The sequence below is a fragment of the Dermochelys coriacea genome, chromosome 3 (assembly GCF_009764565.3).
Source record: "Dermochelys coriacea isolate rDerCor1 chromosome 3, rDerCor1.pri.v4, whole genome shotgun sequence".
Lineage (NCBI taxonomy): Eukaryota > Metazoa > Chordata > Testudines > Dermochelyidae > Dermochelys > Dermochelys coriacea.
In genome coordinates this window covers 126192216-127170992 of record NC_050070.1, presented here as the reverse complement: position 1 = coordinate 127170992, position 978777 = coordinate 126192216, and the positions used below count along the sequence as shown (strand labels likewise).

Sequence of the window (978777 nt, the reverse complement as noted above, 5' to 3'; positions counted from 1 at the left end):
CCCCCCCCCCCCCCCAAGAACCCCCTGTAACATTTCACAAACCCCAGTTTGGGAACCACTGACACAGGGCATTGCAATGCAGAAATGCTTAATACTTTGCTGCAGTATAGTGCAAGCAACCTAGTAGAAAGAATATTAGATGACTAAGAGTATCAGTAAGGATTACTATTACTTTTGTAATTTTATATATTTTTCTTAAAAAGTAGGGTTTAAGTTGTCACCTACACTTGAAACTTCTTTTCCATTTTCCACAACAGAATCGGGTTCCCATAAGGAGAGTTTTTCATTCAAGTCCACATAATTACACATTAAAATAAAACATGGACTTTGGCACTTAAATAATATTAATCCTTCCCCACTTAACCTAGAACCACCCAAGAGCTAAAGTAACAGATTAACAACCTGTAAATGCACACTGCAAGCTGAATTTCCCACAAAACTAGAACTTCCAATTTTTAGGTCAATTTACTTTTTTTGAGAGCATTTAGAATCCTAGCATTTGCAGAGAGACAGAAAAACAGCAATAGTTGAGAGCAGCTAAAAGTATGCATAATTAAATGCATATGGTAAGGTTACAATTTTTATTGAACCAAGATCCTTAACTGTAGCACTAATAACTTAATTATTAAAAATGAAAAATTTCAAATTAATTTTTATTCTTGTCCAAGATGAATCAAGCGCAAAAAGTTAGTCCGTTCTGTGATATGGAGACAAGAGCCATATCTTTTCTGCATATACAAAGAATTACATTAACCATAAGTCCAGTTGCATTCTCCCCCTTGAGGGGGTGTTAATTAACTGAACATACATAATAGTTCACTTTAGCCTGAAAGCCATGCTTTTACTTGCTCTCTTCCATTCACTCCCGCCTTCTAGTCTTCCTTCTTTGTTCTCTCTTCCACTGAGTCTCTTGCATCAAAGTTTTCCTCTCATCTATTTACATCCAGTCCTAAAACTCATCTTCTCTCTTCCCCCCCCATCTCCCTTATTTACTCTCTTGTTCTTTTCACAATTTCTAACACTCCCCCCCCCCCCCCATTTCCCTCTCCTGTGCCCCTGTATTGCCCATTCTCACTGACCCTATTCCATTCCTCCTAGCCAATAGTTTTGGCTCTTCATTCCCATAGCACTACTTAGCTAATAGTTTTGGCTCTTCATTCCCATAGCACTACTTAGCTGTGCAGTCAGGAGCCAAGCACACCTTTGCTTTCTGCTGACTCGTGGAGCCAGGAGCAGTGGAATTCCCATTGGCAGTGGACAGTGAAAGGAAGGAATTGCCAAATGCTGCCAGAAAGCACTATTGTGGAACACAACAACATTGCCTTCAGAAAGAGATACGTGGACTACAAGAAACACTCCAGGGTCACAAAGCTCACAAACTGCAAGGAAAGCGCTGGAGCGTTTAGGACGTATGCATGCATTTAAACATTCATGTCAAACAAAAATTGTTTACTGACATTAGACATCACAAGCACATTTCTATTAAAATTTTGTAAAACCTCTTTTTTTAAAAGTGAAAAGATAGTTGGGAGTATGAATTCCCTAGCTGCTCTTTTTAAAGGTGTTTACACCTGCAACTAGAGACAGAGCGTGATTTCAAATTGTTTCACTAAGGGTACATCTACACTGCAATAAAAGCCCTGAAGCACAAAGTCTCAAAGCCTAGGTTAGTTGACTCAGGCTCAAAAAAGACTCAGGCTGCAGGGCTGTAAGTAGCATGAAGACATTTGGGCTGGATCCTGGGCCTGAGCCCTTCCTGGATCTCAGAACCCAGATGCCAGCCTGAGCCCGATTGTCTACACTGCTCCTTTTAACCCCACAGCCTGATACCCTAACCCTGTTCTTAAGTCAAGTGACTGGAGCTCAGACTTGGTGCCAGAGGTTTTTAAATTACAGCACAGACATACCCAAAGCTTTTAAAGAAATTCCTAGTCTTTAGAAAAGTAGTCCCCTCTATGCGGATTTTAAAAAACCTCAGTAGCATAATACTAACCTGTTAATGTGTTGTTATTCTGGACAAGAGAATTTATGGTCTGTTTAAAAAAGAAAGCACAAGTAATGATCATGCCATCAGTTCCCAAGTTTTGGAAAGTTAAGCTAAATATCCCAACAAATTTTCATGACACCACTAGGAAATCGTGCCTACCCACCCCATAATAGGTTGGAGGAGTCTCTCTTCAAAAACAGATCAGTTAGTTAAGGTAAGATAGGACAGAGTCTTGGCTTTAATGCATTTTCAAGCCTTTCCCTAAGAAAGGCATTTTGTTTTTGAGAAAGACAGCCTTCCTTTTCTAGTAGGTTCTTCAAGCAGTTCTAAAATTCAGTCCAAAATATGAGTTAGAAATCTATAATACTTGCTAATTTTTATATAACAAAACTAAATTAGGAAAGAAAAGTTTAGTAGTGTACTATCCCATAGAAGATCAATTGGTTCCATGCTCCAGAGAGTGCAGTGGAAATTAGAGATGCCCTAGAAGGCATCATCCCTATGTCAGAGGTCAGAATAGTCTGGTGTTGTATGAGAATTCTAGCATTATGACCTTATATGTTCCAGAGAATCTCTAGTGAACTGTGAACACCAGCAAACATTAATAAAAATTATTTTCATAATAACGGCAACTTGTTCGGGAGTAAGCCAGGAAGCCCTACCCTGGGAATTTTCCCAGCAAAGTCAAAGGAAATTCTACCTGAATTAGGGCAGCATGATGCTTAAAAAGAGGGCTTTTAGCCTATGTAACAACTCTTCGCTTAGTTGAGTTCCAACAAAGTATTTTCATCCTTACCTGCAATTCACTAGTAACTTATAAAACAGTGGTATAATATATCAATTTTGCATCGCCAGGAAAATGGATGAGATGACCCAATACATTTTTTCTAGCTCTAGATTCCATTCCAATGCTAAGCCACACCTAGAAACTGCGAGTTGTAGTGAGTTCTGCAGTGGTTTGGTCACTTTGAAAGCATTCAAACCACATAGATCTTATTTTAAACTTTTTGGAGATGGAAGCTAGTGCAGAATACGGTTGCTTACTGAGCACAGTTTCATGGGGATGAACGACACCAGTACTCTGGAATCTGCACTGGTGGTCCATTGGTCCCCAGATGCAGTCATTGGTTATGACTTATAAAACCCTAAATAGGCCTCTCTCCTTGTGCCATGCTGCCACATTTGTGGTCAGCGCACACACACAAGCTTTTTACCCTTAGTTATGAGTGAGGGGAGACTGCCAGGGGGTCGTGTGTGAGGACACCAGGACTACCGCTGGGTGGGAAACATTCTTCCTGTCCTGTAAAAAAAACTGTCAAGATTTCAAAAAGTTTCCCATTCCACATCATGCTTAATTGTTATGCAGTGCCTAGATACACCTAACTGGCAAAGAGAATTTATGTTCATAGTACTTTGTAAATGTGCATGCAGTTTACCTCATTACAGGAGGCAACCATTTGATGGAGGGCTCTCAGGGAAGAATGCATCTGCTCAAGAGACTTTAGCTCCTCCTATTTGAGTTTTTAAAAGGAAAGACAAAGACCATCATAAATAATTTTACACACATGCACCACCACTTTGTTGAAGGACTCAACTCTGTGCTTTGGTTTCACATTTCTTCCCAAAACATACCTAAACCCAGTCTACTTCCATTTTAATTGTACATTTTTAAAATGTTACGGTTCTGGTTTTAATATTTTCTATAGCACCAAGCATCTGAAATGTTTTACAAACAGTAATATATTAAGCTTCACAACAGGTCTGTTAAGGGTAGGTTGCATCATATATACCATAGGTGGGCAAACTACAGCCCACTGGCCCTTCCTGCCCAACCCCTGAGCTCCTGGCCCAGGAGACTCACCCTGGCCCCTCCCTCACTGTCCCCCCTCCTCGCAGCCTCAGCGCGCCGCGCAGCCAGCACAACACTCTGGGTGGCCGGGCCGCGCAGTTGCAGAGCCATGGCCTGACCCAGTGCCCTGGGTGGCACGGCTGTAGCGTCACCAGCCACCGGTGCTCCAGGCAGCATGGTAAGGGGGCAGGGGGTGTTGGCATGGATAAGGATTGGGGAGGTCAGAGGGCAGGGAACGAGGGGGTTGGATGGGGCAGGAATCCCAGGGGGCAGTCAGCAAGGAGAAGGGGGGGTTGGATGGGGCAGGGGTCAAATCAAGAATGAGAGGGAAGGTTGGATGGGGCGGCAGGGGGCAGTCAGCCGGGCATGGTGGATGGGGTAGGAGTCCGGGGGGGGGGCATCAGGGGACAGGAGTCCCAGGGGAGCCATCAGAGGGCAAGAAGCCGGGGGTAGGAGGGGTTGGATAGGAGGTGGGGGCTGGGCCACGCCTGGCTGTTTGGGGAGACACAGCCTCCCCAATCCAGCCCTCCATACAATTTTGGAAACCTGATGTGGCCCTCAGGCCAAAAAGTTTGCCTGCCCCGGATATATACCCATTATGCAGATGGAAATCTGAAGCACAGAATGGCTATGAGATTTGCACAAAGTCACAAAGAAAGCATTATGTTAGCAGAAACTCCTTTTAATATTCAGCAAGCCACACTCATTTCAGTAGCAAAATTGTGCTAAATGCTCAATAGAACAGTTGCCCTCAATGATTCTTCTGTAATTTTGCAAGTCTCTAGCTAAGCTTTCATAACAAGATCACTACTGTAGGACGAGTCTGCACACATGATGCATTTTAAATAAAAGGAGCTAAGTCCACAAGGCACGCTGCAGAACTTTCTCTGGCACTGACCACACAAACAGGCTTTTCGGGACTCATCGAAAAGCAGCCTCTTCCTGCGCTGAAATTTGGGTGCGTGACGCAAGTTACTTGCTTCGCAGTAATTGTAAACTGCATCATTGTAATGTTTTCGGGAAGCGTACAGGTGCTACCGAGATATTGGTGTTGCAAAGGCGGCCAGGCAACAGTCTGGTGAACTCACTCGTTCCATTTGAGATAAAAAAAAAAAACAAACCAAAACGCCCTAGAACCGTTTTCTATCGGCCAGGCGGTTTAAGGTCCGGTCACACCTGACACTCTCCTTTCATGCGGTGCTGGCAGGGGAGAGAGCAAAGGGCTCCCGCCGCCTAGCCCCAGCGCTGAGCCACATCGCACCTTTACATTCCCTGGGCCCCCCTCCTGCGCCAGGGGAAGGGAGGGCAGCGCGCAGGCGAGGCCTGAGCCAGGGACAGCGGCGCGGGCGGCTCAAGGCCTCCGGCCGCGGAGCCAAGCCCCCGCCCACCGGACTCGGCTTAAACATCGCGAGGTTTCAGCTCGCCGGGCGGGGAGACACTCGCAGGGCCGCGCCGCAGTCGCGATACGCTCAGGGACCCGGCGACGAGGCGGGTCCCCCAGACAGCGCCGAGGGCCGCCCAGAGCCCCCCGGGCTGGCGCCCTGGCCGGAGAGAACGTGACCACCCCCCCTCCCCATCCCAGCATGCACCGCTCCACCGGGCGCCGCCAGGGCCCAAAGAAGCCGGCGCTCGTGGGGACCAGAAGGGGCGGGGCTCGACTCCAACCTGCAGCCGCGCGGCCTCCTGGTCTCGCGCCGGCCCCGCTCTCGCGCCGGGGGTCTGGTGGTGCTGCTGCTCCTTGCCCGACATGGTGAGAAGCCCCCCAGAGAGGGAGGGGAGGAGTCTACCGAGCGCGCGCGCGCACGCGTCCTCCCGGAACGGGCCGGCGTTTGAATGCAGCGCGCGGGGCGGGGAACGACCCCGTGGGGTCACGTGGGAGGGAGAGGCGGTGGCGGCTGTCCTCCTGGCGGGCTGCCGGCGCGAGACGCTGGTGCCGGGGGAGGGGTGGGCACCGTACCACACGGGCAACGCTGTCTTGCCTCTCATGAGCTAAGCAGCATGATTAAGATAAGAGCATCGCTGAACTAGCCTTTACTCCCCCCTGGGCTCCAGCCAGCAGAGCCCGGGGGAACCTGGGTTAGTGGTCTCGCTCATGTATACGGGACTAAATGCATTATCACACACCACATTACTGAACCACTGGTCTTTTGTGACGGGGATTACACACAGAGCCTTGAAATTGACAAGACAGCCGATGTAAAGAATGTGGCCTAACTTCACGGGCATAAACCCTCCGCCTCTCCTGGAGGTGGAGTTATTAGGTCGCTCTAGTAGGGCACTTACATCAGCAGGACAAGGCTGTAGTGTGTACGCTGACATAATTAGGTCTACATAGGCTGCCTTACATCAACCTGTGTAATGCAGACCAGGCCTAAGGGACTTGCCCCTCAGCAGCCCTGGAGCATGCTCCAGTGGGGGTGGGGAGGGGGGCGCTCTCAGGACACCAGTGGGCGGGCCTCAGGCAGAAGAGGCAGGGGTGGGGGGTAGCCTCCCCTAAGGGGGGGTTCACCTGCCACCTAGGGAACTGGGGGAATACTTATTTGACCAACTAACACTGATGTTGATTGGGAACTTCCTGTTGGAAGGGGATGGGGGTCTGTGATCATGCCCCAAACCAAAGAGAGAGCAGGGAGGTAGGAAGTGGCCCAAGGAAGGCTTGCCTGATGCACTAGGAAGAGGTGATTGAGACATTCCATGCCTTGGGCCAGGAGCCAGTGGAGAGGGAGAACCCTGGTCCCCTTGCGTTTCCCCCTTCCCCCGGGTCCCTGATGGACCATAATTTGACTGCTGGGCCTGCTGACCATCAGGCAAGTCCGTCCTGGAATTTTGGGAGTGGAAAGACTGTTGAGCCACAGCCTGCCCACTAGGTCTGCTGGCCTCTGAGTAGAATTCTCTACATCCTTACATTCAGTTTCTGATGCCATGTAAACCAAAAACATATACTACTTCACCTGCAAAGCATTTGGGAATCAAAATCTAAATCCAAACAAAATTATATTCAATTCCTGTGTAACATCACTCCCATGCCTCAACAAATTAACCTCCAGACCAAGAGAACAAACAACCTCACCCCAAACTGAATTATGCTCCTCAAGACTTTAGACCAAAACCTACAAACAACAATATATAAGTCACTGGAAATAACAGATAAAAACCAGCATGTTAGACTGCTAAATAAACAGCCTACAAACTACTTCACCATTGAACAACAATAATGGAAAATTGGCAGAAATATGGCAGAGATAGCATCATACCAGGTACCAATCTGTCATTGAATCATAAGTTGACAACAATGACAAATGGACTAAGGATAGAAATTCAAAGACATTGTGAAACCCTATCGTGGATAGATTGATACTTGAGTATATCTACCTCTGACAGATATCCAAGATTTCCTTTCTTTTTACACATTAGCAAAACTTGAATAGCTTATAAAATAACATGAACTGGCACAGTAAAATGTAATGTGTGGATATGCCTTTTACATATATAGATGAATACAAGTTCTGTAGGCTCAATTAGACCTTCCATTATACTTGTGTTACCTTTGCATCTTAAATTCTGCCTTCAGTGACATCTATACAAACTTACTGCTTTCAGTGGGTTGCATAGCTGTAACTATCAGGAACTAAGTGAACAATTCTATTGGTGGTGCACAAGAAGGAATAGAATCTTCTTCTCTCCCTCCTAACTGCATTGGGTCTGTACGGCTAACAAGACAAGAGTAAAACATATCAAAAACTTATTTTTGTCACTAATGTAAGTAGATACAACTCTGAATACACAAATGAAAGAAATGTTGAATGAAAAGGTGTCTTCTTTTTACCTAGTCTTTTTGGAGCAGACTGCACTTAAAGAAATTAAAAAATAAGCTCTGTGTAACCTCAAAAGCTTTTCTCTTTCACCAACAGAAGTTGGTTCAATAAAAAATATTACTTCACCGGCATTGTCTCTTTAAGAAATTATTAATTTATTTAAGAAAGAGACTGAGAATAAAAGGTGAAGCAGTGGACCTAATTTCCTCGGATTTCAGGAAGGCTTACACCACAACAGATGAAGTGGACAAGTATGGTATTGATGGTAAAACAGTGAGATAAAAAACCCCAAATCTTGACTTATTAACTGAGACCAGAGAGAGGTATAAATGGTTACAGATCAGATAGTAGGGAGGCGACAAGTAGAATGCAACAAGGATCAATGTTAGACCCAACCTTGTTCACATTATGCATAAATGACCTGTGAAGGGAATGTTCAGCAAGACTTACACATTTTCATATGACCTGAAACTGGGAAGGCCAACACCTAAGAAAAGGGACAGTGAATACAAGGTTACTTGGTGGGTTTAAAGGGATACAAGCTAAAGAAATAAAAATAGGATTGAAATGTCAACCGGATCATTATGGCCATAATCATAGCAAAACATTGATCAAGAAAAGGATCTGGAAGAAGAAGAAAGATGGGGAGAAAACCAAAACAATTCCAAAAACTGTCCACTGGGCAAAAGGGAAGACAATGCAATCATAACGTTGTGCAGGTATGTTCAATACTTCTTAATTGTTATGCAGTGCCTAGATAGTAAAGTGATAAACACCTTAGAAATACCAGGCATATCGGTAGACATTAGATTAAAAAGAGGTGAGAATATTAAAAGTATCTCGTCTGTGTCTGTTTTCAGGAAAGCAAATGGGATGTATAAATAGATGAACAGAGGAAAAATCAAAAGACCTAATTAGGGCATTGAACTAGGTGTGGAAAGAGCAGACCCCAAGTGATATACTGGGAACAATTTGGGGTATCATATTTCAGACAGGTTATTGAAGAACTAGAAAAGAGATAGTAAAGGACAACAGGGATGATAAAGGTTCTCTGGGTTTATAACTATGAGGATAAGTTAGGACAGTTCGGTTTAATTATAACTAACCAGAAAAGAGTTTATGAAGCAACATAACGGATGTGTAAAATTCTGGTGGCTAGAAATAAGGTACATGTCCCAAAAGAGATTTAGAAGCAAGAAGTGATAGAAGGTAAAAGACTAATCAATCAGTAAGAGAGTTTGTGGAAAAGTTTTTTACATAGGGCTAGATCCACAAAGGGGACTGAAGCTCAATAATGCAATGCCTAATGTTTAGGCATCTTGCTTCCGATGAAGTGAGCTGTAGCTCACGAAAGCTTATGCTCTAATAAATTTGTTAGTCTCTGAGGTGCCACAAGTACTCCTTTTCTTTTTGCGAATACAGACTAACACGGCTGCTACTCTGAAACCTTGCTTCCTTTTGGAATCCACAGCCCCAAGTTAGGCACCCCTACTTACCATCTAATAATGGGATTCACAAAAGCAAGAAAACTGAGTGGGGAGCAACCTAAGCTAGCCAACACAAAATGCAGAGAGGGGATGTATGTTAAACACTGTCCCTCTAAATCTGGGCTGAAGGGAGGCACCTCCCTCTGCTCAGGATACATGGCTGTGAGTTCTCCAGGAGTTATGTGCTTAACCCTCTTTTGCACATGCACACATACAAAAAGGTGGCAGTGGTGCTTTTATTAACTTTTAGCCCAGTGTATGAAAGATGCACGTTCAAATCCCTCTTCTCCATAGACAGAGGGAAGGAGGGATTTGAAGCTAGGTCTCCCACCTTTCAGGGGAGTACTTTAACCACCAGACTGTAGTGTAGTTGGGTAGGGTATCTTTTAATCTAGTGGTAACAGCTAATTTAGAGCCAATTATTTTGTATGTATAACTGGAAATATATGTTCCAATGTGCATTACTTTGCATTCATCAACATTGAATTTCATCTGCCATTTTGTTGCCCAGTCACCTAGTTTTGTGAGATTCCTTTGTAACTCTTCACAGTCAGCTTTGGTCTTAGCTATCCTGAGTAATTTAGTATTGTCTGTAAACTTTGCTCACCTCACTGTTTATCCCACTTCCCAGACTATCTCTGAATAAGTTGAACAGCACAGGTGACAGTGCAGATCCTTGCGGGACACAGTTATTTACGTCTCTCCATTGTGAAAACTGACCATTTATTCCTACCTTTTGTTTCCTATCTTTTAACTAGTTACTGGTCAATGAGACGATCTTCCCTCTTCTCCCAGGACTGGTTACTTTGCTTAAGAGTGAATGACCTTGTCAAAGGCTTTCTGAAAGTTCAAGTACAATATATAAACTGGATCACCCTTCCCTACGTGCTTGTTGATACCCTCAAAGAATTCTAATAGATTGGTGAGACATGATTTCCTGGTACAAAAACCATGTTGACTCTTTCCCAACATATCGTGTTTATCTGTGTGTCTGATAATTCTGTTCTTTACTATAGTTTCAACCAATTTTCCTGGTACTGAAGTTACACTTGCCTGTAATTGCCAGGATTGCCTCTTTTAAAAAATCAGCATTATGTTAGCTATCTTCCAGTCATCTGGTACAGAGGCTGATTTAAGCAATATGTTCCATACTACAGGTACCAATTTCATATTTGAGTTCCCTCCAAACTCTTGGGTGAATACAATCTGGTCCTGGTGACTTATTACTGTTTTGTTTATGTTTGTTGCAAAACCTCCTCTAGTGACATCTCAATCTGGGACAGTTCCTCAGATTTGTCACTTGAAAAGAATGTCTCAGGTGTGGGATCTGCCCCATATCCTCTGCAGTGAAGATGGATGCAAAGAATTCATTTATCTTCTCTGCAACAGCCTTGTCTTCCTTGAGTGTGCCTTTAGCACCTCAATCATACAGTAGCCCCACTGATTGTTTGGCAGGCTTCCTGCTTCGAATGTACTTACAGTTTTTGTTCTTGTTAATTTTTGTGTCTTTTGCTAGTTGTTCAACTGCTTTTGGGGCAGGGCTTTCAACCCTTCAGCTCCCACAATTCTTTGCAGTACAGGCAAGCATTTTGAAAAAGGACTCTATTTCTCTCTCTAGTTTTCTTTTTCTTCCTGGCTTGGTGGGAAGGGATAGAGGAAAAAATTAAAGATGAATCATGTACTTTAAAAATGTATAGCTAAGTCAGTACTCCCTTTCCAAAGCGATCATGCTCCTTCTGTGACTGAAGTGAGCTGTAGCTCACGAAAGCTTACGCTCAAATAAATTTGTTAGTCTCTAAGGTGCCACAAGTACTCCTTTTCTTTTTGCGAATACAGACTAACACGGCTGCTACTCTGAAACCTGCCTTTATATGCAAGCTCTTCAGACAGCCCTGCTTCTAAGGGAAAGCTTGGTGGCTGTTGAGGCTGCAAATGAAAGACTACACACTTGTTTCTTCAAGATAAGCTGTAAAAATTCTCCTACAAAATGCTGCTAGCCTTTTAGAGCCCTGGATGATGCTTTTCCCAGAAAGAGAAAAATATTTTCATGACAAGGACTGTAGAATTGTTTTCCTCTAACTGAGGCCTTCATGCCCCATTATTTCCACTTGAATGAGATTCCTTCCAAGGGTCCTGTTTCAGCAAGGGAAAGAATGCCTTGAATACTCTCTATAGGGCTCCCCAGATAACCAGAGAAAGGAAGATAGTACCTGTTCATCAATACCAAGAACTCCATTCTAGGGGAGGAGAAGCAATTTCCAGCCTGTTCATGCCCTGAATCTGCAGGCTCCACAACAGCCCGCAGGGCAGGGACCTAGCACCCTCTTCACCCCACCTTGGGTCCTGCCCCCAGGGAGTGTGGGGCTGCTCCTTTCTCCTAGACATGCTCCCCTGCTGAGCCACCTCTCTGGCCAGGTTCACTGAAGCCCCTGCAGTGAGGTTCCTTGGGCCCTGGTGCACAATGCATCCTGAGGACTTAACCCCTTCCTGCCCACGCTGTAGCCAGAGGCGGCTGGGCTATGTCAGTGGCCAGGTCATCTCTCCCCCCTCCCCCCCCACCTCCACTTCTCTATGGCTGGAAGCAGTTCCCTCCTTCCCTCCCACACAGTGCTGAAAGGCTGCTGCTGTCCACATTCTGGTGTGAACCCTGGCAGAAATCTGAGGGGGGGGACATGTGACTCTCCGTGCCCCCATGTGTTGCCTTGGGAAGACGTGGCGCCAGGTACCAGGAGAGACGGGTCCGTCCCGGGGCCCAGGCAGTCATGGAGGGCAGAGAGCGCCGGACAGGGAGGGTCAGTCACCCACCCCGTGTGAGAGAGGTGTGTGTGTGTGTCACCTCCCTGTGTGTGTATGTGGGGGGAGTAAGAGTGTGTGTGTCACCCCTCGCCATGTGAACTCTAAAGCCTTAAAGATTAAGAAGGTAAATAAAAAGAATCCAACTGCACAGTATTTCTTTTTAACAGGCTCAGTCAACTTGATGTTAATTTGAACGTTTGTACTGCATAGTTCAGATTGATTGCTGTTGAAGTTGCTTGAATATGAGTAATTCTACTAGGTGTCCCATATTCAGCATAGGGAAATATGGTCACCCTAGAAATAAACAAAGATATTGAAGCTATATTGCCTAAATTCCTCAGTCCTTGTTGTCTCAAATAAAGTTACTGAGAATGTGCTCAAGATTTGTTTGTCACCCCTTCTCAGAATTCTTGCTCAGTCTTCTAGCTGTCAGTCAGTTATCCTTTATTATTATTTTATTATTAAATGCTTTGAAGAGCTTATAGTGATTTATTCTTTGTAATCAGCTATACTGATAGATTATCTTTTCTCCTACATTGCTCATTTACTTTGGTTGCCAAAGTAGGTTTTGTTATTTGCTCAAAGGAAGCAGAGATGGAACTAAAAGAAAGAAAATGGTGTAACTGTTCAGGATCAGGAGGGCTGAATGTTTAGCTAAAGCTCATACTAAATCTGACACTATTAGGGTCTGGAACCTGAGGAAGAAAAACTAAAATGTGTAAAAAGTAAGTCACCAGATTAATTTAAAATAATGATTATGAAAAGTAAAACATTAAACTATCGGGGGGGGGGGGAAGGATTCCTCTTGTCTACTTTTTCCTATTACTTGTCCAGGTAGCTGCCGTGAATTATTTAACAGAAATATATTTTCAGCAAAACAAACATTTTAAATGTCTTTTAATAGTTACAAATGAAAAGATCTATAATAGCAGTAGCATGCTGCATAAGAGTGGGCAGCTGGTATGCATATTTGTGGAATGATTGAAACTCCCTTGGCTTTCCAATTTGTGCCTCACTTCACAATTTAGGCATATATCAGTGATCCATTTGTGAGCTATAAGCTAGATCAACAAAGAGATTTAGGTTCCTAAGTCCAAAATTTAGATCCTCAACCCACCCACACATCCAGCTGCTGCCTAAATTCCCTAGGTGCCTAATTTATGCTGGTAAAGTCCCCATGGTGCCTAAATTTCTGCACCTAAGTTCTGACACTGTTGTGCAGCCTGACATCTAAGCCCTGGTGGGATCTTCAAAATAAGGATTCTGCTTCTTACCTTGCCTGCAGGGCCCAATCTGGTGGGCAACCTACAATATCAGGCTCCATACAAACCCCAGTTGAGGAAGGGGTGGTGTCTCTCCCCCACCCGATGCACTGTCTCAGTGGTTAGACAACTGATGAGCTTTTGGGGGCCCTGGATTCGAGTCCCTACTTTGCACAATTTGGAGCAGGGACTTGAAACCAGGTCTTCCACTTTCTAGATGAGAGGCCTAATCATCCTGCTATAGTAATCCTCGCTCTCCATCTAGCCCAAAGAATATTTACGTATTTGGATAGATTGAAAGACCCATCCTCTATGCTAGTGGTTAGAGCACCCACCAAAGAGGAGGGAGACCTTAGTTCAAATCCCTACTCCAAAACAGACAAAGTGGGGATTTGAACCTGGCTCACCCACATCCTGGATGAGTGTTTTAACCATTGGGCTATAGAGCTACTACCACCATTTTTTGTGAGAAAAGGCTAACCTTGTTTACCCACCTTAGTCCAGGAGATAGTCTGTAGCTGTGAATCCCGAGTGGAGTGAAGCATCTCTCTCTGCTCCAGAGATAGACATCTAACTCCCTTTGAGGAGCATGGTATATACCACACCCCACTCACCGGCATTTCCTATTGGCTAGCTTAAGCAGTTTTCCGGTCAGTGTGCTGGCTTCTGTGAACACGATTCTTAGGTGCCTAATTCTCCCTGTGCGTTGTGTAGGATGCCTGGGTGCGTAATTTGGGGCTGAGGATTCCACAAGGTGGCAAGGCACCTAAATGTTAAGCTTGCAATACTAAATCTCCTTTGTGCATCTAATCCTATGTTCTCACTGTTGTATTTGAAAAAAATATCTGAACTATCCTGATATTAAATTGTCACTAGAGCTGGGGGAATAAATCCTGTTGAATTATATAAATTCAGCTTCATTGACTTGAATTGGAATTATAACTGTGTAACCGAGAAGAAGTTAGTTGGGAAGCTTTTAATACCTCCAAACTCAGTAAAATTAATTGTTTGCCAGTTTTGTGGAGAGACCCTTATTGATGGCTAACATTCAGTTTTGCATCTGCCCATGGTGCATGAGTAAGGCCTTGTCTTCACTAGGAAAAACAGGTATGTTCTTAACTCAAGTTATCTAACCTGAGTTAACTAACTTGAAGTAAAATCCTTCTGAAGACAAGGCAGTTTGTAGTTTATACACAAGTTAGTAAATTGAGTTAAAGATTTACTTGTGTGAAAACTACAAATTGCTTTCTCTTCAATTGCTTTACTTTGACTTAGTTGCCACGTGTTAGCTAACTCAAGTTACAAACACACCTTTCCTGCAGCAGACACAATTTAAGAAGCAACAGCACCCCATGACTTGTCTACATAACAGTTTTTGTACTACTTTAACTATATCAGTTCAGAAACTGGGTAGGTAAAACCCTTCCATTCCTTAGTGAAGACACAGTTATATTGGTATATAAGTGCTTATATCAGTATAGATTATTTCCTTATATTTCTCAAGCTTTTATGAAGCCTTACATTAAAGGAAAGATTTCCATGATTTTAAAAACTGTCAGTGGAAATTGTTCAAAGGCGTAACATTCACCTGAAGTGTTTTCATCCCAAATTTTCTACTAATTCCTATTTTGGATTAAATTTCAGTTGTTTTGCTTTATTCTAGTTAGTAATTATGCATGATTTTTCCTCTTCTGCCTGTATGCATTGATACACCCAAGTGTGTGAAGTGGTTTGTGAAGGACAATACTGTACTCAAGATGAGGGAAGGTTATTATGCTAAATCTCCACTTCTCACAACAGTCAGTTGATAATAGGGGGAAATGTTGATAATATCACTTTCTTGATGTGAAGTTGTAGGTTGCACACAATTAGAAGGACTAGGATTCTAGTCTATCTATCCATCTATGGTTGGGTTTTCTATTCCTATCCATCACTGTAGTAGCTGAACACTTTCTGCCTAAAATAGTTTAAGAATAGCAAAGTTCTTAATGGACTTCTTGGAGTCCTCATTTTTCAGGTCACATGAGCAGAATTAAGGCTGGTTTGGGAATATGTTATGTATGTTTTTTTTAACATATGTCCACTGATTAAAGATATGGTGTAACATGCAATCATATTAGAATATTAATGTATCCTTCCTTAATTTTTCCTTTCCTATTCTTTTTTCATGCTCAAGCCAAAATACCCAAACCTGGGTGTCTAAAGTTAAGGCACCTAAATCTATATTTAGAAGCCTAAATAAGGCACTGATGCTGCAGACACTTACCTATATACTTAACTGTATGTAGGTGAGTAGTCCCATTTTGTTTAGTGGGATTACTTAGATGAGTAAAATTAAGCATATGCATGTATGCTGCAGGAGGGGTGGGGGGCGAGTCTCAGGGTACATCTACACAGGGATAAAAGACCTGCAGCTGGCCTGGGTCAGTTGGTGCGGGTTTGGGCTGCAGGGCTAAACATTTCTGTGTAGATGTTCGGACTCAGGCTTCACCCTCACAGGGTTCCAGAGCTTGGGCTCCAGCATGAGCCTGAATGTCCACTCAGTGATTTTTTAGCCCCGGAGCCTGAGCCCTGCAAGCCTGAGTCAGCTGACCCAGGTCAGCCATGGTTTTTTTTAATCCCTGTGTAGACATAGCCTAAGTGGCCTGATTTTCAAAAGTACTGTACCCTCAGCTCCACTTGACTCCCCAAGAAAATAGATATCTCATTTACCTTTAGGCCCCCGGGTTGAAAAAAAATTTGGCCTTATATTTTTTTAAAATGTTACATGTTTTACTGAATGTTCATTTGTAACTTACAGTAACTTACAGTTACTCAAATATTTTATCTGTTACCTAACCCATTTACAATTCAGTTTCAGGTGAGGAGTTAAAGTTGATAGAGCTTTAAAGAAAAGTGGTTTTTAAGGATCAATTTAAATGAGGAGAGAGTAGCATTGTATTATTCTGAAGGATGTAAATACAAAGGAGGGAAATGACTGATTTAGGGTGGTCCATTGTGATATAATTAGGAGCAATGGGATGAAGTTAAGCAAAGAAAAATGTAGTCTGATTATCAGAAAGAACGTCCTAATATATATTAACAAAAAGAAAAGGAGTACTCGTGGCACCTTAGAGACTAACAAATTTATTAGAGCATAAGCATAAATCTCTCCTCTGTTTTTTCCACCAAATGCATCCGATGAAGTGAGCTATAGCTCACGAAAGCTTATGCTCTAATACATTTGTTAGTCTCTAAGGTGCCACAAGTACTCCTTTTCTTTTTGCGAATACAGACTAACACGGCTGCTACTCTGAAACCTAATATATATTAGTGTATGAGAATATTTTCTTAAGGGTTTTAATGGGAGCTCCAGCATGCAAGAAATTTAAAAGTCATCTGGACAAAGAATATATTATAAGAAACACTGTTGCACTGGCCCCTAGAAGATTGACAGGATAGGTATTTTCCATATCTAGTTTCTATGGTTCTCCGTAGGTATTTGGAATGAGAGCTGGTGAGTCTGCTTTCAAATAGAGGCGAGGTGAGTGAGGTAATATCTTTTTTTGGACAGTTTCTGTTGGTGAAAGAGACAGACTTTAATCTCAGACAGAACTCTTCTTCAGGACCTAAAGAAGAGCTCTGTGAAAGGTCGAAAGTCTGTCTCTTTCGCCAACAGAAGTTGTTCAATAAAAGATAATACCTCACCCACCTTGTCTCTCTAATATCCTGGGACCAACATGGCTACAACAACACTGCAAACAACAGTTGGAATACAGAGAGCAGCCAAAAGCTTTTAGCCACTTATACTCTCCTGCCAAAGATCACCTTCCATAAAACTGAATTCCTTTAAAGAAGGTGCCATACTGTCAGCACATCTGTCTCGGGAAAGGAAAGGAAGAGCTGAGGGAGGAGGATGGCTGTTCATTAATTGCATCATATTGAGCTTCAGGGCAGACATGTACTTGAGACAGCCAAAAGGTGGAGATTTCGAGGTTCCTCAAAAAACAAAACAAATACCACCCTCCCTGTGGCAATACAAAGTGTTTTATAGAAAAGGCAGAAGGACAAAACCAAGAAGCTCTGGAGATTTGATAAATTCCTTTTCAGGAGGGCTCAATTTTGAACGCTTCATATATCTAAATCACAGCCATCTTGCTATCTTTATGCTAAGAATCTTACTGAAAATCAGAGCAGTATATCATTTGCACAAGGAATTTAAACAAAAAAGAAAAGATTGTCACCCTGAGATAACATATCAAGGAGCAAATAAACCATGATCCAGGTTCTATGATGGTAATCAAAAACTGCATATGTAATCTCCTGTACAAAAAGGCAACATCCTTGCAAATATGAAGATTTTCATACAAGCTAAAGTCTTCCATTGATGCCCTGAGAACAAAATGATAAGATTTGTATGGACCAAAGTTTGTCTTAGATACAGTTTCAGCCATGCAGATCTTACTAAGGTAAAATTGCCATTGAGAAAAAAAGGAATTTTTCTTGAGTAAAACTGTAGGATTCAGCTGATAGGCAGGCATTGATCTGGCACAAACTTCATTAACAAGATGATGTGTTGCAGACCCAGTATCATGATCTAAAATATACACCGTGACCTTATAATCTTGTGATATTTTAGTTTGTGACATCTGATATTATTTTCACACTTTATTGTATTTTAGATGTCAAAGAGGTAGAAAACTTATTGGAGATTTTAAAACAATGGGCAAACCTTAGCTAATCTTGAGGCTTCCCTGCTCAGTGAATGAGACCTAAATCACTGCAGTTTATATCTGAATGGAATTAACAAATCTGTTCACTGTATGTATATGTTAATTTTTTACTGCTGATTGGTGGGGAGACCTCTATCTTGAATGGAACTCTTGAATTAAAGTCTGATAATGAATCAGTTTTGACAAAGCCATGCACATGTAGGAACTTATTTAAGTAGAGTCCTTTCCAAAAAGAAGGATTGTACACCTTGATGAAGTTAAAGATATACCTTTTTTTGGAAAGCTGCTTAGGTTTACAAAAATTGGAGAGATCTCCTCCTTAAAGCTCAGCAAGATAAAGTAAAATGTGACTTCTTATATATACATCATCTTCTTTCAAGGAATTCTAAGAGTAATCAAAGCACCCTAAATTATAGTTTTAGGCACTGTTGAAAATCTCCGCCTAGATTCTTTTAAAAAAGAAATATGGTTCTCCCAGTTTGAGAGATAAGAGCTAGCCTTAGACACAGATGATATAGACAACTGCCTCTGGAGTAGAATGTCTAAATAGATGCCAGTATAGTTTCTTCCTGTGATCAAAATATTTTATTTTACATATCTGTTTCAATTTCATGTAATGTGAATACCTTTTTACTGTAGGTGCACATGCACTACAAAATAAATATCAGCTCAAAAATTCTTCCTCACCCATCTCATTCAGCCCCAGATTAACAAGTACCACGCTGCTTAATCCAGTCCTTCCTCATAAAACTGGAAGAACAGATGGGACTTGCAGCATGTAACTCTGTTACAAGAAGGGGGAAGCAAGCAACTCTCACTGAAAACACCTTACCAACAGCTCCCTCCTGTTTAAACCAGGAGGCTTTTAGCTAAAGTTCTTTAGCAGATCTCACTTTAAGTTACCACAGTACATGGGGAAGAATTTAATTTTAAATCAAACTAAAGTATTTATAGGTGCTTTGTAGTGAGATTCCTACTTTGAACTAAGTGCCTCAGAACCCTTCAATCTTTTGTGCTCACCACCCTGATACTCTTTGGAGCACTACTGCTGCTGGTACAAAGAGTTCCAGAGCTCATTTGGGAAAGGTGTGTGGGGCATGGGATACCAATGCACTTAGCAACAGCATTGCAAATGACAAATATCTCTTGTAATTGGACTTGTTAGGAATATTGCACAATGTAGAGGTGATTGGGGGTCAAAGTTTCTTCTCTTTATGTGCATAATTCACATGCACAACTGCAAAGAAAAGGTCGGAACAAGGCACATTGTTTTCTTTAAGCTTTGGACATACCAGTATTGTTTCAACTAGGGAGTGAGCCAAAGTTCACTGAAGTCAATAGAACAATTCTCACTGACCTCAGTAGGCTTTGAATCAGATCCCTCATGATATGAGAGATGCACAACCAAACATTTACTACCCAATCATCAGAAAACTTGTCTGTGGTAGGGAAAGGGAGAAGGCATGGTTAGAGAAATATTTTGCTCATAATTCAGTTTTAAAGTAGAGATGGGCACTCATGAAGTTATTTTCTTGTCTTTAGAGAATGTGTTGTATTAACATTCTTATTGTTATTTTTAATTAATAATTCACTCTCTATAAAAACCATATATCTACTGGAAATATAAGAACCCTCAAGAGAGAATGGGAGGAAACTTGCCTAAGAAGAAATCAGACTGGAGGAATGAAAAGAAATACTAGTAGCTGTCAAATTTATGCTGTTTAATTGTTCTTATCTAAAAATTAGAAATTTCACCTCTGGAACCCGTAGATCAAAAGTGAAATGATCTTATGGGGTGATTATGTAAGATAATAATACTTAACAAGTATTTAGTGCTTATCTTTTTAAAGCACTGTGAACTGATTAACTCAACTAATTTAAACTAAATGAATTAAATATGTACAGATAGCACAGTTTTTGGAATGTCTAGATTCTTGTCTGCCAATCGGGGTGGAATATGTTTTTCTAACAACCTCTAGAAGTATTTAGATTAAGCAAGGAATGAAATAAACACCCAGTGGATTGAGCTAGATGATAATAGCAGGCTCATAGTTAAGCAAGACTTTTTTAAAAGATTGGCTACTTACATGAATAAGAATTTATAGTTAAATTAGCTTGGACAAAAATACAAGGGTTATCAATCTTCATGCATCAGAGCATAAACAGGTCACCATCTGGGGTCAGGAAGAAAATGATCCTCATGATAATAGCACTGCAGGATTAAGTCCTTTGCTGAGGGCAGAGGGTTACACTTTCCTATGCAATGACTGACTGGTCATTACAAGACAAGATAGACTAAATGGACATTTGTTCCTATATTTCATCTGTCATTTCCTTAGCAGGAACAAAATATATTGTCTGGTACTGAAAACATGTATGAACTGCTAGATGATGAGACTAAGATTTAAAGAGGCCTTTATAAGATATACAGATTTTTGTAAAGGAACCATGAACCAAAATGGCATCTGTATAAAGGGGGATGGAATAAAAAAAAAGAAGGGCAAGTGTTCTAAGGGCATCCAGTGGGCAGAGCACATTAGGGGAAACAGACTTGCATCAATCCAGAAAAGAAAAGCAAACACCTCCTCCCCCGCAAAAAATACAGAGAAGGAAGTTTTAGACCATTAAGAACCAACTTACCTGATATTTGTTTCTGTGTTAATTGATTTGAGAGAACAGAAGAATGGGATAGATATTAATATTAATTATTATAGTATATTATTATAACACTGTAGTATAATACTAATTAGTATTTCTACTGCAACTTTCCTCTGTTGATCTCAAAGCACTTTACAAAGATTTGAAAACATCATCACATGGCCTACTGAAGTACAAAGATATTACAGACTTGCCTGAGGTTGCAAAACAAGTCCCTGGAGAAGATGGGACTAGAGCCCAGGTCTCCTGACTCCTATTCTCTTGCCCTTGCCAACAGACCTCATTGCTTCCTATAGGACTAACTTCAGTAGAGTAGTGCAAGGTAGGGCAAAAAACAAGAGCAAGTTAAGTTTATTGAGTTCAAAATGTGTATTCATCCTCTTTAAGGGCAGGTAGTATTTCCATTTCCTCCTCCATCAGAGTTCTGTATGTGGGGAGGAGGGACCAGCCTTAATTTGTACTCTGGCTCCCTGAGAAATCTACTGGGAACTTCTTCAGTGAGCTGTTACAGACTTGCTGTTTCCCCGAAGTGCCCACTTTTCAAAAAGCGCTGCCCATTCATGTCACTGCATTGGCCCCTATGATCTCTTGACCCTATAGTGAAGTTTCAGCCACTGCAACCCCATCCCTTGGTGAACTTCTGGTCCTTCCACCATGCCTATCTATTTTTACAGCACCAATCACCATAGCCTCCAATCCCTCAGTAAGCCACCTGATTAAAGGTTTGCAGGTTGGGCCCCTAGTTGTTGTAGTTATCATTATATTTATTTATTTAACATTTATACTGCCAAGTGCCTAGAAATCAACCAGATAAGGGTTTAATTGTATTAGATGCCAAACAGACATAAAGAAAGTGATAGTCACTGTCCCAAAAAGCTTGCAATTTAAAAAATAAGAAATAATGGATGGATGAGACAAACAGCAGCTCAGGGTAGGGGCAGGAGTAAACAAGGTACCAAAAGTAATATGATGTGTGCAACTGAGCAGTAATCATAAATTGCCACCTCGTTGCCTAGCTGTTATCAAGTTGCAACATAATGAATATATTAGGAAGAGGTGAGTTTTGAAGAAGAACTTGAATGAGGATAAAGTGGCGGGATGATGGATTTTGACTGCAGGCTTTTCCCACACCTAAGGAGCAACGTAAGAGACATGGAGAATTGGATGATCAAGGCTAGCATCACCGATAAGGTAAAATGCTGGATGGGTAAAACAGAGGTAAATCATAAGGGGTTTGAAAGAAAGAACAGGACATTTGTGTCTGATGTGGTAGAAAAGAGGTAGCCAGCAGAGAGACTTAAAGATGGGGAAAAGCAGAAACACACCTGCTGGGAGTTCAAAAAAAATCCAAATTGTAGTTCAGTTTAAGTCCCTTTCCTTGGGATAGGCTTTATTAACAGTTAATATTCCAAAACAGGATCAAAGTAATGCAGAACACTTGGTAACAGCCACCACAGCCTTTCCAGCTTTCAGCAAACATGGAGGGGAAGAAGACACACTCTGCAACAGCTTCCACTTTCCTTTTATAATGCCAACCCAGATCACCCATATGATGGGCAGGGAACCTGAAAGTTCTTGTAACCTCTTACATGTTGGAACTTAGGAAGTGCCTTTATACCTCGTCAAAACGGTGTGACCCTGACATAGTCAAAGCAACAAGCCAGGAAAATTATCTTAGCAGCAACATTTTGAAGGGACTTGAAAAGGGCAAGTTTGCAAGCATTAAGGCCATGGAGGCCATTACACTAGTCAGGGCCGGCTCCAGGCACCAGCGTTCCAAGCAGGTGCTTGGGGCGGCACTGTGAAAGGGGCGGCAGTCCGTGTGCCATCAGCGTGGCACACGTCTTTCCGCGGTAGCGGCAATTCAGCAGCAGCTTTACTCTGTAGGCTATGCCTCAGCAGCAGCTTCTGTCTTCAGACCTCCTGCTTGGGACGGCAAAAACGGTAGGACCGGCCCTGACACTACTCCAGGCATGAGATGCTCAGGACTTAGCTGGCTATCAAATACTGTAATTCTTATTGCCTTTTGTACAATACAGAACTAAAACATTCCTATTTTATATTTACCTTGGTGGTGGAATTGGTAGTCAAAGGGAAAAAGTATTGAGAGAGTAGAATGAAGAAACAAAACAGAGAGGAAAATTAATTTGGTTTTACAAAACCTGCTCTCAGGCTTCAAATGCCTTTCTAGAAGTCTTAATATTATGTGACATCTAAATGCCAATATGATATTGATTTTAAGACAATAACTGATCAAATTCACTAGTTCTGAAATGCCCTTTCTGGGAAGGGAGGCACTCTGCATCCGATGAAGTGAGCTGTAGCTCATGAAAGCTTATGCTCAAATAAATTTGTTAGTCTCTAAGGTGCCACAAGTGCTCCTTTTCTTTTTGTGGATACAGACTAACATGGCTGCTACTCTGAACTCTGTGTCTGATTCACTATAGCCTTACATCTTGTATAGTCATTTACACCAGTGTAAAGTGGGTGTTAATTACTACCATTTTGATTTGGTAGCCTTTTACATTCACTTTACACTAGACTAGTGTAAATAGCTGTACAAGATTCAGGGCAATGGTGAATTGGTGCCATACAAATGCAGATTAGTGTTATTATGGCAATTTTGGCTGTTATTTGTAATTTCCAAATATTTTGGGATATTACTTTTTTACTGTGTGAACTATTATGGAAGAAGAGATGAACACTAATTTTGTTTTATTAGATATTTTTGATCTCTGAACCACTAGCTTTTCAATGAAGCCTAACATCCTTTTGCAGGCAAAAGTCCCATTGACTGCAGTTGGAGTTAGAGATCAGGACCCATGGAGGTATAAGAAAATAGGTAGAAGGTATGTTAAAGCCTTAAACTTATAGGGGTGACCTTGCACTCTGTGTACCCCAAACTCACATTGTCTCCACTGGGCACAGAATAGACTCACTTCTCCCCGCCCCCCAACAGATGATAATCCTGGGCAGGTTTAAAGAATAAACAATCCCTCTTCCCTTCCCCCACCCTTCACAACCCATTATGCCTCCTCCTCTTTGCACTTTTAAAAGAAATAGGCTGCTCCAGTGGTGGATGGTTCTTATTCTGTCATCCCAATTGCACCAGCTGGCCTATGCAAAGATACTCCGTTTAACTAGAAGTATACTTCTTGGCAAGGTAACTGTGGCATTGAAAAAATAGGAAAGAAATCCTGGGATTGATTTTTAAAACAAAATATATTTGTGTTGCCAGCCCTGTTAATTAATCTTTCAGGCAGCCTTTCTTTAGAGCTTGTGTGGGAAGTAAAAAGAAAAGGAGTACTTGTGGCACCTTAGAGACTAACAAATTTATTAGAGCATAAGCTTTCGTGAGCTACAGCTCACTTCATCCGATTTACTGAAAATGTTCAGTAAAAGGCACACCAAGACTACAACAAAAAAGGAACTGAGGTTTCTAATTAAAAAGATGTGGGCACATTCATCGAGCACATATATTCTACATTGGTAATTCTGAACTGGTTGATATCAACAGAATGTTTGTCTTCAGTTTCAAAGGGAAGGCAACGGATATGTCTAGAGGCACAACTAGTATAAAAATATAAACTGAAATTACTTTTAAACGTTTAAGGCTAGTCAGGAGAAAACGGACGTTTATTTTTAAGATCTAGAACATCTTGACACTTCTAATTTGCACTTTAATTGGACGATTTAATTAATAGCCTGGTTTTTGTTGTTGCTCTTTTTGATTGTTTTTAAATCTGCATTAAATCAATCCTGGATGGGGGGAAAAAACTATTTGGGGATAGGAAGAGTGATCTGGGGGGAAGAACCATGTACATTCTACATAATCCTGCATCGCAAGCTGAAAAATAACAAAACAAATACTCCAGATATATATTTACTCACTGATTCTTAGCATTTCCAGTTGGACTATATTATATATTTATTGGTTACTATCAAGGGGGGATAATAATGGCATGCTCGGTTTATCGTGATCGTGATTATTTCCATGGCAGTCTCTGAGGTGCCACAAGTACTCCTTTTCTTTTTGCGAATACAGACTAACACGGCTGCTACTCTGAAATTTCCATGGCAGTCTTATTCACAGAACCGTATACCTAAGGTGATGATGATGCAGATGCAGACAGACAGATCCCATGAACCTAGGGGGAACAGCTGGAGGCTGGTACTCGCCCAGTGTAAGAAGGAAGGTATTGCTATAAATTGGGAGTCTTTATAGCTGTTCGGCTGGAGGAAGTTTTTGGCTGTAAACTGTCATGCACTGCAGCTCTCGCTGAAAAGGCTGTGAAAGTGGGGAGTTTTCTCTCCTGAGAACCAAAGTGCAATTAAGATCAGAAAGGAGAAGCAGGGCAGAGGGGGAAAATAATAATAATAATAAAGAAGAGGGCACAAATAGCTGCCCAGGAAAAATCTTCGTATTTTCCCTATCCCTCCCAAAATATACACAGATCTCCCACAGCCCTCATCTTTATGTTGTTTAACAAAGCCCCAAAACTGCAGGTATTCTTTTGATCGTTTGTAACTTAAATCCGGGAAGACTATTTAAAAACTATCAGCTAAATCTTGGGATATTCCTTAGTTCTTTGGGACTAAATGGGGAAGCCACTTACTAAAACAAATATTATAAAAGTGAAATATGCAAAGTGAAATAAATTCCATCTTCCTTTTGAATGGTAAATTAGAGAAAATGAAAATATCTCGTGATACTATGTGCAAAATTTAATAATAATGTTCAAAGCATTTATATTGCCAGTGGTATTTGAGCTTTCCTTATATGTATTGTTCTTCTTTAAAATTAAGGAATTAGCCTGTTTAGAAATATTTTAATTCTGAATCGTCAATAACAATGTTTTTTATTAAATTTCAAACCATATTAATATATAATCAAGTCAAATCCAGTTTCCCTTTCATACCTAAATCCACTAAAACAGACGGGTCGCCTTCGATTCCGCTTCACTCTATTACTGTGTGCCAGCTCTTCAGATGGTTCATCTGTAGGCATATTAGATCTGCCGAAGAATTTAGAACGAAATTTGTCCTACCCTGGATCCACTAGAATAAAAATTACTTCAGAAAACTTCGAAAAGTCAGAATGTGTCGAAAGCAGAGAGAGGGTTTTTTTAAAGATCTAAACTGCGCTGCGAAGCAGTACGGGCTGTGAAGGAGCCTCCCTCATTTTGGCTTAATAGTAAGAGTATCTTGAGGTGCAGGATTTTGCAGTGTTATAATAAGATGTTAGAAATCTCATCCTTTAAAAAATAACGCAGATATTCACAGATTGACAGCCTCGTATCGAATTTCTGAGCTTGAATGCTCATGCCTTTTAAAAGTAAAGTATTGTTTTGTATGGAACACCGTAAGTAAAATCAGGGTGTGATGTTCGGCTGGTGGCAAGGATCTAGTGGAAATATTCAGAGCGGTGACGGTTTGGGCGTCTCTTCTTGCCCGCTCTTTGAAAACCTGCTTGTAGAGAAAGATCGTTCCCCATCAGAAGTGGACTAGATGCCCTCAGTAAGCAAAGCGTGTCGGTTACAAAGGGTTTTTTTTAAAAAACGTGTGCAAAAAGACTCACCCAAAGTAGGGAAATGTCTTCACTCTATTTCCATAAAGTAGCAGAGAATGTTTGCATTCGCGATAATTTTTTTTTTAAAAGCAACACGATCGAGCAAAATAACATTAACTTGATCACCACATGTAGCTTTTTAAAAATACAACTTTGATCTCTAAACTTAAGAGGAAAAGAAAATGGGTGCAGAAATATATGCTGTATTTGAAATTTGACTAATGTAGCAGTTTTATTCCTGAAATCAAGATGCGTGTATAGATGTGAAAAGTGTCTATCTATCTATCTATCTATCTATCTATCTATCCCCAAGATTAACTATTTTTGAATATAGCTCTCCATCCTAAACATTGATTTCAACTTGTTCTTCCAAAGAGATTGCCATTGGCAGAGAAACTTTTCTTAAAAAGCAAACTTTAAAAAAATCTCATTAAATCAGTTCAAATAAAACTAATATCCAGTATTTTGAATGTATGTTTGCATATCTTTTTTTTTTTGAGAAATCCTTATTTTTACACTGCACTGCCTCCCCTCCCCTTCTTTTGCTCCTGTTTAAAGCGATTGTTATTGTTTAAAGAGACCCCATTGAACTATTTCCTGCTCATTGTCACCTCTCTCTCCCCCTCTCCCTCTATCCAGAGATTCTCACAGAAAGGTAATAAACTGTTCCCTCACACCACAGATCGCAGCACCTCCTGAGAATTCAAACCATTCCAAAGCATTAGTATGTTTCAAAACATTCATTCTCTCCCTCTGTATTTACGTCTTGGCCCGTGAGACTGACGGAAACTCTCAGGATTGGAAAGTTTTTCATTTAAAACACGATTCACGAGACTTTGATAACTCGCAGGTTTCAGAGTAGCAGCCGTGTTAGTCTGTATTCGCAAAAAGAAAAGGAGGACTTGTGGCACCTTAGAGACTAACAAATTTATTAGAGCATAAGCTTTCGTGAGCTACAGCTCACTTCATTTGATAACTCGGTAATTCGAAGTGAGGATCATTCCGGGAAGTGAGCCTCACTTAGAGTTACCGTTTTTTAATTTAAAACACACAAAGCCCTTTTTTCCCTAATCCAACTATACACATTTATCCTTGTTATAAAGAGTTATAAAGAGGGGGGAGTTTTAAGCCTCAATTTATCGATATAATGTTTATAAATATTTCCAATTTAAATGTTAGTATAATTAGATGGTTGTAAGCATCAGTCATTTTCATATGCACATGTACCATAGAGATTCGTGGTAAGAGACAGAGCTACCGTCCTTCTAAAAGATGATCTGAGGTGGTCAGTACATTCTTTAGGTTGTGTGAAAGCAATAGTTCAATGAGATCATCAGACTGAGTTTGAGGGTTTATTTCAGAGAAGTGCTTTCTGGTCAGTTGCTTTTTAATTATTTTAAACATTTCTTGTCAGCTTAAAATTGGCCTCATGCTAATTTTAATGTTCACATAGACAGGAATGTCACAATCTGTGACAATGTGAATGTGAGGTTTCTGTTTGAAGAGGTGATACTTTTTCAATTTGCAATAGAAATACATTGCAAATATCTTCAACAGCAGAGGGGGTGGGGGAAGGACTTTTAATATTGATTAAATAATAACTTGCGCTAGGGGTGTCTCCTTTCTAGGATTGGCTGGTCTAGCATGGTGTCTAAAATAAAACCTCTAGGGTTTGCAGCCCTGTGTTGCGAGCGGCATGTCAATGTACCTATAATGACTGCTGCTGAGAAGGCAGGAGGATGCTGCACACAGGTTATGGGGCTGTTGCTGAGATGGGCCATTTCCTCCGAGGCTGCTGAAGCTCCAACCCCGGCGGCTTTGATAGAGGTGCAAACATTTGGGGGCAGATTTACATAAAATAGCCGTGTTTAATCCCACTGGCCGCAATTAACATCACAGGCTTCCCCGGGCACCGTTCTGATATGGCCGCAGGGAGCCAATCAGCTGGGGCGGCCGGACACATCAAAGGGGTTCTCCTCCAATCAGGGGAGCCCCCCCACAGGCACAGTGATGTCACCAGGCGATATTTATTGGGGGGGTATAATTGCTGCCCCCTTGGCCAGTTCCAGTCTCGCTGACCAGAGAGGTCAAGTGGATTAACCCTTCTGCCACCACATTGCAACCAGCCTGGATCCTTCCCCCTGTAAGCAGCCAGGACCCCCGCCCAGGAGCCCCGGGGGCCTCCTCTCCCGCGTGGCTGTTCAGTGTGCAATCGCCTCTGATAAGTTCTACCAGGAGTTGGAGCCGGACCTGAGGCTGGAAGTGGCTCCTGGGCAGTAAGTGGTTTTGGGGGAGGGGGAGGAGAGAGGATGAGTTCTCCCGGCACGGAGAGCTCCGGCAAGAGCTTGCAGTACCGGGTGGACCATCTCCTAAGCGCGGTGGAAAACGAGCTGCAGGCTGGCAGCGAGAAGGGAGACCCCACGGAGCGGGAGCTACGAGTCACTCTGGAGGAGAATGAGCTGTGGCTGCGCTTCAAGGAGCTCACCAACGAGATGATCGTGACCAAGAACGGCAGGTAGGGTCGGGACGCCGCTGGCAACCCCGGGGGGGGGGGGGGCTGCCCAGCTCCCACTGCTGCTGGAGACAACCGCAGCCCCAAATGACTGCACAGCCCTTGGGGCTGAGGAGGCCCCTGGCCCTCGTCCCGCTGGGGTTCCCTGCCCCCGGTTCAAGGATCCCTCCCTGCAATATTATGTTGGGCCGAGTCCGCTGCCCAGCCCCCAGGCCGCTGGAGACACCGCAGCGCAATGCTGCGGGAGACTCTGCCCCCCGCCCCGGCGGTATTTATTTCTCCCCCTTTTTACAGGAGACTTCCCTCCCTCCAATCCAGCCCTGCTGGGGAGGATCTCCCCGAAACGTGGCTGGAGAAACCAGATCCTCTGCCGCGGCTGGGGGCCCCCCCTCTGCCCAGCGCGGCCCCGGAGCGGGGGAGGCTGCAGCCCGGGGCGGGAGCCGGTTAGCTTTTGCCCGGAGCCGCACAAAGGGCCGGGGGGGTGGTTGGGAGCCGGCTGCCCCTTTGCTGCGGGGACAGCCGGGGAAAGGTCGAGGGCCAGGCAGGTGAGACGCTCGCGCGGCTTCCTGGGGTCCCTGTGGAAAGAGCGGAGCGGGGCTCAGGGCGCCCCGGGGCCGGGATCGGCCTCGCTCCGAGGCCCGCGGCGGGGCGAGCGGGAGCCCGGGCCCGGCTGCCGGCTGCCCCCGGAGGTCCCCGCTGGCTCCCCGGGCCGTGGGGAGCAGTTCCCCCGCACAATGCGCCTCTCCCTGGCCCTGCTCTCTCCCCCAGGCGGATGTTCCCGGTGCTGAAGGTGAGCGTGTCCGGCCTGGACCCCAACGCCATGTACTCCTTCCTGCTGGACTTCGTGGCCGCCGACAATCACCGCTGGAAGTACGTGAACGGGGAGTGGGTCCCCGGGGGCAAGCCCGAGCCGCAGGCCCCGAGCTGCGTCTACATCCACCCGGACTCGCCCAACTTCGGAGCGCACTGGATGAAGGCGCCGGTTTCCTTCAGCAAAGTCAAACTCACCAACAAGCTCAACGGAGGGGGGCAGGTGAGTGGCGCGGGCTGGAGCCGCCCAGGAGCCCGGGCCAGGGGCGGCCGCCGAGCGGCCGGGTCTCCGCGCTCCGGGCTGCGCTGGGGCGGCGGAGACCTTCTCCCGGAGCCGGCGTGCGGCAGCTCGGCGCGGCCCGGGCCAGTTGATCCTGCCCGCAAAGCCAGGAGCTGAGAGTCGGGGCGGGGAGGCAACTTTCCCAGAGCCTCCCGCGGTAACAAGCGCTCAGCCTCGAGGGTGTGCCGGCTTCCCTCCGAGCACCCCGCCCCGGGCTTGCCGGTCAGCCTGGGAGCCTGCCCCTGGAAACCACGGAAATACAGCCAGGGCTTCTCATGGACGGGTTCATTTGATGTACCCAGTGCGCTGGGGTGCTCTAAAAACCCACCGCTCGCTTTTTAGGAGCAAAAATAAAAACGCAGCCCCATATACCTGAAAAGCAGGACCCGGAGTCTGCCGAGTAGAGTTCACCAGGAACCCCCGGGGAACTAGATTGCATTTGATCCCTGCATTAGCGATGAAGTTCTTCTTCAGTTTTCTTGACACTGGGGTTTGGATTCAATATCCTCTATACTTTTTTGACAGACTGACCGGGCTGGTTTTGTCCTGATGCAACTTACCAAGCAGATCATGGATTCTTCGGGGGATTTTTTAAAAATAGTCATTTCAGGGTTGAACTAGTGGATAATCCAAAGTCTGTCTATATCCGATCTAATTTTGGATAAATAGGCTGCCCTGCCAAATATAATGGCGGATAATATTTAGGCAGATACTTTAGTTGCCCGAGGTTTACCTTCTTTTGTCAGGCTTCACTTTTAGAATTTACTACGGTCTGTTGACTTTCCGGACCCCCCCTCCCCGCCCCCAAATATCCAGCGTTAGCTTTTTAAAATCAGAAAGTGCTTTGTAACTGTAGGAATTTGCATCCCACTGTGACAATGCTTATCTGTGCTATTATATGTTTACAGATCATGTTGAACTCCTTGCACAAGTATGAGCCTAGGATTCATATAGTGAGAGTTGGTGGCCCTCAGCGTATGATAACCAGCCATTCCTTCCCAGAGACCCAGTTTATAGCTGTGACAGCTTATCAGAATGAGGAGGTATGCACAACATGGGAAAGAAACCTACATGCACTTACATCCCCTGAATTAGCAAAGTGAAAGACCCTGGAGCAAAATATTTATCATGTAACATTTTTTCAATTCTCTGTGTTTTATTTTAAATTGTATGTAAAGTGTTTGTTTTAAATTAAATAATAAAGCCCAATAAATAAATAAATAATGGCCATTTAGTAACACTAATTCCCTGTTTCCTACGTTTTGTAACTTTATTTGTTAAAGTATAACTATAAAGATTCTTTGGAATTCATCAAAGCTAACGACTAATGTTAGAAAATCAGTAAGAATAAACTCACCATTTTAAAGTATATGAAATAATAATAATACATGAACTAACTGGAAATGTCATTTTCAGAACTGACTTGTTTTCAAATAACTAAAATGTACACTTTAAACTTCAATTAAACTGTAAGTTACTAAGCTTATTATCCTAGCTGAGATTTGTTGTTGTTCATTCTGGTCTATCCAGAAACCGAAAACTCTTTATAATTGTCATGAGCGTATCCCCTTTCCTTTGTGTTTCCTTAATAGGATAATAAAACCAGGCAACTTAGTCAGGCAGTGACAGTGGATGTCTTTACATTTTGTAGAGAGAATCATTTCAAATCTGCTGTTAACATTTGAGATGTTTGGATGCTGTTTAGTTACTTTACGTAAGTCCATACTCTGGCCTTAATCCTACTGCCACTAAAATCAATGCTAAAATCCCACTAACTTTAGAGAAGCAGGATCAGGTCCTAAATACTGTGTGATAATGAATAGTAACACTTGCAAAATAAGATTTTTGTTGTTGTTTTTAGATCACAGCTTTAAAAATTAAATACAATCCATTTGCAAAGGCTTTCCTTGATGCAAAAGAAAGGTGAGAATCCTTGACTAAACCCAGTTACAGAGTTTGCAGAAAAATTACATATTTGTGAAAACACATTTCTTTCAAATCATTTTCTTTGACTAATGAAATGTGGCTTCTTTGACAGAAGTGATCACAAAGATATGATGGATGAAGTCGGAGACAATCAACAGTCTGGGTATTCACAGTGTATGTTTAATTTCACACTATTAAGTATATAACTTTAAAAAATACCTCATCTTTCATCTCAGCTTCTCTTGTATTTCCTTTCTATTACAATTTAGTAGTACGTTATAGCTGAGTAAAATTTAGACACCAGTGTTTGTTTGCAGGCATATGTTAACTCTTACTATAGATTAAGTATGACATTCTTGATAATACTTAGTCCTGCCTTGAGTGCAGGGGACTGGACTAAAAGACCTCTCGAGGTCCCTTTCAGTTCTATGATTGGTGTCTGAATCTTATGAATACTATTTTGTAGTTTTTCATGTTTCTCATTGTGTGTAATATATTTTATTAAAAACATTAATACTGCCTTCAAAAATTCTGTAGTGAAATGTCATAACCACATTAGTTTTCTACAAGACAATGGGTCTTGGATGTAAAGAATGCAATATCTGTGGGGAGATTAATGGAAGGAGTGTTTTATTTCAAATGGTAACAAAAATTAGTGAGAATAAACTCACCAGTTTAATTAATTAATTTAATTTTTAAAGTACACGAAGGAAATTGGAGGCAGCAGTTTTAAAATTCTTTTGTTTTCAGATGGCTAAAATGTCGCTGGTTTAGAATTTTAAATTGAATTTTGTTTTAAAAGAACATTATCAAAAAACTTAGGTCCACAATTTGAATAAATGGGCTTTTACAAGATATAATGGGAATAGAATTTTTAAAAAACTCTATGAAAACATTTTCTTTTGCATTTAAACATCATCCCACATCAGTATTGGAAACCCCAAGCACAGCAATGTTGTGCTAATGGAGGAGAACCAAAAAGAGAAGCTACAAACCAAAGATTAAATTAACCAGTGTGGTTTTACTGTCCAAAGTTAATGATGTGCAAAATATACACACATAACATAAAAAATGCAAAGTTTTAAACATATTTCAATTTTAATAATCTAAGGTGTAATTAGTAACACAGGTAAAGAATTCTTAAAAATATAAATTTTATTTTGATAGCATCTATTGTAAAGGGCAGGGAGAAGCCAACCGGAATAATGTTATTCAATAGTGCTGGGAGGGAACCTGTTTTTTGCCCTTATTAAAATTGCTTTTTTTGTCAGTTTTTCTTTCAAAATGATTTTTTATGTGAGGAGACATGTATCCACATTTCATTTTTGACAATTGGCGTTTTCTGATGGAAAAACATTGTGTTGGAAAATTTCTGACCAGCTCTAATATTTAACTTCAGAGTAATAGTGTTCAAAGGGCTCATAACATTCATAGCTTGCCCTGAGGCATTATGTATCAGTTAGGGAGACCAGATAGCTAGGGTGCAAAATTGGGACGGGGTGGCAGGTAATAGGCACCTATATAAGACAAAGCCCCAAATATTGGGACTGTCCCTATAAAATAGGGAGATCTGGTCACCCGAGTATCAGTGCTACAAAATGTCCTCTCTTTCTCACAGTAGGTGGCTGGCTTATTCCTGGAACTGGGAGTCTGTGCCCCCCCTCCAATCCTCATGCTCAATTTGGAGCACCTCTATCACTGTCCTCTGCTCACAGCTGTGAAAGATTCTCATCGCTGAGGAATCACCGTTCTGCCCCTTACCCCAATCCATATGCCCATAGAAACAACTCTCCAAGTAAGTCTTTATTATTCTGTGGCTATTTAAAGAGGGAAATTAACCTAGGGGTCCAAATTCTGATCAATTACATCAGTGTAAATCTGGAGTAATGTCACTGGAACTGAGATCAGTATCTAGCTGCGTTTGTGCTGAGGGCTTGTGATATCAATTGAAAGGTAATAACAAAAAGTAAATACGTTTCTCTAGCCTCTTAACAATGGAAAAGTAAGATTATGTAATGCTCTATCTAATGTTAGGTTATTAGACAATTCTGTGCTAGCATTGTCCCTGTGTGCTACTGTAGAACACGAATCTTGAAATGAAGGAATACTTCAATGATTTTTAGCCTAGGAAAGCTTAGTTTATACTGGCAATATTCATCAGTTTAAGTCAGTGGTCCCTAAACTGTGGGGCACGCCCCCTTAAGGGGGCACAGAGGAATGTCTCCGGGTGCACGTCAGGGTCTGGGCCAGCCCTCACAAGGGGGTGGGGAGGGAGTGCCACCCAGCCTGCTCCGGCCCCACCCTCGGCCTCTGCTCTCAGCTGCTGTACCCTGTTCTCCGCTCCCAGCTGTGGATCTGCTTCTGGCCCAAAGGGGTGTGGACACCTTCTATTACTGGTAAGGGGGAGTGCAAGAGGAGAAGTTGGGGGACTTGGTTTAAGTGAAGATAGAATATATGTATCTGAAGAATTTGAGGAAGCAACACCTTAAAGAAATGGCAGTGAATTGAATAGACTTCTAGTTATGGTAGTGGAGTCAAGTGGCATTAACCTAAGTAAATAACGGCGGGCCTAGTTTCGCCACCATTACTCACATTGAGGAACATCTTAATCAACAAGACTATATGTGTAGTAAGGTACTCCTCAGAAAAAGTCAGGATCATAGAATTGGGTGAATAATGACAATATGTCTATCCAATTGCACTTCCATGAGAAGAAAGGAGGGAATGTTTAACTAACTGCCCATCCAGGACTTCCTATGGGTTTTTCTCTCCCAACCAATAAAGGCTACTGAAAGGGGTTTTTGTTTGTTTCTTTGTTTGTTTTTTTAAAAAACAGCTTAATATTTTAAATTTTATAAAATATTATGTAGGCTAGGTGACACAGTCATCATCAAATTGTTCCAGACACAGCCCAGAGCCTGACTGTTCTTACAATACGTAATTCTGTAAAACGTGTTAAAGATGAAAATTTGCATGTAGTTGATTTTTGTTGCATCTTGAACCTTTGCATGGATTTTGCAAATTCAAATAAAATTCCATGAGAATAATTGACTTTTCTGTGTGCCCTGCTTCTTCCCCCATCCCCCATAAAGGATTTTTCTCCTCCCCTTAAGTTCATATGCCACAGCAACCTTTTCTGGCTGTGGAGGGTGGAATGGCATTGAGGCCATTGCTAATTTAGCCCCATAATTATGACAGAGCTACATAATGCACTCCCCTCATCAGAGGCTGAGCATTTTGGCATAAGGAACTACTGGAGGTAGAAAGTGAAATATGCTCCGGCAACTGAACTTGGGCACCTCATATAGCAAACTGGCACACCACCCACTTGACAGCCCCAATAAAATTGATAGTTTGACACAACTGATAGATACGTGTGTGTGTGTGTGTGTGTGTGTGTATATGTGTGTGTGAGTGTGTGTGTATAGATAAACAAAGCAGTAATAAAAAAGCCATACTTTGCATTGAAAATGAGAATTGTGCCTCACTTTAACTGCTAATCTGCTTGTTACGTGCTTGCTTGTTTTTCACAGCAGCCTATGCTGATAATTCCTCGGCCTGTCTTTCTATGCTCCAATCCCATGACAACTGGTCCAGTCTAGGAGTTCCCACACACACTAGTATGCTGCCCATGAGTCACAGCACTGGCACATCTACCAGCTCCAGGTAGGATTCAGTCCCTTTGCAATGCAGCCAAATCTTCAGAAATTAGAGTATGTTGGGATTTTTTAATTGAAAAAAGGAGTGAATAGGTCACCGTCAGCTTGAAATCTAGTCAGTTTTAAAGCAAAAAGTTACAAGTTACAAGTAGACAAATAGACATACCCTGTCTCTCAGGGTATGTCTGTACTACAAGGGCTATAGTGGCAGTCCAGCAGCTAGGCTGCTGTAGTGTAGTCTCTCGCTACACCGAAGGAAGGGGTTTTTCCATTGCTTTAGTAAATCCATCCCCTTGAGAAGCGGTAGCTAGGTCGACAGAAGAATTCTTCCATTGACTTAGTGGTGTCTATATTGGAGCGTTGGTCTGCTTAACTATATCTGTCAGGGGTGTAAATTTTTCACACCCCTGAGCAACATAGCTAAATTGACCTAAGTTTTAGGTGTAGACCGAGTCTAAGTCTCTCTCCCTATTTAAGGCTTTATTGTCACATTTTCCTTTTTTAATGCTTTTTTTCTCTTCCCTGTTGATATATGAAAAGCCCCTTATAAATATGTGAAAATAACTGGCAGTACAGGAGAAACAATGAAATAGACTGTACGCACAGTGCTGCCAAAAGCACAAAGCAAACTCATTGGAGAAATAAGGAACAATTGTTTTCTCGACTTTCAGTTCTTGGAATCTTAAGTGTTATTTATAACAACAGTAAGTAAAATAACATTTGGACAAGTGTGAGAGATCAAGCAAACAGTATCCCTTTAAATAATAGCCCTTGTTTATTGCTTTAAGAGGGCTCAATGAAAACCATCCTCCTGTCATGGACATATATCATGTCTCTTTTTTTAGACTTATGATTATCTTGATAAAATATTGGCTCACCTGCTGAAGGAAGTTATCTGATGTTGAATTTGTACCCAATCCCTAGGAACCCAAACTAGAAGTTATTGGGGAGTCTGATGGGATTTTGCTATTGACTTCAATAGGATCAGGGGTTGGCCCTCTATTATCTTTTTTTTAAACATCTTGCAGTTCAAATCTGTAGTCTAAATATTCTGCTAATATACATGAATTGTGGAAAAGGCACTTATTTATGAAATGTGCAAGTTAGCATTTATCTGTTAAAATATACCATATTTATTACTAATCCAAAGTACTAGATACTTTTTTTACTGAGCATAAATTTATTGAAATAACAAGTACTCCCAAGCACTTCTTCTCCCTCCCAAAAATGTCTTTACATTTGGAAGGCAGCAAAGTCCAGGGCACTGGATTGAGAGTCAAGAACCTGGGTTGTCTTCTTGGTTCTGCCATTGAATTGCTGTGTGACCTTGGGCAAGTCACTTCACCCCTCTGGGCCCTGGTGCCCTATCTGTAAAATGGGGATAACAGAGATAATGTAAAGTGCTTTGGGATCTATGGGTGAAAAGTGCTGTGTAAGAGCTAAATAATAAATGGAAAAGCTAAATTTATCCTCTTGAAATTTTTCTCAGAGATCAACTTTTTTGTTTCTGGTCCCAGGTAAAGAACTTTTTTAAAAGGTGTGTGGTGGGGGGAGTAGAGGGATGAGGTGGGAGCTGGGAAGATTTGGGTAGATTCTTATCCTCACAGCATGCTGGCTGCAGCTAATCAGTGTTATCCACAGTTTAAGTGCTTGAGACTTCTCTAGTGTACTGAAGTAGCAAAAACCTTCCCAAAGTTCTTTTCTATGAATAAAGTAGCTGTATAAAAACGCACTTGGAATATGCTTCTTGAGGTTTAAAACTGCATAGCTGACAGGGAAAACTGGGTTAATTAATAATCCATATTATCTACCCTTCTTCTCTCTTACAGTCAGTATCCTAACTTGTGGTCTGTGAATAACAGCACCATCACACCCGTGTCTCAGTCAGGTGGGATGTCCAATGGACTGAGCTCCCAGTTTTTGCGAGGCTCTACAGCACACTACCCACCCCTTCCTCACTCTGTCACTGCCTCCTCCTCGGGATCTCAGCTGTATGACGCTGGCACACCAACAGACATTTCTGACAGTCAGTATGATACCTCTGCACATAATAGGCTGGCATCCACATGGACTCCTGTCACACCACCTTCTATGTAAACCAAGCCCTTTCTTTAAGATAAAGACTTTCTAGCTATTTAGTTACTCTTCATACTGAATCCACAATGAAGTCTTGAGGAGGAGAAAAAGAGACATGAAGTAAATTACAAAGAAAAAAACTGCACTGCTTTTGTATAAAGTAATTCTTACAGTATAACAATGTATCATTATAGATTCTCAGGTCAGAAGGGACCATTATGATCATCTAGTCTGACCTCCTGCACAATGCAGGCCACAGAATCTCACCCACCCACTCCTGCAGCATATAGACCTTATGAGTGCAATTCTCGTTTAGCAGATCCACTGCTCTTCCTTTTTAAAATAAATATTTTTAATCCTTTTCAATTTGGCAGAGATGGGCCTGAGACATCAAAGTTTGACCCATATTCCACACTTCTCAATGTTATGGGAGTATCTGGATCTGGGGTTTTGTTTCATGCCCATCATGACAGTTTTGTCAAAGTCTTTTTTTTTTTAAATAAGCTACTTCCTGTCAATTGCCAGTTTACATTTTGCTTAGCTGTAGTTGTGAGAGAAGCTTTATTAAGTGCATAGTTTGAATCCTTCTCAAATCTACACAAATTTAGCTAATGAGTGAAATTTGGAAAACTGTGTGCACTAATGTATATTTGTCATGAGAATATGTGGTATTCTGGTAATTAACAGTTTTATGCACAACTGTGTGCTTATTTCCTTGCTACTGAATTAAATGATGAAGACAATCAGCAAGAACTTTTTTCTGCATAATAAATGCAATATAAAATTTTGCTCTAGTCATCTTTACTGAAAATACACCCTTTTTAAGGTGAGTTTCATTGTTTGATCATATAGCCAATGAGCAACTTTCAGGCTAACTAAACTCCTGCCTTTCAAACAGCTGTTATCTAATGGAGGCCTCCATCCAAAGTCCTTGGAAGCCAATGGAAAGACTTTAATTGACATTAATGGTCTATGGCCCAGGCCCTAAACAAGAGAAGAAAGTCAATACCTAACGGTTCTTTCTAATTTATTTTAGTTCAATATTGTTGTCTGATCAATATTTATTATTTGTTAGGATGTGACTTTGTTTTGTACATTTTAAGATGTGTATATAATCCGTCAATATGCTGTGTACCTTAAGACAATCATACATAAGACATGTCACTCCAAGACATATTGAAATAGTGTGGATCCAAGTAGTTAAGTTATTATACATGAGCAAATCCCAAATGTCAGTAATTTGGGATGGGAGTATAGATATAAGAGTAATGTACACCAACTGCTTGTCTTCACTAGAAGATTAGGTCATGGTAATGTCCTTGCTATCCATGCCTCATATCTTTGAGGGCTCTTATTAACTACAATGAGTTGACCTAATCGTCTGCTGAAGACAAACCCCAAATGTTGGGTCAAAATGTGCCTTTGGATGTGCATGCTGCTCCCACTGACTTCAATGAACACACGTGTGAGGGTGGAATCTGACCTTTATACTAAACCATAACAAACCCCTTTTTGATGAAGTGCATTAGGTTGGAAAGTAGAGTTCTAAGTTAGAGGATTCATTCAATATTTCATGTGCTATAATGGCAGTTTAAAGATGAAAAAGCAAATGCATGCTGCACTTTTGGTTTCTTAGGTCCTGTTCCTGCAACTGGATCCACATGGGTGGACCCTTGCATTCATGCAGTGCCCCATTGAGTTCAGTGGGGATCTGCGCCAGGCACAAAGATCTGCCCAGGCAGGGCCGACAGCAGGATCTGGAAGTTAGATGTTATTCCAAACGAGCCAGTCACAACAAAGGGCAGCACCAGAGTTAGATGACTGTAAACTGTGTCTTCTCAATATTGTAAATATTGATCTAAGCTCTCCTATTTTATTGTGAAAGTGAATCATGTAAATGATGTAAGTGTATTGTTATACTCTTTTGTAGAAATTAGCAAAGTTTGTTTCATTGTGTTTTGTACTTATATTTCAAAAGTATTAAGTTAAATTGAAAAACAGTTAGTAAAGTTTCTTTAATAAACTAAATGCTTAGTTTTCAATTTGTGGAAATAAGTTTAATCGAATGAATTTCATTTATTATCATTTATTATTTGTTTTACCATAGCACTTAGGAGCCCTAGTAATTGACTAGGACTCCACTGTGTTAGGTGCTGTACAGACACAGGACAAAAGCTCCCTGCCCCAAAAGTGTGCACTCTACATTGACTTTAACTCTGGAACTGAAGTCCAGCCATGTTTTTGCTCTTTCTGGACCTCTCAAGAGGCTGAGGTATGAGGTAGCACAGCTGATGTATGGAGTGTAGATCTGTGAAATCACATCAGATTCTTTGAGTGCTCATACTGCAAAAAGAAATTGGGCTAGTTCTGCAGGCAAGAATGCTTCCTCAGAGAGCAGGAGCATCTGTTGTTTTAGAACTGCTCTTGCCAGAGTGATCTGCCCTGGGTACAATTAAGGACTCACCCTGCAGCAGAGTGGAAAGTCCCCTTAACCGTTTCCTAGGTGAACAGTATACTTGGCCATAGAAGTCTCTGTGACAGAGCTGAAATCAATGCATTGGAGCAGTGGGAACCTCTGGTTGCCTGGGAGATCACGTGATATAAAACTGATGGTTGATGTTTCCCATACCCACTCAATGTACCCGAGCAAATCTACCCTTCTCTGCACAAGAAAACCTTGGGCTAGGATGAGAGATCAGGCCTGTTTATTTACATATATATAACATTACATTATAATGTTCCAACCTTATTGAAACACAAATGTTTCTTTTAAATAAGGTCAGAACATTACAATGTTTCTGAATCAAGATATTTTGGAATTTTGAGAGATTCTGATTTGGAACAAAAGCAAATATCCAAATGTCAAAAATTTGCCTGGAATAGAAATTCTGTTTTCAAACCAGCCCTAGTTCACAGGTTTAGCAGAGAATTTGCTACAAAACCTTGTCTATCTACACAAAACTTGACATGTGAATCTTAAGTAGATATGATGCAGCAGGTTGTTTTTGAAAAGAAATATGTAGGACTGAAGATAAATTTGTGCCATTATTCTTCTTAATTAAAAGTTGATCCATACATCCGGTACTCTCCCAACTAGTTAGTGATACAAATAGGTAACATCCTCTCTCCCTGAGCCTGTGCAGAAGGGTTAACACAATAAAAATGAATATTCTGCCTAGGCTCTTCAATATGCTACCTATGGCCTACCTGTATCAGGGGCAGCTCTACCAATTTTGCCGCCCCAAGCAGTCGCCGCCAATAGCGGCAGAGCTGCCACCGAATTGCCACCGCGGGATACGGACTGCCGCCCCAACCACCTGCTTGGAAAGCTGGTGCCTGGAGTCGGCCCTGACCTGTATACATCCCTCAATCTTATTTTAGAAAATTTAATAGCATTAGCAGAGCCTTCCTGTGGGATCCTGGTCCATGCCCACAGGTATAATTTCAAAAACTGTAACTCCTTATAATGAGGTAGCGTGGGAGTTGGGCTCTCAGACCTACAAAATAACTATTACGTTTTGATCATGTTACAGATGTCAAACTGGTTCAAGCATGGTAACACCCTTATGGCAACATGGGTGGAAACTGAACATGCATTAATGCATCCAATTCCCCTGGGGTTCTCCTCAGTCCTCTTGTTGGCCAGTGTAGAGAAATAAGATGCCTACAGTGGTGGCAGTGCAAAAAGGTCTGGACTATCCTAGTTAAAGAGGTACCAATTTCATCCACACCATCATGCAAAAGCACCTATTGGGCTCAACCCAAACTTGCCAACTGGGAACAAACCTCTAATTTGGAAGAACTAGCTGAGCAAGGGCATTGTATGGATTTCCCAATTAGTCACTGATGAGGGCTTTGCCTCTTTTCTAATGCCAAAGCAACTTTATGACCTGCCATCCTCAAAGGAGTGGCAGTACTTACAACTGAGGGCAGGTCTACATCTACACTACAAACACTACAGTGGGTACAACTGTAGCACTTTGATGGAGATGCTCTAAGCCAACAAGAAGGAGCTCTCCTATTAGCCAAGTTACTCCACATCCACAAGAGGCAGTAGCTATGTCCGCGAGAGAGCCTCTCCCACTGACATAGTGCTGTCTGCATGGGGGATTAGGGTTGGTAGAACTATGTCATTCAGGGGTGTGGATTTTTCACATCTCAGTGATGTAGTTATACCAAAGTGTGTAGTACAGACCTGGCCTAAGACATATGCTAACATATTAATTTGGTCGGATGCCGTAGGACTGCCAGAGGCCTCAGAGCTACCAAGAACCTTGGAAATTCTTCATAAACTCCCCAGGCTTGTTTCCAACAGATACTCAGTTAATGAAGAGGAACTGCATTAGTCTGGAGTTCTTTGTTGAAATGTGGGAAGGGGATTTATCACAGCCCTTTTTAGGTTAGAGCTTATCATGGAATTGTAAAAATGCCTCTGTGGATCTCAGGCTACTCTTGATACCACAAAAGATATTATTCAAAATGTACTGGATGCCACAGAGCTTGCACAAAACAAAGGCCTTGTTCTCTGACTTTGTTGGCACTGTAACAAAGAAAAAGGAACCCTATGCTATGGGACTGGCCATCAGTCAGGCGGCTGTGGGAAGAGGTGGATACCAAAGTTAGAATAGTGCTTGGCTTCAGCAGCCAAACCTCAGCCAAAAATTATATCCTAGGTTATTTACCTGCTTAACGGGTGGTTAACTCCACCACAAAGACTTTAGTTCTTGAGGGCTGCAATGATCACCAACCTCATGATTTTACAAGAAGGGAAGAGTAGGCTTATGCCCAGACTAGAGCAATGTTATTTTGACCAGTCTGGTTTAGCAGCCAAAGAAAGAATAGATTATCATCATAGCGATAAATTGAATGAACTCAAAGAAATTTGGACCTCATTTCTAGATACATTTGGCTAGAAATGTTGAGATGGCTCAATGAATGCGCCATTCCACCTAGCTCCCTGGTCCCTTCCTTCTTTCTTCTTCCTATTCATGTATTTCTTTTCCTGTTTTATTACTCTTATATGCTATGTCTATGTAGTATTGTTTGGTTTTGTGTTATCTGGTCTTGCAACTTCGACCAGTTTTAAAATTATGTAATTGCACAATTTTATTGCAGAGCCCATGAAACATGCAGTATTTAAAAACATATACAAGCTGCAAGTCATTTTACACTTTTTATTGTCTGTTTCTTCATGAAAATCAATAAAAAAGGGAAAGGAAAGGGAAAAGTTAATAAGTCAGCAGCGGCTGACAAATAAAATCTCCTTTGGAGGAATTTGTCAAAAACTGCTCTCTTTCAAAATGGCTATTATCTCAGTAAGACTGAGGCCACAGGCTGTCCTCACTTAAGAGGTTGCCATTTCCCTATAGCCTTTGCAGTTTAGACTGCCCTTAGCAAAGATGGCGACCCCATCTCCCTCATTGTTCCCAATGGGAATGAACAAAGGGAAGATTTCAGCCCCCTGTGCGGTCAGGAGGCAGACAGCAGTCACTAGTGGAGCAAGTGAATATGGGAGCTAGGAAGGGCAAGGGGAAAACTGGGTTGTATGGGCCCAGGGAAATGTAGGAGGAAGGAGTCAGGAAATACGAAAGGGAGCAGGAAGAATTTGAGGGGTAGGACACTGTGAGAGGGGAAGGGGCACATGGCAGACAAGAGGCTATGGGGGACTATGGAGGGCAAATGTGAATGGGACAGAAGCTGGGTGGAGAGGGAGGGGAGGATTAGCTGGAGGCAGGATAGTAATAGGGGAAAGGGAGGAGGACCGAGCAGTATAGAATGGCAGCTGCTTCACCCCCAAGGCTCAGGAGAGTGCTGTCCAAGCAGCCAGCTGGGTGTCTCACTGTTATGTGCCCTTCCTGTAGGGGAATAGCTATAGAGGTATAAACCTTTATACCGGGAGAGCTGTGTTGACACTGGGGCAGGAGGAGGGGGGCAGCATTGTACCACTTTAACTATACGGGTACGGTTAAAGCAGTACAACTTGTGTGTGCAGACAAGACCTTCATAACGCTAGTGAAACCAATGCAATTGTTCTTTAGCACATGCTATGCAAGCTGAGTTAAAATCTAGGCTCTCTCTTATGCTTTAACTTGACCAGTTTAGCATGTGCTAAAAAATACAATTGCTTTAAGCAGTGGTTGTCTACCAGGAGTCCACGTATCTCTGGGGCCACACAGAGATCTTCCAGGGGGTACATCAACTCATCTAGATATTTGCCTAATTTTACAACAGACGACATAAAAAACACTAGTGAATTCAGTACGAACTAAAATGTCATACAGACAATTACTTCTTTATACTACTGTATATACATTACACTGAAATGTAAGTACAATATTTATATGCCAATTGATTTTTTTATAATTATGGTAAAAATGAAAAAGTAAGCAATTTTTCAGTAATAGTGTGCTGTGACACTTTTGTATTTTTATGTCTGATATTGTAAACAAGTAGTTGTTACATGAGGTGTAATTTGGGGGTATGCAAGACAAATCAGACTCTTGAAAGGGGTACAGTAGTCTGGAAAGGTTGTGAGCCACTGGACTAGAGTTTTAGAAGGTGTTAGATCAAATTAGATATCATACTCTAACATCAAACCTTTCCATTCTAGTTAATGAACCAGCCTCAGGGTCTAACAAATTTCCCATGGGTCATCTCATGGGAAGCTCTTAAGTGACACACTATGAGAAGTTCATTGGCTGAGAAATCATGCCCCAGCTGCCATTCCAAGGCTGGGGAAGCCCAGGGGTTAAGAAAGAAGCAATGATTGTTTGAATTTCTCTGTGGGGGTGAGGTCTAATACTAAAACATTAAAAATAAGATTTAAAAACACCTAAGAAACGAATATGTCACTCTGAAATAATGAAAGGTTTCAGAGTAGCAGCTGTGTTAGTCTGTATTCGCAAAAAGAAAAGGAGTACTTGTGGCACCTTAGAGACTAACAAATTTATTAGAGCATAAGCTTTCGTGCATCCGATGAAGCGAGCTGTAGCTCATGAAAGCTTATGCTCTAATAAATTTGTTAGTCTCTAAGGTGCCACAAGTACTCCTTTTCTTTTTGAAATAATGAAAGTTGCTACACAAAGAAGATACCTGACACAAACATAAGGATATGAACATTTTGGGAATTCTGTAATTTGGGACCTTCCTAGATTAAATGTTGTGCCCTTAAGCTTTTCCTCAATAAATAATTCGAAGATAAAGCTAGATTCCTAACCCTAAACCACTCAGGAGGCATTCAACTCTTGCCGTATATGGATAATTCTCTTTAGGTCATATTACGGCCCAATTTTAAGGCAGAACTCCTCCTTGAGCTCAGGAGGGTGTTCTTCTTAATGATAGGGGCATGTTATGGCTCCTTCTCCTTGATGGGAATAACATACACTCTGGGCCAGTTGACAAGACTGGATTCCCTTAGATGATTTCTTCTGCTATTCAAACATTTTGAACAATTTATTATTTAAGACAGGTCTAGCAATGTGGGCTATGATTTCACCATCAGATAATAGAATAGCTGGTTTCCTGTCACTACAAAGCAGCTATGTACAGTGTTGGCTCTAGTATGCTTTTTCTGCCCTTGATGAACTGGCCATTTTCTGGCCCTTTTGCCCTAGCGTTATTAAGAAATGAAATGTTTTACGCTTCAAGATGCAGTTGATAGAGGAGCGTTGGTTAGGCTATACAAGATTATGTGTTTTGTTCTGGGAATGGGATGTAAAAACTCATATACCATATTCCATTTTATAGGCTTTTCTTCCATAGTTCCCAATAACAAACACTTTCCATGCCACTAAATATGAATTGCACAAAATTAAAAACCAGGCACTGAGGGTTGTCTGAACATTTTGCATTTATTCTTCTACACCCACCCGATAACTGCCCAGTCTCTGGATTGTACTGTTTCCCCCAGACTTTGGTAATACTGCAGATTATTTGTCAAAGAAGACCCACTGGAACAGAGTGTCACTGTTATTTGTGCATTTACCTTCCAAAGCTACTGACTGTCATATTTGCTGAAGGAGCTGTGAGGTCAGACCTGGCTAACTCTACAAATAGCTGAGCAGGCATGAAAAACACATGGAATCTGTTTGACTCAACTGGAGAGAATGTTCTCACAGTTAGGCCTGTAATAAGAGAGCAATATATCATCTACACGCTATTCTGCCACATACACCCTCCTCCCCCGCTTCCCTCCATGAGGCTTTGGGTTCACTTGTTTTCAGGGATGGGACATGAAGTTACAAGTGTGCTGAACATTTCCAAATTCTGAAGAAAGCCCATCTAGTGAGACCTAGCTGAGTCTGCCTACAGGTGCTGTGTGGTTCTGTGACAATTGACTCAATACTTTTTGTATTTAGTGTCACTATGGCACAGGCCAGAAAGATGTTAGGTTACAGACTGCTGGGTACTACCCCAGGGTATCCAATTGCTCAGGGCTTAATCCAGCAGAAAATGGTCTTGATCCTTTTTATAACATATAATATTATGTATCGGGCCATTGCTATCGTATTTTTCTGTATAAGGAGCAGCTGCCAGCTCAGAGAAGCTCCTTGGACCTCTGAGCTTCCACCTCATCAAATTGGTCCCTGAGAAGGCAGTATTCTGTAGGATTAGGTATTCCCTCCTTGGGAAGAGTCTTGATTTTAGTTGTGTCCCTGGCAGTTAAGGCAGAGAAGATGAGTCCCAGGCTCCAGAGAAGAGTTGTATGTTGTATTTCTGGTCAGGATCTTATACCATCTCTTTGATGGGTGTCTTCATTTGTGTCTATATGAAAGAACTTTCAGATAATAAGAATAAACTCAGTTAGATCCAGGTTCTCGCAGTTGTCAGGGAAGCACAGGATCTAGATATTTTGGGCTCTAACTAGAAACTCCAGGTTCTTTACTTATTTTTCCAAAACCATCTGTGATGGGGTATAAACCCCACACTAGCACTGAAGGGGTTAAGAGGAGTTGGCAAGCTCAGTTAGTGCATTCAGTTGCACCTGGATGAAAAGCCAGGCTCAATTTGGGATGAGATCCAGCTGGTGTGGGTGGCTGCTATATGAGCAGGGTATCAGGGAGGAAGAGAAGTAGGTGTTAGAGGTTGTGTCTGATAGGATGCTCTGGAATGTGGTTAGGAAAGTGGCGTTGTAGAAAAAGGAACACCCCTGGACAGTGGGCCCTAAAAGAAGGGCAAGCACAGATGAGAGCTTTGAAAAGGAAGTTTATTCCTGGAAGGAAGGAAGGAAGGGAAGATTAAGAAAGCTGGGCTGTGGAAGAGGCCCTGGGCTAAATGGAATTCAACACTGAGGGAAGGGTCAGGCTCAAGATGAAGACTGTGGAGAGGAAAAAAGTGATTGGAAGCACCAGACATCTGGAGAGGACTTTTAGGATATTATCACCCCCTTACTCCCTGAAATGGGAGAACTCTAGAGACAGTCTGGCTGAGGCCTCAGTCCGAGGAGAAGAGTGAAAAGATATCGTTATCCCAAAAGGGGTGGATATAAAACATGACCTGGCTGGAGGACTGAGGTGTGAAAGGTGCCAGGCCACTGCAGGGCTGGAACAGCTGTTTTGTAGGGGGCACCAGACTAGAGCTTGCTACCTGGATTCCCAGTCACAAGATGTACATGAGGTAAATGAACTCCTTCACACTGTTCTGTGAATCACCTCATGGGCTGGCTGGTGATTCTTCATTTGTAGCATTCTCCCTTTGTATTTGTTTGTTCAGAGGGCTTGTCTGAGCTGACATGTTTGTCAGCTTGTTTCCTTACAAATTAGGACATTCCTACACATAGCTATTTTACCTAAATGTACAATACTAGTTTTTAGAGGGATGGCCTCAGTGTCAGGTGCTTTGGTCTGTGCTGACAAAGAGTGTGGTGTGGTTGCCTGGCATGTTGAGGTGTTTTGTCAGACTGTTCTCTTTTGTTCTTACTTTCAGTGCTTTCCCTTAATGTTGTAAGGCTCACGCTTTAACTCCGCTTTAATTTGAATTCTTTTGGTTGTGCTTTTTCAATAGAGGGTTGAATCGTCACCATTCCCAGTCTGCTGCCATGTTCTGTTACCTTATAACCAGATGTCTTGTCCAAATGGCAACAGAAACCAAGTACAAAAGTCACTTTCCATTAATACTTAAGCTTGGCAGCATAAAATTCATCTTCCACAAGTATTTGTGCTGATGAATGTTGACTGCATAATCCTTGTGGGAAAACGAACAAGGGGATGGGACAGTGGACATTTTTCTTTTCAAAGATTATATGCATACTGATAGGAATGGTTTTGCTCTGCATGTAGCTCATGCTGATGTTAGCCTGTGATTCATCTGACTCTTGAGCTGTGGTTTTATCTTTTGATACTTACTTTATAGCAATAAATGTGAGTACTTGTACTTCTCTTGAGTACTAATATACACTGATATTGCAGTAGTGTAAAGAAGGCCTTGAAGTCTCTACCACTGACTAAAAGTGGTGCCCACTATCAGACAAGAGGGCTACATAAACTTAAGTGCAACCTTGTGTGAGCCGGACAGTTTCTATGTATTTTAATAAGATTTAAAGTCACCTAGATTGATTGATTTATATTTTACATTAAGCTTGTCTCTATCTAGTTAGATAGAAACAACCTCTGTACAGCATTGTCTATATATACACTTGTGTAAACTAAAATGTAAATATGAAGACAAAATGCTAATGAATTCACTGTTAGTGTATTGTATTGAAGCAGGCCATGGGCCTTATGAAATGCTCTTAGTATGTGTGGGATTGTGTTCTTATGGGTCACTGATAAAATGTTAAATAGCATAGGGCCAAGAACTGATCCCTGCAGGACTCGCTATAAAAACACACATTCAGTGATGATTCCCTGTTTATAATTACATTTTGAGACCCTCGCTCCTCAGTTATACAGCTTTTAATCCTTTTATTGTGCCACATTATTTTATATCATTCTAGTTGTGCAGCACCAGGTAAAACACTATACAGAAGTTTATATCAACACTGTTATCTTTATCAACCAAACCTGTAATTCTTCCCCCTGCCCCTCCACCCCCAATCAAGATAGTTTGACAGGGTCTATTTCCATAAATCCATGTTGTTTCACATTATATTCTCCTCCTTTATTCTCTATTGAGTCCCGTATCAGCCTCTGTATTATCTTGCCTGAGATCAATGTTAGGCTGAGAGGTCTATAAATTACCTGGGTCACCCCATTTAGCCTTTTTATAATTAGCACAACATTAGCTTTCTCTTACAACTTCCCCAGTGTTCCAAGGTTTATTAAAAATCAAAATTACTAGTCCAGCAAGCTCCTCACCCAGCTTGTTTAAAGCTCTTGGATGCAAGTTTATCAGCACCTGCTGACTTAAGTCTAACTGCACTAGCTGCTGTTTAAGATCCTCATGGGCTCCTATTGGAATGGAAAGTGTTATTGTATGATATGACAATATATTTTTTCCCCCAGTATAGAACAGAAATATTTATTGAACACTTCTGCATTATCATTGATTAATTCTACCTTTTCCATCTAGTAACAAACCAATACCTTCTCATTGTCCTTAACTCTGACCATAGACTCGACTTCTTGTGTCCCTTTGCTTCCGTTATAAATTTTCTACAATTCCAAGCTTCTGACTTGTATTCATTACTATTAGCTTCCCATCTCTTCCATTTGCTATATACCTTTTTATTTTTATTATTTTTTAGCTGCCTTCACTTCTGCTCTAAGCCAGGCCAGCTTTTTAAACCTATATGGCCTTCTTTCTTGTTTGTGGCTTCTTGGGCATCTAGTAAAGTGTTCTTAAATGTGAATGGTAATTAGGAATTGTCTTTCTAATTAAATGCTTCCAGCTGATTTGGCTCCTAATTGTTCTTAGCTTTGTGAAACTGACCCTTTTTAAAGGCTGTGTGTATGTGTATACACACACACAGAACAAACTGGTATGGACTCTATTCTGTTTGCATGTAACAAATATAGTCAAGTCATGATCACTTGTACTTAAGCTACTATTAACTTTTAGTTCTGTGATCAGTTCTTTTTTATCTGTTTGGACAAGGTCTAATATAGAATTCGCCCACATTGGCTGCAACACTTACTAAATTAGGAAATTGTCATCTATAATGTTTAGGAATTCCAAGCATGTTTTAGTACTGGTAGCATGAGATTTCTAGCATTTTCACTCTAATTAAAGTTCCTCGTGATCATGGGGTTCTTTTCCCCCCTACACATTGTAAATAGGCGCATAAGGAGTCAGTCATTCTGTTCCCTAGTGTGATCTGGTGGTCTGTAGCAGACACCAACTGATACCCCATCTAGTGCTTAATCTTTTAAGATAACTTGGAAGACAATGATCAGTGACTCAAACAGGTGACGCCAAACTTAACAGAAGTAGAGCTACAGCCTTCTTCTGTATATGCAGATTCCACAGCACAGGGTCATGGAGGCTTACCAGAATTCAAGGGTCAAACTGGCTACTAGTCAAGCAGCCAGAGAGAGGGTTTTCGCCTTGGTTGGAGAAGACAGAGAGCGTGTGGGGGCAACTGCAGGGCAATTGGAGGTGAAATTTTTTCTCTAATTGAAAGAATCAAACCGGTCACCAACAAAAAGCATGGGAGTTGTATCAAAAGTGGAGTTTCTTTAAAAGTGTGCTAAAGCAGGATGGTAACTTGTTTGTAGACTCTTCTGCTGAATTCCCATATTATCACTGTTAAAATAGCAATATTTGTAACACCAAGATGGCTGCCACCAGAGACTACTCAAATTGCAAACATGTTTGCGAAGAATTTTTGTATCTCCTGTATGAAGAGAAGTGCTTCTTGCCTTATGAAGCTTTTGATTGATGGACTGGGTGAAGAGGAATATTTACTATGCCCTCTTCCAAGTTTGTGGGGCTGTTGTTTACTGGCTTTCAACAGACCTGGCTCAATAGACTTGTGGTTTTTTTAAAATTTATTTTAAATGGCATATTTACATAGAGTGCAACTTGAGCCTATTGTGCCTCTAAGACTCAATCTGTCCAACTTCATATCTGTCACAATCTCTTATAAGGTGCACTATTGAGATATTGCATGCAATTGTATTTCAGGTACATCTTGCTATGTTCTGTCAAAATGCAGCATCAGTAATTGTGTAACTGTCAGTTGCTCCATATGCAACTATCAGTTCTGATACAACAGAGCCCATTTCATGTTAGTATGGTCCTTGCCTCTCTCAAAGTTCTCTGCCTAAATTCATACCTGAAGGGTATGGCCCGGGGGAGAGGCAGTTCTTCTTTAACTGCAACACAGGTTATGTATGTAGACTGAGCCTGATTCTCCACTGATGCCTATGCAAAATCCTACCACAGGTGTGAGTGTAAGTTCCTGTGTTTGGGATTTTTTTGTTTTTGTTTTTGTTTTTTTAAAAACCCACTTTGACTACAAAAATTTGCAAGGCAATAGTAAATGCCATTCTGGCTATGTGGAGAGAGGTTAAATGCTCTAGTAGCTTTCTGTGGTAGGTGGGCTCAGCTGATGAAGCTGCTGGCTTTGTATTGTTTGAGTGCTCAAAGTTTCACACACAAGACTACGCTGACTCAGAGAAAGTTTGATTTAATTCCTAAAAATGAAGGTAAGGTTGAGGTGGTCTCCTGATTTGAGAGAGCTACATGGGAGGGGAGTGGCTAACAAACCTCAGAAAATGAGGTCTCTGCACTTTCAGCATTGTATTCAAAAGGAAATTTATAGCATCTGCATTATTGGAATACTTCTATGGGGTATTAAGATATCTTCATACAATGGGAAGGGAAAGAAAGGTGTTTGGTTTGATTAATCTTGTAGCCAGATGACCTGTTTAAAATTCAGAATGTTATAGACAACAGGAGTTCCAAATGATACAATAGAGCTGATGAAGTAGTTTAGATGGATCCAACTGCAGGGATCCCTCCAGAACAGATTTCCTAGTGGTGTATTTTCAGTTCACTGAGAGACTCTAAAAACTGCATAATTCCTCTAAATATTTCTGGCAATCTTTGACTCAGTTGGAGAGAACGCTGGACCAAACACTGGTGCCTGCTAGTTGCAAAGTGTTTAATACTATTTAATTCTCCTTCTATTAGTTTTAAGCCAGCTGCAAGCAATAACCTAAAAATACACTAGTTGTATGCTTCAATGGGTTTAAAATTGAACATTTTCAAGAATAAGAAAAGAGATGGACTTTAGAAACTGGACAATCTGAGGGTCTGGCTTCAGTAATCTGTCCTCTATGTATTTTTCCTTATGAGCAAATTCTTCTATATAGGTGAGGAATGGCATTCATCTTTTAGCTGTCTGCCTCTAAAAACACAGCAGCCATGAGAGACTGCCAGAAGGAACTTAACCCACAAATGCTTTGGCTGCCAGAAAACAGTAGCAATTAAACAGTATTTGAAGAAGTCCCTGTCGGAAAATGAAACTGATGACTAAATGATGAGTTAGGCCAAATCTTGAACAAAGAAATAAGATGTACCTCCTAGTTACTCTTAACTGACCACTCATAACAAGCTAGTGTAATATGCTATGAAAGCTGAGTGAATAACTCGAGTAAAAGTGGTTTATTTCTTTAATTTTGCTTCTCTTTCTGTTAACAAGCAGACTGCAACATCCTTAAGTCTATTCATTATTCAAAACTGTGAAATTCTGATCCATGAATTTCTGTCCTTCAAAGTTTGTATTGTAGCATTTCACTACAATACAAAATTATTTTTGTTCCTCTATTGGCAGACTTCTCTTGTAACTAACCAAAAAAGTGCAAATTTTGTTTTCCATTCATGATAAAACTTAATTTTCTTTCAGCACTATTCAAGCTTAAATTCCTTCCTCCCTTTCACATGTAATTGTGTTAGTAAACTCAACCACAAATATTTGCTGAAAGTGAACACACAGGCTGTGAACAGTGCAGATCTAAATTTTTGTCAGATCTGAACAAATAACGCACCCCCACCCTCTCGCTATTCATTTAGCTCTAAGTCAGAGTAGTGACTCCAAGATAAATCCTATATAAATAGTATACTGGGAATCTGGGTTTTCCCCATAACCAGAGATTTTATTGTTTACAGGGATCCGTGTGCAATGCATAATCACACATCCGTAACAGTTACCTCTTATGGAGGAAAAACAGATAAAAGAAAACTATTCTGCATTCTTTCAAAAAAATCTTTCTCTGCTATCAAATTCTGTTGAGTGGTTCACAAAACATAATTGTATAGTAAATTATCTAAGTATGTAAAGTAAATTTGATAAACTATTAAATTTGTATAGGCGTTCCCTTATTGAGGACTCCTATCTTTTAGATATCCTTCAGATCTGGTATACCTCTATCAAAACTGATTGCAGGATTTTAAAACTCTGTCTAAATCTTGCCCATTCTGGTGTAGCTGGGGGTAGGCAGAGAAGCAGACAAATGCAGTCTTTCTTTCAGGACACAATTCTATGGACCAGGCCTAGGGAATGTGGTGTTTAAAGCACTTCAGTGATCTTTTTAAGAAAGGTGTTGTGGGGATGAGCTAGTATGTGTACTGTGTTCTGAATATACAAAATGTTATACACCTTATTGGTCACTCACCACTTGGGATCATGAAGCACTTTTCTGCCCTACCCCCAATGCACATAGTATAATTTTACACACTTAGGACCCTTTGTTTTTGGTTTTTATTTTAGTTAATATTTCATGGGGAATTTCTGTTTCCACAACAAAAACAAGTGGAAAAAACTATTTTTCTGGGTAAATATCAGGGTTTATTTGGGTGGACGGAAGGACAGGAAAAGTATTCAGTAGATTAATGCTTTGAATGGAATACAATGTGGCTTGCTGCAGACCTAACAGAACACAAAACACAGTGCCACCTCTGAGTTTAAGAAAACTTGTATCTAATCCCCTGCCCAATAAAACTTTTTAAATTTTGAATAAAATTTGTTGTAGACCTAGAACTATTAGCCTAAAAATATTTACATTTCATAAATGGGCCACACCATTTGAAGCACATACACTCAACTTCATCCTTTTCTCCTGTCTTTTATTTTTTTTAAACTTTCAAATACTTGTGTTCTGAAACACATTCTGATACAGATTTACATTTTCTTCCCATCTTAGTGTCTGATCTTTAAACCATTATCTGCTAACAGCTTGAAATGTGTATGTGGTGGGCATGAGATTCATCAGTATGTTCAGGTGCGCCCGCACTTCAGAGCTTGCATGTGTGCCTGTTGTGTGTATCTTCGAGACTAATACATAGCTTTACTTCAACAGACAGCTTTGCGTATACACACAAACTAATGTATTATGATATTGCATATATCTCATGCAATGTGTTGTAATTTCCTAATAAAACAAGTTATTTTTATATATTTGGATGATACAAAAGTAGGGTGAAAATCGGGGGGGGGGGGGGGAACTAAATACTTTTTGTAAAACCTGGGAATTTTTCAGTAAAAATCAGTTGTAAACTTAAAACTAAAGAGGCTTAGATATATTGTAATGGTAGATTGTACATGCCTCTAAAACTCCCAATAAAAATGTGTTTGAGTACCAGATTAGTTGGTTCATTGATCTGTTCTGGCACAGCAGTTTCCAAATTCTTACACAAGTGTCTTATTTGATAAATAGTATAATGTAACGTGCATCCCTATCAAAAGGAAAACACCTTTATTTATGAAGGTTCCAAGCTGTGGCTTTTTAATACTTGTTAAATAACTTTGATGCTGAGATAACAAACCTTAGCCTCTCTTGTAGGATTCCATAGTTACTGGTCTGCATTCAAAAAGTTCCTGTATTGCATTTTGAAACCTGTGCTCCTTAAACTGAAACAGTCCAACCGAAATGTAATTGCAGCCAATGCTTTGAAAGCATTTACAGGATGTGGGCCAAATACACTTGAGACAAATGATGTAAGTTTGTATAAACAAACAGGTGTAAGAAAGGATGAGATCTTCGCAGAAAACAGCTGCTGAGGGGCTAACTCCAACCTCTGTGACTTGGGATGTACATTACACTGACAAAGGTGTTTGGACCCTGATCCTGTAGTGGGGATCGATTGTGAGGAGTGTGCAGGCTCTGGGCCTTACTGTGATGACTTGTGCTACTCTGTGCATCACCTCTTGTACCTTTGCCAAATTAAAAACTGGAAGCCTCCAGTAAACTCCCTGGAAACATGTTTGAAGGTAGGAATGGTTACTGCTGGGAAGTGAATGCTGTTTTGGGGTTCACTTTTGTGAGTCACTCTGGACAAAAATAACTAAAGTTGCAATGGCTGAGTCCGAGGAAAGCAATTCAGTGTGCTCTCATTGCCTTGGAGATGTCAAGTTCGCATGAAAAATCCAAAATAGCTTTTTGATAATAGATCTGTCAGTTTCAAAAGGGCTTATCCTACTTTCCCCTGCTTCCCCCTCTAAGAATAGGACAGCTTTAATCTGTTAGGTGAATGTCTCTTCTCAATGGTGTGATTTCAGTGATTGATTCATCACATCAGAGGTGTACTTGCCTCACTTTAAAAAAAACAAAAAAACCCAAACGACTTCAGTTTCTCCATATCCAGACAATTCTAAAATGGAACTCTAACATTGTGTACAATTAAGTCATAATACTCCAATGCAGCTGTTCCTGGGGATCTTGCATAAGAATGTGATTCAACAAATATGAGCTAGCTCTGGGTTAAAACTTTCCAATGTGACTCAGGAGCTGAGGTCCCACAGACTTTTCAGTGAGACTCCTTACAGTATGGCAAAACTACTCAAAACAAAAGCCAAAACCCCATGGCAGCAAGCCTCAGAGCCAGAGTCTACAGGCCGGGGCTTATGCTACAGGACTAAAAAATAGCAGTTTAGATGTTCCTGCTTGGGCTGAAGCCAGGGCTCTGAAACTTGGTGAGCGGGAATGTCTTTACACATTCTTTTTTGTTTAAAAGCCCCATAGCAAGAGCATGGGTCAGTAGACCCGGCCTCCAAGACTTGTTGCTGAGGGAGTTTTGGCAGTGTAGACTTACTCAAACTCAGTGCTTCTGTTAAGTCTTATTTTAAACTGTGAGCCAAAAAACAAATGTAGAAGTGATAGTGATGTTAGACCTCCCCACACACTAATGTAGACTCTTACTCTGACTCTGTTCAGTCTACTGGCATGTTAGAATACCAAAGTTGATGAAGTTTGTGCCTAGAAGTTGCACAAAGGCTTAAATTATAGTGGCTCTCACCTTTCCTTAACTTACCTTCTTCCAGTTCCCTGACATTCAGGCTGGAAACCCACAGCAAGCAAGAAGTAGTTCTGCCCCAAGAATCAAGCTTTGGCCTGTGAGTAACTGGATCAGGAACTTCCACCACCTCGTAGTCCTCACTAGGGTGACCAGATGTCCTGACTTTTTTTTATAGGGACAGTCCTGATATTTGGGGCTTTTTCTTATATAGGTGCCTATTACCTCTACACCTCCCGCCCCAATTTTTTTCACTTTCTATCTGGTCACCCTACTCCTCACCTACATTATTTTCCTCCATACTTTCCTTTTTAAAACTTGAATATAGACATTCCAAAGCTGTCTCCAAAATCTGGTTTTCCTCTCTCCTCACTGAGGCATTCATAGATGGATCCTAACTCTGCTTATGCTTTCTGTCAAAACTGAATGACTACCTAAACAGTGTAGAGAGCTTAATGGAACATTGGGGGGGGGGGTGAGATTTTTGGCAGTGAGTTGCCTTGTGGAGTTGAACGTACCTAAAACTACGTGAGCAGAACTGGCAAAATAGCTTCTCCAAATCCTCTGTTAACAGAAATCGGCAGAGACCATGCATGCTTTGAGATTCTTAAACATAGGCAGAGGACCCCTTGCTCAAGTTCCTAGTTTTGGCTTTATAAAAAGTTTCCCCTCCTCCCACCCACCACCATTGTAACACACAGTAATATGAGGGTTTAATTTAATGGCAAGAAGCAGCACAAATTAAACCTACTTGTAAAATACAAACTTTCTTTATATTGATTTGAAGGACAGTCCCTGATTTGTGATGGTCACAGCAACCCAGCACAACTGGCCTTGTTTGAGTCCCTTTGTCAGGGAAAAGAGAGCTTTATAGAAGGCAGTCTGTCAGCAATGTATATTCCAAGGGCAATAAGGATTCTGAGGCTAAAAATCACAGAAGGATTGAATAGCTAACTACCTCATTAGTCACCTAAATCCAATACTTAGATCCTTTAAAACTCCTGTTCAGCTTCTGCCTAACCCTGTAGATGCCTATATTCCCTAGGTGGCTAAGTTTTTCTGCCATTAAAGTCTGTTAGGATCCTAAAAGCCTGTTGCTAGGCATGCAGATCGGCACTTGGCCATCTAGCTCATACCTAAACTGCAGTGGTATCCTCAAACCAGGAGTTGCCCTGCCTAGTTCTCCTCTGGGACCCAATCTGGAAGGCAGCCTCTAAGCACACCTAACAGGTTGGGGCCCTACATGACACAACACTGGAGAAAGAGCTACAACCCTTTCTTATAACCTTTAGCTTGGGTTGGAGCACTCATCCATGGTGTAGAAGATCCATTTCAATTCCCCTCTCTGGCTGATGTAGGTTCAAATCCCTGCTCCACATCTCCTATCTTGCAGGCAAGTGCTTTAACCGCTGGGAAATAGAGCACTGTGAGGCAGGGCTCTCTCTCTCTCTCTCTCTCTCTCTGTTGAAACTGTTCTACTGTGCATAAAGAATAACTGGACCAGGTAAAGAGTGAGAATAGCCCAGTGATTAGGGCAAAGTCACCCAACTGGGATTTGGGAGACCCACATTCAAGTTCCTGCTCCCCATCAGGCAGAGGGGCTAAAAGTTACAAAGGTGCTGCTGCGTCCACCCTTTTTTGTGAGAGAGAGCTTAGCTGCCCAACTCAAGGAGAGGGTTCACAGCTGTGAATTCCTGGTTGAGGGAGGTTCCAACGTTCATTTTTCTGGGTGGTGCTCTGCCCCCCACTCCATCCCTTCCCTAACACCCCATCCTGGCTCCACCTCTTCCTGCCCCCTCCCCCGATCAGCAGGTGGCTGATGGGTGCGGAGCACCCACTATTTTTTCCCCCATGGGTGCTCCAGCTACAGAGCACCTATGGAATCGGAGCCTATGCCTGGAGTTAGGTACTTAACTCCCTTTTGGGGGGGGGGGGGGTCAGAGGCCTCTCCTCAGCATTTCCTAATAGTTAGCTTAAATGGCTTCTTGCTTAGTTGGCTGGCTTCTATGAATCCCATGCTTAAAGACCCGACTCTCCCTATGCAGGGGTAGGGAACCTAAGAACCTAACTCAGGGCTGTGGATTCCACTAGGCAGCAGAGCACCTAAATGTTAGATGTTGCAACACTGAGTCGAAGCCCCCTGCGTGGATCTAGCCTCTGGTGTTAATGAATGCATCAGACTTCTGCAAAACATTTAGTTTAATAATCACTTTCGTCTGATTGACCTGAACACGGCCATACTGGATGAGACCAATCCAAACAGTCCTTGTCCTAAGAGGAAGATCCACATAAATTTCTAGTTCTTGTGGCTGTGGAGCTAAGGTTGAAAGCATGATGTTAAAAGACAGACAGATTTGGGCTCTTTATTTTCCATCTTTAAAAATTTCTATTGGAGCTGATTCATTATTTTTGAATTAAAAGGATTGGCAATACTTTGACACATCTATTCATGCTGCTTTGCACTTACTCTGCTCCTCTGATTGGAGAATCCCCATTCCTTTTGCTAACATTAGTTAATGCACACGACACATACAGGTAGGGAAAATATTGTTAATTTCTTTAGACTTATACACCCCAGAAGCACCATTACCAATGACTGAGAATCAGGAAAAACAACTTGGCAAGAAGAAACATATACAGCAAAATGACAGCTTGTTGAGTCTCTGCTCTTCAGATGGTTGTGGGCTATTTACTGACAAAATGAGTAAGGTATAAAAGGAAGAAAAAATAGCGCTGGAGTTAGCTAATGAGCTTTAGAACTGCATTTCCAAAAGAGTGGGTACTGACCCATCGTGGGTCATGGGAAGGTTCTGGATAGGTTGCCATATCCAGGGACACATTAACCATCAATGGGCCCTGGCCTAGGCAAACATACACTTCCTCCTTCCCCCGCCCCAGGTTTGGTGTGGAGGGAAGGCCCGTGTGTGAGGAGGGGGTGGCTGTGTGTTGGAGAGCAAGCTCACTCTGCAACTGCAGCTCCTTTCCAGCAAGGCTGAGTCCAATTCCTCGCACAAGGCATTGTGACCAGGTTCGATGAGGCTGCCCCTTTGTCAGGGTGGGGCAGGGCAAACCTGAGCGGGGCTGCAACCCCTTATACCAGGTCATAATGTGAAGCGGGGAGCTGGGCCCAGCCCTCTGGGCAGGAGTTGCTGTTGTGGGACGAGCATGGAGCGGGCTCACACTCCTCTGCATCAGGCCAGGATTAGGGTTGGTGTATGTAAAATGATTGGTCATAAACAAAGGCAAAATGCAGTGGGTAGATTACCTTAGTCAGAAGTTTTGGAACCACTGCTTTAGAAGATGCATAGAAATCATACCTGAGGTAAGTAAGTATTGTGCCCACTTTATAGACAGCCAAACTGAGGGATGAGTTTAACTGACTTGCCCAGTGCCCTCAATTCATTAGTGGCTGAGTGGGCAATAGAACTCTGGAGCCTCCCTGTTCTAGTGCTATAATAACTGGATCCCACTACCCATAGTATGCAAAACATAAGCTTTCATACTGCCACTAGAATCTCTGTCAACACTTCAAAGTTCTTTTCAGATAAGCATCCAGCAAGTTCAGTGGCTACTTTATCTGATTCTGTATTAGCCTGAGGTTCCCCCCTCCCCCCCCCCCCCCGATTTGTCTAACAACTGTCTTGGCACATTCAGGATCTCAGAATAAATAGATTTTTCTATGGCTCTCTACACTTACGTTGTTGAAAACCTAACTGAAGTCTCAACTCTCATTTTCCCCATGCAGGCTGTTCAGGGGAAAACCCCCATACCTCTACTTGGGTTTTGGGCCACAAAAGCAGGTTCTGACTGACTTTAGATCAATGTAGTGGAGGAACAGCTTTTGGAAAAAAATGGTTGTTCCTATTGCTGATCTCTGTGCTCCCCCTTGTGGATATCACTTGTTTTACATAATCATGCAGGGAAAATATTTGTGGTCCAGTAGAACCTCAGAACACCAGAGTTATGAACTGACCAGTCACACACCTCATTTGGAACTGGAAGTATGCAATTAGGCAGCAGCAGTAGAGACGAAAAAAAGTACAGTACTGTGTTAAATGTAAAGTACTAAAAAAATGAAGGGAAAGCAGCATTTGTCTTCTGCACAGTAAAGTTTCAAAGCTGTATTAAGTCAATGTTCAGTTTTTCTTTTGAAAGAACAACTACAACATTTTTGTTCAGAGTTAGTAGTTTTGTTAAGCATCAGTTTGTTACAAACAACCTCCGTTCCCCCCACCCCCCTCGGCTGTCCTGCTAGTAATAGCTCACCTTACCTGATCACCCTCGTTACAGTGTGTATGTTAACACGCATTGTTTCATGTTCTGTGTATATAAATCTCCCCACTGTATCTTCCACTGAATGCATCCGATGAAGTGAGCTGTAGCTCACGAAAGCTTATGCTCAAATAAATTTGTTAGTCTCTAAGGTGCCACAAGTACTCCTTTTTCTTTTTGCAGATACAGACTAACACGGCTGCTACTCTGGAACCGTTCCTGAAGTGTTCATAACTCTATGGTTCTACTGTATCATGTATCCGTCAAAAAAGCTAATGACAAATGAATTTCTACTAGGCATACATATTTCATGTATGAATGTTAAACATAATGGGTTTCCCTTGTCCCTGCTGTAATTCAGTGTTTACTGAACTGAAGGTGCCGCTGTGAATGAGTAACTGCACAAGTCCTCAATTATACTTGTGCCAAATTCAGTCTTGATGTCATCAAGAAGTCCCAAAATTTTAAAATCAGTATTTCATATTAGGTCTGTCACTTGCCCTTCCATTTTACTGTTAATAGATATTTCCCATTAACAACTGAAATGACCGACCAATAGTCACACTTTTTTTTTAAAGTTTACAATATATATAATGCAGGGTGTCATGGGGAGGAATACATTAAATTTAGCTCAGAATTTGAATATTAAAACTTGTGAAACTGAGCTTTAAATTGCCCTAGCAATCATCACTACCACATTGTGTGCATATATTGTACAAATTTGACAGCAAATATGGTATACAAAATACTACACATAAACAAGGGGACTGAGCTACAATTGCTTTGGGGTTGTAAGACCATAACTTTCTGGATTTACTGAGAGCTGCTCTTCACTACCACGCTAAATCGGTGTCACTGCCATCAATGCAGTGGAGTTGACTTAGCAGGTCTGGTGAAGACCTGCTATGTCGAGGGGAGAGCGCTCACCCGTCGGCATAGCGCAGTGTAGGCACTGCTTTAAGTTGACGTAAGTTATGTTGACTTAAGCTAGTTAAGTTTCATCAACTTAACTTAGATCAGCTTAGTGTTAGTGTAGACAAGGCCTGAGTGAAATTCTCATCCTCTTAAACTTGCTTTAACAGAATTGGCTGTGTTTCTCTTCACCCAATTATTTTCTTATAAATCTTCTACCGTAAAGAGGGGCAGACTTTGCAGCATTAGAGTAAGTAGGATTTAACATATACCATAAAGACAGTTTTACAGCCCCTGTTAAGTATTTGCTCTTTTCCTCACCATTTTCCCCTCTCTCAAATCTAACAGCAAGGTCTGGAAACAAATGTTTACTTATCTGCATTAGACTACTGAATGTGGGTGCCTTTAAAAGATGTAGTTTCAGTTGGGGATGTTGAAGCTGTATGAATTATAGTAGTAAAAACTTAAAATGTATGGCGTCTAAATCCTCCCATCGCTCTAAGCTCACAAAGAGGAGACCATTTGCTCTTTTGGGAAGCAGCTGCTTTTTGCACAATGCATAACACAAAGGTTCCCTGTTTGAGGCTTCTAGGGGCTACTGCAATGAAAAAATAATTGAGCCAAGATGTCTTAACTTTCCAGCTAAACTGGGTGATGGAATTAACTGCCGCATTAAAAAAGCGCAGGTAGTTTGATAGGAAGCATAGTAGCTAGGCAGATACAAAGGGGAAACAACCCCCTTGGTGGCTCACTCTCCTCAGCCAGCCAACAGAGCTTTCCATTGCTCATAGTTGCTAGGAATTCTTTCATTTGAAAAGGAAAATGAAACATCCCTGTGCTGCCGAGTGATAGCACATTGAAGCTAAGTAGAAAAGCAATTGCAGTTACGCCATTGTTTTATCTTCTTGGATTTAGTGATGTTCACTAACAAGTTGTATACGTCACTGAAGCATATTAGGCTTTCTGCTACCCATCACTGTTATTTCTGACACGTGCCACCAATTCAGGAATAGGAGACTTGACATTCCCTGCTAGCAAATGTTCTATTCACCCATTATTTTGGCCACTACAAGCATTAATGAATGTTTTCATTTATCTATTGAACTGGCATATTTATGCAACTTGATCTCCATTCTTTTTCTGGTTTCAGAGTAGCAGCCGTGTTAGTCTGTATTCGCAAAAAGAATAGGAGTACTTGTGGCACCTTAGAGACTAACAAATTTATTTGAGCATAAGCTTTCGTGAGCTTGTGCTCAAATAAATTTGTTAGTCTCTAAGGTACCACAAGTACTCCTTTTCTTTTTCTGGAGTGGTGGAGCTGGGACTGGGAAGGAAACAAATAGTTAGTTAGTTTTTTACATTGTTGAAAACAGGTTCTTCTAAGGCTAGGACTAAGGTTTCAAACCTTAGAAAAAGGACACGTTTTGCTGGTAAGTGAAATGACACTCAAATGTCAGGAAACTAAAAAGCTTGTCTTGTAATTTTGTGCATTTCTCTAGTGTCAGAAACAAGACACTGTTCAACTTTATGGTAAACACACAACTGAATTTACAGCTAGTTCTTCTGAAACTGGTTTCTAGAGACAGCTCTCAAAATAATTGCAATGCTAGCAGGATCATCTCATGTGGCAGACTGGCAGATCCTCCAGGAAGCCTAGAATCCAAAAATTCTTTTTGTTCCTAATCTTTGGCATTTACAACTCAGAAGAAAGGACTTGCTTCTCTTCAGGAGTTTATTTGACTGGAATTCTATGGCCCATTCTAAGGCATGATGTGAGACTAGATGATCATAATGATCCTTTCTGGTCTTTAAAATCTTGTGGAGATGCAGCTTATACCACTTCCCTGAATGACATAACCTATACCTGCAAAAGGACACTCTAGCCTATAAGTGCATCTCCATTGAGACTTTTTCCAGCATAGCTTTGTTGGTTCGGGGTGTATCTACTTTGTTTCTTCCTTTCCCATCCAAACTGACACAGCTATACTGGCAACATTTTAAAGTTTTGACCAGGCCTCAGTGTAATTAATCAGCTGTTTACTTTTGTAACACTTTTTGTTTTTTATTCTTTACATTTCTCTTTTTTAAAAAACAACAAAAACAAAACAGCTTCTAGTGACTAAGGCTGAAGCTTTCAAAGGAACCTAAGAAAACTCTTCTTCTGTGTTGTCAGCGATGGGTGAGCTGATTTTTAATAACACAAAAAATGCTCTGATCCCTCACCCAAAACTCTCGAGGTTGGAAGTTTAGAAACTAGTTTTTATTATTGTATTGTATTGTGCTGGAGCCGGCTGGAGGCCCAAGCTCCATTTTGCCACAGAATTGGTCCCTGGGCTGAAGAGCTCACAATTCAAGGCTCCATTCAGCAATAACAATAATAGAAAATGTGGAAATGGCAGAGGTGCTTAATGACTTCTTTGTTTCAGTTTTCACCAAGAAGGTTGGTAGTGATTGGACATCTAACATAGTGAATGCCAGTAAAAATGAGGTAGGATCAGAGGCTAAAATAGGGAAAGAACAAGTTAAAAATTACTTAGACAAGTTAGATGTCTTTGAGTCACCAGGGCCTGATGAAATGCATCCTAGAATACTCAAGCAGCTGACTGAAGAGACATCTGAGCCATTAGCGATTATCTTTGAAAAGTCATGGAAGATGGGAGAGATTGCAGAGGACTGGAAGAGGTCAAATATAGCACCCATCTGTAAAAAGGGAAATAAGGACAACCCGGGGATTACAGACCAGTCAGCTTAACTTCTGTACCCGGAAAGATAATGGAGCAAATAATAAAGCAATCAATTTGCAAACATCTAGAAGATAAGGTGATAAGTAACAGCATGGATTTGTCAAGAACAAATCATGTCAAACCAACCTGATAGCTTTCTTTGACAGGGTAACAAGCCTTGTGGATGGGGGGAAGCAGTAGACATGGTATATCTTGACTTTAGTAAAGCTTTTGATACTGTCTTGCACAACCTTCTCATAAACTAGGGAAATGCAACTTGTATGGAGCTACTATAAGGTGGGTGCATAATTGGTTGGAAAACCATTCCCAAAGAGTAGTTATCAGTGGTTCACAGTTATGCTGGAAGGGCATAACAAGTGGGGTCCCACAGGGATCAGTTCTGGGTCCGGTTCTGTTCAATATCTTCATCAGTGATTTAGATAATGACATAGAGAATACACTTATAAAGTTTGTGGATGATACCAAGCTGGGAGGGGTTGCAGGTGCTTTGGAGGATAGGATAGGTTGGACATTAGGAAAAACTTCCTAACGATCAGCGTGGTTAAGCACTGGAATAAATTGCCTAGGGAGATTATGGAATCTCCATCATTGTCTAACCTGCTCTTAAAAAATCTTCAAACACCTGTCAGGGATGGGCTAGATAATACTCAGTCCTGCCATGAATGCAGGGGACTGGACTAGATGGCCTCTCGAGGTCCCTTCCAGTCCTATGATTCCTGCAAACCCGTAATCCAGAAGCAACACATGGGGTGGATATGTGGGGTCGCATGTGTGCCCCACCCCCAAGATTTCTGCTAGGGTTTGCTGCCCAGGACTCTTCACTGTGCAGCAGTTCCTGGAGCTGGCAAGCTGTGGCTGTGGGGAGAGGCAGCAGCAAACAGTCAAGAACTGCAGGGAGGGGCTGCTGAGGGTAAGATGGGGGGCACATGCTTGGGAGGGGCATGACTCAAGCTGTTTGGGGGGCAGTTTGAACCTTTAAATTGTGCCCGCCTCACTATGAGCAGGTAACAGTTGTCTCTGCCATAAGTACATTTGAAGTGATGGCAGGATCAGGGCCTTCGTGATCTTCGGGGGAGGACGTGTGCATGTGCATTTACACATGCTCCTGTACACCTCTATTCCAGCTCTAACCAGAGATAGAGGTACCAAAGTGGCATAACTGAGGTTGCTCTTGTGAGACTTCCACTCAAATTGTGTAGACAGGAGTTTATCTTGTATTAGGGTGTTCCCCAGCATGTAACTTGCGTTTAGATGTTATACTTACTCTTGCAGAATTCATAAGTGTACTATGAAAACTCCATCCAAGCAGAAACTTAGCAGCAAATTTGTGTGCAGACTCTTTTTCAGAAAGCTCGACTGAATATTTAAGCTATGGTAGGCCTCTTAAATATACCCACTGAAGTTGTTTTAAACTTATGTAGATTAAAGCTGCCATTTCTTGCATTTTAGAATTTTGCAAGAACTTCAACACAATTTTTTTTCAAAAGAAAGTAAGCAACTACTTGCCATTTATCTGAAACTCTGCACAAGAATAATGTCCCAGTGGCAAATTCCATCCTGTTAATATACAGATGCACACCAAAACCCCAGGTTTATAATAATCTTGCACCGGGATATGGGCACACATAGGAATATAAAGACATAGCTGATTATTTTCACATCTACATACAATCCACAGTTGGCTCCTCAGCATCTTTTCTCCCACTTCCCTTACTGTATGCAATTATGTCCACTTCTCATACCATATAAAAAACATTTGTGTGCACTAACGTTTCAAAGTCACCATTTCTAGAAAAATGGTATAGTGCACACTAAAATATGACTTTGTAACCAGATACAAGAAACTTTGTGCACCTGTGGATAAGTTTATCGTGCTCCCCAAACTAGCTGATCACACTGCAGGAAAAACTAAGGGGATAACTTTGAACATGTTAAGGAATAATGTAATTCTATCAATGTTTTTTTTTTCTCTGAGTGGCATATATTCAAATTAGCCATTCTTCAGACCTCAGAAGAAACTCTAGACAACATCCAAGATGGCAGCAGGATTGGTTTGAAAATGATGAAAGCACAAAGATCCTTAAGGGAAAGAATAATGAGTGGAATATCACCATTGATGGTACAGAACTGAAGCATGTTAATCACTGTACCTTGGCAGTAGTATCTCAAGTGACAGTTCTTGATCCAGAGAACTATCAAATAGAATGCAAAAAGCAAGCCAGGCCTTGGGAATCCTTTGTCATAGAATATTCAACCAAAACACCAAACAAAACTGACAACCTACAAGGGAACAATGACAGCCTCCCTTCTAGATGGGTGTGAAACACGGGCAGTTTAGTACAGACACATACATTGTCTGTCTTCTACTCTGAAGTCCACTGGCATGACAAAGTGCCAAATGCTACCATCCTTGGGAGAAAAAAATCAGCCAGCATCTTGGCAATGATCATCAAAGCTGAACTTTGATGGACAGGACATGTTATCAGAGTGGCGGGTGGTGACAGTCCCAAAAAAGAACTTTCTGGAGCAAGCTAAAACTCAGAAAGCACAGGAGTGGTGGCCAACAAAAATGTTTCAAAGACACCTCTAAGCAGAATCTGATTCTGGGGCTACTGATTCTGGGGCTAAATAATGGTAACTTTGAAGAAACAGCCCATGATGGATCTGAATAGAGAGCACCTTTCAATAAAAGTTCTCAAGACTTTGAGAAAGATGCAAAAAACTGATTTAGGGGTGTGTGAGGAACAACATCCTATCATGTCACCAGTGCAAGCCTGCATATTCCTATGTGACATCTTAGCAATTGAGCTCCTCACAGCTTTGAATATATAGCCATATCAGAGCAAATGTGATGCCATGTCATCCTCTGATACAACAGACAGCAATACTGTGCAACACAGGTAAACATTAGTCAGTGCACCACTTTCTAGCGACCAAGAGAGCTCTAGGACCATTATCTGTCCCATCTGTGTGCAAGGGGGAGTTAACTCTCTCAACGCTCTTCTACCCCCTTAGTACACAACACAGGACAGGGTCATTCGTTGAATGGTCTTTAAGGCTCTTATTTGTGAGCTTGCATGAATACACATCACTCAGGTTAAAACAATGAGGAGACCGTGTGGCATCTTGGAGACTAACAAATTTATGTGGGCATAAGCTTTCATGGGCTATAACCCACTTCATCAGATGCATGGAGTGGAAAATATAGTAGGCTGGTATAAACACAGCAACCCCTCTGAAACCACTCAGGTTAAGGAATTTAGATAACAATAAAATCCTGCAGTTGATGAGGTTTGTTCATTTCGTGCAGTTTCAGGGGAATCATGGCCACAGGGCTGTGCCTTTGATAACACCCCTACCTCACTCCCTTTCCCTCCTGCTAGATTAGAACACTCCTCAGAATTTTCCTTTGTATAGGATTCCAGTGTTCATGAAAACAGGTTTCAGAGTAGCAGCCGTGTTAGTCTGTATTCGCAAAAAAGAAAAGGAGTACTTGAGGCACCTTAGAGACTAACAAATTTATTTGAGCATAAGCTTTTGTGAGCTACAGCTCACTTCATCGGATGCAATTTGCCTTCGAATGCAATTTGTTCATGAACTGGCCACTAGAGGGTGTTTTGGATTACTGCACAAAATGCTTTCTCCAGAGTTTGATTCCATTGCTAGCAAGATTGTGCTGTAACTCTTGGTCAGATCATTTCATGGAAGCTGTAACTAATATTCCCCATCCAGCACAAACACATCATTGAACATCAGCAAATAAAGAGCAGTTTAAGGCAAAATGAAGAAAAAAGGCAAGTCTGACGCCAAGCCGTTTTTTATTTTTAAAGCACACACAAAAAAACCATGTTCTAAGGCAAGTGGATAGGTAAAAGGGATCTGAGCCAGAGTTAGAATGCAGCTCCACTGGACCTTCCTTCTGTAAAAACAAACAGCAGATCTTGGGACCTGCTTCTGATCTCACTATCACTCATGTGTGGTTGTGTGTGTGTGTGTGTGTGTGTGTGTGTGTGTGGGTTTTTTTTTTTTTTTTAAACTCCAGCAACCTCTCTTGTAGGTGAGCAGATGGTTGCATGTATGTGCACACAGGCATTAATTATATGAAAAAAGAAAAGGAGTACTTGTGGCACCTTAGAGACTAACAAATTTATTAGAGCATAAGCTTTCGTGAGCTACAGCTCACTTCATCGGATGCATTTGGTGGAAAAAACAGAGCTCTGTTTTTTCCACCAAATGCATCCGATGAAGTGAGCTGTAGCTCACGAAAGCTTATGCTCTAATAAATTTGTTAGTCTCTAAGGTGCCACAAGTACTCCTTTTCTTTTTGCGAATACAGACTAAGACGGCTGCTACTCTGAAACCATTAATTATATGGTGTCCTTGAGTCTCTTTCTCTAAGAGGTTGTACAATAGGCTATTAAGTTGTATCAGGAAAGGTGCAGAATATTGCCTTTATTGTCCTCTATGAGCCTAGAGTAATTAAGAACAGTGGGATCTAGAATCAGAAAAGATCTTCTGAGTAACTTGTTCTCTCCCTACCAATGTAGGATTGTTCCTTACTGTACACTCCTGTTCTCCTGAAATTAGTCATGACCCATCCTTAAGGGCAGGACAGTCACACAATGTACATTTCAAGTCCAGTTCACAGGCTGAATGACTCTGGGACAGCATTTGTCCCAAAATCTCTGCGGCACCACTCTGTGCCTGTGCCAGCTTCTTCCTGATGTGGGAGGGCTGAGGTAGGCCTTAGCCCTGTCTTGCCATGAGGCCCTGCCTGCTGCTGCTCCTCTTCCTCCCAGAGGCCCCATCCTGGCCAGAAGCTGGAGCTGGGCAGTATTAAGAGCCACCCGTGTAGCTGTGGGGAGCCCCAGACCCTCTATCTCCCCTGGGCAGCACTCCCTGAGGGGTGCACAGAGGGCTGAGGGTTGTTCTTGGGCATCCTGGCATCCCACCCAGGACCGGTGTAGGGTCTAGTGCTCACCCAGTGGCCCAGGCTCTCTGAGTGGCTCTTATTGCTGCCTGGCTTGGCCCAGGGACAGGACTTCAGGATGAGGGGAAGGGAGCAGTGCCACAGAAGGGGCAGGGCTCTTGCATGTGTCCCATTTTTGCATCTTGAAAAGGTGGTCACCTTACCTGAAATAGTGATAAGATTATTTTTTCCTTTATTAAAAATATGCACTCTCTCCATCAATTTCAAATGAAGCTTCTTATGTTTTTAGAGAATGGTTTCTGGCCTGACAATATAGCATCTTCCAGGAAGGCTTAAGACAAAGTCCTCTTCTCCTACAGAGCAGGGACAGCATCAAGATTGCTTCAACCTTGGCCCCCAAACTGCCCTGTGTGCAAAACTGGATGCAGTCATTCCTGGTCCCAAAGCACTAGGTAAACTAGTGCTCTCCATCTCCTTGTGGCCCTGCCGGCATCCACTCCTTCAGGAAGTGGGATGGGACCACTTCCCTATAGCATACACTGTGCCAAAGGTGGTGAGGGTATTAAAACTCCCCACAGAACTGGGAATGAGGGAGGGCAGCAGCCAAAGAATGGGTGACTCTGGTGGGAAGCCTCCTGGACTCCTCCTCCACTCCACAAAGCCCTGTACATTGGCCACTGTCGGAAGACGGGATACTGGGCTAGATGGACCTTTGGTGTGACCCAGTGTGGCCATTGTTAGTTCATTGTAACTTTTTTGTTCTCATCCCTTTGCCCTCATCACTAACGGAACCCCCGATATATGTGTATGGTGTTTTGTTTTTTTTTAATTTTGTCTTTTGAATGAACTCACATAGGAAACTAAGAGTGTAGTTGTGACGTTATTGACATGAACTGTGACCATGTAGATCATTGTTGCAACCAAGGTCCTAGAGTTGCACCAGATCTTGTACAAAAGAGGTCAAGTAAGGTGTCTATAGGAAGGTTGTAATTTGCTGGTTATGATTATACTGTCTGTATGTGTGTGTCATTTTTGTATGTGAAGTTATGAATATTGGCTATATACTTGTATCTCAATGTGTTTGATTCTAAGTAGCCTCAGTGAAGCATTTGGTCAGCTTCTTAAGAAAGGACTATTCTCAGTAAGTGCCCAATCAAGAAACACTTAACTGATAGTGGACTTTGGGAGATGCCAATCTACATCTGCGCTTTCCTGGGAACATTCAAACTAATATGTAAACAATGGTGTTGGCCTGCAAAAAGCTGAATCATTCTTGGCAAGGTGGCTACAAACTCCATCTTGTTGCTGTGATTTTGCACAGAAGAATAAAGGGGTTTCCACCCACAAGAGAATATAAAAGGCCCTGGAAGCCCCTCCATTTGGTCTTCAGCTGGCTCAAGAGATGGCCTCTCCACCCCAAAGAGATGCCTGAAAGAAACTGGGACAAAGGACTAACTATGGGTGTGTGAGTGATTGCTGGACCCAGACTAGGAAGGAGTCCAGTCTGTGAAAGAAGCTTATTGTAATATCTCTGGGGGTGAAATTTCATCTGTAATCAGTTTCTTAATGTATTAGTCTTGGGTGTGTTGTTTTATTTTGCTTGGTAACTTACTTTGTTCTGTCTGTTTATTACTTGGAACCATGTAAATCCTGATTTTAAACTTAATAAAATCACTTTTTGCTTATTAATTAACCCAAAGTAATTTAATACCTGGGGGAGCAAACAGCTGTGCATATCTCTCCATCAGTGTTAGAGGGTGGACAATTTATGAGTTTACTCTGTATGAAGCTTCATACAGAGTAAAACTGATTCATTTGGGGTTTGGATCCCATTGGGAGCTGGGTGTCAGGGTGCTAGAAATAGGAGCACTTGCTAAGCTGTTTTCAGTTAAGTCTGCAGCTTTGGGGGTGTCGGTCAGACCCTGGGTCTGTGTTGGAGCAGACTGGAGTGTCTGACTCAACAAGGCAGGGTTCTGAAGGCCCAAACTGGCAGAGACAACAGGCTCAGAGGTAGTCTCAGCACATCAGGTAACCGTCCCAAGGGGGTCTCTGACCAAACGCGTTGCAGTAGTTATTGTCTGATTTCACCCACATAGTTGTTGGGGCATGTAGTGCGCTGGATGCACAAGACCACATGTTGTGATAGGTAGGTATAGATTCATAGATACTAAGGTCAGAAGGGACCACTCTGATCATCTAGTCCGACCTCCTGCACAGCGCAGGCCACAGAATGTCACCCACCACTCCTATGAAAAACCTCACCCATGTCTGAGATATTGAAGTCCTCAAATCATGGTTCAAAACTTCAAGGAGCAGAGAAGCCTCCCTCCAGTCATAGAATCATAGAATCATAGAATATCAGGGTTGGAAGGGACCCCAGAAGGTCATCTAGTCCAACCCCCTGCTCAAAGCAGGACCAAGTCCCAGTTAAATCATCCCAGCCAGGGCTTTGTCAAGCCTGACCTTAAAAACCTCTAAGGAAGGAGATTCTACCACCTCCCTAGGTAACGCATTCCAGTGTTTCACCACCCTCTTAGTGAAAAAGTTTTTCCTAATATCCAATCTAAACCTCCCCCATTGCAACTTGAGACCATTACTCCTCGTTCTGTCATCTGCTACCATTGAGAACAGTCTAGAGCCATCCTCTTTGAAACCCCCTTTCAGGTAGTTGAAAGCAGCTATCAAATCCCCCCTCATTCTTCTCTTCTGCAGACTAAACAATCCCAGCTCCCTCAGCCTCTCCTCATAAGTCATGTGCTCTAGACCCCTAATCATTTTCGTTGCCCTTCGTTGTACTCTTTCCAATTTATCCACATCCTTCCTGTAGTGTGGGGCCCAAAACTGGACACAGTACTCCAGATGAGGCCTCACCAGTGTCGAATAGAGGGGAACGATCACGTCCCTCGATCTGCTCGCAGTCAACCATGCCCCATGCTACAGAGAGTATAGGACCCATGGATCTTGAAAGGTGTGGGGTGTGTTTTGTGTGTGTTTTTGTGTGGGTGGGGAGATGGTATTTGTAGCAGTGGAGATATGTCTGCAGGTTTTGCACATGATCTGGTGCTGCTTTGAGTTGGTGTCTTGGTCTGTGGGGAGCTTGTTTCTGATGAGGTTAGATGGGTGTCTAGAAGAGGGGGTTCATGAAAGATTTTATTCAGGATGGGGTCTCCATCGAATATGGGTTGTAGTTGTTTGATACCCCATATGGGTTCCAATGTGGGGTTATTTTTGTATTGAAGCAGGTTCTCTGGGCATATGGGTGGCCCGTTCCATGATGCAATTTACTTCTCTGGAGTGTTCTTATTTGGTAAAGACAGTTGAGAGTTTAAGGTGTGTATCCTGGACTTTTTCCTGGGAGCATATTCTGAGTGTCTGGCTGTAGATAACAGATTTCTTGGTGTGTTTGGGGTGGTTACTGTACCTATGAAGGTAGGTTTGGTGATCCAGGGATTTTCATTGTTGAAACTGATTGTGGTGTTCAGGAAGTTGATATTCAGTGTGGGAGTGTTCTAGAGTTTAATGTATGTGTGGTGATTGTTGAAATCCTCTGTCCAAAGGAAGAAAATATCATTGATGTGTATATCACTGTTTTCACGGTGCATTTGCCCAGAAATTTTTCAAAGCGGCTGTGACGGGTCCGGCATCGCAGCGCCCCTTTGTGGCAGGGGTGGATGGGGTGTTGGAGCCTCACCACTCTTATGTTCCCACGCCCATCCTGTAAGGGCATTCCAGTGTGGCCCAATGGCCGGTTTCCCTGTACTCACCCCTTTGTCGGGGTAGCGGGACCTAACTGCTTGAGTCCAGGTGTCAATCTGAGCATTGGGCGATGTGGTCCGACGGCCAGGGTCCACGTAAATTGCTCCACACATTGGAGCAGTGCAGCCTGGTGGCCGGAGACTATACAACCCCCCTCGCAAGCGGGGTAGTGCAGACTGGCGGCCGGAGTTTAGATAATTTGCCCCACACATCAGTGCAGTGTGGCCCAACAGCCAGAGTCCATATAACTCCCTCTCAGGCAGGGAAGTATATCCCAGTGGTGGGGGTATAGGGGGACCCGGGCCCGCCCTCTCCACCGGGTCCTGACCCAGGGCTCTCCTATTAATGCTGCCTGTCTCTAAAATGCCCCGGGTCACTTCCTACCCTCAATGTCGTCTTCTCCACTCGGGGGGGGGGGGGACGGAGGGAGGGGAGGCGGGTATTCCTCCGGTCTGTGCCCTCCTGCCGAGACCTCCATCTGGGATGTTGGATGTGTCCCGGCTTGGCTGGCCTCTGGATCTGGGAACTTTGGCTGTCCCTCCTCAGGAGCTGGCAGGGTGCCTCCTTCTCCTCCGGTGGTCAGCCAAGGCTGAGTACCTTTGCAGGCTTATACCTATGCTCCAGTTGGAACATGCCCTTCTGGGGCGGGGCTTCCTCTGCCAGGAAGGAAGGGTTAACTCCTGTGATACCAGTGTGGGGCCATTCTGCCCCGTCACACAGGCCCTTGAAGAGGCTGGCATATTGGGGAGTCATGCTAGTACCCCTGGCTGCTCCCATGGTTTGGACAAAATGTTATGGATGAGACTGAAACAGATGAGTTTGGTGATGTGTTTGGGGTGGATGTCTGAGGGTTGTCCATTTTATTGTAGATATTTAAAGCAGGCAGTGATGCCATCATTACGAGGAATGTTATTGTATAAGGAAGTGACATCCAGGATGGCAAGGATGGGTTTTCTTGGGATCGTTGTTAGTGTTGCAGGGTTGGTGGAGGGGGTCAATTTTTTGTCCTGGACTATGTAGTATGTTGGCATTTCTGTTTCTGGTTCTTGCTAAACCCAGGTATGCATCAGGACTTAATGTGATATATGTAGATACTGTATATAAAGTTTTACCATATGTAGTTTTGTTTTTGCATGTGGCAACTTTAAACTTCTAAGAATGCACCCTCTCTGTAGAGTTCAGCCATTTTGATCACTTTTATACAAAGGTTCAATTTAATTTTTTTAAAGGGTTAAATGACAGATCATTTTTAATAAATGGTTAATTCAGTTTAGTCCAACAGGTCAATAGGCTGCTTATAATTATCTAGAATACCTTCGCTGACATGAGTAGTACATGTTAAGCCTAATGTCTATTGATCATTTATAAATTGAACCTTAATATATAGTCTGGCCAATATTTTGTAGAGTTGTTGCATCCTACACACACATGGTGTCTTCTGTCAGATGCACTTTATTTATTTTTTGTTCTCTTATTATGGATTTTGTGTGTGTGTGTACACAAAATACCTATTTGTATTCAACATATTCACATATATGATGTGTTCTTTGTGCATGGAAACAGTCACAGGTTACCTGAACTTCTGGACCATTTAACTGTCAGTGTGAGCTTCAATTAAATGTTCTTCCCTCTCCAATTCTCTAATCTTGATATTTATATAAAATGTGTTGTAGGAATCTTTTTGGACCAATTTAAAAAAAATCCTGTCTGCCTAAACAATGAATTCATTACTACTATCGCCAACAAAAAGAAAACCAAATGTTTTGAAGGATGTGCCGTTGTGTTGCCTAATGTTTGCTCTCTGTGACTGAAGCAGCTCCTGAGGAAAGGTCAAAGGAAGAATTGCAACCTACAAATTGAAGTGGGGAAACTTTTTTTTCAAAGGCAGAAGTACTTTCCACTCTGCTTATTTTAAAAAAAAAAAAAAAACACAATAGAAAATGGATGTATATTTAGAACAATGTCACTGCAGGGAAACGTTGACATAATCTGCATTAATTCATGATGAGGGCCTTTAATGTAGCTGAAGGCAAAGCCTGTTTGAAAATTACAACTGAGAAGAAAGAGAAACTTTTTGGCACCAACTCTTTCCTCTCAATTTGGGTCAAGAAGCTAATAAATGGATATAAGGGGCAGAAATTTTAGCTGACGTAACTCAAGCTGAACCCAGGCAAGACCAAAGTGATGTTGGTTGGAAAAGCGAAACAGTTTGAAGAACTAGCCAAGATGTTGTCCCCACTTTTACATGCAGGCATAGAGCCACCATTGATCAGTAGTGTTAGTCTTGCATCCTGTTACCTTCCTCACCAAGGTTTGAATGATCAGCTAGTGTCAATATCTAAAAACGCTGCCTTTCAGCTATAGCTTGCTAGGAGACTTTGTCCCTTCTCAGACAAGGACCTGGCCAAGGTGATCCATGCATTTGTCATGTCCAGGCTGCATTACTGTAACTCACTGTCCTTGAAGCTGAATGTGAAGATAATGCACAGGCTCCAACTGGTACACAATGTGGCTGCCTGCCTTCTACATGGTTTAGGCTGTAATGAGCCCATCAGCCCTATGCTCAAGCCCCTCCACTAGCTTCCAGTCAGTTTCCAATGCCAGTTTGTCTTTGATCCTAATCCTCAAAGCAATTAATGAATCAAGTCACAGTTAGGTTAAAGACCAGTTCAATCAATGAACCACTGAGCCAGCTCCATAGCCTTGGGACAATGCAGTTCACAAAGTGCAAAATAAAGCATTCCTGGTGGAGGGATGTCATGGAGAGATGGGGAGTCAGGGCCATGCACCCCCCACTTCCTGCAATTCACCGTGACTCTCAGCCAGCCAATAAAACAGAAGGTTTATTAGATGACAGAAACAGAGCTTGTAGGTACAGACAACAGGACCCTCTCATTCAGGCCCATCTTGGGGGACAGGAGGCTTGGACCCTGGCCTTGGGTCTCCCTCCGTTTCCCCAGCGAGCTCCAAACTGAAACCCCCTCTAGCTGTCTCCTCCAGCCACCCCCCTGGCTCCTCCTCCAGCCTTTGTCCAGTTTCCCAGGCAAAAGGTGTCACCTGGCCCTAGCTGCCTCCTGGGCTCAGGTTACATGCTCAGTTGTCATCCCGCAAGTGAAGTCACACCCTGATATCCTATCACCATCCAGCACCAATGCAGACAGTACCAGTAAATGTCCCCCACAACATTCCCAGGTCAATGCTCCCTACTCCATCACAAGGGGTTCTAGCAATAGAATGAAAGGTGGACTCAGATTCTGACAACGTTTCTTAGACAAATGTTCCTCTTGGAAAAGGCCTTTCCATCATGACAGACCCTAGGCTACTGACAGCCCCTGCTACACAATAAACCTTTACAAAAAAGGAACCAAATATACAAAACCAAAACCCCTACCCCAAGCAGATTTTCTATTCCAAAAAGGTAGAAATGACAGGCACTTCAGGAAGTCCACTAGGGACTTTGCTATTGTGTGGGTTTTTTTTTTAAAAGGTGGAAATCTAGCACTATATATGGTGACAGGCAGCAGTAGACACCCCTATGCGATGTTGGCCCAATACTTCTAAAGTAAGCATGAATATATTCTCCAACACCTCTGTTAAACCAGAAACTATTTTTGTTTGAGTACTAGTCTGAACTCCAGACTAGTTTCTAATAAACTCCTCAGGGCAGGAACTGTCTTTTTAAAAAAATTGTCATGGAATCATTGAATATCAGGGTTGGAGGGGACCTCAGGATATCATCCAGTCCAACCACCTGCTCAAAGCGGGACCAATCCCCAACTAAATTATCTCGGCCAGGGCTTTGTCAAGCCTTACCTTAAAAACCTCTCAGGAAGGAGATTCCTCCACCTCCCTAGGTAACCCATTCCACTGCGTCACCATCTTTCTAGTGAAATAATTTTTCCTAATATCCAACCTAGACCTCCCCCACTGCAACTTGAGATATTTAAGTCAGGCTCTGTACAGTGTCATCCAGCTCTTTTTAAAAAACAAAAACAAAAAACCCTCAAGTTATCTGGACCTAATTTAAAATCTAATGCAGTAGGTACAGTTTAACATCTTCCTGAGATACTAGTGAAATGGAAAGAGTGGTGGTGGTGTCAATCTGTTTTTTCTCCAAATACAGAAGAGAGATGTTATTGAACACTTCAGCCTTATTATTGATGAGTCTGCCATTTCCATCTAATAATGGACCCATACTATTGTTAGGGGAAGTTGATACCTTTCTTCTATTTGTTATAGATTTGTTTTTATTTTTTTATAGCTGCTTTCACTTCCCCTCTAACCCAAGTCCGGTTTAAAGAAAAAAAATGTTTGGCCTTCTTCCTCCATTATGGGATTGGCTTTTGGGCATCTAATAAAGTGTTCTCAAACAATTCTTTAATTATCATTCATTTTACTGATTAAATTCTTTGTTCCATGTGGCTTAGCTCATAAGTGTTTTCAACTTTGTGATATTGGTCCTTTTTAAAGCACTAGGTCTAGACTTTATTTGGAATACACATTATCAGTGTGGTCAAGTCATCACTTGAATGCAAGTTACCATTCATTTTTAGTTCTGTGATCAGTTCCTCTTGACCTGTCAGGATGAGGTCTAATATAGAATTCCCCCATGTTGGATGCCACACTTCTGGAGTGTTGGAGAAATGACTTCCATAGGATTGAAGGGACTCTCAGCCAAAAGACATGGATACTTTAACCACTCACTTCCAGAAATGGGGACTAATTCTTAATGAAGCAAAGACAATGGCCACTACTTTCTATCTTAATAATCTTGCCAATCAACCCATGTTGATTTGTGTCCAAGGATGGCTATGATCATGTACTTGGGAATAAAGCTTGACGGTAGCCTGACAAAGTGCCTCCCCCACCCCCGCCGCGCAGAACACCTGAAAATGAAAATCCCTTTCTGTACCACTTTGATTTTAAAAAAACAAAAAACCAACCATTGGGAATGTCCTGGAGAGCAGACCCTTCTGTTCTTCACACATCTGTATAAGACTTGATATCTGCTCTAGCTAAATACTGGTCTGGGAGCACTTCACCATTGACACAGAGTTCCATTCGGCCGCTCATATTATTAGTGGCTGCTCGACTTGTACACCCTCCTCCCATCAGTATGTGCTAGAACCCATAGCTTCACAATACCTTTGGAGGGTATGTCTACAATACGAAATTAGGTCGAATTTATAGAAGTCGTTTTTTAGAAATTGTTTTTATAGAGCATTTTGTGTGGGACACACAATCGACTATAAGTGCATTAACTCAACAGAGTGCTTCCACAGTACCGAGGCTAGCGTTGACTTCTGGAGCGTTCCACTGTGAATAGCTATCCCACAGTTCCTTCAGTCTCCGCCGCCCATTGGAATTCTGGGTTGAGATCCCAATGCCTAATGGGGTAAAAACATTGTCGCCAGTGGTTCTGGGTACATGTCGTCACTCCCTCCGTGAAAGCAACGGCAGACAATTGTTTTGTGCCTTTTTTCCTGAGTTACCTGTGCTGATGCCATGCCATGGCAAGCATGGAGCCCGCTCAGCTCACTGTCACCATACATCTCCTGGGTGCTGGCAGATGTGATACTGCATTGCTATAGAGCAGCAGCCCATTGCCTTGTGGCAGCAGATGGTGCAATAGGCCAGATAACCATCATCATCATGTGCAAGGTGCTCCTGGCCGCCTTGGTAAGGTCAGTCAGGAGTGCCTGGGCAGACATGGGCGCAGAGACTAAAATAGGAGTGACTTGACCAGGTCATTCTCTTTAGTCTTGCTGGCAGTCCTATTGTATCCGTCTTATGGTGAGCAGGCAGGAGATGAAGATGACTAGCAGTCCTACTGCACCATCAGCTGCCAGCCAAAGATGTAAAAGATAGATGGAGTGGATCAAAAAAGAAATACACAAGATTTGTTTTGTATTCGTTTGCTCCCCCCTCCCTCCCTCCCTCCCTCCATGAAATCAATGGCCGACAATTGATTCAGTGAGGTCTGTTGGTGCATCTTGAAAAGTTTAATGGAGATTCAGTCCTGCCTGAAATACCAGGGGGAGGGACAGCTCAGTGGGTTGAGCAGTGGTTGAGTACTGGCCTGCTAAACGCAGGGTTTTGAGTTCAGTCCTTGAGAGGGCCATTCTGTGTGACAGTTCGTTTTTGTTTCTCCTTGATGTGAAGCCACCCCCTTTGTTGATTTTAATTCCCTGTAAGCCATGTCATCAGTTGCCCCTACCTCTGTCAGAGCAATGGCAGACAATCGTTCCGCGCCTTTTTTCTGTGTAGACGCCATACCACGGCAAGCATGGAACCCGCTCAGATCACTTTGGCAATTAGGAGCACATTAAACACCACACGCATTATCCAGCAGTATATGCAGCACCAGAACCTGGCAAAGCGAAACCGAGCGAGTAGGCGACGTCAGCGCGGTGACAAGAGTGATGAGGACATGAACACAGACTTCTCTCAAAGCACGGGCCCTGGCAATGTGGGCATCATGGTGCTAATGGGGCAGGTTCATGTGGTGGAACGCCTATTCTGGGCTCGGGGAAACAAGCACAGACTGGTGGGACCACATAGTGTTGCAGGTCTGGGACAATTCCCAGTGGCTGCAAAACTTTTGCATGCATAAGGGCACTTTCATGGAACTTTGTGACTTGCTTTCCCCTGCCCTGAGGTGCAATAATACCAAGATGAGAGCAGCCCTCACAGTTGAGAAGCGAGTGGCAATAGCCCTGTGGAAGCTTGCAAGGCCAGACAGCTACCGGTCAGTCGGGAATCAATTTGGAGTGGGCAAATCTACTGTGGGGGCTGCTGTGATGCAAGTAGCCAACACAATCAAAGATCTGCTGATATTAAGGATAGTGACCCTAGGAAATGTGCAGGTCATAGTGGATGGCTTTGCTGCAATGGGATTCCCTAACTGTGGTGGAGCCATAGACAAAACCCATATCCCTATCTTAGTACCAGAGCACCAAGTTGGCGAGTATATAAACTGCAAGGAGTACTTTTCAATAGTGCTGCAAGCACTGGTGGATCACAAGGGACATTCCACCAACATCAACGTGGGATGGCCGGGAAAGGTACATGACGCTCGCATCTTCAGGAACTCTGGTCTTTTTCAAAAGCTGCAGGAAGGAACTTTATTCCCAGACCAGAAAATAACCGTTGGGGATGTTGAAATGCCTATAGTTATCCTTGAGGACCCAGCCTACCCCTTAATGCCATGGCTCATGAAGCCATACACAGGCAGCCTGGACAGTAGTCAGGAGCTGTTCAACTACAGGCTGAGCAGTGCAGAATGGTGGTAGAATGTGCATTTGGATGTTTAAAAGCGCCCTGGCACAGTTTACTGACTCAGTTAGACCTCAGCGAAACCAATATTCCCACTGTTATTACTGCTTGCTGTGCGCTCCACAATATCTGTGAGAGTAAAGGGGAGACGTTTATGACGGGGTGGGAGGTTGAGGCAAATCGCCTGGCTGCTGGTTACATGCAGCCAGACACCAGGGCGGTTAGAAGAGCACAGGAGGGCCCGGTGCGCATCAGAGAAGCTTTGAAAACCAGTTTCATGACTGGCCAGGCTACGGTGTGAAAGTTCTGTTTGTTTGTCCTTGATGAACCCCCCCACCCCCTTGGTTCACTCTATTTCCCTGTAAGCTAACCACCCTCCCCTCCTCCCTTTGATCACCACTTGCAGAGGCAATAGTCATTGTTGCTTCACATTCATGCATTTTTTATTAATTCATCACCCAAATAGGGGGGATAATTACCAATGTAGCCCAGGAGGAGGGGTGGAGGAGGGAAGGACAAGGCCACACAGCACTTTAAAAGTTTAAAACTTATTGAATGCCAGCCTTCTGTTACTTGGGCAATCCTCTGGGGTGGAGTGGCTGGGTGGCCGGAGGCCCCCCCACCGCGTTCTTGGGTGTCTGGGTGAAGAGACTATGGAACTTGGGGAGGAGGGTGGTTGGTTACACAGGGGCTGTAGCGGTGGTCTGTGCTCCTGCTGCCTTTCCTGCAGCTCAACCATACACTGGCGCATATTAGTTTGATCCTCCAGGAGCCTCAGCATTGAATCCTGCCTCCTCTCATCATGCTGCCACCACCTTTCAGCATCCGCCCTCTCTTCAGCCCGCCACCTCTCCTCCCGAACATTTTGTGCTTTCCTGCACTCTGACATTGTCTGCCTCCACACATTCGACTGTGCTCTGTCAGTGTGGGAGGACAACATGAGCTCAGAACATTTCATTGAGAGTGCAGTTTTTTTTGCCTTCTAATCATCTCTAGCCTCTGGGAAGGAGAAGATCCTTTGATCCTTGAAACATATGCAGCTGGTGGAGGAAAAAAAACGGACAGTGGTATTTAAAAAGATAGATTTTTATAGAACAATGGGTACATTCTCTTTCATGGTAAACCTTGCTGTTAACATTACATACATAGCACATGTGCTTTCGTTACAAGGTCACATTTTGCCTCCCTCCACCATGTGGCTAGCCCCTCACCCCAACCCTCTCCACATGGCTAACAGTGGGGAACATTTCTGTTCAGCCACAGGCAAACAGCCCAGCAGGAATGGCCACCTCTGAATGTCCTCTTAAGAAAAGCACCCTATTTCAACCAGGTGACCATGAATTATATCACTCTCCTGAGGATAACACAGAGAGATAAAGAACAGATGTTTGAATGCCAGCAAACATACACTGCAATGCTTTGTTCTGCAATGATTCCCGACTACCAATGCTGCTGGTTTGGTAAAGTGTCCTACCACGGTGGACGGAATAAGGCTGCCCTCTCCAGAAACCTTTTGCAAAGGCTTTGAAAGTATATCCAGGAGAGCTTTATGGAGATGTCCCTGGAGGATTTCTGCTCCATCCCCTGTCACGTTGACAGACTTTTCCACTGGCCGCGAATGCCAAGGCAAATTAATCATTAAACATGCTTGCTTTTAAACCATGTATTTAAAACTATATAAAAAGGTACACTCACCAGAGGCCCCTTCTCCGCCTGGTAGGTCTGGGAGGCAGTGTTGGGTAGGTTCGGGGGATACTGGTTCCAGATCCAGGGTGAGAAACAGTTCCTGGCTGTCGGGGAAAACTGGTTTCTCTGCTTGCTTGCTGTGAGCTATCTACAACCTCATCATCATCTTCCTCATCCCCAAAAACTGCTTCCGTGTTGCCTCCATCTCCACTGAAGGAGTCAAACAACACGGTTAGGGTAGTGGTGGCTGAACCCCTTAAAATGGCATGTAGCTCATCATAGAAGCAGCATGTTTTGGGCTCTGACCCAGAGTGGCCATTTGCCTCTCTGGTTTTCTGGTAGGCTCGCCTCAGCTCCTTAAGTTTCACACGGCACTGCTTCGGGTCCCTGTTATGGCCTCTGTCCTTCATGCCCTGGAGATTTTGACAAATGTTTTGGCATTTCGAAAACTGGAATGGAGTTCTGATAGCACGGATTCCTCTTCCCCAGCGATCAGATCCCATACCTCCCGTTCGGTCCATGCTGGAGCTCTTTTGCAATTCTGGGACTCCATCATGGTCACCTCTGCTGATGAGCTCTGCACTCCCCTGCAGCTTGCCACGCTGGCCAAACAAGAAATGAAATTCAAAAGTTCGCGGGCCTTTTCCTGTCTACCTGGCCAGTGCATCTGAGTTGATAGTGCTGTCCAGAGCGGTCACAATGGAGCACTCTAGGATAGCTCCCAGAGGCCAATACCATCTAATTGCATCCACAGTACCCCAAATTCGACCTGGCAAGGCCGATTTCAGTGCTAATTCCCTTGTCGGGGGTGGAGTAAGGAAATCTATTTTAAGAGCCCTTTAAGTCGAAAAAAAGGGCTTTGTCGTGTGGACAGGTGCAGAGTTAAATCTATTTAACGCTGCTAAATTCGACCTCAACTCCTAGTGTAGACCAGGGCTGAGATGCCATTACTGTTAAGCCTGCCTGGAGAGCTATTACAGGTTATACCAACCTATTTTATGTCTGGCTGATTGCCTCATTCTCAGACAGGAAACACATAGTGCCAATGTGAAGCTCTCATTGTATTGAGTGGAATAAATCTCATTCCTGTGGATCTGTGACACAAAAGGTGATCTCTCAACAACCCTTGCTACGGCAGCTCTCACGCTCTCGAACGAGTGCTACTGGGCTTTTACCATGTACAGTCAAGCAATGTTGCAGGGAGCTGAAAACTTTCCCACTGATTCTTCCTCTCTGTAAGGACCTAGACTCTAATACACTAACCTCAGGTGTCCATCGCTACACCTATGTCCTTGTCTGCTTGAGCCTAGATCCTGGACCAGGCCCAACAGGCTACTCTCTGGCTTATTCAGATTTGCATCAGCATGTCTTGGCTTCCTCCCCACAGTGTGACTGACTGTGGGGCAGCATTGCAGACAGTAACTCGTGGTAGAAGAGCACCCACCCGGACATCTGGAGGGCAGTTAAAAACCCCTAGCCTCCCTGGATATCGAGGCTGTCTTCTGGTGACAGAACTTGAACATTGAGCTATGATCTCTGCATATGAGAGAGAGAGAGAGAGAGAGAGAGGATGAACATAAGCTTTCGTGAGCTACAGCTCACTTCATCGGATGAAGTGAGCTGTAGCTCACGAAAGCTTATGCTCTAATAAATTTGTTAGTCTCTAAGGTGCCACAAGTACTCCTTTTCTTTTTGTGGATACAGATTAACACGGCTGCTACTCTGAAACCAGAGAGAGGATGGAACACCTTGAGTTAGGAACTTGTCATCTATCATTTAGAAATTCCAAGGATGTTTTTGTACTGGCAGCAGGAGGACTCCAGCATGTGTCATTCTAATTGAAGTCCCCCATGATGACACAGCTTTTCCCCTACTCATTATGGATAGATGTTTAAGGAGCCATTCATCCTGTTCCCTTGTGTGATTTGGTCTGTAGCAAGCACCAACTAGCACCCTATCTTGTCCGAACAGATGAACATTAATCCATAAGCATTCAAGATCATTTTCATCCAAGTTATGAGTGACTTGGAAGCAGGTAATGCCATTTTTGATAAAGTGCCACTCCCCTTCCCCTTTTGCCCACTAGATTTTTCCTAAATAGATTTCAGAGTAGCAGCCGTGTTAGTCTGTATTCGCAAAAAGAAAAGGAGTACTTGTGGCACCTTAGAGACTAACAAATTTATTAGAGCATAAGCTTTCGTGAGCTACAGCTCACTTCATCGGATGCATTTGGTGGAAAAAACAGAGGAGAGATTTATATATATACACACACACACACACACACACACACACACACACACACACACACACACACACACACACACACAGAGAACATGAAACAATGGGTTTATCATACACACTGTAAGGAGAGTGATCACTTAAGATAAGCCATCACCAGCAGCAGGGGGGGGGAAAGGAGGAAAACCTTTCATGGTGACAAGCAAGGTAGGCTAATTCCAGCAGTTAACAAGAATATCAGAGGAACAGTGGGGGGTGGGGCGGGAGGGAGAAATACCATGGGGAAATAGTTTTACTTTGTATAATGACTCATCCATTCCCAGTCTCTATTCAAGCCTAAGTTAATTGTATCCAGTTTGCAAATTAATTCCAATTCAGCAGTCTCTCCTTGGAGTCTGTTTTTGAAGCTTTTTTGTTGAAGGATAGCCACTCTTAGGTCTGTGATCAAGTGACCAGAGAGATTGAAGTGTTCTCCAACTGGTTTTTGAATGTTATAATTCTTGACGTCTGATTTGTGTCCATTCATTCTTTTAGGTAGAGACTGTCCAGTTTGGCCAATGTACATGGCAGAGGGGCATTGCTGACACATGATGGCATATATCACATTGGTAGATGCGCAGGTGAAGGAGCCTCTGACAGTGTGGCTGATGTGATTAGGCCCTATGATGGTATCCCCTGAATAGATATGTGGACAGAGTTGGCAACGGGCTTTGTTGCAAGGATAGGTTCCTGGGTTAGTGGTTCTGTTGTGTGGTGTGTGGTTGCTGGTGAGTATTTGCTTCAGATTGGGGGGCTGTCTGTAAGCAAGGACTGGTCTGTCTCCCAAGATCTGTGAGAGTGATGGGTCGTCCTTCAGGATAGGTTGTAGATCCTTGATGATGCGTTGGAGAGGTTTTAGTTGGGGGCTGAAGGTGATGGCTAGTGGCGTTCTGTTTTCTTTGTTGGGCCTGTCCTGTAGTAGGTGACTTCTGGGTACTCTTCTGGCTCTGTCAATCTGTTTCTTCACTTCAGCAGGTGGGTATTGTAGTTGTAGGAATGCATGATAGAGATCTTGTAGGTGTTTGTCTCTGTCTGAGGGGTTGGAGCAAATGCGGTTATATCGTAGCGCTTGGCTGTAGACAATGGATCGAGTGGTATGATCTGGATGAAAGCTAGAGGCATGTAGGTAGGAATAGCGGTCAGTAGGTTTCCGATATAGGGTGGTGTTTATGTGACCATCGCTTATTAGCACCGTAGTGTCCAGGAAGTGGATCTCTTGTGAGGACTGGTCCAGGCTGAGGTTGATGGTGGGATGGAAATTGTTGAAATCATGGTGGAATTCCTCAAGAGCTTCTTTTCCATGGGTCCAGATAATGAATATGTCATCAATGTAGCGCAAGTAGAGTAGGGGCATTAAGGGACGAGAGCTGAGGAAGCACAATTTCCATCCCACCATCAACCTCAGCCTGGACCAGTCCACACAAGAGATCCACTTCCTGGACACTACGGTGCTAATAAGCGATGGTCACATAAACCCCACCCTATATCGGAAACCTACTGACCGCTATTGCTACCTACATGCCTCTAGCTTTCATCCAGATCATACCACTCGATCCATTGTCTACAGCCAAGCGCTACGATATAACCGCATTTGCTCCAACCCCTCAGACAGAGACAAACACCTACAAGATCTCTATCATGCATTCCTACAACTACAATACCCACCTGCTGAAGTGAAGAAACAGATTGACAGAGCCAGAAGAGTACCCAGAAGTCACCTACTACAGGACAGGCCCAACAAAGAAAACAACAGAACGCCACTAGCCATCACCTTCAGCCCCCAACTAAAACCTCTCCAACGCATCATCAAGGATCTACAACCTATCCTGAAGGACGACCCATCACTCTCACAGATCTTGGGAGACAGACCAGTCCTTGCTTACAGACAGCCCCCCAATCTGAAGCAAATACTCACCAACAACCACACACCACACAACAGAACCACTAACCCAGGAACCTATCCTTGCAACAAAGCCCGTTGCCAACTCTGTCCACATATCTATTCAGGGGATACCATCATAGGGCCTAATCACATCAGCCACACTATCAGAGGCTCCTTCACCTGCGCATCTACCAATGTGATATATGCCATCATGTGCCAGCAATGCCCCTCTGCCATGTACATTGGCCAAACTGGACAGTCTCTATGTAAAAGAATGAATGGACACAAATCAGACGTCAAGAATTATAACATTCAAAAACCAGTTGGAGAACACTTCAATCTCTCTGGTCACTCAATAACAGACCTAAGAGTGGCTATTCTTCAACAAAAAAGCTTCAAAAACAGACTCCAAGGAGAGACTGCTGAATTGGAATTAATTTGCAAACTGGATACAATTAACTTAGGCTTGAATAGAGACTGGGAATGGATGAGTCATTACACAAAGTAAAACTATTTCCCCATGGTATTTTTCCCTCCCGCCCCACCCCCCACTGTTCCTCTGATATTCTTGTTAACTGCTGGAATTAGCCTACCTTGCTTGTCACCATGAAAGGTTTTCCTCCTTTCCCCCCCCTGCTGCTGGTGATGGCTTATCTTAAGTGATCACTCTCCTTACAGTGTGTATGATAAACCCATTGTTTCATGTTCTCTGTGTGTGTGTATATAAATCTCTCCTCTGTTTTTTCCACCAAATGCATCCGATGAAGTGAGCTGTAGCTCACGAAAGCTTATGCTCTAATAAATTTGTTAGTCTCTAAGGTGCCACAAGTACTCCTTTTCTTTTTCCTAAATAGACTGTAACCATTGATTATAATCCAACAATGCAAATCATCACACCAGGCTTCAGGTACAGTAACTAGATTGAATTTATGCTAATAAACAAGCAATTCCAATTCCTCATGTTACTCAGGTTCCTAGCATTGGTGTGTAGACAATTCAAGAATTTCTCCTCCATGTTCTCTGGTTCTTTGATTAATTTTTGTTTTCAACATCTCAATTTTTTTTTTTTGGTGCTAAATGAGTGCTCATTTCTTCTTCCATATTTTGATCCTGCCCTTCTGTTAGTTGCACACCCTCCTGAATACTCTGACCCCCCCCTTCTACTGAGGTGGAGTCCATCCAAACTATACAGCCACCCCCACCCCACAGAAGGTAGACCAATGTTCCACAAAACCAAAATACTCCACACTACACCACTCAGCTTAGCCAGTGAGTCACTTCCAGAATCACCCACTTTCTATCTTCCTTTGCTCATGGGACACGAAGGATCTCAGAAGATCACTTTGGACCACCTTCTTTTTCTTCAGCACACTTACAAGTTCCCTGAAGTCATCTATTATCTGTGAGAGATTCCACAATGCAGTGTCATTAGTACCCATCAGAGCCATCACCTATAGATCTTTACCTGTCTACTACAGGAGCTTATCCAGTCTTAGAGGTTGAAGCTCCGGTGCTGTTGACACTCCAACTAGTAATGCAGTGGGGATGCAGCTACTCTTTGCTGCTAACTAGAGCTGAGTGAAATTTTGTTGATCAAAACATTTTGTGAATTTATCAGTTTTTACCAAATTAACATTAAGGGTGGGGGGATCCTCAAAGTCAAATGTTTTATCTTTTTAAATTCAAAACTACTTTTTGTTTTTACATTTCCTTCAACTAAACATTTTTTAGAGCAAAAAACTAAAATATTTTTGTTTTGATTTGAACTGCACGTTTTGTTTGACCCAAAATGAATCTCTTATTTTTGGGAACAGTAAGTGTGGTGTGGTGTGTTTTTTGTTTTTTGTTTCTTTGGTTCAGTGTCACATCTCTTTTCTGTTGCTCATCCTACCCCTTGTGCAGCTCAGGTTTTTGTTTTGCTGTGTGGCTTCACCTGAGCTAGCTTCAGAGGATGTCTATTCCTAAACCACTACAGTGGCTTCAGCTAAGTTGCTGTAGTGCTTCAGTTTGGCTGCTACCTATGCTGACAGGAGGGGTTCTCCTATTGGCATAGATAATCCACCTCCCTGAGACACAGTAGCTAAGTTTACTGAAGAATTCTTCAGTCAACCTAGTGCTGTTACGCTGGGGGTTAGGTCGGCATAGCTACGTCTCTGTGTGGATTTGTCACAACCCCAAGAGTCGTAGCTATGTTGTATGTTCCCAGTGTAGACCAGTCCTAAATCGAGGAGCTAACATGCATGTGGATAACTTGAGCTGACTGCAGTGAAGGCATCACACCTGAGGTAGCAGGGACAGGGACAACTCTCCATTATTTGCCGGGGAGAGAGAGGAAGGAGGCTAGAGTTCAAATAAATGTAAAAACAATATTCAATGTCTAGCGATGATTGCAGCAGGGATAGTCCCCTGATAACTTGCAGTTTGTTCTCCTCAGCCAAGCAGGAGTACAGTCTTCTGGTCTGACTTCTTGAAGTCAAACTCATTTCTTCAGAGTTGGCTGGCTCTAAGTAGCCATGGCTGGGTTGAAGGTCTCTCTTGCAGAAGATTCTGGCTCTTTTCTTCCCTGATGGGGAAATAGCTCATTGAGCAGGATCCCTTCTTTTTGTGAAAAGTGAATTGGGTGTGCCCAGGTGAGGCCCATCTGTCTGTGCCTCTCCCACTTTTCTGGCCCCAGGCTGGCTGTTTCCCTCCTTCTCTCAAGAAGGTTTATGATCTTTCTAGGAACACCTGGAATAGTCCATCCAGTTGCCACTCTTCTGTGGCTGACTCTCGGAGCCTCCTGATTGGCTCTTCTCTCCATTCCCCAAACTGCACCATTTCAATGTGCTCTTCTTACAACAGGAGAGGGAAGACCAGGTAACATGGAACCTGTAATTCTTTGACTGTCCTTTTGCAATCCCTGACCACAGTCACATCATGCCCAGGGGTTTAAATGGCTTCCAGCTGCCATCTTTTAGGGATTTTTTCCCTTATCAGTTTCTAGTTGGGCGTGGGGGGGACCCAGAGGGTAACATTTGCAGAGCATAAAAGCAGTTGCTTTCCACTGTAAACAACAGAACAGGTCTAGGCTGCTTTTTCTTCATTCTGCCATATCTAGACTTCTACAACCACAGTGACTGTATAAAAACCAAGAGGCCAGCTAAATGTTTAAGAACACCAGAGAGTACTATGTGTTGGTGTGCATGTGTGGGTTTTTTTTGTTTTTGTTTTTTTAATTCTGCAATCCTATGCTATTCTTACTCTTCTGCTCATCCTGGTTTGGGTTCTCCCCTCCTTCCCCATCCCCTGCCCCAATGGCTCCATTATTCTGAAGCTAGTGATGATGTGCTTTGTTTCTACTATTGTACAGCTTTTAGGTGCAAACTACTTTTTGATCAAGTACAGATAAAGCTTTCATGCAATCTGGATTCTCTAACTGGAAAAAGTCTTGAGACAAATTTGAGAGGCACCAAGCTTCTTCATGTCACCACAAAGCTGTTGATAGTCTTCAAAAGATCACCAAAGAATGTTGGTGATATGCCAAGTTTTCAGTATTCTGAGAAGAAAACAGGAAGATCGTAATGGAAATACAAAGTAGCATATACTACTCTGCCAGACAGTGACTTGCACTGCAAGGCCATTATGCTAAGCTATTATATGGAACACTCTGAAAATATGCCTTTAAGTGGAGAGGTTGGCTGAAGCTTTGTTCAACTGCTTTGTGTTGTAGGCAAAATATGATCCTGATATTTCAAAGTGTCTGATACAGAGCCAAGACAACTTCACAAGACCAGTTATTCAAATTGAGATAATGGAAATCATGTCTCTTAAAATCATGTGGGATTTTCTGAACTTGAATGCTATACAATTATGGTAGTTGAAGTGGACTGCTTCAATAAAAAGCAGTGGCTTTATGGATGCAATAGGTGGAGGATGACATGAATATTCATGAAGGCTTCAGTGTACAATCCAGTGTTAGTTGTACGTCAGCAGAGCTAATAACCAATAATGTAAAGAACAATACCATATATTGCATCTATTGGATCAACAAGGGTCATGGCCAATGCTGTGATGGTACTGCTAATATGGCAGGCTTAGAATCAGTTGTACCAACCATATTGCCACAGGAGGATTCATGAGCCACGTATACTCATTGTGGTGGGCATGCCTTGAATTGGACATGCCACAATATTATTAAACATACTGTCTTAAGATATTCCTGAAACTTTGTTCACAAAATTAACTAACGACCCAAATGAGATGCTATATTTCAGGATATTTAAAGTATAAAGTGCATCACCAGACCTCAATACCCTTTATCTAATATGATGGACTTGTCATGCAGAAGCATTGGGTTCAGTTCCTGAGAACTACCTTACACTGTGTGCAACTTCAGAGGTTGCAACGGATGCAGCAAAAGATCCTGAAATAAGAGGTTGAAATGGTGGCAAAGGAGCGCCAATGGTAAAGCTGAATGTCCTCTTTGGTACTGAACTAGGTCAAAACAGTCCTCATAGTAGACAACCTGTCCAAAACTCTGCAAGGGTCAGACATTTTCAGCAACAGAAGGCCAATCTCTTATGAAAGTGACACTTAATTTACTTCATTTCATCTGATCAGATGAAAGCAACAAATATTCTGGGAGCAAGTCCACCAGGAAAATTGTAAAGTTTGGAGAGAGTTGGAATGCCTGAGCTTCCCAGGAAGTGACAAATTCCCAAGAAAATGCAAATAGGGAAAAGTGAACTAAGCTACCAAAATTCAGCAAAGGAATTTTACAAGTACATCTCTGATGTAATTAAATAAAGAACATTATCAAAATCAAGATGTGGACAGAGAACTTTAGAAAATTTTTTATTCAAAACCTCAAGGTTCTTAGAACAACTCCAAACATAAGCTCAAGGTGTAGTTAGAGTCAATGATTCTGATTTCAAATATGATCAACCATACCCTTCGCAGTCTCCTGCCAGCCAACTGTCAGCTTACAGAAAGATCATCGAAGTCAGTTCAGAAGTACCTTGGGTTGCTCAGCCAAATTGAACATCAGTAGTTTTCTGAAGCAGTGAAGTTGATAAATGATTTTTGTGGTACACTGGCAACCATTTCTATATGTGAGCATGAAATGGCCTGAAAGTGTGGGGTGAAGGAGAAGGAAGAGTTTAAAAATAACCCTAAGTATGCAGATAGCTATGTATAATGTGAGAGGAGAGGAATGCATTAACGTGTTAATGGGATAATACTACCACTATCAGTTGGGTTAACACTTGTTGAAGCGAAGCTGATGGGTGCATCCACCACCACACTTCACTTAAGATAGTAGCAATGGCTAAGCTCCCTTATGAAATAAGAGCAGTCTCTGCTCAAAACACAGGCGCATCTAAGGCCACTCAGGAAATTGAACTATGGGGGGAAAGGGTTTTGCTGGGCATTGTTTGAATGGGCTGGGGGCGGAGCAGAGAAGCACATGGAAATAGAGCAAGAAGCTACAGAAACAGCCTGAACAAGCATGGTGTGTGGCTCTGGGAGGACTTTTTTCAGCTTGGATGCTACTTGAAAGCAGCTTGAAGCTGTGCTTAAAGAAATTCTTTGTTTTGTTTTTTTTCCTGTGTTTAGGGAAATGAGACTTTGTACATTCTTTGTATACAAACAAAATTGTATCAGAAATACCTGACTCCATCAGCTTCTCTTCTCAGCTGGAACAACCTGCAAGATCCCAAAGTTTTGACTAGCTGCTCTGGTCAAAAGGGGTAACCATACTAAGCATTGATAGAGCTCTACAAATATTAACTGATTGTCACAACACCCATCTTACAAACAGGGCATGGGTGGGATCTGAGGGGGAGAGTGCGACTTATTGAAGGCATCAGAGGGAGACTGTCAGAGCTGTGACTAGAATTGAGGCGTTTGTGGCTCCTGGTCCTGTGCTCATGCCCATGGATTATTTTCCTCTTAACCTTTTAGATATTCTATTTGAATAAGACTTGAACAAATAAACCTTCTGAACATCATTGTGACATCCAGGGTTAAAGCTACACTTCAATTAGCCTTGGATAGTCCCTATTGCACTGTTCTGTTCTCCCTGGTAGCTTATCACTGGAGCAGCACTACCAACTTCCTGGGGATAGACCTTGTATCAGCTTTATTGGCTGGTGGGGAAAGTGCCACAAAAAAAGGAAGGAGGAAACGCATGGGGGTGGGGGAAGAGATTTATTTATGACAGAAAAGTCTTATAAACTTGATCTGTTAGCTGTTCTCTATCAAACTGCAACCAGCTTCCACGGCTACAAGGCTTGTGAACAACTTAGTGTTGCAAATTAAGCTCCTTGTATTCATGGGTTGCTGGGTTTTTATTGTTTCAAGTACATATGATATACAAAGTTGTTTTTGGATTTAAAGTTTTGTATGTATTCTTAATGTATCTGTTTTTTTTAGTACATAATGTAAGACTATTATGGTAACATTTGGAGACTTCAGTCAAGTTCTGGGTCCCATTGTGCTACATAGTGTCATCTCAAGACCTTACAATCTAAGTAAACAAGGTAGACACAGGGTAGGAGAAGGAATATTATCGTTATGTTATAGGTGGGGAGCTGTGGCACAAAGAGGTTAAAGAAATTGCCTAAGGTCAAATAGGGAGCCAGGAAATTAACCCATCGAAGAAAGAACTTCTGTGTCATGTTCCAGCTAGGTGGCTGTCCCTTCTGCCTGTGATAGAGAGTCCTACAATGCCGGCCTGCATTAAAGGCATATTTCATATTGGGGTGGAGGGGTCAAGATGATATTGGAAGCATTCAGTCAGGATGAGCAGGAGTCTCTGCCCTCTTTGTTTACTTTCTGCATAACATGATGGGAGTATTTTTATGAAACACTCCAAAAGCTAGAATGCAACAATGCCAGCTCTAGAGAATTAGATTAGAATGAAGACCTTCCATGACACAAACTAAAGAGGACAAGTTCCATGGAAGATCAGCTCAGGCTATTTTGTGCAATGCCTCCATCTAATAAGAGGAAATTTTAAGGAGGAAGCAGATAAGGCACTGTCAATATGCATAGCATATCTTCAGAAATTGTATGATTTTTAATACAGCTGTTTTCAAATGAATATCAGTCCTCTCACTGGACAATGAAGTAAAATGGTCTGATCTTGAAGTTGGCAGAAGTTCTTCACATGGAGATTTATTTTGACAAGCTGTATGATTACTACTGCATTTTAGAGCAAGTAATTCATTTCAAAGGATCAAAACATAGGTCAAAGATTGATTAGAATGTTGGGAATCATTAAGAACGGGACAGATAATAAGACAGAAAATATCATATTGCCTCTATATAAATCCATGGTATGCCTACACCTTGAATATTGCATGCAGATCTGGTCACCTCATCTCAAAAAAGATGTATTAGAATTGGAAAAGGTACAGAAAAGAGCAACAAAAATGATTAAGGGTATGGAACAGCTTCCGTATGAGGAGAGATTAATAAGACTGTGACTTTTCATCTTGGAAAAAAGACAATTAAGGGGGGGAATATGATAGAGGTCTATAAAATCATGACTGGTGTGGAGAAAGTAAATAAGGAAGTGTTATTTATTCTTTCTCATAACACGAGCTAGGACTAACCAAATGACATTCATAGGCAGCAGGTTTAAAACTAAGAAAAGGAAGTATCTCTTCACAGAACACACAGTCAACATGTGGCACTCTTTGTCTGAGGATGTTGTGAAGGCCAAGACCATAACAGGGTTCAAAAAAGAACTACATAAGTTCATGGAGGATAGGTCCATCAATGGTTATTAGCCAGGATGGGCAGGGATGGTGTCATAGAATCATAGAAGATTAGGGTTGGAAGAGACTTCAGGAGGTCATCTAGTCCAACTCCCTACACAAAGCAGGACCAACCCCAACTAGCCTGTTTGCCAGAAGCTGGTCATGGGTGACAGGGGGATGAATCACTTGATTACCTGTTCTGTTTGTTCCCTCTGAAGCGCCTGGCATTGGCCACTGTCGGAAGACAGGATAGTGGGCTAGATGGACCATTGATCTGACCCAATATGACCATTCTTATGAAGTTTTCAAACTAAACATTTGGCTGTTTCCATTTTCTGGTATTTAAGTCCTGTCTTTCACACTTTCAATTCCAGTCTCAAATGCCTACTGTGAAAGGGTTTTCTGCTTAATGACTCAGCTCTGAAGCAAAGAAAGAAACCGATTGAAAGTGTGGTGGAAGCAGAATTACAGATGCAACTGAACAACAGTATATCGTGCATGGACTTTTATGAATACCTCTCAGTCCCCGGAGTTGCTGAAGCAGCAAGAAGACAACTGAAGTATAGATTTAAGAAGAAAAAAACTGAGCAAAGGCACTCTGCTACAGGAGACCCAACGTCTATAAGGAAAATACAATAACATTTGATTTTAAGTCTCATCAATGAATTTTTCCTTTATATATCATTTTCTAATGGCATGCTATTTTATTTTCTGTATTTAAATAATGGAATTAACTAATGCACACATACACACAAACATTTAAACGTGCATTAACAAGCAAAATAACCTAAACCCAATCTTGCTATTTAAAAATAAGATTTGCATTACAATTGGAGATTTTGCAATGTTTATGCTTAACATGAAATTATGAGTCAGATGCTCCTTATTTCCACTGAGGTAAAATGATGGCTCTGTAGTGATTGAGTTCTAGAGTACAGTAGGTCAGTCACTAATGCCATTGCATCATGTGGTAAAACTTCTCAGAATAGGTCCAAATAGAGTTGGCAACCTTAGTTTAGATGAGGGCAGGGAGGCCATGCAGAACTGTTTTGTTTCCGTATGCATGGGTCCATGTCCCTTGAATCCTCCTGAGAGATACCAATGAAACTTTCATGGAGGTACTCTGAATCCTTTCCCAAAGGTTTCTGGGGATGGCAGCCTTATTTCTACAGCAGTAGGAAGTTTTCCCATGACACTCTGGCACCTGCCAAAGTTATTGCAGCGCAGTGAACAAGCAAGCTGCATATGGCCTAGGTGGTACTTGAGATGCCAACAGCAGGTGTGCTCTGGGCCTGTGTTACCTGCAGGAGTGAGATCAGCTAAAATCATCACCACCACCACCTCTGGAAAATGGTACCAGTATCCAGTGTCCTTGCCTTATACTTGTTTTGTTTCATACAATCGAACAGTTCCTACCTCATTCTCCTCTGGCCCTTGGTGAGCCCCAGTCAAGAGTTACTGGGATTAGACAGCGATACTGTGCACAAGCGCTCTGCAGCTGGTGTCAATAAGCATGAGCAAGGGAAGGGAATTCTGAAATTAACTTTCACTTTCTGTTGTGACTATCCTTACAGTGATGCCTGTCTGTAGTTTTATCTGTAGCTGCTGTGGTTGCAGCCTTGGGGGAGGGAGGGGCTGTTGTTGTACCCCCTCCCCCCCGCAACACCTGTGGAACACCTGAGCCAGATAAGGAGGCAAAGAGGACTTGAGATGACATATCAAGTGAGATCCTGCACACCAGTGCGGTATCAGGTCATGAACAGAGGTCCAGGAGGGTGTATATTTCAGACTGTATGGTGAAGGAAAGCCTGGGCAGGAGGCAGGCCCAGCAGGAAACGGCGAGGGAGATGCACTAGCACATAATAGGGCTTCTCTGGAAGCAAACAAAGATACGGCAGACTCTTGTGGACCTAAAAGTTCAACAAGTATGACATAGCTCCCTTTGCAGTCAAAGGAGAACAGCTCTTTTCCCTCCCTCCCATCATTCCACTTGGCATCAGGGGCTGCATCCAAATCACTCTACCCTGGGGACAGTACGGACAACCCCAGCTTCATACATTGACCTGTCAGAGCCCCACAGTTGCTGTATGTGTAGCCGTGGATTGAAATGGAGATTAATATGCTTTCCCCTTGTTAAGTTCTGTTACATTTATTCATTTCTGAAGTTTTTACTGTATCTTCTCCCTACCTTCATTCTCATAACCATTTTGGCTGAAATTCTTCCCAAAAATCATCCTGAGGCAGACACCCCGTAAGGAAAATATCAGCCCACGGGGTTAAAGTTAAGCAAAGTTATAAGCAACTGAAACAGGGTCTTATAACAGGAAGTTTCAGGGAACGTGAATAGGCTCAGCCTACCAGCTCAGCCTATAATAATAGCGAAAGAGAAAAGATTAGTGGTGCCTGTTTAATTATATTCCAGGGTAACTTTTTAACTGAACCAACAAAATAAATATAATAACTTTGTGATTTGTAACTCCAAGAATACCAGGACCCCAGAAGCATAGTAAGGAACCAATCTTCTGCTCATGAAAATCAACTATAATTCAAAGTACTGAGGATAGGGCCATGTATTCTGAAATGTATCTGCTCTATTAAATCTCATTTTAATAAAATGGAAAGCATTGATAATGGTCTCAGGATCAAAAGGGCTAGACAGCAGACATTGTTTATTGGTGTTTACTCCCTTGACTTTGACATAGTATTTCTAATTGGCAGGCAAGTGAATTGGCTATAATTCTTGCTGTAATCTCAGCAGGATGCAAAGGAATGGGAGAGCAAAGAAGCTGCTCTAATGGCAGTATGTCTTGCTGAATAGTAGGATGGAAGCCCTGGAAATTGGAGCAGAGGGGTAAAGGAAAACTTCAGAGCAGAGAGAATTACACTCCTTCGAAGGTTTCACAACATCAGTGATTTGAAAGTTGTTTCCAGTTCCTTCTTCACTATTTCCCAAGGGATTGATTCTTCAGCCTTCAGCCTTTAACTCTCAACTAAACCAATGAGGAACTTTGTATGCTAAAGACTTGGTAGGGAGGTATTGGGACCTGAGCTGCAATGGGTCTAGACTTTTATTTGTTTATTTTTTAATATAAAGTCCAGCTTCCCTGCTGTGGGCCTGAATTAGGCCTGAAAATCCTTTTTCTTTTAATATAGAGACTGAACATAATCTCTTTAAAACTCTTTTATAATCGGAAATGTTACAAGTAGTTTGGGAGAAGACCCCATCTCCTCTCCCTCACCTAGAAAACTCGGATTGTTCCTTGAACCAAAAGCAAGGCGCATATATTACATTTTTGAGGCTTGGGTAATGATCTACCCTTCTTTAATGCCACAGGGATGGACTCAAGAATTTTACAGTACTGTGGTGCACTTTGAGGCCTAAAGTACATAATGCCTCTTAAAGTAGCAGAGTATGAGGATTCCGGCCATGTAGTTGTGCTTCAGTAAATGGAGAGGGAATAGGACACCAGGCTACATCCTAAAGAGACAAAGTCAGAATGCCTATGGAGCTTCCCAGTCACCATCCAAAGAAGGTAACTCAGTGCTGTAGAGAGATAACTGGCCCATGTGCCTCTTCTTGAAGGTGAAGGAGACCACCTATAGGTATATAAAGTTGCTGATTCTAACCCATTCCTCAAGAACAAAATACAGCACCTAGAGAGGAATTAGAGCCTGTTGTAGGTAAGGATGATTGTGTGAGGGAAAAGGGGAGGAGAATATGGGATCGCTTGAGTCCTCAGAGGGTATGATGTTTCAGATAAGCATCTGGAAATCTGTGTACTTACCTACCCCAAATCCAAACTCCAAGGTGAAGATTTTTTTTTTAAAAAAGGGGCCTAAATTAAGCACCTAAATCTGTATTGTGTCTAACTCCAGGCATCTGTATTTGAAACCCTTGACCCAGACATTCTGAGGTTTGCCCACTACTGTAATAACAAAATATATTAATAACCACTCATTCATTAGCCTGTATCTCTGAAACTTGCAGAGAGAAACAAGAGCTGTCTTAATTGTAGGCATCTTGTTTCAGACTCTGAGGGGAAAAATGTTGCGTTTACCGCCTGAGACATTGCTGCTTGCTTATTTCATGAATAGCAGACTTACTGAATCTGGGCTTAAGAAAAGAAATCATTTTTCACAGACATAACACACCTTGGCAGATCAGTCTGCATTACTTCCAATTTGTTTAAAATATGCCAGGATACTGCTTTCAGATAATCTATTAAAGGGAAAAAGTGGTTTTAAGAAGCGTAAGGTATTTGGGTCACATTAACAATTCCTTCACTACTGTTCTTCTTTAGTGAATAAACTGTGGTGTGATTTGGAGAACTTGTATACAATAATTGCATAATACAATATGCAGACTCTTCCATGTTATCTCAAAATTGCTTGCAAACTTACTCTCATCTCAAGGAATACCTGTGTAGAAACGAGACGCTTGCAAACCTAAGTCTGCCCCCGCGTAATGTGATTGTTGTGCTTGGTACTATGAATAGCCGACTGTAGCTGTTTAGCATAAAAAATAAAATAAAATGGCAGAAGCCATTTCGAGTCTGTGCTCTATAGAAAAAAGTCAGGAGTTCCAAACTGAAGTGCTAAGATCATCATAGAGTAAGGAAACTATCGAAGGTACTTACTACAGCGATGGGGATCATGTAGCTAAGTGCCTCACAATTTTTAATGTTCTTACCCCCACAACACCACCGTTAGGTAGGACGGACAACTGAAGCACACAGACTAAGTGTCTTTCCCAAACTCTCACAAGAGGTTTATGGATAGCAGGAATTGAACTTGCGTCTCTCATGGCACAGACTAAGGCTTTCCTTCTCTATGTGTCTCAAATGCAGCTACCAGGGGCTCTTCCTGTGGCCACAGCCTCCAGAGTGGTGATTTGGGGGGGGGGGAAGCAGAGGCTCCTCCCTCGAGGCCACCCCCTTCTGGAGCCACAAACACTGTAGGAGCAGGTGACTCGTGTGAGTCCCCCACCTTCCCAGGGGTGGTGGAGCTTGGGCCTTGGGCTTCAGCCCTGGGGTGGTGGGTGGCAGGCTCTGGCCATGAGGTGGTGGGCTTCATCCCCCAGCCACAGGGCTTTGGGCTCTGGCCATGGGCTCCTGTCATCCCTGCCCCTGCTGCCTCTTCCAGTCCCCAGCCATCAGTGCTTTCCCCAGGAATTGAAATGGGGGAGGATGTTCAAATTTACAAGGGGGTGGTCAGGGCCGATGAGGGGTGAGACCATGAGAGTGAAGGTGGGCAGTATGGCATCATAGTAAAAAACTGAAAAATGTTTCATGACCATTTTATTAGATTTTAAAATCATCACACAAATTAAAGTTGGCTACTCAAGCCTTCTATGAAGCACTACATCTACATCCTTCTTGGTTTCTTGTTATAATTTTGCACAACTTTGTTAATGAACTTCTTGAATGCAATATGTTCATCTTTGGTGGCTTCTCGTGTGTCCGGTTCTTCCATTCCTGCAATTGGTATGCTCATTAGTTCATTCATATGATCAGGCAGAAGGCGACTTCTTTCAAAATACAAAATTCTATTAAATGATGGAAAAGGAATGCTCAACTGTAGCTGTTGTGACTGGGAGTAACAAGAGATGAATTCCTACTTCTTTCAGCCCAGGAAACATAGCATAAAGATCGGGTCGAGCACTAGTGGTGACAAAAAAAGAAGTTGAAGTCAAATCTTCATTCATTCATTGTATTCTATTCCACTCTGTGTTCAAATTCTCTATTCTGTCCTGAGCACGTGGGCAGCCCCATTGCTGGTAGTGCCTCACTCCACTCAACTGTCAGTGTTTTATAAGACAGGGATCTGTAAAAGCTACGTAGAGGTTGAGTAGGATCTAGAAGTCGCTGTTGTAGATTTTTAAGAATCAAGTCTGTGTACTTGTTCAGTTGTCAACAAACACTTCTTGTCCTCTTCACTTAAGGATTCAATATAAATGCCTTCACTAGTCAACTTCTGGACTGAAATCTTTGCTTCTTCCAGTACTTTTTCAGTGGATAGCTGTCTGATTGATCCAAATGTAGCTTCTATTGCTGGACAAAGATCTACTACTGTTGTAGCAGATTCATAGATTCATAGATTCATAGATACTAAGGTCAGAAGGGACCACTCTGATCATCTAGTCCGACCTCCTGCACAGCGCAGGCCACAGAATGTCACCCACCACTCCTATGAAAAACCTCACCCATGTCTGAGCTATTGAAGTCCTCAAATCATGGTTCAAAACTTCAAGGAGCAGAGAAGCCTCCCTCCAGTCAACCATGCCCCATGCTACAGAGGAAGGCGAAAAACCTCCAGGGCCTCTCCAATCTGCCCTGGAGGAAAATTCCTTCCCGACCCCAAATATGGCAATCAGCTAAACCCTGAGCATATGGGCAAGATTCACCAGCCAGATACCCAGGAAAGAATTTTCTATAGTAACTCAGATCCCATCCATCTAATATCCCATCTCAGGGGATTTGGCCTATTTACCCTGAATATTTAAAGATCAGTTACTTACCAAAATCCCATTATCCCATCATACCATCTCCTCCATAAACTTATCGAGTAGAATCTTAAAACCAGATAGATCTTTTGCCCCCACTGCTTCCCTTGGAAGGTTATTCCAAAACTTCACTCCTCTGATGGTTAAAAACCTTCGTCTGATTTCAAGTCTAAACTTCCTGGTGGCCAGTTTATACCCATTTGTTCTTGTGTCCACATTGGTGCTGAGCTTAAATAATTCCTCTCCCTCTCCTATATTTATCCCTCTGATATATTTATAGAGAGCAATCATATCTCCCCTCAACCTTCTTTTAGTTAGGCTAAACAAGCCAAGCTCCTTAAGTCTCCTTTCATAAGACAAGTTTTCCATTCCTCGGATCATCCTAGTAGCCCTTCTCTGTACCTGCTCCAGTTTGAATTCATCCTTTTTAAACATGGGAGACCAGAACTGCACACAGTATTCTAGGTGAGGTCTCACCAGTGCCTTGTATAACGGTACTAAAACCTCCTTATCCCTACTGGAAATGCCTCTCCTGATGCATCCCAAAACCGCATTAGCTTTTTTCACAGCCATATCACATTGGCAGCTCATAGTCATCCTATGATCAACCAATACTCCAAGGTCCTTCTCCTCTTCCGTTACTTCTAATTGATGCGTCCCCAGCTTATAACTAAAATTCTTGTTATTAATCCCTAAATGCATAACCTTACACTTCTCACTATTAAATTTCATCCTATTACTATTACTCCAGTTATCCAGATGCCTGGATGGCATTGTTTAACGACCCAAGTGGTTTCAACAGTAGACTTACAAGAGAGAGAATGGCAATAGTCTTCTCTGAATGTAGTAGCAAAAGTAATCCACCAGCCTCACTACTTAGATCCAGCCCATCTTGGTAGATACTTTCCAAAGCCAGTAATAATGGATGGAGTAATTTTGAGACAACAACCAAGGATTGCTCATGAGAAAGCCAGAGGGTTTTCCCAGGTTGGACTAATTTGGTCTTCAGTCCCAGTGTATCGTCTATATTTTCCAAGATATTTGGACTCTTGCTGAAAAAATAATACAATGAAGACATTAAATTTATAGCTTTAAAAATGTCTTTTGAAGAGTCTGCAGTTCATACTAGCGCTAGTTGGAGTCGATGCCCTCTGCAGTGTGTATAGAAGAGATTAGGGTTACACTTTTCTCTGAACAAAGCTTGTGCTCCACTATGTCTTCCAGATAAGTTTGCAGCTCCATCAAATGCACAAGCAGCCATCTGTTTGGGGTTCCACTGACAAGCATTTAACTCTTCTAAGATGTGGGTTGTCACAGATGCAGCCAATCTGTCTTCTATAAGTTGAACATCTAGAAATGCATCTACTGGCCTACCACTAACATCAAGATAACATACACAATGACTTAATACTTGATGACCATTTGCAATGGTGCATTCATCAGCCATGTATGCAATTTTTTTGAATGGGGTGAGAGAGTTCTTTACTTTTTCAACTGTTGAGTCTTTCACTGTTGCACCACATGCATCTAGCCAGTCAGTTGAGTTTCTTGCAGAAAGATAGTGAGCGTTTGCTGGTGTTGTTCAGAACCAGTGTTCAACTTCAGGATGAACAAGTGACAATGCACTTAACATTGGCCTCCAGTTTGTAGTGTGTGGTATCTCTCTTGCTTAAATAGAAAGTATGATGCCACAGCTATGTTTGTTCTCATGAACTGTGTTGTGTCTCCAGCATTCTTAACAGCCTCATTAACACTCACTGGTGTTGTCCTTGGTCAGTGGAGACTCAGAGTTCAGAGCTGCTTTCACAGGAGTTCACCTCCCAGGTGGGAGAGGGGAACCTTGCTTGTTCTTCCAGCTGCTCACTGTTCACTCTGGCCACTGTTGTTCATTGTGCCACTATTCACTCCATCGCTCTTTTGCCAATGGCCCTGCGCCGTCAGCTTCCGCTGCCACCTGCCACTGTGACCTCTGCGAGTTGGTCTCTTGAGGTTCCACCCAACTCTTGCTGATTTCAGTTGAGCTCTCACTGGGGGAACCTCACTGCTAGTGCAGGCTGGGCCATCTCTTCCACAGAAACACTGTCCCACAGCAGGTCTAAGCACTTAGACCTGATTCTCAGTGATTTCGGCTGTAAGGATCACTTTACAGAACAAAAGACTATCTGTGGAGCCTAATCAGCTCTGTCTTTAAACAGTGGAGAGGGGTAGGTCAAATAGTACTTGTGACTCAGGTAGACCATCAAGCAAAACACTTGTCCCCACCCTCTCTCAATGCCCTCAATCAGCAGAGGCTAAGTACAGTTCTATTGCCCTTTACTCATACAATAAGAATAACCACATTTCTTTATCCCCCACATTCAAGAGATTTGTGACCCAACTCGAGCCAAAATTATCACTTGGGCAACACAGCTCTATTTGCTGGATACCTAGGTAGATGAGGTGTGAATGTAAATACAATCTGGTCCTGAAGCCTTTCCCGCCAGCCCTCAGCTCATCACTAGCTGTCAGGGAGAGCTCTTTTAGACTTTGCTTACAAATCATAATTTGAAATTATTAGGTTGGCAAACATCACCAAAATGAATGCACTGACATGGTCATAAAAACAACAGCTGTGTAAGGAAGCTAGTCTATGTTCATACTTTTCAAATCTATTGTACTTTTTTAGATACATGTATTTTATCATACACTGTATATGCTTTTAAAGTGTGTATTAATGTTTCAATTTCAATTCAAATTTCCAAATAATCACTAAATTAGCAACACTGCATGTAACTAGTTCAGAAAACTGGGGGGGGCTTGGGGAAATTCAGGGGTGGTAAACACCCCCATGGGGAGTATAGAGAAATCCCTGCCAGCCATGCAGCAGGACCCCAGGATCTAGCTTTGGACTCACCCCCACTCCTATCGCCCTGACTGCTGCTACCTCTTCCAGCCCCCCATCGAGTTCCCCATCGCCCCTGGCCCTCCTTACCCAATTCTCCATCCAGGGTTTAATTTGTCTCCCAGCTTGCTGGGGATGAATAAGTCTGCTGTGAAAAGTGATATTAACAAATATACAAATATCACATTTCACAGTGGCAGACTTACTAGCTAGCAAATTAAAACAAAAAATCAACCAAAAAAAGCAAAACACGCAAAGCACCTTATTTGTATTTCTATTCTGTTTAGGTCCAGTAAAAATTAGAGACAACTGTACATTAATTTTATTATTGAGCCTGCAAAAAACCCTACATAAATAAATTACAATATTTGGACGTGTATGTGTGCATATTTATTTGTTTTCCCTACAGTATTTTAGGAAAATTGTCAGCACGGCCACCAGCAAGAGTTGGTGGCCTCAGAATATGGCCACCAAAACATTTGTTGTGAGAGCCCATGACCTAGATTCTACTAGCTAAACTCTAACAAACTCCTTGTTTTTTAACTGTGTATCTTGGATGGTGTAAGATGGAGGAAGATTGGAGTTGGTGTGTATAGCCTAGCAGAGGGAGGAACAGCATTTTCACCACTGCTGGAAAAGTTTTAGAGGGTGACATGCTTATGTATTAGTGAAAAATATGAAGCAAGTATGCACAGCTGCTAGCAAGCAAATGTACAGTGCTGGTCAAATTATGATGTTTGTGTATATACTTCAGGATCTGTAAGTCAAATGCAAAGGGACATCTGGTGGAAGTTCCATTAGTATAAAGGAGTTTTTCTGGAGGTGTAAGCATAAGGTTAGTGTGTCGACACTAAAAGTGTCTGCAGATGTCTGAATTAATAGCCAGTTAAGAGGACTGGGGGAAGACTTGAGGGAGGCTTCTCTGCTCCTTGAAGTCTTTGAACCATGATTTAAGGACTTCAATAGCTCAGACATGGGTGAGGTTTTTCATAGGAGTGAGTGGGTGAGATTCTGTGGCCTGCGCTGTGCAGGGGGTCGGACTAGATGATCAGAATGGTCCCTTCTGACCTTTGTATCTATGAATCTATAAGTTTACACCTCCAGCTTTGTTTTCAGGCTGTGGCTATCACGATCTGCTCACATTCTGAGGGCTATCTTTAGAGCCATAAGAACTGTAGGCATAATTTTTAAAATCGAAGTGTAGATTCTGGAGTACAAGTCTACAATTTAGATTGTAAGCTTTTTGGGAAACAGTCTTCTATTTGTTCAGCATCTAGCACAGTGGGGCCCACATCCACGACAAGTGCTTCTTGGCATGACTGCAATACAAATTTAAAAATAAACAATTTTTTGCACACTTTTCAAAAGTGTATAACAGAATTACATCCAGGATCCTGGATACAGGCCAGGCAGTGGGAATACAAATTTCTTCAGGCTAGTGGCCTGTCAATGTGTCTTATCCCCATTCTGAAAGGACCACTTCCAGAGCTCAGTCTCCATGTCCGAAGGAGTGAGATCTAGGATACCTGGCATTTTCATAGCTTTGGCGTGGGCTTACATATAAAAGAAATTGTGTGACAGATACTTGATGACTCATATAAGTTTCCCTATAAAGTTAATCTTGATCAGGATTGAGGCACAAATGTACCATGGGTTCAGCAAAAACATTAGCACTGAGAATAGTTTTCTCTTAATACAGTTTTCCTATCTGTAAAATGGGGATATATGATGCTGACATCCATTGTAATGCACCTGGAGACCTACTGATAAGCATGTTTATAAGAGCAAGGTGGTGATATTGATTTACTATAATGCTGGATCAAAATACATGCTTTTAATCATTTTCAAAAAGTCTTCAAGTACTCTGTACAGTCTGAAGTTGGTGATTAGTTCTGGGAACTAGTTATTTCCTGCTTTGATGCTGTAGCTAATAATTAGGTGTATAGTATGATGTAGTGACATATCCTAAAATAGATTGACTTTATCAATAATGTACAGTATTTAAGTACCTCCATGTCTGTCACATCTGACTTCATTATCCGTTTAAACCTCACCCCAGCCCAAATCTTTATGGTCATCAAGGAACAGCAGTGGAAGATTCTTATAACACAATAAACACATTTACAGATACATTTGGAGTAACATTTTAAAAAGAGGGAAATCTAGCTGCCTTTGGACAGGCGCAACTTGCACCGCCTCTACTGCACCCACAAAAGTTACCTGCTATCACAAGATGCTCGTTAGCGCCCATCATGGTAGTATCATGGTGCAAAATTGAAGTAATTGTACATTTAATTAATAGATTTGCACTTGGATTTCAGGTAAGTGTGCATGAAGAAGTACTTATGAAGACATGAAGTGGCAAAATTTTAAAGGGACATTGCCAACATAAGATCATATATCTAAATACACGTTACCCTAATCTGTCTAATAACACATTAGAGGTCAGATCCTCAGCTCATGTAAATCAAAGTAGTTCCACTGACTTTGGTGGAGCTATGCCAGTTTTATACAATTTATATCTGAAAATCTGATCCTAGATTATTAAAAAGGAAAAACTTGGATTATTTTCAACTTCCCCCTCATATGTTTGTCCTTCCTCTTCGCGCCACCCAGCCCAGTCAATTCTTTTCTGGTTCCCATGTTAGAGTTCACCACATTGTGGGTGGTTTATATGATGGTCACCCTCTTGATCATTATCATGGCTTGAACCATTGATCTCCATGAGTGGCTACAGTATGAGCTAGGCTGTTACAGACTCATTCTCTGGGGATTGGGCACTGAGGGTGACCAACACCCAGTGAGTTACCTTTTTAAATGGTGTTGTTTTAATCTTGAAAACTTCTGTTCTTCCTATTGGGCTTTACAAGAGTAAGAATTTTAAGATAGTGATTTGGAAAGGATATAAACCCTCATGCTTCAAGGCACAAGTCAAACACTAAGTAATAGGGGGTTAAGAAGAAACTTTCCCTATGAAAAGTTATTCCACAGTTATTTCAGAGTTTCTCACACCGTCCTCTGAAACATCTAGTCCTGACCATTAATCTGATCTGGGAAAGCAACTCGTATATTCCCAAAACTTTCTTTTAACTACAAATACCTTTTTTTTATTTTGTGCTTAACCTATGTTAAACACTGTCCATTTTAATACTTATTCTAAAGACAGAGTCCAAATTAAATCTCACCAGTTGTGCTGGACAAACAAAGGTGGATTTGCACATAATATTTATTCTACTGCAATGTATGTTTGTTCATATTACACAGGCATAAAAGACTCCTATAAGTTTTTATCTCCAGAATCTAGGTATTCATACAATGCCCTTCACTCTGGTATCCGAGTTCCTATGAGAGAGATGAGGTTTGAAGCATCAGTGCTTGGCATTAATTTCTGTTTGTAAATCCTAAAATTCAGTGTGAAAACAGCAGGTGGTCTTTTCCTGAGCAGATTCATTGACAATATAACATGGAAGGAAAACTGAGCTAGATAACACTGCAGTTGTAACACAATAGAGCAGATCTTGCATTTCCTGAGTGCCTTTTGTGCAGAATATCCCAGGGCACTTTGAAGTTCAAATTCACACTGGGATGGGAAGATTGTTCACAGAACAATTTTTTAATGAAGTACTAATTGATGCAAAATGCTCAAAATACCATTTGCTGTTAAATGTATCTTTATTGAAAATGACAAACTGAGTGCTGTCTCCCTTTTACTGGCAAGTTTCAAAGATGGGGCAATAACATTACTTTGATTTCATAGAGTGCTGAAGGATCTTGAGATGTTTTATTTAGATGAAACTGAGGCATGAAGATTAAGTGACTTGCTCAAGGTCCCAGGCTGGCAAAGCCAGGAATGGAATCCAGTTTTAACTCAAAATCCCAGTCTCTAGCCATTAGACAACCTGGACCAATTTCTACTCTCTTATACCTATGCACCTCCATTTAATTCAGTGGGGTTGTACTTGCATATCTGAGGGTGAAATTTGGTCTGTTCCTGGAACAAAACAACTAAAGACTACGTGCCTGACTTCTAGATGTTCTTAACATCAACAATTCCAGTAAAAGTCAACTGGTGCTCAGCTCATCAGAAAATCAGGCTCTACTAGATCCATAGGATCTTTTTGTTTTTTCTAATTACCTAAAAAAACAAACAAAAAAACAATCCCCCCACCAAAAAACAAACAAACAAAAAATAGCTGATGAAAAGAATTTGCCCTTGGAATTCTAGTCTGGCAGATCAGCAAGGACTAGGCTGAAACACAGATTCATTCATTCTTGTGACAAGTCTGGAGTTGAACCCAGGAATTCTTATGACTGACTTACAGACGGTCATAAGTCTTCCCTTCCCTTTTCCACAAGAGCAATTGAGTGTACCCAAGAAAGCAAATTACTTTTGTAGGAAGGTGCAAGTCCACACAGTAACTAGCTAATGACATGACTGCAAAGTGGGAGTGTTTAATTTAAGAACATGTACAGATAAATATTCTGACAGCTATGGTCTGAGCCATCCAAGCCAGGGCACGTGGGTGGGCTGGGAGGGACAGCAGTTGATCTTTGAAACACAAGTTATGAAGCATTACTTACTTGTAAGACCAGTAAGTATTGAACACGTTGTTCAGTTAATAATAATTAGTGACTCTAAAGAAAGAAATAGAATAAGATTCCTTGTCACAAGCTTCACCGCTTCTAAACAACATAACCAAGCCATGTAATATGATAAGTTTCTTGCTTCATATATAACTGCAATCCAGGTTTGGGAATGGGAGGGAGGAAAGAGCTAAGGCAAGGCAAAGTTCTTAGTCTGTCAGATCTTCATCTTATGCAATGTTTAATTTTGAATGCTTGAATAAAAGGTTGGATGCAGACTCCTAGACTACTCAGAGGTGAAAGCTATGGCTTTGCAATAAAATCTTTGATTTGATTTTTCTAGACTTAAAATGGTTCAACTTCAGCTCCTCAAGGAGGACTTGTAGGAGATGAAGGTCATGCCCATTGCTACTGGAAAGTTAATATTCCCTAGATTTACAATGTTTTTGACCCATGACCTCAATGTTGTGACAATGTGGCTATTTTTAATATGCCCATTCTCTGAACAGTAATCTTATCATGTTAGGGAAGCCAATTTTCAACATTCTTGTTAGCAATTCAGTGGTCCTCACACTTGAGTTTGTCAGGCATGATAACTGATCAACTGGAAGCTGTCTCAACATGCTTATCTGAAAGGAAAAGGGCTCTAGGTGTTGCTAATTAGCCTCTTACAGTTTGTATGGCAACTTCCACGTTCTCTTTATATCTATCTATCTATCTATCTTCTTACTATATGTTCCATTCTATGCATCCGATGAAGTGAGCTATAGCCCACAAAAGCTTATGCTCTAATACATTTGTTAGTCTCTAAGGTGCCACAAGTACTCCTGTTTTTTGCAGATTCAGACTAAGATGGCTGCTACTCTGAAACCTGTCTTTAAACAGGGATATCTCATCTCTAGGAGAGTAGCTAATCAGAATTTAAAAAATGACTGGTTCCAAGTGAGTTGGAGACAATTGATTTGCTCTGACTTTTGAAGTATTTTGGACTCTAAATGGTCCTTTTTGCAAAGAACCTTAATTTACAGAAAGAAAAGGAGTACTTGTGGCACCTTAGAGACTAACAAATAAATTTGTTAGTTCTAAGGTGCCACAAGTACTCCTTTTCTTTTTGTGAATACAGACTAACACGGCTGCTACTCTGAAACCTTAATTTACAGGGTAGTCGCACAGATATCATAGACTACCTGCCCTACCTATATAATTTTGAAGACTTGGATTCATTTTGATCACTCCATTATAAACTTGATATTCCCTGGAGACATCTGCTTTGTAAAGTATGTATTTGCAAATACCTCCACTCAGTCATTGGTCCTGGAGAACATGGGACTATATCAAGGTGGAAGCTTTGTTCGCTGTTATCCAAAGTTATTTGTCCTTGTATTTACATCAGTTTTTGATCTTTTTCCTTGTAGGAGTAAAGGGATACCCTTAAGTGGTAATGACATAGTACAGGATTGCGAGTTGCTTTTGTGGATCTTGTGTTGTCTGATGTCCTGGATGACTTCAACATCCACTTGAATGATGACTTTTGTAGTTTGACTTACAGCTGCTATGAATCTTACAGCTGCTATGAAAGCCATAGTCCAGATGGTTTCTGGCTCACTCAAAAGTGAGCATTTTTTGGACTGAAATTGTAGAATGAAGGTATGAGGATCAACATCTTTGTCATGGTGAGATAATTACCTTCTCTAGATTGAGGTTGGTGTTGATGCTTGCTCCTATCAGGGTGGTAGACCTATTTCACTGGTCCTTTCCTTATGAAAAATTCAATATAATTTAATAGAAAAATGCTTACCATTCTATAGAGTGGTTGGGGTTTTTTCTTATTGTATCCATTCTGTAGAACTTAACAATATTCCTCTGGTAGAACTTTCTAGCAAAGGGATGCAGTGTGCTGTCCCTTTTTAAGGGCAGGCCCAGGTCCAACACCTCCATACTCCAAGTTGTGGCCTAAAGGATGAGCATTTGGGAACTGTCATCCCCTGGGATCATGTGACTGCAGACTGGAAACAAGGGACTATCAGGACTATAATGAAAGCAGCCTGTTCCCAGTAGGCGAGGGGGTATGGTACTCCACTACCTGAGCCAAGTGGAAGAGCTGTGGCATGGGAGAGGATTTGTGTGGACACAACTAAAAAGGGGCCTAGAGTGACATGTAGGGCTGAGGAAAGGACCCTGAGAAGAGGGAGTGTACAGGCAAAAAGCCAAATACTGTGAGACTCAAGGGGAGCCAGGGAACTGCCTGTGAGCCTCTCCAAGGAGGAGCTGTAAGACTAGATGTAGGATTCCCAGCTAAGAGGGAGCTGAGCAAGGAGCACAAAGAAGTTGGTTGTGGCAAAGAGTTTAAAACTCTTTCCCTTTGTGGTTGTGAAGATCTTGGAGGCTTTCTTGTTCTTGGTCTCTAAGGCCTAGGCAGTCCTTTTCAGCAGAGCTGCTCCAATTATTGGTCAGTCTGGTGAATTTGGAATGCCTCCCCTTTGGGGAAAAAAATATACTTTTTAATAGTGGGGAATTTTCCTTCTTCATTGGCAAGATTGCTCAGATTCAGAACTAGATTCTCCATCTCCATGGTAAAAAGTCAAAACAGGAGAAAGCAAATGCAACATTTCCTGTTGAATTCAGCTGGTTGCTTTCATGGAGTTAGTTCATGAAGGTATTTGGTGAACAGTAACCTACAACCTGTAATATGGACTCCATACTCCATATTGCTAGTACAAGTGAGACAGCACTTGGAATCATAGGCTATTTCCTTCTTGTCTGGTAAACTTCCTTCAGATTAAACATTTGGTTTCTTGAGCCAGGATATGCCAGGGTGTTCACCCATATAAGCCTTGAAAGGGTTAATAAGGCTGAGAAAGGGGCCAATTAATGGGATAGGCTACACCTGAGAGGAATTAAGGTAATTAAGCAATTGTTGATTGGGAGTAGAGTCCAGCTGAGAAGGGACAGGAAGATGTCAGCAGAAGGGGGCTGCAGTGTGGAGGCCTACAGTCACTCTATAGCGGCAGGGTGGGAGAGGAGGAGGAAAACATGAGTAGAATGGAAGCCCTGGGGTCCTGGTCCTAAGGGAAGGGCATACCCAGAGAAGGCTGGAGAAGGAGCCTGACAGATGCAAAGTTGGAGCAGCCCAGAAAAACAGTAGCAAGGTTTGGGACTGTGCAAATCTTGACTGCTGGTTGTAGGGTCTCTGGGTTGGAACCTGGAATAGAGGGTGGGCCTGGGTTTCCCTACCAGACACTGCGGGAAGTGGCACAAACTAGGCAGTGGAGCAGAAGATTGCCTAGGAAGGTTGCTCAAGAGGACTTGGGACCCTGGAATGGGAGAACTATAGGGATCTGACTGGAGGGTGAAGTCCCAAAGAGAGAGCACCCTGAGTCACAGAGAGAGAGGTGGCAGGGCATGCGGACAAGTGATAGAAGGGGGTGCCAGATCTGAAAAGAGCAAGTCTCCAGAGCAGCCAGGTGGAGGTACCCCAATGGTGAGTGAGCCTGGTGGCATAGGGCTGGTTTGACAGGATGTCTCCCCGCTGCTCGTTGTGTGGTTTTTGTTTTTTTGTTTTTTTTTTTCCCTGTAGGGTTCTTTCTTGTAGATTTTGATGTTTGACAGCAGGGGCAAACATCTTATCACTCTGATCTAACCAGTTACCTACCATACTTCTAACCTTTCTTTCTTATGAGAGAGGTTTTTGAAGGCTGTCATATTCTGCTCTCTAACTTTTTGATCTCCTTCCCCTCTCTTTTGGGTTGGCTTTAGGCCTAGTTATGGACTGCACTGCTCTCATTGTCAGTAGCTCTTCTGGTGTTTGGAAAAAGATAAGTGGTAAAATCTTGGTCCCATTGAAGTTGATGCCAAAATTCTCAATGACTTCAATAGGGTCAGGATTTTACCCAAGTTGTTCATGCTGATTCCCTTAAATCTGTTATCAGCCTTCGATACCATTGACAATGTTGATCTGTCTGTGGACTCCAGCACGGATAGATGGCTTTGCACATCAGTGGCTTTCTTGCTGCTTCTCTGAGAAATCCCAGAGGGTGGTATCAGGTTGCTGTACTTCTGCCTGGGGCTCCAAGGATTGTATTCAGTCACCCTCTCCTGTTGGTTGTATACATGAGGTGATACTTTTAGTGTGGCACATGTTACATCTTGGCTCTGTAGAATGCATAAGCTACTGGGTATCTATTCTATTGTGACTTTAATCCATAAATCTCCACATAGTTGCGGACCTAGCTGCCATAGAGACTCTCCTTTTCAACTGCTAAGGTTTTGCCTAAAGAGAAATAAGATGGGGAGCTCTTATGGAAAATGTTAACTAGGAATTAAGAAGATTTTGAGGGAAAAGCAGTGGTCTAAATCTAAGAAAGAAATGGTAAAACAACCAGCTCATTGATTAATTATCTGTCTTGCACCAAGAAAAACTTAATGGGAAACTATACTCCAGATTAATAAAATGACCTGATTACTCACTTGGCCCCCAACTAAATGACTCAGAATTAAATCCTAAATTTAAAGCCAGGTAACTGACCCTCTTTTTTTTATTGCTTCTAGCCATAATGTCTCAAAAATAGTCTGCTAGTCTGACTTAAATGCTGCTACTGCAAATTAAAATGAGGGAGATGCTTGTTTGATCTCCAGATGTGATAGACACCTTAGTCCTCTACTCTCGCTCCAACGTATTGCTTTCTGTTGGTATAGACCAGATAGCTGTAACCCACCCCATGATGTCACAATGCTGTTTTGTCATGTGTGATGCAATGCCACAACATCACCACCACATTACCAGCTGGTGACTTTATCTGTGACATTTTCTGGGGGTGCCTTGCTAGCACCTGCCCCCTTGGTGTGAGGAAGACTTGTCTATAACTGCCAAGGGTGAGCTCCCTGACTTTATCGGCCACCGGCAACCCAAGCACCCCCCTTGCAGCCTACCTGGGACTGCTGTCCCTCTGCAGGTAAACAATAGGCACACTCTCATCTTTGAGTCCTCAGAGCATCCCCCCTGGAGTGCCCTGCCTCTGTTCCATTGGCTGCGCTGAGAATTCACCAATCTGCTATCTCCAAAGAAACAGTACCCGCTCCCCAGTTTACTAGTTACCCCTCGGATCACTGCTCTGCTCAACTTGCAGCACTTAAATGTTTGTAGTGAAAACAAAAGTTTCTTTAAAGGATAGATGTGAGAAGCAAGTAGAATACATGGAAACAAAGGGTTACATATCAATAAAATAATAAAACTGTTTCTAGAGACTACACTTAACTAACAGGACCTCCTCCTGTCTCATAAAAGTTAGCTAACCCCAAATCTTTCTCCCACCTTTAAACAGCCAGACCAGCTGTGTTCCTCTGTTCATAAGACAAGCACTCTAGCAGCTTGTCCCTAGGTGAAGCATAGGGGGTGCACTCCTGTATCCCTTGCTATATTCTAGCAAGCCATTATATTTACTAATAAACAGGATGCCTCCCCACTGCTGCTTGTTTTTTGCTGTAGGCTTCTTGTAGATTTTGCAAACTTTGATTAGCATCTGGCTTTCCATGCAGCAACGCTTACACTCTGAGATGCACAATATACACCTTTTCAGACAGAGAGAGAAACATCTCCTGCCCCCTGCCTGAACAGAAGTCATCCAAGGCCTATCACCTCCTGGTGATCTGCTTTTAACTTTAAGACCATGATTTCTGGTATAGATATCTAATTCCTTAAATATCATCTGTATCCACCTTGCAATGATTAGGACAACCCGTCCATTACTGACTGTTGGTACAGACCTTACCTGCAATCCCTGGTATATTGATGACAGACCCAGGGGATCTATGTAAACCACAGGCACCTCTTGTGCCCTCTGCCAGTTGGCAACAAGGGGTTTCTGGGTCACTGTATCCCAATAACATGGCATCCACAATATACTCGGGACTGGTTGCTTTCACTTCCAACAGAAATTAAAGGCTGACCCCTGAATTTCATTACCTCTGAAACCCTGCTCCAGTATTCATGGGCTTCTGTTGGTACTAAGGCTGCCTACAGCCTGGCACTAGTACCATCTTGTGTCTATGTGGGGCAGGCAGGTATGTGGGAAGAGAAAGTTATTACATCTCCACTAAGCTAATAACCTTTTCAAAAACCTTCAATGCTCCCTTTTTCTAAGGCACTTGACCAGGTGTGACTATGTCAAAGGTGACCTATAAAAAACAGAGATTGAAGAACTAAGGAACATGCTGGCATTTAAATTTCCAGGCAACCATCTGCATGAGCTGCAGTTTCTTACTAAATCACCAGAGTCTCGTGGGAAACGGACAACAAGCTGCTGGGTGTTTATACGTCACTGTTGTCAATCTGCTCTTCCTGAAAAAGCTGGAACCTATTTATTTTTAACCACTCAAAATATTTCCCAAGGGTCAGCATGTTTACACATACTGCTTCAGAAGTTTTAAAATGCAGGGAGACTGGCTAAAACTGTCAGTGCCTGTACAATGGAACACTTTTGTTAGCTCCAAACCCCCACTCCTCCTCTCAAGTGTAAACCATAAAAATGCTCTAATCTGAGACACAAATAGATCTTAAGAGCCACTTTCCTACATTTTAAGGCCTCCAACCTTGGCTCTATCACTAACATGGTTATAACACTGCATCTTTCCATCCACACTAGGAGTAAAACAGTTACAGACACAATCACCACAGACAACTGTGCTAATGTGTGGGTCTAGTGGTAGTGCAGACAGGCTCTCATTTAGCAACTATTGCAGGCTTCTAGTCTTATAGTTAACCTCTTAAGCCCAAATCCTCCAGTGAATTCCACCTGGAGGGACTTATGTACCACGAAGAAGCCGCTCTGATTTTAAAGGGCTCCACACACGCACAAGAATTCACTTGCATGGAGCTTATTGTGGGATCAGGGCTTATGGCTGCATTTCTAATGAGCATTTTTAGCCATTATTCAGTAATTTCTTTAGCACTAGTCCTCTCAATGGTGGAAGCACTAAGTGAGGCTACATCGCAGACATTTTTATCAATGTGTCATCTAATCTGGTTTAGAACAGGTCTAGACAACATGGTAGTAAAAACTAGTGCTGGCTGGAATTTTCTGTTGAAATATTTTCCATGAATTTCTTGATTGGGAGAAATTAAATATTTTATTTGGGGGCTGGGTCATGCTGAATACAAATATTTTTAAGTTGGCTAACAATCAAAATATTGTAAATTCAACACTCTGTCCCTCTGAGTCTCCATGATGCTCATGGTACAGTAGTTTGGGCTTTAAGTACCAAATCTCCTCTGTGGGCTGGGCTCCCTGTCCAGACTACATCTCCCATGATGCATTATTATCTCCTCTCTGGCTTAACTACCATGGTGCCAACGCTGGGGGGAGATTCCCTGAAAACTGTCAGCATAAGTGCAGCCACACAAGAATGGGTGGTGTAACCTGTATGTTATGCCGCAACACAAGGTTAAAGAGCTGTATGGTGTTCCAAACATCCCAATGAGGCACCCTCTTAATTCTAATAGAGAGGGTGATTCGGTACGTGCTAATCCTCCAACACTGCTTCTGCTAGTACATGCAGTTTCCTTGGAGGTATCCTTTTCTAGCACTGATCCAGCCCAATTCTGCTTAAATTGTGAGATCTGATAGGATCACAGCATGAGGCTGAATGTTATATTGCTTTTTAGGATGTCACAGAACCCCTATTTGAGTTTAACTTTGGTATTTTCCTCCTTTAGAAAGCAAACAGTGGAAAACATATCTGATTTGAAAAATTGATTTTTTTCTTCTGAAAAATCTTTGTTCCATTTAAATATTTTCAAGGTGGCTTTAAACCCTTGAAAATAACCTTTTTTCCCCCCTGCCCAAACAAATAGCTTCTAATACTCAAATCCTATTAGAACAGTTCTCAGTATTTTCTAAGTATTAAGTTATTTCTGGAGAACTATACATGACTTATCTCCTCTGTGATAGATATATTAGGGTTTTAGATATCTATTCTGCAACTGCAAACAAAACTAAATCCAAAGCTCTGCTAATTTTTTAAGTGAATTAGGAGATTAATAAATATTTGTAAAAGTGGGAAATGTATATATTCAAGGGTTCATCTATTCCAAGTGTCTGGTCTCTGAAAGCAGAATGGTTTCTGTTGTGATCCCGATGACTGGGTGCTTTGAACTTATGGCATTAGGTAAAGAACTAGCTAAATCACTTCACAACAACAAATAACTTGCAGCTTTTATTCAATATATACATCCTGGCCAGCTGTCTGACTAAACACTTCCAAAGTGTCCTGTCCAAGCATGAGCTAAGGTCTTACCAAAATCCTGTGGTGGATTTGTCAAGAATTTGCTCTACTTTTATTGTTCCAGAATCCTGGTCCAATGTTAGTTTGGTGGAAAAAGGGGAGGAGCAGTTTTAGACTTGAGTCTGGTTTTGGTAATTGACTAAGCCTGGTGACTTGATTACTATAACTTACTATCTCAAAGAAGAGGAGAGGAGGGATTTAGTTGCTGGAGTAAACTCCTTCTATTTTTCTCTGTAATCCTTTTCTCCCACCAGTCAGAATCCATTTTAAATATACCCCTTGGAACCTAGCATTGGATGTAGATTTCCAGGAGCTGGAAATAGTCCAGAACTGGCACACATGGCAATTTGTGACTAAGGTTAAATAATTCACCTTCTCCATGTGAGTTATTTTGCTCCAGATGCACAAAAATATAAGCACCACATCTATATGGCCAAATTAAATCAACAAAATGGATTAAATTCCACTTTTGGGGTTTACTGCCATTAAGATGTTCTCCAGAAACACAGGACACTGATAGAAATTTAATACACTGGACTGACTGGTATTTTTATGTACAGCATGGGAAAACATCCTTTATTTTAGTCTCAAAAGACTTTTGTGTGAAATTAACGCCCCCTCCCACAATGATGATGGAGTGTTCAAGGGCATAAGGAATCTATCCTGCAGCAGCAAATGATGAGACAAAGTCAAGGTACTGGAGGAACAATTATTCCTGAGTATACCCATTGCTACAGTGGCTATCACTGTTACAGCATATCATGTTATTAGTCTAAAATTAAGCACCTTTAGTTGCATCTACTGTATAACAAGAGAAGACAGCTGCTGTAAATTCTGATTGGTTGCATGGTTTCACTTGCAGGACAATAGGTTTTAGTATTCAAGCATTGGGATGTGTATGATGACATCAGTAGTTTTTTACATTTGATAGTCTACATACTTGAGAATTTAAGAGGCAATTGCCATTTTTTCTCCTCTTAAAGTCCTGATTGGTTAAAGGGAAACTTTTTTTTTTCCAAAATATAAAACCAAAAGGCCAAGCTTCTAAGTCATTAATTATTGCGCTTGACATGCCCTGCCCCTTGACAGAAGAAACAATCAGAACAGTGGTTCATGTGGTGCTGGCAGATCAGGTGCCAGATCATGCCAAGGTCCCCATGTCTCAACTGAACACTGACAGACACATAGCTGGAACTAGCCTGGCTCACCTGTGTGTTAGTACTGTTAAAATAGGTATTAGGATTATAAGAATATATTTAGTGTTTAGAATTTATAGAATGTTTGTGAGTTGCTGCCTGCATTAATCTCACTAATTACATCTGTATCCCATGTTGTAAGGTAATACTTAAGCATTTGTACTATAAGCCTCTGTGACTGTGTAAATCAACAGACAGGAGACAGCCATTAACTAGTATAAAGTTCTAATCTCCAACAGAAGGTAATATGTCTTGGCGAACAAGGAAGACCCATTTACACCAGACTTACTATTGTGGAACATTAAAGAGGACAAAAGACTTGGCCCTTCTCAATGCCCTCTGCCCCAAGGTGAACCTGAGTCATGAAGATGGATTTCTCCCATCAGCTGAGTTCACAGCCCATAGCACATAGGAGGAGGGGAATAAAAGCCCCCTAACAAGAAGGAACTGTATCTCTATGCTGCTTGAACTCGGTGGGGGGGGGGACATTTTCTAGTCATAAACAAGAGAACCCCAAGTGCTTAATCTGGGTTAGCCTTAAAGGACATATAGCACTTACTTATTACAGGAGCTTACCTTTTGAAATTTAAGATTATAACTCATTTGTGTATATATGTTTACTTGTTTTAACCTTGTAAATAACTAGTTTCCTTTTCCTGTATAGCTGTACATAATTTATTTAGGATTGGCTAAAAGCATTGTCTTTGGTGTGAGATCTAAGGTGCAACTGACCTGGGGTAAGTGGCTGGTCCTTTGGGACTGGGAGTAATCTGAATATTGCTGTGATTCTTGGTGTAAGGGGCCATCTATCACAAAATTAGGCTCACGTGGATGGTGAGACAGATGGGAGTACCCAAGGGGCCTGTCTGCGACTCCATACTTAGATTGCTATAGTGGCTGAGGTGTTTACACTCGATAATTTGTTGGTGAAATCTAAATATAAAACTTAACCCATTGGTGGTTTGTGCTCTGGTTCTTAGCAGTCTGCCCTGAGGACAGTACTCGTGCTCTTGAGCCAGTGCAGGATAGCTTGACAGTTCTACTCTCTGCTCTTCTTTTATTTCAATGAATGAATGGGCAAGCTCATCCCAGGTGTAACTTCACAAAGTTTATCAAGGATTATTTTGGTCCATTGAGTTTCTTGGAGACTTCCAGAATAAGTTGTGGCAATATGAGGACTTATTATGAGCAAGGTTTAAATTAGCATTGTGACCCTGTAATACAGTGGTGAGGGTCTTTTATCAGGTCAGCATAGCATCTCCTTTCACTCGATTTCTTACTGAAAAAGTCTCCTTGGTCTCAGCACAGTTTTGAAACTTGGAAGAGGTTTTCAGCTCAAATCTCCAAGCTAAAATCTAGCCTCTCCACCACCAGCCTCTTTGAAAAATAAAGATGTTCATAGGAGCCCTTGGAATATAGCCTTCATTACTTGTTTTGGTGCATGTGGTGCTGGTGGTAGGTGCTGGACTAATAGCTCTGGAGATCTGAGTCCTCTTTATCTGCAGAATGGTATTGGCCATAACAGTGCAAGTGTCCCACATGTAACCCTGCAAAGGTGTCCTCAATCCTGGCCTGAAGAGAAATGCTTCACAGCTGAGTCCCTGTACCTACTAAATGCTGGGCATCTCTGCTGAGTCTACCAATAAGGCTGCCAAATGTGATTAAGAGATGTGGTCTCCTAACCACTAGGGACCTGATTCTGCTTCCACTGATATTAATGGAAGCTTCAATCCTGCCTGGAAGAGGATCAAGTCAAAGGAACTGCAGGTTAAATCTTTCTCTGATATAAATTTTCTCTGGACTTCCCTCCACTGATGCCTGCCCTCCCCACTCCCCACCCCCCACCCCCAAAAAGCCAACACATTCCTATAGAGTGTCCAATGTTTGGTATGCATTTAGTATTTGAGCGAGAACCAGTATTCTTGCTTCCCGTCCCCCTACCCTCAATTCTAGCTATGAGTCGCTATCTGAACCTTGGCCTAACTTCCACAACTATGGCGATCATTTTGCTGGAGTTAAGAATAACAAATACACTCCCTATGACTCCAAGTATAACACTTGCTAAAAGTTCTCCAGTTCTTTTCTCCCCAGCAGGATTGCATCCTCACAACTACGTGATTGGTGTGTACATGGTCATCTTGCAAACTGATAATAGTACAGAAAAGACCATGTTAGAGATGGGGGTTGGGGGGGCAGCTGGAACTCTGGATAGGAACACCTCATTTATAGATTTATTTTTTTTAGAGTCTAGAGGGGACCACTATGAACATCTAGTTTGACTTCCAGTACAGCACAGGCCAAAGACCCAATAATTTCTATATCAAGCCTATCATTTTACAGCATATAGTCTTCATTGAAAGATTATGAAAATCCACCAGGTCCCTTGTTCAAATGGTTAACTGCCCTCATTTTAAAAAATTGCACTTTATATCTAGTCTGAAATTGTCTAGCTTCAGCTACTAACCATGAGAGTGTTCACCTCTGAAATATCAGGGCAAGATCTGGGTTCAGGGTTTTGGATTAAATCAAATCTGAACTGAAGTCCAAAATGGACAGGGATGTTAGGGACAGTCTACGAGGTAAAAAGAAAAGGAGTACTTGTGGCACCTTAGAGACTAACAAATTTATTAGAGCATAAGCTTTCGTGAGCTACAGCTCACTTCATCGGATGCATTTGGTGGACAGATTTCCACTCTATACGGCTAAATTCAGTGCCTTGCATAATCACAGGTTTCAGAGTAGCAGCCGTGTTAGTCTGTATTCGCAAAAAGAAAAGGAGTACTTGTGGCACCTTAGAGACTAACAAATTTATTAGAGCATAAGCTTTCGTGAGCTACAGCTCACTTCATCGGATGCATTTGGTGGACAGATTTCCACTCTATACGGCTAAATTCAGTGCCTTGCATAATCACAGGTTTCAGAGTAGCAGCCGTGTTAGTCTGTATTCGCAAAAAGAAAAGGAGTACTTGTGGCACCTTAGAGACTAACAAATTTATTAGAGCATAAGCTTTCGTGAGCTACAGCTCACTTCATCGGATGCATTTGGTGGACAGATTTCCACTCTATACGGCTAAATTCAGTGCCTTGCATAATCACAGGTTTCAGAGTAGCAGCCGTGTTAGTCTGTATTCGCAAAAAGAAAAGGAGTACTTGTGGCACCTTAGAGACTAACAAATTTATTAGAGCATAAGCTTTCGTGAGTTACAGCTCACTTCATCGGATTATGCAAGGCACTGAATTTAGCCGTATAGAGTGGAAATCTGTCCACCAAATGCATCCGATGAAGTGAGCTGTAGCTCACGAAAGCTTATGCTCTAATAAATTTGTTAGTCTCTAAGGTGCCACAAGTACTCCTTTTCTTTTTGCGAATACAGACTAACACGGCTGCTACTCTGAAACCTGTGATTATGCAAGGCACTGAATTTAGCCGTATAGAGTGGAAATCTGTCCACCAAATGCATCCGATGAAGTGAGCTGTAGCTCACGAAAGCTTATGCTCTAATAAATTTGTTAGTCTCTAAGGTGCCACAAGTACTCCTTTTCTTTTTGCGAATACAGACTAACACGGCTGCTACTCTGAAATCTACGAGGTAAGTATGGCTTTGAAAAACAGACAATGCAAAGACCTGCAACATCTTTAAAAATCCATGTTTAGCTTATTTTTAGCTTAAATCTGGAACCTGGTGCTATCACTATAAACCCCCGCCCGCACCAACCCAGCATGCACCAATCCACACACTGTCCTCTATGCAATATTACATCTACAAAAATGACAGGCTCTTGGTATCCTGAGGAAGGCCTGAGTGATGAGTGGTGGCATTGAGACTAAAGGAATCTGCAGTGATAGGACAGTCTAGTCAGGGATGGTGTTCGAGAATGCTCTGGACTACCTGGGGGCTACTTTATTGGACCACCACACCACAGTGCAGGCTGAAGAGGGAAGGAGATGCACAGGTAGGCTGGGAGAGTAGGCAGAGGCATTATCTACCTCCTGGAATTGTAGCCACAGGCTGGGAGTTTAGAGCAGGCAGCAGCAGCTGGGGGTCCCTGGAGGAGAGTCTAAGCTGTGGGGGAGCATGTAGGAAGGCAAGAGGGATAAGACTCCCCCTCCCACACACACACATCATGTCTCCACTCCTTTGCCCTCAGTCTCTCCTCTTGTGGTGAATTTAAATGCAGGCCAGCACGCTCTAATAAAGAGGCACTCTAAAATATCTGGCTAAATAGTAGTTCAGGAAGTCTTGGCTTGTGGACTGGGACACTCTCAGGCATCAAGAGTATCTCCAGTAGGCCATATGCAGTGCAGCTTGCTCAGTCCCTCCTTGTATGGGCTGGAGGAATGAGGAGCAAATTTGTGCATAATCCAGTCTCCCTATGGAGGCTGTTTCTCTACCTGAGGCCCCTGCTACAGCAGATTTTGCAGCAGGTTGGAAATGGTCCTGCTTACAGTACAAGGAGTGAATAAGAAAATAAAAATGCACTGCGTTTCTTAAACCTCTTAGTCCACACCACCAAAATAAAAGGGCTTTCCTAAGAATCCAAATAAATAAAAGGAAACAGACTTTGTTCAGGGAGGCCCTAGAGAAAGCAAGAGGAAATATAAATATAAAATCTCCTCTTCATCCCTTCTCTGATTAATATTCCTGCTTGGGCAAGGAGTGGATTGTTTGCATTCCTCTATAGAAATCCTCTTGTTCCATAAACCCTTGTTAGTAGATTGCAGGCAGCTAGATGGCTCCATTCCACTAAAATTCTACCAGCTTTCACATGAGTTTGTGTTTGGTAGAGATAGTTTTAAAACCTGTCCCTACCTGAATTCAGTGTGTGTGCACATGCACATAAGGGACCACTGGACAATGTCTCAGACCCACAGAATTCCTGATCTTTGACTCTCCCTTTGCTTTAAATTGATCTTTTGCCTAATTACCCCCCACCCCCTCCCCACCCACCCACCCACACACTCTCCATCAGACACATGGATACTGTGTGATCTATGGAGCTATTCTTAAAGTAGCGGGGGCAAACCACATAAAAGGCAATGTGTGTAAGTGGGGAAACTGTGACCCTTGCTTAAATTCAACTTTTTCTACCATGGGCTAAGGTTGGGCTAATTTGGTATCCTCATTCACCAGTGACTAATCTGTCAGAGGTTCAGAGCAATGGACTCTTAGTTCCCTTTCCTGTAGTGAACCGATAGATTTCAGGGATTCTTCACTCGTGTGACCATGCCCACTCTTATGCCTATTGGTTTAACTGAATGTGAGCTAGCCAGAGATGTCTCTGGGTGGTGGAAGTAGGCACTACTTGGAGTCTTAAATGCAATTTTTCTGCATAGCAAAGCTAGGCCACACTTGCATGGTTTTGGATCAGGCCCTAAGTGCACAGCTGGCGGGGTTAAATGAATTTGAATGGTATAATGGCACAGCTCTGTAAACCAAATAACTCCAGACTTCTTGCTTTAAAAAACCTTTGCAATTAAATGTAAAAAGCTTTATTAGCAGAGTCAGGAAATGCAATGTAAAGGTTCCAATAGCAATTTCAGCTTGGTTCGGTTGCATTTCATGTATAATAAGATGACTCCAGGTTCCCAATAAGTCTCAAGGTGACACTGACTTCTGTGCAGAGGGCGAGCACAAGGTCTAGGTACCATTTTTATATCACACTAAAGTCTTATTATGAGAACTTCATTTGGATTTAAGTGGTGTATTAGGCCTTGTGCTGCACACAGGGGTTAATTTAACCTCTAAAGAGAAGATGTTGAGCAGTCTGACTATGAAGAGAAAAAAGAAAAGGAGTACTTGTGGCACCTTAGAGACTAACAAATTTATTAGAGCATAAGCTTTCGTGAGCTACAGCTCACTTCATCGGATGCATTTGGTGGATGCATCCGATGAAGTGAGCTGTAGCTCACGAAAGCTTATGCTCTAATAAATTTGTTAGTCTCTAAGGTGCCACAAGTACTCCTTTTCTTTTTGCGAATACAGACTAACACAGCTGCTACTCTGAAACCTATGAAGAGAAACAATCCCTTGTAAAATTCCAAATAAACATAGCAATTCCTCACAAAAATATAAAAGCAGGGAAAGCAAAACCTGATCTATTGCCTCTCTCCTATTTTAATTTGCTATTTTATTTATTTATTAGTTTACATGATGATGAAGAAAATACATGACACAGGGAAAAAGGGTTTTTGTAGAGGTTGTGTTAATCAAAAAGAAATCCCAGTGCATATTAAGAAAAGCAAATTTGATAGTTCATTTAGCAAAGACATCAGTGCCTGCAGATACACAATCTCTACAGCTCTGCTGGATCCCATCATTTAAAAGCTATTTTTTTTTATCATGAATTGAAAAATCTTTCTTTCACCCTGTTTTAGGACCTTCTCCGGTTAATCAGTTTGAAATATATCCAGACTATCTAGGACCCTCCCAGTGTTGATTTTTCTTGACTAGCAGTGCATTTGTAGTTAAACAAGCAAGGCATTTGGACTGTAGTCATTTTGATTTATAGCAGCAGGAACAAAGTGAGAGAGTACAGACGTCACTGATGCTGCTGCTGATCTGGCAGCAGAGACTTCCTAATGTACAAATTACGTTTTCCACCACACAGTTCCCTCTCCTTACTAACTAGAGATAGAGAGGCATGGTTATTAAATGCAATATGCATACTCTATATAGAAAGGTGTATGTACAGTATTGTGTGTGTGTGTGTGTGTGTGTGTGTGTGTGTGTGTGTATATATATATATATATATATAATATGAGCTCTTGCTATATGCTTCATATTTCCCTTATACATTTTAAAATGAATTTAGTGGAAGACTGAACAGTTATTGAGACTGAAGTCCACTATCCACAGCAAGGGCACAGCACAAACAATGGCCAGTTAGTGTCAGCCATGAACCAGAGGGGCTACCTCTGAACGCATGAGAGAGTTCAGTTTCCATGCCTGTTCTAGCCTGGGACCCCTTTGAAACCATCCAATGCCACTTAATGCCAGTTGTGGTGGTGTCTGAATGATGTAGACACCTGCCTACAAGAAACTACACTGAAACCACTAACTCATTTCACATACAGGCCATCAAGTAGCCAACAGATCATCATAACTCTTAGTTCCCATCCACATAGGCTGAATTTGAACTAGTGTCCTATAGGTGAAAGGCTCCGTATCCCATTATAAGCTCCCTGAGCAATTAAGTTCACCACCTGTAGAGGTTTTTTTTTTTTAAAAAAAACTTCTTAGCTGATATGAGAGACCCAAACAAAAGTTCCAAAATGGATCACCTCTAATGTTGGGGGTTTTAAAATCCAGATCTGAACATAGCTCAATGCACTCACCTCTAATTTGTACATACAACCCCTGCTAGTTTCCCTTTTAAACAGTTGGAGGGGTTCAAGTAACTAAAAATGCTGAACCTATTCATCTGGATAAACCAAAATCTTTTCTGGAAGTTATTACCTCCAGGGACCAGGCAAAATGGCTTTCCTGAAAAGGTGGCTGCATTTCATTAGTGGATAAAGTGATTCCTGTAGGTATATCACATAGGCTGTTAAGTGTGTAGAGCACCTTGGGATGAAAGTAAGTAAATACATGATAATGGGTTCAATTTAGTAGTGACAGGTGCAGTCAAAGACCCTGAGTATCTCCTGAGGCAGGGAAAAGATTCACTCCTTCCAAGCATGCTTCCCTAGAGAGTGCTCTGTATTCAGGACAGGAATGTCGAGCCATCTCTGCATCCATTGTGCAGCTATTGTTTCTCTTTATTGTACTGTCTGGGAAGAGGAGCTGTTTGGGTGGATAGTAGGCCTGTTCCAGCTCCATATCCATTACTCCCCATTCAGTACCATGCCATACCTATTGGCATTGCATGATCTGGCCCTTATGTTTGCCTATCTAATCTTAGGTCTTCTGTAGTGGCCAAGCACTCTCCTGGAGTATCCAGGTCCAGCTCCTTGTATGGCCCATGAGCCAGGAGGGAGCCGTGAGGAAGCCGTGTCTATGACTGGCAGTCATGCGCATGATTCATTGATGTGCCTAGGTTACTGCCCCAGATGTTGCAGGAGGGATGGCTGCTTGAAATAAACAGGCTGATCTTAGTTTGCAGAAGAAGTGGTAGAGTGCCAGATCACTATTTCTAATATGCAATATATATGCTCAATTACCATGTGACATGCTAATGCATGGACATATCTCCTTCATATTGTGAAGGTCATGAAAGAACAAATCACAAGGTCGATTCCCTTTACTCCACCTCTCCCCGCCCCCTTGAGTAAGGATGTTGAGCACTGATTTCAGTGACAGAAGCTAAATGATTTTCATGGCATCTTTGAACATGGTCCGTAAATCTGCACTTCTGGAATCAGAATTTGCCTTTCAAGTAATGTTAAATTGGTCCACTGTGGTACTCAGAGTCTATTTCCCAGGTGTCTGCCTTCCATTCTCCACACATTTCATGGGTAGGGTAGGTAAGATTGCTGTTGCACTGGTATGCTGATATTCAAGTCCATAATGAGGCCCCAATATGCTTTGTTTGTCTGGTCCTCTATCTGGTAAAAGTCTGGCTTTTTGGTCTATCTGCTGAAAAGGTGTTTATAAATTTGAATTCATGTTAATATACTTTAATAAAAGCAGATTAACACATAGGTACTGTAAATGCAGGTTTAATATATGTATCTTGGCATTAGAATACATATTCATTAATGATTCTTATTGCCCCACAGCACATTGTTGTTAAGATATTGGGTTTGTTTCCTTTTTTGTGTTAAAAATGCAAATAATATCGTTTTAAACTGTACAGTAAAATCCCTTGCTGTGTATGAGTCATTCAGTTGTTGGAATTCTCTTTCTCTATTTTGAAATTCTATTTTGTGGTTTAATTGCCTGTGATTTAAACATTTTTTTTTTTTTTTGGTATTTCAACTCAAAGCTGCTGTTGCAGTTTAACACTGAAAACAGTTGGTACTATGGGACAGGTGTTTTATAAAGCTGTTGTTTTTTGGATTCATAGGAAAAGTATAATATAGTAGATAATGGCCCAGAGCCTGAGGGTTGCTCTAATTTACACTAGCTACCTGTGGCCTCAGGAGGCCCTTCAACAGCTGGGGACAGAGAGAGTATAAGAATATGTCTACACTATAAGCACTATAGTTTGCAGTGCTGCAACTATGCCACTGTAGCACAGACACTTACTACAGTGACAGAAGAGGTTTTCCTGTCACAGTAGTAAATCCATCCCTTGAGAGCCAGTAGCTAGGTTAACAGAAAATTCTGCTGCTGCCTTAGGAATGTCTACTACAGAACTTAGGTTGGCATAACTATGACTCGGAGGTGTGAATTTTAAGTTTCAGGTGTAGACCCGGCCTGAGAGAGCCATGTCCATGTCCTCTGCACTGGGGGAAGTGTAGGATAGGAGCTGCTCCAGGTCTCTAAGGATTACTCTAAGGAGAGGCAATGCTGTGGTGGCAGGGGGTAAGCCAGTTTTAGAGCAGTTTCATATTGTTCTGGTGAACTTGAACTAACATGGGGCAGGATGTGGGCCAAGGTGTGGGGTACATGTTCTCCGTGAGCCAAATCTGGGGCCTGTCCTGTTCAGTGATTCTCACTGCTACAGTGGGACCAGCATATAGTCCTGTGTGCATAGCTAAACCTAGATACTTTTAAAGGCAATGCCTGATCCTGCACCACTGAAATCAATGGGCACTTTGCCACCAACTTTGATGGGTGTGTGTGTGTGTGGGGGGGGGGGGGGGAAGGATCATGCCCCCAATTTTGATAAACCCACCCATGCACCAATTACGAGCTCAACCGGCAGAAGCCAACCCGCCATTGACCTTGGTGAGTGGCAGTGTGCAGGCTCCTGTTTAATCCATACTACATAGACATGCACAAGGCAACCGTTTTATGTGCATTCAGAGCCAAGCATGTTAAAATGGAGAGGGGAGACAATGTCAGCTGCTTTAAATAAATAATGAACCTTGCCAACCAGCTCGACCATAAAGCTGTGCCTTTTGGGGTGGGGGTGGGGGGCTAAGAGGGAAATCGCCTAAACTACCGTGGTAAGCGGGGGTGTTTTAGCGCCAGGGTGGTGCATGGACTCTTGCCTTCTGCACGGTGGCTGTATTTTTACTCCGCATCGACCCCGATGCAGGGAGCTGCCGCCGGCAGGTAGCCGTGCAGACGCCGGGAGGCGGAAGGCACAGCCCGCTCAGGCTCTGCATGGAAACCCCAGGGTTAAAAAATGATGAAAAAAGGACACGGGGATCATTAACTGTAAACGTGCCAGCCGCAGAGAGTCGCCCGAATGGCTTGATTTATAAGCAGGATCATAAAAATCCCATTAGGCTGCTCATTGAGGGGAAAAAGAAAAAAGGGGGGGAGGAGGAGGGGGGGGGGGAGAAAGCCCCTGTGTGTGTCACTGAGGCAGCATTGACGCAGGCAGCTCTGACGCCAGCAGCCTCAGCAGCAGGGCCGGGGCTGGCTGAATGGAACAGGAGGGGGGAGCAGAGGGCGAAGCGAGCAGCCCGCGCTCCATTCACTCCAGCGCTCGGCACGGCTCAGCCCGCCAGGCCCCCCCCTCCCCGCCCAGATGAAGCGAGCCTGTGCTGCAGCCCTCATCAGTGTGCCAGGCACGGAGCTGTGTGCGCTGCTCCAGCTGCTTAGCGCTTGGCCCGGCCGGGGGGATGGGGCGGGGCGGGGGGGGGAATGTGTGCACAGCTCCTGCTGGAGAAGGCAAAGACCAGGCACAGGATGGGGGAGGGTGTGTCTGCGGCTCTGGTGCCAGCATGTGGTGTCAAGGGGGGGGGGGGGAAGGAATCGACCAAGTGTAGTGCAGCTGCAAAGCGGTCTGTAACTTCAGGCAGGTCGCTGGGTGGCCTGTCCCTGCACAGACAGCGCGGCAAAGGGGGCTGGCGCGAAGGGCGGCCCCCTCTGCATGCAGCTTTGCGAGGGCAGTGTGTGTGTGCTCACCATCCTTCTGCAATAGCTTCCCGCAGTGTTACCCCACGAGCCCACCCCACTCGCTGCCGGCAGCGTGGGGTGTGCGCGCAATAATGTCTCCCTCCCCACCCACCTGCAGGTCAGTGGGTGCAATGTCCCCTGCAGCCCGTAGCTGCCAGCAGATATGTGGGTGCAATGATGTGTCCATCCCAACTCCCCCCGCCCCCAGGTCTGTCGATGCAGTGTGTCCCCTGCTAGCAGGTCTTGGTGCAGTGTCACCCCACAATCCAGCCCTCTTAATTGCCACCAGGTTTGTGGGTGCAGTTATGTGTCCCTCCCACCCCCACCCACCCACACGTCTGTGGGTGCAGTGTCCCTTAGAGTCTGTAGTTGCTAGCATGCTCTGTCCTTCCACCTCCGAGGCAAAAAAGCACTGTTGCCTGGAGTAGCTGTTAAACTGCCAGAGCAACAGGACTAATGAACCAGAGCTCTGATGACTGGCTACTAATAATAAACAAACATTTTCATAGAACACATCTTATTTTTGTGTGTGTGGTAAACATCTTTTCACAGGTTGGAGTTCAGAATTAAATTGTATAACGCTAAAACACCCCAGTCATCCTTTCGCCTTTTTCAAATGGATTATGGAAAGCATTACAGAAATGACATGGGGGAGGGGGTAATTCCTACTTTTGTTAAATGTCACAAGGCTTTTCCATTGTATTGCCAACCTCAAATGTTCAAAAGTGAGATTAAGAAAATCCCACCAAGGCATTCTGGGTCCCTTTTATTTGCCTCTGGCTAGTGAGCTCTCAGGATGTTTGTGGGTCACATTTTCAAGTTTTTCTCAGCAGCCATCATGTATTCACTTGTCTCCAGGAGCTGGGACTTGAAATAAACCGCCAAATATTATGAGACTCATGATAAAATTGCATGAGTTGGCAACACCGATGTGCCTTCTGACTTTCAGTGTACAAGTTAGCATGCCAAGAAATCTTGAAAATACCATTCTGCCTTCAGACTGAGGCATGCTGGTGAGGACATTGTTTGTGCTGTACCCCATACGTGATTAGAAAGGACTTCGCTTTCCAGGGCTGTCGGTCCCATACCTTCCACCAAGACTATTCACCATAGGTGGGGGAAAAAAAGTGTTAGCATGGGAATGGACAGTCTTCTCTTCCTACATGGAGAACTCTTGAGAAGAGTAATGAAAATCCCTGCTTAAAAATAAGATACATAAGAGGTGGCCAAATCTGTTGCAATAGCTGACTTCAAAGTAGGCCACTCATGGTTGTTGTCCTATGTGGTGCTTAAAAACAGGCAGTGATTTTTTTTTTTTTGAAAAAAAGCATACTGATTGCTATTTAGGAATATGCACTGTGAATATTTACTCTTAGAGCCTGATTCTCCTCTAACCCTTGAATTACACTTGTGGAAGTATCTCCATTAAAGTCAATGGAATGACACTGGTGTAAGTGGGAAGACAATATGTCTGCACTGCAATAAAAAACTTGTGGCACTGAATCTCATAGCCTAGGTCAGATGACTCAGGCCCTCGGGGCTGCAGGGCTAAAAATAGCAGTGCAGACATTCAGGCTTGGGTGGGAGCCTGAGACCCTCTCCCCTTGCAGGGTCTCATAGCCCAAGCTGGAACATCTAAACTGCAGTTTAATAGCCTCACAGCCTGAGCCCTGCAAGCCCAAGTCAGCTGGCACAGACCAGCCACAACCATGCCTTATTGCAGTGTAGACAATCGCTCCAGGCTGCTGTCTAGAACTGGGGCTGCATTCTCTATTAATTCCAGTATCTCTTCTGATCCTTTCTCCATAACCCTTCCCCACCAGAAAAAGCTACGGCCACCTGCAAAATGCAGGATTCGTCTGGGGGGCAGAAGTCTGCTCCTCCTCTCAAAAAACCAACAACGCAATTCCCCCCCACCCCAACTGAACAAATCAAAAAGCCACCAACTCCGCCAGCAAGACTGTGGGAAGGGTTTAATGGTTAAATGATTATGGGTATAGAACAGCTTCTGTTTGAGGAGAGATTAATAAGACTGGGCCTTTTCAGCTTGGAAAAGAGGTGACTAAGGGGGGATATGATAGAGGTCTATAAAATCATGACTGGTGTGGAGAAAGTAAATAAGGAAGTGTTATTTACTCTTTCTGATGACACAAGAACTAGGGGCCACCAAATGAAATTAATAGGCAGCAGGTTTAAACCAAACAAAAGGAAGTATTTCTTCACACAATGCACAGTCAACCTGTGGAACCCTTCACCACAGGAGGTTGTGAAGGCCAAGACTATAACAGGGTTCAAAAAAGAACTAGATAAATTCATGGAGGATAGATCCATCAATGGCTATTAGCCAGGATGGACAGGGATGGTGTCCCTAGCCTCTGTTTGCCAGAAGCTGGGAATGGGCAACACTGGAAGAATCAGTTGATGATCACCTGTTCTGTTCATTCCCCCTGGGGCACCTGGCATTGGCCACTGTCAGAAGACAGGATACTGGGCTAGATGGACCTTTGGTCTGACCCAGTATGGCCACTCTTATGTTCTTATGTACTTGCTTCTGGTGACAACAGCTTTGAATCATGTTGTGTGGAAACTGCTATTGACCCATTCTTTCTCTGGAGAGAATCCCGCTTCCTGATAAGCCAACTGATCCCTCCTGAGCCGTCTTGATGTACAAGATTGGCCTTTAATACAGTGAGGCAAGCTCTGAATTTAATGGAAATAAACCCAAAAATACTGTTTGGTACAATTAATACAGTACCTTGTGCTTCAGAGTTTGAAGAACACTAGAAATTACTGCTACTTTTCTTTCATTTATTTTTGGAGGGACTATTTTTATAGTGGAAGAACACAGGAAGCTGATTGTAGCTGGGTTCATTTACACTGATTTTATACTAGTGTAACTCCACTGATTTCAATGGAGTTACTGTTAACTTTGGCCCAGATCCTGAAACTGTCTCCAGCTGGATGGATGAATGGATCACCCTGCCCACCCAGAGACCCACTGGAGTTAATGGAGCTCTGCCCACATTGAAGTAGTTGCTGGGCTGGAGCCCAACATTGTGAAATGAGAATCAGGCCAACAGTATGAAATAGCACTATTAACATAATGAGAATGACAGTCTCTGATGTGATTTCATTAAACATACAATGCAAGATTATACTCTTTATTATCACCAGTGTAAATCTGGCATAACTCCACTGACTTCACTGGAGTTATTTTAGATGTACAGTGATGTATCAGAAAGCAGAATTTGGTCTACACTATATAAATATCTGCTAGGAGCTACTGAATCCCCAAGGAATTTCATTATCCAAATGAATTTCTTTTTATCAAACACACCTTCTATCCAGTAGATAATTCAGTTTTGGCTACTGGAATCCTCACAGCCCTGGCTTATAAAATGTATTTATTTAGCATTTGCGTATTCACCGAGCAAAGCAATAGCATTCTCAGTGCCCACGTGGAGCTCTCGGAGCTCACCGCTGAATTTAGTTAGCGGCCATTCCTCAACAGTATGTATCCTTGTTTGATCTGCGCCGCAGCTGCAGCTTGGATTGTCTCGAAGATCCCAGTGGTGCTGGTTGGCTGCACAGAGGCCTTGCCCAGTCCAGGATCGATTAAGGAGGACCCACTAATGACATGGCAGGTCGAAGCTGGGTGGGTGAGCAGGAGGGTCTTTGATGAGGAACTGATTGGTGGTTGGTGTTAAGCACCAGTCTTCCCGCCTCAGGGACTCCGCTGTCATGTCCTGGCATGGTAGCCTCGACCATGGTGAGTGTCATGATGAAAGATGTGTAGCTGGTGGGTTAAAAAGGTCGATGAACAAGGGCAAGCTTGGGTTGGCACGTACCTTCTCCAGCAGCTTGCCAGCTGCAATCCCCCTCCTGATGTAAGGGGGAGCAATGTGGCTCAGAACTGGAAGCCAGGGAAGATGGGTCAGTCAGAGTTCCTGTGATGATGCATATTGTTAAGTTGATTTGCACATCAGCAAGTTTAGTGTGTGCCGACTGACTCCATACTGGCACACAGTACTTTGCTACTGAGTATGAGATGGCAAGGGCTGAGGTCCTGGGTTTGGAACATCCAGGCCCATGAAAAAGCTGCCAGTTTGCTGAGAAAGTTGTTACGTATCTTGACCTTCGCTGCTATCTTGCTCAGATGGATTTTGTATGTCAGTGTTCAGTCAAGGGTCACACTCTCGGCATGCTGGGTGTTCTTCATCATGCTTCAGCCTCTGGACATTCTTTATGATATTTAGTTCCCTCTTAGCATTGGCTTGGTGGGGATGGAATGTGCTAGAGACTGTCCTGCTGGTGCTAGGCTGAAGGTGCCATGTCTTGCAATAGTCAGACCTGAAGAAGAGCTCTGTGTAAACTTGAAAGCTTGTCTCTCTCATCAACAGAAGCTGATCTAGTAAAAGAGACATTACCTTGCCCACCTTGTCTCACCAGTAAAAATAACAGGAGATTCAGGCCCAATGGCAGTAGAGTTGGCAGATTTCTTTTGGCCCAATCCTCCAATTTGTCTAGGTCATTCTGGACCCTATCCCTACCCTCCAGCATATCTACCTCTCCCCCTAGCGAACTTGCTGAGGGTGCAATCCATCCCATCATCCAGATCATTAATGAAGATGTTGAACAAAACCAGCCCCAGGACAGACCCTTAAGGCACTCCGCTTGATACCGGCTGCCAACTAGACATCGAGCTGTTGACCACTACCAGTTGAGCCTGACGATCTAGCCAGCTTTCTATCCACCTTAAAGTCCATTCATCCAGCCCATACTTCTTTAACTTGCTGGCAAGAATACTGTGGGAGACCGTATCAAAAGCTTTGCTAAAGTCAAGGTATATCACGTCCACTGCTTCCCCCCATATCCACAGAACCAGTTATCTCATCATAGAAGGTAATCAGGTTGGTGAGGCATGACTTGCCCTTGGTGAATCCATGTTGACTGTTCCTGATCACCCTCCTCTCCTCCAAGTGCTTCAAAATGGATTCTTTGAGGACCTGCTCCATGATTTTGCCAGGGACTGGGGTTTCCATATCCTGGTTCTTCAGGAGAAGAATTCTTGGGGAAGATGGAAGAGCACATACTAAGTCCAGAGTGCAGAGCTCAAGGCTTAGAGGCCTGCGAGGATCCTTCCTCCTCTTTCAAACCTTTCTTTATTATCTGAGGTGCTGCAAGTTGTTTTCCTTTTTTAAGTGTAAGGTGTCTCTGATGCCAAGGTGTGGTAACTGTTAGTAAGTAGTGACTTTTTTTAACGGTGAAAAGTTTGCTTGTTTATATCAGTATATTGACCTGTGTGCAAACAGCTTACCAATATCTGAGGAATACATAGATGGACCTTATATCTCTTTCAACACACAGGATACTCATTCTGATTTTATATAATTGCCAGAGATACTGGAAAGAAATAATTGAAATACTTGTGATGGTCACAGGGTGCTCTACTCACCAGTGGAATGTCTCCTTGTGGCCATGGTGGGGGATTAGCTCTGTCAGTCTGACGCCTCTTCCTGCAGGCACTCATTCCATCTTTCTGTCTCTCAGGGCCTGACGGCTCACTCTTCATGACTTGGTCTTCCAGCCAGGTCACTGTAATTGTCTCCTTCTGGGGTGGTTTGAGTACCAAAGTCTCTCTGTGCTAGCTGTTCCAGGCAGTCTTCCAATTCACTGCCCGTCAATGCTGCCACTTCCCCAGTGGCTGGCAAGGGAATCCAGGCCCACCCTCTTATCCAGTTTCCAGCCCAGGGATCTTACAACCGGCAGCTAAGGTCTGCACTATCCCACACCTTGCTGCTGCTTCTCTGGACTGCTTCCTATGTTGCTTCTATCAGGCTCCTTCTCTACCCTTCTTAGGGTATGCCCTTCCCACTGGGCCAAACTCCTCACTCTCACTAGCCTCAAAGAGAATGACTGCAGACCTCCTTCCTGCAGCCCCTTTCTGCCCTCAGCTACCTGGCTTTATACAAGTCCCTTTCTGAAGTGATCAGAATTACAAATGAGTCTGCCTAATGACATTTTTCATGAAGTTGATGGATTTCTACTCCATACTGCTAAACTGTGACAGCATCTTCTCTCCCCCCTCCTCCCACCCCACCACAATTGGGCATCATCAAAATTATTCTGAGTTTAGTGTGGAAATCTAGTCTACAATTTGACAGAATACCTAAAAATTGGTATCCTTGTTAATTTGAGATCAGCCATACTCAAAAAGAATGAACGTATTTTTACAACTAAGACCACACTTGTTGTATACTTATGGCTAGCATTTGTAAACAGAGATAGGGCAGGTTGGAGTGGCAATATATGTTGGGCACATCTGAAGGACTTGCCAGAAAAAATGGAAGAAAAGAACTTCATTCATGGAGGAGAAAACATTGGAATAGAAGCAGATATTGTAAGTATAAAGGAGCAAATTTAAATCACGCCTCTCTAGATTACTGCCCTGATTCTTCTCCTGTTCTGTTATATGAGGAAATGGAAATTAGTGTAATGAATTTGCAGTACTAGTTCTATGCTGAAATAGCATTATTTTATTTTATTTATTTACAGCAGCACAGTTTGTTTCTGCAAACGGACATGATATTGGCTCACTAGGGGCATAGAGTCTCAGGTGACATTTATAAATACACATTTCATCCCCTACAAATTGTTAAGCTATGAGATAAAAAAAAATCTATAAAGGTGGTTATTTCCTAGCATAAGAAAATGGGATCTGAATCAGTCCTTTGGGTTTTCTTTGTAATATGTTTTAGTTTGTACTATGTGCAATGTCAGCCACATAGGGATACTTGATCATTATTGCTACTGTAAATTAGTTCATGGGGCAGAAAAATAGTACAGATGTCAATAGGTTCCAGCTTTTATTTTTCAGTGGGAGAGGAGGTCTGATCAAAGGAGTTGGAGCCAGACATGGGCAATGAGTATTGTAGGCTGGGGGAACTTGTGCCTCCCCAAACAGCCTGGCATGGCCCCGCCCATGCTCTACCCCCAACCCCCCTCCTGCGCTCTGCCCCTGGCCCAGGCTAGCTGGGGTTGGGGCTGGCCAACCTGCCTGCTGCAGGGACTCGGGACGGCTGGCACTGGGGCTGTGTCTCCTGGCCACCTGGTGCACCAGGGCTGGAGGCGCTGTGGCTGCACAGCCTGGCCAACTTCTCCTGGGGCCGGGGCCATGGTGGGGGTGCTCTGGGCTCCTGCGGCAGAGGGGAGGCAGGAAGGGAGAGGGAGGGGCGGGGCCTCGGGCACAAGGGAGGGCTAGCCTCCCCCAGTGGCCAGGTCACTGGCCGTCCATGGAGCCAGAGACTCATAAGTAGAGTTGGGCAGTTTTGTTTTGGTGAATAGTAAATTCACTGAAAAATGCATTTTTGGGGTCACCAAAACTATTGGTAGAATTTGGTGAGAAGCTTTCTCTGAGGGGAAAAAAATGTAGAAATGTCAATATATTTTGCTGTTTTTCCAGTTTTTAATTGCAGTGAGAAAAAGCAAAAAAGTTCAGCCTGATTAGAAACAAACCATTTTCCCCCCAGATTTTCAAGATCAACCACTGAACTGAAAAATCAATTATTTGTTCAGTTCTACACTTAAGTCTGAGTCTGCCTCTAATTTCCCTCCATGGCCTCGGTCAAATCACAGAGGGTCAGATTCTGGCACCATTGCTCATGTTGAATAGTATCTCACTCCATGAATGGAAGTGCTTATGGATCTTACTCCATGATGGAACTACTTATGGATTAAAGCACTACTCAGTATGAATAAGGGTGGCAGAATGGGCCTTTCTATTCTTCTGTTCCCTATTTTATAAAATAAGGATAATAAAATTTACCTACTTCCCTGGGTGTTGGAAGGATAAATAGTTAGCTTTTGCAAACTATTAAAAAAATGTGATATAAATGCTAAGGATTATTCTGTCAAAATATGAAAGAGTATATTCACCACTAAGGGTGAAAGTTTTGCTATTAGTTTTGGAGAAGGGTTTTGTAAAGATTAGACCATACTGATACAATATCCAGAGCAATATATTACAAGTGACCTCACGAAGACTTATTAAGAAATAACGTTCATCTGCTTGAGAAAACTATGTCACTGGATGCCTGAAATAGAATTCAGAGTAGCAGTCGTGTTAGTCTGTATCCGCAAAAAGAACAGGAGTACTTGTGGCACCTTAGAGACTAATAAATTTATTTGAGCATAAGCTTTCATGGGCTACAGCCCAATTCATCAGATGCATGCAGTGGAAAATACAGTAGGATGATTTTATATACACAGAGAACATGAAACAATGGGTGTTACCATACATACTCTAATGTATTTTCCACTGCATGCATCTGATGAAATGGGCTGTAGCTCACGAAAGCTTATGCTCTAATAAATTTGTTAGTCTCTAAGGTGCCACAAGTACTCATGTTCTTTTTGCTGAAACAGAATTGACTCTCATGCCATGGAGACTGTTACATGGTATTAGGTCATATATCAGAAATGTATGGGAAGTATAACTTTACAAGTTTGGCTAATCGATGGCTATTTAAAGGGATTTTACTACCTTGAGGGGGACAGTTTGGCTAATCTTGGCAACTGAAAGAGTTTACCTTAACATATAGCACTTCCTTGTCTCTGAAGTCATTCTGCATGAGAAAACCTCTCTGTTTTCCAACTGCAATGGCCACTGTCATACTTCAGTATCTCTGGGACCGCTCCTGGCTTTAGTGCTGTCAGCCATCCCCTCCCCAAAACAACCACAGCACACAGGCTTATGCAGGATCCCTTAAAATATAGCTTTATGTATTTTAGAGGCTTCTCATATCTATTCCTTACCTTCACAATCCTGTTTCTATTAAAGTTAATGGCGAAATTCCTATAGTCTTTAACAAAAGCAGTAGCTGGACCCCAGACCTGATTGTCATTTGCACCAGGACTGCTATACACCTCTTTGACAATGTAAAGTGGCCTTAAAGTGGGTGTAAATGTGTAAATAATTACACTTGCACCCACTTTAAAGTGTATCTGAGAATCAGGCGGGCTATCTGTATTGTCACATACCAAAGCCTGATCCCATTAACTTCAATGGGAGTCAGACACAAGTGCTCTTCAAGGAAGCGCTTGGTATGTTCCAGGAAGGGTGTTTTGTTTTTTTTCCCCAGGGTTAAAATCATAATTTAGGTCTGAAAAGTACTGTGCACATAAGATGCTGCAGGTTGACTGAGTAAGGTAAGCCTTCTGAGGGAAAGGTAAAAAAGAAAAGAAGTTTAACAAAATATTTTTCTTCTTTTGGTTTTTTTGACTCTAGAATTTGGTTGTTTCCTCTATCTGCACTGGAGTTGAACTGAATTTTGTATAGCTTTGTACTGTATAAAGTGGAGAACAGAGCTTGCCTACCATTGCTGTTTCTCTCTCCTCTGGATTTTTAATTTTATACCCTTTAAAATAAGCTGCAGTCATTCCACCTAGTCAGTAAAAAACATGAATGCCCCTTTGTAAGCACGATTGATGGATTCAGTTGGTAACACCTCCTTTGATTAAAAATAAAGTAAAAAGTAAAGTGTTTGCAAACTGAGCTATTTTTATTGAAGGTCTTTCATCGGGTGATTTTAGTACTGTCTCAGATGAGGCAAATATTCAGTCTAAATGCATCAGGCTGAAAGCAGTATAAGTCAACCTCGTATGGGGAATCAATTTAGCAGAGCCTTTACTTCCATGGTGGAGGGTCTAATCCTTAAATCCTTACTTTTGGAGCCTGTTTCAAAGATCCCTGAAGTCAATATAAAGACTCTCATTGACTGTATTGGGCTTTGGCCCAGTCTCTCAGTCTTTATTCAGGCAAATCATTGAAGCTAATGGAAAGACTTCAGATTTAGGCCCACAGAGTTTGAATTCCTTACTGGTTTGAAGAGATGTTAACAGAATAATTCCCACTGATATTCTTGACCTCTGTCAAAAGATATGAAAACAACACTTGGAATTCTCGGTAAAATAGTTGATCAAAACCTTTGAAAAATGAACAACATTCAATAAATAACTTTATAGAAGAGTTGGTTAATATAGATGAGGAAAAAGAAAACTAACTTAGTTTAAGATCTTGGTACGCTGCATTTTTTACTCCTAAAGGCATGTCTGAGTTACAGCTCACCATGCTGCCATGTACAGAAAAAAGGCAAATTTTATTTTAAAGGAGAAGTAGTGAGTACCATGTTTTTTATTTGCAAGAAAATGCAAATACTGCCATTGACAAATTACTCCAAACTGGCTGCAATCCCATCCCCAAATAAACCTCACCCCACTTTTCTTCACTGGAAAATTACCTCCAACCTTTGTGTGACATGCGATCTGACCTAATTTCCCCCTTCCTCAACTCCTCTGAGAGCACCTCTCAAAGAACAAGCATTAAGTCAGCACTATTATCTTAGAAAACCAGTCTTGATCTGGAACTCTACCACTAATGGCATGGGGATGTCTGTCTCATTTTCTTTCTCTTCCTCGTCTATTGCACAAGTCAAATATCTTAAAGAAATATCAAGAGAAGTTGCTTAAAATGGTCCAAAGTGTGTAGAAAGTGGTGGGAAGAAATTAAGCAGAGGAATATTTAGAATAAACAGTAAGAAAAACTTCCCATTGGTGTGATCTAATAGAGAATGGAATAAACTTCTGAGAGAGGTGGAATTAATTAATGTTTGACTGGACAAAGCCTCAGAGAATATATTTTATGGAACAATCCTAGTTATTCCTTGCCAGGATCACAATACATGACATAATCCATATTTCCATCTATAATTTCTATGAATCTATAATAAAGAACAAGATCTGGCGGCATGATTATAGTATTAGTAGCAGCACTTCTGAAAAGCCAGAGCCAGGCTGTAACTTCCTAAAACATGTACAAAAGTCCTACAACATGTTACAGAAAAAAACAAATACATATTTGGAGGGGAAGGATTATGATATAAAATTTAATGGAAAATTATAGCCCTGCTATAGAATATTGTATGGTGATTACAAAAAACCCTCCAGGCAGGATCTCTTACTCCAGTTTTATCCCTATTAAATTCTCTAGAACATTTATATAAAAAAGAGAATGGTGTTGCTGGGCGCCCAAAAGGGGACTCTCTGGGAACCCCCACCCCACCAAATTTAGACACCTGGTAAAATTGGTGTAAGCAGGTTCTGAATGAACTCTCCCCTGACAGCTAGTTGGGGAGGAGGAGAGACTTCAGGAGCAAACTGTATTTACATGAACACACTTACTCTGCCAAGATATCCAGCAGATAGAGCTGTGTTGCTCAAAGTGATCAACTTTGATTTGTAACCCAACAACAGCCATTTTAGTACTGAATGCAGGAATAGTGAAATGTTATTGTTTTTATTGTATGAATAAAGGGGAGCAGAACTGGCCTTAACCTGTCCCAAATGAGGGGGTCACCCTTAGCTGAAAGGACCTCGTTAAGCCAGGAGCTTGAATGCCAGATCCCTGTGAAAGTAAGGGGGTGGGGACAAGTGTCCCAGCAAGGAGGTGTGGACTGTCCCTAAGGATCCCTGGTCCGGTTTATCCTGTTCCCCACTGTTCAAAGATAGAACTAAATAGGCTCCATTAGGAGCCTTTGTTATTTTAAGTACTTAAATGAGAACTGAAATCACTTGTGGTGGGACAGTGTTTCTGCCCAGCCTTCTAAAAGCTGAAAGTCACTGACCATCACTAAGAGACTCACTTGTAGAGGTCACAACACAGAGGCAGGTGGCAGCAGAAGGTGACCGGTAGTCAGCCGGTGGGAGCAGGGAGCAGGCGGCTGGCGGGACGGACAGCAGTGAGGAACTGCGGCTAGCGGGGCATCCAGCCAGAACAAGTGCTGAGATGGCAGAGCAAGTAAGGTACCTTCTTCCCTTGATGGGAGGTGAACTCACACAGATGCATCTCTGAACCCTGGATCCTCACTGGCCAAGGACAACCACTGAGAGTGAGGTGTGGTGAGGGAGCAGAGAGGGGCAAAGTAAAGGAACTTTTGGTTGTAGAACTCAAGAACATGAGGCAGAAGGCACTGCTCCACGCACTGCGGGATGGGTGTCTTGCTCCCAGTTTTATGATTATGAATCCTGATTGTAGCATTTTCCCTAATTAATGTCGGGTGACTTCTCTCCTTTCATTAAAAGTTCATTTTCTACACTCAGACTCTGTGCTTGTGAGAGGGGATGTATTGCCTCTCAGAGTCACCCGGGGCAGTGTGTAATTTTCCCAGGTTACTGGGTGGGGGCTCAAGCTGGTTCTGTGTTATATTGCTGAAAAGGAACCCCTAGATATTGAACCTGGCCCTGGTTGCTGCCAGTTCCACCTGGCAGAAGGGTTACATAGGAATGTATAACAAAGAAGATAGTTACTGCCTGTTCATTTGAAAAGCCTCCACATTCACTTGATGGCCAAATCCCTCAAAAGATTCACATGGAAGACTCTCCACTTTATCTTGACAGAGACATTAGAGGCCATTTGTAGCCAGTGTCATAAAATAGTGGGCCATGCTAGCTAGCTATAAAATTAGTTCTGGCATGTGTTTGTTCAAGCACCATCTACATCCCCATCATTCCTGATTATTGCCTTCTATTTTCCCCATCAATTGACTTTGAAAAGAGCAAGAAGTTAATAAGAACTCAACATCTTGCAGCTAGTTGGGGGCCAGATTCACCACTCTTACATCACTTTTACTGTGGTGTAATTCCATTGAAGCCACTAGTGTAAAATTACACCAGCATAAAATGGGTGTACTGGATTGGAGAATTAGGCCCTGTTTGGGTACTTTTGCCAATCTAAATGCTAGTTTAGACAAACCATGTTCAAGATGTGGAGATGTGGAGAAGCATTTGATAGTAGCTTAGAGGTGACAGTGAAGAGATATATGGGAGAAAGCAATAGCTGTGACTTACCTCAAAAACTGGGCCTGTTCTAAAAGGTTATAATTATTGCCAGGGGAAATGGACCGCTTTCGCTCTCAGGGTTCCATATCACAACCTCAGGAATTCTGACTACCCCAGGCTGGCTTGTAAAAACAAAGCACCTCCGGGCCAGATATTGGTGTGTATGTGTGGTATTGATGAGCTGTCTGCAATAGCAGTCCAAGCCAATTTCTTTATTTAGGTTGGGTGGAGGGATCTATTATTCATAAGGAAAGACCACAACAGCGATAGGTGACATTTTATTCAGCGACATGACTTCCTTTTCATATAGTTTAGTGACTGTTCATATTGTGAAAACAGGGATAGTGAGTGGCACCAAACCACTGCTGAGAGCAGGGCCCAATGCCCTAATAGCTTCATTTGGTGTAAGACTATGTAGCACATACCTAGCACCTTTCAGCAGCGGGGCTGAATGCACTTGTCAGAGGTGGGGTAATAATGTATCCTTTTACAGATAGAGAAAGAGACACAGAGCAATGAGCAACTGACTTAAGGACGTGCAACAAGACACTGGCATAGCTCGGAATAGAGACCAGCCCACCCTCAGGTCACTAGCCCATGTCTGTATCTTCTCCCTTTCAGTCCCTTCCCTTGTGTCTTTGAAATGAAAGGCAAATGTGAGGGGAAGCTGTGCAAGTTTCTTCACTGAGCTCTTTATTGCCCATCCTGTCTGGCATCAGCCCTGCCGGCTCCCTCCTCGGCCTCTAGTGAACACAGTGCCACTGAAGTGTGGACTGTTCAGGAGGGAACAGGGGCCTGTTGAGGATGGATTAGACACAACACATCCTGCATTTTCGCAGGGGGTTAGACTAGATGACCCTTGTGGTCCCTTCTAATCCTATGGCTCTAAGATTCTATGATCCCGCTCTCATTGACATTAATGGCAAAACTCCCACTGGTTTCAATGGGGCTGGATCAAGCCCTAAACGGGATCTCCCACGCGCGTTTTCACATCGGGGAAAGGCGTGCAGGTTGCGGTGTCCAGAGATGCAAGGCTGCTCCCCTCACCCATTACCTTACTTTGCAACTCTGCCTATGCGTGTGTTTTCATTTTGCTGCATGCAATGAGAGTGCGGCGCAATGCTGATGCTAATATACTTGGTCCTATCCTGGAGCAGTGTGTTGTTGGCAGGCAGTTTCTTTGGTTATTTAACACCCGAGCTGTCCATTTCTAGGGACACTAGATCACGGAGGGAGGATCCTGCTTATTTCCCCCTCCTGATAATTTTGTAGCTCCAAACAGTAACTGTGGGAATTGGGAGTATTGGGTATTTATATAATGTGCCCCCCCTCCGCCCCCACACACCTCAGTGTAGCAAAGCTTGGCACACAGTAAGGAAACAGACTCTATACGCGGCCAGAACGATGACAATTCACTGAGCCCACACGGAAATGAACCGCTTGCTTCACATCCCCCTTTTTTTTAAGCACCTTCCTTTCCACGGCTGCAGAAAAAGAGCGCTGCTGTGTGTACAGCAATAAAATAAAATTGCTCCTTAAGATTAAGCCGTGCACCCCAAACACTTTAGCATGTACCGGATCTAAAAGGCGCTGGGGAGAGATGGGGAGGGAGAGCACTTCCCCAACCTCCATCAACCTCTGCCTGGGAGAGACCGAACAATTAACATCTCCCCCCCCCCATAGGTAGAAATCTCCCAAAGTCTAGTCAGTTACAAAATGTTTCTGGAGCTGAGAAACAAGCTCCTTATCGCAGCGCTGAGATTCCCCCCTCCCCTTCTCTTGCTGTTTATTGTTATTATTTATGTGTGTTGGGGTTTTTTCGGGGCGGGGGGGAGGCGGGAATCAGCTTCAGTCTTCTGCAAAAGGTCCAGGCTGCTTACGTCTGAGCGCCCCTTATCATTTCAATGAATGGCAATTGCAGCCTTGGTGCTGTTATAGCAATGAAGCTACAGACGTCATTGCCTCCTGTTGGACGTGAGATGTGTCCAAGCATCAGCCCCTTTTGCTTAAGAACAACTCTTTAACTTCCAGGCAGCCGGCAGACAGGATTTTATGAGATCCTAAGAACCAAACATATATATACACACACATATATAGGTATAATACAAACACACACACTGTATATATATGTGTATATATATATATGGAGAGAGAGAACTAGGGAAACCTGCTGCCACTGCAAGCTCCACTAAAATTTCCTGATCAGCTGAGTAGCTCTCTGCATCGTTTTGTTAAATGCCACCTGACGGGAAGGGATCATCACTCAACCTGTTTTCATTTTTGGTAGCGAGGAAGACTTGTTGAGCACCTTGTTCTCCAGCGCCCAGGAAGAAGCCCTGCTGCTGGGAGCACAGAAGAGCTGGGATCGTGCCCTAAGAGCTCCCCACTTTGCAGCTGCTGTTACTAATTGAGGGCCCCCCCCCGCCCCCCTTGTCTCTGTCTCCCGGACTGACGCGGGAGCGAGGATCTGCTCTTTAAAGTGGATCCGAAGGGGAAGGCAGAGATGAGCTGGTGCATAGTTCTGAGGGTAAGTTGCTCTCTCCCTCCACGTAGCATCAGCCCCAAGCCTCGGTATTGGGTTGGAAAGTGGGACGGGGGGGGGAGATGTTTGTGAAGGCAGGGGGAGATCGGCGCTTGTTACATCCAGGGCTGAACGGGTTACCGGGCGGGGGCCGGGCACCGACTTCGCAGCGGAGTTTGCGAGGCGCGAGTTGCTCGTGAATCTTCCCAGCCAGCGGCGAAGCGCGGCAGCAATGCCTCCGCTCCCGCAGGTGCCTGCCTGGGCGGCCAGTGGCCACAGCCCGCTCTCCTGCGCTCAGAGTTTGGGCTGGGGGGGCTCCATCCACCCAGGGGAGAGCAGCCCTCCCCGCCGGGAATTCAGGCTCCCCCGCTGCAGAACACACGACCCCCCTACACCTGGAAGCGCCTGTCGTTCCTCCTCATCTCTCTCTGCCCCCGCCCCTTTCTTTCCCTCAGTCCCTTCGAACCATTTTTTTAACCCAAAGGGAGCCCAGTACAAATAAATATAATCATCTCCTCCCCCAGCTGGCCACCAACAGGGTAAACCTGCAGAGGTGCTTATTGCCTCCCTCTTTAATGCTGCCTCTCTCCCCCAGGTGGATAGGAAAGGGGGGGGGGAAGCAACCCCCTTAGACGTGGGGCTGATTGATGGGATTGTGATTTGTAGGATTTCTCCACTTAGTCCCTGCCTCCTATTTGCTCTCCAGCCACTCCAAAGGTCTCTTCCCCTCTCTTTAAGCAGCGATTTCTTTCAATCTCTCTCTCTCTCCCCTCTGTGTGTGTCTCTCTCTCCCTTCACATACACTCACTCCCCGTAGAGAGAGAGAGAGGAGAGAGAGGAGAAACCCAACTCCCAAAACCGGCCAGATGTCGAAGAAACGCAAACCCTGGAGGGGTAGAGGATCCGAGCTCCCCCAGGAGGAACCCAGAGCCTGCTTTGGGGGCAGCGAGGAGCAAGGTAGGGAGAAGGGAGCCTGCAAGTGGAGGGGAGGCAATTGGGAGTGCAGGGGGATCCCAGCACAGGAATGCATCAGCCTGGCTTATCTCCCTGAGTAAAGAGAGCTATAGAGGTGACTTTAATAATTAGGCCAGATTGTTTCCAATAGGGGCATTAAAAGAGCAGGTCTGCTGTGATTGCGACAAACATTGAACTTTGGAGGTGAAGGGTTAAGGGAGCAGGAAGGAGAGAGAAGGGGCTATATTGATTGATTGCTGAGGGGAATTGCAGGTTTGCTGGTCAATCCAGATTCCCTTCACCACTTGCTGTTTGTCAGTTGCATTGGTATATTCACACTGTATCATCAATTAGCAGCTTGTGTAAATTTGTGTTTACAAGGTGCTCTCATCTTGAGCAATGAGTGGTATATTTCTGAGGTGGGTGGTAGGTGGTTTTTTTTGGGGGGTGGTGGTGTTGGTGTTCCATTTTAGTTCATAAGTCCCCATCCCTGATATGATTTCAGTTGCGTCATGTTGAGGCTTCAAATGCTGCACTTGCAGAGCACACTTCGCATCCAGCTAAAGTTGGTTTTTCAACAGCTTTGGTGCTTTGCTGTAATTTTCAAGCTCTAAGTATTTGTGATGAAAGCTGTTCTTCACTTTTTGACAAGATAATATCAATGTAGAAGCTGAGCTGGTGTAAAATCAGCTATGCACACAAATATTAGGGAGTTCTGCAGCCAATTTTTTGTTTGTTTTCAGTTAGCCCAGTAGTTCCTTTCCTTTGTGTTTTTTTTGACAAGGTGGGCCCAGATGAGCAAGCCAAAGCTACAGTGTTTCAGGGTTGTGGCTATAATCCAGAAGAGAGGACCAAAATACCAGCCAGGTTAAAGCAGTGTTTAAAGCTGTTTATAATGGCTTTGAAGACTAAGGTGGGAGATGATGGTGTGTATGGTGGAGTAGGTGAAATGTAAATTTATTCTTACCATGTTAGAATTCAGAATATGGTGCTTTTGTCTTAGCAGGTCGCAAACCGGAGTATAGAGCTGATAGGGATGGAATGAGTGTGTTCTCCAATCATGGAGTCAATGGTCCTTTTTATAAAGAATGATAGGATCACCAATGTCACAAAAGTATCAAAAATCATGAAATTCAGTCTTCACCAGGGTAATTTTGCATTGGGTGTGGTTTTTGAAGCGAAATATCTCAAATCCGGTTCTGGCGTACCCTTTTAGCTTTGTTAGAAAGAAGAAGTCATAGTAATGCACCATTTATCTCGAAAGAGATTGTTTAGGGTTTACGGGGCTGTTATTTTAGACTGCTTGTCTCTCCCACAGTAAAATAAACTCCATGTCCATCATTTCCTAAAACCATTTGTCCATTAAAACAAATCCAGTCACCTGAGGAACATTTTTATCTCTCTGAATGACTTTATTTGTATGACAGCATACAGTGTTTTTGCAATCAATAGGGAAAAATTAAGGTTTTGCTGTCACTAATGGAGAAAAGCTTACCTCTTTGCCAGGTATAGATGATGTCAGACACAAAGGATAATCAGCATTGACCTGAAAGTTGTTCTATAGGTTAAATATCATTTTCATTTAATTGGGGTACCAATGGTGTGTATGGAAACACGGTGAACATTACTGTAATGCAGTGGTGTGTATGTGGTAGTTTTTTAAAAACAAACAAACTCCACAATAGTACTTCCTACAAGATCTCTGGTTATGTAATGAGGACAGAAAACGACAATTAACTTTATACAGATATTTTCTTGTTTTGGAAGTACACTGAATAAGAAATAAAATGAAAGTGGAAAATTATTTAGCAAAGTACTGATTCTGCTGTATTAAGAGAGCAAATAATAAATATCTTGTAGGAAAAACACCCAAGGTATTTGCAAATCAAACTGGATGTGAACCTATGCTGTGCCTATATGATCCAGGTTATGTAGACTATGGCATTGTAAATTATGGATTTAGTTAATATCTTTTTTAGTTATGAGATCAATGTATTTTTATGAACATGTAGTGATTTTTATTTTATTTTCTTCTTTGTATTTCACAGAAAAGAATGCTGCTTGCTATTATATTAGTCTGTATGAATATGTAACTGTAGAAACCATTAAGAGTGTTCGTGTACCACAATACAGTAGTGAGCATATTTGTGTGCAAAATGTGGATGTAATCTTCTTCTTCTTCTTCTTCTTCTTTTTTTTTTTTTTAACATCAGATGTACAGTTATTTTTGGATTAATCTGAAATGATGATTTACATGCTGTGTGTGTGCTTATGCTAGGTTTTCTACCTCTGTAGAGAGAAAATGCTTATTAGATTGGCGAGGGGGTGTAATATTTGCCAAGAAGTATGAAAGGCCATGTAACTCCTGAGATTTAGTTCTACAATGTACGTATAGGTGCTTGTTTAAATTATAGATTCTAGTTTACTAATAAACCAAAACATAATAATAAAAGCTCAGATTTTTGGACACTTTACCAAATCCAGCATCTGTGCAGAATGCAAATGCAGCTCAACTGTGGGGCCTTCTTCCAGTGGCACAGACATGTACCATAAAGAGACTCGTTCTAGTTTGGCCATCTTAATTCTATGCTCTATTTGATAAATCAGGGAGGTGCTATGCTAAGAAACAAGTATCCTTACTTTGAGGGCCTATGATGGGTTAAAAACATCTAGCTAACATAGACTAATTCCAAACTGCTGCACTGTGTGTCAGTTCTTTGGCCAAATGAAATTCATGCTTGTGGAGCTTTGTTCTTCTCCTACATGTGCTCAGTATACATGGGGCAGGCTGGCGGACACCATTTAGGCTGTGGCATACAATTTCTAACTTTCTTCTTTGGGGTGACTTTTTTTAGTCTTTCACAAAGCATTTTATGAAGGCCTTGCTAGAACTCTCTCTAACTGCTCCTGATAAAATAGGGCCTGACATTGCATGTTTTGGACATTCAGCACATTGCATTGAGCGGGAGTAGAGGTACTTTGTACCTTCCAGCATCAGATCCTTAGTAATGAAGTGTGGAGACCAAAAAGGCCTAATTTTGATCTTGCTTACATCAGTTTGAATCAGGAGTATCTCCAGTGAGGTCAATGGAGTTCCACCGGAGTAAATAGCCTCAGATTTGAGCCCTATGGGTATGTGCAACTGGTCAGTCAGCGTGTGTCTCCATGTCACATTACTAGCAGCACCTTTGACTGCATCTTGCTGGTTTTGGTGTCATTTAGATGGCTGAGGATCTTGGGTCATAAATTGAAAGCCTGTGGTGGTGACTGTATATTGTATTAGGATATACTTAATGATCCAGAAGACCTTGTGTGTCCCTCTTTTCTACGTTCCTTTGAAAGCTGGTGGAGAATGTGCAAAGATGGAGGGCTTTAGCTACAAAAGAGCAAGTTAAAATGGATTTTGCGCTCTCGTAATAATGGAACACAAAATGATATGATAAACTTAAAATTATTTAGTAATCCTATTCACAGCTCTTACTTTCGTCATTATCTAGCTATCAATGCTTTAGTGTAATTCAATATTTCAGACAACTTTTTGTGAGGAGATTTGTTGGTGTGGGAGCTGATGGACAGAATAACTCCCTGAGTCCTTGCTTGACCAAATGCTGCTTTCTTGTACACATGTAACTGAGAATAACATTTAACTTGCTGTATTTTCCTTTTGACAGTCTATGAAAGTAGATGACTTTTTTTTTTCTTCAGGTCCAATTCTGTATTGTGTTAAATACCCTCAGCTTTCACAGAAATCAGTGACTGTTGAGGCTCTTGGCATTCTGCAGAACTGGACTCCTGACGGGCTAGCTTTTTAAAAATTGTTTAAAACCTGTTTTTTTTTCAGAGGCAAACTTGAGCCCCAATCCTGCAGACACTTATGCACATGTGTAACTTTACATATATGAGTAGTTTCATTGAGCTCAGTGGGACCAGTACTGTGCATAAAATTATCATGTGTATGCTTGCTGGATAAGGGGTCTTGGTTAATATTAACCAAGTCCTCTTGAGTTTCATTCTTGTACAAAGATACTCCAAGTTAAAAGGCAAAATTGGGATACACCTTTTTCTCTGTCTAAAAATGTCTAGTTATGTGAGATCTTAAATACCTACTGAAAAATTATGTTTATGCCTTGTATTTTTGATCAGTATAAAGTATTATTGATTAAATCTTGTAGCCATTTTAGAAAAATAAACTTCTGTAATCTTGATGTGGGCACATCAAAATATAGGAGGCCAAATTTAGCTCTTACTCCAGATTTACAGTGATGTAACTGAATTAGGAGTTTGACCCAATGTTTGCTTCTCTCCCTTTCACTTGGTAGAAGCAGTTGCATTCAAATGCTGTTTACTCCATTCATTGTCTGTGTGCATTCCTGCTGGTGTCATGATTCAGTTGTGTACATACAGAAGTAACCTGGCTACTTGTCACCTTCTGTGTAAATTATAGTATCGTAGGACTGGAAGGGACCTCGAGAGGTCATCTGGTCCAGTCCCCTGCACTCAAGGCAGGACTAACTATAATTCAGGTGCTTCTCCCTTACAGAGCACTCCCATCTCTGCACTAGTTTCCTCCTTCCCCTCTCTGTGCTCAGCCCAACCTTTTTTCCTTCCCATTGGAAAAGATGCAAAGAAGGGCAACAAAAATGGTGAGGGGTATGGAACAGCTTCCATGCAAGGTGGAATTAAAAAGACTGGGACTGTTCATCTTTGAAAAGAGATGTAAGTAAGGATCTGATAGAGGTCTATAAAATCATGAATGGTGTGGAGAAAGTGAATGAAGAAATGTTGTTTACCCCTTCACACAACACAAGAGCAAGGGATCACCCAATGAAATTGATAGGCAGCAGGTTTAAAACAGCTGTAAGGAAGTCTGTTGAATTAATTGCCAAGGGATGTTTTGAAGGCCAAAAGTAAAATAGAGTTTTAAAAAAGAATTAGATAAGTTCATGGAGGATCGGTCCATCAGAGGCTATTAGCCAAGATGGTCAGGGATGCCACCATATGCTCTGTGGGTCCCTCTGGCAGAACCTGCGACTTGATGACAGAGGTTGGATCACTCAGTAATTGCCCTGTTCTGTTCATTCCCTCTGAAGCAACTGGCACCGGCCATTGTTGGAAGACAGGATACTGGGCTAGATGGACAATTGGTCTGACCCATTATGGCCGTTCCATTTGTCTTCTCTTTCCACTTCTGATTTCAAGTCTTACATTAATCAAAGCAGCTGTTTGAAATTATAAGACAGTCACACTCTTTCTCCTCCTCAAATGCCTGATCCATGAAGTGTACAGCTCATGTCAGTAGCCACTCTATTGTGTGATCTGTGTTTGTTCTCAGAGTGTAGATATTTTGGAACAAACTTTTTTGGGGGGCGGTGGGTGTGTTTTTGATATCAAGCATTGAGTATAGCCTGGTATTACACATGTACTGCAATGAAAACAATGAAGAAAGGGCAGCCCCTGTTGGCTTTTGCTGCAGAAGTCTGTGTATATGTGTATCAAATGAAAAGTAATCCAGAAAGAAATTTCTAGGGGATGTGGCAAAAAAACTGGAGAGTAAACAATGCTTTTAAAAAGTTGGCTGGCTCCATGGGCTAGTGAGTTGGGACTCTTGATCTTGAGTTCACTCCTCTAGCAGACAAGTACTCGGTTACCTGCGTTTGCTTCTCAGAAACATAGTAGCCTTCTTCCTACATACTCTTTCAGTTGACTGGAAATGCATAACATCCAACCCTTGGTGCTTTGTAGATGATCACTGTGATGCAAGGTCCTTCTTAGGAAACAACAAAAAAAAGCTTTGAGACCAGTTGGAGTAACTACAGTTAACTGCAAACAAATTCATTCTGAGGGCTCTGGAAAGATAAAGAGTGTCATGTATGTAAGCCAAGTATAAATGTAACTAACACACTGGGTAAGGTGTGTGTCTTAGTTTACTGTTGGCTCTATGGACTAAATTCAGCCTGATGAAAGTGAGGGCAACCTCATTGACTTCAGTGGAGTTATATCCATGTTCACCAGGGCTGACCTTGGCCTTTGGTGTTTGCTATGGTGACTTACTGGTAGTGGGTACATTAAAGTTTAAGGAAGAGAGGATGAGAGAAAATGTAAGTAGAGGTATGGATGCCTGGGAAGAGAGATGATATGTCTTGGTAGATAAGATTTATGGATGATGCAATAATGCTTTGTAGAAACTACCAGGAGAAAAATAACTCCAAGTTGTTGTTGTTGTTGTTTGTTTCTGTAACGGTTTCTGTTGATTCTCAATAACTATTGAAACCTCACATTTCTATTCGTTTAGATCCCAGTTTAGAAAGGTACTTTGCGCATGTCTACCTTTAAGCATGCAAGTAGCCCCATTGGAGAGCTTAGAGTTAGGCATATACTAAATTAGTAACTTTCTGAATCAAGGCCTCAAGCGTGGGAGAGTCATGCTCACTCCTGTTGTCATAATGGCCTCTTTTAAGAGAGTGATCACTAAGGTTATGTTTCTAAAATATATTGGAGTAGGTTAACTGTATCTAGACCTGAAGAATACAGTTTGGTTTTGAAGAACTGTGAGGGAGAAATTTAGATTTTTCAGGTAAGATTGTAGCCTACATGTTAGAGGGAAGTAATTTTGTCACCTGATACTATGAAGTAGAGCTACTGGAAGTGCTGACATTTTGAATATTTGACATAGTCACTTTTTCCTTGGTTGAAGAATGTAACCCTGGACAAATCACTTATTTTTGCTGTAAATAAAAATGGGGATGACTTCTTAACTAGAGGGGTGTGGTGAGAAGAAATTTTATTGTTTTGGGGGGACTTGGATCCTTCAGTGATAGGCCATATAAGTACTTCGGATAAAATTTTCAAAAGCACTAGTGATTTAAGAATGTAAGTTCCATTGTTTTTCAAAGTTATTAGGCACCTTTGAAAATATTCCCCTTGGAGTCCAGTAGTACCCATGTAAGATTTTTGTTTTGCATTAAGTGGAGTTAGTAATGAAGGTGTTAGGACCAGGACAATGTAACACTACTTTCATACGCTGGTGGGTGTAAGACATGATTCTTCATTCTATTTTTCTCTGGATAGAGGTGCACTAAGTATACAAGTATTTATTGACCCAGAGGTAGCAATTATTAGCAAAATGAGGGCTGGCCCTGAAGCTGGCAATCAGGAGCCAGGTTTTCAGCTAGTGTGCATCCATGTAGCTCCATTGATGTCAGTAGTGCTATGCTGACTTTATGCCAGTTGAGAATCTGGCCCCATGCCTTCTTAAAGACGATTCACAGATTTCTGTGTGTTTGACTTAGGATGCTTCCTAAAAATGTCAGTAAGTGATAAAGTGAGTGTCAAGATTCCTTCCCCACTCTGAACTCTAGGGTACAGATGTGGGGACCTGCATGAAAACCTCCTAAGATTACTTTTACTAGCTTAGGTTAAAACTTCCCCAAGGTACAAACTATTTTACCCCTTGCCCTTGGACTTCCACTGCCACCACCAAACGTCCGGGTTTATGGGGAAAACATTGTTTGGAAACGTCTTTCCCCCCCCCCCCCCCCAAAATCCTCACCAAAACCTTGCAGCCCCCTGCCTGGGGAAGGCTTGATAAAAATCCTCACCAATTTGCATAGGTGACCACAGACCCAAACCCTTGGATCTTAAGAACAACGAAAAAAGCATTGTTTCTTACAAGAAGAATTTTAATATAAGAAAAGGTAAAAGGAATCACCTCTGTAAAATCAGGATGGTAAATACCTTACAGGGTAATTAGATTCAAAATACAGAGAATCCCTCTAGGCAAAACCTTAAGTTACAAGAAAGACACAAAGACAAGAATATTCATTCTATTCAGCACAGTCTAATTTCTCAGCCATTTAAAGAAATCATAATCTAACGCATATTGGATAGATTTATTTACTAAGTTCTAAGACTCCATTCCTGTTCTGTCCCCGGCAAAAGCATCACACAGACAGACAGACCCTTTGTTTTTCCCTCCCTCCAGCTTTGAAAGTATCTTGTCTCCTCATTGATCATTGTGGTCAGGTGCCAGCGAGGTTATCCTAGCTTCTTAACCCTTCACAGGTGAAAGGATTTTTCCTCTGGCCAGGAGGGATTTTAAAGGTGTTTACCCTTCCCTTTATATTTATGACAGTGAGAAATTCAGATCATGGAGGGTAAAGAATAAAAACAAGGCAAAATACATAGATCCTGTAGGAGCCTATTACAAAATAATGGAAAAAGTAGTGGAGTGTCCCTTTAAGGTGTAGTTGTTACTCCTAGGAAGCCTCTTAAAAATCTCTGATTTGAACACAGTTCATTTTACCTTTTTCTTCCTTGCCATTTTACTTGTTGTCAAGTATATTTGCATTTAAACAACTGCTGCCTCATACAGCTTCTTGCCTCCTTCCTCATGCTGCAGTGTGTCACGTTGATGGTTTTGAGTGTACCAAGGCGGCTTGGTGCGATGTCATTAAAAACAGGCTTATAACCTCATTGCAGGATCAGGCAGAAGTGGAAAGTGGGTTGGGAGGGAGACAGTTTATCTAATTCCTTTAATAGTAATGGAATGTATAGAGTAATCAAGGCACCATGTATTCCAGAGTCCTAGATTCTGTGGGAGACTGATCATATGGAAGCAGCTTCATTTACATTTAAACAATGGAGTTGTTGAATACATTCCATATGAAAATAAAGACTATAATCAGCCCCTAGGGGCACCCTGTTTATTTATTTGATATTAAAGTTATCTTTTGTGGTTCTCACATTTTTCATTATTCCAAAGATTGTTGTAATAAGCATAGCCACATTATAGAAGTTGCCAGGGACAATGGTGGAAATTATGGCGACTTGGTAAGGGGCGAATGGGGCTTCATATACCGTGGGAGGAGAAGTAAGTTACTTGGGATTGAGGGGTTAAGCACATTAGCTGTATGTGTCTGATTAAAAATGATAAACAGTGAAGAAATAATCTTGATTATTTAGCAGTCCACCGGAGCAGTTCCTATGTCCTAGAGGTATGCTTTCAGAGGCCTGCAGTTTCAGGAAGATACCACAGCTTTGATTTAACCTTGAAAATGTGAGCCTACGGTTTCTTTTCAACCATGAGGGATATGTATGTTGTTTTTTCCAGTGAAAGTTTAGATTCTGTAACACCGTTCTGGGGCCAATTTTGGGGAATTGCACAATATAAGGGACTAGAATATTATATAAAGTAAACTGATTGTTAATAGAGCTGCTTTTTCCCAGTTTGCCCCGTACTAACTTTTTTTTTTTTTTTTTTTTTTAAAACATACCATTTGTCCATCAGCATGCATACCACTATTAGTACACATTATATTCTCTCTCATTTTAAGTTGTGGATAAACATACCTTAGCATGAGGAAGCTTGAAATAATTTATTTAGGCAAGGTTTAAATGCTAGGCAGAAAAATGAAAGACTGAAATTTAGGCAGAAAGATGAAAATGCACTCTAAGACAGAAAGACAAGGGTGATACTGAGAGTTTACTTTGGCCCATAACCAGCAGCAGTACATAGATGCATGGCCCCAGGAGAAAACTGGGGAAGGAATTGTGACTTAGCCACCTCTCTTTGTCTCTCTGGATCCCCCCCAACCCTTGTTTCAGGTCTATACCAGTAGAAGATTACTTTCTTCTCTCTGCTGGCTCAACTGGGCTGTTTGGGGCATTAAGAGAGGGGGCGGCAAGGGGAAAAAGGCAAGCCAAGACCACACCCATTCCTTGCCAGTTTACAGAGGAAGGAGAATAGCAGCTCCTCCCTTCTCTTCTCCCTCATTTTCCCCCCTCCCCCCACCAACACTGTCACCATGCGCAAAAATAGCAATATAAAGTGCATGCAAAGTATATGCAGCTTCCACATATACATGGGAAACTTGCACTGTTCCACATGCCTCATAAGCAACCTTATTTGAGGGTCAGAGTTAGCTTAACTTTGAGAAATGTCAGATTTAGGTAGCAGGAGAAAGTTATGACCATACTGTTAAAGCCCTAAGCAGCAATGGGATGTACTGTAGAATATTAAGAAATTAGGGCATCTGCAAGCCATAAATGCATGGACTGAGAATGACTGACTGCTAACTAGTGTACTTACTGCTAATGTTTGGGTAGAAGAACTACAGGAGAACTGTTATCTCTGGATAGTTGGAAGAATGGAAAAGCTAAAGTCCTTCATTTTTTACTCTGTGGAAAGAACTTCACTCATCTTTCAGTTCAAGGCACTGAGCATTTCCAGAGGGTTGCTGGAGATGAATTCTATTCTGAAATGTATTCAGCCATCTAATTTTTGTTACAGGAGCTCTCTGTAAAAGAAAGGTGTCTATACATAAGTAAACATTTTTAGTTAATAAGGTGCCAGTTATTGGTGGTCAAGAATGTGGCATATTTTTCTTGGGTTTTGAAGGACCAACGCATATTCTTGTTGAGTGCTGCAAATGGCTTCTTATGTGTGGCTCTTAACAGTTTATATCAACTCAGAAACAATAACTGAAAGTCATGGAGACCTTGTGTGTTGCTATTAGGTTTTTCCAGTGTCCTGAGAATGAATAAGAGATCTCTTCTTATTGCACTGCTACAAGGCAAGCAGAAAGTATATAGGAATAGAAAGCGCTGCGTCAGTTTTCAAAAACAGATAGTGTGTGATTTCATTTATTTTTAATGGCAAGAATATATCCATTAACCTTTCTGTTTTTCTCTTTCCATGACTATAAATAATGAGTGTACCCGTTTTTTTACTAGAAGTTCTTTGGATCAACTCTGCTAATCATAATGCTATAAATTTTTAATTCAGGACTAGGATGGGGTTTGTAGGGAGAATAAGGATGGGAGCAGAGAATCCTAAACCTTTTAAATGAGGGAACATCTCATTTTCTTCATTAAATATTTTGGCAAAACCTCCTGGTTGCACATCTGGCACCTACGTAGCTGAGATGTCTTTGCCCAGCCAGGTGCTGAGGTCATGGCTGTCTAATTTCAGCTGACACAACGAGGAGTCCGGTGGCACCTTAAAGACTAACCAGTTTATTTGAGCATAAGCTTTCATGGGTAAAAACCCACTACTTCAGATGCATGGAGTGAAAATTAATATATATTGGCATAAATCTATATTGGCACATGAAGAGAAGGGAGTTACCTTACAAGTAGAGAACCACTGTTGAAGGCCAATTCAGTCAGGGTGGATGTGGTCCACTCCCAATAATTGATGAAGAAGTGTCAATACCAACAGAGGGGAAATTGCTTTTGAAGTGAGCCAGCCACTCCCAGCCCCTATTCAAGCCCAAATTGATGGTGTTAAGTATGCAAATGAATTGTAGCTCTGCAGTTTCTCTTTGAAGTCTGTTTTTGAAGTGTTTGTTTTGGTTTTTGTTTTGTTTAAATCTGTTGTTGAATGTCCAGGGAGATTGAAGTGTTCTCCTACTGGCTTTTGTATGTTACTATTCCTGATATCTGATTTGTGTCCATTTATCCTTTTTACATAAAGACTATCAAGTTTGGCCAAAGTACATGAAGAGGGGCATTGCTGGCACATGATGGCATATATCACATTAGTAGATGTGCAGGTGAATGAGCCCCTGCTGGTGTGGTTGGGTCCTATGATGGTGTCGTTAGAGTAGATATGGGGATAGAGAAGGCAACAGGATTTGTTAATACGTTACCTTACTCATCAGATCTGCTCTCTATGGGTATTCTGAGATGCATCTTCTGTCTTTAGTGTCAAAGTAAGTTAGTTTAAAGAAAAAAAATTATTTTTTTTTTGTTTTACTACTTTTAACCCTATGTAACTTTAGCACCCTCATGGCCAAGATGGAGTCTGCTCTGCAGGCAGCTCTGGCCAAGAGAAGGTGCACAAAGGAATGCAGCAGGAAAAATCCCTTCCACCCTAGAGGCACCTGTTCCAAACCCCTGAGAGTGAACACACCCACCCATCGGAAAAATACAATGGATATAAGAAAGGGAAATATTTATTTGCAGAGGGATGAAAGGAGAAAACAACAAGGGGAAGTATAGGGGGAAGCAGTAGAACAGGCTTGCATCCAAACCAAGGCCCCACAGGTCCAGTGGTAGCACAGTCTAAAAGGGCAGGCACTGAGCAATGTGTCTGCACACAGAGTTCAGGAGTCCTGAGCAAAGTTCCAATCCAGTGGTGAGTCTTGGGTGCTTCTAGTCATCTTTGGCACCAGTAAACTTTCCCCAACAAACCCCTCTGGTGTCCTCTTCAGCTGCTCTCTGAAAAGCCACTTAGAGCGACCATCTCCCCACTTAACTAGCTAGCAGCTTCTCTCCTTGTTCCCAATGCAGAGTCACAAGCCCCAGTACTCACAGCCCCATGCAGCCCTGGGCAGCGGTGATAGTGATACTGGGTCCAGCTCCAGCCTGTCCTTCTCAGGCGATTCCTCCCTGGCACAGTGCTCCTCCTGGCTCCTGTCCTGGGTTGCCCCTGATCGGCCACCCTGTCCTTCTCAGGCTTCAGGCAGGTTCTCTGCGGCTTTACTTTGAGAGGGCCAGCTTGCTACAGCTCTTCTCTCTGGAGCTCCAGAGCCACACCCTGGAGTTTCCGTCCTTTCTACTCACTGCTCCCCTTCCCTCCCCTTAGGAAAATGATTTAACAGGGCCATGCTCTCTAAACCCCAAAGGGTTCCACCTACAAAGTCAATACAGCTGAGGGGAAACAAAATCTATCTTGAGAATCTTCAGTAAGATGGCTTATAGTGTTCCACTTGCCAATAAGTGTGGAAACCCCCTGAAGACAATGGGTTTGAACAAGTATGCAATGGCACTATTTTCAGCAGCAAGGTTAGTTTAGGGCATAGTTTGGCCAATGGAACCTTTATTACTGGTTGTGCTGATGTGTGAAGTGGAAAGAATCCAGCTTGGTTCTTGGAGCTCAGGCTGAGTTTGTAGCACTAACAATTAGAATTTTACATTTAAATTGAACTCATTTAATATGCAAATCCTGGTGAGACTGTAAACAAGGAACTTCATGATGCCATTTTTATAGCTCCTTCCTACAGTTCCTTAAGCACAACATGTATCTGAAAATATGAAAGTGATTTTATAAATTTTTTTAAAAAACTGATTTATTTCACGTTGTCCAGGCTGATTCCCCACTCTGGCACTTCAAGTGCAGGAGATGGGGGCCCGCAAAGATTTAAAAAATTTAATACTTGCCACTCCAGGCTTGTATTTAAACTTCCCCTAAGGTTACAGCTGTTTTCTGATCTTGGCTTGGTAAATGCTGTCACCGCCCAAATGCAAAACCCCTTTTTGGAACCCAGGAAGGCACGCTTGGGAATTCCTTCCTGTGGAATTTCAAGTCCTTTCACCCCCCTCTGGGGAAGAGCTGAGAAAGGAAACAAAGGAAATTAGCTGTTTGTCACCAGTTAATTAAACAACATATGCACAAACCTCTTAGGATACCAAAAATCCAACCCTGTTCTTAAAAAAGGTAAATTTTATTAAAAATAAAAATAAAGAAAATACATCTGGAACTTAGGCTTTTGCTAGATTTTTTTTAAAAGAGCAATTCCAAAAATTAAGCACCCAAAATAGCTTTCTTGGGGATCCAGCTTAAAGGTTATAAGCAAACAAAAGCATCTGGGGTTAGCATAGAGGAGTCCACTAGCCATAAATACACAGAAATAAACCTAATCACGTCTTTCTAAACATTCCTGGTTTACTTGCACATTTTGGGGATTCCAAATAAGTAATTCTGGGTATGATCTCCTGACTTATGATCATACCTGGCTTAAAGTTTCTTATAGCATAACTGCTCCCTCTTTCTCAGAAAACAACAGAGAGAAAGGGGAAGTTTCCTGCCACCCCACCCCCATTTTAAAAAGTTCTAGACTTCCCATTGGCTCTTTTGGTCAGGTGCCCACTCTTTCCTTTACCTGTGGGACTTTAACTTTTTTTACAAGAAAGAAAGCAGAGAACAGCCACCAACAGGGACTTTATAGTTAACTGGCTGGCTGGGTGCCCATAAAAGGGAGCTACCCTTCCCCCCCCCCCACTTCATTTATCTCGCACATCTTCAGAATGAGTCTCCTGACTCTCTTGCTACAGACTGGTTATTCTTTACTCTCCTCATATGACTTAGACCTGATTTTTTTTTTAAACTTCTTACATTAGTGCTGTGTCAATGTGTAACTTAATTATTTAACTTAAACTTTGTCTCTCTTCCTGCCTACCTCTCTCAAAAAAGTACCAAGCGTAGTGTCCCAGATTTATATTTTTTTAATGAGTGCGGGTTTGAATATATGCAAAGGGCCGTTAACAACCCCGGTTGCCTGGATGCCAGTTATAGAAAAATAATGCCAGATTATCATGGGGAAACTGCTGGCACAGCTCTGCTTTTCAGCAACGTTTGCCTTTACCGACACCTAACTTTTGACTTTATTTAAAAAAGTGTTAATTTCTGGTCAGGATTTTTTTCTGCAATAAAAAGTGAGTGAAATCCTGCCATCTGATGCTGAAGCCTAAACCTGAGCAATGTAGCTTCACGGGGGGGGGCCCATGTAGCCTAGGGCCAAAAGCAATTGCCCGGCTTGCTACCCCCTAACACTGGCTGCAGCTTTTATATGCAGAAAACCAGCTATTGTGGCACAGGTGGGCTGTGGAGTTTTTATATCATGTTGGGGAGGCAATAGAAAGAAAAAAGTTGAGAATCCCTGGTCTGGAGCATGGAAAAGATTCGGGAAACTTCAAGAGTTATTACTGAAGCCCTATATAAATTCTTAACTTAGAATATAGCAAGTCATTAAAAATACTATCTTAACTCCATGTTATAATAATAACTTTATTTTCTTTTTCTGTTAAGTAATCTTTTCGTTTCTCTTCTTTACATGTAAGTACAGTAGAACCTCAGAGTTATGAACATCTCTGGAATGGAGGTTGTTCGTAACTCTGAACAAAATCTTATGGTTCTTTCAAAAGTTTACAACTGAACATTGACTTAATACAGCTTTGAAATTTTACTATGCAGAAGAAAAATGCTGTTTTCCCTTTTTTTTTAAAGTATTTTACATTTATCACAGTATTGTATTGTATTTGCATTTTTTTTTTTTTTAACTTTTGGTCTCTGCTGCTGCCTGATTGTGCACTCCGGTTCCAAATGAGGTGTGTGGTTTACTGGTCATTTCATAACTCTGGTGTTCATAACTCTGAGGTTCTACTGTAATAAACATCAGTTTTGCTCCATTTCTTTTGAAATGATGACTAGACACTGCAGGTCTTGTGTTGTCGTGTACATCAGTTCTGTACAGGTCAGAGGCTTTTAACTTCCCCAGCTGCCTCACTACTTTGGCAAGATCTGTAACAACAAATATCCTGCCATATCCTATCTACTTTGTGCTCTCTGTGGTGCTGAGAGTGTTATCAATGCTCCACAAATAATGGGATAAGAGGATAGCAAGACTACATACAAACTATCCTCTTTCACTTGGCTTTGTTCTTTCTCTTTACTCCAGCCCCTCATCCTGGGGAAACCTCTTGTCCCTTCCAGGGCTCTTGTTTCTGCATCCACTCTCCTCTGCTCAAGATTCATTGGCTGAAATTACCATCTTTTGAGATGTGAGTGTTGATGAGGAGCAGCAGTAGGCACTGGAGAGGAAAAAGGAGATGGTGTGTTACAGGTTGATCATCAGAGGCTTCTCTATTGTGCAGACTTCATCTACTGTTTCTACCTTGCTTCAGTGTACTTGGATGTTTCCATTTTAGATCTACTGAAACTGGGATGCTTTTTCCTTAGGTGATGAACAACTATCTATCTGATATCCCAATAAAGCTGGAAGAATTGTCTAGTTGGAGCAGATACTTGCCCGCTCTTAGTGAGAGTTATGTGCTCAGAGAGAGTAGAATGATTCTGGATCTAAGAGAAGGATGAGATTTTTTTACTATTCTTGCTGTTTCTGGTGCTTCTAGCTTCATGGGAACTGCTGTTGCCATTTTCCTACTACACAGAAGTACAGGAAATATTAGCTGCTGAGGCAGTTTTTTCCACCTAGCAGTGTACATGCACCTTACCATGGGAATCTCCAGAGATTCTCTATGCCTAAGAAGATTTCTACCAGCATACCAGAGCTGGCCCAAACAGGTGGTCCTGAATATTAACAAATATTGTACACCTATTTTTATTGCTCTCTGTCTCTCTTTATAGAAATTTCACATATCAAACATGTTACAGGTAGTCTGAGATGAAACTTCCACCTTACTTGACTTCTCCTTTTAACTTGCCTCTGCAGTGACTCCGCTCCTTTCATCACCATGAATTGCAGGTAACCACATTTTCTGTACTGGGGATGGGGTGAGAGAAGGACCCCCCTTCAGATAACTCTGGAGTAGGTTCGTGTGCCAATATCTGCCTTTAATCACCCCTAGCAATTTCTTCTCTTGTCTGAGTCCTCTGTCCCTCCAGCTGTGGATCATTTCTCTTATACAGTAGTAGCCTAGCTAGATGTTTGCATCATGAGTCCACATTTCTCTTGCTGCTTCTTAACTGTCTGTAAATAACTTAAGCAGACTGCATAAGCAAAACACAGCCCCTCTCTGAAAAGCCTTGGGCTTATCTGGTTGCTTCCCATGAAATGGGCAATTTTGGGAGGGTCTTACAGTAAAGTGACACATCGTGGTCATTTCTACCCTGCTGCCAGGCTATCTGTTTACGACTCTTTTCTTTCCCTTTAGGATTATGCACTGTCCGGAGTGAGCATTCTAAACTATCATAATATATGGGCCATAACCAGAGGACCCATTCCTGCCACGTGTCATATTGATTACCATATATCCCGCTGTGAGGTAGATATTACACCATCAGCACATGGGCCATGTTCATTCATCAGTCCCTATTTAGTAACACTTCTTTCATATACCGCATACAGTTCTGAGGCACTTTACCTCACTGGTCATTTTAGTAACCTTTTCCTGCTGCATCGACAATGTTACTACCTCACAACCCAATATCCAATGAAGTTCTTTTGTGTCACTGTTAGATGCTGGTCAAAATTCACCTGAGAAACTACTTGTGTGCTAGGCAGCTGGGGGGGTGCCTGTAAAATCTTCAAGAAGTTTGGGAGGGGCGAACCTGGTGTCACAGTTCAGGGCAATTGCACTTTTATTTCCCCTCAGTGGTCCAGCAAGGGCACCCACTTTCAGGTTCCTGCTTAACAGCAGTTTCCTTCCTGTGTGGAGACCCCGTCTCTCTCTCTTCTTCCCAGAGTATTTCCTGGCTGCACAGTTCCCTGCCTGCATTGTGTTAGTCCCTGCGCAGACTGGCTGCCCAGGGACGCCTGCTTGTTTTCTCTTCAGAACTGATAACAGCTATTGCCAATGGTTATAAGTGACCACGCAGCTCTTTCTGTGCAAGCCTGTTTTAGTCTTAAGGTGACAGCAAGACCTATTAAAAACAATAAAAGAAACTACACACATGCTAATAATTTACCAGAGATCACCCCAGCCCTAACCTGGATACTGGCAGGAGCAGTTGTTCAAATCCCCACACAAGAGATGTCCTTGTGGTTCATCACAGCTTCAGCTCAGGACAAGCACACAGTCTTATGGGGCCTCAGTAGGCCCAGCCCTTCCAATCCTTCCTTTGGGGTTGGAGTCCTTCATGGACCAATGGTTCTGTCTGTTTGCTGAATCAGGAAAAGGGCCCTGAGTTAGTTTAAAACTAGGTTATTTATCCAAAAAAACCCTTTCTTTGTCTGTCAGCCCCTGGAGAATCCAGTTTGAACTAGTGTGTGCGCACCTCTCCTGAGGGGTGGCTTAAAGAGGTTAATAACAGAGGAGGTACATTAACATTCCCCTCACTACTAGAGAAGGTACATAAAATGCCATAGTAACACCTGCACAGTTGCTTTTTTAACACAATGGACCCAAAAGATATTAACTCTCATTCACTCAAGTTAATCTTAATTCCATAAGGTTTGTTTGGGGTATTACAGGAGATTGTCTGTATCACCTGGCTCCATTGAAGTCCATGGGAATTTTGCCATTGATTTCACCCCATATCAATGGCCAATAAAGTCTAGTAATGTTAAAATCTGGAGGTTTCAGAGAAAAACATTCCACACTGTAGCTGTCTCCTATAGATTCTTCACTCCTCCTTTCTTCCTTCTATGTTTTATTCTTTTATGAAAAACATCATGTGTTCAGATTTACTGGCCTAAATGATTCTCTCTGTTGGCAAATCCGGATCCTCTTGGTTTCTGTGGACATGGAGAGAAGGTGTTTAACGTGGTGAGTCAGGATTGTGTGTTTGCACTAGCATTTTTCAGTTTGAGGAAGAATTTCACAAACATTAAAATCATGTACAGAAACTCTGGAGCATCAGTTATGTCTAATGCCCCTTGGGCCTGGCTCTTCCTGGACATGGGCATGTACCCGCATGCCCAGTCTCTCTCCAGTGCTGCATGCATTATGTATGGAACACAGGTAATTGGCATCGGGGCACATCAATTGAGGCCGAGGTGCTTAAACTGTCTTCCACTGTATGCAAACTATTTGTTTGTATATACTGTGTTAAAAATATTGTGGTAATGACTAAAGGTCACAACCAGGTGGGGTCCCATTATGCAAAGTGCTACACAAATGTAGAATAAATGAGTTTTTCCCCCCAAGATCTTAGTGCCAAAAAAACAAACCAGAAACCTGCTGATAAAATGTAAGTACTGAGGAGAATTAGGTTCTGAGCGTGTCCAGGGTTTGCTCCTTAAAATTTTGGTCCGGTGACTTAATTGTCATGATGACAGTGCAATTCAAAGTATAGAGTGGAGAGGAGCCTTTCCCAGTTTGTGGTGGTTCAGATCTAGTATTTAGGTGTGGCCCATTCTAGAGACAGGGGTCTGCCACAAAGACCCTGTCTGGATTCAAACGTTCCACAACATTTGGAGAGGAGTTTAGATCTAGGTGTTGGGTTCTGGCTCAACTCTGTCAGCCAAGAAGGGTAATTTGCCCTATGTATGTAATTCTTCTATTCAGTTGTAGCATATGCGTTTATATGCTGCAGTTATTTCTGTAGGTTGAATGAGGAATAGACCATAAAATCTAGGGTGAGATTCTGTGCTGCACCTCTAAGGGGAGGAGAAAGGAGTTAAGGTGGCTTGAAACTGGAGAGGTCCACCGCATAATTATGGCAGCTCTGGGGGCCTCTCTTAAGGGATGGTAGCTTCCTGGGGCTGCCCTGTTGGCTACAGCACAGCCTGAAATCTCCAGTGCTTTTGCTGGGGAAATCCTCCCCAAGCTGGAACGAAGGCTTTTAGAGCCCCTTTAGGCTGCTCCGACTATCATACCAGCATAAAGGGGCATTCTTTATCCATACTATGCAACTCAAACACCTAAAATAACTAAAGATTTTAAAATGCATCTCGTATTACTGATTACTGGGTGTTTAAATATAGGAGCATCATTACTTGCTCATCATTACTTACTATCCCTTTACTGGAACATTCACTGGTTGGGGGAGTAGCGGGGAGTGGACTTGGTAGCAAGGAGGAAAGAAGAAACTTATGAAAACTACTGAAATGTTCATGATTTCCGTAAATTGTGCAGTGACTTACTCCGGACCATCCCCTTCAATGATCTTACTACATAACCTGCGCTTGTCTACACTGGGAGTTAGGTTGGAATAGCTACATCTCTCAGGGATGTGGGTTTTTCACACTCCTGACGGCCGTAGTTAAACTGACCTAATTTTCTAATATAGACCAGATGGAGGCACACATGTGAGAGGTGTGTATGAGAGAGACTGTTCAGGGGAGTGTGGGTGTGTGGGCAAGGGAATACACATGTTTATAGTAAGGGAGGGCTAGAAGACTCTTATGTGGGCTGATAAATATTTTTCTTTACTTTGCAAGGCTGATGTAACCACTCTTATTTTTAAATTTTATTTTGTGATTGCAGAAAACTTAAGAACTTTATTTTTTAATAAATGTTTCAGAGCCCTATTCCACATTTAAATGCTTTCTCCAATAAATAAGGGAAGTTTAAAAATTAACATTTTTGTAGTGCATTCTGCATTTTGTAGTGTAGTCATAAGCCATTAAATATTCCTGTTTTGATATTTTAAAGTATATTAAAGCCAAGTTTTACAGTACATACCTAAGTCATAAGACATGGAAAGCAGTTAATTTTGTAGACCATAATAACATACTTTAGGTAGAATTATGGCCAAAGGCTGTGACTATGTACTCAAGTAATGTGATAACCACACTGAAATGTACTCCCTAAAGTGCTTTATTGCGTTTATGAATTGAAATGTACAATAAAGAAAACACTGAGCATGTGCATTTGTTGGTCATTATAGATATGAATTTGACTGTCAATGATGTCAATCAGGAAGTCTCAGATGAATCCAGAATTCTCTAGTAATGTTATAAAGTACAGCTAAGTGTGTAATAGTATTACACTGAAATAGATGAGTGTTTGGGGGGGGGTGGGGAAGGAGGGGAAACAGAGTTGGGCAATGCTACAGTCATAACCAAATCAGACCCTCTTGTTGGTCTCCAGTTGAGATCCACTAGTTTGTGTAATTTTAAGCAAAATACAGTTGAAAGATCAAAAGTTACTCCACAGATGGTAATGGAAGATTTGCATAAGCTGTAAGTACACTGTATTAACACCAGCTGTGATACACAGTTCTGTGAAGATTTTCCATTTCTTTGGGCCTCCTGGTCATCAGAACCTCTCTTTCCCGTCCCAAAAGCCTGACGGACACCGTGAACTCTGCCAGATATTTTTCTATGCCGTTCTTAAATAGAGTTCAACATGTTCTCTGGGTGCAGTTTGGCCAACCTTTAAAAATGTGTTTTTTCATTTTTTTGTGAATTGATTCCTGGATGTTTTTTAGTGTGATTGCAACAAAAAAGAAATCTAAGAGACATTGAAACTCCATCCTGTGAGCAAAAGTCTAGTTGCAGAGATTAGTCTGAGAGCTGTTGGTTGGGAGTAGGAAACTGAACATTTTTAAAGGATGGCCTCACTTTGGCTCTCAGATCTACTGAACACATTGTAAACTTTTTGTATTCTAATATGTATAAAAAATGTCTTCCAAGAACAGCCAGAGAGAGAGAGAGACCAAGAGAGAGGTATTGAGCTTGAAACTAGGCTTTTCTTTATTTAATTTATTAGGTAGTCTGACACATTACTGCTTATGTACTCTACTGCAGCCAGACAGAGTTGAGTTGTGCTCCTGTCAGATCTGTTGTACTAAGCACGACAAACACATGGATGGGAGACGGCCAAGGAACGTCAAGGCACTGTAGGCAGTGGTTTTGATAATTCAGTAAATGACATTCTTCCCTCTGAGTCAGTACTGAACCAATATCCCAGCATGGTGCTAGGAGCACTGAGCTATTGGAAATGCTGGCTCTTAGATGAGACGTAAACCTAAGGTCCTGACTTCCGGGAACATAAGTTATGTCATCAGCTTAGTTTTCCAGTGTTACCCAGGTAGTGGCCAGTATCAAATGCTTCAGAAGAAGGTGTGAGAAACTATGGAGTGAATAGTTATTTTATCCATTTGGAATAACCCCCGTCAGCTCATGCTTAACTTAGGCCTTGAAACAGTTGATGTTAATGTTCTTGTCCATATAAATCTTTTTTTGTTCGTTTTTTGTGTTTTTTTGTTTGTTTTTTGAATGCTACTAAACTCTTGACCTCAATTATATGTTGTGGCAATGAGTTCCTCGTGCTAGTTATACATTCCAATAAAAAGAAATGCACTTTAAAATTTTTTGTTGTCTTTCATCACGTCCCCTTGCTCTTGTATTATAAGAGAATAAATAGGAGTCGCCTGATCTTGCCTTCATTGCAGCATTCATTATTTTGAATATCTCTTTGTTACAAGAATTTCATCTGGCCCTGTTGGTAAATCCATTTATACAACCCAGTTTTAGAAGAGGGAAAAAATGTACTGTCTACCCTCTTCTCCCACGAGGCCTTAATTTGAGCCTTCTTGTCCCACTCTTTTTTTTTTTAAGGTCATTTCCATATCCCAGTACAGTAATGAGCATTGCATTTGGCTTCTGGATAGAACGTATGGGTAATCAGAGTTATCCATTGAACAGGCTTTTGTTTAAAGTCTTTGCTTAATAATTGGTTTCCTTTCTCTGTTATGAGCCAAATTCTACCATGCTACGCTAGGGCAGCCTTACTGTAGTCAGTGGCTGCAGTTTGGGTTAATTAGAACAGAATTTGGTCTTGCACAAAAAAATACAATCATTAAAGGAAGAGGGTTACACCAATTTAATTACTGGTTGGAAACATGCAGTCAAAAGCAGTTATGCAATATCTTATGTTTACTTGTTTTAGTTACTCATCGTTTAAGGGATAATTCACATTGCAAACATTTTTATGACCGCCCTAGCTTTACCCAAGGTGGGAGGGGGGAGAAATATTTTTTTAATAGTTCTCACAATTAATTTAGTATTAACTTCTCTTGTACTGGCAGGGTGTGGTCCCCCCCCCCCCCGCCACACACACACTTTGCTTATGTTTGGGTGTAAAATAGTTCAGGATTATTCTGTCTTGATTTGTCCATAAGAAATATTTGTATATACCCTTGTAACCTTAGGGGTTCTGATTTCATGCGCATAAAATACTGCCTTGCAAGATAGTTGCAATGAAACCTAAAACCACACTAAATGAGCATCAGTCCTCATTTTGTTACAAATTCTAATCTCTACCCTGGTTTGTTTGAAAGTTTTAGATGAAGTTCCCAAAACTTTCTTATAAACCTGAACCTGTTATGAGGCAAACATGGGCCTATATTTTAAGTTTCCGTCCAAACCAAATTAAATTCATAGTTTTAACTGAACTTCAGCGTTCATTCAGATCCCACATTTAAAGTGAAACTTGGGAGTTGCAAACTAGTGTGAACCAAAAGCAAAGAAATGTTTTCATAGTAGAAGCACTGTGTGTATATTGCACGATTCTTTTCTAAAAACTGGGAGGTTTGTAGTGAGGCCAATTTAATTTTATTATTGAAATATAGTGCTGTTGTGACACACAACTGCAAGAGTATCTTCTATGTATCAACTACTCCATGCAACAAGAGAATCAAACAAAACAGGAAGGATCAAATTGTCCTCAGTTTCTCCCTTCCTTTCAGTTCACTGTGGGTCATTGGTCCTTAAGGAAAATTTCCCATAGCTTATCATTTTCAGTTATACTCTTTCTATATATTCTTTCTATAGCTTTTAAACCATCCTATAGAATTAAATAATTCTATCCCTCTTTTTATAGTATTCTCTGTTGGTTTAAAACTATAGAACAGGGTTGGGCAAACTACGGCCCGCAGGCCAGATCTGGCCCGCAAGCGATTTTAAGCCGGCCCGCGAGCTCCCTCTGGGGAGCAGGGTCTGGGGCTCGGCCCTACTCCAGCACTCCAGCTGGGGCACTGGGTCAGGGGCTGCACTGCGTGGCTTGGCCCCGCTCTCACGCTCCAGCCGGGGTGCTGGATTGGGGTCTGCACTGTGTGGCTCCCGGAAGCTGCGGCATGGCCCTGCTCCGTCACCTACATGCTCCAATGGCCCTCTCTGGCACTCCGATGGGAGCTGCAGAGGTGGTGCCTGTGGGTGGGGCAGTGCGCAGAGCCGTCTGGCCATGCCTCCTTGTAGGAGCCTGAGAAGGGACCTGCCGTTGCTTCTGGGAACTGCTTGAGGTAAGCGCCGTTTGGAGCCTGCACTCCTGAGCCTCTCCCCACACCACAACCCCCTGTCCTAGCCCTGATCCCACTCCCACTTTCCAAACCCCTTGGTCCTAGCCCAGAGCACCCGCCTACACCCCCAACCAGAGCCCTCACTCCCTTCTGCACCACAACCCCAATTTTGTGAGCATTCATGGCCCGCCATACAATTTCTATTCCCAGATGTGGACCTCAGGCCAAAAAGTTTCCCACCCCTGCCTTAGAGATTCTATATATTCTGGATTTCCTCGGTCTTTTTAGCTCCACATTTGAAAAGTTGGTAGCTCTCTCCTCCCACACTCACCTCCCCAAGTCCATATTTAATCAAACAGTTAACGCACGTGCTTCAAATCCCACTCTCTCTCTAAGCACTTGCTAGAGCACTTGACTGACATGGGGCCAGGGTTTTCTGCTCTGTGCATTTGATAAATGCTAGTTGTATTTATTTTAGGTGTTGCTAACTGGGTGCCTGACTGTTGCTTCTGATACATGAGGTTTTTCATCACGTATACATCCCAAATCCTAGTAAACAGGTGTCTTCGTTTTCCATTTCTAATCGGACCACTCCTCTTTGTGACCATCAAAACTAACACAATCTACTAGAGGACCAAAGACAAACCAATGATTGTTTCCATAGTAAGCTAACTAAACTGTGGTTTTCAACATGGGGTGGCAACTTCTGGAAAAGTTATGAACAGGCCCAGGGGTATCATAACCACAGTCCTTAATGGTTAGATGGGAAAGGAAGATCTGAACATTTTTTTTCTATTGTAAATGTGGGGTCACAGTATGGAAAAGGATGTGAACCACTGATCTAAGCAAGGTTTCAGAGTAGCAGCCGTGTTAGTCTGTATTCGCAAAAAAAAAAAAGAGGAGGAATTGTGGCACCTTAGAGACTAACAAATTTATTTGAGCATAAGCTTTCGTGAGCTAGAGCTCACTTCATCGGATGCATTCAGTGGAAAATATAGTGGGGAGATTTATATACACAGAGAACATGAAACAATGGGTGTTACCATACACGCTGTAAGGAGAGTGATCACGTAAGGTGAGCTATTACTAGCAGGAGAGCGGGGCGGGGGGGAGGGGAACCTTTTGTAGTGATGATCAAGGTGGGCCATTTCCAGCAATTGACCAGCACATCTGAGGAACGGGGGGTGGGTGGGAAATAAACGTGGGGAAATAGTTTTACTTTGTGTAATGACCCATTCACCCACAGTCTTTATTCAAGCCTAAGTTAATTGTATTCTGTTTGCAAATTAATTTCAATTCAGCAGTCTCTCCTTGGAGTCTGTTTGTTTTTGAAGTTTTTTTTGTTGTTGAAGATTTGCAACTTTTAGGTCTGTAATCAAGTGACCAAAGAGATTGAAGTGTTCTCTGACTGGTTTTTGAATGTTATAATTCTTGACATCTGATTTGTGTCCATTTATTCTTTTATGTAGAGACTGTCCAGTTTGACCAATGTACATGGCAGAGGGGCATTGCTGGCACATGATGGCATATATCACATTGGTAGATGCGCAGGTGAACGAGCCTCTGATAGTGTGGCTGATGTGAGTAGGCCCTATGATGGTGTCCCCTGAATAGATATGTGGACACAGTTAGCAACGGGCTTTGTTGCAAGGATAGGTTCTTGGGTTAGTGGTTCTGTTGTGTGGTTGCTGGGGAGTATTTGCTTCAGGTTGGGGGGCTGTCTGTAAGCAAGGACTGGCCTGTCTCCCAAAATCTGTGAGAGTGATGGGTCGTCCTTCAGGATAGGTTGTAGATCCTTGATGATGCGTTGGAGAGATTTTAGTTGGGGGCTACCACAACCCCCCCTTTCTTTCTCACAATTAGGGCTAGCTAGTGTGGTGTGGTTTTTTTTGTTTTTGTTTTTTTTTATCTAATGATTTTAAATGTAGTTACAATTAATCAATTAGAGCTTTCAAAACTTCAGTCATGCTAAATAGGATGGCATTTCACAGTAAGACAGAGAATGTAATAAAACACAGAGCTGTCGGCATGAAATACTTGAAATAATGCAGAAAAAAAGTATTCTTTCCCAGAATGCAGAATAAAAGCTGATCACCTGAGCATGCTCTAGGATATTCGTAAGACTATAACTCATGCAAAATTCTCAGGGCTTGCCCTTGCAATCTTTGATCAGGCTCTGTTGTACGAAAAACACGAGCAAATTTCCATTAAATTCAGCAATGTGAAAAACATTCCTGCATCCAAAACAATATTTTAGTCCCGAGTTCAGAAGAAAATAAAGTCTGCTGGTATTTGGGTGTGTGTCAACAGAGGAATCTGACGCAGGCCAGATTCTGATGCCTTGCTCACGCTGAATAGCACCTTACTTCAGGAGTAGTTCCAATGGCTAACTGCAAAGAAAGGTGCTACTGCTTGTTGTGAGTGAGAGTATCTGAATCGGGCCTTTTGTAATTTGAAAGAAATAAGGGTTAAATTAGTGTATGGCTGAAGGGGCATCCACCTTCAAATGATAGCCTTTTCTAGAATCTCAGCTGCCACTATCCCATAGCCTCCCAGAGTAAGAGATCACCTGAAACCTAATAAGGGGTTTCCTTCTCATATACAATAGATATAGTAAAAACAATTCTTCTTTTCTGAGCAATATTACTAGTTCCTCTAGTATTCATCTTTTTTTTTTTTTTTTTTTTTAAATATAGGGAATGGCTCTCAAACTTTAACTTTGTAGAAGCTCGTAGTGGAGAAAAAATGTTTTAAGCATGATCCTCTGCACTGCAGTTGCCATTGAAATAATGCCATTTGCCAAAAGATAAACTTCTCTACGTATAGGGGAAAACACTTGTATCAGAGACATGGCTGTGTGGTAACTTCTGATTTGTGGAGGGTAACCACTGTACCTTTTTAACCAAATCACAAGGTTAGCAGTGGGACTTTACATACAGAAAGAGATGGGCGGGGGGGGGGAGGGGGCGAAACCTGTCATATGCCCAGAGTGTGGGATTTTCAAAAGTGTTAAATATTGGCCAACACTCAATGTTTTAAAATTCACAGCCAGAAGAGATTATTACAGAAAAACACTTGTACCCATAACAGTGCAGAAAAAATAAGCTGTAGGGATGAGGAAATGACAATAGCTTTGTGTATAGAAAAAGGATACATTTATAAATGTACTTCTGTATGTGATATTTCTCTCTTGTGCACACACACACTGAAACCAGACTTACATGAGCACTTGATGGCTCAGTCTTCAATTTCCTACACATAGCCTTCCTGCTAAAAACTACCAACAATTAAGTCCTGGCTCTGCTGAAGTCCGAGATTTTTGCCATTGATTTCAGTGGGACCAGGGTTGCACTGTAAGTTGGTGCAAATATTTTTGAATGTAATGAGTTAATAATTGTATAATTTGGTTCAAATTGCTGTTGCAACAGGGACTTATGAAGGGGTGGTTTGTGTAATTGGGAGGAGAGGTGTCTGGGGAAGAATCTCTCTGTTAAGATGTGATCTCTGTTATGAAAAGGTTTGAAAGCCCTTGTTTCACGCACTTCGTTTTTTGGGCAGGAGGAAAATATTCACCAACAGGGGAAGGTTTCTAAGCAATCAAGCAGGTCATCTCGCTAAGGAAGTAGCGGTTGGCTTGGTAGTATGTCATATGCGGGAGCTTGCTGTGTTGGCAACAGCAGCTGCCCACTGATTCATTCCCATCTGTTCTTATCTAACTAAGCAGTAGGTGAAGTAGAGGAGACCTAAAGAATAGAATAACTTCACATAGTGTGGAGTAGGAAGAGGGCCTGTGAACAGGTGATTCCCTGCTTTATCAATTGCATAACGAAAGCAGGGTATCCTTTTCAAAGGCTCAGAATGCCCTTAATTGCCCTTCACGACCCATCCCTCTCTAGCGTGCCATCTCCTCCCAGTGAAGCCCTTCCCTGCCCCTGGAGCCTTATGGTGCTCACATGGCCAAAGTTATAAGTCACAAAGTTATAAGTTATTCTCCTCCTAGCCCCAGCATCTGTAGATCTTTGATTGTGTTCTAGTTTCAGATCATTCTTTAGGAGCAGGAAACATAAGTCTCTCTCTCTGTGTGAAACCTACTACACTCTTAGGTGCTGGATAAATAGTTATTGAAAGGGAAATTGGCATGGGGGCATCTCCTTTGGGGCAAGAGGAAGGGAACTTTTAGTTTATAAAAATGTAATGCATGGAAAGATGTCATTTCCCTTAGGAAAAATTCGTATAGCCTTTATTAGGGATGTAACTAATATACTTTTATTTCTCAGCAATTTACATTATTTAATACAAAACATTATCCTTTTTATAGGTTTTCTCTTTTTAACTAACCTACAGAATTCTATAGTGGGGCTATAGTTCTCTAGGTATTACAGTGCATAAGACTTTTCCCATAAGGGTTGCCATGGTTCTTCCAAAATGTCCCTCAGCCTTTCCAGAATAAATATCCTCGCTTTCCCTCTGGGTTTGTCCTGGCACATCTAAATACTAATAAGGTTAATAGCTAATTCAGATGTGCTGGCAGTCAGTCAGATAGGAAGCTCATGAAGTTCTTTTGTGTCTTGCATCATCGTTGTTCAGAATGGGGGATTTCAGGACAGACATGTCTCTCAGAACCTGACTGCAAATATCTGACGGGCATGGGCAGCAGGTATAATAGGCCAGGTGAGGCTAAGCCTCCCCAGAGAGGATGTGCTGTATCTTGCTTTGGTAGTGTACCGCTGACCTGCTGCCTTTGGAGTGCTGCCGCCGGAAGGGCACCCAGGCCATGGCCCTACTCCCATGTCCCACTCTTCCACCATGGCCCCACCCATGCTGTTCCTTTTCCTTTCCCCACGTTGCCTCTTTCCCTGTGGGCCCCCACCCACTGCTTCCCCCCGCGGCCCCCCTGCCTCTTGCACCCCTTTGCCTTTTTTTCCCCCAGGACTCCCTTCTGCCACTTGTGCTTCTCTGCCACTTCCCCCATGGCCTCTCTCTGCCTCTTGGCCCCCTGAGAGGCAGAGAGGTGTGGCTGGGGAGCCCCCCTAGTGGGAGGGAATAGAGCGGTGTAGAGGAGGGGGTGAAGAGGTGCTGGTGGTGGTGGGTTCTTGGGGGAGGGGGTGGAGTGGGGACTGGAGCAGAGTGGGGGTGGAGTGTGGGCAGGACCTTGGGGCAGAGCTGTGGGTGGGGCCATGGTCTGGATGCCAGTGGCCCTTTCCACTTCTGGGGAGTTTCCAGCACTCAGTCCTAGCCTCCCCAAATGCAGGAGTCACGTGCTGCCCATGCTGACAGGGGGAAACCCAACCAACTTACAAATAACTTCAGCTGAGTAGGAAGCCTAACTTTTATTGTGGTCATTAAATTGAACTTGAATTTTCATCTTGAAAGGAAAAAAAATACGTTGGTGCTTTCTTTTTGTGACTTTCCCTAAAACCCTCTAAGGGTTTGTTAATGAACCACAACGTAATGTGCTTCTTAAAGCATTTTACCTTATTGCAGAACATTTTGGAGGAAGGAAGGGCACAATGGAGTCATTTATTCTACCTAAAGACAACTCATGTTCTTGTTGTTTAGATTGTGTGTGGGGGCAGAGGGTAGGGAATGTTTCTCCAAGTTTGTAGTAAAAGCTAAAAGCCAATGCCAAGTTTTGAGCCTGTGTACTCCCTCTTATGGGGGGGGGGGGGAATCACAGTGTAATTAAGATCTTTCCGATACAAATGTTAGGCTGTCAGTCATGCTTTTTACTGTTTTTAGTGCCTTCCTGTCTGTTTCTTTATCAAGTGCACATGGGTGTCTTTTATTTTATTTTATTTTACTTTTTATTTTTCTCTTTTTTGCATGCAGCTTCTGCAAGGTGAATCTGTGCTCTTGGATTGCAAATCCCCCCTTTTTTAAAACCAAGTTGCAAAAGTAAGGAAATAGCTTAAGTGCTATGTTTCTGAAGCATCCATAATTAAAGTCATAACTAAATACAGAACTACAGAATGTGTTCAACATTCACCCAAGTTTAACAACATTCAGCTGGTGTTACTGCGTTCTTAAATGCCAGACAGCATGACTAACACCACGATCGTAAATGACCAGTATAATGCTCATTTTAAAAAACAGCCACTTTCTATCAATAACCTTTTCCCATTGACATTGAATATTAGCATATCCTATATTTATTCTAAATTTGCCTATAGGCTCATGAAGTGTTTGTGTTTATGAGACAGGATAAAGGAGTTGAAGCTGATCGGTATTCACTTTAATTTTGAGTTCTTCATTCATGTCCTCTTTAACTGTTGTTTCTAGGCTAAATAATCTTAAGGTAATTTTTTCAAAAGACGGGCACTTTCGAAAAATTTACCCCTAATGTCCACCGTCCCTCATTGTATACGAATCCTGTTGCACCTCTGACTGTGTTCATTAATCTTTTCAACGCACAGTGTCTTTTGTCAAAGAGAGCCAACCCAAACTAGACACAATGCAATACTCTAGAAGTTGTAATTGCCCACCATTTCTCTAGCAGTTCCAAGGTGGAGTGGAATGGAGCACTTCTATTATTCTGGAATTAGTTAGAAACTTGGGCTGGTTAGGTGGTGTGTTTGTGCCAAATTTTCAACACTGAGAAAATGTTTATCCTGAATTTATAAGCCCTTGACAATAGGAAATGCCAAAGAGTCTTGACTATAGCAGAGACTAATTTGACTAAAAGAAAAGGAGTACTGTGGCACCTTAGAGACTAACAACTGTATTTGAGCATAAGCTTTCATGAGCTACAACTCACTTCATCAGATGCATTCAGTGGAAAATACAGTGGGGAGATTTATATACTTGGAGAACATGAAACAATGGGTGTGACCATACACACTGTAAGGAGAGTGATCACTTAAGGTGACCTATTACCAGCAGGGGTGTGGTGGGGGGGAACCTTTTGCAATGATAATCAAGGTGGGCCATTTCCAGCAGTTGACAAGAAAGTCTGAGGAACAGTGGGCGGCGGGGGGTGTGTGTGTGGAAATAAACATGGGGAAATAGTTTTACTTCGTGTAATGACCCATCTACTCCCAGTTTTTATTCAAGCCTAAGTTAATTGTATACAGGTTGCAAATTAATTCCAATTCAGCAGTCTCTCGTTGAAGTCTGTTTTTGAAGTTTTTTTGTTGAAGAATTGCCACTTTTACGTCTGTAATTGAGTGATCGAAGAAATTGAAGTGTTCTCCGACTGGTTTTTGAATGTTATAATTCTTGACGTCTGATTTGTGTCCATTTATTCTTTTACGTAGAGACTGTCCAGTTTGACCAATGTACATGGCAGAGGGGTATTGCTGGCACATGATGGCATATATCACATTGGTAGATGTGCAGGTGAATGAGCCTCTGATAGTGTGGCTGATGTGAGTAGGCCCTATGATGGTGTCCCCTGAATAGATATGTATGATATCTATTCAGATAGGCCTGATATGTACATCTAAATAACAAGATTTTCAAAACTTATTAAATAACTATTAGTCTCCTTTTAAAGACAAGACATTTTCCTTGTTTAACATGCCAATATGCTGCATTCTTCTGGACCAGAGTGACCGCTTCAATTTTAAACAAACAAACAAAAAAACTAAGTGCTTTTTTTTTTTTTTAAAAAAGCAACTAAAATCTGTGCTTTTGTTGTTTGGTGGGGGCGGGGGAAGTGCTTCTTGCACTCACTTTGCAGCTATACGTGAAATATCTAGGCACCCTAATTCTATTGAAGGCTAAAAGTTGCAGTTCTGTACTTGCATTAGTGGCTGGATGTCTGATTCCCAAAAATGGGTGCTAAATAGCTTTACATTTTTGGGAGTGTGTTTTGTTTTTTTTAAGATCAGTGTCTTATCTTGTTGGAAAAGGGGAAAACCTAAAAACTCTGGAGGAGCAAACATTTTGAGATAACATTTATAGACAATATACAAGGCACTAAACCATTTTTGTAAGCATTCTTATGCCTATACTACCTTTTTTTTTTTTTTTTTTTTTTTATAAATATCTTTTTTTAAAATAAAACTTTTCTCTGTATGTGTACCATTGCCCTCTTCTGGACAGATTAAAAACTAAGCATGTGCAATTCTCTCTACTTGCTGAGATTCTGGAACTCTTATTTCAGCTCACTGTATTTTTGACATTGCAAGTATTTAAGAAGTTCCCATATATTAGGTTTAAAGGTACACAGGCTTGTCTGTGTACTCTGTATTTGACCATAGAACAGAATCTGTTTTTAAGGTTTAACAAAAAACATTTTTAAAATTAATGCTTCAAAGGCCTGCTGCTCTGCTGGATACCCATATTTCTCAGTGGTTGGAAGGGCGTGGAAGGTGTGTTGGGTAAAACTGCTTATCTTCTGATGAACAATTGTTTATACATAATGGAACGTAGCAAAGCCTCGTAGCAGTTTAGAAGTAAGTTGAGCAGTAGTAATTCATGACTGTGAAGTCAGTGCCATAAAAGTCCTTTTAAGGATTATGGAAAGCTGAAAACAATTTTCTAGTAGTAGTAATTATTATTGGGATTAGAACGTGCAAATGAATTCAAGGCAAATGTCAGGCTGATTGTAATGGTTTGTGGTATCAGCCAGATTTAGGTCCTGATCATATTCCCATTGAAGCCAATGGCAAACTACTTCAATGGGAGCAGGTCAGGCCTTTGTTTTATATAGCATCTTTAAAAGAAACATTCTCCAATGCTTTACATAGTTCAATACTAAGCAATTACTGGGTTTGATCTGCTGGTGCAGATGTATGGGCACAGATTGCATCTCTTATGACAACAGGGGCTGCAGCACTCTATAGAGCCTTCACTTCTGGAGCGAGGGAAAGCAACGTTTGTAACACCACTCTCCCCTTCAAATTTTGCCAGGGGAAGGCAGCTTTAATTTGTGAATGGGCTTCACAGGAGATGCTGAGGTCACTTGGGGTTACTGATTCAGACCATCTTCATGTTGCTCTGGCCAAGTCGCCTACCAGCCATCCTTGAAAATGTGCTGGCCAACTGTGAGACCCCTGCTGGAGTGGGAGTTTCACTGCAATACCTCTTATGAGTAAACTTCTTACTGCAGAAGCCCTGTAGGTGCCAGCGTAATCTGCATCTGAGTCTGGTCATTGACTTGAGTTCTCTTGAGGTGATAAAATGTATCGTCTGAGAGGTAAATCTTGACTTTAGCTCAAGGGACAATACATGTTGACTGAATGGAAATTTAATATAGCTTGACCTGCCTGACATAGGTGACTGCCACATGCAATTTGGTGCTCTTAATTTTAGAGGGGGGAAATTTTTAAAATGAATTGCACTGCCACCAAATAGCCCCTGTTTTGTTTATATCAGGTCTCGGGGCTGATCTGTGTGTGATGATGATGATATAGCTTATGAGGTTGGTTGATTAGTTTAGACAGCAATTCCCTACTTGCTTACTATTCCTTAGAGCAGCAGCCACAATTGTTGGGGGAAGATGGGTTTTAGTATGTATAAGAAATACAGGGGTGGGGGGAGGAGGAGAAATAAAAAACAATGGTACAAAAATACTTTAACTGTTAGTCATAATTGTCATCAGTTCTTTTTGACACCTACTGCACAGGCTTTTCGCAGAGTCTCAGATCACTCAGCTGGCCGCCTCTGGATAACTCTTCAGCCCTTTAGAGAATTTTTAATGCTCCTGTCTCTCACCTCAGGAAGAAGAGACTCAGACTCCAGACTTTAATTGGGGAGTACAAGAGGCCCCAGTGCTTTTCTTTACCGCTGCTACCTCCTTTGGTTGCTCAGATTCACTGATCCTTCTGGTATCGCTTCCATTTCCAGACTGAATTTTGGAACATATTATAGCCAGGTATAAACTTGAGGATGAGGAGGTCATTGTGTCTGCTGATTATTACATCTCACCCTAAGCTCGGTATCACCTTCTCAAAGAAATCTAAGTCCCTCATTTACTATCATCAGGACCTGATGTTGGTCCCACCTCTTCCCCAAACAATGTGAAAAGTAGGAAGTTAAGTATCTGTCTGAATGGCAGAAACTTGTAATTAAACAAAACGCAAGATGTAAAACTTGACTGCACTCTGGATAGTCCTCAATGGCTTCTTTGTTGTGTCCCATATATTATACAATGGCTAGGAACTACTGTGGTAGGTGTTTTTGAGAATACTTAGAGGAGAAGTTCAAGAAAAAGGTTCCTGGAATGTATATATCCTGGTTGTCTTGGACATGCCATGGAGACATTTCCAGGTTCTACTGTACTCAGAACACTTATACATCAAAATATATGTTGTTGCATTCTTGACAAAAATGTCTGGGAATATTTCCATTTTAGCCACATTGCAAAAGCAGCCTTTTTTTCTCTCTTTTTTTTTAAGCTAATATTCTATAGGAGAGACTACTTCATTTTGAATGAGCTATTTGGGAAGTAGAGATTTGCATATGGTGTCTGATTGCTTATCAGAAGTGAACACCAGTTTGTAGTGAACTCATCCACATCCATCCAGGATGCACTCTTTTTTGCATATATACATTTTAACCCAAACACACTAGTTAAGATAAAACAATAAGATAAGTTTATTAACTACAGAAAGATAGATTTGAAGTGATTACAAGTGATGAAGCATGAAAGTCTGGGTTGGTTACAAAAGAAAATAAAAGGATAAAACTCAAGCTAATACCTAACTTAACAAGCTAAGTGAACTTAAAAGCAAAAGTTTTTGTCTCTCCATATGCTGCAGTAAATTTCACAGGCTGGGTCTCCTTTCAGCTTGGGACTCCTTCTACTTACTTCAGCTCTTTTTTTACTGTTCATCTCTGCTTATGACATCAAGGAAGAGAGAGGTGAAGTGGAGACCACTGTCTCTCATATTTATACCACTCTCCCCTCTTTGAGAGTTACTCCCAGATGGGGTGCAGGTGACAAGTAGTCTCTTGTGGACGTGAGGGTTAAACTGTCCCTGGGATGAAATGTAAATTCCTTGTTTACACCTTCCCATTGCTGGAGAATGGCTCCTTAAGACAGTGATAGCTCTTTAACGCCTGGTTGTGGTGCCAGTGAGTCTTTATCTCTGAAAAACTGGTTTGGGCCTGCTTTTCTTAACCTTGGGGCATGTTATAACATTATACAGTAGAATCTTGTAACTTTACATACAATACCGATACACATGTTTTACCAGGATAATAATAATCAGTAGATTATGATATTTCAAATGATAACTCACAAGGTATACGTTGTACAAAATTTATTTACAAAAATAAGTCTCTCGTAAAAGTGGTGACCATAATAATAAAAGGCTGCTTACCCAGGCATGTCACATAGTTCATTGAGAGACTGTGGCAAATGTCTTGAAATTACAATACATGTTTATCTGGAAAAGGAAAAATGAAAATATTTTTAATCTTACAAAAATAAAGTTTAAATAAATATTTCATTATGACCCTGCCCTCAATTTTCTGCAGATTCAGTTGTCTCTGCCCCCACTTGCTCCAAACCAAACAAAAAAATATAATTTGCCTCGGGGATGGGGGCGAGAATGTATGGAACTGTGTTCTTCTCAGCTGAAGAGGAATTTATTCCTCTTTTGACCATATAGTACAGAAGCTCTTAATTGTGAGAAAGCATCATACACTATATACAGTGGGCTCAATGTTTTTCTTTTACCTTTTTTATTTTAACCAACAGGAGAAGCTATGACTGGTTTGAACTTATAGGGAATACCAAGACGATCAGTAATAATATCCATTTTGTAGGGTTTTTTTAGAAAACTTTTTAACCCATACCCACTCTGATACCTTCAGGTTACAATCTCTATATAATCTTATAAAGAAAAGGAGTACTAATGGCACCTTAGAGACTAACAAATTTATCTGAGCATAAGCTTTCGTGAGCTACAGCTCACTTCATTGGATGCATTCAGTGGAAAATACAGTGGGGAGATGATTTCTGGCAGAGTGGATTGATCTAAATCAAATGGTAAATCATCTCCCCACTGTATTTTCCACTGAATGCATCCGACGAAGTGAGCTGTAGCTCACGAAAGCTTATGCTCAAATAAATTTGTTAGTCTCTAAGGTGCCACTAGTACTCCTTTTCTTTTTGTGAATACAGATTAACACGGCTGCTACTCTGAAACCTATATAATCTTATGACTCACGAAAACATGTGCCAGTAGTGCTGCCTTATAACTGTCAAGAAATCCGGATCACATTGACTAATCCAAATGGGGATTCCTTGGAACCAGGTAGGTTGTTTCAATGCCGATATTCTGCTTTCCATACAAACGTGGAAATTCCACTCATGTCAGTACAATTCCAAGCATATAAGGAGAGTGGAATATCACAGTGGAGACTTGCCATACTGATTGGATTGGAGGATTTTACACTTTCATTACATAGTGCTTTCATAATATTACTACTCTTCCATATGGCTCCAGGACTCTGGAACTAGCTCCCCTGCTTGATCCAAAACACCATGGGTTTGGTGACATACGTTGCTAAAGAAATCTGTTTGATAAGGATTTTGGAGAGGGCTGAGGATATTCTCCTAGCACAATGAAAGGGTGGGAAGAGTTGCTTTTAGTTTTAGTTTGGGGAGATGGCAGGTTGGCAAAGTTCCTTTCTTAATAATTATTTTAATGCTGCTGGCAGAGTGGATTGATTTAAATCAAATGATTTAAATAACCGATTTTAATCATGATTTAAATTAGCAAGCAGGAAACCTTTATTTAAACAATCAATTTTAATCATGTTCTGCATTTGTATTCCTTACTTATTTTCCTAAAGAAAGGTTGATTCTCATTAGTTGGTAGCCATTAAAATATGTTGATTTCCAAATAAATAGAGCCTTTACACTAAATTTGGTGCTTATTTTTGCTAGCCAGGAGGCTACACTATATCTATACACATTTATTTAAGCAATTATGTAAATTAATTCACATTTATTCAGATTCTTAATTTTTACATTTTTTTATTCTGTTAGACAATGGTGAATGATGGATTTCTTTAATATTTGATTCATTTTTTAATTGTCTTGTGTCAAGCTGTATTTGAGTGGAAATTCAAATAAAAATGCACAAAATACAGCATTTTAAACTGTTTTTATTAAATAAAACTTCCTTAGAAGTGATGCCCCTTCCCCCTGAGGATCCGTCCCTGTCCCACCCATTGCCCCCAGGCCTCACCCCTGCACTGCCTCTTCCCCAAAGCCCCGCTCTTGCCCTGCCCCTTCCCTGAAGCCCTGCCACCATTTTCTTCTCTTTTCCTTTGTCACTCACTGCTTTACCCCTCTCCCCCCTCCTTCCATGGGTTGGGAGGGACTTGCTTGCAGAGCTGGGGCTGGGAGCTGCAGCCACCTAATGTGGGTTGGTAGGTGGCCCTGGCTGAGTAGGGACTGGCATGATTGATGACTTGGCGCCTCCCCTGCCTGCAGTAACCAGATTTTGGGTGTCTGACTTTCTAGTCGAAATCCGGCCACCCTACATACTCAGCCAGCATGGGGCATGCCAACTGGCAAGGCATATGCTTATAGAAGTATATCTCTTATTAAAGAATTGAAATGATTGTGTCCCTCAAGATTTTAGAACTGGTAGATCTCACCATCTCGCTTCTGATTTCTGTTTGTATATTGGAAGAGGAAAACTATATTTCCTGCTTTTTCAGCTCTTGATAGGTTTCTTAATTTTGACTGAACTAGTGATTAAACTAAACTAGTTGAATCATTTGAAATGAAGACATTCTCTTTGCACTTGCAGAAAAAGGTTACTGCTGTCAAAACCTGGTTTAGCACATCAACAAATTCTGATTCCAGGTGCTTAGCTCGTGACGTCACCAGTTCAGTGGTTTGACTTCCTTTCAAACTTGCCAGCAAACATGTAGTGTTTTAATCTTTTATGTAATTAAATGATTTTCATAAATTACAATAAGTTTAGGCCTTAACATAGGTTGCCAATTTCAAATTTAATTTTAAATAGTTTTTTAAAAAATAAACCTATATTTAATTTAAATAAAAATCTGATTTTAAAAGAAATCCATTTTTAAAAAAAACCCATCATTTTTTATCCCCTCTGATGCAGATTATTTGTCTGGAAGCATTTCCAGATTTTTGCCAAAACTAACCAACTTTATGATGTGCATATTACAACTGACCACTGCTTTTGAGCAATTGCTGATTATGCAGCTGCTATAAAGTTTTATGTCTGCAAAACTATTGAAGGCTGGATTGAGCCTTTATGCTGTTTCATAGTAGTTCCAAGAACGTTGCCGTGTAAAGAAATAGAGAAGAAATTCCAAAGACAACATATAGTAAATGTAGCTCTGTGCATATAGTATCAAACTGGGGGTTTCATTTTCCAGATATTTATACACTAACAAAACAGGCCTATGGTTTATAGCAGGAGATATGTCAAACTATGTAAGAGGATCAAGCATGTGAATCAGGCAACTCCTGAAATTCAAGTCAAGTAGAGCGCCATACATTTCAATAAAATTACCTTCACAGGATCTACAATTATTATAGAGGCAGTGGCCTCTCTTATTTTAAAACTGTCTATGCACTTTTCCCCAAAGGGTTAATACCACAGAGGTATTTTATGTTAAGATGCACTTCTTTCTCCTGAGCCATTCCATATAAAACCTGGTATGTTATTTGTTACCCAAAACCCAAAGTTTTTTTCTATCAGAAGAGGCCTTCTTCCAACTGTTAATATTTTGAAGCTGTGTAATAATGCAGTCTTGAGGTTCCTATGGCAACATATTTCATTTCCTAGGTGACAGTGACTGTATGTCGTCACCAGTGAACTAAACTAAGTCTGGAAATATGTCAAGTTTCCTTCAAACGCAGACATCCTGAAACTTCTGTGTCTCTTTCCACATGCATACATTTGAAGACCAGAAAAGACCATTATGATCATCTGATCTGAACTCCTGCATAACACAAGAATTTTACCTAGTAACTCCTGTACTGAGCCCCATAACTTGTGTTTGGCAATAGCTTATCTTCCTGAAAGGCACCCAGTCTTGCTTTGAAGACAAGAGATGGAGAATATGCCACTTCTCTTCTTAATGTGTGTCCATGGTAAAGCACTCTCATTCTTAAAAATGTGTGTCTTATTTCTCATTTGAATTTGACTTTAACTTCCAGCCACAGGTTCTTGTTATGCTTTTAACTTCAAGATTTCTCACAGGGTTAGTGAATCCTGAACAGCTTTGTGCCAACTTACTTGTGCTCACTACTTACATCAAATACTTTTGAATCAACTGTCCTAACAAATCAATCTTTGCCTGTGCCTGTAGATGCCAGTAATTTATTATTACAGCAAGATGATTTATAGGCAAGATACTGTGGGTGGGTGGAGGGAGTTGAAGGGCCCACAGCTCCTTTTCAAAAGGCAAAAGCAGGACACATGCAGGAGCCCTGCTCCTCATCTTCCCTCGAGGTCCCACCCACTTCAGCCCCTCCCCCACCAGGAAGAGGCTGGCCCTGCCTCTGAGCCTGGGGCAGTTGTGGAGCGGTGCCACAGGGAATCTGGGACAAATGCTGTCCCACAGTCATTCAGCCCAGGACTGGGACTTTAACTCTGCATTTTGGGACGGTGCCGCCTAATTTGGGACAGGTTGTTGCCTAATCTGGCCCTGTTTGGAGTACGGTAACTCCTCACTTAATGTTGTAGTGTTATTCCTGAAAAATGCGACTTTAAGTGAAACGATGTTAAGCAAATACAATTGCCCCATAGGAATGAATGTAAATGGGGAGGGTTGGGGGAATGTAAATGGGGGGGGGGGGGGGTTCAGGGAAAATTTTTTTTTTTTGGCCGTACAGTACAGTACTATAATTGGGAGGTGCCCCCGCCTTACCTCATCCAGGCACCGCCCACTGGCACTGGAGACAAGGAGGCTGAAGGTGCTGTAGGTTAGGAGAAGCATGTTGCGCAGCAGCAGTGGCAGCTTCCCCTACTCTGCAAGCACCAGAGGCGGGAGCTCAACCCTTGGCCTGCTCACTGCATCCCTTCCCCCAAGCCCCCCCCTTAACCTGCCTCTTCTTCCCCCCCCTCCTCCTCTGCCTTTATTCCTCACGCTGTGTCCTCCTGCAGCAATCGTCTGGTTTCAGCATTCAGGAGGTAGGAGGGAGGGGGAGGAGCAAGGACATGGCACGCAGGCTCCCCCTGCCTGTGGCAATCAGCTGGTTTGCGGTGTTCAGGAGGGAGGAGGAGCCTGCGCGATGAGTCTTCCCTCCTGCCTCCTGTTTGCTGCAAGCAAGCTGATTGCTGCAGGCAGAAGGTGGGTGAGGAGGGGGAAGGCACTGATCCGCGGGGTCTGCTGGTGGATGGGAGGTGCTGTGGCGAGGGTGTAGGGGAATTGATGGGGGGCTGCCAGCTGTGAACAAAGCAAGCAGCCAAATGACGTTATAGCAAAGCATTGCACAACTTTAAATGGAGCATGTTCTGTAATTGATCAGGGATGTAAGATCGAAACAACGTTAAGCGAGAGGATGTTAAGTGAGGAGTTAGTGTGTCGATTCCTTACACCTGGACAACGTTGTCAGCTGCACAGCATGGCCGTTTACACTTTGATGTCATTAATGGGATTCAACAAAAGATCTTCAGCTCCAAAAGCACAGGCCCCTACCATCTGAATTTAAGGAGACTCCGCATTAATTCTACTAGTAGTAGCGCTTATAGATCTCATAAGTCCTCTGTGGCCAGGTCACTAGAGGATGTCACAAACAGGTTTGGGAGATTCTGTACCTGTAATATTTGCATTAATCAGTCCTTGGGGCACCACCGCAGTTAGCTGCAGTATATAGTACTTTCATTCTGAAAATGCACACAGTAGGTTGGCCACCTTTCTAATTGCTGGTAACTGGACCCCTGAGGCCCCGCCCCCTGCCCCATCTCTTCCCCCGAGGTCCTGCTCCTGCTCCGCCTCTTCCCCCCCCCCAGGCCTCACCCCCATCACTCGCTGAATCATTTCCACCTCCCTTCTCTCTGCCCCCACCCCCTCTGCTGGGCTCCCTCTGCTCCGGGGCTGTGATGGGAGCTGCTGCAGCCTGCCTGCAGTTAAGAGACAGCCCTAGCTGAGCAGGTGCTAGCATGGGTTAATGACTTGTCGCCTCTCCCCAGCCTGTGGTAACTGGACTTTTGGTGTATATCTGACCGGACATTGCCAGGTCCCCTTTTTGACCTGACTTTCCGGTCAAAAACCGGGCACCTGGCAACCCTAACGTGCACCAAAAGCATTCAGAAATAATCAGAATGTTGTGTGGCATATTTTTCTCTCCCTTTCCCCCAAACCCATCTCTCTGTCACTTCATAGTAAAGGTTCCCAAACTGTGGTATGCAGAGAGCTGGCTGATCACATGGCCGATCATGTGGCCTACAGTTTTTATACAGTGGCTAGTGCTTTTGGGTGACCATAATCAGGCATCTTTATATAGGGGCCTGATTTTTCAGGTGTGCTGAGTAATTCTCCCTGAAAATAAGTCCCCTTTTAAAGGTGTCTTGGTTTGGCACCCAAAAGTAGAGGCAAAACCCAAAATCACTAGACGCTTTTGAAAATTTAGGCCACAGAGCTTACTCAGCTTGTTAAATTTCATTAAAGAGATAGCTGATGCATTCAGTACTTTTACTTTTCAGTGTAACCAGCAATTACTGTAGTTGCCACAGGTGATCACAAATGCTAGGGAAGTGGTATAATCTTTCTATTAAAGTGTGGTTCACACTGAAAAAGTGAGTATGAAAACAGGATTGTTTGTACTGGTACTTCATGTTGCACTTCCTGAAAGAATTGGCACATTTCTTAGATGGTGTAATGATTACAATATATATTATAAGGAAATTGGTTGAAAGAAAAAGGTACAAGTTAAGAGCTTTTATTTGCATACACAGTCATATCTTCTGATTTGGTCCTTTGTCTCTTTTCCTCCCTCTCATTCTATTCCCAGAAAAATAACAAGGAAATTCAATGCTTAAAAAATCCTCTATGCTAATAAAATGTTATAATCGAGAATTTAACTATGCAAAAAAGCCAAGAGAATCAAAAGGTAAGGTTCCCAAAGCAATGGTAACTCAGCCACATTTAAGAGACATAGTAAAGCATAAATTAACAGTTATTGAAAATACTACATATGTGCAATGTGGCTGAGTTAACATTGCTATGGGAACCTTAACTTTGGAATGTGTAATTATTCTGCTTTTTAAAAAACCCCCAAGAGAAATAACCATTACAGATTGTGCTGGAAAAGACTACAGCCAATTCCTAATCTGCAATCTGTTGATCCAGAACTGTGATGACTCAAATGCTGTCAAAATCTGAACAGGTGAAATATTATTGTTAGGAACATGGGACCCGAGGACCACATCCATGTCAGATTTTGATTCATTATCTGTTTTAAATTGGAATTTAAAATCAAATTGTTGTATCTTGAGTAACCTTGGATACTAACAGAGAAAAGTTTTTAGTGTTAAGGGAAAAAAACAAACATTTGGGCCTCCCTAGTATTTTTTTGGTGCCGCTTTTGACGCATTTATATATTTCAAAGCAAATGATTATAAAATTAGTTACCGGCTTTAGTCTTTTCCAGCAAATTTGATTCCAAAAATCAAGCTGCACTACAGGGCATATATGTATATAGGAGTAGTAATTTTAGATTTTACCTGATAATGCTAGCTAAAAATCATCACACTATTTAATTTCTATTCCATTTAAATTGAGCAATCCTGTTTTAGGTTAGAAGATTTTTTTTGGTATTTCAAACAGATGTAATGATGATATGAATGATAAGGCAATGTTGCCTAATAGGCGGGGCACTGGATTGGGAGAAAGGAAGCCAGAATCCTATTCTTGGCTCTGCCAATGTTCTGTTGCATGACCTTAGGTGAATCACTTCTGTGCCTCAGTTTCCTAATGTATGAAATGGGTCTAGTGATGCTTACCTTCCTTTTTACCCACAGACCTAGTGACGCCGTGACATAATATTTCAACTAACTCCACTGTCAGCTAATACTAGTAATCATCCTGGACAATATCTGATCTCTGTCTGGTAAAGCTGGCGGTGCATCAACGTGCATTACAATCTCTTTGGAGCACTAAGAAGGGGCTTTGCCATGATTATCTCTAGAGGTTTGTGGTCTGAATTGCACTATTACTGGGTGGCCGTAGATGAACTGATGGAATCACTCCACTCCAGATACCATAGTCCAAAGCTCTTTTTCAATTTGGGCATACCCCTGTTCAGTCTGACAGTCTCTGCCCACATAAGTGACCAGCTGCTCCTGCAAAAGAGCTACCCCAACTCCTTTTTCCGATGCCTCATGCTGGAGTGTCAGTGGCTTTTCTGGCTTCAGGATAGGGGTATCTGTAGTTGGCTGACCCTCAGCCTGGGCTCAGCCATAGTCTCTTCCTGTTTCTTTCCCCTGGGTCCCCTACAGGAGCACTTACTCCTAGTCAAGTTTACTGTTCCCTATGGGAGTGGAACTTACTCCCTGAGGTCCTTTCCAGGTCTAATTATTTCTAGTCCCTGTCGTTGCTCCTCTGGTCCAGCTACAGGGCACTGATGGAGAACCCCTCTCGGGGCTGCAGCATCAAGCTCTCCTGATTGACCTTGGACCGAAAAACCCTGAACTAGGCCCAAGGTAGCTGTTTGCCCAGAATCTGGACCCATACCACTGAGGTGAGGCCCTTTCACCAGACCTGAAGATCCAATTGGTGCAAATGATTTGATGGCTTTATATCTCCATACTGCAAGCAAATCATCCCCCCAGGGTGGTTGTCTTGCCCACTAAGGCAGCTTGCATCTCCTTTTGTCTGCACCCCGAGTCTACATGCACCAATAACTCCTTCCCTTGGGTTCATTTTGGGACTGCCATCTTGGGGGAGAGGAGTCCTCCTATGGGCCCTCTCTAGTGCTGTCCAACCCTCTGCGTATTGGCATTCCATCCATGGGAACTCTTTTTTTTTTTTTTTTTTCCTCCTGTGCTCCTGTTGCCCACAGGTGAAGTCGGTTGCTGAGCTTACCCCTGGGGGCTCCTTCCTGGCAGGAAGCAGGTTTAAACTAGGAGTGTGACCTGTGTCTGTGCTCAAGGGCTCCCCTGGTTGTTAGTGTCACTAGGTGGTTATCTGTGAGATAGCTCAGACCTATGTTTTACCGAAGTCTTCCCCTCTCTGTGCAGGTAGCTCAGGTCACTGGGGTGGGATTTTTACATGTTTTCTCTCATGCCCAGGGTGCAGCATCTGCTGGCGGGAATCCAGCACCATCAGTGGCCCTGGTTGGCAAGTGGGTGGAGGCTGTGCATGTTCCATCTCTAGCGACGCATCAGCTGTGAGAAAATTTTCCATTAGCTGCACTGCATCCGGCATTCACAGAGCACCCATGCCTGGCACCTTGTTGGAAGTACAGATACAAACTGCTCCATTAGGACCTACTGTGCAATTTGGGCTTCGAGTGTTCCTCCAGGCGAAGCTACCGCCAGCAATACTTTTTTTTTTTTTTTTTTTTTTTTATGCACTATCACTAGGGCATGCCCCCTTGGGGTATGGCCTTGCTGTAAAGCACTGCCAATGTGTCTCCTTGCATATACCCTGATAATCTAAAACAGCAGCCTTCACCCAACTATACTCTTGAGCCTGCTCTGAGTCAAGTTACAGTAGGCCAGCTGTGTCTGTCCCATCAAGTGTGGAGCCAAAACTAATGCCCAGTGCTCCAGAGGTCAGTGCCTCCCTCTCAAAGGCAGTGAGGAATGCCTCTGGATTGTTGTCTGGGCTCATCTTAGTTAACTTCACTGGCATGGGTGTCAGGGCTCCCCAGTGTACTGGGCCCTGCAGGGCCCACCTGGGCAGGTGCTGGTGGTCTTAACTGTTGCAGGAAGTCTCTCTGGCATTCTTGCTGCTGGGACAATCTCCTTCAGCTATTGCTGCTGTTGCTGCACTGCTTGGGGCTGCTGCTGGGCCATTCAGTGCTGCAAGGTTTGCTGCTAGAATTGCTGTTGCTGGTTGGCCTGCTGCTGTTGCTGCTCTGCCATCCATTTACGCCAGTGCTCGGGATCCATCTTGGCAGAACCTCCCTCTCAGTGGAGTAGTGCGGCACCTGTTTTTGTCTCAGGGCCTTGTCTTGGCCATAGGGCTTCATTGCATGCATTCCCCACCAATAGTCGGCTGACCCTTAGCCTGGGCTTGGCCATAGTCTCTTCCAGTTTGATGCCCTGGGTCCCCTATGAGAGCCCCCACTATTGGGCAATGTTCCCTCTAATTTTTGACAGGCTGTGTCAAGGTTCCTTCCCCACTCTGAACTCTAGGGTACAGATGTTGGGACCTGCATGAAAACCTCCTAAGCTTACTTTTACCAGCTTAAGTTAAAACTTCCCCAAGGTACAAACTATTTTACCCTTTGCCCTTGGACTTTTGCTGCCACCACCAAATGTTGAACCGGTTACCGGAAAGAGTTGTTTGGAAACGTCTTTTTTCCCCCCCAAAATCCTCACCAAAACCTTGCAGCCCCCTGCCTGGGGAAGGCTTGATAAAAATCCTCACCAATTTGCATAGATGACCACAGACCCAAACCCTTGGATCTTAAGAACAATGAAAAAAGCATTCAGTTTCTTAGAAGAATTTTAATATAAGAAAAGGTAAAAGGAATCACCTCTGTAAAATCAGGATGGTAAATACCTTACAGGGTAATTAGATTCAAAATACAGAGAATCCCTCTAGGCAAAACCTTAAGTTACAAAAAGACACAAAGACAAGAATATTCATTCTATTCAGCACAGCTTAGTTTCTCAGCCATTTAAAGAAATCATAATCTAATTGATATCTAGCTAGATAACATACTAATTTCTAAGACTCCATTCCTGTTCTGTCCCCAGCAAAAGCATCACCCAGACAGACAGACCCTTTGTTTCTCCCTCCCTCCAGCTTTTGAAAGTATCTTGTCTCCTCATTGGTCATTTTGGTCAGGTGCCAGCGAGGTTATCCTAGCTTCTTAACCCTTTACGGTGAAAGGGTTTTTCCTCTAGCCAGGAGGGATTTTAAAGGTGTTTGTTTATCCTTCCCTTTATTTTTATGACAGGCTGTGTGTGCAAAAAATTTCTTCTGTGCAAATTTTAGTGTGTATGGTGTTTCGCCGTGTGCGTGGGGTTTAGGATCTGTGTGTGCGCACATGCGCACAGCTTAGAGGGAACAGTGCTCTGGGGCTAGATCACTGATTCCCATGGGAGTTGAGCTCACTTGTGGGATCGTCTCTGGGTCTAATTAACTCCAGTCCCTGACGATGCTCCTAATTATTAATGTCTGAGTGCAGGGACTCTCGTTAGGCTTGCTGTCAGTGGGAGGGTGATGTGTCCCATCACAGCATCTGTTCTCCATTTTTTTTTCAGTGTGTCAAATGATTGCTGTTGGTGACCAGCCCAGCTCCATTCAACACTCTGTCTTCTGAGCTGATGTACATGTTCAGCTACTGCAGCCAGTTGTGGACAGAACTTTTTGTAACCACTGAAGCTGGCATGTTTCTGACTGCCTTCATCCTGTTGGGATCTGCTTTCAGTCCCTCAGCCCCAATGTACGTCACCTCACACCATCTGAGCTTCATTTTTTCTGGGTTCAGTTTCATGTTCTTGTCTTTTCATTGCTGTAGAAAAGCTTGTAATTTTCTGTCCTAGTCTTGTTCAGCTTCTGTATTGTTGCTCCTTTCACCTACAGTGAGGACATCATCTGCAATGATTTTCATCCAGGCAGTCCTTCCAGCCCTTGGGTCTCTTCTCTGCAACACTTCTGGTGCTGAACTAAGGCTTATGCCCATTGCTAGGCAGTCACCTGTAGTGACCACATGGTGTTGCAAAGGTTGTTATTATGGTGGACTCTTTTGTTTAGGCTTATGTGCCAAAATCAATTTCTCACATTGGAGTGGAAAGATTGTGGCTGTGGAAAGTTCTGGCAAGGTGTCATCAATTGAGGGCAGTGAATAACGGTATGTTTTCAGAGTCTTATGGTCTCTACAGATGTAATTTCCCTGATGACTTCTTTATCACCACCCTGCTGTTTACCCTAGCTGTACTGGCCTGTCCAACTCTGCAGATTTTCAAGCTCCTTGCATAATGAATTATTCAGGGCCACTGGAATTTTTCTTCATTCTAGGCACACAGTTTCCACTGTGAAGTCTACCTCCAGTCTCTGCTTTCCTTCGAAGCAGCAATCATCTTTGAAAACATCCCCATAGGCTTTTAAAATTGTCTCCATTGTCCATGGGATTCTCCCTTTAGCTTCTTGCACTGCAACTATAAAGTTCTGTCACTTGATCAGATACATGGCTGGTATGGCTGTGTTCCACAAGAGCAGTTTGTGGCACTTACCATCCACCACCACAAATTTCAGTTGTTACCATGTGTTGTTTTTGTCTGTCACGTTTTCCTATGGCTTGCATTATGCTGTCATCGTGTGGGATTAGATTGTGACTGCTGTTTGTAATGGGTGTGTTCTAGTCCAATTCATCCCGAGGAATCACATTGCAGGAGGCCCACTCTTCCAGCTGAAATCGCGCAGGCATTTCCCTATTAACATTATCAGCCTCTGTGCGTGCACCGTCCCTTATTGCTTTCCTGTCTCGACAGCCTGAATCTGATTTGCTCTTGGTCTCAAGGGGAGAGAGTCATGATGTCATCAGCGCTGTCTGATGTGCCATCCCCCTCTTGTACAAATCTAGCTGAACCTTTCTGGGACCTTCCTCTGCTCTTGTCCACCCTGTTAGAATGTTTCAACGGGCCACATTCCTTGAGTCGTAGAGCAGGGCACTTCTCTTTTACTGGCTCATGCTGTCTCGCAGAGTAAATGCATCTCGCTGTGGGTATGGAACCCTGGCCACCTGCTCTCCTTTGCTACTGTCACACTGCTTGTACTTCTGGTGGTGCTGTGTCTCCTAGGGCTTTCACCTTTCTCTCGAGGCTCTTGCTGCACATTCCATGTCCAAGCATTTGACTAATGTGAGATTGTCTTCCCAGAGCAGCCGCTCCCTCAAGTGGTGATCCCAAGTGCCACAGTCTCTTGTCCTGAATCAGGGAGTTCATCAAGTCCCCAAAATAGCAGGTAGCAACCAGTGTGCATAAGGCAGTACCAAAGGAGTCTATCCCTCCTTTCATTTGTATTGGTCTCTAGTGAAGAACTTGTCACTCCACAGTTTAATTTTGTTTCCAAGAACAATGGTTTCCCAGGGCTGCTAGGACTGCTGTGAAGCTTGAGGCAGTGGTGAGCTTCAGCGTGTTGCAGATCTCTTTGCCTTGTTCCCCAATAAGGTAAAATAATAATTTTACTTCCCTGTTGTTGTTGTCCTCTGTGGACAGGTCTGTGTACAGCTTGAGCTGCTCCTTCCACCAGGTCCATTGCTGGGCTAGGTTTGCATCTGCAAAATCCAGAGCTGCGAGGGATTCAGACAAAGTTCCATGTCTCACGGCACCAGCTGCTGCACTGTAGAGAACTGACAGCTCAGATACTGCCACCGTGTTTCATTCAGAAAGTGGTGTTGAATGCAGGTTAAGTTGAACAAGTGGAGCTTTATTACGCTCTGTGCCGGGCTCTGTCCATGTGGTTGAGTAGCTTCCAGCCTAACTCCCTGTGTTCCCTGTTCCGCGGGTGTCCTGTCAATAACAGTCTCTTCAGGGAACATGGGTTCCACTGATCATGATACACAGGGCACCTGGGCCCTAGAGGGGACGAGTCTGGGTGAGTTAGGGACCTGGAGACTCAGCATTGTCTGAGAGGACAGACTGGAGGAGCAAGGAAAAGGAGCAGGGGAGAGCTGCCTGGAAGAGACAGGGAAACTGTAGAGAGCAGAAAGTTCTGCAGCCTCAGTTCTTTGGAGACCAGCGGAGGGGCAAGATTGCTCATCTTCCTGAGCCAGAGGTCTAGTGCTGGGAGACTGAACGGGGCTGAGTTGTTGGACTGTGTTTGCTTAGAAGCATCCTGAGACTGGTCACTTTCAGATGGCTGGGCTGGAGAGTGGGGCCCTGGAATAAGAGCAAAAAAGAACAGGGAACTGAGTGCTGGTGGAGTCATGGGTGGGAGACTAGGAATTGATGTCTCTGGAGAGGGGAAAAACCATGGCATCTTTTATGTGTTACTGTGGGAATTGGGAGGCCCATTAGGGTTCTACAGACTATTGTATGTGTGTGTGCATAAATTATGCCCAGAGATAAGCTTTGTATTGGAGGGAGAGGTAAGCTGTGCTCTTTTCCTGGCAGGTCCGAGAGGAAACTGAGGCAGACGTGCCTTTTGTGTCAATGGCCTGATTCAGGAGGTGCCACAAGCAGGGCCAGCCTGGTCACACAAATACAATTTTACCACAATAAAGTTTTTACAATGCTGAAATTTCATGTTTTGTTCCCCATCCCTCATACACACACCTCAATCAGAATACTTAATAATTTAGTTTCTGGTGAAATTCCACTATGTTTGCAATAAGCATTGAAGTTTGTCTGTAACATTTTTCCAACCTGAATCAGATCATAGTTGTGACTATATGCAGAGTCATTTTAGAGCTCTCTTCTTGGAAGTGAATGTGGATTCTTGGAGTAGCTCAACACCTGGGGTGAACTGCAGGACTCTTGAAGTCAGTGGTAAAATTCCCATTGACATAAATGGATGTCCACATTTTACCTGTGACTTTTTTTTTTAAATATAATCTTGCCTGGGGATTTCTTAATAAAACGCTTGAGTGGTGATCCCAGGGAATAAGTATTTGTTAGCCCTGGTTATGCTCCCTGTGCTGGACACACCTACCAGGCTGCAGTGTTTGGCCTCACACATTAGGTTCATGTGATTTTAAGCTTCCCTGAGTCTCAGTAGGCTCCATCCAATCAACTCTCTCTCTTTTTGGCCTTTCAGGCACACGTCTATATGTTCTATAGCTTCTTCCAAAGGCGAGGAGGTGATGTGCATCAGGGCTTATTGCTGACTTGCTAAACCTTGAAGCATTCAGCAATTTCAGAAAATGAACCAGCATTGATAAATTTTACGCAGATTCCCAAAGTCATCACCATGAGGTTAGGCAGTTGAAATATTGTGTGGTCTGTAGAGAAATCACAGTGGCAAACTTACCACTTGAGAAGAAGGGAAGGGTTTCACAAGGTGGCAATCAAACCTTGCAGATATCACATGCTTGGCCAGACTTCCATTGTGTTTATGTATCACAACTCTCCAAGCTGGCAGTAGGACATTCACAAGGTTCTGACCATTCCTGGGAGGCAGCAGGCTTCACTAAAGCAGGAAAAGCTTCCTTTGTCCTGTGCTGTTAGGAAGTCTTGGGAACGAGCAGGAATGTCTAGGAAAATGAGACTTGAAGATACACTGGCTGTATTCCTTCTCCAGGGGTATTTTGTTAAGAGCATTGAGGTACATTTTAAAAGATCAGGATGCTTCCTCTGTTGTCTCTCTTGGTGTGCGGTGGTATACTAGTCCATTGGGTCAGCTTGGGAGAGGCTGTAAACAGGACTGTGTGAGATGGAGGTCAGCACAAGAGCTTCTTAGCCCTATTCCTAGCATTTCCCATTACTAAAGTGAACTCACCAACAGCTGTGAAACTGAGTGTCCCCAACATCCCATCTCCTATTGCTCCACTGATGTTCAGCCACCAGAGAAAAGGTATCTTCTTTTGTTCTCCCTTCTGTCTCTTCCATTCTCCTTTTCTAGTGCTGAACTTGACCAAGGGGAAAAGGTACCCAGTTGGCTCCACAGAAATTTCTTTAACTTCAGATAAAAGCTGAAGGAGATATTCCCTTAGGATAGGGGACTACACAGCAAGAATGTTCGTTATTATTATTTTTTCTTTCAAATTAGCCGCTGTCCCTCAAGTTTGTGTCCTATCTGCAGTTGCTTGCCCACGGTCCCATCTCTCGAGCTCTGCGTAATCACTTGGGGGTGGAATGTCCTGCAAGCTTAGCAGGCAGTGCTGCTTCTCATTGGTGAATGATTGATTAATAGCTACAAAGACCTATGAGAAATTAGAGATCAGGGAGATGAGATAAAAAAAAAAAAAGGTTGCTGAGCAACAACACACCATAAGAATGGTTACAGTCTATTTTTGCAGCAAGAAGGTTTCAGGAGGCTTTAAAAACACTTTTTTCAGAATCTTCCTTCGTAGCTGTGGAATGACAGTGTCATGGATGGGAGAAATGTAGGAATGCAGCTGCTGGTTGCTCCAGAATAAATCATTTTGGTGTGTTTGATGCATATGGGAAACAGTTTTATTTTAGAACATTGAATGTCCCCGGGTATCTGAGCATGGATTCTTTCTGGCCAGTTCATCTGTAAGCTGAATGGACTCTCACGTCCTTGAGACAGAAGCAAGGACTTTGTCATTTTTTCCCCTTACCAACTTTATAGTCTTCTTTTCTCCTATACAAAGTGTACGTTTCTAGTACAGAGGCCATGATAGTGGTCACCTTGATTTTAAGACCAGAAAAACCTAGTCCTGCAGTGCTGCAGGGCTTTTAGACAACAATTAGAGAGGAGTATGTGAGAGCAGTGGGGAAAAGAGCTAACCTATTGTAGTGTGCATGTTACAGGTTTGTTGACAACCCAAGAGACTGGAGTCCTGTGACCACACCTGAGCCTAATTATGTAAGGGCTGATTCAAAGCCTATTGAGGTCCACTGGTATTTCAGTGACGGATGTCTTCCAAATATCTGAAATATCCTACTGCTTAGAAGTATGATGGGTTACCAGCTATCTTGGAGGGCCTATTGGATTGCTTTGGCAGTGAACAATCAACAGCCATCACCAATAGCCAACAAGATCTGGCTTGGAAAAAAAAATATTTTGATTCAAGAATTTACTTTAAAACTTAGAAATCTCTTGGTGACATTAGCCAGACTTCTATTCCAGGCACCATTTTCATGAATAGCTCTGACATCCTGCATCCCCCCCATTGTTGGGGCTTTTGTTCTCATACCACTTAAGAAAAACCCTATGGAATTTAGTAAGGATGAAATCAATAAAGGTCTGTAGAAATTAAGAAGGTTTCTATGGAAATTACTCTAAAACCTATAGAATTTAATAAAGAATGAAATCCTTTTAATAGTTTTTGTTTCAGCCAACACTGTAGAGTTCAACAGCATAGGTGCCATTCTCTGTTGCAGTCTATAGCTTACTTGAATAAAAAAAGATAGCCCTGCTAGAGAATTCTATAGCTTGGCTTAAAAATATATCTATTGGAAGGATTTAATTTTCTGTTAATTCTTTTGGATTCTTCCATAATTTCCATGGTTTAAAAGGGAGTTTTTCTTATTATTCTGTTCTACATCATTATAAGCACCTTAGCAGAGTGGCTTTGTAAATAAAATTATTTTTGTTAGATAACTATGAATGTTCTACACTAAGTAGATGTATACTTTGTTTAATTTTTAAAAAGCCAAAGTCCTTTATAGTTTGTGTCAGATGTCCCCCGATAAGCAAACTCAGGTCCTTGAATTTTCCTTCTCCAGGTACATTTTAAAAGGTTATCTGGAATATGTTTTAAGGCTTTATCTAGAATACATTTTAAATTTTAAATGTACCCAGAGAAGGAAAATTCCTTCTCTGTCCAGATTAATTTTGAACATTAATTTTTTTCTGTAGGATGTTTTGCTGGTACATTCTTTCTATAGGTTACTCATTTGAAGTTGAAGTTTGAAGTTGAAGGTTACTCATTTGAAGTTTGAAGTTTTTTTTTTCCACCAAATGCATCCGATGAAGTGAGCTATAGCTCACGAAAGCTTATGCTCTAATACATTTGTTAGTCTCTAAGGTGCCACAAGTACTCCTTTTCTTTTTGCGAATACAGACTAACACAGCTGCTACTCTGAAACCTGTCACTTGAAGGATATCACTCATTTCAACCCCAAAGTTACCTGTTCCACAAAAATTCAGTTTTCCTTCACTTGTGTTGAAAATTATTTATTGATCTCAAAAGCAAAGAATCACGAACATTATAGAGTTATTTACATGATAGGAATGAATCCCACAGCATTTAAAATGTCACCGTGATATCTAAGAAGGCAAATGTAGTGTTCTTCTTTCTCCCCTTTAGCTATTTTTCCTTTTATCCTCTAACTCTTGCTGCCACCCTGTGGTAAACAGAGAGAGAGAGAGAGAGAGAGATATTTCAGAGTAACAGCCGTGTTAGTCTGTATCCGCAAAAAGAAAAGGAGTACTTGTGGCACCTTAGAGATTAACAAATTTATTTGAGCATAAGCTTTTGTGAGCTACAGCTCACTAAAGCTTATGCTTAGAGAGAGAGAGAGACTCAGTCCTGCTTTACTAATGTAGTTAAATGGTGCATGTTTTAAAGGTCAAGAAAGGAGCAAGTAAATATGCAACTTCCCTGAAGCCATCTTGCTAGAGCAGAGGTTCTCATATTTTTTTACATTGGGGAACACCTCTTAAAATCAAGATTGCCTGAATATCTATCCTCTTAATTGCTCAGATGTCACAGTGATAGGTGTCTTACAAATACCTGAGAGCTGCCATGTTTCAACCTGAGGCATGAGAAGAGTTTGCAAGGAAGGAAGCATGGTACAGTGGTAAAAGTACTAGTCTGGTGGTCAGGAAAACAAGGTTCTGTTCAAGGATTTATCATTGACTTGCTGTGTGACCTTGTGCAAATCACTTCATCTCTCTCTATTTCCCCATTTATTTATAAAGTGGGGAAGGGGGGGTATGTGTCCTCCCATGTAAAGCATTTTAAGATTCTAGATGAGAAGTACTATATAAGAGGTAAGTAGAAGTATGTAGGAGGGGATTGAAAAGAAGCTTGGATTTTCTTTCTCCTGTTTTACTTTCTCTCCCACTGCTTTTCTTGCTCTCTGAAAACTTTCTCATCTCTCCCTGTTCCTCACGCCAGGACTTGCTATATGCCTCAGACAGTCCAGTCATCAAATGTCTTACTCAACCTGTGTGACACAATGTACCCATGTCTATGCACTATTGTAATATATTTTTGTACAAAGTATGCCTTGTGAACTATCATTTGAAAACTCATAATTTACTCATCATTATTGTATTGATAAAATGTGTGGCAACATTGTATGTGAAGTTATAAGATTCTACGGTATGGTGTTATTAATACTTGCTTCAAACTGAGGTTGGCAAACAGGTCTGTCTCAAAGGAAAGTATGCTCTGCTTAATGTGGATTTAAGAAATAAACAAAGGAACATAAGAATGGCCCTCCTGGGTCAGACCAAAGGTCCGTCTAGCCCAGTATCCAGTCTGCCAACAGTGGCCAGTGCCAGGTGCCCCAGAGGGAATGAACAGAACAGGTAATCATCGAGTGATCTATCCCCTGTCGCTCATTCCCAGCTTCTGAAGCTCAAACTGGTGAGGAAAAAGCAGCAGGGAACATCCTTTCCCATAAACTTTGTCTCCTGGTACACTGCTGGAAATGTTTTTCAAGGTGGGACTGTAACTATACAAAGGAGGGGTAAACACCCCAAAGCACCCATCTTTCTCCCCTTGACCGTTGCATTTGCAGCACCTGAAGTGACAAAGGAAGCATGAGTTGGAGAAAGGGTCCTGACCTAAGAAATTTGATCAGTAAGACTGCTGAAAGCATGTGCTGAGAGAGCTTTGCTTTGAATTTAACATAGTTTGTTAAGCTAGGCACCTGTTGTATTGTATCTTTATTTTTCTTGTAACCATTTGACTTTCATGCCTCATTACTTGTATTCAACATTTATCTCTTTGTAGTTAATAAACTTGTTTTATTGTTTTATCTTATCCAGTGAGTTCAAATTGAAGTGTTTGGAAAACTCCATTTAGGGTAGCAAGTTGTGTGTGTATTGTTAGAGCCCTGTGCGGATACAGAATGTATGTCCACGGATGAGGATATAAATCAGATAGCCACGGAGCTGCAGGGCTCTACTGGGAACTGCTGTGATGAAAGCAGCAGCATGTCAGGCTGCCACTCACAGGAGCCAGAGCCCGACATGGGCAGCTCCTCCGGTGTAGTTGTACTACCAGCAGCCCCGCCCACTCGGATGGGCACGAGGCTTACTGGTAGCTGTCCCTGGTTGGCCAGTGTGTGCAAGCAGCTTGCATGCCCCTGGACAGGAGTTCCTTCCATGCAGCAGTCTGTGTCTCCTATCTGGGAACATGTGAGCCGCTTGCATGCACTAGCATGACCAGGGACAGCTGCTGGTGAGGGCAGGGCTAGGGACAGTACAGCCATGCTAGAGGAGCTGCCTGCATGGGGTGCTGGCTCCTGCAAGCAACGACTTGACATTATATAAATTTTATAACCATGCAGGGGTCTGCATATTATTTCTATTAAAGAAATAATGCACTTTATATAAACTTCTACTGTCCAGGAGTGTTGCTGAGCAGTACAGGAGATGCATTTCTGGGGGGAAATCTAAGACTTGGGGTGTGTTGGGGTCATCTTGCAGTATAACCTAGGTTGGTGAGAGCCAGAGCATAAACCAAGTGTGGCTGGCAAGCCACAGTTACGCACACATGCTCAGGGTGTGCCTTGCATGCTAGAAGGCTGTCTGTGAGCAGCCCAGGTGGGAGCTGCTTCAGCCAAAGCATTGCAAGGTGGGCAGGGGTGACACAACTATTTATCAGTCTGGTATGACACCAGGCCAGCTCAGGGAGTCCAATACAAGTCAGGGCAGGGATTGCACACTAGAAAACAAGGAACACTCCCTTGACCCAAACTCAGTTTCCCACTCTGGTCATGTGTGTCAGAAGTGAAAGATGGATTAAAATCATAGAATATTGGGGTTAGAAAGGACCTCAGGAGGTCCTCTAGTCCAACCCCCTGCTCAAAGCAGGACCAATCCCCAACTAAATCATCGCAGCCAGGGCTTTGTCAGGCCTGACCTTAAAAACCTCAAAGGAAGGGGATTCTGCCACCTCCCTAGGTAACCCATTCCAGTGCTTCACCACCGTCCTAGTGAAAAGGTTTTTCCTAATATCCAACCTAAACCTCCCCCACTGCAACTTGAGACCATTAGTCTTTGTTCTGTCATCTGCTACCACTGAGAACAGTCTAGATCCATCTTCTTTGGAACCCCTTTTCCGGTAGTTGAAAGCAGCAATCAAATCCCCCCTCGTTCTTCTTTTCTGCAGACTAAACAATCCCAGTTCCCTCAGCCTCTCCTCATAAGTCATGTGCTCCAGCCCCCTAATAATTTTTGTTGCCCTCCGCTGGACGCTTTTCAATTTTTCCACATCCTCCTTGTAATGTGGGGCCCAAAACTGGATACAGTACACCAGATGAGGCCTCACCAATGTTGAATAGAAGGGAATGATCACGTCCCTCGATCTGCTGGCAATGCCCCTACTTATACAGCCCAAAATGTCATTGGCCTTCTTGGCAACAAGGGCACACTGTTGACTTATCCAACTTCTCGTCCACTGTAACCCCTTGGTCCTTTTCTGCAGAACTGCTGCCTAGCCATTCGGTCCCTAGTCTGTAGCAGTGCATGGGATTCTTCCTTCCTAAGTGCAGGACTCTGCTTTTGTCCTTGTTAAACCTCACCAGATTTCTTTTGGCCCAATCCTCTAATTTGTCTAGATCCCTCTGTATCCTATCCCTATCCTCCAGCGTATCTACCTCTCCTCCCAATTTAGAGTCACCTGCAAACTTGCTGAGGGTGCAATCCATGCCATCCTCCAGATGATTAATGAAGATATTGAATAAAACCGGCCCCAGGACCGACCCTTGGGGCACTCCGCTTGATACCAGCTGCCAACTAGACATGGAGCCATTGTGATGTGATGACATAAAATGTGATGACAGAGAAAGGTACAAGTCTGTTGGAAATGTGAGGTGGGAGAGATTATAGGAGGTTGACTGGGAATGTGAAAAACTCATCAATGCTGGATGCTCCTGCTTCAGGAGAGAGACTGGACAGCTTGTACCTTCCCTGAGGCAGCTATAGGACTTGGTTACATAGTAGATTAAGACGAGATGAAAGTAAATGTTCGAGCCTGATTCAAAGGCCATTGAAATCTATAGAAAGACTCCCATTGGTTTTAGTGGGCTTTGGCTCAGGCCTTTAATGATATGGATGGGGGTGTCTGGTTACAAGCTCCTGCCATTTTGTGTCTGCTGTATGTTTTCTTTTGTTTTGTTTTCTCCCTGGGAATAGGACTTTAAGTTAATTACTACTGATACGCCCCACCATTCCAGTCTCTCCTGGTCCCCCTTACTCCTAGTTCTATCCCCATGTATCATCTTAACCGCCTTCTCTCCCTCTTTGATATAAATGTTATTCAAAAACTGAAATAGTTATCGTATCCTCCCCTTAGTGGTTATTTAGCCAGTCTATTCATATTTAATACTTTTTAATCCCTGCTAGTTCCAGTTTGAGCTGTTTGCTTTTTCAGATTCCTATTTCTTTAAATTCTGTATTCTCATTGTCCTCGGGTCATGCTTACTCTCCAGAGTACCAAGAGTAGCTCCCCGTATCTGTTTACTCACACGGTTTCCTTATTGTACTACTTTCCTCTTGAAGTGTTTGTATTGCTTATCTCTGTTGATCAAGATGATTGTTGTAAGTGAGTCTGGTGTTGATTCTGGATCCTCTCCAGTTGCCCCAAAGAGCTTATAATCCTGGACAACTAATGGGAAGCGAGGCAATAAAAAAGCCAAGTGCTAGAGCATGGACTTCACCAGGTGGTATGTAAATTGAAACTTGTAAAGCAAACTTTTGTCATGTATTTTGTTCATTCCCCCTTAAGGAGAGGACTACAGATGATTTGTTTCTTTTTTAAGGAAAATATAACATGTGGCTATTAAGTGCAAGCTGTTCAGTGTCCTTGGATATATATGCAGTTTGCTACATTTTGCAAACTGTGGCAGAGGAAGTTTGTGTAGTTGGGAAATAGCCTAACTTCCTGCCTACTGCTGCCTGATTGCCCTTCAGCTCTCTCTACCATGCCCCATGGCTTCCATACTTGCCCCTGCTGTTTTTGAGGCTACCTTTTCCTCATCCTACTCTTGGGGAAGGGGAATCTGTCTGGCTGCTCCCTCCCAGTTGTCTTTCCAGAACGTGAGAGGCTGACAGGCAAGCTCTTGGCAAAGACAGGAGGTGGTCTGACTCCCCTTCACCTCTAAAAGACTGCAGGGGGAGTAGGAAGGTAACGCCTCATAGGTAGTTGTTAAAGGAACCTTAAGGTTCCCTAGGTACCACACTAGGTCTTTATGCAGCTTGCTCCTCCGTGACCCTGGGATTAGTGCAGAGTTTGCTGCAGCAGGAGGAGAGGGAGGGTTTCTCTCTTCCATTGTGCGTAGTGAGGAATGGGGAGGAGAACTGGGACACCTCCTAGCCCTTCAGAGGACCTTGTGGGGTAATGGCAATTCTTGGTGGCTTCATCCAGTCATCCAGCAGGCACAGGAGTGGTAGAAGGATAATAATCCCTTCTGGTGAGACTGATGGTAAACAGGAATATCATGGGGCATGTTGAGGACTGGAGTGGGGGGATATGGTGAGTGAGAGGTCATCGCTGGCATTTCAACTTGAGCTTACAAATCCACTTGCAGGAATAGTTTCAAGACTTGTCCAAAGAGGTGCAGGGTTTAGTTAAGGACACAATCACAAACAAAACCCTTCCAAATTTGTGCAGTTGCAATATTAAGAATCAACTTTTGTATGTTCTGTTGTGTTGATTCAGATCAGATTTCTACAGCAGTAGCACAGTTCTAGTTTTTCTCCTTTGACTGATTTTCTGTCTGTCTTCTGGTGCATGCTGTGAAGTTGAATGGGCAGACGCCATTGTTAGCTGTATGCTGTTACTGTGGAAATTTACAGAGCAGATTCTAGAAGCTCCTGGGGAGAATGAAAAGGCTTAGTTGTGGAACTTCTCTGGCTGAGCAGAGTTAGAGTCCCAGACTCCTTTGGTGAGTGGAGTGAAGGGATGAGTGAATAATGTAAAATGGCTCCATTGTCTCTGACAGAGCATGAAAGGCAGGCCAAGCTGTGTTTGACAGCAAAAGGTGGCCTCTTCAAACCTCTAGACCAAGAGGGAGGCTAAGGTAACTCATTGTTTAAGATCATAAGTAAGGAAAATAGTTCAACCTAAATCTTACGTTCCTCTTCTGTTTCTATATATTTGTCAGTGTTGGTTCTTCCAATATTTTTATTGCTGTTCAGATTTTGATTAAACCTGGGTAAGGTGTGTTTCTTTTCTATCCTGTACTCTTGTTTATCACCTAAAAAGAAAAGGACTACTTGTGGCACCTTAGAGACTAACAAATTTATTAGAGCATAAGCTTTCGTGAGCTACAGCTCACTTCATCGTAATGCATCCGATGAAGTGAGCTGTAGCTCACGAAAGCTTATGCTCTAATAAATTTGTTAGTCTCTAAGGTGCCACATGTACTCCTTTTCTTTTTGCGAATACAGACTAACACGGCTGCTACTCTGAAACCTGCGTTTATCACCTAGTAATTCTTACTCAGTAAATTTAAACATTTTAACTATTTGTATTCACATGCCTGGTGAACAGTGCTTTATTTTAAATACCAGTTGTGATGCAGTAAAGGAGAAGTAAAGTCTAATGTGATTGCCTTTGACATAAATTATGCGACATGCAAAGAGGAATCCAGGGAGACTGTCTTTAGTACTAGAGAATTTTAAAACATGTGGTATGTTCTGAATTCAATCTGGCAGCAAAAACATAATGTTTTATCCTCTTATAAAGAATCCATCAAATTATGTTGCCAGCTGATTGGATAGAAACTGAGGGTTGTCTCATACACTCTGTCACCTGATAGTGTTTAAAAAGACGTGCTTCAGAAGCCAAAGATAAATGGGCAAGATAGGTGGCAAATACTCTGAAAGAGAAGTCAGTGGCTTGTTTTTTGTTTTTTACATTTCAGGAAAGGTAAGGATTGAGATCTGTTGTGGAAGGAGCAGGATTTGTGCCTGTAAAGGAACTGGAGCTGTGACTTGATGGGACAGTTTACTTCAAATAATAGCTCTTCTCCACCTCTTCGTTCTTGGATGCATTTTTTAATCTTCTTGACTTTATTATTTGTACATTAATTGTAGACTCTTTCTCTTATCTCTGCCTAAATGCTGGGCAGGCAGAATGTGCAGACTTTTTGAAATCCCACAGCCCAGACTGCTTAATAAATGACTTCAATTGGCTCAAACTCCTAGAGTGAGAATTACAAAATGAATTCTAACAATGGGTCACTATAACAGCAAAAAGGCCCTGGGTACAGCTTTAAAAAGTGCCTAAGTCTCATTAGAAAATGAAACATGGGCTCCTAAGTCACTTAAGTGCGTTAGAAAATTTTACCCCTTGTTACCATATGACCTACTGTGGGCTCAGTTTTACTCTTAAAACAGGATGGCAGACACACCACCCAAGTGCCACATTAAAACAAAGACAAATCCATTTGAAACTTTAATTTTGCAAATGCTGTAATAATGTGTATGGATAGTGTACTAAGTAGTGGCATTTTCCCTTAACTTTGGTATCTTGTCACATGTTAATTAAATGCCAGAAAAGTTCCTTAGAAGATTAATATGCCTAATAAATGATGATAGTGCACATATTTAATGTAATTTGGGAACATTATATGGCCTTGCTGTTTTTCTCACACTTTTAAAGCTCAGTAAGAGCTCTTTGAACAAAGAACTGATACTAATGCAATAAATAGTTTAATTTTAAAATCTGAATTAGGGAGCTGAGGAAAAAAAAATCTTCTGAACTTTAGTAATGTAGGCTCCCTCCATCTTCTGATTCCCCTGGTCTGCACTGGTTTGTAGGCCTTAGTTCATAGCATTTGCTTACTGAAAAATATTTGCCCTTTCTTGTTTTGATTTTTGTGAGTCTGTCCTATGTTTTTGATCAAGAAAGCACAAAACATAGTCCATGTGCTTCATGCAAAGGCTTCAAAGATCAGGTGAGGCACAGCCATGTTGGGCTCCCTCCCAGCTATGTCAGAGATTATGGATCAGATTCTGCTCTGTTACACTCGTGTAAATCCAGAATAACTCCACTGTCTTCAGTATAATGGTTCTGGATAAATACGAGAGTCATTGAGATCATAATCTGGGCCTCTTTTTCATCCCACAATTTAATCATTTTACTATATGTTTGTACAGTACCTAGTACAATGGAGCCTTGGCCTGGATGGGGCCTCTAGGTGCTACTTCAGTATACATGTTATATAGAGTATCAGAAAGTTCAAAAGACCAGCTCAGTTACCACCATGAGGGGTAGTATAAATATTTAGTTTAGCTAGATATATGCAGAAGTACTGGAAGCCATGCTTTTTATTGGTATAAAATCGTTACTGTGGAGATGGAGGAGCAAAAGATAGCTGATAATATGATCTGGTCTTGCCCCAGTTCCTTCCATGCCTGATGTGCTATTATTTCCATAGAGCTTGTAGATGCAGCATAGAGAGATGGAGTCTCATAAATCAGAGAGTGTGCAAAGAAGAGCCACAAAAATTGTTTGAAGACTAGAAAAAAATGCCTTACAGTGAAAGACTTAAGGAGCTCGACTTGTTTAGCTTACTAACAAGAAGATTGAGCAATGACTTGATTACAATATATAAATACCTACAAAGAGAAAAATCTAGTGGAGAAAGGCAAAATGAGAATCAATGGCTGGCAATTTAAGCCAGACAAATTCAAATGAGAAATAAAGCACAAATCTCTCGCACCAGCACTGAGAGCAGACTATTACAGCCAAGTGCTTTGAGGGCTTTGGGGGTCATTATTTGTCCCTGCGGTGAATGAGAGACCCAGAAAAAGCCAGCAAAAAGTGATACCAAAAGACAAGGAACCTAAAAAAATAGAAGTTTGGCTAGAAAAAATATTTACCTCAAGTCTCCAAATGAGAATTGCCAATAACCAGGCCCCGTTGGCAAAGTACGATTATTTGAACTTGAATTTCATGTCTAAAATTGCAGACAAATCTTACTCCTAAGATAAAAGGGAGGATTTTAAGTCTTGGCTTGCTGAAGTTCAACTTATGAAATGTTAACCCCCCCACAAGTCCTTGGTGCTTCTAATACATCTTCCAGATCTGTGGCCATTTTAATAGCAATGGAGAGGTCCTCTTGGCTTGAGTCATCAGGGATCCCCAAGGAGGTACAAATTGCAATTGAGGATCTTCTATTTAAGGGATGTGAACTTTTCAGTTTGAAAACAGGTGAAGCTTTATACCCTCTGAAGGACTCAGCAAACGGAGGTCTTTATGAGTCTGTGCTCCTACACAAAAGCAGAAGCACTTGAAGCCATAAGCACATCAGAGGCTGTCAATAAGCCATACTGGCAACCTGAACCACCTAGAAACCTCCACGCATTCCACAGAAGGAACTCCTCTGCATCCATTTCCATGTCTGCACCTCAGCTCTCGTCATCATCAAGGCAGCAGATTTGACTCCTTCCTCATGAGCTAGGTACAAATTCTGTTGGATTTTCCTCTTTATATTCCCTCAATTTGGGAGTCATTTATTTTATTTTTGTGGGGTTTGGACCATCATCATGATGGACTTCTGAGCCCTGGAAATTGTAGAGGAGGGCTATTCCACCCAATATCAGTCCAAACCCAAACCCCACCCACCTTTCTGGTTCCTTTTCAGGGACCCCTCTGACAACAGCATGTTCTAGCAGGAGGTACAGTAACTTCTAATTCTCAGAGCAGTGGAAGAACACAAAGCGGGAGGGGTTTTAAATTCCTTACTTTCTAATTCCCCAAAAGAAAGGGGTTTGGTGCCCTCTTCTGGACCTAAGACAAATGAACCCTTCAGTTTGCAAGTTCAAGTTCTGGATGGTAACTCTGGCCTGGATAATTCCAACCCTAGATCATGTCCTCTAGCATGCTCATTTCCAGATAGCAGTTCACTCTGCCCAAAGAAAGGGTCTGAGATTTCAAGTGTGCGATTTCCACTGCCAGTTGAGTATTCCACAAAATAGCTAGTGGTACTGGCAGCTTTCTTGAGGAGAAAACAGCTCTAGGTTTATCCATACTTAGACCATTGGCTCATTTGCAGAAAGTTGTCTCCACAGGTAACTGACAGGTAAGTTCAGCAGTCTCTGCAACTTTTCACCTCTCCAGGTTTAAAAGTAAACAAACCAAAGTCGATACTAACTCCAGGGAGTGTTGCAAGGGAGTTGAGAGAGGGAGCATGAGAGCCAGACATACCTAATAAACATTCTCTAAACTTAAGCCAATAACTGCCCCCCCTCAAAAACAAACAAATGAAAAACCACACACATATTCAAAGAACAAATAAACAAACAACCCCTGCAAGAGTGAAAGTAATGCAGGCAGAAGTTCAGCAGCAAAGTGGGGCCTAACCACTTTATATTGCGCTGAAAGCAGCCTGTATGATTAGCTGCCTTGTAGGCAGGTGGCATATGTGTGCATTCAGTGCAAGCAGTTCATGGCCCCTAGAGACCGAGTATAGGCTCTTGAGACCAGAGTGTCTGAACTACAGAAGCTAATGGAGACAGAGAGGTACATACATGAGACTTTGCCATACACAGTAGAGTGGTCCTATCCCCAGTCTGACAGCTTCTGTACTGTTGAGGAGGATGAAAGTCTCAAGGAATGAGAACACCCAGGCTGGAGTGGAGAGAAACAATCCCATATTTGGGACCCTCCTTCCAGATGATGTCATGGTATCCTTTCACACTGTGGATACCTCTCCAAGGAAGGAGACCCCTGTTATTAGGAAGAGAGATGGAATAGTAATGGGGTATTCAATTATTAGAAATATAGATAGTTGGGTTTTTTGATGACCAGGAAAACCTCAAGGTGAATTGCCTATTGGGTGCAAAGGTTGTGGACCTCTTGAGACATGTAGACAGACTTATGTGCAGTGCTGGGGAGAAGCTAGTGGTTGTGGTACAAGTGGGTACCAGTGATATAAGGAAAGGTAGGAGAGAGATCCTGAAGGTTCAATATAGGCTGCTAGGTAAGAGATTGGAGTACAGGACCTCCATGACAACATTAACTGAAATGCTTCCAGTTTCATGTGCAGGGCCGGTTAGACAGGCAGAACTGCAGGATCTCAATGCATGGATAAAATGATGGTGTTGGGAGGAGGGATTAGGTTTATTATAGACTGGGGAACCTTTAGGGAAAGGAGGAGCCTAAATTACAATGATGGGCTCCACCTACGCTAAAATGGAACTAGGTTGTTGGCATGTAAAATTAAAACAGTTGTAGAGGAATTTCTAAACTAAGGGCTGGGGAAAACCCAACAGGTGTGGAGGAGCACACTGTTTGGACAGACACATCCCTTAGGCAATTCTTCATTTGGTCCTAAGTGGCGTGCAGGGTCTGGTCCAAGAGGTGGATCGAGCTGAACCACTTGGTAATAGCCACAATAATGTAATTAAATTTAACATCCTTGGGGTGGGGCGGAAGTGCCAAAGAAACCCACCACAGTAGCATTTAACTTCAAAAAGGGGAACTATATAAAAATGCTGAGGCTAGTTCAATGGAAATTAAAGGGAACAGTCACAAGAGTGAAATGCCTGCAAGCTGCATTGAAACTTCTTAAGAACACCATAATAGAGGTTCAGACTATAGAATCCAAATGAAAAGAAATAGTAAGAGGACCAAAAAACACCATGATAGCTAAACAAAAGTAAGAGAGTGGTTTGAGACAAAAAGACATTTTAAAAATTGAGGAAAATAGAAAGGAACATAAATCAGGCAAGTCAAGTGTAAAACTACAATTAGGCAAGCCAAAAAAAGAATTTGAAGAGCAACTAGCAAGATACAAAAACGAACAGCAATTTTTTTTAAAAAGTACATCAGAAATAGGAAGCCTGCCAAACTGCCTGGCCACTGAGTGATTGAGGTGCTAAAGGAGCACTCAAGGAAGACAAGGTGGTTGTGGAGAAGCTAAATGAATTCTTTGCATTGGTCTTCACTGCATAGGAGGTGAGGGAGACTTCCACACCTAAGCCATTCTTTTTAGGTGGCAGATTTGAGAAACTATCCTAGGTTGAAATGTCAATAGAGAGGTGTGACGTTATCTGATTACAATTTAACCATACAGATCGTTGTTGCTACCACTATTATATATTTTCAGCAAATCTTGTACAAAGAATGTCGAGTGAGGTGTCTATGAATAGGCTGTGATTTTCTGATTATGATTATGCTATTTGTATGCAGTATCAATTTTGTATTTAAAGTTATGACCATTGGCGCTCTACCTGAATTTCAAATGTTTGCTTCTGGGGTAACTCCCACAAAGTAATTAGCCAGCACATCTCGGAGGGACTACTCAAATTGAATGGCCCATTGAAAGAACATTTAATTGACAGTGGACCATGGGAGATGCCCATGTGACTCCAAACTCCATCTTGTTGCTGTAATTTTCCACAGTAAGAACAATGGGATGCCCTCCACATGGCAAAAGCTATAAAATGCCCTGGAAACACCTCCATTTGGGCTTCAATCCTGCTTCTTACCTCTGGAGGAACTTTGCTACAAACTGAAGCTCTGAACAAAGGACTGAATGACCCATCCAAGCTGTGGATGTACTCCAGAGATTTGACTTAAGCCAGCAGTTTATTCCATCACTGCTACAAGCCTGAACCAATAATTTTGCCATTATTGTGTGTAATTGATTCCTTTAGCCAATTCTTTCTTTCTTAGAATGGCACTAGTGTGATTTTTTTTTTTGGGGTAAGATCTAAGTTATATATTGACCTGGGTGTGTGGCTGGTCCTTTGGGATCAGAAGGGTTGTAAAGAACCACTTATCTCTGAATTCAGTGTTTTTGGTGGTGATATAAGAACTGGAATGCCTGAGGAAACTGCCTTTATGTTTTCTTGTTTGCCAGTGTGGCGAAACAGGAGTTTACTTTTGTGGCTGGCTTGGTATATCTTATAAAAGAATAGCTACCAGTTTGGGGTTGTGTTTTGGGTTGGGCATGCATGGCCATGTGACTTGCCCATGTGACTCCAAACTCCATCCTGTTGCTGTAATTTTCCATGGTAAGAACAATGGGATGCTGCTATCACATTACTGCCTAATTAAGAGCTTTTGGTGAGAGACCTTGTCAAAGGCTTTCTGAAAATCCAAGTACACTATATCCACTGAATCATCCTTGTCCACGTTTGTCGACCCTTTCAAGGAATTCTAATAAAATGGTAAGGCATATTTCCCTTTACAAAAGCCGTGTTGATCTTTCCTAACATATCATGTTCATCTATGTGTCTGATAATTCTGTCCTTTACTATAGTTTCAACCATTTTGCCTGTTACTGAAGTTAGGCTTACTGGCCTGTAACTGCCAGGATTGTAGGCTGTCTGATGTAGGCTCCATGCTGGTTCGTCCCCTGCTGTTGCTTTTTACAATGCAAATGATGTCCTGGCAATCTCCTACACCCATTGTCTTTCTGGCCATCCTTGGCTTGATTTACAAAGGAGACGCATTCAAGAAGGCACAACCAAATTCCTTTGTCTAGAGTGGAGTAATTTATGCTCTGCCTGTCACACATTTTACTGACATAATTTTCAGCACATATTTATAATTTTCTGTACATTCTTTGTACATACATCAGGCAATAATATTAATGAGCCAGTGTGTTACCAATTCACATTTGATACCTTGCATAAAACCTTTTAGACACAGATTCTGGCAACAATGAGTTGGAGTATACTGAGCTGGTTAGGTCCGCTGCGGCTCACTGCTAGATAGCACAGAGCCCCTTGGCTTCTGCAATAGGGTTGCTCTTTAGGTCATACTTACCTTTACAGTATTCTGTATTGATGAAGGGACTGAGGGGCAGTTGCAGGTACCCCCCAGGTGCTCAGCTGGAGGCATCAGGATACTCATGGCTCAAGCACAACACTCAGTAGACACCTATTGGTCAAAAGAATCTATACTTGAGCACATGGGTTACATGGGCACTGAGACTGAACCGTGCATCTTGAAGAACTACAGTTCCAGTAAGGCAAGTAATTGTTTCTTCCTCATGTTGATACACGTCTGCTGTGAGAAGCAGGTTGAACATAAGAATGTCCATATTGGGTCAGACCAAAGGTCCATCTAGCCCAGTATCTTGCCTTCTGACAGTGGCCAGTGCCAGGTGCTTCAGAGGAAATGAACAGAACGGGTAATCATCAAGTGATCCTCTCAGAATTCCCTCCCCACTCTGAACTCTGGGGTACAGATGTGGGGACCCGCATGAAAGACCCCTAAGCTTAATTCTACCAACTTGGGTTAAAAACTTCCCCAAGGCACAAATTCTTCCTTGTCCTTGGACAGTATTGCTGCCACCATGTGAGTTAGACAAAGAGTCAGGAAAAGGACCACTTGAAGTTCGTTTCCCCAAAATATTACCCCAAGCCCCTTCACCCCCTTTCCTGGGTAGGCTTGAGAATAATATACCAACCAAATAGGTAAACAAGGTGAGCAGAGACCAGACACTTGGGTTTTAAGGATACTGAAAACCAATCAGGTTCTTAAAAGCAAACTTTATTATAAAGAAAAAAGTTAAAGCACCTCTAAAATCAGGATGGATGGTAATTTTACAGGGTAATAAAATTTAAAACACAGAAACTAGGCAAAACTTCAAAGTTACAGAAACCACAGGAATAAACCTCCCTCTTAGCATGGGGAAAATTCACAAACTAAAACAAAAGATAACCTAACGCATTTCCTTGCTATTATTTACAATTTCTGTAATGTTAGATGTATCATTTCAGTAGAAGCTGGATTACTTGCTTGGTCCCTCTCTCTTTTTATCTTGAAGGAACACACAGAGAGCACAAACAAAACCTCCCCCCGCCTCCCTGATTTGAAAGTATCTTCTTTCCCCATTGGTCCTTCTGGTCAGGTGCCATCTTGGTTAATGGAACTGATTAACCCCTTACAGGTAAGTGATTCTGTACCTCTGGCCAGGAGGGATTTGATGTTACTGTGTGTATTTATAAAGGTCGTTACCCTTCCCTTTATATGTATGACAAATCCATTCCCTGTCACCCATTCCCAGCTTCTGGTAAACAGAGGCTAGGGACACCATCCCTATCCATCCTGGCTAATAGCTATCCTCCATTAATTTATCTAGTTCTTTTTTAAACCCTATTATAGTCTTGGCCTTCACAACATCCTCTGGCAAAGAGTTCTACAGGTTGACTGTGCATTGTGTGAAGAAGTACTTCTTTTTCTTTGGTTTAAATCTGCTGCTGATTAATTTAATTAGGTGACCCTAGTTCTTGCGTTTATGAGAAGGAGTAAATAACACTTCCTTATTTACTTTCTCCACACCAATCATGATTTTATAGACCTCTATCATATCCCTCCTTAGTCATCTCTTTTCCAAGTCCCAGTCTTATTATTCTCTCCTCATACGGAAGCTGTTTCTTACCCTACTTGTTTTTTTTGCCCTTTTCTGTACCTTTTCCAATTCCAATATATATTTTTGAGATGGGATGACCATATCTGCACGTAGTATTCAAGATATGGGTGTATCCTGGATTTATATAGAGGCAATGTGATTTTTCTGTCTTATTATCTAGCTCTTTCCTAATGATTCCCAACATTCTGTTAGCTTTTTTTGACTGCTGCTGCACATTGAGTGGATGTTTTCAGAGAACTATCCACAATGATGCCAAGATCTTGCTTGAGTGGTAATAGCTAATTTAGACTCCATCATTTTATATGTATAATTGGGATTGTTTTTCAGTGTGTATTACTTTGTATTTATCAACATTGAATTTCATCTGCCATTTTGTTGTCCAATCACCCAGTTTTGTGAGATCCCTTTGTAACTCTTCAGAGTCTGCTTTGGACTTCGCTATCTTAAGTAGTTTTGTATCATCTGCATTTTGTCACCTCGCTGTTTACCTGTTTTCCAGATCATTTATGAATATATTGAACAGTACTGGTCTCAGTATGAACCCCTGGGGGCACCACCATTTACCTCTCTCCATTCTGAAAACGAACCATTTATTTCTACTGTTGGTTTCTTATCTTTTAACCAGGTTTCAGAGTAGCAGCCATGTTAGTCTCTATCCACAAAAAAGAAAAGGAGTACGTGTGGCACCTTAGAGACTAACAAATTTATTTGAGCATAAGCTTTCGTGACTCACTTCAGTACATGCATCTGATGAAGTGAGCTGTAGCTCACAAAAGCTTATGCTCAAATAAATTTGTTAGTCTCTAAGGTGCCATACATACTCCTTTTCTTTTAACCAGTTATAGATCCATGCCAGGACCTTTCCTCTTATCCCATGACAGCTTACTTTGCTTCAGAGCCTTTGGTGAGAGACCTTGTCAAAGGCTTTTTGAAAATCCAGGTACACTATATCCACTGGACTCTTAGGTTGACCCTGAGCAGTACTGTAGATATTTTTGCAACATTGCATTTTAGAACATTCTGTTTCAAAAGATATAGGGACTTAGTAAGCTGTCTTCTGCCACAAGGACGCTATTTATGAGATATATATTTTAGTAAGGTTTATACAGATCTGATTATATGAGAAAACCAGTGGAAAGGGTTTCAAATGTACTGTGTGTGTGTTTTTGTTTTTTTTTATTGAGGTAATGTGTAAAGGTCCCACTCAGAATCAGAGGACCTTTGTGCTGTATAAACATATAAACCAATCCCTGCTATGAAAATGAAATAGATATTTTTGAATTAGAAAACATCAAGCTAAAGAATTTAAGAATATTGAAAACACTTACAAAATATTTTCTTTTCCAAAGGAGAGATGATGATGTTCTTCCTTGCCTTACCCCATTCTTTTTTTTATTATATTTTTGTTCTGATGTACTGTCATAGAGCTGAAGTGTGTGTGTGTGTGTGTGTGTGTGTGTGTGTGTGTGTGCGCGTGCGCGTGTAAAATATAAAAAATCCAGCTTCTTATGGGCACCTTCCATTCAAAGAGTATAGCTGGAAGTGGCCAGGCTATGTCAATCTAGATAGATTACAATCAGTGCAACAGATAATATGCTTCCCCATGGCCAAACTATTGTAGAAAGATCACAGGAAGATTGGGTTATCTAACTGTATAAAGAAAAGGAGTACTTGTGGCACCTTAGAGACTAACAAATTTATTTGAGCATAAGCTTTGGTGAGCTACTCCCTGAAAAAGCACAAGAACAAATCCACACAGACACACCCCTGGAACCTCGACCAGGGGTATTCTATCTGCTACCCAAGATCCATAAACCTGGAAATCCTGGACGCCCCATCATCTCAGGCATTGGCACCCTGACAGCAGGATTGTCTGGCTATGTAGACTCCCTCCTCAGGCCTTATGCTACCAGCACTCCCAGCTATCTTCAAGACCACTGACTTCCTGAGGAAACTACAATCCATCGGTGATCTTCCTAAAAACACCATCCTGGCCACTATGGGTGTAGAAGCCCTCTACACCAATATTCCACACAAAGATGGACTACAAGCCGTCAGGAACAGTATCCCCGATAATGTCACGGCTAACCTGGTGGCTGAACTTCGTGACTTTGTTCTCACCTATAACTATTTCACATTTGGGGACAATTTATACCTTCAAATCAGCGGCACTGCGATGGGTACCCGCATGGCCCCACAGTATGCCAACATTTTTATGCAAATTTGCAAACTGGATACAATTAATTTAGGCTTGAATAGAGACTGGGAGTGGATGGGTCATTACACAAAGTAAAACTATTTATTTTCCCATATTATTTCTCCCCTCCACCCCACCCCCCACTGTTCCTCAGATGTTCTTGTTAACTGCTGGAAATGGCCCACCTTGATTATCACCATAAAAGGTTTTCCTCCCCCCGGGCTTCCTGCTGCTAATAGCTCATCTTAAGTGATCACTTTCCTTACAGTGTGTACGATAAAACCTATTGTTCTCTGTGTGTGTATATAAATCTCCCCACTGTATTTTCCACCAAATGCATCCGATGAACACGAAAGCTTATGCTCAAATAAATTTGTTAGTCTCTAAGGTGCCACAAGTACTCCTATTCTTTTTGCGAATACAGACTAACACGGCTGCTACTCTGAAACCTAACTGTATAAAGTACTCTAATAGTTTTCTAACAGTTTTTGTATGTGGCACTCTCTCCTTTCTTCATTCCTCCCAGCTGAAGGTTAGTTCTTCTCTTTTAGAATGGGATGGGGGAACTCATTAAAATATTTCATCTGTCTTTTTCATTTTTAAGTCAGTGTAGAAAGGGACTAATGCAGATGTACAATATCTGACATGTGTTGCCTATAAAAGCAGCCCTATTAGAAAAGGGTCAGTTATTTAACTAGTAAAGTTAAAAAGATACAGTAACTCTTATAACTAGCAATTTTAATCACAGCTTTTTCCCTCCCATTTTGAATTCATTTTTTTGTTTAAGTATTGCAACCTTCTGCGAATCTGGTAGGATTACATCACCCCTGGGTTAAAGGGTACAGCTTCAACTGAAGTCAGAGGGATGCCCTTTGCTGCGTGCCCTTATATCAGAAGTTATATTGGCACAAAGAGTATTTCATTCGGATCGTAAAAATGTTAATTTCCTAACTTCATGCAGTTTTTAGCTAACTTTTTTATTTTCAGAAAATCCCTTCCAGCCTTCTTGGCATAGTATCGCAGTATTAACAAATGCTATGAATTTCTCCAGAGAGGATGTCATACTTAATTATGCTGTGGTCACTGTTGCTGAGTGGCTCATTGTATTTACCTCATAGACCCATCCCCTGTGAGTTACTCAGGAATGAGTCAAGAGTAGTTTCTCCTTTTATAACATCAAGGACTGATTTTTTCCAAGAAACAATCATTTATGGTATAAAGGAATTTTTACTGCTAAACCAGAACTGGACGTGCTGGTAAACCAGTTTATTTTGAAGTTGTTAAAGTTTTCCCACTGTTACTGTCCAGAAGAGTTTGTTACCTCTTTGACCTTTCCCAGCATTTAAATAAGCCTGCCAATGCTACACCTTTTTGTCTGAGGGCTTGTCTAAATGTACAGCACTGCAGCGTTGCTGCTGTAACACTTAGGCCTAATCTACATGGCCAAGTTTATTTGCCAAAAGGCAGCTTTTGGTGATGAAACTGCAGAGGTGTACACACTGCACAGTCACTTTTCGCGAGGAAACTCCTCAGTTGCAGTGCTGTGATAAAACCACCTCCATGAGAATGATGAGGCTTTTTGCGCAAAGATTTTATCAGCAAAGTGCCAGTGTAAACACCTCACTTGTTTTTATCGCTGTAATTGGCCTCCGGAGGTGTCCCGCAATGCCTGCGGTGACAGCTCTGTTCATTGTTTTGAACTCTGCAGACATGCACCTCTCCCCTTTCAAAACTCCATTTTGACAGCCCGTGTGTGTGTGTGTGTGTGTGTGTGTGTGTGTGAGAGAGAGAGAGAGCTCGATGCTTGTGTAGAGCCAGGGAGGGAGGCGAGGGTTGATGTTGGGGTTTCCCCCTTCCTCTTCCTCAGGACAGGTTGCTTTCGGTGGCTGTCTGGACATAGATACAGCATGCCAACCCACTCATGCTCCCCCAACACACACTGTCTGTCTCCCCCCCACCCCATACACACATGCTCCAAGTCTCACATGCTCCCCCACCCACTTCAGTTGAAAAATGGCTGGCAATCTAGTAGGATACCCATGGAATGGTGGGATTGAGACACCTGTATCATGTGATGCTGTACCTGCCCCACGAGGCACTGCAAACCCTTCCCAAAGCACCCTGCGGCCAATCGCACAATGGGATAGCTACCCACAGTGTACTGCTCTCTGTCAATGCAAGAGCTGCTAGTGTGGATGCACTCTGCCGACATAAGGGAGCACAGTGTGGATGTGCTATAGCACTTTGTTTAAAGCTCTTCATTAAAAGTAGTATAACTTTTGGGGAAAAAGCTTGGCAGCAAAGACACTACCTATGCTGACGGGAGAGTTTCACCCATTGGCATAGGAATTCCACGTCCCTGAGAGGTGGTAGCTACATCGAAGGAAGAAGCCCTCCCATCAACAGCGCTGTCTATACCCAGAGTTTGGTTGGTATAACTGCATTGCTCAGGGGTATGATTTTCCACATGCCTGAGCAACATAGTTATATACTGACATATGTCCCAAGTGTAGGCTAGGGTACAGACTAACAATTTTCAGACCCTTTTAGTGATCAGTTGGGAAAACCCCTGATCTACAAGGGAAATCCTATCTGATTTGGCTGTTCTTTCACATTCACTCACCTCCTGGGAAAAGATAGCCAGTCGGAGTTACTACATTTTGTGATAGATGACCCAGTCCCTGGCCAGGTGTAATAGAGCTCTACCTGCTACCTACCAGCCTTGTGTGCAAATGGCTGGAGCCCTATGTGACTCAGTCTAGCCATTCGGTCTGAGAGCTGGCTGGGGAGCAGTTGCTACCCTGTTCCCTGTTGCTTTCAACAGGAGAGACCTACAGTGTGCTAGCGAGGTCCATGGGGAGGTGAGGATTCTAGAACCATGTGCCCCCCTTCAGAGGTGACTGCTGCCCAGGGGACCCCCCATTCTACACCTCTCATCCCTCCATTTCCTGACATCTAGCTTCCAGTTCCTGGCTGCCCCTCTTACCTTAGAAGTCTTCCTGAGGAAGGGGAGCGCTGATGACCTCCCCTCCAGTCTGTGGCTAGTTCCCCATCTTCAGAGGGCTGCTAATCAGGAGGCCACAGCCCTCCCACACACTGAGAGCACTAGAATATTCAGGGGGAGGCACATGACCATCCCTGCAGCCTGACTGAGCTTTGCCAGATGCAGCACTTCCAACCCATGGGAAACTCCTTCCCATTGAATGGATTAGGGTCATCTGGCCACATGATGGAGAAACCTGTTGGTTGGGAGAAGATGGAGGTTTGGTTATTGAATAGGGGACAGTTAAGGATGTTGGTACCTGGGGAAGATACAAGAGGCAGTTCATTGGATTTCAGAACTGACACCTCACTGAGATGACTGAAGCCAATCACATCTCTCAAGTTGTTCCAGGCTGTGTTCAGGCTCAGGCAGGCAACATTGCATCCATGTACAGTCAGTTTGGGTTTGGAAGTTGCCCTCTGAAAGCATGCGGACTAGAAACACAGGGTGGAACTATGCAGGCTTACACCAACTGAGGCTCTTGTCACATATAAAATATTAAAGTTCACATTCCTGAGCACAATTTGAAAGCAAAGGGTAGAGTCTGTGGCAAATCCCATGGGAATGGAAATGTGAAGTACATGAAGCTGTGTACATAGTGCTTCTCTTCCTCCTTTGTTGCTTAACCTACCTTTCCTATATTCGGTAGCTACCACTGTAGTTAAGGCTGTGGTAAGGGTTTCCACTTTAACCCCCTGTTTTCAGATGCTTATAAACTTACAAAGGTTTTTTTTTTTCTCCCCCATATTTCAGGCTGAAATTTCCTAGGCTTGGACCCTGCCTGAGGACAAATTTTATTTGGAAAATTTAAACAAAAATGGTTCAGACATTTGTGCAATGTGGTGGGGAAACCCTTTATTTATATATCTGCTTTTCTGAGCAGCTGTGAAAAGGATTGAGGGTAGCAAGCTGAAATTGTGGTGGAAACAGTCCTCATGGCGAAACGCGCTTGAGTGTTCTGGTGACCATTGTTTTTTATTTGACTGAGTTATGAACAAGGTTTCATATATGAATAGTACAAATGATACATCTTTTCTCTTTTTAGAGCTCTTTGGAATAAAGAGAGTCTTACATGCATACACAGTAAAGCCTAATTTATCTACATATTGAATAATATGGGTCCTGATCCAAGCCTTATTGAAGTCAATGGGAATCTTTCTGTTAACTTCAATGGCCTTTAGTCTGGGCCCATAATAAATATATACAATGAAATGAGATAGGATCCTAGAAGAGTCCTTGCCTTCATGGCCTATCTTCTAAGATGCACAGTAAAGGAAGCAAGGGTTCTTATTCACATGGACACCTTCTAAGGCAAAAGCTGGACAGCTTCTAAGATTCATGGGGGGGGGGGATGGTCTGCCTTGGAACCTGACAAGTTTATGAGAGGCAGTATGTTCCAGCAGTGCCTAGCCAAACAGTTCCAACCCTGAAAATCCTTTGTTTTTTGTTTTTTAATATATAATTTAAGTTTCTAGGAAATCACACTGAAGTATGTGGTTACTTACATACGTTGACCTTCTGTTGACCAGCTGGTAACAAAATCTGGATCTTTGTTATTGCAAAGATGCTTGCTGCTCTCTTGAGCCAGGGCTTGCAAGTCCATTTTTATCAGCAATTGCAAGAATGGAACTTCATCTTTCTAGGCTTTCACCACTTAGTGGGGTAATGGTCTCAGGCACCATCCTGACCCCAAGAGAGAGGATTGCCCAAATAACATGCCCCTGAAGCACATTTTTCAGTGCAAAGCTTTTCAAAGGGACACAATCTATTGTCTTATGCTAATATTCTAATTTGTGATTTGAGAGAGAGAGACGTGGGGAGATGATAATGTTGACACAAGAGTGGAGTAAGTAGTATAATGGTCACAGCTCTGGCTCCTATGGCTCTTTTACAGTTAAAGTGCAGCTCGTGGAGCCCCCATGGCGCACTTCCTTCCCCCCCCATTCTCCACCTACCAGACTGGGGGAGGGGAAGCTCAGGGCTTCTGCCCTGCGGGGAGGGGGGTCTTTGGGCAGAAGCCCCGAGCCCCGGCAGACGTGTCTTGCAGGGCAGAAGCCCTGGCAATGGCATCCAGCTCTCAAACTTCTGAAGATTATCGTATGCGACTCGGAGGGTCAGTAAGTTTGGCCACCCCGCTGTAGAACAACAATTAGACCACCAGAAAGAATAGAATGTTGCGAAGCAAGGAATGTGGCTAACCTCAGATTTCTGTGCAATGCAAGGGGATTTACAAAGTATAATACAAATAGAAATATTTTCATAATTAAAAATAGAATTCAGTGAAAATTATCTTTGAGGGATTCCCCTGAAATGTTGCGAATTCAGATGAAGCAGCTGAATGCTCTGGGAGCTAGAAACTGATCAATTCCACCTTTATTTTGCTGTCCAAGCCAAGTGACATCTTCAACAAAACTTTGCATACTTGATAAAACAACTCATTTAATAAACATTGCTTGATCTTGCTTACTAATGCAACTTATTTTCAGTGTCTCCCTAACAGTTAGCTTACTGTTTCTTCATTGAGTGAACTGATGCTGTTTCAGTGATGCTTTTGCTAATACCATGCAGTTAGTTTTATCCTATTTCACTTGCATGACTCTGAATGTACAAATCAATAGGTAGGACAGGGACAATGTTGCCTACTTGAGAAAGTCTTCCCTCTTTTGTCAATATTGTGTATGTATGTGTGTGCTCAGTTGCACTTGTTCTCTCTCTCTCCCTGTGGGGCCTCAGGTGAGAAAGCAAAACTTGCCAAGATACTTGCTGCAAACTCTTAATCTCTTATTACACGAAAGAATTTGAACTCAATTTGCCTGCACCATGGGGTGTTATATCTAGGAAATGTGTTCCCGTGCTGAGGGCCAGATTGTGGAGCCCTGATTCATGCTGGTGCAACGTTACTCACACGAGTTGTCCCCTTGAAGCTGTGTGTGAGTAAGAACTCTGCATGCTGGGTTGAAGTAGCTGTAACACAGGCCAAATATAAAAGGATCAAAGTTTATTCATTTTTAGATAGCTATAACAGACAGCAAATGACCAGCATATCAGAGTGGTCTTAGTGCACATGTGCAACTGATGTGCATTAGCAAATGGACGTTATCCCCATAAATAATGTAGTTTGCCTCATTTTGCCTGCATAGAATGATCTTTCTTTGGTTATATTCTATCTTTCATTGTATTGCTAACGTTGATGCACTCTGCTGAAATGGCAGGATTCTTGGCTCTGAGAGCTTGCCCTATTTGGGGTTGGGAGGAAATTTCCCCCGGGTCAGATTGACAGAGACCCTGAGGGTTTTTCACCTTCATCTGCAGCATGAGGCATGGGTCACTTGCAGGTTTAAACTAGTCTAAATGGTGGATTGATTCTCTGTAACGTGAGGTCTTTAAATCATGATTTGAGGATTTCAGTAACTCAACCAGAGGATATGGGTCTGTTACAGGAGTGGGTGGGTGAGGTTCTGTGGCTTGGCCTGCAATGTGCAGGTCAGACTAGATGATCCCTTCCAGTCTGGTCTATGAGTCAGTATATGAAGTCTGATGAAAACACTCTCTTAATTTCTTGTTTGGGAGTAGAGAATGGATTGTGTAATTCTACAGTTTCCTTGTGTTTCAGTCAAATCAGTGACAGAATGCCTTGTTTTCTTACCTTATTCAATGTTCCTATTTGTATAATAAATACTTTGATATGGAATCATATTTTAAATTTCTACTTTCTGCCTTTTTTCTTCTCCTCTGCCCAGTTGTCTTTTTTCCAAAATCTTTCTGGAGTAGGTTTTGTTCAAAGTGTTACATGAACATCTTCTGCCCAAACCCAGCCAGAGTGAATACAGACATGGAAAATCTTATGAATTATGGCAAGCAAGTGATGCTGCAGCCAGTTGCTTCCATGAATTGTAAGATTATTCTTTTTGTTTAGATGGTAGCTGTTTTATTTGTTTTGGAAAGTCTAGTATGGTGTTTGAATCTGACATTATGTCTAAATCCTATTTCAAGCAGTTAAGAGATGCCTAATATATGAAGGTTTCAGAGTAGCAGCCATGTTAGTCTGTATTCGCAAAAAGAAAAGAAGTACTTGTGGCACCTAAGAGACTAACAAATTTATTTGAGCTTAAGCTTTTGTGAGCTACAGCTCTCTTCATCGGATGCATCTAAGGTGCCACAAGTACTCCTTTTCTTTTTGCTAATATATGAAGGATTTTTTAGTTTCTAACCTAAGGAAACAGAATTCCCTTAAAATTGGCATGGTCAACATAAAATGCATGAATTAACAAAATCTTTAGCATTGTCCCTAAATATCACTCTGTTACTAAGCTGAAAACTTTGTCTAATTACTCTTCCACATTTAAATTGCTCTTCCTCTGTTTCAACTGTGCAGGTGGCTCAGCTTGGCCAATGAAGGCTTGTCATCAGTCCTGCTATTTGCGGCATCATTCTTATTTTTCTGGTGTTCCACAAGCATAATCATGGGTCCCAAAAGCAATTTCAAAGTGGGTTAAGTTACACAGAGGCAAGACACTTTCTTCCTTTTGCATAAATGAATTGTGCAAACACATGGAGTTATTCAGAAACAGCGATCACACTTTAAATTCACAGAGTTCCAGAGTAATTTTCAAGTGTAGACCAACCCTTAGTCACATCTGTAAAGTGAATTATTTTTCCTTCAATTTGTTGCATACCAAAGTGAGGCAGTTGGCCCATTGATATTGTTGAGAGCCATTTGCTCTTCATCAGGGAAACCTTTATTAAATGGTTGGTAAGCATTAGCAATTGTAAACAGGAACTGTAAGGAATGCCTCAAGTTCTTGCTGGGTTATGCTCAAATTTTCCATTAAAGATCAAACAAACTTCATCTGCAATCAAAAGGCCAAGTTTAACGGAAATGTTCTGGGCAAATCTACTCTATAACTTAGTGGTAATTTCTATAGTGTTGTTCACTTCCTGTAAACCAACAGCAATGGAGAGCAGGTAATCATGGGGGAAGTTGCACGTATTATGGTATGTAAATGAATTTCAGACTATGGATTACTCACAGATTTTTTTGGTGTGATTATTTGTTTTCTATTCAGTATTTGTTTTTTTGACTTGTATGACTGGTCAGTGAAGTTCCATTGTATTGTAATTTCCAGTGATAATTCATGTTCTTGCACAAACAAGCCTATTTATGCAAATACAAGCCTCTGACAGCTATTATATGAAAACCTCTACGTGTTTGTGAACAGCACATAGAAGACTGATGTGAATACCATCACGCTGAGGTGGAGGCAAGATAGATTAGCTAGTCCTATCTATATTATCAGGAATATTTCTGCTGCTAAAGACTTCACAGTTGCTGTGGTGGAGGCCAAGACACCTTTCTTCACCTTCTACACAGGCATGGTAGAAGACTTCAAGCACTGTTCTGTGTTGTCGTGGGTCAGACTGGATACAAGATTCCTGCCCTTGGTGCTCATGTCTCCCCTCTTGTTTTTGCTGTTGCTGATTGTCCATGAATTATGATGACTTGTTAGACTGAATCTGAGAGAGAGGTTATTTGGAGGCTATTTCGACTGTTAATTATAAGGCACCCCTGCTATGATCTAGTAGGAAGGAATCAGTTGTCTGGATAGGGATTTTTGTTGCTGTTTTTTCTTAAACTGTGACGACAATGACAACGAAAACACACCACTGTAGATGCACTGGTTCCATTAACCTGAGACGGTGGACCATGAAAACAGATCTTGTCCCCACAGGAAAGGTTTGCCCCAATTCTAAACAAGAGAGGGTACTAAATAGGTCATTGCAAGGCTGACACTTCCACTTCCAACCCAGCGCTCTGATCCTACCTCCTAATCTAGGGTGTCCAGAGTGTGGCCAGTTTTATTTGTTAAGCTAGAAACCACTTAGGAAAATCTCATGGTTGTCATAACAGCCATGAAATTTGTAATTGACCCAGAAGCTTTCTTACAGGTTTTCCAAGAAATAATGACTAATCAGTGATTGGTGCTTGTTCATCACATCCTGCCAGCTGTCTTTGAGGTTAAACTTACGGCCAAGCACTTGAAACTCTCATAAGAAGCAGGAGTCTGGTCACCACACAGTGCTTCTATTGCCTTCTTAGGCTATGGCTACACTACAGCCTATGTCGGCAAAATTTATGTCATTCGGGGTGTGAATAAGCCACCCACAGAGCAACATAGCTTTCACCCACATAAGCATTTGTGTGCACAGCGTTATGTTGGTGGGAAAGCTTCTCTTGCCAACATAGGTTCTGCTGCTCACGGGGGAGGTTTGCTCTCAGTACAGCTGCTTCGCTGCAGTGTTGGATGTATAGACATACCCTTAATCTCGAACACCATGGGTGGCCAGTGAACCAGCTGTTGCGGGAGACTAGCCCCCAGTCCCTCCCCTTCTGCCTGAGGCCCTACCCCTTGCTTTCTCCTTCTGCTTCCCCTCCCCCAGTAGGAGCCCAGAGCAATCCCCTCGCGGTCCCCCTGGAGCTCCGAGTGGGCCGCCAACCCAGCCGTGGAGTGCTGGACGATGTGGTCCCAGCACCACAGGCGGGAGGCGCAGCCCGGCCCCAGCGCCCCGAGTCCATGTGGCATGCCAGCATGCCCCAGTCCTAACCAGCCTGGGTTACGGAAGTGTGGGAACCGGGAAGGAACTGCAGGAAGGGGTGTAGGGGCGGAGCATGGGCGGGGCCACGTCAGACTCTTTATGGCAGCACAACCTCCCCCAGCCTATGATACTCGCTGCCCATGTCAAACACACTCTGCTGGAAAAATTGTTGCCAGACTGCGTGCGCTTTCCAACTCTTCCTCTGAGCTATGAATTGCATGCCGGTGAAATTTTTAGCTTCCCAAACTTTGAACTCCATTCGAATCATTCTTGCTTGATGTGGGGTGTAGAACTGAGAAGATTCCTTGCATTTGTTAGACTGTAATTATGGGATTGTGAAATTTGTCACATAACTGATGGGCATGGAAACTAATTCCATGCCACTAAAACAAACCGCTTTCACTGTGCTTGTCAGACTAGTGATTTCAACCACACTTGTGACACTGCAGTTTTTTAAAATAAATCTTAAGTTTCCAGGAAATTGAAAAGCTGATGATGCGTTGCACAGAAAGCTTCAGTCTGTAGCTTCCAGTGAGTGTCTGGGATGGACGATTATACATCTACTGGATGGGCCAGTATTGCACTTCATTAAACCACTAGCTAACTTGGGATGAAAGCATTTTTTATTCACGCAAACAGTATGTGGTATATGTTCGATTAATTCTCAGGATGCTATAATAATGAAGTTTAGGCATTGAGACATTAAGGAATCAGAGTGCATTGCTGTGAAATTTCATGTTAAAATGAATCAGCTATGTTTATAAAATGTCTAACCATGATGTTATGGTTAGGAGAATACACAAGAAGGCTTTGTTGAAAGGTACATGTTGCATGAGTTATTACCACAGTGCGTTGTCTGAGTGGACTCCTGTAATGACACAAACACCAGCAGTCAAATTAATGCAGTTTTGACAAAGGGCTATTAGTGTTTTATTTAATTTTATTCCAAGGGATTTCTGTAGCCCCCTCTTTTCCTCTTTTTCTAAAATCAGTTCCAATAAGTGTTGGAGGCTGGTGGCTGATGCCTTCTGTGTTGGGTGTCATTATGATACAGCTGCTTGGGGAAGTCCTTGTTCAGTGTGGTGTCTTGCAGCACACCCTATGGGTGATTGAGACTGGGGATAAGTCTCCTTTGTAATAATGGGCCTTTCACTGAGAATACCCTTCCCTCTATTGTCCCAGGAGGAAATGTGAGGTGTCTCAGCACAGCAGTAACAACTGGAATGAAGCAAGGGTGGTGAGGAGCATAAGGAGATGGTTCCTGAGGTACAGCAGATGGGCCCCTGCCCATTCTAGATGTGCAAGATGAGGCTGAGTTGGCCCCAGAATACAACTGGCAGCTAATGCGAAGTGTGGAACACCAGTGTGGTGTGTTCATGGCCATTGGCTCTGCTGAAGACAGAGGCAGACTGAGAGATCACGTGATGCAGTACTGCCAATGAGCAGGATATTTGTGAACTCCCATTGGAATCCTTCTAAAACCTTCCTTTTTGGTTGCCTCAGCTGATTAACCCCAGAAATAGCCTGTTAAACTTCTGTGTAATCCTTTGTAAAGCTTTGAGGAGGATATTTCTTTCCAATTTTGATTTCAAATTTTTCAACTGTTAAATAGTGGGAGCAGATCAAGAATGCAGTGAAGGTGATAGAGCAATGAAGATGCCAAAACACAACAATACGGTCACCAAAATCTGACCACAAACTACCTTAAATCCGACTGCAATAAAAGATAGTACGTTGTCAGGGATCAAAATGTCTCTACTGGCCTCCTTAGACTAACTCAGTGGTTCTCAACCAGGGGTACACATACGTCTGGGGGTACACAGAGGTCTTCCAGGGGGTACATCAACTCATCTAGATATTTGCCTAGTTTTACAACAGGCTACATAAAAAGCAGAGGTGAAGTCAGTACAAACTAAAATTTCATACAGACAATGACTTGTTTATATTGCTCTATGTACTATATGCTGAAAGGTAAGTACAATATTTATATTCCAATTGATTTATTTTATAATGCGGTAAAAATGAGAAAATAAACAATTTTTCAGTAACTGTGCTGTGACACTTTTGTATTTTTATGTCTGATTTTGTAAGCAAGTAGTTTTTAAGTGAGGTGAAACTTGGGGGTACACAAGACAAATCAGACTCCTGAAAGGAGTACAGTAGTCTGGAAAGGTTCAGAGTCACTGGACTAACTAACTGAAAGCATGTAGCTGGATTTCCAGATCATCAATGGAACAAAGATTATCAACATCTGAATAGGCTCACACCAAGTTGCGTACTTAGATGTAGACCTCATAGTACAGATGTGCCAATGTGAAGTTAGAACTTGCCTTAACTTATTGAAAACAACACACAGGAAGAGCCCTGCTGAAGGAAGCATCTCTAAATGACGCAGTGTATGTTATGTAAACAACCTGGAAGTTTACAACACATTAAATTAACTGACAACCTCATTAGACACTAGGGATACCCAGGGTTGTTTTTGTTTGAATTTTTACAAAAAATATAAAAGGAACACCTTTCCTAGGGTCTGTGAAATGTTTTCACTTTTTCTTTGAAACCAGATCTTGTATATAAAGTGTAAATATATTAAAAATGAGAAAACTTGCCCAATATTTTGTTGTTAATCCTCCTACTATTAAGTGGGCATTTTGGTTAAATAATTTATTCTGTTAAAATTATACATATTACAGCAAACCAAGGCTTGGCAATAAGCAAATGCTGTAGTAGCACAGATAAACTGCAATGGTTTATGAATTCAGTGCCTTCCAATGAACAGCAGAGGGCACAAATTCAATAGCAGTTGGCCTTGTCCCTAGTGTTTGTCAGTAGGAATGTGCTAAAAACATGTAGACAAATCTAAATGAATCAAGCTTTGAAGAGTGAAAAATAAAGCTTAAATGGAAATGTAAGGGGAAATTGAGGATGGTGATGTGTTTCATATCTATACACACACTTTTATATTATAGATATTACATGCATAGACAAAATTTTATGTATGTGTATATTACTAATGTATGTAGATTTTGTTTTATACATACATACATGATGATGTGGTGTAAATGTCTTAGTAGGAATTTCATGACTGCATTACTCATGAGTGATGAAGCCACAAGTGAATTATTCAGGTCATTCTAAGTGAGTGCCAATCAAAGCTTTATATCACAACATCCTGTTTTTTATATACAACATGTTTCAGAAAGTGATTTAGAAATACATTGGAGAGTTTTAAATACATTTATTTGGACTATTTCTTGTATCTCTTAATGTGTGGAAATAGATGTCTTTGCTACCACGAGCCTGTGCTCAAGTCCCATTGACTTCAGCAGGTCTTAAACACATTCTTAAAATTAAGCATGAGCGGAAATGCTTTGCCAGCTAGGTACTTAGTCAGTATCTTGGGGACCCTCCAGATCTAGAAGCACTTGATGTGTGTTCCTCTGCAGAGCTAGAAACCTCTCCTTTCTGATGGCATAAAGCTCTGGTTCAAGCTGTACAGGGCTGTGAATCTTGGAATGGGAATAATCGGAAAGCACTATTTCACTGAGGTATTGTGACAATAAGTGTATTAGCTAAGGTGCTCAGATACCATGGTAATGAGGGCTATATATGTATCTAAGTGATAAACACCATTTTAGTCTCATTGTTCCCAAATGTGCAAGAGATTGACCTTCAGGGCCCATAGATTGTAAGCTCTTTAAGGCAAGAACAGTCTTAAACTAGGTGTTTGTACAATGTCTAGCACAATATTTATGACCTTGATTAGGCCCTTTAGGTGCTATTGTAATATTAATAATTCAAGCTATTTTGGACCAAAGAGCTTATGGATTCCACGGTAGAGCCACTTAGTGAAAGAGCTTTGCTGGCAGTTTTCTCCTGTATTTACCAAGGGAGCTCCAGCACAATCGTCTTTGCTGATCTCAACTGTAATGGGATGGTGAGAGGAAAAATGTAGTCTTTTCTGGCAGGCAGAGTCATGGGGGGGCCATTTAGGACTTTATAGGTCAGAACCACGACATTGAACTTTCCCCAGAAGCTAGCTAACAAGCAGTACAGCTCATGGGAGGCTGATGTCACCTACTCCTGGCAAGGCACTCCACTCTGGAAGTGGGCAGCTACATTCTGTCCCAGTTTCAGCTTCCCAAATGATTTAAGGTGTAGCTTCATGTAGAAGGCATTGCAGTAGTTGAATGACAAAGGAATGGATGAAGATTGCAAAGAAAGCTGTTCTGACCAACAGTTGCTTCAGACCAGACTTCAGACTCTGAATGGCAGGTGCACCTCTTCAGTCATGGAGGTAAATACAGTCTCCAGCATAACTTCAGGTTGTTTCTCCATACCTATCAACATCAGTTGTATTCTGATTAGTATGCACCCTCCCTGAAAATCTGAGATCAAAATCCTTAAATCACAAATCCTCCTAGTCCTTTTGTACCCACTGTAAAAATCACCATTAAAATTAGTTTTTGTAAGCTGTATCAACACTATTAATTAAATCTGTTATTAGCTATTGCTTATCTTTGTATTTGAGAGGTGTCTGGGAGCAGAATGATTTGGATAATGGAAGTAGGGACTGAGAAGTGTTGGGACAGAGCTATGCATGACTCTAATTTATGGTAGTAGCAGTGGTTCTTCACTTTCATAAGGCCTAAGTTCATTCAGACAGAACGTTTGTGTGTGTGTGCACGTGTGTGTGCATGCAAGCGTCACATAAACATACACTATGATAAAATGGGAAATCTAGTAAGAAACACAAAAGTAACTGTTTCTGAGACCACACAGATATCCAGAAGGCGGCAATGTTTGAAAAGGATAAAGAGACAATGTGGAAGTAGAATGTTGGGCATTTAACCTGCTCCCCCTCCGCCCCCCAAAACAAAACAGACAAACCCACAGTATTAATAAGTTTACTTAAATGGAGAGAAGCTGAGCTTTCTGGAGCAGCAGAGATTAAAATAGGCGAGCTTCATCCAGCATCTGATATTAAAGATGCTGATATTTTAAAGTTGGTGAGATTATGGTCAGAAAAGTAACTGTAAAAAAGGCTGCCTTATCTGTTTTATGAGCAGATTTGTTAATGTTAACAGTGAAGTTATTCCAATTAATCAATAATACGTGTAATTTTAATGAGTAGTTCTTCTGCTTTGAAGAGTCACCTTCTTTGTGTACTCCAAGCACCCTCGTCCTTTTATAACCTTTCAGAGGCCACTTCTAGTTGTATTCTGATTTACTCGAGGAAGGAATCCATTCTGTAAGAGTATAGATTACTGCTCCATATGCCTGTTTATCCTTGGAAGAGGTGTCTGGTAAAGTAATGGGTTCTGCTGGTTATTTGAAGGGGAAAAAATGCAAGTTCTGCTTGGGGTTTTAATTATCCAGGTGCCCTGATTCTGTAGAGTGCTGGGTAATCTGTTTTCATTTCATGACCAGTATTGAGCAGGGGAGGAAGGGAGTTGGGAAAATGTTGTATCTTTAAAATAAAGTTTTGTCCATATTTTCAGTGCCACTTTGTCCTTTAAAAATATTTTTATTATATTTATTTTGCTGTTCTATGTACTTGACCATTTTAAAAACTAAGCCAAAACCCATCTTCCACAAAGCATTCTAGGGTTGATACCTTCCCTGACTGTCCAGCACTCTCGCAATGAGAATGTTGGCCTGTGTTTTCCATTTGTCTGAGTTAGACCATAAACTGCTTGGATTAAAGACCTAATCTACAGTATATGTCTGTGAAGCACTTTGTCAATAGTCATACTGGTAGTGCTTTCAATCAACGATTAATAATAATTTTACTAGGTGATTAATGCATATATTTACAGACAAAAGGCACATGCAAATAACAGTTTATTGCAATATTTACTAAGTACTGATTCTCTTTCTTTCTCTTATACTTTACATACATTCAGAAAAAACTACCACACACTTTTATATCAACATAGGCTGCAGTCATTTCAACTTTAAATAAGGATATAATCCTACATAGAAACAATGGGCTAAATTAGAGTCAATTACACTGGTGTAAATTTGGAGCAGTGCTGCTGAAGTCAATGGAATTACTCTGGGTTTGCATGGAGATCAGAGTTTGTCCAACTCCTTTTAAATAAAATAAATATCTTGGGAGAAGGAACTCCCCACTGATTTAACACCACTCTTTGACCTTTCTCCGAAGAATAGCCATCAGATACTTGTACTGCTGCTTATTTGATTTCCATTGACTTGAGTAGGCTTTGAATCAGGCCCTATAAGAACAATTTCCGTATTATTAGCAGCTGTGTATTGCTTAACACTGCTTGATCTGCTATTTAATTGGCCAGTTGCAACCTGGTGCTTCTCAGACCACAGGAAAATCATTAGCGATTCCATTTGGGCACTAGGAGATTGTAGTGTAACTGGGTTATGGCTACACTAGAGAGTTTACAGTGGTGAGCTCGGTGAGCTCTGTAATGTAACCACTCTAAGCTTTCGCTTAACTACTCCAGCCTTGCGAGTCGCGATAGCTATGTCGGCAGGCGAAACTCTCCGGCTGACCTAGCACTGTCTATGCTGGCACTTAGGTCAGTGTAACTTACATTGCTGAGGGAGGTGGTTTTTTCACACCCCTGAGCAACATAACGTCTGCCGCAGTAAGTGCTAATGTAGACACAGCCTCAGGGATGTGCTTCTACAAGGAGTAACAAAGTTTCTCCTCGATATCTTTTGCCTTGTCAATTCACACATGTGGTTCTAACCTACATATGTTAAATAATAGTAATAAAATCGGTGCTTCATTCATTGAAAGACATATTTTTCACCAGAGTGTTAGGAAGTTAACTTTGGTAAAGGAAGACTTCTTCTATTATTGGTGTCTGTCTGCGTATTTATCCCTGGGTGTCTGAGAGTAGACTGCATGATTCTATCTATAGACTGACTAGCACTGAATTATTATTATTCATTGTACAATGCCTTAGATGGGCCTGGAACTTCATAAAACTATGAGCATCCCTGCCCTGGAGAATTTTGATTGTAAGTTATGACCTCAAATTATGATTCAGGCTTTTATGTGGATGTTGATTAGAGATAAATGTGTATAAATGCCTCAGTCTATCCCCAGGGGTGCAACAGCTGTATTTTGATATATTGTGCTAGGACAACTGTCCTGTAAAAAGATGCATCAGTGGGAATGGTGGTGTGCTGGCAAATTGTCATTACTGGCACTGTGATGTCTGTAACTTGGAAATGCCCTCTTGCCTTTCCGCCCAAAAGTCATGTGTAGATATAAAAAATTGAGCTGTGTTCACAGCTCCTGCATTGACAGTTGGCTTTTAAACGACTGAGAATAGCTATGGCAGGGCTAACATCAGGGCCAGAGTCTTCCCGAAGATGCATGTGAAATGCTTGTTGAATTCTGCTTCACAGGAAGTTATGTGCATATATCTCAGGATGAAATTTTCCCTTAAAGTTTGACCTGAACAGTTGCAGGGACTGAAGGAATAAAGGAGGACAAATGGAAAAAATTGAGTTAGATTATATAAACTCCATCCCATTGCAAAGATGGGACATATTATTCCACGATGGTGGCTGCATCAGATGTTGAAGTGATACTACACTTGACATCCTAATTAAGCCTACACTTGATTTTAGCCAATAGTGCTCAGGGAATAAAGGCAGGAGACCAGGAAGCAAAATATTATTTGTTTTGGAATAATTCATCCATGTCTGTGAGAGGTCATGGGCCAAATGTTGCTCTTTGATTCACACACACAATTACCATTGAAGTCAGTGGGGGCGGCACCCAGTTTGGCCTCAGACATGTAGTTTCTTATCCCTGGTGGTTTCATTTATTTTCTCATTTGGTAATTGCAGATACTCCTCTTTATTCCCCCAATGAAAAGGCTAAATCTCTGCTTCTAATTAAGCCTCTGTCTGTCTCTCTCCTTTTCTCCCCTATAATAGTAGAAATCAATTTTACCATGATGCTGAAGCTTGACTATTCATGTAAATGAACAGCAATACATTGGGGGTGGGAGGGATAATGGGATTTCCCTGACCTGGTACAAACAGGATTTCACCATACCCAGATTTTCCATTTTATTGTCAGTGTACATGATTATAGCCTAGTGATACGATAACATTATAGCATTTAATCAAAGGTTTCCAGCATATGCGAACTTATTAGGTTTTGTGTATTTTTAAGAGAGAGCTCTCTGAATGCCAAAATAAATGTCTGATTTCATTATCCTTCGGGAGAAGAGCCTGACACGTTCTCCCTCAGGGGCAGGGAGGGTCTTTGCACTGTGCTATAATCTTTGTTGACTTCGAGTCCAGCAGCAGGGTTTTGGAGAGTGATAATATGCAGCACTGTACCTTGCTCTGGTAACTGCCAAGAGAAGCACAAGGACTCTGTCCTATAAACAAGACCTGAAATGCAATTTCTCTCTTTCTCTCAGCCAGTTCTACAGCTTGGGTGCTATTTCTTCCATCAGGCAACAGCAATGAGGAAATATTTTTGTATATTGTGCAGTCGGTAGCTTGAAAAAAGCTTAAAAAGCTTGAAAATACCAGTTTTCTTCATATTCAGTTGTTTCTGTTTGTTAAATCATGATGTCTTCATAGTAAGCAAACCTTACGAAAATGTCATAAATCCTTTACATATTTAGCAGTTGTTGGCGGATTTATTCTCTGTAGGAAGTTATATAACATATGGTACAATTTAGTGCCTGTCTTGTGTGCTAACTGAACCCCAGACATGTTTAATATTTCTCTCTCTGAGGTTTAGCAGCATATAAATAACATTTAATAAACAGCCTTGAACTTTAAACAAGCATAGTCAGGCTTACCACGTCTGCCCAAATTTCATGTTTTAAGTACATTAATAAAACCCTGGCAGGATTGATTAAATCTAGCAGTATTTCCTATTATAAATAAGTTAAATGTCTCTCCTAGCAGCAACATTTGCACTGCCACAGTTAAGTTGTGTCACTTGCATTATAGACCCTTGCTTTCAAGGATGAGCAATTCTGCCATCATACTTCCCTGTGTGTTTAAACTTGGTTCCTAAACTGTCTGCCCAAGACCTAATTTTTTTTTCCAAAAGTGTTTTGAAAAATGGTTTTTCCTTAAAGTTATTAAAGTGGAAATAGTCGGAAAAAGAGGGACTCAATGCTTTTATTTTTCTGTAGTCTTATAACTATGAAAGCCACCATAGGTTTTATTTTTTTTAAAACAGGAATGTGCAAGACATTATTCTAAAATCCCTTTGTATTTTGCAAAGAGAAATCTTTTTAAAAACCCTAGTTACTATGTTGTTTGGGCTAGAAAATATTACTGGATGCATGCAGCACCTTTTAATTGTCTTAAATTTCAGAACATTTTTTTTCTCTAATGTGGAGAAGTAGTGGGGTGGTGTCAGGCACGGGAAGAAGCAAGAATCAGGAGGATAAATGCACTTGCTAGGGAGAGGCAAGGAAAATCAATTGTTAATGATAAAAGCTCAGTGAATTGAAGAAGAGGCAATGGTCAGTAGGTTGATGGTGGAATCTGTACTCTTGGTGTGTCTGGTGTTGGTACAATAAAGCTGGTGACCTCTCTACCTCCCACAGTAGCTCAGGTTCCTGCACAGAAGTAGTAGGTAGTTCTGTCTCTAGGCCAGGAGGCTGCTATTAGGGAGGTGGGATGTGTTGGTGAAGTAGCTTCATCCCCCTTGGGGTGGTTTCTTTTGCTGTGTTTTCTAATGGTCCATAGTTTGAAATATCTTGAGGAATGGGGCTTGCACTACTTACCTTGGTAAGACCATTCACAGTATGTGCAGGGGTCTTGTAGCAGGGCAACGCACACCAGTGTGGTGCCTCCTACTGGTCGTCCAGGGAATTAGCTCTTCACCAGCACTGGAGCACCCTCTGCGGGCCTGTGTCTCGCCTGCCACCGGCCCCATGTCTCTCCCAGACCCTGGTGCCTTTTCCCTGAGGTTCTGCCCCAGCAGGACCCCCATTCTGGATCTCCCCTCCCAGGGAGCCCCAAACCCTCTCGACCCACCTTGCTTCAGGGGCTACCGCCAGTCATCAACTAGCCCCCGTTCATTGGGGCAGACTACAGTGTAATGGCCACTCATCATTGGCAAGGGGGTAGGACCTGCTGCCTTTGCCTATCCTCAGGCTGCCCTTCTACAGCCCCAGGACCTTTCTGGACCTTTATCAAGGCCTGCAACCTGGGGGCTTACCAGGCTGGAGCTCCCCAGCTCCCTTTGCCCTTCCCCAGTACTGTTCCACTTCAGGTACCTTCTCTCAGGCAGCTAGCCCTTCTCACTCTAGGGCTAGAGTGAGACTCTTCAGCTTCTCGCCCACAGCCCTCTTATAAGGGCCAGCTAGGCCCGAATTGAGCTGACCACAGCTGTGGCTGCTTCCCCCAGCTGTTCTCATTCCATTTCCCAGCCGCAGCCCTCTGCAGGGCTGCTTTTAACCCCCTTTCTGTGGGAGTGGGGCAGCTGCAGGTCTCAAATTCCTTTGAGTAAAATCATGCAAGCTGCTGTTACCAAACATGATCACCCCCAGATTTTTGACCTGTTCTGCAATGCAACATGCTGTACCTTATATCTCTTATTTCTCATTGAGGTGGTTAATGGGAGCTATGTGAATGCTGAGAGGAGATAAAGCCCGTTGTGCTTTATGTTTTCTGCTTATTAATGGGAGGGCAGGAGTGCCAATCCAGATTTCAAAATAGTGGGACTTAAGTGCTGAAAAGTATCAGAGCTATTCCCAGTTTCATTTAATTTGATCCACCCACTGATTTGAATAGAGTTTTGTGGGTAATTTTAGGGGGGAGAAAAAGGTATTCTAGCTCAAAAATCCGCTCTTCCTTCAGCAGAAAATTGAAATCTGTAGTTTTCACTTGATCCCAAGTGGTGAGAAGTCCTTTTACCTAGCCATAGTAGTGAAGTGTTATTAAAAGCTGTCCTTGTGCTTCCTGTGATTGAAAAACCCAGAAGAACTTTCAGGGACCGGTTCTCTAGAAATGCACTGGCTAAGTAGTGTTCTAAAACAGTTTGTGCTCAGATTCAGAGGGCACTTAGCTGGCAGGTACAACCGTTAAGATGAAGTGAAACTGGCTACTGGTTCTTAGCCCAGGACTAGTCAGCAGAGTGCCCACTGATCTTTGCTCCGCTAGCTTTGCCTAAGATGAAGCAGAATTAACAGAGCACTGAAGGATGCAGCTAGCAATAGACACCTCCATTCCTACCGTAAATTCAGAACTACCATAAATGGGTGGAGAACACATCAAAGACCTCTGTTGGCTGCAGATTTTGCAGACCCCCATACCAATGTTGCTGTAGTATCTACTTGTTTTTATAAGCTTTATCTTCAGTATTAACTGAAGATGGCTCTTTTTAGGACTTTTTAAGGCAGCCTCCCACCCTTCAGATCTGTGGGGCTCTAAGGACAAGAAGTAGGGAGAATGGTGATGCTTTATAGTACTATTAATGTGCACAGAGCTTTAAGGTCCCTGGGGCGGGGACCGTCTTTTTGTTTTATATTTGTACAGTGCTTATCACTGTGGGGTCCTGGTCCATGACTGAGGCTCCCAGAGGCCAGTTAGGCACATGACAGCAGGATTTGTGATCCAATACTGTAAAACGGGGGATGCAAACAAATGTAACAAAGTCTGAGGTAAGAGAACATCACCACTGGTTACATTGGCTTCACAGTTCTAGCAAACAGCTGACATGTATGATGTCTCCCTTCTCACAGGCTCCTGCTGTTTGCGGCTGGCTAGAGGGGCTTTTACAGAGCAAGGACCTTTAAGACGTTGACCTGGATGTGGGTGAGGTTGTGGCTTTCCCATGTAGGTGGGGAGGAGCAGGACCTGGTGTCTCCAGATGGGTGCTGGCTAGGGGACTGCAGGTAAAGTGCTGGACCCTATCCAACAGCCCCCTCACCCAGCAAATGTACTGGTGTGTTTTATGATGCATTAACCCTATTTTCTTTTTTTATAAGCTTTGAAGGTTCATGTTCTCTTTCTGCTATGCTCCCCCTCCCTCCATCCTCTCAGATAACTCCCTGAGGGGCCCTACTTTAAATAATTTTTGTGTTGTTGCTGAAGTGAGTAGTGGGCCTGTGTGTAGTGGCTAGGTGATTGGCTCAGGCCCTTATGGCTATACAGAGCCAGGGGCAGGAGATAAACCCTGATCAGTCTCCTGCTGGTTAAGGAGTCCCCTCCTCCTTTAAGTCATTAAAGTTCCAACAAAAAAAAACTCTGACAGAAAAACTGAAATAGAGCATTAATCTTGGCTGGGTCTGTCTCTGTTGACATGGTGGGTGGATGTGAGGTGAGAGCGACCACTGGGATGGACACGGAGATGGAGGGAGTAAAGAAGTGTAGCTGCTCCCCATTCTGCATGCAGTTAGTAGTCAGCAAACTGCAGACTGTTCCTAAGCCTCATAGTGCAGTGCTGCTGGCCAGCTGACAGTAGGCAGAGCTAGAGTTAGCAGAAGCAGGGAGAATGGAGAAGAGCCTGGGTACAACAGTGCAATGGCACTCCTGGTGGCCTGCCCTTCTAATGCTTCCTAGTTCCCATGGCAGAGGTCCGCTCTTTCTGGCTATGGGACACACCATGAATCTTTGGAACCAAACATTGTGGGTCCCCGGGCTTCCTTCTATTCCAGGATGTGGATCCATGGATCCGATTGTAATCCAGCTCTGTGCAGGTTGGTTTTTCTCCCCTGGCTCCTGATGCTATTCATATAATAATTCAAGTAACTTAATTAAGAGAACTTTATATAGGTAAATTAACATAGGCGAGGTTCCCGATTGGGTTCCTCCCATTAAGCAGCAGGATGGACTAGCGAACTGAATAAATGATGAAGAACCAGGAATTCTTTTGTTTTAATTCTGGCTCTGCATATGATTTACTGTGTGACATTCGACTGTTCACTTAGGCCAATATTTTCAAACATGGGTGCTTAAAACTAGACACTTAGATTCACATTCAGGGTATGTCTATTCCACAGCTGAAGGAGTCATTGCAGCGAATGCAGGCATACTTGCAGTGGCTTTAATCTAGGTAGCTCAGGTAACAATAATAGCAAAGACATGGTGGCACAGGAGATCATCACAGGCTAGGCACCCCAGTACAAGCCCCCTGGAGATGTACTTGGTTTGCTAACTTGCACTGAAGTCTATGCTGCCATAACTTCTTCACTACTATTGTTATTCCCTATTGTTACTAGTTAGACAAAGCTAGCACAGGTATGCCTACGTGCAGCAATCAGGCCTTAATTTGTGGTATAGATATACTTTTAGACTCCTAAACAAATTATATGCCTTGCAGAGGTGCTGAGCATCTACACCTCCCAGGAACAGCAACAGGACTTGCGGGTGCTCAGCACCCCTGAAAATCACACCACATCTACTTCAGGCACCCAAGTTGAAAAATGTAGACTTACCCTCTTTGACCCTCAGTCTCGTGTCTTCAGAAATGGGGATAAATACTTTGGAAACTGCAAAGCGCTAAGTGCGTATGTGCATGACAGAGGAGTTCGGGGGAGATGAGGCAGGAATGAATTGGGAAGGTGAGGGTGGGGAAAAACCTCAGAATTCCCTTAATTGTGGGTTTAGATTTCTCAGTCTTAATTTGCATCTGTATCTCAGTCATAATGTTCCATTAACAAAGCTTTTTTTTCATTGAAGATAGAGAATAATGAATGGGCTAGAAGGATTAATAAGGGGAAAGAAATCCACCAAGAGTGTTGTTGAGAATCTGAATTGAGTGGTGCTACTGCAGAGTGGTTTACAATGTCATTTGAACCCCATGATTAAGCTGGCTCCAGGTAACTCAGTGCAGGTCTATTTTTCATTTCCCATGATGTATTGACTCGGTCTGGAAAGTTTAAAATAATTAAAATCACTTTCTGTATTTGTGCAGCAAAACTTACAGAAACTCTTTCAATGCTGTGGTTACTACAATTAAAGTGACTTTCAGATACCTTGGTCAGTGAGTTTGGGGGAAAAAGAGAGGTGTCGAAATGGGCCTGCAAGATCTGAATTTCATCAAAGACTGAGTGTTTGGATCTGAGACAGTGTGTTGGGGGCTGCAGGTAATGAAGGGAAGAGTGATACTAATTAAAGTAAAGCCCTGAATTCAGGGAGAGGAAATAACCATTAACATCAAAGCACAGACAGATGTGTGGAGGCCTAGAGAGGAAGATGGAAATGAGGCGGAGTCTAGCTGTGGGTGGAGGATATAAGCGGCACACTTCAAAAGGACGGACTTGGAACACTATCTCAAGATGCTGCTAGGGAGAATTTGAGGAAAGTCCAGCCAAAGAAGGAAGGGTAACATGAGGGAAGCCCAAGTAGGATTAGTAGGAGCAAAGTAGTTGGTGGGGACCATCTCACGGGGGAACTCATGATGCTTCTGGGAACTCTATTAAGTTCTGAGCATGGGATTTCATGAGGATTCCAGGAGTATCTTTATTACTTCTCACCTCCAGCTTTGGGGAGAATAATTGCCCCCGTCACACTGATATGCAGTGGAGGAATGAGGGGATAAATCATTGCCTTGTGCCAGGAAAACCCATAAAGAAACAAGATATGAAAAAAGATTTTCTTGAAAACTCTTGTCTGTGGCTAAGTTAGAGAAGCAAGAGACACACACTGTGTATGTGCAGTAGTTGAAAATTTAAGGGGAAATACAAATGTGTGTTTATTTTAAAAGTAGTTATTTCTCACTGTGCTTGGGCAGACCAAATTTTGGGTGACTACGGCTCCCATAAACAGGTATTTTACGATATATTTTCTGTGCCATATGTTTGTGAGTGACGGAAGTACCCTTGAGAGAGGCTTCAGTAAAGAGGAAAAAAATTCCAAAGGTTGCAATTATTTTTTTTAACTATCTAAATGCTAGTGTAAAACTCAATGTATTGCCTTGCCTTCTATTTGCGTAGTTTAACTGATGTAGCAAAAACCTTTACCTAAATTAGCACAGCTTTGTTGGATTTCTCCCCCTACCTCCTTCCATTGGTGGAGAAAGAGGAAATATAGACTTTGTCTATATGAGGAAATTGACTGACATAGCTTCAGTAGCTGTTCCTCTATAGTTATTCCAGAATAGCTCCTGATGTAGACACATACTATTCCAGAATAAAAGTCACTTTTATGGCTCTTTTAAAATACCCAACGGCTGGAGGCAGGACACTAGATGGGGATGGCTCGAGTTACTACAGAGAATTCTTTCCCAGATATTGGCCTGCTGGGTCTTGCCCGCATGCTAAGGGTCTAACCAATCGCCATATTTGGGATTGGGAAGAAATTTCCCCCCCAAATCAGATTGGTGGAGGCCTTGGGGGGTTTTCAACCATGATTTGAGGACTTCAGTAACTCAGCCAGAGATTAGGGGGCTGTTACATGAGTGGGTGGGTGAGATTCTTTGGCCTGCCATGGGCAGTCAGACTTGATGATTATGATGGTTCCTTCTGACCTTAAAGTATATGAGCTCTAGTGGAATAATTTATTCTGCTGTAGCTATGTTGATCAGTTTCTCCATGTTAGGCCTTGATGTGTATGGTGCATTGCTGCTACAGCAGGAGCATGGGGATACTTGATGTGGTTCATTGAGGACTCCTGTAAGATACATATTAACAAATAGTGCAAAAGAATTTACCACAACAGTAGTTGATCATTCCACCCCCCCATTGAAGTATCTGTAACTACTATTTCAGGTTACAATAATTGCAGCTACTGAGTAAACCTGAGTTAGGCTCTTTAAATCCATGCTTGGGCACTGAAATGAAAGTGATCCGTGTTTTGTTTATACAGTTACTAAACACCTGCTGCTCTGGCTGGGGGGCGGGTGGGCTTTGGTGTGGGCCCAGGCATGAGGGATTTGAGGTGCAGGAGGGGGCTCCGGGCTGGGGCTGAGGGATTTGGAGTGCAGGAATGGGATCAGGGCTGTGGCTGGGGGTATGGGGTGGGCTGGGGATGAGGGGTTGGGATGCAGGAGGGTACTCCAGGCTGGGACTGAAAGGTTTGGAGGGCAAAGAGGGTTCAGGGCTGGGGCAGGGGGTTGGGATGTGGGGGAGAGGGGGTGTGGGCTCTGGGGTGGGGATGAGGATGATGGGCTTGGGGTGCAGGAGGTGCTCCAGGCTGGGACCAAGGGGTTCGGAGGGTGGGAGGGGGATCAGGGCTGGGGCAGGGGGTTGGGGTGTGGGACAGAGTCAGGGGTGCAGGCTCTGGGTGGTGCTTATCTCAAGCAGCTCCCGGAAGCTGTGGCATGTCCCCCTCCAGCTCCTACACAAGGTGCGGCCGCTATCCCATCTACAGGTGCTACCTCTGCAGCTCCCATTGGCTGCAGTTCCCGGCCAGTGGGAGCTGCAGAACTGGTGCTTAGGGCAGGGACAGCATGCGGAGTGGGGGATATGTAGCAGCTTCCAGGAGCCTGCCTTAGCCCCGTTGCGTGCCGACTGGACTTTTAACAGCCTGGTCAGCAGTGCTGACCGGAGCTGCCAGGTCCTTTTTAAACTGGGCATTCCTTTCAAAAACTGAACATGTGGCAACCTGTCTCCTGAAGCAGGGATACTCAGCACCTCTGGCAACCAGGCCAATTTTGTTTATTTAATTTCCTAAATATTCATTTGGAGCCTAACTTTAGGCACTCAGGGTGAAATCCTGACCCGCAAATGCAGTGGCAAAATTCTCATTGACTTCAGGGGGGGCCAAGATTTCACCCTCAGGTGTGAAAGTGTTGCCCAGTGATCTGTATCCAGGGCATTTTATCTACTTTTTTAATGAGCAGAGACGAGTTGATTCATTGTCTCTGTATCACGTCAGACCTTTAGCATGTTGAGGGATAGCTGCATCTCTGTCCCCTTTCTAGTCTCTGAGTGCATCCCCTCAGGTGTTGGGCATCATACTCCTTCCTCCCCTCCAGTAGACTTCTGCAGTTCTGCCACTCATAGACTGGGCCCTCGAGAGCCCTGTGTATCAACTGTGCTTACCCAGCAGGACTGATGGAATATGCGTACCTGCCGTTCTTCCCTCTGGGAGTCTATGACCAGTGGTGTACAGTGATCAGACAGCCTTTTTAAACAAAAGTATTTATTATTTATTTTGCAATAGGAACAAAGAGTTAGAGAAAAAGGATTTTAAAACAGACTACGCACATCTATTTTATCTAAAGCCCTACCATCCTGTGAGGATAGCTGTTATGGGTGGAGATGTAGACAAGGAGTGGGCAAACTATGGCCTGCGGGCCGGATCTGACTCACCAGTCATTTTAAGCCAGACCTCAAGCTCCTGCTGGGGAGTGGGGTATGGGGCTTGCCCCCTTCCTGCGCTCCAGCTGGAGAGCAGAGTCGGGGGCTGCTCACGCGGCTCCCAGAAGCAGCGGCATGGCCCCCCTCCAGCTCCTATGTGAAGGGGCAGCCAGGGGGCTCTGCTCTGTATGCTGCTCCCGCCCCCAGTGCTGCTCCTACAGCTCCCATTGGCCGGTAACTGTGGCCAATGGGAGCGGCAGAGGCGGTGTCTGCAGATGGGGCAACATGCAGAGTCTCCTGGCTGTGCCTCCACATAGGAACTGGAGAAGGGACTTTCTGCTACTTCCAGGAGCTGCTTGAAGTAAGCGCCGCCCAGAGCCTGCATCCCTGAGCCTCTCCCCATGCCCCAACCCCCTGTCCTAGCCCTGGTCCCCCCCATGCACCCCAAACCTCTCATCCTCAGCCGCACCCTAGAGCCCACACCCCCAGCCAGAGCCCTCACCCACCGATGCCCCAACCCCCTGCCCCAGCCCTGATCCACCCCGCCCTCCGAATCCCTCGGTCCCAGCCTGGAGCACCCTCCTGCACTCCAAACTCCTCATCCCCAACCCCACCCCAGAGCCTGCACCCCCAGCTGGACCCCTCACCCTTCCCCCTGCACCCCACTCCCTGCCTCATCCCGGAGCCCCCTCCTGCACCCTGAACTCCTCATTTCTGTTCCCACCCTGGGGCTCGCATCCCCAACCAGAGCCCTCATCCCCTCACACACCCCAACCCCAATTTTGTGAGTATTCATGGCCTGCCATACAATTTCTATTCCCAGATGTGGCCCTCGGGCCAAAAAGTTTGTCCACCCCGATGTAGACGGTCTGGCCTAGTAATCAGAGCAGGAGTCATGTCTAGTGGGTGAAGCAGGCATCCAGGTTGAGGAACGAAGCCAAGTGTCAGCACCAGAGTCAACTGCCAGTTACCAGAGCCAGGGGTCAAGCCAGAGTCAGAACCAGGAATCGAAGCTGAGGGTCAGAGCCGAGGATCAAGGTCTCTGGTCACTGAGGATTGGAGATGAAGCATAAGGGCAGGAGGAGAGGATCCTTGGATCAAGCATGGTGCAGGTGCACGGTGGGAACAGGAGTGAAGGCAGGCATAAGGCAAGAGGCAGGAGCAGTGCACAAGCAGGATCCAATGTAGCCACAACAGGAAGCCACTTTGTTGCTCAGACAAACTTCCTGTTTCTCCTCATGGCTTAAATAGCATAGTTGGACCAATTGGTGAAGCTGGGTGATCCTCCCATCAAAGCTCCCAGTGAAAATGTGGGGGTGTGGTACGTGGGAGTCATGTACCCCACCCCTACCCCCCGATTTCTGCCAGGGTTTGCTGGCCAAGCCCCCTCCCTGTGCAACAGCTCCTGGATCTGGCAAGCTGCAGCTGTGGGGAGAGGCAGCAGCAAACAGCTGGGAGCTGCAGGGAGGAACCACTGAGGGTAAGAGGCAGGAGTGTGCTGGGGGGGCATGACTCTGAGCAGAGTCTCTGTGTCTCTGGCTGGTTCCCCTGAACAACTCACCCTTCTCTTGAGAGAGAGAGAGAGAGAGAGAGTCCCTTTTCAAACTGCTGTAGTCCTTTTGATCTCTGGTGTCTGTGGGCTTTTGCCTGTCCTGGCAATGTCTCTTAACAATCCTTGTGTGTTTGTGGAGAGGTGGATTATCTTGAGCCATTCTCCTTCCTTCATGCTTGTTTACTTACAGCCCCTTTTTAACGAAACTGAACATCCCTGTAACCAGGTCAGCATGCAGTATTCACAAACTAGTACAAAGCAGCTCCAAATCCATCACACAAGTCACTTAACTTATGTGCCTCGCGTTTTCCTTCCTCAAAACCAGGATAATATTTACTGACTTTTGTGGAATGCTTTGAGATCCTTGGATGAAGTACTAGATACTTTAATATTAATATTGCTATTAGGGCTATCAAGCGATTTAAAAAATAATCATGATTAAAAAATAAATTGTGTGATGAATCGCATTGTTAAACAATGATAAAATACCATTTATTTAAATATTTTTTGATGTTTTCTATATTTTCAAATATGTTGGTTTCAATTACAACACAATACAAAGTGTACAGTGCTCACTTTACATTTATTATTTATGTAAAAATTTTATTACTTTTATTTTTATTATTATTCGCACTGTAAAAAAAAAACAAAAGAAATGGTATTTTTCAGTTCACCTAATTCAAGTGCTGTAGTGCAATCTCTTTATCATGAAAGTTGAACTTACAAATGTAGAATTATGTACAAAAAAAACTGCATTCAAAAATAAAAGAATGTAAAATTTCAGTACCTGGAAGTCCACTCAGGCCTACTTCTTGTTCAGCCAATCACTCAGATAAACAAATTTGTTTACATTTGCAGGAGATAATGCTGCCCACTTCTTGTTTACAATATCACCTGAAAGTGAGAACAGGCATTCTCGTGGCACTGTTGTAGCTGGCATCGAAAGATATTTACGTGCCAGAGGTGATAAAGTTTCATATGTCCCTTCATGCTTCAACCACCATTCCAAGGGACATGTATCCATTCTGATGATGCATTCTACTCGATAACAATCCAAAGCAGTGCAGTCCGATACGTGTTCATTTTCATTATCTGAGTCAGATGCCACCAGCAGAAGGTTGATTCTCTTTTTTGGTGGTTCCTGCTTTTGTAGTTTCCGCATCAGAGCGTTTCTCTTTTAAGATTTCTGAAAGTATGTTTCATACCTTGTCCTTCTCAGATTTTGGAAGGCACTTCAGATTCTTAAACCTTGGGTCAAGGGATGTAGCTATCTTTAGAAATCTCACATTGGTACCTTCTTTGCATTTTATCAAATTTGTAGTGAAAATGTTCTTAAAATGAACAACATGTGCTGGGTCATCATCCGAGACTGCTACAACATGAAATATATGGCAGATTGGGGGTAAAACAGAGAAGGGGACATACAATTTTCCTCCAAGGAGTTCAGTCACAAATTTAATTAATACATTATTTTTTTAATAAGGATCGTCAGCATGGAAGCATGTCCTCTATAATGGTAGCGGAAGCATGAAAGAACATATGAATATTTAACATATCTGGCACGTAAATATCTTACAATGCCGGCTACAAAAGTGCCATGCGAATGCCTATTCTCACTTTCTGGTGACACTGTAAATAAGAAAAGGGCAGCATTATCTCCTATAAATGTAAACAAACTTGTTTGTCTTACTGATTGGCTGACCAAGAAGTAGGACTGAGTGGACTTGTAGGCTCTGAAGTTTTACATTGTTTTGTTTTTGAGTGTAGTCATGTAACAAATAAAAATCTACATTTGTAAGTTGCACTTTCATGACAAAGAAATTGCAGTACAGTACTTGTATAAGGTGAATTGAAAAATACTATTTCTTTTACAATGCAAATATTTGTAATAAAAAATAATATACACTTTGATTTCAATTACAACACAAAATACAATATATATGAAAATGCAGAAAAACATCCAAAATATTTAATAAATTTCAATTGGTATTCTATTGTTTAACAGTGCGATTAAAACTGTGATTAATCGCTATTAACTTTTTTAATTGTGGTAAATTTTTTGTGTTAATCGTGTGAGTTAACTGCGATTAATTGATAGCCCTAATTACTATTAATTCATTTTGAATTTCATCCTACCTTTTGCCATTGTTTGTATAATTAGCCCTCCTGCATTGGTCAGCAAGGTAACCATTTCTGTTGGTACCAATCCTCCCCCCCAACCCTCCGCCCCTTGAAAAAAACCTAATTACAAGATTCACTGCAAGCCCGTTTGCTCTGCATCATGTGTGTCAGTTCTGCAGGGCACAGAGGCTTTTAATACTTCTCCTGCCAGTTTCATCGTCTCCCCTCCAGAAGTAACTACAGTAGTTGGATGCTGGGACAGAAATCCTGGATTGGGAGCATGGAGAGCCAATCTTTTGCAGACATTTGGTTTGATCCTAGCCCTTGTGGAATAACCAAGGAATCTCTCCAATGTGAAGAATTGCATAATGGCTCTAGCGCGTGGAGTTGTACATCATTCAACTCACTGCCTAGCCCTTGGAGTACGCCACAATCTAAGAGACTGGCCAAAAATAACCTGGAGTTGTAAGTATAAAAACCTTCTGTTTGTTTTTAGTCATATGCACACATCATGTAACTCTTCCAAGCATGCATTATAGAGGAAAGTAGTTTTGTTGTTTTTTTTTAATGAGACTTAGAATATTTTTTACACCTAGATTCTGAGCTGTTTAAATCCTTTTCAAATTAAAAAATACTGAATCTCCCACCCTGTAAGATTTGGGCTTTCAATTGACCTGGTGGGATTTTAACAGACTTCTGTGCAGGTGTCCTAGTAAATCATTTGTGACGTTTTTGGCTTTGTTTTCCAGCGTAGCCAACTCTTTTTATTATGCCATTCAATATTTTGCATGGTGAAAGGTTGCAAAATTGCCCTTCGGTGCTCAGTTTACATTTTGCTCTGATTTGTACACATGAAAAGAGAGACTTGGCATCAATCCTCTTAACTCTCTCAAGGAGCCAGTGAAAGCCCACCCTTCCAATTCCTCCTGCCCATCAAAGCCACGTTCAGATAGTACAAGCAGTCTTTGAATGCTGAATGACAAGCCTGGCAAGTGGTTGTGCCAATGTAAACATCAGCTGTAACATACTATAGTGATGACAGGGCTCTGTAGAGGTAAGACCCTCATGAATCCATTCCACTGCTCTGACATGCTTTTTCCACAAGGCCTCTGAGCAGCTAAAGAGTGGCACATACGGTATTTCATATTCGGGTACAGGAGAGCCTAAGAAAAAGAGTCGTGTGAGGGAGGGAAAAGAGAGAGACAACAAAACAGCATTGGATACTGTTCTGACAGAAGCCATGTCTTGCTTTCCTCCTCCTGCTTCATTTCATTACAATGATGTAGTTTGATTCATGATCTTATTCTCATCTTGCCACTGAGCTGGGTGACTCAGAGGACGGGCTTGATAAAGGTCTCATTAGCTGAGGTTAACGTCAGCACGTATCTTGCATGTGTGTGTTGTCCCCCACCGCCCATTCAATACCTTGCAGTTATTTGAGTAGCAAGCGTCATTTAAGAGATACACGGTTGTGCCCCTGCCCCTGCCGCCGTTACTGTAAATTTGGATTGGTTTCCACAGATGCAGTTCAGAGCCACTGCACACTTCTGATTAAATCCCAAATAAGTGCTGGCTTAGACGTAAACTGAAGCCTCCTCTACCATGAGAGGTACTGTTGCTAACGTCATGACTCTTACCTTAGTACTACGATTAGTAGTTGCATGAGTAGGAGCATTGCCAGCAGATGGAGGGAAGTGATTATTCCCCTCTATTCAACACTGGTGAGGACACATCTGGAGTATTGCATCCTGTTTTGGGCCCCCCCACTACAGAAAGGATGTGGACAAATTGGAGAGAGTCCAGCAGAGGGCAATGAAAATGATCAGGGGGCTGGGGCACATGACTTACGAGGAGAGGCTGAGGGAATTGCGGTTATTTAGTCTGCAGAAGAGAAGAGTGAGGGGGGATTTAATAGCAGCCTTCAACTACCTGAAGGGGGGTTCCAAAGAGGATTGAGCTAGGCTGTTCTCAGTGGTGGCAGACAACAGAACAAGGAGCAATGGTCTCAAGTGGCAGTGGGGGAGGTCTAGGTTGGATATTAGGAAACCCTATTTCACTAGGAGGGTGGTGAAGCCCTGGAATGGGTTACCTAGGGAGGTGGTAGAATCTCCATCCTTAGAGGTTTTTAAGGCCTGGCTTGATGAAGCCCTGGCTGGCATGATTTAGTTGGTGTTGATCCTGCTTTGAGCAGGGGATTGGACTAGATGACCTCCTTGGGTCTCTTCCAATCCTAATTTTCTATGATTCTATGATACAGTAACAGTTCATTTTCAAGGGGAAATGGAAATACTGTGGCCTGGGAAGGACTGTTTTTTAATACACGTTGAAATGATATCGAGAGCAGTTAAAGAATGAGGGCAGTGATTAGCAGCTAAAGACACCGTTTCATTCTTTCAGTGTCACAGCATGAGCTTCAAGGGAACAAACATTTTGTTTGTAGAGAAAAGGATATTAGAATGAAGCACAACAAAGGTTTAAATCTTCTAGTGGAAGAGAGAATTTTAGATAGTGTTTTAATCCTATTTCAAGTCTCTAAAGTTTGCTGATGCTGGCTCCTAGAGCTGGGAAGGAAAAAAGTAATTGTTGGTCATTTAGAAAGTTTTTTAAAAAAGGGGCGGGGGAGGAAGGGGAGCTGGAGTGGGAACAGCTGGCTAGCCCTGGGAATTGGTAATGGAATAAGGAGTCAGTTGCCCCTGGGTAGCAGATTTATTATTATTTTATTTTTAATATGGCCTAAATCAGCATTGGCTGAAAGTCAGTGTCATTCCAAGGCTGTTTGGTGGCCTGTATGAAATGTAGAAAGTGGACACTAAAACCACTTTCTGGTCTCTTAAAGATGCTCCTGCCAGGCCAGCAGTGAGCATTTTAGAGGAATAGTGACAGGGGAAACTTGTACCTGGTTTGTGAATAAAGTGAAGTCTTCAATGTCCATGACTGTCAATCCAGCACTTCTTCCTAGAAATAGGAAAAGACTTGCAGGGAATATATGTTTGTACAAGAACCGGGTCTGTGCAGGAACTAGGTGAGAAATGGGCCAGGCAATAAAGGGTAACCTGTTTTAAGAGCACATTGAGAGAAATAATATCACAGAGCAATCAAAAAAGAAGCAGGGCAAGAATACTGCAACAGCGATACAGAGCATGATTCAGCAACATAGCAAGAAAGGCGGCCTTTCCACTGTATATCATGAAGACAAACAGTACAGCAGTAAATAGGACTATGCAAAGATAAATAGCAATGTCCAATTGACGCTGCAGAAAAAATTTAATTTGGGCAGCAGTGCAAGAAATGGGTAATATGAGGCAGAATATTAACCGTCGGAGCTGTGCAGCTGGGCATGAGTTCAGCAAGCCATTGACCAAACAGCAGTCCAAATAAGCAGATATGTTAGTAATATAGTAAGTGCAGCCAGAAATAAGTAAGAAAAGTAGGCCTATAGAGTAATTTATAATGAAATGAGATCACTGGGGGTCTATAAAAGAGGAGCACTGGTAAAGCTTCTGTAGCCAAGTATCGAAAAAAAATATGGGCAGAAGTATAGACAATGATATCACTAGTAGAACATCATAAAATGGAAACGGGAGGCAAATCCCTCCAAATGACATAGGATGGCAATGTGAGCAAGCATACAAACACAGCAGTATAGTTGTATGCTAAAATCGATCAGGACAGAAATGATTCACTTGCTACTTGGTGAGCAAACAGAACACTACTTGAATATCCTTCAACTGCATGGTGAGCCTATTAAAATCTGAGGGATCCTGATGATTGTTTCCTTTGCTGTGATGCTGTGCTTCATTCTTTCCTCTTGGATGTTCTTTCATCATCAGTAAGAACTGTATCAAATTCCATGCTATCTAAAACTCACTCCTACAGTTTAAAAAAAATGGAGGTAAGGGAAAATTAGCAGAGAATAACATACAAAAGATTTTTACTCCAGTTTGCTCCTGGGTAACAAGTAGAGCTGGTCAAAAATGCTGAAATTTTCAGTGGAGGAAAATCCAACTTCTTGTTTAAAACAAAAAAAAAAGAAAATTGTTTTTGAGGAAAGCAAACGTTTTTCATAGAAATGTTTTGTTTTGTCAAAACCCCAGTTTTCCTTCAAAGATTGTCAACCAGCCCTAGTAATGCACAGGTTTTAATCAGTATGGTGGGACATTTCCCCAACCAATGTTGCCAATTCTTGTGATTTTTATTGAGAGACTTGTATTATTTTTCTTAAAGGCCCACTGGAAACAAGAGCTTGCATGACAATGTCTTTCATTTTTTTTTAAATTACATTTCTAGTCCTCATGGTTGCCGAGAAAAGCTAGAAAATGTGAAGCAAGTGCATATTAAAGGCTCAGACACCAGACGGCAAATTAATTTTTTTTCTTGTTTGAGTAATGAATTGTATGTCAAGAACTCTGAAAAATGTTGTATAGGAATCATTGACTCTTTTCTTTCTGATAATGTGGAAACACTATAGTATATATCTATATATCTACATCTATATATTCTTCAAGTTGAAACAAAATGAATCAAAATGATAAATTCCAAACTGAAATGTCTGGACCTTATTGGAACATTTCAGTTTTTCCCATCAAAAGTTTGTTGAATTGACATGTTCCAGAAGCAGAAAACTCTTGCATCAAAAAAAAAATTTTTTTTTGGCTAGCTCTCTGGTGGATTGTATAGGAGGGAGGAGGTAATAGAAGTTGGATGTAGGAATAAGAGAAAGGACTGAAGTGTCAAAAGATTTCATTTCTTTTTTTAACTTAAGTAAAATCCATTTATCTGATTTCACAGCCCTGTTTTCTTTGCTTTTTGCTATACATATTTTCCTTTCAGATACTACTTGCAATTTTTGTGCTTCAGCTGAAGGAAGCAAGAGCAAGAGATGGCTTCTTTGTTGCTAGTAAAAAGCCTGAAAATTCCTGTTCTCTGATTGCTTAATAGTGGCTGTCAGGCAAAGTATAGGGATTTGCGTGCTATGTGGTTATTGAGGAATATTATGAGTGATTATGCAAATCGAACACCCACAACCAATTGTAAGGCAGGTATTGCATATCTGGAGAAAAACTGAGAAGTTGTGCATCAGTAACTCTACTGCTTCCCTCCAGTCTCATTGACCGAGACAATTGCATTTGTCCAATAATAAACTTGTGTTATACTTTCTACTGGGTTTTGTTCTTTTGCGGCATATACTCTGATAACAAAATGGCTCTTTGGCTGTTAAAAGTGTTTTCGGCTTAGTTCATAGGTTCAGATTCACACTTAGTTGTCAGTCACTAAACATTGGTTCTGTACGATGCAATTCTGGTCTGGATCCAAATTTGAAAAGCTGAAAGTTGCTTGAATCCAGGATTATGGCACAACCCATTGTAGGGTCAGGGACTGGCTGCAAAGTTTTGGATCAAGGTTCAGATTTCACAAAGGTCTTTCTTTCCACAAAGTTCAAAAATATTCAGCCCTGATGGGTTTGGTTCAGATCCAAGTATAGCAAGGAGCAGAAGTTATAGGTATCTGGTGCCTGTTTTGATGCCTTCTGTGAAATGAGTATACCTTGGTGCAGCTCCTTGTGAGGTGTACCCATCCCCAAAACCATCTCCCCCAGCTGGCATCCTTACTGGCAATCGCAGCAGAGAGGCAAGAGACTTGATGGGCATTGACCCTGAACTACTGTCTCATCATCATTATAAGTGGTCCCTGGAGGATCAGGGTCGAGGCACCCTGATGGTGCACCTTGATACCAGACTAAGTGCTTTTTTTTTAAATGTAGAGCTACAGTTCTGTTACCTGGGCTATAGTAAAATAGAGAACTTCAGTCTTCAGAGCTGTCACCCACCACCTTCTACCAGTACTAAAAAAAAAAAAAAAATTTTTTAAAAGATATCCTGAGATACCCTTTCCCTAGCTGCATGGTGTAGATTTTGCAGTGAAAAGCACATATCTTCCCAAGCTGCCAGCCCGTAATCCAAGTTTGGTACATTACACTTCTTTGAAAATCCATTAGATAGTCACCCTGGGTAAAATTTTCAAATACATCTAAGTGACTTAGAAGCTTAAGTCCCATAGAAAGTTGTGACCTAGCCTCTTATGTGATTTATGTGCTTTGCAAAATTTTTGCCCTCTATGACTTGCATCTTTTTTCTGAAAATGTATTTTAATGCTTCATTACTAGTTATAGGAGTGTTTGTGGTACTTGGTCTTTGCGTGCGTTTCCTTTCTTATATCTGGTAAATGTGCTAAAAATTCAGATTTTTCTTGGAAATAAACTTTTGGGTATAGTATCTGAATCTTTTTATCTCTTGCATAAGTGCTTCTGAAAGAGAAACCCCAATGGAAATCTGTGTCACTGGCTACACTAATGCTTTTTTGCCCTAATTCTCCCATCCACTTTCTTAGACAAATGTTAAAGACTAAGAGTGGAGTTATCTGTGCTAGGGTGAAGGGCACTCCAATATAGAATATTGGCTTTATCCCCACTTTTACCCACTAGTCCACAAGTCCTTCCATAGGTTCCTCACATATAGCTCTGTGGGCTGGGAGGAGGCTGGGCCCAGGGGTAGGAGGGCTGGATTGAGGTTATAACCACTATCAGGGCTGGATTACCCAATAGGCAGACTAAGCACGTATTTAGGGCACCAGCAAAGCAGGGGGCACAAAAAAAATTTTTTTTTTGAAAAAATTTGATATTTATTTCAAAAAAAGCATTGAAGTAGTCATCATGGGAAAAATCAGAACTTTGTTAGACTTCCTTACACTCCACTACAGACTCTTCCCCATTTTTCTGTGATCTTTTTATTACTTATCCCCACACCCCACAACAGGGAGGTGTCCTACTAATGTAGATCGAAATAATGTGAGGAAATCAGATCCTGTCATGTATTGCAATAAATTTGTTTTATTATTGATGTATTCTTCTGAGTTGTACGTACTTGATTTGTTTTTTCTTATTTATACACATAAAATAGTATACATTGTGTAATTTGTTTTTTTTTAAGTTCAGATAACTGAGATAAGGGGCAGGATGAAACATAACCAACTGAGTGGAGCACAGAAACATTAACTGGCAGAAGAAAGAAAACTAGTGAAATTTTGCAAAGTCTTCCAAAGCTGACATCATTTTTCAAAGCAAATCCATCAGAAGCAACATCTTCTCTCAGTGGCACATACATGGTTCCAAAACCTGTAGGTGTTTCAGAAACTGACCTGTCTGGAATGGTGTTTGTTTCACCAATAGAAGAACATGTGGATGTGTCAGAGACTGTAACTGATCATCCTACTCCTGGTGATGGTAAAACCGGCACAAAAGCAAACGGTGAGAAATACACTCGAGACTGGCTACTGTATTCACCATCAACAGGGTCTGTGTACTGTTTTGTTTGCAAACTTTTTGCATATAAACCTTCAACATCCCAGTTTGCTGCAGATGGATTTAGTGACTGGCGGAATACTGTTTTAATTGAACAACATGAAAATAGCACTTCTCACTGAGATTCAATGTTGACATATTTAAATCGAAGACAGGATTTTGGATTGACACAAAAATTGGAAGAACAAATTAAAGGGGAGCATGAATACTGGCAACATGTCTTGCAGCATGTTATAGCTGTTGTTCAAACATCAGTTGAACGTGGTCTGCCTTTCTGGGGATCAAATGACACATTTGGATCATTGCAGAATGGAAATTTCTTGGGATTGTTGGAGCTTGTGGCTCAGTTTGACCCATTTTTAGCAGGCCATATCTCAAAATATGGGAATGCTGGTAAAGGTAACCCATCATACTTATCCAAGACAATATGTGATGAACTCATTGGTCTGAGTGACAAAGTTCGTTCAGCTATTGTCGATGAAATAAGTACTGCTGGCTACTTCAGTTTATCTGTCGACTCTACACCTGATCTTTCACCTATTGATCAATTGAGTATTGTACTAAGATGTGTGTCTCCCACAGATGGAAAACCAGTTGAACGATTTATAACATTCCTCAATTTGAAAAGCCACACTGGTGAAGAAATGGCAAATCAAGTCCTGCATTATCTGTGCCAAGTTTGCAAAATAGATTTCTCAAAGTGCAGAGGTCAATCTTATGACAACGCTGCCAACATGTCAGGGCGTTATCAAGGAATGCAGAAGAAGCTTTTAGAACAGAACAAATATTCCATATTCATACCATGTGCTGCGCACACTCTCAATCTTGTTGGCCGCAGTGCTGTTGATTGTTGTCCAGTGGCAGTAAGTTTTTTTTTTTTCTCAACAGTTCAGTTACTTTATACATTTTTCTCTGCCTCAACACACCAATGGGCAGTTCTTAAAACATATTTGGACAATGATCATGTGTTGAAATTTCTTTCTAATACTCGCACATTAGTAGCAACAAGTGCAATTCTGGAGTCCAACTCAAAGACTGTGGATGCATTAAAAAGTTTTGGCTGAAGACCAATCACAAGAGGGAGAAACTATACAAGAGGCAGAAAACATTGCAAACGAGATGCAAGAATTAGGGTTTGTATTCATGTTGACCATGAAATTTTACAACACTTTTACCACACAAGTCAAGCTCTCCAAGAAAAAGAATTGAATCTGAAAACATGCAGAGCTCTGTCAATCATTAGCAGACCACTTACACACTTTGAAGAATGATTCTGAAAGATTTGAAGGCGTATCAAAAGATATCTTGCCTGATACTAACTATAAAGAAGCCCAGTCCTGCAAGCGAATCAGGAAAAAAAAGCAAATGATAGCAGTGCAACAGAAACAGCATTGAATCCTAGAGACAAATTTTGCGTATCTACTTACTACACTATAATTAATACACTTGAAGCTCATATGAAAAGGAGAGGTGAAGTGTACAAAGAAGTATCAAGTAGATTTTCTTTTCTAAACGATATGGACTTATCTGATGAACAATATTCACAAGGTTCCCAAAAGCAAGTTGACTCATACACTGTTGACTTGAACATGAATCTCTGTGGAGAAGTATGGCAGTTCCACTGTTACAGGCACGCAAAGTTTAATGAAACAGGAAAAATGAAATTCAGTCCCATTGATCTTCATGACGCAATATTGAAAGATGGAATACAATGTGCATTTCCAAATGTAGAGATCGTACTATGTATTTTTCTAACATTGATGATTACTAACTGCTCTGCAGAACGCTCTTTTTCTCCGCTGAAAAGAATAAAAAACCCTCAGAGAACAACAGTGTGTCAGAACAGACTTGATGTACTTTCCCTATTGTGTATGGAAGCGAACATGCTTCGCCTAGTCAGCTTCAATGAACTTATCCAGAATTTTGCAATCAGAAAATCTAGAAAGAAGCTATTTTAATTTCAGCATACATGTAAGTTTTGTGTCATTTCGAAAAATAAAATTTTATTTTATGGTATAGTATTGTTTTTATTTTGAATTGCACATGGGGGGGCACCATAATCTTTTCAGTGCTTAGGGCCTCTAAAGGTCTTAATCCAGCCCTGACCACTATTCAAGACAGTTTACTCCCTGTGTAAGCTAATGTGGACCCGGACAGCCTTATCTTTTATCCATTCCCCATCCATTGATAAACTTCTTGGGGATTACGGGCAGCAACCAGCAGAAAGTGATTGTAATCCTATACAGGAAGCAGTGCAGAGGGACAGGATCTCTGCAGTTGTCCTGAGGTCTTTGTGGATCTTGGGATGTCCATGATTTGGAGGTGAACAACAAACTTCTCCATCGTCCCCAGTGGAATAAGTAGGAGAAAATGCTGTAAGTCAAAAGGAGAGTTTCCTGACACCAGGCAGTTTTCCCCAGATGGGGACAATGTAACCCCTAATTAGGTAATTGTTTGTTTTCTTTATCTTTTATAGGAACAAAAACAAAAAGTACATCTGTGGTACAGAAATGCCCGATGCAACACAATCTGCTCCAATTAACTGGTACAGTATATAACTATTTAATACCCAAAGTTCATTAATGTATATACTGTTAATATGTAATAACATGCCAAAATACTTTCGAATTTCAATTCTAAACCATGGTAGGTAGCCACCTTCATACTAAACTGTCAGAATGCAGTCTCCGAGCATTTGTAAACCATGTTCCTCCATGAAAGCTTGCTAATCATTTTTAAATATAATTATATTCTGAAAACATGCCTTCCCATGGGATCTGTTTGAATAGTATTCACTCAATACAAAATTGGGCCAATTTTGGATTGATGTCTTTACAAATCATTTGTAAACTACTTCTGGTGTCTGCAGATATACTTGGCTTTCAAAATACTTGATGACTGTTGCAAGCAAATAAATAAATAAAAAATGAGTAGCCTCGAGATAATGAGTGAAGTAGACAGTGTTGATATTTTGTATTGGTCCCTGTAATTTTCCTATCTCCTTACCCCTTTACTTCCCTGCACTGTTGCTAAGAGTGACACTCATGCTCTCCCTCTGAGAGATAGAACAGTGAACACTCAATACAGTAACATTCAAGAGACACAGGCTTCCTCTCTAGCTCCCTTACTCCCACACTGGTATGTGACACACAGCAAGTATATATAAAGACAAGAGGTGGGGCGAGACATCAAATACATGTATTCAAGCAAGTTAATCTAGAACACCTCTAAAGCTTTGCACATTTGTGAATTCTCACAGACTTGAATATATTTGAACTCAGTCATAGGCTTAGTATTGGCAAAATATGCTTCATTTCCCCCTTCCCCTGCATCTGAAAACCAAGCTGTATTTTCTGCATCTTACATAGTTGCCTATAATGAGATTTTGTAATTATCTGACAATTTTGTTGCTGCCTGAAGAATAAATTTGCCTTTTCAGGGCTAACAATAGTAAAAACTTGCTTGTCAATACAACGAGGTCTGACTTTGAATATGAATATACACAGGGTGCAAATATGGTATATTTTAATATTTTTACATAGCCATCTTTTGGACCATAACTTAACTATAAAAGCTACAAAGAACTAGTTTGAATCTGTGTGATCAAGTGGTTGGGTTGACAGAAGTTAGTAAAGATAATGTATATCATTTGTAGTAGTCTGAGGCATGTAGCTTCAAAAATGCTGCTTTCAGTGGCGAAGTATAAACGCCTTAAATTAGGTTTTCTGAATTTTCAACAAATGTAAGCTAAGTGTAATAGATGTGAACGCTTTCTTCCTGTTCAAGACCACATACTGCATGAGAATCCACTTTAAATGTGTGATCGTGATTCATACATTCTGTTAGGATATAGATATTCAGGCCAGCCTGGAAAGGCCTATACTCTAAGAATTTCGGTGTATTCTTATCACTTAGCTAGTTATAGAGGTATAAAAGAAAGAATCAAAATCACTGTCTGCCGGTGTAAGGTCCATCTCTTACTGTGACAGTCTGAGGCCCTGTGCTTAGGCTAAGATCTCTGGCTAAGCAGCAGAGGCAGCCATAAACTGGGAAGCGAATAGTCACTTCCTCAAATTCCAAACTAGTCACATTGAAATAAGGTGCTATTGGGCTGTTAGGAATACAGTCCTGTCCTGATAATGCCCATCGCCTCCAGAGAAAGGGAAGTGCCTAGAAGATGTAAAAGGAAACTTAGTTTGATAGCATCCTGTCTGGCAAGAACTCACTTATCAATAGCTAGGATGTGAAATCCTCATTTCTTTGATATTCTGTCACTGTAATCCTCATTTCCCTATTGTTTGTCTGTGTAATCTCTGTGTGGTTTTGTGATTGTTTGTCTGCTGTATAATTAATTTTGCTGGGTGTAAACTAATAAAGATGGTGGGATATAATTGGTTAAATAATCATGTTACAATATGTTAGGATTGGTTAGTTAAGTTTCAGTAAAATGATTGGTTAAGGTATAGCTAAGCAGAACTCAAGTTTTACTATATAGTCTGCAGTCAATCAGGAAGTGTGGGTGGGTGAAATGGGAACAGGGAATGGGGGTGGGGAAATTGGAATCATGTTTTGTTAAGGGCAGAAATGGGAACAGGGACACAGGTAAGGCTCTGTGGTGTCAGAGCTGGGAAAGAGGACACTAAGGAAGGACATTGGAATCATACTTGCTGGAAGTTCACCACAATAAACATTGAATTGTTTGCACCTTTGGACCTCGGGTATTGTTGCTCTCTGTTCATGCGAGAAGGACCAGGTAAGTAAGTGGATGAAGGAATAAGCCCCCTAACATCTTGGTGCCGTGACTCGGATGCATTGCATCGGATAGCTGAGTGGCAGCCTGTAAGTCCCCCTCCCCAACAGTCCACACAGCTGCTTGGAGGGGGTATCGCAAACTCTCATGATGGTAGTTGTGGGTTCTGGCAAGCCAGGGTAAAGATTTTTTGGATAAATGGATAAGGAAGAACCAGGGCCCATACCAGGTGCAGGGGATGAGATTAAAAAGGAAATGGAGGAAGTGTTAGGGGACCCAGAGGGATGGGGGGTGGCTGAGGAGCCCACCCTACTTGATATATGGGTAGTGGAAGAAGGTCCCTGCCCATGGGGACTGAATGCCTTCCAGGGAAAGGAGGCACTTTAGTCCGCTTGTGAGAGGTTTGAAGTATGGGCAGCATTATGGGAAGCTGCCAGTAATCTTTCAAGTTTGGTGCTGCTTCAGCAAGGGCTGCTGAAGGGTTGTAAATTAGTTAGGGGTAGTTAAAGATGATTTGGCACAACATGGTTTAAAGTCAAAAGCAGAGTTAACAGACTACCTTTAGAGACTGGAGCTGGGACTTGGTCCTGGGGGAGTGGAGAGAAAGAAGGGAAAGAAAAAAAGAGTTTCAAAGTGCGAAATGGCAGGGTTTGCAGGAGCAGGTAACAATCCCCACTCTTCTCCCAGAGCCAGAATGAGAACCTGGGGATAAGGGTTCCCAGCTGTTTCAACCCAGGGAGCCTACTCTTGGCTCAGAGCTAACTATATCCTTTTCTTCTTTTTCTCGGTTTACTTAATTTGCTGCTGGTAGCCTATACTTTAAACTGACCTGACAGGATTAATTGGTTTCTTTCCACCTCTCCCCCTGCCTTTCCACACTTTTGTTTTTCTGAAGTTTTAATGGAGAGTACTTTGGATACTTATGTGAGATGTTTTTGGTTATTTTGGACAAAGTATGAGGGAGGTCTGCTGTATTCCACTGGAATTTTTGGAGTAAAAGATCCATGGGCATCCATGGAGACAAATGTTTTACTCCCTCTTTGAACAGTCTCAAGGTAAAGACAGCACAGGTTAAGGCAGCTGTGTGGCAATAATTGTACTTGGTGGCTAAGTTGTTACAGACAAATTGCACTACCTTAAAGAACTAAATGTAGGAGTAAGTGATTTAAAGAAGTGAGTGAAAAGTTACAAATAGCTTTTGCAAAAATTGATGATACAGGGTTTGCAGGAAAGTAAACATTTGGGAGTTGTGGAAATGGTAAAAGGTAACTGTTGTGAAGACGTTAAAAGAGTAACAGTTGTGGTGTTACAAGAAGGAAGTTTTTGTTTAATGATAAAACCCAGTTATATAAATGTAACTATATGTGCAACTCTGTGCAGTCACATTGGATGGAAGCTTGGTAATTAAATTATCCAAGGGGGTCAGGTAGAGTGGCTACTACCACCATTATGCTTCTGTCCCCAGAAGCCTTTACAGCTATTCTGAGGGAAAATGAGCCCTTTTCCCACAGAAATGGTCATAAGGGACTGCTGCAGGCAGCAGGTGGAGAGAGAATCTGATCAAAATTGACTATTGGGTAATGTAATCAAAATCACTAAAGGATGTAAGGGGTTTCTATTGGAACTTAACTTGACTGCCCCTGGTTGTGTCTAGTTGTACAAGATGGAAGTGTAATTGGGGTACAGTTGTGTAAAAAGAATAATCACAGTGCAACGGATGTTAGGCAAAAGGAGAATTTTGTGTATGCGCACAGGAAAAAGAAAAGGAAAAGGGGAGGAATGATGGGAACACTGAGCCTTGGGGTGGCTCTGGGGAATCAGATTGTTGCTTTGGTGGGTGTGCATGAAAACTCTGTGGGCATGGGGGAGGCAGTTACACCTTGTGTAAAATTAATATGGCTAATATAATGTTATGGAGGTTAAACTATATGGAAGAAATGTGCATTTTCCCAGGACGTGTGCAGTGTATATTGGAGAAGGGGTAAAAGAAATGCAAATAAAACATAGTACTTCATTAAAATCCTATTAGGGCTCCAAAAGGAGTCACAATAGTTCTTGCTTTCTTTTTCAGATCTCTGATTTTTGGAGCAGGAGATGAAAGTGGAAAGTAATCAGAACTCTAGTAGAAGTGGAATATTTCCCTTTTAAGACAGTCTCTGAGCTGCTAGTAGCTTTGGATCCAAAAGCAAGTTAGTAAGCCTCTGTGTAAATGCAAATTACTTAGCTGATGGGCACAAAGGAGCTGCAAATAATGAATACATCTGGTCAGCAAACAAGCTACTAGAAGACTCAGATTATGGTCCTCCAGGAAAGGGAGGTGAAAAAACAAGTCAAGCCTGAAAATAAGGGGACAGGTTAACCTTAAGGGGTGTGTGTGTGTGTGTGTGTTGTACATACAGTGCTAAAATCTGAAGCTGTGTCTCAGCTGTTACCTGAGAATAAACTTAAAGCTTGGTACAGCAGAGAAACTATTGCAAACATATGGTCTGTTGTACAAGAAGGAAAACTCAGGTACACCACCTCATGAATTTCATAAATGACTAGGGAGTGGGGTAATTCAGTAGCCTGACTATAGAACAAAATAAGGACAGCCTGGAGGTAATTCTTCTGTTTTTCCTGCAATTAGCAAGGAAATTTGTAAAAGAAAGTGGTATTATTAAGCAATAATCTGTCCCCACCAGGGGGGTGGAAATTGTTTTTTGTTTTTTCAGACACTCTACAAGCAAGCTGGCGCCAGTGGAAAAATAACCCACAATACCATGGATCTGTGTTTTGTGTTTGTCTGTGGTGTTTGTCTTGTTGCTAACATTGTTGTGTTTTAATGAACAGAAAATCTCATGATGTGGGTGGGGGATGGCTTCAAAAGGCTGTCCTTGGCGGGGAGATGTGTATGGGAATACAAAATGCTCAACTAGGAGCCCAGCACCTATGTAATAGCTACCGTGGTACCTGGAAATGGAATGGCAACTAAGGTGGTCCCCACAAGCCCTATGGAAATAATGAGAAGGGGAGGAGCTCACTGGGAATCAATGGAAGGATGTGTAAAATAGTGTAAATCAACAGAAGATGTTTGGATGTGCCCCTCTCCTGTGACTATGGAGGAGCAGGATCAATGGCCTATGCAAGGGGTGGACAATTGGGTGTACTGTGTATAAGGTGTTTTGCTGGGAATGTACATATTACTGGGGGCACAATTACACCAGTCCATAACCAAACTATACCCATCTATACGCTGCTATCTGGACTTTGGTGCATAAATGGATCTGTGAATCTTATTGCTGTGAATAATCAAACCAGGGCATACTGCCTGATTCCATACTAAGTAGTTAAGCTGGTTTGGACAATAACCCATTTCTCTGTGAACATTCAATGGACTTGTGATATGGACAAAAGCATGCAATACTTGCAGGAGCAGCTTGTTGCAACTGGACACACACAATCTTGACCCTGTCGAAGGAGGAGGGGCAGTGTTTTGGGAGTGTCTCGGACGTTGGACCATACTGCAGTGGTCAGGACTCGGTGTTGCTGTGGATTCTGTACTTGTGTTACGTTGCATATGGAGATAACCTATAAGTAATTTAGTAAGCCCTCCAAACCCTACAGTGTACTAGGCAACCCGGACCCAACCTTCTCGGGCCCACTATAATGGGAAGTCTAGAACACTAATTGGAATAGGTGTGGTATGCCCGTATGAGAGAAGGTGCAGGGCACTATACTACACAAGGGGCAGTGGGACAAATGGAATATCAACTCCTTCCACCTTGATGCCTGGCCCTATCAGGAAATGTGTCGCCATATGTCCTATGCTTTTCCAGGGATACCTGGGCAGGAGGATCCCAAAAGAAAAAGGAAAAAAAAAAAAAGGGGGTAGAGTGTTAGGATATAGACATTCAGGCCTGTCTGTAAAGGCCTATATTCTAAGAATTTCGGTGTATTCTTATCACTTAGCTAGTTATAGAGGTATAAAACAAAGAATCAAAATCACTGTCTGCCGGTGTAAGGGCCTTCTCTTACTGTGACAGTCTGAGGCCCTGTGCTTAGGCTAAGATCTCTGGCTAAGCAGCAGAGGCAGCCATAAGCTGGGAAGCGAATAGTCACTTCCTCAAATTCCAAACTAGTCACATTGAAATAAGGTACTATTGGGCTGTTAGGAATACAGTCCTGTCCTGATAATGCCTATCGCCTCCAGAGAAAGGGAAGTGCCTAGAAAATGTAAAAGGAAACTTAGTTTGATAGCATCCTGTCTGGCAAGAACTCACTTATCAATAGCTAGGATGTGAAATCCTCATTTCTTTGTTATTCTATCACTGTAATCCTCATTTCCCTATTGTTTGTCTGTGTAATCTCTGTGTGGTTTTGTGATTGTTTGTCTGCTGTATAATTAATTTTGCTGGGTGTAAACTAATAAAGATGGTGGGATATAATTGGTTAAATAATCATGTTACAATATGTTAGGATTGGTTAGTTAAGTTTCAGTAAAATGATTGGTTAAGGTATAGCTAAGCAGAACTCAAGTTTTACTATATAGTCTGCAGTCAATCAGGAAGTGTGGGTGGGTGAAATGGGAACAGGGAATGGGGGTGGGGAAATTGAAATCCTGTTTTGCTAAGGGCAGAAATGTGTCAGAGCTGGAAAAGGGGACACTAAGGAAGGACACTGGAATCATGCTTGCTGGAAGTTCACCGCAATAAACATTGAATTGTTTGCACCTTTGGACTTCGGGTATTGTTGCTCTCTGTTCATGCGAGAAGGACCAGGGAAGTAAGGGTATGTCAACACTACGAAATTAGGTCGAATTTATAAAGTTGGTTTTGTAGAAAACATTTTTATACAGTCGATTGTGTGTGTCCCCACACAAATGCTCCAAGTGCATGTAGTCGGCGGAGTGTGTCCACAGTACTGAAGCAACCGTTGACTTCTGGAGCATTGCACTGTGAGTAGCTATCCCGCAGTCTCCGCCTCCCACTTGAATTCTGGGTAGAAATCCCAGTGCCTGATGGGGCTAAAACATTGTTGCGGGTGGTTCTGGGTACATATCATCAGGCCCCCTTCCCTCCCTCCTTCCGTGAAAGCAAGGGCAGACAATCGTTTTGCGCCTTTTTTCTTGAGTTACCTGTGCAGACTCCATTCCACGGCAAGCATGGAGCCCACTCAGCTAACCGTCACCTTATGTCTCCTGGGTGCTCGCAGACGCGCTACTGCATTGCTACACAGCAGCAGTTTGCCTTTTGGCAGCAAACAGTGCAGTTTGACTGGTAGTTATTGTCGAAGTAGTCCTGAGTACTCTTTTAACCAACCTTGATGAGGTCAGGGGCGCATGGGCAAACATGGGAGTGACTCAGCCAGGTCATTTCCCTTTTAAGTTTCGTCTCAGGGTGATTGAGTCATATCGGCAGTGCACTTTTAATCAGCAGCCAGCAGAAGATGATGGCCAGTGGTCATACTGCACCATCTTCTGCCAAGCACCCAGGAGATGATGATGGCTAGTGGTCTTACTGCACAGTCTGCTGCCAGCAAGATGTATAAAGATAGATGAAGTGGCTCAAAACAAGAAATAGACCAGATTTGTTTTGTATTCATTTTCTCCTCCCTCCCTGAAATCAACGGCCTGCTATACCCAGTTTTGAGTTCTATCCTTAAGGGGGCCATTCAGTTTCTCACAAAGCCACCCCCTTTGTTGATTTTAATTCCCTGTAAGCCAACCCTGTAAGCCATGTCATCAGTCGCCCCTCCCTCTATCAGGGTAATGGCAGACAATCATTCCGCGCCTTTTTTCTGTGCAGACGCCATACCACGGCAAGCATGGAGCCCGCTCAGATCACTTTGGCAATTAGGAGCACATTAAACACCACACGCATTATCCAGCAGTATCTGCAGCACCAGAACTTGGCAAAGTGAAACTGGGTGAGTAGGCGATGTCAGCGTGGTGATGAGAACATGGACACAGACTTCTCTCAGAGCACGGTCCCTGGCAATGTGGGCATCATGGTGCTAATGGGGCAGGTTCATGCAGTGGAATGCCAATTCTGGGCTCAGGAAACAAGCACAGACTGGTGGGACCACATAGTGTTGCAGGTCTTAATGCCATGGATTCCCAGTGGCTGCAAAACTTTCACATGCATAAGGGCACTTTCATGGAACTTTGTGACTTGCTTTCCCCTGCCCTGAGGCGCAATAATACCAAGATGAGAGCAGCCCTCACAGTTGAGAAGCAAGTGGAAATCGCCCTGTGGAAGCTGGCAACACCAGACAGCTCCCGGTCAGTCGGGAATCAATTTGGAGCGGGCAAATCTACTGTGGGGGCTGCTGTGATGCAAGTAGCCAACGCAATCAAAGATCTGCTGATATCAAGGGTAGTGACCCTGGGAAATGTGCAGGTCATAGTGGATGGCTTTGCTGCAATGGGATTCCCTAACTGTGATGGGGCCATAGACAGAACCCATATCCCTATCTTGGCACTGGAGCACCAAGCCGGCAAGTACATAAACCGCAAGGGGTACTTTTTCAATAGTGCTGCAAGCACTGGTGGATCACAAGGGACGTTTCAACAACATCAGCGTGGGATGGCTGGGAAAGGTACATGACGTTCTCATCTTCAGGAACTCTGGTCTTTCTCAAAAGCTGCAGGAAGGGACTTTATTCCCAGACCAGAAAATAACTGTTGGGGATGTTGAAATGCTTATAGTTATCCTTGAGGACCCAGCCTACCCCTTAATGCCATGGCTCATGAAGCCATACACAGGCAGCCTGGACAGTAGTCAGGAGCTGTTCAACTACAGGCTGAGCAGTGCAGAATGGTGGTAGAATGTGCATTTGGATGTTTAAAAGCACGCTGGCGCAGTTTACTGACTCAGTTAGACCTCAGCGAAACCAATATTCCCACTGTTATTACTGCTTGCTGTGCACTCCACAATATCTGTGAGAGTAAGGGGGAGACATTTATGGCAGGATGGGAGGTTGAGGCAAATTGCTTAGCTTCTGGTTATGCACAGCCAGACACCAGGGTGGTTAGAAGAGCATAGGAGGGCGCGCTGCACATCAGAGAGGCTTTGAAAACCAGTTTCATGACTGGCCAGGCTACGGTGTGAAAGTTCTGTTTGTTTGTCCTTGATGAAACCCCCCGCCCCCTTGATTCACTCTACTTCCCTGTAGGCTAACCACCCTCCCCTCCTCCCTTTGATCACCGCTTGCAGAGGCAATAAAGTCATTGTTGCTTCACATTCATGCATTCTTTATTAATTCATCACACAAATAGCCCAGGAGGGCTGGTGGAGGAGAGAAGCACCACGAGGAGTGGTAGAGGAGGGAAGGACAAGGCCACACAGCACTTTAAAACTTTAAAACTTATTGAATGCCAGCCTTCTGTTGCTTGGGCAATCCTCTGGGGTGGAGTGGCTGGGTGGCAGGAGGCCTCCCCACCGCGTTCTTGGGTGTCTGGGTGAGGAGGCTATGGAACTTGGGGAGTAGGGCAGTTGGTTACACATGGGCTGTAGCGGTGGTCTGTGCTCCTGCTGCCTTTCCTGCAGCTCAACCATACACTGGTGCATATTAGTTTGATCCTCCAGCAGCCTCACCATTGAATCCTGCCTTCTCTCATCATGCTGCTGCCACCTTTCAGCTTCAGCCCTCCCTTCAGTCCGCCACCTCTCCTCCCGGTCATTTTATGCTTTCCTGCACTCTGACATTGTCTGCCTCCACGCATTCGTCTGTGCTCTGTCAGTGTGGGAAGACAGAATGAGCTCAGAGAACATTTCAGCGTGAGTGTGTTTTTTTTCGCTTTCTAATCTTCACTAGCCTCTGGGAAGGAGAAGATCCTGTGATCCTTGAAACACATGCAGCTGGTGGAGGAAAAACAGACAGTGGTATTTAAAAAGACACATTTTATAGAACAATGGGTACACTCTTTCACGGTAAACCTTGCTGTTAACATTACATACATAGCACATGTGCTTTCGTTACAAGGTCGCATTTTGCCTCCCCCCAGGGGGTGGCTAGCCCCTCCCCCCCTCTGTGGCTAACACTGGGGAACATTTCTGTTCAGCCACAGGCAAACAGCCCAGCAGGAACGGCCACCTCTGAAGGTCCCCTTAAGAAAAGCACCCTATTTCAACCAGGTGACCATGAATGATATCACTGTCCTGAGGATAACAGAATATAAAGAATAAAGATAAAGAATGGATGTTGTTTGAACACCAGCAAACATACATTGCAATGCTTTGTTCTACAATGATTCCCGAGTACATGCTACTGGCCTGAAGTGGTAAAGTGTCCTACCATGGTGGATGGAATAAGGCTGCCCTCCCCAGAAACTTTTTGCAAAGGCTTTGGGAGTACATCCATGAGAGTCACGAATGCCAGGGCAAATTAATCATTAAACATGATTGCTTTTAAACCATGTATAGTATTTTAAAAGGTACACTCACCAGAGGTCCCTTCTCCGCCTGGCGGGTCTGGAGGCAGGTTTGGGTGGGTCTGGGGGTGGGGGGCGTACTGGCTCCAGGTCCAGGATGAGAAAACAGTTCCTGGCTGTTGGGGAAACCGGTTTCTCCGCTTGTTTGCTGTGAGCTATCTACAACCTCATCATCATCATCTTCCTCATCCCCAAAACCTACTTCCGTGTTGCCTCCATCTCCACTGAAGGAGTAAAACAACACGGCTAGGGTACTGGTGGTACTGCCTAAAATGGCATGCAGCTCATCATAGAAGCGGCATGTTTTGGGCTCTGACCCGGAACGGCTGTTCGCCTCTCTAGTTTTCTGGTAGGCTTGCCTCAGCTCCTTAAGTTTCACGCGGCACTGCTTCGGGTCCTTGTTATTGCCTCTGTCCTTCATGCCCTGGGAGATTTTGACAAATGTTTTGGCATTTCAAAAACTGGAAGATAGTTCTGATAGCACGGATTCCTCTCTCCATACAGTGATCAGATCCCATACCTCCCGTTCGGTCCATGCTGGAGCTCTTTTGCGATTCTGGGACTCCATCACGGTCACCTCTGCTGATGAGCTCTGCATGGTCACCTGCAGCTTGCCATGCTGGCCAAACAGAAATTTTGAAATTCAAAAGTTTGCGGGTCTTTTCCTGTCTACCTGGCCAGTGCATCTGAGTTGAGAGTGCTGACCAGAGCGGTCACAATGGAGCACTCTGGGATAGCTCACAGAGGCCAATACCATCTAATTGTGTCCACAGTACCCCAAATTTGACCCAGCAAGGCCGATTTCAGTGCTAATCCCCTTGTCGGGGAGTGGAGTAAGGAAATTTGATTTTAAGAGCCCTTTAAGTCGAAAAGAAGGGCTTCGTCGTGTGGATGGGTGCATGGTTAAATCTATTTAACGCTGCTAAATTCGACCTCAACTCCTAGTGTAGACCAGGGCTAAGTGGGTGAAGGAATAAGCCCCCTAGCACATCCTTTCAATCCCAAGGACTTTCTGCAGGAAAAAGACGGATATACTTACTAGTTTGATTTCTCCATTTCCACATCATGCCAGCTTTTGGGATCTAGAGAATCAAAATCCTCTCTTCTCCAGTTTCTAATGCTTACATCTGAATTAGTCATTCCAACTTCAGCTATCTCCCAAACAGTTTCATCATGTTTTCTTTTTCACCTAGCAATAACAATACTGGCATTATTAATATTAAACTAAAAAGAAAAGGAGTACTTGTGGCACCTTAGAGACTAACAAATTTATTAGAGCATAAGCTTTCGTGAGCTACAGCTCACTTCATCGGATGCATTGAAGTGACATCGAATACAGACTAACACGGCTGCTACTCTGAAACCTAATATTAAACTGTAATTCCAAAAGAAAAGATCCAAGTGTCCTTCTAGTGGACATTTTTTATCACCACTATGGTTTCTCTATTGTGTTCTGGTACAAGTAGTTGATTATGTTGCTTACATTTAAAGCTCTTCATGGTCTTTTTGCAGCTTCTCTCGTACAGCCTAATGCATGATATTGGTTGTCGTTTTCAGTTTTCTGTTAATAATATAGTTTTTCTGAGATCTCAGTGATAGGAGCTGAGGTAGCTAGGCTCTTCCTTTGAAATTGTTTCTCTAAGGATACTAGATTTAGGAATACATAGACATTTCATTGGTCATTGAGGAAAGTGTACATTTTATTTTAAAGTGTGCTGTTGCTTAGCGCCTCTATTTTACTGTTTTGGAATGGAGTGCTTTGACCCTCTAGGGAGGGCTCTGCTTCAGTCTGTTCTTACACTGCCGTATGGTAAGCATCATTTAGGAATTCTTGCCATTTAAAAAAAATTTAAATGGATCATGTGGTAATAGACTATCTTCTTTTATAAATGCAGAAATTCCTGCTGCAGAATTTGACCAACACCCAATCAGTACCAGTGTTCTGGTGGACTCGAATGTATTTAATCCCAGCCTAACCATTTCATGAGCACTGTTGATTTTTATTAGTTTCCTCACTGGTACCACGGCCTCTTTGGTCTCCTCTTCCAAACAGGATGTCAGTCTTTTCATTGGTAGCTATTGGAGGGGCCTCTGAACTTTGACTCGTATTTGCTAGTCTCTGGAGCTTGAAGGAAGCTATGTGATTTTAATCATGAGTTGCAGGAGGTAAAATGGATGAGCTGGAAACTGAGGAGAAGATGACTCATGAGTTACCCGGAGTGTGAATATTTTTGTACAGGGAGTTTATTCAAATATGCACAAGTGCTGTAAATGAAGCCCAGTATTACTTGTCCTCAGCTGTAGACCCCCACAGGAAGCAGATGAGCTTGTGGTTTGGATGCTAATGTTTCTGTAACTAATAATTGCACTGATGACACTTGAACAGTTTCACCTGTAAATTTAATCTAAAAAATCATAAATCCCTATCTTTTTCTAATAATGTCTCATGATTAAAATGAAAAAACCCTTGAAAAATCAAGTGTACTTTTCCCTATTTATACTGTTTACTTTGTTTTTCTCTTAGCTTTGACTCTGAGAATCCAACAGTCCATTTCAATTTCTTCTCATGCATTAGCATGTGTGTTTTGGATGTCTTATTACAGGGAAATGTTTAATTCATTGGTTTCACTGATGGTTTTTATTAATACTTTCCTGTAAAACCCCTTTTCTTTTGCTTTCTGTCAAAAATCTCATTTTTGGTTTAAACCTCTTCAGGGTCTCCTTAAAAAACTACTGTCCAGATCTGCCCAATGGCATGGAGCTGAGTGCAAATATACTACTACTTTCAGAATGGCTGCCATTGGCATAATGTGAAACTGGATAAGATCTCTTTTTAATTTGACAACAACTCAGTCCATATTAGGTGCTCATGTCTCTTTCCAAGCACATATTTGTTGAAAGAGGTTAATTGAGTCTTTCAAGAAGGGATACTGTATGAAGAGGTAACTTGCTAATTTGTGTAAACAATTGGATCATTTTGCCAATCTAATTATCTGGATGTTTTCTTCATCTAACCTAATGGCCCCTCCATCCTGACATTCTTCTGAAATTCTTCAGTGCATGTAACAATAAATTCTCTTGAGAGCAAGGTAATGGTGGTGGAACAGAACTAAACCTGGCGTAGGCATGCTGTAACCAACTCTACCTCTGAGGATTGTTTAAGTATCATAGAGAGGAACAAATGAATGGAAGTTCATCTGGAGGGGGACTCCAATTTCTAGAATATTTACTTTTCTAATTAAAAATATATAACCACTATATTGCATTACAGAGGTGTCTGCAAACTAGTGAATATATTAAGGGTTCATTTGCATAAGGATAATTGATGTCAATGGTCCATGAACAGGACTACTCATCTGGCTGGTCAATGCTCATGTGTATGAGTGTAATCGTGCATTTGGATGTTTCCTCTACTGATGGTGGAGCCTTACCTAAATTGTCTATTATGGACAATCTTTGTGCTATATGTTTACACAGAGCCTACCACAATGGGGCCCCAAACCCTGACTGGAGCTTCTATGTGCTACCACAATACAGAGAGAGGCTTGTACTACAATCATCATTGGGGTCTTCAGATATAAGGTTTTAGGTCTATTCCTTTTTCTCTCAAAAATTAAAGGAAAAGGGGCTGGTAAAACTAATCTCTAGTTGGAAGGACAGACCTCCTGTTATACAAACTGTCTTCCTCCGGGTGACATTTCTGCTTTCTTTAAAGCCCCACACAAGAATCCTCCTTGTTAGGCCTTCCCCCATTCCAAAAGTTGGTCCAAGCAGGATCCCAAAGAGCGAGCTGCCTCTGATTCATTCCTGGGGACCCTCCATTTCCCCCATAAACTTTAGCCCTTCTGCTCCTTCTCTTGATGGCTTTAAATGCAACACAGCCTATGGGTAACACCATTGTGGTTCCCATGCTTTTGCCAGCAGAAAGCACTAGCAAGAAGTGTAGCTGGCTGAGCTCTTTCTCTACTTCCCAGAGTACCGTTAAATCTTCCGTTTTTTGCCTGCATTCCTCTTATCTCCTAATTTCTCTATCCCAGAGAGCATAGAAAGCCAAACCTGAAACTGTCAGAGCACATGGCATCTGGGACAGAGCAGAATCTTAGAATGGAAGAGGAAATGTGCAAAAGTTGTGGGGATGAGATTTGGGGTGGGAGGAGTTTATATACACACGCTAATTTTTGGTTTAGTTGCTAGTCAGCAGCAATTCCTGTGTGTATCTGTGGTGTTCCTGCTGATCAGGAGAAACTATTATTGCTAGTTTGATGTTTCTAGCACTAGGGAGAAACTAGTCCAGTTCACCTCTCTCAGGCTAGAGTGTGGGGGAGGAAGTAAGAGAGGGGCTCTATACAGAAGATTGGTATGGCTCTGGGGGGAGAGTGTCACCTTGTAAATATTTCAGATGTACTGGGTAGACATTCCTAGGGGAGAAGAAATGGCCTACTGGAGAGGACACTGGATTCATAGAATCATAGAATCATAGAATATCAGGGTTGAAAGGGACCCCAGAAGGTCATCTAGTCCAAACCCCCTGCTCAAAGCAGGACCAAGTCCCAGTTAAATCATCCTAGCCAGGGCTTTGTCAAGCCTGACCTTAAAAACCTCTAAGGAAGGAGATTCTACCACCTCCCTAGGTAACGCATTCCAGTGTTTCACCACCCTCTTAGTGAAAAAGTTTTTCCTAATATCCAATCTAAACCTCCCCCATTGCAACTTGAGACCATTACTCCTCGTTCTGTCATCTGCTACCATTGAGAACAGTCTAGAGCCATCCTCTTTGAAACCCCCTTTCAGGTAGTTGAAAGCAGCTATCAAATCCCCCCTCATTCTTCTCTTCTGCAGACTAAACAATCCCAGCTCCCTCAGCCTCTCCTCATAAGTCATGTGCTCTAGACCCCTAATCATTTTTGTTGCCCTTCGCTGTACTCTTTCCAATTTATCCACATCCTTCTTGTAGTGTGGGGCCCAAAACTGGACACAGTACTCCAGATGAGGCCTCACCAGTGTCGAATAGAGGGGAACGATCACGTCCCTCGATCTGCTCGCTATGCCCCTATTTATACATCCCAAAATGCCATTGGCCTTCTTGGCAACAAGGGCACACTGCTGACTCATATCCAGCTTCTCGTCCACTGTCACCCCTAGGTCCTTTTCCGCAGAACTGCTGTCGAGCCATTCGGTCCCTAGTCTGTAGCGGTGCATTGGATTCTTCCATCCTAAGTGCAGGACCCTGCACTTATCCTTATTGAACCTCATTAGATTTCTTTTGGCCCAATCTTCCAATTTGTCTAGGTCCTTCTGTATCCTATCCCTCCCCTCCAGCGTATCTACCACTCCTCCCAGTTTAGTATCATCCGCAAATTTGCTGAGAGTGCAATCCACACCATCCTCCAGATCATTTATGAAGATATTGAACAAAAATATTGATTGTGACTCAATACGTGAGTTCAGTACCCACTTCTGCTACAGGCTTCATGTATGACCATGGGCAAATCATTTAATCTTCTCGGTCTCAGTTCCCCATCTGTAAAAGGTGGATAATGCTTTCTACCTCACAGGGATGTTGTGTGGATAAAATTTACTAATAAATATGAGGTACTCAGATAATGCAGTGATGAGGCCCATATAAGTACAGGGAGAGATATTCCTATTGCCTTTCAAAGTGCTCAGTTATTTCTCAAACCTGTGAGAAACAGAAAAACTGATGATAGTTTCCAAGGAATTTACTTACTTTTAACTGGAGAAAGTTGGAAAGTGCTGGTGTAGCTCTGTGATCTTTCCAGGCTTCTTAGTAGACAGTTCTTGAAACTATTACCTGCCCACATTCTTTCTCTCTCCCTACAGCTCTGAATAAATAGCAGTGCACTGCATGAAAAAAGGGCAGTGGGCAAAAATAGTCCTCTGCTACAGTAGTGATTGTGTAGTTGAATTGTCCTTGGGTTTCTGGCTGCCTGCAGTTTCTGAGCACACTGCAGTATGCTGTAAACAGTCACACTTTTTGCCACAGAGCTTCGTCTCCACAGCAAACTGACTGCTGAACTGAGCACTGTACTGCAACGCTGTGCATGAAAGCTGGTTGTTTGGCTAACAACATGAGGTGTACCTAAATACATGCACTCATGAATGTATCTTTGCACATAAGGGAGGGAAACAAGGAGTTTATTTTGTTGCTTTACAGCAGTTTCTGTCAGTGCTCCAAAAGGTCAGCTTTATTTACAGGAAAAGCAGCAGGTGTCTTCAGCTGTCTTATGTTAACCACCTTGTTTCTGTCCTTCCTTGACAGAATGGGCTTATTCAGGACATTGGTGAAAAGCTGCATGCAAACAAAGAAGACATTTTAAAAGTAACTTTTATTGTGTAACTTTAAGATATCACAGATCTCTTTCTCCCCCCCCCCCCACCTGCTGACAGAGCTGTCACATTGAAAATGTTTTCAGCACAGAGGCTGAAGCCTACTCTTGTCAAACCTAGTCAAAATTAACTTAAATGCTTTTGGAGGGGGAGAAAATTCTGCAAAGAGCGAGCTGCGGTACGTTCACTGCTGTTTCTCCACCTCCCTCTTTCTTTTGGGAGACCCAGGTAGCTAGTAGACTTTGGACCATCAAAATGTAGTTGTATTAAAAAGCCAGAAATGAGCAAATTAATTAATGAAACCCAACTTTCTTGTCTGGGCTATTTGTTCATGGTCAGTCCAGGAAAAGGCCTCGCTTGTAAATCCATCTATTGTATTGTTGGTGTCAACATTTTTCACATGCATGTCCTTAAAAAAAGGAAAGTCAAATTAAAGTTGTTCAGCCATATAAAGATGATATTGCTATAAAAACAAACATGTTAAAAAAAAGTTTAACCATCTTAATGGGCAAGTTTAAATAGTTTAAATTACTGCAAGTCTTGATTTGATCCTCTTTCTTGTGTTCATAATATCACATGTAAGCATGAAAGGGGGTCAATTTATGAATTTGCCAGGGTGCCAGTTAGATTTTAAAACTGAAATCTAATGAACTAGATTTGCATATGTGTGTGTGTGTGTGTGTGTGTGTATTAGAAACCAGTAGGATACTCCATTTTTACTGTGTCCAGGGGCATTAGCGTGCTATTTTAACAAGCCTGGGGCACCTGGGGAGCTACAACCTGGGACATCTGAAGAGAAGCAGCAGCCAGCACTATCACCTTGGATTGGGACCCAGGAAATGGGTAGCAGTTTGCTGGAACACTGAACTCTGCCTCTTGCTGAAGGTGACTGAGGTAGAGTCTTGCATGGAGCCCCAGGTCCTCCAGCCCCCAATGAAGATGGTGATGTCCCAGGTTCACCACTTCTTATTCTCTTAACGGTAGGATGGGTGAGTATCCTTTCTACACAACTAGTCCAAGTGTCGGTTGCACTTAGGATTCTTCATCTTTTTGTTGGGTTCAGTGAACTCCATAAGTGCTGGAACTAGGGGTGCTGCTGCACCTTCCTGGTTTGAAGTGGTTCCCATTATATACAGTATTTACAGTTTGGTTCAATGGCTCTCAGCACCCCCACTGTAAAATTGTTCCAGCATCCCTGGTCAACTCTCTTCAGCACATGGTGATGTCAGTTTATATACCCTCATTTCAGAGCTCGTAGGAGGGGGCCCACCCTCTTAATCCCTTTCGATACCTGCCAAGTGAGTGCTTAGGTTTCTTTGCTGCTTCCATTGGTATCCAGTAGATGGCTTTGGTGTATAACCAATTTCTTCAGTCCTTTTGTTAATGGAGGCTTTAAGTTTGATTCATTTTAAGGATTGTATTTCATTATTTGCCCCTACTATCAACTGGGATCCCTCCTCTTAAGCAATTGGTCTTAATATCCCAAAGTTATATGCTGATTTATATCTTTTAATATTTCTTGTGCCACACAATTCCTATTATTTCTAGAGTGCAACAGTTATTTACAATGAAAACCAACAAAATGCTTATAATCTTCTAAATTTGGAGGACATATACTTCATACATTCTTTGATTGTACATAAGCACTTCACCTTATTTAGGACTCATAGCAATGAGACATTTTTTCACATATAGAAGAATGTACGCCTGGGTCATCTAATTTGGGATGAGAGATTTCCATGGTAAGTTTGATTTTACAAGGAACACGCTATATAGTTTACTACTTTGGGGTGCAAACACTTTGCATAGGAAAGCAGGGCATGACCCTTGCTTGGTAACTGAATTTTTTCTGCTAGGTTGCGGGAGAGAAAGTGTTTTTTTCATATGCAAATTATGAGGGATTCTTGCCTAGGTGATTAACAATACTTTCATTTAGCCATGTTCAGATTCTGTGTTTGGGGAGAGAAACTCCTGATTTTGGGCTGATCTATGGGTTCTTTGACAAAGCATCTCATGATGTGAACCATCTTATTGTCTCTACAACTTAGGTGGAATCTATTTTGGATAAGCAGAGGTATACAGCTTTTCTAATGTTATGAGGGCCAGAAGGAATCAGTAGGTATTAATCATTCATGGCATATCTGTTTCATATGTCCCTTACATATATTAGGGGCTCTGGGGTGGAGTGAGGGGGAAAGAGGGAACCAATTTGTCTAATGGCTAAGACATTATAGCCAGAAAAGGCAGGAAGAGTTGGGGATGGTCCTTATCCTCTCCCCTCCCAATGAAAGGTCTCCCAAACAAAAGGAATAGATGCCTATTGCCTGAGTCCTTCAGGCTCTAGCAGCTTCTGCTGGGTTTCTCTAGGCAGCACACTGAAGACTGACTGTGAATGGCACAAGCAGCATTGCCCAGCAAAGAAGGAGCAAACTTTTTTTACATTTCATGTTGAAACGTTGTTGTAAAAACACACAAACTTGCACTTGTAAATAAATTATGTCTTTCTGTGGCCATGACAGTGAATTGATTTGGGATGGAGAAGGGGATGGCAGCTTTGCTTTTGGAGGCGATGACCAAAGCTGGTCACTGGGATGTTGCCTGGGTCAACTAACTCAAGGGATTAGGATGCAACTCCCGTAATCATAGTCTCCACTTCTGATATGTGGTAGATGCTGCTTGGGATGCTACTTATGTATAATTGACTGCTATATATAAAACTAAGTTCTTTAAGCATGTTAATATGGGTGGTCTGTAGGCACTGCATGAAAACTTCAAATTCTGCCCAAATATGGGTAAATAGTGTCTTACACAACAGTTTGCAAAGCCCAAACCATGACTGTTACCCAGGTCATCCATAGGATCCCACCAGATGTGAACTGGGGAAGGAGAAATAGCTCTAATTTTTCCATCTTCCCCCTTTTTTTTCTTTTACCCTGCCATGACACATTCAGCGAGTGGAATGGGGAGCCAGTCCAACAATCAGATGAAATATCTGGAAAAAGAAATGTCCTGGATGAACAATTGGCAACTGATAAGGGAATCATTCATTTCTTTACAGGTTACACGTTCAAGGACATTATCTTCAGCTCAGCAATGACCTGGAACAAATTCTCCAACATGAGCAGAGAAAAATGCTGACTGAATGCTTTGCTAATGAGATCAAAACAGTGAAAGAACCTGAGCTAGATTCAGAGCCCAAACTAAAAAGGAGAGAACCAATATGGAAAGTGAAGCAATAGGAAATTGGCAGGATATGGCACCACCAGTCATAACACAAATCAGATACTTTGAGGAAGGAGAAAGTATAAGAGTGGGAGCTTGTAGGTTTGGGGTCTGTTCTCACGTCTTCCATAGAGTGTCTCTGTGACCTTGGAAAAGGCCTGTGGCACTTATATGACCTCTTTACCATACTATCTGAGCTCCTCACAGTCTTTAAATATATTTATTCTCACAAAACCTATGTGAGAGGGGGCAAAGGAAGTGCTGTTATCCTCATTTTACAGATGGAGGAAGTGAGGCATCAAGAAGCTAAGTGACTTCTCTAAAGTCACACAGGTAGATTCTGGCAAGGCAGTGAATTGCAACTGTGTCCAGGCTAGTGCCCTAACCACTGGACCAACCTTCCTCTTAACAGCTCTGTGCTTCATTCTTCCTATATGTAAAATGGTGCTAATGCCGCTGTACCTCTCAGGGGTATTTGAGCTATACTTCATTCAGAAGACACTGAAGGAAGTGCCACATACCAATCCATAAAATGTTTTGTTTGGTATGTCAAGTACTGCATTAAATTGGGCAAGTCTAGGAAAACCAATATATAACTGGAAAAACACTGCTGTGGTACAATACTCATGTAACTTTCACCAGCAACTACACACCGCACCATAGTAACTCTAACTCAGGAACCAATCCATGCAACACACCTTGATGCCAACTCTGCCCACATACCTACATCAGCCACACCATCACCGGTTCATTCACCTGCACGTCCACCAATGTAATATATGCCATCGTGTGCCAGCAGTGTCCCTCTGCTATGTATGTCGGCCAAACTGGACAGTCCCTACATAAAAGGATAAATAGACACAAATCAGATATTAGGAGTGGCAATATACAAAAACCTGTAGGAGAACACTTCAATCTCCCTGGACACACAATAGCAGATTTAAAGGTAGCCATCCTGCAGCAAAAAAACTTCAGGACCAGACTTCAAAGAGAAACTGCTGAGCTTCAGTTCATTTACAAATTTTACACCATCAGCTCAGGATTAAACAAAGACTGTGAATGGCTAGCCAACTACAAAAGCAGTTTCTCCTCCCTTGGTGTTCACACCTCAACTGCTAGAAGAGGGCCTCATCCTCCCTGATTGAACTAACCTCATTATCCCTAGCCTGATTCTTGCTTGCATATTTATACCTGCCTCTGTAAATTTCCACTACATGCATCCGATGAAGTGGGTATTCACCCACAAAAGCTTATGCTCCAATATGTCTGTTAGTCTAGAAGGTGCCACAGGACTCTTTGCTGCTTTTACAGATCCAGACTAACACGGCTACCCCTCTGATAGTTAATACTCATGTAGTAAGTAACTCAATGTTTGCATGGGGTTTTTCCCTCCAATTATTCCAGACCCCTTGTAATCTTGGACAACTTGTTCTTGGCTAGTTAGAATCAATTTACAAGCCTGATCCTGGTAGATTCTGAGGACTGGCAGCTCTTTGAAATGATTGGGAATTGAGATTGCTTTGCATCTCTCAGGATCAGACCCTGAGGGCTTGGCTACACTTGAGAGTTACAGCACAATAAAGGAGCCCCGGGAGCACTAGCTTACTACCCATCCACACTGGCAAGGCACATAGAGCACTCTGACTCCGCAGCTACAGGGCTGCTGGTACTCCACCTCGCCGAGTAGAATAACATTTGTTGTGCTCCTGCTGGAGTGACACGGCGCCAGTGTAGACAAGGTATTGTATTGCATTACTACGCTCTGATCAGCCTCCGGAAACATCCCATAATCCCCTTAAATCAAGTGGCCACTCTTGTCATTGTTTTTGAATCACTGTAGGAATGCGGATATGCCCTTTGAAAGCTCAGTTTCTGATAACCGGCATGCTTATCTGCTCTGAGACAAAGGAATCATTAGTGTGGAATGCTGTGTGTGTGAGAGAGAGGCCAGGGGCAGGGAGGTCTGCTGTTGTCTGAACTTACAAGACAGCATGCTGACATGCTTTCAGACCCCCAAAAACCAACTCTCTCTCCCCCCATATACACACAACACACTCCTTGTCACACTCCACCCCACCCCCCATTTGAAAAGCATGTCGCAGTCACTTGCATGCTGGGATACTGCTCATAATGCACCATGCCCAATGCCAGTGCAAGTACCGCAAATGTGGCCACGCCAGTGCGCTTGAAGCTGTCAGTGTGGACAGACTGCAGCGCTTTTCCTACTGCGCTCTACGAAGGCTGGTTTAACTCAAAGCGCTCTACAATTGCAAGTGTAGCCAGGCCCTGAGTAAAGAAATATGGAGACAGAATTCTCCACTCCTCAGCCATCAAAGTGCTGACAAAAGACAATGTCAAAGTCTTGATCTGTTAACGCTGTTGGAATCCTGAATACTTTAATGGTGACCTGCTGCACAGAATTTATCATAGCAGTGTAATCTGCATTTATATCTTCAGAACTAAAGCTGAAGTGGACTGTTTGGAGTTAAAGTGCAGCACCAATAACTTTTTTATCCAGTACACTTTGATGAGATGTGTGATGTTAAACTCGCCCTTCTGCTCTGTCCAAATACTGGTCATCATTTCCACAGCATGTCAATGTTCGCCTGAATGATGCCATTTCATCTCCTTCTATCCCATCTCATGTTACGTCTCTGGGAATATCTATTATAACTCTTATCCATCCACACACTGTGCTATCGTCACCACTGCTCTAGCTGATCCACTTCTACTTGGCAAGAAAACTGTTTATCCATTCTGCTGCAGGACAGATAACCAGGCTGTAAAAGCTGAAGGACTAGGCAGTACATTGTGTTTTTCTGAAGCAGTATTGATTCTAGCTGAGCTAAAAGAAAACAAAAGAGGAGTAAGTGGTTTAGTCATTGAACTAATTTCTTTTAGGTAGAGAATCTGATGATATACTCCCAAATAAAAGGTTATTGTAATCTGTAGGAGAGGAATATAGATCATATTGTATGGATTTCTGAACTGTCACTTTCTTTTCAATATCTTGGAAAGTGGAGACAATCAGTACTCTGATTAACAGCATGGAACTCCTTGATTGATTTGCTTTCTAAAGATCAGAATGTTTATGGTTCAGTTGTCCCCTTTTCCTCAATTTTTGCTGCCTCTGTGTTTGTTTTGGCTGACCCAGTGACTTGGACAGCAGCATGCTATCCTACCACATCCGATCTATAGCTGCGTAGCTGGAGAGAGAAGCAAGCCAAGAGGCTTTCATCTCATGAACAATTGATAACAATCTGCTTCTTTTTCCTCCTCTGTTTTTCAATTTTTTACATTCTTACATTTAAAAAAAATTTAAATCTTTTTGTACTAGAGCAAAAGTAAAACATTCCAAATAAAGCAAACACCATAGCCAGCCACAGGGAGGAGGGGATAACAAAATAAGTGGGGGAAATTTTCTTGTGACCTACCCTCAAAAGATAGGTTAGCAAGAGAGCTGACCAGAATTCCATTCCAGAATGTTTGGTTTTGTTTTCCGCATCAGTCCAAAAGTGAGACTGCTCAGTTCTTTTAAAAAAAAACAAACCTAAGACGCACACCCACCCATTATAGACTCATCAATAGGCCAGTGGCTAGTGCATTTACCTGGGATGAGGGAGACCTAGGTTCAAATCCCTGCTCAGCTGGATTCAGTGTACAGACTTGAGTGTGGGTCTTCTATATTGCAGGTGAGTGCCCTATGCAATGGGTTATTAGCTATTGTAGGTGCACGCTTGCACACAATCTCTTCTTGGACAGGAGAAATCTTCCCAGCTAAAGTTTTGTCTAAACAGATACGTTTCTGTGAAAAGTTTTGGTTTTGACAAATAGGCATTTTCCAATGAAAAAACATTTACTTGAAAACTTCCCAATCGGCTCTAGTTAGCAACTCCCAAGTACCAAGCTAATACACCTTTCTCTAGACGTACTACATTCCATATAATCAACAGTTCTGACTGAAACACATTAATACTACTTGACACCCTTTACTCAACTGGAAGTCCCCTGCAGTTACCCAGTACACTCGCTCTCTAAAATAATATCTCCTTGAGTTTTTCTGACACCTCTAGTCCTGGTTTGTCCAGTGACCTTGGGTAAATCATGAAGCTTGATTTTTAGAACAATGTTTAGCCTAGTTTCCATATTTAATCAAGTCACCTTTCATTTGTCATTTCTTGAGAGTAAGCAATTTTTTGTCAGTCTCCCCCCATATTGCTGTGTAATTCCTTCTGTCCCTCCTATAATCAATATTTCCCTACGCTATACTATCTCCCTTTTAGCTATGCATTTCTTATAAATTACATTTTAAAAAGCCATTCTGTTGTAGCTGTCTCAGTCCCAGAATATTAGAGAGACAAGGTGGGTGATGTAATATCTTTTATTGGACCAGTTTCTGTTTGTGAGAGAGATAAGCTTTCGAGCCACACAGAGCTCTTCTTCAAGTCTGCAGGGTAGTCTACACTAGAAGCACTAGCTGCATTGGAGCTCTCCCATCGGCATAATAAAACCACCTTCATGAGCATTGGTAACTATGTCGGCGGGAAAAGCTCTCCCACTGGCCTAGCACTGTGAACACCCGTGCTTAAGTTGGTCTAACTTGCGTTGCTCAGAGGGGTGGCTTATTCATGCTCCTGAGTGACATAAGTTATACCGACATAAGTGGCAGTGTGTACAAGCTTGGAAAAGGTACTGTGAGCATCACAGCTAAATGCACATTGGAAGATTGTTTAGAATAAGTAGTTAGCACATATTCTAAGGGACCATTCATGGTAGAGTGGCCTGTTAATACTGTTGCAGTCTTAGGGGGCCCCCCCTCAAAAAAGATGGGGTTAGTGGGTTAAAGTGCTAAGTGCATGTTACATGGGTTACAAAATCAAGCACGGGGAAGCTAAGAAATATTGGATTTAAGGCTTCCCATGCAACTTCAGTTCTGACCCCATCTGTATGTATTATGATAATCTTCATATAGTAATCAAATGCTCTTTTCCCCTCTGTGTCCCTCCCCCAACATGTTCGGACCCCATCTCCCTTTCCCCAGCACATTCCCTGTCCCCACAGCACACACCTTTTCCTGCATCCCCTTAAGAGGAGGAGGAGCTACAGTACCTGGGCTTCTTTCTCTCCCTTCAGGATCTGCTGGCTCCAACAATCCAGAAGCTAGGTGGCACCAACAGGAGGTAAGCTAATGGCTTGGTCCAGGAGGTGTTAAAGGGAGACTAGCAACAACAGGCGGGCATGTGAGAGAAAGGGGAAGAAGGAGCCTTTTCTTTGTACAGCTTGGCAAAGCAAAGTTGGAATGGAAATCACTATGTGGAAGCATAACAGGGTGGCTTGCCCTGTGGAGTGGAGAGCCTGAGGCTAAGCCAGTCCTGATTACAGAATGGACCCCACCTGAAAGGAATAAGATGATTCCTGTATTAAAAGGGGCCAGGTTTAAGCCCTGAGAGGGCCCACCTGGGAAAAGGCTGCTTGGAAGAAATTGCAGGAAGCTCCTTCAGGACTGTGAGTGAATGAGTTGGGAGGCAAGCTTTTCCAGCAGGGAGGTCTGGGAGTAGACCTTGAATAACCAGGAAAATACTGACTGAAGAAGAGCCCTAGACAAGGGTGGAAACTTTTTGTTTCTGTTGAAAATAATTTTGAAGTTTAGCTTGGCTGACTGTGACCTGGAAGGGTGAATAAAACACTGCAAGCTGCCTAGAGGGCTGAGTTATCTGACAGAGAAACCACCATGGTGCCAGAATGACTGTCAACAGGGGATGCTAGCTTACCTGGGGGTTGCTATGTCACACCCGGTCATGAGGGAGGTATACTGGGAGTGGACTCTGTTATAGGAGGACACATTAATTTCTCCCATTGCCCTTATGGTTCCTTGTGGCTGCTTCAGGTTTGATGTTGGTGAGCATGCTTAGCATGAAGGGGTCTGTGAGGAGGCTCAGTAGGGATGGAATATGCTGAGTCCAGAGGGGATGTTTGTATAGAATATCAGGGTTGGAAGGGACCTCAGGAGGTCATCTAGTCCAACCCCCTGCTCAAAGCAGGACCAGTTCCTAACTAAATCATCTCAGCCAGGCTTTTGAAAACCTTTAAGGAAGGAGATTCTACCACTTCCCTACATAACCCATTCCAGTTCTTCACCACCCTTCTAGTGAAAAAGTTTTTCCTAACATCCAACCTAAACCTCCCCAACTGCAACTTGAGACCATTACTCCTTGTTCTGTCACCTGGTACCACTGAGAACAGTCTATATCCATCCTCTTTGGAACCCCCCTTCAGGGATTGAAAGCAGCTATCAAATCTCCCCCGCATTCTTCTCTTCTGCAGACTAAACAATCCCAGTTCCCTCAGCCTCTCCTCATAAGTCATGTGCTCCAGCCCCCTAATCATTTTTGTTGCCCTCCACTGGACTCTTTCCAATTTTTCCACATCCTTCTTGTAGTGTGGATGGACACAGTACTCCAAATGAGGCCACACCAATGTTTATTAGAGGGGAAAGATCACATCCCTCTATCTGCTGGCAATGCCCTACTTGTATGGCCCAAAATGCCATTAGCCTTCTCGGCAACAAGAGCACACTCTTGACTCATATCCAGCTTCTCGTCCACTGTAATCCCTAGGTCCTTTTCTGCAGAACTGCCGCTTAGCCATTCGGTCCCTAGTCTGTAGCAGTGCATGGTATTCTTCCTTCCTAAGTGCAGGACTCTGCACTTGTCCTTGTTGAACCTCATCAGATTTCTTTTGGCCCAATCCTCTAATTTGTCTAGGTCCTTCTGTATCATATTCCTATCCTCCAGTATATCTACCACTCCTCCTAGTTTAGTGTCATCTGCAAACTTGTAGAATTGAGTAGCTAACTCTAGCAAGTTCTGTTGAACAAAATGAGGACTGCAAAGGGTGATATTTTTTATTTTTTTTACATTTTATAACATGGTCCAGTTTGAGTGAATTTTCCTTAGGAGAGTAACAGTTTGTGCACTGAGACTATTCCCCTGCCAAAATTCAAGTTCCTGCTGCAAACCATGTTAGCGTTTTGAATTTTTTTTTAAAGGCAACTTTTTTGGATAATGGAAAAGTATTAGGTTACCTAAATGTGAACACAATTAAACATTTTACTGCAAATGGGGTCTCAGCAGTTCACTAATCAAATATACTTGTTTAATATTAATCTTAGTCTTCTCAGTTTCTGTCCTCCTTTGTAACCACAAATACATTCACCGTGAATTTGTAGTTAATAATGTCTTCAAATACAAATGTGGAAAAGTATTTAGTTCTTCTGCTAATTCTTTTTTCAACAACAAATATTTCCTTAGTCACTTTATTTATGGAACCACTTGTTCTTTCTTATTTTTCAGTACTCTAATATATTTAAAGAATCTTATTGTTAGTCTTAATATTCCTAGCTATTTGTGCTTCATTATTCCTTTGTGCACTTGAAATACCATCTTTCCATTCCTTTTGATTTTCCTTTTAAAACTAACAATGCTGTAGTCTTATGCTCCCTGTAATTTTTTTAGAGCTCCATTTTTACTTGCAATTAACTTAAGCAAGTTGTCACTCAGACTCCTTGGTTTGAAATTCTGTGCTTAATTTTGCATAATAGTATACACTCCCTTTGAGCTAACTCCATCACTTCTTTAAACTGTAGCTAGTTTTTAATCTATGGCACTTCTATAAACTATGCCCATCTATTTCACTTTATTTCTCCTATTACAAGGTTGATCATATTGGAAACTGAGCTCCTTCCAATGTATTTGGAACCTTATTAAAATGAGATCACTATTCCTCAAACTATCCTTAAATGTGTCTCTTCATTTTTTCCATATCCTCCTTGTTCAAAACTCTTGAAACTAAAATTTTATTGTTCCCATTATGCCTAGTGTCTACTGATATAAAAATGGAGTCTCTACAGAATTCACAATCACGCACTCTGTGTGATGTTTGACTACTTCCCAGTTGATTTGAGGTAAATTTTAAAATATTTAGTTATCCTTGTTTTCAATCTAATGGCACTAGTTAATTTAACAAAGCACCATTGAGAACACTTCAATACTGTGATCCAGAACTCAGTGAATATTTTTGTTAAAGACTGCTTGGGGTCAGGTCCTCACGTAGAGCAAATTTAAAATAATGACCATTTAAACTCTTAGAAGATCTGCCCCTTTGCCCATCAATAAGTACTAGGGCTTAGGAGTAGCAGCCGTGTTAGTCTGTATTCGCAAAAAGAAAAGGAGTACTTGTGGCACCTTAGAGACTAACAAATTTATTAGAGCATAAGCTTTCGTGAGCTACAGCTCACTTCATCCGATGAATGCATCCGATGAAGTGAGCTGTAGCTCACGAAAGCTTATGCTCTAATAAATTTGTTAGTCTCTAAGGTGCCACAAGTACTCCTTTTCTTTTTACTAGGGCTTAGAGCACTGGACTTAGAGCACTGACCCTACTCTGCCACTCCTGGGGCATGCCTCTACTGGGGATTTTCAGCCCTTTACTCGCTATTGGCTTGGCATTAGTGTGACTCTCTGTGCTAGCAGCTAGCATAGATCAGGTGCATGTGTGCTTACCATGGCCTTGAGCATCATTAATTGATTTTTACTGGATGTTAAGCATGTTGATGCTTTTGAAAATCCCACTAGGCACCTAAATACCTTTTTAAAATCTAGTTCAAAGTAATTGAAAAGATCTGTGCCAAGTCTGTGTGAGGCTTTCCATCATTGCTACAGCTGCAGCAATGCTAGTGGAATGGCAAGGAAAAGCTGATGCAGACAAAGCCTTGCTGTATGACCTTAGGCAAGTTACATAAACTCCTTGCATTTCAGTTCTCCCTATCTCTGCAATGGGGATAAAGATCTATCCCCAAATGAATGACTTTATGAGCAATTTTGTTAGGTAACTAAGCAATAGTCTACTACTTCAGTTTTTGTTTCTGTCATAAGACCCCCTTCTAAACTATAGCAATATGTCTGTTACTATGTCACTGGCTATAACTGTCCTTGCCATCATTCAGTGTGTTATGTGTGTATCTATTAAAGGGGCTTTTTATTATTAGGGATGGATGTGGTGATTTTGGCCTTTGAAAGACAAAACAATGCTAGAAACTGCAACACCTGTATTATATCTGACTTCTTCCTGAAGAGCAAACTCTAGCAGAATTTAAGTCTCTAAACTGGAATTCTGTTCTGAAAAATAATTATAAAAATGGAATTGTGAGGTTTCATGTTTATTGCATTTCACTGATTTCCAGATCAAGAATATTTAAGTTTAGCTTACAATTAAGTCCCCTTCCCCGCAACTCCTAGCCCTACAAATTCAGCCTGGGACCTAATTCACTTGTCGTCGTCGTCATCATCATCAGTAATTAAGGTTCTGCAGGCCCATTGAAACTCTTAGCAACACCTGTGCAAACCCATTGAAGGGAATTGATATACACAGATCCCACTAACTGGAACAATCTGTTCAGGTACCACAGGGAATGAAATCTTCCTTGTTCTTCCTTAGCTGTATTGTTTTTGCAGGGCTAACAGGAATAATAAAACAACAAAAACTATTTCTCTCAACTCTCAGTATGCAAACAGAAGTTGAGTACTGTAATAAAGTGCCACTTTTATAGAGTGGCGTGTTAAGTTAGAACTGCACTTGCATCATCTCATTTGTTTGGTAAATAGTGTTGGCCTCCTTTGTCCATGTTTAAAATAAAACGGAAGTGTGTGTGTGTGCGCACATATGTAGGGGGGCCTGTTCATCAGAGTTTTTTAGTGCAAAGCTCCTCATGTTTGACCTGTTGTCACTGTTGTCGGAGAATGTACTCTCTTATATTAAAATGTTTTGTGTGGGGATTGATCGTGCAAAGAGACTGAGTGATGGACACTTTCTAGTGCAAGCATGTGCAGTTGGTCGTTCTTGCTGGGACTGTTCTATCCCTCTCCTCCGTTCTTGTCTAACTAGTTTATCAATTGCTGTCAATGCCTGGCCCCAATCACCATTGTGTCTGTGTTCTTCTCATTTCTAACTTTAAATATTTGGGAGGCAATCCCCCACATTCTCCTTCCTAACCAATAAAAGGAAATGACTTGATTCATTTGTGTGTGTACACCTTACTGAGGGGAAGATGAGGGAGGAGAGTCTTGTATTTAATTGGGATATGACTAAATCTGTGGTGGTTCGTCCATCTTCTGGGAGTGAGCTGGGTAATCTAGGCCCAACTCCTGTGAAAGTTTCCAAGGGGCTTTAGCTATCAACATTGAAGTGGACACTGTACTGAATGGGGATCCAGCACAGAGAGCAGAGCATCAACGTGATGTTTTCACGGTTACCTGGCTTGCTAAGCAGGTGGGCTTGTCGCCTCTTGCACCAGTTGGAGCTTTCTCAGAGTGTGTTTTCTCACTCCTAGGTATGACTTTCTATAATAGCTAGAGCCATTTCTGTGCTCTGCAAAGCTTTGAGTCTCATTGCATAATTTTTACTTGGGCTAAAGCTGTTAGCCCATCTGTGATGATGAGTGTATGTAGCTCTCATATAATGGATGGATTTCTACTTAAATAGGTTTATTTTGGGGAATAAGCAAATTTCTTTATGTGCTTTTTCTTGTGATGATGTAATCAAATTATGGGAAAACTTGCACAGTCCTCTTTCAGGCATAGTTTCATATTACAGTTTAACTCCCCCCCCCCACACACAGTGCAAATGTATATAGAAAGTAATTTTAGTTGCTACCCTCCTTAATGACCTTTTGTCTTCCATGCGCTATCAGTCGTCTTGCAATCTGTTTATTCAGAGGCATTTATGTGGTGCTCGTCACAGTCCTATCTAATAAGAGCTCTTACTAGGTTCTATTTAGTCAGCTATTTGAATATAAAGAGTTCTTATTAAATTAGTTTTTCCTTTGTTTCAGATTCCATAGGAAGCTTTTCCAAAATGTGTAGATACAGTCTCATTAAAACTCAAAATATATTATAACCCAATGCCTTTTTATAGAACGTTTGGTGGAAGAAACACTTTCTTTTTTTCTCCGAGGGTGATGTGTTCAGTTAAATAACTCTTTAAATGTGGTGATTACATTGAATTAATACCAATCTTGATGGTCTTTAAAGCCTTAATGAAGGGAAGCACATCAGCTCAGTGGGTGGAAGGCTAAGACCCAGACTCGCTCTGTTGAGTTCAAGTAACAACCAGAGTGGATGACCCTAATTTACAAAGCATTATGAATGGGAAATCTCCTGGGAAGTCTGCTGTTGCAAGGAAAAGATCACTTTCTGCTCCTTTTGGCTTTGCTACAAATGGATGAACTTTTATTGGGTTATTTTGTTTGTATATACAGCTTGAAGAATGAAAAATAGATAACTTTTTCCTAAAAAGAGGTTATCAATGCATCAGAAAGGGTCTCCTGTTGTTTGGGGGAAGGATTTTGGAACAAGCGTGTTGCCAACTCCAAGTCAAGTTGTAAAAGTTTTATTTTCTGTCCAGAGCTTAATAGTGTGGTGGGTTCCCCCTAGCCTGACAGTTGGGTTTGAGAGAGAGAAATGGTGCTGGATGTGCTGCTGCCTGCACCCAGCCCTGGGAGAGAGCCACTCCTGGCTGCATTTAAAATTTTAGATAATGTGGTCTGATTTGCTCAGAGACCCTTAGCACTGTGAAGTGATTGAATTGCAGTGATGTCAGCAGCTCCTCTGATCACACTTGTTTTGTTGATTTGTACAGTGGTGGCACTTAGGCCCCAGATCCCTGACTTATGCTCTATTGTGCTGGATGTTGTACATATGCCTAATGTTAAGTTGCTCTCTGCCCCAATAGGCTTACTAACTTCATTATTTTTGACCATTGAGCTAAGTCGCATGACTTTTTCCCCTGCCACTTAGAAAGTTTCTGCAATTGCATTGTGCAGATGGAACCAGTCCCTTTATTAGGGGGCCTGTATAATAAACCTCTTTGATTCACTTATCCAGATAGCTATATTTGTTGTTGTGTGTGTTTGAAGCATGATAGTGCTGAAAGGACCTAGCTGAGACCCAAACTCCAGGGTGCTTAGCATTGTACAAATTCATACTGATGCATGGCCCCTGTCCTCAAGAACTTAATAGGCAAGGCAGGCAGACAGGGTGGGAGGGGAAACAAAAGTGCGGAGAGGTGAAGTGATTTGCTTAGAGTCGTACAGCTGATCAGTGACTTAGCCAGAAATAGAACCTGGGACTCCTGACTCCCAATCAAATGTCCTATTCCACTAACCCTTGCTGCCTCTTGAAGATTTGGAGGAGGATGGGCAGGAGAAGAGAGTGCTTTCCTACTAGTAGCTGTAAAGTAATCAAAGAGCTGAGTCTCTAAAATGGTGAAAAGAAAAGGAGTACTTGTGGCACCTTAGAGACTAACAAATTTATTTGAGTATAAGCTTTCGTGAGCTACAGCTCACTTCATCGGATGCATTTGGTGGAAAACATAGTGGGGAGATTTTCCACCGAATGCATCTGATGAAGTGAGTTGTAGCTCACGAAAGCTTACGCTCAAATAAATTTGTTAGTCTCTAAGGTGCCACAAGTACTCCTTTTTCTTTTTGCGAATACAGACTAATACGGCTGCTACTCTGAAACCTCTAAAATGGTGGGCACTGGTGGTTATAGTGAAACTTTGTTTTTCAGATAGAATAGAAGAATTTCCCTGTTTGCAAGTCATAAACATAAGAGACATGTAAAAGCTATTGCAGCTAATTTGCTAGCAGCCAGGTCTGCTCTGATCAAGATAGAGCCGAGCATGTTGGGACATATACCCTCTATGGATTACACCCCTGGTATTAAAATTGACCCACTCGGCTTTTTATAGCAGACAATTAGTTTTATGATGTCAGAAACGACACATCTAGTCAATACAAAGAAACTACTTTTCGGAGAGATGTGGGAGCTTATTAACTGGGCAGGGAAATTAAGACTGTCAAACAGCGAATGTGATACATGTGAAACAGCAGATCAACAAAGTGACACTGAATTGGCATGAAAAATCCTATAATGTTAAGGGACACCACGGGGAAAAAAAACAGACTTGGAAAAAATCTTGCATAAGAAAATCTAGGCAGCAGTGTTGTATACCAGTCTAATGACAAGCCAAGTAAAATGTCTGTCTATAGTAACTGTTGAATGACATAATTATTATACAGTTCTTGGAAGAATGGGCAGGAGGTGGATGAGGGGAAAAATTAAGATTAAAATAAAACTGCAGTTGTCACACCTATCACCTACAGTAAGACGCCAGATAACCAAAGTATTAGATGTAGGATTGCCACCTGTCCATTTTTCCACCCAGACAGTCCGTGTTTTGGCTTATGTATCCAGGTGCCATTTGACAAGCCCTGATATCTGTTTTTTTTTTAAATCTGGACATAGGGGAGAGGCAGAGACTTGGCGTGGGGGGGGGGGAAGGGGAAGAGGCAGAACAGGATTGTGGCCTTAGAGGTCTGGTTACCAGCCATCAGAAAGGCTTCTGAAGGTGTAATAGCACTCCTTTGGGTTAACAAAGTGTTGAAGGTATTGGCACTGGCTAGGTTTTTATATTCAGAATTGTGAGAGTATTCCCTACTTGTTTCATCTTGTCCAAGAATAGGTAATTGAAAAAGGAACATAGAAGTTATGCTTTGTATGGTATACACCCATGTATCTTGGTAATGGCCAGTTTCCATAACACTTGGCATTTGAGTACCCAAATTTGTTCAAGAGCTTTAGTAGTATTTGAGTGGTCACATCTTTTGTAAATCCTTTCATGTAATCTCTTTCTCTTTGATGTAGGCAAGCAGTTAATCTTGCAGTTTACTTTCTTCTGCATTGGATGGTACCTCTGGGGCCTTGTCTTTTGGTAATGTCCATTCTACTTTGTCTAAGAGATGCCTAGGTTCCATTCCATAGGTTTCCAGCATTCCTTCAGTTTACTGCTGTTTTTGAAATTGGTTTAAACTGCCCTATTGACAATATCAATATATAATTTGAAAGATGAAGCTATTTTACAATGCCTTCAATATTTCATCTTCTGATACAATGTATGGTCATATTTCTATTGGTTTTATATTCCCTTTGCCTACACTTTGCTTTCACATTGCAATTGACACTACATTGTTCTATAATCAAGATAAAACACAGCAGTATACTTGTAATGTACAAATATTACAAGATTTACCATCTGCTGGTTTCCGGTTTGCATTTGACCACTAAAATTATTTTGAACTGTTTTTAATAAATGGTTTTGAAATTCCTTAAACAAAAGTGTGAACTATTTTTGTGGATGTGATACAGATATTGAACTATTTACAAGAAATATTTGTAATATATTACACAGCTGTTGTGGATCATCAACATTTTCTGTTTTAACTCACATCTGCAGAGATGGATCTTTTCCTAACTGGTTTACGTTTTGATGTAGACTATGTAGAGAATGTTCTGTTCTTTATAATTTGTTGCCATACGCTCAAGAATGCTATCGTTCATTCCATTTTGTTGTCCCAAATGTCTGATAGGAAAAGAAGGGGGAAAAATTCAGACAAAAGGCTTCATTAAGATAGAGTAGGTTATAAATTATTGTGCTTTGGGAGCCTGGTCCTGTCTTCCCTTGAAGTAAATGACAGCATATCTATTGACTGCAGTGGTGTAGGATCAAATCCTGTTATAGTATTCGCAGAATGCTGAAGTGAAAAATCTTAACTTTATATTCCCTTAGAAATGCTAGCCAATGGAATATTGGTATGTAACTGCAGATGAAAATATTATAATGAGCAATTGGGGCAGGATAGGAATGCCAAGTGAAGTCTACATACCTTGCTTAAGGTCAACCCTATCCTCTTTCCGGTGTTTGGCTTTGCCGGTTCACACAGGGACATAGTGCGAAGCAAGGGAGGGTGTGAATATACAGCACACTAACCTGCCAAGCACTAAGTTTTAGCTCTTATATATGTATCTTAAAAGTAGACCAGGAAAATAATATTAATAGACTTGTCATATTATTTCACATGCGTCATTGATGTTTACTTCATTATTTATATATTTATTCACATAGTGCTTTACAGACAGCTGTGAAGTTAATTCCTTATCTGCAAATAGTTTACAGTCCAAGACCTTGATTCTTCAAAGACCTACTCATGTGCTTAATCTTAAATACATAGGCAATCCAATTGATTTCAGTGGGACTAGTGTGGAATTTAGTTAAATGTGTGGAAATCTTTGCAAGATTATCACATCAGCCCTAAATGAAAGACATGTACCAGAACTGTCAAACCCAAGCATTCAAAATCACAAGACAGGCCCCAAGAATCATGAGCTTTAAACAAAATGAGTAACTTTGAGATGATTCTTATTTGTCTTTGGCTCTCTGATCCTTTAGGGTACACTCTGGTCAGGTTTGCAGGTTTTTTTCTGCAACCAGCAGGATTAGAAACTGTTGTTTTTAAACAAAAGCTGCTCTGCTCATATAATTACATGACTCCAGAAGGTGAGACCTCAAGAAATGCACCAGATATTGTGAGACTCTCGCTAAAAGTGTACAAGTTGGAAATGCGGTGTCACCAGTGGCAAAGACGGCAGGCATATTTTTGTTTTCCATGTATTTGCAGAGTTAACGCCTATTCTTCCTTGCCCTCCACCTCCACAAATTATTTTTGATCTAACCTTTCATCATGTAAAAACCACAAAAGCACTTTGTCAATGGCTCTCGAGGGAATGGACTGACTACCCTATACAAATACCATGCATTCAGTGTAATGTGCCATTTTCTGATTTCACTTATTTATACAGCTTGTTACTGTTATACACTGTTACTAGATTGCCAATTTTGAACTATTTAAAAACTGAACACTCCAGCTGGAGTGCTGGAACCTCCCCTGCCCCGCCTCTTCCCCGAGGCCTCGTCCCTGTCCACTCCTCTTCCCTCCCTCCCCCCGTCGCTCGCTGCTTTTCCTCTCCTTCCCTCCGGGGCTGTGAGCTGCAGATGCCCAATGCATGTAGGGGGTGGCTCCGGCTGAGGATGGGCTGGCGCGGGTGATGACCTGGTACCTCCCCCTCCTGTATTACTGAACTTTGTCTGTCCAGTCAGTAGATCTGGCCAGACACTGTTTCGACCGGACTTTCCAGTCAAAAACCAGGCACCTGGCCACCCTAGTTTAGGACCAGATGCGGCTTATAGTCACAGGTGCCTATTTAGGACAGTACAGAATGCTCCTCCTGAGAGGGAACTGTTGATGAGATTATATCTCCTGAAGCACAATCTTTTGGAGTTCTCGGTTCCTTAGATGGGAGCCAGCTGCACTACCCCTATGTTGTAAGCCAGCTTTCTGTGTGTGCATGGTGATGGAGCCAGGAAGACAAGGCTGTAGCCCTACCTCCACTCAGTTCCCTTTGGGATGGTTTCTTTCTATGGGTGCTCTAGGAGAGGGAAATTCCTGCTGTCCCCTGATTCAGTGGTCTGCAGTTGTTTGGTCCTTGCAATAGGATAGTGGAAAAGCTTCTTGTACTGTTTCTCCATCGCCTGTCTCCTTCATGCCTGTGCAGGGGCCAGCCACAACCTAGCTTTTAAAGGGTTTTTTTTAAAGGAAAAATACTTCAATAGACTTCTGTGTAATTTGAGATCATTAAAAGAAGCATTTGCATTATTTCTATTATGACTACTAAAGGAAATAGTTTTTCCAGTTTTAGTGTGCATAAGAATTTCACTCAATTTTGTTTTACATATACTTAGTATAAATTTGACCCAAATATGTGTGAATAATATTCCATGTGTCTGTTAGAAAATAAGTACAGCATGTACTTAACTAGGCCATAATTATACACTAACATTCTGCGATTGATGGACATGCTGAATCATGAGTGTTCATTCTTTATTTGCTTTCATTTATATATTGCAAAGATTTAAAACTATATATTTGTATTGTGCAGTTTCTTTGCACTCCTAGGAGTATTTTTTAATTTTAGGCATTGGGAAAAAATTTTCTGTACCACTTGGTTTCTTCTACATAGTCTCCATCAGATTGTGTTTTTTTTAATTAAAATTTGATTTTTTTGCCTGCCTTTCTCACGATTTTTTTCCAGACTTGCAAATTGCCATATCATAGATTCATTAAAAACTGAATTTATGTGAATTTTCTTATCTGACTTCTCAGTATATTAATCTACTGTCATCTATAAAATTAACTTTATATCTTTTTTGCTAATATATAATGGTACTCTACAGTTCATAATATACTGTACAAATTAAAATATAAGCTTGAATTAAATCATCATGACAGTTCACTTTTATATTTAAGATCTTATTATACTTATATTATTATAGATGTGATAACTCTTGTCGATTTAAGAAAAACTGACAATTAGGTACACTGTTTAACGCTGTTCTATACCCACTTCAAAAGTTTTTAAAGTCTTATGAATCACCATATAATCTTTAAAAGTTACATCTGGAAAATATGTATCATGTAAGTAATTGCTCTTTTAAAAAGAGAATAGTTTAAACAGCACAAGGCTGGATTCTCAGTTGGCAAAGTTCACTTTGTGCCTCTTAGGTGTATGCACAGAACTTACTAAACTGGCCAGAGATTTCCCCTCCACAGAAGAAATTCTGTAGGAGGAATCTCTGCAGGTGCAAAACCGACAGAAGCAGTTAGCTGCCTCCGGTGCCAACTTTTCCTCTGCAGTCTCCCCACCTATGGTGTAAACAGGACTGGGGAGGAAATGGGGGGCATGGTAGAGCTGTGCTCCACAATGCTTGATCCCTAGCTAATATAAACTTAGTTTCCAAGAGTGGCAGAAGTTAGAACGGCAGGGGGCCCTCCCCATAGGGTCAAACTACCAAGGTTAGGGAACCACAATTAGTGCAGGGTGGAGCCACAAGGAACCATGTCCAAGTGTAGCTTGAACTTACTGGAGAATTGAGGCCATAATTATCTTGGTACAATAATAATGCAGATTATGAATAATATATAGAAAATGGAATTTAACCTGGTTCCTCGGTTTCCTGATTTATTTTATCAAATACCTCCTAAGTCTTCTGATGTTGTCTGTGCATTCATAATTCACATCAGCTGTGAGACCATGTCCAAGATAAACAATCCCCCTCTTCTAACATGGAAACACAGTATGTTGTCCCATCAGGGATCACTAATACAGCATCATGACTTTGGTTGCGGGGGGGGAGGGGAATATGGTTTGTTGGTTAAAGCAGGGAACTGGGAATTAAAACTCCTCAGATCTAGTCTGCAGTTGCCCACTAACTCAGTGTGTGACCTTGTCCAAATCGCTTCAGCCCAAATTTCAAAGTGCGTCTACTTACCTGGCGTGCCTCAGGTGTACGGTTACCACCTTTGAAATGCAAAAAGAAGGTGCCCACCGCAACCCCAACCACATGGCAACTCCACATCTCCCCCGCTTCAACAGCCACTTATAGTATGTAAAGAAAGAACATCATTTTCTTAAACGGTGGCAGTGGGAACACTGCAGCATCTTTAGCTGGACACAAACTTTTAACATTCGATATCTCGGTGTATTGTGGTGATAATGCAAATCTTTAGATCACTTAAAAAAAAACCCAGCAGATTTTTTTTTTCCTAGCAACTGGCAAATCCATAAAAATCCTGGTCAGGTCGGTCAAATATTAGCCAGGTGGCAACCCTACTCAAGTTGAGATGCATGGGGCCTAATTGTCAGAGTTGCTGAGTACCTAATTTTCAAAATTTAATGCTTCTGATAACTGGGCCATTGGTGTCTTTTAGAATGCCCCAAACCTGAGGCATTCAAAAGAGGGATTAAAATGCATCATTTACATCATGGTCATATATAAATGCCACAAACAGGTTGAGGCTCATTGTGTTATGTGTGATACAAACACAGAATAAAGGACAGTCCCTGCCCCAAACAACTTACTAGTGGACACTCATTAAGCTGTTGCCCTTAGCACTGCAGACTGTTACCCATCTGTGAAAAAAGTCATGATATTAATCATCACTTATATAGCACCACAGATGTAGGCTGTGTTACATAAAAGCTGCTGCAGCAGGCGTGGGCATATCTGAAGTAATTCACTGAGGACCTTGTAAAAACTGTTTTTAAAAAGGGTATTTAGCAGAAGATAAAGAACTGCATGTAAAATGAAACTAGACAGCTTGACAGCCCATTTAACATAATGCTTAGAGGGGGCATTTTGGGTCAGTTAAAATGGTATAAACTATGGTGCAAACCAGGTCAGTCTGGCCAGAGTATTTGCATGAATACAGTATTTATTTCTAAATAAATGATTATAATGAAATAGATTTATATTTATATATCCTGTAATATATCCTTTGTAAGCTTATTAATTTTTTATTTTTGAAACCTTGTTCTCTCCTCCCTGCCCCTTTCCCCTTATTGCGAGTTATAAGCACGAAATGCCAAATGCCCTTCTTTTTCAGCACAGTGTAGTTTGTACCCATGGGAACATACCAGTGTGACACACCTTTTCTCTGCCTGTAAAATGTGCTATTTGCTTCTAAAATGAAACTACTTTACTTTCAAAAAGAAAAATATGAATATCCTTTCTATATCTGCTTTAGCAGTTTGAAGGGTTTAAATGAGATATCTATAATGAGGGTCTAAATGAGTTGATGCTTCACATTTGTTTTGTATAATGAGGAGCCCTGAACAAGTGCTCCAGATCCGAACAGCCCTGAACTTTATTGTTTGAAATCTGAATCAGAATTTTGTAGTGTCAGTCCATCCCTAATTATTTTCAATAAAAGTTGCTTCTTTGTTTTGGTGTTTGTCCTTTAGAGGTCAATTATTAACTGGTCATTAACACAGTTCAATGTCACTAACACAGTTCACAGTCGGGGGTGGGCGGGTGGATGTCTCTCTAAGAGCTAGTTGGCCTTTAGCTCATGCACTGAGGTCCCAGGTTCAATTCCGCCTACCAGCCACTGGGGTCTGTCGGTGTTACACTTGTATATGATAAAGTTATTCTCGAGAAGAGCTCTCCCTGACCAGGAAAGACCCTGGCCCAGATGTAATGTACCTGATATTACACAAAATACTACAAGATCCCTGTGGAGAAATCTTGCTCTCACATCTGAGCTTGCCAGACAGCACTCTGTTAGTTGAGGGAAATGGTCTCTAAAACCAGGAAACTTGATGTGGAGCTGAAGTAAGCAAGAGAAATTCCTGCCAGAGAAAATCAACAACAAAAAATGTTCCTATACAAGGTATAGGACAAGGGATCATCCAGATAATACTAGACATGTCAGGACACAGTGATTCCATATTGTGGATAGCATGCATGCTTGCTTACATGAACAATCATACTAAACCGAATAACACCTGCCACAGCCAGATGAAATGAATATCTGAAATAGCAAGTAGACACCTTTTGGATAGATCTAAAAGTTTAAAATAAAATACCAGAAAGGAGGGTGGAGTTTTTTGTGTGGGTTTTTGTTGTTTGAGCATTTCAGGGCCAAATCCTGAGAAGAGTTGAGCCACTGCTCTTTGTCTTTGAAGTCAAAGGAAGTCTCTCATACTTGCACTTTACAGGATTTGATCCTAACAGTGTTGAGGTGGATTAGAAAACTAACTTCTTCTTTCAGAGCTGTGTGTGGATGGGAGAAGCCTCTTTGGCTATTTGGCACGGAACCCCACCCCTGAACACATCTCAGCAGGACATCAAGTATGAACATGTCTGAAGAAACCCAAAGTCAAAATTTCCATTACCAGAAGATATTTTCATTCTCTGAGGACATTAAGCTAGCAGATTCTGAAAGTTGCCTGTTAACCATTACCACATATTTTCTTGCCATAATGTTAGAAGAGTAAGACCAATGTGTGTGGGTGAGTTTTTTTTTCGCCATGTTGCAATAACGTATCGCATTTTGAGATATATTGCTTTTTTCAAAGCTGTATGAATTAGAGGCCAGTCCCTGCCAGATGCTCTAACAGAAATTGAGGGTACTCAGGACTGTGCCAGGGAAGTGCTTGTCCTTGTACCTGAGTGTGGAGATTTTACCAGGTTTTGTGGTGGACCCAGTTTCCTTTTCCCAGGAATAGAAGGCAACCTCTGCTCCACAGATGGAATGACAAGATAGGAATGTTGTGAACAGATCATCAGGGAAACTTCCACTGGAGCCCATTTCCATGGATTTTACTTCTAGATATGGGATGATCTGGGCCATAGTTTTAACTTTTAGGTCTATTTTAGAACAAACATTCTTATATACTTGAAACCCAAATCATATAAGAACATATATCAAATGTTTTTGTTTAAGAACTAAAACTTTGGAGGTAAAATATTTGACTGAACAAGGGGAGGGGAGGAGAGAGGAGTTGATGATGGTGATGAAGTGGGGGTAACTGAGATTTTTTTTTTTTGCCCTGGGCAAAGGCTGAGTAGAAGTAGAAATGAAATGAACACCTGGAACTAAGAATGGAAACACTGGCGTGTCTTAATTGATGGAAGTTTGAAGGGGTGAGGTGAGCATTACTGAGTTTGTTTGTGCAACACTTTGGAAAAAGAGTGAGAAGCTGTATGTGTTAAATATTGCTTCTGAGAAAGCTCCGAAACAGAAGGACTTGAGGCTACATCCTAATCCATTTGAAGTCAATGGCAAAATTTTCATTTATTTCAGTTGGACCAGGATTTGAGCTGGGCAAGTCACCATAAGAAGCTTATTTGTATGAGGACATGTTTATAAACAAGTAAGAGTTGTGTTTTGTGGAAAAAGTAGTACCCATATACAGAGGCCCTGTGGTTTGGTGATTATAGCATAATTTATTATACCACAGTTTAAAAATTAGGACAGTAATATTGAGGTCAATGGGAAGAGAGAAGATTGTCTTAGTGATTATGTGGTAGGGAGGAAATATATCTCAGAACATTTGCTGGTTTTACAACTGTGTTTTTGTGGCAGATCCCGAAGGTATTTGTTTTTCCAAATTTGTCCTCAGAATATGAAAAGTTGAAGTAGGTAAATGAAGTGTTGTGGAACAAAGGGCTTCGTTTTCCACTTCATTAAATCATTTTTATGCTGGTATGACTTCAGCAGTGCATAAAACAGGTGTAATGAAATGGTAAATGAGTCCCCAAATTTCTACAACACACTTGTTCTTTTCACACAAACTTTTGCCCACAATAAGCGCTAGACCTATAAGAATGTAATAGAACTATTTTTGAGACAGATGGTTGAAGCTCAGAGACAGATCTGTAAACTAATCTTGTGTGAATTCAAGGCAATTGGGATGGGGATCCAGTTCAGGTAGAAGACAGTAAAAAGTGAAATGCCGACGAACCCTTTACATTTCTTTTTTTGTTTGTTAGTGGGGGAGGGAGGAGGATGAGCAATTTCACTGTAACCGGAATTAGTTTGCCCATTGCTGTTCCTGAAACAAATTCCAAATTGTTTCTCATCACTAGACAGTTTCATTGTGCTGTGGTGCACTGTTCAGAGATTCCAATATAGAGGGAAATTTATGTAAATGTCCCTTTCTCTTAAAAGTTTTATAATATACTATACGAAACCGGAACAAAACTGAAAGATCCTTATACCAGATTCATCTTGCTTTGTGACTGGAATATACTGTAGCATATGGGATCTTGAAGAGCAAGTTTTGTATTTTAAGTTTTTATTATAAGGGGGCTCCAGAGTGAAAGTGAGCGAGTTTATCCAAATACAGTGGGAGAACACTGAGTTTATTTGGATATGTGGGGGGTTGTATTTGTACAAAAAAGTGGGACACTGCAACACAAATAATGGATGCTGGGGGCCATAACCCAGCTATGGTTAATGAGAACCGAGGAGGGTTTAGATCAGATCATTTAATTTCATTTATAAATAAAATATTCTAGTTGTAATATTCCAGATGCTCTCTCTTTGGATTCCAAGTCCTGTGTGTATGCCCAGGTGCTTTCATTTATGATTGCAATCCTCTTCCAGTTAACAGACTGAGTTTACATGTGCAAGAATAACACATCTCGTATTGCTTTTAATCTTTCTGTGATCAGAGGTTGGCGGGGGGCGGGGAAGGGGGAAAGAGAATGTGAATTCCAGTGTGTTGAAATCTAACCCAAGAGGATGGTTGTGACTGAATTGTGAAAAATAATTATTTAAATTAATAAAATGATTTTAAGGTTTGGTTTTCTGTGAGGTTGGTTTCCTAAACACGCTAAATAGATAAAATGTGAGAAAAGTTCCAGCTTTTACAAGGACAGACTTGTCCAGCTCATTAGCGAATTAATTACAGCATCTTTAAAATGCACTTCTGATATTAGTGCATTAAAGAGGTCTGACTATATCTCCACTGGATGTCAGTAAAAGTCAAGGGACAGAAAACAAGGTGCTGCATGGCAAGTCTATTAATCTCATTTATGTAGAAAAGTCAATTACAGAGTAACCAAAGCCTATAGAAGTATTGTACCAACTACTCAAAGTATGGGGTAGCGAACACGGCTCAAGCCATCTCTATCACGGCTCAAGCCATCGCTCTATAAGTCAAATTTTATTTTAAAATAGAATAAATGTGGAGGATTTTTCAGAATGTGGCCAATGGTGGATTGGAAAAAAATCTAACTTCCTCTGAAAATGACAGGTTTCAGAGTAGCAGCTGTGTTAGTCTGTATTCGCAAAAAGAAAAGGAGTACTTGTGGCACCTTAGAGACTAAAATTTATTTGAGCATAACTTGAGCATCGGAACTTCCAATGAAGTGAGCTGTAGCTCACGAAAGTTTATGCTCAAATAAATTTGTTAGTCTCTAAGGTGTCACAAGTACTCCTTTTCTTTTTTCCTCTCAAAAGTTTACATTATTTTATTTAAAAGATGAATTGGAAAACTTGTTTGAAAGATATTAAAAGAAATACCAGATCTGGCTGTTGAATGTAGCAATGAAGTGTATTTTAGCAAAATTCTTGCCCAAAGACACTGAGAAATTTAAGCAATGGGTTACTTGGCTGAGTGGCACAGCACATAATATAAATAAATTTAAAATTAGAAGTTTAGAAGGGGAGAATCTATATTTATAGCACTTGTGATGTCGCTCAGACTGTCAGGGACACAAGGAAGCCTGTTGCTCAGAGGTCTCAGGATCTGAGAACTTAAATTCATGGTGGTAGATCATGGGGTACCCCAGGTTATCTGGCAGGGCATCCCATCACTCACTAACTTTAAGTCTTAAACTGTGTCCCTTCTAGGTGCCAAGTGGAATTTCAAATCCAGTTAGCTAACTGGATTATTTTTAAAAGAAACTTTTCCTAGTGAAGACGAAGTCTTAAAAGTGTGGTAACTGTCTCAAATTCCTGTCAAAAAAAAAATCATAGTTATATAGGACTAGATTAAATCTAGCACAGGAGAAGCAAATTGTATATCCTTGCATCAGCAAGGTTCTTTAAACACACACACTCACACTCTCTCTCTCTCTCTGCATGCAGGGTGCGGGGGGTTCTTTTGGGGAAAGGCAGTTTAATTTGCTGTTGGGTTTATAGGAAATCCATCACCAGACTCTATTGAAGGGATGTGCTAAATGAGTGCACATGCTGGCCACACACGTTTTCCAGAGAGCATCACGCTATTTTTTGGGTGATTAGTGACCGAACCCCCGAGTCCTCTCAGTTCAGGCCGCTGATGGCAATTCTGGGTCCCAGGGCAGAACAGTCAATGGGCCCCCATGCACGCACAAGCCACGGCCATGGTCTGCCTGACATTTTGGGCGGTGCTGCTGGCTGCACTGGCTGGTGCCCAGTGAGCTGCTGGCATGGCCAGGGCTTCCACATGCCCGCCTGACAGGGTTGCCAACTGTCTAATTGTGCAAACCCAAAGACCCTTGCCCTGCCCCTTCCCTGAGACCATGCCCCTCTCCCACCCCTTCTCCAAGGCCCTGCCCCCTGCTCACTCTATCCCCCTCCCTCCATCGCTCACTTTCACTCTGCTGGGGTAGGGGGTTGGTGTGGGCTGCAGGCTCTGGGAGGGAGTTTGGGTGCGGGAGGGGATGTGGGGTCAGACTCTGGGAGAGAGTTTGGATGTGGGCTCTAGGCTGGGGCAGGGGGTTGGGATGCAGGAGAGGGTCAGGGGGTCAGTGCTTACCACAGATGGCTCCTGAAAGCAACCGGCACTCCCCTCTGGCAGCTGCTCCTAAGTGGGGGGCCCAGGGTGTCTGCAGGCAGCAGCACACAGAGGCACCACCCCTGCAGCTTCCATTGGCCGCAGTTCCCGGCCAAAGGGAGTTGCGGCATCGGCGTTCAGGGTGGGGGCAGCTTGCAGAGACCCCCCTCCCCAGGGACTGCAGGGACATGCCAGCTGTTTTCGAGAGTGGTGCAGAGAGAGGGTGGGCAGAAAGACTGCCTTAGCCCTGCTGTGCACCTGGCAGTGGCCAGAGGCCCCTGGACCCTTTTAAATCACCCAGGGCCCTGGGCAATTGCCCCCTTTGTCTCTGGCCCCCCCAATTGGCGGGCTTGTCTCAATTGTTGATAGGCTGCAGCCTGTCAACAAGTGGCTTGATCACACGCACCATTTCATGGCCTTGGGCCCTGTGAGTGCCCCATCATCTCAGTTTACTCTCTTGGTTCCTCAGTGAATTAAACGTATTTACAAGTCCAATCAAACCAGCTCTCCTCTGGGTCTTGTTCGTTAACTTAAAATTAAAAAATAAACAGGAAATCCATTCCAAAGCCTTCAACTGGGCAGGGTCTGGTCTGGCAGAGTCCTTCCTGCTTTAGTAGGCCTGTCCCAGACCTACATAGCTGGAGTAGGTCTCCTGTCTCCCACTCTCTGCAGTATCTCTGCAGCATCCTGAGCTCCTTCCCCCCCGCCCGGCTTTGCAGCTTCCTGCTTTATAGGGGAATCTAGTCCATACCTAGCTGGTTCTAAGTAAACCCCATACCTCATCCCGGTGTGGCAGGCAGGACAGGCTGGCTCCTGGTCACCAGCCCATAAGGGGGAAGGCTACACCATTACACAGCCCCTCTTCCAGGACCTGCATCTACATTGGGGTGAATTTAGCCCAGAGATTCTGAGCTACATATATGGTAGGCTTAAGTGTGAGACTGTGACTGAATCAGTAGGTGCATGTTCTATAAAGTGTACTCATAAACTGAGTGAAGCAACTTCGTGAAAGCATTTGACTCCTGATGAGAATGACAGACTCCCAGAGGCTGATTAACATGTCAGTGATTCATCTAATGATTTAATCCTTTTTGTTTTACAGTAACTTCACTAATGAAATTTACTGTCATAAAATTTTTACCCTTAAAAATTCTTTTGTTTCTTTTTCAAAGTAGATATGCAAAACTTTAGATGACCAGTACTGTTAGGGCCTGATTTCAAAAGCTATTGAAGTCTATTGGAATCTATCCATTGACTTCAGCAACCTTTGGATCAGGCCCTTAATGTCTGAAGGACTCTTAATTGATATGTAACTTTGCAGTTGTACTGCATTGTGGTAGTCAGCTGGTAGCATCCATGATACCATAGCTAAGCTTGCAAAACAGTTGAAATTACGTCCTTTTGTCTTCACCTTCTGAAACTTTCACTGCTTGGCATGAAAACATTCAAAGTTGATCTCTTCCTAGGAAGATTTCTTTTCTCTTAGAAAATTTTGAGCAAAATCCCTTAGCTACTTAGTATTTGGAAAGGATGAAAACATAATATATTTTTAAATGTGTAGTATTTACTAGTACTGGGAAAGTGCATTTAAAAACATACTGCTGTAAAGTATTACAATAATATCTGAAGTCCCAAGTGTTAGTTTTTTGGTTTACTTAATTAACATATAGACAGAGTTTGCTGTAAAATAAAACCATGTTTTCAGTTTTAGTGCTTGAAATACATAGGATATACTGCATGACCAAGTCACCATTGCTGGGTCAACCTTAATTTTGGAATTTCCAGAGTCTCAGAGCTCTAATGTTGCATTAACACTCTTTCAGTGTAATAGCAGTAAAATAGGCTCTATATGATTGAGTTTGTATTTTCTAGTATATTTGAGACTAGCGCACCCAGTAATACAATGTGAGCCAGGGTGCGTACCCAGCTGCCAAGGATGGGGAAAAAGTCCCAACTACAGGACTCTTCATAGCTCTTTCCTCAGGGCTTGCATTATCTCCAAAAACACAAACTCTCTTAGACCAAACAAATCAACTCAAACTATTGGGTAATAACACTGGCACCTTTCCATCACCAGCTAGCTAGATGGGGAGAGAACGCAGCCTTCTCCTATGATAGACTCCTTTTCACCAGCCTCCCATTTCTGTTTATACCCCGCCCAGATCAGCTGCATGAACCACAACTTAAGGTCATGGTCTGATGCATGACTATGATGTAAATTTGGATGTCCGTTAAGGAGTTGTGGTTAACAGACATTGAACGCATGTCTGGTAAACAAGCCTAGGATCAGCACTGTGTATTGTTTATACAGAGACATAGATGTGCATAGTGCCTTATAAGTAAAACAGTTCAAAACACATAAAGACAAAGTTCCTATTTTGAAGAGGTTGTTGTCAGTATAAGCTGAGTAGGAGGAGATGACGGACAATGGGAGGTTGATGGGGAAAGATGAATTGTGAAGCATGGTCTAACTTTTACAAGTCACACACATTACATTTAAGGATATGATTTCATCATGGAGGTCATTGATTCTGTGACTTTTTAATGAACCTCCATGACTGCTTCAGCTCCAGTGGCTGTGGCGGGAGCTGTCAGGCCTTCCTCCCATCCTTACCTCGCAGGGCTCAGGCTTCAGTCCCCCTGGCAGTCAGTCCCACCCCCCAGTTATTTTTAGTAAAAGTCAAGGACAGGTCATGGGCTTCATGAATTTTTGTTTATCGCCTGCAACTTGTCCGTGATTCTTAAGACTACCCTGATAAAATCTTAACCTTGACTATATTTTTAGTATACATAATCTTGTTTAATATGTATAACTGTACAGTTCAGAGTATGGAAATATTGTCAAGTGCATTTAAGAGAGGATTTTGTGCTGAGTTGTTCATTGAAACAATATCTGTTTTTAACCAAGTAGTATAATCTTGCTAATATGCAATATGTTACTGCAAAGTGATCAAAACCATTATACATAATATCGCTTGTTTACAATATAATACAATGGCTTGTAGCTCCTCAAGTCATGCAACTTTAATCGCTTATTGTTCACATCCCTCCTTTAAGCTCATCTGAAGCAATAAGAGATTAAAAGAAGATCTTGTTAGAATGAACAGATGAGTTTTTGTGTTAAACAAAACTGTCAATTTTAGTTTTCTGCAACCCAAAGGTGAAGACATCTCCACTCTAAAATTATTTTTAAAATGAGAACTTGAACTAATTAATTAATAAATGGTGAGTACTAATAGTTTGCTGGATATGCTTTTTGAAAGCATCTGATGGTGATCCCAGTCATTTGGAGAAAATGTTCACCTTTTTAGAAGAGGGATTGTTGTTCTTGGTGGTCTTTCTAATAAGCTTCATAGTAATGGGCAATTCCTATGGACTTCAATGGAAATTTCATCCTCTTGCACCAGGTATGAATTTGGTCCAGCATGATGATGATGCTGATTCTATTGGAGTAGCACCTAAAAACCCCAACTGGGGCCTCACTGTGCACACACCTAACACAAAGATGGTCCTTGCCCCCAAATGGCTTACAACCTAATGTTACATCTACACTATGAGATAGGAGTGTAATTCCCCTGCTTGTATACACAAACCTGTGCTAGCTCTCACTGAGCTAGTGTGTTTCAGAGTAGCAGCCGTGTTAGTCTGTATTCGCAAAAAGAAAAGGAGTGCTTGTGGCACTTTAGAGACTAACAAATTTATTTGAGCATAAGCTTTCATGAGTTACAGCTCACTTCAGTAGCTGTAGCTCATGAAAGCTTATGCTCAAATAAATTTCTTAGTCTCTAAGGTGCCACAAGTACTCCTTTGCTTTGAGCTAGCGTGTGTGTATGTAAGTGCAGTAACACTTGTAGTAGCAGCGGAGGCAGGGCTGAGCTATGCCAAATATAAACCTGCCTGAAACTGGTGGATATGTGCTCCAGATTCGTCCACTGGGACTATCCATGCTACTGCTGTTTGTACTCATGCTAGCTCAATAAGAGCTATTGCTACTATATGTATGCAAGCAGGGGGATCACAGGTGTAGCTTGTAGTGTAGATATAGCCTAAGTTGTAAACAACTCTGTTGTTCTTGGCTTTTAAAATAGTGTGTTTTCCCTATAACCCCACAGCATGCTAATAGTGTAATATTTGAGTATAATATGGGTATGATAGTATCACAATCTATTTTAAAAGGTCAAATCAAAACTGCAGAAGCTATCGGAAGCCTGTATCCCAAGAAAGGGGAAAAAATTCATAGGAAGGAGTTGTAGACCAAGCTGGATGAGCAAGCATCTTAGAGAGGTGATTATGAAGAAGCAGAAAGCATACAGGGAGTGGAAGATGGGAGGGATCAGCAAGGAAAGCTACCTAATTGAGGTCAGAAGATGTAGGGATAAAGTCAGAGAGGCTAAAAGTCGAGTAGAGTTGGACCTTGCAAAGGGAATTAAAACCAATAGTAAAAGGTTCTATAGCCATATAAATAAGAAGAAAACTAAGAAGGAAGAAGTGGGGCCGCTTAACACTGAGGATGGAGTGGAGGTTAAAGATAATCTAGGCATGGCCCAATATCTAAACAAATACTTTGCCTCAGTCTTTAATAAGGCTAAAGAGGATCTTTGGGATAATGTAGCATGACAAATGGGAAGAAGGATATAGAGGTAGATATTACCATATCAGAGGTAGAAGCGAAACTGAAACAGCTTAATGGGACTAAATCGGGGGGCCCAGATAATCTTCATCCAAGAATATTAAAGGAATTGGCACCTGAAATTGCAAGCCCATTAGCAAGAATTTTTAATGAATCTGTAAACTCAGGAATAGTACCGAATGATTGGAGAATTGCTAATATAGTTCCTATTTTTAAGAAAGGAAAAAAAAGTGATCCAGGTAACTACAGGCCAGTTAGTTTGACATCTGTAGTATGCAAGGTCCTGGAAAAAATTTTGAAGGAGAAATTAGTTAAGGACATTGAAGTCAATGGTAAATGGGACAAAATACAACATGGTTTTACAAAAGGTAGATCGTGCCAAACCAACCTAATCTCCTTTTTTGAAAAAGTAACAGATTTTTTAGATAAAGGAAATGCAGTGGATCTAATTTACCTAGATTTCAGTAAGGCATTTGATACCGTGCCACGTGGGGAATTATTAGTTAAATTGGAGAAGATGGGGATCAATATGAACATCAGAAGGTGGATAAGGAATTGGTTAAAGGGGAGACTGCAACGGGTCCTACTGAAAGGCGAACTGTCAGGTTGGAGGGAGGTTACCAGTGGAGTTCCTCAGGGATCGGTTTTGGGACCAATCTTATTTAATCTTTTTGTTACTGACCTTGGCACAAAAAGTGGGAGTGTGCTAATAAAGTTTGCAGATGATACAAAGCTGGGAGGTATTGCCAATTCGGAGAAGGATCGGGATATTATACAGGAGGATCTGGATGACCTTGTAAACTGGAGTAATAGTAATAGGATGAAATTGAATAGTGAGAAGTGTAAGGTTATGCATTTAGGGATTAATAACAAGAATTTTAGTTATAAGTTGGGGACGCATCAATTAGAAGTAACGGAAGAGGAGAAGGACCTTGGAGTATTGGTTGATCATAGGATGACTATGAGCTGCCAATGTGATATGGCTGTGAAAAAAGCTAATGCGGTTTTGGGATGCATCAGGAGAGGCATTTCCAGTAGGGATAAGGAGGTTTTAGTACCGTTATACAAGGCACTGGTGAGACCTCACCTAGAATACTGTGTGCAGTTCTGGTCTCCCATGTTTAAAAAGGATGAATTCAAACTGGAGCAGGTACAGAGAAGGGCTACTAGGATGATCCGAGGAATGGAAAACTTGTCTTATGAAAGGAGACTTAAGGAGCTTGGCTTGTTTAGCCTAACTAAAAGAAGGTTGAGGGGAGATATGATTGCTCTCTATAAATATATCAGAGGGATAAATATAGGAGAGGGAGAGGAATTATTTAAGCTCAGCACCAATGTGGACACAAGAACAAATGGGTATAAACTGGCCACCAGGAAGTTTAAACTTGAAATCAGACGAAGGTTTCTAACCATCAGAGGAGTGAAGTTTTGGAATAACCTTCCAAGGGAAGCAGTGGGGGCAAAAGATCTATCTGGTTTTAAGATTCTACTCGATATGTTTATGGAGGAGATGGTATGATGGGATAATGGGATTTTGGTAAGTAATTGATCTTTAAATATTCAGGGTAAATAGGCCAAATCCCCTGAGATGGGATATTAGATGGATGGGATCTGATTTACTATAGAAAATTCTTTCCTGGGTATCTGGCTGGTGAATCTTGCCCATGTGCTCAGGGTTTGGCTGATTGCCATGTTTGGGGTCGGGAGGGAGTTTTCCTCCAGGGCAGATTGGAGAGGCCCTGGAGGTTTTTTTGCCTTCCTCTGTAGCATGGGGCATGGTTGACTGGAGGGAGGCTTCTCTGCTCCTTGAAGTTTTGAACCATGATTTGAGGACTTCAATAGCTCAGACATGGGTGAGGTTTTTCATAGGAGTGGTGGGTGACATTCTGTGGCCTGCGCTGTGCAGGAGGTCGGACTAGATGATCAGAGTGGTCCCTTCTGACCTTAGTATCTATGAATCTATGAATCTATAAAAGGTGTAGGGAGGGATGAACACCTGGGTATTTGTATTTGAATGGTATTCTTATTTGGAGGGTCTCTTGTTAAGATGCTATTGGGAATGCTCAGATTTGTAAATTTACAATGGAAACAATATGGAGAAAATATGAAGTATGATAGATCAGGAGGTGAGGGCATCATTGTGAAAAGAGCAAGAACAATGGAGAATTTTGAGACTCTTATTTACTGTGGGTATCTTCCTGGGAGAGCATAACTAAGATATGAAAGGGCTCAGGAACTACAGTGACCAACATCCGCACAGAACCCTGAAATGAACAGCTCCTTCAAAGCAGGGTGCACAAGTAGGAAGTGGAAATGTTTAGAAGATGAGCAACACTGGATTTGGCCGCAAAAGTTTATCACCACCACCAGCAGCAGCAAAGATATGGGGAATGGCAGCAGCACAATAGCAGGCAGATAGGATAAAATTCTTTGTTTTCCTTTCCTAATTTTACATTGCTTGTAGATGTGGAGATTTCACAACACTGAGTTTTCAGGAACTGAGAGCGACTGTGCTTCCAGTCCACACTCAAACAAGCGAAGGACACTGCAAAATAGATGACGGAAACTCAGTCCAGTCACTAGTTGGAGGAAGTGCTTTCTTTAGATTTAGAAATCTGTTTCAAACATCTGATTCTGTTTTGGTGCTTGAACTTTCAAGTATCTGGCAGTTGAATATTTTCCAATCCATATTTGGGAATAGGTGGTTTGTTGAATAAGGCTAATACACATGCTGTTTGGGAAATGTATTAATTGGCTCACCCATATCCAATAGTATAAAACTAGCAGATATTTTAAATAATGTCCAACTCTCTTCTGACTGTTCAAGATGCAGCATTGTATTACGTGAACTATCCAGGGGTAGCTCACATAGAGCAAATGAAATACTCTGCACCTTTTATTTTAAAATATTTTAGTTACACTATGCCTCATTTAATGTCCTGGGTTTAAAATATCACACTGTTTCTTTTTAGCTGTGCATTGAGCCTGGTAACTATCTGAGGATATGCTACCCAATTGTGAAGACAAAGCTCTGAACAGAAATCAGCCATCATGTTGTCCACCATTCTCTGACATTGTAAACCATTGAAACTTTGCTGTCATGTTTCCTGCGATGTTACTAATCTCTGTGGGTGTGACTTCAGAACTTAGTTAGCTGAGTCGTATTCTCGCTCTCCACTGGGGATATTTAGTAGAGATGGTTCCAAACTGGGATACCAGATGCAATCCCCTAGAACAGGGATCGGCAACTTTTGGCACATGGCCTGTCAGGGAAATCCGCTGGTTGGGCAGGACGGTTTGTTTACCTGCAGCACCCGCAGGTTCAGCTGATCGCAGCTCCCACTGGCCGTGGTTCACTGTTCTAGGCCAATGGGGCCGCAGGAAGCAGCAGCCAGCATATCTTTCGGCCCATGCTGTTTCCCACAGCCCCCATTGGCCTGGGACGGTGAACTGCGGCCAGTAGGAGCTGCAATCGGCTGAACCTGCAGACGCTGCAGGTAAACAAAGCATCCCACCCCGCCAGTGGATTTCTCTGATGGGCCATGAGCCAGAAGTTGCCGATCCCTGCCCTAGAACTTTGGATTCAAATGTCTTTGTTTCAGGCCAGTTCTCTAACATGGGCCCTAAATGGAAGGCTGGGCAGGGTTACTTTGGGGTAGTTGAACTCAGACCCAAACTAAACACTAAATATTGATCTCTAACACATAGACCATAGTGGAATCCTGGGTTAACAGCCTCCATATCGGGCATCTTTCCCATGCACTACATTCAATTTGTGGGGAGAAGTTAAATAGAAGAACCCTCCATGATCATGTGCTCAGGTAAATAAATGCCCAAAGTTTCATTTGCTACCCTCCTCTGGTATTTTACAAATGCACCATACAGTATAAATCCAACAACTGATGAAATTCTCTGCTGTGAAATGGAATACCACAGCAATGTGAAGCAATTCCTTTTGAGAAGGTAGCACATTTAGGGCTTAATCCTGCAGTGCCCTGAGTATTTCTGTGTGCTGCTGAGCACCCACAACTCCTCACTGGCATAAGTGCGTCCCCAGTGCCTTGCAGAAATGCTTAGCATGCTTCAGGATGAGTCCTTTAGTGCCCTTTTTTATTTCTCTGAGTATGCTAAGAGTAAATAGGTTATTTTTAAAGAACATAAAAGGGAGGTTCTGGAAATAAGTTTGATGATTAATATTTTACCAGAAAATAAGTTTATGAAGCTGGTCAAAATTTTCTGAATTCTGAGTGTTTCAAAAGTTTGTTAAATTCAATTTGGGGTATGTGTATGAAATCTTTGTTTTTGACCCCCCCCCCCAAAAAAAACAGTTCATTTCTCAATCAACTACAGAGCTTGATGCATTTTTTTTCTTCTAATTTTGAAAAATCAGTAAAATTTGCAAATACTTCCTACAACATTTAAACTGATTTCTCAACCAACGGTGTTAATTAACTTTGTATTGTAGTAGCACCGAATCATCCAGGTTGAGACTGGGGTCCTGTTGTGCTAAGCATTGTAGACATAGTAAGAGGCACACAGTCTGCCCTAATAAGCTTACAACTTCAGTAGACAAGGTCATGTGGACGAAGGGAAGTATAATCATCCTCCTTTTCCACATGGGGGAACTGATGTACAGAGAGACACAAGGGGGAGATTTTAAAGGCACAGGTGATAGTGAGGCATCTAACTCCCCCATGGGACTTGTCCCAGTTCCCAGAGTCACTCTATGGCAGGCCCCAGATTTCCTGAAGGTAGTCTACATTCCAAGCATTGCAGCTGCACTGCTGTAGTGTAGAGATTTGCTACAGTGGTGGCAGTCACTGGAGTAAATCCATCCCTTTGAGAGGTGATAGCTATGTAGGGTTGCCAGGTGTCTGGTTTTTGACTGGAAAGTCCAATTTTAAGGAGACCTGTACAGTCTCCGGTCAGAAGTATTGACCAGACACCAAAAGTCCAGTTATCGCAATCCCATTGTCATGCCAGCCCCAGGCCCCTTTAACTGCTGAGCTCTGGCCCCAGAGATGGGGAGGGTCAGAGCTGGTGGTGCCCCAGCTGCTTGTCCCAGACAGGCAGGGGAGGGACACCACCTCTGGGAACCTCCCCCAGCTTCAGAAAGCTCCCCCCACACTTCCTGCCCTCATCGCTCACTGCAAACTCTTTGCCTCAGAGCCACTGCTGGACGGAGCAGGAGAGACACAGTCCCCTTCAGCATCAAAAATTTTGACCATAGCTGTGTGTAGTGTCCAGTTTGGAGAAATTTGAAAATTGGGGATCCTATGCCTATGCTGACAGAAAAATTCTTATATCAACCTAGCAGTGTCCACACCAGGGTTAGGTCAACTGAAATATATTGCACAGGGTGTAAAATTTTTCACAGCCCTAAGTTTTGGGTATAGACCAACCCTCAATCTGCCATCCTCTTTCACCTGATGTGAACGCCCGTTGTTTTAAGGGATGTCTGCCTGATACATATAGATGTCTGCAAGAATTGAACCCTTTCTATCCATAACAAAGAAAGAGCTGTAATAACTCTATCCTTCTACTCATCTGTTCTGTATAGTAAAGGCAGTTTTTTAAATGGAAGCCTTTTGTTTTTATTAGTCTAGCAGCACAAATTGTGTTTATGGTAGCTTAATGGGTATTGTGTGCCTGGGAAAAGTCCAAGAAAAACATTTAATTTTTTGTTTTTTTTCTGATGACTTTATAAAAAGTTGATAAATAGAAAAAAAAATCAGCCTGTTGCCATAATAATGGATGATGAGGGCATAATGTTAAGCTGGTTGCTAAGGAAGTGTTGGTCACTACTGTTACGTAATTCTGATTGCAATGGCCAATACTAGAGTAGAAAGGAGAACTTTTGGGGACAATTACTTTGGAGAGGTTGCTTTAGTCTAACCACTCTTTGGTTTGACAATGTTGATTTTTATCTAGTACTTTTTTGTTTTGGCAACAGATCAGGTCTCTGAAATGTCTAATCTCGTTTCCTCCATTGACCTTGTTTTTGATGAATGTGATTAAATATTTGTGGGAAAATTGCTTCACTCTGTATGCTAGAAATGTATAAAGACAAATTCAACTATAAATGTGCAGCATGGCAGAGGATATAGAATTATCACAATATTTGTATGTACACTGAACTATGTTTTTTTTAAAGGCAGTATTTTATAGTAATCACATAAGATAACACCTCTTGCAACAGAAGAGCTGTCATCTTTGATCCTCGGCTGCATTGGGACTGCTTCAGAGATTCACTCAACATATGGGGGTACACCAGTGTTGTAGAGTTAGTATAATGGCTACTATGTCCTTTAAGCCCACTGAAGCTGTAGCAGCTGATCTAATTTAGAGCAGCCTTTAGACATCTCTAGTTTATGCCAGTGCACTGCCTGACTCAGGATTAAGAAAAGCAGTACACTGTTGTAAGCTAGAGATGCCTGAACCATCTTTGTGTGCACATGTCCCTCCTGAGTTGCACTGTGTGCTCCTTGGCTGCAGCTGGGGAATAGGGCCATAATGTGTTGAGCCATTACAAAAGATTACATTAGTGTTTCATAAATCAATTATAGTACAGCTTGTCAGTGTCTAAGGTTATTTTACAATCAAAATGAACAGTTACATCATAATTTAAATATTTCCATATCTGCTCTTCAAGCACTATGGGGCACTGGCTGGCACCGAGGTTTCATAATAAGATAAGGAGTCAGGATTCTTTCCCCTATAGACCAACTCCATCCTAGATTAGCACCTAATGATAACCATTGATATCAGGTTGCTCTGAAATCATTTTGGTGACTTTAGTCCAGTTCCCAGTGCACTATGGTCAATATTACAAAAGCATGAAGACAGCAGGCTTCCACTGGCAGTCTCATTAAAGGGGCCAAGGATTGGATGAGCGAAGTGATTCATCCCACTGAATTGGTCCTTCTGAGTCAGGGTTGAGGCATGCTGGCAGGGCAGCCTGTATTGCCATTGCTTGTATTGTACCTTTACTTTGCAGAGAGCTTCAGACTCTTGAACTGGCAATCTGCCAGCCTTGAGAACAAACTAAGTTTTGATATTAGTTATGTATAGCACCAAAGGTATTTGTGGCACTTAGTGTCAGCCCTGAGAAGCATTCAGTCTAGGTTAGATGTAATATAATATGGCTCATGGGGAGGAGACCTAAGGAGGGGAGATTTGCACAAAGTAGGGTCATGAGGTTGCTTGCATAAGCCAGGCCTGTGTTGCTAGTTTTTTACTTCAGGGATTTCAAAATTTTCTTATTAGGCTGATGAGTCATTGCTGGTGAGGTTGTGGAAAGGAGTGGGTTTTGAAGCAGAGGATGTAAAGGAGGAGAGAGAACAGAAACTGTTTTTCAGGTTCATGGAAGGTATTCTGGAAGGTTTTGGAGCAATATAAATGAAAAACTGCAAACTTTAATTCCTTTTCTAGCATGGTATTTTTGATATTGCCAACCACTCAAGCTTTGCTTTCTTTGTCTCTCATCACCGCCCCCTGCCCCTTGTGGGAGTTATGGCTTTGTAAATTTTTGCAGATTTGTTGTTGTTCTACATCTGAGATTTTTAAACTTTCCTTTGGGATTTTTTTTTGTCAATACGTTGTCTGCAGATGGAGTAATCTTACAGGATCTTACACCAACTTGCTACCAGTCAGATTTTGCCTATATGCACAGCCCCAAAAGGGGTGATTCACAAGCTGCATTGCCTAGAAGGAATTATGACTCAGAGGAGGGGTGAAAGAGTGCATCATATTCCCCTGTTCCCTCCACTATGTGTGCCCAGCCAGATGTGCTGGTTGGCATTGGGGGGAGGGAGGAGTAGAATAAAGACTCCTCCCACTTTTTCTCTCCCCATCCTCTTCCCGCTTACTTGCTCATAGTTGGGAGCATTGGCCTTGTAGTGCGTATGCTATACCCATGGCCTGGTCCCAAGATCAGAGTAGCCCTTTTTCATCTATGCAAAGAGGTGTAGGCTCATTTCCCTGCATGGCTGCATTAGTGTTAGCTATAATCTAGCCTTTAGTCTATTTCTTGCATCACAGGGTGATCTGCAACAAGTCATTGTTCTATCTCATGCTGACTTTGTAGCTTATGATGAACTGAGATCCCCTCAAACAGAAACTGAATAGCCACTGTTGAAAAATAGCTTTCAGATATTTGAAAGAATAAATAAAAGCACAGTGACTTTTTAGGAGACTCTATGGAATAGAGCATAGTCAGCATGAGTTCAGGCCTGTTCAGAGATTAAATTTAAGAAATAAAGTTGAAAGATAAGCATTGGCCTTCAATACAAAACTTTCATCCACCCTGGTTCTCAAAAGGGTGAAGAGAACAGTCGATCAGTAAGAACTATCTGGTACCCATGAAACACTGAGTTGCTAAGATTGTGATTTCAGAGGTATTTTCTGCTCATCATCATCATCTTCTCCTCTCCTCCCTTCCCTGTTCCCCTCTTCCCTTCCCCACTTCATCCCCTTTCATCTCAAATTCCTGAGCAGGTGAACAGGAATGGCAATCAGTGGAGTTTCTGAAGAAGTTTACAGGAGGGAGTATGTGAGGCTTTCGTTGAAAGCAGAGTTCTATGCTCAGTCCGGTGACAGCCAGAAATAGAACAGTAGTCACAACCTGCAATGGTTGTGCTGTATTTTGTGTACTGCCTGAAGCCAGAAGGGACTTCCTCTGCATTAAGTATAAGCTGGTGGCTCGGCTGGAAGAAAAGATTAATGATGTGAAAGGGCAAGTACGGACATGACCACTTATTAAAGAGTTTGAGAGGAGCTCTTGGACAGCCAGGTTCAGCAAATATCATTACCCCAGATTCAAGGAAAAAAGGAATTGATCAGGAGGAACCAGCGAGAGAGTGGATACCAGAGAAGAGTCTTGGAAGTTTGTAACCAGAGGCAAAAGGACTAGACTGCATTCTGTACAGCTGGAGGCAAACAAGAATGGGCAGGCTGAGATTACTGGAGAGAAGTTCACCAGGAGGAATTCAACAGAGCTAGAAGTATCCAATCACTATCGTGCTCAGTGTGGAAACCTCCAGGAAAAAATGTCTGAAGAACGAGCTGGTTGAACAGAATGGAGAGCTGTATGGGACATAGCTGAGAATGCCCAACTCATAGTGGTATGCCCCCATAGCTTCTCAGCCCAACCCACAAGACAATCAATTATGCCCACAAAGATATCTCCAGCCATACAGCAAAGACAGGTAATCCTTGGTGGGGATTCTGTACTGGAAAGAACATTCTGAAAGGGACAGGTGGACAACAGAGTAACATGTTCTCTTCCTGAAGCCAAAACATGAGAAGTGACCAAGATTTGATAGGCTTCTGAGGCAGGCAAGGATTCACTGGTGATAGTGCAGATATGTACCATCAGAGGCTCTGCTGCTCAGGATACCTCACAGATATCATGACTTCAGGGAACTCAGGAGTGTGCTGAAGAAGAGGAATGGTCAAATGATCTTCTCTGAGATCCGTCCTGTCCCATGAGTGAAGGAAGACGGCACGCTGAAGATTCTAGAGGTGAATCACTGCCAAGGTAAGTAGTGTAGGGTGGAAGGGTTCTAGTTTTGTGGAACGTTGGCCCACCTTCTGTGGGGAGATGGGCCATCTCAATAGAAGGAGTACCAGTCTTCTAAGGGACAATATGCCTAGACTAGTCAGGAGGGTGTTAAATGAACAACAAAAAGGGAGGGTGAAGAGGGGAAACAAATGAGTGTTCATTTAGTACAAAATCAAGAGGTAGAGAACCAAATTAATCAAGGCACCAAGGGCTATGAAGAGAAGAATACATCAATGCTAAGAGTTCTGCGTGGTAAACAAGAGGAATTGGAATTATTTATTTAAGAGCATAAATTCAACCTCTCTGGTATCACTGAACTCTAGTGAGAGAAGTCGCATGATTGGAACATTAAAATAAATGGTTATAACCTATTTAGAAAGGATTGAATGGGCAAAAGGGGAGTGACAGTCAGTCAGAAAAGGCATACCTGTTTCCAAGTCACTGATAACTCAGAAGAGAATATTCTTGAATGCTTATGGATCAGTGATCTAACAGATAAAGTGCACAAGATGGGGCACTAGTTGGTGTGCTACAGACCACAAAGTCACACTAGGGAACAGGATGACTGGCTCCTGAAGCACCTATCTATAACGTGAATGAATGAAAGCTATGTTATCACGAGGGACTTTAGATTGAGTGGCATCTGCAAATTTTTGACAAGGTAATGGTGGATTCTCCATCACTGGAAACTTTAAAATCAAGAATGGATTATTTTCTAAAAGGTATGATCTAGCTAAACCACAGGTACTGGACTTGAAGCAGGAATTAATTCAAGGAAATCCTATGGCTGGTGTTATGTACTAGGTTAGACTAGATTATCACAATAGTCCCTTCTGGCCTTAACATCTATGAAAGCGGTTCTAACCACAGCTTAACTGTTCAGTGCACTGTAGCCACCTGGTGTATCTGTGACGCTGCTCTCAAAAGTTAAAACATTTTAAAAGTGATTTAAGGTTGATACTAGATATTTCTAATGATTTGAAGGCATCATAGCATTCTCTTTGGGTTTCTTGTGTTTTAAATTATTAATTTTGAAAGACGAGGGAAATTCCACATTAACTCTACCCTGTAGTAATGCTGTGAAGGGGGAGAAATGAAGGGGTCTGTGAAAATTAGTTTAGTTTATTCTGGGACCACAAAAACTAAAGTCTTAATCATATGATTATTGCCTGGTGTCACTATAGGACAGATTTAAAGTTGTTTGGGTATTCTGTGCATTTCTGGCCTTAACATGTTTGGATTTCTTTTAAGTGTAACCTTACGTCTGAGTTTCTTGGGTGTATTAGGGTTGGTTTTGGGATACTTACAACCACCCTGTAATGTTTTTTTACCCTTACAGTTGGGAGTATGTGTCAGTAACCTAATTTTAATTAGATTTTGAATTAACTTTAACCTAATCCATTTTAATGTTTTTTTTCTTTTGGAATAATTAACTAGGTTGCACATCCTCTCATACTGCCCTAAGCATGACAGAGCATAGCCTGGAAGCAAAGTGGGGAGGGCAAACAGAGAATGTAGGGAGACCAGACAGTCTCTCCAGCTGCTACCCCATGTTCAGTAGTTGGTTCAAGGATAGTGCAGCAGTGGACGTACAGCCAATGAAATATTGTAGCCCTTGACCTGAAGTAGTGCACTTACGTGGATTGATAGATTTTATTTTTAAGGCCAGAAGGTACCATTATAATCTATTCTGACCTGTATAACACGAGGCATTTCACTTGGGTCTCAGGAGAGGCTGCCCTAGTAGGGACCAGAGGAAAAAGTAATCCACACCAGACTATCCTAGCAACACCGCATCAAACCCATCAGCAGAATGCAGCGAGCTAGTTCTCTGAGAATCACAGTAGCTATATTATGGCTTATATGCTACGAACAAGGATAAATGACAGTATGACAATGAATTTATGTCACTGCAAATGTAAAGGAAAGCAAGGAGTTTTTTACCAGATGGGTCTGCAGCCTGCACACGGGTATGCTGTAGAGCAGAAAGCCCGCTCTGCAAAGAATTGCTCTTCAATCCCTGTTTTGTTAAAGCATGAGGCACAAAAGCCACCTCAGCTACTTATATGTGGTATGGGTTAAGAGCTGAGCCTTTGTAACAGTTTGGCCCTGCTTCAGCAAAGCATTTAGACACAGATTTCAACTATTCACATGCTTAAAGTTAAGTACATGCTTAAGTGCTTTGCTGGATTATGACCTAGGTACGGTAGACCTGGCCCTAGATTCAAATATCCAGCATGTCCTTTCTCCACCAAAGATCAGGTATATACTGGGGGAAGTACATGCCTTGTTTTTTGGGCTACCTCTTGCACTGCTATGGAGGGGTCCAGCTTGACTGGATTCTAAAAGTTAGTTGTCATGTCCCTTTTAAATGGGTGGGATGTAACTACACGGTCGCTGGCAGTGGGAGCCTTCCTAGCCTTACCCTTGCAATGCTGTACCTACAGCTTCTGACTGCCACAGGGTTTCCTATAGGAGCATGCATGCAGCTGGGACATCTGATTATGCACTAGCTGCTCTGCTTTCTAGACTAGTGCTTTCGCTTGGTTTGAAAGAAAATGTTTAGGAGTGTTTGAAAACTACTGAACATGTTAAATAGAATGGTGGCGTTTTCCTTGGTAGATGCACCTAATGCAGGTGTGTAGCTGAGGAAGTGCTCACTTTCTAAGAGTGGTTAAGTTACAGCAGTCCTGTTGTCTTCCCTCATTGTGGTGATTTGTTATTTACTTTCTTCAGTTTCAATTATTACTCTAAAGCCTTAAAGTGAAGTATGGGGTTTAAACCCACCTTTGGCCAAGTCATGCTTGTTCTCTTTGTCCATACTTTTGCTGATTTCATTATGTCTTCTGTCTTAAGCAAGCCAGCTTTGGCTTTCAGATGATGTAGTAGCAGGCACTCACCCCTAGAGTGCCCCCCCAGGAATGGCAGTTATATCTCTGCCTCAGTTTCCCCTATTGAGCTTTCAGTAAATTCAGTGACTGTGTACAGTGAACAGTGTCACTTCAGGGGTCTGATTTATTTAATCAACTGCCAGATGTGGTATGTATATAAACCGCCTTCTGCTGCATGTCTCCAGGCTTCTCCACAGCCTGGAGTTCTGCAGTCACCCAGAGTTAGCGAAGGGGACTCTCTCAGGCCCTCTTTTCCTTGACAGCTTCATAGTCTGTCTCCTCTAAAGCTTTCTCTCTTTGTATTCTGGGGGCTGTTCCTCTCTCTGGGAGCCTCTGCTCTCCAAGGAGACACCACTGGGTGTAGTTTTCTATCCAGCTCTCCTGAAGCTCCTGGGAAGTGAGCTACTCGCTTCTGGATTGGCATCAGGGGAGCAGAGGTGATTGTGCCCTGGCTGGAGGGACTGGGCAACCCCCCCTCCAACCCCCACTGCTTGTTCCTGCTGGCACAGGGCTGCGACGCCCAGCTCCGGAGGGCAGGGCAAAGCCCCCGGGCGTGCTTGCGGGGGAGGAGACGGGACGGGCTCTAGGCAACAGCAAAGCAAGCACATGCTTGGGATGGCCAGAATGCTACTCCTGGAAATGTGCCACCCCAAGCATGTGCTTGCTTTGCTGGTGCCTAGAGCTGGTCCTGCACAGGGAGGCTGGGTGCCTGACCCTTCAGAGGGCCAGTCCCCATGGTAGGTGGGTTAAGACAAATAAGCAGCTTTAACCCACCTATTAAGACTTGGGATAATTTTAAGTTGGAAAAATTTCCCACTCACAATGTTGCTTGGGGGTGCGAGGAGAGCACCAATGTCCTAGAAGACTGGACAGGATACAGGAGGAATATTATGTACCTTTAATTATTTCTTAAATTAAATACTTATAAAGATATAGACACAAATAGGTGTGGAAATGCACACCTAGCCTGCTGTGCTAACAGACACTAGTCAATCTTTTATTGACTCATGCCTGTTAAATCTTAAAGTGCTCTGTTTGCCAACTATGTTGATAGGCACAAGTTGGCTGAATGTCCTTGTTATAAAACTGGGAACTCTCCCACTTTCCTTTAAAAATATGTCCAGCAAATGAAATGGGGGGAAATATTAAGTTTAAAAAGTGAAGCTGAACATTTAACATTAACTCTGCCATCTTCCACATGTACCTTATGATATGGTCTTTAAATCTATGCCACTTTCTTTGATATGCATGTGTATTAGAGGCTGTAGAAGAAGTTCCCTGGTGTTTTATAATTTGGGTAGTAGTATGTGATCCTAGACAGTATTGTAATCTCATCTCTGTTCTTTATGCACCTTCATTATATGTTCACCTTTGACTTTCCCATTTCCAGACTTTTGAGTGCTTAACTTTGCAACCATGATGTAGTGTATGTTGTGGGGTGTGGATTTTGTTTTTGTTGTTTGTTTTGCATTAGATACGTTGTGCTGCACCTTTGCATGGAGTGTGTAGGGGACAAACATCAAAAGGTTTCTTTTTATTTTAAAAAGCTTCACTTCTAAATGAAAGTCTCTGCCAGTATCTGTAAGATAGGTGCTACAATGATATGGAACAGTTGTTGGTTTTATAAACCACCAAAATAATCCCAAAAGCAGTTTGCAAAGCAGTTACTTGCAAGTTAGTACAATGACTGTGCAGATAGTAAATAGCATAGAACAGAAGAATGGGTTTTATTTAGAGAGGGTTCTTCACCAGAACATGGGTTATGTACTGCTCTTAAGTTTCACCAGGCCAACAACTAGAGAAGGCCAACCTATGAAGGTGGCAGGTGACTAGGATTAGTTGGGGACAGGGTGGCATTGTGACTCTCTATTTTCCATCATGTCTCTGCCTCACCTGTTCACATGATGTGACTGACAGCTTTGCTTTGCAATTTATTTGAGCATGGTAATTTTTTTTGACAGGCATGCTTGTGATTTTTTTAATATGTCAAATAGAGTTTAATAATAGCCTGCTATTAAGTCCTTTCATTTCTCTCTTGGGATTTACTTATGACTGTTGCCTCTTTTACTCATCTGAAGCTCTGAATCTGTTTTCCAGGTGGGAAGAACTTAGGGGTGGGGAGAGTGTGTGTGTTTGTGTTTATAATAGATAAAAACATGCAACAAAATTGATGTTGTGCTTCGAAACTAATACATTTCATCATGCAAGATAATAAAGGAGCTTTATTTCCAGGAGTTGTCCCGTCAAAGTCAATGGGGCTATTTGTGTGGGTACAGACAGTAAGATTTTTCCCCAGAATGTTTGTTTGTTTGTTTCTCCCCCCCACCCCTGGTTTTTGAAATAAACATATCTTTTGCCCAAGTTGTGCTCCCTCTGAAGATGAGTTTTGCCATTAACTTCATTGGTTCCAAGATCAGGTGGCCTATAAAAATGACAAACCCAAACTCCAATGAAAACAAAACTTGATAAGTGCAGGAAGTAAGTAAATCTTGAAGTATAGTTAGCAAATATAAATACTAAATGTACTAATTGTAAATATTCTATACACACTTAAATCAGTATAGGGTAACCACATCTAAATGACCATGCCCTCTAATGAAGGGTGAGAATTCTCTCTCAGTATCCCTGCTGAGAGATCCCTCTCTCAGTATTCAGCATCTTCAATCCAGGCTCTCATAATACACTGTCTAGCCCCCAGCATGCTATTCTAGTCGATTTTTTCAGATCTTTAGTTAATTCCCTACCTTTCCGTGATCACTGGTGGTATGAGTGACTGCAGACTGGGCACAGCATGCATTTTTACTTTGATATAAGGCAGCAAAACCCTTCAGCTGGTATCGTCTGTAGGGCTGATCCTGTTTTCTTAAGAAATGCCAAAGCAGAATACGAAGGGGTCTGATTTCTTCTTCCAGCGTATGTCCCTATGGGTGCTCCACCATAAGATGTGCACAGGCCTGCACGCTCTTGGTTGGAGATTTGAATTAGCAGTGTCCACGGGTCTGTGCCTGCACATGATGCAGCCTCCCGCTCCAAAATGAGGGCCCTATAGGGAAGAGCTGACTCACTGCCACTCTACTTCTTTCTCGGCCATCTGCTGTTTGAGATGGAGCAACTGCATGGCCTCTGCTTCTAGTAGCTATACTAATTTCTTTCTTCTTTCCTTCACTTTTATTTTATCTTTTGCATTTTTCCTTGTATTTAGCTTTTATCCCCTTTCGCTCCCCACCCCGGCACAGATTGTGTGTTTAGAGACCCTCCTCTTCCCCAATCTTTCCTGCTTTTTGGGGACAAATTCTTTGGTCTTCCCACTGGCCGCATGCCAAAAGCTCCAGGCATCAAAGCCTGCCAGTTATGCAATACATTCCCCTCCTCAGAGCAATGGGCACTCCAGCTATCTCTGGTGTGTTAGAGATTCTTAAACATGGTGAAGTACAAAGTTTGCACAATGTTTAAAAGCAGGACTTGCAGGGAAAGGGAGGTGAGGTTGAAATCTCTCCTCATGGAGCACTCCCTAAGAGCTGTGGGGTCTGATCTCCCCACTGCTCCCAGTACCTCAGTGGCTACTGAGACTCCTTCAGAGGTGAAGCACTCTAAAAATAGAGAGGTCTCTTTCTGGGCAAACCCTCCAGAAAAAGAGGTAGGTCAGCTCGTGTCCCAAAATGGGTACCTCCAAGGCCCCTATTGACACCTCCCTGGGGCCCTGGTACAGCCCAAGCAGGCAACTTGAGACAAGCCTGCTAGCAAGCACAATAGAAAGCCATCTTCTCTGGCACTGTCTAGGCATCAACGTTTGTCTGAGGAAACCCAAAGCTCTGGTATTAGTTGACTCTCCAGTACCATCCTCTGACCATATGCACTCAAACCAGAGAAATACCAGTCTGTCACCTCAGCATCCTCCTTGATACCTTGTCCTTCATCTCTGGCTAGGGCCATGGACTAAATGCTTAGACCTCCTTGCAGGAAGTTATTTCTCCTCTGCCCTTCAGTTTTGGGTAGCAAACTACCAAGCCTGATGACAAAATATGACTTTTGTAACTATGCAAAATTACTCATATTAATTATTTGTCACAGGACAAGAGGGAGCAGTTCCAAGCCTTCATTTCTGAGGGCCAGCTCCAAGTCAAGACTTCTTTACAGAGTGCCCTAACACTGCTGATACAGCTTCATGTTCTCTAGCCACTGCTGTTGTGATGAGGTAAGCATCCTGGCTTCAATTGTCTGGCCTCCTCAGAGACTTACAAAACACAATGGGAGATCTCCCCTTCATAGGACTGAAGCTGTTCCATGATAATAATGACACCTCACTACATTCCCTCGAAGATTCAAGGGCAACCATGAGGTTGTTCAGAATCTTTGTACCTGGTACGAAGATGTTTGAGTAAATTTCAGATAGTACAACAATCCCAGCCATTCCATATCAACCATTCCAGGCCGATTCCAGACCTACAGAATCTCCCCGAAGAAGACCCAGGCCTCCCAGGAGAAAGGGACAATCCTGACAACCACCTCCCTTTGTGGGTCTCCCTCCAAACAACCATTTTGACAGTCTTGTTGAGGGTCACAATCATTCCCCTTCTCTGGGTATGCTTCACTCCCCTGCATTCTGTCATTGCTCTGGGAACAGTCTCTCGCATTTCCTGCACATGTGGGAACTTATCACCATGGACAAGCTGATTTTAGAAGTAATAGCTATGGGTTACTCTGTCCATTTCCAAGCTATGGCCCACCCTCCCTTCCCTTCCCTTCCCTTCCCTGTTCAGGGACCCCTCTTACAACAATCTCTTGAAACAGGAAGTTCAGTTCCTTCTCAATCTGAGGGTGATAGAGCCAATTCCCTTAAAATTTGTTGTGAGAGAATTTTACTCCAAATATTTCCTCGTTCCGAAAAGAAAGGGCAGTTGCACGCTGATTCTAGACCTCAGGAGCCTGACTACATATATCCTTTCACAGCATTTCAGCATGGTGACTCCTTATTATAATCCTATTCCTGAATAAGGGGGATTGGTTTGCCGCCCTTCATCTTCAAAATTGGTGCATAGCAACATGAAAACACCCTCCCGGAAACATTTTCTGCACTTCATTGTTGGCTCAGAACATTATCAATACCATCTCCTCCCTTTCGAACTTTCCCCAGCCCAACACATTTTATGATGGTCCTCTTAATAGTCACTGCTCATTTAAATCAAGATGGCAATGTTGTGGCTCCTCAAAGTGAACCTGCTTCAGAAGTCCAATCAGCAACCAATAAGGCCTTCACCTTATTTTGGTCTCTGGGTCTTCGTATCAACTTAAAAAAATCCACATCTTGCCAGAAGATAGATTTCATTGGGGCTACCCTGGATGCCCGAACAGCCGGATCCAATTTACCAGAGGACAGATTCTCCGCCATATCTAATCTAGTTATTACCCTACAGCTGAGTCCCCAGACAACAGCAAGGACCTGGCTTCAGGCCACATGTCTGCTTTAATGTTTGTGACCCCATATGCAGGACTACATCTTCCATGTCTTCAGGCCTGTCTCAAATCGATGTACACACCAAACAAGCACAGCCTTGCCAAATGACTTTCCATACCCTCATAGGTGCTGGGTTATCTTGTGTGATTCACCAGCATGAATCATCACAATGAACACCTTCATCCTAGGCTGGGGAGCCAATTTAGAATTCCATAGTGAAGGTCGAATGGTTGTAAAGCAACATTTCTTTAGGCATCAACATTCTAGAGCTATGGAGAGTTCATTATGCATGCCAACACTTTCCACAATATTCAAGGCCATCATATCAGAGTAATGATAGACAACAAGGTGGCAATATATTGATATTGATAATATATATATTGACTGACTAAGGGAAGCAAGATCCTAGTCCTTATACACAGAATCCATGAAACTGATGCATTGCCCTTCACACAGAGTTTTCTGTGGTTTACGTACCAGGCCTCCAGAATGTGGAAGCAGATGGCCTAAGTAGACACTTCATTAGGACTATGAGTGGGAGCTTAACAATCTGATCTCTTGCTACATTTGCAATGAATGGGGCATCCCCACAGTGGATTTATTTGCAACTCTGGACAAAGAAAATGCCGAATCTTCTGCTCAGAGGGAGGACTTGCCACAACTCCTTAGGGGATCCTTCCATGTCTCCTGGTCCTGTATTCATCTTTATGCCTCCCTCTAGCACCGTTAATTCTCAAGACACTGATCAAGTTACAGCAGGAGCAGGTGAGGGTCATCCTGATAGCATCATCTAGGCCCAGACAAATGTGGTATTTGGGGTTGTTACCTTTCACTAGAGAGAGCTTGCTATGCAGAACTCGGGGACCATGAACCACACCAATCTTCCATCCCTGAACCTCAAGGCCTCGCTCCTTGATGGCACTTCACTTTTTAGAGCTGGACTGCTTGGCAGAGGTCCAGTCTGTATTTCTCAATAGTAGAAAGCCCTCCACACATAAAACTTACCTGCAGAAGTAGAAATGCTTTCCTGGTGTTCACCTAACTGTTTATCCACTTCAGAAGCAACTCTCAAGAATTCTTTTACCTGCTGGAATAAAAACAAGGGGATTATCTATGAGTTTGGTTAAAATATACTGAGAGGCTATTATGGTCTTTCATTTGCCTGTCGAAGGTCTCTCATTTTTTGCCTACCCTACCACGGCCATCTGATCTGATCTGTTTCCTTATATCTGGAACCCCTCACCTCCATCAGAAATTTGGTCCTCAGTGCCTTAAGAAGCCACCTTTTCGAATTTATGGCTACTGTCATTCTGTTCATTCTGCCATCTTTCCTTTAAAGCCTCATCCCCACTGGCCATCACTTCAGCTAGTAGGGGGGGCCCTCATGACTGAACTTCCTTACGCTACCTTCTACCATCACAAGGTCTTGCTACACCCCCATCCTCTCTTCCTCCTGAAGGTCTCCTCAGACTTTTGTATCAGTCAGGATATCGGTCAGCCAGCATTATTTCCCAAACCTCACTCTTCGAGAGACGAGGCTATCTTCACACTTTAGACATTTGGAGAGTGTTTTTTCCTTTTTTCTGCACAGGACTAGAACCTTTAGGATTTCTCCTAGATTGTTCTTTCTTTCCTTCTTTTTTCTTTCAGAAAAGGGTATGAACAAACAATCCAAAGTGGGGTTCAGGTTGCATTCATAGCCTGCTATCAGGTCCAAGGTGTACAGCCTCATCCTTGGGTGATAGCTCAGTCCACTTCTGTTGCCCTCCTCAAGGACATACCCATTGTGGAAATTTGCAGAGCCACAACTTGGTCCTCTGTTCAGACATTTTCTAAAGATTATGCTATTCTATTGGCACCCAGGACATACATGACCTTTGATGCTGTCCTCCACACCTTCTTGGATCCACCTCCATGTTGAGTTACTGCTTGGGAGTCTCCTGTAGAGGAGCATCCATAGGGACATATAGTTGGAGGAGGAGCGAGAACTTCAATTTTTCAAGATGTTTTGTCCCTATGGGTGCTCCACCTCCCATCCTCCCCTGCTGCAGAGTCTCTGGCTCTGTAGTTGAGAAGGAACTGGAGTGGTGGCGGGTCTGCTTCTCCCTAGATGCCCTTGTTTTGGAGCATGAGGCTTCGTGGTGTCCAGGCATGGCCCCATGGATGCTGCTCATACAATCTCCGAGAGCACAGGGGTGCACACACTTCCTACAGTGGGCACCTGTAGGGACAAAACATTTTGAAGAAGGCAAGTGAAAGGTAAGTAACCTCTCCTTGTGCAAATAATGTGTTGGAATTGGGATGGTGCCTGCTCAGGCCTGGATAATCAGATTTTAAAAGGGACAGATTCACAGATCCTTGATACATGTGTGCTCAGTGGAACGAATTACTACATGGGAGCTCATCTGTGGTTGTCTATATGTGCCTTCTGCAACTCTGATTGTTTGCCTAAATTGAATTACAAGGTTGAAGCCATGGTATTTTCCCATTCAAATTATGCCACATCTCAGAAGGGAAACTTACCTTTCACTGTCCTGTCATATACCTGGCATGGGATTTTTTTCATTAAATTCAGTGGTGGTTGGGTTGGGCCCCAAGTGAAGAGTGCCCTCAGGCAGTGTTAGCTTGTGAGACCAGTGCTAACACAGCATAATACTAGAACTTGAGCTGTGCAGTAGTACATGGATAGAGTAGAATCCTCTTAAGCAAGACAATTCAGGGGAAGATCAGTAATTCTAGTGTGAGTGGAATTCCAGACTGTGGTGGCATTTCAGCAGTAACATGGCTTCCTTTAAGCTGCAGTGATCCAGTCACATGAGTGCATATTGCTTGGATATCGGAGGCCCTAGATATGCAGTTGGGTGAAGATTGAGCTGTCTGCCCACCTTTGGCATTTGAGCTGCTTCAAAATGTCTCGTACAGCTGCCAGTGATGTGGACGGAGCAAGGTGCCAGTCAGGAGGAAGAAGTGGTGAAGCACTTAAATCACCTCCAGTACATAAAATGGCTAAACAGGAACTAAAAACTGTTTGAAAAGCAGACTGGCAAAAACAGTATTAAGCTGAGACAGTAAAATGTCTGAATGCCAGTAAGTATCCCAAAAGCTTTCTGCTTCAGTGGCAGACACACTAAGTAGCAGTCAGCTTCGGTCTGTCTACTGGGAGATGTGTGATTAAGCAGTTTTCCTGATTAAATGTGGAGTACTGTATAATTTTCCCATAGATGAATTGCTTGTGCACTGTTTTTCCAGGATATTAGGCAAGAGAAGGCTGTCCTTTGTTTGTAACATGAAATTCCTTCCATGTTTTTATACCTATTGTGGGTTTTTTTCCCCTCATGGCTACTGGGAGAAATGTTGCTCTGCTTATAAGTGTTTTGCTTCCAGTATAACACACTTACAGTACCTTGGAGAATGGCCAGACTGAGGTCATGTTCTACATTTATGTGCAGGTCCAGGGCTGGATGGAAGGAACAATATGCATTAGAACTTCAAAAGGGGAGCATTACATGGTTCAATGGGTCTATAATAAGATGGGAGAAATTTTAGTTTCCAGGAAAACAAGTGCTTCAGAGTTTGCAATTGTCTTCCGGGAAAAAAAGAGCATTCAGGACCTCATGTTCCTAATGTACAAAACAAGCAGAAACTTTACTTTTTAGTAGGAAATAAAGAAACTGAGTGCCTTGTCATATATCATATATGAGCAGTGTAGGGTAGAACTGGTTTTTATTTGATTCAGATCACCTTGATAGGTACACTGTCAAAATATGTATCCAATATGTGACTGTATTTTGGAAATTACATTGAATTTATTTTGATTTGCAGCACTAAAAAGCACCCCCACAAAGGCTCTGTACACCCTCAGAGTTATTTAAACCTCCAAAATGAGTTGTGCATTTTGAACTGGCCTCAGTCCTACAAAGACACATTTCTTAATATAAAATACTAATAACCCTGTACATCAGACAGCATCTAAGCCTCCCCTGATTCTCCTCTGAGGCTTGGTGAAACAAATGAGAGCTGCAGCATGCTCCATTGTTGACAATCCAGGTTATTTTGAACCAGAGCTGGAGCTATTTTGAACCAGTGAGCTATTCCAGAGAACACTGGGCAGCAGCCCCTTCTGTTACACCGAGAGGGATCTAGCGTACATGGACTTTTCAAAACTGTGGCATTGTGTCCAGGAGCGAGAGGTAGTATGGTGTTATATACTAGTTGGAAAGTCCTCCAAATTCTAAATCTTTATTTTTTTTAATCTTAATAAAACTCTACCTTCATTGCCAAGAAAGAACCCTTAGAAGAAGTTTGGTGGAACACTCAAAAATAATTTTGTGACACTCCCCCTGCTGTTCTATACCAGGTAGTAGTTTCGAGAACATTTTTCCCAGAGTTGTGATTAAATGGTCAGTGATGGTGGTGATGCACAAGCAGGGAAATAAATAAAAAATGTCATCTTCCTTTCAGATCAAGCAGAAATAGAGAGTAGAAAAATCCACATTTGCCAAATGAAAAAGGAGAGGGACAGAAACTCTGCTTTTCTTTCCACCCTTTCTGTATCATGGAAAAAAAACATTCAGTATTGATTTGAGCTGAAATGACACATAGTGTATATAAAGCTTGCAGCCCCAGAGTAAAATAAAAAGCTCAAGAATCTAGGAGTTCTCTACAACTCTTCAAATGGAGTTAGTTAAGAAACTGTTATCCACAATTTCTCTTCAATTACTTTCACTGCCTGTGGATTTTTTTTTGGATCCAAAGGGTCTGCTTCTTTCAGGTACCAGAGACTGAATCATTACAGTCAGCCTACAGGTCTGATGACTTCATTTCCTGGGTTATATAAAATCCAAACTTCCTAACAAATTGTCTGCAGGAAGTGTTTACCACGTTGCTATAGAACAATCACAGAGTTCAGAGAAACCTGACCAGGATGAAAAAACAATTGCATGAAACATTGATGTTCATTTGTAAAGCCCTTTAAATGCCACAGTTGTATTCCCAGCCAACTTGCCTACCTGGTTTCCTGTGCAGAAACATTCAGCTGGACCTTTGAGCTGAGCTTTATTGATACAGAGGCAGCCTGTATGGGGGGTGGAAGGGAAATACTTACTGAGGCAGGTGACAAGAACTAGGAACCTAGCACTGACCCAGCCCTCTGGTAGCTAAGTTACTAGCTGTTTCTTCCCTCTCCCTTCAAGAGTGGATTTAAATTAGGACATGGGTGCACAATGATTTGATTAGGCCAGAGGCTGGCAAGCTAATGAGAGCAATCAACCTGTCAACTAGGAACAGTTAAAGGAGAGGAAGGAAGTGTAAGTGGGGAGGCTGACATGGACCAGGGGATACAGAATCAGGATACAGAGTGGGGTAAGGAGGGAGTTTACTTAAGATTATGTCTTCCTGCACAAAGCTGTACTGGTGGTGGAGGGGGTCCCAATAAATAACACACTGGGGTTTATAAACTGTGAAGCATCCAGTGTGCTACAAAGCGTCATGACTGGTTTGTTCTCCAATAAATTATACATCAATCTAAAGGAAACGGGAGCCAAAGACCCAATTCTTCTTTCACAAACAGTGGTGTAAAGCTGGAGTAACTTCACAGAGTTGGTTTAGATCAAGCCAGTGTAATGAAGAACTTAATTTGGCTGTGTGTGTGTGTGTGTGTGTGTGGACATAGTAACATGGCCCCATCCTACAGTTGCCTCCATGTGAATACACTCCTGCACTGTGTAGAATGCCATTGAAGTCAGCAGGGTCCCCCAACAGTGAGTCAATTTCAGGAGCAAGATTTATATGAGTAGGAGTCAGAAGAACACTTAATATTCCACCGTACAAAGCTATCACATTCAAAGCTGGCTCCTGGCAAAATTTTCCCCATCTTGCGTGCTGTCACTTGCCCTGTGATTTCCTCCTTCACCCTGTAAATACAGCACTTTCCCAACTGATTATTTTCATAACCACAAAAAGAAGGATGAGGAGAAGCAGAAAATTTCAGACAACAAGGTGAAATTGACTACTTTCAAATGAACTAACACATTGTTTTGAAACCAACCAAAAACTGCAGAATGTCACAACACTGTTGGAAAATCTCTTGCAGTCTTGGCTAATGCACCCCAAACTTCTTCTGGGTCAAAAATACTTTTAAAGTGTCAGGGTGCCAGATTCCTGTTAAGAAAAATAAATTGCAATTTTAAATTTATTAAAAACTTCTTTCATTAACATTCATAAGCACAACAATGATCTGAAATTTGAGGATAAGGGAAAATGCGACTGTTTGTTATGATTGGATGCCAGCATCAGATTTATGCAGAAAATGGAATGCAATAGAAACTAGTAAAGTACATCTGTGAAGTTACTGTGTGACAATCCCCTGCTCCATATAACTTAACTGTAAAAGCAGAAAACAACCAGTAACAATATACACGAATCGGTATTTAGCTGGCTCTGTGTGGATATATCCAAAAGCAAAAATGAATATTGTATTAGTTACTAATTTTAAATGCAATAATGGAAAATTACTTTATAAAGCCATGACTTTATTCCGTGTGCCTGTTGGATGAAGCAGATTATCCACCTCTAGTGGACCAGAACCATGCTTGAGTATCTACACGCTTTTGAAGCCTGATGCTGAAGGGTCACTGAGTGATTTCAATTCCCCCTAAAGTCAATAGGAGCTGCTGGGATTCAGCACCTTACAAGATTGGGCATTAAACACGAGAAGATTAAGATTCCCCAAGCCAATCCCTAAAGCCGCACGCCAGTGGTTAACAAGTTTTCTTGTGTCAAAATCCCTGCCACGTATGTTTGTTTGGTCATACTATTTAACCTTTGCTGTTCACCTTTTAAACTCTAAGGATTGAATCTCTACTATGTACATACAATAGTAACTTTAATCTTCTGCCAGACAAAGTCATGTGTCAAAAGGATGCTTTGCATGTGTGAAGTATCTGACTACGGCTTTACCTAGCTTCAGTTGCATATTTGCCCAACACATGCCATTGACTGGTAGCAGGTCTCCAATACGTAATCCTTTTCTATAGCTTGACAAAATTTAGTAATGCTGAAGTGTTTGTTGTGTCGGGTATAGGTAGGGCCCTTCACTTTCAGTTTTTATTTTATTTAATTTTTCTTGGGAATTTCTGTTTTTATTACCACCACAACAAAAAAGATGAAAATCAGTGCAAAAAACTATTAATTTTCTGGCTAAATATTAGGGTTTATTTTGGTGGATGGAAAGATGGGGGAGGAAATATTCAGTAGATTAATGCTTAGAGAAATGGAATTCAACGTGGCTTGCTGCAGAATTAAAACAGAACTCTGAACACACTGCCACCTCTGAGTTTAAGAAAACAATATCTCTGATCCCCAAATAACTTTTCATTTGACTAAAGAGTTTGCTGTTGCAGACTTAAAACTATTAGCCTCTAAATATTTACATTTAATAATTGGGCCACATCATTTGCAGCACATACACTCAACTTCATCCTTTTCTCCTGTTTTTTTTTTAACCTTTTGAATACTTCCTTGTGTTCTGAAACGTATTCTGATACAGATTTTCATTTTCTTCCCATTTTAGTGTGTCAAATGTTTAAACCGTTATCTGCTAACAGCTTGAAATGTGTATGAGGTGGGCATGAGATTCATCCGTACATTCAGATGTGCATGCACTTCGGAGCCTGCATATGTGTTTATTTGATGTATCTTCTGGACTGATGCATAGCCTTACTTCAACAGGCACTTTTGCATATACGCACAGACTAATGTATTGTTGTAATACTGTACATATATTTCATGCAATGCGTTTTATTAGGAAAATACAAGTTTTTTTTATATATTTGAATGATATAAAAGTAGGGTGAAAATCAGAAAAAAATGAATAATACTTTTTGTAAAACCTAGGAATTTTTCAATAAAAATTGGTTTAAACTGGGGTTAAACTTAAACTGGGGTTAAACTTGGTTTAAAGGGGCTTAAGTATAGGGCAGCAGTCAGTACTAGTTTGACTCTATTGGAGTAATCTGCCTTTCACACTTAAGTTTCCCTGTATATAAAATGGGATAATTATATTTATCACCTTTGGAAAGCACTTTGAGCTCTGATGAAATGCTAGTATGAAATGTTAAGTATTATGCCAAAGTTTCAAATATGGTCATGAAAGTTAGGTACCTAATTTCACATTTGGTCACCTGAAATAGGTGGTTTATCCCCACTCCAGAGGTGCTGAGCATATACAAGTATAATGGAAGCTGCAAGTACTTAGTGTCTTTGAAGACTGGACTACTTTTATTTTAGGTGCCAAACTATGGAATTAACTTTATGGACCTGACTTTGAAATTTTTGACCTATCAGGACTTAAAGTAAGTACTTAAAAGCAGGTATTTATGTGCTAAATTCTGGATTTAGGTGTCTAGCTTCCCACATCTGAATTGGAAAACGAGGCCATGATTTTCACAAGTGACTTTGAGTGCCCAACTTGACACCTTACTGAGGCCTGATGTTTGGAAAGTGCCACTCTGAAAATCAGGCATCTCGAAGGTTTCTCAAGTGAGGAACTCAAAATTACTAGTCACTTTTGAAAACCTTGGCCTTATAACATAAATGCACCCAATGCGTCTCTGTTTGAGAAGCAACCATTTACATCATGTACAATAAAGTTATGAGCAGAAACACTGTCTTTGAGGAACTCATTGTCATCAAAATTCCTGTTGAGAACACGAGGCCTTGTCTACACTACAGAGTTTTGTTGAAGCGAGTTACACTGACTATCAAAAGTGTTATAATTATCTCGCTTGTGCATGTTCACACAATGTTCCTTCTGTTGGGGGAGAGTGTCCACAGTTGGTGCTCTAGCATCATCTGTAAGAGCAGTGCACTGTGGGTAGCTCTCCCACTGTGCAACTCACCACCTTCTACAGCTAGGAGTTGTGGGAAGGCAGAGTGGTTTGCAATGCATCATGGGTGCTGGCTTAACGTCCCATGATGCATTTTTTCTGACCCCATCATTCAGTGGGCTTCCAACTGCATTTTGTGGCATTTTTCAATGGTCCATGTTTACTGTGCACCCACCATCTCTGCCCAAAAGCATGGATCCTGCTCTGCTCTCCACTGTTGAGGTTGCTATTATAGACTCGTAGGACTGGAAGGGACCTTGAGAGGTCATCTAGTCCAGTCCCCTGCACTCATGGCAAGACTAAGCATTTTCTAGACCATTCCTGACAGGTGTTTGTCTAACCTACTCTTAAAAATCTCCCATGATGGAGATTTCACAACCTCCCTAGGCAATTTATTCCAGCGCTTAACCACCCTGACAGTTAGGAAGTTTTCCCTAATGTCCAACCTAAACCTCCCTTGCTACAATTTAAGCCCGTTGCTTCTTGTCTTATCCTCAGAGGATAAAAAGAACAATTTTTCTCTCTCCTCCTTGTAAAAACTTTTTACGTACTTGAAAACTGTTATCATGTCCCCGCTCAGTCTTCTATGTTCCAGACTAAACAAACCTAATTTTTTCAGTCTTCCCTCATAGGTCATGTTTTCTTAGGGTGACTAGACAGCAAGTGCGAAAAATCAGGATGGGGGTGAGGGGCTAATAGGCGCCTACATAAGACAAAGCCCCAAATATCAGGACTGTCCCTTGTGACAAAGTTCTGTCCTTGCCTCCGTGGGTCCCACGTTTCCTGGCAGATTTCACTAGCCTCAGAGGCTCACTGTGACCCTCCACGTAACTCTTCTTTCTCTAGAGACAAGGGTCACAGTCTACTGAGCCATTTTCATCATAAGCCAGCGAGGGAGGTGAGAAGAAATTATCCTTCCTTGCACAGTCTCTTTTGTCTCCCAGTCTCAGTGATTAATCAGGGGCAAAGGTGGGGGGGGAGGAGCCCGGGCCCACCCTCTACTCTGGGCTCCAGCCCAGGGACCCTAATAGTATCAGCTACGGTAGCTGACCTTTTAGAAACATGACATGTACAATTCCCTGGGCTACTTCCCCCACAGCAGCCCTCACTTCCTCAAGCTCCACTTCACCCTTACCTCAGGGCCTCCTTCCTTGTACCTGATATGGTGTGTACTACTCAGCCTCTCCAACCGCGCAACTTCTTCCTACAGCTCCTGACATCCATTCCCACCTGACTAACTGGGAGGCTTTTAACTAGTTTCAGCCAGCCCCTGATTGGCTTCAGGTGTCCCAATCAACCTAGCCTTCTCCCTGCCTTCTGGAAAGTTCTTAATTGGCCCCAGGTGTCTTAATTGACCTGGAGCAGCTGCCATTTCACTTATCCTGGTTCCAGGGATTTGTGTAGCCTGGAGCTAATATATCTATCTCCCACTACTCTTCCATAGCCATCTGGCCTTGCCCCATTACACCCTATAAAATCGGGACATCTGGTCATCCTATGTTTTCTAGACTTTTAATCATTTTTGTCAATCTTCTCTGGATTCTCTCCAATTTGTCCACATCTTTCCTGGAATGTGGCACCCAGAACTGGACACAATACTCCAGTTGAGGCCTAATCAGCACAGAGTAGAGTGGAAGAATTACTTCTCGTGCCTTGCTTACAACACTGCTGCTAATACATCCCAGAATGATGTTGGCTTTTTTTTGCAACAGTGTTACACTGTTGACTCATATTTAGCTTGTGGTCCACTATGACCCCCAGATCCCTTTCCGCAGCGCTCCTTCCTAGGCAGTCATTTCCCATTTTGTATGTGTGCAACTGATTGTTCCTTCCTAAGTGGAGTACTTTGCATTTGTCCTTATTGAATTTCATCCTATTTACTTCAGACCATTTCTCCAGTTTGTCCAGATCATTTTGAATTTTAATCCTATCCTCCAAAGCGCTTGCAACCCCTACCAGCTTGGTATCATCCACAAACTTTATAAGTGTACTCTCTCTATGCTATTATAGATTCATAGATTCATATATACTAAGGTCAGAAGGGACCATTCTGAATTATCCATTATCTAAATCATTGATGAAGATATTGAACAGAACCGGATCCAGAACCTATCCATGCAGGACCCCACTTGTTATGTTCTCCTAGCATGACTGTGAATCACTGATAATTCCCTACTGTATGGGAATGGTTTTCCAACCAGTTTTGCACCCACCTTATAGTAGCTCCATCTACGTTGTGTTTCCTTAGTTTGCTGATGAGAAGGTTATGCGAGACAGTATCAAAAGCTTTACTAAAGTCAAGAAATGGCATATCTAACACTTTGTGGATGGTCATGCCCGATGTGCTGTGTGCCCTGGAAAGAAACAACACCAGTTACTTTTGGCATTCACAGAGCAGCTGCACATGGTGGACTGTTGATTTAAGGTCTTGGGAAACAAGCGCTGAATGGTGGTATTGTATCATTATGAAGGCCTGGGATGATGAACAGGGGCTGCAGAATTTCACCTTCCTGGAAATGTGTGCAGAGCTCACATCAGCATTGCAGTGGAAGAACACCAAAATGAGTGCTGGTGGAGACATGTATGGTGATTGCTGTGTAAATTCCAGACTACTACCAGTCAGTCACAGATCAGTTTGAAGTCGGGAAGTCCACTGTTGGGGGCTGCAGTAACAGAAGAGTGTAAGGCCATTAATTGCATTCTGCTATGAAGGACTGTGACTCTTGGCAACGTGCATGAAATAATGGATGGTTTTGTGGCAATGGGATTCCCCGACTACGGTGGGGCAATAAATGGCACGCATACCCCTATTTTGGCCCTGGACCATCTTGTGACGGAGTACAGCAATAGAAAGAGGTACTTCTCTATGGTAATGCAGGTGCTTATGGATCACCTTCGGCGTTTCACTGACATCAACACGGGGTCGTTAGGGAAGATGCATGATGTACGCATCTTCAGGAGTACTGGCCTGTACAGAAAGTTGCAAGCAGGGACTTTCTTTCCAGACCAATGGGGGATGTTGAAATGCCCATAGTGATTCTGGGAGACCCAGCCTACCTTTACTCCCATGGCTTATGAAGCCTTATATGGGAAACCTGGACAGCAGCAAGGAGCGCTTCAATAATAGGCTGAGCAGGTGCAGAATGACTGTTGAATGTGCCTTGGCAGATTAAAAGCACACTGGCACTGCCTTTATGGCAGGTTAGATCTAAATGAGGAAAATATTCCTATGGTCATAGCATGCTGAGTGCTCCATAATATTTGTGAGGCTAAGAGTGAAAAGTTTCCCCTGGCATGGAACGTGGAGGCAAACAATAAACAGAAGCATGATTGTTAGTGCACTTACAGCATTGAATCATTATAGTAAAATACACCTCTTTTTAAATACGAATCAGTTTCTCACTGTCCCTGGGCAAGCACGCAGCTTGGCAAATGCCCTAAATATCGTGCGTTTGGCCCGCGGAAGGCAGGGGGGCTCAAGATGGGGCAAAGGATCTACATGGCTTTTTAAGGAGATCACTGCAGGTGACTAGGACAAAATTGTAAATTCAGCCACCATTTTCCACAGGCAGGAGTCATTGTAGCCAATATCTCCCTCCTGAGGGCAAACAAGGATGCATAGGCGCATCTCCTGCATGTGTGCAGCTTCAGATCGGGTCACTGTGCTGCTCTCTTATGTGTTGCTTTGATCGCTGCACAAGTGATTTCTGACTGATGTGGGAAAGTTTCCTACAATGGGGGAAAGAACAAAGCTGCTCTGCTAAGGAACCTTCAGCCGAGAATTGGTGAGTAGGTCCAGGAAAGTTTCCTAGAGATCTCTATGGAGGATTCCTGAGAAATCTCTGCCATGCTGCTTAGCTGCACAGGGGAATGTGAAGCACACAACAGCTAATAATGTACATTTCTATCCCTTCACCCACTTCTAGAATGTAACAAAGCAAAGAACAGCTCTGCCTCATAACCGAGCAACATCAACTCAAAAAGATGATTTACCAGAGCTCTCCTCTCTTGCATTGTGCATGCCAGAGACTGAGTACTGGCTAGAACCCTCCAGAGTTGAGAAGAGGTCCTGGGTCCGCACGGTACCAGATGATCCTATTGCTTATCCTCCATCTCGAACTCCTCATCCACAACTTCATCCTCTGGGGTGATTCCACTGGCTCCAGCTCTGCTGCAGGTTCCCCAAGGCTCTCGGCATTGGAAGTGGGATCGCTGCCAAGGATGGCATCCAGCTGTTTCTAGAAGTGGCAGGTCTTCGGTGCAGCACCAGAGTGACAGTTTGAATCCATTGCCTTCTGGTTCTCCTGTCTCAGCTACTTGATCTTTGCAGGGCACTGATGCATGTCCTGTTCATAACCCTTCTCCAGCATGCCACGAGAAATCTGACCTTACATATTGAAGTTCCTACGGCTGGAGCGGAGCGAAGACTGCACAGCCTGCTTTCCCCACAGAGCCAATAACTCAGGTATGCTCCAAGCGGGAGAGCGTTTGCTGCATGGAGCCACCATGGTCAGCTGAGAAGATGCAATATGAGCTCTCCATGCTGAGCAAATAGGAATTAAAAAGAAAAGGAGTACTTGTGGCACCTTAGAGACTAACAAATTTATTTGAGCATAAGCTTTCATGAGCTACAGCTCACTTCATCGGATGGCTTATGCTCAAATAAATTTGTTAGTCTCTAAGGTGCCACAAGTACTCCTTTTCTTTTTGTGAATACAGACTAACACGGCTGCTACTCTGAAATAGGAAGTAGAATTCCAAAAATTCCTGGGCCTTTAAAGCGGAAGGGGTGGATGCTTGTGTACCTGGGTGGAGGGCAGCAAGTTCAAACTGCTGACCAGAGCGGTCAGGATGGGAATTATGGGACATCTCCTGGAGGCCATTTACAGCAACATAACCGAACACAGTGTCTACCCTGACACTTTGTCAAATATAACTTACTGCAAAAAGCTCCACTCCTCTCACTGAGGTGGTTTTATTTTTTCAGCAAAGCAGGAGAGTTTTGTTGGCAGGAGGAGCATTGTAGCATATATACCTCCAATGAAAGCTTGTTGACAAAACTCTGTAGCGTAGACAAGACTTATTGTACCCAGTTTTTTGCCAAGGTTTTAAAAAGGCATGTTCTTAACTTGGATTTATTTTGTTTTACATATAGAGAACGGAACAGCCCTTTAATGGTCTGACTCAACCTTGTGTTGCATTCCAGGCTTTGACTGTGCAAGGGAGCATACATGTAGATTGAGCCCTTGAGGTAACTGCAGGAATTATATGTATTTGATGCATCACCTTTTACATGAATCAACCTTTAGCGCTGTTCGACTGCTGCTATTGATTTTTTAATGCACTAGAGCCCCCTGAGCTTTTGTTCTTTCTGCTCCCTGTGCCTAATTTTTTGCCTTTTTTAATTAAAATACATTTTTTAAAAAAGACTGCTAAGTTTAAAATTTCAGAAAAAAACCTGCAGCTTTAAATTGCATCTTCTTTATAAGAATGTCCTTGGGAAGGAAGATTAGAATAAAAAGTTGATAATCATAAGCAGTTGAAAAGGATGACTGTAAAGCAATGAATGGAAAATTAGTGTGCACACTAATTCCAGTAAAACAGCAAGACCAAAATAAATAAATAAATAAATGCTGTGTGTGGGTAGAGGGGGGAGGGGGAATGTAATGGAGGGAAGGTTGATTACTGACAGATGGTAATAACCCCATTAAATAATATATTTAGCTCAGTTTGTTCCGCTTTAAGTGTCTGAACCTTGCTGTTAGAGGCTATGTGCAAAATAGTCATCATACGAACATGAACCTGGAAACAAGGGGCTAGATCCTCAGGCCTGTCTGAGCATCATTTGGCTCAGGACCTGAGATGATGTCTTCCTGATCCTGACTAGAAGCTGATTTAACCCTCAGTTAAAGTTAGAGCAGCTTTTGGGCTTCTCTAATTTGTGCCCAGCTGGAGTATCCCCCAGTGGGTTGTTCTGGTCATTGGCAGAATGCTGGAATACCAGGGTTTTTTTAGCCTTGTCCCCTTACCCTCCACTATAGTCTCTACGGTGGAGGAGCCATGAGAGAGTGATGGAGAGCCAGCTATATCAGCCCTACATCAGCTAAGGATTCCCCTTTATGCTGGGAAAATCCTTGTACAGACAGATAAGTGGCTTTGTGGTTGTTTTGTACTCACAGACTGGCTCAGAGTTGCTGCAGCAAGGGCCAGGGTTTACTCCAATGGATTTGGAATAAATCAACAAATACTTCTATACCTCTGTGTGGGTGGGTGGGTGGGTGGTGGTGTTCTGACAGCTGTTCTTGGAAACAGTTGGTGTGGTGATGTCAGCCTGCTTAGTCAATGACTTTCCTGCAAGTAGTTCACTAGCTATTCCTAGAAATACATAAGAAATCCCAGGTAATAGTGCTGGAACTTGAAAGGCTCTAACTAAAATTTAAGGATGCGGGTGGGGAGAAGCAGAAAGTTCATTGTGATGAGTGAGTGTATAAAGTATGTTCTTCAAACTCCAGCCCCAACCCTGCAGCCTTTACTCATCCAGTGAAGTCAGAAGGATTAATCACGTGAGAGAGTCTTGCAGGGTGAGGCCAGCGTATTCTGGCAGCTATATACCACAGTGATATTTCCATCAGAGAGAGTGCTTGTCAGAAAACTGCAAAGTAATATATAAAATATTTGAATCTCTACATCTACCACATAAACTGTTCAGAGCTCTGCAGACACTGAATTGGTCTCAGATGTTTCTAATTTTTTTTTTTAAATTCAGGTTCTGCTATTTTAAAAACCCTATTTAGAGTGGCTGGCACACCAAGGGGCAGCTGCAGGGAGCAGTATATAGGTACTACATCTGAGTCAGTGCCTTGGAAAGATGAAGGAGGTAATGCCTCTTAAGCAGTCCTTCCCCTCCTGACATGCTTGATCTCTGTACATGGGTTAGAAACAATCTGGCTCTGAATATTTATTTTAACTCTCAAATTATGACTGTTCACTGCAACGTTTCCTTGAAGCTTGGGTAAGAGACGTGGCCATCGGATGGCACTGCATGAATGCAGACAGGTCCCTTTCTGATTCTTCTTGGGCTACTACTGGGGAAACTATTATAAACCAGTCAAACCTAATTAATCTGATTCCATTTTTGTCCATGCTAATTCTGTCTGGATTAAAAATCATTTCAGTTTATTAAATTATTGGTGAATGTGTATAATGCAGTTCTCCTTCATGCTATGAGGCTGAACACCATGCCTATCCTTTCAAGAAACCAAATGCACAGATAAATTAGGGCCTGCTCCTGCTCTTATGGTGAGCAAGAACAAATCTCCCTGGACTTCGGTGGTGCAAAAGACGCTTAATGCAGATTAAATAAATTAGGCGGGTGTTCTCTTATTTAGCTCACTTTTGGTAGACCGGAAAGTGGCATAAGCAACCCGTCATTTCAGCGGATCCTTGTGTCTGCCCTCTAACTCTTTTACTTATACATATATACATAGTAAATGTGACTGGATGAGTAGACGCATTAGAGAGCAGACACAAGGATCAGCTGAAGCAACCTGTCATTTATGCCTCTTTCCTGTCTAGTGAAAGTGACCTATATAACTGAGCCGGTAAAAAGAATTCAACACAAGAAAGGACAAGACAAAATAGTTAGTTACCCTTCACACATGCACCCCCCTCAAAAAACAAACAAACAAACAAACAAAAACCCTACCTAAAACCCCCACCCCTAAAAGCTTCTATAAATAAGTCTGAAGCAGTCTACAATTTCAGGAAATATGTGACTTTTGGTACATTGTTTTCATTAAAACCATCTCAGAATGGCAAAACGTCAGATGTCAGTAGATGTGGTCTACTGTCTGTAGGCCCTGTAGTACAGCCACACATCTAAGTAGTCCCAATGATTTTCTTGTTTCTATTCCCATGAATAAGGTGTCTACAGTATTAGGCCCTAAAAAGGGGGACTGACAAATCAGGACATTTGGGTTCCATTCCACATTAATTTTTATGGATTATTCACCCAAGTGAGTTGCAATTACCAGAGTCTTGTCTTTTTTTTTCTTTTTTGATTTGTTACATAAAATCAATAAAGATGGACTCTCTCCCACATCAAATTTACACAGTTCATATTTAACCATTAGAATGTGTTCCCCACACCCCAAAGGTATCCCCATCTCCTTCCCTTCTCCAGATCCCTTCCTCTGACCAACAAGACCCCATGCTCTTCTGACTACTCTGCCCCACCCCCCAGTGTTTTCCCTCTGCTGCTGGCCTTTCTATCTACAGTCTCGTGCAGTCAATGATGTTTTAAGGGTTATGGTGTCAGTGTAGTTAAAATTAATAGCCTTGCTGCATAATCTTTTTTTTTTTTTTTTTAACAGTAACGGAGTGTGATTGAACAGGAGGAAATACTCAGTATCATTCCAGATCCTAATTAATCTAGTCTGATCCACATCTGTGTGTGTGTGATTTGATTTTGGAGTATAAATTATCATGAAATAGCTTTGCAGAACAGTTGTATACCGGGTTATAAAATGATATACTGAACAAGTTCTTGTTTCTATTATGGAATCTTTTGAGTAATTTGGCCAGTGCAGTTAGTGTTACTTATAGAAAATGGAAAAGATTTAATGAAAAACTTTATCACTTTTTGTTTTAAAAGAATTTCATAATATGGTCAGCTATGGTTAATCACTAAGCCAGAACCTAGAGTATTAAAAATGTGCTCATGAAAATTAGACCTATATTGGTTTCTTCTTAAGATGTCTGGACTGGGATTTTAGTCACTGGTTCAGCTTTAGGGGTGCAAAACGGAGGAGACACTATTTAAACCTGTGTATCTGACCTCAATACAAACTAATGCCACACTGCAGTAAACGCTGTCTTCACCAAGGGGTTTGTGTGTGCACAACTACACCAGTGGCTAACATCCCAATGTAGACATGGCTGTCTGTTTCCCAATGTAGCCTGTTTTGTAGCCTGGCTATCTGTTTTGTTCTGGTTATACAGTGCCCAGCCCAATGGGGTCCTGGTTCAAGATTGGGGCTCAGAGATGCTACAATAATACAAATAAATGACAAACGTTACTATTAAGTTGCACATTTAGCCCAAAGATTTTTTTTTTTTTTGCTGCATTTGCCCACTCAAGCCATTTCTTCTCATTGCTGTCAGTAACATTACAAAACAGCAAAAGGAATGATTCTGGGGCAGCCCAGATATTGGCTGATTTCAGGAGGCTGTGAGCAAGCAAACTGCTTGTTTTGGGAATAAATGAAACTTGGCATGCAAGGTCTCTGCACAAGAAGAAGTGTAGGAAAAAAGGTTGTTTAGGAAAAAAGAAGTTAATGGTTTTGGATGGTGTTTGTACACTGCTCTAAAATAGGATCAGCAAAGCTTAGCGTTTAGGAAAAAAGATCTTTTTTGCAACAACTTATTTCATGTTATGCAAAATCTTGTCTTTTAAAGGCAGAACTCTTTGGTTTTAATGTGTGGATGTGATTTGCACTCCATATGATTTTATGAAAATATGCTAATGAGTGTGAATATAATGTAACTGGAATCATAGAATAGAATATTAGAATATTAGGGTTGGAAGAGACCTCAGGAGGTCATCTAGTCCAACCCCCTGCTCAAAGCAGGACCAACACCAACTAAATCATCCCACCCAGGGCTTTGTCAAGCCAGGCTTTAAAAACCTCTAAGGATGGAGATTCCACCACCTCCCTGGGTAACCCATTCCAGGGCTTCACCACCCTCCTAGTGAAATAGTGTTTCCTAATATCCAACCGAGACCTCCCCCACTGCAACTTGAGACCATTGCTTCTTGTTCTGTCATCTGCCACCACTGAGAACAGCCGAGCTTCATCCTCTTTGGAATCCCTCTTCAGGTAGTTGAAGGCTACTATCAAATCCCGCCTCACTCTTCTCTTCTGCAAACTAAACAAGCCCAGTTCCCTCAGCCGCTCCTCGTAAGTCATGTGCCCCCCCTAATCATTTTCATTGCCCTCCGCTGGACTCTTTCCAATTTGTCCACATCCTTTCTGTCAAAAAGGAATATGCTTCATGAAAAAGGTCTCTTGTAAGGTATCATTACAAAGCTTATAATCTACTGAGTGGGGTCATCCTATTTGTATAAATGTATAATTCTTGTATCTGAAACTAGAAATATGAAATATAACTCTCAGCTCTTATTGCAAAGTGTGGGCCATTAATGGTGGTTTGGAATTTTGATGGCTCCCATCAACTGGGACAACTGGTTGTAAATGGCTCTGTTTACTTGCAAGACTTTACTTGCAAGACAGGCCAGGAAGAATGAAGGTTTGGTGTCTTACAGGACATGTAACCATGTCACCTGGTACTGGAATCCATTTTAAACTTGTGCTTTTCCATTTAGAAGGATGGGTGGGGACCCAGAGAGAAACAAAAGATTCCCAAAGGTATTAGAGGGGGTGGAACAGAACAAAGGGGGTTCCAGTCATGAGAAATCCCCTAGTTACCACCTGAGCTGGAGCTAACAAGAACTGTACCAGGAGAAAGAATTGGCCCCAGACTAGGAAGGAGTCCAGTCTGTGAAAGAAGCTTATTGGAACATCTCTGAGGGTGAGATTTTATCTGTAATTCTTAATGTATTAGGCTTAGAAGTGCGTGTTTTATTTTATTTGCTTGGTAACTTAGTTTGTTCTGTCGGTTATTACTTGGAACCACTTAAATTGTACTTTTTATACTTAATAAAATAACTTTTGCTTATTAATTAACCCAGAGTAAGTAAGTAATACCTGGAGGAGCAAACAGCTGTGCATATCTCTCTATCAGTTTTATAGAGGGTGGACAATTTGAGTTTACCCTGTATAAGCTTTATACAGAGTAACACAGATTCATTTGGGTTTTGGATCCCATGGGGAGCTCAGTGTCTGGGTGCTGGAGATAGGAGCACCTCTTAAGCTGTTTTCAGTTAAGTCTGCAGCTTTGCAGCATGTGGTTCAGACCCTGGATCTGTTTTGGAGCAGACTGGCATGTCTGGCTTAACAAGGCAGAGTTCTGGAGGCCCAAACTGGCAGAGAAAATGGTCTCAGAGGTTGTCTCGGCACATCAGGTGACAATCCCAAGGGGGTCTCTGTGACCGAACCTGTCACAATGGGTTCCTAAGCATTGTATACTACATTGCCCTTTGAGTATTGGCAGTGGGGATCTCCACTCTTATAATGTGCATGTGCCCAAGAGCATCAGGTAAGAACACTCTTTAGAAGGGAATGATGGCTTAAGCTTCACTTTTGCCTGCTGACAGCACTATATATTCAGGCTCGAGAGTATATATGGGAGTGTAACCTCAGCCCCTCCTCGTGCATCAGCTACAGGTGGAACCCCTAGTTTTTCTCTTCTTTTACTTTAATGGGTGTTCACCATTAACATTTCAGCAAACCAACACTTGTGAAGACAGTGGCAATCAGTATATTATTAGTTCTGTAGTTACTGTAAGTAAATGGATTTTTTGGGATCAATTTCTACTCTGTACCGCATGTGCCATGGGCTGACCAGCTCTGTTCTTGGTGCTATCAACAAAACCAGTCTCCGCAAGAAGTCTCTATTCAAATGGTCTGCATGTTGCCAAGGCGAGATGTCCATCACTGGCCACCATTCTTGTGCCTGTAGTGCCTGGGAGAAAGGGGATTGCTCAAGTCTGTATTTGACCTGAATGTTCTTTGTTTCCTGCACCTATGGCCATTGAGAATTGAAGCTTAGCTTTCTCTTGTTAGAGAAGGCTGTATGAGTATCTGCTGCATCTGAATGTAATCATTCAGAGTTGGGACCATCTTTGAAGCCGTGCTGAAGGCTAGATAACTTGCAATTGACAAGATCCAGAGGCAAACAACAAAAGTCAAACTCTGCACCAACTGCTCCTTCCTGTGCACATAGGAGGAAAGTGAAAAAGATGGGGAGGAATGACCCAAACCTCACTTAGTATGATGTGATGAATACGATATCCAGGGGATAGAAAGAGAGAGCATGAGACTGCGCCAAGATCAATACAAGTTTGGAAAGAGTTGATACTTGGTATATAATGGGGGGAGCTAGCTTTCACTTTATGGAGGGAGTAGCCTCACTCGCTGTTGTCAGAGTACATACAAGAGGTAAACATAGGAACTCCATGGGACACCTTTGATCGTTGCCTCACTAAATAATGATGATGATAGAGATGAGTATCGTGATAGGCTGACTTTTCTAAGGGGAGTAACACAAAATCAATAGCTTTTTCAAGGGGCAGATTTTAAAACTGAGGAAAATGGTTAACAGAAGGGTGAAGTAAAAGCCATAAGAACCTAACCGGCATGCAGGCTTTTCAGAAAACTGTACTAGAGGCCCAGGAAACTGGTGTGCCTCTGAGCCAAAGAAGAAAAAGTAAAATGAGCATGATTAAGCAGAGAAGTACACAAGCTTATTAGGGCTAAAAAGCATCTCTTTCAGAGGCTAAATCATCTCTGAGCAATGAAAATAGCATGGCAACAGTATTGGATAAGATGCAGCTAAAGCACTGCAGCTAAGTATGTTTTCTATATCAGGAGAGAGAGAGAATCAGGCGCACAGGCTTTACCCTCTATCTTATATACTAGCCCTTTCATGCAATTCCAGTGGCAGAAAGAGACTGTAAATCTAGCAGAACAAGCCCCTGGGCAACAACCTGTGTGAAATGAGGATGTCTGGCTCAGGTACAGCTGGCAAACTATTTCTGTGCTGCCCAATCACAGCCTTTGGCTTAGGAAACATGCGAGAGTCATGGCTAGAGCACTGCTGTGCTCCAGTTACTCTCAGCTGTGAAATTTGTGTTCCTGCTGAGCATAAGTTAGAACAGCCTTGAGGCTGCTCTAACCCATGCCAGGCAGTGGGTTTAGAATACAAAGAAGTGCCAACCCCCCTTCCGCCATCCTGTTCCTCTTTACAGAGAGGAAGTATAACTTAGAATTATGTGAGGTAGGAAAAGAGTTAATTGTGATTGGATCACGTAGCCACTCTGAGCATAGGGCTCCCATATGATCAAGCTCTATAGTTTCTATGCATATTGGATTTTATTGGGGAGGAGTATGAAGAAAATCCTCTTCTAAGAGGACTTTTCCAGAAAATTAGCAGCCATTGGAACATTGTCAAGTTAAATTTTAATCCCAAATGTAAGTTTCTTCATAATTTCTGTAAAACTGTACAAAAATATGTGCATGATTTTTAAAAAAAATTCTATTGCGGATTTTATTTTAAAAATAAATGTGCATTCCCATCACTGATGCTCCCCCAAATCCTTTTCTGATCTTGTGAATGGTGGACATGGCGAATAGGCTCCTAAATCTCACCCTATGCCTGTTGCTTGGGGTACCGTGGGGAAGAGGAATCCATGACCACCTTCCATTTGAGAAATGTCCCATGCACAGGTGCTGAAAGGCTGGTAACTATGAATCAGGTATGTTTGGGGTGAGATGACATAAAATTGTTTGCCTGCCCATCCACGAATGGCTCTTCTTCTTAATATGTTCATCCCTCTCTAGGGCTGGGACTGAGGCAACAGGTATGCTCTCTTTGCCCTGGTTGCAGCGGCAGCTGCTGCCGCCAATGGCCATAGGAGTGCGCAGGGGATGCTAACTCCATGCCCTGTCCCACTAGCCACCCCAGAAGTGCTGTAGGAAGAGTAAATGAGGTGGCGCTATGCTGCTATGGCGCTGAGAGCAAATTCTGCAGCCGTCTTTTCCTCCTACTTGCCCATGCTGCATGTCCAGTCCCAGCCTGCTTTTTTAAGAGCTCAGGTTACAGATTGTTGTAATAAGCCATAAAACCAGTGTCTCTGTTGAGTCCAGGATTTTTTTTTAAGCACCTAGCCAATTTATGAATTTAAGCTGCCAAGATTGATTTTGAAAGTGTTGCTCGGGTTTCATTGGAGGATGAGGACTGATAGGTCAGATGTAGAGTGATCGCTTGTCTCTCTCACCAAGAGCAGTGGGTCCAAAAACAGGTATTACCTCACTCACCTTGTGTCTCTCTAAAGGAAACGCTGACATTTAAAAATATAATTTTTAACAGTCTGTCTCTTTAACAGAGATGGATGTGTCTGAGGAGGAAGCTATAGAGCCACTTGAGAAACTGAAGCTCAGTAAATTGCTAGGTCTTTCAGGTACCAGTATTCATTTAAGAATTCTGAAATAAATTGTGCAACAGAAAAAATACTAATATACTCAGTATGGGCTGATCCAAAGCCTAGTGAAGTTGGTTGAAAGATACCCATTGATTTTTTTTTTATGCTGGGTTCTGGACCAGGCCCCAAGTATGATATATATGAAATAGCTGTAAAAACAGCAGGAGTTTCTGAAAATAGGCACCACATTAGTGACTTTCTAAACTGCCAAAAACTAATCAGAGGGAGCCTATTTCAGATTGGTGAATACCACTATACCAGTGGTGGGCACATGGGCCGCACGCAGCCCATCAGAGTAATCTGCTGGTGGGCCGCAAGACAGTTTGTTTATATGAACTGTTCGCCACTGCTTCCCGCAGCTTCCATTGGCCAGGAACGGTGAACCTCGGCTACTGGGAGCTGTGGGCAGCTGTGCCTGCAGATGGTCAAAGTAAACAAACTGTCTTGTGGCCCGCCAGCAGATTACTCTGATGGGTTGTGTGCAGCCTGTGGCCGCAAGTTGCCCACCACTGCTCTATGTTTCTCTTTGAGACTATTGTGCTTGTAATTAAGGAGAGGAAAGTACAACATTTGGCCATGTAAACCCAAATAAGGCCAAGTTAGTGTGGCTTTTGTAAGGAAAGATCCATTGTCTCTTTCTACCCTGTTAGAATGCAATGCAGAGACAGCACTGGTAGGTCTGCTGGGTGACTTCCTTTTGTCCATAAACAAGAGAAGTTGCATCAATATTCATCCTACCTATTTTTGTGATATTTGATATAGTTATCACAAAAATACCCTCGCTCACCTCCAAGAACCTGCAAGAGTTTATGAAGATGATTTAAAACAACTTGGGTCTTGTGTCTGAGACCTAATCCATGAGGTCAGTGGGGGGTAACTGTTCTTCCCTCTCCAAAGCCCTTACCTGCAGTGGCCCATAAGACTCAGTCTTTACCACTATATTGTTCCCCTGTTATTGAAGCCACTAGGAGAGCTGTTGGGACAACATAACATGGAGTGCCAGCAGTACTCTCTACTTCTCCTTTAATATCAAATGTAAACAGCACCTTCTAACAGTTTTCTCAATGCCCAGCCAAAATAGTCTCCTGGGTGAAGAGGACCAGGCTAAAGCTGAATCCAAGCAAAACTGAAGTGATGCTGGTCGAAGGGAAGAAGCTCTTCACAGAACTTGGCTTCTCTATATCACCTCCCGATAACAGGGGCATCTTCCTTTCCATTACTAAATTGGCCCTCAAACTTGGGGTCTTCTGGATTCCATGGTACTGTTACATGCTTTTGTGATAACTATATCAAATATCACAAAAATAGGTAGGATGAATACTGATGCAGCTTCTCTTGTTTATGGACAAAAGGAAGTCACCCAGCAGACCTACAAGTGCTGTCTCTGCATTGCATTCTGGCCCAAAGCCTGATTGGGAGGCACCAACAATACCGACAGGTAATGGGTGATGGCGGAGACTTCCCCCCAGCTTCTTAATTAGCTTGCCTAAGAAAGTGAGGTTATTTATTGGGTGGTATTTTTTCCTAGTGTCAGCCGATATTGACTATACTGCTGGTTGAACCATAGTTTGTTTTAGGGCAATATGTAGACCCCCTTCATTGAAGGAGACAGTGGCAATCTCTGTTAGGGCTTCTCTACCATTGAAATGCTACAGTGACACAGCTGCACCACTGTAGCGGGTTTCCCTTTGCTGTAATTATTCCACCTCCTCAAGAGGCAGTAGGCAGGTTGATGGAAGAATTCTTCCATCAACCTAGTGCTGTCTACAGCAGGGATTAAGTCGGTTTAACTATGGTGCTCAGGGGTGTGGATTTTTCAAACTCCTAAGCAATATAGCTGGGTCAACCTAAATTTTTAATGTAGACCAGGTCTTTGTCAGGTTCCCAGGCATTCTTTACCCTCTTTTTGAAGTTCTAGGTAGTGGTCCCAACTGCCCTCTATGCTTTCACATAACCTTGTTATCTGTGGATTCTTTATTAAAGCAAACATGGAGAATGTTGAACATCCGATAATTTATTTGTTTTTTAAAAAGCAGTTCTGCTAAGATAGAGAAAACCTGTTTCTCTTATTACGTGGAGAATGAGTGCTTAATAAAAGTCTAAATAAAAACAAACCTAGCACTCCACCTTATCCACATATCAGAGAGATATCGGAGAACACTTCAATCTCTTTGGTCACTCGATTACAGACCTAAAAGTGGGAATTCTTCAACAAAAAAACTTCAAAAACAGACTCCAACAAGAGATTGCTGACTTGGAATTAATTTGCAAACTGAATACAATTAACTTAGGCTTGAATAAAGACTGGGAGTGGATGGGTCATTACACAAAATAAAACTATTTCCCCATCTTTATTCCCGTCCCCCTTCCCCCCACCCCCCACTGTTCCTCAGACCTTCTTGTCAACTGCTGGAAATGGCCCACCTTGATTATCATTACAAAAGGTTTTTTCCTCCCCCACTCTCCTGCTGGTAATAACTCACCTTACCTGTTCACTCTCGTTACAGTGTATGTGGTAACACCCATTGTTTCATGTTCTCTGTGTATATAAATCTCCGCACTGTATTTTCCACTGAATGCATCCGATGAAGTGAGCTGTAGTTCACGAAAGCTGATGCTCAAATAAATTTGTTCGTCTCTAAGGTGCCACAAGTCCTCCTTTTCTTTTTGCGGATACAGACTAACACGGCTGCTACTCAGAAACCAGCTATTTAACAGTGGCTCTTGGACCATAGGACAGAAGTATCTTCTTATTTCCAGATCTGAGACTATGTATACACAAGGAACAGGGTTGTCTTAGAAGCAGGCCTCCTAATAGGAATCAGAGACATTGTTGCTATATTCTGGTTAAAATGCAGATCCATCTCATAATGGAAAACTATACTTATTTTGGCAAAGCAACCTTAGTCAGCTAGTGATCCCAAACTGGAATGAATGCAAGTACAGATTTCAGGCCCTGCAAGCTAAACCCATTACTCTAACAAAGCTATCAGACTCTTCTGAAATTTAAGAATCTGTGTATGGTTATTCATATTTATGAATATATTAATTAACAGAATTGGGATGTTTAATGTGAGTTGGTTTATTCCTCTGTGTGGGAATTATAAAACAATTAGAAGAGAAACAAGAGCTGCATATTAGGGGACAGTATTTTCACCCAAAAGTTCAAACTTGTCCTAACAAATGCTGAATCCATGATGAAAATCCCAGCCATCTGGAAAATTGTAACAGTATCAGTGAACTTCTAAAACTGTGTTTGTTCAAATCTGAGCCGGTCACTGGGAACAGGCCAAAGATGTAAAAGCTATAATGTGTCAAATTCTGGGGCCACACAGGATGCAAATGAGAACTGAACTTGTTCCAAAGTGCTTTCTTACTATAACCCCCCTGAATAAGCAGCAACAGTGAGGCCATGATGTCCGATCACAATCCTAATATTGCATGGATATCCTGAAATCTTACATCAAAGATTGTTTATTAAGTGGATTATTTTTATTACCCCATTGTACTCCTGCTCTTCCCAATTTCCTTCCTGTATTGTCCGATGTAATCCTCAATTGTTGGCTTTGTCATAGTATGAAACACACACAAAATCAAAAATCACTTGATACGTCAGTACTCAAGGAAGAACGAGTGTGTGATCTCACTGCTTGTTCAAGACGTACTCTTTTTTTTTTTCCGTCCAGATTTGAGGCATACGTTCCTCTGATTCCAACAATGTGATCTTATCACAGGTATTTGGCTTGCATTCTACACTTTCATTTTTATTGTGTGGGATCTAAGCCTCTGATGCAAACAGTCTGCCAAACATCCTCCCTCAACTGCATATGATTTCCCTCCCCCTCTTCAAACTCCTCCATGCAGTGCACTCTAGAGTCATCCTGGCTCCAGCCAGCTCCCATTGTTTTCATGTCAAGGGCGTGAGAAGGATCTTTTTGCCAGAGCAGCAATTTAAAGAGTAGGCCTTGAAAACATACTTGCTGTTTGCAGAACAGCAGCTATCCAGCTCTTCACAAGGCCAGAGATGAGGAACAGTTCTTTGTGGTTTAAAAAAGAGATGGGCAAATGGAACTAAGTGATAGGTCCAATGTTATAAACACACACACACCCAATTACAGAACTACGTGGAGATACCAAAACTAAAGTCTTTTCTGGAATGGAACAAAAAGAGGTATTGTCATAGCAGATTAGACTACAGCTCTAAGTTGGCTGGTGTGCTGACTCCCAGTAGAGGTCAATACCTGATGTTTCAGAGACACTGAGTGTTTGGGGGTGACAGAGGGAGATAAGAAATTTAACCAATAGTGCAGTGTCGAACACAGGGTATGAGGAGTTTCTCCCTGACCCATGCAGGTGAGAAACCAGCTCCTTCAATGAAGGGGGTCTACATATTGCCCTAAAACAAGCTATGGTTCAACCAGCAATATAGTCAATATAAGCTGACACTAGGAAAAAATACCACCCAATAAATAACCTCACTTTCTTAGGCAAGCTAATGAAGAAGCTGGGGGGAAGTCTCCGCCATCACCCATTACCTGTCGGTATTGTTGGTGCCTCCCAATCAGGCTTTGAGCCAGAATGCAATGCAGAGACAGCACCTGTAGGTCTGCTGGGTGACTTCCTTTTGTCCATAAACAAGAGAAGTTGCATCAGTATTCGTCCTACCTATTTTTGTGATATTTGATATAGTTATCACAAAAATACCCTCGCTCACCTCCAAGAACCTGCAAGAGTTTATGAAGATGATTTAAAACAACTCAGGTCTTGTGTCTCAGACCTAATCCATGAGGTCAGTGGGGGGTAACTGTTCTTCCCTCTCCAAAGCCCTTACCTGCAGTGGCCCATAAGGCTCAGTCTTTACCATTATATTATTCCCCTGTTATTGAAGCCACTAGTAGAGCTGTTGGGACAACATAACATGGAGTGCCAGCAGTACTCTCTACTTCTCCTTTAATATCAAATGTAAACAGCACCTTCTAACAGTTTTCTCAATGCCCAGCCAAAACAGTCTCCTGGGTGAAGAGGACCAGGCTAAAGCTGAATCCAAGCAAAACTGAGGTGATGCTGGTAGAAGGGAAGAAGCTCTTCACAGAACTTGGCTTCTCTGTATCACCTCCCGATAACAGGGGCATCTTCCTTTCCATTACTAAATTGGCCCTCAAACTTGGGGTCCTTCTGGACTCCACAGTACTGTTGCATGCTCAAATAGCCATGGTGAATTGTTGTGATACCCAGAGTTATGGGATATCTTATTGTCACCTGCCCTTAGTGTGAAGCAGTCTTGTCTGTACCAGCTCTGGATCATCTCCTGAAATCACCAGCCTCTGGCAGCACAACTGCACTGCCTTCCAGGCCCTGACCCAGACCTTGCTCTCTGTGTGCAGGTAGCAACAGACACACACCAACCCCTGACTCCTTGGAACATTCCCTGCAGTATCCAGACCCTTAGCTGCTGAATGCTCACAGAATTACCAGGCCTGCTGGTCCCAAAGGAGCAGTACACACCAGCTTACTCGTTATACCTCAGTACACAACTCTTCTGAACACACACATAGATATATTTGTAGTGAAAACAAGAATAAGTTTATTATCAAAGAAGAGAGGTTCAAATAATAGTGAATTAGAACTTTAGAAATGGTCACACATACAGTAGAACCTCAGAGTTATGAACACCTTGGGAGTGGAGGTTGTTCATAACTCTGAACAAAACGCTATGGTGGTTACTTCAAAAGTTTACAACTGAAATTGACTTAATACAGTTTTGAAACTTTACTATGCAGAAGAAAAATGCTGCTTTTAATCATCTTAATTTAAATGAAACAAGCACAGAAACAATTTCCTTTCCTTGTCAATTTTTTTTTAAACTTTCCCCCTTTTTTTTAGTAGTTTATGTTTCACCCAGTACTGTACTGTATTTGCTCTTTTTTTGGTGTCTGCTGTTGCCTGATTGCAGTTCCAAATGAGGTGTGTGGTTGACTGGTCAGTTTGTAACTCTGAGGTTCTTCTGTAAAACAAAATCATAACACTTTCTAGAGACTAAACATAACTAACAGGTTAACTTCCTGTCTGAAGGAACTTGTCTCAACCCAAATTCTCTGCAGCATTTTTAACCACGCCTTGTTGAGACTACTTTTTCATTAATCAAAACCACTGTCCTTTTACTTCATCAATGAATGGTATCTGGGCATCTTTTTTGTCCCCCAAAATATACACAAGCAAACCTTTAACATGCACCTCAAAATAAGGTTCTCTCCCCTCACTGTCTTTCCTCTTCCTGTTTCTTTCTGAAGTTCTTATAATTCTTCATTTGCATTCAGTTCAGACTGGTGTTAGGAGGCCCATTTTGAATGAGACAAAACTCAATTTACATGTAAACAGATGGATATACATTTCTTATCTGACAGAAAATCTGTTTTTCACCTTACCTGGTGACCAGTCCCCAGACACAGACTTTAAGAACATATTTTCAGTACATATACATAAATCCTTCCACAACATCCGTACATGTGTTTGTGATGATATGAATAACTACTGTGACACCGGCTTTTATTTGAGACCTCACATGACTTGTTTTGATTAACTAGAATGTACATACCAGACTCAGGAGATTTCTATAACCCCTCTGCACCCTCTTGCTAACTGCCATTAAGAGATTCCTGGGTCACAAATATCTACTTCCATCTGCAAAAGGCCCCAAGATTGTTTCCCAGTCTTTCAGATACAGGCCCAGACACCATGATATGTGACCTCCAGGACTGATCACTGCAGTTCACCTCTAGAAATGAAGCCATGCAACCAAAAAGAGTCTAGTTGATACAAAATGCAGCTGCCTGTTTTCTGAACAATGCAGTTCACTATGAACACATCAGCTTAGTGCTCTGACTCTTCACTGATACCCCAATTGCATACAGAATCCAGTTCAAGAACTTGTCCTGGTATTCAACCTCATCAATGAGATTGGCCCTGGCTTCTTTCTTGGCAACCTTAAAATTATGATCCCCTCCCCCCCACACACAACAGGTTCAACAGGCCCAAGGAAACTGTTGAGGATTGTCAGCTCATGGGACAGGACCATCACAGGAAATAGATGTAGCTTACGGACCTCTGTACCAGAAGAGAGAACAATGGCTGCTGACTTTACCATATACAGAACTAAATCAAAAAACTGTTTCTTTGACTTAGCTTTCCTTCTGTAAATTCTGACTCTGTTGTGCATGCCATACATACTACTACTAAAAGAATGGACATATGAGATTGCTAATCTAGTATAAATTATCTGTTTGAGGGTGGCACCATATAACTGGAAAATAGCTAATGTCATATCTATATTTAAGAAAGGCAATTACAAATCTGTTAGTCTAAACTTAGTACTATTCAAGGCTTTAGAATAAGTTATGAAGGAAAGAACAATTAAATTCATGGAGGTCAAGGGGATGTAATGCAACAAGGATTTACCAAAGGTAGATATCGTCAAACTAACCTGATTTCCTTCTCTGAGAAAATGACTATTTTTTTTAGATAAGGGAAATGCAGTAGATCTCATACACTTGGACTCCAGTAAAGCATTTGAAACCATTGCCACATGAGAAATCATTAGTTACATTAGAAAAGATGAGGATTAGTACAAGAATTGTAAGGTGAATAGAATAAGGAACTGGATAAATCAGGAGAAGGCAATAGATTGTGCCAAAAGGGGAACTATTGTGCAGGAGAGAGGTTACTTCTGAGGTTCCTCAAGGATCAGTCTTGGGACCAATTTTGTTGAATAATTTTATTGATCTTGGCACACGAAGTAGGAGCATGCTAATGAAATTTGCTGCTGATACAAAGCTGGGCAGCATGGTGAACAGAGAGCAGGATCAGGATACTATACAGGAAGATCTGGATCACCTTGAAGCCTGGAGAGAGAGAAATAGGATGAAATTCAATAGTAGGAAATACAAAGTCATATACTTTAGTCTAATGAGAATTCTTGCTCCAATGTGAGGGTTTATCAATTGGAAGTGACCGACGAGGAGAGAGACCTGTGTGTGTGTGTGGGGGGGTGTCTGAGGCCCCAGTGTGATGCAGCTGTGAAAGGGCTAAAGGCAATCCTAGGATGTATCAGGCAAGACATTTCTGGTAAAGAGAGAGAAGTATTAATGCCATTGCACAAGGCACTGTTTAGACCTCCTGTCATAAATATAAAGGGAAGGGTAAACACCTTTAAAATCCCTCCTGGCCAGAGGAAAAACCCTTTCACCTGTAAAGGGTTAAGAAGCTAGGATAACCTCGCTGGCACCTGACCAAAATGACCAATGAGGAGTCAAGATACTTTCAAAGCTGGAGTCGGGGGGAGGGGAGAAACAAAGGGTCTGGGTCTGTCTGTGTGATGCTTTTGCCGGGGACAGAACAGGAATGGAGTTTTAGAACTTAGTAAGTAATCTAGCTAGATATGCGTTAGATTATGATTTCTTTAAATGGCTGAGAAAATAAGCTGTGCTGAATGGAATGGATATTCCTGTCTTTTTGTAACTTAAGGTTTTGCCTAGAGGGATTCTCTATGTTTTGAATCTAATTATCCTGTAAGGTATTTACCATCCTGATTTTACATAGGTGATTTTTTTACCTTTTCTTCTATTAAAATTCTTCTTTTAAGAAACTGAATGCTTTTTCATTGTTCTTAATATCCAAGGGTTTGGGTCTGTGGTCACCTATGCAAATTGGTGAGGATTTTTACCAAACCTTCCCCAGGCAGGGGTGTGCAAGGTTTTGGTGAGGATTTTGAGGGGAAAGACATTTCCAAACAACTCTTTCCTAATAAAAAACCTGGTTAGACGTTTGGTGGTGGCAGCGAAAGTCCAAGGGCAAAAGGTAAAATAGTTTGTACCTTGGGAAAGTTTTAACCTAAGCTGGTAAAAGTAAGCTTAGGAGGTTTTCATGCAGGTCCCCACATCTGTACCCTAGAGTTCAGAGTGGGGAAGGAACCTTGACACCCCCTGTGGAATACTGTGTATAATTCTGGTCACCCACACTCAAGAAAAATGAACTTACACTGAAAGAGGTGCAGAGAAGGGCTATTAGGCCCTCCATTTCCTGATCATCCTATCTTCTGAGAAGAGACTGGAAGAGCTAGGCTTGTTTAGTCTCTCAAAAAAGAAGGATGAGAGGGGATATGATTGCTGTCTCTAAATATATTAGGGAGTTGTGATGGGGTTCCTGCCCCACACTGGGCTCTAAGCGGTTCATAGAGCCCTTGGGAGGCTGCGCAGGAAGCAGCCAATCAGAGAAGGGCTAGGTAGGCCTACATAAGAAGAGCTGCAGGGTAGAGCAGATATATCACTCCCTGGAGCTTGGGGACTGGCTGCCTTGCAGGCTGATGGCAGCAAGTTCCCTGGACAGAGCAGTGCTGCAGGCAAAGACCTGGGGAGCTAACAGGAGCTCCTGCTGCAGTGCAGGGATCTGCAGGCTGAGGCTCTCAGGCAAGCGAAAGGAGGGTGCTGGGGCTGCATCTTAGGGAAATCTACTGAGGAGTCAGAGAGGGGGCCACAAGCAGCAGCCTTCTACAAGGTCCCTGGGCCAGGACCCAGATTAGTGGGTGGGCCCGGGTCCCTCCCACCCTCACCCTTGCCACCAAGAAAGTGGTCAGACAATGGGCTGCAGTTGCCACTGAGAGAGTGGCTGGATAGTGGACTGCAAGTCTCCTGGAATTGGGGAATATAGAGTGTGGCACAGCGGAGGGCTGTGTCCTGAAAATTATTCTTGGAACATGGGTCCAGGAGCAGAAGTGGTGATGGCAAGACACACCAGAAGAAGGCACACTGGTGAGAGGAACTAATCCCTGGGACAGCCAGCAGGAGGCAATAATGTGGGGAGTGAACCCCGTCACAGGGGTAAACACCCAGAAGGGTAAAGAGCTATTTAAGCTAAAGGCCAATGTTGGCACAAGAACAAAAGGGTATAAACTGGCCATGAAAATATTCAGGTTGGAAATTAGAAGATTTATGACCATTAAAGGAGTGAGGTTCTGGAACAGCCTCCCAATAGGAGTTGTGGAGCAAACAACTTAATTGGTTTTGAAAGAGATGGACAAATTTGAGTGTGATTGTATGATGGGGTTGTTTGTGTTGGTAGAGGGCAGGGATCAACAGTTCTGGGGCTCTTTTCTGGTTTGTCAATGCACCTCAGGCCATGTCTGCACTACCACTTATGTTGGCAAAACTAATGTCTGTTAGGGATGTGAAAAAACACATCCCTGAGTGATATAAATTTCACTGGCATAAGCCCTAGTGTGCACAGCGTTGTCATAGGTACCACCGCAATAAGAGAGCTCTCTCCCATCAGCATAGAGCACCTACATGAGCGAGCTTATGGCAGCACAGCTGTATTGGTACAGCTGCAGTGCTGTAAGCTCGCTAGTGCAGATGTGGTCTCAGTCCTGACATGCAACACTCCTCTAATTCCAGGCTTTTCTTGAGCAAAAAATGCCTCCTGTGATAGAAGCCTGGTCTCGGGGTCTAAACTAAGACTGGAGGGTAGGAAATTGTCAGTATTATTCCCTGTTCTTTCTGAGCCTGATTATTTCTCTGCTACAAACAGCAAGGAATACCTTGCTCTATGGATAATCTTATTGAAACCACGAGGCGTGTTCTCAGATTGAAGTATTTTTCTGCAGGTATGTCTACACTACACTTTGTCTACACAATTCCCAGCTCAAGGAGATGCACCCACCCCAAGCACATACCCGTCTGAGACCCAAGGCCTGTAACTCAGGTGGCTAGCCTGCCCTGCTGCTTGCACCGCAGCAGCTATGCTCCATTTTTAGTGAGAATCTGCCGAAGGTCTGGATGTACCCACAGTATAAAGTAACAGAATTGGGTCCTTTGAGCTCAGATTCTGATTCTAGTTACACAGGTATAAAATCAAAAGCACTGGAGTTACTAGTACAGAGGTTAGAATAGGAGTACTTGTGGCACCTTAGAGACTAACAAATTTATTTGAGCATAAGCTTTCATGAGCTACAGCTCACTTCATCAGATGCATGCAGTAGAAAATACAGTGGGGAGATTTATATACACAGAGAACATGAAACAATGGGTGTTACCATACACACTTTAACAAGAGTGATCCGGTAAGGTGAGCTATTACCAGCAGGAGAGCAGGGGGGCGAAAAACCTTTTGTAGTGATAATCAAAGTGGGCCATTTCCAGCAGTTGACAAGAACGTGTGAGGAACAGTAGGGGGGAAAATAAACATGGGGAAATAGTTTACTTTGTGTAACGACACATCCACCCCCAGTCTTTATTCAAGCATAAGTTAATTGTATCCAATTTGCAAATTAATTCCAATTCAGCAGTCTCTCGTTGGAGTCTGTTTTTTGAAGTTTTTTCGTTGAAGAATTGCCACTTTTAGGTCTGTAATCGAGTGACCAGAGAGATTGAAGTGTTCTCCGATTGGTTTTTGAATGTTATAAATTCTTGACGTCTGATTTGTGTCCATTTATTCTTTTACGTAGAGACTGTCCGGTTTGGCCAATGTACATGGCAGAGAGGCATTGCTGGCACATGATGGCATATATCACATTGGTAGATGTACAGGTGAACGAGCCTCTGATAGTGTGGCTGATGTGATTAGGCCCTATGATGGTGTCCCCTGAATAGATGAGTGGACACAGTTGGCAACGGGCTGTGTTGCCAGGATAGGTTCCTGGGTTAATGTGTCATCTCCATTGGCTCTTGCCCTCTTTCAATAGGACTATCTGCTCTTCTCTTTTTCCTTGCCCTCTCACCTTCAGTGACCACCTGCTGAGCCCCTTCTTCATTTTCCAACTCTGCAAACCTGTTCCTGAGCTCTATTTCTCCTTCACTGCCCCATCTTTTCCTCTGCCTGGTTCTCCTAGTCACATGCTTCCACTGTCCACTTTCCTCACCCAGCAATATCCCCTCAGAGTTCTTCGGTCCTGCTTCTATCTGCAAGTCTGAGCTTTTCCTTTCAACCTCCTCATGTCTTGCTCCATCATCTGCTCGAATGCCCTTTTAAACTCAACCAGAGTCTCCACCTGCATCTCCAATCCTAGGATCTTCTCTTCCATCAGCTCTATCAGGCAGCACTTCATGCAGATGAAATTCTTTAAAGGTCCCCCCTCCAGGATCATGTACATGCCACAGCTTCTACATCCAGTCATCTTCATAGTGTCTTCCACTACTTGGGTCACTATCGCTGCTGCCTCTGTGTCTGTCATAGCCTTCTCACCTAAGTCCTGTTAGTTTGGGAAACACAAGCCACACCCACCCAGAGCAAAACAAACCCCCAACGAGCACGAAAACACTACCACAACACCACACACACACTTCACTAGCCTGTCTGTTTCTCTGCCTGGCTCTCTTAGTCTTCCCCCCAAACTCCCCTTTCAAACTCCTCTATTTGCTGGCTCCTGGGCCGCTGCAGTTGTCTGTGCCGCTGCCTGACTGGCTGGCTGGCTACCTTTACAGGACCCCTAGTCAGAGAAGCCCCGTCCCCTAATCAGGGCTCAGTTTCTCTCCCAGCACAAAGCCCCTACAAGCCTCTTCTCCTCCAACAGAACTCCCACTCAAACTCCAATAAAACCAATCATGTCCACTCTTGATCTAACCAAGTAAGCAGAAAAATTTAAGGGAGACTTGTGGTGCCTTTGTTCCATCCACCCTGCCCCACCTTGGCAAATTAGTTAAAGTTTGCAAAAGACTTTGACATTGAAAAGTGCTTTTTAAGTGTGAAGTATCATTGAATTGTGGTGTGTGAACCAGTGTTGTCCTGCAGTTTAGGATGGGACACTAACCTTATTTTCATCTGTGACTGAAAGCACGATTTGAACCCATATGTCCAGGTTTGAAAGCTAATGAGCTAACTTAGCCACCTTGGTTACCATTTCAATGCCTCCAATTCATTTTTTTTCTGTATAAAATCATAGGGCCTGACTTCTAGTTTCACCTGTCATTGCTTAAATCAGGAGCACCTCTACTGAAGTTAATAGGAGTAGTTCAAGCTTAAAATCATTATAAATAATGAGAGGAGAATCGAGCCTACAGTCTAAGTTTCAGATGAACCTTATGGCTGGGTTCACAGAACTCGTCAGTACTATTCTGCAGCAGTTGCGTATAACGTAGATAAAACAACTAACTACAGACTTTAAACTACATTACAAAACCAAACCCACAATAATACACCCCCCACAACTTTTATTCTATCCATCTATGTCAGTCAGCGTTTACAACTGGTTAAAAAGGAATTTGTTCAGGAAACTGCAGTATACCAAAAAAGGTATGGACTTAATGGGATATGCAGCATTGTCTGATGTCACACCCAACCAAGGATGTTTTAAGTGGCACAGTTAAACAAGGCTTCAGATTTCTTAAAAATCTTTTCTCACCATTTGGTGCGATTAAAATGGTGCTGCTCTCCAGTTATCGGCAAAGGAGAGTGGATATTTAAACTGCTTTTTGTCTCTCCCATAATGTTTTCACGCGGGGAGGGGGTGTTTGTGTTGGTTTTGGTCTAGAGAGAAAAATATATCTAAACCACACATTCAAACTCTACATTCATGGTGGTTTAGGGATAAGCCCAGACAATTGCACTCAACCTATGTTTAGTTTATCCTGCTATTGGTGCATAAGACTTTAATTTCAGTGGGAAATTCAAAATACATCGGAACATTTTTTCTTTCTTTCTTTTAATCTGACTTGTCATGGTAATTAATTTGGTGACATTAGTCACAGACAATCCGAATACTTGACCACCCTCTCTTTACCAATAAGTCCCATCTGCAACAGGCTTCCAAGTGAGTTGAGTTATAGAACTGTGGTGTTACACATCTTCAGGGAAAACTGATTTCTGACATACTTAGGCCTTGTGGATGTGACCTAACTATTTAAAAAAACTGGGTATCTAAGCCATAATATGATTTTTTTTTAAGTTCTGTTTTGTCCTAGTCCTTTCTCGTGATGACATTAGTGATGGGTCAGCTTCACTGGAGACAGCAACAGTGGGAGCTTAGTGTAAACAAGGTATCGGTGACAACCAATATTTTAACCAATGTGTTTCCTAACCCTGCTCAGAGCTAGTCTAGATGACATGGTGCTCAGATCGCTAGTGGCAACCAGAACCTTTTGTACATGAGCTCCCATTGGATGGCTCTGCATTGATGGGAAACTTTAAAAAACAAAAACAGCTCAGTGTAAAGAAGGCTACATTGCTAGAAATCAATTCTGTTGAAACCATGTTTAAACCAAGTATAGATTGTTGATTATCACCCAAGAGTCTAAGAGCTTGTCTACATAGGAAAGTTTTACCAGTTATGCATCTATAACGCCTCATGTGGCCACTCTCATTCTAGAATAAGAGTGACTTTGATTTAGCTTAATCCCTTCCAAAGTGACACAGAGGTAAGCCAAAAAAAAAAAATCATTCCAGGATAGGAGTATCCATGTGGGGAGTTATACATGTGTTTAATTTTAAATTCATACCCTAGCTTATAATAGTATCACTTTCCCATGTAGACGAACCCTTAGTATAAAGCTCTCTGATAACACACACTTTGGTAAAAGGTTATTGTCAGGAAGGACAGTTTTGTGGCTAGAGCACAAAACTAGGAGTCAGAAAATCTAAGTTCTTTTCCCAGCTCAACTATGGATTTTTTTTTTTGGTGACCTTTGGGCAAGTCATTTAATCCCTCTGTGCTTCAATTCCATATATGCAAAATGGGCTCCTTCAGCAAGGTGTTGTCAGTTTGAATTCATTAATATCTGGGGTGCATTATTATTTCATTTTATTATTATTGTATTCCAATGTTGGCCCTTAAATAATCGGAATTCATTATAATCACTAACTTTATTCACAAAAAGAAAACCTTATTCGTGAGCTACAGCTTATGCTCAAATAAATTTGTTAGTCTCTAAGGTGCCACAAGTACTCCTTTTCTTTTTGCGAATACAGACTAACACGGCTGCTATGCTGTATCCTTATTCAGTCACTTATATCAGAGAAGGGAACAAATTTCATGCTCTCTAGTGCAAGGATAGATATTTTTAAACATCAGGCTGCTATTAATTTTCTGCTTGAGACGAAATTCTGACAGGATTCTTTTCATTTTGCTGACCACAGCTGCTTTGAGGGTTGGAATCACCAGCAGCAGTGGCAAAAATGACAGGAGTCACCACAAAATACTGACAAATTCTTTGTAACTTCCTATCAGGAAACACCCACCTGCTCTTCTCCATCTCCTAGCCTTCCCCATCACTTTCTCTCTTTGCCACCTGCTTCCCCTTCAAGAAGGAAAGATGTTCACACAGGATGGAACAGCAGGAATGTGGGGAAAGTACTAAACTGAGACTTTGGCACAAAAACATGGGTGACTTTTTTTTCCCCTAAGAGGGCTTTTGCTTGGCATGAAGTAAGTTATAGGCAGTTAGAAGGCTACTGAAATTTCAGGTGCTACCTGTATTCTCCCTTATGTAAAAACAACCTCATAGTATTGAGAGGTAAACGTCACATCCTTAGCTAAAATGTGTGGGGTCCTTAATGGGAGACACTGGGGTTTTATCTAGCTCAGTGTAATACAGCTGAACTCTCCTCCCTTCATCAGGTTGGTGGTATAAAGAAGGGAGGGTGTAGTTCAGAGCAAAGCACTCCCTTTACATAAATGGCTGGCTCTCTAGTGCTCATAAGCAATGAGGGAGCTCCTGCGGAAGAGTACAGTGAAATGAAATGTCTTTACCTTTAAACTATCTTTGGCAAATAGTTTTACAGATAAGAGGAAAATAGAGAGAAATGCTTTACAGTTGATTTTGGAAGCTCTTGGCAGCAGAAAAGCATATTACGTGGTCATTTCAGTGTATTCAGTGGGTCAGCATCTCTGGCGCAGCACTTCAGCTCTCTTTCTGCCTCACTTGGTACACAGCTGTGCAGCTCTGGGGTGAAATCCTGCCTCCATGGGAGTTTTGCCATTGGTTAAATGAAGCCAGGATTTCACCCCACAAATCTCAGTTCAGATAAGACCCTCTCCTCCTCTTGGTGTAGGCTAGATCCATATAATTGAGAGCCATATAGAATCCTCGTTCTCCTTTCACTTATCTCAGGTTTACACTGATGGAAATAAGAGGTGAATCAGGTTCTCTGTACTGTTGACAGGGAGGAGACCAAAGAAAGCATGGACAGATGCTAGTTTTGCCTCTGGGTTTCCCAGGGGTGAAAGTAACTTAAAGGACTTACTGGTACGTGGGAGTCCTGAGCGGGGACGTGGCCTCAACCAGAAGGTTTAAAGGCCCCGGGGCTCCCAGCTGCAGCATTGAGATCACCCCCGGAGCTCCCAAGGTGGTTTGGAGCCCCGGGGCTCAGGGGCGATTTAAAGGGTCCAGGGCTCCAGCCACCACTACTACAGCGGCCCTCTAAATTGCTGCCCGAGTTGCACTGCCTGAGCCCCGGGGTAGTGGCGGCAGAGCTATGGCGGAGATTTAAAGGTCCCGGGGCTCCCAGCAGCGACCAGAGCCCTGGGCCCTTTCAATCACTGCCAGAGCCCTGCCGCTGCTACCCTGGGGCTCAGGCAGTGGGGCTCGGGCAGCACTTTAAAGGGCCCGGAGCTCTGGCTGCTGCAGGGAACCCTGGGCCCTTTAAATCGCCTGCCGGTATGGCACAGTGTACCAGCTTACTTTCACCTCTGGGGTTTTCATCCCTATTTCCTTGTGACTATCTTGTAAGGATGTTTTGGGTACTTGTGTCTTTAGAACTCTTTCTTTTTACTCTACTCCCCCATTTTACCCAGGGCGGCCCACAACATTTTGGCACCTGAGGCGGGGAGCTCAAATGATGCCCCATGCCCCCTTGCTTGGGCCAAAACTTTGAAATGCTGGATCCTAGTGGCACCCCTGCACAGTCTGGCACCTGAGGTGGCCGCCTCAGTTCATCTCATGGTAAGGCCAGCCCTGATTTTACCTTACTCCCTCTATGTGTGCCATTTCCTTTTGTTAGTAGTCTAGATACTCATGGGCATAATAAAAACACCTAAGTTTGATAACTGTATAGTTAAAATGTATCTGGGCATCTATTTCTGAAATGTCATGATGAATAATGATGCAGGAGAAAATTACACTGCATTTATTCTGGCACTATCAATCTCTTCTTTGATTGTTGTTTGCCCCATTTTATAACAGAGGGTAGAACGTTTAGATTTTGCCTTCTCTTTTGATTTGCTTAATTCTTTCTTCAACCTTTTATTTGATGCACAATTTGGACAGCTACCTTTTATAGGAGAATCAGTCCAAAAGCCAATCTGATTTATGTCCACATGGGAAAGAATATGAAATATTCCCTTAAATATTAGATATTTTTGTTCTTAATATGTGTTTTGACTTGCAACTCCTTTTAGTTTCTGTGTTATGTCCTGTTAGTGAGATAGGTGATATTAACATTCTTTGATCCTCATTCAGTGGGTACACTGGACAATTGTGAATATAGCTTCAGCACTGTGTTGTTCATTGTAAAGCTGTAGAAAGGATCTGGGGTGTCCTGTTTTAAGACTAAGTAGTTGTTCTCAAACACCTGCTGTGATAGCCTAGAGAGGAAAATATGTGGCTCAAGTAGACATGTTAAAGCCATTCATTAATGCATTTCTAATCATATCAGTCATCTGGTTTTTTTTTGTTTTTGTACATGAAACTTGAATTTTGGGTTTAAACTACCCTGATGTTTTGCCTGACATTAAAATGTAATTCCTGCATAGCATTGCAAGTATATTGCTGCAGAAACAGAAACCTCACCTGTGGGTTATGGGTTGTTTGCATCTTATACAGCATTGAGCATCTTGTCTGCATTTAATAAATATTAAATAATTACTGATCTGCTGTAATAAATAGACTGGAACATACCAGGCTTAAGTAGACAATATTGACCGTGTTGCAAGAACCTGAAATATATGTTATAGGTATCCGTTTATATTACCTTCCTCAAGGACTATCCATATGTTTCATGATAATCATGTTACTATAAGCATTTGACAAGTTCTGTCTATGGATGTCAGTCCATCTTTCTTGGCAAGAGTCTGTTTATAATCTGATGCCTATGAATTGGCTGTCCTCATTGTCTACTTGTGTCCATTACAGGATATTTCCACTGCAGTTTTGCTACCATGTAACTGGACAATAGTGTTGAATGGTCCTATTGGACCATCATATACAATAATAGCATGATTTTCTGTTATAAGGAAGAACTGGATCCCATATTTTCTCTATATATACAATGTGCTGTGCATGTTTTTATATTGGACTCTCTTAAAATATCTTCAGCTTAATTTTTTTAAGCCCACTGTGTTAGTCCAGGAAAATTTATTCAAAATACAAACATCAAGGTAAATTTTGGGTGGAGGACAGAATATAGCATAAAGATGCCCATCATAGAATATCAGGGTTGGAAGGGACCTCTGGAGGTCATCTAGTCCAACCCCCTGTTCAAAGCAGGACCAATCCCCAATTTTTGCCCCAGATCTCTAAATGGCCCCCTCAAGGATTGAACTCTCAACTCTGGGATTAGCAGGCCAATGCTCAAACCACTGAGCTATCCCAAGTCCTGAATATTTTAGGCTTGCTTGCTCCTGCTGCAGGGAAGAGAATTAAGTGACTCATCAACTTTGTAAAAATGAATTTTGGCATGTTTAATCCCAAATGCTGGCTCCTCTATTTGTTGTCTATTGTGTGTGGTGTGAGATACTGACCAGACCTGGACTACCATGCCACTATTGAGGCAGACTGTGTGAAACAACAGAAAAGAAAAGGCAATTATAATGAGATGGGAAGGGATTGGCTGATCATTGTAAACTTTATTAATGGTAATATTGTAGCAATTGTCTGCCATTTTTCATTCATAGAATTCAAAGTGCTTTATAAATTTGATTATCATCCCCATTTTACAGATGTGGGATATGAGGCGCAGAAGATCAAAGTGACTTGCCCAAAATCAATGGTAGTTTTTGGACTGGAGCGCATTATTGTTTTGGCGTTAAGAGAGACATTTTAAAATGAAATGTTTTCAGAAGGACAAGCCTTTCCAAGTAGAAAAGAGTGTATTGTGTTTTTAGTGAGTTTATTTGTGTTTTGCCTGGCCTTCCAAGCTTTTGCCTGGTTTCGCTGAAATTAATTGTTTCAACTTTACAGGAGGCATAAACTTGCATATCCTTGGTGTGAAATCCCAATCTCATTGAAATCAGTGGGAATTTTGCCATTAACTTCAGTGGGGTTGAGATTTCACCCTTGAACTTTTGAAGCAGACATTGTTTGCTGCTGTTCAAATCACGTGCAAACTGATTTATTGTTGTTAGACATTGTGCGGCATATTCAACAAGTTTAATTCTACGTTAGTGATCATAACCAGATCTGCAGCTATAGTGCTTACATTGTGCAGAGGTAAACATAGTAGTACAGCACTTGGCAATGACTGAAAGCCATTTGACATCTCCATTTAAGATTGCAGTTTGCATGTTTCAGAGTAGCAGCCGTGTTAGTCTGTATTCGCAAAAAGAAAAGGAGTACTTGTGGCACCTTAGAGACTAACAAATTTATTAGAGCATAAGCTTTCGTGAGCTACAGCTCACTTCATCGGATGCATTTGGTGGAAAAAACAGAGGAGAGATTTATATACACACACAGAGAACATGAAACAATGGGTTTATCATACACACTGTAAGGAGAGTGATCACTTAAGATAAGCCATCACCAGCAGCAGGGGGAGGGGGGAAAGAGGAAAACCTTTCATGGTGACAAGCAAGGTAGGCTAATTCCAGCAGTTAACAAGAATATCAGAGGAACAGTGGGGGGTGGGGTGGGAGGGAGAAATACCATGGGGAAATAGTTTTACTTTGTGTAATGACTCATCCATTCCCAGTCTCTATTCAAGCCTAGGTTAATTGTATCCAGTTTGCAAATTAATTCCAATTCAGCAGTCTCTCGTTGGAGTCTGTTTTTGAAGCTTTTTTGTTGAAGTATAGCCACTCTTAGGTCTGTGATCGAGTGACCAGAGAGATTGAAGTGTTCTCCAACTGGTTTTTGAATGTTATAATTCTTGACGTCTGATTTGTGTCCATTCATTCTTTTACGTAGAGTCTGTCCAGTTTGGCCAATGTACATGGCAGAGGGGCATTGCTGGCACATGATGGCATATATCACATTGGTAGATGCGCAGGTGAACGAGCCTCTGATAGTGTGGCTGATGTGATTAGGCCCTATGATGGTATCCCCTGAATAGATATGTGGACAGAGTTGGCAACGGGCTTTGTTGCAAGGATAGGTTCCTGGGTTAGTGGTTCTGTTGTGTGGTGTGTGGTTGCTGGTGAGTATTTGCTTCAGATTGGGGGGCTGTCTGTAAGCAAGGACTGGTCTGTCTCCCAAGATCTGTGAGAGTGATGGGTCGTCCTTCAGGATAGGTTGTAGATCCTTGATGATGCGTTGGAGAGGTTTTAGTTGGGGGCTGAAGGTGATGGCTAGTGGCGTTCTGTTGTTTTCTTTGTTGGGCCTGTCCTGTAGTAGGTGACTTCTGGGTACTCTTCTGGCTCTGTCAATCTGTTTCTTCACTTCAGCAGGTGGGTATTGTAGTTGTAGGAATGCATGATAGAGATCTTGTAGGTGTTTGTCTCTGTCTGAGGGGTTGGAGCAAATGCGGTTATATCGTAGCGCTTGGCTGTAGACAATGGATCGAGTGGTATGATCTGGATGAAAGCTAGAGGCATGTAGGTAGGAATAGCGGTCAGTAGGTTTCCGATATAGGGTGGTGTTTATGTGACCATCGCTTATTAGCACCGTAGTGTCCAGGAAGTGGATCTCTTGTGTGGACTGGTCCAGGCTGAGGTTGATGGTGGGATGGAAATTGTTGAAATCATGGTGGAATTCCTCAAGAGCTTCTTTTCCATGGGTCCAGATGATGAAGATGTCATCAATGTAGCGCAAGTAGAGTAGGGGCATTAGGGGACGAGAGCTGAGGAAGCGTTGTTCTAAGTCAGCCATAAAAATGTTGGCATACTGTGGGGCCATGCGGGTACCCATCGCAGTGCCGCTGATTTGAAGGTATACATTGTCACCAAATGTGAAATAGTTATGGGTCAGGACAAAGTCACAAAGTTCAGCCACCAGGTTAGCCATGACAGTATCGGGGATACTGTTCCTGACGGCTTGTAGTCCATCTTTGTGTGGAATGTTGGTGTAGAGGGCTTCTACATCCATAGTGGCTAGGATGGTGTTTTTAGGAAGATCACCAATGGACTGTAGTTTCCTCAGGAAGTCAGTGGTGTCTCGAAGATAGCTGGGAGTGCTGGTAACGAAGGGCCTGAGGAGGGAGTCTACATAGCCAGACAATCCTGCAGTCAGGGTGCCAATGCCTGAGATGATGGGGCGTCCAGGATTTCCAGGTTTATGGATCTTGGGTAGCAGATAGAATACCCCAGGTCGGGGCTCCAGGGGTGTGTCTGTGCGGATTTGTTCTTGTGCTTTTTCAGGGAGTTCTTGAGCAAATGCTGTAGTTTCTTTTGGTAACTTTCAGTTGGATCAGAGGGTAATGGCTTGTAGAAAGTGGTGTTGGAGAGCTGCCTAGTAGCCTCTTGTTCATACTCCGACCTATTCATGATGACGACAGCACCTCCTTTGTCAGCCTTTTTGATTATGATGTCAGAGTTGTTTCTGAGGCTGTGGATGGCACTGTGTTCTGCATGGCTGAGGTTATGGGGTAAGCGATGCTGCTTTTCCACAATTTCAGCTCGTGCACGTCGGCGGAAGCAGTCTATGTAGAAATCCAGGCTGCTGTTTCGACCTTCAGGAGGAGTCCACCCAGAATCCTTCTTTTTGTAGTGTTGGCAGGAAGGTTTCTGTGGGTTAATATGTTGGTCAGAGGTGTGTTGGAAATATTCCTTGAGTCTGAGACGTCGAAAATAGGATTCTAGGTCACCACAGAAGTGTATCATGTTCGTGGGGGTGGAGGGACAAAAGGAGAGGCCCCGAGATAGGACAGATTCTTCTGCTGGGCTAAGAATATAGTTGGATAGATTAACAATATTGCTGGGTGGGTTACGGGAACCATTGTTGTGGCCCCTTGTGCAAGTGATCACTCTCCTTACAGTGTGTATGATAAACCCATTGTTTCATGTTCTCTGTGTGTGTGTATATAAATCTCTCCTCTGTTTTTTCCACCAAATGCATCCGATGAAGTGAGCTGTAGCTCACGAAAGCTTATGCTCTAATAAATTTGTTAGTCTCTAAGGTGCCACAAGTACTCCTTTTCAGTTTGCATGTTGTGAGTTTAGTTGTTTTTTTTCTTTATTTCCTTTCTTTTTATTGTCTAGGGCAGATGATGGTTTGTGTGTGTGTGTGTGCGGGGAGGAGATATTTATACTGTCTCAAGTATTGGTTTTGCTATTCAAATCTATTGTGTTTTTTGAATTCTTGCGTTTTCTTAGCTGTGCAGAAACTTTCAGGTTTGAGTACCTTGGAAATAAATATATTAACAGCAATAACAGCATTTGTGGCTCATGAGCTTCAGTCTGCATATCACTGGGTTAGACAGATGTATGGGAATGGGAGAAATGGGGCAGGAGAGTTAAAATTTGGGCCAGATTCTCTGTCTCTGCACTTTGTGTAATTATTTACACTAGTGTGAACTGAGTACAAAACACTGCCAAATAACAGGCACTCCATATATATATCAGTTTCGTGACAGTTTTTGTCTTTGTTTGTACCATGTTGAGTTGTTTGTTAAATTTACTAAAAGCAGTCCACCTAAGGCCAGAACCCAATTCTAATACCTTTAGTCATGTTGAATATATCTTTACTCCTTGAGGAGCCTATTAGCAGATAAAATATTACTTGGTTTGAGTAGAGGCATCCAAATCTGGCCCCAAGAATGAAGCATGTTAGTCTGAATTTACCATTTGGAGATTATTTGGGCTCAAGCCGATATTCTGGGACAATTATACAAGAGTCATCTTTTATTTCATCTTTCAGAGTAGCAGCCGTGTTAGTCTGTATCCGTAAAAAGAAAAGGAGTACTTGTGGCACCTTAGAGACTAACAAATTTATTAGAGCATGAGCTTTCGTGAGCTAAAGTGAGCTGTAGCTCATGAAAGCTTATACTTTAATAAATTTGTTAGTCTCTAAGGTGCCACAAGTAGTCTCTTTCTTTTATTTCATGTAGCAGGAAAACAAAATACCTACAGAAGTTGGGAAATGATTAACCACTGCTCTTCTTATCTGGGGAAACTATATAGCTGTTACACTAGCCTTTTCAGTTAGTCAGCTATAATGTAGATATTATTATGCAGAACGCTCAAATAGCATCGCACAGTGTCATTGGGAGAATGTGAAATTATCAGCCTTATAACAATATTTTATCTTGAGTCACCTGGTATGGCTAGTCCCAGAGATGTTTTGCTATTGTAAGCGGGGGAATAGTCCTGTTCTTGTGGGGAACTTTCCTGGCTTCTGCACTACCCCGGTGAAGTGGGCTAGCGAAAGGATCTGAGTCCTCGCTCCCACTTCCTTTACCCGGTGGCCTCCCTGCTCTTGAGGACTCCCCTTCCAGTCTCCTGTCTGGCAGAGTCCTCGTAACCCCAACAAGGCTGGGCCCAGGATTCCTGGGCGGCTCGACCCCCAACCCTGGTGTGGTTACCTAGGACAGGGGCTAGGGTGTCCCCACTCCGGGGTACTCTCTGCACTGGGCACTTCTCTGACCCACTGACCATTACATACAAGTTAAAGCAAATGCAAGTTATTTAATCAACAATTAATTTAAAAAAAAATAAGGAAAAATGGGAAAGGTTAAAGAAAACACATCACCCCGCTCTGTGGCAGGGAACATCACAAACAGTGTCTCTGGAATGTCAGGGCAGTTCACAGTCTGTTCCTTGTATGTCCCAGGCCTTCTTCTCAGGCCTCACTGTGCTGTAGGGATGCTGTGGGTTGGACACTCACTCTTGTGGTGGCCACACACTCTCAGGCTCTAAGTGGTAGGACCCTTCTTCCCAATGTCGCCCCTGCCCTGTCGGGTTACTATCCAAGCCTGGCCTGCAGAGCCTCTTGGCTGAGGCATCTCCCTGTGCTGGGCCTGCTGCCGAGGGTCCCCCTCGGTCACCCCAGCTGCTCACCGCACCCAGCTCCAGACTGCTCCAGCCCCAGCTGCACCACTCTGTCTCTGCACTGCTGCTGCTCTGCCTCCAGCTCTCTGGGCTGCTTCTTTGGCCCCTCTGGCTCCGGTTGCTGCAGCTCTGCTCCCAGGACAGGTCTGCTCTGCAGGCTGCTTCTGTGACTCTGCTCCCAGCACTGACCTGCTTCGTGGGCTGCTTTTCTGGCCCCTCTGGTTCTGGTTGCTGCAGCTCTGCTCCCAGGGCAAGTCTGCTCTCTCTGGGCTGTGCCTCTGGCTTTGGGGCTGCAGCTCTGCTCCCAGGACAGGGTCTGCTCTCTCTGGATCTAGCACAGCTCAGCTTGCACCCCTGCTTTCTCCTTAGCTCGGCCCCACTCTGTTTGACCCAGGCAAATCCAGCTCACACGGAGGACGGGACCTCCCTGGCCTCCTGCCTCCCTGATTAGCCTGCTCACCCTGTTATTCCGGCTGACCTGGAGCATTGACCTCTCCCCATTGTTCCTGGGGGCTGTCGGTCTCAGGGTCCTGATTCCCCATCGATCCTTCCCCCATTTTAGTACTGGGAGCTAGAAAACCAAAACACCCCCACTGAATGTCAGTAAGGGGGCAACAGTCCCCTTACGCTATCTTCAGCAAAATAATTTTTTCTGTGATCTGAGTAGTTTAAATGCAGAGGAGGGTTCTAAATCATCCTCCAATGTGTGTGTCGCATAGGCTAAAAATACACAACTTCAGTGACCATCTTTCTGGGAGTGGCAGGTACCACCAGATTCCTTTTCCTTTAAAGAGTAGAATCCTTATGTGTGGTATCGTCTCTTCTGTTTCAGGGAGGAACAAAATCCTCATCTTCTTTTAAAGTAAGATATTCTACCAACCACTATTCATTTTGTCTTCATTGTCTAATGGAGGTCAGAGCAGGGTCAGTTCATGATGTGACTGCAGTTTCCTTCATAGTCCAAGATTTCTGGAATTGCGTCAATGACAATATGATTGATGTTCTTTCAGCAGTTGGTGGAGGGGGATTTATAGTGTTTATGCAGTGTTTGATGATGGAGTCAGCAGGCCTGGTCTTTCCAGATCTGTGAAGTATTTCGAAAGTATATGCTTAGAGTCATAGGTCTCATCATTCAGTCCTGGCTGATTGCTTTGGCATTAGTATTTCCAGAAGGGATTACCAGTGTCTGGTGATCAATAATTATGATGAATAGAGTAGAATACAAGGATGGGTAAAAGCATTCACCACTCCACACCCCAGCCAAATCTTGCTGTCTACAAATCTTTATTTATTTTTGTCATCTGACTGGTTTCCGATTGAAAGGGCTACAACATGATGATGATCCAGCTGGATTTATTTGAGTCATCGTAGCTGCAAATCAGAATGCACGTTCATTAGCCACAAATTTGGTGTAAAAAGTAGTGCTAAAGTCCGACAATGCTATCTATTCAGCAAGGTTAGATATTATGTCTTCAAATGCCTCCAATCATCCATGTAAGCACCTTTTCTTGTTTTATAAGTAATTTAAATAAAGCAGTCAAAGTTGGAAAATATAAGAGGAGACACAAGCAGGAACTGGCATGCGAATGGTTAGACATCTGCAACACTGCTGTGTTATTGTCATCTTGATTGCTTTGACTTTTACAAGATCTAGGCTGACACTTTTGTCTGAAAATATATGTTCATAAATGCATTTTTCCTTGTCTGATGTTACATTCTGTTTTCAGATGTTCTAGGATACACTTCATTGTGGTGTGTGTTTGTTTATTTGTTTGTTCGTTCTTGGGTTTTTTTGGCATATGGTTCCATTGACAAGAATATTGCTGAGTAATTACTTTCTCTCTACCTCATTTACATCTGCAGTTTTTGTCGAATAAGGTGTTCCTCACTTTCTGTCCTAAATTATTGTTGTTGTGTTTAAATCCACTGTTAAATAATTCCCATGTTTCCACCCAGTAGTGTTTCCATAAAGTACAATTATAAAGTATGTTGGGGTCTTTCTGGGAGGAATGCCACACTATATGTAACATATTATTTTATTAATATGCTTTGTAGCTGGCACTTTGTTTTAGACTAAATTGTATTATTATTAATATCTAGCTCCAGGACAGCACTTTTTTTTGCCTGTAGATCTCAAAGTGCTTTACAAAAGTGGTCAGTATCATTCTCCTCGTTTTATAGATGGGGAAAATTGAGGCACAGAGTTGAAGTGAGTTGCCCAAGGTCATATGGCAGTTTAGCAGCAGAGCCAGGAATAGAAGCCAGGTCTCCTGAATCCCAGTCCCGTGCTCTGTTAGACCACACTGCTTCCCTTTTGCAATTCAGCAACACTATGACAGCCATCCTTGTGGATGATCCCTTTTGACTGCTGGGCAGTGACAAGTAGTGTGAGCTAAATCTAGAGGGAGACTAGTTTTAAAATGAATGAACCTCCTTGGAGTAGAAAAGATTTGAATGGACTGAAACCAGATTCATTTAGCACCAAATAGTGAATTCCATTTAAAGTCCTTTGACTGTTGTGGCATTTATCCTCCCCCCCCCAACACACATAGGTACCATATTGCCTGGTGCATTTTCAAAAATCATGAATCAAGCCCTCAGAAATCCTGAGGTTAAAGCAGTGTTGGTGGTCTGTGGGGGAACGTTCTTTAGTGTTCATTCACTTTCCACTTTCAAGCTTTTTCCACAACCAGGAGGGCTATGTCGTATATAGAAAATGAAAGCTGAAACTATCGTGCCATCTCTTGAATTTAGCACCTGGGATTTTAGGGAAAAAAATTAGTCATGATAAAATCATGAAATTTACAACACTGCAGACAGGCAGATATGGCCTGATCCAAAACCCCACTGAAATCCATTAAAGACTCCCATTGACTTTGATGGAAATTGATTCAGGTCCATAGGTAGACATACAAATGAGCTTCAAAACGTTCCTGGTGCTGAAAAGTTACCCTGTCACACTGGAGAATCATCTAATGCTTAACCTGAGTTTCATTCTGTGTAATTTGTAGTGTAAATAAACTCCATTTAACTAGTCACTCACTTGTAAATAGAGAGGATGCATGTGACTTGTGATTTACTCTTGCAAACATGTTATGTAAGAATTGTAAGGGATCGTATAGAAATTTAGAAGAGCCTTATAATTCCTGCCTGCTTTTTTTAAGGGTAAACACATTTGGCAAGTTCAAACACCAGAACAAAAGCTAATCTTTAGTTCAGAAAAATCATCAATGTTGTTCTGATTCTGGATTGGCTGTTTTTTAGAAACAAAAATGTTAAAATTACAATTTTTTTAAATTTAGATTATCTGGCTACTTCTGATGCTTTTCCTAATTCAGCCCAAATCTCATGTACTTAATTGAGATGGGCGATTGGCAGATCTACAGCTAGAAAGGGGATTTGAGCACCCTGTTCATCAGCTTTGCCTGCAGTGCAGTGAACTTGAGAGTTCCTGCATTCGCTTCAGGAACAGCTTACATAACTTCAGACATGCCAGCAATACACTGCACTGTGAAATAGTCTCTTGCTTGCTTGCTTTCCTCTCCCCATCCCCCAGAGGGATTGCATCATTTGCCTACACTTCACAGACCAGGCTGCCGGGGAAAGGAAAGGACTAAATCAACACACTTCTTCTCATCAAATAAACCTTTGTTGTGTGGTCTTGTTTAGAGAAATTTGCATTCCTTCTACACAAACCACTTTTAAAGGTTTCTTGTTCCCTTTTCTTTTCAATAATTCTTTTTTTAAAAGCTTCCGAGATTACTCTGACAGAATATAGTATGTGTGTTCACTTAACGGGACCGGTTTTCAAAACTGTGTCAGAGTTCTGAAAATATACTTTCAAACATACAAATATCCAACATTTAAAATAAAAAAAATTAAAAATCATTTCTTCACTTATTTACTATAAATGTCACAATTGGAGTTTGATTTCTTCAGGACATGAAGAAGAGCTCTCTTGAGCTCAAAAGCTTGCTTGTTTTTCACCAACAGAAGTTGGTCCAATAAAAGGTATTACCTCACCAACTTTGTGTGTCTGATACTCTGAGACTAACACAGCTACATCAACGCTGCAAACAACAGTTTCTGTGGTACACATCTAGACTATCTCCGTTGATTTCAGTGGAGGAACTCTGGATTCATGTAGTGGTCAGTAAGAACAGAATCTGCCTTCATGCAACTTAAAAACTGCAGACATATACAAAAATGATCTGCTCTTGGTGCTAGCAATATCAGCCTGAGCAAAAGAAACTCAAAGCAATGAAGTCAGATTCTGGCAGGCAAAAAGATTTTCAGATCTCCTTTAATGCTGTGATGTATGGAGCAATAGTTATGATCACTTTTTCATTTATATAAGCTAATTTTCACCAAGGAATACCTCATTTTCACTTATTTTTTGATGTTTTTCTATATTGTGTAAGATGGTTTTTAATGTTCACTTATTGCTTTTTAATGTAATTGCTCCAAAGTAAAAGCTGTGATGGGATTTTTGAATCTTCTAGATAGCTGCAGATACAGTAGGTATTGTATGGGATGTATGCATATAAAAATGACCCTTGAGCTTGTCAGTTTCTTTATACTTGAATCTTGCATCATTTTTCAAGATGACAAGGTTAGGTTTAAAAACCTATTACAAGAGAAATTATTATTTATTTTAGCTAAAATCCTAAATCAAGAAGTATGATGGTCTGTTGCTTTCATTCAAGCTACAAAACCACATGCTGTGTTTGGAGGATGAGCAGATGTAGCATAGTTTAATTTATCAAGGCATTGGCTGAAGCAATCAATCCCCTGTACAGCACTAGGGAGTCTGCTGCATCAAGATTTGTATTTTAAAATGTGTTCTCCTTCAGGATATTTCCCTCCACAGAGCTGCACCCTCAGGTAGGGGGATCTGTGGCAGACTATACATAGAAGAGGAATTGCATGAAGTAAGCTGACACCCTTTTTATTGAGTGAATGAAATCTGTTGTTGATGCTCAGGGCTAGATCTTTCCATCTGATGCACTGGGTTAGGAAGACGGTGTATGTAGAAACGGGTGGTTCAGATCTTTACTGGTCATGAGAACCCTAGAAAGGCAGAGACATTGAACATGGTGGCTGATATGCTGTGGCCCTAGGGGATACGATATACTCCTTTTCAGAACCACAGCAAATTCTCCCCACCATATGGCAGCTATCCTGCTCCCCAACCCCCTTATAGTGTCATCCAGGGCAGGATTGGCCTTCGGTTTTCTCCGGACAGGGTTACAGAAGCCTCCACTGGGTCCTAGACTTGTTGCTAGACCCACCCTTCACCCACACAGATCCCCACTGAGATCAATGGGGCTCCGCACAAGCTCCCAGGTGCACCAGCTGAGGAATCTGGTCCTTGGATTCTAAAAGGAAGAATGTACCTAAATGGAAAAGGAGTACTTGTGGCACCTTAGAGACTAACAAATTTATTAGAGCATAAGCTTTCGTGAGCTTTTCGTAGCTCACGAAAGCTTATGCTCTAATAAATTTGTTAGTCTCTAAGGTGCCACAAGTACTCCTTTTCTTTTTGCGAATACAGACTAACACGGCTGCTACTCTGAAACCTGTACCTAAATGATATCCAAGGTCATTCCTAAGGGCTTGATCTTGAGAGGTTTTGGTCATTTCTTGTGAAATTTTGAGTATGGGGCTCTAAATTATTTGCATGTTTGTTCAGACAGACCCAGCTTTAACACACACATTCTGTCTCCCTTGAAAAGCTTTGTTTTGTTAATTTCAGTAGCCAAAAATTTTATGAAGCAAACGCAAACAAAAACTTCAAACCTAAATTCAGAAACACATTTCAATTAAAGTTTCATACTTTGAGAAAATTTGCTTCCATTGAAAGTGACTCTATCAGGTTAAAAATTATATTTAAAAATCCTTATCTCTGGTACAAGTAATAGTTTAGATGATCAAAAATGAAAAGATTTTAAAATAATTTATTTACTTTGTAGTTTTTATGCTTTTAATTACTGAATTGAATTTGATATTTTTTGTATCTCTCTCAGCTTGGACAATAATTATGCTAGTTTCATTTTTATTTATAGTCAATTTCATGTTCCTATTTCTAGGTACAAAAGTAAAACACCAATATTTGTGTTGCAAGGTTTTGGGGGCCAAATTTGACTTGTCAGTCCTAGTAAGAGTAGGCTTAAAAATATCTATAGGCAAATATATCTTGCTTGCATGAATGATTTATGTCCTCAAGAATTTGGCTTACAACATGGATAGCACAAAGAAGTAAGTCAGAAGGCTCTACTGTGTTGAAAGAAAAGACATTTATGGTATTTACACTTGACTTTTACTTGTGTAAAATAGATGTTCTAGAAAAAAACCCTATATTGCAATATCCTTTGCATTTAGTTCACCTTGCTGAGAAAGGAAGTGTTTACTAGAGAAAACATCTGGATTGCATTGCTTTTTAATTCACTGTGGACTACTTGATGGAATCTGGAACTACTTACCATGACACAGCCTTGCAGTGCCATCCATATGCAATAGAGAGCCAAATCTTGGACTGGCTAACCTGAGCTCTTAAGGATGTTATGGTCTTTCTATTGTTAAGTGAGCCATATTACAACATCCAAATATTTGTGGTGATGTACCTTAAATTGCCTCTTCGTCCATGTTAATATCCCATAAAGTAAGCAGTCTGCAAACTGATTTGTTAGGACTAGGAAGAGGTCACCAAATTTGGCTAAAACAAGTATGACCTTGAATCCAGATTGTGAACCCTTTTTGCATAAAGGTGTTTGGGGGTGGGACGTACGTTTAAGTACATGACCCTCCCCCATGCAAGCGCACTCACTAATTTTTTTTTATTCACATTACTCTGATTGTCCCAGATTTCTCAAGGACCATAAGCTGAAGAGCTGGCATTCCGGGAAAGTTCATTTATTGTCATTTCTCATTCAAATTTGCCAAACTAAGAAATCTGGATTATTTGGATAAAAGTTCATGTTTTCAGAAGCTTACCCAAACCTTCTGCATTATTGAAACTGAATTTTCCAAGTTCTAATGACCTAGTTTTGAGGAAATAAACAGCAATATAGAGCATATGATCTGCAGTTGGTGGAGTCCATGAAAGTGCTAAAATCGTCTAATTTTTGGCTTCATTTTCATTATAGTTTTAAAATAACACCCACATGTGCGGGAATACACTGTAAATGCACAGGTTTCAGAGTAGCAGCCGTAGTAGTCTATATCTGCAAAAAGAAAAGGAGGATTTGTGGCACCTTAGAGACTAACCAATTTATTTGAGCATAAGCTTTCATGAGCTACAGCTCACTTCATCAGATGAAGTGAGTTGTAAATGCACAGCGATTTTCAACAAAACAGGCCGCATTCATCCCTGTTACACCACTGAAGTCAATGGAGTTTCATCAGGGATGAATTTTGTCTAGTGTATGTAATCAGCCTATTGATCTGTCTAATAACTCTCTTGGTAAGATATGGTATCCAATATTCACTTTCTCCTCATGTTCCTATCCTTTTATGGCTTAAGATTCTGCTGGTAAGGTTTCCTCATATCTGTTTGCTGTTGGAAATGGTGTTTGTTTGCCTGTACATACAACCCCTGCTGTCAGAGTGCTAGCAGTATTAATACACAGAAATCTTTTTTGTGAAGCAGTTATGTTGTGTACATAGCAAGCTTGTGTGGTACAAAGCCACAAAATCAAGGAATGAACAGTTAAGCCTCCTAATATTACGTATCTGCTGCTTCTTCCTCCCTCTGCAAGCTCGCATCTTACCAGTACCATGACTATTGTACCTTCTACAGGGTATGCAACTCAACCTTAATGCTGCCTTTCTCCACATGTACTCCTTTATTAGATAATCCCCCACCCCCATGCTGCTATTAGCTGTGGCTGTTGGGTACGGTAGTAGGTTGCATTGGGAGAGGATACTTCACTAACTGGTTATGTGCAGGTGGGCAGCGAAAGGGGGTGATGGAAGGCTGACTTCCTTAGGGATGCAGAGTTAAGGGTACATTTCATGGTCTGCATGAGGCATGATGGTTGTGTTAATAGCAAAGTGTGTAATTGTAGGTGGAGGAGTAAATGGTATGTGCTTTTAGGTGGCTTATCTTTTCATTTCCTTTTTTTGGTCAGGAATTCTGTATGTAAGCAACCCTAACTACTTCACAACACATATTACTTTTCTCTTTTGTTAATGGTTTACTGGCTGTAAGAGTTAGTTAGGGATGTGGGTAGAAATACAGCTGCTGATAGAGAATGCAGCTGCACATGAATCCTTCTCCGCTGTAGGACAGTCAGGTAGAAAAGGGCCTATATCAACAAATAAGGCATGCATCTGGCCAGCCCCCATCAGCCAATCGGGCTTGCATGCACAGCACCTACATCTACAGCATGAATCATGACTAAAAATTAATCTAAATGTCACTTTTTAAAAAAACCCTACCTTTTGCACCAGAGTCCACCTTTCTGTCAATTTTTGTATAGACAAAGATTTTTGAAGAGAGCTTGGTCAACAATAGGACTGTCAAGGGAAAAATTCAGATAAAGTCCAAGTTCAAAGACTACTTTAAAAAAATGAATAGAAATCAAACAAAAACGACACAGAAAATTGAAAGGGTATAAAAACTAGCCCTGCGTGACTCTTCACACTGAATAAGGCACCTACTTTTAGAGAGACAGGATTTTATGCCCTATTTTAAATCCATTTTAGAACACACCTCTATCTATGGAGTCACTACCAGCCTTCTCCATAATAGAAGTACTGCCTTGGAGTGCACAGTTGCCTGGAGCCCTCCCTTTGGTATCTTCTAATGCCTTAAATGGTGACCAGGTTAAAAGGAGGCTGTCATAAACACTTCCGTGTTGGAGGGGAACCTTCTAAATATTAATAAACAAAATTCAGCAGTCTGACATGCTGTCTAAATTTAATGTGTGTGCTGTGTGGATGTGTTGGAAGAGATGTCATCTTTACAATTTCGTAAGGGGCAGAAACTGAACATTTTAAAAGCTCGTTACAGTGTTATAGGTTCAGGTCCCAGTTAAGCATGGTTCTTAAGAACAAGCCCAACTTCAAGATCATGAGTAGTCCCAGGATGTTTGTATTCCTGTTTTAGGTCTACTCACATGCTTAAGGTACTTTTCTGAAATGGAGCATGGGTCCCCTTTACTGCACAAAGTACAGTATTGGAGTACATGAAAGTAGTGCCACAAAATGGCCAGAACATGGTTCAGTCTTGCTTGTATAGAAGATTCATAGATTTTTTTTTTAAGGCCAGCAGGGACCTCTGTGATTGTCTGGTCTGACCGCCTAAAGATGATATTGCACCATGTTACTAAATCACAATAGAGCCTTGTAAAGGCCAAGGCTACAGCAAAAATCTGCAACATAGTTAAAACGTTTCAGTCCCGTCTACAGAGGCAGGACCAAACAACATGGCACTGTTTGCGATGTTCATAAGCCTGGAGACAATTGCAGATATTTGAGTCAGGATATCTGTATGTTTCCTTATGATAAAAGACTGCAGTTCCTGGGCAGTGATGGATTTACCCTTTCTGTTGCCTTGGGCTAAAACAAAAACAAAAACACAAAACAAAATACTGCCTCCCAGCCTGCTCCACTGAAGGGCAGGAAGTAAAATTCTCTCTTTCTCCCCATACCTGTGTATCTTGCCTAGGCTACTAGAACTGAATTCAGCAAACAGGCACAACTTCCAGTATCTGCAAAAATGCATTGGACAAATGATCAGAGAGCAACCAGTGGGCCATAACAAAACACATGACTGTGAGTAAAATTAAAAAGTGAAAAATGTCATGGATAAGAAATCTGTTAGTTCCTTTTCTCACTCTTTTGACTGTATAGATACTGTTGCCCCAGGCCTTCCCCTGACTGGACCACTGGTTAAGGCACTAAGCATAAATATCTCTTGCAGGTTAGAATCAACCTTGTTTCTAGTGAATTTAAAAGACTGAGTCCTCTCCTCCTGTATGATACTAATGCAGTCTCTGTTAGCAAATGCTGTTGACCCATGTGACAGTCCAGTGATTGCAAGACTGATATTTATTTTGCCCTTTCACTGAAAAAGGAATAGTATGTTTAACTGTCTTTATAAATCATATATCCATTTCCTGCAAAATGTTTTTCTTATAAGTTTCTGGTCTGAATTTTAATAGGATTGGGGGTGGTTTATTTAGTGTAAAAAGTGGTGTGTGTTTCATTTTAATAATCAGTTTCACAAGAAAAGCACTCTGGCTTATGAGAAATAAAACAGATTAGCACATTGCCATTATTGTTGTAGTCTAACTCCTTTATTGTCTAGCCCACCAATGGATAAAAAGCCTCACAGTATGTAGCAAATAAGTTGTTTTGATTTATGCCAGTGAGTGAAGACTCAAGATGGCTGAATTTCATTCTATGCTTCAGAGTCCCTTTACATTTTGTTTTAATGACTTAATTTTTTGTGAGTCACATTTTGTCCTCTTGCTATATTAAAGTAACCTTTTTTCTTCAAGTGATCCCAGGTTTTTGGAGTGGTTTCTGAATTTCACATCAATCAGACAATGAATTTGCTGGTATTTTTTCCAGATCTCCATATTAATAAGGGGGAAACTCTTTTATATACTTTGGATGCAAGAAGAGCTCTTATGTATTATTTCAACAGAAGAAAAAAGGTTTTGAAAATCATCTGGATTATTTGTGTTTTATGCTAAGAATCACGGGTTATACTGTGTCTTCCCACACTGTTTCTAGATGGATTAAACAATGAATTCTTCAATGTGACATATTAGCAGAAGTTCCTGTACCTATAATGGTTTGATCTCATTCCATCAAAGCTGTGGCAGTGTCTTTTGGAGCAACAGTAATTAGAAGTCTGAAGGCAGATTACAAGAATAACAAGTGGCTATACTGTGATCAGTGGAACTGGAGTCAGAGGGCCCATGTTTCCTGGAGGGACTGTTATTGAGAGCACATGAGTGGAACAGGGAATGTGGAGAGTAAGGCTGGAAGCAACTCAGCCATATAGAGAGTGCACAGGGTTTAATGAGGTTTTACTTGTTCAACCTGCATTTAACCTTGTTAACCTGCATTCGGCCTCCCACTTTGCGAATGAAACAGTGCATTTAATAAGTTATCTGAACTGCAAGTGGTGGAGAGAATCTTCTAGACTCGTCCACCCAACCCTATCTCCAAGCCCTAATCAAGGACCAGAACCCCACTGTGCTAGGTGCTGTACAAACATAGAACAAATAGGCAGTCCCTGCCCCCAGGAGCTTACAATCTAAGTAAAAGACAAGAGATGGATAAAGGCAGATGGGGAGTACAAGGAAACAAGGAGACCATATTGGTCAGCATGATGAGGCAGTGGTTTTAGTGCATCGGTGGTCTAACTGTTGTCAGGTTTTTGGTAGGCTTCATGGCAGAGGAGTATTTTGAAGGAGGATAATGAGGTAGCTTTATGGATGTTTATGGGGAGTGCCTCCCCAGTGTGAGGAGCAACATAGGAGAAAACAAGAAGATGCTCATTTGAAAATTTAAACCAGTGGGCAATGGAGGGTGGGATCATTGGCTGATCAGAGGTGGGAGTCAACATCTCAATAGTGAACAAGAGATGATAGGCAGAGTGGGCGTAGCAACATTATCGGAGAATATATTTGCCTACCCACCTGAAAACAAGGATAATGCTTCTCAGCTCACCTTCAAGGAGTATTTATGACTATTAGTTAATATTTGTTTAGCACTTTAAATATAAGACAGAGTGTTATATAAACGCTTAGTAATAGTATCCTTATAAACTCTGTGGTAGACATGACGTTAGCAGAATGGGAATACTTTTTCCTGGCAGACCCTTTCCTTAGTCCATACACCACATCTATTAGAAGCCAGTGTCATGTGCTCCCTCCTGATTACTAGTGGCTGGCATACAAGTTAGCCTGAACAGCCAAAAGTAGAGAGAGAATTGAGCTAACCAGCCCCTTTCTCCACCTCAAACATTAAATCCAATAACCCTGCTCCTATTGACCCCCATAAACTTGAATTGCTTCTGCATCATAGAATAAAGTGTGAGTATTTGTGTTTATTTTAAAAGAGAGAGAGAGAGAGAAAATTGGGATCACTTTTACCATTTCGTCTGAAAATAGCCTCTTGTCCTTTGATCGAGACACCTTGAAGATACCTTATTGATTGTGTCAAGCTGTGGAAAACTCACCAGTATGGAGTTTATTTCCTTTCTCATGATGTTCAGATGTAAAAATACTAACACAGTACCCAAATCTCATGAGGATAAGACTCCTTTTGATTTTTTTTCAAACAGAGGGAGTAGCAAAGACCCTGATCCTATCACTTCCTGAAACCTGCTTTATTTTTTGCTTGTGTATTACAAATGTGAAGTTTTATGGTCCAGAAGTTCTTGCTTTATGAACTGAGTTGTCCGTTTTGTAATCATGTGTTTGTATCTGAAAGGCACAAACTTAGTAATTTTATATATTTTTCTATGAATGCCACTACAACCAGGTTTTGGGGTTTTTTAGCTTGGAAACAGAATTGAAGCAAATGACCAAGAGAGTCGTTAATGCTTCTGCTTAGATAGAAGGCTTAGAATGTGCATATTCAATCTCTAAAAGTTAAATAAGAGCTTTGAATCAACCATGAATTAACTTTATTCATTCTTTTTACAGGAAGTCTGTCCATTGAAACGTTTTTAAAGTTCAATGATGTCATCTTTGCTAAATCTTTTTTTTTTCCTGTGCAAAATGGTGCAAAATAGCAGATCATGACTCGCCTAAATAGATATTCCTATTTTTTATCTGGAAAAAGTTTCCAATATATTACCTGAAATATTTATGTCCCAGTAAAGCTGGCCACTCTTAATAAACCAATGATCAGCACATGGAAAAAATAACCCACAAGAGGAGACTAACATAGTAAAAATGATAGAAAGGGCATTCAGTCTGCCTTTGACAAGAGCTACAGAATGATTCTGGTGGACATCCTTGGAGATGGAGTTCCATGAGCAAGGACTTTGAACTGGGCAACCTCTGTCCTTAGCCTTGTCAAGATGGCACCATGGGAAGAGAACACAGGCAATGTAACTATTCTCAGTTGCTTTAGAGCAGTGGTTTCCAAACTTTAACAACCTGTGAACCCCTTTCAATAAAATGTCAAGCCTTGCAAACCCCCTCCTAAAAATGAATATTTCCAGGGATTTTCTCCTTTACCTGAGTATAAATTATAAAAGCAGTGGTCTTGGAAATATAAAATTTGTTTTATGACATGCTTATTACACACTATTTATTTTTAATTATTATTTATAATGACAGTATTTTAATGCATTATGAAAATGGCAACGCTCTTCCAAGATCTCACTTTCGTAGCTTGTATCACTTTGAATAAGCCTGTTATAGGACAAGGCTCCTATGTTTCATCAAGGAGTATCAGATGTGAAACAGCATGAAGATATTTAAGAAGTCAACTCAGAGTTCCTCCTACACAAGCATTCAGGTCTTGAGCAGTCCAGGCAAACAATGCACGTTACAACAAAGCTTAAACTTGTTCTTCATAATTTTAAAAACAATACTAGCTACCTATTTAATTTTCAAAACAGCAAAAACTATCCCCCTCCCTTTCTATTTCTTATAAGGAGTCTTGACATTTAAATCTCCTCAGTAGGATAGATTTGCTTGCTTTGATCTGCTTAGCTCTTGGAAGTCTAGGGGCTTCTGGCTGCTGGTCCCATGCTGCCCGGGGTTCCTAGGGACAGCTCTGTCCACCATTAGAGAATTTTTTCCCGAGAACCCCCTGTAACTTTTCATGAACCCCAGTTTGGGAACTACTGCTTTAGAGGGACATGCAGTGACAGTTGTGGCTTGAGGTAACTCAGGATCTTAATGACAGGTTTCAGAGTAGCAGCCGTGTTAGTCTGTATTCACAAAAAGAAAAGGAGTACTTGTGGCACCTTAGAGACTAACAAATTTATTTGAGCATAAGCTTTCATGAGCATCCGACGAAGTGAGCTGTAGCTCATGAAAGCTTATGCTCAAATAAATTTGTTAGTCTCTAAGGTGCCACAAGTACTCCTTTTCTTTTTTCAGGATCTTAAGGTGAAATGGAATGATAATTTTTTAAACTGTTTCAGTTCACTTTAGTATTGGATCGTGTGTTTTGGCTTAATCCATTATACAAATAGGGACCAGCCTCAAAGATTCAAGCTTTCTCAAAGTTCTGGGGTGTTTGGATTGTTAATTGTTTTTTGTTTTTGTTTTTTGTTGCTTTTCTGTTCCTGATGCTGTATATACTTCCAGTGTCTAAAGATAATATTTTTATTACCATTAAACTGAGTGAAACCAACTTATCCTTTGTATATTGGATGGATGATTGTGTAGACTAGGTCACCATTGATGTAGACTTGAAGACATAGGAATCAGTTCTTTTTTTAATACCTCATTTGTGATAAATGCACCTTTAGCTTGCTATCTAAGTATTTATATAATCCCCATCACCATAGTACCTGATCTACTCAAACCTGATGAGTTTAACTTTACAGAACCCTTGTTGAGGGAAGGGAGCTCATTTGATAGATGGGTAAGCTATGACACAGAAAGATGAAGTAACTTGCCCATGGTTACACAGGAAGTCTGTGGCAGAGCCAGGAATTGAATCCAGTTCTCCCAGTGCCTTAAGCACAAGACCATCTTTCATCCCCAACTTCACCAGCATTCTCCTACTAAAACATCTCCACCTGGGCTACTTTTTACATTCCAAACTTCCGAGAAGCTTCAAACAGCACTTACATGATATAGGCATATTACTAGATGGAGATGGAAAAATTGCTGATGATCCAGAAAAGGCAGAAATGTTTAACACATATTTCTATTGGTGGGAAGGATGACCTAAGTAACAATAGACTGGTTAGCCTGACATAAATACTGGGTAAAATAATGGAAAAGCTGATACAGAATTCAATTGATAAAGAAAAGATAGAATATAATTAATGCCAATGAACATGGTTTTATGGAACAAGATCTCGTCAAACAAATCTGATTTCATTCTTTAAGGCGACTGCTAATTTGGATGATAAAGTTAACTGCATAGATGTAACAAACTTTTGTAAGCATTTGACTTAGTACTTATTCATCCGAATATTGTTCAGTACTATACAGTATCAATGGAGAACCACATTAAATTGATTTTATTGGCTATCTAACATCAGATGGGGATGTTTCTAGTTGAGTTCCACAGGGATTGCTTCTAATTCTCAAGCTATTCAACACTTTTATCATTGATCTGGAAGTAAATATAAAATCACTGCTGATAAAATTTGTGGATGACTCTGTTTGGTGGGATGGTAAATAATGAGGAGGGCAGGGCAGTCGTATTGAGCGAGCTGTATTGTTCAGTAAGCTGGGCACATTCAAACAAATGTCTTAATACAGCCAAATGCAAAGTTGTCCATCTAGGGACAAGGAATGCAAGCCCTACCTACAGAATGAGGGACTGAATCCTGGAAAGCAGTGACTCAAAGGATTTAGGGATCACAGTGGACAAGCAACACAACAAGAGCTCCCAGTGTGATACTGTGCCAAAAAGGGCTAATGCACGATCTTTGGATGTGTAAACAGGGGAGTGGTGAGTAGGAGTAGGGAGGTGATACCTTTGTATACAGCACTGGTGAAACTAATACTGAAATACGGTGTCCAGTTCTAGCATCCACATTTTAACAAGGATGCTGAAAAAATGGAGAGGGTGTGGAAAAGAGCCACAAAAATTATTTCAAGACTCGAAAAAATGGCTTGCAGTGAAAGATGTAAAGAGCTGGATCTGTTAAAGTTATTGAAAAGAAGACTAAAGGTGACATGATCACCATGTAGAAGTTCCTTCATGGGGAGAAAATAGCATGTAATAAAGGGCTCTTTAATCTAGCCGAGAATGACATAACAAGAACCAATGGCTGGAAGCTGAAGCCGGACAAATTCCAACTGAAAATAGGGAAGGTGTTTTTTTTTTTTTGTTTAACAGCCAGGGTAATTAATCATTGAAACTACCAAAGGGAGAGGTGGATTTTTTATCTTTTGATGTCTTCAAATCAAGACTGAATACCTTTCTGAAAGGTATACTTAGATCAAACAAAGTTTTATGCTTAGTCAAACCCAAGTTTCAAGTGGATGAAATTTAATGGCCTGTGATATACAATAGATAAGATTACATGATCTCATTGTACCTTTTGGCCTTAAACACTAGGAATCTATGAAAACAAACAAGACAAGACAAGCCCTCTCTTCCCCAAATGTTTTTCTTTCCTCACTTAATGTGGAGTTTCCCCCAGAATTACAGGGTGAGCAACATTCACTTCTCTGCTAGGAAGGGGTTTAAAATCCAGGGTCCCAAGCATCTTTAAGACTCAAAATGATATTTTTGTCCACCCCATTGTGGACCCTGAAACCCTTCTTTTTCCATAGTAATACAGTTTTTCATACTCCAGCCTGTCAGGAGATACCAAAACTTAATAGCTTTTTTAGATGCAATTTATGGGATGAGGCAGTTAAGATCAAAGCTGTTTATTACTATTGTATATGCTGAGTAAATGATTTAATATGTACTTTTAAAATAACGGACTGTCATGGACTCTCTGGCATACACAGAATTGTATGCAGTAACACAAGATGCTTCACATATGTATCTAAGTTAGTAGAAAAAATGTACATTGCATTATTTGAGCAATTATATGTGATCCTGTGTAATTAGAAGACTATTATAATGCATATTCACAAAGGGGTAGAGTTTAGGTTGCATGTACAATCTTAACTTTGTCAGTTCCTGTTTTTTGAAAAAAGAAAAGGAGTATTTGTGGCACCTTAGAGACTAACAAATTTATTTGAGCATAAGATTTCATAAGCTACAGCTCACTTCACATCCGATGAAGTGAGCTGTAGCTCATGAAAGCTTATGCTCAAATAAATTTGTTAGTCTCTAAGGTGTCACAAGTGCTCCTTTTCTTTTTGCGAATACAGACTAACACGGCTGCTACTCTGAAACCTGTTTTTTGAAAGTTTCACTGTGCAGTCTTAACATTCTTTTAATTCATTTTTTGCATGACGTTTCTCAGTTGTTTTGTTTTAAAATAATCCGATTATAGCAAGTCCTGAACTATTTGACAAGACACCACTGGAACACTCTGTGCTGTGCAATTTGTAAAGTGTGTTCATAGGTTTTAAGGCCAGGAGGGATCACAGTGCTCATCTAGCCTGACTGCCTGTATAACACAGGCCATAAATTTCACCCAGTTACCCCTATTCTGAACCAATAACTTGTTGGAGGGGCTCTTTCTCCTGTCACCCTTTGGAGTCTTGTGCCCTCCTCCCGCTGTGGAGTGCCTGCCTATGGGGCCCTAAGGCAGCTAGAGAGGGTCATTTTACCTATGAAATTTTTATCTGAACCTATGAAATACCTTGTAAGATTTGTGGTGACTGGAAAGAGAAGCTGCAAGCCAGAGGTTAGGCAGGCCGAGTCTGGAGCTGGCAGTCAGGTGAAGCAAACACTGTGTGTACTGCTCCTAACAAGCCTATGCCCTGTCTGAACCTCCAGGAGGATAAGAGCCTCCAAGCATGTGATTGGACCAGGTTACTACAGGAGGATGGGGGGGGGCAAGTGGACTAAATTTAGGAGACTGTAATTAGGTTTCAGAGTAGCAGCCGTGCTAGTCTGTATTCGCAAAAAGAAAAGGAGTACTTGTGGCACCTTAGAGACTAACACATTTATTAGAGCATAAGCTTTCGTGAGCTACAGCTGAAGTGAGCTGTAGCTCACGAAAGCTTATGCTCTAATAAATTTGTTAGTCTCTAAAGTGCCACAAGTACTCCTTTTCTTTTTGTAATTAGGTTGTGGCCCAGGAACGCAGAACATGGTGACTGCATATCAGCTACCTGTTTTATGGCTGTCTTATCTGGGATAGAGCCAAGGGACTCATCTGTTTGTCACAGGCTTAACTTGCACAGAAGCCTTTTTCCTTGTTTCCCAGTGCAACATAAATATTCATAAGCAGAAACTCAAGGGCACAGGAGACAACCTCCAAACAGCTCTTTATTAAAACCAGTATTCTAAATTATATATTAAAACCAATTACTTAAGACATTCCAGTTTTCAAAGATTTTCAGTATCTTGTGATGTTTTCACATGCAAATTCCTTGGAGATTCAATGTGGAGAACTGATTGAATAGTGTTGCGGGGGAGTGGAACCTAGTTAAGCGCCTACGCACTAATCTGAGAAAGTTACTTGTAACTTTCCCATCCTTTTGAGAGTGGTTATTATAGAGGATTAAAAAGACAGTATCAATTTAGTTGAGGCCTAAAATTTAGTTTGTGGGCTTAGTTGAAAGGCTTGGTTTACAAAATTGGTATGAAAACAGTTGTTTTCATAAATATTTTTTGGGGGGAGGGAGGGTTTAAAAAAAATATATTTGAGATCCCCTGTAGTGCGAATCCAAACAAAAGAATTTTGTGCTACTGCATGAGAGCTGGGGAGTGAAATGAATGGTAAACAGAAAGTGAAATTTACAACTCTAGTATCATTCTCCATTATAATATTTTTGGCAGAGGGCTCCCAGAAACACTGCCATGCAAAATACCACAAAGCCAATTGCAGGTGGGGGGCAGGGAGAGACAAAGGGAAAGTATGATAAACCCCAGCAGGGAGGGTGACTGCATCCAAGGAGAAAACAAATGCTTTGTCTCATTCCATTCCATTCCATATAGTCATCCAGTTTTTGCTTAAAAACTTTAAACCATTTGGCTCCAGAAGTCTATTTTAACTACTCACCACTCTAACATATAATACCTTTTTAACTGTTCTGACATGTTTTTCCATTTAATTCATATACCTATGTCCCTTAGTTCTGCTCTGACAACCTCATTTAGATCAAGTTTAAAGAGATACTGTCAGCTTGAATTTTTAAAAAACTGACTAGTTACAAGTAGCTATTTTGTGCGAGTGCCTCTTAAATAGTATAACCTAATTTTTAAAAAATCCTTTAAAGATATTTATAAGGGTTTTTCTGCTCACTTTTTATGGTGAATAAGGGTCTTTGCAAACATTGGAAGTTACTATATACAAAGTGCCGTCAAATGTACAAACTGAACATCTAGAGAATTTTTTTCCAACTTGTTTCAGTTTTAGACATCATTTGATATTAGCTGTGATTATATTAGGTACAAAAATTTCCAATAGAAATGTGATTGTGGCCTCTTTATGTTACATTAATAACTTAAACTAGTCCCTAGCTAGTTTACATACTTCAAATACCTCCCCTTTAACAGTCTTTTTTCAAAACTAAATATCAAGCTTGTCAGTCTTTCAGCGTGTTAATTGCCTTATGCTGTGTTCTCTTAAGTATATTTATTTAAATAAGATGACGCAGAATGGACATTATAGTTCAGATTTAATCTAATTAGTCCCTGGATTGCTTCCCTGGGTGCAAACAAACATCTTGTTGATCATCTTTATTGGTGCTCCTGTCTGAACATAGTATTTGAATGTTGGATATCCCAAAATACCCAGATCTTTTTCTCTATTGTAATAATGAATACAGTGCCATTTAAACTTTATTTAGCATAAATATTCTACTCAAGAGCATTACTTTGCAATTAAACATTTTATTTCATAGTGTATTTCTGAGTCCATTCACCTAATCTATTACAATTATCCACTAAAACAGCTGTGTGTCTCTAAATCTTAACTACTTCCACGTCTACTTAACAGGGAATTCAACAATTGCCACCCAAAACACAATGTTATAACGTGGTCTAGTGGTTGGATTAGGGAATTGGGAGTTAGGAGATATTTTACATAACATAACTACTTTAAGTAAGTAGTTTAACATAATTACTTTACATAATATAGACAAAAAGAAAAGGAGTACTTGTGGCACCTTAGAGACTAACAAATTTATAGAGCATAAGCTTTCGTGAGCTACAGCTCACTTCATCGGATGCATCCGATGAAGTGAGCTGTAGCTCACGAAAGCTTATGCTCTAATAAATTTGTTAGTCTCTAAGGTGCCACAAGTACTCCTTTTCTTTTTGCGAATACAGACTAACACGGCTGCTACTCTGAAACCTATAATATAGACAGACATGTTGCCTTCTCTGAAGAGAGTTAAGAGTCAAGACAAATGCACAACAAGACCTAGGAAAGGGGGGATTTCTGGAAGAGATGGGTTTTAAGAAGTGATTTAAAGGAAGAGCAAGAGGGCACTTGGCAGGTAGTGTGCTCCTACTGGAGGGGGTGAGATAATATAAAATGTCAATCTGAGAATAGAATGAGGAAATGAAAAGCAGAGTAAGCTGAGAGAACTGGGAAGTCTAGAGAGTAGCAGGGAGTACAGGAGAACATTTAGATAGAATAGCTGTTTTAGGTGAGCACAAGGCATGTGAATTTTACTCAGCAAGAGAGAGAGGAAGCTAACAGAGGGGTTCAAAGAGGAGGTGATCTAGTTTGAGTGGTGGGAGGGGATGATGACATTAATAGCTTCAGCATTTTTAACAGACTCGAAACAGGAAAGATGAAGTGCTCTACTCTTGATTCTGGACTGATTTGGACCCCGATGCTGCTGCCATTGAACTCAGTGGCGAAACAACCATTGATTTCAGTGGTGCAGAGCCCTTGCTTTGTACCTTTACACAAGTCCTATGACTTTTCTTTGCCCCTGTTTTTCCATCTGTAAAATGAGGATAGTAGTGCACACCTTTGTAAAATTCTTTGAAAGCCTTGCATAAAAAGCACTACAGAAGTACACAGTACCATTATTACTTTATTTATTGTATCAAAACAATATAAAAGCATTGGTCCTAGAATAGAGCCCTGAAAAATTCCACTTCTCATGAACTTCCAGGAAGAATACATGACTAATTCCAGCCTTCTCTTTTCCACCTACTAGTTTACATTCTTTAGCTAGACAGAACTACCATTGGGAATTATCAAGAGAAGTTCTGTCGGCATCCAGGCCACAGAATCGGGGCTCATTTCTTAATAATGTATTTCCAAATGAGTGGAGTATATTATTCAGTAATCCAAAAATGTAACTTATTCCGATGTGATCCTTTAGCAACCTATATCCAATCCAAATACTTGCTTATCACTCTTTTAGTAACTGGTGTTCTCTGATTTGTCAGTATCTGTTCTCAGAAAAACATTCTCCAGGGATATCTCTTTTTAACAAACACAGATTTGATTAAACTACTTATTTCTTCATTTTCTTATTCAGTAACCTAAAATTCTCTACTTTGTTGCCCTATTAATGGCCCCACTTGCTCTCTTATTTTTCAGCCTCTCGTTATGTTTATCTAATATGTTTCACTTTTTTGCTCTTTGAATAGCCTCTTTGCATTCTTTCTGTTCCTTCCTATACATTTGAGCCTTGTTAGAAATACTGATTAAGAAATGTTTAATATATGATTTTACCTTGTCTTTGATCCTCTCAAAGATCCTCTCATCAAGTCTCTCCTTAGTGTGCTGTTTAACAATATTCATCATGACATCAGAAAGCAATTTTGGGAGTGGGGTTTACCTAAAATTGAGGCAAAGCCATTTTTTAGAATTCCTTCCACCGTGCTGTCCTCTGCCACCATGCTAACTCTTCATCTCCTGTTTGGAAGGCAGATGAATATCTCCCTCAAAAACTGATGCCATTATTGCACCATAGGTTAGCTGACAGTGGGTGTTGTTCTAGGAGTGCAGCTGGCACCTACCCACAGATTCTGTTGGCCCAGAGCCTGACAGTTTGGGTCTCTTCCAAAATGTATCCAGGATCTCCAAGTTAGGAATACAGCATATTGCTGTTTGTGACACACACACAGCTGAATTTACTCCATGTCTAACTGTAACCTTTTAACGTTTTCATACGACTTACTCATTTGCAGAAGGCTTTATAAACCTGAACACAGAAAATAGCAAGAGCTTTTTACAGCTATTGCTACTTCCCTTGATTTAACTTGATTCCTGGCCTTTACTCCCTCTGGGTATCTTTCATGGTCCTTTCAGATCCCTGAGCAATGCAAGGCATTTCCTTACTTCTTATTAAAAAGCACCGAAATAAACTTACAATATTTTATAGCAATGGCTAAAAATGCATAACTTAAAATTGTGTTATGGCTACAGTGTTTTGAACTGCTATTATGGAATTCAACGGCATTTTAAATCAGTTTTTCAGTAATCTCTTCTGCCCCCAAACATTCACACACCCCATGCTCACATGTAGGCTGAATGTTTTCTCCTACAGCCCAAAACAGGAGAGGCCCGTATGTGGCCCCATAAATATGGCAGTCTGAGCACAGTGAGGAGGCCACATTGCCATTTTATTAATTCCAGTTATGCAGATGTCTCCTGAGCTCCAGCCAAGAATGTAAAAAGATGTTGTTGTTTTTTTAAAAAAAAAGACTAGACAAAAGTGATGCTGCTTATATGCCATTATCAGCATTAAATCATAATTATTATTTATTATGGTATTGCTGTGGAACCAACCAAGATCAGAGGTTCATTATGCTAGGCACTGTACAAACTCAAAGTAGTAGAGTCCCTGCTCCAAAGACCTTACAAGCTACACAATAAATAATATCTGTGTAAAATATAAAGAAAACATAGAGCTGAACTCAGCAAAACTGTCTCCGCTATTCAAGCATCTCCTTAAACAAGAATGCAGTAGCATTCAATAGCATTTTTTTTTTTAAAAAGGAAAATACTAAAGTTCAGCACTACTGTTGGGTAAAATTCTACTCTTGCTAACACTGGTAAAACTCCACAGAATACACTGGGATTGCAGTGGTGTAACAGAGATTCAAATTTACCTCTATTGTTTTAGGGCATTACTGTAGAATTCTGTAATACTTTTATAAAGATATAGTAGGCTTTACAAGTCCCTGAAAATTGACGTTCAGCCTGTGTGACCCGTTTCTGAAGTCAAGTATGTTATTGGATTAATTAGATCCTTGTCATATGTCCTCTGCCTTGAAAAATTCCAGTTTGTGTTAAAAATTAGTGGTGGTTAGTTTTGTTTGTTTGTTTTGTTTTTAAGTCTAACTTTAGAAAAAAGGGATCTTAATTACTATTTCAATGACTTTCAGTGAAACTTAGGCTCCTAAAACCCTAAATTGCCTTTGAAAATGGGACTCAGGTTGGGGCTTTCAAAGGGAAGAACGGAAATTATCATGTGCCCAGCTCCCATTGAAAATCAACAGGATTTGAGGACTTATCTTTGTTGAAAATCTCAGCCCTTGGGTTCCCAAGTCACTTAAGTGCTTTTGAAATGCCAATACTTAGGCACCTAAATATACACTTGGGCATGTTAGGCCAAAATTTTCAAAAATATTCAAAATTTTCAAAAATGCCTATCTGACTTTTGTTTTAGGTTGTAGTAGGTATGTGTGTGTTATGTTCTTTCTGGGTGTGTAACATTAGGTTTATTTTACACATTTAAAAATACAATACATTTTAATAGGGAAGTTTAATGTGGGATCAGTTGTGAGCCCATCTGTGCAGAGGGAAGTGTGTGTAAGGAGCCCTGCAACTCTGTTTTTGTGGGCAACCCACAAACACCCCAGCCTGCTTGTTGGAAGAGCTGCTGCTGCCAAGTTGCTACTTGTGGCTTGTCAGGAGTGGAGACTGGGTAGATTTTTGGCTCTGCCATCCCGGCTTACTGGTCAGCAACATTGAGCTAGTTTCAGAAGGGGAAGTAAACTGTAGCAGCAAAAGGGCTAGAACAGATGACTTCTCTGTTAGAGTGAGAAGGAAGTAGGGATAAGATTGCGACTGAAATCGCTGTCTCAGTACTGACAATTCCAAGCATTCAAAAATCATAGGTCAGGCCCCAAAATCATGAGATTGGCTTTAAAAAAAAAAATTAAAAAAAAAACATTTTGTGGGGTTTCATATTTACTACCTAGTTTGTGAACCACTATGGGCGCACTTGGGTCACATTTTCAAGCTTTTCGCCACCACCCTGAGGGCTAAAATCTTTTTGTTTTTATTTCTGTTAACTGATAGGTGAGATATTCCTCATACTCATTTGACTCCAGGGGCTGAAATTTTATTACCTTTGTCTGGCCTGTCCTCGTCCTTTCCCCTACGAACGCAAGTTGATGCCACACCATTCCGTTTTGTTGTGAACACATTCTTTCCATTTCTGGCCAAAGAGTTTTGTCATGGGATTGGCCCAATGCATTTTCAGTCTGTCCAGAGGTTGCTTGTGATCTCTGGGGATCCAGTCACTGATGTGGGTTGTCCATGTAGCGGGGCAGTTACCCTGCTCTGGTGGAGGAAGGCTAGGCTGATTGGGGAGGCAGCCACAGCTGGGGCCACACCCCAGTCAGGTCACACCTGGCCCTGTTATAAGGGCTCAGGAGGAGCTGGGTCAGCCTCTCTCTAGCTGTGGAGAGAGAAGGACTTGGCTGCCTGGGAGCTCAGGGTACGGGGAGTAAAGCAGTGCTGGGGAAAGGCAAGAGGAGCTCCAGCCTGGCAAATCCCCAGGCTGCGGGCCTTGCTAAAGGCCAAAGCAGATACTGGGGCTGCAGAAGTGCAGCCCGGGGTTAGGCAAAGGCAGCTGGTCCTACCCCTTGCCAATGATGAGTGGCCTTTACAGACTGCAGTTTGCTCCAGTGAGCCGGGACTAGCTGATGACTGGCAGTAGCCACTGAGGCAAGGTGGGTGTAGAGGATTGTGAGTTTCCCTGGGAGGGGAGACCCAGTGTGTGGGGATACTGCTGGGGTAGAACCCCGAGGTAAAGGGGCATCAGGTCCAGGAGGGACACAGGGCCTCAGGCAGCCGAGACACTGGGCCAGCTGAGGGCGCTCAGCAACTGGAATAGAACTAATTCCCAGGGCAGAGAGCAGGAGGCACTGCGCCGGTGAGTCTCGACCTCACTACAGTCCAGCTGTTATCTTGGATTTTAAGAACACCACCAAATATCTTGACAATGGGTAACACTGCAGCCTGGTTCCTGCTGTGCTTCTGAGGCAGCACTGCCCTTTATGTGGGTGGGATTGTAAGTAGAAAATTAGCTCAAAAATGCTGATTGTTGAACCTGAAATGTCATAGAAGTATGCTGGGTTCAACAAACTTTCACCTAATCACAAGCAGTGTTGTGTTGGAAACCTGCCTGGTTCCCTGCCAGCTTGCCTGACAGGCTGCTGGAGAGCCCAGGCTTCCAGGGTCCTTGGCTCTATGCTGTCTTCCCCAAGCCCTGGGGCTCCAGGCTTCCAGGATCCCTGCTTCTGGGGCAGCCCGGCCATACCAGGGCTTCCAGGGTTCCAGCCATAGAGTTGGGAACCTAGAAGTCCTCCTGAGTTGGAGTTCCAAAGTCTGCAGCTCTGGAGCAGTCCTGTCATGAGGACTGGCCTGGGTTGGGAGCTTCAGGACTTCATGACTTCTGGGCCAGCTGGCTCCTTGTGCTGGCTGGCAGCCTAAGGAGCCAGCTTGTCCAGAAGTCTGGAAGCTGTGGGGCTGCCTTAGAGCCACAGACCATTGGAGCCCCGGAAGTTGTTGACTGAAATTCACATTCTTGTTAGTTTCAGTCAGCAGCCGGTAGTCCTGAGGAGCATATTTTGTTTCAGAAACACCACATGTTTCCAAAAATTAATTTTTGGGAGATTTCCAGTTTGTGAGAAATCTTAAAAATATTGGTTTTGATCCAATTCAGAACAAAACCAGATTTTGAAATGCTGAAATTTCTTGCAAACCGGAAACCCCTGAGTTTTAGCCGGCTCTGATTGTAAGATTACAGTCCAGCCCCACAGGAATAAGTGATGCAACAGAAATAAAATATAACATACATGAGCTATCAGCATGATAAAGTACAAATGTAGTAGGGGAGAGAGGTTATTTTCTAAATTTTATTTGAATGAAATAAGTTTCATTTAATTCAGTTTGTTTCTTGTTTTATATTTGCCTGACAGTATAAAGTCCACTTTTGGTTTGGTTATTTGGCACTGATAAATATTAGGACACAGATAAATATAATCTTAAAAGCATGGGCTCAGTAAATGAGTGTAGTCAGACAAAATTGACCAAGTGATGGCGAGAACAATAGATAGTCTTGGCATTTTATTAATGTTATATTGTGTTAAAGATCTGAGCAGTGTGTTACAGCCAACCAGTAAGGCTCCAATCCCACAAGGAGCTCTGTATGGGTGAACCCCCTACATATGCCCAGACTGCATTGTAGGATCAGTGCTTTAGTGATTTGGTTTAGCAAAAAGAAGAGAAATCCACAACTGAATCTACATAATCATGGACTAATTTCTAACATTTTGATGTAACGATAATTTTTCAAACTTTCAGGATATATGGAAATACTGCATGGACACTGTAAATAAATGTAGGCGATGGCTTGTGTTCCTAACTACAAATGGGGAAGAGCTCAGATATTTGGTTTTTTCCTCATTTTCTCTTTATTTCCTTCATCATTCTTCTCCTTGTTGGACTGGTTGTTTTCTTTACATTGTTTAAGGACAGCATGGCATAAATTAATTTGTGTCTAAGTATCACTTTAAAATGTAGATTCCAAGAGATTCTGTATCCTTTTCTGTCATTTCACTTTCTCTGTGGCATATTAGGGCTACTGGGCCTGATAGTGGTCTCAGTCTGGTGTAAATCAGGCCACAGATTGAGACATAATCAGGCTAATTAAATCTCCTTGGTTGCTGCTCTTGAATGTATCAATGATAATCAATAAGAATATTGCTAACAAATTCCAGAGTTGCATTAGTGTGTGCAGCTGTGTATACTTGTATGAATTCTGGAATAATCAGCCACTGTATTTGCTTATACAGTTATTGATGTTAAGATTTGGGGAAATACTGAATATCTGTTTCTGATATTAGAAACAAGCAGGTAGGAACTGATCTTCAAAAGAGCTTCACTTTCATTTAGGCTGTGTAATAAGTGTTTACGTTTTCATAAAAGCTCAGTACTTTGGGTGCTAAGCAATTTTGAAAATCTAGCCCTGATTTATGTACCTAAAAGGGAACTGAATTTTTCCAAAAACTGGACACCAGTTTTAGAGGGTGAACACTTTAAAATCTGGCCTTGAACTCTTTTTTGAAAAAATTTGGCCCTTAGTATTTCACTGGCTGTGGTGAAGAGACTAGGTTTTATTGTTAAATTCTGAGCTGTGTTCAGGCAGTAGAGGGTGAGGTGGAAGATCAAGAAGAAATGTATTTGATACATTGAAAAATATGGTTTCTCTCTGAATTTGAGATTGATAATAGGATTTATAGCCTATGACAAATGCTACATGGACAGTCCTCTCCCTACCTCCTCCCTTGATCCAGGCTAGGAGTACTGTAGCAGATGACATCTCTCTTTGCGGTGACTTAGCTGTCTTTAGGTGGGGGCTGATCAAGCCAACGCTCCTCTCACTGCCTGCCCACCTGCATGGGAGGGGGAATGGTAACCCCCACAGAGGCTGCTCTCCCCACTGTTGTGACCTATGATGCAGGTAGCTTGCACAGGGGATTAAGATTTATATGTTATTTAGGGCATGGGCCATCTTTTTGTTCTGTGTTTGTACAGTGCCTATCACGGTGGGGTCCTAGTCCATGATTGGTGCTCCAAAGTGCTACTGCAATACAAATAAATAATAAATAAGGGTGTGCCTTCTGGCTCCTTATTTCCTTGCTCAGGTGCCTAGCGCAAGAATGAATTAGTTTTCACAACATTCCTATTGGGTAGATAGGTATTATACCCAGTTTAGAGACTGGAAAACTGAGGCCGAGAGATGAAGTGACTTCACAGAGGCAGCCGGTGGCAAAACTAAGATTGTTGCAATGGAACTTTTATTGTGATATGACAAACCCAACTGTAAGTCTCTACAGTAGCAGAGCCATGTCTGGGATGGTGTTAGGAGGGGAACATAGTCCTATCATCCTGAGAGCCAGCCAGTGTCATTCACTGAAGTTCTAGAGAAGCTGGGGGAGCTTTATGTAAGATCTGTGAGTTGTATTTATGCCATTCCTGGCTGGTGAAACACAGCAAGGAAATTCTGGAGTGGATTTACTGCCTTCCATATGGTGGGCAAGATGCCATCTTCTGTGAAAGAAGTGGTTGTTAGACATGAGCTCAAGCAATCATCTCTTAACACAGACAAACTCTTGATCATCTATCTCAAATCTGCTCCTTTTTGAGAAGGCAACTGAGAAGGCTTTGACGCAGCATCTTCAGTAAGATTTGAGTCATCTTGACTCCAATTGGTTCAGTTACTTATCTATTCCATAGTGCCACAGATACGCGTAGCACTTGCAGTCAAGTCAAAAATGCCCAAAGAGCTCTCAACTTGATTTAAGGCGAGAGCAAACAGGAGAGGGCAGTAACATGGGGGCGGGGGGGCAGGGGGAGGAGAGGATGAAGAAAAGACCAGTATAATTATGTGGCTGCTTGTGAAACTAATACACATGATGAGCTAGAAGTAATGAGGTGTCCTAAAAAAAGTCAATGCATTTTGAAATGTATAAGATGCCATTGTTATAAATCGTCTTGAAATGGGTTTTGAGCAGGGATTTAAGGTAGGAGAGGGAGAGAATAAATGGCAAATGGGGCTTAGGAAGGGAAATCCAGGCATAGTGGCAGCATGAAAGATGACTTAGAAGCAGGCGTGTAAAAAGAATGCAAAGAGGATTGGGGGGGTAGGGAGCATCCAGGTGAGTGGCTTGTGCTGAGCAGAGGAGAGTAGAAAGTGGAGACTGAGAGGATGGGAGGAATTAGACTGTAGAGGGCCCTGGAGGTGAAAACAGAGTTTGTATTTGATTTGGGGTGTGGGCAATGGGAAGACAAGTGAAGGGAATTTAAGAGGCGCTGAATGTGTTATAGGTTGAGGTGGATGATCCTTCCAGTCTAGCTTTGGATGGGTTTGGAGAGGGAGTAAGGTGAGTGTCAGGGAGACCAGAGAGGAGGAAACTGCAGCAGTCAATGCATAAGAGAATCAAGACTTGCGACAAGGGTATTAGCAGTGCGGATTGAGAGGAGCGGCTGGATTTGAGATGAAACCCTCAGGATTTACAACATTCCCTCTGGAGGCTCTTATTGTGCTTACCACATAGGAGCCATAACTCAAACACATACATAAAAATGTTAAAATCAAATGCCAGCCTCTAGAAATCCAAATAAACAATAGTAGTCCAAGCGGATCCCGTGGGAGAAAGCAGAGGAAAAGATGTATGTACAAATAGGGTTGGGGAATGAGGAGAAAGATAATAGATATGAGGTCAATGGTATTCATAAATAAAAGCAAACATACTTCAAAGCTTTTAATTTTTGGTAAATGGGGAGAGAAGAACTTAAATGAGTATCTGTCAAGTAAGAATAAATTCCATCATCTAGGGCTGTGCATAGCAGACAGTTTATAATAGCCTACTGACTTTAGAGGCAGTCATGGGACATGTAAAAGAAGAATGGTGCCCTAACACAAAGGCCCAACAGATGAGGCTCAAGACAGTCTGCCGTGTTAACAGGGTTAAGATACTTTGTTACAGTCATCAAAACAGTATCTTCCAAACTGTGGCAAATTTTAACAGAATCTCTGTGTGGGTGTGGCGAGAAAAGAGTAAGTTTCACAGTTCAGGGTATCTGCACCCGTATTCCCCCTCTATGGTCCAGCAAGGGCTTTGGGCTCCCCCGGCCATCAGGGTGGAAGCACACCTCGCTCCCTTCTGAGCTGGGATATTTCCAGTCTGCACACACCCTTGACTACACTGTGATACCCCGCAAGTGATCCTGCCTAAGCAGGGCTGCTTACTTTCTCTTCAGAGACGAAAAACGGAGTAATTGCCCATAGCTATAAGGTACCACACAATACTTCCTATGGAAGCCTATTTTATTTTTAAGGTAAAAGCATTAGAGAAACCTATCAAAAACAATAAAAGAGCCTACATGCTTGTAAATAAACTTACCAGAGATCACTCCAGCCCTAACCTGGAGTCTGGCAGGAGCAGTTCTTCAGTACCCCATTCAAGGGTTTCCTTGCGCTTTCAAGTTCATTACAGCTTCAGCTCAGAATAAGCACCCAGTCTTATGGGGCCTCAGTAGGCCCAATTCTTCCTGAAGGATTGGGGCCCTCTGTGGACCAGAGGTCCTGTCCATTTGCTGAATCAGGAAGAAGGCCACAAGCCAATATAAAACCAGGCTATTTATACCTAAGTTCTTTCTTTGTCTGGTGGTCCCTGGAGGATCCCATAAACTAGTATATGTGAACTTCTCCAGGGAGTGGCTTCAAAAAGCTGATAACTGGAGGAATTATATTATCATCCCCCTCCTCCTAGAGGAGTTACAGCTCCACAATAACACATACCAAATAGCATTTTTAATACAATGGCCCCCAAAGGTATTAAACCTAATTCAATAAGGTTTAACTTAATTCCAAATGTTTGTCCAGGATATTTCAGTTTGTCATAGTAAGCACACTCCTTTAGCCAATATGGCTATAAGAGGGGTGTGGGTGGAGGGGTTCTTTTTAGTAAATCCATTCACTTTTGGGTAGACATTGAGAGGGGGAAATAGATAAATTTCCTAAAATGTGACACATTGTCCCTGAGTGAGAACAACTGGCAGATATGGATAAAGATGCACGCACGATTATTACTTCTAACTCCTTATGTGCCAGAACCATGCATTTGCCATCTGCAGTCACAACTTGAGTGCAGGGCTTTGTCTGTACATGGGCTTCAATAAGGTCAGTAATTGCCTTTTAGATTAGAATGCGGAGTTTTTTTTATTGATTCCCAAAACTGGAGGAGAAAATTGATTTTTGAGGGGAGGAAGGAAAGGGGGAATTGCAATCCAGAAGATATTTGCTAATGGAAGATGCACCTTTTGGAGGTCTAAAAATGTGAGGCTGCAATCATGAAGAGTATCCTGCATATCGTCTTATCTTCTTTCTGACAATATTTTACTGGGCTGTGGAAATAGTATTACTAATGTTATATGAACACTAGTCTGTTTAGACAATCACTTCTATTCTGAGGTACCATTATGTCACACAAAATACATTAAAACAACTGTTCTTGCAGGTACCATTTGCAGTACAATCTGTTTCAAGGGCTGTATCCTAAAGTTCTTATTCACTTTTTACACTGGCAAAACTCCCGTTGACTTTGTTCCGCTGCTCTGATTAAGTCATGGGTCTCCCTATCCCCCAGTAACATTAAATAAGCATGCAGGAGTTGGGTTTGTCAGGAACATAAGGATTGCCACACCAGGTGACAATGTCTAGTGCAGTGTGCCTTGTCTCTGAAAGAGGCCAGGACCAGATGCTTCAGAAGAAGGCGCAAGATGATTTTTCCCATTTCAGCTAATGGTTGGCTTATAGCATGAAGGTTTGCATTTCTGCTAATTTTTATCCTAATATAAATGTGAATGTTTTTATTATCCCTGTAAATGTCTAATCATTTTTTTTAATCTTCCTATGCTTTGGGGATCAATGAAATCTAGTGACAATGAGTTCTACAGGTTAATTATGCATTGTGTATTTTAAACATTTCTTATTAGTTGTATGCAGTGGTGGTGTAGCCATGTCAGTCCCAGGATAGTAGAGAGCTGAAGAACAAGAGCTGATATTAGTGACCTGAAGAGGAGCTGTGTGTAAGTTTAAAAGCTTGTCTCTCTTACCAAACTGAAGTTGGTCCAAAAAAAGATATTACCCCACCCACCTTATCTCTCTGTTATCAGTTGGGCATGTGTCATCTTTCAGAAGAACGCACAACACTTTACAAATGTTTAGCTCAGTCTGAGTCTGCTCAGATTTCTGAAAACATCCAGCTCACATTGGGTATGCCCATACTCATCCCCATACTGAGATAGAACCAGTTTTATTTGCACAGTGATTCCCATACTCATAACTTTATTTCCATGGTATCCCTACAGACCTTGAGTGCACAGGGGTAAAGTGTTCAAGGGGTTAAACACTGAGAACTCTCTTCTGTAATCACTTGCAATCCATAGAGGCCAGTTTCTTGTGTATGGAACATGAAAAACTCTAAAACCAGCACTATCCCATGAGGGATATTGGCATAAAGTCCAAAATGATCTTAAATACTTATTCAGCCCAGTGAACTATAGTGGGATGTATGAGCTGAGGTGGAGGCAGAGAAAAAGAGAGGCTTCCTTTCTTCCAAAGAAGGCAGCCTATTCCTAAAAGCAGAACATAGAATGCCTTTGAAAATCTTTATTGTGCAAGTCAAAATTGCCCCTGGGTGACTGACTTTGACTAGTTACCTAATCGGACACCGACCATGGCAATGTTATAAGAATGAATGTTTTTTAACAATTTCTTCTGTGTATTAAGCACAAATGGGCTTTTTTATCATGTGTGTTTTGTCCCATCTGTATTTCTTTTTAAAAGATGCTTTATTGTAGTCAGTTCTAGGAAAATCCCATTAATCTAAGAATTACTCAGTGCATGAAAAATGTCCCCGATATCTATGTAGCCTAACAGGACTGAGGTTACTAACCAGGGCAGTTTTGTTTCGGTGTTTTGTGTGAGAAGTGCAATCTTAGCTCTGCATTTCCTAGTTTTCTAAAGATTTGTGTTTGTTTTTTAACTCAAACTTTCTTGGAAGCCACATGCTAAATGTGGCAAGATCTCTAGCATGAAGCAAGTTTTTTGACTGGTGGATTCATCCAGCTGGAGCAATGCTACTTAAACTGCGCATTACTGTTAGCCTCATATCGTTCTTATGTGTAACCCACATTGCATAACAGGGGTTCTCAAACCCTTTGTTTTAGTGTGGACTACAGCTTATCAAGAAATTGTTTTATAGACGCTTCCTCTTCCATTCTTGATCACATAATGTCCATGGGGCAACTACAGTAAGTGCTTATCTGGAAAAGTAATAGTAGGAAAGCAATGCATTTTTATGTATCTTTTTAATGCTCTTTAGCTGGTGGAACCAAGGAGGGGAAACCAGTACCTTGTGATCAGCCAGCTTTCCACAGACCATAGTTTGAGACCTGCTGCTGATCTATAGGAAGGCAACAAGTGATGCTTGAATTCATTAGAGAGAATGAGAAAGGAATGCAGGACAGTGACTGACTGGAAGAAAGTGGCTAAGGTTTGTGGCTTGATTCTCCTTTTTTTCCCACATATGTAAATAAGTGATGCCATTGAAGTCAGTACAGTTACACTGGCATAAATGAGAGGAGAATCAGGCCTAATCTTTCAGTTGTAGCAGAGAGAGGCTTTGTGTCTATTACACAGTGGTTAAATTGCTCCTGAGTAATTTATCCTTATCTAAAGACTTCTTGCATTTTATGGCCTCATTCAAGGTCAACCTGGGTGATCTGGACTGTGTGCACCTCCTTTGGTAGCCTTCCTTCCAGCTGAATTTGTGAATCATGTTTGCTCACCTCTGACTCCTCCTCATTCAGGAAGATTGTCCGATTGGGTAGCACAATAATGCTGGCTGAAGGATGAGACTCATCACCCTATTTCTGATTGTTTGGCTATAGACATTAGAGGCCTTCACTTTTTGTATTAATTAAAAAAGAAACAAACCTTGGCTAAACCATTAACTAATTTATTTTGCTTTTTAAAGAAAGAAAGTGAGATGGAGTGTTCAAAGACCATTTATCCTAAACCAGGGGGTTCTGCCAAAGCCCTAATATATGGCTTATGGTTCATTACCTTCCCCCACATTCCTTTCTCTTCCCTATTTGAAGTTGCTGTCAGATAATAAAGCTCAATTTTTTTCTCTGTCGTATGTTTTAATGTTTGCAAACATTGAGACCATTTGCTGGGTTTTTCCACTCAAGTCACATTCACTGACTAGTTGTGGGGCTAGGTTTCAGCAGAAACACACAATCCATATACGGGAGAAATATTTTATATAGGTTTCATGGAAGCTTATACTCACCAAGGAGTAACAGTGCAAATTAATATTTCTACTAATCACAATGTAACAGGGTAGCTGGCCCCTTAAGCGAAACTAGACCCAGCTCTCCTGTTCCTGTCCAGGTGCCCCCTAGTTTGGTGTACTGAAGAGGCAGGGCTGCCTCTGGGAGCTACAAGTGAGAGCTCCAAAAGCAAGGGAGGGTTCAGAAGCCAGATTCCAGAGAGGAGATTTCAGAAGAAGAGCAAGGGTTGAGAGCTTCAGGGAGTGAATGCGCCTGAAGGAGCATGGATTGAGAGTTCCTGAGAGAGCAGTGGAGACAGAGCAGGCTGGTGAAAACAGAAGGAAAGAAGGCAGTTCAGGGTCCCCTAAATTTTTTCCAGACCCAAGAGTGCTGGAAGAAGCTGAAGGCTGAGAGCAGCAGAGGAAAATGAAGAGAGCCGAAGATGAAGTATGTACTGTGATGGAGAGACGAGCCTGCTGATGTCTCCAGGCAAGTGCAGAAACCATACCTGGGAGAGAAACTGGGAGGAGAAGCACCCCAGCAAAAGGGGCAAAGAGGCCTCTTTCAGGGCAACTGTGAGGCCATGGGGGGCACCCCAGAGGTGGCTGCACTGTGTCCCAGAACAGTAGCCATTTCGACACGTCTTTTGAAACAGGTGTCTTGGAGCGAGTTGCAGTGTTACAGAATTCACCACCCCCTCTGTCTTGATCCTTACTGAAACTTATTCTGCATACTAACAAGGCCTTGCCTACACTAGGATTTCAACCAGTGGAGTAACTGCACTGGGGCAACCCCCTGAAGTGAATACAATTTGCACTAATGCAAATTATGTCCCTCCTGTGAGACTCGTGTCCACAATGGCGTTTTCTTCCAGTGCAGCTACACCAGTGGCTAAAAGTATATACAAGGTCCAAGAAACACGTCAGAAGTGTATGAAATTGCACTAAAAGCAATGCAGTGTTTCAAGACTCTGCCCTTACCACATGATTTAAATATTTTGTTCTATTTAAATGTATAAGGCTAATTCTTCTATCTGTGAGGAAAGTATAAGCTAACGTAGTAATCTTATGAGATCAATTAGTTATTGTTAATAAATATTACTAATTCTTAGGTGACAATCTGGCAGTAAATTATTTTTCCTCTTCACATTTTTTGTGTGACATGCCAGGAAACCCAAAGAACAAGCTGTCATTTAAGCAAAGGTATCTGCTGAAGCTTGACTAACTGCTTTAAATCCCACAATGAACGTACAAATAAAACAAGAGCTCCTTCTGAGATTACAGTGAAGTTACTGTTGCTAGGAGTTTTAAAAATTTCATGTAAAATAAAATTAAGAAACTAACACATGATGTAATTTAACATTCTGTAGAGGGGTCTTGGGAAGATGTGATGGTAGTCCACAGTGGAGGAAGCTGAGTTGAGTCCCAGCATTAAGAGTGGTTTTGAAAAAAATCACACTTTTGTTGGATCAGATGTTTGGTTAAAAGGTACCTGGTTTGACGTATAACTAGTAGGGCTGTCAAGAGATTAATCACACTGTGAAACAATAATGGAATACCATGTATTTAAACATTTTTGGATGTTTTCTACATTTTCAAATATATTTATTTCAGTTACAACACAGAATACAAGGTGTACAGTGTTCACTTTTATATTTTTTATTACAAATATTTGCACTGTAAAAAAAATAGTATTTGACAATTCACCTGATACTAGTACTGTAGTGTAATCTCTTTATCATGAAAATTGAACTTACAACTGTAGAATATTAAAAAACAAAATAATATAAAATTTTAGAGCCTGCAAGTTGACTCAGTTTTGCTTCTTGTTCAATCGCTTAGACAAACAAGTTTGTTTACATGTGCAGGAAATAATGCTGCCTGTTTCTTGTTTACAATGTCATCTGAAAGTGAGAACAGGCGTTCTATTTACGTGCCAGATGTGATAAATATTCATATGTCCCTTCATGCTTCAACCACCATTCCAGGGGACATGCATCCATGCTGATGACTAGTTCTGCTGGATAACAATCCAAAGCAGTGCGGACTGACGCATATTCAGATGCCACCAGCAGAAGGTTGATTTTCTTTTTGTTGGTTCGGGTCCTGTAGTTTCCGCATCAGAGTGTTGCTTTTTTAAGACTTCTCAAAGCATGCTCCACACCTCTTCCCTTTCAGATTTTGGAAGGCGCTTCAGATTCTTAAACCTTGGGTCGAATACTGTAGTCATCTTTAAAAATCTCACATTGGTACCTTCTTTGCGTTTTGTCAAATCTGCAATGAAAGTGTTCTTAAAATGAACATGTGCTGGGTCATCATCTGAGACTGCTATAACAACAAATATATGCAGAATGCAGGTAAAACAGAGCAGGGAACATCCAATTCTCCATCAAGGAGTTCAGTCACATTTAATTAATGCATTATTTTTTTAAACGAGCATCATCAGCATGGAAGCACATCCTCTGGAATGGTGGCAGAAGCATAAAGGGGCATATGAATATTTAGCATGTCTGGCAATGCTGGCTACAGAAGTGCCATGCAAATGCCTGTTCTCACTTTCTGGTGACACTGTAAATAAAAAGAGGGCAGCATTATCTCTGTAAATGTAAACAAACTACATATAGTGGAAATTTCCACTACACGAATCTGACGAAGCGGATATTCACCGATGAAAGCTTATGCTCCAATATGTCTGCGGGTCTATAAAGTGCCACAGGACTCTTTGCCACTTTTACAGATCCAGACTAACATGACTACCCCTCTGATGCGTAAACAAACTTGTTTGTCTTAGCAATTGGCTGAACAAGAAGTAGGACTGAGTGGACTGTAGGCTCTGAAGTTTTACATTGTTTTGTTTTTGGGTGCAGATATGTAACACAAAAAAATCTATATTTCTAAATTGCACTTTCACAACAAAGATTGCACTACAGTACTTGTATGAGGTGAATTGAAAAATACTATTTCTTTATCATTTTTACAGTGCAAATATTTATAATAAAAAATAATATATACTTTGATTTCAATTACAACACAAAATACAATATATATGAAAATGTAGAAAAACATCCAAAATATATAATACATTTCTATTGGTATTCTATTAACAGTGTGATTAAAACTATGATTAACAGTGATTAATTTTTTTGAGTTTACTGCGATTACGTGACAGCCCTAATAAGTAGCAAGAAAGTCTGTATGGAAAGGTCAAACAGAGGTCAACACTTTAGTATTAAATTTCCTTTCTTAAAAGTGGACCTTAATGGGATACTCATTACTCAAGGTTTCCCTAAAACTGAAAGGATGTTGGGCCCCATGTGCTTCAGTTTTCTACCCCTATGTACACTGTGCCATGAAAGTCTCTAAGTTTGCTCCTGTGGGAGGCCATAATCAGACACTGTAGCTGAATTTTAAAAAGAACTGGATAGTTCTATGATGAATAACGCTATTTGCAGTTAAGCATGTTAACATAAGGATAACATACACTCATGCTTTCGGCTGTAAGCTGATCACCACAGGAATCAAGAAGGAATTACTAATTCTTCTCCACTGAAGAAGAGAGAAGAAGGGTATTAAGGTGGCTTTGTAAGTAAAATACTGAGCTGGGAACCAGGGTGCCAGTTTTTTCCCCTGTCTTTGCCACAGACTTCCTGCATGACCTTGGGAAAGTCATTTTAATCTCGCTGTTTTTCTTTACGTGTAATTAATACGTACTTTGCAGGGGTGTTAAGAGGTCAAATTCATGAATATTTGTGAAGCACTGAGGTACTACAATCATGAGTATCTTAGAAATACCTATAAATAAATAAAATAAGTGCAATAAACTGAAACTGCATTATGGTCTTTATCTGCCATTAAAAGCTGCCAGAGATGGGACTGCAGATATAATGTACCAGTAGTCTTACCTGGTAAGACAAATGGTCTGTTCCTAAAGGTTTTACTCACCTCAACTTTCCATCTATCTAATCTGCTTCATTTTCAAATATGTGCTTATTTTTGTCCCATTTAAATGTTTTCATGGCTCCCCTTCTTTTTTAAAGTCTTGTCTGAGAGATGGATTAAAATGGTAATCTGTCACTTTCTCTGGAGTTCTAGAGAATCTAAACAACAGATGTAAACCCCCTCTGAAGGTAGAGAATCAACTCTTTGTCATTTTTGTAGGTGAGAGATGGTCTTCGAACTCTGCATCCATATTGCATTAGGCCATGATGCTGAAGGAAAGGAGACCGACAGGTTGCAAAAGCTACTGGCAGCAGGTATCTGGCTTTTCTAATAAACACCCCTAGATTTTCTTTAGTGAAGTCACATCCAGTTAAGCCACGAGTTAGATTAGAATAACTTGTGAAAAACTCCCACACAGAACTTTCGGTTCACTATGAGGTTCTGTGGTCTCACAAACAAATCCTTTTTCCACAAATAAAAACCCAAAGCTACTCCTGCCCTAATCTGTTTAGTCTGAGTGTCAATCTGTCTTTACAAAAAATGGTAATGACAGACAATGACACTTTTGTGTGCACTAGTCAGATCAGATATAGGGATCATCTGATGTGACCGGGGTATTGGAACTGTTGCATTGCTATAGTTTTACTGCTCCCTGGAAATCAGAAATTCAAGGGGTTGTCAAGCACCGTATGTCAATTTGTGGATTTAACTATTTTCTATGGCTAGCAGCAGTATGGCTGTCAAGGTTCCTTCCCCACTCTGAACTCTAGGGTACAGATGTGGGGACCTGCATGAAAGACCCCCTAAGCTTCTTCTTACCAGCTTAGGTTAAAAACTTCCCCAAGGTACAAACTTTGCCTTGTCCTTGAACCCCATGCTGCCACCACTAAGCGTGTTAAACAAAGAACAAGGAAAGAGTCCACCTGGAGATGTCTTCCCCCAAAAAATATCCCCCCAAGCCCTACACCCCCTTTCCTGGGGAAGGCTTGATAAAAATCCTCACCAATTTGCATAGGTGAACACAGACCCAAACCCTTGGATCTTAAGAACAATGAAAAAGCAATCAGGTTCTTAAAAGAAGACTTTTAATTAAAGAAAAAGTAAAAGAATCACCTCTGTAAAATCAGGATGGTAAATACCTTACAGGGTAATCAGATTCAAAACATAGAGAATCCCTCTAGGCAAAACCTTAAGTTACAAAAAGACACAAAAACAGGAATATACATTCCATTCAGCACAGCTTTTTTACCAGCCATTTAAACAAAAGGAAATTTAATGCATTTCTAGCTAGATTTCTTACTAACTTTAACAGAAGTTCTGAAGAGTATTCCTGATCTGGTCCTGGCAAAAGCATCACACAGACAGACAGATCCTTTGTTCCCCCCACTCCCAGCTTTGAAAGTAACTTGTCTCCTCATTGGTCATTTTGGTCAGGTGCCAGCTAGGTTATTTTAGCTTCTTAACCCTTTACAGGTGAAAGGGTTTTTCCTCTGGCCAGGAGGGATTTTATAATTCTGTATACAGAAAGGTGGTTACCCTTCTCTTTATATTTATGACAGTGGCACTCATCTGATCATATATATATGAAACCCACAATTTTTTAGTTGCAGGATTTCATTCCTGCATAGTCTCTCTAGCAAAATCAGTTTTCACTGAGGACACTTTAGAGATTGAGTCTAGTGGACTATGCTGAACGGTGCAGTCTTTCTGTATCTTTTCTGTATTTTACTGTGAAGGCTTAAGAGAAATTGCTTCAAAAATAAGTACTTTATTATTATTTTTATTTATTAACCTAGTGGTATACTACAAACAACTGCAGGATCTCCATATTTCTATCTAATCTCTCCAAACTTTCCTGCCATTTTTTACAGTATATTAAGAGTTTGTGGGAGGTGCTGGGCGGGAGAGGAGGAGGTTCTGTGGGTGGGGAAGGGGCACTGAAGATGAGTGGTGAGTTTAGGAAAGGGCACTGGAAGGTTGGTATACCAATTGGAGCAGGGTTGAGGTTGTGGTGCGTTGTCTGTGGGATATAGCAGTTGTGTAGTAGTCAGATGTGTGTCACTGGGTGGAGGAGTAAAAGATAGGTCATGTTAGATGCCTTACCTTTTCATTTCCTTGCTTTTTTGGTTTTCTTAGGTATGCTCTGTATAGAGGGATCCTAACTCTCTCTCAGCCTAGTGTAGGTGTTCTGATGAATTACTGAATTGAAATAACACATCAATATTACTTGTCACTTAGCAGATACATAATTGTAATCATTAGATTTTTATAAATTATTTGCATATTACAGTTGAAAAATAAGATTACAAAAATACTGGTAGCCTGGTTTTATTTTTATTTGCATAACAAAAATGGCTGTTTTAATAGCATGAGTTTCCTGATTCTGCTGTCCACATTGCTGCCTGCTGCTGCTGCTTATAATTTTGTATTGCAAGAGCACCTATGAGTTCTCATCATGGGTCCTATTGTGCTATAGGTTCTACAAACAAACAAAAAAAAGATGGCCTTGCTTCAAAGAGCTTACTTTGTTTGAGGAACTTTTGTTATACAAATAACAAGGTATGTTCTAAATATTACTGTTAAAGCTGATGGCTGGCCTAGTGAACAGAGCACTAGACTAGGACTGAGGAGATCTGCATTCTATTTGTAGTTCTGCCACTGGCCTGCTGGGGGAACTGGTGTAAGTCATGTCACCTCTGTGCCTCAGTTTCCCCATCTGTAAAGTGGTGGTGGGGGAAATAGTACTGACCTCCCTTGTAAAAACCTTTTGCTGCCAGAAAACTATGTGAGCTAGATATTATTAATATTATTTATTACAGTTCCATTTATTAGACAGAAGGTATCAGTCCTTCGCTAGTGATTTTTATGTCCTTTATTTTGACCATTGAAATTAAAAAAACAAACCAATTCTCTCTCTCTACCCCCCCCACCCCCTTCCCCCCCAAAACAACCAACCAACCAACCACCTAAAAACTATGCAATATCTGACCTGTGTATTTCATGGTGACAATGTGGAAGAAGCAACAAAATTTATATTTTCTTTGGCTTCTTAGGTTTACATGGTCTTTTTAGAGTGAACAAATCCAAGCACATTACTAAAAAGAAAGTCAGACTCAGAATTCAGTTTGTGCATTGGTACCAACCTTTTCCTGTTTTTAACCATAGCATTTGTTTTGTTTTGGTTTTTTTTTTAAACAGAGTCTGCAATATTAAATCAAAACTTTTCTGTCAAAATGTTTTTTGATGGAAGATTGGGTTTTTTTACCAAATGGGTTTTTTTTGTTTGCACAAGTTAGCTGCTTTCCATGGAGAATTATGAATTTTTGTTTAAAAAAAATTAAAAATTGAACCCTTTATATTTTTTCAGTTCCCCCCAATTAAAATTTTCAGTAAGGTGGGTGGAATATATTTTCCAACCAACTATAACAAATATCTATGAAAATGCATACATCATTAACATTAAAGAATAACTGCTACTGAACAGACTCCTGTGAAAGTTTTAAATATTTTGTATCTATTGGTACCTTTGACTACATATTCTGTCAGCTGCCATATTGCAGAGTGAGATGAGCAGATCTGGGGGAACTACTCAGAATGAGCAATATATTCATACTTTAGCCCCCCCTCCCCTTTTTTCCTATTTGCCAGTGATCTGTGATTTTTAAGAATGTGTTCATTATTTTGAATTATTCAATTAATAGTTTTATTGGAACACATTGCAGCCTATGAGATGCTCACAAATTATTTGCTGCAAGTATTGCTTTGGGTACTTGTACTTCCTTATTTGCACCTTGTGAGTGATTCTGGTCACATAAATCAAACTGTATTGTTTCTTCTCTTGGATTAGCTGACTCCCAAACTCGTAAAGAGCCTTCAAAATGGCCAGCAGCATGAATAGTTCTGTAAATACACATTTGTGTGAGTATTCTAAACACTTTTTCTTTTAGTCAATGACCTTGGGAACAAGAATTAGCTCGTTTGAATGTGGAAATTAAATAAAATGGCTGGTGTATACCCTTGTATTGAATTCATTCTTTTGATTCATAAATCTTTTGAGTAATCCCTCATGAGTGTGCTACAGAATGTAATAGGGATTAAACCAAAAGTATTCTACATAGATTATTCAAAAATATAATAGAATTTAATAAAGAAGAATGTCCTTTATATAGTGGGGGTTTTTATCACTCTTTGGTAGCTGAGATATAATCATTACATTTTGTAAGATAATTTAGCAGAAAAAAAACTATAAAAAGGCTGTCATTTTTATTGAATTACAAAGAACTTTTACATAAGGCATCTATTTAAAGGTGGTATTTACTCAGTGCTAGGACAGAGTCTTATCTGTCTTTATCCTTCTGCCTCTTCCTCCTCCCTCCGCCACCCACTCCTCCCCTTTCTGGTTACAGCTCCACTTTTCCAGCAGGTTACATTTCACAGCTGTGGCCCCTCTCTAACCCATGCGGAAACCATCTCTCATCTGCTGAATCTTGAATTCTTGATGACTTCAGTCTTAGATTTTGCTAAATTTGCCTTCCCCTTTCTCTGGTTATTTTTCTTTATTCTTTCAAGGGGTAGACCAGGTTTGCATAGAGTGGGCTCCAGGATGGAGGCAGCTCAGAGACAGGAATATTTACCAGGCAGAGGAACAGAGAATGGGGGCCAGATATCAGACATCTTACTTTGCTGTCTTTCCTGAAAGGTCACAGTTTACAAGGTGTCACAAGTACTCCTTTTCAGTTTACAAGTGGAATTAGGCAAGTTTGGGGCATTTGTTGGTTAACTCTATGTTTAAAAACAAACAAACAAACAAAAAAAAACCCCACCCCAAACTGTTGGTGTTGTAAAGTAGCTCTTGGATAGGCACACAAACTGCTTTTCATAATATGTCTAAGATTATGCATATACATATATTATAATATATGTAATTGCACTGAATTCCTGATGACTTCAATGGGAGTTCTGTATGGGGACCTCTTACAGAATCAGAATCAACATTTATAACTGCAAATGCCATCTAGAATACATTTTGACCATATTGTATTGGTATCATTAGTTCTTGGAGGGATGCACACATCTGAATCAGGTGGATAGTGAGGATCATTTTAACTTTTATTTATTTTTGTACAAGAAAAGTTTGTTTGATTTCTTAGATTCAGGCCTGATTCTGCATTCTTTTCACACCCAAAAGTGGTGTTGAAGTCAATGGGAGTTTCTATGAGATACAAAGCATGTAGGATTGTGCACTATTGTTGTAACAGCCCCATCATTCCACAGTGGCACTGGAAGTTGTGTTATACTGGGTTTTGAATAGAGCTGGTCAAATAATGAAAAATTTGTTTATTCACAAATCTGTTTGTGAATCAAATATGATTTTCTGTTGATTTATTCCTGATTATTCAGATAATCACCAAGCATTCATGAAAATGTTCTCAAATCCAGAAAAGTTCCCAAATGTAGATCTTATAAAATTTGATTTTCATTATTCACTATTTGTTCTAATAATGCTGCAGTCATTTAGTCAGGAAGCAGAAACAATATTATGGGACCAATCATCCATGAATAACAAATAATGAATGAATAATACATAAATGAAGTGAACAGTTTGCAAACAACTCTTGTCCTGAAAACTATTTGTCTGGAGAATTTGGTGATTTCTTACAAATATAGAATACATTCTCAATGGAGTATGAATGATTTGTGTGTGGGGGGGGAGAGTGTTTGTATATAACATAATATAAAAAGCCAAACTATGGCAATGTTTTGGTTTGATTAATACTGTTCAATCAGCTATACTTTTGGATAAGCAACAATACAGGGACTTAACATAGATTTTCAGAGTCTAGTAGGGTTTCTGAAAACATGCGGTGAAAATGTAGAGATTCAGTAACTAATCTAATTAATTTAATCCCATACTGACTGCAATACCTAAACACAATAAAGGTGGATTTTGGATGGCGTGGTATCTTTAATTTTTGGTGATGATTTTCCTTGTTGAGAGTTTTTTTACTCTAATTTGACAGTCTTCTTCTATGTAAGATATTTTATTATTAAATATTTTGTAACAGTAACTACAGATATTTGCTTAGCAATTGACAGCTCATTAATGTATTTGGTTGTACTAGATGGTTTACAGACAGAAATAAAGACAAGGTCCTTGCCCTGAAGAGCTTACAAATTTATGTCAGCAAAATATATGCATTTAAAAATAGGGTATAATAATAAAACACCATTCACTAATCTCTTCTTTCTGTAAACTAAATAAATCTTTTGCAAAGGAATTGTATTATTCTATAAATCTCTAGGCATCCTGCATTCACAAGAAATAACATATTCACATTCAAGCAAACAAAAGTATTTACTTTCTGTCCAACTTCAATATATATGTGAAATTACAGTTAAGCTGTTTTGACACAAAGTCAAACAGTATGAAATGGAAAGTGTGAGTCATGAAAGCAAATCCACTGTTTGTTTTTCTGTATTTCAATTAAGCATTTTAGGCAAAAATAGGTTATATATGTAGGATAGCAACTTTACCAAAACCTGCCCACCTCTGTTTCTGTTTTTTTAAAATGAGTTCTCTAATCTGTTTTGGTCTCTTGAACAAAAATTTTGCAAACTGTGTGGATTGTTTTCCATAGTTACAAGCATTCAAATAACTGACAAAAGTATTTCTCTCGGAAGGTTGTATGATCTTGAGAGAAATATAATCTCAATTGATAATTTTCAGGGTTAATGGTGATGATACATCAGGGCTTTGATCTTCAAACTGAAATAGTAGTCCTCCTAGCCTTTTAAAAACTGTACCTGAAGTAGTAAGTAAAAATAATTGTATTATTATAATAGAGGAGAAAATCTTACTTTTGTGTTAGTATTTTTGAGTGGAAAATAAGTAGCTACTTTGGGGAGAAGGGTAAATATTTTGAGTTAAAATGGAAAGATTATAAGTAGTTCTCTTTCTCAATTGCAATTGTCAACTTTTTCAGGATTCTTAATATAAACCCCCTGTGTTCAGGGGGTTTATAAATAAATAAATTAGCCATAACAATTAACTCAGGAATGAAACCTGACAATTAAATGTTTAGGTCCATCGAGAAGTAAAGGTGGACCTAGAGGAAAATAGAATATTACTAGTTACAGCTGTTTGACAAAAATATATTTTAAAATTAGTTATTGTATCATGTAGACCAAGACCCTTTTAATATGTGCAGTCACATATATAAAGTATGCATGTAAAACAACTTATCAATATGAATGTATGATAGATATGCAATAGATTATATATGTATAATACTATATACATGTAATACAGATAAGTGTTAATACTCATACAAATACTTTTGAAATTCATGCTTTTTCTATGGATTAGTAGTATAAATCCATAATATGCAAATGTGAGCTAGTGTTATGGTACCAATTCAAAAACAGCATGCAAAATGCAGAAATGTTCTGTAATTCTGATCCATTATGCACATACTAATGCTGATCTGATTTTACAGTATACTGTGTTAAATATAAGAATAATGCACAAAACTCAACAGGTCTCTGAAAGAGCCTTCAATAGGTGCATATACATATAATTAAACAGATTCCCCTTATTTTACATTATTATAGAAAAATCAAAGCAAAGGAAATTAGTCCACAGAAATACTATACCCGTTCCAATGTCTGAGCACAAAAGGGTAAGTAAAGAATAATTTCTTTGCTTTTGTAAGTTCAAATTAGACCTTGACTTTTTATGTTAACTCAGTTTATGGTGGCTTATTATATGCAGGAAGATAAGAATGCAAATTTGAATCATCTTTAATTAAAGAGTTTGGGTTGTTCTCCCAGTAATAGCTCTAAAAGCATTTAACAAGGCATTGCTGTAATGAGGATTTTTTTTTTTTAAAAAAGAGACCTTTCTTATCAGTTTTGCAAAAGAGTAGAGAAGTGTAGGTAGCTTGCTCTATATACTAAAACTGGCCAATAGGGAGGGGGAGTAAATAATAACTGAAGATGAGACTGAATCTAGTAAAGGAGGGAAGTTTTTATATTAAATGTCTTATTAGTCTTATAAATAGTCTTCTATATTAGACTATTGAGGACCTCATTTAAATTTGGGATAGTATAGCAAAAATGTTTGTGCTCCCCAAGAGAAAAATAGATTTGTTATGGTCTGAATTTTGATACAATTGTAATAGGATTTTTTTTCTTTTTTTGGAGGAAGAGCTAAGGGTTTGGAAAACAGCTCTTTGGATACGACTACTATTAATACTAAATTTCTTAGCTAATACCTTTTGAACCTAATATAGGATCGGACCTTTTTTCAGGAGGCTGCTGCAAATTCTCCGCTCCCCCCCCCCCCAACAACAGCAAATGCAAGGAAATGCTCCCAGCACCGGGGATTCAACTGTCAGAATAAGAAAGGAACAGTAGACCAGCTTGTTTGTGGATTTTACACTGCTGGATGTCTGGGAAAAATAGTTTCCTTGCGAGAACAAGTTTTTTTTTCTCCGTGAAAGAATGGCCATCCCAATGTAAACGCAGCTCTCTTTAATAAGCAAGTCGGTGGCTGTATTTTCGTTCCCTGGGAATTTCTAATGTTGATATAATTCCTGATGAGCCTAATTTCTGTTAGCTAACGAATTTTCACTACGCTTTAGAAACAAAAATGATAGCATCCCTGTAGAAGAGGATGTTAAAATAATGGGGGAATATTTCACGAATGGCTAGCTTAACTAAAGGCAGACAGACAGGCAGTTGATTTCTACTGAAGACAATATCAAACCCCTGGACTTTGTAACAGTTTGTTTTTAACCATGCATCTTAGAGAGAGTAAAACTTTTCCACGAGGTGGAGGGGGGACAGCATTAGGGTATTAAAATGTGGGACGGACGTTATTACTACAGGGAGCAGTTCTCCTTACATCCTGTTGTACCTCTGCGCGTGGTACTGTTTTGTTTGGCTGTTCATACTTATCCATATCTGATTGTAACTTCAGTGAGCTCCCCCACTCCCTTTTCAGGGTGAAGGGCAGGAAGGGCACATTTAAAACTCCCATATCGTTTCCTTTTCTATGTGGTGCTTAAAAAGATTTGAAGTGAGAACGAAATCGGGATTGTGTAGCCTTGTTGTGGAGCTCCTCAACCCGCCACGTGTCAAACCTCTCCAGAGGATGTGCTTGGGCCATTGCTGCTCCCCACAGTCCCCCCCCCCCCCCCCGTTATTAGGTATTGTTTTGTTTGACACTCTGCTCAACTGAGGTTTCTTTTCCAAACACCCCGCTTTGCTATTTGTCATTTCTTTATGGGTCCTAAACTGCGCGGTGTTGATAGGTCCATGTACTGCTACATGAGAGAGCCTGGAAAGCCACCATGGGGTTTGGCCAGGGGTCTCCTTTTAATGAGGCATCAGCTCAAGCAGAGCCAAGGTTGGCTTTCTTTGTTTCTGGTGGCTGTGCTTTGTTTGCGTAGCCTTCTTAAAGCAATCTTTTAATTCATTTGACCACTGAATGTATATGCCCTAAATGCAACCACAAATTTTAATTAAAAGAAAAGGAGGACTTGTGGCACCTTAGAGACTAACAAATTTATTTGAGCATAAGCTTTCGTGAGCTACAGCTCACTTCATCGGCTGCATGCATCTTTTTGCGAATACAGCCTAACAAGGCTGCTACTCTGAAACCTGACAAATTGTAATGCGCCCCTCTTGCATACACACCTCCTTTCCCCCCTATCCTCGATTGGGTTGCCAGTTACGCTCCGTGTAAATCCGGAGTAATTCTAGCGAATTTAAGGCGTTTACGGCAGATTTGCACCACCCCGCCTGGGAGATCAGGATATAGCTCTGGGTGAGGCGGGGCAGAAGGAGTTTTATGAGGGGCTTTAAAGGTGTGAACTAGTTTTCTGGCTTCATGAGCATAACAGAAACTTGGCGATTCAGATAAAATAATAAATGAAGGGGGGGGGGGGAGTGTCGTTATGCACATCACTAAGTCTCTCTCTATATAAAGCGAGCCAAGGGGGCGGTGGTGTTTAGCTGAGCCTGGACTATGCTCCTAGCAGTCCTCTCTACCTCCCGCTCCCATCCCGGCTGCTGCATCGCATCTGCTCCCACCAGCCTCTCTGAGCTCCGAGGCTGGAACTATCTCGGTCACGGGACCCCCTAGGAAGGTTCCTCCCCGCCCCCGCCCCCCGTAAGAAAGAAAAACCCGCAGGCCGAGCGTTCCCCGGGGGCAGCGCGCGTGCTGCGGCGGCGGGGCGGGGGCCTGGCCCTGCGAGGCGCGGAGGCAGCCGGGGAAGCGAGAGCTCCGCCAGGGGGGGCGGTTTGTGGCGGCGGGGGCCGGAGCTGCAGGGAGCGCGGCGCCGACACACGCAGGGGACTATTTGCATGGCGCGGGAGACGCTCCGGCTGTGTTGAAATCGCGAGGCGAGCGCGTGCCGGCGAGGGGGCCCTCAGGGGGCACCCGGGCCGCGCCGTGGCCCCTCCGCCCTAAAGCGGGCGAAGCTGTTTCCCGGAGGGATCTGCTGGGGGGGCAGGGAGAGCGCCTCGCCCGCCGCGCCCCTCCCCTCCGCTCCGCTCGCGTGTCGCCGGCCAACGTCCTGCCTCCGGGCGGGCAGATGTCCGACCCCGAGAGGCTGCCCTCAGCCCGCCCCCAGCCCCCCCTGGCTGCCGCCGGGGAAAAGCCCGCCTCCGGCACGGTCCCCTCCTATGGCCAGAGCAGCGGAGGCAGCGCCCGGGCTCCTCCTCCGGGAAGCGGCTCGGCTGCCTGCAGCTCCTCCTCTGCCCCGCTCCCAAACAGCCGCCGCCGCCGCCGCCTCCAGCATCGTCCCCAGAGCCGCCGCCGCTCCTCGCCGGGCTCCTCCAGCCCCCTCCTTCCCCGCCCCTGCTCCCTCTTCCCGTCGCTTCTCGCCGCCGCCTCCTCCTCTCCTCCCCCCCTCCTCTGCCGCTGCGCTCGCAAGTCTCCAAGGAAAGGGGGGAGGAGGAGAGGCGGCAGGAGGAGGAGAAGCAGCAGCAGCAGCTCCCTTGATCGTCCATCCCCGGAGCAGCAGCAGGAGCAGGAGCAGGAGCAGGAGCAGGAGCAGGCTGTTCTTCTCTTCCTCCATCCAGGGCTTGCTGCTCCCCCCTCCAGCCGCCGGACCCCGGCAGCACCAGCCGCGGCTCCTCCTGGCCCCAGCTGCCTCTCGCCTGTGGTCCTACAATTTCCTGGGTGCTGCAGCAGCAGCCGCCCGCGGCGACGGGATCAGAGGAGACGGCCCCGGCAGGAGCAGGACCCCTAGGCAGCGGCATAGAGGCTCCTTCCTCTCCTTCTCGTCTCCCCTGCTGCTAAGGCCAGACATGGAAGATGGATCTTCTTCTACAAGCTGCTTTAGGAGGTTTACCGACTGTTTCCTGGGCACAAGTAGGTGGCCGAGCACTCAGGGCATGGACGGGCTGCTTGCCTGCGGTGGGGGGGGGGGAGAGGAGGATGGAGGGAGGGCTGGGTGCACGGACGGGGGTGTTTTGGGGGAGCTACAGGAAGGGGAAGGCCTTTTAGTCTCCGCTTGGGGAGGAGGGGGTGGCTCAGGATGCACAGAGCGGGGTGCGTGGGGATGCATGGAGGATGGGGTGCATGGCGGAAGGGGGTGGTGGGTGGATTGAGTTTTATTTTGGGGGGGAGGCTATGATGTGCTCGGAATTTATTCTCGGGCGTTGTTTTAGAATCAGTTGCAGCGCGGGGGGAATCAGTGTTTGACTCGGTGCATGCTTGTTTGGCCATTCATGCCGTGGGTACCACGGGGGAGGATCGGAGACTTTCGTCCTTTCCGGGCTCAGGACTTGCCTAAAGTCGTAAAATCAGCAAGCTCCTGCTATCTCCAGGTGGGGGCGGGAAAGCAGCAGCAGAGAATAGGGAATCGGGACGAGAAAGGGTGGGATGCTTTGAAGAAGACGCTCCGGTCAGATCCGACGCAAGGAGATGGGTGTGTGGTGGGTCGCTCGTCAGCAGCCAATGCCCTCCTCCTCCTGTGGCTTTCCGTGCCGCCGGGATAACAACAGCCACGGCAGAAACACGTGCTCTGTGCAGCTGCGGGATACCGCCGGGGTGGGCTGGTGCCCGAGTGGCAGGAGGCTGAAATCAATGGGTCTGGAGAGTCACAAGGGACTTCCGTACCGCTAATAGCTTCCACCCCCACCACCCCCAAAAGAAGCGATCAGACCCCCCCTTCTCCCCGGGTCTACACACAAGCAGGTGTCGGTGGGCTCGGTTACAAACGTGCCAAGAGGTGGCAGTGAGACCAATACACCCAACGTCCCTCCTCCCTGCATTGCTCAGTCGGGGCCTGGGGGCAGGCTTGCCGTGGGGGGGTTTCCTCGGTGCTCCATGGGAGGGACGAGGTGGCGGCTGCAGTGGGGGGGGGCACGTGGCGGGGTGGCTTGGAGGGCAGGCGGCGGGGGGGGGGGCGGATTAGGGGTAGCGTGGACGGGCGGGGGCCCGGGAGCGGAGCACATGGTGCGGGGAGCCGCTCGCAGCCAGCGAAGAGCTGCCAGATCCGCGAGGTGGTGAAAGCGGAGCGAGGCTTCGCATTGCAGGACCGCTCCATTCATAACCCGGCGCCGGGCTCTCCCTCCGCGCCTGTGTGTCGGCCCCGCCCCCAGGGCCCTGCTGCGCTTCGCATTCGCGTCTCTCCACCCCCCTTCGCTGCTGGGACTGGCGACTGGAGTCGCGCCCGGGAAGCTCTGGACACGGGGAGCAGTTGCCAGGCTCTGGCTGCGAAAGGAGACTGGGGGAGAGGTTTGCACAATGGAGAAGGAAGGACAAACGGGCTTTTTTCTGGGACTTCTCGCTGTTCTGCTTAATGGGCCGCATGAACTAGCCAATCTCTGACCGCGCGCCTGGATTGGTCCTTTGTGCTAGGCGCTGTACCTGGGGGTGCTGCAGCACCCCCTGACTTGACGTGGTTTCCATCATATACAGGATTTACAGATTGGTTCAATGGCTCTCAGTGCCACTGCTTTACAAATTGTTCCAGCACCCCTGGTTTTGTTTTAGGAGAAATTCATTTCACCCAAGTGCAAATATTTATGGAACTGTATTGAGCTTTTTCTGCTTTACTTGGAACCTGAGTTGCATTTTTCCTCCCCAGGGTATTGTAACTGTATTAGTATGAAAATGCTTTGGGGCCGATTTTGACATCCAGTTACTTCATTTAAAAAAAAAAATCACAGGTAGTTTTTGGAGTTGGTTATTGCCATAGGGGTGTGTTAACTAAAAGACTGTTGAATCATAATTATTTTTAATGTCACAGGTTCAGTTTGATTAGCTGATTTTTTTGGGTGCATGTAAAAGCTGTTTGACATACACAAATATAGGCATTTTGGAAGCAAAGTAAAAATTGCAGGGATGCTAGCTAAAATCGCAGCACATTGCTTGATAACTCCTCAGTGATTTTAGTGTAATTAGCATAGTAAATATTTGTTGCTTTGTGATCTGATTGGTGTGGGAAAGGACTCCCTTACACATGCTTTGGCACTTCTTTCCATGTTGATCAATATGTCACCCTGCCATACAATCAAATTTTTATATAGCTGTTTATGCATGTTCACATACACAGTGTTATTACATTACAAAGATGTATACCTAATTCCAGAAGTGTTTGTAGAAGCAGAATTAAAAGAAAAAGCCTAAGCCATGGGGTTTCTTGCTGTCTTTATTCCTGTTCCCACTTTGAGAGAGATGGTAGAAGGCTACTCATACTTATGGCACAAGTCAGATATTTTAAAATAAATAGTCTGAGAACAAGAGACTAAACCAGTTAATTTCTGCCAGTTGGGCAGTTCTCTGGCACTCTTCATCAGGAAAAGGATTTGCAGGATTATTATGTAAAATATTTTGAAAACATGAGCCCAGTTCATAGAGAAGCTCTTAAATAAATAAATAAATTAAATTTAAATATACAAGGGAAGAAAGTCAAAACAAAATACTAGAGTCTAGACAGTTTTAGTGGGGCTATTGCAAAAGGCAGAATATCTTTTGGAAAATGCACTTGTCAGTCCACATTTGGAATACTGCATGCAGTACTGGTTACAGTATTGTAAGAATGATATTACTGTTATAAAGAAGGTGAGGTAGTTCAGGGTGATGAAGATAATGAGTCTGATGGATTATACTATGCATATCTCAAAGTTTATTACTTTCTATCCCAAACACTGTGCGTGTGTAAATAAAATCTTTGAAAAACTGCACAATATAATGACTAAAGGAAATTTACATAAGGAAGATTATGGAAATTGGGATGGGTTTCTTGGAAAAGAGACATTGAGGTGACCTAATTGAAGTTCTCAGCATTGTGATTCAGATGAAGTTGCTAGGAATTTATTTCCTCACTGCTCTTCCACACTTCCACGCTAACCAGGCTAATACTGGCATTCAAAATATTAGCTAAAAGCTGATTATATTTTTTATTTCAGGTCCTACAGTATCAGTTCATGCCACATCTGGCTGGTTCTTGCTCTGCTGTGATGCCCAAACATTCCACATACTGGTTTTGTCACAACTAGAGCATTGCACTGGCCTGCAGTGGGTCAGGTAAATGTCTTTTATCATTATATTGTGTTTTTCAAAGTTTTAAAAACTATATATTTAAGATAATTTGGGTTATAAAATAAACTTTGGGAAACATCTAATCTAATCTAATCCATAAAACTTGATTTTGGGTCCATTCTCCAGTGGAATTCCACAATAGCTGTGATATTGTAAATTGTCACCCATTCCCATTTTTTGTGGAATGGTCTTAATTTCCAAGAGGCCACTTCTGCAAACACACATATAACTTTCCATGTGCGTGTCCCAGGGGACTACTCGCATACAGAAAATTACTCGTATGCATAAGTATTTTCAGATTGGAGACCTGTGCTGGTAGAAACACTATTGTGACACTTTTCAGAGTGGCAGCCGTGTTAGTCTGTATTCGCAAAAAGAAAAGGAGTACTTGTGGCACCTAATAAATTTGTTAGTCTCTAAGGTGCCACAAGTACTCCTTTTCTTATTGTGACACTGATATTTTGGGCCTCATGTTTGCAATCTCATGTCTCAATAATGCTTTGTTGTGATGCCACGAGTTTGTCTGCATTTAAATATGGCAAACTTAAAGCATCACTATGAAGTAATCATCCAAGAAGGGTGGATGTAGTGGGACGTGGAAGGGTGGGGAAAGATGAGATTTTAGCTAAAGAAGTATCTTGAATGCCCCGTTAGCCTAGCTAATGGGAAATTCAACCTGGAAGCAAGCTGTTTTATCTCTGGCTTATGTATCGTCACTTGTCATCAAGATTTTGTAGGACAAATGTTTGTCTTCAGCAGTGATTCAGATGTGTGACTGAGCAGAAGTAGGTTTTGCTATTGAATCTTCCTTTAAAACTTAGTTGATGATGCAGTAGCCAGCATAGGCTTTGGCTCTCTCTCTTATAAATGTGCTGGTTCTGCATTGTTTACGTGAGTAGAAATGCACTGAAGTAATATAAACAATTATTTATGGGATTTGGAGTGTCACTGAAAAGCTGTATCAGGATTGTTCTGTTGCTGTGTGCAAACATGTGGGAACACTAGGGGCCTTGCTGTGAAGAGCATTCACTTGTTTCTTTAGAAAGAAAGATTGTATATATCAGGGAGTAGGAGGGAATGGGAGCAGTGACGAGCAGGGTAATGATAAAAGGCTCATGCAGTTACATAGGTTAGCTATTGAACAACTTCATGGATCTAAATCTTGTGATTATAAATAAATCATATGTTCCCCAGCGTCATTGGTTGACTGATTTCTTGTAGGCATCGTAGCAGAACTAGGTCTTAAGTTGGGGAGGTAGTGATCTCACATATCAATTAGGGAGCGCATTCCTTGTGGAAGGGGCAGTATGAAAGAAAGCAGAAGAATCTTTGTGGGAGAATCAAACAAATGGACACTGGGATCACACCATTTGAGTGAGATGCCACTTTTCAGAATAGGACAGGTTTTTTGTGTTTTGTTGGATTAAAGCTTTATAACTGTAATGAAGTGCCCTGACACCCACACTGACCTCCCTCCTGCCTTTGGTAGTGGTATCAGGTATTTGAACCACTGTCATTTAATCTGGTCTGGTGAAAATTAGAGTGTTAGGATGGGTACATATGTATGTGTTCATAAAACTTTCACACCCAAGCCACTGAGTCACTTATCTCTGCTAAAACTCAGTAAATACTTGTTCTTACCAACTTTTTAATCTGTTGTACAGACTAAAACTTGCCTTTATTCAGCTTTAAAATTGTTCTCCTTCATTATTCTAATACCAATAGAGTGTATGTAGCAGCTTCCAGTAAATTTTTGAAATTGTTTTAATTTACTTTTTGCTTTATAAAACATGCCCATCAGATATTCTCTGAATGTATGTCCATAGTTTAAAAACAGAGCACAGTTTAGTGTCAGGCTTGAATATATCCAAAATTATACAGGGGTTCAGTTTAATAGTAGTTTGGTCAATGAGATTTAAATGAATAACACTGTTTAAAGAATAGTCTCTGTTCCTTTGCTATTTATTATTTTTTAAAAATACAAAATGGCATGTTTTCCTTAGCACAGAATTTACACCTTTTGTACTTTTAGGATGTTAATGTTTTTTATCACTATGTTCTCCAGCTCACGCAGGAAAATGTTAAAGGACAATAAAACAAAACCAACTCATTATCACCTGTAGGTGAATGCTTTTAGTAAAACTATCCCTCTATATTCGACCTCTGAGTCCTTATCCTCAAAGGAGAGCTGCACAACACCGTCAAATGCCGAACCTGGGAGCTTAAATTCATAACCTTGATACTAAAACTCATGGACTGAATAGAGATACTGGATTTATGGCTTATTACAACAATCTATAACCCATTTACCCCTCCCCCAGCATTTCCCCTGCCCCTTTCCCCCATATGACTGGAGAGGTGTTGCCACTTCACTTTAAATGGTCCCTGAAATATATAAAAAGAAAAGGAGTACTTATGGCACCTTAGAGACTAACAAATTTATTAGTACCCCAAGTCCTCCTTTACTTTTTGCGGATACAGACTAACACGGCTGCTACTCTGAAACCTGAAATATGTGTTAGCTATTTATGCTAAACAATCTGTTCCACCTTGTATTTAGCAGTGATACTCTGAGTACCTTTCCCAGAGCTGAAGAAGAGCTCTGTGTAAGCTCAAAAAGCTTGTCTCTCTCACCAACAGAAGTTGGCCAAAGATACTACCTCACCTGCCTTGTCTCTCTGATATCCTGGGACCAATGCAGCTACAACAACACTGCACACAATGTTTTTTTTATTGTTGTTTAAACTTAACTGCCTTTATTTTCTTTGACTCAATATATTTTGGGATTTTCTACTCCCTCTGCTGGCTGTTTGAATTGTAAATAACTATTTCAAACCATGGTATTAAATCTGTGCTGAGATTACCAATGCTTTCAGAAACATTGATATTCAGAATTGCAGAAATCTGTATTCATTTCAATCATCAGTAGAAATTCAGAAGAACTTACAGTTAGTAAATGAAAAAAAATTGGTGGAAAAGGAAAATGTGTTCAAATTTCTAAGAAGGGTCTTCCCTTTTTTGTTTTACTTTTGCATTGATTTTAACTTTAGAAAAGTTGATATCCTTTGACTGCTGTGAGGATCTCTTTATCAGTAAATAAACGCCAAGGTAAATAAACATCACACTACACTGGAAAGTCTCAGATGGATGTATTATACACCAAACAATATTCTGTTGTATTATGGCATTTAAAAACTGCAGAAAGGGCCATGAACTTTTTTTTATTTTGTAAGATCACCACAATCAGTGCTCAATCTTATATTTAGTTGTGTAGGCACGTGCTCAAGTGTTTCTTGTACAAATTGGATAGCTAGTTTTACTGGAAACTTGATTTGTGCATCAGTGTACAATAATTATATTACACTTATATAACACCTTCCATCCTGGAGCATTTTACAAACTAAGCCAGGGATTGCTTCATGTACCACTGAAATGCAGCAACTTCTGGAGGGGAAAAAGGCAATTTTAAGAGTGTGTAGCAACATTTCAGAGCAGGAAGTAAAGGCCACTATTTAATTGAAACTGCAAGGGGAATTTAGGTAGGCATGGAATTTGGACCATGCCTCCAGGATCTTTAGTTACCACCAAATGGTTAAGGCCACTGTTTTATACCTCTTCTGTGCTGCTGTTCTGGTTTAATTCTGACACAGACTGACTCACAAACATCCCTTCCTGCAGCACCTTGGTGTTTCTTCTTCTGTTCAGATGCTCACATAGCCTGACTCTACTTAACTCGTGAGATCTGACTGGCACTCCGCACAGATTTGTGTGGTTGCATGTGGCATTTAAGCAGAATCAAGCCTCAGCTCTGCTGACCTATTCTATCCAATGGCAGGTTTTTACTATCTAATTCAGACAAAGCGAGGAAACAAAGTTTTGATTCTGGAAGATTTCTTTTTAATGTAGCTATTCATTGTCACAGTAGTCATTTAAATGTAATAAAATGGCATAATTCCGTGGTTTATTTTGTTCATTTCTTCATTACTTTTTTGTCCTAAGGTGTAGAACAGCAGGAGTTATTTAGGCTGGTCCCTTGATCTGTAATGATCTGTTACTCAAAGAATAACATTCAGAATGAATTGGTGTTGCTCACTCTCACAGGTGATTTTGGCACATGCTATGAGCAGTCACACCATGATGTGAAGTAACTCTAGTCTTCATGTGATTTTCAGGCCCGCCCAGGGAAAACTCCCTCTGATTTGTCTGCCTTCCCCACTCCCTGCCGCCTGGGGATGGACAGGCAATCACAACTGCTTCAGGCAGTGCTCTCTGTCCCCTCAAGGGCAGAATTGTTCTGGGGGCAAAGAGCAGCTGATATCACTTTCATAAAGTGCGGGGGTGGGAGGAGGAGGGGAGGAATCGGACCCTAGCAGCTCAGAATGGCTCTGTTTCCTCTTCTCTTGTAATAAGTTTGTCAGCTCATCTATGCTCCTTTCCTCCTCTTTCTCCTTCAGCCTCATGCTGGGAAGGGGCAGAAGATGACTGCTGTTGGAACTGTCCCAGGACTGGGAGGGGAGTGGAAAAATCCCTGGACGCTCTCTGTCCTTGTAGGGCGTAGAGAACAGTGGTTCTCAATCCTTTTTTAATGTGTGGACCCCTAAACAAAATTTCAAATAGAGATGCGAACTGCTTTGGAAATCTTAGTCTGTGGCCCCTCCCAGGGGTCCACGGACCACAGGTTGAGAACCACTGGGTGCACAACATCCGCAGTGGCAGGAGGTCAGGGACAGTTGTGTGACTGGGTGGGCAGAATTGATGTGGGCTTGGGGGGCAAAAAATGATTGATTTGGAGCTGAGGGCAGACATGCATTACAGGGCTGGAGGTGCCGAATCGATTGCTGTAGGAATGGATAATTAATGGATAGTAAGGTGGCCACTCATGCACCCCCAGAATACTGGACATTCTGGTACATCCAGGAATGTCATGGGCCCACACTGCTTGCGTTACTCTGCCCTTGGAGGAAGCCAGCAGAAGCAGCATGGCTTGCTCTTCAAAATGGCGTCCTCCATGCCCAATGCCGGGCAAAACCATGTCCAGTTTTATACTGGTACCAGACAGCAAACAAACCTGGATAAAGCAGGACTGTCAAGCTTAAAACCAGACAAAAGGCTGGCCTAATAGTGGGGAGGGGATTGGAGGGGATACAGAATTATTTAGATGACATTTTTGAGTTTTGGGAGAAGTTGGAAAGCTTCCTCACTATCCGAAGCACTTTATATATTTTTCTCTAATTTTATGCAAATTAAAGATCTGCTGCTTATTTTGACAGAAGATGTTGGCAGGTATGGATTTTGGAGAAGCAGAGTGAGCTGGAATTAATGTGCACAACAGAATTAGTTCCAACTGTTCATTATCACACACATATTGGGAGTAGTCAGGGAGTTCAAAACACAGACAGACCAAATCCCACGATTTAATCTTTTCAAATCTCATGATTTTTTAAAGGGTCTGATTCATGATTTTTTGAATTTTTGGCCTTGGCAGTAGTGAAGAACATCAATGAAACGTGGCAGCTCCTGTTGTGGGAATGGTGTGGAGGAAAACAGTATTGTGTATATGTATGTACTTAGATGCTGGCTATTTCCTAACATTCATTCGTGTACGTATTACAGTATATACTTGCCAAGAATTAACAAAGGCTGCAAGTGAGACTCATTGTTTTCTCTCCTACCTTATGCATATCAAATCCACTATTTAAAAAAAACACTACAATTTAAATTAGAGATCAACATGCTGTATTTTATCCTGAAGAAAAAGAATGAATCATTCTTTTAATGCTCATGAGTATTGTTAATTAGAGATGGATTTTGCTAATTGATTTATTGGGAAAAGCTTGGATCATTGTAAATCAATGTAATACATAGATGGAGGATGAATTCATGTATACACCCCTCAACCCCAGTGCCCAGAACTCATGCTAAAATTTAACAGCTTCAAACAGGTACAATTTTTTTTTTTTTTAAAAGCTGACATAGAAATGTTTTGTTCTCTAAAATGTTGACCTCCCCATAATACACCTGTCTGTATCCCAGGATAGGTAAGATTTAATCCTGGGCAAGTAATAGTTTTTCAGTACATTAAATGGTCACATCTTCAAAAAGTGATATCTCACAGCCCCAAAAGACTAGAAATGGGAGCTCTGTGCCACTGGGAGGGAGAATCCCTGATTCCCAGTGGGGTTTAGCATGCTAACCTAGCCCTAAAAAGTCACAAAATAAATGACTTTGGGATGTTAATCACAGTCCAGTTTTGGAGCAGCCCAAACTACTTTAGTGGTTTGTTTTGTTTTAAAGTGGCTTTTCAAAAATAAAATATCTTTAAAAAAAATCCTATAAGAACAAGAAGAATAACTTCAGAAGTTGTAGATGGTCAGGACTAGATCATCTAATTTCTCTTCCTGCTTCAGACCACCTGATCTTTTAGGAATTAATGCTTTTCAGCTAAAGACATAAACTAGTATATGTACCCCTTAGTAGTGCAGCTTTAATTTGCTTCAGCCTGTAGGGTGACATCATATTAGCAAAAAGAAAAGGAGTACTTGTGGCACCTTAGAGACTAACAAATTTATTAGAGCATAAGCTTTCGTGAGCTACAGCTCACTTCATCGGATGTGAGCTGTAGCTCACGAAAGCTTATGCTCTAATAAATTTGTTAGTCTCTAAGGTGCCACAAGTACTCCTTTTCTTTTTGCGAATACCGACTAACACGGCTGCTACTCTGAAACCTATCATATTAGCAGAAAAGGTCCTTGTCCTGGGTATTTCAGCAACATTTCTGCAACTCTCAAAAATTCTGTTGATTCAGAGAACAGGAGGCTAAACTTGGGCTCTCCTATCTTTAGTGTGATAACTAGGTATCTGTCCTCCTTATTTCTCTGTAGTTCCCTTCACTGTCTGATCTTTGTACCTCAACAGTAGTTCCTTCCATGATGTCTTATTGCATTTACTTCCAAACTTTCCTGTATGTCTAAAGCTACTAGTCTCTCTTCTACTCTGAGATTTCCTAAAAGCAAAGTTATACACCTCAATATTTATCCTTCACTGACTTTTCTCATGTCAAGCTTGTGATATATCACCTGTTTGCCTATACTGTCTATTTTATTTATTTTTGATATGCTTCTTTCATTTATATACAGATGTCTTGGAAACTTCTTCTGAGTGAACTCCTTATTCCTTTCTTGGAGTTTCACCCTGTTTCCTGTGTTTTTGTTTTCACGATCATCCCCTCCTCCCCCTGTTTAGGCCTTATCTGGTCCTCTGCTTAATATTATTTCCTCCTCATCCACCCATCAGCTTATTTTAGCTGCTGTTTCCTTCCTGATTGCTGGATTCTGTAGAGATTCCTTCCCCTCCCCCCATATGCCTGACTCGTTACCCTGTCCGTATCTACAGGTTTTAATTCCCCCCCTGCATACCCCGAACAGCTGTTTTCCTCTGAGCCAGTGCACTGGTGTTACTTCAGTTCAAGTTCATTTTACCTATATGTCCTGTTCTTCACCCACCCCCTCTCCCCCACCAAGAATTCCAAATCTCACACCTCAGCCAGCATGCGCAGGTTTCTTCACACCAGCCTTCTGATGTGCCTCACTACAACCTGTAGGGAAACTACTTTTATTGGGAAGGAGGTTCAGTCTTTACTTTTCACAAATAATGTTTTTGAGTCAGCTTCCCTTGAGAAGCTGATCTTTAGCATAGATCCTAATTGGTGGAACTTAGTTTTCAGATTTGTCAGTCTATGATTATGAGTATAATCAGCTTCAGCATGGCTTTCAGGACTACTGGGTTCTTTCCAGCCACTGTATCTAGGAGGCAAGAAACTCTAGGTGACTCAGGGTCATGACTAAATAATATGATGTCCTATTCTAAGAACTGAAGGCCAAATTCCAGATGTAATGCAGAGTCTGGGAAGAATTAGGTAGCCTGGGAATGTGTACAGGCCTGCAGAAACATCCATCTTGGTTGGGGAAGGAATGGAGATTACTGCTTCCCCAGCCATCCCTGCAAAACTCTCTTCAGTGAAAACTGCATCCGTCAAGGATATTAACTAGGGGAATGAGACCTTGATTCAGCCTTTCTTTCTCCTCATGTATCTACTCAGTGTAGTGAGAGAAACCTGCATGGAAGAAAATGGTCTGTGATTCACAGAGGCCTCCTGCCAGCTGAGCAGTTGCACAAATTCTGATTGTGGAGTTGTCTGCGCCTCTTATACCTGACCTCAATTTCCTTGGATTGTTTGAGCTAGTGCAGAGCTAGCACATGCTGTTGAATGGGCTAATGCAGCCCTTACTAACACAAAATCATAGGCCAGTATTTCACCTCTAAAACAGAGCCATATGTCCTACAAATTGGTAAATGAAACAGAGTGGTCCATTGGATACGGCACCAGAGTGGTGGACTTTGACTTGTTGTGTGACCATGAGCAAATCATTTGACCCATCTGTGTCTGTTGCTCTATCGGACAATACCTTGTAAAACTCTTTGAAAGCTGCTATATAAGTGCTAAGTATATTTATAAGTTGGGGGAAAAGTTTATCTATTCATGACAAGAGGCTAGAATATGCTAATAATTTTGACTGCAATTATTAGGGGGAAATGACAGTAACATATCTACTTAAAGTGGGGGCATTACAAAGAAATCAAAGTGAAAAACATTATAGGAAAGAAGGAGAATGCAACATTTTCAGTGCTCAAAAGAATGTGATTTCATTGGAAGAAAAGGTGCATCCCTTTAGAGAAGACTATATTTAAACTCTAATCTTATGTCTTTGGGGTAGATGAAACAATTTTTCCATTACTTTGTAAATGATGTCTGTCAGCAAGTTGTTGATAGGATTTTGTAGATATTCTTTCATTGAAGTAAGATGAGGTTTTTTCCTGTATGTGGCTCCAGCCCTTTCTTTAACTATCATCATCTCCTTTCAACAAAAATGTTTTTCTTTTCTTTATTTAATATCGATAAAAGTCACCAAGCATCCATGCTGGTATATTGTTTCTGAATTTATTTATACATTAACAGTGAGTGCCTAAAATGTGTATTCTGCACTTTTTGCAATTTGAACATTATTATTCTTATCTGATTCATTTCTTTATACCAAACCTTTGTATGTGCAAACTGGCCCAGTCTTTTACCATTTTTCTGCTAAATCACTCTAGGACTTTTATGTACTTTCTTCAGTACATTTCGTTGTATTCTTTATTTGTAACACAATGATTTGTGCATATTGTTCCTCTCCCTCCCTGCATGAATAATACAAATATGGGTACATACATACTGCTTGCCCATCTTTGATTTGTCTCTAAAGGGGTGTCTCTCAACCTTTCCAGACAATTGTATTCCTTTCAGGAGTCTGATTTGTCTTGCATACCCCCAAGTTACACCTCACTTAAAATCTACTTACTTACAGAAATCAGACACAGAAATACAAAGTCTCATAGAACGCTATTACTGAAAAATTGCTGACTTTCTCATTTTTACCATATAATTATAAAATAAATTCTTTGGAATATAAATATTGTCCTTGCATTTCAGTATGTAGTATATAGAGCAGTATAAACAAGTCGTATGAAATTTTAGTTTGTACTGACTTCGCTAGTGCTTTTTATGTAGCCTGTTGTAAAACTAGGCAAATATCTAGGTGAGTTGATGTACCCCCTGGTTGAGAACTACTGCTCTAAAGAACCTGTATGTGGGTGTGATATCATCATAGACCACCACAATAGAGACTAGTATTGATGACAATTGTGTGGGCAGTATGTAAAGTACTCTGGCTCCAAGACAAGTGTCAATATTTACTGTCAAGATCACGAATATGATGTTACATTTGTGTTTACTTCCAACATGGCTGTAAGAACTGAACTTTTATTTGTTTTTGGTGCATTCAGCTATGTGTACCTTAATGTGATGAACCACTTTGCTGACTCTCTGCAACATCTTTTTTTAACGTCTTTGAGGCTGACTGATCCATTCTGGAGAGCCAAGAAACAATTTTTTTCCAATCACCTACAAAAGGAGGGTTTTTTTTTCCTATTTTTCTGTTTGATGCTTATGTAGTATAAAGAAGGGCTTTAGGGAAGCTGAATTCTTCTCCATAAATTATACATAAGAAAAAAGATTCTAACAAAGATGGTCACCCACTTAAAATGGTCAGTACTGAGAAGAAATCCACATGTTGCTAAAATCATAGACATAAAGTCATGGGGAGGCTTCTTTACATACAGAGTTATACTAGTTTAACTCAAGGTGTGATTTTAAACTGATTTTATTAAACTGGTACAGAAGTCTGTGTGGATGGGACTCGTATATTAGTTTAAGCCATGATTATTTTGGTTGGTTTATGTTGATTAGAAACAGATTTAAACTAAACTGAAATTAGCCCTTTTCAAACTGAAATGAGTCTCTACATAGAATTTTGCACTGGCTTTGAATCACTTTAACTGAACTGGTGCAAGTTTGTATTTAGGCAAGGGTTTTAGAGTCTTGCTTATATCCGTTGTAATCTGTTTGTTAAAAAAATTACTCTGGGCGACTTATATTTTCTCCTTTATGCTTTAAGTTAGAAGTATAAACTATGAGGAGCTATTCTTTTCTACATACTTCTTACATTAAATTGTGTGCTCAAGTGTCTTGTAATCAGTGTGCATTTGTTTAAATTGCCAAAGTTCAAAGTGCTGGTTACTTGTCTTTCTGATAAGGATCTCGCATTTCTGTAGAGTGTCTCATCCAGATGGATTCCAAAGAGCTTTATTGACTATTTTTCCCCCATTGATTTCAATGGAACAGAAGGGGCACTAAATGCCTAATCCTGCAAGGTGCTGAGTACCCCAGGAAGGGGAAAAAAGGCTGATCATAGATGCCTTTAAAGGATAGGAAAAAAGAGGAGGTTCAGTCTGGGGGAAAATTACTGTTGCTACATACAGAGCCAAAGTCATAGCATTTATTTTAAATTAACAAGAAAATATATTCTTCACCTTCACCTAATGTTGATTAGCTTTTGAAAAGTTTTTAAGTGTTCTACCAGCATGCTCTCTCTGCCTACAATCATGGAGTACAAGGGCTGCCTGGTGTCTGGCGATGGTTACATGAACATGCAGCTTGCAAACACAGAAGAATACATAACTGGTGCATTGTTAGGACACCTTGGTGAAGTTTTGATAAGATGTAACAGTGTCCTGTACATCAGAGGAGTAGAAGAAGAAGACGAAGATGGAGAAATGAGAGAATAAGTTTGTATATTTCTGGAAAATAAAGATCAGTTTTTCACACACACAAAAAATCATTCTTTCTCTCTTTCCCCTACTCTCTCAATTAAAAAACCCTAATTAAAAAAAGTTATTGAGGTTGCAAAATCTACCTCATTTGAAAGTAAGAAATGCCTGATTTGAGGGTGCCTGTACTGCCTTTGCCACCTTGTGCATGTGCATTATGAAACAGTCTTTAATTACATGATTGCATACTGTTTCTTCCACAGGACCCCTGCCTCATTCAGTGCAGAGGGTAGATAGTGCTTTGGGAATAAAGCAGATTGTGAAGCGATTTGAGATCTACTGATGAAAAGCGCTATATAAGAGAGAGGTATTATGATTATGTAATATTTATTTTTTTCCTCATTATGCAATGTTTTGTGCACACCATCCAAACCCTGCATGGAGTGATTAGTTTCCCATGTGCTTTTCTGTGGTACTAAGCCCTGTTCACAAGCATTAATAAATTTATCTACTCAACTCCCTTATGAGATAGTAATATAATTTCTATTGTACAGATGAGGAGCTGTGAAACAGGGAGATTGAGGCCACTATGCAAAAGTCTTCATTAACTTTGCGCACCTCAGTGATTGCTCCCTAATTTGAGATACTTAGGGACTGATTTTTCTGAGTATTTTATTTGTGCAAAGCACTGTACAAGCATTGGCTAATCAGAGCACACCTGTAAGGTAAGTTGGTAGACATCATCGTCATCCCTGTTTTACAGACCAGAAAGTACACACAATGACAGTATGACTTGCTTAAGGCTACACAGTGAATCAATGGAGAGCCAGAATTAGAACTCGGGCTCTCCTTGCTTTACTGGTGCTCAGTTCTCTGAATCACTTTGCCTTGGCATAGGTGCTGAGTATCTACAGCTTCTAGTGACTTCAGTTGCAGTTGTGGGGGCTCAGAACTTCTACATATCAGGCTTCAGATGTCTGAGGTTGAGCAGCCAGAAAATGAGGAACACACAATTTAATGACAGGTTTCATAGTAGCAGCCGTGTTAGTCTGTATTCGCAAAAAGAAAAGGAGTACTTGTGGCACCTTAGAGACTAACAAATTTATTAGAGCATAAGCTTTTGTGAGTTATGAGCTGTAACTCACGAAAGCTTATGCTCTAATAAATTTGTTAGTCTCTAAGGTGCCACAAGTACTCCTTTTCTTTTTACACAATTTAATGTGTTTAATCTAAAATGGCTCAAGCTATTTAAACCAGTGGTTCCCAGACTGTTTATTAAGATGACCGACAATTGCATATATTATACACGGAGAGAAAGAGAGTACGTATGTAAGTGTGGTAGCTACTATTTACTATATTTTAACATTTTAAAATTCAAACATGAAAGAAAAACACACAATTATGTGCTTTCTACACTGCTAGCACCATTGCCCAGCCTCCTGCCCCCCTTCTCCTCCCTTCCTCAGCCTGGTTGGAGAGTTCCTGGTGGTGGTTTGAAGAGTGAGCCTGCCCCAACCCAGCTGGGCCCGGCTCCCCACTTCGGGCATTGCGTCCTGTTGCATGGGGTCTCGGTGCCACTCAGGTTTGGAATGGTCTCCTGCTCCATCATGACAGAAGGGTGGACAGGCCAAAACTTGAGTGGCACTGCGACTCTGTGCACCAGATTGCAACATCACTCAATTTGGGAACTCTGTCAAATTGGGCTTTGAGGTAAACTGTCCCTTTTGCTGCTGCCCTGGCTGGCCCTGCTGTAGGGGAGTGCTTCTGGGATATGCACAGGGTGCGGAATGATATGGAGGGATGGTGGCAATGGTAAGCAACCTTGCTAAACCCTTCCTATGACCCACTTGTGGGTCGAGACTCACCGTTTTGGAAACACTGATTCATACAGGCATTTTTAAACTGGTTTAAGAGTGCTGAAATGGTGTAATTAGATCAATTTAATTACAGTGGTGCAACTTTTCTAAGTTAGACAAGTCCTCATTCACAGGGAGCAATCACCATTTCAGGAACTAATGATGTATTTGTTGAGAAATGACAGAAATAATAATGGAGCCCATCTTACCTAGGCAATAATTAAAAAAAAAAAAAAGGGAATAAGAAAATAAATAAGACAAAAGAGGTGAAAACAGGGAAGGATAATATTAAAATGCTGCCAGACTCTACGGGTGGCTCAGAAGATTTCTGGACAGTTGGTCTCTTCTGCCATACTTGTATTCGGGCCTCATAATTTATAGCAAATTTTGCTTCTTCCCCGTGGTTCTTCTTTTCCCCCATCAGTCTCCAATTGCAGCACTGGTACTTGCCTTATGCTTTCAGACTAAGGGCCCAATTCTTCCTTCTTTATGTTGACTAGAAACTTTGTCCACAAGTAGTCCAACTGATTTCAGTGGCATAACTTGCAGAGTAAACTACTGCTTAGTCTAAGGGTGGCAAAACTAGAGATTATGCAAGGTGACTCTTATTATGGTCATTCTCAGTATTCTATCCAGCATTCTCCTTTGCTTGTGCTCAGAAACTTTTGTGAAGATGTTTTAGAAAGTGTAAGAGATCTTCTTGCACTGAAACCATCATGCGTTCATAAATACCAGAGGACAGGGAGGAGAAAGAGGGCTGGACATTCATGTTTAACATCGTGCAGTGCAATCACAGAGAAGCTGGAATGTGCTCTCAGGCCCTACAATGCTGGTTGCCAATTCTTTCCTAGACTGCTTTCCAGATGATTTGCTGGCATTTATATATGATAAAATGCAGAAGTAATACTTGTCTACAGACCTCTGCTTATTGGTGTTTGGTTTTTATTGATTGGCTGTGCAGTGTTATATATGAGCAGGGGATTAATCGTTTGGTAATTAGTGCCACCTTTTGTCAAATAAAGGCTTGTGTTAATTTACCTTTTTTAGATTCACTTTCAGATATTTTTAGTGATTTCTTATCCCACAGTTGTTTGGTAACAGTACTTCTCTGAAAAAGCTACACCGTTCATATATTCTGTTACACAAGTAATGTGAGTATCTGTGGGTAAAACACACAATGTTGACTTACATTTAATTTTACTGGCATCTACTCCCCTTTTTAGTAGAAGTGTGATAACTTGTTTGAATATTCCCAAATCACTGTCTTCTTTCACAGGATCAGTTTGTGTTTTTCCAGGCTGTTGACTTGCATGTTTTTTCTGCTGAGATCTCGGTGAATTGCAAATGTGCAATCATGACAAAGCATTTAAGCAATTAAAAAAAATACTTTAGAAAAATGTCCAAATGAATTTCCAGAAAGGATTTGTTTAAGGGTATGCCCATACTCATTTCTAATGCAGCCATGATTCTCTGATGGTGACTCTTGCCTTTTAGGATCGAAGAGTTCTCTGTTCTTGCATACGAGGCTTCAGAATGTGTTCAAAGTTCCCATGACCGTTGAGGGGCTCAATACCTTCCCACTGTTCTTTGCCAGTGTATCTTCACCTAAATAGCTGTCATTATGGGATTTGTCTCTGCAGTTACAATTATACCATTAATGCCTCTCCATTGATTAATTCATTCATATCCCTTTCAAAGTAAGGGCAAAATCTTGACTCCATTGAAGTGAGTGGAGATTTGCTATTGACTTCAGTGGGGCCAGAATTTCACCCCAAGTATTTGACCTTGTTGTTTGTCTACTGTTCTAGGAAGCAAGTTTCCTGAGGTTGATCCCTCATTGCAAATTATTGCAAAGTGGCAGGTTTTTTGTTTTGTTCACTTACAGCTGTCTACAGAACTAGTGAAAAAGCTTTATTTTTAAACTTAGGGCAAGGAAATTTTCTGAGTTTAATGAAACCTCTGATTAGTTTTGCATTATGCTGAACCAGGGAATCCTTGATAATTGATTCCACAATAAGAACTGCTAAATGCATAAAACCGCATGAATCTGATAAATAGAATAAACATTTAATGTGTTGAAAGAATACAGCTGTCTAATGCATGGTACTTTCATGGAAAATGACTGACCTTAACGACTAAATGCTTTTTGATGAAGATATATTGATCCCTCCTGGCCTTTCTTGATCTAAACTCTGCATTCTTGGATGATAAAGTGCATTAGATAGAGACAGTATCACCTGGATCTTATCCACTGCATAAATGTGTATTTAAACCAAATTGGTTTGATATATTATGTATTATTTTAGCTATTTAGTCCAAATACATTACAATAATTCATTTAATTTGAAGTATGAACACACTGCACTCCATCACTCAAGGAATTACTATATATATTTTAAAGATTTAAAATGAAATAACTTGTTTTGAATTTGGGTTTTGACATCCCAAAGCTAATGACTTCCTTATGAACTGTCTGGCATGGCCTCTTCTTTAGTCACTTCAGAAAGAATAAGGAAAGCTGACAGTTTGCACACATGAACTACTTGATGTACCAGCAGTCACTCTGAATTGCGGGGAAGTCCAAATATGTTTTTCTCCACCACAAACTTCCCTAATTTATGTGGTGAATAATTGTGTAAAGAAGGCATACTCAGAGGGTTTTAATAGTACTCATAAGGCAAAATTCTGCCCTCAGCTATGCATGTTAACTTCAGTGGGATTGTATGGGTATAACTGAGGGCACAGTTTGGCCCTTGGTAATTTTGTAAATACATTTTTGCGTGTGATAAGAGAGGGGGGGTTAGGGGAAAAGGGAATGTATGTGAAAATTCTAAAGTGCGTGTATAAAATAAGGTATGTATATCATGAAAGAGGTTAGATTATTCTTGAAGAAAGAATTTTAAACTCAGAATCAGCCTATTTATATTAAGCACTTTTTGGATGCTTTCAGGATTCAGCAAAATCCATTTAGTGGCTTTAGTTATGAACATACTCACTTTAGACATTTCTTTAAAGTTTATCTGAATAATTAGAGATGCTGTTTTAATAGCAAAAATGACTTCACATATCAACAGAATGGGAAAAAAAAAACTTGAAGTGGACACAAATCGCAAATAAAGAGAATTTGTTTCACTGTTGTATAGTATCTTCCATCCATGGATCTCAGAGAGGTTTGCAAACACTGATTGAGTCTCACCACAGCCATGTGAGGGAGGAAGGTAAATGTTGTTCCCAGTTTACAGTGGAAAGAAGAAAAGGGAGAGACTGCTCTTTCTGTGGCTTCAGCTAACGCCTTAAGGTAGAAGGGCTAGATTGACAAACTTCTTGAATGTGAGGTTTCCCAAATGGTCAGCTTTGCACAAAGCTTTTCTATGACACCTTGTCAAAATGGCCAAAGATGCTTTTTAAACAAATAAAGTATATTTTTGAGAAAGCTATTCATCCTGTAGGATGATATGCACCCCTCTGCAGAGGCCCAGCCCAAGGTGTGTGCACCACTCAAATCCCATTAAATATATGGTTTAAGAAGGACTTGAGTGGTGAATAGACCTTGGATTGGCCTGTGCAGGAGTCTTGCTCTGGGTCACACCTTGATTATCCACTGTGGAACAATTGTAGTTGCCTAGCTGTTCGATCATTTCAGAATTATTAAACTTGCTCTTCCCCCTCCAAGAAGTCCCCACATAAAACTTACTAAAGAACATTAGTTATCAATTTTTTTTAAGTACTGTTGGAGCCCACTTAAGCCTAATATAGTAAAACTTCATCTTGAGTGCAGCAGATTGAAAGCTTTGGATTGTTTCAGTTCGTGGCAATGTTCAAATTGCTGTTACGATAACTGAATCTGTATTTGTTGTGGTAAAAATATTTCTTCCCTGTAAAAAGATTCCACTGAATAGTATTTAAAACCACTTAATAGGAGCTGAGCATGTCTCTTGATGATATGAACTCCTGCTGGGAGGAAAAGGTGCTGGCATTTTCTTGGCTGCCACTATTTCTGCCTAAATTGCATATCAAAATATTGTCTCTCACTTCTGATACTGATTCAGAAATATGAGGTCAGCTATCATCAGGTATTCAGCAATTTGGAATCTGTGTAAATGTACTGATGAGAACCTTGTTCCCCTATGAGCAGCTGATCCTCCAAAGGTGTTTCTTTAACTCTGACAGGCCTTTCACCTAGAAAATTAAAGTAGGGATTTTTCTTACTGACTTTCACATGGATGTGCTCTTCGTGTATGTATCATTCATTGTCCATTAGAGCATGTGTGACACATGCAGCTAGGCAAAACATACTGATTTCAGTTCATAGCAATTCATGTATACCTTTTTCATAGTGGAGAAGCTAAATGGATTTGTTGCATCAGTCTTCACTGCAGAGGATGTGAGGGAGAATCCCACACCTGAACCATTCTTTTTAACTGACAGATCTGAGGAACTGTCCCAGATTGAGGTGTCAATAGAGGAGGTTTTGGAACAAATTTGATAAATTAAACAGTAATAAGTCACCAGGACCAGATAGTATTCACCAAGTGTTCTTAAGGAAGTCAAATATGAAATTGTAGAACTACTAACTGTGGATTATAACCTATTGCTTAGATCAGCCTCTGTACCAAATGACTGGAGATAAGTGACGCCAATTTTTAAAAAAGGCTGCAGAGACAATCCTGGCAATTATAAGACAGTCAGCCTAACTTCAGTATCAAGCAAATTGGTTGATGATGACAATCAGTCATGGACTTCACAACTGCCATGGTAAAAATCCTTATTCATATGTTTAGATTATTAATATTGTGTAGATTATTAAATATTTAATATCTATTGTACAGTAGGATGCAGTGTCCCTTCTCCAACGATGAGCCTTTTCTGCTAGCTGTTGTACAAGCAGAGGGCAGGGATTGTGTCTGCCTGATGATTTTACAATCTAATGTTAGGTAGTCAATTACAGTCCTGCTTACAGGAAAATTAAATTCATTTTACTTAAGCATCACAGTCTGAATATATTAAAAGTAATATATTCTATTCTCCCCATGAATAGAACTGAAATAAGTAATTCTTTTTTTTTTTTTTAAAACAAAATTGTAGTTGGCATTCAATTCTGAGCTTATGTCAAAAGGTTGCCATCTTGCTAAAAAAGCAATGTTGCTGGTTACAGTTGGAATGTGGGAGTGGTGTGTAAGACTGCAAACTAGCTTTACTTTCTGTTATATCATTTGTTACTACTGTGGCTGCATGTGGACTGCAGCTGCTTCCTTTTGATGTGTTGGCATTCCAGTTTAAGTGCCACAGCAGGTGTGTGACACAGCCTTCAAGAGATTAATACTGGTTCAACAATCAAAAGAAAAAGTTTGTTTTAAAAAGTAAATATTTTGTTAAATTATTAACCACTAGAGTTGTTGCATTATACTTCTTTTATTCATCCTCCCCCTCTTGAATATTTATTTACTAAATGAGAAATATACATAGCATTGGCATGGGATTGTGGTATATGTTTGGAACCTGCTGTGTTTTTTTAACTACTAGTTTTTGTACTGTTACCCAAATCTTTCATTTTTTGACACACTAGCTCGACAACTGTCAGAAGATGAGAAAGAGGAGTAGCCCTTGCATGCAGCCTAGTCCTATCCATGTCACCTTTAGCTACTGGGAAAATGGGGAGCTGGGATTTCTACCAATATATGTTGTTCCCGAACCCTGCTTCATAGCTCCACCTTTCATATCCTCTTGAGGCAGACAGGTGAATTATTAAGTTGCCTTCTAGCTGCTGGAAAGAAAAGAGAACTTTCTGTCTCTTCTCTTCCTTCCAGAACTCCTGCCAGCTGTGTATTAGTGTTAATTTAATCTTCCCACAGCCTCCTGGTTGCTGTGAGAAGTGTTTGGGGGAGAAGGGGGAAGTTTTCATTTTTCTTTCCCACCCCAACTTCAATATTATGGGTATGGGAGGCCTTACCCTTCAACAGCTCTACTTTCTGCCTCTCCGGCTCTCCTAAGCTTTCTATCACAGCTTTCCCAAGCAGAAGCAGCATACGATTGATTAAAAACTGTCAGTTTGATAAAAGAAAAGGAGTACTTGTGGCACCTTAGAGACTAACAAATTTATTAGAGCATAAGCTTTCGTGAGCTACAGCTCACTTCATCGTGTAAAGTCCAGCCACGAGGAAGTTTGTGTGGAAGGTTGGCTCTTTATGAGAGTATCCAGTTTTGAGAGCTCATTCTTAATCTTTCCCTGTTTGCTGTAGAGGATGTTGATCAGGTGGTTCCGCAGTTTCTTTGAGAGTGTGTGGCACAAGCTGTCAGCATAGTCTGTGTGGTATGTAAATTGTAATGGATTTTTTTACCTTCAGTCCTTTCGGTATGATGTCCATCTGTTTGCATTTGGAGAGGAAGATGATGTCTGTCTGTATCTGTAAGAGTTTTTTCATGAAGTTGACAGATTTCCACTCTATACGGCTAAATTAGTGCCTTGCATAATGACAGGTTTCAGAGTAGCAGTCGTGTTAGTCTGTATTCGCAAAAAGAAAAGGAGTACTTGTGGCACCTTAGAGACCAATTTATTTGAGCATAAGCTTTCGTGAGCTACAGCTCACTTCATCAGATGCATCCGATGAAGTGAGCTGTAGCTCACGAAAGCTTATGCTCAAATAAATTGGTTAGTCTCTAAGGTGCCACAAGTACTCCTTTTCTTTTTAGCGAATACAGACTAACACGGCTGCTACTCTGAAACCTGTCATTATGCAAGGCACTGAATTTAGCCGTATAGAGTGGAAATCTGTCAACTTCATGAAAAAACTCTTACAGATACAGACAGACATCATCTTCCTCTCCAAATGCAAACAGATGGACATCATACCGAAAGGACTGAAGGTAAAAAATCCATTACAATCTACATACCACACAGACTATGCTGACAGCTTGTGCCACACACTCTCAAAGAAACTGCGGAACCACCTGATCAACATCCTCTACAGCAAACAGGGAAAGATTAAGAATGGGCACTCAAAACTGGATACTCTCATAAAGAGCCAACCTTCCACACAAACTTCCTCGTGGCTGGACTTTACACGATGAAGTGAGCTGTAGCTCACGAAAGCTTATGCTCTAATAAATTTGTTAGTCTCTAAGGTGCCATAAGTACTTCTTTTCTTTTTGCGAATACAGACTAACACGGCTGCTACTCTGAAACCTATATTAATCTGTAAACCCTTTTATTATTAAACCAGTACTGTTCAGAACAGAGACTTCTTTCTAGCAGCTCCTGGATTCGCCTTATCTGACCTCACTTGGTGAGGTTGTCAACTCTTGAAGCAAAGATTACTACACATCAGTTTTGCACAGCCCTCCTTCATTCACTATTCACTTGCACTGTGTTTTTCACCACACACATTGTGTGCATATTAGCCTTCCTTCCTCGCTTTTATGAGCTGAACAAGAAAATCCCATGCAAAATGTACTGCATTTATGCAGAGTGCAAATGTCATCAATTTGATCAAATCAAATCCAATTTACACTGGAATATTCAAATGCTTTTCATTGACTGCTATTTTCCTGGCCCATTTTAATTTTTTCTTGCAACAGGAGAGCTTTAAGAAAAGTTTGCAAGAATTTTTCTCTACTAATGAATTCTAGGCCAATAATAGATAGCAATTGTATCAGTATGTTATGCCTATTACTGGCAGGTTTAAATGCTGGCTGGCTAAGGTACTAGAATGGCTGCTAACTTGTACCATTAGATCTGTTCTGAAAGGTTAAGGGTAGGGTGACTGGCAGGATGGGGTATTAGTAGGAAAACAGAAGGGAAGACAGAAAACACAAAAAGAAGCATGGCAGAGAATTTCAGTGCTTTCTTGCCAGTAAGAAAATAAGTACTACCAAAAAATCAATTCAGGCATCAGGAAACTGAAGGGGTGATAAGGATTTTCTGGCACAAGGTAAAGGATTAAAAAAAAAAAAAACCCGAACAAAATAAAATCGGGACATGAAGCTTCTTAAAACTTTGATTCATGTTTTTTTGTCCCTGGAGAGATACTGCCCCACTTATTCAAGTTCCTGAAATAAACTCTGCCAGTTAGAGACTCTGAAATGCCAACCTTGGTTCATGGTTCATATGTTTGGTTAGAAACGTTTACAGGACAATGCTGCTGTTTCTTTATGTTGTGTGAATAACATACTTTCCTTACTGCAAATAGCAGCTAGTTTTCCGGCAGATGCCTTTTATGGTGCATTTAGGTTTTAATGCTTCCTTAATCATTTCCTCTGTTGCAGCTTAAAAAGGCAAGGCACGGCATACTGCTAAGTTTCTAGGCAGCTGAGCTGACTGTTTGGAAGGGTCCCAGTGTGAGAAAGCTTACCTGTGAAATTTTGGCCTGTTTTAGATCTTAAATCTATGTTTTGAGAATGGTTCAAAGTACCATAATTTGTTTGATTCATCCATTGCACTTTATGATATCAGAAGAAAACAATTTCAACTAGAATTCACTGAAGAAAGTTAAACCATCTTACAGATAATCCAATGTCAGAGGACAAAATGTTGCATACTGATCAAAGTCTTCAAATTTTACATTTATAAAGAACTAAGCAAAATTTTAGGAATCAAGAGGAAAGTTCTGAGGGGCTTTAAGCAGCAAATAACGGATTGACTTTCTCCTTGGTGCCAATTTTTCCTGTAAGTGTTGTTGGATTTATTGATATGCATTTTATCAAGAGATACTCCTTTTAGGAGTATGGCAGCAATCACCATCAGTTCTTCTCTGTATCTATATGAGTGCCACGTCTTCTGCTCTTTTATGAAATTGACAGTGCTGATTGCAGCCAACATCATAGAGTATCCATCTTTTCATGAAACTAACTAATTCATGAAGGTTTCCGTCAAGGCTCTGAACAAAATAAGTCAGCCAGACTACCTCAAGCCCTCTAATTTCCTGGCTTGATAGACTGGGAAAAGAGCCATTTGTTGTCTTCTCAGTTGTCCATATATGGACAAATCTTCTGCCTAGCTGAGTAGAAGCAGTAATCTTTCAGAAGAGCATAGAATGTTACAGGATTTTGAAAAGTGTAAGCCGAGGTCCAACTTAAAATAATGGGCTACTAGATGTCAAAACAGTGTGGACTGAAGTTTGTAGCATGAGACTGTTTTGGAGAAGAATCACTGCTGTAAATGGCTAGCATAAATATGTTTACTCTCGCCCTACTTATTTGGCAGGTTTTTATTTTGAGGAAAATCAACATTGCCCCTGGTGCAGATGAGACCTGTGTATTTCCAATAAATCTTTATTAAGCTGCTTTACCGTGAAGTTGAAAGTACAAAACTTAAATTCGTATCTACTTCAGTATGTCTGTCTTAGGTTATGTCCAGCTCTTTACTGCACTTATCTCTTTCAGAAAGGCTTCCATTGGCGTGAGTTGATGGCCTGGATGACAATAATAAGCATTACCATATGGGAGATTCAGGAGCCACCTGGGAAATCTTGATCCTCATGTAGGCATTGTTTAAGATTGATCCCAGAGTGTGGTGTTATTTTTCAGTCACCCAGAAGACTGTCATGTGGGGTTCTGTATTGTTTTACCCCAGTTTTCCCCTGTATGTACAAAGGGAGTGTGAAGCTGCTAGGAGATGCATAGTTTTCATTCAGAAAGATCCCAAAATGCTACAAGCTGATTTATAAGGTATGTTTAGGAATTCCTTTAGCCACTGATGAAATGCAGCTATCTCTAGAGCAAGACACAGCTGCTGTGTCTAAGAACACAGAAACATCATGTTACAGTTAGGACAGGAAGTGAAGAATACTGTAGCCAATTGAAACTAAATTGGTATGTTTATGGTAGACAGAATGTAATCAGCCAAAGTAGAATTTGGCCGGTGTGCTATGTTTAACATCTCTGCTCCTGTTTTGTTTTTTTGTTTTAAATGCTTTGGGATGTTTAATGGCTGCAGATGGCCAGGACCTCATTTGTAGGTCTTATCCAAAAGATTTGCACCTTTAGCATAGTGCCCACAAGTACTGTTGTAGGGCATTGTTTAAGCATGGTCAAAGGAAAATGTGCAATCTACCAACTCACCAAACCACTTCCTACAACAATTGGATTTTCTCTGAAGGTTCCCTAGAACTGACCCAATTTGACACTCTTTAAGTATATGAGATTTTATAAAATCACAACCCAAAGTTGTATTTTTTTCTAAATACCGTGCTTTTAAGGAAAAAGGAATATTAAGATGATGGGTGGGATTTTTCAAAGGCAATGGGGAAGCTGATGGGATTTGAGCAGCTAATTCTTTTAGGCACCATTGACAATCCCAGAATGTATTCCTTACAAAATAATAAAATATTGTACTGCAGATTGGGGAGGCATGGCAGTAGTTTGAAATGTCATGGCCTCTTTTTTTTGATAATGGCAGGGGTTTTGCCTAAATTGATATAATCCCTTTAAAGTGATTGATTGTTTTTAAATGTTAAATTAAAAAAAGATTAACTGGGTAGCCTCAGATGCTTTTTGGTACCAAACAGAATTAAATTTAAAGAGGTGGGGGAGATCCTTTTCTGTCTTTGAGATCAGTGTGGTCAAATGTTATAAAGGACCGGTACCTAGATTGACTGACTGCATTCATTGGGAAGAAGATCAAATAATGCAGTTTCCAGTAGTCTGTCTATAAATGTGTGGGGTTCTATAAGCTTCAGACTCTTCAGTCAACATTAGATAGATGTAGTTTGAACTTCTGAACTTTGGCCTACATATTTTACCCTAGATTTTTTTTTCCCCCGTGAGGAAAACATTTTTGTTTCTGTCTATTTCCTGAGTAGATTCTAAGCAACAGACCTTCTGTCTTATGGTTGTGAGCTTTTGTAATTAAAAAAAAAAAAGGGTTGTGTTTAATTTTTGCTTATATCCTATTTATTTTTTTCCCTTAAAGCTGTCAGTGAGCATTTTTGTTATCTGGAATGAACATGTTTGTGTTCCCTGGTCATCAATGTTTTAATTTACACGTATCCCATTAGATTAATTGGTAGTCCTTGAACTGTGAAAATGATCACTGCTTTGTTTTATCTTCCTCTCTATATTAAGCTAACTTAAAATCATTTTTGCTATTCTAACTTTTGCTAGAAGCAAAAGATACAGTTAGGGCTGCAAAATGGTTTCCGTTACAACCTCCTGTTTTCAGAAGTTCCTAAGTGAAGTGAAGTCCCTTTGAGGGACAGTCTGGTGCTTATAGCTGAGACAGCCTGGGTGCAATCAAGGAGCATCCTGCCTGAGACTAGGGGCTGGGCTGTTTAAACAGGAAAAGGATGCTGATCTGGGGAGGCAGAAGTCCTGCTGGCTGCCATGGATTTTAGGCCCTCTTAGACACAAGGACACCCTAGAGACTCTTGTTTTGCTGACTGTAAATTTGGTCGCACTGACTCAAGGCTCTGAGGTAAGGGGGTTATGAACTTTGTTAATCTGCTCTTCCCCCAACTTGATGTCTAAGGGAAAGAAGAAAGCCTGCCTGACTCCTAGAACTGTAAAATATCTAGGAACTTGATCAGTGGGGTTGGTTAGGAGGCCTTCTTAGAGAGGAGGATTTTTTTGTTAGTTTGGTTTTTGCCTCCGTCTTCTCAGGTCCTATACACGTGCTTTTAAAAAGAAAATCCTTTTGAGACTGACTCTTACCCTGCCTGCTCTTAGGCTGAGAGCCAATATTTGGCCTCGTCTTCACTAGGAGAAAGTTGGAGTTTAGGTGACGCTCAGCTAATACAAGCTAGCTAAACCTGACCTAAGCTTGAAGCCTTTTTTTCTAATCTAGATAAACCCTTTATGTGTGTCTTGAGGTAATTGCTAATTTGTGTATATTTTAATAGTAATTCTCTTTGGGAAAATGAAACCAAGCATTTCCGTCCGCTAATTTCCACATCTTCAAGGGCAGATGGTCTGCCACCCTGCGGCAACCTGAGGAGATGCTCTCCTCGTTCTCTGAAGGGCTGAGCCCCTCCCCGCTTTCTCTGGACATGTCTCATATAAGTCTGTAACTTATTTCTGCTTTGTTTCTTGTTTCCTCAGATCTCTGAGCTTCTTTCAAGTTTTGTTCCTTCTCTGTGACTCTTTGCTCTCCACAGCTGTCTGCTTCCCTATTTCATCTTGGCAACCACTCCCTGTATTCTCTCCCTCCAAAGTTTCTCATTGATCAAACAATAATATGTTCCTTGACTTTGTGACTCAAGATCCTCTGTGGCCCAAATTGCTTGAGAACTATCTTCTTTGCAGACTACCAGGAGAGAACTCCCTGCCCTGTTCCTCATCTGTGGTATTCAGTGTCATTGACCTATGTGCAGCACCACATGTTACGAGATTTTGCAGGCAGGCCTGAGAAATCCTGTAAAAGCCTGAGTTTCAGGTAAAAAGCCTGACAAGAGGGAGGTGTTGGAGCAAAATCAGCGGGGAATATTTTGGGGCAGGGCAGTTATTGGGAGAGGAAGGTGGAGAGCCTTAGGCCACCAAGAGGTGTAGTTTGGCTGTGGAACTGACTAGGTGTGTATGGAAGTGGCAGGGGATCTGGGGCAGCCTAAGGGGGTGGTTGACCAGGTTCATGGAGAACCAGAGGCAGCTTCCCCCATTTGACCCCAATGCTCAGTTCTCTCACCTGCACTAGGTCTGCCATTGCTGACTCCTCCTTACTTCTGGCTGTTCCATGCTGGATGGCCTCCAGGAGTAGCATTATGAGGAGTGGGAAAGAGGAAACCTTGCTACCCTTGATCTCAGCTCCACAGCAGCCCTGGCAGTCTGAAGAATAAATTACAGGGGAATCACTACTGCCACCCTGCAGCCCATGTGTAAGAGAATCCTGCAGAAGTGTGTGGTGGTGATAGTGATAGGTGCATCACACATTTAGCATGATACTTGGGTAACATCTAAGTGATGGAAACGTCGTTGCAGAACATGCTTGGAGGTTATCTCAGATTTTTGTCAAAGCCTGCTGAAACCCCATCTCCTTTGAGACATCACGTAATTTGTCTCTGAATGCCACATTCTCTTTGCCCAGCCACATTCTCATTGTCCATAACTGCTGAGACAGTTTATGCAAGGCTGATGTAAATATCTTGCTGAAACATGCACAACAAAATCCTCAAAAAAACAAATCCAACCAAACCTGCCTCAACATCAAAGAGAGGAAGAAACCATGGACTCAAAAAAAAAAAAAAAAAAAAAAAAAAAAAGGCACAGATCCGGCAATTTAAGGTGCTCCTGTAATTTCTGCTGCTTTCTGTGATGTTCTGCAATTTCTAGACTTTTATTTTGAACAGAAGTTTCTATTTTTCTTTTGATGTAAACCTATGTGATGTGGCCATATTTAACTCAGTTTTGCAGAAAATTGTCTCCTGGCAAACAGAATCATCATCAAGGATGGAACACTGCTGTCCATTAACCTGTTCATCTTAATGAGCTGTAAACTTCAAAGTCTTGTTGGATATTTTGTGGTGTGCATCTAACAACAACATAGAAAGATGATAAATTACACATTTGCTCGAGAAACAGGAATAGAAAATACTCTATATGGACAATGTGGTTAAGTCAGCAATGCTGTAGAAACCTTGGCTTGATTCTATGCTACACCAATTCTTGTAGGCTATGCGAGAGGTAGCTAATTCTTATCAGCTTGTGTTTTCTCCACTCTCTCAGGAAAGTAAATGGTGAAATACTGCATTAAAAATATGTAGCAACCATTGAGAAGGAATCAAATTACAGAGATTTAGTCCAGATGAGAGAGTATCTTGCCATGGGCCAGTTTAATCTGTTAATGTTTTGTATGTTTATAAATTAGAGCTAAGTTTTACGTATTAAATTGTTTTGAGATGCTATCTTGATTTTTAGGTGATTTGTTCACTTGGGTTTGATCCTGCAGCCATCAAATCCATTCGCAAAACTTCCATTTACATAACTGGGTATGAGATTGCGCTCTGTGTCTGAGGTGGTTGTCAAAAGCTAGAAAAATGTTTATGAAATTGTATGACTCTAAAATTGGAAATAAAAATTCAATTTACTTCGAAACTACAAACGACAAGAGAAGATTATCATCATCTCCACCTACATAAAGATTGATGTGACAGTTGTGATGTCCTGGCTGGCTTATAACTTGTTTTGTGGACTGAACTACTAACTTGCTTCCCCTTGCTTTATAGCCCCATGAAGTTTCCTGAACAATGAAGAGGACCCTTTAAACCATAATGCTAGATGTGGTTAGTCTTAATGACAAGGTTCTTTGAATCTTTTAATTTCCTTTATTAAACACCTCGGCTGCATCTAACAGGTGTATCCTCAACCTCAGAGTGGCTGACATACACAATACCTTTCTCCCCTCTTTTTGGGATACTTAGACCAAGAAGAAAGAGTGTCAAGGCCTAGGTTGGAAGGTCTGAAGAGCACACATTTTCCTTTCTGAGCATTCTGGTCTAGAGTCTGACCTCGGTTATATTGATATATATCCAGAGTAATTGCAGCGAAGTTACTCGAGATTTAAACTGGAAAAACAGAGATCTGAATTTGTCCTTCTCTCCAAATCTTCAAAACTATCCTCCTGTACGAATAGATCTTGCTTTGATTTCCCCTAATCTTTTTTCTGGCCATGTAACTAGACCTGGATCACCGTTCCAAGCATAAGCTGCTCATCGAGCAGCCATTTAAGGGAGTAAACTGCTGTTAAAGCAACATGAGGCTCCCTCACCCTAAGGAGTTTATTGCATCAATTTAAAGCTACTGGCCTAAGAAGCAAAAGGCTACTTCAGAGATCCAAACTTTGGTTTCCCACTTGGCAGTGCATAGTGCCACCATCAGGGCATTGGAACATCTGTATTTTTTTTTTTTAAATTAAATTTAACAGCACATATTCTGCTAGGAGTTATTCTCGTTTAATCTGAATAGCCGCTAAAGATATTAATAATATGAATCTTTCTCCCATTAAGCATGGACACCATCACTTGAGAATCTCCTCTGGTATTAGCATGTGATTACTTAAAGATGAGCGGGATAATGTACATTCTGCCCCAGCCTGGCCTGACCATGTCCTCGCCCAATATAGGGCTACTGGATCCCTGCCTCCTTCCTCTTGTGAATACCACCTATGCAGTGTCTCTCTCATGGTTTTAGGAAGGGAACTGCAGAGGTGATTGATTTGTGTCCTGTTCCCTTTCTGCCTGGAAAGGGTGAGATTTGTAAGTGAATCTAGCATGCACAGTCTGGCCCGTAATTTCTTGATGTTACTATTATTCATTTGGATTACAAATAATATATTTGGGGCTCTGTTATACTAGGCACTGTATAAACACGTATAATAAGAGATGGTCTTTGCCCTGAGGAAGAGCTTACATGATCAAAACATGAGAGACACCCAAAAGGAGGGAGAGGAACAGAGAGGTGAGGTGACTTGCCCCAGCTGAACATCACATCTGTGGCCAAACTGGGAATAGAGCTCCGGGCTCCTGACTCCCAGTATGGTGCTCTGTTTGCTCAAGCAAGATTCCTTGTAACTTCCTTGTAGTCAGTGTTATACTGGGATGTCAGGTGAAAATTGATGTTTCCTGTATGATTATATACTTACAGTAAAACCTGCCAAGAGCGACCAGATCTGGGATTAGCAAAAGTGGTCTCTCTTCAAAGATTTGCACACCAGAGAGTAGTGATGTTCCAGGGCCCCTGCAAGTAGTTACTTGTTTTTCTGTCTTCAGAGGCGATCTCTAATGCAGGTTTTTCTGTATTTATAACCTGGTCCAGTAAAACAAGCAATTCTGGAAGAGCTGTTTTTATTTCTTTGTGTAAACTCGATGAGTAGTTAGTGCATCTGTTCTAAAATAACAAATAGTCAAAGTACTGAACTGTTAGACTTCTGTGCAGTTGGAAAGAGAGAGGAAATGGAAAGCAATGCAGAAAGAAAACTTCAGTTGAAATAACTTCAGGAGTTTAAAAACTTGCTTTTCTTGTCATCAACCATGAATTACAAGGACACTGTCTTATGCTGCTTAATTTAGGCCCAAAATGTAGGTTCCAATAAAAATAAAAAGCAGTGTGCTCACGAAACCTAATTTCTAGATGTTTTAATTTTTTAAAATAAAATTTCAGTGAATTTAATCTTTTCTTTTGTTTTTAATGTAACCATTCCTTGTAGGCTTGCACTGTTAATGCCTGAGAACAAGAAAGTGGAAGTGACCAAGCTAGTATCATTATCTGGGATAAATGAAATGCAAAGAATAAACAACATAAATGATAGAATTTTTAAAAGCTAAATTAATTTGTGTCAGTTTTGGTTATCTAGAGTGATAAGCTTTTTTTAAAAGTGTTTTAGGTCAGTGTTGTTTTGACTATTTTGCTGTTATCTTCAAAATGTGTAGACATTTCCCCATCAAATTTCTGTAGCAATTTAGGGCCCAGATCCTGCACAAGGAACCACTGCTGGACCCCCTTATGGAGTCCTACTAAAGTATTCCAGGTAAGTCTAGAGATTAGGGTGCTCACTGGTGGATCTCTTTGTGGAATCCAGGCCTAATATTGTAACTTATTGAGTGACATCACTACTGTTATTGGTGTTCAAATTTTATCTTCTTATCTCTTTTACCCAATGATAATATCCACTTGCTTTCATTACAGACTCATAATCTTCCTTTGTGTGTCACTCATGAATGAAATCCCAACTGTCTGTCATCCCAACAATATTAAAATAAATAGTTTTAGTTACGTGGGTTGTACAGAACCTGCTTAGAAAACTCACACTTAAAATGAAAAATGTCTAATGTTAATAAGTATTAAGTCTAATAATTTATTTAAAATCTTATCCATGTGTGTTTTTTAAAAGGTTCTGATGTTTAATTATGCAGTTCTTTTAATTTATTCAATAAGTGGTATGTTCCTTTTCATTCTGTAGTTGTGATTGTATTCACCAAATATGCTGATTATATTTAGTCTGCCTTTGTATTTACAGTACGTAGTAAAACGTTGATATTGTTCTATGCACTCGTAGGTTTTGTGAATGTCTGTTCTACAGTAAGATGTCCTTGTAGGGAATGTGAATGAGTTTGGACAGAGTGCAAAGTTGGATTCAGATTCAGCAAATGAGTCAGCAGCATCTTGTGCTTGGAAAGATAATCAAGATAGCATTTGGAACACAATTCTAATTTTTATGTTTAAAAAGTAATGACTACACTACTATAATATTTATAAGCTATTTGGTAAAATTGCATAATAGGCTTAATGTATAGAACTGAAAGACCCATCTTAAATAATGATTTCAGGTTGGCAGGTTAGTATGTATAACCAAACATGCTAGCTGTTGTACAAATTAAGCAGAGTTGATCTTAAAAATTGCTGCAGTCTGATATGTGGTGTCATTACTCAGTTTAATTTTATAGTTCTAATTTTACTTATTTTGCTTTCCAGAAAATATACATTTTAAAAACATTATGCAAAATACGGTAACAAACACAGGCCTGATCTTGCTTCCATGGAAGTCAGCAATGAAACTTACCTTGACTGTAAGGGGACAGGAGGACATGAAGGCTACCTCTTTAAATTACCTAGTAAATGAGAAATGTGTGGAACCTGATCTATCCTGTTGGGATTTATTTATTAATGTATAAATAGAAGCATTCTTAGCAGATGCAAAGGAATGCCTTAGAAGGCATATCAGTAACCCTGGGCATGTTTTGTAATTAATTTAATTCTACTCCTAAATAATGCAGTTGCACTTTCCCCCTTCTTCCTTTATTAACGGAGTTAACTTCAGGAGATACAAGCGATTCTCCTATCTGTGAAGTAATAGGTAACCCTAGCTGCTGTGATTTGCAGGAGCATGTCAGCTCTGATCAAAAATGGTTATTCCAGTCTCTCAATGTTGGGTGTTTCACTATGAGCAGTATAATCAACCCTGGCACAAGTGATATTTGTTGAGAGGCTGTATTATATTTCAATGTAGTAACATTTTTCCAGAGGGAAAGATGTACCTGTAATTCAGTAGTAATTCGGCATTGAGCAATTTCATGCAACAATGAATAATTTTATTAAAGTCAGTTTATCTATAGTGGTGTTATTGGAGATCAGTAAAATTTGTTAAAGATTGGTAATACCTCTGTGGTGACAATAGTAGTTCCTTAGTTTTGGACTTTGGGGTCAGGATTTTGTGAATCCAGTAGTTCTTATGGGAGATGAATAAAACTCTGCTCCAGAGTTTTGTGGTACAGGCTAAGTTTATATTGTCATGCAGGCAAATCTGTAGTGGTCACAGTTTAGCTTGTTGAGGTCAAAGATTAACTTGCTAAACTTTGTTGAGTGATAATGTTACCATTATAGTTCATGTAGAGGCCAACTGCTCTGTAGAAAAGCTGTCTATGCTAACAGCACCTGACATGCTTTGATCATTCTCATTCTTCTAGATAATGTTACCCACAGTACACAGATGCTCTTTATTTACTTAAGTATAGTTCAGCCTTCCCAGTTTTTTTTTTTTCAGTAAAAGAACAGAGGTACAGTATTCACTATCAAATGGCTTGATTTACAAAACACAGAGCACAAATCAGGTCGCACAATATAGATTTAAAAAAAAAATTACCTAAGTTTCTTAAAACAGAAACCTGAAAAATCAAAGAAATTCCATTCTGCGCAACTGTAAGAGATCCTGTTACTTTGTAAATGAGGGGAAATGGCAGGGTACTTGCCAGCCTCCTGCGTTAGCGGTATGAGGCCTTGCTTAATAAGGAGGATTGTGAAGTGCAAGTAATATTATCATAAGTCAGTGGAAGAGTGAAGAGTAGAATATGTGGTTTCCTGGCTCCCAACACAGTGCATCTTCCACAAGGCTCATGGGTATTTTGATGAAGAGCAGAAGCATACTCTTTTTTGTGACCTGTCTGAAGCTATGTGTATTGCAGGAGGCTCAGCAGATTCTGGGAGCATGTGAAGTTCAGTCAGAACATTTAGAAAGTTAAAGGACAAGTGTAGAACAAGTTCTGTCCATGTTCAGTGGATGATTTTCGGCTGGTTATAACTTAGCCATATTTGGTCAAATCTTCACATAGACAGTGAAAGGCTCGTTTCTGACCTCAGATGTACCCACTGCCAAATGTCAAATTCCTACTCCTAAATTCCTGAGACATTAGAGCTAAGAAAATAAATATATAAATGAACTGATTTTTTTTAGCATTGGTAAGCCTATATATTTTTCACCACCTTATTCTCTGAAATAATCAAGCCATTTTTGCTCAACTTTATTTAAAAAATATATGTAACTTGAAGTAGAGACCATGCATGGAAAATTTCCTCCTAAATAGTTAACATTTGTTGTAGTTATAAACCGCTGTAAAGGGGGATTATAATGGAAAGTGTTAGGCAACCTTAACTATAGGCATTGTCTGTAATTTTTCTGAGGTATTAATGGTAGAGATTTTATATATTTGAGCTTTTGCCTTGTGGCCTAGCAGTAGTTATTTGTAATATTTGGGTTTGATGCTTGCTGTTCTTATCTACTCCCCAGGATTTAATGATTGTTCTATTATCAAACTAGCTGGTAGCCAGACCGCTATGAGCTATGTCAGGTCTCTCAGCTAGGCAAAGTTAAGTGCGGCTAGTTCGTGGATAGGAGAATGCCAGTTTGTAAGAAAGGAAGAACTTTGTGAAATGTGTATCTTTTCTACATTAGACTTCTGCTGTGGTTTTGTCTGCTGCAGGATTTTTCTGCAGTTTTGTTTTCACTCCTGCCACCCCTGTGAAGTGCCTCATATAGGAGTTCTCAAAATGGAAGTCACACTGCAAAGGCATGTTGCAAACTGATGTCTAGGGGTCCTGCCAACCCTGCCTTTTCCAAACGATTAAATGGGTGGATACTGTCGGCTAGGTCCAGCTAGATTGAGGAGGCATGGGAAAAGAAGTTCTGATATGGAAAAGGGAGTCCCACTAGGAAAAAAATTGAGAACCACTGAACTAACATGTGGTTGGTGCTATTAAAAATAACAACATGCACAAAAAAGTTGATGCATCTTTAAAGTTGTGATTTCAGTCTCATTACATGTTGTTTCCTACAACAGTCTGACCTCTTCCCCCTTGTATATACACATACAGGAAGATCTTTCAATACATAATCACATAACAGAGACTAATGTGACGTACATTGCCCAAGCTGAGGAAAGTGTGACGCACAAACCAATGGCATGACTAGTGAAAAGTAAATTGAATTCGATTTTTAAGATATACTTTCAGATATAGTCATCTCAGACGGCGCTATTAGCGCAATAAAAGTTTTTGTCAGTATCTGACATTTAGCTTTAGCCTTGCAGTGCCCCTTTTTAACATTTATTTTTTACAGTCACCTGGTGCTGAGAGCCGCTTAGAATCCGGTGGGTGAGAAAGGGAGGAGACGCTGATGTCACAGTAGCCCGGAGAGAAAGTTCTAGGAAGAGTCAGTTGGTCAGTTAGAGGCAGCCCGTCTGTTGGGCGGAGCCCTCTCTGTCTGTCTGTCTGTCTGTCACTCAGCGAGGGCCGGGGCGTCTGCTGTCCCAACCTGTCTCGCGGTGCTCTGTTGAGTGGGCCCATTATCTGATGCTTCCCTGCGCTTCCCCAGCCGCGTCAGAAGCAGCGCTGTGCCAGGCGCTCAGCACGAGTGCATGGACGACACCAGCGAGAAGAGGGGCAAGACAGCCAAACTTGGCGTGCTCAAAACACCAGAACCACCTGCAGCCTGTAAGAGGGACCAGAAAACCAAAAACCAGAGCTTGTATTGGATGGCAGGAAAAATCTTCGGTGAGGAGAAGCATTTGTGTCCCAAACTTTTGAGTGGGCGCAGATAGGTGACAGCACGTGGTGGTGGTGAGGGGGCACATTTATTGAAATGGTGGAAAATAATACATGGTACAACAAAGAAACAGAGCTTCGCAAATCAAATTTTAACATTTCAGCCTCACATGGTTTTGTTGCCTGTGTGAGCAGGGCATAATTGAAAATAGTTTCGTGTGTGCGCGTGTGTGTGGTGGGTTTTTTTTTTTAATTAACACATTTGTATTCTGTTCATGTAAGTGGCAAAACCCATGTTGGCTAAATTGCTAGGTTGGAGGGACAGACCTGTTGTTCAAGCCAGATACATACCATTTTTCCATGTTCTGTCTCTCAAAAGCTCCCCAAATACAGTGTATTTCTGTGTTCTTATTTATCTCCTCAGATGCCCCTGTTGATAGTTTTCAGATGTTTTAAGTCACTTTTTTGAAAAATGGTTTCCTAAGAGACTTTATTTTGTAGTGTTGACAGAGCCAAAGTTTAATTTCCTTTTTTGGTAGGCCCTTGCTAGCAGGGTTTACAGATGCTCCCCACCCTGTAATTACTGCTTAAGAATGCTGACCTACAGAAAATGGGAGGGTGACAAGGGAAGCTATCAAGAAGATTTTGCAGGAGCTTGGAAGGTGTGCAAGAGAGTTATTGGAGAAGGATAGCGGGACTTGGGAGGAGGAGTCTGGGAGAAGCAAGGCAGAGAAGGCTGGCAGGCGCCAACCTGATCAGAAACAAGCAATGAAAGGTTCGACGCATTAAGTGAAAGGAGGGGAACAGAGCCCCCTGGACCCTGCTAGAGGGTGAGGAGGCAAGTCTCATTAAGGAGGAGAGTGATGCAGCTGGCTAGCCCCATTGGAAGGATGGGATGTCAGTTTCTCACTGGGACAGAAGTTGTCTAACCCGACCAGGAGAGTGAATGGAGTAGGCTAGCTGGCTCCTTCAGGAGAGAGAAGGAAGAGCTAGGCAGAGAGGGTCAGCTGGGTCGAATGAAACTAGCTGCTTTTCTAAGGGGTAGGTGTTTTGGCTTCAGTCCCAGAAAGCTTTAGGCAAAATAGTTTTATGCATGCGTCACTCTGACTGAAACGTCCCTGTCGCTACTGCAAGTGGGTCAGTTCCTATTGTTTGCAACAGTCAGTTCAACTGTTCTTGCCTTTATAAATTTGCCAGTTGAGCTTGTAAAAGCTTCAAAAAAGGAAAAATCTTCAGTTGCTGTTAAACACTTGCCGCAAATTACTGATTCAACTTTCTTCACTGAAAGATGGAATATATAAATATATTTTTAAAAGAAAAGACCTTTAAAATCTAAAAACGTGCTCCTCTTAGTTCTTCTGTTTCTTTTGTCTCTGGAAGAAACTGGCATCCTGTACAATCTTCTTTCCTGTATCGCCGCTTCATCCACTAACATAGCATCTGCTCTTGCCTGAGAGGTTTTTAGATTTTATTCTGGAGTCATTAATGATTTAGCTATTTTACTTTTAAATGTAGAAGTTTAGAAAACCTTGCAGGAGAGCTGAGAAGTTATTTTGGTGAAAAATATTATATCAACGCCTGCAGTCGTATATCATCTCCAGAGCAGGGTGAATAAGCTTGGTCAGCATTTAGGAGAAGAGGCCTCCAAACCCAGGGTGTTGGAAATAGTTTGGTGATTCAGTGCATGGCATTCTTTCTTCTGTGTCAATAATGAAGTAATTCCGGCATGTAATGCTAGAGGACACTGTGCTGTTGACTGTGGACTGTGGCTTTGGATGAGCTTTAAAACCCAAGATCCTGTCCATTTGTTGTTAAATATTCCATGCTACTTTGTTTAGGTGTAGTGGTGTTAGCTATTGTCACTTCACTAAATATCTGTTTTGATTACTTGATTACCCATGCTGCTTACCTAAAATTCTTTTTATGGGAGAAGATATTGTCCACTTCTCTCATAAATGCTGGTGTGCATGGTACTCGTGCAGAATGTCTGCCATGTTGTACTCGGAAAAGCTGCATTTCAGTAGTGAGGGAGTGATTTATCTTCTCTAATTCAGTCTACAGTATATACAGTACACACACATCTGCCAGGGACTGGAAAAATTATGTATTTGACAGAAACTGCTGGCTGGGTAGGTGGAACAATCTTGTATTCAGTAAGGTTAGGGAGACTATTTGCCTCTAAAGCCAGGAGGTTGCCCAATAACAGAAAAATTCATGTTAGTCTTTAGAGCATTTTAGAATAATTCAAAATGAAAAAGTGCTATACAAAAGTGTGTGGGGGGCGGTAAGTATTCTCAAATATAAAGCTACAATAACCACTCCAGGAAACCGGAGAGTACAAAATGTGGAGGAGGGAAGGTAAGAGAGACAGAGAATCAGAGACCAGGAAGCAGAAGAAGCCAGCAGGAGAGTAAAGTCATGGTCTTCCAGAGAAACGTGATGAAAGACTAGGGGAAAATTTAAGACATGTATTTTTAAATAAATACAGGCTAGTAAACCAAAAACAAGGAATAAATGGATAGAAGAAAGGAAGGTTTTGGTTTTGTGATGTGCAAAGCTTTTATTGATAAAAATACAGTTAAAATATGAGCAATGCCACTAGAAAATGCAACATTAAGTGTCAGTACTCATAACTTCTGTGGCTCTATTGATAGTATTTGTGATGCAGTTCAGCAAACAAAACTAATTTGAACCTGTGTTATTGTTTATACCACACAATGCCTTGTCTGTTAGTCAATCAGAATGCAAAGCTTTTTAATGGCTTTTTACAATTGTGTGCACCTGTTAGATAAAGTTGGCAAATGTGTATAGAGAAACATTTACAGATTGCTTTTGTTTAAAGTGAACTACTTAGGAATAAATAAAACTGTTAGTGTTGTCCCCTTTGGTAACCATGAAAGGTGGATGGATGTAGTTTTGTGGATATGTTTCAAGTTATAAGTTATAGTCATTTACCCCATAACTATTTACTGTAGAGGATCCATAAAAAACAACCATGGTGGATTATATTTGCAACCTAGGTCAGAACTATATGTAACTTTTCAGAGGATACATGAGAATAGTTTTCATATTCAGAAAAGTAATATTTTAAAGTTTTAGTTTGTATGTCCCAAGTCTCAGGCATGCCTGACCCTGACTTTTGGACAAAAAAACTGATCAGGGCAGGACCAGATGAGTAATGTTTGTGGTGGTTCAAATCTCTGGTGAACCGTTTTAAGCAGCTAAAAGAAAAGGAGTACTTGTGGCACCTTAGAGACTAACAAATGTATTTGAGCATAAGCTTTCGTGAGCTATAGCTCACTTCATCGGATGCATTCAGTGGAAAATACAGTGGGGAGATTTATATACATAGAGAACATGAAACAATGGGTGTTACCATACACACTGTCACCAGAGAGATCACTTAAGGTGAGCTGTTACCAGCAGGAGAGTGGTTTTAAATGAGAGGCAACAGCTGGAATTTGGGAAATCAGTTACAATAAAATACTACCATCAATACAGTGGGAACAGCTTTAGCATCTACTACAAAGTTTTTTACGCCAGTGGTTCTCAATCAGGGGTATACATACCTCTGAGGATACACAGAAGTCTTCCAAGGAGTACATCAACTCCTCTAGATATTTGCCTAGTTTTACAACGGGCTACATGTAAAGCACTAGTGAAGTCAGTGCAAACTAACATTTTATACAGACAATGACTTCTACTGCTTTCTATATATTATACACTGAAATGTAAATGTAGAATATTTATATTCCAGTTGTTTATTTTATAATATGTAAAAAATGAAAGTAAATTATTTTTCAGTAATAATGTGCTATGGCACTTTTGTATTTTAATGTCTGATTTTGTAAGCAAATAGTTTTTAAGTGAGGTGAAACTTGGGGATATGCAAGACCAATCAGACTCCTGGATGGGATACAGTAGTCTGGAAAGGTTGAGAGCCACTGTGTTAGACATTACTCCTTTCTCCTTCTGCTTCCACCAAAAAAAAAAAAAAAAAAAGAGAGAGAGAGAGAGAGAGAGAGAAAGAGAAAGACTGGAAAAACTTGGCAGTAATAAAATTCTCTAAACATGTTCACCCTTCTTTGTGGGCTGTAAAAGAAAAGCACCTTTGTGTTGGCTGTACAGGAAGGTAGCAGCATAATTCCCTTTTTGACAGAACTGTCTTATCCAAGAATATTATGCATAGCTTCTTTTAAATCGCCTCCCTCCCAAACATGCACTTCCTGCTTTATAAAAATACCTCTTCCATTGCTGGGCTGCACTTCGAAGGCACATGACTAATAAAAGACAAACACAATCAAATGAAACCTGTGAAAAGAAACTCTGGATCATTATTTTAATTATCTTGATTCAATACATCTGAAAATTGAGGAGATCTTGTAACAAAATTTTTCCCTTTCGCTGAGATTGTATTTATTGATATAAATGTCTAGACTTCAAACAAACAAAACCCCACCGTGTTTTACCTTAAGGTGCTGTATTTTAATACATTTCCACCAACAGTGTGAAATATAAAACAGCCAAATGACAAAATTGGAGGAGGTTATATAAAAAAGGTATAGTTTGCCAGGCCAAATGAAAAGTAAATGTTAACGCTTTCACCAGGATGTTATATCTGAGGTTTCCGAATATTTTCAGTTGCTTAAGTGCTGTACACACACTCAAGGGTAGAACAGAGAGCTTGTTTTAAAAAAAAGACCTTAAAATGAATTTGTTCAGGTCATCACAATCCAAAATTTTGAAATACACTCATGGCCCTTGATTGAAAAAATATTATCAATCCCTCCTGCCAACAACACAGATAAAATTCCAGCTTGTTACTGGGAGGCAGCTTGTACATAGCTCCCCTTGGAAAGCAGGACAATTGTATATATCCACACTTCCCTGCTCCTAAGAATGGAGCCGAAGAGCAATGCAGAAGATGGTGTGACATACACATCTCATTCTAAGCCTGTTGTCCTTGACAGTGTCTAATTTATAGTGTGTGTTCGTATTATTTGTCTTTTCTGATTCCATGTCTCCACTGCTGCACTTGGCAGCATCGCTAACACCTAAAGTGGTGTAATTGTTGGCATTACTAATGTCATTGACTATAGCAGGAGAATAATTCATAGATTCATAGACACTAAGGTCAGAAGGGACCATTCTGATCATCTAGTCCGACCTCCTGCACAACGTAAGCCACAGAATCTCACCCACCCACTCCTACGAAAAACCTCTCACCTATGTCTGAGCTATTGAAGTCCTCAAATTGTGGTTTAAAGACTTCAAGGAGCAGAGAATCCTCCAGCAAGTGACCTGTGCCTCGTGCTACAGAGGAAGGTGAAAAACCTCCAGGGCCTATTCCAATCTGCCCTGGAGGAAAATTCCTTCCTGACCCCAAATATGACGATCAGCTAAATCCTGAGCATTTGGGCAAAATTCACCAGCCAGATACCCAGGAAAGAATTTTCTGTAGTAACTCAGATCCCACTCCATCTAACATCCCATCACAGGCCATTAGGCCTATTTACCATGAATATTTAAAGATCAATTAATTACCAAAATCATGTTATCCCATCATACCATCTCCTCCATAAACTTATTGAGTTTAATCTTAAAGCCAGATAAAGCCAGATAGATAGATAGATATCTTAAAGCCAGATGGATCTTTTGCCCCCACTGCTTCCCTTGGAAGGCTATTCCAAAACTTCACTCCTCTGATGGTTAGAAACCTTTGTCTAATTTCAAGTCTGAACTTCCCGATGGCCAGTTTATATCTATTTGTTCTTGTGTCCACATTGGTACTGAGCTTAAATAATTCCTCTCCCTCTCCAGTATTTATCCCTCTGATATATTTATAGAGGGCAATCATATCTCCCCTCAGCCTTCTAAGTCCTGAATTCTGGTCTTGGCAAAGTTAAAGTTGTTCAGTTCACCTTTAAATTTAAATTGTAGCATTAATTAGTTGAAGTTGTGTCACAGTCTTCAGATTGCTTTCAGAGTAGCAGCCGTGTTATTCTGTATTCGCAAAAAGAAAAGGAGTACTTGTGGCACCTTGGAGACAAACAAATTTATTAGAGCATAATAATTATTAGAGCTGTAGCTCACAAAAAGCTTATGCTCTAATAAATTTGTTAGTCTGTAAGATGCCACAAGTACTCCTTTTCTTTTTTCAGATTGCTTGTATTTCTTACCAGGTTCAAGTTAATTAGACTACCATTACTTTGCTGGATTTATTAAAAATTATCAGATAACTCAGTCACATGTATTACCACCAGTTGTTCTCAGGATATTTGGATTTTGGTCTGCTATTTCTCATATTAACTCTTAGGCTTTGTCTCAGAGTACAGCTGCTCTAGCATGGTGCCCTAGAAAGGAAAGAAGGCATGTGAAGCCCTCTCTCTCCTGCTCCTTACACATCTGAGAGGGGAAGCCAGAAGGTGGCTGATGGCTCTGGGGAGTGTAAGGGTTGTACTACTATTGGCTGTCATTGGCACCAAAAAGGGTATATCTGAGCAAGATAATAGTGTGGGCATATAGAGCTGTTGCTCTGCCCATCATGCATCAGTCAAGCAACACTAGGAGGAGCATGGTCTACATCTTTTGAATTATAACAAGAGTTGTCCTTCACTGTTCTCCAGCCAGTTTCTCGGGCAGTATTATGACAAAGACATAAATACTGTGCAGACTGTACATTAACTCATGCACACCCTAGCATGCCACTAGTTTGACTGTCAATCTTGTCAACCTGAATTGCAGGTAGTGGTTGGAGGCTCTCTCCCCCCACACCGCCAGATATGTAGTTAGATGCTTGAACAACATGCCTGATAAATGTAACCTCATAATTATTATCCCTAAAATATGATATGTATGGAACAGGGAGGAAAACATTTTTTGCCCACCCAAACAACATATTTTCCTAAATTTCAATTATAACAATACTAATATGTGATTTTTTTATGCTGAAGTTTTACATGGAATAGATTTAGTGCTGTGGGATCCATTACTGCAGCGAGTGACTATAAGCAGCAAACATTAATAGTTAGCCTGTTCCAAAGATGCTGTATTTGTTATACATGCACACAGAAACTTGCCCTCAACTTCTTTGTTCTTTCCCTTAGGTTAATTTTTTCTGAGTTACTAATTTTTTCCCCATGATCTTTTTGGCAAGAATTTTACTTGAATCACTTCTGAGAATTTCTTTTATAGGGCTTAATTGATGTATTATATATTGTGCTTTTGTTTTCAAATTTGAGTGTATTTAGTACTCACAAAAGTGAGGGACAAGACCACTAGCTAGAGCCACATGCTTTGGCTAGCAAACAGGTCTCATGCAAGCTTCCCAACACAGCTCTATCAGTGTACTTCAAAAATGTCTTAAAACACCTAGGCTGCTCTGATTGTATGATGTTTTTGAATAGTAATTGACAGTTGCATAGTAGTGCTTATGTGATTTGTTGTACATTATGTTTTTTTATTCTTCTTAAGATATTGTTCATTCCCATGGACTTCAGAACTGCATGAGCTCCTAGGTCTACCTATGTAGATTGCGTTGTAAGATTGGGACCCCAGACTATAGCATGACAATGTTTTCCACCTTTTCAGATTTCCCTCTAATATAAATGTTACATGAGGGGAGGAAAAAGTGTTTCTCCACTTTAAAGGTTGTTAAAGTTTGCAACATTAACTTGGACATGTTGAATACTTTGTATATTTTATGGTATTCATTTAACAATACATACTGTAACTGCAGTCTGTTGAGATTTACATTAACCAGTAAAGTAGGAATAGAAAATCCTACACATTTGCAATATGGAAGAATTGATGTTGTTGTAGGAACTTAAACTGAATACAAAACCAGCTGATATGAAGCTCAGAGATGTATATGGAATTCTCAAAAGTTTATAACAGACAATGTCACATTTAGACAAATCTGGTCTCTATCAGCCACTGGACAGAAAAAAAGACCAGACCAAAGAAAAGCATCTCATAGAGTTTAAGAGGGAAAATTATTAACTAAACAGTAACAATAAATAAAACCCCCTATAAAATCCTAGTAATATCATATTGAATCCATTAGTTACTGCATTTAGTTAACAGGAAGAGACAACACTCTTATTTACAAAAACTGGGTTAAATATCAGATATTCGTGATTTTTTTTCTGGACTAAATGCTAAACTTGTGTTTTAACAATTAAAATACTTGCATCTAGGCAGTGAAAAATGAATTTTTGTATTTTTTGCTATCAAGTTCTATTTTGAAGTGTTTTTCTCTCTCCTATTGCTGTGGGAAAGGTGTATATAAATGGGATAGTGACAGAATAGGGAAAAATGTTAAACTGGTTATACAAAGAATGCTGTCAAATTGACAAAAGAAATAAACTGAAAAATAGAGAAAATATTTGTTTTCTAATGTGTACACTGTAGCTGAGAATGTGTCTGTGAGCCAGGCTAGACAGACATGCACTACCTCTACTTGAGCTAGTATGATAAAAATAGCACTGTGAACATTGTGGCAGGCTTGTTCTTGGGTGGCTGGTGTTTATTACTGCCTGTGCCATGAAGTCCACAATGCTATTTTTAATGCACTATCTACTGGTGTAGGGAGCCATGCTCCCAGCTGCAGTGTAGACATACTCTTAGTGTACAGAAACTTTAGGTGTTATTTGAAACAATAGTAGTTAAAAATAAAATCAGTCAGAAGTAAGTTTTAAATTGACAGGTTTCAGAGTAGCAGCCATGTTAGAATGTATTTGCAAAAAGAAAAGGAGTACTTGTGGCACCTTAGAGACTAACAGATTTATTTGAGCATAAGCATTCGTGAGCTACAGCTCACTTCATTGGATGCATTCAGTGGAAAATACAGTGGGGAGATTTATATACACAGAGAACATGAAACAATGGGTGTTACTATACACACTGTAAAGAGAGTAATCACTTAAGGTGAGCTATTACCAGCAGGAGAGCAGCGTGGGGTGGGGTGGGTGGAAGCTTTTTGTAGTGATGATCAAGGTGGGCCATTTCCAGCAGTTGAGAAGAACATCTGAGGAACAGTGGGGGGTGGGAGGGTGGGGGATAAACATGGGTAAATAGTTTTACTTTATGTAATGACCCATTCACTCCCAGTCTCTATTCAAGCTTAAATTAATTGTATCCAGTTTGCAAATTAATTCCAATTCAGCAGTCTCTCGTTGGAATCTGGTTTTGAAATTTTTTTGTTGAAGTATTGCCACTTTTAGGTCTGTAATCGAGTGACCAGAGAGATTGAAGTGTTCTCCAACTGGTTTTTGAATGTTACAATTCTTGATGTCTGATTTGTGTCCATTTTATTCTTTTACATAGAGACTGTCCAGTTTGACCAATGAACATGTCACAGGAGCATTGCTGGCACATGATGACATATATCATATTGGTAGATGTGCAGGTGAACGAGCCTCTGATATGGTGGCTGATGTGATTACAATCCTGCTGTCAGGGTGCCAATGCCTGAGATGATGGGGCGTCCAGGATTTCCAGGTTTTATGGATCGAGGGTAGCAGATAGAATACCCCAGGTCGGGGTTCCAGGGGTGTGTCTGTGCGGATTTGTTCTTGTGCTTTTTCAGGGAGTTCTTGAGCAACTGCTGTAGTTTCTTTTGGTAACCTTCAGTGGGATCAGAGGGTAATGGCTTGTAGAAAGTGGTGTTGGAGAGCTGCCTAGCAGCCTCTTGTTCATATTCCGACCTATTCATGATGACGACAGCACCTCCTTTGTCACTCTCTTTACAGTGTGTATTGTAACACCCATTGTTTCATGTTCTCTGTGTATATAAATCTCCCCACTGTATTTTCCACTGAATGCATCCAATGCAGTGAGCTGTAGCTCACGAAAGCTTATGCTCAAATAAATTTGTTAGTCTGTAAGGTGCCACAAGTACTCCTTTTTCTTTTTGCGACTTCAGACTAACACGGCTGCTACTCTGAAACCTGTCATTATGCAAGGCACTGAATTTAGCCGTATGGAGTGGAAATCTATCAACTTCATGAAAAAACTCATACAGATACAGACAGACATCATCTTCTTTCCAAATGCAAACAGATGAACATTATACCAAAAGGACTGAAGGTAAAAAATCCATTACAATCTACGTAGCACACAGACTATGCTGACAGCTTGTGCTACACGCTCTCAAAGAAACTGCGGAACCACCTGATCAAATCCTCTACAGCAAACAGGGAAAGATTAAGAGTGAGCTCTCAAAACTGGATACTCTCATAAAAAAAACATCCTTCCACACAAACTTCCTCGTAGCTGGTCTTTACAAAAACTAGACAAGCCATTTACAACAAACACTTTGCTTCTCTACAAAAGAAAAAGGACACTGAACTATCTAAACTACTACATGCCACAAGGGGCCACAACAGTGGCTCCCTTAACCCACCCAGCAATACTGTTAATCTATCCAACTATATTCTTAGCCCAGCAGAAGAATCTGTCCTATCTCGGGGCCTCTCCTTCTGTCCCTCCACCCCCACGAACATGATACAGTTCTATGGTGACCTAGAATCCTATTTTCGACGCCTCCGACTCAAGGAATATTTCCAACACACCTCTGAACAACATACTAACCCACAGAGACCTTCTTACCAACACTACAAAAAGAAGGATTCTGTTGTTTTGACCTTCAGGAGGAGTCCATTCAGACTGGACTTCTACATAGAGTGCTTCCGCTGACGTACACATGCTGAAATTGTGGAAAGGAAGCATCACTTGCCCCATAACCAGCCATGCAGAACACAATGCCATCCACAGCCTCAGAAACAACTCTGACATCATAATCAAAAACGCTGACAAAGGAGATGCTGTCGTCATCATGAATAGGTCGGAATATGAACAAGAGGCTGCTAGGCAGCTCTCCAACACCACTTTCTACAAGCCATTACCCTCTGATCTCGCTGAGGATTACCAAAAGAAACTACAGCATTTGCTCAAGAAACTCCCTGAGAAGGCACAAGAACAAATCCGTACAGACATAGCCCTGGAACCCCAACCTGGGGTATTCTATCTGCTACCCAAGATCCATAAACCTGGAAATCCTGGACACCCCATCATCTCAAGCATTGGCACCCTGACAGCAGGATTGTCTGGCTGTATAGACTTCCTCCTCAGGCCCTACGCTACCAGCACTCCCAGCTATCTTCGAGACACCACTGACTTTCTGAGGAAACTACAGTCCATCGGTGATCTTCCTGAAAACACCATCCTAGCCACTATGGATGTAGAAGCCCTCTACACCAACATTCCACACAAAGATGGGCTACAAGCTGTCAGGAACAGTATCCCCGATACTGTCATGGCTAACCTGGTGGCTGAACTTTGTGACTTCGTTCTCACCCATAACTATTTCACATTTGGGGACAATGTATACTTTCAAATCAGCGGCACTGCGATGGGTACCCGCATGTCCCCACAGTATGCCAACATTTTTATGGCTGACTTAGAACAACGCTTCCTCAGTTCTCGTCCCCTAATGCCCCTACTCTACTTGCGCTATATTGATGACATCTTCATGATCTGGACACATGGAAAAGAAGCCCTTGAGGAATTCTACCATGATTTCAACAATTTCCATCCCACAATCAACCTCAGCTTGGACCAGTCCACACAAGAGATCCACTTCCTGGACACTACGGTGCTAATAAGCGATGGTCACATAAACACCACACTATATTGGAAACCTACTGACCACTATGCCTACATACATGCCTCCAGCTTTCATCCAGACCACACCACACAATCCATTGTCTACAGCCAAGCTCTATGATACAACCGCATTTGCTCCAACCCTTCAGACAGAGACAAACATCTACAAGATCTCTATCAAGCATTCTTAGAACTACAATATCCACCTGCTGAAGTAAAGAAACAGATTGACAGAGCCAGAAGAGTACCCAGAAGTCACCTACTACAGGACAGGCTCAACAAAGAAAATAACAGAACACCACTAGCCATCACCTTCAGCCCCCAACTAAAACCTCTCCAACGCATCATCAAGGATCTACAACCTATCCTGAGGGACGACCCATCACTCTCACAGATCTTGGGTGACAGGCCAGTCCTTTCTTACAGACAGCCCCCCAACCTGAAGCAAATGCTCACCAGCAACCACACAACAGAACAGGGGACATCATCATAGGGCCTAATCACATCAGCCACACTATCAGAGGCTCATTCACCTGCGCATCTACCAATGTGATATATGCCATCATGTGCCAGCAATGCCCCACTGCCATGTACATTGGTCAAACTGGACAGTCTCTACGTAAAAGAATAAATGGACACAAATCAAACGTCAAGAATTAAAAATTCAAAAACCAGTTGGAGAACACTTCAATCTCTCTGGTCACTCGATTACAGACCTAAAAGTGGCAATACTTCAACAAAAAAATTTCAAAACCAGATTCCAACGAGAGACTGCTGAATTGGAATTAATTTGCAAACTGGATACAATTAATTTAGGCTTGAATAGATGCTGGGAGTGTATGGATTGTTACATAAAGTAAAACTATTTCTCCGTGTTTATTCCCCACTCCCCACTGTTCCTCAGACGTTCTTGTCAACTGTTGGAAATGGCCCACCTTGATTATCACAACAAAAAGCTCCCCCCCCCACCGCTGCTCTCCTGCTGGTAATAGCTAACCTTAAGTGATCACTCTCTTTACAGTGTGTATGGTAACACCCATTGTTTCATGTTTTCTATGTATATAAATCTGTGTATTTTCCACTGAATGCATCTGATGAAGTGAGCTGTAGCTCACGAATGCTTATGCTCAAATAAATTTGTTTGTCTCTAAGGTGCCACAAGTACTCCTTTTCTTTTTAAATTGACAGTGTCCCTTTAACTAGAATTGTAGGTATGTGTTCCAGCTATAATAAAAGTAAATTCAAAGGGACATTCTTGTCTTTCTGTAGTTGGAGATATAAGATGGATAGAAAATCTGGCATATTGTGTCACAATTTTAATCCAACTGCACCTGATTTCCCCCTCTGTGGTCCAGAACCTCTTAAAGGTTTCTAGCTTCCAGCCATTACCTCTCTTGGGCAGAGACCTGCATCTCAGTCTCTGCTGACAGAGAGGTTTAAAGCTGCCCAGTTCCCTGGGCTTACACTGTGATATCCCCAACAAGCCAAACTGCCTAAACAGGCCAGCATCTGTGCTTTGCTTCCTCTCCAGAGGCTAAAACCTGTGTATTGACCACAGTGAAAAGTTACAACACAGCTCCTTTTAAGCAAGTGCATTTATTCTTCAGGTAAAAAGCATTACAGATAAGATATAAAAAACATAAACATTCCTAAACCCATGCTAACAGCTTACCAGAGGTCACCCATCAACCTTATGAGGGCTTAGGAGGCCAAAGTCTTTCTGACCCTTCCACAAGCGTTGGGATCCCCTTTGAACTGGAGGTTTTGTCCGTTGGCTGGATCCGAAAGAAGGTACCAAGTCAGTTCAAATGCAGACTATTTATGTCAAAGTCCTTTCTTCGTCTGTTGGCCTCTGGAGAATTCAGTTTGAACTAGTATATGTGATACCTTTGTGGGGGGTTACAGCCTGGTTGATTTGCCATAATCACCACACACAATGCTTAGTTTCCAGAGGGGAGCTGTGATATCCCTCCCCATGGAGTATAACACAGTTATAAAACTTTCATTTAACACAATGGACCCCAAAGATACTGCATTGCAATATGTGTCTCATCTCTCTCCTTGAGATGTTACATTCAGTCCTGGCCCACAATAATACATAATAAACTTAAAACCATAAGGTATTCAAGGATATTGTAGGTAATTGCCATATCTTTCACACATTGATTTACTTTCTTCCTAGAAGTAAAAATTATTTCCTGAGAACAGGTGGGGATGATAAGATACACCCATGCTATATATTAAGCCATACCTGCTATACTAGTTTTAACAACAAAAACTTAATGCAAACCAGTTAAATGCTATGGCATATTGTGTAGCTAAAAAGTAATTTTACTTTTCACCTTATGATTTAAGGTAAGTAATGCTGCAGTTTAAATGTAAAGGTCAATTGAAAGGGTTTTTCCTGCCAGGAACAGAGTTCGGTCCCTGAGAGTTACGTATTTTCCTGTAACAATTGGAGACATCACTTACACCTAAGCTGGGGGAGTTGCCTTTCTTTCACTGCTTTACACATTAGTAGAACTACCAACCAAACAGAGGGAACACAGAACCCAAAATCTGAATACAAATATTGTCAGATACTTGACAGCAGAAATTATTTTCATCTTGTTTTTAAATGCACTTGTTTGTAATAATTAAGCTTTCACATTTATATTCATAATTTGAGCTTTTAAGCTATAAATTATTTATTTAGAAAGCACTTCTGTTCATCTTTTCATTCTGACATGAAGATTTGGACCCATCTATTATAGCGCAAAGGGAAAATGTGGTATGTGATCAAGAATAGATAAAGGTATTGCAGAGGAAAGAGGACAGGGTGAGTCCTCTAAATAATTGAGAATGGATGGAAAGAAAACAAAACAAATAAATATGAAACAAAACAGAGGCAAAGAGAAAGATCTACTGTTGTACCAAAGGGATTGCCAATATCTTTGGACCCTAGATTTGGTTTTATATTAAGATTAGTGCTTGATCTAAGCCATAGATCTCGGTCCAGGTCTGAATTTGTAGCTCAGACTTGTGTCTCTATTGGGCCATGCATGATATGGAATCTATGCGCCAATATATTTTGTTAAGTGGCATTCAAGTTTGGATACAGATTTTGAACCTCCATATTTAGATGTGGTCATTTGTGATATGGCCCATTATACAGAGATGAAGATTAAGTCTTTGGTTTTGATTCAGACCCATTTTAAATAAAAACTAATAATTTGGGGACTATCCAGATTACTCTACCTCCTTATGCTAGTTCTGCCATTTTGCCATGAAGTGTGTGTGTGTGTGTTTTGGGATTGGGGGCTGAATTTTAGAGTGACAAAATAGTGGTCTTTGGAGGCAGCTAGCTGGTCACAAGGTGATGGACATAAAATATATTAAATAATTTTCTGTTATTAATTGTCTATGTTGGCAGTTTCTGTAGATGCCACAGAGATGCTGTGCTGTATCATTTGAATGGGAGGGGAAGTAGTCAGCCCATTGCAAGGGGGCAATCCATGACATCTCTGTGTTAAAATGTGGAAGAAGTTTGAAAACCCTGTCTTAGACTGTATTAAAGATCACAACTTGCTAATCAATTTAAACTTCATACAGCTTTAGTGAGGCTCCCTTTGCATTCTATGAAGATGAAGCTAGTTCTTGTTTAGTAAGTAAAATCTGCTTCCTTCTCCTCTGAATGCAGAGAGTCTCTTATCAGTAGAAATGGTGCAGTTTTGTCTAGGGGGCTAAACTGGGCGCTGGTATTACATAGAATTCAACTCTAAGGTGGCAACCTGCTTGCAGGATTGTGAGGCTACTGGCATCTTGAGCTGCAGTAGTGGCTGCAGAGCAGCCCATGGCCTCAGGGGAGGATTCCTTCCCAGTTGGCCTTCCTCCTCAGCAAAGTATCAGTCTGTGTGATGCATGGGAGAATTTGTGTCTAACTGCAACTACTACTATACGTTATACCAATGGGTCAATGCAGCAAATATATTTGAGTTATGATCTCCTCAGTTTTCAAAATTCTCTCTACAATCATTAGTTTTTAAATATGTGTAAGAGCCTATAAATCTATGTAAAAGTTATTAATACAGTCTCTGTTGCAGGCAGCCAAATTGCATGTCCACGTTTTATACAAGAAATATTTTTAGCACTCACTATTTTCTTACTCCATGGTGAAATACAATACATACCACACATTATCCTGGATAAAGTCAGTTATTTAGAAAGGATTGCATCAGTCCTACTATAAATCTTAATTTTTCATATTACAGTGTGCAGTTTTCAAAGAAAAATAAAGATAGATGACATCATAATTCATCAAAAAGAAAGGAATTTTGCTATAAATCATTTTTTGTGGGAAATCTCACAGATGTTCATTTTGTTTATTTCTCTGGGGTCACATTATTCAGCCTTTAATCTTGAATAGGCTGAGTTTGCTGGATTTGGGTGGTTTAATTTTGCATCTACCTTGATTTTTAAGCTTGAAGAAAGTTAAGAACCATAGTAATTTTCCAGATAAAGAAATGACAGGAGTACAAAAAACATGAGCATATTAAAATGGTGGCATCTGCAGCATTGGTACCACACCATATATCTTGTTCAGGATCTCCCAAAATACAGGTTCACAAAATTGTAGTTGCATGCTGGGAGTATGTTGCTTTTTAGTGTTTCAAGTCAAAATAATTATTTGTATTGCAGTAGCACCTAAGAGCCCTAGTCATGGACCAGGATCCCATTGTGCTAGATGCTGTAGAAACGCTAAACACAAAGACCATCCCTGTCCCAAGGAGCTTGTAATCCAAGTATAAGGCAGACAACAGATGGATACAGACAGAAGGGGAAGTTCAAGGAAACAATTAGATAACATTGGTCAGCATGATAGGCAGTGATCTCTGTACACCAACAGCCTAACCATTGTTAATTTATTTTTATAGGCGTTAAGGCCAAGCAGAGTTTTGAGGATAATGAGGTTGCTTTGTGGATGTTTGTGAGGTGCTTGTTTGAAAATTTAACACGACTTTAATTTGCCAAGAAATAGCTTTGTGGATTTTAATGTTTAGGGCCTGGAAGACCATTTCACCTGAAAATTTAAAAAGTAGGTAACATTTTAGTTCTAAACAAATTAAGAAGATTCGTTTTCAATGTTTAAAGGCCAAATCCTACATGAGAAAATAAAGCTATATAGAGGGAAGGAAACTTCAAATGTTAACTCATAGACTTTCTTTCAAACTGTTTCTTTTGCTGTCATGAGGAAGAGGGAGCTGGGACAGGGGTTTTGCTACCACTAAAACCATGGATGCCCCATACTTCAGAGACCCTCACCTCTGCATCATTCCCCATCACTGATGGCCTCCCAGTTTACTCAGGAACCATGTTGCCAGTGCTTCCTTGCTTTTGCTATACCTGTAACTCCCTTCAGTGAATGGAACAGCCCTTCACTTAAGATAATTCTGATAGTTATTATTATTTCACGTTTGGAATCCCTGAGGAGTATAAGGAAGGGTGATGCCACATAGTGACCATCATCTTTTCTCCCCTTGTCACTGGCACATCTCTGGAGTCATGAAGACACCATATTGCACCTGTAGAAGGTTATTTTAGGGATTGGGGAAAGCACAACATTGAAATAGCATTTCCCCCATTTTCTATATGCCATGCACCCTATTTGAGTCCACTCTGTTGGTGGAAGTGGAAGGGATTTTACCTCTACTACAGTTGACACTTATTCAGTTCTCCTCTGTATGTGGATAAGCAATTGAGGACTTAGTGAGGTTTTAGGAATTTAGGGTTTGTATTAGTAAAGAAAACACTGTATTAATCATTTATCTCACTTTATTAAAAATGGATGGATTTATTCATGGTACAGAACTGCTCACTGAAGCGATGTTCAACAACTCTTATTTTATTATTTTTTTTAAATCTAGCTGCCCCCGACCCCCAAATAAAACAGTTGTTTACACCCCTGCCATGTGGTAATACATTGGCATTTTCAAGTCTGTGTACTTATCGGTCCTGTGAAACATCACTGATGTTGCTTGTAGAGATGAAGAGAAGTCAACACACATTTTTGTTTAGTAGAAATTTGTGCCTATTAATGTGGCTGCAGTTTGCATTTTTTGTAAATGAGTGCAGACGTTTGGGGAAGAGCCATGAAGATGAAGGTTAATTAAAGGGAACCCAAGAAATGTCTGAGTGTAATTAACTATGCATTTGCCTCAGAACATATATGTAGCAATGAGGTATTAAGCCACTAATTTAATATGTGCTTTTCCTTCCTTGCCCCAGGCTGGGGCCAGCTTGGACTTGAAACTGAATATTACCAATTTGCTATATTTTTATTACTTAGGGTTGAAATTAATAATTTTGAGTGGTATACAGCATCTCATCTATGGTTATGTATTGGACTACATCCTGTGCTTTTCTTCCCGAGGGAAGCATTCAATGTGAAGCTTGGAGAAGAAAGGTGGCTTTACACCATCTTTTGCTCCCCAAAATTCTTGGTCCTACATTTGCTCCTGCATTGGGAGAATTCTTCTGGGCCACCATGTACAATTCCTGGGTTGGTCCTGTAAACTGCTCCAGTGGTGATAGGGGCCAAGCCCAGAGTGAGAATTGGCATCCGTGTGTGATAAGGATGATTAAAAAAAAGTAGTAGTAAAAGTAAACAGTAGGCCCATGTTGGCTTCTGCTCCATTATAAATTCAGAGCTTGATCATGTAACGTGCTTTGTACTCTACCCCGTTCCAGCAGAGCTTCAGTGGAACTATTCACGTACTTATAGTTAAACACATGTTTCAGTGCTTTGCAGGATCAGGGCCACAGTGCTCTTAACTTTGCAGTATTCTCAAGCCCTCATGATGAGTCTCTTTTAAAATGGTGTAGAAAATACATTTTTATTACAAATCATGGAAATTAAAAATAGTGGATTTGTGTTTTAAAAAATGCAGCTAGACTGGGGAAAAAGAAATGGAGCAGGGAGAAAAAAGTTGGAATTAAGGGTAGGAAGTAAGCAATCAGGCATAAACTCCTAAGAAAAGCATGGCATACGTTATGACTGCAGTCCTTTGAAGATTAAAGTTCCAACCAACCATAGAAAGATTTTTCAGATATTTAATTAGTTTTTTTAATTTTTTTTTCAAGGTCACTAGCCATCATAGTATTTATTATTGCAACTTTATTCAGTTTCCTTGGGCAGACATTGCCAAGCACAATCCTGTTTTGGATCAAATGTAAACCCAAAATAGTCTTTATTCCAGGAGCACCCTTTTTATTCTTTGTGTTAATTTCTCAGTATGATATTCTTAACTAAATATTAAAAAGGAGGTGCCCTAGAGATTTATAGCTTGCCTCCATGTGTAATCCCTGGCACTTGAGGTTGTAGATCGTTATCTTTCTTTACACACACACAACCTATTGACTTGAGTGCGATTTCTGGGTGCAAATTGATGGAAGGCCTTGGCCTTAATCCACCTGTTTTTTCCTTTCTTTCCCCCCACTTCTCTTGCCATTCAGGTGGAAGTACTAGTAGCTAAAATGTAAAGAACTGTTATGTTAAGTTGTAGAATTACATTTTTTTTTTGTGATGACATTTTGTGACAATTTTAATAGCTCAAAGTCATGACTTTTAATGGTATGTTATAATCTTGAGTGCAGTAAAAAATTTTTTTCTTGTAGCTGAATAACGGTGCAGACAGACTGCTTTCAATCACATTTGTCAACAATGTTTGACTTAACTGTTCATCTTCTGAAGTTCAGTACTTGTCTTTGTTACATAATTAATAAGAATAAGACTATTTTTTCTTGTTTCTCATGACTCATAAAACAGTTCCCCCTTTTTCATGTACTTGGATCTGCAATTTTCTTAGCGCATAATGTGTTCTGTTTAAAATCTCATTTTCCTTTTTGTGGCAGCAATTTGTGATGTAACTGTTTAGCTAGTGGAATCAGTAGGTGTTGCTATGGTCAGAAGCACACATGCAAAAGTCTTAGGCCAGGTCTACGCTACAGACCTATATTGCTATAACTGTGTCACTCAGGAGTGTGAAAAATCCACCTAGTTATGCCATCCTAACCCTGCATGTATATAGCATGATGTCAATGGGAGGGCTTCTGCCGCCAAGATAGCTACTGCCTCTTGGGGAGGTGAATTAACTATGTCGATGGGAGAAGTTCTCCTGTTGGTGCAGTAGCATCTTCTCAAAAGCTCTACAGCTGCACCAGTGTATCTGTGCCACTGCAGTACTGTACTTGAAGACAAGCCCTTGGTTTAAGTGAACCTTGAGGGTTCCCTAGAACTTTCCATCCTGAGCAAAAATTCCCATAGAGAAGCCCAAACACATATCAGTGTTCCCAGAACTTACCTCTAAGGCTTTGACTACACTATTAATTTATCTTGAGTTAATTGACTGCCAGTTATCTCAAGGTTGTCAACACTTTATAGAGGCTCTTCTGGACACTCCTCAAATATTTGTAGCCTGGAATAAATGTTTGAGGAATGTCCAGATTTATTCTTTACAAATATGTCAGTTACCCTGAGTTAATTAGCAAGATAAGGTGGGTGAGATAATATCTTTTGTTGGACCAACTTCTGTTGGTGAGAGAGATAAGCTTTTCAGCCACACAGAGCTCTTCCTCCGGTCACTCTAATATCCTGGGACCAACATTGCTACAACAGTGCAAACAACCTGAGTTAATTGTCAGTCAATTAAAATAATGATTAAGAAAGTCTTAGGGCCTTGCTTAGAATAACAGGTAATAACAAACCCCTTCCAGATTCTAATCTAGATGAAGCCTTATTGCCTAGATAAAGAGAACAAAGATTTGATTAGCCCCGTAGGGCAAACTAAAGCTACAATCATCTGGGGAGACTCTGGCGTTCTACGGAAATTCTTTGGCCGTTCCTCAGATATACCTACTGTATCTGATTCATAAGGAAGTGCAAAAACTGTAGGATCAAAACCAAGCCGGGTTCTGACCCTGGGTATGTCTCCATGAAGATGTACATCTTAAAAAAACAAAAAACAAACCCCAAACCCCCTCCATTTTAGGCACAGAGCTGCAAGCAGGTTGAAAGCCTGTTAGGATCTCTGGATTTCACTAGTTGAAGAAAGGATATTTTCAGGTAAGCGCATATAAATATCCCTATTTTTATCAGTTTTACTTGAAGAAAAAATTACTGTGCAAAGTGAACTGCAAATGAGGAGTCTTGAAAGATTTTGACAGCCCTAATGAAAATGTATCTTTTTAACAAATTTAGCACCCTTGCACACACAGCATCAGACCTCAATCTAGCAAATTATGTTTGCATGTGAGTAACTTTAAGCACATTATCAGTGTCTTTGAATTCAGTGGGATCTTTCATGCATATGTATTTGCAGGTTTGGCGCATAAGTTTTACCGGCCAAACTTTCCTTATGTCAGCACAGCTTGCCTGCATTCATGTTCTGTTTGAGTTTGCTGTCAACACCCTCAACTTTTGCCAGCAAAATTTCACAAAATCCCTGAATGAAACAAGCCCCAATGCATCCGATGAAGTGAGCTGTAGCTCACGAAAGCTTGTGCTCTAATAAATTTGTTAGTCTCTAAAGTGCCACAAGTACTCCTTTTCTTTTTGCGAAGCCCTCTACTGGTATAGTTTGACTGGCACCTTGCCCATGCAGACACAGAAGTAACGCTATATGGGTAAATGCAGTCATGCAGCAGCAAGCTTTCAGTGCAGCTGTCCCTGTGGCGGTGACCACTCTGGTCAAATTTTTGAATGCTACTTCCCAGGGTTCACAGTGATCAGAAGCCCACCTCCCAGTTAAAATTTCCACTGTGTTTTGGAGATACCTCTTTGCCTGCCCCTCTATAAGTACACCTGTACAAGCATGGCTACAGCTTGCCCTCATGCTGCTTTCTAGTCCAGGAGTGAGGTCATAGATTGTGGGGAGGAACATTTTGCAGACACAGCTGCAGCGTTCCCACAGGAATAAAGATATGCAGACATTGTGAGGGCCATGAAGAACCTGGGGTGCAGGATGGACAAGGGCCAGAGCTGGGCAAAGTTGCGGGCAGCTGTGGAGGCTTACCAGAAGACAAAGGAGCACAACCTCAAGTCTGGTGTTCTCCCCAAGACCTGCCCCTATAATAGTTGTGCTGAGTTGGGATTCTCCCCTGAGAAAAACAGTGGACACCTCGTGAGCTGCAGTGTAGGGCACCCCACAACTGGTGACCAAAGAAGAGAGCACTAAAAACAGGGACATGGACTATGTTTGGGCCCGTCTAACAGCCAGAAACTCTTAGAGAACCAGCCAGCCCCAAAGACTCAGTCAGTCACTGAGGAAGGGGGCTCGGGTACATGCAACTTAGTAAGACTGCTCCTCTAATACAGGCCATTTTGTTTATTTTCTCTGAGGCTCCCGAAACATCTCTCTCAAAATGGTGGCTAGTAACGTATGGGACAAAGAAATTCTGTTTTAATGTGTTGTGTGCTAGCTGTGGTTCCACAAATACCCAACAATCATTTGTCTTGTCTTTAAAATGATTAAGAGAGATCTGTATCACATCCGTGTATTTTGGGTGCAAAATGAAAAAATGGCATGAAAAAGACTGGATGATAGAATGAAAAGTTAACTGGGAGGAGGGATGATATCCCACAATACATGGCAGCAGCCCACAATAAATTGCAAACAGTTCCCACAAGGTAGTGCACCAGACAGTGGAGCAGGGAACACTGGGATGCCTACTGACAGTGCCACACATATTTTGTCTGTACTGCCTGATGCTCTGAAGATATATACTGCACTGATGTAGACAAGGCTTAAATTTGCAAAAAAGGTATGTATTGGGGACACAACATAAATTTGCAGAAAGGTCAGGTAATGCAATGTGTAGGCCAGAAACCACATCTGCTACATGGCAACATTGGAGGTAAAGACAGAATTGTTTGTATTAGCGAAGGTATTGTTACTTTGGGGAAAATAATAATTACCTGGATCCTTTACTGCAAACTTTCTTGATATGAATGCTATTGCAGTCAGGTGTGCCAAAACATTTGTAGAAGGGGTGGGGAGGGTACCGGTTATGGAACTGGAGAGGGTGGGAGGAAGCCATGCCCCCACTTTTTAACATGGGTGTAGTTTGGGGGTAAGGGATGGCATTGCCCCCTTACACTGCAAGCCTTGGGCAGGCATGTAGCAGTGCTGGCAGGACCTGCGCTTCATCGTGCGGGAGCTGATCACTGTTATCAGCTTCCCCCACTGCACACCCTGGCAGCGCTGCTCCATGCCTGCCCGCGGCTTGCAGTTCAGGGGAACAATGTCATCCCCTCCCCCCCGAACTCTCCCACTTTTAAAAGTGGCCCCCTGACTCTTCTCTGGTTCTGTCGCCATTGGTTGCAGTCCTTCCAAAATCACCTTGAAATCCAACCTCCTGTTTTGTGATTTTAAAATTTACAAACATATTCCATACGAGAAAATAAAAGCAGGAGTTAAAAAAGGCAATACACCACCTTGTACTAGAGAATATTAAAAGGATGGTTGTAACTGCCAACATATAAATAATGAATTTCATTTATTTTTGAAAGTTACATGTCCAGATTGCCTGTTTCTGTAAAAGCTTTGGGATATGCATTTTCATTGTATTTAGGGAGGAAATAAGCACACAATTCTCATAAATGGCACACAGTAAGGGAATCTAATTCTGCATGCTTTATGTAATAGAATATTAATTTCTTGTACTAATACCCTTATGGAAAAACATTACCAGGTTTATTAAAATATTAGGATTCTATAGAAATTACTCAAAAATCTACATCTCTTATGTATATTTTTAGCCATTCTATAGGATTCCATAGCAGATATGTCATTATTAAATAGAGTGGTTTAAAAAGTCAATAAAAAGGTGGTTATTGTCTATTAAATTCTATAGTATTCTCCATAAGGGGAAGTAAGACATAGCAGAATATCTGATAAAGCCACATTTTAGGTGATTTTGCATAATTCATATTAAAAAAACATAAGCCCCATTATAATGGGCTCAGAACACCTTTCTGTAGCAAATGTTCTGTGGTCTATGATTCATCCCTCCTCAACTCTTTCCCTTGTCAAAGTTGACGTAGGTCATGTCACATTGTGGCTAAAATATACACTTATGAAAAATAAACATTTTAGGGTTGTAAAGAGCACAGTTGTGTATAACTTTTCTGTTGTGTTTTTAGAATATTCTATTTGCATGTTTTAGTTTGTATTTGAGACAGTTTGCCTGCAACTGTACAAACTGAGCTGTGATCTTTTTAGATGTCACAAACCAAGCAGGGCTATGCAGGGTTAATACTTGAGTGGGGGATCACCAAGAAACATGTGGGTGGTGATGGAAATCATGTTGGTGACTCAGTAAGTACAATTCTCCCTTTGAGTCACTACTGAATCATTGTTCCAGCATAGTGTTTAGGGGAAGTTTGTTATCGGAGGTATGAACTTCTGGGTAAAACAATAGTCCCCACCACCTGAGGTCATTTGACTTTCTTGTGGCACTCTTTGGATGGGGATGTTAACCCAATTGACCTGATCAGATTTTAACTTGTGTAATTTTATTTTTCCTACTTAAATTCCCCTTTCAGTTTCAGTAAGATACGGTGCTTTTCTTTGCTTATCTCTGTTTATTAGTGTTGTGGTATGGTATTAAAATGAGCAGGGTTCCACCCCAGGTGATGTGCTAGAGTGAAGTGTTCTGTATATATCCCATATCTGTTTCACAAGGGTGTTGTTTCTTAAATTAATTAGTTTGTACAGCAGTTTGGAATCCTCAGGAAAAGCCTGCTGTGAATGTGTAAAATATTATTGCTTTGATTATTTCTAAGAAGCTATTTAATAACAAGATTATTTATTGCATTACAGTTGTGCCTAGAGGCCACAATCAAGATTGAGGTCCTATTGTTCAAAGTGCTGTACCCATACCTTATGAGATACAGTTCCTGCATTGAAGAGTTTACAATTCAGGGCTCCTTCGGTTTTTACCTTTAAGCACATGAGTAGTTCCATGGACTTCAATTAGACTACTCACGAGAGTCAAGTTAAGTGTCTGAGTGTTAGCCCAAGTAGAAGAGGAAAAGTGTGGGAGAAAAGAAGTCTTTTCCCCATTATACAGATATGGAAATTAGTCACAGAGAAATTAAGTGATTTGCCAAGGTCACACAACTAAGTCTGAAACAGAGCTGAAAATTTAGCTCAGATCTTCATGACTCTCAGTTCACAAGACAAGCCTTCCTTTTTAACAATCAAAACTTGATCTATGTAGTTTTGTCCAACTTTTTGCCTAGAACATTGGATAGCACAGCAAGCCAATCATTTATCTGATGTAGTGGTTCAACAAGATACTGTTTTATCTGTGATGTCTAGCACTTGTTTCGTGGAGCTCCTTGTTACTTTTGATTTTTAAGAAAAATAGACTTCTCATTCTCAGTTTTCATTTGCTACCATTTACTGATGGGGGGGAAATCAAAAAGATGAAATAGTAAATGAGGATTTTTGTTCATTTTCAATATTCTTTTAACCTCAGGCAAATTAATATTTAACATCTTGTACCATACAGTATTAAAAATGGAAGTGATGAGGAACTGAGGTGATTATTCAAACATTTATTTTTACTCCCGTCAAAAAATGAACAAGCGAACCAAAACCAAAAAACAACCCCTAGCAAAACATCTCTTAATAATTTACTGTCCGATAAGTATTAATACTGAAAGTGAGTTGAATTTTAAAATCACTGGTTTTAATTAATCTCTGTTGTGTTGGGTTATCCTGCTTCAGGACAGCAGCTACTACTGGTTTTTCTGAATGCCAGATCAAGTTTGAACAGACTTGTTAGTTACATTGTAGCTATATCTTCACTAATCTCATAAAGTGTGGTTCTGGCACATCATATACTATACCAGAGAGCCAGACTTTCTCTCTCTCTCTCTCTTTTTTTTTTTTTTTTTTTTTTTTTATTCTTTACAGTGTTTAGGCCAATGTGTCATCAGGATTTCTTCCTCTAGGGTAGGATTATATCTGGCAGCAGTGTGTTTCTTCTGTTGAAAAGAAATCTAGCTACAGTAAGAAACATCTGACACTTCCCTCTTCTAAAGGAATGTTTTGTCTCAAAGATAGATTCTGATATCTGATCCAGAGTTCCAATCCCAAGTCAAGTTCTCCTAATAAGTGCAACATACCATACAGATATTACTTCAGTTGTATAGGAAGGAACTTTGTTCATTTAAATGAAAGTGTTACAAGTGACAATCAGGTTATTTGAGTCTGCTCCCTAGTGGATGTTTACTCACACCACAAGAACATCACACAATTAGACATAATATTCAATATGACTGGTATTCTGTGCTCCTTAAAGGACAAATTGTAGGCATTGTCTACACCTAAAACTTAGGTCAACCTAGCTGTGTTGGTCAGGATGAGAAAATTCACATCCTTGAGAGACGTAGTTAAGCTGACCTAAGCCCCACTGTAGATACTGCTAGTTCATTAGAAGAATTCTTCAGCCAATTTAGCTACTGCCTCTTGGAGACGTGGATTAACTACAGCAATGGAAAAACCCCTGCTGTCACTGTAGCAAGTGTCTACACTATGGCGCTACAGCTGCAGAGCCGTAGCTATGACACTGTGGTCTCTGTAGTGTAGAAGTAGCTTTTAGACTAGCAAATATAGTACAAGTCAGGACTGAAGTGTGTTACCAGTATACTATGAGTAAAACTAACTAGTACTACTATCCTCACTTTTAAAATTAGCATTGCCATTGATGGACACATACCGGTGCCCCTAAACTTTTTTCAGTGTTTCAGTGTTACCACAAAACTGATTTCCCTTAAAGCACAGTTCTGCTTTGAAAGATGATTCTGTAAAAATAGCATTGTGGGGTTCTTTGTTTAATGTTCTGATTTTTTTCATGTCTGGTGTGCTCAGTTGTCAGGTCAGAATGTACATTTTCAACCCAAGACCTGAAAATCAAGTTGGATTCCTTCTTTCTTCTATGTCATCATCTGTAATAAATATTCTGTTGGTAAATGTAGGTCTACTGCAACATCATTGCAAAACCCATTGTCTTCAGTAGATGTGTGAAAATATAACTAATTTGGATTTAGTAACAATACTGTGGCTAATGCTCAAAAAGGAACAGAATCTAATTCACTTTTGCAGAACTCTGTTGGCTCTGCTGTGTCACAAGAGTAAAGAGTACCAAAACTTGTTTTGGGCTCCCATTTTGTGCTTTTTTTGCTGTTGCATTTCAGAATAAAACCACACTTTAATAATGCATATCATTTACTTCATGGTGTGGAATCTCTGACATTCTTAAATGTTCTGGTAAAAGAATAATTGTTGTTTTACATAAATAGTAGAAAGATATATGACTGCATAATTGTGTATCTGACTCCTTTTTAATTTAGTATACTTTTATAGAGGAAAACAGATTTAAAAAATAGTGCATTAGCATCGTATGCTTGCATAGGAATCTTTTCTGTTATCAGTCTCCAATTAAAATAAAGTGAAACACATAGTGTACAAGTTTAATTTTTTTTTTTACTATTTATGTATATATTTGTTTATTCTTAGATGCAGTCGGTTAGTATGGCAGATCCTTAGTCTTCAAAGGGGACAGTGTACATTTGGAATTCATGTGTGCTTTTTCTTGGCTATTGAAGTTATCACATCTAACCTTTATGTATCTGGCTATCATAAATCTATAGTTTGTTTTTCTAATCAGTTTTGCCATTTTGCTACTCAGGTATTTTCCAATGAAGTATAAAAACATTGTTACTGACAGCAAGGAAAAACAAATGGTCTAAAAAACTCCCCTTTTCTGTAAGCCTGCAAATGCTATCATACATCAAAGGTGCTCTTCACCCCAGTGTTACTTTAGAGCTGTAAACTAGATCAGACTAACGGTTTGGATCAGAGTAATGCGGGGGGTGGTTAATCTGCAATCTTGCATTACCCAAGCTGCAGTAATAGTGTGTATACAGGCTGGTATTCCCTCTGTCAGTGTGTGATGGCAGTTTGCCGCATGGTTTGGGGGCATGGTTTTCTTGGATGGTCCTTTTCTTGGTTGCTGAGCAGTGTGTTTTTTCTTGCTTTGCATTGTGGGATGCATAACGGAAGCCAAGCTAGTTCATATTTTTAAAAAAATCCATGATTCATTATGGTGGGCTAGCGCTATTTTCTAATAGCTAACAAGCCAACAAGGCTCCGTACTGCTATGCTGGCACCCTCAGTGATGAGAGGCTGCTTGGGCTGTACTTTAGCACTCAAAACTGGATGAATTTGGTTTGGGACTTTGCTTGCCACACCACAGAATAGATGAGGTGGCAGTGGCAGCAGCTTGTCTAGCAGCAGGAGGGTGTTCAGTGGCAGTGGAACTCTGATGTGTTTGAGGAAGAAGAGGAAGACACTGAGCAGCTGATAGTAGATGACTGGTTCCTGGAGCAGCTTCACAGGGTGCAGCGCTGTTTCTGGGCTCATGCTGGTGGGAAAGGACTTTTCTGCAGTCCTGAGATGACCAGCAGTGACAAAAGAATTTCAGGTTGGGGAAGGCAACCTTTCTGGAGATACATGCTGAACTAGCCCCAAAGTGGCAGCCTGCCAACACCTGGTGCCCCATGCACAAGTATGTTGCCATTGCCATCTGGAAGCTGGTCACTCCCTGAATGTAATGGGTCTGTAGCAAACCAAGTTGGGTTGGGGAGAGATGTTGGGGGCCTTGTCATGCAGGTGTGTGATGCCATGGAATAGGTACTGTTGCACCGGGTTATAAAGCTTGGCAATACTCAGGATGTTATTGATGTCTTTGCAGCCATGGGATTTCCAAACCATATTAGGGCAGTTGATGGAACTTGTGCACCTATCATTTGTTGTCCCTCTTGCCGCCTGGGCTCAGAATTCGTTAACAGGAAGTATATTTGTTCATGGTTATCCAAGGGCTGGTTGACCTCTGTGGCATGTTTACAGACATAGATGCTAGGTGATCTGAAAGGGTCCATGATACTAGGATCTTGCAGAATTCAGCTCTGTTCAGATTAATGGAGAAAGGCATGTTTGCACCTCGGAGCACTATTAATATTAATTGTATGGACGTTGCTCTGGTTATCCTGGATACCTCGGCTCACTCTCTGCTTTCCTGGTTAATGAGCCATTCACAAGCTGCTTGGACAGAAGGGAGGAACTATTTAACTATTGCCTCAGTAGTTGCAGAATGGTATTGGAGTGTGCATTGGGCTGTTTGAAAGGAAGGTGGCACTTTTAGTGGAATAGGTTTCAAGCAGCGAAAAACAAATCCTAAAGATTATCACATCATGTTGTATTTTACACAATATTTGTGAGAGGAAGGGAGAAAGCTTTAGCGATAAGTGGGAGGCTGAGGTGAAGAGACTTGCTCAGTGGTTTGAGCAAGTAGCAAGGTGTTCAATACAAAATGGAAATAGGCAGAGGAAAGTTGTCAGGGGTGCCTTTTGCTTTGATTTTGAATCTCAGGGCTGAAATGGTGCGGCTGTAACTCCAGCAGTTTACGTGTGGAGTGGAAGATGTTTGTGCAGTTCAGTGTTGCTTTTTGGCAGTAGAAGTGCAACTTTGTGGCAATCCTTTATTGTATCTTATATTTTTGCCTATCTGTGTTTGCAAAAACCTTACATATTAACGCATACTTAATTATTTTCTATGCAGAGTGAACGGTAGACTCACTATGAATGACATTTTAACTTTTGTGTATTATTAAACAATATATCATAGAACAAACAGAAATGAACCTTCAGCTTAAATGAAAAACCAACTTATAATTATGAACAGTATATTAAAAACCAATCTATGATCTAACTCAAAGAACCCTTTTATTTTAACTGGCAGCGAAACAAAACAATAAAGTGCAACAGTGCAGTGCAGGGCACAGTGCAAGGGCTTAAAGTCAGAGGCGAGTATGTCTTGGCTCTGCCTCTTCTGGCCTGGAGTGCTGAGGCTCAAAAGTACCATCAGTGCTAGAGAGCTCAAAAGAGCTGGGGGTCCCAGGTACCACTGTTCTTGGTGCCCTAAGCTGGGGTCTAGGAGGGGAATGGCCTCTGGGAGCAGTGCTGTAGAGGTACAGAAGGGTGGAGTTTCTGCTCTTCCTGGCAGCCTGTATTGACTAGTGGCTGTATTACATGGCTGGGTGTTGGTTTATAGTATTGTATTGCCTGCTGCCCTAATAGTAACGTGCTGCAACAGGGCATTTGCTCTTTGTATTGCCTCCAGGAATTGCCTCTGCATCTTCCTGTCTTTTTCCGTAGTGTCTTTGGCCAGGACAAGGCTTTCCCTGGAAACTGCCATGCTGTCGCTGGTCACTGCAATGATCTCCCTGGAAAGCTCCTTATCAGATTCTTCTCTTCCCTCACACATTGCCTCTACCTCTCTACATTTTGCTGGTTTTTTGAGAGGCTCTGTAATGATGTCCACAAACATTTCTACATGAGTTTTCTGTTTTCTCCCCCTTAGGTTTTCCAGCTGTTCAGGCATTGATAAGGCCCCTGTCCTTGAAGGTCAGGCCGGTGTTGTTACCATAGTTGTGGAGATATTTTTTAAAAAAAGATAAGCACTTATTGTTCATATTCTAGGGAGGCTGTGATAGCATTTTTTTAAACGTGCATTTCTGGTTTTATCTCCCTGGGATTCTTCCCTGTCATGAGGGAACCTGGGAGGTAGTCAGTAGTGCGTGAATTGGGATTTTTGCCTGTGCAGTGTATGTGGTGTGGCTTTGCCCTTGTGCCTTGGAGGCTGGGGGTGGAGTTGGATTAGGAATCATGTTCCTGGTCACGAGATGGGGTTGGGAATTAGGTTCCTGGTCTGGCTTTGTAGTTTTGCTGTGCCAGGAAGTGCCTGTATGGTGTTGGAGGGGTTAGTGGAGGGCATCTGGGGGGAGAGCTTGATAATAATTCTCCCTAAATTCCCGTTACAGTGTCTTGACTCTGGATGACATTACACTGAAGTGGGTAGCTAGAAGGCACAGAATGGCCTTGTTCAAAAAGACAGGCACACTGTGAAGTTATTCGCCAATATGGTGCCTCCCTCGCCCCCCGAAGTATTGCATTGAATGGAAGGGAACTGCGAGCTATAGCTGGGGAGATGACTGTGCAGTTATTCCTCAATCTCCAAAAAAAAAAAAAAAAAAAAAATTGAGCAGTTTCTCAGACTTAGATTTTGCTTTATCTCCCCGCAGACTTGTTGAAAGTGCAGTGAAAAAAAGCTTGGGTTCTGCAATGGTTGCCTGAAAGGTTTGCTGTTACCAGTATGTAAGAATGAATATAAGAGGGCATTTATAAGGAAGCTGTACTCTTTGTAGCTTTATGGGCATGCAGTGCCCATGTCTACCTCATATAGAATCAAAACACCAACCGGATTTCTTTTCCTGTAACTGCTGTCTCAATAAACTTTTGTACATTGCACAGAAGAATATTTTCCATATTCAAATCTGGAGCAGAGAGGGGTGGAGTAGAGCCTGTGGCTGTGCCATACTGGTAACTGCCATTTTGGAGGTGGCAAATGGGGATATTTTGTCTGTGTTGGGGGGGAGGGGTGGCATTCATTGGGCAAGACAGGTAAGCGAAAGAGAAAATAAAATAGGTACATGGGCACGTGTCTTAGATTCATAGATACTAAGGTCAGAACGGATCATTCTGATCATCTAGTCCGACCACCTGCACAGCGCAGGCCACAGAATCTCACCCACCCACTCCTATGAAAAACCTCACCCATGTCTGAGCTATTGAAGTCCTTAAATCATGGTTTAAAAACTTCAAGGAACAGAAAAGCCTCCCTCAAGTCAACCATGCCCCATGTTACAAAGGAAGGCGAAAAACCTCCAGGGCCTCTCCAATCTGCCCTGGAGGAAAATTCCTTCCCGACCCCAAATATGGCAATCAGCTAAACCCTGAGCATATGGGCAAGATTCACCAGCCAGATACTACAGAAAATTCTTTCCTGGGTATCTCAGATCCCATGTCTTCACCAGCATGGGCCTGAAAATGATTGGTAGTTGGGACTTTAGCAAGAGACAGAAGCCCATTGCCCATCTGGAGTAGCTGCCATTTTGGAAAGGTAGATGCGGGTTGCGGGGAATGAATAGTGTGGGCCAAGGGAGGGAGGTGGGGGCCTCAGAAAGGCTTTTAGTGCATATATGCCTACAATGCCTGTGCTGATCGGGCACCTAGAATGGAAGCTAGCATGGCAGTATAGCACAGTAATAAATTAAAACTTTAATAGGGAATTATTTAAAAACAAAACAAACTTACATGCTGAGGTTCCCTCCATAGAATCAGCCTCCTTAGTCCCCATCTGAATAGCAACCTGGGAATTGGGGTCAGTGTGCTCCAGGGAAGGACTCAGGCTTGCCTTCTTCCTGACTGGCATCAGGATCCTGAGTCCCAAAGAGATCCTGCTTTTGGGATGATTACTTAACTGGTCGTCTTGTGCTCATGCAAGGAGAAGGTAGCCAGCAAGCTCCACAAGCTGCTTGGGTTGAGTGGTCATGTAGTTATGTAAAATCCTGTCCAGTTCCTCAAAAAATGGACAGGTTACATGTTGCCTGCTGGATTTTTTTTCTGTTGTCCCTTATTTTAATATAGGTCTTCTTGAGCTGTTTGCTCTTTACCTGGCACTGGTTAGAGTACCAGTTGTGATCCCTTGTGGACATCTGCCTAATGATGTCCACAAAAAGGTCTTTATTCCAGTAGCTGGCCACAAGAGCTTCCTGCATTGATGCTTCTCCCCAGATGAGGATGAGATCCAAAGTCTCTGTGCAGCTCCAAGCAGCTGTTGTAGGGCTTCGGGGATAATAGTGCAGTTATTGTGATAAATTGAAATACAGAAGCAAATGAACAAAATCTGGTGGCGTGCCAGTTTATAAATGGAGAAGGAGAGGGCACACAGGTAAACAGGCAGGTCAGTAACAGTTGCCTGTAAAGCAGTTTGGGACCACTGTTGGAAGGCTACTAAAGTTGTTTGCCGCAGACAGAGTATATGGATCTATTACAACAGTGGGTGAGTGAGGTTCTGTGACCTGCAATGTGCAGGAGTCAAACTATATGATTATCATGGTTCCTTCTGGCCTTGCAGTCTGTGAGTCTATGAGCAGCGTTGCGTGCACATGAACCAGATATTGGACTAACTTGCTTCACAGCAAAGTTAGTTCATTTTCAAAGAAGACTTCAGAGCTAGTGATAAATGTGGAGTCAGTGCACTGTAATAGATTGCGTCATGTGTCCATAAGTGTTTTCAAACCTGATTAACTCAAAAAGCTGTGGATTAACACGTTTCCCGTGTAGACACGCCGTAACTCCAGGAAAAAATCATCCCCTCGCTGCACCTCTCTCCCCCCCGAACAATACAGGGCACTGATGCCTTAATCCAATCCACATGCACAGACCCTTCTGTCTGCACAGAACCTCACTGTAGTTAATGGTGCCTTCCCTCATGGAGCCCAAAGGTCCACCTGCAAAGATTAGATGGCATAACCCCCAAACCTGCAAACTCTTTTTGTGAGTTCTCCAATTCATCATGGCTTCTTGGTTTCTGTCTTCTAGAGCCTGAACATGTGAATACTTACTGCTAAACAGGGAAAACAGGAAAAAAGGTAGTTCCTTTGAACTCAGAGGTGCTTAGATACTCTGGTGATGGTCTCACTGTAAAACCCGGGATAGATAGCATTTCACTGAGTAGGCGGTATTTGCATGATCAAGACTTTAGGTTGTGAATTCTTTGAGGCAGGGACTGCCTTTATTTTGTGCCTGTATCTCTCCAAGCACATTTTGCTAGTCTTACCTAATAAATACAGAGAGCTTTCTTATAAAGTTGGGGTGAGGAAAGTGTATTACATGTACTGGAAAATTCAGCAAAATACATTTAGCTCATAGTATAGCTTTAATTTTTCTAGTGGCAATGTTGACCAAGGCTTAAGGTATGGTTTTGTTTAATTGATCATTTATTGTAGTTATTCATACCATAACAAAGTATATTACCAGAAGTCACCTACTACAGGACAGGCCCAACAAAGAAAACAACAGAACGCCACTAGCCATCCTACAACTACAGTACCCACCTGCTGAAGTGAAGAAACAGATTGACAGAGCCAGAAGAGTACCCAGAAGTCACCTACTACAGGACAGGCCCAACAAAGAAAACAACAGAACGCCACTAGCCATCCTACAACTACAGTACCCACCTGCTGAAGTGAAGAAACAGATTGACAGAGCCAGAAGAGTACCCAGAAGTCACCTACTACAGGACAGGCCCAACAAAGAAAACAACAGAACGCCACTAGCCATCCTACAACTACAGTACCCACCTGCTGAAGTGAAGAAACAGATTGACAGAGCCAGAAGAGTACCCAGAAGTCACCTACTACAGGACAGGCCCAACAAAGAAAACAACAGAACGCCACTAGCCATCACCTTCAGCCCCCAACTAAAACCCCTCCAACGCATCATCAAGGATCTACAACCTATCCTGAAGGACGAGCCATCGCTCTCTCAGATCTTGGGAGACAGACCAGTCCTTGCTTACAGACAGCCCCCCAATCTGAAGCAAATACTCACCAGCAACCACACACCACACAACAGAACCACTAACCCAGGAACCTATCCTTGCAACAAAGCTCGTTGCCAACTCTGTCCACATATCTATTCAGGGGATACCATCATAGGGCCTAATCACATCAGCCACACCATCAGAGGCTCGTTCACCTGTGCATCTACCAATGTGATATATGCCATCATGTGCCAGCAATGCCCCTCTGCCATGTACATTGGCCAAACTGGACAGTCTCTACGTAAAAGAATGAATGGACACAAATCAGACGTCAAGAATTATAACATTCAAAAACCAGTTGGAGAACACTTCAATCTCTCTGGTCACTCGATCACAGACCTAAGAGTGGCTATACTTCAACAAAAAAGCTTCAAAAACAGACTCCAACGAGAGACTGCTGAATTGGAATTAATTTGCAAACTGGATACAATTAACTTAGGCTTGAATAGAGACTGGGAATGGATGAGTCATTACACAAAGTAAAACTATTTCCCCATGGTATTTCTCCCTCCCACCCCACCCCCCACTGTTCCTCTGATATTCTTGTTAACTGCTGGAATTAGCCTACCTGCTTGTCACCATGAAAGGTTTTCCTCCTTCCCCCCCCTGCTGTTGGTGATGGCTTATCTTAAGTGATCACTCTCCTTACAGTGTGTATGATAAACCCATTGTTTCATGTTCTCTGTGTGTGTGTATATAAATCTCTCCTCTGTTTTTTCCACCAAATGCATCCGATGAAGTGAGCTGTAGCTCACGAAAGCTTATGCTCTAATAAATTTGTTAGTCTCTAAGGTGCCACAAGTACTCCTTTTCTTTTTGCGAATACAGACTAACACGGCTGCTACTCTGAAATCTTCAGATTAATAATACTTAAAGCTCAACACTGGGCCACAAACTGCCTGAGGTTATTATGGTTGAGAGAGCTGCCGTAACATGATGGAGAAAACTTAAGAAATATTTTGAGTAAATGGTGGTTATATGCAGCAAAATATTTATTCCTAGTTACATTATTTATATACAATGTATTTGGAATAACAAAGCAAGGAACCTTCATTAAAGTCATTCCACCATAAGCTGCCCATGTAAATTCTGACTTTGGCAAGAAGGGATAAAAGTTCTAGAAAACTAGCTCGAATCTTTAACAAATAAGGTTTCTGTGTGGCTGCTAAATTGTTATGCAATCCCACCGTATTGTGTACTGTTGTTGTTGTTAGTCTGGTTTACTGCAGTATAAGGTAACACATCTTTGGAAGGAAAAAATCTGAACAGAATTATAATTAGTCAAGGACATAAAACTGCTAGTTTCCACAGATATTTTAACCAGCTTCTCAATGAAGCTTGTATAATATGTGCCTTATGATGCAGCTTTAGAACATATGGGGTAACTGCACACTCATTCTCAGCAGAGCTGTGTATTTTTACTTAAAAAAAAAAATCCAAAGGAGACAGCTTTCTGTTTCACCAGCTCGCACATACATTTTGTGTGTGTGTGTGTGTGTGTGTATGTGTGAGAGAGACAGACAGACAGGTGGGGAGATTTATATTTTTCTGAGTGGTGTGTGTAAGTTACTAATTTTTCAGTTGGCATAGCATTGTTGAAAAGGAAATGTTTTACTTTATGGTTGCCTTTCTAGGTGAATGTTTTTCTAATTATTAAAAATAAATGGTCATTTTGTGCAATTGGATCTTAGGCATGGTGAGTTATATACCTCGTGGTACAGTATCACTCCAAAAGTAATATTCTGTACTAACAGGTTTCAGAGTAGCAGCCGTGTTAGTCTGTATTCTCAAAAAGAAAAGGAGTACTTGTGGCACCTTAGAGACTAACAAATTTATTAGAGCATAAGCTTTCGTGAGCTACAGCTCACTTCATCGGATGCATTTGGTGGAAAAAGCAGAGGAGAGATTTATATACACACACACAGAGAACATGAAACAATGGGTTCATCATACACACTGTAAGGAGAGTGATCACTTAAGATAAGCCATCACCAACAGCAGGGGGGGGAAGGAGGAAAACCTTTCATGGTGACAAGCAGGTAGGCTAATTCCAGCAGTTAACAAGAATATCAGAGGAACAGTGGGGGGTGGGGTGGGAGGGAGAAATACCATGGGGAAATAGTTTTACTTTGTGTAATGACTCATCCATTCCCAGTCTCTATTCAAGCCTAAGTTAATTGTATCCAGTTTGCAAATTAATTCCAATTCAGCAGTCTCTCGTTGGAGTCTGTTTTTGAAGCTTTTTTGTTGAAGTATAGCCACTCTTAGGTCTGTGATCGAGTGACCAGAGAGATTGAAGTGTTCTCCAACTGGTTTTTGAATGTTATAATTCTTGACGCCTGATTTGTGTCCATTCATTCTTTTACGTAGAGACTGTCCAGTTTGGCCAATGTACATGGCAGAGGGGCATTGCTGGCACATGATGGCATATATCACATTGGTAGATGCGCAGGTGAAGGAGCCTCTGATAGTGTGGCTGATGTGATTAGGCCCTATGATGGTATCCCCTGAATAGATATGTGGACAGAGTTGGCAACGGGCTTTGTTGCAAGGATAGGTTCCTGGGTTAGTGGTTCTGTTGTGTGGTGTGTGGTTGCTGGTGAGTATTTGCTTCAGATTGGGGGGCTGTCTGTAAGCAAGGACTGGTCTATCTCCCAAGATCTGAGAGAGCGATGGCTCGTCCTTCAGGATAGGTTGTAGATCCTTGATGATGCGTTGGAGGGGTTTTAGTTGGGGGCTGAAGGTGATGGCTAGTGGCGTTCTGTTGTTTTCTTTGTTGGGCCTGTCCTGTAGTAGGTGACTTCTGGGTACTCTTCTGGCTCTGTCAATCTGTTTCTTCACTTCAGCAGGTGGGTACTGTAGTTGTAGGAATGCATGATAGAGATCTTGTAGGTGTTTGTCTCTGTCTGAGGGGTTGGAGCAAATGCGGTTATATCGTAGCGCTTGGCTGTAGACAATGGATCGAGTGGTATGATCTGGATGAAAGCTAGAGGCATGTAGGTAGGAATAGCGGTCAGTAGGTTTCCGATATAGGGTGGTGTTTATGTGACCATCGCTTATTAGCACCGTAGTGTCCAGGAAGTGGATCTCTTGTGTGGACTGGTCCAGGCTGAGGTTGATGGTGGGATGGAAATTGTTGAAATCATGGTGGAATTCCTCAAGAGCTTCTTTTCCATGGGTCCAGATGATGAAGATGTCATCAATGTAGCGCAAGTAGAGTAGGGGCATTAGGGAACGAGAGCTGAGGAAGCGTTGTTCTAAGTCAGCCATAAAAATGTTGGCATACTGTGGGGCCATGCGGGTACCCATCGCAGTGCCGATGATTTGAAGGTATACATTGTCACCAAATGTGAAATAGTTATGGGTCAGGACAAAGTCACAAAGTTCTGCCACCAGGTTAGCCGTGACAGTATCGGGGATACTGTTCCTGACGGCTTGTAGTCCATCTTTGTGTGGAATATTGGTGTAGAGGGCTTCTACATCCATAGTGGCTAGGATGGTGTTTTTAGGAAGATCACCAATGGACTGTAGTTTCCTCAGGAAATCGGTGGTGTCTCGAAGATAGCTGGGAGTGCTGGTAACGAAGGGCCTGAGGAGGGAGTCTACATAGCCAGACAATCCTGCTGTCAGGGTGCCAATGCCTGAGATGATGGGGCGTCCAGGATTTCCAGGTTTATGGATCTTGGGTAGCAGATAGAATACCCAGGTCTGTTTCATGTTCTCTGTGTGTGTGTATATAAATCTCTACTCTGTTTTTTCCACCAAATGCATCCGATGAAGTGAGCTGTAGCTCACGAAAGCTTATGCTCTAATAAATTTGTTAGTCTCTAAGGTGCCACAAGTACTCCTTTTCTTTTTGAGAATACAGACTAACACGGCTGCTACTCTGAAACCTGTGATTATGCAAGGCACTGAATTTAGCCGTATAGAGTGGAAATCTGTCAACTTCATGAAAAAACTCGCACAGATACAGACAGACATCATCTTCCTCTCCAAATGCAAACAGATGGACATCATACCGAAAGGACTGAAGGTAAAAAATCCATTACAATCTACATACCACACAGACTATGCTGACAGCTTGTGCCACACACTCTCAAGGAAACTGCGGAACCACCTGATCAACATCCTCTACAGCAAACAGGGAAAGATTAAGAATGAGCTCTCAAAACTGGATACTCTCATAAAGAACCAACCTTCCACACAAACTTCCTCGTGGCTGGACTTTACAAAAACTAGACAAGCCATTTACAAAACACACTTTGATTCTCTACAAAAGAAAAAGGACACTAAGCTATCTAAACTACTATATGCCACAAGGGGCCACAACAATGGTTCCCGTAACCCACCCAGCAATATTGTTAATCTATCCAACTATACTCTTAGCCCAGCGGAAGAATCTGTCCTATCTCGGGGCCTCTCCTTTTGCCCCTCCACCCCCACGAACATGATACAGTTCTGTGGTGACCTAGAATCCTATTTTCGACGTCTCAGACTCAAGGAATATTTCCAACACACCTCTGACCAACATATTAACCCACAGAGACCTTCCTGCCAACACTACAAAAAGAAGGATTCTAGGTGGACTCCTCCTGAAGGTCGAAACAGCAGCCTGGATTTCTACATAGACTGCTTCCGCCGACGTGCACGAGCTGAAATTGTGGAAAAGCAGCATCGCTTACCCCATAACCTCAGCCATGCAGAACACAGTGCCATCCACAGCCTCAGAAACAACTCTGACATCATAATCAAAAAGGCTGACAAAGGAGGTGCTGTCGTCATCATGAATAGGTCAGAGTATGAACAAGAGGCTACTAGGCAGCTCTCCAACACCACTTTCTACAAGCCATTACCCTCTGATCCCACTGAGAGTTACCAAAAGAAACTACAGCATTTGCTCAAGAAACTCCCTGAAAAAGCACAAGAACAAATCCGCACAGACACACTCCTGGAGCCAGGACCTGGGGTATTCTATCTGCTACCCAAGATCCATAAACCTGGAAATCCTGGACGCCCCATCATCTCAGGCATTGGCACCCTGACAGCAGGATTGTCTGGCTATGTAGACTCCCTCCTCAGGCCCTTCGTTACCAGCACTCCCAGCTATCTTCGAGACACCACCGATTTCCTGAGGAAACTACAGTCCATTGGTGATCTTCCTAAAAACACCATCCTAGCCACTATGGATGTAGAAGCCCTCTACACCAATATTCCACACAAAGATGGACTACAAGCCGTCAGGAACAGTATCCCCGATACTGTCACGGCTAACCTGGTGGCAGAACTTTGTGACTTTGTCCTGACCCATAACTATTTCACATTTGGTGACAATGTATACCTTCAAATCAGCGGCACTGCGATGGGTACCCGCATGGCCCCACAGTATGCCAACATTTTTATGGCTGACTTAGAACAACGCTTCCTCAGCTCTCGTTCCCTAATGCCCCTACTCTACTTGCGCTACATTGATGACATCTTCATCATCTGGACCCATGGAAAAGAAGCTCTTGAGGAATTCCACCATGATTTCAACAATTTCCATCCCACCATCAACCTCAGCCTGGACCAGTCCACACAAGAGATCCACTTCCTGGACACTACGGTGCTAATAAGCGATGATCACATAAACACCACCCTATATCGGAAACCTACTGACCGCTATTCCTACCTACATGCCTCTAGCTTTCATCCAGATCATACCACTCGATCCATTGTCTACAGCCAAGCGCTACGATATAACCGCATTTGCTCCAACCCCTCAGACAGAGACAAACACCTACAAGATCTCTATCATGCATTCCTACAACTACAGTACCCACCTGCTGAAGTGAAGAAACAGATTGACAGAGCCAGAAGAGTACCCAGAAGTCACCTACTACAGGACAGGCCCAACAAAGAAAACAACAGAACGCCACTAGCCATCACCTTCAGCCCCCAACTAAAACCCCTCCAACGCATCATCAAGGATCTACAACCTATCCTGAAGGACGAGCCATCGCTCTCTCAGATCTTGGGAGATAGACCAGTCCTTGCTTACAGACAGCCCCCCAATCTGAAGCAAATACTCACCAGCAACCACACACCACACAACAGAACCACTAACCCAGGAACCTATCCTTGCAACAAAGCCCGTTGCCAACTCTGTCCACATATCTATTCAGGGGATACCATCATAGGGCCTAATCACATCAGCCACACTATCAGAGGCTCGTTCACCTGCGCATCTACCAATGTGATATATGCCATCATGTGCCAGCAATGCCCCTCTGCCATGTACATTGGCCAAACTGGACAGTCTCTACGTAAAAGAATGAATGGACACAAATCAGACGTCAAGAATTATAACATTCAAAAACCAGTTGGAGAACACTTCAATCTCTCTGGTCACTCGATCACAGACCTAAGAGTGGCTATACTTCAACAAAAAAGCTTCAAAAACAGACTCCAACGAGAGACTGCTGAATTGGAATTAATTTGCAAACTGGATACAATTAACTTAGGCTTGAATAGAGACTGGGAATGGATGAGTCATTACACAAAGTAAAACTATTTCCCCATGGTATTTCTCCCTCCCACCCCACCCCCCACTGTTCCTCTGATATTCTTGTTAACTGCTGGAATTAGCCTACCTGCTTGTCACCATGAAAGGTTTTCCTCCTTCCCCCCCCTGCTGTTGGTGATGGCTTATCTTAAGTGATCACTCTCCTTACAGTGTGTATGATAAACCCATTGTTTCATGTTCTCTGTGTGTGTGTATATAAATCTCTACTCTGTTTTTTCCACCAAATGCATCCGATGAAGTGAGCTGTAGCTCACGAAAGCTTATGCTCTAATAAATTTGTTAGTCTCTAAGGTGCCACAAGTACTCCTTTTCATTCTGTACTAACAGTCCTATTGAAGCTGTGCTAAGGACTATGCTGTGCAATTTAGATGCAGTCCATAGTAAAGGGTCATGTGGTGCTGTATTGCCGCAGAAAGATTTTGAACACCAGGAGGCAGTGTGTTTGTTATAATATCCCCTTGTGGGGTCAGCTTATTTCCCCCTTACCCGAGTAGCCAGTTCTACTGATTTGGTGTATACGAGGGGTCGCAGACATTGCTCTGCCTGCTCCCAGGCAAACAGGGAAGGAGCAATCCCTGTGGCATACAGAACACGGGTTGCAATTCTGCCTGAACCTTAAATGGGGATGACTGTGGGGAAAACTACTTATACCCTCCCCCAACACTGTACGACAAACTAAGGCTCAAACAGAATCGGCTGCCAGCTATAACACACCATAACCTAGTTCGCTAGTCATCTTTCACCTCCTCCCTCCCAGTTATACACACCTTCCTGCTTTAATTTTTTTTTTCTGTTCACACTGCAATGGGTTGAAGTGCCAGACCCTGCAAACTGATAAGATAAGAACCACATGGTCCATTGCCATAAGCTAGGGGTCTCTACTGGGCCTACTGACGCAAGGAGTTCTCCCCTGATGTCAAACAGCTGATAAGTAGCATCTTGGCTCTCTGTTCCCAAACTTCTGTGCCAGAGGGGGAAAATAGGCTCTTTGTCTGAAAAAGGCAGCTTTGTTGAGGTATTTTTTTAACATCTTATTGCTTTTCTTGAATTGAAGCCAGAGTCCTGTCTGTTTAAACTATTTAGTATTATTTCTAAATTGTTTGGCAAGAATAAATGTTCGCTACAAAAAAGTGTGTTTAATTCATCATGCATAATGTGTACCTCATTATGCTTGTCACATCAGATGCAGAATACAGCATGTATTGTTTTCAAAATGGGATGTCTGAACCCACTTTTTTGTGTATTACAGAGTGCTGTTTAAAATCTGTGAAGTACGCTTTGCAAGAACCAATTTCTTGCTGAGGGCCAGAAAGAAATGTCATATAATCAAGAATAATTTTAGATAAAGCATGTGTTGTCTCAAAATATTACACTATTTAAGTAATATATTGAAATGTAATAGTATTAATAGAATTTGATAGTACTCTGTATGGAGTATGAGAACTGACAAGTATTCTTACTGGTTTTCCTTTGTTTACTGTTGTTCCTTATCTTCTCTCTTTATGGTTCTTACTCTGTAACATTTTATAATGTATTTCTAGTTTTGATACTTCTAAGGTTATGTTTATACTAGCATTTTTGTTGGTATAATTTATGTTGCTCAGGGGTGTGGAAACCCCCCCCAAGTGACATAAGTTACAATGACAGAAGCATTGGCATGGACAGTGCTATGTTGGCGGGAGACGCTCCCCCACTGACATAGCTACTGCCGCTTGTTTGCGGTGGTTTAATTATGTCAATAGCAGAACTCTCTCCTGTCGGCAAAGAGCAGCTACACGGGAGATCTTACAGCGGTGCAGCTGCATTGTTAGAGCTGTGCCACTGTAAGGTCTCTTGTGTAGATGTAGCCTAAGTGATCATTAAAGAAGTGCAAACATACTTTGATAATATACTCTCTTGGTAATGTCTTGTATATTAACAAAAACCTTAAGTGTCCTCTTTCCCAAATATTGCTCAATGTTAAGATGTATACAGGAAAAAATGGGGACAGTTAGCTGCCATTTTCAGGCAGTCATCTATGGATCTTTGAAACTCTCTTGAATTAATGCTGGAGCTTATCAGCTGTGTTTGGTTCCTTCATATGATGGATTTATATAAGTAATGGTTGTGTAAGCCTTTTGTTTAAAGTTCCTATTTTCATGGATATGCAGATTGCCTATAAAAGTTCACCCCACCTATAACTTGGCATATATATTTTTATTTTAATTGCGTGTGTATTTTAATTTTATTTGACCATTTTTGAGCCAGTTGACATAATCTGTAGGGAATACGTGATGATGTAGTGTAAAAAGGTTTTAAGAATGTGTTTGGGATGGCCATATTAATGATAAATTGTGAAACCATGAGTGAGTTGTGGAGGTCATTGTGAGTGGTGGTAAAAGCTTTATATTACACCATCATAGTATTCTGTGCATGTGTCACACATATTTCAGAAAAAAAAACTATTTTAGAAATATTTCAGAGAGTTTGTAAAAATTTTATTGGGGCTACTTTCTGCATCCTTTTGCCTATAAAGCCAAATAATTTGGTTGTCTTGAGTCCATCTGTACAGGCCTCACTGTAAATCTTAAAAACCTCTAAAAATCCCCTAAATTACTTCTATATCTAGTAAAATATCACAGCTTTGAAGTCTGATGTCTTGGGACTTTTGAGGCTAGAAGTTAATCCTGGCTCCCAATTCTAACATTGCTGGTTGGTCTTACTGGTCTTTTAAATGAGTAACTAATCCAAGACCAAATACAGCCTGTTTTGTGCCAGTGTAAATTTTTGGGGGACAGAGGACAGTGGAATTCTCCATTTAGTAGAAAGAAGGAAACATTTTTTTTAGTGGGCACTACATCTAGGATATGTCTAGATTTTGAGCGGAGAGTGATTCCCAGCTCAAAGATCGAGCTATTGAGCTAAAAATAAGAGGTGCAGCCACAGCAGTATGAGCAACAGGAGGGACTAGCTGCCTGAGTATATATCTGGCATCTTGGACAGGTACAATCTGTTTGAGCTAGCATGGGTGTATGTCTCCTTGAGCTGGGAATCACACCCCAGCTTGAAGTGTAGCTATACCTTTAGATGAAGAAGAGTTATATATTTAAGTATATGTTCTAGTAGAGATAGATATCAGTTTCATATAGGTGACATGGTCTGTGTACATATAATGGAGGTCCTGGTAGTTTACTCCATAGTTAAGGATGGTATAGTGGATCACTTTCTTTCCCAAGGGCAGCTTTTCTTTACTCTGAATGGAAACAATGGGTGGCAGTGCCCATTGGGGCATCTTTGATAAATGAACTTCTAGCCTCATTCCCATTGAAAACAATGGAGTATGTCAGCCGTTTTGTCATGGAATTCTCTGCAGCACAGCAGTGTTTGTCAGATCCTGCTGAAGAGGAAACTTTCAATTATGAAGAATAATGGCAAAAATGACCATTAATCCTAAAAAACATTTGTTTTAAATATAACGGAGTGTATTGAGATTTTAGTGAGTTTTAACTGATGGATGGGAAGTTTGAAAAGTCTGCAGTATTCTGTTACTAAGCTAATTTGGGACAAAAAAGTTTAACATAGTATGCTATATTTTTTAAGGACCATTGTTAAATTAATTTTAATGCAAATCAGTTTACTTGTAAGTTCTCAGAAAACTCATTCTGTACTCAAAGAATAAGTACTGTAACTTGGACAGATATATGTTGTGTTTTTCATGCTTAACAACATAGTTGAATTGCTCCTCTAAGTACAAAACTCAGTTCAACCTTACCTATGGAATGCACAACTGCCTGTAAACACATAATAGTTTGGAAAAACCTCTTCTGCATATTTCTCAAAACCAGTATAATAGAGTTTAGTTCTATATTGCTTATTTCATATTCTGGGTAACTCAAAATGCAGTTTTACTATATGGCAATCAAGAGCCTGATCCTACAGTGGCTCTCTCTGCATGGGGAACTCCTATTAAAGTCAAAGTTCCAGTCACGGAGACCTTGCAGGATTGGGCTCACAATGATTGAATAAGAGGTAATATAGGAATGACTGTATTGATAGCAGTTTATACACTGTCTCATACATTCAAACAGATTTTATTCAGAGTGGGAATATTGGACAGAACACTGTTTTTATCTTTTTGTGAAAAATATCGTGTTAATTCCCAACTGAACAGTCAGATAAGGGACTGTTGAAGTGAGGAGCTCATCTGGATAGCTCATTTGAGTGATATTGAAATGAAATTTGGCATAAGGTAACTCATTGTGTAAAAGCTAATCACTTTATCCCTATTGGTATTTTTGGGGGGTAGGAGGGGATGACTTTTGGTCAAACCTTTTTGACTATGAGTGTATTTACTTATGTAAAGAACAGAATATGCAGCGTACATTTAAAAGAATAAATTATTCAAATATAATTTACCTGATGCATTTGTAGCAGTCTGGTCTGATGGATAACCAAATATTTTAGAACTTTTGCATGAACTTTTAGAAAGATGATCAATCAATGATCAGTTTAAATATTTAGTACAAAAATAATCCATAATAAAAATGAATTATCATAAGATCTTAGAAATACCAACCACTGTTTCATTATCTCCTTAACTCTAAATCATGTCTCTCTGTGGGATCTGCTATTTAATTTTACTCCCCAATAGGAGGTAGAACCTGATGTTGTAAATTAGGGGTAAGATCTTGGCCTCATTGAAGATAGTGGCAAATTCCTAATAAATTGAGTGGGGTCAGGATTTCACCTTAGGACTTGAATCCCTATTCTCTTGCAGTAGGGTATGAATATTCCCAATTGAAATCAATAGGAGTTTCTGAAATATGATGTGGGAGAACAGGTTATTCAGTTCCCATTTGAATTGATGACTTTTAAAACTGTAAGTTCTGTTTATCCATTAAAAATACTTGATTAAAAAAAGTTTAGAAAATAAATACAATTACCATATAACTTTGAAAGTCACCTTCTATCTGAGACATTCAGTATTCTTCTTTATAATATCAGACTGACAAGAGGACAGCTTCCTATTTGAATGTAAATAGTTCTGTTGTTTACATTTTGTAATGAGGGATTTAATCTGCTTTCACTGAAGTCAGTGGAGATGGTCTGTTGACTTCTATGGGGGAAGCATCATCGTGCCCCCTTCTTTGTAACTAGATCTAATGATTCTGATGTTCTTTATATTACCGTACTCTTTTCCTTTAAAACACCAAAAACTACAGTATGTTTATAATCACTTAAATTGATTTTTGAATAACAGTTGAAATACATCTGTCAAAGCCACTTTACAGTAACTTTACAAGTTAAAGATAGCAGATTGGCCTTAAGTATTAATTAACTCTTTTGTCATCTGTGCACCATATTTTAAGTTTTAAGTGTTAATATATTTCTGTACAAGTTGGCATTAACTAAGGAGAACTTGTCATTCTTCTTCGAGTGCTTGCTCATGTCCATTCCACATTAGGTGTGCCAGCGCCAGGTGCACCATTGCCAGAGATTTTCCCCTCAGTAGTATCGGACTAGCTCTAGTGCCCTCTGGTGCCATATGCCTGTGCGTCGGTAAAAGGGGCACTGCCAGTTCTTCGCTCTCTCAGTTCCTTCTTACTGCTTGTGACAGTCGCTGGGACAACACCTCTTTCTTCTGCAAGGCATTATTCAGTGGTTTTCTCTTCTATTTAGTTTTATTAGTCTTAGTTAGTAGTAGTGTAAATAGTATAGTTCAGATAGTTAGTCCCCCTCTCATAGCATAGAGGGGCTCCCTTTGTCATTGGGGATGGGCATGCACTGGTGCCCGGGCTTCAAACCTTGTGCCTCCTGCTGCAAGTCTGTGCCAGTGAGCGACCTACACTCCAGTTGTCTGAAGCATCTGGGAAAGGCTACGTATGAGAGTGCTGTCAAATTTGTCAGGACTTCAAGCCTTGTACAAAGAAAAACAGGGAGGCTAGACTGAGAGCTATCCTGATGAAAGCCACACTTAGATCGGCATTGGAGCCACACTGATCTGATTTGGCACAAAGCACCTCTGCTTCAGTGCAAAGCGACTCTCCAACACTGCACATTTCTTGGCACCATTCTCCATCTCTGGTGCCAAGGAAGAAACATAAGAAGCAGTGGTCTGAGATGGGACACCTTCCGGGACCAAGAAAGAACAAATGAGGAAAGCAGTGGAGTGCGACCCATGTCAGGCTACTCTTCCACTCCTGGTCCCCTAGCAGCACTGTCGAGTCTGCCCCGCTTGCAGGTGCTGTTGAGTCTGGTGCAGGACCTCCCACCAATGCCAGGAAGTCATTGCAGTAACAGCAGGATCGCGGTGCCTTCTACCTCAGAGGCCTTTGCAGTGGGCAGGGACTTACTATCACTCTTGGTACCATTGAACCTGATGGGGCAACCACCAACTTCAATGAGCTCGACAAGCGGAAGGGAGCATGGGGCTCCGAGCTCTTACTTGGCACCATAGCCCTTGGTACTGACTAGAGGCAAACCGGCCCTGCTGTTATCTTTGAGGTCTTCCCTGATATGGCACCGGTCACCAGACCCTCGGCACCGACTGATGGAAGTAAGGGTTACCGCTCCTCCATGGTCTCTTCTGGAGGACTCTTCTTCAGAGTCTGAACCATACACCCAGTCAGAGACTGAACCATACCCCAGTGCAGTTCCCCCCACCAGCACCAGGCCTTTGACCAATCCTGGACTTGCACTGCCTCAACAGTTATCTCAAGAAACTGAAGTTTGGCATGGTCTCCCTGGTCTCCATCATTCACTCCCTGGATCTGGGGGACTGGTTCGCCACCCTTGACTTGAAGATGCCTATTTCCATATTCTGAGGCCATAGAAGGTTCCTCAGGTTTATTGTAACCCAAACCCATTACCAATTCACCATCGTCCCCTTTGGCCTGTCGGCAGCCCCTTGGCAAGACAATTAAGTCTACACCTACCTCGGTGACTGGCTGATCAAGAGTCGCTCAGAGACTTAAGTAAGGAACAGCATCAGCCTGGTCCAAGCCACCTTCCAAATACTGGGCCTGTTGATAAACTAACAAAAGTAGACTCTCGTTCCAGTAGGGAGAACAGAGTTTATCGGGGCAGTGCTATACTCGACCCAGGCCAGAGTCTTCCTTCCATAGGCCTGTTTCCAGACGATATTGGATCTGATATCCAGGGTCAAGGCCCACCCCGTCACAACAGCTCATGCTTTTGGGGCACATGGCTGTGTCCACTTACACAGTATGACATGCAAGGCTGTACCTGAGACCCTTGCAGATGTAGCTGACCTCATTGTACTCACCAAACAGACACCACTTGGACTCAGTGCTTATGGTTCCTGCCCAGGGACTTGCCTCCCTTGACTGGTGGAGGGCCCCCAGTCGATAGCTGCGGGCGTTCCCTTTGCCACCCATCACCCTTCAGGATCCCTAATTTTGGGCACATCCAATGCAGGCTGGGGAGCCCACCTTGAATAGCTCAGGATGCAGGGCCTGTGTTCCCAGGAAGAGACATAAATGTCAGGGAGCTCATAATGGTCCACTTAGCTTGCCAAGTGTTTGTTCCCCAGATCACAGGAAAAGTAGTTCGAATGCTTATGGACAACATGGCAGCCACATTTTACATCAACAGACAGGGAGGAGTGTGCTCTACCCTGTGCCGGGAGGTCTTCTGTCTGTGGTACTTTTGTGTAAAGTACTCCATTCACCTTAAGGCTTCCCATATTCTCAGAGCCCAGAATGCCTTGACAGATCACCTTAGCAAACCTTTCTTTTCTTACCACAAGTGGTCCCTTCACCCAGAAATGACCACATACATCATCCAGATGTGGAGGTCTCCCCAGATAGACCTCTTCACAACCAGGCAGAACAGAAAATGTCAGCAGTTTTGCTCACTCTGCCGTCTCAGCCCAGGCTCCATCTCAGATGCCTTTCTACTCCCTTTGACAGAACTCCTTCTCTATGCATTGCCTCTGATTCCTCTAGTGCAGAAGGTCCTTCTGAAAGTCAAGCAGGAGAAGGCAAGAGCTCCTGCGTGGTCACGCCAACACTGGTTTGGCACACTACTAGACTTATCAATAGTGCCCCAACTGTTGCCTTCAACTTGCCCGGACCTGATTTCACAAGACCACAGCGTTTTACTCCACCTGAACCTCGGGGTCTTTTGCCTGACCATGTGGAAGCTCCATGGTTGAATCTGGAGGAGCAAGCCTGTTCAGAGCCAGGTCTTGCTGGATAGTAGGAAGCCGTCTACCAAAGCTACTTACCTGACCAAGAGGAAATGTTTCTTGGTATGGTCCTCCCAATGAGGTCTTTCTCTGTCTTGGTCCTCCCTTCAATCTGTTCTGGAATACCTGCTCCATCTGAAACGACAAGGTCTGGCCCTCACATCTATGAAGGTATATCTAGTGGTGATCTCAGATTTCCACCCTTCAGTGAGCAGCAAGTCAATCTTCTTGCATGAGATGTCCATTCGCTTAGAAAGACTTCACCCTCAAATTCGCAAACTGATTCCACCATGGGACTTAAACCTGGTTCTGTCAAGACTCATGGGCCCTTCCTTAAGCTACTAATATCATGTCCTCTGCTGTATCTCTCCTGGAAGGTCACCTTCCTAGTAATGATGACATTGGTAAGAAGGGTCTCAGAAATCAGGGTCCTTACATCAGAACCATCATACATGGTGTTCTTTAAGGACAAGGTCCAACTGCGCCCTCACCCGGCCTTCCTTCCAAAGATGGTCTTGCAGTTGCATAGTAACCAGTCCATTTTCCTGCCAGTTTTCTTCCCAAAACCACACAAGAATTCAGAAAAGCAGTGTCTTCACTTTTTGGATGTTACATGTACCCTTGCCTTCTACATTGAGAGGACCAGGCCTTTCTGTAGATCATAGCAATAGCAGAGAGGATGAAAGGCCTGCCAGTCTCAGCCCAGAGAATCTCATTCTGAATAACTTCCTGTATTCAGGCATGCTATGGGTAGGCAGGCATCCCACCTCCTGCTACCTTCACCGCTCATTTGACGAGAGCTCAGGCCTCATCAGTGGTGTTCCTGGCCCAGGTCCCAGTCCAAGGCATCTGCAGGGCTGCAACCTGGTTGTCAGTGCATACCTTCTCCTTCCACGATGCCATCACCCAGCAGGCTTGAGATGACTCCAGGTTCAGGAGAGCAGTGTTGCAATCTGCATGTCCATGAACTTTGAACCCACCTCCTAGGATACCACTTGTGAGCCACCTAAGATGTAATGGACATGAGCAAGCACTCAATAAAAAACCCCCCAGTTACTAACCTTTCTGTAACTGTTGTTCTTCGAGATGTTCCTCATGCTCATTCCACGACCCATGCTCCTGCCCCTCTGTCAGAGTTCTCTGGCAAGAAGGAACTGTGAGGATGCCGGATCAGCAGTGCCCCTTATACCAGCATATAGGCATGTGGCACCAGTGGATGCTAGAGACCGTCCAATGAATACAACTGAGGAAAAAATCTCTGGTGATAGTTCATGCAGTGTGCACACACCTAACATGGAATGGACATGAACAACACATCTTGAAGAACAATAGTTACAGAAAGGCTAGTACAGAAAGGTCAGCTAATTCTATATTTACAGTTGCTTTGTTTGATAACTTTAATAGGGTAACCTTGATGGTTCCATAAAAATAAAGAATTAACGCTATAAGTTTAAAACATTTTTTTAATGATACAAAAGTATGTTCAGCTCTGCCTTTTTCCCAGTAATTCATGTGAGAAATTCAGAGACCAACCTACATGTTGGCCCCTGGCCTTAATCTTTTGGCAGCATATTTCTTAAAATTCATAATTTCTGTGTTATGCATTTTGGAAAATCCCTCCTGTTCTCCTCCAAAAAAACAATAGACTGAGCTCCTTTCACAGCTTTCCTACTCCCTCCAGAACAGCAAAAACAGATGTACAGTATTTTGCATGTCATCATTAAACTATAGTTAAATTAATGTGATTTGAGCAACTTCATTCACTTTTATACTGTATTTTTATATGGCTTCTTTCATAGCAAGTATCAGAAAATGCTGCACAAAGAAGTTACACAATCATAATCTAAGGAGAAAATGAAAGGTTTTTTTAGGCAAGATTTAAAGAGGCAGTGACTCAGTTGTTCAGAGAAGGGGGAGAGAATTCCAGAATTATGGCTCAAGATGAAAGAGTGACACCTGCACCCCACTCCCAACTATGGAAAATTGCCAGGTGAGGGCAGAGAGAAAGCCAAGATTAGATGAGCAGGATGAATAGGCAAGAGATTAGGTAAATAATGGATCAGAGAGAGAGTGGAGAGTTAGTCCAGGGAAAGTTTTGAAAAACAAGAGGTCAGTTTAGAATTGGAGATGGAGGTGGCTCTAGGAAGCAAGTAAAGGCAATGGAGGGCAGAGAGAAACTCACTTCCTGGCATGACTTCAGAATGCAGCCACAGTATTCTTGACTTCCTGAAATTTGGTGTGTGGATTTAAGCTCTTGTGAGAGGGAGTTGCAGAAGTCCAGAAGGAAGTGATTTAGGCATGAATAGAGATATCACTTAGGCTAAGTCTAGAGAATAGCATATGTCAGTAGCATTTTATAGCTTCTGTAAATACTATGCCATACACAAATGGTGTATGTAAAGCGTAACCTTACTGATACATATTATGAACTTTAAGAGTTAAATAACCAATTTAAGAGAAAACAAAGATTTTCTTGTGTCAAATTGAACTGACACATTGGATAAGCCTTCAGCACTTGTAATGCAGCCCATCGTAGTCAGCATGGTAGTTGAAATTTTTACATGTTCAGTCATCTACACAGTATCTAGACTAAAGTACAGCAGCTGAGTGTACAGTTGGCGGCTGTTGTTTCTTTCAGTAGTTGGCAAAACTTAATATAGTGATACAGGAGGAGACAGAACTAGGACAAGTTCAAAAAAAAAGGGAGGGGGTTAGAGTTACAACAGGCAGGCAAGCCCAGTCAGTGACCTGAAGGAGTACAGTGGGTGGGCTGGAAAGAAGCAGCCATGAGACAGTTGTTGCTCAGAGCCTCTTTGTGGTGGTGGTGGTGATCTGGCCAGGCAGCAAAAATGTTTTGGCACCCTTGTTTATAAACTAATTTAAACTGACAGTCGTCCTTTTATGAAAGGCACAGTGTTATTACAATACATTACCATCACTTGCTATTAATTATCCAAACATAAATGAATTGTTTCAAACAACAGAGTAGAGAGAGTCATAGAGCCAACTTTACAAAGGATTTGAGTGCCCAAAGATGAGGATAGTTGCCTAGTGGGATTTTCAAAAGCACCTAAATAGATTAGGTGCCTAACTCCCATTGAAATAGGTGGGTCTTAAGGTTTCAAAGTGACACATCTGAGCACCTATCCATTTCTTTACATGCCTATATACCTTTGTAAATCTGGCCCATAGTTTTCAAAAATTTTATCTTCAAGCCGCAACCTAAGTTTGTTAATGTGGTAGTAAGTTGTGTTTGCCTGAAGACATCTGTGGGTACCAACTACTCTGTTAAGCAAGTGTTGGAGTCCCCTTTAGAGAAACATGCTTCATTCTTATCACTTTTTTCATGGTAAGGTGATGGGGATTCTTTTTGAAAATGCTGAATTGGATGCTTCTCTGTTTCTGCCAATAAAAAGACAGGCAACTTATTTGATAAGGGGACCCACAACCAGCTAGCAGTATCCATAATACCTCCAAGTATGCACCCTAAGCTTCCTTGTGCCAGAAACTGAGGCTGCTTGAGGTGCAAAGTGCCCTCAGTTCCTTCTCAACCACTGCGGCCTGAGATGGAGTTTTAGCGTGTCTGCTTTGAGTGTGCCATGGCCTTTCTGTTTTCTTTCTCCTTAGTGTTAATATACTTAGTTTGCAGTTGTTAGTATAGGTATAGATAGTTTGTTTAGGTAGTGAGGGGATTGTTTTGTTCTCCTCTCCCTTTTTCCTCTGGGAGACTTGTTTACCTCACAGGGCATGCTTGGCTTGTCACGCTTTAAACATTGCCTCTCCTCCTGAGAGGCTATTCCTGTAAGTGATGGCCACTCTAAATGCATCTCTGTATCAGTACAGCTACACCACAGCAGTGTTGTATGTATAGATATACATGAAACAAGTACGTGAAGCCTCAGAAGTTCAGGATGGTAACTCTGGCAATTATAATTCCCTTACTGGAGGGAGAGGATTGGTTTTCAGCCCTTGATCTACAAGATGCCTATTTTCAAATAGCAGTACACCCATTGCAGAGGAAATACCTATGCTTCACCATAGGCCAGAATAATTTCCAATACTGGGTGCTTTCCTTCGGTCTGTCATCAGCTCCAAATGTATTCTCAAAAAGGCTTTAGCAGCAAGGGTGGCTAACCTTCAGCAGGAAGCGATCCTAGACTTTCCATACCTCAATGACTGGCTGCTCCAGGGTTGCTCCTGTGAATCAGTGTTATCATCAACTCATATTCCCCTCACCCCATTCCAGGAGTTGGGCTGGCAGCTGAATGAAAAGAAATCCGATCCGCTCGTACAAAGGGTACGGTTTATAGGGGGTGTGATTGGGTGTTCACCCTACACCAGCCTTGAAAGGGTTAATTAAGCTAACAAATAACTGGATAGGCCACATCTGAGGGGAATTAGGTGGGATAAGCAACCCGTGATTGGGCATAGAGCTGATCTGAGAAGGAACAGGTGAAGCTATGATAAAGCCAGGAAATTGGCAGTAGAAAGGGGCTGCAGTGTGGAGGCCTGCAGTCACTCTAGATGTAGAGAAGGAAAGGGGGGAACAAAAGGGGGAGAATAGAAGCCCTGGGATCCTGGCCTTGAGGGAAGGATGTACCCAGATGAGGGTGGAGAAAAAGGCAAAATAGGAGCACCCCAGGGAAACAATAGCAAGGTTCGGGACTGTGCAGACCTTGACTACTGGTTGTAGGGTCCCTGGGCTGGAACCTGGAGTAGTTGTCAGGCCTGGGTTCTCCTACCAGACACCGAGGAGGTGGTACAGACCAAGCATTGGAGCAGAAGACTCCCTAGGACAGGTGTGCAGTGGGATTTTGATCCCCTGAAAGGGGAAAGCACACAGTGATCTGTCTGGAGGGCCAAGACAAAAAGGGAGAGCACCCTGAGTCATAAAGAGAAAGAGAAGTGGCAAGGCATGCAAATGAGTGGCAGAAAGGGGCTTTGTGCCTGGGAAAAGCAGCCAGGAGAAGGGTGTGTTTGGACTCATTGACAGCCAGAGCCTACCTTCCTTTGGACAGATTGCTAACTTTGTCAAGTCTGGTAGGGACAATTCAGGGAAGCCCTTAAACCACAATACGGAAATTTTTTTGGCTCTTGAGACACATGGTTGCTTGCACATTTGTGATCAATCATGCAAGGCAGTGTCTTTGATGCTTCCAAGGTTGGCTCAGATCAACCTACTTCCCAGTCGGGGACACCCTGGACAGACAGATGATGGTTCCTCTGCAAGTAAAAAAAACCTCCCTAAACTGTTGGAAGGAGAAAATCAACGTCTGTGCTGGTGTCCTTTTCTGTTGCCCAGCCCTATCAGTGGCTTTAACAACTGATGCATGGTAGGATGGGGAGCACATCTCAATGCCCTCATGATTCATGGCAGATGGACAGCCCAGGAAAGCAGTCTACACCTCAGTCCGTTGCAGCTCAAGGCTGTCAGGAATGTTTGCTATCCTTTTCTGCCCCTCATAAAGGGCAAAGAAATCAGGGTCATGACGGACAACATGCCCTGCATGTTCTGCATCAACAAGCAGCAGGAGCAAGGGCTTTTTCCTTGTGCACTGAAGTTATGGAATTGCATAACCCATCAGATCCATATTTCAGTGGTCTATCTCCTAGGCATTCAGAACACCACAGCCGATGCCCTCAGCAGATGCTTCTCACAGGATGCTCAGATTCTCCGCAGCATATTCCATAAATGGGAACTGTCGCAGGTCGACCTTTTTGCCACCTCCAAAAACAAGAAGTGCCCTCTTTTCTGCTGAAGAGGGGGTCTGGATCACCACTCCTTGGGAGATGCCTTCCTTCTATCTTGGAAGAAGGGTCGTCTTTATGTGGTTCCCCCTACACCCTTAACTCTCCGGGTCATGATCAAGATCAGATAGGACAGAGCCAGAGGTATCCTCATAGTGCGAAACTGTCCAAGACAACCTTGGTTTCCTGGTGCTCCTGTCAGCACAGAGCGGAATTTGTCTATATCAGGTATAGGTTCACCACAGATTACTTCCCCAGTGGAGCAAGAGACTGAGACATAGTTCAATCCTTTCTCTGCTCCTGGGGCAGCATGGAGTCACACCATCTCTTAATCAAGACACCCTGTATTGACATATCTGTAATCAGGCTACCACCAGTGAAAATTGATTCATTAGTCCGTCCCTCTGTTGTCAGGCAGGTGGCAGCCAATGAAATTCATTTGGGGGAGAGGGGTTTGTGGTTCTACTTTCTCTGTACCATAAATATTCACCCTTGTTAATTTTTTGAATGAGGATATCAAAGGAGAAAATATTCTTGTTTATTGAAAGATCTTGAACATTTTTAAACATACTTCATGTCACGTAGAATCTGAATAGTAGTGTCATTGCATACAGAATCTGGGGTTTCCCAAATATTCATAGGCATATTCTTAGAAGTTGTAAATATTGTATACACCCTCCAGAGAGTTAGATGCTAATGATGTAATGGTTTTGGACGTATATGAGAATACAGCTTTAGCATTTAAAGCTAAATTTCTCATGAAAGTTTTGTCCCTCTGTGTCAGTGATGTCAAAACCTTTTAAACTAAAAGCCTTTTTGTTTTTGTTTTAAGACGCTTTGGCAGGGGTCTTAACATAAACAATTGTCAGTAGTTTGGGAGCATTGTTAGCTCCCTCAAGAAGATAGAGTTGTTCAGTAGTTAAAACAAAGAAGTGGAAATCAGGACTCCTGGATTCTGCTCTCAGCTCTTGCAGTATAAATTTGGAGAAATCAATTAGCCTTTCTGTATCTGTTTTTACTTCTATGTTTCAGAGTAGCAGCCGTGTTAGTCTGTATTCGCAAAAAGAAAAGGAGTACCCTGGTCATAGACCATTACATGCGGGGACTGCCGCCAGATCTCCGCAAATGGGTAGGTCAGAACGAGCCCTCCACGTACGACGAGATGATCATGCTGATAAAAAGACGGATGACAGCCAGGGGACTGACCCGACTACCCAAGGAAGGCCCCTTTTGAAGCAAGCACCTGACCCCAACCCTGGAAGGTTGGGCAACCAAACCCCTGGGGAATCCTAGGTGGAAGAAGGGGGGGGCAAAAACCAGGTGGATAACCCCAGATATGATGACGCCAGGAAAGAGGTGGCCGAGATCGATGGGATACCCGTGGATGGGAAGGTCCGGGGTCCCAGACCTTACTTTATAGTGAAGAAAGATCTCCTATACCCCGTGGCGCAAATGCAGGAGCAAGAGATACAAAAACTTCTGGTGCCACAAAAACATCAAAAAGCCATATTGAGTCTCGCCTACAGTCACCTGTTTGGAGGACACCTGGGGTAGAGAAAACCCAGGCACGGATCCTGCGGAGGTTCTTCTGGCCAGGAGTACATGAAGATGTCTGGCGATACTGCACCTCTTGTCTGGAGTGTCAGTTACATAGCCCTCGCCCGCACTTGTGCGCTCCTTTGGTACCTCTTCCAATAAAAGAGGTTCCTTTTGAATGGATAGCCATGGATCTGGTAGGGCCCCTAGAGAAGACAGCTTGGGGCCACCAACATGTGCTTGTTGTACTGGACTCTACAAGCCGGTATCCAGAAACTGTTCCCCTGCACAACACAGCTTCCAAGACACTAGCTAAGGAGCTAGTACAGATCTTTACCCGGGTTGGGCTACCCAAGGAGATATTGACTGATCAAGGGACACCTTTCATGTCCAAGTTGATGAAAGATCTCTGTTCATTGCTCCATGTACAAGCCCTACGGACCTCTGTATATCACCCGCAAACAGATGGCCTTGTGGAAAGATTCAATAGGACCCTCAAGGCCATGATCAGGAAAGTGGTGAGCCGGGATGGAAAGATTGGGATACCTTATTGCCTTACCTCATGTTCGCCATCCGGGAGGTTCCGCAAGCCTCCATGGGTTTCTGTCCATTCGAACTACTATATGGGCGCCACCCTCGGGGCATATTGGATATAGCCAGAGAAGCCTGGGAAGAGGAGCCAGATCCCAGAAGGAACATAGTTGAGCATGTACTGCAGATGAGAGATCGGATAGCTCGAGTTACTCCCACTGTACGGGAACACTTGGAGAGAACACAGGAGACCCAACGAACCCATTATAACCACCAAGCGAAGCTTTGAGGGTTCCAACTGGGGAATTGGGTGATGGTACTGGTGCCCACAGCAGAAAGTAAACTGTTGGCCCCGTGGCAGGGACTCTACAAAGTAATTGAAGCTGTGGGAGAGGTGAACTATAAGGTGCGGCAGCCAGGCTGCCGGAAATCTGAGCAAATTTACCACATCAATCTTCTAAAACCTTGGCACGATCGAGAGGCATGCTTATTCATGCAGGAGACCCTTCCCCAGGAGGATAACTTACACGAGCAAGTGAGGATATCATCCGACTTGATGCCGATCCAAAAGATTGAGGCAGCCGACATGATTAATCGCAACAGAGGTGTGTTCTCTACAAAACCAGAGCGGTCAACTGAGACCTATCACCATATCCGCATGATCCCTGGAGCCAAGGTAACATTGAGACCCTACCGAATCCCAGCAGCCAAAAGAGAGGAAATCAAGGCTGAAGTTAAGAAAATGTTAGAATTAGGGGTTATTGAAGAATCTTACAGCCAGCGGTCCAGTCCAGTTGTTCTAGTGCCTAAACCTGATGGTACCATGAGATTCTGTAATGACTTTCGCCGACTGAATGAAATATCCCAGTTTGATGCATACCCCATACCATGCATCGACGAACTGGTTGATCGACTGGGTAGTGCCCGATTCTTGACTACACTGGATCTGACAAAAGGGTACTGGCAGATGCCTCTGACCAAAGAATCTAAAGAAAAGACAGCGTTCTCCACCCTGGATGGGCTATTCCAGTACACCGTCCTCCCTTTTGGGCTACATGGGGCCTCAGCCACATTCCAGCGCCTCATGGATAAACTGCTGCACCCCCATACTAGTTATGCTGCTCCATACTTAGATGATGTCATCATCCATACGCCAGACTGGGGAACCCACTTAGGAGAAAGTTGAGACAGTACTGCTCACCTTAAGGCGGGCTGCCCTCACTGCTAATCCTGCTAAATGCACCATAGGGCTAGCAGAGGCTAGGTACCTGGGATATATTGTGGGAAGGGGCATAGTGAAGCCCCAAATGAATAATCTAGAGGCAATTCAAAACTGACCCCGGCCGACCCGAAAGAAGCAGGTCCGTGCATTCCTAGGCGTGGTAGGCTACTACCGACAGTTTATTCCCCACTTTGCCGCTAGGGCAAGTCCCCTAACAGACCTGGTGAAGGCCCGAGGTCCAGACATGGTAAAGTGGACCAACGAAGCGGAGGGGGCATTCACAGACCTTCGGATGGCCCTCTGTAATAACCCCGTACTCAAAGCCCCGGACTTTAACAGGGAATTTATTTTACATACAGACGCTTACAAACAGAGGTGGGGTTGGGGGCAGTTTTGTCGCAAATGGTGGGAGAAGAGGAACACCCAATCCTCTACCTAAGCAGAAAGCTTCTCCCAAGAGAATAGAAATACACAGTAGTCGAGAGAGAATGCCTTGCTGTCAAATGGGCTATGGAGACACTGAGTTATTACCTCTTAGGCTGGCGATTTACTCTTGTGACAGACCATGCATCTCTCCAGTGGATGCAGCGGAATAAGGAAAAGAATGCCAGGGTCACCAGGTGGTACTTATCCCTCCAACCATTCCAGTTCCGCATACGGCACGGGCTGGATGCCACCATGGCAACGCTGATGGTCTGTCACGAGCATACTGCCTGGCATCCCAAGTCGCCCAACTCTATGCTGTTGAGCAGAGTGGGGGGAATATGTGACGGGGCAAGGCCATATGGTTATAGAAAAGTAGTGGGAGATAGATATATTAGCTCCAGGCTAAACAAATCCCTGGTACCAGGATAAGTGAAATGGCAGCTGCTCCAGGTCAATTAAGACACCTGGGGCCAATTAAGAACTTTCCAGAAGGCAGGGAGAACACTAGGTTGATTGGGACGCCTGAAGCCAATCAGGGGCTGGCTGAAACTAGTTAAAAGCCTCCCAGTTAGTCAGGTAGGCGCGCATGTCAGGAGCTGTGGGAGGAAGTTGCGCTGTTGGAGAGACTGAGTAGTACACACTATATCAGGCACAAGGAAGGAGGCCCTGAGGTAAGAGTGAAATGGAGTTTGAAGAAGCGAGGGCTGCTGTGGGGGAAGTAGCCCAGGGAATTGTACATGTCCTGTTTCTAAAAGGTCAGCTACCATAGCTGATACTATTAGGGTCCCTGGGCTGGAGCCCAGAGTAGAGGATGGCCCTGGCTCCCCCCTCCCCTTTGCCCCCGATTAATCACTGAGAGAACTGGGAGACAACAGAGATTGTGCAAGGAATGATAACTTCTCCTCACCTCCCTTGCTGGCTTATGATGAAAATGGCTCAGTAGACTGTGACCCTTGTTTCTAGAGAAAGAAGGGTTACGTGAAGTGTCACAGTGAGCCTCTGAGGCTGCGAAATCCACCAGGAAACGCGGGACCCACGGAGGCAAGGACGGAGCTTTGTCACGTTATGTTAATTGAAGGTTCACACCTATTAATCTCATTGAGGTTTTAACCCATAACAAGGTTTTACCCAATTCATAACTAGGGCCCTACCAAATTCATGGTTCATTTTGGTCAATTTCGTGGCCATAGCATTTAAAAAATCCTTTCATGATTTCAGGTATTTAAATCTGAAATTTCACAGTGTTGTAATTGTAGGGTCCTGACCTAAAAAAGAGTTATGTGGAGGTTGCAAGGCAATGGGCGGGGGTGGGGGTTGCGGTACTGATACCCTTACTTCTGCCCTGCTGGTGGTGGTGGCGCTGCCTTCAGAGCTGGGTAGTTGGAGAGTGGCAGCTGCTGGCTGGATCCCAGCAGCAGTGTAGAAATAAGGATGGCATGGCATGGTATTGCCACCCTTACTTCTACGCTGCTGCCTGCAGAGCTGGGGCCTCAGTCAGCAGCTGCCACTCTCCAGCCACCCAGCTCTGAAGGCAGGAATGTAGAAGTAAGGGTGTCATGGTATGGTATTGCCACCCTTACTTCTGCGCTGCTGCTGGTGGGGCGCTGCCTTCAGAGCTGGGTGCCTGGCCAATAGTTGCCGCTCTCTGGCTGCCGAGCTCTGAAAGCAGCGCAGAAGTAGGGGTATCAATACTGTGAGTCCCCTAAAATAATCTTGTGACCTCCCTGCAAGTCTCTTTGGGGACAGGACCCCCAATTTGAGAAACGCTGGTCTCCCCCATGAAATCTGTATAGTATAGGGTAGAAGCAAACAAAAGACCAGTTTTCACGGCGGGAGACCAGATTTCATGGTCTGTCGCACGTTTTTCATGGCGTGAATTTGGTAGGGCCCTATTCATAACATTACAATGAGCCAATGTTCAAGGCAGCATAGCTACTGGTAGCATTTTAGAAAGGCTGTAACTTTGCATGGAGGACATAGTTGCATGACTAGCCTGAGCTGTGTACTGTCTACAATGTCCGCACTGTTGTTTTTAGCTCTGGAACTCTAACAAAGCTCGCACATGTCTTTCCACTAGGGTTGGGAAGCATGCTCCCATTTGCAGTGTAGACATATCCATAAATGCTACAGTAATATAATTCTCATTATATCCTTTCTATTCACCGTTTACTCATCACTCTTCCACTCCTTTGTCTGTCCTCGTTATACGTTATATTTTAAATTGTAAATCCTTATGGGCAAGGACATGGCTGTCAAGTGCTATGCACGTCTGTTGTGTTATATTTGATAATTAATAATGTTTTGATAAACACTTCCATTATACTGTTATTGAGTAATAGTTCTGTGCATCATTATAATGAAAAATGATATCTATATCTGTAAAGATATTAAAAACATATTTACTTCATTAACCTTGAGAGCATAAATGAATATTCTTAGAAATAGTTGTAGAGTATTGACAAGAAGTGGGGCAAGTTCATCCTTGTTGTAGTTCTATTGATTTCAGTAGAGCTGCACCAGGGATAAATTTGGCCTTGTATGTACACTGTTTGCACAGTGGGCATATTTACAGCAATTAGTTAGCAATGTGGCTTCACATAGAGAAATGTACTGGGTTGAACTTCCTTATTCTTTTATTTCCTTTTGTGAATTAGGACCAGAGAAGAGAGTTATTATAAGAGTATTCTTAACTATCAAGTTATGGTGCCTATTTTAATTAAAACTGTGCAGCTCTTTAGCTCAGGCTGGCATCACTGTCTCTAAGGGTTTTCTTTTCTTTGCAGAGTATATAGAACATTTCTGATAGAAATCTTAGCTTAAGAACATAAGAAGGGCCATACTGGGACACACTAAAGGTCCATCTAGCCCAGTATTCTGTCTTCCAACAGTGGCAAATGCCAGGTGCTCCAGAGGGAATGAACAGAAGAGGTAATCATCAAGTGATCCATCCTCTGTTACTCATTCCCAGCTTCTGGCAAACAGAGTTTAGGGACACCATCCCGGCCCATCCTGGCTAATAGCCATTGATGGATCTATCCTCCAAGGACTTATCTAGTTCTTTCTTGAACCCTGTCATAGTCTTGGGCTTCACAACACACTCTGACAAGGAGTTCCACAAGTTGACTGTGTGTTATGTGAAAAAATACTTTTTTTTATTTATTTTAAACCTGTTGCCTATTAATTTCATTTGGTGATCCCTAGTTCTTGTGTTATGAGAAGGATAAATAACACTTCCTTATTTACTTTCTCCACACCAGTCATGATTGTATAAACCTCTATCATATCCTCCCTTAGTCGTCTCTTTTCCAAGCTGAAAAGTCCCAGTCTTATTAATCTCTCCTGATATGGAAGCTGTTCCATACCCCTAATCACTTTTGTTACCCTTTTCTGAACCTTTTCCAGTTCCAGTGTATCTTTTTTGAAATAGGGCGACCACATCTGCTTGCAGTATTCAAGGTATGGGTGTATCATGGATTTATATAGAGACAATATGATATTTTCTATCTTATTATCCATCCCTTTCTGAATGATTCCCAGCATTCTGTTTACTTTTTTGTCCACCACTACACATTGAGTGGATGTTTTCAGAGAACTATCAACAATGACTCCAAAATCTTTCTCGAGTGGTAACAGCTAATTTAGACCCCATCATTTTATACGTATATTTGGGATTATGTTTTCCAATGTGCATTACTTTGCATTTATCAACACTGAATTTCATCTGCTATTTTGTTTCCCAGTCACACTGTTTTGTGAGATCCTTTTGTAGCTCTTTGCAGGCTGCCTGGGACTTAACTATCTTGAGTAGTTTTGCATCATCTGCAAATTTTGCCGCCTCACTGTTTACCCCTTTTTCCAGATCATTTATGAATATGTTGAATAGTCCCAGTACAGACCCTTGGGGAACACTGCTATTTACCTCTCTCCATTCTGAAAACTGACTATTTATTCCTACCCTTTGTTTCCTATCTTTTAACCAGTTAACAATCCTTGAGAGGACCTTCCCTCTTATCCCATGACAGCTTACTTTGCTTAAGAGTCTTTGGTGAGGGACCTTGTCAAAGGTTTCCTGAAAATCTAAATACATTATATGCCCTGGATCCTCCTTTTCCACATGCTTGTTGACCCCCTCAAAGAATTCTAGTATATGGGTGAGGCATGATTTCCCTTTACTAAAACCATGCTGAATCTTCCTCAACAAATTATGTTCATCTGCTTCTTTTGGGTGTGTAGGCACATTTGACTGACCACACTTATTGATGGATTCAGCTTACCCCTGACATCCCAAAATATGGTGTGCTGTTGTTTCTGCTTTGCTTTCTTGCATCAATTTCTACAAACATGATGTTGATTCTTCCCCAACACATTGTTCATCTATGTGTCTGACAATTTTATTTTTTACCATATAGTTTCAACCAGTTTGTCTGGTACAGAAGTCAGGCTTACCGGCCTGTAATTGCCTGGATCACCCTGGAGCCCTTTTTAAAAATAGGTGTCACATTAGCTATGCTCCAGTCATTTAGTACAGAAGCTGATTTAAATGATAGGTTACAAACTACAGTTAGTAGTTCTGCAATTTCACATTTGAATTCCTTCAGAACTCTTGGGTGAATACTATCTGGACCTGGTGACTTATTACTGTTTATTTTATCAAGTTGTTCTGAAACCTCCTCTAATAACACCTCAGTCTATCACAGTTCCTCAGTTTATCACCTAAGAAGAATGGCTCAGGTTTGGGAATTTTCCTTACATCCTCAGTCATGAAGATGGAGGTAAATAATTCATTTAGTTTCTCCGCAATGGCCTTATCGTCCTTGAGTGCTCCTTTAGCATCTCGATTGTCCAGTGGCCCCACTGGTTGTTTAGCAGGCTTCCTGCTTTTGATGGACTTAAAAAAAGTACATTTGCTATTACTTTTTGAATCTTTGGCTAGCTGTTCTTCAAATTCTTTTCTGGCCTTCCCAATTATATGTTTATACTTCATTTGCCAGAGTTTATGCTCCTTTCTATTTTCCTCGCTAGGATTTAACTTCCACTTTTTAAAGAATGCCTTTTTGTCTCTCACTGCTTCTTTACTTTGTTGTTTAGGCACAGTGGCACTTTTTTGGTTCTCTTACTATGTTTTTTAATTTGGGTATACATTTAAATTCAACCTCTATTATGGTGTCTTTAAAAAGTTTCCATGCTGCTTGCAGGGATTTCACTTTTGGCACTGTACCTTTTAATTTCTGTTTTTAATTTATATTTCAGTTTAACCCTTTGTTCTTGTATATTAATGTAAAGAGTCCAACTCTGACTTTTGCACTCATGACCCTTTTATGGATTTGAGATGTTCTGGGACGATTTTACTTCCAAAACTTTCCTTTTGGCATTTTGGGGCAACCTAAAATAAATGCATCTTTCTTTTAACTCTATATGCTGTCCACCAGTATTAATGTTCTGGTAATAGAAAGGTTTTCACATATTCTTGGACAGTTGTGTCAGAGTGCCCAGCTTTGTGTAGTGCCCATGTGCACATTCCAGGATAAGTCTCCAAGGAAAAGCAGGAAAATTGGATTGAATTCTTGGCAGCCACTTTAGAGAACTGAGCACATGTGCAGGAGCTAACTCAGGTTGCATGTACATTTTTGAACAAGAATAGCCATTGCTATACAGCCCAAACAAACTCAGAAATATTTATAGTATAAATATTAATTTGGCAACAGATGAAACTTCACACTTATTGACTAAACAAAAAGTGTACTTTCGTGTTTGAACATTTATGAGACTGCGGCAATAGAAGTTATTTATCCAATGTGTGAAGGGTTTTTATGGTCTGCGTATCAGTAAAGTGATCTTTTATCTTTGAAAACTCGTGGCGAACGGGGAAAGTCCCGGATGACTGGAAAAAGGCTAATGTAGTGCCCATCTTTAAAAAAGGGAAGAAGGAGGATCCTGGGAACTACAGGCCGGTCAGCCTAACCTCAGTCCCTGGAAAAATCATGGAGCAGGTCCTCAAAGAATCAATCCTGAAGCACTTAGAGGAGAGGAAAGTGATCAGGAACAGTCAGCATGGATTCACCAAGGGAAGGTCATGCCTGACTAATCTAATCGCCTTTTATGATGAGATTACTGGTTCTGTGGATGAAGGGAAAGCAGTGGATGTATTGTTTCTTGACTTTAGCAAAGCTTTTGACACGGTCTCCCACAGCATTCTTGTCAGCAAGTTAAGGAAGTATGGGCTGGATGAATGCACTATAAGGTGGGTAGAAAGCTGGCTAGATTGTCGGGCTCAACGGGTAGTGATCAATGGCTCCATGTCTAGTTGGCAGCCGGTGTCAAGTGGAGTGCCCCAGGGGTCGGTCCTGGGGCCCGTTTTGTTCAATATCTTCATAAATGATCTGGAGGATGGTGTGGATTGCACTCTCAGCAAATTTGCGGATGATACTAAACTGGGAGGAGTGGTAGATACGCTGGAGGGGAGGGATAGGATACAGAAGGACCTAGACAAATTGGAGGATTGGGCCAAAAGAAATCTAATGAGGTTCAATAAGGATAAATGCAGGGTCCTGCACTTAGGATGGAAGAATCCAATGCACCGCTACAGACTAGGGACCGAATGGCTCGGCAGCAGTTCTGCGGAAAAGGACCTAGGGGTGACAGTGGACGAGAAGCTGGATATGAGTCAGCAGTGTGCCCTTGTTGCCAAGAAGGCCAATGGCATTTTGGGTTGTATAAGTAGGGGCATAGCGAGCAGATCGAGGGACGTGATCGTTCCCCTCTATTCGACACTGGTGAGGCCTCATCTGGAGTACTGTGTCCAGTTTTGGGCCCCACACTACAGGAAGGATGTGGATAAATTGGAAAGAGTACAACGAAGGGCAACAAAAATGATTAGGGGTCTAGAGCACATGACTTATGAGGAGAGGCTGAGGGAGCTGGGATTGTTTAGTCTGCAGAAGAGAAGAATGAGGGGGGATTTGATAGCTGCTTTCAACTACCTGAAAGGGGGTTTCAAAGAGGATGGCTCTAGACTGTTCTCAATGGTAGCAGATGACAGAACGAGGAGTAATGGTCTCAAGTTGCAATGGGGGAGGTTTAGATTGGATATTAGGAAAAACTTTTTCACTAAGAGGGTGGTGAAACACTGGAATGCGTTACCTAGGGAGGTGGTAGAATCTCCTTCCTTAGAGGTTTTTAAGGTCAGGCTTGACAAAGCCCTAGCTGGGATGATTTAACTGGGACTTGGTCCTGCTTTGAGCAGGGGGTTGGACTAGATGACCTTCTGGGGTCCCTTCCAACCCTGATATTCTATGATTCTATGATTCTATGAAAGTGAAGAGTATCACACATCTGATTTTTAGCTGTGACATGCATGCAATATGCCAACAAATGCTGTGACCCTAAGTGCTTTCTTTTAGAGCCTAATCTTTTGATGACCACAAACATGCTTTGACTGAGCGTCCAACACAAGAGTTATGTGACCTTTGACTTTTTGGTATCCATCAATTTTAGAAAACATTTATTGAGGTTATCTGGTTTAGAACTTTGTGTGTTTGTCCAATATGATCCTGGTCTTTCAGAAGAAACACAAATATAATGTTTCAGACAATTGTATTCTGCAATTTGAATGATACTCAGATTTGAAAAAAGTTAGTTTGCTTCTGTTTGACAACTAGAACAAGATACATTGAACCAACAACACTCTTTAAATCAGAGAATCCATACTACAGGGAATTCATTCTGACCAAAAAAATTGGAAGCTCTCTAGGCTATGAAGCAGGTTCAGATCACCATATGTGAAACAGACGTCTGCCCCTTTTGGCTGATGAAAAGCAGTTAAGAACATCTGTGCCCACTAGTATCCAATATCATCAAAATCTGCCAATAACCATGAAGAAGGCAATAATCAAACTGATTCTGAAGAAGCCAACCCTAGAAGCTAACCACTGCCCTACATCCAATGTACACCTTTCCTAATCAAGATCATCAAGGTGGCCCATGAAGAGGTTGGCAACCTTGAAGAAGAATTTCTGGACAAATGCACCATGAAATCAATGATAAACCTGAGATATATCAATGATCTTTTCATCCTCTGGACAGATGATTTAAAATCCCTCATGGACTTCCACCACAACTTCAACAACCACCACCCATCCATTAAACTCTCTCTGGAACACTCCCATAAGAACATAAGAATGGCCATACTGGGTCAAACCAAAGGTCCATCCAGCCCAGCATCCTGTCTACTGACAGTGGCCAATGCCAGGTTCCCCAGAAGGAGTGAACCTAAGAGGTAATGATCTAGCGATCTCTCTTGCCATCCATCTCCACCTCTGACAAACAGAGGCTAGGGACACCATTCCTTGCCCATCCTGGCTAATAGCCATTAATGGACTTAGCCTCCATGAATTTATCCAGTTCTCTTTTAAACCCTGTTATAGTCCTAGCCTTCACGACCTCCTCAGGCGAGGAGTTCCACAGATTGACTGTGCGCTGAGTGAAGAAGAACTTCCCTTTATTTGTTTTAAACCTGCTGCCCATTAAATTAATTTGGTTACCCCTAGTTCTTATATTATGGGAACAAGTAAATAACTTTTCCTTATTCACTTTCTCCACACCACTCATGATTTTATATATCTCTATCATATCCCCCTTTAGTCTCCTCTTTTCTAAGCTGAAAAGTCCAAACCTTTTTAATCTCTCTTCATATGGGACCTGTTCCAAACCCCTAACCATTTTAGTTGCCATTTTCTGAAGCTTTTCTAATGCCAGTATATCTTTTTTGAGATGAGGGGACCACATTTGTATGCAGTATTCAAGATGTGGGCATACCATGGATTTGTATAAGGGCAATAAGATATTCTTCATCTTATTCTCTGTCCCTTTTTAAATGATTCCTAACATCCCGTTTGCTGCTTTGACTGCTGCTGCACACTGCGTGGATGTCTTCAGAGAACTATCCACGATGACTCCAAGATCTTTCTCCTGATTAGTTGTAGCTAAATTAGCCCCTGTTATATTGTATGAATAGTTAGGGTTATTTTTTCCAGTGTGCATTACTTTACATTTAGCCACATTAAATTTCATTTGCCATTTTGTTGTCCAGTCACTTAATTTTGTGAGATCTTTTTGAAGTTCTTCACAATCTGCTTTGATCTTAACTATCTTGAGCCGTTTAGTATCATCTGCAGACTTTGCCACCTTCCTCTTTATCCCTTTGTTCAGATCATTTATGAATAGGTTGAATAGGATTGGTCCTAGGACTGACCCTTGGGGAACACCACAAGTTACCCCTTTCCATTCTGAAAATGTACCATTTATTCCTACCTTTTGTTCCCTGTCTTTTAACCAGTTCTCAATCCATGAAAGGATCTTCCCTCTTATCCCATGACAACTTAATTTACGTAAGAGCCTTTGGTGAGGGACCTTGTCAAAGGCTTTCTGGAAATCTAAGTACGCTATGTCCACCGGATCCCCCTTGTCCACATGTTTGTTGACCTCCTCAAAGAACTCTAATAGATTAGTAAGGCATGAAGTAAGGCAGATTAGTAAGGCTTTACAGAAACCATGCGCAACAATATGTTCTTCTATGTGTCTGACAATTTTATTCTTTACTGTTGTTTCAACTAATTTGCCCAGTACTGATGTTAGACTTACCGGTCTGTAATTGCCAGGATCACCTCTAGAGCCCTTCTTAAAAATTGGCATTACATTAGCTATCTTCCAGTCATTGGGTACAGAAGCTGATTTAAAGGACAGGTTACAAACCACAGTTGTTTAGCAGGCTTCCTGCTTCTGATGTACTTAAAAAAATTTTTGTTATTACCTTTTGAGTTTTTGGCTAGCTGTGTCTTCCTGGACACCATGCTGGACACTAGCATGACTTCCTGGACACCTTGATCAGCTGCAGCAGTGGAGCCCTGCAGACAACTATGTACAAGAAACCTACCAGGCTCCACACCTACCTTCATAGATCTGGTAACTACCTCAACCACATTAATAAATGTTATCTAGAGCCAAGCACTCAGATACCACAGAATATGCTCCAGAAAGAAAGCCCAAGATATAGATCTTAACACACTCTAAACTGTCTTCCAAAGACAGTCCACCAGAGAAATAGATTGCATCATGGAAAGGGGCCCACCAAATACCCTGAGAAAACCTGCTTCAGTACAGAAATTAGCTCCCCTTTGACCACACACCCCTAATTGACACTTGCCACCCCACACTGGAACCCATATCATCAAATAACTACAACCCATAGTCGATGGGGGCCCTATCCTGAAAGATATCTTTCCTGAATCCCCTCTTCTGGTCTTCAAACAACCTCCCAACCTTTCCAAGCTCATCATCAGAAGGAAGCTCCCCACAGATACACCAATCAAAGCGGCAGCAGATCCTGCCAGAATAACAGATGCAAAACCTGCAAACATATCTCCACTGCTGCAATGATCAACACTGCCCACAACACACCTTTCAAGATCCATGTGGCCTACACATGTCTATGACATCATGTGGCGTACCTCGTTCAGTGTACTAAATGTCCCAATAACAACAATGTGAGTGAAACCAGACAATCACTACGCTCTTGAATGAACGCACACAGGAAATTGATAAGACAAAAACACCATATCACCTGTGGGTGAACAGTTTTCATAAAGCAATCACGATGTATTTGATCTCTCAGGCCTCCTCATCCTCAAAGGAAACCTCCACAATGCTTTCAAAAGATGAACCTGGGAACTTAAATTCATAACTTTGTTAGATACTAAAAATCATGGACTAGAGAAATTGGATTTATGGCTTATCACAACAATCTATAACCCACTAACACCCTTTTCCCCTGTGGCATTCTCCTCCTTCCCCACCCCCACCCCCCGCTGTCCTTCCCGTCCTGTGATTGGAGAGATGTTATCAGGTGTTAATTACTTATGCTAAACTGTCTTTTCCACCTTGTATTTAGCAGTACACTCTGAGTACCTTTCCCAGACCTGAAGAAGAGCTCTGTGTTAGCTCAAAAGTATATCTCTCTGACCAACAGAAGTTGGTCCAATAAAAGATAGCAAGCACCTCACACATCTTATTTCTTTAATAAGTAAACTTGGTGGTTAGGGTTCAAAAGTAGCTTGCCTATGTGCTTAAAAACTGTATGTGTTAACTACTCTTCAATAGCTAACAGAACCACTAACCCAGGAACCTATCCTTGCAACAAAGCCCGTTGCCAACTTTGTCCACATATCTATTCAGGGGATACCATCATAGGGCCTAATCACATCAGCCACACTATCAGAGGCTCGTTCACCTGCGCATCTACCAATGTGATGTATGCCATCATGTGCCAGCAATGCCCCTCTGCCATGTACATTGGCCAAACTGGACAGTCTCTACGTAAAAGAATGAATGGACACAAATCAGATGTCAAGAATTATAACATTCAAAAACCAGTTGGAGAACACTTCAATCTCTCTGGTCACTCGATCACAGACCTAAGAGTGGCTATCCTTCAACAAAAAAGCTTCAAAAACAGACTCCAACGAGAGACTGCTGAATTGGAATTAATTTGCAAACTCGATACAATTAACTTAGGCTTGAATAGAGACTGGGAATGGATGAGTCATTACACAAAGTAAAACTATTTCCCCATGGTATTTCTCCCCCCCCACCCCACCCCCCACTGTTCCTCTGATATTCTTGTTAACTGCTGGAATTAGCCTACCTTGTCACCATGAAAGGTTTTCCTCCTTTCCCCCGCCCCTGCTGCTGGTGATGGCTTATCTTAAGTGATCACTCTCCTTACAGTGTGTATGATAAACCCATTGTTTCATGTTCTCTGTGTGTGTATATAAATCTCTCCTCTGTTTTTTCCACCAAATGCATCCGATGAAGTGAGCTGTAGCTCACGAAAGGTTATGCTCTAATAAATTTGTTAGTCTCTAAGGTGCCACAAGTACTCCTTTTCTTTCTTAGCATAGAGGCCAAGGTTTGGATAAGCTACGTGCTTCCCTAGAGGAATTAGAAATTTACTAGATGCCTAATAGCTAGAGGACTATAGTCAGAAATAGATAAAATAAATGAGGGTAGGGAGCCCCACTAATGAGGTTCAGAAGTAAATGCATATTGAGAAGCCAAGCTTCCTTCCTGCCTCAAGTTGGTGGAAATGAGTGATGTCTACTAGGATGATATCTTGGACCCTTTTGGTGGGGGACTTTATCTTTCTTACCAGTTGCTAGCTAGTAGGAGTCTTGTAAATTTGAAATCTATCCCCGTTCTCTTTGAGTAGCTGCTGGAAGGGAGAAATAATTTTGTCTCTTCTCCCCTTCTCCCCCCCCCTTGCATTCCCAAAGAGTATCTTGCCCAATGCGATGAAAATGGAAAGATATCTCCACTGCTCCTCTCCATTGCTCTACTCTTCAAACAGCCTTTGGTTTGTGGCAATGGGTTGTTGTTTTTTTTGGGGGGGAGAGGGGAGAGAGTTGAAGGGGTTTTCCTTTCCTGTGAATAACTTTACTCCCTGTCTCTGCTGATAGCTTTTCCTAAGAAGTAGCAACATGAAACTGACATAATTCTTAAAAGTTTCCTGATAACCCTCAGGTTCTGAATAATAACAATGAAATTGAACAGAGACCTGTTATTTCACTCTGAGACTGCTTGATAAAGCTATGAACAACAGAGCCACTGCAGTTATCTCTGCAGACTCTGGTGGCTTCATCAATTAACCTTCAAAAAGTGAACAGAATGAAATCTTCACATGCCGCCATAAGGGCTAAAAATTTTTTTTTTTAAATGAAAGCTTAAGTTAGGCCAAAACTGATGACTTAGATCCCCATGCTCACCTTGCAGTCTTCCCATTCTCCACTGGCAAATAGTTTCAAATCTTGCTCTCATTCCTAGAGGTGGCCCTTTTGGAGCAGGGAATTGTGAGGAAACTTGCATCATCTGTTCTGTAGCTGTCTATTGGTACTTAATCTCCAAGGCTTTTACACTGGCTTTAAATATTAAAAAGGCAAGTTATTCATACATGATCCCTTTAGATAAGCCTCTTAATGTGAGCAAACATCTCTATCACAAGAAACAGAGCTTTAAAGAAGTTTTACAGCTTTGGAATAAAATGGCTTGATGACATAGTTGATGACATTGAAAGAGTTTGCTATAAAAAACACAATACCGTACAATCGGTGCATTATTGTATTCCAAGAAGGCTGAGCAGCTCAAGGTTTTGTGCAGAAGATATTTTCCCCTAAAAAATTCTGACATGTTCTTTATGCTCCCATAAAGTGAATGCATATTCAGTGAAAACAGTTGTGATGGGTGTGATGCACTGGGCTTCAAAGTAGCACCCTGGAACCCCCATATTTGTCATTTGTCTGTGGTTCTGATATTTCATACAAAGCATGCCATGTAAGATATCGCATGAAAAGTGATGATCTGCTGAAACTCATTGTTCTGGCAAAATAGGTATATCATTAGTGTGTATGAAGTTACGAGATTTTGCTATATGTTTATTATTGAAATATGTTGTGAATTTGGGAGTGTCACACTGCTAGCTCTTCAGTGATGACAAAGGTGGTGACCCACACCCAAATGGGCGTTAAGTGACCATCATGAGCCATTGATCAGCAGAGGAATTGTAAATAAGAGATTTACAATTCAGTAAGACAGTTGTATAAGCCGCATACAATGAGAATTGCTCAACTCTGTGACTCAGCAAGGCCCACCAGGACATGCCTGGGCCATGAATTAAGAGTATAAAATAAGGGATAGTGGCACCAGGAGAATACCTCTCTCCTCTCCCACCTATGTGGAAGGCAACAAGAACTTACCCAGGAAAGAATTTTCTGTAGTATCTGGCTGGTGAATCTTGCACATATGCTCAGCGTTTAGCTGATCGCCATATTTGGGATCGGGAAGGAATTTTCCTCCAGGGCAGATTGGAGAGGCCCTGGAGGTTTTTCGCCTTCCTCTGTAGCATGGGGCATGGGTTACTTGAGGGAGGCTTCTCTGCTCCTTGAAGTCTTTAAACCATGATTTAAGGACTTCAATAGCTCAGACATAGGTGAGGTTTTCTGTAGGAGTGGGTGGGTGAGATTCTGTGGCCTGCGCTGTGCAGGAGGTCGGACTAGATGATCAGAATGGTCCCTTCTGACCTTAGTATCTATCAATCTAAAACTCTGGAAAGACAAACTTTAAATTGAGGAGATTGGTCCCTGGCTGAGAAGGAAATTCAGCCTGTGTATTAAGAACTGTAACCTACCTGCAACATCCAACGGGACGAGAAAAGCTGATTGATTCAAATTTTCCTTAGTCTGAAAGTTCAGACTTTAGAATGGGTGTTTAATTTTTATTTTCATAGGTAATTATCTCCAACTTTTATGCCTACTTCTTAAAATCCTTAAAATCACTTAAAATCCATCTTTCTGTGGTCAATAAACTTGCTTTAATGTTTTATCCTTACCAGTGAGTTTGTCCTAACTGCTAGGGGAATCTGATCAGATTACACAGGCTGGTGCATTTCACTATCCTTTGACAAAGTGATGGATTAATTAATGAGCTTGCATTGCTGAAGAGAAGGTCTTAAGCAGTGTAAGACACACTAGGGTGTAAGGCTGGGGGGATTTGCTGATGTCTCCCTGTGTATAGTTCGTGAGTGGTTAGAGAGCATTCATGCAATTCATCTTTGTATGCTGGTGGCTGAATGATAACAGGATCTGGAGGGGTTTGCTGCTTGTCACTAGCAAAGCATTTTGGGAGACAGCCCAGGCTGGAGAGTTAAGGGGGTGCAGTGGTCCCACAGTTCCAGGTTGTACCCCGAGGATCCTATCACAGTGGGTCATATCTGTTTTATCTCACAAGTGAAAAAATCCTGTTGAACTATTAAATGATTGTGTGTACATGTACGATTAACGTGTGTAGTTGATCTTTTCTATACATTATATACTTGCAGGTTAAAATGTGGCTTTATGACATCTAACAACATATTTGCTCCCTATGTTTATTAGTTATGTATGTTTCTACTTTACTGATATGAATTACTTTTAGCACAGCAGACCCGATATAACTATACAGTACTACTGGCCCCAAAAGGGGGCAGAAAATGAAACAAATAAAAATAAAATCCTGAGATTACATTGAAAGAATTGCCTCTGGTATCTTCACCCCTTCATCCTCCCCTGATCCCTCCCACCTCCAATGTCATGTCCACTCCCCTTTCTCTTTGAGGTTGCTTTCCACTAGGTATTTTATCTTGGTGTGGTTTTATGCCTCACTTTTTCCTTCTTCAGGTTTGGGGGGAGGGAGGAAAGAGAGGGAAGAGCCATGCTGCAGTCATAGGATTTATCTATGCTTCCCTTAAGACCTTATTTTTCATAAGATAGTATACATCCTATCATTCTTGCAAAACATTTTCCCTGCTTTCCAAGAAGTCATGTCCACAGTCAATTGAATTGTCCTTTTTCTTTTGTTTTTCTCTTGTTTCCACCCTTCCATAGAATTGCCTCACCCACCTGTTTCATTTGCAAAATGTTAAACTGAATGCAAATTAGGTTGAACAAATGAAACTTTATTAAGTTTGTGCACTGCTCTGTCCATGTGGCCGAGTTGTTTCTCCCCTAGCTCCCTGCTTTTCCTGTTCTACTGATGTCCCACCAACAACAATCCCTCCAGGAATATGGGTCCTGTGACTCCATTTCCGCTGATCATGATACCACCACCTATATAGAAATTTCATTCACTTGTTTCCTAAATCTCCTCCTCATTCTTTCTGGCTCCCTGTTTATCTGTACACCTTCTGGATCTTATATCTTTCTCCCATCTGTGCTGTCTTCCAGCTGTGCTCTATCTTCCTCTCCCTCTATAATAGCTGATGTCCCCAGAGCTCCTGTGATGGTTCCCTGCTGCTGATGCACCCAGCAGGCTTTGTGTGGCCTGCCAATTACAGTGGGAGGCAGCTATTCATCAGAATTGTGAGTCAGCGTGACTCATTATCCCCTTTTGTCTGCCCTCTTTCCCCTTTCATTCTGTGCACTCCTCCTCTCTGCTTGCCCCCTCAAAGTTAAAAATACAGACCGATTAAGAAGTCTCCAACTGCCCTTATGTTGGGTGCACTTTGTCAAGTCACTTGATATGGAGCAATTAAGAGAGTATAAGTATGGAACCTCACTTCGTCATTTTTACAGGAAAACCAGGAAAGCAAAACAAAAATAAACCAAAAACATACTTTAGAAGAAAAAGTTTTGTATATCTTGACTAGTATAATATTTACTGAGTTAAATAATTGCATAAAGTGTGTCTCACACTTAAGATCTTATCTTTGAGTCACGGTAGTTTGAGCATATTGTATCTTTTTGGGACTCATTGTTCAGTGGAAAAAGTTGTTCCTTCCAAGAGGATTAACTAGAAGTTAAGTGTAAGATATGCCTTCCTAAGTGTTAACACATGGAATGACATGAATAGCATGTCTGCAGGATGAAGTCCCAAAAATTGTCACTCAAGGTTCGAAAGTGGGGCAATCTAAAGAGCAAGAGGAGAAACAGTAATGTGTTGTACCATACCCCGGAGAGATGTCTGGAGACCATTTTTCCTGTGCTGCATCCTATAGATGCAATACTTTTAGTATCTCAATTATTACACCTACTGATTCTTTCCTCCAGACTTTTCTTGTCACTGTCAATTAATTTGAGCTGCCTTTAAATTAACGCACTCTTGCCTACAAGTGCAGCAATTTTACAGCTAATCTGGAGGTCCTCTCTGAAGTCAACTAAAATAGGTTTTAATTTTGAGGTTTTGAAAAGCTACATTTTATTAAGCCTCTGTGTTTTTTCACTGATTTTAATAGTTAAACATTAAGTGATCATTTCACAGTGTACCTCTGCTACAGGAGGTTTTCTAATGTTGCAATTTCTAACTAATTCATTTTGAGAATGGGTCAGTCTGTTTATAAGTGCCCTCTTCATGATTTCCACGTTTCTTTTCACTATTATTATTTTGACATTTATATTGCACTGTAATGTGTGCATCTTTGCATTTGGTCAGTGCACCAGACGAAAAACAGAATCCTGGGCTTTAGGTGCTTAACAGTCTAGAATCAGAGCATGTACAATGCTTATTGACTGACTAATTCTGTACACGTCATTACAACAAAGACACATTGTGAGTGCAAAGGTGGGGGCTGCAATTTAATTCTTTTAGGTGTTTTCTGAGTCCCGAACAAACCCAGGGGGAAATCTCTCCTTTTCCATCTACCACTACTTTTCCATTTCTCTTCCAACTCTTTTTTCCTTTGAAGATGCTTTTGAGACATTAACACATGGTGGTGAGCTGCACTGTCTCCAAAACAAACAAAAAAGGGTGGGGAAGTGATGAGGGGGAGGAGGAGAGGGAAGAGAAACAGCTGCTCACTTTTAATTTCTGAGGCCAGTCTTGAATTCTGTGGCATTTGCTTAAGCATTGTGGTAAACTAGGAGGCCTGACAGAAATCCTGTGACTCTTTTTTTAGATTGCGTGCAGGGAGGGGAAACCTCTAGAACTGAAACTAGCACTAGACTACATGTCTAAAGATTAGAACATCACTTGCCAAGTAATCTGCTATTAGTGGAAGATTGCCACACCAATTGAAAGTTTTGGAAAAGCAGCCATTCAAAATTTGTTCCTTTCCAGAGTGCCAGTCACTTTGTACTTATCTCGCTATTTCTGCAAACCACTTCCAATATAGATATTATAGGCAGCATTCTGAATTTTTTTTTTTTATGGTTAGAGCAGAAGCTTGGAAGGCAGGAGACCAGGGTTCTATTCCTGACATTGCCACTGATTCATTGTGTTACCTTTGGCAAGTCACTTTACCTCCCAATGCTTGTTTTCCCAATCTACGAAATGGGGGCATTGGTATTTATCCACCTTTGGAAAGTGCTTTGAGGTTCTCATATACATGGCAATGTATGGTGTCATGGTATTATTATCAATAGTTGTTATTATAGTATTTATTATTAAAGCTAAAATCTTAAGTTGTTTTGTCAATTTTGATTCTTAAAATGTATGTTTAGAATTTTTTGAGAAATAAAATTTGGAGCTGCAGATGAAGAGAAATCATATTCTGAATTTTAAAATTATTCTTCTTGGGGGGGGGGGAGTAAATAGCATTTCTTTTCAATGGCTGCCCTACCTTACTGGGACACTGTGTTTCTATTACATCCAGGTTTTGATGAAGTGAGCTGTAGCTCACGAAAGCTTATGCTCAAATAAATTTGTTAGTCTCTAAGGTGCCACAAGTACTCCTTTTCTTATTACATCCAGAACTTTGTTCCTTCCTCTCATACTGCTGTTGCTAGTCTCTGCATCCACGATTAGTCCACCAGTCTTGTCTTGCCTTCCATTCTTTTTTCTGTCCACAGTTGTGTAGGTGAACAATGTAATTAAAAAATCTGTCACACTATAGTACCACTCACTGAAAAGGATGGCAGAAGAGACATACTGGCTTTCAAACATCTATTCAACTTAATGGAAAACCCACCATCTCCCATAAACTGCGTCACACAAATTCAAAACCTTTTCACTTATCTGCACTATTCTGTAAAATACAACTTTTTAACCTTTTGTTGAAGCAAAACTTCAACCTTCTGTTAGTGAAAAAGACAAGCTTTCGAGTGCCACAGAGCTCTTCTTCAGGTTTGGGAAAGGTAATCAGAGTATCAAGGTGGAACAGATTGTTAAGTATAAGGAGTTAATGCATAATACAAGAAGCCATTCACAATGAAGTGGATAATTAACATCTCTGCAGTCTTAGGACAAAACCAGTGTAGAGAGTGGAGGGCATGTCTGATATGGTCATCGTAACCCATGTTGCTGAGAGATGCTGCAGCGTTCTGTACTATTTGGTTTTTCGTAAGTGGTGAAGGCATCATGCCTAGCTATGCTGTATTGCTGTAGTCCTGGCAGGAGGTGACCAAGGCATAAATAAAAGGAGTACTTGTGGCACCTTAGAGACTAACAAATTTATTAGAGCATAAGCTTTCGTGAGCTACAGCTCACTTCATCGGAAAGCTTATGCTCTAATAAATTTGTTAGTCTCTAAGGTGCCACAAGTACTCCTTTTCTTTTTGCGAATACAGACTAACACGGCTGCTACTCTGAAACAAGGCATAAATGAGAGTGATGAGGGAAGAGTAAGTGAGCAAATTACTGTACAATAAGCAAAGGTCTTGGGACACTAGACGTCTAGCTATTGTCAGCTTGTAGTGCTCTGTAGTGGTGTAAATACTTAGTTTGTAAAACCTAGTCCAGACGTTCTCAAGTTTTCATTCGTGTAACATGCAAACCAACCAGTTCTTGATTTGATGTTACCATAACTTAGAACCTTTCATTCTGTTTCTGTCAAAAAAGAATTACAGATGCTGGAATGTGTAATTTGTTAATATGCTCATGGCAACATTGGTTAATTGCATTCACTGCATATAATGTATTTAATATATTGAAAAAGAAACTGTATACATTTTAATGAAAACTTTTTGAATTGCATATCCTGTAATTTGATCTGAATTTATTAATTTTGCATAGCATCAAATATAGGAGTAACAGTGCTACAAAATTCTGTATTAATATTTCAGGGCCTATGAAAATAATAGCACATTGAATCTATGGGAATTTTATGAAGATTAAAGATGGCAGGATGATTTCCATAGTTCATACGGTGCCTTGGGATCCTTTGTGATGAAGGGCACTAACGAGCTATTAAGTATTAAGATTATCAACAATTTTCATATTGCAAACTTAAACATTGTATTCATATTCTAATAGCTGCAGCCCATGGGTATCTTTTGAATTTGCACACTGATGTTCAGCATGTATCCATAGTTTGCTTGTTCTACATTTCCTTTTATCTTCCACTATTTTATCTTAAGAGCAAATAGTAAATCCTCCCAAAGTATCATGTAACTTTTGAAATGCATTTATGATTATGATCCCATTTTGCTCCCATCCAAATCAGTGGAAGATTTTTCATTGATTTCAGTCGGAGCCAGATTGGGTCCATAATTTGTAATTTGCTGTTGAACAATTCTGTAACCATATTTTGTGCATGCAAAGAGTTTCTTGTATTGTCATGATTTAATGAAGTAATATTGTACATTCTCTTAAGCAGCAATTTTTGGCAAAGAAATAAAGTCTGAACCAATGTGTGGAATGAAACATGGTTGGGGCTTTGTTGCTCAACCCTTGATCAAGTTGGTGACTGTTTACCCACACAAATATACTGACGTCAATGGGAATACTCGAGTTGAGTAAGTGCTCGCAGCATGGGTTGTGCAACTTAGTCTTATTTGTAATGTAAAAGTAAGCTTAACACAGTATTTAATTGTCACTTTAAATCACCATTCACTTTAGCAGCGTGTTTATTGAAATATCTTAAATTATGCTGTTCTTTTTAGGCCATATTTTACATGGAGATATCAGTACATCCATCACCATAGAATTGAGCAGTATTGGCATTTTTAAAGCGTCCTCTCTCACTCTATTCACTTGCACATCTGAAGACTGAGATGTTGGGGAAATAAACCACTGCTTTTCATTTATGTTGTTTTAAATAAATTGGAATTTCTAACTTTTTTCTGACACTTTGATGGAGTCAGCGCCTAACTTTCAATGCTTAATTAGTCTGAAGGTGGGAATCCCCCCCCCCCCCCACAAGAATTTGACTGGTAATTTTTATTTTTAATGTCAGTCAAGAACTGCATTGGATCTGAAGAGACTGACGTACAGTATCTATATTTTACAGCAGTATTGAGACAAAATAGCGAGAGTAGTTTTCAGAGCAGTGAATGTGCTATTAACTTCTCTGACATGAGCAACTTTAATGTTTAGGAGTCAGATGTAGCAAAAAATGCAGTACATCTAGGGTCCATGATATACAAGTCAATTTTTGAGAACTTGTGTGGAAACCAGATACATTTTACTTTTCAGAATTGGGTTTTTGGTTATCTGTGCAGGAGTTTGGTCAAGATACTGGGTTTAGCTCACAAAGGGTTTGTCTATATGGAGACTTAGTGCATGGCTAGCTGGGTTGTAAATCTGCAGCGAACTAGCTTGCAGAATGCTACATTGCTGAGTGGGCCCTTTTACCACATGCTCAGATACCAGATACTAAAAGTTCCATAGTGCACTTTGACCTTCTGCAGTTAGGACAAAGCACAATATGGAACTTCCGGTATGTATAGTGGGGTCCACATGATGTCTTAGTGTGCAGCAGGCACATGTGCTATAGATTTACAGTCTGGCTTGCCGTTCAATGAAGGCATATCTACACTGTCCTGCAGTTGGGACTGTGAGGGTGTGACCGCCCCAAAGTGCTGTGCTGTAACACCTCTATTTGGACACTGCAGGCATAAACTTAAAGATCCCAAGTTTCAGCTAGTGTAGTCCTCTTGAACAGCTTTGAAGAGAACTACAGGAGTGCAAAATTGGGACCTTTAAGTTCAAACCTTCAGTGTGCACATGGAGAAGTTACAGTGCAGTCCTCTGGTCCATACAGCTGTTCACACCACCTTAGTCTGAACTGCAAGACCAAACTCTTCAGAATCTACTATGCGATAATAAACATGAGTGATCAAGCCTTGTGTTTTATAAATCTCATCTGAATTATGCCATCCCAAGTAATAATGCACCCCTTTAAATTAAGGAAATTCAGTTTAAGGAATTCAGTCTATTTAGTCTCTTGAAGAGCATGTCAAGAGGTTATTTGTCTACAGGCTATAGGTACCTTTACAAGTCTTGAATTCAAGATTGGATGTCTTTCAAAAGATATACCCTGGGTCAAACACAAATTACTGGGCTCAAAGCACAAATTACCGGTGAAGTTCTGTGGCCTGTGTTAGGCAGGTCAATCAACGCAGAGACTACCTTTAGAACTCTTTGCCGGAGGATGTTGTGAAGGCCAAGACTATAACTGGGTTCATAAAAGAATTAGATAAATTCATGGAGGACAGTGTCCATCAATGGCTATTAGCCAAGAGGGGCAGGGACGGTGTCTCTAGCCTCTGTTTGCTGGAAGCTGGGATGGGCAATGGGGGATGGATCGCTTGATGATTATCTGTTCTGTTAATTCCCTCAGAAGCTTCTGGCATTGGCCACTGTCAGAAGACACAGTACTGGGCTAGATGGACCTTTGGTCTGACCCAGTATGGCCGTTCTTATGTTTTTATCAGACAAAATAATCACAATGGTGCCTACCTTTTGAATTTATGAATACCAGGCCTGGGTGTTTGTTCAGGTCAAACTCAGGTGGAAGCGTGCCATCACCCAAAGCATCAGCACACCTTCCTGTTGGGATCTGGGTTTTCCTTTGAGATCTCCCATTCAAGTACTAAGCAGGATTGTTCCTGCCAATATTAAAAGATCTGAGAAAGTCATAGCTCAAGATATTTAGGAATATATTACTTTATATCTCATAAAGAGTTAACGAAAGGCTATGATTTTTAGTTTAGTCTCAATTACCAAAAAAATTACATGTAATTAGAGCAGTATAGTTTGTATTAGAAGAGCTACATTTTCATGTACCAGATCAAACATAAAGTCATGTTAGGTTTCTTACTAATGGAACTTCCTAATGACAGGTTTCCGTATTTTTATATCTTCTCCTTTCTTAGTGCACTTTGCCTTCATTTATCTCTGAAAATGTACACTGAAAGTTGGAAACAATTAAAATGAAATGTAGAGCTATGGTATGCTGCTGTAAATGGGCACCCGATACCACCAAAGTGGAGAAAACACAGGTGCACAGTCTCATTGCTATGCAATAGATTACTCTGCATCAATGTTCTGTGTTAATTGTTACATCAGAGGATTCTATCATGATTATGATTTTCTGCGTGCTCCAGGTAAACTATCTGAGCATGCAACTGTTTGGCTGATTTGTTTGCTCCTTTCATAAGTAAATACCTCTGTATCCAACTTGTTCATCAGGCAAACTTTTAGCTTCTGGCTAATGTAACTAGAATTCTAATCATGAATAAAAAAATAGTGTAGTACTTGATTATAGATAATGAGACCAATGAGATTATTCAAATATATAAATGTTGTAGGATCAGGCCCTGTATTGTAGAAAATGTTGTTTGTATACTAAATTGTATTACTGTAGACACCCAAGGGCAGGGTTAAGGTTGCATCCTTATCTTTGGCATTTCTTGACATTTGAGTAATTAATTTTGCAACCTGATTTATGTGTTGGTTTATTTTATGAAATTTACTTGATTTTGGATGAGTTACATAATATATAATCAGATATGGCTTCAGCACCTATTGATGTTAATTTCAGGAATCTACACAAGAGAAGGAAAAAAGGGCAAATGATTTTAAACTGTAGTGAAATATTCATTATATATTTGTTATTAATTCTGCTACTTGTAGAAATGCTGAAACTTCATTACAAATGTTGGTAATCACCTTTAGCATGAATTCTGAGTGAATATTTAGTTTATTCTTCAGGCAAATTTTTGAAATTAGTTTGATTAAAATCTGAAGCTATTGGTGTGTCTTCATTCATTCCATGAGCTTCTTGCATACTAAATACCCAGTCTTCTGTCCCAGCATGCACTTGGGTGGAGACTAAAACTTATTACGTATTCTTTAAAGTTATTCCAAAGTTCTAGTTAGAAATGTAGTGGACCTGTTCTCAGGGCATAACAGTAATGTTCACAATTTTATCAAATACCTGTACATTAACTGATGGATAATGTTGCATAATAACAATGTACATGTACTGCAGTGTTGCATAATATATAGATTTTCATTTCAGTATTAATATTTATGTTTTTATTGAAAACAGAATGCTAAAATCATGAGGGGTTATTCACCCATTCAACAAGCGTGTAAGTCTTAAGCTAAGAGAACAGACCTTCGTTACCCTACTTAATAAATACTAAACTTGATAAGGATTCGATAGATGGTGTTCTTCCATATAATAGGTAGTACTGAATCAGGGCTCTGCCCTGGAGTTATTGGAGCATTAGAGTGTAATATTTTGGATGACATATCAGACAGAGGGCATAACCAATTCTAGGGTTAGATTCTATAAGAAACTGAGCAGTTACTGGAGGTGCTCAGTGCACTCTACTTTTGTTGAAGTCAATAGGAGTTGAAGGGTGCTCAGCCCCTCAAGGAGTTGCTTAGACTGTGGGATCAAGCCCCCTATAGTCATTAAAGTTTCTTGAGGCACTTTTCACAAGAGTAAGGGACTTGAATCATGGTATCCTGGCAAGGGTGAAAGTAAGTCTAGGGACTTACTGGTACAGGGCTGGGCTGGGCTGGGCTGGGGCCAGCTCTGGCCCCTGGAAGGGGCAAGGCCTCGGGCGGAAGGGGTGGGGCTGGGGGAGGTCAGAGCCAGCCCCAGCCCTCCCTGTACCGGCAAGTGCTTCCTTCCCCCTCCCCGGGGTAACAGCAGCAGCCAGGGGCTCTGGCAGCGGTTTAAAGGGCCCAGGGCCGTAGCGGTGGCCAGAGCCCTGGGCCCTTTAAATCATCCCCGGAACTCCGCCACCGCTTTCCCAGGGCTCTGGCAGCAGGGCTCCGTGGACAGGACTCCGCCGCCACTATCACTCTGAACCCTTTAAATGTCCCTCGGAGCTGCTGGAGCTGGAAGCGAAGGCGGAGCGGGGGCTCCGTGGACGATTTAAAGGGCCCAGGGCTCGGCTGCCGCTACCACCCAGGGCCCTTTAAATCGCCGCCCCAGCCCCACCGCCACTACTCCAGGGCTCCGGCAGCAATTTAAAGAGTCAGAGGAGCCAGCCGCTGCTTGGAGTCGCAGGCCCTTTAAATTGCACCTGGGGAAGCCAATCCACCCCGGTATAGCACACCGGCTCTTGCGGTATGCCGTACCGGGGCATACTGGCTTACTTTCACCTCTGTATCCTGGCTAAATTCCAGTATGATTACTAGTGCTCTACCTGCCTAAATTTCTTTGTTGCTTTAATTGGATGAGGTATTCTTCATTTTCTCTCTTTCAAACTGTTGTGTAGTGCTGCTGGAATCCTTATATTAATTACCATATTCCACTTCTGAGATGGCATTTTGGTGGTGGATGAAATGAAGCAGTTTACAATACCATACAGTGTAATGACCTGATCCTGTTCAACAATGGGTGTCTCTGGATCACCTAGTACAGCCCTTTCACCCCTCCAAAGCTTCCCCTCAGGACACTTGCCTGTGAATAATGGGTCATTCTGGCTGCTTTTTCTAAGTCTATTTTGAAGGCCCTGAAGATCTCTTCAAAAACCACTGATTAATGATGCCTCCGACTTTTGGGTTTCAAAAACCACTAAACTTTTGGTTAACCAGAATAAACATAATAATAGCATTCAGTATCCCTTCTACTTCTTATTCCCAAAGGGAAAGCCTAATCTTATAAGTGCCCAGCAGTGCTTCCCTTCCTGACCATAGTCTAGCTCTCCCCTCTCCCTGATCCTGCTCACTTGCTCCCTCTGGAGACAACCAGCAACTCTTCCAGTTCAACCACCCAAACTTCTGAACAAGCAGGATGAGTGGAGCTTCTGTCCTGGTGTCTAAGCCTCTGTATCGCCCAGCAGCATATGTTTTGTTGATTTCTGTCCAACAATATTCCCCTTCACAAAACTTCACTTAACATTTATCATACAATTTCAATTTAACATAGTCCTGTCTCTGCAACTAGATTAAATATTTTAAAATGTGCAACCAGATATACAAATATATTTGTAAACTATATCAGGTGAGTAAAACACCTATGTTTTTTTGAACTCAAAAGACAATTTTAGATTTCTTTTCTTTAGATACCTTTTCACTGTTGTATTTTTTATGTGCACTATAATATCTTTATCTAAAATTACTACAACTTTGGAACGGTTTTTAATATAGAAATGACTTGGTTTGCTGGTCAACGTACAAAGGAATAATTTAAGATTTCTCTTTTCCTATCAATTTAGGCTTGGGGTAATTGTGGTGGGTTGGATAGGAAGAAGGAAAAGAGATTAAATGAAGCTATTCATAGATAGCCTGAATGCCGGTTAAACAAAAGAAGAGATCCAACCATTCTAGCAATTGACAACTACACTTTTTGCCAAACCAATGTAATGTTAGATATTGTGCAGTTTGGGCACTTGGTTGCATTACATTCCTGTATACTTAAATGGATTAAGATAAAAAGTCTGACTTTAAAAGAATATTCCAAAACTTACTATGTCTGTGGTTTTGAATCCTGATGTTTTAACAAAGAAGGGATTGATTTAATGGGATTAGTGTTTAATCCAAGTGAAGCAGTGTACACACATGCCTCAAATGCCTTCAAGAATGAGTACAAATAACAGTTAAAAGGTTCTGTAGTGAGACACTCTGAGGTGATTTTTGTTTTGGGTGGGCATGGGACAGTACTATTTAAATTATTCAGGAAGGAAGATAGGTGCAAAAATGCATTGACATTTCCTTGCTGGATTAATTTGAGAATTTTTCATGTCAAAGATCTCACTGTGCCAACTATGACACTCCAGTTCAAATGCTTATTTATAGGAAGTGCTGTTATACATCTGTTCATCATTTTTAGGGTCCAAATGAAAGGATTTATTTTAACATTACAAAATTTTTACCTTTATTGGAGGTAAGGTTGTTTTCTAATCTGTAGTCTGTCATAATGCGTTTTTGCTAAAGTTTATGCTTGGTACAATATCCCTCTTAATTGTGAAGAGAAGTGATGAATTTGCCCTTGTCAAATATTTGCAGTGGTCCATCAGAGTTAGAGCAAAACCAGCTTTTTTTTTTTAAACTTCTGTTACCAAAGGAGTTGTAATATTTGAAAATGTTTTCCCCCATCATTGTTGGTCTATACTTAAAAATCTGCTTAATTTCTTAAAAAGAAATGGAGTACTTGTGGCACCTTAGAGACTAACAAATTTATTTGAGCATAAGCTCTCATGAAAGCTTATGCTCAAATAAATTTGTTAGTCTCTAAGGTGCCATAAGTACTCAGTTTCTTTTTGCAAATACAGACTAACACGGCTGCTACTCTGAAACCTGTCTTAATTTCTTAGTGGTCTTTCTTGCAATAGTTATTAAAGCGATTGGCCATGTGTAGACCAATAAGATATTCCACTGTGGGCCTTGCAGAAGAACTTTGAGGGATAGCAGTGACTGGAGTATGTCCAAATAGATTTGTAGAAAAATTGTGAGACAGGTCCACCCCCCGCCCCACCCTATCACAAGACTGTCTTAAAAATCACAAGATTTTAAAAATGAAATTTGGGTTGTTTTTATTGATTTCCTGGTGTTTGAACCTTTAGGTTTCATGTTTTCAAATTTTTGTCAACAGCCGGGGGGGCTAGAAACTTTTTTTAAATGAAAGATGAGATTCTCACATAGTCATATGAATGGCTCAGTTAGTTGGCACCTTTTTGTACAACACCAAGTAAGCAAGATTTGTGATAAAACTGTGAGAGCTGTAAGGTTGTGACTTACTCTTGGTGCCAAACACAGCGGATTTTTAAAATGTAGCTACAGGGCCCAATTCTTCCACCTATTCATCATGGAAGTGAGTAGTACTTTACACCAGTGCTTCTCAAGCTATCTGATGTGGGGGACCAGCAATTTTTTTTCCCAATGTGCGCACAGACCGGCAGCCAACGGCTCACGGATCAGCACCGGTCCGCGGACCACCACTTTGAGTAGCACTGCTTTACACTGAGGTCAATGAGGCTGCTCCCAGAGCAAAGTGATACACAGCGTATGTAAGAGTCCCAGAATTAGGCTGTTAATGAAAACAAAATGAACAAAATGTCTAAAGAACTTATGTTTTTTTATATGGCTTACAAAACATATACATTTAATAGCAGAAAAGTAATTTTGGTATTTTTTGTTTCATTGTAAATTCCAAATGAAGGAAGGATTTTTATTTTTTGGGGGGGTGCAGGAATGAAAGATTTCATTCTCTTTGTAAATCCTAACTCCCCTCCACTCCTATTTGAACAAAATCTCATTTCATACTCAGTTGCCTCTGTGTTTTTCAAGTCCATATATGAAAATTAAATTTAAACCTGTAAACTTAGTTTTTAAGACATCGACTTTCTAAAGGATATACCTTGTCATACTTGCTGAATATACAATGGTCTTTTAAGTTAAAGTGATAGTGTTTTGCACTGGAAAAACTAAAATGTTCATACAGACTAATTTTCCAAGGAATATTTTGCAGGCATCTTGAAGGGACTGCTGTATATAAGACTATGACAATATTTAGAGATCCTGTCTCTCCTAAATCCTACCATAGAAATTATGAGTATTATGTTTATCAACTGGGAGAGTGCCCATATATTTGTTGCATTAGTCTCCTATTCTGTGAGCTTCGTGTTCATGTTGTATTTTTTAAAAAAAGTATAAGGATAGCTCCAGTGTTGTTGCCCATCATTCTTCTCTCAGTAAAAGTTTCCTAGGTTGTGAGTGAACTATTGCTGAGCTCACTGTGGCTGAAGCATTTGCTCTCAGTCATTGTCAAATTTTATTAATTATTTAAACTCTGTGAGGGACTGCCGTTTTGAAAAGGGTTATAGTGAACAGGAGACTTATTTGAGTTGCAGTGAAACTGATTCTCTGGACATATTCCACTTATGTAGTACTCCCAATTGCTACAACAAGTCCACTTTGTTTTTCTTGTACAGGCTTTATTATCTTTCTCATCAAAGCAATAGCATGTACTCTGTTATGGATTTGCTGTTTGATTTAGTGAAGCTCTTGATTATTTACTAACACTGGATACTAGAAAAAGCAGAATCCGGTTTTGAGCAGTGAGTTCAAAAATCCATTTTGATGTTTGCTTTGTAGTCACTGCAAATGAAAAGTGGGGGCAAATAAAACGTTCGGGATTTCATGTGGACAAGTGAAGGTTCTCAGACTCTAGAACTGTCAGTCTTTTGCAAACCAAACCTTTCACCAATACTACAATTCATACCATGCTTTCTTTTTTTAAAAAAGGAGAGAGTAGTACATCTACTAGCAACAGAATCCAAGTTCTAGTTATGCCGTTGGTCCAAGTGTTCTAGTTCCACTAGAATGATGGAATCAGAAATAAAGGATAATATTAATACTTAGCTGTTACAGTATGTACTTTCAGTGCTATTCATCTTTAAAGTGCTTTAGAAAAGTTAGTGAATTAATCACCACAATAACATTGTAAGATTTCCCTCTGTTTCTCAGATGAGGAAACTGAAGTTCTGCACTTTAAGTGACAGGCCTAAGGCCAAAGAAAAAAAATTGCAGAGCCAGATTTAGCACTCGGATTCTTGGCTCCAACTTTTGTGCTTAGAAAACTAAACTATGTCATTAAATAGTAATATTAGAAAAACATGTACATTCAGATTTTCTATAATTAGTTAAAATGTAGACAGGAAGAAGAGGAGGAAAGACTCCATCCCTAATTCTGCCTTGATATAAAGACAAATGTAATGTTAAATTTAGTGTTTTCTGTTGCCTTGTGCCAAGAATAAAAATGTTGCCCTTTGACTGCTCCATTCAAGGCCAGGAAGTTTAATTAAAAAAAATCTGTCCTTAAAGACTGCGTAGGTATTGGTGCCAGATTAGGGAACAGATCATACCTTGACTGTACACTTGAATGCACTGGACACAGTATCCAAATATTTATAGTCACTATATGAGAAGGCCACAGCTAACACCTTAACCAAGTCAAATCAAAATGGAAAAATATTAGGAAAAATCATCTTTGTATTCCTTTTCTTTCCCTCTTGCCTGATGGATATTGCCTGAATGCTACTGGATAAACCAGTTCCAACATAGGTTATCTCTCCTCAGTGATAAATACCACTGTTGTGGATCAGGGAATTGTCTTGTAAAAACTATGCTGTTTCCTCTCTCCCTTCTTCATTTTACAGAGTTCCAAAAATGTTAGTCTCTTCCTGACCATAGAATAAGCAAGCTAACCTGAATGACACAAAGAGCACAACAGTGTGTAAAACTCACACGAAAGTTGTCATTTATGCAACAGTGATGTGTGTTCAGTGACTATCAGGACAGCAATAGCCAGGGGAAAAAAAAAAAGTCCTTCTGATTAATAGTTGCCCTGTGTATGAATTAACTTTATGAACTGGATGCATGGCCTAAGGAACATTTCTAAGTGAGCTCCACAAAGAGAACCTAAACAAATGTGCTGGTCAGGAAGTTAGTAGCTGTTGACCTAGCACAAGCAGAGGGTAGACCCTGCACAATTTCTCTGTTTACAGTTTGTTCTGAGGGAAACGAAGAAAGGAAGCACTTATCTGATACGCGGGTCCTTTTTGTGTTTTAGTTTCATTATAATCGTTGTTGTTTAATCACAAAACCAGAACAAATAGTTAACATGTACGTAACAGGGGCTTAGCAGGTTGCAGCAAGGGATGTCAGCACCAAAATATAGGGTTATCACCTAAAAAAGAGGAAAAATGGGAATTGGAAGAAAGATGAATTGTGGTGGGGTTTTTTTTTTAATCCATTGAACAGGATATATATGAATCAGCAAGGCAAAGTCTAATGCGTAAAGGGAACCATTGAATGGTCAACTGAGATGCAAGTTTTCCTTTTAATTCCCAGAAGAATCAATTGTTCCAAACCTTTCTGTGTGTTCTGGCTTTGTGTATAGTAAGCTAGTGGCCCAAGTTCAGGTCTCCTGAGTGATTGTCCCTCTTGATACTATCCCTGCATTGTCGGAGGATAGAATTGTTTTCAGGAAATGAGAATGCTCATTATTTTCTGCCAGAAGAACCAATGTAGGTCCTTGGAGGAAACTGGTCTGTGAAACTTTATGAGCTCATCAAATAGAAATAAAGTTCTGGAGATTTGTTTTCTGTAAAATGCTGTTTACATAGTTTTAAAATGTTCAGTGCCAGAATTGCTAACAACATGGGTGAAATCCTGGCTCCACTGAAGTCAGTGAGATCTAAGATTTCATTCATGGTATCTTCCAAAAGATCTGCAAGTGTAAATTCTAATTCATAGAGGTGAATTAAGTTAATTTAATATACATATGCTGTAGGTTTGGGTGGAGGTGGAGAGAAATAGAAAAAATATTTTTAATGTAAAAATACATATTTTTAAATTTACAGAAAAGGATATTTTAAGAGCACTGATAATTAAGGCTTTGACACATTTAAAGAGAGATTTGCAAATTATTGCAAAATTGTCTTATCCTTTTCTTCCTTCTCATTCTGTTTTTTTTTATTGAAGAAATTAAATGCTCTGTAAAAAAAAATGTCAGATTTGTATGAAAAATTTCTGGCACATGCATCTTGGTATGAATTTTATAGTCCTTTATGTTAATTTTTTATTAATTGAGTATTATCTTTTTAATTCTGCAATATGATTCCCTTGCACTGAGGGATCAACAAGAGAGTGGTGTAGCTAACTTAATACCTATAAATTCCTGTGACATGGAAAGCCCCATATATACCATAAAATAGCTCTGTTTAAATGTAATAAATATTTTTGTGACCAAACTGTACTATAACACTTTTATTTGTCTTCATGTACAGAAGAAAAATAATTTTTATAGCCACATTAAGTGAACAGTGTTTAAAGTCTGTAAGGTTAAAACATGGTTTCTTAATGTGGCTATAACATTTCTTTTTCTATAGAGGAGGCTAAAGATTAGAACCTAGATAAAATACCTGCTTTATGTTTCAAAGAAAATTAGTTCAAATTATTATTTTGTAATTAATCTTGCCACTTCTTTTCACCTCTGCAATTATAGAATAGAATTTAGAACCTATTTATTCTATTCTAATTGTCTCTCTCTCACACACACACACACACACACACACACACACACACACACACACACACACACACACACACACACACACACACACACACACAGAGCCAAGTGTGGACATGTACAACTTAGCCAAATGCAAGTGTCCTCCTTTTGGATTACTGCTGGAATTCTCCTATTGACCGAAAGACTCACATGTCCTCATGAGGTTAAAACAGAAGCCTCAGCGCAGGGTAGCTGAAGTTGCAAGACATTTGGGACAAAATTATTTTTGAAGTTATAGTTAAACGTATGGAATGTATATGTAAGCTCTTAGTTCCTGTGGACATTTTACTGAATGATGGCAAGTGTTAACATAGGACTTGATCCTATAAAAGTTTAAAGCACATGTTCCTTTTCTTGAAAGGCAAGGAATAAGGACTATACTCATAAGTAAGGTCCTACTTGAATTGCAGGATGATTGTCAAAAAAAAATTGTGGCTGGGTTGTGGATAAGCCATGGAAAATTGCAGACCAGTAATAATGGACCTTATTATTTCCAGTAATAAATTCCATTATTACTTTTCTGTGATTTTCTGCTGTCAGCTGCCTGGGGCTTAGAGCGGGGGCTCCCACTATCGAAACTGTGGTGGAAACCTAATATTGGGGAATCTGCAATTTCCGCAATATCTCAAGTTAAGTAATGATTTACAAGATTGGGCCATAGTTAATAATTTTTTAACATTATGTTTCAATGTAAATTTAAGAATTAGCTGACTAGTTCAGATAAATGAGAGGAGACCTGAACTTTCACTTAAAATTCAAATCAAACCTTGTAGGAGTTAATTTTTTTTTATGTTTCACATGCCTCCCGATTCCTAGTTTTGGCCAGAGGCAGGAGTACTACAAAATGCTATTTTTTTCTGTCCTTGCAATCTGCATAGAACCTGGAAAATAGCGGGCATTTCTGTACTAATGAGTTATCAGCCGTATTTTTAGACCGGAGAGCTTTGGCTAAGTTAAACAACTTTCTGATGCTTAACTGAATTGAATCTCCAAAATGTTTGTTATACATCATTACTATAAACATATTATCATATTGCCCCATAAGAATACCAGTATTTTATATACCAAAACATTATGTATTTCTTTGTGCAGCCAGTTACAAAAATTATATATAGGTAACCAAATCTAATTCTTTAGGATGTAGATGATTATCTACATTGATTGAGAGTGCAGAGCATGCACATCTGGATTATGGTAGATGCATTATGGTATACATTTAAAATATGGTTGCCTAAGGTTAGGCATCCAAAGAAGTAATCTGAATTTCAGAGTTGCTGTGCAGCTGCTGCTCTCATTGACTTAAATGAGAGTTCCAACTGCTCATCACAAATGAAAATCAAGCACCTAGCTAAGTGGTCTAACTTAAATTGTGCAAGCATGGTCAGTTGGTATTTTGAAACTATTATCTGCTGCATCAAGTGCTGATTGCAGCTGGAGGCAATATACATGGATTAGGTGGACTGAGATTCTGCACTAATTTGGTACTAATGGTATGATCTGTGGTCAATTTGGTACTAGTGGTCTGGTGTGGCTGATCTAGTGTTGCAGCTCCAACATTCAGTGTTAGTGAATCTGGATAGTACAAAATTATGTCAGTGCTGTGTTTGTTTTAGGATTTTGATGTTACTTGTCAAATATTTTCATTCTGAAAGACACTAGCTATAATATTTTTAAAATTACTATAGAATATTATTACAATTTATAATCTCAGTGGCTGAAGATGTTTTTCAGTGCATTCTAACACTGTACTAAGCAAGAAATATGAAAAGAAGCATCTGTGTTTCGGTATTGTGTCGGTATTCTCAAAACAAACTTAACACTGTTTGGGGAGAGTTTCAGGTTTGTCTAATGCTGATCTGCTTTTTCATTACTTGTGCTAACTCTGTCGTTAATTCACAGCTGCACTGAAAATATGTTTATGTACACACAACTCTGGAAGAGAAGCAGTAGTTAAGGAGTTACTGCAATTGTTACTTCAGTCCCCAGCAGAACTAATTAACACTTCTGCATTCAGTATACCTTCTGTTTGCGAAAACATGCATCTCTCTCAAGGCAGTTAGAGTTGTTTCCTATTCTCCCTTGAAAAATTTTAGCTTCATTTCACTTGCACATCCCTGAAATGAATAGTTACATTAAGTGGACTTTTGAATGGTACAGTAGGTTTATGATATCAGGAATTTCCCATATCATAGAATTTCTGATTTGGCCTGTTGGTTGTCCTGCATTTTCTAAAATACGTATCACTGGTTTCCTGTTAGATATTGTAAAGAAATTTACCGTTAAGTGTAATCTTAGCATGATAACTGAATTTCTAACATAATGGTTGCTTGTTGGTTAGAATATTGCTTCTGCTTCTGAAGCTATATCTGCAACTTTTTTCCTTTTTAAGTTCCCACCTAATTTTGATGTTACATGTTATTGTAGTTATTGCTCTTGTTGCTGTTTAAATGATGACACTGAGTTTGGCACTGTATATGAGACATGTTTACCCCGACCACCTTCCTCCATCCAATCCCACATCTCCGCCTGTCTCTCCAATTATAACATCCTGAATGTCTCACTGTTAGTTTATATTCAGCCTGGCCAAAACTGAACTCTTGATTTGTCATTCAAAACCACCCCTACTTTCCCTTTGGTGTTACTGATGACACTATCACCAGCCATCATGTCATTCAGGTCTATAACCCAATGGTGATCTTTGACTACTCACTTTTCTTCACCCTACCCCCTCTGGCTGTGTCCTAAGTTTTCTGGTTGTTCCTCTGTAATGTCTCTAAAATCTCTGTCCTTGCTTCAAAAAATCCCATTTAGGCTTTTACACCCCACCTATTGCAGTTTCCTCCTCTCACATCCCATCTCTCCAATCTAACAAAAGGCATCTGACAAAATCCTCTTGCTTAGATCGTGCTGCCCCTGAAATTGCTCCACTCCCTCCCCATTTCCCTTCAAAGCTGCCTACATGTCTCCTATCACTGCACCAGCGATTCCAGCCTTGATTTTTCCTGTCTATACTTTTCTCCCACAACACCCATAACAGCCTTTGTGTGTTCTTCCATGCATCTTTTTATAGTGGAAATGTATTCCATGAATGGATCCATATCCCCTTTTCCCACTCTTTGCATGTCATTTCCTGTCTTAGATTGTAAACGCTTCAGGTAGGGTGACCAAATGTCTGGTTTTCGACCAGAATACTCGGTCAAAAAGGGATCCTGGAGGCTCTGGTCAGTACTGCTGACCGGGCTGTTGACTGTCCGGTTGGTGATGCTGTGCAGCGGGGGCTGGCAGGCTCCCTGCTAGCCTCCATGCCATGTGGCTCTGGGGAAGCAGCTGGCAAGTCCCCCCTCTGGCTCCTATGTGTCAGAGTAGCCAGGGGGCTCCGCATGCTGCCCCCCGCCCCAAGCACCGCCCCCACAGCTCCCATTGGCCAGGAACTGTGGGGGCAGTGCCTGCTGATGGGGCAGTGCACAGAGCCGCCTGGCTGCAGCTCCGCTGCTCTGCATAGGAGCTGGAGGGGGACATGCTTGCTGCTTGAGGTAAGTGCTGCCCAGAGCCTGCACCTCTGATACCGTCCAGGTGAAAATGAGTGAGTCAGTGAGGGTGGAGAGAGCGAGCGACAGAGGGAAGGAGGATGGAGTGAGCGGGAGGTGTGGCCTCAGAGAAGGGCAGGGCATGGGTGGGGTCTTGGAGGAGGGGCGGGGCGGTGCAGGGCAAAGATGTTCGATTTTGTGTGAGTAGAAAGTTGGCAACCCTAGCTTCAGGTCAGGAACCATGTGTATTTTTACAGCCCTTAGCACAATTGGGAGCCCTGATCCAGATTGGGGTCTCTAAGCATTACTATAAGGAATAATGTAATCAGTTAATATTCTCTTTTGCAGGTTTGACAGATGAAAAAGTGAAGGCCTATCTTTCTCTTCACCCCCAGGTACTGGATGAATTTGTATCAGAAAGTGTAAGTGCTGAGACAGTGGAAAAATGGCTGAAGAGAAAAAACAACAGACAGGAAGGTAAAATCTTGTTGTTTGTGATTAAACATTAATGTTAAACAGATTGGAGATTGGTTTTATAAACGGCTTCATTTTTTAAAACTTGTATTTTGTAGCTTACATGTCAAGGTTGCAAAATTTTTAATAAAGTAAAAAAAAATAGGCTAAGAATTCCTTGTTTCTAGCCGTTAGCTATTTCTGGTTGAATGTACTGGTATTCCTTTGTAGAAGTTTAGTCCAATAATTGTAACTGAAAATGAATAAATATGAACATTTGGGCCAAGCATTAATCTTTGTTACATCGGTGCAAGTTTATTGAGAACATAATTTTGTTTCTTACCTCTCAATTGCTAAAATACTGAAAGAAGGTTATGCAACACATAATATGTAGCCTTCAGTAAAATAGTTGGTACGTTACCTCACAAATTCCTACATGCAACATGAATTAAAATGGGTTTGGGTATGAGCAGTGACACATGGATTGTAAGCAAAGGGTAATGATAAAAAGCAATGTACTGAATTATGGGGAGGTTCTTGTGCTGCTGCAGGATCAGTATTAGGCTTAATTTATACTTAACATTAGAGAGACAAGGTGGGTAAGGTATTATCTTTTCTTGGATCAATTTCTATTGTGAAAGAGACAGACTTAGAGCTACACAGAGCTCTTCTCCTTTTAATGATCTGGACTTGCTGATAACCAACTTGTTAACTAATGCCTCAGTCCTACAAGCTGTTGTACGTGAATGGATATTTGGAACCGTTGTGAATTTAGTGGAGCTGTGAGTTGAAAGGTCCTTGCTTGTTCAGTAGTTTGCAACATTGGAACCTAGGTCTGCAGATGAAATTAAATAAAATTGTTGCAAACACTGAGGAATGAAGAGAAATAAAAATTACCAGGAAAAATATTGACAGGCAATAACAATGATATTTTTTCTGGAAAAATGAGAATAAAAACATCATCCAGACATCAGAGTGTCAATGCGAAGGAGATATTTGGAAAGAATAAATTCTAGTAAAGTTCTGGATCACAGTAGCAAATTGTACATGAGGTTGCAGTACAGTAGTTTGGGGAAAAAAGCCTGATTTTGCTCCGTATATGCAGCAATAAATAGTTTTTGTTTTGTTTTGTTTTTTTAAAATACTAGTTCGAATGATATTCCCCATTTTAAATATATGGAATATTGCCACTTTCCCAAATACGAGTGAATGTGATTTTCTACAACAATGCAGAAAGGATAGTGGTGGGTGAATCTGGTCTGTTTGTGGTAATGGTGCTAAGGAGTTTGTGAAAGGTAGTACTGTATGGATGGCCTTATTACGTGTGCAGAGTTAAGATGCAGTGTATTTTCTTTGGTGTATGGTGATTGTTCTTATGGTGAGATGCCTGTGTTTAGGAAAAGGAGTGGTGGGTACGTACTATTAGGTTCCTTAGTTTTTCTTTCTTTTACTTTTGTGGTTTTGTTTTAGATATAGGTATAGTGCAACCTTAATGGATACACAACAAAGTGTTTATATTTATAATCTATCTACACATACACAACAGCATTTTTCTGTATCAAGTTTGTGTGTCAAGTATGGAGCTAAAAGTTTGGGTTTTTTTATTTTGACTGATACTCATGGGAACTGTGATACCCAATAGAACCATAAGTGTATACTATGTCTGTATGGAGAGCTTTGTGGGGTGGGATGCAGAATAGCCTAGTAACCACTAATGGACTCATTTGAGTCAGACTTCTTACAAATTAGTAAATACTTTGGTGCTCCCAGGAAAATCATTATTTTAGATCACAATAGTGTCTTTCCACTCTGTGATTTTCTGCAACAGGCCAGGATATGTACAGGGAGTGATCTTCCGTGTGAAATGTAGATTATGGTGTGAGTTAAGAATATGAGTGCTTAAATGCGGCAGAAAGTTTCAGATAGTGTTTCAGTTCAGAGAACATGGCAGTTTTAAGTAGAAGTTATTTTGGTTTGCTTAGAATTTCTCTGCTGCCATTATCTTATGATGATTGTTCACACACTTGGGTGTGACATGAAAAAGTTATAATAATGGTGACTTCTGTGGAAATAAGCTTCAAGTTGTATTGAGCCAACTAGTTAACAAAGACAAGGTAAATATTGACCTTGAGGGTCAATTAGGGTTGCCAACTCTCCCAGATTGGCCAGGAGTCTTCTGGAATCGGCCTCAGTCTCCCAGTTGCTATTGAAAGCAATCTAGGAGATTTTAATAGGCCAAAAATCTGGTCGGTGGCACAGCGGGGAGGGCTGGCTCTGTGCGGTTCCCGGAAGCGGCTGGCATGTCCTTGCGGCCCCGAGGCACAGAGGCAATCCGGGAGGCTCCACACACTGCCCCGCCCCGAGCACTGGCTCCACAGCTCCCATTGGCCAGGAACCATGGCCAATGGGAGCTACAGGGGTAGTGCCTGCAGGCATTGGTTGTGCGCGGAGCCGCCTGGCTTAGGAGCTGCAGGGACATGCCGGTCACTTCCGGGAGTTGCCTGAGGTAAGCACCGCCCAGATGGAGCCCACACCCCGCATCCTCTCCTGCACCACAACTTCCGGCCCCAACCGTAAGCCCCCACCTACACCCAAACTCCCTCCCACAGCCCGTACCCCTCATCTCCTCCTGCACTCCAACCCCTTGTCCCAGCCCTGAGCCCCTTTATGTACCCAAACTCCCTCCCAGAGCCTGCACCCCCTCCTGCACCCTAACCTCTTGTCCCAGGCTCAGCCCAAGTCCCCTCCCACACTCCAAAACCCTGGGCCCACCCCCAGCCCATACCCCCTCCCATACCCCAACCCCCTGCCGGGGCGGGGGAGAGCAAGCAACAACGGAGGGAAGGAGGATGGAGTGAGAAGGGGCAGGGCAGGGCCAGGTCCTTGGGGAAGGAGCAGGGCAGGGGGCGGGGCAAGGGTATTTGGTTTTATGTGATTAGACAGTTGGCAACTCTAGGGTCAATAAACCTTGGTTTTTCTTGAAATGTGAAGTCAATCTATAGATTGTTACAGATTTTCTTTATATTTTTGTGAGAGATAGCTAGAAGTCTCTGATTTTGAGCCAGGTTTTTCTTAAATCTAAAAAAAAATTTTATAAGTAACATTTTGAAGGAGATAAAGCTAAAAGTTTCAGAAACAATAATTGTGATTTCCATTGGCCCAATAAGGAAGCATGTTTTTGCATATTTATTGAATGTCCAAATCCAGATTTTAGGTGTACTCATGAGTGTATTTTCAAACTGTTTGTAGGGAGATTTGCCTGGGTGGCATTGTATTGCCATTTCAGGACTTCGCAAAATTAGATGGAAAAATGCTGGAGCTATTTACAAAATCAGGCAAATAAATATGCCTCTCAGCAACCTTCATTCTGGTCAGGTGACATCTGAACAACTGTAACCAAGGAGAAGAGAAATAATTTCCTTCAAATTATTATTAATTTGCATTCATATAACACTTTTTATATTTTCAGAACTTTATACAAACATTCATTAATGATCACAACCTTCTTGTAAGATAGGAAAGTATTACACTCCCCAGTCTACAGATGAGGAAACCACAATTAATAAATAATGGGAGAAATGTTATTAATTATACATATTTGTTAATTTAATCTTCAGGATATTTTATTATGAGTAGGATCCTGACAAAGCTTTGGAAGCAGTTGCCCTAAATGGACCATTGTACATGCAAAAATACTTCAGCTATTCCATTTTGGACTTTGCAAAGGAAAATGTTTTAGATAAACATAAGCCAAAAAGACTATTTTTATTTCTGAAAGAAAACCACATATGCTATATATTAACTGTAATGTCAAAAAGTCATAATCTTTTAAGAAACTAACATATTGAATACATCCTAAGGATGCTATTATAATGAGAAGCAGTCACTACTGTATGTTTTTCTTCTGATGTTCAGCTGCAAATATAAACTCTGAATGAGTTGCATCGAGCTTGGTAAGTATGAAATTTTGAAATGAGTGAAATCTTGACAACAATAAAATGAAGATATAATTGGACATGTCAGATTCTGTATATACTTACATCTCTGTCCAATAGCTATATAAAAATATAATTATGCAAATTTAGAGGATTACTTGAACATCTAGATTGCCTTTTCATACATGTGTTGATTGTTTCATATTTACTATTATGTAAGTTTACCAAATACCTATAGTAAGCAAATGCTGTTGAGCACAATGGAAAAGGAATTCAGAAATAAGTGATTGCCTTCCATATGTAAGTAATATGAAGCTCAGAGTTGAAAGGATGTTCACTATTGGACTTTGAAAATTCTCTTTGCTATGCTGGGGAGGTGTGGTTGTACATATTCTTGGCTCTGCGGAGTTGTACAGGCAGATATTCATATTTTAAAACTACTCCAGATTGCTCAGTTCTTTGAAATTAAGGTTGTTCTTGGAAGTTCCTGTAGTCATATGTGCAAAATATAACTTGCACCATTGAAATGCATGCCAACTGTTTTTCCTTCTCATAAGAATGGCCATACTGGGTCAGACCAATAGTCCATCTAGACCAGTATCCTATCTTCTGACAGTGGCCAGTGTCAGATGCTTCAGAAGAAAGAACAGAACAGGAAATCATTGAGTGATCCATCCTTTGTCATCCACACGTAGCTTCTGGTAATCGGAGACTAGGGATACCCAGAGCATTGGGTTGTATCCTGACCATCTTGTCTAATAGCCATTGATGGACCTATTCCCCATGAATTTATCTAATTCTTTCTTGAACCCCATTATGGTTTTGGCCTTCACAACATTCTAACATTTCCCTTTCTACGCTTGGCACTAAAAAGAAGAAAACAGAAGACACCAAAAGAGAATGGAAAAATGCATATGAAAAACACATACACAAAAGACTGAATACAATGATTCATGAAAAGAGAAGAATCATATCATAGCAAATGATCTATCTAATAACGACTCAGAACAAAATATTGAACAGAGACACAACAAAATGACAGACAATTCTGAGGCATGCAAACAAATGAGAGGAACACAAAATAAGAGTAATATGAAGAGAACAAATTATCCTAGAACTAAGACAAACAGAAAGAAGACACTCTAACATTTATTGTTGAGGAACAATTTTAGGAATGTGCAGGCTAGCTGTACAGAATGGTTAAGAACCACTGTAATATATCACAAAGTAGAAAAATTGAAGCTTTGACTCTTCCTGCTTTGGTTACATTAGGATCTTTCACATCTGTGATTCACATACTTATAAATATGATTTGTAACATAATCTGTAGTTCCATTTCATATTTAAGTACATGTGAAGGACATTCATTGGTGCCTTTTAGACATTGGCTGAGTTTTATCTCTTCTTTGCTAAACCTGGAATTGTCTCTAAAATTGAAATTTTGCAACATTCTGGTATGTGCTTATATATATAATTCCAAGAAAATTAGGCAGAAAAGTTAACTAGTCTCTCTCAAAGTAAGCATGAAGAGCTGTAAAGTCAATGTGTTGACAGATGGTGGCATTCCATTATGTAACTGGTGTATTCAATAATAATCTACATAAGAAGGCAATTAAAATAACAGATCCATTCCATACAAATTCAGCTTGCAATTAAATTTTTGTATATTATAGCATTCACTTGATAGTAAGTGCTATCGTTAAGCTTGCAAAACAATTTGAGTGAATAACCCTTTGGTTTACATGCTCTTAATTTTCTGAAAAAATTGAACTTTTGGGCAAAAAGAAAAGGAGTACTTGTGGCACCTTAGAGACTAACAAATTTATTTGAGCATAAGCTTTTGTGAAATTTGTTAGTCTCTAAGGTGCCACAAGTACTCCTTTTCTTTTTGCGAATACAGACTAACACGGCTGCTACTCTGAAACTTTTGGGCAGAAACACTCCATGCATGGTCTCTGGCCAAAGTTGTTTTTTTGGGAGGGGCAGGGTGAAGGGTAAGCAACATCCCTATAGTTGTTCGAGTTACAATGGCAAGATAAAGGGGGGCAGGGGAATTATTTTTAAAGAAAATAATTGCCATGCTTTTCTTTTTCCCCAGACTAGTAGCTCAAAAATTATCTAAGATGTTACTAGTCTTCTTGAAGCTTGAAAGACTGTGAATAAAGTAATTGATTTTTTTAAAATAATCTATAACTATGCTCAGTGAGCATCTGCTAAGAACTTTAACAGAGTCTACTAAAATGAACGTCCCTTTGACACAGCAGAATGCATGTTCTCCAAACCTGGCTTGATCAGGGACCTTGCAGTTATAGAAGCTACTGTTGTGTGCATTTACATTAAGGACAATATCAGTTTCATTGAAACACACACCAGAGAATTTCAATTATAATACTAATAATAAATCAGAAACATAATTATGGATACTGTTATTTCAGAGAGGCTCCACAATTTGGTCTGTGCTCTGCAAAATAGAAGCTTTAATTTTTCATCTTTTAATTCTTTCTCTTCTTTGAGATGTGTTTTCCATTCTGCGTGCGTGTACATCCCATTCACTTGAGTTCAGATTCATTTGACCAGCAGTGGCATCTTGTACCTTAGGAGTCCTCGTGACCCCAAAGTGAGGGTATAAAGTCTGGGGCTACCCCATCTGCCCCTTATTTCCTTTTTACCACCAGTGGCTGTGAGTCAGAACCCTAGCGGTGTCCATCTCTCTCACTCATTGTGTGGCTAACTTTTGTCTTGTAAATAGTTTTTAAATAGGTATTAGGGTTAATTATTTAAGTAGTAGTTTGCAGTCTTCTCTGGTAAAAACACAAAACGCACGCACACACACACACACTCTCTCGCTCTTTCATACTTCTTCTTATGAGACTTCCCCAGTACCAGATCCTGCTCTTCTGGTTGAGCAGAAGTCTCCTGGATTTAAAAGCTGCCCATCTTCTGATGTGATGCTGCTGCTGAATTATGGGTATACAGGGTGCCTTTTGTGCCTTGGAGAGGGACACACTTCTGATAAATGTGCCTTCTAGATTGTTCTCTAAGAGAAGGCAGAAGGCAAGAGAGGCTCACAAGAATCTCTTTTTGTTAGAGAGGGCTATACATTCTTCCTCACACCTGGCCAAGCCTCTTCCTGAAGTGCTTCGGAGAGGTCAGGCTTGGTTCATAGTTCTAGGGCTTATGTTTCTAGGAAGATGTGCTCCATTACTGGTAAAACAGCTGAGGTCAGAGGAAGGAAGAAGCACTATTCCTGCAAGGGGCATAAATCTAGGTCACCATCACCAGATCCTGGCAAGAAAAGGCAGAAATCTCCTCATGCTGCCTCTTTAAAGGGTAGCTCAAGACCCAAGATGGGTTCCTCTTGTACCCCATCAGGCACCACGGCTTGGTAATGCCTCAGACTGAGTGTCAAGTCTTATCCAATGTTGATTCGTCCGCACAGAAACTCTCAGTGCCCACCGCTCCAGTACTGACAGCCTCTCTTCATCTGCCCTTGGTACTGCTATTCCTAGTTCTGAAAGCCTTTATGGTGCTGATTCGCCTTAGTGTGTGATCTCTACTTAAATCACTACTACTCTCCTATGTTGTGAGAGGTTTCAGAGTAGCAGCCATGTTAGTCTGTATTTGCAAAAAGAAAAGGAATACTTGTGGCACCTTAGAGACTAACAAATTTGAGCATAAGCTTTCGTGAGCTACAGCTTACTTCATCGGATGCAATGTTGTGAGTGTATCACTCCTGGGACTGGGCACCTCTACTGTTATGGGATTGAGCGCTTCCTTGGAGCAGGCCAGATCTGACAGTATAATTTTGCCTGGGACCCAGTGAAGGTAGCTTCACATCTAGAAAAAGAATACTCATTCTCCTCTTCAGCCTTTGAGCACATCAGGGAAACATCACCAATCTGCTCTCAACGGTCCCAGTCATTTGATCCCTATAGCTGTGATGGGGAATCTAGGACAAAGTATTATTTCCCTAGACCTAGTGGTTCCAAACATGAGCAGTCACCTTGGTTCCCTACCCCTGACAGCTCCCCCCAGCCTTGGTCCTATTGGGTGCTATGACAGTGCACCTCTTTCAGCACATCAGGGCTCAGCATTTCTCCTTCTGGTGTTGGTGGGTGGTTGGTCTGTCTGGAGTAAATCAGTCTGACTCTGGAGGTTTAATTCTTAGCATTGGTTTATTTTCAGCATTTACAGGGTAGGCCGTAGGGTTAGCCCAAGAGGTTTTTTTTGTTTTGTTTTGTTTTGTAAACCACCACTACTCCTCCCCCCTTCCTAACTCCCACTGAAGTACTGCCTCTTCTTATGCTGGCTAACCAATTGTCAGCTACCCTTACTAACCCATTCTGGGAACCAAGGCCTCATCCCCAAACAGAAATAAACACAAGGTTTCCCTTACAGAGAAAAACAGCTGTTTATCTAGGAGAATCTTTCCCCTTTGCTGCACACAACCCTTCTGCTGCCTGCTTCTCATCCCTCCTCTGAAGAGGTTTTTAAAAGTCATAGACTTCTCTTATTTGCACTCAGGTGTCCATAATTAACCTTGCAGCCCCTAGCCGGCATGGGTTGCGGGGGCGGTCCCTGCAGCTGCCACAGGCAGAGTCCACAACTCTAAGCTGCTGTCAGCAGCAGGGGAAACCCTGCACTCTCAGCCACCATGGTTGGGGGGAACTCTAGAGCCCAGAAGCAGTGGGTGCTGGAGCCTACTACCTCCCCATTTTGTCATAGTTTTTTAAATAAAAGTCAGGGACAGGTCATAGGCTTCCGTGAATATTTGGTTACTGCCCATAACCTGTCCGTGACTTTTAGTAAAAAATAACTTTGACAAAATCTTAGCCTTAATTATAAGTGGTAGGCATAGAGGCCAAAGTTGGTTACATACGAAATAAAAATAAAATGGCAGTCTAAATTCTACATTTTTTCAGATTAAGCAAGATTTGAATCAAGCAGTTTCTCACCCCACTAGGTGTTGTAAGCAATTCACAGTTCTTAATACACAGGCTTAATTCTGTGCTCAGCTGGGACTTGTCTCTTCAGTGCAAGGTCTTTTCTACTAAATGTTCTTGTTGCCTTGAGAGCAGGAGGGGGAGGAGAGAGGCCCTGGGCTGATATCACAGACTCCAATTTTTTACCCCCTTCCTCCCCAATCCATGAGCATGGAAAGATATTGTCTTAAACATGGAGTTAGGGATCACATGTTCTATGTCCCCTACTGAGTTAAGCAATTCCCATTGTCTAAGTGCTTTAGGAGTGGGTTACTGAACGAGCGGATTCTCCTTAATGGGCCAGCAACCCATTGCCGAATGTAAAAACTTTCTTGAGGGTGTTAGTTTCTCCTTTGTTGCCACTGAAAGGTCAGCTGTGGGTATCTCTCAGACTCTCAACATATTTCAGGTTTCAGAGTGGTGGCTGTGTTAGTCTGTATCAGCAAAAACAACGAGGAGTCCTTGTGGCACCTTAAAGACTAACAAATTTATTTGGGCATAAGCTTTCATGGTCTAAAACCCACTTCTCCTTGTTGTTTCAACATATTTCAGAAACACGCACATAGCAAAACTTCATAATTTCAGATACAATGGTAACACACATAATTCAACTGGGTGGTAATGTTCAACAGATCATGATATCTCAAATGATCTCTCACAAGGCACACTTTGTACAAAACCTGTCATAATCATATCACAGTGGGGAATATGGGGGTTCCAGGGTGCTGCTTTGAGGTACAGAGTGTCACAGATTGGGTTAGAAGTGACTTCAAAATAGGATTATTTGGATTGGGACAGTGCTTCTAAATTCATAGACAAATTTCATCATCACAGCAGGGAAGAATTTAAGTCTCTTGTCTCTGAGGTTCCATGGCCATCTCTTAACAGGAGATCCTGAAGGTTATGGTTTTCTGGCATGCCTACGGAGGTACAGACAACAATAGAAGATGTTCTATTTGAAGGCGGTCACTTATTTAATATTAAGATCGATGAGGCTCTCTGCTCATTTAAATATTCTTGAGCAACATTGAGATCTTTAAATGTTTAACTACCCGCTTAGAGGAGAAAGCCACAGAGCTATTACGTTCACCAGAGATCATCTTAACCTCCTAGAAGGAGAAAGAGGTATCAGAGATGGAGACTATCTGCCTCTTCTTCATCAGGGATTTACTCTGTAACACCATCAGCTAGGCAGTCAGTTTGACTCGTTGTGGGGCGGGGGGTATACATCTTCAGGATGATCTTTTTGCTGCCCTCTTATTTTGTTTGGTATCATTTATTTTATTTTTGAAGGATCTAGAACCTTATCATTACAGACCTTTAAGTCCTAGAGATCAGGGAGGGTGAAGTATTCTATATAATTCTAGACCTTTCCCTACTCCTTTTCACTGTCCCATTTCAGGGACCTCTGTCATGACAGCCTGTTATATGAAGAGGGGAGTAATTTATAAGCCACAGAGCAGTGGTCCGAGTGCCTCTAAATACAGAAGGAAGGCTATTTACTGAAGAAAACGGGGGGCTAACACAAATTCTGGATTTAATATGGCTAAACACATGTATCTGCAGCTTCAAGTTCTGGTTAATAACTCTGGCCTTTATAATCCCCTCCCTAGATTGGTTCACAGCTCTCAGCCTCCAAAATACCTATGGTTCCTTCCCCACTCTGAACTCTAGGGTACAGATGTGGGGACCTGCATGAAAACCCCCTAAGCTTATTTTTACCAGCTTTAGGTTAAAACTTCCCCAAGGTACAAACTATTTTACCTTTTGCCCTTGGACTTTATTGCAGCCACCACCAAGGGTCTAACAAATATATAACAGGGAAAGAGCCTGCTTGGAAACATCTTTCCCCCCCAAATTCCTCCTCAAGCCCTACACCCCCTTTCCTGGGGAAGGCTTGATAAAAATCCTCACCAATTTGCATAACTGAACACAGACCCAAACCCTTGGATCTTAAGAACAATGAAAAAGCCATCAGATTCTTAAAAGAAGAATCTTAATTGAAGAAAAAGTATTTTCACATAGGAATCCATCCTGTTCGCAGGAAATACTTGAGATTGCATGTGAGGAAATCCCATCATCAACAGAGTGCTACCTCAGCTATTAACAGCACTAATGGACTTCACCAAATGCATTGCAGTGGTGGTGGCTTACCTCGGAAACCAGGAATCAAAGTTTCCCTGTATCTTGATGATTGATTGGTTAATTCAAGGGAAATCTCCACAATTTGGGACTGACTCCAATCACCAGATACTCCAACTTTTGACCTCACTAGGTCTCAGTCAATAAAGAGAATTCAGTGCCTCCCCAGAGGATAGAATTCATACAGGCAATACTAGACTTCACCACAGCAAAAGATTATTCACCTCAAGATACATTTGACACCATAGAGGATCTTGTTAATTAGCTATAAGCTTATCTACAGACATCAGTAAGAGGCTTCCTCAGATTGCTGGGATGCATGACCTCCTGCATATATGTGACACTGCATTCAGGCTTCACTGCATGCAAAAGTGGTTGAAGTCTGTGTATCTACAAATAGACTTAATACAATCATAAAAATGAAGGTCTGGAAGGGACCTCACATCCAACCCCCTGCTCTGAAGCAGGACAGGAAACCTAGACCATCCCTGACAGGTGTTTGTCCAACTTGTTCTTAAAAATTTCCAATGATGGGGATTCCACAATCTCCTGTGGAAGCTAGTTTCAGAGCTTAACTACCCTTATAATTAGAAAGTTTTTCCTAATATGTAATTTAAATCTCCCTTCTGCATATTAAGCCCATTACTTTTTATCTTGTCTTCAGTGAACATGGAGAACAATTGATCACTGTCCTCTTTATAAGAGCCCTTTCCATAACTTAACACTGTTATCAGGTTCCTCCTCAGTCTTCTTGTCTTGAGATTAAATATGTTGAGGGTTTTTTTTAACCTTTCATCATAAGACAGGTTTTCTAACCTTTTTATCATTTCTGTTGCTCTCCTCTGGACTTGCTCAAATTTATCCATGTCTTTCCTAAATTATGGTGCCCAGAATTGGACACAGTAGTTGAGCTGAAGCCTTACCAGTGCTGAGTACAGTGGGACAACTGCCTTCCATGTCAAACACTCCTGTTACTTTCCCCGTAATGATAGCCTTTTTTGCAGCTGCATCATATTGTTGATTCACGTTCAATTTGTGATCCACTATAATCCCCAGATCCTTTTCAGCATTACTACCATCTAGCCAGTTATTCCCATTTTGTAGTGTGTTTGATTTTTCCTTCCTAAGTGAAATTCTTTATCCTTGTCTTTATTAAATTTCATCTTATTGATTTCAGACCAATTTTCTAATTTTTCAAAGTCGTTTTGAATTCTAATCCTGTCCTCTAAAATGTTTGCAACCCCTCCCATCTTGGTGTTATCTTCCGATTTCATAAGCAAACTCTTCACTCCATTTTCAAAGTCATTAATGAGAACGTTGAATATTACCAACCCCAGGACTGATCTTTGTGGGATCCCACTAGATATCCACTGCCAGTTTGACAGCAAACTACTGATAACTATTCTTTTTAGTATGGCCTTTCAACCAGTTGCATACTCATCTTCTCATAATTTCACCTTGACCCCATTTCCCTAGTTTGCTTATGAGAATATCATATGGGGCTGTGTCAAAAATGCCTTACAAAAATCAAGATATCTCGCACCTACTTCTTCCCACCTATCCACTAGGCCAGCAACCCTGTCAAAATTGGGCATGAAATTAGGTTGGCTTGGCATGATTTATTCTTGACAAATTCATCACTGGCTATTTCTTATAACCGTATTATCCTCTGGGGCTTACAAAATGATTGTTTAATAATTTGTTCCAGTACCTTTCTGGGCATCAAAGTTAGGCTGATTGGTCTGTAATTCTCCAGGTCCTCTTAGTTCCCTTTTTTAAAGATAGTTACTTTGTTTGACCTTCTCCAGTCCTCTGACTCTTTACTTATACCCCATTAGTTTATACCCCATTAGTTCTTGAAGATAATTGTTAATGGTTCTAAGATTGCTTCAGCTATTACCTTAAGAATCCTAGGATAGGGATTCTCACAACAAATTCCTTTGTGGCCTCAGAGTGCAGCCACCAACTTTGACAATATTTCCTAAAATACTTAATTAATTTTAGGAAAAACAAATAAATATGCACATGTACATGTCCAAATCATTGTAATTTATTTATGTAGGGTTTTGTTTGCAGACTCAATAATAAAAATAATGTATGGTTGTTTCTATTCTTTACTGAACCTAAACGGAATAGAAACACATATAAGGTGCTTTGCATGTTCTTGTCTTTGTTGTTGTTTCTTTTGCTTTTTTGGTTTCTTTATTTTTTAGACTTGCTAGCTAGTAAGTCTGCTAGCTAGCTGGGAGGTACTGAAAAGTGATATTAACAAATATACAAATATCACTTTTCACAGCAGACTTACTCACCCCCAGCAAACGAGGGTGCAAATTAAGTCCAAATGGGGAGATGGATAGAGAGGCAGCAGGGGCAATGGGGCAATTGATGGGGGACTGGGGAAGGCAGCACAGGCCAGGGCAATGGTTGGGGTCGTGAGCCTGGGGTCGGCACCTGAACCCACTGCCACATGCCCAGAGCCTGCCACACCAGGGCTGAAGCTGGAAGTCCGCCCGCTACTGCCCCCAGGGAGGTGGGGAATTCATGCTGGCTTTCTGCTCCCCTGGCATTTGTGGCTCCAGAGGTGGGCAGGGCCCAACCCCTGCTGGCAGCCCCAGGGGAGGAGCCACTTCTTTCCCCCACCCCAGTCACCACCCAGAAGCCTGTGGCTCCAAGAAAAAAAGCCCCTGTTGGCTGGCTGCATGCGGCCATAGTGGCCGCATTTGAGAAACACTGCCCTAGGATGACTTTCATCAGGTCCTGCCTACTTTAATACATCTAACTTATCTAAATATTCTTTAACCTACTCTTTCCCTATTCTGGCTTGTGTTCCTTCCCCCTTTTGGTAAATATTAATTGTATTAAGTATCTGGTCACCAATAAGCTTTTTAATGAAGACTGAAGCAAAATAGGCATTAAACACCTCTGCCTTCTTGATATCATCAAGTACTAGCTCTGCTTCACTGCTAAGTAGAGGACCTATGCTTTCCTTCATCTTTCTCTTGCTCCTTCTGTGTTTAAAGAATGTATTATTGCCTTTTATGTTCCTTGCTAGTTGTAACTCATTTTGTGCCTTCGCCTTTCTGATTTTGTCCCTACGTGCTTGTGCTGTTCTTTTGTTGTCTTCCTTGTCACTTTATCCATATTTCCACTTTCTGTGGGATTCCTTTATGATTTTGAGGTAATTAAGGAGCTCCTGAAAGAGCCATATTGGCCTCTTACTATTTGTAAAAAGAAAAGGAGTACTTGTGGCACCTTAGAGACTAACAAATTTATTTGAGCATAAGCATCGGATGCATCCAATGAAGTGAGCTGTAGCTCACGAAAGCTTATGCTCAAATAAATTTGTTAGTCTCTAAGGTGCCACAAGTACTCCTTTTCTTTTTGCAAATACAGACTATCACGGCTGCTACTCTGAAACCTTACTATTTGTTCTATCTTTCCTTCGCATATTTTACAGTTGTGCCTTTAATTCTGTTTCTGCAGCCAGGCTGCTGAATATCCTGGAAGACAACCGCAGCAAGCATTTTGCAAATGACCATGAATGGTCAAAGACACCATCATACAGGACATATGACAAGTGAGATCACCTAATTATAAACCTATTTGCAAAGAATGAGAACACAAAATGCCACATGTTCTGCTCCAGAGGGTGCCCGATCCCAAGATCTCTGTCAAATGCCTTTCTGATCCCATGGGCTCCAGGAATAATATTCATCAACCTACCTATCCCGCTGGTACCAAGGGACATCTGGAAGCTCAGACAGTATTCAGCCATGATAATCAGTTCTGATATTCAGCCCCAGTGAATCTGTCCATTCATCTGCCAATATATATGAACCTCTTCTTCCAGAGGTCATCTCCCAGAAGGAGGGGCAACTATGCCATCCAGACTCAGTACCTTACACCAAGATTTGAAAGGATTAGATTTTTAATGGTAAATGTCAGTAAACATCAATTTCTCCATACACGTACAAACTGACAGAAAAATATTTCCTTCAGTGATGATAGAAATTTACAGATAGGCAAAGAAAGAAAAATGTTGCTTGAGAACTTGGAGTTTGATTTAGATTCATAGATTCATAGGTCTATTGAAGGATATTTACTTTGAATATTTTGACATGTGATATTGAAAGTTTTTGTGTTTTAATTGCTATAAAACTTTGGGACCTGCACCAAAAGACTCAATCGTTCCCAAACCCTGAGGTTGTCTTCTGCACAAAAAAGAGAATTTGTCCACTAGTCCTTTAGGCTTATATTAAAAGCAAATCTGTCCAGTGCTGAATCATGAAAAGCAATTCTTCCATGGTCCAAAATAGAATGGGAATTGTTTCTTTTGCAATACCTCACATTATAATGTTAAACTTTAGAGTACACTACACTGACTTCTATTACATTAATCTCTTCCTTTCACCCCAATCTCCCTTCCTACACAAGCAAGTCTTTGAGAGTAATTGATGGGTTGTTACCAATAGGAAGTAGGTAATTTCTCAGTACCTGTGGGTATGGTATGAAAAGGGAATTGTTTTTCTGCTGTGTTGTGGGCATGTTAATAAAAAGGGTACAACAAAGGGAATACTAATGTTTATGGTTTTAGAGTAAGTAAGGTATGATTTTGTTTTCCCTTCATTTACTTTCCGGGTTTTTGTACAGCCTACATTTTTAAAGGTTTTATTTGGAAGAACTTTTTACTAAATGATGCAATATAGAGATGTGTCATTTGCAATTTGTCCACAGACTTTTAATGTGTGAAAGGTAGCTAACTGCCAAATGTTTCTACTTAGCAGGAATGTTCTTGTATCAGTGTATGTGTGTGCTAAAAATCTGGCAGTTTGCTATCAGCCTGTAAAAACAGGAGGAAGGAGCCTATGGAGGGATTGCCTATTTTGGGAGCTCTACAGCTTCAAACCATCCAGTTGCTAATACTAGTTTGTTCAGCAGGTTAATGACGTACTTCCAAACTGTGTATATGAAAGAGCAGTAAATATATTCAAAAAGTGGGAGCATTACTCTAGTAGCAACATTCCATAACTCGCTGCAACTCTGATACCTCATCAGACCGTGCAAAAGGAAATGACATGGCAGCACGTTAATATCCTCCATGTTTTATTTTTAGGGTGTATTCATGCTTCATTGATGCTGTAAGCATGCCGTTTCATCCTGATGCAGCCTTGCTGTGCTTACGTTCCCAGGATATACCAACAAGCATGAATACTTGCCAAAAATGAACAGGGAATATGGGAATTGTTTGGGCAGTGTTCCACTTACAATACTGGCACTGGGATAGTAACTGTTAGCTTTACAGTTTATCACCCAAGCCTACCATTTATAATTTTCAGAAGTATCTGGGGAGTCTTCTCTTAAATGTAAGGTACTATGAAGATTGGTAGGATTAGAAAGAAAGTTGTGAGCATACCCTGCTTTATAAAATGGCTTCCGTCTAGTTGGAAATAATAAAGTTGGCTGGTGAGGATACTGAACTATGTAACTGACTCAGTAGCATTTCAGATGCCCCAAACAGTGTCACATATGCCAACATGACATTATGAGAGAGAAATAATTCATTTTCTATCCTCCTTCACTCCTCTCCTTCCCTTAATCCTCTTCCTTATTTCCTTATGTATCTCCATTCCTTCCCTTCCCCATTTTAAGTATTAAGGTCAGGAAGAAGGTTCCTTTTAAGACCATCTAGTTTGACCTCTTGCATAACTGATGCCATAAAACCTTACCAAGTGTTTCCTGCATCAAGCCCTTAACTTCTGGTTGAGCTAGTGGAAAGTCTTCCAAACTTCACTGGTTCATGTATCACCTTAAAAAAATGTTATGAAGTAAATGGATGGAACATGAAGTTCAGATATCACCAGTAGTACATGTACCACAGTTTGGGAACCCCTGAGCTAGAACATATCTTATCTGAAGATGCCCGCTCTTTATTTAAAGACTTTTAATGATGGAGACTTCACAATATCACTCGGTAAATTATTCCTATGGTAAATGACTTTTGCTGTTAAAAATTAGTCTGACTTTATCTCACTTCAGCTATCAATCACTAAATCCTCTTATGCCTTTTTATGCTTCTATCAGGGAATGAATCAGGGTTGCATAGTGAAAGAACTGTTAACTATAGAGGATGGCCAGCATGTCCCTTGGCCTGCTCCGCTTCCCACAACCCCCATTGGCTTGGAGCGGCGAACCGCGGCCAGTGGGAGCCATGATTGGCCGAATCTGCAAATGCAGCAGGTAAACAAACTAGTCCGGCCCGCCAGGGGCTTTTCCTGAACAAGCGGTGGACCGGCTTTGAGAACCACTGATCTATAGGACCACTGCTTCATTTGTTGCAGCAGTTGGAAATTGTGTAGGGACTGAGGCAGGGGATTGCAGGAAGAGAAAAGATGGTCTCATGGTTAAGGGAGTTGAATCTGTCCTGGGGAGTTGGATTCTATCTCTACATTTCCCAAGCCAAACTTTTCACAAGTGGCCACTAATTGTGTTTCTCATTTTCTGGTTGTGCAACTTGAAACTTTTGGAGTCAGAGTTGCAGAAGTGCTGAGCACTCACTCAGCTGCAACTTGGGACCACTGCTCTGAACATATAAAGGTGCTATACAATGCTAAATACTCTGAAAGATCAGGCTATAGGGATTGCACACTGGGCACTCCAGACTATGGATACTTGACAAATTTAGCTTTCATTCCTCTATGCCTTAGTTCCCCATGTGTAAAATGGGATGATAATAATATCATTTCCACACTTCAGAGGGATGTTTTGAAGATAAATTTGTTAATATTTTTGACGATCTTGGATGCTATGGTGAGGAACACTGTAGAAAAGTCCACAAGGAAATTAATAATTCTGTATGCAATGCAGGATTTGGATGGTGTCCAGTAAATAAAGCCTACGACCACATATTAAATGATGAGGATAAAACAATATATTGAATAGCTATCCATACAATGATCACCGTGTGTCCAATGCACTGATTGAGGCAGATGTCATGAGAAAAAATATGTGATCATGTAATTGAAGACTGTATGACAATTCATAAGCACAAGCCTAGGGTGGTGGTAATTATAGGCCTGTCAACCTGACATCGATTCTGGGCAAAATAATGTAACAGCTGATATAGGACTTGATTAATAAAGAATTAATGGAGGGTGATATAATTAATGCCAGCCAACATGGGTTTATGAAAAATAGATTCTGTCAGACTAACATGATATTTTTTTTGATGAGATTACAAGTTTGCTTGATAAAGGTAAAAGTGTTCACATAATAAACTTCTGTAAGGCATTTGACTTGGTCCAGTATAATATTTTGACTAAGAAACTAGAAAGATATGGCACATTCAACATGGCACATAGTAAATTCATTAAAAACTGGCTAAATGATAGGTCTTAAACTGAGAGAGGCAAGGTGAGTGAGGTAATATCGTTTATTGGACCAACTTCTGTTGGTGAAAGAGACAAGCTTTTGACCTTCACAGAGCTGCTCTTGACCTGAAAAAGAGCTGTGAAACTCGAAAGCTTCTCTCTCTCACCAACAGAAGTTGGTCCAGTAAAAGGTTCTTTCACTCACCTTGTGTCTCTCATATCCTGGGACCAACATAGCTACAACATCAGTGCAAACAACACAGGTCTTAAATTGTAATTGTAAATGGAGAATCATCATCAAGCAAGTGTGCTTCTAATGGAGTCCCACAGGCATTGGTTCCTGGCCCTATTTTTATAAATATATAAAACTATTTGATGTTTTAATTAGTGACCTGGAAGAAAACATAAAATCATTAATGATAAAGTTTGCAAATGACACACAGATTGTGGGAGTGGTAAAAACTGAAAAGGACAGGTCACTGATACAGAACAGTCTGCACGCTGTACATACATTTTTAAAGTGATTCATTTTGAAAACTTTTCAGATTAGTGTTACAGCTATATCAGAAAATGAATGATTGTTTGGTTATTTCATTTACCAAAGGTAATTGAAGCAGATATTTATGAAGTCATTGGGAGGTGAACTATCTCCAATTCAACAAGTTAATTATTATTTGGAGGATTTTCTTGCCATGCTGTATTAGGAGGAGAACATCACCAGACAGACATTTAAACTATTTTATTAAACTAAAACAACAACGTTAGGTATTCTGGATTTTTTTCTTCAACAGAAAACATATAATATTTTAACAAAACAAGCATATGAATTTTTGAATTTAGTTAAACATTCAAGTTTTTAAAAATCAGGTTTGTTTTTGTTATAATAGTTTTTAAATAAAATAATTAAATTAAATTAAAAAAAACCCACAAAAATTATATTGACTATGTTAGCCAGGTCAACATGAGAAACTTAGAACATTGGCTTCTGCAGCTAACACAGTCATCTTCACCTTCATTTTCCAATTTGTTGACAATCTGGAAAAGAAAAACAAGCTTTCCTGCTTTTTCAGGTCCCAAACGATTTCTCAATTTGGAATGAATTAGTCCAAAGGAAGAAAATATTCTTTCTACACCGGCAGAAGAAGCTACTGCTGTTTAAAAGTGAGATTATCTCTTCAACAGTCTCTGAATCCAAGTGCTTAAGTGGCTTCCACCAGTTCGCTGATGTGACTTTCTTTAAAACAGCAGCAGCAAACATATATTTCTTGAATGGTTCTTATTCCCAAACTGGGTCTCTTTTATGGCCTGCTGCCATTATAGGTTTTCCTTTCTAGTGAGAAAATAGTATGGTAGATCTCAAATCAATGAAGGCTACACTCAGAAATACTTCAAGACTTCTGGAATATGCTGCTCAAACAGTTTCACTTTTGTTTCTACTGCCTGTCCCTCCCTTCTCACATTTATCTCCAGACTTCTTCTCCATGTCCGGATCTATTCCGTCCACAGCAATCTTCTATTCATTGAACTTTTTGAAACTTTGCACTTCTAGAGAGAGATAAGGGATTGATTCTGTGTACGCAGATTTGCAGAGTGACAGTAGGGTTGAGGTCAGTTATTTCTTACCTCAATATATTATTTATTTTAAACGTTTTTGCTGTTCACAAGCATGTTATCTCTGGAGATACAAATCCACAGTTTGAGAACTGCAAAACTAAGCATCTCTGATGGTGTCTTCTAGACTGAGCACTGAATCCTATTGGGTAAGTAGAAAGATTAACCTAAATCATCTATTCAGAAGCCCTTGGAACCCCATAAGATAAGGTCCCTAATCCATGAACTATTGGAAATCATTACAAAACTTTTCTTAAACATTACATGAATATACACCAGACCCTCGATAGAACGTGGGATTTGGGATCCATGCCAAGTACTGCGTTATAGTGGGGACTACATTAAAATGAAATTACTGTATACAGTAAATGTCACATCCATAAAGTATAGAAAACCTTAGAAAATAAACTCCTACTTGAAGGAAACAATAAACGAGAAAAAAGGTGTTGCTTTATTAGAGATTTAAAGTAGACATTACAATAAACTAGTCTAGTTTTTCTTTAAAAAGTCAGTGAGTTGCTTTTGCTTCTTGCTGCTGTGCTGCTTCCGCTTAGCAAACTGCAAAAAACTATGTAGCTGCATAATTTTTATAGGCTCAACGTCTTGCGTCTCAAACCATCTCAAAACAGTCTCTAAGCCAGCTACAGTCGCAGTTGATGTTGGAAAGACGTCCACTTCATCTTCCTCCTCTTATTCCATGGTGAAGGCCAATTCTTCAGCTTCTGGAATGTTGTTTGGTCGTATTGCCTGAAGAATTTGATCATCCATTAGACTTTCAGCAGCGGGACAAAATTCTTCTGCTTCATCATCGCCTCTTATCCAGGACTCGATATTTTGTGGCAGAACAGTCATCCCGAGCCTGGACAGTTGCTGGCACAGCTCCGGCATCCAATCCACGTCTGTTCTTCCAACTTCCTCCTCTGTAAATCCCTTGAAGTCGAATTCCTCGTCAGACTGTGATCTACTTTCTTCATTTTCTTTCAGGAGCGGGTGGCCAAACGACTCTCTCAGTCCCACCTTCCAACAGCGGTTTATCGTTTCAGCGCGTAATAAATTCCAGGAATCGCCGCCAATGTAAAAGAAGTCTTTTATAATCAACTTATTTAGAAAATCGGTGACAGACAACTTGCTTTCTATCATTTGTCATACCAAGTTCCGTTGATAGTGCTGCTTAAAAATGGTGATAACACCTTGATCAAGCAGCTGGATTTTGGAAGTCGTGTTTTTAGGTAATTATTCAACCCGTATTTTACTATCACGGGTTCTGAGTCTTTCGGCCGGAGGATGCGCTGGACAGTTGTCTAGCAAAAGAGCGGCCTTTTCTTCTAAGTGTTTTGCCCCCAAATGCTTTCTCACAGAAGGGACAAATTCAGTGAAGAACCATTGTTCAAAAATCTCTCTTGTCATCCAGGAATTTTTGGAGTTCTTATACGAAAACAGCAGGCAATTCACATTTACGTGATGAAAGTACCGAGGCATGTGAGACTTTCCAATACACAATGGTTTTAATTTATGCTTGCCTGTTGAATTCACACAAAACAATAAAGTAAAGCGATCTTTTGCCTGTTTATATCCTTCTTTCTTACGTTCATCTGTTCTGACAGCCAGGGTTTTATCAGGCAACATTTTATAATAAATTCCTGTTTCGTCTGCATTGTAAACCTGTTCCTCTAAGTCATCCTTTGCCTGTAAAATTTCTCTCAGCTTCGCAGGGTATGATTGCGTGGCATCGGCATCAGCGGAGCATTTTTCTCCCGAAACTGCAATCTGAGAGATTCTGTCTCTTTTCTGAAATCGCTATAGCCAACCCGAACTCGCCTTAAAATTGCTGAATTCACCATTAAGTTCCCAGTCAAATTTTTCCGCTTGCATGGCTACAAGCGGACCAGAGATCAGAATGCCTTTCTGCTGTTCTTGCACAAACCATGTGTACACCGCAGAATCAAGATCAGCATCATTCGCTAAATGGGCTCGTTTTCTTTGAAGGCCAAGCTCTTCATCCAGGTTTTAAATGTAAGTTCTGAGCTTGTCAGCATCCACGAAAGGTGGACTCGTTAATGCCAATATCGCAGCTAATCATTGTCTGGGTTTCGCCATTTCTATGTCGTTCGATAGCATCCAATTTCTCCTGCACCGATTAAGCCTTCCTTTTGCCTGACATTTTTGATGTCTTTCTAAAGATAAATACTGTACTTGTACATTTTTATTACATTACATTTGTATGGCATTCTAGACCTACAGCAATCGTCTTAGGGCTTGTCGACACTACCACGCGGGGTTGATCTAAGATACGCAACTTCAGCTACGTGAATAGCTGACACGCTTCCGTCAACTGCGCTTGTGCTCCTCGTTCTGGTGGAGTACTAAAGATGACAGGAGAGCACTCAGCGGTCGATTTATCACGTCTATACTAAAAAAAAATTGTACTGTACTGTGCAGTACTTAAATTTGAGATCCATGGCCGAGACTGTGTTATATCCGAATTCACGTTATATAGACGATCCGGTGTATTGTCTCATACTATAGAATTAGAATTTATAATCCCTGTTCCATGATGAGATGTCTTTGAGCTATAATGTTATCTTAATTAAAACTATCTTTAGATAGGTTTTTTCCTCAAAAAGCATTTTATCAAAAAAATCCAATTTAAATAAAAAAAATATTTTTTTTTTTAAATCATTGATTTTTATCCACCCTGATGAATACTTACACAGGGAATAGAAATTTGATGATAGAAGGGTTTCAATCTATCAGACAAAGGTGTAACAGGATCCAAAGCGTGGAAGTTGAAGCTAGACAAATTCGGACTGGAAATAAGTTGGAAATTTTTAGCAGTGAGGGTAGTTAACCATTAAAACAACGTACCAAGGATTGTGGTAGATTTTCATCACTGGCAATTTTAAAATCAAGATCAGATTTTTTTTTTAAAAGATATGCTTTAAATCTAACAGGAACTTAGTTCAGGGAAGTTCTGTGACCTGTTTTATACAGGTTTCAGAGTAGCAGCCGTGTTAGTCTGTATTCGCAAAAAGAAAAGGAGTACTTGTGGCACCTTAGAGACTAACAAATTTATTAGAGCATAAGCTTTCGTGAGCTACGAAAGCTTATGCTCTAATAAATTTGTTAGTCTCTAAGGTGCCACAAGTACTCCTTTTCTGTTTTATACAGGATGTCAGCCTGGATCAGTGGTTTTCAACCTGTGGTCCTCAGTCCCCTGTGGGTCTGCAGACTATGTCTAAGGCAGCAGTTTTCAAACTTTTTGAGCTGAGCCCCCTCTTTGAGTTACAATTTTTGCTTCTGCCCCCCTGCCTAGACAAAAATAGACACATATCTGCCCCTCCCTGCTCAGGTTTTCAGGATGGGGGAAGGCGCGTGCAACAGTTTCTGGGGGCAGAGGCTGCTGGGAGCAGAAATCAGTGTAGCAATGTTGACACTGATCCACACATGGGGTGTCCTGCTGAGGTGAATCGGGGTTGAGATGGGGCTTCCTCCCTGAGCGCCCCCCACCCCCACGGCATTGCTGGCTCCAACTGCCTGGCATCTCCAGATCCCTTCCCTGAAAATTCCTCCATGCCCCCCCAGAGGGGCTTGCCCTGCAGTTTGAAAACCTCTGGTCTAAGAGGTCTGTGAAATGTTGTTGTTACCATAGAACAGTGGCTTTCAACCTGTTTTCTGTGACTCCTCGGGGTCCACAGACTGTGTCTAAGATTTCCAAAAGTGTCCGAACCTCCATTCAAAAATTTTTTGGGATCCACAAATGAAGAAAAGGTTGAAAATTGTACTAGAGGATCACAGTGGTCCATTCTGACCTTATACTTCATTACTCTATGAATTAACACCACATTTATTTTATCATTTATATATTAGCTACAAATATTGAAAAATAAATGCATCAAAGATCCAAATCATGTGTTCTACATGTTGCATATATGATATTAAAAATATGTTGGTGAGTTTTGCAGTGAATATTGCCATTTACTTATCTCCCTGGAAACACAGAACACCTGAAGTTGAATGTAAACTCATTTCTTTCCATGGAGATATGGTAATGGTAATATATATATTTTGCTCCACAAATTGATGTGTTTGTCTCTCTATGGAAAGAGGCAAGTATCCACATGTCTCTCCATCTCTGACTGACGTTTAATAAAGAGTGCCAACTAAGGTAAATTATCTTTTATACTCAGGCTTTTTATAAACATTCAGGTTGTCTAAGACAGAGGACTATGAAGCACATACAAAGTGTATCAATTTTAAAATAGTTTGTAACAGAGGAATTAGTATTAGATGAATCAGAGCTATCAGTTTTATAGCTATCATTTCTAGCAGTGGTGTCAGATAGCTGATTGTAAGAATTTAATTATTCTGTACTGTGTGCTTGGCTAGATTTGGTCTGTCTGTCCAGTCTCTGTTCATCTGCTGTTGAAAAAATATTTCAGAGCCTGTTTTATCTTGTAAGTAATTGAAATTCACCTTATTATCCTACTAGGATGATTTAGTTGGGGATTGGTCCTGCTTTGAGCAGGTGGTTGGACTAGATGACCTCCTGAGGTCACTTCCAACCTTGATATTCTATGATTCTACTGACCATCAGTAGTTCTAATCTTTGAAGAGGAAAAATTACATAAACATCAAGTTATCCTGTGCACTTCTTCATACTGTAAAAATTGAAATAAATGCTGACAATTAAATGCAAATTAGACTGCATTAAACTACTTTGTTACCTATAGTAGCATGTTTTATGAATGCATCTTAATTTGCAGCTCTCTAGTAAAAGACATGAATGTGCCATCTCATTCCTAGCTCTTTCATTCTATCCACCACCCAACTCATTGCTTCAAATAATCAATAATCAAATAATCAATAATCATGAAGAGGTGCTTTTGTTCGTCTGTTTAGCTCCTAAATGCACATTTGTTGTGAGCTCCATTTACTGTTGCTTATATATTTGTTTGGTGAATTCCACTGCTATCCAGTATCGATGTATGGTTGGCGCTAATGCCAGCCGTAACACCAGATGCCATTATTTGGGCATAGACTTTGCAATTTCACAGCAGAGCAGTGTCTTTATGAGTGCAGTGTGCAAGCTTTCGTTGCCTAGGCCAGTGGCTGTGAACCTTTCCAGACCACTGTACCCCCTTCAGGAATCTGATTTCCAAGTTTCACCTCCCTTAAAAACTACTTGCTTATAAAATCAGACATAAAAATAGGAAATGTCACAGCACGCTATTACTGAAAAATTGCTTACTTTCTCATTTTTGCCACATAATTATAAAATAAATCCATTGGAATATAAATATTGTACTTACCTTTCAGTGTATAACATATAGAGTGGTATAAACAAGTCAGTATGAAATTTTAGTCTGTACTGACTTTGCTCATGCTTTTTATGTAATCTGTTGTAAAACTAGGCAGATATCTAAATAAGTTAATGGAAGATCTCTGCATACCCCCAGGGGTATGTCTACCTGAGGTTGAGAACTACTGGCCTAGGAATGGGATCCCTAGCAGCAGCCGATGCCACCATAATTGTAGATCAAACTGAATCTGATAATGCATTGAAATTTACTTGATATGAAAACTTTGTCTATTATGAAATGTTGTTCATGGTTCTTGTCAGTTATGCTGAAGGTGTACTTGGGGCCAAGTTGTAACACTAGGGCATCTCACAAGCCTTGTAGTAATAACAGTTTGTACGTATCTCATGTTGATGGCTCCAATGCTGAATGGAGTCATTTCATTATCACCTTCCCAACTGTGCTGTGTAACGATCTTGGAACCATCTCTAAGTGACATCTTGTGTGTGATCCCACTGTGACTTGTAAGAGCATCCATGCACTGAATCTGTAAAGAGTACCATTTTCAAGGAGAGTGCATGTTATCTATTGTCTTTTGAAATTCCTGAACAATGTTGAGCAATAAAATAACTTTTGGATCTTTAAGTTTAATATGAAGCTAGATTTTAATTATTTGTTTGCTCAGCTTGCCAGAAGTGTGCTAAGTGTTTTATAGAACAAAGACATGGTCCTTTCCTGAGCTGTTTACAATCTAATTTGAATTGACAGAGAGAGAGAGGAAGAAATGATGGAAGAAGGGATGAGGAAGGACAAGGGTTACAGTAATGAGATCCGATTGTTACTCTATCAGTGTATGTGCACACCTTTATGGTTCTATTAAAGTCGGGGATTTTTTACTCTTGAAGACACCAGTAGTAATTAGCAGCAGGGGGCCTGGGGTTTTATTGGTTAAGGGGAGGAGGTTCACAATATACTGTTATAGTAATCCTCGTACACGGACTCGGTTCAAGTGGATTCAACGTTCATTATGAACATTTTGACTTGAGTGCACACAGTCATATGTATTCCTTGACTAGTCTACAAGATAAGTTTATTCCAAGGGACTTGTAGGCACCATCTTTAAGCACATTGTGGAACATTTCTAGACATTTATTAAAACACAGTTTATATAACTCCTAATAACTATAAAATGTCACTTATATATTGAGTCAGTCATCATGACCACTAAAATAAATTCCTATTTAAGGAAGAAGAGGATTATTTCATTTGACATTTGTAATTAATATCTAATTTTCTCCGTATTCTTTTTCTTTAAATAAGCTAGGAAGTGATGTTGTGGTTTCACTTCCTTTTTGGTCATCATGTATGTGTGAAATGCATACACATTAGGAACCGTCCGTGTTTTTTCTCTGTTGCCTATTCCTCTTGTTAAACTTATAGCTGTACAAATACTAGTAAGTTGTTGAAGGCATGTCTTCGTAGGAAACTCTCAGGTGTCCTCCAGTCAGATAAAAGTTTTATACTACAATGACTTAAGTGTTTTCCAGCAATGTCCTTGTTACCATATTTCCTCAGAAAGCTTAGCTTGTGAGCATTCACCCATGACAGCTGTATCAATGCCCATTGTGAATAAATTTCTGGGACATTTTAATGTCCAAGGTGCTTATATTAGCAGTCATTATACATATTGTAAAATACAGTGAAGATGGCAGCATAGAAGTTGACAGGAAAAGGTCTTTAAAAATGAAATATAGAAAAAACTAAGAAATCTGGTATCAAGTTCTGTTTTTTTTCTATCAAAAGTTCTTAGTTCAACTGTGGAATGGGATTTGTCAAGTTATGAATCAATACAGTTTGACCAGGACCAGTAGACTAAATTATTCCCTGCAAAATGCTTGAAACCTTGATTCAAAGTAGTCAACACATAGGGATAATGGAGAGTTAATAAAAGTATAATAAATTTGCTCAGGAATACTGTTACTGTCAACCTTTTTTACACTTTTCTTTGAAGCTTCTTTTACTGGTCACTTTCAGAGGCTGAACATTAAATGGACTATTGGCCTGATCTAGTATGACAATTCAATGTATCACAAATAAAAATAAGGTATTATTTAGCTATTTTTCTTTTGGGGAGACTGCCCATTCAGAGTGAGAATCCTGAAGGTAAATCTATCAACCACGCACTAAATTGCAACATTCCAAATCCCACATTGTGTCTATCCCAAACATAATACTGCAGTAATATTGTTCATCACAGATATGATCATTCCATCAGAATATTCCTTGAAGAGAAATCTATTAGGTCAAAACACTCAAGAACTATACAAATAAATGCGGAAGTTGTATGTTTCCTCACAGACAACTCAGTTTAAGTGCTGTCTCTCCTGGTACAGTGATACTGGTTAGATGCTAAAGAAAATAATTTTAAACCTACTTCGAAGAAGTTCACCTTAGTCACATTTTTCATAGCAGATGTTGCTATAGATTACTTTGAAGTTGTCTCTAGTGGACATAGTGGAAAAGACTCCTCTGTTTACATGGTTGGCAAGTTTATAATCATTTTTATTTGCTAAACCTTTTCATTTGCTAAATTAAGAAAGGGTGGACTATTTGGCAAGATTGTAAAAAAACCAGTCCTGGGATCATCTGAAAAAGCTAAACATTCCAAACTTCCTCAGAACTTTAAAGATGGGATGAAATTATTGTGAGGAAGAAGCATTCATTTGGCCTGTATAACAAACAAATTAATCAAGAAAGATTCCAATTATAGCAGAGTCAAATTTTGAAATAGGAGCAATGAAAGAGGCAAAACCAAGCAGGATTCCACAGATTCCTCAGGAACAAATGCCAGATCAAATGCTTGACTATCATTTTTGTCTCCCAGATAAAAAGTTTGTACTTAGGGGACATCTGACTTTGTTTTTCTTCATTCTTCCACCACCAGTTAAAAACAAAAATCTCAGACAAATGCATCTATCTGGTTGTGGTACGGGAGCAGTTTTTGTCATGCCTTCTTCATGCATCTTGCAAAATAGAGGAACACCTTACTCCACAACCCACCCCCATCCGAGGCCATCAGTTCCATGACTGAAACCTCAGTGTAAGCCTTAAAAGGCACCTGATGATTTTTTGGAGCCATTTATTCCTGCTGGATCCACAGTTACCATGGTGGCTCAGGTTTATCATGTTGTGTCTCTGGAACACTCTCATTTGGACCCTTTGGATCTGTCCCCCCTCATGCAACACTGTATACATTATTATTATTTCACAATAGTGAAACATACAGGAAAGAAGTGTAGGGAAGTGAGGTCAGTTCAGGAAAGATAAAGAAACCTTACAAGGCTAAACCTATTTCCCTAGCTATCCTGAAGATACATGAAAAGCCTCCAGGATCCCGGCTTGTTTCCCAACGAAATATGTCGCATCCATTTCGGCTTTTCGCTTAACCACTGTATTGTTGATACCCTTGGATTCACAATCACACAACTGGCCTGATATCTTTCTTTGCCCTTTCTTCCCAGGGAACAGATCATGGAATCTTGAGAGCATTATTGAGACTTTATTCCAACCTTTCAGTACGTTTTCACATCTCAATCTGATCACTGCATCAAATATACCTAAGATTTGTTGTTACCAATACAAAGTCCTTCCATTTGGCTTATCTGTGGAACCTTTAGTATTCATAAACTGCCTTTGAGTAGTAGCAGCACATTTGAAGTGTCAGGGTATTCAGATCTACCCTTGTCTGGACAACTGGCTCATCAGGTTGTCCTTGCAGGACCTAGCAAAAGCTATGTCACAAACAGGCACTTTATTCCAAACACTGAGATTCAAGATAAACCGGAAGAAATCACACAAAGTCCCAACGCAGATCGTACCTTTTGTTGGGGCTGTTTTGGATTCTCAAAAAGGCAACGTTTTTCTTTCAGAAGAAGGAATTTAAAAATCCTTATAGCCGTACAAATACTGCAGGAAAAGTCATGACAAACAGTAATGTTCTTCCTCAAGTGGATGGCCCTTGTGTCTTTGGCAGTATACATAATGGTATGCACATGTAAAGATGAGGCTTCTATAATACTGGTTTGCAAGACACTACATACCCAGTACAAACAGCATGTTTATAACACTGACACTGCCTAGGGTTATGTTCTGTCCCTAATATGGTGGATTCAAAATTGCATTCAAGCTCTGTCACCCACAGTCACTTCCAATGCTTCCAGTGTGGACTCGGGAGCCAATTGCAAGAACTGAACAATTTCTGGGATCATCTGGGTGAACAAACTCCATACCAATGTTCTAAAGTTAAGTGATGTGTTGTGCTCTCAAGTCATTTGTCCTCAGTTACATGGCAGATTGGTTTAGATTCATAGATAGTAAGGTCAGAAGGGACCATTCTGATCATCTAGTTTGACCCCCTGCACAGCGCAGGCCACAGAATCTCACCCACCCACTCCTACGAAAAACCTCACCTACGTCTGAGCTATTGAAGTCCTCAAATCGTGGTTTAAAGGCTTCAAGGAGCAGAGAAGCCTCCAGCAAGTGACCTGTGCCCCATGCTACAGAGGAAGGCGAAAAACCTCCAGGGCCTGTCCAATACGCCGTGGAGGAAAATTCCTTCCCGACGCCAAATATGGCGATCAGCTAAACCCTGAGCATATGGGCAAGATTCACCAGCCAGATACTACAGAAAATTCTTTCCTGGGTAACTCAGATCCCACCCATCTAATATCCCATCTCAGGGGATTAGGCCTATTTACCCTGAATATTTAAAGATCAATTACTTACCAAAAATCACATTATCCCATCATACCATCTCCTCCATATACTTATCGAGTAGAATCTTAAAACCAGATAGATCTTTTGCCCCCACTGCTTCCCTTGGAAGGCTATTCCAAAACTTCACTCCTCTGATGGTTAGAAACCTTCGTCTAATTTCAAGTCTAAACTTCGTGGTGGCCAGTTTATACCCATTTGTTCTTGTGTCCACACTGGTGCTGAGCTTAAATAATTCCTCTCCCTCTCCTGTATTTATCCCTCGGATATATTTATAGAGAGCAATCATATCTCCCCTCAACCTTCTTTTAGTTAGGCTAAAGAAGCCAAGCTCCTTGAGTCTCCTTTCATAAGACAAGTTTTCTATTCCTAGGATCATCCTAGTAGCCCTTCTCTGTACCTGCTCCAGTTTGAATTCATCCTTTTTAAACATGGGAGACCAGAACTGCACAGAATATTTCAGGTGAGGTCTCACCAGTGCCCTTGTATAATGGTACTAAAACCTCCTTATCCCACTGGAAATACCTCTCCTGATGCATCCCAAGACCACATTAGCTTTTTTCATGCCCATATCACATTGGCGGCTCATAGTCATCCTGTGGTCAACCAATACTCCAAGGTCCTTCTCCTCTTCCGTTACTTCTAATTGATGCGTCCCCATCTTATAACTAATATTCTTGTTATTAATCCCTAAATTGTTACACTTCTCACGAGTAAATTTCATCCTATTACTATTACTCCAGTTTATAAGGTCATCCAGATCCTCCTGTATAATATCCTGATCCTTCTCTGAATTGGCAATTCCTCCCGGCTTTGTATCATCTGCAAACTTTATTAGCACACTCCCACTTTTTGTGCCGAGGTCAGTAATAAAAAGATTAAATAAGATTGGTCCCAAAAACGATCCCTGAGGAACTCCACTGGCAACCTCCCTCCAGTCTGATAGTTCACCTTTCAGTATGACCCGCTATAGTTTCCCTTTTAACCAATTCCTTATCCACCTTTCAATTTTGGATATGGATTTTCAATATGGATCCCCATCTTTTCCAATTTAACAGATAATTCCCCATGTGGCACGGTATCAAATGCCTTACTGAAATCTAGGTAAATTAGATCCACTGCATTTCCTTTATCTAAAAAATCTGTTACTTTTTCAAAAAAGGAGATTAGGTTGGTTTGGCACGATCTACCTTTTGTAAAACCATGTTGTATTTTGTCCCATTTACCATTGACTTCAATGTCCTTAACTAATTTCTCCTTCAAAATTTTTTCCAAGACCTTGCATACTACAGATGTCAAACTAAGAGGCCTGTAGTTACCTGGATCACTTTTTTTTCCTTTCTTAAAAATAGGAACTATATTAGCAATTCTACAATCATTCGGTACTACTCCTGAGTTTACAGATTCATTAAAAATTCTTGCTAATGGGCTTGCAATTTCGGGTGCCAATTCCTTTAATATTCTTGGATGAAGATTATCTGGGCCCCCCGATTTAGTCCTATTAACCTGTTTCAGTTTCACTTCTACCTCAGATATGGTAATATCTACCTCCATATCCTCATTCCCATTTGTCATGCTACCATTATCCCTAAGATCCTCTTTAGCCTTATTAAAGACTGAGGCAAAGTGTTTGTTTAGATATTGGGCCATGCCTAGATTATCTTTAACCTCCACTCCATCCTCAGTGTTTAGTGGCCCCACTTCTTCTTTCTTAGTTTTCTTCTTATTTATATGGCTATAGAACCTTTTACTATTGGTTTTAATTCCCTTTGCAAGGTCCAATTCTACTTGACTTTTAGCCTGTCTCACTTTATCCCTACATGTTCTGACTTCAATAAGGTAGCTTTCCTTGCTGATTCCTCCCATCTTCCACTCCCTGTATGCTTTCTGCTTCTTCTTAATCACCTTTCTAAGATGCGTGCTCATCCAGCTTGGTCTACAACTCCTTCCTATGAATTTTTTCCCCTTTCTTGCGATACAAGATTCCAATCGCTTCTGCAGCTTTGATTTAAAGTAATCCCAGGCCTCCTCTATCTTTAGATCCATAAGTTCTTCAGTCCAATCCACTTCCCTAACTAATTTCCTTAATTTTTGAAAGTCAGCCCTTTTGAAATCAAAAACTCTAGTTGCAGATTTATTTTTGTTAATCCTTCCGTTCAGTTTGAACTGAATTAGCTCATGATCACTTGAGTCAAGATTATCCACTACAACCATTTCTTCTATGAGGTTCTCACTACTCACCAAAATTAAATCTAAAATGGCATCCCCTCTAGTCGGTTCAGCAACTACTTGATGAAGGAATCCATCAGCTATCGCATCTAGGAAAATGTGAGCCCTATTATTATTACTAGCACTGGTCCTCCAGTCTATATCTGGGAAGTTAAAGTCTCCCATGATCATGCAGTTTCCATTAGTATTTACTTTATTAAAAACATTAAAAAGGGCTCTATCCATATCCAAATTAGATCCCGGAGGTCTATAGCATAGCCCAAGCACTATCGTAGTAGAGGCTTTACTAGTTATCTTCCCCAATGTAATTTTTGCCCAGACGGACTCTGTCTTATCCATTGCATCGCTTCTTATTTCTTTACATTCTACCTCATCATTGATATACAATGCTCCTTCACCACCTTTACCTTTATTTCTGTTTTTCCTAAAGAGCACATACCCTTCAATACCTGTAGTCCAGTCATGACTACTATTCCACCATGTTTCTGTTATCCCTATAATATCAGGTTTCACTTCCTGCACCATTAGTTCTAGTTCCTCCATTTTGTTACCTAGGCTCCTCGCATAGGTGTACAAACATCTTAACTTTTGCTGTTTGGCCTCGCTCACATTTTGTACCCTATTAGGCACAGTCATTCTACAGCCAGTATAACCTATTAGACTGGTATCCACACTGCTCTCACTCCTTATATACATTCTCCTACCCATGGCTGTATCCTTTCTTACTTTGTCTTCTTCCCTCTCAATGCTAAAATCTGGTGTGGAGATTACCTGGATATCTCCCAACCATCTCCCCCAAATTCCTAGTTTAAATAGGTTCAAGTAGTCAACACTACAGAAATTTTACAACAAGTAGAGAGGAAACACACTTCAGCCAGCTGTGAAAAGAGACCATAGATCTGTGTAAGTGGTGCATAGTACACTAACTTTATACTCTAAGGTGCCACAAGGTCGCCTGTTCCTTTTGCGGATACAGACTAACACGGCTGCTACTCTGAAACCTAAATTTATCCTATAGCTTGTCACTGTGCAGGCAAGCACAATATACTGGCAGATCAGCTGAGCAGAAACTGCTTCCCTGAGCATGAATGGCCACCCAGGAATTCAGTAACAAACAATATCTTTGCCCTTTGGGGTATCAAGAGAGCTATTTACAATGGGACACAACTCCAAATGTCAAAATTTTGCTCCAAACCAGAAGACAACCAGTCCATCTCAAATGCATTTCCTCTAAATTTGGGGTGATTTGTGGGATTAGGTCTCCTCCATGCCTTCCCTCATCTAACTGAGGGAGTTCTCAACAAAATCAAATGAGACTGAAGGTTATTCTGATAGTAGCAGCCTGAGTGAGACAAAAATGGGTTTAGGATCTATTGCAACTATATCCTGCAAATCTAAACCTATTAACCCAGCAAAGTGTGTGGATTTTGCCTACTGTTTGAATAAAGGATACAGAAGATGACTTAGACTGTCTCTTCTCATAAGAATAGAGAAGTCAGGCAGTCACATCCCAATACCTTTCTAAGAGGTTAGAGTCTATACTGAAGAGTGTTAGAAATACATTTTTGTTTCCCTTCTAGAAGGGCTTAGATTTCACTCAGTTAGAGCACAGGCCACTTTCGTGTCCTCCTTTAGACATATTCCGAGATTAGAACTCCGTAGAGCTGCCACTTGGATCTTGATTCATACTTCTCAGAACATTATTTCTTGGATCACAAAAGCAATATTGCAATCCCTATTAAATTAGGCCCCTGCATCTGGAGGGAGGAGCACTGCTTACCAAACTTCTAAGTGTGGGGTTGTGCAGAGGCTACTTGAAGTGAAGGTTACTCACCTGTAACCAAAATTATTTGAGACAACCTCTCCACAGTGTAACTCTACATGCACGTTTCCCTCTTCCTCAGAGTTCTAGTTACAAATTTGGACCTAAGGAAGCTTCGAAAGGACACTTTTTTTGGCTGGGCAATGATGTCTTAGTTTCGCCCTTTAGCATCTTTAACTGGCTCAGTCCATGCATTGACCTTGACTGTTGGGAAAGTGCTTACTGTTGTTTTTTTTTTAATGTACACATTTCTGTTGAACACCCATAACTGACACTGTCCTCTGAAAAATGAGAATTTGAGAATATAATTCAGTTGTTGTCATGTAATTGTTTTATTTTGTTGAATGTTTATCTAGAATGAGGGGGTGAAGGGCTTAAAAGAGGCAAATTTCACTACACTCCAGATTATGCTAATGAAACCTGAGGTGAAAGAAATGTCTATCTTAGTAAGGCAACCTACGTGCAAACTTTGCATATTAGCTTGTGGGGGAAAGTTGAATTTTTGCAGTGTTTTTAGTCTGTCACCTGTTCATAATATACTGAGTTTCTCACATTTTGGAGGTGACAAGGTATCTTCATCTCTTTATGTAAATTAAAATATCAGCAGACATCATCTTACTGAATCAAGCCATTGTAGATGCTGGAATCAAGACAATAGGAAGTAAGACAAGCGGCTTGAAATCATATGGTGCCTAGTTGAATCCCATCCAGTATAATAATTCAAGTTGGTGAAATGCACAACAAAGTAAAACAGTTTGGGTGTCAAATAAGCAGATCTAATATTATATTAAAAAGCATTGGCACATGTATTTTAGACATTTGAATGACCTTTTGTTTACCTTATGAGAACCTTCACCCTAGATAATAAGGTTTGTATTTCTGCATAGATTATGCTTAAAGTGTAATTTTGTTTCTGTTTATTTAGCATGACAAATGGGAATGAGGATATGGAGGTAGATATTACCATATCTGAGGTAGAAGCGAAACTCAAACAGCTTAATGGGACTAAATCGGGGGGCTGAGATAATCTTCATCCAAGAATATTAAAGGAATTGGCACCTGAAATTGCAAGCCCATTAGCAAGAATTTGTAATGAATTTGTAAACTCAGGGGTTGTACCGTATGACTGGAGAATTGCTAACATAGTTCCTATTTTTAAGAAAGGAAAAAAAAAGTGATCCGGGTAGCTACAGCCCTGTTAATTTGACATCTGTAGTATGCAAGGTCTTGGAAACAATTTTGAAGGAGAAAGTAGTTAAGGACATTGAAGTCAATGGTAAATGGGACAAAATACAACATGGTTTTACAATAGGTAGATCATGCTAAACCAACATGATCTCCTTCTTTGAGAAAGTAACAGATTTTTTTAGACAAAGGAAATGCAGTGAATCTAATTTACCTAGATTTCAGTAGGGCGTTTGATACGGTGCCACATGGGGAATTATTAGTTAAATTGGAAAAGATGGGGATCCATATGAAAATTGAAAGGTGGATAAGGAATTGGTTAAAAGGGAAACTATAGCTGGTCATACTGAAAGGTGAACTATCAGACTGGAGGGAGGTTGCCAGTGGAGTTCCTCAGGGATCAGTTTTGGGACCAATCTTATTTAATCTTTTTATTACTGACCTCGGCACAAAACGTGGGAGTGTGCTAATAAAGTTTGCAGATGATACAAAGCCGGGAGGTATTGCCAATTTAGAGAAGGACCGGGATAACATACAGGAGGATCTGGATGACCTTGTAAACTGGAGTAATAATAATAGCATGAAATTTAATAGTGAGACGTGTAAGGTCATGCATTTAGGGATTAATAACAAAAATTTTAGTTATAAGCTGGGGACACATCAATTAGAAGTAACGGAGGAGGAGAAGGACTTTGGAGTATTGGTTGACCACAGGATGACTATGAACTGCCAATGTGATATGGCTGTGAAAAAAGCTAATGCGGTCTTGGGATGCATCAGGCGAGGTATTTCCAGTAGAGATAAGGAGATGTTAGTACCGTTATACAAGGCTGTGATGAGACCTCATCTGGAATACTGTGTGCAGTTCTGGTCTCCCGTGTTTAAGAAGGATGAATTCAAACTGGAACAGGGACAGAGAAGGGCTACTAGGATGATCCGAGGAATGGAAAACTTGCCTTACGAAATGAGACTCAAGGAGCTTGGCTTGTTTAGCCTAACCAAAAGAAGGTTGAGGGGAGATATGTTTGCTCTCTATAAATATATCAGAGGGATAAATGCTGAAGAGGAAGAGGAATCATTTAAGCTCGGTACCAATGTGGACACAAGAACAAATGGATATAAACTGGCCATCGGGAAGTTTAGACTTGAAATTAGATGAAGATTTCTAACCATCAGAGGAGTAAAGTTCTGGAATAGCCTTCCAAGGGAAGCAGTGGAGGCAAAAAACCTATCTGGCTTCAAGATTAGACTTTAAGTTTATGGAGGAGATGGTATGATGGGATAACGTGATTTTGGCAATTAATTGATCTTTAACTATTCATGGAAAATAGGCCCAATGGCCTGTGATGGGATGTTAGGTGGGGTGGGATCTGAGTTACTACAGAGAATTCTTTCCTGGGTATCTGGCTGGTGAATCTTGCCCACATGCTCAGGGTTCAGCTGATCACGATATTTGGGGTCGGGAAGGAATTTTCCTCCAGGGCGGATTAGAAGAGGCCCTGGGGTTTTTTCGCCTTCCTCTGTAGTATGGGGCACGGGTCACTTGCTGGATAATTCTCCGCACCTTGAAGTCTTTAAACCATGATTTGAGGACTTCAGTAGCTCAGACATAGATAAGAGGTTTATTGCAGGAGTTGGTGGGTGAGATTCTGTGGCCTGCATTGTGAAGGAGGTCAGACTAGATGATCATAATGGTCCCTTCTGACCTTAATATGTATGAGTCTATGAGAATATACATGTAAAGGCAATTTTGAACACTAAGCGTATTGTATCTCTGAAATTAATGGAGTGGCTTTGAGCGAAAATGATGCAAAGAGACCAACAAACGCACAGAACTATTTTCCTCCCTCAGTTCTTTTATAGACTGCTTAGTCCCCATCTTCCGTCCTTCAAATGAAATTAACAGCAATTTGGGTTCAGAAAACATTATACAACTTGGAAATGGTCTTTGAAACTGAATCATTGGTTTATAGTCCCTTCAATGTATTTCCTAAATAGTTTTTGTTCCATAATGCAGTAGTTAATATTTTTAAAACTAATTCACAAATTTAGGTCTTATAAATGTTGAAGCTTTGCTTGTGTTTTCATGTCATTTAGAATCCTGTAGCTTAATTTTATCTATCTCAATTTTTTCATCTAATGAAAGTTTTCTAAGGAACTTACACATACTTGATTCTTCTAACATTTTAATTATGCCATCTGTTCACTTTATGGAAATCAATCTAGTACACTGCAATGCCTGACTTGACTGTTTGAAAACGTTGAGGATTAAGTTCCCAGTTTTTGCTTTTTTATTCACAGTTTACTTTTTTTCACAATTCTGTCTTCGTTTTGGCTCAGATTCTGCCACCTGTTTTACTTAAATAGACCCATTGATTTCACTCGGATTATTTGTGGAGTAGGATACTGTTCTATTTCCTCTGGGTAAGAATGGCAGAATGTGCTCCTCTTTCTACCAGGGAATCAGGTGAGGTAATTGCTATAGAAGTCAGTGATCAGGTCACAGCCAATTGCAATAGAGAATTTTCACTGAGATTCTTAATATTCCCAGAATCTCTATTCTTCCTCCCTCTGTGCAGAGTTGTTCAGCGAGTAAAAAGAAAAGGAATACTTGTGGCACCTTAGAGACTAAGAAATTTATTTGAGCATAAGCCTTCGTGAGCTACAGCTCACTTCATCGGATGCATCCGTTGAAGTGATCTGTAGCTCACGAAAGCTTATGCTCAAATAAATTTGTTAGTCTCTAAGGTGCCACAAGTACTCCTTTTCTTTTTGCGAATACAGACTAACACGGCTGCTACTCTGAAACCTGTTGTTCAGCAAGTAGTAACTCTGTCTGAAGCCCTCTTCTTTGACTTTCCATTTCCTTTTCTTAGCTGTTAGTTATTTTTTCAAATGTTTGCCTTTTTGTTATACAGTGGTGGTTCTGCTCTGTTCTGAAGTTTCATTTCTCTACTTGACCCCACTCCCATATTTAGGTATCTGTATAAATGGCCTAATTTTCAAAAGTGGTAAAGTGCCCAACAGCTCCCAGAAGATTCAGTGCTAATGGATGTTAGAGCACTTTTTCCTCAACACTTCTGACTGCAGATTTCTCTTAAATTGGACCCCCCAAAAATCATCTTAGCTACATGGGATGGAAATCTGAACTGTAGAGCTGGAATCTGCAGAACCTCAAGACATTCTAAATGTGACACACAGCAGTTACCGTAGTAACTTCACAACGTAAATTCCTTAATCTTTTGCTTGGAGTTCTAGAAAGAGGATTTGGAAGGTACTGAAATAACATGTTTGTGAGGGCATTGTATGTCAGACTGCAACAGGGATGGTTGCATTTGCCTTCTGATATATTGGATATGGACTTTCAGCTCTGAGGAGGAAATCTTTAGACAGAAGAAGAGACTGTTTGGGTATCTCTAAGAGCTCTAAGGAGGAGACTTTGAAAAACACCTTTTAGGAAAGAATAATGACTAAAAGAAAAGGAGTACTTGTGGCACCTTAGAGACTAACAAACTTATTAGAGCATAAGCTTTCGTGAGCTACAGCTCACTTCATCGGATGCATTATAAGGACTAAGTAACTGCTGCAAGGATTATCAGTGATATACACCTCTGTTTGTGTGCGTGGAAGACTGGGAGGGATTTTATTCTCTTCTCTGGTAGGAAGTTTGAATATTTAGTTTTTATTATTTTTCCATTTTGTATGTAAATATGGCCTCCTTTTTATTCAAAAGTTGACCTGAAATATTATGTCACAATCCTAAATCAAATATTAGACATTGCATGTATACAGGCAACCTCAGTAAAAGGGTAATATAACCTTTTTCGTACTCTCTATTTAGCACTTTTAAACAATTGACAGTTCTCTTTCTTATTAGGTTTGTGTGTTTAAAAATAATCCATCTTTTATGTTAAACTGTTGAAGCGTGTGTAGATAAAGGATATTTAAAGATATGAGAGGGAGTGAGGGAGCTGCTCTGCAGGAGACTTGAAGCCTGGAGCAGGGTTACTAAATAAGCCAATCGGAGACACCTGGCTCAGGAAAAGAACCTTAAACAGCTGATTCCTTTATAAGAAAGTTGAAGCAGTTCTGGGGGCAGGGCTGATTGAGAAGCCACAAGGGAGTCAGCTTGGGCAGGGCATCTGCAAGCCCATAAGAGAGACTCTGTGAAGGAACCCTTTTCATGCACTCAGGCTCTGAGTTAAGAGCCATGCCCTGGGACAGATTTTTGGGACTCTGTTTCCCTTTTAAGTTTCTTTGGGGACCACCTACCCCCAGAAAGGAGCCTGAACAGGCTGTATGTTCATGAGACAAACTTTTGTTAAAGTTTCTTGGACTCCTATTAAAGAAAACTGCCTCCCCAGATCATTCAGGGAGGGGAGGTAATGGGGTCAGGCAGGTCACTCCTCCCTCACCCTGCTACAAAAAAAATGAAGTTATTCTCTGTTAAAATATTAATTCACTCTCACAATACTCTAAAATTTAAGCTGAGGCACACGAGAGATTTCATGCTACTCTGCTTGGCTATGAAAAGTTAGAAACAAACTGAACTGTGGTTGCAGACAATATAATAAACTCTTTGAGTTCCTCATCACAGGTAGATGCAGTATATGCAGAAGATTTCTATAGAATCAATCGCATACTCAAACTTATTTTTCAAAATTCCTATTCAAGCTATAAATGTGGCACTTGGTTACATTAGAAAGGTTGTTGGTAGAGACATACAGCCAGAATGGCAAATGAAGTTTGTAAAAATGAAATTGTAATTGACAAACATAGGATTCATCAACCACAGGTGATTAATTTGCAGCCATATTTGGAGTTTCAGTGAGTGTTAATAGCTAGATAAGCACTGGTGCACCAAGGTACCACAGACACTCCAAACATCAATGTACCCATCATTATCTCCCTCCGTTCTTAAGTGCTAATGGAGAGTCATGATGCCAGAGAGATGAAAAAGGGATTTCTTTAAGCCAGGGGTTCTCAAACTGAGTGTGATGACCCCTCAGGGGGTCACAAAGTGATTATGAGGGGGTCACAAGCCCAACTATGTGTGGGGGCTGTCATCCCCAAACCACTGTTAAATTAAAATTTAAAAACTCCATTTTTAATTTATAAGGGGGGTTGCACTCAGAGGCTTGCTATGTAAAAGAGGTCACCCTTACAAAAAGTTTGAAAACCATTGCCTTAAACATTGATGTGCCCAGGGATGGAGAAGTCACCAATGCACTGAGGATTGGGTTCTCCCTGTTGGTATTCATGGACTGACTGTCCCCCCAGACTTGGTGGTATATTTGGATATTTTTTAATGCTTTCTAGTGCCTTTAAAAAAAGGAACTAACTCTAGTGACTCCTGCACTGTTCAAGTGTGGAAGTGAGGAGTCTGCCCCACAAATTGTGAAGCTTTGGTAGTTCCCACCAGTCACTCACTCAGAGAATGGATGTCAGGATGAGAATCTGTTACAACATACAGATTCAGACAACAGCAGTTCCAGATAAGTAATTTCTTTATAGCAGAGAAAAATGCTTCACTCCCAGTAGTGATATTGCTAAGAAGAGTGCTAAATCATTTAGATTTATTGTGAGCTGCTATTACTTTATCATGTTATTTCAATTTGCCATTTTCCAAAGACTCTAAAATCTTGAACTGTCTGCATATCATTATTCTGTAATATACAACACACATCCCGTCAACACTGGACTGGGATTACAAACAGGTCAGTGGAAATATCCTAAAATGACTGCATACAAGCATTTAGTCTGTCATTTTTATTCTATTACAGTATTTATTTAAATGACACAGAACACATTTTAGTTTCTTGTTTTCAATCCCTTGGGCAAAATAAATAGCATACGTCTCTAATACAAATGTACGTATGTTGTAGTTACAGCAGGGTTCCTTCAGAGGGAATGAAATTATTCCCTTGACGTAAATATGCTCCACACTGGCTCACTATGGTACTCCCATGTGGTAACCTATCATCTCAGCTGCTAATGATCTTCTTACCCTTGTTGACGTTAGCAGACTATTCCCCCAGGACATTTCCTTTTGTTTCCCTTGTCAGCTGGTCTAAGAGAAGAGAGAACTGCTCAGTCTTGACTTCTCTGCAGATGTTGAGAGTTCCACTGCAAAGTTCAGCACAAATCTGTTTGTTTTCAATGTATTCAGAGACACAGGCAGCGGAAAGTAAGCCAGTAAGCAAAGCTCCTCAGTCTATTTCAGATTCTGTGGCTGATGAGAAGTGGAAACTGGGAGTTTGGAGCAACTTCACAGGGGTATAGTAACTTCAATACTTCTCTTATGCTACAGGAATATTTTTTGTTTATTTCCTTAAAAAAAAGTTACAGGCAAATATGAAAATATGGCAAATAAATAAAATGGGTAGTTTTGAGAGCAATATAACAGGCAACAAAGGGAAAAATGCAGAACTGAAATAAAGATATTTGCATACAACTTGAAATGTTTCCAGGGTTTCTACAATACAGTGAAACAAGGACCATCACATCATATTCCTATTACAGTGCCAAATCCTTTTTTTTGCTGCATCAGAAGCACAGAGTTCAGCCAACGCGCATGGCCCAGCTGGGTTCTCAGTCCCTGAAACAGTGCTTCTGGCCAGAGGTCAGAACTCACCATGGCATTGTTCCAGCCACCCTGGCCTGCCCTCTCCTCTATATGTAGTCTGGATTCTACCCTCTGCCATATATGGCTGAGGGGGATCACTCAGAGGTTGAGGGAGGAGAAAGCAGTGCCTGTCCTTTCCATTCCTATATGAGGATCTGGACTCTCTGGGTAAGAGAATTAGCAGGTCATTCATGCACATAAATACCCAATTTGTGCATGTGGTCATGATAACTGAGTGCAAAAATGTAAAAGTGAAATTGTGTGTCCCATTTTTGCACACTAAATTGCATGGCCGACCTGTAAATATCTTCTGAATATGTCTCCCAGCATGTCCTAACTTATATCCCTTGAAAAAAGAATCCTAATCCAACCGTGCAAAGTCTTGGTGGTGTGCACACACCTTTTATTTGACAGTGTGTGTTATATAATAAGCCAGTATCAACCAATACGTACTTCACCATTTGTTCAGGAACACAGCAGGGAAACAGTCGGGACTAGTTACTGTAATTTTAGCTAGTCCTGGTTTCTGACAAAATACAGACATAAAGACATTTGAAGTTCTCTGATACACAGACCCACTTACTATTACTCTTTTTTCCATCCCTGTGTTTGTACTTCTCTCCTTGGGTTCAGGCTCTTAAGAGCTGGGAGTAGTTGCCAAAATTGGATAGATAAGCTAACGTCATCAAGGATGTTGTTACTTGAAACATTGCTTCTATGAAACTAGTGATTGTTAAGTAGCATTTCTTCAGCAAGATTTGTTCTAGGGAACTTCTTGTTCACACTACCAGGGTCTACACTGACCAGTAACTGCTCAACATGCTAGTGCACAACTAGAGCTTAGACCCCTCTCATGTGGACTAATGCACTATAAAGACAAGCCCATAATGATAAATCTGCTTGTATGTTATTTCTCTACCATTTGTCTGTCTTGCCTGTTGGTGTCTGCCCCAAACAGCTTATAATCTATCTCTTGCTTTGTTACAAATGCCCATGCTACATTAAATACGCATTATTAAGGTTGCAGAAATGCCAGAATTAAGGTTGCGTGTGCAAAATTAATTCAATACCCCTGTATGTATGCATTATGATATAGACCTTAATTATATGATCCCGGACTATTTTTTCCACAGGACCCCTGCCTTTTTCAGTATATAGGATGGATGATGCACATTTAAAGAGAAGTTCCTGAATGTTGTGTTTTATCCTCATAGTTCAAAACCTCATTTATTGCAAATTTCTCAAATCCTGCTCTGAAGACAATTAATTTTCTCATGAGATTTTCTATAGTGCCCATCACTATAATATCTGAGTGCTTTACAAATATTAATGAATGTATTTTTCACCATACCCCTGTGAGATGACTGAGTATTATTCCCCTTTTACAAATGGGGAACTGAGGCACAGAGAGTTTTATGTTTAAAGTATCCACTAATTTGGCATGCCCAATTTGAGATGCCTGGGACCTGATTTTTCAGAGTATTTAGCTTTATATAATAATTTATGTGCTCAGAACATAGCTCCCATTGACTTCAGTTGCAGCTCTGAGTGCTCAGCACTTCTGCAATGCAGACTCTAGGGTCTTGTGTTTTTTAACACCCAGAAAACCAAGAACTCACAATTAGTGGCCACCTGTGAAAAATTGGTTTAAGTAACTTGCCTAACATCACCCAGCAACTCTGTGGCTGAGTCAGGGACAGAATACAGCTCTCCAGGGCAGCATTCAACTGCCTTAACCACGAGACTCCCTTTTCTCTTTCTGCAGTCCCCTGCCTCCTTCACTACACACTTGCCAGCTGCCACAACTACTGAGGCTAGTGTCCTACAGACAACAGTCTTCTTCACTATGCAACCCTGATGTATTTGCAAAGCAGGTTGATCCATGTATCAACATGCATAAGCACAAGAGAGCCAAATTAAGGATGCATAGGCAAACTTTAATTCTGATATTTCTTAACTTTTGAGTGCTGGACTTTATAACATTAATAAACTTTTGCCATACATATTTTGTATGCAACTTCCTAGCATTGGGGAGCTAGAGCTGTTCAAATAAAAGATCACCAGATTTTTTTTTTTTTAACATGAGCAAAACAGTGAATTTTCCACTAGCTTTGTTCTCTGAAATAGCTCAACTGTTTTGGCTGAAAGTTTAAAAAGAAAAAAAAAAAAGAAAGTAATCAGCCTGAGTCAGGCATCTGGCCTGGAAAATTTCAGTCCAAACAGCTAGTTTGACAAAGTTATAAGCAACATAAAACAGGGCCCTATAAATGGATGTGTCAGGCAACCTTAATGACAGGTGGTGCTAGCACCTCCTCCCCCCACCTAATGTTTGTACAGCACCAAGCACAACTGATCTCCAATCTTAGTTGGGGCTTCTAAGCACTACTGTAACACAAATAATATGTCCAGTCCTCCTTTGAAGTTCTAACTGGTGTCAGAACTAGTTGCTTGGGATCAGGAAGCCACAACCACTGTGGTTCCCATGTGCTCAGACCCAGTGAAGAACCATGTTATGGCCTCACTTGACTCTGTCCAGTCACAACTTCTAGACGCCTGCTCATAAGTCGTAAGAGTATTGTATCATCCATGGCTAAACATGAGCAAACTAAACTCAAGGGGCCCAGGAGAGCACAGAGAGAATGCATGATCATATTTTTAATTGATGACCAACGTGCCTTGAGCAGTGTCATTTTGGCATCTCAAGTGTGTGGAGTTTGTGGGTGAAGCTTAGACTACTACTACTTTTCCCCCCTCTATCCCCACATCTGGAAAAAAAAAATCTCCCCTGACTTATATCCCAGAAGTCCATTTGATTTCCATGGAGTTCTCTGAGGTGTAAATCTGGGTGATATTTGTCCTGACTTCATATTGTAATTTCCCCCCATTAAAGCTCCTGTTGACCATAAACATCAGCCCTTAATCTGTGCACCTGAAACATATTCAAATACAGTACCACATTATTTTTCTGCACAGAACAGAAAGCAGTTCAACACCAAAAGGAAAATACAATACTGTTGTTACTAATGAGTTCTTTACTAGAAATGACTGATCATTTTACTAGGTGTCTCCTCAATACACCCATCAGATAAATTGTGGTTGAGATGCTGAAAGACTGCTAATGCTTGGCATCATGGTTTTTTCATTACAACTCTAGTCTATCAGTGTGCAGCTGTGAGAGAATCATCCCCCTCTGTAAAATAGAAGTTTACATCTTCTATTATGAAATATGCATATCCGAAGGATGAAACTTTGAAAGCACAAAAATCAGGAAATTCCAAAACTAAGGTTCCCATTTAACACAAAATATTATAAAACCAAAACAAACTTAGCAAGTAGCTTGAATTGTACTGTACCTCCCAATTATAGTTGACTGGCTTCCGGTCCTATCGCACATCCAGCCTCCACAGATTAGAAGAGCTACTCAGATATCTCATTTTCTTAACCATGTTAATGCAAATGCAAGGATCCCACTACACCATGACCTACAGAACCCACCAAAGATGAGATTAAAATCCTTCAGCCCTCTATGCAACTGTATTAAGACCCTTACACTGAACTTTGATGCTGAGGCTCAATGGAGAGTTGAATGAAGCATTTCGCTCAAAACAAACTGCTTGTCATTGATCCTGTTGAGGAACCACCGGGTTTTGATTTGTGTTGGAAAGACTGGTGCAGATTGAATAGCATCCGGACAGCTCATGGGAGATGTGGACAAACCCCCTTTAAATGGAAAATGAGGCAAACACCTGTATGTAACTGTGGTCACCAGGCACAAACAATAGAGCACATCATATCTGAGTGTTCCGATTGTTCTTTTTCTGGGGCCCTGAAGGATATTCAACAGCTCACTTCTGTGGTAATGTGCTGGCTGTCAAACTTAGATATAAATTTGTAGTTGTTGCTACCTACCCAAGCTACATGAAAGCAGAGCTGGCTCTAGGCACCAGCAAAACAAGCACGTGCTTGGGGCGGCATAATTCCAGGGGTGGCATTCCGGCCATCCTTTTTTTTTTTTTTTGCTTGGGGGCGACAAAAAACTAAGAGCTGGCCCTGCATGAAAGAAGAAGACAGCAGAACCTCAGATGTACAAACACCTTAGGAATAGAAGTTGTTCGTAACTCTGAAATGTTCATAACTTTGAACAAAACGTCAAGGTTGTTCTTTCAAAAGTTTACAACTGAACGTTGGCTTAATACAGCTTTGAAACTTTACTATGTAGAAGAAATGCTGCTTTCCCTTTATTTTTTAGTAGTTTACGTTTAACAGGTACTGTACTGTATTTGCTTTTTTGTGTGTATATCTATGCTGCTGTCTGATTGCATACTTCCAGTTCCATATGAGGTGTGTGGTTGAGCGGTCAGTTCGTAAGTCTGGTGTTAGTCACTCTGAGGTTCTACTGTATCCCCATAATCACCTTCTATGTACTCTTTCCTTTCATCCTTCAAATCTTTTTCTCTGTTTTCTCTTCTGTCTTCCCACCTTTAATTTAGACTGGAAGTTCTTTTGGTCAGGGGTTGTCTTTTATTACCATGTTAAGTACTATGCACACCTGTGGTGCTATAAGTAGAGATGTTAGTCATAATTACACATGCTAAAGCTGAGTCATTCAAAGTTGTCAGATTGTGAACCACTTAAAACTGAGATTCTCTTATGGCACTTCCCCTCACTACCCGACACGTTCTTTGTGCATCATTAATGCCTGGGTATGATGCTGTTGTGGCTTTTTTAAAGAAAATTTGCAAAGTATTAAGGAGAAAAGATTTTAAAAATAAGTGCTTTAATGAGCTGGATAGCTACTTGGTTATTTTCCCCCCCTTTTTGTAGTTGAACTATGTCCTTTCTCTCCTTGCAGGATGTCAACCTTAATTTCCTGCTCCACCACAGACTTCCTGTGTGACCTTGGGCAAGTCAATTAAACTCTCTGTGCTTCAGTTCCCCATCTGTAAAATGGGGGTAATAGCACTTCCCTACCTCACAGGGGTATTATGAGGGTAAATACATTAAAATCGTTGAGATCTACTTCTGGGAAGTGATATAGTAGAGACAGGAATTATTATTAATAGTATGTAGTAGTAGTTGTACCGAGTCTTCTCATAGTGCTTGCAGCTCCCACAATCTCTCCAGGTCACCTGACAGTTTGTTCTTCTCTGGTTTGTTTCATACCCTTCCAATTTTGGTGTAATCAAGAATTGATTGTACTTGGATTCACAACAAAGAAACTTATCAGTCTTTAGATCCTAAGCACAGTCTAAATGAAGGACTCTGTTCGAAAACTGACAAATGCCCAATTGCAAGTTTTTAGAATGGCAAACCCACTTCTTTTTTCAATTGCACATTCTTCAGAGGTGTGATGGAAACAGCTTTGCTAACTAATTGAAGATGCCTCACAAACCACAATTGTAACCGACAGTGTATTAAAGTACACATATGAGCAATGTGGCCTAGTTAATTATAAGAGTTTCCAGGAACATGGCATATTTTGGGAATTACAATCTATACATGTATTGAACTGTAGCAGGAATGATTATCAGCATAGTTTCTATCCACAGCCAACCAGACTGTAGTAATATCCCAAGGGATTCTAATATCTGAAAAACAGGACATACATATATTGCTCTTGCAACAGTTGATGACATTACCAACTCATACAGTGCAGGAACTAAATTCCCTAGATCCTTGCTTTACACAGTGCTTGGTGTTAATGATTCCAGAGATTATTACAGAATATCTTAAATTACACCCTGATGGTAGAGACTGAGCTGGAAATAAAGTAGATGCACTCTCCCAGGCTCTGCTCACAAAGAAAGATCAATCTGTTTGGTATGCCAAAATAGGAAACTACTCATTGTAGAATGTGCAGATTTTCCTGCATGATCTGCCATTTTAACAACAGTTAACAATGTTGTCAATTAAATTATTGTCATTGTTATGCTTCAAAGTTAACAGCCACTGAAACAAACGGGCAATTCATGCTTCTCTGAATCATTGTTTCAGGTGTCTGTGGAATCAGGGAGATATCACTGCACTGTGTTAGACTTGGTTCACATTTGAAAATTTTTCAACCATAAGAGCTAGAGAATTGATGTTAATTGAAAGTTTAGAGTTTGGAGCACAAGATGAGGTAGGACCAGAGTCTAAAATAGGGAAAGAATAAGTAAATAATTATTTAGACAAGATAGATGTCTTCAAATCACCATGGCCTCATGAAATGCATCCTAGAATACTCAAGGAGCTGACTGAGGAGATATCTGAGCCTTTAGCTATTATCTTTAAAAAGTCATGGAAGACAGGAGACATTCCAGAAGACTGGAAAAGGGTAAATATAGTGCCCATCTATAAAAAGAGAAATAAGGACAACCCGGGGAATTACAGACCAGTCAGCTTAACTTCTGTACCTGAAAAGATAATTAGAGCATAAGCTTACATGAGCTACAGCTCACTTCATCGGATGCATTTGATGAAGTGAGCTGTAGCTCACAAAAGCTTATGCTCTAATAAATTTGTTAGTCTCTAAGGTGCCACAAGTACTCCTTTTCTTTTTGCGAATACAGACTAACACGGTTGCTACTCTGAAACCTGAAAAGATAATGGAGCAAATAATTAAGCTATCAATTTGCAAACACCTAGAAGATAATAAGGTGATAAATAACAGTCAGCATGAATTTGTCAAGAACAAATTGTGTCAAACCAACCTGATAGCTTTCTTTGACAGGGTAACAAGTGGTAGATGTGGTCTATCTTGACTTTAGTAAGGCTTTTGATACTGTCTCTCATGACCTTCTCATAAACAAACTAGGGAAATACAACCTAGATGGAGCTACAAAAAGGTGGGTGCATAACTGGTTGGAAAACCGTTCCCAGAGAGTAGTTATTAGTGGTTCACAGTCATGCTGGAAGGTCATAATGAGTGGGGTCCCGCAGGGATCGGTTCTGTGTCCAGTTCTGTTCAATATCTTCATCAGTGATTTAGATAATGGCATAAGAGTACACTTATAAAGTTTGTGGACGGTACCAAACTGGGAGGGGTTGCAAGTGCTTTGGAGGATAGGATTAAAATTCAAAATGATCTGGACAAACTGGAGAAATGGTCTGAAGTAAATAGGATGAAATTCAATAAGGACAAATGAAAAGTACTCCATTTAGGAAGGAACAATCAGTTGCACACATACAAAATGGGAAATGACTGCTTAGGAAAGAGTACTGCGGAAAGGGATCTGGGGGTCATAGTGGATCACAAGGTAAATATGAGTTAACAGTGTAATGTTGTTGCAAAAAAAGTAACCATCATTCTGGGATGTATTAGCAGAAGTATTGTAAGCAAGGCACGAGAAGTAATTCTTCCGCTCTACTCTGCGCTGATTAGGCCTCAACTGGAGTATCATGTCCAATTCTGGGTGCCACATTTCAGGAAAGATGCCAGAGAAGAGCAACAAAAATTATTAAAGGTTTAGAAAACATGACATATGAGGGAAGATTGAAAAAATTGGGTTTGTTTAGTCTGGAGAAGAGAAGACTGAGAGGGGACATAGTAACAATTTTCAAGTACATAAAAGGTTGTTACAAGGAGGAGAGAGAAAATTGTTGTTCTTAACCTCTGTGGATAACACAAGAAGCAGTGGGCTTAAATTGTAGCAAGGGAGGTTTAGGTTGGACATTAGGGAAAACTTCCTAACTGTCAGAGTGGTTAAGCACTGGAATAAATTGCCTAGGGAGGTTGTGGAATCTCCATCTTGGGTTACAGAGTAGCAGCCGTGTTAGTCTGTATTCGCAAAAAGAAAAGGAGTACTTGTGGCACCTTAGAGACTAACCAATTTATTTGAGCATAAGCTTTCGTGAGCTACAGCTCACTTCATCAGATGCATCTGATGAAGTGAGCTGTAGCTCACGAAAGCTTATGCTCAAATAAATTGGTTAGTCTCTAAGGTGCCACAAGTACTCCTTTTCTCTTTCCATCATTGGGGATTTTTAAGAGCAGATTGGACAAGCACCTGTCAGGGATGGTCTAGATAATACTTAGTGCTGCCTTGAGTGCCATGGACTGGACTAGATGACCTCTCGAGATCCCTTCCAGTTCTATAATTCTATGATAGCCTCTTTAAAAAATAAAATAAAAGTGCTGTCTTGCCAAACCAGTGTGAGCTATTCTAGTGTGCCCTTGCTTGAAACCCTGCGCTCAGGTAAGTGAAGGAAGGACTGATTTTATGGACCATTGTTTTATTTTTTAAGTGTCATATTACTGACAACATAGAGCAGTCATTACAAGGGAAGAAATTTCATTTTAAACCCTGTTTTTAAAGATGTTTATAACTTTCTGGGAAAGTGGGGGAATGGCTGACATTTTCCCCCCATCAGTCCAAAGATGAATTTTTTTTAATTTAACATTTGTTCAGTAATTTTGAATTAACAGATCATGGTAATAGAAGATTTTCCCAGCACACTCTTCTTTGCATTCTCATAACTCCAAAATTTAAACTTGCCGTGGACTTAGTTGTCAATAAAGATGGATATTGTGGATTGGTTGGACAAAACTTAATGAAAAAATTGTATTGAAAATTGTGTACTACATGTGTTTGGTATTCCACTTTCCACTAAGGGCCAAATTCTGTCAATTCCGCCTATCCTCATTGACTAAATCAGAACCATCTACATAGAATGGGACTGAATTTTGCCCTAAGCTTTTAACTTGGTAGCAGGATTCACATGCTACGTGTAAAGATAAATGCACCTTTGTATAGTTTAATTACTAATCAATTTATTTGAATGTCTTATAACTCTTAAAGTTGCAGAGCTTGAGTTACAAAAAAGGACTTGGTGTCTTTATGTGCTGTCTTTTAAATAAACACAGGTGTACACATCCAGGGCATTCCCTTTATATCCACATTCTCCATTCTTTTGATGTATTAACTGATTCTGTTAGCAATCTGCTGTTGAATAAAATCATTAATGAAAAGAGGCCATTCGACCAGTGATGTCTGTTGTATTCATTCATTGAAATGATCCACAAAGAAGGGCTGCTTTACATTATAGTGTAGATTTGTAGAATAGTGCAAGTACAAACATCAAACTGAGATCGACAGATATTCCACATGCTTCCTTCAACACTGAATCTCCCTGGGCATTACATTTCCCTGTATTCCAAAAGAATAAATTCAGTATACATCAGCTCTTCCAGGTCACAGTGCTTGTTTTACTGCTGTAAAAAGAGCCCTCGGGGCTTTTTCTTTTTTAAAGCTGGAAGGGCTTCACCAACTCATCCTATGGAAAGTAATTGTTCCTGTTTTTGTTGTAAACTGGATACGTCCAGGTGCTCATTAGAGGAACCAACCCCAAGGATGCTGTAACTCAGGGTTACAACCTTCAGCATGCAGCCCATCAGGGTAATCCACTGGTGGGCTGTGAAACATTTTGTTTATGTTCACCGTCTGCAGGCACAGTCCCCCGCAGCTCCCAGTGGCCGTGGTTCGCCATTCCTGGCCAATGGGAGCTGTGGGAATTTAGGAGAGGAGAATTGAGCCCCAGTTTATTACAGAACACATTGTTGTTATGTGGGTTGGGGACTGTTTTGTCTCAATTACTGTTACTCTATCTTGAGTAACATGCTTTCCCTATGGAGACTGAGAGTTGGAATTTTAATGGACCAGTATGTTCAGTTCTCATGTAGTTCAGTTTGGAAGAATTGAAACTCAACATATTAAACACTGTGGTTCAAGTTCCATTTGGGACATGTCTGTCATGAAAGCTTGTTGACTTTGGGCCTGCTCCAAAGTCCATTGGACGCTGTGGAAAGTCTCCTCTGTTTTTTCCACCAAATGCATCCGATGAAGTGAGCTGTAGCTCACGAAAGCTTATGCTCTAATAAATTTGTTAGTCTCTAAGGTGCCACAAGTACTCCTTTTCTTTTTGCGAATACAGACTAACACGGCTGCTACTCTGAAATCTGTGATTATGCAAGGCACTGAATTTAGCCGTATAGAGTGGAAATCTGTCAACTTCATGAAAAAACTCGCACAGATACAGACAGACATCATCTTCCTCTCCAAATGCAAACAGATGGACATCATACCGAAAGGACTGAAGGTAAAAAATCCATTACAATCTACATACCACACAGACTATGCTGACAGCTTGTGCCACACACTCTCAAAGAAACTGCGGAACCACCTGATCAACATCCTCTATAGCAAACAGGGAAAGATTAAGAATGAGCTCTCAAAACTGGATACTCTCATAAAGAGCCAACCTTCCACACAAACTTCCTCGTGGCTGGACTTTACAAAAACTAGACAAGCCATTTACAAAACACACTTTGCTTCTCTACAAAAGAAAAAGGACAGTAAGCTATCTAAACTACTATCTGCCACAAGGGGCCACAACAATGGTTCCCGTAACCCACCCAGCAATATTGTTAATCTATCCAACTATACTCTTAGCCCAGCAGAAGAATCTGTCCTATCTCAGGGCCTCTCCTTTTGCCCCTCCACCCCCACGAACATGATACAGTTCTGTGGTGACCTAGAATCCTATTTTCGACGTCTCAGACTCAAGGAATATTTCCAACACACCTCTGACCAACATATTAACCCACAGAGACCTTCCTGCCAACACTACAAAAAGGAGGATTCTGGGTGGACTCCTCCTGAAGGTCGAAACAGCAGCCTGGATTTCTACATAGACTGCTTCCGCCGACGTGCACGAGCTGAAATTGTGGAAAAGCAGCATCGCTTACCCCATAACCTCAGCCATGCAGAACACAGTGCCATCCACAGCCTCGGAAACAACTCTGACATCATAATCAAAAAGGCTGACAAAGGAGGTGCTGTCGTCATCATGCATAGGTCGGAGTATGAACAAGAGGCTACTAGGCAGCTCTCCAACACCACTTTCTACAAGCAATTACCCTCTGATCCAACTGAAAGTTACCAAAAGAAACTACAGCATTTGCTCAAGAACTCCCTGAAAAAGCACAAGAACAAATCCGCACAGACACACCCCTGGAGCCCCGACCTGGGGTATTCTATCTGCTACCCAAGATCCATAAACCTGGAAATCCTGGACGCCCCATCATCTCAGGCATTGGCACCCTGACAGCAGGATTGTCTGGCTATGTAGACTCCCTCCTCAGGCCCTTCGTTACCAGCACTCCCAGCTATCTTCGAGACACCACCGATTTCCTGAGGAAACTACAGTCCATTGGTGATCTTCCTAAAAACACCATCCTAGCCACTATGGATGTAGAAGCCCTCTACACCAACATTCCACACAAAGATGGACTACAAGCCGTCAGGAACAGTATCCCCGATACTGTCACAGCTAACCTGGTGGCTGAACTTTGTGACTTTGTCCTGACCCACAACTATTTCACATTTGGTGACAATGTATACCTTCAAATCAGCGGCACTGCGATGGGTACTCGCATGGCCCCACAGTATGCAAACATTTTTATGGCTGACTTAGAACAACGCTTCCTCAGCTCTCGTCCCCTAATGCCCCTACTCTACTTGCGCTACATTGATGACATCTTCATCATCTGGACCCATGGAAAAGAAGCTCTTGAGGAATTCCACCATGATTTCAACAATTTCCATCCCACCATCAACCTCAGCCTGGACCAGTCCACACAAGAGATCCACTTCCTGGACACTATGGTGCTAATAAGCGATGGTCACATAAACACCACCCTATATCGGAAACCTACTGACCGCTATTCCTACCTACATGCCTCTAGCTTTCATCCAGATCATACCACTCGATCCATTGTCTACAGCCAAGCGCTACGATATAACCGCATTTGCTCCAACCCCTCAGACAGAGACAAACACCTACAAGATCTCTATCATGGATTCCTACAACTACAATACCCACCTGCTGAAGTGAAGAAACAGATTGACAGAGCCAGAAGAGTACCCAGAAGTCACCTACTACAGGACAGGCCCAACAAAGAAAACAACAGAACGCCACTAGCCATCACCTTCAGCCCCCAACTAAAACCTCTCCACACATCATCAAGGATCTACAACCTATCCTGAAGGACGAGCCATCACTCTCACAGATCTTGGGAGACAGACCAGTCCTTGCTTACAGACAGCCCCCCAATCTGAAGCAAATACTCACCAGCAACCACACACCACACAACAGAACCACTAACCCAGGAACCTATCCTTGCAACAAAGCCCGTTGCCAACTCTGTCCACATATCTATTCAGGGGATACCATCATAGGGCCTAATCACATCAGCCACACTATCAGAGGCTCGTTCACCTGCGCATCTACCAATGTGATATATGCCATCATGTGCCAGCAATGCCCCTCTGCCATGTACATTGGCCAAACTGGACAGTCTCTACGTAAAAGAATGAATGGACACAAATCAGACATCAAGAATTATAACATTCAAAAACCAGTTGGAGAACACTTCAATCTCTCTGGTCACTCGATCACAGACCTAAGAGTGGCTATACTTCAACAAAAAAGCTTCAAAAACAGACTTCAACGAGAGACTGCTGAATTGGAATTAATTTGCAAACTGGATACAATTAACTTAGGCTTGAATAGAGGACTGGGAATGGATGAGTCATTACACAAAGTAAAACTATTTCCCCATGGTATTTCTCCCTCCCATCCCACCCCCCACTGTTCCTCTGATATTCTTGTTAACTGCTGGAATTAGCCTACCTTGCTTGTCACCATGAAAGGTTTTCCTCCTTTCCCCCCCCTGCTGCTGGTGATGGCTTATCTTAAGTGATCACTCTCCTTACAGTGTGTATGATAAACCCATTGTTTCATGTTCTCTGTGTGTGTGTATATAAATCTCTCCTCTTTTTTTTCCACCAAATGCATCCGATGAAGTGAGCTGTAGCTCACAAAAGCTTATGCTCTAATAAATTTGTTAGTCTCTAAGGTGCCACAAGTACTCCTTTTCTTTTTGCGAATACAGACTAACACGGCTGCTACTCTGAAATCTACTGACTTCAGTGGACTTTGGAATAGGCCATTTATGAATATTGAATGAATAACTTGTCTTTGCTTTTAAGACCATTGATGCCTAAGCCGTGTCCTGTCACCTCTTGGTTAGCATCTAGCCTTCGACCTCTGCTTTCCCTCAGATACCATTGTGCTTTTCCCAATGCTGCCACTGGGAGATGCGTAGTGGAAAAATCTGCAATGCTATATTGTCCTTGAAATTCCTCCTTAAAACCCACCAGTGTGATGCGTGTCCCCTCTACCCCCAAAGAAAAAGACAGTGGCTAGGAGGCTAGTGTGTTGTGACTGCTGTTTATTATTCGAATCATAATTGTCTCATTGATACCTTGTGTGTGTCATCCCCTCCTCCCCATTTGTTTGTTGTATTCACTTATTGATACGCTTAGATTGTAAATTCTTTGGTACAAAGGACTGTATTTTCATGTGGCATGTCCTGTGCCTAGCACTAATAAGGTCCAAGCCTTGATAAGGGCCTCTACGTGCTCCCTTACTAGAAAAATATAAATAATAATAAAGGCATTAACTGTGAACTGCAAGACCTCTAAATGTCTGGTAACCTATATATCAAAGCCTTGCATAAAATATTTACAGAAGAATGAAATGCTGTTTCACATTAAGCAGATTATACACCTAAAATTATTTAGCTCAGAGAGGAGTCTGAAATCACAATGTCATGGTGAAGGTGCGGAACAATATATAGCCCTGGATTGGTGTTTATGATGTTAGAATTACTATCTTAAATGAAGGTCTAATCAGGCTGCATATAACATGCTAGACTCTTCGCTGATTTTAGGTTTGTGGCATTTGGTTTATTCATATTCTAGCTGTCATTTGGAGTTGTAGTGAGAATCACGTCTTGAAATGCTATGAAAGCCGTATGATTGCAAGGACAATCACATTGAACTGATCCAGCCAGGGAAGGTGATCTATTGTCTTTGATGTACACTTCTGTATACCATAAGTATGTCACATTGCAAAGTGCAAGGGGTCCATTGATAAGTATTTAACAGGACTAATTAGAATGGCTCAGCTGGGCATGTCTCTGTACTCTTTGTGCATAGAATTTTCAATGTAAGATTTATTTTTTGGAACTAAGGTCAGGCATAATGCTGGTTCATCACCATGAAATCTGTTATTTTACTTAGCATTCTTCAAACAAATTTTCTGAGATGAACACGATTAGTAATATCATACTTTCCTTGTAAATTTTGTCCAGAACTTTGTCACAAACACTTTTTAAAAAAAAAAATGTTTTTGATAGTGGGTGTGCGACCTGTCCAAAAAGTAATAATTTAGCTTGTGGAATCAAAAATAGAAAGATACAGATTGTTCCCTGTTTTCTTATAAGAAATAATTATGCAGCAGAAGACACATGAGACTGTAGGTTCATAATCACCTTCAAATCATAGATGGTCTCTTATTGTATGATCGCTTTCCCTTTGTTCACTTGCTGAAATGTTGCATAATCCTTTAAAGATATGCTGCATTGCTATATCTGTCTTTATAACTTGAAATGTAAACTTTAAAAAATGCACAGTATAGCCTGTATGTATTCTAAAAATGGAAGACATAATGAGATATGTTTCTATAATTTATGCTTCTTTTTTTTAATATTATGCCAGACAATATTATCAATGTGCTCTTGGTCACTAAGGCTTGCGCCTGCACCCAAAGAAGTAAATGGGGGTAGTGTCATTGGCTTCAAATGGAGCAGAATCGAGCCTCAGTTTCTAGCCTTGCACATGTGGGATTTGGTGGCAACTCACTTCCCCAGCTTGTCTAATAGTGTCCTAATTTAAGAGTAACAGCATCCAGCAAAGCTCACCTGTTTAATCAGACTGTTGCTGTGGTTCTAGGTGTGGAATTTTATACTGCTTAACTATTGGCAAGCTAGTTGAATATATATCAGTAAAAACAGACATTTCAACCAAAATAATGAACTTAAGTCAGAGAAAGTCTTGTACAACAGTACAAAAGTTTCTTGAAGGACAATATCTTGTTCTACATTCATTCTAGAACCTTCCCAGAGTGCCTAATTGTTTGCTTTGTTTCCTCACAGATGAGTCACCTCCTAAGGAAGTCAGCAGGGTAAGTACTGCTTTACAGATATCTCTCCATCCCACACTAGGGGAAAAAAAAAAGAGAGGTCTCTGGGGCCCACTGGTCACCTGAGGTAACTTTCTTTCAGTCTCTGATCAAGCCTGTGCTCTATTCCCTGAATGAATCAGATCTCCAGAGAAGTGTATCTAACTGACAACTTGCAGAGCAATTAAAATACAAAATCCTATTATTCAAAACATTTGATTAGTTGTAAATGAGTGACGTTCTCAACTTTTCATTAGCAAAATAAGGAAGCTTATACAGGAGCTACTGGTATGATCCCATGTGAACAAGGCTGCTTAAACGAAAACAGGAAATTCATAGCAACTTTGAACTTTCTGACTAGTTGTTAATATGACTACCCACTATTTAATCAGTATTACTACCATGAGAGATGGCATGCATGATACTATTGAAGAGGAAACAAGGCAAGGATTATGTCCTATATAATTCTGCCCTTTGAGATATGGTAGGGTACTGAAGAACTAAATTCATTGATGTAAAATATTTTGCAATCTATTGAATGAAAACTAATATGACACAACTTCAGTGTTTGAGAATTATGTATTTCTTTCTGTCTCAGTGCCCTATTTATCTGGGTTATATATACAGTGAACAAATACTTCATGTTGAATGAGTTACCATAGTCTACCATGTAGTATCCTGTGGTAACTAAGTGGTGATGTCTTTCTGCTCCCATGTTGTACCTTGATATTTTGGTAAATAATTCTGCTCTATTTGCATTCTTAACCTTTTTTATTCCTTCTAAAAACACTTCTCTGCTCTTCCCTTTTTCACTGTTGACTCTCTTCCACCAGTGACATTACAATGTCTCTCTTGTGTCATGAGTCAGTCATAGATATAATCATGTCATTAAGGGACATCAACAGCCTTTTCTACACTTCGCTTATGAATGGTGGATTTGCTTGATGCATCAGCCCTAGCCAAAGGATGGTCTTTTTCAGTGCCCTCTTTCTTTCACACCTATTGATGCTGCCCTCACAGAGGTGGGAAAAAAATGGAACATCAGCCCAATAACCATCAATCTTATGATAACTTTGAATAAGCTAAAGGAAGAAAGTTTTATATACAATCAAGTTCAGTATTTCTTTCAATCAGAATATTTGTTTACATTTTTTCCTCAAGATTTACAAATGTTATTTTATTTTGTTGATACATTTTTCATGTAGCAACTTTAACTTTTAACAGTATCAAAAGTTACCACAGAAGACTACAACATAGAAAAACAAAATTTAGAGTAACAATTCTATTACTTTAAAAGGAATTTAAGTATATACTGCACTTAAAGGTAAAACCAACAGTAATCAGTTTATTATTTTAAGCATATTTTCAATACATTTGTCATCCAAACCTTTTAGTATGTCTGTCTGTGAGGGAGAAGTGATGATAAAATAACCTTTTAGGAAAACCTTCTGCCCAGAAATAGGTTAGAATCTTTTAAATGGGTGGAAATTTAAAGATTAAGGACCTACTATAAAGTCAATCTTTCCAAATTTCTTAAACATTACTAAGATCACGTCTTGACATGATTATAATCCTTATAACAATGACACAGCATAAAATAAAAGTTAGACAAGGAAGAGGAAATAAAAAAGCATTGCGTAGCATTAGTTACTTTTCTGACACTATCCTGGTATTTAGGTTATTAATATAAATAATTATATATGTGTAAAATAATTACTCTCAAACAAATACATTAGCATCAGTGTCTGAATCAAGACTAGGCTTTCAGGTTTCCGTTTCACACCCAGATTTGGATTGTACATCTGCAGTTTTCATCTTCACTGTGGTCTGAGTCCTTGAGGGGATAAGTCTAGTAGAGACTATTTATACAAGATATATGTGAAATCTGTTGAAATCCTGGGGATTACATACATGGTTTTTTTGAACCCAACTACTGAATGCAAATTGTGTATTGTAATCTTGAAACACCATATTTTGTCTTACAAAAGAAATAAGCATTCTACAATGCTTCTTTTCCAGGCATGCACTTACAAAACTGTTAGTCGCAGCAAATTATATATATAATTTATTTATTATATATATATATATAATTTGCTGTGACTATCAGAAAGATGTTTCTATGGCAAGAGTCCTAGACTGTTCTGTTTTGAGAAGTAGTTCAACCAATCACCACCCTCACACTACAGCTAATTTCATTGGTTGTAATCAGTGATATTAGGAAGACTGAACGGATGGTGGGTTGCTTGGCCCAATTGCCACAGTTCTTTAGGGGTTGATTTGCCACTCATACAACTCAGCACTAACTCCCTATCACAATCCACACAAAGGAACACAAAATTTCCCAGCATAAACCACATGCAAATCAACACACAAACCCCCAGCACAGTCCCCTGACAAAAATCAGTCAAACCACCCACAAAGCAATACAGTCAGCACACACGGTGATCCCAGACACACACAGCCCCTCACTGTAACATGCGCCTCTCATTTGCCACCCCACACAAATAACACTCATCTCCTAGCACAATAAATATGTTTGCCCAAGTCATCAGTTTAAGGCTTGTTAGAGCTACCTGGGCATGGAGTCTAGAACCTTCTACCCCTACCAGCTCCCTAACTAGCTGCCAATATGGAGAGTTCTGTGAACAGTCACTTGGTTGAGCTGTGCATGCATCAAACCTAGATTCATTAAAAGGACCATGGTGTGGGAGGAGTAACTAGTCAGAGGGTAACAGACAGCTGCAGCGGCACAGGAGCCAGCAAACGGAGCTGTAAACAGGGGAGTTTGAGTGGGAGTTTGTAAGGGGAGTTAGTGTTGTGGTGCTTTTTGGTTTGTTTTTGCTGTGGGGGGTGGTCTTTTGGTGTGGTTTGTGTTTCCCAGATTAACAGGATTTAGGTGGGAAGGCTATGACAGATACGGAGGCAGCTGTGGGAGTGACTCGTGTAGTGGAAGACACAATGAGGATGAGGAAGCTGCGGTATGTACGTGATCCTGGATGGGGGACCTGGTAAGAGTTTTTTCTGCATGAAATGCCGTCTGATAGAGCTGATGGAGGAAAAGATCCGAGGTTTGGAGATGCAGGTGTAAAGTCTGGTTGAGTTTATGAAGGGGTTTGAGCAGATGATGGAGCAAAGACATGAGGTATCTGAAGGGAAAAGCTCAGACTTACAGATGGAAGCAGGGCTGGGGAATTTTGAGGGGAGACTGGGTGCAGAAAGTGGTCAGTGGAAGCATGTGACTAAAAGAACCAGGCAGAGGAAAAGACGGGCTAGTGAAGGAGAAATAGAGCTTAGGAACAGGTTTGCAGAGTTAGAAAATGAAGAAGGGGCTCAGCAGGTAGTGGCTGAAGGTGGAAGGGCAAGGAAGACGAGAAGAGCGGCTAATCCTATAGGAAAAGGGGAAGAGTCAATGGAGACTACACCAAATATGAGACCCAGGAGGATACAGGATGGGTTGAAGAGGATTATAAGGGAGAATAGGAATGGAAAGAACTTGCAGCCAGAGGAGACAGGGGAGAGACTGGAGAATAGCACCGTCACCAGGAAAAGGCAGTTCTATGTGATCGGGGACTCTTTATTGAGAAGAATAGACAGGCATGTAACCAGAGCTGATCCAGAGAATAAAAGGTCTTCTGCTGTCTTCCAGGTGCTAAGATACGGGATGTAGACCTGAGGTTGAAAAGGATCCTAAAGGGAGCGGGAAAGAATCTCCTAATTATCCTTCATGTGGGAACAAATGATACGGCTAGATTCTCACTGGAAAGTATTAAGGGAGACTATGCTAGGCTGGGGAAGATGCTTAAGGAAATCGAGGCTCAGGTGATCTTTAGTGGGATTCTGCCTGTTCCTAGAGAAGGGCAACAAAGGTGTGACAAGATTATGACTGTCAACAGATGGCTTAGGCAGTGGTGCTATAAGGAGAGCTTTGGGATGTATGGCCACTGGGAGGCATTCATGGACAAAGGACAGTTCTCTCGGGATGGACTTCATCTGAGTGGGGAAGGAAATAGACTTCTAGGATGGAGGCTGGCACAACTGATTAAGAGAGCTTTAAACTAGGAATTTGGGGGAGATGGTTGGGAGATGTCCAGGTAATCTCCACGCTGGATTTTAGCATTGAGAGGGAAGAAGACGAAGTAAGAAAGGATACAGCCGTGTGTAAGAGAATGTATATAAGGAGGAAGGGCAGTGTGGATACCAGTCTAATAGGTTATACTGGCTGTAGAATGACTGTGCCTAATAGGGTACAAAATGTGAGCGAGGCCAAACAGCAAAAGTTAAGATGTTTGTACACCTATGCGAGGAGCCTAGGTAACAAAATGGAGGAATTAGAGCTACTGGTGCAGGAAGTGAAACCTGATATTATAGGGATAACAGAAACATGGTGGAATAGTAGTCATGACTGGACTACAAGTATTGAAGGGTATGTGCTGTTTAGGAAAGACAGAAATAAAGGTAAAGGTGGTGGAGGAGCATTGTATATCAATGATGAGGTAGAATGTAAAGAAATAAGCGATGCAATGGATAAGACAAAGTCTGTCTGGGCAAAAATTACATTGGGGAAGAAAACTAGTAGAGCCTCCCCTACGATAGTGCTTGGGCTATGCTATAGACCTCCGGGATCTAATTTGGATAGGGATAGAGCCCTTTTTAATAAAGTAAATACTAATGGAAACTGCGTGATCATGGGAGACTTTAACTTCCCAGATATAGACTAGAGGACCAGGACTAATATTAATAATAGGGCTCACATTTTCCTAGATGCGATAGCTGATGGATTCCTTCATCAAGTAGTTGCTGAACCAACTGGGGGGATGCCATTTTAGATTTGGTTTTGGTGAGTAGTGAAGACCTCATAGAAGAAATGGTTGTAGTGGATAATCTTGGCTCAAGTGATCATGAGCTAATTCAGTTCAAACTGAACGGAAGGATTAACAAAAATAAATCTGCAGCTAGGGTTTTTGATTTCAAAACGGCTGACTTTCAAAAATTAAGGAAATTAGTTAGGGAAGTAGATTGGACTGAAGAATTTATGGATCTAAAGATAGAGGAGGCCTGGGATTACTTTAAATCAAAGCTGCAGAAGCTATCGGAAGCCTGTACCCCAAAGAAAGGGGAAAAAAATCATAGGCAGGAGTTGTAGACCAAGCTGGATGAGCAAGCATCTCAGAGAGTTGATTAAGAAAAAGCAGAAAGCATACAGGGAGTGGAAAATGGGAGGGATCAGCAAGGAAAGCTACCTAATTGAGGTCAGAACATGTAGGGATAAAGTGAGACAGGCTAAAAGTCAAGTAGAGTTGGACCTTGCAAAGGGAACTAAAACCAATAGTAAAAGGTTCTATAGCCATATAAATAAGAAGAAAACTAAGAAAGAAGAAGTGGGGCCGCTAAACACTGAGGATGGAGTGGAGGTTAAAGATAATTTAGGCATGGTCCAATATCTCAACAGATACTTTGCCTCAGTCTTTAACAAGGCTAAAGAGGATCTTAGAGATAATGGTAGCATGACAAATGGGAATGAGGATATGGAGGTAGATATTACCATATCTGAGGTAGAAGTGAAACTCAAACAACTTATTAGGACTAAATCGGGGGGCCCAGATAATCTTCATCCAAGAATATTAAAGGAATTGGCACCCGAAATTGCAAGCCCATTAGCAAGAATTTTTAATGAATCTGTAAACTCAGGAGTATTATCGAATGATTGGAGAATTGCTAATATAGTTCCTATTTTTAAGAAAGGAAAAAAAAGTGATCCGGGTAACTACAGGCCTGTTAGTTTGACATCCGTAGTATGCAAGGTCCTGGAAAAAATTTTGAAGGAGAAAGTAGTTAAGGACATTGAAGTCAATGGTAAATGGGACAAAATACAACATGGTTTTACAAAAGGTAGATCGTGCCAAACCAACCTGATCTCCTTTTTTGAGAAAGTACAGATTTTTAGACAAAGGAAACACAGTGGATCTAATTTACCTAGATTTCAGTAAGGCATTTGATACGGTGCCACATGGGGAATTATTAGTTAAATTGGAAAAGATGGGGATCCATATGAAAATTGAAAGGTGGATAAGGAATTGGTTAAAAGGGAAACTATAGCGGGTCATACTGAAAGGTGAACTATCAGACTGGAGGGAGGTTGCCAGTGGAGTTCCTCAGGGATCAGTTTTGGGACCAATCTTATTTAATCTTTTTATTACTGACCTCGGCACAAAAAGTGGGTGTGCGCTAATAAAGTTTGCAGATGATACAAAGCTGGGAGGTATTGCCAATTTAGAGAAGGACCGGGATAACATACAGGAGGATCTGGATGACCTTGTAAACTGGAGTAATAGTAATAGGATGAAATTTACTCGTGAGAAGTGTAACAATTTAGGGATTAATAACAAGAATTTTAGTTATAAGCTGGGGACGCATCAATTAGAAGTAACGGAGGAGGAGAAGGACTTTGGAGTATTGGTTGAGCACAGGATGACTATGAGCCGCCAATGTGATATGGCCGTGAAAAAAGCTAATACGGTCTTGGGATACATCAGGAGAGGTATTTCCAGTAGGGATAAGGAGGTTTTAGTACCGTTATACAAGGGCAGTGGTGAGACCTCACCTGAAATACTCTGTGCAGTTCTGGTCTCCCATGTTTAAAAAGGATGAATTCAAACTGGAGCAGGTACAGAGAAGAGCTACTAGGATGATCCTAGGAATAGAAAACTTGTCTTATGAAAGGAGACTCAAGGAGCTTGGCTTGTTTAGCCTAACTAAAAGAAGGTTGAGGGGAGATATGATTGCTCTCTCTAAATATATCCGAGGGATAAATACCGGAGAGGGAGAGAAATTATTTAAGCTCAGCACCAATGTGGACACAAGAACAAATGGGTGTAAACTGGCCACCAGGAAGTTTAGACTAGAAATTAGATGAAGGTTTCTAACCATCAGAGAAGTGAAGTTTTGGAATAACCTTCTAAGGGAAGCAGAGGGGGCAAAAGATCTATCTGGCTTTAAGATTAAACTCGATAAGTTTATGGAGGAGATGGTATATGGGATAATGTGATTTTGGTAAGTAATTGATCTTTAAATATTCAGGGTAAATAGGCCTAATCCCCTGAGATGGGATATTAGATGGGTGGGATCTGAGTTACCCAGGAAAGAATTTTCTGTAGTATCTGGCTGGTGAATCTTGCCCATATGCTCAGGGTTAGCTGATCGCCATATTTGGGGTCGGGAAGGAATTTTCCTCCAGGGCAGACTGGAGAGGCCCTGGAGGTTTTTCGCCTTCCTCTGTAGCATGGGGGCATGGGTCATTTGCTGGAGGCTTCTCTGCTCCTTGAGTCTTTAAACCACGATTTGAGGACTTCAATAGCTCAGACATAGGTGAGGTTTTTCGTAGGAGTGGGAAGGTGAGATTCTGTGGCCTGCATTATGCAGGAGGTCAGACTAGATGACCAGAATGGTCCCTTCTGACCTTAGTATCTAGAAACTAGTGTGCAACTACTGTTTTCTTAACCAAAATCATAAAAAGAAGAAACGCTACCATCACTCATCTCAGAACAATCTGAACCTAATTGTAATTTGTCATATTTACCATATAAAAGCATAATTGAGCGGTGAAGCCAAGGTATCATGTGCGTGTGTGTGTTAATTCTGAGTATTAAATTTCCTCTTAGTTTCCTCCAAACATCCCATACAGTGGGAGAAATGTGTGCCTTTTATTTTTTCTAGTTTTGTAAAATCAAAATCTATTTCTGAATAAATAAAAGTTCCTGAGAATGGAGATGTTTAGTTTCCTTACCTGTAGTTTTATTTCTCATAATGGAGGGAATCACTGGTCTTATCATTACTCATTAGGTTAGCCTTACTAATTTCACAGCAATACAGGCATCTTAAGCACTTCCCCGCGACCACCCTTCCTTCCTCCTGGCTTTGAGTTCAGACTCCTTTTTAGAGTCTTCTGCAGTACCATACTCTTACTACAGGTGAAATCTTCTGAAGCTGAAATTATGTAAACTAGTTAGAAGAGACATGTAACACCATTGTAGATGGTAAATTATTAGACTAAAGACTATAACATCTACAGTCTGTTTATCAATAACAGTTTGATAAATAAAAAGTTTATCCAAGCCAGATGCTTCCTGTTATGGGAAATAAAATTTACAAGTAAGGAAACTAATTTTCTCTCTGTCCATGGATAGGCATGTATCTGGACATTGCTTACGGGAAGTAACAAGAAGTAGGCTGATTCTTAGAGGACAGCTGGTTCCCAAAATAAGTGAAGGGCTGCAAGTAGCAATCTGCACGTCACTCCAGTTCCCGCTCCCCCCAAGGTTGATTGTATTTTTGAAGTGAAAAACGGGGGCACTTTACAGAAAAGGAAAGTGTGGGAGAAAACAATAGTTTTACCCTGTTACTCCTTAAGTATTCTCTCAAAACCAATTTTCTGCTCCTCCAATCTAGGTCTGATCCTACCATCTCCGCTGAATTCACACACAATCTCAATTCATCAGTTGACTCCCCTGCCAACCTAACACATACTTTTCCAGCTTACAACCTCCCAAATCGTCACCCAGCTCAAGAAATAGCCCTCCACATACTCACTCTCCTCTTCCTATTAACTTTCTATAGTGTGACAAAGTTCCTGCGCTACCGTGGTGGGTCTTACGCTTATTGGCAGATTTGCTCACCTGGGAGCCCATGGCAGCCCTCAGCTTGGCCATTTTTCTGATTCACAGTCAGGTTGACTCCTCCTGTGTCTGACCAGGACTTGGGAGGATTTGGGGGGAACCCGGGCCTGCCCTCTACTCCGGGTTACAGCCAGGGCCCTGTGGAATGCAGCTGCTAGAGTGCCTCCTAGAACAGCGTGCGACGGCTACAACTTCCCTGGGCTACTTCCCCATGGCCTCCCTCCACCACCTTCTTTATCTTCACCATAGGACCTTGTGTCTGATAATGCTTGTACACCTCAGTCCACGTTCTCACTCTCAGCTCCTAGTGCCTCTTGCTTCCAGCTCTTCACACACACCACAAACTGAAGTGAGCTCCTTTTTAAAACCCAGGTGCCCCGATCAGCCTGCCTTAATTGATTCTAGTAGCTTCTTTATTGGCTGCAGGTGTTCTAATCAGCCTGTCTTAATTGTCACCAGAAGGTTCCTGATTGTTCTGGAACCTTCCCTGTTCCCTTACCTAGGGGAAAAGGGACCTGCTTGACTTGGGACCAACAACCTCCCTTCTATTACACTCCTGTATCTCTCTGGCTTGGAGGGGAGAGGGCTGCTGCTGGGACTGCTGCTAGACTCTGGGCTCTCCTTGCTGCTACTGCTGTTGCTGCTCCCCTGGCTGGACCAGATACCACCCTCCCTGTTCTCTGCTACCTGATTGCTGGCCAGCTGCTGGACCCCCCACCCTTGGGTGCTGCTACCGCTCCAATTGCAGCCCCTTGGGGGGGCCTGCTGGCCCACTCCCCAGACGGGGGGAGTGAGGGACCCCAGCTGTTGCTTCTGTAGACACCACCCACCACTACCTAAGAGGGGTCCTTTCTGCCTGCCTGGACCACCACCTGGAGTTCCTGGAGGCTGCTGCTGCTGCGGAGCTTGCTGCCTGGAGCTGCTGAAGTCCCGAGAAGGAAGGACCATCTACCAGTGGGGGGAGCACTTAGACTCTGCAAACCACTCTGGAGGGGGCCTTAAGACTGAGTAACTTTCAAACTGTGCTCTTGTGGTGGGGTCTTGAGTGTGTTTCCAGGGACAACGGGGTGTGGCGTGGAGCTGTCCCCCGATCCATCTGTGTGTCCCCCCAACCCCCCCCACTAATACCACCACCGCTGCCCCCTCCACCACCCCACGGGCTGCATACCATCTGCCTCAGCTCCTGTCTCTGGGGACTCCGCTGCCGCTTTGGCCGGCCGTGCCCTTTCCCCACCTTTTGGGCCTGAAGCAGCAGCCAGCCCATACTGACTCTTTGAAAGCGCACGTGGGCACATGTCCCCCCCATCCCTCTGTACAGGACCCCTTTAGGAGTCCCAGCTTTGTCCCCCGGTTACCTGCCCCATTTTGGCCCCCTTGCAGCCTTTTTGCCCTCCCCTTTACCCCAGCACCCGCTGGCTTCAGTTTTGTTTTGCCTGCCCCGCCCTTTTCCCTCTGCAGCTTTTGTTTGTTTCCCCGGCCGTGCCTCTGAAGCTCCTCGGTTCCCTGTCCTGGCCTCCGACCTGTTCTCCCCCCTCCCCACGTGGTACCCCTTCCCTGTTTGGCCCCTTACCCAGTGTGCCCATGCCCCTGCCCCTGCCCATGCACTTCTGCTCTTCCCCTGTTTGGAGTTTGCTCCTATTCACTGCACCCCCCTAATGTTCTTGTGACCTCCCTCCCCTAGTGCAGCTAGAGGAGCCGGATTCCTATCCTGAGGTCGGTGACTGTCCCCTACGAGCCCTTGATACTCCCCTGTCCAGCCTCCCCCTCCCCCTTTTTTTGGCGCCCTCCCTCCCTGCCTGCAGCCTAGAGGGGAGGAGTGGTTGGACTGCCTCCCCTATCTTCTCCTCTCTCTGGTGTTTTCTCCTCCCTCACTGCTTCTTATGGTGGGGGAGACAACGGGTGGGGCCCCTCCAGCAGCCCCAGACACCCTTCCCCCGCCTGCCCCTTGGTCACACCCCAAGCCACTACCTCACCCGCCGCTGCCACACCACCTGCCCCTGCCGGGGGCGCCGGCAGGGGCGGGCAACGGGGTGACTTCCACTGCTCGCCATGCCTTTCGCCCCCTCGGATTCTGGGGGAGCACCCCCAGCCGGTGGGAAGGGGCCGGGGAAGGGCCCCGCCAAAAAGACCAGGTTCTCCATGGCAGGGACTGCCCCCAATGGACCCGGCCCCACAACCGGCCGCGGCGTCCCTACCTGCTGCTCCCTCCACCAGCTCTGTGGGGTGTCCTTCACTCAGCCCCCAGAGCATATGCCCACGTGGCAGCGGCCCCAGGCCTGCCGCTACAGCATGTCTCCCACCCACCGCCTCCGCTACCATCTATAGAGGCCGGGCCCCTTTCCCACCATGACCAGGAAGCACGGCGTCCGTTGCCTCCTGGTGCCCGCTTCGCCCCACGTGGAGACCTACGTGCGGGTGTTGGCGAGGGTGGTGGGCCCACAGCCATTGTGGTGGCCTCCAAATGTACAGGAAGGTCGTCATCTTTTTAGCGTCGGAGGCCGCCGCCCAGGAGGTGGTGCAGAAGGGCCTGGCAGTGGGGGGTGTGTTCATCCCCCTGGACGACTTGGGCGTCTGCCTCGTCCTGACCTCAGTCCTTCCCAATACCGCCCTATTACCCACCCTCTCGACCCTGGGGAAGCCCCTTTCCATTCTGAGCCCTCTCTCACTGGACTGCAAGGACCCTGCCCTCCGTCACGTCCTCTCGTTCCGCTGGCAAGGGCAGCTTCAACTGCCGCCCGCAGCGTGTGACGGAGAGGGCTTGAGGGGTCCTTTTTGGTCCCCTACCAGGGGGCCCATTACCGGGTGCACTATTCCACGGGGGGCCCGGTGCTACCTCTGTCGGGCCATGGGGCATGTCTGGAGGGACTGCCCCTTGGCCCGGCAAGGAGGGGCATCCGGGACCCCTGAGGCCCGGCAGGGCGCTGGCCCCGTCATCGCCGGCACCCCTGGTTGCCCGGCACCCAGAGCCGCCCCTCCTCCACTCAGTCCACCACTGCTCCCGCTCGGGCCCAAAGGGGCTCCCCCAGACAAGCGGGAGAGCCCCGCCTCTGCTGCTGCAGTCTGCATCTAGAGGAGGGTGCAGCAGGGATACCACCGAGCGTGGAGAGGGCCCGCCCCAGGGGGATTTTTCCCTCCTCATGCTGCCCCCACCGCTGCCTCCCACAGTCCCTGAGCCATCGCCCCTGCCTCCTGACCCAACCCCTGTTAGCCGGCCCCCTGCTGATGCCATGGAGAGCTGGGCCCTAGTCCTGGGGAAGCGGGGCAAGCGGAAGGCTCGAGCCTCCGCTCCCTTCCACTGATGCAGAAGCCCCCCGGAAAGACTCAAAAGGGAGTACCGATGCCGAGTCCTCTGCTCTACCCATGGGCATGTTCCATCCCCCAGTGCCGGCTGGGGAGGGCGTGGCAGCACGGGAGGGGCAGTACCCGTCCCTCCACTGGAACCCCTTCCCTTCAAGGCCCCAATGGAGCCCCTCCTGCCCCATTACCATTTGGAGCCCCTGTGATCCCCGAGGCGAGCGTCACTTCGGGCATTGGCGGGGAGACCTCTCTACGAGGCAAATCGAGGCCCTGCGTCTGACCCCAGTCACGAGGGGGAGGACGACCCTCTGCCAGTGGGCCTCGATCTGAGCCACCTCACTCCGCCCCCCCTTCTCCATGCTCCTCTCCCTACTGCTGTTTCTGCTCCCAACCCCGAGGGTTGCCTAGGCTCCTCCATCTGCCCAGCTGCGGGTGGCACCCTGCCTGTCGGCCGCCGCGCCATTGAGGTGACGGCCAGTGCCATGTGGCTGGGGACCCAGGCCCACGGGCTGTCCCTTGTGGGCGTGGGCAACCGACCTTCTTCCCGGGCGGGGACCCCACTGGAGATGCTGTGGCTACTCCGCCGGCCATGGTGCCAGAGCCCGGCATTGTGGAGGGTCCCCTTCCCGCGCCCCAGTCCCTTGAGCGCCACCAAGGGGGGCAATCTCCAGCTGCGTGGCTCCTGGAGCCCAGGATCCTGCCTTTGCCCCTTCCCTGCCTCTGCTTCCAACCCCTGTCCTGCTCCTACTCTGGATTCCTGCCCTGCCCTTGTTATCGACCCCATCCCTGTCCCCTCCATCTCCCGTTGATATCATTGCCGCCCCTGGGGTCACCCACCTCCTCGCCCCCAAAGGATAATCCCCAGGAGCGGCCTCTGTATTTCCAGTCCCGACTCACCAGGGGGCTGCTATCTTCCCTCTGCCGCCCCCAATTGAGCCGGGGTTTGAGGGAGGCCATGTGGTGCCAGCCGATCGGGCGCCACGTCGGGGGTCAGCCCCTGCCTGCCCGTCTTGGGGGCTATGGGGCTGTGTCGGCGGTCACTCCGGAGCAAAGCCGGGGGCTAGTGACCCCGGCCCCCCCATACACTGCAAGAGGAGCTGCAGGAGTTCTCGAGGACATTCGTGGCTCCCGTAATTAAGGTGCAGCTCGCTCTCCAGCGATGGGGGGACTTCCATCTTATCCTTCCGGGCCGTGAGGGTCCTCATGGGGAGGTCAAAGGACCGGAAGCAGGGCGCTGCGGCCTACCGGCGGGTCCGCCTCTTCCGACCTCCTTACTCATCTACGGGGTAGTCACAGACTGTTGCGCGGCCCCATCGGGAGCCACGAGCGTCCCTGCCAGTGAGGATCCCCCCCAGCCCTCTTATGACTCCTCTTACCATCGCAACGTTGAACACCCGCGGCTGTAGGATAGGTATCTGCAGATCCCAGGTGCTCTCCTTCCTTCGGGAGTGGGGGGTACTCTGTGGTTTCCTGCAGGAGACCCATACGGAACTGACTGCCGAAGACAGCTGGCGGACTGGATTGTGGGGACAGGGTATACTTAGACCATCTCACAGTTCGTACGGTGGATGGCGACCCGTTTCTCCCCGTGGGCCTATGGCCGCGAGGAGCTGGGGATCGCCGAGGCTGTGCAGGACCTCCTGCTGCACCTCCGGGTCCGCATGGAGGGGCTCGTAGTCAACCTCGTTAAACATCTATGCCCTGGCAGCAAGCCCAGAGCGGCTGCAATTCTATCAGCAGGCGTCCGCCTTCCTCAGCACCTTAGAACCCCATGAGTGCCTGGTCCTGGGAGGGGACTTTAACATCACCCTTGAGGAGCGGGACCGCTCGGGGACCGCAGCAGAGCCCGGCCGCCGCCGCGTCCTCCAGGAGATAGTCGAACACCACTCCCTGGTGGATGTCTGGCCGCGACCACCACCCGGAAGACACTTCCATGTTCACTTTGTCCGGGTGGAGGCCCATTAGTTGAGCCACTCCCGGTTGGACTTGCATTTATTTATCACGCTTCCATCTTTCACGAGCCCACTCCTCCAGCATCCAGCCGGCCCCATTTTCTGACCATCATTTAGCCACCGTGACAGCCTCCCTCTATGCGGAGAGGCCAGAGCCGGCCTATTGGCATTGAACAACAGTCTGCTGGAGGAGGCTGCCTTCGTGGCCTCCTTCCGGGTGTTATGGCTGGCCTGGTGAGGGCAGCGGTGTGCCTTTCCTTCGGCTTGGTGGTGGTGGGACCTAGGGAAGGTGCGCGCCCGGCTCTTCTGCCGCGACTACAGCCGGGGAGCCAGCTGACGGAGGGGTGCGGCAATAGAGCAGTTGGAGCTGGAGAGGTGTCCTGGCCGCCAGCCCTTTGCGGAGCATGCCGGGAGAAGCGGGAGGAGCTCCGGGCCCTCGAGGACCATCAGGCCCGGGGTGCCTTTGTTCGATCCCGCATCTGTCTCCTTGGGAGATGGATCGCGGGCTCCTGCTTCTTCCATCTCCTGGAGAAAAAGAGCGGGGCCAAAGAAACTGTCACCTGCCTTCTGGCAGAAAACGGCACACCCTCTCACGGATCCGGTGGAGATGTGTGGGAGGGCGAGAGCCTTCTACGCAAGCCTTTTCTCCCTGGATCCGACTGATCCTAACGCTTGCAGAGTGCTCTGGGAGGAGCTCCCTACGGTCAGCGGCTGGGCGACTAGAGAGTGGCGTAGAACTACCTCTCGCTCTGGCAGAGTTCTCGGAAGCCCTCCGTCGCATGCCCACCAATAAATCTCCAGGCATTGGATGGGCTGACCGTGGAGTTCTACCGCGTGTTCGGGAAGGTCCTTGGCCCAGACTTAGTCACCGTCTGGCCGAGTCTTGCAGAGCGGGGTCCTCCCTCCTTCATAGCAGGCGAGCCATGCTCGCCTTATTAGCGAAGAAGGGGGACCTCCGCGATTTACGAAATTGGCGCAGCATCTTCGACAACCTCTATCTAGTCCGGAATCTTTTGGAACTCGAGTGTAGGGATGGTCTGTCATTCGCCCTCCTGTCTTTAGATCAGGAGAAGGCGTTCGACAGGGTGGATCACGGGTATTTCCTGAGCACTTCTGCAAGCGATTGGCTTCGGACTCCAGTTTTGTGGGTATTCTCCAGGCGCTGTAGGCCTCCGCAGAGTGTCTGGTCAGGCTCAACTGGACCCTGACTGAACTGGTCATCTTCGGGTGAGGAGTACGGCAGGGTGCCCCCTCTCGGGCCAGCTGTATGCTTTGGCGATCGAGCCCTTCCTCTGTCTGCTCTGTAGGAGGTTGATGGGGTTGGTGCTGCGGGAGCCGGAAGCTGCGGCTGGTCCTGTCGGCGTACGCTAACTATGTGCTCCTCGTGGTCCAGGACACGGGCGACCTTGGTGCGGGTGGAGGCTTGCCAGGCCATCTATTCGGCAGCCTCCTCCGCGCAGGTCAACTGAGTCAAGAGCTCTAGCTTCGTGGTAGGGGACTGGTGGCAGGTGAGCTCCCTCCCACCCGCGCTTCAGGCCATCCGGTGGAGCACGGGTCCGCTGCTCTATCTGGGCATTTACCTTTCTGCCACACATCCCTCTCCGCCGGAGAACTGGCAGAATTTAGAGGGCGGGGTGATAGAGCAGCTCCGGAAATGGACAGGATACTCCGGTGCTTCTCTCTTCAAGGGAGAGCGCTGGTGCTTAATCAACTAGTCCTGTCAATGCTCTGGTACCAGCTCAACATCCTGGTCCCGGCCCCGGGTTTCTTGGCCAACCTCCGGACATTGATTCTAGAGTTCTTTTGGTCAGGACTGCACTGGGTCCCTGTAGGGGTTCTCATCTACCCATGGAGGAGGGAGGGCAGGGCATGAAATGTCCGCTTACTTGGGTCCATGTCTTCTGCCTGCAGGCCCTGCCAGAGGCTCCTTTATGGTGGCAGGTAGTCCGGCGTGGAGCATACTGGCGCACGCCTCCTGCGTTGCTTCCGAGGGCTCCGATATGACCGGCAGCTCCTTTATCTCCATCTGAGAGTCTTCCACGAGACCTCTCCGAGCTGCCGGTCTTCTACCAGGACCTCCTCTGGACCTGGAAAGTGTTTTCAACTACCAGGTCCGTGGCAGCCACCGAGAGGGCAGATCTCCTCGCGAAGCCCCTGCTACACAACCCCCAGCTTCCTGTCAGGGGGCAGAGTCCCCGCTCGGTGCAACCAGAGGTTGGTCCTGGCAGAAGTCACAAGTGTCGGAGACCTCCTGGACTATGAACGGGGGAGACGGATGGATCCCCTGACGCTCGCTCAGCGCATGGTGTTCTCCAGACTTGTACTCCCCGGCGTATATTTCAGGAGGTGAAGGCTGCTCTGGCCGCGCGCTGCTTGGGGTTCTCTCAACCAGGTCCTCGCATGAGCACGCCCGCCCAACCGTCTACCCCAGGCCACCCGGACTTTTTAATTGGACCGCTGCCCTGTGGACCCAACCGCCCCCTCACCCTTCACTGTAAGCCGGCTGCACGAGATTCAGCCGGTCTGCTTTCAACCGTGCCAAGGAAACATCTATACATGTTCCTGCTCCACACCCTTCATGCCCTCGATCTCGTGTCCCGCCCCGATACAAAATGGCGGGATCTCCTGCCACCTTTGCAGGGTGAGGAGCCCCGGTGGGCCAGCCTATATTCCACCTTAGTTCCAAGGCCCGCCGGTGATGTCACTTTGGCGGCTCCTTCAAGGGGCCATGAGCACGGGCGTGTTCTTGGCATGGTTCATCTCAATCCCAGGACACCTGCCCCTTTTGCGGTGTGGAGGGAAACCCTGGCGCACACATACCTGGAGTGTGCCAGGCTGCAGCCCCTATTCTGGCTCCTCACGAATGTTTTATTATGCCTTTGGGTTGTACTTTTCCACTCGCCTTCTTATTTATGCACTCCCTATCCGTGGCCCCCCAAAGTCACGGGATCTCCTGGTCAACCTCCTCCTGGCCCTAGCTAAAATGGCCATCTACAAACCAGAGTGAGGAGGTTGGCCGATGGAGTCTCCTGTGACTGTGGGGTCTATTTCCGATCCTCGGTCCATTCCAGTATTCATGTTCCTCTGGGCGGCGTCCTCTGACTCCCTTGACGCCTTTGAGGAGCAGTGGGTACTGTCCGGGTTCTCTGCTCCGTGTCCCCGTCGGTTCCCTTCGTTTGACCCTTCGACCATACTCCTGTCCCTGTTATTTCCTTCGTTTTCCCCTGGAATTTTTTGGCATCTAGATCCTGTGGATCCCCCTTTTAGGCTGGGGGCGATCCTTCAGCAGTGGACGGGCTTCGCCCGTCCACTTCCCGGATCCCAATAGGATTACTCTTCTATAGCCATCTGGCTCGACCCTGTCACAATAGGTTAAGAGTATCTCCCCTGCATACACACAATCTCTCTGGGAAAGGAAACTGTAGCAGGGTGCTGGTGCAAAACCACTTAATTAGCCCTGCCCAGTCAGCTCCAATCAGGGGAAATAGATTGGGCTGATGGAAAAGGCCTGATGCTGGCCTGAGGATTGGCAACACCTGCCGGCCTGACAAGGGCTATAAAGGCTGGGAGGGAGCCAGAAGGCAGGGGGACAGCAAGGGAGAAGTCAGTCAGAGAGGGAACTGGAGGCTGACTCTGCCTGTAAAGGAGGTGACTAATCCTGTAAAGCTTCTATATAAATAGACACTGGTGGTAGGATAACCTTAAGTGAACAAAGACACAGATGTTGCACAACCCTGAAGCCTCTCTGAGCCACATTGAGCAGCAGCAGGCGGGCCCCAGGAAGAGGGGCGGGTTGTGGATCCTGTTACAGAAACTCAGGGTCAGAATTTCTCCCTACAACCTGATACTCATCACCAGCACTGGGCTCAGAAGCTCTACTCCGCCCTGCTCAGAAATTCCCCATGGCTTGTTTCTGGGTCTGGAAAAGCAGTAGCAGAGGCTGTAGGAGCATGTGATCTGGAATAGCCTGTTCTGTGTCTTCTCCATATGGCAGGTTTCAGAGTAGCAGCCGTGTCAGTCTGTATTCGCAAAAGAAAAGGAGTACTTGTGGCACCTTAGAGACTAACAAATTTATTTGAGCATAAGCTTTCGTGAGCTACAGCTCACGAAATGCATCCGATGAAGTGATCTGTAGCTCACGAAAGCTTATGCTCTAATAAATTTGTTAGTCTCTAAGGTGCCACAAGTACTCCTTTACTGTAAGGAGAATGATCACTTAAGATAAGCCATCACCAGCAGCGGGAGGCGGGGGGAAGGAGGAAAACCTTTCATGGTGACAAGCAAGGTAGGCTATTTCCAGCAGTTAACAAGAATATCTGAGGAACAGTGGGGGGTGGGGTGGGGTGGGGGGAGAAATAACATGGGAAATAGTTTTACTTTCTGTAATGACTCATCCATTCCCAGTCTCTATTCAAGCCTAAGTTAATTGTATCCAGTTTGCAAATTAATTCCAATTCAGCAGTCTCTCATTGGAGTCTGTTTTTGAAGCTTTTTGTTGAAGTATAGCCACTCTTAGGTCTGTGATCGAGTGACCAGAGAGATTGAAGTGTTCTCCAACTGGTTTTTGAATGTTATAATTCTTGACGTCTGATTTGTGTCCATTTATTCTTTTACGTGGAGACTGTCCAGTTTGACCAATGTACATGGCAGAGGGGCATTGCTGGCACATGATGGCATAAATGGACACAAATCATTCGTCAAGAATTATAACATTCAAAAACCAGTTGGAGAACACTTCAGTCTCTCCAGTCACTCGATTACAGACCTGAGGGTGGCTATCCTTCAACAAAAAAAACTTCAAAAACAGACTCCAAGGAGAGACTGCTGAATTGGAATTAATTTGCAAACTGGATACAATTAACTTAGGCTTGAATAGAGACTGGGAATGGATGAGTCATTACACAAAGTAAAACTATTTCCCCATGGTATTTCTCCCCCCCCCCCACTGTTCCTCTGATTTTCTTGTTAACTGCTGGAATTAGCCTACCTTGCTTGTCACCATGAAAGGTTTTCCTCCTTCCCCCCCCCCCCCCCCCCCGCTGCTGGTGATGGCTTATCTTAAGTGATCACTCTCCTTACAGTGTGTATGATAAACCCATTGTTTCATGTTCTCTGTGTGTATAAATCTCTCCTCTGTTTTTTCCACCAATGCATCCGATGAAGTGAGCTGTAGCTCACGAAAGCTTATGCTCTAATAAATTTGTTAGTCTCTAAGGTGCCACAAGTACTCCTTTTCTTTTTGCGAATACAGACTAACACGGCTGCTACTCTGAAGTCTGGGTGCTGAGGGCCAAAAGTCCCCTGGTGGCAGCCAATATATTGCAGCTTCTAGGGGCTGGAACAACTTCTGCTCCCCCAAGAAGCGGGGGTCTGGAACAGTTTTTATAGTGGGGGTGCTGAGAGCCATTGAACCAAACTGTAAACCCTGTATATAATGGAAACTACTTCCAGCCAGGAGGTGCGGCAGCACCCCAGGACCTGTAGTTTCAGCATGTATGCCAAGAGTCCTGCCAGTAGCATCAGGTGCTACTGCACCCTGTAATACATCAGTAACACTACACAGTTGTGACATTACTGGTGCAAGTTAGCCCCATTAGCTACTAGTGGCTAACTGTTCTTTCCAGGAAAGGAAGAAACATCAATATAGGGCAATATTTTTCCCTCTAAAACAGTGGTGTCCAAACTTTTCAGCCTGAAGTCCAAAAATATAATTTCAAAAAGGTGGGGAAAGGCCAGAAGGGACCATTGTGATAATCTAGTCTGACGTCCTGTATAACATAGACAGTAGAACTTCCCCAAAATAATTCCTAGAGCACAGGTTTTAGAAAAACATCCAGTGTTGATTTAAAAATTAGCAATGAGGGAGAATCCATCATGACACTTGATAAAGTGTTCCAATAGTTTATTATTCTCACTGCTAAAAATTTGTGCCTTAATTCCAGTGTTAATTTGTCCTAAATTCAATTTCCAGCCATTGGATCATGTTTTACTTCTCTCAGATAGATTGAAGAGCCTGTTATTAAATCTTTGTTTCCTATGTAGATACTTACAGACTGTAATCAAGTCACCGCTTAGCCTTCTCTTTGATAAGATAAATGAGGTGGAGCTCTTTGGGTCTATCACTACAAGGCATATTTTCTAATCCTTTATACATTCTAATGGCTCTTCTCTGAAGCCTCTTCAATTTATCAGCTTCCTTCTTGAATTGTCTACACCAGAAATGGACACAGTATTCCAGCATCAGTCACACTGGTGCCAAATATAAAGGTAGCCTCTCTACTCCTACTCAAGAAACACATTACACATCCAAGGATCACATTAGCCCTTTTGGCCATAGTGTTGTATTGGGGCTCATGTTCAGCTGATTATCCACCATGATCCCCAAATCTTTTTTAGAATCACTGTTCCCAGGATAGAGTCTGCCATCCTGTAAGTATGGCCTACGTTCTCTGTTTCTAGATGTGTACATCTACATTTAGCTGTATTAAAATGCACGTTGTTGCTTGTAGGGTGACTAAATGTCCAAATTTTATAGGGACAGTCCTGATTTTTAGGTTTTTCTCACATAGGCACCTATTATCCCCCAACTCCTGTCCCAATTTTTGACACTCACTATCTGGTCAGCCTATTTGCTTGTGATCTGCAATCTTTGTCAGTGATAAATTTTTTTCTTCTAGGTCATTGATAAAAATGTTAAAGTGAAGGACTAAGAACAGATCCCTGTGGGACCCCTCTAGAAACACACCTGCTCAATGATGATTCCTCATTTACAATCACATTTTGAGACCGATCGGTTAGCCAGTTTTTTAATTTCATTTAATGTGTGCAATTTAATTTATATTCTAGTTTTTTATCAAAATGTTCCGCAGTACCAAGTCAAACACCTCACAAAATCTAAATATATTACATCAGCACTATTATCTTTATCAACCAAACCTGTAATCTCATCCAAAAAAAAGATATCAAGTTAGTTTGAAAGGATCTGCTTTTCATAAATCCATGTCGATTGGCATTGCTTACTTTGCCCTTCTTTAATTCTTTAGTAATAGAGTCCTTATATCAGCTAAGTTGCTCCATTATCTTGTCTGAGATGCGTCTCAGACTGACAAGCCTATAATTACCCAGGTCATCCCATTTTTAAACTTTTAAATACTGGGACAATGTTCACTTTATTCCAGTCTTCTGGATCTTCCCCAGTGTTCTAAAACTAATTGAAAATCCATTTAATCCTTTTAATGTCCAGCGAGTTCCTCAACCAACTCTTTTGAAACTATTCAATGCAAAGTATTTGGACCTGCTAATTTTAAAATGTCTCATTTTAGTAGTTTCTGTTTAACATCCTCCTGAGATACTAGTGGAATGGAAACAGTATTGTTATCTGCATATGATGAGACTATATAATCTGCTTTTTCCCCAAATACAGAACAGAAATATTTATTGACTACCTCTGCCTTTTCTGCATTATTATTGAACTATGAAATAGAACTAAAACATTTCTGTTTATTTTTTGTAATTTTTCATTTTATTTGCTCACTTAGTTTGGATTAAGGGAAGCTGGAAGAATCGAAGGCTGCATCAGTCAAGGATGGAATATCAGCCTTGTAGTGCTCAGTGAAAGAATTTTAAACCTGAAAGGGTGATATTGCGTATCACGTTAAGGCTTTGGGAAACAATTTGTAGAATGTATTTTGCTACCCTTAGGAGGTCTCCTATGGAATGCTTTGCAAGTTAGACATGTGTTTTATATGATCCATCAAGCAACTGAATACTGGAGGCCTTTGAGGGGTTTTTTTTTTGCTTTCCATGAAGAATAAGGTCTCTGACGTTCTCTGTTTTAATCCAATGTAGATGGACTTTTTAAAGCTGATTTCACATCCAGAGTATAAACATTAAAGAGAGAAATAGAACTCTGGGTTCTGTTTGTGTGAAAAATCAGAAGAAAAAATTAAAGATGGAGTTCTCCAAATGATAGACATCTCAAACCACTTACTCTAACAGAAGTAATTGCTTAAAGGAAGGAGACTGAAACCAATATAGTGAGGTCTCCACTAGAGGATTAAAAACAAGATTGTCCAAGGGACCACAGACCCAGGCTGAAGTGTCATGGTTGCACTGTGAATCTTTTTTGCACAACAGCTATGAAGAAAGGAATTGTGAAGGTATAGGAGAATCCTGATACCAAATTTCTTGGATTAGTAACCCTGAAGGCAAAGGACTGACATGTTAAGTAACTGAGCCTTAATTCCTAATGCAGGCTACTTTTGAGAAACTGAAAGATTTCTGAGTAAATTTATGCCGAGGTCAGTCCTCCATATCCTTTTACATGATAGAGATGTCTGGAGGGCTTTTGAAATTAGGGGGATAGTGTGGTTATCTATAAAACTAATTTATCTGTGTACTCATCTTACTGTTAATTGTATAATTGAGGGGCTATTTAATACTTTATTTTATTTTGTTTAGATTTAAAATAATTAAAATGATGCCAAAGCTCTAGATGCTCTAACATCATTAACAATACAGTAAAACCCCAGTAGCATTAATCATTTCAACAGGAACTCAGCCAGCAAGCCGGCCACCTACAGAAACTCCTTTCCGCCCCTTAATTGTTCTGGGAATCATTTCCTCATACCTCTCCAAAAATCCTATCAAACACATTTATTTTGCAGCTTGCTCAAAAGGCCTCCAGATTCAGGTTATTTAGGACCAAGCAGGGGAACAGTTTCCAGAGTTGTGAAGTTCTGACAGAGAATGCTGTGCTAGCTTTCCCTCTCTTTTATTGTGAGGTGATCCATCTTGGGTACCTCCCATGACTGCAGCAGGAAGCAGGAGAGAGGCAATCCCTCAGATAGGCCAGTCCCAACTCTTTTATAGGTGTACAAATCATAAGAAACACCTTAAACTCCAGTCAGAGACCAGTGAGGCCTCAGTATAGATCTTGGAGCCAATTGAGTACAAAGCTAATTTATCTGCATACAAATGTGCAGTGCAGAATTCTGGGGTGTAAATGTGGGTGTCCCTATTCCTCAAACGTTTAATATTAGTCACTTTGTATGTAATATGTTGTATATTAAATAAGTATGATTCACTGCATAATTTTAATGGACTCCATCTGGCATGCAGAGGTTAATACACAGCACTACAAATAGATGTGTGTGTATATAAAGTTGTAGACATCTTTGTTAGCGTATATTGTATTATCTGAGAAGCAGTATATAATAATCTAGACTGTGGTAGTGCACGGCTTACCTTCAGTAACAACCCAAAACAGGTTCAAATGTAATTGGATTGTAAATATCTCTCTGCTCAAGAATTGAATTCTGAAAATAATAAACTTGAATAATTTTAGAGTTCTCCATACCCAGCAAAAATACAATTTTTAAAGTAGTTTTAAGTCTGTGTGGGAGTTTTAAAGGCAATAAATGGTACATTTTCATTTCTGGAAATGTTGCAAAAAGTACTTTTTGTCTGTATCACAGACAATTTACAATATAAACAAAGAGCTCAATGAAAGCTATTTTATTGCCAGAGTAAAATGAGCATAGATGGAAAAACCTTAAATTATTCAAAATTCTAAATTGATATTGTTTTTCCTAGCTAAATCATTTTTCTTTATACCACGTGTCATGAAAAACTAACTTTAAAATAAACATCAGACTCCTATGTTCTGCTATGAACTTGCTTCAGTACTCTCTTGCACAATTAAAAATGGCCTTTCAAAAGTAAAAAATGTTATGAAAAACTTTCATATAGGAATAGTTTTTTATTTTTGGGGAGAGGGGTTTTTGCAATTGAAAAATGTGAATTGTGTTGTTTTGTTCCCCCCTTCCAGTTTTTTTCTTTTCTTTTTTTTTAAATTCCTTTCTGTCACTAAATTCAATAGATGGAGTGCTGTGTAGCTTTTTTTCCTTTTTTCCACTCTGTAACTTTTCAGAATTTGGTCAACTTTTGAAAAAGTGAGAATGGAAAAATGAAGCTTTGTAACTTTCCAACTTTTCAAAAGTTAGAGTGGCAAAGTATTGAAAAATTAGAGTCCCAGAGTTAGTTTCATTTTTCCTTTTTTCATCTTTTCAAAGTTGGAGAACGTTTGAAAAGTCACAGAATAGCAAACGAAAAAATGAAACGTGAAACAAAACTCCTGGGCATCATTATTTTCTATTGTATTCATTGGCAAAAAGATTTTTAAAAGGATGGAAGTGAAGGGAACTGAATCTCAAAAACTTAAAATTAAAAAAAAATGTTTCACTTAGAACCTGGGAAAATAGAAACAACAAAGTAAGATTCTTTCAGTTTTTCAACCGGCTTGGGTTCAGAAATCTCAAGTAAAGATGTTAGATTGTCTTGATATAAATATTGTCCCCCACAAAAATGGAAGTCATTCTACCAAGGATTTTCTGATCACAGAGAGTTGTTATCACCATCAAAAATGCAAGAACCATGGTAACAGAATATTTCATAAACATCTGTGACCAAACTTTGAACCTAGGAACTTTTTTTCTGCATGTTATCACTTTAACTTTGTAACATTTGTGAAATATCTTTCAGTATCTGTAATGGATGGCAAGCACCTTCTTTTAACCCATCCTGTGAACAAATGGGGAACCTGTATGGAAATGCTGATTGATTCCTGCTCACTTACTGTGCAGATGTCATCTTGTTACCTGCACCCTAGGTCTGAGCAGAAATGGTTGAAAAATGGAAAGACAGTTTTGCTTAGTTGTTTCAATTTGCAGGATTCAAAGTGAAACAATGATTTATTTTTCTGAAAATTTCAAGTTTTTGAGATTCTGTTCCCCCCACCCCACTCTTTTTTAACCTTTTTGTCACTGAACACATCATAAAATGATGTCCAGGAGTTCTGTTTCATGTGTCATTTTTTCTTTTCTTTTCCTAGGTACGCTAGAGGTGAGTGTGGCTATCAGGGTAGAGGGTCTTGGGACAGAGGTTCTGGATGGAAAACCTAGAATCAGCCTAGTGGAAATAGCTTAGGTTAAGCTTCATATTGTGCTAATTTACCTCTTAAGAAAGGAACTACTACAGGAAGAAGGGTGAGTTGGGCACTAATCTTGCATATGTGTGTTCTGTGCTAGACTGAGGTAGGACTCATTCCATTCACAATATTAGTAAAACACTATTTGTGAATTGGAGAGGGGTCAGTCTTCTATGGCTGCCAAAACAGGGCTAAAGTCCATAATTCTGACTCATCTAGACATTAGAACTAACATTAGAGAGAGACATTAAGCATGTATAATGTCCATCCAAGACCAGGGGGAATGGACTAACTGGTGAGACCATATAGAACACACAGTTCAGTTAAAAGAAAAGGAGTACTTGTGGCACCTTAGAGACTCCTTTTCTTTTTGCGAATACAGACTAACACGGCTGCTACTCTGAAACAGTTCAGTTAAGAGATCTTCCATAGGGGTGCAGAACTTCTTGGGATGGAGAAACTTCTGGTGATTTGGAAAATGAAGGACATGGCCTTCCAAGCAACCCCAGACAGTCTGACCAGCCTGAATGCATCTGGTTCCCACCACTTTCTTTCTCCAATGGCAACTACTGTGAAAGGTGCTGGGTGTCTGCTTTCCCAGTCCATGGGTAGAAAGACTGGGATGACAGACAGCTGTGCAGGGAGGGGAGAGTACAGGATATCACGTATGTTTGGATGGGTCTGGTGCAGAGCTGGCATGTGTGTGCAGGCTAGGGGTTAACATGTCAATACTGCTGCTTAAGTCATGGCCAGGATTTTGTCCTGTAGACTGCTTCCTCTCCCATGGTGGCTATTGTGCCATGTTGTACCTCAGAACCTTAAACTTAAACAAAATGCTCAGTGTGCCTGATATAATCACAGTGAAAATTAGCCCTTGTTCATTTCAAATAATGGCTTCTTTTGCATTCCACTTTGGCTTGTACAGTACCCATGGTGAAGCTGCATTTTGGGCAAGCCTGTTTGCTTTGTAACTGTGGTGATCCAGCAGCAATTCACTTTGCTGTAGTTTACTGTATAAACACCAGGAAATTATTACCTAGCAATGACTAACTCATTTACAGTACTTTATTCTTGGAAATGGCAATAACACTTAATCTTCTCCTTTCCCATTTTTGGACTTAGGACTTTTGGGCAGCTGCCTTGGCACCAGATAACATCCTCACATAATATGCACTGAAAGTTACAGAACAGTATCTTTTCAGTAAATAATTGTAATAATTGCATGACTTCTCTGTCCCATTTAAATCCCTTCCATATCTCCCTGCCACAGCAAGTTCATTCTTCATTCTTTCACACTGTTTCTTTATTGATCATAGGATTTAAATATTTTCACAACCAAAAATGAATGGTGTAATGAAAAGTTAAAAGAAAAGGGTTAGGACATCAGACATATACGTATTACTCTTGAGGGCGTTTCTACGGCCAAAAAAAAAATCTGTGCACAATATTTTAAAATTCTGCAAAATTCTGCAAATTTTATTTGTGTACTAAATGTGGAGGCTCCAGCATGGCATGGGGGAGCACAGGCCACTGGCTGCACAGAAGTGGGGAGATCACTCTGCAGCTCTCCCTGGGAAATGGACTCAGCAGCATGAGGCTGGATTCAACCCTGACATAGGGCAAGGACCGGGCTTGCCCCAGAAATACCCCAGGGCCCTGCCCCCACTGTGCCAGGTGCACCAGGTATGGCCAGGCAGGCTCAGCCCAGCAGGATCCAAGTGTGGAGGGACTTGGTGTGGGGAGGATCCGGGTGTGGGTTGAGAGGGTTATGTGTGGGGCAATCTGGGTGCAGGCAGCTAAGTGCGGAACCTGGGTGCAGGGGGGATCTGGATGCACAGGGTTTGTTGTGGGGTTCTGGGTGCAACCGTAATGGGACGCTGTAGAGGGACCAGGTTAAGTGGTGGAACTCAGCAGGGGTAGGTCGGGGGGGGGTGGGGATAGAGCTTGGCAGGGGGGGTCTGGGGTGTGGTGGATTCAGTGGGGAGTCCAGATGCTGGGGGTGAGTGGGGGCTCAGTGGGGTGGGGATCCAGGTGCAGCTGGTTGGGGCTCGGTGGGATGGGGATCCGGGGGCGTATGACTTGTCAGGGTGGTCCAGGTGCAGGGGTGTGGGGGAGGGGTTCTAGGTGCGTGGGCGTGAGGATCTGAGTATGGGGGTTGGTCGACTGAGGGAGCAGCTCCCTGTACAGTGATCCCTCCCCCTGCAGCTGAGGAGTGATGGAGGCAAGAAGCCGGGGAGTAGTGAGCTTGCAGAGCTTCCTACAGCCTGGGGAGAAATCTGGGGATGCGTCTGACCTGGCCCTAGCTGCTGTGCAGGGAAAGAGGAAGTCCTGTCCTCCCCAGCCCAGCTGGGACGAGCAGCTAAGCCCAGCACAGGGTAGAAACCACCAGCTGGGTCTTCCACAGTCTTGCCCCCTTCCCCACAGTGATTTATCTCTCTGCCGGCTCCCCGTGGCACCCAAAATATACTCCTGGGGAGAGTCACATGACCGCTCTTGTGGCTTCCCTTTGCTTCCCTGTCAGAAAGTCATTTTTCTGCAGGGAAGCAAAGAAATCTGTAAGGGACATGAATTCTGTGCATGCGCTGTGGCATAGAATTCCCCCAGGAGCAATATATATATCCTTCAGAAGATAATGCATATAATACAACATTCAGTGTTATCAGAGGAAGATGCTTGCCTTTTATGAAGTTGGAATGGAGAAGGAGGCTTATGGATACTGTTGGTAGTAGTAAGAGACTAGGGAAAGGGGCAGATAAGCAGAATGGAGATGGAAAAAGGTTGGACCGTATTTTTAATTTTTTCATAATTTCTTTTGGAATGTCTTTTGAAGTGTTTGCAGGTCAGGCATCAACATAGCTATATTAACAGGGAATGTGCAATTTATCAAGGCAAATTTAAATAAATGGCAATATCCAGACATGCCAAATTAAAATATAAAGGTTAATGGACTTCATTAATTTTTTTTCCACAATGCTGTTGTCTGGATAAGTGGTATAACCAAGGTACAGTGTGGTCTTTGTAACACTTGCAGTGAATATCAGATTTTATAAAATAGGTCTGTCTTTTCTGTTCCACATAATCAAAGAGTTCTGTCTTTATAGTCCAGTCAATGCCTCCTTCACTCCATTATAAATCATTTTTAATTTAATGTTTGCATTGAGGGAATCTATCTCAATATTGACATGTACCAGTGGAGGAAAAGTTGGAGGAAAGTCTCTGGGATTGGATGCCAGTGATCAGTGACTATGCGGCAAAAAGTTGGTGTTCAGAAGGCAGTGTGCTTTCTCTGAGATCAGGCCTGAAAATCGACTGTATAAACAAGCTGGAAAATGTATGCCTTCAAAAACTGTGAGCGCTCTCTGTGTAGTACTAGAGCTGTTTTGCGTCCTCAACTTAATAATAGGGCATGTCCTGCCAGCTGTCATTTCATATTTTTCCCTCCTTTGATTTTGTCATGAGCAGCATTTGATGTGTGAACCAACAATTCATAAATACCTGTGCATGGTACTGCAAAGTTAAGCTTTATTTACTGAACAAGTTATAACCCATGTCCTGTTCTGTCAAAACAAGAAGAATAGATGTCAGAGAAATACATGTAGCAGCAGTTTTCTCTCAGGCTATATACAAGCATTACAATTAATCACAGCAGAGCCAGCTTTTATAGCGTCATGCTTTCCAGTGTCCAAGCTTAAAACAAAACTGCTCACACAAACCAACCCTTGATTTTTGGATCAAGGAGATTTCTTTGTTTCCTGTCTTCAACATCTCTACTGCTTTGAAAGCCAGGTGGATACTTTAAGCCTATTGTTGTGTCCCTTTGTACTTTTATTTTTGAAGCCAAGTATATGATATCCCACCGCTCAGTGCTTCTGCCCTCAAATATCAAACTTTTGTCTTAATGGAATTTCATGACCTTCCATAATTTTGGGGGGCATGAAATTGTGTCCCATATTTCAGTTCTTCATAGATGTGGTTTAACTGTTTTCGCAGTATCATTGACCGATAGCTAAGATATGTCACTGTAACTCATGATTGGAAATGGGCATATATGAAGGATCTAACTATTAGTGCAGCCAAGCACTGCAAAACCTGGCAGTTCTTTGAAAGTACCCGTTAGGCTGAGGTTGAGAAAATTTTACACCAATGTTTCTTTTCTAATATTATTTTAAAAGTAGGCCACAAAGGAAGATTGGAGAAGAGAATGCATTTTTGTATTAGAAGCAAATTAGGAGAAAGGTAGTTACGTGAACAAATAAGCCAATGGTCATGATTCTTTAAAATATATATATCTTGATTTTTTTATGATATAACAGATCAACAGCCTGTAACATTCTGCCGTGAAGAAAGATGATGGTGTAGACAGTGAATTATATGTAGAGGGAGTCCAATAAATTCATGCAGTACACCTTCACCTCCTAAATGTGTTTCTTTTTTCATAAGACCAAATGCTACTTCAAAAGAAGGGCAGCTAATGCATTTTAACAAAATACATCAAATAATTTTATTATCTTTAATTTTTAAAAAATTATTGAATAATATAGCAATAGTGAAAGGTGCAGGATTGTAGCTGTGGGAGCTGAAATCTTTTAATTATCTACAAAATAGATATAGCACAGCAGTGGCATTGCAAACTTCCCTATGTAACACCATCAGCATTCCTCAATCCTGACTACATTGAGGATCACATTGTTTTTATTTGCATCCAGACAAAATATTATTCTAGCCCTCCAGACTAACAAATAACCTGTATTGATTTACTTTTCAGTTCACCTTTAAAATGATGGCTTAGTGTGTCCATTGTTTCTCTGTTTCAGTGCTGAGGATCTTGTTGTTAAAGTAATGAAAGCTTGTGCTGGCTGCTGCTAGCAGGAAGAACATTGACATGACATTTTGTAATGCATTTGTATATGAACAAACATCACATAATTACACTATGCATAGTCTTTAAAGGAACTTTGGTCATCATTTTCTGTGGGATTGTGACTGGGTGTACTCACCCGACACTGGACAGGGGTTAACTCTTCCTTGGTGGCTGAGGAAGTCATGCCCCCATGGTTCTACTGGGCATGCTCCAGGTGCAGTTGCGGTATAAAGGCAGACAGCCCAGTTCAGTTGGGGCTGACCACCAGAGGGGAAGGATATAGCGTACATGGTTTCGCCGGGGAGCAGCTACCAACCCACCCCGCAGAAGCCCAAAACGCTGAGGCCCTGGCTGATGCCCAGGCACCCACTGATACTCAAGAGGGGCCGGAGACGCTAGGAACAGCCCCAGCCAAGCAACCTTATGTCCCAACTACTGCCACCAGAACCACGGTAGGAAGTAGCCCGGGGGGACTAGCCATAGTTCTGGACATAAGGAGCGTGTTGCAGTTGGATCCCCACTGACCTCCGTGGTGGAACCCTCTGCCACTACGAGGGCGCTGGGCTGGGACCCGGTGGAGTAGGGAGGACCCAGGTCTCCCTACCCTAGGCTGCCACCCTCCCCCAGGGGCAGCCCACTACCCTGTGAATCAGGGACCCCTCATTGGCTCTGGCTAGCCTGCCTACCCTGCAGCCCAGGGATGCCTCACTGACTCTGGCCGCTAGGCCTGCCCACCTTGCCACCCAGGGACTCCTCATGGACTCTGGCTGCTAGGCCTACCAACCCGGCAGCCCAGGGACTCCTGATGAACTCTGGCCACTAGGTCTGCCTACCCTGTGAACCAGGGAACCACTATTGACTCCGGCCACTAGGCCTCGAGACCCTGTGAATCAGAGAACCCCTATAAACCCAGGCCGCTAAGCCTTGACCCCCGCGAACCAGAGATTCTCCACTGACTCTGAATATTAGGCCTTATTGCCCTATGACGCAGGACAATCTTATCAGTGTAAGTCCATCGGGCTTCCTACTCCGAAGAAACATGCAAAAAGACTTTACAAGACTTGGACATAGCCTGGATATGAGGACCTAGAGCAGTGGTTCCCAAACTTTTAACAGCCCGTGAACCCTTCACTAAATTGTGAAATCTCGTGAACCCCTCCTAAAAATGAATATTTCCAGGGATTTAAGTTTAAATTTCCTCCGCACTCCGTGAGGCTCCTGCTGCTGGACTCCATTGACCGCCCTGGTCAACTGAGCTCCACTGAGCTTGGGCTGTAGGTCCTGCTGACTGCTGGGGCTCAGGCTGCCAGCCCCAATTGCCCGGCCCTGCTCTCCCTGGGGCTTGGGCTGCTAGCCCCACATGGAGCGCTGAGGTTCGGGTGGCTGGCTCCCCCGCTGATGGGGGCAGGAATTGGGCTGCCAGCCCAAACTGCCCGGCCCTGCTCTCCCCGGGGCTCGGGGTGCCAGCTCCATGTGGAGCGCTGGGGTTCGGGCTGCCGGCTCCCCTGCTGACAGGGGCATGGCTCGGGCTGCCTGCCCCAGTCTCCCTGTGGCTCGGGCTGTCTGCCCTGCAACCGGGTCCCACCTGCTGCCTCCAATGCCCGGGGTTCTCTGGCCACCATTAGTGAAATTTTTCTGGTGAACCCCCTGTAATGTCGTGAACCCCAGTTTGGGAACCACTTACCTAGAGGGAAATCCAAGTCCAAGATGACACCCAGGCAATGGGCCTGAGTGGCAGATAGAATGGTGGTATTATCCACCATGATTGAGAAAGGAGATAGGAGGGAGGGCTTGGGTATGGAGATTAAGAGCTCTGTTTTTAGACGTGTTGCATTTGAGCTGACTGCCAGACATTCACAAAGAGATGTCAGCAGGGCCAGCCCACAACATTTTGGCACCCGAGGCATGGAACTCAAATGACGCCCCCATGCCCTCTCGCTTGGACCAAAACTTTGAAAGGTCTCAATTCTGCCTTCTTTCTGTTCTACTCCTCTCATGGTACTGCTCTGCTACCTACTGCAATAAAGAAGAACTAACAACTTAAAATGCCTTGTTCAAAAATTTTAAGTAACACAACTTTCAAACACCTGAACAGCAAATGTAACTTTTCTTATCTGCCTAGTAAACACTGGCATTTTTATTTGTTTAATAATCAAAGTGGTGCTTTCAATGTCTTCTTGGTTGCAAAGATTTGAACTGTTTCCTGAACGTCCACAGTCTGGGCCAGCTCATGCTCTATTGAGGTGGTTGCAAAGCCAACTAGCCTCTCCTGTATCATTGTGGAGCGTAGATGTGTTTTATTAACTTCAGCTTGGAGAAGCTGCGTTCTCCACTGGCAACTGTTACAGGAAGTGTTAGAAGTATGCACAGAGCAACAAAAGTATTTGGAAAGAGGGTGGTTATCTTATTTGTGCACATATATTCCAGAACAACCTTTGGAGTTGATCCTGCTGAAATTTACCTTGAAAGGGCTTTCAGTTCATTACCTAAATCACTCGCATCAATATTGCGCATGTCATCATATGTCAACACTGTCTCTAGTGCCCTGCATTGCTGGTGTAGGTCTTCTTCAGGTATAGTGAGGAGTTTTGGAATATCCTTCAACTTCCCAAATATACCGCTGTGTTCCTTGAGCTGCATGAAACGTTCTTTAACTGACTGTATTGCACAATCTGGCACCTAGTTAAAGAAATCAACTGTGAATTGTTGTTTGGGGTCTCTTACGGGATTATCCCGTGCCTTGTAATCAAAATGTCATCTTCGGTGACTCTTGTATTCTTGAATGGGTGGGAAAATAGCTTTATTGTGAAGTTCCTCTGCCAACGTCTGTGCACTCTTCAGAAAGTTTTGAAATCCCTCATCTGACTGGTAAGACTGTAGGTATGACTTTGCTTTGTCCATTTGTTCCATTGTTCCAGATATATCAAGGTCAACACCTTGGAGTCTCTTGCTTACAACATTTATTTCAAACAGTATGTCATGCCACAAACACTAAGCCACACAGAAATTTGAAATTGTGTGTTTCTGGTGATTCCATTTTCCTCTGCCACTGTTCTCCCACAAACAGTTCCTATCATAGCATTATCCTCCATAATGGCAACTATGGAATCATCTATCCTCCCAATTTGGTATGTGTTAGGCTTTATTGCCTCCACTTGACTTTCCCATCGTGTGGCACTCAGTGGTTTCAGTGTCAGAGAGGATGTTCCCAGATGTTGCTTCAAAATTTGCCATCGATTAGTTGATGCAGAGAAAAATACATAGATGCTTTGAATTACATTAAAAAATTCAGCAGCCTCACTAGAAGCTGATGCATCAGTGACCACCAAGTTCAATGAATGAGAACTGCATGGGACAAAAAAAGCTTGAGGGTTTAACTCTTGGATCGGTGTCTGCACTCCTCTGTTCTTTCCTCTCATGTTGGCACCATTATCGTAGCCCTGATCTCTCATGTCAGCTATTGCAATTCCTTTATCTTCCAGCTTTTTAAGAAGCACATTTATCATACCAGCTCCTGTAGTATCATCAGTGTCCATAAATTCTAGAAAATGCTCTCTGACATTTTCACTAGGTTCTGTTGTTGTTACAAAACACACCATTAAAGTCATTTGTTCCGTATGGCTGATGTCAGGTGTGCAGTCCTGAATAACAGAGTAATATCTTGCTGACTTCAGATCTGCCACAATCTTCTGTTTGATTTTTTTGTGCCAGTAAACTGTATGATCTCATTTTGAATTGTTTTTCCAAGGTAGTGGTGTGTGTACATTTCTTGGGTGGTGACTCTTCTTAGATGCTCCTGGAATACAGCATCCACAATTTCAAGGAAGTTTTCATTGTTTGGCACATACAGCTGATCTGAAGTGCCACACAGTGCTAGGTTTTGGGTAGCAAGCATTCTCACAATGGCAATGAGCCTTCTCAGAACATTTTGCCAGTAAAGAGACTGATGCACTCTTCTCTTGATGCTGATCATCTCTGGTAGCCTTTAACTTTAGTCTCATCTCAAGCTCTTTCCACCTAAGGAATGCTCTCTGGTGATTTGCATGCCAGATTTCTAGCCAGATTTTTTTCAGGCCTTTGTTCCTGTAGAACCCAACGTGGCTGGAACATTAGACTGGAAGAGTTTGCAACAAAAACAGTATGCAACATGGGGGAGTTCATGCCAGTAATGTGTTGGATGGAAACTTCTATTTTCATTGTCTTTGGGGAACATGAAGTTTTTCACTTGCTCTGGCCCATGCAGTACAAGGAAATCCTTCAGGCTACTGCTCAAGTGGATCCACAGTCCTGGATTATCTATACTTAAGGAACTAAACTCAGCATCATCTGTTTCTTGCGCCTCCACCACCTACTCTTCTCTGATCTACACTTTTTTCTTCAGGAATGTGCATGGTTACATCCATTTGAGATGGAGATATGGATGCTGCAGTAGCTGCCAGGTCACCTGCACTCTGACTAACTGGAAGATCAGGCATCTCCTCACTACTCACATCCTCCCTGGGGCTGGAAGGCTCACCGTGAGCATTTGTCTATGTATGTCAGGAGAGCTCCTTCCTGCTTAGATAGAAAAGCTTCCTTTTCTTGCTTTTTTTTTCTGAATGCTGCCCCCGAGGGGCGTTTCTTCTTTCGATCATGACTGCTGTTCTGTGCCATCTCTAGTGGCTCTTAACACTCAGTTGAAGGGGACAAATAAGCAGGTTGGTAGCAGGGCCTGAGTGAGGGAAGATATCAGTGTTTTAAGGGCCTAACTGGCTCCTACTACTTCAGTTGACTGCCTGTTCTCCTCAAATGGGTTCAGGGAAGCAGCAGGAAACAGGAAGCTCCCTGCGAAGCTGATGTTAATCAGTCCAGGTTCCTGGGGGTGCTAGAGAGGTACATAAGAGGCTCCTTCTCCTCTCTCTCCCTGCAGCTCCTGCTGCTTTCTGTTATTCCCTCTCACCTTTTCTCCAGCCTGCCTGTTATGTTTCTTGTGCCCTCCTTCCTCCAGCACAGCACTCCACCATCTCTGTGCAACTAGAGCAGAGAGAATACATATGCACCAGCAGCAGACACAATTTTCTACACTCTGGGTCCTAGTGGCGCCCCCCTGCCCACAGTCTGGCACCTGAGGCGGCCACCTCAGTTTGCCTCATGGTAAGGCCAGCCCTGGATGTCAGAGAGACAGGCTGAGATTTTAGTTTGGACAGAAGGAGACAGCTCTAGAGAGGTAGAGCTGAGAATTGTCTACATAGAGAGAGTTTTTGAATTTATGTTTCCGGATGAAGTTACTCAGAGAAGTTGTCCAGGCATTGCAGTGGCTTTGAATGCATGACTACAGTATGAGATTGCCTGACCTATTGAGTTAGGGGTTACCATAGACTCCCTGATTTTCTCTCCTTGAGAAACTTTTCTTACATGGTACTTCTGTGGGCACTGAGTTTAAACTGCCTAAACTATCTGGCCCACAAAACAGGCTCCTTCTGAAATGAGATCAGGCTTCTTCAGACTTTATTGATTTTGACCCTCACAAACTGATGGAGATTGGAGCTAGAGGTTTCAGGGTTCACTCTAACTTCCTCATTCTTTTCACTATCATTAAGATTTGACCTTCCAGTCCATTCACATTCCAAAGCTCTTGGACACAAGAACAAAGAATGAGTGGCCTGGGTAGGTTACAGTAGAACCTCTGAGTTATGAACACCTCGGGAATGGAAGTTGTTCATAACTCTGAAATGTTCGTAACTCTGAACAAAACGTTATGATTGTTCTTTTAAAAGTTTACAGTGGAACATTGACTTAATACGTTGACTTTGAAACTTTATTATGCAAATGATGGATGCTGCTTTCCCTTTATTTTTTTTGTAGTTTATATTTAACACAGTACAGCACTGCATTTGCTTTTGTGTGCGTGTGTGTGGCTGCTGCTGCCTGATTGCATACTTCTAGTTGTAAATCTGGTGTGTGGTTGACTGGTCAGTTCATAACTCTGAGGTTCTACTGTGTTGTTTGAGGGGAGCCCTCTTCCCCCCACCCCACAGTCTCGCTTTCTCTGACACTGCTGAGGTGCAGCCCAAAATGATGAGTCAGTGAATTCTGTCAGTAGGTTTCTGCCAACCATTTCAGAAATCTCATGTTTGAATATGCCGAGAGAGATCTCTGCAGGACAGTGGCTCTCCTGACATTAACTGCTTAAGCATTGCTAAACTAGATGAGGCATATATTCAGTTCTTCCTGGAAAAGAAAGTTAATTGCCAGTTGTAAAGAAAAAGATATGAAACTTGGGGAGCAGGACCAGGTATTGGAGCCATAAAGTGAGAGATGACTAACTCTTTGGATGCTGGACTTTTGGGGGATTGACCAAATATCTAAACTATCAGATTTCTTGTAAGAGACCTAGCAGTATAGATTCTCTCCTGTGTATGTTTCATAAAGTATTTGTCGTGATGGCAGGGCAAGATACATTGTTATAGGCAAGACACACTGTCATATTACCAACACTCTAGCAGAATGTGTACTTCATCTAGCAGGATTGGATAATTAATCCCAGGGCCAGTGCAGGATTTTCTCTAGAGAATATTATTGTAGCTATAGGGCTAATTGCACTTTTGACCCCTCGCTAGTCTCTCTCAGTGCATCCCTTCAGATGTCAGGCCTCGTGCACTTTCCTTTTCTGGGGTGGAATCCCATGATTCTCCCCTCTTAGATCGAGCCCCAGCCTACAGCATCCTTTGTACCAATTGTGATTACTAAACAGGCCAGTAGGATGACCAGATGGCAAATGTGAAAAATCAGGACTGGGTGGGGAGTTATCGGTGCCTATATAAGAAAAAGCCCAAATATCAGGACTGTCCCTATAAAATTGGGACATCTGGTCACCTTACAGGCCAGACTAGGTTTACCACCTCCAAGTCTTCCCTTTGGGAGCTGTGAAAGGTGGTTAATATAGATGACCAGTGAGCCTTCTCCAAAGTACTGTTTATTTACCACAGTAGGAACAAAGCATAACATAAAAGAAAAGAAAATATTTTTAAAGAATAAAAGGGTTATACACATGTCTGTTTTACCTGGAGGTTTACCATCCCTTGGCAGAGACCCTGAACTTTGGGGTCTATGTCTTGTGACAAAGCTCTGTCCTTCCTTCCGTGGGTCCCACATTTCCTGACGGATTTCACTAGCCTCAGAGGCTCACTGTGACCCTCCACATAACCCTTCTCTCTCTAGGGACAAGGGTCGCTGTCTACTGAGCCATTTTCATCATAAGCCAGCAAGGGAGGTGAGGAGAAGTTATCCTTCCTTGCACAGTCTCTGTTGTCTCCCAATCTCATTGATTAACGGGAGGCAAAGGTGGGGGGGGGAGACTGGGCCCACCTTCTACTCTGGGCTCCAGCCCAGGGACCCTAATAGTATCAGCTATGGTAGCTGACCTTTTAGAAACATGACATGTACAATTCCCTGGGCTACTTCCCCCACAGCAGCCCTCACTTCCTCAAGCTCCACTTCACCTTTACCTCAGGGTCTCCTTCCTTGTGCCAGATATGGTGGGTACTACTCACTCTCTCCAACAGCACAACTTCCTCCCACAGCTCCTAACATGCACACCCACCTGACTAACTGGGAAACTTTTAACTAGTTTCAGCCAGCCTCTAATTGGCTTCAGGTGTCCCAATCAATCTAGCCTTCTCCCTGCCTTCTGGAAAGTTCTTAATTGGCCCCAGGTGTCTTAATTGACCTGGAGCAGCTCCCATTTCACTTATCCTGGTACCAGGGATTTGTTTAGCTTGGAGCGAATCTCGCTCCCTCCCACTGCTCTTCCATAGCCTTCTAGCTTGGAGGAAGGTGGGAAGCTGCTACTCCTGCTGCTAGGCCCTAAGCTCTCCCTGCTGCTCCAGCTGCTCCCCTGGCTGGGCCAGACACCTCCCATTCTCTGCTACTTGGCTGCTGGACCCCCCACTCTTGGGTGCTGCTACTGCTGCAACTGCAGCCCTGGGGTGGGGAGGGGGCTGCTAGCCCACTCCCCAGAGAGGAGGAGTGAGAGACCCCAGCCACTGCTATGTGGATACCACCACCATCACCTGAGAGGGGTCCATTCTGCCTGCCTGGACTACCACCTGGAGTTCCTGGAGCTGCTGCTGCAGAGGCCGCTGCCTGGAGCTGCTGAAGCCCGAGGAGGAGAAGAAGAGGATCATCTACCAGTGGGGAACACCTAGAGACTCTGCAGACCACCGTGGAGGGGGCCCTAAGACTGAGTAATTTTCAAACTGTGCTCTTGTGGTGGGGGTTTTGACTGTGTTTGTAGGGACACGGGGGGTGTGGCGTGGAGCTGCCCCCCGATCCATCTGTGTGTCCCCCCCAACCCCCACCACTATTACCATCACCGCTGCCCCCTCCACCACCCCCACTGGCTGTATACCATCTGCCTGAGCTCCTGCCTCTGGACTCAGCTGCTTGCTTGGCTTGCCAAGCCCTATTTCCACCCTTGGGCCAGAAGCAGCAGCCAGCTAAAAAAGACTTGTGCAAGTGCACATGGGCACATGTGCCCCCCCGGACTGCCTACCCCCCAGCTTTGCCCTTTATTACCTGCCCCATTTGCCACTTGCTTGCCTCCTCTTTTGCTCCAGCCCCCCTTACTAGCTTCAGTTTGTTTGCCTGCCCCGCCCATTTCCTTCTGCAGCCTTTGTTTGTTTGCCCCGCCCCAGCCTCTGAAGCTAGCCCCTTGGTTTCCCTGTTCTACCCCCAGACCGCTTAGCCCCTCGCTCCGTGTGCCCATGCCCCCTCCCATTCGCTTGTGCAATTCCCCATTTCAGTTGCAACCCTCTTCACTGCACCCTCAATGTTGTTGAATCCCCCCCCTTCGTAGTGCACCAAGAGGAGCCGGAATTTCCACCTTGTGTCGGTGACTGACCCCTGATTGCCCCCCGTCCAGCCCACCCCTTTTGGCGCCCTCCTCCCCTGCCTGCAGCCTAGCGGGGAGGAGTGGTCGACCTGCTTCCCCTCTCCCCTCCTCCTTTTGGTGTCCCCCCTTTCCTCCTTGCTCATGATGGCGGGGGATGAGATGGGGGAGACCCCTCCAGCAGCCCGAGCTCCCCCTCCCCCGCCTACCCCTCCGTCACCCCCTGAAGCTTCTACATCCGCTGCCAAACCATCTGCCATCGCCCCCGCTGGGGCACCAGCAGCGACAGGCACCGGGGTGACCTCCACTGCTGCCACGTCTATCACCCCCTCAGATTTGGGGGGAGCCCCCCCAGCCGGCGGGAAGGGCCAGGGGAAGAAGAAGGGGAAGGGCCCCGCTAAAAAGACCAGGCCCTCCATGGCAGGAGCTGCCCCCGATGCCCCGGCCCCATCTCCAGTTGGGGCGCCCCTCCCCGCTGTTCCCTCCACCAGCTCTGCAGGTGTCCCTCCCCCGGCCCCCAGAGCATACGCCCAGGTGGCGGCAGCCCCCCCGCCTGCTGCTACATCATTTCTCCAGCCCACCGCCTCCGCTACCATCTATAGCGGCCGGGGCCCCTTTCCCACCATGACCAGGAAGCACGGCGTCCGTTGCCTCCTGGTGCCCGCCTCACCCCACGTGGAGACCTATGTGCGGGCGTTGGCGAGGGTGGTGGGGCCCACGGCCATTGTGGCGGCCTCCAAAATGTATGGCAAGGTCGTCTTCTTCTTAGCATCGGAGGCCGCCGCCCAGGAGGCGGTGGAGAAGGGCCTGGCGGTGGGGGGCGTGTTCGTCCCTTTAGAGCCGCTAGAGGACCTAGGCGTCTGCCTGGTCCTGACCTCCGTCCCTCCCTTTCTCCCCAATGCCGCCCTGTTACCCGCCCTTTCTACCGTGGGAAAGCCCATCTCTGTCATCAGCCCTCTCCCGTTGGGCTGCAAAGACCCCGTCCTCCGTCACATCCTCTCCTTCCGCCGGCAAGTGCAGCTTCAACTGCCGCCGGCGGCGCGTGACGGAGAGGCACTCGAGGGGTCTTTCCTAGTCCCCTACCAGGGGACCCATTACAGGGTGCATTATTCCACGGGGGAGGCCTGGTGCTACCTCTGCCGGGCGATGGGGCACGTCCGGAGGGACTGCCCCCCTGGCCCGGGAAGGAGGGGAATCCAGGACCCCCGAGCCCCGGCAGGGCACCGGCCCCGTCATCGCCGACGCCCCTGGCTGCCCGGCGCCTGAAACCGCCCCTCCTCCTTCCCAGTCCACCATTGCTCCCGCTCAGGCCCAAGGGGCACCTCCCCCACTATGCCCAGACGAGCGGGAGAACCCCGCCCCCGCTGTTTGCAATCTGGCGAGGCCTGTGGAGGAGGGTGCGGCAGGGACACCGCCAAGCATGGGAGAGGGCCCGCCCCAAGGGGAATCTTCCCTCCCTTGTGCTGCCCCACCGTTACCCCCTCGAGTCCCTGAGCCATCGCCTCTGCCCCCTGACACAAACCCTGCTAGCCAGCCCCCGGATGATGCCATGGAGGGCTGGGCCCTAGTCCAGGGGAAGCGAGGCAAGCGGAAGGCTCGAGCTCCGCTCCTCCCATCTGATGCGGAGGCCCCCCGAAGACCAGGAATGGGGGCACTGATGCCGAGCCTTCCGCTCTACCCACGGGTGTGTTCCATCCACCAGAGCCGGCTGGGGAAGACGTGGCAGCACTGGAAGGCGGTATCTCCCCTCCACGGGAGAGCCTCCCCTCCAAGACCCCCGAGGCACCATCTGAAACCCCAGTGTGCCCCGAAGTAACCGTCGCGTCAGGTGCCGGCGGGGAGAATCCCGGGGTAGCGGAAAACAATTTCCCCTCTATATATGAGGAGATCGAGGCCCTGGGTCTGACCCCAGTCACCCAGGGGGAGGACGATCCTATGCCAGCGGGCCTCGATCTGGGCGACTTCACTCCAGCCCCCCTTTCCCCATGTTCCCTCCCCCTAACCGTTGCTTCTGCTCCCACCTCCGAGGAGCCCCTGGACTCCTCCATCAACCCGGCTGCAGAGGGCACCCCGCTGAGAGCCGCCGAGCCAGTTGAGGCGACGGCCAGTGCCACGTGGCTGGAACCTGAGCCACCAGGGGCATCCCTCGCTGGTGAGGAGCATTCGACCTCCTTTCCGGGAGAGGACCCTACAGAAGAAAGTCCACCTCCTGATGCCGTGGCTGCCAAATCCACCAGAGAGCTTGCGCCCGGCATCAGTGAGAGCCCTCTCCACACCCAGATTCTCACCTCTACCCCTGCCACTGCCCTTATCCCGTCCACCTCCCAAGATGTTATTGCCACCCCTGGGACTGTCTCCTTCCCCTTTCCAACAGATGACTCCCAGGGAGCGGCCTTTGTGTTTACCCGTCCCGACCCACCAGGGGCTGCTATCCTCCCTCCGCCACCCCCTATCGCCCCAGCATTCAGGTCAATCCATCAAGAGCCCCGTCGGGGGTCCGCACCCTGTCTGCCCATCTCGCTGGGCCAGGGGGCTGTACCAAGGGCCCCATCGGGGAGCAACCAGACCATAACCCCAGCCCCCCATGCGCTGCGAGAGGAGTTGCGGGAGTTCCTAGAAGACGTCCGTGGCTCCCGCAACAAAGTCCAGCTTGCTCTCCAGCGATGGGGGGACTTTAATCAAATACTCCGGGCCGCAAGGGCCCTCATGGGGGAGGGGAAAAGGACCGGGAGACAGGGCGCCGCGGCCTACCAGCGGGTCCGCCACTTCCGTGACTCCTTACTCACCTACGGGGTGGGTCACAGACTGCTGCGCGGCCCGCCGGGAGCCACAAGCATCCCTGCCGGCGAGGATCCCCCCCAGCCCTCCTCATGGCATCCTTTACCATCGCAACATTGAACACCCGTGGCTGTGGGATGGGTCTCCGCAGGTCCCAGGTGCTCTCCTTCCTTCGAGAGGGGAGGTACTCTGTGGTTTTCCTGCAGGACACCCATACGGATCCGACCGCCGAAGACAGCTGGCGGCTGGATTGGGGGGACAGGGTCTACTTTAGCCACCTCACACTTCATACGGGTGGAGTGGCGACCCTGTTCTCCCCCGACCTACGGCCCGAGGTGCTGGGGGTCGCCGAGGCTGTGCCGGGTCGCCTGCTGTACCTCCGGGTCCGCATGGAGGGGCTCGTAGTCAACCTCGTCAACATCTATGCCCCAGCAGCGAGCCCGGAGCGGCTGCAATTCTATCAGCAGGCATCCGCCTTCCTCGGCACCTTGGATCCTCAGGAGTGCCTGGTCCTGGGAGGGGACTTTAACATCACCCTTGAGGAACGGGACCGCTCGGGACCGAGCAGAGCCCGGCCGCCGTCGCCGTCCTCCAGGAGATAGTCGAACACCACTCCCTGGTGGACGTCTGGCGCGACCACCACCCGGATGACACTTCCACGTTCACCTTTGTCCGGGTGGAGGCCCATCGGTCGCGCCACTCCCGGTTGGACCGCATTTATTTATCACGCTTTCATCTTTCACGAGCCCACTCCTCCAGCATCCGGCCGACTCCATTTTCTGACCATCACATAGACACCGTGACAGCCTCCCTCTGCGCGGAGAGGCCGGGGCCGGCCTATTGGCATTTTAACAGCAGCTTGCTGGAGGATGCGGGCTTCGTGGCGTCCTTCCAGGAGTTCTGGTTGGCCTGGCGAGGGCAGCGGCATGCCTTTCCCTCGGCACAGCGTTGGTGGGACTTAGGGAAGGTGCGCGCCCGGCTCTTCTGCCGTGACTACACCCGGGGCGCCAGCCAACGGAGGGATGCAGCGATAGAGCAGTTGGAACGGGAGGTCTTAGAGCTGGAGAGGCGTCTGGCCGCCAGCCCCGAGGATCCACCCCTCTGCGGAGCGTGCCGGGAGAAGCGGGAGGAGCTCCGGACCCTCGAGGACCATCGGGCCCGGGGTGACTTTGTTCGATCCCGCATCCGTCTCCTTCGGGAGATGGATTGCGGCTCCCGCTTCTTCTACACCCTGGAAAAAAAGATGGGGGCTAAGAAACATACCATCTGCCTACTGGCAGAAGATGGCACCCCCCTCACGGATCCGGAGGAGATGTGCGAGATGGCGAGAGCCTTCTACGCAAGCCTATTCTCCCCGGATCCAACCGATCCTAACGCTTGCAGAGTGCTTTGGGAGGAGCTCCCGACGGTCAGCGTGGGCGACCGAGACCGGCTAGAGCTGCCTCTCACTCTGGCCGAGTTCTCGGAAGCCCTCCGTCGCATGCCCACCAATAAATCTCCGGGCATAGACGGGCTGACCGTGGAGTTCTACTGCGTGTTCTGGGACGTCCTGGGCCCAGACCTAGTCACCGTCTGGGCCGAGTCTTTGCAGAGCGGGGTCCTCCCTCTTTCGTGCAGGCGAGCCGTGCTTGCCTTATTGCCGAAGAAGGGGGACCTCCTTTTTTACGATTTTTTACGATTTACGAAATTGGCGTCCCGTCTCGCTCCTCAGCACGGACTACAAAATAGTGACAAAAGCCATCTTCCTGCGGCTCGGGTCCTTGCTGGCGGATGTGGTCCACCCAGACCAGACCAACACCGTCCTGGGCCGCAGCATCTTCGACAACCTATATCTGGTCCGGGACCTATTGGAACTTGGGTATAGGGATGGTCTGTCGTTCGCCCTCCTGTCCTTAGATCAGGAGAAGGGGTTCGACAGGGTGGATCACGGGTATCTCTTGAGCACTCTGCAGGCGTTTGGCTTCGGACCCAGGTTTGTGAATTTTCTCCGGGTGCTGTACGCTTCCGCAGAGTGTCTGGTCAGGCTCAACTGGACCCTGACTGAACCAGTCAGCTTCGGGCGAGGAGTACGGCAGGGATGCCCCCTCTCAGGCCAGCTGTACGCTCTGGCGATCGAGCCCTTCTTCTGTCTCCTCCGAAGGAGGTTGACAGGGTTGATGCTGCGGGAGCCGGAGCTGCGGCTGGTCCTGTCGGTGTACGCTGATGACGTGCTCCTCGTGGTCCAGGACCCGGGCGACTTGGTGCGGGTGGAGGCTTGCCAGGCCATCTATTCGGCAGCCTCCTCCGCGTGGGTCAACTGGGTCAAGAGGTCTGGCTTGGTGGTAGGGGACTGGCGGAAGGCGAGCTCCCTCCCACCCGCGCTTCAGGCCATCCGGTGGAGCACGGGTCCGCTGCTCTATCTGGGCGTTTACCTTTCTGCCACGCATCCCTCTCCGCCGGAGAACTGGCAGAATTTAAGGGCAGGGTGATAGAGCGGTTCCGGAAATGGACAGGACTACTCCGGTGCCTCTCCCTTCAAGGGAGAGTGCTGGTGCTTAATCAACTAGTCCTGTCCATGCTCTGGTACCGGCTCAACACCCTGGTCCCGGCCCCGGCTTTCCTGACCAACCTGCGGACATCGATTCTGGAGTTCTTTTGGTCAGGACTGCACTGGGTCCCGGCAGGGGTTCTCCATTTACCTCTGGAGGAGGGAGGGCAGGGCATGAAATGTCTGCTCACTCAGGTCCATGTCTTCCGCCTCCAGACCCTGCAGAGGCTCCTTTATGGTGCAGGTAGTCCGGTGTGGAGCATACTGGCGCACGCCTTCCTGCGTCGCTTCCGAGGGCTCTGATACGGCCAGCAGCTCCTTCATCTCCATCCGAGAGGTCTTCCGCGAGACCTCTCCGGGCTGCCGGTCTTCTACCAGGACCTCCTCCGGACCTGGAAACTCTTTTCAATGACCAGGTCCGTGGCGGCCACCGAGAGGGCAGATCTCCTCGCGGAGCCCCTGCTACATAACCCCCAGCTCCATGTGCAGGTGGCGGAGTCCCGCTCGGTGCACCAGAAGTTGGTCCTGGCAGAGGTCACAAGAGTCGGAGACCTCCTGGACTATGACCGGGGAGACTGGCTGGATCCCCTGACCTTCACTCTGTGCATGGGGCTTTCCAGACCTTGTACTCCCCGGCGCATACTTCAGGAGGTAAAGGCCCCTTTGCCGCCCGCTGCTCGGGTTCATCTCGACCGGGTCCTGCACGAGGGCACGCCCCGCCCACCCGTTACCCCCGGCCCCCCCGGCCCTTTTAATTGGACCCCTGCCCCGTGGACCCAACCGACCCCCTCACCCCTTCACTAGAAGCCGGCTGCACAAGATGCAGCCGGTCTGCTTTCAAACCGCGCCAAGAAAACATCTCTACACGCTCGTACTCCACACCCTTCATGCCCGCACCCTCGTGTCCCGCCCCGATACAAAATGGCGGGACCCCCTGCCACCTGTGGAGGGTGAGAAGCCCCGGTGGGCCAGCCTATATTCCCTCTTAGTCCCAAGGCCCACCGGGGATGTCAGTTGTCGGCTCCTTCACAGAGCCATGAGCACGGGCGGGTACTTGGCGTGGTTCACTTCAATCCCAGACACCTGCCCCTTTTGCGGTGTGAGGGATACCCTGGCACATGTATACCAGGCTGCAGCCCCTATTCCGGCTCCTCACCAATATTTTATTATGTTTTTGGTTGCACTTCTCCCCTCATCTTCTCATTTATGTACTCCCTATCCATGGCCCCACAAAGTCATGGGATCTCCTGGTCAACCTCCTCCTGGCCCTAGCTAAAATGGCCATCTACAAAACCAGAGTGAGGAGGTTGGCCGATGGAGTCTCCTGTGACTGTGGGGTCTATTTCCGATCCTCGGTCCGTTCACGTATCCGGGCAGAGTTCCTCTGGGCGGCGTCCTCTGACTCCCTTGACGCCTTGGAGGAGCAGTGGGCGCTGTCCGGGGTTCTCTGCTCGGTATCCCCATCCGGTTCCCTTCGTTTGACCCTTTGACCGCACTCCTGTCCCTGTTATTTTATTAGTTGTACCCCGGAATTTTTTCGGCATCTAGGTCCTGTGGAGCCCCCTGTTAGGCTGGGGGGGGATCCTTTAGCGGTGGACGGGCTTTGCCCGCCCACTTCCCAGATCCCAATAAGACTACTTTTCTATAGCCATCTGGCCTTGCCCCGTCACAGTTTATACTGTAAAAAAAAAATAGTACCAAGCAAAAGATCCACAGCAGTGAGGCAGAGAGCCCGGGTCCACAGATCAGCTCATTCTACAGTGCTAAAAACAGTAATGTGGAGGTTCCTGTTCCGCCTCTGAAACCTGGTGATGGGGGTTGTGTCTCAGAACCCAAGCTCCAGCCCGGTGGGAACAACTAAACCACTATTTTTAGTGGTGTAATGCAAGCCTGAGTCTGTAGACTCGGGCTCTGGGGCACGGTGCTGCAGGTTTGTTTGTTTTTCCAGTGTAGACGTACCCAATGAAAATCTGCTTCTCATCAGCAACTCCAAGCACCCACTCCCTGTTCCCTCAAGAGTGGCACTTTTATCCCCCCAGAAGCCCTTTGTCTTAGACTCCCAGGCTTTTTGGTTCTCTTATGTTTACAAACTGAGATCACCCCATGACAAACTGGTCCCTTGATCTCCATAGCGGGTTGGATATAGGACATCAAAGTGAATAGGTCACATTTTTTCTCTGAAGTGTGAGTAAATGCATTGCTATTTGAATCTCTTGTCCTTTATTCTGCATATTTTCAGCTGGCCCCTACCTGAATTAACCTTTTGTATTCATACAGTAAACACCTCCCCCCCACAACAGTCAAATGGTTAGAATATGTGATATTCATACATTATTTAGGATGACCCGATGTTCCATTCTTACAGAGAGAGTCCTATTATTTGGGGCTGTGTCTTATATAGGTGCCTATTACCCTCCTCTCCATCCTGATTTTCATACTTGCTGTCTGGTCACCCTAAAATTATTACAGAGTAGCTCCAAATCTATCATAAATATTTTCTAGTGCTCTGGCCAGTTCGTTTCTTAAATGTCTCAAGCAATGTTGTTTTAAAGCTTATGATCTTTCTTACTTCCTCCCCTTCCTCCATCATGTTTTGTGGCTTCCTCACCTCTCTTCACCTCATCCAGAGAGGTTTCTGAGTTCCAATCCTTCTATACTCCCAAAATGTGTCTGGCACTCCCTTCTCCCACATCAAAGGGAAGCTACAGTCCTAGTTTTTAAAATTCCTGTGGGTAATTTCATGCACTGCAAAGTGAATTCTGCTGAATAATTGAGATCACGTAAAAGGACAGAGCTGTACCTCACAGGCTGGGAATCACTGATTTGGGGGGAGAAAATAATAATAATAATTACTATAGTATCAATTTTGTTAACTATTTTGCCACAGGAACTCTGTAAACACTGTAAGAAACTATAGAAAACACTAAGATAGGCACATGTCTGCTACTGATTTTTAACTTTGTATTTACTGACATTGATTCCTATTACCATAGCCTTTCCGTTACAGCAGATTATATCAGTCGTTTTTTTGTTGAGTTCTCCCCCTCTCCCCCCCCACCCCAATAGCAAGAGGAATAATGTTCCTGGCACAGTTACCTTATAAGCAGCAAGACATGCAGATTAATCTGTTACTTTAGTTCTTCATACTTATTCATATTTCATTTAATGTTACATACACTTACTTTTTGATTACTTAATTCTTCATATAGAATGACTCACATCCATCTGACTCTTTCTGAAGTCACAATATCTCTCCATGGACTAAGCGATCATTGTAATTTTTGTGCAGCTTTTTAAAAAAAGTGTGCGTCGTTTTGTTTAGATAGAAAATCTAGCAATATTCTTCCAATTATTTTTCATTGTTGATTTCTTGTCAGCTGTTGCTCATTACTCATATGTTCTAAAGATAAACAGGTGCTAGAAGTATTTCTGAAAAAGCTCTGCAAAAAGTTCTTTAATCATAGGTGTTTGCAAAGTGATTTGTCCTTTAAATTATTATCCCATTTTACGGTACTGTGATTTAGTTGATTAGTACAATTAACATGTCAGTAGGATGCAGTTTTATCACTGGCACTGATAGAGTTAATTAAAATAGATTAATGCTGCCTTATCTTAGTTTAGTGACATTGAAATTTAGATTTCCCAATTAAAAGCCCCAAAATATTGGTAGGGTCATCAGTTTGATATACAAAGTGTTGAGTGGGCAGAGGAAGGGGTTAGTTACATTTGAGTATTGTTGGTAATTTTTAAACTTCAGGACTCCTGTTACAGTTTAAATATTGTTTCATAGTTATGTGATGGCAAATAACCATGTTTGCATGCCTTTTTTTTTCCTGCTGAAGGTTGAATTGTTTGAGGAATTCCTTTCATCAGCTGGGATCAGTTTAGATTTTATTTTGCCAAACTTGTACAAAATATGTGCTAGTCTGTGTTATAAAATGAATCCAGTACAGGTCCAAAGTCATAGTGATTGATTTAGCTTTTTATTTTCCACTTATCTTAGACCTCATCAACCTCTTATAAAATGACTTGATTATGATTCTAAACAAATTCTGCTCATCTTGCCAGTTGTCAAATCCAGATAATCTCAGGATGGAAATCTGCCATGTTACAAATTAATACTCTTGTTATGCAGCTAGCATTTTCACAGTTGCACAAATGTGTGCAGGAACTTCAGTCTCCTTAGATTTATTAAATGTTTGCTAACACGTTACAAAGGTGACATCATTTATTCACATAGTTAATTGCACAGTTACAATGTATACATAGTTCTGAGTTATGTGAAAGCTGAGTAAAGGGTTATGATGTTATGCTGATCGATTGATGTAGATGATGGAGCGGGTTAAAATATAAGCCTTAACCTTTGAAGATTTAGCTTCAAATCCTGATTACTGTAGGTCACAGGTGAAAATGAATTTGATCACCCCCACGTCCTTTGAGGACATTTTTCTACATAACAAATCCAATGTGTAATTTTTCATGATTTACAGTCCTGGTTTTAGAGAAACCCAGCCTGTGGCAACATGAGTTTGCAGATCTGGGCTCAAGCGTGCTGGCAACACCAGACCTCATTCTTCATTGCCTTACTCTTTGTGTAGTTACTTGTGTCTGTGCAAAGTGAGTGCTAAGTTATATGTAGAATATTACCATTCTGATTGTACTCCCTTGCAAAGGTGTAAATGACTACACAAAGGGGCAAGGCAGTGGAGAACCAGGTCTAGTATGTGGACGAAGATTGCCAAGCACCTTATTTGCACTGTGTGCACCTCTAAAAAATGTTAGTAGATGTTCTTTTTGGTAAGCACCACACTCTTCCAAAATGTCAACACAAACATCCACTGTCACTTAATATTGTTGCAGGAATGTCTAATAAAATAATTTAAAAAATGATATAATTTAAAAACCATTTGTTATGCCTTAACCTCAAGGAGGATATCCGAGCTGCCAGGTATCATGCAGTTCTACATGTCTATTGGAACAATAGGTGGACACAGTATTAAGGTAGTTAAGAAGAGGTTATAGGTCAAACAATGAGTTCTTCTCCCATCAGCATTTTTGGTCAGTATTAAGTTCCGCTGATGACAAAAGTTCAATTTAAGTAAGGCTGTTGGGAATTTAATGCTATTCACTCAGCAAGCATTTACTTGTTTTGAAATGAGGAAACCAAATGACTCTCAGATGTATAGGGTCATATGTTCTGTATTTGTGGCAGAAAGTGTGGAGGGAATTATACAAATAGTAGAAATCTATGTAAGAAAGCAATAGCAGAAACAACAGCACATCATATTCTGGGATGCCCAGGGTAAGCTGTGTGTTGAATCCATCAATAAGTGTGGTTGGTCAAATGTGCCTACACACCCAAAAGAACCAGATGAACATAATTTGTTGAGGAAGAGTCAACATGGTTTTAGTAAAAGGAAATTATGCCTCACCAATCTATTAGAATTCTCTGAGGGGGTCAACAAGCATGTGCACCAGGGGGATCCAGTGGATATAGTGTACTTAGATTTTCAGAAAGCCTTTGACAAGGTCCCTCACCAAAGGCTCTTATGCAAAGTAAGCTGCTACAGGATAAGAGGGAAGGTGCTCTCATGGATTGGTAACTGAGTAAAAGATAGGAAACAAAGGGTAGGTATAAATTGTCAGTTTTCAGAATGGAGAGAGGTAAATAGTGGTGTCCCCCAGGGATCTATTCTGGGACCAGTCCTATTCAACATATTCATAAATGATCTAGAAAAAGGGATAAACAGTGAGGTGGCAAAATTTGCAGATGATACAAGCAGCAAAGAGTCCCGTGGCACCTTACAGACTTACAGACAAACAGACATATTGGAGCATGAGCTTTCATGGGTGAATACCCACTTCGTCGGATGTATTCACCCATGAAAGCTCATGCTCTAATACGTCTGTTAGTCTATAAGGTGCCACGGGACTCTTTGCTGCTTTTACAGATCCAGACTAACACGGCTACTCCTTTGAAGCCAGATGATACAAAATTACTAAAGATAGTTAAGACCCAAGCAGACTGCGAAGAGCTACAAAAGGATCTCTCAAAACTGGGTGACTGGGCAACAAAATGGCAGATGAAATTTAATGTTGATAAATGCAAAGTAATGCACATTGGAAAGCATAATCACAATTTTATATATATATATATATATATATATATATATATAAAATGATGGGGTCTAAATTAGCTGTTACCACTCAGAAAGAGATCTTGGAGTCATTGTGGATAGTTCTCTGAAAACATCCACTCAATGTGCAGCGGCAGTCAAAAAAGCGAACAGAATGCTGGGAATAATTAAGAAAGGGATAGATAATAGGACGAAAATATCATATTGCCTCTATATAAATTCATGGTAAGCCCACATCTTGAATACTGTGTGCAGGTGTGGTCTCCCCATCTCAGAAAAGATATATTGGAATTGTAAAAGGTTCAGAAAAGGGCAACAAAAATGATTAGGGGTATGGAATGGCTTCTGAGTGAGGAGAAATTAATAAGACTGGGACTTTTCAGCTTGGAAAAGAGACGGCTAAGGGGAGATTTGATTGAGGTCTATAAAATCATGACTGGTGTAGAGAAAGTAGATAAGGAAAGTGTTGTTTACTACTTCTCATAACATAAGAACTAGCAAAAAGAAAAGGAGTACTTGTGGCACCTTAGAGACTAACAAATTTATTAGAGCATAAGCTTTCGTGAGCTACAGCTCACTTCATCGGATGCATTTGGTGGAAAAAACAGAGGAGAGATTTATATACACACACACAGAGAACATGAAACAATGGGTTTATCATACACACTGTAAGGAGAGTGATCACTTAAAATAAGCCATCACCAACAGCGGGGGGGGAAGGAGGAAAACCTTTCATGGTGACAAGCAGGTAGGCTAATTCCAGCAGTTAACAAGAATATCAGAGGAACAGTGGGCGGTGGGGTGGGAGGGAGAAATACCATGGGGAAATAGTTTTACTTTGTGTAATGACTCATCCACTCCCAGTCTCTATTCAAGCCTAAGTTAATTGTATCCAGTTTGCAAATTAATTCCAATTCAGCAGTCTCTCGTTGGAGTCTGTTTTTGAAGCTTTTTGTTGAAGTATAGCCACTCTTAGGTCTGTGATCGAGTGACCAGAGAGATTGAAGTGTTCTCCAACTGGTTTTTGAATGTTATAATTCTTGACGTCTGATTTGTGTCCATTCATTCTTTTACGTAGAGACTGTCCAGTTTGGCCAATGTACATGGCAGAGGGGCATTGCTGGCACATGATGGCATATATCACATTGGTAGATGCGCAGGTGAACGAGCCTCTGATAGTGTGGCTGATGTGATTAGGCCCTATGATGGTATCCCCTGAATAGATATGTGGACAGAGTTGGCAACGGGCTTTGTTGCAAGGATAGGTTCCTGGGTTAGTGGTTCTGTTGTGTGGTGTGTGGTTGCTGGTGAGTATTTGCTTCAGATTGGGGGGCTGTCTGTAAGCAAGGACTGGTCTGTCTCCCAAGATCTGAGAGAGCGATGGCTCGTCCTTCAGGATAGGTTGTAGATCCTTGATGATGCGTTGGAGAGGTTTTAGTTGGGGGCTGAAGGTGATGGCTAGTGGCGTTCTGTTGTTTTCTTTGTTGGGCCTGTCCTGTAGTAGGTGACTTCTGGGTACTCTTCTGGCTCTGTCAATCTGTTTCTTCACTTCAGCAGGTGGGTATTGTAGTTGTAGGAATGCATGATAGAGATCTTGTAGGTGTTTGTCTCTGTCTGAGGGGTTGGAGCAAATGCGGTTATATCGTAGCGCTTGGCTGTAGACAATGGATCGAGTGGTATGATCTGGATGAAAGCTAGAGGCATGTAGGTAGGAATAGCGGTCAGTAGGTTTCCGATATAAGGTGGTGTTTATGTGACCATCGCTTATTAGCACCGTAGTGTCCAGGAAGTGGATCTCTTCTGTGGACTGGTCCAGGCTGAGGTTGATGGTGGGATGGAAATTGTTGAAATCATGGTGGAATTCCTCAAGAGCTTCTTTTCCATGGGTCCAGATGATAAAGATGTCATCAATGTAGCGCAAGTAGAGTAGGGGCATTAGGGGACGAGAGCTGAGGAAGCGTTGTTCTAAGTCAGCCATAAAAATGTTGGCATACTGTGGGGCCATGCGGGTACCCATCGCAGTGCCGCTGATTTGAAGGTATACATTGTCACCAAATGTGAAATAGTTATGGGTCAGGACAAAGTCACAAAGTTCTGCCACCAGGTTAGCCGTGACAGTATCGGGGATACTGTTCCTGACGGCTTGTAGTCCATCTTTGTGTGGAATGTTGGTGTAGAGGGCTTCTACATCCATAGTGGCTAGGATGGTGTTTTTAGGAAGATCACCAATGGACTGTAGTTTCCTCAGGAAATCGGTGGTGTCTCGAAGATAGCTGGGAGTGCTGGTAACGAAGGGCCTGAGGAGGGAGTCTACATAGCCAGACAATCCTGCATCTACCAATGTGATATATGCCATCATGTGCCAGCAATGCCCCTCTGCCATGTACATTGGCCAAACTGGACAGTCTCTACGTAAAAGAATGAATGGACACAAATCAGACGTCAAGAATTATAACATTCAAAAACCAGTTGGAGAACACTTCAATCTCTCTGGTCACTCGATCACAGACCTAAGAGTGGCTATACTTCAACAAAAAAGCTTCAAAAACAGACTCCAACGAGAGACTGCTGAATTGGAATTAATTTGCAAACTGGATACAATTAACTTAGGCTTGAATAGAGACTGGGAATGGATGAGTCATTACACAAAGTAAAACTATTTCCCCATGGTATTTCTCCCTCCCACCCCACCCCCCACTGCTCCTCTGATATTCTTGTTAACTGCTGGAATTAGCCTACCTGCTTGTCACCATGAAAGGTTTTCCTCCTTCCCCCCCCGCTGTTGGTGATGGCTTATTTTAAGTGATCACTCTCCTTACAGTGTGTATGATAAACCCATTGTTTCATGTTCTCTGTGTGTGTGTATATAAATCTCTCCTCTGTTTTTTCCACCAAATGCATCCGATGAAGTGAGCTGTAGCTCACAAAAGCTTATGCTCTAATAAATTTGTTAGTCTCTAAGGTGCCACAAGTACTCCTTTTCTTTTTGCGAATACAGACTAACACGGCTGCTACTCTGAAACATAAGAACTAGGGATCACCAAATGAAATGAATAGGCAGCAGGTTTAAAACAAATAAAAGGACATATTTCTTCACACAACATACAGTAAACCTGTGGAACTCCTTGCCAGAGGACATTGTGAAGGCCAAGACCATAACAGGGTTCAAAAAATAACTAGATAAATTCATGGAGGATAGGTCCATCTATGGCTATTAGCCAGGATGGGCAGGAATGGTGTCCCTACCCTCTGTTTGCCAGAAGCTGGGAATGAGCGAAAGGGGGTAGACCACTTGAGTACCTGTTCTGTTCATTCCCTCTGGGCACCTGACACTTGCCAGTGTCAGAAGACAGTCTGCTGGGCTAGATGGACTTCTGTTCTGACCCAGTAGGGCCATTCTTATGGATAGGCTCTATACCAGCATACAAATGAAGCCCTATTTATTCATGTAAAATGATAGGTTGTGATGCTCAGAATCTTGTTATGGCATAATCCTTAATACTACTAGTACTGGTCTGACCTAGTCATATTTTAGTTGTCAGGAGAATGCGACCTAGTGGCTTTTTCACACAGCATTCATTTGTGCACATTTCACCTATTGCTTTCTGCTTTTTGTTTTATTTTTGAGCCAGTTACATAATTTACTATATTCTGGGCTTCCTTCCCTCTTTCCAGTAACTACCTCACCAGTTGGTTATGGTCCTGAACCTGTGCTCACTGTCATGTACTGCCTTTTATGATGTTGTATTTGCTATGGTATCATGCTACACAGGAGCATTAACTGTACAATTGCACTTGCACCCAAGAAATGGATACCTATCTCTTGAGCTTTTTGACAACCAGGATGCAGCTGAGGCTTTTGGGAATGGGGTTTGAGGCTGCACCTCCTTTCCCCCACAACATTTTAGGCAGGGTTGGAGGTTACCTGAATTATTTGTAGGAACTTCTATTTCTTCATACCAGCAGCTCTTCTCAGCAAACAGCTTCCCCACTGCCTCCACTTCCATGTCCTAATTATCGTAGTTAATCTCTTCTCCCTCCCAGTTCTGCCTTTCATTTTTATTTGCAATCAATGCCTACTATACCACAGCAGCTAGAATTTTTACTATTTGTGTAACTTTTGTATAACTCATATACAACGCAGAACACTTTGTGCCAGCTGATGCAGTATTTCAAGGACTGAGTTGATGTGGTAGCTCCTCAAAACTCTGATGCTCCCCACTGCAAAAATTATGCCTCATGTACCAACATGTTGGGGTTCCAGTGCAGTCCAGTAACCTCAATATCAGTTGCCAGGAAGCTCTGACGCACTGTGACATCTGATGGAGAGGATTCTAGGACCTGGTTGAGTCTCCAAGGTGTAGATATATGAGGCTGTGAGGGGAAAACAGACACACAATGGTTGGAGTACTAGAGAAGCAGATAACGAAGTCAGAAGGTGGAGGCAAAAGTAGCAGCCTTGTTTATAAGGGAGGAAGGAGGTTAAAGGGAGGCATATAAAGGGTATCTGCCTTTTAACTGTCACACCCATCAGTTTCTTGAGATATAATCATATGATTCTGGCCAATATAATCATATGATTCTGTATTGTGTAGCCAATACATTTTGAACAATTGACTAGCTGGCTACAGCATGGAATGCTAATTCATATCACCTGGCCATGGCGTGAATATTCAGGCAATTGGGTTAGGGTGACAATTGAGGATTGATTAGATACATTACATCCACTGTGTATTTTTCTATACGTATGTTGAGAACACTTTTTTCAAGCTGTAGAATATGTTTGTTCTAAACTGGGTTTTTCCTCTTTGGGTCAATAGTACCAGGATACAAATATGCAAGGAGTGGTATATGAACTAAACAGCTACATAGAACAACGGTTGGATACAGGCGGAGACAACCAACTTCTCTTATATGAACTGAGCAGCATCATTAAAATAGGTAAGGAAAAGGATTTGATGCCCTTTATTTGAAGCCTTGTTTGGTACTCTGTGCATTACTTATGCTATTAAATAAATATAGTTATAACAGAATAGCTGTACATGCTTGGTACACCATCCTGCAACTGCATCCACGCCAAGTAGCCTTGCATTGGTATGGAACCCCTCTGATGTCAGTGGAACTACAACTTGGGGCAAGGGTCCACCCAGCTGTGAGTCCAGTTGCAGGATCAGGGCCAGCTGCAAAGCAAACCACTTGGTAGATTATTCTGGTTTTGGTGCTGTCTGACAGATTGCTTTGAAAAGTTGCTTTGGAAAGTTGTGGAATTAGCTATCAGCAATATTATTGCAAATCTTGACTGCTCCTTTAACAAAAGTGAGGTGATTTGGATGTGTTTTCCTAGAAGATAAATTAAAACTCTATAGAGTTACAGCACTTTTTGATGTGATTTAGGTGCCTCTTGTGAAACAGAATATTGTCCAACACGTTTCCCGTAAAAATGTAAAGCTTCCATCACCTCCCCTCGCCCCAAATTTTAACCAACGTGAGTACAGACAGATTTGCATTGAAAGCATCTCTTCAGGGTTGTTTGCCTCACATACTTTGCAAATAGTTGTTTTACAACCTTTCCCCCATATCCCTACCACTCTGACACTTCGTAACATGAAGCTGGTTCTTCTGTTTTATGTGTATTGTATTTCAAATGGACTGTATTTGTTTATTGTCACTTTAATGCAGCGGTTCTCAAACTGTGGGTGGGGACCCCAAAGTGGGTCAGGACACCATTTTAATGGGGTTGTCAGGGCTGGCGTTAGACTTCCTGGGGTCTGGAGCCAAAGCCTAAGCCTGAGCACCATTCCTGACAGAGGGGCATAGGCAGCATTAGGCTTTGGCCTCCTCTCCAGGGGTCATGTAGTAATTTTGGTTGCCAGAAGGGGGTCATGGTGCAATGAAGTTTGAGAACCTCTGAGACTTCTGATTCAACTTCATCCTAGCTGGTCAGTACTGGTTTATATTAGAGAGCAAATGAGAGGCTGGAGGAGAGACAAAGGCAGCACATCCTTCCATACTCCTAGTAGACTAGAGAGTAGGTTTTCTTTCCTTAACTTACAATGCTCTTCTTTCCTGTAATGTCCAATAGACATATAATATTTTCTCTAGAAATGACTTTTGAACTCAAATCCAAATGAGCTTCTCACTGACTGGCAATGATGTGATTCATATCCATGTCAATAATTAAGTAATCAGATAGTGGAGTTTTGGTTCTGTCAAACATGTGTAGAAGTGACTTTACTGACTTTAACCGTTCCCTAAATATAATCATTTCCCTGAACTGCACTGCCTGGAGTGTATTATTTGTTCATAAAAATGAGGAAATCATTCAGACCTGTGCATTTACAGGAGATAGCATTACTGACAGACAGAGAGGTCTATTTGTGCCCAAAGTGTTAAGCCTATTTTGTAATGCTGAGTATAAAAGCACAGGCTTGATGTGTTCTTCTATTTCCAAGAGTTCTTTTTCGTTTTAGCAATAAGATACCTCTGATGGTTTATTTCTAAGGGATTATTTCACTTTTTCATGTTTAAACACTTAGTCTTTGGCCTTATGCCTCACAACACCACCTGAGTCTTGCAGTAATTGCCATCAGATATTTACTCCCTGGAGTGTCTTAATGAATTTAGTACAGAACAGCTATGGAAAGCATAGACCTCCACATGTCATAGAAACTAGAAACAATCCTGTCATACACACTTAGTGGCAGCATTTGAGGCTTATTCGTTGTTTTTCCATGCTTATGTATCTTAAGGCAAGGACAGAGATATTTACGCTCTATACATGGGAAACAACTTTTCTTCTGTTGATGGAAAATGTGCTATCTATGTTTATATGATTACATTGTGGATGTATTTTTACTTAATTCTTATGCTGTAATATGTATTCATGCAATGTAACATTAACTAGACATGAAGTAAAGACTAGGTAAGTTTATCAGGTTGCAGCTTCCAATTATGTCTCAAATATATTAATTTTTGGGGGGGAACAGATAGTATTATCATATGCCACTAACTTTGCAGGGTTTCTGTGCAGTTTTAGGGGATACATCAATGGTGTTTCACGTTCAGAAGTTTAGCTGATTGTCCTAAGTGGAATGAGTCTATGGTTTCACCTTGGAGAACATGCAAAAGTTTGATTCTCCCTCTGAGTACAATTACTTCTTTTATTATTGCTTTGGCAGCTACAAAAGCTGATGGATTTGCACTATATTTCCTGGGAGAATGCAATAATGTAAGTATTCTGGATTTAGATGCTGCTTTTCTGTACAGTTAACTAAAAGTGCATTTTCCGCTTCCCCAAATATACTGTAATCTTATTTTGTACGTCATTTAGCAGGAAATGCTAGTTAAGTTCTGAATATTAATTTTACATTATTTTTGTTTCTGTAGATGCAATATTGCTGAATTTAGTGATGAGCAAAAGTAGTTTTTTGCACTGAGCTTCCAAGGGCCTTGCTTTTTAATCAGTATTTTTTTAGCTTTACAGATATAATGCTATTCTTTCTCTAAAGTCTAGCAACTTCATTAATAAAAGGCAGCAGGTTGAAAACAAACAAATGACGGTACATTTCACACAATGCACGGTCAACGTGTAAAACTGGTTGCTTGGGGATGTTGTGAAGTCCAAAAGTGTAACTGGGTCCAAAAAAAAATTAGATAAGTTGATGGAGGATAGGCCCATCAATGGCTATTAGCCAAGATGGTCAGGGACACCACTCCATGCTCTAGTTGTCCCTAAACCTCTGACTGCCAGAAGCTGGGAGTGGACAACAGGAGATGGGTCACTCAATAATTGCCCTGTTCTGTTCATTCCCCTCTGAAGCATCCGGCATTGGCCACTGTTGGAAGACAGGAAACTGGGCTAGGTGGATGTTGGTCTGACCCAGTATTGCCATTCTTATGTTATTATGAAGCTGCAAGACTGCATTCTTATACAGTTTTCCCCACAACATGGCCAAACACAAGTCCTAGCATTTATCCAAAGATGTTCTCTTTAAAGAGAGAAAACGTAACTTTGATTTCCTCTAAATGTGACTTATTCTTTTTATCCTGTTAAGTTTCTGGTTTCTAAACTTCATCAGTTTCTTTGTTGTCAGCTGTAGCCTGAAAATGAAGTGACCTAAATTTCAAACTCCTGCATTGATTAACATGAAGAAATAGATCACATACATTTAAAATGAGTGAGCCAAATTAATTTGTGGTGTAAATTAATTGGCTACAACAATTATAACAGGAATGAGTTTAGTCCAATGTTGTTAGTTGTATAATCACTGTTTTGCTGTGGTTTTTAGAATGCATTAAGCAAAAATGTTTATCTTGGCAATTTATCCAGATACTCTCATATAAGATTTAGTTACTTGACAAAATTGCAGGCAGGAAAATGTAGTTACACTTTAAAGGGACACCGTTGAGTTAAAAATCACATTTTTGTCAGAAAAATGTGTGCCTACTGTTGGTACAAGAAACACCTCCGACTCTTATAAATGCAACTGTTTAGAGAGGCAAAACATTTTTCTCCATTGTTTTAGTTTAATCTTTCACATTAGTTAGCTTTCATGGTTTATTCCTGCACAGTCCATTATTCAGTTTTCCCTGCTGCTGTTTGTGTGGGTCTTTCATGCAGCAAGAGAGAAGAGAAAACTACTTACAAAACAGCAGGAAAGCATGATTGTAAAGGTGCACAAACTGACAGGGGGCCGGGAGTACTACCTGAAAGTACTTTTAACTCATTTTTTAAAAACAGACTCGTCGACAGTGTCCCATTCAAAGGTATGAATTAAATGTCGTACAATAGCTCTTTCAAAATAAGAAATGAATCTAACTTTTGGGTTCTAGTTCACTCCTTCAATAAATATTTGGTCTAATAAAGATTACCCATTTTATGATTCAGAAATGAGTCCTGTTCTGAGAGAGTTTTGTAACATAGGTATTTCTTGCAAAAGACATCACTTTTCTTCCGTGGGTGTATGCTTCATCACACATTGCCCACCTACTGTCAATACCATCTTCAGTTTTTTCTGCCCAATTCTGGCATTTAATCATTGTTACAGTTTGGGGGTGATGCAAAGCTCCACTGAGCTTGCAGGAAGTTTAGCCTTCACTTACGAGGGTGTAGCATGTGGATGGATAGCTAGCTCTGCTTGTGGCTGTACTCTGAGAGAACTGAACAGCTCAAGATTTCACATTATGTCCATCTTCTGCATGGGAGGCACAAGATGAGGAGGGGTACCTTTACAGCTTCATGACCTCTTGAGCACCTGACATGGGGGCTGTATGTTTGCTGTCTTTATAGCTTTTTAGACAAGCAAGATAATGTGCTCCATTGTAATTAACTCTACCACTGAAAAAAATAAATACCAGCTGCGTTAAAAATACACATTTATTATATTTGTCAATGAAATGTAATTACAGTTGCCCCACAATGGCATGGTGTTCATCTGGTCATATAGGGCCTGATCCAAAGCCCATCAAAACCCATGTGAGATTTTCTGTTCACTTACCATAGAATCATAGGACTGGAAGGGATCTCGATAGCTCATCTAGTCCAGTCTCCTGCACTCATGGCAGGACTGTATTATCTAGACCGTTCCTGACTGGTGTTTGTCTAACCTGCTCTTAAAAATCTCCAATGATGGAGATTCCACAACCTCCCTAGGCAATTTATTCCAGAGCTTAAGCACTCTGACAGTTAGGAAGTATTTCCTAATGTCCAACCTAAACCTTCCTTGCTGCAATTTAAGCCCATTGCCACTTCAGTGGCTTTTAGGTTAGGCCCATATTGTACTCCTGTCACTTAATAGTAATGCAGTAGACTTTTTTTTAAAAATTGTAACTAACAGTTAATTTGGGGATCCTTGTTCCTGTGTACTGGACTTCTAACACTTTTGTCCTACCCTAAGTTTTGTAGTTTTAAGAGGGTTACATTTTCAAAGGCACAAATGACAGTGAGGTATCTAACTACCATTGCCTTTCAGTGCGAGGTAAGCATCTCTCATTGCCAGTTGAATGTTTGAAAGTATCCCTCTTGGTGGTTTAGTTACAGTTGTTTCTGTTGCACAGATAAAACTTCCCGTGTTTTGCTCTGCTGTTCTGTGTAGCATATATAAATGCAAAATGATACAAGTTCCTAAATTTAGATGAATAAAGCAGTTCAGTATTTACACCCACATTTTCAAAAGTGGTCTCTAATTTTTGGTGGCTCAATGTTTCGGGTATCCAGTTTGAGATATGGATAGCTATACCGTATCAAATTTGGCAACCAAAAATAGTGGACAATTTTGAAATGTTGGCCTTAGGCTTTTTTAGCTAGCTTTGGAAATATTTGTAAAGCTTCTTGATTCCATCCAGTCAGTAATCTCAACAGTCAGGATGACTACTTCAGTGTTAAGCCAATCATTGTTTGAGCCTCATAACATCATGCTTTTTGAAGGACTATTTGAGAAGTTTTGGTGCCTGAGACTACTGACATCATTGTGTGTGGGCCTGGAGAAATGTCCTATATAATTTAACAGAACAAGATATCTTTCTGTAAGTGTTTTAACCATCTGACGGAGTTGAATAGGAAATTATATCCTTGCTCTTGAATTTCATAAGATTGTTAAAATATATGTTAAGTAGTTTTCACTCCTAATAAAATTCCATAGGGTTTCAGAGTAATTTCTGAATAACCTTGTTGGTTTTATCCCTTTTAAATTCTACAGGACTTTTCTATAAAGGTATGTAGGAGTTGTGTGGTAATGCAATGTACCTGCAGCAGTTTCCTACTGAGAAAAGTGGCAAGTAGATTGCCCCCAAGATCCCTGGAGTAGGATCTCTGAGGTGGCAGCTGCTACATCTGTTTAAAGTGTTCACTGTGCTTTTTCACACAAACCAGCAGTCTCTAGCAGATGCCAAAGGGGACATGGGCATTGCGTTGTCTAGAACTGCTGGCAGTGCTAACACTCCCTTCATGATGTGCTCAGGAAGCGCAAGCACCAAGATTCTGCTGCCTCCTACACTCTTGCCTGAAGAGTGGAAAGGGCTTCTTGTGTCCTGTCTACTCCCCTCCTGCACACACATACCCTGTGCCTCTGTCCTAATTAGCCAGTGCAATGGTCTACTTAAAAGTTTTTCTGATAGGCTGGTACAATTACAAATAGGTCACTTTGGTCTTAAGGGCACTTACACGCATTTGAAAATACCAACTAATTGTGTTTACCTTGGAGACTAGAACAGCCTTGTAAGCAAACAGTAATGTTTCTCAACTCTCAGAGAAAAGACTTTTATCCTATTTTGTTCCCGTTTTATTACCCAAAACAGGGAATTACATACAGTTCAAAACTTTTGCAGTTATGGTCTTAATTGAGCATAGCATTTAATCATGTGCTTAACTTGAATGACTTAATTAAGTCCTGTTGACTGCAGTGGGATTTATTCATGTTCCTAAGTACTATATTAAATAGGGATGGACTTAAGCACATGCTTCCAGCTTGTGGCCTATGTGTGTGAATGTTCCCAAAACTTTTTGTTTTGTGTCACAACTACAATATTTATGTATTAATATATGAGCAGTTCCTGCAAATGCTTTCTCACTCATGTAGTTTTTATTCCTGTGAGTAATTCCTCATTGGTTAGTTATAATACTATACTCTTGTGAGTAAGGATATGCAGGTTTGGACCCATTTAGTTTTTGAAATGTAATAGCAAGACACTTACATTAGTTTCTACCTTATATTGTTAGCATTGTCTATTTCCTGATGCTGTAAATTGCTATGACAAATCAATCATCCTCCCTTCAGATGGTGATTCACAACAGCTTTATTATAAAAAGACTTGTCAGAGGCCACAAATATGTGCACATACTCTGTGCTTCAGGGTGAATGTAATAGAGCTATTATTCTAGAATTCCTACAGTATGTTCTAGCTAGATATGCAGCGCCATCTAGTGATTTTATGTAGAAGGGAAGATTGTAGATATTAAGAACCCTGGAGTAATGACTAGTGATTATAGTTGTGTCTGTTTTTGGATGGCCAAATGGAGACAGCTTAAAGGCCACTGATTTTTGTGAAAGTACAGAGCACTCATTCTCTGAAAATCAATCGCTTTAAGGTGTCTCAAGTTGGTAGCTCCCAAAATTACTAAAATTACTTCTGCCATTATGCATCCTTTGTGTATATATATAGAGAGAGAAAAATCTTTGCTTCTTTCATATTTGTCAGTGTAGAATGCACTGCCCAATAGCAAAGACTCCAGCAATTAAATGCATTTAGAAATGGTAGCCCCCATCTTAAAAACAAACAAACTCACTCAGAAAATATACCAACAATTTTGGAATTTTAGCACATGACTTTTAATTATGATAATTTAGCACTCCCATCATTCAGCTTCACAATCCTTAAGTGATTAGTTTATCACAGGCCCCCAAAATTATCAGCTATGTTACAAATTGTTTTACAATGTATAAATATGTTGTCTTTGTTTCAGTTTTCTAACATTTATATCTGTTTTCCCAGCATACTTAATACTGTATAATAGAAAAATGCAGAGCTCTTCAGATAAATCATGAGTTATCAATGTTTCTGTAAAAATGCAAGAAGTTATTGTTTGTTCTTTTCCCCTTGGCTGACTTCTTGTAGCAGTGGGATTGCTGGCAATTGTGTTCAAACACAGGATACAGTTGGCTTTAACTGTGGAAGATTTTAGAGCTATAGCATCTGGCTGGTTCTTCAACTTGGGCATTTTACAATTCCAACCTTTTCTGCTGGGGATACTTTCCTATTGATTTGGTTTGTTGTATTGGTCGTCATTTCTATTGGGCTTAGTTTTGTTCATTTAAGAATATGATTTTAAGGCACAGTCCTTGATATATATTTGCCAAGAATTTTTATTGTACAAGAGTTTGGATATGCTCTTATATGTTGGGCTGCCATGTCCTTTAACAAAAAACAAACAAAACAAACCACCCTGCCTCTGCTACCAAATGGAAGAGAATGTGAGATGCAGATATACTTAAGTTCACTTAATATCAACTTGCTTAATATAGAATTCTCTAGAAATATATTTTCTAGGCACCAAAGTATACAACAATAATTTAGCACTGATGCGTCCATTTAATGTCAATTGGATGTTAAATAATTTTCCATTCAGCATTTTGTGGGCCCATTCTTTCTTCCAGTGAAATGAGCTGCAAAACTCTCTGTGAATGAAGTAGGGGCAAGATCACATCCCCTGTAATAAAAAAAAACAAAACAAATTGTTAATGGTGGAATGCTTTATAACGTGTGTACTTACTTTAACCCTAAACTCAATCTAACTGCAAAATCTGGCTTCTGTCTTTGTGAAATAAAAATCCGAAGTGTTCTAAAAATCTGTTTGTTATTGTTATTGCTTAACTGAGCAGGAGTATTTTTTAAAAAAGAAAAAGAGCAACTGAATGGCTCACTAGATGTTAATGAAATAGGTCTCCAGTTCAAATGCAGCCCAAGGAAACTTTTTATCATCTGATGACTGCTTATGTAAAATGTATTTGGTGATTTACCAGTTTCCCAATGGCTACAGCACAGCAACAACAATAAGAGCTGGCATGAATTGGCTCCTTTATCAGTCTTATCTGAAAGGCCAATAACTGACTGAGCCCGGGGAATGAAATTCCCCCTTAGCCTTAGAAGTGGATCTTCCAGAAGATGGTTGAGGAACATTGGTAGCACAGTGTGGGGAAACTTAGACTACTGCTGCTCATGCTGTATCATTTCTGTGGATACACAGAGGGCTTTGGTCTCAGGGGTTCCCAATCTAGCACTTCGATCAAACACTAAAATCACATTTAAAATATCCAACAAATATTCAGCTTTGCTAAAGTAACCTGAGAATATTGTCTAGTTGATGAAATTCTTCCAAAATTCATTATAACATGCATCACTCCTCATTATGGTAAACCATAAATTTTGTTAATATATTAGTGTCATGGTGATGATATTATAGTAGAGGTTGTGTATATGTAGAGTACATAAGAAGTTGAGTAGCAGTTTTATTTTTTTTTAACCTCCAGTGAAAGTTGTTAGGGTTTCTTTTTAGCAACTCTTATTTTGTGAGACTCAGAATTTGACCAGTGGAGATTTGAGGCCAAAATTTAGCATACTGTTTTAAAAAATTATTACAGTGATAAACTTGGTTTAAATTGGTTTGGTCAATGTTAATATATAGTCAGCAAAACAAAATAAACCATCACCACACAGCAAAAATTGCAACCAACCAAACCAAACAATAACAGCAGCAGCAAAGGTAGGGGGTAGTGTGGCTGTAGATTCTTTTTTATAGTCCTGTAACTAAAAATGTATTTCTTTATCAACTAAAATTATACAGGCCTTTAATGCTTAATACGAATCCTAGTACATTGAAATACTTCAGAATTCATAAATGATAATGACTGAGCTATTTGAGTTTGAAAAGTAATCACTATTTATGCACAATAACACCTTTCAACCAAGATTCATGAGATTTTTTTGTTTTTGTTAATGGACAGTAAACACTAACGTAAGTCTAAAAAACTGACACTAGAGGGAACTTTGTAGAAAAATACTTTGCCTTTTTGGTTGCAAATCTCCTAACTTTTTAGTTCTGACAGAGAAGAGAGGAAGGGAGTTTCCAGTACACTCTGGGGGCCTCTGCAGTAGGGTCAACAGTGAGAGTCTTGGGTCCCACTAACTAGCCACAGTTAATGGAGGAAGAAGTCTGTCACCAAACAGACCTTGCTGAAAGAAGGGGGGATCACGGTCTGTCAGTCTTTGCCACTGTCCTGCCTGAGTGAAGAGATTTTGTTTCTGCCTCTGGAGGAGGGAATAACAGATCAAGATAGGGAAGAGCAGAGGCCAGTTGAGTGGGATGGAAGGAGCTCTTGCTCTCTAGGACACTGCTAGCTTCTACAGAATTCTACAGAATTTCAAGCAAGCTTCCAGCGTTTCAAAATCAAACTTATTCTCTCATCCTTTTGATGTTTACCCATAAATAGAGATATCTCAGTTTACTGGCCTTGAGGACACAGTGGAAGGCCCATGAATAGGATGACGCAACCTTTGTTATGAGATTTTTATTTGTTTTGCTTTGCTTTGTTGGGTTTTTGCAGAGAGGAAAGAAGGGTGGGGTTGCCTCTGAGAAGAGACAGATTTGTGTGTATGGTTTTTATATTTGGAGTTGGACATGCCCCTGGACTTATGTGGAAGAGCCTGTTTAATGCATCTAACTAATAACTTTAAAAAATAGTGATACCATTGCTTTGCTGAATTGAGTTTCACATATGTTCAGCTGTCATCCTGGGGGACCAGATACGTTTTTAAGGGTGGGGTTCAGGAGATAGTTTTGAAATGAACTGTTAGCTTTTAAGTCTGCAAGAGGTCAGCTTGTCAGTGTCCTGTTAATTTAATGTAATTTTCATTCATATTTCCACATGTCATATTACATCATTCTGACTCCCATCTGTGTGTGTTTCATGGAACATCTGCAGTTTTGGATACTGTACAATGTCAAGCACACTCTCAGTGCTAAACAAATAATACTATTAATACACATACCAATAATCATAGTCTTATGTTTTTCTAAATCTTCAGCCCTTCTTTCCCCTAGAAGTGTACAAATTAACAAAAACAAAATTTAGAAAGAAAGAAAGAAAGAAATGTGCATATAGGTTTATTAGCTTATTTGATTTTTTAAAAACAAATCCGCGCCGGGGGGGGGGGGTGAACTGTATTTTCTGTGTGTGGTGGTTTCTTGAGTTTTATTAAGATGATTCATTTCTATTCAGATCCCAAGACCCCTACTTTGTGTCTGTTGCATAATATATTCTTCTTGCTTTTATTGAAATAAGCTTAATAACATCAAACTCGGATTAAGTTTTAAGTCTCATGAAAGGCAAGTAGCCATGTAAACGTAAAATTCCCAGTTGAATATAATAATGTGTATGCATTCCATCAGATTATAAGAATGTAATTGAAAGCAGAATACAAATGCTTTTCTATTCTGGCCATCTTTTGCAGACTTTTATGGGTTTATCCATTATATTGAAAGGGAGATTTCTGCTGGATTCTTAAATTTTATTTCTCACTACATATAAGAAACTACGCTTGTCTAGCAAAGAATCTGACTTGAACCGTTCCCTTGTCCCTTCAAAAGGCCAAACTTAAAAAGAAGTTGTGAATTTATATGGATTCAGAGCATAATGTCTCAGATTAGACTTAAGTGAATGAGCACCAAACCTCAGTATTGCACCTGCCTCTACTAGGTGCAGCAGAAGAAAATGGTTGTCTTGTGCATGGTCACTAGCACTTTCCTGTCCAAAGAAGTGTTGTTTCTTCAGATCACGTAAGTAGTATGGAATACACCATGGTGGAATCTAACAGAGCTAAAGGACTATCTATCTATTTATTTATTTATTTATTTATTTATTTTTTAATTTTTAAGATAATTTGGTTCCCATCAGTGTGACAATATCAGACTGATATCACAAGTTACTGAAGATCTGTATCTACAAAAGAGATACAGTTTCACCTCACTACCTCCATCAAGGTACCTCAGTCCTGATCTAGAGGGAGCACAGCATCCAGGCCCATTCTGTACTAAGGGCATATCTATTCAGAGATCTAGTGAACGGCAAGTCGGGATGTGTATCTACAGCCTACGAGGCTGCCATGTACTATGTGGCCAGGAGGACCCTGCTACCATGAATTAAAAGTTCCATCGTGTAATTGGACATACCACTATTTGTAACAGGATGCAGGATTTCAGTAACTTTTGATGTCACTCTGATACTGTAACTGTCATGAGAGCTAAAAGTTAGAAACAGTAGGTCAAAGCGCACTATGGAACTTTTAGTGCATGGCAGGCTAGTGCACTGTAGATTCATAGCCTGGCTTGCCCTGTACAAAGTCTCTGCAGTGACAAGCCCTTAACCTCTTTTCTAACACACTCAACAATTGTTCTACTGGTATTTATGTGATCTGGACACAGGACTACCATCTAATTCAGTGTAGGCCACTGCAAGCAGATGGCATTTACTTTTATCACGCCCACCCAGAGACAGGTGAAAGTTTCTATATCCTCTGATCCAATCCCCTTCTCAGTTTTCATTCTTTCCTCCTCCTCTGCTTGAGTTCTGCACGCCCTTCTGCTCCTCTGGCTTGACCATTCTTCTCACCTTCCCAACCATTTCTTTGTCCCCCTTTGAATAGTCAAAACCCTCACGTAACAAAACATTTAATACATGAAAAAATCCACAAGATGCATTAAGACCACCAAAGTCAGCTCATGATTCTGTATTTGTACCTGTTGTCCTCCTGGCCCCTTGCTAATCCTTGTCTTTGTGTTTTGTACCCATGTTGTATCTACTTAGATTGTGAACTCTTCAGGATAGGGACTTGTCTTTTTGGTGTTTTAATAACACACTTAGCACTGTTTGGGTGCTGTAAAACAAACAACAATCAGATATAACACAAGAAGCTACCAAATGAGGAATCAGTTGGATGGGATTACTCATGGTGGTAAACCCTGTGTCTGGTAGTGTTCCCAGGATCAGGCCCTGAAATTATAAAATCTACTGGGATTTACTGCTGCTTTGTCTACAAAGGGTCATTCATATTTAGGGCACTGTAATATTCAAATAACAAAATTACTGCCAATCCCCTAATTCAACCTTATACCCAAACTGAAACCATTTTAGGAAAATAAAAGGGCCTCAGAAAGAAGATGGTGTTTTTGTTCTGGTTTTCAAGGTGGTACTCTGTTCTGAACAGTTTGATTCTCTCATAGCAGAAGAGTAAATGCAGTATTGCTTTCCACTGTTGGCAAAGGAAGCTTTAGGTTTGATATACCTAGGATATAGACAAAATTCATTAATATTAATTATCCTTAAAAATAATGTCTGTGATAGTATTTGAAGCTTGGGGAATTTAATCCCTATCATAGACTTAATGAACGCAGCATCTGATGGTAAAATTAATCAGTGGAATCATATGACTGCATATGTGTCTGGACAGTTAAGACTTTCTGATGCCTAATGAAAAGCTTGCAGTACATTTGGTTTGGAGAAATTGTTCCCTAAATATTATATATTCTCTGATTTCTGTTTCCATAATTTTTATTAGTAGGGACATTTGCGTGAATAAAGATCTTTCATCTTTAGTGTATCTCCTGTCTATTTCGTACCAAAAGTCATAATACTATTTATCATTATTGTTACTTACTATATGGAAATTCTGCTTATTATTATTGGTTCAGTTTTATTTAATTTTGCTACTGAAACAAATCAAACCATTTGGACTAAAGATTTCAGCACCAAACTAGTAATAAGCCACCCCTTGCGTATTTAAAAAGAGTCTCTTCAAAAAGTGCTTTGGGTTTTATTAATGTAAAGAATGTTTAAAAAAAGGAAGATGCAGTGGGTAGAGCAGTAGGCTTCAGACTTGGGAAGCCAGAATTTGATTGTGTGCTCTGCCACAGTCTTTTTGAGTGACTGGGCAAGTCATCGAGCCGCTCTGTGTCTCTGTTCCCCAGTTGTAGAATGAGTATGATAGTACTGCCCTACCTTACTGGGGGTGGTTGTGAAGATAAAAATTGTGAGGCACTCAGGTACTATGGTACCTGGGGCTATATAATTACCTGAAGTAGATAAAGATAAGGGCAGGAATTCATGGCCCCTTGAAGTCAATGGATGTTTTGCTATTAATTTCAATAGAGCCAGGATTTCCATTAAGGTTTGAAATATCATTCTGCTTCCTGTGCATTTAATCATCTTATGTGACTGTTATACTGACAATCACTGACATGTTGCTTTATTGTTTTGCCATTCAACTTTGGATGTCTGATTATTTGAGAAGTAAAATGAAATTATTTTAAAGGGAAAGTGGTTAGGAGCAGAGAAGAGAATAGAACATTCTGACAGTAGGGAACAGTATATATGTGGATTTATTTTTACTAACAAGCAAAGAGTAAATTAAATAGAACAGTTCTGCTTTCTAGAAATACAACTTAAATAATTATTTAACCCATTAATCAACATTTTAGCTAATTTTCTTGTTGATATGCGTGATTCTCACAGTATTTCAGCCACCGTTGGCAGCCTGTCAGATGCTTTTGAGTGACTGAGTGATCCTTCAAATCTTACAGCTAGTACAGTGTCAGCTGGCTAGTGAAGAAAGCCAAATAGAACTGAAGCAGTAACCAGCAAAAAACAAAAAGAAAAGGAGTACTTGTGGCACCTTGGAGACAAACAAATTTATTTGAGTATAAGCTTTCGTGAGCTACAGCTCACTTCATCGGATGCATTTAGTGGAAAATACAGTGGGGAGATTTATATACATAGAGAACATGAAACAATGGGTGTTACCTTACACACGGTAACGAGAGTGATCACTTAGGTGAGCTATTACCAACGGGGGTGGAGGGGGGGAACCTTCTGCAGTGATAATCAAGGTGGGCCATTTCCAACAGTTGACAAGAATGTCTGAGGAACAGTGGGCGGGGTGGGGGTGGGGAATAAACATGGGGAAATAGTTTTACTTTATGTAATGACCCATCCACTCCCAGTCTTTATTCAAGCTTAAGTTAATTGTATCCAGTTTGCAAATTAATTGCAATTCAGCAGTCTCTCGTTGGAGTCTGTTTTTGAAGTTTTTTTGTTGAAGAATTCAACTTATAGGTCTGTAATCGAGTGACCAAAGAGATTGAAGTGTTTTCCGACTGGTTTTTTAATGTTATAATTCTTGACATCTGATTTTGTGTCCATTTATTCTTTTACGTAGAGACTGTCCAGTTTGACCAATGTACATGGCAGAGGGGCATTGCTGGCACATGATGGCATATATCACATTGGTAGATGTGCAGATGAACGAGCCTCTGATAGTGTGGCTGATGTGATTAGGCCCTATGATGGTGTCCCCTGAATAGATAAGTGAACAGAGTTGGCAACAGGGTTTGTTGCAAGGATAGGTTCCTGGGTTAGTGGTTCTGTTGTGTGTGATGTGTGGTTGCTGGTGAGTATTTGCTTCAGGTTGGGGGGCTGTCTGTAAGCAAGGACTGGCCTGTCTCCCAAGGTCTGTGAGAGTGATGGGTCGTCCTTCAGGATAGGTTGTAGATCCTTGATGATGCGTTGGAAAGGTTTAGTTGGGGGCTGAAGGTGGTAACATTCAAAAACCAGTCAGAGAACACTTCAGTCTCTTTGGTCACTTGATTACAGACCTAAAAGTTGCAATTGTTCGACAAAAAAAACTTCAAAAACAGACTCCAACGAGAGACTGCTGAATTGCAATTAATTTGCAAACTGGATACAATTAATTTAGGTTTGAATAAAGACTGGGAGTAGATGGGTCATTACACAAAATAAACTATTTCCCCATGTTTATTTCCCCCTCACCCCCACCCACCTCTGTTCCTCAGACATTCTTGTTAACTGCTGGAAATGGCCCACCTTGATTACCACTACAAAAGGTTCTCCCCCTCACCCCCACCCCACTCTCCTGCTGGTAATAGCTCACCTTAAGTGATCACTTGGTTATAGTGTGTATGGCAATATCCATTGTTTCATGTTCTCTATGTATATAAATCTCCCCACTGTGTTTTCCACTGAATGCATCCGATGAAGTGAGCTGTAGCTCACGAAAGCTTATGCTCAAATAAATTTGTTAGTCTCTAAGGTGCCACAAGTATTCCTTTCCTTTTTGTGAATACAGACTAACACGGCTGCTACTCTGAAACCCAGCAAAAAACAGTAACTCAAACAGCACTGTCATTGCAGTAACAAACAGGCAAATCGTACTGAAACTATGGACTAGTTCCTCATTGAAGGTAATGGCGCTACTTTGATTCATGGCAGGATGGGTTACTTGTTCCATTCATCTAGCAATAAATACCTTACAGAAAGCCATAACTACTTCTATAGACTCATGAAATGGAAGATGGTGATAATCTATTCCATTTCCCTTTCAGCACGGGATTGTTCCTTGTAGTATGTAGTTGATCCTAAAATCCTTGTGAACACAATTCTCCAAGACTCCCAATGGGAGATGGGCACCCGGAGGGCTGGCAGGTTAGCCTCTGTATACTAGTGGTTGTGTTCAATCTATTTATTATTTGTAATTTAATGTTGGATTTTAATAAGAGGAAAAAAATAGATGCTCTAGTTTAGTCTCTCTTAGGCCTTGATGCTGCAGTTGGATCCAGTTAGACAGCAGCTTTTTCCTGTGCTGACCTTATTTACTTTACTAATGTTACCTTGGTTTATACTTCAACTTTATAAAAAAAAAAAAAAAAAAAAAAAAGGTCATTGTTTTGTGGAAGGCTTTCATAAAGTGAAAGTTGTCATAAGTACTTCTAAGTCTTCAGCAACATAATCAGCTCGGATTGATCTTGGGTGCAAAGGCAGCAAAACAGAATGCACGCAGGGGGACACTTTCATACTTGCTCAGAGGCCCTCTGTCGTCAGTTGTGCTTCACATGAGTTCAAATGTCTATCTGCCTGGATACAATTGCAGGTTCAGGGCCAAAGCCACCTGACTGTGGAGATAGAGGTGGGGAAGTAAAAGGAAAGAGAAACAAGAACTTGGAGGTATCCATGTTTGTTAAAACTTTTCTATGAAAAGATGGAAGTAAATGTATCCTTGACAAAAGAGTAGTTTTCTGTTGTCTTGTCACTTATTGCTCTGGAGTTCTAAATACGATACATAATGTATTCAAAAGGGCAGAATCTATCTCTGATGTAAGTGAGCACAGCTGATATTGACTACAAAAGGTGTATCCACTTAAGCCAGGGCTGAATTTGCTATAATCTCTTGATGCAGTTGTTGACAGAATGAAGCTGAGTCCATCAGTCCACCTTAGTTTCATTGTTGTCAGCTCAAAATGGATCTACCTAAACTACTTTAATTTATCCTTTAATTCTTATTATTATTTATTGTACAGTACATAATAACACAAATTACAGTGCAAATACAGTCAAACTTTCTAATGGCATTTTCTTTCTTCTTCTGATTAGAGCCTCTGTGTGTTCACACCTCCAGGAGCTAAGGAAGGACAACCACAGCTCATTCCTGCAGGGCCCATTGCACTTGGCACCACAATATCTGCATATGTAGCCAAATATAGAAAAACTTTGTTAGTAGAAGATATTCTGGGGGTAAATTACTTTCTCTTTTTAAAAAGATACATACATCTTTTTTTTCCCCCAAAAAATGTATTACTGTTGAAATGTAAACTAGATTATTCATACAATAAATAATGTACATTGCTACTAGTAGTGTCTGACCAGAAGCATTAATTCTCTATGTCTGGATTAGTTTAATAAAAACTCATCCCTGTATAATTTCTTTAACTTTTACAAATGTTATACAGTTTTTTAAAAATAACATTTTTTCTGCCAGAGAAGGGAAATAACACTACTGTGCAATAAAAATCCATGGGAGAAAAAAGCATGATCAGCCAAAATTCCCTTCCTCGCCCTCAGGACAGGCAGTATGCCAAGTCCAAATGCTAAAGTGACTGACACTCTATTAACTTGCACATAGTCAACCAAATTTTGATTTAATACATGACACTACTTGACTGCATTACTTGAAAATTTTCTCAGTAGTTTTCAGTGAATATCTTAATGATTTATATATGTATCTTTCATATTCATAATCAAATTCTAGAGTTTTTGTGGGGGGGAAATGTATGAATAATGTCTTCTGGTTTACGCTCTCACCAGAGCATCAGTATAGCATAACAGCTTTTCTCTTATCAAATAGATCTTTATTTGCAAATATTGTGCATATCCATATGTGCTGAGTCATTCACCGTCGGCTCAGAAGAAATCTTTTCTGTTTAGTCTATGGTCTTCTAGAATTCAGGCTCTCCATCTCAGCAGAGAGTGAGCAGTGTTACAGTGGTCTGTGGGAAAAATGCAAGGGCTGCTTCCACCTGGCCTGTTTTCCTCTCCTCCCAGACCCCCCTTATTCTTGTTTGCTTTTCTACAAGGAGGTTATTGACCAGGGTGAATGGGTTCCAGAGGCTTTGGGAGTGTTTCAACAAGGGGAAGCAGCAGGCCCTTGTACACTGACTTGCCAGATCCCTCTCCATGCAAGCAGGCACTAAAAGAGTCTACTAGTGGAAGTAGGATCCTCCTGTTATGTTGCTTCCTGACAGTCTGAAGTTCTTCACATTCTCCTTCCTTTGGGGTTGCCTGAGGGAGGGACTATTTACCATTGGTTTGCGTGGCGATTGCTTTCAGGCCATGGGTTACATTCAGATTGACCCTCACTGTCATGCTCAAAGGGAAAATGATCACCTTATTTGGGGTGAGGAAGGCATTTTTTTCCACTACAGCAGATTGGCCAAGCTAGGAGGGATGTTCTCCTTTCCCTGGAACACATTGCAGGGATCATCTGTTGAGAGTAGAGGATTGAAGAGTTAGTGCTCAAGAGTGCGGGCCCACAGTTACAACTCGAGATTAGTTACAACCCCAGTAAAAAATAGCATATAAGCAATTTTCCTATTCATGATAAGTTCCCTTTCCTGGGGCATTTGATCTGTAAAGCCTGGGGCATATCTTATTAATGGCACAACTTGGTAGATTGGACCCCTTTATGGTAGCATTTCATCGTCATTACATTCTTTCCTGTAATTTTTGCCCAAATTTGAGAACAGGTATACTAAGGATGGGTGGTAAAGCACAATAGGATATGGGGAAGAGCCTTTCTGTCTTACATAGATGTAGAGAGAAAACACTTTTGTACTCAGTATTGGGATAGTTTGGGAATTGTTAGTGCAGATTTGTGTCTCCATGGGGCCTTTGGCACCAGTGAGTGCCTCAGACTTTGATTACTTACTCCCGCAGAGGCTATTGCCTGCTTGGTAACCCTGTGGTTTGAGTTGCTGCAATTCAATTCAGAGGCTACATCCTCACTACTGTGGGATCAACGCTGCTGCAATCGATGCACATGGGGTCCATTTAGCGGGTCTAGTGAAGAGTGCTCGCCTGTTGACCCAGTACGGTGTAGACACTGCAGTAAGTCTATCTAAGCTACGTCAACTCCAGCCACATTATTCACATAGCTGAAGTAGAGTAACTTAGGTCGACTTACCGCAATAGTATAGACACAGCACAGTTACCAGTGTATTTAGTTTTCTTTCTGCCATTGTACAGACTAGCCTCAGCAATAAAGTACTATTTCTGCTGAGCGTGAGGTTAAAAGAGATGTACTTTAAAAATAAATACAAAGCTTGCATCTGATACCATAACTGACTCTAACTTTGGATAAGGTCATTTATATATATATTTGTAAAATAACCATGGAGAGACATTTTTCATTGAATTCTTGAATGTGAAGGATGTAGCTGTTTGTGCTAAGTGGTTCAGCCAGCCGAGAAAGAGAGGTTGATTTATTTTTTATATTAATGTTATAATATTTTCATTTGATGAAACATTGTTTGCACTTTTTAGGATGAACGATTTCCCAAAGGTACTGGACTGGAATCAGGGACTCGTATCCAATCTGTTCTTTGTTTACCGATTGTCACTGCAATTGGTGATTTGATTGGTATCCTGGAGCTTTATCGGCATTGGGGCAAAGAAGCCTTCCATCTCAGTCACCAGGAGGTAAGGCCTAAAATTCTGCAGCTGGTTTTCTTTTTAAATTTCCCTCTTCAAGATTGTGCCAGCTACTTCTGACCCCAGACTTCCTCCTTTTTTTCCTCATTTTGTTTTGATATTTTTTGTATCGTATTTGTTACGTATTTGGAGAGTGGGCCTTATAAGGCTGGTTGATGCTCATTGGTATTCTGAGTGGGAAGTGGTAAAGATTCATTTCATACACACAACATTTTCTAATTGTTTTGTTCCATCTTGTGGGAATAATTGAAAGCATATTATCAATTGTTTATTGATTATGAATTTTAAAATAATAGATGTTGTCAGCACCTTAATGGAAGGGTGGGTCAATGAAAGCTCAGGCTATTACAAGTACATGAACTAGTGTTACAGAATGAAATTGCTCCAGTTTAAAAGGACATTACCAAGTTACACAGAGCTCAATTTAAAACTTTCGGTAAAGCTATATTTTGCAATATGGGTAGGTAGTGTTTCTACACTGGTCAACTTTTTCAAAGCATTTATTCTTTGAGTACGGTGCTCCCCTTCAAGTGTGCATATGTTTCATGCACCTTTGATCAGAGATGTTTGGTAGCAGTGCCTGTTCAGGGTGTTCCCCCACCCTCCTTTTGGGAGGCTTTCCCTCCAGGTGAAGGCGTTATACCAGGATCACCAAGATTCATGTGTTGCCTCACCTACCAATAGACTATCCCAGTCAGCAGCAGACATTCCTGGTGCATTCCTTATCTGGGGGCATGCACATCCCTCACAAATGCAATTGCTGTTCAGCCCTTAAGAGCTGAGGTGCAGTGCCATTAGAAGTATGGTGGCTGAGTGATTAAGATGCTTGACTACAATCCTGAAGGTCAGAGGTTTTAATCTTGCTTAGTCTCACACTGAAAAGCCACCTCCAGTACACCCAGGGGAAAAATGAGTATTTGATCCATTGGGTTAGGGCAGCCAAAGGTAGTTGGATGTGATGCTGGCCACGTTACTCCTTTGTGTACCGTTGGCTATAAAATTGACATGCTTTAACCACATCAGTCCAGTGAGCCATTGGCTCAGGCGAACTTTAACTTAAGAGCAGGGCTAAGAAAACGGAGATTAGACTTCAATTCTTCATCAGAGAGAGCTCTCTTCACCCTGCCTCAGAGATTTATGAGAGACCCTCTGCCCGTTCATCAGTCTCCAAGGGAGCAGAGTGCCCTTTCTACCTTGACACCGCATTCTGAGAATGCCTTTCAGAAAAGGAGTTTTACCTTTCCTCACAAAGAGCCTGTTTCAAAAAGATTTTAGTTTTCTCACAATTTGACCATGTCCAAACCTCAGGTTCTGGGCTGGATACCATCTGAGGCTCCATGCTCCTCCTGTACCAACCAATAGTGGTTTTAAGACTCTTGAGTTCCTCTAGGAGCCATGATTCTAAGTGTGCATTGGTACTTAAACCATTTTGGGTACCATCAAAACGCAAGCAGGGCAGCAGAGAGAAATAGCTTGCTTCTAGCAAGATGGTACCGATGGACCTTCCTGCACAACCTCTGGTACCTAGCACCATGACTCCTTCAGTCTAAGAAGCCACCTCAGATCACACACTCTTTGAGGCAATGTACATTGTTGGTACCGATGACTTCCACTGCAACAGACTCTTCTGGGTAGACTCCTCTCTCAGTACCGTTAACCCACACAGTCTTGCAGGAGTTCAGGTATTCCAGCTACCTGTTAGTTTCAGATGATCCAGAGTCTCCCCTCCCCAATGAGTAATGAGCATTTATTCGTGCCAGGTTTGACACAGTCACTGGAATTACATGTCTCCCTGGGACCACCTGACTCTCCACTTGAACTTGGACCTTATAAGATCAGGTTACTGCATTCATTTGACCTGAATCTCCAACCCCACCCCTTTTCCCTGTCCATTTTCAAAAATCCATCTCACAAATACTTGAGACAGGAAATCACTTTCCTTCTATGCTTCGGAGCCATAGAACCAGTTCCTGCTCTGCAAAAGGAGAAGGGATTTTACTTCAAGTATTCTCTGGTCCCATAGAAGAATGGAGAGTGGAGACCTATTCTTGATCTAAGACTTGATAACATCTTAGTGAAAGCACAGAAATTTGGGATGGGAACCTTGCTGCTAAAAAGTCCATCGTTGGATCTAGGTTTTTGATCCTCAACCTTCGGGATGCATATTTTCATATCACGATTCACCCATCTCACAAAGAGATTCCTTCGGGTTCTGGTCAGTTGAGACCACTTCCAATGTCGGGTACTTCCATTTGGTCTTTTCTCTGCTCCAAGAGTATTCTCAAAGGTATTGGCAATGGTTGCCACCTGTCTGTGTCGGAGGGTGATGATAGTTTTTCCATACCTCAACAGTTGGCTGGTCTTTCTGTGAGGTTCTTTCCACCATGAAGATAGCTTTGTCCTTGTTCCTCAGGCGAGGTCTCAGGGTCAATGTAGAAAAGTCCATTTAGCCCTCTATACAAAAGATAGAATTCATAGGCACCTCCTTAGACACAGTAGCAGCCAGAGCTTACCTCCTCATGGACCCATTTCGACTCATTCAAACATTGCAAAGATTCAAATAAGCCCCCAGACTTTGACAAGGTGATGCCTTTTCTGCTTCCAGTTTATATACTGACCAAACAGCCTGAAGAACCTTCACAGTGTCTGTGCCCTTTATCCAGCCAGCTACAACCATCACCATAAAGACAGATTTAATTTTGTTGTTGGATTGGGAGGCTCATCTAGGGACATATACTATTCAGGGCAGATGGTCTGCCCAAGAAGGTCGTTTACACATCAACCTTCTGGAGCTGAGGGCAGTCAGGAATCAGACACAAATCTGTTAAAACATGACGGACAGCATAGCTTGCATGTTTTACATCAACCAACAATGGTTGGCAAGATCCCCTTCTCTTTGTGCCAAAGCAAAAAAGCTATGGAACTACAGTTACTACATAAGGGTGAGTAACCTCACCTTCCCTAGAATAGCTTGAACAGTTAATAAAACTACACTTCTTGTAGGTCTTACACATATTTTGTTCTGTACAAAGCTGTGTATGTATTGGACAATTTGTTTACATTTGGGACCTACTTTAAACTAATTGCTACATTTCCAATAATTAAATAGCTTTTTGTTTAAAAATAAATAATGCTGCATAAAATGTTTTCGTTCTAATCTGAGAATTTTTAAGGTAACTTGTATCCTTTTAATCTTTTTAATTTTATCTCACAAAACATCTTATGCCACAGTTATGTAGTTAAAAAAAGCTACAGTGTCTTCTGTAGGAAATATGTATATTAATAGAACAGCGGTTCTCAAATTTGAGAATCCAAGGACCTCCATTTTGATGTAAAATTTTTCAGGGACCCCCAAATCAGCCCTTACCCCTCCCCATCTGTTGAGGCCACACCCCTGCCCCGCCCCTTCCCTGAGGCCCTGCCACCTGTTCACTCCATTTCCCCCCCACCCCCCTATCGCTCGCTCTTCCCCACCTTTGCTCACTGTCACTAGGCCGGGGCAGGGGGTTGGGGTGCAGGAGTTGATGCAGGATGTGAGCTCTGGGAGAGTTTGGGTGCAGGAGGCGCTGGGAGGGCCGGAGAGCAGTTCATCAGCAGGGCCCGCGAACCCCCTGGATACCTTCGGGGGAACCCTAGTGGTCTGCACACCCCAGTTTGAGAAACGCTGTAATAGAGTATATAGCAGTAGACTTTTTACGGTTCTGTTTCTTTCCAACAAAACCTGTGTGCTTTAAGGACAGGAGATTATGCCTGGTAGCACATCTTATTTAAACTTAGTTAAGTACAAATTACATGACATTTGTTTGAAATGTTGTACAGAAACTGGCATATTTTAAACAGTAGTCTTGTTTTAGTGAACATATCTGATTCTTTTGCAACACAAATGGCAATGAAAAAAGCAGTGCCTGTCCACAAACAGAGATTTTCCCTTAGAAATATTGGTGGTTTAATGGATTGGTCCTCATAAAGAATATTTCATTGTCACAAGGATCTTTCATTGTGTGGCAGAAACATTTTAACAATGTATGAAATGTAGTTTTTAAAGCCCCTCTTGAGTTCTTGGAAGGGCTGCTTCTGTCTTGTGTTTGTTGGGGGTGAATCTTTCATGCTGTCTCTGGAGAGCACAGCTCTGTGAGCCTCCCAATGGCACAAAACAAATGAGAAATATTAAACACTTCCTGTGTGTGTCCTGAATACTCTTTTAGAACAATGAACCACTGGTAGTCCTGTTACACCTTTCATAAATTCATTGTCTGTCCTCCCTCCCCTGTAAAATATTGTTCCCTGTCTGTGATCTAAAACATCTCAGCAGGTAAAGTATTAGGATATTCAAAGACATTTATCAGCTGGATCAAAAAACAAAGTATTATAGAACTAGTTTGAAATTTACTGGACTTCCTCAAAGTTGGTTTCTTATATTTTGTTTCAGGTTGCAACAGCAAATCTTGCATGGGCCTCGGTAGCAATACATCAAGTACAGGTGGGTCTGAATTCATTGACTGTAGGCTCATAGGGACCATTATGATCATCTAATCTGATCTCGTGCATAATACAGGCCATAGGATAGCCCTGAATTAATTCCTGTTTGAACTAGAGCAAAGCCCAGATTTTAAAGGTATTTAGGCGTTGCTGCACTCAGCTTTGCAACACGTGGTTTAGGAGCCTAAAACTTGTATTCAAAAGGGATTAAGGCACTTAGGAGATTAAATCACATTGTCCCCTTGATTAAGTGCCTAAATCCATTTGAAAATGAGACGTAGGCTCTTAAGTCAGTTAGGCATTGCAAGTGCAGCAACGCCTAAATTCCTTTAAAAGTCTGAGCCCATAATTTGGAAAAATATCTAATCTTGATTTAAAAGTTGGCAGTGATGGAGATTCCACCAGCACCATTAGTAAATTGTTCCAATGGCTAATTGTCCTCGCTGTTAAAAATGTGTGCCTTATTCCAGTCTGAATTTTTTTTTTTTTTCAACTTCATCCATTGGAACATGTTGTAAATTTGTCTGCTAGACTCAAGAACCAATTATCAAAATTTTGTTCTCCAGAGATTATGATCAAGTCATCCCTTAGCCTAATTGTTAATCATTTCATAGCAGTTTTAAGGAACCATAGAATAAATCTAAGTAGAAACTGTGGGTCTGATTCTTCACATTTTGTGTAGTTATTTACATCCACTTTGCACATGTATAAAGCATTATCAGATTTGAATGGTGTTTTATGATATAAAAGGTGCAGAGTGGTAAAGGCCCGTTTTCTTTATTCTTTCTGCAAAGCTCCATGCACATTTTAGGAGTAAAATTCTTTTGTCAACTAATATGAAATGAATATGAAATCTGGTGAAGTAGCAATGGGGTTCAAAGTCCTCACTTCATCCAGCAATATTTTCCTTTCCCTGCACTGTTAATTGTATTCTGTCTCTGTAATCCTGTTGACTTCCCCAAAGAAAGAGCATGGGAAAGGGGAATCTAGCAATTCTGCTTCACTTCACTCATTAGGTGCCTTTATGGGCTACTTTTGGCAAGCTGAGAGAAGGGATGAAGGAACAGGATAAGGGATAAAGGAAACAAACGCTATTAGCATTCCCAACAAGGCTGTAGAATTTGTTATAGAAGTGCAGTAGTTAAGTTGATGTCATAGCAGGACCCAAAGATGCCAGTTAATGGCAGCTCAAATTTTACAGCACTGAACAATAAGCAGTATTTTTTTTAGCAGAGATGGAGAAATGTATTGCTCATCCATGTTAACATATCCACAGCTCTGCAAAAAGATATTTAAACTTGAAGCCTGACATACAAACCTGTATTAGCTATTTGGTACATTTTACACGTGTTGTTATATGTAGTTGCTTACACTTGTTTGTTTCTATACAGATTAGACCAATAAAATGTTTGTCCTACAGTTTCATTATGAGTCCAGTACTCTCCTGGAATAAGCAACAATGTATAATGTGTTTCCCTCAGGTGTGCAGGGGTCTTGCCAAACAGACTGAACTGAATGACTTTCTGCTTGACGTATCAAAGTAAGTGTGATTTGCAACAAGCCGGTTTCAGCTGAATGATTGCTTCTGTGACAGGCTCCTTTTTTGATAAGTGAAAGTTACCAATTCATATTTTTCCTTGGCAATTTGGATGTTTGTGCTTCCCTTCCATTTTCCCTGTTTGGTTATGGATTTCCTCTATCTGCATTTGCTCTTTTTTCAATGCTGCTTAAGGCTTTCTCTTGTACAATACAAGTCTTGTAAAGTCCCAATTTTATTCATTATTCATGTGATAAATATTTGTATTTTTGATTCAAGGTCACTTACTGTGTTTTAGTATGACTTCTGATCATTACACTTCAAATATAAGACATTTTACTACATTTCTAATGTTTTGTAGAAATATGTGAAGTTGCTAATGTTTAGGATGTAATTGAGTTGGCCACAGCCCATAGGCATTCTTTTACATCATTATTAGAATTTTTGCATTTGGAGTCCATTGCTTCCCTATAATTCAGCTATGCATTTAATTGGGAAAATAGGAAAAGAAATAATAAACACAAGTAACATGTTAATGTGGCTGTTAAAATCATAGTTGGCATTTACTGTGTTCCACAGGCTGGCTGGGTGGGATGTGAAGAAGTACTTCCTTATATTTGTTTTAAATCTGCTGTCTAGTAATTTCATTTGGTGATCCATGTTTTTTATGAAGGTGTAAATAATGCTTCCTTATTCACTTTCTCCACACCATTCATGATTCTACAGACCTCAGTCATATTCCCCCCTTGAGTTGTCTCTTCTCTAAGATGAACAGTCTCAGACTTTTTAATCTGTCCTCATATGGAATCTGTTCCATACCCCTAATCATTTTTTGTTGCCTTTCTGTACCTTTTCCAGTTCTAATATATCTTTTTTTGAGATGGGGGAGCCAGAACTGCATGCTGTATTTAAGGTGTTGGTGTACCATCAGTTTATACAGTGGCATTATGATATTTTCTGTCTTACTGTCTATCACTTTCCTAATGATTTGTAACATTCTGTTAGCTTTTTTGACTGCCACTGCACATTGAGCGGATGATCCATGATGACTCAAAGATCTTTTTATTGAGCAGTAATAGCTAATTTAGACCCCATTATTTAGTATGTATAGATATTATTTTCCAATGTGCATTACTTTGCATTTATCAACATTGAATTTCATCTGCCATTTTGTTGTCCAGTCACCCAGTTTTGTGAGATCCCTTTGTAACTCTTCACAGTCAGCTTTGAAGTTAACTATCTTGAGTAGTTTTGTTTCATCTGCCAGCTTTGTATCTCAGTGTTTACCCCCTTTTACAGATCATTTATGAATATTTTGAACAGCACAAGTCTCAGTGCAGATCCTTGGGGGACACTGCAATTTACCACTTTATATTGTGAAAACTGACCATTTATTCCTACCATTTGTTTTCTATCTTTTAACCAATTACTGATCTATGAGAAGACAGTCTCTCTTATCCCATGACTACTTACTTTGCTTCAGAGCCTTTGATGTGGGACTTGGTCAGATGTTTTCTGAAAGTCCACTATCAACTGGCTCACCCTTGTCCACATGTTTGACACATTCCAAGAATTCTAATACATTCATGAGGCATGATTTTCCTTTACAAAAGTCATCTTGAGTCTTCCCCAACATATCGTGTTCATCAATGTGTGTGATAATTCTGTTCTTTACTATAGTTTCAACCATTTGCCTGGTACTGAAGTCAAGCTTACCAGCCTTTTATTGCCAGATCACCTCTGGCGCCTTTTTTAAAAATTGGTGTTACATTAGCTATCTGCCAGTCATCTGGTACAGAGGCTGATTTAAGTGATAGGTTACATACCATGGTTAGGGATCATAGAATATTAGTATTGGAAGAGACCTCAGAAGGTCATCTAGTCCAGTCCCCTGCTCAAAACAGGACCAATACCAACTCAATCATCCCAGCCAGGGCTTTGTCAGGGCCTTAAAAACCTCTAAGGAAGGAGATTCCACCACCTCCTTAGGTTACCCATTCCAGTGCTTCACCACCCTCCTAGTGAAATAGGGTTTCCTAATATCTAACCTAGACCTCCCCCTGCTGCAACTTGAGACCATTGCTTCTTGTTCTGTCATCTGCCGCCACTGAGAACAGCCTAGTTCTGTCCTCTTTGGAGCCCCCCTTCAGGTAGTTGAAGGCTGCTATCAAATCCCCCCCTCACTCTTCTCTTCTGCAGACTAAATAACCCCAGTTCCCTCAGCTTCTCCTTGTAAGTCATGTTCCCTAGCACCCCTAATGATTTTTGTTGCCCTCTGCTGGACTATCTCCAATTTGTCCACATCTCTTCTGTAGTGGGGGACCAAAACTGGACACACTACGCCAGGTGTGACCTCACCAGTGCCAAATAGAGGGGAATAATCACTTCCCTCAATCTGCTGACAATGCTCCTACTAATATGGCCCAATATGCCGTTGGCCTTCTTGGCAACAAGGGCACATTGCTGACTCATATCCAGTTTTTCGTCCACTTTAATCCTCCATTCCTTTTCTGCAGAACTACTGCTTAGCCAGTTGTTCCCCAGCCTGTAGCAGTGCATGGGATTCTTCTGTCCTAAGTGCAGGACTCTGCACTTGTCCTTCTTGAACGGCATCAGATTTCTTTTGGCCCAATCTCCAAATTTGTTTAGGTCACTCTGGACCCTATCCCTCCTATCCTCCAGCGTATCTACATCTTCCCCATAGCTTAGTGTCATCTGCAAACTTGCTGAGTATGCAATTCATCCCATCATCCAGATCATTAATGAAGATGTTGAACAGAACCAGCCCCAAGACTGACCCCTGGGGCACTCTGCTTGATACCGGCTGCTAATTAGGCATCGAGCCATTGATCCCTACCTGCTGAGTCCGACGAGCTTGCCAGCTTTCTATCCACCTTACAGTCCATTCATCCAATCCATACTACTTTAACTTGCTGGCAAGAATACTGTGGGAAACCGTGTCAAAAGCTTTGCTAATGTCAAGATACATCACATCCACTACTTTTCCCATATCCACAGAGCCAGTTATCTCATCATAGAAGTCAGTCAGGTTGGTCAGGCATGACTTGCCCTTGGTGAATCCATGTTGACTGTTCCTGATCACCTTACTCTCCTCGAAGTGCTCCAAATTGGATTCCTTGAGGACCTGCTCCATGATTTTGCCAGGGACTGAAGTCAGGCTGACCAGTCTGTAGTTCCCCGGGTTCTCTTTCTTCCTTTTTTTTAAATATGGGCACTGTATTTGCCTTTTTCCAATCGTCTGGGACCTCCCCGGTCACCACGAATTTTCAAAAATAATAGCCAATGGCTTTGCAATCACATCAGCCAACTCCCTAAGCACCCTTGGATGCATTAGATCTGGACCCATGGACTTGTGCATGTCCAGCTTTTCCTTAACCTGTTCTTTCCCCACTGAGGGCTGCTCACCTCCTCCCCATACTGTGTTGCCCAGTGCAGCAGTCTGGGAGCTGACCTTGTCTGTGAAGACCGAGGCAAAAAAAGCATTGAGTACTTCAGCTTTTTCCACATCATCTATCAGTAGGTTGCCTCCCCCATTCAGTAAGGGTCCCCTATCCTTACAGAATGAGGGAGGGAGTTCTGCAATGTCATATTTGAGTTCCTTCAGAACTCTTGGGTGAATACCATCTGTTCCCGGTGACTTTATAATGTTAAATGTATCAGTTTGTTCTAAAACCTCCTCTACTGACACCTTAATCTGAGACAGTTCCTCAGATTGGCACTCCTGAGCCATTCTTTTTAGGTGTCAAATCTCCTTCACATCCTCTGCAGTGAAGACGGATGCAAAGAATTCATTTAGCTTCTCCACAGCTTTGTCGTCTTTGAGTGCTCCTTTAGCACCTCGATCATCCAGAGATCCCGCTGATTGTTTGGCAGGTTTCTTTCTTCTGATGTATTTTTAAAAAAATGCTCTTAGTTTTTGTGTCTTTTGCTAGTTGCTCTTCAGATTCTTTTTTGGACTGTTTAATTATACTTTTATATTTCACTTGCCAGAATTTATGCTGCTTTCTATTTTCCTCAGTAGGATTTGACTTCCAATTTTTAAAGATGCCTTTTTGCCTCTAACCATCTCTTTTACTCCGCTTTTTAGCCATGGTGGCATTTTTTGGTCCTCTTACAGTACTTTTTATTTGGGGTATCCTTTTAATTTGAGCCTCTATTATGGTGTATTTAAATAGTTTCCATGCAGCTTCCAGGCATTTCACTCTTTTGACTGTTTCTTTTAATTTCCATTTAACTAGCTTCCTCATTTTTGTGTAGTTCCCCCTTTTGAAGTTAAAAACTACTGTGCTGGGTTTCTTTGATATTTCCCCCAGCCCCCCAAGAATGTTAAATTTAATTAGATTATGGTTGCTGTTACCGTGTAGTTCATCTATATTCACCTCTTGGCCCAGATCCTGTGCTCCACTTAGTACTAAATTAAGAATTGATCTCCCCTTGTCGGTTCCAGGGCTAGCTGTTCCAAGCAAAAGTCATATGTTGTCTATAAATTTTATCTCTGCATCCCATTCTGAGATGACATGTGTCTAGCGAATTTAGGGTTAGTTGAAATCCCCTATTTTATTGGGTTTTCTGTTTTTGTAGCACGTCTAATCTCCCTGAGCATTTCACAATTACAGTCATCATCCTGGTCAGGTAGTCAATAGTGTATTCCTATTTCTGTACACTTATTATTCAAGTATGGAATTTCTATCCATAGAGATTCTGTGGTACAGTTTGATTCATTTAAGATTCTTACTATATTTGACTCTATGCTTTCTTTTACATATAGTGTCCCTCTTCCACCAGCGTGATCTACTGTCATTCCTATATATTTTGTACCCTGATATTACCACGTCCCATTGATTATCATCATTCCACCAAGTTTCTGTGATGCCTATTATATCAATATCCTCATTTAATACGAGGCACTCAAGTTCACCCATCTTAGTATTTATATTTCTTGAATTCATATACAAGCACTTATAAAATTTGTCAATATTTAGTTGTCTGCCTTCATGTGTTGTAACCGAATGGGACTCTTTTTCATTTGACTGTTTCTCTTCGGCTCCTACTTGTACTTTATCAACTTTTATCCTCTCATGTTTCTAGTATATAGATTATTTTTTTAAATAAACCCTCCCCTAAGGGATGTCTCTCTCCAAATCATATGCTCCTCCGCACCTGTCAACCTTCCATTAGCCCTTAGTTTAAAAACTCCTCTGCGGCCTTTTAAATTTTACATGCCAGCTTTATGTTCCATTTTGGTTTAGGTGGAACCCATCCTTCCTGTATAAAATGATCCTTTCCTCAAAGATTCCAAGTTATTAATAAACCTAAACCCTTTTTCCCAATATCATCATCTCATCCATGTATTGAAACCCTACAGTTCTGTCTGTCTAGCTGGCCCTGAACATGGAACAGGAAGCATTTCACAGAATACTACTGTAGACGTCCTGGACTTCACTCTCTTACCTAGCAACCAAAATTTGGCCTCCAGGATTTCCCTCCTACCTCTCCCTATATCATTTGTATCTACAGGTACCATGACCACCAGCTCCTCCCCAGCGCTGCACATACATCTATCTAGATGTCTCCAAGTCTGCAACCTTCCCACCTGGCAGGCAGTTCACCATGTGGTTCCCCTGGTCATCACAAACCCAGCTATCTGTATTTCTAATAATCAAATCCCCCCATTATTACTACCTGTTTCTTCCTCATATCTAGGGTCCTATCCCTGAAGAGAGATCCTGAGTGCAAGAAGATATATCATATCATCTGGAAGGAGAGTCCCAAATATGGGATTGTTTCCCTCCGCTCCTTCCCTGAGACCTTTATCCTCCTTAGCAGCACAGGCTGTCACACTAGGTGTGGGACTGCTCTACTCTATTTCTGAAAGTCTTCTCTGTGTACCTCTCTGTCTCCCTTAGCTCGTCAAGTTCAGTGGCTTTGGTCTCTGAGGGCCATGAGTTGCTTATGCTGACTGCATGATACGACACCTGCATACAAGGCAGGTATCATACATGCTGCTTTCAGTGCAATAAAGTGGATAGCCCCTACTCTGCTGCTAGACTTCTACCTGCACTATTTCTACTCTAGCAGGGATTTTTTTTTTTTGGTTGGTTGTTTTTTGGGAGTTATTGGCCTAAGTTTAGAGTATGTTTGTTAGGTGTGTCTGCCTCTCACCCTCCCTTGCAAAACTCCCCTGTTTGCTAGCTTCTCTGGTGGCTTAGGAACTGACTTTTAAAACCCCTGTTCTCCCTGAGCTAACCCACCTCCCTTTCTCCTCATCAAGGGATTGTAAAGGGGTAAGGGACCAAAAGATGGCAGGCTAGAGCCTCGTTAGGAAGTTCTCAGCCTAGCCTAACAGGTCGCTTGGCTCAGCACACAGCCCCACAGCAGACCATGCTACACTCTTTAATCAAGCAAACACACAGCAAGCAAGCAGATAACAAACAAACTAGCAGACAACAAGGTAACAGACAAATTCGCCCCAAGTGCAAGGGTCATGTAGTTTCTCCTCCTTCTCATGGAGAACTCCCTCACCAAACTGCCCTATTTGCTGCACCAGTTCACTAGCTCCTCTGGTTCCTTAGGAGCTGGCTTTTAAACCTTCTTTCTGACTTAGCCCCAACGCTTTATCAAGGGGCCATAAAGGGATCATTGGATTAACATCAGGTCAATATTTTTTCATTTAGTTACCTTGTTTAAATGAGGAAAGGAGGAGAAAATAACTATTTAATAATAGCATTTAAATGGTGTCAGGCTCTGAAATTCGCATCTCATTAAAACAAGAGTAAGGTGTTGTATTTGCTGCTGCTCTCTATTTGGGGTTTTTTTCTCCTTGTTTTTCCTTGTCTCCATGATTTTCTCCTCTCTCCAGTGTTAAAGATGACTTACTACAGAAAAATAGAAAATGGTATTTGTATCTTTTAGCTTATGATGAATATTAGAAGTTTTGAAAAAGATTGTTTAAAACTTTTTTTTTTAATTTGTGCTTTGGGTTTTTGTTAACCTTAATACATCAGGAATGGTAAGACTAGTCTTTACTGCCTTTGCTGGAGGATCCCATTTACATTTTCAAAGTGTTACACAAGTGTGTGGTGTCTTTTTAAATATTCTTTTAATTCTTTTAATTCAGCTTTTGATTGAGTGCACTGATCAACACTGTGGCTATGGGGCACCTGAGGACTTAGTGTGCCTAGTGGAGGAAACTGTATTATGGTACATTTAACTGTGTGAGGGTCAATGGTTGTATTACAGACTGGTTTTCTGTAGAATCAAGGATACACCAGAGATCCTTCTTACCTACATTAAATAATGTTCTAATAGACTATCGGATGACAAAACTGATAGAGATTAAAAGAGAAGGTGTGAAATCTTGGGTAGGTAGATGATATTGCCTTATTTGGACAGACTACTGACCAACTACAGCTAATGCTGGAAGAGCTGTGAAAAACTGCAGAACCTATAGGATTTAAGATCAATGGTGATATAAAACCAAATTTATGCATGCCTCCTATAAAATGGAAATGAATGACCTGCTAATGCTGCATGTAATTGGCAATAACATTGAATAGGTAGTCAGTTGGCAGCAAGAGATTCTATATCCAAAGACAGGTTTCAGAGTAGCAGCAGTGTTTAGTCTGTATTCGCAAAAAGAAAAGGAGTACTTGTGGCACCTTAGAGACTAACAAATTTATTAGAGCATAAGCTTTCGTGAGCTACAGCTCACTTCATCGGATGCATTTGGTGGAATCTCCCCTCTGTTTTTTCCACCAAATGCATCTGATGAAGTGAGCTGTAGCTCATGGAAGCTTATGCTCTAATAAATTTGTTAGTCTCTAAGGTGCCACAAGTACTCCTTTTCTTTTTATATCCAAAGACGTCACTCATTGGATTGGTCTTACATCGCTGGCATTTCAGCAATATCAAAGACCTCTGTTTGGGCAGTGAGATGTTTGTGTGACAATTAAGATACAAGTGTTCAACATGTTTGGTGATGACAACTCTGTTATATGGAGATGAAACATGGCCATTAAAAAGAGCTGAGGAGAGGAAGTAGTCAAAACAGTTTGCAATGTCAAAAGTTATATTCTTAACATCCATTGGTTTGATTTTGTCATAATGGAGGAGAAACTTAGATGATCGCAGCAAGTTGCATTCTTACACCAGTTGAGAACAAGATTGACTGCAGTGGTGGGGTTATGTCCACCGTGCAAAAGAAAGTATGTTTTTACATGTTTATGGAGCTGAGGTCGAAGGAAGGAGAGCAGGAGGCTGACCATGAATGAGATTGAAAGATTCAATTTTGAAGGATTTAATAAGCCTGAATCCTCCCATACTGAATCTTCCTAAAGGAAGAAGAGTTCCAAAGGACCATTCAAGAGGGAAGTCCATTCTGTGTGCCCCCACAACTACATCATAGCCATATGAAGCTGCTGCTGCCACCGATGATGATTGCAATCCACACTGCACTGCTGGACACTGTTATATCAAACTGTTAGTTCTTCTTCAAGTAATGGTACCTATGTGTATGCCACTTAAGGTGTATATGTACTCCATATGCCTGAGACTGGAAGAGTTTTGCTAGTAATGGCTGTTGGTCCACACCTATGCCCTTCTCCTCCTCATGCTCTGAACTAAGGGCATAAGGAGCAGCAGTGCAGACTGACCACCTCTACAGTTCCTCTCTACTCTAAGTGCAGTATCTGCTGGTCCTTTTCAAGTAGAACCCGTCAAGCCTCTGAGTATGGGCTTCGGAGAATCCTTAGTGGATTGAGCTATGAGGCCCCAGTCTGATCCTGACCCATGAGATCCCTGTGTACATTGGGCAGAGGCATCAAGAAGTGCCCTTCCGAGCACGTTGGTCTCCAGTTCTGGAGTAGGGCAAAGGACTCCTCCAAGTAGTAGAAAAAAACCAAACAGTCTCACAAAAAAAGTGAGAAACGCCCCTCCAAGTCTGAATCCAAGAGGACCTCCTTTCTGATATCCTATAAGCCTCGCTATAGAATTGTCAGGCACTCACAAGGCGCATGGTACCAGTTTTGTGGCACCAAAGGGCAAGAGTGCCCCAAAACCAGACCTGATCAATGATAGTGGGAGCATCCTCAGTATCAGAGAGGGAAAGAAGGCAGCAGATGCCTCCTACCCCAATGATACCAACACGGCCTACGAAGGAGTCAGTACTGTAGACCATGACAAGACCAACACCTCTGGCGTGACCAAAAGAAAGAAGCCTAGTCCATTGTCTTGGGTCAGGAGTTAGCTACAGTCACGGGGACCACCCCTTTTTCCTTACAGCCCTCTCACACTGGCTTTATTGGGGTCTCTGGGATCCTATGTGCAACATCCCAAATCCATAAGATCACACCAGGAATCAAGTCAAGCTTCCTCAAAATGAACAAGCAGCGCTGCTCCAGATCTACACCCTTTGATAAGGAGTCCAAACATCTAGACCCCTTCAGGAGAAAGAACTTCACTTTGGTGAGTTTACAATTCTTCATAGTGAACCACCAAGCTTTAATGTGAAAATATGATTTTATTAATTATAATAAGTTATCAGAATTCACCAACAAACTCCCTAGATAGACTTCAATTTCAAGCAATTATCAACAAAAGTAACTTGCTGGGTAGATTGGCTCTCCTGGCCTCAGTGAATGCAGGAGATACAATCTCCCACTTGATGGTAATTTCCATAGTTCTGAGATGATATTTGTGGCTCCAGTCTTCCAGATTTCCCAAAGAAGTCCAATCCACCATGAAAGATCTGCCTTTTGAGGGAAATGATCTATTGAGAGGAAAGACAGATGAATCATTACATTCCTTCAAAGAATCGAGAATAACTCTTGCATATAATTGCTTGGAATTGAAGTCTATCCCCCATCAACAAAAATACTGATCACAAATGCCTTCCTGCTAGAGTGGGGAGCTCACCTATATGAACATGTAATGCAGGATACCTGGACAAACCAAGAATCCCAGTTGTATATAAACCTTCTGAAGTTTCTTGCTGTACATGATGCCTACGAACAAATCCTACTCTTTATTTAGACCTTGCACATCCAGGTCATGTCAGACAAAAGAATAGTTTATATTTGCAGTGTTGTTGTAGCTGTGTTAGTCCCAGGGCATTTGAGAGAGAAAGTGGATGACGTCTCTTGCAATATATGTTAACTCCCCTTGCTTAACAGACTGTTCCACCTTGTCTTTTAACTCTGACAGTCTGAGTACCTTTCCCAGACATGAAGAAGAGCTCTGTGTAAGTTCAAAAGCTTGTCTCTTTCACCAACGGATGTTGGTCCAATAAAAGATATTACCTCATCCACCTCATCTCTCTAATAGTTACTATATCAAGTAACAAGGGGAAACAAGGTCCACCCCTCTTTGCATAGAAGCAGTGAATAGTGGAAATAGTGTATTCTCCACCAGCTCACCCTCTTAGCAGTGCACCTTTTGGTCACACGAGACAATCTCAGCAGACATTTCTCCAAGGACCATGAGTGATAACTGCACGACTTAGTGGTATGGAGTGTCTTTCAGCAATGGATGTTACCATTGTGGGAGCTCTTTGCATCTCAGGGGAACCTGAAGTTCTGAGGAAGACCAAACAAGAGAGAGAGCTGATTATCCTGATTACTCCCCGGTGGCCTAGACAGTTCTGTTTTATGAGCATTCTCCATATGGCCTCAGGCCCATGTGTCCATATTCACCTCTTCCCAGATCTACTGAGTTAAAATGAAGGCAGAATCAAATACTCCAATCCAGTAGTCGTCCATCTAACAACATGTTATTTGGCTGGATGACGGACATAGAAAAGGCACATTCAGTGGTGGTACAATCCTTAACAATAGTAGGAAAGATTCCACAAGAAAACACTATGCCACAAAATGGAAAATAATTCTCTACCTGAGTCCAGCATTGGTGAATACCTTCAGAAACTTTTGAGATCCCTACTATTTTAGACTAGCTCCTCTCTCGAAAGACATGAGGACTATCCCTCAGCTCCTTGCATGTTCATGTGGTGGCTATTAGCAGTTTTCAGCCTCTAGTGGGAAGCCCTCCAGTCTTCACCCATCCTACCACAGGAAGGATTTAAAAGGGCTCATCAGGACCTTTCCTCCAGTGCTGAGACTCGCACCGACATGGGACCTCCAATCTTGTCTTATCAGCATGGATGAAGACCCCATTTGAACCATTAGTTTCATCCTCATTCACACATCTCTCGATGAAGGTGGCCTTTCTCATGGCAATCACCTCAGGCAGAAGAGTCAGTAAGCTGGATGCTCTTGTGGCTGACCATCCATGTATGGTCTTCCATGAGGTTAAAGATTTCCTGAGTTTAGGATGTAGTCTCCTAAAGTAATCTTGGAATTCCATCTGAACCAAGTCATACACCCACCTGTCTTCTATCCGAATGACCATGTCACTAGGAAGGACAGAATACTCCACTCTCTGGATGTTCGCCAAGCTCTGGTCTTTTACCTACAGGGACAAATCCCCTTAGAAAATTTCCCAAACTGTTTGTTTGCCAAATACATGAGAAGAGAAGCTGTCTCTTTATAGAGATTTTGGTCTGAATCCTGATACATTACAAACTATCAGTGACTACTCCCCCCTCAGGTGGTGAGGGCCATTCAACTAGAACCCAGGATACCTCAGTAGCCTCACTTTGAGACATCCTAGATATCTGTCAAGTGGCAATGTGGGACTCCATCTGTACCTTTGTTAGACATTTTGCCCTGGTATAGGCTTCTATAGTAGAAGTCTCTTGGTTTAGCAGTCCTTCGGTATGTGCACTATTGCACTCTCCTCCTCAATGAATACTGCTTATAAGTCACCTCAGGTAGAATACACATAGGGACAACCACTTGACAAAGAAGAAAAGATTACTTACCTGTACATTAATTGGAGTTCTTTGAGATCTGTGGTCTGTATTCCACTACCTGCCATCTTTCCCCTCTGCTGCAGAGCCTTATCCCAGGCCTATTCGCAGTAGAAAGGTAACTGGAGAGGTAGGCAGTCCTCACTGCCCCATATGCCCTTGATGTGGAGTATGAGGAGGAGAAGGACACAGGCATGGACCAATGAATACAGCTAGCAAAAATTTTCTGATATCAAGTACTTGCAGCACATGCACAACTCAAGTGGAATACAGCTAGGGACCACATATCTCAAAAAACTCCAGTTACTGAGCAGATAAGTAACATCTCCTTAATCTGAAGAAACCCCATATGCAGCACAATGGGTTGAGGCCTTGTCTAGAATAACATAATAAATTCAAGGGCTGTGTGGATGAAGTCTTTCCATTGTCTTTGTGATGATGACAGAGAGCATCCAAGACTCTTTTATTTTCCCAGATGCCTTGATATACTTACAGTGTAAAAAAATGTCTGGCCCTTTGTCTTACTATGAGAATACAGCAGTGTGGGTCAGCTTCTCTAGTGTGGGGGCTTCTGTGCTTGACGGGGAACTTTGCCATAAATGAGGAGGGCAGGTAGTGTTTACACTGCTGCTTTCCCCAGAATTTAATTTCTGCCAGGACTCAAAGTGCATTTCCTGTCACCCAAGCCCCACCCTCACCAACACAACCCTTTTCTGCACTGGCATTCCCTAATGCCCCCATTGGTGCAGGTGTCTTGCACTATTGTGCCTCCACCCACCCAAGCAGACTTTACCTGGGTTAATAAAGAATGTTCATTTAAATGTTTTCTAGGTGGTTGCCTCCATTAGGAAAAGTGGTTTGGTGTGACATTAATTTTGACAAGTAACCTAATACATAAACCTAATGAAGTATTTGGAAGCAATTAAATAATGCATATGTTAAAGCATTTAATGGAAAGAGAGAGAGTGTAAGGAATACTCGCCCTGAAGGGCAGCAAAGCACTGAAACATATGCTGAACAGTTTTGCTAAATAGGGACCTGAAGCAGCATATGGTAGGCTCTCTCTTTATTCATTCATTTATTTTGTTTATTTATTTTTAACAGAGTTACATGCTTATCTAAAAGGGACTACAACTTGGAACCTGCCCAAATCCTTGTGCTGCAGCAATCTAAATAACATTACTTACTAATTTTGTATTTCTTCTTCTTTACAGAACTTATTTTGATAATATAGTTGCAATAGATTCTCTACTTGAACATATTATGGTAAGCTATCTTTTTTTTTCATCTTTAAATTCATACATAACATCTGTTAGTCTTCCAGTCTCTCTTTCATTGAAGTAAAGTGTGGCATTGTTGAACCATAGAAGCTGTTTATAATGAGTTCATATGATAAGTAATTCTGAGGGTGGTCTATAAGGAAATAGTGATAAAGGTCCTCTTGGTTTTATTTATTGCAAAAACTTCATTTCATAGTTTCATAAATACTGAGTTATTGGGTCTCTGTGAACTAAATGTTGATCTCAGATTTGCTAGATAAATTGAATATTTGTATATGGAAAGGTACCACATTTTCTTAGCATTTCAACTTGTCCCTCTGACTGGTTCTTTCTACTTTCAAATCACTGCACATTGCAATACACTCCTCAAAAAAACCTACAAAAATAGCCCTTCTGATTGAAGAGCATTGTCTGTGTGAAGCCATGTGGAAATGGCCAGCATTACCCACAGATAGTTTATCCAATGACATGTGATAGGTACAAAAGAGAGTTGTTTCCTCCCAATTAGGACATAAACCGATTTAGATTCCGCAATTACAGAGTGGCACAGTCAGTCACAGAACATTATGGCAGCAATTAAAGCTGGTTGCATAGTAATAACTAACAGATTATTTAGTCAATGGATTGCACTTTTTTGAGTTCATAAACCGATCACAATTTTCTTGAATTTATTCATTATTCAGAATTATTCATTGAACTTAATCTGCAAATCAATTTGCCTGTAGATTGTTTGCTGAGTGTTTGAGTGTGTTTTTTTTGGGACAAACATGTTGAATAATATGGTTCTCTTCCCTGATTGAATGAGTGTAAATAAGAGTCAGTTTTCTGATGAGTGCTTGCATTTTTACCAATTTAAAAATCACTATCCAACAATACTCTCCAGTGTTTGCCCTAACGTTATCAGTGAACTTTTTAGCTAGAATCTTCACAGAAAGTAAGCACACCAACAGTGCAAACCATGTCAAAGCAAATTTGTTTATAAATTCAAATTAATATTCAGGAGAGATATTTTGCAGTCTTAGCTGAATCTAGTTATACACAGACAAGAATTGCTCTCTTCAATGCACAAGAAACATTCCTCAGTTTCAGCAGCTTTGTCTATTCTTATTTACACAAATTGCTTCACAACATTGTTTAACATTTAAAAGCACTGTGGTAACATAATACACAGAACTTAGTGACAGATAATGATATTCTTCTCTGTGAACAGTCACCAAGTAGAACACACGCATGGCAATGCAATATGCTTATTCTTTCATCTTCCTTCCAAACACCTGCTCTCTCAGCATTCTTCTGTACAACCTGCATTGATGCTTCACATTCAGCTTCCTTTGAAGTTTGTGCCAATTGGCTTCTTCTGGGTCTAGCAGAAAGAGAATGATGGATCTGCTAGTTTGTGCATCCACTGCAATTCTACTGGAGACCAGTTGTATCATTTCTGTGACTCACCCTATCTCCTAGAGTGAGAGAACAGCAAAAATCAATCTCCGCTCCCCAGTCCACCTCCTGGAGATTACAATGCAAGCTTTTGATGGTTCTTGCACTAATAGTAGCATTTCTCTGCTTTAAGTTTGTCTTTATATCTTTGTTTCTTTCTTATTCAAACTCCTTAGTAAATTTAGGGCAGTAAAAGGTGTCTGATTGGGAGCACCTGAAAATAAAGGTCTTTCTTCATCCACAGAAGTGGTGCAGCGTGGGGAACAGGAGTGTAAGTTTCCCCACACACTGCTTCACTAATGGGTTTCAGTACTATTCTGAAAGCTCTGCCCTGAGGGGAGAGATGATAGGTTGGTCCCCTTCAGTCTTTGACCTTCTTATTACTCTATTTACAAGGATACCTTTTGTGATTGTATCACCTGCCAGTCACTATCTAGGTAGGTTGGATTTGAGCCAATGACTCATGAAGAAAGGCTTTGCCAAACCCATTAGGCATCTGCTCCACAAACAGTAGTATTTTAAGTAGGCAAGTCTGACAAAAATAGGTTGTGACATAAGATAAATGACATCATCCTTCAGGAGTTGAATGTATTAGAACACAGTGCCTTGTGATCTGTTTTAAAGTATTGCTGCTTTACGAAGCACCTGACATGATTTCAGAAGGTACATAGGGAAATCTCCCTTACTGTAATCCCAGGGATTGCCAAAGTGGTTTAAATTAGTTCCTCTGGTTTGACTGAATAAAGGAATAATGGGAATGGCTAGACTTTTTAATGAACTCCCACATGGAGAAAAGATATCTTGGGCCTGACACTCGGCCTGCCATTTGCCCCTCTTGCACCAGCCTGGTGGCACCAAGGAGCCAGAACACTTCTGGATCTCTCCAGATGGGGATTTTTTCAGTATGAGGGTAGCCTTCAGCTGGTGTAGCTGGGTTCTATGCAGGTCACAGCATAAGGGGTAGGATATAGAAAGCACGACAGGACTGCTGTGGTCCAGCAGTCCCTGGCTGGCAGTCGGTACGTTGTGTGCCACAGGTAGTTGGCATAGCATTCGCCCCAGAATCAGGGAGCCACACACAGATTCTTTGCAACTCAGGCTGAGTCCAGTGCACATTGGTACAGATGAGAATCTGGCACAATATTTTTATATCTCACTACTATCCATGACAAGAATGGCACTTTTGCTTCTTTAGAAATGTATGCTAACTTCAGAATCCTAGCTTTCTTGAGTGTATATTTAACACACACACACAAAGGATATTTTAACAAAATTCATGCACACAAATGTAGAGTTCTTAAAATCTGATATTAAGGTCTGGCCCTTTTGTCTGCTGTAAATGAATATATCTAGGGGTATTCTTCACAATGGCAAAGCAAATGAGAAAAAAAAGAATCAGATGTGTTTTTGTGTTTTGTCCAGCTGAAATCATCATGATTAGGGGACATTCCCAAAATTGAATGCTCTAAAGTCCAGTTTTGATTTTACTTTTTGCATCCTTTTAAAAATCTGGTTGGAATTGTTACTGATGGATTTCACACATCTATGTGTGTCCTGGAGAAGCTTGAAACTGTGTTGATGCAAACCCCTATATTAGTAGTATAAGGAGAGAGCACACCCGCTATACACGTGCTTTTGTGATCTATATTTTCAGATGTCAGAATATAATTTATGTAATATATACAGTAGCATTAAATCCTGTGACTTTATAAGAAAATGACTACTATGCTACACAATACATTTGAAATATATTATATAAAGTCTTCTTTTACTTCAGCTGGACTCATACATTTGGGTAGTCTCTGTACATTGCTCTCTCTTTCTTCTTTTTTTAGTTGCTGCAAACTAATTTTCTGAAAAGTGACCCCACAGAGTAGTGTGTGGGAAATGTTAACCTGTTCTCATTTGAAGTGAGAGGAGGAATTCAGAGATGAGATTTTTGCTGTGTCCTTAGGTCACACTGTTGGGCCTGGATATTTCAGAACTTTTAGGAAAGGATATGCATTGTGTACTTGAGTCAACAAAAAGTACTTTTGGACTTTATGCATAAAGTTATTTTTCAAGGCTTCTGCAGATGGAAAGTTTGGTGTATTTTGAGCTAAACTGTGCCCTTATGAGCTGCAATATCATATATGCAAGACGGATTGCGTTTCATGCACTCAGGGGTTAGTTCTTGATCCCAGAATTTTCTTGCTCTTGTATAGTACAGAAGTAACCCAGGTAAGCACTTTAGGAGTTAAGCATATTATAATTTTCAAACAATAAATATTTATCTGGGTTATCATTTAAAATGTGGAGTATTTTAATCTTAAGAAAACACTCTGAACCTCAAGGGGTTTGAAGTCTCTATGGCTTTGGGGCCAAGGACTGTCATTTATTATATGTCTGTGCAATGCCTAACACAGAGGAGTCCCAACCTGGCTGAGGCATCTAAATGCTACCTCAATACAATAAATGCTATTAATAATAAATGATAAATAAACTAAATGATGTAAGAAAGCAAGGACTTTTCTTGATTATTTTATTAAAAAAATGGGAAAAGAAATGTCAGAAAAATCTCGTCAAGCTCTAATTTTAAAGTAGGATGCAGTGATGCTTCTCTCTTTGGCCTCAAAGCACATTTTGATAGGGGCATCTAGCTGTAATGATACAGTGACTGGTCAGTCTGCGTTTCCATTAGGAACACTATTTATTCAGAGTTTTAGAAGTTGTAATGCCCATAAAATGTTCTTTGATATTGTTGTGTCTTCAAATCTATTAAAGTAATTGTAAGTGAATCGTTTTAAAAAGTAGGGAAAAGGTTGTCAGTCCAAAAGCAAGGACTTTCTACCTACAAAATACCCCTCTTCAATGGGAGACCCATTTTTCTCCTTGTACATCACCTACTGAAGCATCTAAAAAAAACCCCTGACTTTTTAAATTTAAATGTTAAAACTGTAAATGACAGCTTGATTTAAATAAATTATTGTATAAAACAAAAAAAATATTTTTGTTAAGTTAAATTGTTTTAGTTGAGGAAACTTCTGGAAAATGCTTTCTCTATTAGAAAAGCTGGCAGAACTTTCATATTCGAAGGGTCTGCCTTCATGAACAGATTAGTGACTAAAGTTCACCTGAATCTCATGATGGTTAATCTTAGTTTTGTTCTTTGTCTATAGATATATGCAAAAAACCTGGTGAATGCAGACCGCTGTGCACTCTTCCAGGTTGATCACAAGAACAAGGAGCTGTATTCAGACCTTTTTGATATTGGAGAGGAGAAGGAGGGGAAACCTATCTTCAAGAAGACCAAAGAAATAAGGTAGGAACAGCAGAAGAATGCAATTTAATTCTAACTAGTGATGGCAGGTATTTTGTTACCCAGTGTCTGTGCCTACTTGCAGGTGCCTACCCTGACAATACTTGTCATACTGTGATATCATTCCCACCAGGACCCGCCTCCAGAAGGTAGTACTTCTGGGAATGACATTGCAGTGCCATCGAAACAACGTCTCTGAAGCTATAACGTCACTCCTGGAAATGCCGTCTTCCGGAGGCGGTCCTTTTGGAAATCATGTTGGAAAAAAACACAGGTGCTCCAAGGTAGGTAAAGGAGCAGGTGTTAAATTAAACCCCCTTATCTACAGTTCTAAAAGTACAAGACTTTTATTGGCTTTCCCAAGATCAATCTAAATGTGACATGTTCTCTCACACACACCCAAAATAGGGAAATTATTGTGGGTAATTCTGGTTGGCGAATCAAGCATTGCTGGTAACTGGTCAGATCTAATCAATCCTTTTAAGGTGGGCAGTCCATTTACTCTTAGTTTAGTGTCTCCTTGCCTCACCTGATATGATGAATCTGGACTTTGTTCTGATTTAAATAATTGTGATTTTAAAGTGCACTGGAATTGGTCAATTTTAAGCTTTGGACAGGCATGGAAGATTACACAAGATTCTATGAGTATTTTTACAACTTGTGCATCATCTACATGGTACAAATTGCCTCATTAATGTGTACATTTTACACATACACACCTCCTTAGTGGGAAAAAACAGCCAGAATAACAAGGTAACTTTTAAATATTTCAGTTTTAGGAGCGAATGATAATTTATATAGTGCCTTTCGTTCAGGAAAATCCCTAATGGATATAGGTTGAGATTTTTCAAAGCAGGGTAGGGGATTTGGGTCCACATTGTTTTATAGCTAGTGAAAAATGTGTAACTAAATCCCATGCATTACTTCAAAACCTTTCAAACATAAAATACACACCGCTCTTCACTCAGCAGTGACATTCTAAAATGGTTTATTCAGTCATTCCTTTGTATCTTTAAAGTTATAAGAAAAGGAGTACTTGTGGCACCTTTAGAGACTAACAAATTTATTAGAGCATAAGCTTTCGTGAGCTACAGCTTATGCTCTAATAAATTTGTTAGTCTCTGGGGTGCCACAAGTACTCCTTTTCTTTTTGCGAATACAGACTAACACGGCTGCTACTCTGAAACCTTTAAGGTTATAGTATCAGATATGGTTCATAAAGGAATGTAAGTCAGATTTCCGTACTCTCAATGGGACTCACATAGGCTGATGTTTATTCTTTCTTACTACATTGTGTACGTGAGCATAAGAGAGTCTATGCTGGTGCAGGTTACATACTAAGGAGCAAGAAGACGGTGTAAATTAAAGAAGGATGTGGCCTTCTTACACTGTCTTATACCCTCCTGATAATTGATTTTCTTGTTTACAGTCCTCTCCTCTGTCCCCTCACTGTGAGAATTACACAAATTTTGACTTTGAGTGTAAGGGAATCTATGAGGCAAATTCAAGTGTGATGTATAAGGTTAAAGGACTGTAACATATACATTTGCAAGAGGGTAAGAGTCTGTCTGAAGTAGTCTGAATTGATATAATGCTGTAATTGGTGTGCATGTTGTGGAGATAGGCAGAAGAAGGTATAGAGTACACCAGCTTACACTTCTTTAGACATACAGTAGAACGTAAGTTACAAACACCTGGGGAATGGAGGTTGTTTGTAACTCTGAAATGTTCATAACTGAACAAAATGTTACAGTGGTTCTTTCAAAACTTTACAACTGAATGTTGACTTAATACAATTTTGAAACTTTGCTATACAGAAGAAAAATGAAACAAGCACAGTTTCCTTACTTTGTCAAATCTTTTTATAAACTTCCACTTTATTTTTTTAGTAGTTTACATTTAACACAGTACTGTACTGTATTTGCTTCCAAATGAGGTGTGTGGTTGACTGTTCAGTTTGTAACTCTGCGTTCTTACTGTACTGCATAAAATCCTGGCCCTAATGAAGTCAATGGGAGTTTTGCAATTGATTTCAGTGGAGCCAGGATTTACCCACTTAGACTAACATCTGCGTGTGGCTCACCTTTGAGCATCTCTGCTTATTTCACCCATGCCTCCTTTAAATTATAAAAGCCAGAAGTGTTTTATGCTGAAGAATGATCCAAATTATTTTCTTGTAATAATATTGACTGCAGGATTTGTATGATTCAACTATCGTATGCTTCATGTATTTGATTTCATTGTGGAAGGTCTACAAGATTCTGTCAGTACTAGTGCATTTTAGTTTGCTGTAAAATGAAATTTATCCATCTATTTTAAGGTCTGTGTGACCCAAGTGCACATGAACTGCATACTTGACATTTTCCCTTGACTTATTCCAAACTTTTTTTTTTTTGCACCATGAGATTCATTCATAAAATAGCATGAATATAAGAGATTCAGTTGACAAATTGTAAAGTAAACTGATGACTTAAACACAAGTCATCAGACTGCAGAAATGTAATGAATGTAATGAACATGAATTAAAAATAACCTCTAACCTTATTATGGGCAGCAATCCATACTGAACCAAAATGATTGTCGTATGGGACCTTTTTTAGCGCTATATCAGGGGTGGGCAAACTCCGGCCCGCGGGCTGAATCCGGCCCACCATCCATTTTAATCCGGCCCTCGAGTTCCTGCTGGGAAGCACAGTCTGAGGCTTGCCCTGCTCCAGCCAGGGAGCAAGGTCCAGGACCACTCCACGTGGCTCCCAGAAGCAGCGGCATGGCCCCCCTCCGGCTCCTACACTTAGGGGCAGCCAAGGGCTCCGCTCTGTACACTGCCCCCATCACGGGCACCGCCCCCTCAGCTCCCATTGGCCAGGAACCATGGCCAAAGGGAGCTGCAGGGACAGTGCCTGTGGATGGGGCAGTGAGCAGAGCCGCCTGGCTATGCCTCCGCGTAGGAGCCAGAGAAGGGACATGCCGCTGCTTCCGGGAGATGCTTGAGGTAAGCGCTGCCCAGAGCCTGCATCCCTGGGCCTCCCCTCATACTCCTGCCCCAGCCCTGATCCCCCTCCCGCCCTCCAAACCCCTCAATCCTAGCCCAGAGCAACCTCCTGCACCCCAAATCCACCATCCCCAGACCCACTCCAGAGCCTGCACCCCCAGTCAGAACCCTCACCTCCCCCCACCCCTGTACTCCACCCCAGCCTGGAGCCCCCTCCTGCACCCTGAACACCTCATTTCTGGCCCCACCCCAGAGCCCTCACCCCCTCCCGCACCCCAACCCCAATTTTATGAGTATTCATGGCCCACCATACAATTTCTATTCCCAGATGTGGCCCTGAGGCCAAAAAGTTTGCACACCCCTACTCTATATCCATATAAAATATTTTCAATAGATATCTGTATTATTCATTACAGTTCCTTCTTGTCTTTCAAGAATTTTATCCTTACAAACAACAAAATTAAGCTGGTTTGGATTGAATGTACATTTGTATGTTCAGGGTAGTCTACAATGAAAAAATGTTTATTCAAACTGTTCATATGCTGATCAACATGTTTCTTTAATATGTGCAGATTTTCTATTGAGAAAGGAATAGCAGGTCAGGTAGCAAGAACAGGTGAAGTCCTTAACATTCCTGATGCCTATGCAGATCCACGCTTTAACAGGTAAGACATTCTTTAGTTACAACTAGGACAGGAAAAAACAAAATAGCTTTCTTTTTACTTAATGTTCCACTCAAATTTTAAAGACATTATCAATTGATTAGTACGTTTTCATGGAATTAAGGGGTCCTGATGAAGAGACAAACTTGAAATATTTATTTTCATAGCATGCACCCTGATCTTGTGACTGTATTCTATTAAAATGATTTTGATTCTGTTTTACCAAATAATTAAGGAAGTATTAGTTATTTTGTTCTACATAGAAGTTTGCACAGCTGGATGGACTTTTGCTATACATTAATAACCTTAACTCAGTCTGATTGGTTTAGAAAATAGGTGTGTTTCAGTCACTTGACAACCAGCTAAGTCATAAAAATAGAGTTTTTAAAACATTTTCAGTATTTTTATGAATGAGCTGATTTAATTGGCTGAAGTTTTATTTCTTTAACTTTTAAATGAGTATTATAATAATTGATGCATGCATTTAAGTGTTAGATTAGTGAACCCTGTGTATATTTAAATAACATTTCTAGGGAAGAAGGGATGACCATTAACTGTTGTCCTTCTCTTTCTCTTCCCCAACTCTCCAGAGAAGTTGACCTCTACACAGGCTACACAACCAGGAACATTCTGTGCATGCCCATTGTGAGTCGAGGGAGTGTAATAGGCGTTGTGCAGATGGTGAACAAAATAAGTGGAAGTGCCTTCTCTAAAACCGATGAGAACAACTTTAAAATGTTTGCAGTCTTTTGTGCTTTAGCCTTACACTGTGCTAATGTAAGTTTTATCCCCCAAAAGCCTTATATGAAGTGTGAATAAAATAGTTTTTCAGTTCTGTCAGCTATTGCTTGTAACATATAGAGTTAGGATCAGTTTGGGATTTTATCAATTCTGCTTCATCTTCCAAATCATTAAAATTGATTAATAATTCTGTTTTGTTGAGCTAATGGGGCATCAGTAATATGTTGATTCTTTCACAATAAGGATTCGATTGATTTCTTCTGAAATAATTGTGCAATTGATATATCTGTTATGTTCAGCTAATGTAAAACAATGTACTCCAGTCAAGTTCTGTAGAGCACCACTTAACTTTGTTCAGATATGGTGAATGGGCCTGAGTCATTTATTCAGGTTCAGAGTCTGTATTTTACACAGTTTACTGCATGGTGGAGGGAGTGTACTCAAATACCTAGTGTGGAAGGAATATATCAAATACATTTGAATATATATTTATTTTAACATCCTGGACTTTCCCCACATAACTACCCATGCATCTAGATGAGTGTTGATGCTATTAACTGTGAAAGTCAACCTTCTTTTTCTTTTAAAGAAAGATAACTGTTCATTTAGAAAGTATAAAAACATTTATAATCATTACCATATAGGTATAAAAATGCAATATTGACCATTACAAAAAGGAACTCAGCACATTTTATTGAAGAGAGATATTGTACAATGACGTAGTCAGGCTAGAGTCTCATAAGATCCCTTTTACAGCACTCTGGCAGTGTAAAGGGGAAGTAAATTATATTTACGCCCACTTTAAGCCCTCTTTAGAATGGTATAAAGTGGCCTTAGTGTAAATCAGGATCAGGTCCAGTCAAGTCCATCTGTTGGACATGGATCTACCATGTTAGAGGATGAACCCTCAAGGCATGTTCCTCCTGGGGATTTTCTACAAATGAAGCATAATTCTCTTTCCTCATTTACAATCCACACCAGGCCTAATATAGTTGAATTTCAATCTTTTAATATATAATTGAACTCGTTTTTCCCTAGCGCTGAGTGGTAATTTCTCCACTCTCTGTTGTGAAAAACGCTGTCCCTGAAGCAACAGTGACAATACATTACTTGAAAAACTCAGTGGGAGATTGAAAATGTATAGAAAATATTGTTATCTAAATTAGCTCTTTTGGGCCAAATTGTGGCTTGGCTAGCGCAATGGTACAAAAGGATGCAATGTGCCCTTTTCTCAGTTCTGCACCTTCTACCCACATCACAGGTAGTAGCAAAGGCGTTGAAATAGGCTTCGCAGAGGTGCTTCCTTTTTGAGTGTCCAGGTTTACACACCTTAAAGCAGAGGTGGGCAAACTACGGCCCGCGGGCCACATCCAGCCCGTGTGACTGTTCTGCCCAGCCCATGAGCTCCCAGCCGGGGAGGCTAGCCCCCGGCCCCTCCACTGTTGTCCCCCCTCCCCCACAGCCTCAGCATGCTGCGCCGCCAGCACTCCGGCCCACTGCTCTTGCCGGGCAGCATGGGCAGCGTGGCTGGGGGCTCCTGCTGCTCTGAGCAGCATGGTGCGGTGGGGAGGTTGAATAAGGGGCCAGGGACCTGGGGGGCAGTCAGGGGACGGAGCAAGGAGTGGTTGGATGGGACGGAGGTTCGCGGGAGCAGTCAGGAGGCAGGGAGTGGGGGGGTTGGATAGGCGTGGGAATCCCGGGGAGGGGGCTGTCAGGGGGCAGGGTGTGGATAGGGGTCAGGGCAGTTGGGACAGGGAGCAGGGGGGGTTGGATAGTGGGTGGGGTCCGGGAAGGGGCAGTCAGGGGACAAGGAGCATTGGATGGGTTGGGAGTTCTGAGGGGAGCAGGAAGTGGGAGGGGGGTGGAGGCCAGGCTGTTTGGGGAGGCACAGCCTTCCCTACCGGACACTCCATAAAGTTTCACAATGCCAATGTGGCCCTTGGGCCAAAAAGTTTGCCCACCCCTGCCTTAAAGGGAAAGGACCAGATTTTCAGAGGTGCTAAGTTTTCACCTTCGTAACGTCTGGCTCTTATAAAATGTGTCCACTCAGGCATCCAAAATAACAAGTCAGTTTTGAAAATGTAAGCCTTTATTCTTAAGAATAAATGTTTGATCTTGAGGGAAACAGGCATTATCTTTGTAACCGAAATCCAGTGTTAATGAATAACGATTGTTCTTGCAGATGTACCACAGAATTCGCCATTCAGAGTGTATTTATCGTGTAACGATGGAGAAGCTGTCCTACCACAGTATTTGTACAGCAGAAGAATGGCAAAATCTCATGAACTGCACACTCCCTACCCACATCTGCAAAGAAATTGAACTGTGAGTCTTTTGTCATTTCAGCAGCAGCTATAACCTGTATTTTGCTCATGAAGTTAAATTTTCCATGTACAACAGAGGGTTTGTGGAAATTGTTATCAAAGAAACATCCTAAAGCTATTGGGATTTATTTTGAATTACCTTGCACCTCATTATATCTGTACAAAGTGTAACACAGATGTAAAATGTTACCTAATCAGAGTAGAAGCATTTTGCATCCATTTTGCACACGTGTAAATAATTATACATTTTGCACAGCAACAGTAAATCAAGCCCAAGGAATGCAGAGAAAAAAGTTATATTAATTAGGCTTTGTTTGCATGGGATCTCTGCTATCCTAATCCTACCAGTTCTCCCGTAGTGAATGAGGCTTCCAGGAGAAACCAAGTAAGGGAGACCCGACTTTCTGATCATATAAAAAGTAAACCACAAAAAAAATGAAAATACAAAAACTCAGTGATGCAAAGCATTGAGCACTCTGGCTCTAATCCAGCAAGGCATGCATACATGTGCTTAATTTAACTTGGACTACTCATGATTAAAGTTAAATATGTGCGTAAGTGCTTTGATTGTTGGAGTGCTCAGCAGTTTTCAGGATTAAGCGTTACTGTAGGATAGTTCTTTGCAGTATAATTTCTTATGCTTTGTTGAATGATATTATATAACGCACCTCCTCAACAAAATTATTTTTACTTTTAAATATGGCAGGCTTTCTTTTTGGAAGCACAAACCCCCATTGTTTTAGAATCTGAACACAGGTAATCGTTTTCCAAACAATTCAGCTACTTTCAGATCTGACACCTGCTGTGCTGTTCAGTGTATCACAGACACTCTAACATTTAGTTAGATTCAATGGGACATAAATAGAACATTTCAGCACATCAGGTGCAACGAAAGGGGGTCATTAATATTGGAAGGACAAGCAGCTCTGCTATGCTGGCCCCCAACATGAGGCTGTGAATGTTGATATGGGTGGGCGGGGGGGAACATCAACTAATGAAGCATAAAAATACAGTAGTAAATCCTTAAATTTTGACATTTTTATTTAGTTTCTATTAAATAGTAAAAGCTAATGTTTTTCCCTACAAAAATGAAACCTGGTGGAAGTTGCATCCAGTTCTTGAAATAAGTAATTGATTTCAACCAGCCCGGAAAACATCAGTGAATTTCTCATTAAATATGAGCCACCCTTACAGCTTTTTGTGGCGAAGGATTAATTTGAGTTTGAATACTTTTGAATGACATTATAACTCCCCTCATTATCCTAATTCAACAAAGAAGATTCTGATGAGCTCTCTGCTCATTCTTTAAGTGATATAGTTCCCTTAAAAAGGAAAAGGGGAGGATGTTTCTATTAAGCAATAGGGCCAGGTTCTGAGCTGATGTAAATCTGCATAGCTCCATTGAACTCTGTAGAACTATGCCAACTTGCACCAGCTGAGGATCTGGTTGACAAAGTCATAGTGTGTATGGTCAGAAACAAGACTATGCTGTCAGGTGAGCATGTCATCTAGCAGTTTTTAGCCTAAGTATAATAAGAATTAAAGGATATTTCCTGCTGCTGAACTTAAATATTCTTTATGTCAGATACCACTTTGATATCGGTCCCTATGAGGATGTTTGGCCAGCCATTTTTGTCTACATGGTCCACCAGTCCTGTGGGGCAACCTGGTATGAATTACAAGTATTTTTCATCACTATTATTTTGGTTCTGTGATTATTATTATTATTTTATTTTTCTTTTACTGAGTGTTGTAATCAAACTACTCATGCTTGGATATTTTTTTTAGCAACATAGTATACCTTGTCTACACAGGAATCTATTAAACAAATTGGATTTCCAGGCCCAGTTTTTGTTCCTCAGCTGGTAGGGCTGGGGATGTTGTGGGGTCAGTGAGCTCAGTTCCAAGTGAGGGAACTCTTCCCATTGGACAAATGTTACTCCCTTTGATTAAACAGCAGCATTGCTCGGTTCTGAGTGGAGATGCATCGGCTGCTCCTCAATGAGAAGGATGATGACAACATAACAGGACCTCTCAATAGTAAAGGAGACCTAAGGTTCATCTACACAGGATTTCAAAATATAGCTGCTGAATTAGTTTAAAATATTATTTAAATAGTGTCTAAAAAGATGTTATCGATTAGAACCTTATCTAGCATTCATCAACAGTGGGCAGGAATAGAAGACATGAATGGCTCTTCTGGCCCCATTCCTGATGCATTCTGCTCCCTTCTGCCTCCATGCTGCAAAGTGGATGAGCAGTAGCTCCTCTTAAATACAGCACCCTTCTTCACAGAAAAATCACCTTGTTTCCAGTGTCAGAGGTCTTTGATTACAGAGATGGGAGCTAAATTTAATCCTAAATTTGCTCTTAAATTGCTTCTATTCTAAACTTTGTTTTACAGGGGGTTTTAATTTGCTGTGGAAAAAATTGTACCAAGTTGAAACTTGGCTTAGTGCGTCTCAGCCCACAGATATTTTTAAAAAATAAATAAATGTGAGAAAAAATATTTTCAAAGGAATACGGTCAAGATTTTAAGGCCTGGAATCCTTCAAGCCATCCAAATATATTTATTATTTTGAAGTTTCTTATATTTTTAAAAATATATATATAGAGAGAGAAAAAAAGCTTCTTATCTCTCCAAAACAAAGTCTGCAACTGTCTTAACATTGCATTTAGACGCTGAGCTTACTGAGGACTAGAATTACACCATTAGGCACAGTCCTGTGTAAAGGGAAGAATGTAGTTGTTAAGCTGTCCACAGAGAGGGAGTGTAGAGAAAGAACTGCAACTCCCAGTGACAATTCCTTGCTTGCTCCCAGTGAGAAGTGATGTACTGCTGCCCTCTAACGAGAGCACAGCAGTAGAGGGAATAGTTATATTCTAGCTGAGGTATCCTCTCTGTGGTGTTTTTGCTTTTGGTGGTGATTGTCCTGTCCTTTAGTAGTTTCTGAAAGTAAGTAGGCATGGACAGGTATTTGAACGGACTGGAAGTGATCATTGTAATATATATATTCTGAGGAATATCCTATTTCAAAGAATATTTTTAACAAATGTTTGAAAATGTTTGACTGAAACCTCAGGAATTTAAAAAAGAGAAGAAAAAATACTAAAGATTTTGTGAAAGACAATATGCCTCCAGTTTTTTTTCTGATGCAAGGCTAAAGTTCTGTAAATGTTATAATAGTAAACAATAAGCATGAAGTACTATATTTTTTTGTCTAAATAGCTTCCTATAGTAAATGTGTTGTTTCAGAGTAGCAGCCGTGTTAGTCTGTATTCGCAAAAAGAAAAGGAGTACTTGTGGCACCTTAGAGACTAACAGATTTATTAGAGCATAAGCTTTTGTGAGCTACAGCTCACTGTTACATTTTTACATGATAGGTCAGAGCCATTTAGCTATTTTTTCAGCCCATGTACACTGTAAAACCAGGACATTAATACTGCCACTATATAAAAAAATAACAAAACCAAAGAGAACTCACCCAGATGAGGTCAGACAGTCAATTCACACTAACCAAAAGAAAGGGGTTTATGATTAAAGTGTCCACTTCATCCTTAACTTTGCATGTTCAACCATAATATTTAAGAACTCATCATGTGGTTGGTAATCATGCATATAACATACATTGCAATACCCAGGCATTTTAACTTGAGTGAAGGATGGTGTATGAAATGTGTATTAATATTATTATTATTATTAATAATAATTATATATAATCAAAGTTATAGTTCTTCTTTGAGTGCTGGCCCCTTTGTGTATTCCACACGCACATGCATACCTCTGAATGGAATACAGATAGGGACCACACATCTCGAAGAACCTCTAGTTACAGTAAGTAACTGCCAATTCTTATTTGAGTGCTGGTTTCCATGTGTATTCCTTTCGTGGGTACACATGCCCATGTGGAATACAGATAGGGACCACCTATCTTGAAGAAAGTAAGTAACCTCCATTTTTAGACACACAAACAGTATCAGTATAGTAACTAGCTAATGTAATGTACAAGAAATTCTGCTATAGAACACCTCAGTTTCAAAGAAACTGCTAAAATAGGTTGAAAGAATGGTCAGTTTGAAAGAGCACAGAATTGGAAATCAGGAGACTTGGGTTTAATTAAAAAACTTGGGTTCAACAGATTTCCTCTGTGACTTTGACAGGTCATGCAGGGGCTTTTGAAAATTTTACCTTTAAACTATTCTATGCCTAAATTTCCATTCTGTAACGATAGGGATACTGCTTCCTGCTACCTTGCAGGAGTGTTATGTGGACAAAATCCATTAATGATTGTGAGACACTCAGACACTTTTGTGACAAGAGCCACATAAATATGCTGGCAGTCAGAAACAGCGATGTTGGTAGATATTCTTAATGCTGCATGCTTATGCTTAATCACATAATGCTGATTTAGCAGTCCTTTTTACTACTACTCCCCACCTTCCAATTTCTTTTGACCACCAGTCTGTTTTAAGCATGCATGGTAGGCAAGCAGGCTTAGAGATAAGTTTCCTTAAATAAAATAGCCCCTCAAACTATCTAGATTGAGACATGGAGTATGGTCAGAGGACATCAGTTATGTTTAAGAGTGACAATGACCCAGAAAAAAAGCCAATGAGACTATTTCTGGAGCCACTACATGCTCTAACAATTTGAATGGAGTTCTAGACAAAAATGTATCGAAGAAGAAAAAAGGAAAAATTGTTATGTTTTCTTGCCAAACATAGTCCACTTTAAACTCAGTATTTCTCTTGAGATTATTAGCAGTAGATACCTTTTAAGAAAACAACAGTCAGGGATTCTGAGGGTTTTGTTCAAATGAACCCTGAGAGTTACTTGGGAAGATAGACTTCATCAGAAGATGGCAGACCGAAATCAGACCACCATCCTGGATTTGTACTCAATGACTATTGGAATCTAAAAGTTTCATAATTCTAACAGATCTTAGAAAGGGAACCAAATCATATATTTTTGTTATAAAGAGTGGGTTATTTTGTGGTGAAATAGAATTATTCTCATTTTTCCCATTCTGTTTCTTCTCTCTCACCAATTTTTTCTTTGAAGCTTTGAACTTGAAAAGCTATGTCGTTTTACTATGTCTGTAAAGAAGAACTATCGCCGTGTGCCCTATCACAACTGGAAGCATGCAATTACAGTTGCACATTGCATGTATGCCATACTTCAGAACAACCAAGGGCTTTTCACAGACCTGGAGGTAAGCACGGGGACTATAGTACTCTCATAAAACCTCATAACTCAGACAGCAATGTCATTCTGAGCTAGGAAGGAAGGTGTCAAATATCCTGGAAATATGTACAGTATCTTTCCTCTATTATTGTTTTGCTTTGAGTTTTTCTGTAAACTTATTCTCTGTGGGCTTTTCCATAAAATTTGGCCTTTATATACCCACAGAGGTGTCCTCAAGATTGCACTCTCCCATACAGTGATTACCATTAAAAAGTCAGCATTTATCCATATTTACCACACAGTGTTCTCAGCAACGCTGCAGCTGTTCTAAATACAGGAAATAGTGTGATATCTGGTACCACTGTTTGGTAATTGTGTGTAAATGTTGACTTTCTAATGGCAAACTCTGTAAAAGAAAAAAGCCCCTATATGTTCTTTTAAAGCAAAGGTGTTCTTTCTGCAAGTTAAAGCTTGCTTTCTGTATAATTCAGATGTAGATCAGGATGGATAAAATTACCATAATAATGCTTACAGTCATGAAGAATGATCTTTAAGCCAACTAAAATTAGAATTCTTACATGGCATGATGATGGTTGTTCAGAATTTTAATACTGTGCAAGAAATAATTTCTAGATCTGAAAGAACAAAATATTTTTACTTCAGCAGTTGATTTAGATGGAATCCATGCCATATAAGATTTCAAAATGTAGTTCTTAGATTGGGAATTCTTCCATCCTCAAGACAACAGTTCTAGGGTTCAGATTTACAAGTGTGTATTGGTTGATGTGGGGATTTCTTGGAGGAGGGGGGGCGGTTGGGTTTATTTATGTATTTTCAACCTCTCAGAACTTTGACAAAAATAATTTGGTCTTACTCAGAGAGAGATTCTTTGCCCAAAATACAGCATTTCATTTGGGTAGTATTTCGGTTAACAACTTTAAAAAGAAAAACAGCATCCAAATTATGGGCCTGTTGTTCTCTATGCATGCAAAATTCCCAATTGAAGTCAGTGCAAAGCATAATACTTTTTTTTGCACAAATTTCACTATAAAATGCAGTGGTATTTCACAGAGAATTGTCTTCCCCTGCTTCAGAGGATCATAAGCCTGGAAGGGACCCCGTGGGTCTTTGGGTGCAGTCCCTTGCTATCGTAGGCAACTTTGTCATATAATCCCATTAATAAATTTATTAAACTCAATTTTAAATCTAGTTTGCTTGCTCCCACTTCTGCTATTGGGAGGCTGTTCCAGAATCTCACTCCTCTGATGGTTAGACACAGTCTTCTAATTTCCAGCTTAAATTTATTCATGGCCAATGTATAACCATTTGTTCTTGGGCCAACATTCTCCTTTAGTTTAAATAGCTCTTCTCCTTCCCTAGTGCCTACCCCCAGATGTATTTACAGAGAGTAGTCATATCCGCTGTCAGCCTTCATTTACTAAACTAAACAAGCCAAACTCTTTCAGTCTGCTCTCGTAAGATGGATCCACAATTCCCCTAATCCTCCTATTGGTCCTTCTCTGCACCTGTTCCAGTTTAAATTAATCTTTCTTCAACATGGGCAATCAGAATTATACGCAGTATTCCAGATGAGGTCTTATCAGTGTCTTGTAAAATGGCATTAATACTTCCCTGTCTCTACTGGATACTACTTGTGGGAGAAAGTACAGAGGGTGGATTCCAGTTTCCTTCCCTGCATGATTCAACTCTTCCACCTTTTTATTACATTTCTTTATTGGAGAGAAGTGGACACTGCTGTCAGATATCAGCAGGTGCAAACTTATGTATTTTGATCAGATCAGGCGTAGAGATGGAAATAAACTTGAGAAAGTTAATATGGAAGGAATGGTGGCAGGTCATTGCAGTAGGGGACAACCAGCAAGGAGGTCAGTGGGAGTGTGCTGAGTGCTTGAAGCTAGCAAAGGATCAAGAAGGCTTCCAAAAATTCTGCTACAATGTCACTAATATTTAGACATGAAGAAACGTATTTTACTTCTTTCTACTAGAAATACCTTGCCTGTTACATTCTAGGATTGCCTTTACCTTTTTCATTGCCCTATCACATTGATGGCTCATAGTCATCAAGGAGTTGACTAATGCACGCAGGTCTTTCTCCTCATCTGTTGTTTTCAACTGATGAATCCCCAGTTTAGAACATAAATTCTTGCTGTTAGCTCCTAATTGCATGACTTTGAACTTTGTACTATTAATTTTTATCTGATTTCTGTTACTGCAGTCTTCAAGGTCATCCAGTTCTTCCGGTATCACATTCTGATCCCCTCTGGATTTACAATGTCTCCCAACATTGTGTCATCAGCAAATTTTATTAGTACTTCCTCCTTTTTGTGCCAAGGTCATTAATGAAAATGTTAAATAAGTTTTGTCCCAACACCACTCCTTGAGAAACTCCACTAATAACCTCTGTCCAGCTCATAGTTCCCCTTTAGGTGAATCTGTTATCTCCCCATTAGCCAGTTCCTTACCCATCTTACAGTTCTTGTACTAATCCCCATTTTCTTCAGTTTAATAATTTCCCATGTGATACCATGTCAAGTGCTTTATTGAGTTCCAAGATATCAGTTAAAGAAAGATATCAGGTTAGTTTGACACAACCTACCTTTGGTAAACCCACATTGCATTGTTTCAGAGTAGCAGCCGTGTTAGTCTGTATTCGCAAAAAGAAAAGGAGTACTCGTAGCACCTTAGAGACTAACAAATTTATTTGAGCATAAGCTTTCGTGAGCTTGTTCTCTTTTTATTTATTTATTTCATCGGATGAAGTGAGCTGTAACTCACGAAAGCTTATGCTCAAATAAATCTGTTAGTCTCTAAGGTGCCACAAGTACTCCTTTTCTTTTTTCCACATTGCATTGTATCCCATTTTTCATTTACCTCCACATCTTTAATGATTTTTCCCCTCAAAATTTGTTCTCAAGCCTTGCATACTAGTGCTGTCAGACTAACATATTTGCAGTTGTCCAGATCACCTTTTTTCCCTTTCTTAAATATAGGTACTACTTTTACTGTTCTCCAGTCATATGGTACCACCCCCAATCTGACAGATTTATTAAAAATCCTTGCTACCAGACTTAATGTGCCAATTCTTTCAATATTCTGGGATGGAGTTTAGCCAGTCACCACAACATGAACATATGAAGCTGTTTGAGTTTAAATAAGACCATTTGCATTTCTGTTTACTCACACCCATTTGCCATCCTGCCTTTGTCCACATATTCTGCATTAGCATCCTTCCTGAAAATGGAGGCAAAGTATTCCTCTAGCTTTTGGGTCATAACTAAATAATCCTTAGTCTCTATCTTCCTCGCTGCAAAGTGGCTTCAGTTATTTTCTTGTTCTCTTTTTATTTATATAAAGGAGCAATGAACCTTAACATTCCTCTGATTAAAGGAGTACTTGTGACATCTTAGAGACACAAATTTATTTGAGCATAAGCTTTTGTGAGCTACAGCTCACTTCATCAGCTGCATGCGGTGGAAAATATAGTGGGGAGATTTTATATACACAGATAACATGAAACAATGGGTGTTACCATACACACTGTAACAAGAGTGATCGGGTAAGGTGAGCTATTACCAGCAGGAGAGCGGGGTGGGGGTGGGAGGGAGAACCTTTTGTAGTGATAATCAAGGTGGGCCATTTCCAGCAGTTGACAAGAATATGTGAGGAACAGTGGGGGGGGTTGGGAGTGGGAATAAACATGGGGAAATAGTTTTACTTTGTGTAATGAACCATCCACTCCCAGTCTTTATTCAAGCCTAAGTTAATTGTATCCTGTTTGCAAATTAATTCCAATTCAGCAGTCTCTCGTTGGAGTCTGTTTTTGAAGTTTTTTTGTTGAAGAATTGCCACTTTTAGGTCTGTAATCGAGTGATCAAAGAGATTGAAATGTTCTCCGACTGGTTTTTGAATGTTATAATTCTTGACATCTGATTTGTGTCCATTTATTCTTTTACATAGAGACAGTCCGGTTTGGCCAATGTACATGGCAGAGGCGCATTGCTGGCACATGATGGCATATATCACATTGGTAGATGGGCAGGTAAACGAGCCTCTGATAGTGTGGCTGATGTGATTAGGCCCTATGATGGTGTCCCCTGAATAGATATGTGGACACAGTTGGCAACAGGCTTTGTTGCAAGGATAGGTTCCTGGGTTAGTGTTTTTGTTGTGTGGTGTGTGGTTGCTGGTGAGTATTTGCTTCAGGTTGGGGGGCTGTCTGTAAGCAAGGACTGGCCTGTCTCCCAAGATCTGTGAGAGTGATGGGTCGTCCTTCAGGATAGGTTATAGATCCTTGATGATGCGTTGGAGAGGTTTTAGCTGGGGGCTGAAGGTGATGGCTAGTGGCGTTCTGTTATTTTCTTTGTTGGGCCTTCTGGGTAGTAGGTAACTTCTGGGTACTCTTCTGGCTCTGTCAGTCTGTTTCTTCACTTTAGCTGGTGGGTATTGTAGTTGTAAGAACACTTGATAGAGATCTTGTAGGTGTTTGTCTCTGTCTGAGGGGTTGGAGCAAATGCGGTTGTATCGTAGAGCTTGGCTGTAGACAATGGATCATGTGGTGTGGTCTGGATGAAAGCTGGAGGCATGTAGGTAAGCATAGCGGTCAGTAGGTTTCCGGTATAGAATGGTGTTTATGTGACCAATGCTTATTAGCACCGTAGTGTCCAGGAAGTGGATCTCTTGTGTGGACTGGTCTAGGCTGAGGTTGATGGTGGGATGGAAATTGTTGAAATCATGGTGGAATTCCTCAAGGGCTTCTTTTCCATGGGTCCAGATGATGATGATGTCATCAATGTAGCGCAAGTAGAGTAGTGTGTATGGTAACACTCATTGTTTCATGTTCTCTGTGTATATAAAATCTCCCCACTGTATTTTCCACTGCATGCATCCGATGAATTGAGCTGTAGCTCACGAAAGCTTATGCTCAAATAAATTGGTTAGTCTCTAAGGTGCCACAAGTCCTCCTTTTCTTTTTGCGGATACAGACTAATACAGCTGCTACTCTGATTCCTCTGATTGTTCCAGGACAGGGCAGGACAGTTCAGATTACACGTTTTGGGAAAATTTAGGGTTGGGGGTGGAGCATGGCATCACCTTACCAGTTATTAACCAAGGCTGGTGGAGAGCCGTGGAAGTCTGTAGTATTGCAGGCAAGCTCCAGGATCCAAAGCTTTGGATCAGGGCTGCCCAATGCGTAGACATAGAGCTCCTGGTTGTTGCTAATTGTGGGTGTCCTAGGCAGAGAGCTACAACAGCAAGGCATTCTGAGGTACTCAGGGTAAAAGGTGACACAACTCTTCACCAGTCTGGATTGCACACCAGAAGGTGATACTGGTGTTCTAGTTCAAATAAGAATTTTTAAATAAAATCCAATCAAATGCAATTTGTCTATATGGTAGAGAGAGAGCCTGCAATATAAAAATGTAATCTTATGTACTATCATTGCCCAACTTGTATGAGAAAAATAATCTGAAACTAATTAGCTTCCTTGTTTTGCCTTCCTGTAATTTAAGAACAGACAGACCAATTTTTTTTTAAATGTGATGATAAAAAAACAAAACAAGGTTAGCTTGTTATGTTGCTGTTAAATCCCGTTAAATAAACAATGATCTCTTCCAGGCCATAGAATCTTTGGGCTGGATTCTCTCTGGTCTGCTAAATCCACTTTGCTCCTCTATACTCCCAATTCTCTACTGGAATAAGGTGGACCTTACACTACTGGTGTAAATTAGAGCCGCTCCTAGAAATAACCAGCTCCTCATGCCCTCCCCCTTTTCTGCATCTGAGCAGAGCTCAGGCTGGGTGTAGAATGTAGCACTTTGTCTTCAGATGAAGTATAAATTTGTTGCTTTTCTCCACCCTCTCTTTGGACCATCACACACAGACATGCATACATACATATACATACACACACATAAATACCTAACAAAAATGGGCCCAGTTGCCCCTCCTCTGGAATATGTAAGTGTATTCTGTAATTCTGCAAAGTCTCCCTCCTGGAGTTTCTTCCATATTTTTCCATTTGGAACAGGGTTTGCCTACCACTGAAGAAACAGTAGGTTGATTCTCAGTAACTATCTGCACTGGCTTTTGGGCCTCTTGCTTCTCTCCTGGACTTCCCCAGCTTGTGGGAACTTTTCCCACATAGTACTTCTTCTCCAGCACAGAAGGAGTTTCCACTATCTGATTAATACAGCCACAGCCAGTATTTAATTGTTTAGTAAATTGATAGATGGGTACTGGATGGAATGATGTATGTTCCCTGACTCCTTCATCCTCCTCCCACACAGACTCCTGGACCCCTGGAAACTCCTCAGTGGATCTGGGGGCAGGTAGTTGATATACACACACAAGTGAGAAGGTCAACTCAGTTCATGGATCTAATGAGAACAATTTGGCCAAATACGTTTACACTCTGTGTAACTTCTGTGATAAAACAGATCTTCTCAGAAACATGCTATAGTCTGTGCATGTGGTGGATAACTACAAAGAGTTTAGAATACCAAGAAAACATACTTTAAACAGGAAACCTGAAACAGTCGTACTAATAAAATGGAAAATTGAGAGCACCAAAAATTAATTGCATAGAGTGAAAAACTGCCATTTGGTTTCTTTTTAATTTATATATTGTAGTGTGACTGTACAATATTTAAAGAGATTAAAGTGAAACCTAGAGACAGGGAAATGCATCTCTTCACTTCTTATATTTTCCTTTTGTTTGCCTCACACATTTCTTTAGCGAAAAGGTCTCCTAGTTGCATGCTTGTGTCATGACCTGGATCACAGGGGTTACAGCAACAGCTACCTTCAGAAATTTGATCACCCTCTGGCAGCTCTTTATTCCACCTCGACTATGGAGCAACACCACTTCTCCCAGACAGTGGCCATTCTGCAGGTAGGATTATTGAATGCTCATCTTAGAATCATAGTGGTGAATGTAGTAGACTCAGCATTTCTTAACAGATGTTTTTTAAGCATGTTTAATTTCATTACTAGATTTGTAGTGCTAGTCTAGAAAATAATAATTGCAAAGGATGTTGCCACGGTTTATTACAGCAAGACTGTATTCCACTATTACCAAACCCTAAGTGTTAAAAATCAGGAGTCAACCCCTCCATCTCCCAAAATCTTGAGCTTTCCATAAAACCCCATAGATTTAAAAAAATCTATAAAGAATTGAGTTCTTTTTATTTGCTGTCTGGTTTCTGAGGCTTTAGGATGCAGCTGGGTCATGTTTTGATGCTCTTTTCTCTAGCAGTGAAACATACTTGTTTTTTAAATGAAAAATTCCCTGAGATTCCCATATTGTCAGATGATTCTAGCAGCTGATGCTTCAAGAAAGAGTAGGTCTACGCTGCAGCCTGAGATGTGGTTGCAACTCGGGTAGACTTACGCTGGCTTTACCCACACTAGCATGGTTAAAATGGCAGGTGGATGCCACAGCATGGTCTTCAGCATGGGCTAGCAATGCAAGTAGGTACCCAGGGTCCCTGGGGTGCTTGTCCAGCCTGCACTAAAGTCTGCATCACTGCACCTGCACTGCTGTTTTCAGCCATTCTGGCAGAGGTAAACGCATGTTGGATTACAGTGTAGACATACCTAAAATGACCAAATTTGAGACTTACAGTCTCAAATTAAAGTCCCACAAGGATTGGGAACAGTGCTTATTAGTCTTTTATTTCAGTCTATTGCAGAGTTACAGCAATCTGCTGTAATAAATTCCTGGGAGAATTAAATGCATGGCTTTAAATGTGCATGCATCTTTTACCTAGGAACAAACATAATATTTGGCATGTATGGAAAAAAGTACATAATAGTTTGATTGTTTTCATATGGTTTCTTGTTCTTCTTTATTTAAAAATAACTGTTCTAAATATTAAATTTTGCATACCGGTGGGTCCATAATATGAAGTAGTGCCTTTGTTTGTTGAGTTAATACAAAGTTACACAGAGCGTGCTAACCAATTTCAGGAAAGTTAAACTTAGTGATAACACACAGATATTTTGTTATTCATTAAAAATAAACTGATGTTGAATTGGAAAGAGAGAGAGACCTCATAGCACAAAAATAGCTCCTAGTCCATTATGATTTCTGTGCTCACTGCTTTTCGTTTTGGTGTCCACATTCCCTATACACACCCTTTTCATGGTACTGTGTCTTTCATCCCTTGCTAACTTTTTTCTCTTCCTGGTCTTTCAAGGGAAACATATTTATTTTCTTAAATATCTTATCAGCTATTCATAAAAACACATGTTCTGTATCACATTCATAAGCGTATCATGTGATTCATATTTTTAGGAATCATATACATGGAAGCCTTCACAGAATGTAAACCTTAACTCTTAATGTTCCTTCATTTAGGAGGGTGTAAATAAGTCCATCAGTATTAGTATGGCATTAGATTTTTAGTATTTGTTTTTCAAATGAGTTTATATACAGTGAGCAAGAAACTCAGTCCTATTAAGACTTCTTTGTATCACTCTGGAAGTGCAAAGCAAACTTAAATCAGTACTTTAATGGCCTATTTGGGGTTTCCCCTGTGTGGTGGAATCCCTGAGTTGCATAGATCCACCATAGCTGCTCCTATGCCACATCCTAGCCCTGGCAGTTGGGGACAGGGTGGTGTTTTGGGAAATGGGACATGGCAAGGATGCTACTGTGTAGGCTAAAATACTGGCAGCCAGAATGGTCACTTGAGGTCACTGGTGGCTAGTGTCATATAAAGCAGCCTTTAGGTTGCTCTGTTTTGCACTAGGGACTGGATGGCCCCAGGATCAGGGAACTTTCTTAGACTAGCACCAACCAGAGCTAGGGGATCTGGGCTTGTGTGTCAGCAGAATAAATAGTAAAAAATTACATTAATTAGAACTTTATAGCTATTTGTTTCAACCATCATAAACATAGGTTTATGCCAGACTTATTTTTAGGGCTGTCAAATGATTAAAAAAACAATCACAGTCATGAGATTTTTAAAAAGTTGTGATTAATCACAGTTTTAATTGCCCTGTTAAACAATAATAGAATACCAATTGAAATTTATTATAAATATTTTTAGATGTTTTTCTACGTTTTCAGATATGTTCATTTCAATTACAACATAGAATACCAAGTGTAGAGTGCTCACATATATTATTATTTATTACAAATTAGAAACGGGCAGCATTGTCTTCCATAAATGTAAACAAACTTGTTTGTCTTAGCAGTTGGCTGAACAAGAAGTAGGACTGAGTGTACTTGAAGGCTCTAAAGTTTTACATTGTTTTATTTTTGAGTGAAGTTACGTAAAAAAATAATTCTACATTTGTAAGTTGCACTTTCCCAATAAAGGGATTACACTACAGTTCTTGTATGAGATGAATTGAAAAATATTATATCTTTTGTTTCTTTTAACAGTGCAAATATTTGTAATAAAAATAATATAAGCGAGTACTGTACACTTTGTATCATGTATTGTAATTAAAATCAATATATTTGAAATTACAGAAAAGCATCCAAAATATTTATAATACATTTAAATTGGTATTCTATTATTGTTTAACAGTGTGATTAAAAATACAGTTAATTGTGACTGTTTTTTTAAATCTAGTTAATTTGTTTTGTATTAATTGCTTAAGTTAACTATGATTAATTGACAGCCCTACTTATTTTGTATAAATATAGAGTATTCCAGTTACCAGTTTTAGCTGATTCTGGAAAGAATCAAATCTTATCAGCAGACATACATTCCACATAGTGTTCAGAAACATAAATAGCATATCCAAAATGGCAACTACCATTAGTAAATAAGAAACCAACCAGTTTTTGTAGGTTAATACTCTATGTAGAAACAGTCATAACCATCTGGTCATGTTAACGTTCCTGATATTGTAACTTCTGAGGTCCTAAGAGATGCCTACTGCATACCCTGTGGTGTTGTGCCACTGTATAACCTTAGTAATAGAACTTGGAGCATAATAATAGTGATCATGCAGCAAGAGTAGGAAAAAATCAATGCCAAAAATCCAGACTAGGAGAAGTACTGCTAAACACTGTCTGTCTGGCACCGGAGTGCTGACGATGGATTAAATTAAGTTTCTTGACACATCCTGTACCATGACTTGGGACATTGTCAAGGGAACATTGAGACACAAATGGATTGTATTTTCTCTTCATTATTCACAATAAATCTATTTGTCCAAGCAAAATGTTAGCAAATAAAGCTCACATTCCCAATGATAGGCAAAAACAAGCCTATTTTATTTGCACCAATAAGAAATTGTTTTCGAACAACTTATCCATATGGAAAATGCTTGACAAAAGGCAGGGAGGCTTTTGGTTACGTTCCATACAAGTGGCAATGAAATGTTGAAGCACATCCAAGTTTATTGTATTTTTTATGTTTTCTGTTTGTGAATGCATGCACCTTGATTTAGCTGGTTCATTCTTTTTTCTTCCTGCCTCCTCTGGGCTTTAGCAAGACCTTTAATTAATTGTTTCCAAAAGGAGAAAAACATTGGATAGTGCAGAGTTTTCTAACTATATGGTGTAGCTTTCACCAGCGATTACCATATATGGATATTGTTCATTACATATGGTTTAATAATAGCAAAAATGGAAAGGGCATGAAGCATGGCATGTTGCCACAGTCTCCATGGTGTAAGACATTATTCTCTCTAGTTCATAAGTCAGCTCATTCTTAAACAAAGGTGCCTTTCCCTAAATATACACACATGAAAATACCGTACCTAACTTGGTTTTAAAAGAGGAAATTGCATCTGCTAATGAATATTAATTACATTTCATTTAGGGCACTTTAATCAAATTGCAATAACCTTATTACAGTAACTAGATATTTCTTTATCCATATTAAATATTGTGCATACACTGAGCACTATTAAAACACTCCTGTTATCTTCAGGAAGAAATCCCAAGCCAGTTTGCCAAGCTAGTGGCAGCTCCAGCACTCTGTATCAGGCTGGAAATCCCAGGCTCCCAAGCCAGCTGTAAGTGGGAGTGCTTTGTAGAACTGCTGGGAAACGTTTTGTTAAAATGTATTTCTGCCTAGTAATTTCTTCTACTTTCAGAGAGCTTTCTCCATTTAGAAGGAGAAAGGAGTGTTTAAAAAAAACAAAAACAAAAACCCAAACAAGCAAACATTGGGCTTGAGAAGTGCTGAGAAACATCAGCTCCAGGGCTGGTGGGGCACTCAGTACTTTGCAGTAGATACCCAGCACCTTCCAGCATCAGGCCATATCTTTAGGGAAGGTCACAGGGCTAGATCTTCAAACTTAGATGCATGTAAATATTTCAAGTGCCTAATTTGTGTGCAATTCAGGTACTAAAGTGGGCAAATGCCCAGTTATTCACACATCTGACAGTGTAAGAGACCAAACCTCTGGTTTGAACTTGCACATTTGTTATCTGTGTACATGTTAGACACATGCAGATATTTGTTCCTAATTTTTGAACTTTGGCCCACAATGTAAATTCATTTGCAAACTTAGGGGAAATGAAGAGTTCAGAAATAAATGGAGTGCAAATTTAAGATTCATAATGGAGATATGTTTGTTAATGACAATGGATTGGGCTAATCATGATAGGCTGTACTACAGCAAAAAAATAGGGATCTAGGAACTGAGAATTGTGAGAGACGGCGTGTCTTTGAGTCCTAAACACAGAACAGCAATTCAATCATAACAACAGCTACATGTTAACCTTTTAAAAAGAAAATATAAACGCAGGTTTCATGCTGTTCATGGTTTCATTTATTAAATACAAAAATCCCTAGTGGACTGTACAACTGTTATAAACTGATAAATAAATATAGGAATAAGAAGAACACAAGAATGGCCCTACTGGGTCAGACCAAGGGTCCATCTAGCCCAGTATCCTGTCATACAATAGTGGCCAGTGCCAGGTGCCCCAGAGGGAATGAACAGAACAGGTAATCATCAAGTGAGCCATCCCCTGTCGCTCATTCCCAGCTTCTGGCTAACAGAGGCTAGAGACACCATTCCTGCCCATCCTGTCTAATAGCCATTGATGGACCTGTCCTCCATGAATCGTCTCAAAATTGGAGCTTGTGCTTTTTATTGGTTCTATTTTTTATTTTTTTGTAGCTGGAAGGTCACAATATCTTCTCCAAACTGAGCTCCAGCGAGTACGAGCAGGTCCTGGAGATCATCCGCAAAGCCATCATTGCCACAGATCTTGCCCTGTACTTTGGAAACAGAAAACAGCTGGAAGAACTGCATCAAACAGGAGCCTTAAACCTTAAAAACCAAGCACATAGGTAAAGCAAACAAGCAAACATTCATAACTTGAAGAAAGAACCTTGTTTCTGCAAATGACAACAAAGGAAGAATTAAGATGAGAACTTTTACCATGCACACAATATCTTGTTCTTTACACAGAGTAAGCTCTACGAGCAAATATAGATGCACACATATAGTATTCCAGCTATAAAAGGGCAATTTACAGTGTTCAGATACTTTATGTTTAAATATATCACACTGACATTTCATTGCCTTCAAACTGTTTCTATTGAGGAGTTCATTAGTAACTCAGGCCCCAATTCTGCAAATTCTTACACACATGCTTAACTTTATGCCTGTCTCATTGACTTCAAGGGGATTATGCATATTTGTGAAATTATGCACATGCATAAGTGTTTGCAGGATCAGGGCCTAAGTGCCTGAGCCGACTCTAGTTAAAATCAATTAATCCTTTTAACGGTGATTACCTATTCATACAGTTAATATAAAAATACTTTTAGCCCTAAGGCCTGATTCTCCTCCCATGCCAGTGTAAATAATGAATAGCTGCATTGACATCAGTAGAGTTATACTGGTTTGAAACCTGAGGTTAGTGAGAGGAGAATCAGCCCCCTTATCCTTGAGATTTAGACCACAGAAACATCAGGTTTTAGAATATATATTAACACTTGCATGCCTAAACAAAACCTAAGTTGCGCCAGGATTCTCCTCACCTATCTAAATCCTTGAAAGCATGAAAATAAGAATTAAGTGAAAAGTCTCCAATCTTTTTTCCCACTTTCACATAATCTACACCACATTCTATAAAGCATTTATTCTAACTCCAGCACATACTGAAAAACAGTACATACCGCAACTTCATCCAGCTTGGTCTGTCATGCCAAATCTTGATAGTGATCTCATACTCTCTTGTATCAACAGATTGACACATCTGACTGCCAAACAGTCCATTTACTCTGCTTTAACATTGCTGAGGTCACTATTAAGGTTTTGCTTGACAGAGTGAGTTGGATTAAATCTATGTATGTATTACTTTTGGGCATGCAAAACACAGAGATTGTATGGGATGTTTTTTCATTCCTGCCAAAATGAAAATCTGAGCATTACCGCTACACCATATCAAAATATTTGGTATAGGGGAGAATGGACTCTTGAGCCAAGTACTTCAGAATTTGGTCAGCTGAAAGCACAAAAGATCACAAGTACTTTTCAACATAACTAAACTCAGAAATATATACTCAAAGCATTTTTGCATTAACCTTTGAAATTTAAAACTTCTGGATAAAACAAAATAGGATAGATGCAGATTTTTAATTAAGTATTTTTAATCATGTATGAAAGGATACAACAGAATGAACATTACTTATCACAATATGAGCGTTCAGCATTTTTGTGACATGTAAAAAGGTATTTAAATATTTTAGCCCCTACTTTCTCCTAGTATCTCAGATTCTAATCAGTTAACTCTCTGAATTGGTTTTGGATAATACAGGGTGTTTCAAATTATTCATCTTTTTGTGCTTTATAACATTTTAATTGTCATTAGCAATAATCTCATGAAACATTTATGATATATATTTGTCATAAATTCTCAATTCAAATGTGCAATTCCAACATATGTCCTTAATTACAAATACCTGTAAATTACAAAGGCCCAAATACCTATTAAAAACAAACAAACCCAAAGCACTACACAGACACATTCCACCCCTCCAAACCAAAGTAGCGCAGTCTGACAAAACTTTTCAAAATGATTGAGAGAGTGAGTGAGTTTACTGTGGAAAATCCCAGTTTGACCAGTTTTCAGTCCCTTTGTATGTCTTACACTGTGGCAAAACTGGTACTTGAATGGAAAACACTCAGGAACAAGCTTCCTGACCATGTAAAGAATAAAAATATTTCCATCTTGGCTGTTTCTTATAGCACCCATCATTGTAGTATCTTGAAGCTCAGGGAAAGCAACAAGTTCCTCTATCCCCATTGCTTTCCAAGCCCACTTTGAAAGCAACAAAAGTGGATTTACCCTCCTGATGGCAACCCTAAGAATGTCCCAAGAACTGAAAAGGCCTTCTTAGGGCTTGGAAATTTACCAAAATAGCAATTCTGAAATAATTATTACAAAATAGATATTTTGATAAATTTCCAAGAGTAGACATGCTACTATGTAAATTAACAATAGAAAATGAGCTCTGGGCTAAACTTACTCATACGGGAGTGGGCACGTGTATTACTGCTTAAAAATGAAAATACCTGACCACTGATATCCTTGAACTACTTAATGTTTATATCTATATATATATATATATATATATATTATATAATATATAATATATATATATATTATATATAATGCATAATTGTGAAACATCTTCCTTTTGCTCATATTTCCTATACGTTATATGTATGGCACTAAATTAATCTACCTTATAATAAAAATACAGGCTATTAACACAAACAAAATTCTAATTTACTACTAACACATGTTCAAAACAGACTAGGGTCATACAATATTTAAAATACAAAGGGACGTTTTAGTATAGTACCAAGTCAGATATAATAATTGCTTAAAAACTTCACAAATACAACAAGTATAAATCACAGGACATAATTTTTCTCAAAAGTGGATAATGTATGCTATAAATCAATTATAGCATGATCTTCCTTGAAACACTAAATTTATTTACACTTGCTTGTGTCAGCCATCAAATTTTTCACTTGGCTGCTCTTGAATTGAGCCATTTTTCAATAGTATAAGCTACTGAAATGAATAAAAGTGATATGTTACTAATATGATTCATGTAATGAATTATCAATGAGCTAATATCAAAGGGGGATGGTGGAGTTATGTGGGAGGTATTTTGTAGAATCTGTACTTTTTGTTTGTTGTTGGACATATATATGACAAGACACACAAAAAGCTTCAAAACACAATAACATAAAGCTTTATCTAAATAACAAATTTCATATTCTTGTATTCTAGGGATCGAATGATTGGTCTGATGATGACAGCTTGTGATCTATGTTCTGTAACAAAGTTGTGGCCAGTTACCAGATTGACAGCTAATGATATATATGCAGAGTTCTGGGCTGAGGTGTGTATATGTGTCTTACATTTGTTCTACATATGGAAAATATCCAGATAAATGAGAGAAAGGAACACAACAGTAGGTTGATCTAGAACAATTTTCAATAGATTACTTACCACGTTTGTCTTGAAATATATTCATGTATGCATGCAGAGGTGTTGTAAGCTCCCTGGAAAGCATTTGAGCATCTAAATTAGTATGGAGGTTTGTCATCAACTTGCAAGCAAGAAGTATATTGTTTTCCCAAAATAAAAGATTTATTTTTAGAAGGCATCTCATAATAATAGAAATTTAATGGGTAACAAGACGAAAGAGAAGAAAATCTGTACGACTTTCAGGTCACTAGTGGGAATTCTCTAAAGTAGACCTAGCTGTTTGTGATGGTAGCCTTGTAATAAGCCACAAAGCTCCCTTTACAAAGACGATGTAATGAGAATCTATATATAATCTTGTACAATTATGTCCTATGCTTAGATAAATGAGAACCCAAATACTGTTACAATAGTTTAAAAAAACAAGAGCGGGGAGGATGACTGATAAAGTGAATGTAAGATATTATTCAAAGAATGTTGCACTGGATTTAGCTTCCTTTTGAAGAAAATATTTTTATAGCCTAAACAGATTGATAATTTCCCATTTAATAGCCAATGGTTTTAAATGAACAAAGATGAGAATATGAGCTAAAAAACTAAAACAATAACTATCCTACAATTCTCCAGTTTCAGTTTCAGAAGATCTGTTGTATATTTTGAACTGATGTTGCATGTGTAAGTTGTAGGGCCTGATTCCTTTCTCTTATATATTAGGTGTGTGTCTGTTAACTTCAGTGGAGTTACTCGTGATGTACAATGGTGGGAAGCGAGAATCAGGCCCACAGAGTTGATGTTGCATGGATTTTTCATGGATTTTGTTTGTTTCTTGTCTACTGCATGTTTCTTCTGGAATTCAAAATGTGAATGATTTGGTAATTGTTTTATTGTATCTCAGTGATTCTGTAGCAAATTTGCTTTGCTTACAAGTATAAAGACCTCTATTGTAACTGCCAGAGCTATAAACCCAACATGGAATGGGAGAGTCAAGTTGGGTTATTTTCTTCTAATCAGTAATAAAGGTGGGATTAAGGACAAAATTTGCCCTGCAGAGTGTTTGACTGGTGAGGATGTACCAGAAGGAAAAACTTTAACTTGACTCCCTAATCCCAGGATGTGTCTGAGAGAAACATCTTATTAGTCTCTAAGGTGCCACAAGTACTCCTTTTCTTTTTGCGAATACAGACTAACACAGCTGCTACTCTGAAACATCTCTTTACTTGTAAATGAAGGAAATTTTCTTTGGAAACTATTGACAATAAACATGGAGCCCTGCAATAATATTTTACTGGATCGCTTTTCTGAAAGGATCATCTGAAGGGGTGGCAGGTAGTAGGAGATGCATTTATTCTGGTGCCTCACCCTGTCCTAGCAGGCAGTACAGGCAGGTGCTACCTCAGGAACATAGAAGAGTCCGGTTCCTCTGAAGCAGAGGAAACTGGGGACAGGTACAGATGTATCCTGCAGGGGAAACCATAAGAACAGCCAAACTCAGTAGAAAATGTAGACTGCGTTCCACCATATGTTTTGTTGTTACTTAAGTTAGCAATAATGGTAAACTTGGGTAATAGGGTAAGTTTGGACAAGATCTAGCTGCTGTCTGTACAGTTCTCAGAGCTGAGTGGAAAAGCCATTTGCTTACAATCTGCATATGAGATTAATAGCTACTTTCAATATATTGAATACAAGTTATTAATAATACCAGCATGTTTAAAATGTTATTCACTTTGTGTAAGTGTTAAATAGGAACATATATCTATATATAGGTATCAGTTGAACATAATGTTTTATTGATATATTTACAACTTTTAAGCAAGTTCGAAGCCTACCAGTGCCATCAATCATTACAATATAAAAATAATAGAATTGCAATTTGTATTTCTTACATATACCAAATACTTCTATGTCTGTATTCTATATTTTCAGATTATTTTTTTGAAAAGCACAAAAGATAAACTAAAAATTGCTTTTATATTAACATTACTCACTTTCTGAATTAGTCCTGGAGGCTAACGTGAAATTTGAGATGCATTAAAACATGAATCCCTATATGCCGTTGAGTAGCCTCTATACTCCAGAAGCAGTTTATTGGAGTATGTTTAGCAATGTACAATAGAACCCTGTTTATCCAAGCCTCCATTATCTGGTTTTCTGTATTAATCAAACCATCAGCTGCCCAGCGCTGATAGCGGCTGGGGCGGTCAGCAAATTAAAAAATCAGCCACCAAGAGCAGGAGGTTGTACTCGTTGAATAAGTGACACTGATACTTTTAGTAAAATTTAGTTATTTGTTTTTTGTTTTTGTTTTCCCACAAAATGTAAAAACTAAAGATTCTCTGTAAAAACACAAATTCTGCATTTTTCTATGGCAAACAGATTTCTAGGAACCCTGCAGATCAATAATTCTCTCCACCTCCTTCATACCTGCATATATTATCTAAATTATTTGGACTCTGCTGGTTCAACTTGTTCGTCTCACCTCATGCTAATTTCAATTACTGTTCTGGTTTATAGAAATGGCTAGGAAGACTGGACTGGACTGCCTGAACAAGATATACAAACAGACAAAAACGTGTAAACAAAGATCCATACATATGTATATCTGAGTTAAACACTGACCATATTTGCCAGAAGTGTACATATGGAAACTTCACTCGTAACCAGATTTGCGCATACATCTGCCATTAGAGAGCAGTATGTACTGTAAGGTGTGTTTCTCTTACAGTGTGCAGAACGGTACCTGCTTTTCAAATTATTTGCCTTTTATGAATACAGTAGAGGTCTGAAACAAGCACAGATTATGTCAGCAACTTAATGAGGTACTTTCTAGAAGATTTATTACTCAGTTTTTCAGTATGAAGGTCACATTAGGTTCTCTACTATTCCTGGATGTTCAAGTAATAGCTGTGGCCAAAACTAATCTTATTGCATCTATATGTTTCTTAGATCTTTTGCAGTGTTCTAAACATGCTGTTATGTTTTAAGACCATTGGGCAACTTTACTACATTATGCTGGTGATCAGCAGGGTGCACTGGCTTCTCTTTAGTTCCCAGGTAGAATTTAAGGTTATGGTTTTGCCCTATAAAAGGTGTGGCTCCCATATACCTGAAAGCCTGCCTCTTTCACCATGTAATACTGCAGCATTTATGATGAGCACGAGCGTGTGGCTAGCACCATCTGTTTTTAAAAGAGGTGTCTGATTGGCAAGATACTTTCTGCGAGGTGTCCTATACTGAGAAACTTACTCCTTACCTTTGGTCCAAAATTGCCTGGATCAGCTGACCTTCAGGGCATGCTGCAAGATTCGTCTCTTGGGCTTTTCCTGAATGAGCGAGTTGAGGGATGTGGGATAACTTGTCAAAGCAGGTCATTATTTTATGAGGCATTGGTGACACATTTTGAGAGAAATGGGGTTGATTATGGGGAGGACGGGTAAATCTTTATATTGATCTGTTATTTTTACTCTGTACAAGTGCTTCAACCTTGGATAGGCCCATCTAAAACAAAATTAAATACACAAAAATATATCACAGTTGTGTTCAGTTTCTAGGAGTTATTGCTTGCATTACCATTTGAGTGTATCATGCTATGAAAGGAGTCCTTGTTGTATAGTTTTCAGAGATTGTATCTTCAGTTGTTCCTGTATGGTATGTTGAATTCTAAATACTCAGATTAAAAATAATATAAACCAGAAACACCTTTTGAAACACTTTTTGATTTAAGAAATCTTGATTTTCCTTCTGAATGTCCTTAGTTATTTGGGGAGTACATGACCCTTTTTTCTTTCTCTTTTCAGGGTGATGAAATGAGGAAGATAGGTATTCAACCTATACCTATGATGGACAGAGACAAAAAGGATGAGGTCCCTCAAGGCCAAGTATGGGCTGTCTAAAATTAAGTGTTTTATAGTGGCTGTAAGATACACACAAGTAAAACTTGATAAGGGGATATGATATTGGCGTCTAGCAAGGCATGTGATAATTTTTTGACCTGTGAGTTGTGTCATGCCAAATTCCATACTTTACATACAAATCCATAGCTGATTTTACAAATAGCAACTGGAAACATCATCCTCAGAGACATTGTTGGAACAAGAGCATGCTATTTCATGCTGTCCTGAAATATAGGGTGTTGCAGCTCTACTTCCTCTAGACCCTAGCTCTTTTTAATCAACTGCTTGGAGAGGGCAGATTCAAAGCTCTCACTCAGAAGAATTCCACTCCCACCTGGAAGAGTAAGATTTTTGAGGTCCATTGAACGGATGCATGATTGCCACAGTTATGCATTGAGCAGCAAGCCCTGTTGATAAGCAGACTAATGCAACCGTAGTAATGAAGGGAGGGAAGAAAGAGCTGCACACACTTTTCAGATTAAAGACAGCTTTTCTCAGAAATTGGATTTTCAGGTAGGAAAATAAAATAAAATTTTTCTTATGCAGCAAAATTGAAGTAGAGTTGTTTTAAATTTTATTCTCTGAAAGTTAAAAGCCTTGTTTGTGAAAACGAGTGATGGTTTTAACATGTTGGTTATGAATAAATGGAAAAACATTGGGTAACATTTTCAAAAATGCCTAAATTTCATTTTAAAAAGGGACTTAGGCACTGAGGAGCCTGTGTGTCACTGAAGGTCAATGAGACTTAAGTGCCCAAGTCACCTTGGTGCTTTTGAAAGTTTTTCTGCAATCTTTTACATATTCATGTACTTGTAAAACAGAATTAAAGAGGAACTATATGAAATTCTTTAATCTAGCCACAATCTGCCCTTAAAATGCAGACGTAAAGTTGAGAGGATGAGAACTGAACTGGAATGTTAGTTTGGGGAATCCATGCCCTTTTTAAAATAAAAAAATCTAAAGTTTAAAACTCCTGGTCAGAAGTGGAAACTATCTCAAGGAATTGTCATGGATTAACTGGTTTTATTCACTTTTCCACCCTACCTCTTTCTGACCCTCTCAGAGTTTGTCCAGTTTGTTGTGTATTTTTTAAATGAAAATGGTCTAATTAATATGGCCCAAACCATAATATTTTATTTGATTTTATTTTTAAGTACTGTGGTTTCAGTGATAGGATTCTATGATGTAAATCCCAGATGTGTTTAATTCTGGCAAAACCTCTCACTTTTTGCCATGGTATTAATACTGATAGGTTAAGCAGATATCTCCTTTAGAATTTGTGACAGGTCTGTAGCAGTCTGTCAGTTCTTAAAATAAAATAAAAATTAATTACAAACATCTTTAAAAAACCCCATGGAGTGCATATAAAACATACAGTTTAAAATAGATTCATAGATACTAAGGTCAGAAGGGACCACTCTGATCATCTAGTTTGACCTCCTGCACAGTGCAGGCCACAGAATCTCACCCACCCACTCCTATGAAAAACCTCACCCATGTCTGAGCTATTGAAGTCCTTAAATCATGGTTTAAAGACTTCAAGGAGCAGAGAAGCCTCCCTCAAGTCAACCATGTCCCATGCTACAAAGGAAGGCGAAAAACCTCCAGGGCCTCTCCAATCTGCCCTGGAGGAAAATTCCTTCCCGACCCCAAATATGGCAATCAGCTAAACCCTGAGCGTATGGGCAAGATTCACCAGCCACATACTACAGAAAATTCTTTTCTGGGTAACTCAGATCCCATCCATCTAATATCCCATCTCAGGGGATTTGGCCTATTTACCCTGAATATTTAAAGATCAATTACTTACCAAAATTCCATTATCCCATCATACCATCTCCTCCATAAACTTATCAAGTAGAATCTTAAAATCAGATAGATCTTTTGCCCCCACTGCTTCCCTTGGAAGTCTATTCCAAAACTTCACTCCTCTGATGGTTAAAAACCTTAGTCTGATTTCAAGTCTAAACTTCCTGGTGGCCAGTTTATACCCATTTGTTCTTGTGTCCACATTGGTGCTGAGCTGAAATAATTCCTCTCCCTCTCCTGTATTTATCCCTCTGATATATTTATAGAGAGCAATCATATCTCCCCTCAACCTTCTTTTAGTTAGGCTAAACAAGCCAAGCTCCTTAAGTCTCCTTTCATAAGACACGTTTTCCATTCCTCGGATCATCCTAGTAGCCCTTCTCTGTACCTGCTCCAGTTTGAATTCATCCTTTTTAAACATGGGAGACCAGAACTGCACACAGTATTCTAGGTGAGGTCTCAGCAGTGCCTTGTATAACGGTACTAAAACCTCCTTATCCCTTATAGTGAGCTCCCTTGTGATGTTTAAACCTCCCTCCTGTTGCTGCAGCCCTGCCCCCTTACCAATTGCAGCCTCTCTGTCAGTCATGTCATATATTCTGTAGCCTAGATTGTAAGAATCTGAGGACAGGGACTGTATCTCCTATCTGTTGTAAAGCACCAAACACATTTATTTACACTCCAGTTCCATTGCAGAGGGAACCTCTGCATCTGTGGAGGCAGAGGTAGGATTTGCTTTTTAATATGTGGATAAGGTCTAATATGTCACTAGATAAAGAGGGGTTTACATGTCAAACCCTGTGATAATGGTACAGTATGCTATTTCACTAAAATACATTTAAAACTATATATCAGAAGAAAAGACTAGTAGCCCTCACTGTGGATATTGCACTAGACTGGCTAGCGTGTGGTCCTCTATTAAAGCTGTGGGGATTTTTTTTTAAAGTGAGAGGCGATAAGAGGGGGACAAATTTAAATGTATAGTATAAGCAAACACGACTCCCTTGAAATCAGTGAAGTTACAGCAGGGCTGAATTTGGCCCCTTAGCCCAGCCTGTACTAGGGCCGTTTTCAGAAAATGTCCTGCCATTAACACCAGTTCAGGTACACCAATGGTAGCAACGTTAGGAGCCCTACCCTAGATGGGCTGGTGGCACCTTTAACACTGCGTTGACTAGACCTGCTCTGAGCAGCGTTATGAGACACAGCATTAAAAATGTCAGTTGAGCCATCTTCTGAGGGGCCCCACAGGTAGAGCTAAACCAGTATTTAGAAACGAGACATTTTTAGAAAATTTCCCCAGTATACAATATCCTTAGAATATCCAGAGGACATAAGTCAAATCCAGAATCTGACCCATCTTTGTGAAACATTGCAATATTTTCCTCTTTGAAAAGCCTTTCCACCATAAGAATGACACTCCGAACATGGACAGTCCCATCCTCCCACATGCCTCCAACCCCCAAAATGAACAAATCAACCAGCCAACAAAGTTCAAAGAGAAAACCTACCTCAAGCAGTATGTTTTACCCCAAAAGGGAGAGCTGACTGCTACTGAGTTGACTTTGACAGTGCTCAGATGCTGTGGTGATGGGCAGCAGTACAGAACAGTAAGATAGATTGTAAGTCAGTAAATTGTAAAATAAGTAAGTAAATGGATCAGTTTGGGGCTCTTTTGCAGTTAACTGTGTCATAATTTGGGTCTTGTCAATATTTTTTCCACTGTTTTTCACAGATTGGATTCTACAATGCTGTAGCCATCCCATGTTACACCACACTCACACAGATCTTCCCTCCTGCTGGGCCACTACTCCGGGCATGCAGGTGAGTAGCAGTGCAAGTTTTTGCACAGCATGTATCTTGGCTGAGTGAGAGTGTGTCCCACTACATATATCTGTCTAGAAATATATGCCTCTAAATTCCAAATATTGCATCTAGACAAACATAAATGTTCTTCTCTAGCAAGTGCATCCAACACCTGGAGGCAGGGATTATTGGGTAGGTTCAGCCAACACAGGTCCATCGATGCAGCTATTAAAATTTATTTAATGTCAAAACTACCTGTAGACAAACAGGTCCATTCGTAATGTATCCCCAGTTAACTGCCTCCATCTAGCCCAGTACAACTCAACTTCTCACTGTCTGCTTCATGCCTCCATTTTACTTGCATAACTGCTGGGAATTAAAATGCCTTTTTCTTCCGTGCTTTTACTGTCACTTCATCTCACTCCTGTTCCTTTTCTGCTGGTTGTGTTCCTGTATTCTAGTTTCTCTCTCCTATGTGGCAGATCAGAGTACGCTCTTCGTTCTTCAGATCTTTAAACCACTAGCGTTTTCTCTTTTGGGTACAGTGCCAGTGTAAAGTAAATAGAAGGAAATCCTCCCTCCCTCTCTCTCTCTCTCTCTCTCTCCATCCACTCCTCCATCTAAAATATACAGTGGAGGTCCAGAAGTGTGTGTGTTTGTGTATACGTAGTATAAATAAAATAAGATTCCAGAACTGTCACTCTGAAGCCTACAATGTCTGAGTCAGCGTGAAGTGATGGAAACAGCTACAAGCTTGGCTGAATTAATTCAGAATATCACCAGGTTCAGTCATCACTGGGATACACGGTCTGTTATCATCCAATTTTTAAGTTGTCAGCCACTTTGACTTCACAGAGTATATCCATGTGACAGCAAGGTATGTATCTATGCCATGCCAACAGACCTAGAACTAACGTGATTTCAGAGGCAAGTCAACAGATCACCACCCTTGCTCTACAACATTTGCATACAACAGTTCCATTGGTTATATGACAAGAATACTGAGATGGTGGCTTACTTGGCCCAACTGCCACACCTAGGTGAAGCACAGGCTTTTAGCTACGTGTGTGTGTGTGTGACGTGGTGTGGGTACATACACACACTGTTTACATTGTGACACTACCACTTCTTAGGGTTACGGGAAGTGAGAGATACTGGGATTCTTCAAGTATGAACTTGTGGAATTTGGTTTGCTAGGAGAATCATTAGTGTCCCTGAACTGTACTGGGTACTGACAGGTGGTGCAATGAGAATGCTGATCCATTGCCGCCCAGGGGTCTGTTTTAGCCAGGTTACCCCAGGGGTCTGTTCCAGCCTAACCTTGTTCAACCTATACATCAGTGACTTGCCACCAATCCAGGCACAGAAGTTCATCTATGTAGACAGCATTTGCTGTGGGCTATAGGCTCCGACTTTCTCTGAGCTGAAGAAGTGATAACATTGCAAAGCTGGCTAACTACTTCAAGACATGGCACCAGCAAGACAGTCTCTAGCACATACCATTTCCACCATGCCAACACTAAGAGGGACCTAAACATCATAATAAATGTCCAGAGACTGAAGCATGAAGCTTACCCAATTTACTTAGGCATGACCCTTGACTGAACACTGACATACAAAAGCCACCTGAGCAAGGTACAACAAGGTCAAGACACACAACAACCTTCTCAGGAAATTGGCAGGTTCTTCATGCGGAGCAGATGCTCCAACCCTAAGGACCTCAGTCCTTGCAATCTCGTACTCAATAGCGGAGTACTATGTGCCATATGGAGTCGGTCAGGGAACGCCAAACTTGTTGACATGCAAATCAGCTCAACAATACACATTATCACAGGAACTGTCTGTCATCTTCCATGGCTTCCAATTCTGAGCCACATTGCTCCCCCTTACGTCAGGAGGGAGATTGCAGCTGGCAAGCTGCTTGAGAAGGTACGTGCCAATCCAACCTTGCCCTTGTTCAATGCCCTTTTTAGCCCACTAGCTACACATCTTTCATTACGACATCCACCATGGTCGAGGCTGCCATTCCAGGACATGACAGCAGAATCCCTGTGGCGGGAAGACTGGTGCTTAACACCAACCACAAATCAGTTCTTCATCACAGATCCTCCTGCTCACCTGCCCAGCTTCGACCTGCCACATCATCAGTGGGTCCTTCTTAGTCGATCCAGGATTGGGCAAGGCCTCTGTGCAGCCAACCAGCACCACTGGGATCTTCGAGACAATGCAAGCTGCAGCTGTGGCACAGATCAAACAGTTGTATCCATTACTGAGTAGTGCCCGCTAACTAAATTCAGTGATGGGCTCCGAGAGCTCCACTTGGCCACATTGCTTGGCTCAGCAAATATGCAAATGCTAAATAAAATAAATACTACCTCTTCTAGATCTCATTGTGATGGAGGCTATTCCTGACTCTTTCCCACCCATCCATGCACATACCTTTTTTCCTCTCATTCTCTCCTTTTCTACATATCAGATATAAGCCCATCAATTGCCTAAATGTAATTGCGGCAGCAAGACCTACTTCTGCCTATTCCAGATGTTCCTATCTGCTTTAAGATGGTTTTTGTTATTACACTGAGTTTCCCTTAATGGAACCTTATATCTCATTCTCTTCGGTGTTGGAGGCTCCAGACTCCCTTCCTAATGATAGAAACAAAAGACCAAAGCTAAACCCTGAGAATTTAAAAAAAAAATTAGTTCACTTAAATTTCCCTATAAAACTACTTGTAAACAGTCTTAATTGACTGTGAATCAGTCAAGCATCTTGTAGAGGTAGCTTGTGTGGTCTTGCAACCTTGCTAATTGCTAGATTTGTAATTCCTGCATGGGGTAGATTACTAAATAGTCATCCAGTAATATCAACCGCTGAAAGCTAGATGTTGGCTGGCTGGTCCACTGTGGCCTAAAGACAAATTGCATATTCTGTAGCAGAGCTGGTTCCCATCACAATTTTTCTCAATTATGCTGTCTTTTTTTAAAAACCTTATTCAACTTCCTCAAAGATTTTTTACATTTATGAAAACTCCAGATGAATTTCTTCATGAAATATTTTCCATTAGCTGGATGTCTTTGAAATCAGAAATCCACTTTTGCTCAAAAATATGTTCTTAAATATTTTCATTATGAAGTAGGTGTGAAAGAAGTCTTCTTAGAGGCCACATGATTGATGGATTAACCTCAGGACTGGAAGCCAGGAACTCCTCAGTCACGTGACTGGCCTTAATTATGTTTTGCACTTATTTTACAAATATGTACATAGCCTCACAATACTTGTGTGAAGTAGTTGAGCATTATTATCATTATTTTAGAGATATGGAAATTGAGGATTAGGGAGGGTAAATAAGATGCATAAGGTTGCACCGCATATAATTGTCAGAAGTTCAAAAAAAAACTGATTTGGGTTGACCCAAAATTTGTCAAAATTTTAGGCTTATCAAAAACTCTACAAGGCAGCACGGAATGGAGGGAGGGGAAACACCATGGCACAGAGAGAGAGAGAGAGACACACACACACACACCGTGTGTGTGAGAGAGATGCACATTGCCCCTTTAAGGATACTGACCCCACTCTAAGTACATTGCCCTTTTAAGTAGATCGGCAAGTTGAGACAGCAGCTGCTGCCAGCAAGCTCCCTCCGTCCTGAGTCCTGTTGTGTCCCTGCCCTGCTATATGGAGATGGATAAAGTGGGGGGGGAACCAAGGAGGACACCCTGACATTAACACCCCTCTTCACCTCCCCCCCCACCCTTGCACAGCAAGCAGGAGGTTCCCAGGAGCAGATCCAAGGAAGAGGGCAGGAGCAGCACAAGGCAGTGGGGGAGGGACAGCTGAACTGTCCAGACACAGAGAACTTAGGGGTGTGGGGAACTGATAGGGGGGCTACCGGTCCACCCTGGTTCCAAGCCCCCATCACGAGCTCCAACGCTGCTCTTTCTGCAAGCAGTGTACAAAGCAGGCAGCTGCCAAACAATGTTATAAGGGAGCATTGCGCAACTTTAAACAAGCATGTTCCCTAATTGATCAGCAACGTAACAGTAAAACATGGTTAACTGGGAAGACTTTAAGTGAGGAGTTACTGTATTCCTATTCCTTCACTGCAGACCTCTGTTTGAGAGTCTGTCTACATAACTAGACACTTGGTAGGACAGAATGGAGTGAATTTGTTAAAGCTCAGATAGTATGGTTGTCTTTTACTCTGCATTTGAAAACTGAATGGTCGATTTTGACCATCTGTAAATATCATGGACTCACAGATCCACAGCAATATAAATTAACATAATCCAATTTAAGTCCTTGGAGTGATACCAGTTTACACCACATGAAACTCTGGCTCCATATTCCATTCAGATACTTAAGCTGTAAGCAGCTGTGTTACCCCGGGGTTCTCTCAACACAAATCTCTTGGTAACTTTTGCTCTGTGCGAGGTGCTGTCAGGAAATAAATCAGGGGAGACATGGCTGTCCGACCGACAGATGGCTGGCACAAACAGGACAACACAAGAATGCTTTCACTTAAAGCTAAACTTTACTTAATCTCAAGCACTTACACACATCAGCAACAGGTTAGTAAAACGCCCCCAACCCTCAATAATTACCGAAGCTGAGTGTGGCTCTCAAGTAGCACAGCGGCAGCCTGTCTGCAGGTGGGGAACACAAGATGCATTCAGAGGGAGAGTCCAGTCCCACTACCTCAAACTTTTCCCCCTTATTTATACATTAGTAATATAATGACATGTCACTTAAAGAAAACTTGTTAAGCAAGCAGATGTCACTTAAAGAAAACTTGTTAAGCAAGCAGTTTCAATGGTCAAGCAAGAGGTTTCCTTATGATTGATTAACCAGATGTGGGTTTTTTTCCCATAGTTTGCAGCCTTGAGGCCCTAATGGACATTCCTGAGGGCACATCCTGCTCTTCTAAAATGCATGTATCCGCAACTTCAACACAATTCTTATCAGAAGGGACGCAGGGTCAATCTGCCCTTTCTGTGGGACCCAAAACCCCCTCCCCTCCTGGCTTGGTTAAGCTGAGGTTGCTGCATGGCCAATTTATGGCCTGCTAACCTGGCTGCTTTTAGCAATAAGCAATAGTGGTTTCAGGCACTTTACTGATTTTCCAATATCTCCCTGTACAGCTTTGTTATTTGACTCTTTTATGATTTGTAAAACCAAAGTTTGGAGACTTGAAGGATAGGGTAGGCCAGGCTCTAAGGTAATGAGCACTCTCTGCCTCTAGGAAGGAGAATATCAGACAAGAACACCCCCCTTTATTCGAAGGCCCTTTGCTTTGGAGAAGACTATACAATAAACGTAATATCTAAAATATCATTAGCTACTTTGGCCAGCAGAATTGTATTGTCTTACTGCTCTAAATGGAGAGAGGACTTCATGAAGAATTGTGGGCTTCCATGGCTTCCATAGAGGCAAATGGCATGGCAAGAATGCTGAATTCTTTGGCATCCTGGAAAAACAACTAATTAGGCTGCCACAAAGTCCATGACGCCCTGAGTGAGGTATGGGACAGGTCACATCTCTCAAAAGCTATTATTTCAGTTTCTCTGCAGCCTTGAGCCGGCATCATGGCATTAGGTCATGCTTTCAAAGACATCTCTGCAATGATGAGGATTAGAAACATAATTTTTATAAAAAATGGAAGCAGGTTCCTTAGCACAATTCTTTAGCAAGGGGTGAATTCTGTGGCAAATTGGCAGCTGTTGAATTGCAGAACACACAGGATCCTGGCAATAGCCAGCATATACTTCCCTAAAATAGACATCTAGATTTAAAAATTGGGGGTTGACAGAAAGAAATAAGATGAAATAAATACAGTAGTAAGAAAAACTTTATTATAGACCAGTGTTATGTACTCCGTAAAGCTACTTCTGTTGGTATAATGTAGCAGAACTTATTATGAAAAAACTATTACATTTATGTACAGGCTTTGCTCTTTTTGCATCTCCAGGGAAAATCTCAAACAATGGGAGAAATTGACACAAGGAGAGGAAACTTCATTATGGATTCCGTCCCAATCACATGATCCCCAGACCTCAGATTCACTTCCTGTGAAGATTGATGACTAAACAGCCGTGACAAATTGCTTTAACTCTAAGGCATCTCTCCTTTGTTCATTTTTTGTTTGGTTTGGGTTTTTTTTTCTTTTTTGGAAAGGAAAAAAAAGCTACAGATGCTGAGAAGCAGATCTGCCTGTGGAGGTAATACCTACAGTTACCTCAGCTAGGTGACTGTCTACCAGTCTCCTGTCTAACATCAGTGACACAACATAACCAGAGAGAGACTGACAACTCAGTTGCTTCAGAATCAGCTGTCAAAGCAAACTTATGACATGTGAATATAAAAGACTGGCCTTTTCTCATGGGCTACATTGCTGAGGCCTTAATTCAAAACTGAAGGGAAAACTATTAGGGGGTACTTTTAAAATTGTATCTTTCTAGTAAGGGTTTCAATGGTACTTTTATTATATTGTACTGTGGCTGGATTTAACACCAGTGTCACTTGGGAGTTCTTGGCTATAAATAGAACATTTTACACATTGCTATTGTGAATGTTTATGTGTGATCTACTGGTAATCAGTTTGAAATTTAGCAGAAAACCTCTGGAGCTGTAACTTTTACTGAAGTTACAGTACTTGAATTATCTTGCTGCAGACGGAAGGAAAATCAACTTTTAGGTTCAAGGCTCCAAAAATTCTATTAGGTATCACAGAGCAACTGTTTTATTTCTCAAGTTAAATGTTGAAAGCACTGGCTGTGGTGTTTGGGTTTTTTGTGATTATGTGAAAAGCTAGAGAGCTCATCCATTCATACACTGGAAGTACTGGATATTTATCTCCAGTAAGGAGAGATGCAGGCATAATTTCAGGCTGGACCTTTTTATCAACATTGACTAAAATGACGGGCTAAAGTTTGAATGTAATAGCAGAGATCTGCCTGCCTAGCTAGCTATATGTCAAGTGGTCATGCTAATATTTTTTGTGGTGAGTCATATTTTAGAAAATATTAGAGAGACATGTTTAACATACAATACTTTCTGCTGGAAATAGCAGCCTTGTCAGAAAAGTCAGGTATACTAGGCATTACTGCGGTACCATCACAATAAAAGGAAAGTATTTTTCTTTGACTAGCTTTTATGTTGCTCACCAGTACTGTATGTTTTCTACTATAAAAAAAAAGGGAAACCATTTACCTTTTTTACGTTTGCTTTTTTTTCTAGTTCAGCAAACATTTCCAAGTTTAGAGCTACCTAACTAAGCAGAAAAATAACTGATTCAGAAAATTGAAACTCTGTGGAAGAAATTCTGTGCTGATGCAGGGCTCTGATCCTGCAAACAATTATGCATGTGCTTAACATTAAGCACATGTATAACTGTTTGCAGTTTTGGGCCTTATGCTCTATGCAACCCTTTTGATTTTAATGTGGTTGCAAAGGGTGTAATTCAATATACAGAATTTGACCCTGAATCTGTCTTTTTAAAAATAAAATAAAATTTCAGTATATAGTACATCTTGTCTATACCCTGGTCATTAGCAACACTACATTTGTTTATTCTCCACCACCGAGCCTACATTATATTATACAACTCTTCTTACCTGCTTGCAGATAGGCAAGTCTTGAAATGGTTCAGTGGCAACACTACAGTGTAGTATAAATACAAAGAAGTAGTAGTACGGTCAGCAGTTTAAAGGCAATAGGTAGTATCTCTTTTTCCATTTTGCTTGTTTACTGAACTTTATTGATCTAATAAGCATGCATCTTATTATTTGTTTTTATTTAAATGTCTGGGTCCCTGAAGAGTTTTGCCTTCTGTTCTGGTTGAGCACAAACCAGTATATGTTTGTATGTATATACAGTATGTGATCTATAATCACATAATATATACATAAGCGTTTGCAGTACATAAAATACCATGTAGGGTTAGATTTGAGATATCTTGATCAAATCTTTTTATCTGAAGTTCAGATTTGAATCATACAGGGGACCAAGGATGTCTAGCAGCATCCATGCAATGCTTAGTTTGCTTTGCCAATACTAAATGCTGTTGTTCTCTGCATAGTCACCAGTGAATTTTTTGGGAATGAAAAAAAATTATAAGGATGCAATTTTATCAGACTAAACAAACAAGATCGACGTAAGTGTGTCCTCTACTTTATTCCTTATCAGTTCTGGTTTAAATAACTCAATTCATACGCAGCCTGTGTGACTGCAAGCAAAGAACTTGGGACACAGAGTTACTGATTTATGTAGAAACTTCACAGATCTGTGGTGGCCTCAAATACAGTCTGTCTGTATATCTGTGAGATACCCAAAACAACTCGTATTGAAAATCTCTTTCATGGCTCAAGCATGTCTGTTATTACTGTCCCCTTCTCCCTCTATTTGCTGGTCTTTTCAGTGTTGCAAAATATTCCTTGTCACATGCTATATTCATTTCACAGAAAGTTTGTCTGATTTCCAGTCAGTGACTGTAAAATCTAAATTAGCTAAATCATGAGTTGTCACTGAAAATGCTTGGCTGTATCATATAGGTGCTTTAAATATTTCCCTAACGAATTAAGCAAAGTTGCAATAAATAGTTCTATTAATGTGATGAGACAACTATATTGGTACTTGACATTTTGAGTAACCTGAACCACATAAAATAGTTTGTAATAGTTAAAGTTCCATTAGAGTTAATACAGTCCACCCACCCCCTTTCTTCTCTTCTGGAGTAAGACAGGGAAAAAGAGTCAAAACCATATGGACAAAGCCTACCTATATTTTAGGCAACAACAAAAATAATAGTCTTAATGGGCAAAATTTTCTAAGTTGCATCAATTTGTCCTATAGACTAATTTAGTGAGTGCAATTTTAGGCATCCAGATGTTTGACAGAAGTAAACCCAAATCAGTATCCCAGAACTGAAAACCCTAATCTAAGAAGAAGTTTGAGTCTGCATTTGAATGTCATGACTCAGGTCCAGGTTGAATATTTGGTTGTACAAAAAGTTATACTTGCGCTGGCAAATAGAACAACTAAACATCTGTCACAACCATTTTTGTGGTCAAATGTCAGCTGAGTTTTTGTCTCTTTAAAAACGTACTCACAAAAAATGAGTAAGAACTTTTAAAAAATTGGCACAGACATTTTTCCTCAAAGTCTTATAAAATGTATAGTTTTTATTCCCAAAAGAGCATTGTTTTTATTAAAGTTTTAATGACCTTTTCCATTCTAAACAAAACAATAGAAAAAAGGGACTATTTCAAGCCATATTTGAGCATTCTTTTGAGTAGGTATAAGAAGCTGAATTTGAGAAGGATGCGTATTCAGCCATAGCTCCTGCTGATGCATCTTGAAACAATACCTGGAACATAATGAATACGGAAAACGTAGCCAACCTGTGAAAAGTGGATGGCACAGGATGGTATTAGCCATTTTAGCTTTCACTTAATATACTGTTTATTCTATAAAAGCTTTGCTGGAAACTCCATTACTGCGGTAATCACGTTAAGAATTTTTGTAAGATAGTGCAATACTCTACTGTAATGGTTCAGCACATTGCAGCTACACTGTTATAAATTGTAGCATGGTAGAAGCATTACATTAGAATAATGTACTGCTTTTTTTTAAATGGGAGCACATTCTCAAATATGTTAATTAGATTCTCGGAGGCATGCAGTGTGGCACTTACATTTCATATGGCACTCAGACCACAGTATTTAGGTGTGTTTTAAATAATCTGTATGGATTGCAAATTTAGAAGTAGAAATATTTGTACTAGCTAATCAGTCTCTTGCTGTTACTGTGTTCAGGCCACTTAGTGTTAAAATTGTAAGGGCAACATATAGCATTAGTTATCTAAAAGAAATACCCAAGTCCCTTACCTGTTCAGACATTTGCAACCTTCTTGAAGAAATGCATTTGCCTAAAACACTGTGATATAGTTGCCATTCTGTGAAATGGTGCAGTAAATTGTTCATTCTAAGGAGAGTAAGTGACTTTCTATACTCTTCTATAAGGATATTCATATTCAAATTTTAGGTTATGTATCCCAATCTAGCAAAGGCACATCACAACTATCTTTTGTCTGCTTGCTGACCAAAAACTGTGCTCAACTGTAATTTTGGGTGTATGCTCTGTCAAAAACTGAAAAAGTTAGTAATCAACTGGTTTGCAGGGTAGATCAAACTGGTTTGTAGAGTAGATCCATGTATATTCAAAATTCGGCGGGGAGGGCAAGTCTGTGAAGAAGAAAAATCTTCAAGATAACAACATTCAACTTTATGACATCTAGTGAGCTGAAAAATTGATTTTATATATATGACACGTATAAACTATCTTCTTTGTAAAAAGAAATGCAAGTGCAATAATTTAAAGAGGTCTTACCTTTGCATTTATAAATTATAAATACTGTACATGGTGTGTATTTTTTCATGTATTCATTTGCAGTCTTTGTATTTAAAAAACAAACCTAAACCTTTACTATTATGTTTGTACAATAGAGCAGTAATCATTTATTATGATATAGTTAAGCTGTAAATAAATTAACAAATCAAACAGCCAGTACATATGCATATATGGGTGTCCTGTTGTGAAACCTGTTTCTGCTTTAATTGCTGTCTTTAGCACAGCAAGACAACTTCTGTGGATATGTAATTATACATATAAATATATGTATGATACATAAAATATATTTAGAAATGTTCATAATTTTAATGGATATATATATATATCCATACACTTTGGTGTGAATATTACTGAATACAGAGTTTTTTAATATTTTCTATGTTCATTTTTGGGTGTCGTTGTGAGTGGGGGAGAGGGAGAGGGACTTCTTGCGGATCTGAGTGTATGTTTGTTGATCCACTACAGGTAAAATACAAGGAAAAATAAGAACAAAAGGCAATGGAATCCATGAAAAAGATCAACATTTGATTTTCTGTACATGTGACAACTTATCAGTTAAGGTGCATTTTTCCAAACGTCTGCTGTTGCAGCTGTTTTCTATAACAAAACATGTCTTACTGTATATTAAATATTAAAATTACAGTCAGATCGTCAGCTGGTGTAAATTGCCAGAGCTGCGTTGACTTCCATGCTGAGGATCTGGGCTGTCCTTTTTAGTTCACAATTAAATTTAATTGAGTACATTTACAATCCATCTGTTTCCAGCACCTTGGAACTACATATATGTTGCTTGAAAAGATTTGTGGCCCTTTTTGTCTAGGCATGGTGATGAGGAGGAAAAGGGGCAAAAAATTAGTATTGTTAGAATAGTTTCTTTTCATGGGTTTCCTTCAGAACTCTTATGCTTCAAACCCTGTTTTTCATGACCCACACAGGTACATCTAATTTTGAGAGAAAAGGTTTGTTCCAGGAAGAGCTAGGTGTGCTAAGACAAACCTCACGGTAGAAATGGTTAGACAAAATTACAGATTTTAAAAAAAGACAATATGAATGCACCTTATTACAGTACCTATAATTCTGCCACTCCTCCTTTTATTACTATTTATATAACAGTAGCACTCAGATGTTCCAGACAGGGATTCTGCTTGATGCTATACAAACAAATCCTTGCTCCAAAGAGCCTTCTATTGGGTTAGCATGTGATCATGTGAGGTAGTATTGATAATTATAGAAAATAACATGGATGAGTTAATTTCAGTACAACAGGTGATTTTATATATGCTTCTGTCAAAATGAGATTCATCTGCAGCTGCCATTAAAAATCAACATTCGCCCATAGTAACTGAGATTTCTTCTTGTATGTGCAGGGAAATGTGTTATTTCGGGTATAGAGTGGTGGGTAGCTATGGGGAAACATTGACTTTTTAATGGTGATCACTATAATAAAAATACATGTAAAGATACCATGTGACTGGACTCTTACTTTTAAGTATCAAAGTTCCAGCATGAATGGCAGGAACTCTCATCTCTTTCAGTGGTTATTGACCCTTCAAGACATTAATAGGTGCCTCACTGCCCTCCTGAACAGTTTTCAAAAGACCGCCCACTAAACACAGGGCACTCACTAGTGATCAGTGGAGAACTGGCAGGTCAGATGCTGTTGGCTCCCTCTGTTTTCAGCTCTTGCTTTGGATTAGATGACTATAAAACAAATACATACATTATCTCCTTATGTTATTTTTCCATGTACGCAATTGCTGTAGTTGCCACAAGAATATGTGATTGATAGTATGTGGAGGGGGAAGGGAGATCCATGATGTCATGAATCAAGGTGGGAGATGATCGTGAAACAATGTCCTTTATGATTTGGGTCCACACACTTAAAAAGCATGAAAATCCCAACTGTGTAATGTTCCCCTCCAGTTCCTTTTTTTTTATTGAGTTTGTCAAAGGAGCTCCTTGTTGGAACTGCTGCTATAGAGGCCGGGTCCAGTCCTGCAGACCTCAGTTCCACTTGGACAGTGCTCTGTATCCTTTTTCCAGTGCCCTGTTCCCAGTAGATTGCTTGGAGAACCGATCTCTTTCTTTGCCCTTCAACTTCATAACCAACTAGTACTTTGAAATCGGGGTTGACAAGGGAATTTCAGTTCTCTGTCAGCTATGGTGTGTCGATATGGCATGTGGGACTCCTCAGTCCTGAGCACGTCAACAGCCTCAGCTCTTCTGAGGGAGGAGCATGGTCTTTCTCACTCATGCATTTAGTTTTGATGCTGTGCTGGAGTTGAGTGCCTCCTTCAGAGATATTTCAGAGGCTATTTTGGACATATTGTAGCTTGTCTTTTTCTACCTTCACTTAGGGTGTTTTGAAGTTTGTTTCTGAATTCCTTAGGGAAACAAACCCCTTCCCTTTTCCTTCTAGACTCAGCTCCTTTTATCTAACTGGATTGTTTCAACCTCAAGACTAATGTTCTAAAACATTAACTGTTCTGAGATTTGACCTGTGTGTAGGACAAAGGTTTTCTCATCCTAGTTTAACATTTTCCCCTATCCCAACACATTTGCACAAGGACAATGTTTCTGCAAATTCTTTATTAACCTGGTCCTTTCCACCAGTTTTTTTATTGTTGGTAAGAACTAGTATTCTGGACCAATTGGTTACTATTTGATCCAGCTTCTCAAATTGGTGGCAGTAGAGCAAGTCCTTTGCTCTTTTCATGTTTTCCTTCTTGCAGTAGAGGCAACGTGGTTGCTCTTACTTTGCAGAGAACATTGCATGCCAGTGGCTGTTTGCTACCTACCCAGTAAAATTTTCTCCAACGCTTTTACCTCCTGTTTGATGAAAGGGGTTTCTTGAGACTTAAAAAAAGGCCTCTGAATTTTTCTTGCCCACTTATAAGTTAGAGAATGTACTGCTTTGTGGATACTTCCTTTGAACATTTTAGTTTCCAAGACCTTGATCCAAAACCCATTGAAGCTACTGGGGGGGGGGATCATTTCATTAACAATAATGAACTTGGGATCAGACTCCAATATAGGTATCCAAGTCAATATGTTGGATGAAATCTTGGTGCCATTTAAGTCTGTGACAAAATTACCAGTGTCTTCAACAGAGCCAGGAGTTCCCTAGATATCTTCAGAGAGCTTCTCTGAAAATATCGCTTGACTGCTCACTCACCCCTTCATTCCCCTCATAGTTGGGAAGCTGAATTTCAGTACCTTTCTGCTCATTTTGTCTTAGGAAAGTTTATATCAGGCATAAATACTGTTTGGAGATGAGGGAGCTCTTGGCTTCCTGCTCATGAAGAAACCCAAGGGATACATGTTAGAAGGTCCTGGTGTCTGGTATGTACACAGAACACCACATGGTTCTTGAAAGTCAAAAGTCTGTTGAGAGCAACAAGAGTGCTCTCTTGTCTCACACTGGAAACTTGAAACCCAACAATAGGAATCCAGTCAAATAATACCTTTGGAAAAGCTGAATTAGAGCAGGTAAGTAATTTTCCTTTATGTTCTAAGATTACTGGAAGGGCTAGGTAATTTTTGCAGTCACAGCACCTGAACACCCATGAGAGAATACAACGAAAATGGCTGTTGATTCAGTACATTATTCACAGAGAACTACCTCTACTTACACTGTTTTTAAGCTAACAGCATCTTGCACCAATAAATGAAAACTATGGGTCCAGAAAAGAGCCCTAGTTTCCAAGTCTCAGGGTAAAATTTTCACTCGTACCAGAGGGACTTCAAGCATCTGCTAGGCACTTTTGAAAATATTACCATCAGTGTCCAAATTCTGTGGGGAATAGGCAGACCAGAAATACCACAGATCAACAGATCAATCTTAATGAAAGTAAAGTGGAACTTGAACGTGATTTGCCTAGTTTCCAAGGAGATTCCACCCTTCCCTCAATGCCCACTTTTAAGGGCAGGTGAATCCTGTATTGGTGCCTGTTGTAAAAGTAACTAAACAGTAAATAATCACCTCGCTTGACAATTATTGTTAGCAGTATGGATCGGCTTGGGAAAGGAATAGGTGACAAATTGTGGGCACAAGATAGTTGACATAAAATGCATGGGATTTTGTGAAGAATCCTGCTTGATGCCTCCATTTCGATTTGGAGTTAAGTGCTTGGGAGATCTGGGTTTAAATCCCTGTTCCACACACAGTTTGTGACCTTGGACAAGTCACCAAGGGTCAGATTTTTAAAGATATTCAGGCACCTAAAGATGCAGATAGGCACCAAGTGGGATTTTCAAAAGTGTCAGGGTCCCTAACTCCCATTGAAATTAATGGGAGTTAGGTGCATAAGCAGCTAGTGGGATTTTCAAAAGTGCTTCAGTGCTGAGCTGTGAATTTTGTGTTGCATCCCTTAGAGGTATAGCATGGAATCTCACCCTGAGAGTTTCAGCTTTTTTATATATAATGTCTTTGTTCATACAGAGAGACCATGTGACGTTTTTAGAGATTATATACAGGGATCACTTGATCCATTGATGACATAAAGCTGTCTGTAGGGTTGACCATGGTAGTTTTCTAACAGGACTAGATATATTGCACAGTAGTGTAGGATAGGAAGTGAAGGATCGCCAACTGAAATAGCACGAAGAGATGGCATGTAAGTTTGAACACTACAGAACTTCAAACCAGTTTAGCCATGGAACACTTAGATAACAAGGCTACCCCTGATTGGAAATAAAATATAGTTTTTTAATGGTGAGAGTAATTAATCATTGGCACAATGTACCAAGGTTCATGGTGGAGTCTTCAAGACATAATTTTTAAATCAAGATTGCATGTTTTATGTTTTTTTCTAACAGATACAGTCTAGGAATTATTTTGGGGGCAGTTCTATGGCCTGTGTTATACAAGAGGTCAGACTGGGTGATCACAGAATCATAGAATATCAGGGTTGGAAGGGACCTCAGGAGGTCATCTAGTCCAACCCCCTGCTCAAAGCAGGACCTAATCCCCAACTAAATCATCCCAGCCAGGGCTTTGTCAAGCCTGACCTTAAAATCCTCTAAGAAAGGAGATTCCACCACCGCCCTAGGTAACCCATTCCAATGCTTCCCCACCCTCCTGGTGAAAAAGTTTTTCCTAACATCCAACCTAAACCTCCTGCACTGCAACTTGAGACCATTACTCCTTGTTCTGTCATCTGGTACCACTGAGAACAGTCTAGATCCATCCTCTTTGGAACCCCCCTTCAGGTAGTTGAAAGCAGCTATCAAATCCCCCCCCCCATTCTTCTCTTCTGCAGACTAAACAATCTCAGTTCCCTCAGCCTCTCCTCATAAGTCATGTGCTTCAGCCCCCTAATCATTTTTGTTGCCCTCATCTGGACTCTTTCCAATTTTTCCACATCCTTCTTGTAGTGTGGATGGACACAGTAATCCAGATGAGGCTTCACCAATGCCCAATAGAGGAAAAGGATCAGATACCTCAATCTGCTGGCAATGCTTCTACTTATACAGCCCAAAATGCCGTTAGCCTTCTTGGCAACAAGGGCACACTGCTGACTTACATCCAGCTTCTCATCCAAGGGAACCTGTAGGTCTTTTTCTGCAGAACTGCTGCCTAGCTGCTTGGTCCCTAGTCTGTAGCAGTGCATGGGATTCTTCCATCATAAGTGTAGGACTCTGCACTTGTCCTTGTTGAGCCTTATCAGATTTTTTTTGGTCCAATCCTCTAATTTGTCTAGGTCCCTCTGTATCCTATCCCTACCCTCCAGTGTATCTACCTCTCCTCCCAGTTTAGTGTCATCTGCAAACTTGCTGAGGGTGCGATCCATGCCATCCTCCAGATCATTAATGAAGATATTGAACAAAACTGGCCCCAGGACCGACCCTTGGGGCACACTGCTTGATACCGGCTGCCAACTAGACATGGAGCCATTGATCACTACCTGTTAAGCCCAATGATCTAGCCAGCTTTCTGTCTACCTTATAGTGCATTCATCCAGCCCATACTTCTTTAACTTGTTGGCAAGAGGAGAGGGAGACTGTATCAAAAGCTTTGCTAAAGTCGAGGAATAACACATCCACTTCTTTCCCCTCGTCGACAGAGCCAGTTATCTCATCATAGAAGGCAATTAGGTTAGTCAGGCATGACTTGCCCTTGGTGAATCCATGCTGACTGTTCCTGATCACTTTCCTCTCCTCGAAGTGCTTCAAAATTGATCCCTTGAGGACCTGCTCCATGATTTTTCCAGGGACTGAGGTGAGGCTAACTGGCCTATAGTTCCCCGGATCCTCTTTCTTCCCTTTTTTAAAGATGGACACTACCCTTAGCCTTTTTCCAGTCATCCAGGACCTCGCCCTATAGCCACAAGTTTTCAAAGATAATGGCCAATGACTCTGCAATCACATCCACCAACTCCTTTAGCACCCTCGGATGTAGTGTTCGGATGCAATGATCACAATGGTCCCTTCTGGCCTTAGAGGCTACGAATGTATAGGACTCAGTCTTGCAAAGTGATCAGCACAGCAGTCTCACTGACTTCAGTGGAACCAGAGGGAAGCACTCAGTATTATGTGCAAGAGGTGCTCAGCACTTGACAGGATGATGTTCATAAGCCATTTCATATCTCAAACAGTCCTCTTAAAAAAACAGCAAATAACCCCAATCACCAGAATATCAAGCAACAGACCCAACTACCCTAGTTATTAACACACACAAAAAAGAATTTAGGATAGAATTTTTGAAGGCACCCACCATTGGCCTAACTCTACTGCCAGTGATATTACTAAAATCCCACCCTTCAGGGCCACAGTCAAGGTAAACTTGCCAGTGGAGTGTGTAACAAACCATGAAAAAAACCAGAGTGCTTCTTACAATTTAAACGGTGACTTTACAATTTCTAAGAAAATATGGGACATATTTGAGCCCCACCTAATGTATATAATCCAAAGACCATGACTTTTTTGCAATTTTCATACACAAATTTACAAGCATAGTTTGCATGCTAAAGCTCAGAACCAACAGAGAACTTATGTTACCACTTGATACTTCACCTTTACAGAATGCCGCATACTCCCTCCCGCAGCCCCTGCTGATCCCACTCCATGTAGAAATGTTGTCGAATGCCATGAAATTGTCCCAGGAGGACTTCTGCAATCAGCAAGATTTTCCCAGGTCTCAGGCAAGTAGCTCTGCCCTATTGCTGTTGCAACAAGTAGGCACTTTGCACCTAATACAGTCCCTCCTCCACTGCTGCTCCGGCTGAGGCTTCCATAGCATAAGGTCCATTAAAACAATGAGGAGAACTGCAAATACTTGCACTATAAACAGCCAGGTTGAGCTTTCCTTCACAGGTCTGATCCTAGAGCCTAGCCCTGCAAAGTGCTCCATCCTTCCCTGAGCCTAAGGATTGCGTTTGTGCCTGGCCTTTCTGTGGGCCACACAAGGAGGGGATTTCAGCTCTCCCCCATGCCTTTGCACAAGGGCCAGGTGCAACCTGGCCCTTAGATAACATAGCTACCCCCGACAGTAAGCACCTGCTGAAGGAGGTTCTTAGTTGCTCTACTAGAAAAGATCCCTGAGAAGGTCCTCTGGCAGTTTTAGATGATCAGAAGTATATTAATGACCTAAGAATTGTATTCTTATTTCTTTTCATAGACTTATAGGCAGAACTGTGTAAATACGGAATCTCGTTCCATTTTGTCCGACTCAATAAAAGGCAATCAGGGCCAAATTGCACCTGATTTTAAAAAGGCATAACTTCTGCTGAAGTCCTACTTCAGCCCTAAAGGAAAGCATACATCCATGGTGGTCAGATACCACAGTGATGGCTAATAATAATCTGGGTAAGTCAGTCAGACACCAGTTCTTACATTTCAGCCAAGGAACATTGCCTTAGCAGCTTCTTGGGGCTGAATTTGGCTGGGCAGGGGAGCAGCGGGGCTGTGGAAAGGGGAGGGGCCAGAGGCTCCACTTGCATGCACATCCTCCAGTACAGGATGTGGAGACACTGGTGCCATGGAGTCTTGTGCCAATGGGCTAAAGCAACCTCCATGGAACAGCTCTATAGTCTAGAGGGAAGATTCGCTCCTTCCATCTACCCTGATACTTGGATTGAGCTCTGAATCCCTGAATTATGCCTTCAGGGCTTGTGTGGTGTGTGGAGCCTGGTATGGGCCCTCTGTGAATTTACCTTATTATGAATACATATTATTCATATTATTTACCTTATTATGAATACATATTATTCAATAACAGTATGAAACTAAAGCAAGTGGGACTAGCAATGGGAACTTTTCTGTTTTAAATATGATGTTCAACATTAGAAACATGCATCATGAACATGTTTTGGAATAATAATATCTATAATATATGTAACAGTGGGTCTGGTTTCCTGGCAGCCCAGTGTGGTGTTTGCTGCAAACAAAAGTCTTGTGGTGAACTAACAATAATTCTAAAAAGACTGCTTCAGCTGCTTTACTCTTTAAACAAACATAGTTTGAGGAATAGGGAATCAGCCGAAGGATATTGGAGGTTTTGAAGTTGGTCAGTGCCTAAGTTGAGCATGATTTAAAAAAAATGATGTTGCTTTAGCTGGCTTTGTGGCCACATACAGCATTGCCAGCTGGGAAACATCAATTCTGGGCACAGACGGACAGTTTCAGGTTTATTCCAAACTATTACCAGATCCAACTGCCTCATGGATCCCATGCATGTAAATACTACAATTCCTTGGAAAGGGAATCTGGACTGCTTTGTGCTAAATTGTAGAAATGGTATTGGCAATGAGAACAGCCATATGCCTGTTCTCTGAGGTAGAGTGAAAAAGTCTGTGCTGGGTGCAGTGTTCAGTAAGCACTCAGTCATCTGATTTGTCAGGAGAAGGTAGCACAATGCTTATTTTAACAGCATGAGCACTTGGATCAGACTGACTTTGCTCAGGCTTCTGAGCATGCTCTGAGGATTAATACACAGGTATTAACATTGTTTCTACATCACCTTGTTTCTGCTCTTGCCAGGAACACACATAGATGTTCAAGCAACTATAACTGTTATGGGGAAACTGAGGTTAAACAGATGGGTGTCCTAGAGGTGGTCATTCTTACCTTATGTGGAATGGATGCTACAGCCCATCCTATTTCGTCTGTTCTCTCACTGCTTCATCAGCTTACCTGACTATTGAGTCAAATTTACATGGAGTTCACAATTTTGATTCCACAGTTTTGTTTTGCTCATCTTGTTTCCATGCTTTCCATACTTCGTACATAAATCTAAACATTTCGTTTGCTAGCCACTGCACACTTCTTTTCCATGAGGTTCTTTTTGTGTGTTACCTCTTCCTGATTCCATCCATTTTCTATTTTTTGCCTCTTTTTGTGTAACAAACTCTATCTATAGATTCTTTTCTGCTACATATTATTATTTCTGTACATGTACTTTCAAATGACTTCTAAAACTTTTAGGCTGAATCCTGGCCAATTGAGGTCAAGCAGAGTTTTGCCATTGAAATCAATGGGACTAGGATTTCATAGCCTCATAGCCTCAGCTCCTTCCCCAAAAACTATACCTGATTCTGCAAGGTTCTGCGCATTCATCTTCACAGGACTGGATCCATTCTCAGTTCTTCTCCATTCATATTCTTATTTTGTAATATTTGTTGGCGGCCTGTATCTCTTTAAATTCTGTTTTGTGGTGCTCCTTGTGTTCATAATTCATTGTTGTGCCTTCCAGAAGTATTCTGTAAAATAAATACCTTGTAATCATGATGCCTTTTGTTTTGTAGTAGTAAGATGATCAGTAATAAGTGACAAGTATGAGGGGGTAGCCATGTTAGTCTGTATCCACAAAAACAACAAGGAGACTGGTGGCACCTTAAAGACTAACAGATTTATTATAGCATAAGCTTTCATGGGTAAAAACCCCACTGAAGAAGTGAGGTTTTTACCCACGAAAGCTTATGCTCAAATAAATCTGTTAGTCTTTAAGGTGCCACCGGACTCCTTGTTGTTTCAGTAATAAGTGATACTTTTATAGCAGTTAAATACTAATAGTGTAGTTATTTATTGATCTATTAAGAATTCATGGCCTCCAGCACTATAGTATTGGAGTGTCTTAGATGGAAAGCTTAATAATTATATATTAATAAAGTGTTTAGAAATGTGCTTGGAATGATCCCACCATAGAAGCACCCCTTCACAAATCAGCAGATATTAACCTCTGTTATGTGGTATCATGCACATAGAGTATGCAGAATGTGGGTGTTAAGTTTAACCATTGTGATGCCATTATATCTATCAAGAATACTTTACTCAGGAAATATACCATGGGACCAGGGCCCTTGCTCTGCTCCACACCTCTGTAAATATAAACCCCTGTTATGTTACCAGTGTATCTCTGACACAGTATATCACTGTGCTAAAAATTAACTTGCACTGTGCTGTCATTGAGTCATATTACGTAAGAGCTTGCAATGCATCTGCCCACACAATGCCTGGCTCATGCCAGGCCTAATAGCTCTCAATTACATGAGCACTAAGTTATTATTTAATGATTATTTATGATATGCTAGGTGCTGTATCAGGCTCAAAAACAAAGAAAGTCTTTGATCCGAAGAGCTTAAATTATTGAGAGTGTAATTTTCCGGGGTATTATCAGTTTGCAAATATTGAACTCTGAGAGCAGGGAGAAATAGGCTGTCAACTTTGCACAAGGTGTTATGTGCATTCAATATACAAAGAAGGACAGGCTATAGCTCCTTGGGATGCAGAATAGCTCCCGGGAGTGCATCCAACTGTCCAGTGTGTTTTAACAGATCAGTATTCCAAACAAAAACAAAACAATCAGGTTGGAATTTAAAATACCAGTCATCAACCTTGAGATGAAAAAGAATTCCCACCAGGGAGGCGGTTTCGATTCCACAAGCTGGCTAGACTCCACTGGGAAATACCCTTGCCTCCCGAGGTTCCCTTTGCAGCAGCGTGCACGGTTGCTCAGCAGCAGCAGGAGCGAGAACGCAGAATGTTTCGCTGGTTTCCTCGGTAACAGCACCCCGGCCGAAGGGAAGCAGTTATGCTGGATACACAGTGGAGCCGGTGAGAGCGGACGGCGGAGCCTTGACGTAAGTTACGGTTCCGCCGTTCGGGCCTCTGCTGCAATGGTTCCCCCGTGGCTGGGTTCTGTGGGAAAGTGGTTTAGAGCCAATCGTTTTTAGAAAGCAACGCGCACGCATGGGCGGGTCCTGGAGGCTGTGTGCCGGGCCGTGCGGAAGGAGCGAGTTACTACTAGAAGGTGCCGTGAAAGGGCGCTACTGAAAATGAACACAGTTGCCAACTTTTACGCGGTCAATAAGCACCCCGACTTTCACAATAAGCCAAAAATCAAGCTAATCCCATTTCAAAACAAGCCAACCCCTGAGAACCCCAATACTCTATGTGACTAGATCCGCCTGGCCAGAGCCAGATTAACTCTCCTGTGGGCCCAGGGCTATCCGATTTTATGGGGCCCCTGAGGCTTTGGCATCTGGGAGTGGGCTCAGGGCTGGGGCAAGGGTGCGGGAGGGGGTGCAGTTCCAGCTGGGTGGTGGGCTCTGGGGTGGGGCCAGGGATGGGATGGAGTTGGGTTGCAGCAGGAGGTTTGGGGTGTGGGCTCTGGGTGGGAGTTTGGGCGCAGGAAGGGGCTCAGGGTTGGGACGGGGGTTGGGGTGCAGGTGGAGGTGGAGGTGCGGGGTCTGGGAGGGAGTTTGGGTGTAGGAGGGGGCTCTGGGCTTGGGTAGGAGGTTGGGGTGCAGGAAGGGGTGCAGGCTCCAGCCAGAAGGCGCTTACCTTGGGCAGCTCCTGGTCAGCGGTGCAGTGGGGCTAAGGTAGGATCCCCAAGAGTTGTCAAATCCGTGGAAACCAAGCAGAAATTGGGCTTGTTTTAGGCTGAATTGGCTCGTGCGTTGCATGTTGGCTAGCTTTTTGGCTTTCAGGGCTTTTACACTAGCTTGTAGTTCCTTGTTTTTTGATTGGCTCCCAGCCAATCAGAATGAAAGCATGAATTGGGTGATTTTGGCTCCAGTCCAGCTACAGCATGTGTGTGCATCCCCCTGCGTGCCTGACTGTGCGTGGCAGCGGTGCTGAGTGTGTGTGTGCATCCCCTCCCCTGCCCTTGCCCCTGAACTCCTCTTGCCTAGGGGCCGCAGGGGCATGCCGGCACTCGCAGCTCCAGCCCTGCGGGGGTGGGGGTGGGGCCGGGGCCGGGGCCGAGGCTGAGTGTGCCGAGGCTCGGGGACCGGTGACCAGCCCTCAGCGTGGAAACTTGCCGCGGCCCGGATGAAAAGAAGCAACGGGCCCCATCCAGCCCACGGGCTTCCCCTTGGCCCAAGACCCTGGGCTGAAGCCCCTAAAGCCCCTGCTTTAATACGGCCCTGCCCCCAGCATGCAGTCTGGGACTGTGGTGGGCCTGCTGTGCACCCCTGACTCTCTCCCCCTCTTGCCCCTGCTTGCCGGGGGCCGATAAAAAAACACAAACAACGAGCTACAGGCCAAAAACTAGCCAACAAGCAACGCACAAGCCAATTAAGCCAAAAACAAGCCCAATGTCTGCGTTTTTTTCGCGGGTTTGGCAAGTCTGAAAATGAATTGTGCTTTCAGTCGACTCAAGGCCGAGAAGCAGAGCAGGACTACTACCATTCATTATTCAGTACCAAGCATGTGGTCAGTGCTACGTAAAGCATAACGGCAGATGCAGGGTCCCAATCTGCTCCTAGCTATGCTGAGATAAATACGGAGTAACTCCAAAGACTCCAATAATTCTGTTTACACCAGCATAAATAGGGCCAGAATTGAACTCAAGTTCTCTGCCTTAGTAAGCTTACAGTGTCAGAGCATGATCCAACAAGGCTCTGAGCAGCACTCGGGGGTTGAGAGCACACAGCAGCTCTCAAGTGCAGGCTGGGAACAGGCATAAGTAAGCTTGTCAAGGAACTACTCGAGTTTTGCACAGGAAAGCCCCCAAGCTCTGCCGTCTATAGCTATAATGTAGTATTGTATTAGAATGTACTGTTGTAAAATGTAATATGTTGGACAAATACTGCAGGATATTATAAAACACATTCATTTACACTGTTGCTTGTTCTTATTTAATGATAGGGTAAGGTAGTAGCAAGACCCTATATTTATGTTTCCCAAAATTTTCATTATAATGGATTCTTGGGATCTTTTCTCTAAGAAGCATTAGCACCTTCATTGTTTGACATTCAGGATGGGGAGATCCCCTCATGCTACAATAGTGCCTTTTCTGTGTCTGGTGACTGTCTATGGAGATTTAGCTAAGGGCTTGTCCACAGGAACAATGAGTTTGTGGCAAGCTGGGGTGTCAATCTACTCTGCACTCGCCTGCTGGGGTCTGACTGTCCCTCAGCTCGCTGCTGATGCGCGGCCACCATTTTTTGATGATGCACTTTGAGCTAGTCCCATTTCAAAGAGGACTAACACCCAGCAGCAGGATGCTGAGGGACAGTCAGACCCCAGCAGGCTAGTGTAGTGCACACTCACGTCCCTGCTTGCCATGAACAACTACAATAATTGTTCTTGTAGACAAGCTCCGAGTGTTAAAAATCACCAGTTCCCTCCTCTCATGTCTCTGCTTGGGAACATTTTGGCAAATGTTTTGGCTCAAACCACTAAATATTCTGAAGAGCCCAGCCTTGTCACTCCCACAACAGCAGCCTCCACTGCACTAGGAATACCTGGGAGTTGCCAGAGCGGTAGCAGCACTGTGGGTAGGGGAATGGAGAAAGGCCGGCTGGGCTGCCCTAACAACCCCTTTTCTTTCTTTACACCCCCAGGCCAGCACATAGCCCCAGCTTCTGGGTGGGCAAGAGAGAGAGTCAGACCAGGCTCCTCTGTTTGCCTGAAGCTGGGAATGAGTGACATGGGATGAATCACTTGATGATTACCTGTTCTGTTCGTTCCCTGTGGGGCACCTGGCACTGGCCACTGTTGGAAGACAGGATACTGGGCTAGATGAACCTTTGCTTTGACACAGCCCCAAACATGGGGTGGCCACAGACAATACCGATCTGTCATGTCGCATTATGTTAGCTGGAGCAGTGATTGAACCATGTTTAAATATGATTTTGTCCTACCGCCAGTAAAGATGGGGGCCAAACTGTGACTCTCTATCAAACTAAGTTGGTCGATTAGGGTTTGTTTTTTGCAGTTTCTCAGCCACCATTCTTACATAGCAAGGGCGGGGAAGGAGCTGCATGTAGATTTTTTTTTTAAATTATTTTTTAGCTCCTCACTACAAGCCACTTCACATGTGCCAGTGGGAGTGAGTTGCTGAGGAGCTGCAACAGAACCCCTGACACTTGGAGGCTCAGCACATACTTCTGCAAAGCCTGGTTTGTCCAACAGATTTGTTGGGTAAATACCAACCTACATGTAGTGATGAAAAAGCTGTGATATCTGGCTGGTGTGCCTGGAGTCAAACTAGGTTAGAGCTATACTCAAAAACCATGTTATAGCTTAGGCTCCTGCATGTGCAAAACACTTCTGTTCTAACATGTCTAAGTTGGCTGCCCAAACTGTATTAGACAAACGTCTTTTTGCCACAACTGAGTTTAAACTTAAGCACCTTAGTTACACTTGGTTGCTGAGCTACTGTAAATTGACTCACACACTGGGTCTAGTACTAAGGTCCTGATCCTGCAAGCTTTTATACATACACTTGGTTAACTTTAAGCACATGAGTAATCTCATGGAAATCAGTGGGATTAGTCTTGTGTTTTAAAGTTAAGCAAAGGCATAAACAGGGGTAGGATGAGGGCTTTATGCACAGCTCTCCCACATTGCGCCCTGATGAAACTACACAGACATCCTCTGTCAGATTCTTTGCAGAAATGGCATTATCCTGAGTGATTTCAAAGAGACCACAACACCACAGTGATCTGATTTAAGACACAACTTTGAAACAGAATGTGAGTGACAATCAGATGTGTTACAAAATTATTTTTAAAAAAACCTCAATTCCTCCCTGCAAAAAATCAGGAAATTCCCCTCATAATTTTCCTTGTCACTAATATTTTTGACAACTCTTGGAATTCTTTCTTATAATTTTCCACAGATCACCCTGTTTGCAGTCTATCTCATTGTAGAGTCTAATGTCATTCATGGCTCCTACAAAAATTCCCATCACAACTGGCACCTACAGGTATGGTTGTAGGGATGAGATCAGCAATATACTGGGCATGGAGAATGGATTCAGACTTTTAGCCCTACAGGTGGTACTCCCAGCTCAAGGTTGAGGCATGCTGAATGGGGCACGTTGTAGGGAAGTCGTGTTGAATTTGACATGACTGCTTCCTATACTGTTTGATTTGATACTTCATGGGCTTGGCTATCCAGGGCTGAGAATCCAACCACTAATTTCACTTAAAATATTCTATTATGAAGCTAGAAGAGGTGAGCCATATGTTCAATGTTTTTCTCAACTTAAACTTTCCTACTTTTTGTTGTTGTTTTCTGTGATATAATCAGTTTTACCATGGCAGAAAGCAAGCAAGAGAGGAGCTTGACTCATCTTTTAGATGGCTTGGAAAAGGCCCACAGAGCTGATGTTCAACTTTACACCTCAGGACACTTAAACCATAACAAGCTTTATAAGCCGCAAGAGAATATAAAACCGGGATACTGGGACAGCGCCAAGAAACCAACACATTTCACGACAGAAAGAAAGCAATTCCCAGCTCAAAATATATGCGATGAGACAGCCAAGAAGATGAAAAATACTTTGGCTGATTTCACCCCCAACACCACACTGGTTCCAGTACGTGCCAAATCTGCCTCTCCTTTCTACAAACACTCTCAGGCACTCATGGCCAGAGTTGATCGCCCAGTGAATGGCCCATTAACTTTTACTCCTTTGGAAAGGCAGTTGAAAGAGCTTAAAAAGAAAATAGAGGAAGAAACTGACAGACTCAATAAGCCACTTAAAAGAGAAGAGTTAGATGTGCCAGAGATGAAGGTGTTGAAGTACAAGCCAGTTAAGAACAGCCGACGTTGTGCTGCTGAAGTTGCTAAGGATGAGTACCAGTTTATGCCTTCATATTTGGCTGGAGTGACTAAAACTGATCAGTTTAACAAGTTTTTACATTTTCAGAGGGATTTTATTGCCAAGCGTGATCTGCTAGACAATGACACCACTGGGAGCAAAGCATCAGAGAGGCATGAAAGGAAGTTGGCTCAGGTAAGGGAAAGCACGTCAATAATTATTACAAACACAACACATCCTCCCCTCAGATCCTGCAAACCTTCTAAACTGGACAGGGTAAGAAATGATAAATCTAATCATTGCCATGAGAGAGCTCCCACTCGTAGCTAAGGAGTTACAGTAAGAGATTCATTTAGTAGTAGTTAGAGACACAAAAGATTTGTTAGGTTCTCATTTGGGCACCCAACTGCAGTTGCTGGGTCACCTAACAGCTGATTAATATTGCTGTAAGCAGGGAAATGTATTTCAGTCTGGGCATGTGAGAGAATCATTTTTACAAGGCCTTATGTCCCTTGATCCTTTTCATGGTGGGCAGGGGTGTGAGGGTGGGTACAAATTTGTTCTAGGCCAAGGAAGAGTCATAGCACAGGCTGACAGTGTGTCAGTATTGGTCCCACTGACATGCACAGCATAGGGTCTTTCTCAGAAACACAGGGTATTGGCTGATCCTGATCTTGCTCTTCAGTTCCTGCTGTTAAGTTTGAGAATACAGACTACCTGTGATCACTAACCATGGTTTGATTTGGGATAAGGCTTTGGGCTTTGCATATGGGATGACTCCAGCTTGGCACTCTATTCAGCTTGAATCAAGAGAGAGTTTAGGAAGTGATATAGCCAAGCTTTTTGCATCTACCCTTCAATGCAAGTGGTCTCCCATTCTAAAACTGGCCTTGATTAAGGGTGTCCTGCTTGGATGTGAATGTCAGAATGGGATGAAGAAGGTACTAGCAGAGGTTCTCTGATGCACCATAGAATCCCTGCTTGCACTGCAGCATTCAAGTCATCAACACTAATTGTTCTGTATTTTTGGAACCCACCAGGTTTCAAAGGCCTCTAAGGAAGGATGCCATTTTGCTGATGGACCACTCTACTAGTGGGCCAGGGGGACTTTGGGTAGCTTAGTTGTCCTTAGCCATTGATACATTGGCTCCCCCCACCCAATTTACACACTAGCTATTTTATAAGAGTGCAGCAGGTTGGTGATCAGCAGTATTTGCAGACAGGGAATTGAGCTTAACAGGTCAACGAGTAGTGATGGCTGCTCGCCAGAAAGGGAGACTGATAGTCCAGGCTTGAAAGAGGCAGCTGCCCACCTTAGTGAGAGCATTGGGCAAACCGGATGTTGGTAATGAAATGGGTGACAAACAGCTAAGGAAAGGTGTGCTCCCACTTCCTGGGTGCCTCCAACCTACTGCAGCAGCTGCACTAGGACAAAGTGTACATCTCTGGTAAGTTTCAGAGTAGCAGCCGCGTTAGTCTGTATTCGCAAAAAGAAAAGGAGTACTTGTGGCACCTTAGAGACTAACAAATTTATTAGAGCATAAGCTTTTGTGAGCTACAGCTCACTTCATCTCTGGTAAGAGGGCTGAATGCTTGAGGAAGGATAACCACCACCAGACCTTTGGCTCCTCTGAGATACAAGCTGCCATGCTGAGAGAACTGGTTAAGAAGTTGGTAACTTCCACCTGCTATAGTATCCATAGAGGAATATCTCTCCACTTGGTGCCAGGGTGCATCAGAGAGAACAGGAGAAGAATAGGCAAAGGAATAAACACATGCCTGAGAGAGACCTCCCAGGAACTGCCTCTTTATAGAGTTAACATTGCATTAAAGATTCCCAGAAAAACCAAGAATTTATAGGCCAACCTTGCACTTACTAATTCTTCACCCAAGGGACTCAGCTATAGGCGATAATGAATCAAGAGAGACTTTTCTTCACTGGGAAGAAAAGATGATCATGTTGTCAGTAGAATGAGCTAGAGAAGGTACATCGATGTGAATCAGAATCAGAGGAGCAAGGTTTGCCACAATTTGAAATGAAGAGATTGTGGGCTGTTCATTATCATAAGCAGGAAAATGGCATCTTGCTATTAGAATAAAAGAACAGTTTAGCCTTAATAAAAAAAAACCCACAACTGATTTGCTGCAAAAACATTGACATTTCTCTACAAAAATGCAGAGAACATTTTCCCCAAGACAAGTTTGAGTCCATCACAATTTTTTTGTGACTTTGTGAAAGTCTACTACAGTGAAAGCTGTTAGCCAGCAGCAATGGCAAACTTTGGCCTTTGATTGAATCTGCACATTTCCCTTTCTGCCTCTGTTGGGAGATATGAATGTTCACAAAGTGAAACTGTGCCATGGCTCATCACTTGAATAAGGACATCTCCCTGAAACAAGTATGATGTTGGAGATGAACAGAGTATTAGAAGACTAGACTAGAGTCCATATAGAGCAAATGTTGCAGTGGATGGGGATGGAGCAGATGACTTGACATCTCTCTTCTGTCTCTAATGCCTAAGATTTTGTAATCAGAAGAGATGTCTATATGAACAGTCACAACACTATGAGTAGGGCCCTACCAAATTCACGGTCCATTTTGGTCAATTTAGTGGTCATAGGATTTTAAAAATTGTAAATTTCATTATTTCAGCTATTTAAATCTGAAATTTCACAGTATTGTAATTGTAGGGGGTCCTGACCCAAAAAAGAGTTGTGTGTGTGTGTGGGGGGGATGCAAAGTTATTGTAGAGGGGATGTGGTACTGCTACCCTCACTACTGCCCTACTACTGTGGCAGCGCCGCCGTCAGAGCTGGGTACCTGGAGAGCAGCAGCTGCTGGCCGGGATCCCAGCCTTAAATGCAGAGCCGCCACGAGCAGCAGCGCAGAAGTAAGGCTGGCATGGTATGGTGTTGCCACCCTTACTTCTGTGCTTCTGTCCGCAGAGCTGGGCCCTCAGTCAGCAGCCACCACTCTCCAGCCGCGCAGCTCTGCAGGCAGCTGCACAGAGGTAAGGGTGGCAACACCATACCTTACTTCTGCGCTGCTGCTGGAGGCGACTCTGCCTTCAGAGCTGGGCTCCCAGCCTGCAGCTGCCGCTCTCCATCCCACCCAGCTCTGAAGGCAGCGCAGAAGTAAGGGTGGCCTTATGGCAACCCCCCTAAAATAACCTTGTGACCCCCCCCCTGCAAATCCCTTTTGGGTCAGGACCCCCTATTTGAAATCTTTCTCATGAAATCTGTATAGTATAGGGTAAAAGCACACACAAAACCAGATTTCACGGGTGGGGAGACCAGATTTCATGGTCTGCGATGCATTTTTCATGGCCGTGAATTTGGTAGAGCCCTAACCATGAGGTTATAAATGCTGCATACCTTGTCCAAGATTCCATAACAGTTTTCTTTAAGGAATGAGATGATGGATTCTAAGGGCAACATTCTCATCTGTTGTAAACAGGCATAGATCCGTGGAAACCTGTGGCATTATATCGATTAATAACGGCTGAGGAATTGGCCTTAAACGATACTTAACAATATATTCAGGCCTAATATACTAATTGCTGCCTATAACACTCTTCCTAGGGCTTCTCTTTCTTTTCTCTTCGCTATTATAAACAACACTTACTTTTCATGTCCAATCTGAGCCTTTCTTCTTACTGCTGAGCGGGGTTCTCCAAATGTATGTTTCATCCTGTGAACCGTGTTATGAGTGAGAGAAAATCTTTCCTTGAGTGATCTCCTCCTAATTCTTTAATCTTCCATTGCTTGGTTGTCATAATATTTAATTCCGTACACCATCAGGAAGGGCTCCACAGATCCACAGAGGGTTGAAGGATGCTGTTTGAGAATCACTGGTTTAAAGCATATCCCTGAGTCTGTGCTGTCTGTACCCTCTAGAGCCGAGTGGGGAATGACTCATCCAACATACACCTGCATACAGTTGTTAATTCTGATTTTTACTCCAGGAGCTCCAGAAGATCTGTGATTGTAACCGTCCCCATTTCAAACGGCTGCAGGTCTTTGGGGATGTGTTTGAAGATATTTGCAACAGCTCTTTGATATTTGGTGATATTCTGAAGGAAGTTAAGGTAAGAGATACCAGTCAGGCTTAGCACATTGTGATCTAAAGGTTCTCTATCTCCTGTTTTGTATTACCAGTGTTGTGCCCTATGTACTCTAGGGACTGTTCACAAAATTTCATGGAATCCGCTAACATTACTCTATGCAACCAAGATGTCTACTCCTTCCTAGCTACTGTAAATGAAGTGACATTTATACTTTCCTTTTATTCTTCCCTGATCTCTTGGCCACACATTTAAATCAGACACACCTGTTAAGCCTTCCTGTGCTCCTGATATGCTCAAAGAATCTCCTAATTTGTATGTAATTGCTCTGCCCCCACAAAGGTTGGATGATTCTTTCTTCGTTTGTGCTCTCTCCTGGCTCCTTTGCTCTATTTTGCTAAACATACAAGAGCAGAGAAGTGCTGAAGTGCTGAGAGAGAGAGCAACTGTAGAAAAAGTCAGTCTGCCTGCCCAGCAATCTGAGATGACAAAAAGCTTTCTCTGCTCCCCTATCATCTCCAGGTATCACTGTGGTAATAGAGAGAGGGTCTTCCATAGATCCATTAAGGAGATGGCAGCATTTCCTGGGCTGTGAACATGCACACAGTTGCGTAGCCTATAAAGATAATGTTTGCTTATATTGATATAAAAATATGTTGAAATGTAAGTATGCTCAACAAGGCTTGACAATAGCCAAGTGTGAGGCCTGGTAAAATATAAGGAAAGTTAAGTAAAACAATTCAGAAGCAAGTTGGAAACAAGTTAGGGCATAACCCCAGGTCATGTTATCTAGCTATACTGAAAGAAGGACAGGAGACACTTGATATGGTTTTAATCAGGCTGAAACTTTATTATTGGATATCTGGGACTACCTGGCAGATAAAAGTGTACAGTGCAGGAACCTCCATGATCATTCAGTGTCTACCCAGGAGTTTCCGCCAGCACCCCTCCCACCCCTTTTTCCATCCAGATCCCCCAGCCAATCCATTGCTGGGACCTTACCATCCCCCACCCCTTGAACCACGGTGAAGGTGGACTATAAGAAAGAAGGGTCGGCTTCCTGCCATGCCAGTCATAGGAGCCCAGAATCCCCTTCCCCACTTCTGCTGCTTTAACAATCACCTCCTTTTTAAGACCTTTACCAAGACATTTATCTGGTAACTGTATCCCTCCCCTGCACTGAACGTCTGCCACAAGGAGGTGCCAGTAATTACCATCCAGTCAGGTTCCCAGACATCTCTTAATGCCCCTGTTATATCAGCCAAAAACATGTCTATGCCCAAGTCTGACAGGTGAACCCCATCCTCCTGAAATAACTCTAGTGCCCCATATGCTATGCCAGAATGCAAAATTACTGACCCTCCTATGGCTCCAAGGAATTTGGCCAACTCCCTGTTCACATACCTCCTTACCTTGTCCACCATAGGGGGCTTCACAGATCCCTGCCAGATTCTGCATTGAAGCAAATCTAACCACACAATTTTTACTCCTGGAAAAAGTTCCCCATTAAGTCCACCCCTTCACATATTCCCAAATTGTTTTCCCCCCAGGTGCACCACAATTATATCTGGTGATCACTGACAAGCCCTCACAGCTGCAAATTCTCAGGCAACTTGGCCGCCCACCTATGTGCTCAAAAAAAACCCCAATACTGTGCCCTTAGAACCACACCACCATCTGCATGGCTGGTCATCCAACATCTGGAATGAAAATACAATAAATTAACACTGACTCACCCCCTGGGGTCTCACATACATTCTGTAGGCTTCTGAATGCCAGTGTCCGATTGCCTCTGCCCCCATACCTAGCTGTGCTGCTGCTGGTGCCACCCCAGTCCTGAATGAGTGGGAATCAAATTTCTGGGCTGGCAGCGCCAGCTTTGTCAGTCCCTGTCTCAACATTGTAATGAACTGGTACGTTGTGAGGGGACTCCCGTCACCATGCATAAAGAGAGGCCCATCCCTCTCCAGTTGTATGCCCTCAAAGCCACCATGGGGCAGACCTCAGGCTCACCACCTGAATAACAGATTCATCCCAGCCTCCCTGATAAGTCATTGACCTTCAGAAATGTATGATCACTTCTTGCCCCTGCCAGTATACATCAAGCAGTTCCAAAACATCTTCCCACGCCCACTTTTGTGGAAGCTTCTGAGCCCCTCTCTCATTTTCTGCCTGTAAAACTCTATTCCCCCTCCCCCACAAGGGTGACCATATTTCCCAAAGGGAAAATGGGACATCGTGTGGGGCTAGCCTGAGCAACCCCCTCCCCCGCACATCGTGTGGGGCTGGCCTGAGTCTCTCACCCGAGCCCTGCCTCCCCCCTGCATGGGCTACCACTGCTGCTCCCCCACCCTGCACATTCCTCCGCACACCGCTTTTTTGACAAAAGTGGGCATTTGTCCTGTTTGCTTTTGCCAACTGATCAAGTCGGCAAGAACAAATGGGACAAATGCCCACTTTTGCCAAAAAAAGTCAGGACAGTGAGGACAGGGCTTAAAAAAGGTACTGTCCCAGCCAAAATGGTCACTTTACCTCCCCACTTAAGCTGCAGTGTGGTCATTGTAAACACAGTTTGATCTTAACCGGTTTTTACAAGTGTTTTAAATAAATTGTTAATGTTTTGGAAAATGTTCTCTATATTATTAGGTTTCAGAGTAGCAGCCGTGTTAGTCTGTATTCGCAAAAAGAAAATGAGTACTTGTGGCACCTTAGAGACTAACAAATTTATTAGAGCATAAGCTTTCGTGAGCTACAGCTCACTTCATCGGATGCCTTTGGTGGAAAAAACTTTTTTCCACCAAATGCATCCGATGAAGTGAGCTGTAGCTCATGAAAGCTTATGCTCTAATAAATTTGTTAGTCTCTAAGGTGCCACAAGTACTCCTTTTCTTCTTTCTATATTAATAGTTAGCGGTATGGTATTTACACAAATGCTAATTAAAATAATATTTAATGTTAAATAGCCAATGAAAAAGTAAAAATATATTTAATTATGGTAGCGGAAATATAGGAATGGTAAAAGGTAAATTTAATTTTAATTATTTAAGGGGTGTTATAATTGATTATAAAAAGGGTAGCCTGCTACTTTTAGCTTAGGTATGCCCATCCATCATCAAGGAACTGATAGAAAAAGGATTATACCCATTTTCTTCATTTAGGGACTAATCACCTTTAAAAATGCCTCATTCCACCTTAAAATGTAAGTATAAATGCAGTGTATGGTTATATTGTAATGCCTGTTTTCTTAAGTATTTTATATTAAATAAAGTTTTTATTTTATCACTTAATGTGCCATTCACAAATCTCCACTAAATTAAATTATCTATAACCACCCTGCAGGCTCAAGCCTTAAAAAATTCAGTTTGGTTTTTATCCCTCATTTTTAAACTGCAAATTGGAAATATATAAATCAAAGGTTACACTTGAAGGTTTATAGCAATTAACTAGGTCTCTTAAAATAACTTGACAAAATCTTCGACCATAATAGGCATAGAGCACATGCCATTAAAAGGTACTAAATCCGGAGTTTCACAAGGTCTTTAACTGTGACTTTATTAATGCCACAGACTCTATATTTCCTTATATTTTCAATACTTGCCTTTCATCTTCATTTCAGCTTCTGTTCTCCAGTTTCTAAGGCTTTGTTTACACTAAACACCTTATAGCGACATGGCTGTTCAGCTATAACCACGCCGCTAAAAGGTGCACAGTGTAGCCCATCTTTGCTGACAAAACACTTCCACCCACAATAAGCGGCAGTAGCTTTGTCGGCAGGAGAGTGCTCAGCCAACAAAGCGCTGTTCACGCCGGCGCTTTTCATCGGCAAAACTTTTGTCATTCGGGGTTAACCTTTCAGTGTCTTAATTTCCCTTTCTGTAAAATGGGGATGATAATACTTCACCATGTAAAGCCCTCAGAGATCTACATATGAAAAATGCTGATTACTGTATTATTACCTAGCTGCATTAGTCAGTGTTTGTTATCCCCCCTCTGTTTTTAAACTGTCGTCATGTTGAAAGTTAACATTTAAAACTCTCTGGACATCAAATCTATTTGTCCCTCCGGCTGTACCCTTGTGAGAGTGACTCTAATATGGAACAGAATCTAAAAACTCTGTGACGAAAATTGAGTTTCACTCTTTCTGTTCTGTACATAGTCAAATTATGCCATTGACATTAGACAGTGCCAGGTTGACACGGTCTGATATTTGAGAGGGAGAGAAATGGCAACATTTCACACTTGTTAAGAAAGTGAACACACCCCAGTGCCTTCCAATAGTTGGCAGAGGGTAATGGCAAAAGGCAGGAAACAGAGTACTATCTAGGATTAATGGCAGTGAGAAGAGAAGGAGCGGCGGGTTGGAGAATAAAGACAGTCTACGTTAAAGGAAGCTTGAGAGGGTGGCAAGAATGCACTATGAATCGGTATATTTACTAACAAATGACATGATCCAACTCTTTCAAATGACTTCAGTGAGATCAAGACCACACTCATTCCTAGCCCTATCAGAAAAGGTTCTTGTAGAGCACGTACAGTACGTGGTTGCTGGTGTTGAAGTGAATCCAGTCTGTATAATCTCTGAACATTGTTGCTAATTGTTCTGTAATGTTCCTCGTTCCTCTTTGTTTGTTTAGAATGAATATGAGCTCTACATGGTGATACTTCTGGATTCTCTGCCTATAACACAATACAAGGTAATAGTCATTTGCCGATGGCAGCTCAGAATGAGGTCACAAGGTCAATATTACTTGCATTCAAAGCTTAGAAAACAGCAGATGGAGCCACATGGATGAGTTAAAACTTCCTTTGGACACATGCAAACGGACACATGCACCCATGAGCGCACACAGACACAAGTTACGTGAAACTGAACAGCCCTTGATTATTTTGTCCTGTGATTTAGACACTTTTGGGACCACTGAAAGTAATGTGCACTTATCTTTGATACAAAGATCTAAAGTCTGCCCGTTATTTCATTGCTTATGAGGACTTCTGCAGGAGCACCAACAGCAAAAGGCTAAGGAGGCAGCAGATTTCAGGCATAAAAACAAAGTTGGCAGAAACAGCTTGAATTGAATATGCTGAAGCACCCAACCATGAAGTCTGGCTATATGTATTGTTGGGGAGCTTTGACTTCATTAATGAATACTGCATCTGCACACTGTTCACTCTGTATTAAGATATGTTCCATTGTCTTCTGTGGCCAGAAGGGGGGAATTTGAGTAGAATGAATGGCTCGGGGATTCGTAATTTAAATTCAGTATTATTTATCTCTGAGTACCTGGTTGAAGCAAGCACAGAATGATGGTGACTTTTAGTCCCTACCACTGACATCTGTTTTGTTGGTCTCTGTCGAGTGAGCTAGTGGTTTCACTCCAATTCCTAGCAGACTTATAGCTGCGTCACAAAATACCACCCTCACAAATGGAAAAGAAAGCATTCTGAATAAGTGCCACGCTGTAATGTCCAGCTATCTGTAGACATAAATATATGTTCACACAGCCAGATGTTTAAAGCTAAGAGAGTGGGGAGGGTGCCTCCGAGAAATGTTCTGCACAGTGGTTTTGTGCGGAGCACAAAATCTGAATTTAAGCTTTGGTATTTGTACTGACAATTACACAGAGCTGTGTAAACATTTCAAGCCAGAAACTCCTGTCTAAGGCAATTTTGTGGTGTATTGTTCCCTTAAAGCAGGAGGAGCATTCCTCCTACGCACAGGAACTCGCCACCGGAATGAAGCTGAGGTAAAGGTAGCTTCCTGTGCTTTCTACATCAGCTGCCTTCCCCCTTAGCATAGCGGGAAGAAAAGGGAATGTTGGGAGTGTTCTGGGGTGCAGTGCCGGCAGGACAGGGAGGGGGAGTGCCGTGATTCACCTGATTCTCCACTAGCATGTAGTCATTTGGGCCAGGGACTGGGTAGCTTTGAATCAGGTCGCAGAAACTGGCTCTCTAAGGGTATGGATCCATAGTAGCTGGGAACATGCTTCCCAGAGTGGGTAGACAGATGCATACTAGTTCCACTTGAGCTAGCCCACTAAACATAAGTTGTGTGGCCATAGCGGCAGTGTGGCCTTGCTGACCCAGGGAGTCAGGTAATCTGGTGTGTTTGTTCTCGGGGCCACGAACCGCCACACATGCTGTGGGAGCCACACTGCTATTTTTAGGACTCTTACTCAAGGAGAACTAGGGCACATCTGTCAATCCGCACTGGGAAGTATGCTCCCAGTTGCTGTGTTGACACACCTTATTCTCTTTTGTAATTGTTTTATTCTCTCTGATTGATAGTGTTTTCTGCTGTTGTTATATATTGCTGTCAGGAAGCTCGTAACACAAGGATACAGTGTGACATTTTACCCTTTCGTTTTGCTTTTACTGTGAAATATAAAAGTAATCGTTTTGGTCAATGGTCTCCTGCCAACCACAAGTACAGGCTTTTGTTGTAGGCTCAAGATGAGAATCCTGGCCCTATGGGAGTTTACCATTTACTTCGGTGGGGTGAGGATTTCACCCAGGTATCACCTCCCTTTCTTAATTGCACTCTGTGCTGGGGCCCTGGTGCTGCTGTGTTACTATGATGATCTGTTGAAATCATGGTAATGATGAACCGGACACCGCTGACAGTAGTGGAAGTATGCATTCTCTAGCATAACTAGCCCATTACACAGGAGAGAAGCAACGAAAGGGATTATCCCACAAACAGCAAAGCCTTCAGATGGATAGGAATGGAGAGATAATTGGCAGGGAAGATACACAGCATTGTCAGTCCTCTTTCTGTTGGTAACCACCTTTACTCTACCTTTCCAATGTCTCTGTGGAATTAGAATTAATTGTCTATTTATAGAGATGGTTGTAAAACATGCGGTAGTTTTTCTGGTTCATCAGTGGAAGTGTTAGCATTAGCACTTATCCTCATTCAGAAGTTTCCCTCAGAATTGATTTTTCACCTAAAAAAAATTGTGATCAGCCCAATGGAGAAAAATTGTACAAGTTCTTGCACATTTCTTCCATATGCCCCTTATAAATGTGCATGTTCTCATATTTCACTCCTGTTTATTTAATCTCACAGACCCTGATGGCTCAGGTAAAAGGTATGGGGAAAAGACCTGTGAAGACACGAGAAATAGAAGAGCTCAGGCGAGAAGTACAGACCCTTGTGAAAAAAGCCAAAAGTGTCTGGAAGAGAAATGAAGAGTAAGTGCTGTAACAGTAAGAGACATGCAAACCATATGTGTTATCCCACTCTAGTGCCTAGTACTTATAGAGGATGAGAGTCTGTTACTACTGCAAAAGAAATGGAGTTATTCCTTGCTCAAGTTGTTGAGTCCATACTGGACTGTTGAAATCTTGCTGGTGACCCATTTACATGAATTGGAGACAAACCATTTTTTGTTTCAAAATACACCCTTACAATATTATTACACCTTACACTCATTCAATCACATGCTCCTGCCTCCAACACCCCTTCCATCAAAGTCAAGAACTAGCGAGTCACAATCTAACCTAGTTGACTTTTGCTCCCTTTCGTCTTTTTTCCTTATTCTCATTTGCATGAGCTACCTAGATTAGATGACTGAATAGGTCTGTTTAATTTATTTTGTAGTTATTTTTATTTGATGTATTGTGTACATAGCAGCATTAACACTGCGCTTTCCAAACTTATTTTGTATAATTCTATGATCATTAAGATATTGAAGTGTGACAGAGCCTTGTTTACAGCAAACAAAACTGCAGCAAAAACATGTTGCTAATTAACAGTGCCCAAACAATTAAACATGTGTGTTGTTGTCTACAGAGACAGATTGTGCGACAGATTGGTATGGGAGAAGGGTTTTATTGATATGAGTTTGGGATGGCTCATAAGAACGGTCATACGGTTCAGACCTATGGTTGTCTAGCCTAGTATTCTGTCTTCTGACAGTGGCCAATGCCAGGTGCTCCAGAGGGAATGAATAGAACAGGTAATCATCAAGTGATCTGTCCCCTGTCGCCCATTCTCAGCTTCTGGCAAACAGTGACTAGGGACACTTCAGAGAATGGTTTTGTGTGTTGTGTTTGGAGTGTGTTGTAAAACCGTTATAACATCTCACAACTTCATGCATTCTGTATATGCACCATATCTTACAAATGTTTAGATTTTAAGAAAAATGCATTTTTACTATTTTCCGTATTCTTCTAGTAGCAAACCCAGGTGCCTATCTTACCATGAATCCAACTGTGTTGGGCTCAGAGGGAATAATACAAACCTCCAAATATGACCTAAAATAGCTCTTCACATTTGTGACAATGTTAGGGGTAGAAGTCCATTATCACAAGATCTTCCAGGACTAGAGGGGAGTCTGTGTTATAAGAGAAAGGGGATATTCCTGTCCCAATGGTATCTTCATTTCTGCTACTAGTAATCTGAATTTAAAGCTGTAACATTTTTAAGTAGACCAAAGGCGTTACTGGTGTAGGTCTGAATTTTGCTTGGGCTCATGTAATTGTTGGTGGTGGAGGGGCAGAAGAAGGAAATGTTTCTTGGTTGATATCTTTTTAAAATGGTATTCATTTGAAGCTGCTTGCAATTTTAAAACAAGTCCGGGGAGATGGATTAATCAGCAGAGAACCCGAGAGGAGGGCCAAGTATGTGATCAGCTGATCATTACATGGGTCTGCAATGGATTACATGGACAGCACTCCACATGTGTTTCTGGATTATGTGTGTATCCTACCATGTGTTTAAATAATGTGTAGTTGTTTCAGTAGTTCCATTAAGCAAACAAGCTGTTTTCTCTCTGTTGCCATTTTAATATTACTTCCTTCATGAAACAAGGGCTCAGTGTGATGATGCCTCGAGTCTGCAAGTTTCTCAGAGCAGGGATCATGGACCAAATTCTTCTCTGATTTACATCACTCGAATTCAGAGTAACTCCAGTCACTTCACTGAATTAACCATTACTCTGCATTTACACAAGTATACCTGAGCTCAGAATTTGGCCTATGGATGTCAGTGGGAATCCTCACATGTATAAGAGCTGCAGGATTACCTGAATTGCCTTGGCTCATGTCTAATCTGCAGTGTGATACTCAAAACATGGCCGTGATCACATTAACACAGTGTTCTCTTTTGTTCCATGCTAGACTCAGAAATGAATTAGAAATTCAATTGTGGGTGAGCCAGTCTCCTGAGAGTAAACTTGGTAAGTAACAACACAATGTGGATTTACAGAAGTGGTGTCTTGCAAGAAACACACACACACACACACACACACACACACACACACACACGCATATATTGTGACTCAGGGTACCAAAACACACTGAAGCTAAACAGCTTCTAACGAAAAGCAAAGAAATAGATCTCAGTGGTGCTAAACATCTTGTAGGATAAGGCAACATAACATTTTCCTTGCCTTTCATTTTGGGCCTGATCTAAATCCCACTGACATCAATAGGAGAATTTGCATTTATTAAAGAACACGGGGCATGTGCCACACCAGATAAGACCTGTGGTCCATCTAGTTAAGTATCTTATAGCCAGCAGGAGATACCTCAGATGTGAGATAATCTGACACTTCATGAAGGTCTTGTCCTGATCTCTAATAGTCAGAGGGCAGGTTAAGTTGTGCAGCATGAGCTTTCATAGTCCTTTCATAAACTCTTTTAAGCATCAGCGACTATAACTCTGGATAATCTTGTTATTTATATAAATGTTTGATCCCTCTTTGACACTTGCTAAATTCTCAGCCTCAACAACATCCTGTCGCAATGAGTTCCACACACTAATTCTGTGCTGCATGAATAATTCTCTCCTTTGATCAGTTTTGAATTTGCCTTCAATGAGCATTGGATCAGGGTCTTTCAGCTGATTCAATAAAGAAAAAAGTATGTGAATCTGGAGGTGCATGAAAGGGCAAAAAGGAAAGAGACTTTATTTTCTGATGAACTGGGCCATTTCTGAAGTTCTATAAAATGTCATCAGGGTAGAATACAGTATGCCAAGTCAGACTGCATAGTACATCTATATTTCATGCATTTGTTAAAAGTCTGTATTTATGACAGATGCAAAACATGGCTTCTTTACATAGCATGTGACCATATACAATGGTAAGCTTCTACACTATAAATAGAGAGAATAAATAGCCACATGAATTGTTAAGGTGAGATGCTTTCTGGCTGTCTCTGATAGCTGCTCCGCACATATGTTAAATACAAAATGGCAGCTTCTGAAATGGAGGACGTAACTCTGTTTTGGCCCATACTCTCCCTCTCAATTAAATACAGCATCATACCCAAGGCTGCACGTGATCTGTTATCAGTGCCTTATTTTAGGTGCTACTATCAGTATCTTACTCATTATTATGAACACATGTTGCATATGAAAAGTGCCGTATAATCAAACCAACTTCGGCTTTTTCGTCACTCGGGAAATGTGCTGGCCCAAATTCCTCCCTGATGTAACTCCATGCACTTTAGTGGACTTAGCTGGGGCTGCATTTGCTTTGCTATTTCTGATTCTACAACTTGGCACAGGCTTTGAATTCCAAAGCTTTATAGCTGTCCCTCTCAGAAATGATAATTGGCTCTAGATCTCTGACAGAACTAATGAATTTGAAGTTTCTAGGCCAAGACATTTCTTAGAAATGGCTGTGCATGAAACGATTTAGAAGACTTAAGAACTATGTGAAAACGCTTCCATTTTTAAAGTCTTGCATTTCAGAAACGCTGGTCCACTTAATCCCAAGCTCCCCTCCCCAACATTTTAAATATATTAGACAACTGTATGGGGAAAGCTTCAGATAAAAAGGAATTACAAAGAACAAAATCAGAAGGGGCTGAATACTATGCTTAAAAACCCAATATGAGATTGAGGTCCAAATGTGCTAGTCACTATACAAACACAAAGTAAGAGACAGTCCTTGTTCTGTACACTTATAGTCTAGACAAGACAGAAAAGGAAATACTACTATTATTCCCATTTTATAGATGGAGAACTGAAGCACAGAGAGATTAAGATATTTGGCAAAGGTCACACAGGAAGTCTGTGGCATAAGCAAGAACTGAATTCAGGTCTCCTGAGTGTAGAACCTTAACCACAATGATAATCGTTAGCAGTTTGTGCCTTCAAAACCTTTACAAACATTACAAATTACCGCATTGTTTTTAGCAAATCCCTCCTTAAAACTCACCTCTGCTGTGAGGCCTACCTACAATAGACAGGGGGGTATGCATTGACTGCTGTTTATTATACCAAGTATGATCACTGGCAGGACTACTGAAACCAAAGGCAGAAATGTGATGCTGCCCGTTTCCTGGTGGGGGATGTGTGGAAGAAGATGATGCTCACTGCATGGCACAGGAAATGAAGGCTTTGTGTACACTGGACTGTTGTCAGTAAAGCTTTTGTCATTCAGGGGTGTGAAAAAACACACACATCTCCCCCCAAACGACAAAAGTTTTACTGATGAAAAGCGCCAGTGTGAACAGCGCTTTGTCGGCAGGCGAGCTCTCCTGCGACAAAGAGCAGCTACACTGCGCACCTGTTAGCAGCACGACTCTGTCACGAGAAGGTGCGTGGTGTAGACATAGCCTAAGTTAGAAATGTAGGTAGCTGCAAGGGATGGCAAATGTGTGCAATTGGGGAAGGTCATCGGGATAGAGAAGGATTTTTGGTTTGAAAAGAACATTAGAGCATCACCATAACAAAACACTGTATAATTTATGAGTGGTTATTTCTAAATATTTTAGCAGATACTTAGCAGTGATACTTTACTCACTAACTGGGTAGATTTTTCGTTCTTTTTTTTAGAACACCCAATCAACTTTATTATCTACTAAGAATGAACCAGACACTATCATACACATTGTGCTGCCAGACAAGATGTAATTCCCAGGTACCATGCGTGCCTGCAAGCTGATTCATCATCTGGCAATTTCTGAGAAAAGAGCATACAATTTAATGTCTCATTGGTCTCTCTATAGACATTTTGCCATTTTCACTGTGTCCTCAAACTGAGATTGCAACAGTTTAGCACAAAATAGCCAAATAATTCTCTGGCAACACTGTCCTGTTAACCATGCCTGCCTTTTTATAGTTCCAGAGACCTCCAGGGACCATGCTATGAAACTGCCTGAAGAGAAACCTCTTACCCTTGCTGAACAGATTGAATCTATGAGGTGCCAAGTTCTTGCTAAATGGGAGGAAATGCAAGCACTAGAGAAAGAGATTCGAGAAACCATGACTCATGCTGGGATGGCAAATACTATAGAGAAGACTGTTAAAGACATAGAGGCATGACATAATTATTTCTAAACAGTTCCTATCAAGTTTATTGGTGCCTAGCTAGCTACTTTGGTGATGGGCTCTTTAGAACGAAACAGACAGTGACTCAGTTACCTGTATTTTCTCCTCGGGAACATACATCTCTACTCCTTGTACTTATATGGCCGCAACCACCACGGTGTTTAGGCTTTGATCCTGCAATGTGATGCATATGGGTGGACCGCCACGTTAAAGTAAATGGAGCTCTGCAGACACAGGGGTCTGTCTGCACGTACCACACTGCAGGATTGAGGCTTTAGAGCCATATGTTTTGTAAAGTACATACGTTAAAATATACGTGATACAGGTGCAGGGTCTGATTTTTTTTTTAAACTGATGTTCTCTCCTTTTGCTCCTGTACTTGGTGTGTGGTAATAACTGTGTGCACTGGTAAGGTCATAACAGATGGGATTTTCAAAAGCACTCAATTGGCCTAACTCTTCTCCTATTGAAGACAATGGTAAAACTCCCTTTGGCTTAAAGGGAGCATGGTTGGGCCAACACTGAGCACTTTTAAAAAATCCTACCCGTAGACATCTAAATATATGAATATGCTTGCAAATCAATTTCTTGGATGTCTAAATGAACTTAGCTGTGAGCACCACATTTCAGGCACAGAAAGGAAGGCCTGGATGATTCCAGACTGAAAATATAAGGCCTATAATATACTGTCAATATATAATAAAATAATTATTTAATAAAACCAAGCAGAGGAATAAAACTACAAATATATGTTAATAATATTTGTTACAAAAATTATCATCTGTTTGTATTCCAGTAGCATTCAGAGGTCCAAGTCAGGATTAAAACAGAGCAGTCATGCAATTGTGTAGCATCCAGGAAAAAATATGAAAACAAACACACAGACCAAAATTCATGCACACTCCACACTTCTTGTCTTTTCCAGATCAAGTGCACAGACCATCATTGTGTTTGCTGGGTTTCACTTGGATGCCTTTAAACTGACAGAATACATTCCAATTCTTTGTCTTGCCTGACAATTTTTTCAATCTTGTCTTATCAAACCGTACAAGACAGAAAACTAGTTCACTTTAAAAAAAACCTGCTACTCACAAATGACAAACTCATTTCTCATTTGGAGAGAAAGTCTGGACTCAGATAAATTTATATAGTGTTAATGTATTAGATCAGAGAATAACATCAATAAGCCACCACAGTCTTCTATGTTTGTACTGGCAAAGAAAGGGTATAAGCCCAAGATGTTTTCTGAAAAGTTTTTTTTGCAAACTGATCAACAATGTATGAGTTATGCCCCTCACAGCTAAATAAACAATTAATTTCTGAACAAAATGTGAAACACCTTAAGGGAATAAATCCTTTCTCTGCTCCAGAGATACCGATTAAAAGGGACATGAGTATCCAGAAGTTCCTTATATGGGTTTAACTTTCTGTTCATGTTATTTTTATTTGTTTAATATTTTTACTAACTTTACCTGAGCTGGAATGTGAAAGAACAGCCAGCAGAGGGCAATGTGGCACAGCATTCTCAGCCTGAGAGATGCAGCAGCTGCCTGAGGCAGACCAGCCGGATGCTTCACCTGCAGCCACTCCAGGCACTCTCAGCAAGTATATCAACTCTGGGAGTGAAAGGACCCTCTACACCAGTGGCTCTCAACCTTTCCAGACTACTGTACCTCTTTCAGTCTCATCTGTCTGGCATACCCCCAAGTTGCGTACCCTGACTTAAAAACGATTTGCTTACAAAATCAGACATGAAAATACAAAAGTGTCACAGCACATTATGACTAAAAAATTGCTGACTTTCCCATTTTTACCATATAATTATAAAATAAAACTTTGGAATAAAAATATTGCACTTAGGTTTCAGTGTATAGTGTATAGAGCAGTCTAAACAAGTCATTGTCTTTACCCTATTTTAGTTTGTACTGACTTTATTAGTGCTTTTTATGTAGCCTGTTGTAAAACTAGGCAACTGTCTAGATGAGTTGATGTACCCCTGGAAGACCTCTGTGTACCCCCAGACGTATGTGTACCCTGGTTGAGAACCACTACTCTACACAGTCTGAGACATTAGCTCCCCAAGCAAATGTTTGGTTAATTAATCTGGGTCTGAATATGTAAAGTGTATATGATTTCAAATTATTATTCATAATAATAAAGCTGGAATCTAAACCTTGCACCTACTGGATATTTAGACACAGGGCAAGTATGCTATTATTTAAGAAGAGCAAGCTAATTGAACTAGCCCATCTTTGTATTTCTCCTAACACGATGATTTCATAATGCCAAGATGGCAGGAACATGTACTGTGCACATATATGAAATTTTAAAAATAGATCAGTTCAGTGATTTGCGTTTTTGGAAATGTTGCACTCCAGTTTAGCAAAGCTGTGTTATTGCTTTTACAGGCCGAAGCTGTTAAACTCAACTCAGCCAACAGCTTACTTCAAAAACAAATCAAAGTAAGTTTCTTCTTTAGAACTGTGCTATGGTCCAAAGCCCCATTATAAACCTGTTTGCTCCAGTTACCTTCACTAGGTCTAATCCGGAGTCCACTGAAGTCATTGGAAAGACTCCCATTTACTATTGTGGGCTCTGCGTGAGGCACAAGGTGAACCACCTGCTAGAGAGTAGAAAGGTGTTGGTTGTCCCTTTACTCTATTTTTCACCGTTTAGGAGAGCTATTATGGTACTTTGATGAGAAGCAAATTTCTCCTGATCACCATTTGCATTATTTTTTTTTACAAGAACTTGTCAAAGCTTCATAATCCATAACTCGATCAATGATGCTAAAGCAGCTAGTATAATTAGGGAACTAGCATGAAGGACGGGTTCCTATGCTAGGTGAATTTAACATATCCATAAAATGCATAACTCAGAACAGAATATGGTTGCCAACTTTCTAATCACACAAAACCAAACACCCTTGCCCTGCCCCTTCCCCAAGGCCCTGCCCCTCGCTCTCTACATTCCCCGTCCCTCGGTGGCTTGTTCTTCCCTACCCTCACTCACTTTCACTGGGCTGGGGCAGGGGGCTGAGGTGTGGGAAAGAGGGAGGGCTCTAACTGGGGGTGCAGACTCTGGAGTAGGGCCAGAAATGAGGGGTTCAAGGTGCAGGAGGGGGCTCTGGGCTCGGGCAGGGAGTTGGGATTCAGGAGGGGGTGAGGACTCTGGATGGGGATTCAGGCTCTGGGATGGGGCTGGGGATGAGGGGGTTAGGGTACAGGAGGGGGGTCTGGGTTTGGTGGGGTTGAAGGATTTGGAATGTGGGAGGAGGCTGCGGGTTGAGGCAGGGGGTTGGGGTGCAGGAAGGGTTATGGACTCGGTTTGGGGTGCAGGCTCTAGGGTGGGGCTGGGATGACGGGTTTGAGGTGCTGGAGGGGGCTCTGGGCTGGGGGGGGCTCAGGGCTAGGGCAAGGGGTTGGGGCACAGGCTTACCTCGGGCAGCTCCCAGTTAGTAGCGCAGCGGGTCTCAGGCAGGGTCCCTGCCTGTCCCGGCTCCATGCTGTGCCCCGGAAGCGGCCAGCAGATCTGGTTCCTAGGCAAGGGGGCCAGGAGGCTCTGTGTGCTGCTCTCGCCCACAGGCACTGCCCCCCCAGCTCCCACTGGTCCCAGTTCCTGGCCAATGGGAGTGCTCGAGGCGGGGGCAGTGTGGGGAGCCCTGTGGCCCCCCCACACCTAGGAGCCGGACCTGCTGGCTGCTTTTGGGGGGTAACGCAGTGCCTGGACAGGTAGGGACTAACCTGCCCTAGCACTGCAGCACCGCTGACCAGACTTTTAACAGCCCCGTCAGTGGTGCTGTAATCTAGCCTAGCTGTATTCTCTGTCTTAATCTCTGCAATTGCTTCCTGTCAGTCTTTATGAGAAACTGTGAGAATCAACAGGATGTGTAGTACTACATAATGTCCAAAGATGCCTGGCAACTTTAAATTTCCTTCTGAAGTTTTACCTTTTATAGCACAGGAACCATCGTATCCCTTTCCCATAAATTAAGGTTAAGAAGTTAAAAAAGACTTCAGCACCACCAATTACTTATCACAGATACTGCATCACAAACAATTTTTTTCTTAACCACTGAAAAATATTCCTCTGAATTTATACATAGATGAGTTTTTTGTTGTTGGTGTTTTTTTAGGAAGTTCAATACAACATCACAAACATCTTAAATAGACAGAAGGTCACCAAGGAAATTCAGCGGTGAGTTTTGAATGTTAGTACGTATTTGACATGTACTATATTGTTTTAGGTCTATATTATAAATGTTACATGTTACAGAATGATGATTGAAACCCCTGTCATAAAAACTTCCCAGAATAGAATAAGAAAGATCAGTTATTTATATTTATAGCTGCTAGGTTTAAGTATTACTTAGTACAACATACACAGTAGCACTTTAGGAATTAAGATAGGGACTCAGTTTAAATAAGGCCCTGTAGTCTAGAATAAGGTAAGAAAAAAATAATGTGAATCTGAGTGCTTCTGCTTGATGTTTGATTGACACCCCCACTTGCGGCACTCGTCTATTCAGCTATTGAGCAGATATATTGCAGAGGCTGTTTAAGCTTCCCCACAAGGCCCTGCTGATATGCTTCTGACCTGCCCCAGAGAAGTGACCTCTAGGCATGAGATAGTAGTACAGTCTCCATGCCCATCCAGTCCTTGGCCTCTGTTCTGAGGCTATGGTCCAGTGCTAGGTGTGGTAGTGTTTTTTATTATGTGGACTCATGTCCATAGGAACTGAACTGAGACCTTATTTCACACGCAGCTTCTTTATTTTCTGTGGCTCTCTGGGTTTAATTAGTGCTGTTTGCAGTCAAGGTATTTCAGAGTGCTTTGCAAAGAAATGAATTAGAAAGTTTTAGTCACTACCAATGTTCACTCTAATTTTTGACAGGCCGTTTGTGCAAAAAATTTCCTCTGTGCAAATTTTTGACAGGCCATGTGCGCAAAAAATTTCTTCTGTGCAAATTATTGTGTTTCTGTGCAAATTTGTGTGCGTGCAGTGTTTCGCTGTGTGTGCGGGGTTTAGTATCTGTGCGCGCGTGAACATGTGCACAGCTTAGAGGGAACAGTGGTCACTACTGGGCTGGGTTGAATCTGAATTGGTTGCCAGTGGCAGAAGACTGTACACTCCATTATCACTCCCCTCAGGCATCCTCCCCACCTTCCTACATTACATCTTGTTAGTATCAAGATGGGCTGAAAGAAAAAAGAGACAGCATGCAGCTAAGTCTGCATTATAAAGACTACACTTTTGTCATCTATGCTTATTTCAGAGATAAGTAAGGAATGTATTTATTATTATGGTTTCAATTAGGTGCAAAGATTTAGCCCAAAACTTCATTTATTAGGACTACAGTTGGTGTTTTCAGCTAGCCACATACTGCTCTCTCTCTGTTAATTGTCTGTATTCAAATTAGTGTAGTATAATATCGGGTTTGGGTATGTATTATAGGTCTGCAATATAGTTTTATGAAAACCTAACTTGCAAACTTCTGTAGCAGAAAGAGGTTAACAGTAGACTGAAAGATACATAAAAAGTTTTAAGAGTCCATTTCAGTGATAATTTTTGGGCCAGATTTTTTTTCACATACCAGTTAGACACACGTGATATACTGGTATGGGGTCTGATCCAGTGCACACTGAAAGAAAAGCTTCTCATTGACTTAATGATCTGAGACATTAAGTGCTTATCTCCTTATAGTATCTGTCCCCATAGTATTTTAACACTGTGCTATTTAACCAAAGCTACAGACGTTATTCCCTGAGCTCAGATGGGAGGTGTGTATGTTTTTGGTGGTGAAAGTCTCACATTCTGTACCCGCAGACAATAATGGTGTCTGTAGATACAGGGCCATGGTCTGCAAAATTCCCAAATGTACACATGCAGTTATGTGACTAATGGTACAAATCTAAATGTGTAGATTCGAATTAAAATGGCATATTAATGCAATTAGTGGAACACTGTTTCCTTCTCTTCTTACCTGCCAAGGCCTGAGTTTAAATGGGGTCTGTGTTTTATTTGCTGCCATTGACAGAATCACTCACTTTTAAATCAACAATTGAAATGTAGAAAAGTCACATCTCTCTTTTAGGTATTTTAATGAAGTCTTGTGGCAAATAGAGAACTGCGATCTCAAATCTTGACATGTAAAAAGCTTTTCAGTTCAGTGTTAAACTTAAGAGAAGATTTCAGAATCAGCTTTATGCTCTTTTACTTAGTTGTGGATTGTCAGCACATGGGATCACAGTGGTTTTTATTTTTGGAGGACCAGTGCCACATTGTAAAATGGCTCACAATTCATAGGGGAGACACAGAACTGCTATGTAATTATCTAAGAATACTGATCTGTAGTAATGCTATGAATACCTATGTGACCAGGTCAGCAAAATGAAGTTGCTGTGTTTTGGGTTATTAGACTTTCCTGTGTGATTGTATTAAACTAGCTTGATAGGAGACTGTTGGAAAAACTGGCAGGAAAGCAATACAATGGATCTAGATAAGCAATCTCCCAACATATAATTACCTCAGACAAGGACCTACTTTCAAGCCCAGATCTGCAAGACTGCTTTGCCAGAGCTGGGAACTAACAGATCAAAAGGCTATAAGAAGTTACAAAGGCCTAAATCCACAAAGGGAATTAGTGGTTGCCCAATGGAATTAACAAACCCAATTTAGGCTCTCAGACTCCCTATATAATACACGGGGAGAGTCGGTGCCTAAGAATGGGATTCATAGAAGAGAGCATGTGAGTGGGGAAGCTAAGTGAAGTGGCCAATAGAAAATGCCAAGGAGAGAGGTGGGGCCTGAACTCGGCCCTTGCCCTAATGCTGGGCTGGGAGGAGGTGCCTACCTCTGCTTGGGATTCACACCTGTGAACCCTCTCCTGGAATTAGGCATCTAAACCAGCTCAGTACTTTCTCACGGGAGAAAGTGTGTGTGTGTGTGTGGGGGGGGGGGGGGGGGTTATGGGAGAAAGGGAGCTCCCATGTCATTACAGCCAAGAGCCTGGTTGTTAGGGCACTCATCTGGGGTGTGGGGGATAGGAGACCTGTTTTCAAATCCCTGCTGTGCCTGATTTGGAGCTCACAACTGGGTCTCCCATATGCCAGGTGAGTGCTCTGACTACCAGGCTACAGAGTCAATCTCTGACTCACTGATTGATACAAAGTGGGAACATCTGGAGAAGTCAGAAGTGTGGGTTAGCCTAGGGACTGTGACAACTCAGATCTGGTTAGAGGGAGGGTCAGAATTACAGGGCTGCATGTGATTTTAGTTTCTGATATTCCTTTGGTTCTGTGAGGTAAAACAACATTTTAGATTAGAACTGCATGTCCCAGAGAGCAGGAGTGAAAACTCACAAACCAAAGTCAATGGCATATGACAAAGAAAACTTGTCATATGGAAAATGGAATGTCACTGCATCTGAAAGAATAATGAGCACTATTTTGTAAAATATAAAAATTCAGTAGCAGTGTTTTAAAATAATTCAAATGCAGCGCTTGCTTAGCCAAGAGGTTATTAGAAATAAGATATCAAGGAAATTAGTGGTAGATATACTTGAATACAAGGTTAATTAGTTTAATTTCTGTGGTGTTAATTATTAAAAGTAATTAGCCCTGAGGTACTTAAGAAAGTGCCCTCACTAAATGTTTTTTAATGTAACATAAAGTCTTAAGTTTGCTTCCAGCAGAGCTCAAGTATAAACCCTTTAAAAATGTACAGTGCCTCAGGATATTTGCATAATAAGGCATATTATAAATGAGATACCTCCAAATTCTGCCTCCTAGTATTATGATTCTCAATTCTGGAGCTGACATTACTCTTCCTATCCAGGATAGATCAGGAAAACTAAAACATTAGCAATAGCATGAGATTTCTGAATCAAAGCCTGTCTGGAGACACAATTGAAGGAGAATATCTAATTGTCTGATGTCAGAACTTTATCATCCTTTGCCCTTAAAGCACATAACTTTATTAATATGAAATTTAATTACAAGCAAGGCATAGATTAACAATTTAATTATTTAATCTCTACAGCAGTAGCTTCCCCAAGGTGCTGTGGGATTGTTCAGTGAATTAGGGGTGAAACATGCAGCCTGTGATGAGAGTTGAGAAAATCTTTTGCAGACATTTATTCAGCTTTCTGGAAGATGGCTGTGATTTCCTCAGATTTATTTTCCATTTGACAAATGGCTTTACAGTATCTTTGCTCGGTTGATTAGTTGCAAATATTCTAAACTCAAATTCTGTTGCTTAGTTGTAAGTGGACAGATTAAGTCACATTGTATTGTTTGTTTCCCTGGCTGGATGAGTGTGCATGGATTTGCAGCACAAGGAGTAAAAATTCCCTTCAGAATTAGCTTTCTGAAATCATTTATGCTAGTAAACTGGATTTCTCTAAAGTTAGATGAAGTTTTTCAGATGAAACTTTCTTTTGCCAAAAAAAAAAAAAAGGCAGATTCAGGAAGATTGAAACATTTTTCAAATTTGTGTAAAATTCACTGAATTGTTTGGGGGCAATTAACCCTCCCCCCAACAAACTAGCAAAAAAATCAAAACTTTTTTATTTTTCAATTCAAAATGACATTTTGTTTTTAATTGTACTTCACTTTTATTTAAAAATGGTAAAGAACCCCCTTAAAAAATTCAATGCCTTCCCACCTCCCCCTTGTGTCACTTGACCTGAAACAATCTATCTTACTTTCTTTCTTAAACACTTTTTCAGTTGGGACACCAACCTGAAAAACCAGTTATTCTCACAGTTCTAGATCCCTCAAATATTTGCAGAAAATGGCCACAAATGTGTCACAAAGATGGTTGAAGTGAATGTGTTTAAACGTGAATATTTACAAAAAAAACCCTGCATTCATTGTTCTGCCCTCAAAGTAATCCCTGGTACGACATAGGGCAATTAATGGTATAAGTTAATGCTGCTTCTTGCATCATTAACACCTGATCTATGGTTTACTCCTCTTTCCATAGGAAAGCAGCATGTAGCTGTGGTGAGAGAGCTAAAAGCAGGAGGTGAAGATGCCTGCATTTAACATTATAAAGGGTGTACAGATCTGTGACCATTAATGTAAACCATTATCTGTTGTCACAGATTTATTATTCTCCAAAGATACACTCTGTAGAAATTACACTCTTTGGTCTGTGCTCCCAGTACGAGATTTGCAGGGAAAAGCCCAAGCTTAACTTTCCAAAGCGGTTGCCTCCAGCGGGGTGGCGGGGGTTGGGAGAGAGAGAGAGAGGCGGAGTAATATGCAATTGAACAATAACAAATAATGGTGCCTCCAACTCTTAGGGCATGTCTACACTTACCTCCAGAGTGACTGATCCAGCGGGGGTCGATTTATCGTGTCTAGTGAAGATGCGATAAATTGACCGCCGAGCGCTCTCCCGTCGACTCCAGTTACTCCATCGGAGTGAGAAGCGCGGGTGAAGTCAACGGGGGAGTGCCAGCAGTCAACCTACCGCAGTGAAGACACCGTAGTAAGTAGATCTAAGTACGTCAACTTCAGCTATGTTATTCATGTAGCTGAAGTTGCATAACTTAGATCGATCTCCCCCCCCCAGCGTAGACCAGGCCTTAGTTCTTCGAGTGATGGTCCCTGTGTCTATTCCACTTCAGGAGTGCATGTGCTCCATTCACCTGAGACTGGTAGATTTTTGCTAGCAATGCCCATTGGTTTTGCGCCTGTACTTTCTCCTCCTCGTGCTCGAAACTGAGGATATAAGTGGCAGTGTGGACTGACTGCTTCTCCAGTTCCTTTCCACCATCAGTGGTCTGAGACAGAGCCTCTTTGGTATCTGCACCCTTAGGTAGTTGCTTCGTTTAAACTGTAGTTAGTTGCCAATAGTTGTAAACCTGTTTTTAGATAGTGCAGTTTAGGAGTCATGGGAGCTTGGGATCCCTCCCAACCTGAACAGCCCCTTGTATGGGCTGTCTAGTATGTCCAGGATCCCTGGGTTTAAAAAGTGCATGGCTTGCTCCCCTGGGCTTTTTCAATCAGCGATGATCACAACTCGTACCTCTATTGCCTGATTCATTAGAAGCCCCTTGTGAAGGGGTCTGCACCCCACAGGGCACCACCTAGTGGTCAGAGGAGGGTGACAGGGCACTGTTCTATGACTGGCCCTCTGAGTGGGCCACAAGTTGCATCCACCCCTTCTGGGGTATGTGAAGAGTGCCATGAAGTATAGTTCTGCAGCCCAGCTGGGGGCGTCAGGCTTCACCTGGCCAAAGTCCCTGAGTCAGGACTCTCTGGGATATGGAGGTCTTCCTAATACTAAGTCTCTGGTGTCAGACATAGGCTTTTTTCCTCCAGCCCTATCAGGAGCAGGGTGTACGGGTAAGGGAACTTGGTCCCACCCTCTGCATGAGATTCTGATTCAGGGCCCAGAGACAGGCAGCTGAGTCCTGCACTCTGGAGTGCTATGCAACTGTCTCCCTGGATCACTTCCTAACAGTCTCCCCCTGCAAGAGAAAACAGGTAAAGAAAATAAGCCAAAGAAGATGTCTCTGACCTTGCAAATGTCCAGAGTCCTTTCTCTTAGCAGGGAAAGATGTGTAGACCATCAATAGTCAGGGGCCCTGGTAGCTGGGCCTCCCACAATTCTCCTTTTGCAGAGCTTCAGAGTGCAGGTCTGCTCACCTTCACTGGCTGCTGCAGGTGAGCTACTTTCTGCTTCCCTTTTCAGCTCCTCCTACAGTCTGTGTATGTCCACATCCAAGAAGAGATCCTTATCTCTGACATCCACTAAGTCAGCTGAGACACTGCACCCCAGTATGAGAGCTTCAGGAGCTCACAAGGCACATGGTACTAGTTTCCTGGCACCAACTGGCAACAGCATCCTGAAAACAGCTCTAACTGAAAAAGTAGGACCATCCACAACACTGGCAAAGGGCAAAAGGCAGTAGATATCTTCTACATTGTCAGTAGCAACACAGAGTGAGAAGAAGTCATCAATAATGTTTGCATCTCAACGGAACAAGGAATGCCTTATCTCCTGCTCCAGGCCACAACTCCAGAGGGCACACACGTCTAGTTTGATGGTCAGGACAGAGGATGTACATGTTTCCTCTGATCCTTCTCTTACCTCAGGTTCTGAAGAAGATCAAAGAAGATGAAATGTCAGTGATCCTGATTACTCCCCAATGGCCCAGATAGTTCTGGTGTCCAAGCATTCTCAAGATGTCCTTGTGCATCCATATTTGGCTTTTCCCAGACCTATTGATTCAGACAGATGCAAATACCCCAACCCTGCATCCCTCCATCTAACAGTGTTGGGTATGGTGGATGTAGCACAAATCCCTGATTAGAAACACAGAAACGTACACATGGCTGAAGCCATGATAGCTGGCTGACTTTTGTATTGCAGAGAGAGAAGAAAAACATAGTGACCACTATCTAACAACAGAGTCAACATAAGCAACTGCTTAAGAAACTATAACTGCAAAATTCACATAAACAGATTCAAAATCTGCTTGATCCATTCAAATATATCACATCTGTCTTCTCCCCAGAAATATAATGGGCACAATGCTGTCAGACATACTTGTGGCAGAACAACCCAAGGTCAAATTACAAATCAGATCTTTCAGGTGGCTAGTGTTTTCTTTCTGGATAGTGTCTGCCAACATTTTGAAACCTCCTTTGAGGAAGTGGGGTATCTGCAGCAATGTCTGACTCGTGTGTTCCCTCAGATGATGCTGGTTGTTCAACACAGCTGCTTTCTGGTATAATGTTGTTGGTTGTTGCATCAAGCTGGGGCACAAATAGCATCTCCCTAACTGTTGCTTTTTTTGTCAGACATGGAGTCACCAACAAATCTCGCAATTGGCCAGATTGCCGTTTGCAAAACATATTTGGTGCCACTTGTACTGTATAGGACAAAGGACTTATTTGTGTACTAACAATTGATGAAAACCATGTACTGGGTCCCCAGTAATCATGCACCAGTACTGTTTGACCCACTTGTAGCTGATGAGGTGTCCTGGTCCCTCTCACCTTCACTTGACTTATTATTTCTGGCTTATATCTGACTTTAATAAGCCCAAGTGTGACCTGAAATTTGGCTCATAAACAGCATTGACATGTGTTGCATTTTGATATGCTAGCAAAAAATGTGCCAGCTTTTGCTGTAGTAACCCCTTCTCATCTACCAAGAATTGCAGGGCTTGCTTAAAAGAATTATATAAACTTTAAAAAAAAGCCATTTATGGCTGGATGGTAAGGTGCATAGGTAATATATCTAATAACATTTTTCTTTATGAACTGCTGAAAATCTTCTGAACTAAACAGAGGACCCTTTTCACTCTTAACTTATTCTGGTGGTCCAGTTCTTGCAAACAAACATTGACATTTTATACTGTCTGTGCAGCTGTGGTGGTTTTCATGCAAAAAACTTCCAGCCATTTGGAATGGGCATCTACAACTATTAGATACATCATACCCAAAAATGGTCTGGCAAAATCAAAATGCAGATATTACCAGGAAGTTGATGGCCATTCCCAAGGGTATAATGGTGCTGGTTTAGGCATGCGCTGTACCTGTTAGCATCCTAAACATTCTTTAGCAAGCTGCTCTATTTCTTGGTTAATGCCTGGCCACCATACAAAACTGGCGAGTGCCATCATTTTTACTACCCCTAAGAGACCTAAATGAATCTCATCTAATACTCTTGTGCCCAATTTACTAGGTATAATAACACAAATTCCCCACGTTACATACCCTTGATGTATGGTAAGCTCACCTTTGCATGTGTAAAAAGGTGCCAGTTTAGGGCAGTCAGTATATTTCCAGCTCTTCAAAGCTGGCTTCATAAACCTGAGCTAGTGTGGGATCCCTCTTGGTTTCTTGCTCAATCAAACTACGAGACACTGAGGAGCACTTGATCTGAAACAAATTTACAGATTTGATAGATTCTGTCTCTATTACAGGCCGCCCTTCAACTAGCACGGGCAGGCAGGGGAGCCCATCTGTATTTGTGTGCACTTCTTTTCTTTTGAATTTGATGTCATAGATGTAACCAGAAGAGAGCCCAGCATTGCATTCATGCTGCTGTTGTCACAGAAGCTCCATTCCTTGGATGAAAGATTGCTGTTAATGATCAGTGGTTGGTGACAAGGGTGCATTTCCTCCCATATAGATACTGGTTGAATTTCTTCACACCCCATTCCAAACTTAAATCCTGCTTGTCTATTTGTGCACAGTTATGTTCTGCTGCTGTGAGAGATTTAAGGCAAATACTATGGCTCTCTCACTGCCACCTGGCATGGAGTGCGATATAACCACCCCAATTCCATGGGATGAAGCTTCACATGGTAACTTGATAGGCAAGGGTGGGTTAAGGTGTGTAAGCACACTTTCTCAAGGACCTACTGCTTTGCTTCCAGGAAAGCTTTTTGACACTCACATGACCATACCCACTTTTGACCAGTCTACAGTAAACAGTTAAGCAGATGCAATACAGTGCTATACTTGGTACAAATTGGCTATAGTTGTTGATAAATCTGAGAAATGATCTAAGTTGTGACACATCCTTTGGCAGTGGAGCTTTCTGAACTACTTTAATCGTCTCCTGAGATTTATGTAGGCCTTACGCATCAATAATGTGCTCACAGTAAGCTATCGAGTCCTTGAAATATTCACATTTTATGTGATTGGCTCATAACCCATATTCTTCAAGATGTTTTAATATGCTTTTCAGGGTTTCCAGATGATGTTCTTCACTTCCACCAGTAACAATAATGTCACTCAAATAACACTCTGTTCTGAGAATACCTTGCAAAACCTGGTCCATTGCCACATAGCAGGAGCTGAAGCAATACCAAACACTAGTCTGTGGTATTGATACATACCCTTTTGATTGTGAAGTTTGCCTTAGACTCTCCTTCAATTCCATTCGTAGGTAGGCCTGTGACAAACCCATTTTGCTGAAACACTGCCCCTGCCAGTGTAGCAAAAATGTCCTCAATTCAAGGCAGGGGGCATTTTTCAAGTCAGTACAGGGTTTATGGTGACCTTAAAATCTCCACATACCCTTACTGCATCAAGTTTTTTAACATTTGGGATGATAGGAGTAGATACTGTAAGGCAGTGGTTTTCAACCTGTGGTCCGTGACCCTCTGGGGGTCTGCAGATCATCTAAGGGGTCTGTGAAAAGTTGCCATTACCATAGAAAAGTGGTTTTCAATCTGTGGTCCATGGACCCCTGGGGGTCCGCATACTGTCTAAGATTTCCAAAGGGGTTCTGACCTCCATTTGAAATTTTTTAGGGGTCCACAAATGAAAAAAGGTTTTCCATTGCTGTAAGGGACAGGTCGACCTTTGTGAAATTTGGGCTGCACTTCTCAGCTAGAATTATTTTAGCCTTTATGTGTTTTAGAGTTCTATGTCCTTCTTGAAGGTTCCCGATGCCTGACATAGTATCCCTTCCAGCTTTTGTTCAACTGTTTTCATGAGGTATTCTGAAAGTGACTGCAGCATCTTTATAGATTTCCCATCCAGAGTAATGATTGTATAACCATTCATGGCCTCACAGAGCCAGTCCCTGCTTCTCAATGACATAAGTCTGATAAACAGTGCTTATTGTTGTACTCCACACTCACTTGCATCACTCCAGTTGGCATTCTCTTTTCAGCAACATTAATGTCCCCTTCAGTTTGGTATTTTTAAAAGTTTCCATATTCCAGACGTGAGATAACAGACACTGCGGCACCTGTTTGAGCATTTTTCCCACCACCCAGGATGTCAACCAGATTGCTGACTTGTCATTTTTAATCAGACTATATATATCCAGGCTGGCTACTCCACTCTCACACTCTGTGTCATTATTTCCTCTGTCTACAGATTATACACTAATAGTCCATTTTAATTCACATCTTTGGTCTCTTCCATATTAATCTTAGTGTGACAAACAGCTTGGATAGGATCTTTTTTATTACAGCTTCTGCAATATGCATCTTTGAATCAGCAGTCAGGAGAGTGAAACTTTCTGCACTAATGATGTGTCTGTCTGCTGAATGGACCAGATCTTGCCTTGGGTTGCAGATAGTTTATTCATTCCTACTTCCGTTTTAGCTGCGGTATGCAATTCTATTGCATCCCTTGCTGCAGTTTTCAGCCTTACTCCAATTTCTACTGCATGTTTAAAGATAAGATTTTCCTCAATTAAGAGCCTCTTCTGTATGCTTTCATTAAGCAGTCCACACAAATCTGCCACTTAGAGCTTTGTTAAGCCCATCTTTAAAAGCACTGTGTTGTGATAACCTTTTTAACTCTGTCACAAAGGCAGAAATAGATTCACCTTCAAGTTGATTTCTCTTATGAAACCTGAATCTTTGTGCTATAATCTGGGGCTTGGGTGCCAAGTGCTCTTGAACGGTTTGCATTATCTCTTTAAAGGTTTTGCTTGCTGGTTTCTCTGGGGCAATCAGACTGCATATTAAACTGTTACGTTTTTCCTTTTATCACACGCAGTAATGCTGCTACGTGTTTTTCTGGTGCAAGTGCATTTACTTCAGACTACAGCTCCAGCCTCTCTCTATGTGAGCCAGTCCTCAATGGCAGTGTTGAAGGCCTTCATATTTCCAGTACAGCCTTCTATTTGACCTCACTGTTGTTAGTTTAGTACTTCAGAGTAGTCACAGTTATAGGAGACTCCTCTGCCCACCCAGGGCTGCAAGCAATACCAGAGATTGTTTTGCTCCTTTGATGCATAGAATGTTCCTGAAATCCTCATTGCCAGTTGTTCTGTACGGCCGATATAGCATGAGTCCCTGATTTAGAAACACATTCATGTACACATGGTTTGAGCTATGATGGCTGACTATGTCTTGTACTGCAGAGAGAGAAGAAAAACATAGTAACCACTATATAACAGATTCAACATAAGCAACTGCTTAAGAAACTATAACTGCAAATTCACATAAACAGATTCAACCCTCTGCTCAATTCATTCAAATATACCTTACACAGCATGGAAAAGATTTTCTACCTGGTGCCAGCATTGTGGGATACCCCCAGAGGATGCTGAGATCCCTACTATTATAGACTACCTCCTCCTTCTAAAAATGTCGGGATTGTCTCTCAGTTCCTTGCGGGTGCACTTGGCAGCTGTTAGTGCCTTTCACTCTCCAATGGACAGCCATATGGTCTTTGCCCATCCTACTACTAGTTTCTGAAGGGATTTGTCATAAGCTTTCCTCCACTATTAATGTTTACCACAATATGGGACCTCAACCTTGTCCTATTGGCATTAATGAACTCTCCATTCAAACTGTTAGCATCATGTGCCTTTGCTCATTATCTATAAAGTTTGCCTTTCTGGTTGCAGTCACCTCAGCCAGAATAGTAAGTAAGCTGGGGGCCCTTATAGTGGACCTAAATGTGGAATTCCACAAGGACAAAGTTTCCATGAGGTTACACCCCAAATGCATTAAAAATAATCTCAGAATTTCTTTAAAACAAGGTCATACACTCACCAATTTTCTATTCAAAGCCACATGTTACCAGAGAGGGCAGGAAACTACACTGTTGAGCCCTGACATTATACCTGCAAAGGACAAAACCCTTCAGGAAATCTCCTGAACGCTTTGTCTCCTTTGCTGAGTGTATGAGAGGGGAAATAATCTCCACACAAAGACTTTTCAAATGGCGTTTGGGCTGCATCTTGCTTTGTTATGAGCTATGTTATGACTCTTCCCCCACAAGGTTTGAGGCCCCACTTGACTAGAAGCTAGGCTGCATCTATAGCGTAATTTGAGATGCCCCTCTTCTGGGGATCTGCAGGGCTGCAGCATGAGGCTCCATGCACAGTTTTGTAAAACATTATGTCATGATACAAACTTCTGTAGCAGACACATCCTTCAGCAGAGCAGTCCTCCTGAAACAGCATCGGCATCAGCACTGGACTCAGTGCCCTCAGAACACAAGGATTTTCTAAAACCAAGGCAAAATTGTTTTCAGTACTGTCTTCTGTAGACTGTTGGGTTGAGCACATGGACCTCACATCAGTACAGTCTTCAGTACCCACAGTGTTCTGACTTCTGAGGATCCCTATCCAGACTCCCTGGTACCATCCAGGCTCCTTTCCCATGAGGACCGTCAGTCCTAAATGAACCTTATTCATCTCTACTGAGGGATACCAAGACACATTTCCTGCTAGTATCGACTTCCAGATTCGATTCACCCCCTGGTCTTACCACACTCTGCAATGATGATTCAACCTCTGGTACCAATGTGGTTTCTAGCTCCACTCAGACCTTTTGAAGTAACTCCACTGAGTGGTGTTGAGAGGGATTTTCATCCAGTACCGACCTGTCCTCCATAACCAATTTATCTTCCACCGAAGTCTTGGCTTCCAGTACTGATGTAGTTACTGAGCTCTCATCGGCCACCAGTGCTGGCACCATTTGGATCTGGAGAAGAGAAGGGTGTACTGGGTGTCAGGAGCTCAGATATGGGATGTGCGCCTGAGCCAGAGGCTGAAGAGGATCCTAATGGCAGCAGGAAATAATCCACTGATTGTCTTTCACAAATGATACCGCTAGTTAAACAAAGGCTACAGCTAGATTCTTGCTGGAACATATCAAGGGAGATTATGCCAGGTTGGGGAAGATGCTTAAGGAAATAGATCTTCAATGGGATTCTTCTCCCTGTCCCTAGAGGAGGAGAATGAAGGTGAGACAAGATTATGATGATCAACAGATAGCTATAAGGAGGGCTTTGGGATATCTGACCATGTTTTTAGATTTGGTATAGGTGAGTAGTGAGGACCTCATAGAAAATATGGTTATGGGGATAACCTTGGTTCTAGGGATCATGAGCTAATTCAGTTTAAACTAAATGGAAGGATAAACAAAAATAGATCTGCAATGAGGGTCCTTGATTTCAAAAGGGCAGACTTTAAAAAATTAAGGGAATTAGTTAGGGAAGTGGACTGGATTGAAGAACTCAAGGATCTGAATGTGAACACTTGGAATTACTTTAAGTCAAAGTTGCAGAAAAGATCTGAAGCTTGCATCCCAACCAAGGGGGAAAAATTCATAGGGAAATTCATCACACCAACCTGGACAAGCAAACATCTCAAAGAGGTGATTAAGAGAAAGCAGAAAGCCTACATGGAATGGAGAATGGGATGGATCAGCAAGGAAAACTACCTCTTGGAGGTCAGAAAATGTAGGGATAAAGTGAGAACAGCCAAAAGCCAGAGTTGGACCTTGCAAAGGAAATTAAAACCAATAGTAAAAGATCCTATAACCACATAAAGAAAACAAGGAAAGAAGAAGTGGGACTGCTAAACACTGAGGATGGGGTGGAGATTAAAGATAAGCTAGGATGGCCCAACACCTGAACTAATACTTTGCCTCAGTTTTTAATAAGGCTAATGAAGATCTCAGGGGTAGTGGCGGGTGGCTAATGGGAATGAGGATATGGAAGTAGAAATTACCACATCCTAGGTGGAAGTCAAACTCAAACAGTTTAACGGGATTAAATCAAGGGGCCCAGATAATCTCCATCCAAGAATATTAAAGGAACTGGCACTTGAAATTGCAAGACCAATAGGAAGGATTTTTAATTAATCTAAACTCGGGGGTTGTACCCCATGACTGGATAATTGCTAATATAATTCCTATTTTTAAGAAGGGGTAAAAAAGTAACCCAGGAAACTACAGGCTTGTTAGTTTGACTTCAATTGTATGCAAGGACTTGGAATCAAACCTATTCCTCTGGATTTCATTGAGAAAGGGTTCTGTTTCCAATACTTCCTAGTATCCAAGAAAAATAAGGCGTGGAGACTTATTCTGGATCTAGGGACTTAGAACGCCTTTCTCTGTTCGCAGTGTTTCAGGATAGTGACCCTACCAGTGATAATTCCTTCCCTGGATCCCCAGGAGATTGGTTTAACTCCCCTGATCTTCAGGACACTTATTTACACATAACTATGCACCCCTCCCACACACATTTCCTATGTTTCTTGGCTGGCAGGGACCACTACCAAAATTACATCCCATTCTTCAGCTTCTCGAGTGCCTCAAGGGACTTTACCAAAGTCCTATCAGCAGTCGCAGCCCATCTCTGCCAGATGGGAATAATTGGTTTTCCCTCTTGGATGATTGGCTTCTGAAGGGTTGCTTATTTATTGAGGTCCAGGCAACAGTCAACAAGACCCTATCCCTTGTGCCTCTGCCTCAGCGCAGAGAAGTCTGCATTCATACCCACACAAGGAATAGACTTCATCAGGGTTATTCTAGACTTCATTACTACAGAGCATACTTGCCCACCCACAGGTTCAACGACTATATTCAGCCTCATCTCTACAATACAACAGAATCCACAAACTAGAATAAGAGCTCTTCTGCAACTCTTGGGCCACGGACCATATGGCAGCCTATACATTTGGAACACCTTGAACAAGACTACACTCCTAATGTCTTCAAGCTTGGCTGAGAACTGTCTATACCTGTAACTGTCTACTTAAGCGGGTGTCCGTACCTCAGTGAGTCCTCAACTCCCTCAGTTGATGGAGAGATCCTCAAAAGGTATATGTGGGAATTCCATTCTCACAGCTTCCCCGCATAAAGATCACCACAGATGTCTCTCTACTAGGCTGGGGTGCACGCTTTCAGGACTTCACAGCAAATAGGCCCCCCAGGAGGCAACCCCTACATCAACATATTAGAGCTCAGAAGTCAGTTTCACTGCCATCACTTCGCATATCAAGAGACACCCTATCAGAATAATGGTGGACAACAGAGCAGCAATATATTATATCAATCAATGAGGAGGAGCAAGATCCCAGTCCTTATGCACAGAGTCCATAAGACTATGAAACTGGTGTGTATCTCACCGCATCCTGATTTCTGTGGTTTATCTACCAAGGTTTCAGAACACAGTAGTGGATTTCCTGATCAGGCATTTCTGTTTTGGGGGGAACATGGCTGCAACTAAATGGGAGATACCCTAGCCACTCCTAGGCCTTATATATTGCTATATGCTTATTTCCAACGCCATCACTACGCAAGGTCCTGAACAAGCTGAAACAGGAGAAATTAGTAACCAGCCTTATAGCGCTGTTGTGCCAAGACAGGCATGGTTCCCAGAGTTGATTTGCATGGCTCTGCAACCACCTCTCCACCTTCCTCTAACACTGGATCTCCTTACCCAGCAGTTGAGATTCACCACCCAGCCCAGCTTCTCAGTGCTTTACCTCAAGGCCTGGCTACAACATGGCTCATTGGCATAGAACTGGCTTGCTCAGCAGAAGTATAAAGAGTACTGCTCTAGAGAAGGAAATCCACTATGAGGAAAACCTTTCTACAGAAGTGGAAACATTTTCAAGTTTGATGCAGCCATCAGTCTGCACCTCCTCTTGAGTCTTGTCCATCACATATTCTCAATTACCTACTGAATTTAAAAACCACAGGATTTTCACTGAGCTGAATCCAAGTTCATCTGGCTGCTTTTACAGCCTTTCACCTCCTCGTTGAAGTTTTTTCAGTCTTTGCTCACCTGACCACCATGAGGTTTGCTAATGGCCTGTTCAACCTTTTTTCTCCTGTCAAAGAACCTACTCCACCATGGAGCCTCAATTTCATTCTTAATAAGCTGAGTAAATCACTGTTTGAGCATCTGGGCAGTGGTTCCCACCTTCGTCTGTCCCTCAGGACCTCATTCCTCACAGCCATCACCTCAGCCAGGAGGTTGGGGAGCTGGGAGCTCTTATGGATGACCCACCATGCATGGCGTTCTATTGTGACAAGGTGACATTACATCCCTATCTTCATTTCATACCTAAAATTTCTTCAGAATTCCCCATTCATCAGACATGCATCTTGTTTTATTCCAAGCCTCACTCTGTGAGAGAAGCAGCAACCCTTCATACACTAGGTGTAAGAAGAGCTCTTGCTTTTTACCTTGACAGGACTAAGCACTTTAGGGCTTGCCCTAGACTTTTCATCTCGATCACAGAACAAATCTGATCTGATCTCCACTCAAAGACTGTCTAGATGGGTTTTGGGGTTCATCTTAACCTGTTACAATGTCTTGGGGGTGCATCCCCCTCCCAGGATGATTTCTTATTCTACCAGGATCCAGTCAACCTCTGTGACCCTACTAAAAACATCCATCTCAGTTATTTGCTATCTGATCTTCAGTGCGCACCTTTTTCCAGCACTCCTCTCTCACACTTGCTTTCAGAGCCAACACAACTTTCGGTGATGCTGTTCTACAGTCTGTAGGGAATCTGCCTCCTCAGTATTGAAGTACTTCATGGGAATCAAATGGAGCATCCAGAGGGACAATAACTCAAAGAAGGAGGAGAGGTTCCATATCTTGTAGAGTAACTGGAGTTCTTCAAGAAGTTTTGTCCCTATGAGTGCTCCATTCCCCACCTTCTTTCCATTCTGCCTCAAAGTCTTTCTCTCTGGACTTTGTGGTTGAGAAGGAATTGGAGCGGCAGTAGGACCACTTCCCCCTGTATATCCTTGCAGAGCAGCACAAGGATATACAGGGTATAGGTGCAGATTCACAGACACCACTGATGAAAATCTCTGATCAAGAGTGCATGGGCGCATGCATGTCCTGAAGTGGAGCACCCATAGGGACCATACATCTCGAAGAACTCCAGTTATTGCACAAGGTAAGTGACCTCTCCTTATCTATACAGTAATTAGAGTTCTTCAACATGTGTGGTCCCTATTTGTATTCCACTACCCATTCTCCTGCTCATCTCCTGTGGAGCCTTATCCTACAGCCATTCACAGTAGAAAAGTAACTGGAGAGGTCACACTGCCACTTATTCGTTCAGTTCAAAGCATGAGGAGTAGAGGGGTGCAAGCACAGACCAACAGACACTGCTAGCAAAAATCTTCCATCTCAGCACATAGAGCACATGCACACCTTAAGTGGAATACAGATAGGACCACGCATCTCAAAGAACTCCAGTTACTGTACAGGTAAGTAACCTTTCTTTTATATTGCTGACAGTGGAAGAGTTCATGGAGGGGTTGCTATTCTGTCCAGATGTTTGCTGTGACACTTTTACCCTGTGCTTTCTACGCAGTTAGTGTATTGATTGTGTGCTTTTTGTTTTTAGAAAGTTGTGGGAGTTGCTGAAGAAATTCTTGTCACTTGAAGATAATGAATCAACGTCAGACAATTCAGAAGAACATGTAGGAAGATAAATTATAGATGCCTTGATGGTATACTTGACACTTGATGGTATACTTGACACCTTGAAACCATGCAAATGAAATCCAAATATGAAAAACTGATGCTGAATCTCAGAATTAAGTATAATAATGCAACTTCAGAAATAGAAATGCATGCCATTTTTTTACACAAATTATCATGGTTTGGTATTCTGTATATATAGAAAAAGATTATTATATACTATCTAGAAAATGCCCTGCATTAGTAATAGCAATTGTTTAAATAACTATGCCTTTTCCATGCAGCTTTCAGTAGAAGCTGCCCTCGCTTCATGATGGAACCTTTATTATGCAAGTGGCAGAGGTTATTAATTAAAATCTCAGGATGGAACTCACAACTAACAGCTATTTAAGTAAATGGAAGCTGCAGCTTCTAAATAAGATCTATTTATATCACTGTGTGCAAACACTTTCTTGCAAGTACTGCATACAGGACTTGATTTGGACTGGTATACAGTGGTATGGCATACTGGCACCTCTCCTAGAAGCCTTCTTGTTCTACAGAATCTCAGCTTCCATTTTAGAAAAGTAAATGTCTAGCTGTTACAGTTGCAAAAAAACCCTTGAAAACACAAACCAAGTATATGTGAAGCAGAAGTGTCCGCCTGAATTTGCAGAGTGCCCGTAAAGATAGCTCAGAAGTATGTATTGCCCCATTCATCTCAAAGAGGTGTTAATTCAGATGCCAGTGATGATATTTTAAACGTCAACATGGTTAATTATTTCATTGCTCATCCAAGTATGTAAGAAAAATAGAGGAAGGAAGGAAGACTGATATTATGAAGATTTGCACAGACTACTGCAAGTAGCAGCTCTTTTTTTGCCATGCAACAAGAGGGAGAATACCCCTACAAATTATTTTCCCCAATCAAAAAGGAGCCAAAATCCAGGGAGCCCAGGGGAACATTCATACTCCACCCAGGCTATGTCTACATTGCACAGGTAAATAACCCCTGACTGGCCCCTGGGTCTGAGCAGCCAGGTAAGCTTAGCCTGGACACGAGTGTCCCCACTGTGTCTGCCAATGTGTGTCTATGGCGTATCCCATAGTTCTTTCTGCTAAGGTGCTCTAAAATTCTTTCCCAGTTAGTTGTCAATTGTCCAATCTGGGAAATATACTGGAGGACTGTCAGAACTTGAGTGATTTTAGCCACTGACGTCTAACTTGCACCCCCAGCTGGGTAAGATAACCTGAACTTAGAACTAGGTCACAGGGTTTTTTTATATGGATGGTAGGGTCAGGCTAAAACCTTTGTGCAGTGTAGAAGTACCCTGAGAGAAAACCAAGCCCACGGAGGCTAGCGGAGCCTCTGGGTGTATTTGAATCCCCCAGTAAGGTGAAGCTAAACTCAAGAGACTCAGAGACCATGTACGATCAAGCTTTGAACATATTGTAATAAAATTCCTCCTCTAACTTGCTGGGTCCTGCACTTATTGGTGGATTTTGCTCGCCTCAGAGATTCACAGTAGCCCTCAGTTTGGCCACTTTCGTGGCCAAATCTGCCGTTCACTCAGATAACCTCATCACTGGCCAGCATGGGGAAAAAAGAATAAGAACAATCCCCGCAGTCTCTGCTGATCCACCATGTGGGTCGGGGAACAGCCTAGAGACCTTCCTCTCCGGTGGAACCTTCTGTGTTGGATCAGGAGTTGGAAGGTTTGGGGGCAACCCGGGCCCACCCTCTACCCTGGGTTCCAGCCCAGGGCCCTGTGGACTGCAGCTGTGTAGAGTTCCTTCTGCAACAGCTGTGCAACAGCTACAACTCCCTGGGTTACTTCCCCATGGCCTTCTCCCAACACCTTCTTTGTCCTCACCACAGGACCTTCCTCCTGATGTCTGTTAACACCTGTACTCCTCAGTCCTCCAGCAGCACATTCTCTCACTCCCAGCTCCTTATGCACCCCTCACTCACTGGAGTGAGAGCCTTTTTAAACCAGATGTCCTGATTAGCCTTAATTAATTCTAGCAGCTTCCCAATTGGCTACAGGTGTCCTAATTAGCCTGCCTGCCTTAATTACTTCTAGAAAGTTCCTGAGTGTTCTGGAATAGTCCCTGCTATCTTACCCAGGGAAAAGGGACCTGCTTAACCTGGAACTAATGTATCTATCTTCGACCACTCTCTTTTAGCCATCTGGCTTGACCCTGACACAATATGCACAATCTGCTGAGTGCAGCCTCTCCTTTTGGCATCTGCAATAAGTAGAGCTTGGAAGAGCACATCTACCTTCTTTTTTTACAGGTCAATCTTTGACTCAGGCCCAAGAACAAAGTTTAGATGGATATCTGCACTCTACCATAATTCAAGGATATTTGGATCATGGGGTTTAGTTCAAACCCATCTCTAACTTGGCAGGAATGAAAGGCTATTTAGATTATTTTTCATCAGTGATTTGTTTTTAAACTTATTTCACTAAAGCACTGCATTAGTCAAAGATGTGATAAACGTGGGCCAGGCATGGCACTGCAATATTTTCACATTTAATGTAACATTTTCCATGGAGCTTACTTGGCAGCTTTAGTGACTACCATGTACACTGAACTGTGTAGAGCAATGTTTTTTTAAAAAATTTATTTACAGACCCCTTAAAAAATTTTTGAATGAAGTGCAGACCCCTTTGGAAATCTTAGATATAGCCCTTACAGGGGTCCGCAGACCACAGGTTGAAAAACACTGTTCTATGTAATGACAACCTTTTGCAGACCCCAATGGGTTTGCGGACCACAGGTTGAAAAACCACTGGTGTAGATAGATTTGAGGAGAAACGGTCAAAGGGACAGTGATATCCCTAGTGTAGGTGCCAAGGTTTAGGAAGGCCCTAATATTCTAGTAAAGCAAATCATTAGGATTTTAATTGTTTTCCATTTTTAGAAAAATATGGCAGGCTCTGAATTGCTGCCTGCCTGGCTGATATTTTCTGATGACTAATCTTCTTGTTGAAATAGTTAGTGCTGCAACAATATGACTACATATGAAACAAGCATTTTCTGTTCTTTGGCTTCTACTGTTCAGTTGTAGCATATCATTCCAGTATATTAATAATTATTTTGTTGAGTCACTGATGTAACGGAGACTAGAGCATTACAGTTATTTTCTTCATAGTCTGAGGGGGATCTTGGGTCTTTGCCCTTACAATTAGAAGTATCAAAACATTTATATCACCTTGATCAAGACTTTATGCTACACACTATATATACACATGGTAAAAGATATTTCCTACCTTGAAAAGTTTGCAGTTAAAATAGACAAGAAGAGCAAGGAGGGAGAAAAGAAGTATTGTTATCCCCAATTTAATATTTTTCCATTCAACATTTAGACCCTGGAACACATTGTCACCGGATGTCATTGAGACCAAGAAGGTGAGCAAGATTCAGAAATAATGAATGTTTGTATGGATTACAAGAATATCCAGTTTTTATAACTGTGAATGCTAAAAAAAATCAGTTTGGAAGGGATACATAAACCTCATGCTTCAGGGTTAAACTAGTTTTAACTCTTATGGGCTTAGAATCGGAACTTAGTAGTGGGTAAACTATCCCTCAGCTGCTTACTGTTGGGGTTAATTTCACCTTCCTCTGAAACGTCTGGTACCAGCTGCAGTTGGAGACAGGATACTGGACCAGCTGAATCATGAGGCTGATCCAGTGTGGCAATTCCTATGTTCCATTTTACAGGATGGGGAAATGAGATAGATTAGTTGATTTGGCCCAAGGTCACACAGGAAATCTCTGGCAGAGCAAGGAATTAAACACAGATCTTCTGAGGCCCGTATAGTGCCTTAACTACAAGACCACCTTTCTTCTTCCAACTTCATTGTTTCTGTATTTGGTTGCACGCATCTATCACTATAAAATAACTTGAAAAAAGGTCATAGGAGCTCTGCTCCTGCAGAAATTTATAGCTGAATGTAGGGAAAATGTTCATCTCATTTTGTTAGCAAAGTAAAACAATCAGTACATAAAGTCTGATGTGCATTCTTGTATGCTGTTGTACATAGGTATTCTATGAACTAGGCTATACGTTTTGAACTTGCTAACTCTTATAGCAGATTAATAATTTTCTTCTTGTAATTCCGAATTTACTTTTAATGCATTTATGAAAAAATATGGGTGCTCCGAAGGTGTTGAAAGTATAATAATGTTTTGTGCTCACCTTTCAACGGAGACTCTCCAAGCAGTTTACAAACATTAATTAAGTTTCTCAACACTTCCATGTTATAGATAGATAAACTGGGACAAACAGAAACTATTAATTCCCAAGGTTACCTAGCAAGTCAGGAGCAAAATGGGCATGGAATTTTAGTGTCCTGACTCCTAGTCCTCTGTGCTAACCTCTCTGTATGCTGACTTCTAGTATACATAAATCTTAGGAATGTAACTGTTTAGTCTAGTGAACAAAGTAGTTGTTTTCTTTTCTTTTGTTTTTAATAATCAAAATGCTAGACAGCATCTCATTTATAAGAGAAGCTGTCACTTAATCTGGCATTTATGGACACATTTAATCTTTACCTTCACTTTTTGTAACATTTGTCAGCACAAGATGCTACCAAGGAATGTCCTATTCTTTTTGGTCCTTATAGGGGATGCTTCCATTGATGTCCATGGACTCTGGATGAGGCCTTTAATCTCTTCTTATGAATCAATCCTCCCAGTCCCTCAGTCATTTTATTTTTCTTCTCAGAATATACTCTCTAATTTCCAGAACTATTTTGTATAACCTTTTTATATATTGTTACCATCCTTTGCCCAGGCAGTCGTAAATCTGCTTGTAGAAGGAAGAGGAGGCTTGTGGCTCATATAATACTCTCCTTCCATTTCTCAGATGCAGTAGGCTTAGGGAATTGTATTTTATTTGGCAGTATGACTGTTCTAGGGGAATCTAACTCCTCCCTCATTGATATGTGGATGTCAAGTTAGAAGGCATACCACTATTCGAGAAGATAGAGTTTGACACTAGAAAATATTTTTCCTTCAAAAAGAAGGGGGTCTGTTTTTGACAGTGAGCAGACAAAGGAGGTGTCAGGGTTCCCTCCCCACTCTGAAACTCTAGAGTACAGATGCGGGGACCGGCATGAAAGACCCCCTAAGCTTATTCTTACCAGCTTAGGTTAAAACTCCTGCAGGCAACAACTTCTTTGCCCTTGGAGGGTAATGCTGCCACCACCAAGTGATTTAACAAAGAATTCAGGAAAGGACCACTTGGAGTTCCTACTCCCCCCCTAATATCCCCCACAACCCCAAAACCTCTTTCCTGGGGAGGCTGAGAATAAACAAGATGAGCATAGAACAACCTTGGTTTTTTTTAGGACACTAAAAAACCCGCAATCAGATTCTAAAAGAACAGAACTTTATTAGGAAGCAAAAAGTAAAGAAGCACCTCTATAAATTAGAATGGAAGATAATCTCCAGGGCAATCAGATTCAAAAACACAGAGGATTTCCCTCTGGGCCAAACTTTAAAGTTACAGAAAGAAAACCAGGAATACACCACCTTCTCAGCACAGAGAAAATCACAAGCCAAAACAAAAATAAGCTAATGCATTCCCTTGCTAGTACTTACTAATTCTAATGGAGTTGGATTGCTTGCTTCCTTGATCTGTATCCAGCAAGCACACAGAACAGACAAAAACCTATCCCCACTCCCACCCCCCAGATTTGAAAGTATCTTGTCCTCTTATTGGTCCTTTTGGTCAGGTGCCAGCCAGGTTACCTGAGCTTTTTAACCCTTTACAGGTAAAAGGATTTTGTGCCTCTTGCCAGGAGGGATTTTATAATATTGTATACAGGAAGGTTGTTACCCTTCCCTTTATATTTATGACAGGACGTTTGGAAGGTGGAAATACACTGGTGATTTAAAATTCTAGTGGACTTTATTTCCCTCAGAAGAAACCCCAAAAGGCTTAAAACTACCCCTAGTTCTCTCAATCTGGCATGAATGGATAAGCAACAGACTAGACTGTGATCATTCTCATGTGTAAAATCCACATTATTACTATAAAAAAATTTGTGTAACGTTTAATATACAGGGGTATTTGCAGATCTAGATAAATTGCATTCCATCTCCTGAAAAAAACAGTATCTAAATAGGGACAAAGAAAATGTAAGACCCAGGACAACAGCTCAGCAGAAGGAGGGTGAGAGTCTGATAATGAGTAGAATGAAGAACAATGATGTGAAAAGGTGGATTTTAAGGAAGGGATTAGAAGAGTAGAAAGACTGGGAAGTTTGGTGGATGGGGACAGTATGTATGCTCCAGGCATAAAGGGCAGCATAGGCATGAAACCAAGAGTAAAGGATGATAGAGGAGTAACATAAAAGTTCCCATCTGTGTCCCAGACCCAAACTTTCAGACAATCAGAGTAGATACCATCTCTGAAGAGTCCCTTGCAGGTCATAAACAAACCCCTGAATATGCTAGAACAGGACATTTTAGAAGTGTTTAGTAAGTTCTATATAGACAGCCATAACACATTCTTTACCTTAATGCTGACTCCGTGTATGAATTTCAGTGGTCTTGGATATGAGATCCTCCTTTTCTAACATGCCTATGGCGTAAATGATACTAGCTAGTGAAGTACATGTTATTTTTAGAATACAAATTGTCTTATTGCAAAATGAAGGCTTGAATTTGATTTCACGTCTGTTTGTAACTCCCATACAGAATGCCTTTTATTAGGTCTTCCTTCAACTGTATGATTAATGTTTTCTACTAGCAAACTCTCAAGGTCTCTTTAGAACTTTCCACCGAGTCCTTAAAATAGAATGTTACTCATTATGTTCAAGGAGAGCAGGCCTCTTAATTAGATTTGGAAGAGGTACTGTTAGAGTTTTTGTTAAACTCCATAGAATTCTGTTTAACAGTAAAATTGTCATTTCCTTCTTAGATGTGTTGTTTTCCAGCACACTGATTTTCAATTATAAACAAAGTTTAAATATTATTTTATTCCTGATCCGTTTACTCATAAAAATTAATTGAAAAACTAAAAAGAGCGAGAAAACAACCTTTGGTACTACTAATGTGGTTTTCACAGTGCCATCTTGGCAATACTATGTCATATCTATGCACGCCTTCCCTTCCCTCCCATCTGCCACACTCTGACCACGTCAAACTCTCCATAGGGTCTGTGCCTCCACACTGCATAAATGCCATTCACAGATATAACATTAGTTATTTTTCTGATTCAACTTTTGTATATAGTCATTCTCTTCCTACCCCAAGCCTCTTGGATGTTCAGTGTTATACACAAAGATACAGTGAGCTAGCCTTAAATACAAGCAACACAAGTGAGAGCTTTGTGACCCTTATATTGACAGTCCTATAGCCCCATGCTCATTTGCAAATCATGGGCCAGCCCAGTTTGTCAGCAGGACTGGTGGGACTGAGGAAACTTGTTGACCAGCTTTGATGTCCCCATCTGGCTGAAGGATCAGAGAGGGAAGATCCTCAGGATGTGATCCACTTCAGCTTGCGTAATGGAACCGTTCCGATTGGAAGACCAGTGATCACAGAACAAAGCCTTATTTTCAGAAGCAGATTCTGATGCAGTTCTTTTGCTGACAACATGTTCTTCATCTTCAACAGCTGCACTGCCTCTTACTTCTGGTCATGTTTCAGTGTCCTAGCAGTCTATGAAGGATTTTTTGTAAGCGAGGCAGACATGAAATATATATATTCAAGAGTTATGGCAGTTTTGTAAACGAGGGTGAATGATGATGAGCTTGCAGACTTGGACACCCCATTTCTTCAGTTTAAACATCTCTGGCAAACACCTCTGCTGTGAAATTCTGACCTGTTGAAGTCAATGGCAGAATTTCTATTGACTTCACTGGGGGCCAGGATTTCACTCCTGAGGGTTAGTGTCCTGTATATTTCATACTTGCGGCACTGGAGATGATGTGGGGAAGCTTTTGGTTATCTGATTATGCATTATATCAGCAAACTGCTCACAGGAAAGTGAAGAGCTTCTAATCCTACAGGATCAGACCCTGAATTTCTAATTTAAGGCCAAGTCATCCCGCAGGGTCTCAATCATGGAAAGGCCCTCTGTGCACAGATCTCCTCCCACCCCCCAGAAAGGATTGCCCACTAGAGGAACTTGAAATTCAGAGGTGTGGATGGAAAAGTTTGGTGTGTGGCTGAGATGGTGTACATTGTCTCTGGCCAACCCCACAGGGATTCCACTAAGGAATGAATACAGCCTGACTTACCCACCATGCAGGGCTTGCTCAGTCCAAATTCATTCCCGGATGTATCTTCAGAAAGGGGACATTACTTCCCTGGTGATCATACTCCTCTGAAGATTCATTCTGCAGGATTCTCACTCACTGACCCACACAATGTGGAGGGAGCCTTTGGAGGTGGGGTTGTGCACTTTGTTGTTCATGTTTTACAATTGTCAGTTCATTTATTTTTTGTGGTTATTTTTTGTGGAATGTGACCGTCAGTGGTGGACAGAGAGGCTCACATTCCTATCCACTACCATTAGGAACAAAAAGTCCTTTAGATTTAGGGGAGCTCAGTCTTTCTCATGCCAGGGACTGAGACAGAAGTGTGAGAATCTGGCATGACTATTCTCTTCAGAGAAGTTGAATTAGAAGACAAGTAATTCTCCATTATTAGCTCTTGGGAAGCAGGACACTTTTCTCAAGTCATTACAAATCTGGACACATGACAGACAATCAAAATGTGGCACACATTTCTCCAGTGTTGTTTTTCTAGTTAATTAAGCCATTATCCAAAGTGATTAAATTATTTAACCTAGAACATTTGGTGTATTCAATCTTCTTTATTTTTTTCCAACTGAGAGCATGAAGTGGATAATAGTAAGATACTGTAATTAACAACCAGTCTCCTTAGGGAAAAGATAAACATATGATGAAGGGACACTGTTAACAAAGTAAATTAAAAACAACATATAAAACCACTCTGTGCATGCAGCGAAAGACTAGATATTGAATATCATCATGGGCGTGATGATACAGATGAGCTTATGTATATGGTAATATGGCTGTAATTCTGTTAATATCTCTTTTAAGCCTTTGATCATGTGCATTATGGGTAAATTTTCAGAAGTCCGTAAGTCTCATAGACTTGCATGGGGGTTTAAGGGCCAGATATTTTAAGAAGGTATTTAGGCACCTAACTCCAATTAATTTAAAAAAATCTGGTCCTGAGTCATGTAGGCACTTCTGAAAATGTAACTCTACATGTGAACTTCAGGCTGACCGGGCTGCTTGTGCTGTTACATCCTGTGCCTTCCCTCCGGTAAACCTTCTTCCTATGAGCTTACTAAACATGGGCATAAAGGCCCTTCACAGCTCTGGCTCTCCCAACATATCCACTTGTTTCTTGCAGCAGTGCTTCCTGTCCCCTCTACTTTGCCAACCATATAACCTTGGATGACTTTTTGTCTACTTTTCTCCCACAACTATCTTCATGCCTTTTTCCACCCCACCGCCTATTCCTGGGATCCCCTTCCCCAAGTGAGCTGTAAGGCCACTTCTATTTCCCAGTTCAGTGCCCTCCTCAAGAACTATTTCTTCTATGATGTCTACAACATATCAACCAGTTTATAAGGTAAAGGCTGAAGGAATGGTTGCAATATTTTTATTTAAATAGAATGATCCTGGATATAAAAATGTAGGTTATTGACTATATCCCCCTCCCACTGTCTCCACCCCTTTGTTTTTTGCTTGTTTTTAGACTGGAAGCTCTTTAGGTCAGAGTCTGTGGCTAAGTCTATAGGGGTATGATTCTCAGCTTGAGTAGACATACTTGCCTCAGCTCTCATCTGAGCTGGCACGTCAAATAGTACAGTAGCCATGATAGCATGGGCTGTGGCAGCATAGGCTAGCAGCCCCAAATACATATCAATGGGGTTTAGGTGGGTTTGTACTCCAGTTGACTAGCTTGTGGGAAAGAGGGAAAAGGTCTTCCTCAACTGAAGAAGGTGGGGGTATGACAGGGGTAGGTCTGGGGTCAGGTACAGATTTAGTTCCCTCTAATCTGGGATGGGAAGTTTGAGTGAGACCAATCCCCTATGGCTTGTGGGGGAGGGAGTGGGTTCTGTTGTGTGTGGAGGATGGGGGGTGTCAGATGATAGTGGATTTCCTGTGAACAGAGTGGGGGAGCAGGTACCTCGTGGCTTGGGGTAAAGATGTCGGGTCCTTTGAGATTCACTTGGGGAAGAGGAGGAAGGGGTTGAGATAGAGCACATTTCATGTCTCTGGTGAGGTGGGTTCAGGAAGCCTTGTGTTGGGCACATATCATGTTGGGCACATATCTTCTGATGAACTGGGGAGGGAAGTTCATGTGGGGAGTGTTTCCTCTGCTGCTAAAGGGATGGAGTAAGTTGGGTCCCCTGTGGCTTGGGGTGAGGGGATCAGTTGAGGAAGGGATTCTCTGACCCCTGGGGTAGGGGAGGTTTTGTCCCCTGAGACTTCGAAGAGGAAGAAGTTTTGAAGAAAGTATGTCTGATATCTCTGGGGGAGATAAGGTTGCGTTTCCTGAAGCTTTGTGGGAAGTGAGTCCCCTGTGACTTTTGTCCCTTGGTGTCTTGGGGAGGGACTATTCACACCCCCTTAAGATTTTTGTGAAGGGGAGCCATAATGGGTGGGGAAGAGATGAATCTCTCAAGTGTGAGGAGTCTTCCTCTTTAGCCTGATAGTACGGGCTCCCCCATGGCCTGAGGATAAGGGGAAGGTGAGTTGGCTGAGAGTAGGGGTCAGGTCCTTTGAGGCCTGGTGGAGTTGGTTACTCTGACCTACAGCTGGGTGGTGGGGGTGCTCCCAGTTCCAACATGGCTTAGATGAGTAGGCTTTAACAGTCTCAATCAATGCTCATTGTAGCAGCGGCGTGGCTCTGCCTCTCATTGTTGCAGCAGTGCAGCTGGCAGGGTAGTTGCAGAGACTGAGGACACATTGGGAGGGGCTGCAACAAGAGAGTTCTCCTGAGAGCAGGGGCAGGTGTGTCACACAAATGGTAACTAGAACCAAGAGAAATCTGGCAACTTTAATGAGGGGCTGAGGCAAGCCATAACTAGCTCTTCAGTGCATGTGAAGTTCAGTCAACATTTCTACTTAGGACAAGCCCAGCGGAGTGGCAGATTCAATGTTTTTTATGAGGAAGGAAGAAATTAAAGGGGATTTGGCCCAGCCTGTGGATAACTATAAGAGGTACAGTAAGCCCAGGAGAAGTGTTACATATTAGAGAAATGTATATCTGTAATGAAGGGTAAAATGTTCCAGCTGGTATTTATGTGGCAGGCTTAGAGTTCAGTCATGTGAATTTGGGGGATTAAGTAACTACTTTTAAGGAAAAAACAGGCTTTTATTTAGAAGACGTATACTTGTACGTGGTTCTGTTTTTAAAAAAATACATGCATATATGTGCATATGCTTGTATTTTCCTTCCTCTTCTCTTAGCTAAAAATGGGGCGGGAAAGGCAAATTAACATTGAAAATAGGAACCAAAAATGTTCTTGACTGGCAAAAATCCTTGGGAGCCAGAGGTGGCCGAGTACACGTGCTAAGGAATTCCCCAGCATTTGGCCAAAGATGTCATAAGGCAACTGGGGAAGAAAACATGTCAAAGATACATCACACAGTTAAAGCCAAGTGTCTATGTGCCGGATAACAGAATGGAGGGCTGCAGCAGCTCTCTTGACCGGCAGAGCAGTTGCTGAACAACACCAAAAACCTTTCCTCCTCCTGGAGAGATAATAGACTGCCCACAGGAAATCTTTTCTCTAACTTTATCCTTTTGGATGGCAGGGTTCATATGAACCTTTTTCCTTTTGGTTATGATTTGTGTACTTTTACACCACCATAAATTGGCCAGTGTTGCTTGAAGCTGGATCCTGGTTTGCTCACAAGTGTCCAACAAAATTCTTGACTAAACTGAGTTGAGTTTCAGCTTTGGTTTGGGATTTTGTAATTAAGGTGTCTCCTGGCTCGTTCCCACATCTCCTACTGCCATTTTTTAAAAGCTTATTTGTCCTGTAGCTTCTTTTTCTTAGAGGAAAAACTCCCTGACTGGACAGAGAACACTGCTTTTTGGACCGGTTGAATTTCAAGAGGGGGTGAGGGGAGGGTAAGCACCCTTTATAAAGGTTTCTGTGAGGTGCTTGTTTCACTCAATTTAGACTTCAGGGTTTCTTACCTTTAGCTTTCTGGGCTGCTGCATTGCCTCAAGCCTCTGCATATTCCATTGTGGTCTACTAACTAGGCTGCTGACCAGCCATAGGCCATGGTGAGATAGTGCCAATGGCCTCTCTAGCATGTCTGGGCTGCTACAAGGCATAAGCCACTGTGAGGTCACTCCCATATACCTACTTTAGCCTGCTGTACAGCTTGCAGTTTCTGAGAGGTCATTGGTAGACCAGTTGTTAAACTAAACTGTAATAAATGCTTAGCATGATGTGGCAAAACAATGCCTTTCTTTCTATGCAATCCAGACTTTGAAACAAGCTTTTAAAGTAAATTTAAGCTTACGTATAAAACATAATACTAATAGTACATAGGATTGTTATGTCATGACTGGACAGAATTCTGTAGATGCCCAGTTACCATGTCAAAATTTTCTATGGAAAAAGGCCATTTCCTGACCAGCTCTAGAGTGTGTGCAACACATGGAGTGGTTTCCATTTAAATTAACATCACAGTGTTCCCACCAAATTTCCATAGTTAACATAAGCAAAAGTGTCCGAACTGTAGGGGTGGCCTCTTTATGTATACATATATCCCTCGGTGCCCTGTGGGGGAACAGCATAAGTCTTTCTGTGTCATTCAGCTCAGTAGCATATAGTGGAATTGTCCAGTGCCCTGAGTAGCAATTCTGTATAATGCTCACTGAGTTGCTATTTTAATGGTATTATGATACTAAAAAAAAAAAAAAAAGCAGTACCACAGGCAGAGCAATTATTGCATAGCATTTCACTTACTGTATAATGGGTTGCTTATCTAAGGGGTCATGCAAAAAGTCCCTGACCACTGTATTTCTTCTCTCCCAGTATACCTGCCCTTAGCAGTCCTTAATATTAACCTAGGAGCAGAATACAATTAAAACATTTTCAGTTCTTCTTCCTGCTCATCTTTAATCTTGATGAAGGTTTTTAACACAGAAAATACAAGTCAGAAAAGATAATGTTTGAAAGCCTGGGGAGGATGATTATATTGGCTGAAAATTAAGCCCAAAATGAAAGGAAAGACTAATTTAAGTAGCAGTAATGATTTAAAATTGACTCCATTTCAGGCAGCATAGCCTGACAATAGTTTGCTTTATTCCAGGGGTCCCAAAATCCAGTTTTCATATGCACTATAAATCATGTCCATATGGTTATGACAGAGAGAGAGTGAGAAGCTGAGGTCAATAAAGGGGGCAAAAATGTGATTACTTGGAGATCAGAGCACAAAAACTTCAAAGCAACGTATTCTAGTTTGTTCAGAAGGCCCAAAGTGAAGAGAAGAGACAGGAAATGTATCTGCTTCTTGAGTGAACCAAATTCACCAGTGATGGAAAAGGATGCAAGTCCGCTTAAGCCAGTGGTGAGTCTGGCCCAATGTATTTGAGGAGCATGAAATGAATCCAGATTGGGCAAGAAGAGAAGAATGAGGGGGGGATTTGATAGCTGCTTTCAACTACCTGAAGGGGGGTTCCAAAGAGGATGGATCTAGACTGTTCTCAGTGGTAGCAGATGACAGAACGAGGAGTAATGGTCTCAAGTTGCAGTAGGGGAGGTTTAGGTTGGATATTAGGAAAAACTTTTTCACTAGGAGGATGGTGAAGCACTGGAATGGGTTATCTAGGGAGGTGGTGGAATCTCCTTTCTTAGAGGTTTTTAAGGTCAGGCTTGACAAAGCCCTGGCTGGGATGATTTAGTTGGGGATTAGGTCCTGCTTTGAGAAGGGGATTGGACTAGATGATCTCCTGAGGTCCCTTCCAACCCTGATATTCTATGATTCTAGAAGACTTTAAAGGATTTGACAGAAATAACAATAGGATCCTTTTTCAGTTCTATCAACATTTATTTGTAGCATCAGAAAACTTGAATTAAACAGAAAGCACAGGCTGTTCCAGAATGGTAACATTTAGTTTAATGATCAAAAGAAATTCAGTTCTCTCAGATCCATGCATGCACAATGCCACAAAGGGGAATAATCAGTATGTTGTTTCACATGCAAAGTTATTAGTATGCTCTGTTTGTCTTAATAAACATATGACTATGGAAGCACATTTTGGATTGGACAACCAGGGGCAATGCCATTTACATAAATGAATATAGAAAGGGAGGACTTGTGGCACCTAGAGACTAACAATGTATTTGAGCATAAGCTTTCATGAGCTACAGCTCACTTCATCGGATGCATTCAGTGGAAAATACAGTGGGGAGATTTATATACATAGAAAACATGAAACAATGGGTGTTACCATACACACTGTAACCAGAGTGATCACTTAAGGTGAGCTATTACCAGCAGGAGAGCGGGGGCGGGGGGGCAGGGAGGGAACCTTTTGTAGTGATAATCAAGGTGGGTCATTTCCAGCAGTTGACAAGAACATCTGAGGAACGGTGCGGGGAGATAAACATGGGGAAATAGTTTTACTTTGTGTAATGACCCATCCACTCCCAGTCTCTATTCAAGCCTAAGTTAATTGTATCCAGTTTGCAAATTAATTCACAATTCAGCAGTCTCTCATTGGAGTCTGTTTTTGAAGTTTTTTGGTTGAAGTATTGCCACTTTTAGGTCTGTAATTGAGTGACCAGAGAGATTGAAGTGTTCTCCAACTGGTTTTTGAACGTTATAATTCTTGGTTTCAGAGTAGCAGCCATGTTAGTCTGTATTCGCAAAAAGAAAAGGAGGACTTGTGGCACCTTAGAGACTAACAAATTTATTTGAGCAAAAGCTTTTGTGAGCTACAGCTCACTTCATCGGATGCATTCAGTTATTTTCTTTGTTGGGCCTGTCCTGTAGTAGGTGACTTCTGGATACTCTTCTGGTTCTGTCAATCTGTTTCTTCACTTCAGCAGATGGGTATTGTAGTTGTAAGAATGCTTGATAGAGATCTTGTAGGTGTTTATCTCTGTCTGAGGGGTTGGAGTAAATGTGGTTGTATCGTAGAGCTTGGCTGTAGACAATGGATCGTGTGGTGTGGTCTGGATAAAAGCTGGAGGCATGAAGGTAGGAATAGCGGTCAGTAGGTTTCCGGTATAGGGTGGTGTCTATGTGACCATCTCTTATTAGCACCGTAGTGTACAGGAAGTGGATCTCTTGTGTGGACTGGTCCACCATCAACCTCAACCTGGATCAGTCCACACGAGATCCACTTCCTGGACACTATACCGGAAACTTACTGACCGCTATTCGTACCTACATTCCTACCCACAGATTGACAGAGCCAGAAGAGTACCCAGAAGTCACCTACTACAGGACAGGCCCAACAAAGAAAAGAACAGAACGCCACTAGCCATCACCTTCAGCCCCCAATTAAAACCTCTCCAACACATCTTCAAGGATCTATAACCTATCCTGAAGGATGACCCATCACTCTCACAGATCTTGGGAGACAGGCCTGTCCTTGCTTACAGACAGCCCCCCAACCTGAAGCAAATACTCACCAGCAACCACACACCACACAACAGAACCACTAACCCAGGAACCTATCCTTGCAACAAAGCCCGTTGCCAACTGTGTCCACATATCTATTCAGGGGACACCATCATAGGGCCTAATCACATCAGCCACACTATCAGAGGCTCGTTCACCTGCACATCTACCAATGTGATATATGCCATCATGTGCCAGCAATGCCCCTCCGCCATGTACATTGGTCAAACTGGACAGTTTCTACATAAAAGAATAAATGGACACAAATCAGACATCAAGAATTATAACATTCAAAAACCAGTTGGAGAACACTTCAATCTCTCTGGTCACTCAATTACAGACCTAAAAGAGGCAATACTTCAAAAAAAAAAAAAACCTTCAAAAACAGACTCCAATGAGAGACTGCTGAATTGGAATTAATTTGCAAACTGGATACAATTAATTTAGGCTTGAATAGAGACTGGGAGTGGATGGGTCATTACACAAAGTAAAACTATTTCCCCATGTTTATCCCTTCCCCACCCCCCAGTGTTCCTCAGATGTTCTTGTCAACTGCTGGAAATGGCCCACCTTGATTATCACTACAAAAGGTTCCCCTCTCCCCCCCGCTCTCCTGCTGGTAATAGCTCACCTTAAGTGATCACTCTGGTTACAGTGTGTACGGTCACATCCATTGTTTCATGTTTTCTATGTATATAAATCTCCCCATTGTATTTTCCACTGAATGCATCCAATGAGGTGAGCTGTAGCTCACGAAAGCTTATGCTCAAATAAATTTTTTAGTCTCTAAGGTGCCACAAGTCCTCCTTTTCTTTTTGCGAATACAGACTAACACGGCTGCTACTCTGAAACCTGTCATAAGTGAATATGTACAACTTATGTCTAATCAAAAATATAAACACTGTGCCAGGGCTGATACTGTAACCCTAATTCATGCAATAGTCTTTCCACACACAAGGAGTGCCACTGAGTTTATAAGAATTATTCATGAGTGAGATTCACAGGATTAGGCATTGTCCTTATGAAAAGGCTAGAAGTGTAAGCTCCACTCAGAAACATATGCCCATGCAGATCTGCCAAAAGTAATGTAACAGCATCAGTGGTGTTGGAACAGGTTTTATAGTGGGGATGCTGAAAGCCATTGAACAAAACTGTAAACCCTGTATATGATGGAAACCACTTCAAGTCAGGGGGTGCTACTGCAGCACTCCTAGTTCCAGCACCACGACCAGCATAGCACATAAGATCTGTTGCTTCATAGTGCACAGAGACACCTCTGCTTTTTTCCAACATGCTTTAAATATTTATGGATGACTGCATGGTACCTAAAGAAATCATGGGGTTTCAACTCCTTCTTTGTTTGCCACAGTAAATGTTTAGAAGCCCTGGAGTCTGGACGTATTTGCACCATCTATTAAATCTGGTTATCTTTACACAATTACTAATATTTTGTTCTTGGTTTTTAAGTAGCACTTTAATAGAGTTGGGGCCTCATGTTAACCAGCAGCTTTCCTGTGGAATTAGATTAAAATAGTGACTGTACAAATGTATGTTAATGTTGCTTTGATTTTAATCTAGTATGAGGAAAATACAGAAGTGAAACCATGCAAAACTATTCCTATGTCAGAGGAGACATTTAACTGGAAACTAATTCTACTTGATCCTTTCCAACCACAGCCATTATTATGTATGCTACAGTAGCTTGTGCGGACAGGTCAACCTTTTCCTTCACTGAGTTGTCCTAAAATATTTATCAAGCAGACTATTGACTGCTGGGGGTGAGTCTATACTTTGTTATATTGTTGCAGAGGATGGTCTTTAAAAACTCAAGGCCTGATTTGCATTTAAACGAAGGGCTCTTGACACCACTATGGCAGTGTAGCGGGTCCTTACGCTCACTTGAGATGTGTTTTAGAGTCACTTTAAGACCCCTTTATGCTACCAGAGTAGTAAAAGTGTACCCTCAGGTAAAAAACTCAAGCTGTTGGAGCTAACTGTACCACAGTATTTCAGTATTTACCATTACCACACGGTCTGCAGAATCCCCATGTACTTAGAATGAAAGTCCACGAATAACATAAGTATGCTTACTGCAAATAGTAAATGTCAGAATTGTAATGACACCCACTGCACCTATTTTACTCACATATATTGGTTCTTCCAGAATCTGATGTCTACATGATTATCACAATAACCATGCATTATGCTGATGAGCTTATATGTAACATCTGGTTAAAGCACCTGATCTGAATATAATCAGCCAGTTTGCTGTGCTGGGTTAGAGAGTTTTCTTTTATACAAAGAATACTATAACCTTTTAATTCTGCTTTTCATGTCTCAAATGAAGACCCTTTGAGGGTTGAACTCTTAATCAAATCATGCTTTCTTTTCTGTTGTAGTTTATTACTTTTTGGGCTTTTAAAAAAAAGTTTGATTTTTGGTTTCTTTCTCTATATCTTGGTGTGCAATAGCCTCCTTTTTATTGGTTTGAAGGAAATTGTCAACTAATATGTTAGAATAGAAAGAAAATGTGTTTGATTCTTGGAGTTTTGGATGGAAGGATTCAAAGTAGTATCCCTCACCTTAGATCTTGCCATGTGTTGTGTTAAGGAGGCTATCCATCTCCCAGCAAGTTTGGTTGCAATGTCTTAGGCCATTTACAGGTTACTGTGTTTTAATTTTATACATTAATTAGTCCTTGTTCAATTAAAGAGACAATGTACCTCTGCTTTAGGGTTAAGGTGGGCTACAGAGAGCTGGCTCTGAGGGGCCCAGTCACTGCAAGGAATCATTAAGAAACTAAAGCCCAGATTCTCAAAGGTATTTAGGTTCTAACTTCCATGGAAAACAGTGGGAATAAGATGTCTAAATACCTTTGAGAATCTGGGCCAAAGAATCTTTGAGACAACTGGGAGAGGTCAAGGAGTCCTATGGGAAGGAAGGGATAATAGGGGGAAAAAGAGGGGCCCAAGGATCAAGACAGATTGATCCTGGGGTGAAGGGTGTGTGAAGTTTTCATGCTTTGTCTTGACCTAGACTTGCCCTCAAGATTTGTAGAAATCATGTATCATACATAATGAGAACTGTGCAAACTGTTCACAGTGCAACCTGAATCCATGTGAGACTTGCCTCTTCTAGGGTTTTATTGCAAAGAGAAAACTCAGCTCAGGTTCCTAGAAATATCCCCGTTAAAGTTCACAAGCCTTTTGAGTGAACCTGGGCCTGGTTTAGAGTGATGCTGCACCAATTTATGGTTTTGGAATCTGAACTAGATCTGCGTTTGGTGTGCAGAGTTCAGATCTGGATCTTGAAACACCTCTCTAAATAAGGTAAGGGCTGCTCGCACTGTCTCTCATCAAAGTCACTGAATGGAGTGTTAGGTGTTCATTCAAATCTGAAGCTCAAAACAGAAGTCCAGCAGTTGGAGGGCTTGTGAAGAATACTGTGGTTTGAATTCCCAAAGCATCTAAATTTCATACAGCCCTCATTATAACCTTTGGAGAAAAGAAAATTCCCTGTAATCCTTGTTCTCTCTAGGCAGTAGTTATAATAATGACACCTCTTTCCGCTTTGCTATAATCAGTTTTCTTTCTTTCCTTTGACTCTGTAGAAAAAGAATGGGTGTTCTGAGGTTGAATAAGGTCCAGCAGCTGCTTTGTGTATTGAAGTCAATGGCAGCTCTGTGCCGAGGCCAGGCTCTGGAAGAGAAACCTCGGATTGGAATGTTTACTAAGGAACTCAGAATCAGGTTTGTCTGGAGAGAAGATTCAGTGTTTGTATTAATGGCATCGGCACTCAGAGCAGTCTGAATCTGTTCAGACTTCTGAAAACCTCTATTTCACACTGGGCATGTTCTAAAGCTTACCTCAGGCCTTAACAAAATCAATCCCATGATCTCATTTGTAGAATCTCTCATACTAGTAACTTGATTGTACCTATGCTTACAGGTACAGTTATCACATGGTGCGACTCTCTGAAAGTGTGAAATACTTCAGTTCTTCAGAGCTGAGCTCTGGATTTCTGAGAATCAAACTTCAATTTTAAAATTATAGTTACAAATGTCCCTTTGTAAGGGCAGTTCACTAGCTGTTGTACTGACTGATGGGTGTTTTGAAAAATAAAATAAAGTAAAAAACCAAACAAACAAACCCTAGAGTTTTACTTGTGAATTTATTTTCTTTCTTTTACTTCTCTCATTGATTTCATTGTGGCTACCTGGAGAATAACAACTTATCCAAGATGAATAAGGGTGTCTGTCAGAGTCTGGTTTATGGTATATTCCTCTGTGTCAACATTTTCATTTTCAGTTGTTTCTCATGTTACCTAAAATATTTTTTCCACTTTTTTTCTCTCCCTCTCTTTTTTTTTACACCATAGAATCATAGAAGATTAGGGTTGGAAGAGATCTCAGGAGGTCATCTAATCGAACCCCCTGCTCAAAGCAGGACCAACCCCAACTAAATCATCCCAGCCAGGACTTTGTAAAGCTGGGCCTTAAAAACCTCCAAGGATAGAGATTCCAGCACATCCCTAGATTCCAGTGCTTCACCATCCTCCTAGCCTAGCTACATCTTCTTTGGATCCCCCCTTCAGGTAGTTGAAGGCTGCTATCAAATTCCCCCCTCACTCTTCTCTTCTGCAGACTAAACAAGCACAGTTCCCTCAGCCTCTCCTCATAAATCATGTGCCCCAGCCCTGTAATCATTTTCGTTGCCCTCCACTAGACTCTCTCCAATTTGTCCACATCCTTTCTGTAGTGGGGGGCCCAAAACTGGATGCTATACTCCAGATGTGGCCTCATCAGTGCCGAATAGAGGGGAATAATCACTTCCCTCGATCTGCTGGCAATGCTCCTACTAATGCAGCCCAGTGTGCCATAGCTTTCTTTGCAAAAAGGGCACATTGTTGACTCATATTCAGCTTCTTGTCCACTGTAATCCCCAGGTCCTTTTCTGCAAAACTACCGCTTAGCCAGTTGGTCCACAGCCTGTAGCAGTGCATGGGATTCTTCTGTCCTAAATGCAGGACTCTGCGCTTGTCCTTGTTGAACCTCATCAGATTTCTTTTGGCCCAATCCTCCAATTTGTCTAGGTCACTCTGGACCCTATCCCTACCCTCCAGCGTATCTACCTCTCCCCCCAGCTTAGTGTCATCCATGAACTTGCTGAGGGTGCAATCCATGCCATTATCCAGATCATTAATGAAGATGTTAAACAAAACTAGTCCAGGACCAACTCCTGGGGCACTCTGCTTGATACCAGCTGCCAATTAGATATCGAGCCGTTTATCACTACCCATTGAACCTGACAATCTAGCCAGCTTTCTACCACCTTATAGTTCATACATCCAATCCATACTTTTTTAACTTGCTGTCAAGAATACTGTGGGAGATTGCATCAAAAGCTTTGCTAGTCAAGGTATATCACATCCACCGCTTTCCCCATATCCACAGAGCCAGTTATCTCATCATAGAAGGCAATCAGGTTGGTCAGGCATGACTTGCCCTTGGTGAATCCATGTTGACTGTTCCTGATCATCTTTGTCTCCTCCAAGTGCTTCAAAATGGATTCCTTGAAGTCCTGCTCCATGATTTTTCCAGGGACTGAAGTGAGGCTGACTGGTCTGTAGTTCCCCAGATTCTCCTTCTTCCCTTTTTTTAAAGATGGGCACTATATTTTCCTTTTTCCAATTGTCCGTGACCTCTGCTGATTGCCATGAGTTTTCAAAGATAATGGCCAATGGCTCTGCAATCATATCAGCCAACTCCCTCAGCACTCTCGGATGCATTAGATCCAGACCCATGGACTTGTGCATGTCCAGCTTTTCTAAATAGTCCTTAACCTGTTCTTTCACCACTGAGGGCTGCTCACCTCCACCCCATACTCTGCTGCCCAGTGCAGTAGTCTGGGAGCTGACCTTATTTGTGAAGACAGAGGCAAAAAAAACATTGAGTACTTCAGCTTTATCCACATCATCTGTCACTAGGTTGCCTCCCCCATTCAGTAAGCGTCCCACACTTTCCCTGAACGTCTTCTTGTTGCTAACATACCTGTAGAAACCCTTCTTGTTACCCTTCACATCCCTTACTAGCTGCAACTCCAAGTTTGCTTTGGCCTTCCTGATTACACCCCCGCATGCTCGAGCAATATTTTTATACTCTTCTCTAGTCATCTGTCCAAGTTTCCACTTCTTGTAAGCTTCTTTCTTTTTTGTGTTTAAGCTCACCAAAAATTTCTCTGTTAAGCCAAGCTGGTCGCCTGCCATATTCTTTCTGCATATCAGGATGGTTTGTTCCTGCGCCCTCAATAAGGCTTCTTTAAAATACAGCCAGCTCTCCTGGACTTCTATCCCCCATATATTAGCCTCCAAGGGGATCCTGCCCATCAGTTCCCTGAGGGAGTGAAAGTCTGCTTTTGTGAAGTCCAGGGTCTGTATTCTGCTGCTTTCCTTTCTTCCTTGTGTCAGGATCCTGAACTTGACCATCTCATGATCACTGCTGCCCAGATTGCCACCCACTTCTACTTCTCCTACCAATTATTCCCTGTTTGTGAGCAGCATGGCCCCTAGTTGGTTCCTCCAGCACTTGTACTAGGAAGTTGTCCCCAACACTCTACAAAAACTTCCTGGATTTTTTGTGCACTGTTATATTGCTCTCCCAGCAGATGTCAGGGTGATTGAAGTCCCCCCAGGAGAACCAGGGCCTGTTGCAACTTCTGTTAGTTGTCCGAAGAAAGCCCTGTCTACCTCATCCTCCTGGTCTGGAGGTCTATAGCAGATGCTCACCATGACATTGCCCTTGTTGCTCTTGCCTCTAAACTTAACCCAAAGACTCTCAACAGGCTTTTCTCCAGTTTCATGCTGGAGCTCTGAGCAATCATACCACTATCTTACATACAGTGCAACTCCTTGACCTTTTCTCCCCAGCCTGTCCTTCCTGAACAGTTTATACCCATTCATGACAGTGCTCTAGTCATGTGAGTTACGCCACCAAGTCTCTGTTATTCCATCACATCATAGTTCCTTGACTGTGCCAGGACTTCCAATTCTTCCTGCTTCTTGCCCAGGCTTCTTGCGTTAACTCGCCGATTGCCCAACTTTCTCAATATGAATCAGGAGGCCTCCCCTGTTGCATCTTCCTTCTTGTGTTTTCTCCAGGTATCCCACTTACCTCTGGGCTTAGGTCACTATCTCCCTACCTTCTGATAGAAGTCTACACAGAGATTGAGGGGAAAATTCTCCTCTGCCATCTGCACTAAAAATATCTCCTGGGTTTTCAATGTTTAATCCATATGCAGAATTTCCTCTGATATCAGAAGAATTTTGCCCCAAAATTGCATATCCCAGACAATTTTCTTGAAATCCTTTCCAGTTTTTTAAACTTTATCTTCTAGGTAGCATTTTTGGGAAGTTTCATTTGTGAAAAGTGCTACATAATAAAACCTTGGATTTTTGTCTATTTATTTTGACTCTGCTACACTTTGCCAATATTTGAATATACTATAGAAGAATGAATGTATTGTTTTATGACTACCTGTTGTGGGAGATGCCTTTAGTACCTGTCAGGGGAAGTTTGAAGATTATGTAATCTTCAGTGGTGAAATAGTGTTTGCAAACTGGATATATGTTCACAGATTTCTGAGAAATTAGTGTATCAAATACAGTTTTGTGGAAAATGATTTTATTAGCTCATACTAAATGGATGTTAAACATTAATTGGTTAACATCCTCTTCGTTTTTATCTAAGTATGTTGCACTTTTTACTTCACTAATTATTATGGTACAGCAACACCTATTTCAGAGGTCAGTCTGTGAAACAGCATGTATAACAATGCAGATCAAATCCATTTCATCCTCTTTGAATGGTATAACACCTCCTGCTAGCCTCACTTTCCAAAAGTTTCTTTCAAAACATCCATTAGATGGCAGTACAACCCAAATCTTAGCAGCGGAGAAAATGCTAGGTTCCAGACCGCAGTTCAAACAAGCTGCAGTTTTGGTTGATTGAAACAAGACAGTTGAAATTTCTGAAGAAAGTTGAACAGCAGTGTGTCAGAACTGTCCTCTCCAGTGAAATTATTGTCAAGCAGTGGACAGGAGTAGAGCATATCAGGATCATAGGGAGATAGTTTAGGAACTGAATTGTTTGTCAATTCTTTTTAACCACAGTTATCTATTATGAGGAAAGACACTTCATTCTCTAATGCCCCATCCACTAAGCACGTGCTTTGATTTCAGTGGGACTAATCACATGCTTAAGTGGCTTTGCTGAACTGGAGCTGAAGTTTTTGGTTAGCAACTTCATATTTATTCTGTACATGGGTTACAAAATACCATTTGTTTGAACCCTGCAATAGGCAAAAATTGTTGTTGTTTTAAACCCCCTGTGACCTGTTCCCTGAGGCTGCAGAATGTCTTCTGTAAGCTTTTGAGAACAATGTAGCATATATGAAATTTTCATTAACACACATTTCCAGGCTTCCTCTGTACAGAGAACATCATTACTCAGAAGGAATGTTGCCCAGTAACATATACTTTATGCTTATTTACCAAACTTTGAGGAAATGACTCACCACTAATTGCATTAGTCAGTTATCAGCTTAGCTGCTGCTTCTGATGAAAAACGCTTATTATAAAGCAGCAGCGTACCTGCATAAATAACCACATCACTGCCCTTGTTGGAGTTCAGATTGTTTCTTTCTGGGTTTACATGAAATGATGATGCTCTCATACTTCGTAAAATAAGCAAATGGAAAAATATCTTCTTGAACTAAGATCCGCATGTCATTCCTTTGTCTCTGCTTTCCATTCCCTCCCTACCTAAACTTGCACCATTGAAGTCAATAGGAGCTTGACTTCAATGGGTTCTGAGTCACCTCTTTGGTACTGTCATAAATATAAAGGGAAGGATAACCACCTTTCTGTATACAGAACTATAAAATCCCTCCTGGCCAGAGACAAAACCCTTTCACCTGTAAAGGGTTAAGAAGCTAAGGTAACCTCACTGGCACCTGACCAAAATGACCAATGAGGAGACAAGATACTTTCAAAGCTGGGGGAAGGGGACAAAGGGTCTGTCTGTCTGTGTGATGCTTTTGCCAGGAACAGATCAGGAATGCAGCCTTCCAACTCCTGTTAAGTTAGTAAGTAATCTAGCTAGAAAATGCGTTAGATTTTCTTTTGTTTAATAGCTGGTAAAATAGCTGTGCGGAATGGAATGTGTATTCCTGTTTTTGTGTCTTTTTGTAACTTAAGGTTTTGTCTAGAGGGATTCTCTGTGTTTTGAATCTGAGTACCCTATAAGGTATTTACCATCCTGATTTTACAGAGGTGATTCTTTTACTTTTTCTTTAATTAAAATTCTTATTTTAAGAACCTGATTGGTTTTTCATTGTTCTCAAGATCCAAGGGTTTGGGTCTGTGTTCACCTATGCAAATTGGTGAGGATTTTTATCAAGCCTTCCCCAGGAAAGGGGGAGTAGGGCTTGGGGGGTTATTGGGGGGGGGGGAAGACGTCTCCAAGTGGGCTCTTTCCCTGTTCTTTGTTTAACACGCTTGGTGGTGGAAGCATAGGGTTCAAGGACAAGGCAAAGTTTGTACCTTGAGGAAGTTTTTAACCTAAGCTGGTAAGAAGAAGCTTAGGGGGTTTTTCATGCAGGTCCCCACATCTGTACCCTAGAGTTCGGAGTGGGGAAGGAACCTTGGCCTTTCATATCATGCCTTGTGCAAGAAAGAGCTACTCAGTTTTCTTCCTCAAGTGCTCTTCCTTTCCTGTTTTAAATCCTTTTCAATAATCCGGGGTGGACAACCTGTGGTTCCAGAGCCACATGTGGCTCTTCAGAAGTTAATATGTGGCTCCTTGTATAGGCACAGACTCCAGGGCTGGAGCTACAGGCATTAACTTTCCAATGTGCTGGAGGGTGCTCACTGCTCAACCCCTGGCTCTGCCACAGGCTCTGCCCCCTTCCACCCCCTCCCTTGAGCCTACCATGCCCTTGTTCCCCCCCACCACACCCCCAGAGCCTCCTGCATGCTACAAAACAGCTGATCATAAGGTGCAGGGAGGGAGGGGAAGGTGTTGATCAATTGGAGAGATGGGAGTGTTTGGCTGTGTGATTCAAAGAATAGCAGTAGTCAGCTACACTTTCAATATTTACCTTAGAAAGGAAGAATAGATTTCTTCATCCTTCATCTCCAGAGCTTCCAGAATCTTCTCATACCTTTCATAAAAATAACAAGCAGGGAACCTGGGTTCTCTTCCCATCGCTGCCGCTGACAAGCTGTGTGCCCTTGAGCAAGTCACTTGACCTATCCAAGTGTCAGTTTCTCTTTATAAAACAGGAATAATTATGCATACTCACTTTTCAAACTGTTCTGAGATCTATGGTGAAAAGTTCTAAATAAGTATTATTATTAAGAAAAGTCTTATTCTTGCTTGAGTTGCATTTAAACTTACTACCTTCTTTGCAGCTCTAGCTGCAACTCCAGGGTGACCAACCTCCCAGCTAGTTTCCAATGTGATTGGGTTTAGCGAGTTTGCTTTTTGTGCTGGACCCTGCTATCCCTTTGAGGCAGCAGATACCAATTCTGAGCTCGATTCCTTATTGTTTGAGAATTCTGCAGCTGTGACAAAAGAAATATTGTGTTCTGTGTGCTTTGGTGCGGGAGGAGATACTCCTAAATAAAACGATTATCATCATTTATTGTACTTCAACTCTGTGCTCTCCAGTTTGGCTCTAAATCTGGTATTTTTGTTGTTGTTTGTTTTCCTTGCACAGCACTAGGGTTCAGCCTTTGATAAGATTTCATCTACCGTTAAACATCCCCTTCACCTTTAGAAAACCAAACTTTGAGGCCTGTAAGGAAGTTATTTCCCTTCCCTCTTCACAGAGTTGATGGTTTTTTAAAGTATGATGGGGGGCTGATGGGTGTGGGGAGGGAGGTGAGTGGGGGGGATGTAGGGGAGACATAGACAGCAGTTACCTAACTGCAAGTATGAAATGCATTTGGATTTAATAAAGGTAGTGAGCAAAGGGATGGGACTTGAGCAAGAGGAAAGCCTTGATGCCTTTGACAAGTCTTTTCTTTATTCTTTTGAGCTAATTGTGTCATTTGACAAGCTGGCATCAGGGTACAATGAAATTCTGACAGGCTAATTTGAGCTTGCATTTCCAATGAAACGTACATACGGCACTCATTATATTTAGTGACAATCAGTGTCATTTTCTGCTTAAATGCAAACAGCTCAGTACATTTGTTCAGCTGCCTATCTGTAAGTGAAGCAAGCAGCCCTTTGATGGAGCTGAGCAAAAGAGTTTGGTTGAGGGGGTGGGAAGACGGGGGGCATTTGAACTTTTGACGACATCCTGGGTGTAGAAAAGGGTAGTGGGCGAGCCTGAATATTACACTGGTCTGAGTGAGCAGGGAAGAGACAGCCCGATAATTGCCATTAATCTTCTATTTGACATGGTGAAATGCTGAGAATGTTCGCTCTTCTACAGTAATGGAGCTTCAGGCTGAAAGGACTGGTGACAAACTGTTGCCTAGTTAGCAGCCTTCTGGACTTTTGAGTAAACACAAAAATACTCATCATTGTTTTAATCTTCACAAATTGTTTATACTGGTTTGGATTCAAGTATACAAAGTAAAAATGGCTTATGGATTTAAAGGGCAAACACAGAAACGTCCATGGTATGATGGCTCTGTATCAGAGAGGATAGAAATAATAAATTACAAAACACGTTAGGTGTATTGAGTAGATTTGACTACTTGATGGCACTGTGAAGTATCGTTTTTCTATTCTATTCTGTACAGGTGCTTATACCACCCTCATCGCAGTAATAGCTGAGTGCCTTCCAGTGCAGTAAGTGACGCGATTAACATCTGTCATGTCTGTTTTGTGATATTCCTGGGAGTAAGTGGATAGGCTCTGAATGGAGGATGAAATCTCCTCCTGAGATGGAGAGCAATCAGAGGAGAGACTATTTCATTACATAGGTAATACCATGCATCAGCAAAGATTAAAGACCCCTTCCTTTAAAACTCTTGGTGCTGTAGGGCTACTTGAGTCACCAAGTTTGTGTGCTCACTGCATACACAAGTTCAAATCCTGGTTAAAGTCACAAGTTTGTTGATCTCTTCTTAATTCCCTCACAAGGGCCAAGAGAAATTGCAGACATTCAGTTTCTGACTTTTTCAGTCAAATTTCATTAAATGAAACATGTGCTGAATAGAAATGTGCTTACGTAGTCAGAAAAGGGACCACATGGAAATGACACCCTCTTAAGCAACAGATCAGCTCCCTGTAGAGGTATGGTTATATTTTTTGATTTTGATGATTACATTTTTACTCTTGGCAGAGAGAATTGGGTTCTATGCTGGCTCATACATCATCATAATTGATAACCAAGTTCAATTTGCAGAATTTTTAATAGTAGTGATAAGTGCAAAATAACTCCAACAAAGCTTGAAATTCACTTTCTGCCCTGACATTATAGAGCTAGTGATTAGTTTTCTTTTAATGTCATCTTTTACTTGTAAACTGAGCAAATTTGAGCTGGCATCACTGAGTGGCTATAAACAGCAGCCATATGATGTCATATTGGGGGAAAAAATCTCTTTTCAGAGTAGAACTGCATTGTACATTTAAAAATTTGGTTTCCAGTAATATAGTTATTTAGTTTTAGGGGACAATCCTCCACTTTGTTACATCAGCTTTACTAGATGTAACACTATAAATCTGGAGTTACACCAATTTTCTGCCAGTGTAACGGATTGTAGAATTGTGACCTTCCTGTGATGACGCTATAATGCAATATGATGATCCAAATTTTAATGCTAATGCACTGCATTCAATTTTTGGATTGGAATCCATGTTTAGTTCCACCAGGGCAACTTTGTGTGACATAAGTCATGGTTTGGATCTGATCCAACAAGTTGGTGTGCTGTAAACACCTTGTTTCCCCTCCAGTGTTCAGAAGGCTTCAATGTAATTTATTCCAATCAGGATGTACTTTGACAAGCCAGCTGAATGGGATGCAGCTGTTGTAGTTAAATATTCCTCTCCCCATCCCTTTTCAGGTTTTCCCAGATGTCATCTTCTTCAGGGTGACAAAGCACACTCCACAGTATAGATACAGGCAGTGGTTGGGAGGAAGTGGGGATGGGCTGGAAGGAAAAGAAGCCCATTCTGCTCATTACTGAGAAGAGCTGGACAATGGGATTTGATTGGAAAACCCTTCTCCGCTGATGAATAATTAACGCCCTGGGACACTGAACTTGATACTGATTGTGCATTTGATGAACATCTTAAAAATCCTATATATAGAAACAGGTATTTTTCAATAATGTGAATCCTGATAAACATACTGAACTAATGAGCCTTTAAATGCCTCAGATGCTAACTGACCTGATCTGAATGTTGCTTGTTTTATGCTTCTGATAACTAAAGTGTTGGAACCCAACATAGTTCCATTCCACTACTCACTCTTACCTAATGATGGGCATTGCAGGGCACTTTACATTTCAATAAAGATACCTGCCCTCTAAGAGCAACCTTAAAAAGACAAGTCTGGCTTTTGCAAAAGAGAGAACTTCAGAGGTAAGTTGTATGCAGTTACGTCAAATATTGGTTAGGAGATACAATATTATCCGCTTTTTGGTAACACTATTCAGATGTATACAATTGTAGCTAAAAGCTATTGTGCTTGAACTTAACCAAATAACAAATACCGGAAACGGGTTCAGTATTGTATTTCAAGAAAAGATTTGGCATCTCTACACCTGATTCTCATCTCTCATTGTTATAAATCAGGAGTTATTCCACTGTAGTCAGTTGAATTACACCAGAGTAAAACTATTGTAAACAAGATCACAACTGGGCTCTGTCCATCCATCTTATCTTTCAGCTTGTCTATCAATATCATTCTATCACTGCAGTCTGAATGCCTCCCAAGTACTTACAAATAGAATCAATAAACTTGATATATTCTTTGTACAGCAAAGGGCCCCAGGAATCACAAGGCAAGCCTAGCTAATTATCCAGTCCTTGACCATGTGTATCTGTTTAAGGTTCTTCTCTCCTCCCTGATTACCTGACTATTAAGCTGACCTGAGCGGAGCTGTAGGACTTTCAACCATGCATCTAATTTGTGCTGCCATTTTATTCCTGGAGTTTTGTTCTTCCCTTGCAACTAGCAGATTTGTGTTTGCTGACTATATCTAGAACAACGAGGAGGTGCTGTTGATATACTCCACAGTCACCATTCTCTCTGTGGACTGAGGATCTAATTCTGCTGCCGCGCTGGTGTAAAGGACCTCCTCTGAAGACAGTGGAGTTACATCTTTGTAAAACTGGGGCAAGGGAACCTAGAATCAAGTCAATTAGAATCAGTGGATTCTGACATCTGCTGGCTGACATGGCTTTAATGTCTTGTATCCCTGCCCCCTGGGGCTAGGAAATGAAGTCCAGTGTTTTACTAGCACTCCTATGTGACACCTCATTTCACAAAGAGAATCACATCTCCCCTGTTGTTCTTCCTGTCTCTTTTGACTGAAGATGAAAATCCTAATGCCCGTCTTGAAACTGGCTCTCTTTTTCGAGTTGTTATAATAATAATTGGGCTGGAATTCTTGCTGCATCTCTAGGAGGTGCAGCACAGAAATACAACCCCTAGGAGCAAGGAGAGGGTGTGAGTGAGAGAAACTAAAGCAGCTTTGCTGTCCAGGGATTCTGCGGTGTTCCCAGGGCCAGTGCAGCACCCAGTGTCCATTTGTTTTAATTTATAGCAGCTTCCTAAGGGCTGCTCCATGGCCTTGTGTATAGTACAGGGACTCCTTTCAACTCCAGCACACCAATTAATACCACTTGTAATGGTTGTTTCTGTGACAGGCTCCTGTCCACTACAGATACTTGTCTAAGGCCCCTCCATTTCACAAAGGACAGCCAGCCAGCTGATTGTAACTTCCTATGAGAAATGCCTTGAGCCAGATTCCAAGAACTGTTCCAAAGGTGAAAGGCTCTGTAACCTGCTACAAATCCCCTGAGCCATGCAGTCCCCCTTGAACTTTGCTCTTTTGTCACCAGAATGACCTGTGGGTAGCCACATCACCTTTTAACACTGTTCTGTTTGCTCACCATCTGAAAAACAGCACAGCTAACTCCGCTTTTGTTTCTTGACAAGCCTTCAAGATATATTTAATTCCTCGTCATAGCCCTATTCTCACTCTTCTCACAGTGTACTGATTCTATTCTCCTTGAAATCACAAACCTGGACGAATTCTTATGCAAGTAATGTGGTATGGCAAAGATTACAGGTTCAGATGCAAATGCGCAGTGAACTGCTGGATTCTGATATCCAAAATCAAATTGTGACCTTCACTTGAATGCAGAGTTCTGCTTACAATTAGTCACAATATTGTCTCCACAAATCAAAGAGGCCATTACTAGGAAATGTTTTTAAAACAATAAAAATATCAGCAGGGTGTGCAACTGTCAGATCAAAGAAGAATCAGTGTACAATGTATCCCTTATTTTCTGAACAGTGCAAAGGAGATGTTAAGGGTTGCAGTTTACTACAGCTGTGATTCCCTGAGATCTTTCGTCAGGATAACTAGCTTCTGTTTGCTGTGATCGGTCTTGATTTCTCCCTGCATAGTGTCCAGTCCTGACAAATGAGGTGTCTGTATGAGTTAAGTTTTCAGAATGAGTGAACTGAGCTGAGCTGAAAACTTCATCATTTGGTTATTTCAAGAGAGCTGTACTCTGAAACAGAGGCCAAAAAGAATAGTCTGCTTTGGAAGAATGTTTGTCACAGTTAATGTAAACAGAAAGCTAAAGGGTAATTAAAACTACTTTGCATTTTTCTATGACAAAAACTCCCAAAATGCTATAGAGCCACCTTGCAGGTGGAAACATGGTGGCCATTGTGCCCCAGCAAAACTGTGCAACAGTGGTTTTAGGAACAGATGTGAAGAAGGATTTAACTATTTGAAACTAAAAATGAAATTTAGGTCTGCAGAATATAATTTCTTAAAACGGAATTTGCCAGGAGGCTGGGGCTAAAATTCTTACCCTTGTGAAAATTATCAAGAGACCTTTTAGGAAAAGGCAACCTCATTTGCTCAACTTAGCAGTTTAAAAGTTCACCAGGATGACTGGCATTCATGCTCTGAATATATTATGAAACCTTGTGACGATAAAAGGCCAGACTCTGAGCTAAGATCCTTATCCTTTCCTCTACTCAGGCAGCGCAAAATGACTGGATTCTGGCTGCTCATGGCCAGCAGGGAATTTTTCTGGTGCTGAAGAACTCCCCTCTGGTGTAAAGCTGTCAGAGGCAGCTCCAGCTCCTGCCCCTGCCCCAACCCCACCCGCAGTGTAGGGAATGTGTAAGGGAGAGCAGAGATGGAGAGGGACATGTGGAGCTCTGCCCTGCAACATCTATCCTCCATTGATAGAGGGTCCATTAAGTTCCATCACTGCAATAAGGATGCTACATTAATTATGTAAATTAGAGCAACTCCTCATGTGTTCCAGCACAGACTGACTTTCAAAATCTACTTCTATGTTTTAGCGAATGGATGGACCTTAATGTTTAACATTTAAATCAAATGTTTAATTTTAAAGATTTAAAGTTCTACTTATGAGGGTTAAGCCCAGTATTAAAGCAAGAGGGAAAATGGATTTACATTCTCTACCATTAGATTTCCATGCTCCTGTTAACATAAATATCACCCCTTGGAAGATGGCTGCTTCCAGCCAAAAACTCAGACATGTCAATTGAGATTAAAAGTACGAGGTTTACTGCGATAAAATGCTGAGCGTGCTCTGTTCCCATTGAACAATGGGGTAGCAAAAGGCTCTTGGCACCTTACCGGAGACATCTTGTATCTTGTAGGGCCTGATCCTTAATTTTTTTTTAAATATTTGTCTCAGTTTATGGATGATGGGAGGTGGTTGTTCTCTTGTGAACTTTCCGATGGCTAAGCAGAATGAAGACAGTTTTTTCTTTCAATAGCTCAGCGGTCAGAGCCTTGGTTAATAATCTTGTCTGAATAACCAACATTATTGCTCTATTAGAGAGGAAAAAAAGATCACTAACTTGTATTCAGAAGCAAACACAAATCAGATTTTATAAGTGTTCTAGTTTTTTAAAACAGTCGTTCCTCCTGGTGCCATTCTCTGAGATGACAGATCCTGGGCTGGGAAGCAAGTGTAAACAACACACTGAAGCAGGTCACAATTCTTACAGCCCATGTTGATGTCATTGTGGTGCTGGGGTCACTCCAAGATTGTTGGTGTCACTTCAGCACACTCTACACTGCATGTGTCTCAATGACATTCAATTTGAAAGTGCTGGAAACGGCAGGGCTAGCAGACATATAATGACATGTAATCCACCATTTTGCGGCTGGCTCATAGATCTGTGTCAGTATGTTCCTGGCTCCCCTGAGCTTGCTTCACATCATTCATTACTTACCAACACATGGAGCTTCATAAAGCTGCAAAATGTCTTATATAGAGAAGCCTGAGTCCTCACGATAGATTTCTTACAATGTGCAATGTCAGTCAGTTGTATGGAGACATTAATAAGCGGATCTTGCAGACAAAGTATCTTGTCAATCCACCATTTGCAGATTTGCATAAATAGAGCTTTTGAGGGGATGCTTCAGAGTGGATCCATAGAAGCTATTTCACTGTACTTGTGATAATCTGTTTGGAGCAGTTTATGATATTAATAGTGCTGCGGCTTGGTTCAGTGTCGTTCTATGAGTAGAGCGCAGTGCTCTCATGTAAATGGATATTCAGATATGAAATTATTATAAAAATATTCTTACATTTACTAAAAGCGTGGACAATAAATTGGTAATGGGCACTCTCTCCTGAAAGCCCGTGCTGTACTCAGGATACTTTTCATTAAACCAGGCAGGATCTAAATCCATCCCATTTTTTTTTTTTGGTCACTTTCACCTACCTCTGCACTTTCTGGTTCTGATCATAAGTGAAAGCAGAAAGGACCCATAACTTCTGGTTTGGCTAAGCACCACTTGGCACAGGACATAGCAGCAAGACTCAAAGGTGACTTTGCAGCACATATATGCCTCCTGTCTTCTGATACTGGGACCAACTGCTAAACCAGCTGTCAAGGGTGGCTTTAACTTGTGCTAGCAGGAAACCGCCCCCAAGGTGAAAGTCAGCATTTCTGGCATGAAGTGTCCATAGTGAGGGCCTTGATCTAGGTCAGGATGTTTTCATGAAATTTCTAGTCCAGTCCTGCAGACACAAGGAGTTTGGTTGGACCTGTAGAACCATATTCTGTTCTCAGTCACATTGATGTGAATGTGACTTCAGATTTACTCTGACTTAAATTGTGACAATTTATCCCCTTGAACTTTTTGAGGTTCTCCCTTCAAAAGAACTAACTGTTTAAGTCCATTCATGTCTCCCTTCTTCTGTCCTCAGTTGTTTTTCTTCTATTAAAATACAGTAGAATCTTGTAATTGGATAAAGTAGACTAATGTTCCAGTTAAATGGATAGCAACCATCCCAAGCCAATGTCTGTTCTGATTAAGATAAGAGATTATTTAAACAAAAATCAGTTTGAAAAGGTTTTGAATGACAATACTGAATAAAGGTGGCATTACCTGTATTTTTATCTTTAACCCTGAATTCTGTATTAAAAGGCAGAGGTTCGTAGCAGCTCACCAATTAGAAGTATCCCAATGAAGAGGAATATCCAGTATAGCACACTCCAACTTTGGTATAATAATCAACATTGTCTTGAATCGATTTCAAAGGGAAAGATTGCTTGCTATGAATTCACTCCAGACGCAGATTCAGACCATTGTTATGTTTCTGTGCAAACTTGGATGAACAACAACTTTTTAACTTGCTTCCAGCATTGAGTTCAATGGTTCCAGACGCTAGTCTGTGCAAGGTAGAGACAAAAGGTTGAGTTTACGAAGCCAACTAGAGGGTTTAGCTACACTACTCCCATTTGAAATTCGTTCAACTGGCCTCTCATTTTGGCTTCTTAAGTAGGTGGAGCTTGGTTTATGGGTGGAGCTTGGAGAGTGTCCCTCCTCGCCCTATCCAACCCAGACCTTATCCACTCACCTGCAGAAATTCCATGGGAATTGCTGTAGCTTTATAGTAGAAACTCCTCTGGCCATAAATTGAAGTAGTGTGTGTAGCTTTGTACCATCTACCCCAAAGCAGAAGCAGGTTCCCTCTACCCCTTTTGAGCGCTGTGTCAGATGGCCTTCAGACTTTTTACGCCAGTTGCACAGCTGGTATAGATGTTGGTGATAAGGGGCTTCCATGATCCATATGATAGGACATAGCCTCAGGATCTGGCTTATAATTTGGAATTCTCTAAGGTGCTTTGAAGCAGTGGGAATGGAGTTTTTTCTGCACAATGACGTTCAAGGTTTATTAATTAACTTAGCAAGCAGTCAATAATCACAAAGAATTAAGGGCCAGATTCTGCATTCTCAGAGTACACATAAGAGTCAGGTAGAATTGGAAAGTATGCGGAATTCTCCTTTCTGTACTCCCCTGCAGGAGCATGGTGGCCAAAACAGGTGGGAAGGGAGCAAGACCACACCTCTGACCCAGGCTGCACTCCATAAAGGGGTTCAGTAATGGGACATCCTGCAGTGCCCCCAGGAGCAATGGAAGCCATTCTGCCTCCCCCTGAGGTGGGGCAGCTCCCGAATGAAGTGTTGACGAAAGGCTGTGCCTGCAAGGCACAATTGGGCCTTTAGCTTCTAACCTCATTTACTAAATGTGTTTCTTCTGCCTCCTGCTTGTTTGTTCCTTTGTGTCTATCTTGGGAAGTGTATACAACAATATTACATTGTACATTTCTTTTCAGTTTCTATTAAAAACACCGATTAATTGATTTACTTCCCCCTTCACTCCAAACAGGTGAGCTCTGTGTGGGAGTGACACGCTGGGGAAATCAGAGTATCACCAGATGCTGTGAGCAAGGATGTTGCAGAAAAACGGGACTATTCGTTGTGGCAGGGGTGGACATCATGAGCCATTGCAAGAAAAAATGCAAAGCGTGAGCTTTTTGGTTGTGTGTGCAATGTACTCAGAGGCACTCAGGCCCCTGTTACTAAAGCGGGGGACTAGTCCTAAATTCATTTGTAACTCAACTTTGAGGAGAGCTTTGTCGTTTGCTCATATGCTGCTTTGATAGTTCTACAGCTGGAACAAGCCATTTTGATATGTCATTACTGATTTGATAGCATAACCTGGCAGCGTAAGATAAAGACACTTGTCTGTTCTTTCAAAATCCCATCAAGCTCACAGACTCTTTAAAATTCCAGCACTTAGAATAAAATTGGATGTTCTGTATGGAGGTAGAGAGTATTACATCTGTTTAAATGTTGAGAGAAACCACAGGGTGGTGAGAGGAAGAGATACTGACACTCCTATTAAGAGGAGGAGAAAGGGGGTATTCAGCAGAAATCACATTTCATTCTTCCAGGTTTGTTACATTAGGACTCTACTGAATAGCACTACACAATCAAATAATCTGCAGACATCATTTGCTCAAAACACCACTTCCTGGTTTAATGATTGGTTGTCGAATGCTTTGTATATGCAGCATTTTCTCTTTCCTATTTTTGAGAGTAACATTCTATCATTCAAACTTCTTTGCTTTTATCAGTGTTATAATATCTCTTGTCCAAATCACTGTAATTGAAGATTCTTTCCTGATACCTCCCAACAACTGCAGAGGGACAAAATATTTTGATTGTATTTTGTACTTATGCTTATAGTGAACAAGCAGAAAAGATACTGCCTGGCCTTCACTATTGTAAGGACAGGAGATGCCCTTTTTTTCTGCCCCAAAGTACCATTTTGGATGGCTCTATTTGATTGTTTTTTAAAAAATGCTGCTTTTTGTGGTCTCTTCAACCTGTTGCCCTTTTTTAAAAAGTTTCAACCCCTAACATTGTATCTGAATAAGAAAAAATGTACTTAGAGCAAAGTAGTATGTTTACAGGCTAGTTATGACATTTATTGTACAGTTAACTAAGGATTCCAATCATCAGGAGCACAATGTACCGAAAGAGCAGAGCTGCTTTTACTGCCATTGGGGAGGAAAGTACTCATCTTTGCGCCATCTCCACCCTGTAATTACATGTCCCTTTAAGGCCTCCATACTGTAATCAACAAAACCCAGTGCTGCCCGGGTTACATAGTAAACAAGCCTTCAGAGTGCGGAGAAGAATATAGAGTTCTGCTAAAAAGAGCATTAGCTTTTTACCTGTGTACATGCCTGCATTTACTTCCACAAGACACTACAAAGAATGGCCTTACACCTTGTACTCAAGTGCACAGCAGCTAGTGTCTAAATACCTAAGCACTGATTGACGAAAACACCCCTATTCAGGAAAGGTATTTAAGCATCTGCTTAAGTTTAATTGAAATTATTGTGATTTAAGGACATGCTTTAAGTTAAGCATGCACTTTAGTGCTTTCCTGAGTCAGCATCTTAGTTTGTAACACACAAGTATAAGACCTATGTGGGCTACAAATCTCATCTGAACTATTTAACTGACTGGTAGCTAGATATTGCTTTTCACTTAAATGCAATCATGGTATGATGAATCTTAGTGTCAAATTCTGCCCTTTTTAGCAAAACTATATTGTAGGTGTTTGGAAATGGTGTACAGTGCACCCTTTATTGCAATGTTAAGCACACAATTGGATTTCTACCCTATTAAAAACCATACAGGTGGGAAGTATCAAAGGATTCCCCAGGAAATGTGCAGAGGAGAAAAATCATTTGTGAGAAGGGAAGAAATGAAATGGAGACTTGTTAATATACATTCTACCATTCCAGAAGGGCAGAAGCAGAACCGTTTTAAGCACAATAAGACTGAAAAGTGATTGTAAAAATGACACTTCCTTAATCAACAGATCTGTTCCCTTTCTGTAGTCAATCAGATCTGCTGACCTGAGTGACAAAAATCAAGGTGGAAAACCAGGCCCTGTGGAAGTTTTATGGGAATTTTGCTATTGACTTCCATGGGGCCAGGATTTCACCCAACATTTTCACTGGTTTTCCTAACAAGCCTGCACAACTCTGAAAGAGTAGGTTGCATTCTATTCCTATTCACACATCTTCATCAGAATTTTTAACATTGTTCCAACTGCGAGGCCAAATTCTTTCCCTATTCACATCTCTTCAGTAATACTGAAGGCAATGGAGCTGCGCAAGTGTAACTGCAGGGGGAGAATCTGTCCTGCAGAATGCTTACTAGAGATGATAATTAAGTCTACAATTTAATCATGAGTATTTTTAGTAAAAGTCATGGACAGGTCAGGGGCAAAAAACACAAAATCATGGCCCCATGACCTGTCCATGACTTTTACTAAAAATACTCATGATTGGGGAGGGGGGCACTGCAGGGGAGGAACCCCAGGGGGCCCGCTGCAGGGGATGGAGCTTCGGGGGTCCCGCAGCTGCTGAGGGAAAGGGAGGCCCATCGCCGCTCTGGCCGCCACTGGGAGGGGAGTGCCCCAGGGAGCCCGCTGCTGCTCCAGCTGCCGTCGGGAGGGGGACGTCCCAGGGCCAGCCACATTAGCAGCTGCTTGGGTGGTCCCCGGGGCCACCAGAGCAGTGGCTGGTGCAGCTGGCTGCGAGACCGCGTAAGTGGTGGGGTGCTGAGCCACTCTAGCAGCGGGCCAGTATGGTTGCCCCAGGACTGCCTGAGCAGCTGGCTCCACGGCTAGCTGCTTGGGCAGCCCTGGGGTCAGCCACAGTGGCCACTGCAGAAGTCATGCAGATTGCAGGAGGTCACGGAATCGGTGATTTCTGCGATCTCCATGTGACAGACATGGAGCCCTAATGATAATGCACAGGTGGAAAAGAACCCTGTCTGACTTTTAAATCCCTGGGTGAATGTGCAGGCTGACAGTTAACAGATATCTGAGCAATTTTGATATGGACTCAGTAGGCCACAATATTCACAGATTTTTTTTATAGTCACTTTTCAGGATTGAACCACCCAAATGGTGCACAATTTACTGTTTCTCACCGACAAAATAACTTGTATTCATGCACCTAGTTAGAGCAGAAGTGCTGGAGCTGCTGCAAAGAGAAAATGGTGGGGTCCTCTCATTGAATTTTGGGCTGGGGAAAGGAACTAGGAGATGTAAGGAGTAGGGGAATTGGGACCCCCCCCGTGTGTGTGTGTGTTTAAAAATGAATAATTAGAAAATAATGGCCTGGCTCCATAATATTGGTAATCCAGAATAATTGTGTTACTTTAAAACAGTGCCATTCTTTTTACAGTTGTGCATGTTCCTTTAGCATAAACAGGGACTGTCCTATGCCTTTCCTCTTTTAATTAAATGTGAATTTAACACTGCACCCTAATACTTTGCAAAAATATGTTGCTTAGCCTGTGTTAATGAACATATATTCTGTGGTTTCAGCAAAGGCAGAGATGCATGATATTACAGAATCCAAAGCTATGGCATCTGATTCACTAACTGCACCGGCCTACAAATATGAGGCCCTTTAATAATCTTCCTGAACTGGTACTTTAATCAGAGTCCCCAGTTAAAATGGAATTTCCTGGGCAGAAATGACAGAAAGTGAATAAGCATCATCCCTGTTCTACTTCTAGCACTGTCTCTTGTCATGGTCTCTGATTTTGGGTTTGATCTTCATATGTACTTGCCTGATCTATGAACAGGGTAATATCATTGTTGGCAAAGGGAACGGGTTGTCATTGACATGAAGCACCCGTGTAGTCCTTGGATAATAAGAGAGAGAGATTCCTTTTGAGAACACAGAAAACAGGGACATGATCTGCTCCCTATTTAGAAGGCTAGGTGAGGCTGCTCTGTTACTAGCATGGAGATAAACTATCTTGTATTGATATAGTGGAGGTGACTAACTCTGGTAGCGGAAAATTCAAGTAAACTCTTTTTCATTTACTGGCTGGGGGACTCTGCCATAAATTCTGCTATTGTTGTTTTGTAGCTTTCTTATGAGAGAGGAGGAGGTGAGGAACATGTAGCTATTGAAAGATGTTTAGGAAATCCTTAATTTTGCTGCTGGCATTTGCTGTAGTTCTATGCCTGATACATGTTTGTAGAAACTCAGGCAGATAACTTTTACTGGTGTGTGCAACGCTGTATTAAAAAGAACAGCATGGCATTAATGTCACCAGTGGAATTTCTCACGAACCTAGCCACAGCCATGCTTTTGACAAATAGACCACTGAACACTGTCTTTCAGTTGAAATGCTACAGAATAGGGCCCACAGACGTGCCAAACTTGAGAAAACTATATTTGAATATTCCGGGTCATGTGCTCAGTCGGTATAAATCGGCACTGGAGCAAGTCCAATCTACTCCAGCTGAGAATCCTTGGTGCAGTGGGTGTTCTGGAGAGCTGTTCCATTCTGCTGCTCATTCAAATGTTGCTATCTTTTATATTTTTGCCTTGAAAGTGAAAAATGTGACTGTTTTACTGAGCGTCTCGCTAATAATTGGCCTTAACACTAAAAGTCTCCCCGTCAGAGCTGAAGCCTATTTAACTACTGCAAGAAAGCAAAAGAATATGGACAATTCAGCAACAATTCTGAAGGCGCTCAGGGTTTTTTTAAATTAGACTTTATTTTTTCTTGCTACAGATTGATATAGTATGAGGTCGTCCGAGGTCATATTTTAATAAAAGCCATATAATAGAAGGAGCACACTAAAAAGATAATTACATCAGCACAAACCTGTAATAACTCCAATAGGTTAAAGCAGTCCATGAGTTAATTTCACCTGCTGTTGTGAGTCCTTCAGAATGACTGATACCACACATAAAAAAACACATTTTTCATCTGTGCTTTAAACACAATAAATTACCAAAAGTAAAAAATTAAAGTACAGGGCCAGAGAAGGGTGGACTAAAGCAGAAATGGAGCAAGGGACCTTTAGCACTAGAGCTGGATAGGAAATCGATTTCCCATCCTGCCAAACTTATTGAAATTTCAAAAATTGTTTCTATCCTGAATCAGGATGAACAATCCTTCTCAAATATTTTCACAAGCTGAAAATCTGAAAAACATTTCAATTTGGGTCAAATCAAAATGTTTCATTTCAATTTTCACCATTATTTTATTTTTTACTATAATTAGTTTGAATTCCTAAAAGAAAAATAGTTTTGACCCAGGAAACCAGACACTGTCATTTTGAAAATGTCAAAATGAAACATTTCAACAATTTCTAACTTTTCTTTTTCAAATTGAGAAATGTGTTGAAACTGACCCTTTCCTCTGAAAAGTTTCAGTTGCAATGAATTGGCATTTTCTAATTTTAAAAAATGTTTTGATGAAAACTTCCTGACCAGCTCTAGTTAGCACAATAATTTAAAACCAGCCTATATTTAGTAACTGAAAGCTGTCACCATCTAATGGCTCTGTAAAAGGAGAGAGTGGTCTTTCTTTGGTTCCTACTGTGCACATATCCGTACCAGCCACTACCACCATTACGGTAGTTTCAGTAGAGAGGAACAGGACTTCAAGGACCTGGAGGCTTAAACTCTGCCCTCTTCTCCCTAAACGTGACTCCATTCATGTAAGGGCTGGGACACTGGTAAGGTATATGAAAGAGCCTTGCACATCTATTGCTGGGATGTATGTGATCTTTGGATGGAGGACTTGAGTAATCAGAACTGTTGTCTTGTCACAGTGGTAAAGGATCACAGAAAGAGTCGCTTTCTTCAGACACTGAACAAGGAACTTGATTAGAATTAATACACAGACAGAAACCTTATTGTGAAACAATGAAGGTTGCTATATACACACACAACAAACATGAGGAGAGTAAAATCTTGTCATCTAACAGTATGGTACATACACTGTGATAGTGCATATCACAGACCATGCACCCTAGGGATATCAGCCTTCCAGCACCCCATGTACTAAACTATCCCCTCTCAACACACCACACTAACCTGTCAACCTTTCTGAACACCCCTTTCATCACACTACTGCTTCCCAATTCTATTTGTTAATGTCTGGATTGAAAGGGTGTTATAGGACTGTGACGGGTTGCCCAGGGTACAACCTGGAACTGTGGAACTGCTGTGCCACCTTAATTCTCCAGCCTGGGGTGTCTCTCACAAATTTATGCCAGTGACAAACAGCAAATCCCCCCAGGTGCTGTGATCACTCAGCCATCAACGTGTGGAGCCCCACACCCAGCTAAATTGCATGAATGCTCCTTTAGCCACTCATGAATCATATATAGAGAAGCACCAGCCAATCACCCCAGCTCCCATCTTGCACCCCAGAAGTATACCATCATACACTGCTCAAGACTTCCTTGGACAGTGCAAGCTCATTAATAAATTTGCCACTTCTTCAAAGGAAAGTGGACATGCACCAAGCTTTGTAATCTGAGCTGAGATTCCCAAAGCATGTCAGCCAAAACCACACTGTTTTAGGTAAAATATAAAAACAAATTTAACAATGACTGAAAGATAGATTTTAAGTGACTATAAGTAGCAGGCATAGAGATCAAAGTTGGTTATCAAAGAAATAAAAATTTAAATGCAGTCTAAATTCTAACTTTAACAGACTAAGCAAGATCAGAACCAAAGAATCTCTCACCCTAATAGATGTTACAGGCAGCTGGGAGTTCTCAATACTCAGACTGAACTCCCTTCCAGCCTGGGCCCAATCTCCCTATTTTCAAGGCTTTTGTCTTCAAGATGATCTTCCAGGTATTGGGAAGGGGGGAGGTCAGGAGAGGCCAAGTGATGATGTCGCTGTCCCTCTTTTATACTTTCTTGCATCTGCTAGAAAGATCCTTGCCCTCACATGGGGAGTCAAGCAGTTCCTATTGCTTAGGCAGTCCCCATAGCATGTGTGCCCTTTCTCAGGAGCCTCTGGGAGGGTGGATTCTTTTTGATGGGCCATTAACACCTGTCTGGCCAGTGATAGCTGCTCCTTTGTTGCAACTGAAAGGCCAGCTGTAGGAGTCTCCCAACCTCACAACATACTTCACTAATACAGATAGCAGCACTTCATAACTTCACATACAATGATAGTACATACAATCCAACAGGATATTAATGTTCAGCAAATCCAAACTTCTTAACTGATACCCCACAAAGCATATTTTGTACAAAACATATCATAATCATGTGACAATGGTTAATGTGGGGGTTCCAGGGTGCTACTTTGAGTTACAGAGCATCACAAAGACGGTGTTTCCAGAAGGGGTGGTGAGGAAAGGGGGAGATTGTTGTTGGCCAGGAAGACCTTTTTTCTTTTGGTGTGTCTGTTATGAAGGTAGGGGAAAGGAGCCAGAACTACGATTCATATATAAGAGCTTGTTACACAGTGCCTTAATCCACACTAGCTGGGGTGTAAATTCTAATACGCACCGATGTGTCACACACTAACTGGCCTGCACCGACACTGCTGGTGCACACTAAAAGTTCCTTAGGGTGCCTTAACATAGTACTTTTTGAAATGGTTTCAAACGGTAAATGTAGTACTGTTTGAAACCATTTCAAAAAGTGCTATGTTAACACATGAGGGAACTTTTAGTGTGTACCAGAAGTGTCTGCAGGGGCCAATTAGTGCATGACACGCTGGTGCATATTAGAATTTACACCCCTGCTGGTGTGGATTAAGGCACTATGTAGACAAGCTCTGAGAGTGTTAAGGTTAATCTCCATTTATCTATGTTTTTAAAAATGGTGGGACAAATTCTGCCCTTACTTATACACATGCTTCCCAGTGCAGCCAGTGAGATTGTACACGTTACTGAGCACAGAACTAGGCTCAATGAGTCCATATGGAGATTCAATAAATTGTGTTCCCAGGTGTTTTTGGAAAATGAACTTTTTCAGTTTGTCTGAATTTATTTTTTATCTGTCCCAAGTGAAGACCTCTCTGAAGACCACTGATATTCTGCGCACATTCTTTTATAGCTGCTTAGCCATGCAGTCACACAGACCTCTGCCTATCCTTTAGTTAGTTGGATTACTTCTGTATTGAGTGATTTGCCTTTTCTTTTTTTCTTAATGCACCACTCCTCAGTTCTTCAATAAATTTGAGATTTTTTCACATTTGAGTGGAAGAGAATCTGGAATCCAATGTCTGAAGCTGACTTGTCTTAGCCTGTGAATTCATTAAGACAGTTAGGCCTGTATGAAAGGTCAGGAACAGTAACCTTTTCAGTTTTACCACTCCTTAATCTCATTAGCTACCTTGAAAAAGATACTGTCTGTCTTTTGGGGAAAGGAGCTTTGTTATAGCATCTATATAAAAATAGCAGTTAAATCAGCTGCAGAGCATCTGTAGCAGCTTCCACAAGGACAGAACAGTTTCATGCAATTTCTTGAACGTATATTTTGACTAGAAATTTGGAATGATGGGGAAAAAGGGGCACTAATTAGGCCCAATTTACTGGAGACTGGTCAAAACTTATGGTGAATAACATTTTTGTGCATAATCCCCAGAGGCATCACCTTCAAAAGTGACATCATCATTGTCAGTCAGTGAGTGTTGTCTGACATAATAGTGTGTCACTGCTCTGAATTTAGTACAATCACCAATGAAAATGATTCTCGGGGGTGGTGGCGGGGAGTAGTGGTCAAAAGGTAGGCATCTACTAGTTTCCAGATTAGGTTATAAAATACAAAATACACAACCTACCCCCAGGCTCTGCAACACCTCCATGTCAGAAGTTGGCTTCTTCCCTCCTAACTTGTTTGCTTTGTACTTCTTGGTTTTGGACTTTCTGCAATATTACACTATAATGAAAATGGGAAGACTTAGAATATGATCATTTGAATGAGCTTTCTGTTTACAAGTACTTCCCTTATTTTGAGATCAAAATCTGAAGCCAGAGGCAGAAATGTGTATTAAGATTATATTTACAAGAAGCTTCTTCAACTTACTATAGTTTATTTAAACACTGTCTGGGATTGATTTTCCAAAAGGAAATGTAGTTTTCACAAAATTGAAATTTTTCATGGAAAAAATTAATTTTAATTAAAATTTTAATTTTTTCTTAGGAACATCAAAATTAAATATTTCATTTTTGTGTCAGTTTGAACCGAATCAGAATATTTAAGTTTTTGAACTTAACTGAAACATTTAGTTTTGAATCAGTTCAATAAAACATTAAACAGCATTTTCCTCTCAGCACATTGCCTTACCAGAGTTGTAGTTCTGGCCTCCATTCACTCATATAGACTCCCTGAAGGATTACATCTCTTATAAGGTACTGCTTTGCTTCTGACCCAGCTGTGTGATGCATCAGTGGAGTTACATGATTCTGGTTACAATATAGAAGTTGTAGTCCAGCCGGAGAGCCTGGTACAAAGGGGAGAATGTGGAGCATGAGGATCCTGAAATACAACTCCCATAATGCAATGTGCCACAATGGGAAAATGCAGTATAATATTGAAACCAAGTGTTCTGGGTCATTTCAACAAACCAAAAAACATTTCAATTTTGTAAATGCTAGAACATTTTGTTTGGACTGAAAATGTTGAAACAAAACACATCAACATTTCCAAAGCAAAACTCTTCAGAATTTCCATACTGTAGGAAACTCTGAAATTCCATCGTTTTGTCCTGATATATGAGAAAAACAAATGTTGAAATGTCAGAATTTCCTGTGGGACAAAAATTCTGAATTTTGTTCAGCTCTAGTTAAATGTCCAATGATTGGCAGGATCTGTTCCTTAATCTTATTCATAGTGACTAGTGCTTTGTGTGTGGTCCCAATCATTGGTACAATTAATACAATAGCAGACAAATGATTAAATGTGAAGTTGATATGGTCAAATTCCTTGTGAGTTCTGCGGACACAAGTAGTTCAAAGTTCAGAGATATCCATGCTTTGGGATAGATATTCAGGGGAGGCTCTGTCCTTTTGTATTTATATTCCATTCTATATAGGTTCTTATGCCACTCCCATCACTGTATTATCTGAGTGCATTAATCAACATGATTAACATCTGTCACTTGAGGTTTGTTTTTTCCTCTCATCCACTTCCAAGGGGGAGGATTGTGTGTGGAGTGTCTTGTTCTAGGATTTTTTTTAAATGTATATGATGCTATGTATTTATATTAGAAAGGGCAAGGTCAAAGAAGTGCACTTTGTACTTGGGATGGAAAATGTTGAGGTTTGTGATGGTCTTAGTTCCTGGGGGAGTTCATTCCAGTCTCAGACAGCTCCTGAGAAAGCATGGTCTCCTACACAGATGAACCTTATCCTTACACTAGAAAGTGTCACTGTGCTGAGGAGAGAAGTTGTCAATCAGGGTCTCCAGCTCGGAGCTCTAGATGATCTTTTAGATATCCTGGGCACAGGTCACGGAGTGCCTGGAAGATAAAGACTGAGTCTTTGAATTTGATTAGACAGTCTATGGGAAGCCAGTGTTAGAAAGTGTCAGGGGCTCCAGCATGCGGGGGCGGGGGTGGGCCTTGGGTGGAAGGGGCAGGGCTGGCTGGCTAGCCTCCCCAAAGGGTGGATTCACCCACCACTCGTGGCTTCATGCCCAGGAGTTGCACATGGCTGTGATCCAGCCGAGAGTTGATGAAGCTGTGGTAGAGCCAATAGAGGGGTGAGGTGGGGGTCACCTTCCTGGTGCCCTTCAGGTGTATGTATGGTGCCTTATTTCAAACATATTTTTCAGTTGAAAAATGGCCTCTAATGACTCATTGTCTCCCCTGGATCCCCTTAGTTACAAAGCCTAACTCTGCTACTGTGATGAGAGTGTGAATAACTAAGGCCAGTTCATTGTCTGGCAGAATGGGATGGAGTCTCCTACCCAACTGGAGATGATAGAAAGTGTTACTTGCTAACCTATAGATGGATCTGACTAGTTGTGGGTGGGTGCCTTGAACCAAAGGAAACTGCCCCATGACTTCAAACTCTTGCAAATGTTTTCCTTTGACTGCCATTACCCCCTCTGTCTTGCTCCGGTTCAACTTCAGCCATCTGCTGTTCCCTGGTGTTGGGGGAGTTCTTGGTGTGATGTAGAGAAAGTGCCACATTCTACTGTAGCTCACAGCATTGCAAGTGGGAAGGGGCTGTGCTCCAGCTACTCCTCGCATAAGTTACGGTTGTCCTGTGTAAAGCTATCTGTGCTGCTATTCTGCCACCAAAAATACTGAGATATTTATTGACCAGAAGTGGCTAAACCCTCAGTTTTACATTTCATCCAAAATCCTAATTGCCTTGCTCTTTCCATCACTTACACCTGTGCAAAGCATTTCACAACCACTTTGCCCAGATGTAAATTACTAAAATTGCAACACAGGGTGCTAGGCAGTGTAGAATCAGCTGTTCCAGGATCACCTCCTGTTGAGCACTGTGGTGATGAAATGGTTCAATAATCTTTCAGAGGAAAGATTTTCACATCACCATTACCACTGCTTGGTGCACTCTTTGGCTCTGTTCTCACCATACAGGATACAAGTAATTTCCATTGATTTCAGTGGAAGTTGCTCCCATTCTTTAGGTTTGGGGGTAGGGCATGGGGAGTCAGGGCATCATCTACTGTTCAAATACTCATCAGACATGTTTTTGTCTAGCCTCTGAGATCTGATAACATGATAGCCTGTAGAATGGGTACAGATGGGAAGACTCCTATGTGGCTATAAGAGAAGCAACATTCTGATGTATAAACTAGGATCAGCATAGAAAAGGGGAATGGAACTGGTAATGAGGGGTTTTGGAGGGTTAGGGGTTCTACCTTGGTCATTATGAACTGTATTGTCAAATACCTTATGAGGCGAGCTATAGTTAGGTCTAAGCATAAAAATGACACTATCCAATATGGATTGCAGAATTCTTAAACAGGAGTTGTCACTCAAACTCCAGGTTTCAGAGTAGCAGCCGTGTTAGTCTGTATTCGCAAAAAGAAAAGGAGTACTTGTGGCACCTTAGAGACTAACAAATTTATTAGAGCATAAGCTTTCGTGAGCTACAGCATCCGATGAAGTGAGCTTATGCTCTAATAAATTTGTTAGTCTCTAAGGTGCCACAAGTACTCCTTTTCTTTTCACTCAAACTCCATTTCCTTCTTGAACATGGCACAAGCTCCATGTATTACAAGGCTTTGGTGTAGCCACATAGAAGACTTTAAAATATGGTTTTAATATCAAAACAGTAGACTGGTCATAGATTTCAGTGGTGCTTATATCCTTGGCTTCAGTGGCAAAACTCAATCCCTTTAAAAATCAAATATATGGAGTGTTTTAAGCCCCCTATTAAGATTTCTTAGAGAAAATTACACCTGTGGAAGTGGGGAGGATAAAGGAAGGAGGAGTGGGTAGAAAAGGCTGATGGAAAGCAGCAAGAACTCATTAATTGTTTTCTCCCACTTAATAATATATAAATCTCCCAGATTTTTTTTTCAAATTTCCACATGCCTTACTCTACTATGTTGTTAAAAAATACCGTAAGAGCCCAATGGTAATAACACTGTCCTGTATATCTTGGCATTCTGGTGACATTAGCAAGGATTTTCTCTAATCATTGGTAATTTTGCACAACCCCTTCACACCTTTTTTATTCAATTAGGGAGCTCCTAGAATTAATTGTTTTTAATTCTAATGCCACCAGATCAAATTTTCAGTTACCCCTTCCCACCCTTCTTAGCCCCTGGAAGCAGATAGCTTATACAATTTGAACATTATTTTCTCCCTGCTGGATAGCTGTTAGCCCCACATATATGTTATCAATTTGGAGCATTGTCTTTTAGTCATTACCACACAAATGTAAAAATGGCCAGGAAATGCTTGTTTCTTTATGGGGCAGTGTAGTAGAAAAGGAGCCTGTGACATAAGACCTTGTATCGGAGGCCCAGTGTCAGACCTGAGGCCTGAACTAAAGTAGTGGTCAAGCCTTGCTAATATAAAGTCAAGTTAGCAAGAGACAGGCTGTGAGCAGAAGTCAGGCTCTGCCTGTGTGCAGGCTCACAGAAATGGACAAGAACAGGGCTGGTATTGCAAAAACACACACAAGGAGCCAACATCTGACAACAGGCAGAAAGCAGCTTTTACAAGCAAATTCAGTCTTTTACCCAAGAATCTTTTTCTGTTGCATGCAGAAATCTTTACAGGCCTTGTATGCCTGGCTTACCAAAATTAAACAATAATAAGCGTACCTAGTGAGACCCCTATCAAAATAGTGTCTGTGATGAGCAAACACAGAGATGACAGCCACTGTAGGGATCAGGACGGCTGGGGCAGCCAGCATAGCAACAGCAATTAAGCAGGAGGCTCTATGGGCCTGATTCTCCATCACCTTGCACTCAGGGGCTCTCATTTTGGTGCAGCTCTGGAGGGGAGTGTGGTGGTACGTTAAACTACTTTTACGCTTTTCATCCCAATGACTATGTGGCCAGCCAAGGACTTGGTCATTCCCAGTATAAATTGGAGTAGTCTCTGGGCTGTTGTAATTTACACCCTGCTGACCATGGCTCCAAATGGCTATTCTGGCAGCCAAGATAAGATGCCCCAACCTCACCCCATGCTGTGTCATTTGAGGATTCTCCCTCCCTTCTCCCACCTCCGTCCCACTGCAGAAATCCATTGGGGTCTGGATCTGGTAGCTTTCCAGTTGGTATGTGCTGCCAGGGCAGTGCAATCAAGATGAACGGGGGCCAAAATATGGCTCAGGATAGTAAGCTCCAAGGATACAGGTCTCTGGCGTTTGAGATGCACTCAGTCCATGTTGTGTCAATCAGCTTACTAACCTTTTTGTACGCCAGCCAGTGATGGGTAGCATAATAAACACATGATCAGGGCTGACATTCCATCCCATAGAGAACATGGATGCATATACAACTAAGCTATTTCCAGTACTTAAAAGCACCAACCAAAGCCAGCTCCTGAGACATCAGCGAATCCTCCTGGCTTCTGAACAAGAACAAAAAAGCTTCATCGCGTTCCAGTAATCCACCAGATGATGATGAACAGTCTTTCTCCTGCCAGTGTGCAGCATATGAGGCTGTATTTCAACAGGCACACACAAATCCCCCACTCAGGTCAGTGATGACAGCACTTGCCTGCTTATGGGATGCACCAGATTTCAGTTGCTCATTTCTCAAACAAATAATCAGATTCAGGTCTAGTTATTTTTTTAATAGCTGAGTTTCTTCTGTATTTCTCTCCCCGCCCCATCACTGCTGTCACATGCTCCCTCTTGCTCTGGGGTTGTCTCTTGTTAGAATAAGTGTATCAGATCACACAGGATACATTCAGATTAGCAAAATGTGCCATGCCAGGTAAAATACATCTTCTGTTCTTATGCACCAGTCTCTTTACACTGGTGCTACAGGCAAAACATATTTTTGCTGAGAAATTTATTTTTATTCAGCCTTGTGCCCAGCCAAGGAAATGTTAGGAAAGCAAAGGAGAACTTTTTTTATTCCAAAAGAAAAAAGCAAAATGAAAAGAAATCCTCCATTGGACAGCCTTACCATATCATGTGTAAGCGCCTGCATTTTAGATTTTAACATGATTGCCATAGACTAAAGGGGAGGAAATGTAAACAGAGGGGTCTCCTCACAGAGAAGTGTCTTGATTGTTCCATCAGGCAAGTGGAGTTGCTGCTTGTAATTTTATACCCCACTCTGTGGAACAGACTGCAGGGACATCCAAACCCCGTGAATCCATTGGAATCTGTGAGAAGCATGTGTTCCCAGAATTCCACTCCCTGCAGTGTTCCTAATGGGCATTTGAGGCTTGTGCAGCTAATGGCTACTCAGCAGTCCCCTCCAAGGGTTATCCCCATGTGGATGGTGCTTTTTTGCTCTGAACTCTGCAGAGGCAGTATAAAGTATAAGCTTTATGCAGGGTAAAACGGATTTATTTTGGGTTTGGACCCCACTGGGAGTTGGGCATCTGAGTGTCAAAGAAAGGAACACTTCTTAAGTTGCTTTCAGTTAGTCTGCAGCTTTGGGGCACGTGGTTCAGACCCTGGGTCTGTGTTGGAGCAAACTGGTGTGTCTGGCTCAGCAAGACAGGGTGCCGGAGTCCCAACCGGCCAGGGCAAGAAAGCAGGGGCAGAAGTAGTCTTGGTACATCAGTTGGCAGCCCCAGGGGGTTTCTATGATCCAACCCATCACAGTGTGCATAGGTGGCCCCCTATATACCATACACATAATTATGTCCATATTACAAAGAGAGCTTGACACATATCTGGTACTTATCCAAAGGCTGGATTCTGGAGAACTTGCCAGAAAAGAGAGAATTACAAAGGGCTTGTAGAAGCAGCTCCCTTTTCAGCCATGCTCAGTACAGTTCTGAAACTGCCCCGTGCAGACTAATTACACATCAGGTGAAGGTGAGCATTAATTGCAACAATGTATCACCTTCTACTGTTCCCATACACTTCTAGGCAATAGGAACATAGTGACACACGTGCTCTTCAGTTTAGCTCATGTGCACGCATTGCGTGTTTTTGGAATTAACCCTTTTATTTTCACTGGATTAACATATAAAGCCATGTTTCAGAGTAGCAGCCGTGTTAGTCTGTATTCGCAAAAAAGAAAAGGAGTACTTGTGGCACCTTAGAGACTAACAAATTTATTAGAGCATAAGCTTTCGTGAGCTACAGCTCACTTCATCGGATGCATTTGGTGGAAAAAGCAGAGGAGAGATTTATATACACACACACAGAGAACATGAAACTATGGGTTTATCATACACACTGTAAGGAGAGTGATCACTTAAGATAAACCATCACCAGCAGCAGGGGGGGGAAGGAGGAAAACCTTCCATGGTGACAAGCAAGGTAGGCTAATTCCAGCAGTTAACAAGAATATCAGAGGAACAGTGGGGGGTGGGGTGGGAGGGAGAAATACCATGGGGAAATAGTTTTACTTTGTGTAATGACTCATCCATTCCCAGTCTCTATTCAAGCCTAAGTTAATTGTATCCAGTTTGCAAATGAATTCCAATTCAGCAGTCTCTCGTTGGAGTCTGTTTTTGAAGCTTTTTTGCTGAAGTATAGCCACTCTTAGGTCTGTGATCGAGTGACCAGAGAGATTGAAGTGTTCTCCAACTGGTTTTTGAATGTTATAATTCTTGACGTCTGATTTGTGTCCATTCATTCTTTTACGTAGAGACTGTCCAGTTTGGCCAATGTACATGGCAGAGGGGCATTGCTGGCACATGATGGCATATATCACATTGGTAGATGCGCAGGTGAACGAGCCTCTGATAGTGTGGCTGATGTGATTAGGCCCTACGATGGTGTCCCCTGAATAGATATGTGGACAGAGTTGGCAACGGGCTTTGTTGCAAGGATAGGTTCCTGGGTTAGTGGTTCTGTTGTGTGGTGTGTGGTTGCTGGTGAGTATTTGCTTCAGATTGGGGGGCTGTCTGTAAGCAAGGACTGGTCTGTCTCCCAAGATCTGTGAGAGTGATGGGTCGTCCTTCAGGATAGGTTGTAGATCCTTGATGATGCGTTGGAGAGGTGTTAGTTGGGGGCTGAAGGTGATGGCTAGTGGCGTTCTGTTGTTTTCTTTGTTGGGCCTGTCCTGTAGTAGGTGACTTCTGGGTACTCTTCTGGCTCTGTCAACAAAGCCCGTTGCCAACTCTGTACACATATCTATTCAGGGGATACCATCATAGGGCCTAATCACATCAGCCACACTATCAGAGGCTCGTTCACCTGCGCATCTACCAATGTGATATATGCCATCATGTGCCAGCAATGCCCCTCTGCCATGTACATTGGCCAAACTGGACAGTCTCTACGTAAAAGAATGAATGGACACAAATCAGATGTCAAGAATTATAACATTCAAAAACCAGTTGGAGAACACTTCAATCTCTCTGGTCACTCGATCACAGACCTAAGAGTGGCTATACTTCAGCAAAAAAGCTTCAAAAACAGACTCCAACGAGAGACTGCTGAATTGGAATTCATTTGCAAACTGGACACAATTAACTTAGGCTTGAATAGAGACTGGGAATGGATGAGTCATTACACAAAGTAAAACTATTTCCCCATGGTATTTCTCCCTCCCACCCCACCCCCCACTGTTCCTCTGATATTCTTGTTAACTGCTGGAATTAGCCTACCTTGCTTGTCACCATGGAAGGTTTTCCTCCTTTCCCCCCCCTTCTGCTGGTGATGGCTTATCTTAAGTGATCACTCTCCTTACAGTGTGTATGATAAACCCATTGTTTCATGTTCTCTGTGTGTGTATATATAAATCTCTCCTCTGTTTTTTCCACCAAATGCATCTGATGAAGTGAGCTGTAGCTCATGAAAGCTTATGCTCTAATAAATTTGTTAGTCTCTAAGATATAAAGCCATGCAAAGCATGTATCCAATGTTTCATTCACAGAGTGATGCTGAATGCAGGTTAAGTGAACAAGTGGAAGTTTATTAAACCCTGTGCATTGCTCTGTCCAGGAAGCTGAATTGCTTCCAGCCTAATTCCCCCTGTTCCACTGGTGTCCCATCAATAACAGCCCTCCAGGGAATACGGGCCCTCTGACTCCCGTTCTACTTGCATCATGATACATCTTCCTTATTTTATAAACATTAAAAACAAATAATTGACACCCAGCCTCCCATTCCCCATCTTTTCTGCGTGAGGCTTCTGGCATATAGCTGAGTTCAAGTCTTGTCTTTACCACAGACTCAGTTAGTGATATAGTCTTTAAGATAGTTTGGTCTTCTCAACAGGTGACAACACCGAGAGTGAGTTATTTCTATCTCCTAGTCTAGCAAACTATCTCTGTATGGAGATTTCTGCTTTCCTGTGAGGTTAGCCTCTGGATGGTTCTCTGTCTCTCTGTAGGATCTCTCTGGGTGTTGTTGTGACACTACACCCCATATTCTTCATATGATTATTATGATATGATTATAGCATTATTATGATGTATTTTATGCAAGATAAGTCATGTGAAGTGTCAGTGGAAAAGTTATGATTTGCTGAACATGATTATCCAATTTGTATGCATGTATCTTTTTTTTTATCTGGATTTATGCATATTGATTAGGGATCTGTATTTCTAATGCGCTTACTCTGGAAAACACCCATAGTCAACCTTTCAGGTGCAACAATGAAGCCAGATGGGGCTGATGGCCCATCAGCAAAACCAGTGGACCGTGGAATAGCTTAACCTTCCTGTGGGCATTTCGGCCAGCCTGTAAGCAATAGCTACTATAACACTGCAAGGTCATGTGACCAGGCCGCATGATTCTGGACTCCATCTTGAGATGTCAGTATTTTTCCACAAACCAGTCTGGGAATGACGTTTTGAATCAAAGAGTTCCTGCCATATGCTAAAGCTATATAAGGCAAGGGGTGACAAGGTGGTTCTTCACTCCCCACACAAAAAGACACCTGGAAATACCTGAGGAACAAAGATTGAACTGGGGGAAGTGCTGGACCCAGGCTGAAGGGATTTCTAGCCTGTGCTTGAAAGACCTGGGGATTCCGAATGTAAAGCAAATGCAGCTTGCCCCTTAAGAATCTACAAGTCTGCCTATACCATCAGTTAGGGTGAGAATCTGCTATTCATATCCAATCTATCTAAGCTTAGGTTGCATTTCTGTTTATTTACGAGGTAATCTGCTTTGATCTGTTTGATATCACTAATAATCAGTTAAAATCTATCTTTTGTAATTAATAAACTTATGTTTTAATCCAAACCACTGAGCGTTGACTGGTATGCTTGGGGAAAATCTCTGCTTACCACAAGTGTGCATTATTCTCTTCACATTGAGGGAGAGGTGGACTGGGTATTAAACCCATATACTGGCCAGATTTGACCAGGGCAGGATGGTACTGCTCTGGGGTCCTAGGCTGGGAAGCAGGTGGTTAGAGAGCCTGTGTGTATCTGCAGCTGGGTGTGTGTCCCTACCTGTGTGAATGCTGGTGAAAGTGCAGGCTGGAGGGCTTTGCAGCTTGTCACAGCAGCACAGTGTGAGAGGGAGCCCAGGCTGGTGGGTCAGAGGGCTCAGTGGTACCCCAGTTCCAGGTGGAACCTGTCACCGTTGTGTCTGCTGGCTTGTAAATGTCTCCTTTTCTTTTGAATCACTTGTCCCTCTTGCACGGTTGCCTTGTATGACTCATGTGCCACTGAACCCCTGACATCTCCTTTAGTCCACTTCTTCTGGTGTCTCTGTAATGGCTGGATCCTCACAGGAATGCCTGTCTCCAGGTTTGGTAGGTCCTTGGCTGACCTATTGTACTCAAGAGGCTGCTTTCTCTGATTGTTGGTTATCTCCTCTCAGCAGCATCTCCAGCATTCTTGCTGCAATAGGTTTACCTTCACTGATTGCAGGATTTTTGTCCTTTGTCCTGTCAATGCCTGCAATGGGCTGTTTTGACTCCCCTACAATGGAGTAGTTGTGTGTACCAAAAATGCTAACAAAGGATTGAACCACAAGAAACAGCCCTGTGTAACAGTCCCTAATCTGTTTTCACAGCGGATACCATGTTACCAATTGCTCTGTGGGTTTGCTGGAAGGAGTTGTGGTGGTCAAACTCACATATGCGTGCAAATTCCTTGAATTCTTCCAAGGCATGCTGGGGTCTGTTGTTGGAATACAGTGTCTGGAATGCTGTATTGTGCAAAGTGAGCCTTCAGTTTGCCAATCACTGATTTGCTGCTTGATTCAGGCATGGTACTGACCTTCAAAAAGTTTGAATTATAGTTCACTCTAATCAAATACTACTTTTCACTGAAGGCAAATAACTCTTCTGCCAGCTTTTCCCATGGTCAGGCAGGCAGCTCATGGTAATGGAGTCTCTTTCTGAAGGTTGTTATCTATGACCAGCAGGTGTCACACCCTTCTATCAATGAACAGACTTGTATATTCATTCCTGGCAACTATACACACTCTGAAGCCTGGCTAAGACAGTTATCTATGCCCATGTCTGAAGCATGTATTTTTTTTTTTGCATGACACACCTACGTAATGAGGCAGGGACAACAGCTCTCTGTCCTTGAAACTTGATTCTATCCTGTACACTCAGGTAATTCTTAAGAACATAAAAATGGCTGTACTGGCTCAGACCAGTGTTCCATCTAGCCCAGTATCCTGTCTTCAAACAGTGGCTAGTGCCAGATGCTTCAGAGGAATGAACAGAACATTGCAATTATAGAGTTAGCCAATCGCAGCTTCTGGCAATCAGTTTTAAGGACATCCAGAGCATAGTGTTGCGTCCTTGACCATCTTGGCTAACAGCCATTGATGGACCTATCCTCCATGAGCTTATGTAATTCTTTTTTGAACCCAGTTATACTTTTGGCCTTCACAACATCCCCTGGCAATGAGTTTCACAGGTTGACTGTGCATTGTATGGAAAAAGTACTTCCTTATGTATGTTTTAAACCTGCTGCCTATTAATTTCATTGGGTGAACTCTGATACTTGTGTTATGTGAAGAGATAGTAACACATCCTTATACACTTTCTCCACACCAGTCATGATTTTATAGACCTCTATCATATCTCCCCTGTTTGTCATCTCTTTTCTAAGCTGAACAGTCCCAGTCTTTTTAATCTCTCGTCATGTGGAAGCTGTTCCATACCCTAATAATTTTTCTTGCTCTTCTTTGTACTTTTTCCAGTTGTAATACATCCATTTTTTGGTGACTAGAACTGCATGCAGTATTCAAGGAGTGCATGTACCATGGATTTATACAGCTGCATTATGATGTTTTCTGTCTCATCTCTTTCTTAATGGTTCCTAACATCCTGTTAGCTTTTTAGACTGCCTCTTCACATTGAGCAGATGTTTTCAGAGAACCATCCACAATGACTCCAAGATCTCGTTCTAGAGTGGTAACAGCTAATTTAGACCCCATCATTTGAACATATGGCTCTGCTCCTACCAGCACTTTTCTTTTGTCTTCTGGCCATTCTGCTAGTATCACTCTCTTGGCTGTCTGTGGTTGGAGATCCTTTTCTGCAGCCTTTTTGATTTCCATCAGTTGAAATTGGGAGATAGTTCAGCATGACAGACAGCTGCAGCGGCACAGGAGCTAGCAGAGCTCTAAACAGGGGAGTTTGAGTGGGAGTTCTGTTGGAGGAGAAGGTAGTTGTACTTGGTTTTGTATTTGTATTTGTGTGTGTGTAGGGGTTTTGTGCTGGGAGAGCAGCTGAGCCTGATTAGGGGGTGGGGCTTTGTGCTGAGAGAGCAGCTGAGCCCTGCCTAGGGGGTGGGGCTTCTGACTAGGGGCCCTATAAAGGTAGCCAGCCAGTCAGGCAGTGGCACAGACAGCTGCAGCGGCACAGGAGCTAGCAAACAGAGCTCTAAACAGGGGAGTTTGAGTGGGAGTTTGAAAGGGGAGTTTGGCTTGTGGTGCTTGTTTGGGGTTTGCTTTTGCTGGGGGGTTGTGGTCTTTTTGGTGTGGCTTGTGTTTCCCAGATTAACAGGATTTAGGTGGAAAGGAGATGACAGATACAGAGGAAGCTGTGGGAGTGACTCCTGCAGTGAAAGACACATTGAGGATGACTGGATGTGGAAGCTGTGGTGTGTACATGATCCTGGAGGGGGGAACCGGTAAGAGTTTTGTCTGCATGAAATGCCGTCTGATAGAGCTGATGGAGGAAAAGATCTGAGGTTTGGAGATGCAGGTGGAAAGTCTCGTTGAGTTTAGGAAGGGGTTTGAGCAGATGATGGAGCAAAGATATGAGGTATCTGAAGGGAAAAGCTCAGACTCTCGGATGGAAGCAGGGCTGGGGAATTTTGAGGAGAGACTGGATGAGGAAAGTGGTCAGTGGAAACATGTGACTCAAAGAACCAGGCAGAGAAAAAGACGGGCTAGTGAAGGAGAAATAGAGCTTAGGAACAGGTTTGCAGAGTTGGAAAATGAAGAAGGGGCTCAGCAGGTAGTCGCTGAAGGTGGAAGGGTAAGGAAGAAGAGAAGAGAGGCTAGCCCTATAGAAAAAGGGGAAGAGTCAAGGGAGACTACACCAATTATGAGCCCCAGGAGGATACAGGATGGGTTGAAGAGAATTGTAAGGGAAAATAGGAATGGAAAGAACTTGCAGCCAGAGGGAACAGGGGAGAGACTGGAGAATAGCACTGTCACCAGGAAAAGGCAGGTCTATGTGATCGGGGACTCTTTATTGAGAAGAATAGACAGGCCTGTAACTAGAGCTGATCCTGAGAATAGAAGGGTGTGCTGTCTTCCGGGTGCTAAGATAAGGGATGTAGACCTGAGGTTGAAAAGGATCCTCAAGGGAGCGGGAAAGAATCCCCTAATTATCCTTCATGTGGGAACAAATGATACAGCCAGATTCTCGCTGGAAAGTATCAAGGGAGACTATGCTAGGCTGGGGAAGACGCTTAAGGAAATTGAGGCTCAGGTGATCTTTAGCGGGATCCTTCCTGTTCCTAGAGAAGGGCAACAAAGGTGTGACAAGATTATGACTGTCAACAGATGGCTTAGGCAGTGGTGCTATAAGGAGGGCTTTGGGATGTATGGCCACTGGGAGGCATTCACGGACAGAGGTCAGTTCTCTCGGGATGGACTTCATCTGAGTAGGGAAGGAAATAGACTTCTAGGATCGAGGCTGGCACAACTGATAAAGAGAGCTTTAAACTAGGAATTGGGGGGAGATGGATGGGAGATGTCCGGAAAATCTCCACGCCAGATTTTAGCATTGAGAGGGAAGAAGATGAAGTAAGAAAGGATACAGCCATGGGTAGGAGAATGTATATAAGGAGCGAGGGTGGTGTGGATACTAGTCTAATAGGTTATACTGGCTGTAGAATGACTGTGCCTAATAGGGTAAAAAATGTGAGCGAGGCCAAACAGCAAAAATTAAGATGTTTATTCACTAATGCGAGGAGTCTAGGTAACAAAATGGAGGAACTAGAGCTACTGGTGCAGGAAGTGAAACCAGATATTATAGGGATAACAGAAACATGGTGGAATAGTAGTCATGACTGGACTACAGGTATTGAAGGGTATGTGCTGTTTAGGAAAGACAGAAACAAAGGTAAAGGGGGTGGAGTAGCATTGTATATCAACGATGAGTTAGAATGTAAAGAAATAAGAAGCGATGCAATGGATAAGACAGAGTCTGTCTGGGCAAAAATTACATTGGGGAAGAAAACTAGTAAAGCCTCTCCTATGATAGTGCTTGGGGTGTGCTATAGACCTCCGGGATCTAATTTGGTTATGGATAGAGCCCTTTTTGATGTCTTTAATAAAGTAAATATTAATGGAAACTGCGTGATCATGGGAGACTTTAACTTCCCAGATATAGACTGGAGGACCAGTGCTAGTAATAATAATAGGGCTCAGATTTTCCTAGATGCGATAGCTGATGGATTCCTTTAACAAGTAGTTGCTGAACCGACTAGAGGGGATGCCATTTTAGATTTAATTTTGGTGAGTAGCGAGGACCTGTTGAGGTTACAGGGACAAACCATCCCGATGACTCGAAAGAATAGTAAATATGGCAGGCGACCAGCTTGGCTTAATGGTGAAATCCTAGCAGATCTTAAACATAAAAAAGAAGCTTACAAGAAGTGGAAGGTTGGACATATGACCAGGGAAGAGTATAAAAATATTGCTCGGGCATGTAGGAAAGATATCAGGAGGGCCAAATCGCACCTGGAGCTGCAGCTAGCAAGAGATGTCAAGAGTAACAAGAAGGGTTTCTTCAGGTATGTTGGCAACAAGAAGAAAGCCAAGGAAGGTGTGGGCCCCTTACTGAATGAGGGAGGCAAGCTAGTGACAGAGGATGTGGAAAAAGCTAATGTACTCAATGCTTTTTTTGCCTCTGTTTTCACTAACAAGGTCAGCTCCCAGACTGCTGTGCTGGGCAACACAAAATGGGGAAGAGATGGCCAGCCCTCTGTAGAGATAGAGGTGGTTAGGGACTATTTAGAAAAGCTGGACGTGCACAAGTCCATGGGGCCGGACGAATTGCATCCGAGAGTGCTGAAGGAATTGGCGGCTGTGATTGCAGAGCCCTTGGCCATTATCTTTGAAAACTCGTGGCGAACGGGGGAAGTCCCGGATGACTGGAAAAAGGCTAATGTAGTGCCCATCTTTAAAAAAGGGAAGAAGGAGGATCCTGGGAACTACAGGCCGGTCAGCCTCACCTCAGTCCCTGGAAAAATCATGGAGCAGGTCCTCAAAGAATCAATCCTGAAGCACTTAGAGGAGAGGAAAGTGATCAGGAACAGTCAGCATGGATTCACCAAGGGAAGGTCATGCCTGACTAATCTAATCGCCTTTTATGATGAGATTACTGGTTCTGTGGATGAAGGGAAAGCAGTGGATGTATTGTTTCTTGACTTTAGCAAAGCTTTTGACACGGTCTCCCACTGCATTCTTGTCAGCAAGTTAAGGAAGTATGGGCTGGATGAATGCACTATAAGGTGGGTAGAAAGCTGGCTAGATTGTCGGGCTCAACGGGTAGTGATCAATGGCTCCATGTCTAGTTGGCAGCCGGTGTCAAGTGGAGTGCCCCAGGGGTCGGTCCTGGGGCCCGTTTTGTTCAATATCTTCATAAATGATCTGGAAGATGGTGTGGATTGCACTCTCAGCAAATTTGCGGATGATACTAAACTGGGAGGAGTGGTAGATACGCTGGAGGGGAGGGATAGGATACAGAAGGACCTAGACAAATTGGAGGATTGGGCCAAAAGAAATCTAATGAGGTTCAATAAGGATAAGTGCAGGGTCCTGCACTTAGGATGGAAGAATCCAATGCACCGCTACAGACTAGGGACCGAATGGCTCGGCAGCAGTTCCGCGGAAAAGGACCTAGGGGTGACAGTGGACGAGAAGCTGGATATGAGTCAGCAGTGTGCCCTTGTTGCCAAGAAGGCCAATGGCATTTTGGGATGTATAAGTAGGGGCATAGCGAGCAGATCGAGGGACGTGATCGTTCCCCTCTATTCGACACTGGTGAGGCCTCATCTGGAGTACTGTGTCCAGTTTTGGGCCCCACACTACAGGAAGGATGTGGATAAATTGGAAAGAGTACAACGAAGGGCAACGAAAATGATTAGGGGTCTAGAGCACATGACTTATGAGGAGAGGCTGAGGGAGCTGGGATTGTTTAGTCTGCAGAAGAGAAGAATGAGGGGGGATTTGATAGCTGCTTTCAACTACCTGAAAGGGGGTTTCAAAGAGGATGGCTCTAGACTGTTCTCAATGGTAGCAGATGACAGAACGAGGAGTAATGGTCTCAAGTTGCAATGGGGGAGGTTTAGATTGGATATTAGGAAAAACTTTTTCACCAAGAGGGTGGTGAAACACTGGAATGCGTTACCTAGGGAGGTGGTAGAATCTCCTTCCTTAGAGGTTTTTAAGGTCAGGCTTGACAAAGCCCTGGCTGGGATGATTTAACTGGGACTTGGTCCTGCTTTGAGCAGGGGGTTGGACTAGATGACCTTCTGGGGTCCCTTCCAACCCTGATATTCTATGATTCTATGATTCTATGACCTCATAGAAGAAATGGTTGTAGGGGACAATCTTGGCTCAAGTGATCATGAGCTAATTCAGTTCAAACTAAATGGAAGGATTAACAAAAATAAATCTGCAACTAGGGTTTTTGATTTCAAAAGGGCTGACTTTCAAAAATTAAGGCAATTAGTTAGGGAAGTGGATTGGACTGAAGAACTTATGGATCTAAAGGCAGTTGAGGCCTGGGATTACTTTAAATCAAAACTGCAGAAGCTATCGGAAGCCTGTATCCCAAGAAAGGGGAAAAAATTCATAGGAAGGAGTTGTAGACCAAGCTGGATGAGCAAGCATCTTAGAGAGGTGATTATGAAGAAGCAGAAAGCATACAGGGAGTGGAAAATGGGAGGGATCAGCAAGGAAACCTACCTAATTGAGGTCAGAAGATGTAGGGATAAAGTCAGAGAGGCTAAAAGTCGACTAGAGTTGGACCTTGCAAAGGGAATTAAAACCAATAGTAAAAGGTTCTATAGCCATATAAATAAGAAGAAAACTAAGAAGGAAGAAGTGGGGCCGCTTAACACTGAGGATGGAGCGGAGGTTAAAGATAATCTAGGCATGGCCCAATATCTAAACAAATACTTTGCCTCAGTCTTTAATAAGGCTAAAGAGGATCTTGGGGATAATGGTAGCATGACAAATGGGAAGGAGGATATAGAGGTAGATATTACCATATCAGAGGTAGAAGCGAAACTGAAACAGCTTAATGGGACTAAATCGGGAGGCCCAGATAATCTTCATCCAAGAATATTAAAGGAATTGGCACCTGAAATTGCAAGCCCATTAGCAAGAATTTTTAATGAATCTGTAAACTCAGGAATAGTACCGAATGATTGGAGAATTGCTAATATAGTTCCTATTTTTAAGAAAGGGAAAAAAAAGTGATCCGGGTAACTACAGGCCAGTTAGTTTGACATCTGTAGTATGCAAGGTCCTGGAAAAAATTTTGAAGGAGAAATTAGTTAAGGACATTGAAGTCAATGGTAAATGGGACAAAATACAACATGGTTTTACAAAAGGTAGATCGTGCCAAACCAACCTAATCTCCTTTTTTGAAAAAGTAACAGATTTTTTAGATAAAGGAAATGCAGTGGATCTAATTTACCTAGATTTCAGTAAGGCATTTGATACCGTGCCACATGGGGAATTATTAGTTAAATTGGAGAAGATGGGGATCAATATGAACATCAGAAGGTGGATAAGGAATTGGTTAAAGGGGAGACTGCAACGGGTCCTACTGAAAGGCGAACTGTCAGGTTGGAGGGAGGTTACCAGTGGAGTTCCTCAGGGATCGGTTTTGGGACCAATCTTATTTAATCTTTTCGTTACTGACCTTGGCACAAAAAGTGGGAGTGTGCTAATAAAGTTTGCAGATGATACAAAGCTGGGAGGTATTGCAAATTCGGAGAAGGATCGGGATATTATACAGGAGGATCTGGATGACCTTGTAAACTGGACTAATAGTAATAGGATGAAATTTAATAGTGAGAAGTGTAAGGTTATGCATTTAGGGATTAATAACAAGAATTTTAGTTATAAGCTGGGGACGCATCAATTAGAAGTAACGGAAGAGGAGAAGGACCTTGGAGTATTGGTTGATCATAGGATGACTATGAGCTGCCAATGTGATATGGCTGTGAAAAAAGCTAATGCGGTTTTGGGATGCATCAGGAGAGGCATTTCCAGTAGGGATAAGGAGGTTTTAGTACCGTTATACAAGGCACTGGTGAGACCTCACCTAGAATACTGTGTGCAGTTCTGGTCTCCCATGTTTAAAAAGGATGAATTCAAACTGGAGCAGGTCCAGAGAAGGGCTACTAGGATGATCCGAGGAATGGAAAACTTGTCTTATGAAAGGAGACTTAAGGAGCTTGGCTTGTTTAGCCTAACTAAAAGAAGGTTGAGGGGAGATATGATTGCTCTCTATAAATATATCAGAGGGATAAATATAGGACAGGGAGAGGAATTAGTTAAGCTCAGCACCAATGTGGACACAAGAACAAATGGGTATAAACTGGCCACCAGGAAGTTTAGACTTGAAATCAGACGAAGGTTTTTAACCATCAGAGGAGTGAAGTTTTGGAATAACCTTCCAAGGGAAGCAGTGGGGGCAAAAGATCTATCTGGTTTTAAGATTCTACTCGATAAGTTTATGGAGGAGATGGTATGATGGGATAATGGGATTTTGGTAAGAAACTGATCTTATATATTCAGGGTAAATAGGCCAAATCCCCTGAGATGGGATATTAGATGGATGGGATCTGAGTTACTATAGAAAATTCTTTCCTGGGTCTGGCTGGTGAATCTTGCCCATATGCTCAGGGTTTAGCTGATTGCCATATTTGGGGTCGGGAAGGAATTTTCCTCCAGGGCAGATTGGAGAGGCTCTGGAGGTTTTTCGCCTTCCTCTGTAGCATGGGGCATGGTTGACTGGAGGGAGGCTTCTCTGCTCCTTGAAGTTTTGAACCATGATTTGAGGACTTCAATAGCTCAGACATGGGTGAGGTTTTTCATAGGAGTGGTGGGTGACATTCTGTGGCCTGCGCTGTGCAGGAGGTCGGACTAGATGATCAGAGTGGTCCCTTCTGACCTTAGTATCTATGAATCTATGTTAATGGATTCAGTGCCTGATTCCCTTCCCCCAAATCACTGAGGCTGCATAAATATGCCTTGTTCTGCATGTCGGCTAACACTGGTAATCATCTCGGATAATACCTGATCTCTACCTGATAGTGCTAGAGGTGCATCAACATGTGCCGCAATATTTTTGGAGTACTAAGAAGAGGCTTTGCCATGATTGTCTCTAGGATTGGGGTCTGATTGCACTTTTACTCAGTGGCCATAAGTGTACTGATGGAATTGCTCCACTCTGCACATAGAAGTTTATATTATCGCTTGTTGCTTTCCTGTCCCAACAGCTTGAACTTGATATGCTCCTAGACTCAAGAAAGTAAAGATGTCATCACTGCTGTCTGATGTGCCATCCCACTCTTGTACAAGTCTGACTGAATCTTTCTGGGACCTTCCTCTGCTCTTGCCCAGGCTGCTAAAATAGTTCAACTGGCCACATTCCTTGCAATGCTGTCTGAGTGCTGGGCACTTCTGCTTTGGGTGCTCATGATGTGTCCCCTAGTAAATGCATCTCGCTATGGGTATGGAACCCTGGCCATCTGCTCTCCTTTGCTATTGTCACACTGCTTGTTCTTCTGGTGGTGCTGTGTCTCCTAGGGCTTTCACCTTTTGCTTAGGGCTTCTGCTGCACACCCCTTGTCTAAGTATTTGACTAATGTGAGATTGCTTTCCCAGAACAGCCGCTCCCTCAAGTGGTGATTCCAAATGCTGCAGACTATCCTGTCCCGAATCAGGGAGTCCATCAAGTCCCCAAAATTGCAGGTAGCAACCAGGATGCATATTGCACAGTTTTGTTTTGCTTTGGGGAGCTACAGTTCCCCAGGGCTCCTACGACTGCTATGGAGCTTGAGGAAGTGGTGAGCTTCAGTGTGCTGCAGATCTCTCTGCCTTGGTCTGCAACAAGATAAAGTAACTGTTTTACCATCCTGCTGTTGTCATCCTCCTGCAGGGGTAGGTCTGTGTACAGCTTGAGCTCCTCCTTCCACCAGGTCCATCACTGGGCTAAGCTTGTGTCTGCAAGCAGTAGCACCCAGAGCAACAGGCCTTTTTAAAAAGATATCTAAGCTGAAAACATGTGAAAGTGTTTGGAGGAGAAAGGGGTTTCTGTCATATTTTTCCAAAAAATGAGCTTTGAAATGTATCCCCCTGAAAAATGTAAATTGCATTACCCTTCAACTGTTTTGTTATGTTATTAGATAGTATTGCATTTATCCCAGTGCCGTGCCTTTGATTCCATAAGATGTCAAAAAGAAAAGGAGTACTTGTGGCACCTTAGAGACTAACAAATTTATTAGTTAATAGTTATTAGCTAATAAATTTTAGTCTCTAAGGTGCCACAAGTACTCCTTTTCTTTTTGCAAATACAGACTAACACGGCTGCTACTCTGAAACCTGTCATAAGATGTCAGGGGACTTGAAAAACCCTGAGTGAGATCTTCACCTCTACTCCAGCACCTTTGTGCCATGTGAAAGGACCAAGGCAGCATAAAGGGGACTTAGATGTCCCATATCCAGCCAGGATTCCCCTAGTGCAGGCCCTTTGAAGAAAGCCACAAGATTCCTGAGGACCCTCTCAGAAACTCCGGCATGGGGACATGCTGGGGATGGGAGGGATGTGCTGGGGATGAGATTTCAGTGCTGAGTTTTGACTCCAGGCAGCACTGTGACCCAACAGGCAGCCTGGGCAGGCTTCCATAATTTAAACAGGCCCTAGGGCTGTATAAATTATGTTGGAGGCTTCTCCATCTCTGGAACGGCCCAGGATCAGGAGTCTGGGTGCAAAGGAGGTTTAAAGTCAGCTTAGGCCCTCTCTTCCTGGGTTGAAAGTTCTGTGCTGCACCTCTTAGAGACAAAATGTGCAGCAAAACTCCATAATGTTTAAAAACAGGAAGTGAACTATACTGTAACTCATTGAAACTGTAGAGGGATAATATGTAGGTTTAAAGTAACTACCCAGGTTTACATTTGGATGGGACACTAGTGTTAAATATTTCTGTATCTGCAAAAAATTATATTTGGATTTTTAATTAATGACCACAATGATCAAGAGGTTGGTTTTACATCTCATCTGAAAGATACAATACCTCTACCAGTATAGTGCCATTATATTGGGGTGTTGGTTCAGTACTGACTAACTTAGATGAAGTGCCACTTACTCAATCAACAAATAAATCTTTTATTTCAGTTTATGGTTTTGCCCTAGTGGCCAATTGAAGAGAAGTGTATTTAAACAAGGATTTCTTACTAGCCTATTTCCTGATCCTGCTGGATTTAGTAGTGAAATGCAAGTGCTGAACATATACAATGTGTTTTTCATAACAGACTGTGATGTCGTTGCAGAAGCCAAGTCATGAATGAGACATTTCTTGTTTCAGACATTTGTGTTTTACATAATTGCCAACAAAATGCAGAAGGTATATTGTATTTTGTAGGCACCTTCTTTGTTTTTCGAATACCCTCCATTGTGAATAAAGGCAAGTTTCCTCTTAAACGAGTGGTAGAAGATGTTGGGGTCAATTACAGGAGTGAGTGGGTCAGGTTCTGCGGCCTTCAATGTAGAAGAGGTCAGACTAGATGATCAGGATAGTCTCTTCTGACCTTAAAGTCTATGAGTCTAGTATGATGAGGGATTTTTTTTAATCTGTTTCAAGGGTACACTTGAAACCTTGTTTCTCTGGAGTGCAGAAATAGATTAGTGGCACAATATTGTCTGAAGCAAAATGCTGAAAACACTTGAAGTTCTTACCACATCCTCCTCTAATTTAATGTGCAGAACAAGCAATGTATACGTACTATATCCAAGAAAAGAGATGTTTGAATCTCATCTGCATACATTCCTCACAAATTATTAAACAACAAAGAGGACTGAGGAAACAGTAACAGAACCCATAGAACATGCTGGCAGGTGGTTTATTGGAGCAATTCAAATGAAAGGTGGGGGGGGAGGTGTGTATCAATAGTTAAAGGAAAGGGCAATCTGTGTGTTGAACAGAGGATGCATTGCTGCATGATATATAGTCCACAGATCCATTCAGATTTGACCAAAATTGTTGTATTGTATCTAACTCACTTGTTTAACATTTATTGGGAGCACATTTTTACTGCTCTGGTTGCAGGCCTGACAGGCTGAAGAGAGAGAGAACCATTGAGCATTTCCAGAAAACAGAGCTAACTTTTCCAAATTTTACATGCATGCAAATACCTCTACAAATGTTCAGTCTGGGGCACAAGAGGAAGATAGGTGCATCTGGGATTTTCAGAGAAGTGTAGCTGGTTGTATGCAGAACATGCATGCACTAAAGGATGGGTGGGTGCAAAATGGCTGAGCCTTGATGATCACAGCCTTTATTCAGAACAGTGCTGGGTCCACTCAGGTTAACCTGGGTGGTACATGCAAACTAGTCATGGGTCAGGAAGGTGGAAGCCAGGAGAGGCTGGAAGAAATGGTCTCCCACCAGTGCCTTCCCCCACACACTTGGCTTTTAGGCCATCTACTACAGCAAATGACACTGATGCACAAAGTGCTTGTTTTCTGATGTTGCCTTTGGCAGCTTATCAATGTAGTGTCTAGACCACTGCTCCCATGGATGGTCTTGGGTGTAGTGACCTGGGCTTTCTGCTGAGTCAGTCATTGCTCCCCCCCCAATTTCAGTAAAAGAATTTTTCTCTAGTCACTCTATTGGTGGCCACCTTGTCCTTTGCATGCATAAGGAGAAAACTTCATTTCTTCTTGGTGTCCTCCTGTGGCCACCCAGAGCAGCGATCCATTCTAGTACTGTGTCCCCGACCTGTTCCTGCTGAGCAGCATTCATCTCATCTTGTACACTCACTTCCCTTGACTGGAAGGTTCACCCCCTTATCAAATAAACTGGCCGCAACTGTTCTGCCTGTGCAGCTCAGTGCATCAACAGTAGTGGCAGCTGAGTTTTGGCTAGCTTTTCATCATACTGCTGCAGCCTGTTACACCTTGTAGGAATAGTTTTGTGCATATAGGTCCAGTTTGAAAATATTGGTGAATATTAGCTTGTGCCATGATAGTAAGGCCTGGTCTACACTGGGGGTCGGGGGGGGTCGATCTAAGTTACACAACTTCAGCTACGTGAATAACGTAGCTGAAGTTGACATACTTAGACCTACTCACCACAGTGTCTTCACTATGGTGAGTCAACTGCTGCTGCTCCCCCGTCGACTCTGCCTGCGCCTCTCGCGGCGCTGGAGTACAGGAGTCGACAGGAGAGTGCTCAGGGGTCAATTTATCGTGTCGACTAGACGCGATAAATCGACCCCCGCTGGATCAATCGCTGCCCACTGATCCGGCAGGTAGTATAGACCTATCCTAAGAGTTGTAGCTATCATTTATCTCTGGATGGCCAACCTCACAGGCAGCCAAGTTTCGAAGATGTGTCTATTAGGTGGCTGTGCTGATATGTGTATGTCCTTGAATGGCATGCATGCGTTTCAAGCAACTGGGAGCCCTCCACCAAATGAAGGCTTTTCTGCCTAGAAACTGCTTAGGACAGGTGATAAAATTAGGACTTCTGGTTTTAGGTTTTAGCTGATAAACATCGATAGCACACCCTGATTTAAAAAAAAAAGGAAAAAAGAAAACAAATTGGTATTTATCCAATAGACATTAGAAAAACACTGCCTATCATTAGCTGTATCTAAGGGCTTGTCTACACAGAATAGTAATGTGGACTACAGGGGTGCGATTTCCAAAGTGAACTAATGTGTTGTGCATTAATTGGTCTGTTTAGACACTGCTGGTGTGCACTAAAGGGTGCGTTAATGTAGTGCTGTTTAAAACAATACTATATTTAACTGCATTAGGGAGCATTACAAAGAGATTGCTTGTTACAGCATATAGTACTGTAATGAGTAATGTATATAATGTACATTGCTCATTAGCATATATACAAAGACAGACCTGAAACCCTCCGATTTTTGGACAGGTACACAACACAAAGATTCCTAAAAATCATCCCCCAGAAATGAACCCCTCAAAAAAAAGCCCTAGTTAAAATGTATCTATCTTGCACACCCATTACGAGATAATAGTGGTTTTAAATATGAGAGGTTCACAACTTAAAGAACAACAACTGATTTTTGTTGCTTCTCTCTCTCTCCTCTTCTCTTCGGCACATTTTCTCTTCCTCTTTTCTCCCATCCCACCCTGAGTTTCTACAGCAGGTAAGAGTGCGTAGATCAGATTCCCAAAAGTTCAGGATTTTTTGTTACTTTATTCAAAACTTTCTCAGCAATCTGCAATTTCTTTATTATACTTGGTAACCCTGGAACATTTTAGGTTAGTTAATGCACAGCCAGGGAATATTGCTAGCTTCTGCCCCCAGATAAATCACCACTAACAAATGACAGGTTTCAGAGTAGCAGCCGTGTTAGTCTGTATTCGCAAAAAGAAAAGGAGTACCCGTGGCACCTTAGAGACTAACAAATTTATTAGAGCATAAGCTTTCGTGAGCTACAGCTCACTTCATCGGATGCATTTGGTGGAAAAAGCAGAGGAGAGATTTATATACACACACACAGAGAACATGAAACTATGGGTTTATCATACACACTGTAAGGAGAGTGATCACTTAAGATAAGCCATCACGAGCAGCAGGGGGGGGGAAAGGAGGAAAACCTTTCATGGTGACAAGCAAGGTAGGCTAATTCCAGCAGTTAACAAGAATATCAGAGGAACAGTGGGGGGTGGGTGGGAGGGAGAAATACCATGGGGAAATAGTTTTACTTTGTGTAATGACTCATCCATTCCCAGTCTCTATTCAAGCCTAAGTTAATTGTATCCAGTTTGCAAATTAATTCCAATTCAGCAGTCTCTCGTTGGAGTCCGTTTTTGAAGCTTTTTTGTTGAAGTATAGCCACTCTTAGGTCTGTGATCGAGTGACCAGAGAGATTGAAGTGTTCTCCAACTGGTTTTTGAATGTTATAATTCTTGACGTCTGATTTGTGTCCATTCATTCTTTTACGTAGAGACTGTCCAGTTTGGCCAATGTACATGGCAGAGGGGCATTGCTGGCACATGATGGCATATATCACATTGGTAGATGCGCAGGTGAACGAGCCTCTGATAGTGTGGCTGATGTGATTAGGCCCTACGATGGTATCCCCTGAATAGATATGTGGACAGAGTTGGCAACGGGCTTTGTTGCAAGGATAGGTTCCTGGGTTAGTGGTTCTGTTGTGTGGTGTGTGGTTGCTGGTGAGTATTTGCTTCAGATTGGGGGGGCTGTCTGTAAGCAAGGACTGGTCTGTCTCCCAAGATCTGTGAGAGTGATGGGTCGTCCTTCAGGATAGGTTGTAGATCCTTGATGATGCGTTGGAGAGGTTTTAGTTGGGGGCTGAAGGTGATGGCTAGTGGCGTTCTGTTGTTTTCTTTGTTGGGCCTGTCCTGTAGTAGGTGACTTCTGGGTACTCTTCTGGCTCTGCCAATCTGTTTCTTCACTTCAGCAGGTGGGTATTGTAGTTGTAGGAATGCATGATACTAACAAATGAGAGTAGGCAGAATGTACAATGTAGTTTTGAAAAGGCAACTAAGAGGTCACGGAAGTTGTTTGAAGTAGAGACCGTGTCATTTCTCTTCCTCAACTTGAGTGGAAGCCAGTGGCAGGTCCTTGGGCTGTTTCATGTCTCCAGATAGAGACAACATAAACAAGCCAAATCTAATAACTGAGTAATCAAGTCAATCATTTGCTTTTCTAAAACTGCTTCATGTTCAACTCCAGCTCTCCATTCTTTTGAAAACAATCTTGTTTTCCGGTCTACTGTGTTAGTCAATTTTGCGCTGCCCCGTGCATTCCCCCTTCTCTTCCATCTTTTCTGTGTCCCAGGAAATTGTATCCCCATGTTTTATTACAACAAATAGAAATATTTCCAGGATATGTACAGCTGTGCTCTTGAACTTGTGACATTTAAAGGGCAATTGAATGCTAATGCAACTAATAAAACAGAAAAATGGGTTTATTTAAGTCAGTGTGAGGGTAGCTCAACCTATTTTTTAAACAGACTAATTTTGATAATTTACATTTGGAGGGAGAGGGGAGGCCCTGGGGATTGTAACAGCACAGTAAAAACAAAGCTCCTGTCAATGGAAAGTAAACATAAGTGGTCCTTTTCTCTCTCTTTCTTTTAAAAAATGTCCAGCCAGTTCTAACTATTAAAAGGATTCTTTGCCATTCAGTTCCTGTAGGTGACAATTCAGGAGGGCAATGCAATGTGTTGATTTTTGTGTTATGTAAGATGTTATAATATAAATTTTTCATTTTTAAATTGATTTTTGTATTTTTACGTGAACAGCAAAATTGTTTTAGATCCCATATGGAAGGTTAGAAAAATTGAATTTTAACCTGTAAAACTATTAACATATCAATAGCAACTGCAGGTCATGTCCTTTCTGTATAAGTCCAGCATATTAAAATTGTAGTGATCTAGAGTACACACTAGCCTTGTGTTATGGATAAATATGGAATGATATACAATAGGAGAAAGTATCTACAAACCTTACTACTTCAACATTAGTCATTAGTTTAGTTTACAAGGAAAGGACCAATAATTAATAACTCATTCAATAATATTTTAGAACTAGTCAGATAACAAACATAGATTTGTGAATCTATTCACCAAGACCTCTAATTCAATTTGCTGCTACTAATGAGGTCATATTATTTTTTGAACATGAATATTCATTTAATGGAGAGTCAGAGAATTTGTTCATGAATTCTTACTCACTATTTGTGATTGGATGGACGTTTGTTGGGGCTGACCAGGCAGCAACAATTCTGTTGTGTGGAAAATTTAATGTTTTGAAAATACTTCTTGTTTCACATGAAACAAAAACTTTTGAATCTTTTTGCAGAACACTATGAAGGAGAAAAGAGAGACTTACCTGCTCCAGAATAGCCAATACCCCATGGTTAGGGCACTCACCTCTGATGTGGGAGACCTACGTTCACGTCCCTGCCTTGCCTAATTCACCAGCTTGCTATAGAGCCAGTCTCAGTCTCTCCTGGTGGAGCTGTCATATTTGTATCTGGGCCAGAGAGAGAGTGATGACTGACTATTCAGAGCAGCCACTTGAACCTCAGATTCCCACATCTCAGGTAAGTGTGCTAACCACCAAGATATTAGCTATTCTGGGGTAGGTCTCTTTGTGAGTTATATCCTGGACCTGAGAAAGGTTGTCAAAACTGATCTATTTCCACAAAAAAAGGTTTTGTTTAGATGAATCTGCAATTTCCGTTGAAAAAATGTTCTGTTGAAAAATTCCTGGCCAGCTCTATTTTTTAGTGTTGTGCTGCAAAAGTTTCAAGTATTTAGTGAGGAAGCAGAATATATAATGTGACCAATCACACACTGCAGGCAGCAGATCATCACAGTGAACATTTTGGAGTCTTTGTGGCACCTTAGAGACTAACAAATTTATTTGGGCATAAGCTTTTGTGGGCTTTCAGATGCATGAAGGGAAAATACAGTAGCAGGTGTGTGTGTGTGTATATATTTATTTATATATATATATATATATATATATATATATATATATATATATATATATATATATTTTCATGTACTGTGTATATATATAAATTCTGTTCTGTATATATACCTGCTACTGTATTTTCCACTCCATGCATCTAATGAAGTGGGTTCTAGCCCATGAAAGCTTATGCCTAAATACATTTGTTAGTCTTTAAGGTGCCACAAGGACTTCTCATTGTTTTTGCTGATACAGACTAACACGGCTACCACTCTGAAACCAGTGAACATTTTATGAACAACCAATGGCCTGAAAGTCTGTTCCCCTAAAATGTTTAGGGGGTATTTACAAATAAGTAGAACTCATTGAATTGTTTTTAAAATTATTTTAAAAATAATTATTTATGTATGTGTATAGAAATCAAAATTGCAATATTTTGTTCTTGCTCTGGGTGCGTCCAAGTAATCCTGACGGCTGCTTGTCCTCTGATACCGTTTTGTATGCAAAACTATAGCACTGCTTCTCCTTTGGCAATGGGTCTGCAACTTCTTCCTAAGCCCTGGCATATTCTACTCTTGGTATTCAACATTTTGCGTGGCTCATAGGCTCAGTCCATTAGTCCTTGGTACTGGTATCCTCTACTCTTTATGATCTTGTTAGATTCTTGGGTGTGATGTCAGTATCTTTCAGGCTGCTTCTAGTCTCAGATGAAAACTTGGCTGGTCTATGCTGCTCATTTGCTTGGTTAATGATCTGTGCTGGCTTGGAATCTTCTAGAAGACTGGCTTCTAGCTGGAAGCAGAGTTCAACTCTCTTCTTCAGGAATGGCACTAAGACCTCCACTACTCAGTGTCCACCAGGCCAGTAATCTGAGGTGGTTTATCACTTCCAGCACCATTGTTTGTTGCTTGATTGTGTACTTTCCTGATAGCAGCCCTTTCTTTCTCTGAGCCAGACTACAAATATTCTCCCCTTGATATTGCTCCTTTTCCCTTGTCCCCTGCATGTCCCCTCTCTCATATATCCTCCCTACTTGCCTTCCTTTCACCTCCACTCTTTCCTCAGTCCCTGGGAAAAGGCAGGATAGACAAAAAAGTTGCTTTCTCTAGACCCAACCCCCCTAATAACTTTTGCTGCTTGTCCCTGTAATCTGGATTTCAAACCAGTACTCTAGTTGGTGACAGTCCAGACAGGTGTTTCCTGGTTGCTGTGATTGCCTCCTGATTGCTCACACATGCAATTCTGGAGCCTTAAAAATTCCTCTTATCCTGCAGGAGTGTGTGTGTTTTGTTTTGGGGTTTTTGGACAACGTTATTTAGTGGCATTCATTCTGCAGAGCAGGAAATCTTTCACAGGACAGGTGAAATTTTATGCCTTCAGGACTATAGGGGAAAGGAGTTTTGTCAATAAGTTTCTCTCGGTGCATTGTCTAGGAGAAATGTTTGTTCTGAATTCATGGGTGCTCTACAACTTTAATATTAAATTCTCCCTTAAATGCTAAAGCACTCTTATTAATCTTCCCTGTCCATCTCTTTTTCACCTAGATTATTTAGTTCCCAAATGCTTTCCCTCTGGCTATGTCTCGGAAATTTCCTTCCATCCCATCCAGATGACAACTGACCATGCTGCAGATCTTTAAAGGTGTTTTGAAGGGGCTATGGTACTACAATACTTCCTACCACCTCTGATACTTGGCTGCAATAAAGTCAAAGCTGGACCTTCCTGGTTCTATTGACTCACCGGCTTTGCACTAAAATATCTATTCCTTCTCGTAATAGTTTTTCAGTGATAAAGCCTGCCAAACATTAGCTACACCTGGCCTACAGGATCTAAGTTACCAGGATTCAGCTGTCTGACTAGCCTTACAACTACCTGACTGCGGCCTGCTGCTGTCTATGTGACAAGCTGTCGGCTTTTATATGCAAAAAAAAAAAGGAGTACTTGTGGAACCTTAGAGACTAACAAATTTATTAGAGCATAGGCTTTTGTGAGGTACAGCTCAAAGCTTATGCTCTAATAAATTTGTTAGTTTCTAAGATGCCAAAAGTACTCCTTTTCTTTTTGCGAATACAGACTAACACGGCTGCTACACTGAAACCGGCTTTTATATGGAAACATTCACACTCCTGTAAATATTGCTCATGTATGTAATAATAGAAAACTGCTAGTCTCAGAAAGTTCTCAAGGAGACTTGATTTTTTGCCTTTACAACTTATGTGGGTGGAGACATCATGCAAAGGATAAACTCATCCATTACAAGATGTAGACCTGGGTGCTCTGTTCTGTTGTTTAGTCACCTAATCTTCCATTAACATGGTCTTAGTTTTATGGTCTAAAAACACTACAGCTGGTATACCCATTATTAATTACTCAATATCTGATGCTTCAGTTGCATAGCTAGTATTAATGGGTAGAAAATCATAACACCCATGAATGATTATTCATCTTGAAACACCTTTGCTTAAGGTCTATTCAATCTTTCAAGAGTAATTCAGGCATATTACGAACTTGCTAATGACCTTCAGCAGATGATGTAAATCTTCCAAAAAAGTAATTATACTTTCCTTAAAAGCTTGTCTCGCTACATCCATCCAAAGTAGATGAGATTAACACAGGTGTAATAAGAATGCTAGTGTTTAGATTTGGATACTAGAAACACAGGAACTGTATACTGGATCAGACTAGTGGTCCATTTAATCCATGATGCTCTTTGACAGCGACAGGTACCTGATCCTTTAGAAAAATGAGAGAGAACACAATTATGGATGATTATGGAATAACCTGCCTGTAGGGGATATTTTACCCAAATCCCATCCATTAGTGATTGGCTTAGGCCCTGAAGTAGATGAGGGTTTAGAGCCCTTATAATGTTTTGAATGGTAGCTGTGTATGGATTAGAAACACTCCTCTTTAAAATATTTTTCCTGTGGGAGGAGGGTTCTAAAATACAATATGTTTTATGTTTGTTTATTTATTGTATTACAATATCATCGAAAGGCCCCAGATAAGATAGGGTCTGCATTATACTAGGCTCTGTACATGAAATTTTGCCCTAACTTTGTATAGTAAGTTTGAATAACGACCTTTAATGAAAACAGTAATTCTGCAAGTACTGTGTGCAGTATTCTTTCCTTCTACCTATTCTTCTTAAATATATATCTTTGTACATAGATGCTACATTCAGCTGTGGGTGCGGGAATCTTTTCAGTTGTTTCATTGTTGCTTTGTGCCCCCTCCAATCTGTTTGTCTACCTGTTGTCTTTCATCTTGCATGTAGATTGTAAAGCTCTTTTTGTTCTGTATTAGCACAGTATCAAGCATAGTATCTAGCACAGTGGGGTCCCACTTCCTAACTGGACCAACTCGGAGTTATGCAAATTATGAATCAGCAAGTTCCAGCTCTCATTGATATTAATGTGATGACGTACTTAACTGAAGACTGTAAGAAAGAATGGCTTTCTGGTTTTATGATGATTTCATTACCAGATGAGTGAGCAGAAACCTACATGTACAATCTTCCTCAGTCAGAAACTGCATCAGGAAGCTGAAGGTGAGCTGACTTCGAAATCATTTCAGGCGTGAACCAGACGAGTGTCTCCTTCAGACTTTGATAGTCTGCGGCAACATCCATGTGAATTGCGGACAGTTGGTGTGATCTGAAGAAACGTATAGCCCATATGCATCACCTGTGGTGCTCGTTCATCAAAAAATGGGGGTCCGCAGGATGGTGGTAGACAGAAGAAAACTGAACAGCATTACTTAGAAGGATATTTATCCTTTATCTACAATCAAGAAATGGAGGACTGGAAGCGACCTTGAGAGACCACCTAGTCCAACCCCCTGTGCTTAAGCAGGACCAAGCAGGATATCTATACTATCCATGACAGATATTTGTCTAACATATTCTTAAAACCTCCACTGATGGGGATTTCACAACCTCCCTGGGAAGGTTTTGCATGGCTTAACTATCCTTATATTTGGAATTCCCCCCCCCCCCCAATATCTGACCTAAATCTCCCTTGCTGCAGATTAAGCCAATTACTACTTCTCCCACCTTCAGTGGACATGGGGGGCAATTGATCACCATCCTCTTTATAACAGCACTTAACGTATTTGAAGACTGTTATCAGGTCCCCCTCACTCTTCTTTTCCCAAGACTAAACGTGCTCAGAGGTCAGGTTTTCAAAATCTTTTATCATTTTTGTTGCTCTCCTTTGGACACTCTCCAATTCGCCCACATCTTTCCTAAGGTATGGTGCCCAGAAATTGACACAGTACTTCAATTGATGCCTAACAAGTGCTGGGTAGAGCGGGACAATTACCTTCCAGGTCTTACATATGACAGTCCTCTTAATACACTCTAGAATAATATTAGCCTTTTTTTGCAACTGCATCACATTGTTGACTTATATTTAATTTGTGATCCACGATCACCCCCAGATCCTTTTCAGCAGAACTACAGCCTAGCAAGTTATTCTCCATTTTGTAGTTGTGCAATCCATTTTTTTCTTCCTAAGTGTAGTACTTTGCTCTTGTCTTGACTGAATATCATCTTGTTGATTTCACACCAATTCTCCAGTTTGCCAAGTTTGTTTTGAAATCCTGTCCTCCAAAGTGCTTGCAACCCCTCCCAGCTTGGTGTCATTCACAAATTTTAGAAGCATGCTCTCCACATGATTATCCAAGTCATTAATGGAAATATTGCCCCAGGACTGATCCCTGAGGAATCCCACTAGATATGCCCCACCCCTCCATTTTATAGCAAATCACTGATAACTAATCTCTGACTATGGCTGTATAACCAGTTTTGCACCCACCTTATAGTCATTTCATCTAGATCACATTTCCCTAATTTGATTAAGAGAACGTTATGTGGAACCATCAAAAGCCTTACTAAAATCCCCTATCCACTTGACTGGTAACCCTGTCAAAGAAGGAAATTAGGCTGGTCTGGCTGATTTGTCCTGGAAAAACGCATGTTGGCTATTACTTATAACCCTGTTATCCTCTAGGTGCTTCCAAAGTGATTCATTTGTTCCAATATCTTTCCGGGTATCAACATTAGCATGACAGGTTTATAATTCCCTCTTTGTTCCCCTTTTTAAAGATAGGCATGTTTGCCCTTTTCTGCTCCTGTGGGACCTCACCCATCCTCCATGAGTTCTCTATGAGATAATTGCTAATGGTTCTGAGATTGGTTCAGCTAGTTCCCTAAGTATCCTAGGCTGCATTTCATCAGGCCTTGCTGACTTGAATACATGTAACTTATCTAAATATTTTTTAGCCTGTTCTTTCCCTATTTTGGCTTGTGTGCCTTCCCCCTTGTTGTTAATATTAATTGTGTTGAGAATCTGGTCACCGTTAACCTTTTTACTAGGGCTGTCAAGCGATTAAAAAAATTAATAGTGATGAGTTGTACAATTAATCGCGCTGCTAAACAACAGTAGAATACCATTTATTTTAAATATTTTTGGATGTTTACTACATTTTCAAATATATTAATTTCAATTACAATACAGAATACAAAGTGTACAGTGCTCACTTTATATTTATTTTTATTACAAATATTTGCACTGTAAAAAACAAAAAAGCATATTTTTCAATTCACCTCATACAAATACAGTAGTGTAATCTCTTTACCATGAAAGCTGAACTTACAAATGTAAAATTATGTACAAAAATTGCATTCAAAAATAAAACAATGTAAAACTTTAGAGCCTACAGGTCCACTCAGTCTTACTTCTTGGTCAGCCAATCACACAGACAAACAAGGTTGGTTACAATTTGCAGGAGGTAATTCTGCCTGCTTCTTGTTTACAATGTCCCCACCTGAAAGTGAGAACAGGCATTCACATGGCACTGTTGTAGCTGGCGTTGCAAGATATTTGTGTGCCGGATGCACTAAAGATTCATATGTCCCTTCATGCGTCAACCACCATTCCAGAGGACATGCTTCCATGCTGATGATGGGTTCTGCTTGATAATGATCCAAAGCAGTGCGGACTGACGCATGTTCATTTTCATCATCTGAGTCAGATGCCACCAGCAGAAGGTTGTTTTTCTTTTTTGGTGGTTCGGGTTCTGTAGTTTCCGCATTGGATTGTTTTTCTTTTAAGACTTCTGAAAGCATGCTCCACACCTCGTCCCTCTGAGAGTTTGGACAGCGCTTCAGATTCTTAAACCTTGGGGTGAGTGCTGTAGCTATTTTTAGAAATCTCACATCAGTACCTTCTTTGCATTTTGTCAAATCTGCTGTGAAAGTGTTCTTAAGATGAGCATGTGCTAGGTCATCATCTGAGACTGCTATAACATGAAAATATATGCAGAATGCGGGTAACACAGAGCAGGAGACATACAATTCTCCCCCCAAGGAGTAGTAACAAATTTAATTGATGCATTATTTTTTTAACGAGCATCATCAGCATGGAAGCATGTCCTCTGGAATGGTGGCCAAACCATGAAGGGGCATATGGATATTTAGCATATCTGGCATGTAAATATCTTGCAATGCCAGCTACAAATGTGCCATGCGAATGCCTGTTCTCACTTTCAGGTGGCATTGTAAATAAGAAGCAGGCAGCAGTATCTCCCATCAATGTAAACAAACTTGTTTGTCTTAGTGATTGGCAGAATAAGAAGTAGGACTGAGTGGACTTGTAGGCGCTAAAGTTTTATACTGTTTTGTTTTTAAGTGCAGTTATGTAATAAAAAATTCTGCATTTGTAATTTAAACTTTCACGATAAAGAGATTGCACTTCAGTACTTTATGAGGTGAATTGAAAAATACCATTTCTTTTATCATTTTTACAGTGCATATATTTGTAATAAAAGATAATAATATAAAGTGAGGACTTTGTATTTTGTGGTGTAATTGAAATCAATATTGAAAATGTAGAAAAAATCCAAAATATCTAATAAATTTCAATTGGTATTCTATTGTTATCAGTGCGATTCATCGCAATTAATTTTTTAAATTGCGATTAACTTTTTTTAGTTAATCACATGAATTAACTGCGATTAATAGACTATCCCTTTTTTTACTGAAGACTGAAGCAAAACAGGCCTTAAATTCCTCAGCCTTCTTGATGTCAGCCATTATTAGTTCTCCATTCCCGCTAAATAGACAAACTACACTTTCCTCCATCTCTTGCTTCTAGTGCATGTATAGAACCTCTTCTTATTGTCATTTATGTCCCTTGCTAAGTGTAACTCATTTTGTATTTTAGCCTTTCTGATTTTGTCCCTGTATGCTTGTGCTATTATTTTGTACTCATCTTTAGCAATTAGTCCATATTTCCACTTTTCGTAGGATTCCTTTTTTTTCAGGTCTTTAAAAAGCTCCTGATGGGGCCTCTTACTATTCGTTCTTATTTTTTCTTTCCCGAGGGATAGTTTGTTGTTGCGTCGTTCAGTCTTCAGATTCATAGCCAATTCCTCTCTTTTAGTGAGAATCAAGTCTAAAATGGCTGTCCTCCTAGTTACACCCCCCACTTTCTGAAACAAAAAATTGTCCCCAATACAGTCCAGTAACTTACTGGACATTTTGTATTTTGCCGTATTACTTTTTCAATAAATGTCTGGGTAGTTCAAGTCCCCCATTACTTCCTGGTCTTGGAAGTTTCTGTTATTTGTTCTAGAAATGCCTCATCTACCTTCTCCTCCTGATTTGGTCTTCTGTGGTAGACCCCCTACCATGATAGAACCCCTGTTTTCTTTCTTTTATCTTCACCCAGAGCGTTTCAACTGGCTTGCATCTCCCCTCCTTCTGGACCTCAGAACAAGTGTATATATTCTTAATATACAATGCAACATCGCCTGTCTTTTTACCCATGCTTGTCCTTTCTGAACAAGCTATATCACTCTATACCAATATTCCAGTCATGAGATGTATCCCATGGAATTTGTGATGACAGTTAAATCATAAAGGAAACATTTGCTTTATTTGCAGGATTCAAATGGTTTTCCATGTTGGATCTGAACAGTGGATATTACCAAGTTCTGCAGAGACACAAGTTCATGCAAAAACACTTTTACCAAGCCGTCTGATAACTAACAATTCAAAACGATGCCTTCATGACATACCAATGTCCTTGCAACCTTTTAGTGAATGCTGGAGTATGTCATGACAGGCATGAATCTTACTGAAGTTGTTGCATTTCTAAATCTGGTTATTTTCTCAGCTACTCAAGAAGAACATGAGGCATGTCTTCTAAGAGTTTTGAGCAGACTGTAGCAGTATGGCTTGAAACTGGCACCTTCAAAATATAAGATCTTTCAGACTTCAGTGAAATACTTGGATCATACCATCTCCCAAAAGGGGATTTGTCCAGATAAGAAGAAAACAGATGCTATTGCAACATGGCCGTACTTAACTGCTACTGGAGAACTTCATATTAGGAATGATACAACTGTCAAATCTCCATGATTTTTAATGTTTTGGAAGGCAACCTCTGTTACCAGTTTATCTGTGTTTTGAAATTCAGCGGGAAGGATGACACAAGGTAACAAACTAAGAATGCGTGAAGGACCTAGGAAAATACTTGCAGATAGATGGAAGCCACTAGTATATGTAGTAGTAGAACAACGTGAAGGTGATTTACCTGTTTTCAAGGTACAAGGTGGGAGAAGGTTCCAGTCAAAACTCGTGCATGTTTCTGCTCCAGAGCCAACAGAGATAGACCTGCTTGCTGGGAGAACTGCTGGCAGAAACTCCAGTAGGCAGGAGAACCCTACAGAAAGTAGCTAATGCAGCTGTGCACTACAGACAGAGGAAATGGATGATTTTTTTATTTGATTCAAGCTAGAGTACTGTATGCAATGAAGATCAGAGGGAAAAGACACAAGCAAAGGAAACTCCGCAATACGAGCGCTCCATTGGATTTGAGGTGAATTTGTCTGTTATTCCCATAAAGTCCACAGCAGAGATTGAGAAGCCATATCCTTGAAAAGATTGGAGGGGAATGTATTAGAGTAATAGGAGCACCCTCCTAAGCCATTGCATGTGTAACATCTCAGCATCCCTGCAGCCCACTTCCCTGTCCTCAGCTCCCCATGGAGCACTGCTAGCAACTCTCCAGCTCCTGCTTTCTCTCTCTGCTCCTGCTTACCATGCAGCTCCAAAGCCCATCCTGCTCTGCTGCCACCTTCCCAGAGAGAGAGAGAGCAGGTCTAACCCTTTCAAAAAGTTTCCACCCCCTCCACCTATTGGCTGGGGCAGGGGACTAGATCTCAGAGTAGCAGCCATGTTAGTCTGTATCCGTAAAAAGAGAAGGCGTACTTGTGGCACCTTAGAGACTAACAAATTTATTTGAGCATAAGCTTTCATGAGCTACAGCTCACTTCACAAAAGCTTATGCTCAAATAAATTTGTTAGTCTCTAAGGTGCCACAATACTCCTTTTTGGGGAGGGGGGTCTAGATCTGTTCTTCCACCCTGGAGGGTCATAGATTAACAGGGAGGGGGTTGCTGGTAAGGGTAGTTTCCTGCTTAGCACATTCATCACAGTAGCTTCAGGAATGTTAAAGTATATTGTAAATTATTGTATTGGTATACATACAGGGTGTACTGAAAATATGGTATATTTTCATTGTAAGTACAAGCTTTGGCCTGGGAAACATTATGGAAGTGTGAAGTATTACTATTGATTGTATTCGTATATTAATGTGTTGCCACTATTGGATCCTACTAGTCATGTAGTTAATTTATAACTGTCATGATCTGGGTGGAGCAGGAAGTCAGAGGAGTGAGAGACAGGACTGAGACGGTATGTACAGGGCCATCCCTATGGAGATGTGGGGCCCAGGACAAATCAGTCTCCCCTCTAGTCTCCTCGCCATCTGCCTGGCGCACCTGGCTGCTGCTCGCCTCCTCACTCCCACCCACATCCGCCCACCATTTTCCTCCTCGTCGTCCACCCACCCGCCTGCTGCTCGCCTCTCACCCATCTGCCCGCCACTTGCCTCCTTGCTAGTCTTCTCACCATCTGTCTGCCCGCCTCCTTACCCCCTCGCATGTGTCCGCCTGCTGCTCACCTCCCCATTCGCCTCCTCACCCCGCTCGCCCGCCTGCCTCCCACCTCCCTTCCCCTGCCCTCCCCTCCTGCCTCCTCACCTGAATATCGGGACAAATGGTGTCCCGATTGTACATTGGTTGGGACACAGGACAAAGGGCTATATATTGGGACAGTTCCAATTTTATTGAAGCGCGGGGACACCAAAGTACGGGGCCTGGGGCGGTCGCCTCAATTTGCCCTACCCAAGGGACATCTCTGAGTATGTACTGCGGTAGAATTTGTGCAGATTGTTCCCTTGGATCACAGAGATCAGGACTGAGTCACACCTGCTGGCCTGGGGAGAGGCACATGGGCACCTTGTTTTGTATCAGTAAGGACTGTGGATTCACTCTCATGTGAGGGAGGCAGGGTTAACATCAGCAGCCCTCCCTTTGCCTCTGCCTTGGTGAGTAGAGTAAAGACACACCTGAAGGGTGTGGGTATGAATTGGTATATCCCCCAGCTACTCTAGCCAGGCTCTCTCTCCCCCCCTCCCCAGCCAGCACTGCCTACTTCCAGGACTGTGCTAGCTATCTGCTGTCCCACAGCAAGACTGGGTGGGGTTGGGGGTGGGGGTGGAGAGGTTAATGATTTACAGTCACTTTGGGCTGCAACATCTTCTGTCTGTGGAGTTGCCTCCACTGGGAGATCTGCATTAAACCACCATAAACTGGTGTAATTCAGGACTTAATCTAGCTCACAGAATTTTAGTATCTATCAGTATCCACTGACCATTTGTTTGAGATCAGATTTCCAGAAACTAAACTCACAAATTTAGGATATACACAGCTCTAAAAATCTCTTGAAATTCCTAGTTTTAAAAGGGCAGGAGACTTTTTAAACCTGACCATGCAGACAGGGAGGCACAGCATGGGTGAACAGAGATCCATGTAGGGCTACATACCCACCATTCTTCAGGTGTGTCTTTACTCTACTCACCTGCCTCTCTGTCTAAGCTGCTATTTATACCTGTGCTACTGGGGCTACATGGGTATGTACATTACATGCTGCAGAAAGAAGCAAGTAGGGTAGATGCATCCTGAGATCTGTGATTCTTTTGGCAAATAAATTGTACTTTGTTTTGAAGAAGCTGTCCCTGTGTCACTATTACTGTCCACAGATTCCTGAAGGGAAAATCTTGCAGGTGCCAAGCCTATTGGGCCTGGTAAGTATCGCAGTTGGTAATGAGTGGTAGACCCAGTATATCGCCAAACTTCACAAAATGGCTGACTCATGCAATGATCAAACCTTAAAGATGAATTAATTCAGGATAATTTAGTAATACAGACAAAAGATGCAAGAGCCTGAATGCAGATGCTCAGAGAATCGACACTAATTCTACCAAGAGCTACAGACGTGTGCAAAGCTAGTGAACAAGCTCACGTCCAAACATAGAGAATAAGTGGAGCAAACACAGAAATAATGTACCAACTAGCACAGGGAAAACATGAAACACAAGGAAAAACTACACCACCAAAGCTCATGCAAAAGCAAATGCACAAATACAAAGCAAACAAAATGCAAAGGACCTGTGTATATTGTGGAGAAAAACATGACAATGGAAAATACCTTCTGTGACGAAAACAAGACTTTTCTGTATTATTTTTATTAAAGTGTCTCAGTTTACCCATTTGACTTTGAATTGTTACCCACTGGGCGGAGAGGAATTAAAAACCTTCTCATTTGAGACTTAGACAAAGGAACAAGGAGAGAGCACTGGGATCTGAACAGAGCATGGATTGGGCTATGGCTTCCACCAATATGAACCCTCTTTTAGGATTGCTTATCCAATGTGAACCTAAAAACTTTGAGATGCTGTATTCCAGGTAATGATTAAACCTACCTTGTTTTGAAAAGGTTGTTCAGTGTCACAGCAAGTACGTACTGACATGCATTTCACCCTACAAAGGTAAAGTCTTTCAGGATTCTGATTTTGGTTGGACTCACTGCAGAGAGCCATGGAGATTGCTGGAGCTCATAGGCCCAGTCTCAGAGTTGTTATCCCTGTGTCTGCTCTGAAAAACATTTTGAATTGACAGATTACTACGTCTGTCATCTTTAGGAACCATAGATGGCAGCTCATATGTGTGTATATGCTTGTTTGCATTAACTTGCAAATAACTCGGTCTTGTTTCTTTTTCCTAGTTAAGAAACCTTTAGTTAATCACAGGACTGGCTACAAGCATTGCCTTTGGTGGGAGATCTGAGATACAAATTGATCTGACGTATGTGAAGGATCTCTTGGGACTGGAAGTAACCTGAATCTTTTGTGATCTTTGGTGTATAGCATCCAACTACCACTAAGTCCAGCTTGCCTGGGTGGCAAGATAGACTGGAGAGCCCAAGGAGACTGTCTGTGGCTCCATGGTAAAACTGTTATAGTCATCCAGAAGTTCACATTTGTTACTGTGTTGGTGAACTCTAATTATGGAACACACCACCAGCCTCGGGTGTCTGCCCTGTTTTTGTCGGTCTGCCCTGAAGTAGGCACTTAACGGTCCTGAGCCACTCCCGGCAGCGTGCCAGTGAACAAAGAAACAATCATACAATGTGATGCCAGTGAGATGGGGCTTGGGGCATCACTCCTACAAAAGGGGATGGGGGGCAGGTAGCTTTTGTGGCAAAGTCACTCTTGGCAGCTGAACAAAAGAGATACCCAAATGGAAAAGGAATGACTTGCCATAAGGTTTGCATGTGAAGAGTCTGACAGTATGTTCTAGGGTGGGAAACCATTTGAATGAAAATGACAATAAACCAGTAGAGCCTTTTATAAAAAGTCACTGCTAGAGGCCCCAAGATGCCTTCAGGTGAACCTCCTTGTGGCTGGGTCTGGGAATTAGCTCTTGCCCCATCTGGCACCCCCTTCTGTTGGTTGTTCACACCAGGATGCCTCTCTCTCTCTCTCTCTTCTCCCCACAACACACCATGACTCAGGGTACTCGCTCTTTGTGACTTGGCCCAACAGCCACTTCCGCAAATACCTTCATCCACTACAAACACAAAAGATAAACATGGAGGAGGAGGAGAGTGAAAAACACTCTGCTGTTACTTACATGATCAGCAGGACACAGAAGAAACACAGGCCAAAAAGTGACAGGTATTAGAACAGATTCAGAACACCACGCCACAAGAACCTCCAAGTGCAAGGCAATCTCCTGTCTCACCAGAGAGAGACTCATTCGTTCCAACCCCAAACCGCCTGCAAGGTGCACGCAAGACTTTACAATACTAAGGTATGAAAGAACAACCATCCCAATCACAAAAGAAAATACTCCAGCTTCCAAGAAAGTTGAGTTAGTCAAAGAGTTGGTGTTAAATTATATATAAATGATGATACAGACTTTAAGGGAACAGCATGTGACACATGTAAGTAGGCTATGGTATTCAGGTTTAATTTTGCTTTCTCAAATGTGACATAAAGGCTGTTATGATATTCCCCCTACTGGGGAAACTGATAATATGATTATGTATAAAGCACAATGTCTAGGAATTTAGAGAGCACTATTTTGAGGAGGTGCTTGATGACAGAGGACCTTATATGTGGAAGAAGCAATAAAGTCTGGATCTTGCACTGTCTTGGCTGTCTCTTTTTATGCTCAAATACTGAACACTGTCCTTCCTCTGCTTTAGAGGGCTCTGCCATTTTGCCTATTTTTAAAATGTGGGCAGCGTGGACAGTGAATCCATATGCAAACAGAAGTTTCCCTCTCAGGCTCAAGCTTTCAGTCCTTGCCACCTGGCTATGCTCAGGTTCATGCTCGAAAGACTCACACAGCTCTAGTTATTATGCTCCCCCAGCGTAATCACTGTGAGCTGGTGCTGGTGCACACACACTTACTTTGCAATCTGGCTATGTGCAGCTGGATACCAGGATTGTATTTGGCAGCATCATGCAAACCCCATCCATTTGGTGAAGTCATCTAAAATAATTATACTTTAAATATGCATAGCAGTTGCCAATGAAAGACAGACACTGTGGATTTTCTGTTCATTTGTGCAGCAAATCTGCCATGTGCTGGGGATGGAGGGGTAGAGAGGTGTATTATGAAACTTACCCCTTGCCTTCTGCAATTCAAGGAAGCTTTAATTAGACATAAATGACTTTGATCAATGAATCATTAACTTCCATTAAACTTTAAGTGGATTGCCTGACCTGGCTACTTCATTCTGAATTTAATCTGGTGTACACTTGATAATTAGAGTTAAAGGGACAAAAGCTGGAGGCTATCCTTCTCAATCCTTCACACAAAATGGAGTTGAGTCAGCTAATAAGTTAATATTATAGTCAGCTCGTAATGACAGAAGTGTGATTTTCCTCCATAAAATGGACAGCCAAGTGGATTGTCACTTTGTTTGGCTTTCAAAACTAGCTCTGGAATTACCTGTCTTGGCATGTTTAAAGCTCTGACAGCCCCTGACCCTCCCCCCCATCAGCTGTTTTCCCAGGCTGTGTGGCATGTACTGTAAGGAACTTCTGAAGTCCACTGAGCAAGGCAGTAGAAGAGCCAGGGGTCTACTTGCACCTTGGTAAAAGTGCCGGTGGAGCTGTTCTTGCGGCTATCCAAATCAAAGTGTGGCTTGCGTAGGTCCAAATGCACTCGGGAGACTGGAAGAACAACTTCTAACAACTTCCAAAGCCTAGGAAAGGAGAGCCCCTGAAATGTTAGCATTACCAGCAAACAAGTACAGGGCAATGGCATGCAAATTGTCTTTCCTTGTGTTATTTTATATTTTGCACTTGCATGTCAGTTTGTGACATACTGTAATGAACTAATGCTACATATGAAGGGTTTACCTCAGCAAAGACCCCTCCAGAGGACTGGAAAGTCATTTCTTGCCCTGCTTTCGCCCACAGTTGAGCTCTCAAACCTTCTATGTCCTGCCACGCTGTCCTTCTCATCTCCCCAAGTAATTTGAGTCAAAGCATGAACTTTGTCACATCTGGGACGCAGTTTGAGATCCTGGATAACTAAAAACAATCTGCCAGCTGAATTTAGTCTGTCTAATTTGATGCTGTCCCCATACCCCAATACATTTGAGATGCCTGAAAATATTTTCCAGACAAACTAGGTGGGTCTGTATTTTTTTTAGTTTTCACAAAAAAAGCAAGACGAATAGCGCAGTAGGTGGGTTTGTGTTTTAGTTATTACAAAAGAGCAGGACTAGTAGCATAGGAGGTATAGTGCTGTCAGGTGTTGGGTAAGCTTCCACTCTTTGCATTGTGCTGTCAGGCAACCATATTGTTAATGTATAGAGCTGGTTAAAAATTGTCAAATGATCTGTGAGAAAGTGTCAATTCCATCATAACTTTCAATGGAAACAAGGGAGGCTGTCTGCCCCTGTCTGGTTTGCAGCCAGCCTGCCTGCCTGCCCAGCTGCCTGAGATTCCCAGCTGCCTGGCTGATGGGCCCACCTACTTCTAGGCACCTCCAGCTACCTGATGCTCCAGCGGCATGCTTAGTGAGCTGCCCAGCTCCCCACACTGCCTGCCTCCCCAGGCTCCTCAGCTGCCTGCTTCCCTGGGATCCATCCCCAGGAACCTGCCTCTCCAGCTTCCCAGCTCCAGAAATGTTTGAAAACTTCTGTTTTGGTTCAATATTTTGACAAATTCCATTCTGTGGAAAAATTTGCATTTCTACAATTCATAACAAATTTTTTTTCCGGAAATGCAATTTTTTTGTGGCGTGGTGTTGATGGGCTGTTCACCTTGTAACAGCCCTGAAGGCTGAAGGAAGTAGAGAAAGGGGCCAGTCAGTGAGAGAGGCCACACATGAGGGGTTTAGGCTGGAGAAGCAACTCCTGATTGGAAGCTGGAGCTCAGCTCAGTAGGTGGGGGCTGGGTGAGTATAAAGCTGGAAGCTGGCAACAGAAATGGTTGCAGTGCAGAAATCTGTAGCCACCCTCTGTGTACTGAAGAGGGAAGGAGAGAACCTAGGGAAAGAGTAGGACCCTAGTGGGAAAAGAGAAGGGTGGAGAAGAAAGCCCGGGGGTCAGAGTAGGAAGCGGTCCAGAGAGAAAACAGCAAGGTTGGGGACTAAACAGACCATGGCTGTGTGTTCTAGGCTCCCTGGGATGGAACCTGATGGAACAAAGTGGCAGTGCCTGGACAGCAGGTCAAGTGAGACTCTATACCCCAGAAGGGGAAACCACTTAGTGACCTGGCTGGAGGGTTGAGTCTCGAAGAGAAGTTGCAGCTCCTGGAGCGAGAGAGGGTCCGCAGAGTGAGACAAAGGACAAAAGGTGGAGAGACTGCAAAGTACTGGAAGAGTGCTAATTCCTAGAACAGCCAATCGGAGGCACCATTCACTGTGAGTGGACCGTGTGACAGATGGAAATTTTAGTCCTGTACAGTTCTATTAATGTATAGTACTGCCTTTCCTCTGCTGAGTGGTATTGCTCACTTGAGTAATTGCTCACCAGTGACGGTAACAGGCTCAGACTCTGGCCCTTTGTGAACATCAGTCTCTGGGGCTTTCAAATCCGTACCTTTTATGAGCATTAAAAATCACTTTAAGTGATACAACCTGTTATTTATTTTGGAGAAAACATGTTTTAAGACATCAAAACTGTTTCATTATCTGAAGATACACTTAGAATATGTGCTTGCTCTATATACGGCCCAAAGGACAAATTGCAAGTAACAAAAGCCTTCTTAGCAGGTGGTGGGTAAACGTTTTATGTTTCCAAGAGAAGCCAGACTCATCTCTTGCCACTTTAAGCAGCATGAAAAGATAGTTTACCAGATGTTTACCAAAATGATACATCATATCTTAATACAAGCTTAGTTTCACAATCGGGTGCATCTGTGCGAAGGTGACAAAGAAATCTTGTACGTTTGTCTAATAAAAATAGACTGTATTTACCTCAATTTAGTATCTTTCAACAGGGTCTCACAATCCAAGTAAAGTTTAAGGGTTTGTCTACATGATAGGGTAATGTGCACTACAGTGGTGTTCTTTCTAAAGTGTACTAACATGCTGCACATTCACTGCAGACCCTGCTGGTGTGTGCTATATGTTCCCTAGTGTGTTTTAATCTAGTGCTGTTTGAAATCAGCTTGCATGCAAGAGATTTAAAAGAGCTGGCTGAAGAACTTGCTGGACCATTAAGGTTGACTCTCAATAAGTCTTGGATCCCTGGGGCAGTTCCAGAAGATGGGAACAAAGCTAATGTTGCACTAATATTTAAAAAGGGTAAATGGGAAGATTTGAGTAATTATCGACCTGTCAATCTGACACTAATCCCAGGCAAGATGAGGGAGTTGCTGACATGGGAATTGAACTAATAAAGAAATAAAGGAGGCTAATTAATGGTAATCAACATGAGTTTTATGGAATATAGATCCTGTTAAACTAATGTGATACCTTTTTCTTATGAGATTATAAATTTGGTTGATAAAGGTAATAGAGTTGACATAATATACTTACACTTCTTTAAGACATTTGACTAAAAATCTAGAACAATATAAAATTAACATGGCACACATTAAATGGATTGAAAGATGGCTTTCTTCTCAAAATGTACTTGTAAACAGGGAATCATCATTAAATGGGTCAGTTTCTAGCAGAGTCCTCAGGGATCAATTCTTGACCCTACAGTATTTAACATTTTTTATCAATGACCTGGAAGAAAACATAAAATCACTACTGATGAAATTTGCAGATGGTACAATAATTAGGGGAGTAGTAAATAATGAAGAGGATAGACAGATCACTGATACAGAGTGATCTGAATCACTTGGTAAGATGGGCACAAGCATGTCAATACAGCTACATTTAAATGTATACATCTGGGAACAAAGAATGTAAGTCAGACTTTCAGGATGGTGATCTCTATCTTGGGAAGCAGTGACTCTGAAAAAGATTTGGAGATGGTGGTGGATCATCAGCTGAACAAGAGCTCTCAGTGTGATGCTGTGACAAAAAACCTAAGACAATTCTGGGATGCATAGACAAGGGAATCTCAAGTAGGAGTAGAGAGATTTTTTTCCTCTGTATTTGGGATTGGTGCAACCACTGCTGGAATACTGTGTCTAGTTCTGACTGGAAATAAGGCATAAATTTTTAACAGTGAGGATAATTAACCTTAGAAAAAGTTACCAATGGTCGTGGTGGAATCTCTACAACAGGCAATTTCTAAATCAAGGTTAGATGTTTTTTAAAAAAGCTCTGCTCTAGGAAATTTTGGGGGGGAAGTTGGATGCCCTGTGTTATACAGAAGGTCAGACTAGGTGATCACAATGATCCTTTTTGGCCTTGGAATCTATGAAAGCACTCTAGGGAATTTTTAGTACCCTCCAGCAGGGTCTACATGGACCAATTAATGTACAATGTGTAAGTGCCCTTTAGAAATCACACCCCCATAGTGTGCATTACTTCATGTTGCCATGTCATATGTCTTTCATCACTCATCTGGGGCAGATATTGGTCTTAATATTATGACCATTACAGGTAAACTGAGGCACAGAGCAATTACTGCAAGTGATTTGCCCAAGTCAAGGGTGAACTTGGAAATGAACCACAGAATCTCTGACTCCTACTATCCTTGCCCTAACCACTAAAAACAAACACCAACAACTGCCTCTCTAGAAACCATTAATCGAGGGAATATGTTACCTGAGGCTTATTGATTGGGACCCCAATCCTATATGGTTTCACTGTGACACCACATGGGTGCAACAGTCTGCCTATGTGGACCACATGGAGGGTTGGAGCCTGGAAGATCATGAAGTGCCTTATCTTTTAGAAATGGCTGAGAGGAAAAATGCATGAGAAATGAGACAAAAGTACTCAAAAGTTAAGAAATTCCAGAATTTAGGATGCCTGTGCATTACGAGCAGAGGAAAGACAGGTTTCCTGCTCTTTGTTCTGGGGCCTGGTTCCACTTGGGCACGGACCAGCCCTTCTAGGGAAAGTCCTTCAAACCCAGGCTGAAGCATGCAGTGTCCCTCTGTGTGGATGGTGACTACACAGCCTGGTCAGTATTAGGAGCTGTGAGAGGCTAGAGCATGCTCATTGTGGACAGAAGCTTCAGAGATTTTAACTGTCAAGCAACAAGTCTCTATTGAGTAGGTGCAAACTGCAATTTTTCAAAGACTTAAAACTTGCCCAAATCTGGGCAGATTTACGCAGGGATGGGAAAAGCCACATCCCTGACATGAAGGCCATTCCCCTGCCAAATTTCAAATACATGTTTCAATGCATGGGGGCGCTAGAGCTGTTCTAAGAAAATATTGCCAGAATTTTTTAACCCAAGCAAAACAATGTGTTTTCCCCTAGTCTTGTTCTCAGAAACAGCTGAACCATTCTGGTTAAAAAATTTTCAAATATTTCAGCCTGAGGCAGGCATCCAACCTGGAAAATTTCTGCCTAAATTGTTTACATTTGCAAAGTTATAAGCAACTGAAAACAGGGTCTTATAATGTGAAATGTCAGGCAAGCTTAATAATAGGTGATGCTACCAGCCCTTCCTACGATATATGCAGGACCACAGGACACTGACAGGGCTGGGTAGGGGGCACTTTTATGAATGTGTGCCAATGGTCTTTAAGGCCTCTTTTGTTGATAGAGTGATAAGACACACTCTGGCTACTATATTAGGGCTACTTCTTCATTATGAGTTAGGGATGTGATTCCCCTTGTGCACACATACTTGTGCTAGCTCTCATCCACCTGCTCTAGGAGGAAGGCTGCCAAAGACCTTTTCCAAAGCTGGCGCTTATGTGGACTGTGCGAGAGGAAACCCACATTCTGCTTTCTTTAATGAGGTGCGGGGCTGCTGCATTGAGAGCAGACTACTTTCTGGGATGGATGGAGGAGGAGTATGAGGAAGACAGCTGGTGTTCTCTGAACCCTCCTGGCTCCAAATATACTCTTCAACAGACTCCTTCACCTTAGACATGCCCCTCCTTTTACCAAACTGAACCTGTAGCTCTGCAGCCCACCATTAATTCATTGGAACAGGTACTGTAGCATATAGCCACTGAATAGTTCTGTGCCTGGAGGAAATGTTTTACTTCGGTTTTCTGGCTTGGTGAATTGCTTTTCTTGGCTAAGCTGAAGCAAGGATACATTTGGGTTAATAGGTTTCTTGTCAGTGCCTCCCTTGCTTTGCACTTGTTAGTAGGGCTCAGGGGAAACGCAAGCTCTGAGGTTTAAAAAAACAAGCAAATTGGAAACATTTCCAGGACTTGGGCCACATAACAATTCCCTTGTCATAAAGCATAAAGCTTGCTATCCCTCCGACCTCACCCATGGAGTGCGGTCAGCAATAGCTCTAAGAAATGGCCTCTCAGATTCTGCGAAAATTTCTGCATGGTCTGTAATTTGCCAGATTTTTTTTATTAAGCAAAATGATCTGATATCTTGTTAACTGACTTAGAGAGCTGGGGTGAAAGGTGGAGATAGAAACCCACTTTGATCATTGTCCATGTATTATTTGTTTCGCTGTTCCTTTCTCTTAATAGCTAAGAATTGTACAGCTCTCTCTTTAAAATTTTCCTCATTCCTTATTTTTATATATATTCCACACATAGGGATCCCACTGTACAGGGAGCTTTAAATACCACTGGCAAGAGACAGTCCCTTCCCCAAAGAGCTTACAATTTAAATAGACACGACAAAGGGTGGAGAAAGGAAACATTATCCTCATTTCGCAGAGGAGGCACAGAAAACACTTGAATTTCACTCAGGAAATCTGGGGCAGAGTTAGGAATTGAACCTAGCTCTCTTGAGGCCCAGTTCAGTGCCTTTCCCTCGAAGCTAGACTTCCAGAGGTAAATGTGCTAAAAGAGCATGTATCTTAATATACCTTCTTCCTCTCTCCCTGTTGTTTCCATTTTTTTAAACAGCATCTCCTTTCTTCTCATCCTTTCTAGTTCCTATTTGTTCACTCTCCATTGTCCATTCCCCTTGCTTGCTCCCTTCTGACGATGTCTGTTTCTTTGAGCAGGTGAGGAGTAAAGGGAATAGACAAAATACAGTAAGGGGCACACATTCCCTGCTTTCCCCTTTGTATTACATTCTGTCTCCCCCTCCACCCACGCAGGACTCTACAGCTCTTTATCCTCCCCATGCTTAAGAACCCCCTCCCTCCCACGACGCCTCACTCCTGTCTCCTCACTGGGTTTCATCTTTCCTCTCCTCACTCCCTTGCGGAACATTGCTTCTGCTGTTGACGGTGAGGGAAGCGAGGTTGTGTTTTCCTCTTCCAACATATTCCTCTTGTTTCCCCAGGAAGTTTAGAGTGTAGCAATTCCAGGGTCCTTCCTTTTAGCCTCTTGTGCAGTGCAGCTGAGAAGATGACTCCATTGTGCTTCCATCTCTTCCCTTGTGGTTGGAGACTATATTGGAGCTCAGTTACAGTCTACCAGACCATGGAGGAGGGGAGTTCACAGAAATCCTAGCAGTGCCATGATGTCATAAATCAGTCTCAAATGGGGTACCCTCAGCCACAGATGTGCCAGGCTCAATGAGCAAGTTTTGGGCAGCCGTGGCAGATACCAGTGATTTTCAGGACTAATGTTCGTGCCTAGTGATCCCTTTGTATGTTGAATTCTATCTCTGCATTGGAAAGAGTTGGAAACTTACTTGTTTAAAAAATAATGAACGCAGAAATCAGCCCACAAATGATTAATATAGACTCTTTAACCCAGAAGTGGGCAAATTATGGCCCGCGGGCCACATCTGGCCCCTGAGCTTCTGGCCGGGGAGGTCCTCTGCTGTTCCCTCTCTCCAGCAGCCTCAGCGCGCTGCACCGCCAGCGCTCTGGGCCACTGCTCCTGCCAGGCAGCACGGGCAGCGTGGCTGGCTCTGGCCAGGTAAGGGGCTGTGAGCTCCTGTTTCTCTGAGCAGCATGGTAAGGGGGTTGGAAGTTGGATGGGGGGAAGGGATCCCGTGGGGCGGACAGGGAGCAGGGGGCAGTTGGATGGGGCGGAGGTTTGGGGGGGCAATCGGGCTGGGGAACGGGGGGGGTTGAATAGGTCTGGGAGTCCCGGGGGGGCTGTCAGGGGATGGGGGTGTGGATAGGGGTTGGGGCAGCCAGGGGACAGGGAGCAGGGGGGTTGGATGGGGTCCCGGGAGGGGGTGGTCGGGGAAAAGGAGCAGGGGGAGTTGGATGGGTCGGCGGTTCTGAATGGGGCTGTCAGGGGGTGGGAAGTGGGAGGGGGAGGGGGCCAGGCTGTTTGGGGAGGCACAACCTTCCCTACCCGATCCTCCATACAGTTTTGCAACGCTGATGTGGCCCTCGGGCCAAAAAGTTTGTCCATCCCTGCTTTAACTAGTCCCCAGGAATGTGCTATGCACCATATGGAACAAACAGAAAGAACTGGCCCCTAACAGAAGAACTTAGAATCAAAAATAACAGTGAAGACAACCTAAAGAAGGGGAGAGCATGAGGGATGCACAAGAAGAGCAGGTTGTAATTTTGCTTGGCTATGCACACTTCATATAGTTGCAGAGTTTTGTGTAGGATAATAGCTAAACGTATGGAGGTGGGGGTGGGACAATGGACCAAGAGTCAGGAGATGTGGGCTCTATGCCTACCTCTGCCAATGACCATTTCACCTTTCTGTGCTTCTGTTTCCCTTCCCACCCTTTGTCAGATTGTTAGCTCTTTGGGGTCAGGGCTGTCTTTTGCTATATGTTCATACAGTGCCTAGCACAACGGGGTCACAGTCTCCCGTTTGTGGCCTCTATTGCTATCCTAATTCAAATACTAATTGTTATGGCTTTGTTTTGGGAGTGGATACTAAGGAGAAAGGAAGATAAGATAAGATGGAAAGAGCATAAGGGGTGTTGCATGTGGTAGGGCAAAGGAGGGGAATCAATGGATACAGACATTTAAGGGCAGAGAGAGCCAGGGTCAGGAGAGGGACAGAGGAATATAGAGACAGAGGAAAATGGCTGATTCCCCCTCCCCCCCCCATCCCCCCATCAGTCTGTCTGCCTCCACTGTGTACTTGCATTATCACTTTTTGGGGCAGGGACCATCTTTTTGTCCTGTGTTTGGTCAGCACCTAGCACAATAGGGTCCTGGTCCATGACTGGTGCTCCTGGGCGCTGCTGCAATACAAATTATCAATAACTATCATAAGGAAGGTGAGCTGGGTAGTGGGCAAAGGTCTGGCTACAGAGTGGGGTGCAGGTCGGGACAAAATGGAACAAGAGATACTAGTTTGTGTCAGCGGTTCAGAAGGAGCCCTGATGATGTCACAGGCTTCTCAGCTTGGTGAGAACTGGGGGTGGGGACTTGGAGTGTTTGCTTCTCTCTTCCTGGCTCCTGCTGGTGATGCTGGTGCTCCTGGGAAAAGGTGAAGTGTGGGGCTACTTGGGTCTGCCCCTGAAAGATTCCTGGATCCAGTGGGGAGGGGCACATGGCTCTCCACACTGAAGGCTTACAGCTTAGTGGGCCTGAAAGGCTAGCCCCGTTTCCTATTACAGGCTTTGACCTTCTGCCCCAGCTCCTGCTGAGCCGTTGACTCTGTAGACACACATGTCATATAGGTAGCGTTGGCAACACAATGGATGCTATACTTTCGGTACTGCACAGGTTTGACACGATACAGGAGGACTGCCGGTAACCAAGGTTGATGGTAGCATTGTTCACTCACATGAGGAAGGCCTGGAGGCCACTGTGTAGTTGCAGATTTTGTGATGAGCTGATTGCCTGCCTGTAACATAACCTAAAATTCCCATTGGATTTTTCTCTTGGAAGGAGACAAGGCACAGGAAGCTGTATTTGGTCTGTGGCACTTGGGTGAGTAAATGCATGCAGCAGCAGGGAGATCTGAAGCAAACTTCCAACCTGGCTGCCCTTTGAGAGGTTATTTTCTTCACCCAGTAGAAATGCTGCCTAGCAGAACAATATGTGGAACAAAAGGTAACGCTGTCTAGTTAGGCAAAATAATTTCAATTCCCTAATATGATGGATTCAAACTTTTATTCCATTTACCATTTGTAAATGTGACTGACCTGCAGAATTGTTCCTAAGACATGATATACAAATTTGGCACATACATATGAGAGCTGCCAAGGTAGCACTGACACCCCCCCAACCCCACTTGAAGAGGCAACACCGGTCTTTTCATATGCTGTGTATTTATACCTCCCTACTGTATTTTCCACTCCATGCATCTGATGAAGTGGGTGTTAGTCCACGAAAGTTTATGCCCAAATAAATGTTAGTCTCTAAGGTGCCTCAAGGACTCCTCATTGTTTTTGCTGAATTCCTATTGTGTCCTTTTGATTCATCTACATTATTTCCCTTATACTATATTCCCCTGATTGGCCTTATAAAACAAATAATCTTTCTGGAAACAAGGTCATGTTGCAGCATTACACCACATAGCATCTCTGTTTTGTATACCCTTTCCTACAAACTGTATCCCAAGATAGCATTACACAATTAAATAATATAAGGAAGTATAAAATTATAGGAAATGGTGGTGTTAGACACTGTATGCTGAATAAATTAATCACTCACAAGGCAGATAGCATTTGGGTCATGAGGCCAGTAACAGGGGGAGAGAGAAATTAAGAAGTAGATAGGAGGGAGAAGAGACATTTAAAAAAATTTTTTTGTAGAAGGTGGAGAGCTGATGAGGTGTGGAGATGCGTGAAGGTTGATACAATGTACCAGTGTTAATGTGTGACTCTCGAGGTGATCCCTTTAAAGGAGTTACGTTTCATTTTTGAGAATTATGTGCTATTTGTTTCAAAAGACCTTCTTTAGTAAACCCTGCTATTGTCGGGATTGTGTTGATGATTAAAGCTATCAAAACGCCCCAATACCTTGCAAGTCGGGATAAAGTATTACAGGCATTACAAAATGTCAAGAGACTTAAGATAGCAGTGCTGTTAATGCCTCCCACGATGGCCAAAATTTGTAGCGCTAACAGCTGTTGTCAGTATGATAAAGAGAAAGGTGTACAGTAGCTATTTGACAACAATCTGGGAGCTCCTGAGTTCTAATCCTTGATCTGATCATTTCTCTGTGGCCTTGAGCAAGGCTTTTCCTGCCTCAGTTTCCCCCCCATAACATGGGGATAATGCTTATATAGCTATCTCAGAGGGGTGTGGTATGAGTTTAATGATGGTGAAGGGGACAATGGACAATTTTTCCTTTTATTTTTTAAAGTGGTTTAGACTGTTTGGTTCTGTGACACTTTGGTAAATGGTCCACTTGAATTAAATGATATTATTTGCATGAGTAGGAGCTCAGAGAAAGGGCAAAACATTTAGGAAAGCAGAGGTGAGTTAGTGAGAGACATTTCTTATTATAATGTAAACAAATACACATTTTTACTTTTGGAAATGCCTCCAATCCAGTTGGCATGGCCAAGTTGCATATAAGTTCTAAAACTTTGGTGGGATGCCCAAAATATTATTTATGCCAGTATGTAAAACAATGATGCATACTCTCCTGGAATCCTGGGTTCAGTTGTATCCACCCATTTCAAACAGGACATAGTATAAAGAGAAGATGTTCAAAAACAAATGGTGAGAATGACTGGGGCATGGAATAACTTTTATATGAATAGAGATTGAAAAGATTGGGACTGTTTTTTTGTTCAGTAAGGAGACCAACAAGAATGGATATGACAGAAGAATATAAAATAATGAATGGTATCTTAGACCCCCAGTTGGTGGCCAGTAAGAAAATCTTTAATTATATTGTGGGAATCAGGTATTGCTTGTCCAGAAGGCTCAAGGGGCGTGATGTGACTAGGCATCTTGTTCTTGGAGACATTCAGAACTAATCAAGACACAAGTATATGAATGTTACATCCAAAAGAATTACTATAAATGAATGTTAAGGTTGCTAAGTCGGGCACTCAGAAGTTAGAAAATGCCAGAGTAAACGTTGCCTATGCAACCTTGAGTCAAGCCTGTAACTGGGTGGCCTGGGGCCAGCCAGCCCTGTTTAATTATTAAAGCCAGCTGGGAAGGGGTCAGATAATCCCCATAAAGGGCAGAGAGAGCATAGCTGGAAGAGAACTGCAGGTGACAGGTGGCTCCTGGCCCTGGAGCAGAGGGAGAGCTGCCACTGCTGCAAAGGCCTCGGGGCCTCTATACGTTATGTTGTTGGTCAGGGGAGTATGTTACTGTGCCGGTTTTGTGTTTGAATTAATAAGTCATGCCCTGAGGGAAGGGCCTGAAAGAAGAGACTTAGGTGTGGCTTTAGTCCTTCCTGGGCTGGGGTGACTCGTCAGCAGCCCTACAGGCCCCCTTGTATGTATGCATTATGTCAGAAGAGGTGTTCTAGATGACCATGTCCCCCACCCTATTCTGGAATTACTGTGACTCCCCTACTTCCTTCAGCTTCAGGAATACAAGGTCTGGGATTGTGGCTGCTCCTTTTGCAGGGCTAGAGGGGATGAGTGGGAGTTTTCCTCTGTGATGACCTAACTCCTTGCACTCAAAAAGGGCTATCAAGAATCTGGCCCTAAGTTGTCTACCCAAAGTTGTACAGAATCGGTGGCAGAGGATGAATCACCCAGCAAGCTAAACCAAAGGACTAGCACTTTTCCTTTTCTTTTTAATGCAACAGCTAAGGAACATTTGTGAACTGCCAGTCACTGAGGGAATTCTTAAGCCTTAAAAGCATTACTTTAAAAAAGCAACATGGTTATATTCAGGCAGCAGTGACACTGCAATGGCTGTTGTGTCACATTTTATCTTCCTTCACATGATGCTTAAGGGGCAATGTAATTGAAAGGGAAGACACATCTTTCGAGCACCCTATTACCCCGCTAGCAAGTGCAATAGAACCATCTGGATTGGTGCGGGACATGAGGGATGGAAAGTGACCCCATCGCTCTGCCTGTCTTAGAAAGGGAAGGACAGTGTATACACCCTGTCAAAGGCTTCTGCCTCTGGTGCTCGCACCAGAACTGGCAGTGGTGCACCTGCTCCTGCCTCCTGTCTGCTCTAGGGAATAAAAAGCACAACAGCCAAGAGGAGCTGAGGCAGCTGCTGCTGCTGGGCAATGAGACTCCAAGTGATGCTTCTGTAATGTCTGAATCTGAGCCCAGTAGTGGCTCCATGCACAGCAACAACATGTCTGTAAATACCAGAACATCCCTGCTCCTCAGTGGGATAAGCCAGATTCATCACTGCTGTATGCGGGTGCAACTCAATTGACTTCAATGAAGCTGCATCCTCTTACTAGGTGTATTTTGGCCCAATGTATTCCCTGTTTAGTGATGTACTAGTGCTTGACAAAGCAGTGCCCCACTCTGTGCTATCCCCTATTAGTATATATACTTGCTTGCCCACTGCTGCGCCTTACCTGCTAAGAATGGTTTTTAATTTTTCATCCAGACAGTGCTTGCATCCCTCCTATTAGCTCTGATTGCTCATGGCCTTTACTGTTGTAATGCTCTCTTGCTGCTTCAGAAAATTCCTCCCTGAAGATACACTCCAGTTACACAATATTGCATTGCATTTTCCTTGTAATGCTCTGCTTCTTTCTAACGCAAATCTGTATTTTAATGTCTTTTACAGATCCCAAATCTGAATTTTCACCAATTATTACATTTGGAATCCAGGCACATAGAATGTATGAGCTGTTTTGACTTCAGATAAGGTTTCAAAAGGCCACAAAATAATTGGCATGTATTGACTGGATCCTGTGTTGTGACATCCTCATTGTGACGTTGCTATGTTATCCTAACTTGGCATGTCTATGTAGTAAGATCACAAACCCTGCAACCTTTCATAAAAGCTTGTAGATGGAGAGGTGCTACAATCGGCCTCATACATCTCTAGAGGTAGACACTGAGCACCATGGTATTGGAGTTATAATCCCTAAGGCCAAGCATTGTTATTTTAATGCACAAAATATTGGCTAGTCCTAATGGTGTTTTATATCACCAGGACTAGTCAGTTTCCTGATGGGAGGGAAGTCCGTTAAGTCCTACTGTACTGGGGAGGAAGGAAGGTCTGTTCCCATTTGGAGGAAGACTCCTATGCAGAGCTAGTCTCGTCCCACCGTATCTCTGCCCCTGTCAAGAACTAGCCCTCCTCAACCAGCCTGCCTAGGACCTTCGTCAGCCTATTCTTACTGCCAGCTCTTGTCCCCTGTCTCCTACCAGGAACCAGCTGGGAAGGAGTAGCTCAGGCAAGTGACTGCTATCAGACATGGAGAGGATGTCCTGGTACAGACCACAGAAAAGCTTTGTGCTGAAGAAGCATTTTACAGCAGAGATAAGGTGACTTAGTGCTTTCTGGGAAGGGATGGAGTTCTTCAAAAGCTTTGTGGGAGTGAGGGGTTGATCAGATGATGGCTACACTGGTGGGGCAGAGTCTTATTTAGCAGCTAGGAGAGATAGGCAGAGAACACAAAGAGAATGGGATTGGCATGACTTGATGGGTGAAGGAGAGCATCTCAGCTTCTGGCCCTGACATGAACATTCTAAGTGTTAATTGTGACTGATTCCATGTGTTGCATTTACAATAAAAAAATGAAATAATGGTTTAAGAAATGTAAAATGGCTCCATATCCAGAATATATCCCCATGACACACATTCTTGGCACCAACAAAGGACTTACGGAAACTAACTGCAATCATGGAAACAAGCCCAGCTTTAAATTACTAAATTACATAGTAGGATCTCCTGATTGCAGTACTTGGTACCCTTATTATCAGGACATTTCACAATTTAAAACTGGGCTTCCATCCACGGTTGCAGTGAAGTCTCTGGGAAGTACATGTACCAATGTTCTAGGCCAGCATGTGCTCATTGTCAGTGCTGGTGATGCAGAACTCCTTTTGAGATGGACTGATTGAGAGAAAATCAGAAAGCCTGGTTGTTTCATGTTTGTGAGAGCTTCATTTTTGTTGCATAGTTAAAAACAAACCCACCATAAGCAGTATTTCTGTAATGCCATTTTTCACTAAAAATTCAAAAATGTTCACTAAAATTTATATTGAAAATGCTAATTTATTATATTATATATTATAATATATTACTTGTTGCTGTTGATTTTGAGGGGAAATATTTGAGTTGCAGACAATCTATGCTAGTACCCAATGACATTAGAAGCAGACTCTTTCTGAGGCTCAGGACTTGATGGCCCACAGAGACTAGTCATGAGAATCAGAGATTTTCACCTCTAAGTTGCCAGTTTTTATCTCAATGCTGACACCAGTTGGCACCCGTATTGTCAGTATCATCAAAACATAGACTGAACTGCCTACTTATCTCTAGAACTGGTTCTTCCCGTCAGGCTTGAAGAACATGGGGAAGTTAATGAATCTACATAAAGTCTGTTTTGCAGACTTTAAAGTAACACTTGGATAGGAAGATGGAGTTAGTGTTCCTACCTCTAGACATCCTGGATATGAACACTGCATTTTCTTCATTTACTCCTCTCCTCTCTTCACTTTTCTGTCTTTCCTTCCTAATTCTCTGGAGCTGGGTTGCAAATTGTCTGTGCATAGCTAAAATTCCCATTATGAAAAATCTGAAACGGCATGCCACCTGCCCAACTAGAAAACTTCAACAAGCTGCCACAATGGCCCAGTCAGTAATCACTGACCCTTGGCCTCTTGGAATAGAGGGGAGGGAGCCATACACATGTTCTGACTTCCCAGTACTTTTTTACAAGGAGACTTAGTACAGACCACAGTTCTCAGAAAGAGCATGGAAATTAAGTCCTCATTGTTTCTTTGGATTTATACCTCCCTGGTGATCTTTGGGGTTAGAATGACCTCAGAGGAACAAGACACACACCTGGAAAGAAGTCACTGAAATAATCTAATAGGAAGGAGGAACTCCAGACATATACAGCTTCAGCTTATGAACATGCTTTTACCCCATTGCAATCTACTGTATTGTGCTGTCTGGCTCATCTTTCAGATCAGAGAGTACTACTCTGTGGAAACTGTTGTGGTACAAATTTTATCCAGGCTCTGTTAGCCACTGGGACCTGGCCCACTCATGCTCTCATATTGAATGGGATGGCAGAGGAAATACTGAGCATGCTCTTTTCTGGTAGGATGCCAGAAGGCATCCCATCTAGTTTATAGCAGCAGCCAGAGGTGTCAAATCAGTGGACTTGGCAGCATGATTTTATACACCAGAGAGAGAGAGAAGGCAATAATATGTGAAGAATGATTATAATGGGAGAGAGATTGAAAAAGACAAAATGTTTCCCAGAAAAGTAGATGATAAAATGGTGTTTATGTGAACTAGTAAATTAGGTATTTTTTAAGGCTTATTTTACTTGGATGAAAACCAAATATTTCTGTTTCAAAAGTTGTCACGTATCAAAGCATTCAGGAAGCAAGTGGTTTGTGCCAGAGAGCAACTTGTGTTCTGAGATTAATTAAAGCCAGTTTGTGGCTGGCGATCAAAGATGAAATGTCTTGCCACAGTCATTCACTCATAAATCTCCATAATTTCTGTGAACCTCCCAGACTAACTTTTAAGGGCAATGCTGGGGAAAGAAAAAGCTTGTTTGTGGCTCTCTGTGCCTGCTTGTATTGGAAATGGAGAGGGAGGACCAGATTACATAGAAACACTCCTGGCTAGTAACACTTTGTGCAAAATTGTGTGGAGGTGCTATGTTCTGCGGGGGAAAAGTAACATTGTGATGATGCATCATCATAAGATGTGTCCATCATGATGTAGCCCTAGAATTGGATCTCTGTGTCATGACATTGCATACATTTCATGATGCAGCCTCAAAAATCTTGTGATGCCAGAAAAGGTGGTGAAGGGGATTTCTGAAGATTTGGGGACCAATGTTCCCTCTAATTTTTGACAGGCCATGTGTGCAAAAAAATTCTTCTGTGCAAATTTCTGACAGGCTGTGTACACAAAAAATTTCTTCTGTGGAAATTATTGTGCTTCTGTGCAAATTTTTGTGTGCACGGTATTTCGCCGTGTGCGTGGGGTTTAGGATCTGTGTGCACGCGCACATGCGCACAGCTTAGAGGGAACAGTGTTGGGGACTGGTCCAGAAAGTGGAACACTTATCTAAGGGGAAATACTCAACAGCAGCTTTGAATGGGATTTTCTACTTGGTATCCTTCAACAGTGCTATATGTATGTCTCTTGTGTGGTGCCCCTGTCCTCTTACTAGCCAACCCTGGCATGGGGATCTATTAACAGTCTCTGAGCACTGTAACTTTCTCTCCTCTTCTCCCTTTAATAAGAGTAGTGGAAGTAGCTGGTGCAAGTTTTTGACCAGTGCTTTACATCTGTACTGACAGACAGCAACTATGCTGCTGCTGTATTTGAAGGCAATGCAACGTCTTTGTGCAGATCTCTGGACTACTCACTTGGAGGCTATATGGTTTGGTATGTTGATCTCCTTCCCCGCCGCCATATTTGTGTGCCTCTCCACTTCCTGGTTCTACTGTTATTCATTATTAAGATACTGCCAGGGATGTGCTAGGCTTATTAAAGGCCTCAAAAATCCTTACCCTGAGGAATTTACATTCTAAGGGCCAGACTTTCCAAAGAGCTCACATTTACACTGTGAACTGGGGTGTGATTCCTCACGTGTGCACATACTCATACTAAAGCAATGAGAGATGAGAGCACACCTAGTATGCTGAGTTCTTCGGAAAATCTAGCCACAATCTTTTGTGCCTAAATGGGAAAAATATGGCCCTGACTGTGGGTATAGAATGGCAGGTATTGAGCCCAGCCTCTGTTCTCTGTTAAATTAATAGGTGGAAAATTGAGGACACTCAATTAAATTAAAAGGTAGAAAATTCAAGACTTGTAAAGGAGATACTTTTTCACCCAATGCCTAATTAGACTGTGGAACTCATTGCCACAGGAAGTCATTGAGGTCAAAAACTTTCCAAGATTCAAAAAGGGATTGGACATTTATATGACTAACAAGACGTTACCATCATTAATGATAACAATATCTTTAGAAGGAATATTAAACCTTCTGCATCAGGATTTTTGCCAATCTCTAACTATTAGAGATTAGGATGAGACCTAATGTGGGGGTCTGGTTACTTTATCGCACATCTGCTTACTGCAGGGTTCTTGCACCTTCCTCTAAAGCATCTGATGCTGCCCATTGTCATAGACAGGATATTGGACTAGATGAACCTTGGGTCTGAGTGCATATGGCAATTTCTATGTTCTTATGAGTAGGAAGGAGTTAAATCAGGCAGGATCTTGAAGGCCAGGACAAGGATCTTCCAACCAATGTATAAAGTGAGGAGAAGCCAGTGAAGGGATTTCAAGAACAGGATACAGCCAGAGTCAAAGATTTTTGTTGATTTTTATTTTCTCCTAGACTAGGAGCTGAAGAACAAAAATATCAATATAGAAGTAACTTCTTTTGTTCTGAAAATACTGTATGTATACACTTCTTATGAAGGGTGGATGAATGTCTTTTATTTATCCACAGAACAGGTGGGGCAATGCAAGCTTCAGCATTATTCTGCCAACATACTTGATTCCTGCCCTGGAAGAATCACTTCTAGGATGTGTATATAGTTTAATTTTCATGCCCATTCAGTCTTTGACCTCTCTATTGGGACTGCCAGCAAGGGTGCCCACTAATGCCACATGTGGTGGTGGTTTCTGTGATGTGGACACTTCTCCACAGGGAACTGGACTTTGCCACCATCTTATTTCATATATGGTAAGTCACTGAAAGGTGATAATAAATTTGAAAGGTGAAAGGTGATGATAAATTTCTGTTCCTATTGACCTTGCCTGGATTTGAACCAGTGATCTAGAGGTGAAAGGCTCTTTATCAACCAAAAAGAAAAGGAGTACTTGTGGCACCTTAGAGACTATCAAATTTATTTGAGCATAAGCTTTCGTGAGCTACAGCTCACTTCATCGGACGCATTTGGTGGAAACTTGCATCCGATGAAGTGAGCTGTAGCTCACGAAAGCTTATGCTCAAATAAATTTGTTAGTTTCTAAGGTGCCACAAGTACTCCTTTTCTTTTTGCGAATACAGACTAACACAGCTGCTACTCTGAAATTTATCAACCAACTAATCCTAAGAGTCATCCAGTTCAGAAAGGCTTATTTTATTTCTAACAGTTCTTTTGTCAGTTTCTAACCAGCAAATAAGGGACATCTCACTTCCTTCTGAGACTTTGTGCCTAGTTTCTCGACTGATGATTTTTTTCCAAAATGAACAGTTGACTATTTTGATTTTTGCCCATTCCTCTTTTCACACTTGTCCATTTCTACTATGGATTCACTAACAGAGAAAAATCAAACATAATTACCCATATTACAAGTCACAGCTATTTAAAGCTGCCTTTACCACTGCTAAAGTTGTTTTTTTTTTTTAAATTTTCATCAATTTTTCTAAATCAGTATAGTCTACTTTATACAAGGGGCAAGATTTTAGGGTTTCGGAATCTACAATATTTTTCAGAGTAATAGCCGTGTTAGTCTGTATTCGCAAAAAGAAAAGGAGTACTTGTGGCACCTTAGAGACTAACAAATTTATTTGAGCATAAGCTTTCGTGAGCTACAGCTCACTTCATCGGATGCATGAAGTGAGCTGTAGCTCACAAAAGCTTATGCTCAAATAAATTTGTTAGTCTCTAAGGTGCCACAAGTACTCCTTTTCTTTTTACAATATTTTTGTTATGATAGATAGGAAAAGCTAACACAGAAATCCCATTATGGATATACACTGCTCACCTTTTAAAGTGTACTCTTAGGTTTTGTAGACACAGAACAATTGCTCTTGCTCTTAATTAGTTCTTTGCTGAAAACTATGATTTTAGATTTCACAATACAAACGTAATTCATGAACATGGAATCACTATTTCCACGCTCACTGTTAAGCAAAATTAGGTTTCATATCACTAAGCTGTTCAGATTAATGCTTAGGTAGTTTTGTAGCTACCAGCACTGCAACTTTAATTGGCAGTAGAATCCAGCATCTCTTGGTCTGTCATATAAATTGGCACCCACAAAGCTAACAGGTAGCTTTCTTGATACACAGAATATGGTTATCACAAATGCCTCTCTTTTGTTTGGGAGCTGAATTTATTCCAGGATGCATATGCATTGATTCTCCCCCGCCCCTTCTCCCCCTCCCACAAAGCATTGAGTAAAATATGGGAGGATAACAAGCCTGCACTATAGCAGAAAACATCACAGGGAGATCGATGGGTAATTTCTCACTGCAGAGAACAAACACTTTTGTAGATTTTAGTTCTTGCTTGCAATTTTTAAAAAATAGTGTTGACAATGAACGTGATTAACTATGGTTTCCACTTTTCTTTAGCAGGCTCTGACATGATGCAGCTGCTGTGACATGTTTTCTATTAGTTTCTCTTAATTTCTAATAGGCCAATGAAAATAAAACTCTTCTCCCCATCGCATTCTGTGATTGCTTTTTTAGCATCTTGATTACTATCTGGAATGAGGTGGAATCTGCATGTTCTGTGCCCTTTGGAAACAAAACATATTGACAAATGTAATTTTTTTGCTCGTCAGTTACAGGAGAAGTTTTGAATAATATTTATTTTTATTCTGTGAAAGATAAAATGCAAAAGTTATTAGAAGAATATCAGTATATGGCTATATATGCATATACATTAATACCAAAACATATTCAATACTTTATCATTTTAAGATGGAATATCATATTTCAGATGTAGGCGGGGAAACATATTTGATCCCTAGAAGCAATGCTGTTTAGTAGGTCAGCTCCTGGTTCTGCCACTGTTATGTTCTGTGGCCTTGAGCAATTCACTTAGGATGGCAGTATTGCTAAGCTCAAGCATTCAAAAATCATGTCAGGTCCCCAGAACTCATGATATTAACTTAAAAATGAGATTTTAAAATATAATAATGCTGAGGCTTTTTTTCTTTGTCTTAGTTTTCTGAGCCTTTAGGATGCACTTGCTTTATATTTTCAAACTTTTCTTCACAACCACAGGGGCTAGAAGCTTACTTTTTTTCAAATGAAAGCTGAGATTCTCATGCAATCTTTTGATTCCAGAAACCTGGCTTTTAAGGAAAACATTAAATATTGCATGACTTGGGATAAGGTTGCAAAAGCTGGCCTCACTCGGTTGGAGTTTTCAAAAGCACCTAAGGGAGTTAGGTGCTATAGTCTTTTACTTTTTGCACAAGTACAGTATGAAGGAACCACACTGGCATAGTGAAGTCGAAATAATCGTGTTTACTCTCCATGTAGAATATGTAAGGCCTAGCTACATATATAGTGTTCTGGTTGCTTCTGAAACACAGAAGCCTGTAGGGGCCACCAGAGGGCTTGCAAACTATTTCCAGGATACTTCTCAATTTGTATATACCAGAGGTGTGCAACTTGCATTGAAACTCAAAGGAATCTGAGCACCTAACTTCCTGGACACATATGAAAATCCCACCTTTTTCACCTCACTATGTCTGTTTTCCCAACTATAAAATGGGGATAAATATCAATGTTTACCTCAAAGGGGTGTTGTGTGGATTCAATAGCTAATGTTTGTGTGGCTTTGAGAAGATGTTAATGCTAAATAATAAGTCCTCCTCTACTGACACTCATCCATCTCACTCTATGCCCAGGAACTCACACCTCAACAACTGCTCTTCCAACCAAAGAGGTTCTTTCCACAGTCCTTCAGCACAATAGCCAATGCCACACCATGGTATTGCTGAAGTCTTCCCCTAGTGGCGAGGAATTGCTTACACACACATCCTTGCAGGGTAAAACATTGTGCCACTGTTAGAAACCCTTCTCCCCTCTTCAAGTTGGGCTGAGGTCAGACTTAAATTAAACTGAATACTGCAGTTAGAAAATAATTACAAATACACTTTGCTGCAAAGCAAAATCTATTAAACATGATATATGTCAAATTTCTATTATTTCTCTGAGGGACATAAAAAAGAAAACAACCCATTATTCTCAAGGCTCTGCATAAATTCCCATTGCACATTTTGGCTGCAAGAAGCTCTTTGGGCTTCAGCATCTTGGCTGAAATGAGACTGAAGCTAATTCAATTGTGAAAACACACACACATTTACACTCATATACATTCTCTCTCTCTCTGGAGCTTGGATCCCTGTCTTTAAATGTAACCCTTGAGCTTACCATGGAACAATGCTCTCTACTGTGCATATATATGCATGTGTGACTTACACTAATAACATTACAATATCTGAATTACATAGTGAGGATAATCGATAGCACCACTTAGGAATATAGCTTCAAATGATAAATGCACGGATGCCCATTGGGGTTCCATTTATGGGCCCTCCCAAGTTTTGGCATATGTTGCGTGTGATTCCCAGGAAAGCAATCAGGCTCTGAGTTAGCATTCTGAACAGCCCCACATTTCAAAACTATTTGGATTTAGAGTTTTCATCCTATAGTTTCAACTCCATCTCTGCTTATACTTCAAACATCAATTTGGCAATGGGAATGTTATAGATGGTGTTTTGAAAAGTCTCTGAAAGAAAATAAATACAGAAAAAACTTGCCTCTTTTTAAATGAGAAAGTGGGGTTTTGCTCTGATGATGCTACAGAAGGAGTTGGCACATATGTGGAGCTTTCTACAAACAGACAATAATGAAGAATGCAAGAAAAGATCTGTGTTCCTGTCAACCAACAGGTATTGAAGATACTCACCCTGCTATAGGAGCTGGTGTCCGTGGGGAAAAAGCACAAGCTGCAATTTAATGTAGCCATTAAGGTATTAAGAAATATTTATTCAGATATGAACAATGTCTCAGCCAAAAGGTGCAGTAATAGCTTCCATGACTATTGACAACATTTGGGAGAAAAGTTTTTTGAATGTATAGCATGTCTGAAAAAGGTTGGCTTCCACAATTGAGTTTGGCATTACATTAGAAGAATTGCTGACAGATTAATTTTGTGTATGGAATTAGCCACAGAGCTTTCTAGGAAATTACTAAAAGGAAAATTTGTCTTAGGCAAGAACTCTGGATGTTGCAAATAATTTTGAATGCACTGCACATAGCATGGAAGATTTCACTGCTTTCTGCTATTCCATAACAATTACATGCGTACACTGAGTTTCTGTTTGCAAGGAACAAGAAGTAATCATCATGCTCACGGCAACCAAATAGCTAGCTAGCAGAACCAGTGACAAAACTCTTCACTTGTTTCTTTTTTGTTTTTACTCTTTGGGGATTCATGGTGCAGCTCCCAATTTAAGAAATTCCAGTGTGGAGCATGACATGCAAAAGGAACTGGAGGAGGGATTATGCTTGCTAAAACAATCATTCTTAGATTTGTCCTTGATCCCTTAAATGTGTCCCTAGCCTCTCTTTGCCAGAAGCTGGGAAATGGGTGACAGGGGATGGATCACTTGATGATTACCTGTTCTGTTCATTCCCTCTGGGGCACCTGGCATTGGCTGCTGTTAGAAGACAGGATACTGGGCTAGATGGATCATTGGTCTGACCCAGTATGGCTGTTCTTATTGTAAATGCACAATAGAGTCTTTAGTGAACTGATTAACTCCTTACCAGTGTAAAGCTGGGGACAGACTGGGATACCCAAACTCCCACTGAATAGTACCTGACATCACAAGTTGTCCCACTATCGTCAATAGGACTATCTGTGTAGTAAAGTATTATTCAGGGTGTGTTAGGATAACCCCAATCTGGGACTCATTAATTACTCTGCCAGCTTTGCCATTGTCATGGATGATTCTCATATTCTTATGGATAAGTTGTATAAAATGTAACGGAGAGAATTACAGACCTGATAACGCAAGCACTAAAAAAGTCCTCTGTTACTTAGACAATATCTTAGTTACAGAAGAAAACGCAGCAGAAATATTCTGTTTAACTTTGAAGCAGCCATAAGCAGATGTCAAGACTATGAATTGTGAGTAAAGGAAAAGATTGGATAGAGTTCAGAGTTAATGCTAAATTTGCCCAAATAAGAAAAAAAAAACCTGAGCTGTAGGGTTTCCTAGTACTGATAAACAATTGTAGAAAATTCATTTCATGCTTACCTACTGTAGCAAAATCACTGACTGAATTGTTACAAGAAGGAAAAATTGGGTCATGGGAATGCCACATAGCATCTGGTGTGGCTAAACAAGAGTTGGTGTATTCCGATCCTTTTCTGTTGGTGTCCTTGACTTGTGATGCCTCACTCATGGGAGCAGGAGCTGTGATGTCGTGCTGATAGCCAGACAGCAGTGAGAAGCCTAACAACATAGAGACAGAATGAGCTAGAGTCCCCAAACTCTGTTATAGTGAAAGAGAGGGGCTAACACTAATGATGTTCATTGATATTATCTGCATAACAATATGATATCAAATGATGTTATCATAAGGGTAGGAAGGATGATCTTGCGGATGGAGCAGTGTATTAGGACTCAGGAGAGCTGGGTTCAATTCTTAGCTCAGCCATAGGCTTCCTGTGCCACTTTGGTTACTTAACCTGATTTTTTTATTTTGTACAGGTTCTTCTACCACACTCTCCACTGTAGCGTCTGAGAACCTTCCAGTCATGCATTAAGCAACATGGCTACACAGCTGCCATATGTTATTTGTTCTCTCATCCTCTCCACAGGGGGAAAAGCATGTTCAGAGGCGTTTCTTGTTTTGATAGGGGTTTTTGTTTTTAATATACATGTTACTATGTATTTATGTTGGCCAGGTCAAAGATGGCCAGGTCAAAAAATGTGCCTTGCATTTGGCATGGAAGATGGTGAGGTTTGTGTTGGTCCTGAATTCCTGTGGGAGTTCATTCCACAGACTCAGACTGGCCACCAGGAAAGCTCTGTCTCCTGGAACAGACAAATGTTATTCATTGTACAGTTCCATTGTGCCAGAGGTGCCAACCATAGTCTTCATCCCATACTTTAAAAGAGTCTCTTAGATCTCCTGGGCCCAGCCCCCCTGGAGCACCTGGCAGATAAAGACAGAGATCTTGAACTTAATTTGATATTCTATGAGAAGCCTGTGTGGGGAGCGGAGATGTGATGTGCTCATGGTAGCCTGTGCTGCTAAGAAGACATGCTGCGGTGTTATAAAGTAGGTGAAATAGTTCATCTTCTGTAAAATGGGGATTACAAATCCCTACTTCACCCAGATGTTCTGAGGATTGAAATCAGTTCATGACTGCGAGGTGCTGAAATACTTGGTAAGTAGTCTAAGTATATTGATAGTAATCATGGAGAGCAGCATACATACACAGTGATCCTCTTTCAAGCTTGCCTAGAAAAACCCAGGGACTTGAGTGTGAGCCAACACACCAAGTACCTTCTTCCCTGGAGTAATCAATATACTTTAAAAATGATAGGGGAAGAAGAGATTGAGAAACTTGGTTACAAAGGAAAATAAAGAAAATCCTTGATGGTCCAATAAAAACTATGGCAGCAGATGGCTAAATAAATAATAAAAAAAAATGTGGTGGATAAATAAGGTTCAGATGATACATGGTTATCCTGGAGGTTCTAAGATGTCTTCAGAGACTGAAATTCCAGTTTGTGGTTGAGAAATTCCAGATCTCTTCAAAATGGCATCAGCAAACATTTAAGTGTTACTACTGAAAGAAACCATGACATTAATCTTCAGGGCATGCAGATATTAGATCTAATGTGCTAACCATAGCTCAGGAGAGCTTCTAGATGGGCTGTATTTGTAGATGAGAACTGGTATGATTTTGTTGATGGTTGTATTGTGATTTTTTTTTTAAGTTCAAATTACAATTTCAGAGTACTGGGCAGGTGTTTTATGTGCAACACCCACTAGATGAGAGTGGTGTGGGATTTGAGAAACCCGGGTTCAGTTCCAGGCTCTGCCACTGCCTTGCTGGATGACCTTGGCCAAGTGACTTCCCTGCCTGTGCCTCAGTTTCCCTATCTGTAAAATAGGGGGAATAATTCTGAATTTTTGTGTACAACACTTTGAGATCTATGGACAAAAACTGCTACATAAGAGCTAGGTATTAATATACAAAATAGCTAGGTGATAGAAGTCATGTCCTCAGGATCACTTATCAAGCAATGACTGTTTGTCCTAAAGAAACACTGTAATGTTTCTAACGAGTGTTTTCTTTAATGTATTGTATTGTTGCTTGTTATCATGCTGGAGACATTTGAAAACTGAAATTCTGTGAATAAAGTCTGAACTGGTGTCTTAGGCACAGAGAAGATTCTAGCTCTCACATTTCTGTAGTTGAATTAATTAGATTTTAATATACCCTGCTTATGTTTTTAAAATTCACCTCCAGACTCCTCATTACTGTACCTCCAACACAGCATGACTAACAATCATACCAACCTGCTCTTTTGAACTCCCCTACTCCTATCCATGTGTTTGAGCCAGGTAATTACTCTCTCTTCTGCTTGTTCCTGGCAGTAGACAAAAGTACAGCATTCCAGGCAAAGCAAACATAGTTTGCACCAAGGTTTTCAGTCTTTGGCACGTTTGAAAGTGTGTATGACAGGATTATGTGTCCTTGCTAATTGCCCCTTTCTCTGCCACACCTCAGCAAACACTATCTCCATCTGGATGGGCTATGACTTGTTAAAGACACTGGCTCTTAACAAACCAGGACTTCCACTCCTACCAGACAGAACCTTATCATGGAACCTGGCTGGCGTATGTCACAACCTACAGCTTGCAAGTCAAGTCATAATACAGTTGGGTTCACCATTGCCTTCAGCTACTACTGGAAGTGGCGGCAGCAGCAGCAGCTTTCCATGCTGAAGCCATAAGAAAAATAACTCCTAATATGGTGGTTTTCAGCCCCACAGTTTAGATTTACATGTATGCAATTCATTGATTTCAGAGGACTTAGACCAGTCCAAATGAGGGTAAATGAAAACATTTCATTAGTGTTATAGAGGATGAGAAGTTTACAGTTGTCATGCTTCTGAGTAAACTTTCCCACTTGTGCTTTCTATATTGTATTCTGGTATCTTGAAACTTTTTTTGACTGAGCTAACTATTGCCCTGGTGTGGCTGACTCTACCATGGACCTGCCTTCACATGCAGTGCTTCCTGGCTCTACTCTTCTAATACACTGCATAGTCCGTTATTTTTTCCAGATATCTATTGCTACAATGAGTCTAATGGGCTTCTACTAACATTGAAAAAAACTCTTCTTTCCTTGAACTGTTTTAGTCATGGCATTGCTGTCATCAGAAGGAAAGCCTTTTTCCTATGGAAGATATGGCACATAAAAACTATTGCAGATTCCTCATTTAAATCTGTCTTCGCTTGGCGTCCATGCCTTATTTGAGACCCCTAATGCTTAATGACATCAAATGAAAGATTTTTTTCTTTGTTACCTTTTCCATGTGAATTTAGTGCTGATGGAAAAATGCAAGCTTGACTGCCTTGACATCATCCACATAGCAAGTACAGGACAGACAGACTGTGCGTGCAAGCAGAAATGATCTTATACATTTAGAGAGGCGGTGTAAGAAGTGCCTAGGGGAGAGCCAGTACTCTTGTGCACGCATGCCCTTCCAGCTACAATCAGCATCTTCTCCCTGGCCAAATCTATTAGCCTCCCTGTTGTCCTACAGGTCTCTTCTGAATATTTGTGATTGACCTGACAATCCACAGCATGGGGCCTGGACAGGCCAGAAAGCCATTGTGACTAGGCTAGATCAGGACTCGCTGCTGGATTTGGTACTGCTGTATACAGATGAGTGACATTTCCCAATACAGCTTAGATAAGGCAACTATAATCACTTGGCTGATGTCATCACAGACAGCAAGCAGCATTTAGAGATAGACATGGGCCTGCCTGGGGCTTTCTTGGGCTGTTAATTAGCTGGATCATGGACCCACGAGAGTTTCAACATCCCTTGGTCCTGAGTGTCCCCCAATGCTGCTTCCACATTTCTAAACCCTACTGTGGAACCATCAGGTTGTATCTGGTTTTATTTTATTATGATTTTATTTATCAGTGATCAGTTCTGGTCGCTACGAACGTGGGCTGGATTTGAACCAGTAACCGCTGAAGATCTGTATATCCATTACCAATCCCCTGAGCTGTTGTTATTCTTACAAACACTACCTCATGCAATTCAGATAGACTCAGACAATAACCATAATGCCATGATATAAGACATTCAAAGATCTTTTTATAAAGAATACCTCACTCTCAAAACATACTTAAAATGAATTAATCCAAACAGAATACGTAAAGGAAGGCATGTTTTCTACAGCCATTTTGGATTCCTGTGATTAGCTATCACTGGGCTTTTTTAAAATTTTGGCCACAGGCTACAGCAGGTGAACACAGAAGAAGCATTTTTGATTTTTTTTTTCAACCAGCAGCTCTTTAAATTTAGCCTGAGCTCTGAGAGTCAAGCTGGTTCTTTCCTTCCCCTTTAACCTCAACTGTAATAAAGCTTCTGTAAATTGGTGCCTTCCTTGCTGCCATCATGGGGTTTTACACAGGTGTAACTAACTAGAATTTAGTAAACTGAGCTGTTGATGCATGGGATGGAATAGAACACAACTTCCTATTAGCAGAGTTGACTCTGCAGAGTTAACGAGTAAAAACTGATCCCCCCACCAAAGCAAATAGATATGATTTTGTATACAAATCGAAGAGATCTGTTGAGTAAGGAAGTCCTGCACTATTACTTACTTACTATCCCTAATTTTGGGTCTATATTGATCACCTTGATCCACATTTAGGCTTTAGGACCTTGAAAGTTGTGGTCTTTGGTGCTGAAAAACTGCCCTTATAGAGCAGTGTCTTGTGGGAGCAAAGATGTCAGCCCCTGCTGCTAATCATTTCAAAAGTCCAGTATTTGTGGGAGCCACTCCTACATTGCCTGCTGTTCTTTTCATTGCTGCCTCAGCCCTAATGGAGCCTAATTGGCTACATGGAGCAACTGCAGCTGCTAACAGGCTCCTGATGATGATCTCCCCACTATAACCTCCCTCCACAGGTGGGATGAGGAGATGGAGAGAGGGAATGGATGATGTGGTGACATAGATAGTGGTAGGTGACCCCCTCAGAAATGTCTCCTACTGCTAGCGCCACTATCATCAGGGAGAAGAGAAGGCACCGGCCTTGTTTCTGTTCTAAAAACAACTACAACAACACAACAACCAGTTCTGGTGCAAACTCTTTGGCTTACAATAGTATTAGTACAGTATTTGGAGTGATTATTATAGCATCTGTTTATAAGGCCTTCTACTGATTTCATAGCAGTGGTTAATGTGAATGGCTGAATAATTAGGAATATTGATATGAAAGCCATCTCGTTTAAACATTACAGAAAATAAACAGGTCATTAAAACAAAGAAATCCCCTGACCAAAACCGACTTCCACCATGTTTGAGGAGTTATCTGCTAATTTACAGTACAAATGCATATTAAAACGGACAGATCTAGATGCAGCTTCTGATTCCAAGCTTCTGCCCGCTCCTGTTTTTTTCTGGCTGTATCTAATTCCTTGTTGAGGTGGGGGGGGACCCTTCTTTCAATTACCCAATTCCTCTCTTTGTTCCCCTTCCCATTTAAAATCTCCCTCTTCATTACAAACAAACAAACAAAAAAATGCCATGAACCCACACATGCTGCAAACAGGCCAAGTAATTTATCTCAAATAGTTTCATATAGACAGTCTCTTTCAGTAAAGCCAACTGCAAGAATTTAACCAATAACGAGCAACAGAGCCTGCAACAAAATTGCCACTCAATTACTAAACTACATTTCCCAAACAGCAATGGACTGAAGGTATGAGTTCACGCTCTCCTCCCAGAAAGAAGCCTCTGCTTGTCTGCGCAGCTTCTTTATAGCTCTAAGTCACCATGAGGACACCCAGCATAGGTATCAGCTTCTGATCTTGCCGGCATGACTGCTGTATATGCACTCACAATTTACAAATACTATGGCTATATTTTTTACAACATACAACATTGCATTGGACACTTATCTTTTCTGGGTTGCGTAATACACTAGTAATCTTCTAGCCAGCCTCTTACTTATTTATTTACTCTTCCCCAAAAACTCATCCTAAACTGCAGTGTCCTCTTAAAGGTACAGACCTTTTAAAGAATCCTTCTTCTAATTAACTCTGCCCCGCCCCCCCCACTCCCCTCTTATATCCTCTGCCCCAGAATTAGACATACTGTTTCAGGTTTACTCCTAGGAGAGAGAGACACGCACAAGAAAAAAGGTCTCTTGAAAAAGTATGAACAAAGGTCATTCACACCTATTCATTTAAAGACACACCCTTGCAGGCCTGGGAATCGTATTCCCAGACCAATGAATTTTTGCTTCCTCCGCCAGTTATTGGTCAATTGGAAATATTACCCAAAGACAGCATGTTCCAATTAGACCTAACTCACAGGTTTTGGCTGTTCTTACTGATGCTGTCCCTGCCCAGATGAAACCATGGCTCTGGCAGGAGAGAACAGATGGTGACCTCTGCTGCTGGCAATGTGGAATAGCTAGTATTGCTTGAAGCTGGTCACGGCCTCTCCTCACTGGCCCAGATGAAGGAGGATCAGGAGAAAGACCCTGGTGACTATGGCTGCTGGTTGTGTAGGCAGGCAAGTGGTGGATGTGGCGCTTTTGCTTTGTTTTGTACTGCAGTTCTGGCCCTGATAGAGGTATGGTCCAGTCAGGGAGACTATTGGTGCAATTATTTTATATTTGGTATTTTTAATCTGTAAATGTACTGTACTGTCAATCAGCCTTTGATGGTTTTTTTTTTTCCCAGATGAATGTGTGTGGGACCTGTTTTCTCTCTGGTTACTGAAGAGTTAATGGTTAGCGGAGTTCTGAGTATAAGCAAAACCCTGTCACAAATCTTCCTAGATATTTATAAAGCTGAAGATGTTCCATTCTCCTCCCAGTTTAAAACAATTAGAGGACTATAGATCTGTCCAAGGATAAGTAATACTGGGAAACGTGGCTTTTCTCATCTTCTTAGTATATATATTATTGATTTTTGTATGGGACATATAAGATATTTTATTTGAGAAAAGTTTGGCTCTTATGAAAGTGCAGAAAGTTTAAATGAATGAACAAAAAGTTCAGCCTGAAAAGCTTCTAGTGTGGGCTAGGGAAAATGAAAATGACTGGCATGTTACCAAGAAAAAACTCTAGCTGTAAGTTAAACGTAAAGGAGGAAATATAAAAAAGGATTTGCAATTTCTGGTTAATTTCTCCATCTTAAAATATTCGCACATAAATTATCACCTAATCTTTTATGAAAGGTGTATTTTGAGAGATGTATTGCTTTAATAACTGGTCCCTATGAATGTTAAAAGACTTGAAATAGGGAAGACTAGTCCTCAGTCGCTAATGGGCCCAGGCGGCCTATGTACTTAGTCAGTACACTTGATTGTGACCAAGGCATAACTGGGATATGAGTTTGTATGTATAGCAACTATGGACTGAAAATGATATATCTTATTTAATAGCTTCAAAATAGGAGGAACACTGAGCTCTGGTACTTTCCCTTTCATTTATAGGAGCTATGTCCCAGCGTTCCTTGAAAACAAAAGCTATGACTATTTTACTTGATAGACAAACACACACAAAAGTACCAAGATTAACTAGGAGGAAATCAAGTCTGAGTCTATGAAACATTAACTCTTCTCTTTCTGAAAAAAGAAATCCTTTTCTTTTTTTGCGAATACAGACTAACACGGCTGCTACTCTGAAACCTCTTCTCTCTTTCTGTTTACTGTTTCAGATTTTAAGGCCAGCAGGGGCCATTGTGATAATCTAGTCTGAGCTCCTGCTTAACACAGGCCACAGAATTCTCCCAGTAATTCCTGCATAATGACTGAACCAGGTCTGCTGTGCAGAATCCTGCTTTTCTGTGCCCCCAAGGCTGCCTGGTGCTTTGCCCCCCAAACCCAGACCTGTTCTTCAGCATTGAGTTTCTCCCTCTATTTTCCTCTTGACTGAGCACAGCTGGTTGATACAGACCTGAAAAATGTGATGCTATCATAACTCTGATTTTTAAAAACCATGTTCTGACAATGGATTAGGGATGAGGTTACCAGTGTGTCAACCCCAATGTTGTTAGTTGTGCTTACAAGTGCTGAAGGGGAAAGGTTAGAAAAGTTGATGTTTATCAATTAAAGGCTGGTACTAAAGGTCGTAAAAGTTGATGAAATAGGTCGGTGGGGAAAATGTATTTTTTTCTTCCTAACATAATCTTTAGGATAAAAAGATTTCAGCCAAGCTTCTCTCTTTTATTAAAGACAATCCAACATTTTCCTGAAAAATCAAAGCACCAACATCAACATTTTTTTCTTAATCATTTGAGTCTTCAGAAAATAGATTTGTTGGTTATACATCCTTTTCAGATTTAGGAAAGTCTAGGATAATCTGCTTCATACTTTAACTGCCCAGGGAGAGAGTGGATGTATGGCTAAGTTTCTGTCCAGAAGACTTCTCCAGTGGATGTGTGAGAGGACAATTGGAACTGGATTCTGCAGAACAGTCTATGTAAAGGCCTGTAGGATCAAACTGAGTTTTCATTTTCACACTAACAAGTAATTTCTGAGCTGTCCTCCCTAGAATGTACTAATTAAAGCTTGATGAAAAATATGAAAACATTTGTCTGAAACTTTTTTTTTAAATAAATTGTGATCAGATCTAGTATTCAGTGATGAATCCTGAGAAGTGCTGAGCACCTGCAATTTCCCTTGAAGTCAGTAGGAATTCTGGTAGTCAGTGATCTGGGGAGATGCATCATAGGAATTATGACACTCGGTTCATCTCGAGTTTATTGTTTTATATGGTCAACATCAGTTACCAGCCAAAGAAAAAGTTGTCTTAACTGTCTCAGTGGCCCATGAGTCAGGTTTGTTTTGGATTTTTTTTTGTTTTTTTGTTTTTGATCAGCAAATCAGGACATGATTAAGTAAAGTGACCATATGTCCTGTTTTGGCCGGAACAGTCCCTTTTTAAGCCCTGTCTTGGCTGTCCCAACTTTTTTTTTGGCAAAACTGGGTATTTGGCCCATTTGCTTTTGTCAGATGATAATCATGGCATGTTACCAAGACAAATCTCTTGGACAAAAGCACAGTTTTGCAACCCCTAGCAGTGTGTGGAGGAACGTGTGGTAGGGAGGGGAGGCAAGTGGCAATGCCAGCCCTGCATAGGAGGGACGGCTCAGGAGAGAGGGTCAGGCTGGGCCAGCCCCACGTGGGCAGAAAGCAGGGGGTTTTGGGCCCACGCCCCATGCAGTTGGAAGGGGCCTAAGGCTAACAGTGGCAGGGGGCAGGGTCCCGTGTATGTGGGGGGGCAGAGGGGGATCTCAGGCCAGCCCTGTGTGGTGCCCATTTTCCCTTTGGGAAAATATGGTCACCCTATGATTAAGAGACGCTTAATTTAAAATATTATGCCCTGCACTGATCTGTATAGGCCGATCTTTCTTTGCCCCGCCCCTCCAGTTGATTTCAGTGGAACTTTATTCCCACAAAGATCCCACGCTGAAGTCAGGGGGGTCCACCTATGCAGAACAGTTTGCAAGATTGGAGCCTTCCATTGTATACAAATATTTCTTCACCTGAGTCATTAATACCAGAGGGTTTTATAACTGATTTTATATAGCTATATATTGTGTAAAAAATCCTGTTTATTTGAACTATTTATGCCATCTCTCTGTCTTTCTCCTTCTATAATTAAATTTTATTTAAGTCAATTTCATCGTTGTTTCATAGTCCATTTCATTGTGGGTTCTCAGTGCCACAATGTTTTGATCACAGATAGTACAGAGAATTTTTTTTAAGTAGTCTGTCCATTGGATTTTTTTTTTAAATGGAAACATTTCTGTTGGGCTTGGGTTTGGTAAAAGCTTGCTATGATAAAATCTAATTTTTGGGCCAAATTTCAATTGACAGTATGCCTTCAAATTATGCAGATGTTACAAGAGTATTTTAGCTGAAATCCCATCCTTGAATCCCCCAACTCCTCAATTCTCTGACCTGAATACTTCATGGGAATTTTCTCCACCTGCCTGAGTTTAAATTTGGTGGGAGGAAAAGCTTGGGGAGGTGAGAAAGAGGAACAGAGCGAGGGTGGTGGGTCAGACACATTGGAAGCTGAAGTTAGTGAGATGAACTGAAGTTCTTTGAAGGTAATAGACACTGTCGCTGGATACTCTTTGTTAACAGGTAAAATTTCTCCAACTAATTTTAAATCTCATTTCAACAGGAGCCAGAGAGCATTGTTTCTTCCTGACAGGATCCTTAGAATTCCGCAAATAAACATCTTACTTAAATAGTCTGTTGCCTGAAGGTAGTTGCTACTATTCGGTGTAGTCTACTATCCTTTAATGACTAAGGCCAAATCCTGCAATCCTTACTCTCAGGAGTAGCCCTGTTGATTTAATCAGCACAGCTCATGTGAGTCAGGATTACAAGAGTGATCACAGACACTATTTGACAGCAACATGTAAATAAGCCCCAAATTATGTCTGTTGGGCTCCTGTTTATGTCCATCAAATTATGGTTCACAGTACTGCCTGCTGTGGGCTTAATTTTTTAATCTGGTCACAAATAGTAAATGAGCACAAATTTGCACTGTTCTAAATATACTGAAGAGTTTGATGAATAATCTATATATATTTACCAGATCACTTACCATCTTGAATTTCAATGCTATTTAAGAATGCCCTCACATGTAATTTCTCCTTCCTTTCCACCCCTCCAATGCTTATGCAGAGGGATGTCTCTTCAGCAATCTATGTTTAGGGAGTATAATTTAAACATATGTGGGGCGGGGGGAGGTGACTGAGATTTCAGGATTATTTCATACCTACTTGATTTGTGATTTTTCCCTTTGCTAGGGCTCTATACGCTCAGTGCCTGATGTACATTTTACTGATGCTAGTGGTAATTTTGCAGTGCAAAGGCACAGCAAGGTGCAGAGAAGAATAATTTTGTCCTGTTTAGATCCCTGTGTGCCACTTGTCCATTTCCTTCCTCAGGATTTTCATGCAGACTCAGAATAATGATCACATCTGAGGACCAAAGTAAACAAGAGTCTAACAGCACTTGGTTTCATCTCAAAGAGAGAGTGCATAATGGCTGGGCTGGAAGCTTTTCGAAAAGGGAAAAAATGAATTGTTCTTGGCTCCTAGGGTGGTTTTACCAGCTGAATTTCTTACGAGTGCAATAAAAACCATAATTAAGCATAAAAATGTGTATGTGGCAGCGGGGCGGGGGGGGGGAGGGGGTGGAGAGACAAAGTGAGTTGCTGCAATCTTGCACAAAACCACACCATTATCTTACAATTTCTGGACCCTGTTTGACTACAGCAGTTCTTTCTTCCTCTCTTCTTCCCTTCAGTGCTCTATATTACAGTCATGTATGGCTTTGCCTTTTCTGTAATGACAGAAGCACACAGAACATCAGAAGTCAGAGCTGCCTTGGAAGGTTTGATATTAATTGCACAGAACATTGCTACTCAGAGCACAGAGCAGCATGACTGACAACTCTGGCTCAGAAACGATTTGAGCAATTTTCTCGTTGCAGTGGTGATTATGGCATGGAACATTATGTAGCTCATTTAGGAAGCTTATATTTTGGAAATTTTTATTATTGTTTAGAACAGTTTTTTAAAAAGTCTGATAGAAAAAAATTATTCTCATTTTTGGATTTCAATTAGATTAGCAAATGTTAATAGTTTTTGTCTCCACCCTACCCCCCATCCCCCCTCCACCTGCCCACCTATAAATTCTGCATTTTAGTACTCCCAGATGCACCGGATGGTATCTCATAGGCTGCCTTCCCTTTTTTGGCTTGAAATGTCAGAATGAAGAGTTTTCTTAATTTAATGGCCAGCCTATGGGTAAAGTCTATTACTAACCCAATCCAAAGGATGGCTCACTGCCTGGTGATTCCTAATGTCTGAGCAGAACCTTGAATCTTTGCTTTCTTTTTGGCTCAGACATGAGGAACACAAAGTGGCAAAAATTAAAATTAATGCCACTGAAGTTTCTGAGGGGGAATAACCTGAAAGAAAAAGGCTCAGTTTATACACAAATGAAAGGGGTTTTGGTGATGGAAGCCCTGGTTCTCAGTCCTAGCTGAGGTCTGCTCAGCTCAGGAAGGGGGAGAGGGAAAAGACCACCTTTGCAATCCATATCTTCTGGAACCAGTTCAGAAACCAGCAAAGGGCTGCTTTCTTGTCCTCAAGGGGCTGTTCTGGTAGCCAAGAATGGCAAGGGCAAAACAGTGCTCTTTCTTTTTCTTCAGTTATACCATGTACACCAGGGGCTGCCAGGGAAAGTGGTATAGAACCACTGCATTGCTGTCTGCCACTGAAGAATATCCCATATATGGGGGGTGCTGGGAGTGGTGCTTTTGGAAGAATTTCAGAAATTGTTCTTCTAGAGACCAAACTGAATGAGAACAGCTATTTTCCCATTCTAGAAAGGGTAGATACATTTTTCCTCTTATCAACTACCGTATATCACAACTTATTGACATGAATCTAATTTCTGCCATGTTATTGGTGATCCAAATACTTAATGGCTTTAGATGGTCAGAGTGTTATGGAAAAGTGTTTGTCTACATAAAGTACTCTCTCTGACAATTTGGTCTATGCGAGCACGCAAACACAATATGGCTTTCTGCAACTAAAGGAAACCCAGTATGCTGCTAGTGAATGATGTGCATTCCAGACACTACAGCTAGTTTGCACGTCCCATTCAGCTGCCCTTTTGAGTCACTCAGCTTTCTTCCTCACATTTTCATAAATGCCTGGGACAACTGGTACTATGTTGCTCAAGAAGGGATACTGTGTTTAGATTGCATAAATAATACTCTTCATTAGTGTGTAAACCCCTCTTTGTTATCTAAAGGGCCGAGGGGAAAGGGTTGAAACTCAGCACTCAGATTCATCATTATTTTTGGCAACATAAGGACTCAACTGAAAAGCAGTTCCCACATCTAAGGTTGTACTAATGTCATTTGTTTTCATTTCAAATGTGCTATATTGAGAGTTGGTAGTAATGTTTGGAAGCTATAGAGAGAGGAATCTAATTTGAGAGGAAACTCTGTAGCAGGACTGCCTCTTCAGCTAGTTGGGCCTGGAAAACAATTTGTGCTGGTTTGCTCCTTTCCTCTTATCGCTTCCTTCCTTCTCCTTCAGCATGGGAGGAATCACTAGCTAGAACCCTCTTTTGTCCATAAACTTCTACTTATTCCAGAGATCAGTTAAACCAGATTATATTTTGTAGTAGAATTACAGTATTGGATGGATGGGCAGGTGCTCCTGGCACATGTAAAGATGGCCCCCAAAGGCTCTGACTCCTCCCTTGCGGGGAATGACCCCCTAGTTCAGGAAGTAAATCTGATGGAAAGTTCAGGGGGTATGTCCTGCGAAGGAGCCATGAGCTAATAGCAACACCATTAGCTGGAAGGGAACTGCCTCTGAGTCTGTATGCTCTTCCATAATGGATTGTTGTGGCTCTTTTCTTTTTCCTGGACTTGTGCGTGTGGCACTGTATGTGAAAAGTTGAGTCAGGTACAAAAGGTGAAGTGTGTTGGAGAGTAGGAAAAATGGCACATGACAAATAGATGGGAGAGCACCAGATGTGGGCTTGATAAGCATTTGTGCTTGTTCCTGCGTAAGGGATGGCATACAGTTATGCTGCCCCAGCAGAAGCTCCAGAAAAGAATTGTGGCTCAGGCCCCAAGAAGTGGGTCTCTTTCTTCTGTTTGTCCAGTAGAGTCAGAGATGTGGGTAGAGGGAAGAGTGTTGCGCTATTAGGTCATCTCTTCCATCCCTCCCTGCTATTTCAGGACTTTCCCCTATTGTGCACTTGTTACTGTTTGCTCTGCTTGTAAAGTTACTGCAGGATGGTGCTGTCCCATCACTTCCCTTGGTACACTATCTCAGAAACATCTCATGAGCCACAAAAATACAGGAAACCTCTTCTTCCCTGGAGAACTTTAAGAAAAGCACATAGCGCAAGGCGTGTGGGACTTCCCTTTCTGAGTCAGTCAGATGCGGGGGGAAAACCAGTGAGTGCTCAGCAGCCACCTTCCGGTCAGCAGTTTGGAAATGGTAGGTGCTGGGGGGAGGGGTTGGAATGAGGGCAGGAAGAGATGGAGTGAGGGCGAGGCATGCTCAGGGAAGGGAGCAGAGCAGGGGGTGGGAAGAGGGGGTGAGGGTGGGGCCTTGGGGGAAAGGGTGGAGTTGGGGCAGGGCCTCAGGGTACAGTGGGGGTGGAGCATCCACCCGGACAGAACAAAGTCAGTGCCTCTGCCTAAGGTGCTTCTTAATAGGGTAGGAAAACAGTCTGCTCCCCTTAGGGCTTTCCTGTGTCTTCAGTCTTCCTTTTTGTTTATCACTTCTCCTTCCAGTTGCTACAAAACTCTCACCTCGTTGTTACACAGAGGCCATAGCACCTCTTAAACTGTCTTAGTCCGTCTTTTTTTGTTCAATTCCTTGACGCACTTTCTCTCTGCTGTTGACTGTACAGATGATTATTCTGAGGATGTCCTGTTGATGACCTGTTGGTAGTTACGTGGCTACTTGGACCTATCTCATGATACAGTTGCACCACTGAAGATGCATGTGTTGTTTCTGCCTGCCACTCTTGTTGGATCTTTAGGGAAGCTTTAAATTACTAGTCATTGATGGGAGCACAATCTGAAGGGCAAATGGCTGTCATTTTACTTTGAGATCTGGCAGACTCGTCTGTTGGACTATCAGTTAAGGAGGAGAGGAATGCCTTGCATCAGATATACTCAGGAGTGAATGAGGGAGAGAGAATAAATGACACAGCCTACCTTAAGTGAGTTATTTAAGTCATTTAATTATTTTTGTGCCATCTAATGTAATGAACTCAGTTCAATTTAATTATCAAACATACTGTTGCATTCTGGAGAATTTTCAATGTAATTCCATTGTTTTTCCTTTGAGACTACCTTTGTGTTGTCTTACTAAAGATAGAATATGAATGACATATCTTTTAAGGTTCAGTGAACCCTATCAAAAGACATCTATAACATTGCACTAAACAAACACTGAGTAGTTTTCTTAATTATAAAGTATTCATTGCTTAGCACAATGATTTCAAGGCAAAAATGGCTGTAACACTTACATTGAGACTGAAAATTGTACTTTCAATCAAGAGCATTAAAGCTTTTTGTTCCCTTTGTTTGCCATGGACTGCAACATTCTCATGTCTGCATCTCCTGAGGAATGAATGACTTGGAAACTGTAGTAATCAATCCTTCAAATGTTTTGATAGATCAATAAAAATACAGTCAGTTTCTAATATGTTCCATAATCAAAATGTCAGTTTACTTTCTTACTTTCAGATTTGATATGAAATATTAGGTGCGTGAATGTACAAATAAAGCCTTTGGGGACAAATTCAGCTGTTTGTTTATATTTATTTATTACAACTATGCATCAGTTATTGATGATATCTAGTTTCCTCCATGGGTGAATATTTTCCATATTTCTTTATGTAATGAGTAAAATGTATGACAACAGATACGCCATAGAGGGGGTAAATAAACCCTGTCTAAAGGCTGGCAAGAAAGAAATGAATTTTATTCTTCTGCTGCTTGCTGTGAGTGCAGCGATTTTCCGGGTTGCTGTGTTAGTCGTCTGTGTAGAATGAATGATTACCTCCCAGTATACTAAAAAGGGATGTGCCAAGGGCATTAGAGGTTCATTCGGGCAGTAAGAGTCAGGAAGAGTCTTCAGGTCTGTGAAAAGGTCTGTGGCTATGAGAAGAACCAGGACGCCGAGTGCTGTTTTTTCATTTTCTCTGGAACTTTGCTGAAGCAAACCACGTGCTTGATCTTTGTGCTTGGCTTTGGCCAGAGGGAGGTCTTGATGGGTTTGTGTTTATCCACACAGGAGCAATACCCTTTCACATTTACTTATCTGTGTTGCTTCACCCACAAAGATGTTTTAACTCCATTTATATATTCAAAATTCTTTCCTATCCCGATTCGGTTGTTGCACAAAACATTTAATGTGAGCAGAGTATTCCGTAACTGTCCACTATGAAGTTTCTTGCATATCTCTCTGAAGAAATCTCAAACTATGATGGATTAGAATGAGGGACTTATTGGGGCAGATTAATCTGCAGCAGGGTTTCTTGCATACTCCTCTGAAGCTTCTGGTGCTGACCGGTGCCAAACTAGGATACTGGGCTACGTGGACCACTATTCTGGTCCATTGTGACAATTCCCATGTTCCTATTCTGCTATGGTTGTACTTGCTACCTGCCAGAGAATATTCTACCTTGACTTCTAGTATCTGCTTTTCTTACCTATAAGATGAAATAAAAAATGCTTGATTCATGTATGTAATGCATACACACAAACACATGTTAGGGTTTTTTATGATTTTTGTTTTTACTGCACCAATTTAACATGAATTGATCACAAAACATATCTTTTAATTGCTCAGGCGGTATCTGAAAATATTCTTTTCACTATATGTGATATGCTCTCAAGCTCAATTTCCCATAGCCATTCTGTCTAATTCATACCAATTAAAGGTAGGTAGCTGAGGTACTTTAATAGTTTTATTCCTTTAAAAATCTTGAAAATATATTGTCCGTGATTTATGATGGTGCTTGTATAAATTGGGCAAACATCCAGAGACAGTCTATGCCATAGATGCCATTTATGGCTAAACTGCTCTGTACATCACTCAGGCATAACTACATTTAAAGTCAATGGAAGTTAAATGGCTCCATACGTTTGAATATATTGAAGTATTTTAGCATGTTTTTCTCTTTACAGGGAGCAAAGTGGTAATCTTCATAAGACCACAGTCATCATGTATTTAGTGAATATATTAAAAATGTGTTAATTGTGTGTAAAACAAGAAGGTTACATTTTACAGTTTAGGGTGCACACTGCATTTATGCCAATATAACTTTAGGTTTAAAATACATATATTCAGAGAATTGAATGGGAAAGATGATCCGGGTGCACAACTGTTCAAAGCATATTATTGGCCTTACAGTTGTAAAGGAGCCCAGCTTGGCATGTTATCTGAAATCATGCTCGTCTCTTTCCTGACATTTTTGCCATTCCTGTTATACTAATTGAATTACTATCTTTTGTTAGGGTGATTTATTTTCCATTGAATTGGAATAACTGTGCCACTGGGCTCCCTCCTATGCATTAACATTCAGCTACAAGGTCTCAAACATCTGGGTGTTGGATAGTTTTTTTGTTCTCCAGACACTCTTCATAAATATTTAACGGATAAAATAATTAAAGAACGATATGATTCACCAGCTGTGGCACCATTCTATGGCAGCACAGTTTCCTCTCTGACTACCTGACTTTCCCCGTCGTGCATCCCGACCCTTGTCCTTTGTGTAATCGCCTCCACGGTAAGTCCATGTAGAGCAGCTCATAATCAGACAAAACAAGCAACATTGAAAGTAAATAAACAATCCAAGGTCATTTTATGTTGTGTTCTAGTCAATTATCATGGGGAGGTGGAGGAAGAAGGAAGGAGATTCCCGAAGCTAATGTCTATAAATAAATAGGTTGACGGGAAAGATTTTGGCTGTAAGCTCTTCAATAATTCTCTTTGTAAGTTACTTGAGATCTAGTTCTTAAACAATGTTGCACTAAAACTTCTCACCATGGCTAATGAAGCATTTTACGTCTTATCCAGTTTTTGAAGGTTATTTGTTGCGCGCAACTCATCTTCTTGAGGGAGATTGGGGCAGCTAATCTTTTGTTTACAGATCAACTGCATGCTTTTTGAAAAACTCAAAATCACACATTTTTTTAATGCAATATTTAGATTAATAGATTTAAGACCACAAAGGACCAGTAGATCATCTAGTCTGACCTCCTGTATAACAAAGGCCATTAAATTTTCACCCTGTTTCCCCTGTATTGGGCCCCCCAAAATGTGTGACACACAAACTGTCAATTTGTCCTTTTAAAACTTTCAGCCTTTTTTCAGAAACAGGTAAACTTTGCAAGTGGATATAAATGAAGTAGTCCCTGCTCTTCATATGTGGAGTCAGCATCTATCTTTGATTCAGTTCATAAGCTTGGGGAAAGAGGCCTGGACTTCCTTCTCTTGCAGCATACTGGAATTATTTGAACTTGGCATATTGATGAGATTAGTTAATTGGGATGGGAGGTGGGGGTGGAAGGAAACAATATATTTTCCCCAAGAGAGAGAGAGAAATGTTTGTGTGTACTGTATTTAAAACTTTCAGTCAAAAAACAATTTTAATAAAGAGAATGGAAAAATAAAACATGGGGCAAAAAAAGACCAAAACCATGTCTAATTTCAAAATATTGCTATAAAAGTACCATTGGATGATTAATTTTAGACTGGATGCTCACAAAAAAATGAAATTCACCCCTGTGCAGCAGGCTTGAATAACAAAAAAGCACTTAAATTCCACTTAAACTCTATCTTGAAGGGTTAAGTATGGTATAGATCTGCAGCTGGCAGGTGTGAATTTTGCCCCAAATAGGTATGTCACTTCTGGCCTAAAGAATAGCTTTCTTTGCCCCTACCTATTTGTGCTTTTGAGTCTCCCATTCAAACTGGCATTTTGTCTTTAGCAATGAGCAACACAAAGTTTGCATTACTTATGGCTCACTTAAGCCCTGTTAAGTGCATAATCCTTTTGCTGGCCCTCTGCTCAGGAGCAAATTTTACCCTCAATTCCTGTAGATGCCAGAGGTAAAATTTCTTCCCTCATCTGGTATGTGATGTATAAATGGTGACCACATGAGTTGCTCTCTTCCATTTCGACCAATACTAAAATTGCCACCATCTTTGCTCATGATCAATGCCAGTAGACTTTATTAATTCCTTTCCAAGGGCTCCTTCTGTAATTTTTCCTATGGTATGGTAGTTAGCTTTTCCTGAATCCTCGCCTCTTGAGTGAGTTCTGGAAACATAAAGTGTCCAATCTAGTTGATCCACAGAGTAGAGATAGAGGGCCCGATTATCACATGCACTAGACAGATCATATGTCAGTTTTGCTTCAGTTAAATCAATAGCATTATTCTGCTTTGAGAAGCAGGTTGGGCTAGATGATCTCCTGAGGTCTCTTTCAACCCTAATCTTCTATGATTCTGTGATTACTATGGTGAAAAACTGGAAAGGCTCACTGATGAATCAACCCCATATAGCTGTAATATGGAGTCCAATTATAGATTCATAGATTCATAGATACTAAGGTCAGAAGGGACCATTCTGATCATCTAGTCCGACCTCCTGCACAGCGCAGGCCACAGAATCTTACCCACCCACTCCTACGAAAAACCTCACCTATGTCTGAGCTATTGAAGTCCTCAAATCATGGTTCAAAGACTTCAAGGAGCAGAGAAGCCTCCCTCATGTCAACCATGCCCCATGCTACAGAGGAAGGCGAAAAATCTCCAGGGCCTCTCCAATCTGCCCTGGAGGAAAATTCCTTCCCGACCCCAAATATGGCAATCAGCTAAACCCTGAGCATATGGGCAAGATTCACCAGCCAGATACTACAGAAAATTCTTTCCTGGGTAACTCAGATCCCATCCATCTAATATCCCATCTCAGGGGATTAGGCCTATTTATCATGAATATTTAAAGATCAATTAATTACCAAAATCACATTATCCCATCATACCATCTCCTCCATAAACTTATCGAGTTTAATCTTAAAGCCAGATAGATCTTTTGCCCCCACTGCTTCCCTTGGAAGTCTATTCCAAAACTTCACTCCTCTGATGGTTAGAAACCTTCGTCTAATTTCAAGTCTAAACTTCCTGGTGGCCAGTTTATACCCATTTGTTCTTGTGTCCACATTGGTACTGAGCTTAAATAATTCCTCTTCCTCTCCGGTATTTATCCCTCTGATATATTTATAGAGAGCAATCATATCTCCCCTAAACCTTCTTTTAGTTAGGCTAAACAAGCCAAGCTCCTTGAGTCTCCTTTCATAAGACAAGTTTTCCATTCCTCGGATCATCCTAGTAGCCCTTCTCTGTACCTGCTCCAGTTTGAATTCATCCTTTTTAAACTGATACACTTGTGGCAGAATCATACCATATATTGCTGAGATAAAACTCCCATTAGCTAATATCACCAATATGTTGATTTAGATGGGGTATTATTTGGATGCAGTATTTTTTCAAAGTACTGTAAGCACATCCTGTACAGTATGAAGAGTGAGGGCTTTTCAGATGCCAGCTGTGAAGCCCTTTGCAAGCTTCTGAGAAGGAGAAGCAGATTGGCATTCAGTTCTTTTTTTATAATCCCTTTAACAAGATGGCATGGGTAAAAATTCAAATTAATGAGTTGTAACAGAAACTTCATTTTCTCTTTTCACAAGTCATCATCATGAATCATTAAGCTGCTCTTGCTTTTTAAGAACCCAGATATTTTTGATGAATTGGATTGTTAAGCTGAAAATTAGGAATGATGCTGGAGTGTGGGTTTTCAGAAACTTGCTCTCTAAACATTCCATCTGCAGTGGCTACTGCTTCCAAATATCAACATCTGCCAACACTTACCAAAAAGTAGTATATGACACACTGCAGGATTTATTTTTCCTGTGCTAGATTGAATGCTCTGGATGGAAGTCCTGACTAACCGGTTTTTCTGGCCGATCCTGCAGAATGAAGACAGAGTTCCTGTATTTTTCCTTTAGAAATAAAAGCTGACCTGTTTCTTGCAACTTTCTGCCATGTTTGCAGCACTGACTCTACGGAGGAAAGCAGATTTTTTTCCCCTATATGTTCAATGTGAGAGCCTTTTACAAAAGATTGTTTTCCTTTCTCTATTTCCCATTCCCAGAATTTTCCATCTGGGAATGGAGTTCATTTACTTTGGGGACTAATGTCTTTCTTGTGGTGGCTGGCAGTAAACCTGGGCAGAAAATGGCTTTCCTGTCCCTTGAACAATTTTGATATTTTTGCAAATTTTCCCATCCCAATTTGAGATGAAGAGTCGAAATCTCAAAAATTTTTGCAAACCAAAAATCCAACATTTTTTTTCATTATAAAGGCAGAGGAGACCAATGTGATCATCTAGTCTGACCTCATGCATAACAGATGCCAGAGAACCTTCCTTAATTAATTCCTGTTTGGACTAGAGCATATCTTTTAGAAAAACTTGCCAACATCTTTGGCAAATTGTTCCTATGGTAAATTACACTCACTTTAAAAATCTGTGCCTTATTTTGAATCTGAAATTTTCTAGCTTCATCTTCATCCTTTTGGATCTTGTTAGAACTTTGTCTCCTAGACTGAAGAGCACATTATCAAATATTTGTTTCCACTGTAGGTACTTACAGATGGTGATCAAGTCATCCATTATCCTCCTCTTTTTTAAGCTACATAGATTGGGCTCCTTGTGTCTCTCAGTATAAAGTAAGTTTTCTAATACTTTAATCATTCTCATGGCTCTTCTCTGAACACTCTCCAATTTATCAACATCCTTCTTGAATTGTGGACACCAGAACTGGACACAGTATTCCAGCAGTGGTAGCACCAGTACCAAATATAGAGGTAGTTTAACCTCTCTCCTAATTGAGAGTCTTCTGTTTATACATCCAACGATCATATTAGCCCTTTTGTCTATAACATTGCACTGGGAGCTCAGGAACATCTGATTATTGCAGTGTCCCACGTCTTGAAGCTACTAGGACTATAGCCCCAGCCAAGGCATCACCCATGGGAGCTCTGATTGGAGGATTGCCTGGCTCCACCGATTAGTCCAACCACATTATTTCAGTCAGGAGGAGGAACATAAAGTTTGTCCAAGCAACAGGATGGTTTCCTGGTGTCGCTGCATTGGACCCTGCTTGTGCCTGCCTCCTGCACCCTTCCTGCTCTGCTCTGCTCTGCTCCTGGTTCCTGCCTTATCCACCATGCTTGAGCCTTGCTTCTCTTCCTGTCCATACCCCTTGCCTCCAATCCCCAGTGACCAGTCCTGGCTCTAACACTGGCCTCTGACTTCTGACCCTGACTCCAGCTTGACTCTGGCATTTGGCATCTGACCTCAGTTCTGACCCTCAGCTTTGATCCTTGGTTCTGACTTTGGCTTACCCCCTGGCTCTGGTAACTGGCAATTGACTCTAGTGCTGACCCTTGGCTTTGTTCCCCAACTTGTGTGCTTGCTCTGCCCACTAGAACTGACTGCCTACATCCCAGTCCATAACAATTATTCACTATGACCCCTACATCTTTTTCAGAATCACGATTTCCCAGGAGTCCCCCATCCTGTAAGTGGGGCCTACATTCTTTGTTCCTAGATTTATACATTTACATTTGGCCATATTAAAATGCATATTGTTTTCTTCCGCCCAGCTTAGCAAGTGATCTAAATTGTTCTGTATTTGTGACCTGTCCTCTTTGTTATTTACCACTCCCCCAATTTTTGTGTCACCTGCAAACTTTATCAGTGATGATTTTACGTATTCTTCCAAGTCGTTGATAAACATGCTAAATAGCATACAGCCAAGAACAGATCTTGCAGGACCCCTCTATAAACACACCTGCTCAATGATGATTCCCCATTTACAGTTACATTTTGAGACCTGCCACTTAGCCAGTTTTTTATTCATTTAATGTGTGCCATGTTCATTTTATATCATTCTAGTTTTTTTCTCAAAATATCATGCAGTACAAAGTCAAAGCCTTAGAGAAGTCTGAGTATACTACATCAACATTATTACCTTTATCAACCAAACTTGCAGTCTCATCAAAAAAAATCTATCTTCCATAAACCCGTGTATATTGGAATTAATTATATTACCCTCCTTTAAATTTAGAAAAAAAATGTGACCTTTTTGACACATTTCATTTCAATTTTGACCTTTCAATTTTTTGTTTATATTTTTAACTATAAGTGAAATTAAATTCCAGAACAAAAATTCATTTCAACCACAATCTGGAACTTTTTCATTTTGAAAAGATCAAAACAGGATGCTTGAATAACTCCAAAACATTTTTTTTCCAAAATGGAAAACTCAATGACCCTTTCTCACAAAGACTTTTGGTTTCAACAAATTGGCTTTTTGTGACCCCCACCCCCGCCAAAAATAATAAAAAAAAATTCCTGACCAATGATATTTAGTGCACTCATGAAAAGGCTATATTGTATTCCAAGTTCTGCTTTACCAGATGGCCCAAATAACCCCATCTTCCAGGCAAATAAATCATCAATTTGGTAACTTCCCCTGCCCTTGTGTCTCCCGGCCATGAGATCTTTGGGGCTCATTCCACCAGAGATAAGGAGCATGTAGGATATTAAAATACCAGCTCTATTAGGAGGAAACCTGCTACCTGGTCATCTCTACATTCTTTTTCTGAACATTAAAAATTTGTGTTGCTGTCTGCCAGACACAAATTTCAGGTAATAGATCCTTCAATCTGTTTACAATGAGTTTAAAAATAAAAAAGAATATGAAGGGTTATAAACCTTTTCTTTCTAGGAAGAAGTAATTTTTGAGTTCAGCTAGACTTTACAGCATCTCTTTCTGTCTCAAGCTAATTCAACTTCGAGAAGTTTTCTCAGTGATCACTTTTGTTTCAGCTATAGCTGCTTCTCTCTTATCCTTATTTGTACTGACTATTTCTGCCTCTGTTCACTATCTTATTATACTGCCTGTATGGTTGGTGACTGCCTGCTACTTCCATGACTTCTGCCCAGAGAAGTGAATCCATCACAGGTGAAAAAGAAAATTAGTTTTGTGTCCTGTAATTTTGGTTTTGCTTAGTACGGATTCACTGATTGAAACAGACTCTCCTTATGACTAATATCTAGTATTCCGATGGGCCTGATCCATAACCCATAGACTTCAGTTTTCTTTGGACTAGGCTTTATGTATTTAGTTTAGCTTCTATTGTCTTCCTGCAAATCAGGACAAGATGGGATGTCAAATTAGGGCTTAAATAGGATTTAAGTAGTTAGAGACCTTGGGCTGGTTCTTCGCATAAGGGTGAATTTCTCCTAAACATCCTGAAATGTTACTAACTGTACCCAACACATGCTGCATGCTTTTCAGCTGATTATGCCTAGACTTTTATTCTGCATCTAGATAGGGTTTTATTTTGTAGCCTCTGAAAAAAATATACATGTCTGGACCAGGAATTAAACTGAAATTGAGAGCAAATGCTTGTGATACGCTTCTAAAAAAATTGGACCAAATCTGAATTCTTTGAGGGCAAAACTGATTTAAAAAAAAAAAGGCACAGGCTTCACGTCTGTGCACCACTTATGTCCTAGTTAAGTGGTGCATGGGATTTGTGCTGGACCTCTGCACAAGGGAGAATTTTACCCTAAGCATATTGTAGGTAGCACAATTAATTCTTGTTAAAAACAATTTGTGGAACCTCCTTCTTCTCCGCCGGTATCTCCTTGGCATGCAAGTAACCTAAACCTTATTTAAAATATTAATCCTACTTTTATTTAGTCTTGTGTTTTTAGGATCTTATTTAGAATCATAGAGTATCAGGGTTTGAAGGGACCTCAGGAGGTCACCTAGTCCAACCCCCTGCTAGTTTATAGCTAGCATTTAGCAAGGATTTCTGATGATAGATACTACATTTTGTTGGGTCCTTACCAGACTTTAAAGTTATGGACGCTATTGAAACTATTGCTCAGTTCACGATGAGAGGCATTGTCCTCCATTGTTTATGACTCTCATCCTCAAGTGGTGTAAATCTGTTTTAATTCTTTTACAGTCAATGGAGTTACACTGATCTACACTAGCTGAGGATCTGGCTTCATGAGTGCAGGCTTATGTTTTGCTTGGTATAATATATAACCCCTCAAGCAGTTCATTTCTGCCTGGAAATTTTTTTAGCCCTCCTTTTACCTCATCTAGTGTAATATTTTGCTCCAGGCTATTTGTAGCCACTTTTAATTCTTTTGGTAATGTAATTTTAGAAAAGAATAACTTAAACTGCTTTTGTTCTTAAAAGAATCAGGATTTATACAGGTTCACATACAAGGTTGCAAAGGTTCCGTTTGTGGTTGCAAAATCAGAAATAAGCATTTTGCTAATTATTTCTATATTTGACATTCCAATTGATCTTTCTAATTTTCTTTAAATGCCAGTCTGATAATCTGACAGCCTTATTGCCAGATTCATAATAGCTTCACTTGGGCCTAACAAAGGCATACTCTACTTTACTGTCACAGATTTTTATTAATATCATATTTCACCCTTACAAAGGTTTGTAGCCTCTCATTAGCTGGTTGATCTTCAGAGTCTTATTTTTCTTCTTTCTAAATGTGCAGTTTCAGTAAATTGTGGATTTTTCATCTAACAGTGTTCTTTGATTATAACACCTCCTGATGGAAGAATTGTTTTGTTTCACAGAGGCCTCATTATGTTTGAACTGAGCCTGAGCTTGATCCTGAAATGGACATTAGTGCATTTTTTCTAGTGTGTAAGCATATTTTTTTCTCTGAGTACAGAAGAGTTCATTCTCAACCTATTTGATCTCACTTGACTGCTATCCAAATTTATTATTAAATCTACAGGTGTATGAGCACTAAGAGCTGTGATCCCTATTTGGAATGAAATTGTTCCTTGAAGCAATGAATGTGGCATTATGAGAAAATCTCTGCTTGTGAGAATGCTGAGCAGAATTAGAGTAGTCTTTTGCAAGGTGGATTAAAGCTTCTTCAAAAGCCACCAAACTCTTGATCTGAGCAAAGTTTTTAAAGGCCCTAAGGCCTGGTGATGGTTTGGAATGTGATAGGTTTTTATTTGTCTAAAATAGCATAATGGGACTAAATTAAAACCCTCTGTTTGATGTAGTGGTGATATATTAAGCACAAGAAGCAGGTGAAGTTGAAATTTTGTGATTCACTTTATTATAGATGTGATGCTGGCAGACCAGGTGCCAGCTCATGCCAAGGCCCTTAGGCCTCACTGAATACTGACAAATGCGTAGCGGGAAACCAGACTGGCTTTATCTGTGGGTTAGCATTGTTAAAATAGATTTTACGTTGATAAAAACTTGTTTAGAGTTGGTGAAATGCTTATAGGATGCTGCACGTAGAAAGCTCACTTATAACATCTGTAACCCAGGATATAAAGTTATATTGAGTGTTTACATTAATTAATGCTTCCTTCCTGTTTGGTGAGTTACACAATTGGAGAGGTTTCAGAGTAGCAGCCGTGTTAGTCTGTATCCGCAAAAAGAAAAGGAGTACTTGTGGCTCCTTAGAGACTAACAAATTTATTTGAGCATAAGCTTTCGTGAGCTACAGCTCACTTCATCGGATGAATTGGAGATGTTTACAATGCAAAGTGCTGGCCCTGCATACAAGAAGGTCCTTTGAAACCAAATGAGCCATTGAAAGAACAAAGACTCCCAATGCCCCCCCCCAGCTCACCCATGAAGCGGAGACAGGCTCGGATACTTGTTCCATCAGTTTAAACTCTGGGGGACAGATGGTTGCCTTTACCTTATGTGTAACTATTCATAACAATTGCTCCAGGGCCATCAGATCAGTTTTTTATAATCACCTTCTGTCCCTGCCCCCATTTTCCATGTTCTCATAAAATTACACATCTGATGCACATATTCAATGCAAGTGATATTGTCAAACATTTTGACTTCAATTGATAGGTCTCAGGGTCATTTTAAATGTTTTCAGTTCCTTTTTGCTTAACTTTTTTATCCACCTTAGCATCCTCCTCCTCCATAATATTAAAAACTTGTGTGGTTTTCCCAGTTAATTTGGTTAGGAAGATAAGCATCATTTTATCCTCTGGGATCTTGTGCATCTCAGTCTCTTAAAGGTGGACCAGTACTCTTCTGTCCAGTCTCTTTATAAATTGAGCAGACTTTCTCCCATTCCCTGGCGTTCTGGAGGGGTGCAGTCATTGGCCAGGGAAGCTCCTTTTGATGCTCCAGAACTATGAGCTGCAATGTGTGAGCGTCCATCTTTTTTCTGGTGTGTCCTCTCCTCAGCTTCAGCGTTGGCTTTGACTTTTGCTATTTGTTCCATGTATCCTTGGTGGGCTCTCTCCTTGATCTGTTTGCCGGCTCTCTTCCTCAGGCTCCGCATTGGCTTTGACTGCTGCTTTGGTTGTCTGAGTCTCTCTGATCTGCAGTTCTACCATCAGTCTCTCATGCTTCCATTCTTCCTGGGCTGCCAAGTACTCTAGTCGGAACTGTTTCATTGCAGCAGACTCCATGACATCTGGGGCAGGAAGGTCCTTGGATGCCTGGTCAAAACTTATGAGCAAAGCTCTCAGTTCCCAATCTGGGCCACTGGGAGTGCAGGCAGCAGTGCCTGCAGAGGGTCAATGTAAACAAACTGTCTCGCGGGCCACCAGCGGATTATCCTGGTGGGCGCCAGGTAGCCCACCACTGTCTTAGAGCATATAAGGTACAGTTGAACAAGTTCTATTGTGCATGTGCTCATGGCAATTTTCTATAGTTTATATCTTGGTCTAATCTGGATGGATTTGCTTGGGAAGAGTGAAAGGCACTTTTTCATCCTCAGGACTATCCCGCCTGCTATATTTCAAGTCCCTACTCCACACTAATGAGGCACTAGAGCTGCTCAAAGAAATGGTCATAAAATTTGTTTTATTAACTGCCTATTTTAACCAACACCATTCTATGAAATAACTCTACAGTTTTTGCTGAAACTTTCCAAAATAATCCATCTTCAGGCAGAGACCAAGCATGGAAAACTCCAGCCTGACAGATTAATTTGTCAAAGTAAAAAAAACCAACAAAAAACTGAACACAGAGGGTTGTTGTCACAAGGTGAACTGGCCTGGTAACAGGGTGGGACTCAGCCTCACTTGTGCCAGGTTTAGCCTGCCTGCCTCCCCAGATGGAAGGAACGAGTCTAAAAGCCACATGACAGAGGGAGCATGTGACTAAGGACCAGACCTGTTGGGAGCTATAAGGGTAGCTTGTGGTCCTGCAGGGTAGACACGGAGAGCAGACCTAGGATTGAGCAATCACTGCACTAAAGCATGGGATGCTAGCCAGAAAAGGGCCAGTGAGGTGGCCTAAGCGCAGTATATAGGAAGAGGCTTTGGAAAGGAAAGATAGAGGAGTTTAGGTTATGGGGAGATAGCCCAGCCTGGGACCTGTAGTAGAAGGGGGGTACAGGTTCCTCTTGCATTGCCTCCATATGAGTAGTATAGCCACCCATGTCAACAAGGTGGGAAAAGAACTGGAAGCTGAGCCCCAGAGAAGGGTGTGGGAAATGGTGGACCTGGAGAGGAAGGGCTGTATTGGCAAGAATCTGAGGTGGAAGATTGATTTGCGTTTCCTCTTGCATTTCAGTGAAGTCCAGAAAAGGGGAGGCCTTTTGTGACTTAGCTGAAGGGCTAAGTCTCCTCAGTGACCTAAAAGCACTTTAAGTTGGGGGGTGAACAAAGGAAAACCAGTGAGGTGGCTATCAGATAGGAAATTGAGGTACCAAACTGTGGAAACTGATTTAGGCCCAAAGCCAGATCGGGTAAGCCCCTGCTACATTTGTAATGGAAAGTGTTAAGCAATCTGATGCTGAATTTTAAGCTATTATATTAACTAGCATGGGATGCGTGTGTGAGACTACATTAGTTTTGTGGTGAAACTCTAACACCACAAAATTGCTCAAAAATAGCTCAGACAACTTTACAAATATTTTTCATGGAACTCGAGATTTGGCCAAAGAAAACTTGCTGCTGCTGCTGCATTCATCCCCCTTTTGCCACAATCCTCCCGCTCCAAAAAACTCAGACATGTCTGGGGGAGGGGAAGTTTTGAGTTCTAGTCTGACATTTTCTACTGATTGGCCTTAATTCTCTGCTCTTTAGCCTTAAGGGCAGGTGCTCAGGATGGTTGCCCTGGGTGCCAACTTCTGGGAGCACCAAATCAGTGTCTAGGGTTCTGGAGGGTGGGACATTGCTCGGCTGTTTTGGTTTTATTGTTTTTTCTGCTAAGCCCTTGTGGGGGGAGACGGGGAAGGGAGGGGGGGAAGGATGGTGCCAAAACAACTACAGCCAGCCCTGTGGGCTCCGCCTCATCACTCCTGCTCCACATTTTCAGATGGAGAAACAGAGGAATACAGAAGTGAACACCCATATCTTTAAAGGTATTTAGGCATTCCTGCGCTTCACGTTGCAACTCCACTGATTTAGGAGCTGGAGTCTTATTTTCATAAAGCATTTGGGCACTTAGGACACAAAATTCCTTAATTCCTTTTGAAATTGAGACTTAGGCATTGCAACGCTGAACACAGAAATGCTTAGTTAGCTTTAAATATCTGGGACTAGCAAAGGTCACCCAGGAAGCTTGTGACAGAGTGGGTAACAGAAACTACATTGTATTGGCTAAACCACAGTAACACTCAGGTACATTACTTTAGAGCTTTGTGCTTAGTTGTCTCATATGCAAAATGGGGCTAATAATGCTTACCTTCCTTTCTATAGCTCTTTGAAACATACAGATGTAAACAGTCCATATAATTGCATATCAGTTCTTCTTCAGATATATAATTTACAGTAATACAGCTGAATAATGAGCTTCTGGAAACAAGCATACATTTTGATGGCTGAATATGGAAAAAGTCACTTGTATTTGTGCAGTTAGAAGGACATTGATAAGTTTCAAAGCGGTAGAGGAGAGTCATAAGTTCTCGTCATAGAATTAAATTGACAGAAAGTGCACCCATTACTTGGATAAAGTAATATTCGATTTTTATTAAGACAGTTTGTACAAATTAGATACCCTTCTTCACAAGACACATAGCCAGACAAGAAATTAAAAAATACACTATTAATTCAACTCTGTGTGTGCTTCTCTGAGAAATAGTGAATAAGATACTACAGTAATAAATTATTTTTCAGAGGCATCTCTCTCAAAGGCGTAGGGAGAAATATGCAGAAAATAGATAGGATGAGTATTAAGATACATTATGGTGAAGAGAAATTGTCAAAGTGTAAGTCTAGAAATCTATAGAGTAGACTGTTATGGTGATCAAATTAGGTATACAAGAATAGGGGAAAACCCTCCCAATTAATGTTAAATATGTACAAGGGCTCAATCCTGAAAACACTTGTACATTCTGACCCCCCTTTCATAGATTCTTTGGGTGAAATCCTGGCCTTCCTGACCTCAATGGCTAATCTTCCACTGACGTTAATGGAGCCAGGATTTCACCCATTGACTCATGGAATTTGACCCAGCAATTCTTGCATCTAGGACAATAACTGGTGATTGAACTAATCTTTTAGAGAGAGATCCCTTGTTGAGTTAAAGGCTTCAAGAGACAGAATCTGCTGCATTCTCTGGTAAGTAGTTCCAATGGCTCTATCCTCACTCTCAGAAAAATGGCTCTGTATTTCCTTTCATTTTGAATAATTGATTTTAAATGGTATCTCAGGCTGTACATTTCAGAAACCTTCTAAAATGGCTTGGGGGAGGTTTTATTTTTGTTTGGCCACCTAGCTACTTATGACTCTCTGATTCCTAGGAGGATTCAAGTTTTAAAAATCTCATTCAGAAGTTTTTCAATACATTTAATCACTGTAGTTCCTGATCTCTCCTTCTGCCCCTGTTACACCAAATGCAAGGACCTAATTTCTCTAACTTTGGTTTGCTACTTCAAGTCTTTGCCATGTGGATTTATTTTCCTTCCTAGAGATTCTTCATCCAAAATTATTTTTATTCTTTAATTATGTTATCCTCCAGGGAAGAGATGTGATCCTCTGCTTCCCTTAGTCCTTCAATAACATTTTAGCTCCATGTTCAGGGTATATATTTGACCTTTTATATCTCTTACATCTAATGACATTTGTTTCATTATCTTTTGTAAAGATGACTGACCTTTTAACTAAAACAGCCCTCCCATGATCCATCTCCCTCTTTCTTCTTTTTCTTCTCGTGCCAGAGAGGTAAGATGTGTTTGTTTTTGTTCTTTGAAGACTTGGGGAAAAATCCTGGCCTCACTGAAGTCAGTGGCAAAATTCCCCTTGACTTCAATGGAGTCAAGATTTCACCCGTGGTGGTGATTTTACTGAACAAAAGGCTATTGCCACAAAATTTTAATTTTTCTTTTTGCCTTTTTTCAGTCTCATTTTCTCTTTCTCTATGTTTGCAAATAAGCAACTTTAGTGGATGGGTCTTCTTGTCAGGTGAGGAGATGCAGGAGAGTAATGAGTGAGGTTGTCATCTTCATGGGGATGTGAACATTTCTCTAATGTCTGTTTGATCCTTTCTGGAAAAATGTATAAAAGAACAGTTGGAACAACTTTCTAACTTTGTGGTGGTCTGCCTAGGCAACAACATGCAGTCCATTTAAACAAAATATTACTTTTAATTTTTAGAAGTGTTTTTTTTAGGGCCTGGCTCTGCAACCTTTATTCATGATCTCTGAGGAGCAAGGCCTGCAAGATCTGGCCCTTACATTTCCTCTATATTTGAAAACAGAACAAAAATATCACCCCTCAAATGCTATTTTAAAATCCTTTTTATTTATTCTTTGGCAAAATGCCCACCTCTGACAATGGAGGGAAGCAAAATCAAGCTTAAATCCACGGGTGGGGAAACTAGACTCTAGACACCTCTAAGCTTCTGAATTATGAATGGAAAAAAATAAAATGCAGCCCATCTTACTGCCTAAACTGATATAGATCCTCTGGGCCTTGAGTGTTTTGAAATAAATTCAAAACCAGCAGCCATTATGACAGAAGACAGCTGAGCATTGGGCTTATGTCTGCAAAGAGCAGCCATCCCCAACTTCACCGCAGACTGAGTGCACAAAATAACCTGATTGTACTCTGTTGCCAGCAATCTCTGTTATTGCCTAAATTCCTGTAATACACCTCTTTGTTGCCATTAAAGTATACTATTGCGGACAGCTGCAGAGACAGTTGCATTCGTCTAGTGTCCTGTCCCACCCCATAACTGAACAACCAGGGCCAAACTTATCCATTGTATAACTCTATTAAAGTCAATGGACTTGCACCAGAGATTAATTTAGCACACTCTATTTTGTTGTTTGTTTTTTCTGCTAAGCTCTTCCATGGGTGGGTGGCGCCAAAACACCTTTCTTTCTCTTCCATCCCCCCCAATACTACCTTTATTTTCAATTTTCTTTTTTCCGATACAGAGTTGGAGCCTTTAATTATTCAGGCACTCTACAAACAACCAACCCTGTGAGGAACTGGAAACCATCATGACAAGGATATTTTTGTGCATTTGCCTCTTCATCCAAAAATATATTCAGCACATACTGTACATACTTTTCCCAAGCTCCCTTGCATATACAGGAAACCTTGCCAATGACTGAATTAATCTAATAGGTGAAGTCAGCTGTGTGATGGGAATGTAGCTCTGGCTTGTCCCTTCTGCATCTTGAGCTGATGAGGAAGCTCAGCTTGTTCATTTTATCCATAATTCATTACATGATGCTGCTTTAGTTGAATGTTTTGGTCAAATCTGATCTTCCCAGATTCTTCCATCCTTGTTAATGACAAGCAATAGACAGTCTGTTTCATGTTAGTTTATCCTCATGGGAGCTCTGTGTACTTGTTATCCCTCTTTCTTCCCAAAAGCAAATGTTAGCATGGCACAACATCCTATTTAAAGAGCGTCAAAGATTTAAAGCAAAGAGTATTGGCAGATGTGGGCTTAAATATTTCATGTTTGTGTTCCGTGCCAGGTTATCTATAAGAATGGAAGGGTATCTGAAATTATGGAATATTATAAGAATGTGGTTGTAATAAAGTAGAGAAGGAATGACAGGCCCAGACCCAGAAACAGTATTGAAAATACCAGGAAGATACACCTAAACCTTGCAATGTTACCTCATTGAGCAGGTGTGTTTCTAGTGGAATCCCACAGGGCTCAGTTCTTGGCCCTACACTATTAATTGTTATCAATGACCTGGAAGAAAACATAAGATCACAACTGATGAAATTTGTAGATGACACAAAAATTGGCGGAGAGGTAAATAATGGAGAGGACTGAGTGAATGAGTGCAAGCAAACAATATGTATTTCAATATGGCTAAATGTAAATGTATACATCTAGGAACAAAGAATATACCTATACTTATAGGGTAGTGGACTCTATCCTATGAAGCAGTGATTCTGAAAAAAGACCTGGGAGTCCTGGTGGGTAATTAGCTGAACGTGAGCTCCCAGTGCAACACTGTGGCAAAAGGGCTAGTGCATAAACAGGAAAATCTTGAGTAGAAGTAGAAAGCTTATATTAAGTCTGTATTTGGCACTGCTGTAATCACTGCTGGAATACTGTGTCCAGTTCTGGTGTTCATTCAAGAAGGATGTTGATAAATTGGACCAGTATGATTAAAATATTTGAAACATGCCTTATAGCAATGGACACAAAAAGCTCAATCTATTTAACTTAACAAAAAGATTAGGGAGTGATTTAGTTACAGTCAATTAGTACCTACATGAGAAACAAATATTTGAACATGGGCTCTTCCATCTAGTAGAGAAAGGTATAACACAATCCAGTGGCTGGAAAGCTAGACAAATTCAGACTGGAAGTAAGGCTTACATTTTTAACAGTGAGGGTAATTAACCAGAGGAAAAATTTACCAAGGGTCTTGGTGGATTCTCCATCACTGGCAATTTTTAAATCAAGATTGGACGTTTAAAAGACATGATCTAGGAATTATTTTGGGGAAGGTATAAGGCCTGTCTTATACAGGAGGTCAGACTAGATGATCACAATGGTCCCTTCTAGCCTTGGAATCTATGAATCAAGGCAGAAAATGTGTATCCCTCATGTGAGCTTGTTGGTATGGGAGACTTGCATAGATGCCCACTCAGTTCGGGGAACTTGGCCTGCAAGGGGAAGAAAGTTATACTACATAAAGACTCTTGAATGGCTGAGTTAGCCACCTTAACAGTCAGAAGGCTAGCCCCCAACATTTGCCATGGTAGTAATTGCACATCTGAGCTGATAGTGGCCCAAGAAACCAGAATGCCCCTCTTGTTCTCTTGGGTGAAGGCAGGAGACAAGGCCAACCTCAGCTGGCCTACAGAGCTGGTCTCTTGCCCAGGGGAGAAATCTACACCTTTCTATGGGATACTACGCATGTGCACTCTGGCTGAGCACCAAGCAGCTCTGGAAGGGTTTGTGCCTCCTTGAGTCACAACCCTTCCCAGAGCTCACTGTGGTAAGATGTGATTTCTCTCCATTCCCAACATAGGGCAGCCTCACACTGGAAGTAAGGAGCAGATTTTTCATAATAAGGATGACTAATCATTGAAACAACTTATCAAGGGCTGCAGTGAATTCTCTATCACTTAAAGTCTTTGAATCATGACTGGATGTATTTCTATATGATATGATCTAGCTCAGCGAGAAGTTATGGGCTGGATGCAGAAATCACTTGGTGAAATGCTGTGATGTGCAGGAGGTCACAGAAGATGGTCATAATCATACCTTCTGGCATTAAAATCAATACAGTTAGATTGGACCTATGTACCACATATATAAGGCCTACTTTTCTGACAGGGTTTTGAGAAGGAAGTGGGTTAAGAAAGATGTAAACAAGCTAGGTGGCATTGGTAGCTGTTAGTCTTGACAGGTGGAATGGCTGAGGAAGAGTCTGCACTTTAATACTGGTTTATTTTGTGAGATTTGTAATTTTTTTATATTAGACATACATCGGGGGGAAGATAGGTGGATTATTTAAAAAATCAAAAAGTGTCTGTGTACATACATATGCATTTCCTCTTTCTTGAGATAAATTGGAGACTACATTTTATTACATTTACATTTAAGGATGAAATCTATCCCACTCACTCACTGGACCAGATTCTCAGCTGTTGTGAATCTGCAAGTTCCATTGACTTCAGTGGAGCTATGCCAACTTACACTGTCTGAGGAGGTGCATTCATTCAAAAAACAAAATTGAACGCCTTTCAATCTATCCTCACCTCCTGCCCTTTAGAATATATTGTAGTTAATTATATCGATTCAATATTTTAAAAAATGCACAAGCTGTGCATTAACTGTTGGAAACATTATTTAGGTTTAGAATAAATTTTCCATTGCCTCTTTGCCGTTCTTCCTCACGCTTGCTGTCGGAAATGCATCAGAATACAAAAGAGAGGCTAATTGACAGGTCTATGGAGTCTGAAGGTATGCTGTGACCTGAAATGAGGACTGTTCTCATAATGAGAGACAGCTGAAAGATTATGTATGTGGAGCCTCTAAAATAGATTCTCTGGCTCTTTTTCATAAGCCAGCAGATGGTAGCAGAGTCTATGAATCTCAGAGAAGGCAAATGTACATTAAATACTATAACTGCCCTTATTCATTTGCCATCTTCACTTGTCAGCCTCTTCATGAGTGCCTTCTGTAGTGCTGACCCTGAAATTGCATCATTTAATCTGTAATCATATATTGCCAACATTTCTCCTTTTTTATCACTTATCAACTGCATTAATTCTGCTGCCTTATGGACCACCAATAGCTTTAGGCAACTCTGTGTGGAAAAGAGAGTTTCATAAAATGTAACACACAGAAGAGGAAGAGTTGACATGCCTGAGAGAAAGGGAGGAATCTTAAAGGAAGAGGGAGTGAAGGAAAAGAGAGAAGTGTGGACAATGATTTTCTTTTCTTCCCCTTCACGCTCAAATGTATTTTGAATTCTAAATGGCTTATTAGTATTGCTATTATCTGAGTACTAATCATGAGCTCACTCCCAGACAAGACAAACAGAAGAGTGGCACAAGGCAAGACCCCAAGGAAGGTTCTGTCTAAGAGTTTTATACATGTCTGTACAATGGGTACTTCAGAGTGTTTCTAGTGAAGCAGGCTTCATAGAGAGAGGGTTTGGAGGAGGGATTTGCAAGGAAGGGATGAGTATCTGGTGCATAAATAGAGGGAAGGAGTTCCAAGTGCTCAGTGCTTCATGGACTAAAGAAGAACTTGGCCTGCTTGACTAGCTGAGTAGTTTTTTGCCACCCCCCCCCCATGATGTTGTTATGCCCCAGAGTGAATTAGACATTTGGGGCCAGGAGGACTTAGTCAAAACTCAGAAACCAAATGCTGCCACATGTTGGGCAATGGATGGGCAGGTTGGAAGTGGTATCAAGATCTGAACTATATGCCATAGAGCTCAACTATAGTGATATTAAAATATACTTTGACCAGGATGTGTGAATTGAAGGATCAAACTACCTAACATGCCAAGAGGATTAACGACATAGGCCATTGGGTACCTCCATTCCTTTTGAGGCGTTGGTAATGTGATCGAGAAACATCATAAGAATTGTATCTTGTCACCTTCTTAATCACACACCACATCTGTGGATGGGGTGGAGACAAAGGGATGGCAAGTGCTACTTGCTAGTTTTATATCCACCATAATAACTCAGAATATCACTACTAAGATATCATTGGAATAATGAAAACATTTTTTTTAGCCTACTGTATATGGACCCTAGCAAGAGTCTACAAAATTACTTACATTTCCTTTTTAGGGCTGTCATAACCTCCTCAGACTCTAGGTGGTACTGTGCAATCACTGTATTATGTCCTATCTTTTGTAATGGTCTCACTTTTTTGAGCGTCTGCAAAATGAAAGGAAAACAGCAAAATGAAGTCAGCAAGAAAACTACCAAATTAAAAAAAAAGTTGTAGATTTTTGTTTCAGACTCCATATTTAGATTAGCTTTCATTTTTGTATAATGGATTAAGTATTCTAATAATACTTAACATATTAGGTTCTAGCATTAATGAGTTATACTTGATTGAGACATCCTTTTCATGAAATTTACTGGCAAAACCAAAATGCAGAATTCCATAAGAGAAAAGTATGTTCCTTCATTTCAATTTTCATTTATTTCTCGTGTCCTGCTGCACATGTGTTTTAATATCTATCTACACACACAGACATGCACATGTGCATAACCACCCAAGATGCATACTGTACATTAAAATATATATTCATTTCTATATTGGTAGGGATGCCCTACACATGAATTAATATTATTACAAGGAAAAACCTCAGTGAGAACATTTATTTTCAAACAGAGAGAGAGCGAGAGAGAGTGCTTATTTACAGAAGATTTTATATGACTATTTACTAGAGAATTCAGAGGGGGGAAGATATATGCTTGCAGATCATGTGGTGCATGTGCTTTCTGTGTGTGTGTGTGTATGTGTGTGAGGGAGAGAGAGAGAGAGAGAGAGAAAGAGAATGTCTTTAATCCTTTGTGTTATTCCGTTTTTAAGGAAAACTGACTGTGTTGTGAAAGAGAGCAGGATAAATTGCATATTTTCCACAGAGCTACAAAAGTGTCTCTTCAAGACATAATGTGTACTGTGTTGCGGATCTTTAAAGAAGGTAAAGAAACAATACAGGCCCTAATAAATCCCTACCCCCAAACTCCTGACTTTAGAATTAGGTATTTCACCTAAGAAATCTTATCAGCACAATTGCATTAAAACTCATGGAAACGATCAGGTAAGACCATTAAGATTCGCATCCAGACCAACCACAGCTGGTGTGCCTTGCTACCCAAACTCTCGGGCTCCTGACTTTCAAAAAAGCTTCTTTTACACTTTCAGCACATCATCACCCATACACATTATGTTCCTAGTAATCACAGGCAAAGGCACAACCTGAACTCTGAACCTAGCCAGATGCAAATACTTTACTGAGGTAAAAAGTTTGCCTCTTGAATGTGTTTTTTTTTTTCTTTCCAGGAATTAGACATGTGTTTCATGAGTGGCAGTATATTGGAAGGGAAGGGGAGTTTATATTGAAGGTGAGGAGTCTGTGTTGATCTGGAGGTTAATGATACCTTTACTGGTGACTTTCTTGATTATTTTATTCATTGAGTTGATAGATGATACATTTGAATAAGCTTAACTCTAAGGCAACGGAGTTTTTTGTGAATATAGGAATATCTCTGCTTAAAAAACAAACAAAAAAGAAAGAAAACACTAAAATGAAGCCTCTTCTTCCTTGCATTGTGCCCCCTACTCCTGTGTACTACCACCCATGTACTTATGTTTCTGCTAGTCTATCCCACATAGGCTCTTGTACTACTATTTGAGCAACTTCCAGCTGAGTGTTAAGTGACATGACTAACATCTGTCACATATGGTTTGTTCTCTCATCCTCTCCCCAGAGGGAGAAATGCATGTGCATTGGAGTGTTTTCCAGTGGTAGGGTTTTTAGTGTACACAGAGTGATGTGTTTATATGGGAAAAGCAAAGGCTGGAGAAATGTGCTTTGCATTTACTCATTCTCTGCAGTTCACCTCTCTGCTCCCTGAATTCCCTTACTAGGGTTGTGGGGAAATATGGATTTTTTTGTCTTTATAAAGACAGTCCAGTGTTTGTTGTTTTTAAAATTTCTATGTCATTCTGAAGTATCTACATGAACCCATCATATATTCAGAGGTTTTCTGGATACTTAAAACATTACAATCAGATTTCTGTCTGTGTCTGAACACTTTAACAATTTCACTAAGAAGGAAAGATAAGTAATAGCAAGATTCTTGTTGTTTCTGTTAGGAAACAGGAAATTATAGTTTAATAATTATAGACGGGAATGGAAATGTGTAGAGAGATGGTTGTGGCTGTCAGGTGCAATCAACTATAATTCAGTGTTGGAGAGGAGAGTGAATAGAATTGTGAATTTTGGAGGGTGGGTCTAAAACCCCTAGATTCTCATTCTCATTTTCTGTCTGCATTTTTCTAGAATCTTGAAACCTCTGGAATGTGTACATCTGATATAGGTTGGTATAAAGCATCTTATTTTTCAGTCTTCAGTGTTGAATTTACTAGGTGGTTGTTTCTCATTCTAACTGTAGCAAATGTGAAAGCTATTGATCAATACTGCAAATGGGTGATTAGTGTTCAGTGGTTACCAAACATCAGTGTTTGAATTTATCTGGCTCAACATGCTTAACATTGAAGAAAGTGGTAGGAAACAATGGATTAAATGGACTGAAGAAATGAGAACAGATAATTATTCTTAAGTCAAATGTAAAGGTTTGCAAGAGCTGTTAAGAAGCAGGACAGACAATATTTGTGGTCATCTCAAAGTTCAGAAAATCAGTTTCTTCAGATTCTTACACATGGAATATGCTACTGAATGGAATGTCTACTGAAGTGGAAGCGTAGCATATTATTTGATTCTACAATGGAGACATTTTTTATGCCATTCACATCCAAACCCTACCTGTCATGATTAAACCTCTGTTCCAGTATAGTTCTACAACATCAGTTTAATCCAGGAAAAATCTTGGTTTGTATCTGGTACTACCCTCCACATTACAGAGCCTAGTGCTTTTGTAACAAGTATATACAGAATGGTTGTACTTCCATTTTCAGTTGTTGGTGGTTCTATTGGTATCCCCCATATTAAATATAGAGAATAGGTATTGAACTCGTGAAATATTTCAAAATGAAAAAAATGTTAAGTGCAACCAATGTATGTATACAGTGCACACACACAAATTGCCATATTGGGATCAGATTTGTGATCTATCTAGTCCAATATCTTATCTACAACAGTGGCCAGTACCAGATGCTTCAAATGCAGGTGCAAAAAACCCTCAGAGGACCAATATGGGATAATTGGTCCTCCATGAAAGTTTTATCGCTGTCTCAAATAAAGATTGACTTAAGCCTTGAAGCATGAGCTTTTTACATGACTTCCAAAACTATCTTTAAGCATTAACTCTTGTATCTGTAGTTATTCTTGTTATCCATATAAATGCATAATCTCACTTTTAAAATAGAAATAACTATAAAATGCAAAAGGTTTTAAGGTTGGCTTTGGATAAGTATCTACAAGTTAGGATGTTTATCTGAACATCAGACTATAAATCTCATAAAAACAGTGTTTCTTGTGAGATTTCCACTATTTCTTTACATCTAGATTGGCAATATAGTGAGAATAATACTCGGTGTCAGAGGGTGTCTGATTCCTCTCCTCGGTAAGACCAGGAAGTACAGTGTCATGGTTAAGCCCTGTGGTGTGTAGTATTAGGGAGGGAGCTTTCTGCTACAATCTATTGATGATCTGGAGGAGGAGACAGAATGAGCAGACCTTATTTGCATGTTTGTTACCCACTATCCCAGTGTGAACATCCAGTTGATCTGTTTAAAATTCATTTAAGTTTTGAGTAATTTAAGTAATGAAATGTTGTTATCCTTACATGTGACAAAAGGACAAAGGAACTATCTTGACTATGACCTGACTGGGGAGTTGTCCTAACCACACCTCAGTCTTGCACCACTGGGTGGTGGAGCTTGGACTCAACCCAGGCAGAGAAAGAAGGGAAAGGAGTTCCTTCTTTGTGGTGAGGAGTAAATCCCTGATGGCCAGGATTCTGCACAACAATCTTGTATGCCATTTGAAACTGTCAAAGATACTGTGGGGTAAGTGTTCTGCTTATTCAAATAAACGTGATCATTCTACTGTTTTGCATATTAATGTTGTGTACTCCTTAATGAAGTTCTCTTTGTTTTAATCATAGACACTGTGTTTGCCAGAAGGGTCATATTGCCTTTTAAGGTAGCCTAGGGAAAGTATTTTGTTTTTCCCTGGTTTCTGGTTGAGAGCTTGAGCTGGTGGTGTTTTGTGACGTTTAAGTGGAATCTCTAGATACCTGAAATGGCTCCACATTGCTGACAACACCAACAGGCAGAAGGGTTACACATAAAGGTGTTTTTTTTTCGGTTTTTAATTCTCAAGTGCATCATACTTTGCAAAAAGATCACATCAGTTTGGGAGCAGGCATGAAAAGTGGGTCAGTTCTTGGTTTTAGATACATTTATCCATAGTCATCACACTATCATCCTCCTTATCAGAAAGTGACTTGATTTTTGTTGTGTACTTTACAACAAGCTTCCTGTCTAAGCAGTTAAATGTATATGTAAAATGGGAGACTTGAGTTCAGGGCTAGCCTTTTACTGTACTTTCCCACCTAAGAGATTTGTTTGAAATACTTAATTAGCTCCTGAGTGCATTTCAAACTAGATCAATGGCATATTTAACTTCTTCGCTCCTGAGATAAAAAAAAAAAGGTATGTAAGGGATTAGAGGCTGGTTGTGAAACAAGAATTTGGTGTGGCAAATGTGTTCAGGAGAGTTCCTGGGTCCAGTGGGAGGTTGGTGGTGAGCAGGAGAAGCCAGAGAATAGAAGTGAGGGAAGCAGAGAGGTGAGCAGCAGGAGAAGTGCCAAGCAGGCGGGAGACTGAAGCAGGAACAGAGGGTTCCAGGAGAGGCTGTAGGCTGCATGCAGGTGGTCAACAGGGATTGGTATAGCTGCTGTTATATGTTGAAAGGTGAACCTGAAAGAGAAGAGGAGAGGCTCTCTAAATGTAGGAGCTGCAGTCTCAGTTCAAGGGTTGTGTCTTTGCTAAAGAAAGGGTTTCAGCTTGGTGGGAGCATTCCAAGCCTTTGAAGGAAGCTGGAAAATGCCACAGTGGAATTAGTTAAACTTATTTGTTACCATTCTTATAAATGGTGCTCATTAGAGAGACACTGACAAACTATTCATTGTTTTAATGAAAGTGTGAGCAGGCAGAGTGCTATGTCCCTTCGTGTTTTCGGGACATCCATATCCCTTCCTGCTGCAATCCACCAACCCCCTGACTTGTTCCCCTTCTGTCACTACTGTCTTTGAGGAACCTAGCGTGGGCTCCAGGAAGTACACTGATAACTTGATTACTGAACCCTGGTTATTGTTGTATTCAAAATTTCCACTGAATTCACTGTGAGCAGTGCATGTATACCTGCAGAAACAATGGAACTCCTGGTTTGCTTCAAATAAAGTGTTAAGTTTTTAGTCTCTTCTCTTTCTAGAATAGTCCATGGAAAGGGCATAAAAAGGGGAAGTAAAGAAATGATCATCCTTGGAAGTATATAAGGGAACTTGGAGTCTTACTCCAAGTTAAAAGGACATGTGCTTCCTTCAGTTCACAGCCTTGGAAGAGGACTAGAACTCATCTGCCCAATGTTTGGGTGGAGTTCTTTCATATAGCTTGATCTCATGATAGAAAGAGCAGTACAGTGCTTGGGGTGCATGATCGGCATAATTCCAACATGGAGGCATGTAAAGGTAGGGTACCGAAAGCCCAAATAGACTGCAGATTTTTCAGGCACCAAATATATATGCACAAGGTAGTGGATGTTTTGATATCAGTCCACCTCAGTAATAATTCTTTATTGGTGAATGAAGAATAGAAGGTGATGGGTTGTGAATTGCTGCTTTCTGCTTCCTGTTTTGCATCTCTGTAGTGAGTGTCCTTACAATTCTCTTTAGTCCAGAGCCATATTCTGCACTGATTTACACCCTGTGCAGTTCCATTATTTTCAAGGTGATGATATGAATTGTAAATAGAGAATTTGTCCTCAGAGGTCAAAATCTGTCATCAGTTTCACTTTACTGGGATTGTACTCATACCTCTTACAGCAGAATTTGGGCCTAAGTGAGTTAGGACCAACATTTTCAAACTCGGTTGCTTAAAGTTATGAACTTAACTTAGTTGCCGAAGAACAGATTTAAGTGACCTGATTTTTCAGAAGTGCTGAGCATTGATTTCAAGTGGGAGTTGCAGTTGCTTAACACCTCTGAAAATCAGGCCAACTTAATTTAGATGCCCCAAGTTGGGTACCTGACATTTGAAAATGTTGTCCTTAGTGGATAATAAAAAATTTCTGATGTTAGACTTCAATTCCAAGCTGAGCTCAGCCTGATGGTCAGCTTGGCATATCAACGAGGACCAATCGTTACTTCTTGTCCCCAAAGCAAAAATCTCCTGGTCTGTGTTGAGGTCCTAGGGCTGGAAACATACTGGAGTTGATAACGATGCAGGTGTCTATCATTCCTAATTCGAAAATAAGCAACATTAATTCTGGGTGCTATTGTCATAAATTAAACCCCTGTAGGGGATTAAAAAAGAGTAGAAAGTCTAGGTAAAGAAATTAACTTGTTCATGTAATCATGAAAAGAAGACTCAGAACTGGAGACTGGTCTGCTGCAGGTTTGGGAAAGAAATCTCAACAGCCCAATCAATTGTGTGCTTTTATTATTTGGTATTCACCACATAAAAAGAACACAAATGAAAAGTCCTGACCTTTTCATGGGCAGCAGCAAAGCTCTGACAGTAGTCAATAGTTACAGCTAATAGTTGTGCAATTTAAGATCTGCAGTATAATGATACATTTGTAAACAGTCCCCCCCACACACACACACCAGAGCAATGTGAATAGCAAACCAGTGGCAGCAAGTATAAAAATAAAACATTTCCTTCCTGCCAGTTGTTATCCCTCGTATAATTAGAACTGTGCTGAATTATCCAGGGAAGAATCAGATAAGGCGGCCAGGATGAGTGAGGCAAGGGAAGGAATGAGGGAACCAATCTCTTGCTGGTGGCATGAATATCGTGTTAAACCACTGCTGCCCTATTATTCACCTGCATAAATGCTCAGGGGTCACAAAAATACAATAACCTTTTGGAGTATACTTTGGTATTAGGGAGGTCTCTCTCTCTCTCTCTCTCTCTAATGTAATTTGATGTAACCGGGCATCTAGGACTGTCCAGATGGAGCATCAAGCCTGGAGAAATTTGAAATCACATTTTATAATAGATATTTTTTCAGTTAACTGACTTTTCAGCTATTTCATTTTTTAAAAACACACACATACACAGATCAAAAACAGTTGATATTTTTTTAAAAAATGTAAGTGCCTACACGCTTTCCTGTGAGTAGAAGCTGGTAGTAGCTATTTCAGGACCTGCACATCTGGTGCCTCATAAAGGGACATGCCAGACCCATCAAAAATGTTTAAAACAGTGTTTAGACCAAATACTCACTATCAATTCAGGTGTAGAGAGAAAGAGGGAGAACCCAATTAGAATTAACTCAGGGACCAAAATCTAGCAGATGTTCACTTACCCCTGCTATTTGCACTGAGTATAGTCAAAGGGCATGTTAGGGTTCATATACACAAGATTTCAAGAGCCTTTTCTTAAAATCAGTATACAATGCCAGGTGCAGTAACACTCTACACGCCATCAACTGTCCTATTTGTAAAATCTTGTTGTGATGGGTGTATTTGTATAAAGTTTTATGTTCCCCTGGGATTGCGCCTCACAACTAAAAACACTGTGGATTGTGCTGGTACAGATGGCTGAAGGCCACAGTTGTTTCTGGCACTGCCCTCTAGCAGAGTAGGAATAGGAAGGATTTCTAATCTGCAAAATTGTTCCTTGCAGTCTACCTATTTAAATTGTGTTTAGGCAGCTGAGAAGCACAGCTCTGGCTGCTCTCACCTATACTATAAAATGCTGGACTAAGACTCTCTGTCATCCATACAGTATGTTGCTACATCTATTGCTACAGTGAAGCATAGAAAATAATTCCAATGTGAAGAAATTCTGTGCTGCTTTTCTCAAGTCAGACTGTCATTCCAAGGAAGCTTTGCAGCGCTTAATCATTAAGTTAATCTAGTGATACCAAAGTCTCTGGGTAAGGGTAAAAGTCTGCTTGCCTGAGACAGGAGTTGGGATCTCCTGAATTGATTCCCAAACTGGTGATATATGAAATTCTGCTCTGGAAAGCTAGCACCCATGAATTGATTTGTATCACTAGAACTGTGTGTGTGTGCTGTTGAGAAAACCACTTTCCTATAGGACTTGTGGCCTGTGGATGAGGTGGAGAACCTGGCACTGAACTGGTTACTGTTCTGTCATGCTCAGAAGACCAAAGAAAAGCCTTTTTGCTCTCCCCTCTTAAGGAAAAAGTGTAGATGAACCAATAAGTGAAACAAATGAGAGTCCACAACCTCACTTCCAGGAAATGTAATGTCATTAAATAATTTAGAACTAAAATGCTTCATTTTGTCATATTTTAATATTCCTAAGCCGAAGGTGATAACGACACATCAATCTCCAATTAAGGCAGCATAACCTTGGGAAAGTCTCCTTTTATTTTTGGAGATACAAGGTGGATTAAAAAAAGCCACCCTTGAGGGGATGGGGAAGCGAATATTTCTTGTAGAGGTTGGCAGGGATGGCAGGTTTCTCCTTTTCATAAAGTGGCAATGTGCAGTAACAAGGGGACTGCCTGTAGGGTTTCATCCCTGTGGGCTGCTCCTTGCCTTGCAAACTCTAGCTTGAACCCAAAAGAGAAAAAGTGTGAAAACAAGGTATTTGAGTTCACGTAGGAATCAGAAAACTGATTTAGATGTAATCAGAACAGAAACTTCCCCGACCTTGAACTGTACCTGGTTTATGTAGTGTATTAAGCTGTGTAACTGTTTTACATTTTGCTGTGTCCTGTACCTTTAAATCCCTCAGAACTCTGCTGTCTACTGGAAAAGGCAGCTATTCTGAGGAAACTATGCTGGGTTCATTTTAAGGCAGACTGTCAAAGAGGAGAGTGGCATAGTATGCTCTCTCATGGAGTCTCTTCTTTCGATCTTGCATTGCTATTTTCTTAAAAGGTCACCGTCAGATAGTTCACAAGGGAAGATTGTATACATCCTGACGCTAATTTTTTTTTAAATAACCATTAAGATGACTATAAGTTGGTGCTGGTCAGAAAAATGGGACCGAATTTTTGTTAAAAATTGTGAACTTCAAACGTTTTTGACCAACTCTACTATATGTCGGAGTGTTTGTGGAGATGTAGTTTTAGCGTTTTTGTTGGTGCCTTTCTTTATCTGTAACAGCAGCAGGCAGAGAAAGAGGGAAGGAGGAAACCTGATTGTTTGGTGATGTCAGTCTTGGGCCTGACCAAAACCCTGTTGTAAGCATCAAAGGGGAGCAGGAAAACTCTTAGTGCTTTATTAATGAGATTTTTTTTCCAATCAAGACCTACTATTTAAAGAATTGCCCCCTCAGAAAAATCAAATTTCAGAAACTTTGTCAATTCCAAAAGAGGCAGATTGTTTCCTTCTAAAGTCCCTGTTGTATGTGGAAAAAAATATTTTTCAGGTTAGAAAAAATGTGGATCATCAAAAAGAAAAACATCTGTGCACTTGCAAAAACATGATGCAGTCAGCGAGGTTGTTCTCCTGGTATTAGAAACAGAAATGTCATGACAGAGTGAGTGCTTGAGAGATTTCCAGTCCAGTTTTCAGTCACTCATCACTAACTTTTCAATTTAATGATTAACTTTTCCCATCAATAATAATAAAACTTAGCACTTTACATATAGCACTTTATGAGCCCCATACTGAAATGTGCTGAGCAGCTCCCACTGAGAGCTGTGTGGACTCAGCATCTTCAGGATCAGGCTCTGTGTCCTCCTGTTCAAACAAAGAATCAAGTAGCAAGGGAAGGAAACAAAAAAATTGTTGCCTTCCCTCCAAAACCAGTTAACTCATTAGAGTCTGTTGAATCATATTCTATATACTTTATATTTAGTTCCTCATTTAAGCAAAGCTTGCCACTTTGTTTAGATTTCATAGCCCCAAAGAAGAGTTGCAGGGATAATTTATAATAAACAATTTATTTGATGAATTTTGCCTTTTTTGTTGTTGTTCATGAATTATCCACAACAGATCATGACTTCTCAAATACATTCACTTTTCAGAATGATTCACTGAATAATTCTTGGTCTGTAGCAGGTCATCATCACTGTTTTGATATTTGACATTCAAACAGTTTTGATTGGACACATTGATCAACCACATATTTTATGATTCCTGATTGGATGGATCCCCTTAGAATATGGTTTCCAGTCCGAGTCATTCTAAATGTATTTCTTTAAAGCTTTTTTTTAAAGAAAACTCTTGTCAGTAAGCTCATTTGTTAGAGAATTCATAGGCAGTGAATGCAAAAGAGGCACAACCTAGTTGAAGTGATCTTGTAATGACCTAGACTATACATAAAACTGCTGTTGGCAGCAGCCAGTACTTAAAAATTTGGAAGTCTACACCAATGCATTGTAGTGGAGAAAGTCTGCAGAGTGTCCAAACTTAGGCTGAGTTCACCTGAGTCTCAGTTACAGCCTTTGAAGACCAAAATCTATTCAGTCTGTTGAGTTGAAAGCACTGCGACAATATCTTCTCTCTTGCTTGCAGAAACCTCCCTGGCATCCATGCAAATTCTTCTCCCTCCTCCATTGCTGAAATCAGTCAGCTACCTGATTAACCAACCACTCAGATTAAATATAAAAATAAAAACAACCCTGTTACAAGAAAAATAAACTGAGAATAGCAAAATATAAATGACTCTTTCCTCATCATCCCATTTAAATAAAAGAAGAGTTGGTGAGTCATATTGGTTGAGACAGTTTAATTAAAACAGTTTGGGTACACCAAATAACATTCAAAGTATACAATTACAATAAAAGAAATTAGTTTTCCCTCCCAATTTTCCTGTTCTATAATGAACACTGCCATAGCTTCCCTGTGAGAGGATTAGCAATATCACTAATCAGCTACAAAATGCTTCAGAGTTAGGGAAAAACCAGACTGCTTCCGTGGCTCATCTTCTCCCAACCCATATAGGTCACATGGTCTTTTGCAAAGCAACTGCTCAGATAACTTGCCCTCAATGGACTCTGAGTCCAGCTACAGGGACTTATGCCCCAAACTACCACACCCAATTCCAGAAACTTCTGGGTATGGAGGTGTGACTGGGTTGACTTGCTCTCCCTGCAGAAGGCTTCAGGGTCCTGCCACATCCATCCCAGGAAAGGAGCAGTGGAGCTAAGTCATTCTTTCCCTTGCTAGAGAGACTGTGCAGGAAAGTAGTCAATCAGGGGGAGGCTGCAAGGAGCTAGACAATCAGAGGAGTATGCAGGTTAGTATAAATGGAGCTGCAGTGCAGACAAGAGTCAGTTCTTTGCTGGAGCCAGAGGAATGTAGATGGTGCTCCTCGCTGACCAAAGAGAACTGCAGCACCCTGGACAGCTCAGTGCTGGCAGGGACGGAGAGAACTGAGAAAGAGCTTCAGGCCCAGCAGCCAGCCAGAACATGGAAGAGCCCTGAGGTGAGGTGAAGCATTCATAAGAGGCTGGGGCTGCAGGGAAATGGCCCAGGGAACTGAAAGCAGTTTTGGTAAAGGGACATGGTGGGTGTGTCACTATTCTTAGGGTCCCTGGTCTGGGACCTGGAGTAGTGGGCAGGTCTGGGTCCCCCGCCCCCCTCCAATAGGCCTGCAAATGAACAGTGATAAACCTCCAGAAGGGGATCTGAACTACTTAGTGGCCCAGCTGGAAAGTTGGGGCCAGAAGGGCTCTGAGAGGATGTCACCATTGTTTCCAGTGAGGAAGCTGTGGATACCAGGGCCAGGACTGTTTAAAGAATGTAGACACACCTGACTGGAAGGAGGCACTCATGAGAGGTGGGTGCCACGCCATTACAGGAGTGCTAATTGCACATCTGCCTAGTAACAGTCACCCAGGTACGACTCATTCCTACGCTGCCCCCACAGATCTCTTTAAGAGATATCTCCCTATTAGGCACATGGGTTACACCATCATCTATGCATGTCCCTCACCATATTCGCAAAAAGAAACAGAGTACTTGTGGCACCTTAGAGACTAACAAATTTATTTGAGCATAGGCTTTCGTGAGCTACAGCTCACTTCATCAGATGAAATTTGTTAGTCTCTAAGATGCCACAAGTACTCCTTTTCTTTTTGCGAATACAGACTAACACGGCTGCTACTCTGAAACCTCACCATATTGAATTTCTAAATGACTTTACAGCATGATAGGTCATGGTTAGGTGGTTAAACTGGAGATTATAGCAACTAGAGTCTTCCTTTCCCATGAACATCTACAACTTCAGCCTTGGCCCCAAAATCTTATGATCACCTCTATTTACTGCATTAGAAGCAGTTGCAACTTCCAGATGCCAAACACAAGTCTATAGTATTCTGCTGCCCATGAGGGGTTAATAACAATTTCAGTGGATTCAATAGGAAGTCAAGCTTTCAAAAGAAATGGAGAGTCATTAATTCAACCTAGAGATCACGATGAATTAACACATTAATTATTGTATATATCATCATATTTGTATTTCCGATGGCACTCCTTACAACCCATTGAATTAAAACAGGTTGCTTATCTATATAAAGAGATTTATTCTTTGTGTCTCATTCTCTTTTGCAATGTGAGAGTTTTTTAGCAGAATTGCAAGAGAAGCATAATTGGTGATATGCAGAGTAGTTAATAGAAGAGAAGAGTTGAGTCTTAATTTGTTGAAAAGCTCCAGAGTAACAAATAATCATTCATGTGGCTGTTGAAGACATAATTACATATAATCTGCATTCCTTATGGAATGAACTGTCTCTGATCGTACATATACAGAGCTAATGTTAAATATTTTCCTAGTATAGGTTCAGTTTGTATCTGGAATATCACATGGGCCAAAAAATATGTAAGCAATGAGCAGGAAAGGGTATGAAATTATGCTGGATACCTGCATGTTTCAGGCCTGAAATTCAAGATCAAAGATGAAAGGACAGACCATACAAACCCATATAGGTGTCATTAAGTTCATTCTTAAGTGCTTTGCTGGATTGGAACCTATGTGAGCTCTAAGATACAAGCTTGATGACAACTAAAAGTATTTGAGATACAACAGATTAATATGAATTATTTTCCAAGTCACTGGGATGTTGCTGGTGTGTCTCTGCAAGTGTCCTGCCAACAAGCCTACAGACTTATATAGGGCTGCACAAAAAAAAAAAAGAGAGAGAGAAAAAAACTAGTTGAAATTAATCTGATATATGTTTAAGGAGAGTCTTGAAAATTAAGAGCCAGATCCTTAGTTGGTGTAAATCTGAATGATTCCGTTGACTTCAGTGGAACTGTATCAGTTTACAGCAGATCTAGCTCCAAGGTCCTGTCAGCTCTGCTTTAGCAAAGACCCTAGGGAACTTTTAAGCAGTATAAGTGTCTGCCCCCATGTCAGGGATTCTACTCCTTAATGAGAAAAAAATCTCCAACCCAATATTTTGTAGCTGTGTATCCATTATTCGTCTGGATCTCTCCATCCTACCACACAGCAAACTGCAAGCATTTCAATATGGCTGTTTGTGTGTAGCTTGTGAGATCTTTTGGGATGAGAGCAGCTATAGAAATGTAAAATTGTGACAGACACACACAAGTTCTCTCTCTCTCACACACACACACACACACGGTTGATGGAGCAAGAGAGACATCTCTGAGTCCCTAGAACACTGGGGCTCTACCACATAAATTGATGTCTCTGCTAAACAAAGAGAACAATGAAATCCCATTCAGTAAATAAAACAATTGGTATCTGACACAGAGAAGAGAACAAATTTAAGAGGCGAAGAATATATTTTAAGTATTATCAAGAATGGAGAGTATAGTGTAACATTAATGGGGTTTGTGGTCATAAAGCTAAACACTTCTCACTCTGCTTTCCCCCACCCCCACCCCTTCCCAGATTATGGTGAAGTTTAGAGGCAGAGAGAGTCCACACTTGCAATTACTGATAATTGGGACACACCAATGAAAATAATGAAACTTGTCTTTGTCATGTCAAAATTCAGAGTTCTCCCGAAGCACTGTATAGAACAGTCCAGCCTACCATATCATCTAAGGAAACGATTGCTGCAGAGCTATTATTTCTGCCTTTTATGATGTGCAGACTATTGCCACTGTGCATAAAGCAGCCTGATTCAGGAGTATCAGATCAGAGATCATCTTTTTGCACCCGACTGCTAAAGCTGTAGTAATAATTTTGAGGTGTATATTGAACCAAAGTAATAGAGCAGTGATCATTGCAGAGGGCTAAGTCTTTACTTTTTTATTCAAAGAATGAAAGTCACTACTGCTGTAATAATAGCATTGATCTAATTCTTTGTCACACAAAAAAGAGCTCCAGGTAAAACTAAAAATGTTTTTACAGATCTCTAGTGGCCTGATCCAAAACTCAATGAAGTCAATAGTAAGACTTGCATTGACTTCAGTGGACTTAGATCAGGCCCTAAAGTAGCATATCTCAACCCAGCAAATGTGTAACCTGGCATGGCAGTAACACGGTCTTTCTTGAGAGAATACTTATGAGCTGTTATATCTGGAAACAATGTTTAGGACACTGCAAACCACACAAATATCAATAAACTCAGATCTTAATTAATTGGTAGGACTTACATAGCAATTGAAATGTTCAGATAATTATGTAGATATTAACTGATCTTCATGACACTTTTGTGGCTTATATAAATGTTTTCTCTATTACAAGTGGGAAAACTGGAGCAGAGGAATGAAGTGATTTGCTGAAGGCCACATACCTGGTCAGTTTCAGAGCTGAGGACTGAATGCAGGACTTCCTATTACTCAACCGTGTGTGTTCTTGTGGCTCATGCTGTGTTTCCCATACCTCTGCTATATTAATATAGCCCTTTATTTGTGACAAACATGGGAAAAATTAATTTGACAATGGCAGATTTCTGAAGCTGCTACATTGTCATGACCTCAGTTTATGATCAGTCATTTACATGATCAGCTTATTCTAATGATGTAATTCTCAGTTGATCCACTGTCTTGTCCCTAGATTTTCTACTGGTGAGTTTTGGCAGTGGATATGACCCTTAGCAGCCTGCCGCACATGAAAAGACTTATTAAAATAGATGAGTTGTTCCCAAACTTGTTATTAAGGTGACACACTAACTGCATTTTGTCTTTTTTTTTCCTTGTGACCCACCATTACATTTATGCATCCTCCTCCCTGGTATCACAACTCTAACCCCAGCCTCGGGGACAGAGAGAGGAGATGGAGCCTGCCCTACATTCACCTGACAGCAGTGGCTCCTGTCCTGTGAGTCCGGGCCTGGCTCCCCGCTCCAGGCATTGCAACCTAGCAGCCGGGCTAACCTCAATGGTGCTGTGATCCCATACACCAGGTCGCAACATCTGGAGTGGAGAATTGGTGCTGATGATAGATGATTGCTGGGTGAGCTTGCTCTTCAATCCCTCCCCTACACACAGAGGGAGAAGTATATGTTTGCCTAGGGCCCTGTGACCCATCTAGAACCTGCCTGCAGCCCACGGTTTGGGGAACACTGCAATATATGAATGTGCTAAAATGTGAATGGACTTCTGTATGCAGTGACATTGGAACAATCAGATTGATGCAGTTAAGGAGTAGTTTTGGATTCATATTGTATTGGAGGTGGAGTTGATCAGAAAAAAATACCTACATTTGGAAAAGAGTGATGGAAAGGGAGGGAAATGTTCCACTTTAAAAAAAAATCAATTTCAAAAGTAAAAAAATTGTCACCAGCTTTAATTGGAAATTTGGGAAGTTGGAAGTGACATGTTTGAGGGTAACTCCCTTTCTGTACAGTAAACCTAGCCTAAGTGTTTTTGGATGGGCCTGACTAGTCTTTCTCCCCCACCAAAATGTAACTGACCCCTGTTTACCATGATCTCTGCACTATGGATAGCACCAGCCAGAATGTTGTGCAGAAGGTTAAGTGAGATGATTAGTGACCATCCTAAGCTCAACTGACTAATTTTAATACAAACTTGGGTTCACTTCTCCCCTGGGGCTTCTGCTACAGAAGTGGAACGCAGCTGCTTTGTGGGATCTGTGCTTAGTTGCCAGTAGCTTAAAAGGTTTTCAGGGAAGCATTTGCCAAATGACTTGGGGCGCTTTGGTTTGCGAGGCCCCCAGCTCCTGGAGTTTTTGGCTCAGTTTTCTGGTGAAGCTTAGCACACATTCACTATTTGATTATCACAACAACTTCTCCTCTGAATGAGAGAGGTAAGTATTGTTAGCCTCATTTTACTTGTGGTGGGAAAGAAGATTAGCTGGCTTGACCAAGGCCACAGATGGAGTCAACATTAGCAGAGATTAGAACCCGCATGTCTCCTGCTGCTATTACTATGTGTGAAAGGAGGAGGTTGCAGGGGTCAAGATAAAAGATCACTAAGGGACAAGTATTTAGGCAGGAGAAATGGAAAGGAAAATTTTTAGGGCTATTGGGGAGAGGGAGAGAGAGAGAGAGAGAGAGAGAGAGAGAGAAACAATAAGATAGACTGAGATAAAGAAATGACGTTACCCTCCCTCATTTTATTTTCTTAAATGAGCTTGAGTGCTGAATATCAGTAACTCGGGTGTATTACATTTCTTTTACATACCTTCCATGATAGAAAGCAATCCCAGTCATAGTATGTACTACTGTACATCACAAATACCAGTTACTTGAGTGACTATCTGTAATGTTTTAGCAAACTAGTTTTCCTTTCCTCATTCTGTTTTCCTCAAATCCTTGCCTAGTCCACTGTGTTTCGGTAAGCAGAAATCAGAGAATTGTAGAAATATAAGGCTGGAAGGGACCTCGAGGACACCAAGTTTAGCCCTCTGAGCTGAGGCAGGACCAAGTAAACCTAGACCATCCCTGAGGGGTGTTTGTCTAACCTATGCTTAAAAACATCCAATGATGGGGATTCCACAACCTCTCTTGGAAGCCTATTCCAAAATTTAGCTACCATTATTATTGTAAAGTTTTTCCTAATATCTAACCTAAATCTCCCTTGCTGCAGAGTAAGCCCTTACTTCTTGTCCTGCCTCCAGTGGTAATGGAGAACAATTGATCACTGTCCTGTTTACAACAGCCCTTAACATATTTGAAGACTTTTATCAGGTCCCCCTTCATTCTTCTTTTCTCAAGACTAAACAGGCCCAGATTTTTAACCTTTCCTTATAGGACAGGTTTTCTAAACCTTTTATCATTTTTGTTGCTCTCCTCTAGACTCTCTCCAATTTCTTCAAATCCTTCCTAAATTGTGGGTTCCGGAATTGGACACAGTAGTCCAGCTGAGGCCTAACAGTGCCAAGTAGAACAATTATCTCCCGTGTCTTAAATATGACACTCCTGTTAATACATGCCAGAATATTAGTCTCTTTTACAACTGATTTGCATTGTTGACTCATATTCAATTTGTGATCTGCTAAACCACTAGATCTTTTTCAGCAGTACTACAACCTAGCCAGGTATTCCCCATTTTGTAGTTGTTCATTTGATTTTTTTTTTTTTGCTTCTTAAGTGTAGTACTTTGCACTTGTCTTTACTGAATTTCATCATGTTGCTTTCAGATCAATTCTCTAATTTGTCAAATTGGTTTAAATTCTAATCCTGTCCTCCAAAGTGCTAGCAACTCCTGCCTTGTTGGTGTCATCCACAAATTTTATAAGCATACTTTCCACTCAATTATCCCAGTAATTTATAAAAATATTGATTAGTACCAGACTCAGGACAAATCCCTCTGGGACCCCACTAAATACATCCACCCAGTTTGACAGTGAATCATTGATAACTACTGCTTGAGTATGACTTTTCAATCAGTTTTGCACCCACCTTATAGTACCTTCATCTAACCACATTTCCCTAGGTTGCTTATGAGACTGTCATGTGGGACCAGAGCCGTCCCTTGGGTAAGGCGAATTGGGGCGACCGCTCTGGCCCTGTGCTTTGGGGGGGTCCCACGGGCTGGTGCAATTGACCAGATTGGTCCCAGAAGTGACAGGTCGGTTCCAGAAGTGAAAGATTCATCACTTCTGCCCTGGTGCCCCACACATCCCCTAGGGACAGCCCTGTGTGTCTATCAAAAGCATTACTAAAATCAAGATATATTACATCTTCAGCTTCCTCTCATCCAATAGACCAGTATCCCTGTCCAAGAAGAAAATTAGACTGGTTTGGCATGGTTTGTTCTTGACAAATCCATACTGGCTATTCCTTATCCACTAGGTGCTTACAAATTGATTGTTTAATAATTTGTTCTAGCATCTTTCCAGATAATGAAGTTAGGCTGACTAGTTTATTATCAGAGGGGTAGCCATGTTAGTCTGTATCCACAAAAATGACAACTAGTCCGATGGCACTTTAAAGACTAACAGATTTATTTGGTCATTAGCTTTCATGGGTAAGAAATCCACTTCTTCAGATGCATGGAGTCAGAAGTGGGGTTTGTACCCACAAAAGCTTATGCCCAAATAAATCTGTTAGTCTTTAAGGTGCCACCAGACTCCTCATCATTTTTGACTAGTTTATAATTCTCTGGGTCTCTTTCTTTCTCTTTTTAAAGATAGATACTGTGGCAGTGGTAAAGCAGGTGCCAGCTCTTGCCAAATGTGTAGGTGTCAGCTGAGCACTGACAAATTTATAGCTGGAAACCAGACCAGCTCACCTATATAGTATTGTTCAAGATAGGTGCTAGACTTGTAAGAATATGTTTAGTGTTTGGACTCTATAAAATGCTTTTATGCTGATGCATTCATTAGTCTTACTTGTAATGTCTGTATCCCATGCTATAAGGCAATATGTAAGCTTTGCTTTACAATTGTAAAAATGCCTGTTCTGAACTTGTGAAATTAGGCAGGAAGAGTAATTCCACTGCCCATCAAGAAGGACTAATCAAGGCTAAATGGGCCACTGTAGGGCAAAATCTTTGTTGATTGCTCCTACCACTCATGAAAAAGTTATGTGCAGGAGATCTCGTCCCATCAGTTTGAATTCTGGGGGAAGGGCATATAAAGATAATCACATCTCTTCAGTGTTTGGACTCTTACTAGGTCTGGAGCTAAGAAACAGAAGGAGAGGTATCCCCCGCCCGCCCCCAAGGTCAACCTGGGTTATCCATAAAAGACACATTATTACATTTCTGTCACCTTTTGAAACCACAGACTGAGTCTTGTTTCTGCTTATGTTGCATGCTTTAACCTGTAAATAACTCTCTCTCTCTCTCTCTCATTACTTTTTCCTAATTAATAAATCCTTAGTTAGTTTGCAATAGAATTGGCTACCAGTGTTCTCTTTGGTGTGAGATGTGAGGTACAAATTGATCTGGGGTAAGTGACTGGTCTCTTGGGCCTGGGAGCAACCTGAATATTTTGTAATTTTTGGTGTAAGTGACTATTTATCACTAAATAGTGGTAAGGTAGACTGGAGTGTCCAAGGGGACTATCTGTGACTCCATGGTAAGACAGTTACAGTGATCCAGGAGTGCACATTTATTACTGGGTTGGTAAAATCTAATTATAAAACATACCACCAGTTTGGAGTGTCTGCACCCCTTTTTGACAATCTGCCCTGAGGTTGGCAGTCATGGTCATGAACTATGCAAGACAGCATGACAGGTACTATGTTTGCCCTTTTCCAGTCCTCTGGGATCTTACCCATCCTCCATGAGTTCTCAAAGATAGTTGCTAATTATGAGATTGCTTCAGATAGTTCCTTGGATAAATTTCATTAAGTCCTGCCAACTTGAATACATCTAACTTGTCTAAATATTCATTAACCTGTTCTATTCCTATTTTGATTTGTGCTCCTTCCCTCTTGTTGTTAAGATTAATTGTGTTGAATATCCTATCACCGTTGACCTTTTTAGTGAAGACTGAAGCAAAATAGGTGTTAAACACCTCAGCCGTCTTGATATCATGAGTTATGAGCTCCCCTTCCCTGCTAAGTAGTGGACTTGCACTTTTTCTTCATCTTACTCATGCTCCTAAAGTATTTAAAGAGCCTCTTTTTATTGTCTTATGTCCCCTGCTAGGTGTAACTCATTTTGTGTCTTAACCTTTCTGCCTGCACTACCTCTCCTTAGCAATTCATCCACATTTCCACTTTTTTGTAGATTCCTTGTTGACCTCAGGTGATTAAAGAGCTCCTGATCGAGTGATATTGGTCTCTTATTATTCTTCCTATCTTTCCTTCGCATTGGCATAGTTTTCAGTTGTGCTTTAATACTGAATCTTATTTTTCTCTCTAAATATCTCTCTAGCTTTGAGCTTTGATGTATTGCAGCCCAGTTGGAGAAAAAGGGGTGTGCGTACTGCATGTGACTTGATGGTATTTTTCTTTCTGAAATACTCTGAACCTAGGTGTCTGTCAAATCTTGATGGGGATGGTCAGGCCTACTGGGTGGAGTGGAAGCAGTTGGGCCTAGTGGTTGGAGCCAGGGTTCAGAGCTGGAATCCGGATTCCACAGCAGGATTGGAGAGAGACTGAAGCAGGATGAGGAATAGGGTGGGAGCAACAGCAGTGCTGGAACAGGCTCAGGCTTGGGGAGTCTATTACACCATCAGGCAGGAAAGTGTTCTGAGCCCTGGAGTGACATTGAACAGTGTTCCAAGACCTGGAGTGATGTTGATGCTGTTCCTCCTGTGGGGCTTTTATACTTGCCTTCCCTGGGACTCACCGGACCAGTTCCTGGCTTGTGGATTGGCTGGAGCCCAGAACAGGAGTGGCTCATCGCCTTACACTTGGCTCTGCACAGAAATAATGTTCTGCTGAACTCTTCTCAACTTGTCTGTGAACACTGACTTTTATTCTTCATCCATTACAATATTTAATCAAAACGGGAGTTGGCAAGTGTGCTGTACTATTTGGAAGAAATGAAAAAGATGTCAAAACTTGTTAAGGTCAGTGAGCAAAACCGTATGGATTTTAGAATTACATAGTTTTAACTATATGGAATTATTAATTTAAAAATCTATATATGAATAAAGCATCTGGTGAATGAATAAGAGTAATTTCTCTCACTTGGATAATTTAAATACCTGCTGTCTGTGTCCTAAACCATATTTTCTCATAAAAGCTTTTACAAAGTCTGTCTGATGGCTGTGAGCATCTAGGATTTATGGACAATGTAAGGTCTGCCTATACAAGGGTCTGAACCTGTGTTTGTAATTGAAAGATACCTCCAATGGCTGACTGAAAACAAAGGGAAAAGATCCATTTGAGGGGGAAAAAAAACAGAAAACCTTCAAACTCTTTCTGGTTTAAAGTCCTCTTAGAAGAGTGAGAGTCAAAAGGATGGAAGAAAATATGTTATTGTTGGTTCTATTAATCCAGCAGATAATGAAAGGATGTCTCTACTCTCCTACCTCTGTAATAATATCATCATTCTAATTAGTTTATTTCTGTGGCCATGTGATAAATTGCATTTAGTTTGTTCCTCTGACAGCCTTGCCTGCTCTCAGCCCATTAATCCTCTTCTACCCTGGCTAGTCCAAACCTCTGACCAACTTTAAAACAACCTCCATCCCTCTGTTATTTTATTTTGTAAAAGATCTTATAACAAAAATGTTTTCTTTCTCCAATATGTGAATTTTCTCTCCCAAATTACTCAAATTACCAGGTTTTGTATATATGCCTATGCTGAATAACTGTTGTTATATTTCCATAACTTGTATCTTTCTTTGCCATCGTCTTTTCAGGGGTATGTTACATCCTCACTTGAGCATGGTCTCTGTAGTCCATCATTAAGATTTTTAATCTCACTTGTTCATGAAGGTGCCTGACATGGTTGTGGCCACTAATAAAAATGCAACCCCTAGTGCACTAGGCAGCACAAGCCAATGTATGAAAGGCCTAGTTTCCTAGGCTCTTGTTTATGGCTTTCTGTGTTGACTGTCAACTGGATATGATCTCATCTAATACTCTGTTAGGGCCTGCTTCTGCTCCTATTATAAACAATGGGAAAATTATCCTTGTCTTTAGTGGTGCAGGGTGCACCTCTTTCTCTCATTATCTGGTGAGGCTATGTATGAAGTGGGTTGGAGCTTGCTGGAGAATGGAATTTTCATCCTCTAACAATTTCCAACATTTCAAAATTTGTTTTTGTACCACATAGCCCTGGTCTACACTTGGGGTTGGGGGGAGTCAATGTAAGGTATGCAACTTCAGCTACGAGAATAGTGTAGCTGAAGTCGACGTACCTAGATCGACTTACCATGGTGTTTTCACGGTGGTGAGTCGACTGCCGCTGCTCTCCCATCGACTCTGCTTGTGCCTCTCGCGACGCTGGAATTCCGGAGTCGACAGGAGAGTGCTCGGGGATCGATTTATCGCATCAAGACTAGACACGCTAAATTGACCCCCGATATATCGATCGCTACCCGCCGATTCGGCGGGTAGTGTAAACCTACCCCTAGGGATGAAAAGTCAACCTGGAAATATTTCACAGAATGGAAATTCCAAAAAAAAAAAAAATTGATTTGGAAACATTGAAATGATGAGAAAGCTGAAATTTTTTGATCAAACTATTCAATATAATCTATAAAATGTAATATATGTGATGCAATTTATAAATAAAAGTTAAAATGAGAGTCCAAAATAAAAAATGGAGTATTTTAATTGAAATTGTTTCAAGACTTTTCCATCAAATTTCATCTAAATTGATATGTTCCCCTGAAACATTTCAATGAAACTGCATTTTCCAATGGAAAACTATTTGATCAATTTTTTCAGCTAGTTTTAGAGAGGGTGTCAACCTACCTATGTGAACAATTCTGATAAAGACTATAGTTTACACAGAATGTTAAGGATTTAGAGTTCAATTCATTAAAGTATTTAGGTGCCTAAACCCCAGACTGAGGGCCTGTATATGGGATTAGGTACTTAAGTCTCAGTTTTAGGTTCCACTGTGATCCACAAACTCCCATCGAACCCTCTAGGCACCCAAAATTGGCACCTACATTTTCAGGGTAGAAGTTCCTGACAAATGTAAGGTGTTACACTTAGGGAAGGAAAACAAAATGGACAAATACAGAATGGGGGATAACAGACTTGGCAGCAGCACTTCTGAAAGGGATTGGGGAGATGTAGTGGATCACAACCTCAACATGAGTCAACAGTGCAATGCTGTTGCGAAAAAAATATATGCAATTTTAGGTTGCATTAGCAGAGGTATAGCATGCAAGTCACATGAGGTGATAGTACTGCTCTACTCAGTGGTGGTTAGGTCTCAGCTAGAGTACTGTGTCCTGTTTTGGTCACCAATGAATAGAAAGGATGTAGAGAAAGTGCAAAGGATCCAGAGATGAGTGACAAAGATGATCAAATGGATGGAATGCAAGCCATATGAGCAAAGGCTGAAGGAACAGGGTATGTCCAGTTTGGAAAAGAGGACATTAAGGGGGGACATGAGAGTGGTCTTCAAATACCTGAAAGGCTGAAATAAAGAAGATGGGAGAAAAGTTATTCTCTCTTGCCATTGAGGGCAGGACAAGAGGCAATGGCACTACAGATTTAGATTACATCTCAGGAAAAAATTCTGAAGAACGATAGGACAATGGAACAATCTGCCTAGGGAGGCTGTGGAAGCTCCTTCACTGGAGGCTTTCCAAAGGAGGCTGGATGGTTTAGACACAACAAATCTTGCATCTTGGCACGGGGTTAGACTAGATGACTCTTGCAGTCCCTTCTAACCTATAGTTCTATGATTCCTAGGTGCCTAAGTTTCCACCTGGGGGCAGATGCATTGCTGCCTTAGTCTAAGAGTCCAGATGTCTACCTTCCACCTAAACCTCAGAATGATCAACAAATCAGGGAAGATAGGCATGTGCCTGCTTATCTTTTGTGTGGGGCCTGATCCAGTAGGCATTCTTAGATGCCATCCAGCAGATTGGGTCCCACTCAAAATCTGGCCAGAGGAATACTTTGCTTTAATTCTGTAATACCTTGATCTAATTTTGGTTGTTGGATTTAGTATGAGGGTGGTGGCGGTGGCGGCCTGCGATATACAGGAAGTCAGAATAGATAATCTGGTGGTCTCGTCTAGCCTTAAACTCTATGACTCTTAGAGAAAAAGGTGGTGATGTGGTGTTCCCTCAGTGACTCCACTGTGTATCAATAATTAAGAAGTCATTGGAGGAGGGAGCCTGGACCCTGGGTCTCCCATCTCCCAGATGAGTGCTTTAATCTCCAGGCCATAGAGTCATTCTCACTTTCACTCTCTGGCCTAAGGACACTTATTAAATATTGAAGCAGGGTTTTCATTTTGGCAGAAAACTGGAAAAAGAAAAAGGTTCTGACAGTATCGCAACGGCCCGGCTCAACATTTTGGAACATTATATTTCAATTTTTAATTTTGAAAAGACTTGTTAATACTTTTATTGTATATGTTATAAACCAAAATATTTTTAAAAGCTGACATCAAAACAATATTTTGGTAGGCCCGAAACAATTTTTTGTGCGTGAAATTTTCCTTTGTGGAAAATTTTTGAAATGTTTTGGTTTGGTTCCAATTTGGAATGAAGCCAAATTTCAAAATCTTAAAATCCTTTGTCAAATGGAACTTCTGTCCTCTGCAAGACTCTAAACATAAAATAATAATATTTGAGAAAGATGTGGAAAACAAGCAAGAGGTCCAATCAGCAAGTAAAATTCTAAGAGTGCCCTAATACAAATGCCAAAGATCCACGATGAGATTTTTAGAGGTAATATTTTTTATTGGACCAATTTCTGTTGGTGAGAGTTTTATTGGACCAATGGAAGTTGGTCCACATAAAGATATATTACCTCACCCACCTGGTCCCTCTAAACTTCCAGTTTATTAAGAGAACATATTTCTAGATATTTCATAAAACACAATTCTGTCTGGTTATTTTATGTTGTAGAAAGCAATCTTCAAGATATTCCTATACAATACTGTACATAATCTATACATGCCCTGATTTATTCACTATAATATTGATTGAAATTTTAACAAATGTGTAACATGACAGCATTTGTTTTTCTAAGTTTCAGAAAAAACAGATGAAAAAAACAAATTTTCTTATAATTTTGTGTTCTAACTGATTGCATTGAAATTTTACGAGCTGTATTTTCATTGAATTTTTCTAAGGACATTCACATTTTACATGAAAAGAAAATTAGCTGCTTTTATATGAGAGGTTAATTCAATTCTGGACTGTAACAGAGGTTAAATGTAAAGCTTTAATGTTCTGGAGATCATCCCAAAACAATAATCCTCCTGATGAAATAGGTCACTTCAATTCCAACCAGACAAAATGGAAAAATTGATGATACAATAATGATACAACGATAAGCACTGAGGGTTTAACACTTATGAGGCAAACCTTAATAACTCAACATTTTCAGACACTGAAGTGTGTCTTTGAATTGTGTGTGGGTTTAAATATCTTCCTTAAACACGCTATACTTGAAAGTATGTCCTCAAATTACTATATCTTGTTGAATTATCATTTTCCGCTAGATCACTTCCAGACTGATATAGTCTCCAAAAGAAATTTTAGTAGCTGAAATATTGACTGGCTAGTGTCTAACTATCTCTTTAGTAGTAATGCTGGTTGAATTAGCAAATTATACATTGAAAATTAGCCATTGTTTTTGTTCAGAAATGATTTGCAAACATTCCTGACACTTGTAACGCATAGGCTATTCATCCAAACTATATAGTAAATATTTATGAACTATTTTCAGCCTATGGATTTTTGCTGATTTTTTTTTAACAATTCACCATTCAATAGCCATACTATGGGATTGATCATCTGTGTCAGAGTATTCTGCTCCATGATAGGGCATCTGATTTTTTTTTTAAACGGGAGAATAGTGAATGTCAAATAACAGGTAATGAATTTTGTTTGTTTCTTATGTATGGACAGATTTGTATGAACAGCCCCTTCCTCAAGCATTTGTCTAAACAAATACTTGAATAGTTGGGTGAACAAATATTGAACCTCAAGGGGGTCTGAACATGGTTCAACTAAACAGCGGTTTGGAATACAAATAAAGAGTTTTTGGGGAAAAAAAAAGTAAAATGTCTGTCTCTGGCTGCTGAAGTTCAAACCTGGGACATAGTGTGACTCAGACAATAAGAAAATTGTTAGTAGACAAATCTTAAGATATACGTTTCATTTTTTAGTATAAACAACATCTTGTATATTTCTGTCTGATCTTTATCTCTAATAGATGTTTAACATCTTTGTTACTAATGGACTAGAAAATACTTCAACATACTCATATAATAGAAGCAAATAATCCTGCTTCTTTCCAAACACAGTAACAGAACAGAAATATTTACTGAACACTTCTGCCTTTTCTGCATCATTTTTAACAATTTTACCATCTCCATCTAGCAATGGGCTTATGCCATTACTAGGATTTCTTTTGTTCCTAATGTACTTTAAAAAGTCCTTATTGTCCTTAGTCCTGTCCACCATGGATTCTTCCTGATGTCTTTAGCTTCCCTTATCAATTTTCTGCACTTCTGAACTTGAATTTATATTTATTCCTATTTCCCCCTTTTTTCATATTACTTTTTTGTTTCTAAATGCTACTTTCATTTTGCTACTGAACCAGGATTGGCTTTCAGCAAAAATTGTCCTCTTTCTTGATTGTGGAATCGTGGCTCTTTGGCCATCTCATGAGTTCTTCTTAAAGAATTAAAAATTTTCATTCAATTTGTGCCTACATTTTTCTTTCCTGTCAATTTTGTTCATATTTTTCCTCAGCATCGAGACTATCTTCTGTTTGATCACATGGAATGCAATCAGGTCATGATCACTAGTCCCTAGGCAACCACCAACTTCCAGACCAATGATTAATTCATCTTGAAATGTCATAATGAGGTCCACCATAGAGTTACCTTGTGTTGGAGCACTGACACTTTGTTAGAAAATTATCTATAATTTTTAGAAACTCAAATGATATTTTAATACTGGATACATGAGACTTCCAGCATATCTCCCAAACTGAAGTTCCCCATAGTAGTTTTTCTTTCCATATATTACACAAGTGTTTAAGGATTAACTCATCCTAGTCTCTGGTTTGATTCAGTGG

The 978777-nt window shown here is 41.7% G+C and overlaps 3 protein-coding genes across 7 annotated transcripts; all 3 read left to right on the top strand.

Moving 5' to 3' along the window:
* The first annotated feature begins 25134 nt into the window (after nucleotides 1-25134).
* TBXT (T-box transcription factor T) lies at nucleotides 25135-37598 on the top strand. Its single transcript, XM_043511280.1, has 7 exons — nucleotides 25135-29680; nucleotides 30646-30780; nucleotides 31599-31660; nucleotides 31776-31837; nucleotides 33282-33458; nucleotides 35197-35329; nucleotides 37152-37598. The coding sequence occupies exons 1-7, from the start codon at nucleotides 29420-29422 to the stop codon at nucleotides 37417-37419; spliced, it is 1098 nt and encodes a 365-aa protein (XP_043367215.1). The 5' UTR covers nucleotides 25135-29419; the 3' UTR covers nucleotides 37420-37598.
* A 106009-nt stretch (nucleotides 37599-143607) lies between these two features.
* Nucleotides 143608-747314, top strand: PDE10A (phosphodiesterase 10A). 3 transcript variants are annotated; one of them, XM_043511279.1, is made up of 22 exons: nucleotides 143608-143818; nucleotides 549539-549667; nucleotides 606652-606680; nucleotides 661578-661698; nucleotides 663936-663985; nucleotides 678750-678890; nucleotides 681195-681350; nucleotides 685792-685842; nucleotides 687323-687381; nucleotides 700474-700525; nucleotides 705135-705277; nucleotides 708839-708931; nucleotides 709519-709705; nucleotides 711852-711994; nucleotides 713579-713662; nucleotides 717056-717206; nucleotides 723936-724091; nucleotides 729296-729468; nucleotides 732432-732543; nucleotides 736424-736504; nucleotides 740064-740152; nucleotides 746098-747314. In XM_043511279.1, exons 1-22 carry the CDS (start codon nucleotides 143728-143730, stop codon nucleotides 746213-746215), a joined length of 2409 nt encoding a protein of 802 aa, XP_043367214.1. In that variant the 5' UTR covers nucleotides 143608-143727; the 3' UTR covers nucleotides 746216-747314. The 3 variants fall into 3 exon arrangements, with proteins under 3 accessions (XP_043367214.1, XP_043367213.1, XP_038253150.2); XM_038397222.2 differs by lacking the exon at nucleotides 143608-143818 and adding an exon at nucleotides 417455-418482; XM_043511278.1 differs by lacking the exons at nucleotides 143608-143818; nucleotides 736424-736504; nucleotides 740064-740152; nucleotides 746098-747314 and adding exons at nucleotides 417452-418482; nucleotides 733344-734567.
* Nucleotides 747315-761395: 14081 nt separating this feature from the next.
* C3H6orf118 (chromosome 3 C6orf118 homolog) lies at nucleotides 761396-806613 on the top strand. Of its 3 annotated transcripts, XM_038397018.2 has the most exons (9): nucleotides 766017-766725; nucleotides 770496-770618; nucleotides 775229-775288; nucleotides 777661-777785; nucleotides 779715-779773; nucleotides 782669-782865; nucleotides 785286-785339; nucleotides 787013-787074; nucleotides 804986-806613. In XM_038397018.2, the coding sequence occupies exons 1-9, from the start codon at nucleotides 766024-766026 to the stop codon at nucleotides 805071-805073; spliced, it is 1470 nt and encodes a 489-aa protein (XP_038252946.1). In that variant the 5' UTR covers nucleotides 766017-766023; the 3' UTR covers nucleotides 805074-806613. The 3 variants fall into 3 exon arrangements, with proteins under 3 accessions (XP_043367211.1, XP_043367212.1, XP_038252946.1); XM_043511276.1 differs by lacking the exons at nucleotides 785286-785339; nucleotides 787013-787074; nucleotides 804986-806613 and adding exons at nucleotides 761396-761614; nucleotides 765604-765690 and having other exon boundaries at nucleotides 782669-784268; XM_043511277.1 differs by lacking the exons at nucleotides 785286-785339; nucleotides 787013-787074; nucleotides 804986-806613 and adding an exon at nucleotides 761396-761614 and having other exon boundaries at nucleotides 782669-784268.
* Nucleotides 806614-978777: the final 172164 nt, after the last annotated feature.

What these genes read in the sequence shown, in the direction of transcription:
- PDE10A (XM_038397222.2), top strand. Translation starts at nt 417,792, where the DNA reads ATGGCCAGAGCAGCGGAGGCAGCGCCCGGGCTCCTCCTCCGGGAAGCG. An exon ending in TCCATCTCAGTCACCAGGAG is followed by an intron (nt 681,351 to 685,791) that starts GTAAGGCCTAAA and finishes ATTTTGTTTCAG; the next exon opens with GTTGCAACAGCAAATCTTGC. An exon ending in AGACAGTGGCCATTCTGCAG is followed by an intron (nt 724,092 to 729,295) that starts GTAGGATTATTG and finishes ATTTTTTTGTAG; the next exon opens with CTGGAAGGTCACAATATCTT.
- TBXT (XM_043511280.1), top strand. Translation starts at nt 29,420, where the DNA reads ATGTTCCCGGTGCTGAAGGTGAGCGTGTCCGGCCTGGACCCCAACGCC. An exon ending in TTCCTTGATGCAAAAGAAAG is followed by an intron (nt 31,661 to 31,775) that starts GTGAGAATCCTT and finishes CTTCTTTGACAG; the next exon opens with AAGTGATCACAAAGATATGA. An exon ending in CCATAGAAACAACTCTCCAA is followed by an intron (nt 33,459 to 35,196) that starts GTAAGTCTTTAT and finishes TGTTTTTCACAG; the next exon opens with CAGCCTATGCTGATAATTCC.
- C3H6orf118 (XM_038397018.2), top strand. Translation starts at nt 766,024, where the DNA reads ATGGCAGAAAGCAAGCAAGAGAGGAGCTTGACTCATCTTTTAGATGGC. An exon ending in ATGAAAGGAAGTTGGCTCAG is followed by an intron (nt 766,726 to 770,495) that starts GTAAGGGAAAGC and finishes TTTTTACTCCAG; the next exon opens with GAGCTCCAGAAGATCTGTGA. An exon ending in GTCTCCTGAGAGTAAACTTG is followed by an intron (nt 779,774 to 782,668) that starts GTAAGTAACAAC and finishes GCCTTTTTATAG; the next exon opens with TTCCAGAGACCTCCAGGGAC.